Source organism: Microtus oregoni, unplaced genomic scaffold (genome assembly GCF_018167655.1).
Source record: "Microtus oregoni isolate MIOR12 unplaced genomic scaffold, Mior012 000000F_ref0000247, whole genome shotgun sequence".
Classification (NCBI taxonomy): Eukaryota; Metazoa; Chordata; class Mammalia; order Rodentia; family Cricetidae; genus Microtus; species Microtus oregoni.
The window spans coordinates 56982253-58135685 of NW_024543059.1; the positions used below are offsets into that span (position 1 = coordinate 56982253).

The 1153433-nt window shown below is 40.0% G+C and overlaps 3 protein-coding genes and 1 non-coding gene across 39 annotated transcripts; all 4 read left to right on the plus strand.

The window, feature by feature from the left end:
- The first annotated feature begins 56906 nt into the window (after positions 1–56906).
- Positions 56907–57371, plus strand: LOC121447350 (coiled-coil-helix-coiled-coil-helix domain-containing protein 2-like). Its single transcript, XM_041650574.1, has one exon. The coding sequence runs from the start codon at positions 56907–56909 to the stop codon at positions 57369–57371; it is 465 nt and encodes a 154-aa protein (XP_041506508.1).
- Positions 57372–293112: 235741 nt separating this feature from the next.
- LOC121451794 (keratin, type II cytoskeletal 8-like) lies at positions 293113–294862 on the plus strand. Its single transcript, XM_041657558.1, has one exon. It carries the CDS (start codon positions 293190–293192, stop codon positions 294657–294659), a length of 1470 nt encoding a protein of 489 aa, XP_041513492.1. The 5' UTR covers positions 293113–293189; the 3' UTR covers positions 294660–294862.
- Positions 294863–320530: 25668 nt separating this feature from the next.
- Positions 320531–935406, plus strand: Adgrl2 (adhesion G protein-coupled receptor L2). 36 transcript variants are annotated; one of them, XM_041651225.1, is made up of 27 exons: positions 320531–320738; positions 447267–447355; positions 726334–726375; positions 789545–789717; positions 855127–855340; positions 883903–884012; positions 889191–889202; positions 890113–890913; positions 896560–896853; positions 897396–897499; positions 898365–898550; positions 899335–899373; positions 902169–902352; positions 910205–910330; positions 910636–910841; positions 912018–912191; positions 913175–913381; positions 914279–914499; positions 916008–916074; positions 922624–922715; positions 923536–923580; positions 924564–924732; positions 927319–927447; positions 928155–928251; positions 929859–929987; positions 930798–930815; positions 933376–935406. In XM_041651225.1, exons 4-27 carry the CDS (start codon positions 789645–789647, stop codon positions 934128–934130), a joined length of 4452 nt encoding a protein of 1483 aa, XP_041507159.1. In that variant the 5' UTR covers positions 320531–320738; positions 447267–447355; positions 726334–726375; positions 789545–789644; the 3' UTR covers positions 934131–935406. The 36 variants fall into 36 exon arrangements, with proteins under 36 accessions (XP_041507159.1, XP_041507434.1, XP_041507444.1 ...); XM_041651500.1 differs by lacking the exons at positions 320531–320738; positions 447267–447355; positions 726334–726375 and adding an exon at positions 754935–755346 and having other exon boundaries at positions 930798–930849; positions 933376–933584; XM_041651510.1 differs by lacking the exons at positions 320531–320738; positions 447267–447355; positions 726334–726375; positions 930798–930815; positions 933376–935406 and adding exons at positions 754935–755346; positions 930241–930293; positions 932607–932645.
- Positions 423304–423410, plus strand: LOC121455150. The gene has a single exon (XR_005975441.1). It is a non-coding gene; the product is annotated as a U6 spliceosomal RNA (small nuclear RNA).
- Positions 935407–1153433: the final 218027 nt, after the last annotated feature.

Here is a 1153433-nt window from a genome sequence, read left to right on the forward strand (position 1 = left end):
AGCCTTGAACCCCATCTCCACACCTGCTCGGAACAATCAACGTGGGACAGCTTGAGTTAGAAGAGGTATGAGAAAGCAGCTGACAGATTGGAATCTGAGGCTCGCTCCTTCCCTTCCTAGTTGGCCATGGAGACTCAACATTATTGGTGAACACCTGTGTGCAAGCATTGAACATATATTAGAACTTCCATTGGCAGGAAATTGGGAGGTAGGCATTAATACCAGAAAATGCACCTGTCCTGGAATTTAGAAACAAATCTAGAACAAACACTGAAGGATTTATGACAAGCAACTCGTAATTAATGATGTCCCAGGGGCCTTTTTATTTACATGTGTTAACTGAGAGTGTAGGAGAAAGTTGAAGATCATAATCAAAATTTTTATTTTAAATGAAAAAAAAACATCATATTCCCTTTCCCCAGTTTCTCTAGATCCTCTCCATCTCCCAACCCATCCAACTTTTTACTCATTTTCTCTCACTAAAAATTACAAAAACAAAACATGGAAAAAAACAACAAAAACAAAACAAAGAAGCAAAAGACAAATAAGACAAAAATGCCCAAACAAAGAAAAATTAAACAAAAAATACACAATACTACCATGAAATTCATTTTCTGTTGGCCAAATAACCCTGGGAACCAGGCCTACCCTTAAGACTGCTTCATATACCCACTAAAAATCTAAAGAAAGAAATGGTTTTTCTTTTTGCCAGTGGTTGGGGTGAAAGCCCATCGTTAATTCCCCCTCTCGGTCTGGCTTTCACTTGTATAGGTCTAATACGTGATGAGGCCGAGGTCCAAGAGGGGTTTCCTTAATCTGGTGTGTAATTTGGAGACCTTTAGGTCCCTCACATGAGCAGCATAGGTACAGGACAAGCACACAGGTGGCAATGAAGGCTCTAACCCCTCTTGGACCTCTGCTGGCCTGCGAGCCTATCATCTTAATTGCCTACCTCTTACGGTGCTTCTGTCCTTCCAGGTGGTCCAATAGGTCTGAGGCCCTGCACAGTTGGCCCTGCAGACCTCACAGTAGTGCACAGAGGGCAGCCTGGTGCCCACCTTCGGCTTCAGCAGCCTGTCCAGGAATGGCAGTACGTTGCTGTAAAGCTGAGGTCCTAGGGCCTGAGACCTGGGACATCCCAGGGGTCCAAGCCGACCAGAGCCATCTGGGACACCTGCTGCTTCTGCAGAGCCTGCTGGGACTTTGGTGGATAGAATGAACAGTGGGAGCTTGGGCCTGTCTGGCAGAGAGAGGTTGCAGCTGGCTGCTCCCGTGTGTCCTCACAAGTTCTGGTTCCCTGCGACTCTCACCAGCTGGTGGGTGTATACATCAGTGACAATAGATTCATGCTACTGCTGCCAGTGTACACCCTTGGCTACTTGGGAGACTGATCTTCAGTTGGGGGCTGCTGGCATTTGGGCTTCCTGTCTGTTACCCACAGAGCTATGGCCTCAAGGTTGACTGCCTGTGCTATGTGCTGATGCTGTTGGCATAAAGAGCAAGTCCTGTGCCTGGGGGTATATGCCTGCACTCTGCTCACCTGGGTTCATTTTCCAGATACCGAAGGAGTAAAATGGCTAAATAAGATGCTAAAGCAACTGTGGCCCTTTCTTTGTCAATTTATAGAGAAACTCTTTCGAGAAATCTTAGATCCAACTGTGTGGGGAGCAAATGCCCACCTCAGCACCTCCAGCTTCACAAAAGTGAACATTTGTCAGGAGCCCCTTAGAGTCAATGGTCTTAAGGTTTGTCTGAAAATGTAGACAAAAAACAAATTATTCCAGATTGGTTTTGCAGAAAAAAAAATATGATATTGATTTGGAGATCAAACAATATTTTTGTAGACCTGCTATTAAAAGTATTCAGATTCACAGGACAATTGGGTGATCTTGGAGCCCTAGGTTGGAGAAATGCCTTTAGTTGGAGCATTGTCAATTTTCTTCCTTAGGAAACTACAGTTAGAGATTAACTGGGCAGTACTGCCTAATGTCTCCTGGCCATCCCTGAACTGAATAGTTTATCAGATACAATCATTTTGGATACAATATCAAACTAAGTGATAATCACTTGCCAAAAATCAAGATCTTAGCAGTGCTCTCTATACTTCCAATAAAGATACAGCCCCATGCAGTACCTTTCTTCACTCCCATCCCTTACATCAGCTTAGCCTTTTCAGATTCCAATAAAAACTCAAAGGGCTGTACCCTGGTACCTGTTGCATATTAGATCGCACTACCTAAGTATCTATACCTCATTACTTCTTAGAAAAGTTGTAGTCCTGACTCAACTAAAAAATCAAAGCTGACTTTGGAGTTGGAACGTGACTCTCCCCTTTTCTAAACTCAACTATGTTGCTAGAAGAAAAATTCAGAGTTTCTGTCTCATATCAGAAGAGCCACCTGGTGTGGGGCAGAAGTAAACCAAAAATTTAGGTGCTATTGTTATCAAAACTCTGTTATCTCCTCAAAATTTTATTTTTCCCTTTACTTATCTTTGACTCTTTAGTACCTTTTGTTGCCTAAGCAATAGATAAATAGATAGAAGATAGATAGATAGATAGATAGATAGATAGATAGATAGATAGATAGAAGATAGGCAGATAGATGATAGATGGTAATAGATGTAATATATATTCAGTAAAATATTATTATATTTTAACATATTTATCTTATTTTAAATTTAAGTGTATGTGTGTCTATGTGGCTGTATTATGACTCTGCCTAAGCTTCTTAACAATTCAATGACTTTCTGGGATCCTGGAAGATTTCCTGTACTACTGGCATCCCTATAGTACACAGGGACAAGCCATTATGGAGAGGACCAACAGAACTCTTAAGGAGCAGTTGGCCAGGACTCTTTGGCCAGAAGCTAGGAGAGATCTTCATCTGGCCTTAACAGAGGATGCTTTCCATATGAACTTTGTCAGTGTTGATGACAAAGGGCTCAGACCAGTTTTCAAGCACTGGGCATCTCTACAAAGGAACACACCCCTGCCCCTGGTAAGATAGAGAGATCCCATCTCCCTTCAATGACAGCCACTGATCCCCCTGCTAACCCATGGAAGAGTGTGTGTTTGTGTTTTACCTCAGATTTCCACAATGCCAATATGGGAGCTGGTTCCATCAAGGAGGAAATAAGTCAGCATGTGTAATGGATGTGCTCCCCTTTCTTGTCCTCTTTGCCCACTACTCAAACGCAATGATTCATTATTGGCAGAGGTTATGGCTCTTCCTTTTTTGAAAAAGCTTGCCATCAAATAAAAATACTATTGGATCCCTCCTGGATGCTCACACATACACTAACTGGTGGAGTGGTATTAATCCTTATTCTCTTTAAATGTCTCCTGCAGCAGATCTGACATCAACAACAGCAACTAAGGTGACTCTTCAAGTGATAATGGCTCTTAGGCATCCTCACAAGTCCTCCACAGGAGGTTATGCATGCCTAGTTATGCATCTGTAATTCAAAAGACTGTTGCCTTGTCCCCCTAACCTGGCAGATCTCCAGGAATGAATGCTCTTGGAGGGTTGGTAGTCAATGACAGGTAAGAGCTTATGGGACAGGCCAACCTAAGACAAGCAAAGTCCAGTGACTGAGCCCTCCTGAAGCAGGGTCAACAAGGACTGAGCAAAGAACTCTGGCTCCCACTGTGAACCCATTTAAAAAATAAAAAGTGAGGATATATAGGAAATTAAGACCTACCAGGCCCAAAGGAGCAAACCTGTAGTCTGCTTGGTGCTATCAGAGGTCCTGATCATTCCCAGTTAATGAGGGATGACCAGGTGATATCAATTGTCAACAGATCAGAATGCTTGGGTGCTGGGAGAATATATAAATCTTCCCGATTGTCAAATAAACAAGTCAGCTAAATGCGTTCTACCTTACTATCAGTGTCTGAGACATTGACAACTGTGCCTTATCATCCCCTCCTCAGAGTGAGATGTTAGAACCCAGCAACTAAGTTCTACTTAAAATTCCTATGGTGAGGGCCTGGTGTTGGAGACAGACTTGAAGAAGGCAATTAAGGTAAAATAAGATAGTGTTTGCCCCTTTTCTACTACAACTAATGCCCTTAGTAGTAAAGCATTGCTAATTCATTGACCCTTTAATACATGCAGTTCTTAACGTTCTGGTGACCCCCAGGCATACAATTGTTTCATTCCCATGTCACACCTGTAAGTTTGCTACTGTTATGAATAGCAGTGCAGATATCCAATATGCAGGATATCCAATAAGTGACTTCCAACAAGGCCACAGTTGAGGTTGTGAGCCACTGCTTTAGAATAATATATTAGGGCACAAAATTATACACATTTATGAAATTGTCAAAGTACATGCTGTCTAAAAAAGACAAATGAAAACTATCACAAGACAAAACACACACTCTTAACAGTTACTAAAACTGTAATATGGTTTTGGAATGGAGTAAGGACAGATGCTGGAAGATTTTTGTAAAAAGTTGAGAAAAACAAACTTTTGCAGAGATTGTTGGTAAAATATGAACATTAGATATGATTCCAGGCAGGACTCAGAAAAAAAAATGGATGTACTAGAGAGAAAATGACTATTATCTTAGTGATATACAGCTATTTTCATAAAGAGCATATTGTCGGGGATATGAAAGCCAAACGTGCTTCTGGTGAGGAGTCGGAAGGAATGGAAGACTATGATGGAAGCCATGATTAATGCAGATTTGTTGGCTCAGGTTGTAGGTGCAGGCTGAACAAGAATGACAGCTAACTGTAGCCTCACTCAGGGATGGACTTGAAAAAAATAATGAGAGGGAATCCTCACAGTGTGTAGATCTTTAAGCAATGATTCTGGCCTCTATTTCATGTGAAAGAGAGGAAGTCCAAAATAATACAGGGATTAAGGGTCAGCATTGGAGTTTGAATGGCTTCCCAGACACTGAAAAGAGGTATAGTCAAAGAACAAAATTGACTATTCTGGTAAATTTAACATGTATCAATATGCTTGAAGAATGAAAATAAATTACAATTTTATTCAGTAAGAAAGAAATGAATAATTGTTGAGTAACAGAAGTCAGATAGTAAAGGGACAATTGCACAGACCTACGCTAACTGGCTTGGGCTATTGAAATTGGAATGGGGGTGGCAGTTGGAAAGAACAAAGAATCTCTAGGTAGATTCTAAAAATATTGTATTTTCTTGATATGGCAACAATTCAGTGAGTTCTAATAATTCAACATACTTCTTATGCATTTTGTACCTTTCTGGATGTATACTCTATCTTAGAAGATTCGTAGATTAAGCCCTCCATATGTGGGATACAGTGGTAAAGCTTGAACTCTCTGTGAGGCACCTGGTAGTATGACTAGGATATATCCCTGGTACATTAGCTAGCTGGTTGGAGCCCATTCCCTATGGTGGAATGCTGCACTCAGATTTAATGCTGTGAGGAGGGACTTGGTCATGCCCCCAATTTAATGGACCAGACTTGGTTAAATTCCCATTAGGAGGAGTGGATGGTGGTGGGCTGGGTGGAGATGTAGGGGGTGGGAGGAGGGATAGGGAAGGACTGTGGGTGGAATGCAAACATTACAAAACTTCGTATACTATAAGTATATGTACTTCTTCAAAATACACTTTCAAGTGGGATGAATTTATGTACTCTGGGCAGTGAGAACACTGAACACCAGGAAAGACACATGCCCCCTTCAGGCAGCTCATCCATGGAAGAAAAGAAAAAGCAAAGAACTGGTCTGTATATATCTCTTCCTTTCCTAACCCTAGTCAAATGTTGCTCATTTCTATTGGGAAGAATGAAAGATAGGGAGAAGAGAGAGCAAAATCATCTTTTTAAGGGTTTAATGACTTAAAAAGAAACATTAAGAACAGGGAGTAAGTATCAACAGTTCACTCTGACATCATTGCTTGGGTTCTTATTTTACTAACTCAAAGACATTAACCACTAAATCCACAGCCTCTTGATGTCTGAGACCCTCCTATTGCACTTGCCAACCAACTTAGGAACTCTCACTGATACTGCCCCTACCTATAAGGGGACATTCTCTTAATACACTCTGAGAGGCTTACAGCCACTGGTAGACAATAAAGGTCCAAGTCTTAATTGATTTAAGGACTGAACTGATAAGTATCTTAAATTAAGTACACAATACATTAAATACATCCATTCCAAAGTTCGAGTCATATCTAATCCAGAAGATAGACCTCTCATACTTGTCAAGATATGTTTTCACAAATAGGCAATTTATAACTTTAACATAAGATTATATAAGAATGCTAAGACAATATCATGATAAGTCTAGGAAGGCTGGGGGGATATGATAACTCAAGACAACTGAACATGAAATGAAGGACGATTCTAACAGGTGGTACAGGAAGGTGAGACATGCATAAGAGAACAAATAAATCTGAGACATGGAAAATGAGTTACATCACTGTGTTACTACCCAAATTCTTCCTCCAGGATCAAGTACTCAGGCCCCTAGTTGTTAAAACCATCAAATGAGAATCATGAAGTAGTATGTCATTATAAACAATTAACGTAATAATTTCAGTGGACCCATGGTATGCAAGTTTGCATTTGGTGAACATGGTGTGAATGTAGGAGAATTTTCATCTTTGATTAGAGGCATGGATTTTCATATTTATTGGAGTCAACACCCCAAAGTAGCAAACAGAGACCACAGTTTCCTCTTTGAGTAATCCTCACAGTGTCTAGGTGGTTAAAGGATTCTAGGGTCCTTATTTCAAGGTAATTGTGAGACTTCACAAAGAATCTATGCCACACCCTTCCCAAATAGCACAGAACATTATACTATACATAAATGTCTTAAAATTAAAATTGAGTACTTCCATGATGACATGTCAGTAACATATATATGTATATATATATATATGTATATATATATATTTCCCTCAATTAGCAAAACAATAACAATAAAATTGAGTAAGATATCTTAATTTCCTATAGTACTTATAATCTCTATAGTACTGCAAGGTTTCCATTCTCACATATGATGAGTTCAGAGGTTATATAAACAATTACAAAACTTTATAAGTAGCTGCTAAGGAAGCCAGAACAGTTTTACTGGTCATCAATACCAGCATCATTTGCATTATAAAACATCTTTTCTATTTATATTGAATTTTTTCTGATTTTCTAAAGGAGATATTCTCAAGGCAGAAATTATAGCTACTATCAGCTTTAAATAATTAAAATCTGTTTTAGAAGACTAATTTACAGGAAAAAAGAATGAGAAGGAGGGAAAGAGAAAAAGAGAGACAGACAGACAGACATATCACTTAATGAGCACAACAGCAATGCCCATCTGTTGTGAAATCTTGGTTTATGGGGCTACTTCTCCTGGAATAATTCCTTTGCCGTTTTCCCTCTGTTTTCAAAATAATAGAGATTTGAGTGTTTTTGTTAGAAATTTTTTATTAATTTAAAGAATATTCTGCTTACAGTACCACTAAAATAATCAGAAGTGATAACCCAAATAGATGATATTGTCACAAATCAACCTTCCTTCATGATATGACCATTCTCCAAACACCTCTGCAAAAATACCTAACTTTTATTCAGACAGCCATATTTATTTTAAACAGAAATAGAAATATGTGCTGAACTCTTCATAAAAGTTCTGATTACCTGTGAACCCCAGAGGCAGTCATGTACACATTAGCATCGATGATAATTGCCTGGGTTTTGATGATGTGTGTGAGTCTGACATTCCCACTACCTGTTTCAGTGAACAAGTATAAAATATTTACCACTTCTGGAATCTGACCAACTAATTACCTTCAAAAATTCAACTAGAGTCTGCATAAAATATAAAATTAAAACTTTCAAAATAGTTTCCTTGCAATCTTTCACTTCGTATTCTCTTTTATTTTAAGAAATCCTTGGAGCTAAAAGTCTCAGGGTGCTGAGAAACTTACCCAGTGATCCTAGGAAAATAACTAAGGTTATGTTAGTGGCTTTTAAGCACACTTTATATATTTAATTGAAAATCACACTTCTTTGCCTTCTTTCAGCATATATTGTATTTAATGCTCTGAACATTAGCCCTTGGAATAAAGAAATGAATTATATATGAGTTGCTCTTTATTATGATTTTCAAGCCTGACTTAAAATTAATTTTCAAGACTGTTATGGAATACCAAATGTCGTCTTCACTAGTACCTGCGTACTGCTTCCCAATCTCAATGTGCTGTTCGCCACAGCCATCTGCTCCCACACTCTCTTCCAACTTGAAGGAATATTGACAGAACCTCTTTCAAAAGGAAAAGAATTAGGAATCTGAATCTCTGTGTTTTTGCAGAAAGTTCACAAAAATTTGCACTCTGTAGGCAGAAATTATACAAAAATATACAATTATAGGAACTAACATAAAATGATTGGTTCTACGGCTTACATGTGCCAGAAAAGTCTGCCGTTATAGTTAAGTAATAGATCTATTTTGCACACATGCTTATAAAGGATGCAATATGATGTCTACAGAGACTGTAGATAATAGATAATACTCACAGTGTTTTCAGACTCTTTCAGTTCACCATAATTATATGCTCCCACAAGAACTGCCCCACCATATTTAAATAAGGACTTCCCGGCTATTGTATGCATCAGTAACTGTAGAAGTGACGACCTGTACAAGAATTTGACATTTTCTTTTTTCTTTGTTTCTTTTTCATTAGTAACTCCCTTTTTAAAATTGTTTCTATTGAGCTATATATTTCTCTCCACTCATCTCCCTTTCTCTTCCCTCCCCTTCAACCCTCTCCCATGGTCCCTACTCTCCCAGTTTACTCAGGAGAACTTCTATTTTTCTACTTCCTATGTAGATTAGATCTATGTATGCTTCTCTTAGGAGCCCCTTTATTGTCTAGGTTCTCTGAGATTGTGAATTTCCAATGTGTGAAGTTACATCTATCTGGACAGAATAGGTTTTGTGCATTGAAAACTTTTGTAACCAACTTTATATGGAAGAGTATAGTAATTTGAGGGAATGGAGAAGGAAGGAAAGAGACAAGAGAAAATCACTGATAAATGAGTGTCTTAAAATTTCTTTTATATCCAGTAGGAAGAATGTAGGCTAATGTATGGCTAGGAGTAAGAGAACAGAGAAATCATAAAGTCTAGTAATGAAATAATAGAAGCATCCCTCATCTCCACCAATTTGAAAAGCAATATATTTTATGTATAAACCATCCTTCCATGAAGAAATTAATCTAAAAATAATAACCCATGAAGATGTTATCAAGGAGTTTCCATATTCCCAAAGCAGATTAAGAAGATGGCTTTGGCAAAGTTAACTATATGACAATGGCAGGCACAGGGGGATTCTCTTTCCCTTACTAATAAGTATAACAATTCCAAGTTCCTTTCACAAGTCAATGGCTCACTGCTAGGAAAAGATTCCAGAAGTGAATGGAGTCTCTGCGTTCTCAGGTCTGTAGTCCCCCAGATTTTGGTGAGCTCTCTAGACAACATCTGCTTACTACATTTGTGTCATCCCAAAGCTTCACTTCTCTTACTCCTCAAACAAAAGCAAATCATTGCTTATGTAAAGCCCTGGGTAATGAAGAAGCATCTTCTTCTTCTTGTTTTAAGCTCCAAAGAAAATCTATTATTTCAAGATCCATAACTTGAGTCACATTTTTAAGGCTTTACCTTGTGTTACTTTTGCAGCTACTAATGCTTTAGAACTCAGTAAGAGGTTCATTTCTTTGAAGGCACCAACCCTGAATTAATGCAACTGTGATTCTAAGTGTTCCAGTGGATGCTCAGATAAAGTTGGACTGGGTGAGAAGCAATTCAATTTATTTTTCTTTTTTACCTCATGATTTAAAAAACTGTGCATTAATACACATATTAGAATGACTTGAATGGCAACTCACTGCACGGCATTTCATGTTGAGACCATGAAAACTTTGAGACCATCAGTGCCTTTCCATGGAGACATGGAGCGGGAGCAAAAATAAGAAAGATTTCAGAATAACAGCAAGCAGATATGGTTGTCAAGAACAACAATACCTCATTCCTCCAGAGAGTGACCAGCATGCAATTTCATTAATTTGCTAGTCCTGGGAGTGGTTTATCAAAGGCAAAAATGCTGTGCCAAGCACGTACACATATTTGTCCATTGCTGAAAAGAAATTACTCTAAAAGGGACCCAAGAGAGCCTAAAAGGAGACACTAATGCCCTCTTTTTCCCTTCCCAGACCATCAAGTAAGCCAAAATAAAGAGCTTGATATATCAGACAGGGTTTTAGCTCGATGTGTCAGCGTGAAACATAGGCACTGTGGCAAGGCAGAATGGATTATATGTTTTCAAAACTCGTATGCATTATGTAATCTACCCTGTGGTGACCACAGGGTGAGACACATCAGGTGGGGATAATCAAACCAGATTTACCAGTAAACACTTCCATGTAGATTTTTTTTTCAGTTGAAAACACATTTCTAAGGATAGCTTTTATTCAGCTCAGCAAACTCCTGTTTTTAAAAGGCTTACTTAAACCCTTTTTTTAAAAAAATTCATTACAGGCTGCAAAGACTCTGTGAAGCATTTTGAAGTGGGCTTTGTACTAATGTGATGAGAGATATCATCTGAGAAGTAAAATAAAATAAAAGTCAGCAAGGCATATGGTGGCTACCAGTCAGACAGTTCGGTTTTTTATACACTTAATCCAGCAGAGAACACTGGGTTTTCAAAGAAACAAATAAAAACTTTTAGAAACTGTGATTATTCCATCTTTGGGAAGCAGCCTTTAAAGTTGAGTAGAGAGAAAGCTAATGACCTTACTATTGTATATGTTTATTTCAGTGGTTTTGACACAGGCTGTTATGTAGCATAGGCTAATCTTGAACTCCTTATGCAGCCAAAAATAACCTTGAATTCCTAATCTCCCTGGGACTCCAGGTATCTCACCACTCCCAATTTCTATTGTGTATCATTCTGACTATTCTGCATGTAGTTTCCCACTGAATGCTCGCCATAAGCTTTCAGAACCAGTACTGTTACCATTTTTTTTAATGAGTAAAGATACTGGACACTTTCTCAGCATCTTAAAGCTTTGAAAAAGACACAGAATTTATATAATTGGCACCCTTATTTATTACCTTAAAATAAAATACTAAGCAAATGTATGAGAGAAAACATGGCCACTAAATCCAACAGACTCTTCACTCATCGAATTGACAGACTGATCACTATGCAGCGAACTATGATGTCTTTGAATTTGCTTGACTAAGCACATAGGGAGAGCCACTAAAGCTCCAAAGCCATCCTACCATCTGAAAACTAAAATGTTGAGAAGTATAGTAGAACTTCATATCACAGAGCATAAGGAACACTCCTGTATAAACTGGTTCTTCTTGAACTGCAGGCTGCTTGTGTATAACAAGAGGAGCTATTAAAGGTAAGGAGTAGATCTGAAAAAAGTCCTCTTGTTTTACATCCCTATCCCAGTTTACCCTCCCTCCTCCTCCTCCTCTTCCCCCACCTTCTCTCCATTTCAAACCCAATCCACACCTCAGAGAGAGTAAGGCCTCCCAAGGGGAGTCAACAAAGTCTGATGCATCCCTTGAGGCAGGACCGAGATCCTACCTCCTACGTCTAGGCTGAGCAAGGTGTCCCTCCAAAAAGAATGGGTTCTAAAATACCTGGTCAACACTAGGGATAAATCCTGGTCCCTCTGCTGGGCCAAGCAGTGATTAAATGAATACAGTTTGTGTGTTGTTACTTCGGGCATAAGCTAGCCAGGCAGCCGGGGTGCTGGGGACGCAGCCCCGCCACCCTTATCACTACAAAATGGTGCCCACGTGGACAACTGAATCCACAGAAAGCCTGAAAAAGCTTGGGAAAGAGTAAAGCATGTTTTCTGGATAGCAACAATTTCTCAGGTCTACTCTGCTTGCTAGAGGCAAACAAGCGTTCTCATCTAAGAGAGGCTTCCTGACTCAGCTTCAGCTGCAAAACCCTGCAGGTCTTAAGAGGTCCTGCCACGAAACACTTAAACAGTGTTGACAAAAAGCTGAACGCATGCTTTTCGGTTTTCAGCCGTAGCAGGAAAAAAGCTGCGCCATTTAAAAATGTCAGCTTTCTGGGCTGTCCTGCCAGGGCAAACTCTGACTCTTTTACGCAGGCGGTTCGTGCGGTTTGCAAGCACAGGCTGCTGAATCTCGCTTGCTGGCAGGGACCTTGAAATGCCATACAGTTGTGGCAGTAAACATGGCTACAGCCAGTACCTCAGCCATGAGGCTGGAAAGCTAAGGAATGGGGTGGATCCAGCCGTCAAAGCCAAGGCTTTAGTCCTACTGATATTGCTTGGTAAATTAAAGACTCATGTGGTCAGAAAAACAGAGAGAGATACAGTAAAAAGAGCATCAAAGACAAAGAAAATGTTTAAATGATTTACAGCATGTTAAAAATATATGCAGGCTAAAAGTTGAAGTTCTTAAACTAAAAAACAAACAAAAAAAAAACAAAAAGAAGAGAGTTGTTGGGTGTGGTAGTACACACCTTTAATCCCAAAACTTAGGAGGCAGAGGGAGATTGACCTCTGTGACTTCAAGGTGTGGTAGCACACGCCTTTAATCCCAGTGCCTAGAAGGCAGAGGCAAACAGATCTCTGTGAGTTCAAGGTGTAGTAGCATACACCTTTAATCCCAATGCCTGGGAGGCAGAGACAGGCGTATCTCTGAGAGTTTAAGGACAGCCTGGTCTACAGAGTTATTCCAGGTCAAAGATATACAGAGAATATAAAATAGAAGTAAAAAGAAATGAAATAGAGATTAAAATAAAGCCGCACGATGATGGAAAATACACAGGGACTTTTGATACTGTATGCTATTATGCTGTCTTTGAGTTGTTTGAATACTGAGGAACGAGCAAAAGCTACTAAAAGATATTTGTTTATAAATGCTGCTGAACTAATCCAACATAGATATTTTGAAAATGCCTTGATTTTGAAATTTGGATCTAAGGACACGATGCTTTGGAAAGGAGTTTCTTATTTTGTTTTCACAGAGGATGAGACCCTGTTCATTTCTTCTATTCTGATTTGGTATGATGGACCACGTCCTCCTGAAGGGTTGGTGTGAACACCTTCAGAAAATTGCTTCGCTCAACTGCCAACTGAGATGAAACTAGCACACAGGTTATACCATGAAAGACCTAATTAACGATGCCCCCATTCAGCAGGAAGCAGTTTGGAGAGAAAAAAAACTGCTCCCATATTCCCAAATATGGTTTATAAAATTTCTTTTACATTTAAAGGGGGAGATGATATAGATATGAATAATTTGCATTGATATGGATTTTGCTTTAGTGATATAAATTTAAGGTCAGTTTTGTTATATGTATATTGTTTCTGATCTTGATTAATTTATTGTGATTGTGTAGTTCATTTAAAAATGTAATGTATATAGGTTGTTAATAGATAATCATAATAGTCAAGCTTGTAGTCATGTTAGTTAAGATTTTCTAGATGTACATAGGTATATTTTAATAGGCATTCTTCATATCTTTCAAAGATTATAGATTATGGCATTTTAAATGTTTTAATAACTTAGGGTTTTTCATGACAATGAGACACTCTGCTCCTGGCAACACCAATCTACTCCAAGAAGAAGATGGGCATCAAAGAGCATCCTTAATGGAGTTTGATAGCCATTTGGGCAAGAAACTGTTCTTGCCTGGACTATTGCATAAACTGGACACAGAGAACCCGCAGAGAGAGGACTGCTAAACTTGCCTAAAGGTGAGATGGTCTTTCGGGGTTCCTGATTCATGAAAGAGTCTGCAAGACATTCCTCAGGACAAGCAGATAGTGACTGCCTTTGAAATTTCCTGCTTTGTGGAAATGTCTGCTGGAAATTGTGGGCCTGTAGGCTGAAGATGGATGCCCCAATGGTACAGAGGAACTTTGGGTGACTGTCCAGGCAGTGAGATATCTCTGTCATTTCTAGAGTTTTGGATTTCTTGTTTACTTAGGTAATATTATATTCTTCTGGAGTCTTTGATAAACTTGAAGAATGGATAGTTATAGTTATAGTTTTCCTTAGTTATGATAAAGATTATTGTAACTTTTACTTGATAACTGTTTTGTTATATGTAATTTTGCTATGTTAAAGTTAAAGCCTTTTTTTTTTTTGTTTAAACCGAAAAAGGGGAAATGATGGAGGAAGGTCATTGGTTAAATAAAAAGAAACTGCTTGGCCCTCATTGGTTAGAAGATAGGTGGGAGGAGTAAACAGAACAGAACGCTGGGAGGAAGAGGAAATGAACTCAGACTCCACAGCTCTCCTCTCGGGAGCAGATGCCTCAGAGAGACACCATGCTCCCAGCTCACAGGCAGATGCAAGGGATGAAGCTCCGACCCAGGATGGACATAGGCTAGAATCTTCCCGGTAAGCGCACCTAGGGACGCTACACAGATGATTAGAAATGGGCTAAATTAATATGTGAGAATTAGCCTAGAAGAGGCTAGATAGAAATGGGCCAAGCAGTGATTAAATGAATCCAGTTTGTGTGTTGTTATTTCGGGCATAAGCTAGCCAGGCAGCCGGGGTGCTGGGGATGCAGCCCCACCACCCTTATTACTACACACTGCCAGTGGCCCCTCAAACTGCCCAAGCCTCACAACTGTCACTCACATTCAGAGGGCCTAGTTTGATCCTGTGCAGGACCCCTTGCTATCAGTCCAGAGTCAGTGAACTCCCACTAGCTCAGTTCAGCCCTTTCTGTGGGTATCCCAATTATGGTCCCCTTTGCTAAGATTATTATTCCTCCCTCTCTGGGCTTAACACCAAGAGTTTGGCCAAGTGCTATTACATTTTCTTCTTAATTGTTAATGTGAAGAGACCATTTGAAAGACTCTAAATGCATTTCAAAGCCCCCTCAACCCTAAGACATTTTTCTAAAACCTTACACTCACTCTATCTTGGAAAAGGGACAGTCGCCCCCACCACCACCACCACCATACACACACATACTGGACTGCTTATCCTCCTTTGTTTTTGTAAATAACCACATGCTGTACTGCTCATCCCCCTGTGTCCTTGTGAATAATCTTCAAACGTAACTCCATTTTAGGAATTGAGGCAAAGACAACACACAAATGTTGACTCAGTTCCTGATGTATTGATTTAGTCACTGGACCAAGGTCAGGATGAACCACAGATGCTCTCCCTTATCACCTGACCACGCAGCTATTCTCCTGCCCTAGAATAGACCAATCACTGCTCGTAACCCTTTGAATAAGCCAGTCCAATAAGTTGGAAAACAACCTACATGTTCCCCCCTTGTGTCTGTGGCTTTTTGCTTTAAAAGATGGACTGTAACAGCTATCGGATGTCCTTCATATCCCAAACCTGAAGGGCCCTGTCATGACAGAATAAAGACCCTCTTGCTTTTGCATCATTGTGGCTGTGAGTGGTGTCTGGAGCAAATCCTCCCTGATGTTTGGACATCTAGTCCAATACATTTTCTAGTTTGGGACAGAGCTATTAAAAATGCACCTTTAAATGAGTATCCAACATAGAACTTATGGGGCTGCTTTTATGATTTTTTTCCCACAGGCTTTCAATTTATTTAGAGCCATCAATCTTTAACCTGATTTGAGAATCTTAGAAGACTTTTCAGCAGCAAATTAGAAGTATGTTGAACGGGAAGAGAGATTACACAGGGCTCGCAATTAGGGCTCCACAAAGCTCCACTTTAGGAACCTTCAGTAGTTACCTCTCTCGTTGTGGAGGACTATATGAGAAGAAGTAACCTAAGGAATGGTGGGTGAATTTTGGCTGCTGTTTGAGCAGATAGGGCCTTTATGCTTAGGAAGCATGTTGGAAGGAGAGGGGGTGTCCAGTCACCTTCTATCTACAATCAGAGAATAAACAGGAAGCAGGGTGTTCTATGGAACCCCAAGGCTTGCCCTTGTAACTTAAGGAAGGCTTCACCTCTAAAAACTTTCACAATCTCCCAAATAGTGCCAGCATCTGGGAGTTTATTGTTAAACATGTAAGCCTATGGAGTATGTTATACCACATTCGAAGCACAACAGAGACATTTGAATTTCAAAAAATAAAAATGTTTTTATTTTACTTGGTTCATGAGATAATTGGGTATAGAAATAAAAATTTCATCCTAAACACAGCCTCCTTTTTCTTATTGACCACGGATCTACTGACTGAATAGTGATTTTGGAGTCCTTGGAATCTGGAGCTTACTAAATCCGGAGCATAGCCTCCAACTCATGCTGTTCACATTGCTACCTTGAGGACAGTATCCAGACTTCCAAACAGTTTTTAAGTGGACACTTCACAGCACCATCATGCAAAAGTGGAGGATTTTGTAGAAAATATAACCTGAAAAGTTTACTTTTTTAATCCAAATGAATTAAAGAAATGAGAGAATGTTTTCTTTTGTAGACAGCACTATCTGAGTTAACCCCCCTACACTTAATGTGGTTTGGAGTACAAACTGTCAAGGGCACAGAGGAGTAAGCTTTGTTATGAAAGTGAATCTAGTCACTGTAAGATTTCACATTAAATAAATAGAACACAGTCTACATTCCCCCTCTTCTCATTGTGAATGACTAAATTAATCTAATCTCATAATAAATTATAATATTCCTTATCTTAACTAAATTTCTCAAAACAATAACTACTTCTTTTTTAATAGCTATAGCTATTTTACTACCTATTAATATAATCACAAAATTGCACAATCACATTAGGGAAAGACTATAGAAGACAAAACCAACTTCTTTAAAGATACCTCTGCCCTCCAATATTCTAGTAAGGATATTGGTAAATATTGACCTTTATCTAAAAACAGTAAGGACAAAGAGCCATGACTGCAGCTTCTTCATCCTTGATGATGGTGAGATCAAGCTTCCCTGGGACCATAGTTCTAAAGAAACTTCCTCTTTAGAAAAGAACCTTGTTCAGTATGATAACAAAAGAATTTTTGCCAATTTATGGCTTAAATAAATATAATATTAATATATGTCTAGACTTGATCAGATATATGCACAAAATTATGGGCAACTAAAACAGACTATCTTAGACTGGATCATTTATAATAGAATTATTTTCTTCCTTGCAGTTCTAAGAACTAGAATGCCCACTATTTAGAGATCTACATTTGATGAAGACTTTGCCATCCTCTTGTGGAAGACAGAATACAGGAAATTACAGCCTCTTGTTAGAGGACATACAGTGGACAAAAGCCCTTTGATAATTAGTTCTCCCCATTTGGACCACCTCCCAATATTTCTGTGTTGAATGTTAGTTTCTGATGCCTGCTTATAGCAGACATTCAAACCATAGCAACATCCAAAGTACAGTTTCCAGTCCCAATACGATAATAGTGCTGATGTAGAAGCAGGAAGGAGGGAATGTTATATTGTTTCTTTGAGTAGACTTGAGGAGACTTAGTCTATTATAGTTGTCTTCAGTATCTATGGGTTCTATATTATTTCATCCAGCCACAGAAAGAAAATATGTGAACAAAAAGAATGCATGGGTTGAACATAACTATACCTTTTCTTAGAATTATTACCTAAGCAATACAGTATAACAATTACAATCATAGCATTTATGTTAAATTAAAAATTACATAAGTAGTCTAGAAGTGATTTATAGACAGGAGAATATGTGGAGAAAATATACAGTCACAATACCATAAGTATAAACATTTCTAGCATCCACAAACTTTGGTATTCATGATGTTTTTAAACATCAACTTGACAAAACCAGGAATCACCTAGGAAGAACACTGCAAGTACATGTTGTTTCCATTGGGCTGACTTGTAAATACTCTTTGGAATTATTTTAATAAGTTAATTGGTGTGAGAAGATCAAATCCATCGCTGATAGCACTACTCCCTAGGCTTGGGATCAGAAACTATGTAAGAATGGAGACAGGGCTGAGTACAAGCAGCTGCCCACACACCCTCACTCTTCCTGCTCTTAATTGTAGATGTGACAGTATGGGCTTTCTCAAGTCTATGACACTGTGAACCCCTGAAGGGGTAGACCAAAACCTGAAACTCTGAGTCCAAATAAACTCTTTCTCTCCTGCATTGGCTGATTTTTGTAGGTGTTTAACCACAGCAGCAGGAAGGAAACTAGGGTGCCATCTTAGAGAAGTTATAAAACCAGGCCTCAGTGAATACTGAGGGATATCCTGGTATTGGAATCTAAAGAACACTGCATACTTGAATTTATCACACTCAAGGATGGATTACCTTATGAGGTCACAATGCTACTCACTTACATACTGTGTAGAAAATCGTGTAAGGGCAGAAATGGCATAAGCAATTAGTTATAATGGATAATACTAATTTTCTGAATTTTTTTTCTTTTTCAGTAAAAAAAGAAACAAAAGATTTAGTTAATTCGGGCGGAAGGAAGGAGGTATCAAGTCTGGGAAAATGAAAGGTGTTAGTCAGTGGGTGACAATAGCTAACTGTATTAACCTTTGTGTGATTCAGGCCATGGATTTGAAATGAGACTAGTCAAAGCAGTTGTAGATTTATTCCCACTGATAAACTGCATTAGTTTCACCAATACAAGTAGGGAGGCTTGGATTTATCCAGGGTTTTAGTTTGGCAAAATGAGTTTAAATTTCCAGGCCTAGAAGACGTATTTAATGTGTTTGTCCCAAGCAGTTAATGCTAAGGGAATTATAAGTCCCTAGCATATCATACAGACATCAAAATGCCTTATTCCTAAGAGCTCATGTGCCGCAGTTGGTAAGAATCTCACATACCAGCAAGATTCAGTAGCTTGTATTAACTGTGAGGTTGCACTTCAACAGTTTGTATATTAGTTAATAACTTGGAAAGCACACCTTTTTAGCACATGGTAACAAAGCCGTGTAGAGATGGTGCATTTTAACATGACAAATAATTTAGAATTCTAAAATGTTGGTTGCAATACCAACATAATATGTAGATATACACAGTTGTCATTTTTGTTTGTTGTTACAAGTGCCAGTGTTTTTTTCTCCCCCAGCTAGACTAGCTGCTTGTTTTAGTCAGACACTCAGTTTTAGTCCCTTACTCCCTGGTGAGCATAGCATATGACAAAGCACATAGAAAAATATCTAAATGGGAGAAGAAAATATTTACTGATTATAAATCATGAACTGTTTACTCTTCTAGATTCTGTATTTATGTCTCCAGATGAAACCACCACTCAGTTCACATAATATTATTTAACAATTCCAATTTCTCTTACAGATTTTAAAGAATATTTAAAGGACATTTTTAGAGTGGAGACATTTCTAAGTATTGGTTACTCAAAAGCATTTAAATTAATTCCATTACAACCTTGTTTCAATATGTTAAATATAATTTAAATTATTGATTTCATGCCCATGAAAGTCTTAATCTAGAAATAAGATCCATTACTAGGCAATACGTATATCTGCTATGAACTTTTAAAAACCAACTGAGGGAGAACTTAGACCTGAAAGGTAAGTCCATGAAAAAATAGTGTTAATAATGAAAATGCTGACAGAAAGATTCATAACAGTAGCAACATGATCAGGCAAGGCTGTAGCAAGGAACATTATCAGCCAATTTACTTCCTCATTCATGTCTGTTGCTAAGTGTCTAGTTACTGTAAATGCTTTAGATTTTGCATAATTTATGTAAATTATTAAACACCTGTTCTCTTCCCAGAAAACAAAGATATGCAATAGTCTTCTTAGTTTAATTGATTCCTGGCTTGAGTCCTGTCATTGTTTCCCTGGCAACTATAAGGGTGTTGTTGCTCCCTAATGGTCAGATACTGTTGGAAACCTCGGATTTTAAGAATTGATCTTTCAGGCACACATATGGCTGTGGCTTCAAATAGGGTTGAGTGGGCATTGAAATGAATGAGGCAAAAAACCATTGTCTCCTGAATGCATTTAGAATGCGTTTATACTGTCAATAATATTCATTCTAAAGTATTTCTGCTGTTTGTTGTAGATTTTTACATTGACTTTCTTTACTTTCTGTATCAGGCTTTAATTTCAGAAGAAAAAAAATAACAATTTTCCTCAATAGGGCAGTTTGTATTTATTTCTAAGCCTCCAATTCTAATTATTTTGAATAAAGATTTCCAAGCTTCCAATTTAAGATAACTGAGCTTAAAGTCTAGAGTCAATTCAGCATGGTCAGATGAATCTGGTAAGAGAAGCAGGCATTTTCTTAAGGATCCATTAGTTCTTGTTATTATTTACTTTAATGTCAAAATAACGTATCATGACAACACCCTATGATAGCTTTTCTCTTTATACCACAAATATTCAGCACTCGGGAGGCAGAGACAGGCATATCTCTGTGGGTTTGAGCTGGTTTACAAGAGATAGTTCCAGGACAAATTCCAAAGCTACCGAGAAACCTTGCCTCGGGGGGAAAGAAAAGGGGAAAAAGGAAAAAATACTTTATCAAACAATGTTGAAGTGTTCTTTCTTAGACTTATTTATTAATGTTATAATACTGCTCCACATATCTTAGCTACAAGCCAAGACCAGCAGGACTCATATCATGGCCAACATGATAGGTTCCCACTCCACTGTGAATGTTTGTAAGAAGACATGCAATAGAATACAGCTGTCCCCTTTATTTTCCTGTGGTGAGGACATAAGATCTGATATACACATATGCCATTTTAATAAAGAATTTAGATAATTCCAGAAGACATTTTTTATATAATCTGGCAAATAATACAATCTCATTATTATTGCCAACTTTCTTTGGAAGACCCCTAAACTTCAGGAACGTACTCATTAAAGAAAGTCTTCTGTGCTTCCCGCCTCAGGCTCCGTTCCCCTCACAGGTGCATGAATTATTGTCAAGAACTTCCTAATCCAGACCATTGCCTCCAAATTCCCTTTGAAAGATCTGCAAGTTCTTCATGGTATAAAACCTCACTCAAGAATGATTAAGCATTTGTCTCAACTTTCTATCAGATTTTTACAGAACAGTAAAGATAGGGATAAAATAAATTAACATATCCAAATAGCTCATTTGTACAATATCTGTACACAGCAAGAGTTCAATAGATAGCATCATCACCACCATTCTCACGACCATCATCATCACAATTGTCATAACTCATTCATCATTGTACATATCAACATTAATAACAATGAATTGGGTTACAGTCACTTCAGCAAATATCTTGACTTTTTCATAAAGTAGCCATTTTATATCTAATCAACCTGTCTATTTTACACTTTTTTATTTTGGTAACGATCAGAGCAATAGTGACTGTATAAGTGGATGCTTATAAAGATTAAAGAAATTGCTCTTTTAAAATCTGTGAAACATTTTTGCTGTATAGTACGAATTGATACTAATCCACAGGCACCACTCCACAAGAAATCTTGTAAACTTAAGCATCTTTTTATATTTGCCAAATCACAATGGAAATCTGTCACTACTCACTGTCAAAGATGACAACCATGTGCCTAACACACAAAGGAAGGGGAGCTTGCAATTAGCATTCCCTGAGAAAGATTCTTACCAGTGTAACTCTGCTTTATGCCATGCTTTAACAATAGAATTATAAAAGCAAATCCATCTACTAAGGGTAGATGCTACATTTTTTTCAACTGTGATCTAAATCCATACCGAGAAAGGGAAAGCATTTTTTTTTCAATTAGCAAGGAGCCGTCTGCTCTTTGAGTCAATGAACCCTAATTAGTGTGTAGAGGTATTTGATTTCTCTCCTGCCCCACCCAATGGCCCTACCTGAGTCATTAAAAAGATATATTAGCTTTTAGTATGTACTCCTCTGGTTAGTATGGAAAAGAACTCAATCTTTATTCCCGACTGTACAGACTAATAGAAAATAGAAGGAGTACAATGTAGTAATAAGAGCGGCGGGGCTGCATCCCCAGTACCCTGGCCGCCTGGCTAGCTTATGCCCGAAATAACAACACACAAACTGTATTCATTTAAACACTGCTTGGCCTATTTCTATCTAGCCTCTTCGAGGTTCTCACATATTAATTTTGCCCATTTCTAATCATCTGTGTTGCACCCCAAGGTGTGCTTACCGGGAAGATTCTAGCCTACATCCATCCTGGGTCAGAGCTGAATCGCATCTGCCCTGGAGAGCTGCACATGGCGTCTCTGTCTGAGGCATCTTACCTCACTTCCTCTTCCTCCCAGCGTTCTGTTCTGTTTTCTCCACCCACCTGTGTTCTAACCTATGAGGGCCAGCCAAGCAGTTTCTTTATTTTTTTAACCAATGACCTTCCTCCATCAGTACAAAGAGATTGCCATCCTTCCACCAGCATATCTAGAAAACATATAAACAATGAGGAATTCCCAATATCTGAAATGTCCAAGGATGGCTTTGTGCTTCTTCCTAGAAGACATGTTGTCCTTGAATGAACCATATCTTTAAATTCCTTAAGCTAGAATTTTAGTCTTCTAAATGTTTCTTTCATAATCACTGAATAGATCTTTATATACATAAGACTAGGTGTTTTAGTTCATTTTTAAGAACACATAGGAACACCAAGCTGTGTTTGTCTATTTATTTGCTGCCAATTTTCCTCTTATATTCAGCATATACTTATAAATTAAAACACAGAGAAATGTATGGGAACTAAAATATCATTTCTGCATTGCTGAAAACAGGCAATGTGAGGACCTTATCATTTAATTCAGTGTAGCCTCTTCCAATGGATTTTATTCTATAAAACGCAGACATCTATACAAATTTGTGTTCCAAGAAATTAAGTAAAAAGAATTTGCTATGTAAATTTTAACTATGAATTGTAATCTTTTAAATTTCAGTTTTCTCTACCTCTGCTGTTATTAACATTCTGGGGTTTAATTTCATTCTACCTAGGCAAATTGCAATAGAAATTATTGAGTCAACCAAAGAATGCATTTTGAAGAATGAAATCTCACAGCTAATTGTTTAAGTAATAAAAGTGTGTCTTACAGCAATCGTCATAATCTTTATGGACCTGCCATGTGCACTAACTTTAGATTTCTCTTGACTAGCATGACATTGAAGCACACGGCCAAATGATTCTTCAATTACTGGCTCTCCATAGTCCACTGCAACCCAGTACAAGCGGTTGAATATGGAAAGAAAATGGAACATTTGCGCACAATTTCAGTACAGTAGACTGTTTTGTCAAACTGTGTTTTCAATAATACCAGCAGATACCATGCAAAGGGTGACAAAAACATAGAGATTATTTTCCCCAGTAACCTTCTAGATATAACAAATTTTGGGAGTATACGTCTAATTTTCCTGTTTTGCTCGCAGGGCATGGATCCTTTATGACCCTATGCTTGTAATGGATTTAAATATCAAAACTTTGACAGGCAAAAAACTGCATACATTTAAAAAAGGAATCATTTGTTGTTATGACCACATGGTTTCACACTGTATTTATTATCAGTGAGAGAGTGAATCTTTCATTAATAATGCCATTAGAAATTCTTTAAAAAAATGAAAAATAAAAATAATATCATCAAAGTACTGCTGGTCTCCTCCTCGCCTGATAACTTGATCTTTGCAATATATGTGCTTCAGAAAAAGATTTTAGACTTTCTGCATCTACTGTGCATGTGTAGCCTCAGCAACATCAGGTTCATTCTCTAGTCGAAGCAACTGGAGTTTTATAAGTTAAAGAGAACACAGTGCTATCAATCTTTGTGGTTTGACATAGTTTTCGTTTTTTTCTGTCTCTCCTCCAAAATTTGTGATTACAACAACTGGAAATTGTTCCAGTCTTCCCTGGCTCTTGTGTAGGCCAGCTGGTGTAATCCCACACCACTAATTGCTTGGGTACTTGCATTTTAGCACTATTATTTACAGAACATACAGGTTGATGATTTGTCAAGATTCATACAGGAAACAAGAAGCAAAGACAGAAGGAAGAGAGGTCAACTTGCATTCATATTTGTCTTTATCTTCTTTTTTAGCTTTAAAAAAATCTCTGATTTCTTTTCCAATCAGTGAATGACATGTGTCTTTAAAGGGTGTAAGGGTTCAATGAAAGATTCTGATTGTTATAAATTCCTCAAACATTTCTTCAAGAATAAATTTAACAGCCACTTCCTCTGATACTTCATGACCCAGGTACCAGTGAGGATGCTTATTTGCTCTGGGCATGCCTTTCCGAGGTATTGATGCTCCAGAACTTGCACAGTACAGATGACTGGACTAAATCTTCATTGTAAGGTCACTACTGCAAGCAGAACAAGAAATCCAATTCTGAAAACTAGTTCTTCCAAAAATGTGAGAGAAACTGATTTTCTCTTTGCTTCTGGTAAATTCCATTAGTTGAATGGATTTGAATTCTCATATGGTTTCAATAAATCCAAATGAAATGGTCTCATTAGTGACTTGGGAATAAATCTCTTGTAATTTAAAAGGAAACGAAGGTCTTGGTGGTACCCATTTTTGCTCCCTACAGCACAAAGGGCAACTTTATTATTGTCATGGTAACACACTGTTAATTTACAAACAGCCCGCTCTTGCTCCCATCTATTTCACTTCTCAGTTCCCTTCCAGTCATTCTAAGGACCTTGGCTTCACGTCTAGTTTCCCTCCTATACGCCCAGTAGATACTGGCCATGTTGCTTCCAGACAAACTAACCCTCATCTGTCCACAAAATGTTCATTTAGAACACAGCATTGTCATTTCATTTTTCAAGACCGAATTATGGTCTAAATATTTGGAGATCTAGTGACTCCTTAACCAACCAACTATATCTCTTCTTGATCTCCTCATATTTTCTCTGAAAATGGCATTAATTATTTTGAAATATGTTAACTGGTTAACTTTAGAAATGGTTTCAACTCAATCCTTGGACTAACTAGAGTTTGAACCAGAACCTCTCTGGGGCACTTGCTATTACAGAAAATGGATGAAAAAGATGGTAATTTAGCACTATGTGCCTTATAATTAACTTAATCGTTGTCAGCATGGAACTATAAACCAAACACCAATTAGTTCTATTTGTATATCCATGGGCTTTTCTGGTTGTCTTTGAGTTAAAGTTTCTTATTTGTGCAACTTAAAGCCCCCTGGTGTGCAAGGGAATGTTTTTTATACATTTTAAATGTGCAAATTAACTGCATATTTAGTTTCCCTATGCAAATGAGCTAAGCTGATAAGTTCTTATTAGCAAAAGACAGGTTCTGCAATGCTTCGAATTCAACACATGTAGGAAAGCAATCTGTGAAACGCTTCAATAGTCCAAGAATGTTGATTAGGTATTATCAGAGATTCAGAGGCTCTGTGACAATCATTTAATCCCTGTGGCTTCCTGTATTTAACAAAATCAATTTTCCAAATTGGAGAACATACAATATATTATTGTACATACTTACATCTCTCTCTCTCTCTCTCTCTCTCTCTCTCTCTCTCTCTCTCTCTCTCTGTGTGTGTGTGTGTGTGTGTGTGTGTGTACTCAAAATGCTGCACTAATACATTAGAGCAATACATATGCCCTGAGGGAAGTACATCATCCTAAGAAGGATTGACATATATGGGAATGGCAATCTCAGGAAGCAAGCCAAGTATACATGAGATCCACAGGTACTCAAGAAGTGTTGTTGTGGTCCACAAAGAAGAATACCACCAGAAGATGCAAACAGTCCAAAACCCACCAGATGTTGTCTTTAAGCTGCTTCATTCTTTTCAAAGAAGACGCATAGTATTTGCCAGCCTTCCTTGCAGGACAGCCATAAGAATGGTCTATACAAGGAGATGAAAAAAGTTTGTAATCACTTCCTGCATACCTGACTGAATGAAGACAGAACAAACTCCAAAGTGACCTTGGGATCTCTGTTAAGAGGACAGACTGTTGGATTGGATCAAACCCAAATGCCCCTAGACTCCTTCTTTTCCTACTGTCTCACCGTCCACTTTAAACTGAGATGAATAGAAATGCCTATTGCCTAAACCACCTCACATGTTCATTTGTTACTTTGATCTAGAATATTTGGTATATCTCTCCAAATTTCTCAGCAAAGTTTCTAATTTTCTTTCAAGGATTGCTAGAACTTGCTGAGTGGAAGAAAATGTTTAAATAGATATGTGGTCAATTTCCAGGAAATCTTCACATCCCAGGCCAAGTAATGAGAATTAATAATGAAGAGATAGAATAGTCTACTCTAGCCTAGGGCAAGAAATTAACAGCATTATTATGTGCATGCAACTTCCTGACAAATTACCTAGGAACTCCTTCCTCTTTTTCCACCCCTGAACTGATAAACACTTCAAACACATCGGAGGCAAGAAACCCAAGGCAGAGCCAGTCACAGGGATACACAGGACACCAAGAAATATTCAGATATTGAAAAATAGTTACTAAATCAGTAATGCACTGATTCACCATAGCTACAATTCTGTAACTGTGTATTAAAGAAAGTTCAAAATATTAAAAAAAATTCTTCTCCATAAGACAGATGGAAACTTTAGAAAAGAGAATATTATGCCAATTGCTTTGTTTTTCATTTCTCCTTTTATTTCTTTTTTTCTGAGTGCCATGAAGCTTAAGCTCTCATCCTGATTTATTCCAGACCCCATTATCAGTGACCCCATTCATTACAACTCTAAATGACAGTGTGAAATGGGAAATAGCTAAAATTACTTCCAAAATAGCAAATGCTAATGTGTCAGGACAGTCGCCTATTGGGAGTCTTGATAACAATGCCCTAACACTATAAACAACAGAGGGCTTTAGAAAATCTTGTCAGTACTAAAATAGGGTCTGAGCACTAATGAAGAGGTTCTGTAACCTCACTGAAACTCATTTCCCCTTATGATGGTCACCACTGTTTTCACAAGAATGAAATGAGACTGAAAACACAGTACTCTCTAGTTTAGTCAAATCAATAACTTGTCATCACGGGCTTCTTCACCAGTTTCCTGCCCAGTGGAGAAAGGAAGGGGTGCACAGCAGAACTGATCTGGCCAGATGCTTCTCGTTCTGAGGTACTTGGGACAATTAGAAGGAGGTTACATAACATGCATGAAAGCAGTAGAAAAGACTATCATTAAAAAATTAAAAATCTTCAGTAATGATTGATGATACTTCCACAGAGTTAGATAATTTAATCATGTACGAGAAATTAAAATAATTGATTTAATTATTACTTTATTGCTATTATTAAATATAAAGCAACACTTTACATAATAATGATGACTGATATTTCTTGAACACATTCTAAATGTGTGAGATATGTCTTTTTCCTTTGTGTAGAATTCCATCTTCACAATCCAACTTTCAATGAAGATGCTTCTACCTAACCCCATGGTTTAAGATTAAAAAAAGAAAAATAAAGAAAGAAAAGAGTAAAAGAAAGAAAAGAAGAAAGTCAGAAATACTTTATCCTCTGCTCTGTACTTTACATAGAGTGAAAACCGACACAGGGTTAATCTTAAATTACTTTTTTCTGCTCTAGAACATTGGCGTTGAACAATAAAGTCAACAAGTCCCTCAAATTGCTGGGTCTCCACTCACCGAGAACTGCTCTTACTATTCCTAGGAAGTGAGTTCATAAACGAAAATTAACCAAAGCAAATCCCAGGGTGGGAGGTGGGGGTTGCTTGGAACTTCTCCTAGGTAAAGTAGTGCTATTCATTATAAGGGGAACGTGTTGAAAGAAAATGTTTTAAATGTAATTATTTACGGGCAGGCAGAAAACAAGCAGGTCACCAGATCATATTTCTGTGTCTTCAAGTCAAAGATATCATGCTTAGCAGAACCAGACACGAAGAGAAACTGCATGGTGGTTCTTTTCTATGATGTCATTTGGGTTTTGTTCAGAAAAATCTACAAATGACATCTGTTTATCCATTTGTGAACAAGACAAAGCCAGCTTTTGCACCAGACCCCTCTCAGTCCCTGAAAGGAAGGCTTCCTAAGTGATGATGTGTCAAAAGTCACAAAAAACTGTTAAAAATTCTACTTCTGCTGAGAAAATAGTGCATTTGACAAGATGTGTGTGAAATGTATTAAATCCAGATGAACGTGGTATTTCTGTCTCCATTGGCAACAAACGCCCAAGAGAATAAAATGTTTAACTTAAAGAAAAAATTGTTTGTGATCAGAATGGCAATTTCCTCTAGAGAGACCAAGATGCAGACAACTTCACCAGCTGGGTATGCTTCTACATCTCGATTCCCACCATACCTCAAAATATCACATGCGTACCTGATGACACCCTCAGAGAAAGTTCTACTGTTTTTGTCTGGAAAGAAACTCCTTCATTTTTAGCAATACTTTTTCAACGGTTACTATTCATAAAACATGCAGGAACCACTTGCAACAGCTCTACAAATGAACTTTTCTTATTACATGCAGTTTCTGAAATGTTTATCCCCCTAATTTGTCGCAGTCACTTGCTACCTATGCACCATCTGTGGACCAGAGAACTGTGCTCTTCAGGCAGGGAAGAGCCCTTGCCAACCACTGTCTGTTACAATTAGAAGACACAGTTTCATGATTCACAGTGAAATAGGTGGTCACAGCTACCCTGGCACCAAATCATGAGGGGAGGATTGTTGGATGTGTGTATGCAGTTGCCGCTACATGTGTAGAGGTGAGAGAGCAACCTCGGGTAGCCTGCTCTGACATTCTTTACCTTGTTTTGTTTCAGACACCGTCTCTCCCTGAATCTGGAGTTCATCGGGTAGATTAGCTAGCCATCAAACACCCTGTAATCTGTCTCCAAAGCTCCAACTGGGAGAAAAAGCATACGCTTGGCCTTTAATTTTGCTGATGGGATTCCAAATTCAGGTTCTGTGAGGTTTGTAATTTATACCTTACAGAAATAAATGTATGAATAGAACAAGAGATGATATCTATGATAAATATATGTCAGTGTTTATTTTGTTTATCACTTGCTATTAAAGAAAATAATAATGAACTCCATGGCTTAGAGCAGAAGTTTTCTACAGTCCTAGCTCCACACATAAGCAGGGCAGATTGTGCTCCTTTACAAAGTTCAGTCCATCCCATCTGACATATCCCCACGGGTACCATCATCTTTCAACTCAGCTGGACTGAATGAGGGTCAACCTACTTGTCAGTCTAGGGCTTAGTGCAGTTTGTTGACGTGACTACATCTCATAGTGGAGTGTTGTTTCTTCACGGAGAACTGGCAGGGTGTATTGTAAAGCAGAGGATCTGTGTGTATATCCTGGACTCTAGGGTCACACTATTTGCTCTCCTCCTGCATGTGTAATTATTGGTCCACCCACAGAGTGACTTCAGAGCATTCTCTCCTTTTGCAACTATTCATTTCTCCTTAGTTACATTTGCTTCTGTCTTTTGTTTTTTTCTCACTCACAAAAATTGACTTCTTTTTAAATTTTCTTTATTTTACATTCCAACCACAGCTCTCCCTTCCATCTCTCCTTTCTCACCACCTCCCCTCCAGACTGCTCTTCCATCTATTCCTTCCAACATGTAAGGGCTCCCATGGGGAGTCAACACAATTTGGCACATTAATTTGGGGAAAGACTAAGTCCTTCCCCACTGAATTAAGGCTGAGAATGGCATCCCACCACAGGGAACGGGCTCCAACAAACTAGCTCATGCATCAGAGATGGACTGTGGTCCTACTGCCATGGCCCTTCAGACAGTCCAAGCTTCACCACTGTCTCCCACATAAGGAGGGCCTAGCTTAGTCCCATCATGGCTCCACAGCTGTCAACATAGTTCATGAGTTTCAATGAGCTGGGTTCAGCTGTCTCTAAAGATTTCTCTATCATGATCATGACCTCCCTTGACTTCTTAGATGAGCACTTTTCCCTTGGTCTTTGTCATTTGGCCTCACTTTCTATGCTTCTACACATTCTGGTAGTTGATTCAAGGAAATCAGAGTACCACCTAATTAGACCATGAATAAAATCTGATGTATTGGGAGAGTTGAAAACAGACCTTTATTTTGTTTTCGAGTTTTTTTCCTCTTGCATTTTCAGTCCCACCCAATGACTCCTTGGGTTCAACTTCACACTCTGGGAGTTGAACGAGCATCCATTACAGGCCTAAATCCACTCAGGAGTGAACCACATCTTCTTTTGCATCCAGATTAAATATTTTCTTCTTTTCTTCACTAATACCTGCAACTCAATTTTGTGTCAGCACTGGTGTCCTGGTTGTCCTTTGTCAACTTGACATATACCTAGATACATCTGGGAAGAGGGAATCTTAATTCTGCCTCTATAAGATTGATCTGTAGACAAGTCTCTGGGGGAATTGTCTTAATCAGTGATGGATGTGGGCGGATGTAGTTTACTCTGAGCAGTGCCAACCTCTAGACAGGTGCCCCTGCAGTGTATAGAAACCAGGCTGAGTTAGCCAGTGAACAGTGCTTCTCAACACCCTCTCCATCAGTTCCTGAGTTGGAAGAGCCTTTTGAAGAGCCCATTGCCTCAACATTTGTTTGGCAGTTTTCCGCTCTGGACACATAAGTTCAATTTCAAATATAGCAAACTTTCTGAAGTAACTATTGCTGCTGTTTCTTACTTAGCATTTTTCCGTATTCTGTGGGTTCACATGTCTCTGTGTGCACACCCATACGAAAAGAACTTTCCCCAGTCTAATCAGGAACACCTAACATTCTTGATTTTTATTTTGCTGTGTTTTGTGACTGCCATGGCCACTGCTGCTCTATGCATCACTGGATTTTCTTTGCTGCATTAGCCAAAGTTCTGGACTTGTGATGAATTCTGGCTGTGATTCTCTCTGCCTAATTCCTCCTGAGAATGTTTTTCTTCTGAAACTACGGAGTCTGTTGGGACAGGCCTCTGAGATCCCATACTCCTTTCATCATTGCTGTCTCAGCATGCGCACAGGTTGTTTGTTCATAGGTCTTATCTGCTTTGTACCTTTGTGAGTCTTGGAGTTACTGGCCCTTCAACCCCCAGGACAGCCTGGTATCCAGTGACTGCCACATTCTTCTGAGTTTCTCAGGAACTCTAGGCCAAGACATTTCCCATCGAGTCTGGCTTTCATCAACAGTCATCTAATATAGTCTGGACATCACTGACAGTCTTGCTTTCAGGAATGCTGCCTTTCTTCTTTGAGGAGAAGCACAGGAAAGCATATTTTTTATTCTATTTTTTCCTTTATAGATGTCATTTCTTTCACTAACAATTATATGGCATTTATTCAATTCACCCTGAATGTACAAATTTTTAGCTCCCAGAAAGCAATTAAGACTCACGTTTTACAAATTGAATCTAGTGTGGATTTATCCAGGTCTGCAAAGCTACTCCATATACTTAGATGTGTAACTCATTTGCAACAATAGAAGGAAGGAAGGATTTATTTAAATAGCTTTCTGGCCACAACTATCTTAGGAAATGGTATACAGGCCTATATTTGCATTTTGTAATGTAAAGGCCGTTGCAGAATTTCCAGCAAGGTGTTCATATGGCTGCACGGTTTCATTTGTAAAGGTGTAATACGATCTTCTCTTACTCACATTTGCCCTACTCCTCCAACTCCCTCAGTTGTATGCAATGCCGTGAATGAGACAAGATGCAGGTGAAGAGAAGTTACGGATCTCTGATTCAGGTTTGATAGACATTGCTACAATGTATTGGCTAGTCTTCATTTCAACTTGATTGGGAATCCCACCATGGAAATAAAATATCTGGGCACATTTAGAAGGAATTATCTTGAAATCCATTCTAAATGTGTACAGGTCCATGAGATGTGTCATGGGCCCAGTGCAATATAGAAGAAGTTTGATTTCTGAACGCAGGTGAAATGAGACCCACATCTACTATTGCTGTGGCCATACCTCCTCAGCCAGGATGGGCTGCATTTCCTGGAGTTGTAAGCCAAACCAATACTCCTGTCTTTGACTAATTTTTTTTTTCAGTTAGGAGGTAACAAGTCTTGTGTGGATGTCTTTATGATACTCTTGTCACCCAGTTCACACCCAGTAGTAATGACTGACACTTCAAAGTTCGAGATCAGACAGCACATGAGTATGCCATAATGACTGCTCTCAGCACCAAACGGCCCTAGGGATAATTGATCTAGAAAGTAAGCAATAATTAGTGGACAAAGTCCCTTGTATTTTGTACCTCATATATGAAAGAATATTAGGAGATGTATTTCCAAATTTAACAATAATCCTAAATAATACTTTTTTTTCTTTTTTGGTTTTTCAAGACAGGGTTTCTCTGTGTTGCCTTGAGCCTGTCCTGGAACTAGCTCTTGTAGACCAGGCAGGTCTTGAACTCACAGAGATCCGCCTGCCTCTGCCTCCCGAGTGCTAGATTAAAGGCATTTGTCACCACCCCCTGGCTTTAAAAACACATTTATCAGTGCTAATAATAAGATAAAAGGTTGAGAGATATTTTCTAAAACTCCCCAAAACAAAATATTTACAATAATATTTATATAAGAAAATACAGAGTTACTAGTCTATGGAAATAATATAGAATAATCATATATGACTACATGATAAGCATATGATTTGAATGTTTAAAAAACGTGTAATAAAATGTGTAACAAGAATGTTGTAGACAAGTGATACATTTAAAAAGTATTTATATTTTATGATATTGTGAGTGCTTCTTAAAATGCACAGTTTTCAAGTTTTCTTTCTCAAATTCATTTCTCAAATTATATATGCGTTTGTCATTATATGTTTGTTTTTAAAGGGCCTAGCAAATCACAGGCACATCAGGTCCCTTCCACATCTCTAGTATATTTAGGTCAATAGGCATGAAGATGATGGAAAGATAGATGACAGAGGGAAATTTCTTAGTTCAGTTATTAGAAAGTAAAATCAGTGAATGCAGACAATATCTAAACCATCAGGACTTTATGGACTTAAATCAATATTTAAGTGCAACCAGCTTGTACTTAGGAGCTAAGTAGGAGCCACTGCAAAACACACAGATGCCTCTCGTAAATAAAGCAAGCCTCTTAATGGAGAACATGCGAAAATTAAGACAACAATAACATCCCATTTAGGAAAATTGTCTGAAGCAGTCAATCCCCTTTGCAGAGATGGGGTATTCGCAGCAAAACCAAGGGAAACATTAGTGGGATGGTCTATCATCTCTGTGTCTAATGGACTTGAATCCTAGTTAAAGTGAGATGAATTTATGGGCTGTTTGGACTTGGGGAAGATTTTGATAAAGATAGTTTTATTTATGAGTCATGTAACGCTTTGAACCAAAATACTTTGCTGACAATCAATAAAAATATGGTATTCAGAAACAGAGATTCAAATTCTTTTAAGGAAAACATGCTCCTTAAGATACTTATGAGCTGTGAATTACCAGTTGTTAGGTGTTGGAATGGGGTAACTTCATTGTCCCCCAGTTTTCCAGAAATGAACAACCTTTGAGACAACATACTTTGGGTAAATTTCAACTCTCAAAGATTTACCTGACAAGCTTTTCCTTAGCATTCCTGAAGAAGAAGAATTTATTTTTCGATAAGTTCTGGGAAATATTTATATTTTTGCATAAAGCAAGAAATTTTTTTTCTTTTAATAAACAAACCTGAGACTAACCTTTCTTAAACCACACAGCAAGAGGTTTAACATGCTCTGGAAAGAGGCAAGTGTGTATTCACACAGAAGCATTTGCTCCTCAGAGGAGAGGTCCTGAGTCTCATCGGCCCCAGCCACACTGAAGGGAACGTAATAGCATGACCTCAATCTTCACCTGTGGTAAGGTTAAATGTGACCCAGATGGAAAGCTTTCACCTGCAGCCTTAATAAAGCAATTAAAGGAATTATAATCTCCTTCCAACTGTGTGCTTTCAAAGCCAACTATGTCTAACTTGCTGCTAAGTACTGCCCAGAAAGGTTAAGATAAAGTTCTCAAATGAAGTAAGACACATAAATAACAAAATTGGAAATAAAGTGTCACACTGGCTAACTCAGAAGAGTGCCTTTACACACGAAAGAACTCACAAATCAGTGGAAGAGAAGATGTCAAACTTGAGTGGTTTCCTCCCAGAGAATCTACCCTCTCCAGCCCCAGCTCTGTTCTGTGATGCCTTCTGGGCAACCTAGAATAAAAGGAGGCTTGGTTTCATCATTTCATCATCGTTTATGGACTGGCAATGCTTAAGCATATCTGGGCAGCCCGGTGGTGGTGGTTCTCCAGTTGTTCCTATCCTGGGCAGTCCTAGATGTCATACCCGAGGTTCCACAGTGTTCCTTTTTGCTGTCTACCCAGCGGTTTTGTGGCCTTCCTCTACACCTTATCCCATGCACTCCTCTAAGCAATGCTATCTTCGGGTATCTGCTGTCATTCATTCTCATAACACACCCAAAGTATCTCAAGCACCATTTCTGTATCCTGTACTTTACTTCCTTCTGTAGGTGGAGATGTTTTTAATGTCATCATTGTGCAGCCTATCTGTTTGAGTGATGTCTAGAATCCTCCTGAGACATGTCATCTCAAGCTCATTCAACCACTGTTCTGAGGAATGTTTCATTGTTTACGTTTCAGAGTTGTAAAGAAGGCAGCTCAAGACAAGTGTCTCGTATACTTGTAATTTTGTAATTGTCTCTTGCTGACCAAATCTTTCTTAGTGCCTGGAATTCAGGCCTCGCTATCCCTATCTGCCTCTTGTCCTCCTTTGAACTGAGGTTTCCTCAGAGATAGACGAAGTTGACTGTTTGCTTGAGATTCTGATTCATTATTACAATATTAAAATCCTTGTATGTCCCTTCCTTGTGTTGTATCTCGGTCATAGATGGAAATTCATGCATGTAGTCATCTTCTTACTGCAGGGTTTGGTAGCCTACAATTCTGACTTTCTAACAAGGAATCCAGGAACTGAGTACCACATTAAAGAGTTCTAACATCAAAAATATTAATCTCTCTCTCTTTCACACACACTCACATACAAACACACACTTGCCTTGCTTGTTTCTGGCTGTCACTGGGGCTTGAAACTGTGTAAGAGATGAACAAGATAAGAGCTAAGCAACAGAAGTTTGTGCTGTTTGTTTTGAGGGTTCTTAGTAACTTTAAATGTTTTCTACTGTAGAAAGTACCATGAGGTTTTAACGTACAAATGATAAATTAGTAATTTAAAATTCACTCTAGTGATTTCAAACACCGGAGACTTTTTCAAGGAAAAGAAGTAAAAATTTAAATCCTAGTTCCAAAGATCTGAATTTGTTCTAATTCTATATCACTGTCCAAAATCAGAAATAGCTGCAAAATGATTGAAGAAAGTGTTTTCCTTTGTTCACAAACACTAGATTAGTAGTATGTTATGCTTCTTAGATTTCTTTCTTTTTTATTTGGAAATAGATTATCCTCTCATGTAATATAGCCCAACCACAGTTTTCCCTCCCTACAACCCTCCTTCCTCCCTCCCTACACCCCTCCTTCCTCCCTCCCTACACCCCTCCTTCCTCCCTCCCTACACCCCTCCTTACTCCCTCCCTGACTTCCCTCTTCCCCAGATCCACTCCTTTTTTATTTCTTCCTCAGGACAAGCAGGTTTCCAATAGAAGATAGCCAGACAGGACAAAGCAAGATACAATAAGACAATACCAAAGCCCTCATAACATAAAAGGCTAAAGAGCCATTTAAGATGCAATGTTTCTACAAAAATTAAGGTGAAGTAAATATATTGCTTTAAGAGATGTTCAGGAATTAGTTGATGAAATGAAATTTGCATTTAAATTCAAGGATCCATGATATCTCATTTTCCTCAAGGTTATCCAGAGAGAGCCTTGTACCAGATCCTTGCTTGTTAATAGTGACAATAAGGATATTCACAGATCGCGATTCTGAAATCTCCATAAACCCAGAACTCTACTAAAAGCTTTATAGACATACGTTTTTAAATCAGCACGATATCTTTCCATCTCCTTGTAAACTTGGCTGCAGACAGTGAAACATTTGTCTATCAAAACTGACGTTAAATATCATTACATAAATTACCTTCTTATGAAGATAGGCTGAGAAGTAGAACAGATAATTGAAACTTGCTTCAGCCTGTCCTTAAGCAGCTCCACTTTGGGACTCTGTGCGGCAAACCCAGTGCTTGACAGCAAACACAGCCTGGTTTATCAGTCTTTCTTGAGTGAGGCATGAGGCTGCTAGAACCAGCCTAGGTGATCCAAGTAAAGCACTAGTAAGAGATCTGGAGACCTGCAAGGCAGGGTTAATGGGGACATAGGCAAGAAAGAATGTTACATAAAGAACCAGTTCAATTGAAGTGAAGTGACCAAACTTTGACAACATTGTGTCAAAAAGAAAAAGGAAAAGGAAAAGAATGTACTTAAGATGTTTTAAAGGAAAGCCAAATAAACAACCCGACAAATCTTTACACACAACTAGGACCCTGTCCGCAGGACTGTAGCATTAAATATGCCAGTGAAAAGATTGGCTTACATGTGTGAAGTTAATAAACTTTAAAAAGATAATATCCTGCTGGGCGGTGGTGGCGCACGCCTTTAATCCCAGCGCTCGGGAGGCAGAAGTAGGCGGATCTCTGTGAGTTCGAGGCCAGCCTGGTCTACAAGAGCTAGTTCCAGGACAGGAACCAAAAAGCTATGAAGAAACCCTGTCTCGAAAATAAAAAAAATAAAAAAAAAGATGATATCCTAAGACCTACTTTCTGCAGTATTTTAGGTAGTAAGACGACCATTATTATTCTGCCTCTGCTCTTCCTTTCTAGATGGAAAGTTTGGGAAAGTGTTTTCCCAAAATCTTATCTGATTTACTTTAGGCCAACTATATGCTTGATGTGTGATGTGTATGAGCCACGTGAGATAGAGGTCTTTACCCTGCAAAATAGATGAGCACCAGAAAGGTAGTCCAAAGCACTGATTATGAAGTGCAAGAAGACAACGTCAAGGCATGAGGTATCTTGATCCCTCAGAAAGGTTCGTTGGAAAATTTGAAGAAAGAAGGTGAGAAAGGAATTAACTTAGTTGCTCCAAAATAACCATGTGTATAGGTAAGCTTACTTATATTGGGTGGACAATTTAAAGAATAATAGCAAGTTTTATTTTTATAGTAACACAAAACATCCTTCTTCCCCAGTAAGAAATAGCCTTTCCTCTTTGTTCTCCTGTTTATTTTACTGGTTTCCCTCATCAAACCATTAAATGTGGAATTCCCGTTTTGACCTCCACACTGATATTTCTGCTACAATACTAAATAGAGGAATAAAATTGGTGAGACCTTGTGCACTAAAGACAGGAGGGGACATTATTAAAATAAATAAACAAATAATAAAAAAAATGGTTGCTTGAATAACTGAAGGAAGAAGTTACCATACCCTAACATGAACCACCAATATTTGGTGGTTCTAAGTCTCCAGCTGTCTACCTCAGAGTCCTATACACTCCTCAGACAGACAAGAAAGAAAGCAAAGACTGCTCTGATGGGTGAAACGTAGATGAATGAACGCAGTTACCAGATGTTCATTTTAAATTTAAAATGAATATGGGAGAAAATATACAATTTATCAATAGAATAAAATAGGTTGGAAAATACTAGTAGTGAGATTGCCTGACAAATGATGCATCCCAAACAGCTGATCAAGATGAATTCAATCTCAAAGCCTTGTGTCCTTAACCAACCACCCGTGCCTTCCCCACCAGGCTCATGGCCTCTCCAAAGACCTTCTGCACCTTGCCTCACATGGTAAAGATTCATTAACTTCTCTCCTCCTGCTTTGCTATTTCTTGACCCCTGAATTAATCTGTCTTGGTAGAATTTCCATCACTATTGTTTTTTTTTCCCCAAGTCAAATTATGGAAAAGAAAATTCAATTCGAGTGAAAAATGTACCTAAATTCTCACTAGTTCCAATATCGTTTACAGTTGATTATAGGAGAAGAAAAAACACCAAGAAATAAAGCCTCCTTTTGAATCTGTAGCTCCAAAACTTTTCCAAGGTGTATGTCAGGGTCAGTGGTCTTACTAGTACAAAAGAAGTAATCCATTTGCTATTCAGTCCTTGCAAATTTAGGTACAACCAAAGTAAAAACAATCAGGATAGGACTTAGTTGTTATGGGGAAAAATGGAACAAACTCATTATTCTGAAACAAAAGCATGGAGCCCCTCCCCCCCCCCGGAGTTGCTCACAGCAACTTTGAGGGGGAAAAAGGTATAAAAGCTCATTTTCTTAATTTAGTTTGAATAAGATTCCTTTTTTAAAGTTAAGTGTGAAGAGTCAGGCTTGTGGGTGTGTGAAGTGAATCAGCAGCACACATGGGCCAAGTGTGACTTCCAGTGCATGATTATGTTGGCAAGGCTTCCATGTGTGAGGAGATAAGGTAATGGTGGCAGTCAGCATATGAAACATTACAGATAAGGTTCTGAGAATCATTATGATTGATATGCCACACAAGCACACAGTCATGCATGTGCACCTCTCTCTCTCTCTCTGTCTCTCTCTCTCTCTTTCCCTCCCTTTCTCTCCGCATGTATGTGTGAAAGGGGGACTGTCCCATGCGTGCTCACAGGTGTAAGTGCAGATGTCTATGCACATGTGTGAGTACATGCTTAAAGACCAGATATTGGTGTCAGACATTTTCTGCATTATTGAGCCAGCTTATATATTGAGTCGCAACCTCTTGCTCAAATGCAGATCTCACTTTGGGTATCAGACTTAGCCTTGGGTAATCAACCCCTGGCTCTGGCTTATTTTTGCTAGTATTCTCGGTGGCATGTCCAGTCTTTGTATGGGTGATAGGTTATCAGGGATGAACCCCCACTCTTATGCTTAACAGCAAGTCCTTTATCCACTGAGCCACCTCTTGAAATGCCCTCAAAACAAACAAACTTGAATCAGGTCACCTATTTAAAGTTATATCTGTGTATGTGTATATTTGAAAATATATTCTGTGATAAATTATACAGCAATCTGGTTTATGAGATGTTCATTAAAATGTATGTCATTTGCACCCCACCTAACAATCTGTTTTTAAGTACATTTTTCCTTAGCATATTCTTTGTGTTTTCTGTTCAAGCCAGACAATAAAAATATTATTCTCTAAAAGCTTGCATTTTGCACTGTCAATATGATCTGTTATTTTATTAACAGATTCTTAATTTTCTTGCAATTTTAAAGTATTACCTCATTTAAAATGCCTTTAATTCTGTATTGTTCTTCTTAATGGCTCAAAATTGCTCCAGAATCCTAGATTAGAGGAGTTTCAGGACACTGTGATTCATGTTTGTGCTCTCCATCTCTACCTCTCTCAGTCTTCCTCTCTCTCTCTCTCTCTCTCTCTATCTATCTATCTATCTCTGTTTCTCAACAGGATCTCACGACGCAGCTCTGGCTGGGCTGGAACACACATCACCACTTCTGTCATTTGTTCATTTTTGACTTGGCCTGTTCTGAACTTCTAAACTTGAACTCAGAATCTGTCCTATTTAATAGTGTAGAAGAGCAACCACTACCATTATGACAGACTTCATTTCTGAGTTGAGCTAAACCAGATGATTTATTCTGCTTCCCCAGGGATATATTTCTAGGACTGAGTGTGGAGTAGGGAAGTAGTTCCAAAGATAATTTCCAAGCATAAACATTGTCATTCATGATATCACGATGCAAACAAATATTGCATTGCGTTGAAGTGTTTCAGAGTTCTCTATGAAGAGAATTAGGTCTTTCTGTTTTATTTTTAGTTGCTCCATTCATTTGATTCAGCTTTGCAGAACTGTTTGAGTCTAGTTAAGTACAGGTGGAAGACTGAGTTTGACAGCATTACCTCACCTTACCTCTTATTTACAGCCCTCAAAGTGACCTTCATGCACCTGACAGGTTGCTTTCTGGGACATTTTGGAATGACTAATACACAGAACACAGACTTACATTAACCTGCAGCTCCTGAGATCCTGATACATGCTATTCGTGTGTTCTGATATGATGTGTCTCCCAAACAAAGAATGAGCCACAGGCCTGCAGAAATACGGATGCGCAACAATTCTACTGAGTCATCAGCTAGACCAAAGAGAAGCCCCTCTTTGGAAAGGATGAGAACAAGGTACCCTATTCAATAATAATATTGGATATTATTAGATTTAGATATGGTGAATATGGATTGTAGTTTCAAGAAAATGAAATGTTTTATGGCCTAGATATAAAGACCTGTATTTATCCTCAAAATCAGTTCTACCGGGCAGGCTGCTCTGATCCCTACAATGTTCTGGTTTCTGTAATAACAGATTTTATCATCTTCCATGGGTGGTTTTCAAGGGTACCATGCAGAAGAGAAGAGGAAATGAATGGCTCCAAGGGTTAAGTTCTTACAGCAAATCTAAAACCCGTGTCTCAGTTCTGATCACACTCTACTGAAAACTGCTCAGGTTTTGGTGCCTATCCAGAGCAGGTTGCCGTTCTTCACAGCGGCCCCACTCTCAGTAAAGCCCTGCTGCACATGCGTCACTAAACAGAAACAGGTAGAGGCAGGCATGGAGTCTGGCTACTCAGGTCTCCTGCATCAGGGACAAAAAATATGTTGGACACTCTTCCCACACACACACACTGTGTATTTTGACACAGCACAGCCATAGAACCAAAATGCATTCATTCAGACTCCTTCCAGCTAGAACCCAGAGAAGGTCAGGGTGCTTGGAGATTGTCCTGATGTGGCTTTGCTTCTGTGTTCTCCAGTGACCTGGCTGAAACTTGGTGGAGCTTTAAAGGGTTCTACCCATCTTTCTACACTGCCTTGCTGCATCCCTCCTGTCATTTGGTAGGGAACAGAGAATATGGAGATCTGCAATCATTACAGTCTTCATTTATTTTACTTTACCATATGTAGCTGTTTCTCTGAGCTATAAATCTTTTGTGTATCTGTTCTCTTCTACAGGTCTTGTTCTCAAACTCAAACAAGCACGAGGTCTTTGGTGTAAACACTAAACTGGGCTCATCTGATTAGTATGCTCTTCTCTGTGAGGGATCAAGCAAGACCCTCTTCCCAAGGGTTAGTAGCCAAAGCCTGCTAGCTTACTACAAGCAACTCAAAAATCATGAGGTGATGGTGAGCCCTAGTGACCCTGTGGCACCTCATTGTGTTATGATCTAAAACCTGCATACAGGCCTAGAGATATGACCGATGATGAGACATAAATCATATAACCACACTACTATAACAGGCTTTCATGGACTGCCAGCCCCCAAATCATGACACAGAGACATCCTATCGTAAAAGTTCAGCCTTAGCTTAGGCTTGTTTCTAACTAGCTCTTATAACTTAAATTAATCCATTTCTACTAACCTACTTGCTATTACATGGCTCATGGTTTTTACTTCTCCTCCTGCATGATCTACTTCCTGGGATCTGAAACATGACCACCCCCTTTCTCTCAGAGTCCTCCCTGCTCCCAGAAGTCCTGCATAACCTCTTCCTGCCAAACTATGGGACATTGAACTCTTAATTAAACAAATCACAGTGACACATACTCACATAGTGTAAGGTAATAGTCTGCAACATCTCTCCCTTTCTGTCTAAATAAAAAGAAAGTGTTTTAACTCTAACATAATAAAACTATAAACAATAAGAGCAATTATCAGGTAAGAATTACACTCACAGTGTCCAGTCCATTTGCATTTCATATATTCAGAGAAAATACTCTATTATCTACTTACCTTGATTAAAGTTTTATACCTAATCCATTTTTATCATAATGTGTATTATCATATTAAAATTATCTTTTTAGACCTCAAAAAATTTTCTTAGATAAACAATTTAAACTTTATGTCTCTCAACCTTATACATTTGATACCTCTTTTGTGAGTTTCTTTTTAAACTATAACAGTAACTATCTCATCTTCAACTTCATCAGGGACCATAATCAATAATAAGACTCTATATCATTGTGAGCTGGTGCTTCAAAGAAAAATCTGAATTTATATGTGATAGTTACTTTGCTTTGAATAAAATTACCTTGCTATTTTCCCATCTATCTGTGTTTTACTTAATTCTTAAGAAAACTCCAAGAACCTGATAAAACTTGCCCAAACCACAAGCACTCTTCGCATTCACAGGAATCAATGCTATGACGATTTAGAGGCACAAAGAGCCAAACATCTCAAGTATTGCTGACAGTTGTGAACTACTGAGTCCCACAGATTCCAGGAGGAAGGCATGATGATTTGTCTTGCCTACCTACAACTGAGCTACTTCGTTGTCAAGTTTTGTTCATCTCTGTACTTCATGGGAGTTGCTGATTCCCAATAAAGAAGTTCAAGGACACATTTCCTCTCAAAGGCCAGCATCTGCTTCTAGAAAATCCAACTTGTAACAAATGTTACACAAGATTCTTAAAACAAACAAAAGCATCCATAGGCCACTGTACTGTCTATCCTACAATAACAATTAATTCTTTTATGAATGTAGGACTTCAGGGTACTATTATCAGCTTCTTAAGGAAAGGGTTTTATTATGGAGAAAAATTTTTTCAATATTTAACTGACCACTCTATTGCTGTTTAAATAATGAATAGTTTCAGGATATACCTAAAGACAAAGCATTCTGAGGACAAAATTAACATTATTCTCTGTAATATGGGTTCCCAGAATATAAAACTACCAATGTACACAACTTTTCACAATAAAAAAGGAACAAGAAAGAATGTCCAAGTAAAAAACTATTAATAATCTGTCTCTGTTACAGATTTTAGCAATTAATTACCAACTGGCCCAAATTCTTTGGCTTTATCTGTTTTAGCTGGACAGATAATAATCCCTTAATACAGACTCATATGTCAATGTTTGCCTCTGTCTTTGAGACTCAGTCCCAACTTGGCAATGCCCCCACCAGTCTGGGGAGACTGTGGTAAAATGATCAGCTTTCCAGAGACTCTCTTGATCATTAGAACAGTGGAAACCTCTTAATAGTAAACTAAAGTCCCCCTAGGGAAAACAAAACAAAACAAAAACCTAAAAAAACAAAAACTCCAACTGATTTCTTTTTTTTTCTTTTTAGTTTGGAAAAATATATCTTTAAACTTAAAGATTACAGTCTTCCAAATATTTTAAGACAGCTCTTGAAAGCCCCTTAGAGTGTTTTCTAAGAGACCAATGCATTGTTCCTTTCAAAGATATGTATTTTTTTTTCAAAATATTTGCCATCCTGCCTATCTGGCCTTTACTACAGAATATTTGCTCAGCATCTATCCTAGCTATGTCAGTTAAAACTCAAAACCACACGGCTCAGTTCACTGCACCTACCAGTCTCTCTGTCCTTGTCACTGTGTATTTATAACTGTTTGAACTGAAATTTTCCACCCCTTAGTAAGATTATGTAGACAATCATAGTGGCTTCTTCTGCTAGATCCTTATAATTTGGATTCTCCTTAACTTAATTGGAACTTTCTAGTCTGAAAAAGCTCCTCCAAGGCAATTACAGATCTACACTAACAAGGGTAGGATTTCATCTTTAATATCATAAGCATCCATGGATGTGAAGTATTAACATAGTAAAAATGGCATCCTACCAAGTGCAATGTACAGATCCTAAACAGTCCCTATGAAAATTCCAACCCAATCTTTACAGATCTTGAAAGAACAATTCTCAATTTCACATGGAAAAACAAAAGAGTACAAAACCTAGGATAGTTAAAAACAACCCTGAACAATAAAAGAACTTCTGGAACTATTACCATTCCTGACTTCAAGTTGTACTACAAAACTATAGTAATAAAAATGACATGATGTTGTCATAGTAACACACACATTGATAAATGGAATTGAATCTAAGACCCAGATATCTGTCCACACACCTATGGACACCTTATTTTTGATAAAGAAACTGGAAATGGACACTGGAAAAAGGACAACATCTTCAACAACAATGGTGGTCCAATTGGATATCTCCGTGTACAAGAACACAAATAATCCATATTCATCACCATACACAAAACTGAAGTACAAGTGGATCAAATAACTCAACATAAAACCAGATACACTGAACATGTTAGAAGAGAAAGCTGGGAATAACCTTGAAAGCATTGGCACAGAAAATCACTTTCTGAACAAAATAGCAATAGTTCAGGCATTAACATCAACAATTAATAAATTGTACCTTGAGAAACTGAAAAAATTCTGTAAGACAGTAGCACCAGGATTTATCCCTACTGTTTGTACTGACTGTTTGGGAACCTATTCTCTTTGAATGGATACCTTGCACAGCCTAGATATAGAAGGGAAGGTCTTGGGCCTTCCCCAAAGTAATGTGCCTTACCCTCTCTGAGGAGAGAATAGGGGTGGGGTGGGGAAAAAGTGGAGGGAATGGGAGGAGAGGAGCGAGTGGCAACTTGGATTCATATGTAAAATGAAAGAAATATTGTTTTCTCTTAAAATATAAAAGAAAAAACTGCAAGAAATTTACAGGCAAATGGACAGAACTAGGAAAAAAATGATCCTGAGTGAGAGAACCCGGAATCGAAAAGACAAATACGGTATGTATTCACCTGTAAGTAAATATTAACCATTAAGTAAATGGTAACTAAGCTACATTCAGTAAATCAAAAGAGGGTAGGTAAAGAAGATGGGGTCTAGTAGAGACCATGGATCTCCCTGAGAGGGGAAAATAGAATAGATTTTCTAGGTAGACTGGGTGTGAGTGGGAACAGGAATGGGAATGAGCAGGTGAGTGTAAGGAGAGAGAGCTGGAATTGGAGGACATTTGGGGCAGGGGGTGGGGACTGATATGGAACCCTAGTGCAGTGAAAACTTCCTGAAATCTTTGTTGATCTAAGCTGATGCTAATGATTACTCCTAGGAACTCGGGATATGAAGCCTAAAATCAGGATATATTGTATGAGAAAATAATCTATTTTCAGTAAAAGAAAGTATATATATTTAATTTGAACATCTTTCTATCTGGACTATGCATAAAAACATTGCAAGCAGTAATCTCAAACATTGAGTGGCATTATTCAGCCAACTATCATCTCTCTGTGTGTTACTTGTAGGAATTCTAGGATCACTGTGTATGAACTGCAATCTGTGAAATAGAATTTTATTTCTATATAGGTAGAATGATTCAGAAGAAAGGAGCACTTCCCCTTCTAGAACTCATAAGCAGATTGACTGGTATTGATTGTGGGGTTGTTCAGTTTAAGTTTTATATTTGTATATTTATGGCTTCATCTATGCAACTTTATAATTCCTAAGATCCAGACTCTTCAGTAATTGCCTCGGAAATGCTATCCTGTGGGACACCCAGTGTAAGAAATTGTGCAAACTTCTAGAAAAACTGTCAGTGCAATACTGCTTCCAGTTAAGCTTCAGGTAAAGCTGAGAACTAAGCTTTTAAATTATTTCACAAACTTAATTTAAACCATGATGTTTTATTGATTACATGGATTTGATTATTGTTTTCATTATTTGTGAAAAACTGGTCATGTTCAACACAAAAGTAATCACCAGGGTTCCCTCACAGATGGTAACAGAATTGCCAATAGCCCTGATCTGATAATTCATGAGATTCTATCTCACACTATGGCAATCTTTCTCTCCTTTTTTCATGCAGTTCAAGAAAGGAAGGTAGATTTTATACTGTAGTATAAAGCAAAATTTGCTTGTGGTTTGAAATTTTGTTAAATGAAAATGATGATTAAGGGCTCTAGGATTCCAAGGTCTCCCATTTAGAAGGCAGAACCCTAGGTTCCTGAAAGGAGTTTTGCCACTATGCATTGTCCCCACCTCTCTGTGACAACGAGTAAGCCTTTAAGAGGTGCCTATGGCTACGTGAATAATGAATGAATGCATAACAATCTGTGCTGATGCAAAAGAGAACATCTTGTGACAATCACGGACATTCTATACAAGACAGCGGGGAAGCATGGTGTGGAGAGCTGCTTAGGGGCTGACTTGGAGACATAGCTGGAGCACTGTTTGGGAGGCCAGAAGGCCAAGCCAGAGAAAGCACAAGGATGGAAGCCCCGAAGGAACACAGTCGATGATAGAAATGGGAGGCCATCAGCCACACAGACAGAATGAGAGCCAAAGTGCTGACTGGAAGGCTGTATGGAGAAAAGATACATCCTGTGTGAGGCAAGTCTGTGCAAAGACAGGCAGAAGATATGTAGCTTGTTAACTTGAGAGCTTAAAATTATGTTTGATATATAAAATTAATAAAGATAATGAAAAATTAAAACTAGGACCAAGGAAATGAATGAGAAGAAGTTTTTAACTACATGTGTTTAATGATCATAACCATTTACTATAAAATGCTTAGAGCTACAGTCAGGCTCATGGGAAGGATGATTTTCAAGGAACAAAAACAGCTGTGGGAAAAAAATCACAAACTGTAGCAGTATCAATAAAACCAATAAAATTAAAAGATGTACCTTGAATTATTGTTCAAATAGACAGTACTTGAGTGGTTATCATGTGTGCTATATGTGGCTCAATTAAAATATAATTATTAAAAAGATAGCCAATTTTGTAAGTATTCTGTGTTAATCAACATGCCTTGCCACAGGAAGATAGTTAACATACACATATGTCTGGATAAGTATCCACATACAGAAGGACTGAGGAAGAAGAACAAACCTGACACATAGAGAGGAGAATGACTGAGGACTTTCACTTTCAACTGTACAGTGAGTGATTGAAAAAAATCAGCATTTGCAAGGAGAGAAATCCAGTGCTCAAAGAAGTCACAAACACAGGAATGCTCACACAAAAGTTTGAAATATTTGTATATATTTATGATTATTATTATAATCAGTTATCAATATTTCTAGTTTCTTTACTTTAAAAACAATTATTAAGGGTGTGCAAGACAGATAAGTTTTTGAATACCTTAAAGAATAGGTACACATAATATCTTTTATATTCGTTTATTTACTTATGTGTATATATACGTGTGTGTGTGCATGTGTGTGAGTGCACACACACTGAAAGGCAGATTTAGGGGTCAGGAGACAGCTTTTAGAAGTCCAATGTTTTCTTCTACCACGTGGATTCCAGAAGCGGATGTCAGTTTTCTGCCAAGCATGAAGACAAATGCGTATAACCACCAAGCCATTTCATCTCAAAATAACTTTTAAAGTTATAAAAATAATTCACTAACTCTGAATACATACTCAAATTCTTTTATGTATTAAAGATAGATCAGATCCCTATGTGCGCACACATGCAGCACACACACACGTGTGCACACTTGATTGGCTTTAGTATTTTTGAGACAAAAGTCTCTTGTAGCCTTGTACCCTAAGCTGTTTTCAAACTTACTAGGTAACTGATTGGAATTGACGACCTTAAACTCCTCATCATCTTTCTCCCACTTCTAAGGATTTGTGGCACAGGTATGCTCTGCTATGTCCTGCATCTTTTAGTTTTTGTGGAATTTTGCTAATGAATTTTTTTTCAAACAGGTTCTCCCTCTATGTAGCCTGGCCAAGAAGGCAGTAGGTAACCAGACTGGCCTCAAACTCCTGGACAGTTACTCTGCTTCACTTTCCCTAATGGTAGGCTTTCTAACCTACCTAACTTTAATACATTTTAGCTGTAATTTTTACTCAGTTTGTTTGATCTTTAACAAATGTGTATGTTTAGATTTTCATGGTATATACTCCTACTCAGTTAATAGACAGCATTAATTGTTGATTTAATGAAATAAATTGCATTGGATAGAATCTTGTTCTTCTTAATGTTTCCCCTTGAGCTTTACTGCTCTCCCCGGAAAAATTCCAGCACTGGAAGGTGGAGGCAGAGGATCAGAAGTTAAAGAGCATCCTTGACAACACAGAGAGTTTGAGTCCATCCTCAGCTTTCTAAACCCTTGTTCAAATAAATAACCAACAGTCATTTCTTGAAGAAGTAATAAACATTTTTTCTTTCCTTAGAGGAAACAATTAGATAGTGAGTTTATGATACTGACTGACATCTTTGTGTCGAGACCTTTTCTAATGCCTGTATAGATTTAAGGAATGGAGGAGTTGCCCTGTCCTGGGTGAAAGACTACAGGCCATTCCCGGAACCCTGATCATTCTGCACAGTAGACACTCTTCTTTCCTGAAGGTTCCAGCTCATGCATTTTTCAACATCCCTCTTTTTCATAATAGTTTTGATTTTTTCCTTTGACTCTCCATTATGCCATTAATATAATCCCACAGAGGCCTTTTCAGTCGAAAGAGCAGCTCTTAATTACGGGAATTAGACATGACAAACATCACAGTTTTTACCTAGTTGATCTCCTCTAAGCAGCTCTGTGTAAATTTAAATAATCTTGAATCTTTGACATTTAACATTTCGCAAAGACTTCAGAAATTATATTTTTAATGTACTCTTACTTTCAATTTCTCCCAATATCATACAATGCTTTTTCCCCTTGGTTAATACAGGGCATTGAGCAATGGGAGACAATTGGTAGTCACAGTACACAGATTAGATTCACTTTCTACCCAACCACTGTCTCTTTTTCCTGCCTTGATCTTATCTGTAATGCATTACTATCAATTATAATTTCAAATAAGCAGGCATATCCATTTGGGAGGTTAGCACTGCTTGGTTCTCAGCTACAGAAACTGACCATGACTTGTGTAAGTAAGAAAACTTGTTAGAAAAAGAGGTAGTTCTGAGAATCAGTGGAAAGACAAAGCCAGTTGTGAAAAATGGGTGGGAGTGAGATAAACTCTGACGGATTACATGACAGGAAACACTCAGTCTTCTCATCAAAGATTCCCATGAGAACAAACACATGTCATTTTGGCCACGAATTTGTTCAAGATACAAAGTTCCAAAAGTAAGCATCGTTTTGTCAAGATGGAGTCACTCACCACAATAACTAATTTCAGGTAGTAAGTTGACAGAATTCAGAAAGACATAAAGAGCAAGCAAAGCTCGCTATTCCTAGAAGGGTACTCCTGAAACTCAGATGTCTGCATGGGGGAACAGCTGCACTTACTGGGTGTGGGGACCACTCAGCTGTGGGGAGGTTCATAAGACAAATGCAGGAGGAAGGTGAATTAATTGCTTAGCCTAGGAAGGACACTTACTTCTGCTATGGGACTTCATAATTCCATTGTCTTTGGGTTCAGGACCTAGATCTTTCTTCTTTGGACTGCTTTCCAGAACTGAAAGCTCTGTGACTGTCTTCTTTGGTTCTGAGGCCACTGAAATTCTAACAGCACCCCTGGATGCCATTGTGCAGATCATCCATGGAGGGTTCCTAAGACACTGTAATCAAATGAGTCATTTCTCCTACCTCTGGCTGTCAAAAGACTGGCGTTTTCTATAGCAACCAACTCCAATGATGATAATATATGTTCTTTTATAATATTTTTTCATTGCAGCTCTTATACACATGTCATTCCATAGACTTGGAAATCATGAAGACCTCTAGGCACACTTCACATGAAGAATGGGTGGCTATTGGGTTCAATTGTGGCCTTAGATTATGGAGCACAAGGTAGCATTTATCTGTACATAAGGAAAAGAAAAATGGTGATTCTAGAAAAGAAGACAAGAGGCAGAAGAGAAAGGGCATAAAGGAGTAGGAAAATCACAGTGCTGCTACAAATCCAGAACAAAGGTATCTGTTCAGGCAGGTACTTGAAGATAAAGGCATCAATACGATTGATGAGGAAATCACACTTCAGGCTACAGGCAATGACAAGGTGTTGGAAATAAAACAAGCAATGAGATTTTTGTTGCAGAAAGACTAACCTGGAGATTGCACAGATGGGATTAGAGAGGAATGGAAGGAAAGAGACTGGGTAGCACTTTTGCTGTAATGCTAGTTTGCCTTCCCCCCACAAAAGAAACCAAACAAATGCCAAGTGATTATATTAATATCCTGTGGTGGCTATAATAAATCACCACACCATTAATCACACAAAGTTATCAAAATTTTTTTCTCTTGGTTTTGGAAACTCCTTGTCTGAATTCAAGATATTATCAGGGTGAACGGAGTCTCTGGGAAAAAGTTCTCACCACCCTATTCTATAGTGGCTCCTGAGTCTACATAGCTGTAGGCACACCTTTCTGATTTCTGCCTTCATCCATCTCCAATCTGATTTTGAGTTGTATTTCCCCCATGAGACCCTCATAAGAATAGCTGGATCATTGGATTTAGGGACCAACAGGATAATCCAGGATAATCTTTGCTTCTCAACGTCCTTAACTTAATTACATCAGCAAAAATCCTTTCTAAATAAGGTAGCATGCCCAGATCCTGGGAATAAAAATGTAGACTTGGCTTTTAGGAGAACGAGAGGTCAGCACGCTGCAGCAATGCAATGGAAAGAGAAGCAGAGAAGGGCAAATTTGATGGGAATTGATGAAACATGTTGCCGGGTTAAGGTACAGAGAAGCAGTCCCAGCGATTTAAAGGAAATAGAAAACCAGAGAGCAACTCTCTCCACTTGTACAGTTAGAAACGTGAAGGAAACTGCTGCTTTGTGCCTCTGCATCTTTCTTTGGTTTCCCCTGGAACTGCAATTTGGAACAGATAATTTTGTATCCAAATGCGATGACTACTTCTGACGACTCTCACGGCTGGGGATATCATGGTTCTCAAATTCTGTAAACAAGAATCTGCTGCTTGGGACTTGCGGATACTTTTTGAGACATTCCCCCTTAACAGGCATGCTCTCTGTGTACGTTTGCCCTTCACATTCACCTTCCCCTTTCTCCCTGGCAGGACAAAGGGTCTTACAGTACAGCGGGAAGATGGAAGGGCACTGAGTCCTTTCTGGTGACACTGCACAGACTCTTCTTCTTTGTGTAATAACCTCTGTGCTTTTTGTTATGTGAGAAATAAAGAAATAAAACCAAACTTTTCTTTCTAGCATGTCACTGAAATTTATTTTCACATCTGGTTATATTCCTGTTGCTGACAATTAAAGGGAGACACAGAAAAACAGAGGGCTTCATTTTGCTAGATGATTAGTCAGCAGAACAGCTTGCAGGTGAAAAGCAGCAAGCTTTGGCTCCAACCTGTTGAGAATAAAATTTTCTGTTGTAAGGGCTTAGGATTGAGGAACTAATACAAGAAACAGAACTATATAAAGGCTTTGGCATCAAGATAGCAATTGTCTAAGCAAGATCTTATAGAAAGGATGGGGCTAAGGAGGAGGAGGAGACAGGAAGAACAAAAAGGGATCAGCAAGAGAAGCAAGGAGATACAATGAGATACAGGGTAGGCAAGGGTGATGTCATAAGGCAGAGAAGGAGCCTACTTTCTAAGCACCCCTTTCTTTCCAAGTCTGTTTTAATTGATAAGAACTTACAACTCTGATTACTGGATGCCCTCAAATATGTTTGTGCACAGCAGGCTCCATTTTCATTTACTTCGTTTTAAACATTATTCTCTCTTTAACTACATTTTGCTGATAGTTCACAGAATTATACTGTTATTCTGCTCTCTTCCCAGACCTTGGCAAAGCTTTCATTTCTAAATTCATCTCCCTGTTGATCCTGAAAAGATATCCCACCAGCCTCCACCTATTTCCTAACATTTGTGCTCAACTTTGTCTTGTTCTCAACAGTTTCTGAAATTAGACAAACTACCAGAAAGTTTCAAACGAGATATATCCTTTACTATAAAACAATAGAAAAGTCTCTTCAAGGAAAGTATATGGTGATACTTGACTTATTCTATCTCAGACAGGAAATACTCAGAAAAGAAAAATATAATCTCTCCTTATTACTGTGTTGTGACTACTTTGGAGATTTAATGCTTGCCTCAATTTAACTGTAAACCTAGAAAACAATATTAGCTACAGACGTTTCCTCCCTGAAATCATAAGCTAAATTAAATCAGGATTAAAGTAGAGGGTGGTGAGTCTTCTTTGTTTAGCACAAAGTTTGTATTTTTAACAATCTGTACGACAACTTGTCTCTCTTATACAAGGTGAAGGTGACTTCAAATAGCTGAGCTTCCTAATGGTTTTGTTGCAAAAGAGATGAAAATAATTGCTCCAGCTCTAGCAGCTAAGACAGGCATCTGTGTGGACTCCTGAGATATAATTACTCAGGAACTGGGAAGGGAACTAGGCTGGAACTTCTCACCTGAACTCTCTAGGCTGGTTATAGAGGCCATCAGCTCTTGGTCAGATATCTCAAAGTCTCCCTGTGTGACTAGTTCTTAAGGTGGCCAGAGTGCCACATGTTACCCTTTATCATGGCAGCCTCGAGGTAGGGTAACTTCTTATTTTTAATTATTTTATTGTTTTTATTGGGCTATATATTTTTGTCCGCTCTTCTCCCTTCCTCTTCCCTCCCCTTCTACCCTCTCTGTGGTCCCCATGCTCCCAATTTACTCAGGAGATCTTGTCTTTTATCCTTCCCATGTAGATTAGATCCATGTATATCTCTTAGAGTTCTCTTTGTAGTCTAAATTCTCTGGAATTGTGAACTGTAGGCTGGTTTTTCTTTGCTTTATGTCTAAAAGCCACTTAGGAGTGTGTACATATGATATTTGGCTTTCCGGGTCTGGGTTACCTCACTCAATATGATGTTTTCTAGATCCATCCATTTGCCGACAAATTTCAAGATGTCATTATGTTTTTCATTGTTGTGTAGTGCTCCATTGTATAAATGTACCACACTTTCTTTATCCATTGCTGGATCTTGAGGCAGGTTGTTTCTTGATTTTTTTCTAAAATATTGGCATATTGATATTTGAAATGGCTGTACCAGTTTGCACTCCCACCAGAAATGCAGAAGTGTTCTCTTTATCCCACATTCTCTCTAGCATAAGTTGCCATTGGTGTTTTTGGTCTTGGCAATTCTTACAGGTATAAGATGGAATCTCAGAGTTGTTTTGATTTACATTTCTCTGGAGGCTAATGACATTTCCTTAAATGTTTTTCAGCCATTTTAAAGTATTCTATTTACAGTCTCTGTTTATGTCCTACCCCATTTTTATTGGATTATTTATTCTTTTGGTGATCAATTTCTTGAGTTCTTAATATTTTGGAGATCAGCCCTCTGTCAGATGTGGGATTGTTAAAGATCTTTTCTCATTCTGTAGGCTGCTATTTTGTCTTTTTGACTGTGTCCTTTGCTTTACAGAAGCTTCTCAGTTTCAGGAGGTTTCATTCATTGTTTCTCTCAGTGTCTGTGCTGCTGTGATTATATTTAGGAAGTGGTCTCCTGTGCCCATGTGTTCAAGTGTGCTTCCCACTTTTTACAGATTCAAAGCAATGCCCATCGAAATCCCAGTAAAATTCTTCACAGACTTTGAACGAACAATACTTGACTTCACATAGAAAAGCAAAAAACCCAGGATAGCCAAAACAATCCTGTACAATAAAGGAACTTCTGGAGGCATCATAATCCCTGACTTCAAACTCTACTACAGAGCTACAGTGCTGAAAACAGCCTAGTATTGATATAAAAACAAACAAAAGGACCAATGGAACTGAATCAAAGACCCAAATATCAATCCACACACCTACACACAACTGATCTTTGACAAGGAAGCAAAAAATATAAAATGGAAAAAAGAAAGCATATTCACCTAATGGTGCTAGCATAACTGGATGTCAGCATGTAGAAGAATGAAAATAGATCCCTATGTGTCGACATGCACAAAACTCAAATTTAAATGGATCAAAGACCTCAGCATAAAAAAACTAATCTGCACTGCATAGGAGAACTTCTTATAGGACATCTGACTTTCCCCATAGGCAGTGTGTCCCAAGAAAATCAGACAGATATGACATAACCTTTCATGATCTCATTTTGAAAGTCACCAACTTTGTTTTGGCAATATTCTTTTATTTGCAGTCACTGGGGACTAGAATAGACTTAAATAGAGGGTCATGTCTATAATTTTTATGTTAATATGCTCTAGCATTTTTTATTATAAAAGTAATTTAATTTTGCTTTATTAGCGAGAAAAATCTAGAAGTTTCTACAATCAATTTATATGATAAGATGCTAGCTGCCTTTTTGTATGATGTTGTTTATGAGGGTAATCTTCATTAGCATAATATATAATAATAATGATCATTTACTTAGGACAAAGAAATAATATAGCCTGTTGGGTTTTGCCTTTCTATTCTTCACCTTTGAATGAAATTTTTAAAAATATTATGTTAAATAACCAAGATATTAAGCCAAGAGGCTACCTCTTGGGCAGAAAGGTCTTGTTCTTTCAAGCTGTGCACAGTAATTGCTCTAAATCATGTCTCTGCAGGAAGAAAAAAACAAACCTGTCTTCCTAGAGTTAAGGAGTAGAAGCAGGGAGATGTCTCATGTTTGGACCAGGTAGGGTTAAAAGAAATCTTCAGTCTGGGTTAGACTTCCTGGAATCCTCCTCTTGGTATACATGGGAAGAAAATGTAAATGTTTGAAAACGAATCAATTGAACATTTTTAGTGATTCATTTAAAATAATTGATATTGGTTCCCTGCCCTGTGGAAAGTCCAAGGTCCTCCCCCCTCCGTCCATGTCTAGGAAGGTGAACATCCAAACTGGCTAGGCTCCCACAAAGCCCGAACATGAAGTAGGATCAAAACCCCATGCCATTGTCCTTGCTCATTGGACTGGAGAGAGAGGGGGAGAGAAGTGGGGCGGAGGGGGAGAAGGGTGGGAGGAGGGGGAGGGAAATGGGAGGCTGGGAGGAGGGGGAAACTTTTTTTTCCTTTTCTCAATAAAAAAAAATAAAATAAAATAAAATAAATAAATAAATAATTGATATTGGTAGCTTTCATCTTGGAAATTAATTTTTAGAATTTTAAGGAAAGGAAAGGCATTTTTAGAAATTTTCTTGTAGAAAATTTTCTATTACTTTGTCATAAAAGCACAAGCAGGAGTCTTGAGATGGTTCATCAGTCAAGCACTTGGGAAAGGCTGAGAAATAAATAATTTCAATTCCTGAAACTCAAATAAAAACGGAAGGAGAAATAAATTCCACAAAGTCATTCTTTGAAATCCGTTATGGCACATGTGCCCTCCCCACCTCTCTCTCTCTCTCTCTCTCTCTCTCTCTCTCTCTCATACACACACACACACACACACTAAAAATAATAACAATAATAATTATAATAATACAGAGCAACAGAACTGATCATTGCTTCATGAATAATACATGCTCTAATAATTTTAGCTACTTTTAATATCATTTAAATTACTGCTTATCCTTATAATTATGGTAAACATTATTTTTATGTTTTCAAAGCAAGTGATATAAAAAATTTTATCATATACCCACCCCTTTGAGGTAACACACTAGCCGTAAATAAAAGCTCAAAACCCTGTGTCTTCTTTTTCTTCAATAAACAGAATAAAAATGTCTTACACTTACTAAATGCCACTTTTCTATCTGCCAAGTTGTATGTCTGTGCTTCCACAAACTCCCCATAAATGATGACACTGTAGTTTAGTGTATCTAGGAACACCAAATGGGTTTTTGTTTGTTCCTTTGTTTGTCTGGTTTTTATTTTGTTTTGCTTTGAGACAGTTTTTTTGATGTAGCTTTGGTTGTCCTGGAACTCACTTTGTAGGCCTTGAACTGCCTCTTTATCCTGAGGATTGGTATTAAAGGCATTTACCACCACTGCCTGGTCCAAATGGTTTTATTTCTAGTATTGATACACCAATGGTTTCAGTTTTCTGATCCTCAATAGTCATAATAATTTAGCAAACTTCTTGAGGGAATTCATTGTCCACATTATGATGAAGAAACTATGTTAGAAAATAGACAAAAGAAGACAAGCAGAGGCCAGGCTTGGTCTTTTACTTCTTCAACTAATAGATGCAATACTTATCTTTCAAATTCTTTTATATAAGACAAGGATACTTAGTTTGTGAAGTGACTTTGGGTACATATTCTGTAGTATGAAGCAAATGGTTTCAAAAAGATACCATTTTGTTCTAGTGTTCTGAGAACTCATGCCATTCTATCACATGTCTTTAATGGAAGGCATAGGATACTGAGTCTAATCACATTTTCTCTTATCAAAGCATTATTCTTCTGCAACAAACTACATTTTCTCCAGGTTTCAATAGTCAAAGAGTAATTAGAGCCAGTGAATCTGAGAAGAGACATTGAGAGTACGAGATATATTGAAGCAAAAAAAAATAAAAGTGAATGGCCAAAAAAAGATGGGTGTAATTGTTTTGAAAATTGCTTGATTTTAAAAAGGCCTTGAGGTTCAAAGGCACATGATAAAACCATGATCAAGTTCATGCCTGAGATAAAGATATGCAGAAGCCGTTACCATATTATTCATGTTCTTTGGCTGTGACTCCTTTACCTGATAACTGCCATTTCTCCTGAGTTCTGACTGCATGGATCAGCAATTACCCACAGAAAGCATAAGTGCCCTCTTGCTCCTAAAGACTTCTCTGTGGGTGAAATGAGGCTTCAGTAATTTATTCAATCTTTCATGCAGTGTGTGTGTGTGTCATGTGTGTGTATTTGTGTGTGTGTATGTTCCTGTACAGGTGTGCCTGTGTGTGTGCTTGTGCATGTGAAGGTCAAAGCGCAATCTTGAATCCCATTGCTCTGGAGTCATCCTCTTCCTCTTGGTGACAGCAGGGACTCTTCTTTGACCCAGAGCTTGTCAATTAGGCTAGGCTGGCTGGCCAGAGAGAACCAGCAATCCATCGCTTTCCATCTCCCTGTCTCTGGGAATAGAGCCCATGCTACTGTGCCTGGATTTTTATGGCAGTTTGGGGGATATAATTAGAGTCCTCGTGCTTGCATAGAAAACCTGCTAACAACTGAGCTGCTTCCCCAGCCACTTTCATTCCTTCTAAAATCATTCATTTACTGTCTTGGAATTCCACCTCTAACATGGCTTCTATTCTCACAGCAGTGGCTGGAATCCTTGTCAGGAGGTCTACACATGAAGGATAGAAGTACAAACACACAGGACAAAGACTCTTCTAGTTCCGCTCTCCTTGGTAGAGAAGTTGCTGGACGCTCGTCGGCGTTTTGCAGTTCGTAGTCTTTGGACTCCTAGTGTGTGAGGACCTAGGATGCCGCGTGGAAGCCGAAGCCTCTCTTCCCGGGTGGCCCCTCCGGCCAGCCGGGCCCCTCAGATGAGACCTGCTCCTAGACAAGCGCCTGCAGCTCATCTTCCAGCAACAGTGACTGAACCATCTGCAGTTGGCTCACCTGCTGCTGCACCCCGGCAACCAGGCCTGATGGCCCAGATGGCGACCACTGCAGCCGGTGTGGCTGTGGGCTCTGCAGTGGGCCACACCCTGGGTCATACCGTCACTGGGGCCTTCAGGGGAGGTGCCAGTGCTGAGCTTGCAAGGCCTGACATCACTTACCAGGAGCCTCAGGGAGCCCAGGTGATGAACCAGCAGTCTTTTGGACCTTGCTCTCTTGAAATCACACAGTTCCTGGAGTGTGCCCAGAACCAGAGTGACGTCAAGCTCTGCGAGGGCTTCAACAAAGTGCTGCGGCAGTGCAGAATTGCAAATGGTTTAATTTAATCAAGAAGTTTAAACTGAAGAAATTGAAGTGGGTCCTACATAATAGTGCATGTGTGGACCCTGAGCAAACTTATTCCTAACAGCTCCATTAGGAGTTCTAACTGTATAGATATTATTCCCTGAGGCTCATAGTGTTGGGGATTGGGTAAGTGTTGGCCCCCTTGAACCAACTGTATTGGTTTTTTGTGAGTTAACGAAAATAAAACTTTCATTCTGATAAAAAAAAAGACTCTTCTAAATGAGAGATGTTTGTACAACAATGGAATAAAGAATTTCTAGGAAGTGTCACTAGGCATAACATAAATAGGAGAGGATGCCCATGTTGCCATTGCAGCATGGAAGTATCTTACAGCAAAGGTCAGTAAGGAAACCAATATATATGAAATTCACATGTCATATAGTTCTGAAAGATACTTTAAATTAGAAGAAAGGCCTGGAATGGCATATTGTCAGCTACCAAGCTTCATTCATCTTGTATTTAAATTCCACTTTCATTTTGAATAGAACCCATGAAAAATTTGGAATTGTGACAATGGATAATGAGATCAATATATTAGAAAATGTGACAGTTAGTGAGATGATTCCTTGAGTAAAGATGCTTGCCACCAAGTCAAAGGATCTGATTGCAAGCCCACCTCTTGTAATAAGAGAGCTAATTTCCACATGTGAACTCTGATGTGTGCATGTTCACGCACACACACACACACACACACACACACACAAACACACACACACTCTTTAGCAAATAAACATAATTTTTGAAAGAGCATTGTATAATATAAGAGCTTGCTTATAAGGAAATCCTCCTGTAAATCTCATTCTTCTTCAGCAGAGGAAGGCATCCCTGAAGTACTTCATTTAGAGATTTCCTAAGCTACTATGCTTCCTTCATTCTAAATGTGGCTTTTGATTACTAAGCAAAAGTTCCTCCTGACTCAAGTGTTCCAGGCAGTGCCTGATGGCCCCTTCATCACCAAGAAATTCTCTTCCTGGTGTTGCCTTCTTTAATCTATGCTTTTCCTAAGTGAAGTAAGAACTTTCTGTCTTTTTCTGAGCATGTTAAGCATCTTTAACAAATTGAACCTAAAACTGCTAGTAATGACAGCTATTGAACAGATACAGCTGTAGATTTTATTTTTGTGCATTTTGATCACATTTTAAGGCCCCATTGAGCTGTGATATTCCTGTATTTACTAAATGACTGGGTTAGTGGCTCTTCACATGCAAACTTCCTTTGCCTCTGGCCTTCTTAAGACCAGAATCCATCCCCACTCTGTGACACTCAGGAAAGTCACCTCAGGCCTTCCCCATTGCATTTACTCCAGGCAATCCCTGGAAAGCCCTACTTCCATGCAGAGGAGAGCACCTCTTTCATTTTCTTCTCATTTTTCCTCACTTGGTCTTCCTTGAGTCTTGGAAAGGCCTGGGTTCCTGACAACAGGAATAGCATAAAGAGAACAAAAGATTCCACCGAGCAGGATAAAGTTCCCATAAATGGGCAAATTTATGTGAACGAAATCCTACGGGGGACTCCTTCAGCCGTGTGTCATCTCAGTCTTTATGGGAATTAGCACAATTTAGTGGATTGTGCTTGGGTTGACTGACAGCCAATGAGCCTGTGCCTGAATCTCTCTGACAGATCATCACCGTCAAGTGTAATATAATGGAAGGAGATGTTACCTGGGAGTCAGAAGGCCTTTGTTCCATACAGAGCCAACACGAACTTACTTAAAAAAATATTCAGGCATTACTTTTCTTCCTTGTGTATAGGCATACATGCCATACAGTCTACTCGGTGAGTTCGAAACCCGTCCCTTCAACCTCCAAAATTCAATTCACACTTAGTACACTTAAATTTTAATGTGAAACTGTAATCATTTCAATTCTATTTGGATTTGAAGGTTGTAATAACATTATTGAAGTTAAAATCAGTCACTAGGACAACTAAGGTATAAAGAGAATCCATTTGAAACCTGGTAAGAATAATCTATAATTAGCTATTTCATAAGTAGGCATGCTGTGGTTATCTTACTGCTATACATTTCAATACATTCTTATTCTTGGAAACTTCATTCATAGAGCAAAAGATATACCGAAAATTCCCCACTGTAAAGTAAGCAGCTTCTGTTTGTCACATTCACCTCAGATGAAGTCAGGTCCTTCTGCACAGCTTTGCATATTTGTGGATAAGTGCCAGACTCCACACCTAAGGTGACAATACACCAACCTCTGTCTCCAAGGTGTCTTTCCAGGGCTTCAACTTCCTCGCTGTAACTGAAGACAAAGAACAAACTCTGAGGACCCTGCACATTAAGTGCCTAGCAGCAGCCATGATGTCCAGGTGCAGTCTCTTTACACAGACTTTGCCTCCATTCCACAGAGTATCTTCTGCCTTCCAATACCTCTCTTGCAACTCACATTGCTATGTAGTTAGTCATTATTTTTACTCTAAATATCATCTTACAAATCTGGTTGTGGTATTATATTAGTGAATACAGGATTAAGCTTTTTCCATATTTACCAATGTATATCTAAGTACACTTTTTGGATATATATGCATATACATGTATATACACTATATAAATGAATTAATAAAAACATAAAACAATTTCTAAACATGTCTACACCTTCAGATGCCTTCCAACAACTTTTCTAAGAATCATTTCTGTCTGATGTGACCTTCAACCTTTCCCTTCATTCCTATTTACATACAAATAAGTCTGAAGATTTTTTTATGCCTTAAATATTTTCCATCTATGCAGCCTATGGCTCTGTCACAGTCTTCTACCATTCAGAAATATGAAGTATTAAAGAAAAACTTCTTTCACATTCATATGTCTTGTTTATTGCTTAAAGTAAAAGCTATTGCGCATAATATTTTAATTCAAATAAGAAAGAGAGAGAGAGGAAGGAAGGAAGGCTGTGGACAATGGCCATAGATATTGCAATGACTTGATAGAGACATTTGTCCATTACCTCCTGTGTTTGAAGTCCTGATCCCCAAACAAGACTGTGGAATTGTTAGGCAGTTGTACCTCTCCTGGGGAATGAGGTCCCCATCAGTACGCCTTGCTAGTACACAGCCTGAACACATTCTATGTGAATTCTCTTCTACCTGACTACAGCAGCAGTGTGACCAGCTTCCTGCCACCGCCTGCTGCAATGCCTTCCACTCCCCATGTGTCCTTTAAGAAGTGAGTCACAAATCCCCTTTCTCCATCAGGTGTTGATCATAGTCACAAAAAAAAATTGTAAAAGTTCCAAAATATATGGTATAGCGTACTTACACTGACTAATTTTTATTTCTTGTATTACATACTCGTTTGTTTACACCCCATGCTTCCAGCTAAGCAAATATACCACAAATCCAGGACTTGGTTTGTTTCATTATACAACAGAGGAGTCAGAAACAATATATATTCACTGAAAGAACTAGATGAATAAAAATTTCTCCTTTAGACAGCAAACTTTTGAGAGAAGGAACTGCATTTGCTTTTACTAGCATGCATCCAGAACCTAGCAAGTGGTATTAAGGAAACATAAATTTATTGAGTAAATAAACACTTTGAGAATATTTATCATATATCATAATCTGCAAAAATATTGATAGAGCTGAAAAAGTCTGTGGAAAATGAATTGACATAAATGTTTTTGTGCATGAAATTTATAGAAATGTGTCTCTTTGAAGATTGTAAAATTCCATCCTGAATTAAGACAAAAACAAAGAGACTGTATAATGAATCAAGATAATGGATTTGTTTTTCCATTCATTTGTACTTCAAAGATTTATATTTAAAAATTCTGGTCCATAAGTATAGAAGAAAAGGGTGCATTCATTCAAGCAGATTTTTTTAAAATCTTAAAAAAATATTTTACAGTCTCTCAAGTACTAGCAGAATTAAAATTTGTGGTGGCTTTTAAGAACCAATCAGCTTCTACTTTTAGTGATCGTCTATAGATCGGTTCACAGTGTAAGGTATTAAATTTTATCTTCTACGGTCAAATCTCATGTGCAATAAAGTTGCCTGTGTGTTCTCCAGGTTCCTTGTCTTTGTCTGTGCCCCGAGGTCCTGGCCACAGCTAGGATGCTGTTCTTCAGAGATCCAATCTAGAATGAAAAATGAATAGAAAGGAGACATAACAAACAGCCTAGAAATATCAAGTCCACCAGTGCAGCTGTAATAAGCAAATAACCCCAGGCTTCCTAATTGCTTTACAACTTCAGGGACACCTGCCAATTATAATTAAAGAATCAAAGACTAAATATTCCATAAATCTTATTAAGGTGCCATGGAAAACGTAAGTCAGCAGGAAACGTTAGTTACAGTCTCTCCCAAGAGCTCAATGAGCTCTCCCTGTCCAGGCCACTTAATATTACATACTAACCATAAATCCATACAAGTGTATTACCCAGTGTAAAAGGCAATAGCTCTTTGTCAACATATATTTTAATTCATGGTGTTAGAGATGCACTATATTTTAGGATGAATTATTATCTGATAAAAAGACTTTCTAATTTCACATTACTGTCCCACCCAGTATGATTCCTATAAAACTAACTCTCTGGGGGGAAAGTACATTCCTGAGAGCTGATATTTCTAAGGAAGGAAGGACAGGGGAAATTATTAATATTTTGTGCATTAATTTTTTTCATGCCTGCTGTGGTAATTTATGTTTCCTGACTATACCTTCATTTCTGTAACAAATTTGTGAGCAGAGCTCCACACCCTGAATTCCACAGCCCTACTGCCCTGAGAAGGCATGAATGCGGTTTTGCCCCACCACCTGCAGAAATCCCATTTCTTCTCTGGGCTGTTTGAATTGTACTTCTCTTGACACAGTCCTTTAAGAATGAACAGTCCTTTAAGAAATCCGGGGACAGGAGCTGGGGAGCTTTCTCAGGGAGTAGAGCAAACAAACATGAAGATAATAATTTGGATTCCCAGAACCCATGTAAATGAGATCAGCAGAAGCCACATGTACCAACATGGCTTCTTCACATAACCCAGAAAATGATCTCAGGCACCCATAAGCTACACACAAGCAAACATACCCATATATACTTATGTGTGTGTACACAAAACACACAAGCACACCCATATATACATTACGCATTTACACTACACACAAAAGTAAACACCTTCTATACATACATGCATAACTTATACACAAATAAACATACCCATATATACTCACATGCATGCACACTACACACACAAGCCAACACACCCTTATATACATACATTCATGTACACTTCACATACAAACATACCCTTATATTCGTACATACATGCACACTACATACACAAGCAAACACATCTGATATGGGATGTCCTTCTGCATATGTGTTGATTTTATTGGTTGATGAATAAAGCTATTTTGGTCAATGGCTTAGCAGAGTAAATCCAGGCAGGAAATCCAAACAGAGTATAGAGAAAGAATAGGCAGAGTCAAGAAGACACCATGTAGCTGCCCAAGGAGAAAGACATTAGAACCTTACTGATAAATCAAAGCTTCATGGCAATACATAGATTAATAGAAATGTGTTAATTTAAGATCTAAGGGCTAAACTGAGTGGTGGTGGCACACGTCTTTAATCCCAGCACTCAGGAGGCAGAGGCAGGCAGATCTCTGTGAGTTCAAGGATAGCTGGTCTATAAGAACTAGTTCCAGGACATGCTCTAAAGCTACAGAGAAACAGAGAAACCCTTTCTCGAAAAATTAAAAAAAAAAAAACATAAGAGCTATCTAGGAATAAGCCTGAACCATTGGCCAAACAATGTTATACTTAATGTAAGCTTCTGTGTGTTTCTTTGGAACTAAACGGTTGTGGGATCAGGAGGGACAGAAACTTCTGTCTACAAAATGCAGTCTGTGTTTACACACACCCTTATATACATATATCCGTGCACACCACACTCCAAGAAGACACACCCTTATATACATGCATGCATGCATGCCACATACATATTCATTTTTAAAAAGAATAAAAGGAAACCTAATGTCTGTAGCCAGCAGAAACAATTGCATTTTGGGACTGTGTGGCCATAATCAAAGGGAGAAAACTCTCTTGGCCTGATATCACCTCTGTACCATCTCCAGTAACCAACAACTTCTAATCTCATCATTGTGCGCCTCGTATATGAAATCGCATTATTTATTTGTCTACTAATTCAGTCTGTCATTTCATACTGTTATTAATAAATCACTTTTACCTGGAGACACTCAGGCGTCTAGCAAACATTTTTCCAATGTCTGTGGACAAGTTTTGATATTTATAATGTGGGAGAAATATAAACAAAATCTAGTGGATAGAAGTCAGCAATGCAGTGGATCATCCTGTAGATGGCCAGATTGTTCCCACGGCTAAAAATTATCTAGCTTAGGAATCAATAGTGCTAATAGAAGCCCCACTATAAATCCATGAAAACGAGACTATTTTGTAAGCAAGTGTTTAATCTCTAAAGGTGAGAACACAATCTACAGAAAAGTAGCTTTTTGTTCGTATCTACCAAGTGAATATTTTTTGGAGTATAGATGGGAGGAGTCAGCAGGAGAGAAGGAGAAAGCTCAGCAGAGTCAGTATGCGAGATTCCTCCTTCCTGTACACGCCACCTTTGGCTCTTAGTGGAGGCCTCCAGCATTGTTATTAAGTGAAAAACTCCTACACTCCTCACTTCTTTCTGCTTGCACGTCTAGCAGAATCTCAACAACAGGCAGCTAGATATTCCTATTGATTTTCTTATACAACAGCCTTCTCTTTGACACTATCTTATTTGGTGTCTGAAAATAGCAAGCACATTACCCTACTTTCAACAGAGAAAAAAAAAAACACAATTAATTTTCAACATTCCTGATAGTTACAATACCTGCTTCTCCACCCAAAGGTACCATCATCATCATCATCATTGCCATCTTTTAGCAGAAATAGAATTTCACTCTGTAGCCCATGGTGATCTCACAATCATGCTTGCTATCTTCCTGCCTCGGTCTGTACATTACAAACATGAATAGCACACCATTGTTGTAGCAATTTCTTACAAGAGTAATAAAAATATACACCATAGCATAGAAATTTGTCTCTGTTCTGAACAAACGTAAGGTAGAGTCTGTGTTTATCAGTCCTTTCCCAACAGCCTGTCCTCCATCAGTGAACACTCAGCTGCCAATTTATTGAATCCAATTGGATGTTTATCTTTTCAGACATTTATATTGGCCAAGTACGTTAATACTAGATGTGAATTTGGCATAATAAACCATTGAATTATTTTCAATGTAAGCTATCATCTGCTGCCACTATAAACTGCCTGAGAGAAAGGTAAAACACGAGCAAGTTACTATATGTCTAATGTGACGGTTTCCATAGTAAGGCCAACTAGCTAAAAAGTCATATATACACACACTTATTGTGTTCTAACTAAACTGTTTATTTCATAAGTACACATCTTAGGTAAATATTTAGCATGTAAACAATGTGTTTCTACACATTTTGCTGGATTTGAATCTCTGGGTTATCTAACATGTAATACACAGTTATTTTCCTTTCTAAAGCCTTCTCAGAAGAAAAATGCAAGTTTGTAATATTTTAAGTGTACTTACTTTTCATAATCATTCTAAAAATGACGAAATACAGAGTATGGCTTACTTCCTACTAGAAAACTATGTTACTGTGGTTGGTTTTTTTTTTGTTTGTTTGTTTTGTTTTGTTTTTTGATTTTTCGAGACAGGGTTTCTCCATAGCTTTTTGGTTCCTGTCCTGGAACTAGCTCTTGTAGACCAGGCTGGCCTCGAACTCACAGAGATCCGCCTGCCTCTGCCTCCAGAGTGCTGGGATTAGAGGCGTGCGCCACCACCGCCCGGCTGTTACTGTGTTTTGTGTTAAAAATATTGCCTTATAAAACAGTTCTAATTAATTTTAACAGCTATTTTTTAATCAAAATAAAAACTTCCATCTACATCTGTGGACACGTGTAGTGTCTCGCCTTCCTAAGCCTTAAACTTACTCCAATGCAGGAGCCATCTCAATATCTTTGATTGATCACCAGCTCCTCAACAACTCTATCTAGGCATCTAGGTTGGTTTTGTAGTAGATTAGATTTTAGAATTGGCCACAATTCCCAGGGAACTAATGAATGTCTGAAGAATTCAGGCACTTCCTACTTGTTTTCCTTTGAAAACCAAATCTAAGCATAGAAATGGAGTAAACAGCACAGCTAGTTTTCCCACGTGTCTTAACCACGTAGTTCTAAAGCTCAGGAGAGAAGTTTTCAAAACTCCACTGCCTTATGCTATGGTACATAGGATGTTGAAAGCGGCCTCCTGCAGGTATAAATACTGCTCAGAATAGCAAGTTTGTGTAGCTTTGCTTGAAAGGGGCTCATAATGCACACCTCATACACAGTTATTGCAGATAAAACAACAGCAATAGGTAGAGTTTAAAAAACAAAGGGAAAACCTTTAAAGTATCTCTTGGAAAATGGGACAAAATGCTCAGAGGTAATAGAAACTAGTAAAAGCAGAAGCAATTGAACTGCATACAAGATGGGTGGTTATTGACTTTATTGTTAATTTATACCAATAATAATTTCATAGCCCCAGACTTCCTTCATCTTCATTGTAAGTGATCCAGCTTCATGAAAATAACCAGTGATATCTATCTATCTATCTATCTATCTATCTATCTACATATACATATATATACATATAGATAGATAATAGAAAATAGATAAACAGATGTTAGATAGATAATATATGTAATGTTGCTGAATACAAGTAGGGTTAAAAAATGTTCCAAGTGACATAGACCATGCAGATTTATTCCTTTTCTGAGAAAATGTGGAGTACTTAATAAGCGATGACTAAATGGAGATCTTCATAACTGACACTATAAACAATCCCACTGACTCCATCAGCCACATAAGCAGTCCAAGTCTTCTCATCATTTCCTTGGAAAAGGATATTGCATTTGTCTAGTCAGTGGGGACTGGGTGGCAAGGTTCTTGGGAAGAGTACATAAAGTCCCAGCAGGCTTAGAGCGGGGACTGGTGTTCTAAACCTGTAATTCCAGCATTTGAAAAGAGACAGTGGGATGTGCAGAGGTCAAGGTCATCTTTGGGTTTTATAGCTAGCACCCTGTGAGATGGATGAGAGCCTCGAGTCCTGAAACAGAGAGAGAGAGAGAGAGAGAGAGAGAGAGAGAGAGAGAGAGAGAGAGGATTTGTCCTTGCTTCTCTTTCTAGATACAACACTGCAATAGTATTTTATACACTAAATGAGTTTTAATTAAACAAAGGCTGCTGCAGCAAACTCTAAAAGAAAATCAATAATCAATGTGGTTATAGGGACATGTAAACTGAGCAAAGATCTAGGTGTAAGTCTGATGAAAGGGCAGGAGCTCTCTGGTGACTGAAGAGGGAAGAGGGTGGATTAGAGAGAGAAAGCAGCGTGAAGATCAATAGGAGCTTGAACAAATCCAAAACACGGGAGAACTGCAGAGTGTGTGTGTGTGTGTGAGAGAGAGAGAGAGAGACAGAGACAGAGACAGAGAGACAGAGGGAAAGAGACAAAGAGAGGGAGAGAGAGAGAGATCCTTTGGTTCCTATGGCCACCATACCCGCCAGCCATGTCCTATTCTACATGAAGTAATGAGGGTACTCCTGAGATTACACAGTAACCTGAGCGATAGCTGCTTAACTCAGTAGAAACGGGAGCTTTTATTACATGATATCACTAGGGCTTTAATGGTGAGCTTTATGAGATTTCACATGGTGATTTACAATTACCCCGTGTCACCAGTGTGGCACTACTGTTGCATTGTTTTGGCTATTAAAGTAACTGCCTCCTGAGCCAATTTGTGAACAAGACAGCCCACAAAGCGGCAGTGCTTTGTGCTGTAAAAATAGATGCTGGAGATAATTGGGTAAGGTGGTGTCATGTCACTTGTGTGCACTTCATTAATTAACGGCTGGAAACCGCTATAAAATAATAGCCGTGTCATCAGGATGAAAGTACAGAGTGCAAAGGAAATAAAACTTCGTAGGAAGGCAGACAGAAGTATCTGTTAGGAAGAGAACTCAAATGTCCCCCTTCCCTTTCAGTACCCATCTCATTTCCCTGTAGCTACAAACCTGTGTTTCAACTTCCCTTAACATGACTTGTTAGTGTTTATTGGGTGGTAGATGATGCACGCATTCATGTCCCCCTGTGATCTGAGGATAGTGATGGATAGCATGCTTACTTCCAGAGCTCAGGGTTTGCTGCCACAGACTAAGCAACACTTTACAATTTCCCTCCTACCATTGAGAAACAAAGTCCATATTAAAGACATGCGTAAACAAGTCACTAATGGGAGTTCTCACTTTGGCAATGACTAGAGATCTTTAACAGGTTTAGCCCTGAGTCAGCACATAAACTTAGATTGTCGGATGGTCCTGCTGATATTCAAGGCCAATGCAAACATGATATTACCTGTGTAAAACCGTATTAGTGGGATTACTGCGTCACTTCATAACCAAACTGGCTAACTAGCAACTGCATTAAAATAAAACAAAAATATTAGCAAAAATGATTTCATTATAATCATCGAAGAATGTTAGAACAAGTGTTCTCTGATCACCAATAATAGTTTTATCTGCCTCCCAGTTATCAGTTCTACAGTGACCTTAGACTTAAAGCTGTGAGAAGTGCTTAACAATTGGGGAAGGAGACTTGGAGTAATTAGCTAAAGATGCCTCTGGCTAGAAGAATATGCAATAGCATTACATAGTAGACAGTGCCTAGAAAAATACAGACATGAGTATTTAAAATTGTTGAGCTTCTTCTCTATGAGGGCTCCCACACTGTGGCAATAAGAAGAAAACTAGGTCATCTAGCAATGGTAATTTCTCAGAATTATAGTGTGCTTGAGTCAATTTGATCTTCTTGTAGCTGAACATTGAGCAAAAGAGGGCACTACTAAAAGAAGCGACCTGTCATCCTTATCACAGAGAGTAAGGGAGAAGGGTGCCAGCAGAATGGCCTCCCAGGCCTTGTCAGTGATTGTTCAAGGCTTAGGCGGATGAAATATTTTCTGTCAAGGCTTACTCCACACCTGACATTTCTCATATTTGATCTGTTAATGGTTATTGCCCACTCTGCTGGTTTCAAAGGTCAGATTCATAAAAAAAGGTTATATCTCCACCAATTGAGCCCTTCTGTGGGAACTTGGTTCCAGGCTGTGCTGTGGGCCATGGTGACAAGTACCTGACCCTTCCTGGGAGCACACACTGAGACGCTGAATCTCCAAATGATCACTTGCTCCCTCCGATTTTGGGGAAGATGATCTTTTTTCTAGAAGTGTTATCAGTTAATTTTAATATATAAATAATTCTTTTCAAATGACTTTCCTATGATCCTTAGCAGATATAAGATATGCTCAAACTACATCATGACAGCACTGTGGGTTGGATATTGCCATAAATATTATGTTGTTTGAAACTCGATTTGCTAATAACACAAATCCATAGCAAACTACACTAGCAAGGAGAAATTATTAATCCTGAGTGTAGAGCGATGGAACAGCCACAATGTGGAAAGAAGACTGGTATCACCGAAATCAACCCACCATTTCCAGCATAACCCCTCCTTTGCTTTCCATGCATATCTGCCTCCTTCTGAGACCACCTGATCATGTTTGTTTTCATCACTGAAAAGCTAAGAACACATCCACTAGAAAGAGCCACTCTGAAGCTATGCAGCTCCACACTGGACTTTCTGCCTTCCCTTCTAATTGGGTACAAGTTTGCTCAAATGTATGGAATTTGGGTCTGGTTAATTTCACTATTGGATGTTTATTATTAACAATTTTCTTAAATTTAAGTTTTAATGCAAAAGAAAGAGAAAGAACTGACTCTTCAAGTTTTTGTTAGACATGGCATGACTCTCTTGCTCCTGACTGACAATGTAAACGATCAACCTGTATGAATGTGGGGGACCTGAGCCAAGAGGTCGACTTGAGTGGAGGTGATGGTAGCTTCTAAAGGGGATTGGATGGTCAGAAAAGGCAGAGAAAAAGCATCTGTGTTCAGTAAAGAAACTTGTTGTCTGTAGCCTTAATAATTTCACTGAAATCGTTGTCTAGGATTCAGAATACAGTTTCAAAATCTCAAGCATAATATAGACTTTCTTCTAAAATCGATTTCCTTTTTATGAAAATATTTAAGATGTGACCTACTGAAAAACAAAATGCAGACTGATAAGATGACTGAGACATATGTAATTATTTTAATATATGTAACAAAAATAAATGTGACCTTTACTTTTTAGAGTTTGTATTCTAAAGATGATATAAGCAATATGAACAATAAGCCTATAAATAGGAACTACGTGATGTGACAGGAGCCAAACCTGGAGGCAAAGGCTGACAATCACAGCTACTTGGGAAGTCAAGGAAGAAGAATCACAAGCTCAAAGCCTGCCTGAGCCACAGAGGGAGATCAAGTCCAGATTTGGTCTCTTAGAAGGACACCTTTTCAGAATCAAAAGCTATAAAGAGAGATGAGGGTGAAACTCCATAGAAGGGTACTTGTTACCATGTGTAAGTCTAGGACCGACAAAGAGGAATAGAGAAAGGAAGAGGAGAAAAAGGAATAATAATTGGAAGAAGGGGGAAAAGCTCAGAGGGAAAAGAAAAAGAAGAAAGAGGATGGTGGAGGAGGAGCAGCAGCAACAGACGCTATGGAAACTGTGAAGGGAAATACTGTAGCAAACAGGCGAGCAGGAAGGGACGACTGAGTTTGGCACCCTTAGAGAAACTACCCTCAAACAAAAATGAGGGGTGCCATGCCCTTCTTAGTATCTGCAATGGTCCTTCGCCTGTCCTATGGAAACCCGGCATTGGCCTTTTGCATGATTATTTACTACCTTAAATTTTGTGTCCTCATTCCCTTACGTTATCCATATGTAGAACCCATGACCCCACGAAGAACACTTTTCCTTCTTGCATCCAATAGCACCCCTCACCTTGCTCCCTTTCCTCTGGAGCACACCATCCTTGAATAGGTAGCTGATTGTTCTCTGTGTTTATTGTGTCCTGTCTCTTTTGCTAGAAGGTCAACTCCATGAGGGTTGGAGGACTATTAAGCCTAGACCCGGAGAGGAGATGTTCAAAAATACTTGTTGAGTTAATAAAATTAAAATTAAATATGGGACAATGCTTTCATGAAATTTAGTCTAATTCCTCTATTAAATCAAATTTGTATTTTATTTCCTTTAAGAAAAATACAGAGTGATTATGTCTAGACTATACTGATCTCCATTTAATAATTTCATTATAATACAATTATTTACAATTTTGATGTGTATTTATTTATATTTATTCTTTCTAATTGGGTATATGTCTTTGTGTGTGTACATATGTAAGTGCAGATCCCCATAGAAGACCAAAGAGAATTTCAGATCCCCTGGTACTGGAGGTGCTGACAGTGATGAGCTGTCTAATATGGGTGTTGAGTACCAAATTCTGGTTCTGAAGAAGGGCAGGAAGCACTCTCAGCTGCTGAACTATCTCTCCAGCCTAAATCATATATATTTATTAGCAATGTTTCTGTGTTACATAAGACACTGTCACACAAGTATCCATTGAACAAATTTCTCCCCAGACACTTAATTTTTCTTTCTACCATGTCCTCTTTGCTCCCCTAGACAGTTTCATTTCTACTTTCCAGTCACATGTGTGTGTATACTCATATACATATATATATATATATATATATATATATATATATATATATATATATATATATATGTGCGTGTGTGTGTGTTTTTCTATATATATATTGCTGTGTGCATGAGGTTATGTTTACACATATATGTGTATTTATGGATTTTATGTATCTATATAACATCCGAGAGAAACAAATATGTACACAATTTACTCTCATAAGCTGTATTTGTCAAACATAGTGTGGGCAGGATGACAGTAAACATGCCCTTGTATTCATTAACCTAAGAGAACCTGGGATCTTGATTTTGGCTTTCTTAATTGATCACTTCTTAGTGAATAGTGAAAGCATATTGAGGGCTGGAAGAATGACTGGCTCTTTGTGGTCATGCATGGCCCTAATCCTTTCATCAAAGGACATTATGAGCTTGGACTAGACTTTGATGAAACTTTCAGAACATTCTAAAGATTGACCACAAAGCTCAGATCCAGTAACAGGAGTAGTATTAGGTCCTATATGTTTGGATGAAATTATGCAACATGCCAAAGAAGTGAAAGACTCAGCCACTTATAAATACAAGATAGCCTTGGTATTCAACTACTCATTTATACATGGTGGGTTGAGATGAAGCCAGTATGCTGGTACGACACGTAGTAAGCAGAAAGGACCATTGATGTACAGTGGGGCGTGAGCTCTGAGTGTAAAAGCAGTGAGCAGGAAAGGTTTCCTGAATGCACACATTCTCCCGTGTTCATTCAGCCTTATTTATAGAGTAAATATCCAAAATGGCAAATAAATGAAATAAGTTTATTAATATTTTCACTTAAAAAATAACTTGCAAGAGTGAGTATTTTGATATAGAACCGATGCTACTTTTCCTTGAACTTTTGTCATGCGGGTAAAAGTTGAATAAAATATTGGCACAAAAATACTCAGGGAATGACTATATACATGAATGTACAAGTTGAATAAAACATTGGCACTAAAATACTCAGAGCATGAACGTGTGTGCATGCATTATTGTATGTATATATATGCATGTGTATATATAACTTATAATTTTGTTTTTATGTTTTTGAGATGCTTTTCAGGATTGTCACTTTGTCAGTGTTTGAATTTATCAAAAAGAAAGTTTAAATGTTCAACAGTGAATAGCTAAAGAAATATTTTTAAAATTATTGCTTATACATTTCAATAATAAAATAGTCTAAAGGAATGTAAAAAGCTATTTATAAACAAATATAAGAACATTTGACTAATAATTATTGTTTTGTTATGCATGTCAACTTTTATCATTTATACAGTACTTAAAATGAGCAACAGGAAAGTATACACCAACTTTTTAATGTGAAAACATTTGTGTAAACATCAAGCTTAAGGAGTATTTTCGACCTCACATTTTCACTTGATAAACACAGGTCTCTGACTGTGGTATGGGTTCTTGTATACACAGGAATCTTCCTTAATCCTAAAGCAGAGAAAAGACACCTAAGGATGAACATACTGAATTTGCTCTCATCTCCACTTTCCTGACTTTAAAAGAGATAGCTGGAATAATTGATAAGAAGAGTGTGTGAAAAATAACGTTTTGTTTTCAATGACATTCCACTTCAATAAAACCTCTTGGGGCTTGCTTTGTAGTTCAGTGGTGAAGTGTGTATGAAACCTTGGGTTCAGTGCTCAACACCAAAAGAGAAAGAGAGAGAGAGAGAGAGAGAGAGAGAGAGAGAGAGGAAGAAGAAGAAGAAGAAGAAGAAGAAGAAGAAGAAGAAGAAGAAGAAAAAGAGGAGGAGGAGGAGGAGGAGGAGGAGGAGGAGGAGGAGGAGGAGGAGAAAAGAATAAGGGAGAGGAAGAGAAGGAGGGAAGGAAAAGAGGAAATGGAAGAGGAGGGAGGAGGAAGAGGAAATGGAAGAGGAAGAAAGGGAGGTAGAGGAAGAGGAAAGAAGGGAATGAGAAGACCAGGTGGAGGAAGCATATCAATTAAAATAAACAAGATGAGCAAAATAAAAATAAGTACACCTATAAAGTTGCACAACTACAGTCATAGCCATGCTTAGACAAATAATTGAAAAGTTGTTTTAGTCAATAAATATAGTTTGTAGCAGTGAGTATGAACTAGTATTTCAAAATTGGCCCTCAACATCTCAATTTGTTTTTCAATGTGGCTGGACCACAAACGAATTCAAAAAACATCTTTACAAAACTCACCGATTTTTCTTTCCTCTAAGTTCTCTCAGTGTCAAAGCTCATACAGGCAGCTTTCCTGGTGCATAATATAAAATAATAATTATAATATAATAACATAATATTAGCATCATATACACACAAGCATTTATACTTACACACATGCAAATGCATATTTTTCATATGGTGTACTCAATGATTGGAATCTCTGGGTGTGAAATAATTTAACAAATAGTTTTTCAGAACATGTGAAACTATTTTAAAACTGAAGGATGTTATCAGTTTGAGGGTGAAGACAGAGCAACCTGAAGTATGACTTTTTCTGTGTTTTCAGTTTGATACACGACTGCATCATCACAGATGGTATATCCTAGGAGCCAACATCTCAGACTCTGCTTGATAATTTATGCTTTAGGAAATCACTTTTAGCCAAATAATGACTACTGAGTAAACATCACTGTTATATACACTTGTACACATGAATTAATTAACACAAAATTGAATCTTTTATTTATAAACATATTTTCATATAGGAATCAGGGGGTCTCAGTAAGTGAACACTGGGTTTATCCTAAACCTACTTTACATGAATAGCTTTTCTATAGGTAGAACTAAAATTTAAGTAAGATAAGAACATGCCAAAAATGGAAAGAGCAGCCAGCATTCTGAAATATTTGGGATACCGCAACTTGAGCCAAATGGGATCCCAAATTGATTTCTTTCTAATAGTAATGGCCTATTTTAATAGGTGTGCATTCTGTTCTCACAACCTTTGTGCCTCAGTGAATGTTTAAGTATTGTTTGCTCCAAAACAATCCTTCAGTCAATCTGGCCATATCCCTGGCGTATCCACTCTAGAATCTGATGCTGTTTACACAGTCAACGGAAGAGGAATGAAGAGCACTGATCAGTACACTCTTTTGTTTTGTGAAAGGGGAAAAGTAAAACAGGAGAAGAAAATGAGGAAGGGAGGGAGGGAGCGGAGATGAGGAGAGTGCTGTCATCTGCACCTCTTTCTGATGGACACTTTTGTCATTCCCTAAGCCAGGCTTAGAAGAAGAAATTTAATACTTTCTTGTCAGAATCATGCTTGTTCTTTTTGTGTTCTGGGACTTTCTGTAAGTTCAATTTGAAAAACCTGCAAGTGAAAAGTACCACATACCACTGCCATTATCTGGACCCAAAGTCTACATCCAAATGAACTTAGAATCAATTAGAATAGCCATATTAAAGCTATGAGGCTTTACAGTGGACCTTACACTTTCATTACTGAGTATATTTTATGCACTTATCCATCATCAAAAAGGGAAAAATCTATAGCAGTTTTAGAACTTGAAAAATGATTAGCATTATGTTTACTTCATAACTCAAGTTCTTCCTCATCTCCTAATATTATAGCACTATACAATTATAGTGCAACCCATTTGACTGACAGTCCTCCTATTCCTGACATCACACAAAACCTGACCCTAGAATTTCAGTGTAGCAGAGACACAAAGGAGAGTCTCAGTTCAGCAGATCAGGACAAGAAGTTACAAGGAAATTTCCAAGCCAAGCACTGGTAGTGTACAAGATTGGCCTCCTCAGAACCCACTAGCTGCCTTGCAATCAAAGACAACTGCAAATGCCACAACACAGAACCATTAATCTAAAACATGAGGCGTATTTGGGGGTTGAACTGGCCCTGCCATGCAATTTATCTTACCAGCCAATTCTGTGTCTACCTCCTTGTCTCCCCTGAGTGCTGCTTCTAACAACCCATCTGAAACCTGCATACCAGTTTCTAAAGGCCCGCTTTCCAGAGACACCCTGCTCTGGCATGAAAAGTAAGCCATTTTTGCGTTTTCTAAAATGTGGAAGCTGTGTTAAGTTCAATTAAAGGAAATGTTCAAAATTCAAAGAAAAATAAACACAGATATATTTATGGGTTATATTTGCAAATGTATATGCAGAACCATGTAAAATGACATCAATAAAATTCACCTACTGTGACATCCCTCAATGTCTGGAAACCAAACTGTTATATGGAAAGCTTTAATTGATAACACAAAAGTGCAAAGTTTTATATATATATATATATATATATATATATATATATATATATATATTCTAAGAACTGTAAAGGGGCTGCGGTGATAGATCATTTTGTAAATTGTTTGCCATGTAAGTGTGAAGACCTGAGTTCAAATCCAAGCACTCATTTAAAAAGTCAGGCACTCTTAAGGCAGTGCTGGAGCAAGGAGTAGAGATAACATTTCCATCCATCATGCTGGCCAAATAGTCAATTTGAATTAGGTATTTGAAAGTTTCATAGGATGTATTTTGGAAGTGCTCAGCCCACCCTTCTACTCTATCTTCCTTTCTAAGAAACTTCACCTTCTTTCTATCTTTTTAAATACATTTTAATTGAAATATAATCATACCATTTTCCTCTTTCCTTTTTCCTCCAGCAACTCTCATGCCCCCTCTAACCAATCCTCTCCCATGTCCTTTCCACTCTATTCTCAATTTGATAGCCTCTTTTTCTTTGGTTATTATCATTACATACAAACACATACACATATATATGACCTGCTGAGTCTAGTTTTGTTTCTGTGTGCATGGTTTCAAGGCTAAACCTTTGTATTAGGTAACCAATTAGCATGATCATTCTTGAAATCTACAATATAGTTTCCATATCTGTGGCTCAGGATTACTCCAAGGTAATGTTCAAATTACCAAGAGTAATAATATGAGTAAATCTGCCAGTAACGGGACAGAAGATTTCTAAGAGCCAGACGACCATGAAGTCTCCTTTGAGACTGCCTTTCTTAAAATGGTAGATAAACAAGACCCAAACGATGCCAATGTCAATAGGCATGCTAACAAAGAAGGGGGAAATCTCATAGGGTATCATCCTTAGCCAAAAATTTACAGGGAAATAGTGGCTGCTGCAAGAGGGAGAATTAGTCTAGCTGAGCTGGTGAGGTCCAGGTTCAATGATATACCTTACCTCAAAAAACAAGGTAAGAGCAACAGAGGAAGACATCCATGCACACAGCTGTACATGCATATAACTACATATACACATATGTATAAAGGAACTAAAGCACATTTACTTTGTTTTGTTAAAATATTACTATTTATTAGCCCCTATATGTTTGAAAATCCTTATGTATTTAAATTAAAAGCATTATAGCTTCAGAGTTTGCATAATCACAGGGAGCCAATGCTGCGGTGCTATTCAGATCTACATAGTATATTCGTTCTAATACTGGAGTAAAAAAAAAAAAATCTCGAGTTTTCCAGATTAGTTTCTATGGATAGAAGGACTGCCAAGTCCTAAAAAAAAATAGTTTTAAAATTTGATTTCTCTGGGGTACCTAAAAAGTTTGTAAGTTTCCCCAAAATACCCTAAAATATGCATTAAAAATTATGCTTTAATAAAAAAAAATCCCATTGAGGCAGTCACCTATTAGCTGTCTGCTTTTGCTAAGTAGGTTATCGAGTTTGGGATTGCACAGACGCACCTTTTCACAAGCTGCCCAAGATTAACCATCTTCTCCCATAAATACGGAAGCCTCTTTGACAATAATTGGGCCTCCCTAATGCCCATATGGATTCAAACACTGCAGGGAGGAAATGGATTGTAAATTCTGGCAACTGAACGGAACTGCACTTCCATATGTATGCATTCCCAACCACAGGATTTGGAATTCAAACTGTTGTTAAAAACCATTTTTGTTAATTAAAAGCTTCTTCATTTTTCACCTTTGCAAGTAAAGTTATGAGAAGACCAGCATTTGCTTTGCTTATCTCCAATTCCCACTTGGCAGACACCGTAAAAATCCATCTCCCAAAGTGCTCTCACATGCCTGGAGTCTCCAACCTGGTGCAGCTATAAGCTTTGACCTCAGGGAATATTCCTGTGCAAGCCTTCCTGTGGTTTACCTCTGAGAGCTCTCTCTAAATTGAAAGGGAGCAAGAGGGATGAGTAAAGACAGGTGCTGAACAAGCCCGGTTTATTTTAAGTGGTTCACGAAAACACATCTCTTGCAAGACTAAGCTGCCACAACCTGGTCTCAGATAATTGCTCTCTACAAAGAAATTCAGGAAGAGCAAGGCCAATTAGCTGAACGATTAAAATACCTGCTAACAGCACAATACACAGTCATCAGAATTAGCACACACAAATGTTTCCATAGATACTACTTCAATCAAAGTGTAGGAAGTATAGATCTTGGTAGCTATGCCCTTGATTCTCCTCATATACTACCTACCCACTGATACTGGAGCCCATAACTTAGGGATTCCTTCCAGCAAATATGGTTTAATGGAACAAGACCTCCCAAAATATCCCTGTAAACACTAAAAATACTTCACCCAACAAACAGCAAGAAGCAGTTTGGAGAAAACTACGTCCAAATTCCCAAAATTGTTGTTTATAAAAGTTTGTTTACATTTAAAGGTGAATATGATATACATATAAATATAAATACTTTGCATTGGTATAGATCTTGGTCTGTTGATAAAAACATAAGGTTGATTTATTATACTGTGTATGTGTATTTGTGCTTTTGTTTAAAGTATTGTTTGTGCAGCTCATTTAAAAATATAACATATAATTAATAAATAGAGATAGAACATTATCTATAATATTCAAACTGTAGTCAAGCTAGTTTGGTTTTCTAGATGTACAGAGATATATTTCAGTTAGATATACAATCTTCAACACTTAAAGACCTACAGAATATGGCATTTAAAAGGTTTTAAGAACTAAGACTTTTCTTGACAGCGAAACATGTCTGCTTTTGGTAGAGTTTTTGGGGTCGCTTATGTACACTATCATATCATCTGCAAATAACGAAAGCTTAACTTCTTCTTTTCCAGTATGAATCCCCTTGATCCCCTTATGTTGTCTTATTGCTATTGCTAGAACTTCAGGCACTATATTGAAGAGGTATGGAGAGAGTGGACATCCTTGTCGTGTTCCTGATTTTAGTGGGATGGCTTTGAGTTTCTCTCCATTTAATTTGATGTTAGCTGCCGGCTTGCTGTAAATAGCTTTTATTATATTTAGGTATATGACCCTTGTATCCCTAATCTCTTCAAGACCTTTATCATAAAGGGGTGTTGAATTTTGTCGAATTTGTCCTACAGCTGATAAACTCCTTTAGTTGTGGCAGGATACAAGATCAACTCCGAAAAATCAGTTACCTTCCTATACACTAAGGATAAGGAAGCAGAGAGGGAAATCAGAGAAGCATCACCTTTCACGATAGCCACAAACAGCATAAAATATCTTGGGGTAACTCTGACCAAGGAAGTGAAAGATCTATTTGACAAGAACTTTAAGTCTTTGAAGAAAGAAATTGAAGAGGACACCAGAAAATGGAAGGACCTCCCTTGCTCTTGGATTGGGAGGATCAACATAGTAAAAATGGCAATTCTACCAAAAGCAATCTATAGATTCAATGCAATCCCCATCAAAATCCCATCAAAATTCTTCACAGAGCTGGAGAAGACAATAATCAACTTTATGTGGAAAAACAAAAAACCCAGGATAGCCAAAACAATCTTATACAATAAGGGATTGTCTGGAGGCATTACCGTCCCTGACTTCAAACTCTATTACAGAGCTACAATATTGAAAACAGCTTGGTATTGGCATAAAAACAGAGAAGTTGACCAATGGAATCGAATAGAAGACCCTGACTTTAACCCACAAACCTATGAACACCTGATTTTCGATAAAGGAGCTAAAAGTATACAATGGAAAAAAGAGAGCATCTTCAACAAATTGTGCTGGCAAAACTGGATGTCAATCTGTAGAAGAATGAAAATAGATCCATATCCATCACCATGCACAAAACTCAAGTCCAAATGGATTAAAGACCTCAATATCAGTCCGAACACACTGAACCTGATAGAAGAGAAAGTGGAAAGTACTCTACAACACATGGGCACAGGAGACCACTTCCAATGTATAACCCCAGCAGCACAGACATTAAGGGCCTCATTGAATAAATGGGACCTCCTGAGACTGTGAAGCTTCTGTAAGGACACTGTCACTAAGACAAAAAGGCAACCCACTTACTGGGAGATCTTCACCAACCCTGCAACTGACAAAGGTCTGATCTCCAAAATATATAAAGAACTCAAGAAACTAGACCATAAAAGGCTAATCAACCCAATTATAAAGTGGGGCACTGAGCTGAACAGAGAATTCTCAACAGAAGAAGTTCAAATGGCCAAAAGACACTTAAGGTCATGCTCAACTTCCTTAGCAATCAGGGAAATGCAAATCAAGACAACTTTACGATACCATCTTACACCTGTCAGAATGGCTAAAATAAAAAACACTAATGATAGCCTTTGCTGGAGAGGTTGTGGAGAAAGGGGTACACTCATCCATTGCTGGTGGGAATGCCAACTTGTGCAACCACTCTGGAAAGCAGTGTGGTGGTTTCTCAGGAAATTCGGGATCAACTTACCCCTGGACCCAGCAATATCACTCTTGGGAATATACCCAAGAGAGGCCCTATCATGCAACAAAAGTATATGCTCAACAATGTTCATAGCAGCATTGTTTGTAATAGCCAGAACCTGGAAACAACCTAGATGCTCTTCAATGAAGAATGGATGAAGAAAGTATGGAATATATATATATTAGAGTATTATTCAGCAGTAAAAAAACAAGGACTTCTTGAATTTTGCATACAAATGGATGGAAATAAAAAACACTATCCTGAGTGAGGTAAGCCAGACCCAAAAAGAGGAACATGGGATGTAGTCACTCATATTTGGTTTCTAGCCATAAATAAAGGACATAGAGCTTATAATTCGCGATCCTAGAGAAGCTAAATAAGAAGGTGAATCCAAAGACAAACATATAGGCATCCTCCTGAATATTAACCTTCATCAGGCGATGAAAGGAGACAGAGACAGAGACCCACATTGGAGCACCAGACAGAAATCTCAAGGTCCACATCAGGAGCAGAAGGAGAGGGAGCACGAGCAAGGAACTCAGGACCACGAGGGGTACACCCACACACTGAGACAATGGGGATGTTCTATCGGGAACTCACCAAGGCCAGCTGTCCTGGGTCTGAAAAAGCCTGGGATAAAACCGGACTCGCTAAACATTGCGGACAATGAGGACTACTGAGAACTCAAGAACAATGGCAATGGGTTTTTGATCCTACTGCACGAACTGGCTTTGTGGGAGCCTAGGCAGTTTGGATGCTCACCTTACTAAACCTGGATGGAGGTGGGCAGTCCTTGGACTTCCCTCAGGTCATAGAACCCTGATTGCTCTTCGAGCTGATGAGGGAGGGAGACTTGATTGGGGGAGGGTGAGGGAAATGGGAGGTGGTGGCGGGGAGGAGGCAGAAATCCTTAATAAATAAATAAATTTAATAAAAAAATAAAAAACATGTCTGCTTTTGGCAGCACCAATTACTTCAAGATGATGATGGGCATCGAAGGGGCTCCTTATGGAGTTTGTTAGTCATTTGTGCAAGAAACTGCTCTTGTCTGGACTGCTTGATGGTATGCTGTATGAACTGGATGTGCCGGACCCACAGAAAAGTGACTGCTGAACTTTCCAAAAGATGGGATGGTTTTTCAGGATTCCTACTTCACAGAAGAAAATGGCAGACATTATGCAGGACACAGAAGGAAGAAACTCAAGAACTTTACTAGTACAAGTCACAACAGATCTTCCTGCTTCACTAAAAAGTCTACGGGATATAATGGGCCTGTAGGCTAAAAATGGATGCTCCAAAATTACAGAAATTTGGACAACTGTCTAGGAAGCAAGACGTCTGTCAATTTTATTTTTGAACATTGCTTACAATTAATTTCCTTTTTATTTGGGTAATATTATATCATTATGAAGTCTTTGATGGAGTTGAAGGATAGTTATAATTATAGTTTTCCTTAGATATGATAAAAGATAAATTACATATGAAACTTTAGACTCACAAGAAAATATTGTAACTGTAATTCTTGCTTGATAACTGTTTTGTTATATGTAATTTTACAATGATAAAGTTCAAACCTTCCTTTCTATTTATACAGAAAAGGGGAGATGATGTAGGATTCCCTCTGTATGCTGTGAATGTTTTATTATCATAGGTTCATAAAGAAGCTGCTATAGCCTATGGCAGGGCAGAATATAGCCAGACTGGAAGAGACAGAGAGGGAGAGAAGGTGGAGTCAAAGAGACACTATGTAGCTGCCAAAGGAGAAGGATGCCAGAAACTGACTGGTAAGCCACAGCCTCATTGTGATACATAGATTAGTAGAAATGGATTAATTCAAGATGAAAGAGCTAGCTAAAAAAAATTCTTAAGCTATTGACCAAATGTGTTGTAATTAATATAGCTTCTGTGTCATTATTTGGGTCTGGGTAGGCGGAAAACGAATGAGTAGATGGTGTTTACACCCAAAGCTTCTTGATCACATTTCACACCATGTGGGCACTCTCTAAATCTACCAGGTTGAATACAGGTCATACTTGAATCTGGAGGGAACCTAAAATTCTTAGTGGAACTAAACAAACTATTGCCTGCATGTTTCCAGATGCCAAGCAATCTCAATATTTGAATTGTGTCATATGTCCTTCTCATGATTTTTTTTCTGTGATGTTTCCAATTACTGCTAAATTTCCAGTATTTTCTGTTTTTGCTGCAAGTGGTAGGAAGCTGGAATCAGGCAAAGAGGCTCTCTCTTCAATATTCCATATCTTCTCACAACTTTGAAATTGAAATGAACTGTTTTTGAAAATATTCACTTCTTTATTCTAAGATTCTTGGTCTACAATGACTTTATTCTGCCTTCTTTTTAAAATTGCCTCTTTTCTTTTTTGAGATGTATAATATAATTACATCAGTTACTCTTTTCTTTTCCTCCCTACAAACTCTCCCATATATCTTTCCTTTCATTGTTTCAAATTCATGGCTATTTTTTTTACTTATTGATGTTACATGTGTTCATGCACGTGCACGCGAGCTCACATGCACACACACGAACACATGCATAACATCCCTAAATACAAAAATACAGTGTGCTCAGACTTTACAGCGTTAGCTATGTATGTTTTCATGACTGACCATTTAATATTAGATGACCAGTTGCTATGATCTTCCCTTGGGAGACATAAAGAAATATATCTTCATTTACACTTTTACATCCATAATTACACATTCATCTATATTGTTGTGGGTATATAAGTGTACATGAAGGGTTCATGAAACTCATTCCATTACAGACTCCATGTAGATATGGGGGATTTTATTCTATCCAAATCCTTACAGCTGACTGCTCTATTACTAATTCAAAACATAGCATAACTTACCTTACACGGTGTTTTTACCACAAGTATTTCCTAAAGGTCAATTTTGTTCAAAATATTACACATTTTAATATAAACAACTGTTCACTAGTTTACAGTCTCTAGATCAAAGGAGGAAGAACATATTTTACTACCAGTTGAGGTTTCAGCCTGTGGTTTAGGTACATTCAGCTTTCTCTGGCAAACAGAGTCAAAGTATCCATTATGGCAGAGAAGGGGCAGAGAGGAAGGAACACTGGCAGGATAACATATGCCCACCAAAGTCTTGCCTTTCTAACCTATTTCAAGTTTCTGTCACTTTCCAAATTGCCATTGCCCTATAGACACCAAGCCTTGAACACTGAGCCTGTGGGGGCACAAAACAAATACAAGTTCTAAAAATTCTGTATCTCACTGATTCTGCCATAAAGCGTAAAAAAATAATAAACAGTTTGTTGATTAAATGTATGTGACCCTCCTCACCAGCACAAACTATACCAACTAGGCTTTAATAGCTATAACAGTTTCCCTTTAGTGTGGAATAAAATGCAAATATACGGAATTAAAACACCATGTACTTACTCTTTCTCAAGTTTTCCATGTCATCAGTCTGGCACAAACTGGCTTTTCTTTTCTTCTGTGCCCTGGAAGCCTTATATCAAGGCTGCAGCCAGCTGCCTTCCCATGTGGAAACTCTGCAGGGGAAGAAGTGATTCCCAGCTCACTGCTTCTTGGCAGACTTTTCTTGCAGTTTTATGACTGAGTTCACTATGTTCCCTGGAGCTGTTGGCCAGGCACAGCTTTCCACTCTTCCCTTATCACCTAGACACCTACACAGGCAACTCAGAACACAGTTTCTTGAGTTGTCAAAGTCAACAAGAGTCTCCCATAACAGAAAGGTCCAGTTGATTTCCCACTCTCTTGACTATGACTGACCTACCCAGATAATGTCCCCTTTGACCAAATGAAGGAGAATTTGACAAATTCTCACATTCACTTCACTTTCAGAAGTGGGGCCTAAAGTGAATTCACCATAACTACAGTCCTTAACACATAGGAAAGGCAGGATTCTGTACTATTGGTACACTGGTCTCAGATTCTAAGGACATCTTTGAGGGAAAAATAAAAACATGGCTACTCTAGGGTATGGCTGAGGGGAAGGGTTTTATTGTAGATGTCACACAGAGTACAGCCAGAGGTATCTGGAGGTTCCAGACAGAACTGGGCCTTGACAGGAGAAAGAGGGGGAAAGTTTAATAGAGCAAAAGAGAGAAGAGAGGGCAAGTTGACCAAGAGAGGAGCCTTGGATCAAGAGGCAAGAGTAAGCCAGCCAGGAGCCAAAAACCAAGGGAGCACATGCCCAAAACAGCTGAATTATATAGGAATCAGAAGCTTACGGAGGGAAGCCCAGCCCTATGAGCCTGAGAAGTTTAAATTAGTGGCTCCAGGTGAGAGGTGCTGGAGGATCCAAAGTACTAAATTAGCCTTGCCCTTGGTTTCTTTGGGAACTGACAATCTTTCCAGAAACCTACCTATCACAATTTCTGAATGTGATTTAGCCATCAGTGGTGTTAATTCTCCTATCAAATGTGTTTTTTACATGGCTAGGAGAACTTGCTTCCTAGAACTTACATGAAGTTGGCTTTGTATGTGTGCATATATACATGTGAAGGGATGTGTGACCATGCACACCTGTGACAGGTCTGTGAATGGTGGAAGATGTTTCAGGTATCTTTCTCTGGAACTCCCACCTTAGTGGCCAAACCAGTAAGATCCAGAAATCTACCTGCCTCTGTCTTTTTCATGATGTAATCACAACTATATATATTTGTGTCTGTTTTTAGGGAGGGTTGTGATTAGAAATCAAGTATTAATACTTGCATAGCAAGCACTTTAGTAATTGTGTCAAACCTCCAGGCCAAGTTGTTGGCATTTAAGTGAAATTACAGGGGAGGTTATAGTCTTTTTTTTTTTTTTTTTTTTGGTTTTTCGAGACAGGGTTTCTCTGTGGCTTTGGAGCCTATCCTGAACTAGCTCTGTAGACCAGGCTGGTCTCGAACTCACAGAGATCCGCCTGCCTCTGCCTCCTAAGTTCTGGGATTAAAGTCTTATGACAATGTATTTCTAAAGGTCTACTCGCCAATTAAAAATAAAGACAAATGTCAGCACACATAAAATAAATATTAAGTGCATTTTGTCGCAGAGATGGATTTATTACCTAAAGTCTTACTCATATATCTATTTGCTATTAGCTTTTGTTTTGGGAGTTGTTTTGGTGTGGTTTGGTTTGGCTTGGTTTGGTTTGGTTTTGGCATGGACAAATTGAGGAACCGAATGATGAGCCAAGACCAGAAGGTGTTTCTTCCTTCTTCCTGAGATCTCACAGTACACGCACTGACATAAGTGACAAGTTTAAAAACAAAGGCATCTCCTCTCTCTGTCTTTTCCGTCAGTCTTCATTATCACCAATAAAAATACCCTAAATATAATTCCCTCTCCAGGGTTCCCTCACCACTCTACTATGCCCTGTGTTCATGACTTTAGCTCCTCTTCTATGTGACTTTGTGACTGTAGCTTGTGAGCTGAACCTCGCAACCTCTAGCAAAAGATGAAACAGAGAAGGTGCCTACAAATTTCCAAAGCAAAAAGTATGAAATGTGTATGAGGCCAGGAGGCCAGCATCACTAATTTAATTCAACATCAATATTTACTTCCCCCCAAAGCGGAGATAATTAGATAAAAAAAATGCCTATCAGGAAGCAAATAATTAAAAACAGTTTGTTGCCATTTTGTTCATTCTACTTTAATTTTAGGAGATCCAATTTTCTAGTAGCTTCCCTGTTTTTTTTAATTTTGACCCCTTTATTGATTCTTTTATGTTTTTCATATCATACATCCCAATCACACTCATCTCCATATCCCCTTTCTTCCATCCTCTACCCTATCTATCCTCCCAACAAAATCTAAAAATAAAAGCAAAACATAAATATAAATAAATAAATAAATCTCAACATGGAAACTATAGTGTGACCCAATGAGCCATACCTTAATCCTTATATCTTTACTTGTAAGTGTTCATTTGTCTGATTTGAAACCTCTAGCCTCTGCTACACTCTTGATACTCTGTGGAGGTGTTTTCACCATGCTGACAGGGACTTACTGATCCAAATTTGACATGGGGGACTGCAAGAGCTACCTCAAAATGTTTCCCAATGACAAAGGGTTACCTTGCCTTTATTGATTTGCATTTATTATTCCTATAACAGCCTTCATCACATTTTCTGCATACTCCAGAACTCTGGGGTCTTCCTCTGGGATTATCTCTAGAAAAATTCCTTTTTAGACGACCTTGTTTACCACAATTTAAAAACCTGACATTTTGATTTTCTTTAAATTTTTATAACTCATCTTTCCTATCTGAGTATCATCATGAAAATGTATAATGGCTCTGTCCTCTTTCTGGCTTCTTCAACCCTGTCCCAAGCATTCAATACTGTTGCACAGCACAGAGCCAAAGTGTGTTCATCATGTATAGACTATCCTGGCAAATCAGCATAATTGCCTTGAGTAAGGAATTGATCTAGGGAAATTTCAATACTTCTAGTCCTACTTCATTGTTTGATAACCATAGTCTTTTCATTCCACCAATATTCCATCATAACTGAGGATCAGTTTTCAATATTGTTGCAACCAAATCTTTCCAGTTTTGTGGAATAATTCCATTTCAACTTGACCATAAATTTAACATCTGCCTCACAAGAAGTGAATGCATACCATATAAAACTATTGCTTCCTTAAATCTCCTCAAATCAAACATTGCAGGTTTCCAGTAAGCTATTCCATAGCCTTGGGGATGCCTGTCAGTTGATGAGCATTACTGTATGGTGACTGAATAAATTAAAATTGATTTTCTGATAACATTCGTCAGCCCCTCTTCAATTTCATAATGTATGGTGAGGTGTAGATTCTACTCTAAATTCTTCTGTCTCTGTCTTTATTAGTGAATATTTCTAAGTCTTGTGTCTTATTAATCAAATTTTATTATTTCTATTAGTAAGTATCTCTAAGCCTTGAATATTAGTCACAGCTTTATTCTTTTCATTAGTAAATATTTCTAAAACTTGCATCTTACCAGTCACACTTTTTAGAATTTTCACTAGCAAGTATTTGTAAGGCTTGTATATTTTTTCACTAGTAAACCTTTTCTAAAGTTTGCATCTTATCAGCCAATTTCTCATATTTGGCACAGTCATCAAACTATGTTTTAAAGGATAAAATATGAATTATCAAACTGACAACAATTATGACCAACATTAAGTCAGTCCCAGCTAAGTTGTTTATCCCCTTCATATAGTGCTGTGGGATAAGGCTCTTGTAGCCCATAAAGATTTGGCACTCATATTAGTTTAACAAAATGCTGACTGACCAGTAGTCAGGCAGGAAGTATAGGTGGGACAACCAGACTAGGAGAATTCTGGGAAGAGGACAGGCAGAGAAGCAGTCATCAGCCAGGCGTAGAGGAAACAAGATGAATGCATTACTGAGAAAAGGTTCCAAGCTATGTGACTAAACGTAGACAAGATTTTTGGGTTAATTTAAGTTGCAAGGGCTAGCTAATTTTAAGCCTGAGCAAATAGTCCAAACAGTTTATAATTAATATAAGCCTCTGTGTGTTTGTTTGGGACTGAATGGCTGTGGAACCAGGTGGAACAGAAACTTCCATCTACATAGTAGTAATAACCAAGGTCCTATTTCCCTACATTGTGATATGTCCAATTTTAAACATGGAAAATATTTTCATAGTGTCCTACCCCCTCTTCTTTTTCTCTTTTTTACTCTGCGGTGGTGGCGCACGCCTTTAATCCCAGCACTAGGGAAGCAGAGGCAGGTGGATCTCTGTGAGTTCAAGGCCAGCCTGATCTACAAAAGCTAGTTCCAGGACATGCTCCAATTGTTTTGAAAAACAAAAACAAATTATATTTAATTTATGAATTATCTATTTGTTTGTTTGTTTGTTTGTTTAATTAATTAATAATCGAGCTCTCTGTGCAAAGGGATTCAGGTGTAGTGATGATATTCAACCAGCAGGTGGCGAAGATGCAGCACGAAAGCAGCTCTCGTTCAGCACCCTAGGATCTAAAGTACAACACAGCCAGATTAGCTTCTGCCGTGGTACTTGTGCTTGCTGAGCAGAATTGGCCTGGGAGGGTAGTGGTGGACACACAGATTAACTGTGAGGAATCAGGGGTTTTTCCCTCAAAGGACAACAGTGGAAAACTCCCAACTGCAATAAAGGAGGCTAGGAGAGGCTGGGGGGAAAGGGTGGGGAAATACACTGTCCACAACATTACAGTGGTGGCTACAGGGACTGGGACGGCAGAAACAGACTGTCTTTCCATGGTTTAATAATGCCCCATGTGGGTACGAGATAATGCAGCTGCTTTTGTCGTTTATTATAAAGTAAAAGTTGGGAACAAATATTAAAGAAAAAAACTTCCTGGCTTGAAAAGGTCCGTGTAACCTTCTGGTCCCACCTATTCTTCCCAGCTCTTTCTTTTTCTGAGTCCACCAGAAAATTCTACGATCCAGTCCAACCAACTGAATGTTAACCCGACTCTGGAACCAACGCCTGATTTCATTGGACAATGGGCCACAAAATAGACAAAATTACTGACAGTCCCGGCTAGCTCGCCCAAAGTAGCAGCGAGAAAAGAGCAGGGCCAGTTCTGCTACTTTCATTGTCTCAGGTCCAATTTTCCCACACTTACCCGACCAGAGCCAGTTCTTCTGTTTTTCGCAAAGGAGGTGCAGGACCTGCTCTCCTGATTGCTGCACTTGGTGACAGGCAGGACCAACTATACCATTCTCATGTCCCCCATGTCGGCCCTCCTGCCTGCCAGAGGTGACAAGGGTGGGGAGAGGGTAGATTTCCCTTATCTTTGCTTACAAGGGAAGAGGCAGGAGCTGGTCTCCAGTGACCACACCCATACACCTGGGTCACCTTCACCTTCTGCCAACAGGGTCAGCTCTTGTGTGCTGTCCAGGAGTGGTTCAGGGCCTGCTCTCCCATATGCTGCAACTGGTGAGGGGCAGGATGACCCGGGGATTAGCTCTTGCTGCCTGCAGTAGGTAGCGAATGAGGTGAGGAGTGAGGGGCCACCATGTGACAGACTGTGGAGATGGCTCTCCTACTGTCACATCTTTAGGGCTGGCTCACCCACGCCCTTGCTCTGCTAGCTCCTCCTAAAGAAAACAACAATATATTTATTTAGTTATAATTTTGAAAATATGTTCCAGTTTATTAATACTTATTGGGATACACAAAAGCAAAAACTGGAATACACATTGCTTGGCGCAATGACTGCACCTTCATGAGACAGAAACAGTAAGCATTATCAACACAAAGACTCTAACTTCTTACAAGAATAAGTCTGCTTTTCTCAGTCTGGTAAAACTCATAAAGACAAGTTTAAAAATATTTTTAAACAGTTTGTTGGTCTGAAGCATGATGAAGCTTTCTTCATGATCTTAGTTCACAACCAGAACATAGAATTTTGATCACAGTGGCAAAAATCTAACCAATAATTTATGTTTCTATAGACGTGGAACAAATGAAAAAGAACCAGGCCTATGAGGGTGAATATAGATAAGAAAAAAAAGGGTGTGACATTTCCTTTAGGAGTGGAATATTTTAGTAAATTATCTTCAAAAGAAAGATTGTAAAAAATGTGCAAGAACTGGGAAAATAAAAATTCAAGAAGGTACCTTTATGGTAAGTCATTAGTATATGCCTGATCTTGTATAGGTATTATTTCACTCTATCCTCTCAGTAATGGTACAAGAAAGAAATCTGATTTTACAAGACGTGGAGACTCAGCAAAGTTTGTGATCAGAGACTGGAGATAACTCAGCAATTTAGAGAACTTGCTACATAATGATGAGGAGCAGATTTCAGAGCTCAGCATCCACATAACAAGCTAGGCATCCTGGAAAATGCCTGTATCTCCAGCTATAACAAGGGTACAGACAGAAGAATCCCTGGACTTGCTGACTTCCAAGCCTAGCCAAGACTCAAACTTCAAGTTCCAAGGGGGTGTCTATGTCAATAGGAAGGGATGGACAGTAAGAAAGGAGAGGCTATCTATGCCTTCTCTGGCCTCATACACATGTGTGCATACTGATTCAGACACATATACACACATGAATGTTAAAATTAATTGATCACATCCAAGAAAATCTTGAGATGAAAACATGATATCTTTAAGAAAACAAATAGCAATCCTGTGTGCTTGATTCTGTTCTGATCTTGAACTTGGTTCTTGAAGCAGGGTTTTAAGTTTTACCTTCCCGTTCACAGACACATTACAACAATAGAACAGGAACAGATGTGCCTGACCCTGGAACCATAGTTTCCCCCAGAGCATGCTAGCTGGGATTCCCATTACTACAGTCTGATTCAGTACAGACCCTCCAAGGAACTAAACTCTCCTGTGCTTTAGTTACAAGAGTCTCCATAGACAGTGAAGCCTAATTAAAAAGTCTGAAACATCTGGTGTAGGTGACGTACAATGGGAAAGTTATTGTCAACCAATGGCAGAACGTATTTGTGATGCTGCGAGACAGAAATCAGCGGTCCAATGAGGTATTCTCTGCACTGCAGGTTAATGAAAATAATAAAACACTCTTGTTTGCCTAGCGTTTGAGGGACTGCAGAGTATATCTGTTTCTAGAATAGGTACAACATTCCTGGTTCTTTCGATGAGGAAACTAAGGTGAAGAGAACCTAACTAGTATGCCAAAGATCACACAGCGGTATGTAGAACCAGGAGGATTGGCTCCAAACTCCACTTCTCTCACCTCTGGTTTTGCTTGTAAATGGTGACACATGAGTGTTTTTATTCAAATACTCAAGTGTCACACCAACCCCAGTAGAATCTGTGTGACAAGTTTCACAGATTGAGGCATTTGACTCCAAAGGGAGGAGGTCTCCTGGAACCGGTTGTGGAACTCTCTGGCCGGAGAGAAAATATTGAGCCGTAGTTCTCACAACAGTCTGTCTGCTTCTATTTCCTTTCTGTACTTACGAGATGTTCCTGATTGCCTGGGCCAAGAAGAAGCTACCCCCTTAAATTGGGGTCATTGGCCATGACCTTTTCTCTAAGGGATTTAGCTCTTTGCTTTATAATCATTTACATAATTATAAAATAGTGTTTTGATAAACTATCCTCCTGACAATAAATTTGTATGGCTATGCATGTGTACATGAGGCTGGCTTTGACATTATGGTATAGAAAGCATTATTTAAGTATAGCTTTAAATTGAACTTTAAAGATTTTTAAGAAGATAAAAGTTAGATGTTAGTTAAGGATTACATATGAAAATTTATCAACTTGATCTGGACCTAGGAGTCATCCACTAACTATAAGTGATATATTGAATTGTTTTGTTTCGTAACTAAAGATGTTGTCTGTTCCATTTGTAATTGATTCTTTAAACCCACTGTCCAGGAAATGTAATACTTGGTTGATTTTTGTGTCTTTTTGTGCCAGGTGATTATGATAATTTGTTTTTTGTAACTGCTTTACTGAACACATCTTTTAAGAATTGTAATGCCTATTTTACTTGTATAAAAACCCTTATTTGAGAGCTGAAAAATACATTCAGATTCAAACTGCCTCTGTGTATATTTCTGTTTGTCACTGCCAAACCCTTACTCGCCTGGTCTTCGAGAAACCATGTCTCACGAGACCCCCCATACCCGGGTCAGGTGGTCGGTGGCACCCAAGCACAGCTCAACCAACAGGAAAGGAAGGACCAAGGGGGAAAAAGGAGGGAAAGAGGGAGGGAGGAAAGGACAGAAGGATGGAGGGAAGAGGAAAGGGAGGGGGCAAGAAATAGATATGCAAATACAGTAGAGATCTGTGGCCATTTTCAAAGGAACTCCATAAAACCATCATAATAAAATAGGTTACAATCTAGATACTCGCTAGGACATTGTCATATCTTTTATAATTCTAAATGAATCTGAAATTTTAGGGTTTTTTATATTAGAAAGCATTTCCACATGTGTAATTGAAGCCAAGTTTCAAATACTTTGAAATTCCCAAGTATTAACTGTGTGTATGCATAGTTGCAATGCAACTTCTCTGCACTGTTTTTCTCATTTTCTGTATGAAGAGAGCAATAAAAGCTTGTTGCCTCTGAATATAATAGGGGGGAAAAGATATGTTTGTTTGTTTGTTTGTTTGTTTTAAAAAAGGCTACTACTTGTCAAAGATAAAGGACAAATTCTCCATCTCCACTCACAGATGCCTTCTTCTTCCATATGTAACAGTTGTTCATGTGTTTAACTCTGGTATAAAAAAAGCTGTTATTTTAGGGTCTCTCCGTGATCCTATTGTCTGCACCACCAAGTTACCTGCAAGGATCTGTGAGAGAAGAGAGCTAAGCATTGCAAAGGAGGAGACATGTGCAAAGCAGAGTTCTCCTCAGCACTCCACATCTTCTCTAATGTTTGTAACTCCACCTGAAAAAAGTAACCGAGGGAGCTGTTGGGTAAAGGGACAGAACTTGAAGGTTAAGACAATGTAAGGAAAGCATAGGTGAAGGAACAGCCAGAATATTCATGCAACAACTCAAGAGGACACAGGTCCCTAGATAGCAGAAGAGTTAGTATGAAAATAGGAAGACTGAGCAAGGCGGGTCAATTTGGGTGAGGGGATGTAAGTGTATGTGATATACATGTGGACATGCATGTGTGTTCATATATGTGCATGCTTGTGGAAGACCTAGTGTGAAGTCAGGAGATGTCCTCAATCATTCATCATATTATATTTTGAGGCAGGGTTTCTTCCTAAACTTGGAGTCCACTAATTCCAGCTAATTTAACTAATCACCTGACCCTGTGGATCCCTATCTCTGCCTCTCCAGTTGTGAGATTACAGGCACCTGTTGTGCCTGCCTTGCTTTTAGGTAAAGGCTGAAGAACTGAATGCGGGGCCTTAAACTTGGCTAAGAGGAATTTTCTACTCTGAGCTACAAACCCATCCCATAAAACAGGGGTTTGGCTTTTAGTTGTTTTATTGTTATTGTTGTTGCTTGTTTATTTGTTGAAGTTTATGATCTTGGAACTCTGAAGGAAAACTTAAGGATTTGTATAAGAAACACCTTTCTGCTCCTATGGAAGAAGCTGACACTGCAGAGTGGTCTTCTTAAACTAAGGGAGGTAGGAGTAGAAAGACAGACAGACAGAGGGACTGAATGAATGAATGAATGAATGAATGAATGAATGAAAAAAGAGTGCACGTGGTAATGAACAATGTGAGACTTGGTGGACACCGGTCACTCCTCCAGGCTAGTGAGTTAAATCCCAGCAGTTGTCTTCAGCAGCAATCGCCCGATTCGAACCCCTCCCTAGAGTGGAGTCTGACACCTTCATATTTTAAGAAGTTGTTTCATTTCGCTAACGCATGTGTTTAATTAGTAATGTGCCTCACATGGCATGAATCATCAACATGTATCATGAATTTCCAGCCTCGGACAGAAAAAATTAGCTTTTCCCAAGTCTTTCTTCTAGTCTCATCAAATTGCATCTTGATGGATCCAGACAGTTTGGGGAAAGTAATTTTCATTATCTGATCTTTGGGACATTAATTTGTATGAAGAACAAACAAGCTCATGAGCAGACCCTATGGTTTGTATGCACTGGGTCCAGCATGTGTTCTGGGGCCCAGGCACCCTCTGAAGCTCACTAAAAGCAGATGTAGTTTCGGGGACTCTGCTCCAACCTACAAGTGAGGTTCTGCCAGAGCCAGACGGACGAACTGGCACCATGGACTATTGCTACAAAGTTTCAAATGTTAAATAATCTCTCCAACTTGCCCTAGAAACTCAAACTGGCTTATTTAAGGTTTTTTTTCCCCTCTTTCTCTCTTTCCCTCTTTTTCTCCATTTGAGAAACTTCTTTGCTGCCCTGATGCCAATTCTCCGGTGCTTTGTTACGTCGTTATTGAACAAGTTTAATGATTTGCTGAGGACTTCATCTGGAGGCATTACTGAGCAGTTCAAGATTAGAAACGTGTGCTGGAGGAGGCTCTCCTAGAATAAATGAAAATATTTTATTCAGCTACTGAGAAGGGTCTCCAGAGATCAAATTAGAAGCTAGCTGTGAAGGGAGATGTTTAGGCATGCTCTGGAATTATTTATCAGCATTTTCTGCTTGTGTGAGAATAAGCAGACATTAAGTTTAAATTAAACAAAGGGGGAAAGAAAACAGGCCTTTTCAGTAATTTGACTGCTAATGATATTTCTGAATTATTCTCAGCTTAATAGTTTAAGTAATTTGCAATGATAATAATTGTTCCTCCAAAAGCTACGATAATGTTGACTATTTTTTCCACTTTTTGCAGAGATCAACCCCCTTTAAAACCTTTGATGGACACGTAATTGCTAATTTATTGTGGGCTTTGTTAATTTTTAAATTTGTTTTCTTGTCCTTGACATTTCTTTTAATTTAATTTTATTTTATTACATTCGTCAACAACTTGAGGAACTGACTTAAAAGTCCATTAAAAAGGGATAAATGCTCTTTATGCTGCACTTGTTTGTCTTTATTTATAATGAGACTGCTCCTGTGCATAGAGTAAATGAGGCCCCAGTTCTCCTTCCAACATTAATGGGCTTTCCTCATATACTCATTCCAAACAAGTTTGCTGTAAGGGACTGTTGAAAAGATGCAAACTGTTAATATCGGCTCCAAGCGTCCCTTAAATAATTGCACAAAACAACAAACTGTGTCCTAAATGTTTCTATTTTAAATAACATCTAGATGGTGAAGTTCCATGAAACACCTTCTACCTCCCTCTTGGTGAGTGAACACAGCATATTATCACAAATAATTGAACACTGAAACTACCTTTTTTATGTAAAATGCAAAAGACCAATAAACTGCAAGCTAATACCCTAGGTGTTATGACTGTTTCCCATTCTGAGGAAATGTAAACATATAACTGGACATTTTGTCAGCCAGTAAATTGTCTTTCTCCAGTTCCAAACTAAGTCACCGTATTAATCATTCACATTGAAATGTCCCACACTGCTAAAACCTCTCCCAACACTCACTATTTCAAAGGTGACATGCTTGATGGAAATGATATTTTTCCTAGAAATTCATGTTGCCTATTTGAATATTCTTGATTCAAATTAACTATTTTTAAAGTGGATTTGATTGTCTACTCTCAAAATTTCCATTAACTTATTCCATTGTGAATTCGAACTAAATTGCACTTGAAAATTTTAAAAGGAGTAGAAAGGAAAGGAAAGAAGGGGGAGAGCTGAGGTGAAATGAGGATTCAATCACAGTGTGCTACTTTCTTGGACAAAGGCAGGGTGGGGTAGGGAAAATTGGTGGGAAATGGAGAGGATTGGTGGCTGAAGAATAGAAAAAGAAATTGGAGGAAAAAAGAGCTCGCCCATGTATACATTGAACACACACATACACATACACACACGACTCCATTTATATGATTTGAGAAGGAAGCAAATATAATAAGTCGAAAATATTGTCCTTGATCTGAAATGCCACAGATGCTAATAACTTCCAAACTCTTTTCAAGGGCATTCTCAGCCCTCCAGGTAGGTGTCAGTGCTTAAGAATCAAATAGTTTCAAGGTGAAGCATCCAAAATGACGAAATATTTTCAGTATTTTTTTGCATACACACACACACACACACACATACACACACACACACACACACACACACACACCTGCTTGTGTTTTTGTATGTATTGCTTTATTTCCTGAAATGTTAAATTCTGGGTTTCTTTTTATTTCTATTAGTGGGGGAAGTTCTTCATATTCTTTCACATAAGGTACCTTTTTTAAATTGATTTTTATTGAGCTCTACATTTTCTAGAAAGTCAAAAGTATATACTCTGGGTCTTGATGCAGAAAAGGTTGTTCGTTTTATTAGACTTTATGATACCTTTTAATAAGTTACATTTCAGCTATAGATTAATTATCCTCACAAACATTCCCCTTCTTCCCAGGTCTTCTCGGCGTTCTTGTCTCTTCAGGTTTTACCCGAAATCTTTTCTTTTCCTTAATCCACATGGTCTCAGAAAGTCCCTCTATGTATATATGGTAACTCCACATACCAGCTGGCCTCCATGCCCAATTATGTATACTCAATCCAAACATCTCTTTGGAGCTTCTGCCACCATTCTTTCTCCTAGGTACCTTCTAGACTTCTAAAATTCAACAACGCACAAATTGAGCACAGCATCTCCCTCACTCTGCAGTCTGTGCTTCCCTGCCTTCTGTTTTATTGATTAGCTCTGCTGTTGTACAAGCCAGGAACCAAGTTTTCAGGAAGACTCACTCTTGGCTTTTCATCTAACATATCAGAGTTTCCTTTTTATAATCGTCACCATACAATGTGTCTTCTTTGTCTCCAACCTGGACCACTCTAAAAGACAGTTCTTCATTCTTCTCATTTTTGGTGATGTGACTGATACGTTTCCCTTTCCCTTTTTCCTTCCCACTTCTCAAGCCTTTGACACACATTCAGATGTATAAATTATGAACCAAACTTCTGTTTCCTTCATAAAAATCTTTCCCATACCCCCAAATTCTTTTGGACTGTGATGTAGTCTCACTTTACAGTTCTGCAAACTTTTCCATGAATCCTACTAATATAGTATTTTTACAACCCAACTTCTTTGATAGATAAAAGTTGAAGCTCTCCTCATTAACATGCTTTACAAAGTTTACAATATTCAAAGAAAGCTCATAATAATCTTGACTGGCCAAATGAGTTATAAGGATTTTGAAAATTGTAAACAAATCCCTAAAGGTTTCTGAATAAAACTACTAGACTTTTAAAAGTAAAAACTTTGTTTAATTCTTGTATTTAATTCTTAAAACACATGAGTTTGTATGTCACTTGCTGTCACTGCTGAACAGGCCAGTTCTGGTTGTAAGCTATGCTTGCCTCTTACAACAGGAATGCCTGTGGACTCCTTTCTTCATGACAATTGATAATAAGACATTGGTAAATATTGTATTGTGCCTAAAACTTTGGAAGATGTTTCTTGGATATATAATGCTGTAACTTAAAACATATTGAGTAACTGAGTTTAAAAATGAATCTTCATTTTTGTGGCCAACATGGCTTTACATAGTCATCATGTTTTCCATTTTAAAACATTATAGTATTTAATCTGTATATTGTTGATAACCAACACATATCTTTACACAATTTTTTATAGATTAGTCACCTAATTTTACAGTAGATCCTAAATCTATGGAAGATATTTAATAAATCATTGTTCAATAATTAAGCAAAGTGGATGGCTATAATCAACTTCCCTATATGTAAAACTTATCTATTATTACATTAACACTCATTTGTTGAGTGTATTTCCTCAAAGATGAATCATAACTCATAAGAGCATTTATTCTTAACTAGAAACAATGACAGCCACTACAAGTTGCTGAAACATAAGCATACATATCTTTGTGTTTCTTATTTTTATAGTTTATTAATTTTCATGTCTGAATTCTAGTCTGAAAAAAATGCATGCTATAAAACTTGAGCCAGACTCTGGACAGAAAGCAAGTAAACAGCAAGGTTTTTCTGCTGAAGTTCTTGTTAATGACAGATTCTCTGTTTACTAAGGGAGAAATTGTAAAACATTTCATGGCAAATCAAATTGTCTTTTGTATTGTTTCAAATGAAATACTTAAACAAGTAGTGTAACACCCTTTGTGGAATGTCACGTGATTTGGGATAAATCAATGCTCAAATGTTGGTGACAAAGCATGTTTAGTTTTATTAATAACTCTCACTTGTTTCTTTTCCTTTCCATTGTTTTTGTAAACAGTATACACAGACTTTTCTACTGTGATAGTCTCAGGAACGTTATCAAGGGAATCAGCTGCCATTTCCAGGGCACTTTAGTTTAAAACAAAGCAACAGGTCTTCAAGCATATTTAATCTTATAATTATATATGTGCATATATGTACACATATGACATTTAAAGAAATATTTTGTGTAATAATGACAGAATAAAAGCATTTTTAATCTCACACTTCTGACAGTAGAACAGCACAAATTCATTTGGTGAGCTGAGATAACTTCAAAGCAATGATATTCCTAGTTTAAGGCAGTATGAAAATATAGTATGAAGGCCACTTGTTTGTACCTGGCTGCTTAGCCCCAAAATAATCACACAGAAACCATATTATATGCAATACTGTTTGACCAATAGCTTAAGCATATGTCTGACTAACTCTTATATCCTAAATTAACCCATCTCCAGTTATCTGTGTATTGCCACGTGGCTGTGGCTTACCAGATAAAAGCCCAGCATCTGTCTCTGGTGGGGCTACATGGCTTCTCCCGACTCTGCCTTCTTTCTCGCAGCATTCAGTTTAGTTTTCGCCACCTACATCCTTTCTGCCTTGCTATTGGTCCAAAACAGTTTCTTTATTATTCAATGGCAATCACAGCATACAGAGGGGAATCTCACATCATGAAAACAGCACTCTGATCTTCAGTGCATCAATGTTGCTATATCCATCTTCAGGATGCAGCATACCTTCACTTTTGTGTTATCAAAACCCAATATTTTTCTGCTAGATATTCAGCACTCTGAAGGGACATTCATAGATAGCTCTTTGTTTTAGCCCCTTTCTTGCTGCTATGAAAAAACCCTCTGACCAAAGTTTACAGGATAAAAGAATTTATGTGACTTATAAATCTAGGTCACAGTCCATTACTGACAGGAGTCAAGACAGGAACTCAAAGACAGAATTTGAAGGCAGACTTGCTTCCTATTCTATATCAGCCACAATGACAAAGGAACTCAATTCAGTCAAAGACGTGTGGCACGCACCATGAAAGATGCTGCTTGCTGGCAGGAAGGCAGGCTTATCCTTAGCTAGTTTTCCTATAGAGTTAAAGACCATTTTCTTAGGAAATGATGCTGCCCACAGTGGACTTCATTTTATTGCATCAATTAGCAATGGAAAGAATCCCCCCTACAGACCAATTTAATCTAGACAATGTCTCAATTAAAATTCTCTCCCCAGAAAATTCTATATTCTGTCAAAGTGGTGATCAAACCAGAACATCTTTTATTCAGTCAAGTACAGTTCTTCATTGTCACAAGGATGTATTATACAGCATCAGGAGAGGGATCCAGTGTGGGAGTGGAGTGGAGGAGAATGAGAAAAAAGAGGAGGAAGAGGAGAAAAAGCAGCAGGAGGAAGAGGATGGTAGCAAATGTATCTATTTGAATTTGGAAAGCACTCACTTAGGAAACAGGAATTCAATTTCAGCCAAGCGATTTTGTAAGACTGACTCCTTCTAAAGAAGGCACAGTAAGCAAGGTGCCAGCATGGGGAATGGTTTGTTTATCTTAACAGTAAAGACAGCAGTCACTATTCTTCCCTGCTACCCTTTAGGACTGCAGTAAACGTGAATGTGATACCTGGAGTAGAAGCAGCCATGTTTGGACCATACAACCATGAGACACAATGGAAAATGTGGTTAAGTAGGAATACAGACCCTGGACAGTGTTTATTGTCTAATGGATTGCTGTATGAGGGTAGAACTGCTTACATCACTTGAAGGCACTTGAAGAAAACAAGGAAAACTCACTGTTAACTAACATGTTTGTTCAGAGAGATTAAAGGAGTTTCTTGATGTGATGAAGGTATGTTAGGTCATTTCCAGCATGCTTTGGGACCTCTGCTTGGAGCACTAACAACACCACATTATTCAACAAAGCCATGAGCTTTTGGGAAGTCAAATACCTGGGATATAGCAATATATAGCAATGAGAAAATATTGGTTTTCTATAAGATGAGGCTAGGCAATCCATAATGTTCACAATAAGCATCAATGATGAAGGGAGACAACAAACTGTGAACAATCTTAAATTGCATTTCACTGTACTTCTAATTAAACATTCTAATGATAGGCATTAATAAAATTTGGAATGATATTTCTATGCATACGCTTAGCATGTTGTGATCAAATCTAGCTTCCCTCCTTGTATGCATCTCAATATGCCCACCCCTTAACATCCTGTAGTAATCACTAGTTAACATGGAGATTGACCTTTTTCTTCAAAGCTTCAACAAATGAGAGAAGCCATTTGGTAATTGCCTTTTTATGTATAAATATGTATAACCTATTTAACTTAAAGTGATAACCAATGTTATTTTTGTTGCTGACAATGATATCATTTATTTCCTCTTACATGACTAATATCCCATTGCAGATTTATGCATTTTCTTTATTCACTCATATATCAGTGGGCATCTATGCTGACTCCATATATCAGTGCTCATGGATAGAATGGCATCTAACATGGCGGTGTAAGTGTCATTCTGGTACATTGACTTTATTTTCTTTGGACATATATCCAGAAATGAAATGAAAAGAGCACATAATTTGAAAAATTCCTAGTAGTCAAATGACAAACAATTACTTCCTACAGTACTTACGAAATTCAAAAATACTTTTAAATAAAATTAATCCAATGTAGAGAAATTATATTAATAGAAACTTCCCAGAAGAAGAAAACCAAATAACAAACAAATACATAAAAAAGTTCATTATCATCAACTATCAGAAAAATTCTAATCAAAGCCACAGTGGGACTTTCTTTGACCCCAGTTAAGATGCTGAGGAGGATGTGGAGATACAGAAACTGCCTTGCACTGTTGAGAATATAAATTAACTCCGTAATTTTGGGGCATCATGGAGACTCCTCAAACCAGGAAACAGGAAGCAATATAGAAAATAAAATACGGCCTTCTCCACAGCATTTTACATTATATAATAACAACTGCTAGCAAACAAGGAAGTTAAAAATTTAAGGGAACATGGCAAACAATTCAGACAGATTAGAAAGAGATGTCATTTAGTTCGTCCTTGTATTGCAGAGCTAATTTGTCAGCCCTTCTTCCTTCATTTACTCAATCAAGGCATTCCCTCATTCCTCCCTTCTGTCCTTCCCTCTTCCCTTCTTTGCTTCCTTCCATCTATTCGTCCTCCTTCTCTTCTTCCTTCCGTTATTCATTCTTCCCTCCATCCATCCCTTTCTTCCTTGCTTCCTTATCACTATTCACGGTAATTTAGAAATAAAAATACTCAAAATATGAGCATTAAACTATGTCAATGAGCTATTTTGAGCCACTTAGAAAGTCAAACATTTTAACAAGAATATCACCTATAATTCTTTGCACAATAGAATTTCCCAGGAGACTCATCTCTACAACTTACAAACTGTAAAGGGTGCTATTTCTAATTATTTATTAATGATATTATTTATTCTATTAAATTTGAAAATATATATTTGACATGGAACCAAATAACACACTGATTATATTTTGAATATTTAATAATTATAACAAAGGGTGATAAATGATAAGTTGATTAATATTTATGAAAAAATCACTGAGCACTGCACTTAATCAGTACTCTGAAACCCAGGAGCGTTTTAAAAATGGCTGCATTCTTTAAGCTCCTTGCTACCACAGCTCTTGATTCTCCATTGTCCAGCCTTTACCTGTGAGTCAACAAAATGACGTGGTCACTCACATGCTTTCAAGATTCAGGAGATAAAATCTGTTAGCAGAAAAAAGGAGTTCAGAATAAGCACTATAATTTTCAGGGAAAATATTATGGGTGTTTGTATCATATTCAGCAATGAAAATGAAAATTATTTACTCTGGGGACACTCACAACATTATAGTTAAATTATTTGCATCTCGATAAATGATTTGCATGCTAATGAGCATGTATTCCCAGAACAGCCCTACATGTTTTCTCTATACTTTCATCCCTAGGAATATATGCTATCATGCAATACAAAGATATAAAGCCTTAAGAGGTCGACAGAGTAAACTACCTTCCCCTTTTTTCTTTTTGCAAATTGCTTTTTGTGAGGTTAGTGACTGTGTTGTGTTAATTTTCCAGGCATGTGGAAACGTTCACTAACTCTTTGTCACATTGAGATCTTCCAAGCACCGATTTATTTATTCTTTTTCTATCCTACTGTTTTGGTTTAGACTTCTATACACATGCAACCATAAAGGAGAACAGAATAGTAAACTTTCTTTAGATTGAAAATAAGGCTTTGCCTATTTGCGTAAATTTTGAATCCGTCTATTCTTTTGCAAAATAATATTCATCGTTCTGATCTCCCCAGAGACAGGATTTCCAGTGTCTGGTTGGATTCATCGACTACAGGAAGAGCAACACACGTTTGATCTGAGATGTCTGTGGTGTGGTGTGGTGTGTGTGTGTGCGCATGTGTGGTGTGTGTGTGTGCATGTGTGGTGTGTGTGTGTGTGTGTGCATGTGTGGTGTGTGTGTGTGTGTGGTATGTGAGTGTGTGTGTGCGTGTGTGGTATGTGTGTGTGTGCATGTGTGGTGTGTGTGTGTGCGTGTTTGGTGTGTGCTTTTGTGGTGTGTGTGTGTGTGTGGTGTTTGTGTGTGTGTGCATGTGTGGTGTGTGTGTATGTGTGTGCATGTGTGGTGTGTGTGTGTGTGTGCATATATGCTTTTGTATATTAAAATAAGTTGATTCCCTTGAGTTCTTACATGAGCTAAAATATAACTTGAAATGTTAGTGGGAACAGGTCAGTTCCCAAAGGGAAAGCCTGTTTCTCCACACTTCCTTGTTGGAGAACGAATAAGCTAATTGGAAAACTGAAAGTTATGGGGATTCGGAACAGGTGAAAATGTAACTGATGATAATTAAAGGCTAATTATCTTCAACCCACAATTGGCCACTGGAGGTTACTCTGCGCCACATGTAGAGGGAACGTGGGAGACGAGCAGGTGGAGAAGTCCTGCAGACAATCCTGCAGCTCTTTAGCTGGGAGGTTATTGGTACCACATGACAGAGGACCCAGGAAAGAGCAGAGGGGAGACATGTGGAGGAACCTAGGGTTCTTTACCTGAGAGGTTATTGGTACCACACGGCAAGTGAACCTAGGAAATAGCAGAGGGGATACACACAGAGGAGTCTACGATTCCTTAACTCAAGTTCACTGTTAAACTACTGGCTGGTTTTGAAACTGTGGCCTCTGATGCCCAATTCTTGTCTTGCACTACCATTTATCTTTTCTTCTAACTTTTTTTAATAATCAGTACATGTAACTTATCAACATGAGAATTTCTACAGTTTCAAATATCCCTGTAGGATACAAAACAAATACAAAAATGTCATCCCAAAGAAAACAATTCCCGACACATAATACTATGTTCTTAACTTTTCCAGGTAGCTCAACCATGGCAACCTGTTTTGTGGATCTCATCTTCATGGACAGTTCTTAGATCATAACAGGCAGGAACCTAAGTTAGCCCTCTCAACCCAGGAAGACACTGAGAAAAAGTTCTGGGAATTTCCACAACTGTGCTGAGTGGATACAGATATCACAGGCAATAGGAAATACAGTACCAGAAGCAAGATATACTGAGTGCTTCTCTGACAAGTGGAAACACACTGTTGCTTATGGTGAACTTTTAATGTGTTCGGAAACATGCTTACCTCCTCTACAATTTCCTCTTCATTGCAATATGTATGACTCTCTCAAGGCAAGCAAGTGTCTATGTAGCTTTATGTCAATCTGACTAAAATCAAATGATCAAGAAATGGGCTCCAACCCAAGCCAGGAATACTAGGGCACTGGATGATTTTCAAAAATGAACCTGAGTTGCATAGGTGACCTCTCTGTGATGTTAAAACAAACAAACAAGTGGTTTCTGCCATAAAATTCTGAAACTACCAACTTCTGGAACTAGGAGAAAGGCATCTACAGGACTGGAGCATCAAACTGACAAGCAAAGTCCCAAGAAATAAAGAAGAAACACTCTAATGACCTTCTGCCCCTGATATTTTTGGTTCCAAATGAGTCAGTTTTCTTGGTCATCTGATTATTCAACTCTTCCTTGTGTCATGAGTCACAAACTTCCCTTTGGGGCTAAAATAATTCACGTCAGGATTTTGACATTCAGAACTAAAGTACTTCCAAATAAAGGCTCATGTAATTCATGGAACTGGATATAATTTAGGAGTGTTAGCCAGTGGGATTCTTGCCCCAGTATTGTCAGCCTATACACCTCCCCTGTCGGTAAAGAACAAGGTTTCTTCCCTCTTTAGAGTTCTTGCATTAAAGGCAAGGACCATATACCAAATAGTTTTGAAGAGAAAAATCAATGATATAATGAAAATTGTTTTGTATAATGCAGTGACCATGGGATCTTGGAACAACAGACTCAGTTCCCTGAATGTAGGGATTAATAAGATGGGACAACTAGAAAGCCAAGGAGAATGGGAGGAAGAAGAAAGCTCCATATGCCAGCATGAGTCCTCAGGGAAAATAGAATAAAAAAGGAGAAATGTCTTCTAGTACCAAGAAACACTTGCTTAAAATTTTCATAGCATCAGAAAAAATATTTTAAATCTTTTCCAGGCTTTCTAGGAAAGCCAGAAGGGATGATGACTGGTTAAGAAAGGACAGAAGAGGAGACAAAGTCTATCATTATTGTGGGACACTGAGTGTCTATGAAAAGGCGGAGTTGATCAAGGACTATCCATGTTCAGTTGCAGACTTTGGAATTGGATGCTCTTGGAACAACACTGATAAGCATAAACCAGAACTCTGATTTCATTTCTCTAGTTGAGAAGGGCCTGAGTTTCTCAAAGATGATAAGGTTATAGTGTCCTTTCCATTCACTTCTTTAAAGGGCAACTGAACACCACCTAGACATTCTGCTTAGGTATAATCTCTTGGTAAAAGTGAGAGCATCTTCATGGGACCCTTACCATCAATGGTGAAATCGTGAGGGGTTTGCCCTAAATCACCTTTGGCAGTTAATGGCTTCTGGACAAAGGAGTCACTTTGTTCAGTGAAGTAGTCACTGGCAAGTTACTCTGCCCCCAATAAATAATTTCCCAACCATGCTGGGGAAAAATATGAATCAAGTTCGCACACACACACACACACACACACACGCGCGCGCGCGCGCGCGCGCGCGCGCTACTAGGAAGTAGACTGGGACTTTTTGAGATGGTTTCCATAGGAGGTGAAAGGTGATGACAGAGTGGAGGGTGAAAGCAAAAGTCACTACATAAATACACACACAAAGTCCTTAAGCCGGTGATTCTCAACCTGAGTCGTGACCCCTTTGGGAGCTGAATGATGCTTTTCACCGGGGTCAGCTAACACCATCAGAAACCCACAGATATTTACATTGTAACTCATAATAGTAAAACAATTGTGAAGTAGCAGCAAAAATAATTTGATGGCTGGGGGTCATCACAACATGGTGAACTGTGTGCATTAGGTAGGTTGAGAACCATTGTCTTAATAATTTAATAAAAGAAAAGGGGAAGGAGGAGAGATGTGTTGTGAGTAAAATCCATGAAAAACTGTGGTTTATTTGACAGAGTTCTCTTGATAAAAATTTATGTAAAGTGTAAATAGAAGTTGAAATTGTAAAAGTTCAATTTTGTGTATTGATGATTTTGATGAAAGTTTGTATTCTAGTATACACTCACATTTTATGTGAGTTTCTCACTGCCTATGGCTCATTTTAATTGTTCAATTCATCTACTTATTCAGGGTGAATATACAATAGAACAGAAGTTTTAGCTTTATAAACTATGTTTTTGCATGTACATATATTAGAGGCATGTTAGAAATACTGTGAATTTTGTTAACTTAATAGACATGACACTGGAATTAGAAAATAAATAAGGAACTCATTAGAAACAGACATGTCAGAGAGCTAATTATTATTCTTGGCTGGTTTCTCACACAGGCAACTTTTCTGAGTATGCTCTGCAGCTGGAGACCTGTGGCTTTGCGAGTGTGTGCGATACAGGGACGACAAAGGAGGCTCATTTTAATTAATGGCCCAGCTCTAACCCTTCCTCGCTGGAGCAGTGTGGGGGAAAGCCAGTCGTGTCATCTCTCCTTCTGGTCCACAGCATATTTACCTCTGACAGCACTGTCTCAGGAGAGTTCAGCCCTGTAGGTAGGGATACCCAGCCAAAGGCTGACACTTAAGAACTGAGCTGAAAGAAACATTCAAGGCCAAGTCAGAAACTTGGCTCTTCAAGTGTCCCAGTTGAAAGCAGATTTGAGTAGAAGAGCAAAGGTGCACCCCTTTGAAATAAACCATTTGGTGATAAGACCGTTCTCAGCCACAGAATTCCATTCGCTCATAATTCACAAGAGAACTCATTAAGAGGCATGGAATCAGAGACGATTCTGTTGCAGTTGCTGTGAGTCTTCAGACCCACCCAGAGTCAGGGAGGAACCCACAGTTTTATGGTCTTAGGACCCTATCAAGCTTACTCTGAAATGATGAACAGCAGTAGTTACAACAATGTAAAAAAATGCAAAACTAATTCTTAAACTAAGGTTCTATCTTGTTCAAATTAGATAACACGCAGAATCATATCCACTCTGCTAATATTTTTGCGATCGAAATCTCGCATCACAGAGAAGCAAATTATGACACCAATAGGTTAAAACGCTTGCAAATGGTAATAGTTTATCCCTATAGCTGTAATAATGTTCCCTGAAAAAAGCAACTTAACAGAGGAAAGATTTACCTTATAAACAATTTCAGAGGGGATACAGTCCATCATGTCCTGGAAGCCACAGCTGCATGAGCCTGCAGCCTAGCAGTCAGAAAGCAGAGAGCAAACAAGAGAACTTCAAAACCTGTCCTCAATGACATCTTTCCTCCAGTAAGACTCTTAATGGTTCCATAACCTCCCCAAACAGCGCCATCCACTGGGGACCAAGTATTAGACATTTTCACCTGGGGGGTCACTTTATGTTCAAACCACAGCACCAATATCACTAAACCAATTATTGAAAAGTTGACTTGGAATACTAGCTATCTAGGACTAGCCATGAACCATTATATGATCAATATTTAATATTCAGTTATTTCTTAACTAGTGGTAATGGCGATTATCACTAAGAAAGGAAAAGATTGCCATGGATTGAAAGTGGTAAATATGAGTGTTTTAATTTGGGGTGTATATTTTGATAAGGATCTTTGTATCAGATTTCCAGTTGGGTCAGAAGCAAGAGAAAGAGACCAGAGATAAGGAGGTGTAGATTTTAAAGCAAAGTACAGGAGAAAATCAAAGGTTACAACAATAACGTGTGGCTATTCTAGTTTCATTTCTGCTGCTGTGATTATATATCATGTCACAGAACAAGTTAGGGGAGACAAATCTTTGTTCAGCTTTCAGTTCAAGGAGTAGCCAGTCCTCCAGTCCTTCATGAAGAAGTCAGGAACTTAAGCATCTTAACACATTGCACTGAGAATAAAGAACATGAAAAAATAAATTGATGTAGCCCATTTGATGACTCTCAGCTATCATTTACCTATCTTATTCTGTTCAGAACCCCCATGCCAAGGAAATGGTCCTGCCTACAATGGGTTGGGTTTGACAGTCAAGACAGTCCTCGATAGATGTCTCTATAGGTCACACTGTTGTAAATAATTCCTCATTAAGACACTCTTCCCAGATAATTCTAGGTTGTATCAAATTGACAGTTCATATGAACACACACATATGGAATTAGTAGTTGAAGAATTAAATTGCAAGTCATTGGAGAATGACCGTACTTCCTGTTTGCAAGCACAGCAGCACTGAAGACACTTGGAAAATAAAACTTGTAAAAACAACCTGGATAGACGAGGCTATAAGACCATGCGTTCAGGAGATTTCCTCTATTCCAAACATCCCAAAATGTATGTGATACATAACCCAGACTCAAAAGTAGCTGTGCAGATAAGTTGAATAACATTAAGTGTTACAAGGAGGAAGATGACAAGATCTGCTGATTAAACCCATCCTCAAATATCCTTAAAACTCACATTTTACAAACATGCTTTCAATTCAAGATATATGCTTAAAATGTTTTTGGCTAGGCATGGTAGCAGTTACCATGCAATCCTAGCACTCAGGAGACCAAGTTGAAAAAGGTTGTCAGCTTGAGTCCAGCCTAGGTTACAAAGAAAAATCTCAACAAGTCTGGCTACACAGCAAGACTTAGAAACAAAAACAAGGCAAAAAGCAACGTTTCATAAAATTTTTATAAACAGAAAATTAAGCATTGTGATGATTAAAAATAAAATTTTCAAGCATTATTACATGTACAAATATTTCACACTTATTTTTTAGGGCCAAACATATTGCTCCTGATGACTGGAAAGCCCTGGGTATTTCAGAAATTTATTATGAAATTGTTTCCTAATAAGGAATAATGACAGAGTTATCTGATTTTTGAAGAAATGGAGGTCTCAGAGGTCTATCAGTTTTTAGCCTTTTATTTGCCAATTTTATGTCTACCCACATGTTAGAAGTTTGCTTAATTTTTCATGAACCTATGATTTATGAACAGTTGATATTAATTTAGCAATTATCTGTTTCCAGGCATGCATTGTAATTGGCATCTAAGCAACAACTGTTTCAAAAGGAGAACGAGGGGAGAAAGAAAGCCAGAGTCCTCCCTTGGTAGTGTTGGCTGAGAAACATAGAGGAGTTAGTCTGTTTGCAGTGAATATTTTATCAAATTAATTTTCAAAAATACGTACAAATTACACTTTTTATGAAAAGCTTTTTATGTGTGACAGTGAAATGTAGCGGAATGCACTCAAGGCCGGACGGAAGCACCTGCCAAGGTTGGAAAAAATAAATTGCTGTTTTTATTTTATTCTCTTCTCTTTTAAATGCAAAGAGTTCCAGAGCACTGGGAACTTGCTGACTGAATGGACGCAGGCTTGTTTGTCATTGTATGTCCCAGCGTGTTCTAATGACTGTTCTCGTTAAGTTACTCATACAGGACAGGATGGCGTAAAATACTAACAGGGCAGGATAGGAACCTACACTCTCCTCCTCATCATAATGAGGCTTTGACTAATGTGTCACTTCTTTGTATTTTTTTCTGTGTACATTCATGTGTGTGCACATTTGTATGTGGATGGACATGCATGCATATGTATGTATGTGTGGGAGCCAGAGATGGAAGCCAGATTTTTTATGATTCTGCATCTTATATTGTTGAGACAAGGGCCCCTGAACCTAGAGCTCACCAATTTGCTAGACTGACTGTCCCAGTGAGCCCTCAAGGATCCTCCTGTCTCTGCTCCCCAGAACTAGCATTCCAATGACCAGCCATGTGCTAGAGCTCTACGGTATTCATGCTTTCTTGAGAAGCACTTTTCCCATGGAGGGAGGAGTCTTCTCCCCTCCCCACTTTTGAGTTCCTACTTTAACTAAAATTTCTTATATACATATTTTAAATTTTTTATTTTATATAAATATTTTAGCATTTATTCTTTGTATGTTGCGGTAGGTTTCCTAAAGACAGGTTCATAAAAGATTTTATTTAAATATTTTGACCTTATTTCCTACATCTACTCTGCCACCCTCCCCTTTCTCCCTTCCTCTAGATCCATTATCACACACACACACACACACACACACATACACACACACACAATTTTATTACATAAGGTAAATATAGGCTCCCATATGCAATGAATTGCACCTGCCCTATCCAAGGGTATACATTTGGCTCCTAACAGGTTATGAATTTAAGACATGTTCATCTGGTTATTTGAGTAGCTGTTTATGAACATGTTGTGTCCCGTCTGATACATGGGAGATTACAACAAATCTATTAACTATTCATTATCCACACACAAAGAGTCTCCATCAGCAGATCTCATCCCCAATATTGGTGTCATTTGATCAAGTGTGGATTTTGCGCTTGTATTGTCAAGTGTCCTTATCTCAGTCGTCTTTAAAGATGCCATGTTTAATGCATTTAAAGTGTTATCATCGCCCATAATTAATGGACAAATAGTTTCCTCAGCTCCTACAGAGTAGCAGAAATCTCCTTTCTCTTCATTTGTATTCATTTACCTGCCACATATATATTTATAATAGAGCTGAGTTTTGATGGCCTTTAGGTTAAAAAAAAAAAATCCAAGGCGCACCAGGCTTCTGCCTTTGGTTGCTGTTCATAACATACGTTTCTTGCTCTTAAATTCTGCTTATGGTTCTGATGTCAACAGCAAATGTTGCAATGAAAAGAACACGTGACTGTTACTGAAATTAGGTCAACCATTGAGGAAGATTCCAAAGCAAGCTTATTATTTATCTTACATTAAAATTATTATAAAAATTGAAGTTGTGGCATGATTCAATTTAGTTGGGCGCAGGACTATTGATCTTGACTTTTTCACAAAGAAGTCCTTTTGGACTTAAGCTCTACACTGAAAAATCAATTTGTTTAAAATGCTTTCCTTTGTACCTAATAGCTCACTCGTGGAGCACTGAAATTCTGCACATGAATGGGCAGCAGTCTCCTCCAAATCACAAGATGTTCCGTGTAAACTAAAACTGGAGCATTATGACAAAAGCCTAGAGAACACAGCCATCCCTCAAGAGAAGTCAGTGCCAGTAACCATCCAGGGAGCTGTTTTAAAGCTGTCCGTCAGCAGGTGTAGGAATGGCTCAGAGAGAAAGTGTTTGTCCTCATTCTGTGCTGCACATCCCTCCGTCCACGTACCCACAGGGAGCATTGTGGTTGCCCGGTCAGAGACCTTTGTTTGTCATCTTAGAGTCCCTCCCAAGAATCAAATGCTCCTGCCCCACCAATGACTGCAAGTCTACTTTAAACATCGACACTATGGTAAGTATTTCATTTTCTGTTGCTAAGGATGGAACCCAGAGTTGTATATATGCTGAGCAAATACTTTTCTACTGAGCTAAATTTCCAACTCTGAAACTTTATTATTTAAATGCTAGAAATTAGGTTTTTTTAAGTGTTGTTATATTGGAATTTCTTAGAAAAGCAACCAAACAAAAATGAGGGCACCACATATATATCCTTACTTCAGACTATTTTGAAACTGTATCAACCAACCTAGCACAGAAAGAGCATGTACACACTGTTTTTCATCATTTCTGAAAATAATCTATTAATTAAAAAGTCAGAAAATAAAACTGGAGAAATTGAAAAATAATTTCTAAAATTTAAGGAAAAAACTTTTTTCTGTATTTGCCAATACCTTCCTTTAAAACTCTATGAATGCTATCTGCAATGGTAATATTTCCTAGTGAAAATGGAAGACAGACTTGATTGTGAAAAGTAAGAGATTACTACTATAAACATTGTGACTCGTTACAAGAAAAATATGTCTCCCGTAGCCTCTTTTGTTTGCCTGATATAGACTTGGTTTTCTCTCAGATACCACACAATTGCATTGCAGTCTAATGGTGTTAACGGATTCCCTGCATGGATATAAACACACTTGCTAATAGAACTGAGAGATGTTGCCTTTTGCCTCTGCTCTGTTCCCACTGCATTTCCTCGAAGCTAATTTCAGAATCATTTTCCCATAAAGTTTTAATTGGGAGTGTCTCTTCACTGCAGATCTAATTATTTCCTACCATACCATGAACATGACATACTTCCGGCCTCATATACCCTAAAGGATTTCAATTAATTCTCGCTATTGTGAAACACGAGGACAGTAATTCCTGGACGTTGTACGATGAGCCTAATTTGTATATACCCAAAGAAATGCGATTAACTTAATCATATTTTCCTGGGGGCCGAATAGAGGACACAGTGAGCTGCCGAATGAGAATCCTTACATGATGGAAACTTGTTTTTCTCCTGAGCAGAACATTATCAAACGCTGGAGCAAAGGAAGGCTTATTCCATTTTCTCATGCATAAGGGGAAATCACTAATCTTTTAACTCTAGGAAATAAAGGATGCATTTTAATAAGGCTTTTTAAAAATCTGAAATTAGCATAACATAAAAAAGAAATTAGACAAATTTATCAGTAACTACATGCAATGAGCAATTAATGAAAAGCTACATTTGCCCAAATAGTCACAATTTCTAAACAGATCAACAACTCAGTAAACAAAGTAGCAGTCAAATAGATTAGTGTGGTCAGCGGCAACTCCATATTACAATGTCTGTACCTGGAATAATGACTGAGAACACAGTCACCTGAGGAAGAGTGGCCTGCTTGCTGACTGTGGAGATCTGGGCAAAGCTTTAACAGTCACAGCATTAACAACTACAATTGCAAAACTGAAAACCCAAACAACAACAACAACAGAAAACTTCACTGGGTCAGTCTTCTGTTGCTCTGATAAACCATGCTGGTGAGAGGAAGATTGAAAGAAAAGGTGCATGGCCCACAGTTTCGGCCACACCCATCCTGGTGGAGAAGGCGAGGCAGCAGGAACTGAAACAGCTTGCACTTTGCATCCACAGTCAGAGTAGAGAGCAGTCGATTAAGGCACACCATGTCTGTGCTCGGCTCTCTTTCTTTGCGATTAATGCAATCTAGGATCCCCTGCCTGGGGAATGGCGATACCCACCTCAGTAAATAAAAGCAATATAATCCCCGTGGACATTCACATAGACCAATATTATCTGGACAAGCCCTCCTTGAGACTCGCTTCTTAGGTGATTCTATGGGTGTCAAGATGACTAGTAAATCTAAGCTCCTCAGGTTGTTTGTGATGAGAAGTGGCTAGAAAATCCCCTGCTTGACGGCATAGCTCTGCAGTCACTAATAGTTCCTACCCATGTTCACCTGTCCTAGAAGTATTCCTAAGGTGGATCTTTGTACAGCAGGGTTATCCCTGATCTCTGCTTCCCCTAGTATGGAGCAGAGAAATCTCAAAAGATCTTCAAATGATGTCACAACCCTGCTTCTATGATGCCCAAAGGACAGCACAGTCCCACTGTCATCTGCCTTTCCTCTTCACACTGGTGTCTCTTCACACTGGTGTCGTCTGCCTTCCAGTCAGATTCCTGGGCACATATTCCTCACAATCTCAGCAATAAGATCCTTGCATAGTCACTCTCTAGCTGTTTCCTGTCTGCTTGGCTTCTGCCCATCACTCCTTCATATCCCCAGAGGTTTCACTTAGGTTCTTCACATTCCTTTCCAGCAAGAAATTCTTCTCTACAGTTAACCCAGATCTCCTTGGGCAATTAAAGCTCCTTTACGCGTTCCTCTCAAACTGAGGTGTCCGGGCAGATCATCATGCTTGGCATAAGAAGCCTTTAGTGCTTGAGCATTAATAATACAAATGTGACAGTAAGCTCACATACAAGTTCACTGTTCTGGAATTTGGGCATTTCTAAGGAACATCGTCGGGAAGCTATCTTGTTGGTTTTGACATTTAGATCAAGACAAGAAAAAAAGAGAGGGGAGAGGGAGGGAGAGAGGAAGGAAACACCGCACCCAGCATCTCAAAACTCTTTTAGTTAGAAGTTCTGACTTATGTGCAATTTAAATTGGTTTGTCACCAACGTAAGCCATTTCTTGTTTTGTTCTCACTTGAGGAACATGGAGAACAGCTACTCGCTATTTTGCTCTAGTTTTTGTCTTTCTGTAAATTCCTGCTCCTTTTTTGAAACCCGTTGCAAAATCCCAGTCTCTAAATGAGTCATTTTTCTTCTTTAAACCCCTCTTTCTTTATAAGAAAGCTCCAAAATCTTCATTTAAGTCTGCAGGAGTTGTTCCAACGTCAAAGAAAACAAAGCAAGGATACAGTGCACCTGTTCTTTCCCAACTTCCATAGCTCACTGCTATATATTTGTGACTTCTTACTACTATAATGTCAACACACTTCGTTTTGAGTTGGTGCTAATAGCAACTCTGTCTTTATTACTATGTCATGGGCTGTTTCCTCATTTAAAGTTTAATAGCTTGTTTTATTTCATTCTTGTTTCGCAATGCACTGTGGCACATCTCTAAGTATCCCATATTTTCCATAGGGAATGAAAGAGCATCATTTTAAAAATAAAGTGAATTCCCTTTACTTCCCTTATCCCTACTGTGTCCCCAGGCTTCCTTTCCTTCCTTCACCCCTGTGACATAGCTAGCTTTGCCAGTGTCTTCCTATCCTCTTATCAGGGGTTTCCTGGAATGACCTTCCTCTTCTGGAGACTCATCCCAACTTCTTATTTCCACAAGTAAAGTCACAAAGTATCTCAACGTTTTTCCTTCCAGTTGAGTATTGCTCTCTTGCTTTGTGCCACTTAGAGCTGGAAATCACACAGGCAAAAACAGGGAAGTCAATCCTGCCAGTCAGCACTGCAGGATACAGGAATGCTCAAATTTTTCATGTCTATCTCATGCTAATTCATTCAATTAAAAGTATTTTCCTCCTTATGGAAACACAATAAAAAATTATGTTGGCTTAGTGGTTTCTTTCCTGATCCAATGATGTAAGATTTTAAATGCCAGGTTCTGTTAATTAAGGAGGGAAATTTTGGCATTTGTGGCTCAGTTTTAGACCTTCTGACATCTACTCCTGGAATTATAACCTCCATCTTTCTAACACTTATGGATGTTTTGATCTCAGTTCTATAGTGAAATATAGTCAGTTCTCATCCTTTTCACGTCCCATTGCTCCTTAGTAGGTCTAGGCTAACACACTGATACAAAACAAAGTTTCTATGCCGTCTAAGTTCTAGTATATTCACTATAATCTTTCCCACACATGTACATTTGAAGTCAGATTGACATGTTAAAAATCATTAGCCCACGGTTTCTTTCCTAGAGCATCTTGGATGTTTTCCTGTTGTTTCTACACCATCAAGCTTCCTTTCTAGAAGTCTGAGCCAACTGAACTTTTTATGCTTGGAAGTGATTTGGGGAATATTTGAAACTTCTATATCTAGCCATAGGCCAATGTCTCTGTCATATAAAGAATTCCTCTAGCTCAATAGTAAAATTAAGACTCTGTTTAAAAGTGGATGAGGAATTCAACTGTAGTGACATCTCATTTTCCCTGTCAACCTGCTGGGTTGGCTGATGAGGTGTATCTGTGAGAACAGCTGTGAAGATACTCCCTAGGTAGAGAACTGAGGAAGAAAGTTCTACCAGAAAGTGGATGGTAACATCGTATGAGCAGGGCATCACAACAGAGTCAAAGCAGTAACAGCCTACCAACAGGACTGTCTCCCTGTTTCCTGCCACCCATGCTGTAACCCGGCCTGTTCCCCATGTTCATATAGTAGTAATAAGGGGCTGAAGACTCCAAAACTGAACCAAAAGAATCCTTCCTCTCCCAAGTTGTCTCTATCAGGTTATTTTGCTGACAATACAAATAAAAAGGGAGTTATCAATCTCATACAGAAATATATAGACATAAAGATGATATGATATGCATAAATACATCCACCAGGTACAAGATATATTACATTCTGAATTTTGAGAGAAATACTCATTAAAGTCCCAATGAGGCAAATTTCAAAACATTAAGTTGGCTGCCATGAAATAAACAAAGAATCAAAAGACAGCAAGCAGCAAATGTTGGTAAGGGTTTTCAGAAGTTAGAATCGTATATTCATAGTAAAATAATGAATATTTTATGGAAAATAGTAAGGTTGTTATTCAAAAAAATTTGCTAAATTACTATATAATCCAGTAATTATTCTGAGCATATAATCAGGAGTTTTAAATGCTCAGAACTCCAACAGATGCTTATTCATCTACGTCCACACCACACCACGCAGATAATCAACTTAGATATCTATCAAGGAGCAAAAGGAACAATCTACACACACACACAGTGAAATATTTTACCTTTACAAGGAAGGAAAAATTGACTTGCACTACAACACGGATGACTCTTAAGGACATTACCCTGAGTGAAATAAGCCAGTCGAAACAAAATAAATGTTATGTCATCCCATTTATACAAGGTCGCTAGCGTAGCCAGGAGCACAGAGCAGAACATGAACTGTCAGTTGCCAAAGGCTCAGGGAACAGATCCTCTCAACTGCGGACCTGTACCTTCCATGACATTTATGTCACTTCCATCTGTGTATATCAAAGACAACCCAAAACCTCCAAATCAAAACCAAACCAGAGACAGAATTCTTGGATTTATGCTTCGATGAATGACTCCATCGTCCCCGTGTTCAACAGGCCAAAATTTCATCAAGAATCTCTTGTAGCTAATTCACCTTCTAAAACATATTACCAAGATGTTTTTATTTCGTCCGAATGCTTCTCAAGTCTATTTTCTCTTTATAACCATGGTAACTACATAGCCATGGCAACTACTCTCGTGGAAATTCATCACCTCTAGCCTGAGCTCCAATAGCCCTTTAAAGGCTGCACCGCTCTTCATGCTCCCGTCTTTGTTGCTCACAGCCCTATTTTCCATAGCACAGAGATTATTTCCCTGTATAAGTTTTTTTTTGTGTGTGTCACACACGTATTTAAACCTTTTCGATGCAGCTTCCTTGACCTTGAAGTAAATTCAGAAATCCTGAGACACAATGTGTCCATCTCCTGATCTTATCTGAGTTCAGTGAACAAGTGGAACCCTTCATTTTCTGCATTCAAGTGATGCTGTTTTGTTTGGCATGTATTATGATTCAGTCAACATTTTAGCCCAGAGACTGAAAACGTCTTCTGGGATCTTCATTGTTTCAAGCCCCTCCTGCTCATTTAGTTCACTTTATGCCCATTTTCACTACTCATCATCAGTAATTACTACATGAGAAAAAAAATGTTTCAACCTTACTAACCTGGTCAGAATCTCCTGTGTTATTTAAATGCTCCATAAAATTCTACTACAAACATTACAGTTATAATTTTATGATTTTTTTAACACTGATAATTACTTTGATACATGCTCCAAACACCAGAATTTATTCCATTTCTGAGGAGAGACCTTTATTTAATTTGGGGGCCACTTTTTCTAATCTTTACAAAGGCAGTATTTTCTGTGGGCCCTCTTGAGGAAATGTCCTTCAAAGCTGCTGAAATCGCTGCTTGTAATCAGTTCACTCCAGGAATTTCTGCTTTTCAAAGACATTTTTTTTTTCTACAATTCTCCAGTAAGGATAAATTTTTGCTGGTTTCTATTAAGAGTCAGGCAAAAAATTACTTTGGACTATGCAGCTCATAGCCCTGTTACTCTCCTATTTATTTGTATGTGGATCTCTCTGCCCCTTCAAACATTTTTTGAACAAGGAAAATATGGTTTTGTCTCTATGGCTAAAGCCAAATGAAATAAAGCTCCAAAACCCACAGGTTAGATTTATTCGGAGCCAGGAATTTGTGTAGTCTAATGTGCGAAAGAGGAAGTCAGCTTCTGAGCTTCTATTTGGATGCTTCTGGAACTTGATTATTTCCCCTGAAGCCTCTGGCATGTTGGTGCTCCATTACTCAATTGATGATTTTATAATATTTTCTATTTCTGAAGAATAAGAAGTATTTCTATACCCATATTTCTTATTCTACTTATCCATGGTATAATCGCTCTCTTTTTTCTTTTTTATCTAGTGAAGTTTTATTAGCTTGGTTCACCCAAAAGTCCTACTTTGGGTTTCACTGACTTTGAATCCCCTCCTCTCATTTTTTTTATGTTTGTCATCACTGTTTTCTTCTTTCTGCTAATATAGTAATGAGCTAACACATCTTTTGTCTTCCATATACTATGCAGAGTTAATTTCTTATTTGTGGAATTATAATGTGCTATAATGCCATAACTGCCCCCAATTACTGTCTTTACTGCATCTAATATATTTTAGTATACTATGTTTCCACTTTCATATATCATTGTTTTCTGTTTTTCTCTAGGAATTTCAAAGATTTCTTGGTGGTTTAAGCATTCAGTGCCTCCTTTCTGATTGTTGATTCGATTTTTGTTTTTTCTTTTGCTGCTCTTGATTTCTTGATACACGTCCTTGTCTTAAGAAGCTTTACTTGGTGTGATTTTAATCTTAAAAATTTAAAAGGGTTTATTGTATATAAATCTACTATACAATGTTAATAATGTTTAGCAAAATTTAATAAACCACAATTTCTGAAACCAGAAAAGAAAATAGCAAATGTATGATAACTGAATTTTGTTCCTCTTAGAGATGACCTAGAACACTGTCTCAGTAGGACGTTGAAAGAGAAGACAATGAGACTATGACAATCACACGGAGCTAGAGTTCATCAGTCATGAGTGCACAGAATTGAAACCGAAGAAGGAAACCATTGCATTTTTAAAAGAGGGTGTTTAGACCAACTATGAGGGGCAGGATGACACCCAGTGCAGGTTGCCTTCCATACATGGGTGGTTGCTGTCTTGAGGAATCTTTGGATTTTAGGACTTTGAGAAAGTGCAACAATCTTCACTTTCAGTCATTGAGGAGTAAGTAGAAAATAATGGCAATGAGCAGAAGGAAAGAGGTCAGGTTTCTGGCAAACCTTGGGTAGTGCCTAACAGTAACTCCTAAGAGAAAACATCCTACACAGAAGCCATAATGATTTTTGGAAAGGACACCCAAGTTAGAGTTAAAGCAGAGACAGGAAACTCAGTTGTGACTCAGCCCTCATTGTGAACCAAGGAAGCAGAAACAGAAAGCCAGAAGTCTCAGGGACCTAGATGTGATGCAGTATCACAGGGTAAACAACTTCACCCATAGAGAAGAAAGCTGTCTAGAGATACATTGATGGTCTTTCTTGGCTTCTCCATTGTGTGTTGGTCAGCAAGTTCTCAAAGGAAGCTACCTAGTGGCAAGACTTAATGATAAAAGAGAAGGAAAATATTCAGCGTTCACATTGGACAAGAAACAGTCCATGTTCTCTCAGCCACAATGGACAGCATTATGGTTCACTGGCTTGTAATGGCATAATGAGGAAATTATCTTGAAATTCTGCGCAAAACATTCAAATGTTGACAATCACTCTGTTCTTGCCAATGTAAGTTAAAACAAGAGCTTCAAGAAACCAAAGAGTGTTAGATGTTAGAGCGTTTCAAGTTCTGTGGTAGTGAAGATGATGTGGCATTGGCATAAAGACAGATAAGAAACTCAATAAAACCAAAAAGAGTCTAGAAATAGACACCATATTTATGCAATTGTCTTTGACAAAAGCACCAAAGAAAGTCAATGGGAAAAGATAGTCTTCACAAGAAATAGTCCAGAAAGAGTGGGCAAAACATGGAATAAAATCGACTCCAACCTCTATCATACAGTTTATGCACTTATAATTAGAATGATCATAGTTGTCACAGACAGATTGTAAAAGCTAAAACTACAAAATTTCTAGAAGAAAACAAAATTTTCGTAACCTAGTATTTGGTAGATATTTTCAAGCACACAACAAAAGCACTTGTAAAAGAAAAATCAATAAACAGAACTTCATCAAAATGAAACATTCCTGATCTTCAAAAGATATTGTATAGAAAAGAAAAAGATGTGGTGAGTGCCAAAAATGTTCCTAAAATATATGCTGTCTCTCTATAACCCTGGGTTACATCATAATCTATGTATTAAACAAGCTGTGTGTTGAAACTGTTCTTTTATTCAAAAATTCCATGCATCATAAACATATGCAGACATTTTTCTTGTCATTATTCTATAAACAATACAGAATAATAACCCCATGCATAGTATTTACATAGTATTACATTGTACAAAGTAGTATAATCTGAGCTGAAACACACAGGGTTATATATGAAGATTGTATGCAAATGCCACCCTGTGTTATTTAAAATGGATTTGAGAATTCGCAGGTTCTGGTACTCACAGGGAGTACAAAAATTCCGACTGTCACAGATGCTGAGAGACAATTATGTCCAATAAAGATTAACATCTAGAATACACAAAGAATTTTTACACTTCAACAATAAATAGTTTCCACAGAACTGAAAAACGAGTAGAAGTAGCCAGGAAGAAACTAACAATGACAAATGATAGAAAACATCACTCAGTGTCACTGTCATTAGGAAAATGGAAACAAACCCCATTGCCATGGCTGAAATTAAAACACGACCATAGAAAAGAGTGCAAATTAGCTCTCAGGAACTAATGACTGACAACGTTTTAGTGATTTCTCCAAAAAAATTACCATAGCTCAGGCAATGAATTTAGCTAGGTGTTTACCCAAGAAAATGAGAAATTTCGCTGTGAGAGTGTTTATAGTGATTTCATCTGCAATAGCCTGAAGTTGCAGACAGTGAAGTGTACATCAGCACATAGTGTTAAAATAATCAGTATGCATTCACACAATTAAATAGGACTAAGCAATCAAATGAATGAATTTGTGATTTACAGCATATACAGAGGAGTCTCAGCATCATTATATTGGGTGAAAAGAACCAGGAAAGAGGTAGGGACAAAATAAAGGCTATATGATTCATTTTGTTTACTCTATTACTCCACTTCTCCCTGAGACAAGATATCTAGAAATGGCAAGAAGAGGGAGGCTTTGTTTGTTATGACTCACAATTCAAAATAATTAAGTCTATATGCGGGAAGGCCTGACAGCAAGAACAGAAGAGAGCTGGTTACTTCCTGTCTGAGTTGGGAAGCATAGAACAAGACATTGTCTGAGTCATAAAACCCCAGACCACACCACCATCTAAGCAACATCACCATCTTAGGCATCAGATGCTCAAATGAATGGGTATATAGGGACATTTCACATTCTATTCCCATCTACAATTTAGAAAAAGCAGTTGTAGCACAAATAATAAAAACCATGAGACAGAAAATGAGATTCAACCTGAAAACCAGAAAAGCAAAACAACCAAGCCACTAGAGAAGTCTTACCTCTACCAAGACTGGGCAACCTCAAACTAAACAGACTAAAGCCTCTCTCTCTTCCCATTTTATATTCCCTCTAGTGCTGGGATTAAAGGCTTGACTCCCTAGGGCTCGAATTAAAGGTGTGTGTGAGCCACCACCAACTGAATTTGCTTCTGCATTGATCTTGTGTAGCCCACAGTAGCCTTGAACTCACAAAGATCCCTCTGACTCTGCCTCCCAAATCCTGGTAATAAAGGTATAAGTCACCATTGCATGGCCTCTAATGGCTTTAGCTTTTCCACTGGTCTTCAGGAAAGATTTATTAATCAAAATATAAATAATATAGCACTACATGCCGTCTGTGTTTGCAAAGGAGCAAGGAAACCAAGAAGAGTGATCACACATAGGATGTGAGCAAACTGAGGGTGAAGTGAGGTTTGCTATCTTGCTTGTGGTGGTGATAGATTCACAGACAAAGATGAAGGTCAAACTTGACCACACCATTTTCTTCATATGTGTACAGTGCAATGTACATCAACAAAATTAGCAAATAGGAAACTGCTCATACAGTAATTCAATGCTACAGTTACAGAAAGAATGACAAGGTCTGGATTACAAAAGAAAATTATCCTTAAGCCCACTGAAGACTATAGTCATCTAGTGAAGTAAAACTATCCCTGGGAGACTTGGATGCGAATTAAAAAATGATTTTATAATAGGAAATTATGGAAATTATAAGGGATCTGTGGAGACAACGGCAGATGTGTAAGACAGAGAACAAAAGGCACACAAATTCTGCCTGTTCATTTTTTTAGGTAGGAGCTGACAGAAATCCTCAATTTCCTTACTTTAAAATGGATTCTGATCTACAACATACCTATTGTTAGAATTAGTTAACATGAATATTAGAGATCCCTGTTACAATAGAATTGTAAAAAGCAACCACAATTTTATCTAAAGGGAATGAACCTTTGTATAAAAACAAGTGTCCTTTTATGTGCTTGCTTAATTGACTGTATTTACCATACTTGAGGTCAAATTTACTAATTGCATTACTCTTAGTGGTGGAGATTATTGTAATGACTGTGTGTTTGAAGAACCTTAATCATTTGCAAAAATGAACTTAAGGCAATCTTAGTAACTCTAACCTGATCAACTAAACTTAAAAATCTGTTTCTGTCAATGAAGTCCTGAGGGTCTGTTGTCCGGTTTATCAATTAGTCATTAGATCAAGAAACTTAGTGCTAATACAACTGTTTTTTAGAATACACTGAAAGAATATTTCTATTATCTGGGCTTTTTCCCACCATTCTTCCCATCATATATTCCTGACCAGAAAACCCATTGTTGCAAAGTAAAGTTATGATCAGTGTGGTCACTTAAATATTCAAGCCTTGCAATGTCAATCAGAACTTGCAATAAGCATAAAATACAGACCTCAAAAACAGAAAATTAGTTATTACTTTAAATGTGCTAAAATCTTGGGGACATATTTGGCACACTTAAGAGGACTTGATGTTGTTTCAGTGGATTGGGTCTGATTTCCAGCACCCACATGGTGGCACACAACCCCTGTAATTCTAGTCCCAGGATACCTGATGCCCTGCTCTGGCCTCTGCAGGCAATGAACACACACATGGTGTCCATTCATGCATGCAGGCTAAACATTTCTATACAAAAACTAATAAAATAAGTAAATCAATTATATACCTACATATACATACTCAAGTCAGAAAATGAAATTGAGCACATGCAGCATGATTAATAAAGAACCAGAGATCAAGAAATACAATTAAATGATCAAGAAAATAAAATTTATTAATTATTCAATAAATGTTTCAGATATATTACTAGACAGCTGGGGTAAAACCAAGGGAGAGAGCAGGAAAAAATCTTGCCTCGGAGATTAAATTGTAATAAAATATCTGACAGTAAGTAGCATATTGTATTTTGTATCGAAAAGTAATATATTCTATAGGAAAAATGAGTGGATTGGGCATGGGGAGGCAGGAAGAGACAAGTAAGAAGAGAAAGACTGAACCAGCAAAGAGAAAAAGAAGAACAAAACTCACTGTAATGTAACATTGAAGAAAATTCCCAGGTATGTGAGAGACTTGGCCATTGTATATTTGGACTGTGTACAAAGTCGTTTGGAACTAGCAATGGTTTTTCAGACCTAAAAGTATAGAGAGATGAGGGGAGTGAAGAATAGGCAAAGAGTTGTAGGTGGTCAGATAAGAGAAATGACGGGTCAAGGTCAGTCATACCTTTGCATGCCACGGGTGGTGCTGGACTCTTGAGAATGGAATGCAGAGACAAAGATGTAAGTGAGAAGACATGAGACGGTTGCAATAATCAGTGTGAGACTGTAAGAAGCCAAAGCTATAGGCAATTAACTATGAGATTGAATCCTCGAAGTATATTGATGCAGTTTAGAGGTAGAAATTGCCATCCACAGGTTTAGCAGAAAGGGTAGAAGGTAAAGTTAGTTTCAGATAAGAGATGGGAGACTGAGTGGAACAGGCTTTCGTGACTACACTGATGCAAAGCAGGAACATGAAGTTTCCGCTCAGTGAGTCAGCACCATTCTTACCTTACCCAGTACCAGCTCACATGTACATATGCGAGAACAAAGCATATTCATGTGGCTCAAATAATCTAACAGAGTGGAGAGTTCTCTCCTAAAGGAAACTTATGTGAGTTGTTTGTGCCTCATTTGCAGAACATGACTGGTTTCAGGATCCCCAAGAGGAAACAATCAACTGCAGAGGTTTCAAATTGTGTCATAATAATATGATTGGAAGAAAGCATATTTACAAAGATGCCATACAGTAAAAACTGAGAGTACAGAACTAGCTAATGAACAATAGACTCCAAGAACTCTGCAGCCCTAGTTCTCTATGTTTAAGTATTACTTCACACAAAACTCATCACAAAGATGTTTAAACAGATGACATTCAAGTGATATCACTAAGTGATACTAAGAATTTGATGAGTTGGAGCTGGAGACATGACCATGAGGAAAAGCCCTTGCTGCACAAGCTGATGCTTTGAGTTTGATACTCAAAACCCATGTAAAGACGGAAGGAAATGATTGATTACAAAACTTTTCCTTTCACTTCACACACACACATACACACATACACACACACACACACACACACACACACACACACACTGTGGCACATACCCTGACATATGCATTATGTACACAAATTTGAAAATCATTCCCATGTTCTTAAGTTTAACATTTTTTGCTGTTTGTTTTGAGAAAAGTTCTTATTGTGCAACCCTAGGTGTTCTAGAAATCACTGTGTAAATCAAGCAGGCGTCAAAGTCAGAGATCTACCTTTCTCTGCCTCCTGAGTGCTAGGATGAAAGACATATCACCACACCTCGCCCATGTTTGTGACATTAATGAACTATGGATTTGATATCAATTACTACTTTCTAGCAGGATGATAAAAACAAAAATAACAACTGCTAATATGCAGGTGCTTATACTAAGACATGTAAAGTATGCATTTGGAAGAAATGTAAATATGCACGCCTATGTTAATATGCACCAGTTATTTTTTAACATGATCTAAAGGAGTGATTTATGTGCTTAGACCATGCACGGATGAAAGTTGTGTTATCTAAGACAATACTACTAAACTCTTCCTCCGTTGTGTCCTGTTGTCTTTGCCAATCAATTTGTGATTTTTTTAAGATGAGTAGCTATTTTAAAATATATATGTGCTTATGAATAATCCCCTGTTCCAAATGAAATTTGCAATTAAAATTTCTCAATTCATTTAAATATTTACATTTCTTTATTTGTAAGAACCAGGAAACTTTTCTTGGATGTTTTAAATACTATTATGATTTTCCACTATTTAAGTATCCATTATTTTCTTTCTCTAGCCTGAGAAGCAGACTATTTATAAATCAGAATTTCTGGTAACAATTAGCAATTAGCAAATCTTCATTAGTTGACCTGGTCAGGCTGTTTCTTAGGGGATTACTATGTGCCAAACTCTCTACTACTTGGTATTTAAAGAAATGAAAGCATGACTCTTTTCCTGGAAGAGTTTACAGTCTAATTAAAAAGTAAATGTTCTACCCTTGAGAAACAAAACTGCTGTGTCAGCATCTGTCAGTGACCACAATCTCTCTTTCTCTCTCTCTCTCTCTCTCTCTCTCTCTCTCTCTCTCTCTTATTGTTTGCCAGCAAAAACAAAAAGAGTTTCAGTAGATTATGCATTCAAAGAACAGGCACTGTGGATGGTATTTGGTGTTTGATTTCTATTTATGTACTAAGGTGCTATGTTCTAATTTCTTTGTCATAACAAATCTATTCATATATTAAGAAAGAATAGCACTTTCATTAAAGAAATAGAGATGGGTTTTCCTAACTTTTCTTTTATTCATAAAGTATGTCATTTTGAATTACCTTGGTTGGTATTTTTTGTAGTAATAAATTGCTTTAAACTACTGACCTCTTGGTTTAGAATAATCATTTCAGCCTCCTAGATTCTTGGAGGGGCTTGTGCAGTCATGGAGAGCTATATTAAGAGGACGGGTGGAGGAGTTGTTTTTTCATTTCTGTACTGAAACACCTGAGGCTGGAAACTTATAATGGAAAGTTTATCTGGGTTTAAAGCACTAGTCCCAGGCTTGTTGGCTACATCTGTGATGGCCTTCTTGCAGAGACTGTCCAAGGTAGACCAGGGCTTTGTGTGACATAATGGAGAGTATGAGTTTTCTTTTGATCTCTCCTTCTGAAGCCACTAGCAAACACAGAGTATTAATCTAATGACTCCAGCCAAAGTCTGTAGGAAGGTCAAGTTTCCATGATCTCTATACCTTACAGCAGATATTAAGCTTCAACGCATGAATCATTGAGGAGCAAGATCAAGCCTCATTTGTCCCATAGCAGAGGGACTCAGAAGGCAGTCACTCACTCTACCCCACTGTAGGTGGAGTTTTTCTTTTCTGCCCGCCAGTTCCCAAATGATGGATACAGAGACTTACTATGAACTATAAATGCTCAGCCAATAGCTCAGGCTTATTACTAACAAGCTCTTATAACATAAATTAGCCCATTTCTATTAATTTATGAGCTGCCACAAGTCTCATTTACCTCAGGAACATACTTCCCATCCTGCTCACTCATGACATCTCTTCAAGACTATACCCTTCTTCCCAGTGTCCCCCAAGTCTGGGTCTCCCTCCCAATCTCTTTCTGCCCAGTTATACGCCAGGCAGCTCTTTATTACCAAATGAGACTAATACATATTCACTGTGTACAAAGACTGTTCCACAGTACCCTAACCATCATTTTCTCAACAGGTTGTCATTACTGTATAGTTCTTACCTATTATTCTTCATCAGTTTGCCTTCCTTACATCTTAGGAGTTCAGTGAACTAATGCACTTTTTTTCAATTGCAATGTAATCAGAAATAGATCATACTAGAAATAGATCCATTAAATATTGTGAGAATAATATGTGTTGAAACCAAAAGGCCATGCCAAGGTAGCCCTGCCCTTTACTGTCCCCAGGAGATCTGCCATTGACCTTCACTGGCTGCTGCTGAGGGAGAGCTGGCCCTGATGTCCCAAGCCATAGGAGAGCTAAGTCTAACCCTCAGTGCAGGTGCAGAAGAGCTGACCCCAATGTCATGGGCACAGGAGATCTGGTTCTGGTCCTTGGCTGAGGGTGGTGGTTCCAGAGGAAGCCCAGACTGACCAACTCAGCTACCGCACAGCTACACTAAAGGTACATACCTGTTGAAGTATGTAAGAGACTGGTCCTGAAAAACCAGAGCTGCAGAATCTTCATGACTCAGGGCAACAGCAGGATATGCAAGAGAAGTCTCAGTGAGTGTCCAGTATTCATGGTATACCAAAGGCCAGAGGTCTCAAACCAAACCAACAATTCATTACAATGAAAACTTGCAAGTAGAGCTGTTTTGGACGTAAGTGTATCCTGTGTGACACACCACAGCTCCAGTGACACTAAGAAGAAAGGAGAGGTAATAGAGAGTGGGAAAGATGGAGGAGCAAAAGCCTTTTAATTGATATTTTTATTTTTTAATTTTCTTTTGTGGGGGGGTGCTTCAAGGATGAAGGATACATATGGAAGGACTGGGAAATGAGTGAGATTGGAGTGCATGGTGTATAATTCTCAAAGAATCATAAAGTTACTTTTAAAACTTTGGGCAAAGATGCAATCTGAGTGATATGCTGTGTCCTTACAGTTTCGTAAGCTATCACGTTCCAACCTGTAAATATACTTGGTGCCTAAGTATGTTTTTAAATTCCATCAGAGGTTCATCTTAATTAAGCTTCCTTTTCCTCAGTACAAGTTTTCCCCTGTGTTGAAATGTAAAGACTAGAGAACAGAATATTTTCTGGCCAATATTCTCATAAACTGGCAAACGTGTGACACAAAGATCTGGATTGCAGTTTACTAGGATATAGACCCTTGATCTGTGTGCTGTGTTAGGCAGAGATCCAGTCTAAAATTTATGTAGGATTCTATAAATGATTTGAGAATAATAAAACACAGTTTCACATTTTTATGAGAGTCATAGGAAAACAAGGAGAACAAAAGATTTCTATAATCCTTAGCAGTCCTGTGTATATGATTATATCCAAAATCAATATTGTTCTTTGGTTATTAATGCAGAATATGTATTCTCAAAATAATGAAAAAATACTGTTTTGTTCCTCAATAGTTCAAACCTCTGACTGTGTTTTCATTGGCAATGGTTACATTATAGCTTCAATTAGCCCCAGAATAATTAGGAAATACTCCACAATTTTAGGTTAGTATACTTTAATTCACCATAAAGCATTCTAAAGCCTCCCCCTCTACATTCTGAATACAACACATCATGTAGAACAAAGTGGCGATTGAAAAAAAATTGTCTCCACATGGGATTTAGCACTATTTTGTAGATTCTGAGAGTAGAAAACAGGGAAAAATCCAAATGTGTCCTGTGTTAGTGCTAGAACTCAGCTGAGGTAACCACACTGTGAATTCAAGACCAGCCAAGCTGCACAGTGACTTTGAGGCTGACCTGATCACATCTCCAGCCAAAAACAAACAATCACTCTATCTGTACTTATTGCAAAGTTTTACATGCTTATCTTAATATTAAATATCTTTTTGCATTTCTGTTTTGACAATATAAGATGATATCAGTATCAATTCTGATCATACCAGAAGTGATTTAGCAAGAGAAAAATCATAAGTATCTTTTGATTGCAGGCAGGTAGTAATTTATCTACTGAGAGAAATAATAAGGATGCATGCCCAAAAGTGGAGAGTCACTTTGAGTGCTTGAGACAAAGCTGCACCAAACAAGGTAGTAAAGTAGGAAGAAAAACAAGAAGGACAAGTGTAAGACACCCTAGAGAAGGGGAATCAGTTCCCCAACGATGTTGCCCTTGCTATGGAGTGGAGGGAATCAGTAGCATGACCAAACAGTTTGCACTTTGTGAGGAAACACAGCTGTTATTCTTCGATTCAGATTATGGAATGAAATATTTAAATTTAATTGCAAGATCCTGGAGATCTGATGGTTCTTAAGAGGGAAAGGTTGAATTGGATTTATATTTTAGAAATCAGCCCAGAAATAGTAAGTACAGTCTTCTGAGGTGAGGAGAGTTACAGAAGTGATAACTGCTGAGATGTTTTCTGAAGACCCATGTGATGGATAATGAAGCCTTTCAGTGGCATTGTACAAAAGGAATGGAATCTATACACAAGGACCTAAATGTTGAGAGCCAATACTGAATAAAGGGATAAGAGAATATCAGCATAGGAGCATGTGTAGTTCATCAGGAAAATACTCGTGGTTCATGAGCTTAGAATATAGAAGAATGAACTAGGCATTGATAAAGATTGGCCAAGTGGATTTTCGTTGCACACTGGATGTCTAGGTGGAGTCAGAGAGAAAGGCAAGCAGAATAGAAAATGATCTGAGTAAGGACTGTCTGCCAGTCAGTCAGTGAGTGGTGAAATGGGCAGACAGTTCTCTATGGAAGAAACGCAGAAAGCCAACAGTACATACAAATGTTCACCATCTTTTTTTTTTCATTTTTAATCAATAAAATAATGTTCAACATCTTTAGCAGTTGCAGAAATGTTAATTGAAACTACTTTGAGATCTCTGCATTTGTTTCCATCAGATAGCAGATGAAGGCTCTCGGATGACAATTAAAGGTAGTCCCCAATCTGTTCACAGGAGATGACTGCCAGTTCAGACACCCTCTGCACCATTTGTAGAAGTCTTAGTTGGGCTCATGATCTCTTCATACTAATGAGTCCTAACCTTCAGCTGGATGTTGGGATTAATGAGTCCTGGCCTTCAGCTACTCTTCCCTCCTAGAACCTTCTAATTGAAGTTACTAGAAGCTGTGCCAGGCTTAGAGGATCAGAGGATGGGATTTTCACCTGTTGGCCATTGACTGCAGTGTATTTAAGCCTACATGGTGCTAATAAAGAGGGGCTTTTGGTATCAGTGCTAAAAGGTCCGCAATTCGCTCTGTCTCTGCATGTGTATTCTCAACGTCCAGTCCCTTGCCTGAAGCTCGCGAACTGGGGTCTAGCGCATAGAGCGCAGACCGGGTCGCGATGCGGGGCAATCATCTGTAGCTGGATCCTAATTTTTACCATCAGGGAGGGTCTGAGAAGACGCAGAGTCAATGCCATAAACTCCAGGAATCAGGCAAGTGGCAAAGCAGACTCATTTATTCGGCAATGGGGAGAGTCTTATATACCCTCCTCCACCATAGCCAGGCTGCATTCCGACCCATTGACATTGTGTGGTTGCCTCTTATTGACTAGGCATTATCAGGACTTCTGACGGCGACTGTTGCTAGGTCCTCAGGCAAACTCGAGGTTGGCTCATCTTTCAGCCTTGTGGCTCTTACCTTCCTACAATCCTTGTGGATTCCTGGGATTCTCCCTGAAATGCACCGCTATTCGACATATTTTTCATTACTCTCCCCCTCTCTCCAACTCCCAATCTTCCCAACTTGATTCGTCAGCCCCCGCGGGACAGAAACAGAATAGGAGTGGATGGTAGGGGCAGAAGAGAGGCAGTGAGGAGAGATGAGAGGAGAGGAGGGAAGAGAAACTGTGGGCAGGATATAAAATGAGTGAAAATTTTAATTAAAAAAAGAAAGACAAATGACATTTTAAAAATAACAACAAACAAAAAGAAATGACTTTGAGAGTCCATTTTACCCCAACCAAAATGGCTAAGACCAGGAAAGCAAATGGCAATAAGTTCTGGCAATACTGTGAGCAAAATAATGTCTTATTCACTGGTGGAGTCTAAACTAGAGTGACTCAACTCTACCCCTCCTGGGCATAGACCCAAAGGGCTTGGTTAAAGTGAAGAAATCCAGTTCTCAAGAACACAGACTTTGCACGTCTTGTTCTCTCTCATATGCTGATCCAAACTTTCCATATTTCTATGTATGTAAATAAGGGTGTAGAGAGTGGGTGTAGACAATGAAACTAGACAGGAAATCATGAGAGGGGGCCAAGAGGTGTGGAGAAATGGAGAAAGGACAAGAGGTCACATGTGAGGTAAAGTGTCATGCAGATGCCGACAGTGAAAGACCCAAAGAAGAGCAGGGAGGAAACAGAAGAAAGGAGAAAAAGAAAGAAACTATGTTAAAAACCATCATAATAAAATGTAATACTGGGGATAGAGACATGGATCACTTGTTGCTATTGCAGAGGATCCGAGATCAATTCCCAGCAATCACAAATGATGACACGACCACCTGAAACTCCAGCTCCAGGAAACCTAATGCAATCTTCTGGGCTCTGTGGGCATGGGTATACACATATAGAAAAGTAAAATAACTATTTAAAAAGATAATTCTTTGCAAGTTCATAAATTTAAAATTAGATAGATAGATAGATAGATAGATAGATAGATAGAAAGCGATGGTGCTGCTTGTATCATCACTTGTTTCCAAGCCTAAATTCTATAAAATTTCCTATCTCAACACATTTATTATAGAGCTATCAATAACATTTTAGTGTGAGTTTGGTTATAATTTAAAGTAGAAAAATTTCAATTTCTGTTAATTTGTCAGTAGCCCTCTAAAACTAATACCACCACGCTTTTAAAATGACTTTATTCTTATCAATATGTTCTGGATTTCCTGCTTTCACCTCACCACAGTAGTGAGCTCAAGTCTGAGCAGGCATTCAGACACTTGGTCAGTTAGACAATGTGAGTGAGAAACTGATCACCTCTGCCATTCCAACCTCGTGAGTGGGTATTATTTCAAAAAAAAAACACATGACCAAGCCAATATTCAAATGTGGAGGATAATTATCATGGTCTGTATGCACCTCTATTTTGTGTTCTCACATCAAACCTTAGTCCACTCAATGGAAGGGACAATAGACGTCAACTTTCAAGCCTTAGACAGGCTGAGTTTTGCAGGTTAGCAAATTGAAACAAAAGCTAGATTTGAGGCATCTTGCTGTTTGCTTGTGAGCCATGAGATCTTAGGCAAGGGAACCCTCAAGACATACTTCTGTTTACATCTCAGTCAGAGGAAGAATATGTTGGAACCTCCTTCAGTAGGTTCTTGTGACTATTGGACTTATAGCTATTGCTGTCTGTCTTTGTCAGGGTTACTACTGCTATGATGAAACACCATGACCAAAAGCAAGTTAGGAAGGAAAGGGTTTGTTTGGCTTCTAATTCTACATCATTATAGGCTATCATTGAAGGAAGTCAGAGAAGGAACTCAAATAGGGGAGGATCTAGGAGCTGATGCAGAGGCCATGGAGTGGTTCTGCTTACTGGTTTCCTCCTCACTGCTTGCTCAGCTTGTTTTCTTACATCATCCAGGACCAACAGCCCCAGAGTAGCTCCATTAAGAAAACATCCTGCAGGCTTGTCTGCATCCCAATCTTATAAAACTGTTTTCTCAGCTGAGGTTACCTCCTCTCAGATGTCTTTAGCTTGGGTGAAGTTGACATAAAAAAAAAAACAAGCATACTATCTGTATAATGGGTTCAAATTTTAAGTCATGACCTTGAGCTTGTGAAACTGCAGTGTTTTATTTCTTTGAATTGTTTGATGTTAATTTTATCTGGAATCTTTTTTATCTTGTCAAATTATCAGGCTGACCATCATTCTTGGTCATTATGCAATTTTAGTTCGAAGTTCTGACGTGGTTAAGGTCCTGATGCCTTTATTTTCCCCTTTCTTCATTTCTGGAGCTTGAAGACAGTCCTAACATCAAGTTGAAGTCTTCTGGTCCACATGCACACATCATCTTCCATCCTTAACCTTTAGGAAATCTCTAGTTTAAAAGCCCTCACAGTGTGTCTGTCTTGTACTCACCCTTTCTTGCCAATTAGCTAATCTGTTCTATGGTCACAAGTAACACCCAGACTCACAGTGGTTTGTAAGAACAGAGAATTATTTCTTTACTCTGCATGAATATTCAGTGAAGGTCAAGAACTCTTCTGCTCAAAGTCAATCTTTATTCCAGATATGCTGGAAGCTACCCAAGACCTAGGCAATCACCTATTAGAAGGGAAAATTATGATAGTGGCACATAATGAATCTCAAGGATCATAGCAGAAAGTATTTATGTCACTTTGGGGGCACATCTCTTTGATGAGAAGTCACCTGGACAAATCCAATTTTAATAGGGTGGAGTTGTAGAGGTAATTTTTCTTTTTTTTCTGGCAAGGTTTTACCCTACTGGCTCCCTGTATAGGCTCCAACCACACAAAGATGCTCCTGACTCTGCCACCCAGTGCTGGAATTAAAGGCATATACTGTCACGGCAGACACAGAAATATTTCTTTAAAACAACGTTACCTGTCATCGGCATCTCTTTGCTTTGTGGCACATGCATATCTTGTTCTTCCTATCCTCAGGATTACAAGCATGATCCATGATACTTAGATCCCTTTAATAATATTATGTTTAGAATGGCTTTTGTTATATGAGTATTTATTATTAAAAAATTTGATGTGGGATTCTCCCTCTATATGCTGTGAACACCATTGGTTAATAAAGAAACTGTCTTAGGCCTGTGATATGGTAGAGTAGAGCTAGGTGGGGAAACCTAAACTGAATGCTGGAAGAAAGGGGATAGAGTTGAGGAGAAGCCATGGAACCACCATCAGAGATAAATATGCCAGAGACTCGAGGTAAAATATAAAATACTGGAAATGAGTTAATTCTAGATGTAAGAGATAGCTAACAATATGCTTAAGTGATTGTCTAAGCAATGATTTAAATAATACAGTTTCTGTGTGGTTATTTCAAGAGTCTGGGTGGCTGAGAAACAAACAAGCAGCTTCCTACAACAAACATTTCTATATCTACTATGTAAAGCAATGTTTGTCTTTGGAAACTCAAAATGAACTCTGATTTTTTTTCTTACTACATGATAATAACTGATTTGGATGTCTGTGTCCTAGAGAAGAATCACTCTTGACTTATCTCCCTTTCTTGGCATGGTCCCTGCTATGTAAAAGAGTAAATGTCTTTCATACATATTTAGTTAACATTCAGTGGCTGTGCCCTTAGCCACGAGTGGTTTTGGTATGATTAAAATTAAATGAGACTCTCACTGTGGTCTCACCAATACTCAAATGTTGAGGACCCTACTCCCACAACATGCCATAACATGTGTTTAAATGAGTGAGTGGCATATCTGATTAGGCTGGCAATTTCTCCTTAGATAAACACAGTCTGAATTGCTTTGCAAACTTGAGAAGCAGTGAGTGGGTTAGGAGTGTGCGTTGGATAAGAACATCCAGTTTTCATTTGCTTGTCACTGGATACCAAAGCAACAGTTTTTTGTTTCTTTTATACAGAAACTGCCAGTTTTCTTTATTTCATATGTACTTAATTTCTTTATCCTCAAATGAGGAAAATATGTAACAGAAAACCTCACATGTAACCAAGCTGAAACAAAAAAGACAATTACTTTTCCCTCATGAAATGTTCTGTTTCCTTGGTTTGCTGTTTCATTAATTTTCAAACTTCATTTTATGCTGATCTAGATTTTAGTAGTTTTCCCTGAACACAACTTGAACAAAAGATGCTTGATTAGTTTGAGAATGTGTACTCCAGCTCTGCAGTGTGAGAGACACTTTCCTATGAGCTGCGTACAGGTGGAAGAGAGTTGAGGTCTCTCTGTTACAGAGGTTTGATTTTAAAGCTGGAAATAGCAAATTAAAACTGGAAAAAGAAATAAAAATTAAACATATTATGACACAGGAAGCTGGAAGATAGAAAATGGCTGGGAAGAAAATAATTTTGAGGGAGGCCCCTTTGAAACCTCTGGTCTGATAGCTTATTAAGGGGAAGATGAAATAGTAAGGGAATATTTTCAGAGACGCTCAGCCACCCAGAGCTAACATTAGGCACATATGCCCAAGAAATAAACTGCTTTGATGTTTTGCAAGATTGGAAAGGAAGTCAGTGTGGTGCAGATATCATAAACAAAGGAGAAACAGATCAGAAATGAGGAAAAATAGTTAGGGTCTTTCAGACTTTTCCTTTTCTTTCTTTCTTTCTTTCTTTCTTTCTTTCTTTCTGGTTTGTTTTATCAAGACAGGCTTTCTTGTATAGCTTTTTGGAGTCTGTACTGGATCTTGTTCTATAGAGAAGGCTGGCCCCGAACTCACAGAGATCCACCTGCTTCTGCCTCCTGCAAGGACTAGAATTAAAGATGGGCACCACCAATACCTGGCCAGTCTTTCAGACTATTATAAGGTGTAGGAGGAAGGCATGCTTGTTCGTTCTGCTGCCCAGTTCCCAGCCACCCCTCTAGCTTAGCTCCAAAATAACCACACAGAAACTGTATTCATTAAATCACAGCTTGGCCCATTAGCTCTAGCATCTTATTGGCTAACCCTTACATCTTAATTTAACTTATTTCTATTAATCTATGTATCGCCATGTGGCAGTGGCTTACCAGGTAAAATTCCCAGTGTCTGTCTCCGGAGGCTCCATGGCATCTCCCTGGCTCTGCCCTTCTTCCTCCCAGCATTCAGTCAAGTCCTTTCCACCTACATAAGTTCTGCCCTATCAGGCCAAGGCAGTTTCTTTATTCATTAACCAATACAAGCAACACATAGACATAGGAACTCCCACACCAATAAGGTGCTTTATACTTTACTATTAGTGGGGAGTGCTTCCCTTAGAAGATAATCTGCACAGGCATAATTTAGCCCAATATATACTTTAGGAAGACTAGATCAGTTGCTGAGTGTAAAACACATTATGAATTTAGAATGTGAGGCTGGCTGACAAGGAGAGTAGAAGAGAGAGTAGAAGGGGAATGCTGGAACATCTAGACAGATTTCCACCAAGGTCCATCTGAAGGTACCTCTCCTGACAGGAATGGTAACACCTATGCTTTTCAGGACTTTACTTTTTTCCTTGGCCTTTTAATAGGTTCACAGTTTGTGGTCCCCTTACTTCCTTGTCTCCCTCTGTCTGCTTCCCCAGGTCCTTTATTCATCATATGTCTACAAGAAAGAGCTCATTCCCTCATCCTTTGCAGAGGAATATTCTGGATTCTCCTTGTTCTGGTGAGCATTACATAGCTGCTGAACTTTAATGTACCAATCTTGTTGTCCAGATGGGTGACAGTATTTATGGCAGGTGTGCACTCTTTCCCAGAAGTTGCTAAATATTCAAGAGCACATCTGTGATTTCGTAATTTTAGACCACAGGCCCAAACTTTGTATGTTTGTCACCTTTTGAGGTAGTCATTTTAACAACTTAAATTACAGCTGATGAGAAAACCAACTTCATTTATATGAATTCCCCATCAATCAAGAAAGCTAAACACCGAATGTTTTCCATCAAGCTGTTGGATGTTGGAAGCTTGGAGCATCAAAATGGTCAGAAGGTTGCATTGTCTTCTATATAGCTTCCTGTCCTTGTCACACATGCCTCAACTAATTTCTGGAATATACCTTTGGATGTCAGACATTAATCTTTCTGATACATAATACTTAGTGGATTTGATTCAGTCAATAACTTAAGTATGAAAATATTATCAAAATATAGTGATGCATATGTGCCATTTAATTTAAGTTTTATCTGAGTATATTGGCCAACCATTTTGATAGAGGTCATGCAGGGTCCAACTCATAGAACTACTTATGAAAAATCAAAAGACCTCTGTGCTTATTGGATAAGGGATTTCCCATTTGTAGGAGTTATTGGGTGACATTTATGTTTCTTTTCCTTAAAAGTGTTGTCTGTCAGTGCTATTTGTAGTGTTTTATAGACACGTGTTCACGACAATGATGAGGTTGTTGTTTAAGCTAAAAAGAGTCAGAAATAAGAAGAAAGTTGACACATTCCCAGCTGATGCTGTCTCTGACTAAGCCTGATTCTCTTAAATTATCAGAAGCAAGGATTGTGACAGCATGCCTCAATAAACAACAAGGAAAACACAAAATTCAGGTTCATTATGTGGAAGATGTTATCTTTGTTACTTTTCTATCACTGAAAAAACACCATGACCAAGGCAATTCATAAAGGAAAGAATTTAATTGGACTTGCCATAGATTAGTGTTCATGATGGCAGAGCAAAGGCATGATAGCAGGAACGGTTAAAATCACACTTCTTCATCCTCAAGAAAGGAAATCCATTGGTAATGCTGTAAGTGTTTTTGAAACTTGAAAGCTCATTCTCAGTGATACACTTTTTTCAATTAGACGACACCTCCTATTCCTTTCCAAACACTTCCAACAATGTAGGGTCTAAATATGTAAAATAGAAACCTATAGGGACAATTCTCATTCAAGCCATCACAGATGTTTTGTGTCTAGAATTGATGATAACATTTGGATGATCAAATGGTTGAAATAAGTTTTTAAGATATCAACATTTTTTTTACCTGTATCATATTGTCTTCCAGGCATGAAACAGCTATATTCATCTTAGCACTGAGATCTGATATTTAGGCATTCATCTAATCTACTCTAGGAACCACTACCTTGGGTTGAAATTCTGCCTTGGCTAATTTTCCACATGCTTAACTCCCAGCATTCCATATCATAGTTGGCCTATATATTCCTCGGACAAATCTTAGGTCTAGAGAGAAAGCCAGTCTGTAGCTGAAGAAGTAAAATTTAATACAGACTGGGAAACTGGATAATTGTCAACTTTATCCTGTATTAAAGAAATACTTTCCCATTTCTTACAGCAATTAATACATTAGAACATTCTGGATACTGATAGAGTACTCTGAGTCAATAAACTTCTATCAGCCATTATTTCTAATTAAGTCTGTGTTTGGCAGAAAACAACCTTAAAAGAGCATTATTGCTAGTGACTATTAATGTGCAGGTTCTTTAGAGAAGGAAATAATGAACCAGGATAGCCTAGAATTGTGCTGTGTCCACACCAGCTCTAAAAGTGTAGAGATCGAAGCAAGAAAGCCATTCTTTCTCACATTATATGTCCATTGACAGCAGACAAGGAATGTCTTAATAATTGTATTCAATAGGGACTCAGACTGAGTGAGAAACTTCTATTTTCCACAAGGAAAATGAGAATTCCCAAGAACAACTGCAAAGTCTTTGCCCTGAAATGATGCACTGTTGTATGACAAAATTTTTCCTGGAGAGATGCAACACACAAATTTATTACTCCAGACTGGGCACTTAATGATGAACCAAGTATGGATGCCACCAAAGTCCAACCGTGGTGACCTAATGAGTTTTTTTTTTTTTTTGGAGTTACTTACAGGAATATGGGTGAGGGGTTATAGGAATAGAAATGACTCCAAGACAGCTGCATCACCAAAAAACACCCCAGCAGCATAGGTAACAGTGTACAAATGCTGGGAACCTGGAGTGCATTGTACAGCACTTTCTAGCCAGCTCAACAGGTTGGAGAGGGGTCTTTCCATGTGCCTCAGTTGGTCTAAACCTCTTCCAGGCAACTTGGCTGGTTTCTGCTTCTTCCAGGCAGTTGTTCAGGTCTCATAGTTTCCTTTGCCATTTTGTTTGTCTGAGAATGACTATCAACTGTCTTACTTGCTTATTCTAGCAGTGAGGCGCCTAGCAAATCTGGTCAGCTTCAGGACTTCCTGAAACTGTTTGGCGTTGGTTGGCATCTGCCTAAAGGAGATTTCCTGCAGGATGGAAAGTTTTAATTTCGAGGAAAACTGCTACACAGCATGCACTCACTCTTATCAGAAAGAGGTAGTCATGTAACCTTAAAGAGTGAACACAGGAGACAAGAGTATTTGTTGAAGTTCAGCCTTAGCACATGGAAGTCTACATTTTCTAAGGAACAGAGCATGAACTATGCTGACAACCCACAGCAGTTCACCTGGTGGAGGCTTTCTGTGAGTTGCTACACAGATTCTCAGAGACACCCTTGCTTTCTAGCAACTCAGCCTGAGGAAACTGCCCTCCTGTGAAGAGTAAATCAAGAGGCTTTTGACTCAGAGAAGAAAAGCAATGGACATTGTTGCACTAGACTTTTGCTCCTTAAGCAAGGCAACCTGGTGCTTGTATCCTAAACTTACTGGCAGGAGCATCATCATATCTTGGTGAGAGGACTCCTTTGACGTACATCTTAAGGTTGGTGGAAAGAGTATCCAAATTCCCTTTGTGACAATTGACTTTGTCTGGCGTCTTTAGACTTCCACACCACTGGGAAGTTTTTCACAGCAGTAAACAAAAACCCATTAATAATTAACATGGAAGGTGAAACGGATTCAAAGAAAACTTATGAATCATGCCTTTGGCTCAGGGCTGGAGGGAATTCTTTTGGATCCTTCCCAAACATCGTCTTAATGCCTTGGATATCACACACAGATGTTAACCATCCTCTCAACTACACCAGTCATCATACACTCTTCAGGAAGTAAGCGTGTGTTCTTTGCTACTTAAGATCATCAGGAACTAGGTGAAGCCATTTACATCCTGTCTTTGTTGAACTAAATTTTAAGAGTAATTTATGTATAGTAAAGTACAAGTATTAAGTTTACTATTCCAGGCGGTGAACTTATAAAACACCAACAGTGAGAGAATGAGCATACACATCACCCTCAAAAGTGTCATAGGGATGATCCATTTTTTTTTCATAAAGTTGAGGATTTTTATTGGTTCATACTCCTGAAGTATGGTAGGATAATTCAGTGTAACTGTCAATGAGCAAAGATGAACTGCGGGGTAAATCACATGCCCATCTCAACCTGCTTTCATTCCTGTACATGGGACATTTGGACTTCTTTTGTAGTTATTTGGAAATAGATAACAAATGATTGTAGGTTATGGTTCCTCCATCATTCCATACTTCAGCCAAATTCATCTCCTAGTTGCTTATTATTTTCCAACTCCATCTCGTCTCCTACCTATCCCTTAGCCTCTAACTGCTACTGTTCCATTTTCTTGTGTGAGATCAATGTTTTAGGTTCAACACAAGAGTGAAAACTTGTAGTGTTTGGTCTTCTGTGCCTGACTTATCTCAGTTAACCTGATCTTGTCCAGTTCCAAAAGTGAGAGGATTGCTCTCAATTTTTTGCCTGAATGATCTCCGTCTACTAGATACTTTCACCACTGCTAAGCGCATTGCAGTAAGCGGGAGAATAACTGTCTCTTCAGCATACCAACTTCAATGCCTTTGCACGTACCTATCCCTAGCCCCAACACCAGTTATAGAAGTTCCGTTTTCAGCTGACTGAAGAACCTCCTCCACACTGTCCCCTACAATGGCTGTCGGAAAGGTCTCAATTTGGAATCCCTGTCTCTAGCCCCTCCCTTTAACACTCTTTGTGTAGTAAATGCTCTACTTTCTGTCACTATAGAATTTTATTTTCTACAATTTTATATGAACAGATTCTCAGAGCATGGTTCCTGGTGAGCCGGATTCCTTTCACTCAGAATAACTATTCTGAGACTCATTTACATTGCAGTATGCCAGGAGTTGACTGCTTTCCACTGTTGAATAGTCTGCTGTTGGATATGTCATAATTTGCTATCCATTCACTAGGTGCAAACATACTTTTTTTCTTTACATTACAAATAAATTTCCAATATGTGTTTGTATATGTCTCTACATAAAGATAATTTTTGTTTTTCATGGGTAAAGGCTCAAAGTGAAATCACTAAGTCATGTGTATTTACATTCTTTTTAAAAATGCAGAATTATTCTCTAAAGTACCCTCCCATAGCCTTTTCTCAAAATATAAAGAGATCCATCCCTACATTTTGTCTCCCAGAAGCCAATAGCATTTGTCTTCTCAATATTAAACGTGTGTAAGGATATTCCTATGTGGTTTTGATTGGCATTTCCACCCTGACTATTTATGGTGACCCTATCAAGAGGCTTCCTTGCCATTCCTGTATCAACTGATGGCAAATATCTCTTCAAATCCCTTACTCATTTTTCACTTCAGTTGTTTTTCTAGTGGAGAATTTGCTTTCAGTTATACTACTTTACTCTTTAGACAGTTGTAATCTTCTAGGAAGATACTGAAATTATTTGAAGACAAAGTTAAACTGTCAAGGAGGTGCTGCACCGCATCAATCTATGGTTCCCACACAAAACAGATGCACATTTGTGACAAGACTACAAAACTTACCTGCCTACACACGGCCCTCAAATCCAGGAAATTAACATTGACTCATGGTACTCACTATTTTCTGGCATCCAGACATGAGAATGGGTTGCCTACTATTCAAAAGCCTTAATAAATACACATATTTGATGCAAAATCATGAAGCATTTGTTACATCTCTATGCTTCTTTTATTTTTCAATAATCTTTCAGTGCATGTGTGTGTATGTGTGTGTGTTTCCATGACCTTAAGATATCAGTTAGAATGTCCTTCAAATTAGGTTCAAGTTTGGGTTATAATTTTGATAGGAGTATCATAGGTGCAATACCTAATTTTAAATCAGTACATGTTTTTTTTTTTTACCAAAAAAAATGTTTTTATTAGGTTTGATAACCTTAGATATCACATTTAAGGTATGCATTGGGTATGAATTATTCTGTATATAAAGTGTTACCACACTTAAAACATGAAAATACCTTCAACTGTTCCAGAAGTTTCAGGAATACTTATCTCAACCTCAAAACTTTCTCTCCTATCTTCATAGGGAGAAATAATACTATTTTCTTTCAGTCTGGAGTAGCTTATATTTTCTAATACTTTGCATGTACTATTTTTTAATTGGGCTTCTTTCACTTGACATAGTTATTTTGGGATTCCTTTGTGTTATACCATTGATCAATATTTAGTCATTTTCACTCTTCGAGAGAATTCTATTCCATGATGAATCACAGCTGCTGGAACCTGATGATGGACATCAGAGTTGCTTCCAGGTTTGACTATTCAGTGAAACTCTGTGACTACTCATGCACAAATCTTTGTGTGGACATATGCTTTTTCTTCCTCTTGGGAAAATACCTTGGCATGAAATAGCTAGATCATATGGTAAGCGTGTATGCAATAACATAAAATTGCCAAATATTTGCATGAAGTAGTCAAGCCATTTTAAATCTATCAGCCCCAGGTGAGCTATCCATTATATTCCCTTTCTTACCAGTATTGGTAGGGTCTGACTTTTGAGTTTCAGCCATTCTAAGGGGTCCAGGGATATCTCATCATGGTTTGAGTTTGCTTCCTGAAGTTAATAATGGCAAAAAAAACTTCTTATGGGTTTTGTGAGTGGTCTTCAAATCACTCAAAATGTGTTTCTTTTGGTTTTGTTTATTTGGTTGGGTTTGGGTTTGGGTTTTGCTTGTTTGTTTGCAAATGTTAACACTCCTTTAGAACCACACACTGTAGCTCTGTCAAATTTCTCATCTCTAGCTCTCTCTCACTTTTCTCCTGTCCATCCTTCTTTTTATGCAGTTAGTTCAAAGCATCCTTTTATTGTTTCCCAGTGCAGGACAGACTGTAGTCTGTGAAATGAGAGAGCCTAGACTTGTATCTGCTTTCTGGAGTCCTCCTAAGTTACAGTCACTCACACACAGAAATACTGTTTCCCTGCAAAGAACTCTTTTGTAGTAATAAGGGCGGCGGGACTGCGTCCCCAGCACCCCAGCCGCCCGCACGGCTAGCTTATGCCCAAAATAACAACACACAAACTGTATTCATTTAAACACTGCTTGGCCCATTCTCTTCTAGGCTAATTCTCACATATTAATTTAGCCCATTTCTAATCATCTGTGTATGGCACCCCAAGGTGCGCTTACCAGGAAGATTCTAGCCTATGTCCATCCTGGGTCGGAGCTTCATCCTGGGAGCGGGACATGGCGTCTCTCTCAGGCGTCTGCTCCTGAGAGGAGAGCTGTTGAGACTGAGCTCACTTCCTCTTCCTCCCAGCGTTCTGTTCTGTTTACTCCTCCCACCTATCCTCTAACCAATGAAATGGGCCATGCAGTTCCTTTATTAGCCAATGACCTTCCTCCATCATTTCCCCTTTTTCGGTTTAAACAACAACAAAAAAAAAAGGCTTTAGCTTTAACATAGCAAAATTACATATAACAAAACAGTTATCAAGTAAAAGTTACAATAATCTTTATCATAACTAAGGAAAACTATAACTAACTATTCTTAACTCCATCAAAGACTCCAGAAAGATACAATACTACCTAAGCAAACAAGAAAAAAGCAACTTTTAAAACTCTAGAAATGACATAGACATCTCATTGCCTGGACAGTCACCCAAACTTCCTCTGTACTGTTGGGGCATCAACCTTCAGCCTTCAGGCCCATAGTATCCAGTAGACATTTCCATAAAGCAGGAAAATTCAAAGTCAGTTCAGTCACTATCTGTTGTGTCCTGCAGAATGTCTCGCAGACTCTTTCATGAATCAGGAACCCCGAAAGATCATCTCAAATTAGGCAAGTTCAGTAGTCCTCTCTCTGTGGGTTCTCTGTGTCCAGTTTATGCAATAGTCCAGGCAAGAGCAGTTTCTTGCCCAAATGGCTATCAAATTCCATAACGAGCCTCTTCGATGCCCATCTTCCTCTTGAAGTACATTGGTGCTGCCAGTAGCAGAGTGTCTCATTGTCATGAAAAGTCATCAGTTATTAAAACATTTAAAACGCCGTATTCTATAATCTTTGAAAAATATGAAGAATGCCTATCTAAAATATATCTATGCACATCTAGAAAATATTAACTAACATGTCTACAAACTTGGCTATTATTTATGATTATCCATCAACAACCTATATTTCCTAATTATACATTACATTTTAATAATGAACTACACAATCACAACACCTTAATCAATATCAGAAATACATATACATATAACAGAATTGACCGTAAATCTCTATCAATAAAGCAAAATCTATACTAATGCAAATTATTCATACCTATATCATATCCCCCTTTAAATGTTAAAGAACGTTTATAAACCATATTTGGGAACATGGGATCAGTTTTTTCTCTCCAAACTTCTTCCTGCTGAATGGGGGCGTTGTTAATTAGGTCTTTCATGGTATAACCTGTGTGCTAGTTTCATCTCAGTTGGCAGTTGAGCGAAGCAATTTTCTGAAGGTGTTCACACCAACCCTTCAGGAGGGTGTGGTCCATCATACCAAATCGGGATAGAAGAAATGAACAGCGTCTCATTCTCTGTGAAAACAAAATAAGAAACTCCTTTCCAAAGTATCATATCCTTAGATCCAAATTCAAAATATCTATGTTGGATTAGTTCAGCAGCATTTATAAATAAATATCTTTTAGCAGCTGTTGCTCCTTCCTCAGCATTCAAATAATTCAAAGAGAGCATAATAGCATACAGTATCAAAATTCTCTGTGTATTTTCCATCTTTGTCCAGCTTTGTTTTAACCTCTATTTTGTTTATTTTTACTTTTAACTCTTTGCTTTTTGAGACAGGTTCTCTGTATCTTTGACCTGAAGTAACTCTGTAGACCAGGCTGTCTTTGAACTCTCAGAGATCTGGTGTCTCTGCCTCCCAGGCATTCGGGATTAAAGGTGTACACTACTACACCTCGAACTCACAGAGATCTGTTTGTCTCTGCCTTCTAGGCACTGGGATTAAAGGTGTGTACTACCACACACAACAACTCTCTTCCTTTTTTTTTTTGTTACTTTAAGAACTTTAAATTTTAGTCTGCATATATTTTTAACACACTTCAAACCATTTAGAAATTTTCTTTGTCTTTGAATCTCTCTTTACTATATATCTCTCTTTTTCTGACCACATGAATCTTTAATTTACCAAGCAATCTCAGTAGGACTCAAGGCGTGGCTTTGCCAGCTAGATCCAGTCCATTCCTTAGCTTTCCAGCCTCATGGCTGAGGTACTGGCTGTAGCCAGCAAGCGAGCTTCAGCAGCCTGTGCTTGCAAACCACACAAACTGCCTGCGTAAAAGAGTCAGAGTTTGCCCTGGCAGGACAGCCCAGAAAGCCGGCATTTTTAAACAGCGCAGCTTTTTTCCTGCTATGGCTGAAAACCGAAAAGCATGTGTTCAGCTTTTCGTCAACACCATTTAAGTGTTTCGTGGCAGGACCTCTTAAGAGCTGCAGGGTTTTGCAGCTAAAGCTGAGTCAGGAAGCTTCTCTTAGAAGAAAGCGCATGCTTGCCTCTAACAAGCAGAGCAGACCCGAGAACACAGCGAGTCTAGTTGCCATCAAACAAATCATATCACTTTACGCCAAATGCTCTATTCAAAAGCTCTGTCTCCTGCAGGAGCCAGACAGAGATCGCAATGGCGGCACAGCCCCAGGAAGTTGCGCTTTAAAATGACACAGCATTTTTTCTGCTACTGTTGCAGAATCAGGAAATCTCTCTACAGCACACCACCAACAAACACCAAAAATCTGTGTTAAACTCTCTCTCCCTTATTTTTAAGCCTTCTCAGGTTTTTTAAATGGGTTTAGTCCATCACGTGGGGCGCCAACTGTAGTAATAAAGGCGGCGTGGCTGCATCCCCAGCACCCCAGCCACCCGCACGGCTAGCTTACACAAACTGTATTCATATAAGCACTGCTTGGCCCATTCTCTTCTAGGCTAATTCTCACATATTAATTTAGCCCATTTCTAATCATCTGTGTATGGCACCCCAAGGTGCGCTTACCGGGAAGATTCTAGCCTATGTCCATCCTGGGTCGGAGCTTCATCCCGGGAGTGGGGCATGGCGTCTCTCTCAGGCGTCTGCTCCCGAGAGGAGAGCTGTTGAGACTGAGCTCACTTCCTCGTCCTCCCAGCGTTCTGTTCTGTTTACTCCTCCCACCTATCCTCTAACCAATAAAATGGGCCAAGGCAGTTCCTTTATTAGCCAATGACCTTCCTCCATCACTCTTTGTGGATTGTTAGGATCTATCACTCTTTGAGTCTTACTTTACTAGAGGAGGTTGAGCCTATTGACTAGGAATTATCTCAAACAGAAAAGTAAAGCAAATGTAGTTATATGTAGGTGCATGTGCTATGTAGACTCATGTGTCTGCACATGGCACCCCAGCTAGTTATACTATTTTCAGTAGGTTAGTATGTGGAGCTCAACTGAACATGGTCACTGGCAGTGTGGGTGTGGCTCAAGGTATTATAATGCTGTCTAACTTTCTCTCCACTATCTACTTCCTGACTTGAGTTCACTGAGACCAGCTACCACATGTTCCTGTCACCATACGATTGTGGACTGTATTATTTCCTAGCATATGCTGCTGTTTTACAAAACTTCTGCAGAGAAACAAAACACACGTCTACACACCCTAAATAGTGATCCCACAACAAACCAAAGTTTTGATACTATAGAAGTCCAACTTTGTGACACAGTGGGTTTTATTGGGGTTACTTACAGGAATATGAGTGAGGAGTTGCTTCTCCTAGACCCACCCCAGCCTGAGTGACAGCTCACAAATGTTGGGAATTAGAGCACACTGCACAGCCTGTAGGAAGCTCAACAGGTTAGAGAGTGTCCTCTCCAGATGTCTCAATTGTTCTAAACCTCTTCTGGCAGCTCGACTTATTTCTGTTTCTTCCTGGCATCCGGTTTTACTCCCCTGAGAGTCTTTGCAGTTCAGTGTATATGTGTCTTCTTGGAAGATCAGCTTCAGTTCATCTGAAGGGGACTCAGGCTTTTATTACTTACTCTGATAGGGAGAAGCCTAGTGAGTCTGGTCAGTTTCAGGAACTTCCAGAGGCTATTTTTAAATTGTTTATCTTTTATGTAAGGAGCATCCTGCACAATGGGATGTTTAAATCTTGGAAGAAACTGTTACACAAGATAAGCCAAATAAAGAATTTATTGCATTAAATTTCTTCTTGTCAATTAATTGATTCAAAAGTCAGGGAAAAATAATTAATACATTTGCTTTTTGCCTTGCTGACTTTCTTTCTCAGTGGACATTTCTGAGTCAGGAAATTTTTTTTTCATTTCCTCAACCTTAGATTTCATGATAGATTCTAGAAAGTGTGGAAATTAAATATCTAGTAAGTGATTTATATAACTTGAAATGCAAATGAAGATAACATGATGCATATGAATGGACCTATTTCCTCTGTAGGCCATCACACAGCTGGACCAGGAGATGTGGCTGTCACTTATTAGTGACATGAGACATGGGACTGGACTCCAGTCAGACGAATGTAAGTAAACCCATTAGAGGACACGTTTACCTCCTCTCACTGGCATCCACCCATGCTCTGTCCTGTCGCCCACGCTCTGTCCTGTTGCCCACGCTCTGTCCTGTCGCCCACGCTCTGTCCTGTTGCCCACGCTCTGTCCTGTCGCCCATGCTCTGTCCTGTCGTCCACGCTCTGTCCTGTCGCCCACGCTCTGTCCTGTCGCCCACGCTCTGTCCTGTCGCCCACGATCTGTCCTGTCGTCCACGCTCTGTCCTGTCGCCCACGCTCTGTCCTGTCGCCCACGCTCTGTCCTGTCGCCCACGCTCTGTCCTGTCGCCCATGCTCTGTCCTGTCGCCCACGCTCTGTCCTGTCACCCACGCTCTGTCCTGTCACCTATGTGCTAGCCTCTCACCCACCTGCTGTTCTTTCCCCAAGCACTGTCCTGCCCCCACGTGCTCTCCTGTCACTAGAATGGATGATCTGGCTGCAGATGTTGAAGATGGTGGCTCCTCATCTTGGAATAATATTGGTTACCTGATTTATCTTCTGGACTAGAACCACACCTGAGTCAGGAACAGCAATTTGGTTGGTTTTGTGATTAGTTTTCACTGCCGTAAGTCACTGGGATTTGAGGCTTTCCCTTCCACAGTAGCTAGTATTAGATTAACAAATACAGGAATCCTTATACTCAGAAATATCTTGATAACAAAATTTCTTGATTTTTCTGCTGGCACTTTTTTTTTTTTTTTTTTTTTTTGGACTTCAGGCTTCAAGCCCTTGATGGAATGCTGAAGCCCTCTGAGACAGCAGTGGTTGGAGTTTAATTGAAAGGAATTGAAAGGCATAAGTACTGTGCAATAGTCCTTTTAATCAAGATGTTAAAGGGAAACTTTATTAAACTTTGATTGAATATATAAAATTAAGATGTAATACACCTTAAATATACTAGCTCAAATTATAAAATATTAAATTAAAAATTAATATATTAAATTAAGCACAGATTAAACTAGATTGAAAAAAATGCTTTTGAAAAAAATCTCAAATACACCAGAGAAATTGTTAACCATTTTATTTAAAAGTGAAAATCTAGTGAAGTATCTGGAGGAGGAAAGAACTGTGGAAGATGACCCAGCCTCACTAGGTTTAAAACAGTTGTTCCATGAGGCAAAGGAGATCATCAAAAGACAAAATGAAATTTGGTTCTGTGTTAAAGAGAATGAAAGAAAATGCAGAATTGTATTCTGCTCCCCCAGATCCCCCAGACCACTGGGGCAGTATCTCCACTAATTCGAGTTTTCATTCCTTCATGCAGAGCTGTTTTCTTTTCGTGGAGATACCAACTCCAGGAACGAGACTACACTGTTTGTGTTTGGTTTTACTTCTGAGAGGCTGCCTCTCATGGATCCTGACACTTAGATCAACCTGGAGACTTCACGGAAGTGTCAGAATTACTCAAAACAATAACAAAAAGAAGACAGAAGGACAGAATGAATTTACTGATAACAAACATCATACGATTCCATTTTTTCTATTCAATGATAAAGGTGTATAAATATAAATATATTTAACTTCTTAAATGTCCTTGTTAAACCACTTTAGTATATGTTACCACATGCAGTTTGTTCAGTGGCCTTATAGTAAAACTATTATTTTCCCATTATAAGTAGGGAAGTTGTATAACCTATGTCAGACAAACCAGGAAGTGATGCAATCAGCCTCTATCATAATCCAAAATTCCTGTCTCCCTACTAATGAAGCATTTCATGTGTGTGACTGTGTGTGTACATGTGTGTGGTGTGCACATATGCATGTGTGTGCATGTGCATGTTTGTGCACATGTGTATTTTGTGTAAATGCGCTAAACAGTGATCTATATTTATGGATGAATTATATTCATAAAAACAGACAGTTTCCTCAGAGGACAAGTCCCTATTCATATTCACTAGGAATTAAAGAACAGATTATAATAATAATAAATAATAATTATAGCAGTTACCATGTATTAAGCACTTAATGGTGTGAGACATAATGATAAATACATTGCCTGAAATAATCTGTTTTATCATCTGAACAACTTACGAAATCAGCACAAGCAGTATGTGCTTGTTCCAGGTCAGATGCTTAAAACTTAGAGGGTGCAAGGAAGACGTCTGAGGTCAAAGCTGCCAGTTGCAAGACTGGACTCCAGTTCCCTGCATCCTGTACCCTTTCCCTGAGTGAAAGACTCCTACACCTCTGTCCTCTCAAGTGAAACACAAGCCATAAACATGATAGGGATATTTAGAAGGAAACAGGTAGGAGAATGAGAAAAGTCTATTTCTACTCTAAACCTGCACGATGGCTCCTCTCTGGGTCTCTGAGCCTCTATGTATCATTAGGCTGACAGTCATGTGGGGATGTTCTGAGGCAACTCTAAGGTTTTGTCTAATACTAAGTAAGCAGAGAAGGTTTGTCTGAATGATAGTATAAATGCCAGATAAGTGAGTAAAGTCTGATGTATTTAGTTCACTGACATCGTTCGATGGTACTGGGGCAGTACCTGTAGCTTTGCACATGCTGGGCAGGGACTCTTACACTGAGCTACATGCTCGGGAACAAACTAATATCTACCACTGGGCTACATGTGGAATACATTGATATTCTTTGTTCTTCAGCCCACGCAATCAGACTTGAGTCCTTCCAGTGTGCCTAATACAGCCAATGACGATTCAATATTCAACCCCAACAATATCTGTTAGCCCTCTTTCCTTTTGTTGTGCTTTTTTACATTTTAAACAATCTTTTCTAGTTTTATATCCCAATCCTAGTTCCCTGTTTGTTTCTTTCTCAGTTCCCCCCACTTTCTACCTACCCAACCCCTTCCATCTGCTCCTCAGAAAGGGTAAGGCTTCCCATGAGGAGTCAGCGATATCTAGCACATCACTCTGAGGTAGGACCAAGGTCCTCCTCTCCTATTTCTAGGTTTAGCAACGTATCCCTCCTAAGAGAATGGGCTCCAAAAAGCCAATTCAAGCACTAGCAATAAATCCTGCTTCCACTTCCAGTGGCCCCACAGACTACCCCAGTCATAAAACTGTTCCCCACATTCAGAGAACCTATGCAAGTTCCCCTGTATCCCTTCAGAATCAGTGAGCTACCATTAGCTCAGGTCATATGTTTCTGGAGGTATCCCCATTATGGTCATGTTCCCTTTGCTCATATTTTCTCTCCTCCCTCTTTTCAACTAGACTTGGGGAGCTTAGCCCAATGATAGCTGTGGATCTTTGCATCTGCTTCCATAAGTTTTGGTTGAAGGTTCTATGATGACAGTTAAGGTAGTCATCACTCTGATTACAGGGGAAGGCCGGTTTAGGCCCCCTCTCCACTATTGCTTAGAGTCTTAGCTGGGGTCATCCTTGTGGATTCCTGGGAATTGTCAGGTTTCTTACTAGCCCAACCATAGCTTCCTCAATCAAGATATTTCTTTCCTTGTTCTCCCTCTCTGTCCTTTCCACAGCTCAGTCATCCTGTTTCCTCATGTCCTCATCACTTTTTTCTCCCTTCCACCTCTCCTTCTGCCCAACCCCAATGCTCTGAATTTTCTCAGGAGTACTTGTCTATTTCCCTTTCCCAGGGAAATCCGCATATGTCTCTTTTAAGGTTCCACTTGTTACCTAACTTCTCTGGGGTCATGGACTATAGGCTGGTTATCCTTTGCTTTACATCTAATAAACACTTATGAGTGAGTATATACCATGTTTGTCTTTCTGGGTCTGAGTTACCTCACTCAGGATGGCCTTTTTTCTAGTTCCATCCATTGTTTTTGTCATATTTGACACAGACATCACTGTCGTTCCAAAAGTCTCTTTAGGCTTCATTATGAAATGTTCATTTTCTTGGTTTTTCTTTGCTCTTTAATTGCACCCTTTTTCCCATCACTTTTTTGATGGGTAACAACAACTTCACCGCTCCTTTTCTGCATTTCTGGGCTTGATAACCTAAAACCACAGGCAGCAGCTGTGTAACTACAGTCAGTACCTGCCCTGGTGGAAGGCATCGGTTTCTGGGATTTTCACATGATGGCATCGGCATCCATGTTTCTAAATACACATGCTCCCAGGGATTCTGCATAATCTCGAAATCCACATTTCCAGCACCTTTTATTTCTAAATTTCTTTTCCCTTACTTTTAGTGTGTGTGTGTGTGTGTGTGTGTGTGTGTGTGTGTGTGTGTGGTGTAATTCTAGTTTTTAATGTCACTTCAGCTACTGTTTCACAACAGTGCAGAACATTTCACTAAGGGTGTTTTGCCCTGATTTTCAATCCAGTAATGTTTGGCATGAAGCATTGCTTAAAAAGATACCAAAGACCATTGTCGGTTATGACACAAAGGCATTTTTGCATTCCCCAAGAAATAGATGATAGGCGAAATTAGTCACCAGTTGATCATTACTTGGCAGAAAATTGCTAAGTATACAAAACTATATAAGGACGGGGGGGGGGAGGCATATTAATAAAATGTCACAAAATACCACAGTTCATTAATCCAACTTGCTGGTGCCTACTGAATTAAATACAAGGTTCCTTTCTTATACACATTCTTAAATTCACTAAATACAATGAATATCTGTTGAACGATTAATTTCAGTAAATCTAAAGATGCCTTACTTGATTCCATTGTGAAAAAGATATGAATTAAACTAAATTAATTATTCTGAGCAGCTCTGAGCTTTATTTTAATTCTTGGATTTACTGAACTCAAAAATCTATTTGGCAACCTGTTTATGTGTTATGTATGTTGTAATTAAAGCTGTAAATATATTCATGAGCACATTTATAAAAGTTACGATGGCGTGTTTAGAATCTTTGATTTTTGTTAACCTTAAAGTTAGAAGAAGGAAGAAGAAATTTTGGAAAGTGTCACTTTGTATTTCAATTGCCTTTCCCCTTTGTTTTTCTGTGGGACAAGGCTTTTCTTGATGACAGCATAGGGATTCTGTTATTTCCCAAACTTCCTATGGGTGAAAAGTTTATCATCTGTAATTCTGACATTGGAACTGCAGTTAAATGAAGCAATGCAGTCTGTGAAATATTCACATCTGATTGTATCAAAATTATTTAAACTCGTCTTTACAGAAGATCCCGGTACTTGGACTGATTTTCACCTAAGTGTAACCCCAAGGAACATGTACATGATGCGTACACTCGGGGGATTGCTTTCCTTTGTGCCTCCCTAATATTTCCCATGCTGAATCACCTAAAATAGATTTTAAAAACAGTAAGTGTTCTGTAATAGATGTCTCAAACTACAACCTTTTAAAAAAAAACACATTAATTTGGAAATGATTCTGAAATCAACCACACTGATATTACATTTATCTTAACATGTTGCAAAATTGAAAAATACCACGGATAATATTTTCCCTGCGAGGTTCTATCTACATTTCATAATTAATTTCTCATACATGCCTCAAAGGACCATCTTGCTCACAAGGATTATAATTATAAGCATCTTACTTGTAAATACAATATTTAAAAGATTTAAACCATGCCTGTGTATCTTCCTGTGCAATTTAAAAATGCATATTCTTGCATATTAAAACCACAGTTTGGTAGTTGCTCACTTAACTAAATTATTTTTTATTTAAAACAGTATAAAATCATGTATTCAGATTCTGAAGTTTCAATTTTCCATTTAAATTAAAATTTCTATTCAGAATCTAAGGTTCAATTCAGAAACAGAAATCCAACTTTTCTTTGAATTTAATAGGAAAACTGCATTTTAGAGTTGATGGTACAACAAACAAAATTAGCCTCTTTCTTGTTGAAAACCTGATCTAGTTTAAACATTGTGTATGCACTTGGACTGAATAGAAAGTTATCATTGGCATAAATCTTTAACCAGCAAAGTATGGGAAAGCAAGCTGTCTGGGGTGATGGCATTGCAGTGTGTCCTTCATTAGAACCTCAGTTGGGTTGTGTTCAAATAAAAACCATTCTAAGAACTGAGGTATTTGTCTAATTTGAGCATTTTAGAAAAGCAGCCCTCTGACCTTCAACTTTGGCTTATGGGGTGAGGAACACAACTGAACCTTAGAAAATAATGAATTACTAGTTCCAAAATTATACACACAAGATCTAAAAAAAAAAAAAAATCCAATTCACCAAGAAATCCCACAGGAGACGTGAGCCTCAGGAGTTGTTCAATCCAAAGTTTGTTGAGCAAAGAGATTAATACTCAAGGTCGCAGGAGGTCATTTTAGATGTAAGTAGAGAGTTTGTTCCAGCTCACAGCCTTCAAGTGTGTAGTCATAACTACATGCTCCCATAAAGGCATGAATATGGCAAAGAAGAAAGGAACAGGACCCATGAAGATTCCAGATCTGTGAACAAGGTTGTTGAAAATAAGAAAGTGTTTTTATGTGTGGCCTTCAGCAACAAGCCTGGTCTACAGAGCAAGGTCCAGGACATCCAGGCTTACAGTGGGAAACCTTGCCTCTATCTCGATAGATAGATAGATAGATAGATAGATAGATAGATAGATAGATAGATAGATGAGAGAGAGAGGGGAAAGAGGAAGAAGAGGAAGAATGGAGAAATGGAAGAAGAAGGGAGGAACACAAGAACTCTTAAACAGCAGATTTTTTCTATTTTGTATTATTAAGTGAAGATGAGCTAAGTATTGGGTTGAAGTGTTTTCACTCTTTCCACAAACAGAAGCATTTTTTTTTTTGAAGCTCAACATTATGGAATTTTCCTTTAGTTTACCACAAGATGATTTATTGTGAAGAAGGAAGTGGGTTGTTTATTTCACACTAAGAGCTTTGGAGTCAGATCGCTGGTGTATCTGTGGGGCTTACCTGTCAACCTCTAACTCTCATCTCCATTACAAAAAATATTGAAATAATGGAATTTAGAGTTGTTTTCAGAATGCGTTGGCTTTTGGAAGCTGCTCAGTAAATTCTGTTGTGTTAAAAAAAAAAAAAGATTTAGAAGTCGTCACTTGGATACTTGATGGGAACAAGAGGGTGTGTGTGTAGCTCTATTTCATTTGCCTGAAGGTTAGAAAAACAGAACAGCCACCCTGGTCAACCTTACAAACCAGGCAGTGGTCTGTAAGGCTTTAATCCCAGTAGCCACCCTAGTGTGTCATAGAGACAGGGTGGTGCGTGACTTTAATCCCAGTGGTGCACATCTTTAATCCCAGCACTAGAGAGGGATAAAAAATGGGAGTAGATAGCTCAAGGTCAGTCTCATTGTGAGGGTTCCTGGAGTAAGGATCGCCATTCTGGACTGAGGTAGAGGGAAGAGCTAGTGGCTGACTGTTTCGCTTTTCTGACCTTCAGGTGGAACCTCAATATCTGTCTCTGGGTTTTTATTAATTATGCTACAGGTAAGAGGAAAATTTTGGGTGTCATTCTTCGACATTACCCATCTTTGTGTTTGAGGCAGGATCCCTCATTGATCTGTAGCTCACCAAGTAGGCTAGGCTGGTTTTGCTAGCAAACCCAGGAACAAGGCTGTCTCTTTCTCCTCTCTTCAAACCATTCTCCACAAGTCAAGCTGAGATTACAAGTGCTTGTTACCCCATCCAGATTTTGGGTTTAATTTTTTCTGCTTTGTGTGTGTGTGTGTGTGTGTGTGTGTGTGTGTGTGTATTCTGAGGGACTGAACTACTCAGCTCCTCATGTACGCAAGGCAAGCACCTTACCAACTAAGCTATATCCCCAGTCCTGGGTATTAAATTTTTAATTTATCATATATCTGTTTTCCACATGTCTACTAATCTAAATAATAGTAGTAATTGAACACACAGAGTGACAGAGGTCAGTTACTCCCACATTATAAAATCAGTTCTATACCTAGGAGGGGTCTGCTGGATTCCGTATCGGAAGACAATTTGTAAAGGCCTCTTTGCACCAAGGAGTATTTGACTCATCCACCTTTCTGGCCTACAGCAGTACAGAGACCGCAGCAGCAGCAGCAGCAGCTAAACAGCATGAAAGTCAAATGAACACAGTCAATCGGCTTCTTTGGAGGTATGAGGACATGGAAAACTCTCCATTTCCAAGAAGCTGTGAGATCATGTCTGATTTAAATCCCAATCCTAAATAAACCCAGCCTCACACCGAGTTTCACGTGTAGAATTTCATGTCCAATCCCTGTAATGAGGTGATAAGGCCGTGTGACAGTCAGGCAGTAGCAGGAAATGGCAATTAACAGGAGTGCACTAACCTGGAGACATGCCAAGCTGGCAAAAAGGGATTAGAGAGTAAATGAAGTGAGCAACCATGAACCAGCAAATAGGGCTTAATGGACAGGACAAGGCGGCGAGGCAAAGAGGGGCCAATTTGCTCGCATTGATTTTCACTGCCCACTGAGCTGCGTTCCTCTTCGGCTTCCTAATGCATTTATCTTGGCCTAGGCAAGCTCCCTGGCTGTCATCCTAAGGACAATTCCATTGACCGCACCAACTCCAGGAATGGCTGGAGTTGACCAAAGTGTAACCTGGCTCATAGAAATCTCTTTCAGGCATCTTGATGTGGTGTTCTTCTGACCTGGAGAGCTGTAACTCTTCCAATGAGGTCATACTGGATATGCACAAAATTACTTTGGGTGAAGAAATTTTTATAAGAGCAATGAATTATTTATCGTAGAGGTTCCTTGGATGTGTATCCTCCTACTTATTTACAGATAACTCGCAAAATAAAGAAAGTGTTCTCACCCATCAATTTATCCATGTTCTGAATCTTCTCCAAAGCATGTAAAGAATGATTTATGCTGCCCAAGATCACTTAACCTTGATGGCATGTATTGGTCACTAATTGTAAGAAGACAGGCATTCAATTCTTCAATGTGATAAGCAAAAAACTTAAAATGCCACGTAGACCAGGGCACCAAGAATACTCTCTGGTCACTATCCCTTACTTTCTTTCCTGACTTCTTTCTATAAATTATACGCTGGCCTCTGTCTGAAGGTCTATCTGTCATTCATTTATTTTACTATCTGTCCTGTTCTTTGTTCTACCACATTATCTATTTCTTGTTCTCTACAAATTATAGTGCCCCATGCAAATCAAACAAACTTAACACTCCACCAGCATACAAATTAGAAGACTCAGTGGTCCAGTGGAATCTGTAAGGATGCTTCATTAGGACCTTTTTTCTTTATCCTACCATTTGAATCTAGTCCCAGGATGAAATGACTTCTGGTATTTTGAAGTGTCATTGGTTGCTTGTTGAAAAGAGGAGGAGGAGGAGGAGGAGGAGGAGGAGGAGGAGGAGGAAGAAGAAGAAGAAGAAGAAGAAGAAGAAGAAGAAGAAGAAGAAGAAGAAGCTATCCATTTCCAAGTGGAATTTGATCCATTACCATGAACTGAGTCAAGTTATTTGTCTTTATATTAAACTTGGATATGAAAAAATAATTGCCTATCCAAATCAAAGTTTTTTAAAAAAATTATACAAAATATGTAAAGAAAATTTCAATTCCCATTTTCCTCAGATAAACTAAATCTTACTCAATTATTTGTGTACCAAGAGATAAGCAGGGACAACTGGGAAGTCTACTGCTTGGCTATAACTAAGGAATGTCTCAGGATTTTCTTCTGTTGTAAGCTATTGGCAAGGCAGACAATGCATTGCTCTGTGAGTTGAAGCAAGGCATTTGGTTGCAGCCTTTGCTGGTGACTTCTTTTTCTACCTCTTCTATGCTTCCCAGGGGACCATCTTCACTTCTTCATAAGTTGCTCTATATTTCTTAAAGTCACACTAGGAATTATCAGTCAGATGTTCTGGTGCATTGTTTACGTTGCTACTACAGCAGCCAGATGGAGAGAGGTGAGGACATTTCAAAATCCAAAATATGTTAGCTGTGGCTGTTTCAGTAGAGGAGCAAAGATCATTTTCTAAAATATATGTTGCATAGCATGGGCACTGGTGTTTCCTTATAGGTTCCAAGACAACACTTGTAATCTGTCACACTGAGACAGTTAATATCTGAAATCTAAAGCAGCACACAGGCACAGATTCCAGAAAAGAGTCTCTATCGTGCATGTGTCCTACCTAAGGTCCCTGGAAATAACCAAATTCCCAAATATAGCATGGCTAGGATGATTTTGCCAGAAAGAAGGAGAGAGAGAGAGAGAGAGAGAGAGGGAGGGAGGGAGGGAAGGAGAGAGAGAGAGAGAGAGAGAGAGAGAGGAGAGAGAAGGGGGAAGAAGAAAAAGAAAGACATGAATGAAGGAATTGGTTTGAAATTAATTTAATGTAGCTTAATCAATTTATCCAAATACAGACCTGTGAATTTTTTCTCTCCCCTTTGGATTATTCTAGATATTCTTTGAATAACTCTCTCTCTTTTTTCTTTCTACCTCTTTTCCATTCTAACAGATTTTCTTCCTAAAATTAAGAAAAAAAGCTCATGTACGCATTTTGTTTTTCCATATCACTCCTCTTTCTACAAATTGTCAGTAGTGTCTTGATGCCAAAAGAAAGCTCAAATGCTTTAGTGACATTTAAAGTTCTCTGCCATCTGGCCTCATCTCACCGCTAGCTGTTGCCTGGCTCTTGGTATGTCTGAAGGTAAATCTTCATCAACGTGACCTAATCACTGTTGCCCCTTTGACCTAATAACACAGAACTCAGCAAGATAATACCACAAGTGCTCTGAATACTAATTATCTTCATCCTTTCTTAAATTAAGTGAGTGTGTGGTGCATGTGTGTGCGTGCACACATGCACATACACACATGCCTTGAATCTTTATTTTTATACCTCGTATTCCCACATTCTCTGGATAATTTGTCCACATCTGCACAGCTCTGGGAGGCAGTGGGGCCAGAATTAAAAACAAACAAGCAAACAAACAAACAAAAACCTTAAGTCTAGAAATGAGAAAGACTGAGTTTTCATTCCAGCCTTAATAGGAACAGGATCTCGAATGAGTATCATAACACATTTCCTCATTACTAAAATTGGGCCCATAGCTATGTCCTGTAGCTAAACTTCAAAGTAGTAGAGGCCAGCTGAAAATGTATTTTGAAGACAATGAAATACTTTTAACTACTATGTATGATCATTTTCTCCAGAAGAGCTAGCATTTGTGGTGTGTTGCTCCCCATCGTACAAATGTTGTGGCTGTTACTATAGTACTTATAATCTGTAGATAAGTAATAGAACAAAAAATCATTCTCCAAACTTAAAAAAAAAGATGTAAAGAATGGCTTTCTAAGCCAAAATAACTGTAAACCAGCTTTTATTACTCATATTCCACTGCCTCTGCTATGATAGAATCAATCATTAACAAGTCTTCCCTGATAGACTCCTTGAACCAATCAACACCTGCCCTTTTGTATATCCTACATCACCTTCTCTTTGCTGCCCCCTACCTACATGTGGCTCAGTCTCTAGTCTCTTTTATATCTGCTCACACACTACCCCATAAGGTTGCCGCGACCACCATATATGAAACTGTAAACCTTCAGACTTTCGTATTTACCCCATCTACTTTATTTTCTCCATGCCCCTGTTCCTTCACACTCTACACCATTTCGACAAGCATTTGGCTTTGGGAGGCTGGTCTACCAGAATGGAGACCTTCTGGAGGAATTCCTTTCTTTATTAATTAGCCCGTCTCCACTACCAAGAACCATGCTCATCACATAATAAATACTCACTATTTTATAATAAATCAGTGGTTCACTTGAGTTCGTGATTGATCAAATGACTCCATAATTTACTTAGGTAAAAGCTATGAACCTGTGTAAACAATTGTGTGGAAATGTAACACAGACAGTTTCTGTGGTTGGTTCCTACTGCTTTGTTTGTTGTTTTTAAGTGAATCTTTTTGCAGTCTCATTTACATAGAAAAGGGCAATGAAAACACTGAATTGGGGGATTCTGCCTACTTGATCAAGTTTCTGCCTTGCTCACTGGCTAGTGGGTCTAACTGGATCAACAAGTTGATCCAGTGTAAGACTGTCTTAATAAGATGGAGACTGACTGTGGAAAACACTCAAAGTTGGCCACTTACCCCCCCCCCTTCTGCATGCTCACATACACAAACATACCCACAGACACATAAAGTACTTTGCTTTGGGAAAATCTGTTAGAATTGTGAACCATACATTGAATCTGTATAGTTCAAGGTCTCCCTGAATGCAAGAGCATTTACAGATATTCAAATCCTTTATGTCATCTGTGTACCTGCTCTATGAAAATCCATCCTTCCTTTAAATCTTCTTTAGATTGTTTCTGGTGCCTAGCACAATGTTGTCATATTGTCTTGATCAAGGAATAGTAACCACACAAATAATTCTCTATGTCAGTTCAGATGTATTTGTTTCAACTGTTTTTAATAAACCATTGATTGAACACACAAGAGAAAATCCAGGGATAGTCAGAGTCTGTAGTGCCTAGTTTTTATATGCTAACTATGAACACATTCCTGCTTGTTTTAGTTTGCAATTTATCATATGTGAGTGTCTAAACAAAGGGAAATATTCTCATAGTATAAAGCTTCTATCTTCTGTGTAGATATTTCCCATCACAAAGCAAGTATGTCTAATGTAAGTCTCAGGATGAACTATAAAGTAGGGTTGTGAGCTATAAGGTACTTTAGAATGGAGCCTTTGTTGGCCTTGCTTTCACATATGCTGTCTGTCATTATCACTTCCCACTCAGAGGCAAATTAGCATCATTAGATCCAGCCCTGGCAAGAACCTCCCAGGGCAGCCTGACCTGAACCTCTCCTAAACCTCACATCCCTCCTCCAAGAGAGACTCCATATATTTTGTTTCTGCTTCCCAGATATGCCTTTCTAAAATTTATCTAATTGATAAATTTTTACTGACCTTCTAGGCTCGCGTAAGGGGGTTGGTCTTTCAGGAGTCCTAGGATTGCCATTCTGGCACAATTAAGCCCCCTGAAGCTCACTTTCATGATATATGTATTTCAGGTATGACAATTAACATACACCACTGGTTTTGGTGAAGTACAAGGTATGTCCAAACCCTTGGTTTGTCCAAAACCTTTGGTTTGTCCATACCTTAAAACCAGAAAACACAAGTTTTGTTTTGTATCACCAGCACCAAACATGAAGTTAGCCCTCAGTTCAAGTTAATGAACTGAGTTTTGAATTGTGTTTATTCTTAGTGAGACTGAACCCTGGAATATAGCTACTCAAAACCTAATTGGTTTCAGATTAAATAATTATCTGTTTTTTTAGATATAAAATTATAGCGGTATTTTTACAGGAATGATACCCTGTTTTGGACTTGGGAGGATGACTCAGTCAGTAATGACCAATGTGGCTGCCACACAAGCCTGGAGAGCTGAGTTTGACCCACAGTGCCAACATGGAATTCAGGTACAGTGATGCGCACCTAGTTCCAGCACCAAGGAGGTGAAGATGAGAAGATCCTTTGAGTTTGCTGGTCATCTGGATTAGCTGTGTAAACTCCAAGTTCAGTAAAAAGCCCTGTCTCAATAATAACATGTAGTGTTATTAAGGAAGACAGCTGACACTGACCTCTCGCCTCCCCTGGCTTGTGCACACAGATATAGACATATGGAGACAATCACACAAACAAAAGGAAGAAAACACGTTCCTCCACGGTAATATTTCCTTCCATATAAAGCACGTTGACCTGTTCTGGTCTGGTTTCTGCTGCTATGATCAAACAGTCTGATCAAAACAAGGAAAGGATTGTTTTGGCTTCTCCATCCCAATCACAGTCCATCACTGAGGAAAGTCAGGGCAGAAAGTCAAGCAGGAACAGAAGCAGGAACCTTTAAGGAAAGCTGCTTGTTGGCTTGCTCCCAGACTCGCATTCAGCTGCTTATACAGCCCAAGATACCTGCCCAGGCATGACACTGTGTATTGTGGACTGGGCCCTCCTACATCTCTCAAGAAAATTCTACACAGACATGGCCACAGGCTAGTCTGATGGAGGCAGTTCTTCAACTGGGATTCTGTGTTATAACACTGGGCTGTTCATAGCAGAAGATACTGGGAGATCCCCTTACACAGATTACTGGCCTCTAGGCCTCTTCACTCTTTCCTTCTCACATTTGACTTTTTTTTTTTTTATTGCGAAAAGAAGAAAAAAAAACATAAACAAAAAACAAGTTTCCACCTCCTCCCAGCCTCCCATTTCCCTTCCCCTCCTCCCACCCTTCTCCCCCTCCTCCCACCCTTCTCCCCCTCCTCCCACCCTTCTCCCCCTCCCCCCACTCCTCTCCCCCTCCCTCTCCAGTCCACAGAGCAGTCCGGGTTCCCTGCCCTGTGTTAAGTCCTAGGTCCTCCCCCCTCCGTCCATATCTAGGAAGGTGAACATCCAAACTGGCTAGGCTCCCACAAAGCCAGCACATTAAGTAGGATCAAAACCCCCTGCCATTGTCCTTGGTGTCTCATCAGCCCTCATTGTTCGCCATGTTCAGAGAGTCCGGTTTTATCCCATGCTTTTTCGGTCACAGTCCAGCTGGCCTTGGTGAGCTCCCCGTAGATCAGCTCCTCTGTCTCAGTGGGTGGATGCACGCCTCGTGGTCCCGAATTCTTTGCTCATGTTCTCCCTCCTTCTGCTCCTCCTTGGGACCTTGGGAGCTCAGTCCAGTGCTCCTGTGTGGGTCACTGTCTCGATCTCTATCCATCACCAGATGAAGATTCTATGATGATATGCAAGATATTCGTCAGTATTGCTCTAGGATAGGGTCATTTCAGGTTCCCAATCCTCAGCTGCCCAAGGAACTAACTGGGAACCTCATCTTGGGCACTAGGGAACCCCTCTAGGGTCAAGTCGCTTGCCCACCCTAAAGTGGCTCCCTTAACTAAGAATTGTGGTTCCGTGCTCCCCTATCCACCTTTCCTTTATCCCAATTCTCCCGTTTCCCAGGTCCCCCCTCCTTCCCTTCTACCTTTTCTCTCCCCATCTCCCCTTACCCCCATCCCACCCCCCCCCCCCAAGATCCCATTTTCTCCCCGGAAATTTGGTCTACTTCCCTTAGCGAAGAGGACAACTATATGTTTTTCCTTCGGTTCACCTTCTTCCTTAGCTTCTTTAGGTTCACCTATTGTAGACTCCTTGGTCCTTATTTATGGCTAGAAACCAATTATGAGTGAGTACATCCCATATTCATCTTTTTGGGTCTGGGACACCTCACTCAGGATAGTGTTTTCTATTTCCATCCATTTGCATGCAAAATTCGAGAAGTCATTGTTTTTTAATGCAGCATAGTACTCTAGCGTGTATATATTCCATACTTTCTTCATCCATTCTTCCATTGAAGGGCATCTAGGTTGTTTCCAGGTTCTGGCTATTACAAATAATACTGCTATGAACATAGTTGAACAAATGCTTTTGTCATTTGATAGAGCATCTCTTGACTTTTTAATCAGATCAAAGAGTTTGGAATCAAACTGGTTCTCAGCCAGGCTAAACTTCTCCTTCCCACCCCTGCCCCCGCAATGTGGAAGTACCCATAGAAATTGGGTTCTTTTAAAACATTTTTTTTATTAATTCAATATTTTCATTTATTTTATATCCCAACTGCACTTTCCCCTCCCTCCTCTCCTCCCACTCTCACCCCACCTCCCTTTTACCACCCAATCCACGTCTTCTCCTCCATTCAGAAAGGGACAAGCCTCCCATGGACATCAACGAACCATAGCACATGAAATTGAGGCAGGACCAAGTTTCTCCCCCTGCATCAAGACTGTACAAAGCAATTCGACATTGGAAATAGATTCCCAAAAGCCAGCACAAGCAGCAGGCCCAGGTTCTGATCCCACTTTTAGAGGTCCCCCAAACAAGCTACACAACTGTCACACATGCACACACACACACACACACACACACACACACAGAGAGAGAGAGAGAGATTGCTTGCTTATTGGTTGGTTCCGTACAGGTTTCCTAGCTGTTGATCCAGAGTCTGTGTGCTCCCGTGAACTCAGACGTGCTGTCTACGAGTTCCTCCAGCATGACCTTGACACCCCACCACAACCTGTCCCTACTATCCCTCCCTGCTCTCTTTAGCAGGACTCCCAGAGCTCAGCCCAGTGACTGGCTGTGGATATCTGCATCTGCTTCTATTAGTTACTGGATGAAGGCTCTCTGATGACAATTAGGGAGCCACCAATCTAATTACACGAGACGGCCAGTTTGCCAGAGTGTATTAATTTTTATAGAATAATAAGATTTCATTCTGACATTACACACACACACACACACACACACACAAAATATAGCTTGATTATAAATTATAGACATATGGGAGTTTGCTTATGATGGTCAAATAGTATCTTGAGGTAGAAAGCTTTGACTATTGGAAATTCTATTATAATTTTGAGTTTTAATATCAAGATACCAATTTCTCTTCAGAGGTTATTCATGCCTAAAAATGAGAACAATATTAATAGTATAGCGAGTATTTTAGACTACCATCTTCCTTTCACTTTGCTCTTATTTTGCAGATGGTTTAGGACTCGGGTGTTGAAAAAGAGGTTTTTCAAGGAATCTTTGAAACTACATGCAGCTTGTCTAATTCATTATGCTCATGCTATAGTATGGATTAAATGCATTATGTAGCAAACTTGCTGCATGTGTGGAGTTTTATCTGTGCATCTCAGGCAACATTTGGTGTGTAGATAAGGATTAACACAAGCAAATTGCTCACTATGACTTTGAAAAGTGAAGTCATCTCTTGCATGTACTTAGATAGCAAGCTAAGTAGAGCCTCTATCCCAGTTCTTCCCATTCTGAAGTGATACCTACGGGAGGAACAGCATATAGCCCATTTCTCCCTGGGACCATGGTAGAGTCTTCACTCTCTGGATATACTCTGGCTCACTAATTTTGCTTTTATGTATCTTAACATGCTCTTTATCTAGTGTGAATTTCTTATCAATCTCCCTTTTTCACTTTCCTCTGAGAGAGAACTCTAATGAATAAAATGTTTGTCTTTCCATTGTACTAAGGAAAGCATTTAACAGAAAGAAAGAATTTTTGAAGTGTCATGTCAGATAATGTCTGTTTGCTAATCATGTGTGATTATGAGTGACAGGGTGGTTTATCTTTTCATTTTATAATATTAGAGTGGTATAAAACACGAGAATGTGAAACTAAACAGATTACCATGACATTAGAATGTATTTTCAGGGAGATAGGGGAAAATCGTGTCTCATCACTATCTATAATTACAATTTTCCAATTTCACTGAGAAATCATCATGGATTATCTACTTTTATATGGCAATTTTGGTTTTCATATAAGATTTTTATATTTTAATCACAGTGCATGTTTTATTAGCAGAAAAACATGAATTAGTTATACAATGTATAACAATGTAGGGCCTATGTAATTCCCAAATACACACTGGGTTGGTGGCTGACTTGTCTCAGCAGGGCAATATCCTACATCTGCAGTCACAGGAAGTGTGGATCAAGTACTATAGTTCCAGAGTTTATCAAGACTTTCCATAGCTCCAGTTAATTCACTTGTTGGATGCTGTAGGAGCGTTGTTATACTGATCACAATCCTGCCCCAGGATTAGCAGTATGTTTCTCTCATGATATCTGTATCCTATGAATGCTTTTGCTCATGAACAGTATTTCTAAAACATCTCTCCCTTGTTCATATTCCATTTTGTTCTTTTGTGAGTATACTTGTGAGTTTGAATATATATGTGTGTATATTGGAATGTATGTGTCTGTAGGTGTATGCGTGTGCATGTTCATGTATCTGACTGCAGGTGCATATGTGTTAGATATCATATGTTTTCTATCTTGTTAATTTTTAGTTACTGTTTGGTCTCTTGTTTTTTAGGCAAGATCTCAACGAAACCCTGAATAGCCTTCACCTTGCTATATAGACAAGGCATTTTGACCACTGTGCTGGCTTTGAACTCATAGAGATCTACCTATATCTGCCTCCTAAATGCTAGAATTAAAAGTGTGTGTGCCACCACACCATGCTACTTCTTTTGAGACAGGAACCTTCATCACACTTGGAGGTCACTGATTTGGTGAGGCTGCCCTGTCTACACGTCTCAGTTCTGGGATTTCATGTGAGCTTACACAGCCATACCCTGATATTTTACTTTGATGCTTGAGAGGGAAATTGAGGTCCCCATATTTGTGAGACAAGAATTTTCCTGATGGAGCTATTGTTCTCTGCATTATCTCTATCACCAAAATTCACACAACTGAAGAAAATTAAATGAATATGTTATTTCACTTAAATTTTCAATTATTATAATATATTCTCAAACTAAGAATACAAACCAGTCATAGAGAAACGTCCATCCTTGGTTCGTGATTAGCAGTGTTTGAAAAGTGGAGGACACTGATGATGTAGACCAATCAACTTTCTTAAAAATGATTGTTTAACCTGCATGTCACCTTTATTCCCTATGATAGCTGGTGAAAAATTCAAGAGCTTAGAAAGAAATGTGATTGTACAACTAGAAGAAAATGAAATGTCTTTGAAAGAAGCAAGAGAGTCCTTATTGATTGAATAAAGTCTCAAATATTTATAAAAGGGCTTATTGTATGCCAGATACTATATCTTAGGAAGCTGACTCCAGATAGTTGCTGAATTTTTCTTCCATTTGGCAGAATGTTTGCATTAGGTTATACTATTTGAGATTCAATTACTCAGAAACACATCTACAATAACCTCCTCTATTCATCAAGAATCTTTAGATTTCAAGAGAACAAAATGCTTCTAAAAATCTTTGGGATAAATCACCACTCTGTGCTATTCTCACTTCCGTTAAGAGTATATACCTCTATATTCATGACTGCAAAGTTAAAACTAGAGACCCTTGGACCACACTTGGAGGCATACACCTCTAGTCCAAGTAATCAGGAGGCTACTGCAAGCAAATCTCTGTCAATTCCAGGCTAGCCTCATCTACACAGCAAATTTCAGGCCAGCCTCAGCTACCTAGTGAGACCCTTTCTCAAAGAAGCAAAATAAACAAAAACAAAAATAAGTGACTCCCTAGACTTCCTGGTGCCTCGGTTTCTTATTGGAAAGAAAACAGAACAGTTTCTTCCAACTCGAGGCACTGAGAGGTGGAAAGGGAGAAAACCCATGTACACTTCATGTTCATTGGTTTGTTGGCCTGAAAAGGTGTGAAGAAAGAGAATTCTCTCCATCAGTATCCTCTCGTGTCATTTCTAGCTCTGCAATATGAGGAAGGTCCCTGACACTGGTGTGCAGGCTCAAGGTTTGAGGAAACCAAAAGAGAAGTCCTATTCCAATATTTATATTATTGTATTGTGACCTTGTAATGACACTTTTCCTTACTCCACACTTAGGAGTGCAGGCTGTGGGCATAGCTTCCCTGATAGGACAACTCTGCAATGTTCTAGAAAACTAGTCTGGAGCCCTCACCTTTACGCTTTCCAATCTTGTTTGCTTGAGATCACATTTAACTCTCTCTCATAACTTTTTCTGCTTCTGCATCTTACGCTTTCTGTTTGTGTAATTAACTCTGGTCACTTGGAAGGCTTCAGCTATACTGAATTATGGAAAGAATCCATCGCTTAATATTTCTGAGACACCCCGCCCTAAGTGCACATCATCAGGATGGATTCCTCTTATAGCCTCGGTAGACAGTTCTCAGTGAGACCTGTTGACTGTGAGAAGGGCATGTGCTCATAGCTGATCTCACCACAGTGGTCATCAGAACTTAAAAAGCTCTATTGCACCAAAGCTCTACTGCTGTATTGTGTTCTAACCCTAGATTCAAAACTGTAAAAATGAACTTCAGTTCAAAATGTGTAACCAAAGAGGTAGTATTTCTCCAAGCAAATTAAGTGTCAATAGTAGTAGTGGAAGAAGCAGGCCAGAGGTGGGGAGATAGCAATGAGCAAAGGCACTTGATACCAAGCAGGATGACCGAATTTGATCTCTGAGACCCATAGGGTGAAAGGAGGAAGATGACTCCTATAAGTTTTCCTCTGATCCCCATGTGCGCACAAACATGGAAACAAATAAACAAGTGTAAACAAAATGTTTTATTAACAAGAAAGAATACCTGCAATCTCAAAACTTGAGAATCTAAGGCAAGAGAATAGACTCTCAAGATCAAGGTCACCTGGTTCTATAGTAAGAGGCAAAAGTGGACAGAAAGAAGGTAGGGAACAAGGGAGGGAGGGAAGGAGGGAGGGAAGAACTCAAAGCATAACATCAGGTGTACTCAGCACATTTTCTATGAAATGCAAACACTTTTGGGAGAATTGAGATTTTTAAATCTTTTACATATTAGTTGGAATTTGTTCAATCTGATTAATCTTTGTTTCAGTTTTAATGAAGAATTGTTAAATAGTGAGCATTAATTTTAGAATATTCATTAAAAATTTTCTAATCTGCTGTAGACTACAATCTCTCCCCTTATGAGTCTTGCAAATGATTTACAAGACAATGGCATAATTCACTGCATGCCTAAGAAACACACTTGGAAATAAAATGTAATCCATACACAGAAGAAGGGAGACCACTTTGCTGGGGATTCCAGCAAAGCTTCAGGAAGGCAGAGACAACTTTGTGCAAGCCCACATGATGGTTTAAACTGAATTTAAAGATATGGACGGGTTGTACAGGTATATTGTAATGGGTTAAACAAAAAATTTATTGAAGAGTTTGTTAAAAAGTGTATTTAAAAACTTGCCAGAATTTTTCTATAGTTACCATTATACAGTTTGCAAAATATTGCTGTGAGAGAACTGGAAGTGACTCTAGAATAGTTTGTGGTGATTTCTGGACATGATGTATTACAATTTGTTTATCCTTAATCCATGATAAGTAGGATTCAAAATGGTGAACTGGTAACTGAGTGGATATACTCAGTTCGGCATGAGAATACAGACCAAGATGATGTTCAATACACACTTTGGAAAATGAATTAATCTGAGATTTGGTGAAGGGACACTGGGAAGGTCACCACAGAGATTGAGAAGTCATAATAGAGAGTTTGAAAAGCTAGCAAGTGCATTTGGGGTCTCAGGTGTGTGTGTAGCTTTGTTTTGAAGTTTAGTCAATGATTGTGTGTTATTTTAAGAAGTGGCTTTCTTTCTTTGCTCACACATTGGCCTTCTGGAGGCAGGGTGTGAGCTGTGGATATGGAGAAGCATTTCAGGTTATGTTGTGTGCCTTTGTGATGGAGGAAGGTCATTGGCTAATAAAGGAACTGCCTTGGCCCATTTTATTGGTTAGAAGATAGGTGGGAGGAGTAAACAGAACGCTGGGAGGAAGAGGAAGTGAGCTCAGACTCCACAGCTCTCCTCTCGGGAGCAGACGCCTGAGAGAGATGCCATGTCCCGCTCCCGGGCAGACACACACCATGAAGCTCCGACCCAGGATGGACTAGGCTAGAATCTTCCCGGTAAGACCGGTTCTCACAGATTATTAGAGATGGGTTGATCGGGATATCAGAATTAGCCAGTAAAGGGCTAGAGCTAAAGGGCCAAGCAGTGTTTAAAAGAATACAGTGTCCATGTAATTATTTCGGGTAAAGCTAGCCGTGGGGGCGGCCGGGTAGCCCCGCCGCTCCTATTACTACACCTTTGTAATGTGTTTATGGGCACAGTTTCTTTCATCACTTGAAAACTGAAAAGGGACATTTTGATTAGGTTTATATACTGTACATCAATCTATGCATAAATGGTAGCTTGTTTTCTTGAGCCACTATCTAACTGTGTTTCTGTTTTTATGCATTTTATACTATTTTGGTCACAGATGGTCAGTTTTATACAGAATGGACATCACAGCACTTTGCCAAAACCACGTGTAGCATTGCCGAAACATTGTGTGTTACACCAGTTCCTGGTACTGGCTTCAGTAGTGCACTTTCACTGCCGTGAGTTATGGCGTTTTAATCTGTCAGTAAATAAAATGTCCTTTAACTTAAAAAAAAAGGGAAAAAAGAAAAGCTAGCAGGAATAAGCAAAAATAGCAAATCTGATGCTTCTTGTGTTTGTGCCTGCAAATGCTTGTACCCCAAAAGGTAATTAGTTGCTTTGTGAAAATCTTTACAAGCTGTGAAAATAGCTGACTGGATTTTCATTGTGGAACGAACTATAATATCCCAGGTTAGGAAAAAGTAAGGCATTTCTTTCCTCCAACTTTCCTAGATAGACAAATAGCTCTGACAGCCCCTGGTATAGCTAAACATCCAAGTCATTCAGTATTTTCAGCTGCAATTAGAACATTGCTTTGAACTACTTGGAGCCAGAGAGCTTACGCTACTTAATACAAATGCATCACACTAAGCATGGAGATAGATCTGGATCTATTTGCATTCTTCTACATGTCAACATGCAAGTATGCCAGCACCATTGTTGAAGATGCTTTTTTTCTCCATTGTACAGTTTGGGTTTCTTTGTCAAAAATCACGTGTTCATAGGTAAGTTAATTAGTATCACGGTCTTCAATTTGATTGCATTAATCCACATGTCTGTTTTTATGCTAATACACAAAATATAATTTGGGGTCATATATAGAAGGTAGAAATAACCTTGGTTTTGTAGAATTGAAACAATAACAAGAAAAAAAAAGGAAGAGATTTGTTCATGTCAGAAAAACCACATAATCTAACACAAAAAGGACCAGGGTACAACTAAAATCAGTTATGTCAGTTTTCCCTTCTTGGTCCATAACCGTGCTCAGTCTGTAAGCAGCAATAAAGACGGGATATTCCTCTCCTGATCTTCTACAAACAAAATACAAGAATGCTTTTGGGGTACAAGCATTTGCAGGCACAATCACAAGAAGCATCAGATCTGCTATTTTTGCTTATTCCTGCTAGCTTTTCTTTTTTTTTTTTTAAGTTAAAGGACATTTTATTTACTGACAGATTAAAACACCATAACTCATGGCAGTGAAAGTACATTACTGAATAACAACAGAATAACAAATTGTAATTTTGCCTAGTTTAATTTCACATGTACATTAAAATCTCCAGACCCCAGCTAGTAATCGCTGTGTATATAGTAGGTAGCAATATCAGCCTCAATTTTCTCATCTGCAAAACAAAAATAAAAACAATTTCTTCATATGATAACTATTGCTTACAGAGTGCATGCTGTGTTAAACATTTAGCTCACAATCTCAACCGGTATGTCTTCTGAAGCCAGTAGTTATTATTCTTGATGAGTTCCTTTTTGGATAAAAGGCATGCCTTTTTCTCCTCCTCAGAGATGTCTCCAATTTTGAATTTATTGTTTGCTTGAAAATAATTAGCATGTTTGCCATGCTCAGTGCTGTTCATTTTTAAAGGATAGGAACAAGAGACTTTAGCCCTGTGCAACCACTTCAGGAATAGTCTCTCTAATGACAAGAATGCTCTGTAGTTTGAATCTTTCATTATACCCTTGTGTATGGTGCATTGAGAAGAATCCTCATCTTGCTTAGATCTGTAGAACAAAGTGTGCTTAGCGGCACACCAATTATGATAGTCAAGTATTTTTAAGATGGCTGAGTGGGATGTGTTGAACTGTGCTTGTGTGATTAGCTTCATTGATTTCTATACAAAATGCAGTACTTAACTTCAGTAAGTACAGTTGTTCAGTGGTTCAAGGAAGTTTACCCTTCCTCTGAAATTCACAAGGAATAGACTGTACAAAGCCAGCCAATGTAAGAGTCGCCATAATAATTCACCAAGCAAGGTGCCTCAGGAAGATCTGTAATTGGTCTCCCAATTTGAACATATTAGACCCATCTCATAACACAGATGTGTATTTTCAGTCTTACTTAAGGATTATGGCATGCAATTACTTGCAAACAACTATTGATTACTTTAAAAATAAATACAGATCCATCACATGGGAGTCTCTACTGTTCCTTTTGTTCAAAAATGTTTTACTGTCCTGTAGTTGAAATAATGATGTCTTGTGCCTGGAAGATGATAAGCCATTCATTAAAAAATATGGAGGCTTTTAACACGATGAAAAAACCTAAGTAGAAAACTGATGGTTAATGGATCCACAGCAATAACAGACGTGAAATTTGGTGAACTCTTAACTCATCATTCTTTTCATCTATCCATCTAATTATTTCGATGGCGCCTATGATTAAAGTTATTTAGGCGAACTGACAGACGTATGAGGATTTCAACATAATAAATGAAAGAAGGAAGCTTTGCACATGCCTGTACTTGAATGAAGGCATATTGATGTGCATTGCCTTAAAGACACAATGTCTAGAGTAATCTCTAAGCTCCCTGGGCAGGAGTCGGTACATATCTTTAAACATGGACTTTTTTCCCTTGCCTTGTTTTGCTTTGGAGTGAGTGTTTACTTGGTACTTCAGGTAACATTTGACCAACTAGCTCTTCTCAACAATTTAATGGCCATTAGATCCAAAATCAGGCAAGTATTTCTGATTGTCGGAAGAGCAGCTCAACTGTTCAGTGTCAAGCCGGAGGTAGTCATCATGACAATACAGAAACAAAAATCAGGTAACATAACACCCTGCAATTTCTCCGCACAGTGCTCAGTGTCCTGCAGCACATGAGCAACAGGGTCGTTGAGTAACTAATAAATAATTCCAGAAGATTCTGAAAACATTGTTTCCAAGTGTTTGTGCAGACTAATATTGAAAATATTTCCTCAGGACTCTTCTGGTAATTGGATTTCGTTTTTTGTAGCATCAGAAGTACTGGAGATTCAAAGTGGAATTCCAAATCAGTTCCTATTATTCCTCCATGTTTGTCTCTCTTATCATCCCTTGATGATAAGAATAAAAAGTTTCCACGGCAGTATCCTATCTGCCAATTGTTGTCTCTTTTGCTTTCTTCCCCACAGACTCATTAAAAAGCTCTATTTTTGAGGTCTTTTATTATTCCATCTTTGAATGCAAGGATGATGGCCAAATGACAGGGTTGTTTGCATCTATGGACCACTGTCCCTTATATCATCATCATATAATTAGTAAATTATAAATATTTCTTTGATTTCATCTTCTTGTATCCTCAGACAAAGTCAAAAAAGCTCTGCCAAGGTTTTGTAGCACCCCTTCATATACAATAAGCTTGGTATGATGCAAATAGTCATTTCACAAGGACTCAGCTCTATGGTATTAGAGACAATAATGCTCTGAGCTTCCATCTGAGCATAATAACACATGTTTGTGTGGATTGTGTTGGCAATGCTCAGAAGAACATGAGCTAGTTACCTCATTCATTCAGTCACTTGTTCATGAATTCAGTCAATACACATCTGAAATCAGTAAATATATTATGTATTTCTCTAGTCTGGTGGTTCCGGAAGCCTGTTGTTCCAGTTGGAGAGTGAGTTTTCATGAAAAACTTAACTTTCTTCATTCTTCTGTTCCTTTATTTTGAAAGCTCGCAGATAACATCCATAATTTATCTGATAAATTTTGTATTTTTTTATAAGCTTGCAATTTCTGACACCTATTTACATCAGAGAAGAGCTTCTAGGTTTTAAATGATTTACTTTTCCCCACCTTTCCTGTTATTACAAATGGCATAAGTAGCTCTGAATACCTACATACAATTTGACTTTTGAGCATGCTGGGTGTTTATCTTGTCTAAAATCTACTGTAATGCTTTTCCTATTGTTGAACTTTCTCTAACCTTAGGCAAGAGACCAAAGCTTGATCAAGGATCTCTTTCCTTATGCTTTGGTTCTCATTTGAGTTGGGGTAGCCAACATTTTTCTAAACTTGAATCAAGCCACATTCAGAGATCAAATGTCATATAGCAAAATCATAAACACGTGATGCACATTGATTTTAAGACTAATACCAATTTTGGTGGCAGGTCATAGTTCAGAATCTCTTGGGATAGAAAGTTTTCACAGACATAACGTCAGGTTCTCAAGGTCTTCCCAAAGGTTCTCTCAATTTTCTCTGGGACATGTAAGAAATGATTTGATCTCACTCAGGTATCAATTGCAGAGATGCTGTCTTTGGTTATTTATTGGTCCTGTTATTTTTTCCTAATAAGATTGTTTGAATGTTTTCATGGTATAAATTTTAGGTGAGTATATTGGCTTTCTACTCCAAATAAATATAGAAATAAGGTCTGTATTAATAAAGAGAATGAAGTAAATATTGTACAGCATCGTAAGAAAGACTGTTTAGAACTTCTCTTTGCAACTTATCTGTTGAAGTTATCTCAAAGAACAGCATAAACAAAGCCTCATCCAGGCGTATAGGGCTGAGAGGAGATGGTATTCACCTGAGTGTGTTCTTACAAAGAAAATGGTGTTTGGTGCTTAGCAAGCATTCCCTTTCTCAGGAAAATCAATACAACTCATTTTATCATAGGCTGATAGAGGACTAAAATCCAGATGAAGTTAAATGTGACTTTATTTCCTTTTACAAATCCAAGATGGTGTCTGATGGGCAAAGAGGTCCTTGGTGATCATTGCTGGAGATGTGGCAGCTGTCTGTCACATTAGCCTGCTTTAAAACATCTGCAATTGGAAGCTGCTAACATATGGAAATAAAACCTTTTTGTTAAGTGATTAGATGCTCTGGGCTTCAAAGAGAGTTGCAGCATCGTAATTACTTGGACTATAGCTGCTCTGGTTAAAACAAAATACTCAAGGTGAAAACACAAGCAGAATTAAGCATTATTATTTCAACCCTGAAACTGAGGCTTTATCTTATCGCAGTGATGCTCTGCAATGGAAAACTGAACTTGTGTTAATCAGGCTTCCTGATTACAGACGGGGAAAGTGTGAGGATTTTTTTTTTTTAGAGCCTCCTTTTTATTACAAATGAAATGCCACCAAGATGGCTTAGAGAGAAATATTTTGCAAAAAATAAAAAGCTCTTCAGGTTCTGATAAATAGACTAACTTCTGAAATGTACAACTTCTTCGACTTTTTATGCATAAAACATTTAAGTTACTTCATTTGCATAAATGATTGGATTGTTCTGCTGTCACTAACTCAGATGTACCTATGTGGCCTCTCTTCTCCATGAAGTACATTTAGTGATTTCAGTACATTAGACTGCAATTTGTCTTGAATACGAAAAACCTGAAGATGAAGTAGCTGTAAATAACTAAGTAAATAAATAAAGCCGTAACAATGCAAAGGAAAAGCACAACGCTGGAGATTGAATAAATGGGGAATTGCAAGCCCGGAATATTGATTCAAGACTCTAGCTCTCAGCATATTTGTCTGTCTTATTTGTCCTGTGTTTCTTATTGTTAAGTAGGTTAAGCAAAAATATAAGCGTATAAGAATCTTCATTATTCTATGTGTAATTGCTACCAGGTTGCCCACCTTCTTGGATAAAGTTGAATATCCAGACTTTGAGTAATTGATTATAAAAGTAATAACACTTTAATATCAGGTTATGTTTAAAAATGTTCCAACATGTACAATTCTTTTCTTTGTGGCTTCACAAGGTCTCAGGACTTTCTTTAGTGCATCTACTAGTTATTTCTGAATGGTAAGAGAAGTCACCACAGGAAATACAAAGCTTGGTTACCACTTCACTTGTCATCCAAACAACATAGGGTGCATATCTCTGAATATCAGGCCAATTTTAAACTTTATACGACTCAATACAGATGGGAGTTTGCCCATATCACTCAGTGACAGAAAGCATCCATTGCTCAGTGCAAGTCCATAGGGATTTATGTGGCTCAAGTCCTTTGGATTCCACTTCACATAGCCTGTGTTTCTGAATTAACCAGAATAGAACGAAGCAGGTAAAATTTTAGAGTAACGCTTTCTAAATTACCCTCATAGCAAGAATTGAATGGAATGCACGCCTAGGAATGATCTCAGTAGACTACTCGTCTGTCATGTACAAAAGAAGTTCTTGGGTTCAGTCCTCTGCACTACGTAAACCAGTGATGGCTGTAAATGTTTGTCATCTCGGCACTGGGAATGTGGCCATAAGACCAGGAGTTCAACTTCATCGTAAGCTACCTGATGAGTTTGAAGCTAGTCCGAGGCAGACGGGACCTTGGCTAAGAAAGAAAGTGAAAGAGGGGGGAGGATGAAGGGAGAAAGGGGAAAAAGAGGAAAAGAAAAACAAGAAGAGGAGGGGGAGGAAGATAACCATGACAAGCCCCTTGGTTCAGTTCGACTCTGCAGTAGACCCACTTCCTCTAAATAAGCTCTAAGATCCACAATTTCACCAGGAGCTCAAGAAGTCAGGGTGGAGATGCTGCCCACAAGTTCATCCTAAAGGTCACTGGAATCAGGATAGGTGCTCACACCTGAGAGAGATGCATTCTTACAACCTCTATTGTTGGTGTTGCCCAGTTGAGTTCCCAGCAATTATAACTATCAACTCATGCCATCATTTTCAGTTGGATTAGTCAAACGTGCAAGGGAAATAGATACCAGTGTTTGAGAACTTCAGAAGTAATGCACAATGGTTCCAATTTCCCCATGATTACAAACAGAATAATCAGGAATCTATGAGCTCAGGAGACAAAAAAAAAAAAAACAGGTTTACATCATATCGTGATCTTCATCTCACATTCTTTCTAGTATTAAACTGTATCCAAAACAAAAAGAAGTAAAGACAATTCTCCCACAATGGAGAAGTGTTTAAAAGGCTGTGTTGCTGTATCCTCTCTGTCTATAGATGTGTGTACAATACCCAAATGCTGACACTGGTTTCCAGGGCTCGGTGTGCTCAAATTTTATGTCAAATCTCATTGTCCTTTGGCCTGAGCCTTACTAACAAAGAAAAAAATGTCTATTTTTTTTTGGTAGAAATTCTTATTTCTTCTCTGGCATTTTTGTCTTTTCCCATCTCCCTTGCCAGCAATTTTGGGTTATTTCTGCAGTTTAATTTGATCATGCTTAGCACAGTGAGAAATTGGGCTGATCTTGTGTTCTCCTTTTGGATCATTTACTGCAAAATGTTCTAGATCCTACTATATGGCAAGCTTCTCTGACAACCAAAGCCAGGAGAAGCATCCTTAGATGTCTCTATAAAATACTTGAAAGTAAAAAACTTTCATTCAAAATAATTGAAAGTTAAAAACTCGGAGAGGGACTAAATGTTCTCTGCAAGAGTTAATTAGCTCTCAGTCTGTGTGTGTGTTATTAAATGTGCTTTGGAAAACTTATAAATCATACAAATCATGAGAGGGAAGTGGGGCAGAGGGAGGAAGGGAGGAATGATGGAGGGAAGACGCATTTTCTTCTTGTTAAAACACAAACCCCTTTAATGAAAAAAAAATAACGTGTTAATATGGATCCTTCACCAAATTCTTTCTCTACAATATAGAAGACACATTAGCATAACTAACTTCTTTGTAAATGTTTGACAATTGAGCTAGTCCAACTGGGGATAGGATTAAACTTTTGAGAAATAGTTTTTGCTCGTGTGATATGGGGTGTGTGTGTGAGAGAGCATGAGTGTGTGTGTTCTCTACATCATTAATAATACAGCTTGCAATTTCTGAGTGCGGTCTCTATTTAAAATACAGCATCATTCTCCATGGATCTGTCATGTTGTTATTCTGCAGCATTGGGAATTGAACCCAGGGCCTCCCACATTCCAGACTATAAATATACCACTGAGCTATATCCCAGCCCTTTTCTTAGTTCTTACTTTAATACCAGTTCTCACTAAGTTTCCAAGAATGGCCTTGAACTCTCTCTCTGTATTTCAGCTTTACTTTGAACTTGTCATCCTCCTGCTTTGGCCTCCTCAATCGCTGAGACAGCAGGCCTGGGTCATTAACTCAGCTATTTGTCCAGTTTTATGTCCCACAGTTCTTCAGAAACCATTCCCTCAATCTATATGAAGATAAACACATGAGTTGTAGGGAAGGTTCCATGGTTAAGAGAGGGCACTGCTCTTGCAATGGATGAACTTCAGTTCACAACCTCATTCAACTTCTAAGGGCACATATGTTAAGTGCACACACCTACACACAGACGCACAGATATCTATACATAATTAAAATTAATTGAAATCTCTTTTAAAAGATAAACATGGTTTCTCTTTTTGAAGCAATTCAAAATGAATTCTGGCCATATGGAAAGTTCAGTCTAACTATATTTTTAAACATAGTTCTGACTTACAGGTTAATATCTATATCACAAAAGAAAACTAGAGAAAGAGCTTTAAAAGTTAAAATCCTGCCCCCTCCCTGCACTGCCGGCCTCTGTTGGTGTGCTTTCTTCAAGCCCCGGGAATAAGATATGACTGGCTTTATTTTGACTGTCCTGGTGCAATGAAGTGGACGAGGATTGACCTGAGCGAGGGTCAGTCCATATCCACTTCCACTTCCTCTCATTTTCTGCATCCTTCCAAGTTGCTCAATTTCCAAGCAGTAGGTCTAATAAGCTACCTTGTGGTGTGATACGTCTGAAAGAAAGCTGACGGAAAAGGCTGTGCAAGGCACATTTTAGGGAAAGACATATATCTGGGAGCCAACTTCCTGATGTGAACGGTCCCATTTTGATCGTTGTATGGTATATCTATTTGAATAATTAAAATTTCAAATAAAAAACTTACAGCAGGGCTCACTAAGGACGTCAGGGGCACATGTCAGTAAAACGATGATAATGCGCAGTTGTTTTCATACCCATAGAGTAGTGATGCTCGCAGCCTGGGTTGAAGAAACTTTTTTTTTTTTTTTTTTGCAGAGAACCAAGATTAATACAGTCTCACCACTTGTCACCATGCTGGGAATATCTGCCCACTGAGTGCTCCGTCCTAAAGTGTACATCAGTATCATCTCCTGCAAGGCCAAGAAAAGATGATGGAAGAGGAGACAGAAAGATCACAAGTGTGCAGAGGAGTGATAGGAAAGACTTCCCAGCTACAAGCAGAGCCACTGCGGCTGCCTGCACAAGATGGGCACACACAGAGCCTCTGCGGCTGCCTGCACAAGATGAGCACACACAGAGCCTCTGCGGCTGCCTGCACAAGATGGGCACACACAGAGCCTCTGCGGCTGCGTGCACAAGATGGGCACACACCAAGTAAAATACGGGAAAGCATAATAGGGACAACTGCAAAGAAGAAAGGAGTAGGCAAGAATGGGAAAGAGATGAGATCATTGGTAAAATGGTCATGATGCATCCTACACATGTATGTGATTATCAAACATAACCGTATATGTGTATGTAATTATCAAACATAACTCTATATGTGTGTGTAATTATCAAGCATAAACCTATAGTGTATGTAATTATCAAACTTAACCCTATATGTGTATGTAATTATCAAACTCTATGTGTGTGTAATTATCAAGCTTTACCCTATATGTGTCTGTTATTATCAAACTTAACTCTATATGTGTATGTGATTATCAAACATAACCCTATACGTGTATGTAATCATCAAACTTTACCCTATATGTGTATGTAATTATCAAACATAACTCTATATGTGTGTGTACTTATCCAACATAACCCTATATATGAGTGTAATTATCAAACATAGTCTAAAAGAAAGGGTAGGGGCATCGGGGTTCAGCACAGCCCATTGTGAAGTTCAACCCAAACATGCTCATATTTTGTTTGTATGTGTGTGTGTGTGTGTGTGTGCATGGAGTATGTTGTACATGTGTATGAATGTATGTGGGATTGTGAGCTAGGAGCTGAACTTGAATGACTTCCTCGGGGGCTGTCTACCTCATTTTTCCGAGACAGAGTCTCTCACTGAAGACAGAGTTCACAGACTCAGCTGGATGGGCTGGCCAGAAAGTTCCATGGGTATAGTCTTGTCTTTGCCTCCACCAATACGCCTGTATTTGTATCCAGAATGTCAACTCAAGGCCTGCAGGAAGTTCTCAGAGATTAGAGTCTAGGTTTCCCATACATGGCAAACACAGAATCCAAGGCCACACTATCACTGAAGATAATGCTCAGTAACTTGCTGACCCTACACAGACAACTCTAACTGAATGCTTACTATGTTCCTGGCACGTACCTCAGTACTTACGTTATTTGGACTCAGTTAGTGCTTAGTTTATAAAAGTCTCTCTGTTTTACAGATAAGGAAACCCAGGTCTGAAGAACTAAACTCAAAGCGGCAAAACTAAGGGAAGAAGCCAGGATTTGATTCCTGAACAATCTAATTCCAGTATGTGGATTCTTAAAGGTTTTATATTTTTAAATGTATCCCTGTGTATGTATGTGTTTGTGTGAATGTATGTCACATGTATCAGGGCTTGCAGAGACCAGAAGAGGGCAGTGAATCTTGGAATGGAAATTATAAGTGGGTGAGAACCACCTGATGTGGGTGCTGGAAACCAAACTTCCGTCCTCTGGAAGAACAGTACCACTGACTTGTCTCTCTAGACTCAGCACACAGATTCAGAAGGCTCTTTTTTCTACTTCTCTGTGAGAATCAAATACACACACAAACTGTACATCGAAGTTCCCAATCACGATGTCTAAACATTGGGTCCCCCATGAAGAGACACATTTTCAACCATGAATAATTTAATTGAAAACAGAACTTGACTTGTGGCTTAAGAGAAGAAACTAAAAATTGGTCCATTCCTTCCTCTCCCCACTTCTCTTTTCCCATCTCTCTCTCTCCCTCTCTCTCTCTCTCTCTCTCTCTCTCTCTCGCTCTCTCTCTCGCTCTCTCGCTCTCTCTCTCTCTCTGTCTCTCTCTCTCTGTCTCTCTCTCTCTCGCTCGCTCGCTCTCTCTCGCTCTCTCTCTCTCCCTCCCTTCTTTCCTCCCTCTTTCTTTCAATTTTCTCTCCATCTTTGACACAGACAATATCTACGTGAACTTTACTGCAGCTTTCTGGATCTGATATTTTTCTGGTATTCCAAAACATCTTCATGTTATCCCCCAAATTACTCTTTTGAGAATTTTGAGGTTAGAAGTAGCACGGCTCTGATAAGGTTTTCAACAGAAGCTTTAGATCACATGATTTCCTATAAAGCATACAATGCTCAGCATGGTCAACCTTTGTTCAGACTCTTCATCGGAAATGTTTTCCATCCTCTAAATATTTTTTCATTTAAAAAGCAGTAAGCAGCATAGGGTCAGTTAACATAAGTGCCCTTGCTGTATATTTCAAAACATATTGAAAAGCCTTAGGAATACAAAGACAGCTTACACATGCTGCATTGTTGTCTCAGGTACATTTGCAGGACTTAGTACTTAGTGTCATCTTTCTCATTTAGTGTCATCTTTCTCATTTAGGAATCACACAAAATTTACTTGTTGAAGTAAATGCCACCCCTTGGTTAGTCTATTCTCTTCAGAAACAGACATAATCCTCTAGATTCTATAACATGGCAATTCTCTGACTTTCATCATTTGTTCAGAGGTTCATGGGTGAAAAACTCTTACTGAATGGAACACCGAGTCCTTCCACCTCCCAGAAAACACAGCGCCACTTCCAGGACAGTTTCCCTTAGGAGAAAATCGATCTTTAGGATGTCAAAGTGAAGAGATCAGCCGAAGTTAGTTCTTGCTATGGGTTTTTTGGATCAATGTTGTTAAATTTCTGGTGTCGTTGTCAAGAGAAAACTCAGGAATTAGTTCAATACTGGAGTGTTTTGATAACTTTGTGGGATTGCCTTGGGTACCACCCTTTTGATAACAATTGGCTTATGAAGAAATTCCCGGATTGATATCTTTAAAATATCTTTAAAGACACAGCAGTGTGTCTGTTTTTTTCAAAATGTCCCACAAAATACTGATTAGCTTAGGAGTAATACAAAGAACAGAGGTATGTGTGAGTGTGTGTGTGTGTGTGTGTGTGTGTGTGTGAGAGAGAGAGAGAGAGAGAGAGAGAGAGAGAGAGAGATGCTATAATTTCTCTAATTTGTTGGTATTTCACCCTTCTATTTCTCTCATACTCTCATCATGACCTTACCTTTCTATATCTCATACAATATTCCAGGCGTGTTCCCACCTCCGAGTTTTTGTACTGGCTCTTATTTCTAACTAGGAGAAACTAAGTAGCTGATGCTTTGAGCTTGAGTTCTTTGTCCCCCCTCCATAAATATCTCTATAATGCTCTTTCTTGTTTTCTAACTAGCGTCTTTACTAAAATATTATTTTCTATTGAGTTTTCTGGGTCACTTCCTTTAAATCTAACAGCATGTGTCTACAAACCTGCAGTGCATATTCCTTCTGTGTCCATGCTCTCCGTAGCATTTGCCACCATGTAGCTCTGTATGAGCTTCACTTCTTTGCTCATGGTCTGTCTGTACTTAATGGAGTGAAACCCTGGCAGAGGGCAGGGAATGATGTCCCTACTGCCTGTAAGAGCCCTTGGACTTATTAGCTAATAAAGACATGTTTACCAAACAGAAGAGTCTACCCTTGTACCAAACTAGAATCATTTGTATTCATTAAATGTCACAGTTCAAGAAAAACCCTTTTTAAAAAATTAAGAAGACAGATACGAGCGTGTATGAAGGCAGGTAAGAGCACAGCAGTTGAGACTGTGAGTGCAATATGAAACACCATGAAGCATTCTTTAAAGTTTAGAAAAAGTAGTATGCAGCCAGGCGGAGGTTGCACGTGCCTTTAATCCCAGCACTTGGGAGGCAGAGGCGGGTGGATCTCTGTGAGTTCGAGGGCAGCCTGGCCTACAAGAGCTAGTTTCAGGGCAGGCACCAATGCTGCAGAGAAACCTTTTCTTGAAAAGAAAGGAAGAAAGAAAGAAAGAAAGAAAGAGAAAAGAAAAGAAAAAGTAGTGTGCATTATTCGAGAGAATACATCATGTCTTTAAGCAGCAGAGTACAGCATGGAGTGAGAACACATTCTGTGTGTGCAGCCTGTTTTAAGAGGAGACCTACATGTTCACATCCACTCAAATCTTTCTAGAAGTAAGGCCAGAGACCTCAAGCGAAAAAAATTGCTCACCACCCATTCCACAGACAGGTCAGAGGAGACGTGACATGTGGCTTAGCCTCCTTCTGAGAAACAGAATCACAGGACAGAATTCAAAGGGAAGTTTTGGATGCTCATCTATAGAAGGGAGTCAAGAGCCACCGGCAAAGGAATAAGCATGGAAGAACTTTCCGAGCGCCTATAACCTTCTTTGCTTTCCCACGCTTGTTATTTTTATCTCTGCCATATATTTTCCCCAGAGGAATTAGCAGCAAAGCCCTTAAAACAAAAGAGGTCTGTATGAATCTGTCAATGGTAGGTAAATAAAAGGTCAGCCTGGCAAGACTTCACAGGTTTCTGTCTCTCTTCTTGCTGGATGAGAAAAGCCCACAAGATAGGCTGGGCGGCAGAGAGGCTATCAGCAGGATGGAAACGGGAGGACTCTTGCCAGCTTGTAGCAAGAGAAAAGGGAGGCTCCAGCACAACCAGAGTTCTCCAGCTGCATCACATAAATATCCCCATGCTCCTCGACCACAGAAATCCATACGTGAATGAGTTTAGCAAAATGATAAATATATGTGTGGTATAATTAATTTATAATTACCATGTTCTTCAAAGAGGTGATGTTAGGTATTCTTTATGACGTGCGGTGTTACACAAGGCACCTCTAAAATCTTCACACACAGCTAAGTGAGCCTCAGAGGCCAAGTCATACACTGGCTGCAGGATTACCCTGCTTGGCCAGGCATGACCTATGTGATCTTCAATTATTGTGTTGAAAACTGCCGTGAAATGTATGCACCTGGAAAAATACAGGTTAGTGTTTTTTGGGGGGGGGGGGACAAAAGTTTCTAAATAGTGCAAAAGTATCAGATTTATTGAATAATGAGTCAGAAGTCTGCATCTTAATTGAAAGAAAAATTCATAAATATATGCATACTGAAATACCTAGTGTCACTGCGATGACTCAGAAAATCTGCCAAATATTTTAATGACGATAATGACATCTTTGCATGATTCTGTAAAACTGAAGATGAACTGTCACTCCTGAGTGACTTTTAACCTTCTGGAAGACACTCCATAGTATCTGGAGCCTGCAAGGTTTTCTGCTGGCATCTAGCAGTAAGCGACAGATGTCCTTTTAACATTCTGTACACACACAACACACACAAATACATATTAGTATATATAACATAATATAATTAATATAATATAATATATGTGTGCGTGTATGTATCAGTACTATTTTTGTGAGAAACCAATAGAGAAAGATATTTCTCAAATAATAGACAACAAATCATCATAAATCAATCAAAAGAAGACCAAGGTCTCTGTATTAATGATATGTGTCACTTTGAATTTTTATTGCAACTTTTTCTATTTGGAGACTTTTCCTTTAGATAACCATCAGAAAGAAAATGTAATTACTTTCCATCTGTTGCCTAACATTTAATAATTCCATACTGTATAATTAATTATATGTCCTTCCCTCAAACCAGTTCAGACTGTTTCCATTTCTTGCTCATCAATACACAAATGACTGAACTAATCAATGGCACTGCAGTCCTCTCACTGTGACATTTGCATCCGGAGGACATATTGTGATGACCAACGTTCTACAGTCATGGCCTCCTCGCTCTCACAAGTTTATCAGCTAACAAGTGTGTCTGTTGACTCCTTGGATGAAAAATTCTAAAGAAAACAGGGAGGGCCTGAAGTGAAGAGAATGACTGCCTTCCATAAGGGTGCTGTTTCATTTTGGAATAAGTCTGCCATAACGTGATGGGGTGTCCCATATGGCCAGCCCGACACATTCCTTGAATGATGAGACAGGTCCCTAACAATGGTGAAGTGTGCTATCAGCCCCTGAGTGGTGTAACAATATACATGTGCAAACATTCTATCCCTTACAGAGGATATCTGGGAAAACAATTTGGCCCACTCTCCTAAGTCAAACAACTGCAGAAACATTCCAGTGTGTCATTTTCAATAAAGACAGGTGGCCTGCTAGTTCTTCACTCCGGAACTCCGCTCTCTACTGACAGCGCTATGCCTGCTGCAGCTTAACCATGCATGTGGATAAAGTATTTATGGTGACATAAATCAGAGACTCTTCAACTCGCCTTATGTCAAACATTTTTATTCTCTGCACACTTCACAGAGTTATAAGGTGCTCCTTCTTTTTTCTAGAGCACCAAGTCTTAAAGTTTGAGTCAGCCGCTGCATGGATGCTGTGAACTTTCTCACTGGAGCCTGAATTAAGCGGGGGCATTAACACTCCGCTCAGCTCTCCTCTGGAATGGCTCACTATAAACTTCCCATGTTTGCAGTTTTGTGTGGCAACCATGGATGTACCCACTCTTATCATCTGAAGTCTTTGCCTCTAGAAAGCTTCCAGAAATTCAAGCAGGTACACTAAGTATGTAGAGAAATTTCCAAAGAAACTTGCAAATCCGGACAACCCAGAGGCTATGGTGTCCCTGTTTCTCTACTGTGTGGTCAAATCCCCACTACACTCTCCTTTGGATAAAGCGTGTAGCATCTATGACTGATGCTCTTGAGATGCTCTTGTTGAAAAAGGCCACTAGAGCAAGGAAAATGGCTTCAGGTCCTGCATATCGAGGCGAGCAGTTACTTTCAAGGCTAACATCTGTTAGATGATGGCTGCCATTAAAAGATTTGGCAGACAGGCCAGATGGTTCAACAAGTAAAGATCCATGCCCCTTTCCCTGACAACATGAGATAAATCCCTGAGATCCACAGGGCAGAAGGAAAAAACCCACTCCTGCCAGTTGTCCTTTGACCTCTGTACGTCTGCTACAGCATACCTCACCCCCACAACACCACACACACATACAATAAATAAATGTAATACTTTTTAGAAGTGATCTGAGTTTTTTTAAAAAAAGAGCTGAGAAAAGTTATAAATATTTGTCCAGTCTTCAAAGCCTTTTTTTTTTTTCAAATTCTTCCCATCCGTGCATGTCCAGAAAGAAGCATACCTCACAGCCGTGTTCGCGCCCACTGTGCTCCAGCTGTGGGGGTGTTTCCATGCTCTGAGCGCTGCTCACTCTGAACACTCACTGTAAATTTAGAGATTAGGATAAAGAAATCCAACTTGATATGTATAATTTATGTAAACAGCTTACTGAGAGTCTTAATCCAAGGAGAGATATAAATATGGTTCATCTCCTATTGACTTTGTTGTCTTGTGTTTTGAGGCCTCAACCAATGTGACCATCAAGAGCTCAGATGCAGTTGCTTTACAACTTCTCTGGTGCTGCATAGAATTCTCTGTCACTCTTCCGACAGAAGTTGGGATTCTGGGCTTGATGCAAGGGCACAGAGAGCACAGAGCACTTTGTGTGCCTTGCCTCTCTTTCCATCGCCGTTGTTGATGTCAGGTTAGGCAAAGGAGACTTCAGAGAAGGCATTGTGCAGCTGTGTTTATGCAAAGGCAGAGTACTCATGTCTCTGTGTCCATTACTTACTCACTGTGACTGCTTTGTCTTCATTCTTCCTATAACTCGTCCCCAGGCTCAGCAAGTATGAACAGCCCAGAAGAAGCACCATGTGAAGCTGGGACCCAGGCCCAAGCTCAGTCTTCAGTATCTACATAACCACTGTGGAGATTGCCCTGTTGTGTGATGAGAAACAGCAGACCATCCTCTGTATAGTTGTGTTTTCAGCTGCCCAGGGCCCCAGCTGTGCCCCCACAGTATCAGCGGCACAGAATGAAGATTCTAGGAATTTTTATAATCAGCTTTGACTTTAGCTAAAACAAATTTCAAATTCAATATCCTATAATATTTAAATTAAAAACCCACAACTAACACTATGTAATGTATCAGCACATGCCCTGGAATAACAGCTAAACCACAATTTACTGTTTATGTGTACTTGATAGAGTCAGTCATTTTACATTTTCAAGCCTGAGTTTTCTAAGCTGCAGAATGAGATCACGGGAGCCTCTTCCTCAAGTTGAGTTTATCTATATAAACAGGCCAGACTCACTCACTAAGTTAATGGAACAGTTTTCTTCTCATATTCAGAAGACTATATGTATCATAATTAAAATACAAGCATTGTGTCTTTAAAAGGAGCAGTTTTCTGTATCTCTTTAATGATTTCACATCAAGATATATTTTGCCAAGTATCTGTTCCTCTCTAACTGCTGTCTTAATTCATAATGATTATGATTGCAGTTTTTCTCTAATGCTTCTTGTTTCCTTAGCGAAATTATAGTTTTAAAGATGGTGTAAGATTGCAGGATTTGCAGGCATTCTCTAGAGCAGTGCTTTAGTTACTCTGTTGGTGTGAAGAGACACCATGACCAAGGCAATTCTCAGCACATAAAGCCTTGAATTGGAGGCTTGCATGCAGCTCGAGAGCCTCCGTCCGTGCTCATCATGGTGGGAAGCAGACAGCCATGGTACTGGAGAGCTTTTCATACTAATCCACAGGCAGTGGGCAGGGAGCACATAGGCTTGGCACAGATTTTGAAACCTCAGAGCTCACCCCCAGTCACACACATTTTCCAACAATGCCACACCTACTCCAACAAGGCTATATACCTTTTAATCCTTCTCCAACAGTTCCACTCTCTGATGACTAAGTATTCAAGTATATGAGCCCATTGGGTCATTTTCATTCAAACCACCATAGACAGGAAATCACAAATATGACCTCAGTCAAGGCTCATTTATAAACATATTGAAACGCGTTATTCTATGCCAAGCAGTAGGTATTCTAATCAAATACAACGTTGGTGGAGATGAGATATTTACACTTACCAAAGGCCTTCTTAGTCCTATGATATCTGATAGGTTATTTTCTGGTTCCCTTACAGAGAAATTTAATATATATTATATATAATTACATATTATGTATATACCGTTTGTGTGTGTATAAATTAAAGTATCATCATAACCTTTCTTCCTCCATCTCCTCCCTCAAACTGCTCCCATGTATACCTTGCCTTTCTATTTTTTAAACTTGTGGTCTCTTTCTCATTAGTTTTATGTATAACCTGCTCGACCCCTATAATGTTACTTGTATATTATTCCAGAACTGACAACTTGGTATCGATTAAACAACTGCAGTCACCTTCCCTGGAGACTATCGCTCCTGTTCTCAGTGTTCTTTACCTTCCTACAGTTTTCTGTAGGTTGAGGCCCCATGAGATCTTCCCTTCCTAGTGAACTTGTCCATGGCTGCCATCCTTATTCAGATCTTGCTTGGGCGTCCATGTTGCTAAGGTATCATGGATGTGGCTTCTCTGACATTTCTCTTCCTCTGGCAATTATTCTGCAATGACGCTTGAGCTTTAGGTGTAGGATTTGTGCTGTGGATGTATCAACTGGGACTGGCTATGCCTTGATCACTTGCTCTCTGTATTTTAATGGAGACAGATACTGTTTTGAGATGATGACTAGTATCTATGTATACCTGCATGATTCTGTGCCTTAGTTTACAAAGGATGCCTTGTGAATCGTAACTATACATATACATATATTTTATATATTTATATGTACACACAGACAGCACATGTGACCTCTAAGTCTTGACTTGTTACTGCTTCTGTAGTTGCCGAAATTAAATGACATTTTCCAATAATTATAGCATTGTACACTCGTGCGTACCAGCTCTGCCTTCCCAAATTGTTTCCTACAAGAGGTAGGGGAGGAACCTACCCTGGAACATAATGAAGCAAGGAATCAGAAACCAACTGGGGGAGTAAATGGCAAATCTCTTTTCTCATCATATAAATAAAGGATACAACGAAAGAAAACAAAACCTACCAACAAACTATTGCTTCTAATCATCTCTTTAAGAAGAAGCTTTCATCACGTTTTACATGTTTATGACATTTTTTAAATCATGGAAAAAATAGTGCATGCTGACATTTCCCTAAAAATTTTAACACTTGATTTGGTCTTGCAAGTTTCTGGTTCTGTGTCTGTCTCTTCCTCAGAGCGTTTCTGCTGTCCAACCAGAGCATAGAGCCATTTTGACGGAATTAACTGTGTTCTGGTTTGCTTTCTCATTTGTTTTGTTTTTCTCTTTGTTTGTTTTGCTGTTGCGGGATATACTCTCAGTCCCCCCAACCAGTACAGACAATCCCCTGGTTCTGTGGAGGAAGCACTTTGAAATATGGTAATAATAATTTTAAAAACACTGAAACTTTTAAATGAAATGAGGTAAGCAGCATTTTCTTTTGCATCAGAGAAAAGACACCACAAATAAGCTGGTCTTCTTATGAGGTAAATTTTCTCTCTAGGAGAGCATTTAGATGTCCTCCAGACTGCTCTCTGGTGAGTAGATCTATAAGGGAAATTTATCTCAAGATCCACTCTGCTTACATTCTGAGATCTGCAGCAACATACAATTTTGTGTCAGTATTGCTCTCATTTAAAATAATTTTGGATATAGACTGAAAAAGAGTTTCATTGTCTAGACACAATACCATACCCTACAGAATATCAATGCACTGTTATATAAAGAGACGTTCATCTCTAGGTTTCCACAGTCAACCCATACAGTTGCACCCTGAGCCTGTGGTGCTTGGACAACGCTCGGGAACCTTAAGTTCTTTCCCAATATTTAGAACTGATACTTATCTCCCCAAGAGGGCACTTGCTTTGCTAAGCTGAAAAACTTAATTCAAACTTAGCCTGCAGTCACTCTATTGAATTCTTCAAATACATGTCAGGTTAACGAAAGCTAAGCACGGTGGGCTAAGCCATTTTGGTAACCATCGGAGTCTTCTTTGATTCTGATAACCCACAAATGTTCAGCAAGAGTGACTTTTCATGGTCAGCATGCTGTGATTTGGATATCAAACATACGCTCTAGCCCAATGTGGTTTATTTTACTCATATGGACGGAATGCTCATGCATAAGTGGCAGGAAGAGAATGGAAACCACACAAGGCTCTACGACATAATATCTCGGGCATGTTCCCCACTTGGCTAAGAATCTGCATTGTTTACTTGTGACTTCAAGGGCTCTTTCTTTGTATGCGAGGAGCTTTGAAGTAAAACAAACAAGAGCGAGCGCCGCAGTGGCTTCTTCTCTATTTGAGCAGCCCCGACCGCTTTCCTTTATGAACGTGTCTCCCATCCTGACAAAGCTTCTGACCCTGACCAGAAACCAGGTGTCTTCCTATCGCCTGGCAACAGGAGGCCCGAGAAGGAGGCGATGAGGTGGGTTAAAGGTGGGAAAATGGATAATGCGCTGGAAATAGCTCCCTGAACTTTCAATGCTTAAGTAAGTATAAATAGCAACCTCAATAAATCACCCCAAACACCCCAGTTCCTTGGTTTCATTTCGCTCAGAGTAAGTTATCTCTCCAAAGAGAGGAATTCCATAGAGGCTGGGGGTTGCCTGGGAAGAGAAAGGAACTTCTGCATTTTACATAAAATATGTATGTAACTTATTTGGTACTAATTTAGTTTTTTAATTTTTATTTGTGTGTGTGTGTTTGTGGAATGTGTATGTATGACTCTGAACACATGTGTTCTAAGACACTCATGCGGAAGACAGCAAGCAGCTCTCAGGAATGAGATCTTTCCTACTGTGGTCAGTTCTAAGGCTCAAACTCGGGTTCTTAGGCTCACATGCTGGCACAGGCTTACTTGTTGATGTCACTGACTTTCCTGTGTGGATTTTATTTCTGAAAATTGTCTCAGCTGTACATTGACAAGTAAGTATGCATATGTGTGCATATGTGCACATATATATCCACCAAATTTTCAGTAAAAACAGAATGGACTCCACCACTTTCACTGTGGGCTTGTCTATGCATGGTAGAATCTTTACACAGGCCTTTCTTACCTCTACACCAAATTGTGGCAATCACGATCTCCGATCTCCAGAACTGCTTAACATCTCTTGAGGAACAAGAAAGAAAGAAAAGAAACTCTTGAGAACTGATGATGAAACTTATTGTAAAACCCTGTAAATCAGATGTTAGAAAGAAATAATTCTGTAAGATAAGATTATTGTTTTCTAACGATGAGTAATATAAACAGAGTTGGAGAAAGGCATGTGGGTCGGCGTTACCCGAGGTTCATGCTGTCTTAGAAGCCATTAAAGTTTATTATTGTTCAAAACATCATGCTCCCCACTGCTTAACGTCCAAGCATAGCATCTATAAATCAAATGCAGCCAATTCAGAAATGTTCCTGACAACTGATTGATTGATTGATTGATTGGTTGATTGATCTCTGTTTTGAGCAGAATAATTGACAAGAATAGGGAACCTATTACAGGACTGTATTATTTATAAAACCAAGAAGACTCAAAATTACCTGCAAGACTAATACACAAGAATATTCTCAGTTCTAATGACAAAACCTGACTTTACAAACGTCTGTCCAGGTAGACAAGAAAGTAATGGAAAAGAATGAAAGTTGCTGAATTTCCAGGCACAACAGATTACTAATATGAGTTTAGGTATTTCAAAGCAACTGATAAAATTAGTAGTAACTGGGTTATCATGGAAACAAGCCGAACAATAAATTCAGAGATAAAGGACTAGGGATAGAGAGTCAAACACAAGGGTGTTTAGGATGAACATTAACATTCCAGACAATCGCCTGAAACGAAGGCAGCAAGCAAAGCTATGAACACCAAGCAAACCTTGATAACTCTTTTTATTATGACAAAAGGATTTCTGCTTAAAGGGCATCCAACATGTTTTTGCTCCACTTTTGTTTTGGTTTAAATGTTTTGCAATGTGTATTTTTTTTTTTTGAGATGATGTATGGCTTGAAGAGGAAAACAATGCCATTTAAATTCAGTGTTTTCCCCAGAACTGTTTATCAGTGTTTCATTCTGGGCACTGAGAGCACAAATGATTTCTTTTTTCCTGAAGCCAGATTTGGATCACTCACTTGAGCTGGCCCTGGGGGAAAAACACAGCACGTATGATGAGCTGATTAATTACCAGAAATCAAATGCCTTACAGTCCAGAGCTCTGTGCTAGAAAGCAAGTACCAAGAGCAGAGTATGGCGAGGTCTGCATGCCTGCATGGATGGGCATGAGCACTGTGGGGATTAGGGCATACTGTGCCCAGAAGCCGAGGACTTAAGAGTGATTATTTATTCTTGACAATGTCACCTGTGTTGCATTTTTTCCTTTATTTTATTTTATTGTTTCTGAAGCAGAGGTGAAGGTTCTGTTAGTGATCTTTTAATATAGGTTAAACAAGGGGAGAGAACAGGAATATTTTTGTGCATGCATGTATGTATGTATGTATGCATGCATGTATGTATGAACTTTCATGTGTGTGCATACACTGCATATGGAAGCCAGAGGTAACATTGTGGGTGCTTTATCACCGTCCACCTTATTTTCATTTTATTATTGCATTTTATTTGTTTTGATTATTTTGATGCAGAGTCTTTTTCTGAACCTGGAATTTACCAGTTCAGAGGGACTACCTGGCTATGGAGCCTCTTGTCTCAGTTTCCCCCACATGCACCCTGGCATGGATTTTTGTCATGGGGTCCCTGAGACTTAAGACCTCATGTAAGCACATTATAGGATGAGCCATCTCCCTAGACCCCCACCTCCCCTTTTTAAATACGTGACTTTTAAAGCTGAATACTAGCAAATCAAACTTAAAATTTTCTCATTCCTAAAAATCTTACATGACAGTGTGATGGTCTCATCACCCCTTCATACTCCTTGAAAGCTGTACAGTAATTCACAATTCAAGGTTAAAGCCTGTCTTTTCTCAAGCTTTGAGAACATAAATAGAATCCTTTGAGGACGTCACTTAGGAAGAGCTTCTCATTAAACTGGAATGCATGTCTGCCGGGGAGACATAAACAGAGACAGAATAGCATGAAACGTTGAGGACAAAACATTGCCAAGCTCTGAAACCTGAAATCTCACCAATAATCAAAGATGGGCAAGAACGGCTTTGTGGCAAACTTTTTCTATCTTCAAAATTGCAGAAATATTCTGAATATTCCTCCAATTCGCAAGGTAAGTTGGTTTCTTTTCTATTTTCTGTACATAATATCCATAGAACTTCCATTAGCCTCCCAGATCCATTTGTAGGGAAAGACAAAGGTCATAGAGTCCCCCTAGAATGTCTACACAGGCAAGTTGGCCTATTTTTAGCTCTTGTGTTTTAATATTTTTCTTCAGGGGATCATTTGTTCTCCCAGATACTTTGTGAAATTTACCTTCTGCCTCCAAGAAGTTTCCAGAATTGAGACTTAGCCATGCTCAACAAGATCATTGTACAAATGATCATAAGAAACGATCATAAAGAAATCAAGATTTTTGAGTGAAAGAGCACCAGGTCAGAGTCTTCCTCTACAACCCAAGCCAGCCCAGTAGAGGAGAGTGGGGAACAGTAAACTTCAGATGTAGAACAGGCATCTGTGGAGAAGGGACAAATCAGAGGGGGAAGAAGTGCGTGTTTCAGGGTTTAGGATTGTAATTAAGGACACATGACACTAGGAGTGGGACTCATGGACAGAAGCTGTTTACAAGAGAAAATCAACATCACAGAAATAAACTGCATTCTAGAACGTGCGTGAAATTGTGTTTCTTGCTGTACAGTGAGCTTTCTATTTTTAGAATTTCACTTTCTCCTTTCCATGGAGTCCAACATCTCACAGCTCAACAGGCCTTCAAAGGGGAATTCTTCCGTCTGCCTTTTGAGAATTGAATCCCTAGAGCAGGACATTTAGTGAAGAATCTTGTTGGACTGGGAATTCTTTCTCTCCTACTATCACTTTTAAGATGTGACAACACAGTTATTGAGCCACAGAGTAGAACTGGTCTAATGAGAAAACACTCAACAGTAGTAGATACAGGTGAAACCACCCCTCAAAATCACAATAGCCTGGAAATCTAACTACAGAATTTAAAATATGAAGTTTATCTACAGAATTAAAAAAGAATCCCAAGTCTTTTATAAAGTTAAACTAAGACAAGGGCGAGTGTGAAGACCTACGTCCAAGACAGAATCCACGCTAAAGCTGGACACAGAACAGCCATCAGCCATGCCAGATCTCTCCTGCAGAGACAAAAGGCAGAGGCAGGAGCATGTCCTGAACTTTTTGGCCATGATGCTTTGGTGGAGTACATGCTGAGTTCTGTGTCAAACAAGGTGAAAGGCAACAACAATCACCCAAAATATCCTTCGACTTCCCCCAGAGTGTCAGGATATATGCATACCTACAGCCACACCCACAGATAAAGACCCCCATCACATATACACACACAGAAACACACACACCACCACACCTAAAAAGTGGCATTAGCTGTTAATATTTACTAGTGTTTGTTTCTTCCAGTCCCTATTTTTCCGTCATAACAATTGGTTTCAGATTTTGCTCCTTGTCCTTGCCACCTTGTTCTTGACTTTATGTGATTACTTTGGGCCTTTTATTGTGAGAGACATTTGAGTACGGACAAAGCCAGCTCCGTTGTTTCTCATGCACCCATACCTAGAGTCTCAACAGCCCATTTTCACGCCTCTTCATTCAATCAATCCTCTGCTAAATGTTTTTACTTTCTCCAACTTTTCTGTCCCCATATGTTATTTATTTTTTGTCTGTTCGAGTACTTAAAATGCTTCTTGCAGACATTAAATATTTAAGGAGTTCTCTATTCTTATCTATGGTATAGCAATTTGTTGGTAAGTAGGATATGAATTGTTGAATATTTTGCAAGAAAGTGCCAGTTTAGTAACTTAAAAAATTATCTTCAAATACACTCCCTTTGTTGGAAAATGTAGGAATATGAGGATGCCATTAACCCTGGGCCTCTTTGATATAATATTTTAGAAAATTATAAGACGTATTTTTTTCTACAAAAATTACATTTGAGTTTGAAGCACATTGCATGAATTTTCCACTTTTGGCAAAAAATTTACCCTCCTAATTATGTTTACCTTAGGCTAATATTAAAATTGGTTCGCATTACTTGATATGAAAATTGCCTAAGGGTAAGGGCTCAGAGAGAAGGACTTGACCCAGAAACATACAGGCAAGGGAGAAGTCAGCCCAGGGGTATAGATTTAACCTACATAGTACAGAAAGTAGATGAACCACAAACATGTAACCAAGAGGTGCTCATCTCTAAAGAGAAAATGAGGCCTTATTAAGACTTTTCCCTCTTACTGTTTTTGCCCTTTTTATAACTCTTTGCCTTTGTTGAGACAAACTCACACAAAATCTTTCAATTCTCTACCTTTGTGTTTTATAACTTTTGCTTAGTTTCTTTGCAAGAGGCTATTGTAACTGTTGGTCAATGGAAATCTAAAGAATCTGGATGGGTTTCCATTGTCAGGGATACTAGAGACACCCCCTTCCCGCTTTTATTCTCACTTTTTTTGATTCATGACTAGACCACTCACCTGTGAACTTGGATGTCCCTCTGTGGTGTTAATTGAGTCGTCCTGATTGGGTTAAGGAATACATAGAAACCTGTCATTGAAACTTTTGGTGTGTTAGGAGTTTGCAGAGGGGTTCACTAACTGAGATAAGTACACTGAGGGAGAATTTGGCCCCATCCACATGTCTGTGAGCCTAGGGAACTCAAATGTACCATGCCCCTTTTTTGCCCTTGTTGGAGATCAGAACTTTGGGCTCTAATATTGGGACTCCAGACCTCAGAGCACCATTCTGCTGAACTCTTAGGCTATTGGCCTCACACTCAGTTACACCATGGGCAACACTGATGCAAAGACCTTCAACTTGAGACTGAGCTACAAAACTATCATTCTAGGAGCTCTGAGTTTTATGTACTAAAAGTTCTCAGCCTCCAAAACTACATGAACCAATTGTCCTAATAAATCCCCTTGGTGTCTTTCCCTCCTATATGCTATAGCTCTCTGGAGAGCTGAGTGACACAGCCCTTCCTTCTTTTGCTGTCAAAAATCTCTAAAACAAGAATAACATGGGTAACTAAGAAGTGTGATTATTCCCTGTTAATTCCAGTAATTTACAGCTGTAATTTCAAGTGTGCTCATAAGATTATTTTGAAGCAGGAAACAGTATTATCTTTATTTAAAAATGGGAAATTATTGTATATGCAAACTAAACAAGGCATCCTCATTTGCTGCCTTTTCCTTGGGGAGACAGCCATGTTGCGTCTTGGTAGAGTGTTACTGTTGCTGGTGACTGTGTAATTGACACAGGGGTTTCTGTGGAATAGGTTTCCAAATCGCAGAAAGTAAGTAGTTTAATAAAACTACATGGAAAACTATAATTTTCCTAGAGTTGAAAAAGGTACACCCAATCATTCAGTACCAAGGACTTTACTGAGCTCTTATTAAAACAGCTGCTTTGTTGACACAGGTGTTAAAATTGGGATAGTCTTGCACAGTGATAGAAAACGCATTTAATCCGAGCGCTTAGGAAGCAGAGGCAGATAGATCTCTGAGTTCGAGGCCAATCCGGTCTACAGAGCAAGTACCCAGACAGGCAGGACTACACAGAGAAACTTGTCTTGAAAAAAATTATTAAAGCTATGATAGCCCAGTTTGGCTTGAACCTGGTGGTCTGAGCTCATGATGCAGCTGGTTATATGTACATCAGCTCTGTTGAAGCGGGAAGAGGTTGTTTCCTTGGCATCTTCCGCAACCTCTGGATCTTAAAATCTTGTTGCCTCTTCTTCTGCAAAGATCTCCAAACCTTGAGGAGGGGGCTTTGATAAAGACATCCCGTTTAGGACTGAGTGCTCCAAAAGCTCTCCCCACTCTCTGCACATTGTTAAGCTGTAAGTCTCTGTGTCAGTTCCCATCTACTGAAGAAAGAACCTTCTGTGATGAGGGCTGATCTATGGGTACAGCAATGTGGTGTTAGGAGTCATTTTATTGCTGTTCCTTTAGCAGAGAAAGAGTCTTAAGTGCTGTCTGCAATTGATAAATGCCAGCAAACAGAAGTTTTCTCTAGTGAATTCTCACTGTGTATATTAACTGCACTGTAGGGCAGACCCCGTGCCCTGGAGTAGGTGGCCAACAAAGAGTGAACCCGGTGGTATTTTTGTATACATTTTTGCCTCATCTCATTTTGTTTTTCTTGGTCATTTTTTTGTCTCATTGGTCTTTTAATTGTTTATTTTAATTTCTGGTTTGGCATGTGTTTCTTGATTTTGTTTGCCTTTATTTGTTTTAAAGAAGTAAAGGGGAGAGAGAGACTATAAATTTGCATGGGTAGGGTGCTGGAAGAACTGGGGGAAGGGAAAAACATGATGAAAATATATTTCAATTAAAATTTAAAATACTGAAAAGACCTTAGATTCTACCTCATGGAATTTGACATTCATGAAGTCTTTAAGAGTTACATTGGCATGTAAAGTTCTACATAAGGCAAAGTGACCAGGCACTAAATAACTTCAAGAACTTTTGTTCCATATTCCTTGATTTCCATACCAGCATCTGATTTCCCACACTGTCCACATCGAGTGTTTTTTTTCTCATTTATATTTTACTTATATATCTTTTTTAAAAAATGAGAGCCACTTCTAATTCTGTAAACTATATTAAATGAAGACTAATGACAGAAACTTTTTCAAGTAATGTAAATCATTAAAAATCATTTTGTATAGCCTGTATCAGAAATTTGGGGGCTTCTTTCATGGTAGATAAGTAAGACTTGTTATTCAGATTTTTTGACAGCCAATTTGCAAAAGTAAAGATGTTTCAGTTAACTGTGTAGGCTAGGTACTTTCTCAACTAGTACATTTGTGTTGACATTTTCAATGAGTCTATTACTCAACATGTATCAGGTGTCTTCGGTGTTCAGAACCCTGCTTCAAGTCAGTCAAGACAGTTTTTCTTTCCTTAGTCAGCCTCCAGGCATAGAGCAGTTCCCAGGATGATGTGAGTCTCTTCTTTATGCCTACTGCAGTCCACTATTTTAGAAACTGCCCATTCCCACGTACAGAAGATGAAATAATGAATGTGGAAATGACTGATGATGTTTTAAACAGTTCAGAAAATAACACAACACATAATTCTTAAAAGAAATCAAACAATTTTCCCTTAATCAAACTCACAGATTTTCCTTCCGAAATGCAGCACTTTCTAATTTCATGGCCAGGAAGTAAATATTATCAGTTCGTGCTTCTCAGTCTCTGTATCACATTAAAATGAAGATGATCTCTTCATGTATCTTCTGATTCATTTTCAAAACTTTATACATGTATAGGTGAACACAGAAACATATATTTCTGAGCATTTTTCTCTCAAAATGCAACACGCAGGCTTTTTCAACTTAGTCTAATAAAGGGATCAATCATCTGCCCTCATTTATTATTATTATTATTATTTGTTTTTGTCCTAGAAATCTCTGTAACAATTCTTCCTTTGTATCCTGGAAGTCAAAAAGTACATGAAATTTTCCACCTTATAAACACACAATATTATCCCCATCATTTGATTGTTACCTTTGTGGGAGGTTTTGTATCAAAACAGACAAAAGGATTTCAATACATTTTAGAAGAAGTCAAATATTCCAAGGAAAACAACTTGTGTCTATATTGACATTCACTCATCTGTATCCACTTGCTACTCTATTTTATCTACCCAAACCTAAACTTTGATATTTCCAAAAGTTAAGGGTCATATTTGTAGGCACTCATCAGCCTTGTTTGTGATCAATAATGCCCTAGTCTCTTGAGTATTTACTAAAGAACGTTTCAGAACACTTGAGACAATGTACCTTGAGGTACAGTTTAATAGCATGGCATTTCTCACAATTCAAATAACCAAAGGTGTCTTCCTTCCCTGTGGTCAATGTCAAAAGATTCAGTCAAAGTAGGACAGAGTATGGATATGAACCTTGAATACCATATCCAAATTACAACGACAAAACTGTTCCTTAGTTGAGCTAATAATTAATTAAAGTTAAAATCTCAGTGAGAATGAACTAGAAGTAGAAGAAAGTTCGTTTTTTCTGTTGACTATTTATACCTTTTTTCATATTTCACTTACTAAATTTGCCTCAAGATGTTGCTATCCAAGAGATAGCGAGACAAATTACCAACAATTCTAAAACCGCTTTTTAAAATAATGTCAGAAAAATAAGTGTTGCCTTTGGTCTGTACACTGTTCCTATTGTTATTGTCTATTAATAATAATTATTATTTATCTATTAGTATTATTCTACAGATGTGGAGAAATGTCATTAAGAATATCCCTTTGGTTAGAGACACAGCTTCAGCAGTCCAGGTTTATAGGGCCTGACATTTCCTGGGTTGTGGTTGTCTAATTGTTGAAAAGATAGAAGTCCTTCACAGGACAAACTCTTTCTTTTATGATTTCCTTTACTTTTTATCTATTTTTCTAGCAACTTTTAGCAAGGCAGAGAAGTAGAGACTCACAAATCTCACTCACTGGATTGGGTACATCAAATATTTATCATGCACCAGCCCTGTGTTTTCCCTATTCTGCTGCTGGGGATATAAAGGAGAATAGAACTTTTGAGATAAAGGAGTAAATATTCTTGGGAAATGATGAGGTCAAATAGAAAATAAAATGATTGCAGACAGTATCCATAGTGGTATAGAAGATGGAGGATCACACTAAGAAGAATGATTGAGTAGGATTGAGGCCCTAATTAGAAAGGTACAAAAGAATACGACTCTGAAATCATGATCTTGAAACTGACCTGTGAAACAGAAGAATGAGCCAGTCAACCAGCAAACCTGGGAAGTAATGTTCCAGACAGTAACAGTAAGTACAAAGGCTCAAGGTAACAGCAAATACAATTTGTGTAGAGAAAAGAGATGCAGTAAAGAAAATAAACCAGTATCTGGCATCAAGAAAAAGAGGCCAAAGAGTTAGGTGGAAACCACATTAGCATGGTTCAAAGACCATAGTAAAAATATTTTATTTGATTCGAACAGAAGTCTTCATAAAGCTTTAAAGAAAGCATACTGTTGTGAACATTATGTATTTTAAAACATCAGTTTGTGAGGGGGTGACTCTAGAAAAAAAGACAGAAAAGAGAATGCAGTAGTGTAGGTACAATATGGTGCCAACTTGAACTTTAGTTCAGCTACTTTAGCAGCTAGCTGAAAGGGGAAATCAAGAGGGATTGCACACTCCAGGAAATGCATTGAGGTAGAGTTAAAAGAATGACTCTACAAATTCCATGTAAGTGAGGAGAGACGGGAATGAAGAATACATTCTGAGACTTGGACCAGAGGATAGTTCCATCAGCAGATGAAGAAAATGGGGTGCAAGTACGGGTACAGGGAAAAGAAAGAAAACATTCATACTCTACCTCCTGCAAGGGAGATTATCACTTCAGCAGAATGGCAAATAAACATGAACCTCAGCTACATATTCATCATTTTCAGGAAGGTGGTTTATGGCCTTTGCAGGAATTCTGCCTACCTTCCATGCACAGTCAAAATTAATCTCTGGTGGTTTTGTATGAGGAAACTATTAATTTTATTCTCTGCGCCAGTAAGAAAACGCACATTATAAATTCACTCCCTCCCCCAAACTGGCTGACATCAGAGGAAGAGCTAAGTGTCACTTAACCCATACTAAGTGTCAAGATCTATGTCCTGGTACAGAAAAAGTCTGCCAAAGTTTCAAGGCACAAAGCAGTTCTCAATCTCTTGGGAAGGAATCTGGACCTAGCAGTCTGACACAGATCAAGATGGAATCCAGGAAGGAGATCCAACACTAAAAAGAACTTGAGCTAACTGCTGTTAACTCACTCCAGCAACCATTAGCCTAAAGAAAATAGATGTCTTTTCCCTGGAAAGATGATGATTTCAAGTACCAGAGATAATTCTTAATTTGACAGTTGGCTGCCGAGAGGTTCCTGTTACATGGCTAGGAAAGATGCTGGCTTGGAAAAATTTAGTTGGTCTGAAGAAAATGTACTCCTTCCCTCTGATCATCTGCTTGTTCAGGGCAAGAGTGAGCTGTCCAAGTGAATGGTGCTGTCAGCTGTAGTCAGGACTGACACTAGGAGGATATAGCTGAACAGAACTCTCCACAGCTCCTTCTTGTGCTGTGTGGATATGAGCAGATGTGTGTACGTGTGTGTGTGTTTGTGCACACTTGCATATGCAAGTATGTGGGGTGCCTTCCTCAGTCACTTTCCACAGTTTTTGGAATAAGGTCTCTTTCAGAATCCATTGTTTACCACTTTGGCAAGAATAGCTGGCCATGACATCCCAAAGATCGACCTGCTCCACGCCGTGGCACTGGGATTACAGGAATGCATCACTGCTCCTGGTTTTTCATGGTATGTGGGTTCTGGGGCTCTGAACTCAGATCCTCATACTTGTAAGAGCCTCAATCCGGACTTGGTCATGTTTCTAGGACATGACTTCATTCTTCAACAGTGAAGTTATTTAATATTACCGACCTCATTCTCACAAAGAGACGGATTGTTTTCTCACTACATTCTCATCAGAAGATTTTCTGTTACAGAGTTCAGATGCAGTTCTGTAATTATGATAATGCGAAGACTGCTGATCTCTGAGCATTAAGGAACACTAAGAAAATCTGTTAATAAAAATAATTTTAGGACAAAGAAGAAGGGGTGAACAAAAAAAGGAATTTCTAGTTCAAATCGACATGTGGAGTGAATTATATAAAGGAAGCCATTGTGCAGAAGAGGAGGGGGTGGCCAGACCTGAGAGAAGGAGAGATAGATTCCCACAGCACTGAGTTGAAGTTTGAAGACCATTCTCCAGGATTCCCTATCATGGGGAATAGAAAGAGCAGTAGAGATGCAAGAAGGTCCTATTTGCTTCTATTGCTGAATAGGTGGGAGCCAGTCAGCGCTGACCAAGTTACGTCTTCAATGCTGCGGGAGTCCAACTCCACCTGACAATTGCAAAGGGAACAGAGGATTCAAACTATATATGCAAAAACTCGCTTTGTAAACCAAGACTGGTGGCATATCTACCATCTGACACATCCTTCTCTGAAACTATACCTAGAGCAAGACCCTATGCATAAAGTCATAAAGAAACCCCGAAACTTTAGGATACCCACACAGAGCAGTAGCTGTGCTGCACACCCTGATCATCTGTGTAGTGCGCCCGAGACTGAGAGAATCAAATAATAAAAACAGGAAACACCTTAGCAGGGTCCTATTTTAAACCATGCTTTAAATTTAATATACATCTTCACCTCCGAGTCATTCTAAGTCAGGAATATACCTGCTTAAGGTAAAATTACTTATTTTTCATGTTGTTAGAGTCATTCTCAAGTCATTTTGGGAATGGCTGTTTATGGAGATATTCACTTATAAAACAATTTAAATATTTGTTTAATAAAATCTGTCTTTTGTAATTACCACCATATACTGATACTCCTAGGCACACAGTTATCCATACCCTTTGGCCTGAGCTATTTAAATTCTTGGAGTTGAATGAACCCACTCCTAGAGTGCAATTATCTGATTTCCATGTTTGTTGTTCAGAAAGGAAACTGACCCTATTAGATGTTATACAACCCTCTTGAGCTGGGAAAAAATAACTTTTGTGCCATGATGCCTACTGAATGTGAACTTGGAAACACTGCGGGAGACACTCACCCAACAAGCATGCAGTCACTTCGCTAAAGGAAGGCGGAGACTAGAGTCCTTTCTAGAGGCAAAAATGCATATTCATTGCTTTTCCAAATTTGGATGTACAGATGAGTTTCTCAGCATTTAATTGCTCAATGAAGCCTTTTCTAAGAACCCTGCAGAGCCTAAATGGGGGAAAAGAGAATTAAAGGACTCCTTAAGGTTGTGAGCTTCCTTCAACCAGTCCTTTAGTTTTGTGCACACTCGGCTGTGCTCTGAAGACCTTCTTACAGGAAAGTAAATTGTGGAAGAGTGTTAGGCTGTGGAACAGCTTTTTCCCTTTGCATAATTTGAGGTGTGCATAGAAGTCACTTTCATGACAGAAACACTCTCTAGGAAAGTCACCTCTCTGCAAGACTTTTCAACAGGTTTTTAGGTTAATGGAATAGGCTCTGATCAGAATTTTTTTTTATGAAGCTATCAACCTTCAGGTGCAATATTAACTTTGTGATTATTACTACATTCTTAAGGGCAAGGGTTGTTTCATAAGACAAATTTCAAATCTTCACATGCTCCTCATTGCCTTATAATCTTCCAGAGACTGGAGTTGGTGCTGTATTATAGAACCAGCTCCATTTTACACAGGTCTGATGTGGGTCTACACCCAAGAGAGGTAGAAAGCTTCAAGAAATCAAGCTTTGCCTCAGTCACCATTTGGTTCTGGGTCAAGGTTGATGACAAGAAGTGGGTGCTTAAGAAATTTTGAATCAACTATCCAATTAATAGGTGCTTATAACCATAGAAGTCTTCATTTTCTTAAAATTGCTAATACTATATCAATAAAACTTCGGAAATAGCCTTAATTTTCCTTTAGAATAGATTAAAATAATCACCTGTTCTGTGAGATGGGTGAACTTAGAGTGTCATGTCTCTACATGCTGCTACTAAATTTCAGGAAGGACTTGTAATATTTAGCTAAACATAGCTTTCAGAAATTGAGCAGAGAGAATAATTCCAAATTATTTAAAATACCTGTCAAATATGTCCAATTGATGCATTTAGCCCAGTGAGATATTGAATATGCAAACAAGATGAAATGATCAAATGAAAAGAATATGACATATTAATTGTTTAGAATTTTTTAGAAATTTAATTTATACTCTAGTCAAAGGTTATACTATAGTAATACTGTTCTATGCATCATTATGCAAGTTGCATTTTTAACAACATTCTTATATTTTTTGCTATGCTTAAGTGGAATATGGTAGCTCACATCTTTAACCCCAGCACTCAAGATGCAGAGAGGGTCATTGATTTCTGTGAACCCGCCCCTGTTACACAGGGAGCTCCCATGTAGTAGTTGTGGCATTAAAGAGAATTCACTGCTTCGCTTGTGTTCTGAATCTGTTCAAGATTACCATAGATATGTGTGAAGTGATATTTGTTAGACATAGCCCACTAATCCACAGCCCACCTCTGTCTGGAAATACATGAGGCTGAAGGACAACATGTTTTCAGGGACTGAACTGAATTTCTGTTTGAATTCCTTTAAGGATAGGAAGAGCAAAAAGAAAAAGTTAAGAAGCTCAAGATTTCCAGGGTTGTTTGCTTGCTTTGCTGTTTTAGTGTATATGTGCACAAACATGTATATGTCTGTAGGTGTGCACACATATGTGCACATGTGTGTACAGGTGTGGATGTGAGTGGATGTGTGTGCTTCTTTTGTGTATGTTTGTGTGTGTATACGGAAGCCAGAGGTCAGCTTCAGATGTATGTCTTCCTCTACTTATTTTTCTCTACCTTATCAGTTTTATTTTTATTTATTTATTTATTTTTGAAATGTCTCTCACCTTGCTTGGAGCTCACCATAAGGACAACACTGACCAGCCGGTGTGCTGGAAGGATCTTCTTGAATCTGCCTCCCAGGATTGGGGCTGCAGGCATGCACCTCTATGGCAGGCTTTCACATGGATCCTGGGAATCCCAACTTTGGTCTCTGTGAGTGTGAGGCAGGCACTCTCCTCAGTGCAAAGGTTCAGTATCTCCACTTCATCCTTTGCCTCCAAATTTCTGTTACTCCTTTTGAAATGTAGTAACCTTTCAATTTTATAAACCTTTTCCATCTCTCTTGCTTTCATTTTTTAATTAATAAGAATATCACAATCCATGAACAAGACTGCCACTCTTGTGGCTGGAATACAAATCTAACTATGTTGATTATGATCTTAAGAAACCCAAGCCCTGGACTCTTGATGCACCAACACTGGCAGAAACTCATAGAGTGTAGGCTTAGAGCAAACCTACAAAATCATAAGAAAATGACAGACAAGCTGGACAGTTGCCAGCTTCGATAAGGCAAAGTGAAGAAAACCTAGATGCATGAAACACCCTGCTGACCGAAGAAGCCATAGAACAGGAAGAGCAGAGTGGAATTTCCTAAAAGCCTACACTGGAGGATTTCCCCACCCCATCATCTCCGAGATGTTGTGGAGGAAGAAACACCTGCGGGATGTTCTCAAGCTGCACTGTGAACCTGAGTGAGTACTCTGCTGGATGTCACAGGCTCCCTGCTCCAAAACCCAACTGCCAGCTTTCACTGGTTTGCCCTGGGATAGTATACAAAAGTATTTGTATTTGTGATGAAAATAAAACACACCTCAGTCATACAGTGGTAGCTCACGCCTTTAGTCCCAGTATTCAAAAGGCAGAGGCAGGAGAATCTGTGAGTTCAAGGCCAGCCTGGTCTACAAGAGCTAGTTCCCTGACAGGCTCAAAAAAAAAAAAAAAAAAACAAACAAAAAACAAACACACACACACACACACACACACACACACACACACACCTCATGGCCTAAGTCTTGATGCAATGACCTAGTTGGAAGAAAACAGACCAAGTCACAAAAGTGTAGACAGTGTGCCTCAGAGACCTGATCTAGAGTGGGCATATTCCACATCTGACAATATGCTTCACAGGGCTTCAGAGGTGAGGACAGAGATGGGAAGCATTCTCTGGATTAAGCCTTGAGGCATCGATTGTAATTAGAACTCATGAGTTAAGGAAACATGTAAACTGCTGTCAGAAAAATAAAGTGGACAAAGTGCTGACATAAGAATGCGTTAGACATATGCAGAGTGGGCTGGAGAGAGGGCTCATCTACCAGTGCTTGCCTCAGATGCATGAAGCCCTGAGTTTAATCCCTAGTGATGCCAAAGAAAATAAATATTCACACTAACAAACAGAGCTGCCTGACTACGTGAAAGGAATTTCTAGACCAAGCATTAAAAAAAAAGAGAGACCAATGAAAGGTGGGGGATGCTTGTTTTGCATTGGTTGCTTATCCTTCTTTTTTCATTTCATTTTATGTCTGGATATTTTGCTTGCATATGTGTCTGTACATTCGGTGCATGAATAGTGCCTTCAGAGGCCAGAAAAGGGTCTCAGATCACCTAGAAACGAAGTTACAGACAGTTGTGAATTGTCATGTAGATACTAGGACTTGAACCCGGGTCCTCTAGAAGAGTAGCCAATGCTCTTAACTGCTAAATCATCTCTCCAGACCCTTGGGACCATTTTAATAGAGGATATGTTACACACTTCGAATTAGAGTAATACAAAAAACCATAACTTGCTTTCTTTGTGGTAGCTGGCATAATTCCATCATTAAGAAACTCAGTGTAACTTGAATTTCTAAATAAGAACTCATGTTTCCTGCAGCTGGCTGTTCACAGGTATGTACACTCCTTGGTGTTCTGGGTGTCTTACCTTTCGCATGCTCTTGCATGCTCTACTCTACTTAAGTACACAGATGGAGTCTGGAGTGTACTGTGGGACTTGCCATGCAATCAACTTCAGTTATTTTATGAAAATGATCATTTCTCACCAGCTGTATAATGGCATTCTATTTTAAGTAGCTATGTTTGTGGCTCATTGTAGAAACATTTTCAAAAATAAATTTACTTTCAATGTCCATGTAAAATTGTCATATGGTTTATATTTAGAACAAAAGAAGAGTGGCCCTTACAAAGCCATCTGTCACTGTTTGTAGGCAAAAATCTATGTGTGCAATGTTGGCTATTCTTGAAGAGAGGAACTATAAATTAGCCACATTTCTAGTATTACATCTTGATCTAAATGTGATAGTTCTAATTTGAAATTCTCCCATTCAGATTTGAATTCAAGAATTGTTTATAGGAAGTGTCTTAAATTTATTTCAGAGTATTGAAAATAGAGAGTTTAAGTTTCAGTGTTTCAAGGCAATGTATTAGGTAAATAGAATTGCTTCTACCTTCTGTTTCAAAACATGTCAGGTTATGAGATTAACATGTTAGCAAACTGAAAGCAATAGCTTTCAAGTCCGATTTTTAAAACTTTTATCTTTAAAATAACTTTAGCTTTTTCAGAAAATCAGCAATGAAAATTCCTGGGTGCCATTTTACTCAGCCTCCCGATGTTGACACCTTAATAATCATGCTTTTTTTAAAAAAAAAAAAAACTAAAAATTTACAGTAGTGTGATATTATCAACCAAGGTGGAGACTTATGCTTAGAACTGACCAAGACATTCTTAAGTGTCTCTTTCTATCTACTGGACAAACATAGTATGTGATTTCATGCTCAATCATTATGTCTCGTCAAGAATCTCAATTCAGTTGTTTCTTGATCTTTTTATTTTTCACTTCTTGACACTTGTGAAGTGCACCAGACATATGTTTTACAGAATGTTCTTTTGAGTTTGCCTAGTGGTTTCCCATGACAAAATGAAGTAAAATCCATACCAACGTAAAATATTTTGAGATAAATAGTTGTCTTTTGGATTAAAGTGGATTCAATAATCTACCCTTCCCCTCACATCTTCCTTTCTTCTGTTAGAAGAAAATTTCTGAATTTAACTCCTTTGTTTAGCCATTTTAAAACTATAACCAATAGCAATTTGTAACCAACCCCCTTAAATAATAATGAACATTTATAAACAATATTTTAGGAATGTGGACATAGTTCTCTAGACTACTTCCTGCTGATTGGGACCACTGGTAATCTTTGGGGGATCCTAAGAAAATGTAGCATCATGGTTAAGTCTTGGCTGGAGTAGTTTGTGAGACTGGACCATTCAGCAGCCTTGAAGCTGTTCTGATGAAGAACTCCAAGGAAACTGTGACAGAGGTGCTCAGATACATTGAATCATCTGGGCCATCTGCTCCCATCACAGAATTTTCAGGTCTTCCTCAATCAAACGTGATTTTTTTTTTAACCCAGAATGAATTCATAGCCTCTCGTTTCCTGTGGAAACAAAAGCATAATCTCTCCCCAAAAGTAACATATCTTTTGACTTAAATGTTAAAGTCAATATAATTTTTATATATACATTAGTTTAATATTGCAGTTTTCATAATCCAAGGTTTATTAGAAGCCAAAAATTTAAAGACAAACAATAATATACATAATCCAGGCACTCTGTGTATTTTCCATCATTATATGGCTTATTATATTTTATATTACTCTTTCTTTTTTAAGTACCTTCTTTACCTTTTTTTCTTTTCTCTCCCAAGACTACATATGTTTTTAAACACACTGTAACTCATTTAGAGGTGTTTTACATCTGAATCTGTCTTACTGCATATCTCTATCTTTTTCTAATCACAAGTATTTAAACTGCTAAGGGGCATGTCTAGGACCAAAGTGGTGCCTTTGGTGACTGGCTCTGCCTCTTTCCTTGGTTCTAAGAGCCTTGATTCATGGTGGAGGCACCAGCATGAGTCACATTTATCACCAACCTTGGGAAGCTTCTGGATCCATGCCACCACTGAGTAGTGTGCTGTCAGCTGCTCATAAACATTATGTAAGTGTCTAGTAATAGGACCTCTTAAAAGAACTTCTGGTTTTGTCAATAGTGCAGAACCAGGAAGCCACCTCTTAAAGAAGTCATGCCTCCATTCACTACCAGCAAGCAGAGCCCACCTGGAAAAAAGACGGTTACCAAGAAGTTGTACTTGACTCCATTTTTGTGATGGAGTCAATTTAGAATTTCATTTTAAACTTTGTCACATTTTCTGTGGAAATTTTAGTCCCACATTGGAGCACCATATGTAATTGGAGCTTTTTGTCCCAGTCTCTTGTTCCCAAATTTCCTGCAGCCTCTTCCTATATTGCCATACAGAGGCTTATATTAATTGTAAATGCTTGGACAATAGTTCAGACTTATTACAAACTAACTCTAACATTTTAAGTTAACCCATATTCCTTATTTATGTTCTGCCACTTGTTGGTACCTTTATTAGCATGATACTTTCATCTCCTGCTTCCTGTGCTTCTGACTGGTGATTCCTGACTCCATCCTTCTCCCATCCATCATCCTTAGTTTGGTGGCCTGCCTATACTTCCTGTTTGGCTACTGACCAATCAGCATTTTATTAAACAAATTTGAGCAGCAAATATTTACAGTATTTAAGAGGATTATTCCACAGCATATAATGGATAATGTCTAAGGAGGAGAAATCTATTGTCACATGATTCAACACTTTGAAACACCCAAGGTTAACATGTTAATAATCTCAATTATCTGGTAAGGTCAACGCTCTACTTCCAAGAAGGGTCCATGCTGCTACATCATGAGAGATGAGAAATTCTGAGTCTCTGTGTTAAGGAAGATAGAAATAGAACCAAATCTCAATAAAGGCATTTTGTAAGGAATTCTTTACATAATCACCTCTAAGGCCACATCTCTTCATGCTATCCCAATTATAAAACCAGAGCATTATCAAGTATAATAGCTGATAATCTATTGCCATTCTTGTTTGGGGCCTGCTAGCTTGACCCTTAGATCCTTTTGACACAGATCTGTTTATTTAGGAGAGCCAATTCTTTGTGTGTGTGTGTGTGTGTGTGTGTGTGTGTTTCTTTCTAAACTTGTCCACAGTTCTACGTTAAGTACATCCTCAGATCAACGACTTCTCTAAGGATCTTGTCTCCCAAACTAAGATCCCAGTTACTCTTACCGCCTGTGTTTCAATGTTTTAAGCACTTGATCACATGCAGTATGATACAGCTAGGAAATAGATGTGTATGTTTATTCTTCTAATTATTTTTTCTATTTCTGTCTCTAATTATTTCAATATCTATCTGCTTATGCATATTCAAAATAACCATGAAATGAAACTGGTATCTCTGAATTTGATAAACATTCCACATATAAATTTAACTCCGTACAGATTTCATGTGAACATTCATATTCAGTTTATATATGAGAGTTTGGGTTTGTGTTTCTGTTGTTCATTTTGATTTGAGTGTTTTGTAGTCACTGTCTCATCACAAATTCAAACATATTCACTGTTACCAAGTATGTTAATTTTTCTATGATGTCAAATATGTTCAGGATGCGATAAATGCTTCCTAGTAGTCAGAGGACTATACTTACTTTGAGAGTAATGTACATTGTTTGGATTGCTGAAATTACCTGTGTTTGATTGAGTTTTGCTGTGTGCGATATTACAAACACACCCTCAAAATGCTCCTTGTTCTCATATTAGTTGTCTTCTTGGTAAAACCAGAGAATTCTTTAAAGTTTTGCTTCTTTTACATGAATCCATATGCATAAAACTCAACATTTTAAGACCTAATTCACCTTAAATCCTTTTTTCTCCCTTCTTTTCTATTTAATCAGTACTTAGTAACTGATCAAAGTTTGAAATATGTATCAGAATAAGCATGCGTCTTTAGTGCCTTGAAAAATGTCACAACAGCTTGTATGATATCAAGACAAGCAGACGTTAGCAAGCTCTGTGGGAAACGAGGCCCTGGTACCTATGTTTGCTGTATACACTTGGCCTCTTGGCTGAGAAATCTTGCCCATCTGTTTAGATGGCGGGTTGCCTGCTTAGAAGCCGGCAGGTCTCTTATACTATGACATGAGTTCCAGCCAATGACAGCTAACAAAATGTTTCAGGAGGCCGTTTTTCTTACAGGAGGCCTTTCCTCATGCCAGCGTTAGAGAGGCAGGTGGCATCTTCTATCCACTTAAACCTTCTCACACCTGTTGTCATGCTCATGCCAAAAGCAGACAATGCAGCAAGCAAGTCAATGATAAAGATGACAAAGAGTCTAAAGAAGTTAGCACATAGCCCTTCCTACCTTCCTACAGACAGATGCTCCACTTTACAGAGTATCACTTGTACCATTGACATTTAACTAACAGTAGAGAAAAGCTGTCTAGTGTGTAACCAGGGAAGTACATGTGGTAAAGTAGCCTACATCTCTGGGAACTGGGCTTTTAACTACCCTATTGTATAATGCAGTGAAAATCAATAATTACACTAAACAACTCTTTTGTGTATCTTTTTTTTAAAAAGTGCAGGCACATGTCAATCATCCTTTTTAAGATAAGTTTCATTTAATGGGGAATTAAGGTAGTTATCCCAATGATTGAGCCTCCCAAAAAACACTGAATTATTTAAGAGTATCTATTTCCCAAAATAAATTAAATTTGCTGTGTTGGGGTGGGGGAGACATAGTGTGACAATGTTCTCAAATGTTTTTAATGTACATCATATGACTATGTATATATGCATTCACATATAATAAAATGCTATATTCAACTATGAGAATACAATGTTTGTCATTATATATATATATATATATATATATATATATATATATATATATTATTTCTAACTAATTGTCTAATTGTCTCTGGTTTCTACAATATGGCTGGACATTTGTTCACAAATATCTCTCAAAAATATGTTGCTAGAGATAAAATGAGTTGCATTTTCAGGAAATAATACAAAGACAACACAAGATAAGTCCCCCCTCCACCTTTATGCTTTCCTTGGACGGTCAGAAAGCCAGCACATAAATTTTTCCATCTAACATCACATAGATAATTCTGAAAAACAGGAGAGGATTTAGTTTACAATAATCTTGCAACAGCAGCTACTAAATTGGAGACATGTATCTCCAAGGTTGTCCACAGTCTAGTTCCTGACATGCTTTGAAAAGTTATAATGCTGTCTGTCCTGATGTGGGAGTCCCCTCTGTGTGTTGCTTGTATTGGTTAATGAATAAAGAAACTGACTTGACCTTATAGGGTAGAACATAAGTAGGCAGAGAAGACAGAACTGAATTCTGGGAGGAAGAAAGCAAAGTGAGAGAAAGCCATGGATCAGCTTAAGACAGATGCTGGGAATGTCACCCAGTAAGCCACTGCCATGTGCCGATACACATATTAATAGAAATGGGTTAAATTAAGATGTAATAATTAGCCAATAAGAAAATAGAGCTAATGTGCCAAGCAGTTTTTTAATTAATACAATTTCTGTGTGGTTATTTCAGGGCTAAGCTAGCCAGGTGGCCAGGACGAACAAGAGGGCCCTCCTCCTTGCAACACAGTCCTGCTTTTCTCCTGCCAGTTAACAACTACCCTTTACTGAGAATTTAATGCTTATGAGGGCTTGCAGAAAACATATTATCTTTACCCTTTTTTTTAACTATTCACAACAGCAGAAGAGATGTTGTGAATGCCACATCACAGATAAAGAACCTGAAGCAAGAAAGATGAAACAATTTGCTGGGTATAAGCATTAGTGACTGGTGCAGAGGAGGCACAGACTCTAGCACTAAGTCTTCCCTCTTCTCATTATTTACTCTCTGTGATCACACTATAAAGAATGTTGCAGACTTCTTTCATCACAGCCTTTTCATTTGAGCCCACTTCCACATAACTGAATACCTGTGCTCTCTCTATTCACTTCTAAGGGTTATTAGGTTCACATCCTTAGTCTGATGTCTCTGCCCTCCTTGATTCTTCAAATTCAGGTCACTTCATCTTGAGTACATGACTAGTTTACACTTGTAGCTGTTTTTTTCATAATGTATCAAAAGTGAGTAAACTAATATAGACTCTCTCACAATCTAGATCAAGAGGGCTCCACTCACACCCATGCTGTTCACTGTGTTCTCTTCAGCCTCCAGGAAAACACAAGGTCCTTGTAAACCACCAACAAACATCTGTTCTTTTATCTAAGAATACAGTGCTTGGTGTATGTTCAAGGACATTAGGATACAACTCATAATAGGAGAGAGAGAATACTCACTACATTTGAATGATATTCCTATTGTGAGTTTGTCTAATAAATCAATGAGATAGCTGAGTAAACTCTGTGGAAGATAGTGATGGGGACAGAGAGAGGCTGAGGTAAGGAGTTTGAATAAGATGAATAAGGAATGGTTTCCCAGGAAAAATACTAAGGAATGGGAAAAATACTGAAAGGCGGGGGGAGATAAATTTTAATGAAGTCTGAGAAAGAAAATTCAAAGCAGGGGGGGATAATAGAAAGAAAGGTAAAATCCTTGTGCAGAAATGGCTTGTGAGTTCAGTCACTGGCCTCCTTAATATAGGGATGTGAGCTGGAAAGACAGGAACATCCCAATAGGGAGGACCTGGAGCAGAGTCAGCAAAGAATTCATCTATAAAGGGCATCAGAGAAACAGTAGTTACAAGGTGATGGAGAAATCCCAGCAGAGAATAAAATCATGATGAGTCAGAGCATGTAGAAGGGGGGTTGGCTAGAGTTGGTACAGCTCTAATGCTCAAGTAAATGGAAGGGCAGCAGTGATTTAAACAGAAAACGCAAAGTAACGGTCACTTTTTAAGAGCAGAAATTTTCTCAAAGTAGATCTAACTCCTGATGTCAGAATCAAAGTTTCTTTATTTCATTGTAGTTTATACAGAAGACTCATAGCCACATTTTAGCACTGAAAAACTAAATGGAAAGATGTATGCATTTGTGTGTGTGTGTGTGTTCTCAACAAAATAAAGATCAAAAGTGTCCTAAATATGCTTGAAATGATATGCAAATGTCATTACAAGGCCACAGGTTACTTCAAAGGCTGTGGAGGCATCTCCTTAACTCCAATTTATGAAAATACTATACAATATTATTTCTCTCTGTTTTCACAGCAGAAGAGGTATAGAGATGTTGCCATGTAGGACGTGCAAACTTAATCTTCACTGCATGAAAGAAAATTAAGATCTTCGTGTTCCCTGCAAGTCTCAGTGTGGAAGAACACATGGGGAGGGGCGAGTGCCAAAGCTACATCAAGGCTACATGTGTGGTCCCATGATTGGCATTGCATATGCTGTAGCATGCAACAACGTGAAAATGTTATCAGTCAAGTCCTTTAGACTGTGAGGCAGAGCACTGGGTAGGTAGGCATGAATGAAGAGACCCAGGTTGGGATCCTAACTTTAACTAATTAATCTAAACTCCAGTTTCCTAATGTATGAAATAGGATTTTAGGATTTAAAAGAGAACCCTGAAATTTTTAGGTAATCTTGGTGTGGGAGGTCCTTCTAAGTGTTGCTTTTATTGGTGAATGAGTAAATCTGTTTCCACCAGTGGTTTAGCAGAATAGGGCAAGGCAGATGTTCCAAGCAGATAGAGGAGGAGAGAGTAGGCAGAGTCAGAGAGAAGCCATGGAGCCATCAGAGGAGAAAGATGCGAGCCCCTAGATGGAACCTTGCTGGTCAGCCACAAACCTCATGGTAAAATATAAAATAGTATGAATGGGTTAATTTTAGATATGAGTTAGCCAGAAATATGTTTAAGCTATTGGCAAAATAGTATTGCAAATAATATAGTTTCTGAGTGATTATTTCAGGTCTAAACAGCCAGGAACAAACAAGCAATCTCTGCCAACATAATCTGTCTTAAGGACATATGCATAACTTATTGAAATCTCCTCCTGAAATAAAAAATCTTGTGTTAGTCAGAACAATTAGTTTGAATTTTGTTCATTCCAGTATCTAAATATAATGGGAATATTGTGTCTACTGTGTGCTTTCCATTTCAAGTTTGCTAGGCCATGGAAGAAATTCTGGGAGATTTCTGTTAACTACTTTTCCCTGAGTATGATATAATAGGTCCAAAAGCAACTTAATGGAGAATGAGTTTATTTTGACTTTCAGTTACAAAATGTGCCAGGGACTTGCCTCAGCAGAGAAGTGGGTCTCGAATCTGGGGTGTCTGGAAGGCAAAATGAATACACGAACACAGGATTCTGATAGGTCCAAAGCAGTTTCTTTATTCATTAATGGTAATCACAGCACACAGAGGGAAATCCCACATCAAGGCTATCAGCTGCAGGGCAAGTTCTTCTTCTACTTCTTCTTCTTCTGCCCTGAACTTCAAACCTCAGTCTTTTATTGTAAATTTTACACAAGGAAAATGATTTTTTTTCTTGCCACAGGTTAATCATTACCTGGGCAAAGCAGTTCACAAAAAGTATGAAGATTCTTTGAAATCAGAACACCCTCATTCATTATGACATTGTTCCAGTTCCCAAGCCCCATGCCAACCACTATATTCTTAATTCTTAGCTGAGTTAATTATAAAGCAACTTCCAGGGCTTTCGCCTCAGAGGCTGACTACTTGCAGTTACAGAAGCACAGTTCAGTGGCCTTTACTCCATTGCTGTACGTTTCGCATTGTTGTTCCTCAGAATTCCAATTTTGATTTATAAGGCCATAAGCAGTCAGTCCTAAAAGCCTTAGGTTCTTCAGAAACTTTATTCATCATAGCCAAGTTCTTTCTGTTTCAGTATAATTCTCTTGCCAAGTTTTATAATCAGGTAAAAAACAATTTCTGCATTTTTCCCCAATTTTCCCCAATTCTTTCATCAGTCAGGTTTTTTCCCCATAACCAGCTTTACAGCTTCAATGCCTTCCCACTTTATCAGATCAGGAAGGCTCATATTATTATACAGCACAGCCATATTTTCAGAAGCCATTTGTGTGGAAAGAGAAAAAGAACACGAAGAACAAGTGCACTAGTAGAATTGACATAACCAGAATCATCTGTAACATTGCCAAATGCATATGCAGATGCCATAAAAGCGGTCCTCAGGCCACATAGGTGTTTACTCCTTGGCCCTCAAGTAGCACGCTCATTTAGCTGCCACTGGGTTGCCTGGAGGGAATTGCTTACTGCATTGCATGGAGGGGGCTATGCTTTGCTGTCTCCGGCAAAAATGATAGTGCCCATTAGTTGTGGAGAAAGCGTGGCATGGCAGCAGAAGCAGGAGTGTGGCTGATCACACTCCATCCACACAGGAAACACAGAGACCAAGAGCCTGAGGAAGGCAACATACTCTCAAAGCACAACCGGTGATAAGCTTCCTCCAGCAGGGCTCCATCCCCTAACGGTTCCATAACCTCCCCAACTAGCACCAACGGCTGGGGACCAAACATTCAAATACATGAGCCTATAGGAGATATTTGTCATTCAAACCACTACAAGATAAAAATAGTAACAGCTGACTGGAGACTCTAAACCCTTTCTTGTTGTTCTATCTTCAAAGAAATACCTTCCTAAATAAATTTTCATAATTTAACTTGTTTTCACGGGAATTGTGAATCATATGGTATGTTTTCTCTATACTTGCTTCCCTATTTTTTTTGTTTCTTTAAATGCATTTTTCTCAAAAGAGCACTATATCCTTTAAAATTTTTATATAATAAAATAAGAGTAATTATGATAAAAAGTACTATACAATATATAGTTTTATGCAAAAATAAGTTCAAGTTCTATTTTACAGAGATTTTTGACCAAGTATTTTCCTGTCTCTGGGTAATGTTTTCCATCTGGAAAGTGAAAATATTAGTACTATCTTTTATGGATGAGATGATTAAATGAAATATGAAATAATAATTTCTTAAATCAAACCTTCATATTTAACCTCTGTCTCTCTTAGATGGATGTACCCCTGTGTGGGGGGCAGGGTGTGGGCTCACGGCTGGCTCTACACTCAAGATTCCAGGTACACAGTGCTTATTCCAAGCCACTGGTGACAGGTGGCATATTTTCTAAGTGCCAGAACCCTTCTACAGTGTTTTGAGGGAGCTTCTGTTCTTCTGCAAGCTCTCTACTTCCTAAAATTTTAACTGAAAATGAGTGATCTCATGTCCTTGTTTGTTTTATGTCAAGCTGACCTGATTTCATCTTCAGGTGGTCGTTCCTGAAACAAAGATCTGGAAGGACTGTGGTGAAATATGCTGGTGTTCTCCCCCAGTGCTTAACTAACCCAGCCATTACTATTTCACAAAGTAAAGGGAGCCAGCTCGCTTTAATCTAAGGCCTAGGACATATTGAGTTCTGGGCTGTTGTTGTTGTTGTGATATATTCTCATGTAGCACGGGCTGGTCTGGAAATTCACTATGTAGCTGAGGATTTCCTTGAAATTCTGGTCTTCTTGCCTCTATCTTCCTAAGTGCTAAGCTAAATAGTATGTGCCACTGTGCCCTGTTTTCGCTAAGTAAAGATCCCAGAGCTTTGTGGATGCTTTTCAGATACTCCAGCAACTAAGCCACATCCATAGCACTGAGTATCATTTTAAATATGCACCCAGGTCCAACAAAATCTGTTTTGTGCTAGAGAACATTTACTTAAAGATGTTATAATAATTTTTAATGTGAATAAACAAATGGGTGAATGCCTTCCCCAAGTGAGCAGCCAGTGGCAGTGGCTTAGCAGGTAGCCAATGTTTTCAAGTGTTCAATTAAGGAAATATATTATATATATATTACTATATATATATATATATATATATATATATAACTATATACTATACTGCACTCAACTTTTATTCCTTTTAACTCAATCAGAACACCACATTCTGTTTTATGAAATCATATTTGGCTGGCTGAATTACAAGGTTGTTAAGCTAATGTAATGAAAAGGTTAAATTTTTTCTTATAAACACCTTATATAATTTGTAAATCCTTATCTCCACAATCTTTTGTTTTTACATCTGGAAATGAATATTAATATTTACATACAATCATAAATAAATATCTGTTACCTCCAAAAGAGAAATAGCTATAAAATAATTTTTAGAGACTTTGGCAGAGGAGAACATCATTTATTTTTATCATCAACAATTATAAATTACCAATGCTGTGTTACAGTTTCATCTTCTTGAGAAGAAGGGAAAATAAGTGCACTTGTGTATAAACCATAATTTTAGCTTAGCGTAGGACAGATACTCTATTTTCAAAGCCTGAGCGTTTCACGGATTTCACGTTCACTGTACCCGTTCCTCCCTTTCTGCACCAAGGATAGATTTATCCTTGCTCATTTACCCTGAAGGGAAGCTTTAAAGACAGACTGCCACAGAAGTTGGCTCTGAACAAGCATTCTCTACAATAACAAAGAGACGGTGTATCTGAGGGGTGGCACTTTTTCAGCGACTGCTTTACTCAGAAGGGAAAATTTACTGTCTGGGTAGAGGTTCAGAGGGGATTTTATTTTATTTTAGTCCATATTTGTTACACTTGTATTAGCCTGGAAAATAGTTACCATGGTAATAACTCCACTTATATCAAATCTTACAACTGAACTATGGAAAGCCTCCCACGGGTTGCATACAATGCTACCCGGCCATTTCCTGTAGTCTATTGTTTAAAGTAGGAATTGTTTTAAAAATTGTTTAATTGTCACATTTTATTTGTGATTTTTCTGTTGTAACTTTCAAGCTAGTGAAATCTTTCCCTGTCTAATTTGAGAGAGGCATGTTTAATTTCAGTAGGTATTCTTTGGATTTTTAAATTTGTTTGTTTAGATGTAAGTGCAGTGTGAACCTGGTGTTTACAGAGGCTGGAAGAGGTTATTAGATCCCCTAGACCGGAGTTACAGGTGGTTCTGAGCTGTCTGTCATGTGGGTGCAGGGAGATGAACCCTGGTCCTCTGCAAAAGCAGCCAGTGCCCTTAAGTACCTGGGCATCCCTCCAGCCTTCTTCCTTTATGCATGCTATGCACGCTTAAGAAGAGATGGTAGCTTGTTCTCTTTTCTATCTTCATACCCAAAGGAGCTTAGCAAAAAACAAATAACTTTTAAAGAAACCTGTAATAAATCTTAATATTAGGTACTGCTAAGAACTCTTACTTAGGCTTAAGGAAATCAGTCTCTCTAAAAGGTACTTGTAATTTACAAATAAGAGCTATAAATAAATGAAACGCCACCATGAATCTGCCAGTTTTAAGGGAACGTTGAGAGGCACACGCTCTGTCCTCCCAATCCACTCTTCAAAGAAACGCAGATGATAGGGCAGTTTTCTAGGGAACACTCTGGAAAGCTGATTCCTGTACGGCCTTCCATGACAATGTTTTTCCATATGTCACAGCTCTTGTTTATCAGAGCCCTTCCTGTGCTGATCTCAGCTGTGTCCTGCAGTTTGTAACCTGCCCCTTCTCTGCTCCATTTTGTGTTCCCTCACTGATATCACAAGACAGAGTTTTTGATGCAGAAAGAACTGAGGGCTCTCTAGTGTGCTGTAAAGTAGAATAGTAGCAACAGCAACCTGAATATGAAAAAAATATAAGCATAATATGAGATGAGAAAAAAATGAAAAAAAGCAAAAGCTGACCTCAGGGACAGTGTAAATAAAAACAAAAAGGTTGGTTAGAAAGGCAACTTTTAAATATTGAAAAGTCTTAGATACACTTTAAGACAATCATAACATAGTATGATTACAAACAGATTTTAAGCATGTAATTTGTAAAGGGTTGTACAATAGTTACATATGTAAAGGAATAACTGCCAGGAAATGACATTGAAATGGAAACTATTTTAATATCCCATTGGCTAACTTTTAGCAAAGTCTAATTACTTTGCAATTTGTAGAGGGGAAGGGCTAAGTTGCTTGAGGCAAGAATCCAGGGATTCCAGAATACCCAATGCCCTTACCCAGACATACATGTAGGCAAAACAATAATGTTCATAAAATAAAATAAATAAGTTTTTTTAAAAAAAAAAACAAAAAAAATGGGAGTAAAAATGTATTTGTCAAATGGAAATCAAAAAATTCTTTGGAGGAGAGGTTTTGCTTTTGTTTCCACAGAAAACAAGGGAATGTGAATTCCAAGTTTATACGGTTTGATGAAGAAAACCCCCTCAATAATCTCTCATGGGAATTGATAGCCCAGATGATCCAGTGTTTCAGAATGCTTTTGTTTCAGGTTCCTCTGAGTTCTACGTCCAGAACAGCTTCAATGCTGATGTCACAAAATACTCCAGTCAGGATTTGACCATAATTCTAAATTTTCTCAAAGATCACCAATACTGATCAATCAGCAGGAAGTAGTCTGAAAACTATACCAAATGACCAAAATAATTTTTATGTTTGTTTTCATTTAAGGGGGTTGGTTATAAATTGTTACTGGTCAATCTCTTTCTAGAAGAAGAAAGGGGGCTATGATATAGAAATGATGGGGGGAAGGATAGATTATTGAATCTACTTTAATCTAAAAAGTAGGTGTTAATCTCAAAATATTTTATATTAGTATCTATTTTACTTTACTTTACTGGATCAGAAATAGGCTTGAGTTCTCTGACCTGATCTTTGGTCAGGATGGAGCAGATCCACTTCTTTGGGTCATCTTAATGTCCAAAACACCAAGTAATCACACCCTAGGTCAAGATATATTATTTTTAGCCACACCTGTCGTCAACTTTGAAGGAGTAAAAGTAAATTAAAACTCTCTTACATTTGGTCAAGGTAGAACAGGACTCATATCTGTGGGTCCCACACACTTCCTGCTCATTCAGATACTATTATTTCCTTCTTGGGTCTTTGATGGAGTTGAAGAATAGAAAGTTATAGTTTCTTTTAGTTGTGAGAAAGCAGTAAATAAGATATAAAACATTAGACTCTCAAAATAAGATATATAATAGTATACTTTCTCTATTTTTGCCAAATACAAATGGACTGAATATCATGACTGTAATTCTTGCTTGATAATTGTTTTACTTTATGTAATTTTACAATGTTAAAGTTCAAACCTTCTGTTTTGATGAGATAGAAAAGGGGACATGCTGTGAGATAATCCTTCTGTATACTGTGAATATGTCTTCAGCTCATTGGTTAACAAAGAAGCTGCTTTGTCCTATAGCAAGATAGAATAAGTTCAGGAGTGAAAGCTAAATGGAGATACAGGGAGAAAAAGGGGCAGAGTGAGGGAGAAAATGCCAGGCAGTCACCCGAGAAACGAGATGCCAGCATGACAGTAAAGCCACAGCCAGCCAAGTGGCAATATATAGATAATTTAAATGTATGAGCTAGTTAGTGATAAGCCTGAGTTATATAATTATAATTAATATTAAGCCTTTGAGTGATTATTTTAAAAAGTCTGTGGGACAAGGAGGGATAGAGAAACCTCAGTTTACAAAAAAAAAAAAATTTAACTCTCTCCTTTCATTATATGGTTTCCTGTGGACTTAGCTTTTTGAGCTGGACTGCAAAACACCTTTACCTCATAAACCATCACACTCCCCAAATTATGTTTGACTACATTCTCATTTTCAGCATTTCTCATGTAAGACTAATAATCAAAACGCACTGAATGAGTATATGAACTAGAACACTTCTGTTCAACAAAATAAGGAAACTGTCTATGGAATGGGATGCCGATTTATTAACTGTATAAAAAGGGTTTAATACCCAAAGCTTATAATGAATTCTAGCAACTCATTAGGAAAGAAATGGGTAACAAGTCTAAAATTGGGCTAAGGACAAGAATAACCATTTTCTATATAATGAAAAACATTAAAATAGCAAACAGGTACAGGTAAACACATGGCTCACTAATCATGAGAAAAACAGACATTAAAACATCATCTAAATGGCCAGTTGTTGGGACCATTTGGAGTTCTGGCCTCCAGCTGCTCTTTTCTGCTAGTGATCTTTAATTTCCTTCTGATTTGAGTTACTAAAGGCTGTGTCAAACTTGTTTACCAGCTCTGCTTCACAAGCACGTTTTGCCTTGACCTTGAGGATCAGAGAATAAGGTTTTTACCTGTTGGCCCACTTGACAGTTGGGTATATAAGCCTCCATGGTGCTATTGAATAAAGGGCTTCTTACCAGTGACTAGCGGTCCATGTCTCTGTCTCTCTGCGTGTGTTTGTGTGTTTCAACCTCCAGCCCCTTGCCTGAAGCTGCGAACTGTATGGTAGCTCATAGAGTGCAGACAGGTGTTGTGTGTTGCAGCCCATCATGCACGTTAATATGGTTATAGAAAAAAAAAAGCAACTATAGACAAGGATGTGGGATGTGGGCTGGAGATAACAAGTTCTCTTGCAACATCAACATGAATGTGTGTTGGTAAAGCCATCATGGAAAACAGCTTAGAGCTTTTCCTATAAATTGAACATACAACCACCGTGTCAACCAGCAATTCCAGTACAGGGCAGACAACCAGAAGAAATGAGCCAGTGTATGCCCTTCAACATCACTGTGGTGTGTTCTACAATTCACAAGACATGGATCACTGTCCCAGCAATGGGTGAGTAAGTGAGTAATGGAGATACGATGTATGTCTGTATTCCTGCATAAAATGAGATGCTACTCAGCCCCGAAAGAAGAAGGGTGTCACATCATTTTCCACAGGGTGGTGGACCCTGGAGAAGAACACAGGGTAGAGTAAGCCAGGCAGAGATAAATACCACGTGACTTCAAATGTACATGGAATTTTCTGAAGATGGGTTGATGAAAGTGTAGGTCACTGATTGCTAGAGTCAATAGGGTTGTATGATCGGGATACAATGTTTCAGCTGGGTTGGTTGAATAGCTTCAACATGATTGTTCAAAGCATTGTCATCACTCCAAACAATAATTCATTGTATGGTGAAAAATCCTGGAGGTAGATTTTATATCTTCTCACTCCCCAACCTGATGACTATGCAAGGAAAGACATATGCTAACTAGTCTAAGTAATCTACTTCAAAATGTGCACACATTTCAAAACATCATATTGTATATGATAAGTATATACAATTTCTGTCCATCCGTTTATAGAAGCACCATCTAGTTGTTATCTGGGTAAAGCTTAAAATTCTAATATAGCCTGTTTAGCGATCTAACGTCTTTCAGCTTCCACAGATTTCCCAGCAGGATCTTCAAATACATTTAATTATTAAGCACCTTATACATGATCGAAATTCTTCTACTCCTTAGTCTTTTCATCAGTAAACTCCCTCATGTTGCCCCATCCACTGGTATTTTCCTCACACTAGCTGTAAAAACCTTCAGATATGTTAGATGTTTTCAGATTTCATCAGACTGTGGTGAATTAAGCAGATTCTCAGTGCCAGAAAATGGAACCTTTTCCTTAGAAACAGTTTACTAAGGAAACAAAGCCATGTTCCACAAAACATCGTAATTCAGAGACTGGACCCTGCCTTATAAGATTAAAATGAGCTGGAAGAATTAAGTTGCCCAGTGATGTCATAGTGGTCACAGCATGATGGTACACTTCACACTTGTTCATGGTGTATATACAAGCCTATTGGGCTGTGGGCTACATAAGCAGACAGCGCATAGAGTATAGTGTGTTACACACTTGAAAACAATACTGAACAACAACATAGCCAGCTGTTTGTATACTCATTATACTCTAGTTTTCTTTAAAATTTCGTTTTAGTACCCACATTATAATTATCAATAAAACTAATCCTTTAGGATAAAATAGCCCAGAGAGATGATTCAGTGGCTAAGATGTTTTAAAGTGCTTTCTGCTCTTCCACAGGACCAGAGTTCAGTTCCCAGCATGAAAAGGACTTCAGTACTACCAATGACTTTAGTTCCAGGGCATCTGATATCTTCTTCTGGCCTCCATACGCAGGTGAGTGTGCATGCACGTGCGCGCGCACGCACACACACACAGAGAGAGAGAGAGAGAGAGAGAGAGAGAGAGAGAGAGATAGAAATGGACAAAAATTAAATATTTTAAAATTTTTGTTTTGCTCACAGCAGCCAATATCTCATTTTACTCTTACACCAAAAGTGCATGTGGGGTGACTGACTTACAAGATCTAGTAGATCCTTGGAAGACCAGTCTGTGATAGTCAAAGGCTAAGAAAGACACTCGGTGGTGCATCTCCAGAACATCTTTCATCACCAAATGAGAGTGCTTAGCAAAGCTGGCATGATCCTGCCTGAAAGATAACTATTTAAGTGCCCTTAATTACATGCTTGTGAAGAGATAGTTGGCCGTGATCCTAAGAAACAAATTCTAACAAGTGCTATGGGGACTTTTGCTCCTCTTGATGAGGTGAGAAGTGATCCCATCCTATGCACAGAAGTTGCGAGTGTGAGGGACAAACCCAGAGATGATTTTCAGCAAGTAAAGCAGTTTTGATATTTCTTTCATCTCTAGAATTTTTTCATTATGCTAACCGCAGGCATAACCAGAGGAGCAAGATAGAGTGGAGGAAGAAACACATGACCACTCTTAAAATGTCCTCCAAGACCTCAAGTGTTGAAAGTGAGGTCTCCAGCTGTTGGGGAGGTGCTAGAAGTCCTGGAAAGTGGCCTAGACGAAGGTCAGTCCTTGGAAATGTGCACCACGTTCCTTGATAACTCTCTGCCTCTCTCTCCACTTCCTGGAAAATGGAGGCTAAGCTGGATCTGGGTACCCTACCACTGGCTACCACTGCTGAGATATTGTCTCACATCGCAGAGACATTGTTTCCTATCGCAGAGCCTGGAAACACCTGTGCTTGGGCTGCAAAGTCTGACCCACAAGCACAGATAAGTCATTCAACTTTCTGTCAGATATTTGTCACAATGAAGAAAAACTCCAGATTCTACTGTCTCATTGTAAAGTTGGAAGAATTGAAATTAGCTAAATCTGAACTCTGGTAGCAGCTGGGTTTTTTATAAATCCAAGAAGAAAAATAGAAGACAGTGATTAAAGTTTGCTTGTTTGCAAACCTTCTGGAGAGTTAATCTTAGCTTAATCTTAACTAATCTTAATCTTAACCTTAATCTTAATTTCAAAATGTCTTAATTCTTGCCAAGAGTTTGGAAAGGAAGAGTCTGTTGTCTTACCCCAAAACAATGAAAACAAAATCATCAGAAGCTTCCTATCACAGGGTCCCAGGTGTTTTGAAGAGCAGTGCAATGCCGTCTGGGGAAGCTGCCTTCTGTCCTCTCACACCGTTCTGTGATAGAGAGGCAGCTTTCCCGGTTTTTGTCTTTAGCCTTTTCTTTTGAACCAAGTCAAGCAGAATGTATTTAACAGCTAAAGGCTTAATTTTTACTGAAACCTTCTCTGTGAAATTAGACCTTTGGAATTTTCCCCCCTTACACAGTAAGTAAGCAGTATTTAATTACTTGACTTTTACATGCTACAACCTTAGAGACCCTGCTGACTTCCTGAGGCTTCAAGCTGTATTGTTGAGAATGTCCTAAGCCCCTGGCAGGCTTATTAACACTAACAATGCCAAGATGAGAAGGGGGGAACATGGGTCCACCCTTGCGCTGTGCCTCTGCACATCCCATGAAAGCACTGTCTAATTCTGATGTCACTGGATCCAGGTAGAAATGGCCATGAGTGGACCCACACTTGAGTTTCCATTCATGGTTGTAATTGTATGCTAACAACTGCTCTGGAACCTAAAGACAAATCACATTCTTTGTGACAATGAAACAGAAATGAGGTCAAAAGTTGGCCAAGTCTCTTTTATCCAATCTGAACAAATACATAATAGAATTTTTTTTTCTCAATGACTTCACTTATAATCTATGTTTATATTGTACATTCATTTTCTAAAGTTTTGCAGTTCGAGGGTAGAAGACTTGAAATCGACTGGAATTAGAGTTCTTGTGACTTTTGAGACTGGTCTACTGGTCTACATATATAGATTTGTTGAATTAATGGAAGAGCTTTAGGCCAAAAATGTAACCCACCTAAAATTAGCTTAACAAATATGTTACTACTTACTGATTAAATCATAATTTATTGTTAGAATAAGCAAATAGACCTCAGAAAACTGATAAACACTTAAATGAATATACTGAGGATTACAATTTAATAATATTCAAGAGGCCAGATTCATGATCAGGGGAGTAAGTAAGGAAGTGTGTGTGTGTGTGTGTGTGTGTGTGTGTGTGTGTGTGTCTGTCTCTGTGTCTCTGTGTGTGCGTCTGTCTGTGTCTGTGTGTTCACATACTCCTATCCTGGGTCAGAAGAGTTGGAGGTTGGAGTAAGAACTTCTCAAACAGCTTTAACCTAGGTCAAAGGAGCCTGGTAAACTCTTGAACCCTGAGGGTACACATAGCATGCAGTGATTCCCACCTAATGGCAAGCAATGTAATCAGTTCTCAGGGTCAATAATGTCTAATCCCCCAGTTTGTACTTCAAATGAGAATTTTGTTTCACTGGTATTAGGGCTTTATTTTCTCAGTTGTTTCTAAGTTGTTTAAATATTTGTTAGCTTCAGTATTGGTCTGGGTTCTAGGCTTTTGAAGTTAAAGAACCAATGGCTTAATTTTGCAATGAAAAAATACCTACTAATATACTAGGGGTATAGAGTTACCTGATATATGTCTTTTAATTATATGGCATTTTTGCCTTATTTTCTAAACGTAAATAAATGTTTAATTAGTTAATTTAGTGTTAATTGAGTAATTTTTATATTGCATAAAAATTAAACAGTTGTTTTCTGAAAGATAAAAATTACTTTCTATACTTTATTGGACAGACACACAACAAAAGCAATCTTATGAACTTGCTCTTCTAACAGGTTTTGCTCTGTCTAGTAAAATGGTGTGTTTGTAATAATTTAACTTTTTTTGAATCTTTAGTAACACTCAAATTGACAAAGTGAACCAAAAAGTAAACTACTACATTTTAAAGAGACCATGGAATAAAAAATACCTACTTTTCTCGATCTTGTTTAAAAGGTAACTTGATGACTAAGATGCAAAACTTCCTGACAATGAAAAGTTGAGCAGCACACAGTGGGTGGGACACACAGTCACCAAAGCATTTTCCTGGTGTTTTCTCCTTACACGCATTTGTTGGGGGATTATTTAATTCTTCCATTCCCTGTCTTTTCCTATTTTACAAATAAAGGGAAATAAGGCAAAAGAAGCTTTGTCTAAGACTGCATAGCTACTAATCACCAAACATTGAAGCCCTGGATGAAGTCACAGGACTCCACGTTGCCAGCTGCTCCTGCGTGCAGTTCTTTCTTCTGCATTTAAAGAGGCGACAATGGGATTTCCAGCCTAGTGTTCTCTAATATCTGTTTAAATTATTCAAAAGTCAAAAGTAACAATTAAGGAAGTTTAAACTGTGATCTAGTGAAGCATTTCTCTACAACGCAGGGCATTTGTTTGACTACAAACTGCCAGAGTTGACTACTTTTATAGAAGTTAATCACAGTGTCCTACATGACAACGTTAAAAATAGTTATTCAGAAGTGAAACAAAGATAAGGTTATTAAAAAATATGCAATGTGAACATTTGTGAATTAGAAATATTAAATTCTAATACAGGAATATCCCCCCCACTGAATCGATTTTGTGTAGTGCTTAACGATATTGAGAAATCACATTTAAAAGATCTTATGAAATGTATTCATATTCTGGCACTTCAAAGAGAAGAGAATTGGAGGACATTAAACTATATGTCTGCAAATATAGAACTACACACACACACACACACACTTATTATTTTAAACTTTATATTGCATCTTAAATTATAATCAAAATAAATTTAGAGATATTTCATGTGAACACACAAGTATACAATGTGTTTTAAAATGAGAAATAGATGCACATATTGTAAAAATCGTTGTACTTTTTTAAGGAGGTGTTGTTTTTACTTTGTCATATGTGTGCAGGACATGCGTGTATGTGTGTCACCATTTCATCAAAGTAATGATTATAACCAAACAAATTTCATCATGTGTAGTTGATTTAATTGTATTAAATCACTGGTCAGTTAAGCATCAATCTTAACAACATTTCTTATCTCCAATAACTGAAGTTTTAAAAGTATTCTATAATCCAATGAAGAGTCTGCACAGATACACAGCCTGGGGAGTTTGGAGGGAAATGAGATTCCTGTCCGTAACACTGCAAGTTCAATGCCGGTAAGATTACTGCTCATAACCCTTCTGTCACTGCGAGGTTGAAGAATTAACTTGAGTTTACTCAGCTAATACCTTGCCAGCATAAAGGTTATAGCTCCTTTTGATTTCCACTTAACTTCTTAATTTAGTGACCTTCACTGGGAAGTTCCAAAGACTAGATTACATCATCCGTCAATCTTTTCATTGTTAATTTCACTAAAGCACACAGTATGTCATTTTGCCAGATCGAGGAAATGAAATCAAGTGAAAACTGAAAGCAAACAGCTTTTTAAAATTGTAAATCATACTAATGGTATAAATATTTTCATCAGTCAGCCTTCATCCCCACATCTATGAACGCGATGCCTTCCTTGTAAAGAATGTGTTCAATAATGATTCGTGTTGACGTTAATTGGAACACACACAGGAAAACATGCAGATAGACTACCACTCTGCATCTGAAATACTTCGAACATCCTTTGAAAAACCAAAATGGAAGATTTTATAAATGAGCCAAATTAAAAAGTGTGCTAATATAGTTCACCATAACTTTTTAAAAAAATAATTAAGGAAGCAATTACAAAGAATGTTAAGTATTTCAAGAAGTTCAGCCCTTTGCTAAGCTTAATCCAAATTACTTCCTGTGAGAGGCCTCAAAGAACAATTCCCAGGATAATCACTATCTAGGAAAAGTAGAACTCAGAACTGAGTCTTGCTTTCTGTTAATGCGTGTGCACTTTCTCTGAGCTAAAAGATGCCACTCTGAATCGTTTTGCTGAGTATAATATTTGCTACAAAATGTCAAAGGTCAATTCTGCATCTCTGCACCATCTCCTGCCAGGCCAGAGTACAAATCAATAGATCGAGACTCAATATATTCCTGAGGTCAAATTTCCATGAGACATTCTTAACCTTCAGGTCTGTTCATTCGAGTCCCTTGCTAAGTAAAACAGGAGAGACAGGCATAATTATCTAGGTTTCATGTTAAGCCTTTGACTTAATGCAGGTTTTACGCACTATTGGTTAAAAAAAAAACAAAAAAAAAAACCAAAAAAACAAAAAAGAGTTGTTGTTTTAACTAGGGGAAATTTATATGTATATGTATTTTGTTTTTGGTTGCAAAAGTATGTTTACCAAATATATTAGAATAAACTATATTACTTTAAATATAACAAAACTGGATATCCCATCTCATATTTTCAATTAAGACCCAGATTCCATCTATAAATTTTAATTACAAACCCACAAATTACCATATGAAAAATGTGCTAATTAAGGAGTGACTTACACGTTCTTTCTTTAAGAGACCGCCTTACTGAGTTTCACATTCTTACTGTCTCCAGAAATATTATCTGCATTCAGGCTATATTTTATACTGCTGTTTAAATTGTAGTATTTATCACCTCGAGCGCTTTGAAAGTTTGATAAAATACCTCTTACTTAGCATTTTTTATGTGCCTACGCACTACATTTAGAAAGCAATTGTAAGAATAATTTGTTTGTAATGATTATTCAACTGTAGGCTAGCTCTTTCAAAAGAAGTTGTACAATACAATGGGAGAAATAGTTCAAGAAATTTTTTTAAAACCATGGTCATATTATAGAAACAATACATGGTCCTTCAAGTCTGATGAATGTACATTTTCAAATGAAGGAATTATCTAATCAAAATGATGAGCTTTTCTACTCAAGAAAAGAAAAAGCAAATTAAATTGGTGATAACCTCAGGGTCTCAGTTCTACAGTCACCAGGTTGTTAATACTCTAAATGTCTGTCTGTTCTGTTTCCAAAGAAATGTCACTAAGATCTGGTCAGTGATGAGGAAAGCTTACTGCCAAAAATACAAACCAGGGAAGACCACTAAACTTTCATGTCATCTTTGATTTAATCCAGATATTAGATTTATGAATGTTCTCCCTTTTTAATTCATTTAAAAATTAGTACTTTCTCAAATATGTTATCTTTTAACAATGGTTCAAGCCATTTTTTGAAATAATTTGTGGCAGTAAGGAGCAAATATGTTAGAGAAAAAGGCAACTTTACCTCTCTAAGTGTGAATATTTTTGCATAATTCTTGGGAATGAGGCCTGAAAGCTCTAACCATGAAGAAAGGCTGTATTGTCAAAGGGAATTAAGGGACTTTCATTACCATTAAATGTATTTGTGCTTTGGTTTGTGTCTAGCTTAAGCTTCCTCTGTTGAGACCTTGTGAATAGTGGACCATGGCGAGGTGATTGCTATCTCTTCAGAAGGCTGTTTCCGAACAGTGATTCCATGTAGTCTTACACAGCCTTTCCAGACACCATCCGTGTCACCTCTATACTTAGAAAACCTCCCCAAAATGCACCAGTAGCCTGTGCTATGACATTCTCCACCACAGTAAGAGTTAAACAGGGACCTTAAAAATGATGCTTTTAGGAAAATCAGTTTAAACTCTTCAACCCCTGTCTAAAGTATTCTTGGCATCTTACATGATGTTTCTGAAATCTCTAAGCATTTTATTTTAATATATTTTATTTGTGTTATTAAATGTACCAAATAGTGGGTTCCATGTACAATTTTCTTGTGTGCATATCTTACCCTGTGACATTTGTGTCCTCGTTCCCTTGTGATCCTCTCCCCTTTCCCATGATGATTTTTCTCTGACATACCCTCAGTTCTGAGACTTTGTCTCATAAAGCATTGGCTTAACTTCTTGACAGTATAGTTCTTTCATATTGATTTTCATATCATATAGTCTCTTATTAACTTGTTCTTTAATAATAAATGAAGTTTTAGAATAATGTCAAAGCTTAAAATAGTTTTAAAATGTTTAATTCTTTATGTTTTGCTTGGGACATATTCTGATTATGTCATTTGTAAGAGTCATATGCTTTCGCATGCCTTTTGCTAGCAAACGCCCTTTTCTCTGCCTGGGACAGTGACACCCTACCTCAGTGCATCCAGTCAAATGTTTTCATCTCCTCTCTCTTACTAAGAGCAGCATACTCAACCTACACTGATTAAAAATTTTTCCACAAAAATGTGACCGACCTTTAACAAAGACGAGTTTAGTTCCCTTCAGGTACATCAAAACTGAGGTGATGGTGTAACAATCATATGGGAGTCAGCAACTGGAAACAAGGATAAAAATCATGCTGCTGTTCTCAAGGTCCTGTCTTCATTGCACTATCCTGAGCTGACTGTTACACGCCCCCCAGCCTACTTCCTTGAACTCTGTGGTGTAGGGTGAAATCAGTCTAATCATGAATGCCCATCTACTGCCCAGCCAAGAAAGCCTGTTACAGCCTTTAAACGCTTTATGAATCCAAGACCTCTACATCCTCAATCAACAATAGCCTTCAACATACCTTATTGATTTAATTAGCACTGAGATGACAGATAATTGTCTCAAAAGCATATATTCTAATTTAATTTTGCCTGATTACCTACCTAGCATGTATCTAAAATAATTGAAGTCCATGAATCAGGAAAAAGAGCAGTAGGTTAAGATCAGAGTTAACACAGACACTGTGAGAAACACCAAAATTAACTCTAGGCTCCTTGGTAACCACAGCACTAAGTCGCTCTGTTGATATATAATTCTAATTATTTTAAAGAAATATTCTAGCTTATCAAGAAAGAAAACTTGGAAAAAAAAGGGTGCCATAGTATAAATGTAATTCAGTTTACAAACTTCATACAAGAGACACTTGAAAATATTATTAGCAATATTCTCCAAAATATACATACCAACTTATTATTATCTCGGGAAATCAATTATATGCTTAAAGACTATTGAATATATCTTCACATCTTTGAAGAAAGAATTATAGAAGCACTAGAGGGATAGCTCAATCAGTAAAGTACTTTCTCCAAACATAATGACATGAGTTTCACTCCTGTCGTAGAGTTGGCCTCTGCTTCCACACAGACATGCACAAACACATTTATATATGCATTCCCATATCAACATATATATGCATATGCTCACTAGAATTGGGAAAAGCATAAATTTATTCTTTGTTTATTTTCAGTAAATTACAAGTTATCTTTGTTTCAGGCATTGACTTTTAGACAGTTCCATGAACTATGTAGCACAGTTCGTGAACTCTTGGATTAACTAATCTGTAACAATCACTTTGATTTCCCAAAATGGATAACTGACATTTTAAAAAGTAGCATATCATACCAGCCACTCTGACTACTACCAACCTTCACCGAGTATTTAAAAGAAAAAAAATATCCATGTCAGACTGCTAATTGAGTGAAGCTTGTGAGTCGTAATGGTTTTGATTAGAGTGTAACATGCCCTGTAGTGGCAATGATGTCACTGGGGTCTTTGTAGACCTTCGCTTGACTGAGGTCTGAGAAGTTATGTTCTAAATGTAAAGGGGAACAAGGGGCAGAAAAAACAAACACCAAAACAACCTGAAATGGACAGCCAGACCTCCCTTGCTCCCGTCTAAAAGAAGAAAATAGTCTACTGGATTTGAAAGGGGAGGGTGAGAAGTAGTGCAGCCTCACTCTTGTTGTCTCGTTAAGGTAGCTGGGCCTGGCAGCGCCCCTTTCATTTGGGTCTGAGGAGTTAGTCTTCATTGGCAGCAGGGAGTAAGGAGTCAAATTGGAACTGCTGCTGCCTTTCTAAGCAGCTGGTGAGGAGCCTGTTTCAATGAGGTGCCTGCTGAGCGAGGCTTGCTTATGCTGAGTGGCTTACTAGCTACTTTTTGTTGTTGTTGTTGTTGTATGTTTCTAGAGCCATCACACTAATGAGATTAGTGGTGTACACACTGACCCAGCTTTCATGACGTGTGACACCTTGTATACATGTGACAAATATGAAGTGAACAGCTAGACAATGTCATTTAGTGAGAAAACACAACTTGTGTGTGTTCCGGCTAAGCACACACTATGGGCAGGATGGAGGAGCTTTTGTAGAGTAGATGAATCCTGCTGGGCTCCCGATCCTAATACTCTGGGATAAAAGGGCAAGCTTGTTCTCTGTGAAATGTGCTCCTGGCTTCGGAGCTTATCCCACGCTTGTTAGAACGGGACATCCTGTAAACGCTCTCACCAACACATGTGTTTAGACATCTCAATGAAGAAAATGAAGACTTTCCTAGCAAATATATTGGCTTGTGACAGGATTCTCATGAACAAATCTGAGCCGATGTCCAGAAGGGCAACGTGAGCTTTCAGAACACATTGTCTGCCTGGGATATTCTGAATGTGATTAGTTCCCTTGTGATGCAATAGTATACTATATTTTGTAATTGATCACACTTCGGTAATCCTTTCCACAGCTTCATATGTTTACTGTGTCACTGATAGTTGAAGTTAGTGATGATTAGGACAGTATGGAGCAGAACTCAAGAGCATATCTGAGTAATGGCACGGGTCTACCGACAGAGCTCTTGGGATAGTCACAGGTTTTCACAACAGGCGCTCCATTAACCTTGCAAGTCAATCATCTCATTCCATAAAGCAGGGTATGTTCACCCTATATCCTGACAGTAGGTTTGCAAGCTGTCTGCAATAAAACCAAAGTCAGAGTATAGGACTATTAGGGGTACAGCATATGTCTACAATGTGTAACCAGCATGAAAGGCGGAGATGCAATGCTCTTACCGTGGTGTGTGTATTCAAAAGGTTGACTAAGAAGTGCCTTTTCAACTTGATAGACAAGGACAACCAAAATCTTGAATTACAAGCTGAGGACTGGGTAATGAGAGAAACTGGCTTAGGATGTTGTAAGGGGCTGGCATATCAGCTTGATGGTAAAGATGCATACTGCTCTTGCCCCAGACCCAGATTCAATTACCAGCACCTGCATGACACCTCACAACTACTTGCTAAGTGCAGTTCAAAGGATCCCTCACCCTCTTCAGACCTTCACAGGTTTAGGAAGTACATGGTATAAATAACATGTACACCAGGCACATGTGTGTACACATAAAATGACATAGACAAATCATTTTTAAAACAATATTATGATAAAGGCAGCTATTGCTGAGGTCAACTGTAATCTGTTAACTCTCAATGTTAAGCTTATTTTTTTATGAGTCTGAATTAATATTAAATTCTATTGAATTTAAAAGCCAGCATCCAATTCAATCTGTAGGTTTATCCAGTTTCTGGAATGTTTAAAAACAATGTTAAGGAAAAGAGAAAAAGGCCATATCCTAAATCACTTTTGTCTATAGCTTGAATTTAATTTTCTGGAATTTATCTTTGCCTTTATAACTATTACTTCCAGCCCCATGGACTAAGCAGATTTTATTTAAAGTATCAGTGAATTTTACTTAGAAACTTACATGAGAACAAAGTTTCTCTTCCAAAACAGTGATTTTTTTTGTTTGTTTGTTGTATTGGGTTTTTGTTTTGATAACTATTAGCTCTTTGAATAAAACTGCAAAAATAGGAAATATTTCAAAACCATATTTTACTTTCTTAAGTTTTTACCAACAGATTTTTTATGAGTAGTCTCAAATATTATTTACACTCATTTTACTTCATATTTTTTGTTTTTCTAAAAGCATACAACACAGTTGTACCTGAAATGGGCATATTTATAAATATGTACAGACATATAAAAACATATGTGCATGTCGTGTGTGTGTGCATGTGTGTGTAATGTGATGTAATTCTGGGGCTCTGTGGAACAAAGTTGTAGGGGTCAGTAAAAACCACACTTGACCAACACAACACAACAATTCCCAGTTCACTACAGCAGAGGTTTGTCAGCATTTCCAAATAAATCACAATCAGTGTGGCCACCTTTACTCATTAGGAGATGGCCAAAGCGTAAAAGATTCTGCAATATTAACTATAATACTAACTATACTAGTCCAGACATTTCACCAGAAAATGGCTTATTAATAATCTGTGCTTTCAGCTCTTTCCAAACCATAGGTTATGAATGCAGCTTAAACTACTGGCGCACATTTACTCTTGCATCTGATATGTGAAAGTTAGCATCCCGCTAAATTCTAGCTACCACTAAATACCTGCAAAAAAAAAAAAAAAAAAACACCCACAAATATGCTTTTCAGCCTAAAAGTTAACCCAATTATTAGCTCTGTCTCAAAATTTCAGGAACACTCTTAGGCACTATTCACATTCATTGAGTTCTGAGAGGTCTTGATCCAAATGAACAAGAAATGAATCCAAGAAATGAATTGTTAGATCATAAAGGTGACCCAGTGGATAAGAGCACATGCTGCACAAACAAGAGAACCAGAGTATGAAATTCCAGCATCAATTCAAACATTGAGTGTGTCTGTGACTATTATCCAGCATTGGGAAGTGGAGAAGAGGTGAGTCTTGGAAGTTTGCTGGGCAGCCAGCCTAGATAAGAAGATGAACTTCAAGTTCAATGAAAGACCGCGTATCAATGGAATAAGCAACATAAAAACACACTGACTGTCCTCCTCCTTTGGATTCTACCTGCTCACACACAGGCTCATACACCTACGCATGCACACACATATACCTGCACGCATACACACATACACACACAGGTATGCACATATGCATACTTCCATACAGATACACAACTGCACACACATACACACACCTGCAGGCACACACACTTGTGCACACACATACATAAGCCACACACACACACAATGAGAAAGGAAGAGCTTACTGTAAATACTCTGCTTATTTTTCAGAGTTTTATACATTTTAGATAGTTTTGGCAGAGAGGACGACTGTTGTAAATATCAGAGAAAAAGATTAGGGGGATGATTTCCTGGAAAAGGGTAGGAGCCATCAAATCCAAAAGAATCTTCCTAAATAAAGCATGCTGCAGTGGAGTCGGTACAGCTTCCATAAAGCAGGAAGACAGTGTGTCTTTAATATCACTGTGGCATTCAGTGCAATAGGAGAGAGGAAAGAAGGAAGGCCATGAAATGAGAAGCACTCACTGCTCAAGTGTACACACCATCTCATACCAACTCCACTTCCCTCGATTAATTCAAATTTAAGATACATAAAGACTAATAGGCTTTATCATAAAGTTTAAGGAAAAAGCAATACCTTCTCTAATGAAGAGGTTGTTTTAAGGAAAATGATTTTTTTCTGAAAAAGTTTGATAGAAGAAGCTACTGTGAAGTCATATTCTTAAGGTTTTGATGCCGGTGTGGTTAAGGAAGAATTTAAGTCAGTAAGTCACACGTAGGCTTTAGAAGGGTACTGCTATCCTCTACATAGAAGACATTTCACATCTTCTTCACCTCAAGCATCTTTAAGTTAAGGGCTGTTTAGAAAGTTGGATATTTAGAAAACATTGTTGGAGATCAACAGAAATCATTGTGTACTCATACATGTGCAGTTAGTCATTTCACTTTGTTACCACGGTATTAACATGAGTTTTAGAGATTCTATAGACCGCATGTAAAGCATTGTGAAAAATGAGGAAATCGTAGAAATGAGTCTACAAATGTATACTGGGCGTCAGAGAGAACCCTTCCATTCCAGGGCCTGCCTGAGCACAGCGCCACCATATCTCGAGTGGCACAGAAGCACACTGTGATGTAAGGGACAGGTGAGGCAGGTATGGTGCATGATTCCCAAGTCAACGCGACCAGGCAACCAGTGTCCACATCTAGGCCCCTTCTCTCCCAGCTATCGCTCTTCATCATAACCAGATGGAATCATATGCATAAATCAAGCAACACGGTAAGGACTGTGAAAACACCTCCTCAAGGGCTAAAATCACAAACACAAGAACAGAGTACAGTGATCATAGCTTTCATGTGTATGGATGTGAAATAAATGGATTTTTCAATATTCAAAAAATATTTCATTTATTTGTGTATACCTAGAGATTGTGGCTGTCCCTTCTTGCGTCAGATGATTACCACAAACATATTCAGTCAATTACTTGTATTTTATAGTAACATAAATTTTTATAGGAAATACTTAATATCTTTATAAAAATACACTCAAATAATATTTTTCCATGTTTGTTTAACAAATTTAAAATTTATTTAAGCTTTGTTTAAAAACGTCATAAAAATATTTCTATTTTTCCATAACAATTTGCTTAGGAAGTTTTTATTGTTTCTCTTATTTTATAGTTTTAGATGGAATTTCAGGCTTCTTAATTAAGACTTCTTCATTAATGTGATTTTAAACTGTCTTGAAATGAAGGTTTTATGCTTCCTGTATTTCTACTCAATATCATCTGTGTTTTTGAACATTTCTCATTTTTTGAGAATATACAACTGTGCAGTAAATAGCAGTCTCAAGAAAAAGTATCTGCTAAGTACAAATAGTGTATACATAAAGTACAATGCATAATTATGAAAAGTAAACACCTTTTTTTTTACTTCTACCACAATATGGAATTGCTACATATGGTTCATCTAAGTTGCTAACATAAATGCATTAATTTAGTTAGCTATGCTGTTTGGGCGATTTGGTTTTGACCACAGTTGTCAGGATTGTTAGCTTATAGCCTATAAAGTCCCTTTATGTTCATCTTTTCCTACACATTTTAGGTGTTTCCTGCCTGTTTCTAGAAGTCTTATAAAGATGTCAAAGGTCTTTCTCTAGTGTCCTGGACTCATGATAACAATCTTTCCTTTACAGTTTCAGAAAGCACTTATCTCTTATATTTAATTGAAGTACCTGAAGGTAAACCGGTGCATGCCGCCACCTGTATCACCCTCAATTCAACCAGGGTTTGGGCCAAGGACTGCCAGGGTTTGTTTGTTTTCAACAGCACAACTCTGAAGCAGGTATTCCTGTTCTGCCTACCTCTTACCTAATTCCTTGAGTTATATCTTCATCTTGCCATTGAAACAAACTTGTGTTATCCTTCAGTACAAAAACGAAGTAAGGCATTGCTTCAGAAAAAGAAGGGGGGTGGGAGAAAGAAAACGAAGCTTCTTTCCGAGGCTGCCAGGAGGTTTTATCTTCATGACACTAACGATAATCCCCTGTGTAATTAACTGTGGAGTGGTTATGCGAGCGGCAACCCATGACAAGCCTCATAGAAAATACATCAGTATTAGCCACAGGTGAATTCGTTTAGAAAGATTAATGACTGCACCTGAATTTTAATGTCTTAAAAGGGATGGAACACTGCATCCTTAATTAAAAAGTTGAATGACTGGCAATGGTTTGTTTAACATCACAAATTTCAACGGGAAGGTTTGGTATTCCCGTACAGTGTGCAAAGAGGACTTCCCTTAGAAAGTGGAGAGGTGGGTGAAAGGCGATACCGCTTTTGGCGCTTACCTTATGTAAATCGGTAGCGGAGCAGTTGCTTTGATATGGATCAAATGCGGCATAATTATGGCCCTTTTCGGCTCACAGGGGCTGTGAAGCTAAGAGTTCTTACAGAATCTGAACAGGTTCTGCCCCTCAACCAAGACGAAGTCAGACTGGGGGAGGCAGGAATGATTAGTGAGCTATCCATTGCTTGATGGGAGGCGGTTTCTTCTTCGTCGCTGTTTTACAAAGTGTTTTTTAATGAACAGAAAGTAACCTTGAAAAACTATGGCAATGTCCTTCCCAGAAAAGCCTTAATTCTACTCAGGAACTCTTCCTGAGCATATCAAAGCTCATCACAGACAGATTTTTCAAGGACAATTTTAATTCCCTGATGTGAGATTCCCCTCTGTATGCTGTGATTACCATTAATGAATAAAAATAAAAGCTGACTTGAGCCTATAGCAGGGCAGAAGAGCGGTAGGTGGGGAAAACCAAACTGAATGCTAGGAGAAAGAAGGTGGACTCAAGAAAATCCATGCAGCCTGCTGGAGACAGACGCCAGAACTTTACCTGGTAAGCCACAGCCTCATGGTGGTACACAGATTAATGGAGATGGGTTAATTTAAGATATGAGTTAGCCAGCAATACGCTTAAGCTATTGGCCAAACAGTATTGTAAATAATATGGTTTCTGTGTGATTATTTCGGGGCTAAGCAGCTGGGAACAAACAAGCACTTTTTACACCCATCTCCTTCCATAGGACTTAGATGGGGAAAGAGGAAAAGGAGGCTGTGACATGTCCCCAACTAGGAGAGTTGTCTAACTAATCGTTTGTCCCTTGGGTAGAATACTAAAGGCAAATGTCTTAAGCATTAATGACTTAAAGTATTACTTTGATCAATTGTTTAAAATACTTTTTTTTTTTTACTTTACAGCTAATATCTACTTATAAGTAGTACACACCAAGTTTGTTTTTCTGAGTTTGGGTTGTAGATGGAAGTTTGTGTCCTGATTGGTCCCACAGCCATTCAGTACCAACAAAACACACAGAGGTTTATGTTAATTATAGACTGGGTAGCCTATTAGCTAAGGTTTATTATTAACTAGCTCTTACAACTAAAATTAACCAATAATTCTTATCTATGTTAGCTATGTGGCTTGGTACCTTTTATCAGTGAGGCATTCTCATCTGCTTCCTCTGCATCTGGCTGGTGACCACAGACAGAGCCTGTCCTCTTCCCAGAATTCTCCCTGTCTAGTTGCTCCACGTATACTTCCTGCCTGACTACTGGCCATTCAACATTTTATTAACCAACACAAATGAGAACTTTTTACAGTGTACAAGAGCATTATCCCACAGAACTGGGTTGCCTCAGTTGGGGTGATTTATTTTCTAGTTCCATCCATTTGCTTTCAAATTTCCTGATGCCATTGTTTTTAACAACTGAGTAATACTCTATAGTGTAAATGTACCAATTTTTCTTTAACCATTCTTCAGTTGAGGGACATCTAGGATCTTTCCAGGTTCTGGATATTGCATAGTTGAGTAAGTGACTGAACAACCTTTGGGTTTATGCTAAAGATTAGTAGAGATAGGTCTTGAAAGAGATTAAGTCCCCATTATCTAAGAAACTACAATATTGATATCCAAAGTGGCTGTACAAGTTTGTACTCCCACCAGCATTGGAGGTGTGTTCCTCTTGCTCCACATCCTTTCCAGCATGATATGTCACTTGTGTTTCTGATCTTAGCCATTCTGACAGGTGTCAGATGAAATATCAGAGTCATTTTGATTTGCATTTCCCTAATGTGTATACATGTTGAACATTTCTTTAATTATTTCTCAAGCCATTTGAGATTCTTTAGAAAATTCTGTTTAGATCTGTAACCCATTTTTTTTAAATTGGATTATTGGGGTTTTTGATGTCTAATTTTGTTTTTGTTTTTTTTTTTTGAGTTGTTTGTATATTGTGGAAATCGGCCCTCTGTCAGGGGTAGGATTGGTGGAGATTTTTTGCCATTCTGTAGGCTGCAGTTTAAGTTAAGGATAACCATGCTACAATCCACAGACCCAGCAAGGGGTGCTCAAGGTAGGATGCTTGGATCTTCTTAGGAAGATGAAATAGAAGAGATTTCATAGGTGTCCTGGGAACAGGTAGGGATGGGAACATGAGAAATCATGGCCTGGAGTGGGTGTGAGTACTGAAAAAGACAACTGGAAGTGGTGGAATGTATTTCTGGGTCAGGGAAGAACCTGATGCAAGGGAAACTCCCAGGAATCTGCTAGAATGGGCACAGCTAAGACTTCTAGCAACAGGGGATATGCAGCCTGAACTGACCATTTCCTGTGACCAGACAAGACTTTCAGTGGAGGGATTGGAACATCAACCCAGACATAAACTTGGACCTACTGTCTGTCTTGCCTATGGGATGTACAAGTGTAACAGTGGCACAGAGATTGTGGGAATGATCTCAGGTTCAGCCTGAGATCAATGACACCAGACAAACTCTACTCCTGACACTGCCTGGAGTGCCAGGACTCAGAACTGGATGGCCTGTAGACTTAGGATAGAACCAAATAGAACTGGAGAAGGGGGAAAGTCAATGTAATGATGCCTAACGATATTCTGCTATACTCATAGACTGGTGCCTAGCTCAGTTGTCATCAGATAGATTTCATTCAGCAACAGATGCAGAGAGTTAGAGCCTAACATTAGTCTGAGCTTGGAGAATCCTACTTAAGAGAGTGTGGAAGAATTGTGGGAGCCAGAAGGGTCAAGGACATCACAAGAAAACCCACAGATTCAACTAGCCTGGACTCAAAAACGCAGGGAGTCAACATGGGATTGAGCTTGACCCTCTCCATATATGTGGCAGTTGTGTAACTTTGTCTTCTTGTGGGACCCCTAACTGTGGGAACAGGGGCTGTCTCTAACTCTTTTGCTAGCTTTTGGGACCCTTTCCCTCATACTGGGTGTAATGGATTATTACAGATTGCTGCAGATCCCAGAGTAACTTGCTGTGGGATCCCTGGCAGCGGCAGGCAGTGGGTAGGGTGTTCTGAGAGCAGCCAGTCCTAGGCAGGGACTGAACATGAGACCGTGCCACTAGTCTCCAAAGGTGTCTGTTCCCCAGTGGCAAGAGACAGACGGAGGCACGCCATGCAGAGTGAGGTTGAATATTTATTAAGTGGGTTATGGAAGTATGGAAGGGAAAGGGGAGAAGAGAGAAGAGCAGAGAGAAGGGGGAAGGAGAGACAGAAACGCAGGAATGGGAGAAGTGGAAAGAGGCAGAAGCTGCCTCTTCGAGAGAAAGATGGATAGGAGAGAGAGAGAGAGGCTAAGGCTGCAAGCAGGAAGGAAGACCTGCCTCAATGAATGGGGGAGGGAGTAGGTGTGGCTTGTCTCTTAAAGAGACAGAACAAATAATTACACTGGGTCACTTTGTCCACCCTTAATAGAAGCAGAGTTGCTTAGTCTTGCTGCAGCTTGATATGCTATGTTTTGTTGATACCTATGGGAGGCCTATTTTCTTCTAAATAGAAACAGAGGAGGAGTGGATGGATGGGGGAGAAAAGATGTGAAGACAGGCTGAGAGGAGAGGAGAGAGGGATATAAAGCTATAAAATAAATTTTAAATAAAAACAGAGTACTTTTTTTATCATTTTTCCCATTAATAACAGAAACAATTTATGGTTCTGAGAATTTAACAAACCCTGCTAAGAAAAGAAAAGAAAAAAGAAGGAAAGAAGGAAGGAAGGAAGGAAGGAAGGAAGGGAAGGAAGGGGAAAGTGTGTGTGTGTCTCAGGGGGGAGTTTATAGATAGACTAGGGTAATATTGATCTATCCAGAGGTCCAGTTACATGTATGTTCATGTTACTCTTTTTTTGAAAAGAGTGTCTTTACTTTTAGAATGGAAAAGAAACCCACAACTAACTAGCAATTTTGTACTAGCCACAGTTTCTACAACTGTCTGCTTCCAATGTTTATTCTTTCCTTTGACAAGTGAATTCCACAGAAATGTTTGTTTAGAGACATCAAATCCACAAAAAAATGACTCTGCCTTTTTATTTTCTAGGTCAGAAGGCAGCTCATATCCTTGGCAAAGAGTTGCCTATGTCCCTTAACATCAAACATAGGTCGCTTTACCCCCCCCCACTTTTTTTTTTTTTGCACGGCTCTAGTTCTGTCAGATTTCCAAGGGAATCCATCTTAATGACATGCCATTTAGAATTATTGCTTCCTATAAAAGCTTCTTTCTCTGTTTTGTGTGTGTATATGTGAATAAAAATACCCAACCTCTTAAAATATATCTGTAACTGTTCCCCACACTCAGAACACTATCAAAAGGAAAAAAACCTCTGCCTGGTGTTCAGATGTATCAGGTATTTTTGTTTGTTTGTTTTTAAATTTTATTGATTTTATTGAGCTATACATGTTCTCCTCCCTTCCTCTCCCCTCACCTTCTACCCTTTCCCATGGTCCCCATGCTCCCAATTATTCAGGAGATCTTGTCTTTTTCTACTTCCCATGTAGATTAGATCCATGTATGTCTCTCTTAGGGTCCTCGTTGTTGACTAGGTTCTCTGGGATTGTGAATTGTAGGCTGGTTTTCTTTGCTTTATGTCTAGAAACCCCTTATGAGTGGTACATATGATATTTGTCTTTCTGGGTCTGGGTTACCTCACTCAATATGTTTTCTAGCTCCATCCATTTGCCTGCGAACTTCAAGATGTCATCAGGTGTTTTTAATCATAAATAGGAAAGCATGATGCCTGGGCCCTGCTAGCATCCCTGAAATACCTTATCCATCAACTTTATTGTGGCCTCTGTAGGCAGAGCTTTTCATCCAAACTGCAGGCTTCCCAATAAACACACAGAGACTTATTATAATTATAAAAGCTTGGTCAAAAGCTTAGGATTATTACTAACTAGCTCTTAACACTTAAATTAACCTGCATATCTTATCTACTCTCTACCACATAGCAGTAACTTTTTTCAAGTTGGCATGTTCATCTTGCTTCTGCCTGCATCTCCTGGAAACTCCTGTGACTCTACCCTCTTCTTCTCTGAGCTCTCTTTTTGTCCTCAAGTCCTGCCTAACCTTTTTCTGCCTAGCTTTGTGTTTGCTAATGAGAGTAATATATACTCGCAGTGGACAGAAAGATTATCTCACAACAGGAGCTCATCATTACTCATAATAACCTGCACCACGCATTGAGACAGAGTTATTAACCCAGAAACAGTGAATATTTTTTAGAGGCTATGTTCAATTTTAAATTAAACATTTTCAAATTAAGCTTAAGTCAAAACTATACTGTAAAGGAATGTCAAAGGTATCACAGTTCCAGGATTCTGAGTTCAGTTAATCCATGGAAAAATAGACCTGCAGGCTCAATCAGGCCTGGTGGGCTTGAGGGTCCATGTCGTTCATATAATTTAAAATAATTTACAAGGATGTTGGTGAATATTATTTTCAGGTGTTTGATTTTTGTTTATTTTTTTATTTATTTAGTTCTGTGTAGTTGTATTACTGTGCCTACCTAAAACACCCGGTGTTCCTAATAAAGAGATGAATGGTCAATAGCGAGACAGACGGGAGGATAGGCAGGGCTAGCAGGCAGAGAGTATAAATAGGAGAAATCTAAGAGGAAGGAGAACAAGGAGCACAAGAACAAGGAGAGGAAGACATTAAGGGTCAGCTACCCAGCCACCTAGTCAGTCACATAGTAAGAAGGAAAGAAAGGTATATAGAAAGAGAAGATAAAAGCCCAGAGGCAAAAGGCATTCGGGATAATTTATGTGAAGAAAAATTGGCAAGAAATAAGCCAAGCTAAGGTCAGGCATTCATAATTAAGAATAAGCCCCCATGTGTAATTTATCTGGGAGCTGGGTGACAGCACCCCCCCAAGAAGCCAAAAGAGTAAAACTTTACAAAACACAAGGATGACCATTTAACATGTCAGCAAGTTGTTGGCAGACACTAATAGGTTGAGTTTAGATTCACCTGGAATTATTTGTAGTAAATTTCCATTAATAATGTCTGTTATAACTTCTGTAAATGAAGCATCAATATTCTATATTGAATGCTTCTCAGATATGTCAGTCCTCATCACTAAAAGTTAAGCTTGTTCTCAGTCAATTCATAAGCATCACTGTTGAGTCCTAGGAAAATATCTAATTTTTTTAGAAATACAACAGGTTGTCAGGTTGGGGAAAAATGAGAATTGTAAGCAGGAAGCCTCTGTTATTTGCTGATTATGTGAAGGAGAAGCCCCAGCCAATCACCTTGTTTGTAGGGCGTGATCCCCTTAGGCTAATATTTACTTATAAAATCTTGTGGGTGTGCTCCCTGCTCCTCTCTTTGTTTTTCCTGTGCTTCACGGGAACTCTGGCTTTGTAAGTCCCCCTTTTTCTTACCCTTATTAAAGTTGAATATTTTATAATAAAGCTAGTCTGGTTAATTCTATAGACCACTCGCCAACAATTTTGTAACAAATATCAGTCTCCGCATCAGTGAGAAGTCTGTGATCTCATCTAGACATGAAAGTCTTACTGTCATATGTATGCTGGACTTGATTGTCGGTAAGGAAATTCCAATTTAATGGTCACGTTGGTTTCTCTGTTTCTGGCAGCATCCCAGAGGTGGAATGTGCGCATACCCTGCATCTGATTTCCCATGTACAAGGGGAAGTGCTAAAGACAGGATCCCAAAGTTGGGGGTGTGGTCTAGGGAAATGTCTCAGTAGGTAAAGGGCCTGCTGAGAAAGCTTGAGGACACGAATTTGAATTTTCAGAGTTTACTGAAGCTGGGTACTGAGGTAGCTAGCACAAATCTGTAATGCCCAAACTCTTAAAAGTGAAATCAGAGGCAAGGACAGGACAATCCCCAGAAGTACTCTAAGTTTACATGGTACAGGCAGCAAAGAATAAGAGTTAGACCATAAGCTTCACATGCATCCTGTGGCAGGTGTGCCCAACACAGACTCATAAAAACATGCATGCACACACAGCCCATATGTATATATTCAAAAAACTTACTTAAAAACATGCAGTTTTCTGCCTACCAGCTTGTATATGACCCTGGATAGCAAATTTGTAAATAATATAGCTCAGTCAGTAGGACACCTGGCTACATCTAAGAGAAAATGTATGAACAGGCACTATGGAGCCTGCCTATAATCCTAGTACTAGGGAGGTGGAAACACAGGAGGAACTGGCTTGGGGCAAACCTCGGGCACAGAAGGAACACAGGCAAGGCTGGGATACAGGAGACCTTGCTTCAAAAAAATAAGAAAGAAAAAGAATGAATAAGTAAAGACAGAGTAAACTCTGTTTTTGGTTACATGTTGATATTTGTGGAAAAGCTATCTATAATTAAAGCAACAAGCACATTTATTTATTTAAAAACACATGAACTTTCTCTGTTCTCTTGGTTTGGGTTTGGGATTGCTGAGAGCTGAATAAGCAGGCATTTCGCTCTAGGGTATGCCTTTGTTTGGTTACACTCCAGGCCTGCTCTTCCCAAATAAATAAGAAAAGGTTATAAACAATGACAATGATGCTGTCTTTGTGGATGACTTCCTCTTCAGCACATAGTTGGCGGTGGAATATCTGTGACATAAAGGCCATTCAAAGATCCAAAAGTAAGAAGGCTGCCTTTTTAGGTGGCTTTGTTTTGGGTTTTTTTTTTTTTTTTTTGTAATTAAATAGCTCAGTTTTCAGCCCCATAAAATTTAGCAGTGGCATCTCAATCCTCAACACATGGGTGCTGGCACTAACATCAGCATCCCTGTGCACTTGAGATGCCTGGACGTGAAGAAGAAAGGGGGAACTGAACCATGGTCTAGAAAGTGTCAAGCAAACTAGTAATGAATATCACCTACCGCTTTCAAGGCTAGGAATTAGTGGGAGACTTACCCTTTCTCTGAATCATCTGTGCCATACTGTAGGAAAATTTATTTCTGTTTCATATTTAAAAGATTTGGAGGAATGATATAAGAGGAAAAAAATGGAAAATGGATGATGGGTTGTTCTGAAATTAGGAGTAACTTTGAATCAGAGTGAAGAGGAAAACATGGCACTCCTGCAGGAATGAGCTCTCACCCTGACTTCTGCTGTTTAAATTGTGCTTTAAATTTCACAAGAATCCAACTAACAGAAGAGGGGAAGTAGATGGCAAGCAGCTCTATGTGATGGCATTATATGTAGCACACTGTTGAAGAGGGGACGGTATTACATGTAGCACACTGTTGAAGAGGGGAGGTAGACGGCAAGCAGCTCTATGTGATGGCATTATATGTAGCACACTGTTGAAAGTAGGAAAAGTATACAAACGACATATAATTTTTGCCTATTTTCAAATTACAGATGGTCTTGTGTGGGGAGCCAAAACTAGTGATTAAAAAATGGTAATTTAAAACCAAGCCATTATTAAAGAACGCTCAGCAAAGGGGATTTGAGTAAAGCGAACTGACAAAACATTGAAGGGGGAGTGCCGGGGACACTCGGTAAACTAAAAGATCATCAGGGACGTTGAAACCTAGACTAATCATAACTGGGCCTTTCAGGTTTCTCTCCTCCAGAGAGGGAGACAGAGAAAGCAGAGAGAACAAGAGACCAAGAAATAGACCTCACAAGTCACTTTGGATTCATTTTATAAAATCAGAATCACTGGCTGATCTTCATGCCATGAGTTTTGCTTGCTGCCTAGAACTGCATTCTGTGAACATAGCTCACTTCTTTTGTCCTCATTCTGTGAACTGCTGTGTCTGAGCAGCACTTTTTTTCTCCTAAATGGTATCGAATGTCTACACTGATGGATTGCTCCACCCAGAGATGGTCTTTCCTCTCCCAAATCTTTGTTTCTTCCTTTGCTTTTATTTTTAAGCTCCTGAAAAGCAGGTAATTGGTACTTCACATGGGAGTTCTAGCAACAGGTTCTGGGATTGAAGGGAAAGTACCAAAGGAAATCATGCTTCCAACCCGAGAAAACTGAAGAGTTCTTCATTCTTGTGTCCTTTTCCCACAGTATCCAGGCAAACATGTGCTTCGCGGATTTGTCGACTTCTACCAGTCTCACATGCTATACCGTGTAAAGTTATTTTCAGATTTTTTTTTTTTTGTGCTGAGTTACATGCATTTTCTGCAAGTTAAAATTTCACGTTTACACAAGTACTGTAAACCTGACCTTTTCAATATTTTTAACTAATCTCATTACTAAACGGCAGTTTACTGCATGCCAACTGGATGCTGAAAATGATTGCAAAAGGATCCATAGGCCAGACTGCATACACGCTGCAGATCAGAGACTCGGTGCTAAGGTTTGCTTGGACAATAAATTATTCTTATGAATACAGAGCTGGAGTCAGTGTTTTGGGGACTGTGGTACAGCTTCATTTTCTCTAGTCGTGCATGTACTGTTTCCTTGAAAGACTTAATATTTTTCCAAATGTAGTTTATGAAAAAAGCTGAAGTATGGAGCTTCTGCAGAGCCATTTGTCATCCGCCTGCATTTAAGGTGCCCGCGGTCCTCTGTGTATCGCTAAACTTCACTTTTAACAGGAGAAAATAGGCCTGAAAAGGGAAACGATATTTTACTGCTGAGCAAGAAACTGTGTATTCTTCTTTCACAGTCCTGCCTCAGGAGCTTATAGAATGCTTCTTGACCAAAGGAGATGGCATGAATATTCATGTCTTTTATGAGTCACGAAGTTGAGGCCGTATGGTTTTTCCATTTATCAATTACTGGCTGAGGATTACCCAGCCACAGAGCTGAGCTGATTAACAACGCTCTCTTTGTTTGCCCCTCATGGAGGTGAAGCCGCACAGTGACAACTGTATTATTTCGTGCCTCTTCAGCTGTCCACACTTGTGCAAAAAAGCTTAACATCCTGTCAGGTTTCATCACGCATCCTCTTTATTACCACGTTGTGAGAATTGGTATCGTTGCAAATCACACTGACTTTTCACAGTTTCCTTTCGTTTTGCCCAGTGAAGGCCGGTTTGGTGACCGTGCCTAACAAGCATGAGCAATCAGGCAGATTCTCTGATCTCAGGTATGTGTGGCATCTGCCTGCAAGCCCGGAGTTTTTAAACTTTGCGCCTCCAGCACTTGAGGAGCAGTTTCTGGGAGCACCACCACCAGCTCACCTTGCTGGCTTCACCCCTATTTATTTTGACTTGGGTTAATACCTGCTGTTTTACTCCCCATTCCCACGCATCCCTCCACACAATCATCTACCCATTATTTTCCTATTATCACTGCCAGGTTTCTTCTGGGCGTCAGTACTGTCGCTGGGATTGTACCCAAGCAGAGCAAAAACACAAGGATTAGAAATTTGAAACCTCCGCCTTGATGAGAGTCTATGCTCTCTTTGAAACAATGGTTAGCAAGAAATCTCTCTCTCTCTCTCTCTCTCTCTCTCTCTCTCTCTCTCCTTCTCCTCCCTCTCCCTCTCTCTCCCTTCCCCCTACCACTTGCTCTTGTTTCCCCTTTCCCCCCACTTCTCACTCAATTCCTAGGCTCCCCAATCTCACCTTCTTTCAAGCTGATTTTCATGAGTGTAGGTGAATTATTTTTTTTTTAAACAGGACAGCATGAAAACAGCCAAAGCAAAAGAGGCTTTCTTAAGCATATTTTCCCCTGAAATGCTGAAGTAGCAACTTCATTTTCAAGAGAAGAATGAGCCAGCTCATCTGCTATTTAGAAGTTTAGCTTCCTTTTCTTTTGCCACCGTTTCCCATGGCTTCCAGCTTTATCCGCCTTCCCGTCTCCTGTGGCTTACTCTGCTGTCTTTCACTAGGGTTATACAGTTTAGTTCACCTGCACTTAGGCACAGGCTTTGTTCTTGCTGGCCATGGAGAGCTGGTCTCAAACCCACAAAAAACTGTATTTTAAGATATTCTATATCATTCCTAATTTTTTTTCTTGTGGGTATGATGACATCAAGACATCCCCACGACCTCAGCAATACTCCAGTGCAATTACTAGCTGTCATTTAGCTCTTCCTTTACTACGTACAACTTACTGTTAAACTTTAAGGAAATGAACCAGAGGAGAGAGCTGGAGAGGAAGTTGCCTTACTTGTCATTGTGTGGAGACTGCTTTTTACTGTGGACACAAGGCAAGGGAAGGAATACTTTCTAACTCTCTGGCAGCTTGCAGGCTGATGTTGCTGATAGTCCCTGAGTGATTAAATCATTTGCTCCACAAAACAAACCTGACAAGAATGAAATAAAAAAAGGAAGAAGTAGATGAAAGATAGAGAGAAGACAACTACATATTTTAAGTGGAGTAAAAGAGATCTAGAGTTTGGGGAAACAAATTAAACTTTGGGGAGTGAAAAAAGAAATCCATTTGCCATGCAGGACTGTGGCACATCAAGGCAGCCCGCGTCAGTGTGACTGAGTCGAGGCTCCCAGATCTAAGTGCTTCTTGTCAAAGAGAGGATGGAACACTGGCTGCTTGCGATGCTGAAAATTCTGTTTGGGAAGCAATGAGCAGTGTGTCCAATTCTTTGTTCAGCATTCAGCATGCCAGGGCTCACATTGAGAATTCTGTTTCCCTGGTTTCTAAATCCTGAGTGGAAGCATGCAATATACATGTGAGGTGGAGATTAGAAATCTGTCTGGATAGATTCTTCTTAATGCCTTTACTTTTTTCAGATGGCTGTACTAAACTCTATCCATGTTCATTCTTCTCTCTTGAATATGTCAGACTGCTTGATTTACATGTTATCAAATATTCCTTATTTAATAACACGGCACTGCACATGCTCGGCTAACACTTACCACCAAAGACTTACTTCTTACTATCTTATGTAGATTGAGATAAGATGCACTCAGACCAGGACCAAGAGACTCTACCTGCAATCACCCCGCTTGATGGCTCAGAAAAAAAGGCTCAGAAGTTCAAGGTCAGCCTGTGGTTCAAAGCCTGAATTAAAAAGGACAGCACCTTAATTTTACTTTTTAAAGGAGAGAGGCAAATCTGGGGAAGAAATGTGTACTAGATAATTATATCAACAAATTAAAACATTGCATATTCATTTATCAAAATGAAGTGAAGAAAATTTAGGAGCAGGCAAATGAGCCTGTCAGGGATGGGGATAGCAAGCAATCTATAGGGCTGAAATTCTTGTTCAGCGAAGTATGGCTATTTCTTCTGCTGTCGTCTCTCTATACATTCCCACTGATTTTCTTTGTATGTGGGTCTCAGTCACCATTATTTTGCTGGGAAGAGACACCATGACCAAGAAAACTTGTAGAAGAAAACTTTTAATTGGGGCCTTGTTTACAGCTTCAGGATGGAAGTTCATTACCATCGTGGTAGGAAGCAAGGCAGTAGGCAGGCAAGCATGGTGCTGGAACAGGAGCTGAGAGCTAGTTGGAGGCAGAGAGATAGTTAACTAGGAATGTCAAGGGCATTTGAAATATCAATGCCCACCCCTGTGACACAACTCCTCCAACAACGCCATGCCTCCTACTGCTTTAACCAAAGAGTTCTACCGACTGGGGACCAAGCATTTAAGCATAGGCCCGTTCTCCTTCAAACTACCACAGTGCAAAAGCTATATATGCAAACAGCAGCAGCAACTATGCTGCATTTCTATACTGCTGTCTTCATAATTAAAAACGGCTGCTTGGGCTGAAAAATAACACATAAAGTTTTTATAATTTCCACCTGGAGACTGCAACTTCAGAGGTAGCTGTATCCAGCAAGCAGTCGTGGGGACAGCTGGGCTCAAGTTTTCAAATTCACAAATAACCTGAAACCAATACATGCGGGCAACCAAAATCAACCTGAGGCGTGAAACAAAATATTCTGAACGTTGCAAAATTGTCCTGTTTATATAAGTGAAATATTTACTCTGTATATTCTTTTTTTTTTACTTTTTTTTAATTGAGAAATGGAGAAAAAAAAAAAACAAGTTTCCACCTCCTCCCAGCCTCCCATTTCCCTCCTTCTCCTCCCCCCCTACGCCCCCTCCTCCCACCCTTCTCCCCCTCCCCCCACTCCTTTCCCCCTCCCTCTCCAGTCCAAAGAGCAGTCAGGGTTTTCTGCCCTGTGGTAAGACCTAGGACCTCCCCCCTCCGTCCATATCTAGGAAGGTGAACATCCAAACTGGCTGGGCTCCCACAAAGCCATCACATTACGTAGGATCAAACCCCCGTGCCATTGTCCTTTGCGTCTCATCAGCCCTCATAGTTCGCCATGTTCAGAGAGTCCAGTTTTATCCCATGCTTTTTCAGTCACAGTCCAGCTGGTCTTGGTGAGCTCTCAATAGATCAGCTCCACTGTCTCAGTGGGTGGGTGCATCCCTCGTGGTCCCGACTTCTTTGCTCATGTTCTCCCTCCTTCTGCTCCTCATTGGGACTTTGGGAGCTCAGTCCAGTGCTCCAGTGTGGGTCTCTGTCTCTATCTCCATCCATCACCAGATGAAGGTTCTATGATGATATGCAAGATATTCGTCAGTATTGCTCAAGGATAGGGTCATTTCAGGTTCCCTATTCTCAACTGCCCAAGGAACTAACTGGGGACCTCAGCTTGGGCACCTGGGAGCCCCTCTAGGATCAGGTCTCTTGCCAACCCTAAAGTGGTTCCCTTAACTAAGAATTGTGGTTCCGTGCTCCCCTGTCCAACCTTCCTTTATCCCAATCCTCCTGCTTTCCCAAGGCCCGACCTCCTTCCCTTCTAACTTTTCTCTCCCCATCTCCCCTTACCCCCAACCCACCCCACCCCAAGATCCCAATTTTCTCCCCGGCAATTTTGTCTACTTCCCTTAGCCAAGAGGATAACTATATGTTTTTCCTTGGGTTTCCCTTCTTATTTAGCTTCTTTAGATTCACCTATTGTAGACTCCGTGACCCTTATTTATGGCTAGGAACCAATTATGAGTGAGTACATCCCATGTTCATCTTTTTGGGTCTGGGATACCTCACTCAGGATAGTGTTTTCTATTTCCATCCATTTGCATGCAAAATTCGAGAAGTCATTGTTTTTTACCGCTGAGTAGTACTCTAATGTGTAGATATTCCATACTTTCTTCATCCATTCTTCCATTGAAGGGCATCTAGGTTGTTTCCAGGTTCTGGCTATTACAAATAATACTGCTATGAATATAGTTGAACAAATGCTTTTGTCATAAGATAGGGCATTTCTTGGGTATATTCCCAAGAGTGGTATTGCTGGGTCCAGGGGTAGGTTGATCCCGAATTTCCTAAGAAACCGAAACACTGACTTCCATAGTGGTTGCACAAGATTGCATTCCCACCAGCAATGGATGAGGGTACCCCTTCCTCCACAACCTCTCCAGCAAAGGTTATCGTTGGTGTTTTTGACTTTAGCCATTCTCACAGGTGTAAGATGATATCTCAAAGTTGTTTTGATTTGCATTTCCCTGATTGCTAAGGAAGTTGAGCATGACCTTAAGTGTCTTTTGGCCATTTGAACTTCTTCTGTTGAGAATTCTCTGTTCAGATCAGTGCCCCATTTTTTAATTGGGTTAATTAGCATTTTAAAGTCTAGTTTCTTGAGTTCTCTATATATTTTGGAGATCAGACCTTTGTCTGTTGCAGGGTTGGTGAAGATCTTCTCCCAGTCAGTAGGTTGCCTTTGTGTCTTAGTGACAGTGTCCTTTGCTTTGCAGAATCTTCTCAGTTTTAGTAGGTCCCATTTATTCAATGTTGCTCTTAATGTCTGTGCTTCTGGGGTTATACATAGGAAGCGATCTCCTGTGCCCATCTGTTGTAGGGTATTTCCCACTTTCTCTTCTATCCTTTTCAGTGTGTTCGGGCTGATATTGAGGTCTTTAATCCATTTGGACTTGAGTTTTGTGCACGGTGAAAGATGTGGGTCTATTTTCATTCTTCTACAGGTTGACATCCAGTTGTGCCAGCACCATTTGTTGAAGATGCTTTCTTTCTTCCATTGTATACTTTTAGCTCCTTTATCAAAAATGAGGTGTTCATAGGTTTGTGGGTTAAAATCCGCGTCTTCTATACGATTCCATTGGTCGACTTCTCTGTTTTTATGCCAGTACCACACTGTTTTCATTACTGTAGCTCTGTAATAGAGTTTGAAGTCAGGGATGGTAATGCCTCCAGAAGATCCTTTATTGTATAGGATTGTTTTGGCTATCCTGGGTTTTTTGTTTTTCCATATAAAGTTGATTATTGTCCTCTCCAGATCTGTGAAGAATTTTGATGGGATCTTGATGGGGATTGCATTGAATCTATAAATTGCCTTAGGTAGAATTGCCATTTTTACTATGTTGATCCTCCCAATCCAAGAGCAAGGTAGATCCATCCATTTTTTGGTATCCTCTTCAATTTCTTTCTTCAATGCCTTAAAGTTCTTGTCAAATAGATCTTTCACTTCCTTGGTTAGATTTACCCCAAGATATTTAATGCTGTTTGTGGCTATCGTGAATGGTGAAGCTTCTCTGATTTCCCTCTCTGCTTTCCTATCCTTTGTGTATAAGAGGGCGACTGATTTTTTGGAGTTGATCTTGTATCCTGCCACATTACTAAAGCTGTTTATCAGCTGTAAAAGTTCTTTGGTGGAGTTTTGGGGGTCGCTTAAGTACACTATCATATCATCTGCGAATAACGAAAGTTTAACTTCTTCCTTTCCAATTCGAATCCCCTTGATTCTTTAAAATATTTTATTGTTAGTACAGAAAACACAGCAAAACTGAGCCGAGAGTATAGAAAGGTCCTGGGAAACCTCTTCCTGTATGCACTCAGTCTTCCTTTCTCTGGATAAGTTAGAAATTTGGCTATAGTTTCCTTTTTTGCTAATGAAAACAGGGAAGTGTCAGGTATGGAATCTATCTGTTCTCTGGGTGAAGGAAAAGTGGTCCACTATGTAGCTCAGTCTGAAGACATTCGGGTGAGCATTGTTCCAACACTTCCTGAGATCTGCGGGAGTCACACTTCGGAATGAGTAATGAGGACACAGTGAAAGCCTGGGGAAGATGGAGGGGTAACAACAGCCACAGCACGCAAGAGTGACTGGAAGCCCTGGTGAGTCTCCTCCCTTCTGTCCTTGGCTGTGGCATATTCCTGGGGGTAGCCAGAATTCCTGGGGTAACATTTCAGCACATTTCCACCCTGCTTCCTCAGTCACCCTCCTGAGGAATGACCAATCCTGAGCTCTACTGAGAAATTAAACTGGAATTCAGCATTTTATCTTAGAAGAGAACAAACACATCTTTTTGCCAATTAAGCCCTGATGTATGGGGGCATCTAAGTAAAGAACAGAGGCTTGGCAGTAGGCGGAGTCATCTAAGGGCGTCATGCATATGCTAATTAGCCTGATTTGATCGTTATGCACTATGTCCAAGTGTTGGAATATCATTGTTAAACTCATGAATGTGTAAAAACTACTATGTGAATGTGGTGGTTTGCATGAGGATGGTCCCCATGAACTCATATGTTTGAGTGTTTAGTCACCAGCAAGCAGAACAATTTGAAAACATTGTAAGGATTGGAAGATGTGTCTTTGTCAGATCAGGTGTGACCCTAATGGAGGAACTGTGTCACTGGGGTGGGCTTTGAGGTTTCAAAAGCCCATTCCAGGCCAAGGTTCTTGCTCACTGCCTACAGCTCAGGATATGGCTCTCAGCTACTGCTCCAGTGCCTGCATGCATGCTGCCATGCTCCCTGCCTTGATGATAGCAGACTAAACCTCTGAAACTATGAGCCATCCCCACCTGATTAAATGTTTTCTTTTATAAGAGTTACGTTGGTCATGGTGTCTCTTCACAGCAATCGAGCAGCAACTAAGACTGATAATTATAAATAAGCAATAAAACTGTTGAAAAAATAGTATGTATGTGGATAACCTGGACTTTTGAGGCTATCAAAACATAATATATATGCTTATGGTATAAAGTCATGTGATAGCTTTTTTCAATATTAATTCCAAAATGAATATGGATTCTGGGCACTAAACAGAGGGTTCTATATCCAATAGCTTAGCACATGAGCCAATAAAATATCTGTCCTGATCTTCTACCTAGGTACTGAATAGAAAATCCTTTAAAACTTAGGTTCCCGTAAACATTCATTATATTATAGACAATTGTCATTTTTATTGACTCCTGGTGTGAGTATTGATTCTATCAAAGAGTTCTGGGAACACAAGCAGAGAAGAGACTTTCATGGCATCCTGTCCCTCAACACGAGAGTCTTGTATATTTTATAAAATTATTGATGAGCAAGGGATCCCTCTAAGCCTTGGTCATTAGGCGATGCTCTCTGTCTTCTGATCTGACACTCTGAAGTTTTCCTAGGAGACTGCTTTGCACACACATCAACACTACATAGTCTCTGCCTAGTCCTGCCTTGAGTGTCCTAACAATGGGCTGCTCTAGAGCCCTTGCTACCCTAATCCTCCACTGAAAAAGCCATTAACAAATGTTTATTATTTGAAAAACAATTAATTGCTTTGAGGGCTCCTTTATATAGAAAAACTGATGGTGAAATGAAAAATTAATGTCATCATCAAATTATAATATTTCTGAATGGGATTGTCTGTTTTGGAGACAACAGTACAAACATAAGCCATTGTTTTTCACTTCCTGACTGCCAGTGGTCAGTCATTCTTTAACAGGATTTATTTTTATCCACTGTTTATCTTAATTCCTTTTTTTAAATTTTTGATAAATAACGGCACCCATGCATCAAGCTTGGTGTGTGTGTGTGTGTGTGTGTGTGTGTGTTTGTGTATACACACACATGCACGTACACGTTTTCATCCCCAATGTTTACTGGAAAGTAACAAGTCTTTTATCTTGGCATAATACTTTCAAAAATAAAAATAAAAGACATCAGATAAGAAAGGGGAAATCTTTGTCCATAGCATCCTGTCCAGGATATGACAGGATCTGTTTGGTGGTTTCAATTCTATGCTTCTCCTCTGAAAGCAGACAGTTACTTAGGACTCATTACATGTGGTTTGAACAGCTAAGAATAGATATGTTCAAAACATAGATAGACATCAACGTCTTAAAAGCCACTCCTGGGATAGACAACAGCTCCTTCTTTAATCCACTTAATTTTTGTCTGGAAATTAATATTTCATCATTGCTCACTCAGAGCACTTGACATGGTCCTTATGGCTTGAGATATACAGCAGCCAACATGCAAGCAAATATTAAGGAGTTTCTTCAAAACCCATGGAGAGAAGATCGTGGAACTAAATGCTTTGCCATGCAACTGAAGTAATTAACTGCAGTGGACAGATTTAATGTTACAATGGCTTATTTTAACCAAGGACAAAGGTGGGGAAGGGCAGAGTGGGAGGGGAAATGGATGTACAGGAGAGGAGAAGGTGTCAGCATGGCCCCTGCTCCTTCTGAGCAACCATGTTCAAAGCCATAGATTTGGGCCTCTACTGGCAACAGTTTTATCTCCTTGGCTCATCCGTATTTCAAAGGCTAGATCATGAGAGGCACAGACTTACAATTTCTTGCCATTGATTTCAAGATTATCAATTACTTCTTTATCAAAATTTTATATCTCTTACTAGACTAGGTATTCATAGCCGGGTAGTAAGTAGATCTTTCTTGTTTTTTGAGTTCCTCCATTTAAACTTATGAAGCCTACAAGTGTTCTCCTCAAGCAGCTCACAATAATGTTCTTCAAAAATGCAGTGACTTTATCTGTGTAATCATGTCCGGGGACAAGACATAAGATTTAGGCGTTACATGCTTTAATGATTCTAGTCTCTTGGATAGTAATATGATTTCCAATGAGCGGAAAATAAGGACATTTGAATGACATGAAATATATGGGAATATTTAAAGCAAGTTAATTATGCATTCATATTTGAAAATCTAACTTTTCTCTGTGTATGATCCAAGACTTAAATCTTTTCAAATGATACCAACGGTGTACTTTCAGAACACTAACTAGGCTCAAGTACATGGACATAGCAGATAATTTCAACCAGAAATATTATACTTGCAATTGTCAAAATAAGGATAGGAAACTTTAAGAAAAATTATCTTTGTGCCAGTGATGAGAGGTCCCACCTACCTAAGTTCTGCCCTATTAACAGGGCAGGGCAGTTTTTTATTCACCAATGGTATTCACAGCATACAGAAGGGAATCCCACATCAATCATTAATATTAAGAATGCTACTTTATATAAGTACACAATACAAAATAATAAAAGTTATGTTTATCACTATTGTAGAAGTTTCTAGAATTCCTGTCCTGATTCTAAGTCAAAATTCATCAAGCAATTATTTAAAGATTTATTGCCGGGCGGTGGTGGCGCATGCCTTTAATCCCAGCACTCGGGAGGCAGAGGCGGGCGGATCTCTGTGAGTTCGAGACCAGCCTGGTCTACAAGAGCTAGTTCCAGGACAGGAACCAAAACCACAGAGAAACCCTGTCTCGAAAAACCAAAAAAAAAAAAAAAAAGATTTATTTATTTTTTTATTTACGTGTGAGAATATGTGAGTGTATGCACACATAAGTGAAGTAATTTTTACAGAATTCAGCATTTTTTAGAACCAAGTAGTCTAGAACAATACATTTCAAAATGGTTGTGATAGATAGGAAAATATCAAAAGTCTTTGTCCTTCATAATTAAATCATTATATTTCTATATGGGCACAAGAATTTTATGTACAGTAAAGACAATGCAATCCACAGAACTTGTTAGTACCGAATCTGTGCGGCGGTGTCTGGCATTTGTTTACAGCACATGATGTGACGGCATGCGTGGTAACAAGTGCAGAAGACGACAGAGAAGTCACGGCATGTGCCACGGGCAGTGCTGTCACATCTGCCTCAGGTTAGGTGTGTGTTTCATTTAGTACCATCAGCAAACATTGGCCCTCGTCAATTTTGTGACCACTCCACAGCCAGGGATGAGATTATAACCCAGAGTCTATGAAGCGAGGCCTCCCAGGCACAGAAGGCTAATCTTTACCACACCAGCCATGAGTTCGTCTGTGCTACCATCCCAGGTACACACACACCTCGTAGCTGTTGGCTGAGTTCCCCAGCACATGAAGCTCAACAGCAAAGACAGATCCAGTCGGAGAGACCTATACAGCTCACCTGCTATCCCACATGGCCCTTGAGCATACAGTCACCAAATAGAATGTTAGCTGGATAAGTAGATAAACTACATCTAAATATATCCATCAAAGCTGAAGGATTGTTCTCTAAGAATGAATATTCTAACTCAAAACGAGATATGGCCAAAACCTGCTTCCATAAATTATGTGGAATGTTTGTAGTTTATGGTTACTAAGTATAAGCATAAATACTGCTTTGTGTGAGTGATGTGGCATGTTTATAGGTCTGGTGACTTCTGCTTTTAGAAACTTTATGCTGAGCCTCATAACAGCCCAGTGAGGCAAACAGAAGAGTTATCCAAAGTCTACCACGTAGGGACAGATTGACTAAAGAGTGATTAGCGGCCAGCCTACAGTTGCACAGCTGGTTGCTTAGTCACCACTGGAAAATTTACCTTCTGGGAACGAAAGGTAATCAATAAACACTGTGGAGCTTTACACATGAAATACGAAATTGCTAAGATTTCAAGAAGATATTGTGGATTTTTTTCAGCTTTTGATTAATATTGACGGATAATAGAACCCATAAAACCATGAATAGGTCTTCCACAGGTATCTGAGCAGGACTTTTGTTTTTCTACTGGGAATTTTAAAAAAAATAGAAGAGCTCCCAATATTTTCACCCTATCTCATTTGGCTTGTGGATGTGTGTACAAGTAGGTGAAGATGTAGGCATAATTTGATATCTTCTGTTTAAAAAAGAAAACTATAGCCCACTGAAGAAGGTCACACATGGTAAGATTCACCAACATGAGCTGGAGAGATGGCACAGTGATTAAATCCACCTGTTGGGCAATTGTAAGAACTGGAGTTTGGGTCTTAGTATTCATGTAACAAGATGGAGGCATCTTGCTTGTAACCTCCACTCTGACAAGGGTAGAGACAGGAGGATAGCTAGGACTAGCCGCCTTCCAGCTAGCAGAGAAAACACAAGTTCCAGGTCAGAGAGAGATGCTGCCTCAAAGAAATAGACAGGCAGTGGTAGAGGATGCCTGACATCCCCTACTGGCCTCCATGAACATGCACAGATAAATGAAAAATAAGTACTAAATCTTTAAAAAGAACATACGGAGATGAAAGCTTCAAATGAGAATTTTTAGTAAAAATTACTTATCAAGATTATGTAGGAAAGTTTGTAAATAAGTTATAAAATAATTCCACAACCTTTGCATGGAGAACATTTATGGGAAAGCAAGCATTAAAATGCAATAAAGGCCCAGAATGCCAATGACTCCAGTTTAAGACAGTTACTTCTCTTTCCTTTGTCCAAAATTTGGGGAAAAGTTATATAAATATGTTCAGCAAGGCTGGATGGTCATGAAAGCTACAATATCAGGAAGTGTGAAATGTAAGGACTTTGTGATTCTACAGGCAGTATAATAACAGTCACTATTATTTGATGAAGGATTTCGGTCACACTGCAAACGAGCTGAAATAGTACAACTCTTGCAAGCACCCACTGATCTGCAAGATTATTGATCTCCTATTTTAAAAATAGAAATGTAACAAGGTACAAGGTCAGATTTCTCCTATGGAACCAAATTTATTCTATAAACTCCAAAGTATTTTACCATCAAAAAATGCAGAGCAAAATGAAAGATGATAACCAAGGCAAAATCTGAGAAAAATAAGAACCAGTATACATTACATAAACTATTGTTCCTTGCAAAAATCCTCCAAGGGAGTTTGTTGAACCATACCCCTCAAATATTAACAGTTAGAATTAAAGATCTGGAACTCACAAAACACCTGGGTCCTATTCTTTGATCATTGTGACACATCTTGAGATGCGTACTGGTCTCTACCTAAAGATGTCTCTCGCTCTCTTAAAGGTTGCTTTCATTCTACATTTAGGGAGGACCTAGGACTTACCACAGGGCAGGGAACCCGGACTGCTCTGTGGTCTGGAGAGGGAGGGGGAGAGGAGTGGGGGGAGGGGGAGAAGGGTGGGAGGAGGGGGAGAAGGTGGGAGGAGGGGGAGGGAAATGGGAGGCTGGGAGGAGGTGGAAACTTGTTTTTTGTTTATGTTTTTTTTTCTCCTTTTCTCAATAAAAAAAAAAATTAAAAAAAAAAAAGCAAAAACCACCTCTTAGTAAGTTCTAAGTTAACTTCCAAAACCAGAACGGTGGATGTGTCTGCCCATCCACTACCTAAAAGTGCACTGGATAGAGAAGTCATCAGTGAAGCCCATCCCCACTCATTGTATATGAAACAAAACAAAACCAATCCACTTGTATGTTCCAATGAAAAATTAAAACATTCTAGAAAGATAAATAGAATAAATTTTAATATTTGGAAATGACTTTGAAAGTCCTGAAATCTTATGTCTCAATTCTTACCCGCTGCTGGAGCTTAAGGAAGCCCGTCCATTTTTTAAGACAGTTGAAATGAAGCACAATAATTCAAAATGCACAATGCAAAAGAAGCGGGAGCAAGGGGAGTTCAATATGTCAATACACCAAGCAAACCTTTCTTTCCAGGGCTGTATTTTCAGCTTCTTCTTAATCCTTTTGCTTTAGTTCTTCCCTTTTCTTAGTAAGATTTAAAAAATACCCACCCCAAGATTATACAAGTTCCTTTTAGGGGGTTTTATTAGTCATGGTGCATCAGGCTAGGACTCTGTGTGACTGTGGAGTCTTCTGCACAGAAGTCGGTTGCAATTATTCTGATACTAATCACCCTGAATTTACCCTGAGACTAGATAGATCAAATAAATATGTATAGGGTCGGTTTTTACATTCAATTAAATATTTGCATGTTTCTCAAATAATTAAGATGAGGGTGAACATTATCTTATAAAGCATAATTATGCACATTTATAGGGCTTACATTACTGTGAGGGTTAAAATAGTCCCAGTGAGCTTGATAGCCACATGAGGGAGCATCCACTAGGAATGAAGCAGTTATAGTAAACACCCACATGTTTTAGCAAACACAATTGTGCAGTTCCCAGTGTAAGCAAATGAGTAAATTTTTAAAATGATAATGGAGAATTAAAATAGTCACTCCTTTTACCTGTTTAAAAAAGACCAGAAAAAAAATGAGATTAGCATGTTAGCATGCTTAATAAACACATAGTTTATAGGAGTTTGATCTAGGCAGCAAAGAAATGTGGTAATTTTCACATGGCAACTGACCTCATGGATCTTAAGTCTAACTCTCAATATTTAGTCGATTATAATAACGGAGAAACTTTCATGTTTACTATCCCAAAGGACTAGATGCATTTGCACGCTACTTTCTACACACTGGCTCTTGTGAATTATCTCTGTGGTTGATTCTACTGTGGTTTTTATTACACAGATGAAGAAGCAGAGCCACAGGTAACTTCATAAAGTCCTCAGTTCAGGGTGGTGGGTCCCCCTACCTGTGCTTTTATTTTTAATGCAAGCTCTTCTGTTTCATAGTTGAATCAGTGCACGCTCAAAGCCTTAACTGTCAATATTTAAACAAAAGGAGTTTCCTGGGTTTCGTTTTGTTTGTCTTTCCCCTCACAGTTTGAGTTAGGATTCTTGACTACATTGAAGAATGGCATCCCACTCCTTTAGTCAGTGAAGGGCCTCGATGTCTCAAGAACCTTGATGTTTGCAGGAATTAATGACAATACTCACTTGCTCTCAGTTGGTGGGTTGTCATCTAGACATGTCACATGGAACAGGAAGTAATGAGAGTGTTGCTTTGGGTAAAGTTGCTCCAGTCTCTAAAAACTCAATAGAAAGGTTGTTGTCATTCAGCAAGAAGTTCTTCCCCTGTGCCTATGTGTTCTTCTAGACAGTGGCATTTCTGAGGTAGGATCCTGGGGTTCTGGAAGCAGGAGGAAATTCTAGAAAACACTTCCTGTGCCCAACAGCGTGTGCACCTGGTGAGAGCTGGGCTCTGTAAACAATGGATGTACCAGCTTTCATCACTGGCTTTCATTTCACACCAGGGCAGAGACAGTTACCACAGGGGTAGGGGCAGAAAACCTTGTCTCCTGCATATGTCGGATGGAGGAAGGTTGATGGAGGAAGGTCATTGGCCAATAAAGAAACTGCTTGGCCCTGTGGGTGGAGTAAACAGAACAAAATGCTGGGAGGAAGAGGAAGTGAGGTCAGAGACTCCACCACTCTGCTCTCGGGAGCAGACGCCTCAGGGAGACGCCATACTCCCAGCTCCCAGGCAGACACACGCCATGAAGCTCGACCCAGGATGGACTAGGCTAGAATCTCCCCGGTAAGACCGGTGCTCACCGATTATTAGAGATGGGTTGATCGGGATATCAGAATTAGCCAGTAAGGGCTAGGGCAGAAGGGCCAAGCAGTGCTTAAAAGAATAGAGTGTCCCTGTAATTATTTTGGGGCATAAGCTAGCAGAGCAGGCGGCCGGGGTGCTGGGAACGCAGCCCCGCCACCCATAATACTACAGATTGGCGCCCAGACATGTGGACAACGAAACCCACTTAAAAAACCTGAGAAGGCTTAAAAATAAGGGAGAGAGAGTTTAACACAGATTTTTGCTGTTTGTTGGTGGCGTGCTGTAGAGAGATTTCCTGATTCAGCAACAGCAACAGAAAAAACGCTGTGTCATTTTAAAGCTTTTAAAAGCATGGCTTCCTGGGGCTGTGCTGCCAGCATGAGCTCTGGCTTTAAAGCATTTCAAAGGCTTTTTAGGGGACTGGATGTTTGTGTTCCCACTTGGGATCGGAAGGAGAGTGCTCTGAGACGGATGGCTCAGCACTCCCCGCCTGCACCTGGGCAGATGGCCGAATCAGGCTTAGGCAGGCAGGAGAGCATGGCAGATTCCTGCCGCCATATAGAGACGTGTTTTCAGACTGCGCAATGCTCTGCGTGTCAGATTTGGATGTAAGTTGGATGAAAAGAATTTCTGTGCTGCACGCTCAGTCTCAGAATTAAAGTGCTGCATGCCGCTACTAGCTGGCGGCCCCAGAGCTAGCACAAAATGGTACGTCTCCATTTTGAAATTTTCCTGACTCAGCAGCAGGAAAAAAACCTGTGTTGTTTTAAAATGCCGGCTTTCTGGGCCATCCTGCCAGGGCGAACTCTGACTGTTTGAGGCAGGAGGGCCAGCTACCGAGAGAGGACTTGAGTGTTGTCTGTTGTAGCTCACTTGCTGGCAGGGACCTTGAAATGCCATACAGTTGTTGCAGTAAACATGGCTACAGCCTGTATATCCGCCATGAGGCTGGAAAGCTAAGGAATGGACTGGATCTAGCTGGCAAAGCCACGCCTTTAGTCCTACTGAGATTGCTTGGTAAATTAAAGATTCATGTGGTCAGAAAAAGAGAGATATACAGTAAAGAGAGATTCAAAGACAGAGAAAATTTCTGAATGGTTTAAAGTGTGTTAAAAATATATGCAGACTAAAAGTTGAAGTTCTTAAAGTAAAAAACAAAAAAAGGAAGAGAGTTGTTGTGTGTGGTAGCACACGCCTTTAATCCCAGTGCCTAGAAGGCAGAGGCAAACAGATCTCTGTGAGTTCAAGGTGTAGTAGCTTACACCTTTAATCCCAATGCCTGGGAGGCAGAGACAGGCTGATCTCTGAGAGTTCAAAGACAGCCTGGTCTACAGAGTTACTTCAGGTCAAAGATCCAGAGAACCTGTCTTGAAAAGCAAAGAGTTAAAAGTAAAAATAAACAAAAATAGAGGTTAAAATAAAACGAACAAAGATGGAAAATACACAGAGAATCTTGATACTGTATGCTATTATGCTCTCTTTGAATTATTTGAATACTGAGGAAGGTGCAACAGCTGCTAAAAGATATTTATTTATAAATGCTGCTGAACTAATCCAACATAGATATTTTAAATTTGGATCTAAGGATATGATACTTTGGAAAAGAGTTTCTTATTTTGTTTTCACAGAGGATGAGACACTGTTCATTTCTTCTATTCCGATTTGGTATGATGGACCACGCCCTCCTGAAGGGTTGGTGTGAACGCCTTCAAAAAATTGCTTCGCTCAACTGCCAACTGAGATAAACTAGCACACAGGTTATACCATGAAAGACCTAATTAACGACGCCCCCATTCAGCAGGAAGCAGTTTGGAGAGAAAAAACTGCGCCCATGTTCCCAAATATTGTTTATAAATGTTCTTTTACATTTAAAGGGGGATATGATATAGATATGAATAATTTGCATTAGTATAGATTTTGCCTTATTGATAGAGATTTAAGGTCAATTTTGTTATATGTATAAGTGTTTCTGATTTTGATTAAGGTATTGTGATTGTGTAGTTCATTTAAATATGTACTGTATAATTAAGAAATATAGGTTGTTAATGGATAATCATCGATAATAGTAAAGCTTGTAGTCATGTTAATTAGATTTTCTAGATATATAGAGATATATTTTAGATAGACATTCTCCATGTCTTTCAAAGATTACAGAATAGGACATTTAATGTTTTAATAACTGAGGACTTTTCATGACAATGAGACACTCTGCTCCTGGCAGCACCAATGTACTTCAAGAAGAAGATGGGCATCGAAGAGGCACCTTATGGAGTTTGATAGCCATTTAGGCAATAAACTGCTCTTGCCTGGACTATTGCATAAACTGGACACAGAGAACCCGCAGAGAGAGGACTACTGAACTTGCCTAAGGTGAGATGATCTTTCGGGGTTCCTGATTCATGAAAGAGTTTGCGAGACATTCTGCAGGACACAACAGATAGTGACTGAACTGACTTTGAATTCTCCTGCTTTATGGAAATGTCTGCTGGATACCATGGGCCTGAAGGCTGAAAATGGATGCCCCAACGGTACAGAGGAACTTTGGGTGACTGTCCAGGTAGCGAGATGTCTCTGTCATTTCTAGAGTTTTAAAAGTTGCTTTTTTCTTGTTTGCTTAGGTAGTATTGTATCTTTCTGGAGTCTTTGATGGAGTTAAGAATAGTTAGTTATAGTTATAGTTTTCCTTAGTTATGATAAAGATTATTGTAACTTTTACTTGATAACTGTTTTGTTATATGTAATTTTGCTATGTTAAAGTTAAAGCCTTTTTTTTGTTTAAACCGAAAAAGGGGAAATGATGGAGGAAGGTCATTGGCCAATAAAGAAACTGCTTGGCCCTGTGGGTGGAGTAAACAGAACAAAATGCTGGGAGGAAGAGGAAGTGAGGTCAGAGACTCCACCGCTCTGCTCTCGGGAGCAGACGCCTCAGGGAGACGCCATACTCCCAGCTCCCAGGCAGACACACGCCATGAAGCTCGACCCAGGATGGACTAGGCTAGAATCTCCCCGGTAAGACCGGTGCTCACCGATTATTAGAGATGGGTTGATCGGGATATCAGAATTAGCCAGTAAGGGCTAGGGCAGAAGGGCCAAGCAGTGATTAAATGAATACAGTTTGTGTGTTGTTATTTTGGCCATAAGCTAGCAGGCAGCTGGGGTGTTGGGGACACAGCCCCGCCACCGCCCCTATTACTACAGAAGGTCATTGGTTAAATAAAAAGAAACTGCTTGGCTCTCATTGGTTAGAAGATAGGTGGGAGGAGTAAACAGAACAGAACGCTGGGAGGAAGAGGAAGTGAGGTCAGACTCCACAGCTCTCCTCTCGGGAGCAGATGCCTGAGAGAGACGCCATGCCCCGCTCGCTCCCGGGCAGACACACGCCATGAAGCTCGACCCAGGATGGACATAGGCTAGAATCTTCCCAGTAAGACCGGTGCCCACAGATTATTAGAGATGGGTTGATCAGGATATCAGAATTAGCCAGTAAGGGCTAGAGCTAAAGGGCCAAGCAGTGTTTAAATGAATACAGTTTGTGTGTTGTTATTTCGGGGCATAAGCTAGCCATGTGGGCAGCCGGGGTGCTGGGGACGCAGCCCCGCCGCCCTTATTACTACATATGTCACCAGAAATAAAGGTTCAAAGAATAGAAACAGAAGAGTAATGTCTTGGTTAGGCATTTACCACCAAGCCTGACAGCCTGACAAATTTGATCTCCCAACCTACACGGTAAAGGTGGGAGCCAACTCACGCAAACTGTTCTCTAAACTCTAAACATGCATCATAGCATGTGCTCCCCCTGACATGATCCACAAATATTCTCTCACACAGTACTCCCCCACATGACACCACACACACACACACACACACACACCTGTACTTCCCCATGACACCACACACAATACCCCCAAGTGAATACCCTATAAATAAATAAATAAATAAATAAATAGTATTTTTTTTAAAAAAAAATACACGAGCAGGGTAAGCATTCAATGAGTAACTGTGCTTGCTACCAGGACCCACGAAGTTGAAGGAGAAAACTGATTTCTCTGTTGACTTCTGACCTCCAGAAGTGCTCCATGGTATATGAGTAGGTACATGCACCCCTAAATGAAAGTAATTTAATTTTTCATAAATTAAGAAAATGGCTATGTGCATATATGCATCTACTAGGGATTGCACCTGAGGCTGTGTTTTTGTTAAGCACATGTGCTAGCACTGAGCAACACTCACCAAAAAACAGCTATTTGGGGCCAAATTCTTAATTAATAGGACCCAGTTCTTTGTCTCGGGGCCCAGTTTTACCTATAGCATCTAGTTTACAAATGTGAAATGCTACTCACCGCTGGATTCACCTCATCATGCTTCTGCTCCCAGTCCAATCCCTTCTCCTAACTACACACCTGAACTTCTGGTGAGATCCCACAATCCTGAGCATCCACTATCCCCAAAATCCTATGTATTTTAAGTAACTGCTCAGTTTTTGCCACCAAAGTCTGATGTTTCACTTTCTGTAGGCTCTCACAGAACACTGCTACAATGAACCCTCAGGCACTGTTCAGTTGTGGAACTCAATTCCACTTGCAGGAAGTTGAATGAGTATTCTCTCTCCCATTTGTAACCATGCCAATGCTAGACAATATCATATTGAGTGAGGTAGCCCAGACCCAGAAAGACAATTATCACATGTACTCACTCATAGGTGGTTTTCAAACATAAAGCAAAGAAAACCAGCCCACAAATCACAGTCCCAGAGAATGTACACAATAATGAGGACCCTAAGAGAGCTATACATAGATCTAATCTTCATGGGAAGTTGAAAAAGACAAGATCTCCTGAGTAAATTGGGAGAATGGGGACCTTGGGAAAGGGTTGAAGAAAAGGGGAGAGGCAAATAGGGAAGCAGAAAAAAATGTAGAGCTCAATAAAAATCAATTTAAAAGAAACAAATAAATAAATAAAAGAATGCCTACATTCAGGGGGACTTTGAGTGGGCAAGCCCATGGCTTAGATGTAAACGTTGAAGTTTCCCATAACGACCCATTCCTGCTCATATATGGGCTGTGGTTCTGCTAAGCCACTGGGAGGGAGTGAGGAGAGAGCATGGGTTGAATGTAACAATCAAGGGCCAAAAACAGAAAGAAATAATATCAGGGGAACATCATGGTCCAATTTCCTTTTCAAGAAGATTTAGCAGAGCTGAGGGAGTTGCAGAAAAGCTGGACCTGGCAATAATAAAAGTCAAACAATCTGGAAGTTTCTTTTCTTACTTGGACCTCTTCCCTTTCCCTTCCCTCCTAGCCCCACTTTGAAATTCGTTGTTATGCTGTAAGCCCCTGATAAAATTTGAACACATCATGAAATGTCAAATATAATGCCTTTATACACTGAATCAGGGGAACAACCAATTTCTGCATTTCTTCATTTTCCTGTCTTTCCTCTATGTATTTTACTAGACAGACCACCCTTATTCTGCCTGAGACTTTTTCACCTTGACCGGGCAATCTTTCCTTGACAATTGTTCATGGTCTTTTCTTTTTGTGGAACAGAATTTGGTTCATTAGCTTGGTCCCCTGAGTGCTTGGTGCCTGGCTTTGTTCACACGGTATTTCTGATCATCAAAATTCCTTGCTGTCAGGTATGTTTTAATAAAAATAAACTAGTAGCTGTCAGATAATGGTTAAGCCTGTCAAAAATAATCTACCTTGGGCCAGCAACATGGTTCAGTGGGTAAAGGCACTTGCCTTCAATCCTGACAACCTGAGTTCGATACCTGAGACCCAGAGTGCAAAGAAAGAACTTACTCCCACAAGTGGGGTCCCCTGTCCTCTACACATGTATTGTCGTCACACAGAAGCGCCATGACACCTGCGCACCCACACATGCATAGACTCACGTATGCATGCGTGCACACAGACACACACAGGTACACATACAAATAAATAAATACACTTTAAAAATAAATAATAGTAACTATCTCTTTTGGTTAAATAGAAAAAAAAACAATTTGAGTCAGTTTCTAATTAAGATACACTAACAGAGACAGACCCAGTGAGGCCAGATGACCTACAGTATTAGAGCTACCAAGAGACAAATGAAGGAGGACAGGATGTTACTGCAGAGTAAGTTTCAGATATCCCTGGGTAACTTTGAAAACACTGTCCCAGAGGAGAAAGTAACCAATGCCCTGAGGAAACAGTGCAGAACCAGAGATGAGAAAGACAGAAGAACAGATTCATTTATCCCCGGCCATTTATTATGAAGCTAAGTAAATGGACTATTATTCCACTTAAAAATGTTCTATTTGTGCAGTTTCATCTTTGACCATAATACCTTCACACTCACAAAGGAGGTCTCTGCAATTGGCCTCATCACCCACAACTAGAAGCAACTCTGCAGTGCTTTTCTGAGCCACATTCCTTCTTCAGCCGCTGTTCATGTCTATGGCGAGTTCTGACCTCTTTCCGTCTCTCTAAAATTACTCCATTATCGTGGGTTACAATGGCTTTAAAGTCGTTTATTATTTCAACCTGTGTGTCATAAGTTTTGATTGATATTAACAATTTCATCTTCAGATTGCTAAGCTTGCAAAGCTCTTTAAACAACGTGTGATCCAAGCAAGGCATAGTGGTGAATGTCTGTAATCCTTTCATTCAGGCAGCATAACAGGAAGACCAGGAATTGGAGGCCAAGCTGGACTACAGGAGACCCTCTTTCAGAAGGACAACAATAATGCCTGACCTGTTATAGAGTTCAAAGACTCTCATTATTTTTATTTTATTATCAGGTTCTCAAAAGACTCTAATGAAATAGAAAGTACTATGATTCAAATTTACAGATAAAAAAAAAAACTGGGGCTATGAAGTTAGATACCCTACATGACTTCACTAGCTAGTTAACTAAGTGTGGTTAAAATGTAATAGCAGGACTTGGGCTGCAGCTCCTATGATGCTGGATCTGGATTTTCAACATGATAGAGTTTAAGATCACCATGGAGATACATCTCTGAGCATTTCTGTGAGGGACTGTATAGATTAGATTAACTAAGGTGAGAAGATCCACCGAACCGAACGACAGCACCATTCCATGGCTGAGTTCTGAGAGGACAAAAAGTGAGCTAAGAAACCACAGTCTGCTCTATCAGTATCCGGACCACAGAGATGAACTGTCTTCCGCTTCCAGGTCTTCTCTTGCATGATTAATGACCTTTACATTGAAAGCAGTAGACTTTTATGCCCAATCCATTGAAGCAGGTCTGTCTTGTTTCTACCACTCTCGGTACTTCAGTCTGTCTGGACTGGAAACAACTGGGTGATTATTCTAGCTCCACTTTCCATCACACGATAGAAGTACTGAAATTACAGATGTGAGCCACTACGTCTGCATTTTTGTTGATTCGGGAAATTGGGCTCAGGTCTTCAGGCTTGTGCGGCACGGTCTTCTGACCCACTGAGCCGTCTAACTGACTCTACTTGACCAGTTCTTCCCAGAAAATAAAGTCAGTGGTAACAATACAATGCCAAGTCTTAAACAATTTGAGAGATAAAGGAAAAATATTACTGAGATAGTTGTTCTGGCAGTTGGTTAAGGATGGTTCATATTTAAACCCTTGTACACTGGGACTGAATGGTTAATGGATGTTACAGGCTAGAAATACTAGGTTATCAAATATCCATAGCTACATTCTGAAAGGTGGGAATACATCTGTAAAAAAATAAAAAATGGAAATGAGTATGCTAAACCAAAATTAATTTATAATAAAAGTCAAGATAACAGCAATTAAAAATCTACACTAACTCAAGATATGTCTAGTTCCTTGCTAACAAATTATCCTCCCTGAAAGCTGAGGGAATATTGTTAATGCTTTTAGTATGAAACTGAGTTAGTCTCTAGTCAGTTCTGGCAATTTGATAGCATTGGCATATAAATAACAAGTGTTAATTTCTCACTTGACTAGCTAAACAAGATGAAACAAAACCCTCTTGCAGAAAAAAAAGCAAGAGATGTCTGTGGGATAAGACTCAGCCTTCCCTAAAGATAAGCAAAGCAGTTGCATCAAAGATTCTTCCTATAGATACTCTGAGCTCATCACTAGGCCAGGACTCCTTTCGACTCACAGCAACAGGAAATATTTATGTTTGTCTCAAAGGAGCAAAGTTGAGTGGCCTCTCCGTTCCAGCTCCTTACTTCTCAAAGCAATAGCAATGCTTTTTTCTTTATATCTCTGAACTCATGTGAGATTTATGGTGAGCCCAAGAAGATAACACATTTTCCTAACTCTGAAACTCCTATGTTGCTCCACAATTCAGTCTCTCTCTGTCTCTGTCTCTCTGTCTCTGTATCCCTTTCTCTCTCCTTCACCTTTCTGCATCAACACTGAAATGGTGATTCCTGGACTGATGGATCCTCTCCTTTCCTCACGGCATACCATCTTCAAACACTGGCACCTCAGCCTACAAAAATACCTCAGAGCTCAAGCCCTGACCTGGCCAAGTGGCTGATTAGATCATCCGCTTTTTTCTAGGCTCCTATGCTCTTCTGACTCTGTGTCATGAGTTTTCAAGAGTGAGAATCTGTTCGGGACACTTAGGAGGTAACAGCTGCCTATGACTTCCTGCAACACAGAAACCCTGCATCCTTCCCAGGTATCCACTGTGCTCCTTCTCTTCTCATCTCCAGGCTACTCCTCACTTCTAATTGGGTTATCATGCCTGCAATGTTATGTGTCTGGACCCATCCCCACTACATTAGTGCCGTGTTCCCATCTCAGCAATCACTCAGATCTCATCTCCACACTGTCTACCAAAAATGCTACACTCACACTTCATTCCTTACCCTGATACCTACATATCCTATGTATTCTAGTTGCTTTTCTATTGCTGTCATAAACACAATGATGAAAAGTAACTTGGGAGAAAGGGCAGTTGTTTTTGCTTACAAGTTATTGTCCATTACCTGAGGAAGCCTGAGCAGTAACTCATGGCAAGAAAGTGGAAGCGGTAACTGAAGGAGAGATAGTAGGATGCTACTTATGAGCTCGCTTCCCCTAGCTTCCTCAGCTTTATTATACAGCCCAGGCCCATCTGCCTAGGGTTTGCACCACCCTCATGGGCTTAGGCTTTCCCATACCAATGATCAAATAAGGAAGGGACTTATAGACACAATCACCGTTCAATTTGAGGGAAGCAGTTTCTCTATTCAAGTTCTCTCTTGCAAAATGACTCTATGCTTGTGCCAAGGTGACAACTAAAGGTAACTCATCACTAAGTTACTTGTACCAATTGTACAGTTGTTTTTCTGGATCCCTACTTCAGTTTACGTCCCATGAAGAGACATTTGGCTTTATTTTTCTTTGTATCCTTAATTCCTGAAAGAGATACCCCATGTTTCATAAATACTCCTTATGTCACTGTATCCATATTTATGCTGCTGGGGTTAATATGAGAGATTGAGGCTAAGATGAGGTTTCCTGTACCTCGAGAATTCTTTTCACCCAAAGCCTTCCTTAGTTTCTTGAAATCCAATGGTAGAGTTCAAAATTGGGGAGAAGCATGGCAGCGATGGAGTTAGCACAGTCTTTCCTACTGGTTGGAATTTAACATTCCAAAAGCCAGAGCGATAGCCATGAATTCTTCCCTCCCAGTCACACTCCACAGCTCCAAACTTCCCACCGACCAACCAATGTATGCCTTATTCATGATCCTCAGAGACACCCATTCATTCCTTCCACACTCCTCCCCTTAATTTTCCTGCTCTGAGCAAAGAAAAGACAACATTTTAAGAGCCTAGGACGTTGATGAGTCTCTGCCTTTATTTCCTATGACACTTTGACTTATTGGCAAGAAAAATGGCAAATTGAAGCTGAATGATAATTTAAGTGAGCTAAATATGTCTCAATAGGAAAAAAACCATTTAACTGATATATCCCAGCAATATCATATAAATCTACTCACAATAAAACTTTTCTAATTTTTCCAACTAGAAATGGCTAGATTTTTAAGAACCTAAACTATAGGCCTCATGATTTACTAAAAATTGTTAAAATAGTTAACATTAGAATATGACACCATCATTATGTGATATAGAAAATAAGGATAATTTATATTAGTGATAAAAATAGCATCACTTTGGGAAAGAGGATGTTACAAAAGTTTCATAACTACTACTCAGTGCCTTCACTCTGGCCCACATAATTTTGCATTTCAGCTTGATTATTGCAAGTGTTTCTTACCTGGAGTGACTGCCTGTTTTACCTCCTACAATTAGTTTTGTAGGGAAGCAGTCTACCAACTGAACTGCATTTTTAGACCTAAGGGTAGAAGATTTTTTTAAAAAGTATAATCATTCTACTTAATATGCATGAAATTATGAAAACTCAGAACTATACAACCCTCAATAAAATGCTCACCTTTAACTATGTTCTTAAGTTAACAGTAATACATAGATACTGTTTTATCAGTTTAACAGATGGACCACTCTAATGAAAGATGTTAGCAACAGTGCAAACCATATTAGCCTGGGGCTGCATAATATGAACTTCTTACAGTCTGAGAAAATTATCCATAAGCATAAAACTGCTGGGAAAAAAATCTATTCATTTAAACAAATACATATATTGAATTACTAACTAGGTACCAGAGGAATAGGTCAATATATTTTTCTTTCAAAGTCATAAAAGCACTTTTACAAAGTCTTTCTTTATTGTAAGAAATTCACAGATTCTTGGGAAGAAAACTTATTTATTAAGGGATGAAATAGGGAACACACACACACACACACACACACACACACACACACACGGGTATATTGGAAAATGATGCCGTTGCCTCTTCGTCCACCATGGAAGGGTAGAGAAAGCTCAGGACAAGGTCGCTGAATATCCCATCAGAAGCCTTCCACATCCAAGCAAGAGAGCATGCAACCCCCGTCGTCCCCACCTTAATTCTTATCAGGTCCAGTATCAGAGCAAACCACACCCATGGCAAGTCACCTCCAAATGTTATTGGCTAAAGGGATGGAGCTCCCACCACATGTCCCCTTAAAGTTGAAGATGCTTATCCAAAACATGTGAATTGCCACAGCTCACACTGTGCCCATTGGCCACTGCAGATTTGGAAAGTGGGGTGGGTTCTCACTGACAAGAAGCAGTAGCGTGTTCATTGCATCTCACTACTCTGTCTATCTATCTATCTATCTATCTATCTATCTATCTATCTATCATCTAGTTATTACCTGTTCGAAGAAAACAACCTGGCAAATGAACTGCAAAGAAGAACAAACACAGCTGAGCATGTTTGCCCTTGACTTATTCTCAGTGGGTAGTGCCTTGTGGTCAGAGACTGAATGTCTCTCCACCTAGTGACTGGACTGAGGAAAAAAAAAATCACCTTTCAGGGATAAAGCTTGCCAGCTGAAGAGTTTTGTTTGCTGTCCTATTAGTAGTAATTGCAGTAATTGTTGTTTGGTGGTGGTTGTGATTTCCTTTTAAAAACAATGCTAATCACTGCTGACAAACATAGTCTGTGGGGGATACCACAAGTGTTTTTGACTGTGTTGCCTAGATCTCAATGTGGACAGAGTCGGAGAAACTCTTTTTCTGTTTGGCTTTTCCATTTGCTGGAGATGCGAATATATATGTACTGTGTAAGAAAGGACTGAATGTCTAATATTGTGAGGATTTAAAAATACGCCTGCAGTGGCATTTAAGTACCACCAGAGATATATCAGGACAAGTCACTGAGTAATAAACAGAAAATTCCAGGCCACCAGTGAGCCCCTGGTGTTTTTACATGGGGTGGCGGAACGTCATTGTTTTCCTCTCTCATGTGGTTTCTGAATATTCTGTCATCATTTCTGACAATGATTTCCAAAGTCTGGGTTTCTTGTGGGACTCTTTTCCTCCACTGTCTAAAATAGAAATTGCTCTCTGCCTCAGCCGAGGGCAGCACCGTCACAGCCCTGATGCTCAGGCTTTTCAGGCTGCACACTCTGTAACGGAATATCATCCCACTTCTTTCCGAAACAGAAGCTCTATCCAATTAACCCTGAGAATTTTCAAGAAAGCTCACAATAGAAAAGATAATTGCATAGTTGTCAAAAATTATGACTATCCAGGTACAATAGAGCCCTGTTAAGTAATTCCCATCAAAAGAGCTATACTTAACTACATAGCATTGATGAGACATAATGGCAATAGATTTTAAAATAAATAACTTAAAAAATCACAAACTCGTGACATACAAACTGTGCATTTAAAAATGAACGTAAAGAGTAAAAACATATACTAAATGCAATAATGCCTTTTCTGTCTTTGGCATGGGAATATGTCCCACCATATAGAAATTACTGTCTGCAAACTCGAATTGAACAGAAACAGTAGAAAACAGTGTTTTTCATTCGCTTTGTCCTGTTGCAAGGTTATTTTGTGAACAGGAATCTAGAATACTTACTCACTAAAAGTCAAAGTCTTTTAGGTACAGACCATTTTTTTTTCTTTTTGTTCTTTAAAAAAAAGGCAGGAAAAACCTTTCACACATATAGAAATAGAGAAAATTGCTAAAGAAAAAGAAAAGCGCCCCTTGACAGATAAGAAATAGGTCTGCTTACACAGTAATTTATGGTAATATCAGAAAGCTTTTGATAGCATTTCACACATATTGCAGGGTGGGACACTGGAGAAGATAAAGGGCTGAAAGAGATAGGAGAAAATTAAACTGTTTTTAAGAGGGGAAGGAAGCATTTTATAATTTTTTTTTTTGACAACTGGTTTTGATCACCCTAACAATTTCTGTAATTTCTATGTGTATAGGAGACAGACTGTCTGGAAGTTGTCAACCTATCATTTCCCCCCATGCCTACAAAAAAGCCACTCTTGAGAGCAATAAATACCAGAGAATTTAAAATATAAATGCATATGTTATATGTATGAGAATTCATGTGTATACGTATATGAATCCCTGGTAGTGTCTGTGAGGCAAACTGTGGTCAGGCGACTACTTTTAGCCCTTTTAAACTCTTATCTTCATTTTATTTGATAGCAAATCAATTTTCCAATAAAATAATTTTGCCTTGAGGGTATTATAATGAAAAGGCAATTTAAATTGTATTTCTATAAATAGTGCAAAGTCTTTCATACTCAAGGCATGGTGAATAAATGAAGAAATATATGCACAAGTCACACTCTGCTTCCTTGTTATCACAAAAATCATGAGCTTCAGTTTACAGATTTTTTTCAACCTACCCCTGAAACTTGCTAAAGTTTGAATACATTGTATCCTTTTTCCTCCAGAATTCAATGTTTATGGTATTTTTTAAAATTCTGGGTGTGTGTGTGTGTGTGTGTGTGTGTGTGCACGTGACAACAGGCAGCTGTCTTTGTCGTCCCCCATATTCCTTCAGCGCTGGCTTCTTTTTCTCATATTGATTTGTGTGTGTATATATGTGTATGTGCACACACACACAAACACCCATGCACACACCTGTACCATGGCACCTGGGCATGGCTGCATGTTTCTTTCTCCACTGAGCCAATTCAACAGTCCTAATACCTTGATTTTTAAAGGACTACTTAATGATCTGATTTCGCTTCTTATATTAAAAAAATTAAATGTTCCAAAGAAAAGATTTTTAAAATAAGGTTTCTGTATTCTCCAGTGATCATTTCTAATACAAGGGTAACACTTCGTTCTTTGAACTTCAATGTGCATTTGGCTCATGACTATCATTCTTAATCAATGAGTTTTCTACCCAGTTTCTGGAGAAAGAAAAAAGAAAAAAAAGCACAGTGAATCTTTCATTTTAGATTCTAAAAGGAAATTAATTAAAATTTCTTCTGGCAATTTTTTTTTCCTAAATTTAGAAATTGTTGAAATGAAGAAGAAAGAAAAGAAAGTGCCACAGAAGGAAGTGTCGTGTGAGAATGCGGTTATTTATTTTATAAAAAACATTAGCAAGAGAACTTCAAAAACAAGAAACACAAGATCCTCCATTCTCGCTAACAAATACTGACTGAGTTTTAAAAAGTAATTCAGGAAACTTCCAAAAGAATACGTATCCATAACCTGGATGGCTGACCCTTTGAAGCTGGCAACGCAATTCAATAAAGATAACATCAGACTCCGAAGGAACTGGCTTGTTTCTCTGGCATTCCGAGGCAATATTTTGGGCGAGCAGGAAGTGTATTTTAATACCATTCGTATGTGTCTCTGAGAAGGAAAACTGACCCACAAGGGTGTTGAAAGCATTACAGACTAATTTCATTGCACTTTGGGGGACTGGACGGGAGAACTGAGAACCAGCAGTTGGGTAGAGGTCCATGAGCACAGAGGTGAACAGAGCTCACCCACTAGAATGTGGGAAAGTGCTGGAACTTTCTACAGAAGGTTCGTGCTTTGCGCCTTTAAAGCAATTGTGCAGCTCTCCTGAAAATTTACACTGTTGGTTTATTTATAGCAGATGTCTCTTAAAGCAAACATTTTTACTTTATACTATACAAATCTTATGGAAAATTGCAAACATATCATAAAGTTTTGGCCATGCTACAGAAAGCTACACTATTTTCTGTAATGTATTATGAGCAAGGGGGAAAAGCTGATACAGATCTAAGGCTGAAGGATGGAGAGTAATGAAAACAGGCTTCTGCAGACACTGTCATGAAACAAACCTTCAAAGAAAAGGCAAAAGTTGAAACTGTGCGTTAAACCAACTAAATTAAATCATCTGGTACTCAAAATACCCACTGTCCTCAAGACCAAAATGAGCAGGACTCAGGGTGAAACATGGCACGTCTGAAGTGTAAAAAATCGAAATTAATAAAATTGTGCTTGAATTTTCTCATGCAAGCCTTGTATTTGTTTCTTATGTGCATGTAATGACAGAGTAAAGAAAGCTTTGTCTTTCCCTGGCGTTCTCATTTTGAAGCGTAGTTTCGTATAAGCCGGTACCAAGTATGACTTAGGTCTCTGCCTTGCAAGTGAACTGCCTGAGTGAAAAGGGGTGTCATCTGAAAATCAGCTTCTAATATGAAAATAGCAGGCATGATTAAAGGACAAAGTGAATTCTGCCCAGGACCTTACCCTGGAACAACACCAGTAGGAAGAGACCAAGAAGTGGTTGAAGAGAGAACGGATTTCAATTTTCCAAGAACATTTTGTTTAACTACAAGCACTTGCTCACATCTTCTAGATAGCTAATTGGCAGAAGTGAAAAGCCATGCTATATAAATTGTAGAGAAGTCCGTGCTGCGTTTCTGAGAACCCTGCTCACTGTTCTTAGTCTGAAACAACAGGCATTTCAGAAAAGAAGCTATTTAAATAATGTGACTGCTACGCTCTCCCAGGTCTCTGCCAGAATTTAACCAACACAAGGCTGTAATCCCCCTGGACTCTAAAAACACAAATCCAGTACAAGGACAGGAGATCCGCGGAATTTGTAATCACATATTCTTACTTGTGTAATAAATCTGTAATTTCAAGGACATTATTCAAAACGGCCTGACCACGCTACAGTTCGTGGAATCTGATGCTGTATGACATGACCGTCCGCAGACTTCGTTCCCCCACTCTTAATAGTTGGCAGGAGTGCTTCAGTGGCTCACTGACCATTGTAATTCCAGTCACAGATGAAGGTTAAAATATCTCTAACCTTTACAAATGTATTATGTGCCACCCTTGACATCGATTTTATTGCAGATAAAAATCTATGACAAATTTTCTGTATGACAGAAGAACATGATTTTGTATTAAATTCTGATGGTAGAAGCAGATTTCTCTGCTTGTACTTCTTGGGATGTGTGGAGTATTATAACAATGAGAGATGCTTTCCCTTCTGCTTCATGAGTAAAAATAAAAAAAAAAAATCTCAAAATTCACTTTGTTTTTATAGGCCCAGAGTTTCAGTAATTTTTGTTAAACAGAACTGAAAGCCAGCGGGAAAATATAGCATTCACAATCCAGCATGCTTTTAATCTGACTGATCAAAACAGACAAAACATTCAGTTAGTTGGACCTGTGAGGCCAAAAGAGGAAGTCATGAAAGCCTGGAGATGAAGTGCCCCATAAAGATGTATAAGTAACTGAGCTGAAGGTTCTCAAAACTAAGTGTGAATATAATTTCAACCTCTCCTCCTCCAGCAATCATTTAAAAGGAAGAAAGAAGTCTATTATTGGGATATTTTTCCTGGAGTTATAAAAGGACTTGGGATTTTCAGGAAGCATTGACATGTAAAATGTTTCTGACATTCTATCAAAGAATGGTCTTATGACATTGTCATAACACACAATTATAGTCAAGGAATGATTGGAAGGAAATCTATAACAGCATCTTCTAACGGAACTTCACAATGTATTCTGAAGCCGTGTGTTCCTCTCCGCCTCCCTTAGATCAAATAGCCAAGAGGGACCTTCATTATCCCCTTGACTTCTTCCCCAAGATGATTTGGATCATTTGATTTATCTGTTTTTTTTTTCAGATTTTGTGATTGTGAATAATGTCGAAGAAGAAGTCTATGTCTGACGACTCACACTATCTAATGCCGTAATGATACATCTTCACATTGTCCAGTTACAGGGGAGCCCACTGTTAAAGGGTCAGGATGCTGCACAGCTGTGTCTGTGTAGACTGTGCTTGAGAGTCTTGGACATCACGTGAACTTGTCCCTCCCCTAGGTTAGGCTTTTAACCACAAGATTACCCAAAATCAGACCACAGCTTAACATATAGTAAAATAGTAATATGTATATGTCCCTTTTTACTTCATTCCAGGCACTAGGGAAGGTTTGGTCAGCAAGAGACATAATGACAACAACAAAATTACAAGTCTATGAGACACTTGTCTGGAGCTGTCTTCTTTACAACTCTGAAACTTAGACAAAACGCTCCTCAGAACAGTGGCTGAATGTGTTTGAGATAGCATGTCTTAGGACTATTCTAGGTATCACATGAAAAGACAGGCTGCTTAATGATGACCTTAAAGAACATCTCCATCGTCAGAAAGAAGTAAACTACAGGATATGGCAACAGCGCTTGAGATACTTTGGCCATGTTATGAAAATGAATTACGGCAGGTACCCAAAGATAGCACTGCTTGGAGGAGTGTGCAAGATGAGATGAAGAGGAAGGACCAAAACACACTGGATAAGCAGCATAATAGAAGACTGTGGAATGTGGGTGTACAGTAACACAAGCATCTAGAACTTCCCAGGATAGGAACAACTAGAGAACCGCCATAAACGGGCTGCCCATGCATGCTTAAGCATTGCCAAGGCATAAATGATGATGATGAATGATGATATGTCCCTTTTCAAAGAAAAAAAGGACCATGTGACTTTAATTCTATTTAATTTATTTAAATGTTTTAATTTATTAAAAAAAGCTTGTCCATTGCCTAAGCCTTTGGGCACATGTGCATAAGAACCCTGCTGAGCATGAATAATGCATATTAACTATGTCTTTGTGTCTTAGGACTCTCAAATTAGTGGTCATTCAGTCTTGGGTCTCAGAATAAAATCTTTTTGATTGTTGTGGTTGGTTTATTTTTGTGTTTTTTTTTTAATTTTTATTCATTTGTTTGCTTTTGAGACAAGGTTTTGTTATGTAGCGTTGGCTGGCCTCAGCTTACTGACCTCAAATTCATTCAGATCTCCCTTCCCCTGCCTCTTAAGCACTGGGAATAAAGGCATATGCCACCATGCCTGGCTTTCTGCTGAAAATATGTTAAAAAATAATTCCATCCCACTTTATAAAATGTTTAACATTAATTAAGTGAATCTGTATTAAGCCCTATACTGTAATGACTTCAGATCGTTACTTATGAATAAAATTAAGTAGAGAATCTGTATCCTTCAAGTTTTAGTGTTTAGCAGTTTTTCTGCATTTAAACTATATCCACAAATTGACTCTTTTTTATTTTTCTATTAAACAACTAGACATTTCAAATGTTAGACTTCTTATAATTATTTTTCACTGAGTTGATCATTTAGTTGACTTTGGTTCAGCAGAGAAACACAATTAAAAGACAAACTAGAAGTCTCTTTAGAAGTGCCACTTTGCCTAGGTACTATTGACATCTGACCACGTGACCAGAACTTCATTTTCAAGAATGATGGAATCAAAACTTCCTCTGGGGAAGCTAAAGAAGCTCACTACTCTGATAAGACAGGTCAGGTTTGCTATCTATCATGCATGGATTTCCTAAGACCAAGTACTAAGCAATTCCTAAGTACTAAGCTAAGCAATTCCTGCTCACTATGAGTAAGGTATATATCTGTTCATTTCAGCCAACAGAGTAAGTTCACTCTGATTCTGCATGTCATCTGCGCATGGTCTGAGTTCCCACTAGACAATCATGTTTTCTTTTATCTCCGTTTCTTCATGGATAATTCATGTATAAGCAAAGAAGCCATTGACTTTACAGAAGACGTTACAGCAGAGTCATGCACAAGCACCAGAAAAGAATTTGGCTATTGTTGTCGATTGAACATTATTTTTACTTTTTAATATCTTTCATCTCTTACCTGAAGAAACTCCTCTGGATTGTCAGCTTAAATTTAATACTGCTCTTCAAGGGTCTTTAAACCATTAGCCTAACATGGTCCCTGCTCCCTTCAACTCAATGGTGACCTTTCCTCCCCAAATTACAGGTTAAGACACGTGATTCTCTGAATATTTCCTATATCTGAACACAGGAAAAGAAGTATAAGTTGCTTTAAACAGAGAAAAGCGTGCAGTTTTCCTTGCACTGATGCTTGGTTTTCAAGGCACATTCCATCACTGGACCAGAATTCAGGCTGTCCCAAATCCACAGTACTCTACACATTTCCTGCGAGGCAGCCACCTTGTTTCAGTGAAACACTATTTACGGACCTACTTTTGTTTGTTTGTTTGTTGTTTGTTTGTCTTGTAGTTGTTTGATTTTTCAAGACAGGGTCTCTCTTTGCCTACTTTGTTTTTTAGTTCTGACCTTGCTATTAGGTTTTGTTTGTTTCAGGGGGAGGGAAGAGGCATTGCTGTAATTCATGGAACTAAAAAAATGGATCAGCAGTTAAGAACACTTGCTGCTCTTTCAGAGGACCCAGGTTAGATCCCCAGTGCCAGTATGGAGATACACCGGTATCTATAAACTCCAGTTCTGGAAACTCTAGCATTCTTTTCTGGCATCCATAAGCATCATTCATGCCTGTGGTACATGACATGCCTGCACATAAAACATACATGCATATAAAATAAAAATGTATAAAATAAGAAATAACAAGTAAGTCATGTTCTTTTAACGGCATTCCATATAATCCTGCATTTAAAATGCATGACTGTACAATGAAAATTATTTGGCTTGCATCCAACAACATCCAGGATTATATTGCATTTCCCTCCACGGTGCCCTTTATCAAGCTGGTAATTAATCTTACAGATATAAACAAAGATCCTTGAATATGCCTATCATACTTTAATTCCTGAAAGTCAAAATGGATATATCTACTAAACTGAAACATTAAAGACTGTAATTATTAACCATAGTTTGTATATTTGTACAAATCTCAATGTTAACAATGAGAATCTTAAGTAGTTGAGATTTAGGTAAGTATTTCAGTTGAGTCCTTAAGTAAGTAGCTTGATGAAGGGAAGGTGATTCTCTAAATGATGAGATGGCTATGGAATTTTTTTAAGGTTTTTATTGTTTGCCCAACATTTGCATACTACAATGAAACCCCAAAGATTCTATTTACATCTCATCATAATCCAGTCTTCAATTCTTAGTGTCAGAAAAGATTCAGTAACTTCTGATTTGCATTTCAAATTCATTTCTTCTTCTTCTTCTTCTTCTTCTTCTTCTCATCAGATTATGTGTTAAATACATCACTAATCTCCTTCTTTTTGACGGTAGGAAGTCAAGTTCAAACAGCAGCTACCTTAGTCCCCAGAAATAGGAGGCCTCACAAGAGTCTACTTTTTCATTAATAATGATGTTTTCTTATATTATTGTTATTATTATTTATTTATTCATTATTATTGTTATCATTTTAACAAAGCTTTTTCTTTTTCTTAATTGACATGTGGTCACTTAAGCATTGCGGTTAGGTATGACATAGATCTTCCTCCTTTCTTTACAAAACAGGAATCTTGTTGCTACAAACAGCAAAATCTTCTCAGTAGTGATTATCTACAATATTTTTTTCTAATGGTCATGTTAATTTAAGAATATTACATCAGGATTGAAGGTGTAGGGCAGTAATCAAGAGCTCACCTAACATTCCTACAGCTCTGAGCTCAATGGAAAAAGTAAAATCAATTTTCAAATTGTTTAATTTCATCTCTTGGAAGTAAAATTTTACTTGAAGAAATTTCAAATTTGTGATTTTTTTTATTTTGGAATCTGGTTTATTGTATTTGTTGAAATCCTAATTGTTTTATTTAAATCGTAAATTTGAGTTCTTTGGGCTATTTTAACAAAAAAAAACATTTTTCATAAAGCTTTATTTAGAACTGAATAAGTGGATGTGTGACTTTCTCAAGGAAGATGCCAGAACCCATGTAAAAGTCAGGCAAGCTCCCAGATTACTCAGGAGACCTTGTCGTTTTCTACTTCCCATGTAGAATAGATCCATGTATGTCTCTCTTAGGGTCCTCATTGTTGTCTAGGCTCTCTGGGATTGTGAATTGCATGGGGACCATGGGAGAGGATTGAAGGGGAGGGGAAATTGAGGGAAGGGAGCAAAGAAAATGTATAGCTCAATAAAAAAATAGTAATATCAAAATTATTGATTAAACAATTGTTCTTTTAAATGAACGTTTAAAGACCAATGTCTTATCTTGACAGTGTAAGAGAGAGAATAAAAGAGATGTTGATGTGTTAAACAAAAGAAGAAAAAAGTCAGGCAAGCATGGATACAACTTCTAATCCCAACACCGTCAGGCAGAGACCAGGGGCACCATGTGCAAGCTGTTAGCTAGACTCATGGTAACTGGCAAGCTCTGAATGCAGTGAGAAATCCTGGTTCAACAAAATAGAGAACAAGTGAGAAAATCCCTGACTTCAATATATTCTACACGTGCATGCATTACATGCATACTTATCCTTCACATACAAATGTGCCCATACACATGCAAACATTCAAACATACATACAAGCACACATATTACACATACAAGTATGTGATAACAGTTTAAGAGCTGGTGTTAAACAGCATAGAGTGAGAACTGGAGTCTAGCTCAGTGGTAGGATAATTACCTAGTTCTCACAGTGCCCCGAGTCCACGACCCAACGCAACAAAGGAGAAAGTGAAGGAGAAAGAGAGGGAAAACATACAGCCAGATCACAAAATAAGTGGTATAGATTACACTTCCATATTTTGAAATCAATAAATAGATGTTTTGAGTGCACTGAATCATGTAGCCCATCTAAACAATTATTAGGAACATATAACATTTCAAATATAAAATAGGTATTTCATAACACTTATGTTAAATTAAGAGGAAAACATCAATATATTATCAACATTATTTTGACCAAGAAATCCCATTATAAGCATAGCCTGGTCAAGTAGCCAAATTAATGTTTGATTTGACTATTATCCCTTAATATGTTTCTTTCTTTGTTTTTTGTTTTTTTTTTTTTCAAGGCAGACTTTCTCTGTGTAGCTTTGGAGCCTGTTCTGAAACTCACTTTATAGACCAGGCTGGTCTTGAACTCTCAGAGATGACCTGACTCTGCCTCTGAGTGTTGGGATTAAAGGCATGTGCCACCATCACCTGGCATTTCTTAATTTCTTAATGGAGTGTTTATATGAGGGAACAAAGACAAAAAAACCAAATATTTTAGAAAAGTTCTTATCATAAAGAAGTCCAAACATAAAACAGAACACACATCATCACATAGACTTGTTTCTAGTGGGTTTATTGTAAAATTCCTGCTCACATTAAATATAGCATAATTATTTGTGGGAAGGAGGACAGAAGAGAAGAAGGGACAAATGAAGGGAACTAGACAAGAAGGGAAAAATGGTGGGACAGAGAATTTTATAAGTTGAGTCAACATATAATCATTCATTTATTTAAAATGCAAAATTTTCTTGTGGGGACCAGCTATGATAATCTAAGTCTGAGCAGCTCACCCAAAGGAAGTTCTCTACTTCCAACTATTATCACCTGGGACTCTGCCCATCGATAAATTTAAATGAGAGGCCTGAGTCTCAGTAGTTTACCCTGAAGCAATACCTGGTAGCAGGAAAACACCACAAGCTGAGATTACCCAACCCCCACCCAAGAGCAGACCATTCAAAGGAAATGCCTGTCATTCCAACCACTGTAGATAGGATCACCTGCGAGCACACCTCACCTGGAAACCCCTAGACAAATGTCAGCCAATCAGGGGTCCTGAACCTCAGAAACCCCTCACTCTCAACTTTACTACTATAAAAAACCAATTCTGATTGAGCTCAGGGCTTTCCAGTTATTCCAATATGTTGGGCATGCGGAGAGACCGAGTTTGCAAACTTGATTAAAATAAAGGCTCTTTGCTTTTACATATGGGATTTGGTCTCCTTTGTTGGCTTTTATGGGGACTCCACAGATTTGGCCATAACATTCTAAGATTCACATCAGCACAAGATTAGGTCATGTTTCTTTCATCTCTCCCCTTCAGTCTAAATCTTTTATTTTATATGTTGGCTTGTTGTTGTTTGTTTTTGCAAAAATAAAACATCACATTTTCTTGCCTAGTGGAGTGTTGCACACCTTTACATCCAGATAACGGAGGCAGGTCGATGTCTGTGAGTTCCAGGACAGCCTAGTCTACATTGTGAGTTTCAGGAAACCAGAGCTACACAGACAGTCTCTGCTGTGGGACAATGGTCTTTTATTTTGTCACTGTATTATTTTTAATAAAATGCTGATTGGCCAGTAGGCAGGCAGAAAGTATGGGCAGGGTAACCATGCAGGAAGTAGAGGCATGGCAACAAGAACTCTGGGAAGAGGGAAGTTTCAGTCTGCAGTCGTGATCCAGCCTCAGAGAAAGCAAGATATGACTGCCTTGTCAAAAAAAGTACCTAGCCACTTGGCTAACACATATAAGAATAATGGGTTAATGTAAGTAATAAGAATTAGTTAATAAGAAGAGCCTGAGATACTGGGTGAATCAGTTAATAACTGATATAGACCTCTGTGTGATTCTTTGGGACTGAATGACTGCAGGACCAGGCAGGACAGAAAACCTCAGTCAGGACGTCTCTCTCAAAGAACAATTGCACTTTCAATTATTATTTCGATAGGTTATTGTATAACAGCATGGCATAACTTTTGTTAGTTTGCAAAAACAGAGTTGTGTGACATGTTCACTAGACCCCTTTATAAGTGCACATTGATCCATTCATGAAAAGACTTACTGATTCCAGAACACATAAAATAAGAATAAACTTAGGTGGTGAAATGAAACTAATATTTTTACTTCTCAAGATTTGTTTGTAGAAAAATATATAAGCAATCCACTGACAGTGCATAAATTACTCTCTGAGTGTTAATGAGAAAATTGTATTTTCAGAAGTCGGAGTAACTAAATGGAAAAGAATTAAAATCTGCATTATCATCTCAACAATTCCATCCAACCATACACTAAGGTGTAACTGCCTAGTAGGTATTTTCCAGTTAAACACTCTAAACATTTGGTATCTGTTAATCAAATAACTGAATGACTGAAGTTTTCCAGCAGTATATTTGTGCACCATGTGTTACTGTGCTTTTAAGAGACATAGATAAGTTCCTAGTAATTATTTTATGCACCAAGACAATGTGTTCTGTCTGATTGATTATCACATGTAAAGACCTTAAACTTAGAAGAGATACTTTTCTGATTTTTCAAAGGAAAATGCAGAAATATATTTTTGTTCAGAATTCCCTTCTTTCTTTCAGTATATGTGGTCACTAAAAGAGACCAGAAAAATGACCCATGGCAGGTCATACAGCTTGAAAAATGGTAGATTGCTGTGAACACACCACAGCTGGTTCTGAGAGCTCGGGGCCACACACTGTCTGATCTTGATGCCTGGCCAGTTCCAAATTCTAGACAGAGATGTTCTTGTTCTGTTGCAGAGTGTAGAGGGTAAATCAGCGAGAGTCCACTCACCGAAGTATCAGAAAGCCCCTATCTAAATGGCTAACATTAAAAGCTTAAGAAGGTACCATTTTAGAAGCATGTGTCAGAAGGCTAAGATAAAAACAGGAAAGTTTTGGTTAAAATGCACAAAAGTCAAAAATCTACTGTGATGCAACCCCAGATATTCACATCATAATTTTTATACATGTACAAATTTAGGCAGAAAAATAAGTGACTGGAAGAAGTCATCAATGTGGCTTCAAGATAATTTTGAGAACTTCCATTTAGAAGTAGCATTATATAGACAATCTTGGTCACTCCTGTTTTTTAGAGAAGAGTACTGCTATTACTTATGTCACTGTCCACGTCATTTGTTCTACTACGTAGAAAGAGCTGAGGGAGGAACACCCACTTTTCAAGCCAGAGCTACTGTGAAAACTGACACCACAGACCAAGCAGGAAGCCTTTCCACAGCTGCACAGGCAGTGATGGTTCTTACCAAAGTCTATTGTGTGTAAGTAATAAAGACACAGTATAACATAAAATGTAGTAAGGAGGGGCTGGAGAGGTGGCTCAGTAGTTAAAAGAACTTACTGAGTTCAGTTTCCAGAACCCGTATTAAACAGATCACAAAGGCCTTTGTTGCAGCCCCAGGAGATACAATGCTCTCTTCTGGCCTCCAAATGCAACTGTATGTTTGAGGCACACACACACACACACACACACACACACACACACACACACACACTGAATCATCAGAAAGCTCCCATGTAAATAGCTATTATTAAAAACTTAAGAAGACATTATTTCAGAAGCATGTGTCAGGCAACTAGAACAGGAGAGTTTTGGTTAAGATGCACAAAATCAAAAATCTACTTTGATTCAACCCCGGCTATCCACATTGCAACTTTTATACATATGTGAATTTAGGAAGCAAAATAAGTTAAGTAGGGGAAGTCATCAATGTGCTTGGTAACTTTCTGTTAGGTTTGCTGTAATACTCAGTTCTTCAAAAGCCATCAAAATGTAAAAACTCAGGAGTTATCCCCGTCATTCCCAAAACCATACTCATGCAGTATTGTACCTAGGAAATTAATAGAATATTGGCTGCCATCTACAACCACAGCAGGGTGCAGAAAATGTGCAGGAAGAGACCCTCGAGAAGTATCAGAAGTGTCTTCTTGTCATTCTCAATATCATTAGCATAAATAACCTAGTTTTAAAAATAAGAGTAGCACTGACTATATTGAACCGATTTCAATGTAACAGTTTCAGATGATTTCAGCCAGGGACTTTTCTGGCATTCAACTGAATTCCACGAAATAGAATTTGCTTTTTGTTACCCCAAGGCCAATGCTTAAAATAATTCCAGATTCAGGTTTACATCTGTGTTCCCCAGGACAGGCCTGCCGTGTTGTCGTCTACCTGCACGCCCTCAACTCATTTCCATCCACCCAACATTTCCACCGTGCTGTCCTTGGAATGTGTTTTCGGGGACCCTGTTCTCTGTAAGCTGTCGTAATTAGATCCTTCTGCTACATGTCTAATATGCCCATCTGGTTTTCATCCGAGAGGTACCAGAGTTTTACCAAATCTGACCTGTTTGGGCTAGAATTACATGCGCATTCCATCTCTACTTTCCAGCTCTGTAAGCTGTGAGTTGTTGTCTAAAGGTCTTAAGCAGATCTATAAAAATACATTCACATATATAATGATAATTTTATTGAAAAACACATTGGGTATGAATTTTCTAGAGACCAGCCGGGGACAAGGACAAATAGATATTCAGACCCACTAATGAGAACAGAACAATAGTTTCTTTCTAGCTATGTGGGCCAGGAGCCATTAATGTGTGTGAGTGTGTGTGTGTGTGTGTGTGTGTGTGTGTGTACACATGTTCGTGTATATAATGTACATATACAAATGTGGGCATATTTGTACCATAGCACAGAGGTCAGAGGACAAGGTCAGGTGTACGTTTTCACCTTTCACCTCCTTGACACAAGCTGTCTCTGTCGTTATGTCTGTTTGTGCACCAGGCTAGCTCTTGACACGGGCTGTCTGTGTTGTATGTCGGCTGTGTGCACCAGGCTAGCTCTTGTCACAGGCTGTATCTGTTGTATGTCTGCTGTGTGTACCAGGCTAGCTCCTGTCACAGGCTGTCTCTGTTCTGTGCAGTAGGCTAGCTCTTGACGACACAGTGTCTCTGTCATGTGTCTGTTATGTGTAGTAGGCTAGCTCTTGACGACACAGTGTCTCTGTCATGTGTCTGTTTTGTGTAGTAGGCTAGCTCTTGACGACACAGTGTCTCTGTCATGTGTCTGTTGTGTGCAGTAGGCTAGCTCTTGACGACACAGTGTCTCTGTCATGTGTCTGTTGTGTGCAGTAGGCTAGCTCTTGACGACACAGTGTCTCTGTCATGTGTCTGTTGTGTGTAGTAGGCTAGCTCTTGACGACACAGTGTCTCTGTCATGTGTCTGTTGTGTGTAGTAGGCTAGCTCTTGACGACACAGTGTCTCTGTCATGTGTCTGTTGTGTGCAGTAGGCTAGCTCTTGACGACACAGTGTCTCTGTCATGTGTCTGTTGTGTGTAGTAGGCTAGCTCTTGACGACACAGTGTCTCTGTCATGTGTCTGTTGTGTGTAGTAGGCTAGCTCTTGATGACACAGTGTCTCTGTCATGTGTCTGTTGTGTGTAGTAGGCTAGCTCTTGACGACACAGTGTCTCTGTCATGTGTCTGTTGTGTGTAGTAGGCTAGCTCTTGACGACACAGTGTCTCTGTCATGTGTCTGTTGTGTGTAGTAGGCTAGCTCTTAACACAGTGCCCCTGTAGTATGTCTGCTGTGTGCACCAGGCTAGCTCTTGACACAGGATGTCACTGTCGGGTGCAGTAGGCTAGCTCTTGACATAGACTGTCTCTGTTGTGTGCCTGTTGCCTGTTGTATGCAGCAGTCTAGCTGGCCCAAAAGCTCCTGTCTCCACCTCCATCTTCCCAAAGAAGCACTTGGATTACACACAGTTTTGCTACAACAGTGGGCTTTATAGAGATCCTTGAACTTGTTTAGCAAGCTGTTTTAAGTAATGAACCTTCTGCCCAGCCCCTGACTAGTAGCCAGCAGATGCTGAAACTCACTTACCTGGGCTGTTCTTTATGACCATAGAGATATTACTGTGTGATAACAATGAAATGTCACTTCCTCTAATAAATCTGGAGAGGATTTTATGTTTAGGGACACAAATGACTCACATGTGATTCGATACATGTTTGAGAGACTGTGAGGTTCTTCATGGGTAAAGCCTTTGGTACACAAACATGAGGACCAGAATTGGGATCTACATAAATGCTAGTATGGATGGCACCCCATCTTTAATCCTCGTGCTTTAGAGGCCGACAGGGAATCAGCCTATTTTGGGTTTAATAGCAGAACATACCCAACATCAACCTCTGGTCTCCAGGCAACCACACATAACACACAAACACACACCCTACATCCACACATAGCAATACATTTCTCAATAGTTTAATTATTGTAAAATATAGTGCAAAACTGTAGTAGTAAAATTGAGCATTGTTTCCCAATATAGAACTAAATAAACAACAAAGAACTTGAAAGAACTTGCAAATAAAAAGCAAGAAGAATAACAATCAAATCAAGTCACCAACACAAGGAAGACTTCACAGCATTCTTAGCAGCCTGTTCACTGTTGCTGAGACCATCACTCCCCCTGCCAGACTCTCAGACTGCCCAGCACTGCATCAAGCCAGATCACCAGGGAAAGAGAAAAGGACATCCGGAGAATTGAAGATTATACAGATCTTGGCTTACAAACACAAAACCATGGTAACTGTGAACATATTGCTTATCTTATCAAGAACTATGATTTAATTGTACATCAAGATGAAATCCTATGCAATTACTTACCTCTTCAAAAGAACCAGAGAACTTAACATCACTACAGTTTATGAACCATCCCTAGACTAAGTAGGTCATTTTTAAAATCTACTTAATTTCTCTACACCTAAAAAAAACAAAGTCTAATATATATATATATATATATATATATATATATATATATATATATATATATATATAAGATTTTCTCACATTTGACTCCAGATCTGTTTAAAATACCACTGGGTGGAGTGGCACTCCAACAATTGCCTACTTCTAATGAGGAATGTGCTTCAAAGATTAATGAGTGCCTGCTAAGGAAAATCAACCAACATCATTTGCGATCTTATTTCTTTAGTGTGAATAGGGAAGATGTAGGGGATTGACGCCATATCAAGTGACAAGATAGCTTTGGCAATCCAAACTCAGAAGAGGCTGATTGTCATTCAGATTGTGAGCAGCAATTTAATTTCCAGGGAACAACATCATGTGTCCATTAAATTAATGGTCTTAATTTAAATTTTATTAGTTTTGTAGTTTTTATTGACTTGAACTTGTGAAATGGTTTTCCTTATATGTACTGTTATAAAGCTGGTAAACACATAGAGTTTGTACCTATTTTATGTTTAAACGTGTTTAAGTAATGCTATAATAATAACTAATTCAAGGCTTGGGGTCATTACAAAACTCTGCTGAATGGAAGTTACGTGTACAATACCCTCATTTGTGTTATGGGGAAGCAGCTATTTGGCCTAGTAGCAGTTTGTTACAATGAATCCCCAAGAGAATAGTGCCGTAAAATGATGGAACAGGCAGAACCTGGAAAGGAAGTGGGCACAGTGATAGGAAAAGATATTGGTGGATACTTCTTCAGTCAGCTGGGATGCTGGGAGTAGAAACTGCTTCCCACAAAGCCCCATAAAAACAACACTCCCAAGAAAGAAGCAACTAGACCTCCCAAGTCTTGAATAACAATCTCTATAGGCCACAGAATAATTCTATCAAATTTTCAGTTACTGCATTTTTGTCAGTTCTTATTCTTATATCAAGTCAAATACAAAGTCCTTTTTGCCACTAGTCTCTCTGACATCAGAACAATCCCTGACATTTTTGTTTTTCCCATAATCTCCATGAAGTATGCTTGCTCACTGGGAAAGCTAGATATAATTCCTGAGTGGGGCCCAGGGTAGCTTAGCTATACTGCTGCCATGATATGCTCAATAGAAGCTAGGCAAAGAGTAGGCCTAAATTTCAGTTTACCTTAAGACAATACCTGGTTCCAGAAAAGACCACAAACTGAGACAACCCGGGTGCCACCCAGGAACAGACCAATCACCATTCAAGGGGGAAATACCTAACATTCCAAAGGAGATATCTAACATTGCAATCATTGTAGACAGGGTCCACCAGATCCCCTTAGCCCAAATGCATCAATCCCCTTTTACCAAAACATTCCTAGACAAATGTCAGCCAATCAGGATCCTGAACCCTAGAAATCCCCTCACCCCCAACCTCTACTATGATAACAACCCTACTCTGCCGAGCTGGGCTCTCTCTGTACCACTGCATAGGACACACAGAGGGTCCAAACTCAAACTTGAATAAAGGCTCTTTGCTTTTGCATATGAGTTCAGACTCCATGGTGATTTGAAGCACCTACAGTGTGAATGTTTCCTCCATTACAGTGTGATTTACACACAACTCTATGTTCCTGTAGTAAAGATCACATCGCTGTGGTTGACTTCTGTATTGGTTAGCTTTTTTTTCTCCTTGATGAAACAGTGTGATCAAAAGCTGTATGTAGAGGAAACCTTAGCTGGAAGGCTTACTATTCCACAATCTATTTTTTTTTTGTTTTGCTGGGTTTTTTGTTTTGATTTTGTTCATTTGTTTGTTGCTTTGTTTTTTTTTTGTTTTTTTTTTTTCTAGATGGGGTTTCTCTGAATGGTTCTGGCTATCCTGGAACTCTTTCTGCAGACCCAGGCTGGCCTGGAACTCATTGAGATCCACAAGCCTCTGCTGGACTTAAAAGTGAAAGACCCTCGACGAGGACCTTTTTTCGGGAGGAGACATCCCCAACGCCAAGGAACAGGCCGAGACTGCACGGATGCAAATCGCAAGAGGTTTATTGAGTAGACACAGGTACCTGCGGGCGGCAAGATCTCTCGGAAGACTTGCGCGCCTGCCAACTGGAGGGCGGGCTTTTTATAGCGGAGAGCAAAAGCAAGTTTACAGAAGCAAAAGCGTGGTTATCGGAATGAGGTGGGGGCATGAATGGTTTCCTCTCTCAGCATGGATGCCTGGCAACAGTCATCCTGTTCCTATCTTATAGATATCCTGTTTTACAGTCAACCTGCTTTGTTGATGTCCTATCTTATTAACATCCTGGCCTTGCAGTCTTCCTATCTCATAGACATCCTGCTCTCTCAAGCACATGGGATGTTCTTACGAGAGCAGGCTGGCTGCTGATCCAGAGAATTTTTTTAAAGCAAACAGGACGTTCCCCCAGGAGCATGCTAGCTGCGGGTTTTGAGGAGGGGGTCTGTAGGGTCTTTCAAAAAGCATGCTCTACCACTGCCCGGCAGTCTAGAATTTATTATAGTGGAAAGTCTGTTGTCTGTTGGTGGAATCTAGAAGCTGTCAGATCACATCTTTATCTATGCACAGAAAGCAGAAAGAGTAAACCGGAAGTGGAGCCATGCTTTGAGTCCACAAGTGCAGTACTTCCCCCAGCAAGGCCCTGATCCTAAAGGATTCACAACCCACGCAACCAGCGTCACCACCCAGTTAGGAAAAACTCCTAACACCTGCGCCTCTGCTGGCGCAAAGAAATCCAATTAGGTCAGATCAAGCCAAATTAAAATGCCCATTGTCTTATTAAATATGGTGCTTTCGGGTGGCTGAGCGCATGGCGGGGATACAGGAAAGTGGGGAGCACAGGCAAACCTAGAACCATGTGTTCCTCCTCTGGGAGCCTACTTAAATACCCAATGGCCATGGTCCTGACTCTCCCCCGGGGAGGGGTCAGAACCTGGCATGTTGGGATTTGGAGTCCAGAACAACACAACTTTCAAGCCTGGGGCCTGGGATGGATTCCAGGGGCTGGAGTTATGCTCCCGACTTAACACACCCAGTGATCAAGTGTTATCAGTTGTTCAAATATATTCAAATATGTCCCCTATGGGTAACAATGTCACTCAAACCAGTACCTGCTCTAGAAGCAATGAAGCTTCCACACAATCAGGGCAATCAGTCCTACCCAAGTGGTCTGTCTCTATCTGGCTTAGTTACTCCTCCAAACAGGCTGGTGGGCTGTTGGCATTCTGTCAGAGGACTGAGAGTGGAGGGTCACTGGGCTTCCTCCCAGGCACTCATTGCTCTAAGTATAAACCTGGTCTCAGGAACTGGGGAGTGTGCTAAAGTGCTTAGGCTGGGGAAGGCTAGGGAAAGCGGGCTCTTTCTGAGTGGCCATAGGGGAGTGGCTATCATCCTGAGTGCAGTCTACTCTGAGGAGCTGCTTTAGGGTCACCCATACTCTTGCTGGTAACTCTCTCTTTTAAACTGTAGGAGCCAGCTATGCTAAGCTAAATAGAAACAGACCACTCAAAGGAAGTTCTTTACTTCCAACCATTATCACCTGCCAGTGTAGGATTCAGCCATCTATAAGTTTAATAGAAGCCTGAGTCTCAGTAGTTTACCCTGAAGCAATGTCTGGTTGCAGGAAGAACAACAAACTAAGATTACCTGAGCCCCACCCAAGAACAGACCATTCAAGGGACGTGCCTAACATTCCAACCCCTGTAGGTAGGATCACCTGCCAGCACAGTTACCAGGACACCCCTAGACAAATGTCAGCCAATCAGAGGTCCTGAACCTCAGAAACCCCTCATTCCCACCTTTACTACTATAAAAACCCAACTTTAAATGAGCTTGGGGCTCCTTGTTTATTCCATTACTCTGGACATGTGGAGAGACCAAGTTCGCAAACTTGAATAAAATAAAGGCTCTTTGCTTTTACATACGGGATTTGGTCTCCTTGTTGGCTTTTGGGGGACTTCGTGGATTTGGGCATAACAACAGCATGGTCATACAAATGTTTAACTTTGGAGTGATTAAGAAATGACATCAAAACTGGTATAATAAAACACAAGAAGTCGGCTACTTCATAAAAAAAATCTTGTATAGGGTGTGGGGGTACAAACCAACATATTAACTGTGGGCAATCAACAGTTTAAAATATAGTAGTTCTTTATGTCTAAAAGTCACTTATGAGTGAGTATATATATATTTGTTTTTCTGGGTCTGGATTACCTCACTCAGCATGATGTTTTCTAGATCCATCGTTTTGCCTAAAATTTCAAGATGTCATTAATTTTTTCTGCTGTGTAGTATTCTATTGTGTAAATATACCACATTTTCCTTATCTGTTCTATAATTGAGGGGCATTTAGGCTATGACAAACAATGCTGCTATGAACATAGTTGAGCGCATGTCCTTGTGGTATGAAAGAAAACCAGCCTACAATTCACAATCCCAGAGAACCTAGACAACAATGAGAACCCTAAGAGAGACATACATAGATCTTATCCACATGGGATGTAGAAAAAAACAAGATCTCTGAGTAAATTGGGAGTATGGGGACCATGGGAGAGGGCAGAAGGGGAGGAGAGCAGAGAAAAATGTATAGCTCAATAAAATAAATTTAATTTTTTTTTAAAAAATATAGCAGTTCTTCAGGTTAGCCCCGCACAACACAAGTATGCCCTTCAGCCATTCCTTTGTGTGAGTCTACCTTGCTTACCTCATTCTGTCCAGAAAACACTTGAAAATTCTGGGTGCTCTTCCCAAGCACTGCGAAGAAGAAGATATGACAAAAATAGTTAAAAATATAGTTCATCATTGATGCCATCTGTTTAGGGGAGAACTGCTTCTTTTTCCTGAACCTAAATAACCACATAGAAATTATATTAATTAAAACACTGCTTGACACATTAGCTCTGGCTTCTTACTGGCTAACTCTTACATTAATTTAACCCATTTTTATTACTCTATACATCTCCATGTGGCAGTGGCTTACCGGCAAAGACTTGGCATGTCTGACTCTGGCAGCGGCTCCATTGCATGTCTCTGACTCCACCCTTCTTTCTCCCAGCATTCAGTTCCATCTTCCCTGCCTACCTAAGTTCTACCCTATCATCAGGCCAAGGCAGTTTCTTTATTCATTAATGGTAATCGCAGCACACAGAGGGGACTCCCACATCAGCCATCATCTTCCATTTTCTATTATATAAATTCCTCTGAACACAATTCAATGTCTCTTATGACTTAAATGTGTTTCAGTATACAAACCAGATCCTAATCCTTGGGTAGTATGTCCCCAGGGTTACTTCTGGCTGGGGCTGTTCCACTCCTTACCAACAAATTATATATGTGGTGGGAATGTTGAATTAGCTCATTCAGTAAACAGTATGACTTATAATCACAAAATCTTGTATTTGTTTCCCCAGAATCCACATAGAAAATATAGTTGGATGCTTCTTGTCTAGACTGCCTGTTCCTAAATATCCGGCAGCCACTTCCCAAATTACCATACAAAATAGTGATATAATCCCACGGCCGAGCAGCTGCTCTCCGCTTGCTCTTGAACCTCTGTCTTCGGCTCACCGCCTTCACTCCAGACTTCACCATGTCCATCAGGGTGACCCAGAAGTCCTACAAGGTGTCCACCTCCGGCCCCCGGGCCTTCAGCAGCCGTTCGTACACGAGTAGACCCGGTGCGCGCATCAGCTCTTCCAGCTTTTCCCGGGTGGGCAGCGGCAGCAGCTTCCGGGGCGGCCTGGGCACCAGCATGGGTCTGGGTGGCTTCAGCGGGGCTGGTGTAGGAGGAGGCATCACAGCAGTCACGGTGAACCAGAGCCTGCTGAGCCCCTTGAAGCTGGAGGTGGACGCCAACATCCAGGCCGTGCGCACCCAGGAGAAGGAGCAGATTAAATCTCTTAACAACAAGTTCGCCTCCTTCATTGACAAGGTACGCTTCTTGGAGCAGCAGAACAAGATGCTGGAGACCAAGTGGAGCCTGCTGCAGCAGCAGAAGACATCGAGGAGCAACATGGACAGCATGTTTGAGAGCTATATTAACAACCTGCGGCGGCAGCTGGAAGCCCTGGGCCAGGAGAAGCTGAAGCTGGAGGCGGAGCTTGGCAACATGCAGGGCCTGGTGGAGGACTTCAAGAACAAGTATGAGGATGAGATCAACAAGCGTACAGAGATGGAGAACGAATTTGTCCTCATCAAGAAGGATGTGGATGAAGCATATATGAACAAGGTGGAACTGGAGTCCCGCCTGGAAGGGCTGACTGATGAGATCAACTTCCTTCGTCAGATCCATGAAGAGGAGATCCGTGAGCTGCAGTCTCAGATCTCAGACACGTCTGTGGTGCTGTCCATGGACAACAGCCGCTCCCTGGACATGGATGGCATCATCGCTGAAGTCCGTGCCCAGTATGAGGACATCGCCAACCACAGCCGGGCTGAGGCTGAAAGCATGTACCAAGTTAAGTATGAGGAATTGCAGACCCTGGCTGGGAAGCACGGGGATGACTTGCGCCGCACAAAGACTGAGATCTCTGAGATGAACCGCAACATCAGCCGCCTGCAGGCAGAGATTGACGGCCTCAAAGGCCATAAAGCTACCCTGGAGGCTGCTATTGCCGATGCCGAGCAGCGAGGGGAGATGGCCATTAAGGATGCCAACGCCAAGCTGGCCCAGTTGGAGGCCGCCCTGCAGCAGGCCAAGCAGGACATGGCGCGGCAGCTGCGCGAGTACCAGGAGCTCATGAATGTCAAGCTGGCCCTGGACATCGAGATCGCCACCTACAGGAAGCTGCTGGAGGGCGAGGAGAGCAGGCTAGAGTCTGGGATGCAGAACTTGAGCATCCATACAAAGACCAGCAGTGGCTATGCAGGAGGGCTGAACTCAGCCTACGGGGGACTCACCAGCCCTGGCTTCAACTATGGCCTGAGCTCCTTCCAGCCCGGCTTCAGCTCTGTCGGGGGCTCCAGCTCTTATAGTCGCACCAAGGCTGTGGTTGTGAAGAAGATTGAAACCCGCGATGGGAAGCTGGTGTCTGAGTCCTCTGATATCCTGCCCAAGTGAACGGCCCCTGGAGACGTTGCCAGCCTGGGCTCCTAAAGCTGCCCGTGGAGGAGACATCTGTATGTCAGAGTACAGGAAAGGAGAGACCCACCAGAGGATCAGAGGCGTACCTCTCTAGCCACCCCCCGACTCCCCTCAAAACCCAGTTCAATTGTATTTTCCAAAATAAAGAAGTCTCAGCTGGCTCCATCAAAAAAAAAAAATAGTGATATAATGCGGTGGGGCCATGAAAATTAAGTCTTCTAGCTGGGAGACTAGAGATTCAAGTCCCAGTCCAGGAAAACCTCTTCTGTTTGTTCATGGCCTATGGCTAGATTTTCACAGATATATGATCCAGGGTATCTTGCAGAATCCAGTTCACAATAGGTATCTCTGGCTCCATGAATAATTGATGTTTCACAATGAGTTTGTCCGTGTGTGCTGGAACTTAGTAGCACTGAAGGAGCAGTGCTTGTTGCTATGCTGCAATGAAGGACTATCTCTAAATTTCTGCAAATCTACATTAGGCATTCACTTTGGGTGTTTTTCCAGTCCCCAAAGCTATAGAGTCTTGTATAGTCCAATGTCATCTGGATTGTCTAAAAACATGCTTCTTACAGATGGCAATTCTTTGAGTCACTCAGTAAATTGTAGCAATAACCCTAAATGTGAAACAAGCTGCCTTAGAATCTAAAGTCTACAAGCACTATATTTAGCACATGGAGCAGAAGTATAGATACAGTCATTTATGAGTTACTTTGAAAGTAGCAGCAACCTGGCATACACCAGGCTTTACAAACACCATTGATGAATCACTAGTTCATCTCCAACCTTTTTGGAGGGTGCATACTTACCAAGGTCTTTGATATGTTTGCCACATTTCATCTAGGGATTAATCTTATACTATCAGTACTGTAATCTTAACCGATATATAATCTGTGTAAAGGGTTTAGACCCTTTCTGATCCATTTTGACAGTTAGAGCATAATAACACGCACAATAGTAAATGTATACTTTCCCCACCATATGAGAATTCAATTTGCCTGCCGTCTTTCCAGAAGGGTATAGAAAGATGAGCGTATGTGTCACCTCGGGGACATTACCATGTGCACATGCCATGTTAGTCTTTCTAGTAAAGACAGTTTGTGTAGCATACCAACTTCTGTTGGTGATGCCCCTTGGTTGATGCTACAGAAATCTAGTCTTCTGAAATCCTTTCGACTCCATCTGTGTTTCCATAGAAACCATGCTGGGGAACTGAATAGAAAATAGTCTGTGGACCATACCCTTGCATTCTTGAAGTTTTTTAATAGTAAGATTATTACACGCCATTTTCTCAGGATGAAGTATTGTTTTCTATTAACTGTCTTGACTAGGTTTTAAGGGAATATTCAGAGACTGAAGAAATCTGTGCTACCTCTTGTGCCCGAGGACCAGGAATTCTATTAGAGGATTTGTGGTCAACAGGTGCCCCTGGATATAAAGATTACCTTAGATTCTTATCCAATAGGCCAAGACTATCTGGACCATCCCCTGTCCTGTTCATACCTCAAGCATAAGCATGATGGGAAGAAGACGTATGGTGTTGCTGCTGCACTTACTTGCTGTGCTGCAATAGGGTTTCACTTCCTGGGACCTTCAGGCAATAATGATCACAGATTTAAAAACAGATTCAGTTACAGAAAAAAAGTATGATAGATATGATTTATTTATCACTTCAGCAGTCTTTAGTGTCCTATCTTTTTAGTTGTGTAGGTAAACATTTTTGCTTCTTATATCCATTTTCTTTGTTGACTCCCCATTTCACTAGAAGTAACATAGCATTTGAAACATCTTATGTTTTTGCAGTTCCTTTCCCTTTTTAAAGACTCAACACTCACATCCCTAGTTCAGACTTGACCAAATTTATTGATTTGCTGGTGAGGGTGATGCTGGATGTATGATCTTTTGCAAAGCAGAGATTGTTGCATCATCCTGGCAGTAGCCTTAAATGGGGAGGAGCAGAATGCTTAAAAAACTTCAGGGAGCTCAAGGCCCCAAGGTTTCCAGGATGCATAAACTCAGAGGTCCTCAGCCCATGTCTCACTGTGACATTTGTGAAAGTGGAGAGTTCACCTTCCGTAGGAGGTTTGTTACTCATATAATTAAACCCCGAGGTGGCCTCATTCCTTTCTGCCTTTGAACCTAAAGCAGAAAAGTCTCTGGTGTGTGTGTGTGTGTGTGTGTGTTCCCTTGTAAGCCCCCTTGCTTTCACATTTGTTTGTAATTAGTGGGCACTCTGAAGCGTCCATCTTCTCTGTCATTGGGATAGAGTCCTCTCACCAACAGATATTCAAAACTGTGAGATTTAATTTTCTTCAATCCTCTTAATCATACAAGACACTTTTCTTTCCACCAGGGTACTACGACAGGTTCAGTCGGCCATTGGTGAACATTTTATCATCACTCTGCTGTATGTGGCAAGAGCTATCTGTGCTTCAGTCACCACCAACCATGGCGTCAGTATAGTCAGCTAGCTGGTGGGCTAACCCCAGACTGTTCCACTACTCACTGACTCATGGTAGATTTCTCAAAGAAACAGCCTGCAAGGTCTGAGATTTATATTCAGATGCTTATTGGGCAGTGCTATCAAAAAGAACTATGACAAACAAAAGCAGCAAGAGTGTGGAGAGGAGGATATTAAATACTGTTAAAGGAAGTGAATGGGTACAGCTGGGCAACATGAACTAGGTATAGAGAAGTGAGTTGTGATGGTGTGGTGTTCTGTTGTGTGGTAGTAGGATTCAGGGTTGTAATAATCCAAAAACAAAATAAAATATCCTAAAACACAGTATTCTAACTGTTTTCACCACAAACAACTGAAAAAAGCTTGAGGAAATAGATAGGATTGCTCAATATAAGCCACATTGAAGTATTGTCTTGTGCTACAATTGATACTTAATGATTTGGTATGTTCTTTTAAAAATATAAGTGAAGATATTTCACATTTAGTGTCCTAAAAGGTAGAAAATATCGTTCATCAAATGATACAATTGATAAAGGAAAGATGGTATCTTACAATAATGAAATGTCATGCTACCAGGGAGTTCATCATTCATAATAATACCTCAGTCAGTTATGTGTAGAGTGGGCATCCCAGATACAAAATGGAAATGGAACCAGAATGGTAACTGGTTCTACTTGATCTTAAAGAAGTGTCAAAGCTGAAAGAAATAATCAAGATTTTGGGATTAGATCCAGAGAAGTCTTGCATGGTTCTGCTTCTGGAATGAGGCATAAACACGTGTGTGATATGCTCCATTCAGTTAGAAGCTGTTACTAGACTTCTCTGATCCTAATAATCACAGGATATTAAGAATTGAATATCTCAATCATACTCAAAAGGGGTATCTTGAAAGGAAGATTGAGTTGATACAACACAACAGTCTCCAGATTTTCTTAAAGCGATATCAAATTCCTCTTCAAAGCTAGAAATATTCCTATTTTCCCACTGCATGTCTGTCAGATTATTCATTACTTTCAACTACTCTAAATATAGGAAATTCTACCCTTTTATGCTTAAAAATCACTTGGATGAAAAACTACTTCTGACCTACATTGAGCTCATCACTAATTCTTTCTCTTCGTGTAATCAATACTTGTTTTATCTTGCAAACTGGGATTTATCTTCAACTCTTAGATTACAAATCACTTCCTTGAGGAACCTTCCCAAATTCCTAGACTCAACAAGGTTATAAGTTTTTATCACACACTGAACTCATCTATTTGGTTGGTTGCAACCATACTAAATTTCTCATAGAGGTTTTATTTATTATCATAAGCTTTTGCTGTGAAGAAAAATCCATGAAGATAAATTCTGTCTCCCTTATTCACCACTGTATCTGCAGAAATTATCACAATTCCTGTTGTATCATAGTTAACAATAAAAACAATAGCTGTTGAGTAAAAAGATGGATTAACCAATGAAGAAAACTCTACTTTTGATGGAAATTTCTTGGAAACATATGGACATAAACAACTATTTGCCAAGGAGCTTGAATTGGTCCATGAAGTTGCCCCCTTCAAAGAAAGATCAACAACAACCAGAGACTACTCAAAAAAGAAATGACAATATTAAAGTAATTCAGAAATTTGGTTGTGGAAAATAGGGAAGACTCCAGAAAAGGTAGTCATCTAGAAGGCAAGATGAGAATCTTAATGGGCTGCAATAGGTTTAAAATAGGATACAAAAAGGATACAAAGGGCCTTCTATACTAATAAGAGATGTGTGGAAAGTAAAATATTCAAGCTGAATCCGTAATTTCATCTTGTTTACTTTGCACTCAGTGTGTCCCCAGTGATCAGAGGAGTACATTTGAGCTTCTGGGATCCTTGCTTCTAATCACCCCTATGTGCTTTGAGAAGACCATAATAGGGGAAACAGCCCTGTAGCCCTTTCTTCTCAAGTTTCTTGGCAGCATAACCCAAAGGAAAGAAGAACTAACTTGGCAGAGATTTCTATGGACACTGACATCTTGAACATAGAGATTTGTAAAAGGGTAAATAAACATTTCAAGTGTAAATGGACAGATACTTGATTTATTTAGTATGACTTTAATTTCTTGTTATAAATGTTTAGTTTTGACATCAAATTGTATTAATTGTATTACGATTGCTGTTATAAATTATTTCTTATCTGAAGTTTGACTTATAGAATGAGTTGTCACTGAAAAAAAAGCCACTTAGTGTCCTCATTTTTAGATAAAGAATAACAGAAGGGGCACCTAAGAGCCATTGTAATGGTGAGAGCAAGAAATCCATGTACCCTATATGGTAAATTATCACCTCCATGATTAGCTGTGAGAGTAATAGACAGGCCATGCTAAAAAATGACTTTATTAGGCATTTATTAATGTAACTGTAGGCTTCTTGTTGTCAATATTTTAGTTGAGACAGGCGAAAAAGTCATTATAATCTGAACACTTACTGTAGGTAACAAATGAGCTTTGGAAGTCAGTGTCTAGTGTTAGCATTTATTTCATAGCTGCCTTCTGGCTGTTTGATGTTCCGGGAGGTCAGGCCTGAAATGTGGAAGGCTTTGCAGTTGTTACAAAGCCAGATTGTTATCAGTTGTGACTTACAATGGCTCCTTTCTACACTGCACATTGAAATTTGGGCAAATTACAGGCTATTTTTTCCCAGGTCTGCCTATATAATCAAACTATTGGGCTTCAAGAGAAGACGCTCCACAGTAGAGGTTAGGAGCAGTCTAAGAAGGGAAGTTTCTCTCTGACCTTCCTCCTTGTGCTGTATATCCCCTCCTCCTTCCCTACAGTCAACTAGAGAAGGTCAAGTTCCTCAAAGCAGGAAGCAGGATCCAGAACCCCTTTCCCCAAAGACAAGTCATAAAACCTAGAAATTCTATTTTCACTGCCTCAGTTTTTCTCTGAAAGAGTTGTTAAATTGATAAAGAAATTAAGACCTGCATTCCAGAAAAACCTTGTTCTGTTGGCTCAAGGAGGAAATACAAAACTGAGGATTCAAAAAAAGTTTAAATTCTAAACCATTCTGGGCTCTTCCTATAGGACCTAAATCAGATTCTTAACCATTATGTGTATCTCACAATTGCCTATAACTCCAGCTCCAGGGTGTCCAATGCCCTCTTCTGGAAACTTCAAGCATCTACACTCACAAAAACAGCAACACACAGGCATGCATAGGTCCATAACTAAAATATAAAAGAAATCTTTACGAAAAGAGAGAGTGCATTGCACTAAGTTCATTAATGCTTTTTCATCTGACAGAGCATTGCTGGTAGTTTTCTTGTTCCTGTGCCTCATGTGCAAAGCTTTGGTAATAATAAATAAACATAATCCCTCCTAAAAGTGTACTGAGGTCTTTGCCTTCCACATCAGTCTTAAGGTTATTACATGATAATTAGCACTATGACTTAATATCTGTTGGAGACTAACATGCATATATCTTAGAGAACAAATGGAAGGTGTTACCCTGGAGCAAAGTAATTTTTTTATGATCAATAGGCTATCATTAGCATAATGTTTATTTTATGCATCTGTAGACTTTAAATCACCTGAATTGTGCTTTATAAATATTAACCTATTGATCTTTGCTGCTCTACCATCCGCTACAAGTTTCTGATGAACATGACCACTTCCTTTGGTTGCAGGTGAAGGATATAGCAATAAAACAAGCCTCTGGCCCTCAGAATCCAAGGTTGCCTAAGCACGTACATTGCTCAGTTTTTCCTAGAAGTTTATATTCCAGTTCAAACACAAATACCAAACTCTTAATGCATTCTCCTTTAAATCAAAACACAGGTTAACATCATCTAGCACAACACTGTTATTCATCATGTGACTTGCAACTTCTGTATCATTTACAAACCGCCCAATAATATGCTGGCCTTGGATTTGGTTTGTTTCTTAACAGTTTAGCACCATTTTTTGTCTTCTGTTTTCTTTGTCACAGTTTAGCAGCAGCAACTAATCACAATTTTCTAAATTCATTCTTGTGGGGTTCATTAGAGGAATTGGCACGCTCACATACTTTATGTGGTGAAGATCAGTTGCTAGAGTGACCAAAATAACATAGTCATAAAAATCGTAGAAGAATATACTTAGAGGAGTCTAAGAAACCCATTATTTTCCTTAAACTTCTTCAAGGAAAAAAAAAGACTCAGCTTGTATGAATTTTCTGATAGATAGCTTTATTTGATCCATTATTTCCTTAATTCATTTTGCTAAAGTAAACCTGGCCCAATCCCGAGGCCCACGACCAGCATTTGAGTTGTATTTAATGAAAATCTGGGACACAAAAGCACATTAATTATTCATGTTTTCTGATATGTACTGAAAATGGGTGCACATATGTGTGTTCCTGTGATAGGGTTCAAATTAGCAGGGAGCTTTTGAAAACATGGTTCTTAATAGCTTCAACAAATGTCCTTTTACCAGCTTATCAGGAGCAAAACAGGCTTTTAAATCAAACTTCTATTTCATCTATTTCTTTCTTTATTACTGAAATGAATAAAGTCATTTTGCATGGAAACATAAATTTTTATCAACATTAGGAAGCAATAACTACAACAATAAAACCATTTGTTAGAAGCCTTGTATATTTTTATATTGCATTAGTAGGACTGGAGTGATACATTTGTCAGGCAGAGTCCCACAGGCTTCTTAAGCTGTGAGCCCAGACATAAGTCGTGTGTGTGCAAGCAAGGACCAGAAAGGATGTCCAATGGGACTTCTTACTGGAATTTGCTTATGCAAAGGTTCTTGGAGTTGGGGGCCAGCAGCCCTTGCTTAAGCACTTGCATCACAGAGAACTCAACAACAGGATGCACCAATCTGCATTCACTTCAGTGTGTGGTCATTTACTCTCCCTGTGCCTGTAAAGGAAAATACTGGGAAAGCAGTGTTTGAGGTTCTGGTGATAAATTACTTTTCTCAATGGAATCCAAGACTGTGGCCATCTGCAATGAAATAGATGAGCCACAGCTGGCTGTCCTGGTAATCAATCATGATTGCAGAAGAATTAGGGCACTTCTGGATTTATTGTGGGGACCTGCTGTGACAAACAATACTGACCGATTCAGTAATGTTGACAATACACTACTCCTCAAGTTCAGACACAGACTAGAGACTTCATGACTCGGTTCATCAAAGGGGCTGATCCCAGTGTGTTCAAAACCTTTAGTTAGTGGCAAAATGCTGGAAATTAAGTGAAGACCTAGCTGGAAGTGTAGATCCAATTTACCAGTGTGTCAGTACAAATCTTAAATCCACGTTAGATCTGCAAATCTAGTGTAGTGTACCCAAGGCTTACTACACTACTAACTTTCACCTGTACCTTCAGCATCTGTACAGTACATACATCTAAAGAAAACTGACTCTCCCAGCCCCTGCTGTGTGAACTACAGACAGACTGTTTTCTCTGTTTCCCAGAGACAATTGATTCAATGCAAACTGGACACCTGATGGAAATATAGCAAGCCTACAAGCACGATTGTAACTCAGTATTACTTAAATAAACCAACAAATACCTCTTTTAGAATTAGGAATTAAAAATCTAAGGGATTGAGTGAGTTACTGGTGCAAATCTGAGACTGTCCATTCTATTTTCACAGGTAGTTTATTGATAGAGCCCTCAAAATGAGCATCAGAACACGACGAGTCAAAATGACTCGAACATTGAGTACTCTTAGCTAGATTTTGCCCATTGTGTTGTGAATGAACAGTCCCCACTAGCTTGTGTGTTTCCATTCTTAGTCCCCAGATGATGGCACTATTTTAGGGACCTTAACATGGGAAACTACCTGGCACACACAGAGATGTACTGACAGGACTGCAGAGTTAGCACTGTGCTGGGTAGCTGTATGAACTAACTGCTTCCTAATAAATACCATGTTACAAGCAGTGGCTACAATCTCCCAGTGCCCAAAATGGAGTCTCAGCAACCATCTTTTCTCCGCCATGATGAAATGCATCATCTCACACTACAAATTCAAGTTAATACTCCTCATTTAAGTTGGATTTTGTCAAGTATTTCATCACAGCAATGAGAAAAAAAATGATTAATGCATCTCTTTTTGCTATTACCTTGCTTGTTGCTTTTATTTCATTCCTATATAACCGATGTAAACTCTAAATATGGAGAAATAAATTAAATCCCTTCTTTAGGATAGAGATGTAAAATAAAAGCAAAACTAAAGCTTAGTTCTACTTTACTACTCTTGATTAATGAATTAAGAGCAGGGAAGCTATGGCAGGAGAAGAAACCAAAAGAGTGAGACAAGAGAAGGGGAGGGTCTCCCCACAACCCTGAGGAGTTCTCTCCTACCTTCTGATCTTGGTTTGCACAGATCTGAAGGATGACCAGGCGCCTCATCACCTCCCACTATATATCTCCAGATAGGTTTGTAGGACAAAATCTACCTAGTAAGATGCTTAAAACAAAAGCGGCATCTATCAACACTTCCTTCCATGTTTGATTGTTTATTTTGACTGGGAGTTTTGTTCTTATGCCTTGCTACATCTTTCTGAGTACAGAATGGATAAATATCTAATGACCATAAATAAATGCAAAATTTGAGTTTTTCACTAATGTGTTCCTTTTCAACTTATAAGAAGGACTTGAGATTAAATCATATATGATTGATTTATTAAAATTAATTGGGTTACGGACATTGTTCAGTCTATAAATGTCTTACTTTTCAACAGGAAGATGTAAGTTCAATCCTTAGACCACTACATCAAAAGAAGGCAAGCTTGGCCTCCTGGAACTGCTGATGAGTCCCAGGCCAACAAGAAACCTTGTATTTACAAAAGAAGAAGGGGAAGTAGAGAAGGAGGAGGAAGAAGTGGTGGTGGTGGAGGAGGAGGACAAGGAGGAGAAGGAGGAGGAGGAGGAGGAAGAAAAAGAAGGAGGAGGAGAAGGAGGAGAAGGAGGAGAAGGAGGAGAGGGAGGAGAAGGAGGAGAAGGAGGAGGAAGAAAAAGAAGAAGTAGGAGGAGGAGGAGAAGGAGGAGAAGGAGGAGAGGTAAGAGAAGGAGGAGAGGGAGGAGAAGGAGGAGAAGAAGGAGAAGAAGAAGAAATGTGGACAGCACTTGAGAAATGACCCCTGAGTTCTCTCATCACATGTATACTTAAACACAATCATGTGGCACTGTACATACTGAAAGACACGAGCACACATATACACACACATGCAGTGAGGAGGGAGAAGAGGAGAAAAAGAGAAAAAATAGCAGCTATCGATTTTGCAAATATATGTACATTTCCTCTCATTTGTATTTTCCTTGTGAAATTTTCAAGTCTCCAGATAATTTGGTCACTGGTGCCTTTATCCATCATGATGGTGAACCTGTAAGTGACTTTCCTTTGTGAAGAGCAGAGCAAGCATTTTCCCTCCACTTCAGCAGGTAGTTAAACTGTTATTCTAAGGATAAGACAATAGACAAGTCTGTTCCTGACCTTCTCTTCTCATGTCCCTGAACAAAATAGGGATGGATAAAGAAGGTCTGGATGACTCAAACAAGCAGATTTCTGAAAACAATATAGATGCCTTATATAAAACCAACATTTGAAAAAATAAAACTATATTATTGTATACTTTTATAATTTTAATGTTCTGCGTCCCTAGATTTTATTGTTCTAAGCTTTTGTTTGAAGGCAAGACTTTAGCATTTTTTGCTAAGTGGATGAATTTAAATTGCGGCTCTCCAGAACTCTAAGTCTCCTATGGCTCCATCCCTGCAGGTGTGACTCACAGTGCATAGGGCTCCATGTAGCATTGACATTCATCAACGTCTGTTTGTTCCGAATTCCTCAAGTAGGCAATACAATTGCTGTTTCTTTTCCAGAGAGCTGACTACTGTTTTGTTTGGCAGTCTTTAACTATTTAAGCAGATCTAGGATACTGGAGCAACAATTTAGAATGTACAATAAAGTACAGAAATAGTTACTCTGTGTTTTCAATTATGTTCACAATGCTCCATCACCATTCTCCTTAAAATTGTTTCTTTTTGTTTTTAAAGGGAGTGGGAAGAAAAGGTTATTTATTTCAAAACATATAAAGACTCCTTTATTCTCCTTGATACTTTTCCCAAGATCTGTGTCATTACAGACAAATTGTCGAAAAGATTTTCAGATAATCTTGTCTTGATTGCCTGAAACTTGTGTGTCTATATTTTCCTCTTAGAATAATGCCCTTACTGTAATGGAATTTCAAATATATTAACAAACATTGACCATTCTTCATGTTCAATAGCTCAAATCTATATACCAAACTCTTTTCAATGAAATATAGACATTTATATTTCACATGGTTGTTGTCCTTCCTGTGGTACGTTTTTAAAGAGTGATGGGGCATTTTGCATTTCTCTGAGTTACAGAAGTTTAGTCACAAAAGAAATTAAAAAGGCTACCTTTTAAGTGTCATTTAAATATATAAAATATACATGGAATATATTTGTGATGTAATGGCAAGCATGACACTCTCTTAGAGTTTTAATCAATTTTTCAAAGGTGTGAGAAGATGCATGCAGAACATGTCAAAATGACATGAAACTGCTTAGTAACTGTGCTCTGAAAGATACATAAATGAAGCAATTTCTGGAAACAAGACTTCACAGAGATGGGTGTGGATAGACCCAAAAGAAAGAACTCTCAGTCACTTTAATAAATCTGACACACGTCTCCTATAGTTTGAGAGAAGGCTCCAGAAGTCTACAAGAAAGAAGAAGCATAGCAGAGGAGGAAGGCAGTTTGTCTCTTTGGAGTTGGATGGATACTCTCTCTTTGAACCTGCTTGAGGAGAAGGAAGACAGGGTAAGAATTAAGGGTGAGTCCACTGAGTAATTTCTACCACAGATAGCTGCTAGCTAGTCTTCATTCAGTTTAAGAAAGAGTTACAAAGGGAGTTGCTATAGGGAGAAACTGCACTTGTACCACTTTGTGTGGAAGACAGATTGTAAGACTGCATTCAGAACTCACTACTCCAGTAAGAGTTTCCCAAGATGGAGGATTTCTGCAGAATCCATAAAATTCCTCTATGAAATTATTAGTGAATACTGAGAATCAACCAAACCCAATAAATATATCACTCAGTTTACAGTAGTCCCTGTAAAGCCAGGGACAGAACAGGAGAGGGTGGAGACAGGAAGCCCAAAGAGGCAGAAATGGCAAGATGGGGAAAGAGGGAACAGTTCTCCAATCCACACCACAGTTTACTCCCTTCAGTCAGACCTAAGCTGGCAGTTCAGGAGACAAACCGAGCTATATCTTATCTGAAATGACTTTATGTTATTTGAAGTGGGTGACCTGGATTATAAGAAAATATGCCCAAGAATACATAATTTTTCAAAGAAAAGTAGTTCCGTGGAGCATGCTTAGAAGAAAATAATGTAACTGCCTGCTAATGAAGTCCATTGCCATGTCTGATCAAGATTAAACTGAGTTTTTCTGACGTAACATGCGCAAGTATATACATACCCTCATGCATACACAAGAAGATAAAATGGAATAGAGTGAGTAGAAAATTGTTAAAAAAAAAATCAAACACAAAAACAGCAGCAGCATGACACTTTGAGCAAGGGTCCTCTTGCGTAGGCATTTGGACAGGTAGAGGATACATTCATTCTGAAGGAAGCTGGTTCCAGGTAAAAGACCCAAAAAGAACCAAGGCCGGAGATGAAAACTTGCAGGTGCTGAGGATTTATCCTGGCTGGGGACAGAAGATGCTGATCAGAGTCCCGATCAGGGACGCCCCAGGTCAAGTAGAGCCATACAAGCAACGGAAAGCGCTGCACGCTGCTCTGTGGAGAAGATGGGACCTTGAGGAATTCTGAGTGAAGAGTAATGAGACCTGATGCATATTCCTTGAAGCTCACTTTCGCTGTTTGTTTACTCATTGCTGTGCATAGTTTGAGGTCAGACAGGGCACGCGGCACTGCCCAGTTGCCATGGCTGGCTAAGCCGCTCCATTGTCTAGCGCCAGGACAGCTTCTCCCATTCATTGTGCCTTCTTGGCCCCTGACAGCACTGGAGTTTACAACCCACGCTCTTACAATTGCTGCTTTTCAATGCAACGGGAAACCACTCTGCAAGCACAAGCATAAGCGTAAGATGCTCCATTTGTGTTTTTTTCCCCTCTTGATACATTCATATACCCAGATGTTGCCAGACACATATTCTGAATTGTAAAACCATTCTAAGACTTCAGAGTCTGCTGGATGTTCTGTGCCATTCCAAACATTTACACCTAAGGAACAAGAAGCCTCAGAGATCTTGAACTTGTTGCCAGTTGGAAACCACATTGGTTCTAGAAATAATCATAATTTCTCTTGAAGAGCCAGGCAGGATTGAAACAGGCTTCATGCCTAGGCAAGGTCATTCCCCAGGGAATGAGGGGCCCAGCCACATTACATCATGAATGTACTCCCTGACTCCAAAAGTTATTGTTACAGAAATAAAAATCAGTTGAAAAGCCACTTCCAAGACAGCATTGAAGAGGGAAAGCGATCTCCAAGGAGAAGCTTAAGTATGTTTAGAAGAAAAAAGAAAATAGTGCCCATTTGTTCTGGTAATGGTATGTATGAGGGCTAAATTAGGCAGGAGGAAAATGATCTTCCATTTCTGCTTCTTACTGTATCCCCTGCTTTCCACTGCCTCCTTGAGTTCAACGTGCCAGAAGAGCTTAAAATCACTACTGCCAAACACAGGATCTGCTAGACACCTCGATTTAACACTTCAAAGAGAAGACCTGATGGAGGAAGGTCATTGGCTAATAAAGGAACTGCCCTGGCCCATTTTATTGGTTAGAGGATAGGTGGGAGGAGTAAACAGAACAAAATGCTGGGAGGAAGAGGAAGTGAGGTCAGAGACTCCACAGCTCTCTCGGGAGCAGACGCCTCAGCAGAGACGCCATGTCCTGCTCCCTGGCAGACACACGTGATGAAGCTCGGACCCAGGATGGACTAGGCTAGAATCTCCCCGGTAAGCGCACCTTGGGGTGCCATACACAGATTATTAGAGATGGGTTGATCGGGATGTGAGAATTAGCCTGTAAGTGCTAGAGCTAAAGGGCCAAGCAGTGCTTAAAAGAATACAGTGTCTGTGTAATTATTTTGGGGCATAAGCTAGCCAGGCAGGCGGCCGGGGTTCTGGGAACGCAACCCCGCCACTCTTATTACTTCAAAGACCCATGTCATATTGGAATGTTTGGCTTTACTGTCTAGTGAAAAGCCCAGTTCCTGTTCAATAATGCCCTAACATTTACTTCCAGTGAGCTGTAAAGTTCCCCACACAAATGTATGTTTTGTTCTCTTAGCTTCACATGCATGTGGGTTGTGTTTACTAACCATGTGTCAAGTATTGTTGGCTCTGGGGATTAGGTTTTGGGTATCAGGGCATCGATAATAACTATTTGACATGTGATGGGTGTTTGTTTTAATAAATGGAAGAACCATAAAAAGGTAGGAGCCAATGTAGTCCATTCAGTTAATACTAATGCAAAGACAGCATGAGCATTGAGAGAATACCCTGTCCTTGAAGGGAGAGAATCGTACACAGAACACAGAACCTTGTCTTTTCTTATTGTTTTACATTTCATTTAACTCGCATCAGAATCCTGGGAAAACCATTTCACATATTACTAAGTCCACAGAGGAAAGACAATGGTAGAAGGCTTTTACTGACATCTTGGAGACCTCAAACTGCTTTCTACAGCAATAGAAATTCATGGAGGGTGTTCAACAGAAAAGGTACAATAAAATTCCCTGATCTGTGCCCTGGCCTGGACCTCTTCTCTGAGCATTCATTTTATACATCTATTAACCTGAGGTTGTTGTGTCTTCACATGGAGGTGTCCAGTTTATTACAAACACAAAATGTTTAAAAGACAGTTTTTCCTTTTAGTCTAGATCTTCTCTGACTATCTTTCATCTCTAAAAGACACAACATGATCCACTGTTAATGCCTGAAGTTTAGAAGCCATTCTGGGGTCCTCCTTTGCTTTTGCCTTCTCTTACCAGATCCTTAATATCTTTCCATTTGTAAGTTCAGGGCCTTTCAGGTTTGCTTCAGTCAGTTGAAACCACATTTTACTACATTGGTTATCATATTTTCTACATTGATCTTGAAGCAACTATGAATCTTGATGATCTTAAATTTTGGATCCTTCTGCCTCTTCCTCTCGAGGTGTTGGGATCATCAAATCCTATCCTGTGGAGTGCCAGCAATCAAATCCAAGTCTTTCTTCAAGCACCCAATCAATTGAATTACAGATATCCTAGTTGTGTATTAAATGTCTCATTCTTGATGGTTTTCAGCACTACCAGCCTAACCTAAGCATCCCTGGTATTGGTTTGTCTTCTTCCACTGTGCTTTGATCCACCCTCTGCAGCAGCCAAGGATAATCTCAGACTAAAGATGCATGAAATTTCTCCACCTTTATCCTAAAGCAATATGCAAATCCTTCTAAGGGCTTCATATAAAATACAAAAGCAAAATCGGACACCAAGCACTGTGCCTCAGAGAAGCCTGGCTTTCTTACCTCTCCGATGCTATCCATTCCCACTCTCTTCTTCACTCACTGCTCTCTGCTTCTTTTTGTTCCTAATAAAGGCAAATATTTTCCCATACCAAGGTGTCAGATGTGATGCTTCTACTTCCAACAGACACCAATTTTTTTCTCTCCTTTCTGTTCTGCTTAAATCTGAAATCTTACACAACCATCCTCTGTGAAACTCTCTGGTCCTCAAGTTATAATACCTAGTTCTTTCTTTTCTTTTTTTAAATTTTATTTATGTATTTATTTTACATCCATACTGCAGCTTCCTCTCCCTCCTCTCCTCCCATTCCCTCCTTCCATGTCCCCTCAACCCTTCTCCCCAGTCCATTCTTCCTCCAGTTCTGTTTAGAAAGGGCAGACTTCCTGTATGTATCAACAAAGCATGGCATATCAAGTTACAATATGGCTAAATACCTCCCCTTGTATTCAGGCTGAACAAGGCAATCCTGTATTAGAAATAGGTTCCCAAGAGAACCAAAGTATTAGGGACAGCCCCTGCTGCCACTGTTAGAAGTCCCACAAGTCAACCATGCTACACAACTGTCACATATATGTAATATCTAATTCTTTTTTTTTTTTTTTTTTTTTTTTTGGTTTTTCGAGACAGGGTTTCTCTGTGGTTTTGGAGGCTGTCCTGGAACTAGCTCTTGTAGACCAGGTTTGTCTCGAACTCACAGAGATCCGATAATATCTAATTCTTATCCTTCACATTACTGCCCATAATAAAATAGTGTCTTACAGAAACACAGATAAAGGATTATAACTTAGATAATATTTGCATATACCATGAGACTCTTCGCTACAAAGTCCATGAGTGCTGTTTTTCCCTACTGAAGCCTCAACAGTTCAAGTGCTCTGTGTGCATTTTGTTAAATGAATAAAATATGAAATATACTTTTCTAAGATTTTCATCTGAAATGCATATATTCGAAGTTATTTTACATACACATCTAAAATGTCCTTGTATGATATGACTACTTTTTACTAGGTGCAACAATTATTAAAAAAGCTCTCGTTCTACCCACCCTGCTTGTACTTAAAACCTAAGAGAACACAATGCCAGAGATATACAAATGGTACCAATTTTGAAAGAACATAAGAAATTAGCCACTAAATTTCTTATGTTCTTAGTATTAGCAATTTCCAGATTTACCAAAATTCCATTTAATATACATTTTCATTTATTATCTTTCATTCCAAGGTTAATCATATATTTAATTCTGGATCCTTATAGTTGTGTCTTGGAAAAATAAGTAAATAATAGTTTTACTCAATTTCTCTTGGATACATAGACTGGTAAGGTTTTACTGCAATGCAGTATACATAAACACTTTTCCTATTTCACCCCAGCTTTTAACCAAAGCATCTTTTAAGAGGCTGTCCTTGCAATCTTTGTCAATTCTCAAGCTTTAATCAAAGAAGAAAGTCCCAAGAATATTTTCAGAAACCCTGTTTGGATGTTGTTCCCAGCCTAATTTTGTAGATCAAGATGTTTGGGAAGTTCTGGTATTCTGGAGAAAAGTGAGGATTTTTTTTTTATCTGAGTCAAACCCAAACCCCAACCCTAATTAAAATGCCACAACTTTGTTAACTCCTTGACTGTGGTAGATGTCGGTGTAGTTGAGCTAAATCCATGCCTGGAAACAGCCTCTCATTTGTGTTCCTGCTGTTGGCTTGTGTTTCCATCTCAGCTTTCCTCTGCTTTGCAACAGATAGATGTTGTGTCTGTTGTGCAGATATCTCTGGAATTGAATAAAGAAAGCAAAATCACTACAGCCAAATAGCACAGATGTGGTGATGGAAGTTTCTGAGGCTTTCTGATTTGTGCATTTTCTCTTCTAATGGCTAAGGATGGTGGAAAAAAATCTGTCTCATAGTGTTTTATATTATATTGCATTGTATGAAAAGAATAACACATGCACACACATATAGGTATATGTGTACGTTTTAATTGGCAAATACATTGGATGTTGGCATTTACGTTCATAGTCTCCTATATAGGAAACATGACTGCCAAGACTCCTACAAAATCTGTGTGTGTTTGTATCACCAAGCATATACATAAATGGAAGCTTAGAACTTCCAATCTGTAAAAATATCCCCCTAAGTTCTTTGAAATGTCATCAAAGGAAATCAGCAAGTACACATGCTCTCTGTCCCTCACCCGAATATCATTACCTCTGCTTGGATAACCACTCTTTGATCCTGCCGCCTTCCAGTCTTCGAAGAAGACCAAGCTACACCCTGCATACCTGCTGCTGGTGTGTCTGCTCTTCCCTCATTGCGATTTCCCTCAGAGTTCTGGAGCCTCCTGTGAAGTCAAATCAAAAGTGACAAGTGAAAACCAAGGGGCTTCTAAGCACAAATTATATGTGATCATCTTGCCATAACAGAATAGTGTCATTGTCCTATAAAATTAGAACATCTCTGCTGTTCCATTCCAGAGAATTAGCAATATGGATTCTAGGCAGTAGCTAATGGGAATTCAGAGGGATTTGGAAACATTTCCCAGAAGTACGGGAAGCACTGAGCATCTAGATCTCCACATAAATACTCGCATTAAATCATAAACTTCTCATTTATTAAATTGAGCAATTATTTACTGGGCATCTATCGTAAATGCTGGGTATGAGGCATTAAAGAGAAGTAAAATCTCTTTTCTCATGGCGCTCACATTCTGCCTGGGAAGACATTTAAGAGACAAATTGCTAGGCAGAATCTAGATGAGGTCAAAGAGATAAGCTTTGCAGAGAGAATAAGGTGAACGCAGCTGGTCAGAGAGTGGAGAGGTTGGGTGATGGGTGGAATCCAAATATTGTGATCAAGGAAGCCTTTATTGCATGAAAGACATTTTAGGAGAAATACTGAAAAGTCTGTGCAGATTTGATTTCGTGAGAAGAGCAGGTCACACAAAGGGGGGAAAGCAATAACAAAGGCCCAAGCAAGCAGCTTCCTTTACAGCCTCTGCATGTGAAGAAAGCCAGAAAGATCCAAATGGAGAGAGGAAGGGATTTGTTAGACATGATGTAAGAGATTTAAGGGCAGAGGTAGGGAGTTTCAGTAGGACCTATAAGCCAATGCAGGGTAGAGGTATTGGCTTGTTAGCTTTTATTTGAATGAGATGGTGAGTCTTTGTGAGGCTTCTTAAAGTAGCTACTCTTTGATTTGAATCTGAAATGCCCCCAACAGGCTAGTGCTTGAATGTAAACATGTGTGTGGTGCTCTTTGGGATGTTCTGGAACATTTGAAAGGTAGGGCCTGGTTTGTGGAAGTCCACAAGGTGTGGACTCTGACGGTTTGAAAGGCAGGGCCTGGTTTGTGGAAGTCCACAAGGTGTGGACTCTGACGGTTGTACTTTCTCTGGATACCAATAGTTCTCTTGTTTGACGGTAGATACTCTGCCATGTGCCCCCACCACCGTGAGCATCCTCTGGAACTGTGAGCTAAGATAAACCTTTCCTTCCTTTAATTGTTTCCATGACATAATTCGGGTACAGAGATAATGATGCAATTAATACCCACAACAAAGCTCCACAGGGAGAATTTAAACAGCAGTTCTTTGTAACATAGAGAATAAAAAAAAAATGTACACATGCTAAAAACTAATGAAAAGGCCAAGGAAGTGAAGGGTGCCTCTAGTTGCTCCTACTTAGAAGGTTAAGACAAGAAATCCCTTGAGCTGAAGAAGATAGAGCCAACCTGGGCATCAGAGTAGTAAGATTTTATCTCAAAAGAGAAAATAAATGAAGAAATAATAAAGAAAGAAATGAGGAGAGAAAGGAAGGAAGGAAGCTAGAAGACAAACTAAAGTGTAATTCAACAGGCAAGTGTGGTGTGTTCTGGCTGTGCTCCCTTTCTTTTGAATACATCAGAGCCATGATACATTTTGAATCTATCACTTGCATTTTCAGGTAGAGTAAAATATTTTTTCCAGTGAAAAAAACGTTTTAAGATTAACAGATGCCAGAGCTAGATGAAATAACCATTACTTGTAAATATTTTAAGCATTATAATTGTTTGAGATATTATTCCAAAGCAATGTATGTTCATTTGCTTCATACTAATGTAGAGTATGGAGTTGCAGGTTAACACACATGTACTTCTAGAGGGGTAGCAAGCGCTATGTCCACACGTTTGTCTTTCCTGTTCAAAGTTTAGAAAGGTTATCTTCTTGCAAAAGTCACCAGGATCTCTTTAGGAATGGCTTGCAGGAACTAGAATGTGTCAAGAGGTTTCTTTTCTTTCACAAAGTCCCACAGTAGAATCTAAATGCAAAGGACTTCAATAATGCAGATGGGCCTGATTGTGAAACAACGCTATTGGCTTCAGAACTTAGTGTTTTGTGAACAGACTACAAGGGTGTTAGTATCCCTTTGCAGTGAAACATAGGTATGTCCTGGTGGAAGAGATAAAGATTAAATTCAAAATCCCAGCGTCTAGTCGTTTTCACTAATGACTTCATTCTTGAAGCGTCATCCACTTTTTGTTTCTCCTCATACCATAAGGAATTCACACGACCTCCCAGCCAGCTCCTTTTAGATTCTCTTACATCTTTCAAATCCTCCTTAATGTGAACCTCTTTGGGCACTGAACCTGAACGTCTTGCAGAGGCGTATTGATCTAAGTATGTCAGCGTGTTGTTTGTGTGGCTAGGCTGTCTGTAGCAGTTAGGATAATGAGTCTATTGCACTCCTCGATCCTCTGTTTGGTAGCATGCCTATGTTTCGTACTCCACACGCCAGAGATGCGGAAACAAAGGTGTGATCTGAGAAAAAAATCAGGGTGAGCCATTGCTAGGGAGCCTTACTCCCCCAAAACTATTTTTTTTTTCAGAAATAGAACATCTGGGAATTAGCAGCATGCTGAGGATCAAATCTAAGGATATGAAAGAGTGTGCACCCGGTTTTTGTCTGGTGCAAGAAGGAAGTAGAAAGAACAGTTGGTTCTTCTTTAAGTTAAACGTGCCAATTAGTTGGAAAGCAGCCAACAGTATATGCAGTGTGTAGGACTATAGGTTTACTAAGGAGCTAATTAACTGTATGAAAGTAAAATAACAGAAAGAGGCATGGCTTTGGCAGACTAAATTTCAAACTACCATGTAGATTTGAAGGAACGCCTAGCCAAAAAAAAAAAAATGCTCTATACTAAATAGAAAGAAACATTTTTTCAAAGATCCAATGAAGCTAATCTGTCATTGTCTAGATCCTTGCTGACACAGTGGCCTGAACACAAATAGGTACGTGCACCATCTGTGTGCATCTGTGATGTGGTAAGTTGAGTGTCACATCCTCTGGAACTGTAGTTTCAGATGGTTGTGAGCTGCCATGTGTGTGCTGGGAATCAAACCTGGGTTCTCTACAAAAATGTAAGCTAACTGTTGACCCATCTCTCTAGCCCCCAAATCACTCTATCTCCACTATGTCAGTGTGGTGAACTGGTAGCAGGAGGACCATTATTAAAAGATAACTTGAAAGAATCCTAATGTATTTAGTCAGTATGTTGTGACTTAAAAGAATCCTAATGCACTCAGTCAGTGTGGTAATCAGTACAGTTTTTAAGTCTTTTGTGGTTCAGGTGCCCTTTTGGGGGGTTTTACTTGTCATTGTGTTTGTGAGAAAATGACAGTTATTAATTGGTTTTAAGTTGAACCAGTCCTTATTATAATTCAAATACATTCACTACTTCTGGGTCCCATATCTCTGTAATCATTTATCTTATAGTGAATTTTACTGTAAGCGTAATATTTACAAGAAGCAATTTGTCATCCCTGGGTTAAGTGTAGAAACTTCAATAATTTCTGGATAAATATGTCAAAATAACTAAGATTCAGGCAATAAAAGAGAATAGGGAGATTTTGATGTGTCATTTTGGATTAGAATTGGGAGGTGTGCTGGCTAGTTTGACTCTGTTATCATTGCTGTTTTATAAATATGATTTTCCAATTATTAACCATCATTAGTGTTAATGGCATTTATGCTCATAATCTGTCTCACTAAGGATTTCAAAGTGCTATAGTTTTCTATGCTAAATGAGTTCCAGGGCTCCAGCAGTGATGCCCGCCCTGATTTGCTACACCCAAAGTCTCCATACACAATTAATTTTAATTCATATATGAATAGACCATAGAGCACTTTGGGTAGAGAATGGAACTGGGGACTTTGCAAACAACTCCAAAATATTTTAGCTCATAAGGACTGAAATCCAAGAGCTAATTGGCTCTTTTTTCTCACTGGAGACAGCATTGCTTGTCATTTAATCACTTACTTACATACATGCTGGCTGGGCTCGGGAGTTGGCTAACACGTGCTCGAGGCATACAGAGTCAAATGAGCAGGGATGCTTCAATTTCTGTCTCCTCTCTCGGTCCTGTTCCTTAGTTCTTCCCCAGCATTCCTGTCACATCCCTGTCCATCTGCTGAAATACGCTCCAGGATGCTTTGAGCATGTGCGACTTGTGTCTGTTCCTGATCATCTGTCCTGGTGCCCTGCCCCTGGAGCTGTGATCTCTCATTCTGAAGTACAACTGACACCTCCCCTCTCTTCTCAAGGCAGTGCCTACTGTGCCTGCAAGGACACGCAGCAGCACCATCTGTAGAGACCTTCTCATTCACCCCAGCAACACTTGGATTTCTTTTTCTTTGCCCTTTCCCTTCATGTGCCTTTCTAATGTTAGAATCAATTTCTTCATGTGATGGATACATAGGAATAAGAAACGGCAGTAAACACCATAACACTTTACATATGCAGTCTAGGTTTGTCTAACCCAACAGTTCTCATTTTTGTGGAATGGATGAAGGAAGGAAGAAGCAAATGAATGAATGAGTGAATCCTTGTTTCTCTTTGTGGATCAGGGCACAGCATTTCTCCATACTCTCTGATGACACTCTGAAGCTTCTCCTGTGTATTGACCGATAGATTAGTTGCTAAAGTGCACATGTATTTTGGAGGATAGGTGTCCACAGGTCCATCTTTATTCTAACCCAAGGTGTTCTATGGCCTATTCATATATGAATGACAATTAATTGTCTTGAAGGCTTTGTATGCAGCAAGCCAGTGGGGGAACCATGTCTGCAGTCCTGGAACCCATTTACCATTTACACAAACGCCCAAGTTCCATCCCTAGGACAAAGAAATTATCTTCCTTCTACATCTAATGGGTACCTTACTAACACTTCCCAGAAGCAAGCATTTCAACTCAGTGGAAACAGATTTTTAGTGATTATAACCACTGATTAAATGGTTGTCAGGTTGCCTTTGTTCTCTATATTAACCATATAGTAAAAAGCATTTTATTACCACCAGTTTACAAACATTAAGTAACTTGTCAGTCTCTCTCTCTTTCTCTCTCTCTCTCTCTCTCTCTCTCTCTCTCTCTCTCACACACACACACACACACACACACACACACACGTAGTGATATTTCATTTTTATTTTAATAAGTAAAGCTTGCCTGAAGATTGGAGAGTAAAACAGCTGGTAAGGCATACAAACCAGGCAGTGGTGACATACACCTTTTATCCCAGTAGCCACACCAGTTTGTCATAGAAACCAGGTGGTACTGGTGCAAACCTTTAATCCCAGCACCAGAGAGGAATATAAGATGAGAAGAGACAGCTCTCAGACACAATCTCATCCTGAGATTCCTGAAGGCATGATCACCATTTCAGACTGAGGTAGAGGTAAGAGCTAGTGACTGGTTGTTTTGCTTCTCTGACCTTCAGGTTGGACCCCAATATCTGTCTCTGGGATTTTATTAATCATGCTACACACACACACACACACACACACACACACACACACACACACTTACAGAGAGTTATGGTTACAGTTATGGTGGGGTTCATTTTAATCGCAGAACTGGGGAAGCAAGAACAGGCAAACACCAGAGGCTGGCTATTTGATACAACCTATTTGACAAGTTCCAAGCCAATGAAAGACCCTATCTCAAATAACAAGGTGGGTGTTGCCTGAGGAATGAGACTCCAGCTTGTCCTCTGATTTCCACCTGTACTCACACAAGGGTACCTGCACATCTTTGTGCACCAACACACACATGTCACACTTGTGCTTGTGCACACACAACATGCCTACTCATAAAAACACATGCATCCAAACATGGGAAATGGAGCAATCACACTATGCACATTGCAACTTGACTGCCACCCAGGACCACACACATCAAAAGAGTATCCTCTTCACCTGACTTGAAGCCTGGCTTCTTGGAATTCTGATCTTCACCTACTTGCAAGAAAAACTGTCTCTGATAGAATAAGCGAAGCTACTGTGAATTCGCGTATCACTCAAGTGTAAATGTGTTAATGTGCAAACTCTGCCAGTCGTGTGCGCAGTGGAAAGAGAATGGAAAGCCAGTAAAAAGTAGAAATGAGCCCCTAATGGTGGCATTTCAGGGAATAGGAGAGGACAGATGGGGAGATATTTCTGGACCAGGGAGCTTCTGGGTGCCCTTCACTTTGTACCACACGAGCCATTTCCGATTCCTGTGCAGAAGTTTGGCTCTGCTGCCACAACACTCTCAGGCTCTCCTGAGAACCGTGCTTCTATTTCTGTCTGTTATAAAAAGGTAGAGACGCCATTCCTTCTGGTTGTCAGGGATCAGAAATGAGCCTCCCTCATATAATAGAAAAAACCAAGAACAGACAAAGAAATCATCTTCTTCCTACATCCAGTAGACACCATACTGTCACTTCCCAGAGGCAGACATTTTAACTCAACGGAAAGAGACTCCTAGTAATTATAACAACAGATTCTACTGGTTAAATGTTGGCCAGGTACCTCATCTTTATTACCAATGCCAGCCATATAATACTTGCTTTTGTTGCTCCTGTTTTACAAACATTCACCAACAATGCTGGCAATTTGCACAGTCATTAGTGGTGACCAGAAAGTTATAATTCAAATCCTAAACATCTTCAGGAAGACATCCCTAATACGAAGAAAAAATATCTAATTATGGTTTCATGAAAACACACAGCCGAGCCCAACTACTACAGGTCTTTCCATCCTATACATGACCTGACACCTACATTATGTTTACTTAAGCCTTTTTATTTCATAAAAGTATGGAAGACATAATTCCTGACTCCAAATTTTACAGGAACAATTAGCATAGAAAATATGAAAGACTGACCAATAATTTCAATATCTTTTCTGAAAAGGAAAATGCATCAACTACCTAAACTAGATAAAGGACACTTTCAGTCTATTTAGAGATGTGTCTCTAAGAAAATTGTACAGTCCCTGACATGAAGAGCTTGAGGCTGAAGCAATGTTAAGCCCCCAATAATGCTTAAAAGTCAGGCTCATATACAAGTTATATTCAAACTGATATAAGAAAGAAAAAAAGGAATGAAGAAAGAAAGGAAGGAAGGACAGAAGAAAGGGTGGGGGAGGTCAGTGAAAGCAGCCATGTCTTCCAATAGCAATCAGACTACAGGATGTCATAGACAGAAAAGAACTATTGTCTTCAATCATCACATCTGAGCCATTGTCTCCTAAACACTGTTACAGCTACTGAGTCTGCCCCCTTCAGAAATTTCTAATCTTCTCTGCAATCTCATGGGAATGCGTTAGATTTTTTTCATGATTTCTTTTAAAGTACCACATCTGTCCACCAAGTCAGTTCCCCACAAGTGGCATGTGTTCAAATTCCTTATCTTTCCTGACAAGAAACAGAGGTACAATGGCAGGGCAGTTGCTGACAGATCTCTCCCTCGCTCTGTAGATGCCTCTTGTGGGCTTATATTGAGAGGTTAACATTAAAATAAATTCAACCTGTGTCCCTTAGCTCACACCAGGTCAACACTGGCTTCTGCAAGACTGTGATCAGTTTGGTTAAATGGCTGATTTGGCTGATTTTTTCCACAGCACCAACCTAATTGTGCAACTGTTTAGGCATCTGCAGACACCTCTCTGCAAAGACAAGGCAGGCTTCACTTAACTCACTTAAATATGTCTCCCTTTTCTCCAGATCTTCTGCAAACTTACTGAGCAGCTGCTGGTAAAAGTTAAAATCATGCCTTCTCTTCCCCTTTTTATCTTTCAAATGAGAACACAAATATATAGCCAACCAGGCAATCTCTGAAGACGCTAAATGGGGAAGCAAATAATAACTATATATTTAAAGACAAATCTGTAGCCTAGGAAAAATCAATATGAAACAGTGACTTAAAAAGATTTAAAGAAATGACTACCTCTTCAGTAGCATATTTGAGTCCTTCCAGACAATCAATTATTCATAAATATTAGATTACCATTTTCTATTTGCATGGCAATACATGCAAGCAACTCTTTAAAAGTTGCCAGGGATCTTTCAAACAAATCTCAGCAAAATATCTTTTTTCCTTGTTAGCTACTGCATCCAAACCAAAGAACCAATCTCATACAAGCCTGGTACTTTATTCAAATTTGTTTATTTGAGTACTAATAAAATATTTTTGGTATATCCTCTAAAATCCTACTAGCAAAATAATAAGATTCATAAAAATGTCCACAGAAATCAGAGCAGGTGTCGTTGGGACTAATCTGGGTCCGTTTCTCACTATGATTAACCAGCTCGTAATGACAACATTTCTTATCTTACAACTGTGGCATGAAGAGGGAGCTGTAGCTCTTCTGAGACACAATTCTGCACGCCCCAGCTTATCCACACTCTGCGATCTCGTCTCTCTCTCTCTCTCTCTCTCTCTCTCTCTCTCTCTCTCATTCATTCCCTCTTCCATCTTTTTAAGCATTGTGCCAGTTCCATTTAAATGTATCTGCCGTGGATCTGGTCAAGTGGAGATAATCCATGCAAATCAGAAACTGTGGTTGTCAGTGTGTGGTTCCCGGAGAGGATTCAGCCTGAGGAGGTCACTCGTCCACAGCCGCTCCTCCCATTCTATCTCTCCCCTTATTGCAGAACTGCTGTATGTACACAGTGGCAGAAAGGACTCAATTGACTTCAACTGCTGCCTGGTTTTGCTTACAACTTTTTCTTATAAAGGAACTTACCTCCATCTGTCTTTTCAAGGTAGGAAGCCCGATTCTTCTAAAGATGCGTGTAATGCCTCTGCTGTCTGCTCATTGTCAAATGTCACTAGGATGCTTTACATTGTTTCTGGCATTGGGCACAAATGCTGCGATTCCAGGTGCCTCGTGCTTTTGTTACTTAACCGTGTAGGCACAATTGTTTAAGTGCTGGGTATTTGAATGTTTATTTTCCACGTAGCCTGCTCCGGTTTTACAACGGCAGGAAGATTAGTGCCTACTCTCTAGCCTAGAAATACAATTTGCTATCAAGTTTTCCCTCTTAAAAAGAATAATAACCTCTCTAGGTGTTTTAACTTCTCCTGCACCATGGCCAATTACAGCCAAGTGCAAAATTCACCCGTGAGAAGGCTGATCGTGTATTGTTTGCCCGAAACTGGAGCCTTCTCACGGCATTTTCCCTGAAAAAAAAAAATTAACTGTTGAAATGTTTTTAACATCAGCAGGCAAACAGTAGCTCTTCATTCTGCTGCAGTGGCAACAAGCTGGAGGCCCTGTGGCTAACTGCCCTGTCAAATAGATTTGTTCTTCGCAATTCACAAATTACTAGGCTATGCACAACTATTGCAACTAGTTGGGATTCTGTTACCGTTGTTAGATGTGCTGTTAGGTATTGTTTTGAAATTATATTGTATTTTAGAAAAGTTTAATGTAAAGAGGTTCTTTAAACCCTGATGTGTATACAGTGCCTCTGGATATCATTATTTAACAATGATTTCAATAATCATATTGTTAAGTGGGTGTTAAAAATGTGTGGAAGGGGCTAATAGATTGTACAATATCTGTGTTGTTTCTGAAAGCAATACCTCAGCTTGTACTACGCAAATATGTTTCCTTGAAGTGACTTGCAATATTTTAATCATTCCTTAGTCATTTTAACTTTAAATCACACTAAAATGTCATGAAATTAAATATTCAAAAATCCTTTAATTAGTACAAATATAATTAGAACATTCCAGTTGCAGCCCAAATCTTAATAATGTCATCTGTCTTTGAAAGTACTCTTTGTTAATATGATTTTGCATCTTGGCATATGGCTCTGACAAGGATATTTAATCCCTTGTATGAGATAGAACTGAACATAAACAGTAAGCAAAGTTGACAGTCCTAAAAAGAAGGGGAAAAATGTTTTCTGGTATACGCAATCATTCTAATGTCATAAATCCCAGCTTCCATCGTCTAGGTAGATACTTATAGTTAGTAGAGTTTGTGGGGGGAAATTTATTATCCACATAAAATATCCCAGTGTCAAAGCACTGTGTTTCTTGTTCTTTTTGGCATTGAATGTTCTACGGAACAGAGAGATGCACTCTGATCTTTGAGCACAGTAGCACAAGACAGGAAGCCCTGTCATTGTTAGCATAAAGACGCCGTCGACACAAGCATTGCTGTGCAGAGGACTATCTCTATCTCTGGCATGTGTTAGGTTACTATATGCAGAATTTAACAGACAAATATTTTCCGTTTCATAGCATTATTAGTCTTGTCAGTAGGAAAGCTCCTCTGCAAGGATTGGGGGTGGGGGGTGATTTATAACAGTACGTAATAAAACCCTTCGTGGTGAGAAAAGAGGAATTTAACTTATTACTTACCTAGTAATTAGTTTCTTTTAAAAGTCTTTGAAAGACTGAGTTGTAAAGTAAACTGAGGCTTGCCGGGACAAGCTAATTGGGTGTATCTGTTGGAGCCCTGTGGCTGCCTGTGAATACCTTCTGGGTCGTTGTTGACACCGGAGTATTCTACTGGAGCTCCTGTATTATGGGGAGGAAGGGGATTCCTCATTCCTGGTCAAGGGGGAATCTTCTACATCCAGAGGGATTGGGATAGGAGCCCCTGAATAGGAAACACTGAACAGAAAACAGACGAGAAGTCTGTGGGATAGCCCTGCTGGGTGAACTCCAGACTAGTGTGAAACTAAAGGGAACCCTTGCAGAACAAAGGAATACCACAGATACTCTGCCAGCAGCAAAAAGAGACAGAGAAAGTGGCCAAGAGTCTCTTCTGGGGACTGAGAAAATGCTGGCAACTAGGCATTCTCCGCATCCACATTACTGGATATGATAGGTCTGCAGGCACTCCCCCAGGAATGCCAAGCCATCATTTCACAGGGTTATTTCAAAAGCAGATATCTTTATAGATGCTTGCATTTATTTGTAAACCTCAAGAAAGTCTCCAAAGACCCACCTCCTATGCCTTTAGTCAAGCCTTACTGTGCATCTTAAATAAAACGGTCCCAGCCTTCAACTCCACCTAGGTTCCCTTGCTTCATTGCTACACTTCCCATTCCTCTAGTAACTCATCCAAGCCACTGCTCAGGGTAAGTTCCATTTACTCCATTCCAGTGTGCCTTGCAGCAAAATGTAGAGCACCGATAAACCTCATGGCTGTATTTAATAGTGGGCTCTTATTCCCACCTGACTCTCATCTGCTGCTTTCACTGAATACAGTTTAAAAGATAAATTATCATCCTAAAGGGCTACTACGAGGGGTGTTAATAGTTGTCCAGAACGTCAAGAGCATTCTGTGGGCCCGAGAAGCTAGCAATCCTGCTCGAGGGACAATAATCTGTATTATCAGCAGGTATTCGATGCCTGCTTCATCTGCAGACATTCGGAGGTTCTCGGGAAGCTTTCTTATCATACTAAACATTTCCTAGACCTTGGAAGTTATTCCTGTGTGTGAATTGTGATGACATCTGGGCTACACTCATCAGATCCTTTTTGTTTTGTTTGCACAAATTCGAATCTTCATAGTAATGCCGTGAGGGCAAAGGGACCGTCATGCAAGTATTACAGATAAAGACATTGAAGTTCAGAGAAGTTAATTAACTTTGTCAAGGCCACAGCGTATGGCAGACATGGGACTTGAACCTGCTTATTCTTTGAAATCACGTATGACGATGCCTTCCTGGCTTATCTGTCAGGGTGCTTCCTTCCCTCTCTCAACAGCAAGCTTGTGTCATTTATGCTCCTCTTGTCTTGACACACCAGAGCTAGGTATCTTGTTCTGATTTTCAGCTTCTCCTTAGCTCTTCCTCTCCATCCACATTACTGTTATAGTACAGTTTTTTGAGTTATTTTACTGAAGGCATGCCTGGAATGGTTCCTCTAGAGGAGTGTAAGAACTAAATCAGATCTGTAATTGATTGGCTTGTCTATTCACAGTCTTTGAAGTGCCACCCCCCTCCTCTCTTCTCCCTGTCTAAACACAAGACTGACAGCTTTTTATATGTCTGGAATATTAGTGGTGTTAAGTGCTTGGTAATGATGGAAATGAACCTGAGGCTTTATCTAACTATCTGTCCTACTAACTCCACTGTAGTTCTGATAACAATGAAAACATTGATGCAAACGACTGTTCATGGAAGAAAAGGTACATTCTGCTGCCTTGTCAGACGATGCTTTAAAATCTCCTGTGTGCTCAGCAGCGGCTCTTTCTTTTACTTTTCTTTTTACTGGGAACATCTACATGGAAATTTCCCCAGGATAAAATATTACCAGCAGATTTACAAAATAGATGAAGAGAACAGATAACATGATAATGAATTTTTAAATGTGCTGAGTATGAACCTCTCCACACTGTTAACTATTCTTGTGTCGTTGCTGCTCTCTCTTTTATGAGGGCAAAGAAAAGAACCTCTCCTTATAGGGAAGTAAGAGAGGCCTTCCTTCTATCTGTCTGTTTGTGGTAGCTTCAACCTTCCCCTATCTTCCTTGGTCCCAGTGTGGAAAGATGAACTATTATACCTGTCACCCATGGGAATCCAATTCAAACACTCTGATCATTTGACCTGTGGATATCATCCATATGATATAAACACACACCTACACAGGATCAACATCAACTAGTAGAAAAGACATAGAGATGATGCATCAGTAGCAAATATATTAGATACTCATTTATTGAAAGACAAACAAAAAACAATTTTGATATCATTGCATGACAGCAGTATTCTCTTCAATCCTATTAAGAATATCAGGCAGATGGACTGCCCTTCTACATCCAAAATCTCTACCTGCTGGCACGCAGAAAGCCCAAGAACATATCTTTATGGCTATTTTAGTATGCCAGTTTTGTCAAGATCAGCCAAGGTAGATGTCAGCCACTGGTATGGGAAAAGCTGGGAATTAATTTAAATTTGAGCTTATCCTGCCATCATCTCTTGCTGAGTGAGTTCCTTAGCCTATGAGGCATTCCATTCAGATTTGATTTCTCTAGTCAAATTACGTGGGTAGTATTTCCATCATGAAAGGAACAGTTGGGCAAAGAGACAGAGGCTGGTGGAAGATATATTAGTTAAGAACCACAACTGATTGCAACCACTGAAAGAAGGCACCCCTTGTTGCTCAGTTCTTCAGCCCCATTACTGAATTCTTTGCCTAAAACAATGTCAGCTTCTGGAAATTGAAAATAAAAGCAAAAGACATCCCTCTCCAGGGAAGTTAGCAAAAATAATCAGACAACTTAATTCTCAAATGTGTTCACAGTCATTTGAGAGTGACAGTTGCCATTACAGAAGAGCCGCAAAAAAGCAAAACTTGAGTAATTCACAGGACTGACTGTTTTTCAAAGAAGAGTCACAATTTGCAATTGCATTCAACCAGCACCATGTCTTTCTTGGTGCTGCAGTTGCTGTGCTGCAGTTGCTAGTGCTGCAGTTGCTGGTGCTGTTATTATTGCATGGTGGCTACCAATCTCCCCCCAAAAAAATTCAAGGGCCACTTCTGCGGCAGACTCTTCATTCCTGTTTGCTCACGGTGACTAAAGTTCGTGCTGTAAACCTCAACCTCTGATTTGGGGGTGGGGGCATGGTGTTAAGAAAATATTTTCTCACTTGTAAGTTAAATGGATTCAGGATGAAGATGGGACTGTGCTGTGTTCTTCACAGACCTGGTCTTTGTGCTCAGCCCAGGGCCTGTGTTTGATTAGTGTCGAGACAATTCATAAGCTTACTTCTTAATGTGCTGATACTGATTGAAAAACTCAAATTTTGTTCCAGGGGCAATAGGAGAGCCACTTCTCTGTGCAAAACATTTCAATTTTGTAAATTACATTTGTAAAAGGTATTGCTATGCCCCAACGCTGGAGTTGTGCTCTCCCAGAATATAACAGTGTACTTGTGCTCAACTTAAAAAAAAAAAAAAGGCACGAGGAAAGAAATGATCCCACTGAATAGAAATGATGGATTCTATAATGTCTCATCTTGATATAAAACAGAGGCACCACTTCTGAAAGAATTAAGTGGAAAGGTGGGAAGAATGGGAAAATAAAAATCCGGAAACGTGGAAAAGAGCAGAAGGGTGAGGACAGTGGCATTCTGCGAGATGAGAAAAGAGTTAGTTGATTTTTAAGAGATGCAGACTTAGGTGTTTCTTATTAACCACCATTTGCAGCTTTTTGTCTTATACTATCTCTTAATAACATTCAAGTGAAGATCCAATAGTAATTAATCTTAAGCAAAAATCACTCTGTCCTGGAGAGTAATAAGTACAAATGCATTGAGAGGAGTTGGCCAAGAGAAGCCAAGAGCATAGGAGGAGGCTCTGCTGAAGGATGGAATCACCAAGCCTGCACCGAAGTCCACAGAGGGCATTTGGGACCCTAAGTCAAGTTCTAAAGGGGAATTAGCAGACAGCAGCTGGGCAGGTGAAAAGGAAGACGGTGGAAGCCAGGGGCTTAGAAGTAGAGAGACTGCGAAGTTTTCCCAACCAGGGTGCTCCTGGAAAAAAACTGAGATACCTAGCCTCAAGAAGACACACAGACAAGAGCAAACCAGGACAGACATTGGGTGCAAGCAGCAGGGACACCGAGATAGTAGAAGGACTTCCGAACCTTTTCTGTGGACGAAGGCTCATAGAACAGCAATCTCACAGTGCCTCCAAAGATTCTGGGTGGATAAAGACACTGAACAAAGGGGCTTCAGTACCAACTGGATAGCAGAGCTCAGGCTATGACATTTCGTCTCCGCTCGAAATGGTTTCATTTTTCCACCTTCAGCCAAAGTGATATTAAACACTATTGTGGAATCCTTTTGATTAGCTTGTAAAAAGAGGCCACTGCAAACCGGCCACTGGGATTTTAGCGGATTCAGATAGGGATGGCGCAAGAGGCTGCAGGTGCTTCTATCTAATTAACGAGAGGGGTGTGTGGCCATAGTTTAAAGTTTCACATCCTTGATTAAGAAGAAAGAGAAAAGGTAGGCCTTTTAAATCATAGGAGCGGACTCGTCAAGTAAGTATAAAGCACCTAGCTGGCTTCAGACACGGACCTAGGCTAGAATCAGAGTGGGGATGCAATTCTCATATCTCTACGCCTCAGCCTTCTGATTCATGACACAAATTCTAAAGCTACCCACTTCTCAGTATTGTAACAGGGAAAGAAAGCAGTTGCTATCAGCCTAATCCTGTACTAAGATTATTTTCCACCCTCTTGTATTTTCTGAACAAAAATTGAATTCATGCTTTGCTCCATGCCATCTAGACATAACAATTTCGATGTTTCCTAATTTCATTTTCTTATGTAGACTAGAAATTAGATTTAAGAGGCAAGAAAGGGTGTTTCTAAACTGTTACTAATACAGTATCTCAGGTCAGTTGGGTTTAAAACTCTCTGATTCTTTCAGCAGTGAGACAGACTGCAGCCAAGAACAAACAGTTCTTCCATTGCTGGCATTTCATATTTATAATTCTGTTTCTCTGGGCTCAACTTAGTGTCAGTTGGTCCTGAGGACACTGGGCCAGTGTATGTTCATGTCTAAGGTTCTTTAGATTTGGTTATTTTTTTGTATGTACATGAGTGTTTTGCTTGCATGTATGTGTGTGTACCCCATGTGCACATAACGCCATTTAAGGTTAGAAGAGGGCATTGGATCCCCTAGAACTGGAGTTATGGATGACCATGAGCTGCTATATGGGAGCCAGGAATCAGACCTGGTTCCTCTGGAAGGGACAGTCAATGCTCCTGACAGCTGAGCCACCTCTCTGGCCCCTCTGTGGCTCCTACCTTAGTGTGTCTATCCCTGTTCTCAGACTTGCCAGGGATGAGCACTAGTTCCAGAGCTTTTCCAGGTTCATTTGGTGAGTGGCATCTTTCCAGGCTACTGGGAGTTTCCAGAGCCCACACTCAAAAGCCAGATTGACAACTTCTGAGAATGGTGAATTAGACAAAAGCACACATCTTCCTAAGAGGACTCTTGCTCTGAATTGTGTGTGAGAGAAGTGAGGTGCACATAGAGAACACTTCAGAAGAAAGCCAGGGCTTTCCACTGCTTTGTGGGCTTTTGGAAATTTCTCTGGGTGCTATGTAAATGAGTTCCTTAAACACAGGCCGCCATTGATTTCTTTCTAATGTCCATTGATCCCCTCAACATCGCTTCATGTATGTATTCTCCCCAAACGTCTAGTATTGATATTTCTTTCCCCGGAACTGTGTCCCCAATCCATTATAAGCATATCATTAAAACCTGTTTAATTTCCTAAGAAAGATTACATTAAGAGCACTGTTGGTGCGATTACATCTATAGCAAAAGATAAACACATATTAGGCAGTGCAAAATGCTATTATCTGTCAGGGTCAAATTGTTTATTTAAATAGAGCAATCTGCCACTCACCCCCTCCCCTGTCACACACAGTATTAGTCATGAATGTACATGCTTCTATCAGGTACCCTTCAGAGGAATTCTGACAGCAAAAGGCCCTTAAGCACCTATTACTGTGACATGATCTCTATGTCCCTACAGTCACAAGTGTATGTCTGTGACCTAAGACACAGATAAATCATGTGCTTCAAGCTTTATGACATTTTTATGCTCTTGTATATAAAGAAAAATAAGTAAAATTTGAGGAGTGATGGTATCTCGTTCGTAATAATGGAATGACCTCAGAAAGGGCAGCGTGGATTATAGGATGCTGCTCTATGTTAGTTGGAGCTGAGACCTGCGCTCGCCTTAAGTGATAACCCCTCCTAACCATCTCTATTGATCTAAAGAGAAAGGAGAGTCCATGCAAGAAAGGAGGATCAAGAGTTCGGGCTCCTCTGGTTCTGGATGTAAACAGGCTTTTCTTCTTTCAGATTTTTTTCCTTGAGACAGTAGTTTCTAAATATATCTGAGAAACACTGCTGGCTGCCAGCTGCCATGGGCGTGAAGTTCCTCTTTAATGAGATAAAACAGTATCAGGAAGTCAACTTGTCCCACGTGCTACAGCTGATTTTCGCCAGGTTCCTACGCAGCCAAAATTGATACGAAATGGAAATGAATTGCATAGTCAAGCACGGTGCGCCAACTCTCCTGAAAAATAATGTCATCTGACTTCATTACATAGTGATCATTTCCTGAATGCCATAAAATGCTGGGGAGAATAATCAAAATTGATATGTATATTGATTGACATGCCGGTTTTCTAAATAGAAGCTGAAAAACTCTAAACAGAAATAGGTCTCTGCCGCTCCTCCGACGGCCTGCTCAGAGGCTAGAGGATTCACTCGCTCATCCAGTCCTCACTAGGCCTCACTATGAACGCTTCTGGAATAATTCCTCAGCGGTCCATTACGCTCAGCTTTAGTTTGATTCAGAATTTACATGTGTCGTTTGCATAATTTTGCATGAGAGTGTCTGTTTTAAATTAGGTAAAGGTCACTGTCATTCATAATCAAGAAGAAGGTGGATTAAAGGTCATAATTCAATTAGAAAGAAATCTTGATTAGATGTGTGTGCATGTGATTTGATATCTGGATAAGTACAAATCACAAGTCCATAAACCAACCTCAGTATGAGAGATCATTCACAGAGATTGCTGTCAAAAATCAGATTCCTGCGGGCTTTTTTTTTTTTCTTTTTTACCCCAATGTAGACAGTTCAGCTGTTACTTTTAGCACTGGGTGTCTTTTATAATGTCATTTGGTTTAAGGAATGACATTAATGACAATTTTATCTGCAAAATAAAGTAGCGAGTTATAATGAATTAATAATAGATGGCAGTTGATCAGCAAGTCACCCAGGGCCTGAGGTTACTTCCCCCGATGTGGTTGCTAGTTCCTCCACTCTCTTTAAAGTCCAAAGTTGGCACAGAAAAATCTCTGTTCTTTCGTAACAATTTCATAGCTCTCAGGGACACTTACAAACACCTAAACTACAGGATTTTAACATCCCCATAGTGTTTCTGTGATTAGAACTGATGGGTTGAAAATAAATGTAGCTAGTGGCAAGCAACTAGCTCTTCTGATTTGTTGAACTTTTTAAAGTATGTTTGATGCTAACTTGAATAACTGCAAATTAGTTGAACACAAACAAACACTAAGTTGTATATATTTATGTTGTCCACAATCGGTTTGAACACTGAAAGATGGCTAACAGGTGCACCTTTTGCTCATGTTGGGACATTTTCAATGAGCGTTGGCATGCTAACATCAACACCACATGTGACCGTCACTAAATTTCGGGTTACAAAATTCAGAATCCTATTTCCGTTTCCTCACCTCTGAATATGTAGGGTGTTTTGTTTTGTTTTGTTTTGTTTTTGCTTAAAGGACAGTCTCAGTTTCTCTTCTTGGTTGTTGTCTGTTCTGTCTGGAGACAATACATCTCAGGACCAACTGAAAAGAAAGACAACTTTTTTTAAAAAAAAAAAATAGATTGTTTATTTTTCCAAAGAAAATCAACGATTTTTAAAGGAGCTATATAGGTTAAATGGTTTAAGCAGATTATAATTAGTTAATTTTGTTAAACATAGACTGGATTGATTTTACATTATTTTAATTACCTTTTGGAATAAATGGTTTGGTGAACAAATTCACTTGATGTTCAGGATCAAACAAAATGACCTTTCCTCTGGGTAGGCTTAAGTTTCACGAAACGATGTGGAAATGTCTGCCTTTGCTTTCATCCTAAACATCTTTGGATTTAGAAAATAATTCGGGTTGGATATATTGTATTGTAAGCCAGTCATATTTTATACTGTTCATTACGGATATCTTTTTTTTAAATGAAGAATAATAAAAATTGACAAAGCAGATGTCCCTCTCTAAGGGTACTGTCTGGGGTCAGTGTTGTGTCTTTCCTGAGGCTGGCCCAGCTTTACGTCTGCAAGATGTCTATTGTATTCTGATAAGTTTATGATTGTGCTTTTTTTCTGAAAATATAAAAGTGAAATCTAGATGAACCTTCAGCATAATGTACAAATCAGAGGAGTCAGAGGGATTATCATCTGAATTTACAGCTCTGCAGTGTGTGTGTGTGTGTGTGTGTGTGTGTGTGTCACAACTCCTACCTGCAATTCTTGAACTGCAAACACTAGCTTCCAGGTACTTGTAGGGAAGGTAAGAAAGAAAGGTAAAACTATATGATAAAAGTAATTTTAAAAGCGGTAAAAAATGTAAGGTATATAAATAACTCTTGCCCACATCCTGATTTAGGGAATCTGAGAATTAAATACTGAGGAAGAACAAAATTAATTTCCCCTTTTAAATATTTTTAAATATTAATTTGTTTATAATGCGTGTTTGTGCCTTTTGTGTGTGCGTACATATGTGCGTGCATATGTGTGTGTGTGCGGTTGTGCATGGCTGTACCATGTGGTGGCAGAAGTCTGCAGAGGTCAGGGAAAGAACTGAATCTGCTGCAATTGAAGTTGGAGGTGGTTACAAGCAGTTATGTAGGTGTTGGTGCCAGGTGCCAAGCCTGGGTCCTCTGCAAGAACAGTAAGCACTCTTAACCACTAAGCCTCTCTATATCTGTAGCCCAATCTGCCTTTTTTTGTTTGTTTGTTTTTGTTTTCCGAGACAGGGTCTCTCTATAGCTTTAGAGCCTATCCTGGAACTAGCTCTTATAGACCAGGCTGGCCTCAAACTCACAGAGTGTTGGTATTAAAGGTGTGTGCCACCACCCACCGAATTTGCTTTTCTTAACATCTTTGTGAAGTCAGAGTGTTTTTCCAGTGCTTTTTTTCCCTCCTTTTCTCAAATAGGGATGACTTCACTTCTTAATGAACATTGGTGGTGTTTAGAGACACGTTGTAAAGTGGGCCACCCTCAACAATCCTATCCAGAATTCCCGTAGCTCTAAGGATAAAAACTACACCACACAAGACACATAAAACTACTTCCTCACGTGTGCGTCAATTCTGTAGCACTCACTCACCACCCCTAATGTACAATGCCTGTCTTGCACCTAGTCAACTTTTCCTCCTCCAACACAATGCCCAGGGTGCAGGTGTCCTGGTTCAGGAAATCTTTGTGGCTGACATCATCTTATTACGGGAATTACCACACCACTGTGACATTCAGCACTAAGAATTGATCTTCTTCTGTATCCCATAAAACACCATGAATCTCCGGGGAACTACACTTTGTATTCTTACACTCTAGCATCATTTTTCTGAATGTCACAGTCCAGTAAGATCTGTTGTTCAGTGGAGCCAGGCTTACCTCTCGAAAGAGCACTGTACTGAATGCTTGAAGTTTCCTTAAGTAGAGGTCAAGATATGGTTTCAGGCACTGCAAATTAAGTGTGTAAATTATAGATGCTGGCCTGAAAATAACATAACTATTTTTAAAATTTTTGAAATCCTACCATTCTTAAGCAGGTCTGGCTAAATAATTAAGGGTCTTCTTACCTAGTTAGTTACATGAATTTAGCTGAAAGTTTATTAAAACATTCAGTGTTTCTTAAATATAGTGTGATTGTGTGTATATGTAAATATAAAGTTACTATAAGGCATACATTTTAAAGAAGATATTCAGTGATAGCCTTATAAATTCATATGTATATCCAATTGAAGCATATTTTGACATTCACACCATTATGTTTTCCAAACTCTAGTGATTGCATATGTTGGATAAATGAAATATTATATCTGCAATAAAAGATACCTTTCTGCCTTTAATGAACAGGACTATATTTAATTGACTTCAGTCACAAAATGTGACATTTATTCAAATGTGACTATTATTTCCATATTTTTGTTTTTTATTGTCTATGTTTTAGCTAGGAGCATGCTCAATAATTTATCAGATAAAGAAAATATGTCTTGCTATTAAGTAACAATTAAGGTTAGCGTGGTGACTGTTTATCAGTACCAATCCTTGTAAGCCATTTACAGCAAGTGTTACACTTTCAACAGCAGCATTTCCAAGTAGCATTTCATGGCCTCCTTCCCCTTTGTTGTCCTATCAACAGAAAGCAAACTCTACATCTGGCATACCTATAATTAATTCTTTTAAAGCTAGGGTAAACATTTGGGTAAACACCAAAAACTTACTTCAGCAATGCTTAGGAATTTAGAGCCCAACTCCTGCACCACATAGATGGAGGCTCCATTTCAAGCTATGCCATTTAGAAGCTTCCAGACCTCAAGCAGCTTGGTTAATAGCTTGAGCTAAACTGCAGTTCATCTGTACAGTGAGGGCACTATCAGAAAGGGCTTAACTAACAGGGTGCATGAGAGCTTGAGGTACAGAAATGACCCAGATGGAAATGCCAAAATGGCAGTGCAAGACAACCCAGGCTCCTTTGAGATTTGGAGGTAGATAAAATAATATTCCTGTGACAAAATTTGGTTTTTACAGGAAATTTTCACAATAAAAAAATCTGGAATCAGGAAAATGGGCAAAGGTGCTTGTTGCCAAGTCTGATGACCTAAGTCTTGGCCCAGGGACACACATGGCGGTAGAAAAGAACCAACTTTTACGAGTTGTCCTTTAACTTCCACATATACCATTTATATTGGAGCATCTTCACACACGTAAATGAACAAATACACTAATATTTTTTTTAAATGAAGTCTTTTATTGCAGCTATAGTGTCCATAGCTTTCATCTACAATGTCTCTTAGTTTTCCTCCTATCCTTCTGGTGCTGGTAGCATTTGTTTTATTGAAATCACCATTGTGGTTTTGCACGATTCTTTGAAAGAATCTAAGACAGGATTGCGGCTATTTGCCTCTTCAGTAAACCCAGGCTTTCTCTTTTCCTCCATGTCCTCACACATGTAGACCTCAGGTCGTGATCTTGAAAAAAAAAAAAAACAAAACAAAACAAAAAAGCAAAAAAAAACTATATCTTTTTTGCAGTAGGCTATGAAACATGCAGATTTCTAATCAAAAAATCCTGTCTTTTCTACCACTGATTCTATTAGGACAAAATGGTCAAAGTATCCTTCATGGGTCATGTGTCTGCCATGTTGATCTTATAAGCAGGGCTTAATAAATGCTTTCTGAATGAAACTACAACTATGGACATTTGTAATGAATGGCTATATATAGGCTAAAACAATCATAAGTCAAATTATCAGGAGCTTTTATTGTATCCATTAATTTTATTTCTTAGATTAAGGCAATAATTGTAAAGGAGCATATGACTCATGTACTATTTTGTCTTCAATGCCTCCTGGGCCAATTTCCTAAAATTGTTCTCTTCATTTTTTTATGAACATAAAGAGTAGAAATTTATAACATACAGTTAATACAACAGTCAGACATTTTACCTTTTGCTTTTAATTAATTTTTAAAATGATTCAGAAATAGTTGATGTGTAACATAATTTGAAAATATAAGATAATAGAATTCTTGGGCCATATAGTCTGATGAGCTGTCCTTTTATACAAAACACATAAATGTTGGAACACATACTCAGGCAAACTTATTTATAAATGCATATTTGTCTGTATCTTGAGAATATTCATAGTATGAATAAAATGGTCTGTTTTTCACTTCTACCTTGTAAAGCAATTCCATCTCTATCTCCTAATGTTCCTTGTCTACATGTAACATGAACATGATAAATAACATTTTTATATACCAAACATAAATGAACACCAAAGAAAAGGTCATTAAAACACCACTTACAGTGAAAAGCCGCAGGGTAGCCTGGAACATGGAAGGGAATGAATGATTCCCTAGAGCCATCAAAAGATGCTATGCACAACTTCAAATAGCACTTTTCCAGCAGGGAAATTTCATGGTAAAAGAAAAGACTCATGGTTTCTATGTAAGAAGTTCATAAAGATCCAGATTAATATGCACCCATAGTGACCCACAATACAAAATTTAAAAAAAAGGAATGCCACCACCTTAGACTAAATTAACAGACAGTGGGAGAAATGGTCCCATTACATTCTTCAATAATTTATCACACCCCACACATTAAAGTCAGTTCTCTACATTTAAAAGAACACTGAAGATGTGTGTCAATGTGGCCCCAAGTCAGAGAAGGATTACAAAACCATCTCCTATGAGGAACAGAAATGGAACAAAAGTGTTAACCCTAAGAACAAAAGGGCAAGCATAGACCCAGTAAATGACTGGAGTGGGTCAGTCTCGATATCATTAAGCAGGCGTGAGCATTCTGTAGCAAGCAGTACTCAGCTATGGTAGAAAGAGAACATGAAAAAAAATTATCTTTTCCCCATTTTGTTAATGATCTTTATGTTCAAAATGGGGAGATGGGCTTTAAATAATCACACAAGTAAACAAATGATAGCAAATAAGCACAAAACAAGAAAAACTAAACAGAAGGCTTTGAAAAAGTGATATGTGTATAAAGTAAATAAAGTAGTTGGAGGGAGAATATCATCCCAAGCAAAGAGCAATATCAGACACACAATTCACACACCCACAACTTTAGGGTGAGATAGAGCTTTGCAAAATAAGGACTAAAAGGGGGAGATTACCAAATCACAATGAAATTCTTGTGGTAGGGGAAGAAGACAAGAGTTATGATGGGGTTTGGGTACATCTGAAGTCTCTAATGCCAGGAGAAGCTTTGAAGAATGTAAGCGCTGAGAAAGGTGGACCAGTTCTCTTCTCCTCAGATGTTCGGCCTGGTTCTGTATGGTTGGTCTGGTTTTGTACAGCTTATGTGCTGGAGAGGCTGAAGGTGCTGAGAGCTCCCTTCGGAGGTTCCTGAAGCAGAAGAGGTAAGGGGTAAAGTTATTTTACCTCATGTGGAGCAGTAGCTGGAGACTGAAAATGATCTCCAAGGTATGTTAGAGGTGAGTATCAAAGGCTATGGTGATGGATTGGATATGGCTGGGGAGAGAGAAACTTGATGCCAAGTCAGACTTCATTTCCTGATAAGAATAACTAGATACACTGCTTCAGAGAGAAACATGTTGAACAACTTTAAAGTAGAAGTAAAAATAAAAACTTAAAAAAAAAAAACTTGTTTTGGCCACAGTAAGATTGATAATCTCAATCAATTATTTATTTTAAAAGGAGGGGAAACATAGGAGAAGAAAGGACAGGAGAAAAAAATAAACAGAGGAAAAGAAGGTGTGGGGGGGGTAAGGAGGAGAAAGAAGGGTGAGAAAGTGTGAGGAGAAGGAGAGAGAGGAGGAAATGGAAGAAGGGAAATGAGGAAGGAGAAGGAGGAACAGCAGGAGACAGTAGCAGTGATGGCTGCTATAAGACATAGCCATATTATTGGAATGACTAGAATCATCCTGTGTTCAAGAAAGCTGACCCATACCACAAACTCCAGCTTTACAAGGACACCTTCAGCTCAATTAATGGAAGAACTATTCTTTAAATGGTCACTCTGAAGAGTGTTTTCTTGTTGTAAGGAGGCCACTTGATTATTCCAGCCTCTCGGCAGCTCAACCTCGAAATAATCACACAGAAACTGTACTAATTAAATCACTGCTTGGCCCATTAGCTCTAGCTTCTTATTGGCTAACTATTACATCTTAATTTAACCCACCTCCATTAATCTGTGTATCGCCATGTGGCAGTGGCTTACTGAGTAATGTTTCAGCATCTGTATCCAGCAGGGCTACATGGTTCTCTCTAGCTCTGCCTCCTTTCTCCCACCATTCAGTTTAGTTTTTCCCACCTACCTCTATTTATTGCACAGGCCCAAGACAGTTCCTTTATTAACTAACGGTATTCACAACTTAGAGAGGGGAACCACACATCACCTCCCCTTTTCTGTTTAAATAAAAAGAAAGGTTTTAACTTTAACATAGTAAAATTACATATAACAAAACAGATATCAAGCAATAATGACAGTTACAATATTTATATCTATTTTATCTTTTATCATAATTAAGGAAAACTATAAGTATCAATTCTTCAACTCCATTAAAGACTGCAGAATGGTATAATATTACCTAAATAAACAGGAAGTACATTGTAAGCAACTTCCAAAACTCTAGAATTGACAGAGACATCTCGCTGCCTGGACAGTCACCCAAAGTTCTTCTGTATCATTGGGGTATCCATTCTTCAGCCCACAGGCCCATAGTATCCAAAATACTTTTTCACGAAGCAGGAAATTTCAAAGACAGTTTCGCCTATATTGGCAGTTTTCAGTCACTTTCTTCTGTGTACTGCAGAATGTCTAGCAGAGTCTTTCACGATTCAGGAACCCCAAAAGATCATATCACCTTTAGGCAAATTCATCAGTCATTTTTTCTGTTGGTCCTACACATCCAGTTCAACAATCAGTCCAATCAAGAGCAGTTTCTTGCCCAAATGGCTAACCAATTCCATGAGAAACCTCTTGAATGCCCATCTTCCTCTTGAAGTAATTGGTGCTGCCAGGAACAGATGTGTCTCACTGTCATGACAAGTCCTAAGTTTTTAAAACATTTTAAATGCCATATTCTGAAGGTCTCTGAAAGATGTGAAGAATACCTGCCTAATTGAAATATTATCTCTATATATCTAGAAAACCTAACTAACATGACTACAAGCTTGACAATTATAGGTGATTATCTATTGTATTACATTTTATATCAACTGCACAAACACAATACCTTAATCAAGAGCAGATATATGTGTGTGTGTGTGTGTGTGTGTGTGTGTATGTATCTGCTACAGGCTGCTACAAATGTTTGGTAAACCAATTAATTGACTATCAAAACTGGACCAACTATTTGCTCTGGGTTTTCTTCTTTTTTTTAACTTTCACACATTCCTCTCTTAGCCTCCTGAACAGAGAGGTCTATACGTACAAGCAGTGGGCTGCAAAAGTTAGAAGCCCAGGGCTCTCCAACACCAGGACTCTCATACCTACTATGTAAAAGCCAATGATTTACTGTGGCTTTTTCCCTTTCCACTTACACTGAGCCTAAGCATTTTTCTCAATGCATAGCTCCCAGATAATCAGTACCCACTGATTGGCATTGAAATTTGAGATGATAATCAAAATAGTCATCATACTCAGTCAACTTCTTGACTCACTGTAGATCCCACTGGGGATGAGAAACCTGGCAAACTGTGTGAGGCCTGGAAAATCTGACTAAGATCCTAACTATCCAGGAGGGCAGGGCATCCTCCTACCCCCTTATTGAAAGTAGTTCATGTCTCCACACTAAAAATGGCTTTGGGTATTTAAGAAGATTCTTTAGCGTCATCCCTGTAGCTATACATATGTGGTAACTTTAAGTTGGACATACAACCTTAATGTGACTACATCTTATGTAGACTGGGAGAGAGGATCAGCTATGTGGTCCAGATGCAGCCTGCTAGACACTGCTTACCAGAGCCAGAGGTCTCAGGCAAAGGATGCTAGCAAGCCTTGCGAAAAGCAAAAAAATAAAAAATAAAAAGCTTGATTTTTTTTTTAGCAGACTTTAGTCTGCAATAAAGAGTATGTGTTTCATGGTTGTGGTTCAAGGATGGTACCTATCATATCAGAGCTCAATTTTAATGTATCTAGAGTTTTTTAATAAGATGGTCTGTTAAAAATGGTGTACTGGCTGATTAATAAGTTGGTTTGAATAGACGTTCACTCGGGTCCCAGGCATAAGTACTCTGTCTAGTTGATAAATCTCCACACTAAACACAAACCTTGTTATTTGTCATACGCTAACTGCTTTAATGGGCCATTCTTCATGATCTTTAACAGCCATCAATTGATCTCTGGGACACAGATGTCACACTGCAATGCTACTGTGTTCAAGGAACGCACGTTTAAATGAACTACATTTTTTAAAAAAAAAAGCATTAATTTGTACTAGGGACAGAGATTTATTAAGAGCTCTGATAAAAACATGAACAACAAATAGCAACTTTGTAGTTTTTATTTTCCATAACGGCAGAAATACGGAAACCAAGCCAGACAGTTCTAGCTTCATTTCCTAAGGTTTTAATAAAGGTAAGTCTAAAAATTCTATTTAGACTTCCAGACAATTACATCTTAAGCCATCAGAAATAATCAGATAGGTTTTAAATCAGCTGGGAGATAAACTAATCGATTTTGACCTTGTAAAACATGAACTCCAGAGGTAGTTTAATTTCCACGCTTATCACTGGTGATTATTTTTCCACTTCCCCCTTGCTTTAAAAGAAACTACATCAAATTCAGGTTTCTCTTCTCAAGACTGGCAGGCCTACACCACTTAACACAAATAAAACTGAAAATGCTTCAAAATGAAATGAGTTGTTTTTGAAAGAGGTTCTCGGGGGCAAACACTTCCTCCCTAAGAGTATAAAGGCTAGGCCTTCTCTCTTATTGGATGCACTCCCGTGGCAGCATCAACACACCCATGTTTTATGCATTCAATGCTGAATGCTTCTTGTGAGTATAAAAGCCAAGGACTGAATTAAGTTTACCAAGAATGGCACGGGATGGGAGGAAGGTACAGGTTGTGGAGGAAAACTGCGCTGTTCCTTTATCTTTTGGGAGAATCAAGGAAGCCTTTCCTTTGGGAAGTGCTCAAAGACAGATCCAATATAATAAGCAAGGTTTAGGCTCTGAACAGGTCTGCCTGCATCGGAAATTCTCGTGGAGGGAAAAGAAGGCAGCCCATACCAGAAACTGATTAAATTTCAGTCATCTATCCCAAGCAGTCCCTCGTTGCTTGTAAAATGCTCCGTATAATTACAGTAACTATGGGTTTTAAAGGAATTTACACATTACCCTTATAATGGGACTTTCTTTGTGGGTGCATTTCAACTTTAAAATCAATATCCCTAAAATAAACTTTAATAAGATTTATTAATTTTATCTATGTGGACCTTTTAAAAGTCAATATCAAATATCTTTCTCCAGATTCCTCTTGGCATTTGGAGAAGCTTAGATATAATCAAATGTCATGCCCTCTGTATGTTACACCATGAGTGTGCCAGGGCTTCGCTCTTGTGTACAGCGTTGCCCTGTGTTAAACTTTGAAAGAGTTTGGAATCGATACTAAAGACTGTCTAAAACGTGGGGGTCACTCTGGTGCTCCATCTCAGGCGGGTCGACAAGGTCCATTAGCTGTTTCTTCAGCTATTGTCTTCCTGGATGTTAGGCCTGAATAACCCTCGCAGTCACTTGACAGCTGCAGCTGACCCTACACCAGAGTGCTAAAAATCGCTTCTTTGAAAGCAACCTACAGGCTCAAGGGGGCAAAAGACAGGGACAGGCTTCTAAAAAGGAATGCCCAGAGACCAGGACCGCTTCCATTCCTCTTGAATACTTAGGAAATGGCGCAGGCTTCAAGCCATTCCCTTTGCAGAAGCGGTTGACCACCATCCGTCTTTAGAGTAGGCGTCTAAGGAGAGGGATCCCTGTCAGATACCGCTGGTGATTCCTAATGGCAGTAGGATTTTAGTTCATGAGCTGTCGCTACATCAAAATGCCTAAGAATAAATATTTCAAAAGGAACAGAAAGGTTTGTCTTAACTCATGCCTAGGAAGGCTTGCAACTCCAAGTTTAAGCCTCATGGCTGCATTCTGACTTCCATCACATGAGAGGTGGCGCTATCACTCACAGAAGGGACTCAAGCAGGTGTGGGGTGACTCTCTATTCAGTCTCCAAATACGTAACCTACACCCAGCACACAGCATGAATCCTTTAGAGGGTGAAAGGTGATCGCTTATGAACCCACTGCCACCACCCCACCCACTCACCCTCTTCCACACCTACTTCCCATCCCTGGTCCACTACCTCTTGGGCTTCCAGGTCTCTTTTCCTGAGACCAGACAGGTCCCAAATCTCAACTGCAGTAAATTCAAAGTTATCATCAAGAGTGAGTGTTTTGAGAAATGTATAATTTAAGTTCTTCATTGACACCGGAAGAATTTTTTTCACTAATACCTGAAAAAAGGGGTGGCCCAAATTTTGTTATTCGATGAAAGTATCATTAATCTTAATCTCATTTGTAAATATAAATTTCAAAACAAGTCTTTCTCGAATAAATAAATAAAATGGTAAATGCAGGATGGGAGGCAGTCAAATTGTATGTGTGATACACTGGTTTCAGCACTCAGCACTGGGCCTGACTGCAATGGTACACATCTTTAATGCCAGCATTCTCAAGAGGCAGAGGCAGGTGGATCTCTAAGATCGTGGCCAGCCTGGTCTACAGAGTGACTTCCAGGAGACCTAGAGCTACATAGAGAACCTTGTCTTCAAAAAAAAAAAGGGATAATTTTTAGGAATAAGAACAACAAACAAAACCCACTGGAACAGATGTCTTGGTATCAGATTGGAAGTTTGGTTAAAAAAAAAAAATACTAAATTCTCCTTTGTCTGTTTCGACCTCAGTCTGAAATGGTGATCCTGCCTCCTGGAATCTCAGGAGACTATGTCTCTGAAAGCTATCATTATAAAAGCATAATTTTCATAATTCTCTCTAGGCCTGGGATTAAAGGTGTTCACCACCATTTCTATGCACCACCCAGTTTCTATGGCAACTAGTGTGGCTACTAGGATTAAAGGTGTCTGTCATTATGGCTACTGAGATTAAAGGTGTGTGTTATTGTGCTTACTGGGATTAAAGGTGTGTGTTATTGTAACCTGCTCTGTATGGCTGATTAGTGGGACTCTTTTACTCTCTGATCTTCAGGCAGTCTTTTTTATTAAAACACAAATGAAATGCCAGCACACCCCACGACCTCTCATTCATGAATATACTTTCATCTGTGTTTCTCTAGCAACATATAAATTTACCTGCTCCACTTAGTCATGACTTAAAAATAGTTTAGTTAGCCTGGATAAACAGTTCCTCTCTCCATTTGGTTGAAAAGCATGTGGAGGGAAGCCTGTTTCTGGATCTTCATGGCTAAGTGCCCTCTACTAAAGGTACCTGAGCTTTGCTTAGCACAACCAGCTGTCTCCCGCTGTTTTGGTATCCTACACACAGAAAATGTATGTGAGCGCTCAATCAGCTTCAGGTCTGGCATATTTAAAAGGCCTATTCATTCCCTTTGTAATTTGCATCATCTAAAGAGATGTATCCACGAATTTTAAGTCTGCCTCCTTTCTGTTGAACAGGAAAGTGAATAGTAGCTTGAACCGGTTCCTCTGGTTTTCTTTGGATTCCAAGGAGCCTGGGCAAAGTCTGCCCTAGATGAAGGGGTTGACTTTGTAACTGGAGCCCTCAGGGCTGCCATCCCTCTGCTCCCACTGTGTGACTTCCCTTTGCAGCATTGAATGAAGTTTTAGCCATCAATCACAATCCTTGATCTGTGTGTGTTGTGTGTGTGTGTGTGTGTGTGTGTGTGTGTGTGTGTGTTGTATGTGTCTGCCTGTCTGAGAAAAAGAAGAGCAAGGAGCAGAGGACATGTAAAGCCATTCCACCCTACCCTTCTCAGAGCACACATTTTGCTTTGATTTGGTTGGGTTTTTGAAACAGGGGCTCCCATGTTCAGCCTGACTGCAAACTCACCACACAGCCAAGGATGACCTTGAACTCATGATCCTGCTATTGCTATCTCCTAAGTACTGGGATTACAAGTGAGTGACACCAAGCCCAGAACACACTGATGATTCTGACAACGTCTTAGGACGAGGAGAGAAATGCAGTGTATAGTAGGCAGGTAATTAAAGATTTTGACCACAGTGTCTTTCCATTTGTTCCTTGTTGTGTTTTCCCAGTGCCTTTCCTAAGAGTCTGTGCCTCATATTGGATGTCAAATTTTGTCACCAAAAGCCACTTGGTGGTTTTGTTAGCTAGAATCTTTTCATTGCATAACCCTGTGTGAGAAGCCTAGGGATTTCAAAGTAAAAGTTCTAACTAAGAGTGGAGTTTCAAAATAATTTTATTTAGTCTAAACTGTACAAAGCACCACATTTATGCTGTGTCTTTTTCAGGTGGAAACTTACTTTTTTCTGTAGGGATTTTTGTTTGATTGGTTTTTGACACAAGATTTCTGTGTCATTTTGACTGTCCTGGACCTCACTCTGTGGACCAGGCTGGCCTTGGACTAAGAGTTCTACCTGCCTCTATACCCCAGTGCTGGGATTAAAGGAGTATGTCACCACTGTTCAGCAACAGGAATGAAGATTGTAAGCAACTGTTATTCTAAAATTTTTAAGAGAATCGGAGAGAAGAGCATCAGTTTTATGCCATAAAATATTTCTAATTTGCCTCACCTAAAACTCTAGTAGCCAGTACAGAATAAATGTGCTGTCCAATGTTGTAATTTTCCTTTTTTATTTTTTTCTGTTATCTGACAACTCTCCTGATGCAGATTTTCTTGCTTTGCTTTGCATATTTTTGGAGATTAATTTTTAATTTGAGTCAAGGTGAAATGGAAATAAAAACTGTTACGTTGATTAAATTGCTCTTAAATAAATAACAATATTTTTGATCGTCCAAGAGGTTTTTTTTCTTTCCTATTTTAGCTTCTATCTGGCATGGGCCATATGCCAGTCAACTGGGATGTTCATGAGATTAGCAGCTATTAAGATATGAGTTGCTCCAACTGTGCTTAGCATTTCATCTCTCATCATCATGATGAGGATGACCCAAAACAGCTAAATATATTAATGCTTTACAGGAAAATAAAGTCAAAAGATAATCTCACATCCTGACCCTGTGGGATTAATTCAAACAGATAAGATGGTCCCATGTTGCCGAATAATACACCTGACATCAGATCAAAAAGAAGAGACATGCATCCTTATATCAACACGTATGCAGGCACGTTCTGCCTTGGAGACTGCTCTGTTGCTGGGAACACACAGTAGATAAAAATTTATCTCTCTGTAATCCCAAAAGAAGAAAGGTATCTTTCTTGATCTGAGTCAACCCTCACTGCAGGGTAGTTATGGAAAGTTTGGATTACCAAATTGGGAATTATTGTTTAAAACTGGAATGTCTTTGAAATACAGTGGAAATAATGTATCCTTCCCTTTTAATATTTATTCATTTTTATTTCATGTGTATGAATGTTTTGTCTGAATGTATGTAAGTGTACTACATGCATTCAATGCCCAAGGAAGTCAGAAGAGTATGTAGGATCTCCCTGGAAGTGGAGTGACAGGTGGTTGTGAACTGCTATGTGGATGCTGGAAACTGAACCTGGGTTGGCTGTAACTCTTAATCCCTGAGCAATTTCTCCGTCCTCTGTTACAGCCCGTCATGACTTTCTATGTATACGAAAGCTGGTAACGCACGGCATATCTAATCACTGCCTCTGCCAGCTGTTAACAGATGCCTCTGTCAACAGTAAATACATTCTTGCCACATTCTGGAAATGAGCTGCTTCCCAGGTTGGAGGCTGACATCTACCTGCACCTCACAGAAGTGCAAAACAAGTGTTGAAGGTCTGCGTTATTGACACCTGCTGTGTGCTTTTGAGAAAACATGCAAGCGTGACTCATAGGGTGTTTCTGCAGAACTGGGAACACATATTAATAACTGCCACTGGTAGCATTTGAAAGTTTAACAACAGACTAATTTGGCTGATAAGCTCACACATGACTAAAGCATAAATTCTGCAAAGGCTGGAACTGTTCCTTAGACATATTTGCATGCCCCACAATGCCTGGCATAGTGCCTGGCATAGTGTGTGCTCTCAATAAATATTTGATGATGAATATTTTTTTTCATATCAAACCAAAGTACCCAGCTGGTGAAAGAGGGTAGGGAAGTTCTCCTTTAATTTCCAAATATTCATAACCCATATAGCTGCTTCTTAAAAACAAAACTCAGGTAATAAAGAATTGCCATGGATAACAAGAAAAATTCATGAATAAAAACTCAAGACAATAGGTCACTCTGAGGAAGATTTCACATTTGCAAGTAAAATGAAAGACTTTGGAAATAATTCATGTTACTACTTAGACTCTGAAATAATGATTAGATAAATTTAGACTCCTTGATGACATAGCATCTTTTTTTATATTTTGGAACTATGAGAAAGAATATACACAATATTATAGCAAGTCATGGTGATAAAAATGAATAAGGGTCCATCTTTTTCATGATTACTTCCTCCGTATTTATTTTCCCTAATAATTATTAGCTTTATATAAATAATATGCTTTATTCCCTTGCTAGTTGAAAATGATGTTTGACATTAAGGAAAGGTCAGGTTCATGAATGGGAAACCACACTGAGCATTGCCTTTATGGATTATTGAATTAAGAGGTCCATATATTTGACAAAGTATAGAAATCAAATAGCTGCCATGTTAGCGGTGCCCTTTCGCATGCCACAGATTTATTGACATTTACCAAACATAAAAAAATGTTAGAGCTGTGAGTGCTTAGTATGCATTATGATATAAAACCTACAATCACATCCCTGAAGACTGCGGGGAAGCATTTAGATCACAGCAAATGCGCCCATTGATTAATTAGACTTGAGTATAATGAGTTAAGCAAGGCCATTCAGCTTTAGAAAGCACGGGAAGTTTGTCACACCTGATGACGTAATTACGAGTACCTGGTGCTAACTCTGTATTGTATCCATTTATATACACCACTCTCACTTCCCTGAACCCTCTTTGCACTTGATGTGTTGGTGCAACAAGTGAATTCTGGGATCAACAAAGACCCTTACTGCTGTATAACATTGAGGCGGAAGTCACATGACAGGGGCATATAACATGATTTTCTGCTTTGCGTTGAAGTTTCAAACCAGAATATAGGTTGTATAGTGAGAACGATGAAGGGAACCATCTAAATAAAGCTGTGGCCTCCGTATCTGAACTATGTACTCACACTAATGAGATAAAACTCATTTGTTTTACCTGGCAAACAGTACCCGTTCTTGACTCTGGAGTCTACTATTGTACTGTCAGTAAAAGAAATCATATTATAATGATTAAAAGTATTAAGTGTTATATTCTCTTTGATGGAGATTAAATAATCCATAATACATGCTCTAGAATTTAAATGATGTATTTCAGAAAACACATAGATTATTTAGATACTTAAATGGCCAAGCGGATTTGTTTACTTATATGTTCATTCATTCATTCAGGCAGTCAGGCAGGTAGGCAATCATTTATGAGACGGTCTCCTGTAGGCCTGACTTTCCTTGAACTTGCTGGATAGCCTATATTGACTGTGGACTTCTGACGCCCCTAGCTTACCTCTCAATTTTGGGATTACAGGTATGAACCACCACACAAATTTATACAGTTCTGAGGCTCAAACTCAGTGCTTGGCAAGCGCTCTGCCAACTGAGCTACATTCCCAGCCCCCTAGCTGATTTATTTACCTTCACCAAGTTTAGTGATATCCATGCTTCAGGAGTTTCAGAAACATAATCTCAAACCTTCTTGAGAATAAGGTTTAATTCCAGATAAAGGCTCTTGTTTGAAAGATTACATGGACTTTGAAACTCACAGAAGCTTGAAATGCAGCCTAAATGCTGGACTCCTCTGAGGAAATATATAGTTAAATGTATAACATTGATACTTTTGTACAAAATTGAACCAAGTGCTCATAACATACACACCTTTCATCTTATTTTCTCTAATAATACTTCAAAGTAACAGAGTTGGTTTTCAAAAGGGGATGGGAAGCAGAATTTCATTTGAAATTTAAAAAACACCTGAGTTCAGGAGTTTGTGAATTTATATTTTAATGTGTTAAAAATACACATGCTTTTCTGTTGTTGTTTTTCCTCCTCCTCAATGAGTACAGGTCCCAGTCACCTGCACAGCACAGCAGGGGTTCTGAAGAACGTGAGCCTCAATAGCAAAAGTGGGAGTCTCTTCTTACATTTTTGGAAAGATGAAGGAGGTTCCAAAGCACACACCCACGTCTAAACTCTGATTCCCAAGCAACAAATGCGGAATGGGGAGGGAGCAGGATGACTGTCTTTGATGTAAGCACTTCCCAGGCAAGAACTTGTTAACTAGGGATGCACAGACAATGCCCCAGTAGGTGACAGATGGGGGACAAGATGCAGGTGTGGTGGCCTGAGCAGCAACTGCTTCCTGACTTCACATTGCTATGCTAATGAGCAAGATTCCGACTTCTCCAAGCCAATAAGAAGACTCTCTAAGCCAATAAGTAGACTCAGCTAGGTGCTCTGTCTGATCCATATTTACTTCAAGAATCACTATGCTGTGTGAGTTGAGCAAATCAACAGCTGAGGGAAGAATGCAGTCAGACAGATGTGTTAATGGTGTGGATTCCTAGGTCTCTTCACCCAGGCAATGAGCATATGCCGTGGTTCTATAGCAGAGTACTATTTTGCTCTAATAGATATTCTATTTAAATGAGACCTGCAGCAAATAAGCAAATAAACTATTCATAAAATTGTCAGTGCTTAGAAGACAGATTTCTTTCTTTTTTTCTTTCTTTCCTTTCTTTCTTTCTTTGGAAATGTAAAATAGCTTTTCTAATATCAAAGAAAAAATATATTTTCTATATTTCAAAGGTAAAAAGAAATGTTTTCTTCTTACTTTTAATGAGAACACTTTATTCTAATTAACTCAAAAATAAAAAAAAATATCACACAGCTAGTTCAAGGAAGCTACTCAAACACATTCCCACTTCCAAATGGAGATGGATAGGAGATGTTTGGAAAGGGTAGTGTGACAGAGTGGCTACAGTAGAAGCCGTCACTGAGGGAGCAGTGACCTCAGCATGGAGAGAAGCTCTCTGGAAATAACACACCCAGAACTCAGCAAGAGAAAGTTTGGGAAGCAGAGACAGGTCAGCATGGCCAGTGCCCAGTGGCCCAGCCTGGTCCTGTCTTCGTGGAGTCACAGAGTAGTAGAAAATGAAGGACTGGCTCCACAGAGAACTGAAAGGGCAGAAGAGAAAGATAGCTTTAGCATATTTGGAGGTGCAACCTTTGGTCTTCCTGCTGAGGACTCCACACAAGCTAAGCTTCCCCTTTGGTCTGTAGAATGGAAGCGACAGAGACCATGGCTCACAAGACTGCCAGTGATGAATGAGCTGTGAATATAAGGAGTCCCATTCAGTCTCTCCTATAAAATCAGCCTCAACAATTAGAACTCGGGGGAAAAGAAGCAGTGGCCAAAGTGAGCACACCTGTCAGGACAGACAGAAGACATTGTTAAAGAGATTAAACACAACTAAAGGTGAATACTTTCTGTGCTAGAGAAATAGAAATGATACCTTGAAAGCAAGACCCACTCATGGAAGGCTCCAGAGTGTCCTGATCGAAGGGAATTGTCAAAGCAAATGTTTTCTTTCTCTGGTTTATGTGGGGATGTGTTCATAGGCTCTGCAGCTATGGTTCAAGAGGGCCAGGCTACATCTCAAACTGGGACAAAGCTTGGCATTATCCACATGATAGTAGTGGTGCAGGCACTCGGGATACAAGAGCTGGGAGGGAGGGCAAGGAGGTTTGTACCTATGTGCGAAGGGAAAGGTTGATGAGACCAGACAATATGTAGCAGTGTCAAACGCCCTGTAAAAAAAGGCAAACCCACCTTGAAACGAGGATCTAAGACCATAGAATATCTGCCTAAAAAAACTGAAGGAACTGAGAAAAGCAGACCCAAGAGGAAATCCATGTAAGTACAGGTATCAGATAATGGAGTTAGAACCCACAAAGTCCACCACAGGAGCCTATGTGATGCTGCCACAAGTCCCATATGCCAGACATGGAGCCTGTATTTGCCCTATGGGGTTTCTCTCTTGTTTTGACCTGTTCTTTCCTTGCTTTCTTCATAGGCCTCTTCTTGGGTTGAGAATATTTCCTCTGTGCCATTGCATAATAAAACCGTGTAACATGGTTTTATTTGTACATGAACTCACAGTTATGAGATGGCCTTGAGTCTCAGAGGACTTCTGAACGATTGGTAGAATAGAAAGAAAACTAGGACCTTTTGCAGTTGGACTGAACTGGCATGGCATTATGAGGTGGCCACAAACCTGTGGGGGCCAGGGATGAAATGCTGTGCATAAATGTTGGGTCAGAGACTACTTGGCCCTCAGATGATGGCACTGTTTTGGTAGCGTCTTTGAACATTTGTTGCGGGGATTAGATGAAGAAAATAGTTCTTTCTTGATGTGGATATGTGTTATAGCCTTGCTGCAGGCACAAACTCTGGCTTTAGCTTTCTGGTTCCTGAATGCTAACTTGATATAACTGTATACCTCACTCTCTTGATGAGAAGAAGGAGAGCTGCATTCCAACCATATGAACTGTGGATCCTAAACCAGTGATTCTCAATCTGTGGGTCATGACTCCTTTGATAAAACTCTATCTCCAAAAAATATTTACATTAAAATTCATAACAGTAGCAAAATTACAGTTATGTAGTAGCAACAAAATTAATTTCATGGTTGGGGAACTGTATTAAAGAGCTGCAGCATTAGGAAGATTGAGAACCACTAAAATTGTGAGCCAGAATAAGTCCCTCTTCCATAAAGGTGTCTATCAAGAATAAGCCCCTCCTCCATAAAGTATTTCATCACAGTGAGAAGAAAATTAGCTAATAAAAGTTGAATTTTCTGAAACGACGTAGAAACTTGCATGACAAATTATCCAACCTACAAAATTATTTCAGGAACTCTATTTCTATATTAAAACATGAAAAATCCTTGAACCATTAACACATTGTATAAAATATATCATTAATAACCCCAACCAACTTAGCAGGTTATAAGTTTTCTTATAAACTCAGTCTATAGAGCCAAGTTGGCTACAAGACTGAAAGCCAGGTTAGTGGCAGACATGATAGGGGAGTGCATGTTTGCTCCAACCTCAAAGGTATTCCTTGAAACTCTACACCCTCACATTAGGAAAGGGTGCCTCTGAGAAGCCACTGAGCCTAAAGGTATGTGCCTCATTATCTAGGGAGCCTGTCAGTCCATCTGTGATGTTGCTCAACTGCTGGAGAGAGCCTTCTTTGAGGCACAGATCCAGTTCTCATCACAGGCATACTCTTCTGTATCTGGATGTGAGGCTCTCCGGCCCCCTGCACTCTGCGTGCACGGTCCTGTGTTAGAGCCACCCACTCTGATGAGGTGCTCTCCCAGAGTTCACTGAACAGTGTAGTGCTAAGGAACATAAACTTGGGACCCTGGTGACTGAGTCCCTCACCACCTGTGAGCTTCTGAGGTGGCTCCCTGTCCGAGTGGTATTGCTTCATCTCTGAAAATATCTCTGTGTCTTTCTCATCATGTGAGCATCAGATAAATACAGCATGTAAGATGACTGTTATGATGTCTCACATCCATTAAGTAACTATTAATACAGCCCATCTTTCACTGGGAGGCTTCAAAACTCCGTCTACAGCATCTCTCCCTTGGCCCCTCCCGTTCTTGGGAGCTCTTTTCTTTTCCTCATTAGATTCTGTCTTAAGATAAATTAAGTGATTAAAACACATTTATAATTTTATATTAAATGTTAAAAATGGCTTCCATGCTACAATTTCCCTAAATATATCCAAATATGACCCCTGCTGTGTTTTAAAAGAAGTACCTATTGTACAGTCACATAATTCTTATTGTGTACTTTGTATTTTTTTTAACATGGCCTATTAACACTTTTACTTTCTCAGAATTGGCACTTGTGAAAAATGGCTGTTCACCTCTGTCTGAAGTCATTATCACATATCGATCACCAGTCGTGGCCTTAGAGGGATTAGGTGCCGGGCAGGAACAGCAGAAATCCTCCCGGGATCAATGTGAGGAAGATGAAGCTGGAGAGCAAGGGAAAGACCTTCCAGGAAAAGGAGGCTGTGGAGGGTGAAGATTACACAGTGGGGGATGCAAAGGGATTAGCGTGTCTCTTAGCTCAGAGTACATTTTCTATGACCACTAATGACCTCTGCTGACTGGTGAGTAGCCTCATTTCAGAAATAAAGGAAATGTAAATGAGCATTCCAAGATGATATATACAGACAAATCACATGTAGTACCAAATGGGCTTGAATTCAAAGCCCGAGAATTATCTGACAATTACAAGGTAAATGGGATATTTTTTAAAAAATAATTTTTGCTTATAGTTCTACACTTAAAATATCTTAGTGTGTGAGAATTGTTTCACCTGATTCTCTCTTTCTCTCTCTCTCTCTTACACACACACATACACACACAAAAAACTGAATAGCACCATCCCATTTTACCGAAACAATTTTAAAGACCAGAGTGTGCAAATTTTTTATAGTCATACAGCCAGAGCCTGATCTCACACCCACAGTCTTTCAGCTCGGTGGCTTTTGTGACATACACTGTTACCATTCATTCACTGATAGCACACACAACACATCACAGTGAAGTGAACCGAAGGCAAGCTATCACCCACAGACCAAAACCGATTCCTGTTCACAAAAATCACATGGTTTGGAAAATTAAAATGTGATATACAAAAAAATTCAAAATCTCTTTCGGAGTACTTTGGATTGCTCATCTTTTCCGGATGAGCAAATGCTTTGGTGTCATTTGCCTCTCTAATTCTAACCTCTGCTTGCATTCCTGTTACCTCCATTTCTTTTATCATTGACCATTGTAAGTTGTCTTTATCTCACATCTGATATTGAGATGAATTCCTTGTTTTATTCCTTCGAGATATATCAAATCATATTGCAGGCTCTGTACTCACCATTGAACAGCCGTGGTAACAAAGGCACCACCTCTCCTTGAGGAGTTTAGCCCTCTTGTAATAATTAGTAGATAAGCCATATGATCCACAGCAAAACCAGTTAGAACCTAGATCCCAGAATTTCTCAGTACTTTGCTCTTCTCTGCAAGTCCTAGCTGCAGCTTCCAGCAGTGCCTGTCCCACCTCCCTTCCTTGGTTGCACGTTCCCAACACGGTTTCTGAAGACCTCTACAAGGTGTGATAGTGCTTTTCCTCAATCTCCACGTAAAAGTATGAATGTGGCTGATTGTGATGCTAATCAGGGATGAGAAAAGGGCAGGGCTCCACACCGGCTCCTGCTATAGGCATTTTTCATGTTGATTAGGAATAGTTTTCTGGCTTCAGATATCAGTCAGGTACAGGGAAGGGGATGCTGAATGTGTTCCTCCTGGTGCCAGTTCGCTGCGCCTGTTACTCGATCTTCCCACCTGTCTTGAGACTGTATCTTAATTGACTTAGCAATTTTCTTATGCTCGTTGCCCATGTCCTTGAGGTCCGTTAATGGGATGTGCAGATGGTCTGAAATAAGCGTGATTGTCAACATACAAGGTGCTTCTCTTAAAGCCATTCTTCAGATAAGAGGAAAACGACTCCCTCACCTGGGTCTCTTGATAGTTTAGTCCTCTCTGAGATCTCTCTCAAAAAAGAAATCACTTCTCTCTTTGTACAAGAGCAGTGACTGTCTCAAGCTGTACCCGCCACTCCTTTGGGGGTCAAATGACCCTTTCACGGGAGTTGCATATCAAATATTCTGCATATCAGATATTTATGATTCATAACAGTAGCAAAATTACAGTGAAAGTAGCAATGAAATAATATCAGAGTTGGGGGTCACCGAGGGTTGCAGCATTAGGAAGGCTGAGAACCACTGTACTAGACTATGCCAAGGTTCCATGGGATTCAGCGATCGCATGTACATGGTCTATTTTCAAGTTTGTCAATTTACCTCATTGTCCATATCTGTTTTTTTTTTTTGTTGTTGTTGTTGTTGTTTTGCTTTTGAGACAGGGTATCAGTATCTAGTACTGGATGCACTGGAACTCACTGATGTGACGAGACTGACCTAGAACTCACAGAGATCCACCTGACTTAACTACTCAGGTGCTGGGATTAAAGGTGTGTGTGCACCTGGGCTTCCATGTTTGTTTTCTTAAATTCCTATTAGTTTATAGATTTTGACAGACAACAACAAAAGGCTAGAGAGACATGCAATGCATTTAGCACACTGCTTGTGATGGTTTGAATAGGAATGGCACCCTTGGACTCACGTGCTTGAAAGTTTGGCCCATAAGCAGTAGCACAATTAAGAGTTGTGGTCTTGTTGGAGAAAGTGTGTCCTTCCGAATATGATTATTTTGAAGTTGTCTAACCCAAAGATGCTGTTGATGTATACAATCAAAGCTCCTCTTAACATATACCCAACAAGTATTTATAAAGATATAGTTTGTAGTGTGAAGTAAGATATTAAGTGACAATCTAAGAATCAGTACTGCATTCTGAGCTCACAGTGTTGGAAAAACAAATAAACAAACAAACAGTGATTTGATATTGAAATGGAATAGACTACACAGGGTTTTGAGAATTCCCCCTTAAATAGCATCTGTTGAATTGAGCTGACTCCACCGCCAACTTGGATGTCTGATAACGGCATCAGCAAATGCAGAGCGCCTTCTAAATGCCAGATAAAGTTCTAGGTGCTTCTTAATCTCCTCCTGGAAGATGCTGCTGTCACTGTTTTGCAGAGAAGTCAATTCTGATGCAGAGATTATGCCAAGCTAGTGATTTAAGCCAACCTAGAAACTGAAACCAAGCATCCTGGCTTCAATTCCGACCTCCTAAGAAAGTACAGAACACAGCCATCACTGGACACTGTACCGAACTTATGGCCAGTAGACTGCCCACTGCCCTTCTGACAACACTAAATGTTTCTAATTTTGCTATGTCACTCATGATTTTAAAAGTCCAGAGTGTTCTTAGCCATCCCACAAAATGTAGATACTGGTCTATTCTCTTCTTTGAATCTTAATCTAATTTAGAAGTACCCCTCTGTGTTCCCATAATGCCATGTATGAGCACATGTGTATAACTGATGCTAACCGAGCAAGGCCATATGTAAAAAATTAAAACATGCCCCTTGGATATTTAGCTCTAACTTTGTAACAACCTTATTTGGAAGGTACTTCATGGCACAAGAACACATTGAGACATCCTGATAATTCGCAAATCTTCTTATGGCTAGAATTAATTTATTAATGACATCTGACAAAATCAAAATTAAATCTTAGACCACCTGACTCCAAAGATTGCTTTCTTAGTGGTATCTTATTCCTTTGTGTGTTGCAGATGTGTACAGACCCACACAACTGTAATTAGTATACTTGACACATCGTGTATCTTGCCTTGCCTGGCAGCACCCTGCTAGTCAGAGCCTTAGATGTTTGTTTTGTAGCCCCAGATCCCAACACAGCGTCCAAGAGATAGAATGTGAAATTTTGAGCTATAAATGTTTGCTATTGTTCCTCCTTAGAGCCTGTTTTTTCCATGAGTCCTCCATTTGATGTGTATTGTGTAGTGTTGCCTAGGGTTTCAAATCTCAGTTTTCTCACTCCCAAAAGATCCCACTCCTACAGCATTAGTTCCCGCCTGCTATCCTTGTGATTTCAAAATTCAAATGGCTCTCACTGACTCCCCTGAAGTCTCTGCATCTCCCTACTTTGCTTTTGCTTCTGAGCTGCAAGTTCCAAACTATGCTTGTGGAGTCAAGTTAAGCCACTGAATGTTCCTGTTTCATCTTCTGTACGTACTTTTTTGCCTGTTTCTTTGTTAGTACAATTTCTGCTTCTTATTTTTCTACCATTGTGTTTCTGCCTGCATCTCCCACCAAAGAAACTAAGGAAGAACCATGCAGCTCTCACTGAATTCATTCAGTGCCTAGAACTGGACTTCATAGGCGGACCACTCAATCATTTAGGGAATGAGTGGATGAGAAACCTAAAGAGCACACCTTGACTAACGCTGCATTTTTATCAGAAAGTCACTTGTTCATTTCTGTCATTCTGTACCAAGAGTGAATTGAAGACATACTGAGCAAATAGTGTCCTAACCCTTTATTTCAAAATGGAGACCGGAGAGAAGGAAAATAATATTTTGTTGCGCCATTTTTGTGCTTTTCTCAGTACTAATTAACATAGGAGGCCATACTAGCCTTTGCCTCTGACACACAAACTTCTGCTTCCCAAGACTCCCAACTTGTCGCCCACCTTAGGCCTGTGCTAGGTCGGGTATCTCCATCAGTCCTCTGGTCCAGAAGCAATTTGTTCCCTCTACCAGGGTAGCAGGGTCATCTGATTGGACTCTCCGTGGTCCTGCCTGAATAGGAAGGGAATTAGATTGCAGTGTCAAAGGAAATTACTCATTCTAAGAAGCAGCCACACATTATCTTCGGCCAAAGCTGCCTCTGACACTCATTTATGATTAAAATTACAAGTGAGACGAGGAGGCAGTTTGGCTGCACTTCTGCAACAATAAGCCCATGAGAACCAAATTAAATCGATGGTGCTGGTCTGTAGCCTTCCAGATAACAAAGTGGTTTTCTCCAGGGTGCTTTAGAAGTTAGGGCCATAGCCAGTGTGACTAGAGAGGAGATGTGCTCTCCAGTATGAGGTGTGTGTATAGAAATTCATTCTAGAACAAGCTTTACTTCTGTTGATGCCTGATAAATCCAAGTTACCTGGGCACTCTCTCCAGGAATTATCGTGGAGCAAAAGTTCTGATGTATTTGATAATGTGTGTGTGTGTGTGGTGTGCGCGCGCGCATGCGTGTGTCTATATGTTTGTTGTATATACATGTGTATATTCCCATATGTGTGTGCATATTCACATGCACATATGTGTATTGTGGGCATGATGAGGCCCAAAGCTTTCTTCCTTAATTGCTCTCCACTTTTAATTAGCAAAGCAGAGTCTGTTGCTAGACCCAGGGCACACCCGTTTGCTAATCCAGGTAGTCATCCTGCCTTGGGGATCGTCTTTCTCTGCCTTTTGAGTCCTGAGATTATAGACAGCCACTATATTTGTCCTGCTTTTACAAACGTGATTTCAGGGGGTTTTTCGGCCCTCACATTTCTATTGCAAGCTCTTAACCCATGGATCAAGCTTGGTAACTTTGGTACATGTTCTAAGATGACAATAATAAGTGGATACTATGAATGGCAGAAAAGATAATCATTTCTTGATTATGTATCACCGAAGTAACAGAGGCTACGGTAAAATGTTTAAGTGAAGTTGGTTTAGAATAATACAGAATGGCTTAAAAATGGTGCTGAGTTCTATGCCTGGAGAGGGAAAAAAAATTGAATCTTATAGTCGAAAGGAAATTCAATATTGATTGTTGCAGGAGACGTAGGGGGATGGAGAGGCTACAAAACTGTTTTAGTTTCTGGAATAAATATAGCAGCAGAGATGGTTTAAATGAGAAAGGTTCTGGATTTATTTAGAGATGTGTCATCTCTTTGGCCTCTTTGAACAGGACCAGTGGAACAAAATGATTTATGACCTGGGCTATTCTCCTGCTAGAAGGCTGTGATTTGTTTCTTACATGTGCCTATTTTTTACTTTGACTTTATTGCCTGGCACTTAAACACTTAAGAGTTTCTCACTTTGGCCACGAGTTTGTTCAATCTAGAGAGCATCACTGTTATAATATAGCAGCATCTCTTCAAGCTTGAAGTGACAGTTTATTATTTGCTCTTTCTAGTCCTTAAGAATTTTAATGTATTAATGAACATGATACTCCTGTCACCTTATGTTTCTATACTGGTAGATAGTTCTAGATTTCCATTAAAAATATGTTCGTGGAGCCCATTGGGAGTTAGATACTTTTACATCTCTGCTCTATATCTGTGCACAAAGCTATCCACACAGATGGAGAATTACTACCAATTAGTTCAGCAAAGACTAGTAACACTATCGATTTTAGTTCCAACTGAAGCTAAAACAAATATCAGTTGACATTAGGCTTGCGTATTTTCCTTTCCGAAGTCTGAATTCAATAAAAACTGATTTCCTGTGAAGCAGACGGTGGGTAGGGTTAATATTCTGCAAATGTGTTCAGCACAGAGTGTGCAACTGAGGACTTAGGGAAGAACATGACTTCCAAGCTAGGAGAGTTAGAGTGCCTGAAGGTTCAGCCTGGAAAAATGAAAGGCTTGTTTGGCATCTGCATAAACAACTGGATTACATTAGACCAAGTATTTGTATTTCAAAATAATCACTAAGACTGGGACAATGGTTCAGCTAGCCAAGTATTTGCCTTGTAAGCCTGAACACCTAAGTCCAAGTCTAAGAATCCACACACAAAAAAAAAGCCAGGCATGGCGATGTGTGTTGTAATCCCAACAACAGAGAGGCGGAGACAGGAGGATACATAGAACCTCACTGACCAGCTGGCCTAGCCTGCTTGCTGACATTCCAGGACTATAAGAGACCCTGTTTCAAATAAAAAGGGGAAGACACCTGAGGAGAAGGTGGAACTTGGTCAGTTACATAAGATGCATGTATACACACACACACACACACACACACACACACATACACACACACACAATCTATTAAAGTAAAAAAAGACTTGATACATAAATTTTCCTTTTGGTGAATCATTATGATACATGCTCAGATTAGTCTATTAAGTCTATTACTTAAGTGTCCACCTGTTCAAGCACCTGCATGTAACTGTGGACTGTGTCCCAGGCTTGTGTGTTAGGAGGACACAGAAATTGCACCTCATTACTAAGCATGATGGCAGGCCTGCCATCCCAGCCCTTGGGAGTCAAGACAGACAGATCATAAGCTAGCCTACCCTGTGCGAATAAGTCTAAAAATTAAAAAGGAAAAGAGATAGTTGCTTTATAATGAAATTAAAACAGATATGAGGAGCTTGAGTTACTACTGCAACTGGAACTGATAGAGTCAAATTTAATCTCTATACTCAATTTTTATCATAATAATGGATAATTTTTCCATTAATTTTTCATGATTTTAGAAAAGTATCTTTGCTTTATTTGAGTTTGGCATGCTACTAAATGATATCAAGCTATGCATTTCTTATGGCTCACGGACCAGTGTACTATTTGACCTCAAATGGTAATTGGAAAAAGATTTCATGTGGTAATGTATATGCAGTTGTAAGTAATTTGAATTTGTTTAGCTGAAGTGTTTCAGTGATGTTAAAAAGTCTTCTTCATCCATAGATATCTCCTTTCTATTAAGTAACTTTATTTTTCTTAGTTAAGGTTCTAATCACATTTAGCATCTTTGTTCATCTGTGTAATCACCAATAAAGTCTGTTCCATTGTTCTCTTCCTTGTAGATGAAAATATCAAAACTCTCAAATGTAGCCAAGTGCTCCAGACAGCAAGTTGTAAAAATCTGTCTTTAACTCAATTCTTTCTCTGCAGTGGTTGGCTTTTTATCATGTCTTTGTTTTCCAAATCGTTCTTTGTTTTAACTTATAAATGTCACTAGGCATCCCAAGGAAACAAAATCATGCAGGTACTTATTCTCCTCAAATAATTTTTTAGACAAAATCTCACTAGGTAGCCTTGGTTGGTCAAGAGCTCTGCATGGACCAGACTGGCCTGGAGTTTGCAGAGGTCCCTCTTCTTCATATCTGAAGGGCTGGGAATAAAGCTGCATGCCCCCTCTAATAGAACTTTTAATGCATGTAGTAGGAAATGAGTAAATATATACTTGTAGATTTTATACAATAATCTATTTGCAACAACAAACTATGTGTTATATTTACTATTGTGTGTGGTATAAGAAAATGTAAAGACTCATGAATGATTAAAAAAATTCAGAACTGTAATTTTCTCATGTTTAGCTTAGGTTGTTATAATAAAGCACTCAAGACTAGGTAGCCTAAATAAACAATATTTAGTCATAGAAGTTGGGAGTACAAGACCGAGGAGGAGAAACACTGGATTATCTGGTGGTGTTTCTTCCCAGGATTTGTGAGTGTTTCCCCATAACTTCATAGAAGAGTAACTGGTCTCATATATAAGTCAATTATGCTGATCATAGGGGCTTCACTTCTACAACCTCGTCTAAACCATAGACTCTGTCTCACGACATCACACTGAAAAGGGAATAGAACTATTTTTGAGACAAGATTTCTCTGTGCTGTCTTGGCTATCCTGGAACTTACTCTGTAGATCAGGCTGACCTCAAACTCATAGATCTGCCTGCCTCTGCCTCCTGAGCACTAGGATTAAAGGTGTGCACACAGCTGAGGTAATAGCACTTAAACGTGCATTTTAAGGAGATAGGAACTTTTAGTCCAAAATAACTTAACAACAACAACAAAAATATCATGTGATCATTCCAAAGAATAAAACGTCAAAAATTACCAGTTAATGCTAATAATCTACTGTGAAGGGTTGGTATAAACTGCACTATATTACAAAGGGAAGTGGAATAAATAATTGGAGATCATTGATGACAATGACTGATGAACTATGAGTGACTGTATTTTTATAAATACTCCTTTTTTAAATACAGCCCCTGTGGAAGCTGAGGGAGGAAAGGAAACGGCCACATTAAGAAATCAAAATTCCCAAATGACTCACAAAGTGATGGTGCTCATTCCTCATATTCAAGCTTACTGAGCATTTATTAAAAATTAACCTTCAGGTACTGGAGAAATGGCTCAGAGTTTAAGAGCACTGGCTGCTCTCCCAGAGGTCTTGAGTTCAATTCCCAGCACCCACATGGTGGCTCACAATGACGTACAATGAAATCTGGTGCCCTTTTATGGCACACAGGGATACATGCAGACAGAATACTGTTTACATAATACATAAATCTTTTTAAAAAATTAACCTCTAATTGATTTATGAGCTATGTTGTGCATTTGCTGTATAGTGTGTATCTGCAGTTGGTAGTATATACATATGTTAATTCGATAACCAATTTCCCCTGTGGATCTCAGGGTGAACATTTGTGGCTAAATAGTGGCTTAGTTCTGAACTCTGATCTTAAGGCAAGTTTTATTTGTTAGATTACAAACAAGATATCACTACTGTTGTCAAAGACAAATATATTAAAACCTGTGTGTAATTTGCCTAAACCTATCTACAAGAAGCATAAACTGAGATGAAGACTCTTTAGTCTGAGAACCAGATTTCAGAAATGGCCCCAAATAGAAGAAAACAAAGCCCATAGATAAAATAACAATGACAATAGTAACAACAAAGAAAGGCATCACAATGAAGGGCAGGTCTCAGGACTGCTCTCCCTCACATTTAAAACATAAAAACACTCTTAAGCTGAGAACAAAGCTAACCAGATGGGCTTAATGGGTAAGGGGACTCACCACCAAGCCTGAAAATCTGAGTTTGATCTCCAGAAATTGCATTGTAGGAGAACCAGCTCCTGCAAGTTATGCTCTGACCTCCATGTACACACACACACACACACACACACACACACACACACACACAAAATAAATGTTTTTTTAATAAGAAGCGTATGAAATATGAGAAGTCCCTACCAAGCATTTCCAGTGTAGTAATGGGAAATAGTAAACAATTACATTATATAAACCAACCATCTGAGCAGAAATCATAATTAAAGTTATGCATCTGCATGCTTCATTGATTTATGAATTTGTTAGGAGTAGCCAAAGCGCTTATGCATTTGCTGTTTAAGAGACAGTATATAACTGTGTGGCCTCTAGCTGCACCAATGGAACACTATGCAGGACATGAGAGATTGAAACGGTCACACTGAGTTTTGATTACACTTTAAACCATATTTTCTTTCTTCATTGAAAAAGTTTTATGACTGTATATTCATAACTATTGATTGTTTCGGAAAGAATCATCACATCCAAGCAAAATCACCTCCCAAGAGCTAGAGCTAGGCTTCAATCAATGCAAGCAAAGTCATTAACTGTGGGAGAATCATGGCTCCAGGCCCCTCTACAGGCTTCATTCCACAGCCACTGAAGAGGTGTCTGCTTGTCACCGGGTGCTATTAAGGGCTGAAGGATGGGTGGCCATCCTTATCGGAGAATGTCTTTGTTTATGTGGTATTCAGTTCCACAGCTGATCTTTGTGTTCATGTTGCCTTGTGGTATAAACTTTCTTGTTTGTTTTCATTTGTTCTTAACCTGGGAACAAGAAAACCTCAGCACACAGGGTAAAGTGAGAAGGAAAAACAGGATCTTAAGAGTAAGTGAAGACAAGAATGGAAGGGATGCTGGGAAGGTATTAGTGCTCTGAATTCCAAACTCTTTAAAAACTTCTCCCATGTCTACCCCCACCCTGTACCTTCTATCAATCTTTACACAAATCTAAGCAAGAGACATTATGGAAAGGCCCGGTTTTCCAATGTGTGTGTGTGTACACTCATGCACAGGCATTTGCTTATTGGGTTCAGTAAATTCTCTCAACATTTGGTCATAAGTATGTCCAGCTAGGCTGGTAACAGCTATAGGAAGAATATAGGGACAGCCAATTTACCACATCAGATCAGACTGCAGAGCTATCTATTTCTCTTCTTGCTCTCTGGGAGTGAACATTTCTGATGCTTGTAACCAGGTAGGGGAAACTCATCTCCATCCAGGTACTTTGTAATGTGATCTCCCTCCCCGATGTACACACAGGTCGGGGGGAGGGGGGCATCACTGTCTTCAAACACATTATAGACATTCATTCCCCAGTTGCTTCTCTACGTTATTTTTCCCTTTCTCAATTTATGTCAAACCTAAAACAATTACTGCAGATTCTGTTTGAGCGTGTTGAGAAATACTTGGTACCTTTCCAATTTATTGTACACCTTTCTTTCATTCTTATTGTTTTAAGGTTTATCTGTGTTGAAAATTTTGCGATTTAAAAAAAATAGATTTTTAAACATTCAGACAGACGACTCTGACTTGATTAGCACATAGCTGTGTCCCACTTTATCAGAGGATGTATGTACAGCTCTCAATGATTCAGTAGGTATTCCTCAAAGAATGTCTTGGAAATAACACAGGGGCTTGCTGCTTTGACACATACACTTTATTCTGAGGTCTGAGATTCATTCAAACGAGTATTTGCAAAGAGCTCTGTATTGTACAACATCAAAAGGGATATTCTTAGATTCAGTAGCAAGTATTCAAAATTATTAGGTGGCAGTTTGAAAGAATTCCTAGGACTTCCAACGAATAATAACCAGGGAAGAAATCAATGGGATGGAGTCAAATATTGATATGAAAGAAAAGACTAGAAGACGGAATATCTCTGAACCATGGGACAGTTTAATCCTCACTAGCAAGTTTGGGAGTCAGGTTGCCTAAAAGTATAAAGAAAGCAAAACGTACTATCCATCAAAGAACATAAGTAATTTAGACACAATGAACAGGTTTACATTTCATAATAGAGGCTGATCTTTTTCATGAGTGGACATTTTTCATTTCATTAAACAATTTGTCATTTGCATGTGGTGGAATCTTAGAACCATTTATTTTTTTAACTATGTTTCAATAGCATGGACTTTTTAAAACTTATATGCCTTTGATATTGAACGAAAAATATATACCCATTTTTCTTCCAGCTCAAAAGGATGGTTCTTAGTAAGTAATACTATTATATTTTTATATTTATTTTCATAACTAACTAAAAAGTTACAAAGTAAAAAATGCTAAAATCTGGAAGACATTTATTACAAGATTATGACAACTTCCAGCTTAGTCAAAATTTGACCCTAAATTATTTGACAACGCTCCTTTAAGCCCTTGTGTGACACTTAGCATTTCTATTACACACCTTGGCTTCCGAACTTTTAACACTTGGCCCTTAAATCTGTAGAGGTCTGGAACTCATAGAAGTTGCCAATCCAGATGTTTTTTATTTATTTCTGTGAGAGTCTTTAGCCTTCCCTCCCTCTTTTCTATTTTACTAAATGTTTTTTTAAGTTTCTGATGACTTCCAAAATTCACAAAAAGCCTTTAGCCCCACCCTCACCACACCACACCCTGTGCGTGAAAATTATAAATAGTCTTATTTTAAAATATGATAAGATGTACCGAATTAGAGTTACTCCCCACCAGGTGAGGAAAGAAGCCACTCAAGGCTGGAATCCTTTACATGTGTTAGAAGGATGATACTTAGCAGGGAACTGTAAAGTCCAATGAGAAACAGCAATTGGAAGTGCAAAGACCAACTAAACATAGGCTACCTCATGGACAGATTCTCCAACAAAAGAACAAAGGGGAAAACCCATCCCAAAATTGTGTAAAACTCCTTGATGCCTTTGATCAACATGGCCACCTAGGAAGCCTGTGCAAGAAAGTTAGACTTGCAGAGGGAGGGGCTTACTACTCAGAACCAAGTTCAAATTAAATAATGTCGTGTGCTTACACAGTATGGCAGACGTGTTCCTGTTCCTGACGGCACTTGCTTTGTGGGAAACTAAATGACTACATAGGTGACAAAGCCATAAACCCCTTCAAATAACTGACAAGTGTCTGAGTCACTTTAAAAAAGATTAAGAGTGGCTCTCTTGTTCTAAAATTATACAAAAGTGCCATTTCACTTTTCAAGCAATTTGAAAGCCATTCATTTCAGTGGCAGGTAGCCAAAACACAAAAGCCAAAGAACGGCAGCAGAGACGTCACACGTGTGAGCTTGTGCAGTTTCCCACCTCATGGAGACAGACTCAATAGGAGGAACCCAGAAAGGAGTCATGGCCAGAAATGATGGGGTGTTTCTGGTTCCAGCTATTTCTCATTCACCTTTGTGAGTTTCCATACCAGAACTGGACTTTTGTTTTGACTTGGTTTTGTTTGGCTTTGTTTTGTGACAGAGTCTCATGTAGTCTGGGCTGTTCTATGTCACCAAGGACAATCTTGAACTTCCTCCACCTCTCCCAGGTACTGAGATTACAGATGAGGGCCTCCTTGCCCCATGGCTTTGTGGGAGGAAGCAACACTCTATCAACAGAATGAATGAGTTAGAAAAGAAACATGTAGCTAGGAGGTGGTGGCACATGCCTTTAATCCAAGTACTGATCGGGGAGGGAAGGGGAGGCAGGCAGATCTCTATGTATAAAGTTGAGACCAGTCCAGTCTACAGAGCAAATTCTAGGACAGACATGTCTACAAAACAACAAAAATGTTATATAATAATTTAGTATGTGTTGATTGATTTGATTTGGAAAAGTTATGAAGAAAAACTACAGGATGACACTAAGGTTAACCCTCAGAGGCAACTTGAGGGACAGCATCTTCACACAGAAACATTAAGGTGGAGAAAATGTAGAGCTGATCAGTAGCATGAACTGAGAGCACATTAGGACATTAGACAACACAAGGTGAAGAACATGGGTTGGTCTCTAATTCATTGGAGAATTACTCTGAACGACTCATAGCTCATAGGCATCATTTGATTTCAGCCTTTCTAAAAACCCTGTAGAAAAATAATAGCTACCAAACTGAACTAACAAAGAAGGGTGCTGCATCCCAGAAAAGCTTAAGGAGTTTCCAAAGTGGACCTGGTGACAAGGACTCGGTTGGAAGAATCTAATCCTAGCACATCAGTGGTGGATGTGGAGAGGAGGTTCAAATCATCCTTGGCTAGATGGTGAGCTCAAGACCAGTTTGTAACATATTCGACCTGTATCAAGAAAAAAATAAAAATTAAGAAGAATTTGCCCAAAGTCACAAAAGTAGTTATTGATGAAGCAGATTGCGTATCTTCCCCTAGAATGTGAACTGCCAACTTCTGTAAGCTGTGTCTGCCAATTTAGACTTCAAATGCAAGGGCCTATGTATCTTGTCATACAATGAGTGTTTTTCATACCTATCACAACAGAGCCAGAAGCAGAGCAGAGTCTCACTAAACACTGATTGAAAGACAAAAGCATTTGCCTCTCTGGCATTAAAAATGGCTTTCCCATTTCATTTAAAACTAACACATCCTCCATCCCTCATGTATATTGTAAAGCCTCCCTCACGAACCCTTCCAAAGAGCAGTCCTCTTCTGGCGTCTTCCTCTGTTGGCCTGTGCACCTTTCCTGGAGTTCATGTCATCCTCTTTTATACAATTAAATGCCTTCCAGGCTCCCAGATCCTGCAGCAAACTTCGCGAAGATAAAGCTGTGTTTTTACACTCCTCACTCCACTTCTCACACCCCTTTAGGAATTGTCTGCTGATTGAGAAACTGGTTAAAATCAGAACACTAAATGGTACTTAACCCACTGCTACATCATAAATATCATAATGCTTTCTTCTCATTTTCCAGAAGGTTTCCAAAGGTTGCAAAAATAGATTTTATGAAAAGCAACACTAAAATATATACATGCACCTGGCATCACGTGCCTTTCTCTGAAAAGCTTTTTGCTACTTACCAGCACAAGCTTTTTCTATGCTTTAATAAATCCTAATTTTCATAGCTTTCATGTCCTAAACATTTCAAGTTCTAGTTATATTTGGTGGAAACTTGGCATGCAACTTTCAGCTTCAAATATTTACAGCTACACTGATTTACACACACAAGTATATTCCTTTAATCTATAGACTGGCGAGAATTAATGACACAAGAAGTAAATTATAAAAATACTTCAGGTGCTTAGTCGAGTGAGGTGAAAAATAAAGAGGTACAGTTGTCCTGAGAAGGGAGCCTGATGTCAACTGACTTTGGAGAAGGCAGACAGCACAGCAGGTGCAGGAATCACACTAGGGAGACCATCATGCTGAATCTTGTCTGAGAAGAGGAGAGCTGGGAAGAAGCAGGTTCACCAGGGCCTGTGGCTTTCCAGTCTTCCACACACACAGCAGCTTCTGAATTCCCACAGGTGTTCTATGGGCATCAAGGACCCCCTTTTCATCGGTGGTTACTGCATGAATGGTGACCCCCTTCCTCTCTCCTACCCTGACTTTGACACTATCTCTATAAGCCCCAATTAGACCAATGTTCCTCCTCTATTCGTTTAATAAAGACAGCTGCTTAATGTCCTCATCTTGTGCAGAATTGGGAAAAAGCTTTTTCCTCTGCCACCAGCCCATGCTTCCCTCCTGCTTGTGTTCTTCCGTCCTGGGGAGACTGGGAACAATGTTTGCATCGGGAGCCCCAAGGAAATGTCTTCCAATTAATGCAGAATTATGTTATTGAGTAATGACTGGCCAGCAGGTAGAAATAAAAGGATCTGAGATTGCAGCACAGGGGGAGACTGGAATGCTTCCCTCACGCCCATCTCTACTGTCTACAGTAGGTTTTATATATCTTAATTAGACTCAAAATCAAGTAAGGAAAATGGCATCATCTCAAGAAAGAAGGATGGGGAGAAAAACTGCTAAATTCAGGCTGAAATCTCATTGAGGTTTAGACTATGCCTTGCAAGACACTAACTAGCTCTTACATAGGGTGTATATGTATACATACGTGTGGTTTTCAAGTCATATTTAAAAAGCATGTGGATCAATGGAAACAATGGGATATTTTGCTAGTTCAGCTTCTGTCTCCTCTGATTACTCTTTGACCTTGGCCACATTGCTAAGTGTGCTATTAATTTTTTATAGGGGAGATCTCCAGAAATCAGAAAGATTAAATAAAAAGAAATGAAGGGTCAGAGAGATCAGCTCTGTAATACACTTCCCTCTGATGCATGAGTCCCCTAGAATCAACACTCCCTAGTCCCAAGTCTCCCAAGACTACCAAAGAAGAGCGAGGAGGGAAGTCATGTTGTTGTGATTGTGATGAACCCTGGTTCTTTTCCTCTGTGCTGTGGAATGACAGGGCACTAGGATCTCTCCTAAACAACCTCTGGGATGGGTGCTTCTGTCTGTCTTCGGGGGAGCATTAGGGTTTCCTTTTGAAGCCTTGAGAGTCACGGATTTCCTTTCCTCTGAGATATGAGGTACTTGGAGCTTGTCTGTCCACACATGGCAAGATAATGGCCACTCACATGCTAAGTTCTTCCGAGAAGAGGCCACCAGTCTTTCCCGGAAAGCCCCTCCCCTGCCTCAGGCAGCAGCATGCCACATGGAGTGCCTCAAGCTTTGTCTTACCCTCGGTCTCAGGAGTTTTTCTCAGAGACAAAAGAAGAATATTCTATCATCAAGCTTTCTCCTTACATTTTAGATACAAACATTACAGCTGCGATTATGGCGAGTCTCCTCCCAGTCACAACTTTTAATTCTAGCCTCCTCTCCATGGTCAGCTTTTTGTCTAGTAATATCAGGCATCTTCAATCTTCAGTTTTTTATACCTATTTTTTTCAACATTTCCAACAAAATTTTGGGATCTGGCTCCTGGTTTACTCATCTCTATTGTTATGTAGCATGCATAAAAAAAAAAACACCAAAGCAAATCTCAGCACTTATTAGATAGTTACTTAAATTTTCAGATGTATCTTGTTATTTACTCTTCCTAACAATGACCTGAGATCACTCGCACCACCACCATTTTCAAGGTAAAGACTGAGAAATGATGAGAGATTGGGATTAATAAGTAAGTTACCTAAAGTCTTATAATCAATACCTAATAATATGTATATACAAAGCCAGCTTCCAACACGTGTGCCCTTTCCACTAAGATATTGTGTCTCTGAAATTATTTATTATCCCTAAGCTTTAATTCATTCATTTACAAAATGAGGATATTAATATCCATGCAGCTCCTGCAAAATATCAGCTAAGGGGATATGCTTGATAAAGATGAAAATGTTACAGGAATGAGGCTAATAACAAAGAAAAAATGGCAAAAGAAACAATCCTGCTCCTGTAAACCATAATATATGATAGAGTAAAGGGACATTATGAGTCCATGGGGAAGACTTTTAATAGTCCTTTTAATTCCATTTTCCACATAATCTCCAAAAGAAATCAGAGAACAAATTCGTGGAAAGGGTGGATTTTTCATTTTTGATGTGCACAAGAATGTGCACTTCTGAGGGGAAGTGGGAAACGATGGGTTTTTCATAAGCAGGCAGGAGAATATTTTTCCCACATCATATGGAGGGTGCAGGAGGGAAGCGGTGACCTTGCTCCCTTGAATTGAATGTGCCTTGATGAGCTAGTCGAAGAAGCCACTGTGTGCCCTTTGTGCTGGGGCAAAGATTCCTGATTTTCCCAGAGCTCTTGCTGTCCTACATTTTCACCCTATTAAATTCAGTCTGGGTTCCTGAATCACCCCAGTTCAAAAGCAGGTGTGTGAACTGTGGAGACACTGCCCATCTGTGCTTCCAATTCTTCAAGACACAATAGTATAGAGGCACATGGCATTGATAGCTGGACTAATTTGTCTTGATGCTATTAGAAGTCGACCTGAGGAAAATAGCTTTGCTTGTTCCACATGCCTTGTTTTCCATTTTGCCTTTTAAAGATTCCATTTTTTGTCATTCTGACATTATGAAGATATTTTATTTAAGTGCTTAATGTTTCCATAAGATACAGTAAGTTAAACGGAGTGATGCAGGTGACAATGGAAAACAGAAGGTTGTAGGAGGTCTCAGAGAGACTACGAATGGACCCTGTATTGTTCTGTGAGCTAAAAACTGGAAAATCATTAGGAGTTCACTAGAAGAAGAGAAACCATGATGAGAAAAAGAATAGGGGCAAAAAGAGATGGTTCAGTATATAAAGGTACTTGCAACACAGCCTGCCTGACACAAATTTGATCTCCAGAAATCATGGCGAGGTGGAAGACAAGAATGAACTCCACAGAGTTGTCCTCTGACCTCCATACATATCATGACACATGTCACCACATTCCTGCACCACACACATCTTGTAAACTCAAAAATCTGTGTGTCTGTGTGTATGCATATATTTTTAAAAACTTGGCATATGACATATATATATATATATATATATATATATATATATATATAAACATAAACTATGGGAAAATCAGAATATCTTTAAGTTAAAGAATTGACCAAAAGATCTTCTTGAGGGAATATAGAAGCATTGAAACAGGAAATTATAAGGACATAAATAATAAGAAGAAGAGAACTTTACCCCAAAGTTGGGTTGAACCCTCTTACCAGTCAAAAATTAAGAATTCCAGCACAATTAGAAACATTTGCTTAAAGTCTTTCTCCTTTCCCAGCTATAGACCTATAATTGTTTAGCAATCTTACCAGAAATTTCTTTCATATGGAGAAGACATAGCCTATCCACCTTGTGCATCCCTGTGGCTCCTGCCTTTATCTTATCAAAATGTGATCTCCCCAAGGCACCTCCAGATCCAGCTAGACTCTTAGTTATTTAAAAGGGGAAGAACTGTGGAAGAGAGCATCTCTAAAAAACCTGATTTCAAAAACCTCCAAGATCCTATTGATAGGTACCACCAGACACTTGAAGGGTGACTCTCCTTTGAGAAGCCAACACCCAGACACTTGAAGGGTGACTCTCCTTTGAGAAGTCAACACCCAGACACTTGAAGGTGACTCTCCTTTGAGAAGCCAACACCCAGACACTTGAAGGTGACTCTCCTTTGAGAAGCCAACACCCAGGCTCCTAGTTGTGCATCTCTTTCTAATCTCATGAAATTTCAATTTTGTTACATACCAACTAGTCCTAAAATTCTTTTCTGCACTCAATCCATAAATTCCGGTTCTTACTCGAGTCCAGGTTCCTAAGAGACTGAGGAAATTCCTCAGGCTGATGTAGATGATAGTCTGGCCCTGTTCTTGTCCTTGCCACCACTGATACCATGACATACACTAACCCAAGTCAGGTCATGCCTGAAAATATGGACTTCTATGATCAGGAAGAACCATATGGAAGCTACGACATGGACTAGATTATCCTGATAACAACATGTGATTACTTTATTCTTGGGGAAATCATCTGCAACCCCATTGGGAAGTGGTCAACTAGATATAGACTGGAACAAACAAACAAGCAAACAAACAAATAGAAGTAGCTATTGTCCATAGAGAGAGCACACATCATGCAGTCTAGAATTCCAATTCCTCTTTGGGCACCTTAGTTCCTCAGAGCAAGCCATGTGGTAAATAGGAACATGGCAATATTAACCATAAGAAGTGCAAAGTCAGCACATTACAAATACTGCTCATATTTATTTCATGTTCCTAGTCAGCATTTCATTATTAGCATGATTTAGGCTATGGTTAAATCATTGTCCTTCCTTCATATTTTCCCTGGGCTCCAGCATTGTTTATCAACTGCACACTGTCACCTCTACCTGCATATCTAACAAGCATCTCAAATCTAACATGCCTAAGAGAAGGATGTTACATTTACCTGCATGAACTCACTTAACCTTGACCTGGCTTTCACCAATCTTTCACGCCCATTGAGAGAAAGAACCATTCACTTTTCAAAATCAAAACTTGAATTATTTCTGCATTCCTTCCCATCAGTCTTTTCACATCTGACCCATTGCCTAGGCCTTCTAGTTCTGCCCTCAAACTTTATCTAGAAACCATCTTCAGAGACTTCCAGCCTACAGGAACAGACAATAGTTCATTCTCCATTCAGCAGCCCGAGTGGGAAACTGTCTTAGAATAATTTTAATGGAATTGCATTGTTCTACTTAAAGCTTTCAAATTATACCTCACTTAAATAAAAGCTGGGAATGTGACAAGCCACCAAGATTCTACAGGAGCTCCTCTTTGCCTGGTTCTCCATAGGTTATGATCTAGAAAAAAAGGTTTTATTTGGTGATACAGTCTTTGCTCAACCTAGATCTTGACTGAGGTTTCTGTCCTGCCCAGTTCCTGCAGTCATTAAGTCCCAAAGAAACCACACAGAGATCTACATTAATTATAAACTGATTGGCCTAGTAGCTTAGGAATCTTATTAATTAGTTTTTATAGCTTACATTAACCCATTATTCTTGTCTGTGTTAACCACATGGCTTGGTACCTTTTTTGGCGAGGCAGTTTTATCTTGCATCCTCTGCATCCAGGTGATGACTGCCGGCTGACTCTTTCCTCCTCCCAGAATTCTCTGGTTCTCATTGCCCCACCTCTACTTCCTGCCTTGTTGCCCTGCCTATACTTCCTGCCTGGCTACAGACCTATCAGCATTTTATTAAACAAGTACAAGAAACAAATCTTCACATAGTAAAACCATTGTCCCACAGCACCTAGACATTAACTATTCTTTGCACAAGTCAAGAACAAACTTGGAACTGCAAATTTCTCTATCTGAAACTCTCTGTTCCCATCTCTTAGATTGCATGTCTTCTTGTCTGTCATCCATTCCTCACTCAGTTTTACCATCAGTCAAGGAGGTCTTTGCCAGCTGTACATGATGAAGTACCCTGCTCATTGGAACCACATTTGAAATTTTATTTAGTTTCATTTTCTGTGTTTTTTTCTAACTATATTTTTTGGAAATGTGCTATTTCAGATAACTATATATTCCAAGAGACCAACTATAATATCTGTAAGGAGAAAAAAGAAAAGAAGGAAAGGAAGGGAGGAAGATGGGAATGCATAACCAATGTCCAATAGAAGCAAGTTGAAATTCTGACCTTTCATGTTTTCTCTTCAAATTAGAAATAGTGAAAAGACAAAAAATTACATTGAGAATTCCCCAAAATTGTAATACATACAAAAGAAAATCTCCCTTTCACCTAGCAACTATGTGGTGAAATAGAGCAACAAATTTGTAGATACAGAGGACTTTGGTGTGGGGTCCTCTGCTTTCATTAAATATTTCTACACTGAAGCATCATGGAAGTCTGGCCCTGATATTTAATGTTGGGAAGAGTTTTGAGGTTAGTGTTTTTATGACTCTCCCCATGAGTGTCATATGAGGACACTTTTAAAAGCAAGAGACAGTTAAATTTATTTTGCTCAAAGAAAATTTCCATTATTTTCTGTTGTGTTTGTTTCTTGGTTTGTTTGTTTTGGTCTTAGCGTGGAACCTGATCTGGCCATGAGGTCATGTTCCCCAACCTCTGTCTCCTCAGTGTTGGGATTACAGGCCAACTCTGTCCCACATGCTCTATTGTTTTTACTATGTTAGTGTTAATGTTATAGATTTTCTGCTACTGTTTTTTTTTAGCTATGAGAAAGCTCACCATCAGAAATGCAACAAAATTTGTCATAAAAGAGTATCACAAGCCTTCCTATTTGTACAGCACTAAGTTCTCCACAAGAAATGAGGAAATATGGACTTAAAACCTCATGTGTAAAAGATCTTACACTTGTAACTATATTCAGAGTATACACTACAACCTATCTTACCCATTTTCAGAGAACACAGCGATGATCAGTGCAGACTGAAATGTGCTCATCTTCATCAGTTTTGTGTTATTTAAATCTCTTCTCACATGATGAATATTCCTTTCAGGAGTTAGAAACTAATTTCTTTAAACAATCCTCACATCTCAAAATCGCAAGCTGTTCTCTGCTTTTCATTGCTGTCATCCTGTTCCCATTTGAGATTCCCAGCCTGGGGGACCTTCCTGCCCTCTGGCTTGCCGGTGATGCATAGACACCACTGTGTTGTCTTCACCCAAACTGACTGTTATTCCACGAACCAGCACTTCTATAGGGCTGCCTACATTTGTGTACCTAAGATATGCATTATTAAGCAAACAGGTATCTTGAATCATTTAAGTATTTGAATGTAATTAACATAAAAGTACATTACAATAAGAAAACTTGAAATTTAATAGTGTGTGGTATTTCTGGTTGCTATGAAGATCAAGGCAGGAAACTTTGATTTAATCTTGAAAAAAAGAAACGCTTTCTGTGATATTTCAATAATGCCTTTGCTACAATCAAGCATGTTAAAGGGTAACTTAGTCATTATTCAAATGAGGCTATTAATGAGTCAATCCTATGGTAATCCAGCTGAATAATTCTTTCTCTAGAGATGCCTATACATAACGACTTTTCCATAAACTTTGGCAATATTCAAAAATCCTGTACTTGTACAGTGAGAGTCTCAGTCTATGGGAATGCAGGAATCCCAAATGTGTAGAATGCTCAAATAAGAGTAGCCAGTGGAGAATTTGGAGCTGTTTGTACAATAGAAAAATTTAGTCAAATAAATGGAAAAAGTCACCCAATATGTTACTAATGAGTGAATATATAGAAAAATGTTCCCTCTATTAACCAATAACTTAATAGCTGTGCTTAGTTTATTTCTCAAAACAGAGAAGAAACTTTTTTACTTAACAAGTTGAGTGATTTTTTTTTTTGAGATACCCATTGGGCAGACTCAAATTTCTACTCCTCTGTGTTTTATTTAGAAAACAGTGCTCTAACAATGGACATACACACTTGCACCGTTGCATGAGGCAGATGCCTCTGGTGATACGTGCTACATTGCCTCACTAAATGTACTAAATGCCTCACACTCTTTCTGTCTTTCATTTGAAATGAAAAGAGTTTGTTTACAGACAAAATTGCACATGTTGTTTCCAAGGGCATTTAAGACTAAGGAAATACCTCTGAATTTTTAGGGAGGAAATGGTTTCTACATTCCTTGACATCTTATGTCCAAGTCATTTCTGAGTGCTCTTAACTCTCATTCTTTCTACACACACACGCAACACAAAAAGAAAAAAAAAACTGAAGATAATATCAGACTGAAGAAAATTAACCAAGGAGAGAGAAAGAGAGACTAAATTTTGAGTAAGAAAATATTTATAATAGCTAGTCATGGTGCCGCACCTCACTCTCTGTGATTTAAGCTTGAGTCAGAGTTCACTACTTATATTTTAACATATTTCCATATCCAAAGCCCAGTTCTTTAAGGATTAACACTATGAGTAGCAACACATGGTTAAGGAGCAGGAAAATAGATAATTTTTAATGTCGCAGATCATTAGGCTTCACTGAAACATGGGGAAAACACCTCAAAGATTGTTTTAAAGGCTGAGTGTGTCCAGTAGTATATAGGTACATTTAAAAGAGGCTAAGACTCTTTATAGCCTTCCAAAATATTGTTTCTTTTCATTGTCTACTGTTCCACTGAATTTTCTTCTCTTTCTTTGAATAAAGAAAACACCAGGGACAGTCATGGATTCTCAGCAAGTCTTATTTCATCTTTCTCGCTAAAATATCCACAAACAGGCTGGAGATAGAGCTCAGCTGATAAGAGTTCTCACTTGGCATAGATGAAGCTTAGCGTTTGGTCAACAGTACCATAGAAACTTGGTGTGCTGGTGCAGCCCCACCGTCTTAGCCCTCCAGAGGTGGAGTCAGGCCAATTAGGAGTTCAACTCATCTTCTCCAGGACAGCAAGTTTAAGTCCAGTTTGGGATGCATGATCATCTATCCCCAAATGAATAATAATCACCATCAAAACCTTCATTGCAGGCCTCTGCCTGTCATCCTGAATTCCCTGCCTTTGAAGAAGAGCTGGATTGGCCACTCGATTGATGCAAGGTGGAATCCTGGAAGGAGCAGGAATCTTAACTTATTTTCAACATAAGGAGCCCTTTTCATTTTTACAACTCTTCACAAAGTTCAGAGATAGGTGTCCTAATACATGGGGAAAGGGGGAAGTTAGGGTCAGAAAAGTAGAAGATGGGCATGTATTTGTATGTTCAGTAAATACAAAATGGGATAACCAGAAATAAAATATCAGAAAAATATCTTCAGCCTTGGACATGGTGTGAGGACACATACCTTTAATTACACACTTGGGCAGAAGCAGGTGGATCTCTATGAGTTTGATAGCAGCCTGTGTATGCATAGAATCTCAAGGCATTGTTGCAGAGTGAGACCATATCAATGAGACTGGTTGGGCGGGGGGTGGGGGGGGTGAAGGAGGAAGGGAGGGAGGGAGAATACTCGCTGTTCTTTCAGAGGATCCAAGTTCAGTTTCCGCACGGCAGGTCACAACCATCTGTGACTCCAGTCCAGGGTATCCAGTGTCCACTTCTGGCCTCCATTGCCATCATACACACATGGTGCACACACATTCATGCAGGCAAAACACTCATATACCTTAAATAAAAATAAATTATATATCTAAAAAGCATATTTTAATATATAATGCATTTTTATTGAGACAAGTTTAAGAAATCCCAGAAAACCATAAGTATTTGTAAGAATAATATTAAGATTCTAATTTATTTAATCATAGGTTAGATGCAGTTCGTATTCTACCATTAATATTATCAGTAATATATTTCTTTCAGTAAATATTACAATATGCTGCTTCTTATTAATTTTGATGAATAATAGCAAGTACATGGAGAGGCTGGTATGCCTTTGTCCCCTACACAGTGCTGTTCTGCTTCCAAAATAATCTTGCTTCAACTGAAGGGATGACCTTATTCTGTAGTGATTGACTCATTTGAAATGCCATGTGTACTAGTCAGGGTTCTCTAGAGTCACAGAACTTATACAATAGTTCCGTGTGTGTGTGTGTGTGTGTGTGTGTGTGTGTGCACGCGCGTGTGTATGTATATATACACATACATATTAGAATGACTTACAGGCTGACTTCAACAATGGCTAGCTGAGAATGGAAATCCAAGAGTCCAGCCAGTAGTTGCTCTGACCCATGAGTCTGGGTGTTCTCATCTGGTGTTCTGTATGTGCTCGAATCCTGAAGAAGTAGGCTCCAACAACAGTTAAAAAAAATGCATGCACTGACAAGGCATAAGCAAGCAAAGAAGGATGACGCCCCCTTCCTTCTTTCCTTGTCCCTCCAGCATAAGGTGTGACCCAGATTAAAGGTGTATCTTCCAGCCTCAAGGTTCAGACCAAAGGAATGCCCTCTTCTTCTTGCCTCTAGATCCAGATCACATGAGAACCCTCCATTTCTGGATTATGGTTCATTCTAGATATAGTCAAGTTAACAACAAAGAATAGCCATCTCATCATGTAAGCTTCTTCCCCATACACAAGTAGATGCTAGATTAAATAAATTTGTATTTCCCATAAACATGGGGGGTGGGGCGTGGAAAGAACCCTGTGACTTAGAGAAGTTGTGGCTGAAAAACCCAAAAAATTCAGGCAACCTTCCTTTGGAGCGCTGATTTGCTTGAAGCCCTAGGAATATTATGGTAACATCAGGTTATATCTAGTTACCAGGATTAGGCATGTTTATTTATTCATATTTTTCATTATCAGTAAGTGTTTGGAGGGGGAGAAAACTGGCTGCAACTAATACCCATTCCTGAAGCCTGTGAAGCCAGCTTGCCTTACCCGATGACGTCATCAGTCAGCCAGTTTCTCCAGCAACCCCACACCCTCAGAAAAGAAAGGTTCCCCTCTGTGCGAGTGGTGCCTTCACCTGACAAGGAAGGAAAACACACAGCTTCCTTTATTCCATGGCGAAACAAAGTGGTTTGGACACAATTAGGAGGAGAGCTGCCAAAGAAAACAAAAAAAAAAAAAAAAAGAAAAAACCTTTAACTTAATACTGTTTCCATACATTTAGCAGTTCTTCTAGAATATTTAACTTTAATTGATTTTTTACCTCTTTTTCATGGATACAACTGGCACAAGGGAAACTGAACTTTGGCATTGATTCAGAACTTTAACGAAAAGATATAAAACTGCATAGACTCCAGAACTATTAGGATGTTGCTGGAGGGCTTCTTTATTTATTTGTCTTTCCTTTCAACAAATAGCACAACGCTTGCTGTGAACAGAAAGCAATCCTCATTCTATCTAGTGCCTATGGCTGCTTTGTCAGAGACCCATGTTCTAAACAAGGGGATTTGTTAGGACCTCCTTGTGCGGCATGTGGAGAAACAGAAATAAGTGCTATTGTTTCTACGTGAAAATTGAAATAATCATAGCTTTCTTCTTACCATTACATATAGACATCTGAAAGATGCTTGTGTGTTTCTCTCAAAAAAAAAATAGGTGTTAAGATCTGAAGATAGTTAAAATTCCTCTTTTCTTGGGAATGGCGAGGCAGCATGCTCTAGAATCCCCGATTGACCTGAGTCCCTTTTGAAATGAGCTATACCACTTAAGATCATCTCTTCCCTCATTAAATGTGATTTTGCCTCTTGTGCTTTCAAGAAAATTCACTTTTATATAATAAATTTTCATTTTGGAGATACCAAAAGAATTAAGTTATGCTAAGTGTAATAGAATCATAGATATTACAGATGAGAAAACCATATTAGGCCCATCCTTTGAAGTCTCCAGAAGGGCAGTTTTCAATACAGTCTGTAACATGGTGACTTCTCTAGCGTTTAATGGGAATTTTCAGTATGCTAATAAAATGCTTTTAAAAATCTATCCATTTAGGCCATGTGTACCCAAGTGAGGCAGATGTTACTAAAAAGTGGAATAAGTTCTCATTTTCTGTAGTTCATTAATATCAGGACTTGACTGGGAGAAGAGGCATCTTTTAGGTTCCCATTCACCCTCAGAAACATAAGAGGTCAAGAAGCCAGAACCAACCATCTCCCTTTTCTGTGTCTGTTAGACCCTGACAACAGATAAAACTCAGGATTCTGTACAAACTGAAGTATTGTTTTTTACAGACCAAGTTAGGTTGAAGTGATACAAGGCAGAGAAATAAACAGACCCTGGAGGAAAAGAGTCTGTAGACAGGGAATGGAGTGATACAGAGGGATATGCCAATGAAGAGGAGGCAGCTGTGGCATCTAACCTGTTTCCTAAGGCCTGTATTCCCAATAAAAAATATTACGCATTGATTAATATCATCTCTGTAAGCCCTTGCTTGCTGTGAATCTAAAAGAGGAATCACAAGGTGCTTAGCCTGGCACTGGTTTTTGGAAAGCAATGTCTTTGTTGTTTACAAATGAAACATTGTACCATTTGCAAGAAATATGCTGAAACCCAAGGTAAAGGTTCATCTTCAAAACTCTTCTGATAGTTCTTAGACTAATTGCTTACTAGGAAATACAAAGGCCATTTTAAAAAATCACCATGGATTTGAGTTAGAAAAATCAAGTACTTTATCACAACTTACTGAATTCATACAATCACCCATTCATTCTCTTATCACTAAATACCAATGGAACTAATCATCTCTCAGGTATCATGTTAGCAGCGGAGAATAGAGCGACGGTCAGGAAATCTGGTATGCTCTGATCCAAAGGAGAATGGTTGTACAATGAACAAAGGCAAAGCAGGTGCTAAAATGGAGGTGGAGGAAGAGGGTAATAGACAAACAAAGACACCCCATCCCACAGTGCAGCATAAGGATCACACCCCTGTGTGTGAACCACACAGACTCTTCATTGTTCTTGGAAGTGGGAGGTCATCTGCATTGTCAGCAGAACCTCACAGACTGAAAACTTTGTGGCTTCTCCAGCAGGCACTGCAGCCATGCTTCACCTGACAGAGAGGAAAGACAGGACGTGAACAGAAACTTCACAAACTGTTGAAAGAAGGTTGTGTAGCATACAACAACTGTGTTCCTGGGTGGCAGAGTGTACTACCTTGTCTAAGGAGGGGAGAAAGGCAGACACCAGAGAGAAATATCAAGACAGCCAAGTTTGACACTGGTTCTCATCTGTTCCCTGCCTCTACGTGACAGTTACCTAAATTACATGGAAAGTCCCTATGTTACTGGATGTAGCAATTACAATTTACTTTGAATAAATTTCAAGATCTTACTTCATAAGATGTGAGCCTTTTTGTTTATGGTTTTTGATTAATTAATTAGTTCATTAGTTCTTTGTTATTCCATCTGATTCCATTTTTTTAATTTTATTTTGTTAATATATTTATTTATTTATAGTCATGGTTTCACGTAGTGTAAGGTGGCCTCAGGCTTATTCTGTAGCTGAGGTTGCCCTTGAACTTTTGGTCCTCCTAGTTTCACTTCCTACATGCTGGGATTCCAGGTTCATGCCACCACACAAACTTTTGAGATTAATCATTTTCTACTCATTGAGCCATCCCACCAGGGAAGAACTGACTGGCTCTGGTTTCTTGAGATCTTGTCATCAGTCTGTTGTGAGAGTCTCCAAAGACATTCATTTCCCACTTAAGGCCCACACAAATGTACTACAGAAAAAAGCCGGTTAGGAAGACTTTAGGTGATGACATGTAGGTTAGGTTACCAAGACTGTAGATGACTTAAAATTGGGAGAAAAAGTAAGTGATTTGGGGGGGAGGGCAGGGTGGAGATAGGATTTTTCTGTATAGCTTTGGCTATCCTGGAACTCACTCTGTAGACCAGGCTGGCCTTGAACACACAGAGATCTACCTGCCTTTGCCTCCCAAGTGCTGGAATTAAAGGTGTGCACCACCACCACCTGGCTAAAAGTAAGTGATTTGAAAGACACACTTTGAACCTGTCACTATCCACTCAATCTGAAGTAGCAAACTAAAACAACAATCACATTTAAAATTGTTTGATATTAGGATAATGTGTTAGGTGTACAAAATACTAAATATGTAAACCTGAGAGTTAGTAACACCTTGTATAAGAAAGGTCAATAATCAGATACATTCATCTGGAATCGACAGTATGCTTTGATCATCTTTAGATACATATATAAATATTAATGCATTTATGATGGTTGCATATGTATCAATAGCATACATGACAACATATCCCTTATCACTATGTATAAGTAGATATGGATGACATGGGAGTCCAATCCTTTAGACAGTTATTGACTCCAAATACTAAGACAATAAACCAAAGCTTCAACATAACAGAGTAGACTAAAAATATTTAAGCCTCTAAAATACAAAGAAGGAATTGCTAGAAGACCAAGAGCAGGACTGAGACAAGACAGTCTAGACAATCTTGGGAGGTCGTCACAAACTAAGTCAAATGTGAGGGTCCCAGTTATAGCGGGCATTATCCAGCCTCGCCTACATACTGTTTGCTGCTCACTGTGGTCCACATAACCATCAGGACTATGTGTGATCTTGGTACTAATTAGGAATCAAACACAGCTGTTGTAGGTATCTCATATGAATTTAATGCCGTTTCATCAGTCTAGAAGGTGACTAAAGGTTTGATGAGCCATCTTTTGCCTATCTCTCTATGGCTAAATATATTCCTGTCTCTGCTCTGGCTAGGATATGAATTGAGTGTGTCCCCTGCAAAGCTTCTGACATTAGCAGTTTGGTGTCCAGTGAGGCAATGTTAAATGACTGGACCTTTAAATGGTAGAATCATGGGGCTCTATTATGTGGTCTTTAAATGACCGATACTGGCCTCATGGAGTGAGGTATTCTCAAGAAAAGGTTTTTATAGGAGTGCGAACCTAGCCTATCTTATGCCTACATTCCACATTCACAAAGCAATATGTGAGCTCTCCTTCTCGCCCATGCTCCGCCCATTGTGGTGCCACCCACCAGGAGGTTGAGTGGAGCAGTAAAACGCTGCCATTGTACCCTTGAACATCCAGAACTGTCAGCTAAATGCACATATTTTCCTGAGAAAGGTGCCAGTCTCAAGTCTTACATTACAGCAGTAGGGGTGGACTGAGCGTTTGTTTTTCCAGTCAGCTCTCATTTGAGAGCAGAGTGGGTGAAAACCAGGCTGGAACGCCATTACATCACTTCTGTTCTCAGGCTCCTCTGTGAAGCAAATTCACAGACTTGGAGAAGGATGTTTCTTTCCTGCCCACCAGTTCACAAATAGCCAACACAGGGATTCAATATTAATTACAAATGCTCAGCAGATACCTCATGCTTGTTATCAGCTAATTCTTACAACTTAAATTAACCCATTCCTATTTATCTGCTTTCTTCCACGTGGTGTTATCTCTCTTTCGTCTTGCACCTCTTGTTTCTTCTTTGTGTCTCTCTGGTGACTCCCCTGCCTCTGCTCTTCTTCTTCCCAGTGTCCCTAGTCTGGTTCTCCCACATAACCCTATCCTGTCCAGCTATTGGTCTGTCAGCTTCTTTATTAAACCAATCACACTGCATGGATATATAGCAACACAGTATAAAGGAATATTCCACCCAGACTTTCATTGTAAATAAAATGCTATTTTTCTAGACTAGATTGTAGGAACTCTCTTTATCTTCAGGAGTTTTACAGTCAATACAGGGATAGACATGCCTGTGAGTCGATTTCTTTGATGCCTATCTTCATAGACGGTTACAGAATACAATGGTAGAATCTTGAGCCACATCATTGTAGTTCCAGGAGTCAAAATATCTTCATGGAGGAGGGGGTATTACAGCCTAAAATGAAAGAATAGCAGGTCAGTGCTGGCTTGCTGCTCCTCTGGAGGACCTGAGTTCAGTACCCAGGCTCCGCATCACAGAGTCTCATCTACCTTAACTCTTGTTCCAGAGGACCTGATGTCCTCATGTGGCTTCAGAAGGCACTCCTACACACAGCTGGTATACACAACCACACATGTACATACACACATGCATGAAAAACTTTTAAAGCAAAATGAAGTAATCATTTATGCAGACAAAAAGAACACACTAGCACTGAATCCCCAGAGGTAAAAGAAGAATCATTATTTTCATTAATAAAAAGATATTATTGCCTATAAACATATTGGAAGGATCTGGAAGCGTGCCTGTTACTTAAGTGGCATATTCGAAGCAAGTCAGTGTACACAATCGTTTTACATTATTTACAGGCATAGGTGACTCCTTGTGTTTCAATGCCATTCTAGACACCCTAAGCCCCGTGAATTCTTACACTGGATTCATATTATGTTATAGTGGTGGCCTCAAGGAAAAACTCAACTCTGGTTCATCACGTAAACTTAATGATTCTGGGTTTTTGCTGTATTTTTTTTTTTTTTGATGTTATCCTTGATGCTATGTTTAGGAGCAAGATACATCATCCTTAGACATTTTTTTAAATTAGAACAAAGAGAAGTATATTGGGTCCCGTATGTACCATGTTTAATAAAAGGAAAGAATTCCCTTTTTGATACGCTGTAGTATCATTACCTACAAAATATCGCTAAATAACCACTCCTCCCTCTGGGGCTTGGCTTTCGCTGTGCCTGGCTCCTTCCTGCTTCCCTGTACAAAGATGAAGGATGATGCGGATATCCTCAGCCTTTCTCTGCAAGTCAATTAGCAAACTTTTAAAAAATCTCGCTTTGTTCAAGTCAAAACTGTGAAGTCCAAAGATATGCATGCTGGTTCTCGCTAACCTGTTCCAGGGACCCATTAGGCAGCTTTCCCAACAGCCTGGGGGTGGGAGGGGAGCAACTTTCACTTTTCAGACTTCTTGGGCATTGAAAAGGGAACAGCAGAGCCCTGCCAACCAAAGAAACATTGCTTAGTATCCCGGTATTCTGGGACTCCATCCAGCCTGTTTTATGGGGGCAGCCCAAACACCACAGTGTTCCACCAATGCCTGGGGGTTGACCCGCCCCCTCTCACTCCACACAGCGGAATGGTATAACCTTGTTTAAAAAGCCTCCAATCCCTCCCTCTTTCCCCCTCCCCGCTTTATTTTTGTCATCATTCGCTCCTTTCCAATACTCTTTTGGCATGGGGCCCACTTTGTTCTTCCGCACCAGAAAAGAAGCGCCCCCCATCCCCCGCCTGCGGCCAGACACTTCATCAAGAATCATACAAACTGAATCTGCTCCAAAGCCCTGCAAGGCCCGAGATTTGGCAGGATATACACTAACAGCGGAGCACAGGGGTCAAGACGACAAATACACCGCTTTCCTATTCATCAGAAACAACCAAACTGGGGGAAAGAGAGTGTTTTCAGGGCGAGGGGAGCATAACGGATTTTTAGCACATGAACTAAAGATAACAGTAATACTGTTGAGTCCCTTAGAGGGCTAAGCTCAGTGCCTGCCACCGAATTGAAGGTTCAAGGAAAGGCCCGCCCCTTCGTGATCCTACCGCGGTCATTGCTCCACGGTCATAACCCCCATCTCCATCCTTCCGTTATTATCAGCGTCAGAACTGGCAGGATTTTCGACTGGGACCAGCTGACTCAAAGGAAGAAAGCAGGAAAAACACTATTCCAGAGTTCAGCTGTGAAGACTTGCTCAGTTCTAAAGGGTGGCGCTACCTTGGCAAGAGATGGCAAGAGGGACCCTGCCGGGCTCACTTTTAGGATTCCACTTTATAGAACATGCAGGTTACTTGTCATTGTTTTCATTTGTTTAAGAGCTTGGTGCCAAAGAGAAGGCTTAGCAGTTATGAGTGCTTACTGCTCTCTCAGAGGACTAGAATTCAGCTCCCAGTACCCACATGGAGGCTCAAAACGGTCTGTGACTCCAGCTGTTGGATCCTAAGCCCTGTTCCCACCTCTGAAGGCATCTGCACTCATATGCTCACACCTACCCCCACATTCAAGTGCATATAATTATAATTAAAAAAAATAATAAACACAGAACATCAAAAAACAAAAGCAAAACAAACCAAAAAAAAAAAACATGCTTAAAACATGTTGTGTCCTGATTTATTAAAGTACCATAGGAGGGAGCAAATTACCATACCACCACCCACTTTATGTTATTGATGCACTTTTTAGAAACACGACAAAGGCCAGGCAGTGGTGGCGCACACCTTTAATCCCAGCACTCTGGAGGTGTGGCAGGCGGCGATGGAGGCAGCCTGGTTTACAGAGTGAGTTCTATGACAGGCAGAGCTACACAGAGTAACCCTGTGGATAAACAAAACAAAAAAGAAACAAGGAAAAGAAGGAGGGAGAGGAAGAGGAAGAAGAAGAATAGAAAGATGATAAAAACATGTCAATGGCATGGAACAATAATTCACATTATATGTATACTTTACCCATGTGTAAATCGTAAACTGTAATTCCCTTATTTACTAGTAGGGTGATATTTATAAGCCTATTAACCTCGTGAACACTAAATGTCCCCTTCTGTAAAAGTAAGACTTAGTTCATGTAGAAGACATTGTGATAAATAAATTAGAAAATCCATGTCAAGTGTGCTCCCTAATGGCAAGTGTGCAGTATTTAGTAAACACTGGGTGTTAAGTGGTTGAAAAGTGCTCTTTAATCTTTTAGCCAATTTTAATTGATAGTTATTATCCAATAATACATAGTATAAAAGATGCCCTTGGTAGCAAAACTTCAATTCACACCACCATTCCTGCTACCAGATATTCTGTTTCCTTATCTTTATTTTTTTTCTAATTTGATTCTTTTTTTATTGATTTTTATTGAGTTCTACATTTTTCTCTGCTCCCTTCCCTGCCTCCCTCCTCCCCTTCAACCCTTTCCCAAGGTCCCATGCTCCCAATTTTCTCAGGAGATCTTGTCTTCTTCTACTTCCCATGTAGATTAGATCCATATATGTCTCTCTTAGGTTCCTCATTGTTGTCTTAGTCCTCTGGGATTGTGATTTGTGGGCTGGTTTTCTTTGCTTTATGTTTAAAAACCACCTATGAGTGAGTACATGTGACAATTGTCTTTCTGGGTCTGGGTTACCTCACTCAAAATGATGTTTTCTAGCTCCATCCATTTGCCTGCAAAATTCAAGATGTCGTTATTTTTTCTGCTGTGTAGAACACAATTGTGTAAATGTACCACATTTTTCTTATCCATTCTTCGGTCAAAGGGCATTTAGGTTGTTTCCAGGTTCTGACTGTGACAAACAAAGCTGCTATGAACATAGCTGAGCACATGTCCTTGTGGCACGATTGAGCATCCTTTGGATATATACCCAAAAGTGTTATTACTGTGTCTTAAGGAAGGTTGTTTCTTAATTTTCCGAGAAATCACCACACTGACAACCAAAGGGGCTGTACCAGCTTGCATTCCCACCAGCAATACAGGAGTGTACCCTTTACCCCACAACCTCTCCAGCATAAGTTGTCATCAGTGTTTTTGATCTTGGCCATGCTTACAGGTGCAAGATGGAATCTCAGAGTTGTTTTGATTTGCATTTCTCTGATGACTAAGGATGTTGGACATTTCCTTAAGTGTCTTTCAGCCATTTAGATTCCTCTGTTGAGAGTTCTCTGTTTATGTCTGTACTCCGTTTTTTTATTGGATTATTTGTTGTTTTGATGATCAATTTTTTGAATTCTTTGTATATTTTGGAGGTCAGCCCTCTGTCTGATGTGGGGTTAGTGAAGATCTTTTTCCATTCTGTAGGCTGTTGTTTTGTCTTGTTGACTGTGTCTTTTGCTTTACAGAAGCTTTTCAGTTTCAGGAGGTCCCATTTTTTTAATTGTTTTTCTCAGTGTCTGTGCTACTGGTGTTATATTTTGGAAGTGGTCTCTTTATTTTTTATTTTTCCTAGGGTGTGATCATTAAGAATGGATACTATATTGTGTGTTTGTTAATATTATTCTTTGCTGCTTATTGGCACCTTTCTTCAATTTGATTCATTTCTTTTTTTTTTTTTATTTTCAAGACAGGGTGTGTCTGTGTAGCTTTGGAGCCTGTTCTGGAACTGGCTCTGTAGACCAGGCTGGCCTTGAACTCACAGAGATCCACTTGCCTCACCCTCTTGCATGCTAGGATTAAAGGTGTGAGCCACCATTAACTACCTCAATTAGATAGATAGATGATAGATAGATAGATAGATAGATAGATATAGAGATATAGATATTGATATTTTATTTGCCAGTTTCCTCTCCCTCTAAGTTTTCCCTTCTTTTTAGACTGGAAGAGTAAGCATCTCATGCTAAATGAACAAAAGTTCCTGCCCTCCACCAGGACCAGAGAAACAAGTTCTCCTTCCTCTCCTCTGGAAGCAGGTTGTTTCCCAGGGCCCCTGCGCAGGTGAGCATGCTGAGGACAGGGATGGCTCCTTTACCCACGCCTCACATTCTCTTGAACACACCAATAGGATGTTGTTTTAAGAAGCCTGGACTATAAACTATTTCTTTTTTCAGTTTAAGTTTAATTTTAGTTTCATTGACTGCTCTCATGTTTGTTTACTGGTCAAGATCCTGTTCTGCAGACTGGCTTCTTCCTGTGCCTACTGCTCACAAATGGGATTGTCTTTATATTGAAATGCAGTTATTAACTTCTTATCTAATATAGAATAAGGCATTCTGCTTTAAATAACAATCTTATCTCTGTGAATGCAATTCTCTGCACCCTGTGTGTGTGTTTGTGTGTGTGTGTGTATGTGTGTGGCAGGGCACACTTGCCTGTGTGTGCTAAGGACAGAGGTCAAAAAGAATGTCTCCCTCTGTCACTCACGATCTTGAGACAGGCTTTCACTAGACCCAGAGCTCACCAGTCAGCATACTCCAGACTCCTCCTGCTGTTCCCTTTCCAGCACTGTGGTCACAGGTGCTATCCTCATTCCTGGCGTTGAGGAAGGTGCCAGAATCCTAACTCCATTCCCCAGGCCTACGTAGTTTTGTATTTGCTTTCTAGTCACGTGTACTCATCTGGTAAGAGAGTCTAAGCATTTAATTGTACTTTCTCTAGTCTAACACTGGTCTGGGCTTTTGTCACCTTAGCATGTGAGCCCACCTGAAACTGATTTTGGAATATGTGTGAGGTGGGGCTCACAGACGCTTTCTAAGCTGCCAACCATTTATCCAGCACGGTTGCTGACAGCCTCCTCCTCGCCGTTCCATTGATTTACAATGGCTTTAACACGCATGACATTTTTATAAATAATAACATCTATCCTTAGACTATTTATTCCTTTCCATTCAGCTGCCTGCTCCTATACCCAAACTATAGATTTACATAGTGTAAGTTTACAATGTGATTCTTGGTAGCGGTGACAGTGTTTGTTTCAATTTACCTTGAAAACCTTGCTTGCTTATTCTTCCTAAGTAAACGTTAGGGGGAAAAGGAGTTTTAAATTTCCCCCCAAGCTCCTATTTTATTTTAACAACCTGAAACATACAAATACACATGGGAAATACTTGAAACATAAATTAAACCCACTCATCTCTCACAGTCAAGTTGTATTGTGAGTTATAGACCTCAGGAAGGTTTCTAAGTCCTTATGTATTCCATAAAGACGGCATCAGTATTCATGATGTTCTTTATGCCTGATTTAGAAACTTGTTTCTAACATTATTCCCGAGTTACTAATATTTTCTTGAAGTCATGAGGGGGACTTATTCAGTTAATCCTATTTCTAGCTTTAAATTAAATGTAATTATATTTTAGGTCAATTAATAATCTTTCAATTCATATAACTTCTGAAAATTAACAAAATTGCTTAATATGTATTTCTCATGTTTGCTTTCATATCACTGGTCCATCAGAAGAAATCTTCAAACGAGTTCAAATTAACATACATAATGGGGACCTATATTTTATTGCTGATTTTCACCCATAAGAGAAAGCTAACTATTGGGGGACTAGAGAGAAAGTCCTGTGAGAAAAGTGCTCACTCTAGTAGTGGGAGGCCCTAAGTTTGAATCTCCACATATCTCCAGCCCCAGTCCTCCCAGGAGAAGTTGTGAGGCAGAATCAAGCAAGTCTCCAGAACTCTGAATTCACACACGTCAGTTAGCTGGACACATACAGCAACTAAAAAGGAAACCCAGTCTCAAACAAACTAGAAGGTGATGAGTGAAACCCAACATTGCCCTCACCTTCCACACGGGCACTGTGGCAACTTCATACACCCACACCCACACACACGTGTGCACATGTGCACGCACAACCTGGCTGTTGGTTTAAACTATAAAGATAGTTAAGGACTGGACATCAATCCACTTTAGGTTATAAACAATTACTGTAGTTAGTTTTAATATTCCTTCCAGCCCCCTTGGATAGGAATGTATCATTTCCTCCCAATATTCTGGCTTGTTCTTTTCTATGAAGAGAGCTGATGACACCATGCTCTCTTTGCAAGGAATGAGCTCCTCCTGATTGGGGGGAATTCTTTCTTACCACACTCCAGTGTTGAACTTACTCCCGAAACTGTGAACAAACTGTTGCATCAAGTCTTCCTCATATGCCCACTCTGTCAAACTCAAAGTTCATATTTAAAAATTACTCCTCGTAGGCTGACTGTGTTGAGTCAGATCTTGACATTTATTAGTCATGACTGCAAGCTCCGTAGTGATTTATATGTTCTCCTGTAATTTGTGTTTCAATATCTCACTAATTGTTGGCATGAACCAGTCTTGTTGATTTTCTTCCAGTCGGAAGCCTAACTGAACCCTCCTATGCTTCAGTGTTCTAAACAAGCTTCAACATAGCACTGCATGTCTGTAGTCATTGTTATCTGCTGCTTCCTAGTGGAATGGGGCCGCTGTCCTCCAACAGCCAGCAATCCCTCAGCTCTCAAGCTCATCCCACCAGACTACATAGCTACAATGCGTATTTTCTTCTTTCCTAAGAACATTTGTAAGAAAGAAAGAAAGGAAGGAAGGAAGGAGGGAGGGAGGGAAGGAAGGAAGGAAGGAAGGAAGGAAGGAAGGAAGGAAATTGAGATTGAACATGCAGGACTTTTCAATATCTTATGATTGAGATTACTCCTGTTATTTGAGTTTAAAAACAGCAGTGTGACTGCCCATTAATTATGAAATCATACCCCATGGGCGAGGTCTTATAAGCTAAGCAATTACTTTGTATTTTGCAGTCCAGTAACCCATTCTTACCAGGGTTGAAAATCAGCTATGTTCAGCTCCATGACAAAGTCTATGTTATTGTCCTTTCTTCTTGCGGTCCTGAGACAGAGCCTTTCTATGCAGACCTCGCCAGCCTAGACCTCTCTATTACAGACCAGGTTGGTTTCACACGTGTATTGTTACTCTCAACTCTACCTCCTTATGCTGGGACCACAGGTAGAAACCACCATGTCTGTTAAGGTATTTGCTTTTTAAAAGTGCGACTTTTACATTGATTTTAATATTGAATGAAAGTTCCAGAATACTGGTACTGTGGAGTAGGCAAAGAACATGGCCTAATAAACCATTTGATTAAAAAAAAAAAAAAAAAAAAACCTCATTATGTCCAAAGATCCTGTTCCGTTGTCTGAAGAAAACATCTTACAAAAGTAAACAGTGAGAAAGGAAGAGAAAACTAGCTGATTGATCTCAAGATCTCAGCCTTCGTGGTAGAAAAAGTATATAGAAAATATCTTTGCCAGTGAGATGAATACCTCGTTAATTTGATAGTTTTAAAATGTCCATGCTTTCAGTGGGATCCTAACTAGCATCTATCATGTTTTATCTTTGTCAACAAGAATCTCGAGTGTAGTGCCAATAAGGAAAGTAGCATACTGATGGTTTTATCCATATGCTCAGGGTTCAAGGGCATCCATGGGTCAATTCAGTCCATTAGTGTTGGGCACAGACAGCAGACTGGGCACTGCTATAAACACTGGGGATGTTCAGTTGCTCTTCCTGTACTATCATTCTCTTTCACCCATTGTTTCTTTCCACCCACTGCTGGAGCTGCTCCTATTGAACAACACTGGGAACATGCCTGACCATGTAGAAGGAGTTAGAAATAACTTAGCAGTCTGATGTTTCTATGTCCCTTTAAAAATTTTAGCTATGTTTCAAAGGAATTGACCTGAACTAGCCCTGCTAAAATAACTAACTCAAAACATGTAGTATTCATAGTATTCATACCTTATATCAGTGTTTATATACACAGATTCAATAGCTGAAAAGCAACATTAAATGGTTTTCATGCCATGTGGTCTACAAAGGATGGAGGAAGGAGAAGGGAAGGGAAACAAAGGAAAGAGGAAGGAAAGGAGAGAAAAAAATATTTGTGTGCATAGATATTTGAGCCTTCATAGATCATCATATGTTCCTGTTTATTTAATACAACAGAGTCTTCTGGAGTGGAATTTGGCACAGATGCTCAACTGCTCTAATAATTAAAGAAATGCAAATTAAAACAAGCATAATATTTGATACCAAGCCAAAAACTGTAAAGATTTTACATAGCCCAATCTTGACCAAGGTCAGGAAAGCAGGTTGCTTCCTCTCCCATTGGCAGAAAAGCATCTAGTACATTTGGGGATGGGAGTGTAACAATGCCTATCCAAGGCAAAACTGCACTCAGTGTTTTCATTTAAAAAATCTCTTTTCTGGAAATTCTCACACAAATGTGCAAAGATAGTTGCTAAAATGCACATTGCGGGTTTGTCACCCAAGAAAGTGCTCAAAGACTATCCAAGTGCCTATCAGTTGGAAACTGAAATAAGGCCTGGTATTGCAACAACACGTCACGTGGTTCATTACAATAAGAAAGATCTGGGTGATTGCTGTGTAGGGAAATAATGTACGTGAGTCAGCTGAAGGACAGCACAAAGCCTCCACAGATGATAGAACGCTCCTTTGAGCCACCAGAGTTTGACGCCTGAATCCCACAGAGAAAGGAAACTCCCGGGAAGTTTCCTCTGACCTCCACACATGCACCATGGACCTGCATGCAAGTATAATGTATGCATGTGGTAATAATAAATTTAAAATAAACAGTGATACTCAAGAAAAACTGCTGCATAGTTTCAATTACATAGAAAAAAATTGGAGAGATATAGTAAAGTATCAAAAAGACAAGAAAAAAGTTCTTAAAACGTGTGACCTGGCTGAATAAGACAACAAGAAGGAGATGGCAGGTGTTTATTTTACACTGTGCTTCTGCTTATTGCTGGGTGCTTTTACTTGAAATTAATCATTTGAAAAGCCCCACTCGTTACTTCTTCTTCAAATCGAGGAGAAGAGCTTCCATCTGACGTGATGTCTGCGCATCGGTTCCAGCTGTGGTCATTGTTGTAGGTGCTCTACGCTTTAAGGAAGGTTCCCTGGGGTGTCACCCGAAGCGGATGAATGCTTTTAGGTTGTTGCCAGCAGATGACCTTAGCAACATGATATCTGCAAAATGGCGGCTTCCAAAGGTGACTTCTTAAGGCGTGGAGCCAATAATGAGGTAAGGGGTGCCGAGTGATCAAGTTTGTCTGCTCGCTTTAGTTGCAGGAGGTTTCAGGACATTATTTTCAGAGCTATTTCTTTCTTTCCAGATTATTAGGATTAGGAGAGGCAGGCATATCTTCCTCCTATGAACTTTGAAAATTATTAACCACTTAACATCACAGCCTCCCCCGTCTACAGTGCTCTGTGGTGTGGTCAGTTCCACTGTACGCTGCCTGTATCCTGGCAGTCTTTGATAAATATATAAAAAGTGGCAGCGTTCCATTCCTTTGTTCTTTCATAAACCTGAAGAGAATGCTTAAATTTCATCAATACTATTTCCACATAGTCTTTTATTATGTGGCCGTGTAAAAGTGATGATCCTATAAATTTATTTAAAACCCGCTCTTTTCCCTTAGTGAGGTACAGCTTTGGGGGTTTGGGTGATATTGGAAAATCATAAAGCAGTGTGAATGTAAGTCAAGCACAGAAATATACTTTAAAAACTGACTGTATTTTTCAAATTCGAAATACGATCCAAAGGCTGCGGGGATGGAGTCTGGGCAGACACTCGTGTTACTAAGGTCACACAACACGAAATATAGAGAACACTTGATGTGCTCACAATTTATGGGTGAGGTCAACGAGATGAAATCAAAAGACAAAGGCAGATGACGTCACTTAAACTAAACAATAAGTACAACCAGTGACTTGGCTAAAATATGTAAAAATACATCCTGGCACGTGAGGTTGTGTGCAGTTGTTCGGAGAAGAGTAGCAAGTAACAGCTTTTGAGATATTACTTCCGGAAGCTGGAATAGCTGCCCTGGGCACAGATAAAGTTTTGGTGACAATTAAGGAAACAAATCTGAAAACAAGTTACCATGTTGGTGACGAAGCTTGTGCCTTATTTCACTGCACACTAAAATTAAAACTACAGGAGTCCCACAGTATCTCTACAAGATGACTTCCTGGAGGGAAACTGATACAAGTCTGCTGTTGAGATCTTGTGTGGCTCCTCAATAAACACAATTACTTACACGTGAGCAAAAGAAGTGTGGTCCAGGAAATGACGGCAACAGAAAATGAACTGTCTTCAGAAACCAAGAAAATGAGTGTTACTTGAAGTCTGGGACCACATAGCTCCGTATATTTCTATAATTGTCTAATGTCCTCTAGGAACTCGTGGCTAATTACAAAAAGATTAAAGAAAAATGGCAGCTGAACAATGTTAATTTGTTTTCTGTTTAAATAGCCCTATCTATTAGGTTTCAATGTCACTAACTTGAAAGAAGTTTCTTTTCTCCTGAAAAAAAAAAATCAACCTATTCTTTACCATAAAAAAAAAATGACGAGGACAAGGTCAGAGTCAAAAGTAATCTAATAACATGCCTGACTGTCCCTCTGTCTAAATAAAAAGAAACAGACCCAGTTTCCTTTATAAAGAACCTAAGCGAATCAAGAGGAATCTGCTCACTTAGCTCAGCTGAGCCGGCCTTGGTTCCAGAGACGATGGGTAGCTCCAGCATGTGGCAATTGCAGACTAAGCTGTTGTTATTTGCTAGCCTCCACCATTTCAAACATGTGTGCACATGCATGTGCATGTGTGTGTATTTGCTCAAGGCCTCTTCTCTCACCTCTATTTGTTAGTCATGTAATACATAACCAAAGACCAGACCCATACACTCATATACTGTCACCTTCTTTCCCTCTCTAGCATCTAAAAGTAGGTGTCCTCATTTTGGGGCCCCATGTTTTCTGTGATTGTGCCTTATATAATTGAGGACCTCATGTGGCATGTACGTGCTATGTTTAAAAGAGTTTAAACCAATTTGATGTATGTCATCAGTGTCAAATATTATGACCATGTCAATACTCATAATTAAAAACGGGTACTGCTCTCACTAAAACTGAGCTGAGGTATACCTTTATAATTTCCCCAATGTTTCTCTCTCTCTCTCTCTCTCTCTCTCTCTCTCTCTCTCTCTCTCACACACACACACACACACACACACACACACACACACACACACTACTTGTCAATAGGAACAGCTGAGAACAATGCTTTCATATTACCTTAAGGGGCATGTCAGGCACCTGGGAGATAGCTCAGCAGGTTGAGCGTTCACTGCCCATGTGTGCTGGCCTGGGTTCAAATCCCTAGAATTCATGAGAAGCTGCATGCGGCTATGACCATCTGCAGGACAACTCTCTGGAGGCAGGAGGATTATTGTCTTAAGGAAATAAATCAGAAAATGACAAAGCTGGACAACAAACATTGTGTTTTGGCCTTTGCATTCCTAACTATATTTATCCTCTGGCCTTTGCATTTCTACCTGTATTTATAGATGTCTGTAGGTCACACATAGTCCCATAGCCACATGCACATATACACACCTTTTCTAAAAAGGAAAGAATGGAATGAGAAAGAGGAAGGAAGAACAGTAGAGCACGTAGACAATGTGGCACCTATTACCTGACTGTGGTTGATTTTGACTGATTTAGTATATTCTTAACTCTGTAGAAGTTGATCTTTCTGTCCAGAATTAATGTCACCTAGGATGATGTGAGATATGAGAGACCCTGTCCAAAGTTTTATATTCTTCACAAGCTGGTAGTATTGGTAAAGTCAGTCCTGGGGTAGTGTTCTTTAATTCACTCAAACTTACAAAGTCAATATTAACTGCTATTAATGGCTGTTGTTAATGCAGTCTCGAGTCAGTGCCAAGTATTCAGATTATTTTATTTACTGGCATTTCTCTAAAACAATGAAGCATCAAGGGCAAGGGTTTAAATCAGTGGTTCAGCATATGGCGAGCAAGTGTGAGACCCTAGGTCTGATCCCTAACACTATAAATAATATAAAGTAATTTAAATCCATAAAGAAGCAGACGGTATCACCAAAGTGTTTCTACTACAGAGGTAAACTTAGGAAAACAAAGAAAATTGAAGAGTAAGTTTACAGTTATTCAAATGTGGCGTTGTTTTCTCCATTAATAATCAAGGTAAATCATTTTCATTATGCATTTTCCATTTAAAGCCATGTGCACATGTACTAAATCCCCAATGCTCAGAGGTATCTCCATCCTGTTGCGAAGGAGGCTGAAGGTTAGACAGGGACATAATCTCCGTCTACGTCATGTGATGGCTCAAGGCAGGCTGACCTCGGCACCGACAATGGTAATTAGCAGTAAGTTCACTTTTTAAATTTATTTATTAACCAGATGCTGTGCACTGTGCACCGAGGTTTTTGACATTTTAGTTTCACAGAGATGTGGGTGGAGTAAATAGCTTTTCTTCAACATATTCTGCTTGGAAATAGAAGTGGCCACTTGAGTCTATGAATTGGTGTCTTGTGTCAACTGAGAGAAAAAAAACTCAGTACTTTCAAACCCCACAGTATCTAATCCTCTCTGCACCGCGCTCCCCGGGGCTCTAAACTGTACTCCAGTGCTCCATGCTATTCTCAAGTCTTCACTTTTCCTTCAGGTCACTTCCTTAACACAATTTCTACTGTAATTTCTGTAGGAGAACGTGAATAAAGTAGCCCAACACCAGCTTAGAATTGAGTATAATGAAGGGTTTTTTGTTTAGGTGGGACTCGCAGGTCATAGTCCTCTGCACAAACAGGGAACAGGAACTGAATCCAACAGGAACCCAGTCCAGAAGCCAGACAAGAGAGGAGGGGGAAAGAGGGCGTGAGAGAATGCACATTTTTGGTACCCAAGGCCATGCCCAACCTAGTCCAGCATCTCAAAGCCATTGGCTGAAGGAGGTTCCCCAGCAACTCCATCTTTAGTCTAAATAAGAGAGTTCCAAACCCAATACAAAACAATATACAATAAGAACAGATATCAAGTATAAAAATTGGAATTGCAACCTGCATAAACAATATTAAGCAAGAAACATATGCTAAATGTTTTAATAATTATTGTATTCTAAAGAGTTTTGAGTCTTGTATTAGAAATGTCATGGCTAAGTCATAAGAGGATAACTACGACTATCTACTCTTTAACCCCATCAAAGACCTGAGAAGGGAGATAATATTACTTGAGTGGGTAGGAGGTACAATTAAGCAGCTCCCAAAATGTGCAGTAAATGACAGGGACAACTGGTTACCTGGGCAATCACCCAAAGTCCCATTTGCAAGAGTAACTTACAGACCATTTTTGAGAGGCAGGAAAATTTTTAAAACCGTCTTATCTTGTCTTGGCAAGGTTTGGCAGTCTTTTTTCTTGTATCCATATGTATGACATATTCAACAGTACTTCTGAGTACTCTCACTGACCCATCATCCTTAGTGTTAATACCATGTTAAATTGATCCATTGGGTTTTAATTTGGATTCCTGAGGTTATGTTTTTTTTTTAAAAATTTTGCAAGGCAGTGCTTTTGCAAATATCTGAAATTATTCTTCACACCTTCTGTTGCCCATGGCTATTGGCAAATTTGTGTTTTAACTCATTGATTGTAGCAAGAATAATTTCAGTCCCTTTGACTGGTAATTCTAACATCTAAAATCAGTTGATGTGTTTCTTCTGAGTGATGTTCTCCTGACCCTCACATGTAGTGCCTGGTTTCTGTGTATTTGTCTGTGAGAAGTCTTTGAGTCTAAGGGACCATCCACAAAAGAGCATACATTCTGATTCTGTCATATAACTCCTGCCACTCACTGCCACACATCACTTCAAACCAGGCTCACAGACTGGAGAACCCTGGGTTACCAAGCCAGCACGTAGTATGGGCTGCAAACCACAGCAATGTTGACTGGTTTCTTGGTCTTTCTTTTTCCTTCTGTCTATTTGGTATACCAGATTACGAAGATCTGAAGGTTTATGTCTATGCCTATCCATGTTAAAATTATGACACCAAGTTAAGACATTAGACAATCCTGAAGGTGATTAGATTCATAAGGGAGAGTCCTCAGAGAAGGATTAATATTTTTGTAAACAAGGTCTTTTGCCAATGCTTTGTGAACTTCCTCGGTTCAAAACTGGGAAGAAGAGGTTTCTGTTTGTTTAGGGTTGTTGCTGTTGTTTTCTTTTCCTTCTTCTTTTTTTTTTTTAAATCTGTGGCTTTTTCTCCTAGCAGTCCAAACAGACTAGAGCATGAATTATTATTCTCCAATGGAAGCACAATGTAGAGAGCCCCACATGATTCCTACTGGCTCCATGTAGTATGCTTTTTCTGCTGCAGGCCTGACATGTGATGCTTTCAAAAACCTCATGCAACTGCAATCCCAAACTGTCAAGATGCAAAAATATGTGTAGGGCAGAGGCTTCAGTTCTCTGGATCTCCGTTTTTCTGCAGCGTTGTCGTGATTGCCTTACACTCTTGTCATCTCAGACCCCTTTAAGACAGTATAAAACTCTTAGCTGTTTTTAGCAAGAGGGATCATCTGAGTAAATAACCTTATTGAACCACAAAACATTCAATAGTGTGACCCTACTGAAATGAAAGACTTTGCAAACAATAAAATTCTTTCTTCTAATACAGAAAAGATTTTATTCAAAGAAACATACCCAAAAGGGGAAACATTCAAAGTGATATTAAGTGTTTTTTTAATGAATAAAATAGATGAGCATGAACTCATAGAGATAAACAGAATAATAAAGAATGAGATGTTGAAACATAGCTTGCTATATTTGTTAAATTTAAAGGAAATTAAAACTACAAATAACTTAGAAAGAAAATGAAGTCAAATTAAATGCATGCACCAAGATTTAGGCAAGGAATAATTTAAGATAGAAGTGAAAGAGGCTTGGATCAGGAGTGGGGCATCAGTATTTTGTTCGCTGTCTCTTATCCGCTGAGGAGTGGGGTCAAGGAAAGTCATCTCAACTATCAGCTGTAAGGTAAACACTAATTCACTGGTCCTCAGTTGGTGACTCCCACCTAAAAGTCCCTCTGGTACGCACTGGCTGGGTGTCATCGGACTGTAAGCAGGACACAATCTCGTACTGCTCTTTCTGTGGAGCCACGATCCCTAGAAAGAAGTGGCACACGCACAATTTCACAGAGGCTAATCTGGACTCTAACTTCAAGTGTGTAGCCTGGTGGAATGCCAGTAAGTTTCCTAGCAAGATGACCTGGTGATCTGGGTTAAGTGGTGGTTTCACACTGGGCTTCCCAAGAAAGGCTCAGTGGATTTTTCCCTAACACCCTGCTGTCTACTGTATTCAGATTCCCCCAAAACAGGAAGAAGTGGAGACTCGAGCCTCTGTTGTGAAATGACCAATTCAGTTCTGGGCTTTTCATCCTACTTTCCACCTTCTTACAGTATTTGTGAGCAGAAAGGTGGGATGGTCCAGGAAACATCTGAAAACTCACTAGTTCATCATTTAGCTAGGAAGACTATCAATTTGAGTTCCAATTCAGTACCCAATGAAATTTGGGAAATTGGCAGAATTCTCCACGAAGGTCACGTAGCAAACTTTTTCCACTGACAGAAAATGTTGGTCTTAATTGGGGAAGAATGTGGGCATGTGCATACAGGCATGAGAGATGTTATGGATATATGAATGTGCAATTTTAATCCTTGAAATATAAATATTCCTTTGTTGTAAGAGGATAGTTCAAATATTTTAATAGTTAGCAAGGTGTAGCAAAAAGGCTGTGCACCTAGCAGAGTAATTCCAACATACTATATTCTTCCAAAGCTTGTCTATGCCAATCCAAGTAGGTTAGTGTGGTTTTCATATATAGTTAGAAAACTATTATATAAGCCGGGCGGTTGTGGCATACTTGGGAAGCAGAGGCAGGCAGATCTCTATGAGCTCAAGACCAGCCTGGTCTACAAGAGCTAGTTCCAGGACAAGCTCCAAAACCACAGAGAAACCCTGTCTCAAAAAACAAAAACAACAACAACAAAAAAAAAAAAGAAAAAGAAAACTACTATATATTCCATGCTTTAATTTGACATGTTCTCTAACATAGTGAATATGTTTTCTCTATGTTTACCTACCATGTTTTTTAGTCCTGTAAAAAATATATATGTAGCATAATTTCTTTAAAAAATTCACTGTAGATTGTCACTTGTTTTTATAGCCAGTCTTTTGGCTATTATATGGATTCAACCCCAAGCACCATTTACAAGACTAGTTTAGAATACATGTGGGAACTGCCTTACTGCTTGCTGTGTTCTATACTTTTGCAGTCACAAGGTAATTCAAGTACAAACACTCATGGAGGGTTTGGACATTTGAAGGAGACCCTCGTGCTAAAAAATCACTGGTTAGTTCCCAAGTTAGAAATTTATTTTGAACTTCAGCTTAGCATATGCCATTTTGGGGAACAAAAGGCAATCAGGATTGTTAACAAAGAACATAAATGGAATGCCCTTGTCTGGAGCTCGCCGACCTTGATTCATTGATGCTGTAAGCTCACATTCTGAGAACTTATTCAGTGCTCAGAGCTGCTGATATAGGTGTCAGATGTGGCCACTGGCAGATAGCTCTTGCAGTTGGAGAGCGATGTGTTAAAGCCAACAGGATAAGGAGGGTTGGGTTTGAAGCTCAAGCATAGGTAGAGTCCTTGCCTAGCATGTGCAAAGTCTCAGCTTTAAACTTCACTGTCCCAGATATTTATCAATGTAATGATATCTACCTGAGATCCCAGCACTCAGGATGTGGAAGATCAAGAGATCAAGATCTTCCTCTATTATATAGTGAATTCAAGTCTAGCCTGGAATACTTGAGACCTTGTACCAATTAATGAATAAATATCAAAACTAATAATTAACTACATAGAAGGAAAGAGTGAGGTGAGTGTTAGCCTGGAAGATCTATTGCGTGGTAGTCTGATGGTTACTGACCATGAGGGGCCAGAGCTGCTGCTGCTGTCTTCCATGTGTGTAATCGCTCCCCAAAATCTTCTCACAAAAAAAAAACCAGGAGATTTAGCAAATGGGTGTCATTTTTATTGTGCCTTGTCATCACGTCTATCTGTGCCTCATGTGCTTTCCCGCCATAACAACGGAATAGTGTATCTCTACCCTCGAACCTCTCACACATCCTCTGTTTCTGTATGCATCATCACGCATTCTTGCAGGAGGCCTTCTGTGGTCCCTGCACACACATCTGATGTTTTTTCTTACTTAAAATTTTCATGCTCCAAATCTATGCAACCTTAAGCATTGTTTTTCTGTTAAGAAGGTATATAGCGACCTTTCCTTTCAAGAAGACAAGCATTCAGTCTATCCTAGTTCAGATATATCCTGCTATAATAAAACATTCACCAAGAAAAATATGGGGAGCAAAGAGTTTATCTCACCTTGAAACTCTGAGGCCACAACCCATCTCTGAGGAAAGTCAGGGCAGGAACCTGGAGGCAGGAACTGAAACAGAGCCCGTGGAAGAACACTGCTTATTAGCTTGTTTCCCCTGGGTGGTTCCTCTGCTTTACTTGTACAGTTCAGCCCCACCTGCCAGGGGATGGGACCACTCAGAGTGGGCTGAGTCCACCCATGTCAATCATTGATTGAGAGAATGCTCATAGGCATATCCACAGTCCAGTCTGACAGGAGTGGCTCCTTGGTTGAGGGTCCCTCTTTCCAGATAACTGCAGTTTGTCTCAAGTTCACAAAATATAACTAGCACAGAGAATATCCAAGAACAAGTATTTTGTTACATTCCTGGAAGCCTTGAAGTGCACAGAAAACATTAAAGCTAGTCACTGCTGTCATTAAATCCTCACACTGTAATAAATACTTGGCTTACAAGATTGCACATTTTATATCGATCATCTTACTTTGTTTCTATAGTGATCATTGCCCTGAGTTTATGAATGAGGAGCACAAAGCCTGAGAAAAAGCAACTCACAAAATCCCCAAAGTTCCATCTACAGAGTCAAAATGGAACGTGCAAGGATGATTAGGTGATTAAGAACACATTCTGTTTTTCCAGAGAATCCGAATTCCCAACACCCATGTCAGGTGGCTCACAGCCCTCTGTAGCTCAAGGAGGTACAGTATCTTCTTCGCCCCCCCCCCTAAAACACCTACACCCACAAAGACATGTATACACACAAACATATAAAATAAAAGCAAAAACAATCAAGATGTGACTCCAGGCATACCTAACTCCGTGTTTTATATTTAACAGATTGCACTATACTGTTAACAGAGGTAAGGTCCCAATGAGAGCACGATTGGTAACCATGAGCCATGCCTAAGAACACTGATTGCATGTCTCTTTCCCTCCCCACCTCTGAAACTCCATAAAAAAGCAAGGTTTTCCGGCCTCAAGTAGACTCATCCTGTCTCGATAAAGGCAATGAAAACAAGTCTATTTTCAGAGGAAGGCTTTGAACATACTTCTGATATTTCACTTGTGCACCTGCCTTTCTAAGTTACTTTTGCTGCCTTGGGGTCTTTATGGACATGAAGCGTCATCTATTTTTAACCAGTTTCTACTGAATTATACTGCAGGAACAAGCTAATACTAACAAAGATGCTAAGTAGGCAGAGAAAGCCCCCAAAGAACAACAACAACAAAAAAAAAACAGAAAAAGATATCTAAATATCTATATTAGAGTCATGTTGGTCTAATCCAACATTCCCAAACACTAAGCGTGGATTAAATAGTCTCCACCAGATAAGATGGCTATGAATTAGCAATGGAAGACATGGATCAGCTTCTCCACTGGGAGCATAGAATTAGAGATCATGACTGGGAGCATTAGGAGATATGAGTTTCTCTATGAACTTGGAACCCTTGGGAAAGTTGTGCTAACTGGCACCGTGTCTCGTGATTAGTCCTGCCTCTATTTTTGAATATAATATGAAAGGGATTAAAAAAGAAAGAAAGAGAGAAAAGATGGGAAGGAGGGAAGGAGGGAGGGAAGGAGGCAGGAAATAAATGCATGTTTCTTGAAGTCAATCACCTGGTATAGACTGTGCCTGTGTCACCAAGCTAGAAAAGATTTGGTCAAACTGCTGTTTTCCTCTGCATTGAGTAAAATTGCCTTCCCCTCTCCTTGTTTTTACACAGTTTGTTTGGGGTTTTGTTTGTTTATTTGTTGTTTTCCTGACAATGTCTGCACACAACAGTGTAAATTCCAACATCGTGGATGTTTCCAGACACTTACAGATTCCAGCTGTCATTCCCTCTGCAGTGCAACCTAACACTACAGAGGAAAAAGAGGAAGAAAGAAAATGTGAGTGGTTCCCTACTCTCTAGTTACACAGAGGTAACTAGAGGTAAATGTTATTATGAAAATCCTATTGTCTATCGGCGTTAGCAAACTAGACATTCTCAGAAAGCAGTGTTTAAACAGTCCTAGTGTATTGTTGTAGGGAACGTTGGATTATTCATCTTGGTTGTGCAGAAACATTTAACTCTGTGCTCCAGAACATAAGTGTAAGGATGTTGAATAGCACAAGAATGTAGGAGGACACCGGAAAGTGGGGGGGGGGGGGGGGGGGGGGGAGATGGCATCACAGGTCGTCTCAATAGCCTAGCACTTTATGCTATCACTTTCCGAAGGAGACCTCTGACTGCCTTAATTCTGAAATGTTCTTGCATGTGTGTGTGTGTCTGTGTGTCTGTGTGTGTGTGTGTGTGTGCGAGAGAGAGAGAGAGAGAGAGAGAGAGAGAAGGAAACAGAGACAAGGATGTATATGGCAATGAGAAACATTTTCAGGAGTCAGTTCTTTCCTATCTTCACAGCTTCAGAGAGTTAAGCTCAGGTTTTCTAGCTTGAGCTCTTACCCACAAAACAATCTCACAGGTCCCTGACATCTTAACGCTAATTTAAAAAAAAATACACAAGCTTTCTTTCCTGGTTCATTGTTGGTGCTGTTAAAAACAAACAAACAAACAAAAAAAAGAAAACGGTCTCACTCTGTAGCCCAAGGATGACCTGACTCACAGTGCTCCACCTCAGCTGTGATGACAAGTGAGACCCACTCCACTGCCTTTCCCCCTTCCTCCTCCCTCCCTCTCTGTCTCTCTTCTCTTTTCCTCTCTCTCTCCTCATTTTTTTCATTCTCTCTGTCTCATCTTCAAAAGTGGTAAAATCTTTCTGTATTGCCCTAATGACCCTAATCCCCCACCTCTGCCCCCTTTGTAGCAATACTTTCCATTTTTAATTATTTTGGTGTTGTTGACTTTTATTTTGATGGTGAGGAAGGATGGAAAGCTCATGGAAACAAGAAATGAGAAGATCCTACTGACCTCCTCCATCATGAAAGGCCCTGCTACAACCCTGTAGCTAGACGGAGAAAAGCTGTACTTTTATCTTCATGAAGACAACACACAGGGTGCTCATACCGTAAAATAAATATGCTATCAATTAACCAATTAACACACACTGTGAATATCTCCTGTATGAGTAGCATTGTCCTGAATCTTCTAAACGTAGTTGCCCTTCATTGAAATTTTTATCAACTTCAGAAAAGACCTGGTCACCCATGAAAAAAAAAATGATGCAATCCCATCTTTAACTACTTCTTTGAACTCACTAGGTAATAGGAATTGTCTATTTGGGGAACTACAATTGAAGTAATTGGACTCTCTTTTGTACTTTTATATTTAAAATGGAAGCACAAACATATATCATGTTTAGAACCATAGAAACACCCACAATTTATAGTCACTTCTTCAGCATAGAGAAGAGCAAGTGCAATAGGAACTTCACTAAAGGGTTAAGTGATTTAAGACGAGTTGGAGTTGGCAAGGGCAGATTCAGAAAGTGACACATTCTTTCCAACGAGCCAGCTTAGGCTTCCTTTCTTCTTTCTCAAATGCTAGTGAAAGCGGTTTCTTTCCTTGCCTAAAGCACAAGACAAAGATCCTTCTATACCAGGGGAGATATCTGTTGAGCACCTCACAGGCTCTCAGCCCTGCACTTTTCCCAGTGCGTATTTCACATACACAAACAGACAACACAGTGTCTCTGGGAAATTGAGGTCAGGAGGGAACGCGGCCCTCTGCCTCTGAGGTTCCCTCGTGTTGTTATTTCACCTGCTGGGTACAGAAACTTTTCTGCCGAGTTCAATGAAGAAAGTGCTTCTTTCTTGAGGACTCACCATGGGTTCCTACTCCCAAGGGTCAGCTTGGTGACCCTTCCATGACACAGACTTAGAACCTCCACCAGGGAAAGCTGCCACCCACCGTTCTGGCAGCCATTGTTCTGACTTAGAGGTTCAACCACAGCCAGCTTCTTCTAATGAAATTATAGGGAGGCGTTCTACTCAAACTGTGAAAACACACTGAAGGGGAAAGAATTAGTAAAAAGAAAAGGAAAATTCCTCCTGAACGTGTACCCTGTTCTGAAGAAACGTGACACAGCATTGGCCACACGGCAGTTTTGTTTTGGCAACTTTGGAGAATCCACATATGTGCACTGTCTCTATTAAAAATCACCACCAGCCCTGCCAGTTGTCCTATAGGCCGAACACTCATTTAGTCTTTCCAAAAGCCCTACCTGTTCAGTTCTTGATGGCAATACTACTTTACCTCTTTAAACATTTTTACTCACGGAAGAGGGGCTTTGCTTCTATTTAGAACCGAGGACAGTTTGAGGGAGTTACCTCTCTCTCTCTCTTTGCACCATGTGAGCTCCAACACTCAAACTGAGGTCACTGGAATATCTGGCAAGCTCCTTTACTCTCAAGATGTCTTTCTAGCCTTCCTTTGATATGCCACATAATGTCTGGCATACATTAATGGAGCAGGTAACCCATGCCATGCTAGGACCACCTGAGCTGCCAGATCTAAAGGGAGGAATAAGTGTGTGCACCTTCTACTCATGGTGCTTCCAGATACAGATACAAGACATTCATTTTTTGAATCATGTTTTAAAACATGTAATCGGAATTCCAACAGGAAGAATGAGTGAGCTGAGAGGAGATCTAAATAACAGTTGTGATCCACACGGAGGAATCTAGGAGGTATCCTTGATAAGCTGACCTTGTAGCAAGTGATGAAGCTCAGAATAGAAACAATTAAAATTTTTATTGGAATTTGCATAACTTTTTTTCATTTAATGATGATACCTCTGAGTTCCCATATCAAACCTGGTGTTATTATTGGGAAGTGACTAAGTAGTTAGTCATGGAAAAGATAAATTAGTTTAAAACTCAGAACTGCTGCTGCGGGGGTGTCTGCACTTATATTTCTGTGATTTACATGTTTTTGCATTTTGCCTTCTTCTCCCTCCTTTTCCATCAATGACAGTGAGAGTGAAAGCCAGCATCTTCGATGTTTATCAGGTCACATTAGTTTCCTACTGTGTATGTGAGTGTGTGTGTGTTTGAGTGTATGTGTGCACGCGCGCATGCACGCACACTCAAATATGCATGTGGAGGTCAGAGGATAACTGTGGGTGTTTATTCTCCTCCCACCACGTGGGGCGCTGCAGACAGAGCTCAGCTTGGCAGGCATGGAAGCGAGTGTATTTAGCCAGTGAAACTTTTCACCAGCCCTCTTCTTAAATAATCATGGATCTAGACATTATGCCCTGTGAGAATGTTCTAGAGCACACTGAAGCTGTGGTCCTGGAATCAGATGTACAAAGTCTCAACCTGATGCCACCACTGACAAGCTCCTGGATCCTAGACGGCCTGCATCAACTTTGTGCCTTCAATAACCTTTGCTTTAAAATGAGATTGTTTCCCAGCTTAGAAAATCCTTATGAGAATACTTTGTAACAAAGATTTATGGAATATTGTATGTCGCAGACAATCTTCCAAGAGCTTTTGTAGAAATAATTTTTAAGAGTTTTTTGCTGTTATTGTTGTTTTATTTATTTGTGAGATGGGATCCCAGGCTGGCCTTGAGCTCATTAGCTGGCTAATGATGACATAGAACTCTTGATCTTCCTGTCTCCACGTCCTACATCTTGGGATTACAGATGAGTACCATCATGCCCAACTCCCTTATAACAGTCTTCAGCTACATTTTGTACATGAGAGGATGAAGTACAGAGAAGCTTAGCTTTCAGGCCAGGATGGCACAGCTAGAAGGGGTAGCATCAAGTCAGACCCTGAGCTTGCTCTTTCTGGTGCTTCTCTAAGGACCTTTAGACATACAGAAGGCACAAAGGAGGACATGAAGCTCATTACTACCATGGTCCAGTGTCTGCCCATGCTATTGTGTAGAGCCCCTGGAAGATTCCTCCCACCACTCAGAGAGCAGTTCCTCTCTCCCTTTCTGTTCATCTCTCACTTTCCCATCAAAACTAGCTCTGCTCTCACCCATTGTACTATATTGTCTCCCCTCCCCCACCTCTCTTACCCATAGTCTCACATATTCCTTTTAATGCAGAAGTAAGTGGTGGTTATACTCCTTTGCTTGCTTATTTTGTTTTTGGTTTTAGTTTAAATTTGAATAATAGACAAACAGGAATAACTTTATAAAGTTTGCAGCTTTTGGTAGTGTCTGGATTGCATGTAAATGTGGCTTGCACAAAGATTCTCAAAGCCTTTGTTGGCATTCCAAGACCACCCTGGGACCACTGGGTTTTCCTCACTGGAAGCAATCTCCAACTGTCTTCTCCACTAGACCTTAAAGCGTGAGTTTACACTATGAGGTGAACAAACCGCACTGAATTTTAAGATGGCTCCAAAACAAGCCTGGGGCATATGCAAGTGTTTTCTGAGGAGTGCCCACTCTGCAAGGGGGAACATGATGTACTACAGTTTCTCATTGAAAGTGAATTTCACTAAGATATTATCACTTACTCAACACCACCAGGAAATTGGAATAATGAAGCTTCCAGCATTTGCCAAAGATTCTGTGTTGATTTAGAATTGGTTGTTTTTCCACATATTCAAGGAGTTTCTTGGAGTGCTTTTTCATGAAGCAAAGTTGGAGTTTAAGAAAGTTTAAATATAGACTTCAGTACAGGCATTAAGAGAAAGACTTGAGAAAAGGACATTTGAACATATCCTGGAGTGGACAGGGGCTTCTCAAAAGAGAGGCTCACCATATGAGTACTGGAATATACTGTTTCATATGTTAGAACAAAATATCACATTTCCAAAATAGTAGAACCTGTTTTCACATCAAATTTTGCCATCTTTCCAACAAGTGTTTTAAAAAATCAATTGGATAATCTCTTCTCCTTCCCCAGAAAGGCACTGTAGAATCTTGATTCTTGTATGTGTGCAAATTCTTCTTATATATAATGGCTTTATTTCATTTCCTCTCGAAATCCAATAAAACATTATCTTCTCACGAAAAGCTATAATACTGTAGTCCTCCTGAAAAAAGATATTTATAATTAATCTGTGATTTCTCACATATTTAATCTATTAGAAAAATTTCCCATCTGGACTCTAATTATCTTACAAAAGTTTGGGAAGAGCCTTTTCAAGTCTTTAGCCACACGTTAATCTATTCTGTTGATGGCTCTTCCTTGAGAACAAAGAGGAAGAATGTGCCTCACGAAAGTGTTCGAGTGGAAAAAGAGCTGGACTCCTGTAGTCTTCAGAGCACAGGACTGTTTTATCAGTGTAAGCCACACACCCTTTCTCTTAGGGCTTCACAAAGGAATTCCCAACTTTCCAAATAAGATTGGAGTTTAACGTTGTTTTAAGACTTATGAGAAATGAGTAACATCTCAGCATCTTCTGGCCCAGCCTGAACTACAAGGGAATATAATGCCAAGTCTTGAGAGAACAGTGGGATGATTTTCTTAAAAGATCTGAGGTTTACTCTTTCTAAAGAGTAGTAGCTAGTCTTCTAGAAAGTCACTATTCCCAGAGAAATCCCCAATCCCTAGTTCTAAAACCCACAAGGCTTAGGCATTACAGCTAAGATCAAAGAAGGCAGCTATGGATCCAGAATATGGTGTGTGTGTGTGTGTGTGTGTGTGTGTGTGTGTGTGTGTGTGTGCAGTGTGTGCATGTACGCACACATGTGTGTGTACACACAGGAATGAATGCTGCTGTATGTTCAGGTGTGTAGACATGAGCACTTGGCTACCTGTGAGAGTTTAAAGGCAGCCTTTGACTTACCACTTTCTAGGGTCTCTCACTCATCTGAAACTTAACTCCCCTAGTCTGGCAGGTCAGTTATCACCAGGAATCCTCTTGGCTCCCTCTCCTTCCCCAGCCTAAGGATTGCAAATATTTGGAATTCTTGTACTCTTACCCAGGTTTTTTTTTTTTTCTCATGTGTTCTGGGAATCAAACTTGGGTCCTCCAGCAGTTCATCTATTGAATTATTCTTCCAGCCCTTTTTTCTTTCTTTTCTGATTCCCAGTTCATTGCACTCAGTGCGCGCGCGCACACACACACCTACACACACACACACACACACACACACACGCACACACAAATATAACAAAAAATATTTTAAATTCTCTGGTTTCAAAATTTTCCCCTTTTTTGTTTTGTCTCCATGTGTTACGGTAGTGTGTGGCTGTCAGAAGATAATGCTCTGGAGTCGGTTCCCTCCTTCGACTATGTGGGCTCCAGGGATGAACCCTCAGCTTGTCAGGCTTGGCACCTTCACCTGATGAGCCATCTCAGCATCCCCAATATTTCAACTATTGCTACTATTCCTTTAATTAGCAGCATTTTTGTCAGGGATGAGGCGGTGCTTTCATTTCATGAGTAATCCCACAGAAACTTACATTAATTACAAACTGCTTGGTCTACTAGCTCAGACCATTCTTAACTAGCTCGTCCAACTTAAATTAACCCATTTTTATTTATCTGTGTATCACCACCTGACTGTGGCTTACCAGTAATTTTTTGGCATCTTTCTCCTTTGGCAGCTACATGGTGTTTCCCTGACTCAGCCTTCTTTCTCTCTCTATCTCTGCTTAGATTTCCCACCTGGCCTGTCTATTGGTCAGTTCAGCTTCTTTATTAACCAATGGTAATAGAGCATATTTACAGCATACAGAGGGGCATTCCATATCAGTGGGTTCTACTCTCAATAGTAGATGCTACCAACATTTCAAAGTCACTGACTTTGGCAAAGCAAGACTCTGCTCCCCAATCAGTATCACCTGTTGTATGAGAGGAGGACTTGGGGTAGTCCAACTGACTTAAGATTGCGGGTAGATCGCCAGCAGATGCCACTGAATTGCCAGAAACTGTTGGGAGTGGTGGAGTATTGGCTGGCAGCAAGCATTATCAGCCCTCTGGTTTGGATCCTGACAACAATGGGATTTAAATTCTATTGTTTTCCTATTTCATTTAGGTTTAATTTGGTTTGAGATCTTCCTGGCGCGCTGTGTCTGGGAGGAGATTGACAGACAGTTCCCCCTGTTTCTAGAAATCTTTCTGAAAGAGAAGTCCATTGTTCCTTCCCATCTGCACTTGGTTTAGCCAGGCTTTGATTAATAAGGACCACCCTATTGTTCATGTGTTTGACAAGGGTGTATGCACAGTATGTTCCTGGTGAGTGAGATTTCAACAAAGACCAGGCTTTGCTTTTAAACCCACCCTGCCAATGAAATCCAGCCTCCTGAATCTGAAGGTCAGCGGGGAGCAAGCATAGGTGTTTTATGCTCCCATGTCTCCCACCCCCAAACACCAGCACCTGTTAGAAGTGAGGTTGAAATGATCGTGTTGGAACTCTGGGACAGAGCCCCAGTTCCGCCCTGAAAGAGGCTGTGATGTATGGCGGATAATGAGCAGGGGAGACTGCCCTCTGCTACACATCATTACCATGCAGATCATGAAAGCAAATGAAATGGTTCGAGCAGATAACAGCTGTTTTTATTCTGCTTTTCAAAGATTCCCTTAAACAACTGGGTCTCCTGGCTTTTATTTAAGGGTGAACACCCGATTGTAAACATAGGAGCGATGCGTTCTCATGATGTCAGTAATAAAAACATGTATAAAGCTGCATGTGTATTCTGGAAAGCTAACTAACCATTAAAGCCAAGAAACATAGTCTGGCACAAATCTTATTATGTGTCCAAGAGGACTTGATGGTATGCACATAAGAAAATGTAATGAAACAGCGGGAGAGAGGGGAAGAGGGAGGGGGAGGAGCTGGCTTTGCTATCCGTGAGAGGTTGGAAGGAGAGTGAGGTAGAGGTAAAACTGCCAAGATCATCTGAGAAAAGGGTTAGCAGAGCAAGTGGAAGTTAGAGCAATTTTGCTTTTTTTCCCCCCTGTGGCATTAGAGCATCCCCTCCTTGCATTTTTGCCTATTAGCTATCAGCGATGAGGCTGTGACATGAGACCCACTCAGGAAGGAAGAGACCCAGTCCTCCTTTCTTAGGGGATTGGAAACTCATCAGCGGCAATGGGCATCTATTGTGTTTGTAATTGCTGTGATCTTTATCATACACATTTAAGCATTAGGTCGAGCTCGCTTGGAGAATCCCGCAGCACCACCGCAGCTCATCAGGATTCTGTAAAAATAAAACTGTGTGCACGGGGGTTTTGCAGAGCAAAGCTTGTGTAGGGTCAGTCTATGGAATGAGTCTCATAATTTTGTAAAAAAAAAAAAAGCAAGAATAGAAGCAATCTTTTCAAGATTTTCTATAAGAAGACCATGCTCATTTAAAAAAAAAAATGTCTTCTCATTTTAGTATAATTGGAATCCTTTATGAATGGGTGGTTGTATTAATAAGATAGAAATAAATTATTCCCTTACTGTACTTAGTAATAAAAATGTTGGTGTCTCAGGAAAATAAATGTATGTATATACATATTAAGTTTGTACCTAATATTTGTTTATGAACCACATAAATTTTAACATAAACCAAAAGATGAATTCAGCAAACAGCTTAATATTGGGAATCGGCTGTTCTTGTACCTTAGATCTGTGCTTAAAATAAAAAAAAAAATGAGAGGCAATAAAATGTCAACTTCATAGATTTGCTGCTAAAAAGATCCTGGCTCACCTGTGCATAAAATACAATGGCCCCCAAGGGTGTGTGTGTTTACAAACACAAATTAATCTTTTACCTGCCCAACTAGGAGCTATAATGGGTCTCAAAACTAAGCAGTGGAAACTAGCAAATGTGGGGTTCTTTCAGTTATCTCTACCAAAGGAAAACTCTAAGACATAGTCTGGGCTCTAAATTGAAGGTGTATGTTCTGGTTTTAGGTACTCTCTGGTCTATGTGGGAGGGGCCAATGTCATAAAGTGTCACGAACCGACTCTCATAAATGCCCTCCTGGTTCTTCGTATCGAACGGGAGATGACATAGAGAACGTGCTGTTTTAAAATGGACTTTACAGTTCTTCCAGAAACATTGTTCAGATCAAAATGCCAAAATTTTCCATCCATGTGAAAAATGTTGATTCTGTGGATTCAGGCTAACATAGAATAGCAATGCACAGCCCTGCATATGTCTACTATGTATGCCAGGTTTCTATCTATAACTAATAATACATGTTAGTTTTATACATTGTGTTATCTGCTTTTAAGATTCTCCGCCCCTTTTCTCTTCCCCTCTGGGCCCCTCCCTGTTTCCTTCCATCCTGTCTCTAGGAAATGTTTCCTTTGCCATGTGCCCATCCGCTGATGCATCCACTATTAACACAGAAGCAGACATGAAAGGAATATATAAACAATACAAAACCTACCATTTCTGGCAAAACACAAAAAGCAACATTTGTACCAAGTAGCTTTCTAAACAGCCCATAAATAAACTGATCTAATCAATAGCCTATTATTATTATTATTATTATTATTAAGGTTATTGGACTCTGCAGCAAATATATGCTGAAACAGGAAGCTGCATGGACCAGACACCCACTGAGGGCAGGCCAGAATGGAGCTCCAAAATTCAGTGGGTCCTGTCTACATCTGGTCCATGTGGCTAGGAAGAGTGAACTTGGATGCCAAATGACTACCAAGTTGGGAAGCTGAGCACTGTATGACTATGAATATGTGTTGAGTAAAATGCTCCCCAAAGCAAGCCAGGCCACTGTGCTGGGAACAATTGCTGCCATTGATCACTTCCTTGCCTGAGACAGTACACCTCTTCTAATGACAGTAAAGGTGGCTTTGTAAGTCTTTATTCGTCAGATCACAAATGGACACCACCACCACCCTTTATCTGTACATCCATGCCAAATTATCACATCTTCACATTAAAAAGAAGAAGAAGAAGAAGAAGAAGAAGAAGAAGAAGAAGAAGAAGAAGAAGAAGAAGAAATGAGCCATTTGTAAGCAAGGAAGAGTAAATGTCCCTTTCCCACTCTCAGGACTCAATTCAAAAGCAAGATGAGAAAAAAAAAAAAAAAAAAAAAAAAAACGCTAGGAAGATCTGCCCCTTTGGCCCTGCCTTTGGTGCTTTAATAACTACAAGATGTCTGAGGCATATTTACACTGTAAGAAGAATCTGCTTCCCAAAGGGAAAGGGAACCTGGGAACAGACCCAGAGGTACAATAAATAAACGGACAGGTCTAGTAAAGTCTGAATCACAGCACGTTCCAAAGCTTAGGAACAAAGCTGAGGGCATCACGTGAACTCTGTAAAAGTCGGTGCAAACCTTTTTCATGATGACGACTTCCACAGCACTGAGGGCTTCTTTCTCAAAAGACGCTTTTCTTATTCAGAGTATCTTGTTAATAATTAGTAGTTTGCTGTCACCTGCCCCCATCCGGTGTCCCCCTTTGCCCGAGCTGTAAGTGTTGACTAGCCTTACTAAAGGAAGTAAAGAATCAAGATAGAGAACCTGTGTTCAAAACAGAGCATCGCGTTGTTTCCAAACTCGGGTAGAACGTGGGCAGTTTGCTTTGCTAGTGCTCTTTCCGGCTTTGAAGAGCACAGCTCGCAGGTGTTCTGTTGGTTGTCTCGCCTTTCCTCTAGATTAGCCCTGGCCTCCGAGCTCCAGGCATCAAAGCAATTAGGTCAGACCCAGAAGAAATCAGGTTGCAGGTAAGGGAAAAAAATTAATAAAATAGAAGCTATGCCAGCTTGGAACCTCTGTGCTCTTTCAGGCAGACTAACGAACCCTGGCTTTAGATGTAACAGTATTAAGTAATTGGTATGTCAGAAAGAAACAGCAAAGATTTTGGAAAGACCAAAGATTTTAACGGCATTAGAAACATGGTGCTCTACGCAATTTATTTAAAGCCAGTCTGGTTATACTGCTTGAACTGACTACCTTCAGAGGCTTCAACAATATTTGCAATTAAAAAATAATTCCAGGAAGAGATATGGTACAATATATGTTTTGTATATAATTTAGTTTTTTAAAATTCATTTTGAATTTCTATTTTATACAAGATTAGTGATCTTTTTAAGCACATGTAATCTATATCCAGCAAAGAGGTTAGTATGTTCAATGCTTTTTTATTCAATTTGTTTTATGCTATCTTCTCTTGGGTCACTCTAAGGATTGTATATGATATATAAATATATACACATATATACATACATGTGTGTATATATAGAGAAAGAGTATATTGTGATATATATCATATATATGAGAGGAAGACTTTGTTAATTTTCCAGATGACTGTTTTAGTCACTATTATTACTGTCTCCAGCAGAACTAAAGGAGCCAGCCACATTTAACCTATAGCATTATCCAAGGGTGTGCTATGAATAGCCGCAACGGAGAGGAAGTCCTGGCAGAGACGCCAAGGCAGGCTATCAAAGTCAGCATTAACATTCGAGAGTGTTTTACAGAGCTGGCACACGGAGGTGTGACTATTTATATGTGATCCCTCAAACTTCAGAGTGTATTTTGGGAAAGATATCTTTCTCAGAATGCTTAGATTAGCCATTATGTATTTTCTTCACCTCTGAAAGGGTTTCTTGTATGAGGAATATAACCTCCGGTGACACTAGTCATATGCACAAAATCATACTTAATGTTCAGAACAGCCCATGAGATACAAACTGGTGTTGTCTGCGCTCCCATCCAAGACAAGTATACACTTTAAATATCTTTCTAAAGACCCCAATTGGAAGGCAGCAAAGAAAGTTTTACTGCAAGTTTCCTTAATTATTTCCAGTATCTTTTTCCCATCTGTATAAGTTTTAAGTTTTAGGGTGCCTCTGGTTGCTGAGGTGACTTCACTTTGTGGTAGCTTTGGGGTACCCCCTCAAAAGATGATTATGTTCTTATCAGTGGTCCTTCACCAATAATAAAATTGTAATCTATGAGAAAAATCACTTGCTACATGTTTGTGTGATTCTTTCCTTGGCTGTAAAAACTACCTGAAGAAGACAAGAGAGGGAAGAAGAAACTAACTAGACTGTCTCAGAGGAGTCAGGCAGAGCAAAGGAGCTCAGGTTGTGGTGGGCTGTGTTGCAGAGGGAAGGCCTATGCTAATGGCTCTCCTCATCTTGGTTAGCCCTCCTGGTCTCCAGCCTATGAAACAGTGCAGTACTCACCCTTTCTGACACATCACGGATGTTCGTCTGCAGCTTCCTATGCGCCTCTCACTCTAACTGAAATTGAACATCACGTGTGTTTCAAGATAATTCCTTGAAGCCACAAACGTATGAGTTTTCCATGTTTAAATTCATTTGGCCTTCACCATGAGATAGACAACTATTCACAAATTTCCAAGAAGGGAAAACAAAGCAGAAGAAAGCAAATGACTTCCCCTGAGTTATCTGCAAGAATGAGCGAGAGCCAAAATTGAGATGCTGAGAGCCTGGCTCCAGAGGCAGGGGCATATAACTATTACCTAATCACCTCCTCAAGTCACTGCTAACTGAATCATTACTTCAAGTCACATGACAAAGTGGTGGTTTCTTTATTTCTTTCGACCAGAAATAAACCCCAGTGACATTACTTTACATATGGTAGACAAGGTGTCTTGAATGACCGTTCTTGCCACTACCCCTAATTCTTATCATTTGCCCCGTACAGTTGAACTTTTGTGACAGCCTTCCCAGAACCAGTGGTGTGATTTACAAGCTTTTCGATCTCCAACAAAAGGTGTCATCCTCTACTGTCCCCCTCTACTGTACTGATGTATTTTACGTTCCGTGGGACCCTAAACAAGTGGAGAGAGGAGACTCCCACTTCCATGTCTTCCTGCCATTAGCTAATAGTGTATACGAATCATGAAGCACAGACCTCACATAGGTTAGGTTTATGAAGAGATGAAGGAATAGAATGACATAAGTACTTGGCTGAGATTGATAGATGATCAAATGATAGATTGATAGACAGAGGTATAAACAAAACAAATGGCATAAAATACAGGAAATGGATGACACAAACATGTTTTACAAAGACAAAGATTTATAACCCATCATAACACATAATTTCATTTTCTGTTGTTCCTTCGGCATAGCCATTGGTGCTAATTCAGAAAGATGGTGGCTATGTTTGCTCCTAGAAAGCGAGCCCTTGTGCAGGCAGGCATCGGAGCCTGTGAGGTCACTTATGTCCCTTACAGAAAGGGGACATTTGGCTCTCTAGTAACCATTGCAAAGAACAATATGCCTTTCATCCGGGCCCTGGGGATGGAGTCCTCCCCTTCTCTGAGCCACTTATCTGACAGATGTGACCCTTACGCAATTCCGCGCTAAAAGCAGAAAGACATCCTAAACCTGTTGGGTGTAGATTCACTGTAGGATGGATGCCTCCTCTGGGTGCTAAGGAGCAGAGTACACGCAATTTCCAGTAATTTATGTCTACTCCAAATGACAGAACCTGGCTGATAGAATAAAAGTGAATTAAATAAAATAATTTTCTCATTAATAATCGCATCCTCATAAAAATAATTCACCTCGCAGAAACATATTTGAAAACTACAGGCTGCCTTTAGAGATAGCTGTATTCTATAGTTTATGAATGCCGTACTCTGCTAAAGGCTAGGAATGTAACTCAGCAGTAGGGCACTTTCTTGCTTAGCATGCCCAAGGCCATAGGTTTATTCCACAATGCTTCAACAATTAATTGGTGGGTTACTTACTTAATAAAATAAATAGAAAGAAAAAAAAAGCTATTATTGGAGAGACATTGCTCCATGAAAGATTCCGAGCTGTTTACAATGTGAAAAAAACCACCTCCCACATAGAGGGCTGCTTTTAACAGTAATCTTCAAAGCAGAAAGATAGAGTGGTAAATAAAGATTGCCCGTTCTCCTTGATTGGTGGCTCCAGTTTTGTCAAGAAGAGAGTTTATCAAACTCCTTTGCACTAGCAGACAGCTTCCCATCTTTTCTATGAAGGAACTACTATTTTCATGATTGTGTAACTTAGTATTATTTAATATTTTCTCAGATATTTAAACAGAACTCACGGTGTGCCAAGCACTGGGCTAGTTACACAGTGCAACATACACTTTGATTAAACGTGTATATATGTGTCCTGGTTAAATACCCTGTTTATCTCTGTGATTTTCTTCCTGGGACCAGATACTTATGACTACAGGTAACATGAAGAGGAAAGTCAGTCAAACCTCCCACTCAAAATAGCATAAGGGGAGGAAAAGACATGTGTGTGAACGTGTTTCCATTGACAGCAATGAGGGTGTCTTTGAGACGACACGAAAGCAGTCACAGAGATCTGAGTCAGCCGAGAGCACAGAAATTAAAATGCTTGTTTGTTACTAGTGAACGGCAAGAAGGCTGACTGAATCCCCTCTATCTTCTGGTTACAAATTAGGAGATATGCAAAAATCTTTTTGACTCTTGCTCAGTTTTGTTCAGTTCACCGAATATATGTTTATACAACTTTGGTACCTTCACAGTATGTGTGTATGTGTAAAAATGTATCCAAATATATGTATGTATATATAATACACATGTATATATACAAATATACTGATATATATACACATATATAGTATTTACCTTTTAACTTTTTGGCATTTGAAGGTTGTGTACATGAATATGTATGTATATGTGTGGATATATATATGCAGGTGTGTCTACAGATAAGCTCACAAATACCTCAGGTTGACCTAAAACTCACTAGGCAGCAGAGGCTAGCTTTGAACTCCTAATCCTCCTGCCTTCACTTCTCGGTGCAATGATCACGGTGTCTATGCAACACTCGCTATGCCTGCTTCTATTTACAGGGTTTTTATCTACAACCCTATATTTGCTATGGAAGTGTACAAAAACCTGCTTGGGCTGAGTGAGAGGGGAGGGAGGGGCCAACCAGCCACACTCACCACTGTAAGCTGCCTGGGACTTGGCAGAAGACTCATCCATCCAAATACACAAAGGGCCACAACCCTGAAAAACGTTCACTATAATCTTCTGCACTCAAAAAAGAGTTACGTGTTGAAAAAGCATGCATTCTCAGGGCATCTTTACCTCCCATTCTCTGCTCTGGGTTCTTCCCTAGTCTTGTGAGTCTCATTGGGATGCTTGGTAAACACACTTCACCTTTCCTTCTTCCGTCTCAGGGTAGAAAGGGTCCCTTTAACTCCTGGAGACAGTAAATCACAGTCTGTGTGGTGGCTCTCAGTAGACACTTAAAGGCCTGAATTGGACGCTCGCTCTACATAGCACCCTTGCCAAAAGAGTTCGGAAATGACTTCCAGCTTCCCACAGTAATAAAATGGCACTGTTTGGCATCTTTAAGGTAATAAAACTGATTTTTCCCCCATCCTTGTAAATGAGAAGACAGGCTTGGTTGTTTGAAAAACTGATTTAAATTCATGTGTTTGCCTCAAATTATAAGGCGTGATATGAAAACACTTAGGTGAACTTCAGACCACCTCAGGAGGTTATTATCCTCAGCTCTCTGGGGAAAACAGGGTGGGGGTGGGAGTAAGCTGGAAGGGTGACCAGGTGCCATCACTCTGCGGCCACGGTCAATAGGTGGCACTCTTCCCACTGAGTCAGGGTGACCAAATGCCGAGGCTGCTCCTCGGAGAGTATTATCTTACTTGAAGGAAATGTTTTTGAAGTTCCTTCGTGTCTCTGGCACTAGTAAACAACTCTTGAGTCTAATCGCAGACTCCAGCTTTATTGTGTGATGGGAAGGGCTCTAGGAAGTAGGTTTTGTCGTTAAGGAGGGATCCCGGGAATGCTGTCATTTGTATACGAGACTTGAAAATTACATGACACGTGCTCCCCATTGTTTTAAAGGAAAAAAAATGGTGCCCCTCCTACTTGACTCCTAGGGTCTAGGAGGAAGTTTGATCATCTTCACTTCCTGTCTAGCTAATCACAGGGCACCTGCACACCTGTGGTTTCTCCTAGACGACACATTTCCAACTGAAAGCAAACAGTTCAGCTCGTAAGAGGGGAATGCAAAGCTGATCAGCCCAGCACTGGAGACCAGACCTTTCTTGTCCAACTGTAACAGAAGAGGCGTTTAAACAGTTTAACCAGAAAAAAGAAGATGAATACACTTTACATAGGGTCTGACTCCCATTTGTCTCGGTTTGTATGCTTCTATTGGGTGGGCACCACAAAGAAATTATTAGTATCACAGACAAATTTTCAATGACTGGCTGATTTCAACTATTGCTAAATACCTCCAACTCATCACGTTCTTAGTTGGGAGTCACCGGTGCCTTTGTTTGTATAATCTCTTTGTTTGAAAATCCTGAAAGAGCAGCCTCGGTAGTTAGAGGGTAGTCAGCTTGGTAGACAAAACTATCACAGGTCCTACAGAGATAATTACATCAAGAAACAGGATGTCACCACACCCTGCTTAACAATGGTGTGGAAGGGACAGCTGCCTGACAAAAGATACTATAAGAAGAAGCGGAAAGGACAGAGCAGATCATAACGGCGGTCTGTAAACACTGCTTGTTTATTAAGCCTGTGACAGCTTGATTCAACAAAGAGAGAATTAGATGGAAATGCTAATGACTTTGCTCACAAATACTCCCAGAGTGTGTGACCCAAATCAGAACCCCAGGAACTGAGTGGGAAACCATCTGTAATAAAAAGGGGGGGGGGGTGTTTCCTTCTGGGTTTCTCCTGAAATGTCTGTGGAGACTGACTTCCTGCAGCTAACCCTTGAACACTGCTTTAAAGGACCCCGTTCAGCTGTTTAATTATGTTGTCTTCACTGAGACTCAAGCCAAGGGTCTAAAAAGGAAAGTCTGTCCTGTCCATTTTCTAGCCCTTTGTCATGTTATTTATCCACTCCTCTCCAGACTTTAAGCACTGAGCTTTTCCAAGGCCAGAGACCTTATCTTGTTTAGCTATGCACAGAGTAAGACATCTATAACTATTTGCTGCATGATAAAATAAATGAATAAATGTGAACATTAGCAGCTTGTTTTTTTTTTCTCTTTGCTAAAATAAAATTTCACTTTCAGTAAATATCTGTAGATGAGAACATTCATGTTCTGGACTTTCAAGGATAATAAGTTTATCCCTGAAGATAAACACTGCACAGCATTCTGTTTAAAAATGAAAGGAAAGGGGGAAAAATTAATGGTTGGCAAATCCAACATCTCTACCCCTTGCTAAAGGGTTAAGGTTTCGCTGAGGTTTGTCCCTCACTATCCGTCCCCTGTAGCTAGCTTTAAAGTATCTATTTATCTTCACGTGATATAAATATTATTCAATATATGACATACACAAAATAGTCAATTTCCTTTGTATATTCCTAGTTGTGGTTGGCTAATGATGGCCCTCTGATGAGGAAAGAAAGATAAGCTGCACATTTTGCATCCAAATAATATTCCTCATAGTCTTGTAATTAAGAAAATTGCACTCCTCCAATGCTGTAGTAATATCTTTGTTGAGTGCCTAGCCTGTACAAAATAATTGACAAAGTGAAGTGACATGAGAGGAGATGACCCAGCCTTTCTTTATTCCATTCTTTCAGGCAACTGACCCTGCTAGTTTATTGTTTGTGAATGCTGCTTCAAAATTAATACATAGGTTAAAGTGTTCCTGAAAGGGGGCCCTCAAAATTGTCCATGCTTACACAGCATCTGTAAGGGTGTGTGTAGTAAAACTGGTTCTGGGTGTAATTCCTCTGGAACATGCTCAGTAGGTCTGGCCTGGATCCCAGGAATGTGCACATTCCTGACAAGTTTCCCAGGTAGTTCTCAGGCAAGTTGTCTTTGGAAGCTACTGAAGGAGTCACAGCCTTAAGAGTTAAAGGGTTTTTCTTTCTATGCCAAGCTGTATTCTAGGAACAGCAAGCACCTCTCTTACCGCGTTATTCTTTTCTTGTAAAGTACAATTTAAATGTTTCTAAATTGCACTTTATCATTGCAACAAAACTGGTTGTGATCTGTGAGCAATAGGATGACTTTTAAAATTTTTTTCTTAAAGGAGTAGAAATAACTGAAGATTACTAAATACAATTAAAAATAGTTATATTTTAAAAATATATTTTAGAGCAAGTATGGTGGTATATAATCACAGCACTGGGGAGGATGAGTCAGGATAACTAGAAGTTCAAGACCACCCTCTTTTAAATTAGCAAATCGTTATGATGATAGTTCATAGACTCATGAACTTGACTATTAATTTATAAAATAATGTTCAAAAATTCGCATGGATACTTGTTTGCTGTCGGTATGCCAGTATACCATTGGATTTCCATATGAGTTTCTCTGTAACCTCTCAAGTGAAACCATTTTTCCTTCCTCATCAATGGTGGCTGCTTCTTGGTAACTGGATTATTCCTCTGTATATGCAAGGAATACTATACAAGACTTTTGGCCTTGACAGAATCATGCTTCTGGGGCTAGAGAAAAAAATACCTAAGAAGGGTTGTGACTTGGCATATGAAGACCCATCAGCTGAGCCTTTGGAAGCCTCACAGGAGAAGCAGTCTCTCTCTCTGACTTCATCAATGTTCCTGTTCCCCAAGGGGTGTCATAGCAACTGGAAGCCAAAAACACCTTAGAGGTATTCCTCTAACACCTCCCCACCCCAACCCTTTTATGAAGAATCACATTAGGCTTTGATTTCAGAACACAGTGCCCAAGAATCCAGAAAAACAGGCCCTGCAAGACTTCCCTTTCAGTCTATTGCATTAGATAACAGAGCATTTGAGTAATCAGAGTCTTGTACAAGGCACCTTTCTTCCTTAAACTCAAGCATAAAATACAGCCGTCTCTGTGTCATTGATTCCTCAATTCTGAAGGTTTCTGTGCCCCATGAAACCTATGAAATACATTTTTGTGTCTGGACCTGGTGAAGGGTTCTGAGAGTGCAAGATCAGACTGGATATGCAGCACGTATAAAGTCCACCAAAACAACAGCAAGACCGTCACCAAAAAAGGTGGGGAGTGGGTGGGAAGGGAAGACAGAGAGGGGCAGTGAGGAAGAAAGGAAAAGAGAAAAGGAGAAAAGAAGTAAGGGAGAGGAGGAGAAAAGGGAAGGGAAGGAAGGAAAAAGTAAGCCTTTCTCTTGTTAACCTATCTTTTATTGTACATCTGTTAGCAACAAACAGACAAGGAGAGACAGGAGAGACGTCACAGCTTTCTGCCTTAGACTGTCTGCACACTCACAGCTGGGCCTTGGCTTGGGTTTTATTAGGCTCACTATTCCCCCATAAGAGTGTTCCTTGGTAATTCACCCACAATTTTTTTGTCCCCAATGTACCAGATTATTTCTTTAAAGAGACTTGATACGATTTTGTTAATCTTTTCTACTTTGAATACTGCTATCCTGTGACTGGTTATTTAAACAGCCAGAAGTTCTCCAATCACAATGGACAATTACAGTTGCCATCAACCCCCAAGTACCACTTCCCGTCAGACTCAGATCTATCCATATACCTCCTTTGTAAGACATGCCATTTCTAATTGAATTTTCATTTTCTACCATATGACAGATATATTCAGTAAGAGGCTCCTATAGGCATAGCTCACAGTAACAGTGAATTGTGAAATGTTCACTTTCTTTGAGTGTTCTCTCGTGTCCAGCCAATGGCGTAGCTAAGGAGAGACTGAATTTGTTCTTGGCTGTTTGTGTAAACACAGCCTCTAACAACTACCAAATACATGTACTAAAGCTGCTCAGAAGAAAACAAACCAGGACATCTGCTTTCTTGGAAAAAAAAAAAAAACAAAAAAAAAAAACAACAAGGCAACAGAATTTACTTTCAAAGTTTTAAAAGGAAAAAGAATGCAAGCATTATTTTTAAATATATATATTTCCCCATAATAATTTGCCCTTGGGCCTGGAAACAATTATAATAAAATTTTGTTGGGGAAACCCCTGCTGTCTGCACAGTGACATTTCTGCCATGCTTCAAATTAGAGCTCCTATAAATCTTGGAACTGAGCAAACAGGGGAACAAAAAAATCATATAAAATACCTGTCAGTATTCAGACTTAAAGAAGGAGCTTGGGGAAGATTTCCAAATCAAATTTTCTAAGTTGTTGAGCTTGATGCATGAACACTTGATCTTCAATTTGCAGCAGCTCGCACAGCAGATGCGTGTTTAAATGGAATACATGCTTTGATCATGTGTTCTTTAATGGAATCATGATCATCTGGGCTCAGATCTCCATCCCAACACATACTTCTGTCCACATGAAAATGTCCTAGTGGCTATAAATAAGCAAACACTTCGAAGCCTTCTTCCCAAGTAGAGACAAAGCTGAGAGTCCAGGCACATAAGCCCTAGCCCTGCGGCCAGCCAGGCAGGAAAACTAATTGCCGTAAATGGCCTGAACAGCCCACCTATCAATTGCCTAGACACATTACAGTGCTAAGCTGGAGCACATTACACTCTCTGTTTTCACCTGGTTTTGTTTTCCTGAAACAGGGTCTCATGTAGCCCCAACTGGCCTAGTGCTCACTACATGTGCAAGGATGACCTTGAACTTCCTGTCCTCTGGTCTCCATCCCTATGTACTGAGAATACAGGTGTATGAGCAAAGTTCCCTAAGCACACACTTTTGTTACCCAGCCATCTCATGGAGAAGGCTTTTCATACATCATAATGGAATCATGATCAACATTGTAGACATTATCTACATTTTTGCCAAATGGTGATTCCAAACTACTAAACATCATCAAACTTTAGAAATATATCAGTTTCTTTACAGATGATTGGAGGCCAAAGGGTCACAAATTCAAGGCCTCCTACAGTGAGTTGGAGGCCAGATTAGACAGCTTCCTGAGACTTCAAAATAAACGTGCAGAGAGCACTGGAGTTGTCCTTCCAAGAGACAGCCGCATGGGGCTCTGTGTTCAAATCCCAGTTCCAAAAATAAATAAATAAAATAGTACTGTCAATTTGATTTTCCAATATGCACAGGAGTAAATGCAACCCTTTTGGTTAAGAAGTAAATCTTCAAAATATAATAATAAATTTTTAAAAACCATTGGAGGAAAAGTCTGATCGTAGTTTTAAGAATGAACGATGCTGCACAGATAGAAGTCTAATCCCATTAGACTCGACACCTTCAAGTACGTTGTCCACAGTAAAAACATTTGGTCCCACTGTCTCCTCTGTTTTTTAGGATTCTATTGTTAGAAAAGAAAACTGTGTTTGGTCCACTGTATGCAGCCAAGAGATTAGATACCATCATAACTAGATAACAGTTGTTGTCTGACAAGAGTGTAATTACAGTGAGAATTTATAATCATTTTCATATTCTTGTAAATCCTAATTTATTGATGCTACAATGTTAACAAACAAATTTATGGGGAAAGAGGCATAGCCTGTACTCAGTTCTTTAAGAACTTTATAATAATTCTAAAAGCCTTAAATTCAGATGTAGATCATGCATTTTATTTGTTAACATAAATGCTATGTTTCTCCTTCCAAAAGTATCCAATCTCTTTACCTATCTTATATGTTAGGTTTGGTGTGTGTGGGGGCGGGGGAAGTGGGAGGGTGAGGGTGATGATGTTTTTTAAGCCAGAGTCTCGTGTGGCACAGGTTGACTTTGTAGCCAAGTGGCTTTGTAGCCAAGGATGACCTTAAGCATCTGATTCTCCTGTCTCTGCTTCTTGATGCTGGGATTAGAGTCATGCGCCACAAACCTTGATTTATACACTTCTGGGGGACTGAATTCAGGGCTTTCTTCATGCTATGAAGGCATCCTACCAACTAAGCCACATCCCAGTCCTGCTTTAGGCTTTTGAAAATCTGTTTTTATAGATGATTTCCGCATCTCTCTAGTTCTGCGTCTGTCCAGATATCTTCCAAAACTATGAGAAAGGAGGCTCCTCAAATACCAATACTAAAGGGAGCAGGTAGAAGTTATAAGAAAATAAGTTTCTCTGGCAGATTCGCAGCCAGGGACACCTCTACCCTTTGGATTGATTTCAGCCCAGCAGGAGTTTTCCATGTTTTCTGAGCTTTCTCCCCGTTCTTTTGATAATGAGCTACCGTGTATTGTTTTGTTCTCCTGAGTGGCAGATCGCTGCTTACATGAGGAATTTTGATTTGAAGATGTTTTGCTAGCATAATTATACCTTCTGTCCCAGACTGCACTGATGGGAAGTGGGCAGCTCCCCTCCCTCTGTTGTCAGGCATAGGGGAAAGGCCAGATGGGTTCGGTAGCTAAAGCTGAGAAAGATACTCTCAAAGGTCGTTGGTGGGAAGTTCAATATTATTGCATGCTTAATAGCAGCTGCTTCTGCTTGAACTTGGGGCTACGGAAGATGAAGTACATTAAGTGGTAAATCATTAAATATCAGCTGGGTAAAAGCAAAGAGGTAGATGTTCCAGATGAAATCACCACCGCTGTCTTCCTACATGCAGATATCAGAACATGACAACCACGCACTGAAACCTCAAAGAGCAACTTTTGGGTTTGCAGTTGGTGTGTAAATGACTGCGAACAAATACTTCACTGGGGTGGAGCTCGAAAGCACAGCATTGCATTTAACGTAGGCATAAAATATTTCAGGATGCACAGTCCTTTCTGGGCTTCGTGTTCCTCCCATTATGTGTTTATTCTTCAGGAAAAGAACACACACACCCAACTATTTAAATGATGTCTCCCTTATGTCCCCCTAATGATCTGTTGAAAGACTCATGCATGATGTCCTAGATTTGATTCCCAGCACACACATGGGAAGGTAGGGAGTTTAACTAGTCTCCTCTCTCCAATCCCCGAATTTCATAGATCCTGATCTATTAATTACCTTTGAAAACAAGGTAATTTTATATCATTTGCATACAATCTCGGCCTGGAAACTATCACCATCTGTAGGCTGTTGAAGAAGGATCTGAAATTCTCCTCAATAGTGTTATTTATAGAGTATTTCATTCAGTAAATGAGAAGATTAATTTTCATTTAATTTCCGTGCAAAGAAATCATAAAATTATTTATATTACAATGAAATTTTCAAAAAGAAATTTTCAAACAATAATCCACTTATTTCAAATATTTCTGACTCCTTCAAAAGAACATGTATGTGCCCACTTCAGCAGCACATATGCTAAAACTGAAACAATACAAGGAAGATTGTTATGGCCCCTGTGCAAGGCTGAAATGTAAATTTAAAAAACATGTATCTATTGTCTATTAGGTTTTTATAGAAATTGTAGTATTTTAACATATAAAGTTCTTTCATTATATAAGCAAAAACATATTTTCATTGTTTTTTAATTAGCTCATACACCTATTCATAATATGATGGTACTCTGCAAACATATACATTTAAAGAGAAATAGTGGTGGTGGTATATGCCTTTTATCCCAACATTTGGAAGTCAGAGGCAGGTTGATCTCTGAGTTTGAGGCCAACCTGGTCTATAGAGCAAGTTCCAGGACAGCTAGAACTACACAAAGAAACCCTGACTTGGAAGAAATAGTATATTTTTAGACAAGAAATACTTCTATTTCTCTGAGAAAATGGAGAAGTCTAGAAGATGGCCTAGGCTCGGGTGTATGATCAGTTTTGACACCATTTTCCATGTGCTGCCCTGGTGGATGTTCACTCATCTCACACGTGTGAAAATAAAATCTAATGATGCGCGTAGAGGACTTAGTACAACACCTGACAGTCACTGAACTCTTAGAATAAGTAAAATCCTTCTGTCTCGAACACATACAATAGATTTAAAATGAATACTATGTCATTTATGCCAGGCTGTGTTCCTGCTGATTCCTGATTCCTTGTTTGTTGAGAGAGAGAGAGAGAGAGAGAGAGAGAGAGAGATCATCTTACAGCTTATCCAGAGGGGAACTAGTAAGACCGAAGTGTGATTACATTAACAGAAAGCACATACAGCGGGTGGTCGCTTCTTGTCGGACACGACTAGACAATATAAATGTCAGAGTTTTAGAATAAATGTAAATCTTAGGACACAATGTTGATGACATCAGAAAGGAAAGACAATTTTGACAAAATTAAACTTAATGCTGAAGGACATAGTGATCCCTACATAACCGACTTTGAAGATTTGACAGCGTACGCTTATATTTGGGCCCAAGTAAAGAAAACCAACACCCACCATTTGGAGACATCAGAAAGGGGGTTGAGGTAGCAGGCAGGAGCACCTAGGACATTTTTTGCAGGACAAAAAGGAAGGCCCATACCTATTATTCAAGACTGTCCTGTCACGGAATTACATCCCCAGACAGACCGGAATGTTCTCTAGACAGACTTGAGGCTCCAGCACCTGAGTCTTTTGTGTGACTGACAGGAAGGAACATGAGTCAGAAATCATCTGCAACTCCCATTCTGAATACTGAGTAATGGGGCTCAGTCCCAGCATGGTCCGGCACATTGTTGGGACTCCTCAGCCATAGATGTCTTCTTCCAGTAATGTTACACACACACACACACACACACACACACACACACACACACACAGAGAGAGAGAGAGAGAGAGAGAGAGAGAGAGAGAGATGCATAGGAGGAATGATAATAAAGAGGGAGGCTTAAGTGTTTTGTGTTAAAATGCCAGCTACAACGTAAAATGAAACCACTTAATTAATTCTCAAACCACTTAGGCTAATTTCATTATAGACCACGTCATTCAACAAGTCATGTCATTACTAAGGCCAAGGTTAAATCGCTCTTTTAAAAAAAAAGAAAGAAAAGAAAAGAAAAGAAAAGAAAGAAATATAAAACCAATCTGTACAGAGCTTCACACAATGAGAAAGGGGACCAATATCGCTTTGCTATCATCCTAAAGAAAAAGGGTCCATTTAGTGATGTGTCAACTTCCTCCCTGTCATTCTTATCTATAAGAATTTAAAAGTTTTCAAAGGGACGCTATATTTAAGTATTATAGTATGCACTTTATTTCATAAGGGCAATTCAATTTCCTTTATTTCTGGAGGGAGATTAATTTTGTCACTGAACATTCCAGACCACTGTGACTTGAAAGGAGTCATTTGCACACCAACGCTGATGGAGGTCCACAGCTCAGATGTCAGAGAGGCTCCCAGGAAGGGTGATACATCCGCTGCCACTGCCATCTGTTGAGTGTTTTCTCGACAGCTGAGTCTCTTGACCATCACAAGGGCACGTAGTCACAAGAGGCTCAAGGAAGTGCCCAGCCATGAGACACAGAGTAGAAGCCCATGTTCGTTCGTGAAACAACATTGCTTTTAATTGCGCTATAATGATTTTCCAAGAGACATAATGATATGTAGTGTCTTCTTAGAGCTGGTGTAAAGAGTACAATAAACCACAGTGTAGCTGAAAAGCCAATTGAGACCTCGACTGCTGATGCCTGGAGGTTTTTGTCCTGTGTGCACACTTGAGAAACATTCCCACCCGTTCCTCTGCCCACAAATAATAGCACCTATCATTGAATCCAGTCAGTTTTCAATGCAAAAGCACATTTTTATTCCAAATATCAAAAGCATCAAGTCTTACCTCTACTTTTAATCTTCTTGACTAGAGATACTAAAATATCTCTAATTAGAGTGTAATAATAGTTTAAAAAATCTAACTCTCCTGGTTTTTCTTAAGTGGCTTAGCATTTTATTCTTTATCCGTGACTCTAAAAGTCAGTCCAATGACTTTATCTTCAACTGGTACTGAATGTTTGGTGTCACAGTACCAGCAATGATGCTGAGACATGAGTTAGTTGTTTGGATATTAGGTCCTTGTTTATTTGTTATAATGATGGCGATGAAACCCAGAAACTCACATCCTAGGCAAGTTCTCTATCACTAACTAGACCCAGCCACAAACACTTGGTTTCTTTGTTATTTATATATTTTGTGTGTGTGTGTGTGTGTGTGTGTGTGTGTGAACTCATGTGTGTCTGAAGGTCAGAAGAAAAACATTGGGAGTCTGATTGATCACTCCTCCTACCATAGATTCCCAGAATCAAACTTGGGTCATCAGGCTTGCAGGGCAAGCGCCTTCACCCTCTGCCCTATATTGCCAGCTCATGCTTGGTGTCTGAAGGGGAACAATTAACATCAACACCAGTGACTAATATTGCCGGAGGACCCTCAATGGGCCAGCTTCAAGTGAGCACTTTATAAGATTCAACTGAAAACGAGTCCACTCCAAAAGTCTAATTCTCTGTTTCTGGGAATCCAGCTGTCAGAATATGATGGATCAATCCACAGAGGCTCTGCAAATCCCCATCTCTTTTCTATTCTGAGGCACAAAAGAATGGAAGGAAGAGGGAGGGGAGGGGAGAGAGCCCTATCATACATACAGACAAGACAAATACAGGCTCACATGTACACACAGTCCTGGATGTTTGGGTTCTTGAGTCCCACTTTCATCATTCTTCTGTCCTAATGGATTTTTTTCTCCTACCTCACCTTGTTTAAGCCTTTGCTAAATATCCTAAATAGTCAGCAAAGGAGATATTGGACCTGGTTTATAAGAGGAACTAGGTGCTAAGCTTGATGTGCATACTCGGGCATCTATGAAGGGGAAAGAAATAATTTTCCCTCACTAAGTATAAGTTTTTCACCTGACATCCCATAACGAAGGACAGAGGAACAGGAGAAAATCATTCCAATGCTTCACTACTGCTCTTCTGAATTTGAGAAGCAAGAACAAGAGAAAGGGGATCTTCTTCTCCACAGGCAAAACACTGAGCCTTGTGGACATTGATTTAAAAAACTATTACTCTTTAGATGACTTTCATCCATTTATGCCCAATGTTTCTGCAGTCTCCTGAGTAGGTGTAATACCTCAGACACCTTCCTTGGGGCCCAGAGTCTGTAAATGACATGGTTATATATTTTTCCCACCTAGTCCACAGTTCATGACTGACCACCCTTTAGTCAAAGATAAACAAGAGAAAAGCATGACAATGTTATTTTTCCAACACTCTCTGTGGCATGGATCCTTCAAAAATGAAATCTGAAAAGCAAAAGAACAGTCGTGTTTTTATGAACAGTGTTCCAAAAGAGTAGAGCAGCATGTGGAAATAGGATTACAGAAACAGAGTCACCACCGGCTAGGCGAGCTTAGCAAGCAAAGCCAGTACACTCAGATTTCTATTGCCCTGCAGGTACAAGGCAGAATACTTGAGACAAGGGGGTCTTTGAAATTTCATTTAGGGGAGATAGGTCAGAGAATTTCTATAGGACCATGTTTCAGGGGAGAAACATGAGAGAACATTTCACTTCTCCGGAGCTCTCTGTTTTCTTGAGCTTACAGTAACTAGTGTGGCAACAGTGGGTGGGGCTCACTGGCAGAGGGATTATCCAATATGCAGGGCACACTGGCAGGTCGACATCCTAGATATGGGAATACTAGCTCCTGAACCCTGATACCTAGAAGTCCTACACTTCCAAAAATATTTATAAGTCAGTCCATATGCCCCACAAATGAAAAATACACACTTTCAAGTTTCTTACTAAGGGCTTGGGTTTGCAGGTCAGCTCATGCGCTGCTTTCCTTCCAAGCGGGAAGTCCTGGATTAGAGTTCTGAGATCTCATAAATGGGCTCCTGGTGCACACATATGATCCCAGCACTCAGGAGGCAGAGACAGGAAGATTAAGAATCCAAAGTAATTATTGGGTGCATAGCATATTCCAGGTATGAGATTCTATCTCAAAAGAGCCAAAAGTGTGTGTGTGGGGTGGGGGGGTGGCAAGAGAAATGGTTTTGCCAGTAAAAGCATTTCTGCCACATCTGAGGACTTGAGTTCAATCCCTAGATACCACAAGGTAGAAAGAGAGAACTGGTCCCCACAAGTTACTCTTGGGCTTCCACATGCATACAGCAATACATGCCTAGCAAAGGTACACATACCCCCCACGCACACAGACACAGAGAGAGAGAGAGAGAGAGAGAGAGAGAGAGAGAGAGAGAGAGAGAGGGGAGAGGAGGGAGGGAGAGTAGAAAAGTAAAAGTTTTTCCAAGCAAAAATTTTTAAAAGAAAAAAAAATGAATCTGCATCATCCCATAGAACTCCAAAATTAAAAACACTTTCAAAGTACCTGTTTGTGAATTGTCCACAATGCCTACCCAAAGCGGCTTTTGCCATGGTGACCCATTCCTGTTGGCAGACAGTCTGGACAATAAGCTTGTCTTTTGTGTGGTGTCACTTCTCAGTGAATCATCATGAGAAACAGTGGGTCACTGTGCTTCTTCTGGCATCTGCTGTCACCTTTTCTATCAAGGACAAACTTGTGCTCTGTGTGTCAGTAAACATTTTCTGTCTTACGATAAACTGCAAAGAGAATTTCGGAGGTGTCAATAAACCACAAGGTTAGGATATTATGGTATTGGGGCTTGGAAGAGGCTGTCCAGGCAGACAGACTTTTTACACACTGAGAACTTTAAAGAGAAAGATGTTCAAAGGACCTTCGAGTTCCTCCATGGCCCTTCTCTGCCCTTCTATCTGAGGACCACCATTCTGCTCTCCTTCCCCCAAGCAATTCAGAGAAATCAGAATGCCTCTTCCCCTGCAGGCAGGTCAGAACACTAGAAACATGCTCTCCTCTGACCTTCCCCTGCCTTCCTATGTGCGGCCAAAGAGAAACTCCGTGACCCCCTTCTCTGATTGTACAGGGAGGTTCTGCCCCATACCTGGGAGGAAGGAATGTGTCACAGAGAGATGAAGAAAAGTCTGAAGAGACCAAGCTTGCTGGATTTCCCCTTCTCTGCCCAAGCCTCTGATCATTTCCCTTTGTCTGTTCTCACTTCTTTATGCACTGCTGGTTCCTGTGGACTTGTGTACAGTTTTGGTAGCAGCTGTCCCTACTCCTCAGAAGGATAACACACCACTTCCCTTCTGACAGTCCTCAGCAAAGCTGAGTGTAGGAAGAGGTTCCCCTGGATCTTCAAGTCTTGTGTGTGGAATCTATGTTTTTTTCTCTGGTCATTGTAACTTCTGTCACAGGAAGGTGATCTGTGAGCCTCCCTGTAGAACCACCTGCCATGGTCTATGTACTCTGGCATTGGGAGGAAGGAAAGAGTCATGTCCTTGGTCTGCTCCCTAAACCATTAGTCAGCCCATGATTCTGAGCACTGTCAGTTGGTTGCAAGCTGTAAGAACCATGACTCTCCTGCTGCTTGAAAAACATCATAGTGAGGAAAGTCAAGTGTCCATTCCCCTTTGCGGTACCCTGAGCTGAGCTACTGAGGTCCTCTAAGGCTGTTCTTCAGAAATTGTGGTTTAATAATTCAAAATACATACAACAACAACAGCAACAACCAAAAGGAAACAGTGATGTCCAGGAATGGAAAGATTGCTCAGCAGTCACACAAGCACTGGCTGCTCCGCAGAAAGCCTGGATTCAGTTCCCAGCACAGGGATGGAGGCTTGCAACCATCTATAACTTCAGTTCCAAGGAACTAGATGCTCTATTCTGTACTCCACAGGTGTTGGGCCCACATGTGATACTCAGACACATATTCTGACTGAGTACCCATTCACATAAATTAAATCAGTTTAGGAGAAAATGAATAATGACTTTTATATGCCAAATAATGCAGGCTCTGCAGAAACATTTACTTGGCAACAATAAAATGAAATGAAAAAGGATTATGCAATTATACACATGTATAAATGTAGCAGAAGGAAAGGAAGAAGGTGAAAAGACAAAAACACAAGGCTGAAACGCAGAGACAGGTCAATGAATGACCATATACCTCTAGGCAGTAACATGTCCTTGAAGAAAACTAAGGCAAGAGGCTGGGGAGGTGTCTTAGTTTGGACAAGTGCTTGTTTAGCATGTTTGAAGTCCTGGGTTCATTCCCTAGTGCTGGGTGTGGAAAGTGTACACTTGTAATTATAGTACTTGCGATATAAAGACAGGAGGATTAGAAGTTCAAAGTCTTTCTCCAATAGAGAGCCAGGCTACCCAGTCAGCCCGGAGCAAAAGGAAGGGAGAAAAAGAGGGAGAGAAGAAAAAAAGGAGGAACAAAAGAAAGAGGAAGAAATGAATGGGAGAGGGGGAGAGAAGCCGAACTGGGGAGGGAGGGGGAGCACAAGGAGGGGTCTGAGCACCGCGGTTAGAGTGCAGTAGAGGAGAGAGCTCCATCAGGGTCCCAGGACACACATTTCCAGTCAGAGGCTGGGGTGCGAATGCTTTAAGGTGGGAAGGGGCTTGGTGAGTTTCAGGAAGCCACTGCGGCAGAAGACCCCCGGAGGACCGTGGCGCGGGAGTCACAGCTCCTCCTTCCCGACAAAGCTCTCTTGCATTCTGAGATGTTGGCTTTCCGCCACCCGCCCCCACCCGCTCCAGGGTGCACATGTCCTCACTTTCTGAAATGACTGAAAATTTCCTTCTGTCTTGCTCGTGGGCTGCAGTTCTTGTTGTCTTTAAAATAGCCTGACTGGGCAGTATAAAATGTTCGCAACCTTCTATTGTTCTCTTTCGTTTCCCAAAGTGATCCAAGAAATGCTAACCTCTGTTATGTGCTGACTTAAGACATGTACCAAGTGGCCCTTCGCATACATCTGCATAGGTTCCTGTTTGCTTTATCTTAACAATTTTGCTATTTAATATTTCCCTGTTCATTCTCGAACTGATAACATTACACTCTAAATCCTCCCATTTTAAGTTTGGCTTGGGTTTTTTTTTTTCAACATGAAAAGGCAGCAGTATTATTTATCCCTGATTCTTTAATGAAATAGTATGCCAGCAGTTTAGTTACAGGACATCAGCCTCTTCTAAGATCCTTAGTAGAAAAGCAAATGAATTAAACTGGGAAGCAGAGAACCTCAGCCAGCCCTCTGCTGTCTTTCCCCAACTTACCTAAAGAACGCCCGCCATTATTTTGTGTTTGTGTCTTAAGGGTAAAGAGGGATACTGGAGTTGATTCCATGCCTTTCAGGGGAAAGAAAAAAATAAAAAGAAAGAAAGAAAACCATATATTTTCAGGGGGATTGACTCCTAGTGGCTGGGATAAGAAAGAAATGCTACTAAGCCTAACCACAGCCTGATGGGATGAAAAGTGAGTCCCGAGTTGCCACTCACCACAGATCCCCCGGATACATGCCAGGAACCAGCTGAAAGCCAGGGGAAACTTTCTTCTGATGGGGCCACAAGCATGGGCCCTAGAGAATCTCTCAGTCCCAGGCCAGCCACTCTGACTCAAAGTGTAATGGAGGGGGAGGGGCTGGGGGGACGGTTATGGAGGGAATTAGCAGCCCCTGATCACTCTCATGATTGTGATGGTACTAATTTAAAATGCAAGCCCCCATTCTATTGTCAAAACACAGAGAGAAGCAGGGAGGAAATAAGATTTCATTTGGTGACTTTGTGTTTTAGGACTGAAGCAAAGACCAGGAAGAGCAACATGGCTGATTTATTATTTGTTTACTTACTTGCTTTTCTAAACCCGGTGTGCCCACTCTGCTTTTCCTCATAGGGTAAGTGAGTGTGGTCTGCTGTATTACGTCTTTGGGCTTCAATACTAATAAGGCACACTTCCCACAGAATCGGACAGAATGAATAAATACCTTGCCCTGCTGATGGTTAATTGGTAGTGGCGTGTGTCTTTCTTACACTCTCATGGAGGGAATGTTCTGATCATCAACACACAATTGGGCTTTCCCCTCCCTCATTCCTCACAACAGAACAAAGTGCTGAGAGAGGGCAAGAGGTCTGAGGCATTGGATTACCCCTCCGCTGGGGCATTCAGTTCTCAGGAGTTATCCCTAATTTCTCTCTACCTCAAGAACAAAATTGTCTCACAGCAAATCATTTAGCCTTGACCACACTTTTCAAAGGGCTATTGCTGATGGGTTTGCCATAGATCGCATCAAGCCATGGAGATGCTAATCTATCGCCTGTGTTTGAAACCCCTCTGGGAACCAGAGGTGGGGACCTGCTGCTGGGGGAACATGGCTGGTAGGATTATGGGGACCATTGCTTTTCTGACTGCAAAGTAAACAATAGGGCGATTGTGGGCTTCCAGGTCCAGAGGATCAACGGGCCTGAAGCTGAGGAGCTGTGTGTAAAAGCTCCCAGCAAACAATCTTGAGACAATCTTGAGGCTTGCTTCTGGAGGTGGATGCTGTCAAGCATTCTGAGGAGCACCCCAATGCGTATGCAGGAAACAAAACAGGATACCACTGTTTAAAGACTGTTTTCTGTAATTACGCTGACTTTTTTTTTTTTTTTGAAACTCTTGAACATTTAGAATCTTGCGGGCGGCTGAGACATACCCCAAGGAGAATAAATAATTGGGATTTTTGTCTTAAGAGAAACATTAAACTGTGTTCCTATCAAAATTAACTCACTTGTATCTGTGAATTTGATTGACTTAACACAGGCCTGATTACAATTCCCCTTCTCATCACCCCCACCTCCACCCACCTACTCACCCAGGCCTATTTTCAATCAGGAGGTCAAGTTGTCTTTGGAATATCATACTTCCTGCTTGGAAAAGGCCCTGGATTGTATAATAGTCTGACAGGAAAGTTTCAAGACCATCGGGAGTTTCCCGGGGAGGGGGGCACACCTCATCCACCGCTGCCTTTCCTCTGTGCTGAGAGCTGTCCTGCTGCTGTGCACAAAAGGTCTTCAGGATGGAAATGCTAAACTAAATGGTAAATATCCCTTGGACCTCTGCCTGCTGAGCTTGCAGGAGGCAGCTTGATCTCCTTCCTCGCTAAGGGGGCCCGACTGGCTGATGATGTGCTGGGTGAGGGTATTCAGGGCCATGCATCCACTCATTCTTTTCCCACCCAAATACGCCTGTTAGACAAAGGATGTGACCTATTTGTATGCCAAGAAATTTGATTTTTGTGACAGTTATTTGCCCTCAATTTAAGAAAATTACTTTGTACTCCTTCCCTTTTATTTAATCAAATGGCAGTCAATTTCCTATTTCACTTGAATAATTCTCATAATTTTACGACACAATGAAAGGATTATAGATTAGTGCGGGTCAATCTCCTTTGTGGTCTCCTTATTTCACTAAGATTCCAATCCACAGGAAAGCCATAGACAGCATAATACCTTTGGGACAAGGACAGCACAAGGTCCCGTGGTGGAAACGCACCCTGGCAGGACACTGGTGGGTCACTTTTAACCATTGTGAGTCCATACAGAAAATGGGCCGTGAACTAGCCAGCACCTTCGTGGTACATTCAAGGATGCCTAGGGTCATTGGCAAGGTGTGAAACCAGACTCTGCCATGTGGCTCATTTATCTGTTCACCCTCCCTTCCCTTGGCTTTGCCCATCTATGAAGAGAATGCGCCACTTGTTCCAGCTGGCCACTGCACAGTTCAAGTGCCGGGAAGCACAGTGGGTTAGAGAACTCAACTCCTCCCACCTCTCAGTTTGCTAAGTATGGGCTGAGCTCTGCTGCACAGATCACACTGGGGCATAGCTGCAGTACTGATCCTTCCTTCCCAGGCCTGACTTAGTCAGGGCTCAGTTTAAACCTGGTCTTTGTGTATTGCATGAACTGAAGTTTCCAGGAAGAAACCACATCCACATTACGGAGTCTACAGGGCTAACTGATTAAAACTACGCTGCCACGCTGCCATGCTGCACACCCAGAGTGAGAATATCACTTAAGGCTCAGTCACCATCTACCTCTGTGTCTGGCCTCACGCTCCTGAGACTGTCACATGAAATCTGTTGCACGCATTGACTTAACAAACTACCAGTTTCCACCAATTCAGAAACTAAGAATACCATCAGACAACACCTGAAATCTGTAGAACACTGTTTCCTGCTTTGCTGTCACTCACCGAAGCTAACGTTCCTGTCAAAGCATTTGCAAAATGGCTTGACTTATGACTTCTGGTTTGGGGTTTTTGAATTTTGGATGGTGTTTGAGACAGGGTTTCTCTGTTAGCTCCGACTGTCCTGGGACTCACTTTGTACAGCAGTCTGACCTCTAACTCATTGTGATCCATCTGCCTCTGGATGGTGAAGGCATGCACCACCACCCGGCTTTAGGACTTCCCTTTGTTTTTTAGCTACAAAGCTTCATAAAACTGTTTCCATGTTGAGATGTTATTCACTGCAACCCAAATCCATGTTTCCAAGTCATGTCATCTCGAGAGAAAAGTCTTACCCCTTTTGCAGTGAGAGCTGTGCTTTGTACCAACTGTGACTGGAATGTTCTCACAGCATGGGGTTCTGACGTCTGACCAAGCACTTAGGACTTCAATACCAGGTAAAAGGAGTCAGACAATGTAAAGAGAACTAGATGCCCAACTGCCTCAGCCCCACTCTACCCATCAACCTGATCAATATCTGGTTTGTAGTTCACTGCAGTTACCTACTATAAATGTAGCACCAACTACAGAGAGAGGGGTGGAACTAAACAAATCCACTGTTACAATGAATCAGAATAGTGTGTCACACATATAACATGTACTCAATAGAAATCAGCTAGTATCTTCTAGAACTTTATCCTACAATGAGTTTCTATCTTGCCCAAACTATATTCTCTCTCTCTCTCTCTCTCTCTCTCTCTCTCTCTCTCTCTCTCTGTGTGTGTGTGTGTGTGTGTGTGTGTGTGTGTACTGTGTCTGTGTCCATATGTACATGTTTGTTAGTTTTCCTACTCAGAGAAAACCTTCCCATGCAGAAAAAAAGTATTTCTTCCTTCCTATGCAGAGAAAAAGTATTTCTCCACTCCCCAAAGATGCGAAGACTCCAAGACAAAGACTGTGAACTCATGTGGGAAGTCCTTCTGTATATGTGTTGCTTTTATTGGTTGAAGTCAGTGGGGGAATAATAGCTTAGTCTAATACTCAGAACCACGAAAAAATGAAAATAAAGTATTTTTTACATTGCTGTAAAATCTGAGGGATGGGATGATAAACAGAACTTGTTTAAAATGCATCAATCTTCCAAAATATTACTCATGAAATATTTTTACATGAATTGTATTTCCCTTATACTTCTGGTAAGATCTCTCTCTCCCTCTCTCTCTCTCTCTCTCTCTCTCTCTCTCTCTTCTCTCCTATTCTGTTTTTCATAAACTCCTCTGACATTTCAAGACATTACAAAATACGAAAACAGTATTGTTCACATTTACTAACTCCACTTTCAGTGTGTGAGTGCATTGACCCACAAGCTGACCTTTCTTCTCCATCTGTCCTTGACACAGGGATTGAAAGAAAATACTAAATAAGATCTAAAACCATGTTAAAAATAAATGTTTATACTTATCAAGAGAAATTGTGACATCAAGGGAAGTAAATGTCATATTGAGAGAGAGACTTCCTGTAATTCAAGGGAAATTCCTTAGCCTTGGGGAGGGTACACATAACAAAAATCACTTAGCAACAGCTGCCATGCAAGACTTCAGGAAATTCAAAACACTCAGAAATTTGGGGGAATTTTTTTTTCAGTCCTGGACCTTGAACCCAGGGCTACAGAAATTCTTGGTAAGTGTTCTATTACTGAGTTGCATTCCCAGATTCTCAGTGGGGAAATTGTAAAGAAAATACACTGCTTTTTGTTGTTTTTGTTTGAGTTCTTGATATTTTAAAATATGGTTATTGGCCAAAAGAATCAGTCCCTCAAAATAATAAGGAAATAGATACTTAATTCAAGGTGAATGACAGATATACAAGAATGTGTTTCTATAAATTCATGGTGGGCACTTTCTTTTCTGCATTACAACTCAGTGGGGGTACTAGTACTGGCTTAGTCCAATACTCAGAACCTCCAAAAACTGAAAATGAAGTATTTCTTAGCTAGCAATGGAATCTGGGGAGGATGAAAGTGAGGGGAAAAAAACAGGATGATTCACTGGAGAACTATTCACAGAAGACGATCCAGTATGGATGTCACATCTCACCGGCTGGTGGATTGTACAACATGCACTCAATACTCCAATAAGCAAACCAGCAGGCACAGCTCAGGCCTCCGATCTGAAGGAGAATGTAACTTCAGTAGTCATGCTGAGCATAGTAAAATTGTATTGATCTGTTTTGGGGGGTGACTTACAAAGACAGGCCCAGAGACAATTTGACATGAGAAGATAGAACACTGAAATTGCAGATATTTAATGTAACTGACAGATAAAGGGCAATTGAGTTTTCTTTCCTTTTTACTTTTGAACAATTTCATTTCACTTTTGGTCCATTACCATAATGTCCAGATCTGTAACTTAGTACAGCCACACCTGCCGACTTCACCCCTGGTCCTTTGCCCTCAAGTAAACCAGTCCCATCTAGTCAAGCACTGTCCAGAAACACCTGCTGGGTTTATTTGTAAACACAAATTTAAAGAGCAGAGACCCCGATAAAATGACTGAAATTCACTGGCATTTCCCCATGCCCAGACCATTACTCAATCACCCATACATTAAAAACATCAATAGGCCAGAGCCTAGGCTACTTAGTGAACACTACTTTTGAAAAGAAGGGGAATTCTAGTTACTCACTGCTTGAACTGGATTGAATCAAATTATGTGAGAAAGAGCCTCTGTAGCTGACACTGGAATCCATGAAATAACTACTCTTCCCGTACCGAAGAGCTAATGAAAGTAGTTTTCAGTGTTTTGATCCCCAGCCCCCAGCGTCATTTTCTTAGATCACCTAAGAGCAGAGTCCATAAACACTTGCCTGTTCTTTTCAGTCTCCTCCTCATGAGAACTGATGCCTGGAACTCAGATTATAACTCATTTGACTTATTTCAGACAAAGGCCTTTCACGGTAATGCTGATGTCCAGTATGGTTATTTATTTAATTATTATCTTTACTAAAAATGATTTATTATTTTTATTTCATATACATTGGTGTTTTGCCTGCGTGTCTGTCTGTGTGAGGGTGTCAGATCCTCTGGAACTCTAACTACTGACAGTTGGGAGTTGCCATGTGCATGCTGAAAACTGAACCCAGGTCCTCTGGAAGAACAACCATTGCTCTTAAGCACTGAGCCATCTCTCCAGCCCCCAGTCTGTTATTTATCCTCATGAACAAAACATGGATGCCTCACTGAAGCTCATTCATTGCAAGATTGGGTAGAGAGAGAAGGGTGTCCCCTGGAGTCACATCAGTATCCACAAGAGGAGTCGGCTGCTTTTACCCCTCTTCAGAGGGGAAACTCCGCTCACTCCTGGGGAAATTGTTGAGCTGGTAAAGCACTTGTCCCACGGGCATGAAGACTTGAATTCAAATTCCCAGACACCATGTAAAAGCCACACACCTCGTGTCTGCAATCCCAGGGCTCCTGCCATGAGTCTGGCAGCTAAGACAGAAGAATCCCCAGCAGCTCTCTGGCCAGACAGCTTGTCTCACGAAGGGTCAAAAGAAGAGACCTTGTTTAAAACAAGGTAGATGGCCAAGGCTGACACTTGAAGTTACTATCTGACCTCTGCACCCATACTATAGCCTTCTCACACTGAGGTCACACACATACACACACACACACACAGAGAGAGAGAGAGAGAGAGAGAGATCAGGAAAAATATTTTACACTCAGTAGACAATTGCTTTAGTCTCTTCTATTCATGTATCCTCAGTAGTGTGCCTATTTAGGCAGATTAGATGAACAGCTCTTGTGTTTTCATCCAAGGGAAAGGAAAGGGGGGGATATATCCAAAGTCATCTGGCTAATTAGAGGAGGTGGGAGACAAAGTTGCCTCCATTAAGTTCTTCTGGAACAGTTGCAAGATCCACAAAATCTGTTTTTAGCTCCGACATTCATCGTGTTGGATGTGTGATGTGTTTTCAATTTAATGATAATTGCCCTTTCCATTTCTTTGATAATTGCCCTCTCTATTATCATTTATGGAGATTCAAATTATAAATCAAGATAAGACAGCCAGAAAAATATTATGATTGTCCCTTCTGAGGCCATCTCAAACTTAAGCAACACTGCCAAAGCCTGAGAATTCAGCTACCTTCATTTGCATGCTTGTGATCATTTTATTTTAGGGTCCACTGGTTTTTCCTAAAGAGGAGGCTACATGACAATAATAGAGCTGAATGATAATGGGAACAGAGGCTATAAACTTAGCTGTGATCCAAGCTATAAGCTTGTATTTGATATGAGAATCCTGCTCTCTTGATGGAACACAAGAAAAGGGAGGAGTGAGACATGTTTTCTGTAAGGCACTCGTACCCACATGGAAGGTATTTCATAGCCCTCCTCCCTCACCAGCTTCTACGCTTGGCCTGTTTGGGGGGAAAATATCCTGGCATTCTACTTATTCAATATAAACCTTGATAAACATGGTGAGATGTGTGGACAGACATGAGAAATGTTTGATCTAAAATTTCAGGAACTTTCTTCCCCCTACGAAAAAACAAGGGTACTAAAATGTATGCCCAAGAATGACTTGATAGAGGAACCTTGGCACCAGTCAAAATCACTTGATTTCAGGATATTGGAAAGTGCTTTGTTTTCTAGAGATCCATTATTAAAAACTAAATTGCACAAATTTATAACAGAGGTTTACACTAGAAACAAACAAAATGCAGAACTAGTCATTTCTAATTGTTGTGGTACAATTTTATTATCTATTGGTGTGATTGTTTTTGAGACCAGGATGGAACTCATACTTGAGCTTTCTTAAAGTGTTGTTGTCTCTGAGTTATGAATGGCATTGAGACTGATATACATCATGTCTTTCCACATCTACTGTGATACCATATTTGTAGCTAACATGGTAAATATTCATAGATAATTACTAATGTGATGTGGAAAATTCAATGAGCATGCCCCCCATAAGCTTATACATTTTCATGTTTGTTCTCCAGTTGGTGGAACTGTTTGGGAGAAATTAGTAGGTACAGCCTTGTTGGAGAAGTTGGGTCACTGGGGTCAGGGTCTGAGGTGTCAAAATCCAATGTCATTTTCAGTTAGTTCTCTCTGCCTCATGCTTGTGGATCAAGATGTGAGTTTGTAGTAGGAAGCTTTTCATTCATTCAGAATTTTTGGTGAGATGGGCATAGATGTAACCTGAGCTCACTTTTGGCTCCATTAGCAGCTATGGAATTTAAGTGGTTATCTTTTACCCTCTGACGTATAATTATTACCCCTTCAGTTTCTTCCTGTTGAGAAGAGAGCACAAAATCCTTAGGGTCCTTTATCCCATATATTTGTCCTAGTTTCTTTAAACTGGATCCCTAAGTATTTCTGCTTAAAGGCTCTCAAATGGGTGACATTTGACTCTATCGCCTGCTCATTCCTGCTCACTACACATGTCTTCATGGCATCTCAAACTCTGAGTCATGTGTATGAAATTGTGCAACTGAAGGTTACTGAATACACAACGGACAAAAATCAATTCAGAATCAAACAGACTATGAGGACAAGGTGTATCTGGCAGTGCTGGCCCATGCTGCATCATGAGGCTTCATGACAGCCTTGGTCCTGAGCACAGCATACACTGCACTATGCAGGGTTTTACACACACACACACACACACACACACACACACACACACACACACACACTAATAGCAAAGCTGCCTGAAGCTCTTCCACTCCTGTGCTGGCTTGTTTTACACCAGTTTAACACAAGCTATAGTCTTCTGTTGAGAAAATGCCTCTGTAAATCTAGCTGTAGCAAGCCTGTAGGGAATTTTCTTAATAAGAGATTGATGGGGGAAGGCCCAGTGGATGGAGCCACCCCTGAGCTGATGGTCCTGCATTCTGTCAGGAAGCAAGCTGAGCAAGCTACAAGAAGCAAGCATGTAAGCAGTACCCTTCCATGGCCTCTGCATCAGCTCTTGCCCTGTCTGAGTTCCTGCCCTGAATTCCTTCAATGAAGGACTCTTACAATGTGCAAGTATAAGCCAAATAAACCTTTTCCTTACTGGAATAGTCAGGGTTCTCTAGAGGAACAGAACTTAAAGAATTAATTTCTCTATGTAGAAAGGAAATTTATTAGAAGGGCTTACAGGCTATGGTCCAATTAATCCAACAAGGGCTACTTATGAACAGGAGGGCCAAGAATCCAGTAATCCAAGAATCAGTCCTTGAGGCTGAATGTCTCAACTGGCCGTCAGTATATGCCAGAATCCTGATGAAATGAACTGTGATGCCAGTGAAGGAATGGGCTTGCTAACATGCAAAAGCAAGCAGGCAGAGAGTGGGCATTCTTCTCACTCTCTTTATATAGGCTGCCAGCAGAAGGGGTGGTCCAGATTAAAGTTGGAGTTTTCCACCTCAAAAAAAAAAATCTGGATTAAAGTTTTATCCTCCCACCTGATCCAGATCAGAAGTGGATCTTTCCACTTCTACTGTTTTAAGTAAGAAAACAATCCCTTACAGGTGTGCCCAGTCATTTGGGTTTTAGTTAATACCAGATGTCATCAAGTTGACAACCAAGAATAGCATTCATCTCTCCCAAGCTTGCTTTTGATCATGATGCTTCATGACAGCAATAGTAGCCCTGACAAGGAGAGTCCTTAGGAGACAACAGGATGCTACGCATTTCAGTGTTTGTCTGGGTCATGCAAAGTTTTCTGCTCCTGTAGAAGCATACTAGTTTAACAATGAAAAACCAAAGTTTTTCATGTTTTTCTACGGCTATTCCTTACCACCTAAGGCTTAGTTTATCTGAAGGGATTGTGTCACACTGTTTGATTTTTAAAATTACTGTTTGGCTTGCTGATGTGAGTTAAAAAAACACAAATCATCACATATGTTTTGGTCTGGGATTGGGATTAGACTTCCTGTAGTTTCTGAAACAGTCCTAAATATATTGCTTCTTCTTTATGATATGTGTTTATCTGAAGACTTGGTCCTAGCATTGTATAAAACTACAACACTAATCAGCCCTGGGAAACACCGAAGCTGCTGTGAGCCCTACAGTGCCAGATAGCCAGCCATGGCTTGGTTTGCACGCAAATACAAATGAGCTCACCCATCTCGTTAGTATCCAAGCTTCCTTTGGTCTTTACTAAATGCTGTAATTATCTGTATATGAAAGCATTGTTTTATAACATTTTTGGAATCTATTATCAGTAAGTACTCAATTTGTTTATGATACATGTTTTAACTCTATTTTTTATTGTTAACAAACTGGAGATTGAACTCGGGGTCTAGCACATGCTAGGCAAGCTCTCTACTGTTGAGCCATATTTCTGGTTTGTGTTTCTGTTTTATATACATACACACCCAGGATGGTATATGATTTTTTCCAGTGAAACAAGAGCACAAGTGGAAAAAGGTTTTGAAACTCTGTGAAGATGATTTTACTTCAACTTGATGTGAGCTAAAGTCATCTGAGAGACTGGAACCTCAGAAAATGCCTCATAAATCAGGCTGTAGGCAAGCAAGCCTGTAAGACATTTACTTAATTGGTGATTGGTGGAGGAGGGCCCAGTCCACTGTAGATGGTGCTGTTCCTGGGCTGGTGGTCCTGGGTTCTATAAGAAGCAGGATACACAGGTCATGAAAATCAAGCCAATAAGCAGCACCCCTCCATGCTGTCTGCATCAGCTCCTGTCTCCTTGCTCCTGTCCTGTTTGAGTTCCTATGTTGACTTCCTTTGATGATGAATGGGAATATGGAAGCATAAGTCAAATAATCCCTTTTTTCCCCAAGTTGCTTTTTGTTTCATGACAGCAATAGTAACCCCAACTAAGATAGTCTCTGTATGAATATCACTTTCCCAAGGCAGGGCAGTCTTCCCTGATAGCCTCTCCCTTTCCCTCTTACAAGAGGCCAGGGCCCCTCCAATAAACGCAATAGACGCACGAGTACTTGCTGAAAGTGGAGCACACTTCTTTTTCATGCTGCTATTTGAATACTATTAAAACTTCCACTTTCACCTGTGCTTCTTAGGCCTCTTCCAGTCAACTGTAGCCCCAGGAGTGGACTCATTTCACTAATGAACTGTGAGCAGATAATCTGTAGGACATTTGGTTTTGTTATAAGCAATTCTTTTTGGAAAACTAGCTTGTCCTGGGCTGAGTGGGTAGCTTAGTGGTAGAGTGCTTGTTCAGAATGCTTGAGGCCCTGGGTTCAATGGTCAGAGCTGTAAAGTCAACAACCAGTTCCCTGCTTGCTCCATGTGCACAGTTGTCAAGGACAGGGACTCTCAAGTAGAATAAAACTTGAAGTTTGCTTCTGCCAGGCATAAGATGTGGCCTTTGCAAACTTTCTGCCCTTCCAGATTCTAATTCATGAAGTAGAGTTTACAACAAAATTGATTTCCTAAGGGCCATCATGAAAATTAAGTAAATTTAATTAAATTTAAGTAAATCCTGCTAAGGGCTTACAGTAGTGAAAAGAGTCTGCCACCAGCCCCGCTCACCTCACCTCAAACCGGGCTGCCTTCTTTCCCAGAACCCCCACTTCTGTGAAGGCTTACTCTCTTCTTTAGCTTTGGTGGTTTTAGACCTTCTCAACTTTAACCACCTCGTCCATTAGAAAGACGCTGAAATCTTTCATCCTTCTTCAATTCTTAATTTATAACCTTGTGGTTGTGGCTGTTGCTGCTGTCCCATGAGACTTTCTGACACAGTAAACAGAAAGGATCACACCTACGTTCATTATCACCTCTCTCCACTGGTTCTTTCCTTCGAACATCTGCAGTTTGGCTGGTAGCCCCCCAGCTTCTACTATAGGGCCCATGTTTCTAATTTATCTATGTCTACTCCTTCTCCTTTTACTGCTCTTCTCAGCAGTGGCCAACTCCTACTGACTGTCTCCGAAATACTTCTTGGGTATTTTGAGTCCTTTTATTTCCCACTACTACTATCTCATGTAGGTTCTCATTAATCACCTTCTTCTCCAGACCACTGTAGCCCACGGCCAATCTTCCTAACCTTAGACACAGTTTAAAAATACCAGGAAAAGTTCCCCCAGACTGAATCTCTCCTCATGCACATTCTCTGTTTTTTTTTTATGTTACTATTGTCTCCTTGCCATGAGAACACTGACCTTCACAAACTTAACTTCTGCATCTTAAATACCTAATTAATAGTTGTTCTAAATAGTCTAATTACTATTCATTGCCTCATTTTTATCATATAGTTATGGTATACTATTGATATGACATACTGTTCTTCAGAATAACATTATATTTTAAGTATTGCTGACATTATTGGTTGAATTAATTGTTGATTAAATTTATTTTCTATCCTCACTCTAATTAAAACTACAAACATTTCATGGGCCAAAATTGGATTTCTGGCCCATTCACTCCCTGCTCAAACATCGTCATCCCTGTTCCCAACTGATTGCCTACTGGTTAATGTTCCCATCCTAGAGCCAAGCCCTCAATTAAGAGGGCAAACTTCCTTCTCTGAATACACCAATCAGCTCAGAATACTCTAAGATCTGTTTTAATTGGAGAAATGACAACGTTAGTGGTGATAGCAAAAGCCTCCTCAGGCTGTGTCATGCAAGATGGTAGAGTGGATTTGGCCCTGCTCCTCAAGGGAAGGTCCAGACATGTCACCACCACAGTCTAGGCAGGAGAGCAAGAGAATAAGATGTGCACATTTAAGACAATGGAGTTTGCTTAAAACTTTGGAAGGTAAAAATGTCTTTATTTGGAAATAAGGCAGCCTAAAGGATTCCCCATTTAGTTAAAAAGCTTTTCCTGCCAGGTGGTCATGGCACACACCTTTAAACCCAGCGCTCAGAAGACAGAGGCAGGTAGGTCCCTGAATTCGAGGTCAGCCTGGTCTACATAGTGAGTTCCAGGACAGCCGGGGCTACACAGAGAAACCCTGTTTCAAAAAACTACAACAAAACCCACCATCTTTTCCCGTGCCTCTCCTCCAGAAGAAAGAACACCAGAGACTTTCCCTTCTAAACTGATACTGCTGTAATTCTTGAATATCTTTTATGATTTGTGTGCTCTTCTCTATGTTCACCCATCATTTTGCTCATTTGCATTTCCATTTGGCAGATGAAAAATGTTGCTTTCATAGTGTTGGGAACTTACTGTTTCTTCATTCTTCCTGAAAACCTCCCTACATTATAGTTTAAAGAACACTATTTCTTACTAGGCTTTTAGAGTCTTCATTCTGTATTGGTAAACACAAATATTACCACTACATGAATCAAGTAGTTATCTTCATTAGCCTTAATGTATTAAAATGTTATCTATTGTTTGGAACTTGGAAATTTTTTTAAGAGGAACTAATTTCAAAATATGAAGAAAGTAGTACCTGTAATATTATCTATTTGGGAGGCTGAGGCAGGGCAATTGCTGAATTGGGGAGATTGTGGCCAACTTCATTGAAAAAGTAAGAATTTGGGGGAAAATCCTAAAGAACCATTTTCTTAAAAATAGTTCATTTCATTTCATTTTATTAATTATTGTTATATGGAGCTACCATTGAACTCACTCTGTAACTCAGTTTATGACCTTGAACTTGCCATACAATTGATTCCACCTTCCAAGTGTCAAGATTATAGACAGGCAGCAATAAGCTCCACTTTCTTTTTTTTAATTTTTTTTAAATTTATTTATTTATTAAGGATTTCTGCTTCCTCCCCGCCACTGCCTCCCATTTCCCTCCCCCGATCAAGTCCCTCTCCCTCATCAGCTCGAAGAGCAATCAGGGTTCCCTGACCTGTGGGAAGTCCAAGGACCGCCCACCTCCATCCAGGTCTAGTAAGGTGAGCATCCAAACTGCGTAGGCTCCCACAAAGCCAGTACGTGCAGTAGGATCAGAAACCCATTGCCATTGTTCTTGAGTTCTCAGTTTCTGCAGAGCAGAAGATAAGGATTAAACTTTGCCTTGTGCATGCTACTCAAAGCACTCTACAAACTGACCTACATCCCCAACCCCCGTTTACTCACCATTTGAAGGTCAAACCCTTTAACCTCATTCACCTACCCTTTCTTTATTTTTGTTTTAAAGATGTTTTTTTTTTTTATTATGTTCTGCCTGCATGTGTCCCTACAGGCCAGAAAATGACACTAGATCTCATTACAGTTGGATTATAAGCCGCCCATGTGTTTGCTGAGAATTGAACTCAGGATCTCTGGGAGAACAGTCAGTGCTCTTAACCACTGAGTCTTTTCTCTCCAGTCCTCACTTTCTCTGTCTGTCTTGTGTTTGAACTCAGAATGTGCTTATTTATATCTTCCAATTCATGTCAGACTTATCATGTGTATATTGACGTCTGAAATTATTCTGGTCTCAAAAACTTTACTTTTTTGTTTCTTCTCAATTCATTATACATGAAACAAAGAATAAGAGATATATAAGTTTACTATCATCTTTAAATTCAATAAACAACTTCAAATTATATAAATGAGGAGATGGAACTATAACTGACTGGTAGAAAATCTGCTTAGCAAGTGTGAGGTCCTGGATTAATTCCTCAGCCCCACAGATATTAAAATAAAATATGCAAAAGGTTAGCCCATCTTGGAATCTTGCACTTTAGAAAACTGCTAGGGAAGTCTTTTTATTAGAAAGTAGATTCTCAGGCAGCATCTTGATTAACCTCAGTTCTGTCTCGGGCCAGAAATGCTGCTTCATTTTCTGCTACAGGTTTGAGACTCGCTTGATAGAAAATCCATCCATCTACACATTGCTTAATTAGGAATGAATTTTAAGTATTCAGAAGCTACACATGATACTTTGGCTCCCAGAGACAGAAAGGAGCAGGAGAGCCGTAATTAACTAGCCGGCTGCCATCCCAGAGCTTTAAGCAAGGTAAACAACTTACTTTGCCTTTTCCTTCCGGAGTTAGCAAGTTACCACTGACAAGGTAATTCAGACTAGAATAAGAGTGTGCAAAGCCGACAGAAAGACGTTCCTTGAGACCAATTAACTGATGACCCCTCAACTGGCCGTAGTTCCTAATGGTGCATGGCGTTAAGATGTCATGCATTCCCTTTATAGGAAGAAGAGGAAGGAAGGAGAGGATGAAAGTGAGTCGGGTATGATGGTGCACATCTTTTATCTCAACATTTTAGCATCAGAGGCAGTGAGAATCAAGTATTTATGGCCAGCTTGACACATAAGGAGACTTTGTCTTAAGATACAAAAAGGGAGAGCCTGCCATGAGTATTTCTTTGCTGCATAGGTGAGGTACTTTGATGATCTCCCCTTAGTAGGCAAGGCACTTTGATGACCTCCCCTTAGGAGTTAAGAAAAAGCTGGAAAAAAAAAAAAAAACCGTAGTAGCACTGCAGGAAAAGTTCAACTACCAATATGCCAGTACCTCCTCACCTCTTCTTCTACTGGTGAGGAGGTCCTGGCTTTCCTTTGGGAATTCCATGTAGTTATTTGAATCTTGGTCATTTGCAGCTGACAACTTGCCCAGACAAGTGAGCCTTCCCCAGTTCTTTGGGAAAGAGTAGTCAACATCTAAAAGAGTCAGAGGTTCTCAAAATGAGTAAACAAGTGAAATCTGTATCTTATCTACATGTCTTTAGAGAATCACCACTTTGGATCTGAGGGATAGAATTAGTTCAGAGGAGAGAAACGTCACTAAATGCATTAAATATTTCTGAAGTTCCGGTTGACTTTCACTTTACATAGCTCCTGTCTTCCGGCATGTCTGTCTTCCACTCCCTGCCCATGGAGGCTGGATTTCTGATTCATCCTCACACCTGTGTGTGCCAGAGGAGCAGATGCCCAGATTCTCAGGGTCAGAGTTGGGCCCTGGTCCTCCTGTCACTCTGCAGAAAGGAGGGATTTGGCAGAATGGTATCTGCTTGCTGATGGCTGGCTTGGATTTGTATGTTTCAAGTGAGCAGGTGGTATCAATGGCTACCTAATGACTAAGATAAGCGTGAAATTGATCTTCTGATTAACCTGTCTCCCCAGGTGGGTGGCAGCACGCTCCTCCCTCCTGGGTTGAGTTACATTGTTCATTTCCAGGAATCATTTGTAGCCTTTGCTCTCTTCATTTTAGCTGATTCCTCCAAAATCGCATACAAACATGGCGGTTCTGCTGCCTGGCATACAAACATGGCGGTTCTGCTGCCTGGCATTCCTCCGTATTAGTAGCCATCTTCATTCCTAGACTCTCAAGCTAGACATTTAGCTAACATTTATGGTGCACACTAGAGAACTTTCAATTCTCTTGATCTTTTCATGCTGAATTTGAACTGCTGGGTGTTGTTTTTGTTCTAGGTTGACAAGCCACTTCCTCTAAACTCCACAACTCATTCTGATGACTATGGAGCCTACATAGTTTCCAGTGATAAACGATGAATTTCAAAGTAAGTCACATTATGATTTTCGCTACCTGTGAATTCAAGCATTGTGTACAAGTGTGGTGCTTTGCCTGTGGGTGGTTTTCTGAGTCATGACGTTCAACACGCCTTTAGTTCAGGGTAAAATTATGGACCCAGGTAGAGATGAAAACCTGAGTCACTGAATGTGTGGTTTCATGTTAGTTGCTGTCTGTTGGCTGCCTACATATCTGGGTTTTGTGAAAAATGATTCTTTTGGTGGTAGGACACTCTGGCCTTGGAATGTGAGCAGGCATCACAAGTCACAGTTAAGGAGAGATGCATTAGAATTGTGTGGAGCAGCAAGCCAGGAAAATGCATTCCTTTGTAAAGGGATAAAATGCCCCAGTTGGGCTTCTCCCAAGGATGCCGGTTGATGGAATAGGATGGGCTAAAGGCTTTAATAGAAGATGCTGGTTGATAAAGTGGAATGAAGTCCTTTATAAGAGAAGGTTTCATGCATCTAACTCACTGTTCATCACTGCCTGTTGTTTTCCTGGTGAGAGTAATTCTTAGAAGCGACCCCTCTCCAAGACAGTGATTGGCTATATCTGTAACAACTAAAAAGTCTAGGCTTTGACACCAACCTGAATTTAATTTGTGTTATTTTAATACCAAATGGTGGCCCTGCCATTATCTAGTTACATAACTATGGGCTTCAGGTTTCTTGTCTACAAACTCAGAGAAGAACAGTAGACTTTCTGGCAGCCTGTGGAAGAACACAATCAAGCCAGTATATTGAGAACACTTGAACTATTGCTGATGCATAGCAAGCATGAAATTTACTGGTTAGCTGTAGTGCTCTCATTGAATCATCTGTTTGTCTCTCAACTCCTATAGGCTGAAAACTTGATCATTATCAGTATTACTATTATTGATGTTTGTGGATATCATGATTAATAGAACAGATTTTAGTAGTGGTGTGGGTGATATTACTGGGATGTAACCAGTGCCCCCCACAGGCTAAACTCTCTCTAAACCTGTGGGAATTATTAAAGAAATCAAACTCCCAAATCTCTCTCTCCTTAAAGGAGTTGCAACATGTTTTCATGGAATGCCAGGAAGGAGAGTAATTGGCATTCCATTGCCTCTGAATGCGTGCTGGCGAGCCCCAAGGTGACAGGAGGTATCAAGTGATCTGAAAGTGGGGTGCGTTCCTGCCAGCACACAGTGTAGTGGGAGAAGCAATTAGAAGGCTTGTTGCCATCTTGGAAACATGCAAACATCAATTGGCATAGCATTTCAGGAAGCTGAATGGAAAGGAGACTGCAAAACAAAAAGCCTTTCATGGGGGCGAAGGCAGTGCTTCCAAATCACAGTGATGATTATGGCCACCATTAGAGTTTAATGAGCCTATGGACAGCTAATGACTTCATCTCTCTGGTAAACTTGCCAATTGCCCATGTTTCTATCCACATCCCTCCTTCTCTTCTGAGGAGCAAAATTGTGGTGCTATTAGCCAGACAAGAACAGTCATGGCTTAATTCCTCCATATTGCTTTCCTTTAGGGACTGGCAGTAGCAAACCAGAGAAAAGAACACGGGGCACCATTTTTTAGAACCCTAGACCATCATCAGGGTTCAGTGCAAAGTTGACCATCCACTGCTTTAGGACCTACATTCCTCACCTCTAAAATGTTCTTCTTGGTCACTGTCTTGCTTATGAGCACACAGAGATGAATCACATGCTATTTCCAAAAATGATATTAAAGATAGCCTATGCCAGTTGGGTGGTGGTGGCACATGCTTTTAATCCCAGCACTCAGGAAGCTGAGGCAGGTGGATCTCTGTGAGTTTGAGACCAACCTGGTCTACAAAAGCTAGTTCCCAGGACAGCTATGACTGTTACACAGAGGAACACTCTCTCAAAAAGTAAACAAACAAAAAACATAGCATATGTCATTGAAATGTTCGTATTATGTAGAAGTACCATTTATTTTGCTTAAAATGTATTGCAAAAGCTATCTTTATTTTAGACATATTTTCATTAGTAATCAAATATAGAATTTGATATTTTAAGTTTAAATAAGTGGTCTACTAAGGTATCAAAAATAGTAAGTATAATAAGATCTAAATGGATATCAGAATCGTCTTGATTAACCATACAATTATAATTTGTGTATGTGTGTATGGCCCTAGGGTTTTAATTTAGGTTACATATATGCAAAATATATCCTCTGAAACTGAGCTATACCCAACCTGATACTCTAATCATATTCATAATGGATAGTATTAGCCAATATTAATGTTCATTGTCAAAGGCAAGAGGCAAAGTTGGCAAAATAGAAATAGCAGGTACAAGTCTTACTAATAAGTTGTTGGGTAAAATATTTTTTGATAAAAATAAAAGATACTCCTCTCCTTTGTGATTCTGAGATACTTCTTTTATTGTTTTATTTTGCAAATATAAGCCAGTATGTATAACGTCCTAAAAGAATACATTGAAGGCAATGTAATTATGTAGAGTTGTGTTAATATTAAGACAATTCTTTTCATGTAATACTTTAAAAATTCTAAGTAACTTCTACAGAAAAGTAGTCAAATATCATTTTTCAATCTAATTCTTCCAGTAAACTGATCACCATGGCAACACAAAGAGCAGGGACGAATGTCTGTTGAGTTGAGGGAGCAGGTTGGGCTTTAGTCCCAAATTGTCAGTGGTACTTTCTGAATGATTTAGGGTAATTAGCAGTTATCTGGCTAAGATCTTTGATATCATTTTAAGAAATGGTAAAAAGAACACCAAAATTGGAGAGTAATATTTAGAGAGAAACTCCTGAGCAACAAAAATATTTAGCATGCCATCAATCCTAAATCTGCTGTCTTCTGCTCCTTAGACATCAAGAGGAGAAGGTTAGTTTAAGAGTGTATCCTTCATGTCCTGATTTCCTTTTCTATTACTATGACAAAACACCCTAAGAAAGCAGCTTAGGGGAAAAGGGATTTCTTTGGGCACCCAATTCCAGGTCGTAGCCCATCATGACCGGACGCAGCAGGAACTTGAGTGAGGTGTCTACCTTGCATCGGCAGTCAAGAGGTAGAGTGTGATAAATGCCTGTGCTTTTGTGGAATCCAAAGTTTGGTGCTACCGACAGTGAGCAGGCCCTCTCCCATCAATTAACCCAGTGAGAATTTTCCCCCACCGATGTGCCCAGCACTCCATCTCCCAGGTGACTCTAGACCTCTGACAGTTGAGATGAACCACCACTCTCCAACAAAAACATGTAAACTAAATCTAATTTATTTTTGGTTTCATACAGAGATCTCTGCGGTTTCTTTGTGCAAATAAAGTCAGCATATAAAATATTCAAATGCTAGACATAAAGAATGTGCATGTTCAGCCATAGTGATACATTCTTTTATGAAACCTGTGGTTCTTAAGGAACAGAGTTTAGATGTACTATATTTTGCTGGGATAAACTTTAAGAGACAGCATGTTTGTGTATGTATGCCATGAACTGTCTCATCACTGAAAGCAAGATGGAGTAGTTGACTGAGCTGGGCAGCTCACCAGAGAGCTAGAAAAATCCTAGCTAGGAGTGTTTGACCCTGCAGGCAAGAAAAAGGCCTAAAATCCATCTGTGAAAATCCCTAGCTTAGTGGGAATCAGGGACTCCTTTCATGGTCAACAGGATGAAGAGGGGAAATCCTTTCCCAGACAGGCACCTCCACTGCTGAGTTTCCACAGTGGTCCTGTGAACAAAACTGTTTACTATAGTTTGAATGTGAAATGGTCCTTACAGACTCACATGTTTGAATGTTTAGGCGCTAGCTGGTGTTCTGTTTGGGGAAGCTGCCAAAAATTAGGAGGTGAGGCCTCATTGGCAGACACAGACTATAAGGGGCTGGGAGTCAGTAAGCTCACCTCCACGTCTAGCTCCCTCCTTCTTAATCAGGCAATATGTGACATGTTGCCTATTAAGCCAGTATGGCCACCTGGATTTCCTCATCATAATTGGCCATGTCCCTTCAACCGTAAGCCCAAATCCATCCCCCTCTCATAAGATGTATCTGGCCAGGTGCTCCCTTTCCTTGACCACAGGGATGAGTTCAAGGAAGACTTAGCGAGTACCCATCAGCCACCAGCATCCTTCCTGAGGTCTCTTTCCTTCACCATTTTTTGGCCCTCAGGATGCTTTCTACTACCTTCTGGCCTGCCCCAGTTCCCCTTTTAGTAAAGCAGGTACCACTGACCTTAACACTCTTGAGTCTCTTTCATTCCTTGCTCTGTGAATTAACTCTTTACCATCTAAGGGGAGGGGATTGTGTGTGTGTGTGTGTGTGTGTGTGTGTGTAGGGGTGAGATTATTCTCATGTCAATAATAAAAAACTTGACCCATATAAAGAAAACTAAAAATTGTCTGTTCATGATAGAATCTTAAGTCGCATGTGTTGTAAAATTACAGTGTAAGAATGACAGTGGCCCTTTCTCTAACTCCTGGGTTGTGATTTAAAAGTAGAGCACAGTCGGGCAGAGCTCATGAGGCTCATGCCTTGGTTGTCTAAGAACCTGGGAAGCTGAGATAGGTGTGCATGTATTTAGACCAGCTTAGGTTATGCAGTAAGTTCCAGGACAACCTGGGCTATAGAAGGAGACCTTTTTCAAAACAATACAAACAACAGCAGAAGCCAAAAAATACCGGCCAAAGTAACCCCTCCCCAAACAAAACACAAACAAGCAAAAAGTCTATCTCATGGTGGAAGAGAAGGTGAACAATTGTTGCTGGAGACTAGGAATGGCAAAGAGGGAGGTGGAATGGTTATACGAACAGAAAGACTTGGAGAAATTAGAATTCATTTTTGTATCTTATTGCACAGTGGAATGAGTTGTTGGTTATGGCAATCTTGGGTGAATTTTAAAATAATTAAAACAGTATGAAAGTTCCAAACAGAACTTATTACCACTTGAGCAGGGGGAGGTGTCTGCCTACTGCCACGCTTTGATAACTAGAGTGCTGAACACCAGTATGGAGTGACCATGTTGCCACGTAAGATGTATAGAAGATGGCTTCCTTCGTGATTTGTGATTTGTATTTCTGTGTGTCCATGTGTGAGTATGTCTATGTTTTTATGTATGTTCATCTGAGTGAAACTAGAAGAGGGTACTGGATACCTTAGAGCTGGAATCGTAAGCCATGTTCAGTGGCCTGATGTGGGTGCTGGGTGCCAAACTGAAAGAGTTCTCTGAAAGAGCAGCAAACTTTCTCTTAATCCCAGAGCCATCTCTCCAGGTCTAAAACATTATCTTGCTTACACTCATAAGGCTCTGGTTTTTAGCTCCAGTGCTGAAAAAAATGAATAAATGAATGCATGAATGAATGGACAAATAAAAAGAAAGCCAGTGAGACATTCAGTGGAGAAACGAGCTTGCTGCCAAGCTTGCCAACTTGAGTTCAATGCCAAGGAGACACATAGTGAAAGGAAAGAATGAACTCCCAAATCAAAGTTCTCCCCTGACCTTCACACATGTTCATACACACAGACAGAGGATAACAAACACATTAAATAAGTAAATGTGTCTAAAGAACAATTTTAAAAAGTCAGGCTGATGTTCTGATGACAATCATATTCCTTACTTACCATGTTGAGTTTGTTTTGGACTCACCCCTATTACATGTTCTAATTACATACACTTTTTTCAATTCTCACAAAATATATGTTAGATATAACGTACTGTTCTTAACTTAAAGACAAATGAAGTTCAACAGTATAATTTAATCAAACATCAGAACTAATAGAGTAGCAAAACAAGGATTTGAACCCACATCTCTCTGTGGCCCAAGGCCAGGCTTTCTCCATCATATGCAGTTTTTTCAGTCTCTCCTACATTCCTTATTGTCTAACCGTGCCTTCTCTTTATACTCAGATATCAGAAGATGACTATGTTGGCAGTTTTATTGTGTGCATGTACATTACCATCAACTAATACTGGTCTGTCCCATGAAGTCAATGAACATTTTGCAAGCAGATGGGCTACAGATTGAGAAAAAAAAAATCAATGACTATTTGAGTGAGCAAGTGAATTAGGGAGAGTAAAAGCAGTCTATGTGCTTTCTCTTGGAGGGAAAGTCAAAGATCCAGTTGTAAGGAGACAAACCCAGTGTTGATGGCTTAAGGCAGGAGCTCAGGCGTCTCTCTGGCTAGGAATCCAATTGCTGTTTTCATTCCATAAAATGATTTCCCGATGGATTTGAATAATTTCGACATTGAGAAGACAAAATCCTGTTTGTGGTTCTTTGTTGTACAGTTCAAGGCCAGTTTCCCTCCTAATCATTTTTCATTTGCCTCCCCCCTCCACTCATTTTGCCAGTTTGCATTTTTTGTGTGTTTGTGCTGCTACCCACAAACCCCTCTTCTTGCTGAGGAGTACCCATTGGTCTTGCAGTTTCCCCCTGTGTCTATCAAATCTTCCTTGAGCTCAGCCTTCCTGATCTGGAGCCCTAGTTTTTTCAAAGCCTTATCAATTAATTGGGCATAAAACACCTTGGCTCTTCTATGTAAATCACCTTCCCCTCTAGCTTAAGGCATCGCCGGGGGTAAAATGGATTCATTTTGTATTTGCAAACATTTCAGGGGTGGGATTCATACTTTTCACTGATACCTTTTTTTTAAAAAAAATAAAATTCTGACAATGATGGAAATACTATTGCAGAGAGTTTGCAAATTTCCAAATATACAAGAAATAAATGTGAAGACAATCATATTTGTCGGCATGCAACAGAAGTATTTTTTGCCTTCTGTGGTATTTGTTTCGAGTCCTTTTCTCAATTCACTCTGTCTTACTGTCTTAATTTACTTAATCAGTAGGATGTGACTTAGGTTGTATGTCATCTTGTGAGTAGTAGAGCCCATGCCTAGTATGTGCCAGGCCTTGGGTTCAAACTAGAACTGCAAATATTACATACGCATGTATATGTATATGTAATATTTGCAGTTCTATATATATACATATATATGTAATATATACATATACACACACATATGATATATGTGTAAATGTAACTTTGAATCCTGCTTTCTCTCTCCCAAAATTAGAGAGCCTAAGATTTGCTTTTACCCAGCTTGTTGGTGCCAAGTAGACAGCAGGAGCTGTGGCTGTAAACGGCCTGGAACAGCCTTGACTTTTAGACGCCTTCAAGTATTCAGTTTTAAGTCTGTTTAGAAAAATATGACTTTAGCCAGGTGGTGGTGGCGCATGCCTTTAATCCCAGCACTCGGGAGGCAGAGGCAGGCGGAGCTTTGTGAGTTCGAGGCCAGCCATGTCTACAAGAGCTAGTTCCAAGACAGGAACCAAAAAAGCTTTGGCGAAACCCTGTTTCGAAAAATCCCCAAAAAAAAAAAAAAAAAAAGAAAGAAAGAAAGAAAAAGAAAAATATAACTTCATGGAGCCAACTGTATAATTCCTGGGTAATTCTCTTTGCCTCTGTCATGTGCTAATTCTGTAATCATTTGAAACAGTTTCTTACTATGTATAAACAAAGAATATATTAATACTGAGTTATATAATACATGATAAAATAATACATCTCTATTTTTTTAATTTCCAAATTAGGCTATATGTGTTTTTTTAAGTACATTTTGTGCTTTATGGACTGTGGTAAATGCCCTCTGTGAGTTCCGCCATCTCTCTTACACACCTTAGCTATATGAAAGATAAGATTTTCTGGTTCACCTCCCACTTGCCAGCTAGCTTGCTTTCCTTCGTAGCCCAGTTTTCTCTGTTCAGACTTCATCAGTTTTTAATCTGGTGAACATACACTGCCTGAAAGCTTAACTTCTCTGTATGGCTGACCTGCCCAGTTTTAAAAATTCACGTTTTAATCAGTCTGCTATGAAGGTCTTTACTCTCAATTGCTGTTTTACTCCTTCACCTATTAAAATATTTGATTATTCTACCCAGGTCTAGATATTTGTCCTTTGTATTTATCTAATAACCAAAATTGAAGCTTTTCTCTGAAAGCAATTAGAATGTGACCCTCAGAGAGGTTGTTTTACACAATTTTCAATGAGAAACCTTTCCCTGGGCTGGGTCCTCTGAGACCAAGCATTCCCAGTCTTAGGCACAGCGTGTTACTGTCAACTGCTGGTAAATCATTTTCTCTTTTAAACAGGGTCTCACTCCATAACCTAGTCTGGCCTGGAACTCACAGCAATCCTCTAGCCCTGGCCTTTCACAGGCTATGATTTTAGGCATGAGCGATCACACCCAGCTTTTAAATGCAGTCACTCTTTTTTTCTTTTTTATGTACTGTGATTAGAACTGAACCTCAGGCTTCACTCATGAGAGGTAAAAGCTTCACTACTGAGTTATGCCCCAAACTTACTGTTTGTAAATTAATAAATATGTCGATTATAATAATAATATAAAAACCCTGCTATGCAAGAAGAGCTAAAAAGCTTCCTAGCCACAAGACGCAAACGCGTTTCATAGGATCTAAAGGCTATACCAGGGAGGCTCTTTGTGAGTATCAGATCTCAGAGCTGTTGGGTACCTCTGACTGGATTTCAGTAATCGTGGAAGAGATTCCTACAGAGGGTTAGGACACTCCCTTCCAAACATCATCAAAGCTGAACATGAAAACTGAGCAGCTGAAGAGAGAGGCAGTGTTCCCCAGGCAATTGGGGTTCCAGAGGCCAATCAGAGATGTTTGCACAATCAGAAGAGCACAGTGTCTTAAACCACAGACATCTCTCATCACAGCAGATCTTGCCAGCAAAAGGTCCGCCTTTTATTTGTGTCAAACTGAATTCCTCTTGTTGTATGCTACTTGGTGGTTCCGTTGCTTTGGGAACCTATGCAGAAGGGGTGGGGGGGGGACAAATTAAATCAAAAACTGGAAAGACTTGTTAAAGGGAGGTGTGTCTCACTTCTCTAGGATACAAACAAGCAACTAATTCCACAATAGTCACAGCTGATTAAATCAACCTCTAAAACATGCGATGAAAATGCAAAGAAGCCCAACTTACTATGCCATCATATAAACTAATCCTCGTTTCATTTTCTGGAAATTGTATTGGCATCAGAACGAGGGGTATATGAAAAGACTCCAAGAACAGCAATGACAGGTCTCTGTGAATCAGTGCCTGCCTCTCTAAGCCAGTGCATTTTCAGATGAACACAGAACCACACTTCTCAGTCAAGGACTTAATACTGAGTGGTCTGGAGCCCCCTCTCCTGAAGAGAAGCCCCCTTGAGAGCTGCAGAAAGGGGTGCCTGCACGCATTTTCAGGAAGAGGAAAGAGAAACATTTATGGCTTTCGTACCTCCCAATATACACAAAAACACATCCTCTCCTAATCCTTGTCTATAAAATTTTATTTACATAGTTATAAATTGGAAAATCTCTGACATAAATTTGGTGTCTATTAAATATACAATGTTTTAGTGAGTGGGAACTGTGGCAGGCCTGTTCCTTTTCTTCTTGGCCTAGCAGCCAAAATGAAGAAATAATGGGGGTAGAGGCTAGAGAGATGGTTCAGAATTTAAGAGCACTGAAAGCTCATTTAGAGGACACAGATTGGATTCTCAGTACCCACAGCAGCTCACAACCACCCGTAAATCTAGTACTAGAGGATCTGATACCCTCTTCTGTCCTTCCTGGGCACTTGACATGAACACAGTGCACAGACGCACATGTAGACAAAATATCCATTAAACATAAAATAAAAATATATAAATCTAAAAGAAAAAAGTAGTTAGGTGATCCATATTTCCCAAGACACAGAGTAGTTCTTAACCACTTGTGACATCATTAGCAATGTTGTGACATCCCTCAGGAACCAAGCCCATAAATGTTCTCATGTCACTTACAATCGGATCAAGGGGAAAACAAAAATGAACTTGCAATGTCAGACCCTAGCTCAATTTTGGAGGAGAAAAAAAATCTTCCCTTGAAGGAAACTGAATCAATCCCCAGTTCAAATTAAATTTGAGCCATTCTGTGAGGCCCTGAGACCCACCTCCAACAGCAATCAGTACTTACAGATGCAAGGTGCAGGCAAATCATGCTTCATTTAAAAGGAATTGAATGAGGACTACCGACAGAGAAAGTTTGATGCTATTTTGTCATGAATTAAAGCTAAATCATGGTGTTATTGGCTCAGTCTTACATCTCAATTCTGATTCCTTTGCTGTGCCCCATTCCTTCTCTTTAAAAGACACCCACCCCCATTTAATTCTGTTGGAGCCTCTTTCCTAGTTGAACTTGTGTCTTAAACTTACTAAAACCTTGTCATACTACGGTGCCTTAATCACGGTCTGTGGATGTCTGTCTCGTACAAAATTTAGCTGCAATTCTCCTGGCATGAAATGCCTTGTTCTGCACAGGCCTTCTGTTTGGTTTGCTGACATTCTTCTTAGTGGGCTCTCATGGTGATTCATTATCTTGTGATATAGATTTCCAAGTATCATCTTTGTATTGATTTTTATATCTTTAATAACCACTGCACAGAAGATGGCTCCACTGGTGTCATTGATCGCATCAAAAATTCAAGGCTTACAGAAAGACTCGAGGGCTAATTGGTGGCAGTACATTTTAGACTTAATCTTAATGCAGTCTTAATCTTCAGCATTAAACCCACCTGAAGGCTTCCTCCTTGAGTCAATGAGGGGATGTTTAGTGCCTCATTGAAAAACACCTGGAGATTCTGTGCAAGAAGGCGGGACTAGATGGATAACAAACAGGAAGTTCTTCAGCTACCAGGCACAGTCTGTCCCCAGGCCCTCCACACAGAAGTCACGTATTGCTTTCCTTTTCTGTGACCTCTGGCTCCACCATGGTTTTCTTGCCCATTTGGAACATGCTCTCCTCATTCTACAGCACATGGCTTTTGAGCATGTCACCATTTCCCAGTTCTATCATAGGTGTAATTCTTCTTGTCATTGTTCTTGTTGTTGCAACAGGGTCTCCTGTAGTCTATTTTCAAACTGGTTATGCTGTCAATGATGACCTTGGAACTTCTGAGCCTCCTGCCTCAACCTGCCAACTGCTGGGCTTATGGGCTTGTACCATGTGAGCTGTGTTGTCTAGTGCTGGGGATGGAATCAAGGGTTTGTGCTGTTAAGTAAGCAGGAACTCTGCTAACTGAGCTACCATCCAAAGCCAATAGGCATGATTCTCTCTCTTTTTGCTTTGTATTGAAAATAAAGTCTTTTCTCACATAATATATCCTAATTACATGTCCCCCTCCATCTCTTATTCCTAGCTCTCCCCTACCTCCCCTCCCATCTGAATCCACTCCCTTTCTTTTCCGTCTCTTATTAGAAAAGAACAGGCTTTTAGGAGATAATAATAAAGTATAATATAGAACAAAAACTCCCACATCGAAGTTGAACCAGACAAACCAACAGAAAGAAAAGAGCCCAAGAGAAGACACAAGAATCAGAGACCCACATATTTACACACTCAGGAATTCTATTTACAAAAAAACAACCACTAAACTGGAAGCCATAATATACACAGCAGACCTTTTTGAGGCCCATGCAGGCCCTGTGCATGCTGCTTCCGTCTCTGTGAGTTCATATGAGCTTTGCTCGTGTTGGTTTAAAGGACTTTGTCCACCATGCCCACTGGCTCTAACACTCTTTCCAGTAGATGTGATTTTTTTTCTTTTCTCATACAATACATTCTGACTACAGCCTCTCCTTCCTCTCCTCCTCCTACTTACCACACCCACCAATCTCCCCTCTTTCCATTCTTCTCAGTTCTCACCCACCTCCCTTTTCACTACTCCTCCAATCCTTTCAAAAAAAAAAAAAATGAGTAGGGCTCCCGGTGATATCAACCAAACACAGCATTACAAGAGGCAGAAAGTCTTTGCAAAAACCTTCATATCAAGGTTGGACAAGGCAACACAGCAGGGAAGAAAGGGTCCCGAGAGCAGGCACAAAGAATCAGAGAAAACAAATATAAACCAATAGAAAGAAATGGGTACAGTATTTGTCATAACAACATGATGACTGAATTTTTCACCAGCGCCCCCATTAAATTTAAAAAAGAGTATAAAGAGCCTGGTTGATTGGGGAGATGGAAAGACTGCTTAGCTATTAAGAGTACTTGTGACTCTTGCAGAGGACTGGGGTTAAATTCTTAACACCCACATGGTGATCCATCTGTAACTCCAGTTCCAGGGCATGTGACACCCTTTTTCTGACCTCCACAGGACCCAGCTGTGCACACAGTTTACTCTGTGCTGGGATTGAACCAATGACTGGCACATGCGCTATCCCAAGTACCAATACTCTTAATACCCCAGGAAGAAAGCTATTGAATACCAGCTAGCTTACTGTTTCCTAAATTTCTCTTTCTTTTTTAAAAAGGATTAGTTATTCTCCATCATCATCAAGGATTCAAGATTTTTATCCATTAACTAGCATTAATGCTATCAACAATAATTTGTTTCTGACCAAGAATCAAACTATTGACATAGAATAGAATATGTCCTGGGGTGAGCACATATATTTACATTTTATTTTAACTTTAGATAAATTTTTTCCTTCTTGGAAAATAAATGTATTTCTGGAACAATTAGTTGATTTTTAAATTTAGACAGGAAGTTTTATAATGTAGCACAGATTATAAAGTCCTGAACTACCAAGTATGTGCTCATGCTGAGTTTTTTGAATACTCTGATTGTACATAAAACAGATCAGAAGGGACATGTGGATATTTTGGTGGCTTTAACTCCTCCCTTTCAGCCTACAACAGGTACTCATACCACTGCATGGAAGCCCCACATCACACCACAGAGGCTACATCTTGGAAATTTATTGATCCCATTACTGAGAAAAAATTGCATGTGCTTTTCAACTTGGTGCTATGGATCTGACATCAAATTAAAATTCAATGCCCAATGAGCAAAACTGGTCTTAAGCAATCAGATCATAACAACTACCAAATATACAGCCATTTTGGTGAGCGTAGAGTATTGGCCTGAATGCTTACAATAACTCAGTCAGAGAAGAATTATCACTTCTTTTTATCTCTGAAAAAGTACAATTAGGCAAAGCTGCAAAAATTCATAAAATCAACCTTTATACCATCCAAACACTCTGTTCCATTTGGCGAATGGCAACATGCCAATGGTGACTGAATGTTTTTGTGTGGCAAGATTCCTTACAATGAGATCTACCCTCTTAAGATACTTGAAGGGGCCTGCGATATGGATCAGACAGTGCAGTGCTTACCTCATAGGCGAGAGGTGCTGGGTTTGATCCCATAAAATCAAGCAAGGGGGCAAATGCCTGCGACCCAACATTTGAGAGATGGCTACCTAGTGGGCCTGAGCCAACTTCAGCTACATGAGACACTGTCTTTAAATAAATAAATAAACAAACATTCTATGGGACAGTAGCCTTACTATCTATATGCACAATGTCACACCCAACATAGATCTACAATTTATTCATCTTACAGAACTAAAACATCACACTTTGATATGGTAATGCCCCATTGTTTCCTCCTCTAAACCTTGGCAGCCACCATTCTACTTTCTACCCCTTGAGTTTTGCTTTCAATAACTCATCCAAATGGAATCACTCAAGGTTTCTCCCTTTGCAATTGACTTGATTCCTTTAATATAATATTCTCAAGGATCATCCAAGTCATATGTTGTAAGATTCCAATTTTAGAGGTAAAATGGCTTACACTGTGTGCACTCGCTTTGTTTGCTTTATCTGTTGCCTCTGAACACTCAGGTTGTTCACATGGTTTGCATTTTGTGTCTTGTGCTGCAATGAGCAGAGACAATTTTCTCTATAGCGTCGTAACTTTAATTCATTTAGCCAGATCTATTTGACCCAACAGTGCTGAGCCATATGGTGACTGTAATTTTAATTTTTGAGGGAAGCCTCATACTGCTTTCCATAGTACATACCATTCGGCCTCCCTAGCAACAGCCTGTAATATTTCCAATCTCTCCACATCCATCCCAACACTTGTCTTTGTTGTTTTGATAATAGCCAGGCTAGGAGGTGTGAGATGGTGTCACATTGTTGTTTTGATTTGCATTTTCCTGATGAGTATCAATATCTCTGCTACCTGCTGGCTGTCTATCCATGAGTCCTGCCATTCTGCTGGTTGTTTCCACTGCCTGCAGAAGGAAATTTTGAAGTTTGGTGTCATCCCACATATCCATCGTTGTTTTGTTTCATGAATGTTTGTGTGTATGTGTGTGTGTGTGTGTGTGTGTGTGTGTGTGTGAATGGGGGCAGCAAAAGTAGCATCAACTGTCTCCCATGATTGCTCTAGGAACCTAGAGCCCCCAGCACTGGGATGACATGGGCGACACCGCTTTCGATGTGAGTTCTGGGAATACAAAGCAAGGCGCTCGACTTACACGGCAAGCACCTTGGCCACTGCACCAACTCTCCAGACCTTGTCTTAGCAATTTTAAAAGATCTTTTGTTTGAAATAGTTTATCAGTGACAGAGATAATAGGTTTCAGAATTTTATTTGGTGTGTGTGACTCATACCAAATAACTAAAATAAGGATTTCCTTTTTAAATTTTTAAAAATATTTTTCAATCAGGCAGTTAGTGGTGACCCATGCCTTTAATCCCAGCACTCAGGAGGCAGAGATGGGCAGATTTCTGTGAGTCCGAGGCCAACGTTCTCTACAATGGAAGTTTTGAAGTCTAACCCAAGGTTGTCCTCCAACCTTCCTATGTGCTCTGTGCATGGATGTCCTGGCACCCTGTATACACACAAACACTGCACACATACACACAAATGAAAACTAGTCACCCAACACCAGTCCTTCTAAGCAGAAAAGCTGACCTGAGAGTTTGACAAGAAAGAGAAAGAAGGGGAGGAGGAAGGGAGAAAGTTTCTTTGTGTATGGGCAAAATACGCACATAGAGGTCTGCTCAAATAAACAGGGAGTGATAGCTGCTGCTGGCCTCATCAACAGAAGGACCCTTTGGGATAAAGTCATCAGGCAAAGTAGCCTGTCTAATTTTTACTAATTTTTCCTATGACCCTTGTTCACATCAGCGTCTTGTTCCCAAAGTGTTCTAAGAACATCACTAATTATTTAAGTATATGACTTTCTACGTCAGTTAATTAAGTAAGCAGCTTGGGTGTGTGGCGCACGCCTTTAATCCCAGCACTTGGGAAGCAGAGGCAGGCAGATCTCTGTGAGCTCGAGGTTAACCTGGTCTACAAGAGTTAGTTCTAAGACAGCTAAGCCTGTTAAAATATATGTATCAACACATATTCTGAAGGAAGAGAAGGAGGAGAAAGAAAGGGAGAATTAAGAAGAGGAGGAGGAGAAAAAGAAAGCTTTTACATTTATTTGGTCCAAAATTGTATCTAAGTTGAGAAGTTGATAGAAAAAAAAAACAAAACAAGTACATGAACTCCGTAGAAGTAAAGTAAGCAGTCCTTGTCTTCAGACATAAACAGAGCTGTGGAGACCTCATGTCAGGCAGAGTATGTCTTTCACCAACCACAGTTTGGTCTCTCTTGAGCTCAGTTTCCATCATAATAAAATGAGTATGATATTGTTGTGCAGTATAAGTCAAATGGGAGAATGCAGAAGATGCATGAGGTCTCAGCCAGTTCCTGATAAACTAGTTTTTTCTTTGCTGTTTTCCTTTTTATTCTCAATGTTTCTAGCCCTTGTTTGTGAGGTCATTTCAGACAAACAACTCTTTTCTCAAGCACTTGCAAAAGATAGTCTTGGAAACCGGGTGCTGCAGCATCCTGTGACTCCAAATAGAAAAGCATCCCTGCCCCTCTACTCCTCTTTATCACCCATGAAATCGAGGAGAGTGGTTGGGTCTTGTTTTATCAGGAATTCTCGTTTCGTGAATGAGTCCCTTGAAATAGTAAAATATGTGAACACCAAAAGAGCCTGAGATGCAGTAAGGCCCCAGCAACCTGCCTCATAACTGTTTCCTTCACAAAGTGGTACCCAGGCAGGGTGCAAAGAATGGAGGTGTGCACATGTAGTGTAAATTCTTTAGGCTAAAGATCCTTGCAGTCATTGTTGAGTACCAGTAAGAACAGCAATATCGCCATTTTTGCGGCTAGAAGGGAATGAAAGCCTATTTTTGCCCTATTTCTCGAATTTTTTCTAGATATTTGAAAGCAGGGCTTGTCATATTTTTCTTTCTTCTTCCTTTTGATTCTTTCAAATGCACACAAAGCAAAAGTAAACCCTATTCCTGATCCTTTATTCAAAGATGAAGAACCACACACCCAGTCTTGTTCGCAGATGTGTACCATATTGGGCAACCTCAGAATGGCTGATATTGCAGACACCATCCTCTCAGATAAAGGCTTCTTGGAGCACATCTACATAACAATTGCAGTGTTTCCTTCTCTTTCAGCGTATGTGGAACACAGAGTCAAAGAAGCTGTGCCGGCCTGTGTCCTGGCTCTCTATTCAGCACTGCCTTCTTCTCCTCCCGCCTGTTCATTACTGGGCCCCAATTTGTACACACAAGCCACCTCCCTGCCCCCAGCCAGATCCAGCAGTGTGAAAAGAGAAAGCCTCCAAGTTTCTGGGCAGCCCATCCGTTTGCTAAGGTTCATTTTAGCTAATCCAGACATCCCGCACAGCAGGGGGGAAACTGCTGTATCTAGTGGAACAAGAGCATGAATAATTAAAACTCCGTTATTAATGAACTTCTAGTCGTTATGTAAATGAAACTGATTTCAAGTCTAATTTGTCAGCCTGAATTCTTTTTCTGTTCTCCTTTTGTCTAGGACATGAACTCATCATAATGGACTTGATAATAAAATACCAGTAGACATGCTGTGTGCAGTGCCGATCCGAGTTAGGGCTTTTAGCGTGGTTAATTGATACAGTTACTCCAGGACAAGTCTATAAGGCACTTTGTATGGCTGTACATCTTAAAAGCCGCTCTTTCTGCCTTTGACAGGCTGCCTATTCTCTGTACAGCCCTCATTATCATTTACCTTTCCATGAGGGGTGGCATACAATTACTGCCCAGCAAATAGTTTCTTTGGCAATATCCATGATGTCCAAAGACAGCAGAGTTCAGAGAGGTCCAGGGGAAGGGAAGTCTGTCGTCATCTTAGAATGACAAATAGCCACCAGGAGAGAAAGAAGAAAAGAAATGGTTGACAAAGCGCAAGCCTACTATGTCCCAGTCCCCTAATGTTCCACCATCAAATGTCACTCATGCTATTGGGGCCATTGTCCGAGTGACAGCCTGATGTCAGTGTTCCTATCTTGGCTTCATTGTCTGCAGACCCTGTATTGTTGGGAAAATCTTCTAGTGCTAACGTTGCAGCCTCAATCCTGCAAGCTGATCCTTCCCTAGTGACAGAGTTTACATGGTACTGATGCGTTCATGACACAGAAATATTTTCAGTCATATCAGCTCCTTGATGGTTGCAAAATCTAAAATTTTTGATTTAGATTCTGAGAATGCATCTATGTTGTGAGGGGAATGGACAAATAAGATAAAAGACATTAGGGCTTGGACGGTTACACATGATTTTTTATCTCTGTAAGGAAATATATAATAGTCTATATAATTTTATAAATTACAAATTAACATAATTTTACTTGTTTGAATAGATCTGCTTACTTTTGTTTTGTGTTTAAAAAGAAAATGGTTTTTGAGTCACAAAAATTCTGTCTTATAAGCTGCTGGTGCTAGTGACATGATTTTTGCTAATTTAAAGAATTTCTTGCTTGGAAACACAGGATACAATGACAAACCAAACTCAAAATTTCCCTAGAGATTGTGTGTGCCAAGTACCAGCAAGCCCTAGAACGTCCAATGTGTATCTCCAGGTCCTTGGTATCCCAGAAATCAGAGAGGTAGTGTTTCACAGACACGCTCTCTCCCTTTTGTTATTTTTTTGGCCTTGCTTTGTTTATGGTACTGAAGAGTAAACCCTCCCCTAATCACTTTTGTCTAAACACTGAAAAACGGAGATCTCAGTGTCTGCTTGAATGATGTCATCAACCCAGTAGGGAACCCCTCATTAGCAGCTCATTTCACACACATTCTCCATCACCTAAAATGTTCCAGACCCCGAATAAAAATGGGACATGTAAAAAATTTAAAAGGAAAATTATATCACAAAAAGGCAGGGTGAGGAGAGAAAGCAGAATTAAGCAGTAATTGTAACACAGTGTGGTAGGCATCAAAATCAAAGAATCTGTAGTGTATTCATTGTGTAAAGTGGCCCAGAACTAAAATCAAGCAGAAGCCAGGGAACGTGATGCTTTCTGGAAAACTGTCTTTCTCTTTGTGTCTCTTTCTCTCTTTTGCATATTTTGTAATATGCAAAATATTACATAGCTCAAGTTCATGGCCCACGTTCTCAGGTGCCAGATTCTCCATCTCCCGGGTGCACTGAGTCACCCTCGACGCCTCAGTAATGTGTAAGAACGTTTCCTTTTCATGATCAAAGTACAAGTTGAAGGTGTGGGTTAGATCAATTCAGTTCCTCACAGTTTCACAGGAACTTGACTGGACCGTGACATCACAGCAGGGATGGCCCATGCTGGTGCCTGATGAGTCAGTGTGACCCTGCCACTGCCTGCTCTGCCCATTTGTCATGCATGGAGGAGACTTGTCTCTATTGAACCTGTGCCAATATGGCCTTTCTCAGCTTTTCATTGTGACAAATTCTTAGAGCCTCTAAAACAAGGGAAATGAACCTAACAGCTACCCACATTACTCTAACAACAACAATAATAATAATGATAATCCAGAAATAAGTGGGAGACGTGTGACAGTTAAAATGCATATTTCTCTCACACACACATGAATTAGAATGCATATTTCTTTCTCACACACACATGAATGCACCCAAGCGCACAGTCTTTCTGCCTTCTCTGGAGACTATAGCTCGTGAGACAAGCAACTCCATTCGTTCTAATTCCAGCCAACTCCAGGAGTCATAAAAATACGTAATTTGAAATTAAAGTCAATTAAACTACGTTGCTTCTTCAGAAAGCTAAAAGGAAAACACACATAAGTAATAGAAATCAATTATTGTGTATTCCCAGTCCTGTTCTTACCAACCAGAAAGGTGATCGATCGCTCTGGAGACTTCTACAAGGTAATTACTGTTCATTCTTCAGCAACAGCAATGTCCTCCTTCCTCTCCGTTCTCACAGCCTTTCAGAGCTACTGCCCTGAAGAAAGCAAATAAGCTGCGTGGATTCTACATAGGGTTGGGTTTTGTTTGTTTGCTTAAATTTTCTGGAAAAAAAATACAAGGAAAAGACAGGGAGAAATTTGGCATTCTGCATAATGAATACAATAAGATTGCTGAACTTAATTCCTTCTGTGACTCAAGGCTACAATACTTTGGGATTCATACTTTATGCCCATCATAAGTTCCTCTCAAAAACAAATTTAGTCAGGGCTAGGAGAAGGGGTATTGCTGCCTTGGAGTATAAAAGGAAAATAATTTTTCTTGTGGATGTTCGCTCACTTAGAAGAATAGAGTTTGAAAATAATGGGCAGGCAAACAGTGTGGGTCAATTAAAAACGTTAAATGACCAGTTTCCAACTAAATCCCTTCCCTATCTTTGAAAAGAAGAGGAGAAAAATAAAGAGTAAAAATAAAGGTTGCTATCATTAAAAGCTGAAGTAACTTAGCAAGCACTTCTGCTGCAGTGCAGAGGGAGGCTAGCTCATGAGTGTAAGTTACCTAGCTGAATTCCACTGACTTGGAAATTAAGATCCCAGACCCTTGCATGTAGGGAGAACTGGACTTGATCAAAACAGACTTAATAAACCCCATTGTGCCCATAGGCCCCTGATGTGATTTCCTGCCCATCCATGACCAATCGGTATTATCTTTTTCAGTGACTGGTACTTTTGTGAGCAGCATTGGGGTTTCTGGGAGTGATTAGCACTTTTCACTATTGATTGACAGGTTCAAACAGAAATGAGACAATAGGAGGAGCCATTAGGAATTCAGATGTGAGCTTGGTGTTTGAAGGCTTTGGGGTTGATTTTAATAGAGAAGAGCCATATGAACAGAGATAGGAATCTCTATTAAAAACGTGAACACACGAAGTGCAAATTAACCTTTTCAAACTAAAAAAAACATTTTTTAATTTGAATTATTTTTAGAAAATCATACCAATATGAAATAGTAAGCTTGTAAGAGTTCATTCTAGAAACTTCTCATGCCAACCATGGATAGTCATCTCCTTTCTTTAGATACTTAAGACCTAAAGATTTAAAATTTCAGAAAAAATCCTCAGTGGTAACGATTTAGATTTTATTTTCTCACAGAGAAAAAAAAAACTCAGAGAAAAAAAACAAACTAAACAAAACAACACAAATCATCATTAACAACAACAACAGAAACAACAAAAGCCACTAAGTATTGTTTTTCTAAGAAAAGCAAAGGGATGAACACTTCATTATATCCACGAATGATACCATAGGGAAATAATTATGGTGAATGATTCTAGCATTGACCAGTAATTGATAATTGGCCACGAATAATTAGAGGAGAGTATCTCCACTGGTATAAATTATGCTAATAGCTCAATCTCGTCCCTGGATGCTGATGTTGGTTCCTTATAAGTAATTTTGTTTTAAATTTACATTATAAATTTAGCATACTGTATTTGAAAATTTAATCTTGTTTGACATCAAAGCAAAGTGGGATTATGCAGAATTGAACGTGCCTAATCAGAGGAGAAAAATAAGAGGCATCCTCTTCATGTGCTGAGACACTTTCTTAATAAGACCTGACTACTTCTGGGAAAGGAACTTTTCTGTGAACACACTGAACACTGCCTCCAAAAAAGCCAAGCCAGATGAGTTACTTGAAGTCACCTCAGACATTTGAATGAAGGCTTTTCTGATACTTCATGAGCTGTTAATATTTAAAAGATGTTAGCACAAATCCAATACCCTGGGCACGAAATAATCACAGCCTCTTATTTCTATGCATATCCGGTATGAGACTCAGAGGCAGGCTGCATTTCTGAATATGTTGTGACTAATTTATGCCCAGTTTTCATCAACCTAGCATTTTTCGTTTTTCAATTGACATACAATGTTCTGTAATTTGTGTGCTCAGTATGTTAATATACTGAGAGAGAATGGGAAATCCAGTGTATCACAAAAATAAACTACAAGGAAGTCTCAGGAGAAATAAGAAGCCAAGAAGGCAAGAACAGCGGTGTGTGGTGGCCCCAGACCTATGATCATAACAACTCAGGAGGTTGAGGCAAGAGAATCTCAATGGTTTTGAGGCCAACCGAACTACATCCTGAGTTCCAGATCAGCCTGTTTTACATAATACATAGTCATCTCAAAGAGGAGAAACCTGATACAATACTGCCCAGTGTCAGGATTGTGTAGGTTGTTAATATATTAATGAATTACACCACCCACCAGTAGAAAAAAAAAAACCTATCCACACAGCACCTACTTTTTGATTTCCTCTACAGATGAAAGTGGATGATACCGTTTAGCAAAAGCACTGGGCGGATCATCAATGCCTGCAGTCTGTGGTTCTCACACTTGACTGCAGCTGGAATTGTCGGAATTCTATAATTGCTAAGGCTTGGGCTAGAGGTATGGTAGGTAGATTATGTGTTTATGATGAGTCGTGGTCTGAGAACCACCCTATACAAAAATGGGAAAGAGATGGGGAAGGAGAGAGAAAGAAAAGGGAAGGGAGGGGAGCAGAGGGGAGAGAAGGCAAGGGAAGGGGAGGGGAGGGAAAGGGAAGAGGAGGGGAGGGGAGGGGAGGGCAGGGCAGGGCAGGGCAGGAAGCCAAGGGAAGGGAAGGGAAGGGAAGGGAAAGGAAGGGAAGGGAAGGGAAGGGAAGGGAAGGGAAGGGAAGGGAAGGGAAGGGAAGGGAAGGGAAGAAAGTTGCTAAGACTTCAGTCCCAGGCCACACATTCTGATTTCCAGGATTTCTCCATGTGGAATAAAACCCTGGTATCTATGAACTCTAACTCTCTCTCTCTCTCTCTCTCTCTCTCTCTCTCTCTCTCTCTCCTTCTCTCTTTAAGGGAGATTCTTATGTGCAGAAAAAGCAAAATTTGGAGACCAGTTCTGTAAATTTGGCCTAATTTGATATAAAGAAAACCCAGTCTGCTGTCTCCTGTGGTTAAAAGTAATGGCAGCCACTTTGTCGTTGATATCAGGGCCCATGACTCCTCTTTACACTATCTGGATCTAGTCAGCACACCCTGAGCTTCTGTTGCTGTGGCTTACAGCCTGTTTTCCCTTTTATACTCCTCCATGCCACACATTACTGAAGACCCAACCGTTACCTCCTGAGTTTTCAGCTCTCGTTCGATTTCCTGTATTTATCCTTACCATCTTATGACCAAGAAAAGTGTCAAAAGTTGCCTTTTCAATGTTAGCTATTTCCTTCCCTTTATCTGAAACCCACAGGCAGCAGTATTACTTTCTTAAATCTTCAACCAAGGGCTAAGGTGAGATCCTCAGTGATTTTATCTCATTAGAGTGGACTGTTCTCAGGTTCTCGATTGCTGCCTTCTCGCGGGCTAATGGCTTCCCTGTCTGAAAACGTTAGCTTTCTCACGCCTTCTCCTGCTCATTATAAAGACCTCATTGCTGTGTTTCCTAAGTAGACAGATCGTGCCCATTTCTTCTCTAGCCCTCTATTTCTGAAGCATCCTTCAGTACCCGGCTTTCCCCAGCCTTCGAGCCAAATGGAAGTCACCTGTGGATTGACTGCGAGGCTTAATGAAGGCTTCCCATCAGTGAGTGGCCTGCAGAAGGAGCTCTCACAGCAGAGTGTGCTGGGGGATGGTCCAGGACAGGAACCTCTACAGTTACTGGGAACACTGCAGCCTGTAGAAAAACATGTGCTGAAGCGTGGTTCAATATGCAAGCATGTAAAGCCAAGTTCTGGCCCCTAGTACCCATCTGAAAAGTGAAGCACAGGACTTTAATACTAGCACTGGAGACACAGAAATAGGTGTATCCCTGGATTTTGGTAGCTGGTTTGTCTTACCAAATCAGTGAGTGACTAGTGAGAAATTTGTCTCAAATAAAAATGTCAACAGTAGATGAAGATACAGGAAGACATCAACCTCTGGCCTTCACATACATGTTCACCCCCCATACATGCACACAAATACATATATATTCATCACATAATATTTACACATACACACATATAAAAGTATTCCATCTTCTTTGCAGATATGTCCTATTTTTGAAAAACAAAATACATGTGCAAGCCGGGCAGTGGTGGTGCACGCCTTTATTCCCACAATCAGGAGGCAGAGGCAGGCGGATCTCTGTGAGTTCGAGGCCACCCTGGTCTACAAGAGCTAGTTCCAGGACAGGAACCAAAAGCTACGGAGAAACCCTGTCTCGAAAAATCCAAAAAAAAAAAAAAATGTGCATGTTATACAATTTTATTTGTGGCCTGACCTCGGTGTACGTAAGTGAGCCATTATACATGTATATACTATGCATATATTCAAAAGATGAAGGAACAGAAGAAAAGCATATATGCTGTATTCCTTAAGTTTTATTCTCATTTTACCCAGATGCAAACAGCTTACCCTGAATGAGAATCATCTGAAAACCCAAGAAGAGAAGTGGGACTACCTGTATTTGTATGCTTGTTCTCTTCATCTGCTTGTATTAACTCAGATCCTACTATCAGAGCAATTATAAAACTGGTTACCCTTCTGCCTGCCACTCTTGCTTCCTGTATAAACAGACTCTGCAGAGCCTATCACTCTGCCTCTTGCCCCTCACTCTTTCCCTTCGATCACACACTACCTTTTACCAGCAGCTCTTTCCTGCACTCAGCTGTTTCTGTTGGCATTCTTAAGGTTCTTGTCTGCAGCCTTCTTTTACATCCTTCCATCCCTTCGGCCAGGCCACTAGCTTATGTTTTTATCAATTTCCTTTATAAACCTAATGGTTTTTATAAATGGTACTGGGAATAGAACCCAGGCCCAAAATTTGCTTTTTGCCATGATGTTTTCCTTTGACAGCTCCTCACACATTTGTCAGGAAAAGAAATATACACAAAGATTGTTAAAGCTGGAAAACACACATCCCAGAGGAGCATCCTTCTCTCGGTAGGCTTGCCGCATATCCAAACTATAAGACACGTGAAAGTCTTAAGATTGTGTGTCACTAACACAGAAGGGATTTGTTCCTCCAGGGCAAAAGCTAGATTGTTTTGCTGCAGTTTTTAAAGGTACACTAGTAAAAATGATTAATCTAACCATTTTTATTTGTTAATTTTGAATGGAGGCAATACCATTCAAAGTTGCTTCTGTGTTTATAGAGAATATCAGATTGATTGAGGTCAGACTGGGAATTTGGACAAGTTTAGGTTCAAGTTCTGAGAGTGTTCCTGTGTGGTTACCTCCAACAAGTCACCTGGTCTCTCACCTTCAGTTCCCTCATTGGAAACAAGACAGTTGAAAGTTTTATTTGCGTGATATTTTAGTTGTAAGTAAACTAAATTCTGTTAAGCAAATTTCAGATTAGTGACACAGGACCTCTGTGAATGCAGGCTGATAATACTGTGATGTATGAATCTTACAAAATTTCATTAAGTACCTGGGATATTTGCTTGTATTGTTAATCCCACAGATGCAAGAAGATTCATGGCTAAATTAATTAAAGCAAGATTTTTTTATTCACGTACACAGGTTATAACCCCTAAAGGTGGGGTTTAAGAGATCAGCATTGGGCATGTGGTTAGATATGGGCTTTTCTAGTGCAGGAGTAGGGGATTTGGAAGGCAAACGAGTGGGTTACAGAAGCAGACCATAAGCAAAACATTTTGGTCATAACAATCTACTGAAACAAAGACATGTTTGCAAAGTGCTCACAACAAGATACTTATAAAAAGATGGTCATAGTAACCTTTTAAAACAAAGGCATGGTTGCTGTTTCCTGGAACAAACAGCACAAAACCATCTTTAGTTCAGGTTACAGGTAAAGCATAGCCCAATCCTTGAGAAACAGGTTTAATCATAAACAAAATTGTATCTAGTTTGTTTTTACTATAGGATGGCTTTCAAGCCTAAAATGGAGGCAGACTGGTTCATCATTATTTTTGGGGCAACCATGAAGGGTTTTTTTTTTTTGAGGGGGGGAGGTTGAGACAGGGTTTCTCTGTAGCTTTTGTAGCCTGTCCTGGAACTAGCTCTTATAGACCAGGCTGGCCTCGAACTCAGAGATCTGCCTGCCTCTGCCTTTTGAGTGCTGGGATTAAAGGTGTGCGCCACCACCGCCCAGCCCAATCTTTGTTCTTTAGCATACTAATACAAAAAGGATTTGCAATTTGATATATTCTTTTCCTAGTTTTCCTCCAAGACGAGATGGAAAACATCGGAAAGCATATGTTCAAAGTTCAGATCAGTAATCAGCCTCTGTAGCCACTAGATGTCAATACAATGTTTATCTGAAAGGCTTAATAATGGCTCTGTAGTATCCTCCTCAACAGTTAAATAATTCATCTTCCTTTTAAAACTGTCCAATATTGAGAAGTCTCTGAGAAATGTACTCAATATCATATGAATGAATATAAAATTCACCCCACTGTGTAATGTGTCAGGTCATAGATGGTAGATATAAGTCTGAATCATGAACAGAGAATAATTGTTTAAGAATAAGACAACAAGATTCATTTATTCCAGTCTTTAGAAGTGAATTAAAACAATCAGCAAGGTTGTTTTGTATTTGCTCGTTTTGGAGGAGGTGTTACCACACTAGCTGCTGTTTATATAGAGAGGGGCAGACTTCTCACACAGGCTTCACCTCTTGCAGATTTAAACCATTGTTGAATAAGAATGATTTTGAGCCTGAAACAAATTGAAAGTGGCGAGAAGAATGTGTTCATGCACAGAATGTAATTGCCCTAATTGTGCTTCTGCTGTTACTTTAGCTACAGAAACTGCAAATGAGATCTTTATGACTTAATGTTGGGTAGGACCTGCATCTTTTCTTTCCCTTTAGAGCTGACAACGTACCTTATCACAGCCACAGTAGCGGTTTAGAAGGAGACACCATCTAAAGTATTTCTAAGCTAATTTCCTCCAGGATATTGGCCGGTTTATTAGTGATCTGGGTAGAGATAACTAAATCCTGACCCCACTCCAGTTCATGAGCCTTTGGTATTTACTCTCCGATCTGAAACTCTCCAACTTCAGGTTACAACTTTTTTTCTAAACATTAAATAGCTCTTACATTTGAAAACACTGTGCTGGTACTGAGAAATGAAATTTAGCTCTTTCCTTTCAAATTAGGGGTCATAATTCATAGGAAAAATAGGGAGGAAAGAAACCCAAAAACTGTCAAACAAAAATAAAACATATATATTTTATATGGGAGTGTGAATAGGTTCATGCTTTTCTTCCAAATTCCAGCAATTATTTTATTTGATTTTTTTGTTTTCTGCTCCTTTCATCTATCATTAAATCTTCTGGTTATTAGTGCCAAATGGGTTAATTAGAGAACCTGAAAATCTCAAGCATCAGGATGTAAGTCTTAATCTCCAGTATATCTCTCTCCCAGTACTTAGCATAGTAGAGTCCCATGTTACCACCACCTCCTGTAACGGTAGAAGCACTTCTACATTGCAGGAGAGGACATTTCCTCCCGCAAGGACAGCTTTAGGAAGCCCCTTTGGATTTTGTTTGTTTTGTTTTGTTTTACTTGCTTTTACATCTACATTGCATGTTGGCAATATTTTAATTAAAAGTTTAACTTCACATGTTAAATATTTTAGGAATGAAATTGAGGATGAATTGGCAATGAACAGAGGACAGAAGGAAAACGGGAACTGAGGACGAAGAGATCTAGCAAGCACCAACTCATTTGTTCCCCAGTCACTGCTAGAAATGCTGTTCACTATTAGGACACCATAGCCTGTCGTGTGAGCTAAAGGGGTCAGTGTAAGTGGAGATGAAGGAGCAGGAAAAGGAGAACAAATGATAGCATGAGGAGAAGGAGAGAAGGAGGAGAAGCTGGTGTGAGATGACGAATGAGGAGAAATAGACGAGGAGGAAGAGGTGGAGGAGAGCAGAGGAGGTGGAAGTCCTCAGTAGGTAGAAGTGATGGAGAAAGATGTCATATCAAGAAAGATATGAGTAAGTTCAAGACATGTAAATGATTTTTAGAGCTCATTCAGTTTAATGGAGATGCCTAGGATGACAGAGTAGCAGTGGTCCAGTCCTTACATTCTCAAGAAAGAATGGTCTCTGTGCTGTGCAAAATGGTAAGCATAATGCAGAGGTCTCCAGACATTTGAAGTCTGGCCAGTTAAACTGAAACATGCTGGACCTCTTCAAGAGGGTCTGTTTCCCAAAGCTGGAACATGGAAAAAGAAGAATCATATCTCATTGATTCTCTTTATGATGATTCTACATTGACATAATAATGATGAATTTAGTTACAAAGAATATACTTAATGGATTTTTCCACTTAATACAATATTTATTATAGATTTCTCAACAGACAGGCTTAGTTATGTTGAGGTTTGTTTCTTCTACTCTGTTTCTTCAGGGCATATATCCTGAAGGGCTTCTGTTTTTTTTTTCAAAATCCTTTCTGCATCTCTCAAGGTGACCATGTGATTTCTGACCTTGAGTCCATTTGTGTGATGAACCACATTTATTTATTTGGATATGTTGAACCATCACTGCATCCCTAAATAAGCCAACTTGGTCATTGATGAATGATCCCTCAATGTTTTCAAGAATTTGGTTTGCAAGTATTTTGTTGTGAATTTTTGCATCTATGTTCAGCAAAGATATTGGTCTGTAGTTTAATCTGGTTTTAGTATCATGACAATATTGACTTCTTCCAAAAAGTTTGGTGATGTTTGTTCCTTTCCTGTTTTATGGGGAGTGTTGAGAAGTGTCGACACCCATTTTTATTTGAAGGTCTCATAAAACCACCCTCATCTGTGAGTTTTGACTTTTTCCATTTATTTAAAGTGATTTTTTTTATTATTCAAGTCCTCCAGAAAAATTTATGCCACTAGGTCAGAGACTATAGATGACCCCTATTTTCATTTGGCAAGGAGAAGCCTCTTGGGTCCATGGGTGAGTTCAGCTCTCTCTCAGCATCAGACAGGATTTGGCATTTACATCCTTTCTGTCCCTCTAAAAATGCTTTGGAAACACATCTGCTTTCTTAGTGAGGTGGTAGAAATGCTTAGAAAGACTACATTAGAACTGAGTCCTTCTGATTTCATGATCTTTAGGGCTTTATTGCCCAACACAAGGCACACTTATATATTACTATGAGTTCCTCAGGATCATAGCAATTTGTGAAGAGCCAATCCTTCCCTGGGAAGTCTGTAAATATGCTTATTTGATAATAAAGTTGTTAGATGTTAACTCTGACCTGATTGGGGATGCTACTGTGATAGGTTAAAGTCCACTGATACAGACCCTTCCCAGGAGCATGCCTGCAAACCAAGGCTACAGCAGCCTGTTTTGTTTGTACTTTTGAAACACGTTTATCAGCAAAGTGCAAACTGTGTAAATCTTGAATGACATTCCTAAGAAACACTGATGTCTACACCAGCCTCAAGAGATGGCTCGGAGATAGCTAAAATGATTCCTTAACTCTTACACCACATACAACTCTTGTTTAACATTGTGAATCTAGAGAATGAAAACATGCTTTTCAAAGAAAATACAGTTTCAAGGGTAGAATCTTGGAACCTTCCTCCCATTGGGCAAAGGATGATTATGTTTTTTTTCACATTACACACTGAGCAAAAGCTCAAAAGTGAACCATTGGATACATAGCTGAGGAGAGGTGGACACACACACCACACAGACGTCCACGGGGCTGTTAAGCTCCTTAGGGATTTCCCCTACTGATAGAAGTTATTCCGACAAGAGAACCCCGAGAATAACTTGACCTGGTCATCTTGGCATTTGGAAAAAAAAAAAAATCATGAGGGAGCTTGAACAAGAGGCTGCGCGAATAGAGCAGAGAAATAGGAGGAAGAGAGTGTGTGCCGTCTCTAATGTGGGGCTCCTGCTATGGCAGACTTGATCAGGACAGAGAAAGAAATATTTTAATTTGGGCTCCATAGAATGTTCTAATAGAAGGACAAAACGACAACTTTACTAGACAAACCATGAAATACGCCTGAGTCTAGGGACAGGGAAAAAGAAAGCAATTATTATGTTTGCCTGTCTCACTACTAAAAAGGTTCATCTCTTTAGTTTTATTTTAACCCAAGCCCTAAAGGGCCTAAAATATTACTGAGCCCACAATAGCTGGGCAATAAATACTTGTTTAGTGAATGAATCTGACACAATTGAGCTGAAAACAAGACTTGGAGGAGGGGGGAGATCCCTCGTCTCCACGAAGACTAACGTGTTCAGTAAACTAGACACAGGTGGTGTGGGAAACGGTGCCTGTGCTCTGCCTTGAGCACAGTGCTTGGTAGGTAAGGGGAGCGTGGCTGATCATTTTCACAAATGCTGTCCATTTCAGAAATTACAGAGTCTAGTCAAAGCCCTGCATGAGACTAGGCAATCAAGGACTCTTATATTCTCCTTGCCGAGGACTCAAACGAGGGCTTGTGGTGCCTAAAATATTTCCTGTGCTTTGGAGTTATTGAATCTTTTCCAGTCAGTAAGCTCCTTAGAGTGAAATTTCTTCTATCATCCGTGGCCAATTACCTTTGTTGTTTCAATTACTGGTCATTTTGTTTGAGATTGAGTTTGGAGCATGATGAGCGCTTTGCATCGTTACTTTATGTAAATTCAAGTAACAGCAAGAAAGATTGTCATTCTCACAAAGCTACAAGCTACCATCTGTGTGCCTTCTAACCTTTGCTGAGAAAATGCCTTGGTGGGTAGTAAATGCCCCTGCACTGAAGCCAAGGCCTAAAAGCAATCAGGGGTAGTCCAGTTCTTCATGCAGACTGCTACAGCATTCCCTTTCTGCTCCTCTCATTTGCTAGAGCTTGCTGACATCAGTTGCTGTTCTGTAAAACTGGGGATAAGACAAAATGTTAAGCATCTAGATTTAAAAAAAAAAAATCCTGCCTGAATATTTTGATAGCAAGTCACTGTTACCGTTACCGTTCAAAATATAAGGTGGCATTGGTCATTACCAGATGTGAATTTGGCCAAAATGATGTGTGCCTAGTCAGCTTCTTCCCCTTCATGGCTGACCATCTCAGTTTAAGATGAGTCCTCTCAGCTCGTCCTCATTCTTCACTGCCTCATACCTGTTGCTCAGAGATAACAACCAGTCTCGGAGTAACATAGATGATTTTATGAGCATGCATGTGTATTTTAGAATGTTTTATGAAATGGAATTTGGCATCTTTAGCTTTTTATTTGTTCATTTGCTTCAAGGTTAGGCAAGTTTTTGTTGACAATCTTCTACCATTAGATGGAGGCTGGAGAAAGAATGGTACAACCAACTATAAGAAATTTGTGGATTCTCCCATCTTTTGAAAGTACAATCAAGGTCTTCTCAGAAATAAAATTGTTGTTCTGAGGGAGCAGATGGGCTCCAATGTACAGAAGACTTCAAAGTCATAAGGAGTAAAGGTCTAAGCAAATGTGAGAGAAATAGTAGAGAAAAAACAAGATGTAAGGATGAAAAATAGCTCTCAAATGTCACCTTGACCCAGTAGTGGCTTTCCAAGGGCATGTGCTCAGAAAAAGATTGAAGCTGTCACAACCTGGGAGGAAGAAGCATGACACTGCCCCTGGTGAAGGCAGAGGAGCCAGACACACGAGCCCATGAGTTTTTGTTTCTGTTTGGGACTAAGTTTCTCTGTTATGTGAAGAAAATCTGAATGCACTCAGAGGAGGCAGAAATTCCTAAATGGGAGAGAATCCCACCAATAGCAATGTTCAGGAGCTGGGTCTCCTCTGAGTCTTTCTCCAGAGGAGGAAACCCTTCATACTAGACATCTAAAGCAAAGGTTGAAACCTCATACACTGGAAGAAAAACACAGGAAAAAATATGGAGCTTTGCAAAACAGACCACATATTTGATGTCTCCATTTAGACTTCTAAGATCAAGACTAAACTGTCAGCACAGTAGCTGGGTCATTTTAAGAAGTAAGAAAAATGAGGCATAGGATATTGACCAGAAATATGTATTGACATATATGAATATGTATATGAAGTAAATATTCTCCCATGATCCAAAAGGAAAAGGATGAGTGATGGAGGAAGGTCATTGGCTAATAAAGGCACTGCCCTGGCCCATTTTATTGGTTAGAGGATAGGTGGGAGGAGTAAACAGAACAGAACGCTGGGAGGAAGAGGAAGTGAGGTCAGAGTCTCGGCAGCTCTCCTCTCGGAAGCAGACACCTGAGAGAGACGCCATGCCCCGCTCCCGGGATGAAGCTCCGACCCAGGATGGACATAGGCTAGAATCTTCCTGGTAAGCGCACCTTGGGGTGCCATACACAGATGATTAGAAATGGGCTAAATTAATATGTGAGAATTAGCCTAGAAGAGAATGGGCCAAGCAGTGTTTAAATGAATACAGTTTGTGTGTTGTTATTTGGGGCATAAGCTAAGCTAGCCGAGCGGGCGGCTGGGGTGCTGGGAACGCAGCCCCGCCGCTCTTATTACTACAGATGAGCCATGACCACTGAGGATATGATGTTCTTCCCTTCCCCTACGGTGAACCGATCCACCTGACCTCTTCATAAGACCTCTTCTCCTCTTCATCCTCCTCCTCAACACTCTCTCTAGGGATAAAAGTGCATGTGCATATGTCCCTGTCATCATCCTTTCCAACTAGCCTTTCCCTACCTCCTACTGGACTGCATTCCCTTCCGCAGAACTCTCACACAGTGGTTATTTAAAAGAAACTCACCATCTGCCTTAAAATGCCTCATTAAACATTGCTCACCGTTGGCTTTCTGGACTGAATATTTACTTCATTGATGCAACAATGTACCTGACCACAGATACTTAGAGATGGACGAGCTCCTTGGGGGAGTCTGTGTTGGTAGAGAAGGCACTGTAGCAAGAGTGGGAGGCAGCTGGTCACATTGCAACAGCACTCAGGAAGCAGATATTAAAGAGTGTTCATGATCAGTGATCTTTCTCCTTTACAGGCAATCTTAGACCCCCAGGTCTTTCCTCATCTCCTCAATTAACTTAATCGAGAAATACCTTTAACATAGGCATACCCAAAGCTGTCTCCTAGATGATTCTAGATCCTGTCAAGTCCAGTCAATACAGTCTGCCTGTCTCTCCTGGTAACATTTCGTATTGTCATTCCACTGCTTCTTGTGGAGTGGGCAGTCACAATTCTCAAACTCCTTTTCAGCCCCTCCTGTTATGGCTGTGAGTTGTCTTTTTACCTTTTTTTGTTTTTATTTTTTTAATTTTTTTGATTATTTTATCCAGAAGTACTATAGTTACATTATTTTCATACCTTCCTCTCTCCCCACCAACTCCTCCCATGTCTTCCCTTTATTTTCTCTTAAATTTATGACCCCTCCTTCTTTAATTATTTCTGTTAGGTGTATATACACATGTATGTATATCTATAACATCCAAAGTCCATTTAGTGTTGCTGCTGTGCATATATATTTAGGGCTGACCACTTGGGATTGGAAAACCTATTAGGAATCTTGTCCCTAGAGAGAACCAATTCTCCTTCATCAGTAACTGTAGATTTTCTTTAAGATTAGTGTCAACCTTCTTGTTCCAGAGTTCTGATGTAAAGAATCTTGTCAGTCCCATAGATTAAACTAAGAACACCCAAATCGAGCTACCAAATTGCATGTCTTTTAATTATGATTGTCCTTTGTTCTGGCATTCCCATGGAAATATTCTAGTGAATCTCACATTTGCTTGGGTGAAACCTATCCAAATTAAAATTCACCTTGTCTGTTCAAAACCTTGCTTTTCTATTCTTTCTCCAGATTGGTTGATCATCACAGACCCACCTCTATGCCTTGGGGTGTACCTACCATGCATGTGTTATTGTTTCCATGTGCCCAATCGTATCACATTACACAATTCCCTGAGGTAAACATTCATGCACATTTTGCAGGTGAAAAAGGGGTGATGCTGAGGGACTGAATATTGTGTTGAAACCAGGATTGCTACTGACATGCCAGGAAAGACTGGACCATTCTTATGTCAGTCTGAAGAAGAATGTACAAATGTAGGGAGGCTGAGTGTGGATTCCTCAGTTTCTACAGGGGACTGAAATTACATGAACCTACATCTTTACTCAATTTGTCAAAAAAAAAAAGGTATCTTTATAAATTGCAAAGACAGAGTTCTGTGGCAACACATGACTTCTTTTGGATAGAGAAGCATTTATACAACATAGATATTTTAAAGATCACCATGGAGCAACTTCCATGGCCCAACCATTCAAATGAAAGCATGAAGGGCTATGTCTGGGCAAAGTGGAGCAAACACAGGTCTTCTTCTGAAATACACTCCCTGCTCCACCAGGGCCTTGCTCATATGTGATAAAGCCATGAAGACAGAGCTCTTGAAATATTACTCTATGTAGGAAGTGGAGAATTCATTTTTAATTAAGTAGCCTGCTTAAGTCATCCTGTACTCTTTATTTTGAAAAATCACTAGAACCTTGTTGGGATATTTTTAGATATCAGTTCAGATCATCGTGCAGTCCTGGGTTCAGCAGCATCTCATGGGGTTCAGTCAAAGTTCAATGTGAGAAACATAAATGGAACAACTTGGCATTGTTTTTCAAACCAGAGAATATCAGTTATGTTTGAGGATTTCTGTTTTGTATTGTGTATCTATTTATTTTAACAAATACTTTAGTTTGTTGTCTTAAAAAACAAAAAGCAAAACACACCCCCACACCTTTACCAAGGGCCTATGTTCAACCTTTCACATATCATGTAAGAATTATTCCTCTGCATAATTGGTGAATAAAGACAATAGGCAGGAAGAGGCACCATCTCCAACAAAAACTATAATAAGAGAAAACTAGAAGGCAAGGCAGAGATAAGAGACCTCCAGTTCTGGACAGGCTGGGCCATGCACCCAGGGCTCTAGCTCCTTCTGCAGGTGCCGTTGGCCACCACTACAATGAGATAGTCCATTCACTTTAATTAACACCTCATCATTCTCACCCTGGTTGTCACCCAGCTGGCTAGAACAAGATGACACCTCCAGCTTGTACCGGGCTCTGTTCCATTTCCTTGGAGCTTATGGAGACTTGTGCCTCTTTAAGTGCAGCTGTGTGCTGGCCCTGGCATTGCACACTGGAATCTCTGTTTGGAAAAGAGGATAAGAACAGTCTGTTTCCAGTCCCTGGTGTTTAAGCCTTAAGCAGTTCCAGTGAATATGGTCAGAGCTCCTTTTGGTTTGATTGGCTACGATTTGTAGTCATCATTAATAGCAGCAGGGCTCAAGTTCCCCTTTGTAATATCCTCAGGGAGGGAGACGCTCGGTGGCCATCACTTTCCTGTGGCACAGAACTGGTAGTGATTGCCTTGAGCTTTTTTCCCCCTTTTTTGCTTTGCGATTGGTGCAAGTCAGGAAAATACTACTGGCATCTGCATGCATTTACCTGAAGTATGTTTTCCCCCCTTATTTCAATGAAACAAAAGTTAGAAGCTACTGAATGTTTTCTGTCTTATTGAACTTCCCTCTCAATTACATAGAATGACATGATCCCGCTCTGCAGAGTGAGCTCACATCAGAATTCAAGGCTTTTCTGTTCTTCTATACAGACTGAACCATTGGCACTTACGTTATATAAAGTAACACTTAATTTTATTTTTCACACATATAAATTTTGTACTTTGTTCATATTCATCCCCTCCAAAATAATATTTTAATGTATCTTGTAGTGCACTTACTTACATGTACTAAGTGCTTGTCCTCAGTTATTGGCAGGGTTCAGACAACACTTTATAGACAAAGAATTACATTAATCAAATTAATACTACTTCCTTAAAAATTATTTTATTTAATTAATATAGTACTTGTTCTTGCGAAGTAGAACCCCAAGGTTCTCTTTATGTATGCAGTATGTTTAAATAAAATTAGCATAATCAGAATTCAAAAATGCTTCATTTTTATACTATATTCATTTCACACAACTATAAAGTCAGCATTATTAGCGCTATTCACTTCAAAACCAATAATATTATAAAATACAGTGTAGACAGATTCTATCAAACATTGGGGTGGAAGAAGCAGGTCTCGACCTGGCCTCTGCCACACAACATCAGGCCAATCCACCTTGGACCAACATTGAAAACAATACACAACCACCCACAGCAATAGAAGGCACCAGGCTCTAACCTGGAATTATTAACTCTGGTTCCTTGGGCTAAAGGAACCACACCACACAGAGAATAGGGTCATCATTTATGAAGTAGACAAGTCCTGACAAACTCCCTGGAGCATTATAAAGAAGAGACAAGACAACAGTTCAAGTAGTTAACATGGGAAATACACTTTATGGCAAAAAGATGAGTTTGCATGCATTCCCAGATCCATCACAAACACTCTGCTGGCCGGTTATGTACCATCTGTTGTTGTCTCCATGACTTTTGTGAGTTAGTAGCATCTCACATTAAAAATCTTAATTTCAGAACACACAAGCCTATTTTCCCTCTGTAGAACACAGATGGGATTTATTTTATCTATTTTATGACTTGCTCTCTCTGCATAGCCTAGGCTAGCCTCAAACTCATGACCTTCCTGCCCTGCCTTCCAAAGTACAGGGATTACAGGCAGAAAAAATAATACACACACATACAGACACATGTACGTGTGTGCACACACACAGACACACACACACACACCATAAAGCAAAGACCATCATGGAAAAGAGGGTTGCTTTTATTTAATGGCAAATACATACACATTTTATTATATGGCCTTGATATAAAGAGCATTGCAGTCCTGACAAAGTATTTTTTTAAAACTCTACTTGCTTCATTATCATTATCTCCACAGAAATGAAATAGAAATAGCTAACATTTATTTTAACATTTACTTAATAGCTAACAACTACAAAGCCTTTTTGTCAAATTCATCTCTTCTTCTTCAGAACAATATAGTCTGATACCTCGTCCAAGTTCCATTTCCTGCCGCTCTGGTAACACATTATCTGATTAAAGAAAGTTAGGGAAGAAAGAGTATATTTTAACTCAAAATTCCACATTACACTCAATCATTGTGGAGAAGTCAGCTTGGCAGGAACTTGAGGTAGATAGCCACAGACATCCGGTTAAGAGACAAAGAATGAAGGAATGCATGGTTAGGCTCAGCTTGCTAATGCTGTTCTTACATGTCAGGAGCCCCTTCCTGCCTGGGTTTGCTATCACCCATAGTAGTCAGGTCTCCCACCTCAATTATCGTAATTAATATAATGTCTCCCACAGACAAGCCTCTATGTACAACTTCATCTAGAAAATCCCTGATGAGATCCTTTTCTAAGGAGATTTTAGGCTACCCCAAGCTGACAGTCAAAATTAACCACCACTTGCTTACTTTTAAATTTAAACATCTTTTGTGGAAGGGGAAACTGAGGCAGAAAAAGGCAAGCTGCGTATTTCAACATTTATGTCATTCCTTTATCTGTTAAAAGTAGCCATTACCCATAAAACCATTTGCTGAAATTGAAAATAGATACAAATTAAAGGAACGTAATTTGAACTTTGCCTACCTCCAAACACGGTTGTTTATTAAGTGATTTTTTTTTAAAAAATTATTCCCATTTAGTGAACCTTTAAACATATTAAAGTAGCTGCAGATTCTGGAACATTATTTTGCAAATAACAGTGGAGTTAATTGAGATTTCTAAGCTCAGAAACACCATCATTGATAGGAAAATAATCTCACAAAATCCAGGCTTTCCAAAAAGAAAACTGTTCATATTCTGTCAGATATAAAATGAAGTCACACGGGAAGGTTTTCTCCATTGAGGTCCTGCACCTGTGTAGGAAGAGAGAAAAAGAAGAAGCAGGCAACGAGCATTTGGCATCATGTTTACTACAGTGGCCATCCATTCCGCCACTTTCCTGTCTCTGCTGAGACTGCGGGGTGGAGTTGTGGCCCTGAGCTCCAAAGCTCCTGTTCACTTCAGACCTGTAACTGCTTGGGGCCTCACTAGCTAGAACTGCTACGCAGAGCCTAGCCCCTCCTGATTTGGAAGGGGGAACAGCACCGAGTTTTGTCAATCTGGGTAACCTCATTTTCATCTCATTTAACTAGTGGAAGTTAATTGAACTACCTGCTGAGATCCCTGGCACATAGCTAAATAAGGTGGAATGAGGTTACAATGTTCCCTAACCCACTTCGGGCCCCATTTACCGTATGGGCTGGTTTATAAGGAGGGTCGGAAACACTCGGCAAACAGCAGATTACATCCAGCGGCTTTGGAGTTATCATCAGTGATGTTCCTGGTCCACCTGCTCCTGACTCCATCTCTTCCTAAATGCTCAGCCCTCTCTCCTCTCTTTCCAATCTCACACACCTCCCAGTTTTTTTCAAGCCAATTACCAACATATCCTTAGGACCTTCCCGCCCAGATCTACATGTTCTGTTGATGACTCCAGACATACTTTCTGTGTTCACAACTGCCGTTCTGGGCTCTTGTGCATGGCTGATCTCCAGACTACCTGAACAAGGTCAAAAGCAACAAGCCCCACCACTCTGCTTCTTTATAAGCTAGTTGTGCTATGACTACTCTGACTAATGACTTGGGTCAGTAGAAGCAGATCCTGGCTAATTCTGGTAGAAAGCAGATTAGAAGAGTTGAGGATTTATCTAAGTGGTAGAGAAATTGCCTAGCAAGCACAAGTTCCCAACACTAGAAGAAGGAGGGCGAGGAGGAAGAGGAAGAGGAAAAAGGAGAAGAAAAGAAGAAGAGGAAGAAGAGAAGCAAAACCAAGACAAACTATTAGCTGCAGCATCTCTTTTAGGGGTTTTAAATAAGTCACCATATACTTCTTGAAAATTTGCCAATAAAAGATTCATTATAGTGGCCCAGTATGTTCTTTAAAATACATCTATTTTATTTACCATCCAAGCACATTTTTCTTAAAGAATATGCGATCACTATTGTACCTTTATCCTAAACCTGCAATCCAGAGTATTACAAAGCAGGGTCAGTGACCACATAAACCTCATCTTACTTGTATAATTCTGAGTTTGAAACCAAAATGCTGAAATATAAATGTTATACAAGACCTTGAACTCACCTTCACCTTGGAGGAATTAACTAAGTGTGTTGCCTTTACTTTTAATCTGCACTTTCATTATTACCAATGCTTATAAATTATACAAGTATGATTTAAAATTAGAAAACTATTAAAATAACAGGTGAAGATGAAACTTAGTGATAGAGTACTTCCCCAGCACGGGCAGAGCCTTGGGGTTTAATCTCTAGCACTGTGATTGATAAATAAATAAATAAATAATAAAACTATATGACCCTCAATACATTATGACATGAATACATCCCTACTTCGTATTTGTGAACACAACAGACAATAGGCAGACATCTAATTAAAGACAAATTGTAAATAATTCTTTCCTATAAATTATTATTTTATACCTTATTCCTTAATGATATATGTTTCTATTTTATATGTGCATTAAACTTATACATTATACTTTCATTATATAGAAAACATTTTTTAGCAAGCACATACAAATGTAGGATATGTTACCTTAACTTCATTTAAAATGTCTTAGTCTGGAACACACAAGAACCTGTCAAGAAATTAAAAAAGAAGTGAAGGAAGGAAACAGAAGGAAGGAGGCATGAAAGGGGGGAGGGGGAGAAAGAGACAAGGCCAAGCAAAAAGATGGTGTTCATATGAGTCAATCCTCTGAGAAACTACTACAACAGGGCTATTCATAGCTACACACAAACCTCTAAGATGCACAGGAATCCTGTTTCCCATGAGTGATTGTAACACAGATTCACTGTCGTGTAAACAAAGCAATGAGCCAGGCAGTGACGTCTCACCCACATTTCCTCAGCTGACAGTCAAAGCACAAGTAGGTTCTAGAAACTAGAGAGCTGTGGAGCAGGTTATTTCTCATGTTGAAGCTTGAGCTTAAACAAGGCATTTTCAAACCTGTTTTCTCTCACGAACTCATTAAAAGGCACAGGAAAACAGACGGTGCAGCGCGTACTTACCCATGATAAGACAAGCTTGCTTGGAAGTGTCTGAGCCTTGAGCTTCGTCTCTCTAACGGCATCCGTGGCTTGAGAAGATAAACAAATCCTCACATTAAGAGCAACTGTGGTGGACTTAATCGGGACAAATCTGTGGCTGTACTTGATCATTTCGAAAGGGTATAAGTTTCCAAAAGTACCAGCTTCCACGGGCTAAGCTTTATGCCTCTCATGGAAGGAAAGCAGCTTCCTTTCCCTGATGGGTACCCGTTGAGTGCTCCTTGTGGAGACTCACAGAATGCAAAAGAGTTAAATCTGCCATCCTTCACTTTTACAAAACTAATTTTAAGAGGGAAATTGAAAGAGCCTTTGATCAACATTGCACAAGGTGTGTGTGTTTAAGTTGTTGTGAAACCTAATTCCTTAAAGAGTTCATCCTTGTATCTTGGACTCTTCTTGTGGTAGAAACAGCTGACAGGACTGGGGAAGAAAACAGACTGTCCATGGCAGTAATTCATTTCATTTGGGCTCTACGCATGAAAACTCCAACACAGGTCCTTGCAGACATCTAAACTGTTAAATTCACAGGTGTCTGAGCAGCCCTAAGTGCTGGGTCAGATGGCAGACATGTTCCACCCTTACTTTACAAGGATTCATATGTGTTTAGCAACATTTGGGAGAGTTCTCTTTACCACCGAGTAAAACCAGTGGCAGAAAGAGCCAGTGTAAGTTTTCCATACGGCGGTGTGTATTGCCTATGTGCCTCTGATGGATTGAGTTATCTTGTATGCAATGCAGATAATCATCTGGCTCTTGCTTTTTGAACACAGGTTGGCAGAAACTGCTACTTGGTTGGGGAAGATTCCCTTGTTAAGCTGCTAATGTTGGCCTAGGACTCCTGAGACAAGAGATCCCCTGCCTCAGCCTCCAGAGGCGTGTGGACCGTGGGCACACACCATCATACCCTCTTGAGAACATCCTTTTAAAATGAAAAAGCATCTGGCTTGCCAGGGAAAATGTACCGTTACAGTGCCTTTTCCATCCTTCTATGTAGGGTACTGGAAAAACAGTTACTAAATTCCAAAATGCCATTTTTGCCCCTCAATAAACCTATCTCAATAAACCTATTTACGTATCTCTGGGATCTTTCCCCTGAGCAAAATTTTATTAAGTATAAACGTACGTAATTTTTAATGTATAAACTATCTAGAAAAGGTGTTATTGGGTTTTTCTGTTTGTTTGTTTGTTTTGTTTGTGCATGGTGTGATGCTTCGTTTTGTTTCAATAATTGAGCTAGTGGGCTGAAGAGAAGGCTCAGGAGTTAAGAGCGCAAAGCTGCTTTTCATGTCACACAGCTCACTACTATCCATCCCACCAACTTTAAGGGACCCAACACTTCTGGCCACCATGCTTACATACATAGCCACATACGCAGAAAGAATGAAAATGAGAAAAACAAATCTTTAACATCTAAAAATTATAGTAATTGAACAAGAAACATGATTTAGAGACAAACTTGAGATATAAAGTAGAGGTTTTACATGCAATAACCAGCCATGGTATTTAAAGGTCCCTCAGTACATCATGACATAGGTTCAGCCTAGAGTGGGCAGTTGAATTCAAGAACTAAGAAAACAGAAAGAAAGAGCTGTGTGTTCAAGGAACTAAAACAAGGTTACACATCTGTGTGGTTTCCAGCAATTGGAAAATAGCAAAAGAAATCAGACTTAAGAAATTTTTAATATCAGAGTACAGAAAGGATTAAAGGTAGAGCCACACTCTGTAATGATGAATTACATGAAAGGACTGAAGGTCCATGATACGCCGGTCTTGGGAAATTAAGGGAACCATAGAAATATATTTATGATATGAGTTCTATCACTTATTAAAATTGTGTGCTCAGCCATACACTTGATATGGAGTAAGACTAGGAATTTCAGATCTACATGTGATCTACAGGAGAGTTCATTCAGGCTCTTGACCTTGAGACACAACATTATCAGGTACAAAGTTTATGCTCAGGAACTATGAGTTACAAAAAAGAAATTACAAAAAAAAATAGACCCTTGGGATATTTTAAGTAAAATTGCCAAATCTTGTGTCAGCCCCTGTTCATAGCTATTTTTGTCTTACACGGTGTGTTGGAGCCTTGAGTTACATTGTTTTATTTCTTACAAGAACAATGGCCCCACATCCCTGGAGGGAAGAAGCCATCCCTGGGTAGTCATGCTGTTGTCTGTGGGGCACACACAGCTTCTACAGTCTTCTCTCCATGTTTGAGCCATTATGCAAACATTTCGTACAGACACACCTACGTCTTCCATTCAATACCTTCAGCAAAAGGACTCTAACTATGTAAGAGGAGTTCAGTTCCCCGTCGTTGTTTTATTTTGTTTGTATCTTAGAGAGAAAATTTTTCCACATGGTAGCCTGGCTGGCCTCAAACCTCTGGTCTCAAGTGAGCCTTCTACTTCAGCTTGCCTGGTTCCCAGGTCAAAACTGGATACCTTTGTGCCTTTCTTCCAATCTGAGTACTTGTAACACTATTTACCCGAGCAGATGAATAATTTGGGCCAGAAAAAGTAGCATTGTCACAAACAGAATGTCGCCTCTGTCTCTGAGCTTTGCTGTGTTTCACTGATGTCCTCTATGCACAGGGCTTATATTCTCACCTGACAGCAGGCACCTCAAAAGGAGGAGACCAGCTGCTTCTGTAATTCTATTCGGGCTCCTGGCCACTGGTTAAAAAGAGCGAGTATTTTGGGGTGGTCTACAAATTGTCTCTAAAGTCGACCCAGCAGAGAATTGCACATCATTGCCATCTTTGCCTTAAGTATTAACTAATTTGCAGAAAAATATTGTACACGTGCTGAGCTTCAAAAGGCTAAATGCAATGATTTATAGGCTCATGCTGAGTATCATCTACATTTAGAAAAAGCCTGAATATCGTGTACAGTGCTATTAGGTGACTAGAATTCATTGAAATGGGTACCAGAAGATATATTACTTTTTCTCCCAGAATTCTATATATGGCTCTGAAATTATTTTTCTTCTCCAAATTTATAGAATAGGCCACCATACCTACCCTTCTTGTTCATTCTCAGCTCCTGGGAATTTATTCTTCATACATAGAACTTAGAAAGGCTCTTTCCTATTTGGCAAATTTCTAAATGCTTGAGTTATCTTGTTGCTTTTATTTTCTACGACAGGGTCTGGTTGAGCATCTCTGAGAGCCCTATGGCTCAGATTCACCTCAGATTTGTAGCCGGCCTCGGCCTCGGCTTCCCCTTGTGCTGTGATTACTTGCATGCACCACCAGGCCCAGCTTTAAATAGCTGAGTTCTTTCACCTGCTAACTCAGCAGGAGTGTGTGCCCATCTGAAGATGTTAGGACTTTACAGTGGTAGCAAAAAATGTTAAGGCTACAGCATCGAGATAATGAGCAGGCTAAGTGGTACCAGAAGTTAAAACAAAGTAATACTAAAGGACAAAGAACACGAGGTTCAAGCCTCCCAAACCACCTAAAAATGTTTGCAAATAGCAGGCATTCCTGAAAAGCAAAGATGTATGTTTAATGACACTTCCGGTACACACAACCATTTCCACCTTGAGTTTGACATGGAGGTTATCTGGGTGCTCGTTTATGTGGGAAATGGACAGAATAAAGAAGAGCACAGAGAAGACTGCACACGTGTCTCCTGGCTTAAAGGAGATTTTCCTCCCAAATCCTCAGCAACTGAGAGTCTCCTAGGCACATAGAGTAACATATTCAATCCAGCAGTCTAGATTAGTAAGGGAAACTATTGCACCCTACCCTCGGAGATTTCTACTCTAGTCACTGAAATCAAGGTGGGCAGGTAGGTACTGGTGGATGCTAAATTCCCCCTCTGACTAAACAGACTTGTAAGGGGCTTCCTAGAGATTTAAAGGGCCAGCACTCCTTGTATCGTCTTTATTTCTCTCTTTCTTTGCCCCTCTTTTGGGAGTCAGATATTACAAACTGGGACATTCAAAGGAAACTGTAAATGTAACAAAAATTAGAAAGAGACTATATATTCCCAGGGAAAGGCTCAGAAAATACCTGAAAATATGTTAAATTTATACTTCTGGCTGATCTTTGCCACAGAGACAGTCAACAATAGTAAAATAAATCAAACAAAGGCTGCAAGCAAAAACATTAACAAGCAGCAACAAACTCCAGAGAAAGAGAAGAATGTGATTTCTCAGAGTGAAATATATATATATATATATATATATATATATATATATATATATATTCACATAATAGGTCCCAAAGTCTGCCTTTCAAAACAAAAAAAAAAAGGGAAAAATGCCACATACAAAGAAACAAAGCACTCTGGTCCTTCTCAACAATGAAAACCAAAAGACCTGCTACAGAGACCTGAAAGCACATTTATTCTTATTAAACAAAAACTTTGAAATTGCTGTCTTAAGATGGAGAACTAACAGAAAATGGGAAGAATCCAGGAAGACGTTTATGAACAAAATGGAGCTATCAGGTGAGACAGAGAAAACATGAAAGAAGAAAAGAGAGAAGGGGGTAGGAGGAGGAGGATATTTGCAGGATGGGAAGAGCAGGGGAAGGTGGAGAAGAGAGTGAGAAAGAAGAGAAAATAGAGAAAGAAGATGGGAGAAGAGGAGGAGGTGGAGAAAAAAATGGAGGAAGAAATAGAAGAGGAGAGGTGGAAGAAGAGGAAGAGAATCAGAAGTTAAGAAATGCAATGGCCAACTGGAAAAAAAAAACTAGAGGGTTTCTAAAGTGGATATGTTCAGGGAAAGACAAGAATTAGTAATCTTGAAGACAAGACAATAGAAATTATTGATTGAAGAACAGAATTTAAAGTGGGTTCTGTAAAAATAAAGAGATAAGCAGAACCCAAGAGACTTGTAAGATACCATCAAGTGGGAGAAGGTACATAATACGTACCTTGTAGGAGTTCCAAAAATGAAAGTGATAAAGACTGGAAATGAATATATGAAGAGGACAAGGTACACATTGTAGGAGTTCCAAAAATGAAAATGATAAAGAAGGAATAGAAATGAATACATGAAGAGAGGAAAGTGTAAAACCTCTCCAATTTGGTATGACACATCAATATGATCACCAAACATCTCAACTGAGAAGAATTCCACAGTCCCATATGAGGTCATACTTTAATCAAGCTTTCAAAAGGCGAGGGGGAAGTCTTGAAAGAAGTGTGGCAGAGAGATCAATCACATGCCAGGGATCCTTAAAATAATTATGGGACCAAAGATCAATGATCAGTATATTCAGAAGGCTGCAAGAAAGGACCAAAGAATTGAACTTCAAGCAAAATTTTTCTTCAAGAGTGCAAAAGGCATGAAGATTTCCATAGATACACAGAAGATCCCAGTAATCCCCACTGAAACATCAAGAAATGTTCCAGCTCCATAAATGAAATGAATGCATAGTGGACAGTAACTCAGACCATCTGGAGTGTGAAATCATCCAGCAACAATCAATATGAAAGAAAAGAGCATCTGTAGAGATGAAGATGCCCACCAAGGCAAATGCAAAAAACACTGAAAAAACAGATACTGTGAGCATGACTTAGAGTCTAGTTTTCATTTCCTGCATTGTTGGAGTGACTTCATACATTTAAAAATGAGAAGAAATGCAAATAATCTCGTGCCAAAAGGAACAAATGGCCCCAATAGTACCCCAATGTTATCTAAATAGTCATAGGCATGAGGAATGGTCACAACCTCATTAGTCATCAAGAGACTACAAGTTCATATTAAAATTGGATGCTCTAAACCTATAAAATGGTTTATATTTTTTTCACGACAATTTCAAGCATTTATGAGAATATGGAGAAGTTAGAACATATACCATGGCTTTTGGACACATCAGTAACATGATTATCTTGAAAATTTAGCATGTGTTTGCATGTGTGTATGGAAACATTCATATAGAGATTAATGGTCAACCCTGGTGACTCTGTTCTCACTTTCTACTCTTCTGTGGGTTCTAGTGGCTGAACTCTGGTCACCAGGCTTGTAAACGAAGCATATTTACCTGCTAAGCCATCTCATTGGCACAGCACAATCATTTATAAGGAAAAACTGTAGTTTTGTGAAGTTGTATATGCCCCCATTTAAACCCTGTCTACCATGAAGTGAATGTACACACAGGCCAGCTAAGAGATAAATGCCAGAATGTTCTCTGCTGCCCTACTCATGAAATTCTTACATGAAGACAACAAAATCTTCCTGTCCACAAACAACATAATCGATAACTAAGTATTACAAACTTACATATTTGATATTCTTGGTTAAAATTGATATTTTGGCCGCATAACTCTGGCGTGGTGAGCTGATCCTTGTGCTCTGGATGTTTGGCACCATTCCTGGTTTCTACCTGCCACATACTGGCATCATTCCCCCTAGACAAGACATCCAAATATGCCTCTTTGTACTGCCAAATTTCTCTATGAGAGATTCAATGCCCTGTCCCCTGAGTATAACTGCTTAAATGCAAAGAAAATAAACTTCTCTTCCATGCTACATGTTAAACAAATATACCATGTGAAAACGGCTAGGAACAGAAGGGGATATGCTTTAGATTTCATTAATAAATTTCTTTCTTTCTTTTTTGTTTGAGACAGGGATTTGTAACAGCCTTGGCTGAACAACTGAAACTCCAAGCAGAGATCCACTTGCCTCTGCCTCCTGAGTGCTAGGATTAAAGGTGTGTGCCACTACACCTGGCTAGGCATGTCTTTGGCATTTTGTTGTGGGAGGCAGTGACAATGCAGTAGCAGTTATAATGCAATTTTATTTTAAACTGGGAATAAGTAAATAAAGAATATGTGTTTATGAATGTGGAGATAAGGAAAGACATCATTTTAGACTAAGGAAGAAATGTTTAAAAGATTTTTTAAAAAACAGACAGAAGATGACTCAACATCTTAAATGGAAGAGAAAGTAATTGAGCCGTGTTAGTCTACCCACTTAGTCTACCTAAGATAGTAGACAGAGACTTGTCAGGTATTGGAAGGGAGGGGGGAGTGAGGGGGAAGAGGAAGGGAGGGAGGGAGAAAGGAAGGAAAAGGAAAGAAGGAAGGAAGGAAGGAAGGAAAGAAGGAAGGAAGGAAGAAAGAAAACTTCATTTAGGATTGGAAGACAAATGGCTCACCACTTCAGATAGTTTATTTTCCAGTCCTTCCTCTTGCTCCCACATTGAAACAGCACCATAAATTTATTCTATGCTCACAAAAGAATACATTTTGCCATACTCTGTTTTGTTTAGGACTGGTCAAAGTGATGTAGATATGGAAACCGGTCCTACAGCAGGCACCCTGTGATCTGGAGTGACTTCACAGACACCGATGCTTTATGCCTGACATTTTACATGGAAGAAATGTCTGCTTTATTTAAAAACATGTGTGTGTATGTATGCATGTGTGTGTGTGTGTGTTCATCACAAATGCCTTGTTTCTTTCTCATAGACATGATAATAACAAAGCACCCAGCAGTAGTGTTCTGTTCATTTATATTTGTACAATCCAATATTTTCATTATATTTGAAGACACACATCATTTTGTGTATACAGTTTGAATTACTAAAATTTCTAGAAGAGAAAGGGAAGAGATACACATAAATAAGGATTTTATGTAAATCTCTTTGCAGAATGACCAAAGAAGTGAGGCACACATTATAGTCTACCCACTTTTTAAATTTGAATTTTCAAATAGTTCTGTATGTATTTTCTAAGTTTGAAATTCAGTTGCATGTAAAAGTTTTAGTCTGATAATGATAGTGTATTGACTGAAACCATACGGGAATGAAAAATGCAATAAGACAGAAATACTTAGGTTATTGCTATGAAAAAAGAAAGTCATTCCAAATGAGAAATATTATACTTGGGCCTAGGCTTACCAAAGTCCAAATGTGTTTCTGTTTGAAAAAGATCACTATGTGGTATTTAAACTTAAGAACGTTTCACTTCTAAACTGGGAAAAACTGATTTTGAGTGAATACAATTATCCTCAGAATTGGGAAAGAAGCTCAATGTTTTGGGTTCAGAAACAAGTTTTAGAAGCACATGTGGCATTTGATATTGTGGACCAGAGACTATTCCGAGCCCCCGACATAGAGGGCTCTGCTGACATCAGTCCTAAATTTGCTTGTATAGGGATGCACGAGCATCCTTCATCTGCTTCTCATTCTCAGTCCAGAGCCAGGACAGGAAAGGCATTTACTCTGGAATGGAAAAGTCTATAGGTAGCAAAAGTCAACTCTGCTGATATCAGACTTATACTGGGTTCTGTTTGGCCCTATAATAAAGCCATGCATGGTATGTACCCAATAAACAGTGCCTGCAAACAGGTTTGAAAGACAAGAAAAAGCAGTGTGATCTACTCACAAGAAACAATCCCATTTATAGGTTATTTAGCTTAAAAAAAAAAAGTAAGAGATATGCTCGTCAAACCTCAGTCATCAAGCCTCTAGGAGATTTGGAAGAAAAATTCAGAAGCAAAGAAACACATAACAGGTCTTCAGTGAGGCCAGGCAGTGGTGGCACATGCCTTTAACCCCAGAACTTGGGAGGCAGAGACAGGTAGAATCTTCAACTTTGAGGCTAGCCTAGTCTACAAAGTGAGTTCTAGAATATCCAGACCTAGCCAGAGAAACCCTGTCTCGAGGTCACGAGGGGAGGCCTCAGGGAAATGTCTTCCTAAGAAGGCTTGGTAGAGACATTATCAGTTACCATATCCAGCCTAGTAACCAATGTATCCCAGCAGTCCAAAGATAGACTCCCAGGGCAAAGAATGTTTACTGCTATAGATCTGAAGCTGCAATAAATATTTTTTCCATACATCTCTGGCTACATGCCTATCTTTAATTCCAGGCCTTTGAAATTTTAGCTCATGAAATATTAAGATATGTTTGTGCTTACCTATTTTTAGGGCTGCTTCTCCAAAGGGCTCTGTTTGTATAATACATCGAAAAAAAAAAAAAAAGACAAAGTGGCTGTGTGTATCTTCCCTTTGTTGGGATATGTGGAAGGAAGGGAGTGGAGGCTATTTTGGGGCGTGAGTTTGCCTCTGGTCAACTGAGACAGGTCAGTGAAGTCATTTCTATTTAAATCTTGGCTCTGTCATTCTGTGTGGAGCAAGCCAGAATTATCAAAAAGAAATCATAACACAAATCAGTAATAGCTGCCAGAGAAAGTACTACATGGGTAAGGGAGGGGTAAAGATGAGGGTCATACATAGCAATACTGGTCAGGTACTGGGTCAAACCCAGTGCTTGCCATACAAATCCAAAGACCTGGATTCTGTCCCCAGAATGCATACTAAGCAGCCTTGAATGGTGTAAAGAGCTCACAGTCATTAGAGTAGGGAGGTTGACACGCCTGGGTCTCATTGGCCAGCCAGTCTGGCCTGTGGATCAGAGTAATGAGAGACCCTGCCTCAAAAATGAAGTGGGGGGAGGTAACTGTTACATGACCACCAATGTTATCCTGCAGCCTCAGGTCATATGCACACATGTACCTTGACACATGCAAACACAGAGAAAATTCTAGTCTATATAGATTCTCTCCTGTGCCAAAAGTCTTATAATCTTCCTCATGAGAAGTCTCTGCTCCAAGCATAGATGCTATGGAGATGTTCTTAGTCTGAGTCACAGCACGGAAAAACGGAAATGTTGAAGGAGATGGATACTTCCAGAAGCCACTTGAACAGGAGTGGCTGGTTTCTCTTTAAGTCAGCCTTCCCTAGCGTGTCTCCCTCATGTTTTGACTGTGTTCGGTGAGTTAATGGCACCCAGTTTTGCAAACTCTTTTACCTAAGTGTCAATCATGCACATTAAGTTGGCCCTGTCTAGCTGGTAGTGTCAGATTGTTGCACATTTTCAGTTACTGAAGGGGCAGACTTTCTTCAATCAACCAGCAGTGGCATCCTCAGAATTTCTCTTCCACCCTAAACTGAAGAAGATACAGAGTCTCACCTCTCGAATCTGATACATTTGTGTTTGTCTTTTTTACTTTGTCAATTGTTATTTTGTTTGCCTTTTGTATTTCTAGTTTGGTTTGCAAGACAGGATATCACTATGTAGTTCAGGCTGGCCTGGAACTCAAAATCTTCCTGTCTCGTGTTTTTAGGTGCTGGGATGCCTTGAATATGCTATGGTCTGCCTATGCTTGCTTTTAATAGCCTAATTGGGAGTCTCTGAGTCCCTCCTCTGAAGATGGACAGGTTTCTCTTAAGTAGCTTTTCCCAGGACAAGATCAAATGTTCATTCAAAAGTCACACCATAAAACAATTTTACTGTCATCTCTAATGTATTTTATAGAAATAACACAGTCACAATTTTATTGGTGGAGAAGACTTAAAAGATCACCTACAGCTTTATTTCATGTCATCAGTGAGGATAAACCTCTAAGAAAATGAATCCCCCCCCCCCCCCCAAAAGCACAGGGTACCTTGGCTGTCAGTATGGGGTGGCATTGGAAAGTCTGCAGGACTAGCTAGCCACCCTTGTCGGAACACCTACTAATGGACCAGGAAGAATCAATACCTTTCACCAGCCCCCTCACTTTTCGTTCACGCTGAGATATTTTAATACATTGGTTACATTTATTTTTGTTTGCAGCGTCTAAACTCGGGGCCATTAATTAAAAAGTGCTCAGAGCTGACACATCCTAAATAAACGAAGCTGCTCACCTCCATTACCGGCTCGCGCTTAATAAAATTAATCTGCCCCAGTAAGCAGAAGTCAGCAAGTCCGCAATGGGAATCACGCCGGTGACACAGGAAGACAATTAGAAATTCCTGACGAGCATTCAAACTCCTTCTGATACGGGAGGAAAAATATGAGCGCCGAGGATCTCGCTAAGAAGGGGAGTGGGGCCGCTGCCGAGGCAGGCACAGCGGAGAGGAGCTTCTTCTTCTCCGTTCCTGGCTGCTTCACCCTCAGAGGACTAAAGATTTTCAGGAAATCAGTCATCACGGTAGATGTCATTAACACATTCCCAGGAAGGGTGCCTGCGTGGAAATTCCTGGAGACGATGAATAAATGAAAGATCAATGTGCAAAACACACAGTTTTCGCTGCGTTCTTCTCCTCCCTCTGAGCCATTGATGACTTTTAAAAACTTCAGTTTGTAGGAGATAGAAGCAAACACTAGCAATTATAAAATTAATAAGTGATTATTACAAGCAATATAACCCAGGCATATTTATGGCAATAATGAGAATACTTCTGAACCTAATGCTTCATATGTCTAAATTCTATCTTATCTGACACAAAACCCAAAGACTCACTAAAATATTGACCATTCCTCTTCCCACCCCTCTGTGAGGAGGACTAGGCTAGTTGCTGGGCAGTTTTCCCATTGCTTTATTGAGAATCCATGTAGTAAACCGTTGTTTACCCATTTGTTTTAAAGTGGTTTTTTTTTCTCCTGATTAGTTGATGGACAGAAATCATTAACATAGCAGATCCACCCTAAAGAAAAACTTTCATGAAGCAATTTAAAAAGAGGGTAAATCAAGTCAATAGATTTAACTTCTAGATGCTGAGAAAGTACTTGGGAACCTATCTTTTTAATTAATGTTAAGTCAGTAAATATCAGGCACTTACCTAAAGTCACATACATAACCCACCTGACAAGAATTTGTCACTGGTGTGCATTGCACCTGCGTATGCTCTCTACATTTCTAGTTCTTTTTTTTTATTTATTTTTATTTTTTTTTTATTTTTTTTCCATTTTTTTTATTGAGAAAAGGAGAAAAAAAAAACAAGTTTCCACCTCCTCCCAGCCGCCCATTTCCCTCCCCCTCCTCCCACCCTTCTCCCCCTCCTCCCACCCTTCTTCCCCTCCCCCCACTCCTCTCCCCCTCCCTCTCCAGTCCAAAGAGCAGTCAGGGTTCCCTGCCCTGTGGTAAGTCCTAGGTCCTCCCCTCTCCATCCATTCCTAGGAAGGTGAACATCCAAACTGGCTAGGCTCCCACAAAGCCAGCACATTACGTAGGTTCAAAACTCCGTGCCATTGTCCTTGGCTTTAGAGTTGGCCACAGACTTGAACCTAGAGTGACTCCCAGATGCCCAAGCCGAGGTCCCCAGTTAGTTCCTTGGGCAGCTGAGGATAGGGAACCTGAAATGACCCTATCCTATAGCAATACTGACGAATATCTTGTATATCATCATAGAACCTTCATCTGGTGATGGATGGAGATAGAGACAGAGACCCACACTGGAGCACTGGACTGAGCTCCCAAGGTCCTAATGAGGAGCGGAAGGAGGGAGAAGATGAGCAAAGAAGTCGGGACCACGAGGGGTACACCCACCTACTGAGACAATGGAGCTGATCTATTGGGAGCTCACCAAGGCCAGCTGGACTGTGACTGAAAAAGCTTGGGATAAAACTGGACTCTCTGAGCATGGCGTACATTTCTAGTTCTTGAGGAGCTCCAAGCAGCCATTGCTATTTGTCAAGGCAAAAAAAAAAAAAAAAAAAAAAGTTAAACCAAAGATGAAAGAATCCACTTTTATCAGAGGAGCAATGGCCAATATGCCTTTATCAGTAATACATCTTTATAAATTATCCATGAGACACAAAATTGGTAGGTCTTCTTAAATGAAGACTACCTAGCTAAGGCCATCATTGCGTTGACCAGCAGGAAGCAGATGGTTAAATACCACAAAAGGAAATGTCACACTCATTTTAATTTTATTATTGAAACCCCAACTTTGAGTGGCGGTAGACAGATTGCATTCATTTTTCATCCATAAAACAACCATCTTGAACATTTCAAGGAAAGAATGTCTTCATACACTGGTGTTGTAACCAATAAACCCTTTATGCATGGCAAGTTGGCAGAAACTATTAATAACATGTCTGTCAAATGCACTGCCTTCTTCTTTTCTGTAGCATAAAAGGGGGGATCATTAATTATCATTCTGCCACATACAAAAGACGCTATGATTGTCCTGGGTTTTTTAGAGGCCGAATTCACCTAGTGGCCACTCTTCTGTTGGATTTGAAAGTGAAGGGTCCTTATCCATCAAGACAAAAAGCTGTGGAGTGTTCTAGCACATTGCTGTCTCTGCCTGGGCAACAAGTGTGGTATTTTAGGTTGACTTCTGAAAGAGGATTATGAATATGGATAGAATGCAAATACTTCATCTATCTTAATCAGAATACAGGAATTCAAGCTGTTGAGGGGGGAAAAAAAGACCTTAGAATTCCCATACAAGGAAAGAAATTTTATAGAGCTTATCGCATTTAGAAGGCAGAGATTAGAAGTGAGCGAAGTGACTCTGCTCCCGAGAAAGCAAGCAACAGACTTAGCAACAAGTGCAGAATAATTATTCTGATGACAAATAAATACAATGAACTTTCAGAGTGGGAGATCAGCGCTTAGCACAACGGAGTGTTTTTCTCGCTTTGCGGAGCTCACTTTGTCCTCGGCTTGTTCCCTTTAAGGCTGGTTTTTACTACTGACTGCTTTCCATACCACCCCCCTAAGAGGGTTGTTCCCCCAACAAGTGTCCTACAATGGAGGAGACTGTGCCCTAGTACACATTTTACTAACCAAACATGAAGAAGACAAAGGCGTTGGAATGAATCCTGTAGGTTCCTTCCAAATTTTCGAGGAGGTTTCAGCCGTAACTGAGTACAAAAGGCTGTCTGTGTTCGTATTTCAGTTTAGCTGCAAGCCAGCGAGGCTCGGGTAGAGAGGGCTCACCTCTTCTGACTCCCTGTCTCCTTCTACTTTCAGTGAATGCACTTGCATTTGCTTCCGTTGCTAGAGGACTGAGTTACAAGAGGTTTCTTTGATAGTTAAAGAAATCATCCAATTTAGTATAGTCCTTAATATAATTCCTAATTATAAGTTTGTGTTTCTGTGACTGTTTGTTTGGTTGCTTGTTTTCAGATTTACGAGACAAGGTCTTACAATGTAGCCTTGGCTAGCCAGGTACTCACTATGCACCCTAAGCTATCTTGGACCCGTGGAAATATGTAAATGGAGACTGTATTTTCATTTCTGGCACCCAGACCTGAATAATCACACAGAAACTATATTAACTACAACACTGTTTGGCCTATTAGCTCAGACTTCTTAGTAAATAACTTTTACATCTTAAATTAACCCATTTCTAGTATTTTGTATTTTACCACGAGGCTCATGGTTTGTTACCTCTTGCTTTTTTGAGTGGCTACATGACTCCACCTTCTTTCCTCCTCTGTCTCTGCTTGGATTTCCCGCTTTGTTGTATCCTGCCCTGCCATAGGTCAAATGAGCTTCTTCATTAACCAATATGGTAGTCAAACATTCACAGCATACAGAGGGGAATCCCACATCAGAAATTCTCTTGCTTCCGCCTCTGAAGTGCTGGAACTATATGTGTACCTAATGCTGGAGACTTTTAAAGTATCCATTTTTGATTATTTTATATTCAAGTATTTATCTGTGTTAAGTGGAAATTTGAGAAGATCCAGTAGAACATAAAAGGCTAACAATCTCTTGATAAAGATGGTACCAACAGGTACAATTTTAAACCACTAGGTTCATATTGTTACATGTCTATATTCAAGTCTCTTTTATTTTAAATTTTAAATATTTTATTAAAGTATTAACATATGAAGTGATGAGTTTTACAATGATTGCTTCACCCAAGTATGTCATGTACTCTGACCATACTTTATATTCAAGCCTTAATTCACTTGTTATTACCTGCTTGACTTTAGCAAGTTATTTCCCCCTTTTTGTACCTCACTTTCTTCATCTGCAAAGGCGGGCAAATACAAGGAGCTGTATGGTATGCAAAATTAAAGGATGGGGAGGATATGAGATAACCAGAGCAATCCTTGGACATAGGAAGTGCTATCAAAAGTATAGTCTACGTGTTAACCATTATTTATTACTTTGTCTATTTTTATGTGACCTCATATCAAAAATAGAACAGGTATAAAGTGAGTTGAAAAATGATAAGGCTGAAGGAGACGAGTGTACTCACTCTCCACTGTTGCTAGATGAGGCATGGGGACATTTTTCTTGACAGTTGTACCCAATGAGAACAGAGACCCTTGTTATGAATGGGCTAGTATGAGCAGTGTCTCGCTATGGATTAGGATAACAGGAAGCAGTCACCCTGGGAACATGTGAGCTGTCATTTTTTCTCCAACAAATTACTGTAGACATCCAGAGAGCACCAAGCATATTATGATATGGCGATAAAGCTTGATTCCGGGGTGAAAAGAGGCTGCTCTTTCTCACCGAGTCTGTCATGTGTGTACGTGCACAGTACTCATGTGGACGTATGTATATGATCTCCCCGCAATCTTTTTTAAAAACCTCTATTGAACGGGACTTCTTATTACCGCTGGTTAAGAAATGTCACACCGTAAGAATCTGGCAAACATTCAGAACCATTTAATCTTTCACCAAGGTTTAATCAGTCGAGGTTTATGTCTCTTTTGTGCATTGTCAAGTGCCCGCCACAATTTGTCTGCCCCACACCGGACTGACAGATTGAGCGAATAAGCAGGGAGCCAGAGCATTTGCAGTCTAATTGCTGTGTCAGCACTGCTAACTGTATTTATGAGAAGAGGGTTCACACTATGACATTAATAATTTCATCAGATTACACATGTTTGCTTGACAAACAAGTAAGCTATTCTCTTTAAATTATCTGTGACTGGGTTGTTTGCAGCGGGAGAGCAGCCATGAATCCCAGTTTAGAGAGGAAAGTGAACTCACCGAAACGCTAAGCAACTTAGGCTGTTGCATTGAGGGGGAAATTAAGCCTTGAAATATTTGCATCAAGCCTGACTTTATAAATCCTGGTTTCCTGTCAGTAAGAAAGAAAAATTGGTTAGGAGCTCACAATAAAAAGGAAGGGTCAGGAAGTGCAGTAATTGTGCCTTGCTGCAACCGTAGTTCAGAAATAGCTTCAGGCGGAGACATGAAGTCTTTTAGTTTGCCTTGACTTTCTAAGTCACTAGATGCTCACCTGCCGTGGCTTCTGTGATTTGTGGCAGCTTACCAAAGGCACAGGATAATAAAGACAGTTTGTTACCCTCTAATTTTGGAGGGGCATAACACATGAAGCTTGTACAGCAATCTCTTTCCTGCATATTTCACCCCATAAGGGAAACAATAAGAGAGAACATGACATGTATTAGAGAAGTAAATTACAATGTTATACTCTTTGGTCCAATAAACTATCGTGAGCTGTCATGTGCCTGACTACTGAAGTGTTGTTTTATGCTACAGCTTAATCAGCCGGGTCCAGGCTGTGCTTTCTTATGCCGGTGCCTTAGGCAGCACAAATGCTATGATTCACACCCATGATCACAGAGGCCGAGACAGTGAGGGCCATACAACCTGCCAGGTAAGTTATTGGCCTGGGTGATAGATCTCTTTGCAGTTAATTTAGAAGAGGGAACGGAACCTGAACCCAATTGTTAAAATGATCACAAAACATCCAGCCACCTGTTTGTCTTATTTAATAGGAGCATCTCGCTGTGTTGGTTCCAACAAAGGCAATGTTTCATCATTTGAGCCTAGAGTCAGTGCCCTTGCGAGAACCCCACAGGCAGGAAGCGCCTGTATTTATGAAGCGACGTGAGGCCGCATGATATGAGCGTGAATGCAGAAAGTTACAGAGAGATATATGGATTCCATCACGAGCAAGCCCCTGAACAGAGGCCCACCTGCTGTAAATATGAACAAAATTGGTGTCAGAAGAAACTATTTGGCATTCCTTTTTATACAATTCAGATAGTAGTTTTCTATTTGCTTTCAGTATTCCGTGGCAGTAGGTATTGTTAATATAATGAAACAAAGAGAACCATAGTGACAGATTTTATGCTCACAGAGTCTCCAGTTATGAATATGTCGACTACCACCCTACTTTATCGACAAAACTAACAGATTTGATTAGAAAGATGAAATAATTTATGCTTGGAATGGAAGAGGATTCAAAAGCTTACTACTAGAATTTTACACAGAATAAAGGGAAGAGATGTTCATGAACCTAAAAGGCTAAAGGATTCCTCCCTAGAAGGGCTGCTATAAAGAAGAGAAGAGGGTGTAGGCAAGGATATGGGGATGGCAAAACATCGTGCTGCACCCATGGGAACCTACTACTGTGCAGCCACTGTGGAGAAGAGTGTGGTAGCACTCACAATATGGAATGTAGCATTGCCCAAAAGAATTGAAAAGAAACATAAAGGGAACTTTTCATGGTCTGAATAACCAGAAAGTGGAAGCTGCCCCTCAAAAATCCATCTGTGTCCTCCTGGATCTAGACAATGCTCTACATAAACACAACACAATATGTTTCAGCCTTCAAAATGAACCGAAATCCTGGCACATGCTGCAACAAAGATGAACTTTGAATATATTAGTGTAAAGGAAATAAGCCAGATGAACACGATATGATTCTGCTTACCCGGAATTTTATGAACTGAAATAATTCGATTCATAGACAGGGAAAATAGCAGAGTGATCTGCAGGCTTGGGCACCAAGAGGGAGTAGAAATGAGCTGTTCAAGGAGTTCAGAGTCTGGCATGATGAGTCTGGCCTAGAAACGGATCCTGGTGACATCACACAACAGGACAAACATACTTGTCATTGAGCTACGTAGTTAAAAATGACCAAGGTGATCGATATCAAAATACCAAGTTTTATACCAATAAAAAAAAAGATGAAGCAAGTATACTGAGGAAAATGGGGATTTCCCCCACCACAAAGAAGGCATTTGAGACATAAAACTAATTACTTATCTCTCTGAAAAGAGAAATAGCGTGAAGAGGCACATCTTAGGGACAAAGCAGATGGCTCAGTTGGTAAAATGCTTGCTGTGCTAGCATGAGAACCCAGGTTTGCATCCCTGTCAGCCACATAAGAAGGCAAATGGTGAATCTTGCATCTGTAATGGCAGCACTGGGTAGATGGAGACAGAAGGATACCTGGGGCTTTCTGGCCAGTCAGTTTAATTGGATGGTTGAGCTCCAGGTTTAGTGAAAGGCCTAATCTGAAGTATTAAGAGGACTATTAAGGAAGACAACTGGTACCTATGGCTTCCATGTGCACACATATGCATGCATACTAACCTACATACATATACATACAGATAGATAGATAAATATATAGATAGATTGATAGATACGATAGATACTCAAATCTCAAATTTGTGGTTCTCCAATTAGATAATATTGTGTTCCTCCACCCTGGCTCCAAAACCTTCCCTGGTACCAAAGACAACGGACAGTTACCACTACTGACACACAGTATAACTTCAGGGTCAAATGTCACCACTGGTACAATATTCAGCCTTTAAGGACACACTTAATGTCATTACTATAGAAATGCAAGAATAAAAGTACTTAGTTTTACAAAACCTCCCCTGTTCACTGTGACGCACAGTAGCATTTAGCACTTAAAGAAGAGTAGATCTCTTATGCAACAGGTTTCTGAAAGTTTGTTTTAGAGCTACCCAGCAGCCGCTAGGTATTAATTTCTGTGATATTTCTATGCTGCCAATGTCCCCAGCCTCCAGGTCTATGCCTATGTGTGCCCAAAGTTCAAAGGAAGGTTTCCTGCAGGACCCATTTGTGACATGAAGTCCCCTTTTAGCAATTGTTCATAAACTTCTTTAAAAATGATTACATTTAGTGTGTGCATATACGTGTATACGTGTGTGTGTTTGCCTGCATGTACATGCCATAGAGTGCATATAGAGGTGAGAGTAAAACCCGCAGGAGTTAATTCTCTCCTTCGACATGTGGATTCCAGGGCTCAGTTCAGGTGGCCATGCTTGGGAGCAAGCCCCTTCACCTACTAAACCATCTCTCCAAGTCCACATTCTGTGTGATAGGTAGGACGTACTCCTGTTAGGGCACCATTTTCCTTAGATTTCTTTAGAAGACTGGCGATGTAGCTGTCAGTAGAGTGTCTGAGCGCCTGAGTTTGCTTCCTAGCAATCACTTCAAACTCTGGCATGCACCTGTAACCCCGCAGTTGAGTCCACAACCACAGAAAGATATCTGGGGCTTGCTTACCACTAATCTAGACAATCAATGAGTTCCAGGTTCAGTGAGAGACACTGTATCAAAATGAAAGTACAGAGGGATTAAAGACTGACTACTGCGTCTGTCTTGTAGGCACATGTGTGCATGTATGTGTGCACACAGGTGATCATGTAAACACGCATACATACAAACTCAATTTAAAAGTATCATACTGTGAATACTCAGAGAAATGGGAGCTGATTACCTACTATTCTGTATCTTTTAAGTCCTTTCTTTCTGCCATCAATTGTCTTACCCTATTAAGAGAGAGGCAGATGGGTGAGCACAAAGAATTATAGGTGATACATTAGCCAGAGCAGAGTTACCAAAACTGTGACCTTTGTTACAAAGACAGTCAGGAGTAAAGATAGTTCTCTGTGAATGTCAAGGATTGAGGAGCCTGGAAAGAGTAGGCTGGGGTAAGAACCATTCTAACCAGCACAGACAAGGCTACCTCTTAAAAGCATCAAGCCCTTGAGGGAGGTGGTGGGTGCACTTTCCTAAGAGGCACACTCAGACCCCTGTGAGGGCGAGGATTTGCAATTAGCATGGCATTTCCCAAAATGTGTCCCAAAGAATGCTTGTTCTAAATGGATGGGGAAAGCTTCACAGACTTGGCAGTTTGTGTTATAGGGCTTTTGTGTGTTGTGTGCTACAAAAGGCCCTGTTAAGACATGCAATCATGAAGATGGTCAAGTTCCATTTAATACATGATCTTGTTCAAAATAATTATACCACATTCACATCATAGTATGCACTGTAAGTAACAGAGAGGCAGTCTGAAAATGTAGGAGAAACTAGCCTAAGTATTTGACTGGAATATTGGAGCTTACTGGAAAGAGTAGGACCAGATAAGAACCATTCGAACCAGCCCAGACAAGGCTGGTGTGCTTATTGGTGTGCTCAGGGGTTCTGGACCAAAGCCCCCAAGGATGCCTGAAGCAAACTGTAAATTATAACTGGAGTGTAACGGAGACATTCATGAGCAAGTGTTACATCTTCAGTCACCCATTCAGAAGGCTGGAGCACCAGGGTCATTTGAGCCCAGCAGTTTGAAGCCAGTCTGGGCAATATGGAAAATGTGATGGTAGTCCTGGGATTTTCCAAGCCTAGGTGAGATGTGTTGATACAATTAGCTTCTGGAAACTCACCATGAGCCTCTAGGAAGATGAGAACCATAACCTGGAGACTGTGGCCCTCGGCTTTCCTCCCTGCTAGCCAGATGTACCAGGGACAGGAAGAAATTCAACCCAAAGGCACTAGCACTGAGCAGTCCTAACAAGGGATTGATTTCGCCCGTGCAGATGGGTAAATTGCTCTTCCTCTAAAAGCGAATGAACTCACTGGGTCCCCTAGGGTATTGTTCATTTACTAATTCATTTACAAATTGTTTGCTTCTTGGCCTCTAATTAGTGGCATTCTCCTTGGTGACCATGTGTGTGGGAACAGTGTTTATCTCGAGTCTTTTTCTCATTACTTGGTGGCCATTTGTCTCACTCCTCAGGAGGGAGGCAGCACATGGGAACAGCGGCTATACATCATGTCAGGACCAGAAAGGCATCCATCAAACTGACTAGGAAAGTTGAATGGGACAATGACAGGAGACTGACAGGTTTGCTTTCCAATTCAATTCTTGATACCCTAAGAATAGGTTCTGTTCACTATTGTCATTGAGATAGTAGCGATGAAGTAATTTAGAAAAGGTGAGGAGCTGATACTACCATTGCATATAGGAGCACACCCCACTCTCCGTTCTCCTAAGAGAGGGTTTCCTGCTCTCAGAGCCAGCTGTACTGTGTGTTGGGCTCAGAGTAGCTTAAACAGAGCATCTCTTATTCTAAGGTCACTGAGAAAATAGTATAATGGTCTTTGAGTAGAAAGCTTTCCTTTACCCTTCTCTCTCTGCCTCTTTCATGGCATGTCATGGTTTCTATGGCTACATAACGTCCTAGGAAAGGCTATAGATTATTACCAGAATTCTACTTCTCAATTTTATTTTGCCAATTTTGAATGCAAATGGGAGCTTGGGTTGTGTGGACATCAAGGACTTAGAGAACTCGTGTTTTGTAGGGTGACCACGCACTTCGTTCACCACACAGAACAAATACAACTGCTCTGACTTCAAGTCTTGTTTCACGTGTATGCTCGTCATTGTTGCCTACGGAATAAGGAGACCTGAAGGAAACAGAATCTGCGTTGTCTTACAACCAAATTTTCCTCTATGTTTTCTCCACGAACCCTCCCTTGGACGCAGGTGTAGCGTACTTACCTCAACACACTGATCTCCCACACATCCATAACACCAAGCAGACCTGGCGTATCACAAATGGCATATCCGAATGAGGAGATGAGGATTAGCACACACACGTCATTCAACTTCACTGCGAAATACAATCTCTAAGAGAAAACCACCACAGATTTCAGGTAGGTGAGTGAACCCAGAGAGTGAAACCAAGTATGAAGTCCTGCTGAATACCAGCACAGAGGCTGAAAAACTGTGAAGCTGGCCGAGCCAACATGCTGTAGAATACCTAATGGGCACCCAAGTGAGTGTTTGTCCATCTCACAAGGAATGCCACCAACTCTAGCCTTTCATTTCTCTTCCACAGATACTTAAAATACAACGGTTAGAAGCTGAACTACCTTTGGACTATAGATACAGTCCAGCAGTTAGAAGTACTGACTGTTCTCTTAAGAGACCTACACTTAGCTCTCAGCATCTCCATGGTAACTCCCAATCATTCGTAACTCCAGTTCCAAGGGATCTAATACCTTCTTTTGGCCTCCACAGGCACCAGTTACTCATGTGATACAACAGTTACATGTAGGCACTCTCTCACATACACTTAAAATAAAATTAAAAAAAAAATAATGAAGCTCATCTAGCTACCAAGGGTATACAGCACTCAGCTGAAGGTAGCTTCAAGATTCAATTTGAACACTAACCTTAAAAAATCCCAGATTATGTACCCTTTTAAACACAATTCACAAAACTGTTGATCCGTTAATACCCTCTTTTAATGCCTATGCTGTTGTTACCCCCATCACCAGCCATGATGGAATGAGTTAGAGATTAGTTTGTGAATACACATAATGCCAGCAAACATGCTCATCATTCTGAGTCCTCTACTGACCGCCTCTCAGAGCCTTGGTGCCTTTTCTTCTTTTCCTGGTGTCTGCATCCCTCTTATTCTGCTCAGGGTAGATGATTGTACTTCCAAACAAAATCACTTAAGATCACTTAGGGGAAAGTGTCTAAGTGACTTATCAGAAAAACTGCTTCCAGAACATTCCTTCTACCTCCGTATCTCCTGTGGGAGGTTGCATAGACCTCCCGCCCTCTTCAGACACATGTTTTACAACTACTCTGGAATATGCAGTGTTTGTTATGGTCAACCACGTGCCTGTCTCTGGTCACTGCAGAAATCATATTATCAGATTCCCAACTAGACACATTGTGATGTTAGAAACGATAAAAGAATGTAAGGCGGAAAAGAACCCTAGGCGCAGGGCCCATGGACTGGTTCAAGGAGCTAAGCCCTCTTTTCCATCACCTGTGTCAAGCAGATGGATTAGTAACAACTAGTACAGGGCTGAACTGACACCCTGTCTCTCAGTGCCGGGCAGCTCTCTATTGAGTGGCTCGCACCAGTCTCTTCTTGTGTGCAAACAGGAGGAAGTCGTTCAGGCGGCAGCCACTATGAATGGCATGCGCGGATTGAGTGAAATGCACGCTCAGGACGGCTTTCTTAATCCTTTCGAGTTGGAACAGCAGAGGGAATTCCAGGGTGACAGATGAAAAGGGGGCATCCACACCTCTCAATCAATGCAGTGACGTCCAGGGGGGTTCACAGAAAACTTCGTCACAGATTTAGTTGACGCTCACGCAACACACATGGCTGGTGGGGGACACTGAGTGGATGATAAGAGATAAAAGATAAGAGATAAACACTCTAGCCTTGCCCGCTGATTAAAGTGCTATGTATGATGCCTCCTTAGAAACCAAAGGAGCTATCTTACTAATGACCTAATTAGACTGAATCAACGTTCGTGTTAATAATTATTACTTGCAGAGCTAGATGTGTTCAAGGTGTTAATAATAGTGTGAATGCTGAATGTGTAATATTTCCCAGGTGCATAGGCTCCAGTTTAAAGCAGACCTGACAGAAATACGCAAGCCCCCTCCCTGGTCCACTTTTGGAGGCTAGAGGGTTTCTCTGCGGTAACGATGGTCGATTAGGTCCTAGTTGAATAATAAAACTCCTTGAAAAGCAAGTTTCTAGACTGGAGAGATGGCTCTGTGGGTAAAGCCCTTGCAGTGCAGGCATGAAGCTTAGGGTTTGGACACCCAACACCCCCATAAAATCTCAAAACAGTCATGTGTGTCTGTCACCCCAGGGAGAGGGACAAAGAGAGACAAGTGGTCTCAACTGTGCTAACTCAAACAGTGAGTTCCAGGTTTACAATGAGATATCACGTCTCCAAAAATAAGACAGAGAACAATAGTGGAAAACAGATCACACTCACTTAGAGCCTCCACACATGGGCACGTGAACCTACAAACACACACACACACACACACGCACACACACATGCATATAACACACACACAGAAAGAGGGGGGGGAAGGAGGGAGGGAGGGAGGGAGAGAGAGAGAGAAAGACATACACACAAACACACATTCAAGCACACAGAAAATTCTGTATTAGAACCAGAAGTATTAACTTGCAAAACTCATATAAACTCTCTAATACATGAAATACACATGGTACTCATTTTTCCCTTAAAATGAGCCATGATAAAAAAGAAGCAATTTTTTTATTCTAGAGCCTAGAAATGAAAAGATATGCCTTGGTGGTAATATTGATTTAAAAAAAAACTACTAAAAGGCTGTTAGTAGGCATAGTTATAGTTGAGTTACAGCAAGAGCTACTTTCATTCCCCTGGGGAGGGGCAGTTCTGCAGGATCATTTTGTCAGTGTTATGGTGTAGAAGAAATGAGAAGGATTAGGTATTAGTACCCATGAAAAGTTTAAAGTCTCCATTATTGAGTTGTCTTTTTGTTTAGAGTAGGTGTCATTATCGGACTCCTTAAAACAGCAGCAACAACAACCAAAGCTACTTGACAAAGGGAAAACAGCCTTCTGGGTCTAATATGTGAGTACATCCCAGTTCGCACAGGTTGGCACAAGAAAATGGATGAGGAGCATGCCCCTAGACTTGGTCTGCATGATCTCAGAATACAATCAAAGCTTCATATATTAACAGCGTAGAAAGTGAATGCTAAGCAAAGCCTATGTAGTAAGATGTTTCTTGATCTCGGAGGAGAAAAAAAAGACACTTTTAAAAATTAAAATCTCAGCTGGACATGGTTGGCTCAAACCTTTAATCCCAGCAGTTGAGAAGCAGAGGCAGGTAGATCTCTAAATTTGAGGGCAGCCTGGTCTACAAGAGAGAGTTCTAGGACAGTCAAGGTTACATAAAAAAATGCTGTCTTTAAAAACAAACATTAAAACCAATAAATAAAAAAATAGAAATAAACCAAGAAAATCTACTACTTTCCCTGGCAGTACAATTTATCTGAAACAGTATAAAATCAGTTAGTGTCTGTTGCTATTGCTACCTGATCATTTTGAAAGACCAGGATCCTCCCAAACTCATGATGGACCAAATGCCGCTGGTACCTGAATAGTGTCTCTCTTTTCAGTCAAGACCACGGTAAAGAAGGCTGAAGACTTTTCAACACGCGAATGATTACAGAGGTTTGTAATTGCTTCTGAACACCCTAGCTGTCTGAAAGCATGCTTCTCGTAGTCCCTGGAAACTCCCTCCTCTGTTTCTTTGTGTGTGAAAAGAGGGAGGCAAGGACTTTGCTCCAAGTTAGCAATCTTCCACAGGCTTCCCTTGTCTGATATGATTACACGTTGCACTTGTTTCTCTTGCGACTGCTTTTCCTTTCGCTCCAAAATGCATCAAAGAGAAAAGAAAATGAGTTTTTCACATGAGCATTTGACTTCAACACTGTTTGGTACAAATTATGGAGAAAAGGTTGTTCTGGAATTGTTTTTGGGTTTTTTGTAAACATTTATGAGGTGTCAGGATTAGCCACTCTAGATCAAGATAGCATATTTTTCAAATTATTTCTGCAAATGGTAGGGAGTTAGAAAAAAAAGATACTTTTTTAAGTCTCAATATTTTATGATAGTTTGCACTGCTCCCATTCCCCAAGGGCATGCTATCTGCTTAATACCTGAGTGTTGTTCATGATATATGTCTGATCAAATTCAGGGTGTGAACAAGGGTGCATCGTGCCACTTGTACCCACAGCCTGCTCACCATCCAAGTTTAAGTGGGATGATGTTTCACATCAATTAAACAGAGAGGAGAGAATGGGTTCATTGAAGAATCCGTTCTCTGGTAATCAGCTGTAAAGAGAGCAAGGTCGTGTTGCAGATTTTGCCTTTCCCCCCCACTTTTACTTAGGCAGAAGACTGTGCGAATGCAAATTGCTTTATTGGTGAAGGGAATTAAAATTATAAAAAGCCAGGCTTTAAAGAAGTGCGAAATCAGGGCTGTGTGGAAACAGGGACAATATAATTGTGGTATGGATCCCCATATGGGACTAAATTATCTAGATTTTAGTAATGTCAGCAGTTCTGTGCAGTCGCTGGAACGCAGCCAATGTACCATGTTTGCCTCGTTTTTAAGACGGCTCTCATTCGATGCAATCTTAAGTATGCAGAAAGCTAAAATTGTTTTGGGTAGCTGGGTGGCACTTCCCAGATACATGTCTTTGCATGTCAGGAATTTTACATGACTCTTCAACAAGATGTAACATGGAGGGGGCATGATGTTCCTAAGCAGAAGACTGATTAGTAGCATCTCTGCCTTGCCTATAAAATCTTTCCAGGAAGAGAAGGAAAAACGAAATGGTCTCTTCTCGAGTCCATAGCAAGGTTGTCTTCTTTTACAGCACACCATTCAGTAATACTGTTTTGTAACAACTCAGTAAAGCTGATAGTTGTTCTGGGTAATTACCCACAGCCCCCTGCAGGACAAATTAGCATTCGTGACCTGAATAATGCTTACTAGAAAGAGTTCAATGGAATTTACTTAATCAGAGTCAATGCTTTCTGTTAGCTAATTTTTTTAACCTAGTCCCCAGTGCCTGCTAATAGCAAATATCTATCAAGCTAGTATTTGATATTTGATAAAGGGGGAGGAGCAGTCATCTTTAAGTTTTTCATGTATTTTTTCAGGGGTCTTAGAAAATACGTGGTTTTTATTTAATATCTAAAATGGGAAAAATGTCGTGTTCCAAATTTCTAGTTTGAATTTTTTTCTCTTGCTCATGCTTAATGTTTTAGAAAGACCAAAGAAAAATTATTTCATTTTCTTTTTAACCCTCAATATTTTCTCCATTCACTGTGAATGCCAGAATAACGGTCATAATTTTAAAATAGATGTTTGTAATCATTCTGTAATCTTGGGCATGAACAATTAGAGCATTTCCACTAGAGAGGAGGTGATGTCTTTGATGGTTTGATTTTTGTTTTATTTATTTTTGATAATTTTCTGATGTGAATTAAAACACCATAGAATGAATTATTAGGATTTCAGGAAACATGATGAGGCAGAGGTTATATCTACTGAGCGTCGATCACGTGTAAAACATTCTTCCAGGTAATAGTCGATTTCACCATTTATTGAAATGGCTCAGTGAAGGAGGAACCACTATCCCCATATTTATGGAGGAAGAAGGAGGGTTCAAAATGTAAAATATCTTGCATATGTAAGATATGTTCAAATGTAGATGTACTCAGGTATTCAGTAAGGAGCAGAACAGAGGCACAATGCCCGAGGCACCTCAGCCCGAAGGTTATGCAGTATATGTGCATGTGTGTGCACATGCGCGCGTGCGTGTGTGTGTGTGTGTGTGTGTGTGTGTGTGTGTGTGAGAGAGAGAGAGAGAGAGAGAGAGAGAGAGGGTGTGCATGTGTGTGTGCGTGTATATGTGATAGTCGCACATTTTTAGGAGAACAAACCTGGGCAAGATTTCTCCAAACTCTACTCCTTGTCTTTGAAGGATGACATGTATATACCAACCATGGAGGAGATGGTGATAATAAAGTGTATTTGAGTCCAACTCTATCCTTCTATCATCTTTTATACACTTCCACAGTTCAGCAGAGCAAAGGCAGGTGTGACAGGATTCCATAGTAAAATGTAGTCTAGTAAGACTCAACTCAAGGACCAAGGTGTAAGCTCTAACCCCAAACAACCAACCAGAATCCAAGGAATCCTCCTGTGTTCTTGTGTAATTCCACAGCAGAGATGCAGCAGCTTCAGAGGATGTGGGCAGACTGATTCCAAATCTTGGGTTTTACAGCATTGTTGCAGTTTCCCTTTAGGTTCTGTGGTTGTTTGGGCCTCCATTTTCTGTTTATTTAGAGGGTGTGTTTCTTGGAAGTCAGGGATATTATATGGGGGGTTAGAACCCTGGAGAGAAATGCCCTAACTCCTCCGCTGATGAGATTCTATATGTTAAATACATATGGTGGTTCAGAACCAAAAGAGAGGCCTTGTTCATGCCAGCTCCTGTGCCGTGCAGAGCTTAAGGGAATTCAGCGCTTTTAATTAAATTTCTCGGGGTGCAAAATGGTTATCCTATTTCTAAATCTAAATAAATAAAAAATGTTTTTCCAACTTTAGGGGTTTCAGAAAAACTACAACACATCTTTGCACAGATTTCCCTTTCAAACGTTAGAATACTGCAAGGAAAATCCAATCCATGTGTTTCAGATTTACTTACGGTTGTATCAAAATCTTCTGTTACAATTGACATTTGATGTTCATGAAGTTTGCTGAATGCTTTTGATTTGCCTTTAACTCAAGAACAGAAAGTTGATTTGTCAAGCTTTACGTTCCCAAACCCCAAAGCATTAAATTCGGGTGGAAGACAACAAACTTAAAATTCTGCATCAGGCATTAAATTTAATAAAACATTTGTCTTGTTATCTCTATAATGCTGCTTACATGCACATGCCTATGCCTGGTAATAGGGATACATAAACACATTTGGTGTAGTGACGTGGTGGAGAGAAAGCAGGAGAGTAGAAAGACGCTAGGCATGTTCCTAGACTTAAATATTAGTGTGTGATGTTTATAATCTAATGCAAAAATATGTATATTGGCAGCCATCATCTGCTATCCCCATCCTTCCAAAATCTTTGTTCATCCTCTAGTTGCTATCTGCCAGGTCTTCATTACCTTAAATATTATGGTCATATAAAAAAAGACCTTGCACTAATGGCCTTTTCTGTTTCAGAGTTGGTTTTTTTATAAAAAAAAAAATTAATGACAACTTCCTCTGATTCAGCACTGAAAACTGGGCAATGGTGGCAAATGCCTTTAATACCAGTACTTGGGAAGCAGAGACAAGCAAAGCTATGTGAGTGTGAGGCCAGCCTGGTCTACATAGATAGGTCCAGGACAACCAAAGCTACACAAAGAAGCCCTGTCTCAAACAACAACAACAACAAAAATTGTGGTTCTGCTTCTGCTTGAGATATGGTAATGTCACCCAAACAGAACCTGTTCTTCATGGGGTTTTCATAGTCCTGAGAAGTCAGGAACTCTTTCATTATGTTTCTCCGTGATAGTGTACGAGGGAACTGTTCTCTTTGGGCTGTGACTTTGGGATATTGGCTGGTGGCTTTCCTTCTTCCTTCATTCTTTCTGTCCCCTGATAGACACATACAAATGGTTGCACCACAGCAGTTGGACAGACTCAGTGTCATGGGTGTGTTCCTGGCTTGGTGGACAGAAAGACAGATAAGCTTGGGTTTCAGGAGGGCTGCATGGGATGTACCGCACTGCAGGTCTTTTGTTCTTCCTTTGCTTGTTTGTTGCCTTGTTTTGTTCTTGTTTTTGAAGCAGAGTTTGTCTGTATCACAGCCCTACCTGTCCTGGAACTTGCTCCTATGGACCAGGCTGGCCTCGAACTCCCACAGATCTGCCTGCCTCTGCCTCCTGAGTGCTGGGATTAAAGGTGTGCGCCACCACTGCTAGGTTTATTGCAAGTCTTTTCTGAGAGAAACTGAAAAGTGTAAATCTCAGGCTGAAAGGAGGTTAAGTCTCTCGTGGCTATTTAATTCCTAAGCAATACGATCGATTTCAGTACCAAATAATGCATGATTACATTTAGATAAAGCCTGGAAGTTTCCATCCCTCTGGAATCACATCCTATCCAACTACTGACTGCAAGGAAACAGGAGAAATGTAAGCACTGTTCTAAGAGGCCCAGGACACAGCGAGGAATCGGTAATTCAATCAATAGGGAGAAAACTGGAAGAAAACGTGAAGAGGAGTGTGCTGAATGCCTTCCTATCTGGAAGCCCAAAGCTGCTCACTCCTCCTTGATCACATGATCACTTCTCGCTGCCCTCCACCCTAGCTAGCTTCCTACTACCCTCCCAGGTCACACACTGCCTGACCTTGCATTAGGATGTGAAAAATTCATGCCACCTTTTTCAGTCCTGGATTTTAAGACTATTCACAATTAAAATAGAGTGAACTGTGTATACACATTATACAGAATGAACTCGTATGTAGCGTATATAGATTAATTTATGATTTCAGCATTCAAGAGCAAGGTTATGTTTGAACTTAAGAACACAAACAAATCGCAGGTCTTCTCCCTTTCTTTGTTCAGAGTTTTAAATAAACAATAAGCTTAAAAATAAAATACCTTGTCAGTGCATCTGTCTTAAAATAATGTAAAACACCCAATAATAGAACATGTTTATCCATGACACTTGAGCAGAATCTATTTTATGAAGGAGAAAGACGACAAATAACATGCCATTTGATGATTCATAATTTTTGGTTTTTAACTTTCTGGGTCACTGATTTTTCAAAGAGTTTTTATTCTTTCCGCACATTAGTTATGTGATTGAAGAGGGTGTCAGGCCACGGAGACATGGGAAAAGATGATGTGCCAGAATTAAATCCTTCTTTTCTTATGGCTGAGTGTACAAAACACACAGCATGATTTAGCAGTCCTTCCCCTGTGTATAGTAACTGATGTCTTCTGTGGGCAGTGCTGAGAAGATATGGTCAATGATACCCAAAAGACAGTCACACTATTTTGAATTCACTGATATAATAGAATCAGCTTACGCAAGGGTGGAATGGTGTGCTCTAAGAAACAAGGGAAGAAAGGCGAGGCAGTGGCTGGCTGATTTTAATGAACAAGTTTGTTCAGACAGGCATAGAAGACATAGAAGACCTGCTACATGTCAGTTCAAGAGCACTTCATTCCCAAGTAATCCATGCACAGACAGGGGACACTAATGGTGTATACAGAGTGAATGAATGACCAACCACACACAGCCAGGAGAAATGAAAACCCAGGATTGGCCAGGAAAGGCCTATAGGATGAGGTGTGTGTGTGTTTGTGTGTGTGTGTGTGTGTTGTGTGTGTGTGTGTGTGTGTGTGCCCTTTTCCATCTGAAGATAAAACCCAGAGCTTCACACAGATCAGCCAAGTGTTCTATCACTGAACTACTCTCCCAGTCCTGTGTATCATAACATTCTATGTGGTTTAACCTATATTTCTGCTTATTTTCTTGATATTTAATTAATCAAATAATTTCTTAATTTGCAGTGATGGGGGTCGTACCCAGAGCCTTACACCTGATGGGAAGTCCTCTACCACTTAACTATATCTCAGACTCCATACATGTTCCTGTCTTTAAAAATTATTGCTAGCTGACATTTTTAGGAGAAAGGTAGAAAAAAAAATTTTACATGGAAAAATTATTTAAACCAGTCAACTAACATGTAATTCTGATAATAAAAGTTCATCTAACCTCTTAAAATATTGGTATAATAAAGCTAAGTCTTGTTTGATTTTTATTTATTATTCATTCCAACATATTGAATACTCTAGCTTGTTCTTCCTTTACAAGGAGCTTAAAGCTCAATTCTTGTTTGTACTATTTTGCTATTATTATTATTTATTTTGAAAAAAAGGTTTCATGATCTGAGAGGTGACCTTAATCTCACTAGACAGCTAAGGATAACCTTGAATTCCTGATTCTTCTGCCTCCATCTCATATGTGCTGGAAGTACAGGCATAAGCCACCAATCTTGATATATGTGGTGCTGTGGATAAATCCCAAGGCTTCAAAAATGGTAGGCAAGCTCTCTACCCACTGAACCACATCCCCATTCATGGCTCACTTTTAATCACAAATTTACATGCTGAGGTATCTCCATATCTAAGGGATCTGAAACTCTTCTGACTCCTTAGACACCAGGCGTATACATGGAGCACATATATGTATACAGTCAAAACACTCACACATAGAAATATATCTTAAAGATTTTTTAAAATTATATCCTCTTCTTGATGAACCGTAAGTGACCCCTAATAAAAAAGAGGAAGCAACCCTCCTACTCACCATGTCTCCTAAGTCGAGCAGAGTTTTTTTATTTCATTTCTTGACAATTACATTAAAGCTATAGCAACACAATCCAGGGTGGTTAAGATGTCTCTGAGGATAGAGGGATTTTCTGCCCTGATGACTCCTTGAGTTAGATCTACGGACTAACCAATATGTTGGAAGGAAAGACCTTCCCAGTGTTGTTCTCTGAAATCTGCGTATGCACAGTACCACATATGCGTGCTTGCACACACACATCCACACATACATACACACACATGAGCACACGCATGCACACACAGAGACACACATACACCAGTAAATAAAATTTAACATTAACATTTTTAAAAAAAGGAGATCATGTACATTTACAAGTTTATTTTCTCCCCCTTGCATCATACATACAATGTTTCCCCTTTAATATTTGCTTGTTTTATAAATAATTCAAAGCGACTTTGTAACACAGAGGTGTGAGGAATACCTGTGGAACCTGTGGGAGATGCTATCCAGCAAGGATGGTCCAGAAATGCTGTAGATAATGATAGCAAAGCTCTGGTTGGCTATTCTGTTCCTTTGCTGTGCTCCATGAACATTTTCTTCACTCTGTGCCCCCCCACCTCATCGGGTGATTTGCATATCAGATTTGTTTCAATGTTACATACAACTTGAGAGCTGATAAATTACTGGTAAGTAGATAGCCAGAAATTAATCATTCTAAATCAATAAGAACTATTGAATGTCCTTATATATCTTCAAAAAATTACCTTAATTGCAGAGGGAAAAAAAGATAATGTTTAGCATCCCTTTGCGTTTAAACTTTTATAAGCCCCAATTAGGATTTCCTTCTACTGAGGTTTTTCTCATTTCAGAGGGGAAATACTCTTTTGGAAACAATGCTTACATCTTTTTCTGCTTTAAACATAGTTTCTACTTATGTAAATATCTCTACCTTGCCATTACCTATGTCAGTGATACCCAAAGGAAAGTTTATTTTAGATGTATAAACTTTCCATATTTGGGAATGGGAAAATTAAATCAGATTTTTGTTGTTGTTGTCTGTTTGTTGTTACAATTCTAGCATAAGTTTGCCCAAGGGCTAAGCTAATACAAACATACTTATCCTGCTACAATATATTTACTCTGTTTATTCTCTGTGTGTGTGAGCGTGTGTATGTGTCTGTGTGTATGCATGAGAGCAAATGTATACATGCATGTGTACTATATACTTGTTTGTGTATGTGGGTGGGTGTGCATGTCAAGCCAGGGTTTAATATCAAGCATCTTCCTAAATCACTTTTCCACCTTAGTTTCTCAAACTGGGTCTCTCATTGAACGTGACGCTCACAGATTGGTTCAAAAAACTGGCCAAATCCCCAGACACCCACCATTTCTTTCTCCTCAATGCTGGGATTTCTGGAATTTGCTATCTCACCAGGTTCTTTATGTGAGTACGGAGATTGAAACTCGGGTCCTTATGCTTACATAGCCATCTCTTTCCCAAATGATTCATCTCTGCACATCCTCAGCTTTACTTATTCATTTTTGGAAGAATTGTTCATGACCATATGAGACACCCTGGTTTCAGCATCTCTAACAAGTTGATGGATAGATTTTAATGCAATTGAAACCAGAAGTCAAAAGTTTTCAATTATACTCCATTGTAATGTCTCAAAACCAAGCATACAACCAATATAAACATAGAATATTTTCATTTAGCAAATCCAAATCGAGGATTTAGTCTGTTGGAAGTAATTTAAAATGCCAATAAAATAGGAGTCTGGCATTCCCCTTCAGGAGCCCAAAGACAGTGCAGATAGTATATGTCGTTTTGAAATCCATGTGTTGAACCCTCCTCCCACATGGCAATATTAAGAGGTAAGGCTTTCTGAGAATGACGAGGTCCCTTCCTATTGGGTATTCATTAAAGGGGTTAGTGCCATGGAAAGAGAGATGGGAGGTATGTATTGTGTGAGAATAAAGCAGGAAGATGCATACCTGGAAGGAGAAGGGGAACTCTTTTCAAACACTGAATCCACAGGCACCTTGGCCGTGGACTTCTCTGCCTCCTGCACTATGAGAAATAGACATCTATTATGTATAAATCACTCACTGTAAGGTATTTTAAGAGTTGCCTGGAAAGACTAAGAAGATTGGGAAAAATCAGAAATATGTAACTGGTGCGCAATTGAGTCATCTCGTAAATACTGGTGGAGTTAGAAAGTAGATAACTGAGATTCGTTAGAATAGAGTTGACCCCTGTTCTTACTGGTAATCTAACACCTAGCATATTGTCTGGTCTATAGTAAGCTCTCAATAAACAGGATTTAAGTAAACAAACGGGTCATTGTCAGCTGATACAGAAGGGAAAGCCTGTGAATAAAATGGGCTTCCAGCTCTATCTGGAAGGGTGGCCAGGGTTTGTGTTGATGAGAGGAAATAGAACAGTATATTACAAATGGCGACCTCAGCAGAAGCCAAACTCTGGAGAGGAAACGGAAGCGTGCTTCATGAGGACAACAAGTGAGTTTTGCAGACTAAAACTGGGGATGTATGAAGCCAAACATGAAATTTAAATGTTGCTAGGAAAGGTGGAAATAAATTTATGAAGAGTCTTAAAAACTAGGCTGAGGGCTGTGGACTTCATTAGGTAAGTAAATGAGCAGCAGCTGAAAGGCTTGACGGAAACACTGTTTTAGGGAGTTAGCCTGGAGGTGGCAGGAGGAAAGCATCCTAGGACAGATGTGTGAGCCACTTGCAGGGGAGGAGGAGGCAGCAGCTCCTGCGGCAGAGTCAGCTTTGGGGGGAGGGCAAGAAAGGCAGGGAGGAGCAGCTCTGGGAGAATGACCCAGAGCTCTAAACCTTTGAGTATGAATGATGTGGGAGGGTCTATGAAAGATGGGGTGAGGGGTCCGGAGAAGACAATAGAACTAGTGCCAACAATGGGCCATTGCTGGAAGAAAGAACATAGCCAACTTCACAGGAGTCTTGCAGTGTTCTTTTGAGAAACACTGTGTCATGTGTTATCAGAAACTGTCCAATAGATATTGAGTTCAATTAGGTATTTCTCAAACGCTTCTTTTCAGTCCAGTATATACTAGATCTATAGGAAAGACAGAACATCACAGCTTAGCCCAGACAGTCTAAACACAAAGATTACTTTGCAATAAAGAGTAGACTGCCTCATTCAATCCTATGAATATTGAAGGCAAGAAGCAGAAAAGTTCCATGGTATGCTTTCAAACCAGTGAGAAGCTAAGAAAAAATCAAACCACAGTAATTGTTGAACTGTTTGTTAGGAGGAACTGAGTCAGTGGCTTCAATACCCACAGCATGTTGGTGAAGATGAGCGCTAGGGGAAATCAAGATTGTTTTCCACCAAGCCTGACAACCTAAGCTCCCTCCTCAGGATCCAATTGGTATAAGGTCCAAGTACTGCAAATTGTCCTGTGTGATCACCTCTCCCTCTCAGGGTGATTTTTTAAAATATACATCTAGAGCACGTAGCAGTGCTGGACACATTAAACAGAGTATCTTAGTTAAGTCATTGTCTTAGTTAGGGTTTTATTGCTGTGAAGAGACATCATGAGCATGGAAAACATTTCATTGGGGTTGGATTACAGTTCAGAGGTTTAGTCCTTTATTTTCATGGCAGGAAGCATGGCAGTATGAAGGCAGACATAATGCAGGAGAAGAAGCTGAGAGTTCTACATATGGATCGGCAGGAAGTGAATGTCACCCTAGACCTGGCTTGAGCATTTGAAACCCCAAAGCCTGACCCCTAGTGATGTACTTCCTCCAACTAGGCCACACCCACTCCAATAAGGTCACACTTTCTAATAGTTCACTCTCTGTGAGCCTGTGGGGGCCATTTTCTTTCAAATCACCACACTCTTTTACACCTTTATGAGACAAACACATAAACTCTGTGTCTTGTACAGGAAATTAAGTTTCCTGGATGACAGAGCCAGTAATGAGTAGACTTATAGAGAATTCATACAGCCTGACTTTAAAGGATACAGACGCATGTCTGCTGGCTATGAATTGCTCACTGTTAGGTGTGTTTACAGTCCTCCAAATAGATTCAGAAGGTTGGGGGAAAGCAACGATATGACATCAGGACTGAAATGAATCTTGTGGATGCCATGGGACTTAGAAAGGTTTTTTACACTAAAGTCTGTCTTTGTTTGTATTGGTAATCTGACACCTACCACCTTGCCTGGTATGTAATAAGCAGTCAACAGGCATCTCATAAACATCTGTGAAGTTACATGTGCAGGCATAGCCTTTGAAGATCACAGGACTAAATACTAATCTGCAACAAACATGTGGTTCCACGAATTCTGCTTTAGAGCTGGAGAGTGACCTAGAGCTTGTGAGAGAAACGTCTAAGTAATTCAAACAGTAACGAGTACAAAATACCCAAGAACACTGAGGGAATCAGCCTGACTGGCAGGAAGCAAGTGATGGTGGGAAGAAGAGTCAGAGGTAATCATACTCAGGTAATGGCTACAGTGCTGGACACAAAGGTCTTTCCTTAATTCACACTGTACCCCAACAACCAGCCAATCTTCCACAGTGACAGCAAGCCTAGGGTGACACTTTCCCTCCGCTCCCACTCAGTTGAGCATCTTCTCTAAGAACAGTTCAAGCTGCTCCTTTGCCTTGGAGCACTCCTGGATCTTCCCTGTCATTCTCAATGAGCTCCGTCACCTTCAGGGCTGGGACACTACTCGGGGGTGAAAAAAGTGAATAAGGGGGGCTAAGGAACAGGTAGACTGTGGAAAGTAAAATTTCTGCTGGCAGGATGGAGTGAGAAGGAACGAACCCGGTTAAGCAAGATGAGTCGCTAGCTCTCTCTCTATCCACAGAGCTAGGGCATGGTACATGTTGGATGAAGAAAGACCTAGAAGTTGTGTGATAACCCAGGCTTAAGGGGAGAAGCTCTATGGCTGTTGAAAAGGAATATTTAGGAATAAATCAGAAGATATTTCAGAGAAAAGAAACACGCAATACTGCATGTGTGCCAATGGAAAGGCAGGAGTCACAATCACAGCCAGTCTAAGAAGCAGCATCCCTGAAGATGGAAATCTGCAGAAGTTTCAGGGGGTCAGGACCGTCTCCCTGATTCTTTGCTGTAATTCAGAAACTCAATATAAGCGTAAGACATGGCAGACAGACAATAAATAGTGTTGACTAAATAATTCATTCGTTTTAATACTGTATTTATTTTATGTATATGTGTGTGTGCCTGATTATCTCTATATGCAAATGGACAGACAGTACCATAAGAAGCAGAAAGACGCCATCAGATTCCCTGGAACTGAAGTTACAGGTGGTTGTGAACTCCTAATATAGATGCTGGGAACCAAACTCCAATCTTCTGCAGAGGCAGTGAATGCCCTCAACCACTGCACCATTTTTTCAGACCTCGTAATGTACTTATTTTAAGTAGCTAAGCTCACCTTCCCTCAGGCTAAGACTCAAGTTATGACTTCAGGGAACCCGTGCGTTAATGAACCACCAACACACTGGGAACTGTACCCTTTTAGAACATGAAAAGCAAAATAGGATGAAAATGGGAGAGGGGGAAAGTCTGGGCACCATTGCCCTCATATCTAGCATAAATGCCTTGACACTGTGTAAGATTAGGGCTAGAAACTCTGACCCAGGTTGGGGGAGCTGTGTTGGTTGCTTATTTCACTTCTTCCTCCTCTCATGTTCTCTCCTGTCCCTTCCCCTCTCCTCTTCCCTCCTCTCCCCTCCCTCTCCTCTCCTCCCTTTCCCTCCTCTCCTTTCCTGTCATGTGCTCTTTTCTCCCCTCCCCTGCTCTCTCCTTCTCTTCCCACCTTTCAGACAGCGGTTCAGTCTGTCATTGACATCTCTGTGTAGGTGAGGAGGAAGATCTTGAACTTCTGATCTTCTTGCTTCTGTCTCCTAAAGCTGCAATTTCAAGTGTGAGCTGCCATACAAAACATACATTTAAATTTTTATTAAATATACTTTTACACCTTTTTAAAAAATCTATGATTCTCAGAATCACATCCCATCTTAGTGACACTTTGCCTGGTTTATGCCTGAGAAATTAAGGAATTGGCAAGAGCTAAGTGAAGCCACCATTATTTAAAGTGCACCATTTCAAAGATTACCCAATCAAGTGCAAATTCTTCTTAAAGACTCTTTATTAATTCAAATCCTGGGTGAGTATTGTAAATTTTTATTTCAATGACGAGAGTATGCCCTTAAGTACCTCTCCCTCTTTTTTCATCCCACAATTGAGGAATGCTGGTTCAAACATTCTGCTTCTCTGGGTGGGTGTCTGTAAGGCTTGTAATAGCTGCTGCTGAGCTGTTGTTTTGCCTCTGAGCTACCCAAGTGTGCACACTGAAGAAAAACACAATTCTAAGGACAGAGACTCAGCTTCAAGAACAGTTGAAGGGTTTTGTTTTCCTAGAGCTGTCAGGCTTCTTTGATAGGACTGAAAAGAAGCCACAAAGGATGATGTGGGGAGTCATTTTTTTTTTTAAATTAAACATCTTTTTGGTTTTTCAGTCTTTTTAAAATGAAAATTCAGTTAGTAACCACTAATTGAATGCCTCCATCTTTGGGTTGTTGTTCTGTAGAGATAGCATATTCTCCTTCTGGCTTCTCTCTTCTCTCTCTCTCTTCTCTCTCTCTCTCTCTCTTGTCACACAAAAAAACCTACAGAATAAGGCATTTAAAATGTTTTAAGAATTTAGACTTTTCTCAGTGGTGAAACAAGTCTGCTTCTGGCAGTTACTTCAGAGAGGTTGATGGGCATTGAAGAAACTCGTTATGGAATTTGCCTTCAATGTGACAAGGCTAGCCAATCTGGCAAGAAACTGTTCTTGCCTGGACTGCATGGTGAGATGCTGTATAAACTGGGCATGCAGTAACCACATAAAAATGACTGCTGAACTTGCCTAAAGAGGATGAAACAGTCCTTCAGGGTTCCTACTTCATGAAAAGAGTCTGTCACACATTCTGCAGGACACAGAAGAAAGTGACTGACAAACTGCCAATAAAAACAGAACAGTCTTTCAAATTTCCTACTTCATGGAAAAATCTGTAAGATAATATAGGCTGAAGATGGATGTCCCATGTTACAGAAGAACTTTGGATGACTGTCTAGGTAGCATGATATCTCTGTCAATTCTAGAGTTTTGGAAGTTGTTTACAATGTACATCCTGTTTTCTTAGGTAATATTATATTCTTCTGGAGTCTTTGATGGAGTTGAAGACTAGATAGTTATAGTTACAGCTTTCCTTAGTTATGACTAAAAGATAAATTAGATGTGAAAATTTTAGACTTACAACGATATGATAAATAAAATACTTTAACTATAATTCTTGTTTAATAACTGTTTTGTTATATGTAATTTTTACTATGTTAAAGTTAAAACCTTTTTATTTAGATGGAAAGGCGGAAATGATGTGGGATTCCCCTCTGTATGCTGTGAATATGTTTTATTACCATTGGTTAATTAAAAAAAGCTGCTTCAGTCTATTGCAGGGCATAATAAAGGCAGGCAGGAAATCTGAATAGAGAAATAGTAGGTGGAGTCAAAGCGATGTCACCTAGCTGCTGAAGGAGAAAGATGCCAGAATGCCAGAACCTTACTTGTAGATCACAGCCTTGTGGTGATGCACAGATTAATAGAAATGAAGATGTAAGAGCTAGCTAGAAACATGCATGAACCATTGGCCAGTGTTAGTTTGTGTGATTATTCGGGTCTAGGTGACCGGGAAACAAAAGAGCTGTCTCCATTTCTCTCTCTCTCTCTCTCTCTCTCTCTCTCTCTCTCTCTCTCTCTTTCTCTCTCTCCTTTCCTCCCCATCCCTATATGTGTTCTTTCTTTTTCCTTCCAATGTTTTATCTAAATGCTAAAGATTTATCACAGATTAAATTTCTTTCTTCCATAGAATAGGTTTGTAGTAATAAAGTGGTTGGATATTGAAGGAGAAGAAGAGGCAGAGGAAGTAACACTGAAGAATCAAGTGGGAATTGAGCATTCTGGACAGGAGGAAGGAGACAGCATGCCATTCTGTGTGGTTTCCTAGGGCTGTGTTTCCAAAAGCATGCAAATGCACACCAGGATGCCGTAGATGACATCATGCTGTGTTTGCTTGAAAGTTCTCCAGGATGAGAAATAACTACAAGCCCAAGTAGAATGCCCAATACTGCAAAGAACAAAGAATTCAACACCGTCCTAAAAAGCACTTTCATAATCTAAATACAAACTAGGAAGACAGAATATGAAATTCCCAGAAGAGGCTTAACATTTCAGCATGGAAAAATGTTAGCATGGGTGTGGTACACGTACCTTCAGTCATGATAGTACACTTCCTGGGTACACATGCAACCTAAAACCTTTGGCATTTCTTGAAGCCAAACTGAATCTCAATGTTAATTACTTTCCATTCATTTTTAGATTACAAAATACATAATCATGTAAATATTGTCTAAAAAGAATATATATCTTAAAATATATGAATTATAACATATATCTTTGCAGGTGGTCTTCTTGATATGCACACATATATATTTGTGTGTATGTGATGTGGGGTGTGTGTGTGTGTGTGTGTGTGTAGTTCCCTCAATGATATTTCAATGTAGCCCTTGGTGTCAGTAGTTACCATTGGCTCATTTTATAAAAATGTTTCACTTTCTTTTTATGCTGGCAAAAGGGAAAATTGAATGGAAAATGCATGCAATTGTTCCACACTGATGTCTCAAAACAAGAGTGATTTCTGCTATTTATTTGCCAGAGATTGGTACAGATAATTTCATTGTATATTGATTTGGAGAGGGAGGGAGGAGATTGGTCAGTTACAGTGCAGCCCTGCACTGGGGTCGAGGGTGGAGGATCAACAGCCTCTTCTCCTCCTGCGCCTGAGATTTCCTTCCCTTGCAAATCCTTGCCACACTGTGAGCTCTGGGAACAGCTGCTGTTTTGTATTTCCTTTCTTTAGTGGTTGCTTTCACTGTCGTTTATTTTATTTTATTTTTTGAAACAAGTTATCAAGTAGCCTGAGCTGGCCTGAAACTTCGTATGCAGCTGAGCATGACCTGGAATGTCTGATCCTCCTGCCTCCTCCTCATGCATGCTGGGATAGAGGTGTGCACCACCAGACATTCATGCTGTGCTAGGGACCAAACCCAGGGCTCCTCGAGTACTAGGCTTGCCCTCCACTAGCTGAGCCATATCCCCAGCCTTGCTTTGTCTTTTACGATAAACAGGATCCAGCATGCAAACAAGATTCATGGCATTCTTTGGCTCAGTTATTTTCTTCTTCTCTTCTGTAAACACAATACCATGATCAAATGGGAGGCAGTACCTTTGACCATGTGGAGGAACATTGTAAAATTTAAGAGCAATATCCCCCAAAAAACATCACTACGCATTTTATCCATAAAAAACCTCTATTTTTGGAAATACTTGTCAAACACATAAACCATTTCAAATTCCATATGTGTTTTTTTAAAAAATTCTATTTTCAAATTACTGTTTTTAAATTTATGGAATATGTCCATTGTATATATTTGGAAAGTTGGATGAGCATGTATATTTATATATGTATATTTACATATGAATATAATTAGAAGACAAGCATGGCGTGCCTGCCAGAAGCACATGCATACTGTGCCTTTTAGAATTGTGAATTAGAGCTCACAGCGTCACTGCTTCTAATCAAGTGTGGTTTTTTTTCCTCCCTGGATGTGCATCTGCTATTTTCTCTTCCTTGGTCTTTATGCCAGTTCTGTTTTCTTTATTACTGTAGGAGAAAACAAAATAAAAGGTCCATTTCAACTTGTTGATTTTAACTTTACACTTACCACTAAAACCAGTTTTAGGTTTAGATTTCATAGAAGAAACTCTAAGATTTCCAGTAGGTCTTATTTATAGTTTGGCTATCTCATTTATATTACTAGGACCTTCGTTCAACTGCTGTAACAAACACCCAAACAGTGGCTCAAACAAGATAAAAATGTGTTCTCCCACATATAACGGTCTGGATCCCGCATGTTGGGCTGTGGCTGCTCTCCAGCCTCATAGACACAGGCTTCCTCAGCCTAACTGCTCTGCCAACTTCAACTGTAGCTTCTATCTCCTGATCCAACAGGGCTTCTCCAGCTTCAGCCGGCCTGTTTGTACTCAGTTGGAAGGAATTGGGAAGCACACGCTTCTTCCTTCTGAGGGCATAACCTGAAATTTGTACACATAACTTCCATAATGATTTCTGGTAGATATTCAGACATAACCACCCTCTGGGACACACCAAGAGAGAGGTTTACACCTCATCAAGTATTTTCTACAAATAAAGTGTTATAGGCTTCAACACATCCAAGTGTTGATGACCTATCACAGGTAATGGATTAAAAGGTATAATTTACAATAGTATTTTTATTAATTATCTAAGAATTGTATCGAATATATTTTGGTCACATTCATTGCCCGACTTCCTCAAATACGTCCTCACCTTTAAATTCACCCAAGTTTGAATTTTTTTCTTTAGAACTTTTCCCCACTGTCTAGTTCAATCTTTAAATGGTCTGCAACACTGAGCCAAGTTCAGAATAAAACAGCACAAAAGTGCCCCATCCATGTGTGAACTTGGAATTTTTGCTAAGTTTGTTAAAACAACATGAGACATTTTTTTGTTGGTCAAAAAGAATTAGGCTTGGATAATTATCAGTTATGCAGAGTTTTACTTGCATAAATATTGAACAAGAGTATTTGAAAATCATGGAAGCCATAGATCCATTCTTTGGGTAAAACTGTCTTATAGTTATCTGAACAATTACAGTGCCTGGTCTTACTCTCTAAATTCCCTTATAATGTTGCAATGACCAGAAACAGCATCCACGTATCTAATAATCAGCCTGCACTCCAGGGAGCCAGGTCATGCTGACAGTGTTAGAGTTACAGGATTCGTTGACACATGGTCTAACGTTCAGTATTTCAAGATAACACATTACCCATATCATGCGATGGTTTCCTGCACAGTGACCACAGTCTTGCCTCAGCATCTACATTGTCCCCATCTATCACCCCATGCTGCACTTTCTAGACACTTCTGAGGATAGCCTGTGTGTTGGTCCCAAGAGATGGGGAGCGTATGTCCTTTACACATAAAATTTCTCCCTGGCTCTCCAGGATTGAAGAGACAGACGGAGCATGGAGGGAGCCTGGCTATTCCTCTTTTTCCTCTATATTCTGAACATAGGTGCTTTCTACTTTACGGATTCACTAGGGTGGCTATAGCTCTAGCTATTACACCTCTATAACATCAATAAGATGGGAAAAGTTAATTTTTGTTTGTTTTTTAAACGATGGTCTTTCTCTTTGGAGGCAAATCTCAAAGTGGGACAGCTTTTTCCACACCCTTTCTGGAAGGAAAGAAGTGTTGCATTCTTTCCATCTTAGAGCAGTTCTTGTGAGCTACTCTAAGCATGTAGTGGGCATGCGCTGTGAAATAAACCCTAACTAAAATCTATCTCCAAATGCTCTGGGATTTGCCTGTGTGGCCCCATGAAGACTGGGTAGGTTCTGGAATTCTCTTTTTCCCATCAATACAAGCGAGAGGAGGTTGAATAGCTAAATTCAAGTTCCCCAGTTCCAGAACTCACTAGAATTGTAGCTTTTGCTCAGGATTTCTCAAGAGGACACTCAGTCTTAAATTTTTAAATTGGGAGCATGGGGATCTCAGAAGAAAGTTGAAGGGGAGGGGAGAGGCAGGGAAGGGGAGAGGCAGGGAGGGGAGAGGCAGGGAAGGGGAGAGGCAGGGAGGGGAGAGGCAGGGAGGGGAGAGGCAGGGAAGGGGAGAGGCAGGGAGGGGAGAGGCAGGGAAGGGGAGAGGCAGGGAAGGGGAGAGGCAGGGAAGGGGAGAGGCAGGGAGGGGAGAGGCAGGGAGGGGAGAGGCAGGGAGGGGAGAGGCAGGGAAGGGGAGAGGCAGGGAAGGGGCAGAGTAAATGTAGAGCTCAATAAAAATCAATTAAAAATTTTTTGAGTAGTTTCTTGTGTTTGTTTTGTTTGTATTTGTTTTGTTTTGTTTTTCATCTGAATGAATGATTTTTCTCTTAAGAATTAATTTCAGTTTTACAATGTCAGGAACATAGAATTTTGTCATCATTATTTTAAGTAAGTATATGTCAAATACTCACCACTTGTTGGACACTGATTAGATACTCAGACAAGATGATATGGAAGATTGGCAGATCATCTTCCTTCATGGAAAATAAAAACAGACAAATGACTATTATAACTTAATATAATGCAGTGGGAAAAACAGCAACTGTCTCAACAGGAGGAGAAGGGAGGTGACCACCATTAAGCAAGGTAACCTTCAAAGGTTGGACATCTTTGCAAGACACTGTCCTGGTTTTGCAAATTGTGAAAATAGGGAAAACATTCTAGCATATTCCAAACATAGAAGACAGCCTGTGAAAGACCCTAAGAGGTTCAGGGAGACAGTGTCAAAAGAGCAGGACCCATGTACTTTAGAGTTTAGTCTCAGTATCTGAAGAGTGCATTGAGGAATTTAGAAGAGAAGGAATTAGGCCTGCTGGTCATCAGCCTGGCATCACTTTTGCCTGTGTCGGAAGGAGTCCAAGAGCAACTGTCCCTAAACCCTGTAATATTTAAAATACAATTACATCTGAATACGACCTACAATACGCCAGTGGGTATTTGTGCTTTTAGGTCTGACTGTACGCCCAGCATGGGAGAAAATTAGCGAACTGGATTGACGATCTCCCACAATCTTCTCTGTACCCTAAAAGCAGCCCTTGTTTCTTGAGCAGACTGGCATACCCACAGAAATAGGCTGAACAGTTCTCAGATTGGGTTGTTACTGTTTCTTGTTACATTTACAACTTGACTTTCCGGTGCCAGTAGCTACAATGAGACCAATGTTGACAGAGCTGTTTCTGTCTCTTCCAAATACCCTGAATCCCTTATTTAAGCCAGGTCACAGAGGCGGGCTTGGTACCAGATTGTAGATAGTTGTAGGAAGATTAAAAGAACATTCAATTTGGACTTTGCTAGTATATTCTGAGATCTTGCTCTCACCCGCCCACAGAAATCTTGAACTCTGGCCTCTTCACACACCCACCATTAGAAACATTTCAGTCTAAATAAGGGACCAACTCACAGATGGCTGAGAGAAACTCTGCGCTTTCTAGAGATGGTTAAAATTATTTCAGTTCAGTAAGAAAAGAAGATCAACCCTAAAGAGATAGCTCAGCTGTTTGTGAAGTATTGCAAGCATAAACACCTGGATTCAGATCTCGGGCACCCACATTAAAGCTGGGTACAGCTGTACATGACTAGCTCCAGAGGGATAGAGACCGAAGGATCAGTGACCACTAGGTACAGAGATAGACCCTGACGCAAAAGATAAGGTGGAGAGCCACAGTAGAATATTCGCAATACCAACCTCTAGCCTCAGCACACACACATGGCATATTCATGCACAAACATATTGCTCTCAACACACACACACACAAACACACAAACACACACACACACACACACACACCAAGCCAGGCATGGTGTCATGAATTCTCATCCCAGCTCTGGGATGTAGAGACACTCATACTTCTGATGCCTACTCTGGGTACTGGATGTATTCACAATCCATCCAGTGAAAAACCTTGCCTGGCTTTCATACACATACATCCCACACACTCCACACTCACATATGAACCCATACACACATGAACATATATGCGCATGCACCATATACCCAAAAGAAAAGTGAATGCTGTGGCAACTAATGTATTTACAATCAACTCGTGTGCCATGCTAAGAAAGTCTTTTCGCTGTTGTTTGTAATTCTTTCTGGTGCCTGGTTGGGACTCAGGCTTTGTGAGGGCTGGGCAAACTTTCTTCCTGTCAGCTCCATCTGTGCCCCAGACAGTCTTCACAGCAGTAAAGGCTTAAGATAAACAAAGTAAAGTCCCCAGACATAAGGCTCCAAGTTAAACTGACTCTGTCTCTGCTGCAGAGCAGACTCTGGAAACTTTGGACGACCACTGAAGAATCTTCTGCCCACAGCCTAGCATTCACATCCCACTCCTCAGGCTTGGTACCCTATGGTTTTCTCCTTGGTGATGGTAACTGCTGCTCTGGCCCATGTCACAGGCACAGTCCTAGCACCTATGAGAAGGCGAGTAATCACCATAGAATGAAGCAAGGGCCCCATTCCAACCGTCTCCTGCAGGAGACATTAATTCTAATGTCCCAGACAGACACAGTCTAGCTCAATTGATATAGTGCTTGCCTAGCAGAAAGCCCTGGGCTTAATACCCAGTCATGCAGAAGCCAGACAGTGTGGCACACACCTGAAACCTCAACTCAGGAGGGAGAGGGTCAAGGATCAGAAGTTTAAGGTCATCCTTAGCTGTGTAAGGAGATGAAGAATACAAGATCAGGAGTTCAGTGTCGTGGTTATCTTTAGAATAATCTCAAGGCCAGCTTAAACTATATAACACGCATGTACACACACACATGCGTGCACACACGCACGTGCACAATTGAATGAAGAAAAAGAAATAAAGGAGCATTTATATCTGCTTTTAGAATCTAAATTTGCTTCCACAATCAGCAGGGTTTCGAATTTTTTCCAAGAGCTCATTAAATAGGAAACATGGATGCTTATCTACAGGGATAAATAAGATTATTTTCATTGGCAAAAATATGTTCGCTGACCATCATGGCTCCTATTTTGGCTAATAAAGATATGTTTGAATCTAACAAAAACAAAGAAGAAAAGCAGGTAAAGCTGTCAGTTACGTGTTAGGATTGACGAGAAATTGATCAGGAGGCACTTGCGTTTTTCTAAGCCCACCCACCAGCACTAATGTACATTTGGTAAAAGAGCTTTCTGTCTAAGGTTTCTCTCTCTTGATTTCATCCTTCTTTCTTCTCTACCTGAAATTAATTTTTGGCCACATTGTCGAGCCCTGCCAATTCTGTTTCACTAATAAACGTCCCTATTATTTCTTCCATGTCTCCCCACTAGGGAGGGCATCTACAGAGAGCCAACAACCAATGCACCAGGAGCTGAGTCAAGCTCTGTAGTAGATGGATAGCCTTTGATACAATTAGACCTCCTGAAACCCTGGAGCAACCTCAAGCAACCCTAACTCAAAGGCAGGGTTTCCAGAAAGAAGTTCTGATGGTTATATCTTGCTTATAATTTAGTACCAACTCTTTAGCCCCTTCCCGCAATCTTCTTCCTGTCACCTGGTCTTCAAGGCTAAAAGTCCTTGCCTAGCACTCATAGAACAACTAGGGCAAAACTTAGAAATGCTTATAATAAGGCATAATAACGAGGAATTAGAACCATCACGAATGCAGTCACACCATGTCAAGCTGATGAATGACATGGGCTTGGGTCCTTTTAGCAGACCAGGCCTTCTTCACCACCCCTCTCTCCCCAGGTAGAGAGGAAAAGTTATTTTAGCCAAATTAGTGATTCAGTCACGTGTGGTAATCTAAGCCCTGTCTTTATGTAATTTAGTTTCTGTCTCGGTGAGTCAGAAATGTTTGTCAGATGTGTGTCTTCTTCACCTGGATTCGTGTGAAGTGAGGCCTACGCAATCTCAGAGAGGGTGGAACCATATGGTTCCCAGGAGGTATCCTCCAAAGGTGTCCCTTCCTCGAAGTGACTGTCCTGAATAGTCTAGAAGCTGCCTTGGGTGACTTGGCTTGTGTTTCTTCACTGGACCATGAGTTTTGCGGGCATCGCCCCTTGCACAGGCTCCTCCCTCCCTGCTTTTGCTGACTTTTATGTCTTCCTTAGCAGATGACTAAGATTCCCACGTATGCCTCTGTCTGCAGTGGCCGGTTTCATTCCCTCTGGACAACTTTCTGTGCTGAAGTTGCTAGACTACCTTACTTCACAGCATGCTGCCTACTTCTGAGGAGTGACCACACCACTCCAGAGCAGGGGTCTAGAGGGCCATAAATGCAGATGTTTCTTTTCTTTTCTTTCTTTCTTTCTTTCTTTCTTTTCTTTCTTTCTTTTTTTCTTTCTCTCTCTCTCTCTCTCTTTCTCTCTCTCTCTTTCTTTCAGTAGGCAGAATTAGTCTAATTAAAAGATAATTTCCAAGGTCTTTCTTGGAAGGGCAGAAGTCGGGGTTGCTTCAATCCTACCCCTAACCCGTCTTCTAGGATTTCTCTCTGCTTACTTCACACTCAGCCCCCATCATCAGGGACTGCTCAGGAGAAGGAGAACAGAAATTCTTCTGGCCCCGTGTACATTCCACTCAGCTACCGATGAGAGCCGGGGATCAGGAATTTCCCACCTCCCTAATTCGCCCAGCTTTCACTCTCTGGTTCTGTTTGTCTGGCCTGGTTCTCAATGGTCACAGAAATGAAAGAATTTAGAAAATCCGACTTCCTGACAGTTGTCTTGGAAAAGGAGTCAAAAAGTGGCAGCCTTTAAAATTCAAAGCAAACCCTTTGCATGCGTCTTTGTTCTAAACTCGGGACCAGTAGCTTCTTCTTCCCAGGATCCACCTCCTCGTGAGCGGATGTTTGCAAAGCAGGAACCTGATGGCAGGGTAAACGTCGGGAGTTTGCTCTGCTATTTCAAATGACTGCAAATAATTCCCACAATAATCACTAAACTGCAAGCTCATTGGGTTCCAACTATATGGCAGATCTCAGGTCATTGGTACCGTTGTTATTTTACTTGCCTTTTTGTTGTTGTTTTAATACGATCTTATAAAGAAAGAAATCACACATGGAGAAAAGAACCTAAGAATGCTTTGAAGAGGTGCTAAGGGATTTTTCAAGTCCCTCGGTCTAGAATAGTTTTTCTCTGAATGACTACAGTCCTGAGAGGTATGCTCCCAAGGAAAGGGATTCACATAAAAAACAAAGCTCAATTCCTCCTATTCTGTGCGTTTCCTTTTCTTTCTTTTCCATTTTAATGCTCGCCATAATCAACCGCATTGGCTTTAGGATTCAGGCAATGCTCGTGATTGGCATTTTAAAAATGCTGCTTTACCGCCCCCACCTTCCCTATCACAGAATTCAAATTGAAATTGCTCCAAATTCTTTTGCCAGTTGGAAATCCGGCTAAGGTAGGTGATGTGTGTGTGTGTGTGTGTGTGTGTGTGTGTGTGTGTGCGCGCGCAAGTTGTAATTGGGAGAGCTTGTGTATGAAAGACTTGAAGTAAGCTAAGTAGTGAATAAGACGTCAATTAAATGCTGCTAAGAAGTTTTAAAGCTACTTAGGATGAGGAAATCCTGGAGCTGAAGAAGCATAGTGGCTGGAAGATTTGCCCCTTGTAAGAGGTTTTAAAGTCTTCTTAACTTTAGCTTTACAGAAATTTTGTTTGGACCCTTAATTTTGAGCTGTAGGGCTTTTGTAGCTCCAGATCTTTGTTTTGCTAATGGTTTAGATAGAAACGTAGAACTGGCTTTTTGGAACTTTTACTCCAAAATTACAAAATAGTTTCAGAAGAGATTTCATGACTTGTGGCTTCTTGGAGGACAAAGGACTCGAGTGAGCGGAAGTTCACTCCGCGATGTAGAATAAAAAAAAATAAGCTTGGGGTTTGATAATACCAATCAATAATTTTGAGATAAATGAATGACATTTCAGGGACTAGAAGTTTCAAAAAGTGTTGATGATTATAATGCCTAGTAAAGACAAAAATAAACAAATAAAAAAAACCCAAAAATGTCTTTGCCTCTTTCTGCTCTTGTAGGCTGGTCTACAACCCTTTAGCCAGGATTCAAGTCAGCCAAGAACCAAGTCCTTGGCCATGTTTACTGTTTTTGCTGGTCCTCACTAAACCATGCCCCTGGTATCTGAGACATCAGCAAAGGTACCAGGATGTGGTAACAAAGTGGATTAGAATTAGCACTCAGACCCTTTGACATTCTGAAAGACCTGATGTGTCAGTTACTGACACGGTGGGTGGGTGGAGCTTTTAGGGAGTGATTTGTAGCATAAGTAATTATTAGACAAGGCAGACACTTTAGAAAACAGGATGAAGAAGGTAAAGGTAAAAATGCTAAGTTAGGTTTTGTGAGATTAGAATTCTGGTCCATAGAATCTTTGTGGGAAAATAGCATACTTCCTTGGCATTTGCAGGCTTCCAATTGGTCACCTACGAATGTCTCCTGCAGCTCATCATCTGTGATATGGCTCAAAAGGTCCATGCTATGTCAAAGAGCTGGGATCATTTCTTGTCCCCACTGTGCACTAGGGATTGAAATAACTGTTTCATTTTCTTCAACAACTTCATTAAAGCAGTGCTCTTCAGAGCACGCTGTCAATGAGCTGTTTCCCACGTGGAAGAGTTTAGCCACCAATAGGTTCAAGCTAAGGAAAAGCAAAAATAAAATAAAAAAATCAATATGTAAACAAGATTGTGGGAGGAGAGATACACACAATCTGCAGAGGGCGCTAGCGTACCTTTTAAAGACTACGGCCTGTACCTATTTCCTGAAGAATGAATGAGAAGAAAGGAAGGCAGAGATCTCCTCATTTATCATCCCTCATTTGCTTGTTCCTCCCTCCCTCAGCCTCAAATAGATGGCTTAGACTGCAATCAGTGATTATGAAAGATAAACTACAGCCATGTAGAAGAAGGGATTCCAGAAAAAGAAGATGCATTGTAAGACATGACAAACGAAGCCTGGCTTCCCAATAATTTCAGGATTCAACATGGAGTGAAGGCAAGGAAACGAAGGTGGTACTGTGGAGAGCTCCTGGCTTGTCGATTACTGGCAGAGTAAAGGAAGCTAGAGGCAGAAGCCAAGAAGTATTAGTTTTCGCCTTTCAGAATGGGGTCAAAAGGCGATATCACAGATGGAAGGTGATAGTCACTAGTGTAGCCTACAGGATTGCTTCTCAAAAAGGAAGGAATCCGATTAAAACTGATGCCCATAAATACCCTAACATTTGGATAATTCTCAACAATTTGTAAAGCCCTTTTGTAAAGATTATATCTGGCTTCATCCTTATGACGGTCATTTTATGTTTGAAGGTTTTTGGAGAGGTTAAGTGGCTTTTCCAAAGTCACACAGTAAATTTCAGATCTGAGTCTTAATAGAAATTGATTTCTAGAGATTTTTTGAACACATTGTTGGTTGACTTACAGAGAAAGTGTTTTCTGGGATTTATTCACTATGAGAAAGAAAAATTGCTGTTGCAAGCCCAGAAGATGTCAGCTCATGTTGCAAAGGAGAAAAAAAAATCAAATGGCAGATATTCACAAAGCAAAATAAAGACAATTTCTCATCACACGCTTTGTGTCTGTAAGAAGCTAACAGGCGTTTTCCCAAAACAAATGGCTAATCTTAACGGCACGCCAAATTGGCAGTCGTGTCGTCTGCCTGATCAACCACATGCCACCCTGCTTGAGATTCCTCCTGTCACGGCTCCACGGAGTGGAAGCATTATTTCAGAAAAATAAGTCAAACTCTAGGGCTAAAGGTAAAGGAAGAGTTGGGGTCCCGGAAGCTATCCATGTCCGACCATTGCTACACATACCTGCACACAAGCAAAGGACTTATTTACAGCTGTCTACATTCAGAATGGTGTCCCAAGCCAAAGATCCAGGTGGGGAGTCTGGAAAGAGCCAAAACAGGAAGAACCAGTTTAGGTGTGCACTCTGCGGGGAAGGCTCCAGCTTCTTGACGAGGCAGCATGAAGTCATCGGCTTCTGGAGGGCTTTGAAGTGTGACCCAAGGTCAGACCAGGAGTTATCCCTTAGAGTCCTTGACTCCCTTGTTCCAATGACTTGGGGATAACAAACAGATCCCGCAAGAGAACAGAAGGAGCAGGAGGGGCTCATGTAAGGAGTGGCGTACAATAAATTCTCAATAAATAATTACTGAATTTGGTGATCCTTGACACTCAGTGGGACGAAGGGCAAAGAGATATGCTAAATCCTCTGAACAAATTATTTCTCCTGTCTAACCAGCTAAGCTAGCCCTGACACCACAACCATGGCAGGTCTGCCCACAACCACTGGAAAGAGTCTCTATCAAAAATGATTTGGGTCTGAGTGTCACTTTGAGCATTAGAATTTATTGTACTTTGATTTGTTCAAGTCCTCCAAGACCAAAGATGGATTCTGAATGTTGGTTGTCAAATGAACAGAATGAATGGAAAGCAGAAAACAAAGCTACTTTGGTTGCCTTAGGGATCATTCGTTTGCAAAGTCTAATGTGCTATTATCATGACATACCTCCTCACGTCATCTGCTAAATCTTCCATTTCAGTAAAACTAGTTACAATTATATGCGCTTATGTACATGTCCAGTGTATATAATCTGCCTATAGTGTCTAACAAAAGCTTGACTAATTTAAAGAACACAAAACAGGACATTAAGATATATAAGGATGTTGGAGTGTGACTATATTTTAAAATTGCTTATGATACCCATGGCTTTAACTTCTAATACATCAATCCACGAAACCAAAAGTTGTTCTCCAGAACCAGTTCTGTGTGAATAGCCTCCCATTGATTCAGTGAACAGGGAGCCCTTCAGGTTAGCTACCTTATGCTAATGGGAATCTCTTGCACAATGTTTATATTGGAGAGGAGGACTTGCTTTCCTGTCCCTTGAATTTGTGTTGAAATCTCCCACCCCAACCAGCCTATTTTGTTTGAATTTGCCTGCATTTGTCCTGAGAAAATGCTTTGTAAAACCTGGCTCGCTCTGGGCCTCCCAGCACCGTGTCTGTGGGTTGTCCCAGGATTCTACTTCAAACTGCTCTGTTTGCTGTTGACCAAGACCTTGAAGAGTTCTTCAGGCTCTACCGAGCTTGAAAAAAAAATCTATTTAGATTGTCAGCCTTTTTCTTCCTGCCAAGTTACTTTTATATTAGGCAGATAACTCCTGAATTGTTGAAAAGTTGATTCTGGCCCGGTTTCAGGTGTGTGTGTGTGTGTGTGTGTGTGTGTGTGTGTGTGTGTGTGTGTCAGAGGGTTACCCAGGATCCTTGGGTTCCTGGCACAACCAAACAGGGTGGTCTCTCCAGCACAGAAAGGATTTCTGGGATGGAGTGGGAACACCACTAAGTTTCAGAGAAAGTTACAGTCACTCAGTTTTTCCTTGTCTGTCTCCCATCGCTCTGTAGTATCTTTTCTTAAACATTAGTCTTCAAAATTAGGATGTCAGGTAACTTAACATTTCTTAGGTAGATGATAGATTACTGCACAAGGTAAATGTGACTTCATTTAAAGAATGAAAAATGTATGCGTATAAAGCAGCCAACTAGCTACTGTGTGTTTTGAGCTAGGCTAAAGCCAGTCAGATCCACAAAAGGATTTAAACTGTTAATTCTCCCATATTGCTCAAGTAAGCAAAACCTAAGACATTTAATTTTTCTAATAATCCCAGACTTGGTTTCCTTATAATGTACTACACAATCTGTATTGATTACTCTGTCGGTGAGACACACATTTAATAAACATGTATTCCACAGTGAAGCATAAAAATCAAAGTTTAAATGACCATTTTTGAAAGCTACTCTTTTCCCCCCAAGCATGTCAAAACAAAATGTCAGGGGTAGGGGGAGCCTTCCATTTCAGTTGTTTATAAAAGGTGTTAAGATGAGCAGCTCAGAACCAGCACAGTGTCTTTCTCCCTTTCCCAACACAGAGTCAGTGTGGAGGCGGTGCCACAAACCCACTTTGGAAAGAAATGAGCTTAACTTAAGGTTGTAAAGGAAGAATACAATTTAGTTCCTGAAAAACACAAATCTCTTTTTTATTTTAAAATAGTTAAATTGGTGAAAAGGAAAACATTCATTCTTTAAATCCTGATCCAATATTTGTGCCATTTATAGGCATGTATTTATTATAGTAAAACATTTCATGTAACTTTGTTTTCAAGGACATTATTGGCACATGAGAGGAAACTGCTGTGCTGAATTTAAGCAACCAGTTCCTTGACTCTCACTACCACCACAAAATAGTATTTGCTAGCATGCAAAAAAAAAAAAAAAAAAAAAAAAAATCTTACCATCTCTAATGTTCTTCAGAAGAGGTCTATTGAAAGCGAATTAAGTAGGAGCTGGAAGGGGGTAATTAGAAGGAACAGGGAATTTACGTTTGTAGTAACAGGGGGCTGTTGTGTTTGATTTGTTGTCTGCCTTAATCTGGCATGCTATTTCACCCTCCAAGACGCACATCAATACCTTCTTTATGTCTGGCTATTACCACTCATTTAAAAATCTATTTTACATGATTCTTTCAGCCAAAAATGGACCATAATGACACAGAATACAGCGTGTGCTTCATAAATTCTGTAAGAATCAATACTTTGGCTGGGAATTTGTCAGTCTCTCAAAGTTATGCGCCATTAAACTTTACTGTTATTGCAGTGGACTCTTCGTCAAAGTTCAGTACCTAGCACACTAGAGAAGCGCTTCCAGAGCCAGGCACGGTGCAAGGGAGCTGAAAGACGCCTGCAGTAGACTCCAGGCCTTCAGAGAGATGCTTAGTTTGCAAAATGCAAATAGGCCGAAAGCTATCTTGATTATATATGGCCAGGTAGTTGTTAAGATTTGGGTTCTGTTAATCTAAAGATCACTATGGTATACCCAGACACACGGGAGAATGTGGAAAACATCCTTCCACTAACCACAAGCTTCATCTCCTGCCTAGTTCTCTGAGAAGGACAGCAGGCGTGCTCAGAACAGAGACAGCCAGGTTCTTTGGCCATTTTACTTCTTGGATTAATTTATAATGAGAACATCCTCTCTGGTTTTATACATTGTGAGAGGCACTTGGTGATTGTCATAATGACTTCCTTTTCAGCCACACTTCTATGGATTCCACATCGAAATGGATTTATCAGCACCAAAACCAAATACAGATCATGTGCTGCTGGTGGTTTGGCTGTTACTGCCTCTCAAGTCTGTGTACACCCCACTGTTGATCCAGCTGTAAACATCAAGTCCCTAGCACTCGGGACTTTGCCTGCTGGCGTGGAGGCCAGAGCACTTTGCCGTTTCTCCTGCCTGCTTTGCCTTTCCTCCTCTAATTCTTGTCTGCGTTTCTGAGGGGTCTGCTCAGAATCTGCAAAGTGAGAGCAGAGGTGCTTTCTTTGACTTGAGTGTCTGCTGCACTGGGTATCTTACTCACACTGCCTTGAAATAGCATGCTTCCTGCCTGCTTGCTGTATGTTTTAATAATGACAGTGTTAATGGAGACTGAGTCTTATACACACATGTACTATCTGGCACATAGTAGGCATTCAAAAAAATCATCACAGGATACTTGAATGAAAGATGGTAGTCATAAGATAAGTCTGTCCTCACAGCAGTTAGAAGATAGAGGCAGGAGGTTGGGAAATTCAGGGTCAGCCTTGGTTATGGTGGAGTTGGAGGCTAGCCTGTGCTACATGAAACTTGGTCACAAGCAAAAAAAAAATACTATAAATAGCATTTTCTATGAGCAAAGGAGAAGGTAAACTCTAGAACTCTTAAAAAGGAATAAAACTATCACCTTATGATTGGGCTTCTAACAGTGTAGAACAGTGTGGACATAAATTTTGAAACAGAAGGAAGGGGTTGCAGTGTAGATCAGAGAGGCCAAGGTAGAAGAATCCTTATGAGTTCCAGCACAGCTGCAGCATAAGACCTTAGCTCAATCAATTAATGAAACAAAAGTAAATAAATTTAAGATAAAAAAAAGTAGCAAGCCAGCACTCCAGAGGTAAAGACAGGTAGATCTCTGTGAGTTCCAGGCCAACCTGATCTATAAAGAAAGTTCCGGGACACCCAGGGATGTTACAAAGAGAAACCTCATCTCAAAACAAACAAACAAAAAACAAACAAAGAAAGAAAAGTAGCAAGCCAGTTGACAGAGCAGTTTTTGAACAAGCAAGAAACTCTTTGGCTTTACTCCCAGCATTGCGGAGAGCATGATGGTCCCTATGTGTATTCATAGCCCTTAGAAGGTGGGAGCAGCAGGATCAGAAGTTCAGGGTCATCCTCAGCTATGTGGTGAGTACAAAGCCACTAGGGATAAGACTATGTACAAAACCAAAAGGAACTAAAAATAAGCATCATTATTTTCATCAGCTAAAAGAAAGTAAGTTTCTTTGTAGTAACACACTCCCAAACAATTTTCAAATTAGTCATAGACAAGATAAATAAATAAGTAAATAAGTAAATAAATAAATAAATAAGTGGTCATTGTACATTGTAATGTAGGGATTCTGTGAAAACCTGAGAGCTTTAAACAAAATGGTTTTGACCAGATAATCTGCTGAGAACACTTCCAAGGTCATGTTGCTATCTGGAAGAGAGTCAGACGCAGATTCCTTTCACCTGATTTCTTTCTTGAAGTCTTTCAGCCACAGGTATTTGCAGACTTTTGCCCACGCACTTTCAGTTTGTTCCGATAAGGAAGAAGTAGAAAAAAAAAAAGAAACCCAGTGCTCACTTTCCAAGTGACTTTATTAATATAATGGAATCCTACCCAGCCCCTGGTTAGGCTTTGAAAACATGTTTGTTATTCCTAATTCACATCTCCTGTTATCTTCAAATTACCCTTTCAAAAGCACTGTATCTAAGTTGAAAAGCAAGTACAGATAGGAAAGAGAAAAGATACAATGAACCCTAAAACACATCCTTGGACAGGGGTCATGTGTTGGAATTAGAGCAGATTGCAGGTATTCAAACTTGCCTCCAAATGGATCTGGGGTTGGATTGAGTGCCGGCAGGGATGGGGACCCTGTCACACAGAAAACCCTCTGCTTTGATGTTGACTTTTTCTTTCATATCTGTCTCTCCATCTGGAGGGGACGGGGAGAGTAAGTCACCTCTCCCCTGTCTGGTCTCCTTTACCTACAGGCACCCTCCTCTGCTGGTGGGCTCTGGAGTCACACGTTCCTGAGTTTGAACTCAGCCTCACCATTCTCCTCTCCGAACTTCATTTTCATTATTCGTAAGGATGAAATTAATAACCAGTCATACTTAAAAATCTCTTGAGGGTAAGTGCTAATTAATATAAAATTAATGGCAAAGGTATGCTCTAATCTTGGTGAGAGGGGAAAAAAGACTCCTCTAAGTAGGTAACTGATTAATGTCAGCCATGATGGATATAATTACTGCGAAGAACTGATACCTGGTATTTCAATAGCACTTAGTATATGGCCTGTGCTTGGTAGGTTATGGTCTGTGTTACTTTAATATGCCCTTGTTAGGAATTCAATGTATACAAAGAGAGTACTTACCTAGCATGTCCTGGACTCTAACCCCAGCACCACATAAATGGGAGAGGCAGTAGGATCAGAAATTCAAGGTCATCCTCAGTAAATTAGTGATTAGTCAGTCCACAAGAGACCCTGTCCCAGCAAAGTACATAAATAAATAAATAAATTAGAGTAAAAATGAAAACTACATGACACAGAATAGAAAAGAAGTTAAAGATAGCACTAAAGGATAGACAAAATACACTGCTAAAATTTATCTTATTAGTGGTATTCAGAAACTTTACAGATTTATGTCAGTTCATTGGGTTTCAATTTGAGCCTAGCATAATACTTCAAAATGTCTTACAGAAAAAAAATGTCTTTTTTTTAACCTCTGAGGGAGTTTTGCTTTTCAGTTTTAGGGAATAATGTGTGTTTCTATCCCTTAGTGCACACAGACGTTTTAAGTACAGTTTCTTCAGTCACTTGCTGTTCAAGGACAAAAGGTCTAGAGACATGACTTCTCTCATTAGTACCATTAAAATTCTTTCACATTTATTCTGTATTTGGGCTTATAGACAAATGTGTGTGTTACCCCGCCTGGTTGAACTGACCGGCAATGGCAGTTGAATATCTTGATTTTCTCCTACTTTGGCTGTATTGCATCCTTGTTGCTTTCAAAGATAAAACTTTATCACCAAGCGACAGCCCAAGCTGGGTCTTGCTCTTTAAAGGTGGGAATATCACTACTACTTCCTGGCATCATCATAAAGGCCTTGAGGAAGAGACATCCTTCTAGACCTCAGACAAAGACACTATTAAGGCTAGAGGCTGCCGGGTCTTCACAGTGCCTGAGAGTGCTGAGCAGACAGTAGGATGCTAATAAATGAGCCGACGAAACCTTTCAGAGAGTGTGAGCATTACAACAACAGAAGTCAGTGTTGTGAACTGTCAGCGTAGATAGACACTGGAGCCAAAATGTACCCAAGCTCAAGAGTCAGGTGGATGGCTTACTGTCTGTGTGTCTGGAAGAGGAATTTGTGTTACCTCATCTTGCTACCCTCATTCATCTTGGTCACAAAAGGGCAAACAGCAGCCTTCACCCCCAGGGGACCACTGAGAGGACAAGGCGAGTTAGCACATGTGAAATGTTTGGTATTTCGCCCTACTCAGCAGCAGCCTAAAGTAACACATTCCGTGGTTGAAAACACAAAGGTTGTAGTCTCTCCTTTAAAAATGTAGATTCAATCTACACTTTTGGCCGTAATAGGAATTTAACACACAGTTATGAATTAAAAGAGATTAAGTCAATTACAGAAATATGCCCCTAAAACCATAGAATAGTACAATTCTTCCATTCTAGGTAGGTGTGCAATGAATACCTTGACAATGAAAATGATAAGGATATGAAAAGGGAGAAAACGAGAGGAGAAGGAGAAAATGAGGACAAATCATTAGTCACTCAGTAGTCAGGATGAAGGTGAAGTATCCCAAAGCCCTCCAAGCCCCTGAGTGATCTTCAGTCATTCCATCCTAGATACCAGCTCCTCTGACCTTCCTACTCCCCAAAGCTGTCTCCTTCAGTCTCTGGGCCTTCTGACTATTGCTCGAAGGAACCCCACACCAGCCTAAGGTTGTCATCTTAGTCACGTCTTGGAGACCTACTTTGTCTCCTCTTACACCATCTGTGCCATGCCCACCCTCGTTCGAGCAGCTCGCTCACTCTTACCCTGCCAGCTTACCCACCCTCACCGAGTCCTCTCAGCCTCTTTCAGTTTACCTCACTCTTCTGATACATTATAACATAATTTTATTTGTTTTCCCTTTCTCTTCCTCAAAGTAGCCTTACCCCAAAATAGAAGCCCCAGGAGAAGTGTTTTGTTGACTTTGTTTGCTACTGTAACAGCCATTCCTAAGAGGATACTTGACCCATAAGAAATAAATTTGTCCCATAAATATTATTCATTTATAAGGTTTATTTTAAAATTCAATAAAAAAATTGTCTTTGTACACTGACATCACTTTGGTTGTAGATTTTCATGAGATGATAACCTTGCCCTGGCCTAGTGTTTTTGCAAGAAAAAAAGATACAGTTCTCAGAAGAGCAAGCTTTTGTCCCCTTGCTCAGTCACAAATTTCTCTCTTTCTGTTCCATGCACAAGATTCATCCATGCACTCACTTACAGAAAAGCCCCTCTGATTGAAATCTTTCTTAAAGGAATTAAATACACATACACATGTGTGTGTGTTGTATTCGTTTTCATTGTTAAGATACAAGAACAAGGGTTTCTGCCTGAATAAATCAACATTCATAAAGATCAATATACATTTTTGGTTGCAAATAAAAGGACAATGTCATAAATAATAAATAGAAGAGAGGGGCTAGATAGTAGAGGGAGAAGCTAATTGTGCACCAAAAGGCCCTGTGTGGAGAAGCACACAGTTAAAATGTACATTGATTTGAATGTTTTGAAGACTTTGCATGTGTAGGAAAGGTTATTCAGCTGAACACAGCAGTGGTTCCTCTTTCTGAGTGCCCACTGGCAAGTGCCCGTTTATTTACCATCACCCGATTGCATCCTAAGGAAGAATCTGAAACCATCCCACCTAGATCCTGTATGGCAATATTTTAACGAGCAAGATGGAGAGGCTAGCCTCTTGCAGATAAAAACTGTTTGCGACAAGCCTTTGTGAGCTTCTCTTCTAGTGAAAATAAATTCTTTTTATTTCTTTCCCTCAGCCCAGAGTGCTCAATTATATGATCTCAGCTGGAAAATATCATTTGTGGAGTTTTTGTTTCCAGCTATTTCCCAGGACTGTGACTTAACATTCCACTAAGTTAATTTTCATTGTTTACAAAAATGAACTTCATAAAAATTTCAGTTTAAAGAAAAATTTTATTTCAGTATTTTTTTGACTCTTCCCAAAAGATTTTCTTATTTACTCTTTAGTAAAGTACACACGGATTTGCTTTTTCTATTTTGGATGCCTTGTTTAGTTTCTGAGACCCAGGATTTAATGGACAGTACAGTAAATGTTATTAAAGAAAAATCATTGTAGCTATTAGCATTATTTCTCTGATATTCTGCACATATATTCTTTTACTTCCAAAGCCAAGCTTGCCTTTTTTATTTTGATGTGTAGGTGCTCTTAGGCAGGGGCACTCCATGTTGGGTCTGGTACTGTGATGTGCTGTGTGGATCTGACAATGTCTCTAAGGATGTCTCAGTGTGACCCATGAATGTGAAATGGTTGCAGTATTTCCTGCAATTATCTTTTCAGAAATGTGACAGAGGAAATAGGCTGACGGCCCCCACAGGATTCCAGAAACACCTAGTGAAGACCATTGTAATGTGGCTTCCATTTTAAGCATCACAAATCAGTTACTGTCATGGAATTACATTATTTTTGTGCTTCTAAAATATTTTAGAATGGTTTTTATTGCTATCCTGTGACATTGTTCCAGTGCTTGACTTGAATCATTATTATTTCTGGAGTTGATTTTTTTTCTTTCTTTTCTATTCTTTCTCTCTTTTCTTTCTTTCCAGCAGAAAAGCTGTCACTAAGAAGCCCTGTTCTGGAATTTCTTATATAAGTCAGACTAGACTTGAACTTACAGAGACCAGCCTACCTCTGCCTCCTGAATGTTGTGCTTGCCTTGTGTACTTAAGATTGATTAACTGACTGATTGATTACTGATTGATTTGTGTCAGGGGAAGCGTGTGGGCATTTATAGCATATAGGTTAGAATGTGGTTGGGGGCTGGAGAGATAGCTAGGCGGTTAAGAGCACTGACTGCTCTACCAGAGAACGCTGACTCAATTCACTCAATTCCCAGAACCCACATGGCAGCTCACAGATGTCTGTAACTCCAGTTTCAGAGGACCCAACACCCTCACCCAGGTAAACATGGAGGCAAAACCAATGTATATAAAATTAAAAAAAATAAATTTAAGAATGTGCTTCGATCACAACACATAAATTATAAAAGCAAACATTTCCTGTGTATTTGTACTTCCTAAAGATTTCATTTTTATTTCATCAATTGCATTAGACATAAAGGAACAGGCAAACACGTGGGGGTGGGTATCAGTGTAGAGGAACAGAGATTACATCACTCCCTGGATCCTCAAAGCCCATACATGGTTAAATCTAGGGAGAGCGCCGATGTTTCTAGCTCCAAAGCAATGATCTTAGTGATTCTTCAGTTTTCACTAATTAACATCAAATCCACTTCTAGAATTGAGCACAGATAGTAGACAGTATTATGTCCATGAAAAGCAAGGAAAAACAGTTAAGGTCAGTATGTGCGTTCTGTATTGTTGTGAAGTGAATTACTGCAGAATGACGTATGTGACCTCAGTTTCTTCAGGTCACGAATTTTGGTGCAGCCAAACAGAGGATATAGAGCCAGACTTTCACCCACTTGCCATCTCTGTGACAACCGGACCTGCAGCCACCTTAAAATCTCCCTGGTGGATTCTCACCCAAACTCACACGAATGGAAGTGGGCAACACCTCAGCACCATAAGCTTGCTGCAATCTGGCAGGAGTTCTCAACCTTCCTAACACTGTGGCCCTTCAATACAGTTCCTTGTGTTGTGGTGACCACCCTCCAACCATAAGATTACTTTCATTGCTACCTCATAACTATAATTTTGCTACTGTTATAAACTGATACAAATATCTGTTTTCTGATGGTCTTAGGTGACCCTGTGAAAGGGTTGTTTGATCTCCCCCCCAAAAAGTAGTCATGACCCACAGGTTGAGAACCACCACACTAGAGGCTTCATGCCTTCCTAGGGTTGAGTTTCCCTGTTCATGCCATTTAAGCTGATGCTCCACAGACCAGCCCTGAGGATGGCAGCAAGCTTCCATTGTGAGCAATAAAGAGCACTGTGTGTTTTCTGTAGCCTAATCTATATGGCATCCCTTCTTTTGCTATTTTCCCCTTATTAGAAGCAAGTCACTAGATAGATAGTCAACCCATACCCAAGGTAAGGTAGTTAATCTCCAAAGGGGACTCATAGGAGCCATTGTCCAGGCCACCCCACACAGGAAAGAGCATGTTCTCTGACCTGAGATGTACCTCGGGGTTAGACTGTTTACTTAGCATGTTCAAAGGCCAAGATCCAAACCCCAGATCTGCAAAAGATGTATTTAAAAAGCAGTCATGTGCCCTCAAAAATTATTGCTCTCAAAAGACTCGACTGATTCTTATCTGCAGGCTTAGCTCTAACAAAACTTCTAAAGTGTAGTATCCTTGCTCTTTCAAGCAGAGAGTAACCCTTAACAGAATCACACCTTCTGCAACCCAGAAATGCCCGTGACTATCCAGGCACCACCTAGATCAAAATTCATTTCTTTTCAAAACTGAGCGTTCGTTTCAAATATCAGGAAAGCGAATTGATAGATATAAATGTCTTTTATTTTTGCTTGATATGATAAGAAGAAGGTGGGCTCCGGAATCTTCTGACTATGTTTAAAAATGTAACTCAAGATTGCCACTGTCTAAACACAGACGGTTACGGCTGAGTCAGTTTCCTGAAGGCAATCCAGGGACATCCTGGTTCTTCCCCAGTGCCATTGTGATGATCAAATACAGTGACACAGTGGACAATATTGAGTTAGCAACAACGTGCAAAACATAAACACAATTTTTGCCAGAGTTCCCCTCGGCTGCAGAACAGGACAGAATGTGAGGAACGGCTGGCTGTCTAGCAGACATTAACTCTCTCCTTACAGCACAACCATCTCTGGGGTGTGGATGATAAATGTGATGGGCCGTTATTGAAGGAACCATTAGCAGCCACATTTGCTGTGTTTCAGCATGGGGCTGCCTTGACTGCGGTGCAGAGCCTTTGAGGCACCACACCCCTTCTGTAGCATTGACACACCCTGGTAGCCTGCACTTCCTTCAGCCATTTGCCTGGATTCAAGGCCACTGCCAGTCCAAATGGCCCTGTTGTGTGTGCCTCTGACTTGAAAGGAAACATTCTCCCATATCATGTAATAACTACCTGGAGATGAGGTCTACTATTGCCCCAGACACATGCATTTGCCTTTCTTCTTCAATGGCCCCGATAGAAATCTCATCTGATGTTTTTGCCTTAGCAACAAGATGACAAGATATTTTCTGGGAAGTGTTTTAGGTAGACTACAACAATCTATAAGGGTCTATTGATTAGAAGGAGATGTGCCTCAAACTTGATTGTGTGCAGTGAAGTACCTTGGAAGGTGATGTGATTGACAGCGTAGAACAGATTGCAGATGAAGGAGTTAGGCTACTGGGCCTCTTCTGCATGCAGGTTCACAAAACAGTAGTCGAAAAAAGACTAGATGGAGAACTATAGAAATGAAAGGGATTTTAAGAAGGCATGTTCTAGCAAGCATGCACCCTTGCCTACCATCCATGTACCCCAGGACACCCATGAATACTGCCGAAAACATTTGAGAGTTCTCTCTCCCCTCTCTCTCCTTTCTCCCCTCTCTCTCAATTGCATGGTTCTCCAGCATGAAGTCACAGGTGATGACATCATATCATCATGTAAGACTTTGTTTACCATATAAACTCACGCAAACAAAAGGGCTATTATATGAAGGTGGTTACTAGAAGAAAAGATACTAGAGTGTTGTATGAACTTTGAAGATATGCTATCCCATCAAGTATAGCCTGGTGGTCTTCATGTTTGAGATCACTTTGGGTAGTCCCCACAGCTGACAGCAATAGTAATTGCATCACTCATGTGGATCAAATACAAAGAAGATGAACCCAAATGGCCATGTCTATAGCCTTATACTAATGTAAAATCATAACAGATACTAGGGAAAGATAAAAAGGCAATTTAGCAATTCCGAAGTTGGAATAATAAGGATAAAATGTACACCGCCATAGTAAGTCATGCACTGGCACTGTGGAAGCACAGGTCTATGGATTTTAAAAATACAGGTCTGTTGAAGATTTTGCACCCTCTCTTCCCCCACACCCTCCTGTTCTCTTTTCAGTTTCCAGGGTAGGTTTGCTTGGACCAGGAAGCATCATGGCAGCAACATTTAAATAATATGACACCAGGGGAAAAGATGAAATGAGTGGGACAGAACCGAACCCTCATTTCAATTGCCAGCATAGCTAAATGAATTCATTTTAAATAAAAATATATTATTAAATATTGCCAAGGAGACTTTGCTGTGCTTCCCTGTGCTCTAAGCAAACATGAATCTTCCTGCAAGGCAAGAACAGAAAATTTTGTCTTTCTTTTTAAACCTAATGAGTCATTCTATTAGGCTGAGCATTATCCAGAAAATAGTTTGCTTTTTCATATGAATAGAAAATTATGCCCTAGTAACATGTTATGTATTCCAAAAATAATTCCTGATTTTTCCATGTGAGCCAATTTCTAGCGACTCTGAAAGAATTTCAGTGACATTCATAAATCATAAATTTGACACAAGTAAATTTAAATTAAATATCTCCTGAGCAGCTGAGTTTTTGTAAACCAGTCAAATACGTGTCAGTGTATTTAAACGCAGCATGCACTAGTATTCTTAAGTCTATAGTATGTAAAAACAAGCCAAATGCTAATCATTTTAAACATTACTAACGAGGAGATGGACATGCATACCAGGGGAGCAACCAACCTGGGCTCTAGACCAACCAAGGCTACATAGTTTTGTCTCCAACACAAGCAAACAACACACACATACATACAAGGAGAGGGAGAAAGGGAGCGAGAAAGAGAGAGAGAGGGAGCGAGGGAGAGACAGAGAGAGACGAGAGAGAGAGAGAGAGAGAGAGAGAGAGAGAGAGCTGATGCAGAGAACCTGAGTTCCTAGCATGCAGGTCAAGAATCCAGACATGACTCACAACCATCTATAACTTCAGTCCCAGGAGATCCCATAGCCTCTTCTGGCTTCCACGGACCACTGCACTCATGTGCACATAAACATATGCATATAATCAAAAATTTAAAACCGTCTTTTAAAATTAGCAGACACAAAATGCAACATGCCCAAGGTATTAAACCACCAGTGCTATAACAAACTGAGAGTTGGAAATACTTAGAAATAACTGTTGAGTTCAGCGAAGCGGTGAAATATGCTCAGCAAGATACCGCTTGTAGCTCTTAGAGGAAGCTGATGGAACGAATGGGTTTATTCCTTAAACAGGGAAAGAAGTTGTTGATACATGCAAAGGTCTGTATGTCCTTGAAACAAAATATTAACGAAGTAGAATTGAGAGATTTTTCCCACACACCCCCATTCCAATACTTTACTTCAATGAGACATAAACTAGATGTGTTTAAAAGCTTAAGGTCTGGGATCTCACTCTCTGACGATGCTGTAGCAATCCAGAAAAGTGTTTTGAAAGTCAGCTCACCTGATACTCTTTTTCATGCTTTTGTGTAGCTAGTCATGCTGTTGGGTAAGATATAGTGACTTCAGAAAGAAAATCAAAAGTTCGGAAACATCAGATTTAACCATTAGTACAATGATTGACAAAGAGCACAGATTTCCTCCAAGAAAACCAGGATGGTGTATTCTGCACTTTAAACAGGAAAACCTGCCAGCAGCAACGGCTTCTCCTCCGTGCACTGTGTGTCTAGAGTCACAGTCCTCATCTCTGAACTTTCTCAACCTCAGCCGGTTCTCTTTTGCAGAAGTCATTACCATGATTAGACCCCGAAAGGAGGGTTATGATGTTAAGGTCATTTTTTTTTTCCTTAGGAAGGAATGCACCGACTTTGAACCTGGCACACATCCTATTAATCCCGCCAGTTCTTCTGTCTGTCCGGGTGACTTTCTCAACAGAATCCTCAAATATGAGCTAAAAATGCATAAATCACTGGATTAAACTTGTAGGGATCGATGAAAGCTAAAATTGTGTATGTACATGTGGTGGGACAAATGGAGCCTTTTATTATTTAACCTGAATGAAAGCAATAAATTTGAAACAGGTTTTGCTGACAGTATTGGTAATCCCGAGCAGATTTCGGAAGTGTTTTCTGAATGAACACTGGGTTTGTCCAGTAATCCCGCGAATTAAAGGGCTGCTGGCTAACTCAAACAATCTGCAGAGAATCATGGCATTTTCCAGTTTGTCTTTCATTTTTGCTAAGAAAAGAGAGATATCTAAGATTTAGGTTCTAATAAATACGATCAGAAATTACGCCTGCCATTTTATTTACTGCGGAAGTTGTACCTGAGGTCAGCGCCTGCAGTTCTCGGTTGAGCCACGGCCTGTTCCTGCTCTTGGTTGTTAATGTGTAGTGCTGTAGTGATAACAAGCCCACAACAGCCTCCCCTTATCTTGCCTTTGGTCATCTTGGAACTTGGCTCTACCATTCTTTGCTTCCTAATAGACTTATCCCATTTCCTCCCTGTTAATGACTTTCTTTTTATTTTTAAATTTTTTTATTCATATATATATTAATTGTGTAAAATAATTATTATCATGATGAAATTTTCAAGCCTGTATACAATGGCTTTTGGTCCTGTTCACTTCTCTGTTTATCTCCCCTTCTCTTCAAGTCGTCCCTCCCCGGGGTTACTTCCCGCTTCCTAAACAATCTTCCTTCACTTTCACACCTTTAGCTTTGAAAACCTAGATGCTACGTGTGAGAGACAACGTGTTATTTGCCATTCTGGATTTGATTTTCATCATTTAACACAATGGCAAGCTGTCATTGTCAAGTTAGCTTTTCTGTGCGGTGTGTACTTTTTGGATATAGCGTGAAAGTCCTTTTAAAATCTATTCTAGATTTGGTTAGGTTGAAAAAAAAGTCTGAAACATGCTTAGGCCAGTGCTTGAAGTCAATTCTAGTGATACTTAACACCAAACAATTCTTTTTTAAAATTTTGACATTTACTTATTATTTATTTAGTGTGTGTGTGTGTGTGTGTGTGTGTGTGTGAGAGAGAGAGAGAGAGAGAGAGAGAGAGAGAGAGAGAGAGAGACTTGGTTTTCTTCCTCCATCATGTACTTTAAACAAATAAAATATCGTACTGGTCCTGAGGTCCACGTCATGTCCTCAGGTTTTACAGTCACTTTACCCACCGAGCCATCTCTGGCAATTCGGTGAGTTTTTTATTATTAGGAATTTTTGTTGTTGTTAGCAATTATTATATACTAGGGTTTTTGTTGTTATATTCATCTCAATGGAGTCATAATTCTGAGACACAGAAGTAATATCAACACTGTTAAAGATGATGAGATTCAACCTCATAATTAAGGACTCTTCCTGTGGTCACACGGAGCCAACAGCAGAAGCAATCAGTCAGGGCAGCTTCATCTGGGAGCCAGCACTAGTACCTACAGGCTAAGAAAGACTTCGGGTTCATTCTCATTCTCTTCTCTTCCTATCCACTGCTGCACAGCAAATTATCCTAAAAGTGAAGGTTTCCAATTGCTGACCATATTAGTTCATAGATTCTGTGGGTCAGGAATTGAGGAGTGGTTTCAATGGACAATCCCTACACAAGCTCTTGTAGTGTGTCAGATGTTGGAGTCAGCCAAAAGAATGGGTCCCTCCTGGAGAGCACATTACAGGAAGACTCGGGTATGCATCAGCTGTGCGCAGAAACCTTTGTCTTTCTGTGTAGACCTTTCCAAACAGCTGTCCATGTGCTCTCTCAACAGAGCAGATGACTCCTTCAAGGCAGAATAAAAGCCATACAATCTTTGATGACCTTCTGCTATCAAAATCCACCCTCCACAAATCCTGTAATGACCTACTGACTATGCAGTCAGCCATTTTCTGTGTAGGATGACCATACAAGGTTTTGGACGTCACGAAATAAGAAGCATTTAAGCCAGTGTGAAACGCAGATAGGATAACCACTGAAATATGTTACATTCTAAGGAAACTCCATGTTCCCAGCATAAAATACATGACCAGAAAAGTTAGACATGCGAGTTTTTCGTGTCTATACTTTCAGATATGAAACAAAAGCACACTGCTGCAAAGTTACACAGACCTTCACTCTACTGATTCCGATCTTTAATATCCTTCAGAGCAGAGAATATTACTTTTATTAGATAAAAATTCCCAGAATAATATTCACATCATATTCAAATATAGGGCAAAAATCATATCCAGAAGGAGATATTAAAATTTTCCCCTGGTTATCAATCATTTTGTTCTTATCCAAATTATCATTTTACTTAGCACGAATTACCAAAGGTTGTCTAGACAAGAAGTCAGCATGAGTTTTGTACATGGCCAGATAAACATTTGCATGTTTGTAGAGAAGTGAATTCTGCTCAAATCTGCTCTTGGGCCACAAAACCTCTATTAGGCTGTGGGAAAGAAAAGACTCAGAACTGGCTAAAATAAAACTTTATTTGTTTATAAAAACATAATAGGGATAAGGTGGTAACTCAGGGGTGGAGAGTGTGTTAGTGTGCAGAAGCCCTGCGACTAATGGCGAACATCAAAATAGTCATGTCAGTAACAAAGACAAGAGCAATGAAATAAAGAAATTAGTGTGGTTCTAGGGGGCATTGTTTATCAAGCCAGGATCAAAAACATTCCTGAGTCATGCACAATTGTTACCTTGATTTCAGGTAACTAACTTTTACTCTTAGGTGACAGAATCGTGTTCAATTATGCGTCCTGACTGAAGAATTCTAGGAAACTTTGCAAATCTGTCAAGATAAAAAAAAATGAAACATACATAAATATATATACTACATAATAAATAGAATAAAACTTTACACATCCAATTATAACTCTAGAAGTATCGTGACATTCTAGAGTTTAAACTGAATCGGGGTGGAGTTTTGATAGTTCTTATTTCTCTCTGTTCTGTAAATATTTTATAATTTTACTAGACTTTATATACAGAACCCAGCCCAGAGGAAGCATTCAATAAATTGATTAAGCGAATCAAAAATCCTATCTATTTTAACTTTTACACCACAACGTTCCCCCACCCCCAGTCCTTTACTGCTTTTCCCTATGTTTTCGACAAGCTTTTCAAGGCATCTGATGATAGATGACGTTCACTGCTAGCTTGCTTTTAAGAAGCCATCTAACAAAGGATAAATGGCAGGTAAGAAACAGCTATTGGAAGGCAATGGAAGGCATAAAGACTTAAAAACAAATTGAAAAATTATAGAACAAAATGAACATTGACTTCAAATAGACCGGCTAACAGGAGCAACGAGGCATCAGATAATAGAGTAATTGGTGAGAAATTTATTGGCTTTGACAACGCTATTAAAGACCAGTTCAATTTAGCCCTTCTCATTTTTATTTCTGTTATTTTTACTTTGAGGGTAAGGAGATTTTTTTAAACCCACATTCTAATGTGGTTAGACCCAAAGTTCAAATGAATCTACCACAGTGTTTATCACTCATTTCAACAAATATGCGTCTATTTACTGGATCTTTATAATGTTTAAGAGCCAGGCACACACTGGCAACCAAGATCTGGACCTCTCCTCAGGGTGCCAGAGACTGACAAAGACGCAGGGAAGTACACAGGCCTGGTAAAGATGAGTAGCAGCATCAGGATCTATGAAATCACAGCCAACTTCATTCCATGTTAAACATTTGTATTAAACTGCAGTGTGACATGCCTGTGAGCCTTCACTATTTTCACTTTTCAAAACAAAAGTAACAACCCCTATTTCCTAGACACTTTTCCTGGAATACATTGCTTCATAATTATCCGCTTGAAAATGCTTGCTGTTAATGCCAGAGATTGAGTCTCCAGCCTCCAGGCAAGCATTTCATCACTCGGCTATATCCCCAGCATATGAAAATGAAATTATTAATAGTGTTTTAAGGGGGGGGGGTGTCTCATAGGCAACCTATTTGGTAAAATGCTTGATTCAACAAATTAAACCTTTTTTTTTTTCCTTCCCTAAAGAACTTCTCGGTGCTCATAACATGAAAACAACAAGGTAATAAGTATCAGGGCACACTCAGAGGGCAAATATTGTTTTCCAGAAAACAAAACAATTGTCTACCACCTAGCCAGTCATAGGGCTTGGTGACATGGGTCTTTCATCCCAGCTCTTGGGAGGGAGGAGGCAAGACTATGAATGGGATGGCGAAATCAGCTTCAGCTCCTTGGGAAGTTTAAAGCCAGCAGGGACTACATGAGACCTTGTGTCAAAACAACCAAAATCTGTGTGCCTATAGGAATTCTTTCCAGACAAGATTTAACTCACACAACATTTTTCTGTGCATTCATCACCTTCAGATTTGGATTTGCCTTACTGTAAGATGGGTTCTTTACTGCACATCTCTAAGGAAACTTAACACTAGTTTTTGCCCTATTAAGGATGTCTGTAATAGTCTGGCCATCCACATGCCTGTTCCGAGGGTCTTTGGAGCCTGAATTTAATGTGGTTGGATCAGAAGGGAGGCTGTTATGCTGGGATAAAGCTCACGAGATTTTTGATGAAACTGAGTCATGAAACTGTAACCACTGAGTGGAAGACTGGAACACAAGTAAAAGGAATAAATACAGGTATAGGCGTCAGCCCAAACACACACCTTAAAGCTGTGTAATGGCCCTGAAGAGCAGAGAACCTGAACAGTTAGAAACGTTTGAGTATTTGAGGAAGTAACATTCAACGTTTTATTCTACCAGATAGCTCACTTCTAGATACTCTACTTGTGGACGTCGAACCTAAGGTGAAATCTAAGAAAAGGGAAGCTGTTCCACAAAGGGGATGAGGCCACTGCGGAGGAAGAGAGGGTCCTAGGTGATAATGTCTCTCAAGATTACTGCTTCACAGTGACAAGGAATTTGGGAATATTTCTTGTACAGGTTTTGTTTGTCATTTTTTAATAAACCTTTGTCCTGGGGGGGGGGGGGGGAGATATGTCTATAGGTGAATTAGTAAGAAGTCATTATTTTGGGGGAATTCACTTCATACTTCTAGGCATCAGATAAGACTGTCAACATTGCATATTCGTTTACATTTTTCACAATGAAATTATCATACAATGGTGATCAAGCAGACACCTACAAAGTAATGGTTTTTGTTGTTGGTTTTTTTTTTTTTAAGTTTGAATACTTTTTTTTTTTTTTTTTTTTTTTTTTTTTTTGGTTTTTCGAGACAGGGTTTCTCTGTGGCTTTGGAGCCTGTCCTGGAACTAGCTCTGTAGACCAGGCTGGTCTCGAACTCACAGAGATCCGCCTGCCTCTGCCTCCCGAGTGCTGGGATTAAAGGCGTGCGCCACCACCGCCCGGCAAGTTTGAATACTTTTAAAAGACGTTTGTGAGAAGCTCTACAGGGTCAGGCCGGAAACCATCTAGCACAAATTGAATGCTTATAGGAAAGGGTGTCGTTGGGGTATGAAAATGAAAATTGCTTCTTCAACCACAGAAGGGAGGAAAACCACAGATTGGTGACTGACCGGCAACAGCACCTGCTTACTGGAAATTAAAACCATGTATTAGTCAGTTCTGATTTAATTGCCATATGGGGTGAAGCCCAGTCTCTGATGTAAAAGGGTCCCAAATTATAATTGGACATCATGGATTAAAATTCAGTACCTGAAAATTTCCCCAGAAATGAATAGGCAAGTGGGACGGACTGCCGAGCCCAGGACAATGCGCTTCCCGCAGCTGACACTGGAGGCCACTTTATTTGGCACCCAATAAAGTTCCCAAGTGCTCTTTAAGGGCATTCAGCTGCCGAGGGCTTTATTTTTTCATTCATCCCGTATTATGCTGCCAGTAGCAGACCCAAAGAAGTCCCTGAATCAGCTCTGTGGATGAAATTTTCTCAGGCTGAGTGGTGGGGAGGGAACTAGCATTGCTTTTGGAGTAATCGTGGGACCTCTCTGGTAGCAGCGGCACCCTGAACAGCTACAGCTTCCAAAAATGTCTTCGACAGGAAATCTGGGGGATGGCATGGTAAAAATGAACATTACGGCACTCGCAAAGCCGTTTAGCCAGGGGTAAAAAGTTTTCATGCGAATTAGATCTTTTTCCTCGTCAGCCTGCAGCTTTCAATGCCTCTCGTGCAAATAAGGCTTGTGATCCCTTTGCACACACCCTACTGCTTGCAAAGTTCAGGCTGACCCTCACATTTCCCCTCTCTGGCATAGTCGCAGCGCACTTTGGGTTATATTTAGCCCTCTTTGGTTGCTTCTTTTTTATGCAGCTAGAGGAATAAAAGCCAGCCCATTCACTATCTCTAGTTTTATAGGCATTGATACCCAGGGCATTTTCAGCACCAGTGTGTTGTCTTCCTTCTGTCAGTTCTCTTAATGTTTTCTAATTATAAAATCGTTTCGCATCCTCCCGCACGCAGGTATAGAAGCTGCAGGAGCCATAGTTCTTCAAGCAGGGTCACGACCCTGTCTGAGGTTGCAAACGCGAATGTAAAGTATTCTCCCAAGCCGAACAGGCTTTATTAATGTGACTTCCCCCACATAATTTTATTTAAATTTCTGGAGAGGTTAAAAGGTGGTGGGTTTTTTTATTATTATCGTTTTGCCTTTGTTTTAGGACAAATTTTGCGTGTTTCTTTGCCAGAAACAGATCTACTAATTATTTCATTAAAAACTGCTGTTCATGGCGGGTCTGAACAGGGCTACGGTCAGGAAGGAGTTAAGTTACATTGCCATTAAAATCAGGAGCAAGGGCTAATTATTTCAGTTCCAGCTAGATTTTCTAAAGGGGAAGAGAGTTTGGTGCTTACTCTAGGAACCTAAGGCTCTTATTAAAAAAATAAAATAAAATAACCTTGTGAAGGCAAAGACTCAGAAAAGCATACAGAATTTTTTTCAGTACCTGTTTTTGGGAGAAATTGTAGGTTCTGTAGGATCTCTAAAAGAAACATCGTACTAAAAAAAAAAAAAAGAAACATCGTACTATGAAGTAAGTAACAGGAGAAGTTCTGGTTTAGTGTTGATGACCACATTTTACAACACAAGATGAATCATTTTCCCAGATAAATCTACATATCTGTTTCAATGCATCTCTAAACTGGTTTTCCTTTTTTATTATGAAAATACGACAACTTATCAAACAGAAAGGTATGAACACCCTTGCTCCCAAGGCCAACATGTATCCGCCTCACTTCTGTTCCTAGCCACACTGGGTGTGTGTCTCAGTAGCACCCTCTCACTCTCCTGCCTTGCCTTCCTCAGTCTAAACGTGGAACCTGAGCACTGGAGCATTTTGGCACTCAATGAACTTGACTATCAGTGGACTTTTGCTATGATGTCTCCTACCTCTAATCCACATGTGAAGATAGAGACAGGAGGATTGCTGTGAGTTTAGAGCCACACTGGGCTACATGGTGACTTCCATCTCAGCCTGGGCCACACAGTGCCATCCTGTGTCAGAAGTAAAGGTAGGAGAGGGGTGGGTACAGTGGCACGGATTTATAATGACAGTGCCTGGGAAGTAAAGGCTGGGAGATCAGGAGTTCAAGGTCATATTTAGCAAGATTTAGGGCAGCACAGAAAGACTTCATGAGACACTTTATCACACACAAACACACGCAGCATTCAATGTCAAGCATTTATTAGGAGATCATATCACTCAAGAAGAGAGTGTCTCTCCCACAACATGAAATGATGGGCAAGAGGAAACTGAGTAAAGTCGCCAGTAAACACCAGAAGTGTGAGGATCAGATGTCCCTACCCAGAGCTCTCTAGATAGCTGATGGAGTGCTGGGTCATCAGTGGACACCCCAGGCCTTCACTCACACAGCTTCTAACACCAGCCTTCCAGGTCAAATTCCTGCGTTCTTCTTCATCCTTTCTTTCTCTCCTTATTTATTTTCGCCTCTCTATAAATCATACATAATAATAGTTCCCACATCATAGCTTGTTAGAATTTAATGACAGCCTCCAAGGACAGGTGCCAGTTAAATGAAACATATAATTAGAATTTGCGCTATTCTAAAATTGGGTTACTTGGCAATAAGCAAATCACCCACAACCTCCATTGAGATGATGGGCATGCAGTCCTTTTCCGGGTTAGCGAGTGTGCAGTCGATTCAATCTGGTCCTGTCTTTGCTTGGTGCCAAAAATGTTGACGGAATGTTTAATTGTGCTCACCCACATTTTAGGTGCTTCCACTGGACACCTGAGCGTGTACTCTGCAGCTTGGCACCTTGGCAAACAGCGTCAGTGTTGCTGATTAACCCAATAATATGGGTGAAGGGTATGCATTTGCCACGCAATTTATTTAGGCCACTTTTTCTCTGTGTGTGTCACTTTCTGTGTGTGTGTGTGTGTGTGTGTGTGTGTGTGTGTGTGTGTGTGTGTATAGTTATCATCCCTATATCACTAAGCATCTCTTCAGCTTCCAGTTCTTCGCCTCTAAGAAACAGAAGGGCAGGATATTAGTCCCAGTCCCCATCTTGACTGCGGCTTGACCCTGTTGCAATCCAGGTGTCTCCTTCCTGACGAGGCTATCATTTTCCTATGCCCTTCACATGTCGCCACTTGTCTAGCCTTCTGCATCTCATCAAGTACTAGCTCTCTGATTCTTTGACTAACCCCTGTTCAGTCTCATCTTCAAACTCACATTGAATTCTCTCTTTTTGTCACTTGATCCTGGCCCTGCCTGCCCCACACCGCTGCCAGAGGCATGGGTCTCTGATGGTTTGGAAAAATCATGATCTATTTATCTGGACCTCTGTGTGAATTTGTGCTTGGTCCCACTAGCCTCAGAGATGAATGCTCTTTTTATTTGTTTTATTTTGTTTTGTCTTTCAAGACAAAGTTTCTCTGTGTAGCCTTGCTCCATAGACTGTGCTGGCCTCCAGCTTAGAGATCCACCTGCCTCTGCCTCCTAAGAGCTGGAATTAAAGTTGTGTGCCAACACCACTTAGTAAATGCTCTTAAAATCTTCACTGCTGAGATCTTAAATCTGTGAGTTACCCACGTTCATCAAACACGTATCTTTACCTGTACCATACTCTTGTGTACCATGCTCTCAGACAGCATGGATTCCTGGTCTGTTTATTTCTAGTGTTTGCTTCGACTCCTTGATTACATTGACTAGCAGACACACAAGACAGATGGGCTCTGTTCTGTAACTAAGCCTGTAGGACCTCAGTGGTGCCTTTGGATAGATTCTACTTTTAGATTTAAACCTCTGCACACCAGCACTTATGAAAGAGATTGTCACTTCTCAAACCCGGTGTCCCACACAGGATTATCCAGTTAGGAAATTGGTCCTTTCTCTGTGTTCATGTATCCTACTTCCATTTCCAAGCCTTCCTTTTCCCACTTCTTTAAGGCACTGAATGAGGGTGGAGACTCTCAGTGGCTTCTGTTCAATCTGTTGCAGTTTTATTTTTAAATTATTTAAATGCCCAATTATTCCTGCTGCACTGTATGGGTGTTTCACTCTAAGAAATGTGCTATACAAATATTTCCTTGTATGTTTTATTTAATTTTCTTTTGAATAAACCTGAATCAAAAAATGCTTAATAAGAGGAACAAACCATTAAGATAGCACCCAGGGTGGATGGATTGCTTATCAAGTTTTCATTCTCTTTTCAAGCCATGTTGAATCTCCTGCTTCATATGAACCCAAAGCCTAGCACTAGCTTCAGGAAATATATGATACAGGCTATTATACTTTTAGAACCATTAGGACCTGGAAGTTGTACAACGACTTAGAAAATCAGTTAGTTAGCCTGGATAAAAACTTTGTGTTAGCAATGGAATGGGGAAGTTCATTGATAAATGACCACACCCCACACACACATACACATATTCTTACTTTACACATAGTGCTTGTCAAGGAGACAAAGAAAAAACAAGACAGCTTCAGGGTCCTGAAGTCTGGTGTAAAAGGCAAGGAAGGACCCTGGCAGGGAAGCAAAGAGAAAGTACCAACTGTCTGTGAAGAAGCTTGTTCTCATTGGCACAGCAGCTGATGAGAGCTGACTTTTCTCTGATGGCAGAACTGGCTCACCGGAATTGTCACACCCCCCAATCTCCCTCCCTAGTTACTAAAGTTACTCTTGTCTATGCTTTAATATATTTGTGGTACATAGCAGAAGGTAGTTGTAATATTGCTAATAAAACAATTTTAACATAAAAGATGTAGGAATTACATTAAGTGCCATCCGAATCCTATGCCGCTGTAGACTAATTTATCTCCTTCCTAACCTTTCCTTTTATATTTTCATTAGCACATCATGGAGGCAATGAAATCCTTCTACCAGATTAAAGGCAAAGGTGACACATTCCAAAATGACAAGAATGATATTATGAATTGTTTTCAACAGAACTGCAAACCTCCAGCAGTAAAAAACAGTCAACAAATCTCACCCATTTTTATAATGAAAATCAAACAGAATTGTCGTCTATAAAGAGGGAATAATTACTTAACTAATCAAAATGATACAGTTCATTATTTTCTTATTGCACATTAATTCTGCTTTCACTCTTATAACATATCCATAATTTTTTTAAAAAATATGATTTACACATGATACTTGAAGAGATATATAGAAAATCCTGTCCAGCTCTTCTTGTGGAAGCAATGCCTTTTCTTCTGAATGTCAAAGGCATTTCCTTTAAAACTTTGCTTAAGACAGCATGTAGGCTGACGAGGGACACAGATGAATATCTATCCTAATCTAAGTGTCTGCCTTTGAGGGTTCATTCTAAAACATGAAGAATTCCTTCCTATCAAAGAGTTTAGCATTTTCTTCAGGGGTATAACCACTGCTAAGGTACCCAGTGTCCTATAAACAAACCCTCACCCTCACTCTTGTAAGGGACCCTAATGAAAATTATTGACACAGACACACATACACACTTACTCACTCACTCACACACACACATGCACACACCATGAGAATAGAAAGGGAACTAACTGGGAGAATTAAAGGAATCAGCCAGAGTAGGAAAGAAGCAGAAGTGGGTAATGAGAGGTAGATATGATTATCATATACGTGTATGGAAAGTCATAATGGAAGCTTTATTATGTATAATTATTATATTCTGATTTTTTTTTAAAAAAAAAAGAACGTAAGAAAGAAATAGGAGAAAAGGATCTGGAATGCTTGGATTCTGCCAGGAAAAGGCTTGCAGAGCTTTGTGTACCCGTGGTTTACAGATCTAAAGCAATACGAAAAAAACATTCCCATCTCAAAGGACACCAACCACACTGCATCCTTGTCTCTGTTTATAAAATGCATTCCTTCTTGTTTGCTTGGGCTCCCTTGTCAAGGTCACTGGTTGGCAAAACCAGAAAGGATTCTTCACAGACAACCCTGGTCCTGGCCCTTGCCATTTATTCCACACAGATGGTGGGAGGCAGTTTCCCCAACAGTCCTGGGGACTGGTGCTCAGTCTGCAGAAATCCCTCATTCCCCGTAATAATGAGCATCTGCAGTAGACTACTGGAACAGCATCAATTCAGAATTACATTCATAGAAAACTTTGGATCATAAAATAAATAACAGTCCCAATCGTCTTTTGCCTGCTAGTTTCATGTGTAAAGTATGAGTAGTACTTGAACTCTCCTGTGTGGCCTCAGCATCAGCTTTCCCCCCTCTGAAGGGTGTTCAAAATATGCTATTTTAAACATTAACCCATAAATAAAATACAATGCTTACCAAAATTATTTTTTTTCACCCATATTCAGAGCCTGTAGCTACCATTCTGGATTCTGCTGCTCTCCTGAGATGTGATTTAAGGGCTTAGGAAAATCTTTAAGAGACTCTCCATGAAATACATGGAGTTCTTTGCAACCTGTGTTTCTAGGTCGCCAAATCACTCTGTTGTTACAAATACAGTGTGTAAAATTACCAGACAATCTAGTGGTCCTTTTTTTTTTTTTTTTTTTTTTTTTTACAGAGGATACTGCATGGTTAAGCGTTGGAAGAATGAATGTTAAGTGTTCAAACTGCTTAAAATATTTTGTAACCATAAATTATTATCCAAAAATATTTTTCAAGTAGATAAAAAGAGTTGTCAATTCTGCCTAGTGAATGCCTCATAAGGGGCTCGTTTGTGGTTGAAAACTGAATAAAAGCAGTAAATTAGGACCAGACTTAACCAGAGAGAAACTGTAATCCACTGCAGATTCCCATGCTGAATGAAGTATTGTTACGTGGATTTATCCTCTTTGCTTGTACAGTTAACTGGTCACATCTGTGGCCGAAATGCCGTCTCTGCTCACGGGGAGAGTAGGCTCTTGAAGCCGGAGGATGCAAGCCCATGCTGATTTGAGATCATGGTGATAACTATAGGATAAAGAAAACTGTCCCACAGTGCTGCCTCGAAAAGGGCAGAGAGTGTAATGGATCTGAACTATTGTTTGGAGGCGCGAGGGCCATTGGACAGCGAGTGGGCCCTTGAAGAACTGTCAGTAACACTGGGGTGTCTGGTTGTCTCATGGTCAAGACAGGCCGTAAGACTAAGAGAGCCAAGCATATGAGATTCCTCCTTGGTCTCTGGCTTTGTGTCTATGTGGGATTTGAGAGCCGGCTGAGATACGGTGAATGTCAAAGGCTCATCGCTTACTATAAATATTCCAAGTCAGGAATTTAAATGGTTTACAGACATGGAAGCCCTTGATGATTATTTTATCGAGCACTGTGGATTTCCTTCTGTTTGTCAGTGGCCACCAAAATTAATGAGTTCAACCCCGGAAGTCTTGACAGCAAGTCTGTTCAGTCTTAAGCCTGGGTATTTTTCTTTGTTATTACATTTCTATAAAGTAACTGGTTTACCTATTTTTTTAAAATTAAGCTGTAGGAAGGCCAACAAAACATATCTCAATTGTTCTCTTTTAGAAGCCATTTGACCCAAAAGATTATTAATTTTGGCTTTTCCTAGGAGCCTTGTGGCTTCCCTGCCCCTGTGTTTTAGAAACATTATCACCTCAGATTCAGAAAGTAAACTCTTCAGAGGATATTATTTTAAAAAATAGATATTTTTCATCATTTAAGAGAATCCTTAAATATCTCTGTAATTCATTCTAATACATTTTATAAGTGAAAGGGGGAGAGATTGTTGCATAGAGCATTAGGACTTGACATTCTGGAACCCAACACCTTTAAACCCAGCATATTCACCTATCTTAAGGTTTGCAACATAAGTGTGAAGTGTGGCCTCTCAGCCCCTTAACAGTTTTGCAACCTTAGGTGTGAAGTGTGGGCTCTTAGCCTGTTACTATGTTTGCAGGCAAAACTTTTTTACTTGGGCTTTTTCAAGAATGAATTTTCCTGTTTTCTAAGAGTGAAAATATTTAGGCTAATGAACTTTCTGTCGAATTCTACGGCTCCACGAAAGTATAAACTAGGTTATCTGCCAAGAAATAGAGCGAGCAGTGGGGCTTCAGGCAGCACAGGCCTTACAAATGTAAAGTGTCTAAATACATGCTAGATTGATTGGGTTCCTGAATAGAGCTTACAATTACCATCTCCATTTAATTAAGAACAATTAAGACGTGATTGGTCTTATCATATCTTTACAAAGATGTCTATTTATGAAGCACAACTAAAAAAAATCACTTAGAGATAGACATGTTCCGATGTCACCAAAACTCTTCCTTTTTACCTAGATAAGGAGTCACCAGGTTAAGTGGGTAGGGGTGTAGCGCAGACTGTCTACAAATGCTGTGTAGTTTCCAAAATTTGACAACATGATGACAACACTCTTTGAATCAAATGCAGCTTTACGATCACCCTGTGCCCACTCTTTCGCGCATGCACCCACACCTATAGGAACCCACATCTCTGCATCTTAAAGCTACATGGCGCAACCTTAGTAGCTAAATGACTACCCCAGTGCTTTGAAATTGTATTGTCTAAAACTGTCGCAGTTCAATGAAAGTAGCAATTTATTTCTACCCTTTTGCATAGCTTCTGCGCGTCACAGCAAGTTAGCGAAGTAATAAGGCTTTCCCCTTAAAAGAAAAAGCGCTCGTTAGCATTTTGTAATTCCATGTTGTGTTTCAGGGTCCTTCCATGTTATGTAAAAGGTTGTGGGTACGCTCACTGTAGCGCGTCAAACAGGCAGAGGTGACAAGTGAGAGTCTCTTTGTTGTGGGTGCTGAGGAATAACCGTTTAAAGGTCAGTTTCACTAGAAAAAGAACATTTGTTTAATAAGTAACTCGTTTTGGGATATGCTGCACTTTCAAAGGTTACAGAATAGACCGAATTGCCAGCGATGTCAGTGAGAAGTATATTAAAGCCCTTGGCCCTACAAAAACAATTGTTTGTGGGATTCAAATTTCCATACGGTTCTCAGATAGCCTATCATACATTCCAAAGGGCTGAAGCTAGGGTTAGGGAGAGAGTTCAGTGGGTAAGAGTGTTTGCTGTGCAAATAGGAGGTTCTGAGTTCAAATTCCCATAATTGGTGTTTAAAGAGAACATAAAAAGGGTTAAACATGGTTGGTCGGGGAGATTGACCCCAACATTGGAGAGGAGAGAAGCAGGTGGATCCTGGGAGATTACTAGTCAGGCAACTTGGTCAAAATAGTAAGCTTCCAATTTGTGAGACAATTTGCCTCAGAGGCACAAGGTGTAGAGCCACAGAGGAAGACTTCTCTGGCATCTCTGCTCACTCACAGTCTCACCCTGGCGCACACCCCTGTACACTCACAGTTTACACACCACACAGCCAACACAATCTAAACTATCCATAGTGTGGGTTCAAAGACCATTGACTTAGTACATTACCTCGGTTCTCAGCTGTTAAAAATAACAGTGGGCACTGGGTAGGAACACAACAGCAAACACGGGCACAGCAGAGTGGGAAGAATCAACTATGCACACACACAGATCAACTCAAACACACACTGAGTGCCTCCTATGTGTGAAAAAACAACTGTGCACACACGTATACACTCACACACCCATTGGGTACCTCCTACGTGTGGAAAACCAATTGTCACACATATATCCCCTCACAGACGTATTACGTATCTCCTATTTGCTTCACTCCTTCGGGTTTATTATTTTATAAGGAAGTCTGTGAATCACGTGTTATCCATTTCTCCTTGAGTTTCCTAATGCTGTGTAACAAAAATTGTCTTGCTACCAAGTCCTATATGAAAAGAAATTATTGATTCAGCTATATAAACAAAAGCTATTGATTTATCTTTTCCTATTCCAAGACCAACTTCCCCCACCGCCCTCCCTTGAAAAAAAAAAGACAAAGAGAATTTGATTTGGCAATGGAGTGGAAAGTTAATCTGATATTTAGACAAAAGAGAAATAACAAAAAATTGAAAAAGGGGCAAAATCTTTTCATTATAGAAGGGTTTTTTTTTACAGATCTGAATAAAACTAATAGTTTATTTAATACAACGTATGTACTATTAAAATTTTTTGCCTTTAGGGATATGATGTAAAACAAATAAAAGCTGTTTAGCTGTTTTTATATTTAGCTTTTTATTTTGCCTTTGCGAGACAATGTTTTAAAGCTGTAATAATTCTCTCTAGAGCATTAGCTCATTGCTTGAGATAAGCATCTGAGAGAAATAACTCTATGAAAAACCTTCTGATCACTTGATTGCTTATGAGTTGCAATTTTTTTCCCTCCACACATCCGTTGCTAAGCTCCCCAGCTAAAATATTGTCTAGGTGGCAAATTATAAGTCCTCAGATTTTTATACCGAGTTGTCTATTTAATTACAACGTGAAAACAATACATTTTCAAGGAAGCGTTGGAGATTCACTATTTAGATAAGAGGAACTGCAAACACTTAGCCTATTGTAATGTAGAAAGGAAGGAAGGAAGGAAGGAAGGAAGGAAGGAAGGAAGAACGAACTACTGATGTCTCTGAGTCTTGCAATTAGAAAAGAATGTGGCTCTCTTACTTCAAGCAACTTAGCATCGCATGGAGCTACTCCCTTAATTTGACTTGCTTTTCATTTGAGAGAGGGCAAAATCTATTTCCTGGGCAATTTTGCAAAGCAAAGATATTAATACTTTGGGGCTTAATTGTATCCTGTGTTTAAACACACTATGGGTGAAACTCAGACCTCGGCTTAATTGCTGTGAGAAATAGCCCGATTTCGTCGAGATTAGGCACACGCTCCAGTGTTCTTTGACCTCGGAGAACCTCCTCCAGAATTAATCTTCTAAGGTAGAAGGATTGCTTTTCTGTGTGCAGTGGGGCCATTCCGAACAAACGAGGACTTAATAAACTAACTTCACCCTTTCAAGTCTTTTCTGTCAATGTTTCTCATCTATTCATTTCACACGTCTCTTGTCCAGTGGCTTATTAGTAAATAACCCTAAACTTAGCAGGGGAATTGTTTTAATGGCATCTTTTTAAATTAGAGGACTTTGAAATTTAAATTGCCTGCTTCAGAAATAAATCTATTAAAAAATCTTTCATTTTTACTAATGAAACATGAAGCACTCAAAATAACTCCATTCAAGTAAAGTCCACAGCCCTCTGAAAAGACAAACAATTCATATTTACTTAAAATTTTGCTCTGCAGCTGTATTTTGTTGAGTTCATCTCATGTATGAAAGTGCTTCTGCTTTCCCATCAGCCCATCCGGCTTGTTTTTATAAGTTGTAACAGAATGTTCTGGTTCTAAAATATTTATATTAATCAAAGTCCGGACTGTTTATATTTTTTGGCAATAGAGCTTTGCTTTTAAAGTGACACTCTTGCCTTTAACTAAACAAAAGTGCCGAAACTGCCTGTCATATAAATTTCAACACGGTGCAGTTGGCTATAGAACTGTGAAGGCAGGACCAAAAGGGAGCTGGTGTCCGAGCTGCAGGTTAAACGTGGATTAGCAGGAAGTGTGATGCTGGCTACATCCAGGATTTACCTGATGAAATGTCTTCACCCTCACTGCCTCTTAGAAACCCTCGAGCCTCAGGAGGCAGAGGCAGGCTGATCTCTGAGGTCGAGGCCAGTGTGGTCTCCAGACAGAGTTCCAGGACTGCCAGGGCTACACAGAGAAACCCCCGTCTTCAAAAACAAAACAAAAAAGAAAAGAACCCCTTCGTGTTACACGGCAGCCAAGTTTGTCTTCCTGTTCCATTTTCTGCATGTTTTGGGGTGTTGGGAATTGAACCGCAAGAACTGGTGAAAAATGAAAGCAAGTGAATCCTGGGGCTCACTAGACAAGTCGATTCATTTCAGAAGTGCTTTGCTTCTGATTCCAACTCGTGTAGGAATGGTGGAAATGAATGTGCGCTACTAACCCGCTTGCTGTATGTGGGAGCAGAAGTAGCTCAAACTAAAATGCTAGCTTTTTCGGATCGTGTTCCTCCTCCTGGAAATCGGTAGTGGAAGTGTAAATCCTCTAGACAAGTTCAGCTCTTGTCAGGGAAAATGCCTTTAAGTGTATTTCGTTTTTACTTGCTTGATTTTATACCATGTTGTTTATTTGTTCTGTGTGTTTGTGTAGACATGCAGAGGTCAGAGGGCAATCAGCATGCCCCCTGGAGTCAGTTCACTCCTCCCATCATGAGGATCCCAAGATAGAAGTCAGGTCAGCGGTCTTGGTGGCAAGAGCCTTTACCTGAGGTGTCGCTCTCCAGCCTTACCATAGACATTTTAAATAGCAAGCTAACCTCCGTTAAAGCATGTCTATTATGTTTAATTGTCTTGACACCAAGTATTTGAAGAGTTTACTTATTTATTTAAATCTTTGTTGGAGATGCAATGCCACTATGTAGCCATGACTGGCCTGGGACTCACTATGAATAAATCCACCAGGCTGGTCTCGAACTCACAGAGATGTCCGATTGCCCACTTCTCTCTTAAGAAGTTTAATCAGAAAGCTTCCCATAGGCAGGTCTGTTCCCCAACAGATACTGTGTCCTTGTTGCTGTTGCTGTCGCTCAATATTGTTGAGCGACAAAAGTGTTGAGGCACTTCCACAAAAGGAAAAGGCCTGGATTCTCAGCCTGTAAAATGGACGTTTATATGCACGTTTCCTCCAGGAGATAATACCATATGTGCACATCTCACAATCAGGAGCTATTCAGTAGCACAGCAGAAGGGGCTGAAGGTCTCCTGTTCACTTCCAGCCTTTCTAAATCTTGGATCCTTCCTGCCTTTGTTTAATTTTCTGTAAGTCTTGACCGGTAGCTGACTGAGAGATCATGTCCTGCTACCATTTTCAGAGGTGACCTGAGATTGTAGCGCTTGTCTTTTCATTCTGGCTTGAGACTGAAGTATCCAATAGCGCTCCCAGGCGAGTCCTTCACAGAGCGTCTTTCAGTGATCTGCTCAGGCTAATTTATTGCTTTGGTCTTTACTGTAACAATGCCTGATTTCAAACTTGGGTTAAAACGATCAGTTTGCACACATATGCACATACACATTCACAAACACACTTAGAGGAAAAAGCTGCTTTGGCAATTGAGAGAAAACTTTGCTCTTTCTAATGACCACATTGCTAATATAAACTGGTGCAAGAACAGAAGAAGTCAGGCTATCATCAACACAAAATGTATATCTCTAAATTGACTTATCTTTTTTATTCTATCAGCCAAAGCCAGTAATAATAAATTATTGTTAATAAATATTAGTGTTAAACCATTACAGATTATTGTTACTATTTTGCTCCCAATTTCATACGGTGTTCGTATAATCTATAACCATGCATTAGCCTGGGCAAGGGGTTTTGGCTGAAGATAACTGAGGCATAAAGTCTAATGCAGAAAAAGAAGGAAGCATATCTATAACCTTTGCCCATTTCAACCAGAGAGGTGAATCAGATCAGTCTTCTTGTACACCTTTTGTCTCTAGGCAGTGCTTCTTTTGAAGTAAGAGAGAGACAAGAGAGCTAAGGCTGGCAATTTGATCTCAGCGCATAAAAACGAACATTATCAGGTCAGATTCTCATACCTAGGTTTTATGCCGCATTAACCATTGGCTCTCCTTTAAAGTGGAAATACTCATTATCCTCTTTTACCTCCTGGTTGAGTCCTGGATCACACATGCAATTTCTAATAATACACTAGGGATTTTTCTCATGTGTATTTATTTAGACTTTATGAAGTTAGATCCACAAGCCAGCATTAAAAATATATTTTTAAAGAGTTTGTTTTTCTTTGAAGGAAGCTGAAAATTTTCAAAGACTTGTGTTGTTCTGCTTATGGGTAAGTCTAGATCAGTGTTCTCAACTTTCCTTATGCTATGGTTCGTGAATATAGTTTTTTGTCTTGTGATGACCCCCAAGCACAAAATTATTTCTGTTGCTGCTTTATAATTATAATTTTGCTACTATTATGAATTGTAATGTAATTATCTGATATGCAGGATATTTGATATGGGACCCCAGAGTGGTTGTGACCCACAGGTTGAGAACCCCTGGTCCAGATGACTCAGACAAGGATCAATCAAACTGTCCTCCAAACAGCAGTGTGACTAAGTTATAAAGCAGATGGGTTTTTTGTACATTTTACACTAGCTCTTTTTCTCTGTCCTGTTACTTCCCACCACCCCAAGGAGAGATGGAATGAATGACTTCATGAGTGTCCCCTAGCCAAGCATCTCCTGGTAATGCCACTTGAAAACCTGTTTCTTTCCCTCTGTTGGCTGTCCATCACAGAGAGCATGAGTATGAATGTACAGGAAGCAGTTACTAAGCCTGCTCGATCATAGGCCTTGGGTGTGGCCAGTCCTATGACCAACACCAGTGGCCAGTTGTGTAAAGAGTCATCAGCTTCAAAACCTCCCACCAAAGCGGGGAAATGACAGGAGCAGGGATGAGAGTGCAGGTGACCAATTTGTTGGCCGGTGAAGTTGCTCTCTCAACACCTTCATATCCACACTTTGCGGTATTGCGAAAAGCCATCTGATCGGGATTAGAGGCACCAGGATGTGTCACTTGGCTTTTGTGACATTCTGAGTCATGTAGGCAAGAGAGGCATGTTGATAAACAGTAATGAAACATGGCAGCTGTCATAACACAGGTGTGTTCCTTGTGCTATGAAACCCAGGGGGGATGATTTTGTTTGAAAAGAAGTGTTTGGTTGGTAAACAACAGTTTCGGAGAAAAGAATTTGGTAAATAAGCTATGTTATATACTATTAGTAAGAGCACTAGCAAACCCCACAGGCCAGGCAGAAGGAATGGTGCAGACTCACACCCGTGCGTTTATTACTCAGGGGGTAAGCAACTTGTCCATAGGCTGTGTGATAAGAGGACAACCATACATACCATCATTTCACCTTAAATTGCAATCCAATAGGCAGTGACTTGTACATTACGTGGAGGAGTGGAGACTTCATCCAAGAAATGTGATAAGAACCGTGTTGTGTTTGTTTAAGAAAAATGGCTGCCATGAGGACATAGGATGTCTTAGAGAGTGACCAGTATAGAAGAATTTCCATCAGTTTGTGTGATCTTGAGAAGTGAAAATGAGCAAAAGCCATCGTGGTGGCAATAAATGAAAGAGAGGGGTAGGAGGTAAAATGGCAAACACAACAAAACAACAAACAAACCCTCAGCAACCCGCACACAGGATACACGCCGCCTTCAAATGCAAACTCTCAGGCATGGGTCAGAGATGGTGGCAGACAAAACAGGACCCGCTATCACTAATAGCAGGAAACGGAGCCTTGATGGAGCCCTTAGAAGTGCCCCAGACACTGTGGTTCTTCTAAGCATGATGCATCAAGAGAGTGCTTTCTGAAAAGAAGAGAGGGAGGATGCGGTCCAGGCTGAAATTTGGCCATGCCTTGTTCTGCTGAGGATGTGATAGCACAGAAAGCATCCCCCTGGGCTGGCTCTTCTTCTGTTGTAATAAGAGCGGCGGGGCTGCATCCCCAGCACCCCGGCTGCCTGCTAGCTTATGCCTGAAATAACAACAAACTGTATTCATTTAAACACTGCTTGGCCCATTTCTATCTAGCCTCTTCTAGGCTATCTCTCGCACTTGGACTAGCCCATTTCTAATAATCTGCTGTAGCCCAGGAGGTGGCTTACCAGGGAGATTCTAGCCTACATCCATCCTGGGTCGGAGCTTCATCGCATGTGTCTGCCTGGGAGCGGGGAGCATGGCGTCTCTGAGAGGAGAGCTGTCGAGTCTTAGCTCACTTCCTCTTTCTCCCAGCATTCTGTTCTGTTTACTCCTCCCACCTATGTTTTAACCTATGAGGGCCAAGTAGTTTCTTTATTGCTTAACCAATGAAATCAACAGATTGATATATGACACTCCCACATCATTCTTCTCCTGAAGAATAATTCTCAGGTGGCATGGCAAATCTTTGAGAAGGGAATACTGGACCTTACTGCTACACTGGCGGTCAGGAACCAGAGACCTGAATATCTTTTAGTCAGTCCAAAGAACTGTACCCATATTTAGGATTATTCTTTACTCCTCAGTCAAAGACTTCTTAATATATTTTCATGGACACATTGTAGTCAGATTTTTCTTTGGACCACCAGCTCACAAAATAATGATATGAAGACTTATTAATTATGGAAACTCAGCCTTAGTTTAAGCTTGTCCTACTAGCTCTTACAGCTTAAATTAACCTGCTTTTATTAATCTAGATTCTTCTAAATGGCTCCATTTCTTCAACTCTGTGCTGTATTTCTGACATTTTCAGTGTCTCCCAGGCATCTCCTGTGGACCTCGATTCCTTTTCCCCTTTCTTTCTTTACCTGTAAATCCCTCCTACCCTCTTCTGCCTAGCTATTGGCCATTCAGCTTTTTATTACACCAATCACAGCAATGCATCTTCACAGAGTTTCCTATTACAATACAGCCCAGTGGTGTTCCTCCTATGTTATTCCAAATCCAGTTAAGCTGCCATGAAGAAGGACCATTACAAGACCGAAGCGTCTGCGGAGCCTGGTCAATGACCAGAGTTTTGTTTCCTAGGAGAATGAGCGCCTGAGTCCATGAGATGGCAGATTACCCCTTCCAGTTAAACAAGGCATCAGCACACCCAGATAGAGCCAACACACCCCGACTCCAAGTGACATGCTCTCTGCTCCTAGACTTGTCATGTAGCTTCATTTCTGTCTTTCCTTGGTAATCAGGTCAGTTGCTCTGCCAAAATAATCACATTGTACCAGTCCATCTGCTGGCAGGAGCCACAAGAGCTATGCTGGCAACAACTACAGCTAAAAGTTTTCAGAGAGGCTTGTTTGGAAACTAGGACTTCTAGACGCATAAAACCTAGAGCTGGAGAGATGGGCTACCGGGTATAGTGTTAATAGGAATTTTTCCTATTTCCACCCTTTGATTCCTGGGATGGAGTCAATTATGTGTAACTACTTAACCATTACTACAATCAAAAGTAAAACATCACCATCTTCTCAAGTGGTAAAACTGGAGCATTAGATGGCACCCTGACCAACCTCATGAGCCGAGGGTCTCCCTAAGGCTTCACTGGATCCTGACTCATAGGAACATGGAGCTAATGAATGTGTGTGGTTTTAAGCTGTATGATAACCCCATACATAGAACATAGGTAAATAGCAGAGCTTCTCATCTTATTTCTTTAACACTTCAAAATTTAGCAAGGATCAGTCAATCTACAGTTTTCTGGGTTCCAATCTCTCTATAACGCTTGCACCACCACAGCCCGGCTTCTCTATAACTCTCAAAGCCAGGAAAATCACAGCTTCCGCGGTATCTCTTCCTATTTGGATTAGAATCCAGCAACTACAGGGAGGGTAGTTAGCCAGCAGTCATTTTACATTCTCCATAAAGCAGTAACTGGTAAAATCTGAGGCTGTGTAGATGACCTGATCTCTGTCTCCAGTACTGAATTCTGTTTGAAAATACATAAACAAATGTGTTCTAATGGAACTTTGTTTGCAGTAAGGTGTCTAATAGAGCCTGTGTGGTATAGTGTGCTGACCTCTGTCTATGACGTCCCACTGCTATCAAATGCCAGTCATTGTCAATACCATAAATATGGAGATGTCCACTAGTGGCTGGGCCTTACTGCTAACACCTCCAGAATCCCCATCTTTGTCTCTGATTCCTAGAACAATGCTGGCGCCATCCACCTGGGTTTCAGTTTTCTCGAAGCAAAGCCTAAGGGAAGGAGTTTCAGAAAAGTGACTGATTTGGGCAGCACTCAGCAGAAGAGAAAAGGGAAGACGAGGGCTGGGGAAGGAAGTGAAGCAAGGGTGCATGGGCTTTAGAGAAAATCTGGGAGCGAGGTCACTAGAGAGAAATGTTCCTTTGCAACAGGGCAGTGGGGTGTGGGGAAGAAGAAATGCCATGCCCTTCTTCCAACAAATCATTGCCAGCCTGCCGCCTGGTTTGGAAAGTGTCCCACACAATCCAGCTTCCCTCCTCAAAAGAGAGGACAGCTGTGGGCTGTTAGTCCCTTAATAGCTTTGGGATGGGTCCTTACTTGTTTCTTGCCTGTGGTAATGCTTTTACCCAAATTAAACTTGTGTTCATTGCCTGAAAACATTTGCAATCACTTCTGAGAGATGGAAGTGAAATAAATGCTCAAACACACATGCACATGCACACACACACACGCAGAGCCATGCCCAGGTAACACGCACACTTGTGCACATACAAACAAGTTAATGATGCCAACAGGAAGGCAGAATGATTCCTGTTCATCTTGGTTATATCCATGGTGGTTGTTGCTACCACTTTTCTTGGCCAATTTGTCAAACTAGAACCAACATTCCTCCAGTGGATCGTATTTGATGGCGGAGCTCTTGTGGAAAACACAGACATGTATCAAAATGGAAACCAGAGAGCTCAAGGTTTTCATTGTATCTGCTGCTCACCATTCAATAGAATTGTAGCATTTGCCCAAATGTCCAACTCATTCAGGATCCATCCCATTCTACTCCTTACTGTTAATGTGAGCTCTGAAAGGTAGAAAGATATCCATGCCCCTTCAATATCTCATCTATAAAATGTAGTGTATACAAATGCCTCATGAGGCCACAGCGAGAAGCAAAAGGAAAATGAAAACCATTATTTTGTGCTATACATACGCATGCACTATAATAATGATAAAAGATTTAAAAATTTAACCATTACTGGAGGACTTACAAATGTCCTTGGTGAATAGTAAACATTTAGTGAGTGCCAGCTTAGTTATTGTTCTTTGTATTTTACTTATTGTGGATCGCTAACTTATCTATTGCTGTACCTAAATGAAGCTTTTTCAGTGCATCCATGATTTGTTATGAACTCTCAATCCTGTTGTTGCTTAGCATGTTAGAAAATATGGGGAAATAATAGGTCTTATCTTGAGCAAAAGTTCAGGTCTCTTTCCTGGACATCAAGGAAAATTATGCATAAACTTTATGATTGGCTCCCTTTTTAGAGAGACACAGAATATGTATGTCTATCTGAGATAATTAGATATTGGTAATTGACCACAAATTTTAATTTTTCATAAGGAAAAATTATACCTCAATGTTGTGAAGTTTGTCATCTAGTGATAATCCAGAACTTTCGAATAGGTGGACAGGACATGATGGAAGAAATTTACACAGGCATCGGAGCAATTATTTCTGTACAGACTCATGATGAGTGGTGCTCACTATATCCTTGCACATACTACTTAAGGTGATTTCAGTTTCCAGTTATTATAATTATAAATATACCTTAAAATTCATGTGTGTGGTGCATGTTTATTATCATGTGTGTTCATGTGTACAGGGGCATTTTGTGTAGATATGTGGGCGTATGTGCATGCATGTGGAGGCAAGAACTAAAAAACAGGTGTTCTCATTATGACTCTCCACCTTGTATTTTGAGGCAGGGTCTCTCACTTAAGCTGGAACTCCCACATTGATTCAGCAAGCTCCCGAGTTCTACCTGCATCAACCTCTCCACTGTTGGTATTATAGACACCTGTCTGCATGCCTGGCTTTTCAAATGTGTGCCAAGGATCTGAACTCAGGTCTCTGTACTGCAAGGGATTTACCAATGTGTTGACTGAGGAGTTTCTGTCCTGCCCGGTTTCAATAGTGGTTGAGTCTTAAAGAAATCACACAGAGGTCTACCTTAGTTATAAACTGATTGGCCCATTAGCTCAGGCTTCTTATTAACTCTTATAACTTCTATTAGCCCATTATTCTTGTCTATGTTAGCCACATGGCTCAGTACCTTATTCAACAAGGCAGTTACATCTTGCTTCTTCTGTGGCAGGGTCAGGACTCCAGAGGAATGGGCTTCCTTCTTCCCAGAATTCTCCTGTTCTCATTGACCTGCCTCTACACCCTGTCTGGTTGTCCTGTCTATACTTCCTGCTTGGCTACTGGCAAATCAGCATTTATTTAAAATATAATTGACAGAATACAGACCATTGTCCCATACCACCAATGAAGCTACCTCCTCGGTTCCTACAATCTAAGCTTTTTCTAAATGGACCTTCATGACACATGGCTGGTCCCTATCAAGTGCCTGGCTCCCCTTCCTCTTTGTCTTTATAAATCAGTGCTCAATAAGCGATGGAATAGGAATTGAGCAGCTAGGGAGATTTCGAGGGAACACCATAATTATATGACGAGGAAAACATCTGGGAAAGGGTCATGACCTTATTCTCTCTTTTCATTCCCTGGAGAATCATGAGTGAATGCACTCCATCAAACATTAACTAAAACAGCGGACGCCAAAGCTTTCCATAAATCAGGTTGTCGCTCTGCTCCATATCTATCCTGCGGATGGTATTTTAAACCCACTTGTCCCTCTTTTTATAAATGAAAGTTAAGCTGGTATATTTATTTTGGATTATATTACGGAACTTTTCGGCAGTTAGGGTTTTTTAAAAACATTTATTCTACTCCCTTTCGCTATTTAAAACCAGTGGATTGGCTTGATCACACCATAAGTTAGTAGGAAGTGGCATACTTCAGGTGAAAGTGGCTCTCACCTATTACTTGTGTTTCCCTTGGCAATTTAAATATCGGCCTGGATAATCAGAAATATTAAGAAAGGCTGATTTGGGGGAAGAAATTTTGAAAACCAATAAGGCACACAGTAACAGATAGTCTCTGGAAGACAATGATTCTGAAGGATTCAGTTAGTTTCAACGCAAATGTGATAAAAGCCCCTCTGCATTATAAATCCTTGGATCTATAATGAGAGATGGTTCAGTTGGTAGCATAATGTGCCTGCCTTACATAATGAGGACCTGAGCTCAATCCCCACCACTCACATACAGGCACTGGAGTGACAGAAACAGGAGGGTCCATATGGTTAGCTCCAAGTTCAGTGAGAGACCCTGTCTCAAAATACCAGGTAGAGAGAATCAATCGCTGGCCTCCAAAATACATATTTACAAACATGCACACACAAACCATACACACGTGTACACATGCATAAATGCATATAAACAAAAGAATTCTTTTAAAAATAAGTACTAAAAATAAATAGCAATTTGTTATATGAATTAGCAGAACTATTTAATATAAAGACAATGTATTTGACTATTTGCTTCAATAACCAAAACTTTATTGAACAAGTAGCAAATGTCTGGCCCTGTGAGGATAAAAAATTCAAACGGTGGCCATTGCCTTCAGGGAGATCACAGTCTAGGATAGGTGGCACCTCCACAGTTACCTGAAATGCGAAGTCACGAGTGCTATACTGGCAGTCTCCTAAGTGTCTTGGGAGCAGGGAAACATGACTACCTGGCAAGCTTACCACTGAGAAACACAACTGAGTAAATATCACAAGGCAAGTCAATGGATATCTAAGTGAAGATCAGCAAAAACTTTCATGGGGATCAATTAGGTGGGCGTTTCTTAATTGTGAACTCCCAGTAAGAATCCAAGTGATACCATTGAGAGAGCCGCAAGATGGTGGTCCATGTGCCTAATAAAGCATCTTTCTCTTCTCTTTTCATGGGACCTAAGCCGTGACTGCCAGGGTAAACCTTGTTTTACACAAGAGTATCTGAGTCATTAGGAAATCTCACTGAAATCATGAATAGTTCCAGGAGAGCATTGTTTCCACACGGCAGCGGGTCACATGCTCTGAGGTAGTAAATCCAGCACCGGCGTAACTGTGACCATCACCCACTAATATTGACAACAATCGTAGGGCAACAAAGTGAAGAGAAGGGCTTGTCTCTTCAATTTATAAACTGTTTGGTCGGTGAGAAGACATGGTATGAGCTTGCAGTGAGAAGGTACTGCTTTGGCATCTGCCTTCATGTCTCGGGGCCCTTTATTACCACACTCAGCCCTTTATCTGACTGTCTTTGTCCTCTGGAGCTGCTCTCACAGAATGCTGTAGACAGTTCTCAAGGAGGGAAGTCCACGATGCAGGTGCCAGGAATCTTCCTATTGCATCATCGGGCAAAAAGTGGAAGGACATGAAAGGGTAACAGAATGGGCAACACTGAGCCATACTGTCCTTCATAAGGACCTGATTCCTGATTAGTGAACTTACTCCCCACTACACAAGGTCCCTTGTGCTATTGTGTTACAAGAATACAAAGCAGACAAGAGCACGGCCTCTTTTTCTCCCCTACTTCACAACTAGAATTTTTAGATCTCTCTCTCTCTCTCTCTCTCTCTCTCTCTCTCTCTCTCTCTCTTTCTCTCTCTCTCTTTCTGTGTGTGTGTGTGTGTTTCTGGTGGGACGACTTTTATGTTGATGAAAATATTCTGACATGTTTTTGTTTAAATCTGAGAGGTAACACACAGTCTTAGCTTCCTGCCCCAAGTTTGCCTCGGGTGATAGCAAGTATTTCAGTGTGTCATTGCAGCTCTCTCTGTGGGAGGATGTGTGGGTATGGGCGTGGACATACGGAGGTCAGGGGTCAGCTATTGGTGTGGTCTCTCTGGCACTGTCAACCTAAAAGAAGGTGAAAGAAAACAGTGGTGCAGAGTCCCTGATTGCCTTGGAACCTACCCAGGGGTCAGTGAGGCCCAGTGCTGCTACTCATGTGCCCACATCTCTAGTGTTGTGATTACAAGTGTGCTTCACCACCAGGATTTTAAAACCTGAGTTCTGGGGAATCAAACTCAGCTCCTAGTACCAGCAAGCTCTTTAGTTATTAAACCATCTCCCCAGTCCTCAACTGCTGCTTCTTAAAAGCCTTCACTCTCTCTGCACTGGGTTTGACTTACATTTCTGAATGTTTAAATAACAGGATTCACTTTAAAAGGAACTCTAAAAAAAAAAAAAAAAAAAAAAACCTTAAGCACAGTTCCTCCCTGGGAATTTTAAGCTGAATGAAAAGGTGCTTTCCATACAAAGAAAGCTAGAAATCTATTCTTCCAAGGCAAGCATGAGACAATGAGAAAAGCCAGGCTTCCCCCTTCTGATCCTTTGTCTTTGACACCTGTCATGTGGCAAGAGGGCTGTGTGGGTGTTGAGTGGTGTTAGCAGTCACTTCCCTCCATCCTGCGGTTCTAATTCTCCACCCTTTGTCAATAACTTACCTTATTGTGCTCCGATGTATTTTCTCTTTTGCTCGCTGCTAAAGAACTTTATTTACAAACATTCTAGATGAATGGATTAAAGTTTGAACCACACAATCGCAACAGTGATCATCTTGATGAAAATACATGAATCCATTCTTTCCCAATTTTCAAAGCTCCATCACACATGTGACTTGATTTGATTCTCACAAGGACCTGCTGATTGGCATAACGATTTGACTAGGTCTCCCAAAAGTTTGTTCTAAGACAAGGATTCAAGTACTTTTAAGCTATTTCCTGGACACAGTGAACGAAATACAGAATAATATATAAAGAGAAAATTCTCAAGTTTTCAAGATCTCTCCTCCACTTCCTCCTCTCCTGTTCTTTGTCCTCTTCCTCCTTATCCTCATGCTCTTCCTCCTTCTTCCTTTCTGCTATGGATTGAAGCAGCCAGATTAGTTACAAACTAATCCAGAACAAAAAGAACCTGAGATCTTTGTCTCCAATCCACTTATGCATCTTTCTCTGAAGTCTGCTTATGGAAGTAACTTTTCAGCAACTCTCAGTCTCTTTATTTGCACACTAAGCATAATTCTAGAGACAGAAATCAGTCCTCATCCTTACTCTAGGTGTTACAACAGGCACCTTTGATGCTCAAAAGGAAGAACAGCATGATGGAGCAGAACAGAGTTAACTGAACTCAGCACGTTTAGGTGATTTACCCATCCCAAATCACCCAGCTAGGCTCAGGAAGGAGACCGGAGCCTTTGAGTATTTGGGTTTGAGAGAATACAACTTGAGGCAGTCTCTTTTTTCATGGTGTGGGGTGTGATTGTGTGGTGGCAGAGACATACTCACTATGAGCAAAAGACTTTGTAAATATAGACAATACTTGAGATTTGTACACCCTGCGAGTAATAAATTTATTCAAAGCCTGTGGCTTTTTCAGAACGCAAAGAAATCTCCAAATGCAAACCTTTCCATAGCAAGCATTGTAATACTCCACCAGCTTTCACTGCTAAGGTCTGCAGTTCAGTTAGAAGCATTTTGTTCAAGATGCTGGAGCAAATTTTAGTATTTACAAGTATCGTAATACCTTTAAAGACATATATTACAGAAAATTATGACACATAAGTGGTCAGGCAAACTCTAGGTGGAAATTCACAGCGCAAGTGTATGTCACCATTTAATAGCCTCTGCCCATCCCTAGAACTCGCTCATCAGCCTCACAGTTGTGCAGTATTTGCATACAGATGTGAATATATTTTTGTGGCTCACTCTATAAACCCAAGTGGGGTTTTATGCACCCCTGAGTTTTCAATTAATGTTGTTGACAGAATGAATGGCTATTTATGTGCCCAGGCTTTCATGTTCATTCATGAAACACAATACCTAAGCCTTAAAGATCTCATCTAAACACCTCCCCTCTTAGGAGGGTGCTTATGTCTCCCATTGTCTATCTAGGGCAGCATAAGGTTCAACGATTCAATCTAATCAGCCAAGTGGACCTGCCGTGCTATCACGCCTTTGTTCTTCCCTGGGGCATGATCCCACAATGTCTACAATAAGTCCAATGGCTGATTATACAAAGGTCTCAGGGAACCAATGCCTGAACTTAACTTTCCCAAGTGTGCCCTGTCCCTTCTCACCAAACCTAATACTCTTTTTAGGGGAAGCGTATTCACACAGGAAGAGTATTTGCCTACATGTAGCGAGTCCTTGGCAAATTTACCCATCCCGCAGCATACACAAGCTCCTGGCCTAGAGTTGAAATCCAATAGTGAATTTAAGCCATCAAGAAAGCCCTGGCCTCTGTGTCCTGCAGATGGAACATGAAAGACCATGCCTTCGTCACCTTACCCACTTCACGGTCTCCTCTCTTCTATCAGCAAAAGGAAGCCACGGATGTGGAAACATTATCTGGGGAAGTTTTTTATAGTCGATGAATGAAATTCCACCTTTCTTGTTGAAAGAGAAACTGAGAATTCAGTCATTCGTGTAATCAAAATCCACATTAGAATTTGTTTTTTGATGTACCTTCACTGTTTTACACACGTTAGCTATACATTAGCCTTATGTATTAAGCAGGTAAATATTACTATCTAAATTTTTCAGATGAGAAAACTGAGGCTCATTAATTAAGCATAAATTATGTGCTTTAAAAGTAGATCAATACCTATGTGAAAAATAAAACAAAATTCCACTCAAGTGATATTCAAAGATTAGGATGCTAATGTATTTATTAAGCACAACCTAACAGTTCAGTGGGTAAAGGCGCTTATTGATGACCCATTCTGCTCACTTCTATTCTCTGAGCCCACAAGGTGGAAGGAGAGAACAGACTCCAACATCTTGTCTTATGGCTTCCGCACTTGTGCATAGCATAGTGTGTGTATGCACACACACACACATGCACTCACATAAACTAAATGTAAAATAAATTAAATAAATGCATCTATACATCCATGTAGTTAATAATATACTATACGAATGAAGTAATTTTTAAAGGTCAAGCTACATTCTTCAAGTTCTGAGGATCCAAAGGAAAAGTACACTTTGTTTGTTTACTTCTGTGAAGCAAATTAAATGTGTAGTCCATGCATTATTGATGTCTATTATTTTAAATGTGTAGTCCATGCATTATTGATGTCTATTATTTTAGTTCCCAAGAAGTATGTGTGTCAAATTGCCTTTACAAGAGGAACTGTATTAAAACAACTTGTATTTACATGCCTTCTTAGTTTGTGCTTGAGTGTTTATTTTTCTGCTAACTTTAGGACAGTGATCTAACGTGACACTATTTTCAAAATCAGATGTGCAAGTGGCTGTTGTACAGCTCAGATGAGTGTTTATTCTCAAGGGACGTTCAGGCTGAGATAGGAACATACTGAGATGAAAAGCTCCTTGCAAAGGGTACATGCGCAGACACTTACAGACCCTCAGACTAAATGGCCACCAGAGACCTTGAGTTGTAAACCAACCCAACAGAAGTCTCCAGAGTCTTCATGTTTGTGTACGGCTTCTAGGGCAAAGTCTATGGTTTGAATCCATCTTTATTATCCTTTCTCAAGCATGGCTCGTTTCCCTTTGAAACCTTTCTCCTGCTGTCCTGACTTGCACAGATATGAAGGGACGGATTGGTCTACAGAGGACCCCAGGTCTTTTGAACTAGACTATTGCATAGATAGAGCTGTCTTGGCAAATCTCTGCTCTCTCCCCACCAGGAGCACAAATTGCTACCTAATGTGCAGTTATAGCCTGTCCTCTCAGAATCTTAGGTCTAAAGGGGAATTCAGACATTATCTAATACATCATGCTCCAAGAATATATTAGGGATTGTATTTCTGAGAGCTAACTGTCTTGACCAAGTCAGTGGTGGCACCAGAGATAAAAATGAGTTCTTCAGAGTAAAGGAAAATTATATATATATTTGTTTAAAAGCATGAAATGTAATCAGGATAGCTCTTGGTTAAGCTGGCAGACTATACTTTAAAACATGGGATTCCTAAGCAAATTTTTATTTACTTAGAAGACTGTGACAGCATACAAGAAGTCTGTCTGCCACCCTGCCTGAATAATGAGGTTAATATTTATTTCTGAAAAGGCTTAGATCTATCATCTAATGACTTAAATCATGGTCATTCCAGCCATGCTGAAGCATTATAGTAATGAGAAGGAGCAGCCAGCCCCAAACAGAGAGGGAGGCTGCTGATAGATGCTAAAATAATGAGGCTCAACCAGGCCCTGCATAGGTGACCGTTGATGGGAGAAAGGGTTGACTGGCGAATGCTTTTCTCTGGTGCAGTGCAAAGCAGAGCAGGGTGATTTATAAAGCTCAACACATCGAAGAACAAAAAAATAAATCATTAAGTAGCACAGCCCATGATTCAACTTGCTTTTTTTTTTTCATCCCCTAACATGGGTAATAAATTGTGTGGGCTTTAATAATTTATAGGAGATGTTGTTATAATGTGAGAATATTAACTTTGCTGAGTCTTTTAATTTGCTTATGCTGTCAATAGTGCATTCAAGGGTTTCTTTTCTTCTACAGAACAGTCGTGTCACTGGAGCACAATTGGGTTTTGACACTCGAGAGACTCGTGGGGCCTGGATGAGACAGTTCACGTTAGCACTGAGTTTATCAATTTGGTGCTCACCCCTCAGGAATTGGCATGCCACAAAGAGAATTCAGCAGAAGTGTTTGAGAGCACTTCGAATCCTATTAGCACATCCACACACAGCCCTTTCCCCCAAGTCCTTGTGGGAGGAAAAGCCTGACTGAGGCCAGTTTTTTTCCTGCTAGGAGCTACTCATACTTGCTAGGAGAAAACAAGAGAGAAACAAGGAAAGTGTAAAACTGATTCCTGTTTGATGGCATATGCCTGTAATCTCCGTTCTCAGGAAAACTAGGGGATCATGGTTATCATCAGCTATTTAAAAAGTTCAGTGTCAAATGGGACATTGTCTTAAAAAAAAAATGCAAAGAAAGAAGGAAAGGAGAAGACATTAAATTACCAGAAATCAGTGTCAGGAAGACGCTCAAAAGAAAAAACAAAGACAATTTAGAAAGAGGACAAGAAAGACAGACAACTCTGGAGAGAGGCTATGGAGAGAGAGTGCTAGGGAGGTAACTTGGGAGACCCAGCTGCAGTCACCAAGCACTGCCCTGCCTGGAAGACTCGTTGGCTGCGGGCAAAGGTTTGCCTCTCCCTGGACTTAAGTCCCTGTGTACAGTGTCTTTGTTTTATTTCCAAACAAAGGAATAGTTCATCTGAAAGACTTAAAGATTTCACCCACACAGCAGAAAACAACAGAATAAACTATGTAGCCATTACTAGGGGTAAACTGAGGAAGGCTGAGGACTGTCTGTTGCCACTTGAGGGTTGAAGGGTCTGAGGATGCATGGAAGAAGGAAGAAAAGTCAATATTTAAAGACCTGTCTCTGTTGTGATTTCTTTGTTTTGAGGGAGTGGGACCCCAAACCCAGGCTTCCTGGGTGCTAAGGTAATGTCTTACTGCTTAGGATAAGCCCCTCCAATGCTCAAGTTATAATATGCTTTCCCACCTATTTGAATGTTGTAAAAACAATTTCTCCTTTTGTCCTAAAATGTTTGGTTCCTTTCTCTAGATCTAACATGTCTTAGCCCTGTCCTGTCCTGGAACTCACTATATAGTCCAGGCTGGCCTCAAACTCACAGAGATCCTCCTGCCTCTACCTCTGTGCTGAGACTAAAGGTGTGAGCTAGCATGACAGGCTCAGGTTTCCTCTTACAACCTAAACTCAACAAACTCTACTATTCCATAGGGGTCACTTTTCCTTCAGCCTCATAGCTCCACTTCCCTCAAGTATTCAGGTTCAAGATCTAAATCTTTTTTTAAAAAATATTTATTTATTTATTATGTATACAATATTCTGTCTACATGTATGCCTGCAGGCCAGAAGAGGGCACCAGACCTCATTACAGATGGTTGTGAGCCACCATGTGGTTGCTGGGAATTGAACTCAGGACCTTTGGAAGAGCAGGCAATGCACTTAACCACTGAGCCATCTCTCCAGCACAAGATCTAAATCTTTTAAAAAGAGGTATATATGTTGGGGGCAGGGATGATTCTAGTAACTAAGATGCATTGCAATGCGGTAAGTCTCTCTCAGAACTAAAGCCATGTCATCCTGTGGGCTGAGCCACAAGAAGGAAACATTATGACATAGAGAGACAGAATTAGCAACTACCAGAGCTTTCAAAGCTGTTTTTAGCAGGGCACTAGTGGTACACGCCTTTAATCCCAGCACTCAGGAGGCACAGGCAGGCAGATATCTGTAAATTCGAGAGCAGCCTGATCTATGACATCAGTTACAGAACAGACAGGGCTATACAAAGAAACCCTGACATGAAAAACAAAACAAACAACATTTTTTTAAAAAAGGTTGTTTTCTTCCAATATACCCATAATGTGTTCAATTCCCAATATTAATGAACCCCAAACATCCTGAGTATTCTCACTTGTAGAATATTCCGTAATAAAGTGTGTTGTCAGAGAGATAAGAGAAACAGCTCTAGTATGAACAAGAATATTCTAAAATAGTCCTTCCTTGTGTCTCATCACCTCCAAGAGAAGACAAACAACAAGATTGTTCTAGCGAAGCCTTTCTCCCTTTCCACACATCCCGCAGGTCTCAGTGTCATTTATTAAGTCTAAATACTAGCATTAAATTAGTTTGCCCTTATGGTTCTTCAACTGTAGTAATAGGGGTGGCGGGGCTGCGTTCTCAGCACCCCCGGCCACCTGCTCGGCTAGCTTATGCCCCGAAATAACAACATACAAACTGTATTCATTTAATCACTGCTTGGCCCATTCTCTTCTAGGCTAATTCTCACATATTAATTTAGCCCATTTCTAATCATCTGTGTGTAGCACCCCAAGGTGCACTTACCAGGGAGATTCTAGCCTAGTCCATCCTGGGTCGGAGCTTCATCCCTGGAGCGGGGCATGGCGTCTCTCTCAGGTGTCTGCTCCCGAGAGCAGAGTGGTCGAGAGTGACCTCACTTCCTCTTCCTCCCGGCATTCTGTTCTGTTTACTCCACCTACCTATGTCCTAACCAATAAAATGGGCCAAGGCAGTTCCTTTACTAGCCAATGATCTTCCTCCATCATTTCCCCTTTTTCGGTTTAAACAAAAAAAAAAAAGGCTTTAACTTTAACATAGCAAAATTACATATAACAAAACAGTTATCAAGTAAAAGTTACAATAATCTTTATCATAACTAAGGAAAACTATAACTAACTATTCTTAACTCCATCAATGACTCCAGAAAGATACAATACTACCTAAGCAAACAAGAAAAAAGCAACTTTTAAAACTCTAGAAATGACAGAGACATCTTGCTGCCTGGACAGTCACCCAAAGTTCCTCTGTACCGTTGGGGCATCCATCTTCAGCCCTCAGGCCCATGCTATCCAGCAGACATTTCCATAAAGCAGGAAAATTCAAAGTCAGTTCAGTCACTCTCTGTTGTGTCCTGCAGAATGTCTCGCAGACTCTTTCATGAATCAGGAACCCCGAAAGATCATCTCACCTTAGGCAAGTTCAGTAGTCCTCTCTCTGCGGGTTCTCTGTATCCAGTTTATGCAATAGTCCAGGCAAGAGCAGTTTCTTGCCCAAATGGCTATCAAACTCCATAACGAGCCTCTTTGATGCCCATCTTCCTCTTGAAGTAGATTGGTGCTGCCAGGAGCAGAGTGTCTCATTGTCATGAAAAGTCCTAAGTTATTAAAATATTTTAAATGCCATATTCTGCAGCCTTTGAGAGATATGAAGAATGCCTATCTGAAATATATCTCTATATGTCTAGAAAAATCTAACTAACATGACTACAAGCTTTACTATTATCGATGATTATCCATTAACAACCTATATTTCTTAATTATACAGTACATATTTAAATGAACTACACAATCACAATACCTTAATCAAAATCAGAAACACATATATATAACAAAATTGACCTTAAATCTCTATCAATAAAGCAAAATCTATACTAATGTAAATTATTCATATCTATATCATATCCCCCTTTAAATGTAAAAAAAAGTTTATAAACCATATTTGGGAACATGGGCACAGTTTTTTCTCTCCAAACTGCTTCCTGCTGAATGGGGGCATCGTTAATTAGGTCTTTCATGGTATAACCTGTGTGCTAGTTTAATCTCAGTTGGCAGCTGAGCGAAGCAATTTTTTGAAGGCGTGCACAGGAACCATTCAGGAGGACGTGGTCTATCATACCAAATCGGAATAGAAGAAATGAACAGTGTCTCATCCTCTGTGAAAACAAAGTAAGAAACTCCTTTCCAAAGCATCATGTCCTTAGATCCAAATTTCAAAGTCAAGGCATCAAAATATCTATGTTGGATTAGTTCAGCAGCATTTATAAATAAATATCTTTTAGCAGCTGTTGCTCCTTCCTCAGCATTCAAACAATTCAAAGAGAGCATAATAGCATACAGTATCAAGATTCTCTGTGTATTTTCCATCTTTGCTCATTTTATTTTAACCTCTATTCTGTTTATTTTTACTTTTAACTTTTTGCTTTTTGAGATAGGTTCTCTGTATCTTTGGCCTGAAGTAACTCTGTAGACCAGGCTGTCCTTGAACTCTCAGAGATCTGCCTGTCTCTGCCTCCCAGGCATTGGGATTAAAGGCATGTGGTACCACACCTTGAAGTCACAGAGGTCTATCTCCCTCTGCCTACCAAGTGTTGGGATTAAAGGTGTGTACCACACACAACAACTCTCTTCCTTTTTTTTGTTACTTTAAGAACTTTAAATTTTAGTCTGCATATATTTTTAACACACTTCAAACCATTTAGAAATTTTGTCTTTGAATCTCTCTTTACTGTATATCTCTCTTTTTCAGACCACACGAGCCTTTAAATTACTGAGCAATATGGGTAGGATTAAAGGCGTGGTTTTGCCAGCTAGATCCAGTCCATCTTAGCTTTCCAGCCTCATGGAGGATATACAGGCTGTAGCTATGTTTACTGCAACAACTGTATGGCATTTCAAGGTCCCTGCCAGCAAGCGAGCTTCAGCGGCCTGTGCTTGCAAACCACACAAACCGCCTGCGTAAAAGAGTCAGAGTTTGCCCTAGCAGGACAGCCCAGAAATCCAGCATTTTTAAACAGCGCAGCTTTTTTCCTGCTACGGCTGAAAACCGAAAAGCATGTGTTCAGCTTTTCGTCAACACCGTTTAAGTGTTTCGTGGCAGGACCTCTTAATGAGCTGCAGGCTTTAAAGCTAAAGCTGAGTCAGGAAGCTTCTCTTAGAAGAAAGCGCATGCTTGCCTCTAACAAGCAGAGCAGACCCGAGAACACAGTGAGTCTAGTTGCCATCAAACAAATCGTAGCACTTTACTCCAAATGCTCTATTCAAAAGCTCTGTCTCCCGCAGGAGCCAGACAGAGATCGCAATGGTGGCACAGCCCCAGGAAGTCGCGCTTTAAAATGACACAGCGTTTTTTCTGCTACTGTTGCCGAATCAGGAAATCTCTCTACAGCACGCCACCAACAAACAGCAAAAATCTGTGTTAAACTCTCTTTCCCTTATTTTTAAGCCTTCTCAGGTTTTTTAAGTGGGTTTAGTCCATCACGTGGGGCGCCATATGTAGTAATAAAGGCGTCGGAGGGGTTGCGTTCTCAGCACCCCCGGCCACCTGCTCGGCTAGCTTATGCCCCGAAATAACAACATACAAACTGTATTCATTTAATCACTGCTTGGCCCATTCTCTTCTAGGCTAATTCTCACATATTAATTTAGCCCATTTCTAATCATCTGTGTGTAGCACCCCAAGGTGCACTTACCAGGGAGATTCTAGCCTAGTCCATCCTGGGTCGGAGCTTCATCCCTGGAGCGGGGCATGGCGTCTCTCTCAGGTGTCTGCTCCCGAGAGCAGAGTGGTCGAGAGTGACCTCACTTCCTCTTCCTCCCGGCATTCTGTTCTGTTTACTCCACCTACCTATGTCCTAACCAATAAAATGGGCCAAGGCAGTTCCTTTATTAGCCAATGACCTTCCTCCATCACTTCAACTTTAATTGAGAAGCATATTTGTCCAGGTCAATTTTTTCATACAGCAAAATCTGCAGCCCTGTGAAGTCCTGGGGTACCCTTCTTGAAATTCCCCAGCTAGAGCATGGCCTACAGATCAGCCCTATGGTGTCTGTCTTCATGGGACTTTCCCCAAAGGAATGAGGAAGACCACCAGAAGGGCCAGAGAAAAGAGACCACAGTGCCTATCATCAACTTCCTTCCACAGCTGAGCTTTGGAATGGCTCCTAAGAAGTGAGATTCTGTCATGTGTTTGCTGGGACATATGACTTAGAGTGCTAAAATCAGAACTACCTATGCTTACGGTCAGGGTAACAAGTCCAATGTCTTTTAATACACATGGAGAACACAGAACATCAGGGTTCAGCAGTGCTAAGCATGGCTGGCATTAAATAGGGGCCTGGAAACTCTTGGCCTTAGGAAGGAATGGAGAAATGCTAAAGGAGAAGCCCATTTACAAGTCACAGCACAGCTGGCAGGATAGAGAAACATCACGTGATACCCATGCTCCTTGAGAAAGTCGGGGTGTTTTTGTCCACTTTTATCTCTCTTATCTTCTTTCAGTTATATGGTATTTGTATATAATCTTATTTCAAATTCCAAGATTGGGTTTTACGGATGAAACTGAAGCATGGGTCTTTGCTCTTCACACTTAATGTTCAATAACCCCTAGCTACTTTGCCCAAGGACGTGATATAAAGTCACAGGCAAGGACAACATAGAAGCAGCTAAGATCAACCTAACAGCCCCTCCTCGAGGCTACAAACCCCTCCACATCCACCCTGCTCATGAAGACTGGGAAATGTTTGATGACAAGTCAAACTCTAAATGTGCTTGTTTACTTGGTGTTTGCAAAGTCAAGAAAAGAGAAATATCTCCTTTCTGTGATTTATGTGTAACCAGTAAGAAACACCATTACTCAGGGGAGAAGAGCAGATGGTCCCAATATAAGTTGATTAAAGGGCACAATTATGATGAAAGTGCCCAGTGGATATCAGACACTAGGAGAGCAAGGGAGCAGCAAGCATCCCAGTGGAGATCAGACACTGGGAGAGCAAGGGAGCAGCAAGCATCCCAGTGGAAATCAGACACTAGGAGAGCAAGGGAGCAGCAAGCATCCCAGTGGAAATCAGACACTAGGAGAGCAAGGGAGCAGCAAGCATCCCAGTGGAGATCAGAGATGCTAGGAGAGCAAGGGAGCAGCAAGCATCCCAGTGGAAATCAGAGATGCTAGGAGAGCAAGGGAGCAGCAAGCCACCCAAAGCCACTAAGAGCAAAGGAGGTTCAATGAAGCTCTGCAAGTAATTAAATAATCTATGTGACTTCTTTATCAGGCCTACTCCCTCTTTGTAGAGGACAGATGATTGAGAAAGTACTGTGCACACCCTGTGTGGCTCAAGAGAAGCTGTGTAATTTCTCTGGAAGTGGGCCATCATCACTCCTTTGATTTATTTTTAGATTGTTCTATTTTTGTGTGTACATGTACATGAGTGTGCATGAGCGTGGGCACAATGGGTCAATACCAGGTATCTTCTTCTCAGCTCTCCACATTATTTTTTGAGATGAGGTCTTTTATTGAACTTGAAGCTGACGGATTTACATCACACACTCCATCTTTGGGAATAGGACACCACACTGATTTGAGCTGCCTTGGCAGAAACCTGACATCTCAACAACTGACTTACACCAATCATTTTTGTCCCCTATTTCCAAGATGACAGTCTGTTTCTATTGTCTATGAGGATTAGATTTTCAGGCTTGAAAAAAGCCATGCAAATTACCAAAATGTTTTCCATTTGAGACCTTATACATATTTGAATAAAATCAACTCTGAGCTGTTAAGTGGAATAAAATGAAACAAGAGAAATCTGAAGACGGAAGTTCTGTAAGGGCTGCAGGAGCTCCATGTAACCCAATCTTTTTATTAATGGCTAAGTGCAAAGGCTTTCACAAATGAAAACACCATTTGCCACTTTTTGAATCAAGCTACACAGCACTGTTTCTCTCCCCACACCCCGGTTTAAGCATCAAGATTTATAGCTTGTCATGAGTGCCCCTGTCTTTCTGTTCCCTCTTTGTACCTCTCCAAATGCTCCAGTAGCTTTTTTTAGAATGAAGTGAAGTTAGTTTATGCGGAACTCAAATCGAGCATTCTGGGATTTGACTTTCAAAACTCTGCCATTTCCCCCTCATTCTCTGCATGGTTGGAGGGCTTTGTCTGCCATAGAGCAAGGAACTCATGACACTAAGAGTTCTGAACGCTTTCATTTCATTTGATCTTTCTGCAAAGGACAACCAAACATTGGTCATCAGCAGATTGTTTTAGCTAATTATTTAGTGTTTAGCAAAGATCATAGTAATTGATCCAGAGCATACGTGTGTGTGTGTGTGTGTGTGTGTGTGTGTGTGTGTGTATAAGCAGCAAACCTATACACAATAGAATAAGAAATAATCACTGCACTTACAACTAGGTTTAGCTTATATGAATCAACTGTGTATTTGCTTTTAAAGCTTGATTTATTTACAGCAAGTACCAAGAATTTGGCTATGCATTTGATTTCTTCTTTTTCTACTTGTGTCTTTGCTTTCTTTATTTTTCTTCCCATCATCTTCTCTTCCCTTTCATTCCTACCTCTCACAAACACACACTCATATGTATATACTATATTCTTCATGTTACATAGCTGTGCAAACTTACACACAAATAAAGGTCTCAAGAGAAGCCACATAGGATGCAAGTGCTCATGTGTTTATAACTTAGGTCTTTTCATTTATTTGTGTACTGGTCTGTGGTTTTCACATGCAGCTCGTGGCCACGGCACTCATGTGACCAGGACACCTCAGAGCAAATAGTTGTAGATATTGACAAATCAAGCCTTCTAAACAAGGGTGCCTTTTGATCACCCAATGAACTTTTTAACTCAATGCTCTACTCCACCTACAGGAGTCACTGCTAGGGACTTTCAGAGCCCAGGGTTTTCTTCATGAACTGTATGTCTTCACTCCTTCCTTTCAAAGTCCCATAATCTATAAGCTAAGGTTTTTTTGAGTTCTGGCTTAATTGTCTTGGAGCCAATCCCATTTCCTCCCAGTGACTGTCAAAAGTTATGCATTAGAGTTATGCTGATGTATGTCTCTCCAAATGCATCACAGGATATCAAGGATGGTTACACTCTAAGTAAAACCCAAACTACCAAAAATATAAATACACATAAAGTTTCTACTTCCCAACAGCTGATATGTCACTTTCTGGAGACTTATGTATATCGTTATGATAATAGGAACATGGTAGAGTTTATAATCTAGTGGCACATGGCAAATAAGTAACGATGCAAGATGTCTGTGGACGCTATACTAGGGGCACCTGTACATATTTCCTAATCTACACTAGGCCCAGGGCTCAGGGAAGGCTTACCAAAGTAAATGTCATCTCAACTGTAAATGGCAGGGTGAATAGTAATTAACAACACCACAGCGAGAAGTCCAAAGCACCCCACGTTGAAAGAATTGTTCACCTGCAATTCTGAACACGCGAGAAAGCTCTCTCTGTTTGCCATCCATCCCTCACGTTTGCATACACTCAATAGCCCTTCTGTCGCCTGAACATTCAGCTATGTAATCGCATGCATTCATGAGCATAATATTTCAGGAATCTTTCCCTTGAATCTATTTACCAAACTTTATGACATAGTTTAATGTCTAGTTAACTAAGTCAGTAAGAGAAAGAAAATACCCCATCTTCCTTAGACCCTTCACGGTTTGGAAATGCAAGTAAATCTAATGTCTCCTTTGGAGTGTCACAGAAAGAAGAGAGAAACAAAAGCCTGCTAATAGTCCCTTTTCTTTTCCCTACTCTGAGTCCCCGGAGTTTATTCTCAAGGGCTTTCTGAAGGCAATAGTCTTGAACCTTACTAAAGTGAAACACCTTCCTAATAATTCTCAAAGGAAGAGGAATGGAAGCGTGTTCATCTGTGAGCACCAGCTGACTCCTGAAGGGATGTAGAAGGTAGGTTTCACAGGAAGAGGAATGGAAGCGTGTTCATTCTGTGAGCACCAGCTGACCCCTGAAGGGATGTAGAAGGTAGGTTTCACTTTAGTGCAGCTCTCATGGGTTCCTTTCTTCTGCTACACCAAGTAGCACATTCGTATATGATTTGCAGTGCTTGAGCACAGATTGGCTCGCTCAGTACTCTTGCTTCCAGAAGACTATCTTCCTTCCTCTGGGTAGAGGGTGGGTCAGAAAGCAAGAATAGCCTAAGAGATGCTTCCTTGCTTCTTCAGAGCCATTCTGTAGAGGTTCTGTATGCAGGAGGCACCCTGAAGAGGAGGGTGGCTTCTACAACAGACCAGCTTCTCAGGATAACAAAAGTAGGGGTGTTTGGATTGTCCTATACACATCTGTCGTACACTCGCAAGTGTCCTTCTAGGCTTAGTAGCAAATGTCACAGAAATAAACAGTCCAGTGTTCAAATAACCTTAAAAAATACTTGATAAAACACAGTTAGATTTCCCTACCACCATCATCTAGTGTATGTGTTCTTTACATTGCTTCTCAGCATCTTTAAGATGCTCATGAATATTATAGATATTTACCAAGACATATCTGTGTCTCATTTAACCCTTAGTCCACCTTATTTCCTCACTACATTTTTCTCCATAGTATATCTTCCTAGTATATCTCACAGCCAGTGTTCCACAATGGGTGACTCTGAAAAACATAACTCTGTTACATTTTCCATTGCCTTTCAAATCTCAGGTTCTGGTCTAAGCTCCAGGAAGAGACCACCTCACACTCTATTCAAGAGATTTACATTAGAAGGCAGGTAGTAAGCAGTACTAAATGAGTAAGTAAGAATTTCATTGATTCTTATAGACCAAAGATGGCATGCACATGCCCCCTTAGAAGGTAATGCATGGGCTGGAGAGATGGCTCAGCTGTTAAAGGCTAGACTCACAACCAAAAAATACAACACAAACTCTGAGATGGGTTTTCTTCCCTACACCTTTGCTGTAAGGTTATACATAAAATAAAGACTCACGGGGCTGGAGAGATGGCTCAGAGGTTAACAGCACTGGCTGCTCTTCCAGAGGTCCTGAGTTCAATTCCCAGCAACCACATGGTGGCTCACAACCATCTGTAATGAGATCTGGCGCCCTCCTCTGGCGTGTGGGCATATATCGAGGCAGAATGTTGTATACATAATAAATAAATAAATCTTTAAAAAAAAAAAAAGACTCACGATAGACTCTTACACACAGACTTTATGAAATGAAGTTTGTTAGCTATTAAACATAAGACTTCTGGTAAAACCTGTTCTGTGACAGAGGTGTGGCCCTCTGTGTCCTTTACCATCTGTCCCACCACCATCTTTATTCAAGACTGAAGAGACAGGAATTGAGTAGCAGACTCTGCAATCCTTGTGATCAGCATCAGACAAGGCAAAGAGTTCAAGGACTGGGGAGCTGATCAGGGCAAAAGCACTTGTCTCATGAGTATGAATGTTCAAATCCCTAAAAGCCATGCAAATATCAGGTGGGTATGGTAGTCAACTTGTAATTCTAGGCATAGAAGAGGGCTCCCCAGAGCTAGTTGGTAGAGAGACTAGCCATATTGGTGAGCTTAGGGTTCGATGAGAGACCAGCATGCTTCAAAAAAAAAAAAATTAATGTGAAAGGGTGATGAAGAAGTATGCCTGGTATCAACTTCAGGCTTCCACACTCGTACACACATGTGCATGCATACTCACATGCATAGGCACTCACATACTCACACCCACCTACATACAAAACTCTGTATTCTTTTACACACACATGCACACACACACACACACACACACACACACACTGCATATACACATGAAAAGAAGGGGAAAATGTCTTATAAGCCAGTGGTTCAGGTAAGTAAATTTAAGGATTGCTCTTACTGGTCAGGTATGGTGGCTCAAACTTTTAATCCCAGCACTTGGGAGACAGAGGCAGGCCAATCTCTGTGAGTCTGAGTTCCAGGCCATCCTAGTCTGCCTAGTAATAAGTGCCAGGACAACCAGGGCTACACATAGAAACCCTGTGTCAAACAAACAAACAAACAAACAAACAAGACCACTCTTTCTGTTTAACTTCTGATTAGAAGGTTTTTGAGTTGTCTTTCTCTTCTTCCTGCTAGGTTGAAGGAGCTATAACTCTCAGATATCTTTCTTTACATCTGAAAAGACAGCCCATCTCTAGCGTCCATAATGCTAATGAACAAGGTATTAATTTCGCCAGTAAACATCCACTTCTGGCCTTCACTATGCTAATAAGTGAGGCACCTTTATTGGATACAAAGTGGGCTTGTGATAGCTTACACTGATCTTGGACCTTCCGTGCCAGCCATTAGAAGGCTGACCACATTTGGGGTGCAGCACCATCTCACCCAGCCTTACCTCACAAGAGCTGTGCTGAAAACAAATAGGCTAGTGACAGGGCTTATTTCAAAGTTCTCAGAGGGGCACTGGTGACACCTCAAAACAGATAAGGTAATATCTGAGTGAAGACAGCACATCTTCCTCAGCGTAGGGAGAAGTGACTTCCAGGCAGTGGGAAAATTAAAAACCAAGTGATTCATGGGAAAGGAGCTTACTGCATGCAGAGGACCAACGTGAATGCAATGTTACTAACACAGGCATACTCAATGGAGAGAGGAGATGGGCTCAGATGAATTGGGAAATCCTGGAGAGCCAAAGGCAATACTGAGGACGGGATTTGATTCCAAATCCAAGCTGAATTCATTGCAAAGTTATAATCTAGAGTATAAAGACTTTCCATCTTAACAGACCTCTGCTGAGAGGGGAGAATGAATTTCAGAGTCAAGAAAAGAATTAGGAAGACCAGATTGGAGGCTATGATAGTTTACACAAAAAACTGATTTTCTAATTCAAGGTGGTATTTGGTCAGGTGGGGAGACATGGGGAAACTAGGGATATATCTGGACAGTCAATAGGACTCAGTAAGAGAAAGCAATTAAAAGTCAGATTTATATAATGGATCAAGACTTTGGGGATTTTGCCACTAGACTTTTTGTGATATTATCCACTAAAGCAGATTGCGAGAAATCCACCCTTTCACTCTTTGGGGACAAGGCTAAGAAGATGATTAGGATTCTAGACTGAGATCCTCAGTGTCTTAGAGACAATATTCTAGATAGAGATCCTCAATGACTCAGATCTACTCCAAATTTAAACCGATTTCTCCTAACAAGCATAATAAAATGCTCAGGGTTTGTAGAAATTGCTAGAGGCTCAGCAGAACCTTATATCATCTGAGTCTTTCAGGGATTTGGCACTCAAGGCTCCTACATTGCTAGCTTTAAGATTCTTGAGGTTTATAAAAATGAAATGTTGTTCTTCTCTAAACACCGGAAGTTTCGTTGTAGCAGTTACTGTTTTGGACGGCTGTGACAAGAGCGACTGGAGTCCGACTCAATAGTCTGAGGATAGAACCTATCGTGGCAGGCACGTCATGGTGGCAGGAGTGGGAGGTGGCTGGTCACATTGCATCTGCAGCCAGGAAGCAGAGAGGACTAATGACTGCACTTTCGATGACCTGACTCGGCTCAGGACCCAAACCCACAGCATGAATCCACTCATGTTCTCAGTTAGATCTCTCCAGAATCACATCAAAGATGTACCCAGAGAAGTGTTTCCTAGGTAATTCTCAGTTGGACCAAGGTGACAATGACTTTTAGCCATCACATCCCACTGTAAAAGTCACAGGCTACATGGCCATCATTGATAAATAGAATTCCCTGTTGGGTTAGATTAGGAAAGTGCTGGCTCAAACTATGCCTATGTTCCTTGTTTACACTAAGGTGTGTGTGTGTGTGTGTGTGTGTGTGTGTAAGTCTTCATTCTCTTATTTTTAAAAAGAAGTTGCTGTAGTGAAAACGGAATAGGATAATGTCTGGGGAGAGTTTTTGAACTTTTAAAGCTGTTAAATAATGTAGCTATTGCCTTTTGCTATAAAACATTCCTAATAACACAGATCTCGCTTGTGAGAGGTCTAAATACAAATCCCACAAAGCCCACTCACCCAGGCCATTACACACAAGCTCTCTCTGCACAGGCCTTATGTGTGAATGCTCAGCGTTAACAAAGCACATTCTCCTATGGTTCTGCAATGTGTGCCAGGGTGATAGGTCACCTCATGTCCTGGTTAAAAACCACCCATTCCAGTGGCACAAGCACAACACTTTAAAGAAACCCTTTCTTGACCTTATCTCAAATATGCAGACTTAGTATCCTTCTGAGTGGGACACAGAAATCAAGATTTGTGAAGCCATCTCCTGGTGATGCTGATGGTGTTGGTCCATGGTCTACAATCAACCAGCTGGTTTATTAGTGAGAAAATGAGAACATGAGGAAGTGAGTTACTATGAAGCACAGCTGTGTGGAAAGGCTTCTTTCCTTCTGTTATATGCATCTGCCACAAAATACCCGAGGCTGGGCACCTTACTAAGGAAAAAGAATTTGTTGGATTCATAGTTTAAAAGGCTGAAAATCTAATCAGAGGCAGCCCTATTGACCCAGCCTCTTGTGATAATAATTTATGTAAGAGACAATCTCATAGCAAGACAGAGAGTGAGGGAAAAAAAAAAAACAGTAGTAACCTACTAGTAGGCATGCCATCTACTGCCAACACCACAGGAAGAGCCAGTTTCCCAATGCATGGCCCCTAGGAGGACTCAGTCAAACGGAAACCAAATGGAGCAAACTGTATCTCACAGGCACTGCCCTGGTTCTGGTGACCATTCTGCCTCAATAGAGAATATCAGTAAAAGTCAAGATAAGAGATGCCAACACTTAAGAGAAACTAAAGATGACCTGTGCCATAAACATGAGACCTTGTGGATCAAATGCCTAGAAGGATTCAGAATGACTCGTGCGAAGCAGATGAACCTAACAACAACCAGGGAGTCAGTACTGTCCATTCAGCTGGTCTCGCCCAAGTTCTGTGCTGGCATCCCTATCAGTGTAAACTGATTTTCTGTCAGATGACTGAAAAATGACCTACGCAAACACATGAGGACAGTCAATCATCACACGCAAGCCTGTACAGACTAACAGTTCAATTTTAGAATGGGCTCAGCAATTGAATAGGTAACTCTCCAAAAAAGAAAAAAGAAAGAAAAAGGCACACAAATGGTTAATAGTTATGGGTAATAACTACCCATTGGAGAAATGCTAATCAAAGCGACAGTGAGCTCTCACCTCACACCTGCTGGGGTGGCTCCCGAAGATGCATGATTAGCACACATTAAGTATTAATTATCTTTGTTGATATTATTATGAAACTGTGTATACCATGCAAGGAACTCAAGGTGCTAGTTGATCATAATATGGTCCCTGTCCTCAAGAAGTTTGCATAGTCCACAAGGGAGGCGAGGAAATGAATTATGATAATAACAGAATCTCAAAAGTCTGGATTTTGAAAGGGGTTTGTGTAACTGTAAGGTTCTCTCCCACCCACCAGTTCCCGAATAACCACTCTGAGGCTTAATATTAATTACCAATTGTTTAGTCAACCATCTCAGGTTTATTACAACTTAAAATAACCCATTTCTATATCTTACCATGAGTCTTGTGACTTTTTATCTCCTATCTTGCTTCTCTGGAGGCTGTTGGCCTCTCCCAAACTCTGCCTTCTTTTTCCCTTTATTTTTGCTTAGATTTCCCACCCGGTTCTCTTCTGCCTGGCTATTGGCCAAATCATTTTCTTTATTAATCAGTGCTAATAGAACATATTCACAGAATACAGAAAGGCATCCCACATCAAGTTTGCATCAGCTGCTCAATCACGGGCAGGTTATTGAACTTAACATGGACTTGCCATTTCCTTTGATGAAGATCATTAGTGCTACATCTGAAGGTGGTTGCCACAGTTACAAAGACGATGTGTAAGATGGTATGTAAAATGCACCACACAGGGAGAGGCTGGAACACAAATTTGCTCAATAAGTAAATGCACACAGTGTCATTGTTAAAAGGGCTAATGGGTGCAAAGGCAAACATGGCACCAAGCTGAACTCAGAAATGAGGTTGGGTTTTGTTCAGACAATCTAGAAAGGAGGCGGGGCCAGAGTTGAGTGTGGAAGTTCCCTACAAGACAAGACAGGAAAGAAAAAAGGCCTCGTAACATTAGCAGCAAGGTAGGATGGAGTCAGGGATTTGCCAGTGAGTGGGCCTGGAAGCATCCAGGAGAGAGGGGCAGTCAGACACAGCAGAGACTAAGAAGGTTAAGGGAGCAGTGGAGGAAAATTTCTTCCAGGACCAGTGAACTTAATCTGAATTTGTAAGACAATGAGACCCTTCAAGCAGAGGAGGGGCAAGATAAGATTTGTGTTTTGAAGTAGTAGGAATAAACAGTTCATGAGTGTCGTGAAGGGGGGATGGTTAGCACTTACAAACGGGGGCAAAGCCCATGAATGTCTTCTCAGCTAAATGACTCTTAAAACAATTTCCATTGCTGATTTAGGATACTTGCACAGATGTGAGAGTGTTATCTTTTTTTCTCCCTGATGGAATCTCATTTCTGTTCTAAATTCTTTATATCCTTTGTTTGCCCTCATTTGTGTTTACACCACCTGTCAATTTAGGATAATCTGTGATTTTAATGTGTTTTCCCCCTTCCAGATCATTATTAAATGTGCTAAATAAAACCAGACCCATCGCTGCCTCTGGCACTTCCTCCCAGAACTCTTCTACTGGTTCAACACACTGATCGTTATTGGCAGGATATCTCGCAACTCCTCACAACTTCCGTACTCTTCCCTAGTCCCTATTTGTGAAGGAGATAAATAGGCGAAGTAATGTTTTCTCTTCAACTGGACATGATCCAGGCCCTCTAGTTTGGTCCTATAAGCCTTACTTTCCTGATTTAATCTATCACAAACAGACACAGGCTAGGTGCGAAGGGTGTGTCACTAGTTAAATTCATGCCAATCAACAGGCTCTTGCCACGGCCTCACTGTGTGACTTAATAAGTCTCTTCTTCCTACTATAAAGTGAGTAGATAAAAGTGGGGGGAGAAAGAAAGACAGAAAGAATATACAACCAAGCACTGAGCTTACTCAGAAACAGTCACACTATGCCACCCAGTTTGGCCTCAAACTCTTGGTCCCCTGCCTCAAACTCCTTAGTAACTGAGGGATTCCAGGACAAAGCCACTCCTGTGATGGACCACTCCTGAAGTCCAGCTGCACTAGGGTGGTAGATAAGGCTTAGTGAGACTCATCAGTAGGGTAGCCAAAAGGAGAGATAATCTAAGGAGCCAGGTTGAATGGGCCGAGGCAACAGACTAGACAGGAGCACCAGTCTGTCACAGCCTCAGGGTAGGTAGAGACTGTTCTGTGCACTACACCAGAATGTCCTAGGCTCTCCCAGTGTTTCTCTGCCAAAGTTCAAGCAGCACCTACTTTCTCAGTGCTGCACCAACCCATGCTGAGCCAAGAGCACTTTCTTCTCTACCATGCTTACTTACCTACCCAATAACCACAGGAAGAACAGCTTTACGGGAGCTCACAGAGACAATGGCATGATTTGTCCTTGTTTGACTAGCATTGCAAAGCAAGGACACCTTACCAGGTAGGCAAGAGACAAAATATCTTCTGAGAGACAATAGTTGCCCCAGTTCCTAGAATGCTCCAGAGGGAATCAATGGGCCTAGAGACAGCTTTTATCCAAACATCTGCTGTTGGGCCTCTTTCACTGTGCACTTGACTTGGCAAGAATCTTGGAATGGAAGTGGGTGTTTTAGGATCAGCACCTTTTCTCAACGGACTTGAGATGCTAGCTCCCCAACAGGGACAAAACCCTGTGACTGCATGGTTTCTTGAAGACCCCTTGCCTTAACACAGTTTGTATTGAAGAGTAAGTACACCACACATAAAATGTGGGAAACACATTCAGAGATGAAAACACCATTTAAGTGTTAAATATTCAGATAACTGTAAGGCACTTGAGATTAAGAAGAAACAATGTCGTCTACAGGAAGCTAAATGTAGGTGGGCAAACTGATTAGGAAGACATAATCCAGGATGCATACTATCAGTTACTTTTCTTGCCGTACTAAGAAAATCCCTGATAAAAGCAACTTAAGAAAGAAAAGGTCTATTTGGGCTCACTCTATAAAGAGACACAATCCAGCATGGCACTGAAGGCAAGGTGGCAGGAGCTTGAGGTGGTCACAGTGCATCTGTTAGGAAGCAGAGAGAGAGACAGAGAGAGAGAGAAAGAGAGAGTCAGACAAAGAAAGAGAGAGAGAGAGAGAGAGAGAGAGAGAGAGAGGTATGCTGTACTCAGCTTGTTTTCTCCTAAATTTTCTATCTCCGAGGACTCCAGTCCTTGGAATGATGTCGCTCATGTTCAGGGTATGCTTTCCCTCTCTGGAAGTTTCTGAAAATGCCCTTATAAGACACTTCAAGAAATGTGTCTTCTAGGTGATTTCAAATCTTACAAATTAATGATAGATTAGCAGTCACATGTTTGTTTTCACTCACTTTTCTCTCCCATTCCCAAAAATGGCATCTCAGAGAGAATTCTTGTCATCACATGAATTCAGCTGATTGAAGACTTCAAAGCAGATAGCTAGAAACCACCCATGCCAATCTTTCTGCCTTGCCTGACTGTGCACCCGAATCTCCTTCTGCCCTTCTCTGACCTAGAATCAAGATCTAAAACAGAATGAGCCATATTCAGTGGTACCAAAGTCTTCTAAATGAGTCATCTGGGAATCTCCAAGTGTCTGCAGGCAGACTGTCTAATCCAGTGTAGAACCCGAGTATCCATATAGACCCTAGACCTCTCACGAGCTTGCCAATGGCCCCCTTCAACGCTGAATTTTAGTGGTCTAGAGAAGGACAGGAAGGCCCAAAGCCCACACCCCTTGTTTTCACCAGGCATAAACCATAGATTCCAGAAAAGCCTTGCAGTTAAAATCAACAAAAGGCAGGTCTAGCACTCAGAGCCTTCCTATTCTAGCCTGAATGTTGTAATGTCACACTCTTTCTGTTCATTGGGTTCAATCTCTTGAGAGTTTAAAAAAAAAATAGCATCGTTTTAGACGATACATCAAGAACGTTTCCTCAAATGCCCCACTGTCCAAAGTTGCTAATCCAGGGTTTTGCACTGGTGGCTATGCCACCTGAGGCTGGCTGCTCATTAATACCCTGGCCCAGTTTTCAGAGCTCGGGCACCGGTTTCCATAGGCAAGTCCCTGGGACAACAGACGCTGTGACCCTTGGAAAGATGGGAGTCACGGGCACTCAAGCATATCCCCCAGTTGGGTTATTCATTGCAGATTCCCAACTTGCCGGCAGAGCTAGCTTCTTTCATGGCTTTCGGTAATAGTTTCTCATTTCCTGTTTTGCTTTGCCGGGCTTGTTCTCCATCTGGGAGGTGAACAACCATGAATTTACAATGATGTCATTGATATGAGATGTTCAAGCCACAGAGAAAACCTTTTCCTTTCCAAGCACAAACTTGGCTGTATCTGTGTACCAGGAAGGTAGCAGAATTTGGGATGTGATGTCAGTGTTTCTTTAAATGGTGATTTTTTTTTATTCCCTATTGCAAGTACCATTCCTGTAGCATAATCTAAAATATTCCCCATAGAATTACTTCCACAAACCAACACACTTCAGTAAGTAGCCCTTTCTAGGGGTCATTGAAACTAAATGAACAACAGAAAATTCTGCTCGCTCTTATTACTGATAGTGGCCTAACATTACCCCTGAATGTGGAAGGCTCAACACCCAGGGCAGCCCCCTGGCTAAAGATATACCTTCCATTTGGTATTAGCATCTTTTATTTTCAATTGCTAAAACTTTAGAGCTACCTAACAAAAAGCTTTACTGTAAAAGCTTATGCTGCCTTTTTCCTTGCCAATTATAAGGAGTCTGGCTTCCCCTTCTCAGCACCGGGTGGGGAGTGGAGGGTAGGGGGTGAGGACGACACAGAGGAAGCAAGAGATCATTAGGTAGGGAGAAGTGATTTATTATTATCATAAGTAGTTTGGATGACGGTGCTTGTCAAAGCATTGAGGAACTGAGCTAAACAGTAAGGTTTTAGTAGAGGACCCAGGTCTCTGTCTGATGTAACGGCTCTGTAGGTTTGCAGCCCCCCGAGTTCCTAGCTGTCTCTCACAGTACAGTCGGCAGCCCACTCGGAGACTCCTGTCTAAATAAGATTGACTATTACAAGGGGAAGAGCACAGAGCTCCCTGTGTAATGTCACCATTTTCCTTTTCATTCTGAAAATCCTTCCCCAGGCACTGGCACTGTTTTAAAGATAGGAAGATGACCATATTTTTATGACAGCTTTTTTTTTCTTTCCTCCTCTTGGTCTGAGGTTGGAGCACAAGAACAAAATAGCTCTTTTTGCTCATTGTACCAAGAAATTCCCTCCTGGATCTATCAAGTGTGACTGTTCACCTAGCAAATAGCTTGGACATACCCAGACATAAACACCATATGAATAAAACATTCTGCAATTGTGGGATACAGTTATGTTTTTTCAAAGACAAGATGTTCTACTCTTTTCTATGCAGACATCTGTAACAATTACCCTCATCCATCACACTTCCTTATTAATGGAATGAAAATTATTTTAATTATCTCAGTGAACTCTGTTTATTTTGACAGGACACTCATCACTCATCTGTTCTACCCATCTTTACTGTAACAAGTGGCAATACCTGGGTTCATTTGAGACTTGTGGATTCTTTTTCTTCTTCAAGGTTGAACCCATGCTTTCCCTGTTTCAACAGAGACATTATTTAACTGTCTTCATTTCTGTTCATTTTAATAGGAAATGCTGTAAAATAAAGATTGTTAGTTATACCCAAATTTGCACTGATAAGCAGAAGTTGCACAGTATAAGCAATTCTGTGTTAAATCACTGGCTTTTACACCTACAAAGAAAATCAATCCTAAAATAAAACTAATGTGGGCCACACAGGAAGGTTAAAGGCTGAGATGAATGCCTTGATTTACACACACAGGCTGGAGAGGCAGAAGGAACATACTGCTGTTTATGAGTAGACCCCCAAAGCCCAGCAGGGTTGTGGCTTTTTAAAGGTGTCTGCCTCTAGCCCCCCTGCAGAAGCTTTAGTACCTCATTGCCCCAGGCACTGACCCAGCAGAGATTTCCCTGTTCGCCAGCAACCTACAGCAATTTGCACTCATTGACACCATAGCAACTAATTGGTCTTCACGACCTGCAAACTTGCATCAAGGTCACTGGGAGGTACCATGTAAAGTTCCTCACATTAGTGGGACTTCCCTTCCACAGCAGCAAGATTGTCCGGTATCATCTAGGCTTTTCGTTACCAAAGTGGGAAGCCTCACTCAGGTCTAGGCTGAGTGTGAAAGACTGTCATTGCATGACACCATTCTGTGATGGCTGCCAAAGGGTGTCCTGAGGCATGCCAACGTATCCTCAAGAAAGGTCATTAAACTGCATTGAACTGTTTCCATACATTAGACCTGGCACTAGACAGGATGTGAGCCGTGTGTATTGCAATTTATTTTTCTTTTAATCTTTATAATCCAAACTAAACCCAAGAAGCAAAGTATGGAATAATTAGGGAGCACAGTGGAGGCAGAGTGTCTGAGTTAAAATCCTGCGTTTGCTAACGAGGTCAAGATTTTAGCAGGTTGCAGACCTTCTTTCCCTGTTAAGGTATGAGATGGTTTTTAGGATCTATGTATATTCCCATCCCTCATACTCACAATGAACTTCAGTGGTCACTGCCACCATCAGGATCGTCTTTACCCCTTAGTCTGGATTCAGGGCCAATGTCTGAGAAATTTTTTGTAATGTGAGTGTTATTAGTGGAAGAGGAAATACTTATAAGTAGTATTAGCAATAATACTTTAATCCAGTACTATGTGATTTCATGCAAACTTTATAAACTGGAAACTGAAGCTGGAGATATGGCTCAGCAGGCACAGATTTTTGCTCCTAAGACTGACAAGGTGAATCCAACCCCTGGGACCTACATAATGGCAAGAGAACACTCACTCTTAGACATTTTCCTCTGACCTGTCTACACGCCCCCCTCACATATATACACATACACCATCACCATAAATAACAACTTAATAAAAATAAGAATTAAAATGTAAGCCATATAACTTGAATATGATTTGCATATTTTCATGGATTGTGTTCAGAGGTATTCCAGAAAACCCACGTTCAATTCCCAACACCCACACGGTGGCTCACAACCATCTATAACTTCGGTTTAAGGGGAATGAGTGTTATCTTCTGACTTCCAAGGGTACTGCATGCATGTGCTGCGCAGGCTTATATGCAGGCAAAACACACATACACACACAATTGAAACCTCAGAAAAAAACATATAACAATAGTGTGAGTAAACAAACCATGTACAGGGCAAAGGAATAAAAAGCATGTCTGTGGATAGCAAAGCCTATGAACATTCCACAGTAATACACTGATTTTCGAATCCAAGTTTACCGTCTTTATGGAAGGGAAGCATTAATTCTGTCCCTATCTCCAAGGTTCAAGTAATTAGTGAGACTAAATAACACACCCTCGATACACCCAGTCTGGCTTTATATTGATATGGGGGAGGGGTTCTGCTCTCAATAAGGCAGTTTTCATTGAACAGAAAGATCTAAAACTATGAAAGAGAAATCAAAAAATAAACATGACCTGATTAGTCTGGTAATATTTCTACGTAGGTGTTTAAATATATAAGTTCAGGGTAGGGTGGAACTGTGCTCTACAGGGACAAGCAAGAACACAGAGTTTGGGAGTATCTGGAAAAGAAAAGGCTTTGCTGTGAGATCAGCACCAGGACCAACCATGGAACAATGAAGCTGTTAATGGCTAGGACTGCACTCTCAAGTACTGCATTGGAATCTCTGTTAGGCGGGAATGTTACCCCATGTGTCTTTAAGTCATGGGGAACTATAAGGTTTCCTGTCCTCAAAAAGCTAAAATCTTTTCTCTCCTGTCCGTCTAAGGCAGCAGCTTAATCCTAGAAGGCCGAGTGAGGGAGTGGAAGCAAAGCCACCTTCCATACACTAGTCCTTCAAGTCTGCTCCAGGTCTGTGTGGTGAGCAGCATTTCAAGATGGAGCCTTGATGTCACACCGTTGTATGCCTTGGAGTGTAGGTAGAGTTCTAACTTGTTCTAGCTGGTAGCCTAGCTGATGGTCCCACCACTTGTGAGATCCTTTCGAGACTCTCAATTTGTAGAATTGTGTGAAAACGCAGATGTCTCTGTGCTTTAAGCTTCTGAGTCTGGGTAATGTTTTTCTGCTGCAAGTCATAGAGAGTTAATCGCCTTCAGCCTAAACTAATAAAAGGGCAAAGTCAGGCTGCAATCTGGTTCAAAACACAGCTCCCTTCACTCCCTCACCTCGCCCTTTGTTCCTAACCATAATTCATTGTGCATTTGTGTTTGTCCCTCTGCGATTTGCAAGAATGAGTGATTATATCTTAAGACAAAAGCCTTCCCACTCAATTGCCATTTCCCCTCTCAAATCCCAACTCTAGTATGGGGCATATAAATTAAAAAATGTAAAGAAAGGGGCTAGAAAGATCTCTTAGCCAGTTAAGGATCTGTCATGTGAGCATGAAGACCTGAGTTTGGATCCACAATTCCCCACATCACAGCCAAGAGTTTGTCAGTTTATACAGTGCTAGGGAGTGGGGCAGCAGAGATAGGCGGATCCCTGAAGCTCATTGTCCATCAAGTCGAAGTTAATTGATGAGCTTCACTTTCAGTTAGACACCTTGTTTTAAAAATTAGATGGAAAGCAACCAAGAAAAACACCTATAGCTAAGCTACACACACTCACACATGCACACGCATGCACTACACACAGAGAAGATAGGACTCTGGGGCGGTGGTGGCGCACGCCTTTAATCCCAGCACTCGGCAGGTGGATCTCTGGGAGTTCGAGACCAGCCTGGTCTACACGAGCCAGTTCCAGAGAAGATAGGACTTTGTATAGATAGGAGATTTAACATCCTTATTTTAGACCATAACCAAAGAGGAATTGTGAGAAATGGTGACTTAATACTCTATGGTTACCCTGATCTACTGTTTGTACTCCACAAACTCTGGCATCCTGTGCCCTTCTGAATCTGCATTTCAATGCAAATTGTGGCACACATGTTTTCCCAAGTTATTTAATAATCTTTGACAACATCCTTGCTGAGTTTTTTTTTTTTTTTGATCTTCATATTTATTTATTTATTTTTTTTTTTAATTTATTTATTTATTAAGGATTTCTGCCTCGTCCCCACAACCGCTTCCCATTTCCCTCCCCCTCCCCCGATCAAGTCCCCCCCCCCCCTCATCTGCTCGAAGAGCAATCAGGGTTCCCTGACCTGTGAGAAGCCCAAGGACTGCCCACCTCTATCCAGGTCTCGTAAGGTGAGCATTCAAACTGCCTAGGCTCCCACAAAGCCAGTACGTGCAGTAGGATCAAAAACCCACTGCAATTGTTCTTGAATTCTCAGTATTCCTCATTGTCCGCTATGTTCAGCTAGTCCAGATTTATCCCATGCTTTTTCAGACCTAGGCCAGCTGGCCTTGGTGAGATCCCAATAGAACATCCCCATTGTCTTAGTGTGTGGGTGCACCCCTCGTGGTCCTGAGTTCCTTGCTCGTGCTCCGTCTCCTTCTGCTCCTGATTTGGACCTTGAGATTTCTGTCCGGTGCTCCCGACATGCTATTTCATTTTGCATTTATGATTCAAGTCCTTTAATCAATATGGATAGGGCAGAATTTGAAGGGACTGCAAGTGCTTCTGGCCAGTGAGTGGCCAGGGTAAGTGGCAGTCATTTTATTCTAAACCTCATCAGCTTTTTTCCACTTGAAGGAGCATTACTGATGATCTTTTCAGAAGGCAGAGTCTGAGAGGGAATCGGAGCTGGGTCTGAAGTAGAACCAAAGTTCTTCCTTTCTGTAGGCATAGCACTAATCTGGTGCTTCATCCGGCCAACATCGGAGTCAGTGAGAAGAACTTGGAGCTGAGGCATCAACAAGGGTTAAGTTGGAACAAAAGGCAGCAAGAGAGTGTGGCTCCTTCAATGGGCGCATAAAGAAACTCATGTGTGACTATACAGTTAAGCATGCTGGTTTAGAAAAAATGACCCCCACCTGCTTGGTCATTTGAATGCTTGCTCCCCAGTTTATGATACCGTTTGGGGAGGATTGGATGGTGTGGCCTACCTGGAGGAAGCACATCACTGGGGGCCAGCTTTTTGGTCTCAACAGCCACATACTGTTCCCAGTTTCTTCTCTCTGTTTCCTGCTAGCTGGTTGAGATGTGGGCCCTTAGCTGTTCCTGCCACCATATGTGATGCTTGCTTGCTGCCATGCTTCCAGACCACCATGGTGACAGAGGTGGACTGGTTTCCCTCTGGAACTGCAAGCTGCAAACAAACCTTTCCTTCTGTAAGTTGCCTGGGTCACAATGTTTTAGCATAGCAGTAGAAAAGTAAGTAATACAGTAAGTGTTGCAGAATTTAAAAGCATCTATTTCTTTCACTGGGAAATTTCAAAGTTCATTGATACTAGTGACAGAAACAGAGTTTATTTGCAAACACTTTGGCAAGGCTACTTTCAGCCACATTGGTTGTGACAACAGACGATTGCTGTAGGTTGCTTTGTAGTCCTCATAAAGGTATGTCTGGGTCCTGAGGTAGCTAGTTTGCATGATTTAACCATAATTATATCTGACCATACCAGAAGGGATGATCTACTTTGCTCATGACTTTAAGACAGTTTATCCTCCATAGCAGGAAGACATGACAGAGCAGCTTCATCCTTGGCAGCAGATGGTGGCAGATCAGGAAGCAGAGGCTAGACCTCACAGCAAGACACTGGAGGTAGGCATATAACAGAACATTCAAATTCACCCCAAGTAACATATTTCCATTAGTGAGGGGCTACCTATGACTTCTACAGATTCCCTAAACACTTCCAACAGCTGGATACAAGTACTCACCACATATGCCTATGGAGGATACCTTAGATTTAAGCTACAATAAATCCTGACCCCAGGACTCAAGGATAGGACTCAGTTTGGAAACAAGTTCTCTGCAGCTCTAATGCAGTTCAAATAGGGTCTTTGATTAGAGTGGGCTCTGTATCTAATGGGTTATATCTTTTAAGGAGGGAAATTCGAACCACAAAGCTTCCCCTCCTCCAGGAATGAAGCCTGAGGAGATGACAACAGAAGCAGAGATTTGAGAGACACACCTAAGAATAACAAGGATTACACACTGTAGATAAGGAGCTAAGCAAAGCTACCAAAGAGATGTACCCAGAGATGGCAGAAAGAACCTGTTTATATCCATCCCGTCCTTGGTCTCGGACTTCCCAGCACACAGAACTTCAAGGGAATAAGTTTCCAGTTATAGTTTTTATTTTGGTAATTCTAGGAAACCAGTACAGCTACCTAACCGTAAAAGTTGTAAGCACTGATCAAAGTTTAGCCATAGCAATTTTAGCAGAGAAATTAGGAGGAAAAACAATTGTTGTTGATGTTTAATACAGAACAAGCCATGATACAAATAAATAATGAGGGACTGGGTAGCCCTCAAAGGTCATTTAAAGCCTCTAAGCCAGGAGATCTAATTCCATACATAGAAAAGACTGAATTGACAGTTGAGGCATTCCTTTGTAACACCATTGTTTTGTATCCATCAGTAAGCTTCCAGTTTAGCGAGATTCTGGGAAGCTAACAAGTTTCTCTGGAAATAATGCCAATAGCAACACTTTGGGATTTGGGGAGACGTTCAAGACATTTTTTCTCTATAATATACTAGTCATCTTTATGCTGTGACACAACACACACTTGGTCATCCTTTAAAGGATAAAAGAAACAGAGAAGGGGGAGAGTTAAATGGAAAAGATGACTCAGGGCTGGAGCGTCGCTACATTGGCAGAGCACTTGTCTGGCATGCATAGTGCCCAGCACTGTAGAACTGGAGACAGATACAGTGGTGAACACCTGATAAAATCTCAGCATTTGGAAGGTGGAGGCAGGTCAGAAGTTCAAGGCTATCTTTGGCTAGGTAGCAAGCTCAAGTTTGAGCCCAGAATGTGCCAAGTGAGGCCCTGTCTGAAACCCACATACTCAAACACCCTACACTGTGGTCGATTGCCTGAGCAAGGCAAATCGAACTAAGGAAGGGAGTAGAAACACTGGTGAGAGATGCACACACTTTCTCACCCCCCTACTTCTTCCCAATGTCTTCACTCTTGTTCCCCAGCCTCTCTCCCTCTCTTTTTCTCTTTCTTTCCTTTCCTTCCTCCTCTAAATTTCAATGCCCCTATTTATAAAAATACATTTTGGACCCAGGTGGTAGTGGTACACATTTTTAATTCTAGCACTCAGGAGGCAGAGGCTGGCAGATCTCTGTGAGTTTGAAACCAGCCTGGTCTATAGAGCAAGTTCCAGGACAGTCAGAGCAACCCAGAGAAACTCTGTCTCAAAAAAAAAAAAAAAACCAGGAGGCAGAGGCAGGCGGATTTCTGTGAGTTCGAGACCAGCCTGGTCTACAGAGCTAGTTCCAGGACAGGCTTCAAAGCCACAGAGAAACCCTGTCTCGAAAATAAAAAAAATAAAAAAAAACCAATAAAATAAGATAATAATAGTAGTAGTAATAATAATAATAAAATTTAAAAATGCATTTTAGTTATGAAAATACACACTTCCTGAGAGAGAAGAATAATTAATCTCCAGCATGATCAACTAATTTAGTAGGTGTTGTCTTTCCACAGAGGTCCCTCTTAGATCTCATCATAATAAACACACTGTCCCTTGGGTCTCGTGCCAGTGTCCTCCAGGCCTGAAGGAATGGAGTAGCCATCAGTCGAAATATTTTACCTAAGGAAACAAACTGCAGAGCTGTCAAATCTATTTCCTGAGAGCTGAGCTTCATTTCATTCTTTAGAAAAAGTCAATTCTTGGCCTGTCTTACTCTTTCAGAGGTGATACTCCCAATGTGCTTCAACAGCAGACTGACATTGTACCTTTTCTTTATATTATACTTGCATTCCTTGGAGGGCGATTTCCTAAAAAGTGAAACACAAAGCCACCAATGTGGAACGGTCTGCACTAAACCCCGGCTCCTCTAGCTGCCCAAACCTCTTGACGGTAGCCAAACACTGGGCAGCTTACCTCAGTGCTGGGCCTGAAGCAGTGGAAGGTAGGAAGGACGCACTCCGTCCCAAGGTTCAGGGGACCCAACTGTGTTAGGGAAAACGGCTGGCATGGCGGGAGTTTACAGCTGAGTCTTTTCACATCATGGCAAGTAAGGACACTGAGAACACAAATCAGAACCAGAAATGGATATACCACCTTCAAGTCTTACCCCTCGCCCCTCTCTCCTGTTGCTAAGTCTCAGTTCCAAAGGCTCCACGTCTTCCCAAAACACGATGGGGACTAACTGTTCAAATAGGTGAGCTTTGAGGGGACGTTCAACATTCAAACCATAAAGACATCTCTAAAACAAACCTTATTTAGAAAGAGTGTCCCCAATTGCACGTGTTGAACTGTGGCATCTACATATATAAAAGTTCTTTGTTTAAATATCTTTCAGCAAGGAGTTTTATTCTTTCAATTGCCTTTGAAGAGTGACTAGCCAGTGGCAATCACTGCTGTATCTCCCAGCTCTGACAGAGTTAACAATCCAAAATGACACACCCCTTAAATGTTCAGAAATCCTGTTAGGCTTCAGAACCTGAGACTCAAAACAGAGACTAAACACTCTTACAAAGCGGGGTGCTCCAAAGAACTTCCCTACAAAGCTTCACGGCATCTATATTTCACTGCCAACCTCCAAAGACAGCAAACAGTACTCATGACCAACATAGACTTACTGCGGAAAATAATTGCTTTAATGATCAACTGTACTTTGATATGAGCTGTGAAGCAGGACAAGTGGGCTGGCCAGATGGCTCAGCAGGTAAGTAAGTACACCTTCCATCAGCCTGCGAACCTGAATGTGATCCCTGGAACCCACACAGTAGAAGGAGGAAACCTACTTCTGCAAATTCTCCTTTAACAGCCACACCTGTGCCAAGACATGTGCAGTCACACAAGAGTGTGTACATGCGCGCACACACACACTCACGCACACAGTGGGGAGACAGAGACAGAGACAGAGACAGAGAAATGTAAAAAAAAAATTAAAATAAATAAACAAAAAAAAAACTGTGTAAAATCTGGCATGGGGGTGGGGACTTTGCTAAAAAACTCTGACCGTGGGAGTAGACCTGGGAACTCTCTAAGTTTCTGGACTAGATGGTCCATGCAGGAATGTTCTGCCTCAAACCTTTGACCAGTGCCTCAGAGAAAGCTTTATAAATATTTGCTGATGTGTGAATGAAAGCCTTGGTACCTATACTTTACCAGTAGGAAGAGAAAATTGGCAGTTGCAAGCTTTAATGATGACTTGCACATCTGCGAACAGAGAATGGTGAAGGGAAGGGGTGGTGGGTAGGTGGTGGGAGCTGCGTTAGAAAAAAAGGGGAGGGGACATCTCCACTCTTTCTGCTGCAATGCTTTATCCATTACCATGATACCAAGTCAGATACACACCCTACTTCAAAGGTTTTTGTAGCACCCTTAGTAATTTTCAGTAAATGTTAGCTATTACTCTTATTACTATTATTATTATTATTCTAGAAATGGGTTCAGAAGTCATGCAAACTAAAAGCGTATTTCCAAAGCACATGTAAGAATAAAAGCACATGGCCATTAAAAAAAATGCTCAATGTATGTATCTAATTTATCCAACCAGCTTGGTGCCCTTAATGACTTTCTCTCTCCCCATAATTGGCACAACCTTATTAAAGGTTCCCTACTCCGGAGTAGCTGCTTCATACCACCCCTTGAGAACATCCAAGAGAGGCAGGCCTCTATTGAGCTGGGCTTCTAGGCCATGAGGTGGGCCTGAGGTAGGCTGGGAACTCTTTATGCACGAAGGTGATAATTATACCCATCAGTAACTGAAAGTCTGCTGTGTCCTCCAGTTCCACCAAACACTCTGTGGTCATTATTTTATGGATCCCTCCAACAAACTTACCAGCATACACGATCAACACCTCCATGCTTTCTGGAAAGACTCTGAGGCTCCAAAGGTTAAATAACCTTTTCCAAGATCATGTAACAATCTTGTTTGGAATGAAGACAGGCTGAGACGTGAGTGTACACCGCCACAGACAGAGGGGCAACTCAGAACTGTAAGTTCAGCCTTCTGGGAGTGAAAAAGAGTCAGAACATGGAGCTTTGAGAGATCCCAGAACCATCTCTGCCAGACTAGATTCTCAATTTTGATGATGTCCTGTCATGTCCTGAGAGCTGTCCACGTGGCAGGGCTCAACAATGGATAGGTATCAACACCACTATCAAGACTCTAGGCAGTCACAAGTCCTTTTATTGAGCTCAACTTGAGTTTATAGCCTAGTCCTAGCTCATAGCTGTGATTTTATTAGGCACCAAGGTACAAAGAGCCATCATCGACCCATTGAGAATTACTATCAGTGATTTGTCTTCTTGTCCCATGATGACATGACCACATTGGGCTCTAAGTATACAGAATTTCTGGAGTTTTCCCTGCATCCTTTTGTTCAGATCCAGCATCAGACATATTTTTCAAATGTCTTAACATTTTAAGGACTTCTAAAATCACTCCATTTCATTGTAATCTAGCATCTGGGGAGACAAGTAGAGACTGCACTGGATAAATAATATTCACTATAGTTCACATTGGTCATGGAAAGTGACTGTAAGATAAGAAATTTACTCTGAGGGTGTCTTCCAGAGAGTTATGAGTTATGAGTAGCATAGGGACATGATCACGACCCCCACGTGTGGACTCTTAAAGAATTGAATGTATACATCTGAGAGAATGTGTAAACAATCAGTTACCAATAACTAACCAAGGGTGGCGGTACACATCTACAATCACAGAACCCTGGAGGCTAAGGTAAGACAAATCCTAAGGCCAGCCTGAGCTACAGTGCAATCTGAAATCAGCCTGGCCTACTTAGTGAGAGCCTATCTAAAAGAAAGAAATGAAAATATGAAGCTGCAGAGATGATTTAGCAGTTAAGAGCATTTGTTGCTCTTGACCCCAGTTCTGTTCTCAGCTCCCACATGGTGGCTCACGACCACCTGGAACTCCAGTTCTACGGGATCTAATACCCTCTTCTAACTTCAGCATGCTCTGAGCACACAGGCAATACATAGGTATACATGCAGGCAAAATACTCACGAACATAAATAAATAAGTGACTAAATATAATCTTTTTTTGTTAAAAGCAAAGACTGAATGTGGTAGAGATGCCTGTAACACCAGCACTTGGGGAATAGAGGCAGGAGGAAGAGAAGTTCAGAGTCATCCGTGGCTGCTTATCGTGTTCAAACACGTGAGACTGGCTTGGGCTAAATAAGATACTATCTTCAAAAACAGAATGGAAAGAAGGGGGAAGGGAGAAAAATGGAAGGAAGCAAGCATTTGATACCTTGTATGTTTTTTTCCCAATTGTTCTATGACTTCTGTTATCATGACACGTAGATGCCTCCTGCTGATTAGTATTGATTGACATAAACACTTGTTATGCCTATGGAGTAGCAGTAAGGCATCTATGCTATATTTTTTTTTAAATCCTGGTATTACCATCCAATTTTAGAGACAAGCAAGAACATGGACTCATGAGCATACTGTATGTATGTCTGCTATTTCCTCCATGGAGTCTTCCAGTCCAGGCAAGTTGAAGGGATTTCTTCCTTCCTTCACCCAGCACTTCATCTTTGTCTTTCACGCCCTCGCCAAGACAACAGACTTAGGGAAAGCAAGAGGTTACCACTTGCAACTCAGTCAAATGGAAACCAGTGTGAGAACCTCAGATATGAGAGCACATTTTTAGGTGAAAATGATAATGGTGCCTTACTTCACAAATATCAAGATATTCTATTAAATGTCTTTGTTTCTCAGAGAAATAATATGATTTTTCTTAGGTGATGCTCTATGGTTATTTAGACTCTTACATTTAGAAGTGAGGACCCAGATCACAGACTATATATCAGTCTCAAGTCTAGAGACTTTTAGGAGGAAGTCAGCCTTATATCTGCCAGGTAGAGAGGATCTACGAGTAGATTGTACCATGCAAGAGTGACCACTAGCCCACACACATCTCCTAGAGACCTTGTTGGTTTAGACATAGGGTCAAAGCTTCATTTATTGATTTTACTTAAAGAAGATATTAAGGATATTTTTTAAAATAATTGGTGATAAACATAAATGTTGAATCATGTAAGTTTCAAGTAGGAAAATGCTGCCCATGTGCAGATGCCAACTCTGTGTCTTTCCCCTTAGTATTAAATATATCATACTAAATGCCTGCAGGGATTGACAAATGCATCCCCGCAACTGATAAAATCAGATCTGACACTGTATAAGGCAATATTTTTGAGCGAACGGTTGGAACCCTGAAGCATATTGTTAAATCCATTTAGTTGGTCATCAACAGTATTTCTCTGAAAAAGGGGGGGAAGAGATTATTGAAATATAGAAAAGATTAGATTGAAATAGAATATATTAGGCTGTGTAACACTGTTAGGTAAAGTTAAGCTTTGTGTTGGGAATGTAAATTCCACAGCCACTGCTTTTTCCCCATCACATAGAAGAGAAGTGGCCTTGGAGCATAACACATAATAGATAATAAATACATACACACATATGTATATATTCTTTCCATTTATAAAGTGATGTGGGAGTGATTTCTTATTAATAAAGAAACTGCCTAGACCCATTTGATAGGCCAACCCTTAGGTAGGCGGAGTAAACAGAACGGAATGCTGGGAGAAAGAAGCTGAGTCAGGGAGTCGCCATGATTCTCCCACTCCAGACAGACGCAGGTTAAGATCATTCCTGGTAAGCCAGCTCGTGGGCTACACAGATTAATAGAAATGGGTTAGATCAATATGTAAAAGCTAGCCAATAAGAAACTGAAACTAATGGGTCAGGCAGTGTTTAAAAGAATACAGTTTCCGTGTAATTATTTTGGGTAAAGCTAGCCGGGTGGCGGGACACAGCCCGCCACTCCGTACTTCAACAATAAAGCATGCTTCTTACTACAGGACAGGAAGAACATTTTCAGAAAATTGTTACGTATGCACATTCATATATATATTCCTATATATACACATGCCCATATAATAATGAATACCTGAAAAATGCCTTCAACATAATTTACTAGAATTAAATTTGACACAAAGATTGTGTGTGTGTGTGTGTGTGTGTATTATATATAAGTATATGTGGGTGTATTCGTCTGTGCACACACTTATAGAAATCAGAGGTTGACCTTGGAAGGCTCAGAATGTTCATTTAACCTGACCTTTCATTTTTATTTTATTTTATTTTATTTATTTATTTATTTTTGGTTCTTTGAGATGGAGTTTCTCTGTGGCTTTGGAGCCTGTCCTGGAACTAGCTCTTGTAGACCAGGCTGGTCTCTAACTCACAGAGATCCGCCTGCCTCTGCCTCCCGTGTGCTGGGATTAAAGGCGTGCGCCACCATCGCCCGGCTAATCTGACCTTTCAAACAGACTTTCTCCATACACTCTAAGATCACCCACTGACTGGACCATCCAGTCAGAGGCTTAAAGATCCTTTCTCCATTGCCCAGCAGTAGGGTGACAGACATGTGTGATTGTGCCTGTCCTTTATGTCAGTGCTGGGGACCCAAAGTCAGGTCTTTGTGTTTGTGTGTTATGCACTTTATCTACTGAGTCTTCTCCCCAGTCCCTGACGTGGGGGTTTCCATGAAAATGACACAATGAATGTTTGTTGGATGATATCTGCACATCTACTAGAAGTTATGGGCAAAACAGAAGAGAGGGAAGAAAAACAGAGGTTTTGGGATTTAACTTCCCATCCTGCCCAAACTGGGCAACTCCTTCTGCCTTGGGCAGTACTAGACCAAGGAGCAGGCTTGAGGAAGACAGATTCCACTTCTATAACCATTCATGCATTTAAGCAGTATATGGAGAGAGAGAGAGAGAGAGAGAGAGAGAGAGAGAGAGAATATGAATCTACTCCAAGCCCAGAATGTAATAAGCTCAGAGTCTGACTCTACCTCATTGGCTTTAGAAATTACATGTAGCAGCTCAATTGTAATTTTCAAAATGTAGAATGCTATGGTAGAATACCTTCATAATAGTTAAACAGACCATTTCTATTGCAAATCATACACCTTGGGCTTCAAGTTTCTTTCTAGGCAGTTTTGCTAGACTCTTAACTCTTCACAGCAAACCTCACACACATATTTAAAAGGAGGTGGCATGCATGTGAAGTATGCATTAGATTTCATTGGCGACTTAAAAGAACTTTCAAATATACCAGTAGTTTACAATGCATAAAGTGCTTCGCAGCTCTAAAGTTCACAACTGTAAGCATAATTTTAGGAAGTGGCAAAAGAAGTCAATTTTGCTATTAGCGTGGATATAAAAAAATAAAATTTGTATTTCTTTTTTTTTTTTTTTTTTTTTTTTTTTTTTGGTTTTTCGAGACAGGGTTTCTCTGTGGTTTTGGAGCCTGTCCTGGAACTAGCTCTTCTAGACCAGGCTGGTCTCGAACTCACAGAGATCCGCCTGCCTCTGCCTCCCGAGTGCTGGGATTAAAGGTGTGCGCCACCACCACCCGGCTTAAAATTTGTATTTCTAAAGAAAAGAATTTAATAGAATGTCAGCCAAGCTAGCCAAGCAAGGCACTATCTACCTGGCTCGCTTCTGTGTGTTCTCTTAATTTTAGATGCTATTTTAAATATTTCAGTGATTAAAATAATGAGCCACACAACCTAATTTTAGAGACTTGTAGATCGACATACATTAATTTAGAAAAACCAAGAAAAAAAAAACCTGTTTATGCTTATTCTTGCACTATCTTCACATTGTTACCACTTTTAAAAGATATTTATTTATGTGTGTGTGTGTGAGTGGAGGGGTGTGTGTGTGTATGTGTGTGTGTGTGTCTGTGTCTGTGTGTGTGTGTCTGTGTGTGTGTGTCTGTCTGTCTGTGTGTGTGTGTATGTGTGTGTATGTGTGTGTGTGTGTGAGTGGAGGGGTGTGTGTGTGTGTGTGTGTGTGTGAGTGGAGGGGTGTGTGTGTGTGAGAGTGGAGGGGTTTGTGTGTGTGTGTGTGTGTGAGTTGAGGGGTGTGTGTGTGTGTTTATGTGTGTGTGCGAGTGGAGGGGTATGTGTGTGTGTCTGTGTGTGTATGTGTGTGTGTCTGTGTCTGTGTGTGTATGTGTGTGTGTGTCTGCGTCTGTGTGTGTGTGTGTGTGAGTGGAGGTGTGTGTGTGTGTGTGTCTGTGGCTCTGTGTGTGTGTGTGTGTGTGTGTGTGTATGTGTATGTGTGTGTGCATGCTATGACACGTGTGAGGAACAGAGGACAAGTTTTGGGAGTTTTTCCATCTTGCTGAGGTAGGGCCTCTCTTGCTGTTTCTGCCAGGCCGCATGCTCCTGGATAGATGCCCTCTGAGCTTTTGGCTGATTCTGCTGCCTCTGCCTCCCTGCTTGCCATGAAGTATTGGAATTACAGATGTGTACCACACTGTTCTCGGGCTCGTCACTTAGGTTCCTGGGGCCACTTGCAGTACAGGTGTTTTTACCTACTGAAGCATCTTCCCTAAACCCCTTTCTAGAGTGTATTGAGAATTTCTACCATGCCAGAACCCCAAATACAGATTTAAGCATGTCATCCACCTGTTCCATCACTGTTTGGGATAATTAACACTTTCGAGCTAACTTACCCTTGTGATCCTGTCTCCTACAAACTGTCATACATGATATTTAAGTGATGCCTGTTCCTCTGTTCCATCAACTGTCCTCCCGCTAGAGTCAGGGCCACGTGTTGTCTATTTGTGCAGTCTCCCTGTCCACAATCCCAGCTCTGCACCTAATCCTCATCAGAGTTAGAGATCATAGCAGATTTACTGTTCTCTGACTCAGACCTGCATGTTAAAGACAAATGCCCTTCTCTCCTGCCCAGCTCTGCCCTTGTGGTCTGTATTAGTGTGTCTCTGATTATAAAGTGCATGCAAAACCCCTGGATTTTGTTCAAGCATAGGCCTTGAGTCTGTCGGCTGGCATGGAATTGGTGATTCGATTCTGCGTATCTAAAGACTGCCTGACCATGGCAGAGCTGCCAGTCTAGGAACCACATTTTTGAACCACAAAACTGGGCATATTGACTCTCAAATTTTTCAGAATAGGGTCAGTGTGATGGTTCACTGATCAAAGACACTTGCCACCAAGGCTGACAACTTAATCTTAATATCCCTAAGATTTGTACAATGCAAGGAGAGAATCTAGTTCTGTAAACTGTTCCTTTGACCGTCACATGTATAGAATGTTATATGTGTGTGACACACATAGAGATAGATAGATAGATAGATAGATAGATAGATACATAGATACATAGATACATAGATAGATGATAGAGATAGATAATAGAATAGATGTAATAAATAATTTAAACAATTATAATTGCCAAAATCTTGGAATTACTCAATGATACTTGGGTCCTGCTCTAGGATATTCTGATTTTTTTTTATCTTAGAGACATGATTTTAAATTTACAAGAAGTTTTAAATGTTCCCTGCTTGACTCTGATGAACAAGAACATTGGTCTACACTCCAATTCTGATAACCAGATCATTGACTTTTTTGATATAGCTTAACTGAAGTCTTGATGGTCTACAGAGGATTGTTATTGCCTTTATAATGGTTGTCCTTGTCTCCCTGCAAGCATGACTACTACATCATGCATGAAAACTTTTCCCTCACACTGGGACATGTGCTATTTTGATAAATTTCCCTGATACTGGTTCTACCTCTTGCCTCCTTTGGTCTTTGATTCCAAGCAGTAATAATAGTGGTTCTGAGAATTTCTATCTTAGCATGTTTTGCCTGTTCATGAAATTATTATTGTGAAGCACATAAATTTAAAAACAATCACTCCCTGGTTAATTCAACAAGGTCCTTTCAAAGCACCTCTTAAATGTCAAGTAATATTCTAGAACCTGGTGATATAGCACTAGACAGAAAAGACCAAGTAAAGCCTCTAGCATATCAATGTCTATAAGCTAGCAAGAAAGACAAACAACATGCAAATGAATCTCAACTGCGCTCAAGTAATGATTTAAAAATTATGAAGGATGGCTGGCAAGATCACTTGGTAGGAACAGGTGCTTGCTCTCAGTCCTGAGGTCTTGAGTTCAATTCCCCAAACAAACATGATAGAAGGAAAAAACAAATTCCTGCAAGTTGTTTCCTGATATACACACACACAGTATACAAATAATAAATAAATAAATATTTTTTAAATGACCGAAACTATGCAGAGGCAGAGGGAAAAAAAAACTCTTACAGAAAGAGGCAAGAAACAATGGGAAAGGCTATGAGTCGATAGCTTGGAGAGTCCAAGACAGAGCAAAGAGGCCATTTTGGACTGAGTGCAATGAACCTTGTTCCAAGAGGCTGTTGTAGGGCAGCTAGATGGGCAGGGACTGGGTCTCCTTAGACACATTAGACATATCCTTTACTCTAGGGAGAAGGAAAGTCTTTGGGAAATTTTGAGCACTTGGTGCTAAGATTGAGGTGGTTATAGTAAAACTTCATTCATATCAAAATCCATTTGACAACATTTGTGTAACCTTTTCACTTCCTCTTCTGCTCTGAATGCTTAAGGATATACAGCCATTGAGGTTTATCAGTCCATACCAAAATCTACCTTTTTCCAAACCTTTAGTGGTTAGACAAAGAATGTCATCAACTCTGTAGTTTCAATATAAAAAGAGAAACAGGAAGTTTTGTGAAGGCTACATCTTCATAGGATTCTTGTTTGGCTTGAATAGAGATATGGTCTTGGACTCTTTCCTTTAAAACCATCAGATATGTTGTGCATCCTACTTGGATATCTGACAGACATTTTAAATCCAACATACTCAAATGAGAATCATTGGCTTCTCTGCCAAACTAACACATCTTTATTTCAGTGAATAGAATAACTCCATATCCAGTTGTTCTAAACAAAATTGAATTGCCATCTTAGACTACCCTGCATCCTCAAGACCAACATATTGTATCAACCTGTTGGCTCTACTTCCAAATGTCTTATCGGTCAACCTCTTTTGTATCCCCCACTGCTATGACCTTTGTACCTTTGTGGACCAGGGAGATGGGAAGCAGAGCTCGACCCAGTTAACCATTTTCTCTTGCTCAACCAACAAAAGTTCTTCCCAGTGGGTTGTTTACAACAGACCATCTTCTATAACGTAACCTGTAATGATCTTGGCAGATCTTGATCATTCCACACAATTTCTTCACTTAAGGCCACCAATTGCTACTCTTTGCAACTGAGATTCACGTAGGCAGTTTGGCCAGTTCTCTAGTAGAAGATGCACATTGTATACAAAAGGCTTGGGTTAAATCTTGAGCACCGAAGACTTGTGTCTTAGTTAGCTTTTCTATTGCTGTGAAGAGATACCATTATGGTGTCTCTTATAAAGGAAAATGTTTAATTAGAGCTGGCTTACAGTTCAGAGGTTTAGTACATTATCATCATGACAGGAAGCATGGCAGATCCAAAATTGTAGGGCAACAGATTTGAGGTCCTAACAAGGGCTCTTTGCCTGGTCCACACATGGAACCTTATACTACTGTCCTCAGATGGCAGAGGTTGTGATGGAAGGTCTTTGAATCATCTCTATAAGAATGCTGATCACATTGATAGGAAGCCCTGACCTTTAATGACATCCACAAGTGCCCCACTTCCTAATACCATTACTTTGGATTCAGGATTTCAATATACAAATGTTTGACATACATTAAATATTTGAGATACTGTGGCTGTGAATATGAACCAGAATGGCTCATTTCCAGTGAGCATCCCTGATGCTCCAACTCACGCATTTATTCCTGTCACGTCTTCCTCACATGTGCCTTGGTGCAGCAACTGAGGTACCATTTTATAAATTGATTGACTGTATCTCTTCTCTGCTTTTCATATTCACTGTCCATTCGGAAACACATTTATAGAATAAAACACATAAGAATTCTTTAATGGCACAGCTTCTCTTCCCTCAAAGACGAATACCTAACTTAATACCTAGGCTAATATAGGTGGTTAACGTGTTGACTGGTTGGCATAAGGCCTTAATACAAGGACTCTTTCTGTGGCTGTCTGACACTATATTATGGAATTGGCTTTATATGTTTCATAAACATCAAAAGAAACATGGGTTGATGAACGTGTTCAGTGAGCAAAAATCTTGCTCTGTGAACCTGATGGACTGGGTTCAATCCCTGGATCTAGTATTGGAGAAAGGGAGACAACTCCTGGAGTTATTATCTGACATCCATACAGCTGTTGTCCACGTACATACATGCAAACAAGCGCGCACACCACACACACACACACACACACACACACACACACACACACTCGCTGATAAAGACTTTCCCAGGTAGCACATCTTTCAGAATCATAACTTTGATCAGAAAGAAAGGTTTGTATATGCATGCGTGGCTGTGCAGATGCGCATTACACATAGCATTTACTTTTCAATAATTAAAAGATTTTATTTTTATCTTTAAGCAAACAGATGTCTTTTGGAGTAGCATGGGAAATTCTTGTGGGCTCTCGTGATAAAAATCATTGCTCACTGTCCCTTGCTTTAGGGGTATTTTGATAAGAAAGTCTGAAGCCTTCCTCTGAGGGACCCAGCCTCTAATTGGAAAAGGGAGGGAATTCTGATGGGAATGGATGGCTACAAAAGCTGTCCCTAATTTTTTTTTCTAAGTTTTCCCCCTGTTCTCTGGAGCTTTAAAGCCATTACCCATACTTCCCTATTTCCTGGCCCAGTTTTCCCAAAACTGAGTTCTTCAGAACCATTAATTTATGTTCTCTAGAGACTAAAGAAAATCTGTGCTCGAGTAAGGCCAGAAAACAGATGAAACTTCCTCCAAAGCATCTACTACGTAGCAGGCATCTTCTTAAAGGAGTGGTCATACTTTGCAGGGTTTTGAAAGCAAGCAACAAAACAACACACTGACTACACAGTGGAGAGAGGATAATTCCAAATCCTGATCGCACACACCGGGGCAGACACCATGCTGGGGACTTTTGTGAAGGTTGCTTACCTATGAAGTAAGTCAACGGTGGTTTCCTTTGCTGTCCACAAAACAGAACCCTTCAGTAAAAATTATAGTCTACAATTCCTTTTTATTTGTTGTTTTCTTTCCTTTCTAAAAACATTTTTAGACCCATTTATTTGTAATTTATCTATTTACTTTTATTTTGGAGGGGTTATATGCTTCACCGTGCATTTGGAGGTCAGAAAATCAGTGGAGAGAGCTCTTTTCTTCATCCATGTGGTCCTCGGGCTGAGGAACAAGCACTCTTACCCATGAGCCACATTAACAGTCATGTTTGGGCTTTTTTTAAGTCACTTATTCATTTATTATGTTTTCTATCTACGTGCATGCATTTGTGTGAGTGTGTGCCTCATTTGGGCCGGTGTCCACACTAGCCAGAAAGTGTGGGATCTCCTAGAACTGGGATGACAACTGTTCTGAGCTGCCTGGCATCGACTCTGGCAACAGAACTCAGGTCCTCTGGAGGAACAAGCACTCTTAATCATGAAGCCACCCCTCCAGTCCACATGTTTTAGCTTTTTGAGACAGGATTTTATGTAGCCCAGGATGGCTTCGAGTAGCTATGTAGCACGGTTAATAAAAATCCAGATGCAGATACTGGAGTTCTACCTGGAAATGAAATATCACTGCATAGCTAAGTAGTTAAGGATGGTCTTGAACCCCCAGTACTCCTACCTCTCTTCTCCAGTACAGGGATGACAGTTGCCCACCACCTTGTTATCTTTAGTTTCTGAAGAAACCATGAAGAAGGAAAATATTTAGACCCGGGCTCCACAGCTAGCAAGTCGCAGGAAATGATCTGGAGCCATGTTCATGTGAATCCTAGGGTTTTTCCCCCTCTGCAGCACATGTGAAGGAGCTACAGGGATGAAACGGAGTTCCCGCTGGCACTGAGAGCGTCCTCTGCGGGCATTCACATCCGAGTAGGGAAGGTGGTCAGGATGCTGTGGGAAATAGAATTAGAATTTGAAATTATTACTTACAAAAGTCCGACTTACCTTATTTTCTTCTTAGAAACAATAATCATTTTTAATAATTGAGTAGGATTTTGGAAAATATGGACCATTTCTGCTTGAATAAATTCTATGGTCAACATATGGACCATTATATCGAAACTGAGCCTCTTTTCTGTGGCAGAACATGAGAAAGAAATTATAGGCATTTCTGATTCTAATTATGACCTTACTAAGTTACAAGAAAACATGCAGGATACTCAGTGGATGTATAGTTTGTTGATCTGGTGCAGCATATTATATGAGGATCATATTCAACTGCATAATGCCTAGATGTTCCCTGGAAAATTAATTTGAGACAAAGTACATAAAGTTATAATTTTGTTGTTACTGTTGTTCTTGTTTCAAGACAGGGTTTCTCTGTGTAATAGCCCTGGCTGTCCTGAAACTCGCTCTGTAAACCAAGGAGGCCTGTAACTTGTCGAGACCTGTCTGCCTCTGCCTCCCAAGTGCTGAAATTAAAGGCATGTACTACCACCACCTGGTTAAATTTCCAAGTTTTAAAAAGTCGAAATCTTTTCATTTTTACATGTTCTTTTTTTTATTTCTTACTTTTTTTTTAATTTTCCCACAGAGACAAAGAAAACACAGGATTGCATAATTACAGCACTGAGCATATGGCAATTCTATTGAGAAATACTAACTGGGAAATAAAGCTTTAATAAAAATAAAGGCACAGAGCAATTTGCACTCCCCTAAGATAAATGTTGCCCCATGCGTTAGATTCTCTCCTCATCGCTGACAGAGCAACTGAAGGGAGGGAACATTTGTCTGGGCTCACAGTTTGAGTGGCTTCTTTTCTTTCATTGTGAGGAAAACAGCAGGGTAGCTCGTGTTCATGAAGGCTGAGCCTTCCCGCCGACCCCTCACATGATAGCTAATCTGAAAAGCAGAGAATATGGACAGAAAACTACGTTATTTCTTATTAAGTTAAGAACCCACCCCCAGTGACCTGCTTCCTCAGCTAGGTCCTACCCCCTAAAGATTCTAAGGCTGCCACAGCAGTGGCCCCAACTGGACCACATGTTTTAAGACATGCTCTTGCAGGGGTGGTTTCAGACTCAAACCTGGAGGCAAAACTGCACACCTCCTCTCTCACCTCCTCCTCATTAGTTCATGGGTACTTTCTAGCGTACTGAGGGAAACAGAACGGGTATCCTCTGACTCAAAAGAAACCGTCGCTAAGCTTTCTGAACGATGGAAGCTCCTGAGTACAGTCTGGAGACATCCCATCCTCCTCTGATCTGAACGATGGAAGCTCCTGAGTACAGTCTGGAGACATCAATTTTTATTGCGTGTAAAATGCGCCCGTCAATGCACTCAGAGTCTTGGATCTTATCTTTCCTCATTAAGTGTTCTCGAGCACATTACCCTCTGCGCTGATCTTTCTCTTTGCTTTTAACTTCAAAGGTTTGGAAACAAGAGTGCTGAAAAATTAGCACAAACTTGATGTAGTAAGGACTTGTTAGGCGTTTGTGCTGACTTGGCACTTTTGCAAGACAGTGACCAGTGCTCTGTCCCATGTGTGAACAACCTGGGGAAAGAAGTGGCACCCCTCTCAATGCTGTATTAAGGCGGTTCTCTCCACCAAGTCAGGTGTAATTGAGCCAAAGTACATATTTTGTTCTTGAAGTTGTCTTTTTCACAAAAAATAGCATTATTAAAGGAGGAGGGAAAGGAGGAAGAAGAAAAGGAGGAGGTTGAAGAGAAGGAGAAGGAGGGGCTAGAAGAAGAGGGGGGAATAAATGAAAGGAAGATGGAGCTATAGACCCGTTCTGGTTCTGTCATGAACATAGCTGCCAAAACCTTCAATAAAACATTAGCAAGTCGAATTGTATAATCTATTAAAAAAAAATGTTGTCTACACGACCAAGTAGGATGTATCCTAGGTCCTCAGGACCCATTCATCATTCAAGAATCAATTAGTGTAATATATCACACAAGCTGGCTAGAGAAGAAATATCCTGCAATCATATCCACTGATGTATAAAAAGCACTCAATAGAACCTAACACTGTGTTATGACTAAAAAGAATTTAACGATGAATTTATAAAAGGCCTTCCTTGCCTTAATGAAGAACAACTGTTTCTAAAGCTCTAGCTGACATTGTACAGAGGGACAAAAAACCCAGAGCTTTTCCACGGTGCTCAGCCCCATGTCTCCAGCACTGCTGCCCCAGAGTTGCCTCCAGTTCCAGCTACTGCATAAAACAGGTCAGGGAACTAAATGGAAGGAAAGTAACCAACAGGAATGGGGGGGCAGGAGCAGAGCGGACACCTAACACTACCTGGCTTTGACACATATCAAAAAACAAACCCAAATCACACAGTACTAGTGGGGAAAAAACAGGTAAATATATCAATGGGACCGAGAAGAATGCCCAGAAACAGATAGGAAATAGATCAACAGATCCCTGATAGAAGCAACATGGTGGGGTGGGAGGTACAGGCAGATAGTCTATCGAAAAATAGTGTTGGGACAATTGAATATCTTCATGTAAAACCAACCAAACACCCAAAATGACAATGAACATTTTCTAACAGCAGTCACAAAAGATGACAAAGCTACATGGACAATAGAAAACTATTAGACTAAAATAAAATGTGTGAGAGAAAACCTGATGGCATTGAGTTTAGTGATTTCTTTTCTTTTTAGATGCAAAACAAGAGAGAGGGGTATAATCTACCCAAGAAAAGGTTAACCAGCCAGATCTGATTATAATTAGATATTTCTGCTCTGCAGTAGATACTGGCCATATCCAAACTCTGTTAGCTATGAACCTGAGTGTACTCCAAAGGTTCATGTGTCCTTGGTCCCTAGAACAGCAGTGACCAGAATCTAGAGGTCACTGGGAGGAGCCCGGATCAGGACCTCTTTCTTCAATGGGTTAATCGAGCATGAAGCTATAGCTTAAAGTGCCGCTCAGACGTGGGGCCTACTTAGAAGACGTAGCTCTCCAGGAAAGTGAGTCTGAGCATATTCTGCCTCTGATCCCTTCCTCTCTGTCTGTCACTCCCACCAGCCATGAAGGAACAGATTCCTCTACCAGCCCAGTCGCCATGATGCGCTGCCTCCAAATATCCCAACATCAATAGGTCCAGTTGTTCATAGACTGAAACCTTGGAAACGAAAAACCCTAATGAACCTTTTCCCCCCTTTAAAACACTTCTTTTTGGTATACTTTATCATGGCAATGGAAAGCTGACAAACATAGAATGCTTAAAATGTACAAACAAAAAGCACTTCATCAAAGGTCAAGACTTAGATACACAGACGGTAGATGGCCATATGAAAAGACAAGTCACACTATATTATCATTATACATTTGTCCAAACTCAGACTGCACTGAATGTGACCCTGATTAGAGCGGACTGAGGGATAGCGTGTGTGTGCCAAGGTTCAGCAGCTGTAGCGAGTGTAGCCCTCACACAGGCTGTGGTAGTGGAAGCCACATATGTGGGGGATAGGGCAGACAGAATCCATCGACAGAATCCATCTATTCTGCTTTGTCTTGCCGTCCCTCTAAACTTGCTCTAAACATGGAAATCTATTCATGAGTGACAAGTAAAAACATACATTTCTGCAATTTCAAAACACATGAGGTTGAGGCAAGGGCACAGGAACTGGATTCCAGTACGGCCTCCACCACAATATTCTGTCTCTCAAATACAAAACTAAAATAAGAATAGGCATCAGAGAAGCCTAAGTCTATTTAGACCTCGCATTTGCTGACCTTTATTTCCAGAACATTTATCAAACGGGTACTTTCGGGTATTTTTGTTTTATCCTTGTGTGATGTATTTGTGTGGTAAGATGGTCTGTGTTTCAAATGTGGAGGCTGGGGGGTAGCTTTGTGGAGTCAGTTCTCTCTGCTCCTTTTAAATAGGTCCAGAGATAGACGTACGCCTGTTAGCCTTGTAAAACAAGTACCTACCTTCTCCTGCTGATCCACTGGGCAGCATTTTCTCTTTCTCTCTTTGAATACATGAATGCATTCCTATAAAACATTGAGCATTACAGTTCTGAAGTTTCCAGTTGTGCCCACCACTCCGGGGGTGGGGGAATCAGTGTTATTCACTCTGCATGTGCCTGCTAGAATTTATTGAGATATTTTTGTACTTGTATGAACATATATAAGTCCACAACAGGGCTTAATGGAGAGAGATGTATGCGGGGGGGGGGGGGGGGGACAGGATTAGGGATTGAAACCAAGGCAATCATGTGGTACATTTACAGCCCTCAAACATTTTTTTTTCATTTTAAATATTTTAAATTATTTTTGGTTTATATATTTATATGGCTCTTGACTATGGAGTCATTTCTCAAGCCTCATTACCCTCTTTAAATTTTAATTTATTTTTTATTTGGATGGATGGATGCTTGCTTGTCTGTATGTGAACCAATGCATGAAGTATCCATGGCAGCCAGAATAGCAGCTGTGAGGTCTCATATGCAAAGGACAGGAACTGAACCTGGGTCCTCTGCCGGAGCAATCAAGAGCTGATAACTGCTTAGCCACCTCTCCAACCTGAAAATGTCATTTTAAAAACCTCACAATAGGTTCCAGTTTTCTTCCCAAGTCATCCTTGATTGTCTCTATTTTTTCTAGTTGTCCTGATGTGGATTTATCCTGTGAAGTTGTTCTTCCCGAGGAACTGGTCTTTCAATGTCCCCCTTTCTCTATATTTCTCCCTTTAATGAAATCTATGCATTGAACACCTTACCATATGCCACTTTGGTCATATGTATGTTTCTTTCTTTAGATACTAATGGGAGTTAATTTTAATATACTATCAGTTCATTCTCCAAAGTTACTATGCCAAGAGACTCATCTGCAAAGTAAGAAACCCACACATCCAAACCATGTTTGATTTTTACTTTAAAAAAAGTAAAGCTGGGCGGTGGTGGTGCATGTCTTTAATCCCAGCACTTGGGAGACAGAGGCAGGTGGATCCTTTTAAGTTCCGAGTCCAGCCTGGTCTACAGAGTGAGGTGAGTTCCAGGACAGTCAGGACTGGTACACAGAGAAACCCTATCTCGATAAAACAAAACAAAAACCCAACAACAACAATAAACAAACAAACAAACAAGCAAAAAACAAGTAAAGGGGTACAAACATTTGTTCAGGTTTGTGAATTTAGGTCAGCAAGCTTAAAGTCTTGGGTTCATTTAGCTCCTAACAAGAAGCATAACTGTATAACTGGGTGTAATGTTGCATGCGTGTACTTTCAGCAATGAGAAGGTGGAGACAGGAAGATCATAAATTCAAGATCATCCTCAGCTGCATAGTGAGTTTGAAGCTAGCCAGGGCTACTTAAGGCCCTCTCTTTAAAAATAAGAAATACAAAACAAAATAAAGAAAGAAAACACTTGTTTATGTTAATTACTGCTTAGAGATTCTTGGAACCAGCAGTGTTCAGGCAGCAAAGCAGTTAAAACCTGCACCAAAAGGCAGTGTTGCAGAAGGAGGGGAGGTGAACTCCACTACAAGGAGTATTCAGATCACCTGGAACACCACAGAGGCATAGCTGCTTACTGGTAGCTCAGCCCTAAGCTGATAGAGCACTTCCTGATTTGTTCCTTAGGGAGTCAGTTCTTGAGGATGGTCTTTGAGCCTATGATTCAGTCTGAAAATGTCTGGTGCAGCCTTTGTCTTCTTCAACATCCCTGAGTCTCAGTTTTCTTGTCTCTTATATGGAGATAAATTACCATTAGCAGTTTTACAGGGTAGGGTTGAGAACAAAATGCAAATCCATTTATGAGAATAGTCCTGCTGGCTGGTGGTGTCACATGCCTTTTATTCCAGCACTTGGGAAGCAGAGGCAGGTGGATCTCTGAGTTTGAAGCCAGCCTGATCTATGTATTGAATTCCTGGACAGCCAGAGCTACACAGAGAGATTCTGTCCCGAAAAAGCAAAAAAAAAAAAAAAAAAAAAAAAACCAAACAACAAAAAACTCTTAAATGGAGGTTATAGTTGTTAAATTGATCTACGAATATAGTATTATTTCAATATAAACCAAATACAATCCATTACAGAAAAACTGTGAGATAAGTATTGCTTCTTCCAAAAGGAAGCAGCAACTCAACTGAGTGAACAGAGCTGGAATGTAGTTCAGTAGGTAGAGTGCTTTTCTACCAGACACAAAGTCCTACGTTCGACCTTCAGCTGCAGATAAGGCAAAAATGATGACACAGGCCTGTGATCTCAGCACACAGGAAATGAAGACAATAGGACCAGAAATTCAAGGTGCTGATAGTGAATTTGAGGCCAGCATGGGCTATATACAACCCTGCCAATGGTGATGATAATGACGATGATGATGATAAACAAAGAATTGAACATCATACTTAAAGGAATTCCAGCATAATCAAAAAAGGTCAAATAGATCTTTGTATATTAAGAACCCTTATTATATTTCAGCATATATTTTTTTCATTATTTTATAGTATACCAAGAATAGGAGGAACAAAATGATTGCACTTAATATTAATACAATTAGGGGCTAGAAAGATGATTCAGCCATTAGAGTATGTGCTGTTCTTGTAGAGGACCCAAGTTTGGATCTCAGAACCTAACATGGAAACTCAAAAGTACCCATAGCTCAAGCTCCAGGAGATATGATTCCCTCTTCTGGCCTCCAGAGACCCGATAAACACACACACACACACACACACACACACACACACAAGTGTACACATGCATATACATGTACACACAGAAATAAAAATAAGCTTTATAAAGCAACTTGAGTTTACATCCTATTTGAATGCAAAGTTTGAACGTCAGGAGAGTTTGCCTCATTTAAACATGAAAGCATCTAGACCATAATAATCAAATTAGTCATAATGAATACTAGTCCAAGGTTCACCCTCACAAGACAGCATGATGGGCTCCTGCCTTGGAACTCTGACTTATCACAAGATGACAGCCCAAACTTGCTATTCCATGCCGTTTCCGCAGGCTGGTGCCAGGACACATTCTGGGGAAAGCGATAACTGTGCATTTTACATCTTCATGTGTTGCAACCAATAAATCTTAGTCCTTCAAGAAGCACAGCCTTGCTTTGGGGTAAAATTGCAACCAGTGATGTGCAGTTCATCTTTGACTGAGCTTTGTGCCTTCTTCCTTTTCATGTGACTCCCACCTATCCCAGTGTGGGTCAGTGGGTGGCAGGATGCATAGGAAACCAGATGGGAGGGGTGATTGGAGCCCTTGATAAGCTCATATTTAGAGATTTCAGCTTTTAAAGACAGCCTGAAACGGAGGGATTTCATAACAAATGCTTGTTATGTCCTAGAGCCGGCAGTGAGCTCAGAACCAAGGAACTGGGGGCTTCTAAAGGAGTACTGAATTTAGAACTACCTTTACAACAGAGATGAAAAGGTCATGCAAATTTGTATTACAGAAGTATATATTCAAGAAGACAACACCTTCTATATTATAAATCTGGACACTGAAAAACAGGCAGGGGTCACAGATGAAAGTCAAACAGGACGCCAACATCAAAAACCTCCATTTAGGACATTCGACTTCTGCCGCCCCCTTCTTAGCCACAGGTCCTTGCTGCACATTGGGCTGATGTGTCAGAACCTAATGCTGTATAAACCCTGAGTGTTTACTGTAGCAAGACAGAGCCAAGACTCACTGTCTTTCTTCCGGAACACTGGGCTCAAGATCATGCCCAGATGTGCTGGGCAATTAGTTAAAATGTGAATGCGCTAGGTAGAGACAGGGAACTGAAGAGCTAATAACAGGGCTAGAGCCTTATCATTTCTGTCTTTGGAGAGAGAGAGAAATTTCTCATCCTTCTTGAAGAGTAGGCTGGTCGGAGGCTTTGTGACCCAGCTCGCATAGAGACACTACTATAAACCTAAGTTTTCAACCCATCTAATCTGCTTGGTAATGGCAAGGAACAGATATTCGTAGACACTACTGCTCACAAGTGTTTGGAGAAATAAAAAAAATCACCTAAGATCTAAAATACTAATAATTCTGATTGGGAATGTAACTCAATTGTTAGAGTGCTTGCCTAGGATAAGAGAAGTCATGGACTTGCTCCCTAGTACAACATAAGCCAGGTATGGTGGTGGCATGTGCCTGTAGCCACAACTCAGGCAGGGTAATCAGGAGTACCACGTTGGCTACATAGGGAGGTGAAGGTCAGCCTATGCTACAGGAAACCCTGTCTCAAGATAAAATGAGAATAAAGCAGTAATTCTGATGGGAACGTAAACTGGCTTCACCGAAAGAAACCATCCCTACACTTACTTGGTGATTGACTCTGCCTGCGGAACAGAATAAATGTCTGCCTGCAGAGCCTTTTGGACCATGGGGTCTGCGACACATCGCAGGGATTACCCAGACCGTACCCCAACTCTGACCTCAGCCCCACACCAGAAGCCCCAAAGACTGACTATTTTTATTGACAATGGAAAGCTAGTGATTTAAACTCTGCTGCAGAATTAAGGAAGTTTATCTTGGAACTGCCTCTTCTTTCCCAGACTCCTCCTCCCTCTTCTGGAATGTTCTCTCTTTCTTAGGGCCCCTGGGTCTCACATGGGCCAATTCAAAGGCTCAGAAGGTACATTCCACCTGCCCAGGTCCCTCTTTTAGAAACTACCCTGTCTCAAAGTGAACTGAGAAATTCCATTCCAACTCCTCCTTGCTGTGAAGATCTCAGCTTAGATATTTGATGAGCGGAATGTGCATCATAGTGACTCACCCAGAAACAGGATCACCTTGCTTCTCCTACCCTCAAGGGTTTACATTTAGAGAGATCTGTTAACTTATCCTACAGGAAATCTCTTAGTGTGTGCAAAGTTATTTCTGGGCTGGAGGCCTTCCTCTTCCCTGGGCTTTCCTGACTTCTCACACTAGTCCCAGCTAAGTGTTTCATTTCCATTTCTGTCTTCAGACTATCTTATTAATTTGACTTCACTAAACTGGAAGGGATTTTTCTTCATTTTTTCAAGAGTTCTATTTTTAAAACTCATTAACCCTTTCTGAGTCTGGACACAGTGCCAGCAGTAAGTCTTACGTATTTACTTTTTGCCATATTCCCTGAGAGAGGTTTATCAAGATCTCGGTTTTAGAGAAAACAGACTTAAAAGCATTAAATCATTTTGCCTGAGGTCATGATAAGGAACTGTGAGTCAAACTGGAGTCAGGGTCCAGATCCCGCATGCACAGCCCCTACCAGTTCCTGCTCAAAAAGCCGAGTCCTGGTCTTAGAAACGGACAGAACACAGTGTGATCGGAGGCTAAGACGAAAGAGTGAAACCTTCTGAGATTAGCGGTATGTGCCATCACACCCAGTGTTCCAAGGGGCTGCAAATGGGACCCAGGTCAGTCTTCCTGAATGCTGGGCAGCATTCTACTCCCCAGCTCCCACTGAAAAATCATATCACATTTGTGTGAAAGTCCCTCATGATAAGAATATCATGTGCATTCCTTACAAGAACAGAGAACACACTTCTTTCAACAGGCATTTAATTGCCATGTACATATGAATTCTCCAAAACAGTAGATCAGTAGATTACACCATATTCTCTCTCTGTCTCTCTCTCTCTCTCTCTTTCTCTCTCTCTCTCTCTCTCTCTCTCTCTCTCTCTCTCTCTTTCTTTCTCCCTCCCCCATCTCTCTGCTCTCTCTTCTGGTTCTTCACTCGAGATCTTAACAAATACTTATTGAAAATAAAGAATTGATCTTTTCTGGGAAAACAAGGGTGCAAGGTGAAAGATAGGCTTTGCTCACTGATAGCCTAAAGGAGCCAGGGAGGAATAAGTTGAAGGTGTATAAAATCTTCAACTTTTCAACACTCAACAAGCTCCAAGGTTATACTTCTTACCCTGTTCTGAACTGTGTTAAGCACCAGTTAGGTTCTAATGCTACCTTAATCCTCCTTTAACATCTGGGCCATTTCCCTGGGATTTGTCCAGTTCCCCCCCCCCCCCCCCCGGCATTCTATTTTCAGGCTTCCCCTCCCATCTTGTACCTGGCATGTGTCCCAAGAAGTGCTTCAGTTGCAGAGCGGAAATCACTGACGGTGCATGATTTAAATGAGAGGGGTGTGCCCGGCCACATTTTCATTAAAATTACAGAAAAATCCAAGCTGTGTGGCGTTTAAGGGAGATCAGAATAGAGTCCAAAGTGCTACCAGTACATTTTTTGTCATTTTTTTTAGCTCAATAAAGCAGCTGTCCTATAGTTGCTAAATAGCTTGGAAATTGTTGATCGTGGAAAAAGATGCGCACTGTGCCCCCCTTCTCTCCTCATTTCAGTTTAGAGTTCATTACTACCTACAAGAAAGAGGGGAAAGAAAATCAGACTGCTACAGTTCCTATCATCTCCATTAGTATCTGCGTATCAAATCAAGAATCTGTTGCAAACAGCTCCGAAGCTGAAGATGGGGTACAGAGCCTTGCAGAGTCTTACATTTCCACCCACGGACCAAGGATTCCATTGGCTGATAAGCTTAATAAAACCATAACACTTACATAGAATAGCGATTTTTGTAAGCAACATTCACTGCAAATTTACACAAAATAATGCATCAAAGATGTCATTCTGTAGAGAAAGAAAAAATATAAAAGATCCAAAACAATCATGTAACATTAAGGATGCCAGAACAACCCTGGTTTTCTGAGGGACTGTGGGGTTGCTACTCACCAACCCATTATCCTTTGGAGCACGAGATTCGTTATGTTCTAGCATTAGTTCGATGAGTTTTGGCATCCGTTCAAAAATCACAGTGTGTTCCTGTCATTAACCAGAGATTCTCATCTTAGTCTTTCCTAAGTTTCCTGAACATGGCAAATCCACATCTTGTCAGGCCATGAATCAAAGGTAGTATCAAATAATAAAAAGATCTTTGCTACTTGGGAATCCAACAGGAAACCGGCTAAACAAACTCAGGCCAAAAGCTAATTCATTGCCCAAGTTCTTCTCCAAATCAAGTCTATTTTTATAATTATGTGTGTGTCAACACATTATCAATGGAAGTCCATTCATTAACTTATGGGGGTTGGTCTCTGTGTGTGCTGTCTTATGCTTCTGTATGCATCAGTGTATAGGTGCAGCCACGGGCAATGAGCCATGTGTGTAATGTCCTCTCTGGCTTTCCCCATCTTTGAGAGAGGGACTCTTGTTATTGCTTCTGCGTACATTAAGCTAGCGTGTCTGTGAATTTCCCAGGATTCTTCTGTCTCAACCTCCCACCTCATCAGAGGCTCAGAGATCGCAAGCATCCATCTCTTCATATAGCTTTTTTGTGGGCCCTGGGAATCAAATTCAGGTCCTTACGTTTACAATCCAAGCACTTTACCCACTGAGCGATCTCCTCAGCCCCACTAAGCAGCATCTTTATCTCCAGCCTAGACCTGGAACTTCCATTATAGCAAATCTCCTTGTGTTTCTGCATTTAGTTACAGAAGTAACATATGAACATATTATTGTAAAAGGATAAAGTCATAGAGAAGAACATGGGATAAAAATGAAAACCTATCCTGATTCTATTTCATATCACACTGTCAATGGATACCTGTGGGTGCATCAAGACTTATTAGACAACTTAAAAATATATGAACCATATAATTTTAGTATTTTATTTTGTCTCATATGTAAGACTATACTAATAGCAACAAAAAAACCTTTGTTTTCCTCATGAATTTTCAGCTTTTGAATGTTAATGGGGCATGTCTACAGAAAACCACATGCTGTAAGCAAGCAGCTTGATGGTTTGTATGGGGCTGTGCTCAGGGGTCTCCAGACCCTGCTCCCAACACTACCCTCTCCTCTTCTTCCCTGTCGCTCTGTAGACATCCTAAGACAGTATAGGTCAGCTTTACGTGTTTTCTTGTCTCTTCAAATCATAGTCTCCTTCTTTCTCTAGTTTTTATCATTACAATTTGTTAATTAAAATGAATTATTTGTCCTGAGCCAATCCTCTGGTCTGAATGTATTGACTGCATTCCTTTGGTGTTGTCTAGTGTTTCCCTCTCTTCTCTGTAACTGCTAGAAATTGGTAGTGTCTGGTGACTTATCCAGATTATTCTGACAGAGGCTTATTCATTCCGATTTAATGTCAAATATTTGAATGTACTATATGCATATATGTATATATATTCAAGATTTTTAAAAATGCTTTTGTGTGTGCATGTAAGTGAGTATGTGCGAAATATGTGTACATACATGTGTGTGTGTGTTTATGTGAGTGCAGACAGTAGCATAGCACATATGTGGTAGTCGGAGGGAGTCTTGGGAGTAGACCCTTGGCTTCTAACTTATTTGAGACAGGATTCCTTTGTTGTTTTCTGCTGCACGTGACAGGGTAGCCAGCCTTTAAGCTTCTGGGGAGCCTCCTGTCCCTGCCATATGAAACAGAAACACTGATATTCTACAAGAGTGCTACTAGGTGGGCTTTATGTTAATTCTGGAGACTCAATCTCAGGTCACACTTAGACAGCATTTAGTCCTTTATCTACTTAGCCATCTACCCAGCCTAGTTCACTGGTAATAAAGTATTTTTTTCACAAACATGCCTTTCTTATAACTCTCTTTTTGACACAGTGTTTCACTGTATTGTACCAGTTGGCCTGGACCTCACTGTGTAGACCAAGCAGATTTAAAACTCACAGGGATCTGCCTGCCTCTGCTGGGATTAAGTGCTGACGCCACTTTTTTGGGGAAAAAAAAATCTCTTGTATATTGGAGATTCCTCTTCCTTATTTGGTGCATAGGGGAGATGTGCTGTCTTTCCCCTTGATGAGCCTTTCGGCTATCTTCATCTTTATAAACAATGCTGCAACCAAACCTGTCGTGGAGACCTTTGTGCCTAGAGGTGAAAGGTTTTAAATAAGGAGCCTCCCGGTCCCTTTTCTTTTATGTATGCTCTCAAAAGACCCAGCAAAGGGGTCTGTTTCATTTGCAGGTGGAGTCATAGACAATTATTATTATTTAGAATTCTCAGTCTGCTTCCTTGCACAGGAAAGGGGCAGAGGTGCCGCAGCAGTATCCAAAGTGGAAACGTGACCTTCCACAGGGGACCCTGGATACCTCCTGGAACGCTGGGGTGAAGAGGGGGATTATTTTAATCTATACTTATTGAAGCATGTTGTTTATAACGTAGGCAGGAAAGTGCGTGCAAGCGAATTTGTTAATGTGTCTGGAGACTCAAACTCCTTATTTAGTAACAATGTTCAGAAGGAAAAGTGTTCAGACGCGTCTATTTATCACACATGGTGTTTACTCTATGTAAAGCTCACCATCTGCCAAATGTTTCCACCTGAATGACATGTCATCACCTCAAACTCAGTCTGCAAAACCTGCATTCACGCTTTGTCCCACCACGGTGCAACTTTCCCCTTGGTTTTCAGAGTACCATTAATGGCATCAGCTGTGTTCCCAGTCACCCAGCCTCAAAAGCTTGACTCATCTGCTGGCTCTGCTGTCCGCAGCAGGCTGGAAGGCCTTTGCATCTGTTCCTCCCTTACTCCTCCACTCCCACTTGACTTTCTGGGGTTCATTTAACGACAGCCGCAATAAAAGTCTAATTGGTCTCCACTCATTGCTGGCCCTTTTAAGCTGGTCCTTGTTAAAAGATGAACCTTTCTAAGTTACAGCTCTGTCGATGCCACAGCTCTGTTGCAACCCCACTGCCCCAGTGAACTAAATACAAACATCAGAGCTTCTAAGTATGGAGAGCTTCCAGGATTTGGCCACCACCTCTTCCTCTTCCCATGGTCTCCTCCTTTTCCGGGCTGACATTAATTCAGCTGTGCCCCGCCCCGTGCCTGACTCTGGGTGAAGCAAATCAGCTGTTACTTGTTTTTCAACACACTCTGGGGTAGAAAGAGGGACACCATTATAAGGAGGGAGGTTCTGGAACCAGAAAGCCTGGATTCCTTCCAGTCCCTATCTTATCGATGTGTGACAAATGACTCATCAGGTGGGTCTGTCTTCCTCTCTGGAATTAGTATCTTAATATTTGAGGTTGCCCAATACATGCCGTCCTGCTCATTCCCTATTTTTCATATTACCCTTACACTTGCCATCTGCAAGCAGGGACACTGAGGCTCATAGAAGTTACATCAGTTGCCCCTGTTCCCAGACCTGATGAGTGTCCTACCAGGAATTCAACCCACAGACCTGAGTCCACAGCCCTTGCTTCTTGGAAGAGTCCTTTATTGTATCTGGTTTCCAGGCTCATCTCTCCTACTGCCTGCTCCTTTGTACTCTGAGTTAGAGTCCGGTCTGGTTACTCACGGTTGCCCAAAGTGCTTCTTCCTTTGTCCTTCCCTTTCTTCCTCCTGTCTCACCTCTACTCTTGAAACCTCTCTCCACACATTTCATTCCTCTCCTTCCTCCTAGGCAGTGATCTCAGCTTCCTGAAATTAGGCCCCATGGAGGTAAAAGGCTGCCTTCTTGTGACCCTGACTCTTGACCTTTTCTTCTCTTCTTCCATGAAAGCACAGCTGTCATTTCCCCCGGCCTGAGTGGACATGTCCTCGGTGTCTCTTCATATGTGGGCATCTTGTGTCCATGTCAGTATCTACTTCAGAAATTGGGAGATCTGTTAGGCTGAAAGCTCGCCTTTCCCCAGAGATCACCATGGCTGTCTTCAGAGTTCAAAGGAGGTGGCTTTAGGCTGCTGGTCGCAGCCGGAAAAATCTGAGTGGGTAGATCAGTGTCTCCTTCACACACACCCACACCCTTCAAACAGAGTAGCCCCTTTTCATTGCTTTTATATATTGAGAAAAATGTCTAAATGCATTCCCACAGTAAGTGACTAATGTCTCTCTTTCACTCAGTCTTTTCACTCAGTCTCTGGTAGCTGGTGGGAAGGGAAATCTGTCTGGAATGCCTAGCCCAGGGCTCAGCACCAAGGCTACGTACCTGAGGCTGGTCTGTGGAGGAAGGATGCAACACTGAGCATGTTCAATCATCCTGTCTCAAACACTTGATCGGTTCCCTCAATTCCATGAGATAGCCATTCTCCCCATTTTAAAGACATAAACGTAGACACCTACTTCTCTGAACTCAGGAAGTCCATGTTCATTACGGATCAGGAGTGGCAGACATCAAAACCAGATCATCTAGCTCAGATTTTAAATTTGCATGGGCTGAAGTTCACATCCCTGTCGGCTTCTCACTAGCTTTCTCTCTGGCAAGTTACTGGATCTTTCTGACTCCAGTAGTAAGAGGCACTACCATACCTCTAAGCAGTATGCCTAGGATAATCCGCTGTGTACCAGATACATGATTTCAACCATTGTGAGGCAGTGTTTCCACTGTATGGCAGTCTCTACTGCAACATCTTTTTGAAAGATCTTAGGAACTGTAACCCCTGAGTCCTTTTCATCCACAGGAACTGCAGCATGCTGAGATCTGGCTGGGCCACTCAGCCTGTGTAATTTTAAGCTGTTCAGAGAACGACATGATGTTTATTAGGGAAAGAATATAATTCAAAGACTCTAACATAAATTGGTGGCCCAACCTGGTTTTATTGCACAGGGCTGTGGTTTGAGGGTTTGTGGCCCTGCAGAACTTGTAGATCGAAACCTAGTTCCCTGTGTGACCATTACCTTCGAGAAGGCAATTAAGTCAGAGAGTCAGGCCCTCTAGAACGGCATCATTGCCTTGTAAAAGAGCCACAAGTGTTTGTTTGCCTATTTACCCCTATGAGGCCACACAAACCACACCATCTCTAAAGAGCAGAGTGAGTCTTCATCATACACCAAGCCTGTGGCCCTTTCATCTTGGATTTCCTAGTCTCCAATAATATGAAAAAATAAATGACTCTTGTTTTATAAACATCTCAGTGTGAGGCATTTTGTTGCAGCATTTCAAACAGACTAAGGCTTGGGACATATGATAGTCTAGTGGACCTGTCCAGCTAAAAAATCATACAAAAAGCTCCTCCTCTGCTCCCTGCATTCTGAACGCTGACTCTGTCTGACCACAGATCATACAGTTTATTCTTTTATATTCATTCATGTTTTGTTATGTATTCATAAATATATAGAATGCCTTTTTAATTTCTCCACTGATATGTAACGTATAGCATCAAATGCATCCTAGCTATATTGTGTGTCCATAAGTATGTAGTATATGTGTTCACACGTATGTGGGGTATAAGAGTACATAAACATGGAGGCAGAGGCCAGAGCTTAGTTTGACTTTGGGTGTCTTGCTTCCCTGCATTGAACTTTATTTTTTAATTTCAAGAAAGCCTCCTCTGAACCTGGAGGTCACTGATTTTGCCAGGCTGGTTGGTCAGTGAGACCCCAGAATCCAACCATCTTGCCCCCAAACCTGCACAGGAGTCACACATTTGTGCCCCTACACAACACTTCACTTCACCAATAGCTCCATCTTCTCATGTCCCTCTGGTTACATGTTTGAGAAATCAATAAAGACCATTTGTTTCATTTCCCCCGAAATAGTAAAGGCAATAGAAATGAAAAAAATGAGCTTAGAAAAGACTTCTGATTGTGCAGTAATTTGGTAAAAGATGTTCATCCCTTTTGATATTTTTTTCTTCCAAAAGCTGGCTTCTGTTCTCATCTGAGAACCTAGTCAAGATAACTGGCAGTTGTCACAGTCTTCCCAATGAACACAGGGACTTCAAGCATGGACCACAGGGTGTGCAATGGCTATGTGGAACACTCTACCACTGGAGGACACCTCATAAATATGACTCCAAGAGGAGAGTGTGGCTTGTAGGTGGCATTCACAAGTTCCTCATCTGTCAGTGTGTCTCATTGGTTCTCCACTGTCTAATTCCAGTCTACGAAAGTGGATTTTGCGTATTAGGATGTAGAAAAATATTTCTAGATAGCTCTTTTTGGGCATTAACCAGTGAGCTGTGAATCAGTATTTATCAGAAAAAGCAGAATGTCACAGATAATGAAATGTTTCTTGTGTCTAGGAAACCATGTTTTTAAAACAAAAGCCATTTTTTATTTTTTGAGGTTGTGATATAATTACATCATTTTTCTATTCCCGTTCCTCCCTCTGACCTCTCCCCTGCTTTTACCATGTTCTCTTTCAAACAGATGGTCTCTTTGTCTTTAATTATTGTTTTTTATTGTTGTTGTTGGTAATGGTGGTTGTGTGTGTGTGTGTTTCTAAACACATAGTCCAATCTGTATGTTACTTGTATGTAGGTTTTTTTGGCTGATAATTTAGTGTTGGATAATTAGTTAGTGTGTTCTTTTTTGGGGAAAGACTCTTTATTTCACTTTTAGCATTTCTTAGCTACCAACAGTTCTTTGTGTAGGGCTGAGGCTTCTTGAGCTTTCTGCGTTCTATGTTAGCAAGTCCATTCATGTTGTCCTTGTTCAGGTCATATTTGGGCAGCCATGTTGGTGAAACATCACAGATGTAGCTTCTGACATGTCTAGGAAACGTGATCTCACAGCAAACTTCCAGCTCCCATCTGACTCCTAAAATCTTCCCACCCCTATTTCCACAGTGATTCCTGAGCCGTAAGTGTAGAAGTTGTGTTGTAGATATATTAGTTGAAAGTGGGCCCCACAATTCTACATTTTGATCTGTTACGGTTTTCTGCAGTGTTCTCCATCAGTTGCCAAGAAAAGTCCCCTTGACGACAGATGATGACGACAGTTATCTGTGGGCATAAGAACAAATACTTGGTGCTTACATGGGTTCAGTAAAGTGGCAGTTATAAGTCATTTTCTAAGGTCCATGACGTCAGTAGCCCTGGGTAGGTGGCTGGATTTTCTGTACCAGGAAGATATTTCCTCTTGTTGAGCAGACCTTTAGTCCAATTAGAGAGCTGTTGGCTCCCACCAAGGTACACATGCCACTACTGCACCCTTAGGTTATTGTGCCATTGTGCCTTGATGGTCTTTTATTGGTGGTTCATAGGCGACATAGCAGTGTAAGACTATTGGTTGGCTCCATCTTTTGGAAATTTCCATGGCATCTTCTGGTACCATGGAAGCTCAACCTCATGGAGATTGTTTTTAAGTCAGATTTTTGACAGGGACTTTCTGGGCCCTGTGAAAGACATTCAAGGTGTCTTCAGAAATAGGGACTTACCTTCAAGTTCTGGGGGCAACCAAGGACAATATCAATATCCTGTAATGTTTTGGGAGTCTCTTGGACCATCCTGACCAATAACTCAAAACAGGGCTTCTCATGCCTGGTTCTGGGGGGGGGGGGTTGTTAGTTGACCTATGGTTTGGGTGGAGCATTGTCATCCCAGATGAGAACATTTCATTTAAACTATGTATGTATCTTTATACACTGATATGTATTATATATAATATATATATATATATATAAATTTGCATATGTGATTTTTTAGGTAGATAGCTAGTAGTCTAACTCCTTATGACTTTTTCAGGCATCCTTACTGCTATTCTACCTCCTTCTGTATTTATCTTCCCCCCTTTCCCTAATTAAAACTTCCACCCCAATTTTTCTCATTCCACCCTTCAGAGCTCTTACAACTAGCTATTCCCCCTCTCTGTAGCCTCCCTCCCCTGCAATGCCCCTTTCACTTTCCTGAAAAATATCTACATTATTTCATTGTTTTATTATATACCACTCTGTTAACACACAGATACAGTCTAAGTCACACTCACATGCTTGCCATAATCATAATCACTAGCAAGGATTTTCTGACTGTGTGCTCTCTCTCTCTCTCTCATGTGTTCAGGGTGGGGGATGGGAGTGTGGGAGTGTGATGCATGCATGCATATATGTGACTATGAGTACATGTTTATGTGCGTGTGAGCATACAACCATGGAGACCAGAGATTGATGTGTCTGGTTAGATCACTCCCAACTTTATTGCTTTGGACCAGATGCTTACCAATTAGCCACTCTAGCAGGCAAATGAGGTCCATGGCTCCCCTTTGCACTGCCCCACCCGCAGGGTTGCAGGCAGGCAGCCATGCCCTGTTTTGACATGAAGGTTGTTGATTCAAACCCCAGCCCACATGCTTGCACAGCCAACCCTTTACCCATTAACCCATCTCTTTAGCTACAAAGTGATCCTTTGATGAGTTGATTTCCAAGTGGAGGTTCCAGCAATGAGCTAGACATAGTCTCTAACAGTTAGCATTGATCTTTCCTTGATAACTCTACCCGTTTGGGGATGTAGAAGAAGACACAGGTCTAAAGAGACACAACCGAAATGAAGGTTTTAAGTTTATCTTCTTTGATTGGTTTGTGTCAGCATTGTAAAAGTTAAAGCTGTCCTGCCTCTTGTATATTATACCCCACACTCGTGTTTGTTTTTCTAACAGTTAATGGTCTGTTCTGAGTAATCCGTACACTTTGTGACCTAAGGACAGCTCACTGAGGGTGAAGACACCGTCTTTGACACTGCAGTAGGTTTTCTCTGTGTTAAGCTAATAAAACCTATAACCTTACCTTTATTGTGTTGTCCCCTCACTGACAGCAACACCTCTAAAAGGAAGCCTTGAGGAGCCAGATTTACCTTCAGGTTCTGAGCTAGGTTCTCACGAGCTGCTGAAGAAAGATGCCCTGTGAGGAAAACACATGGAACGTTTAGGCCATCTTATGAAAGGGTTGTCTAGATTTTATTGCCACAGGGAGGAAAGGCAGGGTCTTGAAAAATGTCAAACAAAAAATTTAAAGAAAATAAAACCTGGTAATGATCAAATAAAGAATATTAATGTTCAAACAGAGAGAACTCTTTAAACTTGTAATCAATATTAATTTGATCAAAGATCATTTTAGAGTCCACCTTGGATCAAACATTATATAATTAAAGATGGGTAAAACATGGTTGACGCTTGGGAAGAATGCAGTTCTAGTATGAAGAGGAGATAGATATTCAGTGGTGGTTTACTACTGCAGGCAGAGGTCAAGGTGAAGTCGTGGGATTATAGGGCAGCTTTCTAGCACTATTAAAACATCATGAATAAGGCTTTCCAGTCACAAAAATTCAACTTTTCCTCTACTTTATTGAAATACTTCACATAGCATTATTGTAACACACACACAGACACACATACATAATTATTCTCTCTTTCCCTCTGTGTGTGTGTGTGTGCAAGTCTACACAGCCTAGGTTTACCTGTGTAGGCTGGAGAATAACTGAGTGGTTCTCTCTATCCAGGGACCTAACTCAAGTTGTCAGTGCCTTTACCCAGAGAGCCATCACACCAAGCCCTTAACCAGTGTGTTTGATTTCACCCCACCTACAAATCTCAAGACCATCTCTTTACCTTCTTTATTGCAATAGATTCAAAAAATAAAGCACTTTTAAGTATATTAGGTGTATGCGGCATTTCCAAAACACTCTGCTGCTCCTTATCGTGTCCATAGGAGACTAATATAAAATCAGCATGTGATACAATTGCTTTTGAAGCAATGGGAATAGCAAGGCAGGGTGAAGAAAAGAACAAGGAAGTCAGGTAGTACTCCAGGCCTTTGGCCCTCACCTTCCACATCGTGATTATTTGTGTTACATATTTGTCTGCACTAGGGAAATGTACTATAGTAACATTCTCAGATATTAAAAGCTTTAAGGACAATGAAGGGTAAAGAATCCTTAGACCATTTCCAAGGGAAAGTAAACCATATTTAAATCATTTAAACCACACAGAATATAGCAAGTAGAGTCAGGTGTTTTCAGTCAATGGCACCATTTCCAAAACTAGTTAGTAGTCAAGTACTTAGTTAGAATTGTTTAAATGTTATCTCAGGACTAGGTAGATGACTCAGGCATTAATAGTACATCCCATTCTTTCTAAGGACCCAAGTTCAGTTCCCTATACCCACCTCAGGCAGTATACAACTGTCTGTAACTCTAGGTCTAGAGAATCAGATGCCCTCTAGTCTCTGTGGGCACCTGTTTCCACATGGTGCACATGAATTAGTAAGTTAAAAATAAATAACTACAAAAATAAATACTGTTTTAAGGACTGTTTTCTCATGTAGCCTGTGAGAGACCACTAATGTCACTCATCTCATTGTTCGGGTGAATTTGTACAGTTATGGCTGCCTGTTCATAGGTTAATTTTACAGGCCAGCTGGCTAGAGACAGTCAAAAGTTTATGCCAGGGGTCTGGTATGATTAATACATACACACATACTCACACATTTGAAAAACACCGAGTTCATGCAGCCATGTGTATGGCTGCCTGGATAGTTCCCTCCCTTTGTTCAAGGGTGTCAGAACAATATGATTGCCCTTTCAAATCTCCAACCCTCTTTGCTGTTCTTTTTCTTATATCCGGAATATTACTGTGAATACTTACTAGGAATGCTAATTCATTATGAAAGAGTATAGGGAAAAGAATATTGTTGACACAATCTAGTTCAGCACTTCAAGAAATAGGAGCAAAGTGACTTCCGTTCCATGTGGTAATGGTTCCTAGTCCAGTTCATCAGCTAAGTGATAAATGCAATTCTGTTGTTTTCTTAAACTATGCCTGATCTCTTGCGAATGGGCCTGACCAGGTGATGGCCTTGGGACATTTGTCTCTGTTACGAAATCTCCATTTGTAGGCTCCGGACATTTGATGCCCATACTAATCATTAAAATCAACCTTAGAAGCTTGCTGTGGGAAGAGAATACACACTTTAAAAACCAGCTCCTTTTGTCTGTCATCTTCCCTTTGTGTGATTTGTCGAATGTGTCTTTCTACGATGGAAAATAAATAGGATAAATGTTGTTCAGTGTGGTTCAGACTCTTGAGGGAGAAGGAAGGGTGCCAATCTCTCTTTACGATAACTCATGTTTACAAAGCAAGAAGGTTCATGGGAAAGCTATTTCCTGCTGCTCTCCGCTCTTCTTGCTTGTTTGAAGCATCTCCACCACAAAGGAAAGTCTGCATATTGGTGACCATCTCTCTTTGGATGAAGCACTTTTCTTTTGTAACTTCTATTTCCATGTTGCTTGTATCTGGAAAATCTTTGTATTGTACCTAATGCCCAACAAGCAGCTATATAACCAATCCCTAAAGAAATATTTATCAGGACAGGGAGATGAGATGATGTTTCAACAGGCAAGAGTCCTTCTGTCCAAGTATGAGGACCTGTGTTGAACCTCACACACACACACACACACACACACACACACACACACACACGTAAGAGCAGGAAGGGGCCTGGTGGCTGTAACCCCTGCCTTGGAGAGGGAGGAAGCTGAGACAGGGGGATCCCAGAACTTCTTAGTCAGTCAGCTTAATCAAAACACAGTCAGCTCTGGTTCAGCCAGAGACTCAGTGTCAAGGTCCTAAGCCAAAGAATGATGAAGAAGAGTGTCTGTTGTCACACACAGGCACAGACACACGCACAAGTACACAATGCACAGAGACTTGGGTATATACACAGTATCCATAATCATAAAAAAGTGAACAGACACCTATACTTTATATATTTCCATATATCTTAGATTTCTGAAATATATAATACACCAAAATCCACCCCAGATTTTAATAAATATATTCCCATGATTTCATAATTCCAGGATGCTTTCCAATTTGCATGCATGTATGAAACCATCCTAAGGAAGGATTTTTTTTTAAGTCCCCGCCTGGATCCCCCATTTCATTCTGCTGCGGCAGGGCTGGCATGCTTCCCTCTGAAATAATCAGCGCCGCTTTTTCCACAAACAGCATGTAGTAATTAGAACACGCGTTCTCTGAATGCTGCTAAACCTTTTTGTGAATCAAATTCTTTCAATTCTCAAGAGTTTTCCTAACCAGGCATGGATTCAAGAAATGTCTCATTGATTGCCTTGCTTACCAGAGAGCAGGAGAAAGAGCTGTACTGTCTCCGCAGCCTGAGTAACGACATCGGGGCAGAGACAACTGAGACGCTTTCAGGAACGGCTTTTGTGTTAGCCCCTGAACAACAGGATCATGTTATTGCCTCCCTTTACACCCTATAGTCTCAGAGTAGCTCTCAATATTATGCCTTTGATGAAGATTATCTAATTTGTTGAATATATATACATATATATATATATGAATGAATCTTCAATCTGAAATGGATTTAATCTGAGTCAAATTTAGGCCATACTCATTTATTTTATTTGTATTTCGGCTGCTATATTGCATCCATTTCTGAACTCAGTCTACAGATATATGAAATGAACCAGTATGGACAACAGAGACAGTATTCACATTGAAAGGTACACTCTGTGACTCCCACTGTGTCTCTGTATGAGAACCTCTGTTGTTAGACACCACAAATCTCCAATGAGAGATTACATCCACTAGTCTCTAGCCTTATCAGCAATCAGTTGAGCCTTGGCATAGAGATGGCCAAGGTACCTTCCTTTTCTAGCAGGTCATGTCTGTGACTAACTTCTTCAGGAGGCTGCAGAGAACTGAGCTCATGCCAGTAACTATCGGGATACTGTAGGTGGTTCCAGGTAACTGTCCTTCTGCCCCTTAAAAGCTAAGTCAGCAGCACTGAAAGAGACATTCTCCTATAGATATCCACACAGGTTTGGTCGTGTCTTCCCCTGCTAATGGAAAGTAATGTCTCCTCACTAAAGCTGGATGACTCCACTAAACAAAGCTGCCGAAAAACCTTCCCTGAACAACCACACAAACAAGCACTAGGGTCTAGCGACACCATGCCCAGCCACAGTGTAATGCATCTTTTTTAATCCATTTGGAAACAGACTCCAGGCGAGGTACGACATCCACAAAAGTGCACTTCACTCCCCAGAAACAATAGGACAGCTCGGTGTGGTACTCAGATGGCAGAAAGAGGCCAGATGCTAAAAGGATGTGACAGCAAAACAGGTGTTTGTAAAGGTCTGTTAGCTCTGAGGAAGTAGTTTCTGTGGGCTGTGTGCTAGGCAGCCCTCGACAACCCTTCACTCCAAAAAATAAATTAATAAATAAACTACAACTAAAAAGAGGGGGATGGCTAAAACCATAGACCTTCTGACACCGGCTTGAAGTTGACAGCACTCAGCATCAGTTTCCAAGCTGAGTGTTTAGAAACTCCTTTCTCCTTGATTCATCCCAGAGGCCTAGAGCATCCTTCTCAGCTCAGCTAACCCATGTGGGCTTGAGGGTCCAGCTTACCTAGATTCATCCCACAGGCTTAGAGCATCATTCTCAGCTCAGATAACCCACGTGAGCTTGAGATTCAGCTTCCCTGGGATCATCCTACAGGTCTAGAACGTCATTCTCAGCTCAAGTAACCCACATGAGCTTGAGGGTAAGCTTCCTATACTAACTCCATAAGCAGGAGCAAACACCTCAGCTGTAATTACAACAGAAAACACATTTGCATTTTTTTAGAAGATATCTAATATAGTGTGGCCTTGGAGATAAAATAAATCCTCAGAAGAGGGGATCCGAGAAGGATGTGTGGAAGCAGAAATGAAAGAGGAGAAGCAACCACTCCTCCTCAGTGGTACCAAAATACACAGGTTCCTGTTTGCTTCTTTACGATATGGCCAGGAAGTGATTGGCTGGCTCAGCCCTGGGTGCCCTGGCGAGACCAAGAAACGTTGTAAGAGTAACAAGGAGTGTGTTTTGCGGTAATCACCAGACTGGAAATCACAGAGGCAAAACCTGTCCCTGGCTGGGTGGAGGCTGTGAAGTGGATAAAATCAGAGAGGAGTTATGTAGTTTGACCTTGCTCATACAACAGGAGAACAATTGATGCTATAATTCAGGTTTGTTTTTAAAGTACAATCATTAAAAAAAAAAACAAAAACCCTGCTCAACGCACTTTTTCTGAAAACCTCTCCCTTTGTGCACGGGCTTCGGCCCCTAATCCTCTAATTATGTTCCTGTGTATATTTAATTTTGGTCTCTTGTAGAAGGAGCCATAAAAAATATTTCATGTACAGACAGTTTTACACAGCTGCGCTGCAGAGGCTGTTGAGGGAGCAGCTTCCTTGCCACTGCCTTTTGTCTGTCAACAAGTCCTTGCCACCTCTGACACACTTCAATCTTCAAGTAGTTACCAATATTCTTTACTTCAATAAAGAGCAAATGCACTTCTAGATACCAACATACTTAAAAATTTGTTGTAAAATCTGCATTCCTACTATCCTTTAAAGTAAGTGTGGTACTTTTTGTTGTTGTTTTGGGGGATTTGTTTGTTTGCTTTTTGCTTTTCATAAAGTTCAGCACTAAGGAAAGAACACTGTAGTAATACAAAAGAATAAGAAATGCAAAATTATAAGTTAGTGTCCAGGACTTATCTCCTTTTAAAATATGATGAATAATAAAATTTGCATCTACTGCATATTTATAAGGTCTGTTATATATTATTTATGAAGCTCTACTGTAGAATTTAATTTTTCTTACATTGGGTCATTTATCGTGCATGTGGAGGTGGCTGTGGCACCCATATGGAGGTCAAAGGACAACTTTCCAAAGTCTGCCTTTCCTTTCCTCCCATGAGATCTGGGGATTGAACTCAGGCCCTTGCCTCTGAAGCAACCGTCTCGCTCTATTTTTGTATTTTGATGAGCTGATTTAAACACAATGTCCAACTTCCAACAAGTCATTATTTTAAAAAAGATAGGTTAAAAAACTTTCGTGAATTTTAACAAAATGAATCTCTCTCCAAAAATAATCTTTAAAAATCAAATCTTATATTTATGATAAGATTCGGTGAAAAAGCACTTCATTAACAATTTGTCAGCTTCACCATGGAATAAAGTGGTCTTCCTCGGCAAATTTTTCAGGTTTTTATAGCATGTTTCCCTCTTGTATATTGCAAAAGTCAAGCCAGGTAAAGTATTAAAACGTGCTTCAAGCAAGAACAACAGCAGCAAAATGTTTGGTGGTGGTGGCACACGCCTTTAATCCTGACACTTGGGAGACAGAGGCAGGTAGATCTGGTTTGAGGTCAGCCTGGTCTACAAAGCAAATTCCAAGGCAGTCAAGACTATACAGAGAAACCCTGTCTCTAAAAACAACAAAATAAAAGGCATTTCATAATCAATGAGGCACATTAGGGCGGGTAACATTATTGCTACCAGAAAGCACTATTGCCACTAGATCACAGGCTCAGTTTTAGGTAACTTGTTGCTAATGTAAATTCTCCCTAATATTCCTCATAAGCAGCTCATACAGATACACCTTTGTTGGGATTTATAATGATTGGCATTAATTGTGAGGGTATCAAGTTGCTCTCTGCAATGTCTGTTTCTGGCAAGGGCTCCACCTTGCTATGGAATTTTACTCATTTCCTCCCTGTTTATCTGCCTCCATGCACCATGAAACTGCCAATTCCTTACTTTACCATCTATCCTCCCTACCTTCCCCCTCACTACTTACAGGGGTTTTGTTTTGTTTTGTTTTGGAATTTGGAAAAACAGACAAACATATCCACCTGAACTGTGTCTAGAGAGAAACCAGATCTGCATGAGGAGCTCATTGCTGCTCGTTTGGGTGGATATGCTTTTTATAGACTGTGGGGTGTATACTTACGTGATTAAATGTACACTCGCCTAGTAAACATGCTTGCTCTATCTGCCTCCTAATGGGATGTGGCCCTGTTCTCTTGATGCTTACAGCAGGATAGATAAACACAAAACATGTGATTACCCAAATCTTTAATTAGATTGACTCGGTGCTGTAAAGAAGGCATGCAGGATGCTCGGAGTGTTTCCATCAGCCCAGACACCTGTGTGAAGCTGGGAAGGCTCTCTGCCTCACTAAAGGCAGGAGGAGAGTAGCTTCAGTCTAGCAAACAGCATGCAAGAAAGTGTGACATTTAGAGACATTTTCTTTATCTCTAGCGTCTTCAGACTAGGTGAGGTGGATGGTTTAAAGGACCTGTTAGTAAGTGGACAGGTGGCTACCACTGCCTTTAAAGAATTTCCAAATGTTCCTCAGCAGCTGAAGTGAACTCGGCTCATTTTCACCTTCCTCTTTTCCAGGGCATAGGAGACCTCTTTTCTATATTCCCTGTGTGTTTTCTCTTTAATCAGAAGTGTGCTCTTTTGTGCCCAGGGCAGCTGGGGGCTGACTTATCTTGATGAAAAGTTCCAATTCTAGACTGTTCCCTGGTAACAGTCTGATTGGAGAACATGCACCATGGTGGTGTGTAGTAATAAGAGTGGCGGGGCTGCGTCCCCAGCTCCCCGGCTGACCACATGGCTAGCTTATGCTCGAAATAACAACACACAAACTGTATTCATTTAATCACTGCTTGGCCCATTTCTATCTAGCCTCTTCTAGGCTAATTCTCACATATTAATTTAGCCCATTTCTAATCATCTGTGTAGCGCCCCTAGGTGCGCTTACCGGGAAGATTCTAGCCTATGTCCATCCTGGGTCGGAGCTTCATGGCGTGCATCTGCCTGGGAGCTGGTTGTGTGGCGTCTCTCTGAGGCGTCTGCTCCCGAGAGGAGAGCTGTGGAGTCTGAGCTCCCTTCCTCTTCCTCCCAGTGTTCTGTTCTGTTTACTCCTCCCACCTATCTTCTAACCAATAAAATGGGCCAAGGCAGTTCCTTTATTAGCCAATGACCTTCCTCCATCAGTGGTGGGAACTCTGCCTGTGTATTTGGGGAAGTGTAGCTAGCGCTCTGTGTCCCTGTGAGACTCCAGCACAGAGCCCCGAAGCATGGGTGGACGTCAGTCTCGAAGTAATTGAACTCTCCTGGTGCAATGAATGGTAGCAGTTGTGTGAGTAGGGACAGAGAAAATAGGAAGGTCAGGGCATCTGGGCCAGCATCTCTATCCTACCAACTAGGGCCAGTAGGAAGAGAGATGGAAGAAATACAAAGAAACAAAATGATTTTATGAAAAAGTCAACATTATAACTACAGGTTGGTTTTAATAAGCCACACTTCCTAGCATTACAAGGTCTGGGCAAGAGTCACAACAGAGACTTCTAGATGAGGGCCAACACCTACCTCCTACAACCCTGGGTTCCTCTCTGTGTGTCACCTTTTTCTTCCAGTCACACCGTCAGCATCAGCCCTGGGAAGGAACCCCAGACAGCCTGGGAAGTGGCCTCCAGGACTTTTCTACAGGAACTTCCTGGCAATTCCTACCTTTAAATAATAACCCATTAATTAGTAATATCTTAGATATGAGGGCAACTCAGAATGGCTCTACATTAAAGATGCAAAATTTTTTTGTTTGTGTGTTTGTTTTTGTTTTTTCAAAACAGGGTTTCTCTGCAGCTTTTAGAGCCTGTCCTGGAACTAGCTCTTGTAGACCAGGTTGGCTTCGAACTCTGCCTGCCTCTGCCTCCTGAGTGCTAGGATTAAAGGCGTGCACCACCACTGCCTGGCTCAAGATGCATAATTTATAAGGAGAGGGCTATGTATCCTTTCAAATCTGTGTGTCTTAAAACTTCTTGGTGTGCCAGTTTCTACACAGATCTGCAGTGCAGATGGGTGAAGCCTGAGCTTCTGGTGTTTTTAAAATCTTTTTTTTTTTTAAAGACAGAGTCTTACTATGTAGTTCTGGGTGTCCCAGAACCCATTATGTAGACCGGGCTAGCCTTGAACTCACAGAGCTCCCCCTGCCTCTGTTGCAGGGGAAACTGCTTGTTCATTCCCAGCTGCTCAGCCCCCAAATAATCACACAGAAACCATATTGTTTGCAATTCTGTTTGGCCAATAGCTTAAGCATATGTCTAGCTTGCTCTTATATCCTAAACTAACCCATCTCCATTATTCCATGCATCACCATGTGGCTATGGCTTACTGGGTAAAGTTCCACCCCTGCTTCTGTCTCCACTGGGGCTACATGGCTTCTCCTGACTGCGCCGTCTTTCTCCCAGCATTTAGTTCAGTTTTCTCCACCTAGCTCTATTCTACCCTATCACAGGCCAAGGCAGTGTCTTTATTCGTTAACCAATAAAAGCAACACATACAAAGAAGGACCTCCCACACCATGCCTCTGCCTGCCAAGTGCCAAGGATTAAAAGTATGCACCACTACATCCTGTGAGCTAAAGTTTATCTATCTCTTAGGTGATAAGAGTCTGTAGACCACACCTTGAGTGGCAAGACCCATAAGTACACTAATAGCTATCATTGTGTTCGTGTGTGGCATATACTTGGGGATTTAAATAATGCTTGTTAAAAAAATTACAAGCCAGGTTTGGTGATATGCCGCTTTAACCCTCAGCACTTGGGAGGCAGAGGCAAGCAAATCTCTGTGAATTTGATGTCAGCCTGTATACACAGCCAGCTGTAGGCCAGATAGGGCTACATCATTAAGACCCTGTCTCAAAAAAGGAAAACAAAACAACGAAAAAAAATAAATTTCACAGCAACCTGAGCTAAAACGAGTATGGCTTTGGACATATTATTTAGAATCTTCTATCAGAATACTCCCCAGTCTTTTGTGCCCACTCTGCCTCCATTTTAATCTGCTGGCAGTGGCGGCATCGGGTCTTATCTTTAAACTGGGCTCTCAAGTGTTGCTTTCGAAGCCTCCTGCAGCCTTCTAAAACCCTACAGATTCCTAAGATACATATTAAAGCAAATGGAAGACTAACTGTCTCCTGGTGTAGAAAAGGGTTTTTGATTAGATTTAAACAGCTGTCATCTCTGAAATTTCCCTCTCAATATCACCCTCTGCTTTCAACAAGCTCTCACAGGTTGCTCTCTTGGATGGCGGCTGCAGCCTGTATCCTTCCAACACGGGCTCACTGTGTCCTCTGATAGGAACTGATACATATTTAAGGACATCTTTACTAGCTCAAAACACTTGGCGTCGAGAAATTTTACTCAGTATCTTCTTTGCCATAATGAATATGCCCAGCAAAATTCAGCCGCACAAAGAACAGTGATGCCTCAGGTGACACAGCTCCAAGTGGTTTTGAAAACTGCGGGGCAAATGTTACCATTTTTCAATGAACCTAGATGAGATGTAAGCTAAAATATATGCGTTTTTTAAAAGCAGCTCGGACTTGTGGGAAACAGCAATTAAAAACCAACGGACATTGAACCAAGATTACATCATGGAAAACTGACTAATGTTTTAAGGATAAATATATTGCCGATAGTATCATTCTATATTTTAAACATAAAATATGAAAGGCTGGGCTGAGCGTTGGAAGAAGTTTCCCCTGGAGGATTTACAGATTGTGAGTGAAATGGCCATTTACTTGTTAGTCGTGATCAAAGTGGATTGGGAATGTCTAAAATCATGTGAGGGCTGATTGCGTGTGTTCTTGTTGCATCGCACTTGCGGGCCACCCATAGGATGCAGCGATGGAGACTGAAATGGCTCCGCCCAGCTTCAGGGGGACAGAGCACACAGGGCCTAGACCCTTAGAATACATTTACGTGCTTTACTGAACAAAGTGGCTTTTGTAATTTTCCAGCTTTCGACCTCATTTATTTCACATAACGAAGAGGAAAATATCTTGTTTCTGGCATTGAAACAAAGGAGTATCATCATTTAGAATTTCCTTTTTGGCTGCATATACCTAGTTTTTAATGGAATTTGTACATTTTATATGTTGATAAAGGCAAAGACATTTTGTTGTTGTTTGACATAGGGTTTCACTGTGTAGCCCTGGCTGTCCTGGAATTCTCTTGGTAGACCAGGTTGACCTTGAACTCACAGAGATCTGCCTGCCTCTGTTTCCTGAGTGCTGAGATTAGAGGTTAGAGTGAAGGCATTCTTAACCAGGGGAAATTCGTATTGCTATGACATGCCTTTCTCTTATTCTGCTGTTTTCAGACAGACTCTCCCTCTGTCATCCAAGCTGGCTCCAACTTGCTATTCAACCCCAGTTGTCCTTGAACTAACAATCCCTGCCACCTCAGCCTCCACAGACATGTTTTGAGCAGACAGGCACCACGGCCCACTGCTTCCCATGTGATCTTATAGTGACTAGTATTTATCTTCAGGTTCATCTACATTTCAAAATCATATTCATATTTCAAGGCCCAGTGAAATTCCTTTTCTTCCAGCATGGTTATATTGCTCTCTCACTCTTCTAGTCTAGCAGTAGAGTTCATGTGTATGTAATAAAATGTTCAATGTGTGATCTTTGCGAAGGAATCAAGAAGGAATAAAAAAAATCACATACTCAGCGAGATGGCTCAACGAGTAAGGGCTGAGCCCTGCAAACCTGGTGAGTTTGATACAGAACTCACACAAGGATGGAAGGAGGAAACTGATTCCATAAGGTTATCTGTCCTCTAACCTAGACACACACGCGCACATACATAATATACAGTGTGCATGTGTGTGCGTGTGTGTATGTGCAGAGAGAGAGAGCACAGAGAGATACACCTACACACCTCTCAATTAAAAATTAAAACAATCTAATCAAGAAATCGTGCCTAATTTATTTTCTCTGAAGAGTCAAGTGTGTCTAGCAATGGAGGTGTGGTATTCTTGGTGTTTTCGTGTAATTTGCTTGTTTGTTTCTTTTCTTTTGCCTTATCTTGAGACAGGGCTTCACAGTGTAGCTCAGGCTGTCTTTGTAGACCAGACTCACAGGAACCTGACTGCCTCTGCTTCTTGAGTGCTGGGATTAAAGGATTATGATGCCGCCATGCTCCGAATGTAATCTTCTTGGCATCAAAGACTACAGCAGAATGCCTGTGTGATGGCCCACTGAATTTCTTTTAGTGAGTTGAGCAGTCTTAGAAGTTGTGTAGTTGAACAGAATTAAACTTATAACATATTTCAGATTTTAGTGTGCATGCACAGTCTTAACAAAGTAAATTCACCTAAGATATTTGCATAAGAATCTCTTTCATACAGAAACTTTTTTCATTTTTTTGTTTTCAAAATTATATGTAGGAGTTAGCTTTCTTGTATTGTAAAACAAAATAAAATTGTATATTAAAGTCTAGTCCATGGGATTCACATGTAAATACATTTCTGTTCTTGTATTTAGCATATAAATACATCTCTGTTCTTATATAAAGTTATATTCTTATTTCTTTAAATATGATACTCCCCAGAGTAATCTGTAATTAAAAATACAACTAATGGCCGGTGGGGGGTGGTGCACACCTTTTATCCCGGCACTGAGGAGACAACGGCAAGGGTATCTCTATGAGTTTGAGGCCAGCCTGGTCTACAAAACAAGTTCCAGGACAGTGAGGGCTGTTACACAGAGAAATCCTCTCTCAAAACAAAACAAACAAAAAAAAAAAACAAAAAAACTCAACTAATGATTATTTCAATATCTTTCTCTCAAATATGGGAAACTAAGGAAGATCAAGAGATAATGAGAGCCACCTTAAAAAATTTCATTTTGTTTTTCAAGTTTTAACATCTATGATAAAATGACAATGCTTCTGTGTGTCTATGTTTTCTATTCTGCCTTTCTTTTTCTTTAGTGAGCAACTCTGAAAATTTTTCTTTATTCTCTATTTTTAGAATATCATTAACAAGCCCAAAAGCACCAGAGGAAACAGACTCCTTGAAGTATTAAAACAAGAAAAATAAATGATAAGATGATCATCCAAAACTGCTCTATCCAGTCCTATCTAGGTTGCATACAGGTACACAACCATTGCTTACTTAAATCCAGGCACTGAAAAGTGTAGATCCTGAAAGCACTACTAAAACTCAGGGGTCAAAGGACCTTAAGAATGACCAAGAGAGACCCTGCTCTCTAATCTAGAGTGGTGGAAGTCATGGTGAGACCTGCAGACTCTGAGGGCTTGCGCACTCACAATAAAGCCCACCTTGAAACTGAGGTTGCGTGGGGAAAGACCACAATCCAGAGGGCCAGACTTAAAATGCACCAGCTACAGCAGAGTGAGAAAGTCCTGTATGTCTTTAGTTGTTTCTGTTTTTATTTATTCTTAGGTTTAAAAAAAATAGAGAGACAGCAGATTGTAGCAATTAGGAAAGTGAGACCCCTCAAAGTCAGGAAGAAAATCAAAGCAAAGACGTAGTCACTCAATCGTCCAGAAGGAAGGAGAAAAATGAGCTGCAGCTTGATGGATTAAATGCTGACTGAACCTAGGTTTGGGGAAGGAATTTTTGTGGTGAGGAGCAATGGAAGATACTAAGTTAACAGTGCAAACCCTGGTGAAAAATCAAAGACACTACAACCACAGGCACCTCGTAGAATAAGGAGTCCTTGAAAGACAGGGCCATGTATTTACCATTTTGCTTGATCTACATATCAAAAGCATCCTCCACAGTCTAGAGAAGATCCTCGCAGGAAGATGTTTCATAGGGAAAAGTAAAATGAAAAGGGAAGAAAGGGAATGTGCTTGAGGCTATGTCCTTTCTTTTCTTCTTCCTCTTCTTGTTCTCATCCTATATTCTGTCATGAATCTCCAGCCGGTGCCATAAGCTCATGCAAACCAATACCTTCCCAAAGCTCCATACAGACAAGGGACACTGAAGCTGATGGGCAGAAAGAGGGGGAGAACTCAACTGGCCTATGACACGCAGATAAAACACCCCACCCCCTAGTTAATGGCTGCTCGTGTAATAAGAGCCTTCTGCACCAGTCAAGGGAAAACTTTTGACGGCTAGTCTTAGAACTATTTCTATTTGATAGTAAGGCTTCCTAAGAATTATCAATCAGTCATATCGAAAAACTGAAAGTCAGATTGCCAATGAGCCGAAACAAGGATGATTAGCTATTTGAAAACTCGCATTATTCTGCACACTTATTAGGCTCGTCTCCAGTACTCTGTCACACTCTTAACAAAGAGATTTTACTCCTTGAAAAAGAAACAGAAGTTTCTGCTTTCTGTGGTTTTTGTTTTTTTCCTTTGTTCTTGATTTTTGTTTTCTGTCCAGTAATTTCACAAGCACTAATAGAGTTTAGACAGAGAAGTGATTTCATACAGAAGGAAGGCATTTAGTTCTAACAATCATATTTAGGATTTACTTTGATCTTAAACCATCAACAGGAGTTTAAGTGTGAGACTTCTTGACTCCCACCTTGACACTCTGAGAATGTGTGTTGACCACAGCTCCCCCCAGCAGAACACCCGTGTTCAAACACACAGTTTTCTGAACCTCACAATACAATACCAATGAAACTACTTGTGGCTTGTGTCTCAACATTACAGTGAGATCTGAATAAATTAATGTGAAGAATTTTCCCAATAGCACGCCTGAGATATTTGGGGTGAAACAGCAGAGTTGGTCTGTCTCCCTCCCAGAAGCCCAGCCATCACAGCTTCTCAGTCTACCCTCTCTGTCAGTCTTCCTGTGTGTCGCCTGAATGAAGTCTCTCACTACCTCAGCCCTTGACTACAACAATGGTCGCTTAATTTTCTCTTAGCCACAGAGTAAAACATTCCTATGCCGTCCTTTATGCTGAACTCTTACTTGGAAATTAAAATAGTCATATTGTTCTGCTGTTTAAATTTTTCCACGATGTCCACAAAACATCACTGTACCTCCCTAAAGGAATATACAAGGGATTTACTCATCAGAGTATGCAAAGTTAACTTCTTCCACTCCTTTTCATGCCTTCCAAGTGACTAACTCTGTTCCCCACCTTTTAACTGAAGTTCTGTCTTGGGGCTTGCTTTCCTCACCCATCGATGATGTATTTCCCACCTTCTGACAGAGAACAACCATTTGTCTTCAAGACACAGCTGAAATGTCACTCCCATACGTAGTCCTCTCAGGCACGTAGAGGAATTTGTCTTCCTGTAGGATTTGCAATTATATCCATTATGTTATACCATTTTTCTTCAATAACTTGTTTATATCTCTGCCTCCACACTGAACAGGACCCACCAATATTTAGCATAAGGCCAAGAATGGTGTAACATTTGAAAAGTATTTACTGAATTAACAATTACAAACAACAGCCAGAAAAAAATCTATAAATGCTGCAATGGGTCAGTTTCTGAATTAATATGTCCCAATTTGCAAGCAGATTTTTATTTTCAATATATATTAATATACATCATATACAATATACATATATACATGCATACATATATGTATGTATATTCTTCCTACACAGGTGGGTGAGAGAAACAGACTGAAACACCCATTGAGGGAAGTCTGAAAACAGGAGCAGCCAGTGCTAGTCTCCATCGATTCACTGAAGGTTGATTTCTATTTTTAATTATGTGTATGTGGAGGAAAGAGCACTCAGACATGAGGGCAGGTGTCCACAAAGGCTAGCGGCACCTAGGCCGGGTGCTTCTGGAGCTGAAGTTGCTGGATGTTGCATTGTGGGAATCAAACTTGGGTTGTCCACAAGAACAGTACCCACTGAGCAATCTCTTGAATCAATTATATTGATTTTACAAGCAAGTGCATTTATTTTTTTACTTAAATTTTTCAGGCTTGACAATACATTTCCTCTGCTAGTTGAGACACAGCATAAACACAGAGGTATTTTGTTATTTATAGAAAATAAAAATTTTAGGTAGCCCGATTTTCTCTTCGCAGGTTATCAAGAAGGAAAGCTGGGGACATGAGCACACAGGAGCAAACAGACTCTTGCTGTAAACCTTGTCACCAACTCTGACTTCTCATTCAGAGACTCTGTATCTTAGTTTTTCTCTATCTCTAGGATACTGGGAATTTAACGAGAAGGTCAGTGGTGGGCTCGTCTTTTTGCTTTTGTCAAGAAAATAAGAGAGAAAAGCTGATCTGCAAAGAGAGGTTCGGGGCTGTAGTCAGGAACTCCAGCGAGTGCCTAGCCTCGGGCCGACAGTGAATAAATGCGCCTCACTGGTGATGAAATACTAAATATGAGAACCTGTGTTTCTGGTTCTGTGCTGTCATAAAGCTGCTATTATTCAGCGTTTATTAGGTACCCACAGAGTGTGAGGCATAAACATGACAAGTAGGAAACACACAGTCCCTAACCTCTAAATTACCAAAGACAGATGCACAGGGAAGGAGGTAGACCTGGAAATTGCTTCCAAATGGCTGTTTGTAGGAGGAATCGGAAAGGAGGGGCCAGTGGGTGGACAGGATGGCATGTGAGGCGGACGGAGGCGTGAGAAGAGTTAGTGTTTTCATAAAAGGGAGAGGGCAAGAGGTCAGGCCAATTTCCAGAGTCGTAAGGATCGAGATGAAAGATGGACTGGCGATAATGAAGGACCCAAAGGGATGAGGAGGGTGGGGTGGCTGTCGTGTGTCTGAGTTGTCCTTGCTGATGAGAATGCCTAACTCCTCCACCTCTCCAGGCCGGGAGGGAGATAAAAAATATCATGGACGTTTGAAAATGAAAACCCAAAATCTTTTAAAATGGACGCTCCATGAAGAGCTTGGCCGTTCCCCAGCCCCAGCTTCCTCATTTGACAGCAAGCAACAGAGCCGGCTATGGTGGTACAGGACTGCCGTGGTACAGGACTGCCATGGTACAGGACTGCCATTCCAGTTATTTGGAAACCTGGATTCTGAGGACCCCAAGCTCAAAACCTGCCTAGGTCACAGCCCCAAGTTCAGCCTGAATGCTTAGGGTAGCCATGTCTCAAAACTAGAACAAAGACTGGCAACCCTCTGTTGCTGCAGTACCAGCTACTCTCTTTGTAGTGCACTAAATAAACCCATTTTTCTTTCTTTTTTTTTCTTTTTCTTTTTTAAATAAGTATTAAAAGGGGTGAGAATGTAAGTCAATGGTAGAGCATTTTTGTAGAATGTTCATGACCCCAGGATCTGAATCGAAACAACAAACTCAAAAAGCTAAAAACAACAACAAAAATAAGATTTCAAAGAATTGCCCTGAGAATTGAAAAGTAGAAAGCCCCATCAGTGGCTTGCCCATTGTTTGAAAGACTCACTCAAGACATGCTACAATCTGAGACAACCTCTGATAGCCAAGGTTTCTTGTTTTTCCTGGCTATTCTTAGTGCTCTTGAAGGAATAAGACTTTGTTTCAGAATGACAAGACCAAGTCTAAATAAACATTCCCTAGCAAGCAAGTAGACAAGGAGAAACATCATGATAACAACTGAATCTTAACCTAGATGGTAATTTGTTTGCTGCCATTAGACACGGACCAAACAATAACATTAAAAAATGAACATTGCAGTGGGAGCCTGTTATATGATTCCTGGGAACCATCGAGGACATAACTGTCTTTTCATCCTCGGAGGTCGTCTATACGATCTTATTTATAAGGAGACTGTCAGTCAATTTCACACAGCCTTTCTCTAATGCTACCCCTCCCCCAAACATGTAAACCCAAGGGATCAGTAACGACTTTAAGAAAAAAAAAAAAAAACAGTGTAAAGTTACACCAGGAGCTGCCACAGCCCTGCCTCCATGTGCTGTTCCCTTGGGCTCCGACAGTCAATGAAACTTATCTGAGTGGCCCAGTTCACTCCCACCCCTGCCAGATCTGCAGCCCTTTGTTAGAACAGGAGCGAGAATTGCCCAATCTCAGGGGGCAGCCGGTCTGTAATGACCCGCATTGTCCAAACACGCAGGAGTTCACTCTCTAGGAATGAAAACTCACTGGCTCTTTTTCTATTTCTCTGTTGACAATGCAAAGCAGAGCTGTGGGTAAGCCCCGTGTTTATTCCCGGGACGCCGGCTTCATAGGCGGTACAGTTATGGAGACGGACAGGTTACTGAAAGGGAGTAAAATGGGATATTATCTCAGCACTATAGGAAGGGCCTGAGAAAGACAGAATATTCCCCATACGTAGCCGTCACGAGCCTGGCATGCTCGCATTGATGATTTCATCAAACCAATAATTAATAAGCGTGAATTAGGCTAATGAAATCAGATAGGGTAATGAAAAGCAGCCTTCTCGTTAGCCTCGCTATTTTCTCATTGTTTAATCTCTAACAGAGACTGAATTTGCCGCTCGGGACCTAATTGAGCCTATTTGACTTCTAGCTAATTTTTAAGAAGAGTCTCAGAGAGCTTTTAGAAAGCAGTATAAAAACGACAAAGAATCTTTACGGTGACACCTGTGACATTGGGAACAGATCAAATCGGAAGCACCACCGACTTGTCCTGCTCCCTTCAAGACTAAGACAGTGCAATCAAAGAAATGATAAAGAGAGTTCTGCAAATGGTTTTCCGAGGCTGAGTTTATGTGAAGTAGAGGTTACCCTTCCCGAATTACAGCGTCTTTGAAATTTAAAGGATTTTGTGCGTGTGCTTGTGTGTATGTGTGTGGTCTTGGTGGTGGTGGTGATGGGGTTAAATGCATGTAGAAGCCAGAGGATGACTTGTGTACCCTTCCTTTTCTACTTCGTTTATCAATCCATAATCTAGCTTGAAACTTGCCAAGTAAGTCAGGTTAGCTGGCTAGGGATCCGCTTGTCTCCACCTCCCTCAACCTGGGATGGTGCACCCCCAATCCCACTCCCTGCAGTGTTCTTACGTGGGTTCATTGTGTTGGGCCCCATCTTAACTGCTTGTCTCCACAGCTCAACGGCTGGAGAATTTTGACACATATATTTCAGAAAATAATTAAACTCTAATAACCCGTTCCCTCCGAGGGCAGGTGCTGAAGCATAATCTAGAAGAGAGATGGGGTCAAGAATGGGCACTTTGGCCTACAGAGTAGAGCTGTGAAGGCGTCCACCTTAGGAGCAGTGACTTGCCGTCTCTGGCAAGAACTCACAGGCTGCGTCCCTATCTTAAATCTGGAAAAAAAGCTGGACCCAAGCCTGACGGGATTTGGTTTTTATTTGAATCTTCTGTTCTGAAGAAAGCTCCAGAATCCTCAGAAAGGATCAAGGGAAGGAAAGTGTATGATTCCCATTCCTCTCCTGCAGGGAGCCCCACTGAAGGCGGAAATATCAGGGGCCTCTCTTTCCAGGGACTCCCCCAGCCCCTGAAAGTGAATGCAGAGAGGGAGGAAAGCATCAGCGAGTAAGGAGTTAACCTAGGCAGGATGTGTGGCTTCAGCAAAAAAAAAAAAAAAATCAGAACATATTTCAAATCTGATAATATTGGATCTATTTTGAGATTACTTATCAGTTGGTTATTGTGCTAATAATTAACATTAATACTACATTTGGGGAATTAGGCAAAGAGCTAACAAGTTTGCACTGACACAGAGCGTTCCAAAGGCAATCTGAGTAACTTGTTTCCAGAATGCAGCTGTGCACGTTTCATTAACATCTTGCAGGTGGAGCCTAATTTTAGTTCAGCCTTGAGAAGGAGGAATTGTTTCCCTCCAGATACACACAGACCCGCAACAGCAGTCAGGCAGGTGGGGCTCCACGGAATGCCTGTTTACATTCCTGATTTTAAAAAAATCAGATGATTCACGCTGTTAGCCACACAGTTTCTCTCTGGTTTCCATGTGTCTTTAACAGAACAGTCAGGCTTACATCTGACCTCCAGTTCCTCCCATGTAAAACAAAAGCAATGAAATCGAAAATGATAAGAAAATGAGCAATGGTTCCTAAATATAGTGTAGAAGCCAGTGAATGAAAACAAGTAAAATTTAGAAATACATCTGTTTGGCTACAAAGGCATTTTAAAAAGCAACGGTCCAGATCCTAGTTGGCTCATATATATATATATATATATATATATATATATATATATACACACACACACACATTTCTTTCTGCCATTGCAATAAGGAAAGTATTAGAGAAAGAAAGCTGTTGCCAGGGGAAGACAGATGAAGGAGCAGAAAGGAGATGGGCTCATGAGGAAGACATCTTACCGAACTACTTTAAACAGCCAAGTTGGGGACTCCAGCACCCACATAAAAAGCCAAGCATGAGCCAAGGGTGTTGGTGCACATCTTTAATCCAGCGCTTGGGAGGCACAGACAGGTGAATCTCGGAGTTCAAGGCCAGCCAGATCTACAAGCTGAGTTCCAGATCAGCCAGGGCTACACAGAGAGACCACCTCTCAAATAAACAAACAAATAAATAAATAAAGGCCAGGCACAGCCTCAGTGCTGAGTTCAGACTCCTGGCACCCACACAAAGGTGAGACTGTGTGCCTGTGATCCAGCACACATGCTTATGGGAAGAGAGCAAAGGGGGTGTGAGGGAGGCACAGACGGGAGGATTGCTGGGGCTTGCTGGCTGCCAGGCTATCTGAAACAGAGCCCTGGGCTCAGGGTGAGAGAGCCTGTGTCCAAGGGATAGAGCAGGACCTCTGATGTCTCCCTTGACCTGAATGTGCACCCATGCACTGCGCACAGATGTGTACATACACACACACACATACACACACACAATCACATTCACAAACACACACACACCCAAACACAAACACAGACAGATATTAATTAAATAAAAGGAAGGGAAACTTCCCCTCAAGAACTGCCCCCGCCTCTTGGTCTCAGGGAATCACAGGCCCCTTACATTTGAGAAGTATGACAAAGCATTTTGCAGAAGCAGAGATCGATTACTCACAGCAATGTCTCTTTAAATGTATTTAGCAAAGTAGCTGAAGCTTCAAGGCACAAGCCCCATCCTTTTGCTGTATTTAATGTGTGCTGTGAACCTACTGTGTGCCTCTCAGGACGGAAGAGCTGAGGGTTGGACTATAATCCAGCTGTGTGATTCTTCTTCTCTGTGGGGTGTTCTTGAACATTCTGTAACCTCCGCAGAGAGGGGGTGGCTCGCTATGAGACTTCTTTCTTTCAGTTCAGCCCTGTGGAATGGATGGAATTTGTAAGTATGCTGGATAGATGCCTATTGTTCTGAATCTGAACAGAAACCTCCTTGAAAGGCCTCTTCTGCACCTGGAAGGTCCCCATTCAAAGGCTTCATCTTGATGAAGTTTCTTTACCTGGGATGTAAGTTTGCCTGAGATGTAAACCTTCCTACTCAACATAAATGTCCGTTTTTCTCAGGTAAGGGTGAAGAACATCCCTGGGATTTCCTGCCCCCTTCAAAAAGCAAGTCTATAACTATCCTGCTAAAAACTACAGTTTTACGCAGAATGTTTTCAAATGTGACTTTTAACACAGTGGTCTGTGTGAGCTCACTGCCTCAGTGACACAGTAGCCTTTGCCTCTGTTTCCTGGCAGTAGGTTTAACATTGGATAGTTTGCACTTTTGCCTGCCTAGACTCTTTTGGGCTTGTTTCACAATTCCTTCCCAGTTTCTGATCTCCAACCTTGTTGAATGATTATCTAATAATAGAATATTAGATTTTCTAAAGACTATTCTCTTATTCAGTACAGATTTATTAAGCACTAGCTATATTTTACAAACTCTCAGATTTCAGAAATATATAATACCCTGTCTCCTTTGGAAATTCCAGGGCTTTGGCTAGAGACATTTATCTAGGGAAACAAATTCCAACCAGCTATTCTGTTTGTGAAGGAAGAAAATATTCTGTAAGACTCCAGTTTTTCAGAACATCTTCATATCTCATCTTGAGATATAAATGAAAGGGTGGAAAACACAGGGCGGTGACGTGTGGGCAGTATGACAAAAGACACACTTCACCCCCCCCCACCTCGTTTCCTCTACTGTCATATGCCACTCCCAGGCAGAGGTGACTCTCAAGGGGGTCTGTGTGGATGAGGAGGGAGTGGTGGAACTTTAGAAATTGCCTTCGGGTGAAATGACAGAAGAGGTCAGAAAAGGCAGAAAGAAAAAAAGAAAAAAAAATAGGTCTGCTTGAAGCCTGGGCTAAACTACCATTTTTGAGTAATCTAATCTCACAGATGGTAATTACTCATTTACCAGATAAAGATTATGAAACTTTCTTGAGGGTAATCCTACCGGGAATTTTGAAAACATGATAAGACCCAATCTCCTGATGCCATCTCTTTCCAGGAGTTTGCAACTCTGACTTCCTCATTTCTTCCATTCCTCCTTAATGAGGGTCTGTCCCTGAACTCACTCACAAGGCTGGGAGGAAGAAGAGAAGGGGATATAATTGTCAACAGGAGCAAATGGCTTTCCTTCTTTCTAGCTGGGGTCCACGTTATCGATAACAGAAGCCATCCCTTCTACCCTTACAATATTTCCAGTTTGCTTGAAGCCTCATTTGCAATGGGAATGCTGGCATCTACCCACTCCTTACACAAGGCTCCTGCGCCTGATGATTGGGGGAATTTCTAGAATATAAAGGGAGTTGTTTTATTCATCTATCCAGAGGCTCCTGGCTGCGTTTGTTTTGGGCGGCGTTGTTTCTCTAATGTCCTTAGTTAAAAATTGCCAAGCTGGCGACCCGCTTCTGTTCTTTCTTAACTGGTCTTTTCCCTGTGCATTTACTTCTGTTCTCCTTCCCCAGCAAGCCTCCTTTTCCTACTAGGTTCTTTACAACATACAGTAAAATATTACAGGAAGCACATGATTCTTTTTACTCTGCTGCTCCATGCATTCAGAATGCTACCTAAAAGATATGTTTCCCATGCTTAATCTGAACCTCATTGAGTCACCTGCCGTGGAAGCCTCTACCACGGGAAGCTCACGGGATGAAGTCCTTTCAGAAGCACTAGATGAGAATCCTGTGTTAGAAAGCTGCTTCTGAAGGAGTTCTGACCAGCACTGGGGCAACAGTGATGAGGGTCTTGTGAAATTTTTGCTTTCTTAAAAGAGTGCAGGAGCTGTGGAGAGTTCAAGCGTTTTCTATGAAAACCCTCAGTCCTCCCACTCCCAGGGGCCCTCAGTCCTCCCTCAGTCCTCCCACTCCCACGGGCCCTCAGTCCTCCCACGGGCCCAAGTGCAGTAAACTTGTGAAACAGCCATTTGGCAGGGTCACACCAACCTCATGAGACAAAGAAGAGATAAATCCTGTTTCTTGGCTCTCTGTGAGAGCAAGATTTTGTCACGTCAATTCCAAGGCTGCCATGCTTTTTGTCTGGTGGTTACGCTTAGTTCTAGCACCCATCCTGGTGCTCACTGGGCTCAGCTCTATTTGGTTTGTTTAGCACGGAGATTGAATAAGGCTAAACAAAGCATTAGCCAAAATTCCTGTAAGTGCATGAGAATCTTTACAGTGGAGGAAAGAAACAATAATTTAAAAATAAAGACTATTTTGATTATACATACCAATATATTTGGATAATGTCTACTCTATTTTATTTTTAAGGCTTTCAGTTAGCAAGAGTTATTTAGACTGGAGCAAGGTGGCTTTCATATTTTCAAGCCACTTTCTCCTAGCCTTACATATATAAGGATATTTAAAACCAAATTAAATAATGTATTTTGAAAGTGTTTATATTCATCCTACTGCCAAGCAAAGATCCAATTACTTCAACAGATTGAATTATGTGGGATAGCAGATTTGCCAACCAGTCTGTACCCAGCAATGCTGGACCAATTCCTTGAACAACAGGTCATTGTATGCTGTGCTCCTTTTCTGATTACTGCAGGACAAAAACAAAGGCAATGTAGGGAAAGGTGGACACAGAATAGCTAGGTGAAGGAAAACTGATGGTGTTAATGATAATAGGATCCAGTTATAAACTGTCTTACCCTGTGTGATTTTCTTGATGTTTCTAATAATCTTTTCAGTAAAATTATTAGTAAAAAAATTTTCCAGTACTCAGCTAGACTAGAAAGTTAAGTGAGGTATTGAAGAATGACTACATGTAACTTTTTGCTAGTTTATTTAACAAAATGTTCAATTAGATATCGATATTTTAAAAATTATCCCAGAAAAATTTGGATACATAAACATATAGAAAGTTGAAAGCACACCAGGCGATGCTGGTGGTACAAGCCCTTAATCCCCACAGAGGCAGCGGATCTCAGGGATTTCAAGACCAATCTGGTCTAAAAAACACTTGAGTTCCAGGAGAGCCAGGACTGTTATACAGAGAAACCCTATATTGAAAAACCAAAGAAGAAGAAGAAGAAGAAGAAGAAGAAGAAGAAGAAGAAGAAGAAGAAGAAGAAGAAGCGAAAATGGTAGCAGCGATACACATGCCTATGCAACACCAAGACCCTGTTGCCCAAGACCATCCTCCTATTCATTATTCTTAACTCACTTGGCCTTGGCCTTTTCAGGCATTGGTATTTGAACCTCTGGTGTAAGAGGATTTTTAAAAGGATATTGCATGAAAATGTAAGCCTAAAATTTGTTACTTTTTTCTTTTTGCTTTCTTTTAATCAGAAAATGTTCACACAAGATGAACCTGGACTAGCACACCATTTCCCCTGCCCAAGAACCCATTGCTACACTGGATATCTCTAGGTCTAAGAGCTCATGTGCCCTCAGGTTTCCATATAGTTGGTGATGAGCCTCAGGCTGCCTCCCACTTTTCTCTCCCAAGTAAACTTAGTCCTAATTGCTGCACGCAGTGTGCCCTGTCCTCTGCAGCCTCCTTCGAACCTGGCTCCAGCTTCCCACCTGCCCCGTGTCTTTTATTTAATGAATACCTGATGATGGAAGTAAGAAAGAAATAGCAATATTCTGTTACTATATTAGCCGGCCGTTGACTGGTTGCCCCTCGGGTTTATCTTGGAGCAGCAACACTATGGCTTTCTTCCCTGTTTGAACTATATAGGTCAAATAACTTAGCAAGTGAGATTTTAGGAAGAACAGCATCCAGCCTCATCTATCCCCGGCAATGAGAAAAAGTGAGGACAATCAAGATGAAGACTGCAGGTTCAGACTTTTAAACTCGTTTGCTTTCAAAAATATTCCTTGTGGACAGGAGGCGCAGCTTAGTTTGTAGAGTGCTTGCATAGCATGGAGGAATCCCTGGGTTCGATGCCCAGCACTGCAGAAACTGGGTAAACTGGGGTTCATCCATAGTCCCAGCACTCTGGAGGTGTAGGCAGGAGAACCAGAAGTTCAAGGTCATCCTTGAATGCTTAGGGAGTTCAACTCCAGCCAACCCTACTTGAGACACACACACACAAAGAAAAAAAAAAGTTTCTTGCTTGAGCAGAGAGTCAGTGAGTCTTTGTTTCTTTACTTCTTTAGCTTGATAAACAGGGAGAACATTAATTCCATCTAGAGAAGGCAATGTTCTGCCTTACTCCAGCAGGAGACAAACTGGTACCTGGCAGGGAAAATTATATGTCAAAAAGTGATAAAGAAATGATAAGAACTGGGCCCCAGTTATTGATTCAACCACAAATGTCCTCAAGGGCTTGTAGTGTTTTAGGGCTTGGTGATAAGGAGACATGCAAACAAATAAGTGCAGTGTTTGTTATGGGCACAGATGGACATCTACGCAGGGAAGCAGAGGTGATGCCTGTTGTCTTGTCTGATGAAGTCAAGTTGACTCTCTTGAGCTGAATCCTAACAGAAGCAATAAATTTTGTACTCAATTTCGATAAGACATTAAAGAATGTTTAACTCTATAAAATAAATTAGGAGGATTAACCTCCCTTTCATGAGAGTATAGGTCATAGAAGAACACTTAAGAATATTAGGTTTGTGTTAAAAAGCATCTAGTGGCCGCAACATAAATGAAAAGAGGTGTAAGTTCTACATTCTGCCTGGGTTTCAATCCTGGCTCCACTGTTTGTTAACAGTGTGAAGTGAATAAGCTGCGTAATTTCTTTCTGCCTGTTTTCTCCTTTGTTTAGAGGAAATGATAGGATGGTCTCCTATTACAGAGTTGAAACTAATAAAAAAAAAATATGGAAAATGTTTAACATTGTAATACCGGGCACATAATGACATAAGGTTAACTATTAGCAACATTACAGTAAAATGTAGTATTTTTTTCATGAAACAGCCCACCTCAACAACAGGATCATATATTTCAAAGCACTTACTAATGAAGACTTAGATAATTGAAACAAAAAGAACTCTCCAACCTAATATGCTTGTATCGTTTTTCTTCAGCTTTGCGTTCTGCACCCACTCATCTTGGATAATGAAACCAGACCAGCTCCCATAATTGCCCTTCTGCAAGTAACTGATCAGAATTTGGTTTTTTTCAATTTTTCAGTGAGGATGGTCTTCCAGCTGCAGTAAATTAGCAGAACAGCACCGTGTCTCCACGTCGTCAGGGAGAAGGGCTCCACAATGTGCTTTTATTATCAAACGTAATTTAGACTTGTGAATTGTAATTGTTTTTGGTCTTGGCTTTCATTTTCAAGATAAGGTTTCATGTAGCCCAGGCTAACTTGGAGCTCATTTGGGTGATATTCAATTTCTAACCCTTCTGCCTCCGTCTTCTGAGTGCTGGGATTATGGAAGCTGCTAGGGATCAAACTCAGAGTGTCATGCAGACTAGACAAGTATTTGACCAATTGAATCACTTCCCCAACCCCCAAATCTGAAGATTTATCCAACCATATTTTATTTCTTTAGAAAAGATCCTTGCACAATCCCCACCTCCACCCTGCTCCTGTTAGGTAGATATTTTTCAAGGAGTATTTCTGAGATATATTTTTATATGTAAAGCTTTTTGCAGAACAAATCCAATTTTTACTTTTCTTTCAATAAATTCAATTACATTAAATGAACCCCAAGAAGCTTAAATGAATGGATACAAGAAAGTTCTGGTGTTTGCTCTAAAAAGGAATTTCCGGTGAGCAGCTCTCTGCCTGTTATGGTTTATGATACCAAAGAAAACAGGATAGAGTCAGGAAGACTCAGTCAATGCTGAACTGGATTTAGTAAGAATTCGAGGTAGGTGCTGAACTTAAACCTTATTCTCTAGGAAAGTTTACAGACTTGTAAAAGTCACTGAGAATATTTTGAAAAGACACCATTGGCTATTACACATTAGTATAGGTACACTGAAAACAAAACAGCCTCCAGGTAACCCACCATCTCTCCCGCTACAGAAGAGTATGGACCTGGATCTGGCAAGTCATTTGATCAAAATGCACATTCCTAGAAGCTAAGTTAGAGCGAGATGTTAATATGTTTGACACTTTCAATGTGTTGGAGTCACTTCCTTGGAAGTGATTAGGAGCAGACTTTGGAGTAGATGCTTAGCATTCACGTAGCAGTTCTAAAACACATGGTCCAAGACCATCTGTGAAACCTCCATCCATTTCCTGATCCTCAATTCTCAACTGTAAGCAAGAGTTAAAACTATTTAATCATCAGGATGCTGTGTTTAATAAGTGCCATCATGTTGCTCACTTGCTTCTTAACCATCCTTGAAAAAAAACACATAATAAAGTCTTTTCTTACTAGCTTAGTGCCAAACAGCTATCTCTCATTGCCCTGGGGAGAGCTGTTCAAGATACATACAACCACTTTCTTTTTCTTTTTCATACCAGTCATTTTGAAGACAGCATCTAAGGCATTGTCATCATGGGCAAGCTATCATCTTCTTGTTCTTGGTGTCATCAGTGGCCAGCACAAAGTTTGACAACCAGAAACCACTCAGAAACCTTTTAACGAATGATGCGCAATAAATATGGTAACATTGGATAGTCAAGTCAGGCTTAAAAAAAAAAAACAGCACAAGTAATTAGAATGCTGGAACAATGCCAAAAATAAACTCTAGTATGGATGGACATACAACAAATTTTTTCCACTCATAATATTAATTCCAACAAGAACAAGGCCCAAGAGATTTTATTAAGCAGAGTTCTGTCTGTGAAAGCGGACATTTTAGTTTTATGAAAGTTCAACAACCAAGAATATGATCAGGACGCCACCCCCTCCTCTGAGTGTGTTTCCTGCCTCTTTAAATGACTTGAAATAGAGTGGCGAGCAACTGCAGCACACTTGCATTCTGCATAATTAGACCACATTTCAAGTAATGCATTCAGTTCTGACTGCCACGTCTAGGGGAGACACAGACAGACTGGAATCCATCCAACATGATGATAGGCCTTAAAAGCCATATCATAGTATAATGATTAAAGGAATGTTCCATCTGGAAAATAAGAAGATGTTGGGGAAAATGATAGCCATTTTCAAACAGTGGAATAACTTTCATGTGGAATAGGGATCAAATTTGTCCTATGAAGCTTTTCAGAAAGAAAAAAGACTCACACTAAAGAAAAGATTATTCAGAAATGGAATGGTTAAAACTAATGAAGAGCTTTATTTAAAATGAGAGTGGGTGTTAGAGAGACGGCCCAGTGGGTAACTCTGTCTGCTTCTCTTCAGAGCATGGGAGTTCAGTTCCTAGCACCCACAGTGAGCAGCTTACAACTGTCTGTAACTCCAGCTCAGGTTATCTGATACCTTGTTCTGTCCTCTGTGGGTGCCTGCACACATGTAGTGCACACATGCAGACACACACACACACTCATACACACCATATAGATGATAGATAGATAATACATAAGATAGATGATAGATAATACATAGATAGATGGTAGATAGATAGATAGATAGATAGATAGATGATAGATAGATAGATAGATGATAGATAGATAGATGATAGATAGATAGTAGATCAATCTTTAAAATCAATAAAATAAGAAAGAGTAATCTGAGAGCTGTATGCTTTTTCAGAGTGATTTGAGGTCCCATTACTTAAGAAATGATTCCCACATACACTTATAGGCGTAACACATATCGTTTCAATACACAGGGGAAAACCAAAGTAGGTTAAAGGTGAGTTAACCTGTATCACTTACAGTTTCTATTTGTGTAATTATAAACATGTCTGCAAAAGTTTGTTTTTCAGATACTAAGTGAGCATCATTTTGTGTCAATTTTGTAATGTTTAGAGGCAGCTTGAAGCAAATACAGTATGCTTTTTTTTTTTTTTTTTTTTTTTTTTTGAGACAGGGTTTCGCAATTAACAGCTTAGGCTGTCCTGGAACTCACTCTGTAAAGCAGGCTGACCTCAAACTCATAGAGATCCCCCTGCCTCTGCCTCTGCCTCTGGAGTGCTGGGATTAAAGGTGTGCACCACCACCATCCAGCAGAAAGCCCTACTTTAAGAGGCATATTGTTTTAAACTTTGTTATTTAAGATTAAACAAGTTTTAAAATTGTCAGTTCACTTGATTCAAACGTCACCAAGGAGTCAAGAGGTTTGAGAACATTAAAATCTCAACTCTGAGTCCATTGACAACACAGGTTCCAATTATATGCCAATGTCAGGTCTTTCACAGTCTCTGAGCCCTTTGCTGTCTAAACATTGTTTTGTTTATGCTAGTACTTATATTAACAGATAATATATTTGACTGTGACATATCCTAAGTCTTATTTATATCATTGTCTGTAAGATAGATATGCATTTAACAAACATTTTTAATACTTTAATCAAAAATTTTAGCTCACTTATTGAGTGATTGTGCCAACTGCCTGCTCTTGAAATTGTAAGGGGAGGAGGAGGAAGGAAGGAGAGAAAGCAAATTACTAATTTTTTTCCAAGAAGTTTACAGAACACTTCTTTTCTCTGAAAAAGAAGCAATGAATAGCCTACCGATTGTTTTAATCCGAACTGACATATGTGTTTGATTTGCCATTCAATAATTTAAGAGCAAAATGACCAAGATATGCAATGACTTAATTGTAATTATTAAGACTCTCTGTCTTTTGTTTGGTAAACGTTTGCTGTAATTAAAAAAAAAAAGATATTGAAATGGAGTAATCCTTGATGATGAAAGCTTTCGTGTCAAAGAATAAATATCAAAAGAAGAATCTCTTTTTGCTAACTGGCTAATTAGAAGAGGACGGTTTGCAAAAAGGAAACAAACAGAAAGCCGTCGAACTGCCCAGTCCTGCTTCCAGAAGCCCAATCCTGATTCAGCAAATAGGTATTTGCCAGTAGCGACGGGCATTGTGTACGACAATGACTGTGCTACTTAACTCTCGATACTGTTCCCACACCTCAGCGAGCTGAGCCCTGTGCGTGGGTACCTCATGAAGTCACCGGGTGCCTGAGCGCAATATTGAAAGCAAAGGGGGTGAAGAGAGTTTAAAGACTAGTGGGACTGGCTACATAATGGCAGCCACGCCCATCTCTTAAAATGTACTTGGCAACGAAATTCGTGCCAATATGACACCTGTCTGCGTAGGAAATTCATGATGGGCCAGAAAGGCAGGCTTCAGAGGATCCCAGTAGTGGTGTTGTGACTGGTCTGGCCAGCAGCCTCTCCCAGAAGGGCTCAGGACTCCTCTCTTGGACTACTTGTCTCAGTTTGAAAGGAGCTAATAGCGGTGGCATTCTGTGTGGACCCAGGACTCCTGATAAGGTAAGGCCCATTCAGTTCTTGTTGTGAGCTTAGAGGCACATTATAAATGTCCTCCTAGAACTTGCCTTTCACATGTAGATTACTAAGACAAACCTGGAGCGTGGTTGAACATCCTGAACTGGAGCAACAGAACTGTTTGGCGCTTGCTCTATCAAAGAGACAGTCAGTCTGGGCAGGAGCAGTCTGCGCCATTTCTGTCTAATGGGATGCAGAGAAATGAGGAGGAGGGTGAGTGGTGCCTGAGTGGTGGGGGAGTGGTGGGGAGTGACATCAGGGAGATGTGTCAAAACGGCTCCTCTCCAGGGGCCTATGGCGGGGGGGGGGGGGGGGGGGGGGGGGGGGGGGGGGGTAACTACCCACATCCAGAGATTTAAATTTATGAATGCAAAACATAGCGATATCTTAATTACTTCAAGGGTGTCTTTTTAAAAGAATTGTCGCAGAAGGAGTTCCTTCAGAGGAAGCGAGAAACCAGAGGAGATGGCTTGATTGCAGAAGAGCCTAGGAAAGCCTTCTGTCCTAGGAGTGTTAATGTTCAGGGATCTCCTCGGCAAATACGAGTCTCCGTTTCAATTCTGTTCTATTTGATGAGGACTCAGAAAGTCTTAATCAAATCTAGCAGTCATCACTGCTTCTCTCTCTCCTAATCTCCCCGATCTTGAATGGTGTAAGCCAGAGCTCTGAAAGTAAAACACCATTTGTTATAGCCTTTTCAAAATTAGGACTAAGCCCATCAAGACTAATTGTTTGTTAACATCAAATAAACAAAAATTTTAAGTTTGATGAATTGTTTGTAAGCTCTAATCAAGTGGGCGGAGTCATCTGAGAGGGGAGGGAACCCGCTGGAACAATATGTGTAATTTGTCTGCGTTATTATTTGAGATAATTACAAAGCAAGCGTTCAGAAGCTGTCCTTTATCTTATACCATGAATGGGGGAGGGGGCAAAGCAGAATGCCACCCAGCTATTGTCAGCTTCTCTCCAAAAATATTGCCGGATTCACAATTGTCAAACATGAACATCCCGGAGAAGACCGGGGACAGAAGTGTCACATTGAATGCAGAGTGATTACTTCATAGGCAGGCAAAGCGGGGAGAGAGGACCAGTTTACAGTCACAGAGAAATCAGCTTTAATTAATTTGAGTGCCAGCTCTGTGTATAATTACCCAGCGTGAGAGTTTGCATGCAAATGCGGAAATGCTGATTCTTCAAATACTTGCACTTGTTTGTTAATATGCTGGGACTAAGCAGACCTGGCAAGCAGACAGGGGACAGCACACTGTGCCTGCAGGCTCGTTCCCATCATACTGTACTTAGCAAGCAGACTTCAGATGTTTCTTCTTGCTTTAAATAATACGCACAAAAATCTGTCTGATATTTTCTTCAGTGACGTACCTTGCTTTCTTTTTGATTAAAATAAAATGTTTGGGTATGTATAAAAGTGGAGGAGGGTACAGTAAATGTCACCGTGACACTGATTTATCAGTGTTTGACCAGGTTTCTCAGCGCTTGTACCCAACATTTCACATAGCTGTCTAAGCCGATCATGCTTTGTAAATGGTGAAACAGCATTTTAAAAAGTGTAAATTTACAATTAAACTCCGGGTGGAACTAGGTGCTGAGCACGACTGGACTGTCTCCTAGTCTATGAAATCCAGTCTGTTGTGGCCAGCCTCAGCCAGGGCCAGAGGCTGCAGGCCAAAAAACTGCTGGCTTCTTTCTGCAAGTATTTAATTACAGTAAGTCCAGGGGTCAGAGCCTCCACTCTGCCCTTTGAGTCTTACCAGAGATCAGGTGCAACCAAGTTCCTAAGCATTTTAAGCACATCCTACAGGGACAATCTATGTACATTACAACCCCAACGGTATATGATACTCCCTTCAGAAGATGGTACAGGTATTTCCCTACGCCATCTTAGGGCGCTTGGTCAAGTTGCACGTTTCATTTTGTCGCACGAACACTGTTTCCTTGCCAACACGTGTGCAAATGTTTATGATGCACCTTCCCTGACGTACATCCCACAGCACAGGAGAGCGAGCAAGGTAGACTCAGTCCCCACCTCACAACTCAGGTTCTCCAGGAAACAAGGTTAGCATTCCTACCCTGGAGAGCCTGCATCATACGGAAGACCTGTGGCTTTCCATAAGATAGTTTTCAGGAAAGTCCTGGGAGACTGATTCATTTTCAGCCCATCGTTTACCCTTGTTCTTATATAAGACAGAGGGTCCTACCTCCATTTTAAGATCTAAGGTAAATTATGTAGACCATGTGAAGTAGTTTCTTAGGAAAGCCAAAAAGTTTTCTAGTAAATAAACTGAGGAGAAAGTTTTTAATATCATTTCCCAAAAGTCTATGTCTTAAACAATAGTCGAACCTCCAGAAACAAAAATAGGCGCAGCCTGTATCTGGATACGGGACATTTCTCATTCGTCTTGACCTATGGCGGGCAGAATCTGAAATACTGGCTTTCCACAGTTGCGAGCTGCTAATGCCCTGGACTTTAAAAATGTGTCTTTATGAGGCTATCATGATCAGACATCCACTATCTGAAAGCAAAAATAAATATGGGCTCAAAGTAATTAGTATATGTATGTTTAAAAAAAACTACACCTCGATTTCAATATTTAACGATTTTTATTTGTTTTCTATATGGGCTGGTATCTACCACTAAGCTATGTCCCCATTGCTCTTGTTACTTATACATTTTATGAGAGTTTTGGTGTGTGTGCACATGTGATGTGCATACATGTGCATAAGCATGTGGGCACACATGTTGCGTGGATAAACATACTTTTGTGTATGCAAGTATGTACAAGCCCTAAGTTGACATTAGGTGTCTTCTTCAGTCACTCTATACTTTATTAAGGCAGGGTCTCTCATGTGCCCAGAGCTTTCCAAGTCTAGCTAGTCAAGCTGGGGAGCTTGTACCAGAAATCTCCTAGCTATGCCTCATGAATTAGGGGATTAGGGACAGCCACTGAAGCTACCTTGCATTTACAGGAATGTTTGGGATCTGAGTACCCTCTTCACCTCTGCACAGTAAGTGCCATTGTCTGCTGAACCACCTCCCCAGACCCTACTTCTGTAGTTTAAATAGATGGGGTTACGTACGGTCATTTCATGCTCATTTATAGTGCCCTCTGATCTTTCTGCTTTTATTTTGAGACAGACTCTCATTAAATTGCCAGGCCTGGGATTGCCTTGAACTTACAATCTTTCCAGTCTCCTGAGAAGCTGAGAATGCAAGCCTGTACTACTAACCCCAGGAAAACAAAGCAAAACAAAAGGCAGTGTGACTTCATTTTTAAGGAGACAAAATATCCAGCAATTCAAGAGCAATTAGCAGGGAGGTGTATTGCTAATGGGACTGAAATTGGGGAAAGACCAGTGAGTCAAAGCAGCTGCAATGTAGTTTGTCTTGTTCTTGTCGTGCCCAGAGAGGGGACTAGAAGGGGATCGTGACAGAGCAAAGTCTGAGGCTGGGGGAAGGAGAGTTGTGAGGACGCCTTTGATCTTGGTAAGGACATGGGTGAGGTCATCTCCTGGGAACTGAGGGAAGGTGGACATCACACAGCCATTAAAATGACTCTACCTTCCTGCGGAAGAGAAGAAACTGCAAGCCAATTTGCAAATTTTAAAATTAAATTGGGAAGGGGAAATGAAGGAAAAAAAGATAAATGTAAAGTTTCTCTTAGAGGTCCCCTTTAGCCACAGTAAAGTAAGAAGTGAGACCAAACTTGCAATCAGCTATTAAAGGCTTTATACGTTTTGTGTTTTCCAGTCTCAGGGCACAAAGAGTTTTTTGTTTTATCAGTGGGCAGGCTTGTCATTCACATCAAGGAATTGTGGGGAAGGTATATGTATATGGAGCAAGCGGCAAAGGGTTTGTCTTCAGAGAAACCGTCCCTTCCCGCCCAGCCTTCTGCTAACCTTTGGCCTTGCTGCAGTGACGGGAGGCACTTACGTAACCACAGGCCTGTGTGCAGCTGGCCCAGGACTTCCTTTAAGCACATACCTTCCTCCTTACCTGCCTGCGCCTGAAAACACACCCATGCGCCATCAGATAGAGAGAGCAGGCTCTGAATGCATGACTTCTGCTCTCCTTGTCTGGAATGACCATCATCATTTTAGGACAGGGACATTCAGACACGGAGCTAGCTCTTCCGGTTTGCCTGCCTAAAGACACAAGCAGAGGACAGCATTCATTGAAAGGTATGCCAGTGGGCCCAGGGCATCCTCTGGGTGTGACAGGCTTAAACATGGCATAATTGGGGCACAGAATATTATGAGGGAGGAGGGGAGGGACTGCTGGGTGGATGATTGGAGGTGGTAGGCGAAAGAACAGAGGAGAGCAGAGTACTGCAGGTCTGGTACTAGCTGTTTCCTGTAAGGTCTTATGTACGTTATGGTGGCTTGCTAAGTGTCCAATGCTTACCTTGATCCTCTTCCTTCTGCCTCTCAAGTGCCAGGATCATAAGTCATAACCAAGACAACCAAAACCGATTGGCTGCTTTTCTGTATCTCTTCTCCCCCTCCCCCATTGTCTTCACTGTATGCTTCCAAACCTTTTCCAGAAACTAAATCTCAGGGCCCTGTTGGCCTGGTAATGGAGTGTGTAGCATTTAGCCAGTGGGGGGATATTAAAGATCTTTAAACAATGGAATGACTGTAATCTAAAATCAAAGACTCTTGAACATCAATTTATGTAGAGAACTGCCCTATGTACAGGTATTTGAGGGTAAAGACATCAGGCCTTTCTTGTGTGTCCTCTATGAAAGTCAAACCTCTTAGACTCCAACACCTGAAGTTGACACCAGCGGGAGGTTAACAGAAAAGACATTTCTTCCGTTGGGAAAGCACAGAGTATTGGCAAAGCAAATGTCTGGAGCAAATGCATTTAGCTATGGGAATGCATATAAACATGAGCAAAACTGCATTTCACGAGAATCTTACAGGCAACAATGTGTGAATCTGTGCAGGGGAAGAAAGACCTTGAAGAGCATTAAAGAGACTGTTGAGAGAGAAAGCTGCAGAAGAGGCTGAAAACAGTGGAAATCCCCCAGAGGAGGAATTGGTGATTTGCACATGAGCGTGGAAAGAGACGGGGAAGTTGTCATATCTGCTTTTAAAGCTTGGAGACAGCTTCTTAAAAAAAAAAAAAAAAACCAGGATAAAGGTTGAAAAAGCACACAGGAAGTTAAGACAAGTAGATCTCTCTGAATTTGAGGCCATCCTGATCTATATATCAAATCCGAGGCTAGCCACAGCTGGACAGTAGGATTTTCAATAAAAATAAAAATAAAATAAAGGAAAGATGAGGGAATGGACACATGGGAGAGAAGACAATCAGAATGGGCTGCATTGTTTTGGGGGGTGCAGTTCAAAACTCATATCCAGAGCAGTAGCCCAAAGAATAGACAAGATTGGCAAGGGAGAAGATCAATCCAACATAGATTCCATGTACAGAGACTGGGAAAGGTTGGTGAGTGGAGTTGATCCTACAGGTCCCAAAGGAAAACTTGAAGGTCTGGTAAAGGAAGAGGACAAGGGATGGGCAGTTTCTGGAAGAAAGGCCTGATCTGCGGGCAAGCAGGAGACACAGACAGATGTCATAATGGCTTAGTCACTGGTGACTTTCGGGAGAGACTCGGTGAAAGCCAGTTTCTTTCCTGGGAAGAGAAGGCAGATGCTGGTAGTAAGACTTGCTGAACATCTCTCCTTACTCTGGAAATTGAAATGAAGCAGCAGGATGCTTTCTGGAAACTCACTCTAAGAGAGAGGACCAGAAGAGGGCAGGCAGCTGCAGAGCAAGGCCACAGCAGTCGGCTTTGTCCCGGCCCCATTTCTCTACCCTGAGCTGTTGTATTGGTTTCTCTCTGGTTCACCCTTAGTCCATCAACTAAAGGTGGGTGGCAGGCTATTAATGGGGACAAGCAGATGATATTCGGTGACTCAGGCTGTAAATGACAGGCAGGCACTTCCTACAATTCATGCTTTGGAATCAGGGGAATTTTCCCCTAAGAAAATCACCCCTACTCCACCCATTTGTTTCTGGTCAACTTTATCTCTTAGGATGTGGCCTCTCTTTGGTATAGGCCTAAGTGCAAATTCCTATGTCACGCGACTAGCCTGTTTGGATCCCTTTAGTGTCAAGGTGTGGCCCCTAGTCCTGGTGACTGTTAAAGGCTACAGAATTCTCAGTGTTGTTTGCCTATTTAAGTAGCAAAGTCGGCGCTCAGTTTCCTAGCTCTTTTATGACTAGCTTAAGAATGTGTGAATCTAGAAAATTCTAAATGTATGCCTGTCTTCCTTTGGCCTTTTATTCTGAATGTATCTGTTTTCTTTGGCATCCACATATTCAGTGCTCTGTGTATTCATAGCAGTCGGCTAGCAAATTGCACCATATTACCTGGGAGAAGGAAATTATTTTCTCCCTATTCAAATACATTTTTATTCGTCACGCACAAATTGGCTTCACCTATACACAGAGGCTTGCTTACATGAGCAGCTGAGGTGTGGTGTCTAGATGGTTGGAAGAGAATATAATTATGTGTTCATGTGCTAGATAATCTCAGTGTTATCAGAGAGTTACGGCTGAGGAATATGAATGATCCACATGCCATGTCAACAGTGTTGCATCGCGTAGCCTTGGCGTTCTTTCCAAAACATGAGGGGCCTCTTCCTGTGTCTAGCCTCAGTATCTCTCTTTAGTTTTATGCCTTTGTCATTCATACAAAGCTGCATAATTCTGTTTGTATATACAATGTATGTATAATCTCACTCTCCTCTCCATCTCTTCCTCCTCTCCTCTCGCCCTCATTCCCTATCTCCTTCTCTTTGCCCCATCTCTCTCTCCGTCCATCTGTCTGTCTGTCTGCTTTCTCTAGCCCCCTCTCCCTCCCCTCCTAAGCGCACAGGGAGGCACCTTCATAAAGTTGCCCTGCATGGTTGTTGGTTTATCTGTCAAAGAAATTCATTACCAAGAGAATGCTTTGCTTTATATGTTCACTAAATTTTTTTAAAAAATGTTTTTTCATTATATTTATGCAAACGTAACTTGGCTAGCTCATAATTTACCAAATGCAAGCATTTGTCAGGGTTATTTCCAATCACTCAGGGGGGAGAAAAGTGCCTTGTGTATTTTGATTATTTAAAGCAATTTTGTTTCCATTATGAGTGTGTGCTGCCAGAACAGCATGACTGTCTGGATGGAGGAAGCGGGAGTGCGGCTGATTTTCCTGCCTGCATCTGCAGAAGCACTGATTGTTTAACCAGTGTACAGATAGAGATGAGGGCAGGAATGCTTTAGCACGTGTTTATTCTCCTTGGCACTTTAGAAGAAAGGAAAATTGCAAATGTTCTTGTTTGCATTTAAATTATATACTAGACTTTAAGTTGGGGAACTGCTTAATATTTTGAAACACAAAAATTTGGGAATACATCCCTTAAATAGATGTCTGTCGTATGACCTAATTTTATTTCTGAATTTCGCTTATTTATTTATTTATTTATATATTTTTGCAGAGGTTGGGGGTGAGGGTTGGACCTGCACAGAAATTATATCAAACTCTGAGAGTCTCAGAGATCAAAACTGGCATTAAAAATTACCTGGCCTTGCAGAAAACTATTTTCTATCCTCAGTAGATGAGCATTTGATTCTCCATAGGGACAGGAAGGGAAACAGCTAACCCACTCCAAGGCTTTTGGGTGGCTCATGCGGATATAGTCTTACAAAGTAAGTGTCAGATCCAGGGTATTTGTAGGTTTTCTTCACTTTGTTTTTGTTGTTTCTGTCTACTTGCCATCAACAGAAAGAGGAATAAGTATTTTATAATCCTCAAAAATCGTTAAATCCTGTCCATAAAGCCGTGAGTCATCACGGATTAGAGTTCAGATGAGGAGAAGATTCACAGTCGTTTGGATAGGACGCAACCTGTGGGTCAGGTCTTGGGTGGAGTTCGTTAACTCCGTCAGCACAAATAAAAGGCGAACCTTTCTCAGTCAGACGAGACTCGTCACCCCTCTGCTCAGTTGACGGACACCTCTCCAGTGAGTGTGACACGGATTCAGACCACATCCCTTGTCCAGAGCCATCGCTCTGCCTCTCTTTTAAGACAATTCATTTGGTCTGAAGGAGGCCGAATAGCCGTGGCAAAAGACAGAAGAAAACACCACAGGGTTTAATTTAACAGTAAATTAAAACAACCCACATTTAACATACTTCTTGTGTCTGTGGGAAGTTAGAGGGTAGCTCAGGCTACCTAGAACTCTGTCTCTCTACTCCATCGCCTTAATACCTCAATACTCCTTCTGTCAGTGTGTCTCCTCCATCTCCCACTGAGGCAAAGAGGAACTCAAAATTTTGTTATAGGAAAGTGGAATGAATAGGTATTAAAATTACACAAAATACAACCACAGTGCAATATTTTAAAATGGTCATTGTGCTGGCGCTGAAGCGTATCAAGTTGGCCTACGTACATGAGACCCTGGATTTTATCTTAAGAACCGAAAAGTAGAAAGTCAAACAAAACTTTGAAAACCTCCTTTGTTTTCTCTTTTGGAGTACTTGAAGCCAGGACCTCATAGGAGCCAGCCCTCTGTATTCCCTAGGTTGACCTTGAACTTACTAGGCAGTTTAAGCAGACTTTGAACTTCTGGTCTTCTTGCCTCCAGCTTCTTAAATAGCCAGGATTACAGGCTGACTCCATTGGGCCGAGCTTAAAAACATCTTGAAAAGTTCTAAAATTACCCTTTCTCAAGCAATTTATAAGATGTATAAGTTGATATTTAAACAAGTACGCTTAACGATGTGACTGTCACAGCATGGGATTGAAGAGAAACAAACCGGTTGCCTGTTCCCTTCACACAACTGATACCTAACTCATTGTGTAACTAATAATGTTTCCTCCGTGAATGTAGATTTAGTTAGTTAATGAATCATGGTTAAATGGTCCTTGTCTGTTTAAAGTCAGGAGAGTTGGGATCTGAAACCCTGTTAGTGAAGTATTCATATTCTGTTATAGAAGCTGGAGAGATGTGTCAGTCCTGTAAAAGCTTTTGCTGCTCTTGAAGAGGACTGGAGTTCAATTCCAAGCACCCCCAGATGACGGATGCAGTTAGCCATAATGCCATTCCTAGGAGATCCAGTGTCCTCTTCTCACTTCCAAGGACATCCACATTCACGTTTTATACTCACATATGGTCACCCTCTCATCCAGACAAACTTTGTAAGTTAAAACTTGCTTATAGCCGGGCGGTGGTGGCGCACGCCTTTAATCCCAGCATTCAGGAGGCAGAGGCAGGCGGATCTCTGTGAGTTCGAGACCAGCCTGGTCTACAAGAGCTAGTTCCAGGACAGGCTCCAAAACCACAGAGAAACCCTGTCTCAAAAAAAAAAAAAAACTTGCTTATAGTAAATGCATTGGCAAATCTTACATTTGAAATGACGATTTCCGGAAAGATTATGTGACATCACAGATTGTTCATTTGAGAAATATTGTTTCACTGGCATACGGGAATTTCATAAATGCCACTGTATTTCATAAATCACATCTAGCAAAGGCATCTGTGAATATCACTCCTAAGCTTATCAGAAAAGTCCATCTCTGCAACTTGGAAAACGATCAGGCTAGCAGGACAGATTTGCATCTTTCATTAGGTTATGATTTTTATCAGGGCATTCGTATGCTATCGTTGACAGTATCTCTCACTAGCTGTCTTCCTTGAAGTGACTGGCCCATCTATTCATTCGTTACGGAATGGCTCTGCAAAGCCCAAAGTCCTACCACACTGTGTCTGTCCGCTGCTCCTGAAGTAGAGATAAAATTCATGGGAGGAGCATATAGATCAGCTCCCGACAATAACAGTTCACAAGTGTTTTCAGCAAGAGAGCGCTGCACAGAGTTGAACTACACACATGTGTGCATGTGCACGTATGTAATGTATGCACATAAGTATGTGAGCATGCCCTTGTCCACGTACACAAAGGCCAGAGGCAGATGCAGATGTGAGAGAACTTTCTCTATTGCTCTTGGCCTCATTGACCTGAGACAGGATCTCTACAGCTGTGTGTTTTAGCTATGCCAGCTGACAGTTAGCTCCGGGATCTGTGGTCTCTGCTCCTACGTGTTGGCATTTAAGGATCTGTTGGGGATTTGAATTCAGCTCTCACTCTTGCGTAGCAAGCTCTCTTGCCCACAGAGTCATCTCTCCAGATGGTGCACTTCATTTTTGATGCACTTCCCCTTTGTCATAAATAGCATTAATGATAAATATTCAGAGATTTGGATTTTATGAGTTTTCATCATTCTTGAAAGACATTTTTAATGGAAGTCAGTGGTTTTCAGATTTCTGCATGTTTTATGTTGTTTTTGTTTTTCTACAAGCAGAAGGAAGTTGGGCCATGCGACATGCTTGGTGCCATTGTCTTACTACTAGGTGTTAGCAGCTTTGTATGCCAGCCCTTTTTATTTTCAGTACAAATGTCAACACTGTGAAAAAGGCAAATAATGTCTTGGTTTTATTTTTGAAAAGAGATTTTAGTTTGCAACCTGCCCCCACCCCCAGTATGGTCTATGGACACCCTAAGGTCTGCTGACTTGACATTGAAAACCCGCTCTAGAAATACAAAGCATAAGGGAGAGAGAGGACGGAATACAGATTTTTCAGCGGTGTTCAGTGCATGTGGTCACAGAGAAAGTGTGGCCTTTTCAGAGCACTCTTTTAGAACGAGGAGACATGACTCAAAGTCTGTGACTCACGGATGTAGCCCGGGCTAGCCACTAATTTACAGTAATCCTCCTGACTCGGCTCCTGAGTGCTGGGATTATAGGTGTTTGAATGTTTTTTTGGTGGTGGTGGTACGACTGGGCTCTAGTCCCTATAATCCTGAGAACTGAAACAGTGTGACACATACTATTAAATCTTTAAATATTAAAAAATTCAAACTAGAAACAGACGGATTATCAGGCACTTCAAGGACTCTCCCTCACATGAGGGAATATCTGGGTTCTTCCCAGAGGGCCCAAGGGTAGAAATTTCTGTTCTACACTGGGGGGACTTTTGTGATGTTTTAACTCATTCTTCCTTAGAGCAAGTAAGCTCATCTGTACTGCTCTGTGGCTGGACCAAATGCTGTCCTGTTGGTACAACAAAGCACTCTAAGGTGTCACACAGTGATAACAATTCCTGCTGTGGGTGCCAGGCACATTCCCAAGTATCTCTCACAGATGCAGCGTCTCAGAGCAGTGTGAGTGTGAAGTGAGAATGGAGAAACAGGTCATGTCTAATGTTTATGACCAGCTTCCTTTGGTGGATGGTAGAGCTGGGGGGCAACAGGGATGGGCACAATTAACGGGTATTTTCTTAGCCCCTGCCACAATGCTGATCACTAGTATAAATCCACCACCTTGAGTAAATGCATAGCAATCTTACACAGTCGACATAGTATCCCTACTTGTGAGCCTACCCAGACATAATACCATTGCATTGATGTTATCTCAGTGGCTCTATCTCAATAGCTCTACTATGATCCATATGCTCCTGATTGGTCTCAGAGTAGAAAAGCCATTGCCCATGGTTTCACAGTAAGTTGAATGGTGGAAATGTGTACAAATTTTAGTGAGCTTGTCATGAACACTTTAGATATTTCCTTTCATGGTGTCTTAATATTAGGTTAATGTAACTATATAATTTAAACTTAGGGATTTTAAGAGTGAAAACAGGTACTATCAATAATTGTGTCAGAGCAAGAAACATAAACTGGATTATACCAGAAAACCTGGAATAAATATCTACCTTATGATTAGACAAACGTTACTAAGTGCCATCAAACTTCTGAAAAAATAAATGCATCTACACACATCTTTGCTTAGAAATATTGACTGAACAGTATATATGCACACACACGAAGAAATACGTATACTTCTCTCTATGTGTCTGTATATGTCTCTGCCTGCCTCTCTCTCTCTACTTCTCCCTCACACACACACACACGTGTTCATACACACAAGATAGTGGCTGGTCATTTCATATTAAATAAATAGAAGGAAGAATGTCCCTGAGTGTGATTAATATTAAAGAAATAAGTTTTCCTAGAAATTTAAAATTAAGATTAAACAATCAGCATCATTTGATATATATTTTGTACACAATGAAACAGAAGTCTCACACAAGAGTCTAGAGGGGAATAACGAGAGTTTAGAAAACGAACTCGGTATTAAAAGTTAATGCACCTGACAAAGAGCTTACTGAGTCAGAGAAGAAAATCTCAAGAAATGTCTTGCATACTTGACGATTTCAAAAATAATGCTATGCCATTAGGAACACTTTTCACATAACTGTGGCTCCACCTCCCTCCAAGTACAGGTATGGGCAAGCTTTCTTTCTTCTTTTATAGTTGCTTCTACTTCAATATATCCTAAGTCTTCACTTTGTTCCAAGAAAAGAATAGCTGTAATTTCTTTTGTTTCTTTTTCTTTGATACAAGCCTTCTCCCCTCCCAGTTTTTGACCTGCTCTGTTTGGTCTTCCTTTCTGTTCTGGTTTGTTCTCTTTCCCTCTGCAGTGAAGTTACAAAAGTTAGGCAACTGACACTGTGACGTTGGTCGCTTCTGACCAGGTTTGCTTTCTGAAATAAGCTGATTTAGAAAAATAGCATTTGATTTTTCTTCTCTAAAATAAGTACTATAAGCATTTGACCAACCAGAGCATTCAAAAAGCAAGCAAACAAAAACAGAGAAAAAAATATTACATTTGTTCACAAGCAGTTGGGTTTTTCTTTCTTTGTTGTTTTTGATTTTGATTCTTAAGAATCAAAGTATTCATATGGGGCAATGTGTACTAACTTGAACAGACATTAGATCTCAGTAAGATAGACTACATAACAGTCTCACTGGCCCAACATTTTTTTTTTCTTTTTTAACATCATCGGTCAATACTTTAAAACCATCCTTCTAGAGTCTTATTGGCTGGACATTTTAAAAGGAGACTTTTCTCCTGACTGTGTTTGAATTATTTGTCATCTTCTGAGGAAGGGTGTACTGAACACTAAGCTTGGCACAATATCTGTGGTCTTCCCCACAATTTACCTTCAGAAGAAGGAGACAGACATACACAGACATACATCTCACTATTGGATTCTTGGAAGGAGAATGCTTTACCTCTCTGTTTATTCTTTCATTAGCTTTTCATGGGACCAAAAGCACAGGACCTATTGAGGAACAGAAGTCAAAGGAAGCAGAGCTCCTTGGCCCACTGTGCACACTAGGAGGACTTGCTTTAGCTAATAGCTGAGGTTTGAGGCTGAGAGTAACAAGAAGAGCAAGGTGCTGTTCTCATGGGTACCCCTCAGCTTGCAGTGCTGACTTGGGACTAGATGGCCTTATCACTCTAAAGCACCAAGACACTGCAACTATTTAGTATTTATATGAAAATGAAACAGAGGAGCCAAGGCTGAGCTCAGTTGATAGAGTAAACACTGGTGTGCCCAGAGTTCCAAGTTCAATCCCAACACAGCCTGAACTGGTGTACTGGAACACATCTATAATTCCAGCACTCTGGAAGTGTAAAACTGAGGATCAGACATACAAGATCATCTTCAGCTCTCTAGTAAGAAGATGCAAGCATGAGAAGAGAAGAGGATGCTTAGAGAACGATATTCTACTGACGCCATTCACTTAGTCTCCAGTACGAAGAAAGGTTCATTCATAATAAGTAAAGTTGCTTGGCTGAGCCTCCCAATTCCTGCACATGACACCCAACATGGGAAGGAGAAAAGCCAAGGGGGACAGGTCTGCACCAAATCAGTCCCACAACAGACTTTGCACAACTTCACTTGGTTCTGTGGGGGTCAAACAGTGATAATAACACGGCTCGGTCTGTCATGAGTACTGTATTAGCTCCTGTTCACAAACCATCCAGCCCAGGACCTGACAGACGAGGTCTGCATTCATTGGATATTTTCATCCTTCTTGATGTCGTTAGCTCACGTCGGAGTTTTATAATCCAGCAATAAACTAGAAAACCTCTTTTTTTTTTCTCATCCCTACGTGGTTGTCACTAAGGGAGAAAAAACAAAATATTTTGGTAAAAAGTAGGCATATTATAATCAACTGTGATTCATCAGGATAGTACGAAGAACTGTCCAACGCCACCGCCAACAAAATTAGAATCTACAACCTATACTAAACTGGCCTAAAACCACCAAAAGCAGCATTAAAAGATTAAAAACACACAAGAAAATCAATATCTGTCCCCAAAAGTATATATAGAAGGTAAGGTACATTTTGTGGTGTTTATGAACAAGAGTGGAGAGAAGGACATTGTCTGAAGTCATCAAGAACTCTGAATGTAGAGTCAAGTCAAACTTCATAAATCAGCATTTAATTTTCAAAAACATAGGGCAAGGGAATTGTTGTTACCATAGGGCTATGAGGACCTGAGTTTCAACCTCAGCATCCCATCTAAAAGGCAGGCACAATGTGTGCCTGTCAACCCTAACTGGGGGTAGGCAAGGACAGGGAATTCTAAAGCTCCTGGGTCAACTGGTCAGTCAGTCTAGAAAAACAGCAAGCTTCAGTTTCAATGAGAGACCCTGTCTCCAAAGGAAAAAAGAAAGAAAGAAAGAAAGAAAGAAAGAAAGAAAGAAAGAAAGGGATCAACTAAGGAAGGCAGTTAGTATCAGTCTCTACAAACTACACACATACACACACACACACACACACACACGCATCACAATTCTTACTCTTCCTCTTTAAATAAGGAGAACAGGTTACCTCACAGGACTGTTCTGAAGCCTGTACCGGATATGACTTGAAGGTGATTGTCGAAGCCTGTGGAAGGACTTAGTGCCCCTACAATAAGTGGGCCTTGCTTCTTTTCCGCTGTTGATCCTTGTCATTCTTCTGTTTTTGTTTCTGGCTGTCATTCTGAATTATCAGGACTTCCCAAGGTGGGGGCTGAAAATGAACGCTCCAAGGACACTTGGGTGCGTTCAGCTATTCCAAGAGAAAGGCTTTTTACATGACAGGTGGGAGCCAGTTATGTATGACTTTCTGAAGTAGTTTCCGGGAACCCCTGGACCCCTGGCCGCGTTTTTCTCTCCTTTGGAGAGAGCCACACCATGGTTCCCTGCAGGCTAACTACAAATCAAATGCCGTGTGTCATGTTTTGACATTTCCCTTTCAGAATTCATCTATCTGAGGCATAGTTCATGTGACTAATCTTGTTTGATTTGGCATGAGGTGAACTGTAGGTATGCTTCCTATTTTGACTAAAACTATTGAACATAGCAAAGGGAATATCCCACGTGTGTTAGTCATCCCTGGGTACAAATGCACACAGGCCTGGAGTTCAGCTGCTCTTGCAGGATAATGGATCGCCACAATACCTCAGGTTTAAAGCACATACTTGGTTTGCATGCTGGCTTCGCCTGGAGATGTCTGTCACTGTTGTGAGAGTTTTGGGTTTCCTCTTCCCAGTGCCTGGATTCTCCATTGACACAAATGGGAATTTCACAGGACAATATATAGAACTCAGATGACAGTAGCAGGAGAAAAATGCATTTTATATGCTGCCCGACAGAGCATTTTTCTTGACTGTTTCTGTTATAGTCATTGAAGATTGTTGAGAAAGGCGGATTTGCAAACCTGAAAACATATGTTCTCTAGAGGCCAGCTTTTCAAAAACATACCTTTACCCTTACATGTCATCGCAGATTACACGAAAGAATAATTATAGATCAATCTACATAATTTTAATTTTGTGGTTAGTTGATTATAAAAGCATACCTCCCTGGCCCTGCCAAGGGTTTGGAGGATGTGAGTTGATTTTCCTTCAAGCTGAAAGAACAGCAGTTCTTCCAAAAGATGGGTAATGTTTCCTTAAGAAAACAATGCAAAGCATGCCCCTTAACAAAACTAAAGGTACCTCTTCTGTAGTTCACGTTCACACTTGAGTCATCATCTGTAGAGCAATAAGCTGTTAAAATGCAGCACTCAGAATAACCTGTAAAAAGAAAAACACGAAGCCCGTTTATATGAATGACCCAGTGTCAGAGTGTATCATAGCATCTTTTGGGTGCCCTGTTCATCATTTTGCTGACTGAGAAAAAAGAAAAAAGAAAAGTCCTTGATGTGTTTTGTATCCATGTCATTATCTGTAAAAATATGAACGGACAGAATTTACATACAAATCCTGATGGAGAGCCGGGCCTTTCTTGCACGGTCAGCTCTGTCTGCTAGCCCCACCTCCCCAGCCTGGTCAGGACGGCAGTTGCCATTTCCTAACAGCAAGTTCTCTTTCATACAGAAAAGTATAATTTTGAGCTATAAAATGAGCACAAGTATTTTTCTATTACTCTGGATGCGTCTGCTTGCTGAGTTTACATGGAAAGTCTAGCAGGCGGTATTATTAAATGGCCTCAGAAATTAGCCCCAAAACAATTATCTTGGTTTAGCTAGGGGAAAGAAACTGACACCAGTGGCTTAATGAAAAGAGCGTTTGAGGTTTTGTGATTGAATATCGGTTGGACACCTCTATAGCTATTAACCCTTATGGGCAGGATTTCAGATTTTTTTTTAATTATTTTTAATTGAATTGTTTTTGGAAAACAGCAGATTAAGAACTGTCTTCTCCCCGGTGACAGTAAGGGATCCAAGGGCAAACTGTGAAATAATGGGTTCTTTCAAAGTTTGCTTTAAACCTCACTGTACTGCAAGGTTCAACATAAATTAGTGCTTCGTATTTAATAGATTTATAGAAATACTAAGCAGGAGAGAATCTCTCCAGGAACATAATCCACCTCCCATCCCTTATAATCGTCTTTTTCCCCCAACACCCAGGGCTTACTTTGTATTTTGCAACAAATGGGATATGAATTAAAGCTTCTTACACTCTCTAGAGAATATTCCAGAGTAACTAGTTTTTTTTTTTTGTTTTGTTTTTTCATTTTGCTCTCTTCCCCTTATAGTACCAGAATGTTGGCATTTGCAGGATTGCGTTCTTGCAATAGTTTTGACCACTCCAAATAATGTCTCTTTGGTATTTGCTATTCTCAAATATTTGTTGGCTCTTATCATGTCAAATCTTAAAAGTTCCTTGGTCAGTCGCTTTAATCTTTCCTCCCAAGCCCCTTTCCCAACCTCGCCTCCCTAGTCACCTCATCATTCAAAACAGTTTTCTCTTAACTCTCTCCAACCGTCCCTGTACTTCTGGAATCAAGCTTATCCAAGCTAAATGCACTTTTCCAGGTGGGTCATATATCACTCCCCAAGTCTGAGATGTGATGGCTCTTTGTACACAGCCCAGATGCTCCTGGGGTTCATCTTTTTTTTCCCCTGATCATTGTCAGCACATTGACTTCAAGTGTGTTTGAACGTCTCCCACTGATTCCTGAGGGAGTCGTCCTGTAAACAGGCAATCTTCTACCTTCTGGCCTGTGAAAGTCTGAACAGCAGAGCAAACAAGATTTTGTGAGCTGTATCATGAAACACATCCAGGTACCCCATCCCTTCTCCTGCCATCTGCAGAAACAAATCTATTTTCTTGGCGTTCTTTTTCTGTTCACTGTGCTTTCCTGTGGAAGTATCATGACCATGCACACAGACAGCACCGCTGCTGAGACCATCAGAGTGAAAACAGAGAGAGCAGCTTGGCTTAGGGACCATGGTTCTCCTCTCTGTGCAACAGATGCTCGGAAAATGTCCCTGGAAAGGCCTTCACTGAAAAGAACGTGGGGGTTATGTAATGACAGTAAGCTGGTTCTTTACATTTGGTCTGCTCCTTCACTCTACATCACTGAAGTGTTTCCCTAACCATCAAAATAGTTCATAGTAGGTGAAAAGAAAAGGGAAATTAAGTATGATATCCATAATCTTAGTCATGTATAAATTTCTTTAGGCAATGTCATTAAAAGTACTACTCTAAGCTGAGCAAGAGAATACACATCTGTAACTCCAGCTACCTGGGAGGCCTGAAGCTGGAGGATTACAAGTTTAAGACCTGGGAAGGCTATAGAGTGAGTTCACATCAATTTCAGCAACTTAGTGAGACCCTGTGCATATCCAAAAAGAAAGAAGAATGTAGCTCAGTGAAGCACTTACTTAGCATGCTTAGATTCGCTCCCCCGGAAATATAAATAAATAAATGACTATCCCTTGACATAAAGGACTGTCTAGTGCAGTCATTAGATAAAATAGGCTTCGCCAAAATCAACCAAAAGGCACTTTAAGCATGTAACAAATATTCTCCATCACCCGCCCAGTGAAAAGGAAATCTAGTAAATCTAAGTGCCCAGTAAATGTAGGGGGAAATGTCCTCCAAGTTTTATAGACCAGTATAAATATATATCATATTACAAGATCCTAAGAAGCTGTCAATTATAATAAACCCCTCTCTGATTACAGTATTTCGGAAAGTAAATTATTTATCTTTGCTGTCAGACAATAGCATCCATTTATCTGTATAATTCCATATGACTCTCCTCTTTGAACGTCCGTCAAAATTTGACTCAAGTCCTGCTTCTTAGCCTCAGAGTCACTTTGGTGCCTTGCAGGCCATATCAATTAGATAGACCACCAAACTCCTTTTCAATTTATGCATGTTAAATTCTGTCAATATTCCCTCAGTTGTACATCAGAACCACAGACCTGACCCACATTATCTTGAGCAAGAAGGAAACATGCTAGCTTTCATAGCTTACAGATATAATTTTCATTCTGCTAAGAGTCGTTCTCTTCCATCTTGTACTCATGTGGCATCCCCCAAGGAAGAAGTAATTCTCCAATTGCCTCTGCTCTCTGTAATTTCAACAGCCATGAGAACATCTTCCCCTTGTATTCCCAAAGTCACAGACCTGATTCTTACTGACCCGAGCTGAGTTCCAAGTCCCTTAATGAAAGGTCAGTCACGTGGGATCTTCCAAGTTTTATTGAAGCTCCATAGTTTGGTCCAAGAGAACTTTCTGGGATGAGGGCAGTTAGATGTAACTTGAATCTCCCAGTACTACAGCCATGAGTCATTCGATGCTGTTGTTGCTTGAAATGTGCCCAATATAGCAAAGGAAACATTGTGAATTTTATTTGGGGAATTTTAATATAAGGAAAATAGATGTGATTGTGTATACAGTGCTAGAGTTTGAGTTTTGGAACAATCCACTTGAGTTCATAGCTTGCGGAATGGGCTTGAAAGAGGCACTCCTATTTTTCCACCCCAGGGATATCTAGATGCCAAAAAAAACTGATCAATACACACACACACACTTCAAAATACTCCAAGCTTGAGAGGTTAGAAACTATTTTTTTAAATTCCTTTTGCTTTTTTCAAGACAGGATTTCTCTGTGCAACAACCCTGGCTGTCCTGGAACTCTTTTTGTAGACCAGGTTGGCCTGGAATTCACAGAGCTACACTTATCTCTGCCTCCCAAGTGCTGAGATTAAAGGCATGTGCCAACCCACTCCTAGCATTACCAACTTATGAAATAATGGTTGAACTTCCTGTTATGTGGTTCATACAATGTACCACACAAATTTTCTGTTGCTTTGTTCTTTCTGAATTAAAATGAATACAGAAAGGATTATGGACATAAAGTTTGGTTTTTAGGATTCACCATGTCAAGTTTTTGTTCGGCATCTCCTGCCTATAACTGAATTAATGTTTTTCTATAAACATTCCTTTTAGAGGCTATGGTGGAAGGTCTTCCTACATATGCCATTTATCTGTATAATTCCATATGATTCTCCTCTTTGAACTTCCGTCAAAATTTGACTCAAGACCTGTTTCTTAGCCTCAGAGTCACTTTGGTGCCTTGCAGGCCATATCAATTAGATAGACCACTAATGATGTTTCTCACTAAGTAGTCCATGCTAATCTCAATGTCTAACCCTCCTGCCTCTGCTTCCGGAGTGCAACAGTTACAGGTGTTCTTTAATTCCTCACCAATCTCCCCACTCAGCCTGTACTTTTCAAAGGAAAAATTAAAAGGCAATAGATGGGACACAATTTAAGTTCATGAATTTTCCTTACAACAGACTCAGCCAAAGACAAAAAATAATAATTATTTTCTAGTCACCGTCAGCATCAAACATGTACAATGATAATCCTGCCAGGGTCCTCTCCCAGGGTCAACCCTGGCTTCAAGGTCACCTAGTGAGTTTGAGGACAGCAAGAGTCATATGAGTCCCTGTCTTTAAAAAACAAACAAACTAAGACAACTAAGAAAAAAGAAAAGTTATCCAAAATGTCAACCATACAGCCTTAACCATCTTTTGCTTTGGTCTGTGTTTCTGATGGTATTAATATTATTTTGAGTTCTTTTGGTAGTGGGCTTTTCTTAGTTCTTGAAAATTGAGTCCAGAGCCTCACACATGCCAAGCACCTACTAAACATTGAGCTATGCTTCCTCTATCTATGGGCTCTTCCTAGGAGGAAACCCACTGTAGAGACTCCTTGGCAACTTCTCTTCACCTGGCAATGCCAGCACAGCATGCTGAATGACTGAGTGGTCCTTCTATTACAAGGATCCAACGTATGTCTGAGAAAGGCAATGATGCTGTTAAAAGGATGTGGGTTTTCTTCAGCATTCTGGCAGGGATTTTATTTACTGCTGAATATCTGAGCCTGGAACACTATCTGACATCTGGGATACATTCAATAAGTGTTTGCTGAGTGCATATTGATGTGGTTCCCTTCAAATTTCAGGCAGGCAAGCAGGAGATGAACTCATTTCTTTAAATTCTCGTCAACTCTGAGACTTTTGATTTATCTTTAGAGTTGTAGACAGAGGATGGTGTCTCATTACAGATTTATTTTAACTTATTCCTCTTGAAAGTACAAGTTGTGTCAAATCATGCTTATTTGGGCAAAAACAATTTCTATACACTAAGAAACTTGTAGCTTTGAATTTTGGCTGAATGTCACAAAACTTTAAAGTTTTGACTAAACAAAATCCAATTATGTGCTTGAAATCAGATTCTGGTCTAGTAAAAATCATGTGACCTACAGAAGTTACTGGACATCTTTTATCTCTCATTGCTGCTTTTTGAGATATAAATAGCCCATGGGAGGCTGAGGAAGGAAAATAAGACCTACTTATAGGCTGTAGAGTTAGTTCAAAGCCTGCCTCAGCAACTAAATAAGAGCCTGTCTCAAAACGAAGAGTAAGATGAGGGCTACGAAGGTGTGCCACAGTGGTAGAGCTCTTGCCTAACATGTATGAGGCCCTGGGTTCAATCCCAAGGACACACACACACACTCACACACATATACATATGCATATGTCTTGTGAGTTTGCTTTAACAAATTCCCAAAGAGAGAAACCTAAAAGACGAAGTATCTGTCCCAGATATGGAAATCTTCCTCCTTCATCAAAATTTTACCTTTACTCCATATCCTACATTGAACTCACAATCTAGTACTTAGGCAAAACTTGAAATTTCTATGCAAACCCTAGAGAGACTAGAGGTGCAGCTTAGTGGTGGACCACTGGCCGAGCATGCACAAGACTGGAGAGTTTATCCCAGCACCTCGCCTTTGCCCCAATAGAGGAAATCTCAAAGTTCAGAGAAAAGAAGGTAGAAGCTCTTGATAAAACTTATGGGACATTATGGGGGCAACCTCTCTAGAACGTCTGCTCAATTCCCTTGACATCAGCCCTTCTCCCCTTGCACTTGCCCCTGCTCAGTTTCCCTCTGGGTACCGCTGGCTTTTCTGAACTCTTTCTTCTTTAGCACAAACCTGAACCTTATAGGCCTTAATAATCTGTGCTCCTGTTTCAAGTTCGCTGGAGAAAGTGAATCAGGCTCCTCTGCCTCAAGTCCGAAATACCCTGAGAGTTCAAATATGGACCAAGAACTAACTCATTACTCACTTGTGGGTACCTTCCAAAGATCTACAAGGATTATAGCTTCCTCTAAAGGGCCATGTCACAACACTTGCATTTGTTAGATACTGGTGATCAAAGGGAGCCAAAAAAGGCTTCCTACCATGTAGTAGTAATTCAAGACCTGAGGAATATATACTTTAAATAATCTTACAGTCATTACTGGTTTTTAATTATTTATGGTAATTAGGAAACTCTAAACACATCGGTTTTAATTCTAATGCTAAAATTTTCTGTGTTTACTTTTCAATTTAAATGTTTTGCTGTTTGCCTATGCTGGGCATTTTGGATTCTACAGAAGCAATTATAAGAACAACCCCCCCCCCCCCACCACCACCAACTTGATGTTTTTGTTCTAAATATAAGGCACCTCTTTGTGGTTAGTTTTTACTACGCATCTGTATGCAAAAAATTTAGTAGTTGTTTTCTAATAGTACTTTTCTGCCCTAAAGGAGCTGACTTTTAAAAAAATTAAAGAAACACAATTACCACTTGAAATGCCACATTTCAGGCATTTTTTTTTTTTTTAGATAACTCATTATTATCTATGCATTCTATAGGGGGCAAAATGACGAAACTGGAGCCAGGGATGTTGCTCAGATGATAGAGGGCATGCCGAGCATGCCCAAAGCCAAAGTATGCATGCCTAACATTGCCCAAACCAGGTATGGTGGTGTGGGCCTGTAACTTAGAGGCTAGGGGAACAGAAGTTCAAAGTCACCCTTAGCTACACGGTGAATTTGTGTCTAGCCTATGCTGCATGAGACACTGCCAAAAGCAAACAAAAAGAACTACACTAGCAAAATGGCTAATCTGAATTAGTGATTTGATAAGTCCATATCAAATCTTTTTCCCTTTTGCGGTCCATGATTTCTTTTTTATTCTTTAGATTCTGTTGTTGTCAAACTCTGTTATAAGGTAAACTAAGCCATTTTCTCATTTAAGTTCTGAGATTAATCTTCCCAATTGTGTTTAGAATTTGTTTTTAAGGGAATTTATTTTAAAGGTGTGGCAGCCTTTGATCCTAACACTGGGGAGCCAGAAGCAGGTGGATCTCTGTGAGTTTGAGGCCAGCCTAGTTTACAAAGCAAGTTCCAGGACAGCCAAGGCTGTTATGTAGAGAAACCCTGTCTTGAAAAACCACACACACACACACACACACACACACACACACACACAGAAATAATTTACTCAGGCCACACCTGTGAACACTTGAACACTATAGAGTTTAAATCAAGCATGGCCATTGTTAATGAGAAGCAGTCTGACCACATTCTCTAGTCCTTGTAGTATGTGATCAATGTCCAGGAATGGCCATGTTGGGTTTCATTGCTTCTATTGTTCGGATTTGTGTCCAAGTTGTGGAAACACAAGAGAAATGAAAGCCTCCTTTAATGATTGATGGGACTCACCTTTCACCTCCATGAGCATCTAGTCCAAAGCCAGGCACAGATGTCACATCTACCCATACACTCTTTAATCCCGAGATCCTAGAAAGCCAGGACTGTCAGCACAGACTCGAGCAAGAGCACAGCTCTGTGGTCTCTAAATTTTTCTAACTAGAAGATCCAAAATAGGGCTGGAGAGATGGCTCAGTGGTTAAGAGCATTGCCTGCTCTTCCAAAGGTCCTGAGTTCAATTCCCAGCAACCACATGGTAGCTCACAACCATCTGGAATGAGGTCTGGTTCCCTCTTCTGACCTGCAGACATACATACAGACAGAATATTGTATACATAATAAATAAATAAATATTTAAAAAAAAAGATCCAAAATATATCATAAACGTGGTTGAAGAATTCCACGGTAGCACATACTTTTTTTATGTATTTTATACCGCTTTAACCAACTGCTTTATTTTATCTCATTTTCAGAAATCTGCCACCATATCTGCAGAGGCTGAACTATCAGCTGCACTTTATGTGAGCAGAGAGATTAGCATGCAAATTTCTGATTTCCTAGTTATAACAGCACCTACTCAAGTCCAAAATATGTAAAGTGTCATTCATTTAGTTAACACACAGTTCTGAATGCTTCAAACAAGGCAAAAACCACCAGCCTGAAAAGTGTAGTGTTGATGTGCAAGCCACTCCTACCTTGAGGATGCAGATAACAGAAGGCTTATGCTGTTTTTCTCTTCTTAGTGAAGAACAATCTTCAATAGTGATTGGCTTGTTTCTCTATTTCTCCTAAGGTATAGAGACAGAACCTGTGATTTCAAAGGAAACCCCTTCTTTGCTATCACAGTCACCCTTTCTGTGATTCTGGTTGGGCAAAATTAGAAGTGTATTTCCCCAAGCTGCAGTGAAACCATCTACTTATTACGACTTCCTCAGCATCTCCCTCGCAGGTGGCTATGCTGTGAACAATGACTAAGAAGGCCTGTGTGGGCAAGTACAGTAATTTGACTTTAGGAAGTTATCATCTGAGTCAGCCTCACTCCTAGTGGGGCTCAAGGTTATTACCCATGTGCTATGTTTAATACACTCTTAGAACATTGGTACATACACTAAATCATGTTTGCTCCTTTATGTGTTTCTATGTTACATGCATTCAAGAGAAATACTTTCCATTGGGGCTAGAGAGAATGCGAAGCAGTAAAACCACTCGGGGGCTCTTGCAGAGGACCAGAGTTTGACTCCCAGAACTGACATGGAAGGCTCAAAACCACAGGCAACTCCAGTTTCAGGGGACCCAATATTCTCTGCTCGTCTCTGTAGGCAACCCACTTACATGCATATACATGTAACATAACAAACACACATAAATTTTAAAAACTTATTGAAAAACATTTTTCATGTGATTTTTCCTGCCTTATTCTAAAAAAATGTTTTGTTTGTTTCATTTTGTGAGGACAGGGTTTCTCTGTGTAGCCCATGTTGTACTGAAATTTGTTCTATAGATCAGGCTGAGCTTGAACTAAGGGATCTGCCTGCTTCTTTCCCCTACTCAGTGCTGGGGTTAATGATATGTGCCATTACAGCTGGTTTCCTTCTTCAAAATTTGATTTTAAATGTATGCTCTTCAACAAGAAACATTTCAAAGCAAGTACTGTGAGTTTGTGCCTCTTTTTGAAATTATCTTAATATTTCAATTACTCTTTAATTCTTACTGCAACAGATATATTGTGCTCATAACAACTTTTAATTGCTTTATGACCCACAATGTAGTGTGTGTGTGTGGCCAGTTATAACCTCATTTCACAAATGTTCCAGTCTGCACTTTTGTTTGTTTGTTTGTTTTTGTTTTTCGAGACAGGGTTTCTCTGTGGTTTTGGAGCCTGTCCTGGAACTAGCTCTTGTAGACCAGGCTTGGTCTCGAACTCACAGAGATCCACCTGCCTCTGCCTCCCGAGTGCTGGGATTAAAGGCGTGCGCCACCACCGCCCGGCTCAGTCTGCACTTTTATTTGCTTATTTATTGATTGATTTTTCACTGAACCTAGGGCCTTGTGCATGCTGAGCAAATCCTGTACCATTGAACTCCTTTGTCATCTCTTTGCATTTTTGATAGTTCTTACTTTCTGCCCACGGCAGCATGGCCTAGGTGTCCTGGGTTTTACTTTGATTCTGAGTTTTGCTCAATGACTTTTCCTACCATTCATCACTATTGACTAAGCAATATATGTATATATATATATATATATATATGTATATATGTATATATATATATATATGTGTGTGTGTGTGTGTGTGTGTATTTTTTACCAGATGGGGGAGGGGTGTTTCTACACCATTTAGCTGGATCCTTCACTAAGGATCACTTACTAGTATCTAATACTGTGCACAGACCCTTGAGACAACGGACAGGAGAGAGAGAGAGAAAGAACCCTGTGGTGCTTACGCTCTAGAAGGAGATTCCTTTATCAAAGTATTTGAGGCCTGATGCTAATATGCTCTCTAGAGGCACTAGAGTATCACTAGCTTGTCTCTCTTGATTTTCTCAGTAGCCAACTCCTTGCTGTTTACACAGTCAAGGGGCACGCAGGTTTCATTGACTGTGAGAAATCCATATTTTTAAAGTGAAGCGAGCACTGGATCACTTATTCCTTATTTTAACCTTGGAGCAGGTCAGAGTCAGCACAGAGGAAAGGAATGCTGCTGGCTGCCAAGTATTGTTAAGAGAACACAATGTGCGATCCACCCCCGCAGCCCTCTTTGATATATTCCCTAAAATCTCTAGGTATGCCAGCTGTAAGAAATCCATCAGATGAATAGCTTGACAATAAATATCAGTGAAATTATCCTCGTTGGAGAAATGCTTGAGATGAGGTAGGCTCCTTTAGCTCGGCTCGTCTTGGAGTTCTGCTGATATCATTACTAATAAATACTTCATGTTAACTGTGTATCACTTACATGCCAATATAACCTTAAAGACATAATGAAGACCAAGACAACGGTAACAGAAACAGGTATTAACATATCCTTTAAGCCCAGTTCCTTCACCGAAATCCAGGAACAATGAGACAGTGAATGAACTACAGCAACAGCTGTGATTGTTGTAACGCCCTATTGAGAAGACAACACTTGGGAGTTTTGGACCTTTTAAAGGTAGCAAATAAAAAGATGTAGCTGGGTGGTGGTGGCACACACCTTTAATCCCAGCACTAGGGAGGCAGAGGAAGGTGGGTCTCTGAGTTCGAGGCCAGCCTGGTCTACAGAGAAAGTTTCAGGGCAACCAGGACTACACAGAAAAAGCAAAATTAATAAATTAAAAGCTTTATGCTTATGAAAAGTAACTATTAGAATTTGCTAGCTGAGAATGCTAGATAAAACACAAATCAACAATAGGTCTCAAACTGAAATAAAGTGAACGTTCATGATTCATTTTAGGGTGTTTATTTCACTCTCTTACCTAAAATATTCAGTTATCAATTATATATCTTTCTCTGCTTTTAGCTCAATCTCATGAAAGCAAGGAGTTCTAGTAATGGGGAAAAGCAACCACAGTTACCTTGTACTAGTGACTTCTTTGTCTGCTTCACACGCTACGGTATAAAAGGTCATGGCTCTCTCCTCAGCCCTCTAATCATGAAAAAACTGAGGTCCGGAGAGGTGTAAGTAACATTCCCTGAGAGGCACAGCAGCAAGAGCCAACTCAGGTCATTGCCACAGTCAGGTGTGATAGTGCTCCAGAGACAGAGGTGGGTGGGGCTTTGTGAGTTCGAGGCCAGCCTGGTCTACAGAGTGTTAGGTCAGCCAAGGCTACACGTTGGACTTAGACAGTGGTTCATGTAGGTAGTTAAGAAGAGTGGTTATAAGAGGCAGGTAGAAAGGCATCTTCTGCTGATATTCAAAGGGATTCCTTCCGCAGTGACAGCCCACCACGAAAACAGAGAAATAAGGTCATACATCTCTAACCCTCCTGCCTGCTGGACTCCTGTCATTCATTTCTTTGCTTTTGATTCTGTTGAATGAATCTGTAGGTTCTGCTTGTTATCTGAGACTGGACAGCTCAGGTTGCCCTAGAACGAGGAATGTAGCCAAGACCCTCACAAGGAGGTCTGCACCCACCCATTTCAGTGCTAGGACCAGAGCATGCAACAACACACCAGACTCACATTTTGTGTCTGACCCTAGTTTTCTCTCCAACCCAGGTGTCTGTGCCTAGTGATCTTTGGTTGATTGTTACTTCCTCCTACACTGTGGTTGTCTCAGAGTGCTCACCAGGGGGTGGGGCTAGGGGAGGAAAAGCAGGAAACTCTAAATAAGCTGAACTCCATGAACATACTTGCTCCACGAATTGACATTTCAAGTTTTTTCCCCAACTTTGCATCTCACGCCCCCCCCCCTGTAAAGTTCTGTCACAGTGATGGAGCTGAGATCTCCTCATTTATAAATCTGAACTGTGAAGAGAAGGCATGTTTTTATGGGCCAATTTTCTTTAATATATTTACACATTCAAGGTCAGATAATACATTTATTTTTCCATTTGCTCAAAATACCACTACTATGGTCTGAATAAGAGAAGCTGACCAGGGAGGCAGCTACCAGCTCCAGAACTCTGGAAATGAGAACTTTTTAAGGTCTGGCCATGGTTAAAATCAAAACAATATGTGTGCATTTTTATTTATAGTTACAAAACTCAGAAGGCGTCTATATCCCACAAGACAAGCAAGATATACCTACCCTATAGAATAGTTTTTGTCCAAATCATCAAATAAGCCTTTGATATGCTAGAAAGAACTAGAGACTTGGGAACAGACTAAACCCCCATTTAGAATTCAAAATCTCAGTCTGGAAAGATAGACCACAACAGCCTTAGAAGTAAATTTAAATAAATAATGAAGTCATAAAGCAAACAAACTCATGCACCCTGCAATGCAGAAAATGTATCAACATTGCCCAACTGTGGTTTTAGGGTGCCACAGGTCTGGATTTAGGTCAGGACTGAATGCCAAGCTAACTGATAAACAATACAACAGGAGCTAACTGATAAACAATACAACAATCCAAGGGTGTTGATTCTTACAGCTGGGGGCATGGTGGGATCTTAGAGCTAGGCTCACCTTATCACACAATTACCAGATCACTCTCAGCTGCTAGAAAGACATTCGGAAGTCTCACCCTAACTCTTGATCCACAGGGACAGCATAACATAACAATGCCACCAAAAGAGCAAAATGGAAAGCCAAAATCTTTCCAGAGAACTGTAGAGGGAGCCCCATCTGGGTGGGAAGGAAGGCATGTCCCTTAGGGTGTTCACTGCCAGGAATCACAGGAAAGGAGAAGAGCTTTAGCACCTAATGGCTGCTATGGCAGTTAGGAAGCATTACAGGAGAGACCCGCCCAGTGTGGTCCTGTTCTTTCCCATCACTCACTCAGCAGCGTGGCTGTCTCCGTTCTCCAGGGTGCCTGACAGTGTGTGACATTTTTTTTAACCTTTGTTTTTTCTAGTGCAGCCTGGTGTTCCAACACTTGTGTGGCTGACCTCATTTTCTTCTTGTTGTTTGGGCCTCACCTTACACCCTGAACTCTGGGCTCTTTACCAGAAACCCTTGGCCTCGTGACCTCAGAGATCATTGCTCTGAATGCCACTATCATAACAATTAACCCAGTTATAGGGTTGTAGCCAGCAGGGATCGGGCTACTGAGGATGACGCTCATTCCACTGGGTGCTTTCTTAAGCCTGCTGCCCCAGGGACCTAATGCCCTTCTGATAACACAGGTGCCTCTGCTTTGGAATAATCAGGCCAAGAGAAAGAGCTTTCATAGAAAAGGCTTTTGTGTTAGCAACTGTAGACAAAGCATTTATTCATGGCCCAATGCAGCAGAGCAAGCCTGACAGACAGAAAACAAAACCACAACACCAGACAGCAAGAACTGAATTAATTAACTCACTTATCCTATGGCAAGCTTCATGGCTGAGCATGCGATCTTGCTCAGATGGCCCCTCGTTCTGTCACATGCTGCATAACACTGGGTGCATGATCTAACCGACTGGTGCCTCAGTTTTCACCTGTTACAAAATAAATAAATAAATAAATGATAGGTATGTCAAGTGTGGGGCTGTAGTGAAGTAAGTCTTTAATTCCTGTGATTGGGAGGCAAGGCAGATGGATGTCTGTGTTTGTGGTTGAGGCTAGCCTGGTCTACAGAGTGAGTTCCAGGACAGCCACGGCTACACTGAGAAACCCTGTCTTGAAAAACTAAGAGAAAAGGAAGAAAGAAAAGAGAGAAGAAAAAGCATATATGATGGTTGTGTGTGTATTTGTACATACATATATAGCATACACGTATGATCACACATGTCAACACATCTGCAACAACTGCTGGCACCTAATGACACTCAGTATTCTCTACTATGCTATACTATGTCCAGTTGAGGCTCAAGAACTTCATAATGCTTTGACAGAGTTTACCAATATTCTCTACTATGAGGACATGCTACATTATGTCCAGTTGCTGCTCAAAAAATTCATAACGGTTTGACAGAGTTCACCAAATCATTTCCTGTACTTTTGAAACAAAACAATCAGTCCAGTAAAGAAAAGTTTCCTGCCTAGAGCAAAGAGAAGGAGTCGTGGTAAAGTCTTTTAAGCTGCTATTCTTAGGGCTCTGCTTTTCTGCTCCAGCTTTGCCCGAGAAGAGGATACAAGCGTGGAAAAGTAGTTGGTTGTGTTAACTGAAATGTTGGAGGGTAGACACTGTACGTAAAATGACGCAGAGATCCCACTTCAGCACAGACCCTGTGAACTCAAGGTCAGAGCCACTCTACCTAGCTCTCTTGGCAAGACTCCAGGGTGCTTCAGAGGTTCTTAGTAGGGTTTCTAGGCTTTTCTGGCATGACAGCATCCTCTCCCGATCAGCACTGTCCCAGGAATGTAGGTGCAATAGCATGCTGGGGCCTTCCCCTAAATGACAATCAATTTAACAATGCCAGACGCTTTCCACTACCTGTGTCTACCCGCCAGCTCCACCCTTCTACCAAGTGACAGGATCTCATACCGAGAGCCATGGCTTTAGCTGTATAATCACATTCATGTCTCCTGCAGTTGAGTTCGCTGAGGGAAATAACTTCTACCAACCAGTGTAGGTTAGTGTTGGATAAAGACAACTGTTAGCCCACATCCAGGAAAATGCTATTAATTCCTGTAAACTGTTAATATTGAGGTGAGATCACTTTAATAAAGGGGATCTTTGTTCATATTTCTCTGACAAGATGCCAATTATTCCACATTTTCTGCTGTTAAAGAAGATCTCACTGTGTATATAGTGCTAATAAGTAAATTATATTCATCTTAAAAGGGTTATGTGAGCCAGGACAGAAAAGCTCTGATATAATTTGTAGGTTATTTAGCAGCCGTATCTGAGATGGCAAGTTATTATTACCTTCTAGATAGTGGCTGTTAACACACCACAGCTTTAAACCATCTTTTTTTTATTCCTTTGTGTTGTATCTGTGAACTTAAGTCAAACTCTCTGCCTTGGCAGCCTTTCTGTTAGAACTTCAATACCTTTGGGCTTGAGTAGCTGCACTGAATAATCGTAACAGGGTTCAGACAAGCAGATCTGTGTTATTCAGACACAGATCCGAAATCCAGACATACACAGACATGACTCAAATGTTTTGTGCTCCCGTAGTGCCCACGGACTGTCCTGCTGCACAGACGGCCGCTCAGCTCGAGCCAACATTCCCATTTACTATATGAAAGTTAAGCCGATCGGTGGGCTTTCTCCTTTACACTCCCTCCCTAGATGGGATATCAAGAGGATTGGCTGCTAGGAACAGAACCAAAGAGCTTTTGAAAGAAGAAATGCAGGCAAAGAATGCAGCAGAAGGGATGAAAGAGGCCGAGCCCTCAGCAGTAATAGAGGGGGAAGGTCAGAACCTGCACGCTGAGTGTGGAAAGGTGGGGTGATGGATTGTGGAACAAGAGGAAGAAAGACCCGGTGAAAGGATTCTGTTACCACAAAAAGGGGGAAATACGTTTCATATGCAGAAAAAAAAAAAAAAAACACATAAACCAGAGTGTTATGTTGCTAGGATATGGGCCAGTCTCCCATCTATCCTGTGCACTGTGGGGCAGAGGAGAGATGCAGGTGAAGATTAGACAAGGATAATCACAATGGGGGGAGAAAAAGAAGGGGAGGAAGGAATGAAGGCAGGAAAAGGGGGAGAAAGGGGAAGATGGCATGAAGTTGAGGGACAAGGCCAGGATAGACGGAGGAAACGGCCAAAGGCGTGGGGGTGGGGGCGGTGAGCCAGGTGGTAGGGAAAGGTTAATTAAAAGGAAATGCAGTTCTAGAAAAAGTAATTGTGTGCCTTCCTTGGGCAGTGCAGTCATTGTACTTTTAGAACACAGACGATTGGGTAATGAAGTCTAATATTTTGAGAGCCAACCACTGAAATATGGAAACTTACTTCAGTTCGGTGAGGTGATGGGTACGCATTTCACTCCCCTAGCCTACAATCAACCCCACATAATATTAATCACATTAAAACATCATGCTTAGATCTGCTTAATTAAACTTTACAGAATGCCATTTTATTTCTTAAAAAACACAGAAGCTTATATAAAATGCACGCGGACTTATCAACAGTTTCTTGAAAACCCACAGTAATATAGTCCCTGACTGGATTACCTTTGGTGACTGTAGTTTTCTGAGTAAAGGAAAAAAATTAAGTGAAAACAGCTTTTCAATGTTTTTAACCAAGAGGACAGCAATATTCAATCAAATTAGTGTTATCAGCGTCTTGATTATTTGAATATCTTTCATGGGAGAGCCAGTCCTCAAAATGAAAAAATTTTCTTGACTTTGAAATCAAAGAATAGGTGCTTTTTCCTACTGTAATATAAAATATAAATATTAAAATTTTATCAAAAATTGAGCACACAAAAGAAAACTGTAAACTTTGCCAGGATTTTGATAAAAATTTAATTTGTTTTCAAATATCTTATTATCTAAGAAATATATAAAACATAAGCTAGCCGCCAATGCGGTGTACATTTTACTGGTGTCTGCAGGATTTGCCTGAGCTGAATGCATGTATTTTCTTCGTGAAGGATCTTTAAAAGGCAGGGGCATCTATTATAATATCAGCAGGGGTTCCATGCTTCGGCCTTAGCCTGGTCTTCACCTGTTAGCTGTGTTCACTTGCTCAACTTCCTCTCTCTTTTAAACTGGGAATATATTCCCTCTAGAGTTTGTTGAGCATAAAATGTTTATTCTAAATGAAACGTTTTTTTTTTTTAAAAAAGAACTTAAACATAGTTTAGTTACTTGCATGTACTAGGAACCACAATTTCCCTTATTATTGGTTATTGTCTAATACATGGATCTCTCTCTCTCATCTTTTGTTCTTTATTTCCTTAATATCTATTGCTTCATTGTGTGTTATGTAGATAAGTGTGCAGGTACCCTTGCCTGTATCGAGATCAGAGGTTTGATATCAACTATTTTTTCCATATTTCCCATATTTTTTAAAAGGTAAGGTCTCTCTCTGAACCTGGAGCTCACTATTTTGACTAAGCTGGCTAACCAAAGAACACCCAGAATCTTTTCCTCTCCCTGCACTGGGGTTAGAGACATGTCCCGCCACATTCGGTTTTTTTGTGTGTGCTGGGATCTGATATAATGTCCTCATGCTTGCACAGCAAGCTGTTTACACACTGAGCCATCTTCCCAGCTCTCTCTTCTTCACCTAACTAAACCTTCGTCCTACTGGGGAAAGAAACAGAAAATGAAAGAAAGAAAAGAAAGCATCTGATTTTTCAAATCCAGCTCATTTCCATCCATCCTAATTGAAACCATTTTGAGGAAAAGAGAATTCAATCCAACATTTCAAGTCAAGCATTTGTTGTTTCTCTTGCGCTTTGCCTTCAAATGGCCTCACAGGAGGAGTGGCAAATGGACAAAAAAAAAAAAAAGCCTGCCACAGGTTAGGCTTGATGGTACATGCCTGCAATCCCCAGCACTGGAGAAAACCTCAAGGTCTGGGCTATGCAGAGAGCTCTAGATCAGCCCTGGCCTTTGCCAAGATTGCTTCTCAAATCAAAAAGCCCAAATAGTTTGCAATTACAGCGAACAATAACTTAGTTCTCAGATGAACTCTCCAGAGAAGTAGGTGTTTTCCTGTTGTAGCTGTTATTATCCCACCCAGCAAGGAAGTTTGTCTGAATGAATAAATGAATCAATGGGTGAAACTCGCCATATTCTCGTTCATAAAGCCATCTCTTTTGGTGCTCAGTTATTAGTTGTACAGTCACTCTTAGCCAAGATTTGTTTGTGGGCAAGAGTCTTACAGTTTTGAGGCTGGCCTGGAATTTGCTATGTAGTTAGTCCAGTTTTCCCTTGGACTTAAGATCCCCCTGCCTCTCCCTGTCCCGAGACAGCAGATTACAGATAAGAGCAACTGTACAGCCTGAAAAAAAAAAAAAACAAAACGATTTTGACTTTCAAGTTCCTGAATCATTGCGTTCCCAGGAGCTCAAAATTCTAAGTTGTTGCTCACTTATCAAATATAGCATGTAGAGTCATCCCTGGGACGTGCTGGCCAGATCACTGCTGGCGTTTAATCTCTTCTGCTGACTCTAGAGGCAATCTCCTGAATCAAGCAGGAAAGGCCTCGGAGAACTAAAATAACAGACACCATCTTTGCCAAACAGTGACGTCAGTGGTAAGGAAATCAAGGGGCAAACTGGAAGAAATGAGTTTGGAAGGAAAGCTAGCCTTGTAAGGAATAAAAGGAAACACGAAGATTCAAATACTTTCAGCCTAACGAATGGGCCTGACACCGAGGATCCTTGGAGGCGAAGGGATGAGATCAGGTTGAAGAAGGAAAGAATGAAGGGAATGAATGGAGGGGCCTGTGTGTCCAGATTTGGTGACTTGATAGAGAAAGGGCGGCCAGCAGCAGTGGGGGCAGCTGATGAACTGGGCTGCACAAGCACAGATATGAAGGCTCTGTGCTGTGACAGTCACGAAGGACCTGAGTGAGCATCCTTAGGGGTTGCTTAAAATTGTAGTCAACTTTTCCTCCTCGTCCTCTTCTTCCTCCTGTATCAGAAACACAAGAAGAAAAGGGACAAGTCGGGATGACCTGTCCTCCATTAACCTGCAGTGACCTACAGTACTCAGTTCACCTTTCTCCCAGCACAGAGTTCCTCTGTGTGTCACGTCCACATACAAATATCTGTCGTGACCATATTTGGAGAAGGCAGTGAGCAGCTCCTACGTCAGCTTATCCATCTGTCTCTCTGCCTAAGAGTGAGCCATACCTATCTGTGTATCTATCTATCTGTCTGTCTGTCTGTCTTCTTTTATTCATTTTCATCCGTTTGGCAATCATTCATTTGCTTCCTTCTTTCTTGGCTTTCCTTATTTTGACGTACTGGGGACTAAACCTAGGGCCTTATGTGTGCTAGGTGATTACTATAAGCTACATTCCTAGGCCCTTAATTTGTTTGTGTGTGTGATCCTAGCTCAAGAGTTTTAAGCTTTGGGAAGATTCATCTGTATGTTTAAAAAGTGCCCCACTTATCTCTCCTCTGTGAGGTCTATTTTGGTAGCAGAGTTGATATCACCGAGTGATAATGTCGAACAATAAGGTGCATGACCACACTGGAGGAGAGGAAAAGGCAAGGTCCGGCCTGGCTAGTGACGAATTGTATTCAGTGTGGGAAAACTAGGATGAGATATAAATCCGGGAAGTGGGAAATTAAGTATATTTCTCAGAAATTAAGTAGGTATTACATACAGGCTAAGACTGTGATGAATCACTTTGGAGAATATGGACCTAAGTTCCTGATAGGAGTTTGTGTACCTTATGAGCACATGAAATCACTCATGTTTCTCTGTGTTAAATTAAGATATATTCACAAGCCTCTGAGGAATAAGTGTTCCTTGGAACCTTGGGCATATTTGGGATGTGTAGTGCAGTCCTAATTGGTCTTAATAATAAAAACCCGGAGTCAGATAAGAGGGTAAATGCTGAAAGATCAGAGAAGTAAAGGAACCAACTACTAGAGAGACTTTTTACCTCTACCAAATTTTCAGGCCCAACTGTCTCTAGGGATCCTCAGACTGAATCCTCAGACTGAAGGCCCTGAGTTCCTGTCTCATCCTGCCTTATATTCTTCTCTCTGCACAGCCATATCTGTTCCTGTTTCCCTCGCTAGTGTTGGGATTCAAGGCGTATGACTCCCAAGTACTGGGATTAAAGGTTTGACCACCACCATAGGGCTCTGTTTCTCTTTGAGACTGGATCAATCTCTGTAGCCTAGGGTGGCCTTGAACTCACAGAGACCTCGCTGCCTCTGCCTCCCAGGATTAAAGGTTTGTACCACCACTGCCTTACCTCCTATGGCTAAGTAGTGGCTGTCTCCACACTCTGATCTTCAGACAAGCTTTATTTGTTAGATCACAAATAAAATATCAGTATAGGGAATATTTCAACACTCCTTCCTTTTTTTTCTATGTCAGGTACTACTGGACTGTGAGGGGGAGGATCTAATGTACTCATTTTATAAACACACACATGCTAAGTAGAATGAGATGACTTACTCAAAGTTGAAGCAGTTTCAAACACAGGTGGGGTCTGATTTTGAACAGACGGTAACTCCTGAGCCAAGCTGTGTAAACATTATACCTTGTGTGTCTAGGAGAAAATTAACATAAAATGCTACTGCTGTGGGTGTTATTTTTTATTTAAAAATAGTATTATTGCATGTGAAATGTGTATGCAAGAATGCAAGACATAAGCACTGGTAATAGGGTGCTTCATTGTAAATTCAGTGTATGTAGCATGTCATGTTTGGTGACTCTACTCCAGGGCTGGAGATCTTCTCTCTTCCCTTACTGCAGGGCACCAAACAGGCTCCAAGTGAACATATCTCAATGCACCTAACTCACAAGATATCTATCAAACAAAAAAAAACCTTAACACAGCAACTGGGAGGCAGCCGACGACCAGAGAGGGCCTGAGATACTGCCGAGAACAGACGAGAGCAGAACAGAACAAGCAGATGTCGCTACTTAGGTTGCTCTGTATCCAGCTGTCCTCTTCTAATCGGTCTCTGGTTCCAGTTCAAATCAAACCACATGCAATTATATCTGAATGATACATTTATAAAGTCCCTAAGAGTTATCATATATCTTAGGTCTTTCAGATTTTATCCTCAGTGGCCCTTGTACCTAGTTTGCTCCAAAGCAGGAAATAATTTGAGGAACTCCAATTATTTGAGGAACTCCAAACAACCAAGGAACTCCAGGGTCTTCATCATCTAGGCCAAAGTGAGCAGAAAAACAAAACAAAACAAATACGGGTGACTGCAAATCAACCCGCCACTTCAGAATGGAAGTCATTGCAGCTGATAACAAGTTCTAAAGCCGTCTGTCTTGGTAATTATAAACAAGAAAAGCTAACTTTGATATCACAACAAAACTAAAAAAGTACAAGTGGAAGTATTTTAGATTATTTTTTTATTTTATTTTTGAACTTGTGTGTGTGTGTGTGTGTGTGTGTGTGTGTGTGTAGGGACCAGTAGTGACCAGAAGAGGGCATCAGATCCCATAAAAGTAGAGTTACAGGTTGTGAGCCACCTGACCTAGGTGCTGAGAACTGAATTCTGTTCTGTGAAGAGTATGTGCCTCTGTGAGCCACATCTCCAGCCCCTACTTAGAGATATTATCTTTCTTAATATCTGTCTCTGAAGAAGTAAGCACTTGGAAAGATATTATTCTTTCTTTAGCACCAACATCTGTGCTCAAACATAAGATGAAAAAAGAAAGTGTTCTCCTTCAGCCAGGTTGCTAAGTTTTTTTACTTACAGAGGGGAAGAGTCAGTATTGCTGGTTAAAGCATAGCAGAACTGAGAGTTGTCGCTTAGAGAAATGGTAAATTCCTGCGCTCCAGTCTGTCTGCCACAGCCACGAGGAACACTCAGCGCAGAGCTCAGCATGGGGTACCCTGGCAGCCGGTGTCATCCTCCAGTGCACGTTCATCTCGTCCTCACTGTGATGCCCTGAAAGAGATCATGTTTCTTTCTTAAGGTATAAATGTAGAGCCCAATCCACAAACTCTCTTCATGGATTTATGTGGGGTGGGGGAGGAGGCAGCTTGGCAACCACCACCACCTCAGCCAGTGTCTTGCTCTGCTGTGAAAGCTGAGCTGCTTCTGTTTGCACACCAGAGCTCAGCCTGGGGATGGGGGGGGGGGGGGTTCACTGTACTGGTTTTCTGTACCACCACCTCCAGGAGGTCATATGGTTGGCTAGTTTACTATGTGTGGTCTGAAGAGATACTCTTGACGTGACTTTGCTTACTTCAAAAATGACTTGAGGCAAAAAGAATGGCTTCCAAGACTCATCAGTGCAGAGAGATTTCACAGCATAGTAAACATGGAAGCAGAGTTCTTTTAGTAGACCCAGGTACGGCTGTCTTTAAAAAAAGTAAATAAAAGGTAGCTTTAATTCTTTTTTTCAGGGCTAGAATCAAACATGGTGTTTTGCACTTGCTAGGTAAACATTCTACCCTGGAGCCACATCTCCAGCCCTACAATGTAACTTTTGGGTGTATAGATTTAAATAAAATGACAGCTCAATTGCATGTATGTAATCATTATTTGTGGAAATATATTTGTTTTGATTTTTATAGCTTTAAATGTTCTTGTATGTACTGTGTGTGTGAGCATGTGTTTGAGGGTACGCATGTGTGAATGCCAGCAAATGTGTATATGGAGCCCAGGGATTGATGTCAGCTGTCTTGCTCAGTAGCTTTCTACTTTAGTTTTGAGACAGTTTTGAACTAAGTCCATAGCTCACCAGTTGGCCAGATTGGCTGGCCACAAGCCCTAGGGATCTCCTGTCTCCTCTCCCTCAGCTCCTTGGTTACAGATACAACCATCCTGCTGGCTCTTGCAGAGGTCCAGAGGATTCCAGTTCAGGTCCTCATGCTGTGTGACAGGCACTTTACTGACTCAGTCATCTTCCCAACCCTTGGTCCTGATTTCTAAAATAATGTGTTTAAGTTTCTTACCCCTGGATATGTATTTTTGCAAATATATGTGGTTTGTGATTATGCTGAATTGGCATATGGTAAAAGAACAATGTATTCCTATTAAAGGTGCAGGGTACCAAATATTTCAAAGGCAATGAACTAGAGAAATAAGTCTCTCAAAACTGTTTAATATATATTCTATAAGGAGCCCTTGAAAATGAACATAGAAAGATAGTATGTAAGTTGTGAAAGGCATTTTTCTGTAAATTAGCGTACTGTTTAAAGTTAAAGTTCAAAGGTTTGTAATTAACCAAACAGCACTAGTGCATAAATTTTCCTCGTAATTTAAATGCTGCAATAGTATTCTCGCTACTCTTTTCTGTGAAAAATTAGTATTCCAGTTCAAAATCTGACTTGATCATTTATTCAAGAAGTAAAAGTGTAGTGCTAGGGGTGTAACTCAGTGATACAGTGCTTGCTTGGCATGTACAAGACTGAGCTCAGTCTCCAGCATCTCTTTCTCTCTTTCTCTCTCTTTCACACACACACACACACACACACACACACACACACACACACACACACACAAATGCACTTTTACGTACATACACACAAATACACAAGAAAAAATTAAATTTATGAAAAAATGTAGAAGTCCCATGATTTTTTTTCTATAAAATTCTATCTTTGAACAAACAAACAAACAAACAAACAAAAACCCTTTAATTTGCTAAAATGTGAGAGTGGCCAGGCAGTAGTGATGCACACCTTTAGTTCCAGCACTCTGGAGGTAGAGGCAAGTGGGCTGCAATTAGCTTGGTCTATGGAAGTGGGTTCCAGGACAGTCAAGACACACAGAGAAACTCTATATCAAAAAACCAAAGCAAACAAAACAATAAAAAAAACCAAAAGACACGACTGCTTTTTGTGCAAACTATTTAGAAAAGACAGAAGAAAGGAAAAAACATGGCACCCATTTCTTCTCTCTTTTTTTCTGAGGTTTCATCACTTTGAGGAATTACTGAAGCTGTGACAGGATCCAAAAGAGACAGTGTGGTATTATTATCTGTGAAAGAAATTGTAATAATAAGCAGCAGCCTGTTTGGCTAAAAAGTAGTTTTTCTTTCAATATTTTATGTACATGGCTGGGTGTATGTACGTGTGGGTGGGAAGTAAGAGAAGCGATTAAGAAAGTGTGTACATCTAGAAACTCAAAAGAGCTTGAATGGTGTCTTTAGACAGAGGCAGATGGTCACACTTTACCAAAAAGAAAATTAAATCTCAAAGTGTCATATCAAATTAGGAGAAGCCCAAGCCCTGTCTCAAAATTCTGTATTTGATGAATTTATTTTTATACAGGGAACAAAGAATGACTCCTAGTTCCCCAGCCATTCTGGAGTTCAGCCACGTCCACTTTCTTACTTACTGAGTAGTAATAGCAATTCCTTAAATTCATGGTGCTATCATTGGGCCTGACAGACAACTATTAGGCTCAGAGGAAATGCGGCTTTTATTTAAGAACAGCAGAAATCTTCCTGAATCAAATCGACAACTTAAATTATGAAAACAAGATAGCATGTCAATGAGTGAGACTTGGGTAAATGAGGAATAGCCTAGGAGTGGGTAGGTTTCTCTCCTCTTCATCTCATTTTGCCTTTGTTTGTCTATCTTGTTCCAAGGTAGATGAGCTCCCAACATGCCGTTCCATTTAGAATTCAACTATCCCAAAATGCTTCTTTAAAAATAATAAAGAAATTTTATGTTAAAAAAAAAATTGCAGTATAAAAACTTCCTTTTTGAAGCCGGGCGATGGTGGTGCACACCTTTAATCCCAGCACTCAGGAGGCAGAGGCAGGCGGATCTCTGTGAGTTCGAGACCAGCCTGGTCTACAAGAGCTAGTTCCAGGACAGGAACCAAAAAACTACGGAGAAACGCTGTCTCGAAAATTTAAAAAAAAAAACAAAAAACTTTCTTTTTGAATTTGTAGCTGGTCGGGTGCACACCTCTAATCCCAGCACTCGGGAGGCAGAGGCTATAAATTCAAGGCCAGCTTGGTCTACAGAACGAGTTCCAGGGCGGGCTCCAAAACTACAGAGAAGCTCTGTCTTGAAAAACCCTCCAAAAATTTGGTAAATCTATATACACTATTTGCCCAAGGCTGTTTTTTTTCCATTCTTCTTTCTTCCGTTTTCCATTTTGATTGCTCACTGCCCTGTCTTTGCATGGCATTTTTAAAAGATTTATTTTATTTATGGAATGTATGTGTGCTTGTGGGCATGTGATGTGTGTATGTATGTCTGTGTGTTGTCAGCTCCTTTGTAGCTGGAATTATAGTTGCTTGTGAGCTATCTAATATGGGTACTGTGATTCGAACTCCAGCCCTCTGATAGAAAAGTAAGTTCTCTAGTGATAAGACATCTCTCTAGCCCCTAATACGGTTCTGACAGCTGGTAGTTTGCTACAGAACCGACCCAAGTATATTAAAGGAGTGCAACAGACAAATAGAATCATTTATTCATTTTTTTTAGTAGAAAACTATTGTGGGAGTAATGATTACAAGAAAACCAAATCGAACTAACCACCTTTCTAAAGCAAATCTCCTTCACTTCTTCACGCTCTATTTCCTTGTCCTTCTTCATCTTCTCTTAGAATTATTCATTTTAGAAAGATTTGCTGATTTCTTTGTGTATGAGTACTCTATCTGCATGCATACCTGCATGCCAGAAGAGGGCATCTATAGATCCTACTATAGATGGTTGTGAACCACCATGGGATTGCTGGGACTTGAACTCAGGATGTCTAAAAGCATAGCCAGTGCTCTTAATCACTGAGCCACCTCTACAGCATTGCTTTAGTAATTTCTAAAATTTATTTTTAATGATGTGCATATGTGTGTTCACGTGGTGATATTATGTGTCAGTACAGCTGCATCAAAACCCTGGAATCTTAAGTTGCAGGCAGCTGTGAGCCACCAAACATAGGAACTGGCAGCCAAACGCATTCACGTGTTCCTAACCACCGAGCCATTTCTACAGCCTCGTTTTTTTAATCATTTTTGACTTCATAGAAATCCATGTGTTGTGTGTGTGTTGTCTTTCCCTGTTACCAGACAGTAACCTCACGATTTGTCTTAAGACAGTGTCCCAGGCAACCCAAACTGCTCTAAACTCAATTGTAGTCGAGACTGACCTTGAACTCTTGGTCCTTATGCTTCTGCCCCCAAGCGCTTGGATTATAGGTACAACCCACCATGCCCAGCTAGAATTTAGCTTTCTTGATTAACGTTTGAAATACATAAGTGTTTTGTATTCATTAAATGAATAAGCTAGAATCTCGTATTTGGAAGATAAAATGTTTTATCTTAATAGTATAAAGCCCGGTGTGTGTTGTAAAGACTCTAAGATGTCCACAGTCAGCCCATAATGCTCTAATTGTGATTGAGTTAATATTCTTTCTGAGCTTCATAATTCTATGATTTCTCACTGCGTAGAATAATATATGTCACAAGAATTACAGCAAAATCCATGCTGACTTCAGAAGTGACCTTATTTTGAATAAATCGTCAGACTCAATGTGGTTTCTTATAATTGGCCAATTTCCCTGAAAAGTCAGTAAGTAAAATATATTGATTAATTGATAACTGCAGTTAGTTGGGTTTTTACCAAAATTTATTATACTACCACGGAGTAGGCACACAATAAATATCAGTCAAATATGTGAGGTCTAGCTAAAGGAGAGTTATTTTGTTTTTAGTTTCTCATATTGAAAACAGAACATTTTCAATTATACATAATAATTTGTTATAACTTTAGAATTCACATTGCGGAGATGTGGTTTTCAGCATATGTCTTATTCTTTGTTCTTCTCTTTTCCCCTTCCTTCTGTTCGTCTTTTTCTGTCCTGAAAAAGTCAGTTTTAACTCATGAGATGGGGATGGGGAAATAAGATAGGCATCTGTAGGTAGTTGAGGTGGGAAAGTAGGAAGGTAGGCATCCATTGGTGGTATGGGATAGGATCCAGATCTGAGGGGCTCTTAACTTCTGATAGAGTGACGGGACCATTGTGGTGGGTGTGGGAGTGTTCGGTAACAAAAAGCTAAGTTGCCCCACCTCAAGGTGATTGGCCACATAAGGAACTACATTAAGCATAATGGAAGACAGACTCCCATTGTCAGAGAAAGTAGTAATGGCAATGAAATTAGAGGCCACGTAGGCCCCATAAGACTGGTTTGGAAATGGAAGTCTTGATGGTTCATAATACATAAGAAATAAATATAGATCTGAATATGTGGATCGATGGATGGATTTTTCCATCATGTGTCCCTTATTTCTGGGTCCAAAGAGAACTCCCCTTGTGCACTGGGTGCTCTTTCTTCCCCCATCTCGGTTTCTCACCACTGTTAACAGAAAACCATGGAGACTCCTTGGAAAAAGAGCTGACACTAGGGTGTAGCATGAAAAATAAAATACGCCAGAAGGAAGTGAGGCACACCTTTAATTTAATTCTAGCATTCAGGAGGAAGAGGAGGCAGATCTCTGTGAGTCTGAGGACAACCTGTTCTACAGAGTAAGTTCCAAGACAGCCAGGGCTACACAGAGAAAAACTTTCTAAAAAACCAAAAAGAAAAACCCTAGCCTGGAATATCTTGTTATGTAAAAGCACAGATATTCTTGCAGTGCCAGAAACATGTTGAAGAAAAAAAATCAGATTAAAAATAATTACTGTGACCATATCTGAGATGATTTGAAGATACCAATGTGTGATAACAATAGAGATATACAGATTCAGCTTGACCCAATTGCACCCAGCCTGAAGGAGATCCACCATGACTACCCCAGGGTAACCCTAGTCAGTTTTATTTCACGTGGTATCCTGGTGAATGGCAAGTAGATGAGGCTATTATTAGGTTTTCATGGGGACCTTTACAGCTGCTCTCTGGTGCTAGAACTCGACCTGACTCTAATGGGACGTTTAATTTTAGATAAACCGGGTATGTTATGACTTAAATGAAATCAAGTTTGTCCTAAACAGTATACATGCTCTTTCTTGTGACTCAAATGTCAAGGGCCACCTGATCTTGCTGTCCCCTACACTCTGTCAATAAGTCCCCAAATGAAGAGTTGAACTCTGGAATCCTAATCTCTCTGCCTCTCTATCATCAGTTATGTGATTACAGCTTCCTGGGGTGGCTTCTCATTCAAGGAAGATTGGAATGTTCTGCCATAGCAGATTACAACTCACTAAACGGAATAAACATCCGTGTGCTCCTGCTTTGATAAATAAATACAACTTCATGTACTGCTCGGAAGATACCTATAAAACGAGAAAGGAGTCATTCTACAGTTAATGCTTTAGTCACAGGATAAATGTTAATATCACAAGTAATGTGTCACCTGATAGGATATAGAGCAATGAATCGCTGTCACAAATTCACACCAAATCTAGATGAACTGAATTTTGATGAGAAAGCAAGAGAACCTAAAAACAAGGGTTGATGAGAGGAGTAAGCTGGTAGGGGAGCTTGCCACCGAGCCTGGTGTCCTGAGTTTGAGCCCTGATACTCCCACGGCAGAAGACAAGAATTGATTCCATCCAGCTTTCTTCTGAAGTCGACATAAACTTTATGATATGCATGCCACAGCAGATTATGCATAAATAAATGTAAAATAAAAATTAAAGACAACCCCAAACAAAAAGCATCTTACAAAAACAATTCATACTCTTTAAATTCATACCCAGTGAAATAGCTCATGCCTATAATCCCAGCAGTCAGGGAGCTTTAGAAAGAAAATTGCTTGAGCCTAGAACTGAAGGCCAGTCTGAACAGCACAGTGTGACATCAACTATCATCCCATAGAATGAAGAATAGCACAGGACCTGATAAATAAGAGGTTCCCTGGCTATGTAAACATTTTAAGTGAATTGTAGCATACACAAGCCAGGAAGGAGGATTCTATGATAAAGCTACAGTCAGTGGTAGCAATGCTTTGGCTTGGCTGTGGGACAAACACAGCCCAGATCAGAACATGTGAACTCATGGAGCAAGGTGGAACACTATACCAGTTTTCACTGTGATTTGAAGTTGTTTATTTTAAAAAGTACCAAGAAGTCTACATTTTTAAAGAGAGGTTGGATGATCATCAGTAATAGTTTAATGAGTCCTATCTCTCCTGCTATAGATACAGAAACTTAGACATATTATTTAGCCTCTTTACACCTCATTTTCCTCATATATAATAATAACACCTTAAGTAAATGAATTATTATGAGCATTAAATGAACAATACATTCAAATTGCTTACAGTGGTACCCAAGGCACAGGAAACACTAATTGCTAGTCTTAGTTATAATTGTTGGAGATAAGAAACAAAGCAAAAAAGAAAAAAAAGTCAAGCAAAAACTGCAAGAGGAACCAGCGATGTGATAGAGTATATCTGATCATTTTTTTCTGATAAATATATTTACTTAGTATATACCAGGAACAAAACTCACACACATGAGCATTCCTTCACTTTTATACTCATCTGTATAAACGAAGACAATTTTTCACAGTATTGGTACACAGATTTAATTATAAAAATTTCTTTAGCAATTTGCCTCACAGTACTAATGAGCATTCAAAACACAAGTTGCACCATCTTGCTAATTGCTATTATTGTCATCGTTAAGATATAGTAGTTTCAGAATTTGCGAGATGCATAGGAGGACGTAATTACAGCTCCATAGGACAGAAACAGAAGAGCGAAAATCTCAGGGTTTTTAGGAAAGGATGCATTTTTCCAGGTAGAGAGGAAGGGAAAAGCATTTATGGACTCCTTCTGCTTTCTCCTAAACTTCACTTGTTTTCAAAGTCACTAGGCCCACAGTCACTCAGTCATGAGCCTGCTTTGGAACTGACGGTGTATACAAGCCAGTCCATCAGCAGGAGTTGGGTCTCAAGGCTGTGGAAACTGCAGCAGAAGCAGAGACCGCCTCTCAGCTGGGTCTCCTGGACTCACCCCCCTCTCCCTCAGCCAGCTTCTCAGAGGTTAGCAGACTTATCTCCTGGGAGTGCAGTGTTCAACCTGCCTTGAGTGCTCAGCAAGGCAGGGTCATTTTCACGACCTTCAAATGTGGCCTGCCTTTAGCATTTCCATAGCACCCCTACCCCAAGTGGGGTGCTGGTGCTAGCACCACCTGGGAACTTGCTAAAAGTGGGTAATCACATTTGCAAAGCAAACCTACTAAATTAGAGTCTTCGTTTTAACTAGGTGGGGAGGGTAGCAAATTAAAATTAGTTTTAAGAAATGGTTTCCAACAATACTCTTTAATCCGAACCACACAAAACCACAAACTGTGGCCTCATCAACGAGAGACCGAGTAGGAGGCATAACTCAGTGGTAGAGACACCACAGAGCATGCCCAAGGTTTTGAGTTCAATCCTCCATCTGCAGAATTACATCTTTTCACTAATTTGGAGGTATCCTAAGCAATCTGCTGATGCTCTTAATTCTGCCTCCTTCCCACCCACTATTCAAATCTCTCCTGCCAGTGAAAAGCCCCATAACTTCATGAAATTAAGATCATTTCAAATGACACTGTTCTTGCTAAACACTCCTTGGATTTGGGCCATACCATTGCATTCATTTTAGTAACTACTCATTCATTATGCATTGAATGAACACTTTCTAAATGTTTATTATTATCAGCACTGCTGCATGGTGCACATTGAAAATCCAGGCTTCTCCTATGTTCAGTGAGCTCACTGACAGAATCTTGATGCCTTAACATTCTACAGGCAAGAGGTCCACATGGGAGGTGGGAGGGGGCCACATTTGACTATGCCACAGAATATGTGCTTATCTTTTGCTGTTGAAACTACTTCAATGAGGTAACATGGTTGAATTATATGAAAAGATTTTGTGGTACGAAACAGGGAAAAAAAAACAAAAGACAGTGTGTTTTCATTTTTATGTTAATGCTGTCTCCTGGATTGTCTTCAGTTTTACAATATGCCAGCAATACATCATTCTTCATTCAAGTAACAAACAGCACCATTGAAAAAAAAAAGGCTCCTGTCTGTCCTTTTCTGGTGCTGTAATGTTAAGACATGATAGGCATCAAATAAATATTTGTTAATTGAAGACAGTCTGGTGTATAAACAGGAGGAAAAAGCATTACACAGATGCAGTCCTTTTCTCCCGGTCTTCGTGACACAAGGAAATATTCGTGAGATTGGAGTGACATTTTGGGATCAAAAAGTTCCTCCAGGGTGCCATGGAAGCTTTTGCTTCTCTGTAGCTGATGTTTGTGTTCAGCAGAGACTACTGGATCACAGCCAACCAAATGGGTTGGCTTGTAAAAGCTTTTACGGGTGAGCCTTTTGGAGACAAGTTTCATGGCCATTTGGTAACAACATCTCAGCAGGAGAAATTTCGCCAACACACGCTAATGCAATTGTTTGATGAGAATGGATGAGGAAGGATAAAGGAGGTAAAATAATTAATAAGAATACAAGACTCTGGGTTTTTTGTTGTTGTTTGTAGTGAAAATAAAAGTTAACTTTTTGGCAGTTACAAGATAAGGTCTGTAGGTGACATGGCATACATCTGGTGGACAGCATTCTTCAGAGATCACCCACTCCAGCACAACACTGGAGTGCATTAAGGTTCCATTTTACACCTTTTGGGAGTTTCTTCCATCAATGGGATGTGAGGATGAGCCACCCTAGGAAACTTCAAAACTTAATGAGAATACTACTCACGACTAATGTAAGCTGGAACTTTACAGGTCTAATGTTACATGAAAAGTAAACGTTATTTTGAGTCAAGAATCAGCAACTTCTTTATATTTATAATCTCTAAATTAGTACAACTTCCCTTTATCTTAGTCAGCCATCACGCAGAAGATGAGCATTCCCATGAGATGCATAATTTCCTCTTCATCTTTAAATTTCTTTGGACAGAGAAGAAAAGCTCCTGCTTCTCTTAATTGAGCAATTATTGTTTCTTAAGTGAATGTAGAGTTTGAGAATAGTGCCAAAAATCTTCCTTTCATCCAGAGAGGAAGTCTAATGGAGGCATAGTCGGGAGGCCACGTGTGACAGCCCTCCAGCTGGAAAAGCCCAGACCGAAAGGGAAACTCAGTCCTCACCTCTCTGCATCCCCTTGGCGACTCCAAAGGCTCTAGAAGGGAAGCCACTTAGGACCAATTTACATGTCTCCTTGGGGGCTTTCAAGAACTCTCCTCTAAGAACTTTGTTTTTCTCATTCCCTGTTTGTCCAGACCAGGATTTTCTGGGTGCTGTACAGTGTGCTATTTGAGCAGCCTTGCTAGGCTTCTATAAAGACATAAAGAAAAATCCAGTAAGAAGTGGCTCGTCATATCTCCTGACCTTAATGCCTGGAGTGGCTCTAACATGTTTCCTACAATGTTCTCCCAGAATTCAAGCAAGAGAAAATAGACTTCACATGCGAATAGTTCTGGAAACTACCTGGACAGGGAACTTAGTGCTTTGTGGCTTAGGGTATTATTTAAGCAATGCGCCTTGTTTCAGGTTGTTCCTTCTACGGCTTTTGGCAGTTTGCAGTTTGCGGACACTCTATGTGTCCTACATAAGAAGTCCCACAAATATCTGAAGCCAGCATCTGCACTATCTCAACCTATGGGTTTCTCGTTTTAATTAAGCTTCTCCTGGGGATATTTAGCTTCTCAACTTTATCATTAATGAGAATTTAACAAAATAATGATATTTTGATAACCTGCTAATATGGAGCTCAAGTAAAGCTAAAAGTACATAAGGACAGTTTTTAAAATGGTCTTTTATGCTCAAGTTTTGCCTGCTTTAGTCATCTGTAATACATAAGATGCCATCTAGAAACTGATGTTTAGACTTCAGGTTGGGGCTACAGCAAGCATCTTTTTGGCTGCATCCACTAATGGAAGTTTTACTAACCACACCTAAGTGATAATTTAAAAAGTTTGCTAAAATATGACTGCTGGTCACTGAAATAAAACATTTTAGTGGGGTACTATCATAACTTTAAGGCAAAATGCTTTTTATCTAAATCCAAAGGGGGGGCAGCCTCTACAATTTCTGGGACGGTCTTAGATCACTTTGCTTCTTAAATACAAAGTAAAATAAATTGTGTGTTAATAACTATTATACAATATCGAATTAAACTAAAGACCTTCTGAATAGTGGTCATAATTACCCATGGGCCAAAGTTTTTCTAGTCCTCTTTAAAGTGAGGCTGACTTGCATGACAAAGTTGACGGTTACAGAGTCGCCCAAGTGAAGCACACAGTTTAGCAGATTGTGCTGTTCCTTCTTATAAAAGCCATCACACCCCCTGGAACATGCCTGCGGCTTCTTCATGCTTAGCCATCTATTGGAATCTGATAGTCTGCACTTTGCATCCTGTATTAGTTTGTACTGTCTTCCTTCTCTTGCCTGTACTCAAGAAATAAAGGAGGGTTTTGTGACAGGGCAATCCAAGTTGTGTTCCAATAGAGAGGCAAATAGTCCAACAGGCTCTTCGGTTGGCCTTTGAACATCCTCTCTGTCTCCTGAGTGGTGACTGGCTAGAGATAACAGAGTAGTAAAAGGAAAGAATAAAAAGGGTCGGTGATAGTCAAATAAAATAAAAATAAATGAACTGAGTGGGAAAGTTCAAACATCACATCGTACAGCTTTAAACCTGGGGATATTCGTATGTGTGGGTGAAGGCAAGACTCCCGTTAAACTGTAAGCCCTGTTATCAGATTCATCAGGACTTGGTTGTAAATTTGACTATACATTTTAGGCTCATAGAGAAATGGGAAGGAAGCATCTGATTAAAGTGTGCGTTGCTGCTGAGGCAAGTGAATGTTGCCATAGCAATTGAGATGAAATGTGCAAGAAGTGAGATAATTAAATCTAACCCTTCAGTAGGCTTGACAGTGAACGCTTTGCCAATAGGAGACGGTACCCACAGCATGAAGATAAAACATATTCCAAACGCAAATTCTCCTTGCTAGCTTTTTGTTGTCCCTTCTCAAAACACATTGCTGTGGGTAGCTAATTTGAATGTTCTTTTGGAATAATCAAATGCAATTTTGACCTTGGTGGGCAACTGCTTAGAATTTCTTCTGGTTCACTGTATCATGGAAGCAGATATCTATGAAACAGAACCTGTTCCTCCCTTCTAGTTCTTAAAAACAAAAACAGTGAAAGACACCGAAAGCTGTGACATCCGAGCTGAGTATTCAATGATGTCTAGAGCGTGCTGCCCTCTTCAGGAGCTAATGCCTAAAAATCCTTTAAAAATAGCAGTTTAGAAATGTAAACATGAGTAGTGATTTCAAGAATTTCTATTAATAATCCTGTGTGAATAAGAAACACATACAATGCAGTAACGCCTTTCTAAGTATAGGTTTTGGGGATGTGAAAAGTTGTCAGTTAACAACCCAATAAATATAAATTTTGAACTGGGTTATGAACACTAATGATTGGATACAAATTATAAGATTTTTTTTAAAAGTATTTTTATTGTGAAATTTTGTGAGTTATGACAGAATCCAAATGTTTATTAAAAACAGATATCTAATAGAAATAGATGTCTTGTGAACTATAGAATGTAAAATAATAATTAAGGAAGCAAGGGTTCTAAAAATCTAAAAACATTCGAATACAATGTTTACAATAAAGAAAAAGATATTTATATGTGAAAATACAAATAAGACAGACACCTATCAAATATAATTTTACTTTCTAGCCAAGTGTCCTTTAAAACTATAAACATTAGAATCTATATTTGAAACTTTAGTTTTTTATTTACAAAGAGATTATATTATAAGGAATAATCTTCTTAAATCAACATTGAGAATAGTTTTGATATAAAAACTGCTTCTCTAGATAAACATTTTAGGATCTGAAATATTGGTATCTTACATATTTTAACAAATTCCCTTTATTCTTCTGTTATTACTTCCATTCCCCTTAGCCACTGTGCAATTTCAAAAGGTAGAAACTCGATATATTTTCCTTAAAATATGCTTATAATACTTAAAAACGATAAGAAACAGAAAATTTACTAATCTCATCAGGATGTGGCACAGCATGTTTTCTCATATTCTGATATGTTTATATCTATTAATAAAAAAACAATTATTTCGTATTAAATGCAAAAGTAAAAATAAAATTAAATGTGTTTTAGAAACTTTAAAGAACATAGTGAATTTGAGACCCAACATGTGTGGCTGGAAACAGAACTCACGGGTAAAGCACTAGCCAGGCATGCAAGACCCTGAATTTGATCTCCAGTGCTTCAGGGGCTCTGTGTGTTTGGGGGAGCTTTACAGAATGCAGATTTGCTCTAATTTTTATCCTGTGATATACTGAGGACCTTATTGTTAATCAATAGGAAGCAGCAAGCAATTGAAAAAGAACATGGGACTTCAATCTTCATTTCTCAGTTTCTACATTTTAATTTGCAGGTAGAAAAATTCCAGTTAGAAATTTCATTTATGGTTAAGCAGAAACAATGGTCATTATGTTGATTTCAGAAAACTGGGATGTATCCCACGTTTTCCCTTAAAGAATTTTAAATATCCCTGTCACTTCTATATTAACTCAATTGAGTGAAATGGCAGAGTGAAAAAATATATATTGACTATTTACTCTTATCCCTATAGCATTTATTTTGAGAAAATAAAGTGCTGCATTATGCATCTGAGACTGCTTATCATCATAACCACTCAATCCCAGGCAGGCCTGTCCATGAGTCACCCCTGAATGCTCGGCCCTGTAGCTGCCTTTCCTGCTGATTGGTGGCTGACGCAGTCACTTGACAGTCAGGGCCTCCATAAGTGAAGGTATCATAAATAATAATATTTTCTTTGCTTTCCAGGCTGTTTACGATACGATGATGCATTTCATCTTTCCCAGAATGGTAAGTAAAGAACTCTTCCTACATTTGAAACTCCCAAGCAAAAGCAAGCAAGAAAAAGTGCACAGTCACGAAGAAGGTGGACCTTTGCCCACTAACTCCAGGGAACCAGGTGTTAACTCTGTCACCTTTAAATCCCTTGAGCATTTCAAAGTTCTCACCAAATACTATGAGGCCTCTTTCAAAGGAAGAGAAGGTGTTGCCACCTTTGTTGGATCATAGTTGAACACGGTGTATTCAACATTTTCTTTCCTGGGGGTGATTTATTTTAAAATATACGCCGAGGCAGAAATAGATGTGTTTTGCGTTCCGTGTGCAGAGAGTGACTATGTACCTGTGACACATACCAAGAGCTGGTGAGTGAGGCCTCAGGATTTTCACTGTTACAGAAAAATTGATTGGAATTTATGTCTGACCAGGGCTTGGAAGCATCTGTGAATTTTAAAATGTTTGTTTTCTAAACCATATATCACAACTTTCATGAGGCAGGGTAGCTACTGCGGGATTTTATTTAAACGTGCAACTTCATTATCTTCATGTTTTTATGACACAGCAAATCATTTGGTTATAGTCTTGATCATAACCTCCTTACAATGGAAATAATTAAGAGAGGAATCCTACTGAACAAGAACTGGGAAACAGTTCTCAGGTACTATATATTTCAAAGTCTTCTCTGAGCATCTTGAGCATTAGCTATGAAAACAAGGAAATATTCATTGAGGAAAAATATCACTTTCAAATAGTCAAACATTGGGATGTGTGAAAAGGTAGGCAGAGAATTTACACTAGATATGTGGTTGGGAGAATGTCTCAGAGGGTCCACAAACTGTTATGACTGTAACTCAATGAATACTTTACATTTTTTATTTTCTGAATTTCCTATAATAAATGCATGGTATTTTTCTAACAGAAGAAAAACATACTTGAATAGTCAACTATTCAGAAGAACATGTTTAGTATTAAATACATGCACACATAATTGAAAAGCATTTCTCTATGCAAAACTTTTAACTAGAATGACAAAATTAAGTATATATATTTATAAAATTATGTATGCATATATATCTCCCACCTAACTCTAGGAGGCACTAAAACATAAATGAATATTAATTAGGTAAAATATATCTTTAAAGTATCTAAAGTGATAAAAGCTATTCTTAAAAAAAAAAACATTTTCATTCTGGTAAAAATGTGTGCCCCGAGTTCAGGCATAGCCTGTGATTTCACATTGGTGCTTAGGGAGTGAGAGTGTGGTGCTTTACTTTTTCATGGTAACAGTAAATGCTCTCAAGTAGGAGAGGCTGTACCAGAAGATGAAACAGTTTAGTCCACTGGCTTAGCAGACCAGCGTTCATCAACAACCAGTTCCACCTACGACCCGCTGTGCAGAGTTTCCATGTGGAAACCATTGTCAGCTTGGAGGTTTGCTAGAATACTTGAGTGATCTTGTGTAAAGACCTTGATTCTATGACAAGTTTTTATAAGGAATAAGAGTCAAAGACCATGGACATTTTTGCAATTTTATTTTTCTTGTGTGGAGCTGAGAATCAAGCCTAGGACATCCTATACACCAAGCAAGTACATCAAGCAAGTACATCGTTAGCTCCAGGAACCCTTGTGTGAAAACTTACTTACCGCAGTAGATGAAAAGAACACGCAGTATCAAAAATAACTACTGAATTTGAGAGGCCCTTAGTGCAGCAGAAATACCATTAGCAACTCACTGTCTTGCAGTAAGTTGCACAAGTGTGAAAACATTTTTGGGGTTGGAAAGTTCTGGTTGGACATGGTGGCATCCATCCATAATTCTAGCACTTTGGTGGCTGAGGCAAGAGGATCACAAGTTAAAAAATATAAGAAAGCATCAATAACAGCCAACTGGTTGATTAGGTCTGAGAGTCTGAAAAAAAGCAACAATAAACACACTTCTTGCCATTTCTATTAAAATTGTGTTCACCGAATCTTTTCCATTATAGATCTCTGGGGATTTGGTTTCACACAAGTCATTGGTTCGTGTCACAGGAAAAAGTAGTTTTCTCAATTAGCAAAACAGTGTAACTGATGGGTTCTTTAGAACATTTATCTCTGTGTACTGATAACTGCCATTAGACTATCATATTTTGTTTTTAAACTCTTGTTTTAAATGTGGTCGGCTAGGATAGCTGTTAAGAGTCACTGGTTTTTTGCTTTTTGTTTTGGTTTTGGTTTTTGGTTAGGGTTTCTCTACATGGCCATGGCTGTCGTGGAATTCGTTCTGTAGACCAGCCTGGCCTCAAACTCAGATATCTGCCTGCCTCTGCCTCCCAAGTGCTGGGATTAAAAGTGTGTGCCCCGCTGCCCAGCTGTTAGCCATTGCTTTTAAAGTCAGGCTGGCTGAACACCTGGCTGTTGTTTGCGCATGCTCTGTCCTAAATTCCTGGAAAAGTTTATACTCACTTTTCAGTTGCTCAGATACAGGAACAACCTATTAAATCTGCACAAATGCACTGCTAGCCTGCTAGCAGCTGCAGCATATAGTTCACAGAGCTCAAAGACGTCTGTACTTGGAACATAAAAATACTAATTAGTTAAAAGGGAGGGGCGGGTTGGCAAAATGGTTCAGCAGATAAAGGAACTCTCCTTTCTAGCCTGGTGACAGATTTCTATCCACAGAATCCATCCACAGAACCAGTTGTAGAACAAGTGAACAAACCACCACAATTGTCCACTGATGTCCACAAACAATGATAAGTGTACCCCTGTAATTTGTTACCATAGAAACACACACAATTTACCAGCCAGTGTTGAGGTAAGAAACAGACAACCAAGGAATGATAATGACCTCTGACACCCTGACATCCTCTCTGTGCCGTTCAGTAATATTCCCTTAATCCTCACCTTCAATCGAAGATGGACATTATCTGGAGACCCCACCCTCTTTTCTCTTTCTTGCTTTTCCAAAGCAATATTATCATTTGCTGTTCTCCCAAAATATCTTTATTCTATGTGTTTATACCTCAACATACTTCATTGCTCATTTTGCACATTTTGAAATGTAGGTGAATACATATTTATCTGTAATTATTTTACACAACAATTAATTTTTCATCCTCTATGCCACATAGCCATGTATACTGTTATATAATACTCCATTATATTCTGCACATTTGCACATTTCCAGTGTTTCAGTTTTGCGTTTTACTATCAAATATAGTCATTTCATGAACAATCTAAAACACATGTATCTAAGTGGATATATGCAAAAATCTCTCTAGGATGACGGTTCTAATGCTGGGATGTTTTTTTTTTTTTTTCCTGCCCAGAGACTATTTGGTGATACACACAGCATTCTTTGCCTATTACACTGGGGTATGCTAATAGATATCCAGGAACATGAAATATCCCTAAGAGACAGTGCTAAAAGAAAAGCATAGTAGAGTCCCGACAACAAAGCCACCTTGACGAAAGGTCACTACTGTGACACTAAGAGACCCTGCTCTGCAATAGCTACTCAGAATAAAACCGCCAGCTCTCTGGGTACAAGGATTGTAACTTCATTCACGGCCTCATGACTGCCACATAGGTGTGAAGGTCCAGCTCCTGAGTCCTGGGATTAAAAGTGTGCACCATCACTGCCCAACAATGCAAGTTACATTTTAAATTAAAAGTCTAATTAAGAGTTTTAATGCAAGACTTCAAAGCCTAGGAAACCAAGCTCAGTGGCCCATACTGTCTGTCCAGAATGTCCATGACCTTAAGTTATAGTCCCAAGCTGGGAGGGGGAAATACATAGTTCAAATATATCCCAACATTGTGCCTTTTTGAATCAAAAGGAAGTCCACTCTGGGTGGGGTGTAGTGGCACAGAGGCCTGAGATTCCGGTGTTCAGGAGACTGAATCAGGATAGTTCTAGATGAATGGATGCCTCCATAGAAAACCCTGTGTTAACAAACACAAACATAACTAAAGCACTCTTCTTCTGTTTAGACTAGCCTTCATAGCAAAACCCTGTATCAACAAACAAAAACATAACTAATTAGATTACCAAGAGACTAATATATTACCTTAAAATAGTGGGGCTGAGGATGTGTCTACTTTGTAGGTAGAGTGCTTGTCTAACATGCACAGAGCTCCAGGTATGATCCCTAGCACCCCATGAACTGGGTATGGCATTATAGGCTTGTAACCCCAGCACGCTAGTGGTGGAGGGAGGAGGATGGTAAACCAGTCATCCCTGGATACATAGTGGATTCCAGGGTAGCAATGTCTCAAAAAAGAAGACAAACGAGGAGGAGGAGGAGGAGGAGGAGGAGGAGGAGGAGGAGGAGGAGACAACAATGTCAACCCAGGAAACTGTATCGATGACTATTGTACTGTTATATAGAAGCCTTCCTCATACATTCTTGTTTTCTACAGAGAAACCATTTATAGGAACGCTTTAAGGCAGAAATATATCAAGATGATTCAAAACTACTTGTTTGTGTAAAGTATGGTTTCATTTGGAAACTCAAGGATAAGCAAATCCTATTATACTTCTGCTTCTGGAACTTCCCAGGGAGGAGTTTCACTCCTATTTGACACCTCCCTGACTACTCTTATACATAAATAGCCGGTTAATCCTGAGCCACTTATAGCTGGTCTTTGTAAGGGTTGAATCTGGAAATATGGGGCAGACTCAGGAAATGGGAGACTGTATTAGTTGACAGATCCAAGAGCAGGCAGATTCTGAGCCTTAATCCCAGTTATTCAAGTTTTCATAGATCTACAAAGTGGTTAATCGCCTTTGCAGAAGCTGATCGGAATGGATTCTCTGCAACTTGCAGTGATCCTGATAGCTGCATTCACATGAACGAAAGCCAATCCTGAGACGGACTTCCTGAGTGCTGCAGTCTTCCATGTAGTGGCTCACAACAACCTATTCCAGGGGATCCTATACTCTCTATAGTCTCCATGGACACTGCACTCACAGGGTACACACATGTACTTGTATACATAACATTCACGCACTTAAAGATATAAAAATATTTAAAAGAAGAGTAAATGAGGGGCTGGAGAGATGGCTCAGAGGGTAAGAGCACTGGCTGCTCTTCCAGAGGTCCCGAGTTCAATTCCCAGCAACCACATGGTGGCTCACAACCATCTGTAATGAGACCTGGTGCCTTCCTTGCCAGCAGTACATTGTATGCTTAATAAATAAATAAATATTTTAAAAAAATAAAAAAAGAGTAAATGAGAGTGTGTGCCTACATTGGCTTTAGTTCAATCCCAAGAGTAATAAAAATAAATAGACAGACAGATAAATAGATAGATAGACAGGCAGACAGACAGACAGATAGATAAGAACTGAAGACAGACACACAAAAAAGAAGACAGAATACACAGGGAAAAGGCTACCTAAAAGCTAAGGAAGAGAGGAGCCTCTGGAGAACCAGCAAAACTACCATTTTTACTTAGAACTTCTAAACTTAAAAACTAGGAAAGGATAAGTGGCTACTGTTTAGACTCTGGTCTGTAGCATGTGCAAACGCTATCTGTGGAGCATTCAGTAGTCAATCTTCTGGCCATGGCAACCCCTGCTAAGTATTACCTTCCCACGGTCCTTCTACTCCCCTTTAGAGATGATTGCCTTAGTTTAGGCTTTATTTTTCATGCCCGCAGTATTCCAGTAAGCCTTAGCATTTCTTCATTCTGATAAAAATCATTCATAATTTTCTAGCAAACTTCCTGGATCATGAGCTGCCTGGCAGCAAAAATCAGTTCTGCACCCTTTACCCAGCTGCAGTCTGTTGTCTACAGTTCCCAACTAACGCTGTGCATCAAAACCTTGGAGTAATTGATTGGCTGATGTTAAGATAGGTTCTCATTTATCCCAGGCTGGCCTGGGACTTGATTTGTCATCAAAGGTGACCTTAAACTCTGACCTCCTGCCTCTGTTTTAAGTGCTGGAATTACAGGCATTCAAAAGCTGTGATTCTTGGTTTAATAAGATGAGCAATAGGTCTTAGTATTTACTTAAGATAGAAGAGCAGCATTCTAGAAAAGACAAATAATACAATCATAAGAGATAAACTCAACTTCATTCTGTCTAAAATCAAAGGCAATCCTGTTGGCCACCCTTAGATTTGAAAACAAAAGTTTGTTATACCTATCTGTCAAGTTGATTAAGTCATTCTTGTGCCTAGTATTTTAATTGTTCTATAATTTAGGAAATTTTTTAAAAAGCTGGCATCTTTCTGTGTCTATAGAGCTTTCGACTAAGATAATAGAGATACTAGTTTTGTTTTGTTTTTTAAAGTGGGGCTCTGTGGTTGAGTGTTTGCCTAGCATTTGTGAGACTCTGGGCCCAGTATTCATAACAATACATAAATTATTATGTTTATCAGGTGATCCACTTTAAAACTAAGAAAGTGGGGTGCCATGTGCAGGAGCCTGCAGAGAGGCAAAGACAGTGCATATGAATCAAGGTCACGCCCAAAAGTCAGTTTCTCGAGGGACCATTTGCACTCAGATCTCAGTAGCGAGGAGCTCCCTGGGACTTGGATGAGCAAATGAAGATGGTGGCTCTAAGTCTACCCCTGGCTGTCCCTGAACCCTGTGCTAATACTGCTGGAGAGTGAAGAATTGCCGGTACCATGCTCTCCGTCTGCTGAGTGTCTCTTGTATTCAGTGGAGAGATATTTTACTAAATCTATTTGCAGTCTGAAAGGTCTCCAAACAAAATGAAATATTCACCAATTACTCTTTGGCTTATTTTTCCCTGGCTCATATTTTGAACATCCTAAACTTTATAAATTATTATGTGGACTGAATCGACCGATGGGGCAGGGCTTCCAGACTTTTGTCGGCATCTCCTGAGAAAGGAATTCACCATTTATGTTGCCAAGATTTGCCTCTTACCTTGGATGCATGAAGCCCCAGTTCTATCCCCAGCATTTACTAAAGGGAGTGTGGCATACGCCTGTAACCCCAGCATTCTGCGTGTGAAAGAGGAGGGTAAAAATTTCTAGGCTATCTTTGTCTATATAGCAAGCATAAGGTGAGCATGGATTACATGAGGCCCTGTCTCAAAAATAAATTATTAAAAAATCAACTCTTTATAAAATTTGAACTACAAGTGGCTTTTGTGATGAAAAAGTCTTATAATGCTTTTTCATTGATATACGTAAGTATATTAATTCAATTTTGGGGGGAGTATTTAAAATAAAGTTAATTCCTCTTTGATATAGTAATTGTTTTTTAAATTAAAAAAATCTAGGTGTGATTTTTACAAATTCAAGATAAGCTTAGTAAAGATTCATGAAATTAAAAGGAATAGACAAGAAAAAAAGCTATTTTTCCAGTATCTAAGTATAACTGTTGTTAAAACTTTGATATATCTATTCCCTGTCTTTTTTGTGGCATGTTATTTTGACTATTTCTCATAATTTCATTACATATATCACAAGTACACACGTATATACTTAATGTCTGGGGCCTACGTATGACGAATTAGTAGGCGCAGTGGGGCAAATGCGATTTATAAACTGAGTAGGCAGTGGGTTCAAATTTAATTTTTTGTTTGCTTGGTTTTGTTTTTCAAGACTGGGTTACTTTGTAGCTTCGGAAACTGTCCTGGAACTCTCTCTGTAGGTCAGGCTGGCCTTGATCTCACAGAGATCTACCTGCCTCTGCTTCCGGAGTGTTGGGATTAAAGGCATGCACCACAGCTTCTGTAGCATTTATCACCTGGAATCTCTTGGTTCTTGTTTCATATTCTTGAATATAAAAATATTTCTGAACCCACTCCCCATGGCTGTTGTTAGCATTAATTAATGCAAAATGGTTAATAGAGCATCTAGAATATAGTAAATCCTCAATTGTGGTTAAAATCATTTCACTATTGACAGAAAAATGACAAAGTGTAACTGTTTTTCTGGTTAAAAATTCCCAACTCTTCCAGTTTTGTTTGTTTTCCATAGCAGGTAGTTCCATCTCTTTATCATTCTGTGTCCTGGATCCTGGAGTTTTCAGTCTTCCACTGGTAACTTTAAATGCTACTCCCAGAGCTGCACAAGGCAGTCTAATCGGCAGAAAACCGAGCTGGACTAACGACGACACCCTCCATTACTTTATGAACGCTCTAAATTTATCTCACAGTCTCAACTACTTCTGTTTTGTTGTTGCTTGCAACCATCACACCAGTGGCTCACTGCCAGGTGAGGCTCCTTTTTGTGCCCCCAGGAGGATTGTTGCTAAGTCACACAGCCTTCAAACCAAATTTAGGCAGTTGGTGTTTTAGTCCCAAGGCAGGCCCACACAATTACTCTAACCAAATTATATATTATTAAATTTTATGCATCTTTCAGTTGTTGAGAACATTTACATCCTGATTTTATAATCTAATGCACCACCTTCCTTTTTCTCATGTAACCTGTCTGTGACAGGCATGTCTCCTCATGCTTTATCTTTGTCCCTGATGACATGTTCACATGTTCACATGTTCAACATGTTCACATGTTCACATTGTGACAGGCATGTCTCCTCATGCTTTATCTCCGTCACTGAAGACATGTTCACATCAGACGAAGTGAAGGACAAAGGCCTCACTTCGCTGGAATCTTCTCCAGGTAAACACTGGTTCCTTAGCAAGGAGACTAGTTATAAAAACATACTAGCAAACTATCCCTGAACCTGGACTTTTCTCTCACGAGGTTAGAAAGACTAAAAATGCCTTGCCAAAATCTACACGTCTCCACCTATCACAAAGAAAAATTGTTTACCAACTCATCTAGGAAACGATATATAAAATAAAAAATAGATTATTCTTTTTTAGTGCAATTATTTTTTCTAGTAATATTTTCAATGATCACAAAGTCTCATATGTTTATAAATGTAATTTAGCTATTCTCCCTTAAACAACACTGCTGTCATAGATCTGAATCCTGAGGCTCTGACTTTTTTCTCTTTTAACGTAAGGAATACTCTTTCTTATGTCTCCTGACAATCCCGATTTGATAAAGGGAACAATGAAAGCTTCCACCCCATCATTTAGAAGGTATCTGCTAATGATTCGCAAAGATCAAGACCTTGTGCAGTCTAGATACAAAGAGGAGGTGGTCGTGCCTTAAAGGTGGTGTGACAGTCTTTGTTGACTCCTTGTGGGAGGCTTTATCCTCTCTGAGGAGTGGATGATGGGAAGGAGGGAAATGTGTGGAGAGCGGGAGGAGGGGAGGGGGAACTGAGATTGGGATGTAAAATACAAAAAAAAGATTGTTTAATTTTTTTTTTTTTTTTTAGAGAGAGACATGATGGCAGCTAGGCCAGGTATAGCCTAAGTTCTGCGCTGAGTCCTGTCCCTGACCCTCTTGGTTCACATGCTAGCTGTGCACTTCTGTAGCTGAATGCTTATGGGGAAGTAACTCAGTCCTAATGCAAGAGTCATGGGGTTAGTACGGTAATTAGTGCACAGAAGTACTTACTTTCAGTACTTGCTCTCATGTCAAGAATGCTCTCCATTGTCTATGTTCTCGGTGCTTTCATACATTTCTCTTTTCAGAAAGCTTGCCGAGCGATCTTGACTCTGTTCACTGCGCTCGTGTTTACTGAGTAGTACTTGGTACATGCAAGGCCCTACATGTGCACCAGGGAAAACAGCAAAGTCCCTTTGCTTGTGGAGCTTACACTCCAATGCAGAACAAAAACATTTCAGTGTGTAAAACAGCAGCACCAGCAATGATGAGACTAAAAGTCAAAGGGCAAAAGATGTCAGGGAGAACGGCTTCCCAGGCGGGGGTCTACGTCCTCTGTAAGCTGAGATAAGAATGAACCAATGGCGAAGAAGCATTGAAGAATGGAAACCCTTTCTTTCTTTCTTTCTTTTCTTTCTTTCTTTCTTTCTTTCTTCCTTTTTCTCTCATGAATGAATCTGTCCTCAACTTCAAAATCTGCGCTTGTTCCTTTGTGGCTGTTCTCCCTGATTCCATGTCATAAGATGGCATTCTTGCTTTTGTCCAGCATCTTCCAGAAGCCCCCAGCTCATGCCTTGCTGAGTGCTTATAGGTCCACACTACCCTCATCCACTCCCTCTTCCTCATATGTTCCCCCTCTTACAAATGCTGCTTGAGATTCAGAGCCTGTCAGCGAGTCCCCATGTGGCAAGCTGGCTTCTTTGGTTTCCTCCCCGTTTTCTTGCTCATTAGAACCATTTGTGTTTGCATAGGCAGAACACTGTTTAAATCAAACTCCGAGACCGCATGGCTGCTTTCCCCCAAGGTTCCAATCATTTCCATTTTACCTACTGGTTTCTGTCAGAATTGGGTCCTGAGTAAGAGTCTCCTGAATGCTTACTCTGCCTTCTGGGAAATGAAATTATCAGCAAGGCTGGTCAAGAAATTGTCAGTGCTTTGCTTTCCAAGGAACTCAAGTTTCTGCAGATACCTGGAGACTGAAATCCCCAATGCCAAGATGTGCTGCTGCTCTGTCAAGTCTTTGGTCTGTAGGAGAGAAGAATCCCAAGTCTCCTGACCAGAAACTCTACAGTGCAGTCCCAAATTCCTATGGTGTCTCGGCTTGTCATTTACAGTCACCTAGAATTTTCTCCAGTGTCTCTCCAGCCACGGGTCATTAGATTCAGAGTTTCCAACTAGCAAGGCCTATTCACCAACCTTCCAATCTGCTTGGCCTGATTATAATTAAAATAGAGGTCTAAAAATCAATTAATATTTATCCTATGTTGTAAAGTGTTTGCCAACAAGCAGGAGGTCCTGTGTCTGCTCCTTCTAACCTATGCAATGGTAGGCAGAGGCAGAAAGCAGCTTCTTTATTAACCAATGTACAGTGTACAGAGGTAACTGTAATTCCACATCATGCAACAGAGTCAGGGATGGTGCCAGGCGCTCCTTTCCAGTGCTGGGGAGACTGGGACGGGTAGATAGAGTCCTGAGGCTTGCTGGGAGTCAGGATACTATTGATAAGTCTGAGGTCAGAGAAAGATCCTGTCTCAACAAACAAGTAAAATTTGACATTGATCTCTGGTCTCCACATACAAACGTGAACATGCACACTTACAAATTAAATTGTGTATGAGACCAAATCATATGACCAGGCAATCAAGACATTTCCTTCTAGCCTTGATATTGACAGGGCAAGCTTGAAACAATAGGAAGTACTGGGATGGAGGGTTGCCTCTGAGGCTGACCAAGCCCTGTGACGAGGTGCTGAGGCGTCATCTCCCAACTGAAGAGCCTTTGAGAAGGAAAGATCTGGAACCTCTATTTTTACAGATGAGAAAATTGTAGCCAGAAAAGGTTAATTGACTTGCCAAAGGTCTCACACACAGCTCGTTGGGGACAACACCACAGTTCACTCCAACTGTAAGACAGCACCCTACCCCCTTCTTGGGCCGGTAAATTTCATCCACACCGTATGATTCTCTATGAACAGCCTAGAGGGTTGTTCCCACTTCAGCGGCGTGGAAATCGGAATGCCTACCCTCCTACCTCACAAGGCCTGAGAAAACCGACTGAGAGAATAGGCATGTGGGGGGTGTATTATGATGGTGATCGTTTTAATAGTTTAACCTCTAGGTTTCTGTGGAGCTTTTCCTGTTCATTGAAGTGATTTGCATTTTAAATTCTACTCTCTGTATTGAAACATGTTTACCCTCTTTCAGATTCACAACAAATTGCAGGCTGCATCCTCTAGGTTTTGGCAATTCCTGAAACCAGGTGTTATTTTACTTCTCTTTGCATTTCTCAGGGGAGGCATGGCAATGCGCCTTCCTTTCAGACTTTACTTTTCTCATTTGTTCAGGGGACGATCATCCCTTTCTCTCACAGGTATGAAAACCTAAGCTAAGGACTATGTCATATCAGCGGCTGCTTTCCTTGACTTTTTTTTTTCTTGTTTCCTTCCTCCCTCCAGTCTTCTTGATGGCAGACGGCATTTATTTATCTTTTATTCCTCGAGTCTATCGAGCCTAGCACTCACCAGCTGCACAGTATATTTGTTGAATGAATTATTCACCAAGGTGAAGAACACAGAGTGGGACCGAAGGTACAGCATTTTGTAGGTCAACGGGTTTCCACCTCTGACGAGCAGATAAAGCCTCAGGAAGATGCTGAAAAAGCCAGAGAGGGGACGAGGATGAAGCAAGGCTGGCGTTGTCTCACAAACATAAACTTGTTTCTAATCGATAGATTAGGCTGCTATGGGATGCTGCTTTTGGAAGAGAAGCTTTTCTGAAAACTGAAATGAAGACATGTACCAGGATGGAATATACGCTTATACAGTCTCAAAATGCAGTTTCTTATATTTTGTTTCTGGCTGGGAAAGTTAGCTTCGCTATGCCACTTTACTTTCTGCAGTTTTCATAGAGCTGATGGGCAGCAGATACCCCACCAACACCTGCCATGTCCACAGTATCCTAGCCCAGTGTACAGGACTTGGATCCAGGCAGCGAGGTACAGCAGAAGCAGGTGCAAGCAGGCCCAACATACCTGGCTTGACTTTTCTCTGCGTCTGGTTCCCTCTGAGCCATACAACTGCCAAAGACTCTACTGCCAAGGTTGAAAAGCACACTTAAAAACAAAAAACAAACAACAAAACTCTAGCTCACTATTCGGAAGAACTTACACTTACCATCTACACATTTCCATGTGATGACGGGAAACACACAGTCTCGCTGAGATCTAGAAGCAAGCTTCCAGGCCAGAACAACTTCTGTAGCAGGATTAGAAAGAGCAGGCAGAGCTGGAGCCAGGGGCCCCATGCTGGTCTCTTCTTTTTACATCCCAGCACTCCTGCCTTCCGAGGGAAAGATTAAATCAGGGTAAACAAGAACATGTTTAATAACGCATAACTGGTCCGCTTAGACTTGGGCACCAGTAGATGAAAACAGATGCATGTCCTAACCCACCAGCGAGCTACTAGGGCATGCCAGCAGAAGGCCAGTCCTGATATCAAGGGACCTTCAAATGTCTGCCCAGCAACAGATACCTAAGTGATGCTGGCTAATGTTCCTCCCTTGTCCGTCCACCCACTTTCATACCTGTTAAATCCGGTGGACGCACACAGTGGGAACACCATGAAGAGGTGTCTCCAAGTAGCCCAAGAAACCCATCCCATTACTTTATTTCTACAAAATGCCAGTGAGGACACTACTTCTTTTTCTTTCTCCGCACCCCACTCTGCACCTTTTTTTTTTTTTTGGTTTGTTTTTGTTTTTTGGAAAGAGGGTTTTTTTTGTGTGTGTGTGTCTTTCTTTTTCTTACCCTTAGTTGTCCTAGAACTAGTTCTGTAAACCAGGCTGACCACAGAACTTGCAGCTCTGCCTGCCTCAGCCTCCTGAGTGCTAGGATTCAAGGTAGAAGGCTCTGTTTATTTTATAGTGCCAGAATTCATTTTATATCTACAGATCATGACTGGACTTTCAAAAATTAACTGAAATCGAGTTTCTGCATTTGGAACCCAGCTGTTGACGAATGATATATTTTAGTCATACCCAGCTGGCCTGAGATCTTTGTCTCCTGGGTTGATGGCTTTGTCTGGAAGGGAAGGTTATCCATGAATGATGCAACTCTGTCAGCTATCCAATAATAAATGTGCCGCTTGAGCTGACGGAAGAAACCTGCAGCATTCCAAGGGGGCTGTTCGTTATCCTCCACCAAGATTGCGCAGAGACTATGATCCTCTTCCTCATAAGGATTTTATCAGTTGGGCAGTTAGAACACACAGCGTGCACAAGGCTCTTGGGGTCACACAGAGAGAGAGGCGGGGGGGGGAGAGAAATGGGGGCGAGAGAATGAATATATCTTAGAGCTGGGCATGACGGAACGAGGGTAGATACCTTTAATCCCAGCACTCCAGAGTTGGAGCAAGTTCCAGGGCAGCTTGGTCGAGATAGTAAGATGATCTTCAGCAAACACAGGAACAAACAAAAGCCTAAAATTAACATTAAGCAAATGTAACTGAACCTTCACTTTATATTATGAGACTATTTTCAGATATTTTTTAAATAGCTCCTTCTCAAGATCAATGAGCAAAACTGATTAATAGTCCAGTTCATTTTTATTATGAAAAACAGCATCTGTGGTTTCTTTGAAAGGATGAACCAAACAACTCAGTGGTCGTGTTTCTAAAACTTCTGCAAAACAAAGTGATTTCAAATGTTATTTACCAAATCCTGACTAAACTGAACTGTAGCACTCAAATAAGAAATGAATAAAAAGGATTCAGCTAGGTGTAAGCTCATCAGTTTTTTTTTTTTAAGTTAAGAATCAAGAGAAGTATTTTATTCAGTTGAGGACAATAAACAATGGAAAATGTGTTTTTCCTTTTTTCTACATGAACATAGACCATACACTAAGCAACTGATGAAATCACTCATTCAACTTTAAGAACTGACTTTTATCTTTTTATATTTTAGTTTGTTGGATTAATAGGCATACGTTTGAAAAATTTAGAAAACAAACACTATAATTAATGGAAGTTTCATCTTATTAGTGTCATTTATCAGAGCTTTGTCTGATGACAAGAAATAAATATTTCTTTTCAGGCAGGGTCTTAATGAGTTAAAAATTAAAGCCTGTGTGTTGCTCTGTGCAAGAAAGTGAGAGACAGAAAGACAGGCAGGCAGGCAGGCAGGCACGCATGCACACTTGCTCACGCACACACGCATGCACATGAGTGGATAGCTGAGAATAACTGTGGGTGTTGGTTCTCACCGTCCTCTTTATTTGATCCTTGTCTCCTGTTTCTCAGCACTCTGGAGGACACGCTAGCCCTCCAGTTTCTTTTCTCTGTAGACTAGGCTGGCCTTCTAGTTTCTTGTTTCCAATTCCCATGTCTCTGCTGAAGTTCAAGAATTATTGACGGGCTCTTCTGTACCTTGTTGTATAATGGTTTGAAGAATATGAATTCAGAATACAGTGGCTCAGTAAGAGTTTTTGTACGTTAAGCCATTTCCCAAGTTCAGATTCCTCAATCTCTCTCTTGAACTAACTGTGTAGGCCAGGACAGCCTTGAATACTCCTTTATCTTCCTGCCTAAGCTTTCTGACCCCTGGGGTTCAGATATGAGCCATCAATCTTGGTCAGTTCACTCTAAACTTGGCCAACATAGCCATAGATACCAATATCAATTTCCAAACAGGGAGATATCTATAATGATTTCCAAGTAATGGCATCTACCCAAAAATGAACAGGATAATTGTCCTAATAAAGTTGTAACAGTAAAGCTACTGGGTAATTCTTTAACAAAACATTCGGTAGGTGTTCATGCACTCTGAAACAAAATGAAAGAAAATGCCGGATAATTGAAAGTTGGTAAAACTGTTTAAGAGAACAGTCTTCCAACAGGACAACAAAATACACATTTTTAGAAATTACATATTATCCACTATTTTGAAGTGTTATGAGGTATTTTGTGGGCCAGCATTGTGATTTGGCTCAGTGGGGAAGAGTACACTTATTATATGTGAGATTTTTGGCTTAATCTTTAGGATCACTAAATTATATGTGTGTATATATATATATTTATATATATGCATATATATAAGTATATATAAACAGGTCTACATGTATATATACATATATATAAAACAATGTAACTTACAGATACTTTTTAGAAAATGAGTGCATATTTCATAAAGATGAGCATATTCCATATAGATGTTTTTAATTTTTGCAATAATTCATGATGATCATCTTTCCCGATATATACCTGGTTCAGTAACATTCCATGAGAAGTTGTGTTAATCTGTAGTCATACTAGAAATCTGTATGAGGAAATAGACACTATAAACTAAAATCAAGAGTAGCATCCGACAGGAAACCCTCTGAACTGGGATGTTGAAAAACAACTCTTCATTCATTTGGGTTTTGTAGATTGTCTGGATCCTAAGCAAACACCCTCCTTTGAAAAGCATGTGTGATGCTATCAATTACTTGTGGTTTTAAGTTCAAGCTTCGCTTGTTTGCCTTAAAACATGCTGTGTTTAGCTGTCTCCGCCATGAGCCTTACTCATTTGTTGAGCTCTGGCTACCAAACACTGCAGCTTGTAATAATCCTTCGAAGGTTGTTTGCTTCTGTTTGTTGGTGGTTGGAAGTGTCTAATTTCTTTCATGTGTCCTCCTTTGGTGGGGCATAATTATGTGGTATGACATGAAGCAAAAATAATGAAAAATAGTATTTACTTCTGATAAACACAGAGGGAAACCGAACAGATTCCAAGAACGAAAACAAAGCTTAAGAGAAGACATTAAAGGGTTGGGGGTGGGGGTAGCAGCCAGCCAGGAGAGGAGAGAGCCAGATACTGTGAACTTCAGCTAGTTGGTAAGCCGAAAGTTTCATAGTATGGACTGTGAGTGACAGATGTGTGGATGTCACATGAACCCTCTGAGCACATTTACTGCTGTTCAGTACATTTCTTATGCAGTAACATGAGATTCACATGTTTGTTCAGAATATAGAATATTAATGTCCACTGAAGCTTAAAGCTAAGGTGCTCAAAGGTCCCTGGAGGAAAAAAGGAAAAGGATAAAAAGAATGTGGGGAGTAAGTCAAGTTCTTGTGTGTTTATATGTGTACATATATATTTTCATGCATGTGTATATGTGTGCTTGTGTGTACTTACATAGATGTGTACTTGTTTGTGTGTGTGTATGTACTTGTGAATAGAGGCCAAAGGTCAATGTCAGTGCTCTCGATTTGTTCTGCTCCTTACAGTTGAAGACAGTGCCTCCATGAACGTGAAGCTTGCCAATTTGGCTAAACTGGCTGGCCTTGCTAAAGTTTTTATAGGGATACTTCCGTCTCTACCTCTCCGGCACCGGGACTATAAATACATACTGCCATGCCAGCTTTTACACGCGGTCTGTGAGATCAACTCAGGTTCTCAGGCTTGCACAGCAAACACCTTACCTCCTTCCTAGCTCCCATACAGCCCTGTTGCTCTGACTTCGACTTCCCACAGAATAGACACATGGGTCAACATGCACTTCTTTTTTCTTTAATGCCATCATGAGAGGACATGAAACAATAGCAGAAACTGGATGAGTCATGGCAGGAGATGTTTTGCTAACCGGACGAGGCAACAGGGTTTGTGGTAAATGCTATAAATCCATGCTTGAACATTTCTTTGCCAAACAAACAGAAAACATTAATAAAATTCCAGTTGGTTTGGCAGGACAAAAAAAAATGGTTAAAAATGCATTTCTGGTTCATGGAAGTAAGGTTTGTGCTTTGACAACTTTGTGAGTCATAATGAGTTCTGATGGAAGTGCCATGCTCTTTAGCAGAATGTACAATTTGTCAAGGATGTTTTGTCTTAAAAGAAAACTTGGGGTTTGGGGTTAGAAACAAAAAAATGCATTGAACCCAGTATCTGAGGTTCTCCTCTGTCACAACAGTGACTGGGACCGGAAGGGTACAACGGAGAATAACTGATCTATGCCAAGTAGCACAGCCATCCCTATTTCAACTTTGCTGAACGCAGGGTGACAAATGCCAATAAATACTCTCTTAGTTCTGTGACTTCCCATGTTCTCAACACACACACAGACACACACACACACACACACACGTGTGCATATAAACAATAAGGTCTAGAAACTAGAAAACCCCTTCAACAAATTGGTTGTGATAGTATCTACTAAAGAGAATATACACATTTAAGTACAACATTTTTAGTAAGTTAAGTTTTGGAAATTATTCCGATTTTGATTGCAATCACAAATATGTGAAAATTTACAAATAGCTCACAAAAATATTTCAGTGAACTAACTAAAACAAGCTGTTTAAATATTTTCTTCCACTTGCTAATAAGTAACCATGGTATGTATCGTTACCATGCATGGTGATAAAGATGTTCTTGCAAGATTTCTAGGTGATTTTACTTCTAATGTTTTAAATCTGGACCAAGTAACCTTGAAGCTGACCTAAAGTGTACAGAGGTAAATCCACAAAGACAGCATCTTGACTCCCATTTATTCCATGAGCTACTGCAGCTGCCGAGGACTGCGGAAGCCTCTGTTCTTCAGAAGGCTTCTGAGAACAGGTGACGTGTTTCCAAATTACCTCAGTGGTTGGTACACATCATGCTATTCTGAGTTACCGTAATCCTGCTACTTCCTATGTCATGTAAAGTTTAGAGGCAATACTTGTGGGCTGGCTGAGGATGGGGCTCAGGAAAGAGTGCTGGTCCAGGACGTGGAGGGGCTCCTGGGGATCATCCCGGGATGCCCGCAAGAAGGTGGTGCTGGCCAATGAATTCCAAAAAGGGGTTTCTTTACTACTTTCTCTTTCCTTCTTCTTAATCTAAAAATTTGGGAATTAAAACGTAAGACTTCTTTAGACTATTGTTTCCCAAAGTGTCACAGCCCTACATTGTTAGGTCCAGGCTCTTTTACAATTGTATCAATTTGCTGTCTTCTCGCTGTGAAATGACAAGTGTCACAGGTGGGCTTTACGTAAGTGAGAGACAGGCACTTGAAAGGTTTACCAAATGCCACAAAAACGCAATGCAATTCTACGTGTAAAATTAAGACCTCTCTGCAAGTGAAACCCCATAGAATGTGTTGAGAGGCGTGTGCTACAAAACGGAAATGAAAACTAAATGAACTCACCCTAAACCAGGGCAACAGGGAGAGGAGTGCCCTACAGGAAAAATAATAAACACAAACCAGCAGACGGAGTTTCCCAAAGCAGGGACCTAGCAGGCAAAAGAAAAAAAAATGAGTTTGGCAATGGAGAGACTTAAATAAAAGCTAACTTTCTTGAATGTTTAAAGTTAAAAGTGATAAGAATCTGTCATAAATTTTGTAACTTTGCCAAATTATCATGGGATTATTAACTGTTTGCTTCATTTGTGAAAGTTAAAACACACACATCTTCAGAGGAAAAAGAACAAGATTTAGTTGAGAAAAAATGTTTAAGGAGCCGTGAAGAAATAGTGAACAGTGAAAATTTCTGAATGGCATGCCTTGCTTGTTGAGTATATTCAGGGAATCTTCATGTCCCTTGGCTTTGTCGACTGGTCACATGGTGGACTGGTGTCTGTTCCTACCTCTCCTCCAGGCATAGCTGTTTGTTCTGACAACTTTTTCCTCTGGGGAGGGGGGATGTTTGCCACTCTCAGTAGCGCCTACAGCAGCACACCGAGGAAAACAGTTTTCTATGATGGCTCAATAATTGCCTTTATTATCCTTATGTGTTGAAAACTATGTCAGATTACAATTTCTGTGAAAATACAAAATTGAAAATGAATATAGAAAACAATGTGTAAGTTTCTCTGACATGAAATCACTGGGTATTGCCAAATGGAGCACAAATGGCCCTCTAACAGGGGCCCTGTGCCAGCACTGGGTGATCAAAGACCTCCTAGGTGGCAGCTACACCAAGTCACCCTGGTGATGTCAAGGACAGGGCATCTGAATCCTGCCCTGTAATTTCTTGGTGATATTATGCTAGAACACAAATCTTTCGATATGGATATACACATATACATGTTCACATATATATTTTACAGAATTTAAATAATTCATCCAAATAAATTATTTAAATGATTTAAAAATTCCTTTGTCAAACAGATTAATGGAACCTTGTTATTCAAAAGATAAATCATTTTATATGAAGTGGCAAAGATTTCAAGGGCTAATAAAGGTTTTATGAGAGATAAACTTTTAATGAATTAATATTTTGCATGCACTTATTTTCCATACACACACATATAGACATATATGCTTATATTGATATTTGTATGAGCATTTTCTGACTGATTTTTTTTTTTCTAAAAAGGGAAATAGAGTTCACATTTCTTAAAACAAAGTGTTCTTCTAGATTTGGGGCGTAGGAACTGATTGCTGCAATTCGCCAAGTGAACTGTTAAATAGAGCTATAAATGTTATTTGTATAAGAGATAACATAGGCTGGAATTCTTTTCTCTGCTTATAGTTTATATGACTCCAGCAATCATTACTCAGGAATAGTTTTATTCACGTTATTGTTTATGTTTCAGGTTTATCAGGCCTATAGGACTTTCTTCTGAACAGTCTAAATCAGAATAATATTTTTCTCTAGAAAATCATGAACTAGTATTTGTACAACATGGCCCCAAAACCCTGAGAACAATTTTAAGGATTTTTCTGAAGTTCAGTGCACATTCTTCAGCTCAATTTAGGCATAGTTTCAATCTGAGAGTCCACTGAAATTCAACTGGTTTATTTTATAATCAAAAAGAAGGAAATCATAGTTACAAAAATATATAATATATGGCAGTCTTGCTTATTATAGAAACATCCATAAAGAAAGAAACATGTTCTAACTTTTTCTCATTACCCCGACGGGAATTGCATCTTTAATCACACAAAGCACAACTGCTTTCTAATTTTGTTTAAAGGGTTCCAGTACTTACAAAAACCAGATCAGGTTATTATAAATCTAGTGCAAATTAGAGTCACCAGCCTTCCGTCAGCCTTATGTAAGGGTTCTATGTATATCATAAATTTAATGGTATATTAAGACACGCATCTGTTTCAGTTTTGTAGATGTTAATAATCTCACTATAGAGTATCTAAACATTTCTTTCATTAACTGGGAAATTTAAAGATAAACTTGCTTCTGTTGTAAGAGTAAATATTTTATAGATGATTTTTGAAAACCTATAAATTTATTCAAGTAGAGATAATTCTCTAAATATTTAATTCAGTATCTATTTTTGACATTACATAATTTCTTTCTGTACATAAGCATATGCTATCCTTGTGATCTTGAATCTGTACCTTCATAAAATAACTTGGTATTCATATGTGTATATGTGTACTTATAGGCATAAACTTTAAAATCATTTTACAATAGGGAATTAGAGAGAAAGTACGCATTCAATAATGGCATGGGAATGTCAAAATTCATTATTTCAGGTATTTTGCGAATTCTTTATTTGACTACATAAAGATTTATTTACTGTATGACTACACATAGAGAAACAAACCAAAGCATCCCAAGGAGTCTCCTTGGGATTCATATTATTTAAGAATAAGTCTCAATCACGGATTCCTTGTCCATTTACATTTTATAGTTGGTGTTTGTGTTCAGCCTCTCTCTGATTTTATTTTTAAAAAGCTTTTTTTTTCTCACTATATCTATCACCTTTATCCTCAAGGCTTGTCACCTCAACTACAACAGTAACTCAGCATCATAATGAATCATTGTGCTTCAATTACCATTAGATAACAAACAGGAAATTAGTTTTTCTTGCAGTGCATTCCATATTGTCTGAACAATTTAAAATACATGAATCCATTTGCACCATTAATTCAAGTATTAAAGACATAGTAGTAATTAAATTGTTGCCATAATTATATCTCCATAGTGAAGGTGGGGAGAATCTTGGCACACTAATAATCCGTTTTAATTCTGTTGCGATCTGGATTTCAGTAGGAAAGACAATTGAATTAAAGGGTAGATAATTCAGAGAAACACACAAAAGTGTCCCAAGAATAGTTATCCAGGCAACAGTGCCGCAGTGTCTCTTTAATGTACTGTGGCCGCACGGATTATAATAGTGATTTATTTTTAACCTAAAGCAAAAAATATTTTGTGATTTTTAAAAATCAAAATACTTAGAAATATTTACACACACAAAAATCTCATCATTATCACACCATTTCAGGAATCCTTTGAGAAACAAATGATTTTAATATGATTCCAAAATTGAATATTCGTCTTAAAGAATAATTAGATCAATTTTAGCGTATTTTTATGTATTGCAAGAGCATGTGCTGATGATGTCATTGTGTGGTCTTGGGCCAAGGCGATGAACTGCAAAGATTTACGGCAAGGTGAAAACTCAATGAATGATTTAAATCATTGTGGGAAGGGGGCATTTTAATATCTCATCAAGAAAGTATATAATATTATCAAGAATCTCTGCAGCCTTTTACTTGGCAAATCGCTATGCTTGTTCTCACATGTTCAAATTTGTTTTTACCAAAATAGATAAAACAAATAAGTATCTTTAAAAATAAAATGGTGGTGGCATTGTAGTTCAGCTAGGAGAGTGTCTGCCTAGGAGAACCTAAGAAGCCTTGGGTTCCTTTCCCCGCACTGCAGAAACTGGGCATGAAGGTACACACAGTTAATTCTGCATGTAGGAATTAGGAAGAAGGATCAGAAGTTTGAGGCTACCCTCGGCTACATATTCAGTTAGAGGCTGACCTGGGCTCTATGACATCCTGTCTCAAAAAAAATAAAAAAATAGAGTTAAAAAATAACCTAGTTGTGTTAATAAGGAAATACAACAGTGAGAAATGTCAGTAAGAGTTAAAGGATGCAGTTAGAGCAACCAGCAGAGCCAACGTGAGGAGCCATGAAGTAGTTTAAAAAATGAGGTGCATCTTATTTATTTATTTATTTAAATATTAAGACTGTATATGACAACTGCCTTATGCTGTACAGCTATGAGAACTTAGTTTTAATCCGAAAACATCAGAAAATGATAGAATGATACTTCTGACTTTCTAGAACTCACAGGGCTCGTCTGTGAGTTTGCGTTCTGACTCTTAGAGCCTTTAGCAATTTCAGTCATCCTGCAGTGGGCCGCGATGAGAATAGACAGAATCATATTCCCAGAGCCATGGAAAATCCCATTGTGAGGAGTCTGTGAGGCTGCTGTTCAGCATGGAGCTGCCGACACCGTTAACATCTCTTTGCTTTTGTTCTGCACTCAAGTGATGTATGTATCATGATTTACCAGGAGAGACACATGCAAAGACTTTCTATCTTGGTTTAATTTTAACAATTTTTAAAGAAATTTCATCTTTGTGGTTGACAGTGGTGAGGTTTCCATGCACTAAAAAAAATGGAGAAGGTTCATTTCTAAACACACACGTTAACAAGGAAAAAGTGCTTGCAGATACGTATCACGAACAAAATAATGACGGGAAGTTGGGACAGAGTCTGGAGAAGCAGCGTACTTCTCTGTCTTTGTTTGACAGAAGCATTGATAGAGGAAGATCTATAAGACCCAATTAGAGAAAATCCTCATGGTGCAGAGATTAGCAAGAGTTATGGGAACAATCTATGGAAAAGAAAGACTTTGACTTATGAGAAACTCAGTGGAACAATGATTATAAGGGATATCATTTTTAATTTGCTTGCTTTCAAGTGTCATAATTGTAATAGTATAAAATTTTTATAATCCTTTAGAGATAGTTATGCATATTTAAACATTTGAGTGTATAGAAAAAACTCATACAGCCACTTATATGGGTGGATATTTTCTAAAAGTATTAATTATAAAATGATGGCCTTAAAATGCATATGATTATATATTCTGAATAATATCATTAAGTCTAGTACACCATAATCATATTTATATTATGCTTTTCACTTTCCTAAATTTTGAGGCTGTACTGCCTCCTTTTAGGTAAGGTTTGGCCTTCTTGGAGAGAATTTACTGAGACTGAGAGTTGAGAGAATAATTAAAAACGTATTGGCTTGCCAAATGTTTTCATATGTTTCTGGTCTCATGGAAAATGAGTTTTGATTTCATTTTAGCTCCATGCATGGCAAAGCAGGAAAGAAGAAAAAGGAAACAAAACAGGAGAAAAGAAACAAAGAAAGAAAAAGGGAGGAAGGAAGGAAGAAAGAAAAGAAAAACAAAGCCAGCACAATTTCCAACCAGTTCTGGTTAGACATGTGACTCACACTGCACTGGACTGCTCTAGAACATTCTGCCAGGGGACTTTCTAGAGAAGGGAAGACATTTCCCCACCAAGCATCAAATTGTAGTGGTCAAGAAAAGAGCACCAAGTTCAAGTTAGGCTATAATCTAACTAATTCCGTTCTTAGTTTTGAACTAGAAAGTGGAGTAGTTTTACATACCTTTTGTTTGTTTGCTTTTTGTTCTGTTTTTGAGAAAAGATAGCTAAGTAAGTCAACTATGTAGCTCTGGGTGTCCTGGAACTCATTCTATAGACCAGGGTGGCCTCGAACTCACAAAGATCTACCTGTCTCTGCCTCCCAAGAGCTGGGATTAAAGATGTGCGCCACGATGCCCAGTTTATTCCATAGCTTTTGTGACGTCTCAGGTTAAAATGTATTCTTTATGAGTGTCCCCGACTTCCTTCTGAGACAGTTCTCTTCACTGTTTTGCTACAGCCATGATGTTGTTACAAACACAGTCAAGCCCTAGCATCTCCTCTCCAGTGCAACTTCGTGTGGCCTTTTTTAGACTTGGCTTATTTACACTCAAGTTTGCTCCAGCAGGGCAATGAAGAAGCTACCAGCTGGATTCACTGTTTTATACCAATCCCAGCACTCTGCCACTGTGTCCCTTCCCGTGTCTCTCCATTAACTTGTTACCTAAACTGTCACTATTCAGACTGTATTTTGACAAATACCTGATCGTTTTCCTTGTAAACAAAGGTACATGGATGGCAAACAACTCTGAAAATTAAGGTGATTTCAGTCTCAGAAATACATAAGCCTATTGAATGAAATAATTTCTACTTTCTAGAAGTTGCTAAAATTAAAAACATGCGTTTCTGCAGTCGGGAAAACATGTATGGTAAAATGTTTGAAGCCCACCAATCTCTCTAACCACATAAGCTAATGAGTTCCTTCTGTTTTCTTTGAATGAAATCACCATGAGTGGTTAGATGTTGATTTAACATAAAACAAATGGAAATGGGTGTTTCTTCTGTCCTTTGTAGAATTTATTTAAAAAAAAACAATTAGCAAGTATGATGAAGAAGTCAATGCTTTTGCCATTACTGAAATAATAATACCAATTGAGTAGCTGTGTCCAGTCCATTGGCTTTTAGGAACAAATAACATATTCCAGTTGTCCTGACGTTGTTCACATCTGTAGACACTCTTTAGCAACTCCGTTCATTTTTTTTCTCCTTCTGCTACCATCACACCTGCATTGCTGTAGGTTGTGTTTTGAATTGTCATGAAGTGTCAGGTAAGCTATGTTTTCTGGATGTGGACAGGCTCTGTGGAGCTCACCTTCTGTTCCTTCTCAGTGTCAGGTCTGTGGCTAACAGCTTAATCTTGAACATTTAAACTGAATTGATTGGGCTGCCAATTCTTTTTTGTATACCTATACAGAAAGTGGAACTATTAGGATACATAAATAATACAGAAATAAAGAGTTCTTAATATTTAAGGTATCTTGGAAAAGGGGCATTACCACAAGTGTGTGTGTGTGTGTGTGTGTGTGTGTGTGTGTGTGTGTGTGTTTTGGCATAGCAAGTACACATTCTTAGGGTGAAAATTTTCTGAACCTTTGAACTGTAGAGAATACACTTCCTCGTGTATCAAAAATGGAAGTTCTTATGGGTCATTTCATCTTCCCTAGAGTTTTAACTCACTTTTGGCAAACTTTCCTCATTTTAGAGGTGTGTGTGTGTGTGTGTGTGTGTGTGTGTGTGTGTGATGTTGTCTCCTTAGAAACATAGTGGAGAGTGACTCACTTTATGTCCTGAGCATCAAAGAGTATCAGACGTATAAAATGTAGACAGTGGTTTCTTTCAGAGATTCTTTCTGAGAGAATTAAATAAATGAGCCAACATATGGCCAGCTTAATTCAGGCAAAAATGTCTATTGATTACTTGCTAAGCTCACTAAATAAAAACTTCAGGCTAAGTTTTGCTTCCCCAAAGAAAATAGGATTAGACGGGTCTGTGCACTCACTGGGGCTTCCTGTGAGTCAGGCCAGATGAATGCAAACCTTGAAAGCTGAACAAAAGAAAGAGCTAAATTTTTTTTGGCAAATGCAAATTACTAGTAGTTTGACATACTGTGTACTACGCTCTCAAATAAGCCATTTTTTTTTAAAAGGAGAATGTGATATAAATGATCTTTGATGTCTGAGAATCATTGGCCTGCTTTCTTTGCACCTTCTTTAAGAAGGCGGACTTAACTTTTCTAGGAGGACCTGCTCCTTGTACTGCTTTTGACTAGAGGGAAAATGTAAGCACGCTCATGTTTTGCCTGAGCTCTGCATAGGTGTATATTTTGCAGACTGCTTTAACTCTGCATGGAGGATATTGGAACTGATTGACCTGAGAAATTCCAAGTGAAGTGTGTCTGTACCATAAAGCACAGGCACTCTAGATTGCCCATTTTATCAGCACCCTACCCACAGTAGAAGCAACGGTATCATCTCTTTTGAATCTGAGAATGATAATGAGATTTGGATATATGGACATTTAACTTCAGATTTTCTGCAGTCAAGAATGCAATTGACCAGTATTTGAATGACTTTACTGCTGCAAATATTTGGCTCTGAGACAAAATGCAAATGCTAATTGATATTCAGAATATTCGAGTCTTCAGAGCAATCTCCTGTTGACATTTTAATAACATTGTTTGGAATGATTTCCGAAGTGTGGTGACTGCAACACACCCGCAGTAACAAAAAGTACATATTGTTTCTGAAAGCAGACAGCTCAAGTTTCACCCTGTTTCCTAGAGGTTGCAAATCTGGGAGAATCAGCTTCTCGCAGGCAAATGGCTGAATTCATTAACTCACTCAATAGTTTATGAATACAATGGAAAACTTACTGCTTTCTGCTTAGACATCTTGTGATTAAAAAAAAAAATCCAGATTTGATTATTTACCTCCCGGGCAGAAGACGCTTACCCAGTTTTTAAACGTTTATTTTTATTTATTTTCTCCTAGCATGATATTGTTGTGGTTTTAGTCCTTTCAGCTTGTTTCTGTCGTTTGCTAACATTGTCAGCAGAGAGGGACAAGGAAGTGTTCTGAGAGGACAAGAGCTTCTGCGGTTTCAATGTAAGGAAACGGGAGATAGACCTAAGAGACTATGACTGCTCTAGCAAGCAAAGCTTTGCAGTCTCCTTTCCTTCCGTTGCATATCCTGGTGAGTTTAATCAAAAACAAACAGAACGCTCTTGTGAAATATGGTCAATAAAGTCAAAGTTTAGCTAGCTCTATGTAACTACAAAGAAAAAGTCATCGCAATTAAAATAAAATGCAACTTTCGTTAACGAGCGTGCCGGAAATCTCAGGTATCAAAGACGCATTAGCCCCGGAGCGTCCCCTGCGCGCCGCAGCCGGACGGAGGCAGCCGAGGCGAACAGACCTCCTTTCTCCAGCGAGCAGTCACACAAAAGGAGGGCTGCGGAAACTAAAAGTTTCGGGGCCTCCGGCTCGGGGCGCGCGGAGCAGAGAAAACCTGGAGAAGGGGTGGGTAAAAGACGCTTCCAGAGCGTCCGGGCGCAGTATTGGCAATGAGTGAGCTCCTGGGTCTGGAGGGAAGAGGAAAATAGGGAGGGGGATCTCGAGCTGCAGGCCCCAGTGGCCCCAGTGCCTGGCCCCCGGTAGCCTGAATGCCAAGCTCTCCCGGACCCCTTGCTCGGGGATCCCCAAATAAAAGCGATGTTTGGAAAGTGCGTGTGTGCGCGCGGGCTGCAGAGCATACTGTGGGCTGGCCGAGAGTTGGGGGTGGGGTGCAGAGGGTAAAGGCTGGTTACCGAACCCCGGGACCTGGCTGGGGGTGGGGGCAACGCCAGCCGATAGCCAGGGGGAGGAGAGGGGAGGGGCGGGAGCCTGCGCGGGCGCCTCTGGGGCGCGTTCCGTGGCCGTGCGCGCGCGTCCCCCGCCGCCACCGCCACCAGCGCCTCCCGGAAAGCCCTGCGGCCGCCCCACCGGGCCGAGCCCCGGCCGGCCAGCCTTAGGGCGGCTGCTCGCCCGTCGCCACCGCCACTCGAAAGGCTAGCTCGCCTGTGAGTGTCCCCTTCGCTCCTCCTCCTCCTCCTTCTGCCCTGCGCTCGGGCGCCCCGCTGCCGCTGCTGCTCCAATGGAGTGGAAAATGGCCATTGGGCGCTATGAGTTCTAGATTATCTGCTCCGCGTTTTGTACTCAGCTGCCTGTCTTAGGAGTTTGCACAAGCCCCTTAGCTGGCAAACGCGGGAGGGAGAGACGGATGCTGCGCCGCGGTCCGTGCTCATATGTTTATATGATTAGCAGTCCTGGGGTGGGGGTGCTGGGGGTGGGGACTGAGGAGGAGGAGAAGGAGGAGGAGGAGGCAGGAGGTGACTCCAGTTCAGCCCTGGCTGAGTCCGTGTCAGGACTTCGGGCTCCCCGCCTCTCGCTCCCTGCTCTCCTTGCTCTCCTCTAGCTCTCACTCTCTCCGCGCTCACACACACTCACACACGCACACACACATTCACAGGCACACGCACGCAGAGGTGCCCGAGCGCCATCGGGAGCTTACCGGAGGATTCTTGGCGATTGTTGAGGGGACCAGCCTCCCTCCGCGGCTGTGCATCGGCGCGGCTCTTCCCTGCTCCTCCCGTCGCTCTCCCTGAACCCGAGTTCCTCGTCTCCTGCGGCCGCAGATCTTCCCCAACCCCCAGGCCAGGGGCCCCGACGTGTGAGGAAGGGCCGGCGGCAGAGTCGTGCCCCAGGCCGCAGGGGCGGCGCGTGCTCCCGATGCAGGTCCTGCCGGCTCTCCCCGTGCGCTCCGGGCTTCTCCGGACAGACTGAGGGACTTGGCCTCGCTCCCCCGCGCCCGTCCCCCCCCACCTCCCGCCGCTGCCAGGAGACTCCCGAGTCGGCACACCTCCGCCAGCCTCGCTCTCTCATCCCCGCAGCTTTTGGTTTTGAATTTTGATTTTTTTTTTTTTTGCTCCGAAGGGAGCGTGCGGCTGTAGGCGCGCGCGTGTGCGGGCAAAGCCCCTGTGTCGCGGAGCGGCGTGTGGGAAACTGCGGGAAGATGTTGACTTAATCCCCCGGCAGCCGCCCGGGCCGCTGGGCTGCTTGGCTGGACTCGGCGGCTGACGGCGGTGGAGACTCGAGCCCGAGGACAAGCCGAGCCGAGGAGCCGCGCGGCGCCGTGTCCGGCCCGCCAGCCGCGGCCGCCTCCTCCCCGCGCGCGCTCGGCCAGCAGGATCACCCCTTGCCGGTCGCCGCGTCTCCTCTCAGGCGCCCGTGTCCCTGCACGGCTCCCCGCACCAGACTGACCCTCCTCCTGGGCGCATACCGAGGTAAGCGCCAACAATGTGCCTCTGTGCCCGACTTCGGAGACCTGTTTGCTGGGCGCCTTCTGATGGGGCTGACACCTCCGGAGGTGGCAGTGTCGCGGGGGTCAGACACGCGCTGGCCACTCGTGCGCAGCCCTTCCCGCCGACATCGATCCGCAGAACTCTGTGCGGTGCAGCCCGCTCGCCGGGCCGCGAGCGGCTATTGTCACGCTCTCGGGAATCAGGCTGGCTGCTGGGGACCTAGAAGGCGGGGGTGCGGGTTTACGAGGCAGCTCCAACCTAATCGTGCATTTTAGGGGGCATTTCTTAAAAAGCTTGGGGACCAGAAGGTGCCCTTGGTTCTTTACGCAACGGGGCTGTGGAGAGGGACTGTGAAGTGCGTTTTGGCCCGGGCTGTCCCGCCCCAGGTGTTGGGCCTCAGGCACCGCAGGGACTCGTCCGTGGGTTGGCCCTGGGAGCGAGTCCCGGGGAAGGGGACCATGGGGGAGGGTTTGGATGAGTTGTTGCGGGCTGTCGTTTCTTGTCGTTGGTCAGGTGGTGCGGAGAGGCGATAGGATGAGAGAAAAGCACAGCCAGATGTGGCCTCGCTGTTTTTGAGGCTGCCAGCGATTAGGGGCGCCTGCTGCCGGGGCCAGGGGAGCACGGCGACGGGGAGGGAGGGTGGCGGGGCCCGGGGACTCGGCGTGCCGGGGCCAGGGCAGAGAAGCTCCCGGACCGGCAGTGAGAGGGCAGCAGCGGGCCGCGCTGGGCCTGCAGGAGAAGTTAAGGGGCGTGGGCTCCCGGGCTGCCTTTGGGGTGGGGAGCCTACTGGCTCGTGTGCAAGCCCCCGGTTGGAAGCAGCAGGGAGAAGGAGTCGTGGGAGGAGCGCGAGGGGAGGGAGACCCTTGGGATCGCGGGCGTGGGCTTCTGGATTCAAGACCTTCCGCCACACCACAGGGACAAGGGCTACCCACAGCGAGGAGGCGTCTCTGAGTGTGCAGGACTCCTGCAGTTGGGACCAGCAAAGTTTTTTTTCCTCTCTTCGCTGAACTGCAGCGTTTGAATTAGAAGAAATCGCTGGAGGCTTTAGCGAGTGCGGGGCTGTCTCTGAGCAGAGGCCGAGGCACGTGCGTCTTCCTGGGTGTTTATAGCTCTTGGTCCAGCCTGTCCTTTAAAAGCAACGTCCTGCGCTGCCCATCAGAGAGAGCCCTTCCCTGGCTTGTGGGGACTCCTCCCCCTCCCTCCTTTCCTCTCTTTCCCCCTCTCCGGGCCCCTCCATTTCGTTCCTCCAGATACAAACTGTGTTGTCTCACATTCAGACGGAGGAAATGTTTCCCTCCTGCTTTATGAAAGGTGTCAGGCTGCTTAGCAGCTTCTCCAGGCAGCCTGGGCGCGCCTGAGCCTCAGCGGCAACCAAATGGTTGCCCTTACAAAGGCCAGGTTTCTGAGGAGCGCCCCCGCCTCCCCGCCGCTGCTTTTTCTTCTACATTTTCCCGGGCCTGAGTTTCCCTGTGTGTTCCCCTTTTCCTGAGGCGTCGTTTCCCCAGTAGCTGGTTCATTCATTTCTCCCTCTGCAGCCTAAGTCTTGAGCCTGCTTCCGAGTTGACGCTGCCTACTTCTAGTTCCAACCTTGAAGAAAGGCACGCCCGTTTGGTCAATGATTGCCTATTGTGAGTTTGCTTGCTAAGTCAGGTCTATGGTGGGGTAAACCTTATGAAACAGACCCTAAAGAAGCACTAATTCCTCCACAGAAACACAGAAGTTTTGGGGTGTGACCGTGACAGCATCCAGGTAGGATAGAATTGTCTGGAGCCAGAGGTAGTTGTAATTATAGTGTGCTTTGATGCTTACTAGCTATCCTTCGAGGCTCCTAAGAAAATCTGCTTAAGTTCAGGTGTGTTTTCGAACTTTGTCTCCCTTCCGCCCCCGCACCGTCCAGCAAACTGGTGCGTGATGGAATCCCAAGGAACGCATGCTCTGCTGCTGAGTTCCTTTTGTTGCGGCGCTCTAAAAGAGGTGCCATTTCACATGCTGCACAAATTGTTTGAATTAATGCAAGTGTGAATTCTTACCGTTTGAAGGGGACGATTAGCATATCAAAGGTTTCTTAGCTTCAGCTCAATTGAGAAAACTGCCGCCTGTCTTCCTTTTGCGTCCAAGCCGAGGCCCAAAGGGCACTGGGAATTGTAAAGGGTGCAGGCTGGAAGGAGCATCCAAGCCCGGCTGTCGAACTTTCCCTGTTCTGTAATTATGTGGGCTAAGAAACATTGTCTCTTGCTCTGGAGCGCTTGCAGATGGCAAGACAATTATTTTCTATTGATAAATGGTTTGTTCTTAGGAAAGCGGTGACCTTTTGTTTTAGGAGTCTTTGTTGGTGTTTCTTTTGGGGTGCCCATAGTGAAACATTCTGAGAAAGCCTTACTTACTGTCTAAGCTAAAGCTTTTCCAAGACACACTTTGCTCTGTTATTACAATTAGAAGGGCTTCCAATTAGTCTACACAACAGTAACTATTTTGTGATAAGACGCTCATTACTACACATCGGAAACTTTTTTATATATTTGCTAAATTAATAGGAATAAAAGGAAGTAGACTTTGTTGAAAATCAAAAGCCCATGTGAGCTTTATTAGCACAACTTTTGATAGAAGTATCAGCTTGGAAAAGGTTTCCAAGTGACAAAGACATTTTATGACTTTTATTTCAATAGATGTAATTTTGTTTAGATACCGTTTTTGTTTTTATCTTCAAATTTTTGTCAAACACTAGACACTCTTTTGTTTAGATTAAAGATGTTTTTCAAGAAAAATGCCCAGTTTGCTTGGTTCAGTTTTTCCCCGTCTATAGAGCACTATGTTGTCTGAATTTCTTTTAGCAACCCAGAACTTGAGTGAATAAAGAAATAAGAAACTCATCTATAGGGCATTTGTGGAGGGCAGAGAGGTCAAGAGAGAACTCTTTTTCTTCTGAGAAAAATTACTTGTATTTATTTCACTTCAGTTTTTCAAAACTGATTTTTAAAGATAAACAGAATGGTTGAAAATTGTAAGCTCCTCTCTCTCTCTCTCTTCCCTCTTTTCTTTTTGGTTTACCTGTGATGTTTGCTTTTGACCACGAACTGACATTCTTTCCTTGGACTCCTAGCTTCTATTTTAATAGTGGAAATGAATTCTAATATAACCATTTGAGGGGGGAAAACACCCACCATTAATTGCCTAAATATTTTAGCCTTTTGTTTAGTGGGATGGTAATTGTTTTCAGATCAAGATGAGCTTTAGTGCCTTCCCAATGGAGAGCATCACTCTCCAATCATTTTATGATAGCTGTTTATCCGCTTGGTTCACTAGCCAAAGAAATACTGTAGTATTGGGGTGGGGGTGTAATTGATTGTAATTGTGACTGCTGTGCTCCAGTTGTGGTTAACGCCTTTGCTTTGAGTGCTAAGTGTTCTCGAGAAGACACACCATCTTGAGCGCTATTAGTGATCATCCAGAAATTGCCTTGAAAATATCATTCTTCATTTTATATGATCCTGAGTTTAACAAATCTCTAAAGGTGTAAAAGGCAGTGAAACTAGGATTTCTTAGATTTTAGATGACAAAATTGGGCCACTTAGAGAAAAATTAATGTGCAGTTGAAGCTCTTCAGCCGCCATTTGCAATCACCAGGCTGCTATGTGTTGGCAACAGAAAGCGAATTTAGAAATGCAGATAGCCCTGGGAGCAGGTAGTTAGGGAATTCAGAATATTGAATCATGTGGGCTAGAACAAACCAATTACTTCAAGTTTTGACATGAGAATTTCCAATAAATAACTTCTCTTTTCCAGGCTTTTCGCTCTGTTTTATTAGTGGAGTAACATCAAAGCCACCAGCGTAACTTCCGAAGGTCATGAAAAGGAATATAAACGCCGAGATCTCACACACAGTCCTGCGAGTCCTAATTTCAGATGAGCACTCTGGTGTTTTTACTGCTGCGGTTTCCACAATCAGCTGAAAGCCCGGGCTTCTCGGTGTTTCTGAAAACATGCAGAGAATGCAGAGCTTTAAAGCCAAGTTTACTCAGGGTCAGGGCTTTGCTTGATCAGAACTGGGGCTCTGTGTGCTTTCTTAAAAATTTTAGGGTGTGTTTTCGTGTCCTTAAGTCATATGGGGTATGAGAAAACTGACAGGGATGTGTAGGTCAGAGTAAGAGGCGATCTGCAAACCCAAGTCATAAAACGTTACTGCTCTGTTTTCTATAAAAATATTTATTTGACCTAATGTTTGTGAAAAATTATTTAAACGATGGTTTATTAACAGTTGTAGTATGCACTAGAGACAGCATTAGAGATTTATTGCAGTGTGTGGACTTAACACACTTGTACCCACGTATACGCTCCGTTTTCGTTTTAACAAAAACCTTTACCACTTGCCTAAGTGTTGACAACTAGAGCTCAGGTTAGGCAGGTTTTGCTTGAAAATCAGATACAGTTTTGAGAAGGGAGAATTGAGCATCCTGGCTATTCTTAGAACTTTCCCTGCAAGAGGTTTGCACTTTGGCATCTTGATTCCTTGTGTCTGCTTTGAAGTCTCCAAGGGCAAGGGGCTCATTTGACACCTGCCTGCTTTTCAGCAGAGGAGATCCTTGTAAAACAAAAACACAGGTCATTTTCAGGGCGATATGTGCTAGAAATCGGGTACATGTGATGGAGGAAGGTTATGTACAAGCATGCCTATTTAAATGGAAGGTTTTGATAAACTACTAAAAATAGCAAGTTTGTAACTGGGTGTAAAATGGACTTGGATCCTTCCAGATATCTTGGTCAGTTCAGCTCTCATGCTTACAGGTTCACATTGCCTGAATCCATAACTGTTTTGGAACTGTTTTGAACAAAGATTAAAACATTTCTACTTGAAAGCCAGAGGGAAAATCATAGGTTGGTTAGCCTCTCTGTTACATAACACTGGCTCTTGAGGTCTACCCAAATACTCACTTCTGCAAATAATTCTTGATTAAAGGTTGAAGACGTACTTAATCATTAGATTACTATAATTAGAGCGATCTTATCAGAAAAAATAGATGGACTACTTTCTAAAACCTTCTGTTGTGTGAGCTGTTCTCCAAGATGGGGTAAAGAAGTGACCTTTTTTTCTTCTCTTCTTAAAAAAGGCTTTAAGAAGCAGCTTAAGAAAATGATTTGTTGAATATACAGGTGGATGGTTAATTATTGAAATTAAATACAGTGAATTATAACACTTAGTATACTGAGTGGTGTGGTCACAAACAAAGAGTCTTTAGCACCAATCAGACTTCAGGTAGGTACTTGAGTCTGTTGTATAGGTTTCCTTAGCGTGTGTTATAAACTAGAAAAATTCCTAGTAATTTTAATGTAAGTCGTTATTTTTAGGCAAGTCATGGGCCATAAGAATAGGAAGGTCCAATCAACTAAAAATACCTTTTAAAAAATCAATATTTTAGGTCTATGGTCTGATATAGACTAAAAGCAAGTAATAGTTTGGATTCTTCTAAAATAAATTTCAGTTCAGTAAGTTTTGGAAAGTTTATTATTCTTTCCAGCCATGCCCCCCACCCACAGCAAACTTCTTATGTTTGACAGGCAAATGTTGCCTGGGAAGAAGAAGTAGGAGCCAAGCTCCTACTTTCAAATAAAGTGCAGTCACGACAGACACTGTGGAAATGTCTGGAAAGCACAAAGCAAATCCAGATACAATTTGTTTAATTACAACAAAAATACAGCTCTATGAAAGTATACTGTTTGTCTTCATAGAGGATTTTATGCATTGTGTGGTGGTAAGTAAAATCCCATCACACTTGTATAAATTTGTTCAATTACCAGAACAGCTAAAAGAAAAGAAAATCAATTTAGATTGAAAAGCAACAGAAATTAGATTACCTTGTTTAGTAGAAACTTGCCAGTGTTGTCAAAATTGCTTAATAATATCAAAAGTCCCCATGCTTTGCAGTGTGAGGGCGTTGGCTCCTCTTGTAATATGTGTGTGTTTGCCTACTGGGTGATTTATTGTTATTATTATTATTATGCATCCTTTTTCTTTTCTCTTTCCATTTTTTTTTTAATGGCAGTTGTTAGGTAACGCACAGGAAAATGTACTCTTGGGTGGTGGTGTTATTTGCTATAGAGGTTGCTTTTCTAGAATCTTTGATCAATTGACAGTTCGAATCAGTGTCATGGAGTGCTGCACATGATTTGAGGAATCTGAAGAAGCGTCCTCCATCAGAAAAGGCGGCCAGTTGGCATCCACAGGACCACATTTTAGGATTTCTTTTTTATCACCAACACTAGGCTTATACAGAATCCTCGATCTTAAATTCTTAGCGCAATAAAGTGGTGCAGACTTCATTGCTGCAGATAGCCGGGCACCTGTTTTATGAGCACCTTGATTCATTCTGGCACTCAGCTTTGCCCGAGTGCATGAATAGTCACCAGCGCTGCTCAGAAGCCACCGGGCTGTTTTTAGGTCATGAAGTCAACTTCCTAGAATTTCTAGGGAAACCAGTTGAAAGGAGGAGGACAAATGCCACTTTAAATAGAGATGTTTAAATCAGATTTCTGCCTGAGGGTAAAATTTAGGTCTGTCTTTGCCCGGATGTAATGTCTCCCTCTGCAGAGGAAAGCATTAATCGGTGCCGAACAAGAAAGCGTGGGACGAGAACCGGTCCCAGTGTGTCCTGCCATTGATGTCTTCCTCTCCCAACCTGCAAGGACCATCTTATAAACATTAAAGACAGATACAATATTGCACCTCAGTCTCTGAATTCTGCTGCTGCAATTCATTTCCTACAGCTGGGTGTGTGATCGGGGAGACGAAAACTCCAAACCTCTAGACGCCTTTTTAAAGAGGTGAATGCAGTACTTTATAAAATGAGAAATGCAGGCTTGAAAAATAGGTGGGAGAAGTACCCTAAAATACGTGACCAAGTCTTTATTTTAGAATACATCTTGATTTTCTTAATTGAACGTAGAAAAAAAGAAAAGGACATAAAAGTGAACTGCTAATTATTGGCTGCGAAGGATGGCAGAAGTTGGTGAGACACAGCATGAAATCAAACCAATGTGATCTTGTCAGAACAAAAGCATTCAGAGCATCTGTCTTTTTCTGATACGCACAATGGGATTTTTAGCGAAGTAGTGGTAAAAAGATGTGCCAGGGTAGACCTAGTAAAAAAGGCAGGGTTTAGCTACCAGGGCAAACTCTTTAGCACCCATGTACACATGAAAAAGGAATGTACATCCCGAGCATCTTGATTCATTGCTATTTCTGCTATTTCTAGATAGTTTTATGCTAGGAATGAATGGAGGGTTAAAATGCAAACCAGGTATGATCATGGCATGACTCTTTAAAATGATTTGGCGAGTTGAGCTCTGGTCTACTGTCGAAGGCGTTCTCAACCTTTGGACCGTGCATTGTGCATGCTGTCCACTGTTCTCGTCCTCTCCCTGGTCCTGATACTTCAGTCTATGCCTCGAACCCATTACTACTGGGGCTTGGATGGCTAAACAATCTAACCCACTTACTGTCAAAATGGCCGTTGGCTGCTGGGCAGCTGAGGTGATGCTGGTCCAGACTGATGCTTTCTTTTGTAGACCGTGGCAACACATTTGTTTATGGAGGGTGCAAAGGACAGTTTTGTTGTCTTTTAAAAATAAGCTTTGATTTTAATTGTTTTCAAAAATGGAAGTGCTGTGATACTGTTTTCCCATCAAATGGGAGAACCATTGCAAAATGTTGATAAACTCAATACTTAGCGTTTATTTTCTGTAGAATACCATTACGTAATCAGTTCTCAGCTTCCACTCGCATAGGAAAGAGGTGTTAAAAATGATTTTTCTGTCTTCGCTTAAAAGCAACATTTATTTCTCTCCTTTTTATTTCTTCACTCCACACATACCTTCCAAGGGGAAATTTTACTCTCCTGCATTAAAAGCCTCTGTCTTTTAGTGTTTGGTGCTGTGGTTATTGATTAGAAATTACATTTCTTACACATCCTTTTCTCCACTAGTTTCCACCCCCTCCCCCCAAGTACTAGGAACGGAACCTAGGCCTTGCACTTACTGTTAAGCTAGGTTCTCCCTTTGTGTTCCATCCCCAGCTCCTTCCTTGTGTTCCTAATGTTTGGATTCACAGAGTTGTTTTAGTCGCTAGACTCCCCGGCTGTCTTGTAGCCTTTGGTAATGTTGCCTGTTTATGCTCCTGTATATTCTAGTAGGTGTTCGTGTGGTCACGTGTTGCTGAAGGCTTGCTGTGACCTGACACAGGGTACAGTGGAGACAAGATAGGCTGAACACACTCTGTGTCTCGTTGGCCATGTTTAAAAAGATGGATACAAAAACAAAACTGCTTCATTTAGTTTCAGATGCATCAACGAATAGAAATTAGAGACCAGACTCACGATGCCCTAGGCATCTCTGTCATGGGGAAGATAATGCATGGCTAGTTGTGCCTTCTCTGTTTACTTCATTAGACAAATAAAGAGAACTGTTAATACCTTTTGCTTTCCCTTTTGTGAGTGTTGTGGTACCCACAAGGTACACAAAAGGCAGTTTTCATATTGTTACTGGTTTTAAAATACGTGGATATCCTATGTTTTAAAATTCCTTTGCCTAATTTTCTTTGTTTCCTTGGGGTAAAAAAAAAATCTAGTGACATAGAATTTTTGTTTCTGTAATTAGTATGGAAATTAATCCATGTCTATATTTTTGTCAGTTTACCAGTGCTGAGGTTGAAATCCGGAGCCCTGTGCACGCTAGACAAGTGATCTGTCTCAGAACCAATCCTATATCCTATAATTTCCATTTGCTCATTAACAATTTTGGTTTTAGGCATCACCTTTGTGGGGTGTGGTGGTATGAGAATGTAATCCCAGCACAGGAGGCTGAGGCAGAAGAATTGCTGTGAGCTGAAGATCAGTCTGGTACAGTGATCCACTGTATCAGAAAATCAAACCAAGCCAAAAGAAACTAAAGTTAAAAAGGAAACAGGTTTTTAAATACCCTTTTCAACTAACGTAAGGCTAATCAAATTAGAAATGGCTTGTTTCTGTTCATTGTTTATGTCTTAGAAAGGGGTGGTGGGGTGCCGGGAAGGAGAACTTACAGAACTGGCAGCATCTGTCATATTCTTTTTAGAGATTTTTGGGTTAACACCTTGTCCCCCAGACTTTGAGGCTGCTCTTCTCCCTTTCCTGTCATGTGTACCCTAATTTATATAAACCTGGGGGACGGGCTTTGGCAAAAGTGGGTCTTGGGTAGAGATGATTTAAAAGAAATTCCGAAATAAATATTACAAAAGAAGTAATGGCATTTACAGTGTAGATAACGGTTTTATAAATCTTCATTTTTATGCTAAAGGAATAAAATTTTGTTTTAAAAAGAAAATACTCCTCAGTTTTGGAGTTCACGAGAGAAAGATTAAAAATGTGAGGTGTATTCATCTCAAACAGTTGTTGTTGATCTGAAGGTGTGTCTCCTTTGCCTGTTTGCTTTGTGTTCAGAAGGTGAATGGAATCAGTTGGTTGGGCACTTGGCTTTAAGCTGGTTAAGTATAAACAAGGTTTCTTATTTTTTTTATTTTTTTGTCCCCCCCCCCCCCCCCCATGTGTATAGCCCTCGGGTGACTGCTAAGTTTGGGCATGCTACCAGGCCAGGCAAGCTTCTTAACCAGGGTGGAGAATACGATAATTATTTGTCAATCACAGATTTTCAGGAACCACCATTTTACTCAAAGGAGAGAACAGTGTAGGTAGTAGCAGTGTTTAGCTACTGCAAATACTTTTGCTAACTCTTGTTATTACCTGCAGAGGGAGCTTGTATATGAGAAAAAAAAAATCAGGGCACATGGCATTGATAATTTACCCTTTGAAAAGTATGGTAAAGACTTCTAAATTACTTTTGTGTGTGAGTAAATGCTGGTTAGAAAGTGAGTCATTTTGAGGTTAGTCAAATTCCAGTGAAATTTAGTAAGTCAATGCTTATCGTTTCCTGTATTCATAGAATACAAGTATGCTCCCAATTAGTAAAAATATTAGAAAATCATAAAGATAAACACATCCGGTTGATTCATTTTGAGGCCTTATTTTATTTTGATTGAACCTCTAAGAGAGAACATATTTGAAAAGTCTCTAGACCCATGCCGATCAAGGAAGAGATGTCTAGGCTTTAGGAACTTCCCCAGGTTATAGACAATATTACTAAACGACCCATAAACACAGAGTAGCAAATTGTATCCCTCTCCATGCGCACTCAGTCAATAGGCTAACCAGATGAATGTGTTCTTGTTTCAAAAACAATGAATGATCACTTCAGTTTAAAGACTTGCCAGAGCGAACAAATGGGTTCAGAGACAAGACACGGGGACCATCGGGAAGGACCTTTCAGAAGGGGACGAGGAGGGAATTGTTGAGATCTTGGAAAAACGCTAGTGCAAACTGGACAGGCAATGCTTGATTGAAAACTGTGTTCTTTGCATAAACTGTGCTAATGGAATTTCCAAGCTATTCCAAACTGTTTAAATTCTGGGTGTGGGCATTTTGACAGTTAGGACAGTAAGTTCGCAGGCCGTGCTCATTTGTGTCATATTGCCTGCATGCATTTGCTTTTTGTAGTAAACTTCACAGTATCGAATTCTGTTGAAAATGCCAGCATCTCTCTCTCTTTTTTTTTTTTTTTGATGAAGTCATGTTTGAGAATTTGCTCATTGGAGGGATATGAAAAGGGTTACCCACTTATGTATTCTTGAAGAGAGATGTAATAGTCTCTCTCCCTCTGCCAAATTGGCGAGACAAACATACTTATTTTGTATTTTCAAGGGCTTTGATTCTTAATGAAATTCACTGTATTGAATATATTATTCCATTAGCTAATCTTTACCTAATGTGCGGAGTCAGATCATTACTGTTACACAGAGTAACCCTGCAGGTGAGAAAAATGGTTTAATAGAGAGATTCTTGGCACTGACACGGGCTTTTGTGTAAATGTTACCCTCTGTGTTATCTCAACAAGTCTGTGCTACAGCTTTGCGGAGCATTTTCATAACAGGGTAAGACTGTTAGCAACAGCAATTCTTCTTCAACAGGATTACGGTGCTGTGCGTCAAACAGGCATCTGCATACTCCTCTTCAGTAGCATTATTGATAGGCATTCCTTCCTGCCAAGTGTGTGTCATTGTCTTAAATAATGCTGTGCAGCGACATTTCTTATCCCAGTGGGTAGGCGCTGGGAAGTGGAGCCTGATGGTCCAGTTCTATACTGTCTCCCAGATAATGCCTCAGCCTCCTTCTCAGCGAGGTAAGGGTTACTGCAGGATTTATTCCAGGAAGACTGGGAGGAGAGACGCAGGGGCTGTCACAAAGTGCATAACTTCTGTGATGTTATTGGAAAGGCACAGCTAGGGTAAGTGCTACTTGTATTGTCTTAAATTTAAAAGTAGAACATTTATTTCAGTGATCCTTCCCCTCTCCCCAGGTTAGTGAAATCTGAGTCCATTGCAAAAATGTTTTCAAATGTTCTTGTAAAAATACTGCTGGCTCTTTACAGTATTGGGAATGGTTTTGGAAGGCATTGATAGCTGCTTTTTCTATTAGAAACAGCCTTGACGGTCTCTGTAAGTTGTCAGACAATCTTAATATATATTCTTGAAGACTATACATTTATAATATAGTATCTTGTGTTCATTGGTAAATGTATGATATTAAAGTATATATACATTGGTTTCACATTCATTTGAGCAGACTGATTTTTTTCTAAAGCAAGATATATTATGGATAGACTATATTTAGGAATAAAGCTCACAAATAAGTAATGAGTATACTGTCAAAATAACTTTCTTAATAAAAGAGTTATAAAATGGAAGATACTCATTTTAAAAACTATATTTTTGATCTTCCTTAAATCACGAGTCAAATATTATGTCAAATACTTTGAATAGAGGCAGAAAACATTAAATAGTAATCACAGGCTTGTTTGTGGGTATTTTGAAATGAGGAATGAAAAGTTATGAATCTTAATGTTTTCATAACTGGATGAGAAAAAAATATTTAAAATTTATTTAAAATGTTTTAATATTCCTAGACTTTAAACATTAATATTTTTATTTTAAAGATAAAGTAGTAAAACTGTCACATATTTTCTAATTGTTTCAAATGATTCCTTTTTTTTCTGTCTCAGAGATTTCCTCAAGTATAAGTCTAACAGAGGTTTAAAGAATACTGTTTATTATGTGTACTTTGATAGATTTTTCTGGCAATCAGATGATACTGCCCATTCAAGCCTTAACAAAAGAGCAAATGATTAAGGTCATAGGATATAAAATTTCTACATTCTTTTTTAAGAATAAAATTAAGAACTTCACTCTTTCCCCTATTCATTGAGATTTTAGTTTTGCCTTTATATCAAATACATCTAAGAAAATATCAAAAACTCAAGATACAAAAACTGATGCTGTATGTCTGTCTCTAATGTATGTGTGGTTGAAACACTTTAATGTAAATATGATTGGTGAGCCTACAGTTTTTCATTTCCATGTTTAAGAAAGAGAGTAACACTCAGTAAAATTCTTTAATCACGGAATTTTATTTTATGGTTTCAAAGAGTTAATTTGTACTTATTGCTCCTTAAGTCAGGGTTGATTTTGGAAGGCGTTTTTATTTTGACAAAATATAAATCAAAGCAGAGGGTTCTATTATTTATGCCATGTCCCTCAGTAAGAGATTAGTGTAGATTCAAAGAAAACCCTTATGCAGCCATTTTAGGACCTGCGTAGGCTTCGTGACAAAGCTGTTGTGATCTCTTAGTAGTAACAAACCAGTGGGAAGCATTAATACCTGTCCCGTTGAAGTTATTTGAATTGCAATTTGAGTTATTTGAAGACAATCTTTCCTTTACATCTGGGGTTTGGGATAACAGCTGCAACACATTAAGATATTAGCAATAGATCCTAAAGCCACTTTTCTCTGATTATAACCTCCATAAAAATTTAGCCTTGATTAATGCTTATAAAGTATTTTATAGAATTATGATGACATAGAATTCATATAAATGAGGTGACAACATTATTAACAAACATGGTGGCCAAGTATATTGTTTATGCTTTGTTGTTTTTATAGAAGAGCCCTCTCCTGTGCCCATTTGGTGGCTTAGAGATTGATAAACTCTGTATCCATCGCAGAGAAATTTTTATTATTATTCTTGTAAAGGCATGATTCATATTTTATTATATTTCAGATATTTATGACAAGTTATTTAGATTAAGTTTATATAAAAGTTTATTCTTGGAACCTGTAATAGAAACCATTAAATGAGAATAGATTTAATTTGTTTCAGTTGCCATTACATTTAAAATGTTTCCAAGAATAAAGCATACACATTCTATTACTTCTATTATTTTTTATATACTGTGTGTGTGTGTGTTGGGGGTGGGGACTTATATATGCCTTGGCACACATGTAGAGATCCATAATATTCAAGAGTGAATTCTTTTCTTACACAACCGGGATTCTGGAAATCAAATTCAGGTTACCTGCCATGGCAGCAAGTGGCCTGGCCCTCCTCCTGCTCACAGAACTCACTTTTAAATACTGCAATTTTCAAAATACTTGGGATTGATTTTTAATACTTTGATTATTCTTGAAAGGCTAGAGAATAAGAATTTGATCTGTTTGAAACAACAGTCAATTAAGTAGTTTGTATTATATCTATTGTTTAAATATTTGAAGAATTTTAAGAATGATAAGGCTGAGGCTGGAGGATTGTTATGACGTTGAGGGCAGCCTGGGCTACAGGATGAGAACCCTGGTGTAAAAGCCATAGCAAGCAAACAAAAAGCAGTGCTGAAAATGGGTCGATGCAGTATGGTCTCTTTTCCACTGTTGTGTGTTAATTCTATGACAAACAGAAAGGAAGGTTCAGGAATATTGGAGTCATATCACCATGACATTAGTGTTGAATTAAAAATAAATTGGAAACAGTGTGATTTATTAAACCAGTGTTGCCTGTTTGTGAAGAATAACTTCTAATTTCTGTGCACTTGTGAAACTGCTCCAGTACTATCTGAACACTCTACTTCTTTTTAAGCATTTTGTATATTACTGTAATACTTTGAAGATGTCCTCATATAGGGTAGTTTCTTTTTTTAATCAAAATTGCTTTTTGGTACATTGATATTATTCACATCCCACTGAATTGCTAATGTTTTTTTCTTCCTCAAAAAGTATTTTTCTGTGAGTTGGAGAAATGACTTAGAGGTGAAGAGTACTTTCTGCTCTCGCAGAGGATCTGGGTTTGGTTTCTGCCATTCTTAGCACCATCACTGGGCGATCATAAGAGCCTGTAATTCCAGTTGCAGGGGACCCCAAGCCTCTGGCCTCCGTGGCCACCTGCACACACATGGTGCACAAAAAACCACTAGCCTCACTCACATATATAAATAAAGATAATAAATAAATGTAATTCTTTAGGGAAAATATTTTTCCATTCACTCAAATAATTTCTGCTATCCCCCCTCCCGCCCCCGGGCACCAAGAGTGAAATGTGCTTTTAGGGACTGCTAGCAGGGGATAACAGTGTGAAACACACAGTGGTCTCGTGTGACTTCAGATGCATTCAAGCCCTCCCTGGCTAGGAGAGAAAAACTCCACACCTCATCCATCCCCTCTCCATGATCGGCATCATTACGAAAAGTTCCCCTGGATGCTAACTATGCTGATTATTCATTGTAAAGTATGGATGGCCTTTGTCAGTATGCAAAATAGTAGAAGCTTCCACTGGAGCTCCTTAGAGGACATCCGGTGCTGTGTGGGAACTGACGCTTTCAATTTCTTTGAGTCATAGAGTTGTTTTAAAGGGACTGGGGAACTAGATTACGTGAGAGGGCTGGCCTGGGGAAGACGCGCACCTCTGTTGATTTGTTTTGGTCGTCCCCTCCCCCAATTTATGTTAAATCAAATATTTAAATGGTTCTGGCTGGGACCTTGGCTGATCGTCTTAGGCTTAGGATACAAGCAGGCTTGACTATCTGTTATTTCTAATCTATAAATTAGTGCATTTGTAAGATCCAAGTCTGTTTTTTCTCCCACGTCTCACTTTCTGTTAGATTCTGTGACCTTGGCGAGATTATGTAGTAGCTGCATTTTGTTGTCCTTAATTTGTATTTATGAATACAAATTATTCCTATTAATAAGAAGAAAATTGCAAAGATTTAAAAAGCGTATGGGTTTCTGAGCACAGAGCTTTGAGTAGGGACCTGTAATGGATCAATAATGAAAGACCCAGAGAGTCAAGCTGCTGGAAAATGCGGGGAAGAGTCTGACAAAGCATGATACAGTTTGAGCTAATAGTCACCGTTTTCATTGTCACTGTTTAGTAAAGTGACTTTGGAGAACACCCAGACCTCTCGGAGTCTTTAGGTCCATCCATCTCTGAACGTTCATTCTTTGACTGGGAAATTGGTGCTTTTAATGCCAAGTACTTATGATAACTTTAATATTTTTCATCATTTCAACACACAGTTTTATTTTAAAAGGAAAGGGGACTAGGGGTGTAGATCAGGTGTGCTTAGCATGCTTGAAGCCCTGGGTTCAGTTCCTGGCACACAACCCGAAGTAAAATGTAGACTTAAAAACCCCAATTCAAGATTTTGTAATCACCTGTTGCAGGACAGGAGACACTGCTTTAAAGGGGGTGGGGGGGAGGATGGGTCTCCAGTCATCTTTGCACTTAGCGACAGCTACAAATTCAGTGGAGGTTAGAAGTTCACTATATCCAAACTTGAAGTTTGGACAATGACTGAGCACCGCAGATGGTAAATATAACCATCCTAGAGCTGGGCGATTTTGGTTTAACTTGTGTAGATTTAGCAGACTTGACAAAGAGAGCAAATGCCATTCACAGTTCTAATAAAACCAGAAACCTACCTCCTCTTTTCAAAATCTAGAGCAGACAGAGACCCAAACAATTTGTTTATTTTCCTGAATGGGAAATCTTTCCATGTTCGAAATTGTTTTACATATGAAACTGTTAATTTTGCTAGTAACTCAGTTGAGTTTTCATATAAACAGATATAACAGGGTCCTAGGAGGGTCATAATACTATGTAGACACAATAGAGTTCTGTGATGGTCATAATAGTGTATTCGAATGAATAAATCCTGAGTCTTGGCAGCCCTGTCAGCCACGCTCTGTCTCATGCAGTTTAGCATCCTCAGGCTGCAAGATATCACCAATCCGGAATGATTCAGCTATTGCCATGTTTTGATGGCTTTTCTCTCCCAGTTTCAAGAAACTGTATTAATGTGTCCACAACTAGGAAATTTTTATGTTGTAAGCCATATTTTGTAAGCTATGTTGTAAGGCTCTTCTCCCCTTCCCCCCGACAGGGCTTCTTCATGCTGTCCTATCCAGGAATTCGCTCTGTAGACCAGGCTGACCTCCATCTCACACTCCTGTCTCTGCCTCTCGAGTGCGCCACCATGACTCGTCAGAGGCTTCTTAAAATACAGTCTATACTTTATGTATCTTTGCAGAGATCTCGTTCCTGCATGGGTATAATTTGTAAAAGTAAGTTACACTCTTCTAGCTCTGAGCAACTGTCTTTGGAGGTGTTCCTGTGTGAGTGGCAGGCAAGGGCTGAGGTTTACTTTAATAATCCACAGTATTTGCAGTGCCTTGGATTTCACCTTCAGGATGTTATTTTTGGTTCCCTCTAATACCACAGAGGTTATTGTGGCCGCACATGTGGGTTCAAAAATTTGACAGAATTTCTGGTACCAAGTTGGCCCAAATTACCAGACCAAAAATATGCATTTGCTTGCACCAGTATTCGAGTCTGTCTTTTAAAATATTGGGTTTTAACCTTCCCAAGAACAAGCCCCTGGCAAGCACATTTTGTCTACTTTACTGTTAGTCTGCAGCTTCAGTTTTGTTTGTTTTAGACGCATGGACATTTATTAAGGCCCTTCCTGAAAAAAGGCACTATCACGTGAGCTATGCACAAGGAACTGGAGCTTTGCACACTGAGCACGTGACCAAATGCGAGGAGTGCGTGCAAAATGGAAAGGGACATAAATGTCAGGTCTGTGCAAGAGGACTGCAAGATTTGGGGCCTTCGAGGTACACAGAAAGTGGAAGGAGGAACTGTTAGTTTGGGGTTTGTGTGTGTGTGTGTGTGTGTGGAGTTTGTTCTGTTAAGATGGTGCAGAGCATAATTGCTTATATTTTCAGTTGAGAGAGTATTACATCGAATTCCTAGTTTCCGGACATTGTAGCCATGAAACAGAGTGGCGGAATATTGGAAGGGATGGAAACCTAATTAAAAGCTGTAGATGACAGCCCTGGTGAGAGGCAGTGATGACAGACAGATGTGATGGTTGAGTGTAATCCAGTAAGTAAGGGAGGAGTGAGTAGGAATCAAAGTCTTGGACCAAGGTTTTAGCCACACCCCCTTCACAAGGGAGAGGACTTTTTCTGTTTCTTACTTAGAGGAGCAGAACTGAGTGCTCACGGCCGCAGTCTGCTTCAAAGCAGCCCACATGCCCTGGTACTTACTTACTGTGATGCTTGAGGCTGGAATATAGGACTTTGTGCATGCTAGGCAAGCGCTTTCCTCTTGAGCTATATCTCTAATCACAGTATATGAATTTTTAATGTGATATTTGTGCAAAAATAGATTTTTTTCCATCCTTTATATCTATCCCTACAAGTGTTTTGGGGGTGAATTGCTTTGTGCGTAAGTAGTGTGTTTTTCAGTTGCTTGTATAAAACGAGTCATTGTATAGTTTTCAGGCTACAAGGCTTAGAGTTTCCATTAATTCATTAATTTATGAGAGTCTCTGTAGCCAGCTGTTATGCTCTATTTCAAATGAAATATGTACTTTTTCCTGGATGGATAGATACATTGAGATATTTGTAGTTGTTCTGGTCTTCCTACTGTCAGAACAGCTCTGTAAACAACCACATCGGTAAACAACCTGCTCAGTAGTCAGCATTCACAGGTTTCTGTAGTTACCAGTCTGTCCTCTTAGAGGTAGTTTAGAAATCTCTCTGCCCCTGGAGTTTTTTTTATTCATTGCGGCTTGTCTTTACTGAGTTAATCTTCTCATTTATTACCATAAATCCCTAATATTATATATTTATTGAGTCAAATGCAATTAATTAAATATAAAAATTAAAAAAATAGAAAATGTCCCTACTAACTTTTGTTCCCAATCGGGGTGAAAAAATACTTAGTAGAATTTCAAAGCTTGTGTGGTCACTTATGCCTGTATTCTCAGCACCTCAGTAGGAAGAGGCAGGAGAAGTACCATGAGTTTCAGGACAGCCTGGTTGGTATTACACAACTTGCCTCAAAAATGACAGAAATAGAGAAGTCAACCCCAGTCCTAGATATTAGGGTGTTAGGTTTGATTGGTGGTTCATTCTAGTATGTTCATTAAACAAGAGCCTGTCTGTAGCCGTCAGTGATGGGTGGACTCACAATGGCCTCAGCCACAGTGGGCTCTCACACTCTCCTTCTGGTAGGAGGTGCTTGCGATCTACAGCAGGCTTCACCCTTGCTAGGCTAAAGCTGTACCACTGAGCAATAACCGAGCCATGGAGTTTTGTTTCTAGAGGAGGGCAGGAACCTTTGCCACATCCTCTTTTCTCCGACTTCTTCAGCGTTCTTGGAGTGAGTACTTTGAGTCTCGTGATAATAATCAAGTTTACAGCTTAACCAGCTCGGGATTCTGACGGACAAAGCTGTGGTAACTAGAATATGAATGCCATCTTGGGTGTTCAGGACTCATCTCAAAGCTGTCTTGCTTCTAGATAGTGGAGCAGGGCGATTGGTGATGCAGTCTGTTAAGGCGGAGTTTCAAATTCAGATTGCCCTCAGTGAGTGCTCCCCAGAGCTGTCGCTGATGCAGATATAAGCTGGTGAATGGTGGTTCCAGTACTCAGGTGGCCCACGTCTTTTGGCAACCATTTTCATCTTCCATTTTTGTTTTGGTCAAATCCCCCTTTTCTTTCCTCATTTCTGATCAAGGCTGAGTCCTTCCCTGTTTATAGTCTTTCCATGCGAATCTCTTTGTCTCTGTCCCCTTCACTGTTTGTCTATCTCTTTCTCCCTCTCTCTTCCTTCTGCCCTCCTTTCCTTTCTTCCTTCTCCCTGCCTGCCGCCCTTTTTATTATAGGATTTTCAAGTTTTAGTAGCTTAGATGTTAAATCAGTAATTACCATGTCAAAATTAAGGTCCAATACTGAGAACAGGAGGCCTTGGTGTCTCCCGCTACCTGAAAATGCCTGAACACTTTGGTCACCCTTTCTTTTAAGTACAGAAGGCAATGCTTTCACCCTTCCCCTTTGTACTGTGTTGCCTGATGGAGTAAGACTCACCCTCTCCTTCAGCCCTGGATCCAGCGTCCCTGCTCCCAGCACACCTGGCCCCAGACGTTCCCAGCATTAGGATCCTCCCACCTATTAACGTCTCAAAAAGGGAGCCAGTGGGGATTCTTGTCAGAGGGTCTCCGAAGTGGGCTTGCTTCTCTTCAATTCTGAAAGGATCAGTCCTGCTGGGGACAAGATTCAAGGTGATCAGCATGAGGTAAAGGGAGTTAGCTGTGCATTCTTGGTGGTGGTGAAGTGCTAATGTCATTGTATTTAGTGGGTTGTGGAACCTAAAGCCAACAGCAGTTCTTAAAATGAGATTGTTTTTAAGTTTGCAAGATAAAATATTTCAAGAAATGTTTTCATAATATTTTAATAAGTCTGTGCTTGGACTGTGACCAAACCCTGTTACCACTGAGTCATCTAGCAGCCCGTGAAACAAAGGCATTTAATTTTTACACGAGATACTAACACAGGTGGTCACATTTTTGGACTCAGAACATGTTCAGGAATGCAAAGAGCCAGTTGTTCACAGAGCTTTTCTTCAATGGGTGATCGTACATCATCAGTGGATCATCTTTATCTTTTAATTGTGAAATGATAGGGTTTTTTTGGAGGGGGGCAGGAGGGTGGTTCCCTGCCTTCCAAAATGCCTTATATTAAAATCTGATTAGCGTCTCATTGTGTTCTTGCTTTCACAGCAGAAGTCTACTGTAAATTGCATTAGATGAAGCTGAATAATAAGTATGGTTTGATTTAAAGTATTAATAAAATCTAAATTTGTACATAAAGCTGTAGGATTTCAGGATTTTAATTTAGTGAAATGCCAGAATAAATTCCTTGTGTTTAGTTTGAGGAGTGTTTCATGAGAAACGCTTCTTAACCAAATTAGGACAGATGTACGTATCACACCATTTACAAAGTCTAATTATTAAAACCTGTTAAAATTCATATTTAATACCTGTGTGTCTCTTTATAAATGAGTTGCTTAGGCTTATTGTCAATGTTGAATTTATGTATTATGGATAATTAGTTTGCAAATGCTAGTACGATTTCAAAGTAGCCATGCTTTTTCAGTAGTCTCTGTAAATCACAGACTGAAAAGCAATGTGCCCACATCTGTGCATTAGAGACAGGATGCCTGATGGGTTCCTGGGGTTACAGTCTAACACTGAGTTTATCTCTCAGTCATATAGAAGTGAGGTGACCCAAGAGTTGTTATTGAACTGGGTAACTGATTGTTCTAGCATTTGTGAGAAAAATGTGAACATTTAATTTTTTTCATTCTTCAATCTGGGTTTGAATGGACTCTGGGGCCTTGTTCATGCTAGGCAAGCACCATGCCATTGACCCACATTCCAAGTTCACATTTTTATTTAGAATGGAGATAAAATTGTTTTTTTTTTTTTTTTGCTTAAACATATATATTACCTCTGTTCAACAATATTTTAGTGTTAAGGGGATATTTTATTAATAGAAGCAGTTATTTTTCCTAAATATTAAATGTGTGGAAATGGAAGCTTACTTTAAAACATTTACAATAGAAAAAAAATCACCAAGATTTTTTTAGGTGTATTTTGCAACACAGATGTCTAACCTGTTCCTTATACAATTTTCAGTTTTTATCTAAACGCAAAATTAGAAGATTCAGTATTAGCAGAATCGTATAATTCCACATAATTCAGTTCTAAATTGTTTTAAATTATGAGGGTTTTGTGTATGTGTGCATGTACGTTTTTGTATGCATGTTGTCTGTGCATGTGTGTGTCTCTGTAGATACTATTACTGTCCTAACTAATTTGCTCAGGGACTATTTTGCTGATTTGGATTGGAGCTGCAGGCTTTGTTTCAATCATAACTCTGTGCCTCTCTGCTTTGAGACCCAGTGGTTTGAAATTTTTCACTGGAGGGTTTTTTATTTTTGACTCTTGTAGATGCTGAAAATGATAAGATAATTTATATTATACTAGTAAGTTCATCTTTCTGACAGAAGACTCATTTTTGTTTTATTAATGCATATTCCTCGGTATTTAATTGAAAGATAGCCCTTCTCAGGGAAAAAAATCCCCTTTTTGAAATCTTGCTGTAAATTTATTTCTCGTTTAGAATGAACTTTGTCTTTTTGTACCCTTCAGTGTCTGAATCCCACTGACTTCCTTAATTCACCCTCTGATTAACGACATGCCATACTACAGCTTGTTCAGCCCCCTTTCTGCTCTCCTTCTTGGTGTCAGAATGTTTCCTGTGCCTTTGCTTGTTGCGTTCTCAACTGTATCTGGCACTTCATGAAGGGCTAGATGGGAACATTATCATGTCTGTTTTCAAATAGCTCATGATCTTCTGAAAATGATTCTTCAGGCGCTTCTTGATAGTGGTGAATGCATTGTACCATGGTTACAAAGAGTCTTGTTCCCTGGTGTGTGTTGGAGGTTTCACCCAGGGTCCAGTTAGAGAACATCAGTTGATAAACCTGCACGGGGTGTGGGCCAGAGAGATTCTCTAGGCAAAGAACAAGTGGCAGAGGGCCTGCAGTCGGAAATGAGAGCGTTAGCGTGTCAAATGTGGTCCAGACATACACGGCAAGCAAGCCTAATACTTCTAGATTTTACAAACTGGGAAGCATAGAGAGACTGACCATTTTCACGTATAGATGTGAGATGAGAGAGAAATGAATTCAAAACACTTTTTCCCACAATTGGTTAGTTTGTCGTACATGTGCTGTGTTAATTACACGCGTGCTCACTACTCATCACGTGAACGGAAGTCATGCTTCACCTAGAGGGCTTATCTTCATACCACACGGATGGTAGAATAACTCCTGTGTCGGCCCGTTTTCTTCTCTCTCTTGGCATCCTTGTGTTGCTATGGTACCCACCTTAGCCCCCCAGAAACTGTATGTTCAGGAGTCTTTTGGTGTGGTATGGAGGTGCTGGTGATTGAACCTTAGACCTCACCCATGGTAAGCAGATGCTCCAGCCCTGAGTTCAATTTCTCTTGACAGGTTCCTTAAATTGTGTAGGTGCTTTGGGAACTTCCTCTGTAACCCAGAGTGGTGTTGAGCTTGCTACCCTCAAGCCTCAGTCTCCCAAGATACTGGGGTCACAGACCTTCCCCATGAGGCTTACATTGCTGTCAGGGGACTTAGGCTGAAGAAAGATAAACATAGACAGTTTTCATCAAGAGCTTAGATAACTAGTTCAAAGAGTTGATGTAAGATGACCCAATAGCAGCTCTGACTCAGAATGGTCGCAGGAGACTGAAGAGGGAGGGGGTCTTGTTCCTGGTTGCCTGATTGACTGCCTTGGCATAATGGTATCAGGTGTGTACAAAATATATTTAGGTAGAAAGGAGGAGAGATCTTAGAGGAATAAAAAGTTTGGTGTAACGTCACTGTGACGGCACATTCACAATTATTGAGGGAATAAATTTGGCCAAGTAGAGTACTAGATTAAGTATTTTTGAAGTTAGATTGGTTCAGATGTTTTACTAATGTATTTTCATTCATTTTTAATTTTTCAATTTGTCCTTCTTCCCAATATATATCCTCTTCCTTCCTTGTAGACTCTAGTCAATTCCCTATTGCTAAAAGTAAACAATTAAAAAACAAACAAAATTAAATCACATTGAGACAGTGCTATGTGAATTTGGTCTAAAAAAATTCGAAAAACCAACCCCAAAACTCCATGACTACAACACACAGCTGTATCTTTCCCAAATTCAAACAATGCTTTGGAGGGATTTTGGCTTTAAAAATTAAGATTGAGCTGATATCAGTAGTATTTGTTTATCTATTTACATGTAGTAAGCTAAGTTAAACAAAGTCTGGAATTTCATTGTGAACATGGTGTTTTTCTCCTTTACTATTTCCTGTGAATTCGTTCCTTTGTTCAGTTAGCAACTGAAATGTACGGGTCCAGTTCATTCTTAATCAGTTTGTTGGTCTAGGAGGTTTTCCAGAGACTGACAGCAGCAAGGGGGCTTCTTGACTCCACAGTGTGCACAGCATTGTTAATGCTAGCAGTTGTTGCGCTTTAATCCCCTAGAATGATTGTTTGGGGCCAGCAGGAGATTTATTAGGAATGTATCCTGTGAAATTGTGTGTGTATAAGCTGCTACTTAGATTGTAAAACGCTATTGGAAACTGGTTAAAAGTTTGAGCTATAATTGGTAGGGACGTATTAACTGTGCTAAAAGAAGTGTGTGTGTGTGTGTGTGTGTGTGTGTGTGTGTGTATGGTTGGCCCATGCGCCTTAACCTTTTTATCATTTATCTTCTTGTATTAATGGCACTGAATTATTAATTCATGAGCCTGGGTGGGAAGAGTGAAGGCACCATTTAAACGTGGCGAATTTATCCTTATCGCCAGAGACATGAAAAAAAGTCATTTTGTGTTATCTGTAAAGTGGAAAAGACGTTTTAAAATTTCATTTACAGTAATCCACTTTACTTTCAGTAAAACACCTAGATTACTAGTACCATAATACAATGTTCTTATTAAAAATTTGTAACCTTCTCTCCTCTTTGTCTCATGTGTATAATATTGGTAGAAAAGTTTAGTCTTTTTCTTTAATGTGATATCTGTTGTAGTTTAAGATGTTACATTTATGAGTTGTGTGTTATAGTTTGTGTTAATGGGCATTACATATGCAGAAAGTCACACTGGCTGTGAAAAACAAGGGCTGGTTGTGAATATAGGAATAAAGAGCTTCGAGACTAATTCTTTACAACTAACAGTGTATATACTAATTATGACTTCATAGTTGTTTGGAATAAGGTAAATGATTCGGCCTTATAGAATCCTTTAGTGTTCTCAAAGAAAAGTCATCAGTCTAGGGGCTAGCAAACGAAGCTGTCACTGGGACAGATCTTGTGTCTCTCACGAGAACCAGCAGCACCTAGGCTCTATGTGACGGAAGCCACGTTTCCCCACAGCCATTTCCTTTACACTTCGGGTGGAGTACCTGGGGTCTTCTCCAAACCTCTACTCTTCAGGCTCCTGTTACTCTTTTGATGGCTTCTGCATTTTCCCATGCCAAACAAAGTAGTGGGCTAAGCTGCGGGAGTCCAGTCCTTTGTTCTCTTTTAAGCCTCCCCGACACTGTGAGGATACTTATAGATCTGCTCGCGTGGAGACAGACACTTCTGTCTGTCCTTGTCGGTGTAATGATGCTTTGTTTTGTTTTCTCATCAGCACGGTTCATTTACCTTTACCAGATTGTTCAGGTTAATCTAACAACACCAGACTGAGGGCGTTGGTAATGCAGGTGGACACCGATAGTCACGTGATCATTCCAGGACTCAGTTGCCTTTGGTCCTTCTATCCGGCTGTGCGTCTAAAGCAGAGTGGGTCAGCCATGGCCAGCCTACTTTAAGTAGGGAGATCTGCTACCTAGCTGTGCTTACTCATTTAACCGTTTTCACGCAGTGGCCTAGTCCTGTGATGGTGACAGAAACTGTTGACTTCCAAACTATTAACTCTCTGGTCCTTCATAGACGATGTTATCTGACCCCCGCTCTGATGTCCATGGAGTCTGTGCGCCCAACACGGTGGTTTTACTCTTTCCAAACATAATGAAACAATTCTTAATGTTAAACTCAGAAGATCTAAAGAATCACTGGCTATTATGGGTGCTTACCTTTCACGCCAGCATTTTGGTTTCTGGCGACTGAGTCTTGCTGCGTGGTTCAGGCTGGCTTTGTATGTGTGGTCTCTTGCTGCAATGATAAGGAGAGCATTATATTCCCCCAATCCCATGGAAGGTTCTCACTCTGTAGCCCAGGCTGGCCTTGTTCCAGCATCCCACGTGTTGGGATTGCCGGTCTCAGTCACGCACACTCTTTCTCTCCTTTCCTGTATGTATTGAAGTAACAATAAGCGATTTCCCCTCTTCTAAGTTTTTTAAATTAAAATGTTTAAGAAGTCATTTCTACATACACAGACGCACATGCAGACACACACACACAAAATATTTAATTATCAGATGAGAAAGTCTTGTAAAGTTACTTTAACATTGAGTAAGTTTCTTTATGACCTTCTTTTGCTTTTTGTGAAAACATCACTGTCTTATTGTTTCCTTGGTGTCGCTTGGAATTTTACTAGGGATTGTGAAATTACATTTTTGCTTTGAAAATCACTTTTGTGAAAATCTCAGACCTCCTCCAACTCTGAGTGGGGCAGCATTAGCCTATAGAATTTAATTTTTTGAATTTTCAACAAAAATTTTGATATTTTATTAATTAACAAATGTTAACTGTTCAAAGCGACACAGTCAGTATTTAGTTCTGAAGATGACAAATTCCTCTCTGACATTGTCGTAAACTTCTAAGATAGGTTCTCACTCCTTAGCCAAGGCTTTTTAAGGTTTGCTGTTCCTTAAACCTCACCCTGACCTTGGGAAGATGACATTGTGTTCTGTTCATTCATTTGGACTCAATGGAATATTTTTAACAAAGCTAGTAGGATTAGTTATCTAGAAATAGTTGGTGTATTTTCTTTTCTCTACAATTTCAGAAGAAACAGGTATTTCGAGTTTTCTTTGTAGAAATACATATACATAGATACACATGGCAGGGGGACTTGATGACTTAAGCGGTCTTCACCCCAGGGCCTGTTCTTTCTTAAAGTCTCTTCTGACATGGTAATTTTTGATGATCCAGTTTTCTAGAGAGGTGGAGTGTAGAATATGGGAGTGGCATAAATGTCAGTCCAGCAGGATGGTGTAGCTGCCAGCCAGTCCAGCAGGAGTTTAGCCACGCTGTGGAATCCCTTGAATTATTTCCTTGGTGTTACTTACAGGAACCTCAGCACCAAAGTCTGTAAGTGGAAAAAGAAAAACAAATTGTACATTTGTTGGTTTTTGGACTTTCCTGCATGCCTGTACAGTTGCTGAACTTGAGACCCAGATGCTTGTGAAGGGTCTCAGCTCTCAGGAGGCAGGTTAAGTGTGTGCTTGATCTCGGCCTCAAACAACTCATTAAGCTGGTATCAGCTGGTCTAAGCATACATCTTGAGGAGATAGGCATGCAGAAACTCGTTTCTTTCTTCGTATTTTGGTCTGAAATAAATTTGTTACTATTAAATTTTGATAATTGAAATAATTGTTTTGTATATTATTTTTTGACATTTTCTAGCGTGTTTTGAGTCTCCTTAGAGTTTTAACTTCTTCACCGTATCTTTGTCTTTCCAAACAATTTCTTTATAACCTTACACAAGACTAACTTGTATTAGTGTGTAAAATAAATAAGATAAAGACATTGATTTCGTAATTCAAGGCCAAAGAGGCCTATGTGTAACTCATTAGCCAGCGAGAACTAGATTGATTGCTAATACGACCCACTTCAATTTAAGGAAGTATAGACTTTACAGAATACTTCATAAAATGGCAGCATTTGAGGGAATTGTATTGTATACTCTGACTTATTGCAAACCTGTGGTTCTGTATGTCAAATTTTTTCTTCAGCTTTAAGCTGTATTTTCTCTTTGGTTCCTTTGTTCTTGGGCTTTTTGTTTGTTATTTGAGACTGTGTAGCCCAAGCTGGTTTTGAATTTGTTGTAGTTGTGTGTCAGCCTCCTGAGTGCTGGAATTAACCCGCAAGAGAGACAATTCTCCATGCTGGGCTCTTGCCGAATAGTTCTACATATATATATATATATATATATATATATATATATATATATATATACGTATATATATATACGTATATATATACACACACACACACACACACACACACACATATATATATATATATATATATATTTTGCATGCTTTTTCCAGGATGACTCATTACCTTTAAGAAATCTCTCATGGTGCTTGGATGTTGTAACCTACAGCAGCCTTGGGTCCTGACTTAGTGGTTGTATACTCAGACCAAGAGGGAATTTGAATATTGCTTTCTTCTATGATAATTAAGGTGTGCATATTGCTAACATTTGTGTTTGTTTTTCCGACATAGAAGCTCTTTCTCAGGTAGTTTGATTCATGAGACTTATCAGTCTAGAATAATTTGTTAATTTATAACATGTAATTGTTAGTGCTTTAAATAGCAGTATAAATGGATAAAATTAAGGTAGCTCAACTGGAAATACTAAAAATTAAGTTAATACATAGTTATCATTACCTGAGGGATGTTAGTTTTGCTCATGTAAACATTTTAAAATCAACTCATTATTCTTCTGGTTTTTCAACACTTTCATAATCACAAAATGACTAGGTTTACATTTTTCATTTTAAAGTAAATTGTATTAGGACCTACAGAGTAGGTTTATATGATCAACTTCATTAGCTGCAGTCGTGACTTTAGACAGTGCGTGTGTTTCCCAGCCTGCTGTTTCCTCACTGTTCTGGAGCAGCCTATATATTTCTTCTTTTAAACTATTTAGTTTGTCTATTTAACTTAATTTATTAATTATTTTAATTTGCTGGACATTTATAGCTGTGTATTCAGATGACTTGTTTTTGACCTAGAGTGATCTCTCTTTGGACAAGATGTTTTTTCTTTTACTCTTATTGCAAAGCAACTGGAAGCTGCTAGTAAGAACCTGCTTATGAGTGTGTTTGTGGGTAGTAGTCAGGGGCCCTCAACTTCCCCCTTAGCCTCAGTGGACATGTTTGCTTCTCCATTGAATCAGCTGAGTAAGTTCAGAGAACTTAATGAAGGAGCCATGTAGCTCCAAGCTTGCATTTTTGCACGGATTACTTATTGGGCCTCTTTCAAATTCTACTTCTGGTCTTGATGTCCGTACTTGGGTTTTCAGCTAAAGAAACCAAACCAAAATAAAACAAACAAGCAAAACAAACTGCCTGTGGGCCACATGTGATGTGGGTGTCTTTATTTCCAGCACCCTTGATGTGGAGACTGGAGATCCCGGAGTAGGCTGGCTATCTGGACTAGCCAGAATAGGTGAGCTAGCTAATCGACAAGCTCAAAGGTTCAGTGAAGGACTTGCTCTGGTAAATCATGTGCAGATAGATGATGAAGATACCAAGCACCAACCTACAGCTTGTGCTCATGTGCGTGGGTCTGTTGACACACATACATGGGAACATGCAGGCATGCACGCTGTCGATAAATAAATATCTCAATAAAATTAGTTTTTCTGGGTAAGTCATGGTGGCATTCTCCTGTAGTCCCAGATTTTGGAAGGTGGAGGGAGGAAGATAAAAAGAATTCAAGGAAACCTTCTGCTACATAGTGAGTCTGACCTATATGAGTCCTGTTTCAAATATCTGAAATAAGTCAGCCAGTCAGTCAGTCATTCAGTCAGACTTGGCTTTCCTTTACCCAAATGGTGTAAGCAAACAAACAGCCAAACAAGAACGCTATACCTCCTGTGTTGTCAGTACTCCAAATGTTTTCTAATAACAAGTACAAAAGAAATTGGTAGCATTTTCTTTTCAAATATAAATTCAAGGAATCTGCCAACTTTCCAATATACACAGTGTACTCATTTGCCTGCTCTGTGGCTGTGCCTCCCTGTACCCCCCTTTTGTTCGGAATTGAAGTTGGACATTTCCTGTGCTGCCACACGGTGTCCCCCATACTGGTTTAAAAATGGCAGCTCCTTGTTTTTGTCATTTCAACTGGATGGGTTTTAATGAGGAGGATGGCAGCCTGCCCTGACTGTGCCCTCCTCGTGTCCACAGCTCCAGCCTCTTTTGCAGGCTCAGCAATGCTGACTCCTAGATGATAGCATAAAGCAGATGCAAGTGAGAGAATTCCCCAACTCTTTCTGCTCCTCTGAGCCCCAGAGGAGGATTTATTCCTTCACAACGAAGAGGTTTCAGTCAAGGGTAAGACCCATCGTGACTTTTAAGGGGACCTTAGCATGAAGTGTCCAAGAAACACTGCCAGTATCTTGATACCAGTGTCTGCAAGATTAGACAGAGGGAGTGGGAGGGTGGGGACCACTGGGTGGCCATGTGCCTCTAAGTTCTCAGCCTTGCTGCCTCCACCCCCAGTGCAGTGCTGGGGAAGGGAAGAAAAGAAACGCAAAGCCCGCAAAGAGAAGTGTCTAGTGCTGAGAAGGCTGCTCTGATTAGTGATTCATTTGGAAGGTTCGCTCAGGGCATCTATTGGTGGAAAACTCCCAGAGCTGTTGGTGATGTCTCTGGTCTGAGCAGAGAGGGCTGAGTCCAATCTGCCTGGAAAGGATGGAACTGAAAACACTTCTGAAAACTGAAAACCCTGACTGGGTTTTAGCTAAGTTAATACAAATTCTGTAATTTAATGGGGTTGAGGAAGGGAGGGAGGCTGGTTTCTTCCTCTTACGCACGTATGTTAGTAAAATGTGAAACGGCTGCCCTTTTCTTCCTTTTTTAAAGCTGGGAAATCCTGTCTGATGACGATTACAATTTTATAGTGGAAATGAGATCAGAAAGACTGATTGTGTGAAGCCATCCTTGTTTTTTTTCCTTTAGAGTCGACCTATATTAATGTGTAACACTCTAGGCTTATCCAGAGCTTGGCTGCTGCATTTTCCGCAGCGTGAGTGGGTGTGTATGCAATATCTAGGGGTTTGTGACTTTGGCTTGTCTCAGGCTTAGGTGGTTCTTTCCTTCCTTGCTGTCTGAAGGCTTTGTATCTAATATCCAGTATCCACGAGTGGAAATCTGCTTAAATGATTCTCCGTAGTAACCTTGCTTCTGGTAGGAAACTCGCATTCATTCATCAGTTTTAGCAAATTTTAGTTCAGTTTTTCTCTCCCTTTAATTATTGTGGATGCTAAATTCTCTCTGCTCCATGATGCTTCTCAGTGGCTCCACCTCCTATCTTCTGTCTTCTGTACTTGCTGAATAAATGTCACAGGTAAATGTGATTTCCTGCGCGTGCAATGTAACAACATGACCGAGAACTAACTGGTCATTGATGTTTGCTTTTCAAGTCATTTCGCTCACAGTTTTAAGACGCAGGGCTGTTTCTTCAGCTAGTAAACATGAAAGCGGGTTACCGTCTGAGAGACCACAGAGTCTGAAATGACCAGGGCTATTGGGATGAGCACAGCGCTGAGGCATATTCCTGGAAGTCACTCCCCAGCTGGGGAAGGCTTCCTAGTAAGGGATTGCATTAATTGACTTTTTACATGGCTGAGTAATAGGATGTGCTGATCTAAAGACGGCGTGACTGAGGTTTGTAGACAAAGGCTTGTGGTTCACAGAAGCAAGGTTAGGGTGAAATAGTTGGGATCTTCTCATTTCGAGAATGAGACGAAAGCATACAAGGTTGTCTGTCTGTTGGATTTGCTGAAGGTTGTAATTAGAGCTAGTTTTACGGCACTGTGCCGTCTCCAGTTTTAGAGAGGGTCACTCTGCCCATACTTCCCCCTTTCTCATGTGTTTGGAGAAAGATTTTCTGAAAATCTAAATGCAAATAAATAGTTAATCTGAGGTATAAATAGTTCATCTGAAGTATTATTCAAAGCAATCTCTTGTTTGTTGGAAGGATATTCGATAGTCCATTTCTTCTTTTTCCTAAGTTTTATTTTGCTTTCTGAGAAATACCTGCCCCTCCATTTTCTCAGTTGTAGCATTTTTTTTTTCCCTTGTAGCCCACGTGAGCCTTGAACCTTGATGCTCCTGCCTCGGGCTCCAGATTGTTGAGATTATCGGCGTGTGCCAGGGTGCCAGTCTTTGTGGTGGGGTGTTCTGAGCTGGTGCTTGCAGGTGGTGGGAAGGGTTGGTCTGGTAGCCTCGTGCATGTGTGTGAGCTTCCTTAGACTCCAGCTCATTTTAGGAGCAAAGCCTCCTTAGATTCCTCTCACCGTATTTATTTATTCCTTCTATTCTTAGCTGATTGTGGTTTGTAAGTATTTCAGTTTTCATTAACATTTGTTCAATGAAGGGTTGTTTTTAATTTGGATCACAGCAGTAAAATCTTCTGACTTAGTTTTCAGAAATTGCACTCAGAGTACGAACTTCTGGAAGTAATTTTATTTGATGTGAAAGTGATTCATTGTAGGTTGTAGAATGAGAAAAATAAATTCAATATTCTTTTTGCTTCCTGCAAAGGCAGATGAACTTCATCTTTATTTGCATAAAAGAAGCCATGACTTGATACATTCCAGAATTTTCTATTTGCCAGAGGCAGACATTTGCACTGAGTCTCCTAGTCAAGTGGACTGTGCACTGGAAAGCCTGTTTCACATTCTCGAGCCTTAAGAGTACATGGGATTTCAGTGTGTAAAATCGGTTTCTGAAGTAGTAGTGCTGGCCAAAGACCACAACAGAGGTCTTGGTTGTGCGGTTTCTCTTGCCTTTCCCTCTCTCACACACAGGCTGTCCTATCTTGGCAGCTGTCTCCTACAAGGCAGACATCAGTCCTTGATTTCTTCCTTCCTTTTCTTCCCACAAACAAGGACTCTTTCAAATAGCGGGTGACCAAAGACAGACGGATATTGGATCACTCTAAGGAACTGCAACTGGGTGAGAGTGGTACGGTGGGCAAGTTGCCTGTGTGCAGAGCTGAGTGAGAGGAAAGGACCTACTGCAAGAAAAGCTTGGATAGGCAAAATTCCATACTGGAGCATGGAGCCGTCCAAAAAACTGGCGCAGTTTTTAATTGTAGCCATGAATGTGTATCATTCACGTACTGAAATTATTCTCAACTGCTTGATCAGGTGACTGATGAGGCATTGAGAAAGTACGCACTGACGAGCACTTGGGTGTGTCAGGGCACTGGGTTTTTCATCTGTCCAATGTAGAATATCTTTCAGTGTGGAGACAGGAACTTTGTCATGGGAGTGTGAACTACAGGTTTATTTCAGGTTGTCTTTTGACTAACCCTGGGAAGGATTATCAGAGAGTTGGCTAGTTCTGCATATGGAGGTGTGTCCTGTCTCCATCAGATTAAATTTGGATGCCTTCCTACTTCCTGTGTTGGTTGCATTCAGAGGAGGAGGAAACATGCTATCCCTTGTTTTTTGCTTTTATTTGTTTTGATTGAGAAGCTTCTATGGGGTGTTCTTAGAGCTGCATAATCCCCACTGCTCCCTTCTTTGTGACCGTGTCTAAAATCTCTCCAGTTTCTTCACAGAGCTAAAATACGTGCTGAAGTGTATATATGTATACAGACATATTTTTATCTCTTAACCGGTAGGCATGATAAAACCAATTTCTCATAATAGAAATGTCTTGATAGCGTTTCATCTGAGACTTTTGTGGATTTCTATATGCAAATGCTAGAGAGAAGATTCAGAGTAATTTGTTTCTTATGTCCTTTTTGCTGTATTTGTTGCTGACAGCTGTGATAATCCCTTTGTAGTTTGATGAATGTTATGTTTCAAACCATTTAGAATCTGACCGCTTTTCCATAGAAGTTATATCATGGTGACATCTAATGGAATAGAGGGACTGCTTAGTAGAATGTGGTACCTGGAGCTTCTAACACAGATGAGTAATTCAGATGATGCGGCAGAATACTAGATTCGCAGGGGCATTTTGGTTTGCTGTTCCTTTTCATGTTTTAGTGAACGGATGCAAATCACTAAGAGTTTGTCTTGAGTCGTTTACACAGCCTGAGAAAGGCAAAGGGTAGAAATGCCTTCAGTCCCCACTTTATAGAACTCTGCAGTTAAGGTCTGGGTTGGTAGCTCAGTGGTGGAGTGCTCCCTTAGTACAGTCTGGATTCGATCCCCAGTCCCGCCCCTTGCCCAACAGCAAACAAACACTACAGCAATTCCACAGGTGCAGCTTCTGAAGGACCTTTAAAGGAGTAGTGGTTTCTTTATCGTGGGAGGCTGTACCAGGAAGTTCAGGTATATTTGGAAACTGTTTTTGTCTCATCTTATAAGACTCTGTGACTTCTTATAACACCCTACAAAGAAGTAAATCAGTTGTCTGGAAGACTTCAAATAAACTGTTTTCATGTGGTCCTAGGAGCTGAGGATACTTTGAAGCCACACTCATCATTCTTTAGTAGTCTCTGCAGTTTGGGAAGATGGGCCCATACAGGGTCATCAAAATTAGGACCGTCCCCGTATCAGTGATGCGATGCAGTCTGTGACACACACCTTTAATACCAGTGCTCAGGCTGGGGCAGGAAGATCATGAATTTCAGAATAACCTAGACTTAGATGCTTCTTCAAAAAGAAAAGCAAAGAAACCCCCAAATCCCTTGAAGATACAGTGCTCAGGATCTTTGGGTGTTTCTTTGGGTCTGGTAGACTCAGTGATACTACTTTGATTTTAAGTTACACCTTACTCCAAGAACAGGCTGGAGAGGAATCCTAGAGCATTATGAGGAAGTAGTGTTGTGACAACTAGCTGCTCATTCTATGAGTAATTGGCAGGGAAATGATGGCTGAGGATGGTATTTTGAATGCCTGGGCTGTAAATGAACATAGACCCATGTGTTAGCAACCGTTTACCTTTGTTTAGAAAAATTAACTCGTCAGATCTGTATTCTATCTTGCAAGACAACTGGGGAAAATATTAAATTATATTGTTGTTACTATGATCAACAGATGCTCATGTGTTTATACATTTATTTAGAGGTATTATGTATTCTAAAGCTAGTTCTGTGATCAAAAGGTTAATGTCATGGAGAGATGGATGTATTATCTCAAGTGATTTCCTAAGCTTTCATGCTTTCCTAAGAGAATATCATTATTAGAAAAAATACATACTTACTTTTGAATATGATTATCTATACATTTGGGGGAGCTTCTCCCCCACCCCCAGAATATCTCAGATGCTATTTATCTAGGAGCAGCTGACTTCCTGGATATGCAATCAGAATATATTTTATGCTTGCGAAATGGGGGGAAGGGTTGAGGGTAGTTACTTCTGCATTTGCTGTGACGACATATCAGGGCCTTAAAGTAAGTGATGGATTTGTTCTTTTTGTTTTTTCAGATATGAGGATCAATGATGCAGACTGCTGGGTTCGATGAAGCTGGGCATTTATAACTAGATTCATTAAGGAATACAAAGAAAATATTTAAAGGGATCAATAATGGTGTCTTCTGGTTGCAGAATGCGAAGTTTGTGGTTTATCATTATAATCAGTTTCTCACCAAATACAGAAGGTAAGACACATTTCACAGTTTCTTCCTAAAACCCAGGAGAACGGAAAGGATAGAATCTTCTCTGTGTTAAAGAGGCTGCATTGTTATTTTAATTTTAAAAGTGTTGAATTCATTTTTAGTGGCTAAATTATTTTTGTTATATTTTTCTCTGGTATAGAAAATGCTGAATGTTTTGTTTTATATTTTATATCTTTACAAATTTACAAAATACAATAATTCTCAGCAGTCCTTTGGCACCTTTTTACATGTATTAGTTGCCTTTATTCCAGAAAACTTGAATTCTTTAGTCATGACTCTTTTTTTTTGGTTTTGATTTTTCAAGACAGGGTTTTTCTGTGTAACAGCTCTGACTGTCCTGGATCTTACTTTGTAGACCAGGCTGGCCTCGAACTCACAGAGATCACCTGCCTCTGCCTCTCAAGTGCTGGGATTAACAGCGTGCACCACCATTGCCTGACTGACTTGTCATGCACTTTAGGTTTTATTTTTCTTGAAACTTGTCTTAGAAGTTTCAGTTCTTGATTTGCTCCTAAGTCATATTTTCACAACACATGAAATAAAACTAATCTTATTTATGAATGTGCATCCATGTTCCTTGCAGTGTGAAAAATTATGTAAGGTATCTATCAACTTCCCTATCTTTAAGAAAAACATAGAATTTCTACCACTGAGCTATAACCTCAGTGGTTATAATTGTGAGAAAAGTTTTCAAAACAGACATAATTTCTAAAGAAGTGAGTGAACACTTACGGATTTTTGATTCTAAATAATGAGAAGTATCACTTATTAGTTTGTAAACGGATTTTCTGATACCTATTATTTATGGTCTTCAGGGTTAGTCACATTTAAGAAAAATGCTCACACAGGTGCATTTTAGATCAGGTCTGAAGTGAACAATCTTATCCCAAGTAGACCATGACACTATATTTAATAAGAAAGTATATTAACTTAAAAAAATCTTCTAGAAATGCTTGTACATACAATGCGTTCTTTTAGTCTCAATGTAATAAAACACTGGACTTAGAAAATTGGTTTTATTGGTACTTTTCAGTGGTCCAGTTTTAACAGCAATAAAATGAAAGGGAAAAGACACATTATCTACTGTGGAAAAGCCACTGTCCATTGTCTTTGTGAAGAACATCAACAAACTAAACATTTTTATTTTGTTTAAATTGCTTGTTTTAAAGTTGTGGTTTTTTTTTGTGTGTGTGCCTGCTCTCTGTTTCCTATGTTTGATATATGAACACAACTTAATGATGTCATTTAAATGGTTAACATATTCAGGAATATTTGGAAGTATTTCTGTATTCAAGAGCATATATATTCACTTGAAAGTTATACATAGGCTAATATTTAATTCAAAGACGACGTAGTTATTTGCTTTAGAGTTGAAGATAGGAAATCTAAAAGTGTAATGTGTCTGAATAACTAGTACTGTAATGACAAACAGGCAGAAACTGCGTTTAATAATATGAATCTCAGGCTTGGATTGCTGCGAAAATCATATGTATGGTCTATAATTTTGCATCTGTTTTTTTTTGGGAAAAACACTGTCTGAATTCCTGCTGTTATATTTGAGTGTTTTTATACATTGAAAAAGATTCCAGGTGTGGACCAATGGCTCATTAGTCCAATAATGAAAAATTTTCCAATCAAGATGGAGACCACTTTGCCAGCACAGTAGCTTCGCTCCATGGGGGGCAGCGTGCAGAGACTTTTTCATGAGATGCCGTAGTTTTATGTCAAGTGTCACCTCTCAGGTCAGGATTCATATCCGCTCTTAAGAGAAATTTCATTTTTGCCTCATCAGGCCAGGGACGTGTTGCTTTTGAAAGAATTCCCTCCTACTGGCAAATAGAGAGCCAGGGAGGAGCTCCCACTGCTGGCTTTAAGAGGAGCCGCAGTGAGCACACATTGCCAGAACATCTTGGTGGCGGCACATGAGGGTGTCTTAGAAGAGTTGTGCGTGACACCGTCTGCCTTTATTACCAGAAGCCAGATAATGACCTGTGGACACCTGTTGAGAAACCAATCAAAGTTAGGTGTAAAGGGCATGGGACAGGAGATCGAAATTCAAATCTCAGCTGTTAAGCTGCTGCTTACATGATTTTCTCCCTCCCTCTCCCCCGCCATCTGTCTTTTTTTTTTTCTTAGCCAAGTTTACTTTTTTCAGTTAAAGGTGTGTGTGTGTGTGTGTGTGTGTGTGTGTGTGTGTGTCTGTCTGTCTCTCTCTCTCTCTCTGTTGCTCAGGCATGTCTGTGTGTGTCTGTGCATGTGTGCACATACTTGTGTGCTGGGACGTGTGGTCTTTCCGGTGTGAGGTGCCAAAGCATGACGAAGGTGGTCCTACTTTCACAAGCTGAGGACTCAGTCCCTAGAGACCAGGTGACTCACTGAATTTGGAGTTGGCTGCTGTCATTAAGCCCCAGTAATCCTTCGGTCTCTACCCCCACAATGCCACACCTCGCTGTTTATGAGGATTCTAGGATTTGATCTCATGTCCTCAAATTACACAGCGAGCGCTCTTTACTGAGGATCTGAGCCATCTCTCCACTGCTGTCTCCATGGGGATGAGTGAAGAGAGAGGAATGGGCACACGTTTGTGCCTTTTCCAGAGGAGTCTTCCAAGTGGGGTTGTCTCTGTGTGCTCTCTGTCAGGCATCAGACCTGAGTGGGTGCTTGAGATTGGGAGATGCACTCATTGGCGCTCTCATTCAGGAGTTTGTGGTCTTTGCTCGGAATGGAGCCTCAAGAACACATTGGAGTCCAACATTGCTGCTCCTCGAGCATTGCCACAGACTAAAACCAACCTGCCAAGCCCACGCAGGGCTTGTATTTAACCTAGTTTTATCAGTTCTTCACCCTTTCAGTAGAATCCAAAAACAAGAGTTTTCATACCACTAAAGATAAAAAACAAACAAACAAATAAATAAAGCAAAACCGCCAACCAATCTATCTGGTGCACCACAGAAATTCCTGGGCCATCTCTCTAATTTCCAGTGCTTTTGTTTTTTTCCCCGTGTATACGCTTTTCCTTGAGATAAGTGTGGAAGCTTAGCGTGGTTTTGAATTTGATCTGTATCAGTTCCGATGAGAGGTGTATCTCCAAGTTTGTGAGGTATCTATTCAGTGGTTTGTCAGATCTCCTCAATGTGACATATTTCTGGTGGAAATTCTTCCAATTTTGTTATTAGTCTTTTTTTTTTAGTGCTGGGCTAGAACCCAGGGCTTTTGCTTGCCGTGGGAGAACTTTGTGACTGAGCTGTGCCCTGACCTCTTCCTCTGGGTACCAAACAGCATGTCCAGTACTCATTTGAAATGTTTTAACTTGAGGAAACTAATTATATGAAAATTAAGCTGCTTGTATTCTGTTTGTCCATCAATTTACCGTGTGATTTTGGTCAAAATAGTACAATGTTCTGTTCTTGAGTCTCCTGTCCTTTTGGAGATTATGTAGTGTCTCTTTGTAAACAGGGATAGTATGAAGATCATACCTAGAAATGTTTTGTTTCCATATACTTGATTTATATTTCTATAGTACTAACCTTGCCTTTCACAAGTCAGTTCTGTTGAGAACCTGGTGTGCTTTGATTATCTTGGCCAAGTTTTATAAGCATAGTAACCCACTGTGGAATCATGTATCAGTAAGTAGGAAAGTAAATTGAATTTTTGTGTCCTAGAGAATTAAATTATGCCATATAATGGAGCCCTGGCAAGCATAAGTCAGACACATGAAGGCTCACTCAAGTGACAGGTTACAAATAATAGCAGTTCTTCAGCAAAGCCAGTAATATGAATTGTAGGCCCAATTTTTTTATGCAATGAAGGTATCTTTGAACCTCGTAGCTCTGAATTCTAGTTAATGAACTCAGAACACATTGTTACTTACCCCAGTTTCAAAATAAAATGTTGTAATAGGTGTGAATGGCAAATAAAGATTCACGTTTTTATGGAAATCAAGGAAGTCTGAGAACGTACTGGAGGACAGTGTCAAGCCTGTTTGGAAACCGCAGGTTTTCATACAGCTTTTGCACCAATGCTCCTCTGTTGCTAGTTTTACTATGTAGCTATGAAACAAAGGCAGAGATGTGATTAAATATCAACTAGAAAAGTTACTTGGCATCCAAATATTTCTTTCAGAATGGTCTGAGTTTGGGCGGAGAAATGATGGCCCCCCACCACTGAAGGGAAGGAGAGGAAGACACTTCAGACGATTAGAATCATTTCTCCTGCATTCATATGCATCCACATAAGCCTGCACACACACACATAACAAATATGTCAGCCTCGCAGGATCAAGGAGCAGCTCTGCTTGCTGTTGTATGGTTTCCTTTAGTCAGCTAGTGTGTATCCATCACAGGAGAGTGTGATTCTTCGAAGACGCAATTGTCATAGTGGTGGAGGGAACAGGAGCTTTTGGATAATAGTGTGATAGGTCCTTACACAGTCGAAGCAATTACTGTCATTAACACATGGTCCCATCCTGAATCATAGATTTTCAAAATCACTTTTGAAAAAAAAATGTGATTTTATTCAGTATGATTCAGAAGTTGGTGAAACCATTTGCTTTCTTGGCATCTGTGTTTCCATTTTCAGATTATTTTTATTTTAATCCTGGTGATCAGGCTTGTTGAGCATAACTACAGACTCTGGGAAAGGTTTCGTTTGTTTTGTTTATTTAACCTGTTTCGGCAGTGAGTTAAGAAACACTGAATTGCATTAGTAACAGTAGCAGATGAGGTGAGCATGGTCTAGTGTCACTCCTGGGCATAGGGCCGGTGTCTTCACAGTGAGTGATACCTTGTTCTTTTTCTTCCTGGGAATGCCTATGGCCCTTTTGTGCTAGCTGACTTACAGACGCCATCTTAGATTTCAGAGCACAGCAAGATTGCCTACTTTTGTTCATTTCAGTGTGTTTGATTAGTTGATGTCTAGGACGTGAATTTTCAGCAAGGTACATGGGGATTTGGCTGTATGACTCCTATTAAACTTAATGGAAGTCATAACTCCCATTAAATTAATAGGAATTGTGCCTGTGCTCGCTGCATAGCTAATGTAACCTCATTGTTTAAACTCAGAGATTGGGTAAATTAGCATCTATTCAAAACAATGCGTTTACTTTCCTTTTTTGTATTTAGATTTTTAGTGCAAACTAATGCTATTTTACTCTTTAAGAAAGCAACACTTAACTCCGTCTCCTCTTAGGAGACCTTAAATATTCTTTATTGTGCCTTGTGAGTGTCATATAATTTGACTGTGGTAGTGTTCTCTACAGGTAACGATGTATAATAAAGTTTAAAAATGTAAATATAATGCCCCTTGTAAATTGTATAAGATAGCATCCTATTTGAGTATGATGTATAATACAGAATTACTTGGCTTCTAGCTGAAGATGAATTTGTTCTAAATGCAAACGTTGCATAAATTAAAATAATAAAGCACACACACGCTTTGAAAACATCGCTTCGTTGTATACATAGGTCACGTTTTAAAAAATTTATTTTATTTTTATTTTTTGTTTTTGAGACAGGGTCTTTCTACATAGCCCTGGTTGTCCTGGAACTGGCTATGTAGCACAAGCTGATTTCCAAGTATCTCTGCCTCCAGAGTGCAGGGGTTGAAGGTGTGCACTCCACAATGCGTGGCAGATTTATTTTATTTTTGATTTGATGTCTGTCTGTCTTGTCTGTCTATGTGTGGGCTCTGTGCATGTCACTGCAGGTGTCACTAGAAGCCAGAACTGTTGGAGTTACAGGCTGTTGTGAGCCACCCCCAGTGCATGCTGCGGGAGCAGAAGCCATCTCTCCAGTCCCGTATAGGTCATTTTACTTAACTAGTTTTTACTGCTAATGTATGCTGTTTTATAATTGAAGACTAAATTCAAGAACTGGATTCCTTTTTTGTTCTTTTACTTTAATTTTCAATCTCTGATTAATTCTGACTTTGTATTCTATTGTCTTTTAGTTCCCTAGCATGGCAAAGGGATTGTTCAGCTCTCTTGATTCCCTAATCAGTCTTTTCACGACTGCTGAAAGAGTATCATAAATGCTCTCACAGCAATAGACCCCCAAACCTCAGTATCAGTGTGCCCTTGACTATCAGGTACTTTTCAAGCTTTAAGTTTGGATGGAAAAAACTGTATCAAATATTTATGAATAGATGTTACGATTTTTCTCAAAGTAAAGTGCATTTTAGAAATATTGATTTTACATGCAAATTAGTCTTTCATCCCTTTTGTTGTTACATTGGCAACAATCAATAATATATTAAAGGTAGTTTAATTAAAAACGCAGGGAGCTTTGAAAGCTCCGTAATTTTTCAGGCCTATATTTCTCTTAATTACTTGCCCCTCGTTTGTTTCATTCTTGATGAGTCACATTTTTTAATTTTATTTTTGAAATCATGTTTTTGTTTTTTTTTTTAATTCTGAAATCTATGTATAAGTTGTGTTGCAATATCAGAGAAATAATAATACGGATGATTGGAGATAACGATTAATGAGGATCTGTTATACCTTGAAAGCCTGATTTATCTTCCATATTACTAAGGGAGTGTCTTACTGAAACATATGCTCGATACCCTGTGGCACTCTTCATTTCTTTTCTTCTCCTCTGCGTGACAGAGAATGACATATGACAGCCATGCAGGCTACATGTATTAGACATCAATGTGGATTAGTGAATATCTCCTGACATCTTTCAACCCTGTCTTGGAACTGCTTTTGTCAACTTGACAGAAGTGATTCCAAGAGAATACCTAGTCCCGGCCTTGGGATCTCGTGGCTAAAATGCAAAGCTGAGAAGGGAATTCCGTATCTGCGCCCCAGGAAGCACAAACAACATTTATAATCTCTTCTTTTCCGCCGGGAACTCTCCAGAGTTTGACTTTCATGTCTGCCATAGTTCTTTCTTTGAGAGCTAATTTTTCTTAAAAGTCCTTCACCCTTTTTACTAGGAGTGGGAATGCAACACACCTTCCCCAGAAAAGATAGAGAATTTAAAGAAATTGAGATAATAATGTAACGAGGAAAGATAGAGAATTAAAAGGAATTAAGTTAACAATGTAACAATGCTCATACTTTGAACCTTTCATATTATTTCCCTAAGATGCATCCTTTTTCAAGAAATTTTCTACAATGTACATAGCGATGTTACAGATCAATACAAAATCATGTATGAAACAGATAAATTCTTCATTTGCATCTCTTATTATGATAATGGCTTTAAATATTGGTTATAAAATGTATTATGTATAAATGTAAAAACCTTTATTCTTCACCTTCACTTGCCAGACATTTGTTCTTAATTTCTTTTTAGATATATACTAGATAAATACTTTCATAGGAAATATTTCTTTGGGGATGAGTTATTTTGCGAGCCTGGAATCATTGAATTCTGCCTACTCTGAGATTTAGGCACACAATCGCCTGCTCTAAGAGGCTTCGTGTTGGTAACCCAGCACAGGAAGGTGCTACTGTCACCGTGCATTGTTAGCAGTGATGTAGAGTACAAGGAAGGCTTTCATTGTGTCTTCTAATTTGGGGATGACTTGTAAGGATAAACATTTTTTGTGTGTGTGTACTTGGTTGTTCACCAGTTAAGTTTTGATGTGAACTTTTGATTTTTGTTAGCCACATGATCATTTTTCTGAAGACTACCATTCATTGATGGTTGTGGTCTTATGCGGTTTCTATTTTGAAAAATATTTTCTAGTTTGTCTGGTAGGTTGATATTTGTAGTGCTTGAAGTTCTGATGAGAATTTAAGAGGAGATTTTTCTAATAGAACACTAATTAAAGGTTTAATAACTATCCTGATTTTGGTTTCTTTTACCCCTCACCCTTTTTTTTAGTTTATAGCTATTTTCTTTTTGGATTTCTTCCACTTTTATATTAAAACTCCTCATATCCATGTCTTAAATATTTCCTCACTTGCATTTTCCCATAGCTTTTAAATATTTTTAATTGAAATTTGTCAGTGCCGGGGGTTGAGCCCAGGGCTTTAGTCATCCTAGGCGCTTGTCCTGCCCTTGGGCTGCATCTTCAGCCCCTAAATTCTGTAGTTAATTTAAAATGAAGTGAATAAATATTAACCCAATTTTCCATGTGGGTAAAGTTGGTGTAAAATCAAGATTGAGACCAGATTCTTATGGTTAATAGTTGAAAACAAGACAAAAGTAAAGCAGAGGAGACATCCATCACTGGCACAGATCACGCTCTTGGAGGAAAACACCACCATTTTTTATTTCAACCATATATCCCTGCTTTGAAGAGATTTCTTTTTGCATGGAATTTTAAAAATCAAGATTTGAAACCCTATCTCGAAAAACCAAAAAAAAAAAAAAATCAAGATTTGGCTTTAAGAAATAAATGGGTAGATAGATTGTTAAGAGAGGTGGTAGGGAGAAAGGTTGTGACAGTCTTGAATTAAATGTTTAAAAATAATTTAAACAGAGTTAAACACAAAGACAAAGTTCTATATCGTAGGAATCCTTCAGTGTTAAGAAGAAGGAAATTCCTGAAATAAAATAGACTTGGATGATGCAGCTTTGTGTAAGGGGTCGCTCTGTCAAGGAGAGCCAAGTAAAATATCCTGTTTTATTGCATATTTATAAGGGCTTCCGGACTATTCCCGTGTAATCATCTATTTCTGTTTAACTGTGTATTTATGGCCTACCCATCAGTTCTCACTTCTGTCTTTGGCTTTTATTCTTTTCTTTGTAGCACAGGTGGATCATTCCCTCATTTAAAAATTCGGACAAATTGCTCTGAAGTCCATGCATTTGAGGGCTCATGTGCTGTTTTTCTTGTTGTCTGCAGTTTTCCCCTTAAAGTCTTGGGAAATAATCTCAAGTTGTAAAGTCCCTGAAATCAGGAATAATTCTGGTCCCAAGTATTTAGAATAAGAGACAGTCAAACTACATGAAGATCTAAAGCAGGCGATTCATGGTCTGGTCTTAGATCCAGGTAGTGTTGTATTAACTGAAGCGAGAGCCTGCCACAGTGCATTGCTGGGGGCACACAGAGAGCCCACTGGATCCTGAGATCCACTTTATTTTTTTTTTTTATTGTTCAAATGCTGTGGGAGACAGGAACCTAGACAGGAATGGTTTGAAAAGGCAGCTTGAAGATTAGTAGTGTAGAATTCTTTATTTTACAGGTGAAGAAGTGAAGAAGTAAGACCCAGAAAGAACTCTTCTCTCTCCAAGGTCTTCTTGCTGGGGGAGAAATCAAGAAATAGAAATAGAATAGAGAAATAGAAATAGGCCTGGCTAAACCTTAAAAGTCAGATCCAGCACCCTGTGCATGGCAAGTTAGTGCATACGGTCGTGAGTCGCTCGAGCATCTGAAGACCTGGATTCTGACTCAGTGTATGGAGTAGGCGTGGATCATGTCTGACGGGTTCCCTGGTGGCACAGACGTTGATAGTCTCTGAGAGGAGATGTGTATCCTGGAGTTGTGGTTATTAAAATGTTCAGAAAATCAGAATTTGCATGATAGTGATTTCAGTCATTGCAAGTTATTTGTTTTTAACCGAGAGAATGTAGCTGAAATACAGAAGCAGCATCGTGCTCAGTTTTATGACCCTCATTAGAGAGAGAACTGAGATACCTCAGGATGCAGGGAGCCTTGTTATATTTTGTTATGTTTTAATCCCGTTTTGTATGCTTGGAAATGACCTTTTATCTGATGATTTGCTTTGGAAAAAAAAAATCCCTGAACAGCCATGCAACCTGCCCTCTCCTTAATATTTCCCTCTATTCCCTGTTGGACTGCCCTACTTTTATTTTACCCTACACAGATACATTATTTTAATATCCTCTTAATATATTGTTTTATTATTTTACGTAACAGTTAACAAGTAGTCATTTAATGTAAAACATCGTTCTTTGTTCTAACTCACCTGGGAAAAGTTTATTTTGTGTTATTTTATATTAATTGTTTTCAAGGTCAGCCTACATCAATAGCTAGCAGTCATCATATCCCTTTAGTTTTGTGTCTGTGGCATGTTATGGCCTGCATTCCTTAGTGTTAACTGGTGAGGAGAAGTGGCTTAAGCATGTTCTGTGTGCTTAGGTTAATGATGTCGCTTGATAATACATGTTACCAAAGATGTCCTATTGTTTTATTTCACAGAAGATACAATATTTCTTTGCAGCAGACCATATAATCCTTTTGCTTGTCTTTCAAGGACAAAAATAGGTTACTGATAGTATTTGATTAAGAATTAAACGTGTCTTCAGTAGTTTCCTGAGCCCTTGAAAGCCAGAATTTGAGTAAACAGCAAATTTCAAATAAAAAGACTTGCATATAGGCACCTTAGGTATTTTTGTTCTCCTTATTTGTTAGAGTTAAGGAATTTTGAGATTTGGGATGACAGTTTGGAGGTCAGTAGTGCAGAATCTTCCACTTAACAGATGCAGAAACTAAGACCCGGGAAGGGGTGTCCTTTCATCAGGGTTTTATTGCTGAGTACACCTTTTCCCCACAGAATGGTACGTTTGGCTTCAGTTGGTTGATTGATATAATTACTTGACAAGGCTGTCATTCCAGAACAAAATATGTTTCAAAATATCATACATTATTGTTTAATTTAATGGTTATTATCAAAAGAGAATCCGTTTCAGGGCTTCTTTGTTTAATACTGTGGCAGATTAAAAGCCATCTGAAGCGCTGGGCAAGGTAGTCACACACCTGTAAATCCAGTACTCGCAAAGCCTTAGGCAGGGGGATCACAAGTTCAGACTAATTCTGAGCTAATTTGAGGCTCACCTGAGCTATATAAGAAGATTCTGTATCCATCCTTGCCTCAACAAACAAAATGTAGATCCAAAGCAATACTAAAATCTACTTTGTTTTGTAACAAAATATTCCAGCTAAGTTAACTCCTCAGCTTCCAAAACATCCTGAGAAAGTTTTCAGTGAGAAGCAAGGAATTTCCTAAGCTTTCAGATGTTGATGAGATGATAGGGTGTAGGTATTCTGGAAAGGTGCAGTGATTTTAGTTAGTTTTCATTTCTCAGTGATTATCATCATCAAATATTTAGTCAGGACTCCCCAATCATCCTTTAGGTTTGGGTATTGGGTGTCATTCTTTCTCTTTATTCTGCGTGCCACGGGAAGCTGCTTAATCCTGGCCTCTGTTTTAGAGTTTCAGCAAATAGTCCGTCCTGAATAGCTCTCAGTGTCTCTTACTTCTGTCCCCTTAAAGGCGGTTGCTGTAGATCCTGCCATCCTGTCTGTTTACTAGAGAGCTCGCCTCTGAGAGCTGTCATTCTCTTCTTTCAACAGTGCTGTTAATTGATGGTGAAGACAGGCTGGAAAATCTTTAGTGATTAAAAAATCCTGGGGATAGGTGTGACCCCAGTTTGCAAGGTGGTAAAATCTTTGCCTCGTGGTCTCATCTCTGTTTGAACTAAAATGCTAAATGCACAATAGAAGAGCAAAAGACAGTAAAATTCAGAAATGTTAAGCAACGGTAAAACTAGAACCATTTAAATGACAAAATTTGACTGTTTGAATTAACTTTGTGTTTGGCTTAATTTGTGGCTCTAATTATTGCTGACATTTGTGAGTAGATTTTAGTTTAGTGTCCTGCAGGGATTTGTAGCTAAATCATATGTAAGAATCATGTGATTCCACGTACTTTTGTTCAACTGACAAGGCAAGTAAAAAGTGTAACATTGTAACCTGACAAGATGTGAACAGATATTTCTAATCATGTTTGCTCAAAAGAATTGAACTAAGTTTCAACTGAAATAATACCCTCATCTTTGGAAGGCTGATTTCAGCAAGAACTAGGGTATACATGTGTCTTCAGGTCACATATTTTAATGATGTAGCAAGACTCAAGAGAAGACAAATTTACAATTGTCACAGTGGATACTATGTATGCTTTTGCTTTGAAGTCCTCGGCTACTGTTTGAAAGGCATTAGTGGTAGAGGAAGTCCCCATGGGTAACTTGAATGGCCAGCTCCTTGCACTTGCATTTTGGAATGCATTTCAGCTGAGCACAGATCAGAGATCATTTGCAGAGCTGCCATGCTGCAGCAACTTAAGGACACACCAAATGGTTGATGCTGTGTCACAGCTAGTAGACGGGCTCGGATCCTCACATATTCTCCCCAGACTCTCTTCTCACTTCCCGAGTCCACACCTTAGAAACCTTCAGCTGGTCCAAAGTTACTCTGGGACGTGACTATTGGTAGATATAGTTAGTTGCTTGCTAATGTATGCGCTGTAGCACATAATAGCAAGTATCTGCCAGCACCCCAATGTGATTTTGAGGGTTCAGTAGGATAAGTTTGAAGGCTCTCTATGCCACTAAACAAAGTGTTGAGCTAGCATTTTTGTTCTAGTGTGTCTCAGTATTCAAGTAGCTCCACTCTACCCATCATCCCTCTCCTGTCCCCACACTTTGAGTTTCGGAATATTGGTTATGTGTTAGTATCATTGACTCTATGACCAGTTAGTATCTTCTGTGTGATATAGTGGCATCTCACTCAACAACTGTGAGGTAGAGTTAGGATGATGGAAAGTGTGAAGCTAGCCCGGGCTACTTGACATCTTGTCTCAAACAAAACACAAAAACAAAACAATCAAATGACAAGATAATGTCCCCTTAAAAAGAGTGCTCATTACTCTTTTTGTTAAATTTTGGTAGGGGGTTACTTTGGAACATTGGTTTCTTTTGAAAGCTTAAAAAAAAAAGAATACAAGCACAGATCTTCTGAATGTATGTAGTAACACAGTACAGTGTAGTAAACCACTGTCCAGGAGTGACTAATGAACTCTGGAACTGACCAGTAGGAGTGAGAGCATGCACCTGTGCTCAACAAGGCTCTGTTTTTATATGTTCCAGTGAATTCCGTGAGGCTGGGGACAATATTCTACTCAGGTTTTTCTTTGTAATCATGCTAACTTTAATGTACTAATGTGTTTTAGTTGATTGCAAAACACCTTCAAGTACTTTTAGCGCTAGAGTTTCACTAGTGAGTACATACATGCAGTGAGTTGAGGGTGTGGGTTTTGAAAGCACAAAGATGAGGCCTGAGTATTAGTGTTTTTACAACTTAATTGTAACAAGCCTTGGTTACTCATAGCTTAGTGCTTAAATTCCTCTAGTTTTTCAAATTATCTAGGTGATAATAATCTTCTCGAAACTGAGCCAGCTAGTTGACACTGACTTCTTCTCCCTAAACATGGAACTTCCATCTTGGAATGCAGTGACTGAACTCAGCCGTACACTTTCTATGACTTGGGATAATGCTTTGGAAGTAATTTTGCTAACATTAATTTAGACATGATGATCAGTGATAGCCTCCAGTTCTTTGAAAATTCTCACAGTCTTGTCCTGTGATTTGCTCCTTTTGCCAAGTAGCCATTTTTGTCATTTTAACAAGCAATGACAATTTGTTGTGATATTTTTATACAGACTTATGCAGAATATCTGAAAATATCTAGTTTTAAAATTATCTTCTTATTGACCTTGCTTTAGCAGGGATTACTTATAGTTTGCAATCATAAAATAGGTTTTGCTGGTGATAATTTTCACAACATGTATTTTAACATATTAAATTTCAGTACATGTATTGTTGACAGTCAGAATTTTTTTATTCTTTTTTAGTCAACGTTAGTAAATGGATATCTGGTTTACGTTGCTGTCTTTGACTGTTTCTGTTTGATTTAAAAAAAAATCGCTGACTCTGTTGAGCACATAGTGGTTGCATTTCTGTCCAGTGACTTTGAAGAGGGAAGTATTTGACTTAAAATGGTGGGGGTCAAAGGTGATGTTTTTCTATACCACTGCTAAGAATTCTAGCCTCCAAGATAGTTTAACTCACAGGTTTTCTTAAAAGACAGGTTTTTAAGGATACGAATTTAGGTTTCAGAAGTGAGTTTTCCTGCTTTCATGTCTGTTGGTCTGTTATTCTTAACTTTGCAACTGCGTTTCCTCTCAGATTCAAAAAAATCATTGTATCACATCTTAATCCTCAATGGCACTTACTTATTCATTTCAGAAAGTCGTCCATTCTAAAAATGAAACATTTTGGTACCATTGAAATCATCTAAAGAAGAGGTTGCTTGTTTCATGGGACAAATGTAAGAGAGTTCAAATGGCATTTTCAGGACAATGGATCATCTTCTAGGTGGTTAGCTGGAAGGAGGAGGATACAGTAACTCCGGAGAATGGCATGCATGTGGAAATACACATTAGTAGTTTGTCAGTGCAGTGGATTAGTTTCTCATTTAAGTGTAAGAAGAATGTGAAAGTTTCCTGGGATTTATAGTAGCCTGAACAAACTGTTAACTTAATTATGTGTTTCTAACATTCTTTTAAGATATGAATATATAGAGTCAGCGATGGCCGGGGACTTGTGTACCGACTATTGACCCCACCGGGCTCCAATGGATAGTTCCAATTAGTGGTTGGATAGATGCCTGATTGTACTGAGTGTGTTAGAAAACCAACCCACCAGTTGTCGATCTAAGAAAGGGACTATGAAGGAGAAGAGGAATAGGTAAGGAATGGAGAGGAGAGAGGGTGTGGGCAGAGTTAGCAGAATGTATTGCATGCATATGTAAAACTGCCAAAGAACAGACGTAATAAAAAAGCATGATGAACCTCCCACTATATCCTTCAGATTTCTCTCCTTTCCAGTGTTTGCAGGTGCACACCTCATTTACCGTGGTGTCCGTTCATGTCTTCCTCTTGTCTCTTATTTGCTTACTGTCTCTGTCAACTTAGAAAATACATTGGCACGTTCTCTTCTTCTTATAAATATAAACTTTCCTGTGTGAGAACTACTGTACTGTATACCCACAAAAAACGCTTAAGGAAAGTTATTGAATAATACTTAGCTTTGCTTAAGAAAAAATTATCAGTATTCATGTGAAAGAAAAAAAAAACCGGCTCTATGAAATCAAACATGCCAAAATCAGTTGTGTCTCCCTACCCCCTCGGCATAGGAGGAGTAAAGAGCTGTCAGTCCATTCAAGAGTTAGAAAGGCAACTGCAGCTGGTCCAGAAGAGAGGGTCTAGCTAGTGCGTAAAATTCTTGTCAGCATTTCGACACTGCATTCTTTTGGGGTATCTGTTATCACTGAATAGAAAACTGTTTCAAATTGACAGGCAGACAGAACGTTGTGCTGAATGTGTAAATTGGAATCATCACATCCACCAGTTCCCTTCACCAGGTGCCGGCTCAGAGCCTGCTTCTGCACAAGTGTTGAGAGAATGCCAGGATATGTTTTTTGCTCCCCCGCCCCAATTACCCCTCATCTCTTCCAGTGTCTAGTTCTTTTCCTAAACAGCTTGCCCAGGTGTTTTAGAAATGCCTCGCAGGATAGAGCAGGGGTGCAGGTGTTCCGAAGGCAGAGGCTGCTAAGCGGGGTGGGAGAAACAGATCCATCTGTGTGAGGATTGTGGTTTGCAAGGGTTTCACCCCCTAATGTGCAGACCAGTGTCTTGCTGGCCTTGAAATACTATTGAGAGGGAAATAGTGGAGTTGGTGACTAAAGGAAATTAGACTATTTGTTGAGGCTTTATGTCTGAGTCTTTACAAATACTTTGATTTAGAAGCTGTTTGGATAACTAGTGGCAATTTCAAGGGCTGCAAAAACATGAAAGGCGCTCAAGTGTTAATGAAGGAAGAGTGAAGACGAATCTTGCTTCTTCGTGGCTTTTTGATCTTATAGAAAGAATTATGGCACAATGTAATTGTTGTGAGTTTCTTGCTGACATTTTCTGATTTTTTTGTGATATAGTACTACAATATTTGAAGGTAGAATTTAAAATTTTTATTCTGTTTGAATTTGTATCACAGTCAGTTGCTTAGAACTATTCAAATTAGTTTGTGCTCGAAGCACTTGTAACAGTGTTACTATTCTTGAAATTAAACAACTTGGCTCACAGAAGGATCCTTTAATTAGTTTGGTTAATTGTGCTTTCTTGACTAATGTAAATATTTTTCTAGAAGAGTGTATGTTCTATCTTTTGCTTATCCTGTGGGCAGTGAGTTTTCTTAATATATTTCCCTTTAAAGATTCTATTTTTGCTTTCATTTGTCTAATCTTTGTATTATGGGAAGGTAATGAAGTGCTAAGTGTTCAGAATATGAACATTGTATGCTACTTCTCGTAACTTCTCTTGGCCTCTTGAGAATTGTTCGAGCCTCTGACATGGCCACCCAAGGGTAGATGGGAATTTCCCGGCATTTCTCCTGTCAGCTCACACTCAGGCACTATTGTCCTTCGTATTGATTTAGTCTCTGTGAGCTTTCACTGACCACTCAGGCAGGGAAATTAATTTCTCATGGGGGCAACAAATGGTTAATTTCAAAAGCAGTACGATGTGGTGCTAATAACTTGAATGGGTTATTGACAACTTAAATATACACGTGTGTGTGTGAGTGTATGTGTGTGTGTGTTGTGCGAACATGCCACAAAGGACAACTCGTAGGAGTTGATTCTTCCCTTTTCATCGTGTGGGTTCCAGAAGGGAACTCAAACCTTTAATCTTGGCAGCAAGCAACTTGATCTGTGGAGCCAGCTTGGGCACAATGATTCATCTTTTTAAATTTTTTTTTATTTTTATTTATGTGTATGTACATGTTTCTGTATAAACCATTCTATGGCACCTGTGTGGGGGTGCCTGGAGAATCCAGAAGAAGACATGGATCCCTGGAACTAAACTCATCCTCTTCAAAAACAGTCACCATTTTTAACCACTGAGCCACCTCTGTAGTCTGATGCTTCATATTTTAATTCATGTTTATATCCTTTGTGAATTTGTAAAAATCATCGAGCTTGATCGTATGTTTTGCTTCATTATGCTATTTCAAATCCCTTCTGTTCCCAGTTGTTACTGTTGGACCTGGGAGATGGCTTAGTTTGTAAAACCACTTATGGCGCAGCCTGATGACTTCAGTTGCATCCGTGGAATTCATGGTAGATGGGGGAAAACACGTCTTTTCCTGATCTACATTCATGCACATATCTGTGCATACACACACAGACATACACATGGCGACATGTGTGCTCCCATACACACATACACGTATACACGCATGTACAAACAAACAAATAATGATACAAAAAACGGAAAATGGAATAGAGGCTTAAAATCCAATATTCAAACATTTATTAAACAGTAATGATTTGATTTCTGCCAGGTGGCCAGGCTGTCCTGTGCTAGACATGGTTCTAACATCTATGGATCTTATAAAATCAGGGTGTTAGAGAGAGCAGTGTCCCTGTCACATCCAGCTAGAACTGTGGAGCAGAGTTGTCTGAATGGACAAGAATTGCTCGTCGGGGAAGAAAAAAAAAAGAATGAGAAAGGCATCCTGGAGGAGGGAGTGCAGTGTGGCAACCAGGGCCAGTAAATATGTGTGCAGATTATATGTCGGTCATTGCGTGCTCAAGGTAGGGAGCGCTAAGAGATACACGGGTGACATTGCAGCCATGTCACAAAGGACTTTATGTGGCATGTGGAAAGAAGAATTATGATTTCATCATGTAAGTTACAGTCATCAGATAGCTTCAGAGACGGTTATAGGTGTTTCTTCTGTAAGTATTTACTTTGGGGGCCGAGGTTCTCTATTGAAAATAGAAAGACTATTGAATAGTGACTTTATTTTTTTTTTAACACATTATCATCTGAACTGATCCTGTTTCCCACAACCTCAAGCCCCTGAAGGAAAGTCAGAATTTGGATTTGACTATTCTGTCTTCATATTTCAAAATATTGCAGCTAATTAAAAAAAACCTAGATACCAAGTATGTAAATAAAACATACCTGTGAACTGGGTTTGTCCTGTGTTCTGGCTCTGTATGCCCTCTGGCCCTACTTCTTGAGTAAGATCATCGCTTTAGCTTAGGGGAAAAACAGTGAGAGACAAGAGGAAAACTGCCCTGATATCAGACAAAAATGTATGAATTGCTGAGACTTCATGGCTATTGGCCATGAGGTTTGGAGCTTGACTAGGGAGGGAATAGATAAGTTATTCAAATCCCCTGTTGGTTGGGAAGAGAGACTGCGGAGCGGAGGTTACTGGTGTAAGGTCTGCCAGGTGAAGTGGAAGGTGGCCACATCTTGCTTCAATAGCAAACATCGAGCATCTGCTTAGATGCTCAGTGTTCCCTTTGCATCGGCTCCCTGTCTGCAGCCAGACTTTCTTCCCCTGCCCTGCTCCGCCATCTGACTCCGGTTTCATGTCTCTCAGGGTTTTTTTCCTTCACAACTTGCAGCATAGTGGGATCTGCTGTAACCACAGAATTGCCTGGTGTTTCTCAATTAAAATTCTTGAGGAACGGGTGGGCTTTATAGCTCTTTTAGTATAAGGAAGCGTCAGGCGCAGTTTCAGTACTGTGGCGGGCCTGCTTTTCAAAGAACCACGTTTACTGCCAGGACTATGTGTACCTAGTTTCTCATGGGTTCTCCTGGGCAGTCTGGGTTCATCCCCTTAGAAAAGTCTGCAATTAGAGTCGTTGAATTTGGGGAAATGCAATGCTCATGGCTCTGGTAATTTGTATCTGGAAAATTGAGGTATAAATGCCACCCATCAAAGTGGATGATGAACTCACCAAATTCAGGCATGGAAGAACAGAAAAGGGAGGCTGGAGGTATACCCCAGGTGGTGGACTTGACTAGTGAGCAATGTCGGGTCCAGTCTTTCAGGATTGTATCGATTGGGTGTGATGGCACACACCTGTAATTCACTAGAGAAATGGTGGCAGGAAAATCAGGAGTTCCAGACCATACCATGCTTAAGGCAACCTGGGCTGCATGAGAGACCCTGGTTCAAAAGTAAATTTGGGAAAGGAGAGAAAAAAAATTGATCTTTGTGGAGTCAATTTAATGAAGTTAGCACTATTAAAGAATAAGCTATCACAATGATTTGCAGAGACAAGCTTGTCAGCGGTATAATCAGTTCCAGAATTAAAATATTCACAAAGCTTTACCATCCCATAACTTATAGCGTATTTACTGGAAGTCTTGCTTTGATGGAATAATAGACGCGAGTATGCAGAAGTGACGTTTTAGCTTTCCTCTCTCTTTACTTTTAGCTTAAGTCTGCAGCAGCAGTGACCCCTTATTGAACTCATTAGGCGCTCAGGCACTGGGCTGCGTGTTTTATATTCGCTCTCCCAAATGATCTGTGCAGTTCAGAGTATTTTGTCAGTTTTGTAGCTGACGAGATGAACCCATAGTTAGGAGCCATAGACAGAGTAAATCAATATTGTGTAAATGACTGTAGAGATATGTTCATCCCCCAGAACTGACACAGAAGTCACATTGCTTATAAATTTGTATAATATGGACTATTTACGTTTATATTATATTGATCTGTCTATCATCTATTTATCATCTCTCTAGCGTGTGTCCGTGTCCGTGTGTGCGCGTGTGTTCACATGAGCCATGGAGGTCAGACTACAACTAGCAGTAGTGAATTCTCTTATTCTGCCTTGTGGGTCCTACAAGTTGGACAGAGATTGACAGGCTCAGCTTCAACTGCCATTACCACCTTGTCAGCTCAGACATGGGTACTTTTATTTTCATCTGGAATGTCTATACGATGGTGATTGACCACTCTGGTTTAAAAATAAGGAAGTCCTGCCCAGGCTAGGTCTGCACAGCCCCAGACAGTTGTAAAAGACCGTACATGTATGTACATGGGTCATTCTCAGGCTAGGTCTGCACAGCCCCAGATGGCATGTTGGGAAATGGAAGAGACAGCATTCAGCATATGCTTTTGTCTCTGGTGCCAGACGTCTTATTTAACTTTCTTTTTTAATTGCATCGACTAGATATTTTGGCACCACATAGATGCAATGTTAGAAATCCTTTATCAGCTCGCAGATGGTTCTCCGTGGTGGCAGCTTTCATATAATACCAGTTTCTTCTCACGCATTCACCATCCACTGAGGGCTTGTATGCGGGAAGGTTTTTGTTCCTAATGATACACATACATTTCAAAAATCATCTTGTAATTTGCAAATACCAATTTCTTACTAAATAACTAAAAAAAAAAAGTACCAGATAAGTAGAGAATAATGTAAAAACCCATTTGTCGATGGAAAGTGTAATTCTTTTGATCAGCAGTGCCACCAGAGATTAAGACAAAACCCCACTTGTGACAGCTTCATCATAGGAGATAAAGATAACAGTTATAGCCAATTATGGAATTTTTGTGTCTATTTACTCAGCGATTAATCATCACTCCTAGTGCTGTCAACTACAAGATCATTGTTCTATTTTTAGAATGGTCCTTGAAAATGCACAAGAATGCATTTTTTCCCCAAATAGAAAACTTAAATTAATGGTTAACTGGGCTAGCTAAACAAGGATATATGGCAATAAGACTGACAATAGAGTCAGTGGCCGTGACCCTGGAAGGAAAGTAGAGAGGCTGACCACCCTGCCTCTAGAATAAACATCAAGTCTTACACACTGTTACTCACTAATTTATTCCTTGATAGAATACACTGTTGCTATATAGTGGGGCTAAATGTGGGAAATCTGCACGTGGCATATGAGACGGGAACAAGGCAGGTATGGTGACACTTGAGATATATTAGTTACTCAGTCTTGGTTTGATTTACTGATAAAGTCATCTGCTATTTCATTCAGCAAGGCCTATATTCACTGAAGTTTTAGTAAGGGGACTTGTTCTCATTGATAGGAAGAACTAAAATACAGAGGGTGAACATTACTTTCTGTGTTTTTTACATAAACAGCTTCTTTGGAGAAGAATAAAAGTGTTTCAGGAATGCTGAGAACTAATACATAAGCTACTCTTGTATCCGGTCTTTGCTCTCTGCCTAGGTCGAGTTACACTTTTGTAGGCGTAGCTTGAACAGCCAGAGCAGAGCAATGTGATTTAGTGTTCTTATTTCATTTTTTTTCTCTTATTTTATTTTCCTTGTGGTTTTTTGAGACTGTCTCTCTATGTAGTCTCTGCTGTCCTGGAGCTTTCTATGTATATCATGCTGGCCTCAAGCTCACAGAGATCTGCCTCCCTCTGCCTTCCCGGTGCTGTGATTTAAGGCATGGTACACCATACCTAGCCTAGTGTTCTTATTTCTTCAGTTCTCTAAAAGAAGGGTTTGTGTCAGAGATAGTGAAAACGTGTCACCTTTAAGCAAATGTTAGCAAATAAAGGAGAGGGAAAATAAAGAGAAGCAAAGTCATTTGTAAAATGTAACATTTCAAACACACGAAGTTATGGCAAATACGTTTATTATTATTATTTTTCCAGTTCTAAAGTCTGCTGTCTAGTTCAGGAAAAGTGTGGATCCTCCATTGCTTGGCTTATTTCTTGTATGCTTTGGAATTTAAAGTAGGCCTCTGAGTTTATAATTTTAGAGCACGTACTTTTTATTTTTTGACATGCTGGAAGATATTTGTTTGAATAAATAGAATTTTGAGGTATATCTTTAAGTAATTAGTTGTGCATGTTTGAACAGCAGATTATTTGTGATAATTGTCAGAGGGATGAAGAAGTTGCCACCAATGAAAGACAAAACTAAGCGAATTCGTATAAAAAGGCTGTATGTAACTAACGTGACTTGAGAGTGCAAGGGAAAACATAGTCACCAAGTCAGTGATATTTTAATACTTTGGGCATCGTCTTGGTGAAAAACATTTGACATAATTGTAGTTAAATGTTTTCTTGTTTGTTTTGTTTTCTTTTTCCTTCAAGTTACTACTTAAGTTACCATACAAAGTCATGGATTTCATTATGACGTTTTCCTACATGTCATTATCTTTTTAAAAATTTTTTGTGCTTTACCTCTAATTTTTAGTCTTCATTTTCGAAGTGCTTAGTCTATCTATCTACACATATACAACTCTCAAAATTCCAGTACAGTTCTCCACGTGATTTAAGTAAGTCAACTTGTTTTTCTTCTTCTTCAGAATTTAATACTTGAAAAAATTAAAAACATAAAATTATTTTAAGAACTTCATGGACTTTTAAGCAAAATCCAAAGACTAAAAGAGCCTAAAAAGGGAACAGAAAAGTACTTGAATTTTTGAGTTCTAGAAATTTATATTTCTCAGAACATTCCAAATAATTTCCCCCTTCCTCCTTCTTTCTTCCCCCATGGAGAAAAACTACTTGGTCAATTTTCTGTATTTTAAAGACCAAACAGCATACTAAGATTCTGAAGCCTTTTTCACTCAATTGTACATTAACCTCTTAAATGTGCAAATCCTGTCCCAAATATTAATTCTCCTATAATGTGTGAGTTTATTGTTTGCCGTGGTAACAGGACAAAGGAGGTGTTTTGGGGAAAGACTCTCTATAGGTAATTGCTTTATTGCAAACATCCCTAGTTAGCATGGTTTAAGTTCTCTGATCTAAAGCCTTAAGAGATTAGATTGGAAAGGAGCCAGTTCATGTGCTGCCTTTAAACAGAGATAGCAAATCTGAAAGTGCCGGCTCTCTGCTTTAAAATCCCCGTTCTGTCAGGATGCTTCTTATCCACCACGGTTTTCATTCTTCTCAGACACCAAGTTCATTCTGGTTCACTAAGTATGTAGTTGTCTTCCAATTGTCTGTCTTTGTCTTGTTTTGTTAATTCTCTTTACACATCTTCATTAATATTAGGATATGTGCACATTTTACTGCCATTTTAATTGATGATTAACTACCAGAGTGTTTTATCTCAAAGCTAGTTATGCAAATGAGTTAATGATATGGGTATTAATTCAGTTTAAGGAACTCATCTACCACTTGATAAGAACTGTCAGAATGTCTTGGCAGGTTCTAGGTTAAAGGTGTAGCTTGAAGATATTATAGGCAGTAAAAAGATTATGTTCTATTGATCCTGTCAATACCACTTCCAAAATGCCCTTTAAAATTTGATGGACACAGGAAGTGCTTGGTTTAGACCACAAATACTTTCCTTCCCAAATTATGTCGTTTCAAACAGTTTCAGCTTAGTAGTTTTGCCTCAACATGAGTGTGTTGGTCCTTTTCTGGTCACTGAATAGGGCAAACAATAACTGATTTAAAATTTTGTTTATCATGTAATTATATTTCACTTGCAAAAGGTAAAATCTTCCACATTTCAAGTTAAGGGGTAATCATCAGAATATCATACAAATAAGGTATTAATAAAACAGGCTAGGCTATATAAGACAGTAAAGAAAATCAATTTTGAAAATACATGTGTCCATCCATTCCAAAATGTTGAGCATCCTACGTAAACACTGTACCACTTACCTGCATCTCCAACCCTGGAAATAGATACCAGGGTGGTTTCTAAGAATGAATTCACAGCCCTAGAGTGCAGTGCATTGTCTGGTGCGTTTATACTTCTGTCTCAGGTGACACTGTGTACAGTTTTAAGCCAAGAGGCACTTCATCTTATGAACAATCATTTGTACAGCAATGCTAGGTGACAGATTTGTGATTAGTGGCTATAGCTAGCTGGTAAGAGTGCGGATTAGAAATTAGAGTCTACAGTTTCTAAGTGATTGATCTTTGACCTTATAGACTAACTATCTGTAAGACTTATTATGTTTGAATTGAGGATGTCTTGCCTCAGTTCTTCCAAGCAGTAGAGACACCCAAGTCATGGTAACTAAACAGATGGACAGAACTAGAGGGTTGCTTGGTTACACCCTTTGCCTGTGTTTTTCCCAGCTATAGGGTAGTGTTTAAGGACTTTCAGCATACCTACCCCTTTGCCCACCTGTCCTTCAGTCCATCAACCACAGACAAACTGTCATCATGTATGTCAAGCCAGCTTCAAGCTCTTGGTCTTCCTGTCTTGACCTCCCAAGTGCCTCAGTTACAGATTTTTGACACTACCCTCTGGCTGACAGGCTTTATGGCATATATGCAGAAAGTATCTCAGGAAATCTGGAGAAAATTCTTTGAGCCACGTCTGATTTTGCTTCGCTAGCCCAGATTCTTCACTGTAGGACCAAAAGGCACTCACTGGCTTCCCACTGGGAGGGTCCTTAAGATGCTGGAAGCGGATCATACTGGCTCAGCCAGCATGGCAGCAGATGGAGGGAAAACCTCAGTCTCTCGCTGTTGTTTAAATCTGATTTGGTATAAATTGAAATTTAATTGTTTATATTGGGCCAATTAAAATCAAGAAACGAGGTATCATATAGTGAGAGCCTGCTGCAGAAGAGATGAGCGTGTTTTCCCATACAAAAAGACTGTAGTTGAGTTGTGTTAGGAACAAAAAAATAATGGAGTTGTCTGAAAAGATTAGAAGTCAATACATTTGACCCAGATGTATTGAATTATTTGTCACAAGTATTAAATCACCCCTCAGACTCTTGCAGTTCTTTAGAACCAAGATTAAATTACTCTCAAGAGAGCAGATATTTTATTCTTTCAACCATCTCAAATGTTGGTGGGAATATCATTAAAAATTACAGTTTTCGGACATAAGTGGCATCTACTTTGTAAAAAGAACTGAAAACTTCAAAAGTCAAGTTTTTATCGCTGTTACATCACCCTGAGACCTGTGCAAAGTATGTTTGATATTCAACACTTTGAGTGTTTTTCACAAACTCTTTACTCAGCATCCTTAGCAGACTATAATGTTACATAATCCATCATCAATGTCCCTCACTAGTAACTGTCATGTGCATCTCATGGTTTGATTCTGTATATCTGAACTATAAAGGAGGTGTTGGTGGGAGCTGTTTAGCTTGCAAATGTGGAGACGTAGATGGGGGTGGGTGGGATAAGGATGACATGAGGTTTCTAATTGCACAATGTCTCTGGGAAAATGCATATAGAGTTGGTGAGGTACTCTTTCCGTCTAAAAATATCCAGTGTTTACTCCTGCCGCATTCAGGTAGTTCATTACACAAGCTTCTTTTGTTTTCTCTCAGATGATGATAACTGCCTGTGTGCCAAAGAATGAACTGGCAAGTGGGTGGTGTCGATGGATCCTTTTGGATGCAGGGCGGGGGGATAATTCTGTGATTACTTGGTTCTGTTCAGTGTGATCAATCAGTGCCTTCATTTACATCTTTTTATCATGGAAATTTCAACCGAATATTTCCAATGAAGTAGAAGAATGGGATTTCCTCATTTTCTTTGATTTGATTGCCTTGGAAGAGTCTTGTCCCAGTGTCCTGGTTTGCAGACAGCAAACCTTCCCTCTCTGTTAATTCTGGGTTACCTCCTTCTCCTCTGTCACTTGAACAATCAGGCCTTGTTCTGAAAGAGACAGCAAATTAATTCAAGGGCTCTGGACTTTCAACTTGGCTTCTGTATGTCTGAAACTGTTACCGTATTTTGTTTTTCCTGAAATTACCTGTAATTTAACTGTTTACTGTTAGCTTTGACACTAGCCAACATTTTCAGTATTATAAGCTAATGAATGAGCCATGTTTGAAACTGTATTGCCAGATTTTTAATGTTCTGATGGCTAAGTAAGTTTTAGGTAGTATTGACGTGATACAAGTATTATACAATAGTAGGAGTCTTAAATATTGAAATTGGAAGGATTTAAAAATATTTGTTCTTTTGCATCTAATGTTTGACTTTTATTTGGGAATATACAATGCTCATGCATGTGCTGCTTTCAAGGCTATCTATCTATCTATCTATCTATCTATCTATCATCTATCTATTTATCATCTATATATCTATCTATCATCTATCTATTTATCATCTATCTATCTATCTATCTATCTATCTATCTATCTATCATCAATCATCTATCTATCTAGTGTTTCTGCATGGAGAGGCTGGTTCCCCTGATCAGATACCTCTGGGGCTGCTCACTCTAGACATGAAGCCAGACTCTGGGTCTTCTCTGAAATGTGAGACAGTATTTCTCATTCTCCTACAGAACACCTGGGAATGAAGTGACTTTTATTAGTCAGCTTTGTGGCGTTTTCCACAGGTACCACACAGGACAGGACCCAAGCAAGACTATCAGACACCCTTGGCTACGGCAAGAATGCCTGTTTCAGACTCTTTGAAAACTTATATCGCCTTTAAAAGTTCATCTGATATAATTTAATTAAAGTATTCAACACAGATTGTGAAATTTAAAGAGAAAAATTTTCCCTTATGTTCAGAAAGGTGAGTGACTACCTGAAAGGAGGGAATATATTTTGTGCCAATAGCCATAATACAGTGAATTTTTCTCTATTATAAATTAAGAAAAAAGAGATTAAAATGCAGGAATAAGCTGGCTAAGATCATTTAAACCAGTGGTTCTCAAGCTTCCTAATGCTTGGCCCTTTAATACAGTTCCTCATGTTCGGGTGACCATCCCCTAAACCATAAAATTATTTTTGTTGTTACTTCATAACTATTTTTGCTACTGTTATGTATTATGATATAAATATTTTTGGAGATAGGTTTGCCAAAGGGGTCTTGACCCACAGGCTGAGAATGCCCCAACCATTTGTCCAGTAGAGCTGAGATCCAAATTTCCTCCTCCAAGTAGACTGACTTAGATAGAAGCTGCTTTGTTGATACAAAAATAGGCAAGGGAGGCTCCCACCCATGAGCTCCGCCTTCTGGGGTCTGGCCCTCACGCCTTGGCAGGCCACTCCACTAGGGCATTCTCCTCCTTCACGTCCTGGCAGTAATTACCGTCAGTCCCTGTAGAGGCTTCGCGGTGCTGGACTACTCCCATGTCACATCATCAAGCTCAGTCCCTCCTTCTCCTTGTTACCACCTCAGTGCCTCAGGAGCCCTCTGTTGAGAGGGGCCTGTCGACTCCTTAATGTTTGTGATTCTGCTTCACAGAATAGTTATATTAGCATAATGCAACTATGGACTCAATAGAAAAATCCAACATTGAATGTATTGTCAGACCTCTTTAAATGTGCAGAAATAAGTACACTGATTAAAAAGCCAATAAATGACTCCAATGAAAACTAAATGATATAAAATAATAAAATAATTTAAGTTCTTTTGCAGTAGTTAAAAATTACTCGAAGCTAGGCATAGTGGTTCACTTCTGTAATCCCAGCACGAGAAATGCTGAGGCAGGAGGCTTGCTATGAATTAGTTGCAGATCATCTTGGACTACAGAGTTGGAATGCTCTCTTCAAAGCAAAATAAAACAGTTCAATGTGTTTTCTAGAACAGGAACTTCTTTATTCAAATTGTGCTGTGCATACTATGACATCGTTATTTTAGGTTTTGTGTTTTGTAAAATGCAGGTTATTCTTTCATTGGATAGTTAAGATTGACGTTGATAGCTTGTTAAAGTGATTGTGTTTGTTGCACATGGCGGACTCCTAATTTCACTATATGCGATGTGTGTGTTTACATGTTCATCAAACCCACCACCTTGTCTGTATAGGCTAGGATTCTGTTTATGATTCTCAGCAGCCATTAGCCAAGGGCAAGCTCTATGGATGCATAAGTGGCACATAAATGCTTTTTTTTTTTACTAGAATATAAATAGTTTTCTATGGTGACAATTTATACAGTTAAGAACAGCGTTGTGCTTTTGGGTTGAAAATAGTTTGAGAACTCTCTACGGTAAAATAGGGGTTACTTTTAAAAACTGTGAGTTGAAAAACTTCAGTGTTTTCATGTATCTTGTAAAATTTGGGGTAGGAATAATTATTTTTATTGTGCTTTAATAATTACTTAGTTCTCCATGTTTTATAATATATACTCTCTAAATATAGCAGAAGTAGACTGCATGCATTATGCCTACTATACTGTTGGACAAAGGGGCCTTATTAATGACCTCCATATGAAGAACGGGGTGTTGTTTAGGGTGCCTATGAAAATAAACTAAATTTTATCCATTGGGTATTTGACTTCCTTTTCTGTGTGCTCCAGGCCTGTGCCTTGTAGCTCTTTGGTAGATCTCACGTAGAAAGATTCAGGGCAAGAGGCAGTAACTGCTGCTGATCCATGAGAGAAAACACACAGAGACCCACAAGTGAGTTTTCTATTTAATTCTGTATTTGAGAGCGACTATTTAGTTAGAGGTGCAAATCAGTGTCCGATTACCCCTGGTTTATCCTTACCTACTGACTTCCAATTGATAGATTAAGACAAGGGATAAGAAGCTAATTCGCTTACTTGGGCTTGCTACAGTCACTAAATACGTCTAAATACTTAATTGCAAACTCAAGAGTAAGTAATTCAATTTAAAATCTCCATGTGATATCTATGCTTCATTTGAGAGATCATTGTAGGATTAACTTGTAAGTCTATGAAGAGCTTAGATTTTATTTAGCTATGTTAGATTATTACTTGCGCCCCCTCCCACTTCTTCTTGTCATTGGCACTAGAGTCTCACACTTGGCAGGTAAGCACTTGCCACTAAGGTTCATCATCCCTCGCCCCAAGTTGCTACTTATGTGTTATACAAATAACTTTACCTTCTACCCAGCTGTGTGGTTCTTTTCATTTCAGAGCTGACAGTGAAACTGACAATATAAGTAAAAGCTGAACAGTCCTCTTTAGATGATAAAATTGGAATTAACACAAACACAGTATTATACCATTGCAATCTACTTCATGATACAAAGGACTGATTCTGATGTGTGTGTGTGTGTGTGTGTGTGAGAGAGAGAGAGAGAGAGAGAGAGAGAGAGAGAGAGAGAGAGAGAGAGGAGAGAATGTTAAATATTGTTGACTTTATTTTTATAGATGTTTAATTGATAATGCTCATCCGTGTCACCTGTATGTGTCAAGTTTTACGGTACATACTGTTGATACTGCTGAAAAAATTCTTGCTCTATTACAAGCCATTTCAAAAATGGGGGGAGACATGCATCCATGAAATTCCACAAATGTGATCTGCACAGGGGTCACTTTCATCCCCGGCGCTGCTTTCTCTGTTCGTTTCACACAGCTAAGAAGAACTTGGTAAAGGATAAACTGGATCCCATCTTCTTACAAATCAGTAGTGTGGCTTCTGTCTTTCTGAGCCCCGGGGGTCTTACAGCTGGATTTTATCTCCCACCAGCTGTGCAGACTGTTTGGGGTCCCTTGACCTCAGGCAGCCGTCTCATTTTAGTTCCTCTATACAACTAAAGTCCTTTATATGTGAACATTATATCCTTAAGTGGTTCTTGAATCATTCTGTTCCTTTTGTGATTTTTTTTCCTTGATTGATATTTTTTTCTTTCAGTGACATACTACATGCCAAATTAAAACATTCACATGTAGACCCTATCTTTATATTCTTACTAGTGTTTTAATTCAAATCTGTGTATGTGTTTTGTGTTTTTTTTATAATGATAAGGGACTCCTTTTATTTGCATTAAAATATTGTCTTCATGGTTCCAGTAATGCTCTCTTTGTTTAAACCAGTTTTTAAAATAATGATAGTCATTTGTACTCAATGATGAACTGGGCTGTACAAATTAGATAGCTATTTGACCAAATCAGAAGTTCAAGTAATCATTTGGTGGAGAACTGACTGGCACATTGATCATCTAATTATTGACAGTAAGATGTTGCTAATTGGCTCTGGGAAATTGAGTTCAAACAAATGAGATGAGGTAACAGCTTCCAGGACCCAGAGTTTTTGCTGGCAAGACCTTTGGCCTTATGGTTGCTGTGTGGAGAACAACTCCTCCCTCCCCACCCCCAGTCTGTCTGTCTCCTCTGTGTGTGTCCCCTCCCTCCATATTGAGAAGGAAGAGAGTTGGAAGTGTAAGAACACCTCTGGGGGACAGAGAGGTCCTTGAGGAAGCATTGAAGTTAGTTGCCAGCAAGTGGATAGAGACAGAAAAGAAAGTGGGTGCTAGTGTAGTCATTCTTTGATGGTTTCGGGCACGCTGGGGATGTAGTCCATCCAAGGCTTATTTGAGGAAGCCTCCCTCCCCTGTTGTTGTGGGTGGAAGATTTGTCTTCTTGTAATTTTGCACCGAAGATCCTTCCATTTCTCAAGTAACTAATGTTGCCTGATCAGAGATTTCTGATTTTAAAAAATATACCAAAAAAAGAAAGAGAGAGAAAGTCCCTACTTTTTTTTAAGACTATAATGTTGATGGTTCTTCTTTTTCTCCTTCCTCCCTCTCCTTCTCCTCATCCAGAAATCCACCTAGCATTGGCCACTTTTTCTATTAATAGTGAATTAACTACCATCTACATTGATTTCCAGCCATGAAAGATCGCAAATAAATAAAACATTATGATAATTTAGGTAGTGACATATATACATAGATTGAATATTTTCATCTGTCAGTTTATAACTACTTATAAATCCTCACCATATTTTAGAGATAGGGTATATATGAGTCAAAATATTAAAGCTGTTGGGTTTGTTGAAAATTCATGAAATGACATAATAGATAATATACATATGCCCATATGCTGATATTGTCATTGTCTCCTTATATAGCCATCTTAGCGCTCTTTAAGAAGATTAGAGTGACTGTCTGTGGAGTCAAGTGTAATTTCTGATTACTTTCTATTTCTTTAAATGTTCAGATCTCTACAGTATGAAGCCTTGCTGGTCTTTGAATCTGTATTTGAATGTATAGTCAGTATTCCTTAAGCAGTACTCTATCATATCAAAATTAAACAGGAAGACTGTAATTCCATGGGAAACAATGAAAAATTTAACAGCACCCTTGAGATCTGTGTAGAATGAAGACTTTAGCTTGTGGCAGCCTGCTACTCAGAGCTAATTCCATCTACACTGGTGCAGGTTCTGTTCATAAGGGGAACATTTATCATAGATAGAAGGGGGCGTAACTCAATATTTGTTAAAACCCAGGATCTATAGAAAAGCTTTCACGTATCCCTAATTACCTAAATTGAAACTTGAATTTCTTAAATCTTTTTTTAAAAGGGATGCATTTTCTTATCTTTGAGAATTGGAGTTATACACACATGTATATATACACGTGGTTGCAATACATGTGCCCTATGAAGCTCAAGAGAATAGGAAGGATTTTAAAGGAAAGAAAAGGGCATACCATTTCCAGGACCCAAAATTGCCTGTGTGTGTAGGAAGGCCAGCTTCTTATGATGGAACAGAAACTCCAATCCTTACAGTTGGGCACAAGCACTCTTAACCACCGAGCCATCTCTTCAGTACCTTCCTAAAATTTTTGTCCAAACTTTGATTTATAAGATTTTTGTGTATGAGCATTTTGCTTGCATCTAAGTGCACTGAGTGCATGCAGTGCTCATGAGAACCACAGGGGCTCTAGATCTCTGGAATAGTGGTTAGAGATGGTTTCTGAGCTGCCCATGGAGTGCTAGGAACCAAACCTGGGTCCCCTGCAAAGTATCCAGTGCTTGTGACGATTGGGCCATCCGTCCTATTCCACCTGCCCCCGAGATCTGATTGAGTGTCATACCTAGGAATAACCAGTGATCGTTTCCTACACACAACTCTAAAAATGCTATAGCAGTAAAAGCAAATGTTGGAATCTATCTTTTCTGGAAACCTTTCTATATATACTGGTAGATAAAAGACTTCAGATTTTAATAGCACAAGCTATTCTAAAGTAAAGCAAACATAAAAATGTAGACAGGAAAGCAAACCACCTTTTAGCGTGTCGTATCCATTATGATGTAATTGTTGTCTTAATGAAAGTTCCTTTTTATTTGGTTTGGTTTCTGATGTTTTGTGATGCAAGGGAACGTTTTGCACATTAGACAAATGCTCTACCTCTGAACCACATTCTACTCTGATATTCTTTTTGCAGGCAAGGAATATGAAATGATCAAACTTGACTTTGTTGGCATTATATTGAAATGGATTTGTTTGTATTTTGTTTATGTGTTAGTATAGCATGAAAACATTTTTCTTGATTTTTCCATTTTATTGCTTGTGAAAATTTTCACAGAACTGGCTTTTATTATTTGAATGTAACCGTGCTGTAAATTTTGTGCCGTTTCATTTAAAGTTACTACCTAGTCAAAACATCAATAAATAATCTATTTTTGAATATATATGTAAAAATAATAGTCAGAAGTCAATTTAAATGGCTGTTGCTGATAAATGAAAATCTTGTAAATTCATAACTCTTTCAGTAGGCTTTACTTCTGATTGAATTTTATGTTTAAATTTGTCGCAAGATGATGACAATGCACAGCCATTGTTTGGAAATTAAGTTCATCACCCTTTGTTTAAGATAAAGATGTAAATTTGTTTTTTTCTCACCAGTTTTGTCTTAAATGTGCAAGCCCATAGCTGTAACGAAAAGCTTAAAACAGAGCAAAAAACACACTGAAATTTCATTCTGTAGCCATGGGACCACAGTTCCTTATAATTTCTGATTTTAGCGTGTAAACCTGGAAAAAGTAGAGTCATCTTTTTTACTTCCAAGAAAAAGTTATCAGTTTTTAAACCTGGGTGGTTTTTAACCCTCTACTTTGCTCTTAAATCCCCTGCGATGTCAATTAATGATACGATTGTAGCCTGTATCATTTTTGCGTTGATATTTATCTCATGAGGAGTAGCCACACGGAATACTGGCACTGATTAACCTGCTGTATGTTACGTGTCTTGGAGGCATGTAGTTTTTAAAACTGTTTTATTTTTCACCTTTAAGTTTGTACGACAGACAATAGGATATGGGTGTTTTCACATGCCTATAATTTTCTGCTTGCCATAAGGAAATGCCAGAATAATCCCATGTGTTCTTCCTCTTTGATGTATTTTAATGCTGTTGTGAGCAATTTGTTGTAAGAGAAGATAAAGTTTAAGGGGAATATCAGAAACTTTAAAATTTCTTGCTGTTACTGACTGTATGAGCTTAAGTGATGCTCAACTCTTTAGAGAACACAGAGGACTGAAGGGCACAGATTTCTGCAGTGAGGCTGCTGTGCAGTCCCCAGCTTAAAACAAGAGCGAGTAAGCTCTGTGTCTATTCTGCATCAGCATCTTGTGGAGAAAATGACGACACGGAAGTGCCAGTTTATTTTTAATTCAAGCTCTTCACTGGGGTGGGAAGGCATTTTGAACCACCTACCTATTTCACAGATGGTATGGGGTGGGCTGCCTGCTACTAAGACACTGTAAGGAAAGTGGAGGGATGTAAATGAGCCCTGGTGATTGGCTGCCTCTGAATAGAAAAGAAGCCAAGCTCTTTCCTGAGAGAGCTCCAGTTAGGGAGCCACTGGAGTGTTGGAATCTCTGACTGAAGACTGTCTGTCGTCCAGGATTGACAATCACATCCTCTTATTTTATTATGTAACTTGGTTGTCACTGGATAGCTCAAATCAAATTCAACCATTGTACCTACTTTTTAAATATCTCTAAATATGTGGTGCTATCAGTGCTTTAACAATATTGTAATTCTGAGTAAAGTGTAAAAAACCTGACAGAAATGAGTCATTGATAGGCCCACCCAAAGACTTTTGACGCCCAGCTACTACAGTCAAAATAGTCTTAGAATTGAAATTTATTTCACACGAGACTAGAACTGGTAAACTTTATGAAGTGGTTTGTTTTGTGGAAAGTTTGGACATCACATTCTGTGAATGTAACTGTCATATCTGAGTAGAGATTGAGGTCAAATGAGATATTTATCACTTGCCTTCCTCCTCCCATGTGAACACACAAAATTCTTAACAGTGAAGACCTCCAAATCCCATTGTTACATTAAGTAATGCTTTATTTTAGTGGTGCATGAATCAAGAATTAAAATTAAAATTGGCTATTGCTTCATAATCCTTCTGCTGGTTTTGTGTCAAGGTTAGGAGGAAAATGTGCAAATTCTTTAGTTTTGTGTAGAGTTGAAAAACCGAAATCACTCTAAATTCACTATCAATAACTCTAGATTTCCAGATGACATTAAGGGTAGACTCTGCTGTTCATGCTTCAAACTTTCAAAACCATGATTTTAAAGACATGATTCCCAGTGCCTCCTGTTCATATCTATGTATGGAAAACACTCCTCTCTCACTGTGTACCTCTGTAAGGAAAGAACTTAAATAGTTGAGATTGTCTTCATGCATGTCTTACGCCCTTTCAGAGATTGCAAGCGAACTTGAAAAATTCAAGGTGAGCCTTACTTCCTAGAGTCAGTTTTACCTATTGGATCATTGGTGGATTATGGGTAAAACGTTCTTACGAAGTTTACACCAGTTTAATTTAAAGGTAAAGTAACATATAATTGAATTACGGAATTTTTGATCTTTGAGTCCCCTGCATCTATCTTGTAATGAAATTAGTTGCAAATTAAATTCTTGAAGAAACTTAAAGGGAAGGAAAAACGGTGTATCTACCACAGCCTCAGGTTTTCCCAGAACTCCTCTGCACTTGATAGGGGCCCTCGCCTTATCAGACAGCGAAGATCCACAGTCTGTTCTTCACTAGTGTTTGCTTTTTAATGTTATCATGTGATTCAGTATTTCATACAGTTGCTTTGTGAATTCCAAGGAAAGAGGACTATGGGAAAATTATGCGTATACTTGGAATTTTAAGTTTCTGAAATCGTTAGACACAAAATGCCTATTTGTTCAATGAGCAAATAATTCTTTTTTTTTACTTACACATCCTAGGAAAATATAAATATCTGGGTCATCTGTGGCTTAAACTCACTCTGCAGGCTGCATGCTTTTTTCCCCTACAAATCCCTGCAGCAGGTGACCTTGTCAAACAAGGGTGCTATAATGGGAGTCAGCCCAGGGAAGGTGGTTCATTTTCTAGTGGCTGTTTGCTACTGTCAGAACAAAGGCAAACCAGGTTCGTATTAGGACAGGACGACAGACAGATGAACAACTGCTGTTCTTTCCCCTAATAATTCTTCTTATTTTTTTTTTTTACTGTTTCCTTGAAAATCTAACTAATTGGAGTAGTATACGTGGCAGATATTCTAGGAACGCATGAATTCTACTGTAGCCTTGGTGAGCTGGAGGTAAATTGACTTCTTAACACATGGATATCTATTTTTAGAGCCACATTTGAAACCATAAACATAAAAATTACAGGTTAGTACTTTGATTTTTTTTTTTTGTTGCTGTTGTTTATTTTCTTTAAGAACCTTACATTGTTTAAAACAAAAAGAAAAGATAGAGAACCTTGGGAGGGGAAATGGAGATGAGGGACAGCTGGTATTTTGGAGAAGTGAGCCAGAGTTTACCTATTTATTATTATTTATTTTTGCTGCAAGCATTTATAGTTAGCTATATAGGTATATTACCTTTAAAAGTTATTGAGTGTGGCTTATTAGCCTAATAGCAATTAAAATCATTAAAAATGTTTCCCAGGTATGTTAATCATGAGTTAGGCTCGATCCCAGCACTTTGATCTTAATTGAAGGGAAGAAAAATGCCTTTATATCTTTTGTCAGTGTATGTGTGTGTGTGTGTGTACACACACATAGATATATTTAAAATGAGCAGGAATCTTTCCTATAAAATCTTAATCCTCCATTTGCTTTTGATGATAAAATGCTATGTAGTTTTATTTGATAAACAGAGTTTTTAGTCTTTAGAATGAAGGATTCTATAATTAATTTGGAGCTTTATTCTCACCTGATCATGTTTTGGAGTGATTCTGAGAAGCTGTGGGTTTCCAGGTAAACAAACCTTAAGTAGAAGACTGTTTGTGCCCTGTGGTGCTTTTCTCTCCTCTCCTGGAATGGCCCAGTGTAGGCTCACAGCTTCTTTTCCTGCTGTGAGACCCATATTGCAGACACAAAGCAATCACTCTAACAAAAGTTGTGTTCCTATTTGTGAATAGATTAGAATTCTTATAATTATTCATAAACAAACAAATGTCATAACTTGTAAACTATGGCATGAGGTTTTGGAAAACATTTCCAAAATATTAAAAATAATACCTGTAAAATTTAACTTACCCTGTATATGTGTTCTAAATTTTATCATTGCAAAATATGTTGGGGAGATATTTTAATTGATGTTGAAGAAATCATGAGAATTATAAGTGCTTTTGGTTTTTGATGGATTTCTTCCTTAACTGTAGAAATTAGTTTCTAAAGATATTTTAATATGTACTGACTAGAACTTGAATCTATTTTTTTTATTATCTTTTACAACTGGAAATAACTAAGCAGAATGATGTTTTTACACGGTAGTCATCAGTTTGCCAGTTCCTGTCTGTTCCTGGGATTAACACGGAACGGTCTCCAGACAGGAAGGACACTTGTTCTTTGTTTTGCTGTGATAATAAGAACACACAGCAAGCAATCACCATTCAGTTTGTCTTCAAAAGAGAAATTAAGATTGTATAGTGCCGTAGAGAGGTGCTGTAATGTATCCTTTTAAATTACCAGGTTGTTCTTTTCAACTATTTTTGTCTGTCTGTCTGTCTGCCCATTTATCCATCCATCCAATCCATTTTTTGTTTGTTTCTTTAAGACAAAGTTTCTCTGTAGCTTTGGAGCCTGTCCTAGAACTCGCTCTGTAGACCAGACTGGCCTTGAATTCAGAGATCCTCCTGTCTTAGTCTCCTTGGATGCTGAGATTAAAGGCATGTGCCACCACTGCCTGACTCTTTTCAACTATTTTATAACAGATATCTCAATGCCAGCTAAGAACCTTAAAGCTAGAGTAAGTGGCATCATGGGTAATGTGCAATAAATACTAGGCCTATATTAAACACATTGAGTTTGTGTTTGTTTGTTTGTTTGTTGTTTTTTCTTAAATAGGGACCTACTAGTTACTACAGTAGTATTTTTGGTTCTGCTGAATTCTTGTTGAATTAGTTTAAATGAAAAGTTAGTATGCCTTTTCAACATACGTACATTTCTAGAACCCTTCCCCGGAGCCATTTAAAAGGACCTTGGATGTATCCTCAAGGAGTTCTATTAGACTCACAGAGAAAGGCTGAACAGGAGGCTTTTATGCGTGTCTTCCCTTGAGCTCACACTGCAGTCTCCGCAATGCTTGCAACTGAGATAATAGATTGGCTCAGAGTCTGCTGGGCTGGACCAGAGTGACTGTAGGAGAGACTGCATGAAACGAAACACCTAGATGAGAGGAGTTGCGATTTGTGATTTCTTTTCTTACTGTTTGGAGAAAAACAAACAAAAGAGCTCTACGCCAGCAACTCATAGGAGGAAGAAGTTACCTTGGTTCGCTGTTTATAGGTGCAATCCAACCAGGTTGGGGAGTCAGACAGCAGCAGTGTGAAGCCGGAGGGTGGGGATGGTAGTACAATATCTGATGGGAAGTCCTTCTGTGTCTCCATCAGAAGAGGGACTCTGGGATGTGCTTGTCACTTAGTGTGTCTATGGTGCAGTGTTTTCTAGTGTTTTACTGACCCTCCCGCCTCACAATTAAATGGTTGTTCTCACACAGGTATACCTCACTTGTCTTCCCAAGAGTCAAGGATCCCCAGCTGTCCTTTATGTTTTGTACAGAAAAACGGAGATGGTCAGCCTGAAGATCTTTCCTAAGACTGTCTTCTTAGAAAGCAATTTAAGATATTTTATTTCTCTCCCTATCCTGCACCCTGCACCTTCACCCAGCATGGTGTCATCTTCAATCTTCATGTAGTTGAGGTGGACCTCAGGCTACCTGGGGGCACATCCCCTGCATTTCTTGAATATCAATGTACGCATGTCACACAGTGGTATAAATGGGCTTGCGTGTTGGAAAATGAAATCATAATGTTAGTTCGCGTTATGAATATTGGCTAATGCTACACTAAAAAAGTGATCGATGAGACCTCAAAGAAAAGCATGAATTCTTGAGCTTTACATATCAATCCCTAGTTAACGTGTGGATGATTTCAAACCAGATCGCTGGTTTTTACATGGCTACATGGTTTTCACATGTAGTACCTTAAAGAGAAAGAGAAAGAAAGAAAGAAGGAAAGAAAGAAAAATAACTTCTGAGATCTTACCTGCTGCTGGTGACCCTGCTCCTCATCCAAAGTCTCTCCTTGGAGATGTTTTCTTCACAACTTCAGGCCTGTTAATCTTATTTTAATTCCTATTTCTACACCACTCAGTATCCTTGTATGGGTAGACACCAGTTGAGATGTTTTTTCTTTTTTTTCTTGTCTGGAGGTCTCAGATTTCCCAGGTCTTCCTGTCTTTAGCAAATTGGCCTCTGAAAGCCTTCCTGGAGTGCACAGTCCTTGGTTGTGAATGTTTCTGCCTGCTTTTCCCTGTTCATAATGAACTGTCTTGTATTTTCCCAGCCTTCCTTGTAAACAAATTGCTTCTTAGAAGCGAACTTAGGTAAAATTTGTATAGTTTCCTGAGTTTGTGTGTGTGTGTGTGTGTGTGTGTGCTCGCATGCATGTGTGTGTGTAAAATGTGAAGATGGAGCAATGACGATGTGACTTCTTTCTTCCTAATTCATGTGATTTTTTTTGGTTCTTTTTAACTGTAACCAAGAGAAAGCACCTTTGTAAGGTGTTTTCTTTCTTTATACTGAACATACTATATGTAATGAAAACACCACACAGAGTTCAGTTTCTTTTGTTGTTCCCAATAAACTTTAATTTCATCTTAAAATAAAATACATTTTTTTTAAAAGGAGAAAAGTGAGATGTGTTCTTCACAGTATGCCCAAATAGGACTTCTTAGATGGGTAATGTTGCAATTAGAAACAATTTTAACATTCGTGCAAACTTCTGATTAGGAGAGCCCGAGGTGAGGGCTGAGTGCTTGCTTGCCTTTTTACTCTTGACGTCTTTCCAATTGAAAACTGTGTGATGCCTGTTGATAGTTTATAAGATTCCTCATAAGACTCTCAGCCGGTTACTGCAGATAATTAAGACCTGAATACCCACTGCATGTGATGAGAGAACTCTTGGATGCTTCTAGAAATTAGTAGAGTTGAGAAACCAGGCATGCATATTGTTTTACGTGCCTCTTTATTCCCCATGTGGAATCCCAGCTCGAGAAGGCAGTGAGCAATTTGCTTTAATCTTCTCTTGTACAGTATCTTGTTTTTCCACATTCGTGTTTGAAGACCTTTCTCCTTCCAGATTGTTCTTACTGAACCCTATTATTTAGTGGTTAAGAATGTATTAACTATACTGTGTAATCCAAATGTGGTTGGCCCTGTTTGCTTCCCAGAGTTTTACATGTGGCCATGTTTTATTGACAGCGTCTTTCCTTCTTAATTATGTCTTTTGTTGACAGCTCAGACTGTCTCTGTTTACCCGTATTTAGAATGCAGCTGGCAACAGCAGTTGGTTTGTGAAACCGAAGCACACAATTAACTTCCCAAGTTGAGGTACAGTTTGTTTCTTTGAGAGAGAAAGATTTCATAGGGTGTATCACTTTGCTCCAAATGTCGTGTACCTACAGTGTGCCCATTTCTAACATTAGAGCATCAGCAGAAAAGAACGTGACACCCTGAATTATAGAGTACTGTTATACTATCAAGAAATACTGGTTTTTCAGCAGTTTTTTTTGTTAGTCTAGGAAACCAGATAGCAATATTTAGTTTGCATGTTTAGAACCAGCCAATAGGAATGTTGGGAGCAATTTCCTTTCAGTCGGATGTTCAAATAACCAAATTTTGACTGTAGCATTTTGAGGAAATATAAACTCCCTTCTAGTGTTGTTATTTTCAAGATGCTGTGTAGTTATTGGCTCTACAAAGAATGAGTGAGTCCAGTTATTTCCATTAAAACCAGGAAGGAGATCCTATGGCAGGAAATATAAAGTATGAGATTCCTGTGCTCCAGCGGCCGTTAGGACCCATGAAACCCCTGCACACCCCACAAGATCCTTTGCTTCCATGAGTTAGACTATCAAACGCAACCTTATTGTTTTTTCACTTCTAGCTATTTAATTTCTTATAATTCTTACAGCGTCTTCTTTGTGTACCCGCTGTGACAAGCAACGTGTATGTTTTCTTTGCTTTTTGAAAACTAAGATGAATAGCATATTGAAGCAAGTTCAGGATTATTACATCATTGGGCAGAGTGGCGGTAGACGTCTGCAACACAGCCCTGCATAGACAAAGACAGGAGCGTCGTGTGGCTGTGTGATAGGGTGCTTGCTAGGTTTGGGAGGCCTATTACACACGTGCATTTATGCACACACACGGACACAAGCACACATACACACATGCATACATACCCTCACTTGTGCCAAGAAAAAAATTAACAAAGACAAAACAAAAACAAATTGCCATAAATGTCTCTTTAAAAAGGACTCTTTAATTGTGCAGGGTGGTGGTGGCGCAAGCTTTTAATCCCAGCACTCGGAGGCAAAGGCAGGTGGATTTCTGTGAGTTCAAGGCCAGCATGATCTACAGAGTGAGTTTCAGAACGTAGAGAAACATTGTTTCAGGAAAAAAAAAAAAGAAAGAAAAGATAACAGACAGGTTTGAGACTCTTAAATCCTTTTTCTGTTTTCAGATAAAACTGGTTTCCTCACAGCCCAACCCATAAGCCTCCCAGGGTGACTCAAGGTTTTACACTCCTTCCCCTTACTACCGAGAGTTACGTGCAGGCAGACTTTGGTCTCCTAAAATAAACTTTCATGATATTATGCTAAATCGTTTGACCCACTGTTTCAAAATCATACAATTTATTGCTCTGTGATTTTATTTTTAAAAGGGAAATAGAAAAATTAGCCATGCATTATGTTGCACACCTGTAGTCCCAGCACTTGAGAGTCTGAGTCTGGCGGATTGCAAATTTAAAAGCAGTCTGCCCTACATAAGTTCCAGGCTAGCATGGGATACCTCGGGAGATCCCATCTGTAGATGAATGAATAAATATAGAGAGACTAATAATTATAGCACATATAAAATAAATACAAAGCAGAAAAAATGTGTGCCATAGAAAACAGAAATAGGGGGCTGGAGAGATGGCTCAGCTGTTAAGAACACTGGCTGCCTTCCAGAGGACCTGGGTTCAATTCCCAGCACTCACAATTGTTTGAAACTCCAATTCCAGGGCATCCGACACCCTCACACAGACATGCAGGCAGGCAAAACCACAAATGTACATCACACAGACAAACAAATAAATACAAAACTAAATAGAATATTTTCAGACTTTGCATGCTTTGAAAAGAGGTAAACACATACATTCCTTGTGTATTTCCACACGCCATTAGGAAGCTCTGAAGCTCCCGTGGTATTTGCTATCTGTACAGATGAGGGAGCAGACCTGTCAGGTGGGTGACCAGCTTTAGAGAAGCCTTGTATGCATGTTCAAAAGAGTGAAAGTATTGAATCAAGGGCATTGTTTTGATGAAGATAATTTTATCTTTTCAATGTCTGTTTGTGGGATACAAATTACATTGCTGATATTGGTCTTAGAAACGGTTGAAGTAAGCAGTGAGGAGTTACCAGTTGAATGAACTTAAAAATGTTACAGATTAAGAACACAAAGGGAGCTAATATAGTCTTGAAGATCAGCTGAATTCTGTCCGTACACAGGCCTCTCCTATGGCCATCCTAGTCAAGGAGGTACAAGCAGCAGGAATCAGTGCAACTTGCAGAATTTACAACACAGCACTGGATTTTCTCTCAGGATTTTATTTTATATTATTCTTTCCTGAAAAATAACCCATATAATTAGATAGAATTATAAAGGGGATGGTAGAGGAAAACCCGTGCTGAGCTGATAAAATCTATGTGGCCCTAACTTTGCTCGTTTACTTCCGTTTCACATATCAGCCTTCATGTGTCTGTTTTCAGAGAAATCTAAAACGCATTGACACTTAGTTTTTTAAACATTGGGGATTACAGGTTCACAAATGAGTCTTCTGATAATAAATTATAAAATTAGTAAAAACATCCTGTAAACACAGCTACTAAGAGCTGCCAAGACACCTTGGGTTGCGTTTCTTAGTGGCGCCTTGCTAGGAATATACTGCTTCCTAGTTAATTACTGCCTCCAGACAGAAAAGGAAAGGCCTTGAATCCAGCATTTGTATGGTCGCATGGCCCTGTTCAGTCATGCTCAATGCATGTTACATGATTGCCTGAGAGGAATAGAAAAGCTACTTTCTCAGTCTCTGACCAGAATGGCTGATGAGGCTTGGTGTCAGCGAGGGCAAATGGGCACAACAGCAATTACACCGAAAGCAAAGTAGTTTCCTTGACAACCAGTTTGAGGATTCATTGTGATTTATTATTTACTACTTCAAAAACTCTTTCTGTGATTTAATTAAGGATTGAGATTTCCACGAAATCTATCTCTTCCGAGCCCTGTGACTATGGTTGAGACAATCCCACGTTCATGGTGTCTTAAACAGGGCCAGAGGAGCCTTCACCTAGAGTTCTGGGAGAATGTTCACAGGTCACATAGGAAACAGTTAACTTAGATAAAATGAGGCTTACACTGGCTGATGTTGTTACTTGGTTCTTAACTAATAGCATAATAACAGCAGTCGCCTTGGGTGCCTCCAAAGCAGAGGTTTCCCATGAATTTTGATCTTTTTGTTGGAAGCAGTGTCATTACCTAGTTTGCATCTCCATATTGCATGCAGCATAGATAGGTTATTTCCTTGTGCTCATCTCCATCATTAGACACGTCTTAAATTTCACAAATTATAGTCTTTTAAATGTGGCTGTATCAGATGATATTTTTTGTGAGAAACAAAAGTTCAGCTCCTTCCATCTCACCATTAGATAATTTCTATTGTCTGTGATTTTGCTTCCCCAAAAACCTTCCGATGCTCACTCATTACTTTTGCCGAAAGAGCTTTAAGTGAACTACTTGTTCAGCATTAATTAATAATTGAATGTGTCATGCTTCTTAACTAACGCTCTGTATTTTTTTAAGGGACAAAACCTTCCAAGTAAAAATAATTTTAAGCATTTATTAAATTTCTATTCAAAAATGGCATATTTGTATGTATTCTTTTTAATTAAAATTAGTTCTGCTTAGCTTGTTTACATTCCTGCCGTCAGTATATCAGCCTGAAGATTTCATATATAATTAATGTAGGAAAACAAGAGGGCTGTCCCTTGGTAGAAAAACTGGTAATGGATTAAAAGACTGTAGCTCTGAAATTCCAGGAATGTGGCATAAGATGCGCTTAGACCTGAAGTCTGGAAATATTAAGTCTGAATACCCCACCCATGTAATCAGCTCAAAATAATTGAAAAAATATTTGGTTGAGCACCTAATATAGATATTTTGTTCCTACCCAATATTAAATATTGTTTAAGAAGGAACTTCACTTTAACTGAAAGAGAGGGTTGACTGTTGTTGCTGGCAGCCTTTGAACCTTGATGGAATGTGTAGTGTGTGTATTCAGTGTCCAGAACTGTTATCGAGGCAGCCTCCGGAGTGTATGACATGCAGCATTTGTGTGTGTTACCTAAGTCAGGGAGAGGGAGCATGCATTTCCCTCCTGGATCCCAATTAGGACAAGGTCAGCACTTTTTAAGTTGTGCATTGCGACTTTGAAAACATTTTTAAGTTTTAATCATCTATTAGAAACAATTACAAATATTCATGGAATGGATATCAATCGTGAACATAATAAATCCAGTGTTTTTTGCATAAGAAGTCCGTTTGCTGCAGACAGTAGCTTACAAAAATGCAAGTAGAAGCTTCAGCGTGTCCAAGTGAGAGCATACATGCCCCACTCTTTCCTAGGTAGTATTATTTTTTTTAATGGAATATGTCACATGCAGAATCTTTGGGGGCTGAAAAGGGTAAGAGAAAGATGTGGATTTGCTGTTCTGCAGCAGTGGTACTGTATAAATTGGAATTATTCCTAACTGCTAAGTGTGGCAAGTTAGACCTCAGTATAAAAACCTTCTGGTATATAGGAAGTTGTTAACTTATCCGACTGGTTTTGAGAAGTAACCTTGTGATTTTGGTGTGTATTCTTTTAAAATAGTGAAATAAATTACACTATAAGTGTACTATAAGTGTACATGGTGTGTGTGTGTGCTTATGTTTGTATGCATGTGCTTGCAAGTGCCTGCGTGTGTTCCACAGTGTGTGGAGGTTAGAGGATAAAAACTTCAAGAGTGTCAGCTCTCTCCTTCCATTGTAACAAAGTTTCTGGAGACTTAACCCAGTCTACAAGTTTACAGGGCAAGAATATACTGATCAATCTCACTGACCTCTTGGTTTTAATTTTTTAAGAGCATATTCTTTAAATACAAGTCTGGATTCATTCATTTGGGGCAGTGAATATGGGGATTTGACTCTTGCATGCTTTGAATGTGGATCAAAGATACATCTGAGTCCAACATGCTGTCTAAGAATTGGGAGTGGATCTTGCTGCTTAGACAGACAGACGTTCCAGGCCGGTGAGGCTGAAGTAATCATGTGGGAGAGTGCATCATGGTAAGGAAGGTGAGAAGCTTATAGGAATGGCGGGGTAAGTTACAAGAGAATTTGAGATGGCCAGTCAAATATAATGGTACCAAATGAGTCAGAAATGTGCCTTGATTAACAGTAAGTCAACCTTCGGTGCCTGGTGGGGCTTCTGCAGCACACTGATTGTGTTTTGGAGTATTTCTCAGCTTAATTTGCATTGTTATAAAGGTGTTGGAGTAGCTTTGTATACGTTTTCCACGCATTTAAGTTCATGTGTGTGAAATGTTAAATTATTAAAATGAAACCAACATAAATTGGGATTTACCTCGTTAGAAGAACTGTGAGAAAAAAAATGTTTTGACTGATATTTTCAACTTACACATCACAGAGATTTTTGTATTATGTTGGGTGCATTCCTGTGAGTTCAGGTGCATGTGCGTGCAGGTGCATGCCTGTGCAGGTGCATCTGTGTGCAGGTACATGTGTAAGTTCAGGCGTCAAGGGCCGGCTTCAACAAAATCACCTCTTACCAGGGTAGGGGAGTGGGAATTGTATAAATATAAGTAAAGAATATGAGGACACATAAAGATAATAAGACAAACCATAGAATAATACTGGGAGGGTATTCCAGTGATTACTGAAATCCTAAAATCATCTGCGTTTATTTTTTCCACAGCTTTTATTCCCAATATAAACGGAGGGGGGCGGGGGAGAAGGTAACAGAAGACTTTATTAACATGATACAAAGGACAAGTCAGTCAATTACTTTTACACTTTGAGACATCAAATCATTAACATTCTGTTGTCTAGGTAGCAAAGCTGCTCTAGATCACCCAGATCACCTGTGCTGAAGGTTGTCTTTCCCCAGGTGACCTCATAGTTACTAAAGAAGGAGCAGAAGTACATTTGCATATCCTGACCACCTGTCCCACCTGACCTACTGGAATGAGCTATTTTGATGTTAAAAGAACCCAGCAGGCACATCCTTAGTTGGGGTGCTTGTTGAATGTTTGAGTAATCTCCAAACTTCCTGACCTTCAGACAAGGTGGAAATGGGTCCACATTTCTTAGACTCTACATCCAGGTGCGTGTGTGAGTGCAAGTGCATGTGTGAATGTAAGTGCATGGATGTACAGGTGCATGTATGTACAGGTGCGTGTGTGAGTGTAAGTGCATGTATGTGCAGGTGCATGTATGTACAAGTGCGTGTGTGAGTGTAAGTGAATGTATGTGCAGGTGCATGTATGTGCAGGTGCATTTGTGAGTGCAGGTGCATGTATGTACAGGTGCATTTGTGAGTGCAGGTGCATATGGGTGCAGTTGCCTGTGTGTCTTCAGGTGCCTCTGTGTACAGATCCTTAGAGGACAACCTTGGGGTGGTTTCTTAGGAGCTGTCAACATTTTCTTTCGAGGCAGGGCCTCTCTCTAATGATGGGACCACCATCACGACTGGCTCTTTTTTTCCATTGATTGTGTGATCCAACTCTGGTCTTTCTGTGTGCGCTTCACTGACTAAGCCATTTCTCCAGATGCTTTACAGTATTTTTAAATGAAAATATTTAGAGCTAAATGATCATGGAAACTTGGGTGACAGCTTTGATGTGATCTTTAGTTGCTGAGACTCTATTCTGAATCTTCCCTAGTTCATTTTATTTATTCTTGACAACTGGATTTTTAAAATATTACTCTTCCTGATTCCTCTTTTGCCAATCAAGATAGTTTTTTCTGTTTCATTTGTCTTTATTTCTTTGTGTGTTGTATTCCTGTGGTGTATTTTTAACAAATAGAAATAGGCAACTCTGTTTTAGTAGATTGTTCTCTGTTTGGAACATGATTATTCCTTGATAAATGTTTGAACAGCTAATAGCAAGCTGAAATACTAGAAGATCTACAGGGCAGGATCTCATCTTAGGATCCAGGATGACAAATCAGAAGGGTCTTTAGTTTCAGGAGACCTTGTTTTATAAATAAAGCAAACACTTGTTCCCCCATATCTTAAAAGCAATCTTTTTGTTTGTTTGGTTGCGTTTTGTTTTGTTTTGAGACAAGGTTTCCCTGTGTAGCCCTGGCTGTCCTGGAACATGGCCTTGAATTTACAGCCATCCGCCTGCCTCTGCCTCCTCAGTGCTGGGATTAAAGGCATGAGCCACCACTGCCTAGCTAAAAGCAATCCTTATAATAGCAAGTAAAAGCTGTTCAGCAAGAGGAAATTGAGTTAAAAGATTATAATGGAATTATTTTGAAAAATTAAGATTTGATGCTATTGTGTTAGGACATTATTGGTTACATTGGCCTATTCATGTGTACGTATGAGGTAATTGCTTTGCTAGAGGATTCTGAACAGAATTGAAGCCATCTCTATACTCACGCATGTTTTCTTTTCCATCTCTAATCAGAAAACACACAAATTCAAGCTATAGTGTGTTAGGCACCAGGAAAATAGCTAATACAAAGAAATTCCTCATTATACCTGAGAAGAGTGTAAGGTTTTCTATTTAAGACAGTTATGCAATATTCCATTATGGACAAAGAGTTTTGATATTGTTGTTTCTCTTATTTTTTGCTGACCAGTTAATGTATACATTGATTTTTTTTTAAAAAAAGTAAAAATATTTAGAAATATTGCAAGTATTCATGTAATTACCATTATCTTTATTCTGTTTTCGATACAAGGTCTTATATAGCTCAGGGTGACCTTAAATTCACTGGGTAGGTAAGAAAGGTCTTGAACTCCTGATTCTCCTGCCTCTTTCTGCCAGGGTTCCAGTTGCACACTATCTAGCCCAGCTTAGGGTATGATTATTTTGCTTCAGCCAAACACTGAGCAAAGGAGATTGAGATGCCGGCATGTAGGTACAGCGACAACAGCTGTCGGAAAATACACATAGCTCTTTCCAACTCCAGAACAAGTGCTGTATCTTTATAGACTTTATAAAGTGCTGAAAAACTCCTAACAGCCTGCTATGTAGGAATCTTTCCATGTCAGAGACCGTACTGCAGAGTGTTCTGAACTTCCTCACACATACAGTGTTTGGGAAAACTTATATACCCCAAATAATAAGGTAGCATTTTAGAAAGATGATTAATTTATTCAGCAAAGTGACTTTGTGTCTTATACTAGCACAGTCAAGGTGACCCAAGCAATAGACAAAAGGCTTAGAACCCTTTGTTCTGCTGTTCCTTGGAAGTCTAAGTAAAGGTCTTGCAATCTGATATCTGACGTGGATAACCAAGTCGGGCTTCAACTGTAACCGATGCTGGGAACAGTGGCAACACCATCGCATGCCACGATGGCTTCATCATTAAAATGTCCAGTGAATGTTAGATCACCTTGAAATATTTTCATGTAAGATTTCTATAGAAAATACCCATTGCTTCTTATTCTAAGGTGTTCCTGTGTAGGGGAACTAGAAATAAAAAGTGTATAAGATAATCTTAGTTGCGTCACAATGATCATCTTTTTAAATGTGCATATGATACATTTAGTTTCAGTGCCTAGAATATGTTTTTAAGGATGATTGTATTTGTAATTATGTATGGGTGTGTCTGTGCATGAAACTTGAGATGTTCCTGGCAATAGTAAGCCTCCTGATGTCGTGGCTAAGAACTAAACTCCAGTCCTCTGCAAGAGCAGTATGCTCTGCTAACCACCGAGCCAATTCTCTAGCTCCATAGGAAAGATTTTGATCAATTTGTGTGATTTGCTTGGTAAATGAGATTAACAGTCTGCAGGTGAAATGGCCTAGAAAGAGAAAAGCGCTCCTGATGGGACTCAAGGAGATGGGCTGATGTGGGAGGAGCATCAGAGCCGCCCTCTCAGCTTTGGCTTCAGTAAAGGACTTCCTAGCCTCATGTTCTGAGTTGTAAAATGAGTCTTGTATTGAGTTTTTGTCATGCTAGATGATTGCCATAGCTAATAAATACCCAATCAAATGAATGAATGAATGAATAACAAATAAAAAAATCCTGAAGCCAGAGACAATTTCGCACTTCTTAGAGGGACATGGGCTAAGTCCTGGGGACCCAGGGACGTGCTCTTGACCCTGTTTGGGAAAGAGGCAGCCCTGCTTGGCCGCAACACAGAGAACACAGAGCACACCCCTTAGGGAGTTTTTTTAATTCTCGTCAAAAGAAGGAAGGAATGAAGAGACCAGCAAGTAGCTTGGATATTATTCCTGGCTTGAGTTGTTACAGGGTCCTCATGGGAATTGAGAAAATCTGCAGTGTGTCTAGACTGTGTTCAGTCCTTGTGAAAGATGCTGTCTTCCTGACTTGCCTACCAGTGTAGCTTTAAGAAGACCAAGGAAAGAAATCAGGCTAACAGGGATTAGCTTAATCATAATTGCCTGCAATTATGATTTCATCATACACAAACTATTTACATACAGTCACTTATATCTGCTGTATAACTTACCAATTAGTCTGTTTCCTTAGATAGCTGGACATGGGATCTAAACCTTTTAAAAACTGCACTAATGAAGCCAGAATTGCAAACTTCACATTGGGACTTCCTCTTCTTTTTTTTTCCCCCAGTGTGCTGGCAAAATCAAACACTTGGCACTTTGCAGCTGTTACATTTTAATCCTTAAGTATAAGTTATTTATTGTTTTTCTAAACCTGAAGAAGAGATGTAGGGGCCTTGTTACTCCCATTTGATAAGCGGGAAAACTGAAGAACAGATCCATCTTCAAGTTGGTAAGCAAGATAATTCCGCTAGCAAGCATTGGAAACTTTGCTTAGCTCCAGGTGGGCTGTGTCAGTCAGACAGTCCATCTGCAAAGTAACTTTAAAGAGCGATATGATTTAAGAGTTTCCAATAGTAAACCTAGCATAGAAGCAAGAGACCCCCAAGATGAATTTGCACCCAACAGCTAGTTGCTAAAGCCCCAAAAAGGACACCTGCAAAAATCCCAACCTGTGGTGTCACGTAGATGCTTTTCTACATATTAATTTAGCCTACAAACTTGTAGCATAGAGTTGCAGAATTGTGAGTTGCCTTCATGTCACCAGCGAGTCTCAGAGAACGTATCAGCCAAAGGTGGATGATTCTGGAATGCTGACCATCAGGGGATTAAGGGTATTTGTCTTTTCAGTAAGACTTGCTGTGTAGGCTTCTACAAAGACACCAGTGACCTGTGTCCCTAGACCTGTCCCTCTTCTTTGGTAACTTTTGCATTGTAGTGTGGTTTGGGACTCTTGTGCAGTTGGTGTATGTGCAAAACATACTTTAGTTCTGACTTCTCTTTTGATGAGTCTCCTGGCAGTTTTCTGTTGTCTGGGGAAGAAGTGGGGAGAACTCCTACACCCTAGATGAGAGGGGGTTCAAAAAAGCGGAGCATGCAGGAGGAAGTTGCACCTGGAAAGAATGCTGTGAATCTGTAAAGATAGGGATGTGAGAATCGGATTTGAAAATAAGGATTATATAGTGCACGCTTGTCATTTAAAAGAATTTAATGGGATAAGCAAATTGGGGCTTTTCTACAGTAATATTCTAGTACCGTGGAAATCTTTTTGCTTCTCTCTGATATTTGTAGCTAATTTGCAGACAAGTCGTTTTCTCAACCACCTTGCAGAATATTAACCTTAACACAGCAGATCATTGCCAACTGTGGGATATACTGGGGAAATGTATCCAGGAGCAGACAACAAGTAGGCCACTGGGAGTTGGGAGAGTTGGGAATGAAGAAAATGCCATGAAATCTGTAGGAAATATTTTGCTTAAGCAACATCCCTTTCCTGGTGGTGTAAATCTAGGCACAGGTCACCCAGGGGAAAATGCATCCCACGGTAGGGTGATCCAGTCGAGACACCCCTTTTAGGAGACGCCATCTGGCTCTCCACTTCCACTCAGGTGTCTTCTATGTAGGAAATGGTGGCTCTCAGCCACAAGAAGGCAATGGGAATGTCACTTCAGGTCTCAGCTCAGGAAGTGTAGTTATCAGGTTGTTCCCATAAAGGGGGCAGTATTCCCTTATCTTCCTGGGCTCTGTGCTTCTTTGCTTATCCACTTACTTTAATTACTCCGTAGGGGTTGGTGGCCAGGTTTCGTGCCCATCTGGATGACTAGGCACCTTTGGCATCTATGGACTAGTTTCTATTATACCAGAAAGGTGTTTCCATACCTCTTCTTCCTGTCAAGCATATGTATACTGTGATAAATATGTAGATCTTTTTAAAAATGTATTTTGATTGCTGCCCTCTGCAGTGCTGTGTGCCCAGATTCTAAGAATCTGGGGGAGGAACATACTGTGTATAGTAACGGTTTATATTTCATTACGCTACTAAATGTTCATCTTTTCTACATTAAATTTTTTCTGTAAAAAAATGTATTTTGACATTTATATTTGTATATGTGGGTGTCTTTCTGTGTGTATGACACATGCATGTGTGTGTGTGTGTGTGTGTGTGTGTGTGTGTCTATCTGTCTTTGGAGGCCAGGAGAGGGTGTCTCATCTCTTCAAGCTGGAGTTAGTGGTTGGTTGTAAACTTCCCAGAATGGATACCAAGAACTCAGGTTCACAGGAGGACCAGCAAACACTCCCAGAAGGCATCTCTAGCAAAAGTTATAATTTTTTTGTGGGTGGGGGGAGAGGGGCCTGGGAGCCCAATCCCAAATCACTCAATATAATCATAATTTTGTTTTGTTTTCTTGACAGAATCTCGTTTCTCTCAAGCAGTTTCAGACTCACAGTATAGCAGATGACCTTAGCTCTTGGTTTACCAGGTCCACTGCAAACTAATCAGTCTCCACAGTATTTTTTTTGTCCCGTATTTAATATTATGGTGTTTTCAGGGAGGAAACCATTCCCTTTTATCAATATCCTCTAAATCACTCTCCTATTGTGGGATATTACGTAGTATTAAAATTTCCACTGTCTCCTTTTGTCCAAATTACTGTCAGATTGTTAGATTGTTTTTAGAATATATTATCATAAATGGGATTTGGTAAGAATCTTTTCAGAAAGATTGTATGAGTTCATGATCTCATAAATAGCTGAAGTATAGCATAAACATAATGAAAATGTGGGTAAATGTGATCTTAATTGCATTCAATTCCTATTCATGAAATAAAAGCAGCAAAAAATGGATTGATATATCGCCAACATTAAAAATGACTCAATGTGAAGCACTTAAATTATGAACCCAATTATTGTAATAAACAACCAAATCTTTGGTAATTTGATAGGAGAAAATGCAACCAAATTTGATTTTTTTTTAAAAAAAACTTTTTGTTCTTGACCATTAAATATAGTATTTTATTTTTATTTGCTACTTAGGTTTACTTTGTTTTCTGGGCTTTGGAGAATGCTGTTGTTCACTAGTGGGGTCTCACTCAGGCCTCAGCTAACGTTTGGTCAGTAAGCCACATCCCCAGCCATGCCTTTTCTTGACCTGATTTAAAATGGATTCTATTGCCATGTGGTGGTAATGCCATTAATTCCACACTGAGGAGGCAGAGGCAAGCAGATCTCTTGAAGGCCTGCACAGCAGGCCAGTCCAGGCTATGCAGTGAGACCCAGTCTCAGAGAAACAAAACACCCAAAGGAAAACAAATTAAATAAAACAGATACTCTGACTTGTGGACACTTTGCTATAAACGATGTGACCCGGTGTTTTTGTTTCAGTGTTTAATGTTTAGACTTTCCCAGTCCATGTCTATATCGAGCATTCCGCACTGAGAGACAGTTGTTCATCTGTTGGGAGAAGATGGCAGCTTGTATTTCATAAAAAGGATTTCATTGCAGTTTCAAAGGCAGATTCACCGTATGTTAGTTTGTCAGTGGTAACTAGAATTTAATAAATAGGTAGCTTAACAAATGTGTTAAGTGTGTGGGACATGTGATGAGAATTACAATAGTAAACATTTGTAGTTGCTGATCTTAATTTATGAGGAATTTCAGCTTGGGTAAAACTTTTAAGTAAACTACATTTTAAACCATTACCTTGTGTACTGACAATGAATTAATTCATTATCACGCCTGATTTTCAAATGAAGGTACTGAAATACTGGTTTTGTGATTTTAATGTGTAAATATTCTAAACCAAACCACATACCTTCTTGTTCAGAAGATTTTACTGTTGGCCTGAAATAGGAAACACATCTTACAAGCAATCCCTTCACTTCCAACTGTACAGATAGTTAATGAGTACATCAGAAGGGAGACATTCTTAAAATGCCCTGACCCATCTGGTCGTTCTTTCAATAACCCCCTTCTTCTTTATCTCTGTGAAGAACTTCCACCTCAGGCATCATGTTTTATTATTTTTAAGCTATCTGTGTTCATTATCAAATATCAATTAATATCAGTCATCAAAACAAATTGATAGCAGGTATCTCTGAGAAATGACTTGACCATTCCTATACTTTTCCTAATGCATTTGAAGAGTGGTCCATGAATATTTTATTTTGGTTTCGTGTGTCTAAAAGTATAAGTGATGGTATTATATGTTTTTATATAACAAAAAATGAATATGTAAACATTTTATGCACAGAATAAAATTCTTTAGAATACTGAAATTCAAATTTTGTATAATTTTAACATGTCATTAAATACTATTGTGATTCTATTAAACATTAAAAAAATATTAAACACAAGTTCACATGAAAGTACTTGTTTTCTTCAATTTTAAGATAGGCTTTTTATACGTAGCCCTAGCTTGCTGGGTAGTTCAGGGTAGCCTTGAATTTGAGCCATCCTCATCTGTCAGTCTCCTGAGTGGTGGAATTGACTATTGATAAGTCATTTATATAACATTCTTGGAATTACTTACTTTAGTATTAAATACACTGTTGATGGGCGGTCATTGTATGGAAGTTTATTTGTAAAGATACATTATGTTTTGCTTGTTTAGTGGTTGACTAGACTAGAATGCAAACCATTTTTTTTTCTTTTTTCAGTGCATGTTTCTTTCATCAGTTGTTACAGTAATTCTTCTGTGCCAACATGAAATAGCAGAGAATATGCTGGAGAGTAAGAGTGTCTCCTGCCCTGATGCAGTTCTTAGCTTTAATGCTGCCTCCATCTGGGAAATGTGATTTTTCTAGAACTTCCCTGTTGTCAGATTCACCTAAACTCTTACTTTCTTTTTCTTCTTTTTTTAATTAAGATTCTTCTCTCGTACAATACATTACAACTATAGTTTCCCCTCCCTCCACTTCTCCCGGCCCCCTCCCCCATTTCTCCTCTCCCCCAGACCCAGTCCCCCTCCATTTCCCTTTAGGGAACAGTAGGTTTCCAAGAGACAACAACCAAACATGTCAAAACCAAAAACAACAAGATAAGGCAAAAAACTGAGTGTTGTTGGTGGACAAGGCAACCCCAAAGGAGGAAAAGAGTCTTAGGAGCAGGCAAAAAGAGTTACACACACACACACACACACACACACTCCCACAAAAACGCCAAGCTAAGAGCCTTAGCACACGTGTGAAGGACCTGGTTCAGACCTATACAGTTTTACTGCTTGTCTCCGTGAACTCACATGACTCCTAAAACAGTTGATTGGTTTTGTGAGTCTTAGGATTTTCTGCTTTTTACCTTTTTTTGAGTACTTGAGGACCATTTTAACTCACACTGTCCACTTTATAAGGATAAAATTAACAGTGTTCTAGGTTGTGAAGGAAAACAAACATTTGAAGTTCAGGAGGGGCTGTGCCAATTAGTTCATCAAGGCATAGAGACACTGCCTGGCACAGGATTGTCTTGTCCTGTATTTTCTGTTACTTATTAGAATCTCTCTACTTAGAAACGAGCATCAGTATCTTCTAGTATCTTCTGGTGCAAGAGCCGGTGTAAAAAGCTGAGATGGCTCTCCCTGTGTTAGGTTAGGACCTCTCCAGGAAATCCGCCACCATGCTCTTGCTTCTTGGTGGATCTGCTCAGCAGGTCAGCACCTTAAAGACTGCCTTTTGACTGCGGAGGAGTTCCATGTAGCTCTTCTAAGGTTTTATGACATCACAATTGCAGATTAAGTTCATGGTGTTGCAGATTTGCAAAATTTGAATTTATTTTTTAAAACTTTATCCGTTCATCAAAAGGCATATGATACCCAGACTCAAATGAATAAATGTCAAAGCCACTGTATTGTCATTTAAGAAATGATACCTGCACCCTATCGTGGACTGGGATTCTATCCTACATGGCAGTGCCATCACTGGCTTCTAGAGAGACTTGTCTACGAGGTTATTTAACTTATTCCAGAACAAATTTAAAGAGAAATTAGAATGTGCCAAGAACACAAACGCAGCAGGAAAAAGTGAGCGAGCAATAAGGAAATGCTTGTTTCTACTTAATATTCTTAAAAAATGGGATCATATTTTAAATATAAGCTTGTTTTGTTTGTTTTTTATTAGTGCAAACAGCAGTGAGTTTCACTGCAGCCAATCGTTGCTGTTGCATCTTGGGTGAGACTGACTGATGCATTCCTTTTCACTCGTTGGGGTTTCTTTTTTTTTTTTTTCTTTTTTAAATTTATTTATTTATTAAGGATTTCTGCCTCGTCCCCACAACCGCTTCCCATTTCCCTCCCCCTCCCCCCGATCAAGTCCCCCTCCCTCATCTGCTCGAAGAGCAATCAGGGTTCCCTGACCTGTGGGAAGCCCAAGGACTGCCCACCTCTATCCAGGTCTCGTAAGGTGAGCATTCAAACTGCCTAGGCTCCCACAAAGCCAGTACGTGCAGTAGGATCAAAAACCTTGAAGCTTTTCATGAGAAGCGTTGTTAAGAAGAGTACTAGCATAGCAGCGTAGTCTCAGGGCGTATCTTACATGCGTGTGTCTGTCATGTTGTTGACTTGCTTCGCCCCCCCCATCCCCATTCCTACCACTCTTAAGGAACTTGATCTTTGTATGTGTTGAGATACAAATGTCTCTTTCAATCCAAAGGAAACCTACACTTTGGTAGTTCATATTGTAAACTTTTATGTATGTAGCATCAACAACCAATATGTAAACACCGTTTTGAGGGCATAAAAGGAAATGTTTCAACACTTTCTGGTCCTTAGAAGTTATTTTTTTTTTTTTTTTTTAGGCAAGGGTAAGCAGACGTTTCCCTGCTCCATCTTAGAATCCTGTTGAAAGTCTTTCCCCTGGCAGAAATAGCTTCTCTGTCGTCTTCAATGGTATTAATTTATTTGGTTTTTTTTAAGGGAGAAATTCAAGTTAGATACCCCTTTGTGATTTTAGGGAAAACAATGCCTTTTTACAAAGGAACTTAGAGCTAAGTTGTTCATGGTGACCCACGCGTGGAATTCCAGGTCTCAGGGGTTGGTAAGTTCAAGGGTAGCCACTGCTTCTTCATGAGTTCAATAACAGCCTAGAATACATGAGGACTTGTCTCCAACAACAACAAAAAAGCTAAACTATTAATAATAAATATAGGTGTGTAGGATAAAAAGTTTAAACTGCTCCGCCCTTTAGTGGAAAAAGAAGTTGGTGACCAGCATGTTTTTTTTTTTTTCTCTCCCAGTAACAAGTGATTGGGATGAGTAGCTGAAAAGGCAGGGTTCCAGCTGGATTGATTTCCTGAGGAACCTGTCTGGCCCCGCGAGCCCTCCTCCTGAGGCTTGTTTGAGTCAGCAGCAGTTGACTGCAGGCTCCTTTGAATTCCCCCTTTCAGGGTGCAGAGAAAAGAGTGGGTGGTTTCACTGTAGTTTCAGAGTTGCTAACGAAGATTCTGGAACCCACACTAATGGGCTCCCTTGTAGTGCCTTCTCTGACCAAGGTGGAACTGCTTCACACCTCAGGGCTTATTGTTGCCTAGTAAAATTTTACTGATGTAAAATTCCTACATTGAAACATAGTGTTGTCCCCTTTGAGAATCATTTTAAATCCACTTAAAAAAAAAAGATTGTGATTAGTAGCTCCCTGCCTTTTTCCCCTTACATTTTAGAAAAAAAAATGTTTATTTTTAAATACATCAGGAGGATAGAGTCACTGTCCAAATCTGTATTCCCGTTGATCTTTGAAACCTGCTGGAATTATAGTTGAAATGGACTCTAATGAAGTTACAGGACAGGAATGGAGTCTTCTTTAGTCTGCTTGGCTGGGGGTACCATATTGGACGCATGAATAAATTTCACATTTCTGTATTCTTGCTTCTTATTTCATTGCTTTTAAGTTCTCCAGGTCTGGGCGGGAGAATTAATAGGATTCTGATAACAAAGAGGTAGAAAAGAGAATTGTGAAATCTGTTCTATTCATTGGTGAGAGGTGGCAGTCCCTACCTGAGATAATAAATTGTTTTTCATTACTTATTCTGTAATTATTTTCTAGTTTCTTTGTTGACAGTGCATGAATTATACCGATGCTCTTGAGAGCCTTCATTTAGCTGTACAAATTTAGCTGCCGAGGAAGATTTCCTTACTGAAGCTAACTCTTCAGTAGCTGTTAGCTAGCTGGAAACAGAAATATTGTGAGAAATCTATTTTATTTCCTTGAGAAGAAACAAGCAGGCCACTGCGCTTTGTTTTGCCTTTGTATAAGGACCACAAGGGCCGACTGACTTTGAACAACTCAGTAGGCTTAGTTTTCAGAGAATGAGCAGATGAAGACCCTCTTCCCCAAGGAGACACCTCCCTCCCTGTCAGTTACCCAGCCACGGGTCCATAATCATGCTGAGTCAGGTGTGCTCCTGTGCTCCTTAGAGCGCTAGGGCACAGTAGGTGCAGCGTGAATATCTAAGCCTGAGGTCAGACTTTCTTTTCTTGTTGTCAGGGAAGCCTTGGGCTGGTTTATGTTTGTTTGAATTCTTTTTCCTTTGTTTTTGAGACAGGGTTTCAGGTAACCTGGCCTGACCTCAAATTGAATGTGCAGCTGAGCATGGCTTTGAACTTGTGATTCTCCTGCCTCCTCCATTGCTGGGCATACACTGTAGGACCTAAATTCTGAGGTCCTGGGGTGTTGGACTCAGAGCTTCCTATGTGCTTGGAAAGGAAGCTACCAACCAAACTACAGGCTATCGGCAACTCCATAACACTGAAATCCTTAATACGGAGCCTTGATATGAAATATGAAATCCCTTGGCAACGTTTCTGAAGCAGACTGGAATTAAGGAAGTCTGTCTTTGTGAACTTTGGAGAAGTTGTGGTTTCATGCTGAGACTCTTAAAAACACCTCTTCCTGTGGCTTATGTTATTTTTGTAGACATCCTTACTGGGAGTTTTTCCTTTAAAGTTCAGGATTGAGCCTGTCATGTTCTATAAGGTAAACTGCTGTGTCTTAATGACACTTGTGAATTATTACTCGGTAGTGGATAATTGGGAAGGGATCAATTTCTTCCTAATCAGTGCTTTAATCCCAGATGTTTTGAAGGACTCATAATGAATTCTCAGACTACTGAGAGGATTTTTTCTTCTGTTTAACCTAACATCTGGTGGGTTTCTGATACTTTGACCTTGGACTAGCCGGAGGGTCGCCAGGATTAGTGATACTGCACAAATACCAGGGGCTTTGCCCTGTGTAGTTTATGTAATTAGTATTTCCAATTTTTCATTAGACATTTATTCATTTTAAGTTTTGCTTTTGTTTTCGAGACAGGGTTTCTCTGTGTAGCCCTCACTGTCCTGGAGCACACTCTATAGACCAGGCTGTCCTCAGAGATCCTCCTGCCTCTGCTCCCCAAGTGTTAGCATTAAAGGACTGTGCCACACCACCAGCTTATTTTAAGTTTTTAAAAAATATATTTCCAAATGTAATTATACAATATTTGTGGATTTAAATTTAAGTTAGTATCAAAACGTTAAAATATAAACTTATTTGAAATGCTTTATCATTTTTAAATATCCAATCTTTTTTTTTTAAATCAAAATGAGCAACTGATTCTAAACCCAAATGACTCAAAAAGTCATGGGAAGGATGACTCAGTAAGTAAAGATACTTGCTGCCAAGCCTGATGGCCAGAGTTTCACCTCTGAGGTACACATGGTAGAAGAAAAGAACTGCCTTCCACGGGTTGTCTTCTGGCATACTGACTCTCTCTTACACACACACACACACACACACACACACACACACACACACACAATTAAATAAGTGTAATAAGCTTTAAGAAACTAAAGTTGAGTATGGTAACCAGCACATACCTTTAATCCCAGAATTTAGGAGTCAGAGGCAGGAAGATCTTTGTGAGTTTGAGGCAAGCCTGGTCTATGAGTTTTAGGACATTCAGGGCTACATAGAGAAACCCTGTCTCAAAACAAAAGATTTAAGAAGCTATAGCGTGTCTCGCCTTTGTGTTGAATTGTATGGTCACATTACCTTAGGTGGAAAGAATGCTTTCTTTTGCAAGAAGGCTTCCTTTGTGTGTGAGGTTCCCCACAATCTTTCTGTACATGCAGATTCCTGCATTGTCTAGATCAGTGTCGTTCTGCTGGGCAATAGGAGCTGTATACTTTTGTTCTCCTTATTGTTAGTGTGAAGACAAGGCCATAGGTGAAAGTTTCTGTGCTCTCCACATGTCTTAGTTTAGGCTTCTCACCACAGACACCTCAAAGGAATTGTAGATCAATGATCAATGACTATAGAAACATTGATGTCTTAGTTTGATAGATAGTCCTTTTAAAAATGCATATGTGTTTATATCTGGGGAGGGCGGACATATGCCATGCATGCCTGGGAGGTATAACTTTCTGAAGTAGAGGATAATTTTTGTGAGTCAGTTTTCTTTCTGACAAGTGAGTCTCAGAGTTTGAACCCAGGTCTTCAGGCTTCTCAGCAAGTACTTTTTAATCAATGAACCATCTCATCAGCCCTGATGAAGCTATTTTAAACATTGGAGTAACCAAGAAGCTGAAACAGCTTTGAGCTCGCACAAACATGCACGAACTCACATCTCTAGCATCTTGCTTTTACACATAAAAAGTTTTATCACACACTTGAGATTTTAAAAATTGTGTTTCATTGACACCACGGACATGCAGAGGTATACGGACACTGTTGAACGATTAGTGAACTAATTTCTCTTTGAGACTTGCTCTTAGCACTCTTTCCTTGCAGAAAGAGTCCTCATGAGCATATACAAAGGGATGAAATCCAGAGATTTCCTAGGCCGGCAATGATAATAAACAGTAGCCTGCGTTAATGTCTCATTGCAGCTTGCAGTCACAGCTCCAGTTCCACGGAGGTCCCTGATAATCAAAAGCCACTGTTCTCACTAGGACCCAAAGACAGCGCGAACAGTACCATCCGTGAGAGGGGTTGGTTCAGGGTAAATAAGAATAGCAGTAGGAGAGGAGAGGTTTTTACATTCTAGTTAGTAAGAGCCCTTTCATAGACATGATTCCTATAACATTGTGTGCAGGACTGCATGGAGACTAGGTAGAATGGCAAAGTGCTTTCTGTCTATCACCTGCTTCAAGTCCAACAACGCACTCTTTATTGACAAAGCACCATATTATCGTGCAAAGATGCGTATGGAGGCTGTGACAACCAGTGGTGGCATTCCACTCCTGGCCTTGAGGGTTCCCGGCATAGCAGTGCACCTGTTACTGTTACTCCCTCCTAAATGCAGATGGTTTCAGACCCAAGTACCTGCACCTGTTGCCCAGAGGTATTTACTCCGATCACTAGCCTAAAGCAGGGAGAGTTATTGCTTGACATTTTATAGCTTGGGGGGAAGAAACCGTCTTTGCAGAATCATTTGTTCAGAGAGGAGAAACAGAGCAAGCAGTTCATTTCGCTCTAAGCGCCGCACTTTGGCAGTATCCGCATTCGCGCAGCACCAAGATGCAGTATTGATTTTTTTCCCCCCTCACAGAAGCCTCTCACTAGTTCTTTCTTCAATTGTCAGCATTGCAAGATGGATTGGATTACATTCTGCTGGTTGGAATGCTTGGGGGGGCGGCATTGAAGTAAAAAAAAAATAGATTGCAAGGTACAACCAAGAATAAATGCAGTAAACGTGGTTACAAGGCTTTAATTTAGGGATTTTGTGATGTTGATCATGTGGCCATTTAACTGACTACTTGACCATCACACACAGGTTTTTTTTTTTTTTTTCCTCCTCTTGTTCTTCCCCAAGACTGGCACCATAACTCTGCCCTACCTAGAAAGACTTACTGCTGATGGGTGTCACAGTGTGGAGAGTCAGGGAAGCAACCTGTCAGATCATCCTTCCAGCATGTGGAACTATGGGAAACTTAAATCTCACTTAGCCTCTGTTTATTCCCCTGTAAAACAGTGGCCTTAATAGTTCCCATCAAAGGGGTTTTTGAAGGATCATCAGCTGCTAAACATGTGAAATATCTTCAGCGGGGTTTCTGAGAGTGCTGAGATAAAATTCCCAGCAATGACCATTTCGGGCTGCAGAACTGAACCAACGCCAGACAGCCAATGGTGACCGTTTCTTTGTGAAAAGTTGCTGAACTTGTGCCAGACACAGTAGGAACCACAGCCCTCTAGCATGAAGTCTCCGATCACCCCATCTCCCCTTTCTGCATCATGGAAGCATTTTTTGCAACACTGCTCCTATTACGCTGTGGCCAGGTAGACTTGACTGGGTTTGGAGTTGAGGGCAGAAACTATAGCCCAGTGCTGTTGTCAGTAAAAGTACCCGTGGGAGTGACTCCGGGCTCCCTAGTTCCATCTGACCGTGGTTTCAGTTGAGAGGACAGTGCAGGCATACATTCTCAAAGGTCCAGTCGGCAAATCCTGGAAACAATAGGAGCTGAATCTTTTCCATGCATGCTTGACTAGCTAGGAAGGGCAACAAGACAGGAGAGGGAGAGGGAGAGAGGGAGGGAGGGAAAGAAAGAGAGAGAGAGAGAGAGAGAGAGAGAGAGAGAGAGAGAGAGAAGACTTGGCAGAAAAGAATCTCCAAGGCTGACTTCAGAAGTCCCCTTGGACCAGCAGAATGTGGAGATATTCCCGAAGGCTCCTAGCTTCAGTGCAGTATTTGTCTTCAACCATTGGTTGGCCATAGAGCTGTATACAGAGATGGGTGATCCCTAGGAATCCAGGCTGAGAAACTGGAGCAATGGGGATTGACAATAAAAATGCTCACTAGGGAAGAATCAGAGCTATTGATCTGTGCAAGGCCCAGAAGAAAGTACAGCGGTGGCAGCAGCTTGGGGGACTGAAAGCTAAATTCAGAGCTGCCAACAGGATATTGTCTAAAACGCACCGAAGAACAACAATTCTATGAGCTATGCAAACAATCTAGTTGACCCATACTCAAGAGAACCCAGCTAGTAGAAGCCGCCTTAGATAGAGGCCCAGATGATAGATTTAGCTGGTAAACATTTCAAAGCAGCTATTATGGATACGTTCAAAGATTAGAATGAAACCATATTAGAGAATTAAGAGGAATTATGATGACAGAGAGTTAACAAATGCATGGTCTCAGTAGAGAAAACTATTTTTAAATGACCGTAGAGACAGTCTTGGCACATCTTCGCTCTGTCACTGTTGTAAGTAAATTAGTGTTCTACTCGACAAATATACACATCTCAGTCGGCTCTGCTCAAGGATCCTGACTCTGTGGGTTTGAAGCAGAGCGGCAAGTTGTGTCCTCCCAGATCCTACCAGGTGACTCTCTGGCATGGTCACATTCCGTGCTCAACTACACATATTCTAGAATGGCCACTTGTGAATAAAAAGGACTTCATGTAAAGGAAGAAGTTGCATTAAGAAATGGAGGCCACACCCATGATTTTTTCTGTAAGTCAGGAACAAAAAGGGGTAACTATTTTTCTTTTCCCCAGGAATATGATTTTGTCATTCATTGGGTTTCCTTAGTGAAAAGCCTGGGTTTTACTGAAGATGTTCTGACTTCCTGTGACCTTACATGGCAGGTGCTAGAGGTCCACATTCAAGTTTTCATGCAAGCTATACCAGGTGACTGAAGAAAGCACACACCACATTTTTCTTAAAAATGTTTATGAGCCGGGCGGTGGTGGCGCACAACTTTAATCCCAGCACTGGGGAGGCAGAGGCAGGTGGATCTCTCTGAGTTTGAGTCCAGCCTCGTCTTGTTTACAAGAGCTAGTTCCAGGACAGGCTCCAAAACTATAGAGAAACCCTGTCTTGAAAACCAAAAATAAACAAACAAACAAAAAAGTTTATGAAAGTTTCCCATAATTGACATTTGTGCATCTTCTCCCTCCCCATAAGTCTTTGGTTAAAATATCTCATCCAGAGATGCTCTCCTGCAGCAAGGGAACCCTGTCTTGTTAATAAGACACTTTTAAGAATTTTCTTGACAGTACCTTATAATCTACATTGTCCCACCATGCTGCATCTGTGCCCAGTGTCTATACCTCAGAGAAGTAGAGCGGATGCCTTTTCAATTGTGGGTCACTGGGAAACAATGTTGAAACGTCAAGCGTGTGTTTAGATGGATACTGTTCTGACTCATAACCTGGGAAAGTCTTGCACAATTTTTAACTAATTTTATTTGTTCAGGAAAGGAGGTGAGAAAAATGCAGGGTTTTATTGGCTCAGGTTTTCGAGATCACACAGACACACACGATTCAGTGCCTGTTGTTCTTTTCATATGGATGCATTTAACCGTTATCTGCTTTGTGTTTGTCTGTGTAGTACAGTTCCAGCAGTACCACTGTCATTACCATTCTGCACCATTCACCCAAGCCGTGCACGTACAAGGTAGTGGAACTGTGGCTAAGAACCTCATCAGTGCCTAGCAGGCAGAGTGTGTTAAAGATGAACGTCACACGTGACCAGCAAGCTTGTTTGTAAAGACAAAGTTCAAAGAAAGCAGTTAGTCAGAATTTGGCAAGGAGATGACTTATGATCTGAAACAATAGACATTGTAGCTTCAGGTAAACAGTGTTTGTTGCGGCGAACTCTTACATTCGTTGCAGTGGAAACACAAGAACCCTGATCTCCTTCCTCCTGTGGGTTCCATACGAGACATCCCTACATTAGTGAAGAATGCTAATTATTCTTCCTTTATGGGATCAGTTTGGGGGACTCTGATGTAGACTGTAAAATTCCCTGTGTTAACAAAACAGCCAAGACACCGAGCTACCTCACTGCTGGAGTAGCTTTCATAGCAGAAGAAAATCCACTTAGATCCTGCACACTGACAAATACCAACATTAAAGGGCACAGCTTCAAAATCACAGAACTTTGTAATCAATTCTGGGCACTTTTTTTTGACAAAATAGTACCAAGTGCGAACTGTGCTCCAAGCCAATCTTTTAATAGCATGTTCTAATATTCCTAAGATTTTCTAATAATATAATTTATTCTGTTTTATTATGGAATTATAATTGCAAATCACCTCTGCCTTTAATGTAGGTTGCACTCTAAAATTTTATTGATGCTACTTGTTTGAATTTGCACATTGCTTTCCACAGAAATAAATAAGAGCTTGTGAAGCCATACAGATAATTTTAAATAAGATAAATGTATCAGTATGAGTTAAATTGCTTTTTAATACAGGATCAGAAAAGGAGTCATATGTAGCTGACCTTGTAGGGGAAGAAATACCTTTTATACATTTGTCCAGCTACCCATCTTGTCCTGAGGCGCCAAGCTGTGTGTGCATGCTCCGTCCTTGCCAATTGCACGCACCTCATTGTGTGTCTAATGTTCTCATGTTATTTTGGACCTTAGGAGGACCTTCCCAGGTTTGGGGATTGCCGCAGATTGCCGCACCTCCTGAAATGTTTATGTTCTAGGTTATGTAATTATTTTCTCCCCTCTGAGTCCGTAGGATTGCTTTTGTGCTGATCTATGGGTATATAGTATAAAATAAAACCCTTTTGTAGGGTGAGGCACCTCCTAGAAGGGTTTGAATTAGTAAGGCCATTATGCAACACAGAGAGAAGGGGTTACCATTGTGCTGACCCAGACACAACACTCTGGGCTGAAGTGTATATCTTGAAGGAGTTTTTCCCTCTTTTTTTTTATAAAGATTTTTTCTTGTAGTTGACTATAGGGAGCGAGCCACATGATAGAGTCATTAAAACAATGGAGATAAGATAGTAAAGAAGGCTAAGCATGGTTCACACCTTTAACCCCACCTTTCAAGTTTGGAAGCAGACGCCCGTGATCTAACCTCATCTGCACAGCAAGTTAGCTACAGAGTGAGACCCTGTCTCCAAAACAACAAACAAACACGCAACATTAAAAAGGAATGTCGTAGATGGTGACAAACAGGAAGATGGAAATGTGGCTTCAGGCATCATCAGAGAGGTTGTTGCTATGGTGACTCCTCCTCTGGTAGGAGTCATAGCCATAATAGTGTGGATAGTGCCCCTCGTCTCTCTCGATCATATGTCTTCACCCCTTTACTTTCTCTGCTTCTCACCATCTGCCTGTGCTTAGTGCTAATTCAAGGGATCTCTGCTTTGGGATTTTGGTTTGGATTAGCCTGGACAGGTGGCTCAGAACGAAGGTGTTTGCCACACAAGACCCGACCGAGGTAAACTCTAGAGCCCACATAAGCTGGCGGGAGAGAACCAGCTATGGATGCCCGTAGTGCTTCCGTCATGTATCCCAGCAGACTCATTCTTCCATAATAATTTTTTCAAAAAAACTTGAAATTTTAGACTTTCATTTCATTCAAAAATCCTTTCTGGCACACGGACCTGTTGTATCGTATGTAATTCAGGGAGCACTTAAGCATTTTTTTGTGTGTGTCTTATGGGTAGAAAAGCTAATGCAATGAGTAGTCCACTCATTTTCTGGATTGTGTAACTTGAAGAACCTTTCTCTTTGTTGGTCTTTATTGAAATGGCTCGGATAGTGCTGTCTTCTGTCAGTGATGTCACTTTTCACAACAGTGTCTACAAATTTAAAATGTTGTGTTCCCTGGTATTTATTATTGCCATACCTATCGTAGATATTTTAGGAGAATTTCTAATATGAAGTAGTTTTATGGTAATGATACTGACAATAATTAATATGTGTACATTAAAAGGGATGGTAGGGATGGTGTGTGGCAGAGTGTTAGTTCTTTACACGTGTGACATCTCTTCCTTGGTTTGATGTTTAGATATTTATAAAACTTGAAAAGTGTTCATGAAGTCAATTAAATTTGCCATTTTTAAATGAACTTGCCAGACAAATGATATTTAGATGTGTTTATACTAAATTATATACAAAAATGGTTTTTTAATGGTAGATTTAAGGTGTCTGATAAGAATGAGTGGAGATAAAGATGCATAAAGGTACTTCATAGTAACCTTTCGAATGAGAATTAAGAATAAATACATGGATCCCTGACATCTCTTGACTCTAATGAATCATGTCTCTTGAAAATGCCATATTGAAATCATCTGTTTAACACTTGAGTTAAACCTTACCTTTCTGTTTTTGTCTTCTTTACTTGTAGGTTTCAGCAGGGCCGCCTTACCCTTCGGGTTAGTTAGACGAGAACTGTCCTGCGAAGGCTACTCCATAGACCTGCGGTGTCCCGGCAGTGATGTCATCATGATTGAGAGTGCCAACTATGGCCGGACGGACGATAAGATCTGCGATGCGGACCCCTTTCAGATGGAGAACACAGACTGCTACCTCCCTGATGCCTTCAAAATCATGACTCAAAGGTAGATCCGTGTGTACACGTGTCCTGTAGCCAGCCGTGGTGGACACATGTGTACACGTGTCCTGTAGCCAGCAGTGGTGGACACATGTGTACACGTGTCCTGTAGCCAACAGTAACACATCTGTGTGTACACGTGTCCTGTAGCCAGCAGTAACACATCCGTGTGTACACGTGTCCTGTAGCCAATAGTAACACATCTGTGTGTACACGTGTCCTGTAGCCAGCAGTAACACATCTGTGTGTACACGTGTCCTGTAGCCAACAGTAACACATCTGTGTGTACACGTGTCCTGCATCCAACAGTAACACATCTGTGTGTACACGTGTCCTGTAGCCAACAGTAACACATCCGTATGTACACGTGTCCTGTAGCCAGCAGTAACACATCTGTGTGTACACGTGTCCTGTAGCCAGCAGTAACACATCCGTGTGTACACGTGTCCTGTAGCCAGCAGTAACACATCCGTGTGTACACGTGTCCTGTAGCCAGCAGTGGTAGATCCATGTACACACATGTCCTGTGGGCAATAGTTCAAGTTAGTCTTTCCAGAGTGACCAGGTGCTGCCTACAGCTAAACTTGCAAATTAAACTGTTAGGATTTTAGTCATTAATGTTAAATCTGGATTATATTATGTTTTCCATAGCATTATATCCTCTTAATATAAATGACAGGATATATAGGAATCTAGAACACTTACCTTTATTTCATATACCATAAAAAGGAGATTTCAAAAGTAAGCCTGTTTCTCAGGACTTCGACAATTAGAAGTATTTTCTGTAATCATAAAGGATGTGTACACACACACACACACACACACACACACACACACACTGTGGAGCTTTGTCAGTAATTGTTCCTTACCATTATTTTGTTTTAAACGAGTTTTCACAGAGATTTAGACTCACATCGAAATTGGATGGGAAGTGTAGTGTTTCCATGGGAACCCATTCTTCTGTGTGTATGTTTGTGTGTAGATTTTGGTATGGGATTGTGTTTTCAGCTTCTGTTGGTAAATGCCCAGGAGTGAAACTACTGGGATAGATAACAAAAATCGATGCAAAATTATTATTCCTCTATTGGGTTTACTATAACTTACATATAAATCCTGGCTCTTAGCAGGCTGAGGCAGGAGGACTGTGAGTTCTAGGCCATTCTGGACCTCATGGAGAAATCCTGTCCCTTGCCAATCTTTCCTCATCCACATTTCTAAAGGTGTGGGGGAGGGAAGGAGGTGGTGGGGAAATCTCTACCGACTGTCTTCCGAAGTGGCTGCTTTCCCATTTTCTTTTTCCCTACGATCAAGGAACGGGCGGGATTGTCGCCCCACACTGTCCCTGGCATTTAGTGTTGACTGTTTGAATGTGAGCCGTTTTATAAGCATCTCCTTGTTTCAGTTTGTAATTCTTTAATGATGCATAATGTGGAACCTGCTCCCCTACGCTCACTGCTTTCTGTGCGTGCTCCTTGAGCTAGGATCTATTAGTTCTTAGACACCACCCCTAATAACTCAGGCTTCTTGTTCAGTTTTAAGAATTTTTTGCACATTTAGTTGGAAACCACCTTCTCAGTGATGTCATTTGTAAATGTTTCCAACACGTCGCTGGCTTTTGTTCTGTGCTCTTGGTCCTTAACGTTAAAAGCAAAAGCAGAAAAAGGACACAGATGCAAATTCAGAAGCATCCAGCTAAGTAAGATCCTGTGTGTCCCCATGGGATTGGAGATGAAATCCTTCCAAATGGCTAAATGACCTCCAATGTCTGTGTGAACAACTTCCCTTTGCCTAGCCATGGCCGCAGGAAAGGTTAGTGGCTTGGAACAGTGCTGTTCATGCATCAGAAAGGCTGAAAATGAGATGCATGGTGTAATTCTGAATGAGGATATCTGTCCTCTTCAAAAAGTAAGTAGATAGGGAAACATAGTCCAATGAAGGTGTTCTCTGTAATTCAAGCAAGTCGCCCCCCCCCGCGCCTTCATAACTTCATGCATTACTCAAGATGATTCTGAGGATCCGGTGAAAGGTAACAATATATTTTCCTTGCAATCTATAACAGAATAAATAATTTTTGACGACAATTGGGAAGAAATAAGTTCAAGGCAGTATAAAATGGGACACCACTGAGTGTTCAGTGTGCCATGGTTCATGATAAGTGTGCATATCGTTGTCTTCAACTGCATAGAAAAGATTGTAATTCAGTCTGTAAAAGCTGAGTATAAAATAGGTATTTACTCAGATGTGAGAGAATACCTGGATACCTGGGTTAGAATGTAATCTGAAATTGTCTGCTTCAATGAATTTGAGCATTTTTAATTCTTCTCTCTACTAAGTCCCAGTGGATTAATGACAGAAAGCAGATAGATGCCCTTGGACATAGCATAGTCATGCGCCCCAATGGATTAATCTTAAACTTAAACCTTTCTGACTCAGACCACATGCCTTATGGAGGCTGTTTGCCATTCATGCCTTATGGAAGCTGTTTGCTAGAGAGGAGCTGGGGTCTGCTGCTGATGACTGTGAGGGAGGAGCTGCATAGCTCTAGCCCAGGAAAAGATCAAAATTTGAGTTTTTCCAACCATGTATACTTTCGCACCATGGTGAGGTTGAAGAAAATCCTAAACTGAGCATCCTAGGCCAAGGCAAACCTGCATTAGGCGCAAGGAACCAAAACTCTTGGCATTGTGTTTTTAAAATTTTGGAATCCATGGAGCTCAGTGAACACTGCCATGTGTATGTGCACACAGTCATGTGTCATCAATATGAGCAACTACAGCTATACCTCAGCTTCAGCATTGCTTTGTCCAGAGGTTTTCATGAGGTACGAGTAGTCAATATACTAAATTGACATCCAAGGGTCACATAATTTAGCATCATTATTATAAATTCTGTGGAAGAAAAACCCATGATCTTTACAGTCACTGCTTTCCCTGCTCTTTTCTGCTTCCCTTCCTCTGGGACACAATATTATAATGAGATTTCTAAGTTGGTTAACAGAGCACCCAGGAGAATACTAGACACTGTGTAGGGGTGGTCAGTGCAGACACAGTGAAAACGTGATATGAGAACATGGAAAAGACATGAGGAATGAAGGAAAGAAACATACACATTACTCCTTGACTGTCTACGCTGTATGAGTATGTATTCTTAAGAGGATGGACTGGGGTGAATTTATAGGTGCATTTCAATTGACAGCCATTATAGGTGGATTTATAACTGTGGACACCAGCTTGCTACTTCTTTTTGAGAAACTAGAAAACACCACAAAGTTTTTAAGAGTTCTATCAAAAAGGTCTAACGTCAGTTCTTAAGGAATCAGTATTAAGAATCTGAGACACTACCCTGGTTGTGTAAATAGCACTTGATAAAGATACTTCTGTTTAAAGCTCAAATCGTAGACAAGGTATGTAAGATTGGAAGTCTGGCCTTGGAACAGAACTACCATTTAGTGTTCTACTTCATTTGGTAAAATGGGTTTTCCCAATTAAGTTTTCATAAGAGGACATCTGGTTCGGAACATAGTGCTGCCACCATGGTACCACAAACAGAAGTGCTACCACGTGGGGTCCCTTTGTGACAGTGTGGGAGTCAAAGCATCCATCTACTGAGAACACTGTTACCTGCTGGCTGTGTCCAAGGTACATGTAAAATAGTGAAATTTTTTGTCTTTATTTCTGTCTGAGCTCCCCAGTAATTTGTAATGTGTAATAGGTAAGCCTTCTATACCCAAAAGAATAATCTGAAACATCTTTATCTTCAGTGGATGTTGAAATAGGGGCGGCGGGGCTGTGTCCCCGGCCGCCCCCATGGCTAGCTTTACCCGAAATAATTACACGGAAACTGTATTCTTTTAAACACTGCTTGGCCCATTTTTTATCTAGCCTCTTCTAAGCTAACTCTCGCACCTGGACTAGCCCATTTCTAATCATCTGTGTTGCACTCCAAGGTGCGCTTACCAGGGAGATTCTAGCCTACGTCCATCCTGGGTCGGAGCTTCATCGCATGTGTCTTCCTGGGAGCTGGGAGCATGGTGTCTCTTCTGAGGCGTCTGCTCCCGAGAGGAGAGCTGTTGAGTCTGAACTCACTTCCTCTTCCTCCCAGCATTCTGTTCTGTTTACTCCACCCATCTATGTTCTAACCTATGAGGACCAGCCAAGCAGTTTCTTTATTTTTTTAACCAATGAAATCAACAGATTGATATATGACACTCCCATATCACTTCCCCTTTTTCTGTTTAAACAAAAAAAAAGGCTTTAACTTTAACATAGCAAAATTACATATAACAAAACAGTTATCAAGTAAAAGTTACAATATTACATCTATTTTATCTTTTTTCATAACTAAGGAAAACTATAACTATCTATATATTCTTTAACTCCATCAAAGACTCCAGAAGGATATAATATTACCTAAGCAAACAAGAAATAAGTAACTTTCAAACTCTAGAAATGACAGAGACATTTTGCTGCCTGGACAGTCACCCAAAGTTCCTCTGTACCATTGGGGCATCCATCTTCGGCCTACAGGCCCATAGTTTCCAGCAGACATTTCCACAAAGCAGGAAATTTCAAAGGCAGTCACTATCTGCTTGTCCTGAAGAATGTCTTGCAGACTCTTTCATGAATCAGGAACCCCAAAAGATCATCTCACCTTTAGGCAAGTTCAGTAGTCCTCTCTCTGTGGGTTCTCTGTGTCCAGTTTATGCAATAGTCCAGGCAAGAGGAGTTTCTTGCCCAAATGGCTATCAAACTCCATAAGGATCCTCTTCGATGCCCATCTTCTTCTTGAAGTAGATTGGTGCTGCCAGGAGCAGAGTGTCTCATTGTCATGAAAAGTCCTAAGTTATTAAAACATTAAATAGCATATTCCATAGTCTTTGAAAGATATGAAGAATGACAATCTAAAATATATCTATGTACATCTAGAAAATCTTAACTAACATGACTACAAACTTGACTATTATGATTATCTTAACAATCTGTATTTCTAATTATACATTACATTTTTAAATGAACTACACAATCACAGTACCTTAATCAAGATCAGAAACACATATACATATAACAAAATTGACCTTAAATTTAAATCACTAAAACAAAATCCATATCAATGTAAATTATTCATATCTCTATCATATCCCCCTTTAAATGTAAAAGAACGTTTATAAACCATATTTGGGAACATGGGCGCAGTTTTTTCTCTCCAAACTGCTTCCTGCTGAATGGGGGCGTCGTTAATTAGGTCTTTCATGGTATAACCTGTATGCTAGTTTCATCTCAGTTGGCAGTTGAGCGAAGCAATTTTCTAAAGATGTTCACACCAACCCTTCAGGAGGGCGTGGTCCATCATACCAAATTGGAATAGAAGACATGAACAGGGTCTCATCCTCTGTGAAAACAAAATAAGAAACTCCTTTCCAAAGCATCATGTCCTTAGATCCAAATTTCAAAGTCAAGGCATTTTCAAAGTAGCTATGTTGGATTAGTTCAGCAGCATTTATAAACAAATATCTTTTAGCAGCTGTTGCTCTTTTCTCAGCATTCAAACAATTCAAATAGAGCATAATAGCATATAGTGTCAAGATTCTCATTGTATTTTCCATCTTTGTGCGGCTTTATTTTAACTCTATTTTGTTTATTTTTATTTTTTGCTTTTTGAGACAGGTTCTCTGTATCTTTGACCTGGAAAAACTCTATAGACCAGGATGTCCTTGAACTCTCAGGGATGCACCTGTCTCTGCCCCCCAGGCATTGGGATTAAAGGTGTGTGCTACTTGAACTCACACAGATCTGTTTGTCTGCCTTCTAGGCACTGGGATTAAAGGCGTGTGCTACCACACCTTGAAGTCATAGAGGTCAATCTCCCTCTGCCTCCCAAGTGTTGGGATTAAAGGTGTGTACTACCACACACAACAACTCTCTTCCTTTTTTGTTTTTTACTTTAAGAACTTCAACTTTTAGCTTGCATATATTTTTAACACACTGTAAACCATTTAGAAATTTTCTTTGTCTTTGAATCTCTCTTTACTGCATATCTCTCTTTTTCTAACCACAGGAGTCTTTAATTTACCAAGCAATATCAGTAGGACTAAAGCTGTGGCTTTGCTGGCTAGATGTAGCCCATTCCTTAGCTTTCTGCCTTCCAACCTTGTGGCTGAGGTACCGGCTAGAGCCGCATTCAGTGCCACAAGTCTACAGTGTTTCAAGGTCCCTGCCAGCAAGCTAGCTTCAGCAGCCTGTGCTTGCAAACCGCACGAACCGCCTGCGTAAAAGAGTCTTGAGTTTGCCCTGGCAGGACAGCCCAGAAAGCCGGCATTTTTAAAAGGCGCAGCTTTTTTCCTGCTACGGCTGAAAACCGAAAAGCATGTGTTCAGCTTTTCGTCAACACCGTTTAAGTGTTTGGTGGCAGGACCTCTTAAGAGCTGCAGGGTTTTGCAGCTGAAGCTGAGTCAGGAAGCCTCTCTTAGATGACAGTGCTTGCTTGCCTCTAGCAAGCAGAGCAGACCCAAGAAATTGCCACAAGAAACATGCTTTACTCTATTCTTTTCCAAGCTTTCTCAGGCTTTCTGTGAACTCAGTTGCCCCACTTTGGGCGCCAAGTGGAGAGACCCTAAACCCGGAGAACACTTGACGTGTTATTTCCAGTTTTGGGAACTGTCTGTGCACTACATATACCATGACACATTAGTAACTAATCATCTCTCCATTCCTTTTGTTGATCTACTTGTTCAGCAATGGTCATAAGACGGGAGACTTTTGGAAGCAGGCAGGGTAGGAACAGGAAGTGAAGAGCTTGTTACGGATGATTATCTGTTTTCACTAAACTGATAAAACAGCAAAAGGCAGTTGGAAGTTAGTGTAAAGATTGTTTGGCAGGTCTGACTTAGGGGGTTGGAAAATGCTGCTGTGCCTTGCTTGCCCAGACAGGTACACACATACACACACTTAGTGCACAGCAGATATCCAATACATGTGTCAAACTTGTTCTTGTACAGATGAATGTTATTACAGATGTAAAAAGCTTACACAATAAAATGTGAAGTTATTTCCATGGGTTCTAAGTGCAAGAGGACTCCATTTCTTGTTGCTACAATACCTATAGAGGATTCAGAAATGGAAAAGATTTAAATGTTGGGAACCGGTGATGTTGAACTGTCTACCACTATTATCAGATCTTCAAATGATTATCTGGGGTATTGACATAAATAAAGGAATAATTCCAAAAAGAGCAGCTGAAGCCCCATTTTTAAAACTGTAGTGTACTTATGGCTTATAATTATTTAATCAGCAGGATGTCAATTTGAACATAAACACTGTACTGAAAAGGGGAAGATTGAGATGATTTCATAAACATTTTCATAGTGGAAATGTGTAAGTACCCTATTTATTGTATGTCATGATGCAAATCGTAAGGAAGTCTGTCATATTTGACTGGTGTTGTTTGAGAGAACCATAGGAAAACCAGGGAGAGTGTTTTTGCAGCTGGATTCGCAGTGAATAATTATTGTGCACACACAACCAGTTTACTCTGACAGCACAGAGCCTCAAGTAGTTTAGTGAGTTTTTCTATCTATACACCCTCCACAAGTGAGCCATTGAATAGTCTACCAGAAAGAAGCACTTTTATTTCCTTAATGCAGAAAATTTCTTTTTGGAAAGCTCAAATAGATAGACTAGAAATTCTCCCCTTGCAAAGCTACCATTCTGCATAGGGAGAGGGACTCAGATATTTCAGTGAACTGTTGTGTTTGTTTTAGATGGCAAAGCTTTCATTACTGCTTCCCACCATTACTACCCCAGCAGTTAAGAAGACTGTAACTCGGTTTCTATTCCCAGTCGTGAAAGTGAAATTACTATTACTTCATGTTCTACTTTCCCGATCACGTGTAAGAGTGAACAGGACCTGTCTTAATAACTCTGAGTAATGTTCAATTGGTATGCTTATCTCGGTAATTTATCCTAAAAAGGTTGAATTTAATTATTGTCTCAAAGATTTACTTATACTTGAATCGATTTTTAGACAGTCACTCTTACAGATAATGGTGGCTTTTTTACAATCTTTGAAAAATAATTGTGCGTACACCTTTCAAGTTAGTAACAAAGAAGATTTCTGCTCTACCTTGAAACTTTTGTTAATAAACAAATTTCAATTTTGCTGGAAGTTCTGAATCTCTATGACACTTGAGTGCAGCCTAGTGGGCACCCTAAACCTCAAGGTGCAGCATTGTATGTGTGTTCCTGTGCATCTGGTGAGAAGCCTGTGCTGTGTTCTCGCTCTGCTTCACGGCAGAGCCATTGCTAGGCACCCTCTGTTGGAGTAGTGCTAGGCTATGGTGTTTCTTTAAATAGAATTGTTGAACACCAGGTTGTCAGCATAAGGCAGGAAGGAGGCCCTCCCTCCGCCTCCATTACCATTCACCACACTTGGTGAATCTGCAGCTTTTCTTGTGGACAGCACATTTGGTTCCATGGCCACGTGCATATTCTTCCTATGTGTTTTTAAAACTCATGATGTGATGTCCTTTTGAGAAAAGTGGAGCTGCTTGGCACAGAGGCCCAAACTGCTGATTATGTGTTGAATGATTAATTCCTTAATGAAATTCGTTTTTATGTCTTTTTGTTGTTGTGTTTCTGGGTCAGAGTGTGGCTGTTTATCCCCGGCTAGCATCAAGTCCTCAATCTTTCTGTTCCACTCCCCCAGCCCACCCCCATGTATTGTAATTACAAACTCTGGAGATGAAATTACATTTTTCAGTAACTCTGAATTTCCAGCCTGTTATTGAAAATTGATAAACTTATTTTCAAGTATACTGATAGATATCAGTTCTTTATGAACTATTTAAACAAAGGAGAATGCATGTGGACACACAAACACACACATCCCACACAGAGAACATTACTGTAAGAAGTAGTAAATATCAAAGCTCAGTTATTGGCCAGAAGAATCCATTAAAAGGTAACCACGGTTCTGGCAGACCTCACGATTATAGATTTCTGTTGGTGTGTTGTCTTCTTGACATACAAACCTCTCAGCCTTTGTATTGATCAATCAGTCTTCGAAAAGAGGCCGTGTTTCCACGTCAGAGCTCTAAGGAAGTTTTTTGCTTTGTTTCGTTTTAATTTAATTAGTATGCCTTAACTGTTTTCTCTTTACTGGCAACAATAAACTTTATACATACCTCCTCAGACCTTGAGGTTTCTTCTATGCTAACTGTCATTTCATATCAGTAAATTTGGCTCAATCTGTGTTTCAGCTGAGGGGATGTTTTGTGGGATTGGGGAGTTGGTGTGTTCCATCCTCAGTTTGCTCGCTGGAGTTATTCAGTACACTCAACGCTTTCCCGTAGAACCCAAGCCTACAGCTTCTGAGAAGCTGCATACGTCCCATATGCTGCTTATCCCAAGTGCTTTTATCTATTTGTGGTATCAGGTTTATCAACCATTTATCCATTAGGATGGAATGTAAATGGGGAAAAATAAATAACATAGAAGCTTGCCAGAAGATGCAAAATATATTGAGTTTATTTCCTGTGTCTTAGTGGTGGGTTTCACAAATTCTCTTGCTATTGGCTGAATTTGTCTATAGACAGTGACTTGGAATTTCCTTTTTGACTGGAGAGTTGCTAATATAGACTCTTGAATCTTAGTACAGTAGTATATAATCATGACAGCTTTAACTGGACACAGGCTTTACATGTTACCTACTGATCAGCATGCAGATTGAAGGGTTACTGAAAGGAGAGATTATTGACAAAACAAAGCAAAACAAAAAATGAACTATATTTAACACTGACAGTTATTGTGTGAGAAAGACTAATAAACTATAGAATAACTTATGATACAAGTCATCTAGGTAACCCTTATGCCCACACCTAATGGAGGAAGAAGAAACAATAGGGTCTTCACTGCTGGGATCTGGGTCCTCCCTTTGAAAAGAATGTTTGTGAAGTGGTTCTCTTACTCAATTAAGTCAGGGGAGAGTCCCCGTCTACATTCTTGTTTTTGCTGGCTCTTTCTCATACATAGGGTTTGCCCCTTTCACATTGGGTTCCTTGTGTGGATGATGAACTGTCTTTTTTCTCTGAAGACAGTGTTTCTGCTTTTTGTGTGACCTGGTGCTGGCTAGTTGAAAATCAGGCTTGCGTGAATATTTTAAAGCTTTGCGTTTGGTTTTATCTTGGACAAAGTAGATAATGACAAGCAAAACTAAGAGTGTTCTCGAATACTGGCCCATTGTTTGATTAACCATGTATAATATACTCGAAGCCTCCTCTCTCAGTCTCCTGAATGCTGGAATCACATCTGTACCACCACTGCCACGGCTCCTAAACAGAGCTTCTGTTCTGAAATGGTAATGAATAAAAAAGACTTGAAACAAATTGTGCCTTCTGGTAACCGCCATCAAGTAAGCACACAGAATAGACATTTGAGCTTAATTGTAAAGAACAATGAGATTGATGGGCAGTGGTGGCTCACACTTTTAATCCCAGCACTTGGGAGGTAGAGGCAGGCAGATCTCTGTGAGTTCCAGGACAGCCAGGGTTGTACAGAGAAACCTGTCTTGGAAAACTAAAGGAAGATAGAAAGGGAGGGGGGGGGTTTCTACCAGTTTGTCATGCAGCTTTATATAATCAGGAATTCAGTGCACTCTGGAGTTTCTGTGTACATTAAATGAGTTTTTCAATCAAATTTTGAACATAGACCGACATATGATAGAGAAAGCCCTTATTTCTTTGTTATTGTTGTTTTCGTTTGGGTTGGTTTATTTGTTGTTGTGTTTTGAGACAGGGTTTCACTGAGTAGTCCTTGCTGGTCTAGAGCTTTCTGTGTAGACCAGGCTGGCCTTGCGTTCACAGAGATCTGCCTGCCTCACCTGCCCAAGTACTGTTACTAAAGGTGTGCACCACCACATCCAATCAGCCCTTGATCTGTATCTCATTTTCTGATTAGCAGTCTAACATTCAGCATTTATTGATGAATTTTATTAAATAGCGAAAGCTGGCTCTTTAGTTATTTGGAAGCATTTTAAGCCATCAAAAATCATGATTCCCCTTATTTTCTAGATCTTATATACTAGAATTGTTAACATAAGACCATAATACAATAGTAAAAGTAAAATCACACCAATATTAATGTTCTAGCCTGCACATTGGCTGAGGAAAGTTATTGTGAAGAATGAGTTTTCCTGTGGCATTTTACTAATACATATTTAGCTGTCCTGCAGATTTTAACGGCCCATCCTTCTTACCTTACTCAGCCTTTCTTTAAATATATTATAGCAATTTAAATTGTTTAGTGCTGGTTGCTATTCTGCAATTAATTTTGGACCTAATAATATCTGTTTCACATGTTTCTAGGAGAAATCTCATTATGAAAAAAAAAGCAACAGCGAAGAGATTCTGCTGCCTCTTAATATTGGTCCATTCCAATAAACCCATCAAGGGTAGCATATAAGGAATAAACATGAGATGATGAACTGTCATTTTTCTCTGAAGACAGTGGGTCTTCACTGCTTTTTTGTATGCACCCCAAGGGCATGGTTTTATGATTTCGTTAACACACAGCCTACATTTGTTGTTCAGACTTATTACTGTGAGGGATACCTGAGAGAAAGATTTTAAGGCTCTGGGTTTTCAAGGTTTCAGTCCCAGCTCACCTGTCTCCATTATGTTGGTCCTGGTGGGAGGCAGAATATCATGGTGGGAGGAGTGTACTGCAGAGGAGACTATGCTTCTCGTGGACACTGCAGAATGTACTACAGGGAGACACTCTTTGATTCTTTTCTCTGACCTGTCGGTTTTACTCCCCCTCCTTTGTGCTGGCTGAAAAGCAGGACTCTTTCAGAGGTCTGTTTATGATAAATAAGTTCAGTCTGGATTGGTTGTAGCATTTTTATGTCATTTGAAGTTTTTCGCTGTTCTGGTGGAGAAATGGTCTGTGGGAAATTTTCATGCTACTCATTATATACTTTATAGTAACCCTGGTGCAAATGTGCCAGGCCATACCACACTTTAAATGTTTCCCATGACACCTAATCCAGGGGGAGTGGGAGTAGGAATAGCATTCATAGTGTATCAATCAAGCTTTGTGCAAAATTCGGTCAGTCATTTAGTATATGAGACATTAAGCTTCATTCAGCTTTCATACATGAGTGTTCCTGGTTGGAGTACAGATTACATAGGTCACCTGCCAAGGCCAGTAGGTAAAATTATAACTGTGCCATACAGAGTTTGGAGAAGAATCTGAAGATGTAAAAAAGTCCAATAATTCAGTTTACTTCAAGAACATTAATTCAATGGCAGCAAAATGTTTATTCATTCAATAAAAGTGTTGATAGAGAATCACCCATTTCTACAATTGATGCTTAATACTTAACTTAAAACTTCATACTATAATAAAGTTTTAAACTATACGAGAAGTAAATTTTAAGCAAATGAGGTTGATAGACATAGTTTCCCATTCTCCTTCCCTTCGTCTACCCACTCGAAGATAACGTCATCACTCGCATCTAGCATGCACACTAATAGCCTGTGTGTCAAGGAGTGTATTCTAAGTTACATGTCTTTAGTAGTGGTTTCAGTATAATCTCTAATCAAGAGATCGTTCAAAAGATGAGTTTTCCTGCCCCTCATTGCCTTTGGAACTTGCTAGAACCATAAATCTAGAGAAGGCAAGAAAATGTGTACTGACTTTTAAAAGCATATTTTGTTATTTGATGAGCTTGCTCCACACACATTAAATTATATCCTGATCTAGCCCTAAGATCATGGCATCATTAATTTATGGAGCCACATATGTGTTGTCTAGAGCTGGTCATGAAGGCGGTCGCAAGTCTTGAGATATATAAGCAGGTGTGTGAAGGGTGATGGCTTACTGTCATAACTAATAAATGACAACTCAAGACATTTGTGTGTACACTTCCATTTATTTCTACCCTTGATGAACAGACCTTTATTAAGCTGCAATGATTACTGAATGTGAAATGTAACCAAGATTATTTTTTATTCAAATATAATTTAAATATTCATCAAAGCGAAGTTAGGCTTAAGACTGACAGTGACTATTAACATCAAAAAATATAATTAACTGCATTGGGTATCATGAAGTGGAGTTAGCCAAATAGCCGAGAGGTCTAATTGCTCTGGAGTTTGAGAAGCGATGGTTTTATTTGATGCTGTATCTGAGGAATTAATAGTAGTGTGGTTTCCTATGTGGGCCAATTAAAAGCTGCCTGTTAAGGTTCATTGCTCTATAGGAAACCCATTGACTATCACTTAGTAAACAGGATTGACATGTCAGTGTGTACAAGAAGATAAAATAGAATAAAAACCCTGAAAATGAGTTGTACATAGACTTGCATCCTGTCACGGAGTTATGGAGGTGCTAGGAAGCTCTGCATCTTTCCTTCTTTGTCTGGTGCCCAGTGTCCGCCCTGTGGGAGGATTCACAGCCAATGCCCTTACAAGACTTGCCTGGGGTTTGAGACCATAAACCTTCTACCTCAGAGGCAGCTGTTAGTTAGTGCCAGACGACAGAGGAAAAGACTCACCATCCCTCACAGTAGCTCCCCAGCTCCTCACCCAGACAGATGGTTCCATCTTCCAGGAGCTCAGCATCTCAGTCTGCCCAAAGTATCTTGGCTTCCCTGATAGAGTTTAGAGTTATCCCAGTAAGCCTCTTAGAGATCTCTCCCTCACATTTCTCTTCCTGTGCTACTCAACCAAAGGACAGTTCTGATATTAAATATAAAACACATCCTGCAGGGATATTGGTTATGTATATTTTAAGTATGGCAGCTAAGTTTTAAAACTAAGCATTTCAAAGCAAAAGACAAAGAGAAAATTGAGCGGTGTAAGTCTAAAAATGGCGTTTTTCATCTTTGTCATGTCATCCCCTATCTTTCGTGAAAGTAGTATTTTGACCTTTGTGTCTCCCTTAAGCCTTTTAGCTGCATACAGAAAGAAACCATTCCTGATTGAACCTGGAAGATTTTTGCCCTGCTGAGGCTACAGAGATTCAAGAGTGGTTAGGCATCCTAATGGTATTTTGACATTATTGACATTGTTGAAATGGAAATGTTTAAGGGCCAATGATAAGAGCAAGGTCTCCCAATGTTTCTTTTTCTTAATAATGATGTATCAAATATGCTTAATAAGTTAGTCATAATTTCTAGCATAAAGTAGATAATGTATGTAGTACTGCTTTAGCTGCTATCATGGAGTTTATGTTTTTAAGATGAATATGTTTTGGAAGCTATACCTATAAAATGCATCACCTAGGATACTTATTCCATCTGGATGGATGTCATATTTAGTTAGCACTTTTGAAAGTCATGAAACTCCTAAAATAGAGCAGTAGAGTTGAGTTGGCTTTGTATAGTATGATAAGGCCCGTCCTCGGTCTCTAATATGAAGTGATAAAGATGACTCTCCAGCCAACCACTATTAAGGTAGTTCTCCAGCTCTAGATGTGTGCCACTTTTAGCTTCCAAAGGTGCTATGTTGGATGCTCCACAACATGACACTCTGCTCACATCCCTGCCTGTACTTGCAGTTAGTGGTTTTAAATGTTCTCAAGGTCACGGTGACCTGCACCTTCTACACAAGTTATTGATAGAGAGCTACTTCATGCTAGGAGTACAGTATTAAATGGAAGCCTTCAGCCTTCATTGCCTTAAAAAAAAATCTGTGTTATTTGTACATGTTATAAATCATGAAAATTGAATTTCCACTGTATTGAAGAACTTTGGAGCCAGGTTTGACTCAGGAAGATTCAGCCTTTGTCTAAGCTTCATTGGCATGAACTATGAAATGCTTACTATGTTCTGATGCACCGTACCCCTTGCATCAGCTAAAGGCATCCATTAATAGCTAGCAAAAATATTCATTTGCAAGAGTCCAGGCTGGTGTCTTTGGGGTTAAGTTGAGAAAAGGTACTGAGGAGTGTATAGCACATGGCCCCGATGTTCTTCAAACTGTAGCCAACCACTCAGCTGTAATTTGCTAACATAGAGCGGGTACTCTGAATCTCCTACCTGATACAACACTTCCCAACATGGCGGGAGAAAAGGAAAACAGCCAGAGTAACCGAGAGGGAAAAATACACCGTAGGTTGAGGGGACACTGAAGCCTGTGAGCAGCTCAACTACTCCACTCCTGAGCTCATCATCTCTGCTTTCGGCACCATAGGACCTTTATCTGCCACCTTTTTGCAGCCTTATAATTTCCCTTCTTGCCTTTTGGCCACGGAGTAGGGGTCTTTCTAACACCTCCTTCTTTGTATTCCTAAATGCATTTGGTTGTTATGCAAGGGCTTATAATGTCGCCGTTGAAATGGATACTAAGGCTCGAGAGGCTGTATTAACTCTGACTCCTCCAGAGTTCATTGTTTTGTAGCAGAGAACAGTAATACATAATTCCATATGCACCTTGTTAGCTTTTATCTACATAGATATTGTTTGAATGTGATTATTTTAGGGTATTACTACTTATGTGATTGTCTTTCTGTCTGTTGTCTGTCTGTCATCTTTTTAAGATGATGTGTCCTCTTGTGACTGAGAAGCAACAACATGAATCCTCCCTTGAACCACACTTTTTAAAAGGAGCTCTTTGGGTAATAGGCTGTAGACTGAATGCTTATGAGTTGTGTTCAGTTATCGAGAATGCCATCAGCAATGCCTTGTTGCTTTCTTATCAGCTGCTTCCTGCTGTCAGCTTGGCACTTATTTCAATAGGAAAGGATTTGCATCAAATGTGATGCCTTATTATATGCAGCTAACACGGGGTTTTTAATTGTGCAAACACACAAGACTCCTGCGGTGGTAGTCAATTTGATAAAAGGATTAGATTATGAATATTTTGTCATGATTAAAGATTACTTCTGATTTATCAGAGGCAAGCTAGTGAAATTTGTCATCTATTTATCAGTCAGATGAGACTCCATTAAATTCAAGTGTGAACCACAAAGTACTGATCTTTTTATATTGTCTCTCCAGGATTTGACGTTTATACTCAGATGAGGGTATTCAGGGTTCTTTGGGGTCATCCTCCTGGCTCAGCTGACTGCTTCTAGCACCCCAAGGGTGTGTGTTTCTAGCTTTGGCCTTTGTTGTTTTTAATCTTCAAGTCAATATCTATGCCTGTACAAAATTTCTGCAGCTTTTATAAAGGAAATGACTGACATGTATCATAAGCCGTTTTCGGTTGTTCACTCATTAGCAAACAAAAAGACGAGGCATAGAATAAGAAATCCAGTTTAGAAAGCTCTCTTTCAGCGACTACTTCTTGGTGAAGGTAGTTCTGAGCATTGCAGGAATTTATAAGAAGCCTAACATCTACAGGGAGGGGAAATCTTATGCTCTGGTAACTACTAAAGTCCTAAGAAAACAAAATAAAATGCTGAGTGTTTGAGGGGTAAATACTATAAAAGAAGCAGATAGGAAGAAGCTTACACTTTAATTCTAAAAACTGACAGATTGAATACCAGCTAAAATAAAGCATAGACCTTTCAGCACAAAGCAGAATGAGCGTAATTGACAATTAGATGCAGACCTTTCTAGACATCGGCCAAGAACACAGAAAAAGATCTCTTTGAGCTTTCAGCACCCATGCTTGACCCTTGCTCATGGGCTCCTTCTTAGCACTGGGACCTGGAGAAACTGGTATCAGAGTTTTTTTTTACCTCAGAGACTTAAAGGGAATCTTCTTCAGAAGAGGAGAACATTCCAGCATGTCCGTGCAGCAATTTCTCTGTGGTGTGCTGTTTCAGACTACAGAGATGATCAAGGATCTGTGGGTCTACATGAAGAGGCTCTTCCTATAGAGATTTTCTTTGTTCTTTTTGTTGAAAATCAGTTCTGAACTGTACTGTGGAGGGGGTGTTTTTTGTTTAGTTTTAGGGTGTAGTTTTTGGTAACTTGATCAAATTAGCTTGATTTTGGGTGTTTTGTCTGTATTCATTATATTAGGCCAGTGATCCAAGAACTGACTACTTGGCTGCCCTCAGATTGAGCAGTAAGGGAAGCATAGGGGAAGGAAGACAAAGGGGTAGCCAGACTCCAGGGGCTGGGGGGAGAACTGAGCACCCTACCTATAGGCCTAGATTTACCTCTTATTTTTAAATACGGACTTTTTTTTTTCTTAAATAAAACTGTTCTTGACAGAGCTCTTCTGTTGTTCATCTCTGACTCTAATTTGGTATCTATATTTGATAGATAGATAACTTATTCTTGGACTTGTAATTAACAGACCAGCATTGTCAATTGTGGAGCCACAGAGGCAAAAATATTTCTCATTGAATGCTCTTTCATAAGCAAATAATTACAAAGGAAAAAGATCTGGTGTGGCCAGTCTAAATCTGAAGATAATTAGACAGGGTAGAGTACGGAAATCGAATGTCACGAGGATACAGTTGCTAACATCTTTATACTATAGAAAGAGTAAGCACCCCTTGTTCATACTGAGTGCATAGGTGCTCTGGGGAGGTGGGGTATAGTAGGATCACAGGAGTAGATTCTCAGTTGATGGAAACATTGCGTCAATTTCTCCTGCTTTGAAAAAGCCAAGGTAAGGGAGCATAGGTATCATGACTCTTATAAGTTGCAAAGCTAAAGTGAGTAGAGACAGATTCCTGGCCTTTGAGTTAATCTCCTGACCTGTTGTCTTTAGAATCATGTGTTTTTCCCTTGGTGGAACCTTCACGCAATCATGTACACCACCTATGTCCTCCTGCAACACTGACTTATGAACTCAGTTCATATTAAGACGTATTAATATGAACTCATTCAGAACTTTTCGCTGCCTTTCAGAACACTAGGTATTTTTATACATTTCTTTGTAAACCATGACATACATTTTATTAGCAGCTGCAGGAAATAAAGGACTGCTTGTATCATAAAAGTATTAACAAACATGTATTTTGATAAGTAAGTTTAGTGAAGAAAAGTCACACTTGGAAATGACCTAGAACAAAGTTGGAATAATGAGCAGTGGTGCTTCCAGTGTTATAAGCATTTTAATAAGACATGAGAAGCTTCCACTCAGTAGATTAAATACTTTAACATAGTTATATTTTTTTAAGTTTTGCATGGATGGAATTTTTTAAGATAAGCCCCACTTATAAAAGTCTTAACATTATATTTCTGAGCATTCAATTGGATTTGTATGGGATGTTTATCAACATTTGTTGCAGTGTTTAATCCAAATGAGATCTGTAGAAGCAGAAACTATACTAGTTATCAATTAGACTGGGGAGTTTGTCTTATGTTTATTATAATGCTGACTAAATGACAACCTATGTTCCATAAAGAATCAGAAAATATAATATCAATGGTGTAATTTTCCTGTTTATCAAAATTATGACTTTAACACAGCATCTCGTACATTTCTGGCGCAGTCTTGCCCTCCAAAGCTCCTTCTAGTTACAGTTCCTTTGCTTTATTTCAAGCTCTAATCCTCTGAGCGGGTAATTAACAGACCAGCAGAGCCGTTTGTGGCAAAGAAGAGCCATAAGGGTGAAAATATTTCTTCACTGAATGATCTTTCCGAAGTAAATAATTACAAAGGAAAAAAAGATTTGGGATGACCAATCTAAATCTGAGGATAATTAGACAGAGTTTGGAAATCGAAGCGCTTGGCATGTACAATTCTCACATCATAACAAAACTAATTAAATATTTAGAAACCAAAATCCCCTCACAATTTGAAGAAAAATAACCCGCGACAAAGGGGTCTGTAACTTTGCAGATAATTAGCAAGAGGTACAGGAGAGAAGACATCGTAGATTGGCTCTGTGGCTCTGCAAGGTCACGTCTTGTTATGCCTGTGTCTTTTATACAGTCTGGTAACGCGTTTGCTGCTAATTTAATCTAACTAGGGCATCCCATAGTGATTTCCCATTCTCCTTGTTAACCGTGACAGCTTATACAAGTCCAAACTGTAATAGGTTAACATTTTTATAAATAATTACTCTTAATTTTTGCAGGTGGTATTTTTTTTGAATGATTAAAAGTATAGGTCCGGAGCATCTAGATGCAAAGCAATACTTTTGAAATATATAATTTTTAATATATGTTTTTTATCCCCACTTAAGTGATCTTATTCTTTTCATTAAGCAGTTAGACTTCATGACCCTATGAATGGAGCAGTCTCAGTGGCGTGCTTTGTAAATAAATACCTCTGGTTTTGCTAATAAAAGCAAGGGCATTTGTGTTGAATGTGCATTTCTGCAAACAACAGATTTTGTGTTGGATTAATAAGGCTCAGAGTGAGTCAAACCTCATTTGCATTAAACTGATCCCAAGGTCCAGTAAAAACTGCAAGGAGTTTCAGTGGTTCCTAAAACATAAAAAGTTGTTTTTAGCACAGCATCACCACTTCAAGATGCTTATTTTAATAATTAATGTGGAATTTTAAGATAATTTTAGCAGTCTGCAAGAAACAAATCATTTATATGCTTTAAGATCCATATATGTTGTGGTTGTATTTCCTGGCACAGTAGTTTGCTAGGATATAAACTGACCATGGATGGCATTACTGTTCGAGATACTCTCTTTTCCAACATCTTCAATAAATGGAATGATAGCCCCATAGCAGATTAAATTAAATAGGATTTTTTTTTTGTCAGACATTGATAGACTCACCCTAAACTACTTTGGAGGAGGCCTTCTACTTTTCTTCCACACAGCATTCTTTAGCAGTCAAACAGGAGTTATGTATTTGTAGCACAAAAATACGCACTCATATTTCTGGTTATATATGCAGTGTGAGATTTTTCTACAATTGTTCCCACAGCAGTTTCAAAGTTTTAATCACTACAACCGTGACAAATCATTATTACATTAAAACTTTTGATAACACTAATATGTAGGAGATTGAGTGAAATACAATTTGAATTGTTCAGTTTTTCGTAATTATTTGTCTATGCATGGCTAGTATTTGGTGCTTTGGGTTCTGGTGCAGTAGCAACTCTATACAGAAATGATTGTGAAATGCATTGAATAAGACAATATTCTATCATTCTTACAAGTAATAGCCTAACATGCCTAAAGAATTCCGTTCTGGCCAGGTAGAACTCTTCTAGATAACACAGATTACTAAATGAATTATGAGAAGATAGTTACATGACACATGGGAGCATCCCATAGTGCTCCGCTTATAACTTCCTAATGTCACGTTTACCTAGGAATTGTTTCAGCTCTCACTTCATAATGAATAAGAAATCAGTACCTGCTTCCATAGCACCGTGAAAGTTTAGATGATAAAAAGACATTTCATTATAAGCTTTAGTTTAGAAAAGAGATTCTTGATTGAGCACTCAGCAGCCTCCCTCCTGACCCTGGAGAATGGCTGTTTCCCAAGTCTTGGGGGTGCTCTATCGCTTTCTTGCCTGAATTGAGTATTTTGGTTTCCACATATTTCCTTGCATTGGCTCTCTCCAGCTTGTGGGGTCAAATCAAATGCTGTGTGTGGAGTACTTAATTCTCTCTCTGTACTAAGAGGGACAAGTGTGAGAATAATAGAATCAGATCATTTGAAGTGTTAGCACATGGGAGAATGATGGCCAATTGAAGTGCTTCCCCGCATAAATAAATAGCCTATACATTAAGTGTTTATTGTTTTCTTTCACGTCATAAAACTTTGTCCTAAATGACATAATTCTACAAGACCAGGAACAGCAAACTAAAGCAGACTTGGGTGTCTGTTGTGCATTTTTTACAAGCAGAAATAGCGTGTTTAGCCATTCATCATTTTTGTCATTCAGAAACATGTACTTACATGCTTGTCGTATGTTTGACTCGAATATGAATCTTGGAAGCTGACCAGTCCTCTTTCGTCTGTATTTGTGTGTGTGTGTGTGTGTGTGTTTCAGTTTGTTGTTCCTCATTCTCTCTGGTTTGCCGCAAAGCCTCTCTACATTTGTTTAGCTTGTATACTTGAACGGAATGAAGTATACGAATTGACTTCATTTATTTTTTATTGTTGCTTGAAGCTTGGGAATGAATGTCATTCCCACTCCATTAATTAGATCCGTGATAGAAGATTCAACTGTAGATGTTCTCCTCATTTAGAATATACTGTCAGCCATGGTTGTAGGTTAAAAAGTCCCAGACTCCCACCATGACTCTTCTGTCTATAGTTGACCTTTGGACATGGGTAACATTCTTAGTATCTTAACACCTTGAAAGTCGTATTTCTTCTAAAAATGAACATTTTAAGATCAAAGGTAACTGGCAGGAGAGGCGTATGGAAACAATAAACCTGTTATTGCTAGTTTGTGGCAATTGAAGTTTAAAAATAGCAGATGCCAATTAGAGAAGGAACTTGTGGAAACTTCACACACTCGGTAAAGAATTGGACTAATTCTGCAGGATCTTTCACATTTTAAGCAAGGTTGAATTTAGTTCCTGTCCTGATAATGCCAAGCTTCTCTGTTGCATGTTGGAGTATTTGTTCAAGTTGGTAGATTTTGCATTTTTAATCTTCCTTAGAACTGTGGTGAATAATGGCCCCTGGCAGGAGATAATGAAATTTTCTTAATTTATATTTTCAAGTAGAAGCTTCAATTGAAAATGGCATCCTATGGCCTGGAGACATAGCTCGAGTGCAAATTCCAGGGGAGCTGCAGTAATAATGCAGTGCCGTTGGTGATGGGGAACGATGGGACAGTGAAGAAGTAATTTAAGGAAGAAAAGGAAATGCACCAAAGCTTTATTGTAGCATATCTAATGATCTGGGGAAGATTCCCGATGGTTTTTGGAGCATGACTGGAGAAGCTAATGTTATCTTGCCAAAACAGAAGTCTCTGCTTAATCAGCAGAACAAGACTATTGATTAAAACACCTCACACAATAGATTACACGTGGAATCTCATCTCCATACTTTGCACTTGGTAAAGTGTAATAATGAGCATAAGATAATCAAAAGCAGAGTAAAAAGCAATTTTTAGGGAAATGTACGATTCAAGATTAGAGTTGGAATAGAAGCAAGTTTGCATGGATAAGTTTAGCCTGCGTTTAAAGGTATACACAAGAAAGAATCCACACAGTGCCCTGGAAGAGGAGAGCATGTTCTGTGTCTCTGGATTTGCAGATCTCTGTTTTCTAAAAGGGGCATTGTTACCAGGGATTGTCATGGTCAGGGAATTCCTGGTTATCCAGGCATGACACGAAGTTCATATTCCTTCTCCAGTTGAACCTTATCCATAAACTTCTAAGGAAGGTAATGCATTTTCTAGATGAGAAAGTTGAGCTCCAACTGGTTACTGCACTGTTTATGGAGTCACTGATTGCAGACAGAAAGTTAGTAGCTAGTTCTTCATCATGTTCAAGCATGTTAATTGGGCACTCATCTTCTGTTCTTTTCTGCTCTGTTCTTTTTCAATACAATTACAATCAGCAGCATACGAACCAGCAAGCATTTTGTCTCGCCCAAACCAAAAGACTGTGTTTCTCCAATTAATAGTTGTTACTTTGTGTATGAAGTTTTCTGAATGAGTTAGAAAATCAAGCAGCCCTTGAATAAATAATTCCTCTGCCTCAGCCTTGACAGCTGAGATTTCGGAGCTCTTCCAAGCTGCACCTGACCTGTTCTAATTTTGGTATGCTGGTGTGTAAATGAATATCCTTCCACAAAATAGTTTTTTTTTAAAATATTTATTTATTTATTATGTATACAATATTCTGTGTGTCTGCCTGCAGGCCAGAAGAGGGCATCAAATCTCATTTCAGATGGTTGTGAGCTACCATGTGGTTGCTGGGAATTGAACTCAGGACCTTTGGAAGAGCAGGCAATGCTCTTAACCACTGAGCCATCTCTCCAGCCCCACAAAATAGTTTTTTTATCAGTTACACATGGTTTTTGGATGCAGTTCATTTAATTTTGAATATATTGTGAATGTCCTAAGAATTAATATCAACATTGACTACGATAGAGGGGATCAAATGCATGGTGTGTAACCATCCTACAGATTGTGAGGGTGAAGAAATTTTTGAGTTGCTCATTGAAGTATTTGGTAATTGTTTTTATCCTATCTATTGGGCATAAACTTAAGTAGTGACACCAGGTTCAAATATTTGCTCCAATTTCTCCTGATATTGAAATATATTTATATCAATGATTTAAATAGTCTCAATATTTGGACTTATTTGTCTTAGGAAAAGTAGTTCATAAGTATACTATAAAGGGGAGAGGGCTTGACAATAGTTAGAGAAGCACCCATAGACTTTCTGGTTTTTTAAAATTCAGGTTATAAAGATGAACATTTGGCTTCATTTTTTTTTTCATTCTACTCCCTCAGGTTAGCATTAAAGGATTATAATAATGGGTTTTAAATACTGTCTAACATATGGTGTTTTGCCATATTTAAACCCATTTGTAACGTGTAAAGCGAGATTTAGTATTTTCTTTGTGTAATTGATGGTTCTAGGAATAAGATGTAAATTTTTAGTATTAATGTAGATCATTAATATAATGAATCTCTTATTTTATTTGCATATGGTGATGTTTTGAAGCATTTGTTATTGGATTTGATTTAATTTCTTGTGGAAATTGAGGTCCGGTATGATGTTTCCTATATGTTTGATAGAGAAAACCCTCTTAATATTATAGTCAGACATTTGTGCTCAAAATTAATATAAAAATAATATATAGGTTGGGTTTTTTTTGTTTAGCTTTGATGTTGCCATGCTGGGGATCAAACTGTGGCTTCACGTAGCTCAAGGAGGAACTCTACCCCTGAACCCTACTCTAGTGCAAGGTGATATATCAGAATAATTTAACTTCATGAAGAATATAACAAATATTGGGAGAGGCATTTAAGCACATCTGTATTTATTTTCCTGGCACTATGCATCATGTACCTAAGTTTAGTAGTCATTATTTCCTCATGAGTCTAAGTGGTTACATTTATACCTTCTGAGGATTAAGGCACCATATTTAGTTGGTTAATTAAATCAGACAAAATAGAGAGACAATAGCAATAGTTACAATGGATTAAGTACTTTCTTTTGTTTTAAATTACATTTGTCTGTAGAATACAGCCTATTTTTATAGATAGTGAAAAATCTTAATTTCATGTTTAATGAGTGAAAAGAGTTTTAATTACAAAGAAAATTTTTAGGAAAAGATTATGCCTTTTCTTCTGTCTATGAAGTAGATTTATATGGGTCATGTGTGAGTTCTTAGACATCATATTTACTTTGACTCACCAATAAAATGAATGTAAGGCCTGCTCAAAATAGTGGCAATAGGAACTTTTGATTCCAGGATAGGTCGGTGTAGTAATAAGGGCGGCGGGGCTGCGTTCCCAGCACCCCGGCCGCCTGCTCGGCTAGCTTATGCCCGAAATAACAACACACAAACTGTATTCATTTAATCACTGCTTGGCCCATTCTCTTCTAGGCTAATTCTCACATATTAATTTAGCCCATTTCTAATCATCTGTATGTAGCACCCCAAGGTGCGCTTACCGGGAAGATTCTAGCCTATGTCCATCCTGGGTTGGAGCTTCATCCGGGGAGCAGGGCATGGCGTCTCTCTCAGGCATCTGCTCCCGAGAGGAGAGCTGTCGAGACTCTGAGCTCACTTCCTCTTCTTCCCGGCATTCTGTTCTGTTTACTCCACCTACCAATGTCCTAACCAATAAAATGGGCCAAGGCAGTTCCTTTATTAGCCAATGACCTTCCTCCATCAGGTCGGCATTGCAAATCCCAATTATGTGTTTAGATAAATCTTGCTATTTGTTTTCTGCCTTGATTCTGTGAAATTTTGTGGAAGAAAATTTTAGCTACCATGTCTAGTCTTTTATTTTTCTGAAATATTTAAGCTTACTACGTTTTGTTTTGGTGGTTTTCAGAGCAAGGAAACACACCCTCCTGCTATTTGAAACTACTCTGGGGTCTCCCCAGCACTGAGCTCTCCTTCTGGGTGAGCCTTTTTCTTTCTAACAAGCTTTTGTGTGATCCCTATCCTGATTCTGTTCTGAGGACCGTGTTCTGATAGCCACTGCTTTAACTATCTTTAGTGATCCGTGTATCTTCATCACTGCACAACAGCCCAAGAGCTATTATTTGGAATTGAACTATTTAAAGTACGTCCAAAATCCATTTCTGTGTGATGAACAGTAATTAAAGTTCTTCCAAGCAGTAACCCAGTGTCTACTTTATAGAAAAGCCCCTTTCTCTTATACCTCTGTCTTACTTACATTCATTTTTATGATTACTGCCTGGGTTGTTAACATTGAAAATCCACAAGGTGTTACCAAAATATGTCAGTCTTTTACTTGTTAGTGCAGCAATAACTTTGCTCACAACAGCCAGCTCTTTATGTGGGAAGGGGAGAGTCAAGCTCGATCTCCGCCCTGTGTGGACACAGTCTCCAGAATAAATTTCCTTTCTTGGCTTATGCTTCCTTTTCATTTCCATGGCATTGAAAATTGAAAACTGAGCCCTTGGTAAGAATTTACTTCTCTTTTGTGACTAAGTAATTACTTTCTCATTCTTGATTTCTTCAATGATAGCAATTTCCAGTCGGACCCATAGCACACAGGTTCACAAACTGCCAGAGGTTTCCTCATAGTGAGAACTCATGCGGTGTATTTTCCTCTTGGTCCCCACTGCTACTGTATCTGAACCTCCAAAGACCTCTCATTTGTCTCTGGTTAAAAATACTGGTGTCCACAACTATGATTCTCTTATCCTTTTCAGTTAAGTTCTTCTTCTTAATTACTCTTAATTGAACTAGTCCAAATCTCCAATTTACCTAAATCCTCACCCTCTTAGTGCTAGAGACTGAACACAAGACCTTCTACAGATTCCGTACGCTTGCTCCCATTAAGCGAAACACCAATATCCTGCGTGTGTGCACCAGAAGCAGGTGTTACAAGTTAGCTAGAGTTACAAGTGGTCATGAGCCACTTGAAGTGAGTTCTGGGAACAGAGCTCAGGGCTCTGGAAGAGTGGGAAGCACTCTTAACGCTCAGACATCTCTCCAGCACCACTGTATTTTTATTTTTCAGAAAATGATATATACCACGAGTTTTTTTCAACTGTATGTGTTTTCACTTTCTTTCCAAACCCTCATGTTCTTAATGCATTTCAGGCTCATGGCAAACTCTCTCCTTTTCTTCTCTAATTTGGCGATGTGAAATAAACCCTCAATAAAAAGGGGGAAGTAATACTGTATGTAAAGTTAATTCACTAACTGAATTATTATTTTATGCGTTTTCTACAAGTATGTTTCAAGCCCTTGGAAAATAAATAGCAAACTATGTTTGAGTGATTATGAAATATACATGCTGGGGAATGTGACAGAGGTGGTTGGCTTTTCTTGCTTTCTGAGAGGCCAGAACACGATGAAGTAATAGGGGCGTCGGGGCTGCATTCCCAGCACCCCAGCCGCCTGCCCGGCTAGCTTATGCCCCGAAATAATTACACAGACACTGTATTCTTTCAAGCACTGCTTGGCCCTTTAGCTCCAGCACTTACAGGCTAATTCTCACATCCCGATCAACCCATCTCTAACAATCTGTGAGAACCGGTCTTACCAGGAAGATTCTAGCCTAGTCCATCCTGGGTTGGAGCTTCATGCCGTGTCTGCCCGGGAGCAGGGCATGGCGTCTCTCTCAGGCGTCTGCTCCTGAGAGGACAGCGGTCGAGTCTCTGAGCTCACTTCCTCTTCCTCCCAGCATTTTGTTCTGTTTACTCCTCCCACCTATCCTCTAACCAATAAAATGGGCCAGGGCAGTGCCTTTATTAGCCAATGACCTTCCTCCATCAACACGAAACATAAGGACAGTTTCTGTAGATATGAGTAAGTACAAGAAAAGGCATCCAAGACTTGAGTGTTTTCCAGGGACCAGCATAGGTCTGAGGACACCTGGAAGATCAAGTGAGGTTTAAGAAGCACTGAAATTTCTTACTGCCAAACCAGGAATGAAAAGAAATGAAATGTCAGAATTGTGTTTCTGTAGGAGTTAAAACACAAGATACTGAACCATTGAGAAATAGCAAATCCACCCTTCATTTTAAATTTTACAATACAAAATTGTTTCTGTGATTTATGTTAAAATAATTCATTTTATTAAGTGGTGAACCATAGGCAGTTTCTTCAAATGATTGGGGGCAGGTGGGAGGAAAGAGAAAGAACAGAACAAAGCACTATGTTGTATGAGATGAACCACTTACATCATCCAAATTCATGGGAAAGGATGTCTTACCAACAAAATACCGTATTGTCTCAGGGACTGTTGAGATCAAAGCTAACTGGTTGAATGTTTGCAGTGCATTATTTCAATCTTAGTTACAATTTACTCAATATTGTGGAGTCACTGAAATTCACTGTAATATATTTTAAATTAGAAACTGTAGCCATTTAATCCTGTCGATCTTTTCTGCTTTACTTCTCTTCAGGACAGCTCTCTGGGGTTTTGAGTTGCAGTGGTACCACTGTGCGTGACTTAGCATGTCTCCCTCGTTAGTATGACTCAGCTCCCACCATCCCGGGATTCCTGTGCTGGGAGCGGGTCTGCTTTTCCCAGACTGCTCTACGGCGCTATTTTATACTTCGGTTATTTTATGCACCATAGAATATTTGGTATTCAAATTGTTGAATAAATTTTGTAATAATGCCCTGGTTCTGCTTGCTTTGCCTTCTTAATGTATATACTATCAAGAAGTGTAATGAAACCCCTGCAAACATTCCATTCCACTGGGCTGTAATCAAATCAAATTATAAAAGAAATAGTTCTGGCTTTTACAAAGCTTAAGAGAAGACCATCTGGGCCCATTTATATAACTTAGGCACCATCCTGCCTGGAATACCAGCTTAATTCCAGTATCCTTGCTGACCTAATGACAGTGATGACAACAAAGTGAATACTTCCACACGGTAATATATAAGACATTTTAGGCATTGTGTTCATGGCATCACCTTTAATATTAACCTTCAGAACATCCCGGTACACAGTTACACCACGGACAGAATCATAGCTTCTGTGAAAAGCCGCAAGAGCGCTTAGACATTCACGGTGCTTCAGGCACTCTGCTGGACGTTTTAGTGCCTCTGTCATTATGCAGGCCTCCACATGTAAGGTGGGAAGTGCTAGCAAATGCCTCGTGTTCATGAGTGTAGACAGTGCCTGGGTTAGAACACATAGCAGAAACTGGACATAGAGGCTGAAATCTGGGTCTCCATGTGTTTCGGTGTGTTGTGACAAGTTCCTGCTTAGCTGTTCCGCTTACAGCCCTGGGTTTGATGGTGCCTTTTCTGGGTGTAAGGTTTAATTCTTGAATATGTTATCGCGTGACCTGGTTGTTTTGTCTCCTAGGACCTATTGGATATGACAAAATTAAAACATAATAGTATATTTGAAAACCATTAACAATTTCCTTTTTACTTTTACTTACAATTTAGTGTGACCCTTGATACAGAAATTAAAAGCCAAGAAAATAAGGGTTTGATAATGTCATCTTATTTCATCTGCATTTGTTGGTTCATGACTAAGTTCTATATTATATTTCTCAAGTAAACAATAAGCGCACTGTTTCATATGCTTGGTTGATTCTGTTTTCCAGGTGCAACAATCGAACACAGTGTGTAGTAGTTACCGGGTCAGATGTATTTCCTGACCCATGTCCCGGCACTTACAAATACCTTGAAGTTCAATATGAATGTGTCCCTTACAGTAAGTATGAAGTTTGTCTTTTTCTCCTTTCTCCAGCGTTCAGTGTTGGAGCTGAAAGACTACACATGTGAAAGAAGCGTATGTTTACGGCCTACAAAACCATTATGCATGCAAAGCGCTCCCAGACCCGGGACTCCAATTAGCTTCATGAAGTGTGGAAGGAAGCCATAGTGTGATGCTGGCCAAGTGTCTGTCTGTGTTCTTAAGTGTTTGGCTTTTAAGGCTAGTGTTTTTCCAGAAAACAAACTTGAATTAGCTATTCAATAGGGCAGATAGAAATCTGTACTTTTGCCCAATACCAGTTGCTGACAAATTGGTTTGGCTCGCAGTTTTCTGAAGAAGGAATTGACTTCCGTTCTAATAGTGAAGCATTTGAATGGCTACCTGCTGTCGTGGTAACATGAGTGCTTGGTAAAAGCTACCAGAACAGGAACTGAGGCAAGAGCTCTTCCCTTTCTTCTGTGTCCTGGAAGGAAGAATTCTTTTTACCAGATTTGGTGAGGAAGTTTTAATGCTTAAAACAAAGCCAAGAGTACGGAAAAATCATTAAAACGTCTTGTACCTGTTTCTACTTTTAACTGTAAGCACCATGATTACTATTTTGCAGGAGGACTTTTTCTAACTGGAAATTTTCTAAGTAGGTGTCAGTATGTCCTTCCAGTCTCAGAATACATACTTCTCAATTATATTTCATACATTGAATAGGGGAGAAAATGCCTTCGTAGTTTAGACAACCTAGAAGTTTGAGTATATTGCCTAATTATCACAAGGTAGTTTAAAAGTGATGTTTTTCTCCTTTCCTTTTTTTAAGTTAAATGAAACATTACTGTCACAAGAGTGCAGAGACAGTTGAAGTAACAGTGTTAGCTTAGTACTTTTGCTAGTTTCAGAAACTTTTCTATACTTTAAATCTAAACAACAACCAAAACATGCCAAAGTTAGAGCTGGATGTTTTCATATGTGTGTCTGTAGTCCCAGCTCCTTGTAGGCAGAGTCGTCAGGATGATTGAGGCCATCCTGGGCACTGTAGGAAGACCCCCATCTCAACATAGAAACCTTAAAAGGCCAAATTCTGATAATGAAGGCCGATACATGAAGGTGACGACACATTGTAGCGTATACTATGAAGAGATACTCTGTCCTCTCAGCCACAATTCCCATAAATTGATTCTGTGTGTGTGTGGTGTCAGTTAAAGGCCAAACACAGATGATCTTTCTCTTCTCGTCCCTGCTCTGTGTTCCTGTGTTACGTGAAATGGATGCGCTTTGTGTTTTCAGTATCTTCTGTACCATTTGTAGGATTGGAAGCCCCAGAGTGAGCCGGTCTCTTAAAGCATTGCTCCTGTGTAGTGCGGTGGCTTTACTTAATCACTCTCCTGTGCCACGCGAGGAACACTGTATTCTTTTGAGCTAACCAAAATTTTTGTTTCACGAAGTCCCTCTCCCTTGAATTCAGCCTGGTTTCTGTCCTCAAATTAGACAAGGAATACAGCATCCATTCCCAAACAGTGGAATCAGTCAGAGCTGTCAAGAATTGTGTCTTTCTGCAACCTGGTCCCTGTAACCTAGTCTAAGACACCAAGGACAGTGTTAAGCGAATATTACTTTCAGACAGTAATTCCTTGTGCTGTTTAAAGAAAAGAAAATGTGGATATCTTCTGGAACGTCTAACTTTCAAAATTTTACTTTTCAGTTCTCCAGAAGTAATGTGTATTGTGCACTAAACTTACAAATAGCTGTACTCAGAGAAGTATTTGCCTTTTTTTTTATTTAGTTTTTGTCCTTCAAAATAAAAAGTAAACCCAGTAATTAATTTGCTGTTGCCTTTCTAGATGTTTGCAAGAGGCAGAACTAAGTCTATGACCTTTTTCCTCTTTGGAGAGTAGAAGTGGTTCTTATTCCTATATACCGTACGGTAGTGACACACTATAAACCACGTGATGGTAGCTCATGTTAAACTGTAATGCAGAGTGTTCTTGGGCTATTCTAATCTTCCATATCCTCATTGCTCCCCATTCTCCCCTCTTCTTTTTCCTTATGCTCCTTTCTGTGATAGTCTCTCCTCACATTCATTTTTAAGGGCCCAGCTTGGACCATTCCTTATCTTAACAATGTATTTGCTCTTCCATAGCTTTTACACACCCATTTCTCACATTACTTAGACTAAAAAAAAGTCTCTATCATATAAAGTTTATTGTGTACGCCTTACCACTTGGCTTAATGCCAATCTCTATCCATAATAAATCCTTCAGGAACTTCATATACTCCAAAGTGCACCATCCTGTTCTAAATGATGCCAAAGACTTTCCATGACTTCAGAAAACATGGCAATAAATGCACTCAGCAGAGAACATTAGAAATGCCGCTGGTCAGTTTATTTTGTAAACAGGCAGGTACATTACATGTGCCCTTTTTCATTTGTCCAGGTAGCATCCGTATCAAAATCGTGCACATGCAAGGCATTTTTTATTGTGTACAGGATGCAGGTAACTGTACATTAAAGAGTCATTAGGGACCTTGGAGAAAAAAGGGATTGTTCAGACTGGCGTTCCCATCTTATAAGCAGGCATTCCTCTTCAACCTTGTGCCTACTTACTTCAAATTGCCACAGTATAGAAGGATTTTATCCTAATGCTACCTACACGTTCTCTCATTTGATGAGTAAATTGCATTCATGTTGATGAATTAAATTGCTATCAATGAATAAATGTGAGATTATTTCAAATGAAATAGTGTGTCACTTCAGATACAGAGTATGTAGGTGTAGTCAGTCTGGGTTCATTTTCTGTCTTGTACATCCATGGAGTCCTCTGCTGATGTTGATAGGTGTGTACTTGTGCGTTTGGTTCATAGAATATTAAATGTATCCTTATAATTTAATTCATAGAGTCTGCTAAGACTATTTGCATATATTTGGCATGTGATTATGAATGCAGATTATTGTTAATTTTATTGTATTTTTATATCCCTGGTAGATAGAATTTTGGCTGATATGACAGATACCTACACGTTTTGATTTTATAAAATTCCTTATGGAGATTTTATTTTTCTTTTAAAGATCAATCATCAAAGGTTTTATTTTTCTTAAAAAAATTGCCTTTGGATGTAATTTTCATTTGAATTTCAAGTTGCATAAAATTCATAACAATTCTCTTTCCCTTTACATGGTATGGTTCAAGTCATAAATAAATGAAGTAATTTCTGTTTATGTTTTGCTCAGTAACTGCACTATAATTTTACTCTGTCAAATAAAAATAACCCAGTGATCTTCAGTGAGTGGACAGCACAGAATGCATTTTCCTTAATCTTTTCACGGAACTGACTTCAAAGTTCCTTTGTAATAAGTAAGCATTGTATGAAGTATTATTCCTACCCGTTATCCCTAATTGCTTTATGTGAATAAAATTATTGTTTCCTCAAGGAGCGATATAGCTGTCTATAAATGCAGTGTGAGCATCCTCAGCACGAATGCTCTGTCTTTTTCTCCTTCTTCCACCGTGCCTGTCCATTATTGATTCTGAGCAGGTACTGTGTGCTCCTTATGGAGGAGTGATGTTACATCCACGAGCCACAGAGACAGTGTTGCTTCCAAAACAGCACACTGCACTTGTCCTGCCTTCCCCTCGTACAGCGAGAAGCACACCAATCAGAACAAGTGTGTTCTCTGAAAGTGCTTATACAGACCTTGTTGTTTAAGCAGGTTGTATCTTAATTTAGAAATTATATGCTGTTACTATGGCAATTCTTCTAAAAAAAATATTTGTGTGATGTTTCTCTCAAAGGAGTTCCAGAAGGTCACTGTTTTATCTTGACGAATAATTATACTTCTAAAAAAATATGTAATCAAGCTGAGATTGTAATAAAATGTGCAACTCCACTCTGAATCATCACTAGTCACAGACGGGTGCCTTTTGAAAGGGAAGAAGAGGAAATACAGCGTCAGTGGAGTCGGTTTTTAATACCCAGGACACAGACTGGACAGCCTCCACTGAATCTCAGGGTTGCACTGTGTGGGTCCCCATTATAGGAGACTACGTGTCAACTAGGATCTTATTGCACCTTCCTTGGTGTGTCGTCCACTTCCATAACCACATAGGGTTACTCCCTATCACTCCTATGTCTTGCCTGGGCCAGGTCTACCCTGTGCAAGCCTTTCCCTCTTATGGGGTCTGTGGATCAAGATCCTTGGTGTGAGTGCTGGGTATGGCAGTTGTTGCATGCTAACTTGCTTTTGATGTTAATAACAATGGTGGAAAACAATGTCATAATGAGCTAATCATGATTCTTTCTTCCTTTTCCTCCCTGCCACCTGTGCTTGCTTTTCCCTTGTATGTATTTTGCTTACTTTTTATTTAATAGACTTAATATTGCAAGTTTTATAATGCATATTATATATGTAATTTTATGGGATTTTGTAATGTATGCGTAACCTTAAGTAAATTTGCTAATACTTAATGGACCTTATCTACCCCTTTAAAATCCCTACTGGGTGAGGGGAAATTTATATATTTCTGGAAGGGGGGCATTTTGTTAAATGGTTAAGATGTATTTTCGTAAAAATAGGAAATAATTGAAATATACTAAATGCATGACTATGTAGTTACTTCTCACCTAAATATATTTGGGGAAGTGTAGACATCTCGATATCTATTAAATTTGACTCAAACTCCAAAGTCAAGTTGTCAGTCTCATAAATACATTTTCCTTCCGTGCTTATGTAATGAACCAGCTTGATAATTAAGCTCACACAGACCAAGTGAAGATGACACACCTGCGCATGCTTTTATGTCTGTGGTGCCCATATATAAAGGAAACCTCGCTCAGAACGCGAGGTGGCTTTGGCAAGGCAAGAGTCTGTTTAGCTTGCATTAGTGAAGAGTTTCATTATTTATTAAGGCACACTAAGTGAAGCAGCATGCCAACTTATTTGTCTTGCCTCCTTAATCTACTAAAATGATTGATCCGTGTTCTTTCATGTAACTTTAGAATCTCTCTCCTGCTAGGTTCTCCTGTGTGTTTCTCTTTATCCAAAGTAGTACAACTTCCTTATTCTTCCTGTGTTTAGCATCTATTACGAATTCAATCTTAGACTAATAATAGTCAATTTATTTTTAATCTTTTTTCTTTTTTTCCTTGCACTTTTTTTTTTCATTTTTCTTCCGATGCTTAAAATAGAAGTGGAGCAAAAAGGTAAATAATGTCCAGTCTCAACCCCAGCTCCCTGTTATGTGCCTTATGGATGTGACCCTCCTCCCTCCCCTTCCCTGCAACACTCCTGTATGAAAATGACCGGCAGGACCTCATATTGCACCTCATAAAGGCGGCAGCTGTCCACAATGACATTGTATGGCTGCTGATCTGGCGATGGGGTAAAATTCTGAAGTCGGCGAAGGGGAGATGCCCTTTCTGTTTCTTTTCTACCCTCTGTCTCTCTCTCTCTCTCTCTGACACCCTTGGATATTTTCTTGTTATTGAAGTGTCATCTTGCCTGGCTTCCAGAACCCTCTCCGTAGCATGCCATGGTTACAGGGTCTCCTGGTCATCTCATTATGCTTCCCTTGTGTTGACTTTTCTCTGCTCCCGACTGCATTTTCCTAAAATTTATATTCTCCAATTCGAAGCACCTGTAACTTCTATAAAAAAAAAAAAGCTGAAAATAAGTCTTTGCATTGAGTGTTCTGTTTTATTAGCCTTATTTCATGGGAGGTGTCAAAGGTGTGAGGGATTAGAAGTCATAATGTATGGGTTGGGATAGAATACTTATTCACTCTCAAGCACAGGCTCCAAGTTTTGATGCATGCATTAGCAAATTATCAGATAAAATCGCAATTCAAAAATCTAAATTTTATCTTAGTTATGAATGATCTTAATTGTAGGTTTCTATTTAAGAAAATAAATGCCAGCTGCTCTGTACACTGGTACCTCGATTAGAAAATCTTGGGAAAACAAGGCTAATGCGGATAAAATATAAACTTGTAAAAACTGAATGCTGTATGAAATGAATTTTCCTCTTTTGATTTGTGTTCAATAAAATGTGTGATAGCTTGTATCTTTTTTTAAAAAAATAACTTACTTCTTGTCTTTTCTCTGTGGCTGCTAGTTTTTGTGTGTCCTGGGACCTTGAAAGCCATTGTGGACTCACCATCTATATATGAAGCTGAGCAAAAGGCTGGTGCTTGGTGCAAGGACCCTCTTCAGGCTGCAGATAAAATTTATTTTATGCCCTGGACTCCCTACCGCACTGATACTTTAATAGAATATGCTTCTTTAGAAGATTTTCAAAACAGCCGCCAGACAACAACATACAAACTTCCAAACCGAGTAGACGGTACTGGCTTTGTGGTATATGACGGAGCTGTCTTCTTTAACAAAGAGAGAACGAGAAATATTGTGAAATTTGACTTGAGGACTAGAATTAAGAGTGGTGAGGCCATAATCAACTATGCCAACTACCATGATACATCGCCCTACCGATGGGGCGGGAAGACGGATATTGACCTGGCAGTGGATGAAAATGGCTTGTGGGTCATTTACGCCACCGAGCAGAACAATGGGATGATAGTAATTAGCCAGCTAAATCCATACACTCTTCGATTCGAAGCAACATGGGAGACGGTATATGACAAGCGTGCCGCGTCCAATGCTTTCATGATATGTGGAGTTCTCTATGTGGTCAGGTCAGTGTACCAAGACAATGAAAGTGAAGCAGGCAAGAACACAATTGATTACATTTACAACACTCGCTTAAGCAGGGGAGAATACGTGGATGTTCCTTTCCCCAACCAGTATCAGTATATCGCTGCAGTGGATTACAATCCAAGAGACAACCAGCTCTATGTATGGAATAATAACTTTATCTTACGATATTCTCTGGAGTTTGGTCCACCTGACCCTGCCCAAGGTAAGAATGTTTGACCTCAGCTCACTGTGGTTTGTACTACTTACTTTCAGAAGACTTCTGAGTTTTCCCCAAGTTTTTCTTCTTCACAGTTAGATCACAAGGGATGATCTATACTGCAGCCCTGTTTTGCACAATTTTCTTTTGCTCAGTTTGTTGAGTTGCATGTTGACTTCAAGAAATGAAGTCATTGCATTGCTGAGTGTTGTATTTCATTGCTAAACATAAAGTAATTCCTACAAACCCATTAACGATTTTTTTTTCCTTACCTGTATTCTGAGCTGATTACAGTGTTTTCACAGACTTTTAAACTTCTTGGCACCAGTGGTTAAGGGAAATGTGTGTTAGGATGCCCCAAGAGAATGCCTAGGTTTGACACTCAAAGCCAGGGTCACATGTTCAGGAGTTTTGACATCTGTGCTCTGGGTAGGAGAGGACGCCTTCAAATTTCTTCCTCTTGCATCATGTAACAATTGCACATTTTCATTTTCTAATAAACTATGTGTTTTAAGTGTGTCCAAATGAACTGTGATAAGTCTGCTAGCATTTTCTTGACTTATAGGGGAACCTAAAGTATATTCAAGGAGCATTATTTAGGAAAGCAGTGTTATGATTTCGAAATATAATTTGATTTATCAAGTGATTTCAGTTCTATGAGAAATGGATTCCGGGTATAATAGTGTTAATATTTTATTTACAAAGAGATTACTTTACACTCAGGATAAAAGAGTAACTTGTTAATGATTATCGTAGAGTGTGTACTAATGGTGTCTTTTCAAATGAATAATGTTTTTTGGTTTATGGTATAAATTAATGTTTCATTCCCTGAGTCAATTGGAATTTTTACATTTAGAAGGGAATCAAATTTTAAAACTGAAAAACTTGTGAAGTAATGAAATTAATCTTTACACCAAGGTGAAACACACCCATCTGCTAAGGTGCTGAAGGTAGAGATATTCACACTCACTAACACACTAACACTTCTCTTTAGATGTGTCCTTAATAGGTTCTAAATATTGTCATACGGCCCAGACCCTAAAAGTGGAAAGAAGAGCTGCCTATAATTGAATTTCAAATCCGAATCTTCATAGAGTACCAAATACGTGTTGAGTTCTACTTTAAAGAAAGACCACTGGCGGCATACTGATGAATCATGTGTGCCTGGAGAGTCTTGGTTTAAAAATGTGGTTGTAAAATCTGTTGTTAAATTTTCAGGAGCTAAGTCTCCTTTAACAGCATAAATCTTTACTGATAGCCTCTTAGAATCATTTGTTTTAAAGTATGTGATGTCTGTTTGCTCTAGAGGCTAGCTGTTTGGGATGCTTCATGCATCTTAATTTTTCTAAAAGGTACTACAATGCTTCTGTTTCATCCTTCGGCCTTGCAAAAGGCAGACTTAAGGCATTGACTAGCTTCAAGCATTGGTTAAAATTGTATTGATCCCTGGTTCACTTTTTTTGTATACTACTTCACCTTGACAACTGTTACATTTGTTTTGTGTGGCAGTAAATCTTTCTCCCTTACTAGGAGAACAAAAAGAGGGAGGGAGGGAATGCCTTAACAGCTACTAATTGCTATTGAGGCAATAGTGTAAGGGTTGAGAATGGTGTAGCATAGAGGTTGTAGTCATTGAGTATAGATTCCTTTTACCATAGCACAGTGACCCACCTTGTCTCAGAACATAGCATTAAATACGAGAATAGGTAACAGTGGCTTTCCCACATGCAATCTCTGCGTTAGTGCATTTTGTGGTGCAATTCCAGTCCAAAAGGCTTTGGTGATTTAGGTGTTTCTCAGAGAGAGTCCTTACTAGTTTTTACAATGAGATGTGCACCAAGTGAGACTCCCCATGACAGTGCTTTATGTTCCCAAATAGTCAGCCATTCTTCCATATTCCCAGAACATAAAAATTCATATTGACCCCTTATTAAACCCTAAGTAATAAAACATTTTACCTGACCTAATTTTTTTCTTGCTGCTGTTTGACCCATATTCTTATTCTCTCTCTTCATAATGTATCTTTTTTGGCTTCTAGAGACCTGTCTTTCTCTTCTGAGGTGTGTGTTCTATATAATGCCTAGAGGTGGGGTCTTGCAGAACTATCCTAGTCAATAGATTTAGGTCAAACCAATAAGCCACATTCAGCTTTCCAGAAGCAAGATTCAAGAAAAGAATAAGGCTAGGGGACAGAGCACCCGGAAGAATTGAGTCTTCACTTTCCATAAAACAGCAACTGTCTTCTGCAGCTAAAATTCATTCTTAAGTCTTAATGAACTGGGTTCTTGGAAGGAAAAGCCTCCAGGATTTCAGAAGAGCCTACACAGTATATAACAAACAAAACAATAAAAAAGCGGGGAGGGGAAGCAGTTTTATGAGCTGTGCCTTGTATGTAGCCAAAGGTATAAAGGGCGCTGAGAAATCGTCTTTTCCTTTTGTGTGCATTGTTCACCTTGCTAGCTCATCACTTCCAACACTCTTCTCAGTTTTAGATCAAGCCTTTCTATTTCTGATGGCACAAGTATATTATTTCTCTGATCCTTTTTAAAATAATATTTGAATATTTAGCTTTGTTCTCCCCTTTGAGTAATTTTCTTTGTTGTCTTAAATTAGTTCCAATTGTCCCTCTTTACCTCTATCTAGAAATGGTCTCAAAAATAAAAAAAAAACCTTTTTGGTTCTATTTTAATGCTTCAGTCTATCCATATAACTTCATATTTCTTAATCTTTCAATAGCTCTGATATCCCAGTATTAACAACAAAATAGTATATCTTTAGTCAGTGTGAGTCATTTCCTGAATATTTGTTTGTCTTGACTATGAGAAGTCTGAAAATTCTGTAACATGAAGACATGTTTCAGCAAAGGAGCCAGTTTTTTTTATGTCTACAAAACATTCAGTATGTCACATTTTCTGAGTATCTTTCCACTGATAGTAAATGGTAGAGAAAATTGTTTTCTGCTCATTAAAGTCTTCCTGGGTACCAAGTCAATGTGTTCATTAGCACTGACTCTTTGATGTCACTCAAATGATACATGGTAGGCAAAGTGCTAAGTCCGTCCAACCAAATGTTTGCCAGGATGTCCTGATAAACAGAGCCTTGTAAAATGGGTTGGTATTTACATTACAATTCTGTTTTGTGCTGTTCTTCAGAGAATGTTCTCTGCGTTTGAACCTCTTGCTATGTTCATGATGCAGTTTGATCTTTCCTTGTTCCAGACCAAGGGCAGATTGCTTTCCCTAACTCTGTCCTTTCTCTCTTTTTAAACAATCTCTTACCTAGAAAAGTAAGCTCAAACTTTTGAAGAGGATAACCAGGTGACCTTAAATCAGTCACCTGACTTTTCCATGGTCAAATTTCCACATGTGTAAAAAGATAAATTGTGCCTGTATCATGGAGCAGTGGTAAGATTTGATCTATTGATCCAGACTGTTGGTTGTCATGACATCTGGCTATGTATGCTGAGTAAATACCAGCTTTTATCACTGCCAGATGCCCCACTGACATTTGTCTCTCTTCATGGAAAGAGATAATGATTTTTAGAAACATATCTTCAATATTAAATACGAAAACTTTTGCCTTGAAGTATTACTAAATTTCTGTCTTCAAAAATCCCACAAATTCTAGTTGCTCCCGATGGTTTAATATCTTGACAGGAAGTACATGGCTGCGTGGCTGCTCCATGCTGCATGCGTCCAGTGAGAGCGTGCTGTTTGCGTTGCCTTACACTGTGCCGAAGCATAGCTAACACTCCGTAATTGGGGTATTAATGCATATCGGAGTGATTCCACGTGCTGTGATTAGTATAGTGTCAGGATCCGTACGGTGGTATAACCATGCCGTGCTGCCCCGTTCTCAGTTCCCGCTGGTTCCTCGCTCCCTCTTCACGACTCGAGTCAGCAGCAGTCATCTGACAGATTTGCTAAAGATTGTGATGCTTTGACAAATGTTAATTGAGAAGGCACCGAAAGCCTGGCTGCATTGTAATCAAAAGAAAATTACCCAGGTTTAACAAGATGTCAGGAGGGAACTTCCAGAGACAAAGACAGACAGCTTTGAATACTTTTCCGCAGCAGCTGGCTAGGCATGTGATTTGACTGATGGACATAGACGCCTCTCACACGACCAATCATTTTAGCCTAGAAATAAAACACATGCTTAAGGCTTTCTCACTGAGATAGGAGGAGGAAGGAAGGACCGAAGTCTAGTATATGTAATGATAACTAGAAGTTTGTCATGCCTAAAACTCCAGAAATATACCTTTTGTGACTAATTTGGCATGCTCTCAACTATTCATAGTTGCATAAATATTTGTAGATCAGAGCCTAAAATATTGAGCATGGTAGTGTGTTTGAATATATTTTTAATTCTCAGTACTGCAGTTTGTTTCTTGTGTATAGGTAAAATACAAAATTAATTATTTAGTGATAGATTTCACTAAGAATGTTTTACCTGAGCATAACAATGTTAATTTTTTTTTTTTTTTTGGTTTTTTTGAGACAGGGTTTCTCTGTGGTTTTGGAGCCTGTCCTAGAACTAGCTCTTGTAGACCAGGCTGGTCTCGAACTCACAGAGATCTGCCTGCCTCTGCCTCCCGAGTGCTGGGATTAAAGGCGTGAGCCACCACCGCCCGGCCAATGTTAATATTTTTATAAGATAAGAATAAAATACTTGTATATTTTAAATTTGAGGCACCCTATACATAAGGTTTTTAGAATAAATTTGTAATATCTGTGAATATGAATAAAACTCTGGGATATTTTCTGACAGATTTTAAATGGCAGTAAATTTTGGCTAAAGTTTTTCAGTACTTAGTTATTAATGGAGATAAAATCTACTTGATTAAACTCTTTGATAGCAATATTGGAAAACCACACAAAGAAAACTCTTTCCTTAAAAATATATTTTTGTTTGTTTGTTTTTTTGTTTGTTTGTTTTCTTAAATGTATAACTGTAGTTCTGTATTTTTTTTATACTCTCTACTAAGGGTCAGTGAGATAATGAAAGGTTGGTTTTTGAATTCATGATCCGTTCTGACCCCTGTCTGGATACATAACTCCATGGTGAGCTCTGCCCTTCATCCCCCACCTTCACAAAGTAACGACGCCAAACCCCAGAGCAGCATAGTGTGCCAAACTTGCCTTTGGTTTAGATAGGATAGGGCATGCTCAGAAATCCCTCAAGCAACAATGGCTGTTGGCTGTAAAGATGCCAGTGCTTGTTGTCCTGCAGGATGTGGAGTGGGTGACTTCAAATCTTTTATCATCCTAATTATCCATAATTGTCAGAGGTTTTTTCCCCCTTGGTCTTTTGCATTTGTTGAAAGTATGTTTGTATAATAGAATGTTCCTACACTGCCTTCCTTTGTTTGGGGCTTTATGAAGAGATTGCACTTACACCATGGGGTCATAGTTCGCTGAGGGGCTCAGCTATAACCTGTTTAACAGTCATTTTTTTAAATCTTATTAATAAATTGTAATAGTAGTGATTTTTTTTTTCTTCTTCTCCTTCCCTATTATAATGCTGTTTGTTGATTTGGGACATATGGATGGGTGAAGGGGTGTGTGTATGCATGCATACATTCACATATGTGTGCTGGTAGGTGAGCATGAGGGTGTGTTTGAGATTAATACACTCATCTTTTTTTCATAGTGCCTACCACAGCTGTGACAATAACTTCTTCAGCTGAGCTGTTCAAAACCACAGTGTCAACCACAAGCACTACTTCACAGAGAGGCCCCGTGAGCACCACAGTAGCTGGACCTCAGGAAGGAAGCCGAGGGACAAAGCCACCTCCGGCAGTTTCTACAACCAAAATTCCTCCTGTAACAAATATTTTTCCCCTGCCAGAGAGATTCTGCGAAGCGTTAGACACGAAGGGGATAAAGTGGCCTCAGACACAGAGGGGAATGATGGTTGAACGACCCTGTCCCAAGGGAACGAGAGGTACTTCCTGCCATATATTACAATGTATGCATTTGTAGTTTACTGAGCAGCTTCTAAAGACACCGAAGCAGTTTCATTAGGAGGAGATGTTTACAATAGCCAATTCCATTATTTTGTTACATTACAAATACAGTTTCTTCCCACAACATAAGGGTTTTAAACTGTCAAAGTCACTTAACATCGGACCCAGAATTCCCTCTCACATTACCTGTGGCAGACCTGAGACTTTTGCCCCAGGCCTCTAGTGAGGCTTCCCTACAGCTGTCTTTCTCATTATAACTCACTTTGGATGAGTCCCAAGAATATCAGAGGCTTTTTTTGGTTCTTTTTGCTCTAAGTGCCTGGTGTTTCTATGCTGACTTTATGCTCACTGTTTATAATCTTTTGCATTGCATGGTACTTTTTCTCTGTTATTGCCATCTATTTCTATTAGCCTTAATTCAGAATTGAACACACGGTCTAGGATCGTCAGAGCCCGTTTCCCGAGAGCTTGCCGAAAACACTGGCTTCAGTTTCCCTGTTGTTTTCTTCATCTCTTGCAGGAACGGCCTCGTATCTCTGCATGGCTTCCACAGGAACATGGAACCCTAAGGGCCCCGATCTTAGCAACTGCACCTCTCACTGGGTGAATCAGCTGGCTCAAAAGGTGGATTGGAATGTTTTGATGTCATGTGCTGATTGAGGGTTTGAAGTTCTAACATAAATAATTTAGTTTTCTATGTTAAACCAGACTCTGTGGTTCTTTGTTCTGCATAAAAAGTTTTTTTTTTTATTTTTTGTGTTTTTTTTTTTTTTTCCTTTTAAAGCATAGTTTTGTCTGTAAACTAGTCTTTGAATGTTGTTTGTTTGGGGGTATGCTGTGTTCTGTGTTAAGCTGTTTAACAAATGCATACTTGTTTAATTTCATTCACATTTAGTTTGTTCTGGTTCTTTTGATGTTCATAAGACAAATAGTGTATTGGCCCAATAAATCAAGGAACATTAAGTTTTCAACTGAGCCCACAGAATGCAAACAGATGTTTGTATCACATACGACTACAACACAAACAGAAATGACCCTTACAAAGGCCTAGAAATCACTCCCTTGATTTGCATTGTAATGTAGTACCCTTTTATTTTTTTCCTCCTTCTACCTGTTTTGAAATACAGACATTGGGATCACCAAGAATTATCTGTTATCTGATGTGAAATCAGCAACACTGGAATAAATTTTAAAAAATTAAATAGCAAGAAAGTGGTTACAGGGCAAAGAGAGCCAACTAGAAAACAAAATTTAAAGGATGTCTCCCCTCTTCCCTGTTGTTTCTTTTGTGTCTGGCTAAGTATTTCTTTTGTGTGTTAAGGATCTAAAAGCCTTTAATCTTCTCAGATGAAGAGAAAGTTATTGGTCTCAATTAGTTGCAGATTTTGACATATTTGCAATTTTTCCCCACCACAACAGAGCTGCTTAAAGAGAACCAAGAGTCACAGACAAGGGAGTTTTACTGAGATAATACGATTTGTCGTTTCAGATCAGAAGTGGAGAAAATGCCGCAAGTCTAGCCAATGAACTGGCTAAGCACACCAAGGGAACTGTGTTTGCAGGGGATGTGAGCTCCTCCGTTAGACTGATGGAGCAATTGGTGGACATCCTGGATGCTCAGCTGCAGGAGCTGAAACCTAGTGAGAAGGATTCTGCTGGGCGGAGTTATAACAAGGTAGGACCTCTGCCTCTAAAGGACGTGGGTCTGTGTGCGTGTCAGCTCTCAGCCCTTCAAAATGTGGCTGCTAGGTGCCCAGTCACACACTTAGAGACCAGAGTTCCCAGTTTGCTCATTTCTCAAGAAGAATGACTGAGAACGAAGCGATGTTGCCCTTTCCCTGAAAGTTCTCAATGGCACCAGTTATGACAGGTTTTAGTTAATGGTGACTTGATCCATCTGAGTGTGGTCAGTACTCTCTCTATAGAATTAATATCTGTGGCTAGAGTGATTCTATGGTCCATGATTAATGAATTGTGTGAGAACATGCAACTCTAAGTGCTTGAAACAAAGTTGTGACACACAGTGGTATTAGTGGCAGCTTTAGAAAGAAGGATATATCCATTTTCAGGAAAATGCTGATCACACCACTAAGTTTTTCTTACTAAGTTAAGTCTAAGTGCTATTTACCATCTTGTGTTTATATTACATCCATGTTCAAATGTTTATAAGTTCAAATCTAGAGTTAGTCTCAGATAAGTGACCTATCATTTTTTAAACAACAGTTATATATAAATAAATGTATTTTTCTCTTTTGACAAATGACACAACAAAATAGAGCTGAGAACTGTCTATAGACAGCTTTGGCTGTGAATGGAGTTGCCTAGAGGAGATCTGTAGCTAGTCAACTTGGAATTCAGGAACACCAGCTTTATTTTTGAGGACTTCTTCTTTCCTCGTTTTTTTTTTTTTTTCAGCAGATAAAATCTAACCTCTGACTTTCTTTTCTTTTACTTAAAAGCTCCAAAAACGAGAGAAGACATGCAGGGCTTACCTTAAGGTATCTTTCCTGTGACGTCCCCCTGCTTCTTCCCTCCTCCGGCTGCCTACCACGCTTATGCCGTCTTGCTGCATGACTCAGAATTCTCAGTCTTTGATAATTATATAATGTGCCCCATATCAGCTGTACAAATGTTGGCTTTCCTCAGAATAAGCCAATGAGAGTTTACTGATTTTTTGTTTTTTGCTGTTTTCCCATTTATCCAAAACATACAAGAATTGAATAATTATCCTCTGAATTGGAAGGAAGCACATAGTAGTCCCTTTGTTATCTCTTGTCATCTCTGGACTCAACAACCTGAAACAGCTATGATATATTCTTGGCAGTTTATCATATCAAAGACTGTATGGGCATAATCTATGTGCATGTAAAAAGTCACCGCTTTCTGATCTCTGGGGTGTACGGTTCAATAAATCAGGCTTTGTCCTGGCTTTTTGGGAATTCGCTTCTGGAAGTAGGGTGCTGAGTGTGGGTGTCCAGGCATAAAATATGAACACTGTGGTGGTGATGTCACTGTGTGATAGCTGGGAGATCGTTTCGGGCTCCTAGAGCAGAAGACACACTTCCGTGATAGGGCCAACACTTCTCCCTAGTGTTCTGAAATGCTAGGCAGTATGCAGAGGCTCTCCATGCAAGTAAGCCAAGCTAGTTCTATTGTGTCTTGGTTTGCTCTGTAGTTTAAAAGCCCCTTGCTGTTGCAGAGAAGGAGGTAGCCATTACCCACACAAGCCTAACCCTGAAGGACGGATTCACATAGTGGAGTAACAAACCAAAGAATTTTTGTCTTTTTGCAAATGAGGTTACTCAGAAACCGAAACCTCATTAACTTGGTTGGCAAGGTCAGGGATGGGCAGGCACAAAGACCAGCATCTCGCTAGTTATCAAACGATACCTTTGGACCTGAGCCCTTTACAAGAAAGGCAGAGGGAAAACAATTTTTTAGGTAGTAATGTTCTAAAGACCCTTAGGAATCTGATTGAGGATGCAACTGATAAAGATCTAAGGAATTTTTCACATTCAATGCTGAAGTTTCCCTTAAGATACTAATGGGTGGAAGGTAGTAATCAGTGTGTTGTCCAAGGTATACCTCAGTGAACCCAGAATAGGCTTTGGCAAGCAAAGAAAAGACTGCTTCAGGAATATGATTAGGTTGATGATTATCTTGGTCCCACGTAAAAAGCATAAATGGTAATAGATAAGAAGCATGTCAACTTCATGTAAATGCACCATCAGGAGGACCTTGTACACATGGCACATCTCAATACGGCCTTAATTCTGACCAGTGTCATCTTCAGTGTGTTTCAAATGAGCTTCTCCGTTCCGACAAGACTAATAAGCCTCCTTAAATTACAAATCAGAAGCTGACTTACGGTATGCAAATGAAGCAAGTTTCTGCTTGGCTACAGAGGATTCACCTGTAAGTTAGATCAGAGGCTCCAGTCTGTATTTCTTGGTGACTAATGAATCTGGCCTCAGCAGACCAGTTTCTGTTCCACTCTAGTTACTGGCTGAAGAAGTGTCCACGTGAGCATTGTGGACTATTCTGTCTCTCGTTAGAAAGAAATAAAGAAAGAAAGAAAGAAAGAAAGAAAGAAAGAAAGAAAGAAAGAAAACAAACCTTTAACGCACTTGGAAGTACCTTCTACCTGCCAGGGAAGTCGTGGTGGCTCACAAGGCAGACAGAACGAGGGCATTAAGATGGATTAACCAAATTAATCTTACTCTGACAATAACCTCAGACAACTTTTCCCCTTGTCCATTTCAGTACAGAGCCTCAAACCAGCAGTTTATTGTTGTTTTTCATATACGGGGTGACCTTTTTCCTCAGCAGTTACCAGTAGCTCAGAGCAATGTATATGTTGTCCTTGGGACATTATGCATAGGCGTGTGGAACAGTAAACACACATAGCGATTTCAGCTGCCCGGCTATCTATCCGTGGCACAGCACACCCCAGCTTAAGCACAGCACATGTGACCATCAGGGCTTGCCTCCAGTGAACCAGCCTACTGGGTTATATTGCTATTTAATGCTGTTTTGCATGGAAATAAATTAAGCCCACACTAAAGGAATATTGCAGCTTGGTTGCAACACTTGCATATTTCCATTCTTAAGTCATCAGTCTAGCCTTTCTGTATTCTGCCTTTTTTCCTCATTTCTTTAAAAGCAGACCCGCTCACTAGAAGTTAATGTATATATATAAATACACGTGTCTTTCAGCTCTCTAGGTAATGGGAAGGACACAAATGTAGGCAGTTAGCTTATTATGGGCTTCAAAGCCACCTTCTCCCCAAAGTGTTAATAAATGCACAACAGTTATTAATAAATGTAAAGCAGTTTGAATTATTTGAGTTTGGGATCAAAAGACATTATGACTGAGATTTCTGGTAGATTCTGGCCCCCTGCAGAAACACCAGTGTTTTCTAGTTTCACATGTAAATTTTGAAGCTATAAATAGGGCGACTGTCATAGTTGTGAGTGTCCACACTTGTAAGTCAGCCCTTCGCCTCAGAGCTGCTACTGAGAGTTGCATGTCCCCTTCAGCAATTGCAGTGTGCTCAGAGAAGTGAAAAATGAACCACCTCTCTCACAGGCTCCTTAACGCCCAGCAGCTGTTCACTAATGTCCAGTTAGTGCTATTTTGAAGTCCTTGTCCATACTTACAGTTGCCCAAGTCATGAAAGAAAAGTAAATCATCATGTCAGGCAAACATCCCAGTTGTCACCGGTCAGCAATTGACAGTCCCCTGGTGTCCCAGAAGCAGTCCAAACTCATGGTCATTTTTAAATGGATGCAGGCAATTGTTGACACAGTGGACAACCTTCTGAGACCCGAAGCTTTGGACTCCTGGAAACACATGAATTCCTCTGAGCAGGCACACACAGCCACGATGTTACTGGATACACTGGAAGAAGGAGCGTTTGTCCTGGCAGACAATCTCTTGGAACCAACCCGGGTCTCAATGCCCACAGAAAACATTGGTGAGTGTATCTGTGGTCACATTTGATTTGGGAGACAGATGTTAAAGAGAGTGACGTTTGCATTCCAAATCTGTCATCTCCCGGCATTAGACTTCTCTTTTGCTGAGCTATTTATTTTCAGGAAAAGACGTTATTGATCATATTTAATAAAACTAATGCTTAAGCTGAAATCTGCCTATATCTTATAAAAGTTATTTTTATGAGTATGTGTGAGTTTTTCAATTGAAAAATCATTAAAAGAAAAAAATAAGAGCACTTAAATGCTAGAATATGGATTGCTTAAGTAATGAAAGTACTTCATATGAGAATGTAGCAAAAGCCTTTCCATTTTTATAACATGCCTAATGAATTTAAATTACTTTATGTGTTCTTCCCGTCAAATATTTTAGCTCATAAAACTCGGGTGGATTCTTTACATTTAACACAGACTGCTTTAGGTAAAAGAGATGTTTAAATCCTGGGAATTAGTGGTTCATACCTGTAATATCAGCTTTGGGTAGGCTGACACGGGAGAATTGTTATGAGTTCAAGGCCACTCTGGACTATAGAGTTAGAGCAAGACTCAGAACAGTTGGGGTGGAGCTCAGCTGGCAATGTGCTCATCTAGCATGCAGGAAGCAATGGGTTTGAGTCCCTGGCACCAGGAAATAGAGGTACATTCTGTAATTCCAGGGAGGTGGAGCCGGGAGGTCCGGGTTGAAGGTCAGCCTGACCTGGAGAAACTCTCCTTCTTCCTAAAGATATTGTCAGTGAAGGACATATTTTGTAGCATGAAATAGCGTTGTTTCTAGGTAGTCAAATGAATATCAGTAGTTTGGGAGTAAACTCGGAGTTAAAATGCTGCCAATGAGGGTCAGATTTCTATTGTTGACAATATTTGGTAGGAGAGTAAAAATTGGTATTTAATTTTCTTCATCTTCGAATTGACAGTTATTTGGTGAGACTGAAGACTTCCTCTGTAAACCTTCAGATGAAGTTTACTTATATTGTACTAAAATAAAAGGTTCCCAATTATAAGTTAAAAAAAAAAAAAAAGAAAGCCAAAACAACACAGACCTCTCTCTCCTCCGTCAAAATCCAGGCTGACTCCTTAGCACAAGCAAGGCTGAAGTTTTCTGGCTGGAATGCCATGTCTTACTGCCAAATCATGACTGCCAATATCATGGTGGCATATTAACTGCCAAGGAATGAAAAAATAAAAAAAAGATGGCGTAACTCAAATATGGCACTGGAATTGAAAATATAAACTTAACTTTATTTCCTATATGTAAAATTTTCCAGTGAAGTGAAGTACTAATAATTTATTCTGAAGTGCACAAATTATAAATCACTCAGTAACTTCTGTGTATAAGTGAAGTCAAAAGGAGGCACCCACCATAATCTTAGGTATCTGGCTCTTTAAAAAAAAAAATGTAGTTTACTCATAATAAGAAAAGATTAAACCCCCAAAGCTTCTATTATCTGCAGACAGTTCTGCGCTCACTGTAGTCCTCAGGCTCATTCACACTGAACCCAATTCACCTGTATCCAGTGTCATTCCCCTAATTACAGAAGTGGTGTGGACCCAATCCTCTTAGTGAAGGCATGCTGAAAAGACTTATGGCTTGGCATTTTGTAAATTAAATTTGTTTCCCAAATTTTCTAATATTAGTTTTTTTAAAAAACCAAAAACAAAATAACTTATTTTTTCCCTTGACTTTAACGGAGCATAAAAATTTGAAAGACTATGTTAAATTCTGTGATCTTTTAAATTTTGAAACCCATAGACCATGTTTCTGTCTCCCAGATGGTTTTGGGACGTTCTGGCTCTACCTTCCTGGGATTACAGAATGCACCACTACCCCTGATTTACATGGAACCCTAACACAGTTCTATATCCCAGATGATTTTTTCCCAATACCAGACAAACTGAAAATGAAATGTCTGCAAGTCATCATTTTCATTTTTTCTTCCTCTGTAAAACAGTCCTAACTGTCCTGGAACTCACTCTATAGACCAAACTGGCCTCAAACTCACAGAGATCCTCCTGCCTCTGTGTCCAGAGGGCTGGGATTTAAGTCGTGCACCACCACTGCCCAGCTTCATTTTCTTAATATATCTTTCTGTGTTTAGAAGGATCGTACTTTCTATTAAAGCTTTAAGCTTAGATGTCATGACTACATTTAGGATACAATGTATACATCTTACTGATATTAGTAACCCATGCTTAGAATTTATTGTATCTTTTTACTTATTGTCCCAACCTTATCAGCATAAAAGTCACTTTAAACATTTTAAAATAGTTATTTTTTAAATTTCTAATTCATAGTCTTGGGGTTTTCTCTCTCTCTCTCTTTTTTTTTTTTGCAAAAAAGAGAAATATATGTTGTTTTAAGAATGAAGAAAACATTCTGTTTTTCCTAAAACTTGTCTTTAAATATACTATGAAAACAACCTACTATTTCCTTATCCTTTTGAGGCTCTTATCTAAACTTAAAGGATGGCTGTATCTTCAGTTATTAGAACAAATTGGTTTTCTTCTTAGCAGTTTGTTTTAACATCATCATGTGATTTACTCAGGATATATGATCCCATAAAAATGGTGTGATTGTACAGGGACAGCATGTGCCATAAAATTTGAAGGCTAATTTGTATTCAGGGGTATATATTTTGAATGTGAGTCCCATGAAATTTGAACAAATGTTCTCTCTGTAATCCTCAGCATAGGATACATTTTGATCTTCAGAAGGCAGTGGCCTCCCACCTCCAGCCCAGGAAGCAACTGCTTCCTATCCCTGTGCGCGGCTCCTAACTTTGACTTGCATTATTTTTAATCTTGCTTCTTTTATGTTAAGTTCACTTAGAGAGCTCCCTATCCAGACTTACTGTCTTTAGTTCAGTCATTGCTCATTGTCCCTCCATCTTAAGGATGTCCTCTCAGTTCTATGTATTCTTTCCCATTCCTGGTTCTTTGACTTGTTACCACATGGCGACTCTTATTTTCCTTTGGTCCCTTACCAGCAGTGAGAGTTCATCTGTTCTCCATCTTCCCAATGCTCGGTCTCTTTATTTTTGGCTTTCTCAGTAGTTTATATTGGTATCTTGTGTGGGTTTGTTTTGCATTTCTATGATTACTAAGTAACATGTGTTTACTTTTCGGGTTGAGTATGATGGAGACCTGGTCTCCTTGTATAGCCTGTATGATCTTGAACTCTGTCCTTTATCCTCAACTTCCTGAGCCCTGGGATTAGAGATATGTACCACTGTGCCCAGTAAGTAACATTTAGTTGATTAATTCTTTGCATGTGTTTATGGCCCGTTCACTCATCTTAAAGTATCTGTTAATTTGTTTTTCTCTAGTTCAGTTTTTATGTGTGTTTAGTGTATATGTCTTTGGCCAGAAATCTATATGCTACATGCTTCTCCCAGTAAGTGACTTTTCGTTTTTGTTTTCTATCTTGGGAATAGCAGAAATTTCTAATTTTGATTTTGAAACTTTCTGATACCTAGTTTCAGCACCATCTGCCTAATTTTCTCTTGCTTGTCCTTTCCAACATTGTGATATTTGACAGCATATAATAGTGTCCTCTCATTATTAATGTGAAATCTTCAATATCCTTTTTTAGAGAAAAGTTACAATTATACATTAAGAAAATACGTTCAGAAGATAATATTCTTACACCTTTACTTCTTGTGAATGTGTTAATGCCTCATCCGAAAGTGGATATAATAGTCTGTCTATATAGTTCATTCACTGGCATAATTATCTTTCATTAAGAGACGGAATATTTTACCAAAAAAAAAAAACTTAATGTTTTATTAGAGAAATAAGGAGGATGATTGGTCCTGTGGACTTTCCTGCACTTGAGATTCAGCTGATTTCATCTCCGGGTCATCATTCAACGCTGTTGATACGCTAATTAGACCTAGGAGCTTGACCAGGCCAAGTGTCATTCCCACCTCCCCAGCACCCCAGGGAACTTTCTGTTGAGTACACATACTGTCCATTGTCTTTCCTTCTGACATTAAGATTTATTGGATAGATTAGATAAGAGAAGCCCAATCCATCCATTATAAAATCTTTTATCATTTATTTTCAGAATGGCCTCAGTAGACAGTATAGCCTCCACCACCACCCTGCCACATTGTCACTTTAGACTTAGTTGTATTTAGCTGTAAAAAAAAAAAAAAAAAAAAAAAAAACCAAAAGATGATTCACAACAACAGAGGTTGTTCCTCCATTCTGCTGTGTGGACAGGAGGCTGGGCTTGTATCTCTTCAAATCTATTCTGTACTGTCTTCTCCCTGGAACCTGGACTGACCGAGCTTTGGCAGGTCCTCAGGGCCCCATCAACATCTTCCCCAGAGGTTCTGCATCTCGCTGTAGCCAATTGTGGGGTGGGGGGTGGGGGAGCTGTGATGAATGAGACTCTGAGTGACTCTCCAGTGAACTGGAGTGTGTACACGTGAGTTGTCTGTGACTAAGGCATGTGCCATAGTGACCAACATAAACATCCAGCAGTGCTAAGGGATGATATTTTAATATATGCACATTAGTTAAAACACACAGGCTATACAGAAGCTCTTTTAGTCATAAAGTTGATGACAGACATTCTCCATGATAGACAAGATCAAGTAGGGAATAATTATCACCTTGATTTATTTTTTATGGTTATATAAAGTTTTACCTTTATTCTGGGGTCTATTTGGAGATGGTTTGTCCAAGCTGACCTCAAACTCTTAGACTCAACTACCACTTAAGATTTATTTTTACAATTTTACTTAGCAGGTTGTTCATGGGTACAGTATTTATGGCATTGATGATTTAATATTGTAAATCCCATTGGATGTTTTTTCCCTCACAGTTCGGTTTTCATGAGTATATCTACTGTCATGTGCACACCTAGTTCATTCATCTGATTTAAGAATACAGCACAGTTTATCCTGAAATGTATTTCAGTGGCTTCCCATTTTTTGGTGAGAAAAGGTAGACCAGAAGTCGTTGTGGGTCTTCTTGCTCAGTGTGTTTCTGGGCATGCGGGCATGTATCCTACAAGAAAATTTTAAGGGATAAACCATATTAATCCATTTTACCAAATATTTTCCAGTTTTCTTCTCTACCTAATTTTTCCAGTTTCTGTTCTCATTGGTAAAAACATTGCACCACCACAGGCTGACACTTTATTCTGATATAAATTTTGTTAATTAGTTTGGATTGATCCCATTGCTGCTTTTATTTGTAGTTCACCTGATGTTTTGAAGGGTTCCTTTTGTATTACTTTACTTGGCCTGTTTTATTTTTATCTTTGAATTTGTTTCTCAACATTTCCCTACGTTTCTATTTCTTTGCATGGCGTGTGTGTTCTGACCACTGATTTGTTGAGGATGATATAGCTTAAAAATACTCTGTTCCTTTCCGTTTAAAAACTATTTTAAAGTTATCATTTTACATAATAATGATGTGCAATTAATTGGTTAGTTTTTAATTTTAGTGTTGGATTTTTGATGCCTAAGAAATTTTCCTCAACTTTTTGCTCCTTTTTTTTTTTTGAAAGGCATCGCTACTTTGATTTTATAATGATGCCATGCTTTATAACTTTGTAAATTTATGTTAGTAATCTTTGTGGTTTTACATTTGGCTGTAATCTTTCTAAAGTTTCTGTTTTATTGTGTTTTGTGGTAGGAACAACTGATCTGGCCTTTTCCATAGGAATAAGCCAGTTCTTTCTGTGCTCTCTCCCCTGCCTCTGTCATCCATCAAGGCTCTACAGGTGTCATCATGGTAGTAGGATCTAGTATTGCCTGCTTCTGTGCAGGACTGTTTCATTTTCAGTGATGCTAGCAGCTTTTGAACCTTTCAGTATTTCTCCTTGAGGAGTTTCCTTGGCTGCCTTTGTGCGCATCTCATGCATATGGATTTCAAAATCAATTTTTCACATCCCATACACTCGTAAGGTCTTTTTCGAATTGCTATTAGAATTAAACTTCATTCATGGTTTGATATTAAAAGAAGTACCAGAGTTCTCCAAACAAAAGAGAATTGCATGATGGGCTATTTCTTAATTATGCATACTGTGAATAATGAGTTGTTACACTCCCACAGTCTACATTCCCTTTGTTTTTTTTTTTTTTTAATTGTTGGATCGCATTCTAAGATAGTGATAAATAGAACACAACAGTAAGTGTCCTTTTCTTTTAAAGGGGGCTTTTACCATCCTGGATGTTTGCATAAGTACAAAAGACCACTCTGATAGGAAAACCTCCAGCTCAGGGGGCTATTCATTTATTCCTACTATTTTGTAAAGTTTTGTTTTTTATTTTCCATTAAACAAGTTAAAATGTACTGAATTTTTTCTGCTAATATTATTTAATTTGATTTTACTACTATTCTTTAATATACTAACTAGTTACACTTGTGAATTTCATTAGGTTATTAGTATCTAAAGTGTGGCATGCAGCATATTCTTCTAAGGATTGTTTTCGTAACACTTTAATCACTGAGAAGATTGTGAAGTGGTTAGCACACATCAATACCCTGTCTTCTGAATGAGAAAATATAAGTTTATTTAAAATTAAGTATGTATTAAAGTATGAATTGAGGCATCGAGATCGGAAACTATTAAGGTTTTGAAAAAGTTCCTTTCAGTCATGTTTAGCATCCCCGGGATGTTTTTGTTCTCCGTTGCAGTGTTTACGGGCTGATGCGCACTTACTTTTATAAAGTTGATGATCCCATATCCATTGCTTAGTTTTGTCTAAAACCAGTAGTCATATGTAGGAATAATCCCATTACTTTAGAAAGTTCGTGTCAGTTTTTCTTCCTATAAACATAATTTTTAAGCTAAAATGTAAATAATGTAGAGAAAGTGAACAAATTCATGTGTGTCTAGGATATTTGAATTTGCACGAAACTCTGATTTTTTTTATTTTATTTGCTTTTTAAGAGGACTAATTATTAATTATAGAGCTATTTAATGTAATAAGGAGGTAATTATATGTTAGAGGGGGAGGGGACGAGTGTTTTGCTTTGTTTTGTTTTGTTGGCAGGGTTTCATGTAGTCAGGCTAGCTTGGGATGCTCTGTGTAACCGAGGATGATTCTGACCTCATGATTCCCATTTGTCTGCCACCACTTGTCACACCATAATGCCGTTCTGAGCCTTCCTGTTGGGTGCCGTCTTTGGAGAAACACTTCAGTTAGTCGTGCTTCCCCCCCCCCCACCCGGATCCCTTGCCCCTCACACAGCCAGTCCAGTAGAGCAGGGAGACTTACCAGCTGCTTGATCTTTCCCAACATGAGTCAGTGAGAGCAATTGCCAGCCTGTGTCTGCACCCATGGGGTTCCAAGACTTGTACGGGCATCATCATCATCTTTGCGTCATTGTAAGCTTGCAGTTGAGTGGTGTCATTTGAGGCTGAATTCCTTCTAAGAACCTCCGAATGTCCGTGTTTTCATATTTAAAACAAAACAAAATTTAAAAATAGTCTATGAGCAATGAGAGTGCAGGGGTGAGGCTATTTCTGAATCAAAGAAGGGAGTGAAGTCACATCTCTCCGCTGACAGTTTCTCATTAAAATTCTTTACTGCTCGCGCTGCTTGTAGAAATTGGAAAAATGTGTAGCTACAAACTTTACAGACACAGTTCTGCCTAGAAAGAGATGTGCCTGTGTGGTGAAGGCACTCAGATATGCACTCACTTCCCACTGAGGGATGGCCACTGAAGAGTTGCTTAATACAAAGACCCCAAATGCATAAAGGTTTGCAGTAGAAAAGGGAAGCTGTAATTCCTTTGGGATTCTCTTTTGTCTATTTGTAGCTTAAAGAATGACAACCCCCCTCTTTTATTTTTTTTTTTTTTTTTTGATTCATCCAGTTCTGCAAGTTGAAGTACTCAGCACGGAAGGGCAGGTCCAAGATTTTAAATTCCCTCTAGGCATCAAGGGGGCCGGCAGCTCCATCCAGCTCTCAGCTAACACTGTCAAACAGAACAGCAGGAATGGTGAGAGGCAACAACCCCACTTTGCTTTGTCCTTCTATTCTCTTTCCTTCTCCTTTCTCTTTCTTTCTCTGACTCCCCTTGTTAAAAAAGAAAAAGAAAAAGCTGTTGAGGTGGACTTGTTCTGTCTTGAAAATTTACCCATAATGCGACTAAAACTTTTACCATTTAAAATAATGCCTTACTTTCTCAACAAACTTGATTTAAATCCATATAAAGAGTCCACTGGATGTTCTTATTTTATTCGTGTTTCGCCACATGCTTTCTCCTATTAGTTGTGAGCACTATGACTGTTTCTCCCTTCCCAGGGCTGGCAAAGCTGGTGTTCATCATTTACCGGAGTCTGGGACAATTCTTGAGTACGGAAAATGCGACCATCAAGCTGGGTGCAGACTTCGTGGGTCGAAACAGTACCATTGCAGTGAATTCCCATGTCATTTCCGTTTCCATCAATAAAGAGTCCAGCCGTGTGTACCTGACAGACCCCGTGCTTTTCACCCTGCCACACATTTATGTAAGCTAATGTATGCTAATGAAATCACAGAAGGCTTGAACCCTCAGAGAAAGGAAAGCCAGGCTGACATGCTGAGGATGCGGGAAGGATGGTGCGGTTGGGTGGGCGGGTGTGAGGGAGAAGACCTTTCCATTTGAATTTTAAATGTTAGACTAGGTCAGAGACACAAGTTTATTTAAATCTGTGAACATAAAATTAAATGAGCCTGGTTCAGTGATTATTAGAACTTAAGTGTATTCTTAATGAAAGCTAATTCAGTAATCAACAAGAAAATGTAAATGACTCTAATTTGTTTTTGGGTGAAAATTAACTCTTACCTTAGCAGCAGGATAGCTGGGTATTAACTCTTCAGAGTCTACTTTTATAGTATGGCTAATCATTATTTTTTAATTAGTTATATTGGGCTCATTTACACACATGCATCTTCACACAAAGCGTGCAGGCACATGCACACAGATACAAGCATATTTATATACAAAAATTAATCATTTGGCTCAACTTTCATCAAATATTGCATTGAGAGTTCAGAAATGAGGAGGTGTGCCTTGTCTGTGGTGCTCCAGAGTACAGGCTGGCACTTAGGTGACAGTTATGTTGGAAGATGGGGCTGCTACAGTAGAGAGAATGAACGCCGGGAGCTAACCAAGTGTTTGGGGCAGACAAGAATAGGATGTGTAGTCATAGAGCCTAGCTCATATTTACTTGATTTGATTTGATTTATTCTTAAGATCCTTACAGTGTCAACTGTGTTTCAAATGTATCTCATGCGTCACTTACAAGTAACCATAAAAAGGACCCAAACTTGAAAATATTTTTTTAAGACACTTGGTCCCTGTGGGATTTTCTCAGAACCAATTCACAACTTTAATCTTATCAGAAAAGGGAGAAAGACTCTAATGTACCCATCAGTAGGTAAAATCATAAGTTCGAAATTGTAATTGGGTGAAATGGATCTCTGGTAATTTAGAATACACGTTAGAGTGTTTCGGACTATAAAGTCCCCTTGAAGCTAGATATGTGCCTTGTATAACATAGTCCACAACTTTGCTGATGGAAAACTTTATAGTCCGAAACATGCAAAGTTTAATCTAAATTACCTTTTGCACATATTAAACAATTGCTACTGCCATCTTTGAGTGTAAAATCCTAATTTTATCTTGTCATTTTATTTCCCAGACTCACAATTATTTCAATGCAAACTGCTCCTTCTGGAACTACTCAGAGAGAACCATGATGGGATATTGGTCTACCCAGGGCTGCAAGCTCGTTGACACTAATAAAACTCGCACAACGTGTGCATGCAGCCACCTAACCAATTTTGCTATTCTCATGGCCCACAGGGAAATTTCAGTAAGTATTTGTACTTCTAATTAGTCGCAGGGAAAGACCTCAGAGATTCAAAACAGCTTGTGTAATAGTCCATCTTTGGGTGCTTATCGTAACTAAAAAGCAAACAAAGTAATGTAGGATTCTAATTGTTTTTACCCTGTCCATGTATGCTCAGAAGTCTTGACACTTTCTTGCTACGTTCCTGCCCACCTGTGTGGGAAGATGCTTTTCAGAGGCCGTATGGGTTTTGAGAATCGAGAGCAGTGGGGGTCTTCAGAGCACAACATGGGCTCCCAGTTGCCGGATGCCATTCCTATGCTGAATTGTGGAATCGCTTTTCACAATGTTGCTGTGACAGTTGGCACATTATATAGAACTGCAGAGTTTGAAAAGTCAGAAAAGCTTCTGGAATATGCCTACATAGTTGTTCCTCTTGTTAAAGAGAGTGATAGTAGACAAAAAAAAAAAATGATTCAGTATATAGCATGGGGTCAGGGATGTGTCTCAATGGTTTTATGTTTGTCTAGCCTGAGAAAGACTCCGGTATTCATCCCTTCTCATTACAAGAAAAATACAATACAAAACTTGTGTCTGTATCAGGCTTGTCTGCATTGTTTATTTCTCACTGTGTAAGTATGTAGAAACTCAAGAGCAGAGGAAAATGTAAAAATTGAATGATGTATTAGCCGCACCATCATTGAAAGACTAATTATTTTTAATCATAATTAGTCTTCATTCTGTCTACATTTCTTAAGGTAATTGTTTAAATACTTATTTTAGAAGATTGGGCCTCTCACATGATTTTCTATACAAAATCCCCCTTTTTGTTGAATCACTTTTAAGTTGTAAATGCAGTAAGATAGCCTTCAGCTCCATTACACAGTCAACAGTTTTACCCGTGAGCCCCGCTTGAACATGTGAATATTCTTCATTAGCGATGGAGGCAGAAGTTTTCCTCTTGGTAATGTGGATTGCTGACGTTCTTTGCGCTTCCCGCTTTCTAGGTTAATGATGTTCACGAACTTCTGCTCAAAGTCATCACCTGGGTGGGCATCATTGTCTCCCTCATCTGCCTGGCGATCTGCATCTTCACCTTCTGTTTCTTCCGAGGTTTACAGAGTGACCGCAACACTATCCACAAGAACCTTTGTATCAACCTTTTCATTGCCGAATTTATTTATCTCATAGGCATCGATAAGACGTCCTACCCGGTAAGCACCTGTCGAATTGACTGACCTTGGTCAGTCTGCAAGCTGTCAGTACACCCGTGACACAGGCATTAATGTTTGATGCAATGGATTGTCACGGCGAAGGACAAACTGTGTGGAATTATAAGACAGCTTACTCAGTAATGCTATTATGAAGTAATTATGAAGACCTTTATTTCATGGATTAAACTACAAGTTCATTTTTCTGGCTTCTTATACAACAGAAGACTGCAGGGGACCCTGTAATAAAAAGATGCCACTTTCCAAGTTCCTACTTTGCTTATATTCTGATCAGCAGCCTTTCTTTCATGCTTAAAGCAATGTATTCAACCTCCCAAGGCCTCAGCGTCAGACACAAAGCATAATTTATTAACGCATCACCCTGGATTCATCTGGGATATTTAAGAATGCCCCAGAAACAAAAAGGAAGTGATCCTACATAATTAGAGTGAGGATATTTGTCATTCAAGCAAACTTCTACAATTCTGCTCTAGATAGACATAATGTGTCTGCATATAACTGTACTGCAGACTTGTGAAGCAGACACCCACAGTGGGGTATGAGAGTCCTCTGAGGGGACGTGGAGACGTGATCTTAAAGGTCTGGCTTCCTCTTTGTACTTAATTTCCCTAAAACGGCAATCACTTAGTGAGGAAGTCTGTCACACTTGGGGGTATGGTTTTCAAGCATATGTGCCCTTGATATTTTACCAGGCCTTTAATTTGTGTCCATTTATGGAAAGTGTGTGTGTGTGTGTGTGTGTGTGTGTGTGTGTGTGTGAAGATACTGATGATATGAGGTATTTAAACACTAGTGATCCTGCCACTGACGGTTTCATGGTTGGAGAGGATGCTTCGTGCTCACAAATAACCTTTATGTTTCTCTTCTCTCCCTTCTCAGGTCTTATGCCCTGTATTTGCAGGGCTTTTGCATTTCTTCTTCCTAGCGGCGTTTTCTTGGATGTGCCTGGAAGGTGTCCAGCTCTACTTAATGTTGGTTGAAGTTTTCGAGAGCGAATATTCAAGGAAGAAATATTACTATGTGGCCGGATACTTGTTCCCTGCCACGGTGGTCGGTGTTTCAGCCGCTATTGACTATAAGAGCTATGGGACACAAAAGGCGTAAGTAATTGCAAGCGGCCTGCGTGCTTTTCAACTGAATAATTTTTTACAGCCTGTTAGCTGTCAGTGAGGGTTCCTGACAGATGAAAATCGTGTCTGAAAGCTTTACTGGGGGAGAGAAGAGGCATGCCGTGCACAAATTACAATCAAGTCTTCTGTAATTTTCTGGGTTCAAAGGATTTGTTCTCTGGTGAGACAGCTTCTAAATTATGGACTTTCTCTTTTAACACAAAAGATTGACCTGAAACAAATTGAAAAAGTAAATAACTTTTTGGCCTCAGAAAGATATTAAGTAAAAAATTCTCCCAAACTTAATGCGTCTGACTTAAGCCAGCGCTTCCCCAAGTCCCTGTGCGGCCGATTCTCCTTCTGCACTGTTACGGAAGCATGTTCCATCCCAGATGTTTCGCTTTGGTAATATTTTACCAGGAACTTTAAGAGGATTAAAATAATTCACCCTCTCTTGTTCTTAAAAGTACAGAAAGTCGCAGAATGAAGAGATGGCACTTCTCTAATGGTTTATGTTGCTAAAGGCATAAATTGGACTTCCAACTGTGCTTATTTTTTCCACTGATAAAATTAGTTAATAGTATTTATTTATAGTAAAGAAGCCCATGACTTTATAGATAATGAAAAAGAGAAATTCAATGCGGATTCCATATTGTATGAAATATGAACCACTAGCTAAAGTGTGTATTTTTTTATTGTTTTTATTGAGCTGTATCTTTTTCTCTGCTCCCATCCCCTTCTACCCTCTCATGATCCCCACACTCCCAATTTACTCAGAAGATCTTGTCTTTTTCTACTTCCCATGTGGATTAGATTCATGTATGTCTCTCTTAGGGTCCTCTTTGCTGTCTAGGTTCTCTGGGGTTGCGTACCGTAGGCTGGATTTTCTTTGCTTTATGTCTAGAAACCACTTATGAGTGAGGACATTTGATATCTGTCACTGAAGTGTGTCGTAATGAGTTTATGCATTATCCACGTTAATGCTGTGGATGTTGCGTGCTTATATTTTCCCCTAGTGTGTGTCCATTTCTAATGGAGGAATTTATGCTCTACTCTTTGGCCACTAACGCCCTCTGAGTGCTTTCTTTGAATTCTCTTATGCAATTTAATTCTTATCAACCCGAAAGACAAATTTCGAGGATTACACATAGAACTTATGAATGATGGTGCAATGTGGAGTGTTGCTTGGCATCGTCTAAAGAAGTTGAAGTTTCCTAGGGCTTCAGGCCTGGGGTGGGACTTCCGTTTTCCCTGTGAAAACTTCTGTACTGTACTGTGCCGGAAATGAATCCTGCTGCAGGTCGAAGTAAAGGGATCGCTCAACTTTGTTGGGTCAAAGCCAACTCAGAATGATTATAATTCTTCTTGCCCATGATTAATGAATTTTCAAAGGCATATGGAGGGATGGTTTCTTAGCTAGATTTTTGTGGTTTGGTTTCTCTGCTTAATGTGAGGATCCAGGAAAGCTACTTACTGCATTTTTTCTCCTTCCCTAATAGTTGCTGGCTTCATGTTGATAACTATTTCATATGGAGTTTCATTGGGCCTGTGACCTTCATTATTCTGGTAAGCAAACTTCCCTTTCACTGCCTTTCTGGTGGCCACTGTAGCACTGGTACTCGGGACTCTAAGCTATGCCCCTCCAACTGCTAAGAGGACAGTATCGTGAAGCATATTTAGACGGTTGCCATTATTGAAAGCTGTACACTGACTGATTCACTATGCCTGAAAAATACCCTGTGCTGTTCCTGTATCAGTGCGCTGAAACAGCATAATAATATCAAATAAATAAATAACATACAGAAGACCACTCATCAGCCATGTTAAGAATTTTTTGACTGTTTTAGTCAGGCAAATGGACATTACTTTTTTTTCTTCACAGTCTAATAGTAATTTAGTTTTTTTAAGTGAATGTTCATACCTTAAATTCTTGTAGATCATAAATCTTTATGAAACTTGAATTAATTAAAATGGCTAGTAAATAAATTTTAAATTCACTGGAAATAAGAATATCTCTTGAAGAATTAATATACTTTTTAAAAATCATTAACAGTTTATTTTTAAACATTTTATATACGTCATCATTAGTAGCATTAAGGTATTTATAAAAACCTTTTATATCATTTATATTCATATTGGAAATGGCAACATCAGAATTTTATAATTTAAAACTTTGTCCCAAGGACAGTACAACGCAGATCGAAATGAGTATTAATTGCCTTTAGAAGTTTGAAAAAATACCATAAACAAGTTTAAATATCATCCATGCAGAATTGATGTCCTTACACACACTAGTTATTGCTATTTTAAGTATTGTACTGCTACTATTTTTTTTCTTCTTCAAAAAGAAAAGGTCTTAGTTCAGTCAGTAAGACCCTTGCTGTGCAAGCATGAAGACCTGTAGTGTGGAAAGGGAACCCAAGTATAGTCAGGAGACTCTCTAGCCCCAGAACAGGGGAGGCAGAGATGGCAAGATTTTTGGTACACACAGCAAGGCTGACCAGCCGAATCTCTGCCCTTCAGCTTCAGTGTGCTACACTTTCTCCAAAGATAAGATAGCGTGATTGAAAAGGACACCGAACGTCGATCTTACACAAATAGTTAATTAAAAAAATAACTGTTGTTGAACAAAACTTAACACCTAAAAACAGCGTGTGCATTTTAGATCTTATTACAACTGTGTCGCATAGCTACTTCAACAACCAGCATGGAAACCAGAGATGAAAGCCTGTGTAAACCGCAGAAATATTATTAGTGTTCCTGAGGTTGGGATTTTTTCATCAGATTATCCTCACTAGGCAATGGCCCCAGTTCTGCCCCTTAGTGTATAGGACCACACCCTTAGTGTTTTCTAGCATAAAAACGGCTAAAGGCTTTTTTAGAGCTCCCTAAAACAAACACATTTAAATACAAAGCCTGCATTAGGGGTGTTTGGGATATAAAACTGTCACGTGTTTACTTCTGTTGACTGAGAATGTCACCTCTAAAGATTAGCACTAACTAATAATATATTAAAAACATTTTGTTTAAAGAACAAGTTAATGTGTACTCAGTAAGAAATGAGTAAAAGGTATTTTGGTGCATCACCCACTTATAATGGGAGCCCATTATTTATCACTCTGATATTCATTTATACTCTGCCTTCAGACTGACCTGTGGAGGGCTCTAGGTCACATTGTTCCCTACCTAAAAACAAACAAAAGAAACCAGCCGGTAACAATTACCATACAGATCTCCTTGAGATTCGGAGATTGCTTTGCCCTCTAACCATCCCAGCACAGAGAGAATGCAAAATGATAACTTGAAATACAATATCTAACCTAAATTGAGAAATGAGATTGTACAGCATATGTATGTTAGAAACACATTTACCTAAGTAGGTACTGTGGTATTACAAGACATTTAAAACCTAATTCTGACATGAATCTTAATAATATAAATTGTATTATATACTGTCCCTGTAAGGAATATTCTTATAACAAAACATTACTTGCTATTCCAAGAAAATACATTTTGGATTATGACTGAGTTGAAACCATTTTAACTTAATAGTATTAAATAGGTCTACCTTTGTAATATTCTGTGAAGAAAAGTAAGCGTCTGTGGGAGATAAAACTTCCTACTTAACGCCTTTCTATAGAATGTCTTGCCTACAGGCACTGGACTTATTATATCTATGAGAAAAGTGCCAGTTAGTAATGAGCAGGGGAAACCATTAGTATGCCTGAAATGGTTTAATGAAGGCTTGGATCATGACACGTCAGGAGCTGTTCTTATCATTTGGACAGCTCCATCTGCATCATTAATAATTAATTCAGTTCAGTAAGAGTTCAGCTCACATGCTCACTTAGAAATCTTCTTCAGAGAACACCTCTCTGGCTGCCCGTCCAGGGGAAATCGCTTTCTGCTTGGCTAACAGCAAAGATCTGGAGACACAAATGCAGTTTTAGACTTGCATTTGCCAGGTAGCCAAAGCTCTAGGGAGGACAAAAAGGGTCGGAACATGTGCAGTTCAGCCGGGTTATTTCCGAGCGCTGTTTCGGTTCTTCTGTCTTATCATATCCATGTCAGCCCTGCAAGCTGTGGAATGAATTTAAAGCTGCTAAGCCCAGACAGATGTGATTCAATGGAGCAAGCTGATGACCATAAAACAAACCGTGCTTTCCTATAATCCCTGGGAACTTCTCCTTTCTAAAAACTCTGTTGTATGTCATGCCTAACAACGGAGGTGACACTTAACTCTGTAGTCCCCATTAGATTAGCAAAGTATGATGTAAATAATAATGTATGCAATTATGATTTAGGTATTATTAGTAGTCATTGGAAGAGTGTCCCAGTTTGGTTATTTATTTATTTATTTGCTGAGTGAAATTTTTTTTAACCTCTTCTGATTCTGGTCCCAACTTTTACATGTGGTTCTATTAAGAAATAACAAAATATCTGTATGTTTACAGATATCTGTATGTATATACCCACATTCACAGATAAGTCCACAGTGTAGAGTTAATGTACAAATAATTTCTTAACAAATCTCCCTTCCAAATAAGTTATCACCATGTGCGTTTAGACTAGTGGGTTATATACATGCCTAACATAATTCTATTTAATGATCTAAATTTACTAATTTATGTGAGTCATTCAGTTTAGACAATGCTTTTCATGTTTATACAGCCTAGCCCTTTTCCTTACCCATTGATTAATAATTTTAACCTATCCCCTTATGTTTAAATTCACTAGTACTTAGTAATATTTTGTGTTGTGGGGTGTGTGGGGGGACAACAACAAAGAATGGAAGTTGGGATGTTCTCTTCAGACAGGACAAGTTACAGCAGAGGGACTGGGTGGTAGAGGTGTTCACTCTTTCTGTCTCTTTGTCTGCCTCCAGAGAAAAAAAAGGGGAATGTTGATTGTCGTGATTTCTTTAGTTTTTCAAAGTCTATAGAAGATACTAGAAATTAAATAGGGGAATAAAAAAGTTAAAGGAAATGAAGTCACTCGTTCTGTTATTTAAAAACAGACAAAGCAAAAATGTAGTACTATGACTAGAAAGTCATGTATGTCTTGAGAAAGGAATTCAGATTTGTAGATAGTCGTTTATTTGAAAGCAGTCTGCTGTCTTAAGGTGACTGTTCTGGACTGTAGATTATATTGAAGCTGTTCTTGTCTGCTTTTCTGTGCCTGGATTTAGGCCCTACCATTCTATTTTAAAAGAGCAAGGAAGAAGTGGAGGGGAAAACAGGAGTGGAAGTATAATAAAATATACTAATCTGCAAAAATCATAATTTCTGGAGTGTCTTGCCTCTTGAAAAAAAATCATAATAAAATTTATTGTATGAAACTGAAATTTAGTATTAAAATGTTTAAACATTAGGTAAGAGAGAACTATAAAGTAGCTTGTGCTTCCGGCAACGGTCTGTTCCATTCCAGGAAGAAGTTCACTGTATATGTTGATGGTAATCTGTTTTATTGATCAATATCTATGTCACAAACATTTTTTTTTCCATTTCTCTGGTTCACTGCAAATAATATATATTAGTGAAATTTTAATATTTAGTAAGCATGGAGAAAACTCTTTGACTGACATTTTTTTGCTATCTTGTGCCTCAAGAGTACTCCTTGTAAGCCTCCTTTTGTAATTATTTTGTTTAGAAATGACAGTGTTTTGTCCTATTAAATATACCCTTGCTCCATTATTTCTATGTTTTCAAGTAATTTTTCTTCGGAGGCTAAAGTCTTGTGTATGAGGTAACTGAAAGTTTGATGACAGTATGTCATTAGCTATCATTTTCTTTTCCATTTCATTAAAGTGGAAGATTTACAGAAACAATTTGAATATAAAAGCCCATTGAGCATTTTATTATTTTTTCCATCATAATTTTTGTAACAAAAATTTTTCATGGAGTGTATCTTTAAGGTGATTCTCTTTTGAGTCTTTTTAAAACACTCTAAATTAAGATCACTGTGATGCATCCATTTTTAATCCCAGCACATGGGAGGCAGAGGCAAACTGATCTCTCAGGGTTCAAGGCCAACCTGGTCTATATAGACTACGTAGCGAGTTCTAAGCCAGCCAGAGTGACATAATCAGAATAGGTACCAAATAAATAAATAAATAAATAAATAAACAAGTAGAGTAAGATGGATGGACGGACGGACGAACAAACAGTACATTCAGGGCATTCAAAATAGGGTTGAAAGGTTTTATCTGCTTCTGTGATGAAGGTCCTCTCACCCAATATTGCAGTCCATTCCTTTTTTAACCTTGAGTTTGGATTGAGATGTTGAGTTTATTTACATGCAGAGTGTCTTTGAGCAGATCCCTTCCCCAGCTAATACAGACTGAGCATAGCACATCCTGGCCTTGCGGGGCACTCTGCCTCCCAGCCACCCTCTAGTGTGATCAGTTAAGGTGACCAATGCATAGAATGGAAAACTGGTGGCATTGCTGATCTTTGCCTTTTTGAGAAAAGTAAAAAACACTCTTTACCATGATTCTTTAAAAAGTCGTCAGTGTTTACTCCATTACCACAAAGAATTCTAATTTTCTCCAGGGCAGAAGCCTGTCTTAAGTGTCCACAGCATGATCCACACATCCTTGTGTAACACAGGCTGGTCAATAAAATATCTGTTGGGTGAACTGTGTGATGTGGTCCATTTCTGTGAAAGAAAACATGTCTATAAACCAGCTGGAATAATTCTGTAAAAATAAAGGAAGAAATGTTCCTATGGTTTTATCTTCTCTCTGATAAACTTCTTAAGAAGTTAAATAAAACAAATATCTGTTTTGCCCTTAAGTAACTACCCTAGAAAGGTAAACCATCTGTCACCATGTGTAGGTTATGCCCATTAGCCTCATTTTATCCCTGAACAGAGGAAATTCTACATCTATGAGAAATAATAAAGTGCATCAGAGAACAATGGTACGCAGTTTAAAGTCTTTGCCTTGTTCCCGAACTCATTGGTAGGGACATGTGGAAATGTTTAATGTACTGGTTTATATCATGCATCATGGTTATAAAATCAGAAGTAATAATGAATGGGTGTGGGGTCATTTGCTTGTGTGTCATTGTGACTGGGTGGCCAGGATGGCAATGACAACACGGTGGGTTGTCTCTCACCTAAGAGAAGCACATCCCCTCATACAGGGTGTGTTTCTTGAGTCTTCCACAAAGACCCGAGAACCATGGGTTATGCTGAGTTCTCAAAAAGCCATGAATAGATGGATCTATGCATGGATGAATGAAATGTCACAGGAAGGGTGCAGGGGTACTCTCACATAGCTCTAGCCTTCGGGCTCCCCTCTGACTCTGCCCCAATTTACCAGTCTTCCCTCTCCTCAGTCATAATGTCCCCACTGTCTTCTTTATCCAACCATCTGACCTCTAGGGAATCCAACACTTCCACATCAAATTCCAGCCTCCTTAATTTGCTTTTGATTGTCCCTAAAGTCCTCACACAGCTGACTACTTAGTCGAACTTAAAATTTTGTGAGAATTGACCAATTTCAGGCAGTGTGAACAAGGGATGAAAGAGCGAATGACTTTTAACATTAGTTAGATAGGAAGTACGCAGACAGTAAAAACCTTACCTTCTTACTAGTTTCAACCATTTCATATATTTTATTTAAATGGCTGCTCTGTTACCTTAGATGTCATACAAACGTCATTCCTCTGGTTTAGTTGGTCACCATCAAGAGGTAGGCTCTTAGCCAGGTTTCCTGGAACTCAGCAATTTCTTCCACAGCAGGTTCTTGATGTAAATGCACTTCTCAGACTTCTTTTCGGGGTCTCTATTTAGGTGACTTTTAGTCCTTGGACTACATTTAGCTAAAGAAACTAATTTAGGTTTTTTAATTAATTTAATCATTACCACATGATACTGGCTTAATGAGCTTGCAATTCTATGTCAAATGATCTGTTAGATCGATCATAATAGCCAGGGTGTTTTCCACACAGGCTGAACTCATCACTGTATACACAAATGAAAATTGACTTGCTGTATACAGTGTCCATATGCTGTGGGTACTGAACTGGGTGAACTCATTAACTAAATTTGCAAAACGTATTTTATCCGTTGTTCATAGTGATCTGATTCTTTCTTTATTCATTAAAACAGCTAAATATTATTTTCCTGGTGATTACGCTGTGCAAAATGGTGAAACATTCAAACACTTTGAAACCAGATTCTAGCAGGTTGGAAAACATTAAGTAAGTATTTTATGTTTGAACTGTTATACTTGACGAGCTCAGTAAAAGATATCCTCCACAGGGAACGCAGACGTTTCTGCCTTCTGGCAGCTCTAGAAGGGATTCTGAATGAAATCTTACCGATCGAGGTTGAATTTCCATAACCACGTTGCGGGCATTGGTCAAGAAGCAGATAATTTCTGACTTGATCTAGAGTAGAGAAATTGTTTCTGTGGCTTCATGGAAATTTCAGAGCACTGTAGTGATTTCATTTGAATTTAAAATGCAATTCCAAATGATGGTCCTGTTTGCATGGCTGATATGATTATATTAAGTTTGTTTTGTTAAATGACTTTTTGATTTAAGGATTCTAAGCAGTTTCTCCTCCTAATCCTGTTTTCCTAAGAGAATTTTCCCTATTACTATTGTTATCCTGAAGATTATCTGTTGTTTTCATGCTAATTAAACAAGTGTTTACTTTATCTCGATGTTGAATAAAATCTGCAATATTCTATTAGTGGAAATGCTATCTAATTAACCCAAAATTGATAGCTGTTGATTCATTAAATCAGCTATGGAAACATTTTCAGACTTATTTTTAAAATGTGAGTCTTAATGTAGAATTCAAGGACATATTAAAGTTGGGTATGCCAGGATTGTGAAAATACTATTTTTAATGTTAAAAAATGGCAGATTATAGTCAGGGTAATATCTTTTTAATTAGATGTTTTAAATAGGTTAGTGCCAGCTTCATTGCATGTTGCATGGTAAGAGAGAGAGCTAATCGTTAGCGTCTCTCTCTTTTCTCCCCTTCCTCTTTCTGTCTTCCCACCCACACCAGTAATTACCGTGTCTGTGATGGCTACTATAATACGGACTTGCCTGGGTAAGGTAGAACCCTGCATTAACAAACTTACGGCATGATTTATAGTTTTTGCAAATCCGTCGGTATCATGAATTGCTCTTAATTTTTATTGCTATTTTGGAGTATCTAATTTGCTGTAGTATCCTTAAACTATAATATGCCTTTATTTTTTTAATTGCTTGCCTCTGCATTTTGACTTTCTTAATTTTGACTAATTTATAAAATATATAAATGATTTCTTATTACTTTCTATTTTAATTCTGCCTAATAATTTTGTTTCTCTTTTCTGCTTATAATGCTTTCTAGCTATGAAGATAATAAGCCATTTATCAAGTAAGATCATTAGTTAGACATGGAATGCAATGACTGAAACCCTCTCATTCCGCCCCGTTTTCTGCAGTTCCTTTCTCCTTAAGCTTTTCATGATGAAATCTCTGCCAGAATATTTTATTTTGAAACCGTTCTTGTGTTTTGTTTTGTTTTATTCTGTAACTCATTCCAGCTAGGCTTCTTCATGCTTTCATTGTAATCTCGTAGGCTCACCTCAGTCTAGCGTATTAGAATCCGAAGTCTAGGCTCTCCGTGATTATCTGCCATTTAACCTTTCTGTGTGTGTCGCATTATCTAGTATCAGACGCGTACACCACAGGAATAAAAATATAGGAGTAAACTAATTAAGGACTCCTTAATTTCCTTCACTGAAATTCACATGAAAGACAGTAAAGCCACGGGGGACATTTTACACCTTGCATTTTAATATCGTTTTGATGCCTGATCATTCTGGAGCGAGGAAAGGCCAATACCCGCTGTTGCTGTGCTCACAGGAAGCTGCAGTACTAAATGTTGTTCTTTCTTAATCGATGGAAGGTTAAAGCCAAAATGCTGTTGAATTTGGGTGAACATAGAGCAAGTCAACCTCTACTACTGAGTCGTTACTAAATGAGATGAATGTTGTTCCCCTCATTGAACCCGTTTAAAAAAAAAATTGCACTTTATTTTTTCAGGTCTTGGGTGCTTGGCGCGTTTGCCCTTCTGTGTCTCCTGGGTCTAACCTGGTCCTTTGGGTTTCTTTATATTAATGAGGAGACTGTTGTGATGGCATATCTCTTCACCACCTTTAATGCTTTCCAGGGATTGTTCATTTTCATCTTCCACTGTGCTCTTCAAAAGAAAGTAAGTGGAGGGACCCCTGGGGAGAGTCTCCATATTCTTGACCTTTGACTTGAGGATAGGTCTGGAGAAGGTTTCTCTTGACAGCTGGCTTGTTCATGAACAGTGTCATATTGTAATTACCTTTACCTGTATGGGGATGTAAGCACCCGTGCAGAGTCACAGAGCACCAGCCACCTTCTGAATCTCTGTTTGGGACAATAGCACACTAGATTCTCATGTCCAGAGCCCCTTCGTTGGCGAAAGGGTTTGAGAAGTACCTGTGCATAGTTATAAGCTAAAAAAAAAAAAAAAAAAAAAAAAAAGATACAAGGTTAAATTCAGTCTTAGCTCACTGATAGGAATGTGCTGGTCCAAAATGAAAATGAACCCAAGGACAAATAACATTAATTTTTAAAGCTCCAGACATGCAAAAGATTAATATTAATGTTGCCTTGTGAGTGGTTTTGAAAGATCTAAAACAACTATCATTTAGTGTTTCACCTCTGATTATTCTGTCCTGATTTCATGTATGTGATGTGGAGTCAACAAAAATAATTTCAAAAATGAAAGTTGAGGACAAAAACCTTGAATCTCTAGCCAGAACTAAGGAAACCACTTAGCTGCCATTTAAGTTTAGAATTATGTGCCTTTCACGAGGACGCGCCCTTCCCTGCCTGCATGTCTAATGTAGTCTTTGATTCTGTTATTACTAGTTGGTCACTAAATTGAACAGAGAAAGAGAATTGTGAAAGTGAAAACGATTAAGTTTTCAGCCCTGACAAGATGATAGTGTTGTTACTTCCATCGGTTTTGAATAAGCTGTAATTTTGAGATAATGACGGTGGGGACATGAAATACTGACGAATAATGTACAGTCACGGCAATACAGGCATTGGGCAAAACCAACACCAGAGGGTGTGATTTGGATAAAATACCATTTTGATTGCCATTGTCTTGGTTATTCGGCTTTCAGAGCAACTAATAACAGTTACATGTGTAGAAATTTTTCCTAAGGTATCTTCTGTTTTAATAACCATGTACTTTAACAGTTTAAACATTATACAGGGATATCTCTGGTAACCACTACCATTTCTGTGTGTGTCTTACGTAAGTGAGCATCCTACGCAAAGCATATAGTCACGTAGTGGTTATTTCTCAGAGGTCACTCCATCAGCTTTGACATAAAGCTCAGCTTTGGTATCAGAAGGCTTAAGAGCCCGTTTCTTTATATAGCTGCGTGTACATGGAATTTCCACCGTATTCTGACATTAAGAATTCCATTTTAGAAGCACCACGCACCCTCCCAGTCCTCCATGTCTCTTCATGAGAGTTGCCATGATAGATTGTTAATAATATAACATAAAATGATTAAGTTGAAAAATAAAATTTCAATGCTTGAATGAGCACAGTTGGGCCCAGGAAGTGCTTTGAAAGCTCGAGGCTGTTCTTGTTCGTTCTGCTATGCGTCACTTAATAAAACAGAGAAGATGGCGATGCAAGTGTGCTTAGGTTTAGGAGGTCTTCGTGCGGCAATAATTATCTCATTGGTGAAGGAGTGTCAGTCGGGGCCTTGCCAGGCAGTTTTAACAGAATTATGAGACGGGAATGATCTCAAATATTGTGTAATCTACTGGAAAAGACTTTTTTTTGGGGGGGTCTCCAGTTTTTTCTTGTCTATTTTAATTTCAAAATCTAGCTTTAATGTACAAAAACCATATTTATACACCCGTACAACTACAATATGCCCCCTCACAGTCCCTTCTCACACCTCCCCACTCTTCCCACTTCTACGCCACTCCCTGTCCATGAGGGGCCTATTTCAGTTGCTTGGATTGCACATTTTAAAGGCTAAGCTGAACTTTCTTTTAGGGGAGTATTTTTGCGTCTACTCATCTACCCCAGCTTCAGGGAAGAAAGGAAATTACGTGGGTCACTCATTCTTGTGAGTGGAAACTGAATAAATAATGCTGCTGTGTGCTAACGGAGCCATTAACATCTTAGACGCCACAGGTGACAAAGGCAGACATAGCAAACACCTGGGAAAACATCTCCTCCCGAGTATTGGCAAATGTGTGAAAATACTTTTCATCGGGTGTGTTCTCGTGCCAAAGGTGCACAATCCAGAGGTTTATGTATTGACTACCTAGGAAGGCTAAGCTTATAAAACGTCAATGATGGACTTCCAAATTGGTTATATACAACCAAGCATCAAAGACGCTATTTTTTTTGTCTAATTATTTTGCCAATAGTTACTAAGTACTTGAGAGAAGAAACCTTTACTATATCACTTTGTATTAATAATCAGAATTTGCATAATAACAGTAGACTCCAAAGCATCTCCACATGAGTCATAAAGCTACCACCAACCCGTCTGCGGACAGACAGACCTTTCTCTAGTGACTAATACTTGTAGTGATATTTCATTTGTATTTTAAATATCACTACAAATGCTTCAGCAACTTGCATCGAACTTGAGTCAAGTTCAACCTGTTTTCTCTATGGAAGTTTAGTTTTTCTCAGTTGCCTTCACTGTTCATTGAGCTAGAGAGGACAGGAGAAGCCAGTACGCTTCCACTAAACCTCTGGTCTTGGACTTGTTCAATGCAGGTACGAAAAGAATATGGGAAGTGCTTCAGACACTGGTACTGCTGTGGCGGCCTCCCGACCGAGAGCCCCCACAGCTCTGTGAAGGCATCAACCACGCGCACCAGTGCTCGCTACTCCTCTGGCACACAGGTAACAAAGAACTTGACAGCATCTTTAATTAACCTTATTTATAGAAAGTCTGTGGAGACGTGTTCTGTTTAGACGCACTAATTGTTTCCTCAGTGTAGTGATCTAGATAGTGAGAACTCACCTTTTATTTGGGATTCTGATTTCAGTTTCTTCTTAAATATGTACTCAATGTGTTGTGTAGATGCAAATATTCTTTTTGAGGAGTTCACTTTACTAAGCTTGTAATAATTCATATTCTCAAGTCATCTAGAACAGTACTGTTATTAGGCACCCAACACATTTATTTAATAATTCTTTGTCTCCACTTTAAACAAGTCAATAAAATAACAGATAAGAGTGGAAGACTAAAGTTAGGAGTGCTGATATCTGCCTGTAATCCGGGCCCTAGGAAGATGGAGGCAGGAGGTTCCTGACTGTCCCTGGCTACTGAGCAAGCTGAGGCCAGACTGGGCTACATGAAACCTGCCTCAAATAAATAAATAAATAGATAAAATAAGCCCGCACAAAGTGTGTACGAGTAAAGATTAAATAGCCCTGAATAGGAACAAGGCAGTCTTGGTGTCCTCATCTTGGGACCAACAACAAAACACATCCCGAGAAAGCCCAACAACAGCCCGATACTAACGATTTCCGGTAGAGCAGTGTGTTAGTGAGGTGAGCATGGGAAGTGAACATAATGTACTTTTCTTGCTGTTTCGTATTAATAGAGTCGTATAAGAAGGATGTGGAATGACACCGTGAGGAAACAGTCTGAATCTTCTTTTATCTCAGGTGACATCAATAGCACTTCTACCCTTAACCAAGGTCAGTTATTAGGGGACTTGAGCGTACGGCGTACAGTTTGTGCTTTGTGTGAGCCTAGACTAACTGTAGAGAAGACGCTGGACTTACCTGTCGTGGGCTTAAATCACCAGTTATTAAGCTTTGGGGGTCAGCTTTTAACCTCATTCATCAAAGTATGTATAGATTTATATTATTTCCATGATGCAGTGGAGGAAAACACAGTTTTAAGTGCCACAATAGCAGAACATGGGTGGAAAAGTTCATTGTTGAGAACATACCTTGCTAGAAATGAAATGTGTCTCTCATGAGTGCCCACCTGTCCTTTCTAAGACATCTATGAAAGTTATTGTCCTAAGATGTTGCTAGAATTAGAGTAGTAATTGCTCATGTAAAATAGTGCCAATTTCACATTGAAAACTTACATAATTTTCATAAAGTTCCTTTACTTTATATTTTTAAAGCAAATACTAAGCAGTAAAACATTTGTAGTAAATTCAAATGTACGGAAGCATATAAACCAACTCCCACCCCCCCGTATAGTTCCGTGTGTTGAATAGTACCAACTTAAATTTGTTATATAAATCATTTTAGTTCCTAAATGATAAAGGCCAGAAATATAGGAGCTTAGCAAGATCAAGGCATTAACATGAAGCCACGGGTACTTCCAAATAAAAGTTTAGTATGTATGCTTCAGTCAGGAATGGAAAATTTGTGTTATTGTACCAGTCCATAGAAAGAGGCTCTTTCAGGTTAGATTTAATGGTTTATAATACATAACAACTGTCATGAGATAGTTCGGCTGCGGAATGAAAAGGGTGTCTATATGACATCCATCCCAGCCCAAATTTTCACCTCCCTTTAGTCAGATTCCATCAGTGGCGTGAAACACGATTGACAAGAAGAGGTGTGCGATTGAGCGGGTAGAGAGAGGGCAGGCCCTGCTCACCGTTGCCCCAGTGCTGCCCTCATTCTCTTGACATGGTTGTCACACAGGAAAGTTATTTAAAGACTCACTTCTGAAACCTGGCAAACGAGATTACAGAACCCACATTCTTGTCCTGGTCTAATAATCCATCTCCCCCACCCCACCCCCACCCCAGCATGTCTGCCTATGCCTTTAATAAATGCAGCTCTGTGCAGTCTGTCAGCCTTCTTACATGTCTGTGGAAGCTGCTGCTCCCCTCTGCTTGTGTGGAAGTCGCTATTAACACAGATGTTTTCATGAGGGACGGTCCCACACCTGTAAGTCTGAAAGTTTGAGCGTCCCTCCGCTGGGCCTTGGTGGTTAGGGTTTTCATCTTAAGTAGTAGCATCCTGAAGCATAATGTTGATCTCCATGCATTTAATTGCCATTTTTGTTTAACAGTGATTTTGTATAAATTAGTAAATGTCATTCTCAGCAGGTGTTTACTTGGGGGGCATAGAAAGCACCTGTGAATTCCCGGGGTTGAACTTCCCTCTCCCCTTTCTCCTGCAAATCGGTAGTTCAGCTAGTGTCAGGGAAATTCCAGCAGACTTTCCATTGCCATCCTGCCCGGGGCCTGATGAGTTAACGAAAAGCTACTGCAACTATAACAATGAAATAAGCAAGCACACTGATGGACTCTTTCTCTGTTTCTTTGCTTTAGGAATGACTGGCAATTACCTACTAACAAACCCTCTTCTTCGGCCCCACGGCACTAACAACCCCTATAACACATTGCTCGCTGAAACAGTTGTATGTAATGCCCCTTCAGCTCCTGTGTTTAACTCACCAGGTGTGCTCATACTTACAAATAAAACTGTCTTTCTTTGCTGCTAAACAGAGCTCTGATCCTATTTCTGAAGTAACTTGTTGCTATATATTTATTATCCTTACACCTTTAGTAACTCAGATTAAAAAGTAAGGTGTTGCCCGTGCCAGGCTTCTAAAACTGCACTATATTATAGTAAGAGTTCAGTCGTGGTAGGTTTGCAGTAATTATCCATGTTTTTGACACAGGTGGCATAAATCTTAATATATTATTACAGGACTGACATCACATGGTCCGAGAGCCCATCTTCAAGATTTATATCATTTAGAGGTATCCTATCTATATAATATATTGTTCAGTTGACTCTAAACCTTGGTGACAAATTTTGCTTCTGGAATGGACTAGCTAGGATAATTTGGATGTCCAGGTGTACAGGACTACATCCAGCGTTACCAATAGAATCAAACTATAGTATAGTGCAGCTTTATGTTGTTTTCTTCTTTCATAAGGAACTTTGGGGACCCAGAGGCTATGAAGTCAGTCTGTGCCCATGGCTGTTAATTGAGGGGGGGGGTGTTTCACTAACTTGTCCTGTTGGCTATATTTACTAGCTAATTTAAAACGTATTCAATAGTATTTTTTTATGCTTTTGGTAAATTTTAACATGGTTAAAACTAGCATAAAATACTTGTGAATAACGATTTCAATTAAATTAAATGCAGAACTTTGTTCCGGTTTGTCTGTTGTTTTTGTTCTTGCGATTCCTTTTTAAGGTAACTGCAGCTTCTCTTTTCATTCTCTTGTTCTCTTACTTTTCCTTACGCTCTCCTCTAGCAACCTACAGAGAGACAAGTATGGGAGTCAAACTTAACTTTGCCTATCAAATGTAAATTTTTTCAGCATGATTTTTAACGGGCACAATTAAAACATACCTAGCAGTCATGAAGTAGACTCAGCGGGCAAGTGGTTCACAATTTGCAACTAAAATGTTACCAAATTCCAACAGTGCATCGCTGTATACTGGCTTTCATTAGTCTGAGAGGTCTGTAGCAAATGCTGTCCATACTGAAGTCTGTGCGATGCTGAAATAATTTGCTCTCAAAAGCCTGAAGTACTGTCAGCCCAAATGCTTAATAATTGACTTATCATTTCTGCATTCCCACAGTAATCTTGCTACAGGCTATGCAAAAAAAAAAAAAAAAAAAAAGTCTTCAAGTGAATTGCCTGAACATGGGCAGAAAAAGATGCCTCTTCAAAACCAGAGAGGTCTTAAATCTGCAGTATATCATAGAAAACACCTTTGGAATTATTCCCAGCATATATTATTGTGTACTTAGGAAGCAACAATAGAAAAGGAAAGAAAGTGAAAAGATTGACTCTCATTGCAGAGGAAACAAGCTCTAGCCCCTTCACCGTGTGACAACTTAAAAGTTGTTGCCTAACAATAATCTTCAGCAAGAGTGCGGCACATAGGCACTGATTTGGCGAACCCCAATCAAGTACACAAAAAAAAGCCTTATCGATAGCAACCGCAACTTCATTTTCTCAGCACAAGGAGTGTGATACAAATGGAATTGACAGTTTTCCTAATGCAGAAATTATTTCTTTATAAAGAATGACTAACAGGCGTAAGCCCTCCTCAGTGCTTGCACGTGGGCTAACGCTGACTTCCCCATCGACTGTCAATTCTTGGTCATGATGTTTGTACCATGCAGGGGCATTTTTATTTTTGAAGAATAATGGGTTTTCTGAGGTATCTGCAGCTTTAAGAGTGCAATGAGCACAAAAAAAGAGAGTATTCCTCCTCTTTTTTCAAAGATGAGAGTTTTCCTGGACTTCTCCAAGCCTTGCATACAATGCAGCAGCTTCACAGTGGCCAGTTTCATCTCAGTAACACTATGCCATTCTTTTGTTGATTTTTTTTTAAATTTTCTTTTCAGACCTCTCTGTAGACTGGTGACTCCCTCCCCCCCCCTTTAGGATTTTGAGGTTGAAGAACCTAATTTCCCATCGTGTAGACCATATAATTTTCTCTGACTTTTTCCCATTGCTTGACAATCACTGTGACGTCTCAGTTTACATGTTTATGTGTCTGTTGGAAATCTAACTCTGATTCAAATACGAGCATGTTCCCATTGTTTCCTTTCCTCCTGAATCTCTCTTCATGTCACAAGTAGATTTATCCAATCTCTCATTCTTTGAGAAATTAAAAAATATATATGTATTAGCTTAAGATTAACACCTTCTCCCATCCCATAGTTAATATCTATTCTTGGTTTAATTTCTGTGACCCATACTTAGGCGACCTCTAACCTTTCTGCATTTGATGTCCATACCCATGGTGTCTCTGGGCCAGTCTCGTACAGTAGTCTCTGCTGGTTCACTTGGTACCGTCACTGTGACTGATGCAGTCTGCAGGGCTGCAGGCCAACTTTGACCTTCAGAAGCCCAAAGCCATTGTGATTAGACATACAAAGTAGCAAGCACAACTCAAAATAACAAAAAGTTTTCCTCAATGAAAAGTGGAGGCTGCTTTGCTGGGAATCTAATTTGTTGAACCCTTGCTCTGACTAAGTTGCTGAGAAGCTTAGAAGTTCTTCATCATGTTACAATAAAATCATTTTACTTTCTTTTATATATCAGCTACTCTTAGGCCAGATAGCCTGAGCAGACAGACATAATGTGAGTTGTCCGAAGTGAGTCATCCCACCTGCTGTCTGTTGTGTTGTTGGATGATGCTTGTGGACCCTGGTCCTGTCAGTGTGAAAGATGCCTGACTCTGTTCCCCATAAATTCCTTGTATCTGTCCATTTTTTTCATACCTTTTTTTGTTGCTGTTGTTGTTTTGTTTAAACTCATCTCCAGAAAAAGGAAATGTTAGAACATTGTTTAAAAGTTGCTTGCCAGTTATGTGGGCTTTTGTTGTACATTGCTTTTTTTAGTTTCTGTATGTGACTTTTTTATTCCTTTTTAATTTAGTGTTGTTTAGGACAAATTCTGTTGATTTTTATTTTATGAACCATGGTCTTGTACTTTAAAATGTAAACGTCACTAATGAATTGCTTTGCATTAACTATGCAAGGGCATGGAGTGAAGTCTTGTTTGTAAACATGTCGAAATTGGACCAAAACCTGATTGATGAACTACTGTGTCCCCCAAATTGATAAAGTAATATTCTGTATGCCATTTCCCTCCCTGGAAAACAGTATCGTTTTTTTGACACTTCTTCCTGTTATCTAAGGGTTGCAACTGTTTACCTTTGGGAATGCGGGAAAGCCTGGCACTCTTCAAGTGTTAGGTTTCAAATTCAACTTTGTCCTGAACGACATTAAAACCTTTTGTATATGAAAAGTGCGGTTTCTTCAGGAAGGCACAGAGGCAGTAACGATAACCCCACACTTTTCTGTTGCAGGACATTCACTGAACAATGCCAGGGACACAAGTGCCATGGATACTCTACCGCTAAATGGTAACTTCAACAACAGCTACTCACTGCGCAAGGGGGACTACCACGACGGGGTGCAGGTCGTGGATTGTGGACTAAGTCTGAATGACACCGCGTTCGAGAAAATGATCATTTCAGAGTTAGTGCATAACAACCTCCGGGGTGGCAACAAAGCCCACAACCTGGAGCTCAAGCTCCCGGTTAAACCCGTGATCGGCGGTAGCAGCAGTGAAGATGACGCGATTGTGGCTGACGCCTCATCTTTGATGCATGGTGACAACCCAGCGCTGGAGTTCCGCCACAAAGAACTGGAGGCGCCTCTCATCCCTCAGCGGACTCACTCGCTTCTGTACCAACCCCAGAAGAAAGTGAAACCGGAGGCCACCGACAGCTATGTCTCCCAGCTGACGGCCGAGGCTGACGACCACCTCCAGTCCCCCAACAGAGACTCTCTGTACACGAGCATGCCCAACCTAAGAGACTCTCCCTACCCGGAGAGCAGCCCCGACATGGCAGAGGACCTGTCTCCCTCCCGGAGGAGTGAGAACGAGGATATTTACTATAAAAGCATGCCAAATCTTGGAGCTGGCCGCCAGCTCCAGATGTGCTACCAGATCAGCAGAGGCAATAGTGATGGTTACATCATCCCCATTAACAAAGAAGGGTGCATCCCGGAGGGGGACGTCAGGGAAGGACAGATGCAGCTGGTAACGAGTCTTTAATAGTACAGCTATTCCTAGGGCCACACACAAGTATTAATTGTTAAAGACTCTGCCAGCGGCCCCTGCAGCCCCCTCCAGCTCAGCCTGAAGAGTGGGCTCTGATGACCTGTGGTTCTCCACTGTAGGAAGACAAAATAGACTGAACCTTGTAGTTCTGTGAATTTTTATAAAACATACGAAAACTTTGTATATACACAGAGTATACTAAATTGAATTATTTGTTACAAAGAAAAAAAGAGATGCCAACCAGGTATTTTACGTTTCTGCTGCTGTGTAGAGAGACCCTTCCAGCCCTGTCACTTGCGGCAGTCGGTGAACTAAGTCTGTAAATAGGGCCGCACCGGTTTTTTGTAGGCCTGCATTGTATTATATACAAGACGTAGGCTTTAAGATCCTGTGGGACAAATTGACTGTATCTTACTTTTCCTGACAAGACTTGGAAAAGCAGGAGAGAGATTCTGCACCCGTTTGCACTTCCCTGCAAACCTTTTCCATTAAGGCAACAATTGCAAACATGTTTAACCAGTAGCAATCAAGCCACGGGCCTTATTTCATGTTTCCTCAACTGTACAATGAACTATTCTCATGAAAAAAAAATGGCTAAAGAAATTATATTTTGTTCTATTGCTAGGGTAAAATAAATACATTTGTGTCCAACTAAGATATAATTGTCATTAAAATAATTTTCAAAGAGTTTGGAGAAAATATTGTGACGAGCTCTTGGTTGCACATGACAGGAAATGTCCTTTCTTAAGCCCATCATGGTAAGTTGTACCCAGCTTGGCTTCTTTTCCACCCTAGACGGTGTTCCACTTTGACCAGTTAGTCCTTTTCTTACATTTAAATTTCTTATTGCCAAAAGAGTGTGTGTTATGGGGAGAAAACTCTCTGAAGTCAGTCCTGCCATGCCTTGCACAAATGGGGGGAAATCTGGAGGTCTTGGGTCATCCCTCTGTTTATTCTGGAACAGAGGGCAAAGGGGGCACTGGGCACTTCTCACAAACTTTCTAGTGAACAAAAGGTGCCTATTCTTTTTTAAAAAATAAAAATAATAAAAAAATAAAACAGAATATTACTCTTCCATATTCCTTCTGCCTATATTTAGTAATTAATTTATTTTATGGTAAAGTTCTAATGACATGTAAATTGTTGCAGCCAAACTCTGCTCTTCCTTCAAGCCCTTTGTGTAAACCTGTTAATAATGAGCCCATCACTAATATCCAGTGTAAAATTTAACACGGTTTGACAGTAAATAAATGTGAATTTTTTTCAAGTAGTAGCGTGCACTTTGATGTATGTTAAGCAGTAGACTCGACCAAGGCGGTCCTTTCCAGTCCCATCTCAGCTTCCCCTAAGGAGATCTCAGACTGCAACCCACAGTTACATGAACTTATGCAAGCAAGATTGCCTGCTTCTCCCTCTGCAACCAAAAGAATAGATTCATATTATAATTATCTCTCATACAGACACAAAATGTTCAAGACGAGTTGCAGTGGGAACTAAAATTCTATAAAAAATGAATTGTAATTCTACCCTTTAATTTGGGCAGCAAAATACAGGTGATTTTTCTTTTCTTTGGTGGATTTCTCAGCAGTATGGAAAGGGGCGGTTCTGAAGCACACATTCCCCATTACAGACTATGACGATAGGGTTCTCTGGGTGGCTGCACTGTTATGAAGGGACGTTCTTACTCCAAGTACAAATTCTTACAGGTGGCTCTCTACACAGATCTTTCTGGTTTCTGCCACAGTCATCTTCCAAACTCTACCCAAGCGTGGGAGTTCCTCAGATGCCTCTTAGTAAGACATCACTTTACCTGGACACAATTGGAATTTGAAAAGGGAAATGACTTTTTTTGCTTTAAAATGTTTATTCGATATGTTTTATCTTTATTTTATGGGTGCCAGTGTTTTTTCTGCATGTATACCTGTACCACGTGTGTGCCTCGTGCCCTCAGAGGCCGTAGAAGAGTATCAGATCCCCTGGACCTGTAGTTACAGAGAGATGTAGGTGTTAGGAGCTGAACTCGAATCTTCTGTAGCCATCTCTCTAGCCTCAAGAGAAATAATTTAAAGGTTATATCTCTTGGAGGGCAGAGTAAATTCTAAACAATGTTTGAAGAAGAGCCATGCATCAGTCTCCAAGAAGACATTGACTCTTTAGAAAGCTCAGTGTCCCGTATCTACAGTCTTCTGAGGATTCCATTTGATTGATAGGCTAAATGCCCAGGGTTGATCGAACTCTTGTCTGAAGAGGATGTCATATGAGCAGGAATTGTCATTTCAGCCTTGTTGCATTCTTTTTAGAGTCTTAACCTCTGCGATAATGCAAAGTCCATACTTCTTTGTATATAAGCTAGACAGCATCAGCCTAATTCAGCCATGAATTTTTAAAAACTGTAGAACACGAAAGGCTGTGTTGACTGTTAAGTCCTTTCTGTATTTCTCTCCTGTCAGTTCTCAGAACTCTGAAATGATGGGGGCAAGTATTTGGGCTCTAAATGCTTAGTGGTCTCCATAAAAATCATTTTTTCACTAATGCCGTTTCGAAACTCACTCATCTTTGCTGCCAAAATAACAATTGTTTTTAAAATAAGCTAAAAGGACTATGTATATGTCGCTTTTTAATCCCATATGGGATTCCTCCCAGCACAAAGTAATTTTTGAAGTTAAAATTATGAGTCTGTTGGCAATTATGTGTAGGGGTATGGGTGTGTGTTACAGGGGTATGGGTAAATTTGTCCATATGGGCACAAGTGTCTGTCAGAAGTTAACTTCAAGGTGTCTTTCTCAATTACTTCATCCTGTTTTTGAGAGTCTCTCCCTGAACCTGGAGCTGACCACTTTGGAGAGTCTGGCTAACAAGAGTTAACAGGATCTTTCTGTCTATCTCCAGCACTATGGTTACCAGTATATATCACTATGTCCTGCAATCCAAATTCAGGTCCTCGCGCTTGTGAAGCAATCACTTTGACCACTGAGCCATAACTTTAGCACCTGGCTTTTTAATTCTTTTTCAAAGTTCTGATGGATCTGTTATTTGTCAACTTGCTTTGGGTCTGCCCAAACTACTCAATACACAGTTCTTGCATCCCTGGCTCTTGGTCTTGAGGAGCTTAGAAAGTTGCTTTACTCTCCCTCCTCCTGGGGACAGCTCCCCTCTTGGTCTGGTCATAGGAATTTTGTTGTCCCTTATCTTAGATGTGCTTGATACAAGTTCATCTAGAGTCACCCTTTAAAAAAAAAGAAAAGCCAAGTCTCGTTCTCTTTCTAAAGTGTGGTTTATATACCTCTGTGTTCATATTCATTTTGTATGCTTTTGTAGTCAGTTATATGGAAACTGATAAAAGTTAGTTAAATGCAATGTCGTTCCAACTCATCCACGTTCATTAGAGGCAGCATGGTAGCCAGTAAAAACAGGGATTGTTTGGCTAGGAATCATCATTGCAATCTCCCCCAAGAGACAAGAAATGGATAAATTCCTTGCCTGTTCTCAAAAGAAAACTTGGTGTGCCCTTGTTCTGTAGGTATGTTCAAGATGTTCTGTGGACTCAGATGAGTAGGCCAGGTCTGTTTTCCTCAACTCAAGTTTGAAACTGAACTTTACTTGGCTCTCATGGGGTGGGAGGGGTCCAAATATTTGAACTCAAAATTTTATTTATTACAATCTTTCTAAGTTAAAAAAAAAAAAAACCTTGAAAGGAGACATCCCAGTTGGATTTCTGAAATGAAGCCAGATTTTCTTATTTCATGAACCTGAAGTTTTCTCCAAGGGTGGTCTCCCCACCACATTTCAAAGGAAAAGAGTTCCAGTTTCAGATCATCCCCTTTCCTTCAGAAGGCTGCATTAAATCTCCAATTGAGTAGGAAAAGTGACTGGCAAGTTGAAAGTAAATGAGACTCGCTTCCCAGTATAGTAAAGTTGAGATGGTTAAGGTGAGACTGTCTACCAGGTGCTTTCTGCTCAGGTGAGACTGTCTACCAGGTGCTTTCTGCTCAGGTGAGACTGTCTACCAGGTGCTTGAGCACTAACAGTCAGGTGACTGGGAGAAAGTTGAGATCAATCATGATGTTCTCAGATTGAATCTCCTAAGGATCATTGACAAGGGTAGCTCAGACCACCATCAAACAGGAAAGTATGAGTGTCTGCGAAGGCTAGAGCATCTTCAAGCAACATGTGCTTTGCACACGTTACTTGTGTCTCATTGCAATGGCATTGAGCCTTAGTTAGCTGGCAGTCACCCAAAATTCATCTGAAGGGACTGTAGTCACTGACCTGAGCTTGCAAGTCAAGAGGAGCATCTTCCTGTCAAAAACAAAAGCAAACAATAACAATAACTTTGAAGTTCACAGGTAATTAACTAGGCCAATTAAATATGCTGTATTTTCCTATAGATGTCCCCTCATCTCAAAATAAGGCTTCTCTAGCATCCTCCTTTCTCTCCTGATGACATTCATGCTGTTTCGCAGAGTCCTGAGAGGCAGGTTTGATTTTGTTTCTAGGTGAGGTTTTTGTGAATAGGTTATGAAATGTCATTATGTATACTGGCTTTAGTGTTACGGATGAGTGTCTGAAGTCAGCTAGCAAGTAGGGAGTGCAGCACAGGTAAGCTTACGATGGTGTTCATTTGCTGTAGTAAACACACACATGCACACATGCATGAACACAAATGCACACACTCACATGCACATGCAGATGCATGCATACACACGCACACACATGCATTATTGAAGCTGAAGGGCAAAGATATTGCGGAAATATTCAAAAGGCATCGCTATCCTTAAGCAAGCCGGAGCTGTGAGCCTAAGAGACCAATGATGAATGATCAATCTATGCAGTTTTCCACAAGCATTTTTAAGTCATGAGTCAGAATTCAGCTTCTTAAAAGAGCATTTTAGCATTCCCAGCCACATGGCTTTCTCGCTTGACTTTATTAGGCAAAAAAGACTGACTTTTTGCTGCTTTCTTGAAAGGGCTGACAGCAACCTCATAAAACTAACAGGAGCAATAATGACAGGTGTCAGAGGGTATTGATCAGAATAAAGAGGCATTGGTGGTTTTCTGATGAAGTATCAATCATAATAAATAGACTTGGCTATACTAAGTCATTTTAACCTGTAATAAGTGAGAGAGAGAGAAGAATGGCTGTCTAATTTTTGAAAAAGAGACTAAGTCATTTTGTCACATTCACTGTTTGCACAGTAAAACAGGAACACATTTGCCACCACGTACCTTTTAATAGTCACCGAGAGCTCTGGGGGCTCCATGCTAAGCACTGTTCTTATTTCACTTAATCCACAGTCCTCTGAGGGGAATTTTCATCTTCCACTTTTACAAAAAAGGAAAACAATTTTCCTGAGGCCTCCCAGCTGGCGAGTGGCAGGACCCGTGTCAGATGGTCTCTTTGAGTTTGAGCATTTGACCAACACAAATTTGCTTGCAGTTTTGAGAAGATCCATACCTGATGACCCCTGCCTCTCAGCTTTCAGTCAGAGTGCTGTTTCTGTTGCTTTTAATCTACCCAAAGAGACAGAAAAGAAAATGAATTGGAGACAGATTCTGAGGTACAAAGTCCTGGAAATCTATTCAGAAAAAAAAAAGAAAGAAGGAAGGAAGGAAGGAAGGAAGGAGAAAAACAAGCAAGCAAAACCAAAAACAAACAAAAAACATTCCCCAGAAGTGGAAGGCAAACGTGTGATGCTGGCCGTCCTGATTATTCGTTTATTCCTTTGGTTATAACCTAAACAAAAAGTTCACCAGGAAGAAGTTGTAATGGAGGGAAAATATCAAGATTTGATTCACAGCATCCAATTTTTGGTTCTCACCTAACTCATAAAAATAATACTGTTTAACCAGTTTGCAGTGGATCCAAAACACTCTCTCTCTCTCTCTCTCTCTCTCTCTCTCTCTCTCACACACACACACACACACACACACACACACACACACATGCGCACGCACACACACATCTGAAATATTTAAGTATGTTTTATTTCCCTGTAGAACTGAGCGAGAAAAACAAACAAACAAAACAAATGCCAAAAACTGTGCAAAAATAGAAAATCAGGGTAGCTCAGTTTCCTGTACTCTTTCAGCGTGTTACTTAAAAATTTCAAGTGTGTTTCAGCATTTAGGGATTTCAAATATGTTCACTGTCTGAACAGAGACATAAAATTTGCCCCAAACAAATAAAATTTTCACTAAAATAAGGTATTGTTCAGGGCCCTGTCCTGTGTCCCTTTGTGACACTTCTATCCCCTGCTGGGCAATAGGCCAAAGGCTGTCACAGGTTTACACCATAGACCCTTTCCCTTTGTGATCCTTGCAGTAATTCCCACAGTTGCTCTCTAGTCTTGAAGGTGGTACTCTCGTGGATAGGTACGGAACTTAGATCTGTGCTTACTTAAGCTCTGCTGACTTCTGTGTTGCCAATAGGATGACCCTACCAAACACCCATCCCAAGTCAGTCTTCAACGAGGTCTCACGCACCTTGTATAGTTGTTCTCTGCTACTTCAGAAGGAAGGATCCAGCAGCAGCAGAGGATTTACTTCCTGAACTTTAGCCCAAGGCAGGCAGGAGGTTCTGGCCAGTGCCCCTGGCTGCTGAATGGACAATTGATGCCATTAGCCTCTGTCCCCATTCCTGCTACCTCCCTCCCTTCCATTTTTCTCATCTAAACCTTTCCAAATGTTTGGTTTTTTCTTTTGTCTTCTGATTTTTTTATTACTTTACTTTTATTCAATTTTGGTTAATGGCATACTTTTTATACATCGTTATGATTTGTCCTTTCTTGCTCATGTATAAGTATTTTTCCTGCCTTTGTTATTTTCTGCCTCTGTGTTCTCCTGGCTTCATAATCTTTTTAATTTTTTTCAAAAATCTTATACATTAGCCAGGCAGCTCATTTCTGTAATCCCAGTACCAAGGAGGCTGAGACAAGGGACTGGGATTCAAGAGCAGCCTGGACTGTATTAGACACTTGTCCAAAAAAGAAAAAAAAACAGATTTTTTTAAGTCTCTATTAATATATAAGACAGCTTATATTAAATTTCTCTTAGTTCTACTCTTTAAAAAATATTCACCTTCTCCCTCCCTTCTTTCTTATCTTCTATTGCAACTGCCATTTTACCCTGAAGCAATCCAAGTGCCGGGTCAGGAGAGGGCACCTTAAAGTTTAGAAGCTATGTAGACTACAGGGGAATTCCAGGGTGAAAAGACCAATGGGAAAGGTTGCCCCAGCTGGGTTCCTCCACGGGTGCAGTGTTTCTTTGTGACAGACAAAGTGGCATCCTTATGATTCTTCCACCTTCCAGTCATCTTTCCCTCATCTGATGCAACTTTTGAGGTGTCCATCTTATCCCTATGGGTCCTTTCAGAGGGATCACCTGTGATGTGGGAAGGTCATTTGTCTATCTGTTGATTTCACTGGTTAATAAAATAACTGCCTTGGCCATTTTGATAGGCCAGCCCTTAGGTGGGTGGCGTAGACAGAACAGAATGCTGGGAAGAAGGGAAGTGAGCCAGACGCCATGCCTCTCCTCTCCAGGGCAGATGCGATGAAGCTCTGGCCCAAGATGGACACAGGTCAGACATGCTGAATATTTCCCGGTAAGACACCACCTCATGGTGCTATACAGATTATTAGAAATGGGTTAGTCAAGATGTGAGAATTAGCTAAGAAGAGGCTAGATATAATGGGCCAGGCAGTGTTTAAAAGAATACAATTTGTGTGTTGTTATTTTGGGCATAAGCTAGTGGCTTATTTCTACTATACTTCATGGAATATTTATTTTAATTATTTTAATAAGTTCATGTAGAACTTAGTAAACCACAGAAGTTCTAACAACAAGCACAACTGACTAGTGACCCTGGTGCCACGTCATGAACTGGTCTCCATTAAGATTTCTTTTCAATTCTGACTCACTCAAAAGAGAAAATGGATGTGCTACATGTTGCTTTTATTCGGGCATTTACCACCATTTTGGGGCTTTGAAATGAACCTATACCCAAAAGTTTCGGCCCTGCAGAAATGCACTATTTGCCTTTGCTGAGGGAGTTAATTTAACCATGTAAATCATACCCTCATAGTTGATTATCTATAATAATAATAATAATAATAATACAATAATAACAGCACTGAACATTTATCACATGGTTTAAAATACATGAAGACTAAACAGCAAACCGTTGAATATCTACCCATTTCTTACATATTTACCGGCTTTTGGTGTTCATTTATATGCTAAAATATTCATGTCAATCACTTAATGAAACGGAGGTACTAGGGTCTGTGCAGTTTTGTATCCTCACAGACATGGACTTAAGCCTCTTCTCTCTTACTTAACCTCTCCTAAATTGTTTCCTCCTCCGGAAAATTGGAATCAGCCTACCTTGCCCAGGGATGGCCTGAGGATTAGCGGTAATATATGTAAAGAGCCTAAGCGCCATCCGCCACCAGATAGGAGGCAGTCAGTTGATAGCAGGGTCTTTCATTAGGAAGATATTGTAAGCAGCATAAATACCTCATGACTTCAAGTTTGAGAGAAATAATCAGCCATCAGGACTTCAGTTGGATGGCATTATCTTTCTCCAGCCGTGTGGCCAGGGACTCTTCTCCGGAGCATCCTATGAGCAGCAGTCCTGGAGCCACCAGGCTGTGACCTGTGAGGAATGCCTTTCCTGATGTGGCCCAGTGGAGTCCTCAGCTCTGTGCCACAGTGTGTGTTATGGAAAGAAAAAGGAAGGACGCCTCTGGGGCTCCTGTAAGATGAAATTTAGCTAATTCAAAAAAAAAAAAGAAAAGAAAAGAAAAAACAAAAGACATGCGTGCCCGCTTTCACCTCCATCCACACCGTCTCTTCTTTTACCTTCTCATTCTTTCCTGCAAACCTGTAGACAGGGCCCAGGATGCAGTTGTTCACTTCCTTTCTCTCAGGAATTAGCATTACCGAGTGGGTACTACCGGGCTGGTAGCACAGAATAAAGGAAGCCTTACCCTGCCCAAGTTACAGGAATGAACATTTACTTGGCACCTAGTCTTGCCTAACCTCATTATGGAAAGTACTGTCTCACTTGTTTTTAAAAATTCTAATTCTCGTACCAAGTCCATAAAAGACACTATTTGCATTTTATAAGTGAAAAATATGCTTACTAAGGGGGAATGACTTGAAAAAGTTGAAAACATGAGTCAACACAAAGTCTGAGAACTTTATTACTAAACAATTGGTAAGTCCAGAAACAGGAACAAAAAGTGTTTGTGGGTTTATACAGGGTCTCCCTATGCAGCCCAGCCTGAGCTCGAACTTTTGATCTTCCTGTTTTGGTCTCTCCTGTGCTAAGGAGAAGCACCTGTTTTTAAGGATATTTACAGCCCAATAACACACAGCCTCTACCAATTGGGAGAAAATAAGGGAGAGAGTAGATGACCAATAAGAATCCCCAAAAAGGTTTCCTGAGAAGACAATGGTGGATGTGGGTTTTGGAAGATATATAGGAGGTTGCTGGATGAATCCCCTACTGCAGAGTAGTGTCCTAGGTAGATGGAAGAGTACATGAAGAGCAGCCAGAGAGGATAAGACACGGGATGATCTTCAAGGGAAAGCCACCATGGAACGGAAGTCTGGGAGAAGGGTTGGGACATCCTGAAAGGGTGCTCCAGTTCTCTCAGACTGTAGAGACGGGAACTTCTACATCATGCCCAGGTTACAACAACGATGGAGGTTAGTGTTGAGCGAGCTCCCTCATGCCAGTTTCATGGCAAACAAAGGACACAGCTGGCGAAGGGAGCCTGGCTCAGGAATGAGAGTGGCAGACAGCAGGATCAAAATGAAGAGAAGATAGAGGTGAGCTTCTTGCCTTATTAGCATGTCTTTATTTAGTACTGACTCATTCAAGGAAATGCCCTTCCTTGTTTATTGCTAATGACAGATTCCAATTAAATAGGCAGTGAGCAAGTTACTTCCCCGGCACTGTGATGAAATTCCTGAGAAAATTATTTTAGGGGAGAGAGATTTGTTTCAGCCCATAGTCCAGGAGGGTTTCAGAGCATCCTGGAAGGAAGAGTGTGGCAGGCCCTACCAGCTCCCATCACAACGGCTGTCAGGAAGACTCAGTAGATGTCTGCACAAGCTGGCCACTCCTTCCTCCCTTCATGCCGTCAAGGAGACTCAGCCCATATGGTGTAGCTACTTACAACTATACAGTGCTCTCTGGAAGCACCCCCCACAGACATACCCAGAATGCCTAGAGTCTCTTAGTTCTCAATCCAACCAAGTTAATAAAATAAAGGAAGATATTTAATACTTCCTAATTTTTCTCAAGATGAATATAAGTAGCTTCCATATCAAGAAACAAATACAGAACAACAAACATCTTGTGTCCTATCTATTACAACCCCCAATACAGCCGTCCCTGACTTGTAACACTGTAGTTCATTCTTGCCTACATTTTAACCATGTACATGTAATAGTGTGATACAATACCTTGTACATGGTTTTTCAGTGTTCTGTTTGTGAAATTCACTCATGCAGGAGTGTGCAACTGTGAGTCCTGCCTTTTCTTTCCTGTGTAAAGCGTCACTGATGATATTAATGCGTATTACTTTTCTAACCTTGGATTCTTTTCTTCTTGCCCTTTTTAAAAATGGTCAGCCCAGAACTTCACCAAGTTAGGCACTCAGTTTCCTGCCAGAGAGCTGTAGAGTGGTAGCACCGGGAGTCTGGTCCAGTGTCATCTTACTTGAAAGCCCAAAAGCAATGATGTGAGGTTTAATTAGTCTCTAGACAAGAACTGCAATACTTAATAAATTAATCAAATATTTTCTATGTTTATGGAAAAGTCGTAGCTTCCAAGAGCCCAATAAGGAACAGAGCAGATTTCCAGGAGTGCTAATGAACATTCCAGACATGCAGAAGTTCACTGAAAACCAACAAATGCTAAAAAACTAAAGCCGCTGGTACTCGTGTAGTGTATAGCCATGCCAGCAGGTCCCCTGTTCTCAGAACTTCACATGCAGGCTCATGCTAAGCTGTCTGGGTTGGGCAGACCCAGGAAATGGTGCCACCCACCATGGGCTGGGCCCTCCTACATCAATAACCAATAAAGACCATTCCCCAGACACACACCCAGGCCAATCGTGTCTAGGGAATCACTTAACCAAGTCTCCCCTCTCAGGAAACTATAGACTGTACCAACTTAACAGTTCAACTAACTTGGAAACTCTGAAAGTAACTAGTTTTTGTTTTGTTTGTTTGTTTTGATTTATTATTTTTTTATTTTTTTTGGAAAGTGCAAAATCTGAGAGAGCGAATTTTAGGTGAAGGAGCTGCCTGTTTGGATCAGTCATGGTTTTGGTTTCTATGTCCTGCTCCATTTCAAGGTGACCCAGTGGTGTCTGTTGTTCATCATCACGAGCCTGTTCTCATTATATGCCTCCCTGATTACCGTTCTGCAGGTTGATTGGAACTGTATTCAAGACATTTGTACATCATAGTTCCTGGACACATCTATATGTTAGCAAATCAAGTATGATTTATCTCCGGAATTATTGGCTAGGGTCGGCTTCTTCTTCTCAATGGCTGCTCTCTCTAGCTTATAATTTTAATTAGCACTTGCTCCTTGTTCTCCCTGAGAATGGGGATGGCTGTCATTCTGGCACTGAGTCTCAGCCTCTGCTGGAATGTGACTCTGAGTTCTGCATTCAGATTCCCTAATCAAGTTGGGATGGAGGATGAGGGGAGTAGTCAAACAAAAGTGGAGGCATCTGGGAAATAACTTTCCAGGTTAGGGGGTGAATTGCGGCTGGATCGCTGCTGGAAAAACTGGATTTGAAAATCCAGTCATATATCTCCACCATGCCCAGTTCTGGCTGGAGATCACCCTTTCCAAGTGCTGTGACTTGGTGGGAAGGTGGTGCCACAACTGAAGAGTCCTTGGGTCACCTCCGTCCATTCTGGAGGAAACGAACCACAACTGCCATTGCTTGGTGACTGCAGCACTGTTGGCTTAGACTACAGGCCTAAGGCAGCAGAGGATGATGGGTAGACCCCGGTACTTCTGCCCAGAACTCCCAAGTGCTGGATGGCAGGAAGGCTCCTCCGTGCCCCACTTATGTGGTGCTGGGGACTGAGCATAGGGCTTCTTCCTACGTGCTAGACAAGCATTCTAGCAGTAGATTCCCAGCTCCGGCTCTGACTGTAGCAGCCTTTGCCACCTATGCGGCTTTGTCTTCTCCCATCTTGCTTCCTAAAGACATCAGATTTTCCTCTCATTTTGCTTTTATGCTGAGGGAGGTAGAGAACGGCTTCCTTGGAAACCCTATCATTTGGTTATAGCAAATGCCTGCGTATGAGGAAAGTTCAATTACTTCCTGAATATGTAAAATAATTGTAAGAAAAACCTGCTTTGAATTTCTGATTACCCCCTCTTTCCCCAAGATAATATTGTATTGTTTCTCAAAAGATCTAGTATCTTGAACAAGATAATTATATCTCTGCTGAAATGCAAGTAGAATTTCTCCTCTCTGAAAACCGAGAGGTGCCGATTTCAGAAAGATTTAGGTTCAAATTTAATCACTTTGTCTCTGAACTTGAAGTGAAATTTAATTATCCTGGTCTTGACTTAGCACTGATGAACACACAAACCGTGCAACCGAGAGCCGATAGGAAAGGAGAGTTTGCTGAAGGGAGAACAAAGAGCAGACAAAGTTGGGAAGATATGACGCCATTTGTAGAGCAAGGCAAAGCTCCTTTCCTCCCTGAGAACGGCAGTGGGCACTGAATAATATCCATCAGCTGTAAATAAGAATGTTTATTAGTAGCAAGTTGGTGCAATTTCAGTATTCCTGGGCCCGTGTTGAACGGGACATTGCAAGGAAGATTCACTTTTGCAAAGCAAAAGTGTTTGAAATGAAGTACAGTATCCCCGAGGTTTTTTATCACCCACTAACACTTAGGGGCCTTTTTATTCTAGAATCTGGTTTGATCATCAGAGAAACAGTATAAGCTTTGCCCTAAATGAGCAGTGCGCACAAGGCAAGGATTTCCCTAGGAAAATTAATACTTCCTATTTGCTGCATTAGTCAGGGGCCTCCAGAGAAGCAGAACCAATAGAGTCTGTGCATGTGTGTGTGTGTGTGTGTGTCTGTGTGTGTGAGAGTGTGTTGTGACAGTGTGTCTGCCTGTCTTTGTGTGTGTGTGTGTGTGAGAGAGAGTGTGTGAGAGAGAGTGTGTGTCTTTCTGTGTCTGGGTCTGTGAGAGTGTGTGTGTGAGAGATAGTGTGTTTGCGTCTCTCTCTCTCTCTCTTTCTCTCTCTCTCTTTCTCTGTGTATCTGTAAGTTTGGGGGTTGTTTATCAGGTTAGGGAAGTTGATGAGTCTGAAGTCTCTGGGGACTCAGGAACAGTCAGTGCTCCTATCTATGCCCACAGGTTGTAAGGCCGAGAAGGTTGAAGTGTGTTCTATTCAGACCTTCAAGTGACAGGCTAAGAACTACCAAGTGATGGAGGGTAGTCATCTCTGTGTTTAAGTTCACAAATGTAAGTGTGAGTGTCTTCCAAAGACATCTTCCCAAAGACAGCCACTGTGGCACATGCAAATCAACATGCTGACCAGGGTTGTCACCGCCAAATCCTAAGAGTTTGCGTGTCTGCATTCCACTGTAAGCATGTGCAAAGACTCCCCCACTGGCCTAGTTTGGCTTTATGCTTAAAATAATACAGATTTGGGCGTTTCACACCAGAATCAGTAACGACCATGGTGGAGTGAACAGTAACGACCATGGTGGAGTGAACTGGACTGGGACATTAGGGCGGGGTGTCTAGAGAGAAGACCTCAAGTGAAACGGGCGTCCCCATGCTCTTCCTCCTCCTTGTCACCTGCATTCAACAACTCACCAATGCAAGTTGACACCCTTTAAATGGAAAAAAGTAAAAGATCACCGAGCCCCTTAAGCAGCTATCATTTGAAAGACAGCTGCTATTGGAACAGGGTATTTTCTGCTCACCCATCTTCAATCCACCCTGCCTCCACTTCCATTAAGCTGCCTTGGGCGGGCACTGCATCATCTCCACCGTTCCTGCAGAAAGTCCCTCTATTCCCCATGCCAACACAGGCATTTAAAGGAGCTCCCAAGGCTCTGCCTCCTCTTTTCCTTTGTCATCTCGTTTATGGGCAACATTTTCAAATCTACAGTCCTGACTTTCAGATCTCTCTGTAATCTGACCCTCCAGAAGACTACACCAGACTGCCTTCCTTGCCCATCCCCCATTTCCCCAGCCCGCAGTCCAGATGCTGGGCTGGACGTCTCATTCCAGGAATGCCTTTCCTAGGGCTTGTTTGTCTAAGCTGCCTGCTTCCTCTGAGGACTCTCAGACCTTTTTGCACCGGCAGTTGACAGTTTCGAGGATTTTGCCCAGGCATAAATATGCATTTCTTATTTAAGGCTTCAAATTCCACAGAACACAGCTCCTAACTTGGGGAGTTCCTTAGGTTTCTTTTCTCTTCAGTAAGCCCACATCTTTGCATGAGTTCTTGACATGTTAATATACACAGTAAATATCTGTGTAGACTGAATGAACAAAATTCTCTTCTGGCAGGTAAAACCTAGCTATCCTAACTTAAACTGTGCCACGTTCAATCAAAACTATACACACACACACACACACACACACACACATACACACACACACAGCAATATACTGGCAAGGTAGTAAAGTAAATCAAAATTAAAGAAAAATATAAAATACCCAGAGATAGATTAACCAAAATGCACACAAAATAAATCTTTCCATTTTCATCAACAACTTGCACGGAACCTTGGAAGTGTGTGTGTATGTGTGTGTGTGTCATGGGGTAGTTTCTTGGGGTCTTACATTGTAGTTGAGGCTGTTCCCTAGCTCATATAACCCAGCTGGCTCTCAAACTTGCTGCATTTTCCTGCCTCAGCATCCTAAGTGCTTAGATGACAGGTTTGTGCTACCACCCTTTATTCAGACCCTGGAAAAATTTATCTGATGTCACCGTAGCTGTCACTTTCCTCCTCCTGCTGCTTTTCTTCCTATTTTACTCTCTTGTTTAGTGAAAGGGATTCAGGCCATGTCCTCACTGACACTAGGCAAGTGTTCTATCACTGACTGAGCTAGTCCTTGTCCTCACTGATGCCTGGCAAGTATTCTATCACTGACTGAGCTAGTCCATGTCCTCATTGATGCCTGGCAAGTATTCTATCACTGACTGAGCTACAATCCCAGACTCGATATGTAAGCTGGTTTGTTTATTTTTGGGTCTTGAGGTACAAGAATCAGAAAACAATTTCTGGAACTACTCCTGGAAGATGATCTCAAAGAGAATCTCATACAGTTTTTACTTCAGATGCATACTGGGACAATCTTAAGTCTGTTAGTATTTTAAAGAGGGCCCGCTGGAACTAGAGTATACTTCAGCAGTACAATGCCTACCTAGAATGCCTAAGATCTGAGTTCCATTCCCAACAAAACAAACAAAACAGTAATAACAAAAGTCCATGGGCCAGTAAAAGGATCTACCTGTGCGCGTGTATGAGCATGAGCACACACACGCACATGTGGGCTCAAGCATGCACGTGTGCACACACACAAGAAAAAAAACAGTGAAGTTTCCACTCCCTAAATATGTATTTCCAAACCAGTTACATTATCCAGAAGGCCAGCATCTAATGTCTATGTCCTGTGTTTTATGCATTTTTGGCATTCAATATCTATGCCTTGTGTTGTATGCATTTCTGAATACTAAACTTATACTCACTGTTATTTCTTTTTCTAATTTTATTCAGTTAAAAAAAAAGAGAACAAATTGGTTGTATGATTTTTCCTGGGAAGATGTGAACAAAAGCCTATTCACCCAGAGATAGGAAGGAAATCCATAAGAGAAATGACTGCATCCACATCTACCTTGAAGGAACGATGAGTTTCCTGGGGTCGTGTAGAGAAGCATGTGTGATGATGAGCTACTTACCGGAGTTTGGGTGAATGAGGGCCAACTGTGCCACTGAAAATCATGGCTTAGGACTTGTGGCAGCTGGCCTGTCTCCACTCCACAATTATTTGCCCTTTGCAGACTTCTCCAGAGAGGCCTGTTGATGAGTTTCCTGAGATTCCATAGTAACAGGTGCCTCTCATTTCCCTCCTTGAAGAACCACTTCCATCTGGAGAAGATAGCTGCGTGACAACCCTTTATTTGAGATGACACATGTCTGTAATTTATACACTGTTCCTGGACACAACGCAGGAAAGTACAGGCTTTGGTCTATCCTGAGCACTGTCCTTTCGTGGGCCTCATCGGCCGGAAACATCAAAGGTCCTAGGAGTGCCTGGTCTTGTCTCAGTACAGAAGAGGGCTGTCTCCAAGAACATACATTGGTTACTGGGATTCGAAGAGGAAACATTTTGTAGTAACCTTCCAACTAACTCGAGAGGTTCCGTCTAGGAGGAATAATGAAAGGGGGCAGTGACCATAGCACAGCCTTTTGACTAAATGGAACGTACCACAGAGCCACAACAAAATAAGAGAAAGAAAGCAAACAGGCTTCTTTTCTCTCACACACTGTTAGTTCATGTTTAGAAGATGAGTAAAGTTCTAGAGATGGATGAGGGTGAAGGTTTTGCACAATACTGTGAATTTTCTTAAGCCACCAAACCACACAATTAAACATAGCTAAGTACTTAAATTTCACCTCGTGTTTATTTTACCACAACTTTAAAAAGAAGTATGGGCATTTTTAGTTCTTTAGCATAAGATACCAATTATTTAATTAAAGCTCATTTTAACTTACAACAAATGTAAAATAGACCCAGAGAACAACTGAAATTAGCTTTGTTTGTTAGGGACACCATTGTTTCTATGAGAAGTGATTAACATAAAAGAAAATGTCATAGCTCTGTAAACAGGTTGGTTTTTCAGTGGAGGGGACAGAGTGTCACAGAAGAAGCAGCAAACAAAACAAAACCATGAGCATTCAAAGCTTAAACATAAAAATTAGGCTTCTTTTTCATAAGTTTAAAGTGTAAATAGAGAGATCTGATATAGAAACATTATTTTCAAGTAAATAAGGCTTTCTGCAAACATAATTCAATTACAAAAAAAGAAGAAATAAAAAGAAAGGAGGAAAAATAATGAAATAAGCAATTTATAACAAAAATGGTCAAATACAGTTACTATACATACATAAAAATGTGCCTATGAAGATCTGGTTATTTAAAAATAACTCCAACAGCATAGCAGGATGGCTAACATTTCTGAGCTATTGCTTTTACAAAGCTCATCAGTAGCAACCCCTGCATTGCTCTGTTTTAGCCTTCATGAGGTTATGTGAGAAACTTATAAACAAGTTCAGTGCAAGTACAGAGAGAATTAGATTGTCAAGACTACACAGCAACCTCAAAGAGGCTGGAGATTCTATAATCTGAGGCAATAATATGTTGAAGACTGTGAAAGTAGGGTTATTATAGTATCAAAGGGAACTAACTGGTTTCAATTTTGTAGAAGAAAGAAAAACAGGAAGTAGACATTGCAGGATGATTGACGTTACTCTGGAGGTGTTTTGGTAAGATACCAATTTTGCAGTGGGTTATGAAAGGTGGTCTGAAATCTTTTAGTGTTCTATTTAAAACAGAAGAGATTTTTTTTCCTAGGGTGGTTTTGTTTTAGGGTGGAAGATCTGCTCCAAACCCTTCTCAAAGACCCCTTCAGAGCCAAGGTTCCAAGCCCAGACTTTATAAGAGCCAGCTTCACCAAAGCATGTTTTAAAAAGATTAAACTTTTTGATAAAACTGGTTTTCATGCATTCAGCTGACATACTCCTCTAATGTTCATGGGGTCCGCTTACACATGGCACTTGATTTGTTACGAGATCAAGTGAATAAGGCAAGTTATTTGCTTCACCAGAAGAAGTCTCTCTGGGGTCTGTGAAGGGCGGTTATTCTACTAGGGTTTGTGTGGAACGGATGAAATGAGGTAACATGTGAACTGTACAATACAAAACAGGCCAGAGGAGACACCACAGCAAACAAAGCCTCACACAGCAGAAGGTGCAGCTGAGAATGAGAGAAATAAGGAAATAACACAAACACATGCACACACGCATATATTAAATACTTGTGAAGATGTACAAATATTCAAAGATACCCATCTTTTCATGTAATAGATAATAAACAAAGCAACAATACTCACAGAGATAATTCTGGTTGTTTGTAAACAATTAAACCTTCAGTAATATTTTGCCACTGGGACAATAGCTCAGTCAACACAGTGCCTGCCACACAAATATGTTGTGTTACGAGCGGCAGGGCTGCGTCCCTGGCACGCGGCCGCCCGCATGGCTAGCTTTACCTGAAATAATTATACAGAAACTGTATTCTTTTAAACACTGCCTGACCCATTAGTTTCAGTTTCTTATTGGCTAGCTCTTACATATTGATCTAACCCATTTCTATTAATCTGTGTAGCCCACGAGCTGGCTTACCAGGAAAGATCTTAACCTGCGTCTGTCTGGAGTGGGAGAACCATGGCGACTCCCTGACTCAGCTTCTTTCTCCCAGCATTCCGTTCTGTTTACTCCGCCTACCTAAGGGCTGGCCTATCAAATGGGTCTAGGCAGTTTCTTTATTAATAAGAAATCACTCCCACATCATTTCCCCTTTTTCTGTTTAAACAAAAAAGAAAGGCTTTAACTTTAACATAGTAAAATTACATATAGCAAAACAGTTATCAAGCAAGAATTACAGTTACAATATTTATATCTATTTTATCTTTTATCATAACTAAGGAAAACAATAACTATCTATTCATTCTTCAACTCCATCAAAGACTCCAGAAGGATATAATACTACCTAAGTAAACAAGAAATAAGAAAACTCTAGAAATGACAGAGACATCTTGCTGCCTGGACAGTCACCCAAAGTTCTTTTGTACCTTTGGGGCATCCATCTTCAGCCTTCAGGCCCAAAGTATCCAGCAGATATTTCCATGAAGCAGGAAATTCCAAAGACAGTTCAGTCACTATCTGCTGTGTCCTGCAGAATGTCTCGCAGACTCTTTCATGAGTCATGAACCCCGAAAGACCATCTCACCTTTAGGCAAGTTTAGCAGTCCTCTCTCTGCGGGTTCTCTGTGTCCATTTTATGCAACAGTCCAGGCAAGAGCAGTTTCTTGCCCAAATGGCTATCAAACTCCATAAGGATCCTCTTCGATGCCCATCTTCCTCTCGAAGTAGATTGGTGCTGCCAGCAGCAGACGTGTCTCATTGTCATGAAAAGTCCTAAGTTATTAAAATATTTTAAATGCCATATTCTGTAGCCTTTGAGAGATATGAAGAATGCCTATCTGAAATATATCTCTATATATCTAGAAAATCTAAGTAACATGACTACAAACTTGACTATTATGATTATCCATCAACAACCTATATTTCCTAATTATACATTACATTTTAAAAATGAACTACACAATCACACCTTATTCAAGATCAAAAATACATATACATATAACAAAATTGACCTTAAAATCCATACCAATGCAAATTATTCATACCTATATCATATCCCCCTTTAAATGTAAAAGAACATTTATAAACAATATTTTGGGAACATGGGCACAGTTTTTTCTCTCCAAACTGCTTCCTGCTGAATGGGGGCGTCGTTAATTAGGTCTTTCATGGTATAACCTGTGTGCTAGTTTCATCTCAGTTGGCAGTTGAGCGAAGCAATTTTCTGAAGATGTTCACAACAACCTTTCAGGAGGGCGTGGTCTATCATACCAAATTGTAATAGAAGAAATCCACAGGGTCTGGTCCTCTGTGAAAACAAAAGAAGACCCTCTCCAAAGCATCATATTCTTAAACCCAAATTTTGAAATCATAATACCCTTATATCCATTCTGGTTTAGCTTAGCAGCCCATGTAATGAAATGTCTCTCTGTACTTAGCTCCTTTATAGTCAAAAATTTTAAAGAAAGCACAATGTACATAATCCAGACTCTCTGTGAATTTTCCATTTTTACATGGCTTATTTTTCTTTATTTCTTTTAATCTCTTAACTATCTGTACTGTCTCTTTAAAGACTTTACCTTTTTTTTTAAACCATTAACTTTATTCTCTATATTCTTTTTCTTCTCTCTCTCAAGCCTACGTACATTCATCCAACAGTGTGGTCTTTTATGTCTGAATCTGTTTTATTGTGAATCTGTAACATTTTTTTACTATCCAGGAGCATTTATTAAAATGTTAAGCAGTTCTTAAAAACTTAAGTTGCACCATGTACAGGTAATACGGTACCGCCTGTGTCCTGCCCAGTTGAAACCTTAAATGCGCTGTTTTTATGGTAATTACGGTAGTTTTTGCCTGAGACCAGCACAGTTCAGCATGGCAGAGCTGAGCCAAGCCGCTCCTGCCTCAGAGCCATTTGGTGCCTCTGAGCCACACACAGTTTCAGGCACACAGCAGTCCACATTGTCATCAAGCAAGCCGTAGAGCTTTACTCCAAATGTTCCATTTAAAAGCTCTGTCTCCCACAGGAGCCAGACAGAGATCGCAATGGCGGTATAGCCCAGAAAGCCGGCATTTTAAAACAGCCAGTTTTTTCCTGCTGGTGAGTCAGGACAATTTCTTTGTGGCACGCAACCCAGAAACAGCAAAAAGCTGTCTTAAATTCTCTTTCTCTCCTTTTTAAGCCCTCTCAGGTTTTACGTGGAGTTCATTAGCACGTTGGGTGCCACTCTGTTGTGTTACGAGCGGCAGGGCTGCGTCCCTGGCACGCGGCCGCCCGCATGGCTAGCTTTACCTGAAATAATTATACAGAAACTGTATTCTTTTAAACACTGCCTGACCCATTAGTTTCAGTTTCTTATTGGCTAGCTCTTACATATTGATCTAACCCATTTCTATTAATCTGTGTAGCCCACGAGCTGGCTTACCAGGAAAGATCTTAACCTGCGTCTGTCTGGAGTGGGAGAACCATGGCGACTCCCTGACTCAGCTTCTTTCTCCCAGCATTCCGTTCTGTTTACTCCGCCTACCTAAGGGCTGGCCTATCAAATGGGTCTAGGCAGTTTCTTTATTAATAAGAAATCACTCCCACATCACAAATATGAGGATATGAGTTAAAATTGGCAGGAAGTGTCTTATGTGGTAGCTTTCATCTAGAATTCCATCACCAGAGAAGGGAGTCGCTCAGACCCCTGTACCATTGGGTCCAGTGAAAAACATTGGCTCAAAAATAATAATAAAAAGATAAAGAATAAGAAGGAAAACCGCTTGACTTGAAGTCTCACCTCCATATGAACATACATATGTGTATGTGTACATGTATACCCACATGCACATACCCAGACAAACCTGGGTACCACACACACACACACACACACACACACACACACACAATGTTATGAAAAAGGAGCTTTTATTCTCCATTTCCAAGAACCCTCACTATGTCACAGAGTAGCTAGGAGAAGTGAGGAGATACAGAGGAACCAAAGGACCATCAAGGTGAAAGCTGATTGCTTGGGGAACATTAAGACACAGCTTTAAATGTCGGCATTTCTTCTGGACCGCAAAGTACAGATGTGTTATGGTACTGTGTACGCTTCTCACTCCAGCAGCCAGTGACTGCTGGAAGTGAAAACCCATAGTCTGGAGACCTTGAACAAGTTCAGATAATAAAAGAAGAGGGGAGGCAGAGGAGGATTCTTTGGAGAGATCATAGGAAGAGGATTTACAGGATGTAACTGGTAATTGTTTGTTCAGGAGGGTAAAAAGACACTTTCTCTTATAAATTTAGGTTGGGGGGAACAGCATGATGGTTAAGAGGGTCATAGAGTTTATCCTGAAAGTCTTTAGACCTATGTTTGATCCCCTGAACCCACACAGATTGAAGGAACTGACTTAAAATTGACCTGTGACCTCAACACATGTGCCAAAGCACACATATTATTGCGCCCACCTGCAATAATATTTTAAAAGATGATCCAAATGCGGTGTATTTGCCTGTAATGAAGCAATTTTGATATAGAGGCAAGAGGACCAAGAGTTGAATGTCATGCCAGCCTGGGTAAACGGGACTCTGTCTCACATGAATTAGTAAATGAAATATTAAAATGTGGGATTGAACATTGCAAACAGTATCCTCACAGAGTTTCATAATGTCTGAAACCCACTGGCTGTCCTGGTCATTAACCTTTATAAGAGCTTAATTTGTTGATTCAGATTTTAAACAGCCTGCCAAAAACATGTGATGACTGCAAAACAACGAGAAGCACATTTTTGAATGTGTGGTTCATTGACAGATATTCAAGTCTATGTGAACAGTTCATCAAAGAGTCTAGTTCAGGCAGGTCAGTTAAAAGTCCCTTCTAGATCATTATGAACAAGTTGAAGAATTTTCAGCAATGTTTAGAGTCTAATCAAAAGTTAAAGTGACAAAAATACTATTCACATAATATCCTTGCTTCATAACATCCAAGAAAATTGAAGAAAAGGAGAAATTTGAGTATCAGTCCTTTCAGCTCAGCAGGAGAGGAACGGCCTATAGAGATGGACAGTAGGAGCAAAGCACAAAGCTTTCTCACATTCCCTGGTCCAGTCATCCTGCTTATCCTCAGCGTTCTGGTTTCTGCCCTTCTTCCTCCTCCTCCTCCACTAATCTCCTTCAATTTTACGCCCTTCATTCGGTTCCTGTTCTCCTTCATTCTAAAGACAGCTTAATTTTCTTCTAATTACCCACCTTTATGTTTTCTCCTCCCCGTGTGCAGCGTGTTTCCCCTGCATAGGTTTGTCAAATACTTTTCCCTACCTGGTCATCAAAGACCTCCTTCATTTTCTCTTCATCTGCAAAACCCATCACAGTGTAGTGTGTGTGTGTGTGTGTGTGTGTGTGTGTGTGTGTGTGTGTGCTATTAATTCTCCTTTATTCTGACTTGCTAATTGTTTCGTCTTCAAAAACCACAGATGCTGAATTCAAAACACAACATAATATCTATGGAGACTATGCTTAATGTTGCTCTGTTCTCCTCCAGACTGCATGGTTCTATTTGATCATAGTAATATCATGTGGTCTGCAATGCAGGCCTGAAGAAGGTGGAAGCTAACTATATTCAACTCACCAGGAAAAGCAGAAACACAACACAATGGTGATCAACGCAAGATGAATTAAGTGTTGTAATGGGACCATCTTAGAGAATGGGTACCAGGAATCAGTCTGAGGCTTAAAGGCAAGATTTTGGCAGCATGTATTTGTGTTTTATGGTGTAGAGTTTGAATCTTGCGAATCATGAAGGTTCACCGTGAGGGCCAGCATCCCTTGGTAGGTTGCCCTGGGATGTAGACAGAAGCTAGCTAAGTGTGAATCTGTGAGAAACTAGCAAGCAGCGTACTCCATGGTTTATGGTTCAAATCCCAGCTTCTGTTCCTGCCCTGACTTCCCTCAATGAAGCACTGTGACCTGGAAGTCCAAGCCCAATGAACCCTTAGCTCCCCAAGCTGCAGGTGGTCATGGCATTTGTCACAACAACAGGATGAAACTAGAATAGCGTTCATATCTCATCAGGGAGGTGGTGGGTGTCCCCTTGTCCTGCTTTAGGCTGCTGTCTGTTTCCAATGCTCTCCCTTCCGAGTCATTCGCTAATCATAGAGCGGGCACTGTTCCACCAGCATGCCCCGTTTCCTCTAACTCTGCAAGTAAAGATAATACTCACTGCTTAATCACTTTTCTCTCAACAGGTAATGCTAATAAAACAGAGGGGAGAATGGCAGGATTTAGTGGGCCATTTTCAGTGTTCAGAGTCATGCAATAAGATCTTTGACATCTTATCACTTACTGTATCATAAAGAGTAACTCAAGCAGAGGTGCCCCAGGCATCTCAGTTCTCACCAGGAATTAGCAGTGCCCCCAGCACAAACCCTGAGCTTCCAGAACCTCCAGGGCTTACTACAAGATAGGAACAGAGGATCCAACAAAATGCAGTTTCCCTAGTTGAAACACCATTGTTTCTGTATGGATTTATTTGTTTTGAGACAGTGTCTCCTATAGACCATCCAAGCTTTGAAGTTTGTTGTGTAGCTAAAGATGATTTTTAACTCATGATACTCTCGATCTTTACTTCCTAAGGACTTGGGTTAGGGTGGGTACCACCACTCCTAGCTCAGATCTCCCCTTTTGATAGAGTTGAGGCAAGTGTTAGAATATGGAGATTCCACAGAAACAGGAAATGATGATTTCCTCAACAAAGTCTTGTCTGTCGACTAGGAACCCAAAGCTGGTGAGGTTGAGTTTAACAAAACACACAGCTCTTTGAAGAACAGAGTCATTCTGCCCTCTTGGTCAAATTCCTAACAATATCCACTATTAATTCTGATGACTCTCTTAGGGTTCAGTTTCTAAATTGTAGTAATAAGGGCGGCGGGGCTGCATTCCCAGCACCCCGGCCGCCTGCACGGCTGGCTTATGCCCCGAAATAACAACACACAAACTGTATTCATTTAATCACTGCTTGGCCCATTCTCTTCTAGGCTAATTCTCACATATTAATTTAGCCCATTTCTAATCATCTGTGTGTAGCACCCCAAGGTGCGCTTACCGGGGAGATTCTAGCCTAGTCCATCCTGGGTCGGAGCTTCATCCCAGGAGTGGTGCATGGCGTCTCTCTCTGAGGCGTCTGCTCCCGAGAGCTGTCGAGACTCTGAGCTCACTTCCTCTTCCTCCCAGCGTTCTGTTCTGTTTACTCCTCCCACCTATCCTCTAACCAATAAAATGGGCCAGGGCAGTTCCTTTATTAGTCAATGACCTTCCTCCATCACTAAATCTTTTGAAAACTTGGTTTGTAGTTATTATTACTAATTACTAAGTCAGCATTCAAAGTGATATTATTGTGACATTGTCATACATACATATAGATACAATTATATTTTGTTTTCTTTTTCTCTCCCCCACACTTATCTCCTTCCTGCTAGACTCCTTTGTCCCTTCAAGCAGTCCCTGCTTCTGCTCCCCTATCACCCAGACTCTGTGCTCTTTCCTGTTCCTCCACTCCTCATCCCTTTAGACCTTTTCCTCCCCTTCCACAGTTGTCTTTCTATTTCCATATCCTGAGTGTGCACGGATGTGTGTGTCTTACTTAGCGTTTCTATTGCTGTGAAGAGACACCATGGCTATGGTAACTCTTATAAAGGAAAACATTTAAGTGGGGCTGGCTCAAAGTTCAAGGTTTTAGTCCTTTATCTTCACAGCAGGAAGTATGGAGAAAGACATGGTGCTGGAGAAGGAGCCGAGAGACCTACATCTGGATCCACAGGAAGGAGAGTGAGCATTTGAAACCTCAGAGCTCACCTCACAGTGACACACTTCCTCCAACAAGATCACACCTCCTAATAGTGCCACTCCCTGGTGACCAAGCATTCAAATCTATGAGTTTATAGGGACCTTTCCTGTTCAAACCACCACAGTGCTTGTATTTATGCATGCATGTCTATCTGTACATATGTACATGCATGGATGTGTATTTTGTGTATGTATGTATGTGTGTGAATAAGCATGTGTGTTTGTATTTATGATGTATATATGCATATATGTATGCTTGTAAGATGTATGTATTTATACATCTAAGCCTATGAGAGAGAGCACGTGATAGTTGTCTTTCAGAGTCTGACTTATTCAACTTTACATGTTTCTCTTAACTTAAAGCTTTGGCTTTAAGTTAAAGCTTAGAGGCCTCGTGTTTATAGATAATACATGGGTAATGGTAGGCCACACCCACAGGTTTTTTTTTTTTTTTTTTTTTTTTTTTTTTGGTTTTTCGAGACAGGGTTTCTCTGTAGCTTTGGTGCCTGTCCTGGAACTAGCTCTTGTAGACCAGGCTGGCCTCGAACTCACAGAGATCCGCCTGCCTCTGCCTCTCGAGTGCTGGGATTAAAGGCGTGCGCCACCACCGCCCGGCTCACACCCACAGTTTTTGACAGAAAGTTCTCTTCTGGGACACTGAAGACCCTGTTTACAAGTTCTACAGGTCAGTGGGGCTACATGGAGAAAAGGTGCTTGTGTCCCTTCTGTGTTGAAAGCTCAAGGCCTTGAATGGGCTACAAACAGGGACTTTCAACCTCTCCACTCTCACAGTGGACAGTGGAGGCGATGGTTAACACATGGTTTTCCACACTGATTACCCGCTGTCCTTTTTAGCAAGGAAGACAGTTTTATCCCTGCTTTACTGACAGGAGGTGAAATACAAATGAGACCTCAGTGTGCCTTCCCATAGCCTCTCAAGCTGGACAGCAGAGCTGGAGGTCCAGGGAAGGGCCCCAACTCCCCAGTCCTGGGTGTTCAATGTTCTTTCTTTAAACTACTTTTGCTTATCAGTCACTATTAAAATTTCAAGTTACTGAACTTAACTAAAAGATAGGGACAAAACTGTTGCAAACCAGTCAAACAAAAGAAGAAACAGACAAAAGAAAGGACAAAAATGCCTCAGTCCGCAATAACTTAAACAACTATGATGACAAAATTCATTTTTTATACACTACCTCAGGCTCTGGCAGCATGCCGAGCTAGGAAGTCAGTCTTCCCCGAAAAGAAACAATTCCCCTGCTCCTCTTACTGCCTGAATAGCATTTAAGCCCCCACTTCATATCTGATGCACACAGTCAATATGTCTGGAGAGATTAATGACACAAATTAATACATTGATACCGTTAATAAAATAAATATTAAGGAAAAAAAGCATTTTTTTTGAGACAGTGTCTCACTATGTACCCCCGGCTAATCTGGAACTTGCTATTGCAGACCAGGTTATAGAGATCATTGGCCTTTGTCTCCCAAGGGTTGAGATTAAAGGCATGTACCACCACATCTGCTCCTCTCATTTATTTTTTAAACAAGTAAACGACCTGGGAATCGGGCAGAATGATGCTTCCGTGTAGAATTATTTCTGTGAGGTGTCCATTAGCACTCTATACGTAGTCAAACAGAGAGTAAACTGAGATAAGCATTAGAGAGAAGAAACTGACGCAATCCAGCAAGCCGGTGTTCACGTACTTAGTCCCTCTGGGGTAATTTCCTTTCACTGTCTCTTTCTGACATCCCTAGCCTTTCTTTCATCTCCCCGCTTCTTTCCTTTTCTTTCTTCTTTTCCTTATAAAAAAAATGTCATGGTTTTAAACAAGGTTTTACACACAACACTATCAACTTTATAAGATTTCAAATTTAGGGGATCTTTTTACTTCAGTGCTTTAGTAATTTCTTGTTGCGCTTTCCCTAAGGTATGGTGAGGCTAAGCGGGCTCACACTGTGGGAGGCCTCAGTTGCTGACTCCTCCCACTCTGTGGGGCTGATTAAGTGTCAGAGAGGCAGTAACTCCGGTCCATCCATCAGGAAACACCCCCAGGAATTTCTGCTCTTTCTTGACTAAATATTAACTTCCCCAATCACAGGACACCTGGTTCCCATTCCTAATGGTCTGACTTGCAAAGCTTTGGATACTACATCAGGTGAAATCCATATGCATCCAACAGAAACTGTATCTCAATGTTTTTATGTTAATCATTTTGGGGGATAGGATACTCTCCTGAGGAGCTGATAGCCCCAGTTTCCAGTCAACCATAACATCCCAAAAAACAAACAAATAAATAAATAAAAAGCAAAAAACTGATGCCCTACAGTACCCTGTGTTAAGTGCCTTAGACATGTCCTCAGTCATAATATCTCAGCCTGTAATTAGCTTTATCGCATTGTGGCCTGACGGTAGGTTTAGGTGTACCTATTGTAAAGTTACAGCTGTTTTATTTCCAGATCTTTTTGTTTTCCTAATAGGAATGGAACCCCTCAATGTAAAAAATAAAACAAAACAAAAAACTTGTCATTTTCAGAAATTTCAAAGATCTTGAGAATATTGCTAAAATTAATTAAATATATAAATAAAATATAATGTCCTTAGGAGACTGGTAAGAACCATCAACCACGCAAAACAGAAATCATCTAGGAGCAAAACTCTCCAAATTTAAAGATGGCTCCTAAAATAACTTCGGAATCAGAACTTAACTCCTTTGTTTCTGTGTGCAGTGTGCACACTTCTGCCCCTGGTGCATGGGGACAAGCACCAACAAGAAGACAGAACACCCTCCCTAAAGTCACCAAAGAGATGCTGTTCCGGACACCTCTGCAGACACATTGGGGACCTGGGCATCATTTCACTCTCATTTACTAGCATAAAGTAAAAGCAAAGGAGAAGTATTAGCGTGTTATGTCATTGGGAGAATAACTCAATTCCTCACTGAGTCCCATTTGCACCGTTTGCTTTTGCTCTAAAAATCCAGCCCCTATTCATACCTTCATACCTTGGAGAGATTACTCTAGGAAGTATTGGCGAGTCCAAAACTTGAGGTGAAACACCTGACCCTAGAAAGCCCCTGGTTGCCAGCAACAGGTACCTCCCACACTTTGGAGTTGCAAAGTACAAATGGGGGCTGCATTTGAAATTTGATCAATACAGCAGACCAATCAGCCATGTTGTTTAAAAGAAGACATTTTGTTGAGCAATTCTGGCAAAATGATAAAACTATTAACTGATCATGGATATGTTTTTCAAGGTTTAGGTGAAAGATACAGAATCTGAAAATGGGTGAGCAGAACAAACGGGGTCTCTCGACCACCTACAGTGCCAGGCACACAACACATAGCAAGAATATGATACACTGCTTGCCCTGAAGAACTTTCAGGCATATTTAATAGAGGTAAAAGGTGATGAAAAATCTAATGTAAAGTAAGTTCTAGTTAAGTAAGAAAACTGGGAGGATTTTAAAGCACTTGACAGAAAGTGTGGTGGAGTGGTCAGACCACTTACCGAAAATAAGGATAAGGTTGTAGCCCAATGGTAAAGTACTTCCTTAGCTTGACAAGGCCTCAGGTCAAGTCTCCAGGATGGCAAAAAGCTTATGAAAAGTGTAGTATATTCTGGGTAGATCATTGGGCTAGCCCTTAAATTATTACCACAATTCAGAGAGGAGAAATGACAATGGAGGTCAAGAAAAAGGTCAAATGAGGAAACGAACAAGCAACACATTTATTAGTTTACTCATTAAATATTAACAAGAGATGCAGGAGCGTGCCCTGTTCTGCCAGGTGCTGGAGAAACAAGGTCAGTAGGACTAGCTCTGCTTCTTTTCTGGTAGGGAGGATAGATAAGCAGGAAGAAACGACACTGGCTGCAGAGTAGAATGAACTGGACTTCAAAGAAATGAGTGAAGATCTGAAGAAACACTACTTCATCTCTTTCACCGCAGCCAAGTAAAGAATACTGGCTTGCATAGGTCACTAAAGCTAGTTGGCAGGTGTTATCTGGGCATAGGGTGGCAATCGTAGTATGTGGGCAGAAGCAAGAAGATTGTGAGTTCTAGGACAGCCTGAGCTACCCAGCCAGTTCCTGTCTCAAAAGACCTCAAACAAGCTGCGTGTGATGAGGACAGCCGTAAAACTCGCACTTGGGATGTAGAGGCTGGAGGTGAGAGTCTCAAGGTCATGGTCAACTAACTGGCCAGTTTGAGAGCCTCAAAGCACCTTCTCGCAAATACAAAAACAAAGAAAAAAATAAATAGTAAAGAGACGCCATTTTTAACACTCGCAACTGGCATCTGACCTATTTTTTCTAGGACATGGGAGCCTTAGAGTAGAGCAGATGACATGTTGACCTTGTGTCAATGGCTTTTCATGGAACTAATTTCAGGTGAACAGGGGCGACAACGGTGAAGCAGGCCTACCACATTCCAGGCCTGCTGTTGTAAGGTTCAACATAATAAAAACCTAATTAGCATAGTATAACAAAACTGGTATTGTTGTTGCTTCTCTGAGATAGACAAAGAAGCTGCACTTTAGAGAGACTGACTTCCCCAGGAACTTGTAAGCAGTTAGCTGCAGATACCATCTTCCAATGCAGACACAGCCACTTCTTCTACTCATCCATTCGTCTGCTTGCTGAGCTGCTCTATTGCTAATGTAAAAAAATAAAAAAAAAAAATGAGGGCATTAAGATCAGAAGCCATTTTAAGAAGGAAAATAATGAAGTTAGCAATAGAATTTAAAATTCTATTCTCTATTCACAGATACAAACTTTGAATGTAAGGGATCTGGGTTAATAATAATAGGTACGTAAGAGGAAATAAAAAGGAAAAAAAATTAAAGAAAGGCAACCCTAAGGGTAGTAATAATTAAATTTTAAAATGAAAGGACTGTGTAGACAGAAAGCAATTACATTTAGCAAAATACACTTGCTTCTTTTGAAAGGATTTCAAAAATGCAAACCTGGCTTTGAACAAGAATCTCCCGGAGACCACTGCTTTTGAATCTTCTTTCATTGATGAGGCTATTTGTGGTAAGCAGAGCAATGGTTCCCAACAAGCCTACATTCAACCCCCAAACATGGGACATGTTCACTGGTGTGCAAGTGCAAAGGACCTAAGAAACTTGAGGTGGAAAACTCTCTAGAGAACCTCAAGAGTCTCACAAGAAGAGATCAGGCAAGATGACTCAGAAAGCAACAGGGTTTACTCAGCAAGCCTGAGGGTCTGAGTTCAGATCTCTAGATCTTCATGGTGGAAAATAACTCATGCATGTAGTCCCCTGATCTCCATAAAGCAGAAAAGTCAGTGTCAAAGATGAGGCAGAAGGAAGACTGGGTACAGGATGAAATTCTGAGGCATCCTTACTGAAGACAAGTTAAAAAAAAAAAAAAAAAAACAAGGGAAAGGAAAAATATTTCTTCTTATAGCCTCTATGAGAAACATGATACTCAGCCAGTTTTAGAATTATAGCTTCCAAAATTGTGATAGTAAATTTGTGGCTTTTACCTGTTTAGTATGTGTTAGTTAGAGACGGAAGGATTCCAACAACAACAGCTACCTATGAGATACAGTTGAGGAAGCATCAGTTTCTGGCTGCTGTAGCCCTTGACACCAACCGTGTGGAGATGATTATGTTCCACAGGTAAAGAGCCCAGTCTTCTACAGAACATTTCCCTTTTCAGCCCCAAATTTCTGACCAGATGTTTACAAATTCAGGGGTTACCATCAATTCCCAAATTCAGTAATTCACCTAGGAAAGTTTCCAGAAATCAGGAAAGTGTAACAATTGTAATCGCATTCAAGCAAAGGAGGCAAATTAGCGTTAACTGGAGGGGGATATCCATGGTGAGGCCAGAAAGGACCCCAGAGTTAAAGCCTTTGTTGTCGATTCTCTACCCTCCCACTTGAGGATATGGACACAAGCCAACATGGAGATTAATTCTTAGATTAGCTAGTTCCCTGACCTGCCAGCTTGGTAAAGACTGGCTAAGGAAGCAGGATAAAAGTGAAAAGAGTACATCTTCCTTATCATGACAGATAAAGACTCCTCCCCTGCTTCTGTCTGAGGCATTCATTCTTAAAAATAAAGACTGCCTTCAAAAGTGCCCTGAGATGCAAGGAAAAAGCAGCCATGTCTTTTGGAGTTGAATAATACTTTTGCAAATGTTTATTTTGGACTCATAAAAACTCCAAACTTCAAAATAATAGATTTAATAAATAGTCCATCCTCTCAAGGCTTGTCCATTATTTGAAGATGAGGTGATAATGCTGAGAAAGAACCCAAATAATGGGGTCTCCTAATTTTGAACTAAACTGTAGACTTCTAAGAAACAAAAGCTCTTAAAACACTTGGCCCCTTCAGCCTAATAGGAGAAATTTGCTTTCAAGGCAGAGTGGGAAAGCGGGTGAAGGGACCTGACAGCATTCTATTTATCGTTGTTGATGAGTGCCTCATATGAGAGGTCTGTGTGCTTGGTGTGGTGGTTTAAATGAGAAGGCCTCCCATAGTACCCTAATTAGTAGACCTGTTTGGGAAGTATTAGGAGTTGTGGCCTTGTTGGAGGAAATCTGTCATTCAGGAGTCAGGTTTTGAGGTTTCCAAAGCCCATGTTGCCTGGTGGTGGTGGTGCACGTCTTTAATTTCAGCACTTGGGAGGTAGAGGCACATGGATCTCTGTGAGTTCGAGGCCAGCTTGCTCTACAAGAGCTAGTTCCAGGACAGGCTCCAAAGCTACAGAGAAACCCTCTCTTGAAAAACCAAAAAGAAAAAAGACAAAGCCCATGTGGTTCCCAGTTACTGAGTCTTGCCCTCTCCCTGCCTCTGCCTCTGCCTCAGCCTGTGAGTCAGATGTAATCTTCTTATCTACCGCTCTGGCGTCACAGCTGCCTGCCGCCATGCTGTCTACCAAAATGGTTATGGATTCTAGCCCTCTAGTATGGTGAGTCTCAAATTAAGTGTTTTCTTATAGAAGTTGCCTTACTTGTGCTATTTTCTCATCATAATAATGACATTTGGTAAAATACCTACATAGAATCTGAGTCAAAAGAAGCCAGCGTAAACGATGCCCCAGCAACTTGACATTATGTCTTCTTCAACAAGACAAAAGAATAAATTAAGGGTTATGTTTTTCCGAGATTTGTCTCCTAGTTAGAAGGTCACTGTGATTGGTACTTTACAATGAGTGACTCAGAGAGCTTTGAGGGCCTATATTGAGCTAATGACCAGTAGATGGTGATCTCTGTGTGAACGAATGGCATTGCTAGGTGAATATAAACAGAGGCTGTGTGTTCATTTCCTGGCTGCTCAGACCCGAATAATCGCACAGAAACTGTATTAATTACAACACTGCTTGACCAATGACTCAGGCATATTTCTAGCTAGCTCTTACATCTTGAATTAATCCATTTCTGTTAATCTGTGTATTGTCATGAGGTTGTGGCTTACTGGTAAAGGTTCTGGGCATTGTTCTCCTTTGGCAACTAAGTGGCGTCTCTTTGACTCCATCTACTCTCTCTATATATCTCTTTTTGGATTTCCTGCCTGGCTTTACTCTGCTATGCCACTGGCTGAAATAGCTTCTTTATTAACTAATAAAAGCAACACATGTGCAGAAGGACATCCCACATCAGGTGAATGCAGTGGGCTCAATAATATCTCTTCTGAAGGTTTGTCTACATCCTAACCCAAGAACCCGCGAGTGTGACTTAACTTGGAGAAAGAGCTTCTGCAGATGTTATTTAATAAGCTTCAATGAGATCATCCTGGAATATCCAAAAGGGCCTAAAACCAACAACAACCAGCGTGACAGTGTTAGCTGCTTTATATAGCCTCCTGACACAGATGCCAGATGGAAGGAAGATGGGGCACACTTTGGCAACTCATGGCGGTGGGGAAGGAGAGGAGGTAAAGAACAGTGCTGACTGCTGTGGTGGGAACATGAGGTGGCAGTCTCCTTGTCCAAGCGACAGCAGGCAGAAGGCTGATAAAGTAAGCCAGGACCAAAACTGGGTGCAACCTTTAAGGTCTACTGCTTGTTGTTTACCTCCATCATAGGGTGTCACCTCTCCCAGAGTAGTACAGATGAGGACCAAGTGTTCAAATGCAAGAGTGTGACGAGATGCTTCCTAATAACAGCAAAGCAAAGTATTTGGTAAGATACTTGCACAGATCAGAGACACACAAAAAGAGGAAGGCTGTACTATGACAACAGAGGACAAGCCAGGAAAGGTGGGGTGCCACAGGTTTGTCTTGGCAATTGAGCATTTGAGAGAATTTGAGGCTAGACTGGCCTGCATTCTGAAGTCAAATCTCAGACAAATAGCTTGGATCTACTAGAAGCTAGAAAAGACAGCAGGAATCTCCTATAGAAGCTCTAGGAGAAGAGTGGCCTTCATGATATGCTATGAAGAAAGACATTTCTGTTGTTTTAAGCCAACGAGTTTGTGCTAAGTTGTTGTGGCAGCCCAAAGACCTGATGCAGTCACAATATAAAAACATGGCACAGGGGATTTGAAATGTTTTCACCAAGTCATAGAATATGTTAGTTCATGTTCTTAGATTCCTAGTGGTAGTTATGTTTTCTGTCCTAACTACTCAGAACATAATCTGAACATTTATCACAAGGGTATGTGTGTAGGTGGTACCTGGTGCATGTACATGAGGAAACCAGAAGTCAACCTGGGATGTCATCCTCAGAGAGGACATCTATCTCCTTGAGACAGGGTCTCTATTGTCCTGTAATTCACCAATCAGGATATCCTGGATGGCCAGCAAAACACACTCTTTTCTCCACCACACCCCCGCATCCCTCACACACCCTTGCACCTGGTGATGGACACGCACACTAACCAACACACCTGGCAGTGTTTTACTTGGATTTTACAAATCAAACTCAGGTCCTCACATCTTCCAGGGCAAGGCTTTACTGCCTGGACCTTCCCCTATAATATTTGAATAGAACATCAAATAAAATGGTGTACTCTCTCTATCTCTGCAGCTAAAAAATCCCTCTCCTGACCTTGGCTAGCAGAACTCTTCTGCCCTTGGACACCAGGCTTTCCAGTTCACATTATTTGATAGCCCTAACTTCTTTGGATCGCGGGCCATTATACTTGAGCTGTGCTGCCACCATTCAGCGGTTTCTGTTTCCTGATGTGTTCATGGGATATTTATACCTCCGTAATCACATGTTTAATTTACTGCCTAATTTCATAATTATTGCCTATCTATCTGTCTCTCATAAATCCACTTCTATCATCTGTTTTCCATCATCTATCTACTATCATCTACATGACTACCTGTATACTATGTATCTATTAGCTATCATCTACCTATCTCTCTATCTCTCTAAGACCCAAACATCAGTGCATAGGATTTTAGATAGCATTATTAAATCTGTGCTGGAAAATCGTACCATTGTGATGACAATCCTGTGTTCCTGACTCCGAGGTACCATTACGTTTCCAAGAGATTTGACTGCACCGTTAATCATTAGAGATTTATTGTCACATTTTGACAAGTATGACTGTGAAACTGCAAGTCCGAGTCTTCATCAGTGAGTCCCCGAGCTCACCATATTGGTTCCATTCTCATGTGATGATCTTTCTCATTTCCTACATCAGCTATAGTTCATTTCAAAACGGGTCGTAAGTACTTAGCTGACTTTTCATTGAAGCTACTCCTTGACAGCAATGAATGACCAAAACTGCAAGAGGGAAAATTAGGACTTGATGAAAAACTTGGCAGGCAAAATCAATGACACTTACAGGTTCACAGAATTCTTACTATTCACATTAGAGTCGCTGGGTGCTTCGGAGAAAAGTTTGACTCCCAGGCATGTGAAGAAGGGTCTCCCCTGAGTCCTAACCACCCTTGGGTACTTGAACCTAAGTCCAACCTAAAGTACAGTTGCCTTTCATGAGCAGTTGTGGGAACTGGGCATGGACCCTGGCTCCTCCTCCCTAGAACATCACTTTTCTATCTTGTGACACTGTAATGTCAGTGCTCAGCACCCTTCTTTTCCCAGTTTGTTTGTCTGTTTATTTCTCATAGACTAAGGCACGTGAAGACACCCACACCCTTGTGTTTGGTTTCCTGTCAGGTCACTCTCTGTCTGGAATGTTGATAGCTCATCTCTTTCTAGCTTTACCTTCACTGACTAAGGGCAATGGCTGGGTTCTCCGTTCCAATTTCCCCTTCAGTGTCTCCCGAGGAACAGACAAATCAGAAATGAAAGCTGATGAATGAATGGATTCATTTGTTTTTCAGGGTAGTGAAATATTGGGTAGATATATTTTTTTTATTTTGACTTTGCTCAAATTAGTTTAATGAGTAGTTAAATGGGTTTCTGGTGTTTTTAAATTAAACTATAACTATGGAGGTAATTCTTTTTCTAAAATCAATATAGTATAATGTCCTAAAGTAATAACTTTGATTTTCTTATACTTTAGATTATGGTTTTCAAAACACCTTACACAACTCCCTGAGTTCTTCAGGTTGACAGGGGTATGTGTGTGATTTTTTATTTCTGATGACTTTAGAAATAACATACACAAGGATATGTAAACTCCCCATGAGCAAGACAAGTTTTCATCCCTCAAAGTCACAATATTATTTGAAGTTGAAAATTCCTGCTGTTCTTGGAGTCAGTGTATCCTTTTGTCCTTTCTCTCTTACTTGAACTTGTTCTACTCCCCTGTTACTTTCTTAGGGCGCTACCATCATCCTAGCGCTGGGGGCTTTCCATTCTCCCTATCGCTGTATGTCAGATCTTAGGGACCATGTTGCCATTGGTCTGTCATTCCCGTTGATCAGTCTTCTGGACCCTGAATTCAGGTTCTGGTGTTCTCAAGTCCCCAGGACACAGCGAAGGCCAGAGTCAGTATTCATGAGTAACTCTGTATGGATGCATGACACCAACCAACGTCCCAACTGTGAGGCCAGCATGCTCTCTGAAGAACACATCCTCTGCCCATATAAACGCATTGTGTTGAAAAACTTAAAATTGTTCAAATGTTGAGTGCAATGCTTTGTAATTCTATTGAACTAATTGTAAACACCTATAAGCCTACTTTAAACCAATTGGAACAAGCCACCTTCATCTCCTGATAAGTTTTTTAATCCAATTTTCACCCTAGAATGTATAAAATTTTATAGAAACAGGCAGCCTTACCAGCGTCATTTCAAGGTGACTGCATCTGTTATGTAACATATGTCTAATGCCCTGAGTATAATAACTACTACTGTATAACATGCCTTAAATTTCCACGGGTAATTAATCGATAACGGCTCTGTGGATGTTACACAAACCCTTTATTAAAATGTAATCCAATAAAGAGAGATTTAACACCCAAATTGCTATGAAGGGCAGCCTTTGGGTTTCTCTGTGTCTGTTTCTCTTTGGGTTGCTCACTTGGGGCCACCAGTTTGTTTCCACATCACCCTCTTCAAGCCTGTGGTGGTCAGTCCTAGGAAAAAGAAAGAGAGTGGACATCAATCCTGAATGAAACAATGTCAAATTAAATTGGAAGAGCACAAGTATTTGAGAAGCAGGTCCTGTGGCTAGAGTTAGCCCCTGTGGTTGGGATTCGGAACTTTCTGTAATGAAAAGACAAATGAGCACACAGCACATTCACACAAGGGGATCGATAGAACCAAAAAAAGAAGCTGCCACAGGAAAATAAAGATTAAACGGGAGATAAAGAATGATGTCTTCAAATATTGGAAATACTCTTCACCCAATGAAGGCTCCTTTCCATTGTTTTGTGAAAGCCCAGCTGTAATTTTGATGTTTCATAAAAATTTAAGTGGAGATTTTCTGTCTCTGGTAGATATAAATCTCCTGGAGGAAAGGTTTTTATATGTAATTCCAATTTTCTGGCACTAAGGAAACAAAGAACAGGTGAAAATTTTTACTGCAGGTAATTTTGTAAATTATTAAAGAAGAAACCTCCCACGACCAGACCATAAACATGCTCTCCATCAAAAGCTAAAATAGCAAATCAACAATGCCTTTTGTAGGTATCATAAGATACAATACTCAAACCCTAAACTGGAAATAAAACTGCCTATAAATATTTACTGGTGAAGTGACTTTGTGGTAATAAATAGCTTTTTCAAGCCAGGGTAGAAAATATCCAAATGCTGAAAAGTACCTGATGCTGAATATGTAAAATAAGCTCAGTCTTATAAACACGGCTCACACCCATGGGCCTGCTGAGAACTGCACTGCTGGTATGTCAAGTTACTTAGGGGCACAAAAAAGTTCATTCTAATTCTGCTTTTACGAAAATAAGGAAATAGATAAATAATGAGTTCATTCACAAAGTTTAGGAGGTAAGTTATATATATACATATAAAAATATATATATTATATAAATAATATGAAATAAATTATTACTTTTATTCATATATATATATGTATATGTATAAAATATGGTGTGTATGTGGCACAAGGAAATTTTCTCCCAGAGCCTGAAACAATATCTGTGTTTGGCAGTCACTAATTTCCACCCTTCCAAAGAAAGCAGAAGAAAAGTTGGCATAAAGAAGCATTACTTCAAAAAAAACAGGAAAAGAGGTTGGCTGTGTGATTAGTTGGGCCATGTTCTTATCTTTGACACAAAAATTCATTGCGGGAGATTGTTTATTTCCCTTCATTTTTAGAGGGCAGTTAAAGGAAATGATGTTGGAGGCTCATTTTGTTGCTAGATATAGTTTAATTCTGAGAATGGGTTCCTTTTGGTCAGGAACCCATAAGCATCTTTTGAACACATGAAGCTACGATGGGATCCTGATGATAGAAGCCCTTTCATAGCTTCCAGGATGGGGGCAGAATTCTAAGGAAAGCACGCACTGACAGAAAAAGTCTGCGTGATAGAGCCAAAGACAGTCGCTGAGGCAGAAGGAGAAAGGCAAGCAGGGAAGGAAACATAGGAAGCAGCCATGGTGCTGGACAGGAAATGCAGAGTCTTTCTATGAGCTACCAAAGGATTATGAGTCTTTTTAAGGTTAATTTAGCAGTCTTTGCTGAGTCAAAAGAAGTTTAATGTGATCGGTGGCCTGGTTCTCATTTTTGGTTATAAGATGATTATGAATACATTTTATGGGTAATTTGTTATGTCCATCTGTAACTCACCATTCTTCATCTGTCCAACATCAAGAGATGTCCAGAAAGTAGAAATGACAAAGAGCTCATTCTGTATGTCCTGCTACCTAACCCAGAACCAAGAGCATTGCCCTAGTCTGATCCACCTATAAGTGCAGTGGCTGACTGTACTTCCTGTGAAATCTGCTGAAGGCCTGGTTCATGGGAGACTCACTGCAGGCTACCAATCAGGGCAGTCGAGCATATTACGGCTGCTTCTACAAAGGCCCAGAACAGAGTGTCAGCTCTAGCCAATCTGTCAGGGGTTTCATCCAATCCCCAGTTATGTTCTGAGTATTGTAATCAAGAAACGTCACCCTCATTCTTCCTCACCATCACCTACCAGTGTGCGGACAAGTCTTGGAGAAGAAAAAGAAGTCCCGAGAACTGTTCCAGATGACACATGGATTCAGTTAGGGAACATATTACAGGAATAGCTGGGAAGAGTGGAGAATCTAGAAAGGGAAGTGCTGATCCCACACATTGCGAGTGTGCTGTGGGGTAATGATCTTGTACACTATAAAAATTTGTCATCCCCATTGGTTCAATAAAACACTGATTGGTCAGTAGCCAGGCAGGAAGTATAAGCAGGGAAACCAGACTAGGAAAATCCTGGAAAGAGGAAAGGCAGAGATGCAGTTGCAAGCCAGACACCAAGGAAGCAAGATGAGAATGGCTTACTGAAAAAAGGTACCAAGTCACATGGCTAAACATAGATAAGAATTATGGGTTAATTTAAGTTGTAAAAGCTAGTTAATAAGCCTGAGCTAATAGGCCAAGCAGTTTATAATTAATATAAGCCTCTGTTTATTTCTTTGGGACTGAACAGTTGTGGGACCTGATGGTACAAAAACTTCCATCAAAAATTCAAAGAACAGTGAGATGTATATGAGAAAAAAATGAAATCATTCCCTCAGTAACATTTGTCTTAGCATGGAATCAGAATTATTAGTGTGGCAAGAGGCATCAGCCAATCGCCATCCTTACCTTAAAAAAATATAAAGGTATCTACTTTTCCCAAGTTTCCGGAGCAGGACAGAGGGCTTGGCTCCCAAAGGCAGTGACTGTACTGCAAGAGCATATTCATGTGGGCTGGGGAGAAGACTCGGTCTGTAAAGGACTTCCTTTGCATACATGAGGACCTGAGTTTGGATCCTAGAGCTGGTATTTAGAAAGCAAGGAATAGAGTCGCATATGTGAAAGCATAAATGTGTGAATTCGTGTTAATGTGGCAGAGACAGAAGTCCAAGGTCAGTGGAAGAATCTAAAAACAGACAATTTAGCCTTTTCTGAATTCTCCTAGGTTTCCTTCTTCCTCCCACTTACTCCATGAGTGATTTCCTCTGCTTGTGGGCAGTATTTATCTAATTAGATAAATCTCAATGCTAGGGAGGCAAAAACAGGCAATTCTCTGGGGCTCAATGGCCAGCCAGCCTAGCCTAATTGGTGAGTTTCAGGCCAATGAGAAACCCTGTCTCAACAAATAAGGTGGATGGGGCCTCAGAAATGACAGACTCACGCACACACACACACACACACAGAGACAGAGAGAGAGAGAGAGAGAGAGAGAGAGAGAGAGAGAGAGAGAGAGAGAGACAGTGGGGAAAAGAACCAACATGTAATAAAGTGCATTAATGTATAAGTGAATGCAAATCCTGCAAAGAACTCCAATTTACACCCTGTGAGGTCTGTGTGTGAAACCTACCACATACTATTCATGTGATGTCAGGCATTTGTGTTATGCAGCTAATAATATCTACTGTTTTTAAGTTCTTGTAAAGTTTAACTAAAATAATTGTATCAAAAATATAGCACATAACAAATAGAAATATTCTCCTTCCTTTTCTGTGATGCACAGATGTGTGAGTGTGTGTTAATGTGACAGAGACGGAAATTCAAGGTCACTGGAAAAATGTCTAAACAGATATTTCAGCCTTTTCCAAAGTCTCCCAGGTGCCATTCCTCCCACTTACCCCAGGAGTGATTTCCTCTGATTGTGGGCAGGATCTATCTAATTAGGTAAGCTCTAGATGGTTACTTATGTTTCTGTGCTGTTTGAAGGAGTGTAGACTAGAATTCCAAAACAGACACTGATGAACCAATATATTTAGCTATTTCCATTCCCTTATATAAAAATAAGCAATGATTTTAACTTTATGAGAGAAATTTATTCCTATGGTTTTAAAAATGTTTTCTGCAACATATTCTATCATGTGTGGCTTCTGGAAATCTCCATTTCTTGACTGGCAATATTTAGGTTATAAGAAGAAATTGTATGTGTTACAGATGAAGCTAAGAAGGGAGTATTTTTAAAAGGAACAATAAGAAAGGAACTGATTTTAAAATGTTTCATTGAAGAACTAAAATATCCAAACTGTCTGAGAGATTTAATGGCTCATCTCATAACTACTGAGTAGAAGGAAATCGTCTATTCCTATGTGGCCCTGAATACAGAGGAGTAGAGGGACAAAACTTGGCAGTAATTCAAGCTTCCTGAGGTTGTGTTTTGAAAGGCAAAAATGACATTCTGTATTGTTTGCCTAAGTGAAAAAGGTTTGGAAATGAACATTCAAATTGTAATAATAATATTTAATATTAAACTCTCCCACTTACAAAGTATCTTTCAACCCAGCATCCTGAGAGTTTAATATTTTCCCTAATGTATTTGTTCAATGTTAATCTCATGTGGTTGACTTGGAACACCCTGGCATGGTGAATGAAAGGCAAGATACCACTCACCAGTGAAATGCTGATCCAGTGCCGTGAGACCAAATACATGGTTCATTCTAGTAAACTATGGGATTTTCTCACTTTTATAAAACATCATTTATAGACTCTAAAAAGATGAGTAATACCTTTTAGCCTATTCTCATGGTCATTGTGTAGTTTTGCACCAACCTTTTCTGTTGCTGTGATAGGTCAAATAATTCTTCGTTTTAATGCACAATCATGGCCCTTCCCTTTGTTGCCCTACTGGGACATATATTAATTACTTTTTAATAGCCCATGAGGCATAGTTGTATCCTGTGATAACCAGGTCTATATTAATTTAAAAGCATTTAGTTTTATGCATCATATCCAATAATACATTTCTCCATCTGCTGTGGAAAGAGGGCATTTGAAGACAATGTCCAAAACAGTGGTTTGTAAGTCAGAAGCCTTTTTGTGTTGGAGGGGGGTTTGGAGAACAATACCCTAAATTATCTAAGTTAACTACAAAGAATATAATACGATCATTATTACAAAAAATACCAGTAGATCTTTCAAAGCACAGCTGACAGTCCAATAGCTATGTAACAGATACGGTATATGAACAGGTACGCACACATCTCATGTCTGATTTGTCCTCCGAAACCTGCTTTCAATAAATGCGGTATTGCTCCATCTAGACAGCTCCCTTTCTCTGAAACTTGATGCCTGGCATGAATAATGGTTAATATTTACAAATGGGATATGGTACATATTAACTCTGGGCATGAGGGTAACAATTCGATTCTTAGAAAACTGACATTTATTAGAGATCGCCATACCTGGCACATTTTCTTAGGGAACGGTCACAATGAAAGGTAAGGATTATTTTCAAATTCTGAGATAAGAAACTCGAACTTTTTAGCAGCAAAGGATCTGACTGACTGAATTATGAGCCCAGGGTTATTCAGTTAATAGAGTTAAGACAAGCTGAAATTTTATTTTGCAGTCAAGGAATTTCCTAAAAGAAATACAACCTAAAGGAAATAAAATTAAACTGCATTAGAATGCATCCATGTTACATATATTAAAATACCTTTGATTGCAGATTTGCTTTCCAACAACTATTTTGTAATATCCAAACTGTCAAGTATAGTGTTTATCTAATTTTCATCGTGTACTCTATGCCTACACAGCGTTTGACACTATCGGGTGAATAAATACATGCAGAATAAATGGACGAAGGAAAGCCATCTTTCATGGACATGCTTGTCACCTCACAAATGACCTCACATCCAGAAATTTTCTAGGTTGAGTTATGCCTTGATGTTATTCTCTAGGGAAAAATAAAGTCATTTATTATGATAGGTATACCAGAACAAATCAATCTTCATAAATTATATGACATATCATTGCTTCCTTTGAGAAGGCTCAACAAGTAACTGATGGATTGAACACTTTTACAGCTTTGATTTTATGAATTCAGTAGATATTGCCTTGTTGCTATTCTAGGTGTTGGATAACATAAAGATGAACAAGATACTGGTCTTTCTTCAGTAATGGGATAGCATCACGGAAAACAAATGGGTGTTGAAATCAGAAATCAGCATGAAGAATCCATGGCCATCACCTGTGCCCTGTCAGTCCTCTCATTTCACTTTTATCTTCCTGATTCCCTGTTTTCATGTTTCAGGTGTAACTCTTTGTATTGACTGATATATTTCTCCTGTTTGAGAAGTTGGTCTAATTTATGATGGATTATTTGAATTGTTTTCCATGTCTGAGCTTCCCATTTCTCTTCTTTTTTGCATTGGGTCAACCTCCCAACTGCTTCTCCCATTCCCCTTTTTACCTTCTTTGGAAATTCTATATTTGTTACTCTCTTTCTTCCATGATCTCTTCAGTATTTTAATATGCACACTTAACTAAAATTAAAGTTTTTAATATTTTACTCATTGTTCATGCAGTAAAAGGGCTTTAGAAAGCTGAAACTCTTATCAGCTCCTCAACTTTGATGGTTCCTTTTACATGTTTTGAGTGGACTCCTGGGGTGCCGGAATCAACACACTGTTTCTGGGTCTATCTTTGAGGGTGTTTCTGGACAGCTCCAGTGTTTGAACATATGGACTTAATAAAGTAGGTTGCCCTCTATCCTTAGTGTGGCTGGGCATCATCCAATTCAATGAGGCTTGGATGGAAAACAAAAAGGAGAAACAAAACCCATTTCTGTTTCCCGCCTCTCTTACTTGAGCCAGGATACCTCATCTTTTCACTGCCCTCTGAACTATATTCTGTATCATTGGCTTCTCTTGTTCTTGGGTTTTGGAATCAAATTTAATCATACAACTGTCTTTCTGGGTGTCTAGGAAATGACAGAACATAGTATTTCTCAGTCTCAATAACCATGCAAGCTAGTCTTACAGGTTCCATATTATTTATAAATATATTATAGTAATATAATAAATATTCCACTTCTCAAAAGAGTCCTTACCAATCAACCAACTTATCTGCTTTTCTTTTAGAATGTTTAATACTTTGTTTGTTTTTCAATGTCCTCACCTTCAATGAATTAATTACCCATTACCATGAATGAGAAATATTGCCTTATTCTGGGCACCAGAAAGCAAAACCTGATGAAAGTTTAAAGCAAATAGTTTATTTCAGAGTATGCTATCTGAAGAAAGCTGAGGCAAAGTAGAGAGGATGGAGAAGCCAGAGCTAATACTATTGGGTTCTCCCCAGGTTCAAAGTATAATCTGTTAGGACCATGGCTTAAGCCAATCTAAAGGATTCCCAGATTTAGGCATTTTTTTTTTTTTTTTTTTTTACTGGCCTCGCGGGATCACTTGCCAAAAGCTCCTGTTGTCTCTTGGGGAGATTCACTGTTTTGTACTTGGTACGCAGCGGTTGAGTACATGTCTCATTCTTCAGATGAGAAGCATCGTGCTGTCAAGGCACAGATGTGTGACTTTGTGAAGCTCATTGATTTGACGTCTCGTATAAGGAACAGCCACAGCTGTGCCTGGACTCACAGGTCAAGAGGAATTGAAGAGACGCACAAGAAATGCCTAATAGGGAACTGGAGATAGAGGTCAGTAGCACAGTGATTACCTAGCATCCGCGTGGTGCTCAGTTCCATCCTTAATCTAACAAAAAGTAAAAATAAAAACAAAATGGTTTCTTCAGGTTGAACAGAAACTCATTTGGTAAAGCACCTGTCTCTCAGCTGTGAGAGTTGAGTTCAAATCCTCAGCCTCTATGTAAAATAAGGATAGGTTTGGAGGCACACTTGTAATCCTAGCATTAGACAAACGGGATTCGGGGGCAGATCATATGGGTAGAGCTTGCTAGCTAGTCAGCTCCAGACAGTGAAAACTGACAGCACCTGAGACATTGCACTTGCGGTTCTGAAGTACACAAATGCACACACATCGACACCTCCCGCATGTGCGCCTCCCCAAACAACACCCCCCCACACACCGACACACACATACCCCACAGGACTCAATTCAACAGTCAGTCTGCAGTGAACAGTTCTGTGTCATCGATACTTAACACGTTTAACAATAAGTGTTCTGAGCTTATTCTTGACTATTGTCTTATTTTGTTTCAAAATTTTCCACAGTTGATGAGTATTGATGTTCAGATGATGAGTCATGATAATCAGATGCAGGGAGTCCAGACACATCTTCAGGAAGAACTTAGGGAGATGACAAAAACAGTGTTTGCGGAAGATAGTGTTCCACTTCCTTTAGTGAAGAGCCACATGAGGCCAAAAATCTCAGTGTTTTTGTCTTTGGAGAAGATTAACAGTCTTCCCCAAAGCCAGTCCTTCGAAGTTTGTTTCTTTGTCTCAGGGACATAGAATTTTACACAGAATGTTCTTTTCTCTGAAGACGTGAAACATTACTTCTCTGTCTTTTGCTTCTGCTTAGTGATATAGAGACATCAACCATCATCTTAATCACCTGTACTCTTTGTACGCGAATCTTCACTTTTCTCTGACTGTCTTCAAGCTATTCAAACGCCTTAATAAAATCTCTGTACCTTCTAGTTTCACTTTTCAGTTCTTTAGGTGTGCTTTCTTTATAATTTTGTCTTTGAAGAATGTTTGAGACTTTTCCTATCTGATTATTGGTATTGTTTCATTGATTTCCAAGCATCCCATCTTTTGTGTGCTTTATTATTGACTCTTTTTTCTTATTTTAACCCATTCACAACTTCTGACGAGATGTTTAATTTTCAGTGTGACACAGACTAGCATGATCTTAGAGGAATGCTTTGTTGATGAGATGTCTATGTCAAGCTGGCTAGTAAGCATGCCTGGAGGAGATTGCTCAGATTATTAATCATTATAGGAGAATTAAGCCCATTGCGGGTGGTCACTATTTTCTAGGTAGGTGATCCTAGGCTGTATATGAAAACTAACTAAACATGAGCCTGTGAAGAAGCCACGAAGCAGTATCCCTTCATGGATGCTGCCTTCAAGTTCCTGTCCTGACTTCCTTAATGACGGCTGTGACCTGGAAATGTGAGTCAAATAAATCCTTTTCTTCTCTAAGTTGCTTTTGGCCAAGTATTTTATCAGAACTATAGAATGAAATCGGAACAATTTGTCTCCATTTTATTTCTGAGTATATTTTCTACATCATGTCCCCTTTTAGGGCATTCCATAGTTTTTAAAAATTTAACTTCTCACTCACTAATTTATTTTCTCAGCAATACTATCCATTCTATTGATTTTTTTTAACTTAAATAATTGTATTTTTCAATTTATAGGAATTGTAGTTTGGTTCTTTTTGCAATACGTTTGTTCATTTTTGTACCTGAACGATTACAATGTTTTATTTTCATGCTTTTGAAATCTACACAGATCAATGGTGTTCATTTCACATTCTGTGTACAGCTGTGAGCTTATGAGGTTCTTTTGGGTATATTTTATTTATGTTGTTTTGCCTGATTTTCATTCATAGTACCTTCTCTTTTGATGTATTTTGTGATTTTTTTCCCACAGTGAGTGGCATATTTTCCTTATACATTCCATAATATTATTCAAGGACAGACTTAATTTTAATTCCTATAAAGAAGACTTCTATTTTTTCTGGCACTTACCCTTGACACCACCAACACTGAAACACTACATTCCTTGAAATTACCTGCTTATGAAATTTATGTCATAGAAAGAACACATACTTCATCATGCATCTCTCTTTGGGGCAGTTGTATCTTCTGGAGGTCTAGATGTATTACTTCTCTCACTAATCTAGAATCAAGATCCCATCTTTACTGATCATTATTGCCATACAGAAGGTTTTGCTTCTTGTTTCCTCTTAATATTAAATTTTTTGTATTGATGCAACATAAGTATCTTCTACTAGGCACTATGCTGGGACAACCTTAGCTTGGATCTCCTGTCCGCTAGGTATACTATATCTGTCAAAGATGGAGCCTAAGATTTCCAAGTTCAGCAAAATACAGGAACTATAACCTTTAAGTTAGCTCTTGCCTCTCATTTTTTTTTCTGCAAAATTGCCTTTAACTATCTTACTAAACTTTGCTCACGATAGTACCTTCATTCATTCTTTTATTTCTAGATTTCTCCTCTTCTATGGGTTGTTCTCTTCTCTACCACCTTCTATTTCCTGGTTTTACTGTGTTTCTCTTTGAAGAAAATAGAACAAAAATGGACAGAGCAGAATATCAACAGCTTGCACTTGGCAATTGATTTATTAATTTTAATGTAGTTTTAACCTTTCAGCCACTTAGCTTTTATGTATCATTTTCTGTTACATAAAAAAATAGGACTTTTCTCCCCTTTTGTTTGCTGACATTTGAAATCTTTTTAATAGGGGACAAATTGCTTTTGGGCATAAATACAACTGAATCTCATTTTCTGCAAGTCTATGCTGATGGCAAATGTAATTTAATATTCTAGCTGTAATAATAGCTGCCTTCCATTGAACATCTGGTATTTACCAGGAAACATGTTCGCTGCTTTCCCTTCATGATTTCAAATCTTCACAGCTACCAGGTAAATATTGTTGCTCTTAGTATTATTTTTTTCAGTGAGGGAAAGTAAAGTTCCAGTGAGAGAGGAAATTTCGTTGAGTTTCCACAGTGAGTCGGCATCTCATGGACTCGTCCCCAAATCTGTTTTCTCTTTCAATGCTATCTTTTCAGTGTGTAGAACTCCAAAACAGAGCATAAATCTCTCTCCATGAACAACTTCTGATGCTTATGGGGAGGACACGACACATAGTTCCAGCTGTGCTTCTTGGAGGTGGATGTCCTGAAATGGGAACATTTGGGACATATTTTTGCCTACTGTGCATGATTCTTCAGATACCCAGAAGCTTATCTGGTCAATTCTGTTTTCAGACTTTCTACCCCAAATTTTACCTGTCTGTCCCGAAGACTCTGAGTCATCGTTTTATTTTCTAGGGCATTTGTTGTAATTTAAGTTTGGGCTGATGACATGATCCAACAGTAATTGGCTACTTCACTAACGTTCCAGAATATAGTCCCATTGACTCATCTATTTTGAGTTCTAACAACAAAATTTTGAACTATAAAGAGTGCAGCTTGGGCATAGTCTTCTTATTAATGGAGATATTGCACAATTTCCCTAAGAGAACCTGTTTTGCATGGAAGCCAAGATGCTTCGCCTTCTGTTAAAACCCACACATGCAGTTCTGAACAGGTCTGAAGCCCTGCTTTTTAAGCTTAGTCATTGCCTGATATTCCCCTTTCACCCTCTGGGGGAGTGCAGGGAGGATGCAGCTTCCCAATCCCCAGGTGAGGAGGGTGTTAAGCGGGTACGTGAGAATGTCAATTAAATGTTTTGGATTCCTGAGAATTATTATTAGTGAAGCTACTGTAATTATGAAAGTTTATGGCGTTTTATAAAGAAAAGCTTTAAAGACTAGAAATTGTGTCTACATGCAGTTTGCATGAACATAATTCTGAAAACTGAGTGACAATATCTGTCCATATAAAGCCCTGTAATACCTCAGTGTCTGCTCTGTAAAGCTGTTAAATAATATGTAAGCCACTTTTCTGGTTTAGCTATTTTCTGTGTTCCAAGCCATAGCTGTACCTAAACAAGAGTGACAGAAGAACACAAAGCAGGAAAGGGGACTTGAGCTATGGGCGTGACCCAGTGGTGGAACCCTTGGCTAGAATACACAAAACTGGATTTGATACCTAATGAGGGATTCCCCTGTGTATGCTGTGAATATGTTTTAATAACAGAATCTGCTTCAGCTATAGCAGGGCAGAATAGAGTCAGTCTGGAAGAGATATAGTGAGAGAATAGGCAGATCAGGAAGAAGCCATATAGCCGCCACAGTAGACAGACCCTGGATGAAGAACGGAGTCTTACCAATAGGCCACAACCATGTGGCGATACACAGTTTAATAAAAATGGGTTAATTTAAGACATGAGCTAGCTAGAAATATGCTTAAGCCACTGGCCAAACAGTATTGCAAATAATATAGTTTCTGAGTGATTATTTCAGATCCAAGAAGCTGGGGATGAACGAGCAGCCTCCGACTACAGACACCCCAAACTGCAAAAAGCTCAGTCCAGTTGTGTTCTTAAAAATCCCAGGCAGGAGAAACACCAGTGTTGCTTTCAAGAGAAGAAATGGTCTCTCAAAACAACAAATTTGGTGCTGCTGGTGTTTTGGTAGCGCTCAGATGTATGCTAGTCATTCATTACAGAATTATTAATGTGTACCTGTTCTAGATTGAGATCTGTAAAGATAGGTTCAGATGCTGCCTTCAGAGAAATCTGTTGATAATACAACAGAAATGTGGAGGCAAGCACGTCCCCAAACCAGGAGGCTTCCTGAGAGGGAGATACGGAAGGCTTCTAGGAGAACTGGGGAAACAGGATTCAGTGGCTGTCCTGTCAGTACCTACTCAAGAGAGGCTGAATCAATGCTCACTGTTCTTTGGCTCCTATATGAATCTGGTGCTTAGCTAACCCTAAGGCCATCTTTTTAACTTTCTTTAGCTTCAGCTTTATTTGGCCCTGTTGCCTGTTCCCTGTGGCTCAGCCTTTCAAAGCAGAGTTCCATCTGTTTAAAGAAATGTGGGGTCCAGAACACCAGGTAAACATGACTGCCAGAATCAGCTAAGCAGAGCTCATAGGGGCTCAAAAAGACTGAAGTGGTCTGTACCAGGTCCTCTGCATATATGAATGGCTGTTAGCATGGTAGGGGTTTTTTTTGGGGTGTGTGTGTGTGTGTGTGTGTGTGTGTGTGTGTGTGTGTGTGCAGCTTCAGTGGAAATGGGGGTGTCTCTGACTCTTTTGCCTATCTCGGGATCCTTTTCTTCCTACTGGGTTGTGTTGCCTTGTCCAGCCTTGATATAAGTGTTTGTGCTTAGTCCTATTGTCTCTTGTTATGCTCCATTAATACCTCTGGGAGGCCTGTTCTATTCTGAAAAGAAATTTGGAGAAGTGGATCTGAGAGAGAGGTGTGGGGATTGGGAGGAGTGAATGGAGGGGAAACAGCACTGGGGATGTATTAAAAACAATAAATAAATATGAAAAATCTTATTTGTATATGAAATAAAATTGGAAAAAAAGAAGTAAAACGTAACACTACTGCTTCAGAGGGTGGTTCAGCAATCCAGCTACTAGACTAAGGGTTCCCAGGATTTGATTTTGGTTCATTATTGGTTATGATTTGTTTTGTTTCCATGAGGTGGTTCCTCTCATTAAAGTAGCATATCCATCTCCAAGGAGCAGTCAGGCTTGAATCAAGTGGCTCTTCCTTTCCAATCCCCCTCTCACCTGTTTTCAGTTGAGGTATCTTGAAACCCTCTCAGACACCCACACTTAACTCGAGAGAATCAGTTACTTTGCTCCATTCAAGTGTCTGGCAGGACATACGTGAAGCTGGACCTTATGGAAATCGGTTAAAAATGCCTTCTGTACTGAGAGGATATTTCAAAGGGGGAACTGATCCCACTATTTTTAGCACATTCCCAAGAGGACATGTTTTTGTGGCCCAGGTGCTTGCTGTCACTGTCTCTGCAAAGAGGAAGACAGCTCTGCTCCTTGTGGCCTAAGAGCTCCACTTCCCCCCACTTGTCTCGTGGCTGCCGACACGCTTAGACTAAACAGACACAGCACCTTATATTTTTGGCTGGGGTAGATATGGAACAGGAAAGGCCATTCCAGGACTTAACTGAAAGTCCATTGATATTTATTTTCAGAGGATTCTTGAGACAGCACATGGCTTGCCTCCCATGTCCATCCGGGTGTCTCCTTTCAGCTAGCGCTTCCTGACTTTTGATGTGGTGTTGAGACACTGGCTTTGATGCTCCAAGCCTCTGACTGTAGAGGAAGCTAAGTGTTTATGGGTTATCAGGTGATGTGTAGAACATCCCAAGTCCAGAAAATATTCATGGTGGAAGTACTAGAAATTCCACAGGCTGTATGACAGCAACGGGCAGACTGATCTGCTACAGGAGAACTCGGGAGTGGCCCTTGATTCCTTGTGTCTGCACAGTATGCTGGGGGACTCAGCAGGCCAGACATTCGAGACACAGTTGTCCTCAGGTCCTGGTCCCTCTGAATGAATCACCCTTGAGAAACCATCCCTGCTTTTCCCAACTTCTGGTGACCTCTGGCATTCCCAGGCTTGTAAGTGATTTCCTAGCCCTCTATCTTCATATGGCTTTTTTCATGTGTGACTTCATGTTGTCTCTGCTCTGTGGGGATATTGGTGTCAACACTGGTCACACTGGAGGAAACCCCATTCTAATGACCTCACTTGACTCTGATTAATCCTATCAAGGCCTTATTATCAAATTAGGCCTAATTCTCCTCTACTGAGAAGTGGAGTTTGACCTCACTTTGGGATGGCTCAGTTGAACTATTGGTATGAACGCTGAAGGTTTGGTTTTTATACTGCTTCCATGCTGACAGATAAACCTTCCTGTGGTGTCTTTAAGTACTCGGTACTGACCAATTTGGTATAACTTTCTATATCTCATTCCCTGCTCTATTGTTGCCTACCACAAATGGTAAGATTCTTGGTGCAAAGACCTGTGATTTGGATTTCTAATCACAATGCCTAGAATACAGAAAGTCCTGACTGATTTCATATCAACAGGAGACAAGGTGAGAAAGAAAATTCTCTACCTGTGATTTGAAAATGCTTAGCACTTGCAGAGATATTTTATTTGAAATAAAAAAGAATAGTCCATCAGTTTAGAAAAGTGATGATTTGGTATGTACGTGGCCAAATGGTACACTTGACTTTGCTAAAGAGATTTTGCAAGGAGTGAGCATCAAATTTGAGAAGTGACAGACGTAGTTCACACCTTTGCAAGTCTCATGTATTGAATATCTGTAGACCAAGCAGAGCTGTGTGGCAAGTGTCTTTTGGATAACGGGTCACAGGGTCATCAGAACCCAGGGAATCCTGCCCAAACAGCCAGCTTTTATCCCCAAATCACTGTTTCACCTCACTATTCATCATGAGCTTCAGAAAAATTACTTTTTCTTTTGGAAACAGGGTTGATGTGGATTCTGCTCTGTATGCTGTGAATATGTTTTATTGGCATTGGTTAATAAAGATGCTGCTTTGTCCTATGGCAGGGAAGAATATAGCAAGGCAGGAAATCCAACCAGAGATAGAGGGGGAAAGAAGGTGAAGTCAAGGAAGCTCCCTGTAGTTGCTGAAGGAGAAAGATGCCAGAATATTACTGGTAAGCCACAGTCTCATGACAATATAAAGATTAACAGAAATGTGTTAACTTAAGATGTAAGAGCTAGCTAGGAATACTCCTGAACCACTGGAGCAAACAGTGCTGTAATTAATATTATTAATATTGTTTCTTTGTGATTATTTGGGTCTGGGAGGCTGGGAAACGAAAGTGCAGTCTGCATTTGTGTAGGGTTTCACCAGGTAGCTTTATCTCTCCTAGAACTTTCAATTCTTCTGTCTCAGCTTCAAGACTGCTGGAATTACAGGCTAATCAAGCAAATGCTTGCTTTCTGATGCTCTTCTTAGTTAGTATTAGGATGCAAAGGAGATTACTAATAGTAAACATATGAAATATAATTAGAGCTAGTTTTAATGATAAACACTCAAAGATATTTTCTTGAAAACATTTACTTATTTTAAAATACTGGGAACATTGTAGATAGGCCAAATGGTCATTTTTGCTAAAACAAAGGAGAAAATAATCAAATTTGAATGGCTATATTCAACTTTACTAAGAAGCCAATATCATTTTCATATACTAACTTATGGCAGATGTATAAAAATGAAAACATTTTAAAAAAGAAATTATGGAGATGAGCACAGTGACCACGATAGGAAGTGACTCACTCCTTAAGAGTCTGAGACAGAAGATAGAGTTTGAGCCAGCTTGGGCTATATGACCAGACCCTGTCTTAAAAACAAACAAGCAACAAAGGAAAAGGAAACTATGAGTCAGCCCAGCCTTTCCTTTCTCCTAGACATATTTTGTTTCTTTCTATAAAGAGTGAAAAGGAAAGATGATCCTTGGAGAGAATGGATCCTTGACTGTGGACCGAAATAGCTGATGTGGAGAGTTTGAGGGACTAGAGTTGGCTTTACCACTCTCTGAAGGAGTGACAGAGAGAATGGAAATGGCAGCAAGGGTCTATGATCCACTCTCATTTCTTAAGCAAGAAGAAGGAGAATCTCTCAGCGCCTGCCTGTGGAGCAGATGCTGGCTATCTTATTCGGATGGGTACCATGGCAAACTGTGTCTGTGTGCAATTCGTGTTCAATTATAAAACAAAAGTTTGACATGTTAGAGAACAGGGTTGGGACAGGCCTAAGATTGTAGAAATGTCCACTGAGTCTCTGTTTCCCTTCTTGACACCTTACTCTGACAGAAGGACGATCAGTAAAAGCCAATACTGGAAGCAGACATGTGTACCTACACAGACATACATGTGTATATCAGACCACCTTACGGGAAGGGTCCTTTTGGATTATTCAGTCCAGAAAAAAGAGGTTCAGTCCTCTAGTTAAAACTGTGTCTCATTAGTGGATCAATTTGTTGGCCAATACTATTTTCCTGAGCATTGGAAGTGAGTCACTAAAAGGAAGAGAGGGCAAGTGTGAAGCACTATCTACTAGCTATCAGATTGGTATCGGTCATGAGGCCATGTGTAAACAAACAGAGCAGAACCAGTTGGAGGAGGACACAGGAAAGATAAATCAAATCCCACAGCAAGTGATGAGAGCAGCAACTAACATTTTACTGGGCTACCAGAGGGATAGTAGTAGCATTAACAGGTAAGTACATTATGGAAAACATGAGACTTAAAAGGAAGAAGTCTGAGGTTGAGGTTGAATTTGGCAGAGGAAAGGATGACCCAGATAGGCCAAATAGGAGTCCTTGCAAAGTCACTTCTGCGGTGTGCATGGCAGACATTGTTACGCAGTCACCATGCCAGTACCCTCTCTTTGAGGACTGCACACATTTACTTTGTTGCTTGGCTCTTTTCTGTCAACCTACACATTTCTCCGTGTATACACTCTAAGCCCTGCGTATTTCTTTCCCACTGAATTTGGTGCACGGAAGAGGCTCCCAACAGCGTCCGAGGTCTGCTGATGGCTCTTGCTTCAGAAAGAGACTTCCCAAGCCAATTCTGTAATTCTGTCATAGAGTGCAGCTATTGCACTCCTGGGTATGGAGTCAAAGGACTCTGAGTCAAATTCCACAGTGATGCTTTCACATCCACATTCATTGGTACGCTGTTCACAACAGCTCATAGAACTAATCCAGATGACCATCAGCAGGTGAATGGATAAAGCTAACGTTGCATATACACATGGTGGAATTTTATTCATTCATAAACAAAGTCATGCCAACTGCAGGAAGGTGGACGCATGTAGAAATATTGAATTAAGTGAAATATGCCAAAAACAGACAGAAAAGTGTCTCATACCTCTCATTTGTTTTGCCTATGTTTTATATAAATGCATAAACCACACATATGCATACACACATGTGGGCAGGAGTCCTACAGTCTGGGGAGAGAAGGATCCAGAAGGATGGAGAAGAGGGAGAAAGGGAAGGGTATGGGATGGACACAGTTAAGGGAATATAACCTTGTCTTTATGGGACCCATCACGACTTACTATGAAAATATGCCAAGAAAGAAAGAAAAAGAGTAGGGATGGAAGAAAAAAATAGAAAGAAAAGCATACAAGTCTCATTCAATTGTGAATAGAACGGCATCTCAGTGTAGTCTTGCAGAGAGCTACTTCAGCCTGTGGCACCTATGCCATGATCTTCCCAGCAACCCCAATCAATAACAGTGTGGTGGGAACTCAGAGGGAGCATATCTGTGGTCTTTGTGCTGGGGTCCCAGTTTAGGTGGATGAGCATTTCTCAGCTCTATACTGCATGCGGAGTCCCCTCTCTCGTCAGTCTTTCCTCCCATTTTGCTCTTCCTCAGGAAGAATACCTTCTGATTTACCTCCTATACTCTTCCCTTTATGCCAATGTCTGCTTCCAGAAAAATCAGTCAGCTTCCCTTCAGAGGATTTCAGGATTAAATATGAGATTAAATATGAGGTAACATCCCTGGACCATTCTGTGCTGTTCATGTCCAAATTGGGGCTTCATTTTCTCATCTCGAATACTAATAAGAATTTGGGGCTTTGAGATGTTAGGAGTTCAAGGATGAATAAGGCTGAGCCTCCCTTCCTGGACACACTTGCTCGTTTAGTTAGAAGCTGAAATGTAAGCGCTGGGCCGTGTGTTCATGGTTGTTCTCCCTGGTGACTCAAATCTCTTAATCAAAGCTCTAAATCAGAAAAGGTTTTGGTTCTGAAGAATGCAATTTTTCTACATCACTTTTCTGCTCTGTAACATTTATAGTGAAGCCCATGGCATTAAATGCACCAGTGTTCTCTCTTCTCCATTCAGGCTCTTCAAGTTCCTGTAGGGAGTTCCTTAGAACACTAATCCCTAAGGGGCCTTCTTGTTAAATATATTAAAACAGGTTTCTCTGCTGGGGTTCAGGAGTGATTTTTATTTGGTAAAGTACACTGTGCATTTGCAAGCTCAGGTCTGAGGAGTTACCATTTCCAAGCTTACCTGACTTGGGAATTGCTCTATGGAATGCCTTGAAGGGATGCTAGTCTACCCAGTAAAATCATAGGATGGCGAACACTTTACTATGGTACCCAGGCAACACTTTCCGCTGGTTACTGACTTTCTGGGGAAGGAGGCATTGCATTGACTTGCTTTTCCATATGAAGAATCTTAGGCATGGGAACTTAAGTCGGTTCTTTTAGACTATTGAGCTGGGCAGTAGAGCCTCAACAAGCTTCACGACCTGCACCCCCCAGTGACTATGGAATGTAGAGACTTATGAGCTACTCCTTAAGCAGCTAGAGATAAAAGCACACATGTTTGAAAGAATGGAAACAATTTTTGTGGGGCTGCAGAGATGGCTGAATGGTTAAGAGCACTGGCTGCTCTTCCAGAGGACCCTGGTTCAAGTCTCAGTATCCACATGGCAGCTAACAATTGTCTGTCATTCCTGTTCCAGAGAATCTGACGCCCTCGCACAGACATGTAGGCAGGCTAATCACCAACACATGTAAAATAAAAATAAATAAACAATTTAAGAAATATTTAATAAGGGAAACTATTTTGCTAGCCCTCGGGTGCTATGTGGAATTCCTGGAGAATATGTACAAAGGCAGATAAAGTAGGTCTTTTTTTGTGATGTTTAGTGGAAGGCAGAGAAGATTACAATCACCAACATTTCTAATACCTTGGATAGCTCTAGGGTCTCTCTCTCTCCACGTGCTACATGTTTCTCTCTTTAGGTTGCTGGGGTTTTTTTTTTTTTTTTGTCTAGTTTGGTATTTCTATTTTCAAAAGCTTCTACACTGTCTACTAAATCCCAGCACCTCAAAAGTTAGAAGCTGGCAGAAACGCAAGCAAGGGATGGGCCAAAAAAAAAAAAAAAAAAAAAATCAAACAAACGAAAAAAACCAAAAAACCAAACCAAAACAACAACAACAACAAAAAACCCACCAACAACAAAATACTTGAGTTTATATCCTCCCCAGAGTGCGGGCTATTTGTTCACACTGCTTCTTTGCTGTAAACCCCCAATTATATTTGATTATGGAGCAAGGAAGATGCATCTATGTCCCAATGAATCCTAAGTGCTTAGAACAGAGCATTTACTCCAGAAACGATACTATAGTTTTAATTTTCCAGCTCATTCTAAAATTCATGATTTATTCACCAAGAACCTTTCTGGTTACGAGGGCACATGATTTCATGGCTCACACAAGCCAGCAAAGTAGGAAATATTTTGCAATGCAGATAGTGGCTTTCAGGTGATCTTCGCAGTTAGTATAGATAACTCACCTGCAGAAGGCACTCAGCTTTTGGTCATTTTGTGCTGAGTGCAGGTACCCTGGTCTTCCTCTGCTTAGTGGGTTTGTTGGCTAGCAGCCTGCATTTTTGTTCATAGTCTCAATACCTCGCTAGTAATTTGGGTCTTTGAAGAAGCAGACAATGAGGGGTTTGGTGGGTTCTAAGGCCTAGTCTGTTCTTTTGTTTACTTTTTTCCCCATAGATGGAGCATTTGTATTTTTATGGGCATAAGATCGATTGCTGTATTGTGAGACAGAAATGAAAGGGAACACTCTTTCTTCCCTTTCCAACTCTGCCCAGCATTGGCCACAGGCCCCTGGCACAGCCAAAAGACAGTCATACAGGGTCACATGGCCCTAGCATGTGAATGCAGTCACTGTATTTGAACCCTTATTTCTGAGACAAATACATATATATATATATATATATATATGTATATATATATATACATGCGTATGTATTTATATGTATTTATGTGTATTTGTAATGACCTTGATATCTAATTTATTCGGATGGCTCTCAGAAAAAGCACACTTCATGTCCTGATTGATTTCTAAGAATGAGAGAGATGCTCAGAAAATTCACATTTCATGTTTTGCTTGATTTGATTTCTAAGAATGGAGAGATGCGTGCAGTGGTCTGTTAGGAGACCAGCTTCAGCGCGGAAGGAAAGGAGGTGCTCTTTGCTCCGACCACAGTAACTAATAGCTTAAGATATAAGACAAAAATAACATATTTTGTAATTAATATTTTAATTTCCCAAGATGTGAGTTGAATGACGACTAGACTTCTCTCCCCCACGGTAGTAATGAGCCCAGGCAATTTCAAATGAAGAGCAGCCAGGAGTTTAATACTTTTGATTAAGATCATGTTTCCACAGTGGCTATTGCCTTCCTATTTACAAGAGCGAAACAAAATTCGGGCTTATTTTATTTTGGAGCTGCAGGGGGTCTTATGGCATCAGAAGGAGAGGAGAAACTGTTTAAGGGTAATTAAAGGCAATTTGCCTCATCAGCCCTTTCTCCTCCTCTTTCCTCATCTCCTTATTCTAGGCACAAACCATGCTAATTGCCACTTCTGTGACCGGAGGAATTTTTTTTCCCTCTCTTTCCTGAAGGAACTTGCCTGTTTGGTTGTTGCTCACACTTATAATTGACTATATAAATCAATGCATCGCCATTAGTCCATTTGAAAACAGAGCATAAGTTACTTCCTGTGCCTCTCTGCTTGTGGGTTGGGCTTTAGCTAAGCTCCAGGCAGGGTATGATGGGAGATGATGGGTCTGGGTATGCGCCATGCCCTAGGTTTTGCATATGGGAATGCATACAATCTCTGCGGCAGAACTGGGGCTGGAAGCAACTCACAGTTGCTGTGGGACTTTGCTTACAGTGAGACCAGAACCCAAGCTTTGTTTCTAAGAAGAGGGTGACCTGGAGCAGGTCAGAACCCAACTTTCTGTTTCTTCTTTTCCATGTGTGTCAGTCTATTCCTTTTTAAGCTTTCCGTTTCAGACGTTCATTCCTTCCTTTAATTTGAATGGCCCCCGGCATGCATTTGAACTCATAATCACTTAGGGTTGCGAAAACTGAACTTGGCGACTCTCCGAAAAAGCATCGTGAACAGCCGTTCACAGCAGCTTCCCCGGGGACTAAGGAAATCCAGTCACCTCCAGGCAGCTTTCAGCTGAAGGTTTAAAATAACAAGACCTAGGGCAGGAGCTGAGCTCCTTCTATGCTACACTTTCAACTCTGGTCATTGATAATAAGCTGCGCCGCTCTGACAGAAACCATGACCTCTAGGGAAGAGGAGGGACCTGAAAACGTTTGACCTGGGAGTTTGGACAGATGAATTAAATTCCCGTGAATTGAACAGTATGTACCAAAGGGTCCCATGTGGAGGAAGTGTGCCATAAATGATGCTAACTACAAACAAAGAACTGAGCTACATGTGACACAGGGGCCATCAGCTCAGGACAAAGTGACTTCACTGCTAGATTGTGCAGGGCAGTCCAAGGTATGAGGGGACAGAGAACAGTGGTTTTAAATGAATTATTTTTTAGGCAGACTACAGGTTCAGAACAATGAGAAAAACAGCTACAGCAATGTCAAATATGTGAGCCTTGAGGATGCCAGAACTTTGAAAGCCAGGCAAGCTGACACAGGCTTAAAATCACAACACTAAGGAGGCTAAGTCAGGAGGATTAGAGTTCAAAGTCAGCCTGAACTACATAGTGAGAAACACCAAGTACCCCAAGAGAAGGTTTGGGTCCTACTTCAAGATTTGCTTTCTAACTCATGCCCAAGCCTCTTGTCTCTGTCTTTTTCTGTCTATTTCTCCTTTCCCTATGTGTGTGCATGCATGCATGCGTGTGTGTGTGTGTGTGTGTGTGTGTGTGTGTGAGAGAGAGAGAGAGAGAGAGAGAGAGAGAGAGGGAGAGAGAGAGAGAGAGAGAGAGAGGAAGAGAGAGAGAGAGAGAGAGAGAGAGATGAGAGATTTGATATGGATGCTCATACTAGGCTAGGACTCTACAGCTGAGCCACATACCCAACCAGGATTTTAAGGTTTCTATTTTTGTTTTTATAGCTTTGATTTTCAACTTCATTTTGCATGCAGCAACAGTCAAATATTTTGATTGCATGTGAAGCACGTTTGTTCTAAGTTCTAATTTCAAGAAAAGTTAAAACAGAAGATTCCAAATAAAGAAAGATTTATGGAGCATTAACAAAAATGAGGGGGTTGCTGGAATCCTTAGATGTCCTGGGAGTCAATCAAACCTCAAACTGCAAGGGCTAGGACTGGAGGCATGTCTTTTTAACTTGACCAACTTCAAGAAAAGATAAAATTGAACAAATTAGAGACTATCTGTATACCTCTATCACCTCTCATTCAGTTCCCTGAGAAATGTTGTCTGCCCTGTCAAATGTTTCCTCTCCTAGGAATCTATTTAGATCCCAACTGCTGATCAAAGTCCATCCAACTTTATTTTGAGGAAATACCCAAGAAACTAGGATTAGTCGGAACTGACAGTGAATTTGTGAACTGAGAAGCTTGATGCCCCCAGAATGACATACTGCAAATAAGTTAACATTGTATGTCCAGGCTAAGTTTGATGTTTTGTCTGCCCCAAATAGGACACATTTTAGAGAAACGTATCTTTATGATGTAAAGTAATCCAATTCTGAAGATTAGATATTTTCTATCCCTTATGCCCTGCTACTAATGATTTTGCATTTTACTCAGTCGGATATGGTCACATTAGCCATCTTTCTGCTCTTCTTCTGTGCTAGACTTCAAAACACTCATGGCATACATGATCTTCTGTAAACAGACTAGTCATTTGTTTCCCAACTGCCTAGACCTGAATAATCACACAGAAACTATATTAATTACAACACTGTTTGGCCAATGAATTAGGCATCTTTTTAGTTACCTCTTATATCTTAAATTAACCGATTTCTATTATTCTTTATATCTCCATGTGGCTGTGGCTTACCAGGTAAAGTTCCGGCATCTGTCTCCTTCAGCAGCTATGTGGTGTCTCTTTGACTCTGCCTACTCTCTCTATATATCTCTTCTAACCTGGCTATGTTCTGCTCTGCCATAAGCAAAGCAGCTTTATTCATTAACCCATAAGACCAACACATACACAGAAGGACATCCCACATCAATCTCCTCAGTGTAGAGTCCTTCCCTTGGAACTCTCCAACTCATCTGGGGTTAACCTGCTCATCCGATTGGTGACTAATTAGATGTTTCTTGTGTTGTTCTCATATTATATTATATTGTTCTTTATTGGGTATTAACCATGATTGAAGCATCTTTGTAATTTACTTTAATATCAGTCCCTTTCCATAGATGTAGAGTGAAGAAAACAGAGCCTTTTTTATTATCTTGTTAACCATTATATAGTACTTCTAAGCTGTAGCTGGTCCTTGATAAATTACTGCATGAATGAATATTTGATTTGTAATGAAACTTCAAATATTGGATGAATACTTAATTGCTTGAGTCAAATAAAGTGGGAGCCACATCTCCATATTGCAAACAACTAGGTCCTAGGATACTAAGTGCCAACATTAGAGGAACGTGGATGTGAAAAACACATTGAATGGTCGGGAGTTTTAGACACAGAAAGCAGGCAACATTGACTAATACTTAATATTTGACTAGACATAAAGTCAAAAAATATACCTGGGATCATTACATGCAGATAATAAAAAAGGGTTGGTGAGCAAAATCATTTTAATCGTATAGTCCTTAGCATCAAATATACCATTGTCAACAATCCCTAGTATCAAATGTACCATTGGCAATAGTCCCTAGTATCAAATATACTATTCATGACAGCCCAGATTTGTCAGTGAAGCAAAAAGTCTGGGAGCTTGAGCTAGTGAGTCAATGTTATCTGTCCATAGAGGAAGAATGCCACATTTCTCATTTTTGGGGAGCTCTTAGATATCAAACCCCTCCCAGCTTTCTCTAGGATACTTGTATGTAATACGGTCTTCCTGTGAAATATCATAGGTCCCTCTATATCTATAATTACATATATTCATCTATTTATATTTTCTATTAGGACACAAACTTCCTACTGACAATGATTTTCTCATCAAGTTTCATGGGTAGCTCAAGGCCTAGGATCAAGCTGTCTGAGGAATGTTTAACAAACTGAATTCATTTTTGTTAAAGTTTTATCTCATTTTAGCAAGCAACTCTGATTCTTTAGAAATGGCTGATTTTTTTCTATGTGTGTGTTGTTGTTATCTGACCAATTTTAGTTGTAGATACTTTGGTGAGCTGGTTACAAATATGACTGCAGTTGTTTGTATTTCTGCTATATTTCTGTAATACAATACACATTTCTCATTAAAAACATGAGGTCTCTTTGTCCAATCTTGGATTTCTGGTTGGCTTTAGAATTTGTTTTAGTTAGCAGAATGTGATCAAAATTATGGTACATGGGCTGGGGAGAGAGGAAGATCATGGGGGCTTGCTGTGGCCGGACTAGCCAAGACATATGCACTCTAGATGCAGTGAGACACCTTGCCAGCAAAAGAGAATTGCAGACATCTTCCTCTGGTCTCTGTCAGAGATATGTGTGTACATACGGGCATATAAACCTCACACATATATGCACCTCCCCAATATAGAGGGAACTTCAGAGGACAGATGAACTATACTGGAATGAAGATTTGAGGACTTGATAAAGCATAGGGTAAGCAAGTAATGGCACACGCAGTGGACAGTAGAACCTGTGTCAGTTAATGACATTGGCAGTCTGCATATTTTTGAGCAAATGCTTATAAGCCCATGGGGTTGAGATTGTGATGGGTTTTAGGAAAAGAGGATTTCAGTGTTCCTTGCAAGAACAAAGACTATAAAAAGAGCTGCTGTTGCAGAGCAAGAAAGAGATTGGATTTGCTTTCTACCTCTGCAACGTTTTGGTTTTAAGAAAGTGAATGAGCCTCAGGGTCATCAAGGGGAAACTGGCTTGCTATAACCATTTCACATAGAACAACAAATAAGATAATGGGAGGGTAACAGTTAGTGCATTGTAGAACTCTGGGACAATGGCTCTTATTATGTAGGGTTGGTATTAAAAACTCCAACTGGGTACTCTTTGATGGTGGCCCTCAGGAAGTCATATAGATTTTTTAAAATACCCTTGGCTTCTGTTATTCACATCAGCCTCCCCCACTGTCCTCCTCACTCCTCTGCAGAATAGCCTTGCTTACTGCGCACAGTGGGAGGCCTTCTTTCTGCTGAAGTTGGGATATTCACTCACCCTGCTTATCGGGGCGATGATGCAGCTTTTCTCTTTGGGGGATGTCCCCACTTTTGTATTCCTGCTATGAGCTCTGGACCATTGGATACTAAAGGCAAGCTAAAGAACAGGTGCGTTCAGTGTCATTTTGCTCTCTGGTCTTTTGGAATTAAGAATTAAAATTTAAAAAAATCAAAGCCAAAAAAAAGGCAGGATTGTATTTCTGCTGTGTTCTCCCCTTCTGTACTCCCCTCAGTACCACAGATCGCTCCCCTAGAGTCATGGCATCCACTGTTCCAAGAGGAAGCAGAGCCCAGACAAGAACAAAGGATGAAATGTTCCTGTTTTGAAATCCAAAGTTTGTTCTCGAAGCTACTTTCAGAGACAATTGTAGTGAAAAGCCAGGTTTTCACTTTGCAGTCCCTAGGCTTCTTGAAAGAGAAACCAGAGCCTTGCCTTGAAATATTAATCAGTTCCTTAAAATATTAAGAAGTTAGGGGATTTGAGAATGAAAGATATACTACAAGCCACTGAAGAGAGAATATGTAGGTATAACATAATGGTAATTTTTCAATGCACTAGGAAGGAATGGCGGGGAAATGAGAGGGGGGCAAGGTTACAGGTCCTCACAAGGGGCGAACTCCTTGGCCTGGAAATGGAGAAGCTACAAATCCAGACTGGAAATCTTTGGAGAAGGCTGGGGCATAGACCTTTCCTAGAACTCTGCTGGAGATGGTGATCTCAAGAGGGTCATTGTCACTGGTGTAGGAACTGGGTGCTCTGTATCCGAAGTGACCAACTCCCCTTCCTATCAAAAATCTGTTGAATCCAGGGGCACTCTTCTAGTCTTTAGTAAGCGGTGTGGGGGAGGGTATTTAAGAATCAGACAACATCACATCTGTAGGAGACTGTTGAAAGAGGAACGGATGGATGGTTCAGATAGCTTAAAGCAAAGGCCAGAGGGAAGATGTGGGAGATCTCAAAACAGCAGCTGTTTGTTGGGAAGGGTTTCATAAGCAACAGAAAAGAAGGCTTAGTGTCCTGAAAGCAATGACTCCATCCCTCTGCTAAGGGATCTGAAAAACACATAAGCCCTGCCCAGAATAGAGCTTTGCCTGTGCTCAGAGATCAAATAGGGAGCGTGCGACCTTCCTCCAATGACAATACAGTTCATAGGCCTTCGGTGAGAAGAGTGATGTTGGAGAATACCCTGACGTTGACTTTCTATAAGAGGGGACATTTTAAATCAAGAGTCTAATTTGACCTGAAGTAGTAAGATCTAATTTTGGGGTTCTACTATAGGTAGAAAAATAGCAAAAATGAGTATAGATTGGGTAGCAGTTTCCCCCTAGATTGAAACGTTCCAACCTGCAGGGAAACTCCTTAAACAGGAAGGTAGACAATGCAAAATAACTTCAGGAAGTTTGCAGAACTGACCAGATTTTCCCCCTCCCTTTAGTTGTGCAAGCAACTAAAGATACTGATAGTTACTCTCAGATAAGCAGAGCTACACAGAAGATTCTGAGAGCAGACCAACTGCCTGGAAAGGTTAAGACCAGAGTCACTTGGAAAGAACACTCTCCTATTTTTTGAGCTGCCTGCAGTCTGTGCCCTAAATCCAGTTTCCCAGCTTTTGTGAGCTGCCACCCAGGCTGGGATGAGCCTTGGTTCTTTGAGTCTTTTCTACTCCTATAAGGAACCCCAATAAACTCATTGGTTCACCAAGGAACTTGGGAGGTATCCACACTATGGTCGGTCATGAGTCCCTCTCTGGGGTGAGTTGATGAGTATGTTTTATTTCACTAGGAAAAGTTTTGTCACACGTCAGTGTGTTGAGTACAGATGTGTGCGTGCAAGCACATAACCCTTGACTTCACAATACCGTTATTCAGTGCTCCTGTGGGGCATCAAGTTGATATGTAGTTTTCCCCAGTCTTTCAAGTGAACTCCTTGCTGAGTTCACTCCCCGCATTGTCATGTAATTATACAGGTCTGTGAAGGAAACGCTGTCCCCTATCTCTCCACCACCCCATGTGGGCTTCCTCCCTGGATTAGGCACAAACCACACCTGTTTTCACAGAGAGATCCTTTATTAAGTACAGAAGAAATGTAAAAATGGTTGTTTTCTAAGTTAGGCAGAAAAACAGCAGCAAATGACCTTGCAGGTGTGATTTTTAAAAATTTTGTAAACCAATTAACATTTTCCCTTTGATTTTACATACTGACCAGAATTTCCCCTCCCTCCTCTCCTCCTGCACCCTCCCCCCACTCCCATCCACTCCTTCCTTCAGAAAGGGTCAGGACTCCCAGGGGCTTGAATAAAGCCTGGCAGTCAAGTCTAGGATTAGACAAAACCTCCTCCCTCTGCCTCAAGGCTGGGCGAGGTAATCCAGTACGGGGAGCAGGTTTCCAAAGGCCAGTTAAGTAAGCTCCAGTTAAGTAAGGTCCTGATCCCCCTGCTTGGAGCCTTATAAACAGACCAAGCTACACAGCTGTCACACACATGCAGAGGACCTAGGCTGGTCCTATGCAGGCTTCCTAATGGTTGGTCCAGAGTCCATGAGCTCCCAGAAGCTCAGGTCAGCTGTCTCTGTGGTTTCCCCCATCATGACCTTGGTACCTGCCACACACCCTACTCCTATCCCTGGCTTGCACAATCCCTCTTCCAGGAGCTGAGCCCAGTGCTGTTGATTTCTGCATCTGCTTCAGTCAGCTGTTGGATAAACACTCTCTGATGACAATTAGGGTAGTCATCAATCTGATTACAAAAGATGGCCAGTTCAGGCACCCTCTCCCCTATTGCTAGGAGCCTTAGCTGGCGGTCACCCTTGTGGTTCCCAGGAGTTTCCCTGGCACCACGTTTCCCTCTAACCCCCAAATGGCCCCACAGGTGTAATTTTTGAGAAGAGAAGAAGGAGGGGAGGTTTGTCAGAATGGGCTAGGATGTGGTGGTATGCTTTGATTGGGCATGTTAATTAGGTGAACCAAAGGGGGATTTTGGTTGCTGGACATCAATACTTTGACAGCTGGATCTTAGTAGTCAGCCTCAGGAGGAGGAAGTGGTCAAATACGGAACTAGGCCTTTGTGGCTAGCTTTGGGAATGCAATCTAATGCTTTTTAGCAAGGCAGAGGGAATTGGAGAGAAGGGCAGGGCCCGCCAGAGCCACTTGCTCCAGTGGGCTAATGTTCTGTTAGTTTGTCTAGTCAAACTAATTGTAAGCTTTCTGATGGTGAACACTATATTTCTTTTTTTTTCTTTGATCTAGATGACCACACAGGATCTGACAAGTAGTTGTTTTTTAAAAATTGCCTTGTGAATGATTCTATAATAAGGAATAATTAGGTAGATCATAAATATTTTTATAAAAAGAAGCAATTAAGGTTTAAGAAACTCTGGTGGTTAGGAAACTTAGCTCTCAGAATCAAATGACCCCTTTGTCTGTATTTTGGAGACAAGCCCTACTTGTTACCCATCGTGGGATGCTCACTATACATGTTCCTCTAAGGCCTTTATGTGTCCACCCTTTCCTACTCCCAAGAACACTGCACCAGGGTGTTATCGCCATTGTACCACAGAGAAGGTCTGAGACCTGCGCACGCTGGGGAAGTGGTCCAGAATGCCAAGGCTGCTCACTGGTTGCCACTACTGCACTGAATCCAGCTCTGTATGGATGTCCATGTAGAGATGACTTAAAGCAAACAGGCTTCGAGGTATATAGACTACACGTAAACGTGATTGCCTTGCATATAGAGCCCTTGAACATTTGCTGCTTTGCATATCAGAGAGACTAGTGAGGCCAATTACCCATGGATACTGAGAGGAAACAATACCGAAAGTTGTTTTAGGGAGGCCTTAGAGGAGGAGTGTTTGAGTGAATGTCGGTATCCTCCTAACCAAGGGTAGTGCCACATGAATGTAGTCCCAGCACTTGTGAAGCCGAAGCAAAAGAATTAAAATTTGAGAGCAGCCTTTGCTACACTGCAAGACGTCTCTCCCTTAAGGACTCCTGGACTGATAACATGCGAATGATGGACTCTGTGTTTCTCTGCAACAACAACAACAGCAACAAAACTGCTGACAGGGCTTGTCATTGTTGAGCTGTTGCTTCTGTTGACACGGGGGTTGCTAGCGTCACATAGGCTAAGCCTCCTCTGCGTTTCCTTTTGAGAGCCTCTTCACATCAGTGGCCTGGAAAGTAGACTCTATCAGCCGTGATTCTGGGGCAAGCCTTGGCTTCTGTTCCAGCTAGATACACAGGGAGAAGGAGAAGAAGCAAAGACTTCATGAAGGCGAAACACCTGCTGAGGATTGCCAGTGGCTGCCCCAGTCCAGGGCAAATACCCTCCTTTATATTCACTTCTGTGCCTGTGGAGCCTGGGGCACTTAGGGAAGTCATTCTTTGGCAGAGTACAGACTGAACTGGACTGACTGTCTTCCTTTCACCAAATCTGGGTCCAGAGTGTTATTTTGGGGGACCACTCTTGTACATAGATATTGAGTCTAACTGGGAAGACATGGTTGCCAGGAGTCTGGAAACCCCTGCAACATGAAACCACAGGAAGGATGACAATGACAAAGGCAACGTTCACAGTATTATTTTTTTCAACTGATTCTGTGAAACAAACCTAGCTCTTTGCAGCTTCCTCTGTTCAAAATGGGAACAGACTGTCTATTGTTTAGAAGCTACAGCCCTTACCTGGGCTGTGCCAGTGTGCATTATGCGATTGGGGTTGCCTTTCATGTGTTTTGACTGGTCTGTGCTCAGGGCACATGGACTGTTTTGCATATTGAATGTCATCCCTGGCTTCAGCAGAAGGAAAAACAATGTCATCAAAACAGAGCTTCTTTCATAAGAACATGTTGGGGGTAGCCTGTTCCACCTTTAATTACTTTTCTTTCTTTCCGCCCCTTTCTCCTCCTCCTCCTTTTTTGGGTCATTTTTCTAATTTTGTTGTATGGAAATAATAAACATCAAAGTTGGTATTATCCATGATCTCATACCAGAGAAAAGCCCAAAGGTGCCTCTATCCATGGCCTCTTGGGGAAAGTAGACTCCCTGGAGGGGAGAATGTTAAACCACACGTCACTCATTCCACAGTAATAAAAATGGTTTCTCGGGTTGCGATAATTTAGAGATTAAATTTTGAATTGTGATTGCAGCAGGCTGTGATTTGTTCCTTCACATATACGATCTTGTTTACTTCTCATCCTGGAACCATCTCATTTAGAAAGCCGTATAGCCTGTCTGGTATGCCATTGTGTGCAGTTGTGTGGGCCTCCGTATAAATCATGTCACACAGAGATTGCCTTCATAAGCTGGTCCCTCACCTGGCCACAATCCCCGGGAAAAAGAATGCACTTTGTTACATTTGATTGGAAGCTTCAAAATCGGTCTTGGCTATTTTCTATTACTTAGGTCCCTCTAACCTTCCCTCAGCTGTAGTTGAAAAGTTGCCTTGGCTAGGCTCAATAGCACCATGTGCCCTGAACCTTTATCAAGGGGAATATTCTCTAATCATTTTCAATTGTGTGAAGGCTTGGGACCTGACACCTGGCCACCTATAATACTCAGTAGCATGACTGCCTTTTATTTTCCTGCCAACCTGTCACATCCTGGCTGCTGGAACATCATATTTGTCAGTCACTGGACCCCAGGACTAAGCATGGTGGATATATTGATCATTACGGCCGTCTCTAGTGTGTTTTGAATTTATTGAATTTGTTTGTGCTGAGGACTAAGTAGTTGACTAGATGACTCCTAAAGTTTGCTTCTTAATTAGAACCCTTTCCCTGGCCATTTGGATCCACATTCTCTTGAATCTGTTGATGTTCAGATGGACTATTATTATAAACAATAGAAAACAAAAATTTGAATGAAAAATACAACCCAGTTAAATATTTTGTCATGCCCAGGGAGGTCTGCCTGGCTCTGTTGTTGTCTTTGGGATCGCAGATGCAAAATATGGCATTAATTATTCTTTTTAGATCTTAGCAGAAAAATTAGCATGTGTTCAACTCAGAGACCCTATTGTTTTCATAAACCCACTTCGCTTTCCAATTCCCATTCTCTCAGTTAATAGGGAACTGGAATGGACAAGGAACCAGAATCTTACTTTATTTTTCTTATATTTTAATTTATAATACTGTGCTTCTCTGTTGAGTTCACTAGATGTTGAGATCATAACCCAAGTTGCACTTCTTCTTAGTTCAAGGTAACAATCCCATTTCTAAACTCATTCAGGATATAAACTAATGAATTTCAACATTTCAAAACTAAGAACAAAATCAGTAAAAGGTTATATATATCATTTTGTGAAAGTTTTGTGACTGACAGAGATAAAATTGCCTAGAACACATATTTTTCATATCTATTTCTTTGTCTTCAGTTACCTGTTAACTAGGCCCACATTAAAAAACCTATGGTTCAGTATATTTATAGTTTCTAGATTACTAAAACAACAATAATCTGAAAATAAATTATCTCTATTTGAAATCTCTTCTCAATGCTCTTTGGAGAGTAATCTTTGAAACTGTAAGTCATTGTCATACTTAAAGCTCTCTTTGAAGGGAAGCTGGGAAGTGAGTTAGAAAATGTGTCTTAGGTTTTCATTGCTGTGAAGAGACACCATGACCTCAGCAACTCTTATAAAGAAAGCATTTAATTGATGTGGTTTGCTTATAGCTTCATAGGTTCAGTCCATTGTTGCCATGGCGGGAGCATGGCAGCTTGCAGGCAAACATGGTACTGGAGCTGAGAGTCCTGCATCTTGACTCAGAGGCAATGGGAAGTCAACTGACTCTCATACTGTGTGAAGCTTGAGCAAAAGACCTTAAAGCCTACCCCCACGGTGACACACTTCCTACAACAAGGCCACACCTCCTAATAGTGCCAACTCTCTTTGGAGGCCATATTTTTCCAACCATCATATTCCACTCTCTGTCCTCCCAAGACTTATAGCCATATCATTGTGCAAAAATGCATTCCACTTCAAAAGTCCCCATAGTCTATAACAGTCTCAAACTTGTTTCAAAGTACAAAATCTCTTTTGAGTCACATGGCAATCTCTCTTTTTTTTTATATATATGATTGGGATAAATAGTATAGTAATTTTAATGCTATAAAATAATAAAAATAAATTACATATCACCACACTAAATCTGTAAGTTCAACCTCTTAATTTATCTAAATTCCACTCAGCAGATGGAGTAACTCGAGTTACGTGAAATGAACATTTTAACATAGCATTGTTTCATGAAATAAAGTTTTCTTAAATGAACAAACAAACACATAAATAAACAAAGAATTCCTCAGCTCCTTCGAGGAGAATCCCAGGTCTGATTACATGAGGGAAGTGAAGTGTCATGGACATCTGTATTCAGCCCAAATCAGTGCAGAGGATTTCAGTTCATTTGGCCTATGATGATAACGGTAAGAAAGGCAGAAGTCGTTACCCTACCTTTGCAATGATAAGTATACCTTAGTTTAAACACACAAGCAATCAGGAAACAGTTTCATAGCTATTCAATAAAGGACAGGAAGAACATAGGTCTTAAATACTATTAGACCTGGAAATTGAGCTTCAATTACTATGTAGAAACAGTCAGATAAGCCAAGCAGTTACATACAGCAGCCAAGGTGACATACACCTGAGGCAAGAGGATCACAAGTTTAAGGCCTAGACTACATAACAAAGCCCTGTGTTAATCCCTACCATAAAAAAAAAAAAAAGATATAGGCAGCGCTTATGAGAAAGTGTCATGAAAAGTGTCAACGTGGCAAACATCCCTTTGATCATCTACTCTCTCTGAGAGTAAGCATACTTTGTGCCACTCTAAAGTGGGTTCTACTTGTCTATAAACGGAAACCCAGACTTGGTGGAACACGGCAATCTCTTAAAAGTAATCCCCTATAAAAAAAAAAAAAAAGATCGCATACTTCCACCATAGAATGGCACAGGATACATTACCAATCCAAAATGCATTGAAGGAAGCATAGTGAGGAAATAAATAATAAATACCGGGCCAAAGAAAGACCTAAAACAAGCTGGGCAAACGCTGAACTCTGCATTGAAATGCTCTTTCAATTTCAGTTCTCTTACTCTAGTCAGCTTTTTTTTTTTTTTGACTGAAACGCAGCAGGAAGTTAACTGACTATCACACTGAGTGACATTTGAAAAAAAATCTCGAAACCCACCCCCACAATGGCACACTTCCTCCAACAAAGCCATACCTCCTAGAAATGCTACTCCCCTTGGGGGTCATTTTATTTCAAACCGCCACAGTATATTATAGCATATGACACACTTCTGCAATTACAGAACTCAGAAAGTAGAAGAAAAAGGGTCAGGAGTTTAAGGTCAGCCTCAGCTACACAAAAAATTTCAAGGTAAGGCTGGGCTCTATGAGACACATGTGCGTTCATGTGTTCATGCACACACACACACACACACACACACACACACACACAGAGTAACAAGGAAAGAGTGCATCCTGTTATATGCTTTGGTACTCTTAGGTTGTCACTGACCACAGCAGTCATATTTTGCCAGAGCAGTAATATAAGAATTTTGTCCCCAAAGGAAGCTCAATTGGAAAATTGTGTGGAGTCATGCAATTTGTATCAATTTAAATGCAATTTAATCATCTGTTAAGGGGTTCTTGAAAGACACACGCAGTAGAGGAGAAAGACACAGCCAGTGGAAATAGGAATAAAGTGGTTCAAGGAAGGAAAAGCAGGCTGAAATAATTTTTTTGCTTCCTAAAAACAGTCCGACTTTTCTTCAGACTTAGCAGTATTTGAATTGAGACAGGTATCCTTGCATGGTTCTGTGCCTAGGAAATAAATATTAAAGCATCCAAGTAACTGTCAAACCTTTAGCTAGAGCCAAAAGTGACTATTACATGTGTGTGTGTGTGTTGCCAACTTGCATGACTGCACACCATTTGTATAATGTTTTGCCTACTTGTAGGTCTATGTAGTGTACCATTTGTATGCCTTGCCTGCAGAAGAAGGCACTAAATCTTAAGGTACTGGGGTTAAGGATGGTTGTTAGCCACCACATGGGTGCTGGGAATCAAACTTGGATCCCCTGGAAAAGCAGCCAGTGCTCTAAGTGCTAATCAATCTCTCTAGCCCCCAAAAGTGATTATGTGAACCAAGTAGACTCCAATTTCAGTCATTTATATTTTAAAGTGTAAGTAACCAAAGAAGACATTCTACCAGTAAATATATGTTCTGCATATCTAGAAAGGAATGGAAGATCAGATTCTTAGAATATCCATGCATTCAAAAGGAGATGAACATAACTGATTCTTTTTTTTATCTCGATGGCTATAACTGCTTTGTTAAATATGCTGGCACAATATAAGGATATTTCCTTAGGAAAAAACTCAAAACTGGTGGAAAAGTGTAATGCAATAGTCCCCACTGCATGTCCTTTTACTCTGTTATATTTTATTATCTACCTTGCAACTAGATTAAATGATGCCTTCTGGCCCATGGTCTGAAAATGGATGAGATAACATCACTTATAGGCAGAGATGAGTTCATTTGTTCTTTCTATAGCTGTCTGAAGCCCACAGATGCTGTAGTTTGAGATGGAGAAATTACACAGTATTACCTGAAAAGATTATTGAGTCACCCTGGTAAGTAGATGTCTCCAGAGAACATTTTGACCCACAGGGTTCTTGGTCAGTAGGTCATTGTCTTAGGGTTTCTCCTGCTGTGAAGAGATACCATGACCGAGACAACTCTTATAAAGAAAAACTTTTATATGGAGTGGCTTGCAGTTCAGAGGTTTATTTCATTATCACCATGACAGTGTGCAGGCAGACATGGTGCTGGAGAAGGAACTGAGAATCCTACATTTTGATCAGAAGGCAACAGGAAGTGAACTGGGACACTGGGAGTGGCTTGAGCATATATGAGACCTCAAAGCCCAGCCAAGGCCATACCTATTCCACCAAAGCCTTGCCTCCAAATAGAGCCATCCACTGTGAGCTTCTGGCGGTTAATCACATTCAAACTACCACAATGGTGAACTTTACATGTAGAAAGACTGGGGTTCTTAAGGTTGTTTATAATTGTCAGACTCTCATCAGGGGATTCGAACCCTGGTCTGTCTGTTAAAGCAGAGAAGTAATTTTTTTTTTGAGTGTGTGGGTTACAGTGCATTGTTTTAAACAAAATGTCAGTCAGTGTTTGAAATGTAGGAATTTCTTCTTTGCCAAAAAAGAAAAGAAAGAAAAGAAAAGAAGAAAGAAGAAATGATTCAACTATATAAGAATGTCATAAAGGAGGGATGGACAACTGCTTTGAAATGCAGCTCTTAACATATGGACAACCATGAAGTCAATAGGTCAGAAGACGATTGTTGATGGAAATGTCGTTGTTTACTCAGTTCCCGAGAAGAGCCCATAGAACCTAACACAGGACCAGCAGGGAAGGAAGCACCAAGTTTGGGTATAAGACAGGGGGTCTGAGGAAAAGATGTCACTCAGTCGTTTTGTTGTTTCCATAAGGAAGAATGGGCAAAAGCCTTATGATTGACAAGTGTCAATAACTTCGGTGGCCTCTGAGATGCAGGAACTTTCTCTTCTTATCCTCTTTGGGCGCAGGACAGTTAGAAAAGTATCATAGTAGCTAAGAAAGAAAATAATTGAGGCTCTGGACTGGTTGGCTTGCATATGAAATGTAACCTTCTATTATCACCTCAAGGAATTATTTAACCCCAAGAGGGACAGTACCTCTAGGGTGAGCAAGGCCACTGATAATTAAACGTCTAAGAAAATTCAGGCTCACATATAAGACCAACATCTAAGTGCAATTGTGACTGACAGCAAACAGCCAGACTAATTTTGAAGCAAGTTGAGGGGTTGGGGGAGTAGCTCAGTAGAGCTCTTGCTCGGCATGCATGAAACACTGGGTCCTTGGGTCCTGTCCCCAGTGCCTTATAAACTTGGTGTGGTGATTCAGATCTGCAGAAGTAACTGGGAGCTAGAGGCAGGAGGATTAGTACTTCAACATCATGTTTCACTACAAATTGAGTTCTTAGCAAGCTTGGGCTAGAAACATTGTCCCTACTGTCCTGTTTATCTCAAGATACACTAGCAATCTTATCTTTATGTAAGACTTCATGTCTTTGGTGCCTAGTTACTTACCCTTAAAATACTTAAAACAATGTATGTAGCTTCCCTTTGAGAATTATATGAGGGCCTATAAGGACTTATGCTTAAATTCAGTATTTTTTACGTGGCGTCCGTGGTGATCTAGGCATTGTTCTAGAGGCAGCAGTATTATGAGGAACAGGAAGTTCTGCCTATCATCCACGCACATGCACTGAACATGGGTCCTATCATGGGTGCAGATTGGGATCTGGAGGTGGTCCACTGAGATTCCCAGGTTCTTGTGTTCACCATCTATGTGCAGGCTACCATGTTCAAGATGGGTGTGCGGGGACTGGGGCTGTCTTGACCAAGGATGAGTGACGGGAGTCTCTTGACCAAGAGAGAGACTGACTCTGTAACCTTGATTCTAGAAGGAAAGCTGAACCGGTCCATTTATCCATTCCACAAGTTCTGTCTAGAATGTAGAGTTCCAATAAGTACCACTGCACTATCTCTGAGTTTGGTAACTTTGTGCAAATGCCCTAGACAAATGGGCGTTTCGATATTGGGACTGGAAAGCCTCAGAAAATTCAGTGGGGGAAGAGAAGGGGTTGTCCTCTCAGTGAGATCTGTTCTTGCCAGATTCAGAGCGCTCTGAAATAATTACCAATGTGAAATTTCATTCAACTCCCATTGCACCCATCCATTCCACCCACACATCAGCTCTTAATATTTTTCTAACTTTATCCTTCTCAGTTTCTCTATTATAAAATGCGGGGTTTCAACAGATGATCTATAAAATCCCAGACAGTTTAATAAAATTCTGATTATATAATGCTTTTGCCTTCTAAATCCCTGCCTTATCAACTGACTCAGAGAGGAGAAACTTGGCCTAATCCATATATATATATATATATATATATATATATATATATATATCCACAAATGTCTGTTCCAAGATGTAAGTAAAACCTAAAAGGGAGAAAGAAAAATAAAACTTTTCAAAATAGGTATTTTAACATTACAAAACCTCTTAAAGAATTAAATAAATGGGTGTTTTAATTATATTGAAAATGTAGAAAACAGAAAAAAGTAAAAGTTTTATGCTATTTTAAAATTATTTTGTATATAAGCATCTGGTTATGCTATTCAATAGTTTATTCTTCATTCAACAGTGAATTTTTAAAATAATCCCACATGCATCAAATGTATGCACCATTCTTTGCCCTACAGGAAATAAATTTGAATTTACTTTTAATTTGAAATATATTTATTTCTATTTTTAAAATATTGCTTAACAGGTATATATAGCATTGTCTTCAAGTTTTCCACTCTGATTTGGAAGTGTGTGAAGCATAAAACAGGTATCCAGGCTAAGGACCAGCAGTAGAAATGGTCAGAGTAAAGAAGAGACCACAGCAGAGGAATTAGTTAACCATCGAGCAGCCTCTCCACATCTGTGGGACGATGGCATGGTTAGTGATGAGATCTAGCTCAGCTGTTCTCAAAGGTCTCCATTGGCAGAAAACACTAGGGACAGATTTGCAGAAAGCAAAGAAGGAAGGGAAGAGGAAGGGGTGGAGTAAAAGGGAAGGAGCCCGTGTGAATGGCCTTTACACATCCACACTGCTCACAGGCGAGACAATCTCTTTTCCTCCTCTGCTACTTGGTGCTGACCTCATCGAAGGGATCTGATCAAACAATATCACTTTAGACTCATGTTTGCAAAAATCTTTGCCTGGTACGGAGGAGATTATGAGTGTCATTCTACACCCCTTGCGGAATGTTATTATTTTACTATGTGGTTTGGAACGGGGGTGTGAAATTCTCCTTCACTGGAGACAGAGAAGAATGGAATGTTATTTCTCAATTGGGAACACAATCTTAAAAGAATGGCCAGCTTTTAAAACTAAACTTCTAGCACTACTAAAAATCAGAAAATTGGGGCAAAAGGGTAGCACCCTGCCACAGTCAATGAAGCATTCTCCTTTTCTGTCTTTCTTTTTTACTTTCTCCACTTCCCTCCCCAGGAGAACGTCTCTGTTTTCTCAGTTCCCAAGTTCCTTTCCCTGCTTTGTTTTCTGTTTGGCAGCCCTCATCAGTTTACCTTTGAAAGATGGCCTAAAAAGACTCCAAAATATTAACATGGGTTCCTTCTGTTTTGCTGGTATAATAAGGGGTTAAATCTAAGGCCACTGGGCAACGTCCAGTTGCTTTTCGATGTACCTCAACCAAGGCATATGCACAATAGCACGGTTTAGGTTTGGTATTCACGAATGATCTATTTTTACTTTCATAAATATTCTTGGTGCAGATCAATGCAAGTCAGCCCAAAGAAGTAAAATCAGTATTATCTGTAGTGGCCAGTGTGCTTCTTGTACCTCTCCAACCCTTCATTCCCTTGGAAGGCTAGTCGGCTTAGTCAGGCTAAGAAAAGCAGGAAGCCTGATTGTGAGCCCTCGCTCAGCAGCTGCAGATAACTGCCCTTGTGGAGAGCGTTTAATCTCTCCGAGTCTTACTTTACAGCCCAGTGGAAAACCCGCACAGCAATATGAACTGAACTCTGAAGCAATTTGGTAGAAAATAGCAAAAATTATAGAAGACAAATATCATGTGCTAGGCAAACATCCAAGGATAATGCTCTTTCTTTTTAATGGTTTTGAATCTTGGGTGTTTGTTAAACCAATGATCCTTTCTCTGCACCATCATTTATATACACAGTGCAGAGCCTCAGGAGGATGAGTGGGGATCCTTTGTATTGGCAATACCTGCGCATCTTTAATGCTCTTGGTTTGCAGCTTGTAGCATGCCCAGGGGTGCCAAATGATTATTACCAAACTCTCGAGGGCTAGCTACTGCAGATCCAACTACATACAGACTTTGTCACCATGTGTCTATCTATCTATTTGTTTATTTATTTTAGAAAAAGAAGTGATACCACTACTTGATAGTAGTAATGACACATGTCAAAACATCAGGAATCTAGAAAAGATCTGGGTTTTTTTTTTTTTGAGCTTTTATTATTTATTCATTTAACATTTATACACGGAGCTTCTTCTCTGTGGTCTGTGTTTTCTATTTGGGGGATTAAGGTTATAGCAAAATAAATAAAAGCCATGTCTATATTGTTAGTTGGGAGATAAATCCTGGAGCCGGTTAAGACAGTGTGCAAGGTCATCAAGAGAACCAAGGAGGGCAGCTGAAGCCTCGGCCTGTGGGGATGCACCTTGGACTGCAGGATCAAGGACTCTTTCTGAGGGCTGGCCGTTTTCCCACTGGTCCAAGCAGGTTTTCTGCTCGGCACCTCCGTCTTTAGCCAGCACCGATGATGTGGAGCTCCCTGCAGTAAGTAGTCTCTCCTGGATCCTTCCCCTTGTTTTCCTGCAAAGCCAGTTTTCATCCTCATACCTGAGTCACATTGGTAACCAATTATTTTCTGTCATTAAAGAATGCTTGACAAACTGGAGTGGTGGCTCAGAAGTTTGCAGAACCAAACTCTGGGGTCGGTAAGAAATCCTCTCTCCAGGGCATATGTTGGGGAATGATAGTGCAGGTTGAGCACATCCTCCTTGAACTGTACTGTGCACAGGAAAACACACTTATAACATGTGCATGCATAACACACAAACACACACATGCACACAGGCACACACATCCACTCCACACCTACACACTAAACCCTTCTCAGGTACAACATCTTCTGTTCCTTGTCATGGGGATTTCCTGGATATCTTGTGCTCTGTCTGGTTTCTCTTTTGGAAGCAGGCTAGCCAGGCTTTCACCCTCAGCCCTCCCTGAAGCCTTCTTACCGAGGTCCCCGATAACCACAACTTTGAAAAAGCTGCTGACTGGTTTTCCGATCTTGGACTGTCAGGAGTAATAACAGAATTACTCACCATCCTCTTTGAAATACCTGTTTCGGTTCAATGTGGGAGAGCAGTGGCCCAGGACTTTGCTCCTCCCACTCACCATGCCTCTCTCACACGTCCTCCATCTTCATTCATACTAAGGTGACTTCCAAGATTTCAACTCCATTTCTTCACCAGGGCTCCTTATCGTCTCTCTCCAGCTCAGAGACCTGGACTCCTGTCTAAGGGCCTGTCTGTGTCCAAGCATAAGCCTGGTAGTATTTGACTTATTTCAAAAGAAAAAAAAAATCCGGCCGGGAATGATGAAGGAGTACCTCTTTAGAAAAATAAAACAAAACCACAGAATAACTCCACAAACACCCTGAAACCAACCTTAGAAAGAAACAGTGACAGCAGAAATATTGCAGCCTTAGAAAGCGATTTGTTCCATTCGACGAGAAGTGTGAATGAAGAAATGGATACTTTCGGTTGGGGCCACTGTCTTCAGGGTCACTGGCCGGCATGGTACATGTGGGCAGGTTCAAACAATTGGTAGAGGATTATGTTTGATTTCCACAATAGTGCAGAGTTAGGGGGAAAATGACTTATGCTCCACTGGTAGCAATGTCGACATCCAGAAAGATTCAAACTCTTTTTGAGGTGCATGTACGCATGCATGGTAATCCCATTTTTTGAAACAGCTTCTATCATTGAGGAAGGTACTGGGTGACTCATGGTTTTGTCTATCCTATTTGTGAAATACAGGCTTATATCATTCAAGAAATATTAAATTAAATTTTGGCAGAATGTCAGCTAGCCCCCAACAAAGGGAAATTGAGCGTATCAAATAGTGTGATGTTTTATCAGATATCAAAAAGATTAAGGTGTCTAAGAAGGTGTAAAAAGCAAACAGTATATAAACAAAATAAACAGCAGTAGATATCTGAGACATTTTACCCAGTATGATTTGATATGAACATTTGAGCCCCTCATAGTGATAAAATACCAGAAAGCTGAAGTCATCTGTTGCTTGAACAATGTGAAAATTGCTATTGTAGATTAGTTTAGCTAAAACATCTCAAAATAACCCAACAGAGACAAATTGTCTGGTATACTAAATTTAGATATGCTCTGGGTTGGTTATAAAATTAAATTACTTGTTATTGGATAGGCTGATATTTGATATGATTTGATTTGATAATGCCAAGGGAAGATTCTGAAAATCAACGCTGTAAGGTATATATCTCATGTAATTCTAATGAGAGGATTGTTTTGTACTCATTTTCTACTTAATATATACATAAAATGAGAAGCATTGACAGTTTTCAGCCCAAGAAGTTTTAAAGAAAAAAAGAAATTTCTACACAGGTATGCTTATTTTTTTTTAATTATAATTGTTAAAGGAAAGAGGATATTTGGGTGTGCCATACTTAGAGAAACAAAAACAATATGTATATTGTCTTTTAAACATTTCAAGTCCTCAAATCCCACAGGGTCATGAGTCTAGAAAAAATAAAGTCATTGAGGAAGGAGTCTATAGGAGTTACTTTGAAATAAATGTATTTTTTTTTGCTTTTTTTAAATTCTGTTTTTTTATTAATTTTTACTGAGCTCTACATTTTTCTCTGCTACCCTACCTGCCTCCTCTTCAACCCTCTCCCAAGGTCCCCATGCTTCCAATTTACTCAAGAGATCTTGCCTTTTTCTACTTCCCATGTAGATTAGATCTATGTATGTCTCTCTTAGGGTCCTCATTGTTGTCTAGGTTCTCTGGGATTGATTTGTGGGCTGGTTTTCTTTGTTTTATGTTTAAAAATCACTTATGAGTACATGTGATAATTGTCTTTCTGGGTCTGGGTTATCTCACTCAAAATGATGTTTTCTAACTCCATCCATTTTCCTGCAAAATTCAAGCTGTCATTATTTTTTTCTGCTACATAGTACTCCATTGTGTAAATGTACGACATTTTCTTTATCCATTCTTTGGTCAAAGGGCATTTATGTTATTTACAGTTTCTGGTAATGACAAACAATATGCTGCTATGAACATGTCCTTGTAGTACGGTTGAGCATCCTTTGGATATATACCTAACACTGGTATTATTGGGTCTTGAGGAAGGTTATTTCCTAATCTTCTGAGAGATTGCCACACTGACATCAAAAGGAGCTGTACCAGCTTGCATTCCCACCAGCAATGCAGGAGTGTTCCCTTTACCCCACAACCTCTCCAGCATAAGTGGTCGTCGGTGCTTTTGATCTTGGCCATTCTTACAGGTATAAGATGGAATCTCAGAGTTGTTTTGATTTGCATTTCTCTGATGACTAAGGATGTTGAACATTTCCTTAAGTGTCTTTCAGCCATTTTAGATTCCTCTGTTGAGAGTTCTCTGTTTAGGTCTGTACTCCATTTTTTTTATTGGATTATTTGTTTTTTTTTTTTTTTGATGCCCAATTTCTTGAGTTCTTTGTATATAGAGTATAGCATATAGAGACACTATCTTTTGAAAATTAATAAAGAAAGGAGGAGGCAGTATGGTCAATGAGCCTCATAGCTATTACTTGGGCATCTTTCCTGCAGGGCTTCTGGACTGCACTTGCAAAGAAATGGCTGCTTGGCTAACTAGAGAGTGTTGGCTACACCACATCCATGGTTGTCCTAGTGGTTTCTGATGCTTTCCTCAGTCTCTCCTTTGTCCCTTCCCAATGGCTTCTTGGGCCTTGAGAGAAATACTGAACTCTTCTAGGAACATTTTCTGTAGCTGTTAGCCAGGCACAGAAGACTCAGAGCTTTCCCAGGTTTCTCTAGCAATATGAGTCTGCAGTGGTCCTCCCTAGAGACTCCCCATCTCTGGTGCTGGGCTGCAGCCCTCTTGACATCTGCTTCAAGCCATTGCCTCCTATCTCAGTGGGGGAAGCTTGGGGCTTTGATTTATAAAAGGGAACTTTTCCTTGAAGCCAGAGTTCTTTTGTGGCTTTTATATACAGCCTTATCTGGCTCTGGGAAAGTGATCTGCATGATAGATGGGAACAAATGAGTTGGGTGACCGGCTATTTCTTCTCTTTGGATCATTAGTTTTCCCCTCAGTTGACTGGGAAGTCTGCAGATTTCTACCTCACTGACACTTTCAGCAGCAAGGAAGAAATGAGTCCCAGGGCATGGCTGGCGGGAGGCCTGGAGCAGGTCAGATGTTACAACGATGTTGGAAATGTCTAATATACGGGAACAACCTTCTCCTGGAAGGGTTGCGCTTTATTGAATTGCCATTTGCCTCTCCTGATGTCCCTAGCCCGGTTTTTTTCTGAAACTCTGCTCCTGAAATAGTGTCCCTTCTCTCATTTGTCCTGCAGACCTTCCTTCGACATCATGAAAGCACTGGGAAATAAAAATGACTTTAATGGCCAGGGCTAACGGGAGGAACCAGGGATATCAAATCTTTGCCAGGAAGTGGCCTCAGACACTTGGAGCCTGGAGATGGCAACCTTAACCCTGGTGTTGCCCCAGGTTCCTGTCAGTAAGAAGTGAGTTCCCACAACTAAACTGAGGTCTCTGACAGAGTGCAGAATTATGTGCGCGTGACCAGACTTGGCCAGCATGCACTGCTGGTCCCATCTCCATACTGAGACAATTAACAAGTCCCGCTCCGTGCCTCTCTCTGTCATCCTGGAGACTTTCTGGATTTAATTGTAAATGGTCTTTCCTTCTCTCACTCTCTGTCTTCCTGTGTCAATGGAGTGATTCAAAGACAAGTGCTGGGCGGGAGTGAGCTCCCGCTGCAAGGAGAAGGAGCTGGCCTCATTGCCTCTGAAGGGTGGTTCACACCAGGCTCACTGCCTGCAAAGGGCGGCTCATACCAGGTACCTAGCTGGTTCCATTATGGAGCTTGTTAACTTCAGATTATCTTCATTTAACGTGTGTGTTTGTGTGTGTGTGCGTGCGTGTTGTGCATGTGTGATACATTTTACAGAAACCCACCCCGGGGAGAGAAGGGCCTGTTGCCTCTTTATTACACTGTGGAAGAACCACATTAGCGTTCCAGTCTATATATTATGAAATTAAGTGGATACCCTTGGGGTTAATTCCTTGTTGTAATTGTAATGAAAAGAAACACTTTCTAACCCTCCATTTAAGATCTATAACTATTAAAAGCCACTAGCCTTAGTGACTCCTGGGGCCAGTGGAGCGCTTTAGGGTGTATGAAAAGGGGCACTCCTACAGTGTCCAATATCAGTAATTTAAAAAAGTAACCGCCTCCAAGTGGGAAAAGGAACAAATGGGATTTCCGTCTTGCCCCTCCCCGTGGTGGAATCACTCATCAACCCTGTGAAATTATATGCATATTAAAATCGTGGCCTTGCCTGCATGGGTTTGCAGTGGTTGGGGCCCTAGAGCTGAAAGAAGTGGACCCACGCCCCAACGCCTAACCCAGAAGGAATCTCCCATGGTAACCCCTTGCAAATAGAAATTTAGTTTCATCCAAGGGAGATTCACTGGGGAAACACACTACTCTGAAGGGTAAGCTTCATGCCCAGCAAAAGACGATCAAGAGAAGATGAATTCGAAGGTCCAGTGGAGGTTCCTTGTCCTGCAGTGCATGTCAGGACTTGTTTCTACTGTTGTTGTTTTTACCTTATTTCTTTAATTTAAATTTTATTTTATTTATGTTTTTGTTCTTCACACGTTTTACCGCACAGGTCAGTTGTGCAGATATTATAGTTTTCAGGTTAGTATTTTCACAGGATTCCTGAGTGTGCAAATGAGTGGATGTCTGTTTCCTGTGCTTTATCTTGGGTGCTTTTGTTTGTTTTGTCCAAATCCTATGTCTCGGTTTTTGTTTTATTTCAACTTATTATTGTCTGTTTTCTGAGAGAAAGAAAGGAAGTGGATCTGCATGGGAGATGGGGTGCAGAGTAGCTGGGAGGAAGAGATGAATATAATTTTGTAAAGAAAAAAAACCATTTTTATTAAAAAAAAAAAAAGGTAAAATTGTGGCTGTGGGTTCTTGGTTAGGGTATAGTCAGAGGTAGCATTTGGGTAAATTGTTCCAATGGATGAAGCTTCAAGACTGAGGAAAAAGAACTGCACCAGAGAACCGCCGAGTGAGGTCAGTTCCTTGGACGCCTCCAGAGCCTCCTCTGTTTATCTGAGAGTTCTCTCAACAGCCACTTTCAGTTCTAACCACTCGCTTTATAGCATTTAGCCTGCTATATTTCAGTTTACTGTTAGCGTCAAAAAATAAAAAAATAAAAAAGAGAGTGTACGTTCTGCATATGACATCTGATTTAATTTCTTTATTACAGTTATTATAGCCATTAAATATCAAATTTATTGGTGTATTATCATCTGACACAGTGTGAATCACTGGTACATACACAGGGAACAACGATAATAATTTCAAATAAAGGAGAGATTTCACTTTACAGTAGCGTGAATGCACAAACGATGGAAGGCAGAAGAGGGGAAGAGAGCAGAGACTTTGTGATGCTCCTAAGGTTTGGGGGGAATTCCTGTTAGTAAAAGTGTTTGCTGGATTGTGGTTGACAGGATCACAGTACTTTTCCTTTTATTCTTTCACTCATGATACAAATTGCCTCTTTTCTAAAAACAAAGCAGCTGCATGCATGCTTGGCAGGAAAAGAACAAACTATAAAGCAATTGTAATATTTAAAAGTTTCCATTTTAATGCCATAGGGAAGGTGATGAAAGGGTCTACTTAGAGGACCCCTCCCCACATAGATAATGCTGCACATTGTCACAACTTACTAGGAAAAAAGTTTTGCTTTGGGTGACTAGTCCTGTTAATTCACGTAGTAGAGATCCTAGTGACTTTGTGCTTATAGTGTGTGTGTTTGTGTGTTTGTATGTGTGTGTGTCTTTTAGAATACTCCCAACAAATCCTCTCTCCTCTGTTGTCCTTACACCTCTTGCAGCTCTTGGTATTTCTAAACGTGTCCCCTCTGCACCCATTTCAGAATGCCAGCTGAGGGCTGGTAATAGCCCATCATGTTTAGGTCACTGGCTTGTATCGAAACCAGGCAGGTGGTCTGAGCAAAATTAGCAGGCCTGTCTCAGTTCAGTTCCCAGCTTCCCCTACTCCACTCAATCAAAACTATGCACCAGCTTCATGCCTGGGCTTCCTACGTGTCTCTAATTGGCCACTTTGGAGAGAAGATTTTCAGACACTCAGACAAGACTATGACAATACAAGCGAGAACTGCTCAGTAGAGGCCTGCCTGAGAGTCTTGTGCTAGGCATGATGGCTTTAAAGATATTTGTCCTCCCTTCCTCCTTCCCTTCTTTCCTTCTCTCCTTGCCCCTTTCTTCTCTCTTGGAAAGAGGGTTTCACACGATAACCCAGGCTGGACTGCCACCCACTCCAGACTGGCCTTGAACTCAGAGGAATCCTCCTGCCTCTTCCTCTCCACTTCTGTGACAGGGTTACAGCAAGTGAATTTTGATTAGTTTGCAAATGATCCTAGCTGTATAAGACCACTTGAAGAAAGTACGAGAGCAGCTCGCTTCACTGCTATTCCCCTGGAACCTAACATTACCACAGTACAATGAACAAACCTGCACACTTTTATGTGGCTGTCATAACAGGGCCCAAGAAGGGAATCCTGTGAGGAGATTTCTGAGATCTCCTGAGAAAGCTCCAAGAAAACAAGTCTTGTGAGCGCAGTTACTTTAAAAACGTGGGATTGTTCTTGGAATGTGTGTTCTGGCTCCTTCCAGGTGTAGCAGATAGGAGTGAGTTTGCCCATTACAATTAGTTACTGTTACTTGGTTAAAGGCTCTGCAGGAAAGCATGTTTTTGTCATATGCCCACCACCTCCCACTTGCCTCTCACAGGCAGCTTGCCCTGACGACTGGACACTTCACTCATGCAGCTCCTCTCAACCCCCACAGTAGAAATCATCTGATGCTCTGAATAAAGCTGGCTACTGCATGAGACTTTAGCCCACTGCATTTATGGGCTCCCTTCTCCCAGGTCCTACTAGAGTGCTGAACACATAGCTACAACATCATTGTGTTGGTGAGATTTTATCACCTTGTCACCAGGAAGAGGAACTTAACTGAGGAATAGAGACCACATAGGGGTGCTATTTACTGACCTGCTCTCCTGTCTTGTTTAGATTGATTTCTTAGCCAAACCAGGACCACCTGTCCTGTGGAGGCACCGCCCACCATGGGTTAGGCCCTCCTACAACAATCATTAGTAAAGAATTTGCCCCTCAGATCTGGCCCTACAGGCCATCTGATGGATGCAGCTCCAGATCCTGCCTCCTGAAGATCCTGCTTGAGTTCCCACCCTGACCTCCTCTGACAATGAACTATTAACCTGTAAGTTAAAATAAACCCTTTTCTCCCCCCACCTCCCATTGGTTCTGGTGAGATTTTAATACAGTAACAGAAAGCAATCTAGGACAACAGTTAAACTCAAAGTGCTGTAAGTTCAAAACTATCCAAATATCAGGGGTTTCCCTGTGTCTTTTTTGTTTCCTGTTCTAAGATGTAACCTTGAAATCCTCACTATTGCCTCTGTTCTCACTCCTTCCTTGTCCACTCCACTTAAAGGCAGGTCCTCCGCCCTTCTTAGTCTCTCATGACATGAAATAGTGGATAGTTTTTTTTGGAGAATGTCCCTAATGTATTAGAAATATTTGTATGTTTTTCCCCTCCTCGTGTTAGATTTTTGTCACTAAATTAAGGCAATTTTGGTAAGAATGCTCCTGATGTGATACACCCCACTCCCTGTGTATCACACAGAATATATTATGTAGTCGTCTGACGACCAGTGACTGATCAGAGTCTGCTGGTTCCCCACTGTGATCTTCCTATTTTTCTGATAGAGTCACTTTAACCTTCAGAAAATCCAAGCTCTGGTGAAAGCGTGTGCCGACTAGAGCATATGTTCCAGGAAGAAAAACGAGAGTGGCCCCTGTAGTAATTGGGGCGGCGGCGGGGCTGCGTCCCCAACACGCCAGCCGCCTGCCTGGCTAGCTTATGCCCCGAAATAATTACACGGACACTGTATTCTTTTAATCACTGCTTGGCCCTTCTGCCCTAGCCCTTACTGGCTAATTCTGATATCCCGATCAACCCATCTCTAATAATCGGTGAGCACCGGTCTTACCGGGAAGATTCTAGCCTAGTCCATCCTGGGTCGAGCTTCATGGCGTGTGTCTGCCCAGGAGCCAGGAGCATGGCGTCTCCCTCAGGCTTCTGCTCCCATGAGGAGAGCTGTCGAGACTCTGAGCTCACTTCCTCTTCCTCCCAGCATTTTGTTCTGTTTACTCCTCCCACCTATCCTCTAACCAATAAAATGGGCCAGGGCAGTGCCTTTATTAGCCAATGACCTTCCTCCATCATTTCCCCTTTTTCGGTTTAAACAAAAAAAAAAAAGGCTTTAACATAGCAAAATTACATATAACAAAACAGTTATCAAATAAAAGTTACAATAGTCTTTATCATAACTAAGGAAAACTATAACTATAACTAACTATTCTTAACTCCATCAAAGACTCCAGAAAGATATAATACTACCTAGGCAAACAAGAAAAAAGCAACTTTTAAAACTCTAGAAATGACAGAGACATCTCGCTACATGGACAGTCACCCAAAGTTCCTCTGTACCGTTGGGGCATCCATCTTCAGCCTTCAGGCCCATGGTATCCAGCAGACATTTCCATAAAGCAGGAAAATTCAAAGTCAGTTCAGTCACTATCTGTTGTGTCCTGCAGAATGTCTCACAGACTCTTTCATGAATCAGGAACCCCGAAAGATCATCTCACCTTAGGCAAGTTCAGTAGTCCTCTCTCTGCGGGTTCTTTGTGTCCAGTTTATGCAATAGTCCAGGCAAGAGCAGTTTCTTGCCCAAATGTCTATCAAACTCCATAAGGTGCCTCTTCGATGCCCATCTTCCTCTTGAAGTACATTGGTGCTGCCAGGAGCATGGCGTCTCCCTCAGGCTTCTGCTCCCATGAGGAGAGCTGTCGAGACTCTGAGCTCACTTCCTCTTCCTCCCAGCATTTTGTTCTGTTTACTCCTCCCACCTATCCTCTAACCAATAAAATGGGCCAGGGCAGTGCCTTTATTAGCCAGTGACCTTCCTCCATCAGGCCCCTTTCCTCTGAGTTTCACATTTCAGTCTGATTTTATTTTTTATAAACAATCTTTCGTTATTAATATTTTGGATGTATCTGTTTTGTGTGTGACTGAGGGTACACAGATCTGTACAGATGTAAGTGCACAGTCGTGTGCACGCATGTGGAGGTCAGATGTTAGCCTTGGGTGTTACTCTTCAGGGGTTGTCCACCTTGTTTTTGAGACAGGGTCTCTCACTGGCCTGGAACTCATCAAGTAGGATGTGCTGGCTGGACAGCAAGCCCCAGGGATCCACCTGTCCACCTTCATCTCGTCAAACCCACTTATAAAATCAACAGTGATGGGCATAGGCATTGGGACTTTGGGGAGACAGCTAGATTATGGAGGTACAGTCCTTATGAACACAATTCATGCTCTCATAGAGGGGCTGAAGTATGATCACCTCCTGTCTGCCATGAGAAAAACAATGAAAAAAAATGGCATTTTGTCCAAGTGAGGAAAAAACCTCCAGAACTTGATTTTGTGGGTCCCTTGATTGTGGACTCCCAGGCTCACTATCCTGAGGAACACATTTCTTTTTAAATATGTAATTACATTTAATTGATTAACTAATTGTGTGTGTGAGCAAATGTGCATGCATGTGGAAGTCAGAGGATGACGTAAGGACTTGGTTCTCTTCTTTGCCAAATGGGCCCCAGGTGTGAAACATCAGGGATTTAGGTGCTGAGACATCTTGCCAGTCCTAGAAATAAATTTATTTGTAAGCCACTGAGCTCATGGTATTCGCTATGGAAATGAAGGCAACTAATCTGAACAATTAGAAAAACTGTTCTTCATTTTCCCCCACAAGAATGTGAAGAATTGGGGACTATCTTTATTTAGTTCTCTAATAGGCAGCAAAATGCAAGCTGTGCTGGGTGATTAATATATATTCATTAAACAGCAGAATATATACTCTGAAGAGACAGTAGAAATTAGAAGTATCAGCTTACAGTCAAAGAAGCTCATGACTAGAAGACATCACAGGACTAAACAATCACAGTATTATTTATATGGTACCTCATGTGAACCTGTAGAAGGATTAAGCTATGTATAGCCTGCTTTCTTAGAATTCCTAAGAAAGCTCTGAAGAACCTGTAGGGAACATTGGCTGCTGGTTCCACTATCTTTCTATTGATGTCATAAATAGCCACAAATTCAGCTGCTTAAAACAATGCATGATTATTATCTTACAGAGATGTCAGTCTCAAGTCAAGCTTATGTCTTGCTGGGTTACTGGGTTCCTTTCGGGTCTCACTTCAGTTGCTGACAGAGCTCAGATCCTTGAGTCTCTGGGGCTCAAGTCCCTGTTCCTCATAGGCTGTTGGTGAGGGTACTCTCAGATTTTCAGGGTTCCTTCATCATGCCTTCAGTCCTGGATTCTTCCTCATCCAAAACCCAGCAAGGTTTGTTGAGTAGGAATCTTTCTTACATCTGACATTGCCAGTCACCGATCCTTCAGTTTTTATTTTTCAGACACATGTTGGCTACATCAGGTCCAGAAGATACTCTAGTATACTCTCTTTTAACATCTGTGTAGTACAATACCTCTTTTTCATCCCTTGGAACTTACAAACATGTTAAGTTACATAGCAAAGAAGGACTATGGTAGCTGATGGAATCAAGCTGTAGTCAACGTTCTCTAAGCTGCTACGAATAGCCTGGCTTATTTAGGTGATTCAAATTTAATCACTAAGGTCTGAGTATGGGTAAGGCAGTGTCATAATAATGAGATGTGAGAAGCTCACTTATTGTGGTCAGTTTTGATGGTGGAAGTGGGTAGTAGACCAGAGGCTATTAACGGCCTCTGAAGTGTGAAGAAAACAAGCAAACGAACTCTCTACAGGAAAGTAGCCAGAAGGACTCAGCCTTCTTAACACCCACTGAGAACCCATTTTGGACTTCTGACTCCCAGAACTCTATTTTAACAGTTTGTTAGTGCGTTGAGTCACTAATATGTTTTTGAAAAATTTGGAGACTCTTCTGAGGGAGCCCATGCTAATCTTCAATTAGCTGTGTACCCAGAATGGCTTCAGTGCATACCTCACCCCACCCAACCCTGCCTCAGTCTCCCTAGTGCTAGTGTTATCTGCTTGAGAAGCTATAGCCAGCCTTCATGATTACAAGCAGTCATATTAGAATCCCCCCATTCCATTGCCTTGACCTCACCTACAAGTCCCCTTTACCTTGCCCAGGGACATAGTTTTTTGGTTCTATAAAACAATATGTAGATTAATATTTTTATGAGATTTGTCATTGGCTTTCTGTAGTTGCTGGGAAACTGAATGAGATTAACGTGTGTTAATAAGAAATGACTAACACAGAAAACAGAGGGTGGTGGGAAGCCAGGGTCTCATTCTATTGCCTTCTACAGTCTCATTCTGTGTGTGGTCTTTCACATCCTGTATGCAGTACTGTTCTATTATCATGGTTTTTCTCACATTTTGATTCGAGGATTGCATATTTATGTAGTGAATGAATGGTAAAACTGGAATTTTATTCTTGGATTCTTAAACCTAGTTCTTTCTTCTGCCCTTAAATTTGTTTAATCTAGTTTTTGCATCAGGGAAAACAAGTAGGAGAATAAAATTTCCCCTAGGCCCAATCCAATCATCTTTCAGTTTTATCTTATATGTTATGGTATCTACATTTGTATCAAACACTAGCTTTATCTACCTTTATATTAAACACCAGTTCTCAAAGACCAGAAATGACAAGTCACCATGGGTGGATCAAATGATAAAATTTACCTTAGGTGGATCAAGTGGTTCATAAGTTAAGGAAGTAAAAACAAATCAAATAATGTCATTAAAATTACTAAATGGGAAAAATATGAAAGTAAAAACTGGTTTTTGCTTCTAAGGTGTGTGAAGTTTTGTCTCATTTCCCATTTCAAAAGATAAAGCTCACTTGGATTTGATTTGAATGGCACTGAAATGGTCAATAAGACTATGAGATTAAGATTTGAGAGTCCCTGAGTAAGAGTAGTGAAAAAATCTGAAAAATAAAATAAAATTCAGAAAACTCATCACACTGTAAGAACCTACTCAAGCTGTTACAAGAACTAATAAAACTTGTACAGACTCTGACTTGAGGTTCCAATGGCAGGACCAGTCATAATGAATGATACATTTGTCTGAGCAGACACAGATTATCTTCTTTTTGGATGAGACTATGAAAAACCTTGCCTTGGTTTCTCTGGTTCTACTGTGTTGTATATTATTTGTTTTGGTGACCTGTTAGCATCTTTAAGTCCAGCAACCAATGAAATCTATGGAATCACTGAACAAAATCCTTTGGTGAATTGCTTTCAGATCACGTGTTGGGCCATTCCTATCTCTGATATTCTGATAGACCCACTGTCTGGGACATTTAGATACCTAGAGGGGGCCTTGCCATTGGGATCCCTTCATTCACTGTGTGATATTTCTGACACTTGCTATAATTATTGAAAATTGTCTCTGTTCCTAAATACTGGACTGTGCAATACTGTTAGAATTTTCTTCCTTTTATGCCACCATGCTTTATAAACAAAACAAAACAAAAGCTTTCTATTTCCTCAAATGAAATTTTTGATAAATGTACCTGATAAATATTGACATCACTAGCGCATGTTTTATGTTAGTAACAGCTACAAATTTCAGTAATGCATGTGTGGTGTGTCTTACATGTTTTTTGGGGTTTTTTGTTTGTTTTACATATTAGATTGGTCTCTTATTTGGCTTAGTGTGTATGTGTGTTCAACTTGGATGTCTTATGTTTGCTGCTCTCCTCATAATTATTATCGTTTTGAGATGGGGTTTCTAATTAAACCTGAAGTTTGCTGTTTTGGATAGACTGGCTGACAATCCATCAGGATTCATCTGTCTCTACCCACCTCCTAGCACAGAGATTACAGGCAAACACTGTCATGTCTGGCTTCTTACGTGGATACTAAGAGATCTGAACTCAGGTCTTGTAATTACACTGCAAGTACTTTACCCACTGAACCATCTCTCCAGACCTATTTCTATTTTTTCAAGGTTAACTTAAATTCAAAATTTCTTGAGCTTGGCTGCAGCAGCCCAGAGAATGCATGTTTGTGGCCTCTGATCATCGTAAACAATGTTGCGAATAATGTATAGGAATCTGAACACAATTATCCTGCCCCATAATGCTTGAATAGTTTAATTCTTCTTCTGATCATGGTCATTTAGAAATGCCATTGCTTAAGTAACTCTCTGGGATTTATAATAAGCTCAGAAGTTAATAAATTCTAAATTGAGAAATACTTCATTTAAATTGAGAAATTCATGATTTTTCAGTTTGACTTTCTTTGAACATAGCTTGTTTGACCTAAGGTAGTAAGGTTAATGTCATCCAAAAGCACCTCGCAGAAACAACCTCCTAGGGCATCTGTTGGCCAGGGCAGTTTGATACATAGAATTAGTCATCAGGATAACCAAAGTGTACAGTATTTGCAGCACTTAAACCCGTCACATTCTCATGATGAACATAATCCCAACTGACTAGCCAGTGATTTTTTTTTTTAAGCGTCAGAATGTATGACAAGGTTCAGATCATCTCAAGTACCAAAGGGACAATGACCTGCAACATTTGCATTTTCTTATTCAGCAGGCCATATCCTGCTGTTTTGAACCCTTGAATATCTAGAAATCTGCATCAGCCTTTGTAGGTTGTCCTTGTATTCTTGATCTTCCCTGCCATGCAAGATTCCTGGCTCCCTTCATTTCCCATTGCCTTCCGTGTCTAACCCCCCCCCCCCCCCATAGATGCTCCTCAGTGCTATGTGTGGCTACACAGCCTCATGCGATCTCTTAAACTCACACTGTGGAGTCAATGTCATTCTGTGAGCATCTGTGTCAAGGACACCAAGGCTCTGGACCTAAGTGCTGCAGAAGTGGCGATCAAAGGGAGAAGTGTCGGGGCTTCGCTGTGGAGAATGATTTTCCTGTAAATAATGAGAAGTGCGTTGTTGAGGATTACAAACCCAGCTGTAGCATGGAGACCTGCCTATTTAAAGTACAGGAGGCAGCTTTCAAAAGAAGCGATGAACTCAGTGGGAGTCCTGGGTGTTATGTATTCAATTCTAAAATAGATTTTTCAGGAGAAGAAAAACACCATTTAGTTACTTTTAAGGAGTTTAAAGTGCTAAGGAAAAGAAATGATAGCATAAACATTTAAGGTTTTAAATATTTTGTCTACATTTTCTTTCTATTGCCCTGGTTCATCAGTTTGTATTCTCCCTTGCTGTACTTCATTAATAATTATTTTAGGTAATAAATATAAATCACATTCCTACAATCATATCACACAAACACAATTTAAATCTATACAATACATAAAAATTTTCTATTTCTATTTCGATATAGCTATAGGAATCCCTTGTCTTTAGAAGGTATTGGTTCTTATATTTAGCCCCATGGTAAAACTTTCTTTTTTAAAAATATTTATTTATTATGTATAAAATATTCTGTCTATGTCTATGCCTGCAGGCCAGAAGCGGGCATCAGACCCCATTACAGATGGTTGTGAGCCACCATGTGGTTGCTGGGAATTGAACTCAGGACCTTTGGTAGAGCAAGCAATGCTCTAACCTCTGAGTCAACTCTCCAGCCCTGTAAAACTTTCTTCTTCCTTTGGAAAAACTTTCTATTCCATTGTCAGCTTTCTCCCAACACCTGCCATGCTAATATGGTAGAATTAGTCTGAAAGTTAAGAGGGCAGTTTCTCAATTTCTTCTGCTGTGTCAGGGAAACACAATGATGAATCTGTTGTTAGAGGGGCAAAGAAGACAATGTACTAGACTCATGCAAATGAGAGGATTGCTGACATTAGTAGAGCAATATAAGTAATATAAGTATGAATATGTATAATACATATAAATAAAAAAATATGCTCCTGTAGAAAAAATTAAGTCAGAGGTAGTAGTCCCTTTCAGTTCAGCCTTTGCAGTACGCATTAGTCAGGTTTCTTAGAGAAACAGAGCTGGTGAATGGCATATACATAAAGAAAAAGAGTATATGGCTTGGGTTGTGTAGTAGAAACTTAAACGTCCAACAATGGCTGTCTTCATACTGAAGATGAGAACTCAGTAGCTGATCAGGCTAGGAAATTGGACAACTCGGCAACCCAATCAGATGCTACCGGCCTGGAAGATTTCCCGAGAGCCATTTACCTTCAGTTCATGTGGGGAAGCCTAGGAAGCTGCAGCTTGGTATTAGTGGAGGATGCTGGTGGCAGTGCACACTTACTAACAAGAAATGGGCTAATGCAAAATTGATGTGATTTAAATTGCAATTGTCAGACCATTTGGTTACCAAGCATACAGACACCTTTGGGTCTCTTTCATTGTCTCAGGAATGACTGTGCTTTAGAAACAGAACAGTATCAACCACATTCCTTTCTAAAAGACTATTGTAAAAAAAAATGAATAAATAACAAAATAAAAAATTAAAAAGCTTAGTGCTTTCTTTAAAAATTCTCTCTATAATCCATTTGTATGCAAAATTCAAGAAGTCCTTGTTTCTTACTGCTGAATAATACTCTAATATGTATATATTCCATACTTTCTTCATCCATTCTTCCATTGAAGGGCATCTAGGTTGTTTCCAGGATAAAACCGGACTCTCTGAACATAACGGACAATGAGGACTACTGAGAACTCAAGAACAATGGCACTGGGTTTCTGATCCTACTGCACGTACTGGCTTTGTGGGAGCCTAGGCAGTTTGGATGCTCAACTTACTAGACCTGGATGGAGGTGGGGGGTTCCTTGGACTTCCCACAGGACAGGGAACCCTAATTGCTTTTCGGGCTGGGGGGGGGACTTAATTAGGGGAGGGGGAGGGAAATGGGAGGCGGTGGCTGGGAAGAGACAGAAATCTTTAATAAATAAATAAATTAAAAAAAAATTCTCTCTATAATGATTAATCTTGCTTGTAAACTAGGTAGGATACATCAACTAAGAGATGTATCCCTAGACTGGTCTGTGAATGCATTCCCAACATTCCCAAAAAGGACTGCAGGAGAGGAGGCCTTCCCCAGAGTGGGCGCTGACTGGCACCTCTGGTTGGTGGCCCAGATACAAAGAGGACATGTTAAGAGCTACTGCTGGCCCTCCTGCCCATCTCACTCCCTGTCTCCATTTCTTTCTTTCTACCCTACCTCCTTCTTTCCTTCACTGTGATTAGTGAGTACTTGTGAGTATACATGCAAGCACATCTGGAAGCCAGAGGAGGACTTCAGGTGGCACCTGCCTGTCATTCTCCTACTGATCACCCTGAGATGGGACCTCTCCTGCACCTGGAGCTCCCTGACTTTTCTTCTTCAGATAAGCTGACTGATAGGTCAACAAGTCCTCAAGACTCTCTGGTCTCTTCAATGTCTTGTACTAGTTTCAGAAGCTCATGTGACCATGTCAGCCTTCACATGGTAGGTTCTGGGCATCTGACCTCAGGTCCTAATGCATGCACAGCAAGATTTCTGCCCTATTTCTTCAGTCCCACAAAGTCTGATTTAGAACTTGATGTCAGAAGACAACCCTAGAGCTGTGGCTGTGAGTGGTGGCTGGCTGAAACTTCAGTTGTAAGATTCTAGTGCCTCCTGCTTAATCTGAGCTCCAAAGGGGAACGGAGGGAATCGTACTGTCTTGATGCCCTGGGTGACTTTCTATCTAGCACACCATGGTGGCTTTATTCCTGCTCAAAAGCACTGCTGTGTATGTTCTACATTTTCCCCCTTTTTGTAAGTCAGTGTGGAAGGAATACCTAACATGTTTATAACGACTTCTAAAATTGCTTTTCCTCTTAAAGTTAGGTTATTAAAAAATGAGTCTTCCCATAACTTTATTGCTGGATGTTTTCAAAATTTTATTACTATTTTTTTATTTTAATGGAACCATATTTTTTTAAATCCTAGTTACTTTACCAGTCCTTTCTCATCATGGAAAGAAGAGCCAGTGTTGAGTATGCGCTGAGAAGAGACCACAGTCTTGAGTTGTCTCCAGACACAAGTAACTTAACACTAAATCTACCTGTAAAGTCCGAGACTCAATACAACAAGAAGGATTTCCCTATTCGAATCTGGAGGGACTCTTTATACCCACAATCGTCAAAAAGATTCAGAAGTTCTAAATTGGCAGCAAGTCCTGTGAAGAAAATCCTATTCCTATTACTTTTTCCTTTTTAAATAAAAAATACAATTTTTTTCTTACATTTTTTGGGGAAATGTCATACAACAGTTTCTTTCTCATCCTTTCTCCCTTCAAGTCAGTTCCAACTTTCATAAAATTCTATCTATTTCTGTTTTACTTAAAACACCATTTTACACCATTATCATAAATATCTTGTGATAAACATATGTTCAATATGGATGGAATTTTCTGTAGTTTTTTTAAAAAAAAATTTATTCTGATTAACTGATGGGTATCTGTAGCCATGAGATCTTCTTGGACAGTCAAGCTATCCAGTAATAACAATCTGGAGTTTTGATTGGCTCAATGTAGCTTTATTTCTCTCCTAACACAAGGCAGTGGCGAGGTCATGGTAGTTCCTCAGGGATGGGGCCATCTTCTAGTTTAATTGTGTTTCTAGCCGCTATCGTTGGGGAAAGATACTGTTGTAAATAGCCAACAATATCTGTTGAATATTGCACTGAAAACTATGCAGGACAGCACTGGTTTCATTGGTCAGAAAAAGCAACGTGATTCTGCCTGACCTAAAAGGACTTAAGAGAACAAATTAGACTGACTAGTGGTACAGAAGACTGTGGCAGTAGAGCATCTTCATATGCTAGTATAGGTAAGATAAAACCAGGATTCCAGGTGAAGGAAGCTGCAGGAAAGCTCCATGACCTGGAAAGATGAAATATTTTAATAAAGTTATAAAACAGGAAATCTCCTTATATACCACAGGTCATTTTGCATAATATTACACATTATGTCATTATTAATAAACAGATATTTAAGCATGACAAAATATCTTAGTAGATAAAAGAATATGCTGGTGAGGTGTTTATGTTTTGTTTTTGTTTCTTTGCTTTTGATCAACTAGACTGAGGCTAGAGTCTTCTGGGAAGAGGGAACCTTAATTGCAGAATTTTCCTCCACCAGAAAATCTGTAGGCAAGCTTGTGGGGGTATTTTCTTGATTAAAGATTGGTGTGGGCGTGTCCAGTCCATGGTGAATGGTGCCACCCCTGGGCAAATGGTGGTACACAGGCAGCCTATAAAAATCCCTAAACAAGCCAGGCTGATGTCAAGACAAAGAGTTGTTCTCCATAAACTGCCAGCGGGCCCCCATTGATGAGGACAACATCCACACAATTCATTGAACAATGAGAAATCAAGGCGCCTACATGGAGTCTTTACCCCTATATTCTAATCTCTTTAGTACAGAGCAAGTACTCGGCAGAATACCAAAAGGGAAATATGAACACCAACCTAGCCACAAAACCTTTGACTTACAATCTGTCCTGCCTGCAAAATATGCTAAGGCAATGGTAGCCCAGAACTTGTGGGAGTGGTCAACCAATGCTGGGTTTAATTTGAGGCCTAAGACATGAGAACAAGCCTGGATGATCAGGAATCAGAGACTGCATAACCCAGAGACCTAGGATAGTACCAAACACGATTGGTATAAAACAAAACAAAAACAAAACATGCAAATAAACAAAAAAGCCAACAATAAAATTATTCCTAATGATATTCTGCTATATGCATAGATCAGTGCCTTATCCAGTCATCGTTGGAGAGGCTTCCTCCAGCAGCAGGTGAGAACAGATGCAGAGACCCACAACCAGATATTATGTGGAAAGCCTAAATTGGAAGTCTCCATCAAATCCCTTCCCTCAGACAGAGTTCAGAAAATCTTACAGAAGTTGGGGAGGTATGTTGTAAAGATTGTCAGAGCCAGGGGAATGGAGGATGCCAGGAGAATAAGACTGTCTGAATCAGCTAAGCAAGGTGTGTATGCACTCAGAGAGACTAAGCAGTGAGCACAAGGCCTACATGAGTCTGCACCAGGTCCTCTGCGTGTATATTATAACTATTAGCTTAGTATTTTTATGGGACTTTGTTGCCATGGGTTTTCTGTCCTGCCCGGTCCCGCAGCTGTTCAGTCCCAAAGAAACACACACAGGAATATATTAATCATAAACTGGTTGGCCCATTAGCTCAGGCTTCTTATTAACTCTTTCTTACATCTTAAATTAGCCCATTATTCTAGTCTATGTTAGCTATATGGCTTGGTACCTATATCAGTGAGGCACTCTCATCTTGCTTCCTCTGTGTCTGGGTGATGACTGCAGAATGACCTTTCCTCTTCCCAGAATTCTCCTGTTCTAGCCACCCTGACTCTACTTCCTGCCCCTGCCTGGCTACTGGCCAATCAGTGTTTTATTAAATACAAGTGACAAATCTTTACAAAGTACAAGACCATTGTCCTACAGCAGGACCCCTGACTTTGAGAACAAGTGGGCCTCTGACTCTAGAGCCTGCTCTTGGTATTCTTTCCCTCCTGTTGACATGTCCAACTTTGATATAAAGGTTTTTGCTTTATCTTATTATATTTTATTTTGTCATGCTTGGTGGTTATCCTCAGAAGCCTGTCCTTTTCTAATGAGAGAGAAAGAGAGTGAATCTGGAGGGAAGGAATGTGGGAAGGAACTGGGAGGAGTGGAGAGAGGGGAAGCTATAATCAAGATATATTATATGAGAAAACAATCTATTCTCAATTTTAAAAAATTAATATGAACAAGACTCAGAAAGCAAGCCAGTAAGCAGCTTTCCTCCACTGTTCCTTTCTCTGCTACTGTTTGAGTTCCTGCCCTGACTTTCCTCAGGGATAGACTTTGATGACTGGGATGTGTAATCCGCATAGACTTTTTCCTCCCCACATTGCTTTTGGTACATAGCAATCAAAACCAGACAAGGGCCAGGCAGTTGCTGTTGGTCAAAGACCTGAATTTGAGACCCAGAACCTACATGTTGGAAGGCGAGAGCTGACTCCAGCAAATTGTATACTGCCATCTAAATTTCTGATACTCTGTTGACTCCCTTCATGCAGCCACAGTTGTGTGGGAATAGCAAAATGTCTTCATTATATAGGAAATTTCCAGGCAAAATATTTAAATGAAACAAACATCAAGTACTGAGTACATTCCCCATATCACAACATTCTTTTGATTATTGATGGTGGAAGCTGATCAGTAGTACATCTCAATATCTTATTTTAAAAGGTCAATAGCACTATTTCTATTTCTTCTGGGGTGGCAGTTAAGTTTTTTTTTTTTTAAATCACACTGAACCATTTTCATTGTATGAACTAGATATAATTCATCACTTTCTATCTTTGACTGGTACAAAGAAACTTATTGCTGAAGCTGCCCATAGACATGAAAAGCTCTCTATCAAGCATGTGGTTCGATGTGACTTGGTTTTGTTGCCATAGCTTGGACTGACTCTCCCTGTCAGCTTGGGTCATAAAGCTTTTGGATAACTGGTAGAGAGCAATCATCACCAAACTGGATTGGGTGCTTTAACATCAGTTCAGTCCTAGAGAGCTCTGACTTGCAGTCCATCTGCCAGCAGATATCCAAGCACCTGGGAATACCGTCACCATTGGGAAACATGATTTCTTGTGCAAAAAATTATTAGAAGTGTGCCAAAGGGGCAGGAGATGATGGCAACTTTCATTTTAGCTGTGATAATGGGCATTAGGTGGAAAGAGCAAGGGATGGTGAGGAACAGCGGCATTCATCCTTTGCACGAAGAAGAAGTTGGGACTGCTTCACCTTGGAGAGGACTCTTTGAACTGGGAGAGAAGAGCTGAGGGCCGGAAACAGAATCTCAGACCTGCAAGTAAATATTTCTGTAGGTATTTATCTTTCCATGTGTCTGGTGGAAGCTAAAGGAGGAAGCAGAACAGCATCATCAGTCACTCTCCTCCACAGCTGATCCTACCTCATTAACAACCTTGACAGTGAAGCAGGATTGAAAACATTTGTGAAGCTGTGCTTATGGCCGGCATGAAGAACAAAGGCTCTGGACGGGTATGCTCTTGGTAGTATATGCCGTCCTTGGGAGAGGTTTGATTTTGCCCCTTCTACACCACATAAAAATCCTCTGAACCTGATGTCATTACCAGTCCCCTCTGCTTTAGGGCTCTTTAGCTACTACAAAAGGCCTCTTTGCTAGCCATTGGGATTCAAAAGACTTGAAAGGCCTGGAGGAGGCACTGTGGAGAAGCTGTGGGTGGAATGAAACACCTTTGGTGGAGGAGAACCACTTTCCCACTGGTCTCTGAACTTGGAAATCTTAGCATTTTTCCCCTGGGAGATGAGGTGTTGAAATCAGATTGCTGAAGCTGTGTTACATGAATGAGAGCTTAAAAAAAGATTAAAGAAGTTTAAGGCAAAGTTCAGATATATCTTTACTATCTTCCCCAGCACATTGACACAAAGGATTAAATACAGTTTAACAGAAAAGTGGAAAAATGATTTTAATAGAATATGGTCAGAATTTTGCAACTCAAGGATTGTTATCTATAGTCCTGAAAGTAGAATAGTCTCACATAAAAATTGAGAAGTCATTGAAGTTGTAATGACATTCAGAAAAATCTCTATTTATTTTGACCTGAGAGAAGGAGGTAGGGAAAAATAAATCTCTCCTAGGAACCAATATTTTATTTCATTTTCTTCTTGAGTCACAATTGTGCCTGATTTATTGTTAACATCTACCCGTGGCTGAGGTTGCTGAAGACTCGAGCTGTGCTTAAAATATCTTGTATAGTGTATACAAACTTCACAGCAAATAAATATTCCTAACACATATTAGTGCAACGGAGCTAAAAAAACAAAACCTACTGGAAGATAAAATCCTTGCTATCTTATATATGTCTCATCGGGAATTTAAATGAGGTTGCTTCCCTGATAAATTATTTCAAAATTAAATTAAGACCAAGATTATATTTTAAGACATTGTTCGTTTAAGGTATGAGGTATAGGGAAAAAGGTCCCCTGAGTGCCTAGCTTGAAGAGTCTCCAAGAGACTCTGAGAAATATACTTTTTGAACACTTCAACTTACTAGTGTTTTTCCAGTAGTCAATTAACATAATTTGACAATTACAGGTATAAACATTTTGCAGGTACTTGGTGGCAAGAGTGTTAAAGAGTGTGAATCTCCATCCTCCAATATTGGCAACACTAGCCTAGTTCTGGCATGGCACTTGAAGGAGCAGTGGAACGTGCTCTATACTATTAATAAAATTCAAAGCATATTTCATCTTGACACCACATCACAAGTCTGACACTGCAGCTCCTCTCTGAGGAATTTTGAGTCATCGAGACCTCCCCTGGCTACATCCCCATCTCAACTAGATGATAATTTGATTCAGACTATTTTAATACATGCCAATGTGTGTATCTCCCCTGCAAAGTGGAGGCATGCCCACAGAGGGAAGACAGTTTAACTGACAGGGCAGCATCATCTTTGTGAAGTGGTACCTCAGTGACTTAAAACATCCCTTAGGTCTCACTCACTTGAGCAACAACTTCTTTTAAAAAGCTTTCATCAGTAAGACCATCAAGAAGACAAAATTTAATGAAGCTAAAAACTGGTAACGTTGAATGAACTTTCTTGACAATATCCGATTGCTAATGAAACATATTTTAGGCTTTAAATAATTAATAGAGTGGATTAAATAGCAACAACATATCCTCCAATACAAACAACTTGGCAATTTATTGACATAGCCAACTTCAGGAAGATGTCTCTTTTAATTTCTAGTTAGACCATTTTGTGTATGTCTAATACTAGATACTGACCTCAATAGGCAAAGAGGGAAGTGTATCATAGCCCAAGTAAAATGGCAACAAGGAACTAAATATTAGGAAAAGAGGGTGAAATTGGAGTGGTGTGCAGCTTTGCAGTTGTATTTTCCCTATGGAAGGCTTGCTTTCATGTTTCCCAAAATTGAGATAGTGTCCCTTTGGTTTGATTCCATTTTACCTGTGATTTAACAGTTTGATTCATGTTAATGTGAGAATGAAAAACAATGCCCATCACAGCCAAAAATACTAGGGATCAATGTAATTAGCCATATTTATAGTGGCAATTAATAACACAAGTTTTTAATAGTCACTTCTAATATCCATGCTCATGTTTACAGAAATACAAAGGATGTATTATTCTCACTTATCCATTATTAGGGTTTTCCTGAATCTAAGCACTACTAAAATGAGAAAATGTGCTTGTGTATGTGAATACGGATGCATGCAGATGGCTGTAAGTGGGTATCAGGGTACATTTCCCCAGAGTCTGAGCCCAGACGTGTGGACAACTGAACCCACTGAAAGCCTGAGAAAGCTTGGGAAAGAGTAAAGAGTGTTTTCTTGATAGTGACAATTTCTCGGGTCTACTCTGCTTGCTAGAGGCAAGCAAGCGCCTCATCTAAGAGAGGCTTCCTGACTCAGCTTTAGCTGCAAAGCCCTGCAGCTCATTAAGAGGTCCTGCCACAAAACACTTAAACGGTGTTGACGAAAAGCTGAACACATGCTTTTCGGTTTTCAGCTGTAGCAGGAAAAAAGCTGCGCCGTTTAAAAATGCCTGCTTTCTGGGCTGTCCTGCCAGGACAAACTCTGACTCTTTTACGCAGGCGGTTCGTACGGTTTGCAAGCACAGGTTGCTGAAGCTCGTTTGCTGGCAGGGACCTTGAAACACCATAGAGTTGTGGCACTAAACATGGCTACAGCCTATATATCCACCATGAGGCTGGAAAGCTAAGGAATGGACTGGATCTAGCTGGCGAAGCCACGGCTTTAGTCCTACTGATATTGCTTGGTAAATTAAAGACTCATGTGCTCAGAAAAGGAGAGATATACAGTAAAGAGAGATTCAAAGACAAAGAAAATTTCTAAATGGTTTACAGTGTGTTAAAAATATATGCAAGCTAAAAGTTGAAGTTCTTAAAGTAAAAAAAAAAAAAAGGAAGAGAGTTGTTATGTGTGGTAGTACACACCTTTAATCCCAACACTTGGAAGGCAGAGGGAGATTGACCTCTGTGACTTCAAGGTGTGGTAGCACACACCTTTAATCCCAGTGCCAAGAAGGCAGAGACAAACAGATCTCTGTGAGTTCAAGGTGTAGTAGCATACACCTTTAATCCCAATGCCTGGGAGGCAGAGACAGGCGGATCTCTGAGAGTTCAAGGACAGCCTGGTCTACAGAGTTATTACAGGTCAAAGATATATGCTCAAAAAGCAAAAAGTTAAAAGTAAAAATAAACTAAATAGAGGTTAAAACAAAGCTGCACAAAGATGGAAAATACACAGAGAATTTTGATACTGTATGCTATTATGCTCTCTTTGAATTATTTGAATGCTGAGAAAAGAGCAACAGCTGCCAAAAGATATTTGTTTATAAATGCTGCTGAACTAATCCAACATAGATACTTTGAAAATGCCTTGACTTTGAAATTTGGACCTAAGGACATGATGCTTTGGAAAGGAGTTTCTTATTTTGTTTTCACAGAGGATGAGACCCTGTTCATTTCTTCTATTCCGATATGGTATGATGGACCACACCCTCCTGAAGGGTTGGTGTGAACACCTTCAGAAAATTGCTTCGCTCAATTGCCAACTGAGATGAAACTAGCATACAGGTTATACCATGAAAGACCTAATTAACAATGCCCCCATTCAGCAGGAAGCAGTTTGGAGAGAAAAAACTGTGCCCATGTTCCCAAATATGGTTTATAAACGTTCTTTAACATTTAGAGGGGGATATGATATAGGTATGAATAATTTGCATTAGTATAGATTTTGCTTTATTAATAGAGATTTAAGGTCAATTTTGTTATATGTATATGTATTTCTGATCTTGATTAAGGTATTGTGATTGTGTAGTTCATTTTTAAAATGTAATATATAATTAGGAAATATAGGTTGTTGATGGATAATCATAAATAATAGTCAAGTTTGTAGTCATGTCACTTAGATTTTCTAGATATATAGAGATATATTTCAGATAGGCATTCTTCATATCTCTCAAAGGCTGCAGAATATGGCATTTAAAATATTTTAATAACTTAGGACTTTTCATGACAATGAGACACTCTGCTCCTGGCAGCACCAATCTACTTCAAGAGGAAGATGGGCATCGAAGAGGATCCTTATGGAGTTTGATAGCCATTTGGGCAAGAAACTCCTCTTGCCTGGACTATTGCATAAATTGGACAGAGAGAACCCGCAGAGAGAGGACTACTGAACTTGCCTAAAGGTGAGATGATCTTTTGGGGTTCCTGATTCATGAAAGAGTCTGCGAGACATTCTGCAGGACACAACAGATAGTGACTGAACTGACTTTGAAATGTTCTGCTTCGTGGAAATGTCTCTGGATATCATGGGCCTGTAGGCCGAAGATGGATGCCCCAACGGTACAGAGAAACTTTGGATGACTGTCCAGGCAGCGAGATGTCTCTGTCATTTCTAGAGTTTGAAAATTGCTTTTTTCTTGTTTGCTTAGGTAATATTGTATCTTTCTGGAGTCTTTGAGGGAGTTAAGAATAGTTAGTTATAGTTATAGTTTTCCTTAGTTATGATAAAGATTATTGTAATTTTTACTTGATAACTGTTTTGTTATATGTAATATTGCTATGTTAAAGTTAAAGCCTTTTTTTTGTTTAAACAGAAAAAGGGGAAGTGATGTGGTAGTGTCATATATCAATCTGTTGATTTCATTGGTTAAGTAATAAACAAACTGCTTGGGCTCATAGCTTAGAACGTAGGTGGGTGGAGTAAACAGAACAGAATGCTGGGAGGAAGAGGAAGTGAGGTAAGACGCCTCAAAGAGATATGCCATGCTCCCGGCTCTTGGGCAGACGCACGCGATGAAGCTCTGACCCAGGATGGACATAGGCTAGAATCTTCCCGGTAAGACCAGTGCTCACTAAGACCGGTGCTCACAGATTATCAGAGACGGGTTGATCGGGATATCAGAATTAGCCAGTAAGGGCTAGAGCTAAAAGGCCAAGCAGTGTTTAAATGAATACAATTTGTGTGTTGTTATTTCGGGGCATAAGCTAGCCAGGCGGCTGAGGTGCTGGGGACGAAGCCCTACCACTCATATTACTACACCATCACAGCCAAAAATACTAGGGATCAATGTAATTAGCCATATTTATAGTGGCAATTAATGACACAAGTTTTTAATAGTCACTTCTAATATCCATGCTCATGTTTACAGAAATACAAAGGATGTATTATTCTCACTTATCCATTATTAGGGTTTTCCGAATCTAAGCACTACTAAAATGAGAAAATGTGCTTGTGTATGTGAATACGGATGCATGCAGATAGCTGTAAGTGGGTATCAGGGTACATTTCCCCAGAGTCTGTTCTCTTTTGCTAGTCTGTTGGATGTGGGGATCAAAACAGGCTGTCAAGCTTACCTGGAGATACCTCAATGTGCTAACCCTTCCTGGGTGCTTAGGACATAGTCTCTGACATTTCCTCTCATAACTTTTGAGGGGAATCTGAGAATGTGTTCTTCATACCAATTACTTATCACATGGGGCTGGAGAGCCTCAGCAGTTAAGGACATTTGCTGCTCCTCTAGGGGACCCAAGTTTGATTCCCAGTACCCACATCAGATGGCTCACACCATCTACAACCCTAGCACCAGGGGTCCAACATCTCTAGCCTCGGTGGGCAGGGTGCAAGCAAGCACATAACATGTGCAGAGACACACAAACACACGATTTTAAAAAAATAACAAGTTTTTAAAAAGCAAAAAAAAAAAACCACTTTATGATATAGATTTTTTTTCCTTATGGGCATTTTTTTTCAATATAACTTTATATATGGTGTGTATGTGTGCTTGCACAGGTTTTGTGTGTATGTGTATGTGTGCACGCATGTGCATTCATGTGTGTGTGTGTGTGTGTGTTTTGTAAGAGGCTGCTTGTTTGTTCCTGGCCATCCAGACTCCTGAAATAACCACACATAAACTGTATTAATTAAATCACTGCTTGGCCCATTAACACTAGCTTCTTATTGGCTAACTCTTACATCTTAATTTAACCTATTTCTATTAATCTGTGTATAGCCACATGGCTGTGGTTTGCTGGCAAGGTTCCAGCATGTCTGTTCCTGACAGCCATGGCATCTCCTGACTCTGCCTTCTTTTTCCCAGCATTCAGTTTATTTTCCCTGCCTAACTCTATTCTGCCCTATGCAGGCCACAAACAGTTTCTTTATTAACCAATGTTATTCACAGCATACAAACGGGAACCCCACATCATGTGTGTGTGTGTACATTTGTTCACACTAGTGGTGGGAGACCCAAGGCTGGCACTGGGGTTCTGCTTTGGTGATTTTCTACCTTATTGTGGCAGGGTGCCTCAATGCTAGACTTTTGAATGGGCCAACTTGTGTACTTGTCATTTATGTGGGTGCTGGGGATTTGAGCTCTGGTCAAGCATTATTATCCACTGAACTATCTCCCTGGCCCTGAGTACATTGGATTATGGCAGCTAAAAACAATTAAGGTGAAACATAGGATGATGCTTCTTGTAACTCTAAGTTTATAGTTTTGAAGTACTTTTTAACTTATCAATATTAGTTGACAGTCATAGCAATACTTGTAAATGAGGATAGGGGTTTGTTTTGCAAATAAAGTCTAAAATATATTTTTGTAATGATGGCTCTATTGTTGAGTCATATCAAACATTGTACATACTTGCTTAAGTTAATGAAATTATTATTCCTGTTGCCCAGATAAAAATGTGACGTTGATTATCATAGAACATGAGGCGAGGCTGCAAATCCCAGACCTGAAGTGTCCTTGAATTCAGAACCCAGGATTTCAGACTTCAACCTTTCCCTTTTGAAAGAAGCTTATTCATTTGACTGTTTTATTTATACATAAACAGAGACCCAGGGAAGACTCTGGTAGGACTGGTTTGTCTAGGCAGTGAGTTGCAGGACTAAAGCTTAGTCTTGACTAACCCATTTCACTTATTAATGGGTTTCTGAGGCTGCATTATGCTCTGTCATTCAATTCTGTGCAGGTTTCACTGCCTAGGTGAAGTTGCTCAGTTAGAAGCTCTTGTATCAATATTTAATGCCAACTCAAAATGCTTTCTTACTGGTGCCCCACAGATAAGACCTTTCACAGACAACTCTGGTCCAGGTGCATTCTCCAACTCTGGCTGAGTATGTGGCCATCACTATGTTTTATGGTCAGACTATGCATCCTCCCCAATGCCATGCCTCTGTGCCTGTTCTTTCTCTCCATTCATCAACTTGTTCCTGCTTGGAGATTACATGGAAGTAGTTTCTTTGTTTTCAAAGGTGTTGCAGAGTAGTCCTTTTCATGAGGCCCTGCCTGGCCTAAGAGTGATTGTGTCAAATACTTTACGACAAGTTGCTAAGACCAATCGTGGGTTCCTTGGTGTTTGGAATGAGATTTTGAAAAAGAAATAGCCAGATGCCTTTGTAGAAAAGCAAATATTCAACGTCTGTGTTTACTACATTTTTGGAAGATCCCAGGGCAGGGGGAAAAAAACAAAGAGGCATGCTGAACAGGATGCCTTGTGAGTGACCTGTGACAGAGCCAGAGGGGAGGATTGCAAGGTGGGAGGAGATGTTCACCCTGATCCAGGGATGCAGGGGGAAGAGGGCTGTTCTGGCAATCCTTGTCTACTTACTGATTTTGTTTTCTACTTTTTATTTTTGGAAAAAATTAATTTGTCTGAGAGTATCAGTAGCCTCAGAATGAGTACATTCCTGAATTGAAATGAATATTTTTAAAATTAAAAAGTTTACAAGAAGAACTCAGAAATACACATGAGCAAAAGTTACTCAGAGTGTCACTAGTTTTTTTATAGATGACTGATTGATTGTTTGTATGAAGACTCTAAAAATTTTTTGTAAAGCAATGGAAATTTCTCCCATGCAATTGAGTAAATAATCTGACCTTTGTTTTTTAAATATATCATTTTAGACTTATAAGAATGACAAAAATGATTCCTGAATTCCTAGTTCATGAATGCTTGATTTACACAGTCATGTCAGATTTCCCAAGGAAAGTAGGGAAGGAAGGCAGAAGGTGTAAACTTAGTGAGGTAGGGAGGATAAATGTGAGGCACACAGGAAGTCCCAGGGAACTTTATTGATAAAAGGATGATTGAGCTCAGAGATGTTTTCCTGTGGTTCTTAACCTTCCTCTGTATCAATGTACTACTTAAAGATTCTGTCACCTAGGTGAAAATTGTGTGCTCACCCTCCCTCTCATCTCCCTGTCATTTCTACTTCTGTTCCCCTCCCTGGGTAAATTTGACAACAAAGTGAAAACTATTTCTTCATACACACTTTAAATACTAACACTTAGAATTCACCATGCTGGCTATATGGCAAACACATCATCTTCTTTAAACACAGCTGACTTAGGAGGAAGCTGTACCCAGCATGCTGCACAGTTGTTGCTGACCGGATGGCAGCTGTAAGACAGGTGTCAACAAGTGTGCATGTGTGAGCTCAACTGTTGTCAGTGGCTTACAGGAAGAATCCTTGGAACCATTCGAGAAAGGCTGGGTCACTACTGCTTTTGCTAACAGGGGAGGTGTCGTGTTGTATCATTTCTCTATGGCCATCTGAAAAATGGTAGCTCAAGAGGGCTGGATGCCAGAGGTCAAGAAGATTCAACTAATTCTCATTTTTTTTTTCTCATGTGTTCTCTAAACTTACAAGTGGAAAAATCCATGTGTAGGTGGCAAAATTCATATGTAAGTATATCTGAAAAGACTTCTTTTACTATGTTTGAAATAAAAGCACCCACTGATATGAATCACCCGTTTGGAAGCGAAGACAGCGCTGACACACTTTACAGTGATGGTAACTTCATGTACTGGACTATTTCAGTTCGAACCTTGCTTGTTGGGAGTACACAGTCGTCTTAAATCCTAAGGCTTAGACAACACAATGAAAAACAAATAGGAGCTATGATCCTGTAAAGGCATGTCCAAACCGTCTACGTTGCAAAAGGTCTTGGGGAATAATAGAAACTTGTGTCTTTACCATACATTAGAAAATCTATGTGGTAGATTTTATTTTTAATTCTGAGCATCTGTGTGACTGGGGATAACTTTCTAAGTCTCAGTTTCCTAACCTACAAAGGAAAGCTGGCTCTACATAATACACAATATACCTTCAAGCTTTTCTGTTATGAAAATTATGTAAAAAATATTACCTGTTTATTTATCTATTGTTTGTTTTCAAGTAATGTATCTGGTAAAATCTTAGTACACAGAATACATGAAAAGCCCCTACAAACTAACAACAAAAAAAGTGAACATAAACAAGACAAAACAAAAGCTAAAAATGGATACAGTACTGAAACTGACATTTCTCTACAGGTCAGCAGATGCCTAGCTCACACTTGAAAACACACTCAGCATCATAAATCACTTGGAAAATGCAAATCAAACCACAAGGAGAGAAGTGTGTCAGTCTCTCAGTAAAGCAGTTGTAAGATTGTCACAGGACCCAGCAGGTTAAGAGAGACTGTAGAGACCCAAACTGTGGCCAGGGAGGCATCCAGGAACCCAGAAGTGAGCCTGCTAGGCTTCATGTAGTTCCATGCTTAATTTATTGAGGAACTACCAGAACTTATTTTTTTTTCTTCTCAGCTATTTACCATATAAAGTAACCGATGCTATCTTGACTTGAAACACCCCCGAAAGACCCCCGTACCCAAGTACCCTGTTAAATTCTGCTAAACGTAGCAAAGTCACACATCAACACACTTGTACCCCGCTCAAATCTCTCCCTGATTACTATCCCTTTTTCTTCCTATTGCTGTCGGCCTATCCTAGTCCCCAACATCAGCCCATAATCTCCTACTTTATCCACTTTATCACAGTGTAATTTGACCTAATGAGAAACTGATTTACTTGCATTTTAATTTAAGCCAAGCCAGAGGTCTGCTTCTGCTCCACTGCAGAGAACAACTGGTCAACCTTAGTAATTCCACCAGCACTTGAAAAGCATAATAGATACGTTCCACCCCTCTCTTCTTTCTAGGGAAAATAGACTGAAATCCTTTAACATATCCCTAAATAACAAAATTGCAATCCTGCAGTGGCTCGTATTATACCAACTCATCCTTTGGTTTCTTGACTTCTCAGAGGTCCCCTTTTAAGAGAGCCCCCACTTTTCTGAAGGCTGACTTCTCTACTCTCTGAGGAGTCTTGGTGGGACATAAAACTAGGTTGTTGAATGCCTGTCATTAAACAACAGATGTTTTTCCTAGGGCAGGGTGGGGGATTCCTTTTCTCTTTGGAGAACTCTTATATAGAGGCAAGTGTTTTAAGAATGAAGGATTTGATGCCCCACTATCCTGTGAGGTATCTGGAAGAAATAATCCAATAAGTTCTGTCGTCACGGTGCCTAAAGTTGACTAACAATCCCTCATCTAATACCAAGCTGTCTCTAAAGTGAGAATACTGCCTCATTTTCATTTCGATTCTGCAAGATGGTTCTTGTGAATTGCCTGTAGTTGGAGGCTAATCAGAATCTCAATATTTACAACCAAAGAAACGTAACACATGCAAGGGCAGAATTTGTTTGGGAGCTCTAGGTCCTTGTACTGGCTCTAGCTCATTGACCACCAACATCTTCATGATGAATGTGAAGAGGCAGAGGAGCCCATTCAGGATTTAGCATCTCAATGCATGCCACAGGAAAAGGGTTCAAACCTTTCAACTGCTGCCAACTCCTAAAAACAGAAACCAGAATGGTTGCAATCTACTTTTATTTTTATTTTGGATTTCCTAAAGCTTCAATTTTTCTTAAAACATGATGGGCTTAGGTTTTGAAATGAATTATATCTCTAAATAGATTTTTTAAATGAAATTTTATAATTACCCTTCTGTCCATAATTAAAAGTATGTGAGTCACTTCCTTGTCTGGTACCAAGATGTAAGAATTAAAACTCTAGGAATAAAAGTAGTTAGTAGTTGGCTTTTTCCTATTTGAATGTCTCTCCATAGGAAATACAGTGAAAAAAATTTCCTTTATGTTATGAAGGCCCCATTTATTATATTTAACATTTTGCCTAATTTTTCACAAGCTAACTATCATTATTTTGGTAACTCATTCCTCATTCTTGCTGCAATGATGCCAATAGATAATACTACCTGTCGATTTTTAGTATTTTAAATGTTATTTTTTTTTTTAAATATGAGACTGCATATAGCCTAGCCTAGGCTCAAACTTCCTATATAGTTGAGTCTGGGCCCGAACTCTTGACCCTCCTGCCTCTCCCTCTCAAGGTTGGAATTATAGGCATGCATATAGTCATATATGTATGACTCGATATGACATTAACAATTTATTTATACTTTGACAATTTATATTTGGATATAATGTATTTTATCACTTTCCCACATTACTCTTTTTATTAGTTTCCCACCCCAGTTGAGCACATTCTTTCCAAGTACCCTTTCTACTTTCAGTGTGTGTGTGAGTGTGTGTGTGTGCCCCACGGAGTTTAATTAGGGTTGCTTGCATGAACAAGGGTTGGGGGTTGGTGATGGCTATTTTTGTGTTAATCATTGGAAAATGCCAATGCATAATGAAGACCGAGTTTGTAATGAATCACAGTGTGGTGTATGGATGATTGTATAGAGGATGCAGTGCATTGAGATTTCTTTGCTGTAGAACTAATGTGCTCAAAGGTTCAGAGATGATAAGTGGAAAGTAATGTTGGGAAGGGATAAAAGAAATGAAAAATTAATGGAAAGGACTGGATGATCAGATACGCATCTATCAATGAGAAAAGTCTCATTCATGAGACAGAATGGGAGAATGAGGAAGTTAGGAAAGGAGAGATGTAGAAAAAAAGAAATGGTGATTTATCAAATACAACAAAGACATCCAAACCCAAAGTCTAGTCAAGAGTTATGATGCCATTTTGAGTCTTGAGAAGGGCTGCATTGAAATCTATGATAAGGTTTTCAAATGAGTAAAGAGAAGGTGTCAATGTCTATTTTTTTTTTCTAGGAGATGGTTTTATTTGGCTTCTAGATGCTTAGAAACTTAATGATATGTTGGAGGAGGGGGCCAGTTGTTGGTTCCCAGCTGCTTAGCCCTGAAATAATCGTTCAGAAACTATGTTAATTAAATCACTGCTTGGCCCATTAGCTCTAGCTTCTTATTGGCTAACTCTTACATATTAATTTAACCAATTTCTAGTAATCTGTGTATGGCCACGTGGCTGTGGCTTACCAGCCATCTGGCTCTGGTGGGACTACATGGCTTCTCTTTGACTCCACCTTTTTCTCCCAGCAATCAGTTTAGTTTTCCGTGCCTAACTCTGTTCCCCTACAGCTCTGCTATAGGTCCAAAGCAGTTCCTTTATTTATCAATGGTAATCACAGCCTCAATGATATTATTTAGAAAGGCATGCATGAAGCTTAAAAAGCAAGAAGACTATCTCCTTTCTCATAGCAGTATACCATGGTGCAACCAGATGACACCCAGTTTGCACAAATGTAACCAAACTGATAAGTAATATATACATGCTCCAATAGCACAAAGTAGTATGAAACACACTAATGTAGAAAACAAGGTTAATTTCAAGAAATATACATTGAACTATTTCACAACCTCAAAAATAGAAGTATGGATATGAAGTGCATAGTATGAAACATTTTTGATATATATATATATATATATATATATATATATATATATATACTATTTTCAATGAAATGCCAGCATGTTGATCAAGCAGGTCAATGTGGATTGCAAGCACAGATTCTAATTATGCTCATGTAATCATCTATTATATACACAATTTATTGATTTGCATGCTCAACTAGAAAGACTCTAATATTTTCAGAGTGTCACTTAAATGTTCGTGGTTTGAGTGTAGAGTTGTTCAAACAGGTTTGCTTTCCTAGCAGGCAAACTATTTTACTCTGCTTATATTCTAATGCATCAAAGAGCTTAAAGCTTAGTTTTCCAACTTCTTTATTCTTTAATTTTAGGGAGCAAAATGAGCTTCACTGTTTCTTTTTTAACCTGCTTTTTAAAAACCTATTCTAGCTTGTGGATAATGCATATGGTGATTCATTTTAAGTTATTGTATTTGTCCTCGTTTTCCAGGTTATGAAGACTGTAGTAGCCTTTGAGTTCAAATATGTGGGCTGTAAGTAGTATCTTTGGCATGTAATATTTTATAGAATTGTATCTTTCAGGCATAAGGCATCTGAAATGGTCAAAGACTGGATTTAAAAACTGACTCTACATCAGAGTGTTCAGAATGAAATATATGTTTTGGTTTTGGAATCTGATTTTTTTTTTTGATTGTTTAGGCATTCAGGACTAGGTCATAGGTTTTGGAAGGAAATTCTGAACAATATGTCAGAAAGCACAAATGATTAACTGAATAAAACCATGCTCTTTTAATATATCCATCTGGAGCATTATTTGTGAGCTATTTGTAAGTGTCAACTCTCATAGCAATGTTGATTATTAAGATGGTGTCAAAAATTCAATTCTTAACTTTGTGTTTAAATAAAATACAATAATCATTAAAGAATATTGAACACATTTTCTAATCTTATGCAGCTTCAGACTTCTTTTTTAAAATGAAAATAGCAAATTTTTAATGGGCTTTTAATATGCATGATCATATAGGGTCCTAGGACACCGACAGCAAAGACGGTTGTTGCCCTTTTACTTTCTCAGTTACCATTCCTTCCTGCCATGATCCATTGGCTTCATTATAGAGTCGGCCAAATGATACCTTATAATATAAAAGTAAATTTATTGGGCATCCTTTCTCAATTCAAGGATAGCACAGACTCTTTCTTCCCAAGTCTTTGAACTGAGTGTTCTTTATGTTCAGCGAAGTTGTAGCTGCTTTTCAAGAACTGCATATCTTGGTAAAATCTGCAAGAAGAATTTGATTGCTTTTCCCATCTTAGTGATAAAAATGAAGATTCAGAAAGTCAAGTATTTTTTCTCAATGTCAGATAACTAAAAGTTGCATATTCTGGAATTCACTCCAGCCAGCCTTTTCAGTTGCATTTATAAGACAGTATAACACCAAATAATAATAATAATAATAATAATAATAATAATAATAAGCGATGATGATAATAATAATAACTCTAATTACTATTATAATTAAACACAAATGGCAGCTGTGGATTCCCCAGTTTCTGCCAATGATAAGATAAGCATATTTGTTGACCCATCCCATTATGAAACATTAGACAAATAAAATATACTTGATGATAATCTTATTTATTTATTTATTTATTTATTTATTTATTTATTTATGGTTTTTCGAGACAGTGTTTCTCTGTGGTTTTGGAGCCTGTCCTGGAACTAGCTCTTGTAGACCAGGCTGGTCTCGAACTCACAAAGATCTGCCTGCCTCTGCCTCCCGAGTGCTGGGATTAAAGGCGTGCACCGCCACCGCCCAGCCTTTTATTTTATTTATTTATTTATTTATTTATTTATTTATTTATTTTTACTTGATGATAATCTTTCATCAGTTGTATAATCAGCCCATTTCCCTGGAGAAAGAAGTGTAGCTCCTCTTTTAAAGTTGTGCCACAGTTTTGGTTTTCATCCTTCACTGTCTTTATTCACCAATGAAAGGTGATTAAATTGAATATCACTCAAATAAAGAAACAAGTCTATTTCTTTCCATTAACCTGTCAACATGTAAAAGGGCTAGAAGATGATTTACTTCAGGAATCAGTGTGGAGGCAATTCTTCCCAATCTCTTGCAACTTTGATTCTTCTAGTCATCAAACCAGTAATCTCTGTTTTGCTTTCCTGGCCTTGAAATTCCACCCCAATCAGCTAGGGTGACATGACCTAGATCCATTTCTATTATGTGTTTGTTTTAGCAAAATGTTATTGATGAAAAAGTAGAAGGCACAATGACAAGAAATTGCTTAACTGTCATTAGACTTTGCTCTCTGTGGCATTTAGAAAAGTGGAGAGAAAACCAGCAAAGTCAATAATAAGGTTTCCCAAGGTATGTCTGATTGTTGTAAGAGCAATGTAAATATTATACATTACAGCTATGCACTTGGAGAGATGGGGCAATCAGAAGGGCTAAGAGTGAGCAAGGGAAAGGGAGACAAAGAGGAAGAAGGGAAAGAGGAATCTAAGTGAGAAGGGAGGGGGACAGGAGAAAGAGGGAAGGAAAGAGAAAAGAAAGGCGAAAACAGCCAGAAGGGAGGAAGAGAGGGAGGGAGAAAAGGAGGGAGAGTGAACAAGAGTAAGAGGGAGAAAAAGAAAGAAAACAATATAGACACAAGTTTGGCAGCTTGACTGTGTTTGTTGCAGGTACCCTGCATTTATTGCAGATTTGTGTGTTGGGATACCACAGCCTGAAGCTGTATGTATGTCTGTGATATAAGACCACTTTGGTATTTGATTTGATGTGTGAGTTTAAAAACATTTTACCCACTGTGGCCGTACTGCAGATGTTGCAAGACTCCATCAAAAGATGGCTTCTTTTTAAATTTGAAAGCATCAAACCTACCAATTTACTCATTACTATTAACAAGATCAAATCATAGCAATATCTAACTCAGCAGGCATTTATTTATTGTTGTTATTAAAAATGTCTGGCACTGCAGGGAAAAAAAAGACTTATGAAGAGAGTAATACAAATAAGAGTAACTCACCAGGAACCTACTATGTGAGAGAATTGTACGAATACTGTCCCTCCTAAATATAACTTCAAAGGATGAATTATTTTTCAGGCAGAGAGACACCAAGCCTTAGGGAATAGAAGAACCTTTTCATTTCCTTTAAAAACATTTATCTAGCTTTATTTTATGTATGTGTTTTGCCTGCATGTAAGAATGTATACTACATGCATTTCTGGTGCCCACTAAGGTCAGAAGAGGACATTGGATCCCCCAGCACTGGACATATACATGTTTGGGGCCAACTGTGTGGGTGCAGGGAACTGAACCTGGGTCCTCTAAAAAAGCAATAGCTGCTCTTATCCACTAAGCCATCTCCTTAGCACATTCTTTTTTATACCTGTAAAGGGAGTAAGCTCTGAGTGAAGGACCTTATCAAGTCCTGCTGCCATGCTTTAATTCGCTGTTAACTCTACAGCTGTCCTAGACTGAGCTTCTGCAGTTATATGGATACATTCAATTCTATTCTATGTAGGTAAAAATAAACATATCAAATCTGATGCTTAAAAAAGCTGATGTGCATAAAATCCTATCCCCATCAACACATAAACCTACTCATACACGGACCCAATCTGGCTGTTTCCCTTTGCCTCCACGCATTTATCCCTGAATTAAAAGTATTTGAGCAAGTAGAGTATGATTTGCATGGAGTAGGGTTGAAATGGGATCAAGAAGGAAAATGCCTCATTTAATCTCAAAGGTTTTCATGAATATGTCATCACGGTAAGGCAGATTAAGAGGGCTGAAGAAAGATATATGGAATTGCAGGGATCACTGAGTCTATAGGTGCCATGCAAGTCAGGCTGGCTGAAGTGCAGAGATCAGTCTATAGGTGTTATGCAAGTCAGCTTCGCTGAGTCTATAGGTGCCATGCAAGTCAGGCTTGCTGAACAGAGCGGAGGGAAATACACAGAGGAATCTTGAGAGTAATGGAAGATGAGGTTGCTGGGCATTTTTCAGTGATTTGATCGTTGAGGAATTCTGGAGACTGGGAACCAGTGCTCTGGAAATGAGCAAGTGTTATTGAGAGGGAATAAGGGAATAACTGTTTTATAGAGAGAGAAAGGCAATGTTTGTGTCTGAGCCAGAATGTGGTTCGCTACTTCAATGAGGCAATGTGGCGGTCAATGGATTCCAGCGTGGACTCACCAATACCAGCTTGTAAGAATAGTGGATGTCCTATTTCAACATTGTTTATTCTGGGATGTGACAGACCAATGGGAGAGATTAAAGACAGTACTCCCCTGTCTTTAATCCTTGCTATCTCTTTCTGATGATATTTCCTTGAGTCACTGGGCAAATAAATGCTATCTGAAGGAGCTATATTTCTGCATTCTTTATTTGTGTAATACTTCATTCTTTGAATCACTTTTATGAGTGTGCATGATAAATATGTGTGAGTTTGGGCATACACATGCTCCGACGTATTTTGCGGGCCAGCAGACAACTTTTATCAGTCAGCTCTCTGATCTTATTTTGAGATGAACCCTATTTTTTTAATATGGTGTAGGGATAGCCCAGCCCATTGGGGGGGCTATTCTCTTAGTCTTCAAGTTAGATAGGTATTGAGAATTAATCAGGTCTTTTAGATACATAGAGATTATATTTAGTATAGATAGTATAATCTTCAGCCTCTTCGAAGAGCTGTAGAAAATGGCCTTTAATTTAACTTAAAATTCTGTGCCAACGAGACACAATCACTCCTGGTGACACCACTCTACTCCCAAGAGAACGTTGAGCACCAAAGACACTCCACTGGGAGCTTGTCTTCTTGGCAAAACTGGCCTTTGGGTTAAAAAAAAAACACATACCTCAACTACTAACAAAAATACAAAATATCCATAAGTGGATAAAACAGGATTGTCTTATCTTGCCAAGACAGGGTAGGATAGTTCTAAAAAAGTTCCTTGCCTTTAATAATGGTATGTCAGTTATGTTTGACCTTAGCCAAAATTGGTTGACTCAACATTGCAAACGAGATTTTGGGTGATTGCCCAGGTAGTCAGTTGTTTCTGTCAATTGTTGCACATTTTGGATATCTCTTGTTTGTTAAATAGTATTAATTCCCTTCTTAGATCTTTGACAGAGTTAAAGATTATATCATTGTAGTTACTCTCTACATTGTTTAGACTCCTTGAGATAGAATGTTTAGCAAAACTTTTGTTATATGTTTCTTGCTCAATATTGTTTGTTATATTTATTATTTGTTACTATTGTATATAGTTGTATTTGGTTTAGTTCTATCTTAGACAAAAGGGGGAGATGTACGGATAGCCCAGGCCATTGGGGGGGCATGTTTGCCTCATGGTAATGTTTACATATAAATCTGGTGGGCGTGAGCCCCGCCGCTCTCTTTTTTGTATCTCCTGCTCATCGCTGGATCCCTGGTGTTGTAAGCTATCCCTTCATTAAAATTTGCTGTTTCATATTAAGCTAGCCTGGTTATTTACGTCGCTTACAATATGGTGCTGAACTGTCTACTCCAGGCTAACTGTCTCCTTACCTTGTAGGCAAGTCTCATATCTCTGCCTCTCCTGTCTCTGTAGGGAAGCTGCGATGACAGGCTCATGCCACCACATTCACCTTATCATGTAGGTTTCAAAGATGGAGCTTCGATTGTCGAGCTCAGGTGACTGGCACTTCTCCGGAAGAGCTCTCTCCCAGTCCTGAATGCTTCCTTAGCCAGAATGCTCATTGTTGCTTTCTCCCTCTGTTGGGGGTTGGCTGCCACACTTCAGTCTTGTTCAGTTCCTCTCCTTGAGACATGCCACTCTCGCTCTCTTGTTTACTCGAGACTAGCCCAGGAATACATGGTTCTTATTCTTCCATGAAACCAGTTCCTTTTATGTTTACTCACACAAGCCAGCACACAAATGGGTTAGAGAACTTTCTATCTTTAAAAAGAGCTGAAACCGTGAACTAAACAAACAAAATCTCCCAGGACTGGGCATCCACTTCCAATAATTAGTATTTTATTTGTATGATTCCCTTTAAAGATAAGCTTCTGAAAAGTGTTGACTGTATTAGCTGTCTTTCATTCTTTTATTATCAGGCTTACTTGTAAACTTACTTGCATGCTTTCAACACAGAAATGCTTGAGTAAGAAGTTTTGATTTGTGAACTGAATGTTCTCTTAAAAGAAAAAAGCCACACTGTGTTGAAAACTATGCAAAAGAGTGGCTGATTAGAACATCCTGCTTGTAGAGAGTTGTTATTAAAAGAAAAATTACCCTGGCCTGTCCTCAGTGTCCTTAATATCAATTTGTCACCCACCTCTGTATTTGACATAACATCTCCTTTGACTGCTGGGTAACCCTGTGGAATAAAGCCTTAGCAGACCAACGGTATCTGCAAATCACAAAGCTGAGAGTACCGTGAGAATTTGAAACATATAAATGTATGTTTTTCTCCTTGTCTTGTTATAACCAAACTACATGACTGTCCTTGCCACCATACATGACAAATGTCTTGAATTCAAGCTGTCATTTGTTCTGTGACTATCAAAGTTTGGGTTTTTTTTGTTTGTTTTTTGTTTTTTTTTTGTTTTGTTTTGTTTTTTTACTTTTTCGAGACAGGGTTTCTCTGTGGTTTTGGAGCCTGTCCTGGAACTAGCTCTTTAAAAATTCACTGCTATGGTGGAATATGCCATTTTCAGGGCAACCTGAATCCCTCTTTATAGGTATGGTCACTCACATTTGGGTCAAAATAAACTGCTAGTTCCTTTTGACGGAATTGTGTTTTGGTTAACACAGTCATTTGGGATGGGATCTGTATACTTTTATTTTATATATAATGCTGTCCAAATGGTTATAAAGTCTTGTCACACGCAGAGCTGGCACAAATGCCCCATGTAACTGTAAATCCCCAACTTAGAGTTCTCAGTCCACCCCAGTGCTGTGTATCTGTGAGAACCCATCTGCTGACCCATGCAACTTCTGTCCTCGGCATTTCTGTGAACAGAAAACGGTGATTATTTTGAATTATCCTTTCTAAGAGCTACTGCAGAGTACTGTTAAGTAGAAAGCTTGCTGTGCATTTTAAAATAAGATTATGGCTTACAAAAAAAGAAATGATTCATTCATGAGTTTTCTGAAACATAGTCCTCACATTAGGCTAGGTACGTATTTACCGCTCTGTCTTCTGTTGATGCCTGGATGACTTTATAAACAAATAATCAGGAAGAATATGGGGTCTAAGCAAATCATTATAACAAGGTTCTCTTGCTTTGTGTGCTGCACCTCTCAGGCATTTTATATATTTATAAGATAATGCTTGACATGTTGGTGTCGGAATTGAAGCGTTTGGCTAGACTACTAAAAATTCATAGATACCCTTCACCTGAGGGTTCTTTGCCTGTGTGTATGAAAACCTTTGAGGAGTTAAGAGTTATGTATTGGAAATGTGGCCTTGGTACGTGTCCTTACAGTCTCTGGTGCTGGTATCTTCTACTTCACATATGACCCTACGACCTACTATGTGTTTTCTCAAGATATGTCTGTCCTTCATACTCTCTTTATGTTGACCTACAACTATCCCTGATGTTTGTTTGTTCTTGTTTCTCTTTCTTTCTTTCTTTCTTTCTTTCTTTCTTTCTTTCTTTCTTTGACACAGATCAAGATAATGTCTATGTTCAGTAACAGAGATGGAGGAAGATTGGACTTTTCTACCATTCACTGGAAACAGGGAAGTTAAACCATAAGTTGAATAACCTGAACTCTACAGGCAGTTGCAGACATCAGAGAAGAGCAGAAGCAAACTATGCTTAGCAACAGTCTGCAGCTCTCCATGGGACTTTCAGGGGATTCCAGCTGTCCCAGGCTTCAGTTACTTGATCTCTCAAAGAGTCTAACTTGGGTTACTTTAAAATGCTTAGCATTATGTAAAGCTTTTTATAGCCATACCTGGGAAAACAGTAATCTACCCTTTAGCAAGGATTTTATTTTTTTAATAAAAAAGGGAGTGATGCTATATTAGCTATACATAATCTCTGCTTTAGAGAGTACTAAAATAAATTAATTTAGTAATTTTACTTTATGAAAATTACTAGAGGAATTAGATCTGTCTTTGAGCACAAATACAAGAGCCAAAAGAACAGTAAATGGAATTTCAGTTTCATTCATCTGCCTTCAAAGACCGAGACAAACTTGGACCTCTTCCAAAGGACCAAAGTAAACAGAGAGGAAATGTTGGAAGGTTGAATCGGAGCCAGGATAAATGAGGATTTCCAGTGTTTAGGATGGATATTGCAAACGGATCCAAAACATAGTTCAAGGGCATACATTTAGTTCTGGAAACCAGGCCAAGTTGCTTCAATTAGTATTTTTTCAGAATTAGGAAATTAATTTGTATCAATATTAATCTGTATTTGATACTATCAAGGATATATAAAAAGGCACTTTAACTAATAATATATTTCCCCCCTATAGTGTCATTCCTTACCTTGGGTCAATCAATTAACGCCATGTAATTTTTTGGCATATTAATAAGGAGGCTGTACTTGGGACAACTCTAGGATTGCTTCTTTTGGGTTTGTCTGTGATTCTAAATGACATGCACAAGTTCTGTTTTCAAGAGAATTGAGAAAATACCATACATGTTGGAGCATAGAATATATATGTATCTATCAAATTAAAGGGAATTAATTATAAACGGGGTCAACAAATCATTAACCCATGTCTTAATGTGCGATGTTTAATTAGATCAATACAAAAACAAAGGACGAAGAAGGGTGATGTTATTGGCCATGTGACGACAGAGTTTTGAAAAGGCTGCCCTTGTTCCGATAATGAAGACTGACCCTAATTATTCAGGCTAGCATCATTACTTGTTTCTGGTCAGATTGACTTAGAGTCATTCCACATTAAGAAAAACATGTATTCTGGCTTGTAAAATCTGGCCAAATAACGAGGGACTGCAGTATTCCGTAACAAAGAGCAGAACTAATGGGCTGCTGTCCAGTTCAAAGAACGGCAGCCGAGTTGACTGGCATGCTCAGTGGTGTCTGGGCGGCTTAGTAAGAACTCTTAAAGGCAATTAAACTTTGCGTTATTCTTGATTTTTAGAAAAGTGACAGAACCGTTGAGAGAATCAGAATCTAAAATGGCAAGAGAAAACATGTTGGATATTAAAATGTTCTTATGCCTGAGAGTTCTCTTGGACGTCCCGGACTGAAGGCAGCACTGTAGGATTTGAACTGTGGACTTAACGACAGGTACCATTGTCGCTTGCAAATGGGTTCTCTATTTGGCTAAAGAGATGCTAACCAGATGCCCAACATAGAATAAGCTTATTTTAGGATGTTAAATTGTCAGTTGTAAATTTTAATTATGAGGTTTATACATTTATTTTGCCATCACATGCATATGTGCACCATGTGTGTGCCTGGTGCAAAATTCAGACGAGGTGGGCAGATCCTCTGTAATTAGAATGATGTAAGATTGTGAACTGCCATGTGGGTGCTGGGAACTGAACCATGGTCCTCTAGAAGAGCAGTCAGTGGTCTTAATGACTGAGTCTCTGCAGCCCCCCAAAGTGCCAGCTTTTAAATGCTAGTATCTGAAGATTTTAAGTAGATATTTCTTTAAACTAATTACCACATCATTCATAGCAATGTTACCATTTAATGGAAGGCAGCCTGAGGTATAAATGTCAACCTCTTTCATTTGTTTAATAAATATTCACAGTGTACCTCCTGTTGTGAGGTCCTGGGCTGGATGACAGTTTCTATTCTTTCCAGTCCTACTTTTGTTAAGTATAAATTTATATTTTACTTTTCATTACAATTCACCCATTATGGTTCTGATTTTGTGTCGGCATTAAAAGGAACATTTTTAAGGTATTTTTTTAAAGATATGTTTTAAGTTATACTTCTGTGTTGTTTTTGTTTTATATATTTATTCACTTATTTACTTACTGGCTTACTTTGACTTATTTATTTTTGTGACAAGGCTGACTTTGTACTCATTTTGTAGGACAGGTGGCCCTGAACTAAGAGATTTGCCCACCCCGGCCTCCCAAGTGCTAGGATCAAATATGATCCTACCATGCCTGGCTCAAATTATGCAGTTGGCTATCAGCTATTCCAGCAGTTTCACCTGTGTTCCTAGGATTCTGACAGGCCCTGGGATCATTAGGAACGTGTAACATGGTGTACTCAGATGCGGAAGAAGGATGGTGTACTCAGATGCAGAAGAAGGAAGTATCCCCTGCAAGTCTTTCTGTAGCATTACTTTATGCTTCCTTACCAAGGCCAGGGTTTGATGCTCTTTCCAAGGTTTCCAGTAGCAATGGAAAAGTAAATTAAAATGGCAGTAGAGTCTAGTACTCAGATCAGTGCCTTACTAGTGGCCTTGTTTTCCTCCTGTGTTAGTATCCCCTCAACTGACAGTATTGATGCAATAGACTTATAGATGTAGAACCTAAGACTAATACGGAAGTGAATTTCACAAACTGGAGAACCTGTGACCAGTCAGCACCTGTGTATGGTTTCCCAGCAATCAGAAGACTCCTTTAAAGGAGCTGAACTTAACCTTGGAGTTGCAACCACACACTTATGCTTGAATCGCTACCATATGACCTGAGAAAATCCCTGCTCTAAACACCAGCAGAAAGGAGAGCATATTTCAACTATATATGAGTGTCAGATGGACTACTGCACACACAAAATGTTTATCACAGTGTTTCATCTGGTTCTAGAAACCTATTGATTAAAAAAAAAAAAAACCCTATACCTGACAGATTGTCCCTCACCACCATTCTCCCATGTGTTGCCTGTAAGAAGTTGAGCCCTACTTGGTGGGAGACATATGAGATAAATGCATAGCTTTCATAAAAATCTATGTATCGTTGAATGATACTGAGTTTATTAATACATGTCCTCCCTTCTATTTATGAGAAAGAAAACATTTTTATAATTTTTAAAGCATCTTTTCTTGGTCGAACCATACAAGTTTTTGCTTTATATCGAGACGCACATGAATACAAGACTGCAGAGAGATTAATAGCAAAGCCCCTGTACTACCAGAGTGACTGGATTTTCAGGAAGCTGCCGTCATTTACTGGCTGTGGGACCTTGGGCTATTAACCTCTCTGTGCCTTTATCTTCATCTGAAAATAAGTAGGGAATGGTGTGACATTTTTCTCAGTGCTGTAAAGTCTAAATACTGAAATGTATGTAAAATTCTTAGAACACATAGTGAATACGCAGTAAACGCTGGCTCTTACCAACATGGTTCATTGTGAGTGATTTAAATAGAACAACTATGTGTATATTTGTATGTATGTGTGTGTGTATTGAAGCTTAGAATTACAAAGTGCTAAATCAGGAAAATAATATTAGCATTGGGTATTCCATACATTCATCTCTCCCAGTTTTAATAATATATCCAATAACTATCTATGTTCAGCAATATAGTGTTTAGTCATAGGGATAATGGTGTCAGGTATAAATGGCACAATTAAAAACACTACGGGAGCTAACTTACTCAGAAAGTTGCAGGGCGAATATTCCTTCCTAAGAGCCTCACAAATGCGCAGTGAGGAAGAATGAGGGCATCTTATTTTATTCCCTGATGGGAATCTATCCACATCAAATATACAACATAATTCTGCTGGTGGGCAACCTCTGCTGAGACTCCCTGCCTCATCATATAGGCCTTTTAGAGAAGGAAATAAATGGGCATTGATTTCAATTTTTAAGGAGTCAATACATTATAAGTGTAAGTTAAAAGGGGAAGGATACCATGTGGTTTTTAGAGATATTATGGGCTATGTCTAGTTTAAGAATACTGATATTAACACAGATTTGGAGCTAACTTTATGTATTATTGTCAAATACTATTTTTATAGCATCTAAAATGTTTCAAAATGGCATTTATGCAGTTCATTTCAGGACTATGAAATTAATTTGTTCATTGGTTCGTTGAAAAGCCACCCATTAGGTATCCATGCTATGCTAAGCACTTTATTAGGCACTGGGATAAAAAGATGACATTTTTTAGACCTCACAGCTACCTCTACTAGGACAGAAGGGGAAAATAAGGTACCTTTCAAACAATAGACATTGAGTTACATTTGTAAGGAAGGATCAAGAAGACAAGAGAGAGGTCTCTAATTAAAGCTAAGAGTGTGAATCACTAAAAGCTTTCAAGAATTGCAACACAAAGTGATGGCCCAGGGAAGTCAATAGGTGCTTGTGTTGGGCAATGGGCTATGGGCCAGTAGGGGAGAGCAGGCAAAGTAGGGTGAAGGGGATAGTGGCATGGGTATGAAATGGCTTGAACTGCTTGGGGAGAAGTAAGTATTCCCCATGAATAGAACATAAAAATCACGTCAGTTTCTAGATGATTCTTTAGTGGCATGTTTAAAGATCTGCAAGGCCCTAGATTTAAACCCTAGCACAGATCAAAGTCTATGCTCCTCCCAAGCTTTAAGAAACTTGGGTGCTGGCTTAGGACACAGGGAAGCATTGAGAGAGCCTGGGATATGAGAGGGTAGGAAGAGCCTCCACTTTGAGCTACCTGGGGTAAAGCAAGCATTCTGCTTAGAAGACATTCTTCTGTAGTGAGAAAGATGGTGAGCCAGACACATTTGCCATTTCAGAAGGGTTTGCACAGTAGACTTTTATAGGGTCCCGGCAGCCTCCTGAATGGGTGAGAAGGGAGCTGTTAGGGGCAGTGAGCTAGCTCAGGCACAAAGTCTCTAACTAAACTGATGCTTTTGGATTGTGTCCCCAAAGCTTCGAGGAGCCATCATGGGGGTTTTAAGCAGGACAATTGCACCATTAGACTTGTGTTTTAAAAGCTCTTCTTGGCTGCTGTGTCTAGATGGACTGTAACTTTGTGAGCCTGAAAGGACTGGTATGAGCTTGCAAGGTTTCTAAGACGGTTGGTCACTCAGGCTGCTGAAGGGACTGTGGTGGCCAAAGACGGGGAGAGACCATCTGAGGAGGCCTGTAAGGTGGCCAGAGGAATTTTGCTGGTTGAAGGAGAAGGAGATGAAAAGCAGAACTATGAAGAATCCGTTCAGTCTTCACAGGGAACCAGCGGTATGATGGTGTGCAGGGAGAGCCTCAGAGCAGGTGCAGGGGAAAAGAGGCTGATTTCAGGGGCCCTGGGGTTGATTTAGAGGACTCTGATATAAAGAGAAGTGGAGACACTTTGAAATCTGTTGAAGAGAGGTCTATGATGGAAAATGAGGCTCTTCAGTATTGTAGCACCAACTGTCAACTTGACACAAACTTAGGGTCACCAGGTAAGGGGAACCTACGTTGAAGAATTGCTTTCATCAGATAGGCTGACAGGGCATTTTCTTAATGTCTAATTGATGTAGGAGGGTCTTGCCCACTGTAGACAGTACTATGCCTAGACATGTGGACATGGACTGTATAACAAAGTTATTTGAGTCTTAGCTGGGCTCATCCTTGTAGATTCCTTGGAATTTCTCTTGTGCTAGGTTTCTTGCTAGCCCATAATGTCTCCCTCAGTCAAAATATCTCTTTCCTTGCTCTCATTTCTGTCCTTTCTCCATCTCAACTATTCTGTTCCCTCAAGTTCTCTCCTTTCCTTCCCTCTCCTTCTCCCCACCTTTTCCCTTTACTCTTCCTTCTCTGCCCATTTTCATGCTTCCAGTTTTGTCAGGGGATCTTGTCTATTTCCCCTTTCCAGGAGGATCTATACATGTTTTTCTTAGGATTCACCTTGTTACTTAACTTCTCTAGGATCATGAACTTTAGGCTCAATATCTTTTTTTTTTTTTTTTTTTTTTTTTTTTTTTTTTTTTTTTTTTTGGTTTTTTCGAGACAGGGTTTCTCTGTAGTTTTGGAGCCTGTCCTGGAACTCCCTATGTAGACCAGGCTGGCCTCGAACTCACAGAGATCCACCTGCCTCTGCCTCCCGAGTGCTGGGATTAAAGGCGTGCGCCACCACCGCCCGGCCTCAATATCTTTTGCTTTACAGCTAGTATCCACTTATGAGTGAGTACCTCATACCATCTTCATCTTTCTGGGTCTGGATTAACTAACTCAGGATTCTTTTTTCTATTTCCATCTATTTTCATGCAAATTTCAAGATTTTTTTTTATCACTGAGTATCACTCCAATGTGTAAATGTGCCACATTTTCTTTATCCATTCTTTGGTTGAAGGGCATCTAGGTGGTTTCCAGTTTCTGGCTATTACAAATAATGTCGCTATGAACATAATTGAACAGATGTCCTTGTAGTATGATTGAGCATCTTTTGGGTATATGCTGGGTCCCGAGGTAGGTTGATTTCCAATTTTCTAAGAAGCCACCTTGATATCAAGTCTAATGACCTGAGTTTGAGCCTTAAAAAACATAGTATAAAGTGAGCAACAATTGTAGGAAGAAGTTTCTGTCCTGCCCGGTTCTGCAGCTGTTCAGTCCCCAAACACAGAGGCTTGTAGTAATTATAAACTGTTTGGCCTGTTAACTCAAGATTATTATTGACTAGATCTTACAACCTAAATTAACTCATAATTCTTGTCTATGTTTAGCTATGTGGCTTGGTATTTTTTTTTTCTCAGTGAGGCATTCTCAGCTTGCTTTCTCTGAGTCTGGCTGGAGACTATAACTCTTTTCTTCTTTCCAGAATTCTTTTAGTCTGGTTACCCTTGCCTGACTACTGGTCAATCAGCATTTTATTAATCTAATATGAGTGACAAGTCTTTACAGTGTACAAAAGCATTATCCCACAGCAAATGATTCCCTAGTTGTCCTCTGACTTCCTTGTGTACACTGACACAAGCATTCATATATATACACACAGAAACATACACATACATTATAAGTAGATAAAACAAAAACTTTAAAGAAATGTTCATGAAGAAACCTACAGGAGCCATCTCTATGGGGGAAGCAGAAGTGTAAGATAGAAAGAATTTATTTCTCCTTAAATGGAAAGACTTGCAACTTTGTAGTGAGTTAAGAGAGAGCTAAACCTACAGCGACGGGTAAATGATTAATGGAGAACTATATAATTAGGAAGAGTTACATTGGTCCAGGCATTATATTTGGGCAGACGCTTATCAAGTTTACATACAATGCACTTCTAAATCCTCTATGGCTAGAGACACAAGATATATAAAGATATTGGTAATCAAACCAGGTGGTGAAGGCACATGTAGTAATAATGGCGGCGGGGCTGCGACCCCAGCACCCCGGCTGCCTGGCTAGCTTATGCCCGAAATAACAACACACAAACTGTATTCATTTAATCACTGCTTGGCCCATTTCTATCTAGCCTCTTCTAGGCTAATTCTCACATATTAATTTAGCCCATTTCTAATCATCTGTGTAGCGCCCCTAGGTGTGCTTACCGGGAAGATTCTAGCCTATGTCCATCTTGGGTCAGAGCTTCATCGCGTGCGTCTGCCTGGGAGCTGGGAGCATGGCTTCTCTCTGAGGCGTCTGCTCCCGAGAGGAGAGCTGTGGAGTCTGAGCTCACTTCCTCTTCCTCCCAGCGTTCTGTTCTGTTTACTCCTCCCACCTATCTTCTAACCAATGAGGGCCAAGCAGTTTCTTTTTATTTAACCAATGACCTTCCTCCATCATTTCCCCTTTTTTGGTTTAAACAAAAAAAAGGCTTTAACTTTAACATAGCAAAATTACATATAGCAAAACAGTTATCAAGCAAGAATTACAGTTATAATATTTATATCTATTTTATCTTTTATCATAACTAAGGAAAACTATAACTATCTATTCATTCTTCAACTCCATCAAAGACTCCAGAAGGATATAATATTACCTAAGTAAACAAGAAATCCAAAGCTCTAGAAATGACAGAGACATCTCACTGCCTGTACAGTCACCCAAAGTTCCTCTGTACCGTTGGGGCATCTATCTTCAGCCTTCAGGCCCATAGTATACAGCAGACATTTCCATGAAGCAGGAAATTTCAAAGACAGTTCAGTCACTATCTGCTGGGTCCTGCAGAATGTCTCACAGACTCTTTCATGAGTCATGAACCCCAAAAGACCGTCTCACCTTTAGGCAAGTTCAACAGTCCTCTCTCTGTGGGTTATCTGTGTCCATTTTATGCAACAGTCCAGGCAAGAGCAGTTTCTTGCCCAAATGGCTATCAAACTCCATAAGGATCCTCTTCGATGCCCATCTTCCTCTCGAAGTAGATTGGTGCTGCCAGGAGCAGACATGTCTCATTTTCATGAAAAGCCCTAAGTTATTAAAACATTAAATGCCATGTTCTGTAGTCTTTGAAAGATATGAAGAATGCCTATCTGAAATATATCTCTATATATCTAGAAAATCTAAGTAACATGACTACAAACTTGACTATTATTTATGATTATCCATCAACAACCTATATTTCCTAATTATACATTACATTTTAAAAATGAACTTCACAATCACAATACCTTAATCAAGATCAAGAAATACATATACATATAACAAAATTGACCTTAAAATCCATACCAATGCAAATTATTCAAACCTATATCATTTCCCCCTTTAAATGTAAAAGAACATTTATAAACAAAATTTTGGGAACATGGGTGCAGTTTTTTCTCTCCAAACTGCTTCCTGCTGAATGGGGGCGCTGTTAATCAGATCATTTAGGGTATAACCTGTGTGCCAGGTTTATCTCAGTTGGCAGTTGAGTGAAGTAATTTTTTGAGGGTGTTCACAGGAACTTTTCGGGAGGTCGTGGTCTATCATACCATATCAGGATAGATGCAATCCACAGGGTCTGGTCCTCCGTGAAAACAAAAGAAGACCCTCTCCAAAGCATCATATCCTTAGACCCAAATTTTGAAATCGTAATACCCTTATATCCATTTTGGTTTAGCTTGGCAGCCCATGTAATGAAATGTCTCTCTGTACTTAGCTCCTTCACAGTCAAAAATTTTAAAGTAAACACAATGTACATAATCCAGACTTTCTGTGAATTTTCCATTTTTACATGGCTTATTTTTCTTTATTTCTTTTAATCTCTTAACTATCTGTACTGTCTCTTTAAAGACTTTACCTTTTTTTTTTAAAACCATTAACTTTATTCTCTATATTCTTTTTCTTCTCTCTCCCAAGCCTACGTACATTCATCCAACAGTGTGACTCATTTAGTGGTCTGAATCTGTCCTATTGTGAATCTGCAATTTTTTACTATCCAGGAGCACTTTTGATTTGCGCCTTTAAATCACTAGGCGCTTAAGAATCTAAGCTGTGACATTCCTAGGTCAAAAACAGGTACTGCCTGCTGGCCCCGCCCAGTCCAATATGGCGGAGCCGCTCGTGCCTCTGATCCTTGCACACTGCACCACTAGCACGGCAGAGCCGCTTGTGCCTCTGAGGTGCAGTACGCAATGTCCCCCTTTTAGGCACACAGCAGTCTAGTTGCCATCAAACAAATCGTAGCACTTTACTCCAAATGCTCCATTCAAAAGCTCTGTCTCCTGCAGGAGCCAGACAGAGATTGCAATGGCGGCACAGCCCAGAAAGCCAGCATTTTAAAACAGCCAGTGTTTTCCTGCTGCTGAGTCAGGACAATTTCTCTCTGCGGCACGCCACACACAAACAGCAAAAGTCTGCGTTAAACTTTCTTTTCCTTATTTTTAAGCCTTCTCAGGTTTTTAACGTGGATTTAGTCCATCACGTCTGGGCGCCACTCTGCCTTTAATCCCAGCACTTGGTAGGCAGAAGCAGGTGAATCTTTGTGAGTTTGATATTTGTGGTAATCATCCTCAAAAGCTGAAAGTTGATTTCAAAGCAGTCACTTATAACACCCTATTGTATACTGTTAAGAAATCAGCCATTTGTAGACTGCCTTTGAGGGAATGGGATACAGAATATATGAATATTGATCTTCTTTGACCTCAGGCCATGGCCTTGTGCTATAACTCTACTGGCCTTGTTAGTTTTCTGAAGAGCAAGTTCAAATCCCCATTTAGTAGGTGGGATATGCATAGCTGGTCCCTTAGTTCCACAGGCTCATTTGTAATGCTGTTTCTTTTCATTTTCTCTTTTCCTTTTCCTTCCTTCTTTCCTTCCTTCCTCCCCCTCTTTCCCTCCCTCCCCTCCTTCACTATTTCTCTTTACAATTCATAATGATCCTCTTTGGATATACATTACTTCATTGTGTTTCTTTTCTAGCTATAAGCCCTATGAGAGTAAGGACTACCTGTTTTTGTCTCTAGTGTACAAACAATTCCTGGCGAAGAGGCAATAATCAATACACTTTTGAGCCAGAATGGGCCATTTAAATAGCAGTCAATAGGTTAACCATGTTTGTGCCATACTGTGCGGTAGTTACAGTGCTGTGAAGACAGGGATCAAGGAACAAGAAGAAAGGAGACCACATAATGGTACATGTGAGTCATAGAAGTGAAGGCCTCCATTGACACGATTCTGTGGACAAGGAACAGTTCTTTGAAATACCGAATTCTATGCAAAAGAAATACTGAAAAATCAGTTATGGGTGAGTTTAGCTGTCATCATTTCTGCCTAAATTTTGAGTAATCAAGAAAATCTTCTGTTTATTGAATTTTAACTTGATGAAATTATGATGACTCACTACAAACTTGTAACCAAAGTAGTTCGTAAGAAATCTGATTTCTGTGAAAAATTGAGAATTCTTGTTTGGTTTGTACCATGCATTTTTCCTGTGATCATAGTAGTAATTCCATAGCCAGGGTCATACCCAAGTGGCTTGATTACTTGGTCATTTCAAGACACATCAGCCTGCATTAAACAGTGGGGCTACATGAGATCACAGCAGCTGTGGTTGCCTGTACAATCCCACACCAGGTCAGTCCAGTAAGTACTCCAGCATGGATGTAGGAGGGAATTATGAGACTCTACTACTGGCTGTGCAGGTAATAACCATTGTAGGCTGCTGGTCAAGAGTCAGTTTCCTTCCAGTGGGTCCCAGAGTAAGTCTACCAACTTCCAGGGTATAGGTCTACACTCTTGAGTATATGGACAGCACAAATTGGATTCCATGGGTTAGTGAAAGAAAAAGAAAGAAAGAATGAAAGACAGAAAGAAAGAAAGAAAGAAAGAAAGAAAGAAAGAAAGAAAAAGACAAGATAAAATTTATGGGCTTGGGGATGGATCTTATTGTAGTAGAGGTGAATATGATTAAAATGCATGGGATGAAGTATGTAATTCTCAATGAGTTAATAAAAATATTGAATTTAAAAAAGCATTTGGGTTGGTCTTTGTAGGTAGGATAATGGAAACCCACAAACTTTAACCAAGGATCAAGCAATCTAATTAAATGTTAGCAGTAAAAATAACCTCATTTTGTTGGCAAAAAATAAAATGGTAGATGGTAGAGGACTACAGCATAAAAAGCAAGCAAGAGAGATACTCACTGAACAAATGGGACTTCGTTTCCTATTAATTACTAGATTAAGGAAATGACATTTACTGAGGAAAATAGGAGATCGTTTAAGAGAGTTGCCAAAGGTCTTTCAAGCCTCCAGAGAAAGGAAGAAATGGGCTAAATGTTCAAACCTAATGTTGAGAGCCAGGACTGTAATACTTGCTAATATTTTTGCTAATTTGACAAGGCATATGAGTCTCTAAACAAGATAATGAGAGAAAAGAACAAACTGTAGTGGAGGAAAATACTGAGTTCCTATCACTTAGGTTTTAATCACCTGAGGGTATCTCCCTAGGGTGATGAAATCATCCTAATGAGAACTCTGTTGAAATGGATATCACTAGGTACATGTGAGGAGACAATTTTAATTTGTTCCTTAAATTTAGGTATTTGAATAGAATATTATTTTATGAGAATATAATATTACAGCTTGCATAATTACTATTTGAAGGTGGTAAAAACCATCTTTTCAACATTGTAACACATTTAATAAATAGACATGCCATGATGGTGACTCTTGGTTGTCAATTCTATGGGATTTGGAACCAACCTGGAAGCAGTGTCTGTGAGGGATTATCCAGATCAGGTTAATGGACCCAGGAAGGCAGACTAAATGTGGGCAACATTATCCCATGGGCTGAGATACTGGACTTCACAGAAAGGAGGAAGTGAGCGAAGAGACAGCACTCACACTATACTTCCTGACGATGAGTAAGACAAGTAACTAGTCCTAAATCATCCTGCTTCTAAATGCACACCTAGCGTAGCTATTTGTATTTCTGTGGAACAACAACAGTTTAAAATGTATACCTGTATCCAAAGTCCACTAGGAAACCTGAGGCACTATTTGTTTAAAACTGTAAGCTGTAAACCTTTTAGCTCTTGGTGTGTCTTCTTCTTCACTGATGAAGCAAGAACCCAGTCTGCCGAGGTCTTTTTAAGTCATAATACATTTCAAAGACTCCTCTCATGGGTGTTGATCCTTGAAGAAACTGGAAGACAATACTTCTTGGGGGGAAATAAAAGAAAGGTGAATTTTCAGCTTCTGTTGGTGGGAGAACTATGCCCCTACTGCAGGGTCAGCAACTGTGGCTCACAGGCCAACTCTGGTCTGCTGTATTTTATTTAAAACAACAGTTTGGATCCCATCACATCCCCTTGTTAAGATGACTTTGTTTAGACTATGCACACTAAGTTGAATAGGGGCTAGTGACCGTGTGACCTGCCAAATCTAAAGTGTTTCCTCCTCAGCCTTTACAGAAAAAAGTTGGTAACCCTGCTGTATTGCAAAGTTCCCCTAAATAGTCCCATATGAAAGGAGTTAAAGGGATTATAAAAGATGGGATTAGTCAAAGGTCAAATAGTTAGGGAAACATTTGTGTAAACAAATGTAATTTTTTCCTTATTGCAAGATTTTTCAGAATGATTACTGTACATCTTGACCGCCTGGCAGGAAATTACTTGATCATCTATATTTTTTTTTTGTGGGCTATGCATGGTATTCATGATCTTTGAAATACACTTTAAGAAGGGTTCAAAAAATTGTCAGGTTTTCTGTTTCTAAATTCACCTCTACCACTGGTGAATACTGTCAATTTCTCCTTTAGACATTCCGAGTCATTTAGGCTAGTCTAATGGGCACTCTGTGCCCACTACTTCAATACGATCCAAATATGGATTATTTTGATGTCTGACCCAATATTTTTTAAAGGATTTTTCCCTTTTTCTTTTCATTCTTTTGAAGCAATTTAAACTTAACCCAAACACAGTATAGTCTGAGTGATTATATAACTTCATGATTTCTTCCACACTGAAGTTAGACATTATTTGAAAGTCAATTGTATAAATGAGCTGCCCTGGAAATACTGAATGTATCTAGCTGTGGATATGTTCAGTCAGTAAAGTGTTCACTGTTTCAAGTATGAGGACCTAGATTTGGAGCCCTGGCCTTCATGTGAAAATCTGCATATGGTGTTTCGTTTACACAGCCATGGTGCTTGGGAGGTGAGAGCTGGTCAGCAAAATTCTAGTCAAACCAATGGATTCCAGGTTCAATAAGAGCTTCATCCCAAAAATTAAGGTGGAGAGAGATTGAGGAAGACATGCAGTGTTGACTGATGGTCTCATCATGACATGTAGACTTGTACTTTTGCACTTCCATGAATATCTTCAACAATCTACTGTCCCACACAAATTCAATGTATACCTAGCATTTTGTCACAGAAGACAATGTTTGGCATCAAATTATCTTCCCTTTTGTGGGAAAAACTGATGTGGGATTTCCCTTTCTTTTTTTTTTTTTTTTTTTTGGTTTTTTCGAGACAAGGTTTCTCTGTGGTTTTGGAGCCTGTCCTGGAACTAGCTCTTGTAGACCAGGCTGGTCTCAAACTCACAGAGATCCGCCTGCCTCTGCCTCCCGAGTGCTGGGATTACAGGCGTGCGCCACCACCGCCCAGCTCCCTCTGTATGTTTCAATTACCACTGATGAATAAAGGAACTGCTTTGGGCCTATAACAGAGCTATAGGGGAACAGAGCTAGGTGGGGAAAACTAAGCTGAATGCTGGGAGAAAGGAGGCAGAGTCAGAGAGAAGCCATGTAGCCCCCTGCCAGAGATGGACACCAGAACTTTATCCAGTAAGCCACAGCCACATGGCGATACACAGATCACTAGAAATGGGTTAAATTAAGATGTAAGAGTTAGCCAATAAGAATCTAGAGCTAATGCACCAAGCAGTGATTTAATTAATACAGTTTCTGTGTGGTTATTTCGAGGCTGAGCAGCTGAGAACCAACAAGCAATTCCTTGCAACAAAAAAAGCTATTTACAAAAGAAAGAAATTCATATGGGCAATACATTGTACATGTGGATATGTTTTCAAGTCCCCCTTAAGTGTAAGAGATAACTGAGTCCAAGAAGTAGTGAGTTGCTCTTGTCCTCTAAGCTGGTAGGGATTTAGCAGCGTTCATAAGAGGTCTAGTGCAAGGTGAGGATTGGCAACGGCTCTCCACAAGTACAGGGATAATCAGGTAGAGGGGAACTTCAGACATATCAACATTCACAAATGAAAGAAACCAGTGGCAGAGGAAGACCAAAGAACTGTGTTACTGTAGGATATGTGTCATTCAACCAAACAGAGAGGGTGTGAAGAAAGCCTATGATGTCCAAATGCTGAAGAAGGCACCAGAAAAATGATCAGAACAGGGTGAGGACTTTGGTGGCCTAGGGCTTTTGAGCCTCAGACATTCCTAAACTCTCTGGCCCCTTCCATTCCTGGCAGTGCCTTTCTATTTCCTGTCTCTGTTTTCCTGTATTTCTGCTTATGTATTCCCATTCCCCAAAGAACTTGAAAATCTCAAAGGACATCTATCTTAGAGTTTCTATTGCTGTGAAGAGACAGCATGACCACAGCAACTCTTATAAAGGAGAACATTTAATTGAAGGGACAGTTTACAGCTTCAGAGGTTTAGTCCAATATCACCATGGCAGGAAGCTGGCGTCATACAGAGAGACTTGGTGCTGGCTACATCTTGATCAGAAGGCAACAGGGAGTAGACTGAGTTTCACAGTGAATGAAGCTTGAGCAAAAGAGACCTCAAAGCCCATCCCGACAGTGACACACTTTTTCCAGCAAGTCCACACCTACTTCAACAAGACCAAGCCTCCTAATAGTGCCACTCACTATGAAATTATAGGGGTCTCTTAGATTCAAACTACCACATCCCACTCACTAGCTCCCATAAATTGTAACAATATCACAAGGCAAAATGCATTTAGTCCAACTTAAAAAGTTCCCATTGTCTTTCACAGTCCCAAACTCATTTAAAAGTCTAAAGTTCAAAGTCTCTTATGAGATTCATGTAATCTCTTAACTGTAATCACCTGTAAAATCAAAATCAAAAAGCAGATCACATACTTAGCAGCACAGGATATACATTACCATTCCAAAACCTAGGGAAAGGATCATAGTGAGAAAATACTGGACCAAAACAAGATCAAAAACCAACAGTGCAAACTCCAAACACTGCATTCCCATGTCTGATGTCAAAGCAGATATTCAACTCCTTTCATCTTTGTTGACTGCAACCTACTTTTCTCTTGGGCTGTTTCCACTACCTGTTAGCAGCTCTCCTTGGCAGATATCCCATGGCTCTGACATCTCTAACATCTTGGTGTCTCCAAGGCAATTCAGACTTCAACTTCACAGCTTCTCACAATGGCCTCTCTAGGCTTCCATTCAGGGACACACCTGACACATGACTGGCCACAGCAGCCTTCCTTAGGAGTGGAAGCAAATTCTATAACCTGTTTATTCTATTATTAACTCTAAAGCCAGAACCATGTGGCCAAAGCTGTCAAGTTCTGCTGCTTGCTGCAGGAGGAACATGGACCCCTCAATTGCATCCTCACCAGCTTTCTGTTTTCCTTCACTGCTTAAATTTGGCTATCCTTGAACATGCTCTGTAGACCAGGCTGGCCTCCAACTCAGAGATCTGCCAGTCTCTACCTCCCAGGTACAGGGTTTAAAGGTGTGCACCACCACATCTGGCCCTAAGCTTTTGTTTAATTCCTTTTTACAAATTGGAAATTGCTGGATGGGTTCTTGCCCTGAATTTACCACTCCCTTTATTCCATTTTCTAATATGTTTATCTCCTTGAACACAACACTTAACTCCATTACTTTTCTCCTCAAATTTTACATTTTCTTACTCCTTTTCATTACAAATCTTTATTACAGTTACTGTTAATAAGCACACAACACAATCTATACCAGGCTGTTTTTGAAATTTTCTCTGCCAATGGAATTAATACAAATCTCTCCACCTTAGCCTCAGGCAGACTCTTTGGACAGAGGCAAAAAGCGCACATATTCTTTACCAAAATTTCACAAGAGCAATCTGTAGGCAACATATTAAAATTCTTCTCCTCTGAAACTTCTTCAGAGGCCCTCATGCCCCATACAACACATTAAATCACACTCAACATGAATGTCTTCCATGCTCTTACTAGTATAACACATTAAGCAGTGTTTAAAGTATTCCACTGCTTTCCTAACCCAAAGTACCAAAGTCCAAATTCCTCCAAACAAAAGCATGGTCAAGCCTATCGCAGGAATACCCCAGTCCCGTACCAACTTTTGCCTTCACTAGAGTTTCTATTGCTGTGAAGGAACACCATGACCACAGCAACTCTTAGAAAGCAAAACATTTTACTGAGGTGGCAGCTTACAGCTTCAGTGATTTAGTCCAGCTCATCATGGCACAGAGACATGCATGCAGACAGACACGATGCTTGCTATGTCTTAAGCAGAAAGCAACAGGGATAGACTGAGATTCACACTGAGTGAAGCTTGCACTAAAAGGACCTTAAAAGCCCTTCCCCACAGTGCCATGCTCTTTTCAACAGTCCACTCCTACTCTAACAAGGTCACACCTCCTAATAGTGTGACTCCCTGTGAGATTATAGGGGCCAACGACATTCAAACTACCCCAGGATCTATGACATGATACCTATAACAGCATGACTGTGAAGGGGTAAAGAGAGTGCCGTAAAGATTCTCTAGATAATGTTGTCTGATAGACCTGGTCCTTAAATTGCCAAACTCTTGCCAGACAGAATTTATATAACAGGTAGCCATTTCTATATGAGAACATGTATAGATGCTGAGAGTGTGTTTTAGAGGCACTACCTGAAGATAGGTGTTCTTATTGCACATAAATGTAGAACTATAACTTAGGATAGGAAGTAGAAAGCTACCTGTGTTTGTGGGAAGCTATATTCTCTCTGTGTAGTGACATTTCAATTGTATTTTAATAAATAAACCTTGCCTGAAGTTCAGAGAATAAAACAGTCACACTGATCAGCTTAACAGAACAGGTAGTGGTGACACACACCTTTAATCCCAGTAGCCACACTAGTTTGCGATAGAAACCAGGCAATAGTGGTGCACAACTTTAATTCCAGCACTAAAGAGTAATATTAAAAGGGTGGAGACACCTCTCACACATAGTCTCATTATGAGGTTCCTGGAGGTAGAATTGTCATTTTTGGACTGAGGTAGAGGTAACAGCCAGTGGCTGGCTGTTTTGCTTTTATGACCTCCAGGTTGAACCCCAATTTCTGTCTCTGGGTTTTTATTAAGAGTTCTGCATCTCTGTGGTGGCTTGCTGTCCTTTTCCTTTTTGTAAGATGCATTGTTTTCCTACAATTCTTACAAAAATTTGTCACAAATTTAGTGGTTTAAGATAATGTGAATGCATGGTTCTGATGTTCAGAAGTTTGCACTGTATTTCATTGAGCTAAGACCAATGCATCTTCTCTCTTGTGTTCTTTTTGAGGCTTTAAAGGGAAAAGCAGTTCTCTGGTTTTGGGGTTTTTTGTTTGTTTGTTTGGTTGGTTGGTTGGTTAGTTGGTTTTCTGATTTTTAGTTTTCCCAAGTTCTAGAAGTGTTTTACTTTCCTTGACTTATGGCTTCTTCCTCATCTTCAAGCCAGCCGTGTAGTACCGTGCAGTATCTTCAAACCTCTATATGACTCTCCTGCTGCCATCACATCTTATTCGGCCTTTGAACTACCTAGTCATGTCACCCAGAATATTCCCTCACATGCTTCTACCACACCAAGCTAAGTATATCTCCTTCAACAGGCCATGGTAACTTTTCAATGGGAAACATGAATATCTGTTACTCTAATTCTAGACAATAGGCCAAGTCCACCCAGTCCAAAACAAGAGCTGATGAGTTTATTGGGCTTCCTTATAGCAGTAGAGCAAGGGTGAGAGACTGCATGATGGAAGCATAGGTGACTCCAAAGCAATTGTGTGTCAAGAGTCCCACTCCACATGGGTGAAGACTTTCCAAAGGCTGCATCAACGGAGTAGAGCAATTACCTAATCCTCCATCCTCTACATACGCAGCAAGCTTCCGAGACTGTAAGCAGCTGGGAGGTAAGGAGACAGGGCAGGTAGAATTAAGGGTAGGAATGGTAGATCTTCCTCCACTCCTTTCCTTGTATTATGGGCTACTAGTAGCTCTGTTCTATCACCATAGAACCAAAGCATGACATTCTGTGGGTCTCCCACTGCGGTCTCTACTCCATGGGGGCTGACGGTCATGCGAGGCTTACAGGAAATAACTCACTAAAGCAGCACCTGTAATAAACTCCATGTAATAATAATAATAATCTCTGACAGTAACACAGATGCTGTACTGCTGTAGACTGTATCATATAGTGATGACCTAATTATATAATACTTTGAAATATACAGATCAACATAATACCTCATTCATAAACTTGTGCAAGAATTAAATAAGATAATATAGAATTTAATGAATACAGTGGGATTTTCTAATAGAACCTATAAATGATATTATTTCTGTATGAGTAGTGCTTAGCACAAATAAAGTGCTTAATGATTGCTAATTAGCCAGGCTCTTATATGGAAAAAACTCATTTTGTTTGAGAGCACCGAGAAGAGTTGTGTCTCTGTGTTTTAGCAATCTCTCGACTCTCAGGTCATCTAATATGAAAACCTTGTAGAAGTCAATCAAAATACAAGGTCAAGCTCTCAAAGTACGAAATAGACATATGTACCTGTTTATCAGTTAATTCTACTTCCCTCATTACCTTTGACATACCAGTCTAAACATTTATAATTTAATTAGCTTAGTGTTACTGGATCATTTACTTGAGAAATAAAAGTTTTAATTTGATAATTAAGGTAATAACACTACATTGGAAAACGTAGTTTGATTTAATATTTGAATTAAGCTAAGCATTACAATTTATGGGTATTATCGATTTATTATGTAAATTATTGCTTAGCATGTGTGGGCACATGGATATGCATGAGCATATGACCGTCGGAAGCTGGGATTATCTTGTGGTCCCTCTCAATCCTTGTTTCCTATGTCTGCTTCTCTTACTGAACATTGTGTTTGCCTATTCAGGAAAGCTCTCTAGTTAGCTTGCCCAAGGGATGACCTGTTTATGCGTCTTTCAGCTCCATGACTACAAATATGTTACCCCTCTTCAGTTTTCATGGGGGCAGTCGGGGCCTGAACTCCCAGCCTCGATGTCTCTGGGCAAATATCTTAACTGCTGAGCAATTTTTCCTGCATTAGCTTTTACTTTTCAAGTACTCAAGATAAAAGTCCATATGCCTATTTTAGTTTTCTACTTTAGTATAAAATCTGTATAGATCATTATCTATTAATTTTTGTTTTACAGCTATAAGATAAGCAGTTTTATAAAAGCAAATCTACTTATAAGAAAATAAATCAATATCGCACACACACAAAAATGGACCACGTACACAAATGTTAACAAACACACACACAGATCTGCACGCACACACAAATTCTCATGCATCGACTTCATGTCAATTTTAATAATTCTATCAAGGTCCTGTGATCCTACTTTCCCTTATTCGCATGAAATTGAAAATATCATCAATCTGTACAACTAAGGGTATATTTTTGTGGCCATAGCACTTAAAATATAAATTTTATATTTATATCTTGAATTCAGAGTTCTGGATGCCTAATTCTTTTATCAGTAGATTATTCCATTCATGTGTCAATTTTTCAAAACTATCTATTTGTTCCATTCATATATGTTTTATATGTTTCACTTCTCATTCTTTAGGTCAATAGCCAATAGAATTAAAAAGGAAAATATAATCTATGGTAATGATGATGCTAATAAGAGACATATTAACAACCTTTGCTTTTATCATAGGACATTGTATTTCAATGAAAAACTTTGGGGAACATCATGGAAACCTACCTGTTCGTCTTAATTCATTTGTTTTTGATGCTTGATTTTGCACTCAGGGTCTTGTGCATGCTAAACACATACTGCACCATTGACCTCCATCCTAGACTGGTTCTTGCACTAAAACCTTGTCTATTTCACGTATGGACTCGATCTGAGTGCAGCTATAATGATGGAGATGGAGAAACTTACAACCCTATTTTTTTCCCTTGTAATTACAGTGCTGATGTCAGTAAGTGTTGAACTGAATTGATAAGTAGAGAGGCTCTTCCTTAATTCTAGTTGTTGACATATGTAACTGGAATAAAGTTAAAACTTTTTGCAAAGGAGTTTATTGAATAAAGTGTTCTTTCCCTTTTTGGAACAGACGCTCATGTATTGTAGTTAAAGTTGTCATGACCCTGCTTGATACTTCAGCCATAGACCATTTCCCACATATGAGTATGATGAATAACTACCACACCATTTTCTCTCCCTAAGAGAAATTAAGTGGGATTGGTTGCTTCTCACAACATCCCTGAGTTTAGTGATTTAAAGCTAATTCAAGAACGTCACCTTCAATGGATAGCTGTTTTCTGTAGGATGACCTTGGATTTTTCATTGTCTGTATCATTCAGCAAGATGACAAGGAGTCTGTGAATCCTTACACAACCTCTTCTATTAAGAAAACCTCAGAGTGGCAAGTGCATCAATTGTCTTGGCCTTCCCTCTATTACTTAGAATTTAAAACATGGGACTGTCTGTGAGGGTGTCTGCCCAGCTTAATTCTAATATATTGTTAATAAATGAATGTGTGTGGTTAGGTGACTAGTAATCTTCACTGTAGAACAGTGCTGCCAATTCTAACTATAATTTTTTTTATTCTTTGAGAATTTCATATAGACATCATCTATCATTTATTATTAGGTCATCAGTTAGGGAGGGAAGTTTGGATGTCCCACTCCCTCTATGCTTGAATATTGAGTATATTGATCTTGTGTAGGAAACCAGAGTTGTTATAATTTAATGCATATAATGGCACTGTCATATTCTGAAGTCACTGTTTTATTCTGCCCTCCCCAACATGCTGCCCTTAAAACTTTCCTTCCCTTTCTCTGCAGTGATCCCCAAACATTGAGGGGATGGGCTACAATCTAAATGTTTCCTTTGTGGCTGAGTAACAGACACTTAATCTCTGCACATTGATTAGTAGTGAGCTTTTGTATCAACTGTTACACTTCTTAAAGAAATTTCTTTGATTTTTGAGAGCTATGTTAATCTAGAAGGCAGTTTGATATTATGCCTATTTAGAAAATTATAGTAGTAGATTTATCTTTGGGGCTTATTAGCTCCCCAGCAATGAGTTCTTTGGCAAATTTGTAGTATTGGGGATGTGTTTTCTTCTGTGGAAAGAATCTTTGAAGTAATCACAAAGTGGTTGGTTACTTTTATAACATTTGTGCCAGTATTGCAATCCTGGGCATAGCTTACATGGTTGTGATTGTAGCTCATAGCATCCAAAGGGAGATAATACTCTTGATGATCATCCCAGCAACTGCCCCAGCAACCTGCACAGCACTTTCAGGTACTATTAAATCTAGCCAACATGGAAGAAGTTTCTAGGTCAGTACCAACTTGCTTTCTCCATGTCCCATGACCTGGATAGATAATGCCTTCAGCAATGGGGAGTTGCCATCAAAATGTGGTCCTGGCAAGTGTAACAGCAATAGCCTGTATTGTTTGCCAGTGGGGAGGGCCCTCTGCAACATCCATGATCAACAACCGACGGGGAGGTATTTTCTATTTGGCACTAGGTTTTCATTGGCAACTTATGGCTTCTGGGAAGAACACTGTCTCTATGTACAATAATGTCAATTAAACACTTTTACACGAATATACATAGATAATGTTCACATACTTATACATATATGTATCTACACATATCTATTCATATATATATACATATATATATATATGAAGCTTAAAAAATAATAGGTTTCCATATGGCTTCTCTAAACACCCATAGCGATAACTATCTATCCCTCTCTTCATCATCCTCCCTTCCCATCCTTCTGCTTACTTAAGCTTCCTTCCCCCATTATTGTCCCCCCTTTCCTTTCTATATCATCTGTGAGTTTTTGTTTTGTTCTGATTTTGTAGTGTCTAAACCCAGGACCTCACACATCCTGAATTATCTGTTTGTTTTATCAGTTAGTATAAGTGAACATAAACTGTATATCCCCTTTAAAAAAACACAATCTTTTACAGATATAAATTTGCTCAGATTATAGTATCAATATTATATAATATTACACCTGTATAATAATACTATATACATAATCAATATTATAATTATACCCATGTAATATTTAACACACAAACACTGAATATTTCAAAATATTGTTTTATAATCTATTAAATCTATTTTGTGACCTCACACCTTTTTATTTTTTTCAATTTTATTCTTTTTTTTTGTTTTTGTTTTTGTTTTTGTTTTCAAGACAAGGTTTCTCATGTAGCCTTGGTTGTCCTGGAACTCACAAAGATCCACCTGCCTCTGCCTCCCAAGTGCTGGGATTAAAGGTGTTTGCCACCACTGCCTGGTGACCTCTCGCCTTTGGAAAAACAGAAAGTTTGTTTTATGGTTTTAACTGTGTAAACTTTTAATTAACCTATAAGTTGTAGATCCAGGTAAATAGAATTACTGGTGGTTGTACAAAAGCTTACCTTCAGTATTTCTCAGAAACCTGTGAAATAGGTTTTCTTATTTGAGTTTTATTGAGCGCTACATTTTTCTCTGCCCCCCCCCTTCCTGCCTTTCCCCTTCAACCCTCTGCCAAGGTCCCCATACTCCCAATTTACTCAGGAGATCTTGTCTTTTTCTACTAGCCATGTAGATTAGATCTATGTATGTCTCTCTTAGGGTCCTCATTGTTGTCTAGGTTCTCTGAGATTGTGATTTGTCTGCTGGTTTTCTTTGCTTTATGTTTAAAAAACACTTATGAGTGAGTATATGTGATAATTGTCTTTTTGGGTCTGGGTTACCTCATTCAAAATGATGTTTTCTAGCTCCATCCATTTTCCTGAAAAGTACAAGATGTCGTTATTTTTTTCTGCTGTGTAGTAGTCCATTGTGTAAATGAACCACATTTTCCTTATCCATTTTTTTGTTAGAGGGGCATTTAGGTTATTTACAGAAAGTTTTACATGTGTGTGTATGTGTGTGTGCATGTGTGTGTGTGTGTGTGTGTGCGTGTGTGTGTGTGTGTGTGTGTGTTGAGAGGACAAACTGCAAAATTTAGTCTTTCCTTTTACCATGCAGGTCCCAGGTGTTGAACTCAGGTCATCAGACATGGTGGCAAAACACCTTTACCTGATTAGCCAGCAACTCCTATTCCTTAGATTATATCCCTGTCTCATGAAAGCAGGCTGAATAGATAGCATCCTATAGTAAAAATGGTCTAAAATCAAGCTTTTGATGGGTGTTGGGAATCAAACCCAGGTTCTCTGGAACAGTTTACAACAGCCTGTAACTTCAGCTCAAGGGGATCCAACTTCCTCTTCTGGCTTCTGCTGGCACCTATATTTGCCCAGACATAAACATACAAATATTTAAAAATAAACCTGCAAAAAGAAATTTGCAAAGCCATAAATCTAAAAACTCCCCATAACTATTAAAATGTCTTCATTAATGTTTTAATTAATTTATTAATATATTGCTAAATGGATTGTAGCTAAATTCAACTATCTACCTTGAATTTTATTTGCATGCAGTGACGTAACCTGTTTTCAGATGTTGTTTGCAAACTGACCTGCAGGGTTTAAGAAAGCTTAGACACTGTCCACCTAGTTAACACAGGTTTCAGGTGGCATTTACCAGTTTTTAAGGATAAACCCAGTGAGCAGAATCCATGAACTGCTCACTTTTAAGCGAATGGAATTGGCCATGCGCCTTTGTGGATGAGCTGTTCCTCTTGGAAGTGCCTTAACATTATCTGCTGAATTTTTAAACTGACTTATTAAAAGCAATGGCCTGAGTGAGAAAATCACACAATGACAAAGCCGCCCTTCCTACTTAGTGTTAAGCTAATAATGTAAGCGTGATATTTAACTTTATTAACAATGCCCCCAAGTCGAAGGTTTGGGCTTAAATGAAAGCAACAAAAGGATTGCCTTATTGAAAACATTGTTTAATATTTCTAAAGAAGAATGCAAATCAAAGACCAGAATTAAAGCTCAAGAGAAAACTTTATTTTAGCATATTTGAATTTCTTTTGAGTTCCACTTAACCCCGAGGGTGTTTTTTTTTTTTTTTTTTTTTTTTCCTTTTCTGTCTCTTTCTTCCTGATAAACTTTTGTCCGGCACCCCGGTGTGAGTAGAACAGAGAGGCTGCCACCAGGGGCCCCAGGAACTTGGTAAGGGACTCTCACTGAGTCATTATCCCCCTGCTTTTAGAAGGAGCGTGAAAAGTCCCCTTTCTGCGTCTCCCACTGGGAATCCTGAGCAAAGCACGGACTCAGTGGCCTTAGAGGGGAAACCAGGAGGTTCCGCAGCCATCTGTTTGCATCGTGCACGTTGAATGGAAAACATTAGCACCCCTATAAATTAACAGGGACCTTTCAGGCAGCCAATGCTCTTTCTTACACCCTGTAAGCCAAGACTCAAAGATCTAAGACATCACGAAGTGACAGCCCTCAGCCTGGCCTCTTCCACCATTCAAGGAGGGTGGGAGTATGAAAACAGCAGGGGCTTCCTTAGGCCAGGGGTCTGCTGATGGGCAGGGAAAACCTTTGTATTTAGCTCTTCAATTTCTTTTTTTTTTTTTTTTTTGGTTTTTCGAGATAGGGTTTCTCTGTGGCTTTGGAGCCTGTCCTGGAACTAGCTCTATAGACCAGGCTGGTCTCGAACTCACAGAGATCCGCCTACCTCTGCCTCCCGAGTGCTGGGATTAAAGGCGTGCGCCACCATCGCCTGGCAGCTCTTCAATTTCTTAATCAAAAGAGTGGAGAGAGAGAGAGAGAGAGAGAGAGAGAGAGAGAGAGAAGGATTCAAAAGTCAATTAAGGATAAGATATTTGGAAATAGTATGCCACTTTCTTCTCTCTTCTCTCCTCCTTCTCCACATTCCCCTCCTTCCCTCCCTGTCCTTCCCCCTTCCTTCGCCTTTTCTCTCTCTGCCTCTAATCAGGAAGCCCGACTTTAACCTTCAGGTGTAGTTTCTGTGTTTATTTGTGGACTTCCTAGGTAATGAACCAAAGTAGGGATCAAGCCTTGAATCTGCAGAACATCAGTGATTCTGGGAGAATAAAACCCCATTTACAAATCCCATGAACTCTTACTAAGCATACTCTCTCCCTCTCAATAAAGAAATCCAATGTCTTTCCAGGGCCTGATAGTCTTAGAAGCATCCATTGTTTGTGAAAAAAATGGTGTATTGCCTTTTTTTATTTGGTAAAGTTATGGATTCAAAACAGAAACTTGAGGGGGAATATATATATATATATATATATATATATATAATATATAAACATACATAATATTTATATAGTACATACCATGTTATATAATGATATGTATGCAGATATATCATTATATAATATAACATATAATATAAAATAGATATAATATAAAGTATATATATATATCTCCCACCCACTCCCGGCATAATGTATGCAAGAGATGGTTTGCTTTATGAATCTTCAAGACAGTGGCTGGCTCTATTACCTGAGGTGACAGACTGTACTGTCAGTTCTCATGTCACCTGTGATGTTACTTCTTGATAGCTAATTATTTATGCAGGCTCGTGCTACGTATTTGTGTAGATATAATGTTTTCCTTTCTATAGTAAGATGTCATTGGTCTTTTATATTTCTCTTCTTTTTTCCTGAATTTCCTGAGACAGAAATGAAAAATAAAATAGCACTTTGAATAAATCTATTAAATGACAGGCCTTTTGGCAGGTACCGTTTTTTTTTTTTCCCCAACAAATACTGTTCTTCCTACAGAAACCAGGTTGAACTTGGATTTTCTGAAAAGCAACTGTAATTTTGTGTGACTCAGAAAGGATAGAATCCATCAAAGATTATTATTTAGGGAGAGGACTTGTGGTGCTATCAATTAATTAGGAAATGTAGTATAAGCTTTGTCTCCAGATAGAAATCCTTCTACTAGCTGAAGATGTCCAAGTACCGAGGATGGTTCCTAACTGCCTCACGTGGCACTCTGTTTTGCACTACCATAAGCAAATACAGCATCTTTGATACCTGAATGATGTTTTTCCCTATCTGTCTCTCACTGCAAAAGTTTCATCTCAACATCACCTGTAAATGATATTCTATTTCTTCTACAAAGCAAGTAACTCAGAATTTCATGGCCATATCCAAGCACAGTCAACACAATGAAAATGGAAGGAGCTTTAAATACATCAAACTTTGTAAGTACAAAAGTCCAGCAAATGTGTAGCTTGGTACTCTTGTGGTCCACAGTATTGCTATTAAAGCCAAGGTCCACAGTCGAAGATTGAACTTTTGATGATGTCCCTGCCCACCCAAAAGATGTAGGCCTGAAATAAACCTTTTGTGAAAGTCAAGCATTTGGTGTTGTTGAAAATCAAATTTATGGTAATTTATCTCATTCTTGTATGTTCACGTTTGTATCAATGTGTATATGTGTGTGTATAGACACACTTGTTCATTTATGTGAGAGTATGTATGCTGGTGAACGTATAGATGTGTGTGCATGGTGTGCTTGTGGAAGCTACAGGTCAGCCTTGGAGGTATCCTCAGGAGCTCCACTACCTCTCTCTCTCTCTAAAAGGTCTCACTATCAACGTCTGGCTGGCCTTGCACTCACTATATAGACCATGCTCACTTGTAACTCACAAATATCTAGCCTTTCAGTGCTAGGATAAAAATTTAATTGCCCCTTAACAAGCTTTTCCAAAAATTTGGAGTAATGAAAAGATTAAAAAGGTACATAATGCCAGAAATAGTTGTTTCCTTTATTAAGGGAGATTGCATGTTTGCACAGCGCATTTTCTTCTCATGGTCGTGCGAGTGCTGTGGCTGAGTTTTGGTGAGCTCTGTTGTCCCCCAATGTCAGTTACATAAATGAGGAGACATGTTTCCCACACACACATTTTTTTTACTATATATCAAGAACATTATGGCCTCTATCAAGAATACATAATCATATTCTTATTGGCACATGATTATGTCCAATATTTTGTGAAATAATTCATGGTCACTCTCTACACAGCAGTTACATTTTATTATCTCCTTTAATAACTCAACAGATCTCCTTCAGATCAGATACTTTATATTGATACAATTAATTGCTTGCCATCTTGCTGCTGTTGAGAACAAGATTTGCATTGTGTTGGATTTCTGAAGCAGTGAACATAAAAGCAAAAGTTACCTCCTGCGGTGTCACTCAAATTCAAAATCAGGTAACTAAAGTAGGGCCCTGCCTTAGCCATGACTTCCACACAGTGACAGACAAGTTACCCTCAAGTTCCCCAAAGCTGTCGCGAAAAGCATGTGTTTTGCAAACCATAGAGGAGTTACTTGAATTGCATGAGTCCAAGTGTCTCGGCTGTGAACATGTGAAAGATTTCCAGCATTTATGAGGAAAATATTATTTCTTCCATAGGGGTGTGGTGAGAAGAGTCTGTGGCTGTGTAACGGGGAACTTGGATGGTGAGTCAAGGTTTCTTCCCAAGAGGATGACAAACGTAAAAGTGGCACCAGGCAAGATAAGGAAAAATCCACAAATAAACATTTTTTAATGTTGACAGAATGCAATTTTGTTGGAAAATAGATTTGATATTTTTTTTTATACACATGCCGCTTTCTGAACAGGTACTTATCAAACTGGGCTCTATTATGAAGATCTCCTGGAGAGCTTAACTGGATGCAGGAGAGTGGGAGGGATTTCTGAGGACAGCAGCGCATCTCGTGGCATGGTTTAGGTTTAAGACCTGGGGAAAGAGGTTCTGGGATTCTTCAGTTTGCTGAGGATACGGCTAAAAGTAGAAATGTGGGAATGCATAATAGAGCAAGGATGAAAGACATCTGTTTTCTGTATCTAAGAGAAATCCAAAAGGAACTGAGCTTAAGCTATAGGATAACAAATTTAAATTAGCGACAAGAAAGAATTTCCTGGCCTGGAGGGATGTCGAGCATACAAAAGCTCACCGGACTCTCCATTTCACATCTTCCAAAAGATGTTTTCATGAAAATGGAATGGTGTAGGTGTGGACCTTCCTGTTTGTAGGACAATGGATCAAATAAGTTTTAAATAACACCTCTGCATTTCCCCACATTGTTGAATATTGTTGCTCTGATAAAATAAAGAAGAATACTGTTGAAACTAGGACATCTCTTAACTACTTGCTTGAGAGAGAAAAAATATATCTAGATCTTAGTCAGACTATACGATCTTATACTACAAGTAAATTTTCTTGAAAAGCTTTAGAATACAGAACACTATTTTTAAATCTCCTAAAAGGCTGCATAAAAAGTCTCTACTTTCTTTTTCATTCTCTATGATTAAATTCTTTTACAGTATGTCAAGTATTCCTGGCTTCTCCTCTGCTAAATCTTGCTGATTATCCTATGCCCCTTTGTGTGATGCAAGGCCATGCCCTCGAGTTCCAGCCAATGGGATATACATTGACAGTTTTGTCCTGTGGAGAGCCACTTTCGGATCAATTCTCTTGAAGAGTCAATGCCCACTTGCACGCTACCATCCTGCCTGCAGCCAGACTGTAAAGAGGCATTAGGGTATGGTTGAAGTGATTAAAATCTTTAAGTTATAATGTGGATAGTCATTGACTAACCAGGGACATCAGGAACTCAACATTGTGTGAGCTGAGAAAGACAGTACTATTCTGATTGAATCCTCCTCCTACTATCTGTGTTTTTTTTTTTATTCCAGAATGAGCTTATTGACTTTTGAGGCCACACAGAGTTGGACTAGACAGACTAGAATTTGGTTCTTCTTTCTAGAAGATTTTTATTATACAAGATTACCAAATTCACACCAGGCAAAATTTATTGAGGACACATTTTATTACATGCATGTACCAAGACATGTAGTATGTAGTAAAAGTATATAGTAAATGAATTATATCGTGCAACCCTTAAACTTTAAAGCTGGCCTCATTCTGGGGTGGCTTTGAATAAATTTACTAATAACATGGACCTCATAAACAACAGAACCAGAACGCTTGAGTGGGTCTAGTCAAAAGCTTGAAGTGTCCGAAATCTTAACTTTTTGTAAGCTCATGCTTGATCCTCCTGCAGTTTTGTGGATGCTAGGAGGAACTTGAGATTCTTGGGTCAGAAATTTAAGATTGCTGCATTCATCAAAAAAGCCATAGTCTCAGTATTTTCCTGATGATGTGAAGAAGACTACAGGTAACCCCCACACCACCACTACTTGTGAACATCCATCTATGAGCGAAAGCCCAGCTCCCGTAACACAAAGTATGATAGCAACTTTCTTGTTCTGTAATGTTGCTTTCCCGTCACTGTGACAGAACGCCTGAAACAAACAGTGTTATCAAGAAGGATTCATTTTCTTTCCTGGGTTCAGTTTCTGCTGGCTGACTCCAGGGTTAGGCAGAGCACCTTGGTGGGAAGAAATGGTGGAACATTGCTGCCCCTAAACTCATGAAAGCGAAGAAGCTCAGAGTAAGAGCAAACTGGTTCCAGCTCCCTTCTTCATTTCTTCTTGTCTTGTTCTATTTGGACCATAGATCTGTGGGATGGTACTCTCCAGTTTCAGGGAAGATTGTAAGTACTCCCCCTCCTGCTTCTGAAACACATACCAATTGTCTCTGGTGACAGCACCCTCACAGATACACCTAGGAATGTGTCTCACCTTTAAAAAGCGTCTGTCTCTCTCACTGTCTCTCCCTCCCCCATAGTGTGTGTGTGTGTGTGTGTGTGTGTGTGTGTGTGTGTGTGTATCTGTGTGTAGGTAGGTAGGTAGGCGTGTGCATATGAGTTCTTTGGAATCAAGAGACATCTGATCCCCAGAAGCTGGAGTCACAAGTGGTTGTGAGCTGAGCTGCCTGGTATTGGTGCTAGGAACTGAATTCTGGTACTTTGTAGAACATCTGAGCTTTTAACTTCAGACCTGTGTCTCCACTCCCCACCACCTCATCATTGCTTCCATTTGACTATCAAAGCGAACCATCATGCCTTCCAAGGTTGTTTGCAGCTGAAACACCTTTGAATTGATCAGAACCAAGTTTGTGTCCTAGGGAATTGTCTCTTGATGCACTTTGACTGTCCAGCTCCTATCATCAACCACCACATCACACTGGCTTGGTAGCTAGTAGGAAGATACAATGTTGAAAGGGAGCTCTTTCCATAGTATAATTTCTTGTCATTGAAATGGCATCAGCAGTCAGCCCATTGCCTCTTAGGTGAAGTGCATATGGGGGCTACAGATGTATAATTGAGGATGATTTTCTAAAACTTCTCTTGTCTTTAGGCATTTCTCTCCCTGACTTAGAAACTTGAAGGAATGTCGGAAGAGAAAAGAGACCAAGCACAGTTTGAAGGGTACAGGGTCTCTAGACGCTACAATCATGAGTGTCAGTCTTTCCAGGTGCTTGCTAATAATGTCACTTGGGTCTGCCTGTTCAAAATATGTAAAGAAAGACTAGCTAGCAAGTCAGAAGAGTAGGGCCTTTAGCGCTTGGTCTCCTGAATGTGAACAAAGTGCACTTCCTTGAGGGCGTGTTTGGATTAGTTGTGCCCCTGTGTCTGGGGGGTTTGTTTGCTTTCAGGCAAGGGTGACGCTAGTCCCTAGCAAATAAGAAGCTCTCCGTTACTGTTAACCACCGTTTCAGTTAAAAACGGAGAGGCAGCATGGAAGAAAAAAAAAGTAAAATGTGATACTAAAAGGCAATTCTAATACCAGGGAATCCCACAAGGAATACCACGTTGAAATAAGACTGAGTCTAAGACAGAGTTTAGCACGGGCAAGGTGCACATTTTATTATTTAAATATGAAGCAATACTGTTTGTGATGTTAATGGTGAGCATTGAAACTCAAAGCCTTCCCTCTGCAGCTTTCCTTTCCCTTCCCCCTCTTCTCTTCCCCCTTAAACGCTTAAGCGCCTGCTAAGTCCCCTGCTGTCCCATCCCAAGACCTTCTTAAAGGACTTTCTTGTCAAAGAACAGCTTCCCATTAAGGAGGAAAATGGCGATAAATGCCCTCACTTTTCTTCCTCTGAGTTAACTGTATGGCATTCCTACAGGGTAAACACAAACATGGCAGGATTCTGCATCTATCAAATCTTTATTATCAGCTTTGAAACTGTACCCTACTTATTCCCTCATCATTTTTCACATATGTTTGCAAATGTCAGATTTCTTAAAAGAATACTATTTTTTTTCATTGGGAAATTTTCTCGGTCCTGTCTACAGCAGTTTCCACGGCAGAGTGGCTGTCAGTAATCTGGAATGGTTTATAATGACTGTTCGCCTTCACTTGGGGCAGGCCCAAGAATTAGCTTTCCCGGTAACCGAATCCCCTCTCTCCCACAGAGAATGTGATTACAGCAGGTAAAGTTCAGGGGCTTGCCAAGGAGGGCAGTGATGTGGGGCGGAGATCTGCTGTGATTGCAGCACCATGCTTACAGCCTGGGCCTTGAAGATAAATTAAGATTTCCCCACCTCAGCTTTGAGCAGTGTCCGTCTTCCATGCTTTTTAAATACAATAGCCACACACTGAACTTTTCTCTCCACGTTGTAAAGCAGTTTTCTGAGAGTCTTGAGATGCATCCCAGCTCCCTGCTTATGCAAGGGGGTGAGTTAGAGGCAAAGAGCTCTCAAGTCCAAGGGCACCAGGCACAGCTCTGCAGTGCAGAGTCAGGGAACCAGTGAGGTACACGTTCCACGAGGCTCTGTCTTGATAAACTGATGATAATTACTTTGTTTTTTTTTCCCTGATCATGAAAAAAACCAAAGGTAATAGATCTAACTAATAAAAGCAAACTAATAAAATCATTTGATCATGTTGATTCACGGCACTTCCCGGTTGGAAGCCTCCCTGTTGGCTCACAAATTGTTGCTGTCATAGCTTCTTCCATTTGTTTCTTTTTGGATATGATTTAATGTCTCCTTCTCTCTCCCTTTGTTACTGTCGATCATCTCACGTCTACTTTCCAGAGAACAGAGTGATGATCAATGACCAGGACCTAAAACAAGTTATCCAGCAGATCGTATTGATGAGGGTTTTTTGTTTGTTTGTTTGCTTGCTTGCTTGTTTAAGGCTACGGATTATGCATTACCTGATACACTTTGATAAGGCATTTGGGAGGTGACTGCATCTTGATCCGTTATGAATTACAGACTATAGTAGAAGATGGAAGGGAAATGACTTTCTTGACTTCTGAGATAATCAGAGGGGCTTATTTCTAACTCAGAATTGGATTAGTACATTCCTGCTTTCAGGTTAGACCAGTTCTTCATTTTACAATGACCAGGTAGTGGGCAGGGGACAAGGAATACAGTCAGACTGCCTGTTTCCTAATAATAATAGTGCTAACTATTCTATCTTCATTCTAAGCACCTTGTGAGATATGTGTGTATTTTCCCCATAACATCTTCTTCTTGTCAACTTTGTTACTTCCTTCTTCTCACTCTTAATTCCCACTCTCTCTCTCTCTTTTACTTTTATCTGCATTTATTTTATGCTGAATTTATTTCCATGCCATAAGTTTTTGATTCTTCAGTTTCTTCTGGGATATTGTTTTCCCCTGTGCGCCTTTCTCCTCCTCTGGCTTTGAAACAATGTATTCCTTTTCAGTGATGACCATCTCAGAGTGGCAGGGAGCACATGCACAGATTAATCCATCTGGTCATTAGCTCTGTTAAATTTGTCTGCACACCTTGGGTGCTTTGCTCATCCGAATATATTCAATAACTAGAGCATCTACAGCTAAACCCTTCAGTTCAGCATCACTGTCTGCACCTTTAAGCATAGGTAGCAGCCATTTAGCACTCATTTCAGGCAACAGGCTCTGCATCCAGCCCCACTGTCTAGCCTGGGTGGACCTGGACTCCACCATCATTCCACCAGAAGGGAACACTCGGCTTCTTTAAAGAAGCATCTCTCAGATAATTGGTGGTCTTTCAGATACGTATATTCTTGACGGCCTGGGCAGTTTCAACACAGGTGGGTTTTTTTTTGTTGTTGTTTTGTTGTTTTTTTTTTTTTTTTTTTTTTTTGGTTTTTCGAGACAGGGTTTCTCTGTGGTTTTGGAGTCCTGGAACAAGCTCTTGTAGACCAGGCTGGTCTCGAACTCACAGAGATCTGCCTGCCTCTGCCTCCCAAGTGCTGGGATTAAAGGCGTGAGCCACCGCCGCCCGGCTAGCACAGGTGTTCTTAAAGTGAACATGAAGATTTGAACCTCTTGATTTACAGGATTTTGTAGGGTTGTCTGGATCAAGAGCATCAAGATGATCAAAGTATCTTCACAGGTCACCTCAGTCTGTTTACAGGAAAAGGTCCTTCCTTCCTTCCTTCCTTCCTTCCTTCCTTCCTTCCTTCCTCTCTTCTTTCCTTCCCCTTCCTTCCTTCCTTCCTTCCTTCCTCTCTTCTTTCCTTCCTTCCTTCCTTCCTTCCTCTCTTCTTTCCTTCCCCTTCCTTCCTTCCTTCCTTCCTTCCTTTTCCTTCTTTTCCCTTCCTTCCTTCCTTCCTTTTCCTTCTTTTCCCTTCCTTCCTTCCTTCCTTTCCCTTCTTTTCCCTTCCTTCCTTCCTTCCTTCCTTCCTTCCTTTTCCTTCTTTTCCCTTCCTTCCTTCCTTTCCCTTCCTTCCTTCCTTCCTTTTCCTTCTTTTCCCTTCCTTCCTTCCTTCCTTCCTTCCTTCCTTCCTTTTCCTTCTTTTCCCTTCCTTCCTTCCTTCCTTCCTTCTTTTCCCTTCCTTTCCCTTCCTTCCTTCCTTCCTTCCTTTCCCTTCCTTCCTTCCTTCCTTCCTTTCCCTTCCTTCCTTCCTTCCTTCCTTCCTTTTCCTTCCTTCTTCTCTTCTTTCCTTCCTTTTTGTTTTTCTTTCTTTCTGGTCTAGACTATGAGCCCCTAGTCTACCTGCCTCTACCTCCTAAGAGCTGAGATTATAGGGTTATGTTACCATACTGGGCAGTTTTTCCTCATAACTGCTCATTGACTGCTGGGCAAAACACATCATCCTGTACCAACCCAAGGTAGATAATGTTAATTTGAGTGGTTCTTATTTGCCTGGCTCTTTGCCAAATGTCATGAAAAATTATGGTTACATACCGTTTCATTAAACTTCCATAGCTTGAAAGTGGCTGCTATGTGACTCACAGTTACAGATGAGAAAGTAGAAAATCAAAGACAGGAATTCTAACGTTGCAGAGAGTTGGTCTCTTAGCATAGTGTGGAAAGCACTGAGGATTCTGGGTTTCAGAGGCCATGAACCAATAGTCAGTGTAGCCATGCTTGGACAACCTCAAGTGTATTACCCATCAGTTCAGTTTGTACTTGGGCTGTGGATTTACACATCATCCCCCTGATTTAAAAACAAATCTGTTGTAATAAGGGCGGCGGGCTGCGTCCCCAGCACCCCGGCTGCCTGCTCGGCTAGCTTATGCCCCGAAATAATTACACGGACACTGTATTCTTTTAAACACTGCTTGGCCCATTCTCTTCTAGGCTAATTCTCACATATTAATTTAGCCCATTTCCAATCATCTGTGTATGGCACCCCAAGGTGCGCTTACCAGGAAGATTCTAGCCTATGTCCATCCTGGGTCGGAGCTTCATCCTGTGTGTCTGCCAGGGAGCAGGGCATGGCGTTTCCGCTGAGGCATCTGCTCCGGAGAGCAGAGCTGTGGAGTCTGACCTCACTTCCTGTTCCTCCCAGCGTTCTGTTCTGTTTACTCCTCCCACCTATCCTCTAACCAATAAAATGGGCCAAGGCAGTTCCTTTATTAGCCAATGACCTTCCTCCATCATTTCCCCTTTTTCGGTTTAAACAAAAAAAAGGCTTTAACATAGCAAAATTACATATAACAAAACAGTTATCAAGTAAAAGTTACAATAATCTTTATCATAACTAAGGAAAACTATAACTATAACTAACTATTCTTAACTCCATCAAAGACTCCAGAAAGATACAATACTACCTAAGCAAACAAGAAGTAAGCAGCTTTTAAAACTCTAGAAATGACAGAGACATCTCGCTGCCTGGACAGTCACCCAAAGTTCCTCTGTATCATTGGGGCATCCATCTTCAGCCTTCAGGCCCATGGTATCCAGCAGACATTTCCATAAAGCAGGAAAATTCAAAGTCAGTTCAGTCACTATCTGTTGTGTCCTGCAGAATGTCTCGCAGACTCTTTCATGAATCAGGAACCCCGAAAGATCATCTCACCTTAGACAAGTTCAGTAGTCCTCTCTCTGTGGGTTCTCTGTGTCCAGTTTATGCAATAGTCCAGGCAAGAGCAGTTTCTTGCCCAAATGGCTATCAAACTCCATAACGATCCTCTTCGATGCCCATCTTCCTCTTGAAGTAGATTGGTGCTGCCAGGAGCAGAGTGTCTCATTGTCATGAAAAGTCCTCAGTTATTAAAACATTAAATGTCCTATTCTGTAATCTTTGAAAGACATGAAGAATGTCTATCTAAAATATATCTATGCACATCTAGAAAATATTAACTCACATGACTACAAACTTGACTATTATTTATGATTATCTATTAACAACTTATATTTCCTAATTATACATTACATATTTAAATGAACTACACAATCACAATACCTTAATCAAAATCAGAAATACATATACATATAACAAAATTGACCGTAAATCTCTATCAATAAAGCAAAATCTAGACTAATGTAAATTATTCATATCTATATCATATCCCCCTTTAAATGTAAAAGAACATTTATAAACATTTTTTGGGAATATGGACGCAGTTATTTCTCTCCAAACTGCTTCCTGCTGAATGGGGGCGTAGTTAATTAGGTCTTTCATGGTATAACCTGTATGCTAGTTTCTTCTCAGTTGACAGTTGAACGAAGCAATTTTCTGGAGATGTTCACAACAACCCTTCAGGGGGGCGTGGTCCATCATACCAAATCAGAATAGAAGAAATGAACAGCGTCTCATCCTCTGTGAAAACAAAATAAGAAACTCCTTTCCAAAGTATCATGTCCTTAGATCCAAATTCAAAATATCTATGTTGGATTAGTTCAGAAGCATTTATAAACAAATATCTTTTAGTAGCTTTTACTCTTTCCTAAGCATTCAAACAATTTAAATAGAGCACAATAGCATACAGTATCAAAATTCTCTGTATATTTTCCATCTTTGTACAGCTTTGTTTTAACCTCTATTTCGTTTATTTTTACTTTTAACTTTTTGCTTTTTGAGACAGGTTCTCTGTATCTTTGACCTGAAGTAACTCTGTAGACCAGGCTGTCTTTGAACTCTCAGAGATCCGCCTGTCTCTGCCTCCCAGGCATTCGGGATTAAAGGTGTACACTATTACACCTTGAACTCACAGAGATCTGTTTGTCTCTGCCTTCTAGGCACTGGGATTAAAGGAGTGTGCTACCACACACAACAACTCTCTTCCTTTTTTTGTTTTTTTACTTTAAGAACTTCAACTTTTAGTCTGCATATATTTTTAACACATTTAAAACCATTTAGAAATTTTCTTTGTCTTTGAATCTCTCTTTACTGTATATCTCTCTTTTTCTGACCACAAGAGTCTTTCATTTACCAAGCAATATCAGTAGGATTAAAGGTGTGGCTTTGCCAGCTGGATCCAGCCCATTCCTTAGCTTTCCAGCCTCATGGCTGAGGTACTGGCTGTAGCCAGCAAGTGAGCTTCAGCAGCCTGTGCTTGCAAACCGCACAAACCGCCTGCGTAAAAGAGTCCTGGCTGTCCTGGCAGGACAGCCCAGAAAGCCGGCATTTTTAAACGGCGCAGCTTTTTTCCTGCTATGGCTGAAAACCGAAAAGCATGTGTTCAGCTTTTCGTCAACACCGTTTAAGTGTTTCGTGGCAGGACCGCTTAATGAGCTGCAGGCTTTGCAGCTAAAGCTGAGTCAGGAAGCCTCTCTTTGATGAGGCGCTTGCTTGCCTCTAGCAAGCAGAGTAGAACTGAGAAATTGCTGCTATCAAGAAACCAGGCACAATGCTTTCATTTTGTTCTAGAATTACTTCCCAAGCTGTCTCAGGCTTTATGTGGAAGCAGTTGTCCACGTGGGTGCCATATGAAGTAATAAGGGTGGCGGGCTGCGTCCCCAGCACCCCGGCTGCCTGCTCGGCTAGCTTATGCCCCGAAATAATTACACGGACACTGTATTCTTTTAAACACTGCTTGGCCCATTCTCTTCTAGGCTAATTCTCACATATTAATTTAGCCCATTTCCAATCATCTGTGTATGGCACCCCAAGGTGCGCTTACCAGGAAGATTCTAGCCTATGTCCATCCTGGGTCGGAGCTTCATCCCGTGTGTCTGCCAGGGAGCAGGGCATGGCGTCTCCGCTGAGGCATCTGCTCCGGAGAGCAGAGCTGTGGAGTCTGACCTCACTTCCTGTTCCTCCCAGCGTTCTGTTCTGTTTACTCCTCCCACCTATCCTCTAACCAATAAAATGGGCCAAGGCAGTTCCTTTATTAGCCAATGACCTTCCTCCATCACAAATCCATTCATTTTGGAATCGAAAATGATATTTTTATTTCTTCCAGGAATCATCAGTTTTTATACTTGAACTTTTTTTTTAACCTCTTAAAAGATTTTACCTCTACTAATTTGGGAACCAACTTAACGTATAGAGATGGCCAAGACCCAAGCAATATTCATTGTTATATTCTCTCCCTTGAGGTTTTTGTCATTGTTCTAAAGCAGTGAAGAGACACCATGACCACGGCAACTCTTACAAAGGAAAACATTTAACTGGGGTTGGCTTATAGTTTCAGAGGTTAAGTCCATTATCAGCAAGGATGGAAGTGTGGCAGCAGATAGGCAGACATGAGAGTTCTACGTCTGGATTAGTAAGCAGCAGGAAGAGAAAGAGACTGAAACCGCAAAGTCCACCACCCAGTGGCATATTTTCTCTGATAAGGCCACAGCTACAACATATTTTCTCCAACAAGGCCACTAATTCTAACTCCTAGTTCCTGGCAGGTAGTGCCATTCTCTAATGCCTAAACTTTCAAATCTATTAGCCTAAGGGGGGGGGGGGGCATTTTTATTCAATCCACCACTTTCCACTTCCTGGCCCCTATATGTTTGTAGCTATACCATAATGCAAAAATTTATTCAGTCCAACTTCAAAAGTCCCCATAGTCTATAACAGTCTCAACACTGTATAAAAGTCCAAAGTTCAAAGTCTCTTCTGAGACTCATGACAATCTCTTAGCTGTAATCTTTATAAAACCAAAATCAAAAAGCAGATCACATACTTCCAACACACAATAGCACAGGATATGTATTACCATTCCAAAAGGGAGGAAAGGGGGCACAGTGAGGAAATACTGACACAAAGCAAGATCTAAAACTGGCAGTGAAAACTCCAAATTCTGCCTCTCCACATCTGACATCAAAGTACTCTTCAGATCTTCAACTCCTTTCAGCTTGTTGACTACAAGACACTTCTTTCTCTTAGGTTTCACTTTCTGTTAGCAGCTCTTCTTGAGGGGTATCCCGGGACTCTGACATCTCCAAAATCATGGGGTCTCCAATGAAATCCAGGCTTCATTTTCACAGCTTCACAGAATGGCTTCTCTGGACTTCCACTTGGGGACACTTCTGACATTCACCTGGCCTCCGTGGCTAAGGAAAGCCACTGAGGAAGACTCTAAAACCCTTTTCTTGTATATTTGGCTCTATTGTCAGAATTGCATAGCTGAAGCTACCAAGGTCTTTTGCTTGCTGGGGCCCCTTGTTCAAGTACATTTTCACCAGCTTTCTCTTTTCAACGATTTCTTTCACTGCCTAAGCTTATTGTCCTGGAACTCACGCTGTAGACTATTTGGTCTCAATCTCAAGAGATCATCGGCCTCTGCCTTCTGAGTGCTAGGCTTCAAGGCATGTGTCGGCATGCTTGCCCCAAAACTTTTAAAATTCCTTTTCGTAGCAAAGTGGAAGCTTAGCTGGGTGGGATCTTGCCATGAGTTCCCCATTCCCTTTATTCCATTTAGAATCATGCTTTTCTTTAATCTGTTTATCTTCTTGAGCACGATTCTTACCTCTATTACTCTTCCTGGAGCCCCCTTTCTCCTCAAACCTACATTTTGTATTTTTCCTTGCTCAGTTTGCTCCTTCTCATTCTATATCTGCATAAGACTGGCCACTAATAACCATGAGACAGTCAATACCAGATTGCTTTGAAATCTTCTTAGTCATTGCCATTAATCTCCAATTTAGCTTGAGTGAGAATTTTCAGACAGGGGCAAAAATCAGCCCCATTCTTCTCCAAAATATCCCAAGAGTAATCTCTAGTCTAATGACTAATAGTCTCCTCTGAAATCTATGGGCTGGGTTGTCATAATCAACATTGCTCTCAACACCTTTGTCTTCTCTGATCCTATTAGTATGACCCATTGAGCCCAGCTTAAACTGTTCAGCTGTTTTACTAATCCAAAGTACACATTCCACCAACAAATAGCATGGTTATGCCTGGCACAGCAGAAATCCAGACCCTGGTACTAACTTCTGTCTTAGTCAATGGTCTGTTGCTGTGAAGAGATACCACAACCATGCCAACTCTTAGAAAGGAAAACATTTAATTGGTATAGGCTTACAGTTTCACAGGTTTAGTCCATTATCAGCATGGTGCTGGGTAGGTAGCTGAGAGCTGACAGAGTTCTACATCTGGATTGGCAGGCAGCAGCAGAGAGGGAAAGAGAGAGAGAGAGAGAGAGAGAGAGAGAGAGAGAGAGAGAGAGAGAGACTGGGCTTAGCTTGAGAATTTGAAACCTCAAAGCCCATGCCCAGTGACACATTTCCTCCAACTAGGCTATAGCCCTTAAGCTCTGCAAGGCAGTGTCGCTTCCTATTAACCAAGCATTCACGTCTATGAGCCTGTGGAGGCGATTCTTATTCAAACCACCACACTTGCTTACTATAACTTCTAGTAGAGTTACTCATCCACTCTTCCCTTAGTTTAATGAAGATTATAATATAACGCCCTCCAGGGAGTTATGAAATTGACCCACAAGCACCTAGAAACAGCATCTTTTGCACAGGAAACCCCCATAACCACTAATTATTTCATCATTGGTCTAAACACCTTGTGATATATGTTGCTCAAATATTTTTTCCATATTATCACCTTGCCAACTTTGTGGAATTTGACATATGTGTAAAGCTCCCATAAATCAGTAACTGTAAGACAAACTTACTAAGGGTAAAAATATTGAAAACACCTGTTGAACAAGAAGTGGGCACTGCATAACATGGGGTGGAGCTCCGAGGTGAATTTCTTTCTTAGCATTGGGTTTGATCCCCAGGAACTAATCAACCCTCAAAATAGATAAACAGTTAACAGAAAATAGGCACAAAGTTTATAGCATTGTTAACATTTATATATAGAAAAACACCCAACTGTTCTTAAGAAATTTTAGGTTCTTCTTATCTAATATTCCAGGGTTCATATAGTAAGAGAAAACAAACATCAGTGTTACACTTCACCCTAATTGTTCAATCTCACCCTGCATTGGGGTCCATCTTTTAACAGTGAAGTAGGAAAGACATTTTTATCTTTGAGGCCATACAGAGAAGCAGAAGTCTGACTAGATGGTCCTACTGCCCAGTGTGACCATTGGTATGGGACACTCTGGCATCACTCAAACTTTTGCTGGCTATATTAGGAACCCTTGTCTTTTCCTACTTCCCATGTAGATTAGATCTACGTATGTCTCTCTTAAGGTCCTCATTGTGGTCTAGGTTCTCTGGGATTGTGAATTGTTGGCTGTTTTTTTTTTTTTGCTTATATTTAAAAGTCACTTATGAGTGAATACATATAGTTACCACATTCAATATGATATTTTCTAGCCTCATTCATTTGCCCACAAATTTCAAGATGGAGTACGAAACAGCATAAAAAAAAATAATGACATCTTGTCCTCTTTTTAGAGTTAATTTTTTCTCAACCTTCATTCCCTCTGATTTGCAAAAGGGAGGCCTTTGTTATGGACATTATAGTAATAATATGGCAAAGCTGCGCTGTCCATCTTGATGTCATGCCTAGCAAACACCCAAAGAAGGAGCCGTGGATGGTGAGATTAATTTCCTCTCATCACATTTAATCTTTGTCGTGTGTGTAAAATCTTTGTTCCCCACCAGTAGGATTCTGCGATGCCAAGGAAGTGTGGCCAATCAGAATGCCAAGGTTGTCTGGAATGTGATGTGGGTACCATTCTTCCCTGGCGGACAGAGAGAGCCATGACTGTGTCATGGAGACACAAGTGCGGAGTCAGAAAGAAGTGGAGAAAAGGGATATAGTTTCCTCAGGAGAACAGGAAAACAAAGGAAAACACAAAGGCAGTGCGGGGATTAGGACATTTAATTCCAAATAAATGAATAAACAGCAAAACTAATTTTTCAGAGGGGGCATTTTGTTCATGTATTTGTTTGATAGTGTGATTTTTATCAAGCTAGGTTTTCACTGTTCTGAAAGGAGCAAAATGCAGTCCGTGAGGAATATCAGCTCGCACCTGACTTTTCTTAAGAGAGTCCTGGATTCATCCTCAAGGTTAATTTTTAAGCTTTCTTCCTCTTTTTTTCCTTCCTTCCTTCCTCCCTCCCTCCCTCCCTCCCTCCTTCCCTCCCTCCCTTCCTTCCTTATTTCCTTTTTTCTTCTGTCTCCTAGCTATGTGACCTTTGCAGAGTTATTTTAACCCAATGGAATCTCATCATCTTTTTTTTTTTTTTGTAAAAATGGGCAGGATGGGATGCATTCAACAAGATTAGTGTAAAGATTTTTGCTAAAAAAATCATCCACTACTATCTATTATCCATTTCATAAAATTATTGTTATTATTATCATTATCATTTAGTGTGTGTGTGTGAATGTGTGTGTATTCTGTGCCAAGGGGACAAAATTTGAGAGTTGGTTCTCAGTTCCACACTGTGTATCTCAGGGACTGAACTCAGGTCCTTAAACTTGGAGGCAATTACCTTTACCCGCCAAGCCATCTTGATCGCTCTCACCTCCCACAGTTGCCAGAAAAATATTAGTTTCTCTTCTAACAAAGAAATTAGATATTTAGGAGAAACCACTCTGGGGAAAGACATCTGATGTTTACACACGTTTTTACAGTTTTGGCAATATGTGATACAGTGTGGCCAGATTGTATAACCAGGGTCTTGAACAAATTTCTATCTGCAAGGATGTTTTGGGTAGCTTTGTTCTCAGGGGAGGAAAATTCAAAATTATCTACATGCTCAGCGTGGGATTTTAAAAACAGATTCTAGGGAATTTATTCAATGGAATGCTAATCAACCATTCACATTATCTTAAGACACCCCCAATACACAGGTGACAGGCTGCTGGAACTCCCTGGCTTTCCATCCAGTGAAGCCAAGTTGTTGATCTCCAGGTTCAGCAAGAAACCCTCCTTAAAAAAAATGTGGAGAGAGATTGAGGAAGGCAACTGACATTGTTCCCTGGCTTGCAGAAGCATGGGCACACGCACAGGCATCTACATCCCTCCCATCCACACAGTGTGTAACCTGCCTCACACAAGATAAAATTAAAAAATATATCAAATACATAGGATGTGGAGTCTATAGAGGCTTAATATAGCATTTATAATGCAGTTTTCAACATTACGAAATGCTGTAGGACAACGGCATTCTCTCTGTTTTTCAGCCTCTTTTTATACTAATCAAATCACACAACTAAAAGACAAAGAACCAGCTATGCATTTGTTTAAAATTGATTCTGTTAATAGCTTATAATAGGCCTTTGTTGTAAGGAAAACAATCCATTAGCCCCACTAGAATTGTGGGTAATTTGGAGAAATGAGGGAATCAGATTCCATTATGCGTGAAAGTTGGGAAATCTGTTTGAGCCTGGAGTGAGCTGATACTTAGAACTATTTGTTGATGTCATAGGGCTCAGAGGATGGACACTTTAGCTTTCTCCTTTAAGGTGGTTGAATCACCTAAAAGTAGTATTATTTATACTATGTATATGATTGTTCTGACTGCCTACATGTGTGTGCACCATGTGTGTGCCTGATGCCTATGTAGTGCAGAAAAGAGAATAATAATCCATGGAACTGGATTTACAGACAGTTAGGAGCCACCATGTGGGTGCTGGGTATTGAACTCAGGTCCTCTATAAGAGCAATAAATGCTCCTAACTACTGCGTCAACTTTCTAATCCAAATCAAACAAATCTTTTCTTTAGGGCCTGGCAAGATCAATCATTGGATAAATGACTCACTGCGTGAGAACCTACATTTGGATCTCCAGTCTAGGAAGAGAAGTCCTGCCTACTGGTGTCACCTATAAATATATAACCTAGTTCCAGGGAAATAGACATGTGGATCTTGGGGCCTCACTGACCTGTCAAGGTGAAATGGCAAGCTTCAGGCCCGTTGAGAGATACTATTGGAAAATAAAAAGGATACCAGCAGGAGAGGAAGATACCTAATGTTTATCTCTGGTCTCCACATCCATACATATCCCAGATCCTTATATAAACATATAACCTACACAGCTACTTATTCTTTCTCTCTCTCCCTTCCTCTTTCCAAACCTCATATTTTCCCCTAAAATTCCCCACAACTTGTTTTTATAAAATTACTTGCAATGATCATCCTTCTTTAATTATGTGTATTTTTGTGTGGGGATATGTGTAATGAGCATGTTGTGCACAGAGGCCCGAGGAGGGAGTCAGAGTTGTGAATTCCTGCTTTGAGTGTTGGAAACATAGTTATGGTCCTTTGGAAAACTGTGCTCACTCTTAACCTATGAGCATGGGTTGTAGCCCCTGCAAAATAATTTCTTTTATTGATATGTCCATTCGAAAGAGGGGAAACAGATGGAACTCTTGGAATGTAGAATATTGAGGTAGTCCACAAGAGAGACTAAGATATGTAGAATATAGAATGCTTTCATTAGTTTTGATGTAGGTGCAAAAGCAGATGTCATGAGACTCATCCTTGTAGACTCTTCTCCACTCAGTTGCCATGAATACACACATTTATCAGACTTATATGATTTCAGACAATATATACTACCATATAAATCTTTAATTCCCACTGTTTATCTCTGCCTTGTGTGTGTGTGAGATGTGTGTGTCTGTTCATGTGTGTAAGTGCCAGAATACATGTTTGGAGGTCAGTGGACAACTCTGAGTGTCCACCCTCACTTTCTATCTTGTTTGAGACAAGGTTTCTTACTGTTTGTGGATGTGTTCCCTAGCTAGCTGGCCCAGGAACTACTAGAGAATCTTCTGTCTGAGCCTTCCATTTAACCACTTAAGCACTTGGGTTGCAGATGCTTGCCATCACATCTAGCTTTAGGTGCATACTGAGAATCTGAACTCAGGTCCTCACACATGCATGAAAAGCACTGTACCCACTGAACCATCTTCCCAGGCACTCTAATATTTTTTTATAGCTACAAAATATTGTATCACACAGTTTATGACATTTTCTGACACCATCTCATACTCTTGAAAACTTAAGCACATAATTTTTCTACTGAACATTTTAATTGTGCACAATGTGCCAGTTCTAAATAAATTATAAGTTACCTACCTATTTATTACAGTTTGATGTTTTGTTGAATGTTTTGCTATCATATTTAATCTTCTAATGAACATATTTTGCCCAGATGGTTGTCTATTTTGTTATTTGTTATTCGAAATTTTTATGTGCATTTGAGTTTGATTAACCATCTCTCCAGGCATACACTTTCAGTGCAGTGTGAATATCCTGGGAGATGTAAGGAACTTTTTGGAGTATACTTGGAATAGAATGTTTGGCTTCTTTATCCACAGGTGTCCATGGGGTGTCTGCTTGCGCTCTACCGTTCTATGTGATAGTGCCAGCTACTTCCTCTGTTAATTCACAGTGATGTACCAACACTGTTCTGGTCAGAGTGGCCATTCACCTCTGTTCTGTAGATGCTCACGGTGAACTTGTATGAGCTCCCGTGATGTCTTCATGAACAGTGGCATGATGCATTAACGTCACCATTCTGTTCAAGTTCTTTCCTCCTCGTGCTTCTGAGGCAGCTTTCCTGACTCTGAACTCATAGGTCCTCAAAGCCTGGATGGTCTCATTTACCTCCAGCTTTAAACTTTATCTATTTTCTAACAATTTGCCAAGTTCATGTCTCCACCCATCTTTCGCTAGTCTCCATACTTACTGGCACGCTGTCCATGCGGACTCTGCACTTGGTTATTTAGTAGACGCCTCAAACTTGGCGCTTGCAGAGTTGAACTGCTCATTTCAAGTTTCTCTCCAACAAGGCCTCTGAAAGTGTTCTCCTTACTCTTCATTCATCCTTTGAGTTCTCTGCTGGGAGTCTTGGAGACTGCATCAGAGAGAGGTTATAGTCTAGGCTCTGTGTAGGGCTGGGGTTGAATTACTGTTGTCCAGGCACATATGAGTCACAGTGCAGCTTGCGTTTTAGTGGAGTTCATCATTCCACCTGCAAATTCTGCTGACTCTGATTTCCTAATATCCGAGTGCAGGCACTGTCCATAAGTGAAATCAGTACCCTCTTTCTGTAGGACAGGTCTTCTACTCTCCTTCTTTTGTCTCAGTAAGGTTTCTTGTCAACACATCCACCTCTTACTAGATAATGTTCTTTGGTTTAAAACCCCATTTCCTATGCCAAAATCAAATGCAAAGTCTTTTCTCTAAGCTAGATGTTTCACCAAAACACAATTTCAACAAACGGTCAATGAAAATACGAGTTTCTTCTTTAGAGGTCGGTATACATAAACACCCAAATGGAGATCTCACGTCAAGATCAAGCTCATCTGTGGTGGGGAGTTAACTACTCCCTTGATATTCTTAGCATTTGATTGACACATAGTCTAGAAATAGTTATGACCTTCCTGGGAAGAGTGGAAGATGCCAGGAGAGGACATTGATTTTGTGTAAAAAGCTTCTCTTTTGGCTCTGCTAATTAGCTGTTTCTATGTGTGTAAAGTGTGAGTGTGTGGGTGGGGGGTTAACATAGTGTGCCTATGAATTTCAGAGAGCAGCTTCAAGTGTCTGTCCTCCTTTAGCCTTGTCTGTGCAGGCTCTTTTGTTCTTAAGGGTTGTGTACTACAAGCCCTCTCATCCCAGAGCTACTGAGCTTTCCTGGATCTCCAACTTCAGCCTCCCATCTCTCTGCAAGTGTGCAAAGATGTGGCAGTACATCTGGCTTTGCATGGACTCTGGTAATTTAATGTGTGTGGCCTCATGCTAATGTGACCAGTACTTTATCCACTGAGTCAAGGCCCCTGTATCACTGTCCCATCCTCTCTTATGTAGCACTGAGACACTGCGAATTCAGATTCCCATACTGAGATTCAATGCATCCATATAAGACACATGAGTCATTTGAGACATATGTATCTACTGTCTGGTAGTTTTGGGTCCTAGTATTTCTACACCCACCTCATCAATTATCTTTAACAGAAATCAGTGGCCCAAGCTTGGCAAGGTACCTAGACTTTAATCTGTAAGTGGAAACAAGGAAAAAAATCAATTTTTTTTGGTTTATATGTGTGAAATTAAAGCTTCTCTACCATTTTTTAAAAATAGAAACACTCATTACTACTTTCCTGCGTGCCAGTTGACTAGTGGCAACTTTCGATTGTAGTATTCTGTATTAGCATTAGTTGCTTGCTCAGTGGCTGGCTTTCCAAGGGCCATGTGCTGCTCACATTTTTTTTTTTTAAAAAAAAAATAGGAGTAATTATTTGAGCTTATGAGAGCAATGGGAGCTATCGCCCACTAAAAATAGAAAATATTTGAAATTAGCCACAGGCAGATTACAGCAAGGACAAGCCTATGAGCATTTCCTTTGACTGGCCTGCTACTGACCTGCTTCTGAAGGGGACAGGCTATTTACTGGAATGGATGACGTATTGAGAGACCACGTCAGTAACCTTGCTCCATGTCTCTCAGGCTCAAAATGCCAATTGAGGGCCAAGTCTGATGCTGTGTTTTGGTTCTGGAGACAAACATATTAGAACCAGAGCTGAGAGTAGAAAATGCATTATGTTGAGGCTGCTTGTTAAATCTGAGCCATAACCTTTGGACAGAGTAGAAATTTTGTGGTTTTTAATTCTACTTATGTTTCTTTGAACTTTAAGCTTTCTCTGTACAAAGTTAGTATCAACTTATATCTTTACTGCTGAAGGATTTTCTAAATTAACTAGTGCTATATGTAATTACTACTAAAAATACATATATTCATTCCTTCAAAAATATCCAAGCCCAAAATAATCTGATCCATCTTTGGAACAGAGAAAGGAAGAAATTCTCTCTCTCTCTCTCTCTCTCTCTCTCTCTCTCTCTCTCTCTCTCTCACACACACACACACACACACACACACACACATATACACACAACCACAGACATACACAAATGCCCACATACTCATACACATATTCACAGACATACACACAGGACACACAGACACATGTGCACAGACACACACTCAGAGACACACATAGAACACACACATATATACACACTCACAAACACACACACACATACACCACACAACCACAGACACACACATACTCAAATGCAGACACACACATACTCACACACATATTCACAGACATACACACAGGACATACAGACATGCACAGACACACACAATACACAGACACACAATCAGAGACACACTCAGAGACACACACATAGAACACATACATGTATACACACACTAGTGAGAGAAAAGGCTCTGAGCAAAATCACATTTAGTGATCAGGTTCGGATTCAGTTTTCTTGACTGCTGTTGCCAAGGCATCTGTGATTATTATTATTATTGGTACATGGAGGCAGAGAGAGCTTGCATACACTGAAATCTAAGACTCACATGTGAGTAGGTGAATAGACAGGATTCAGAGGGACAGATGTTCTATGAGTTATTAAAATTTCTCTAAATGAAATTCCATCCTCTGTATCTAATTACTGCATTGCTCTTTTTGCACAATCACAAGTCAAAGCAGCTAAAATTGTTGAAGAGAAATGAGAAGCAGCCTGTGGAAGCCAGGGCAACTTTGACCATGCCGGGACTTTCTTTGCAAGATGTGTCCATCCTGTTGAGAGAGCTAGTCTTGACACTACAAAGAGGCTCTTCAAGAGATGGGACAAGAATTTCCTTGCTGTGTAATTTCTATAATTCTTTCTCTGAAAACTCCTGCAGAATTAAAGGGCTTAAAATAAGTAAGTACTCTTTGATTTGTTTGTCTTTGCACCAGCTTAAAACTCAGTCTTCAAGTTTTATTTTTTTTTATTTTACTCTAGTGCCCATCATCTGAGCAAGCTTTTTTTTTTTTTTTTTGTTGTTTTCCCCACAGACAAAATGAAGCTTCCTGTACCCACAGATTGGGAACGAAATGCTTCATATTTATTATCTTTAAGGTGCTGTGTTAATGAAAGAATTTCAATCATTGACATTGCTCTGTGAATTATGTATTACAAAACCCCTGCTGGTGAGTTAGACAAAATTAACCTACTATAAGGAGAATTGAAAAAAAATCACAGCTAATTAGTAAGCCAACAGGAACAAAGAGAACAGAAGACAAAGATGTGGAGAGCAACACAGGGAGGAAACTACAGCTCCCTCTGACAGCCGCGCTCTTTCCTTGATTCAGGCTGGATGTGGAGGAATCCCGGCATCCTGGCTCTGGCCTCCAATCAGCTGTGTTCTTTTAGACCCCAGCATTCTTATGCTTTGCTATTAGTTCTTGAAGCTGCAGCCTCATCGCTCCTTCAAGCCATAGAAACCCAATAGCTCATACAATAACGTAGGAGATACTTTAAATGCTTTAAAATTATTTCCCAGGCGATCTATACTAAAGATGCAAAGTGATGTGAGCCGATTATGACAGGAAATGCTTTCCACCCTCCAGTCACTCTTTGTAACCATCACACATCTACTATGTGTCCCTGTAATGTAAAGTAGGAAAGCTTTGTCTAGGCTCCCTTTCGAATGCCGATCCACATGGAGCAGACAAAACCAGGTGTTGGTTCACTCCCAAGCTGATACTCAGGGTCGTCCTCTTCATCCCTCTGTTGATACCAAAGCTGGGATGAGACAACTGACTCTCACTAGCCAAGGGCCAAATGGACACTCACCAGTCAGGGACTCAATGTACACTCGCCAGTCAGGGTCTCAATGCACACTCACCAGTCAGGGACTCAATGGACACTCACTAGCCAGGGACTCAATGGACACTCACCAGTCAGGGACTAAATGGATACTCACCAGTCAGGGACTCAATGCACACTCACCAGTCAGGGTCTCAATGCACACTCACCAGTCAGGGACTCAATGGATACTCACCAGCCAGGGACTCAGTGGACACTCACCAGCCAGAAACGCAGTGGACACTCACTGCCAAGAGCTGATGCTGGAACTCCTTTGGTTGTAATTGCTCTTTCTGAGTTAGAAGTAGTAAAGGAGAAATCCAATTGGGACAAGGAGATGCAAGACACGTCTATCTATGTATTTCTAGTTTTCCTTGCTTAACAGAGGCCCCACGTAGTAAAAAGATAAGGCAGCCCTTGACCTTTTCCTTTTTCCTGGAATATTTCTTTTCATTTTCAGCATGGTGAATTTCCTCCCTCCCCTAACAGCATCCCAGACCACTGTCATCGGGATGAAACAGTGCTCAGACGTGTTTTTCTTTCGAGAGAGTGCCATTAATCTCTCCTCCTCCCATGCTCCTGGTGGACTATGGAACTGACTGCCAACACTTGGATGATTTAAAACCAAACGAGTTGAATATTTGTGCAAAATTCTTGCCTTTTTTGGAAAAAGGCAATTGGTCAAGGCATCCATGGCACAGGAGGTTCCTCTTTTTGAAGAGCAGAAGGGAACAGGCTGTCAGCAGCAGACTGTGATGGCTTTTTGTGACATTTTAGCTCCTGCTATTCACGGCTTTGAGTGGTCGCCATCTCTCGCATTCCCATCATTGCCTCTCGGGCATTTTGAGAACCGAGAAGACTGCATCACATTTCGGTTCTGTGAGCTCCTCCTGTTATTAAGTGCAGGGAACCTGTTTTGGAATGTGGTAACAAATTTGAATGCTCTCGAGGGGCAGAGTCTTCTCCTGCTTTCTATTTCCATCTTCACGGCAAGAAAGGCTCTAAGGGACCTGTCCCTCCCTCTCAGCCCTCTGCTTAAATTCAAGTCACTTTCTTCCTTGTTTATACCAGTTTTCTCAGGACCTTTGGGGCCCAATTCTCCTTTTTCCTACCACACTGTACTACTGGCCCAACGATTCCCTTCATGTCCTGATTCATGTTTCCCTTTCTATAGCTGAATAGCACGGAATAGGTCATTTCTAAAGAAGAAAGGTTTGCCCAGTGCACTGGCTAGTTTTACGTTAATATGACACAAGTTAGTGTCATCAGAGAGGAAGGGGCCTCAGTTGAGAAAATGTCTCTATAAAATCAGGCAGTATGCAAGTTTGTAAGGCGTTTTCTTAATTAGTGATGCAGATGGAAGGGCATAATCCATTATGGGTTGGGACACCCCTATGCTGGTAGTCCTGGGTTCTATAAGAAAGCAGACTGAGCAAACCATGGGAAGCACACCCGCAAACAACACTCCTCAATTGCCTCTGCTTCAGTTCCTGCCTCCAGGTTCTTGCCCTGTTTGAAAACCTGTCCTGATCTCCTTTGCTGATGAACAATGATTTGGAAGTATATGCCAACTAAACCCTTTCCTGCTCAAGTTGCTTTGGTCTTGATGTTTTGACACAGCAGGAAGCTAAGACACACAGTTTAGTCTTAGACTGAAAAACTGAAAAACTGAAAAACTGCATCAGCTCTAATCTCTTGCTTGGAGGGAGTCTGCATAGACCCAAGGTGACACAACCTCTTGCCTGGTGATATGGGATGTCCTAGTTCTAGCCTTTCTTTTTATTCTAAAAAACAAAAACAAACAAACACCCCAGCTCTAGAAGATTTTAACACTACTTCGTGGGTCATTTATCCCCAATAACCTCATCTAGGTTCGTGCTTCCAAAGGTCATTCATACTTAGATTATGTACTCCGAGTCTTCTCAAATGGCATTACACTCTAGCATGGATGTGAGCCCCATCAGCTTTAGCACCATAGCAAGCCCCTCCCCTAGACTCTTGGTTCTTTACACTTGTGTAACTATTACATCTTTAGAAAATATTCTAGAATCTTGACTTTATTTCCAAATACAGGCTCCCTCACATAGCCCCACAGTCCTTCCCAGCCTCCCCACAGGGATTCCTCACAGCATTTCCTAGTCTCTACTTCCTCCCAGAGTTCCCACAGCCTCTGCATAGCCTCCCACAGAGACTCCACAGCCTCTGCCTAGCCTCCCACAGAGACTCCACAGCCTCTGCCTAGCCTCCCACAGAGTCTCCACAGCCTCTGCCTAGCCTCCCACAGAGACTCCACAGCCTCTGCATAGCCTCCCACAGTCTTTACAGCCTCTGCCTGGCCTCCCACAGTCTTCACAGCCTCTGCCTGGGCTCCCACAGAGTCTCCACAGCCTCTGCCTGGCCTCCCACTGAGTCTCCACAGCCTCTGCATAGCCTCCCACAGAGTCTCCACAGCCTCTGCCTAGCCTCTCACAGAGTCTCCACAGCCTCTGCATAGCCTCTCACAGAGTCTCCACAGCCTCTGCATAGCCTCTCAGAGTCTCCATAGCCTCCCAGAGTTCCCACAGCCTCTGCATAGCCTACTAGAGTTCCCACAGCCTCCCAGAGTCCCCACAGCCTCGGCATAGCCTCCCATACAGTTACCTCCTGGACCATCTCTTTTCTTAGGCACCACATCTTCTCTCACTGGTCAGGAGGTAAAACAGACATCCTCTTGTTTGTTTAGTCCAGATCGATCTTTTCCCTTTTACTACGAAAGTCCTCAAGTTTGACCTCAGTTCACTAATGGCTCCCACACTATTGCTTATAGAACACAGCTGCTTCAGAGCTCTCTCCCTTGCTCAGAGACACTCCGGACACCTTACCGCTCACTGAAGTATCATCTCAGGCTCTAGGATTCCCCCCCCCCCATAGAATTTGCATATGCACGGAATTGATCCTTCTCAGCTTCTCAATTCCTCTGCAGCATTCTCTGCTCTAAGAATCTTCGCTCTCACTGCTGGTTTGCCTTTTCCTGACAATGTCACATCCCTGCAGGCTCCACCTGCTAATTCTTCCTCACAGCTTCTGCCCTGAATCTTCCTTCCTGACTCTCCTTGAAACAATACCTCCTCTCTTGCCAGATCCCACACTACATCTTCTAGCCTTAGTCCTCTTGTCGAACCAAGGTGACTTCTAATTTCTCAAGGTGATTACTCTGTGTCAAACCAGAGACTTCTATGACTTTCTTCCACAGCCTGAATCTTCCATCAATCAATCAGTAGCTACAATCATACTTTGCCAGGCTAGTTTGTTGAGTTTATCTGAGAAAATTCACAACTTCATTATTTCCAAGTCTGAGCCTCCCTTGTGCGTATCCTCACTCAGCTGTACATTTGAAATATACCAAAAACCTTCTGGAATTATTTCACTGCTAATCTTCAACCCAAACCACCAAGAGGCCTTGGTAATGTGAATACATGTGCCTAGATCATTCCTTGCTTACTGCCTTGGGCCAGACACACTTTCTCCTGTCTTGTTTAACCTTGCCCACAATGCACTCCACCATGGCAAACTCTTAAACTGTTCTCCCATCTTACTATTCTAAACATCTTACGTTTTTTTAAACTTCCCCAGGTTTCCAGTGCTATGTTGTTCCGTGAATGTGGGTCAATTGCACAAGAGCGCTACACTTCGGCCCTTTGTCTCTGCCGTTAGAGCTGGGTGAAGATTCTTTGAAAGAGTCTTCTTAACCTCCTGGATAAACTACCTAAGTGGAGTTTAAAAAGAGTTGATGACTCAGTTTTTTGATCCTGTGACCGATTACCAGGGTAAACGTCTTAAAGGGGAAACAGGTGTTTGAGAGCTCACAGTTTCAGAGGTTTGGGCACATAGGTGTCTAGGTCTGGTATTTGGAGAGTGAGACAGCACAAGGCATTGTAGTGTAGGCAGAGAGTTTACCTTACAATGCTGGGTAAGCAATGAGAGAGAGAGAGAGAGAGAGAGAGAGAGAGAGAGAGAGAGAGAAGGGGAGGGGAGGGGAGGGGAGGGGAGGGGAGGGGAGAGGAGAGGCGTTTCCTCTCTGATGACTTAACTTTATATTGGCATTTTCTTTTAGAAGTTCTATTGTATGTCCGCAGTGGTTAACACATAATTATTTGGGTAACACTTCCAAACCAAGGCCATTATTTTGTTACCACATTAAATTTTGTCTTGAGGTAGGACAAGATTTCCTTTTCTGTGTTTCTGTAAATGATTACCTTAAACCCATCAGTGTCCTATGTACGTTAAGGCCTCTCATGTCTTTTGCAGTAGTCATTTTAGTGCCCTTTAGTTATTTTTTTTTTCTTTGGCTTCCTCCCTTGCAAAAGTATTTTCTTGACAATATCTCACTCGGATATCTAACTTAGTCCCCGCAAAAAGGACTCCCAAGGGAGTAAAAAAGTAGTTAACATTTTTGGTAAAAGTACCCTTCTTTATGTTTCCATATATCATCTAAGATTTTTCTCAGATAAGAAGTTACTTGTGTAGAGAATTACTTGCAAGAAAAATCACAGTAAATTTGAATTTTGTATAACATCCACATAAAAATTCCATCTAATTAGTTATGATAATTGAGTCGGGCTATCAGAAGGTCATGTAGCCCATTTTCAGAGCTGAGGCCAGTCTTACCCTATTGACACCACCCTGCTCCATGTTGTAAGTGGCTGCTTACATGAGCTCTACCTGTAGTGTGTGTCGGAGACACTTCTCCCAGGATTTATTCTACTATGGATTTGACACATGGAGGCGTAAATCCATCCAGTTGTAGACTTAAGTCACATTTCCCTATAAAAGCATCTGCTCTCTTCCCTCTTTGGATTCTATGGTCTTTTTCTTGAAAAGAAAATCTTCTTAAAGTTGTTCAGGAACAAGATGGGAAGATGGCTCAGCAGGCAGAGTGCTTATAGGAAAGAACTTAGAACCCATGTGTAGGAAGCTGGCATGGTGATGTGTGTGTGGAATTACACACCTGTAATTCCATTGCTGGCGATGGTGAACCTAGGCAGATTCCTAGGGTTACTGGACAACTTGCCTACTTGGATGAGCTCCAGACCAATGAGGGACCATGTCTCAGAAACCCAAGCTAGACAGTCCTTGTGTCTGAATTCTTACCTCCACATGCATTTGCACACTTACACAACACACATACACACACACACAACACACACACACACACACACGGAATTTGAAGATATGACTAGAGATTGCCTAAGAAAGTACTACCCACCTGCTATTATGTTTGACATATTTGTCCCATGCATTTCCATCATTATGTCTTCGGGAAGATTACACCATGGAAGGCATACAAACATGTTGTGGATGCACGGTGCGGCTGAAACATAGTAAAAGAGTATGCTGTTTGCTCTTAAGTAAAAGTCATCCCCACCGCAAGTTGGGGAATAATTGTTATACAGCCTTAACTTACCCTTACTCTTTTTAGTTTTAATCACCTGGGAGGTTGGCTCATGTACGAAAGATCTATTATTTCCAGTTTGTGTTTGGACACAGCCCTTTTTAAAGAGGAGATGGGAGAACAATGAGGAAACTGTCTGCAGATGTCACCACTTCTAAAGACTCTTGCTCCAAGGTGTGAACGGTCGGGTGGAAGAAGATCTCTCTGTAGGTTCTCTGGCTTTCTAGCATACGGGCCAGTGCCAAGAGGCCAGCTGAAACCTCAGCCATGCAAAAGTATAATGGATTTTTTTTTTTAATAGTTAGCACATTCCTTATCCTTTTGAAAGAGGAAAGTCCCTGCAAGGTCCTTCCCAGCTCCTTTACACCCAGCCTGCTGGATCAAAAGCTATCTTAGGGCACTTTCTAAATCATTACACAAAGAAGTACTACACATTTGAAATGCTAGCAGGGGAATCATAGAGACCTGTGTGTTCATTTTGTCTCTTAACGATCCAGGGAAGGGGTTTGCATAGACTTGAACCTGCAAAGACCTTTTGATGTTTGTCTTTATGACTAATCGGCTAACCTGTCATTTACCAGCAAGGAGGTGAAGTACAAGCAGGTGTTCAACAGGCAGCCCTTTGTTACATGGAAACTGCTGACTTCTTCCATAAAACCAAAGTTTTTCAACAATGAATGTCAGGACGTCAAAAAGACAGTTGAAAATGGACAGCAGAAACCCAAGGCGGTGTACAGACTTCAGACCTCTCAAAACTAATGCTGCAAAGTTTACTTTTCAAAAATATCATTATTTACCAACCGGAGTCTAAGGACCAGCTCCTGTACAAACATTTAAAAGCATGACTTTGTCTCATTTAATCCTTGGGGAGGTCGTTCTTTTGTTACCGTGTCCAGAAGTGGAAACTGAAAATCACAGAGGTCAAGTCACTTACTGAGGTTGTTTGCAGAGTATAACCCTGGACGGCAGCCTATATTTGCCGCATTTTCTATATCCCTGCTTCACACATTGACAGAAGACAAGTCTGTTCTCTTTGTCTTTTTCTTCTTGAGACAGGGTTTTCTTTATGTTGCCCTGGCTGGCCTAAAACATGATATGTAGATTATGCTGGCCTCTCAGAAATCTACCTTTTCCTGCCTTCCGAGAGTGAGGATTAGAGGCGCACACCACCGTGCCCCACTACAAATCTGTTCTCAGAGCTGAGGACTGGGTGTGCTGAGTGTCCAGAGGATATAGCTGGGAGGGCAAATAACAGCCCAACTCACAGTTGTGCTGACTTTTACAGTAAACCAACGCTTGAACTTAACAAACTGTGTAGATCTCTTGCCTGAAAACGTGCAGAACTCTGCATGGGAGCTAGTACTGTCTGGCAGAGAGCAAAGAATTCAGTCACTTTCCCACCTCACCCAGGTTTTCTCTCCCCAAAGGCTACACTTCTCATTCAGGTAGGAGGAAAGAAAGACTAGTGTTGAGTTATAGTCACCATTCCCATGTGTTCTTGACAGTACACTCTTTTGTAACTACCCTGATTTAGAACATAAGTCACATGATTATCCTAAGTTTTACACATTAGTATAGAGAAATGGGAATATTAAATAAGCTAAACAGTGTTTACTTTCCTTTATTATTTCTTCCTACTTAGGAAAGAACTTAAGATAATGTGGGAAAAATGCAAGCATGTGTGGATCATGGAGACACTAGACAGTCTACACTAGACACTACAATTCATGGTCTCTGCCAGTCCCCACATCTGCCTCCCCTCCTGGCTTATTATTACCTTCTATGGTGAGTGTGAGCATTGCAGACTTTTGCATAACTGCTGGCTATCAAAACTCCATTAGGGACAGTGACTTTTAACGAAGCTAGAGTCTCTTGATAAACTGAAGTTCTAAGTCCTCTTTTCAAGAATTCACAAAGGCCTCAACACCGATACCAATTCTGTTTCTGAATGGGGTTCTGGCAGCATGTACGCACTTCGATGTAAGCAAGCAAGCATCTAGGAATCCACACTTTCCCCATAGCAGCTGATGCTACAGCTGGCCACTGAGAACCTTCACTGCGCCTCCACCTCCTGTGCTGGGCAGCGGCGCCAGGTGGAAGGAGCTGGGGAGCTTTCTGGGCCCCTCACTTCTGGGCGTCCTCTCCAATTCTCACCCCTGCTCCTCCATAAAACTCTGGCAGAGCTCAGCCCAGGCCACCAACTTAATTTCCAACTCTGCACAAACATGGGAATTTCATATATAAATACTGCTGAATGAATTAAAACTTTAATTTAGTTTATGAAATTCCAAAATAGTGCTGGTGTTGCCAAAATGCCAGCTTTATTGGAGGCTTAGGTTGAAATGTCAGGATGCTATTTGCAGTCTGGGTGAGTATTTTGAACCGGGACTAAGTCACCTCTGTGACTGTTTTTAATGTGTCTTCGTAAAGCCTGGCAGAATTATATAAATAAAATGTCTTCAGATTTTCATCTTGGCTTGCCTGTGCAGCAAAAGGTGTAATCGGACTCCATCACAAGCACTATGGAAAAATACCACCCAGCTGACAAATTAGTGGTATTTGGTGCTAATATTACTAATTCAACATTTGGAAGGGTTACTCACTGGGGAAAAATAACACATTCTATAAGTCACAGGGGAAACTAGGGAGATAGTTAATGGGTGTTGGCTTCCCGGCACGCATGGCTCACAGTAGTTCTTCAAACCACTGCTGGAGCCCTGCCAGTAGACATGGAAGTAATTGTCAGCAAGACTTATTGTTACTTTCACATTTACACAGTGAGAGAGGAAAGGTGGTGTGAGATCTGAGAGGTTCAGTCCTGGCTGCACTTGACTACAGAACGCTCCCTGATTATCTCCAATGTGTGCTACGGAAAGAATTTTTGCGTTCTTTGATGCTTGGGATGTTTCTTCTTGCCAGGAATGTATTCCCACTCACCTCCCTCCCCCAGTCATTTCTTTTTGGATCAATGAGCCGAGCACCAGTTTGATCCCCCCCACGGCAATTGGTTGTTTTGCACACAGTGAAGCAGAGTTCATCAGCGAAAGGATTAGGAGTTGGATTTAGACAGACAGCAACTAACCCCAGCCTGGGGAACTAACAAAAACTTAACTGGAGAAAGAGGAGGGAGATTTAAGTTTTGAAAGGGAAAGTTGCTTGCCAACTTAAAAGACATCCCTGCCCTCCCTGACATCTTATCTTAAGGTGATATCAACTTAGTTAATTATAGAATGTTCCGGAACTTATACAGTAGAATGTTTTTGATTGTTTGTTTTGTGTTTTCTGTTTTAACTCTATTCTTGGGACACCCAGTTTGGGAAGTCTTATAAAGTTGCTCTTCTTGCTGGCTCAAGAGGAACAAAATAGAGATGATAAAAACTCCAATTTCCTTGGACGTGGATGCATTTTTCTAAGAGCAAAGGGCAAACAAGTGGGTGTCAAGAAACCCAGCGGCAGAGTGCACGCTTCCTAGATCACACGTACAATTAAATGCATCACCACCACACACAGAAGATTATCTCGGCCTTGAATTTCAGGATGGTATTTCCAGGCATGAGAAGCACCTGTCCGGAGAATGTCTCCCTGTAATGAAGGCCATCTGGCCAGGAGACAGAAGCACAGGCCAAGGATGGTGGTAAGTGCTCAGAGGGCTCCTGGTAGGAGTGAGGCAGCAACTGCTCCGAGGACATGTGACAACTGGAGGACAGACATTTCACACAAGGAGGCATTTGTGTACACAATGTTTACAGGGACAGCAGGCATGTGAAAAGGAATGGGTTTGGATTAAAAAACTTTTCTTCCCTTATGTAAAAAAAAAATAGGCATGCTTCAGGAAACATAAAACCTGCATTCAGGCTTGTCATTTGGACATTTACCATGGCGCTTGTTTGCATACCATCAAGCGCTTATCCCTTGATTGCTTTCAGAGAGGGGGAAGAAGAGCTACAAAAGGACCTATCATTTTAAACCACTCGTCGCCCTTTAGATGAAGGTAGAATAGGATTGGTATGGACAAGTCACTCTGGGAAAGGTGGATGTTAGAGGAGAACACAGTGCTCTCTGTACGAGCTAGGGAAGTGAACCCTTAGGCTTTGTGTTTTAGTCACAGAGTGCCAAAACCGAATATTTCCTTGGAGACCAAGGTGTGTTTATGTGATAGACGCTAGGATGTGGGATGGGATGGAACGGTGTGAGAATGATTCATTATGAATTCATGGATTGTTATGTCCTGGGTATGATCTCTCTGCTTTCTGCGTGCCATAGTTTTGCTAGAATTCGTTTAACAAATGCATAGTATGTTCCAGCACTGTGCCAAGTACATTGCATTGGAAGCTATGGGTTTATCACAGTTCAGAAGAGGGATAAATCTCTATCTCTTAGCTTATATTCCAAAGGCAAAGTCATCCTATCCACAGTTATAAGGCAATTGATATTAATTTGTGTGGAGAAAGAAGCATTTAGAGTGTAAGGAGAAAGGCTGTAGGCATAACCAGCTGTTCAGAAAAGGCTTTGGTGAGAGGGTGAAAGTCTGAAGGGAGGGAAAAGGAAGGCTCGTTGCACCTGGAAGAATGTCCAAAGTCGAGGATAAAGGAGATGCAAGGATCCTGGAAAAGGAGCAGGCTGAGGACATCCAAGGAGCAACAAGGAGCTAAAAGTGGTTAAGTAGAGGTGGGAATATCTGAAACCTGACTGTGGAACATCTTGTTGGACACCTCAAGGACAATGGCTTTTGCTGTCTGTGCAAAACCGATTGTCAATGCAAGATCTTCAGAAGAGATGGTTTATTTAAATCATAGTTCTTATTGTGTTAAGAGAACTCTGTATAGAGGCAAGGTTGGATGGTGAGTGAACACAGGCTTTAGTGGAATAGTGCAGATAGACAGATAATAGCGACCTGGATTAGGACCTTAGCAATGGAGGGAATGAACAGGGTTGAGTTTAAGATTAATTTTAAAGTTAATGGACCAATAACACTACTGACTTATTCGATGAAGAATATATATGAATATGTGTGAAGGAATTAGTTTTAAATCTTTCCCCAGCTTTCACAACTTGCTTTTGATTTGTTAGAGAAGTCTAAATCTTCTAATCTCTTTGACCAAATACTTGACATAAATGGACTTGAGGGAAGATGGATTCTTTTCCTTCCCAATTTGGTACTTTCCATCATGATGGGGAAGGCATGGCAACATGCTGCTTTGTGGTGGAGAGATTATGTGTCTAGAATTCTCGCGTTCTCAGATCTCTGTAGAGTAGGAAGCAGGGCCTTAAAACTGTGAGCAGAGTGCACCTATTACCCCCAAAGCTTGCAAATCAGCACCTCACTTCCTCTATCAAAGCTGCATCACCTAAACATTACAGTCTCCCAAAGCAGTGCCGCCAGGTAGGGACCAAATGCATGAGCCTGTGGGGGACATTTACCACTCCAACAGAAACATTAAATTTACCTTAGTTATAGCTCTCTTGAGCTTATCAATGTTGACTGTATTTTGCAACAATGAATGACCTCCTAGACAGAAGGCTTTGAGTACTGTTGTTAAATAGGAATCCTTTATCCTTACAGTTTGCCCTGCTTTCTGATTCCCTCTAAGTCCATGAGAGCAATATGTAGTGCAAGTCAACATGATAATCTAGAAAAAGCTCATTTACTGCTCTAGCTTCCCTTCTGCCTCTTCCCTTCTTAGGATGGCATTTACCATGATACTGATCATTCAGTCTCCCTACTTTCTTTACCTACTGGGACACATGACCATGTTTGGTCATCAGATTCTCTTCAATAATACTAGTAATAGTAATAATATTAAATCATATTTCATGAAATATCTAACTCTTGATAGCAAGGATCTTTTGAGAATATCCCATTCTTATTTATTCATTTAATTTCACCACCATTGTTTGAAGTTGGTGCTGAAGGGAAGCCTGGAATTCAGAGTACCAGGTAGTTTTTCTGGTGATGGATTGTATAGTTGATACTTTTCTGTTCTGAATTCTGTACACTGCCATCTACACTCCTCTGTCATCTCCGTTGTGATGGCTAATTTAATGTACCAAGCAATGTTTTCTAATTGTTGCTGTCCACAATACTGCAACATTTCTCCCTTTAAATTATATAGATAAAAAATATATCAAACCCCAAGTCCTTCAAAGGAATTATCCCCTATGGCACCCCAAGAGGAATTCAGGACAAATTTCTCGGGTAATTTTTTGTATCTCATTCATGCACTTTAGATTTCCCAGGAAAATGGTCTTCAGAGGTGACTAGTGTTATGTTTGAATATTCTCCTTGGAGAGCAGTGGTGAGAATTAAAATGAGAAAAGTCCACAAAGTAGGAGAACACTGTTGGGATTCATCTTATCTTCAAAAGAGTCTGTTATAATTACCGCTTTTATTTGTACAATTACATATATTGAGAAAAGGCATTTTCCCCTCCAATTCCATGTTAGTTCATTTAAAAATGCATTGACTGAATCAGTTGAGCTGACAAGTAAATTTAGTATAACCTTCCAGATATATAATGAACAAATATAATTTACAACAACAAATAATTCAAGCAAATGTCACAGTCTTGAGGTTAATGATACACAGCACTGTAACTTCTGAAGTCAGGGTGTCAGGAGTGAGTCACCATGTAAACATTCCAGTTGAATTTTAATTTCATAATGACAAGACACAGATCAAGCACGAAACCGATGAAAAAGGGCTCTGAACCCAATCTAGCTGTTAATTATATGCTTCTGTCTTAAGGTGTCAGACTGCCATGAGTTCCCTAGCCTTCCTCTTCATTCCTGTAACAAGCTGTAGAAGGCCAGCTAGGCGTTCTGTGTTTTCAAAGTATTTTAGTCAATCCAGCTTTTCATTCTCTCAAAGTTACTGTTATTGTAACTAATTATCTCTAGCTTCAACTCAATTAAATGAAAAATATCTGGACCTTATTTTTAATTAGCGCAAGAAGCCCGGCCTTGGGTAGCAGTAGCATTAGATGCAGAAGGGAGGACCAGGTACTTATCATCGGCACCTCACTGTTTCTTTACTTTGCAGCTTCTGCACCACCCTCTATTGGCCCACTTAACTTGCCTGGGCTTGGTTTCCCCCACTTTCAAGTCTGCTGGTATAATCTAACATGATTATCTCTGTTAGATTAAAGTGACATTCAAGGGGAAATGATGCAGGACTTGTAAAGCTGTGAGCATTGCTAGCACCCAGAGGTCAGCAACTATAGCTCTGTGATCAACTTTGCTTCTCTGTTTGTAAATAAAGTTTTCTTGAAGCCTGGCCACACATTTAGTTCATGTATTGCGTGCGGCCATTCTGAACACTGGAAAGGCACAACTGAGGAGCTGTGGTGGGGACAATTGTCCTGCAAAGCCCAGAATCTGACCTCTCACAGAAAACAGCTGCTAAACAAGTAGAAAGATCACAATTAACCTAATAATTGGCATTTCTTTTTAAAATCATTTAAAGATTTCATAAGTTGGAAATAAAGATTGATACTTGAGAGAAACTGATTGCATTTCTTTAAAAACAGCAGGGGTAAAGATGAAATAATAACAACCAATAGCAAACTGTAGCCCAGTCCTTACCTGTGCAGCAGTTTGGAAGGCATGTGGCTACAGGTGAGGAAAGCGAAAGTCTGGGAAGTTTAGCACTTGCTGTTAAATTTGGCATCACTGATTGTCAAGTGTTTCAGAATGCAACAAAGTGCCTTCCTCCGTAATGATGCATGTGCGTCCCTGCTTGAACAGCATGGCGAGCAAGGAAGGTGCTATTCTGCACAGATGTTCTTCAGGGAGAAAGTGAGCCCTCACACTAGGTGTAGGTAGATGGAATTAAAGAGAGAAAGGAAGAAAAAAGTGACAGAGAGAGATGGAGGGAAAAAGAGAGGAAGAAAAAGGAAGGAAGGAAGGAAGGAAAGAAAGAAAGAAAGAAAGAAAAAGAAAAAAGGAAGAAGGAGAAAAAAGCATAAGACTCAGTGGCCTGTTTCATTATATTTAAATCTGTTCTTTTCCTTTGACCCCATATCTCTTGTTCTTTCTCACATTTAATCTACTATTGCCTCAGGACACAGACATGTGTTGTTAGAGACAGGTCTCTGCAGTTAACGTGCTTGTTTCAAATCTTTCCTCTGTGGTACTTACCTCCTGTGTGACCTTATGAAGTCACTTCACCTCTCTCATCTCCAGTTCTCTATTGGTGCAATAAGAATAACAGGGACCCATCCCTTGTCTGAGATTCCTGGAAATATTTATATGAATTAGGCTTTGGTACACAAGTAGCACCAAGACACAGTTTGCTATTGCTATTATTTCTATCATCAGTCTCTTCGAGGACATTTGCTCTAGTGCTTGTCACATTTTATGTTATGTTCTTTGCTGAAACATTGTTTATACTTTTTGACAGAGAGGGATTTGGTTTCTGTCAGTCGATATGGTTACTCCTGATTATCACACACACTCATATATATATGGCATGTTATTAAGCAAATACTGTGCAGGTGGATGATAATTATCAAAACGACACAGTTCCGACTGCCAGATAATTAGCAGATCAGCAGAAGAGAGGAATGACACACACATGCAACAATGACGTCATTCTCATTATCTCATCAAACAGCTTCTACTTTTCCATCACCAGTTGCCAGATTTTAGACTTGCTAATTTACACCCGTTACCTCAGTGAATTCTTATACAACAATTCTGGGATGAGATCTCATGGGATGCTGGATATCAATCCCAGCATCAAATCAAATCATCATGAGGGTGAATGCTGGGCTTCTCAGTAGGCAAGTCATGCCATCTACCATGAGCCTCCTAGAGAACCCCCACGCTTGAAACACTCAGAGGAATTGTATAACTTGCCCAGCATCATCCAAGAGTGTTACTTTATTATCATGTAATCACTGAAAGGATATGAATTATATTTCTTTCAATGTGTCTCAATGTTTTGGAATTAATATTAGTCTTAGCCAGGCTCGGTGAGGCACACCTGTATCATAACTTTAAAGCCAGCATGGACTACATAGTGAGTTCCTTGTCAACTTTAACTACCTAGCAAGATTCTGTATCACGGAAAAACAGATATTTTGCTTCAAAGATGACTCCTGTTCATTTGAATGCGTGAGGAGACTATTAGAAAATGTCAATGACTTAGACTCTGTCTCTTCAAAGGGGGTTATTAAACTCAGTACAGTCAGGACCAAAATACATGATAGCAAATGGTATTCTTTGCAAGTTAAATAGAAGGAATACGGAGGCTTAGGGAAGACTGGGTAAACTTTCAAGGCATCAGTGCTGATTTTGTTATCATTTTAATTCTGTAATTTGTGTTCAGTAACTCAAAGACTGTACTCTTGGAGAGCCTATACAAGTTACTCTCAACCTGGAGAGAGGGCTCAACAGTTAAGAGCACATACTGCTATTGCAGGGAACCCGAGTTGTAATTCCCGTATGGGACAGATCACAGCTGCTTGTAACTCTATCTCCAGGGATGGTATCCAAGGCCTCTGGCATCTGCCAGCACTTGTACTCACATGTACATACCCACACATACACAGACATGCATGCCCACATACCTGCACGCATGCACAGCACAGTCATTGTGTTAGCCTGTGTGGATATATTTTGACTTTTACAACAAATTCATTTTTTAAAATAAATTTACCAATCTCTTGGCATGTGGCAGGTATTTGATAAACACTGATTGGTATAAGGAGAAAGCAGATATATTTATATCTTTACATTGAATTCACACTATTTCCAGAGCTGCTATACTTCTGATGGTTTTTAACTGGTCATGTTCTTTCCACCTTTACTTTAATTATGTCTGTTCCAACAAACTACTTAGCAAGTAATGTCAAGTGAACACACAATTAATGTATGAGGACTTGCTAGCCAGATGGATCCCTTAGAAAAAGAAATCAGCTTGGTGGTAAAAAAGCAAGAAGAAACTTGATTTATCTAATACCAATCTCTAGTGTTTTGCATATTTTACTTTCTAGATATCTGTATTTTTCTAGAATTCTAAGAAGAAAGATCATGCTCTCAGAATGAAGAAAATGTAGAAAAGCATATCTGTATGTTTTTATGTGGGGCACTTTTATTTATTTGGCTGTAAAAGATGTTTGTGAATGGTTGTGAAAAGGTAAGAGAGAACCGCAATCACTTTTGTTATTTGTCGAGGATTTGGAACAGAGGGGAAGCAAACACTATCAGCTCCTGACTTAATTCCATGCTGTTCCAGATGAGCTTTGATACACACCTGTTTGGGACCCTAGAAACAGCTATTAAGCTACACCTTGCCAGGCTCCATCTCAGCTAGTGGAATCAGGAAGATCTGGGAGTAGGCCTCAAACATATATTTCATCTAATGTGCCGGGATATTTCAGTATTAAGATAAAAGAACCAATGATTCTGTTTTAAGGAAGGCAAATATTGCCCACTCTACATTTCCTGAGATTGGTACTTGAATTGCAGATTTATACATATGAAATCTATGAGATAAAAGCATATATATCTGGAACAGGAGAAATACAAGTGAAAAGGTAGATATTGGGAGTCAGGAAGATGACACTCAGCAGCTAAAAGCTTAAGAACCAGCCTTTGAATTGCCAACACCCATCTAAAAACAAGGCTGATATGGTAGCCTGCTTGTTAAACCAACTATCTGTCCATAGAGCAGGGATCCCTAAAGTGAGCTGTTGGAGAGTTCAGGGTCAGGGAGAGATTTTGTCTCAGTAAATACAGTGACGAGCAATTGGAGAAGACACCAGATATCAACCTCAACCTGTATCTCTCTAACACGCACACTCCTGCACCTGCACACATGGGAACATGCATGTACACACACTTACACATCATACACTCATATACATGTGTCGTAAGTTACATTTTTGGGTGCCTTTTGTCACCGCAAATACATGTCCAGTCACGATGGGTTTGTATGTTCCAGGGTAGGGGCGTGTGAATCAGAAATGTTAGGTAAGAGGAACAGAGATATGAAAGAAACACAGAGACGTAGGATAGAACCAGGAGGGCAACTTAGTGGGTACCAAATGCTGAATCTTCCTGCCTTTAAATCTTTGTATGCTTTTGTACCCTGATACAAAAGGGAGAGAAGAAGGCAAAAGACAAAAAAAAAAAAAAAAAAAAAAAAAAAACCCACAAAGGACAACAGGACAACCAGAACAGTTACTTACTTCAATACTTGAGACATCAAGCCACTGTTTCCTGAGTAAAGTGTTTGATGTCTTGTGCAGGATACGCAGTGAACATACCCTCGATCAAGTATTCTGCAGGCAGTCACTCCCTATGTCAGCGTGGAGAGGATCCATCTCTTTGGGCCATCTTAATGTCTAAAACATCAAGTAACCACATCCTGGGTCAGGGTGTATAGCTACGCCTGCTGTCAACAACTTTGGAAGAGCAAAAAGAAGCCCAAACTCTCTGACCTCCAGTCAAGGTGGAACAGGACTCACATCTGTGGGTCCCCACACACGTGCAAACAAGGACATTCACCAAATAGATGCTCAGTGAAGGCTGAATAATCTCACTGCAATGATGATATTAAACGTTAGCATGCACCTCAGAATTTAAAATGTTGTCAAATTTCAAAGTTATTGACCTTCACCAATGTCCCCCCCCATTCCTTGTGGTGCGTGTGCATGTGTGTATGTGTGTGTATGTGTGTGTGAGGAACGGGAAGTTTAATTTTCAAAAGTGATAGGATTCTGTGTTTTTTGAAATTTTCCACTTAAATATCTCTGGCCTATTTGGCTTCTCTACAGTCTCTTCATTGCTATTGCACAATCTTTTGAAAGACAAAAGCAATTGCAATAGGACTGCTAGTCAGAATACAGACTCTTTCCTTGAAAATTCTGCCTTTGGGGACTCAGGGTTTTTTTTTTCCCCCACTGATATTTAATTTTTGTCCGTCTCCAAATCAAAATAGAAATTGACATTGATGCTATGGTTGCTCTTGATTTCAACATTTATAAGTATAAAGTTCTCACAAATGTATCAATTGTTTGGGTTTGTATCATGTGTTATTTATCCTTCTTTTCCCCTGTTAGACCTCAAAATCAGTTTCATAAAAACATTAGCATAGGGTTTTGCAGTTGACAAAAAGGCTGTTTACAGAGACTAAATAATTCATGATGTGTCATTTGGCTAGCAGCAGGGCTGTGGCATGAACTCAGGAACACCTGAGTCCAGACTCAGCAAGTCTCCAAAGCATCTTGAGAGCAGCTGGTAACCTAATCATGATTTGGTAACATGGGTAATGGGGTAATGATAGGAGACTTTAATGAGCCAAACAAACAAACAAATAAATAAAAATTTACCCCATGTTGATTTTGTTCCTCTTGTCTGATATTTTTGCCCCCGTGTCTCAGAAGATTATTAGTTTCATAGGCCAACCTGAGAAAGCAGCAAATTGCTTGCATGTTTGGTTTCTAAACTGCTGGGGCTTCGGGATGCAAAGGCACATTCACCCCAAGGAAGACACGAGAGCAGCCTCTGACATTTATCGGACAAGCCCAGCAGGCCGCAGGTGGTTTTATGCTAGACTCTGAACTCTGTCTACAATGCACTCCCTCCTGAATGGGGTAAGGATGAGAGCTTCCCTGGGTCCAGTTCTTGTTTCTGCCTTATTCAATGTGCTAGTTCCTGTCACAATGTTGAGAGCAAAACCACTCTGAAAGGGGGTTTCAAACAAGGCTTTTAACAGTCATCCTGAGCTTGTTCCAAATGCCATGAAGCAAGGGCTTAGCACTGAGTAAATAAGATGCCAAGCAGAAGAGGAAGGGCTTGAAGAATTCACCAAGCCATGGTTTCTGCAACAGGGGGACAACTGGATGGACAGGGAACAGCTCTGTCTCCCAGTGAAAACAGAATGTGGAAGCTGGACCAGTCTGAGTAAAAGCAAAGGAAATGAGCAAAGCTGAGTAACAAAGAGAAGAATAAGAAAATCGTGTCAAATGAGTAGGTAAACGAAAACAGGGTTTCCTATCTGAAAGGTGATTTAGAACTATGAACAATAAAAATAAACAGACAATAAATAAAATTACGGCAAATTTAAAAAATGCACCTATTAGGAAATACAGGGCAGAAGCTTCTAATATCTTACGATAAAGCATGTTATTGGATTTCAACAATAATAAACATTGATTTGTAACCAGTAAATTCAATATTTTCTTTTATTTTTGAGAAGATAATAGTTACCTCATTTCTCCCTCCAATGCCCCCATAAATCCCTTCTTGATTTCTTTCAAATTCATATCCTCTTCATTTGGTCATTGCTAATACATGCATATATATATATATATATATATATATATATATATATATATATATGAATAGACATATATTTCTAAATATAACTCATTTATTTCTAAATACAACCTGGTTTGCCTGTATACTAAGATGCAATTTCTGCAAGAATTACTCCCTTCACCTGAAAACACAAAGTCCCCATGCTGAAACTCAAACAACTCAGTGCTTTGGAAGGAAGACCATGTGAGAATGTCCAGCACGGCAGATAATCGAGGGGACAGACATTGTTCACCAGTTTCTAGCTGGAGAGCATCCCTGAGGCTCAGGGACATGGTTTTCTGGTAGATGTGTCAGATGCTATGTCTCAGTAATTTTCGGCAAGTAGCTTCCAGTCACATTCTCCCACTCTGAGAGGCTTGACCTGAGAAGTGACTTAACAGAGGATTTTCTGTGAGGAAGTTGGTTGTGCTGGGTTTTCTCCATGTGACTCTTGAGCCAAGACTGCCTTCATTCAGAAGTGAATTTCCAGACAAAATTGTGCCTGGAAAGTTGGTTATTTATGGGGAAGACAATCTTTAAAAGGAAACATCTGAATCTGATACTATTAATAGGGTTTGTATTTGCTGGACAGGTTTGCTAACATATGTAACATTGATAGATCTATCTCTGTTTATTTTAACTCTACATTCATCCTAGGTGTAAGAACTGTATTTGATGGAAGGAAGGAATCATAATAAAATGGGAGAATTGGCTACTTAAAAGGAACAAAGATAATATAAAAACTCAGTTAATTTTGCAGAACGGTAATAAGCACAAGGTCATCAGATGGCTAAACACTCATTTCTAAATTTTGCATTCAAAACCTGGTGAAAGGAAGAGAAAATTTCAAAATCAAACAAGTAAATGGGAGAAAAACATTGTGGACAATGAAAATAAATAAATAAAATGAATACAAGTAGGCTGAAGGTTCTGGAACCCTCAGGAGGTAGAGATTTTCTGAGTGATGGGGATCATTGGGGCAGGCTTTAATGTTGTATAGCCCAGCCCCACTTGCTTCTCTCTCTCTCTCTCTCTCTCTCTCTCTCTCTCTCTCTTTCTCTCTCTCTCCCTCTCTCTCTCTCTCTCTGCTTCCTGTGTAAATGAAATGTGAACAGCCAGCTTCTTGCTCTTGCCATCATTCCATATCTTTCCCACCACTAGTGGACTCTAGCCCTCTAGAACTTTAAGTCAAATAGACAGACAGATCCTTTCTCCCCATAAGCTACACTTAATCTTCATCAGAATATTTTATCTCAGCAACAGAAAACAAACCAGCACAGTCAAGGGGAGACTTAGGCTAGAGAAGAGAAGCATACAAGAGATTCTCACAGAAGAAATTTCAAGGAAAATGATCCAGTTTGCTTTGTAGCTTCCTGGTGAGGCAAAGGAATGAGTACAATGGACCTGGTGCGGAAGACTTTGAATCACATTGTGATAGGTTGTATGGATGAGGCTGATTCTTTCCTCAGTTTTACCTCTCCAAATGTCTCATTTCATTTACTGCAGAGTGAGTATGGGTTAGGCCAGGTTCAGGGCAGAAGATAGAATGGTGGGTTAGATTGACACTCGCACAAGGAAAAGTGGGAGCATTCACTGTTGGGGGAGGCTGCTTGTGCATTTCCCGGCTGCTGAGACTCCCAGAATAATTACTCAGAATTACATTAATTATACGTTAACCATAAGGCTTGTGGCCTACTGGCAAGGTTCCAGTGCATCTGTCCCCAGCAGTAACTGCATGGCTTCTTTGTGACTGCACCTTCTTTCTCCAAGCATTCAGTTTAGTTTTCCCTGCCTAGCTCTACTATGCTCTATCCCAGGCCAAGGCAAAATTTCTTTATTCATGAACCAATAAAACCAACACATATACAGAAGGACCTCCCACACCAACTCACCTTCTCTACCTCCTCTCTCAGAATACAGAGAACTGGGATCATTTGTTCTATTCCTCCTAATACCAGGTAGAAGACCGGACAGCATTTGGCTAAAAGAGCAGACTGGCCTTGAAGATAAAGCAATACAACACAACACAACACAACACAACACAAAATAAACAGAACAAAATGCTTCCCTAGTTTTACATGTGTTGAGTTTCTCATAATTGCTTTCCTCTGGGTGCAACAAAAATGGTTCAGCATTTAAAGAGAACATACTGCTTTTATAAAGGACCCAAGTTGATTTTCAGAACCCATGTTGACTGATTCACAGATGTCTTCAACTCCAGCTCCAGGGGATCTGATGCCTTCTAGATTTTCTATGCACCTGCATTTACATGTGCTTGTGTGTGTGCATGCACACACACATAATTAAAAAATAATAAAAATAAATCTTGAAAATAACTTTTCTCACCCTTCAATGAATGTCAGCATTCAGCAAAAAGAACCTCTCTGATGTGGGACTCCCCTCTGTATGCTGTGAATACCATTGGTTAATAAAGAAACTGTCTTGGGCCTGTGCGGGGAATAGAAGTAGGCAGGGAAAACTAAGCTGAATGCTAGGAGAAAGGAGGTGGAGTCAGAGAGAAGCCATGAAACCACCACAGGAGACAGATGTGCTGAAACTTTGCTGGTAGGCCACGACCTCATGGTGAGTCACAGATTAATGGAGATGGGTTCAATTAAGATGTAAGAGTTAGCCAATAAGAAGCTAGAGCTAATGAGTCAAGCAGTGATTTAAATAATATAGTTTCTGTGTCATTATTTCAAGGCTAAGCAGTTGGGAACTAACCAGTGACCTCCTTACAACACCTCCCTTGATTACCTTTAAAAAAAACCTCTTTGTTGATTCTTTGTGGATTTCACACCACGCATCCTGATCCCTCTCATATTCTGTTACCTCACCTCCACGCTTGTGACCACCCTAAAACAAAACATAAGATCATTTTACATACCTTGTGTTTAAAATACATACCAAGTGAACATGGACGGTGTCAGGGTCTGAGCTTATTAATAGGACCCTGTTTTGAGGTTGTAAGTTCACTGGATTAGATAAGAAGAACAACATGGCTATTTGATATTGATGCAGACACTGGGGAAGACTGTCCTGCCTAGTTAAAATCCTTAGAAGGCAATTTCCCATTCCTGTTTCACAGACAATAATTACCAGGGAAACTTTCTTCTTGAAGGTTGATTAAAGGTTTAAGGAAAACAACATAAATCCTATCATAGGATTTAAGGAAGACAGCATTAAAAGACAGAAAGAATTTTAATTTACATGGATAAGACACAAGCTGTAAATACTGGGATATTAGCTAGAAAAATATTGGTCTGTTTGTCAAAAAAATGATACTCCCAAAATATTAAAAACCAGATGCTGTGTTAGGATTGTTGATTGAAGAATGAATTCAAACTATGGGGGCTTGGAGAGAGGTACATTTAGCAAATAATTCATAGCCTGGGCTAAGATCCTAACCACATATGTCAGGAGACAGAAAGTTGTATTGAAGAATTTTTCTAGCAGTGGAGACAAAGGCACCCAGGGTTTGTAAAAAGTCTACTTTAGTGAAGTTTTTCTTTTTCCCCTTTTCTTTTGGACTAAAGAGCTTTCAATTCCAACCCCATCGAGATTTGCTCATCATTGGTTGTTAAGCCACCAATATATTTTGACAATAGAATGTAATAATGATTATTGTATTGTAGTGCTCGATGCGGGCTCAAGTAGGGTGCAGACACTGGGGGAGAGAAGCAATCATTCTGTGTATTTTATTAACACATTCATTATATGAAGTGACATTGGTTATATCAAGAATGTATAATAGTCTGTTCGAAAGTATGGATTTTTCCCATAAAACAGCATGAGTGTCTCATGCCAAAGTAATATGAACGTGAAGAATATCCATCATAGATTAATAAAGGAAAGATGCAATCATTTTACCAAATGAGACACAGAACACATCTGCTCCAATAGCTACCAATGGCTTCCTGTAAAAGTGCTCACACATATCAGGTTACTGTCATCTGTGTTCACGGTGACAATGGCCTGGCAGCCTTGTGGGTGGTACGCCACAGGCACAGTGCTGTGCAGGATGAGGAAGCAGTTTTTGCATATATTAGTTCTGCCTGAAGCTAGTGTTCGCTTCTTTACTGGGCAGCTTTATTTATGACATCACTGTATTTGACTTTGTACTGAAATGGGACATCTGCAAAGTGAGGGGTTTGGACCAAATCTTTCCCAAAGTTCAGAAAATCATTATACTATCATTTAAACTAAAGATGAGGTAGGGTTGTACACATGACTCTGAAGCCTGACTCCTTAAACTAACTAATTTCTGGTGGTCTGTGTCTACCTACCATGAAATAGTATGAACAATTCTGACAAACTCTGTACAGAAAAAAAATAACAGTGACTATCATGGTATCTGTGGATAATGAGGAGTATGTGAATCAATTGGCTAACCTTGGCGATGTTCTACTTTGGTGAGGCTGTTTAGGAAGCTCTTCAAAGATGAAAGAAGCAGGAAGGAGGAGACCTTGCAATCAAGAAGGCTGAGCAAGGAAGAGAAACACACCAGAGTTGTGTGTGTGTGCGTGTGTGTACATCCACATGTCCACAAAAATCAGATGTAGGAACTCCTTTCCCTGGGTACCTGTATGTACGCCTATGCTGACACAGGAAGGAGAGATTCTGCTAATTTGTGGCCTCTTTGCTTTCCCAGTGTTGCCTCGCAGCTTTCAATTGACTACTCAAAGCTGAGACGTGAAGAGAGCCTTTTCTCGTGATATGCAGGCACAGATAAAAGTTTCTTGTGGAGTCAAGGCTGTTGTTCTATTTGAAGGATTTTTACAAGTTGACATTTGAAAGATGCCTAAAATTCATCAGCTAGCTGAGAGTTGTAGTTCCATTTTCTTTCTACTATATTAGGTAGGTGGGAGTATGAAATTAATAGAATCATACCTTAGAAAACTATAGCCTAGAATAATAAACCAACTAAGAAATAAATGTTACCGTCTGGACAATAAATTGATCAGAGACTTGTTGCAATAGAGGTTAGGTGAGTAACCTTGAAGAAACACGTATAGCTACTTCAGAGCTTGGAAGATTACCAATAATTTGATATTTAGCTATTTAAGCTTTAGAATCCAATGATCTGATCTGGAGAAAGAAGATTGTCTTCTCTCTCTTAGCACCGTGAAAAATAAGAGTGGTGATATACAATATATTTGTCACAAGGTCTAAACGAGCTACCAGATGAAACACCCTTCTAATCTTTCTAATGCTTGCTTACACATAGCAGCTGCTCACGATCTCATCTTTGCTCCTTCCTCTCTGTAGCCATAGGTTCAGAAAGGAAAAAGAGTTTCATTTGCTACTGATGTTGATTAATTCAAGTAGCTAAAGGATTGCCTCCTTGCAATCCACCACGACACATATAAAGGTTTTGTTTCGGCACTGTTTGTGGCTGAGGACAGTGTACCCTGTGAAGCCACTAAGCATCACAAAAACCTAGAATGCAAAGGGAGGTCTTATGTACAGTCTTTGGCAAGGGCAGACCTGCCTGAGAGAGTGAACTTAGGAGTTAGTGGAGTTTAGATCTTTGCAAACACTGTGAGTTCCACAGCCCTGGCTCAGATGCAGTTATTTCTTTGTTTCCCCTCCTTCCTCCCCTCTCCTTTTTGTCTCCATCTGCCCATCTCCTTGCTGCCTTCCCTTCTCTTTCCTCCCCTCCATTCTCACCAGAAGGTGATTTCAGCGAGGAAAAAGAAGAATAGAACAGACTGATCATGTCTTATGTTGGGTCGGTATTTGTTGGAACTCTGTGTACTTTGAACATGCTTTCTCTGAAACCTTAGGATTCTATGAGATACTTCTAGAGCTTCATATTTGATTCAGTATTTGAAACTTAGTCCATTTATTTTACAATCTATAACCCAAATGAAATAAAATTAAGCCTCCACAAAGCCAACAAAAGCAAGCATAAAATGTGCTACTTGCCAACTTCTGGCCCATCTGAGACTATGAAGCACTTTCTGTGCACCGTGATTCTTTGCTTCCATGCAGAATTCCAGTTGTGGCTCCTTCTGTTTATTTACACATACACACAACCTTCCCACAGATGTGTAATTGATTGGGAAGATGGGATTTTGCTCTGGTCTTTGTTTGATTCAAGCCCGCACGTGTCCGCTCTTATAAAATTATACAAGTGAGCTCACTAGTTCATCATATGCGTGCTAAGCTCAGTTAGTTGCCAGGCAGGGCTTGGGCACATCTGCTCAGCTCCAGCTCTTATCACGCCTTGTTAGACAATTGTGCAGTAATAAGTGAAGTCCACGCACAGCACCATGACCACATTGTGAGGAAAATAGTGTCAGATGTCATTTGCCTAAATTAAACATATGCGGGAGTGTAGTCTTTAAAATCGAGGCGAAATAATTGCCGCTTAAACTGGAGATGGATTGTTAATTAAAAACAGGAAGCTTCATGAGGAAATAAAATTTCATGGTAGATATCAGAAATCTTATGAAGGTCAGATGACATAAGTGACGTTGTTCCAGTCCCAAGCATAGAGCCATCTACACAATGTCCTCATTGTGTTTATCAAATTAAATTCTGCAAAGTTCACTTCTCTGTGAATGCTGACCAATTCTGAAGTTATGAAAGAAAATCTTCACCATAAAATTAAGACTCTCCACATCTGTGAGTGCAATCTGAGCCATTCAATATTCTTGAAATAGTGTACTAACAGATGTAAATCTGTCAAGCAAATGTATAGTGTGGTTTGAAGCTATGGTGCTGTAAGTAAAGGGGATACACAAGCTATCAGGAAATGCTCATTGGCCACAGTGCTATGCTCTGTGATGGTGCTGGTAGGTGAGCAAGCAGAGAATGCATACTGCCTGCCATTGCTGTAGACTCTATGCAAATGACCAAAGCACAATGTGAATAATTGCTTTTTTTAAAAGATGGAACTATTGAAATTTGATTGTTTCCACGTCTGAATACTGTAATTCACAAGTCTCTAGTTTTTGTAAGATATGGCAATATTGATTAACACATGGGGACACACATACACACAGGAACACATACGCACATGGACAAACACATATGGAGACATATACACAGAAACACAGAAGGGTACACACACACAGACACACATATACATACATACACAAAAACACATATGTACACACAGGAACACACATATATACACACAGACACGCACACAAACACACGCAGATAGGGACACATACACACGCGCGTGCACCCCCCCTCCCCCCTCCGCCCACAGAGTTCTTGGGTACAGGGATTATTTCTGTTGCTGTGATGAAACCCTAATCAAAAGCAATGCAAATGAGGAAAAGGTTTATTTGACTTACAACACCAGGTTACAGTTCATGATGTGGGGCAACCCAAACTAGGAGTCAGACAGAAAAGTTAGTCCCATCATATCCACAGTCAAGAGCAGAGAGAAGCTAATGCAGCTAGACAGCCTGCTTACTTTGGTCTCCTTTTACATTGGCCAGAACCCAGCATATATAATGGTGCTATCCGCAATGGACTGGATATATTTCTACTTCACTTTATACTCAAGACAACTGTCCATAGACATGCTTATTATGATCCAGATAATCAATAATAAAGTTTATTCATTATTAATACAGAGCTGTCGCAAGTAGGTCAATCTGATCTAGACAGTGCCTTACTTAGAATTTCTCCCCAGGTGACTCTCGGCTGCTTCAAGTTGACAATTAAAACTGACCATCATGCTCAGCAAAAACCATTTACAGACATGGAACAGAACAAGTGTTTAAGCTTTATATTAATTTTTAGAACGTGACACTAAATGACTTTCCAAAGATGTAGAGAGTTGAAATTAACATTGAGCAAGTAATGGCTGTAAAACTATCCAGGCACTTTGATTCCTGTAAGAGAAGTTGCCAAAATAAGTTTAGAGAACTGTGGCGTGTTGCATAGATAGCACTTGCTGTAAAGCAGATAAATAAGCCTCTTTCAGAACAGTGTTCAGTTTTTCTGCTGAGTACTGCCAGTGTTTAAGGTATATTCTTTACAATGGAGAATTTTTAGTAGTGTTTGTGGTTTCACATTGGGGTTCCAGAATTCACTTTTCAATTGAGGTTACTTGGTTCTGCCAAGACCAAGTCTTGCTACAAATCTTTCAAATGAGACAAGAAAAAAAAACCCGTTCATGGTAATGGCACCATTAACAAAATCTCACTGAAAGCGTGGCTGTGCTTGCTTTCGTCTCTTGCTGACATTTTTAATAAGCTGAAAGAACTCAGTATGCAATGCCGGCCTGTGATGTTAATCTCATTTACAACTTCATATAAAACATTATCTATAAAAACCAAACTTAAGGTTTAAATTCAATATGGAAGATAAAGTCAATTTGATTCTGATGAAACTGAATGAATGTGAGATGGAGATAGGCATTGAGAAACAAGGGATGCTTTAATAATATTATTTAATAACCCATATTTCAGTACATGTGTGTTGGACATAAAGCGCGTTCACATAATCAACAAAGACTCACCAAAAAGACTTTATCAATGTGTGTTTCTGCAATATTGCTGATTATGCAAATTACAAACAATAAAAATATACTCCTCATTCTCCTCCTGAATGTCTGGGTGTAACTGAAGATGTGTAGGTTTGAAAACCAAAAGGTTAAAAATGAATTTGTTGTCTGTGCAAACCGGGATTTCTTCTGCTCTTAACAACTGAAACAAGCAAGACATAAATGAGATCTTTACATTGAAATCCTACTGTGACTGCCAGGGCCAGCATCTGGTTTCAGAGGTCCATGTACAGTCCAATAATTTCACTTTCTTCTCAGTTATTGTTGTTTTAGTAGATATTTACATGCTAGCTTAAGTATTTTAACCTCCCCAAACATAAATTAGTATACATATTCTGCCTCCTGATGCAGGCTGTCAATCTGTAGTCCAGGATAACTTGTTCTTGTTTAGCACAGGCTGGTCTGAAATTTATGGCCTTCCTCACAACATAGCCTCCAGGATTCTGGGACTGATGACATGAACCACAATGCCTAGCCATGTATCTCATATTTGTTTGTTTATTTGTTTTGTTGTTTGTGTTTCTATAGGAGTTCCTATCTATGATGCATTTAATTTTATTTCATTTTAATTTTCTTTTCCTTTCATAGCTATTTTATCTTTCACAGACAAAAAAAAAAAAACACCAAACCAAAAATCAAAAGCAACAAACCTAAATATAAGGAGCCATTGTATCTACAGCTTCCTCAGTTACTTCCAGAACTCAAAACACATACTTGAAGAATTCAAAATATGAACTCCAAAAAATGAATCAACAAATATTTAGTAACTATTACATGCTCTTAAGAATTCTATGAGAAATAACTGAGAAATATTAGATATCACCTATTTAATTCTTGATCACTGACTTTGAAACAAAACTACTCTTTAGAACAACAAGCAGAAACAGGAATAATCTATAGAGTTGTGCATGGAATCTAAAGGAGGACCATGGTCCTCATGCTAAGGGAGGCTACAGTTAGAGATAACTACAGTATAATCTGGAATGTAATCTGACCCCAAAACAAGGACTTTTAAGTGGTGTGTCATTGACTGTCAGTATCAGTGCAGACTATCCTGATTGCAGAAAACTTCCACAGTGGTAGAACAATATTTGGGCTGATGGAATGCTGAAGCTTGGGTCCAATATCCTAAAAACCCTAACATGTTCAGTAGCTGGATCGCAGTCATGATGGATGCATGTATAACATGAAAATTGGTATACATTAAAGATCATGATATTGTTTGTTGTCCCTGCTTTTCTGGAGAGCTGACTAATAAATATTTACCGGGATAATATCCATCTTCTTGGATTGCAAAGTATAAAGCTTAGCTGTTGTTAAGCTAAGAGGTGTTGATTTTCATCTCCTGAACCTGCCTGTGCATCTTTAAGTCACTGTTGCCTGATGAAATTAGCACTTGTTGACCATGAACAAAGTGTTAACTTGATGGAGTATCAAGGAAATAGGAGTTGAGGCCAAATAAGGCTAAGACAAATTATGAAAATTATTTCACTTTCCCTGTGGAGATGTCCCTTGTCTTAGATTACTAGCGCCAGTACACCTTTCTCTGCAAAATGCCCAGGGATGCCCATTCTGCTCCAAGGTGCTCTTCTCGCACTGCAGAACACTCCCTGCTCTTACAGGTTTAGACCATGACATCTTTTCAAAGCGTTACTAACCTGCAAAGCACAGTGTGACAGGTATTCCCTTAGATCACACCACAGGCCATTCCTACTGACATTAGTCAGCAGCAAACACCTTCAGCTGAGACATTTTAGGGAACAAGGGACATATTTGTTCCTGAAAATTCCACAAAGATTCTGAAGATTGGACTCAAATGGAGAATTTTGTTTGACTGAGCTAGTTAAAAAATAATGATGAAGAAACATAAGAATAAGCAAGCAAAAATATTTTTGTAATGCAGTGTACTTGGTGTGAACTAGAAAATCAAATATCATTTTTCTACAGATCCCTATGTAATCACTACTACAGCTAGCTAAGCAAAAATATCTATTTGTATTTTTGTCCTTCCTTTTTGTTTATCATAGAACCCCTTGTACTCTTCCAGATACCAAATCCAAGCTTAAAATGAAACAGAAGGCGAGTATGGAACTTTGAAAATCGGAATCTGGGTAGATTCTTATCTGATAGTAGTAGCTAATAAATAAAATCTATTCCCATTCTACTTAATTTTTGACACTGTTATCCATGCAATTTTTTTTTTGTGGTTCTCAAAAGAGTTGATGCAAGGGAAAACAACAGAGAATAGACAGGCAAGCAGGAACCTTAGAGTCAAAAGAGTCAAATAGTTGTGGGTTCAATTGCTGACAGTTTTGAATCTGTAATGGCCTACAACTTGCTAAGGTGCCTGTTCCTTTATTTTCTCATTTGTTTTGTACAGTGAATGACACATCAAATGAGGGAATGTGGTGTGTGTGTATGTGTGCATGTGTTTGCATGTGTGTGTGGAGAAGCTAATGCTATGTTTTTGCAGACAAAATATGAAAACTTTCATGTTTCATTTAGTGTTATAAATCAACATATACCCCTATACGCACACACCATTTTGATCATTCTGCTTATCCAACAGTTCTGAATGCAAATTTATATTTAGCCTTAGTTTTTTTTTTTTTTTTTTTTTTTTTTTGTCTTGGAGTTGGGGAGATGACACAGGAAGTAAAACGCTTACTTGCTGTGCAAGCATGAGGACCTGAGTTCAGATTGCTAGCATCCGGATAGAAGCTGGGTGAAGACAAGTGATAAGCATTGGGAATTCCAACACTGGGAGAGTAGAGACAAGTGATTCCTTGAAGATTTAAGCATGGCTAGTCTGGTCAAGTTATTCCAGCCAAAGCAGTGAGCTCTAGGTTCAGTGAGAAGTGCTGTTTCAAAAACAAATGTGGGGAGAAACTGAGAAGAGGTTGGATGTCAAGCTCTGGCACATTTATGTACATACGGCTACATACACCTACTCGCACGCACACACACACACACACACACACACACACACAGATACACCACACAAACTCAGTTTTTCCTGTTACAAATATAAGATATCATTCTTTATTTTTCTCCATAGAAGTTTGGTGCTAAGATGCACGTACAGGAGAGGTTAACTGTATTTGCCTTAAAACAATTATAAAGGGTTTAGTGGGATAATTTTTAAAAGACTTTATCCGAGTTTTCATTTGAAGTTAGGCCAAAATGACAAGATATTCCTAGCATGGGTTGTACTGAGCAAGACGGTGCTGCAGTTCTTGTTTTCCCATGGACTCAGATCTCTGTACATTTTTTCTGTTTTAATGACTGAATCTAAGAATCTTCACTATTCTAATGATATCAGACCGATGCTGCCGGACTGCATAGTGTTTATTTTCTTCGCACTATCCCCGAGCAGGGGTGGGCAACACAGAATATGCAGTGTTGGTAGCTTGCCATCATGCTGGCAGACATGTTGTAGGAGGCCGCTTATTCGTTCCCAGCTGCCCATCCCTGAAATACTCATACAGAAACTGTATTAATTAAATCACTGCTTGACCCATTAGCTCTAGATTATTATTGACTAACTCTTATATTAATTTAACCCATTTCTATTAATCTGTGTATCACCACAAGGCTGTGGCTTACCAGCTAAAGTTCCAGCATCTGTCTCCAGTGGGGATACACAGCTTCTCTCTGATTCTGCCTCCATTCTCCCAGCATTCAGTTTTTTTTTCCCCACCTAGCTCTGTTCCCCTATAGTTCTGCTATATTCCCAAAGCAGTTCCTTTATTAAACAATGACATTCACATATACAGAGGGAAATCCCACATCATAGATGCAACCTTTATCTGATAGATTTTCTTTAACCCATACAAAAAGAAGGGTGTAGAAGGTAAAGTAGGTCCAGAAATAATTTTTTTTTCATTTATACCAGGGAGTAAAACTTTAGAAGCTTTTACTTTTTATATTTAATATGGCAAATAATTATTTTTTATATTCTAACTAAAAATTGTAATGCTTCACACAATTCTTTAAAAATGCAGGCCTCCATTGATTATGATTTTGTCGCTCACATTTAGGAGACAGTTCATTTTGTTTCTGCTTCCCATTCTCAACTCTTAACTAGTTACAAATCACTGATTTAATCACATGCTACTCACTCAATTACAGGTGATGTTGCAGAGTAGAGTTGTTATGAGTGCCATTTTAATCCTGGGATCCAAAGCTTTGAAAATAGATGGGGAACAAAAAGCGAGACTCCAAGCCTGGAACAAAGGAAGACTCCAAGCCTGATACTGCTAAACCTGTTGATAACTACTTCTTTCCACTTCCTTTGTAAAGTTCCCATTATTTCTTCCCTGAAGTCATAAGCAGAAAACTGTATCTTCAGAGCAAAAGAAAAAAATGCAGAGCACGTGATTATCTTATTAATTTTAAGGATATAATTTTAGGCCCCAAGGTAGATACTTTTTATTGGAATTATGCAGTTGGGCTGCACAATGAAAGAGAACACTTGTGAAGTGGATTTCTGTTCAGTTCCAAATCTGTGGCTTCTGTCCTTTCTGAAAGTGGCTTGGCCTCTGAGGATGAGTTCTCGGCTTGCCAGCTATCCCCTTAGAGTGCCAGGGTAGCTTCACACTCTTCTTCAGCAGGTAAGCGATGGTATTGTGTAAGCTGCACCAAGGAGACACGGGTGTGATTAAAAACATTGGTGGCTCATTGTTAAACAGAGAAATCATTATAATTGGATTAATTTAGGAAATGCACTGTGATGCCTGAGTTTTCCCGCAAGAACTAGATGCACATGAAAAACTAAATTTTCAAAGAGTACAGAGTTGACATTCCCTCATAAAAAGATCTGGATTCATAATTCAGACTCACTAAATCCCCATCTCCACTGAAGTTTACACTGGAGCTGGGTGACAACTTAACTTGAGTCACAGCTGTCATTTCTCAAAATTCTGAATGAATTCTGAGTGAAATACCCTGTTTTTCTCCACAGACAAATACAGTGCCTCTCTGTGAAATGTGGTCTATACTGGTGCTGTGCGCGTGCCTATTATCCCCGCATAGGAAAAGCAGCTACTAGGAGTTCAAGGCCATCCTTGAATGTATAACAAGTTTGGGAGCCGTCTGTGTGACAGGAAAACCTGTCTCAAACAAACAAACAAACAAGTCAATGTGGTCCTAAATGTGCAAGAAATCTCTGAAAATGTCACTAGAAGGTCAACCTGAGGGCTCCATTAGCCCCTACCTCAAAGCAATGGATGTTAGCTTCTTCCTCTTTCTTGGGGTTAGAGCAATTAATGACTCAGCAGTGAAGAGTGTTAGCTTTTCTTACAGAGGACCCAAATTCCGTTTCCACTACCCTCATCAGATGGCTCCCAACACCTGGAGCTTCAGTTCCAGAGGGTCTAGTGCCATTTTCTGCACTCTTCTCATACCCGCTCTCCTTACTCCCTTACTTGTGCGTTCTCTCTCTCTCTCTCTCTCTCTCTCTCTCTCTCTCTCTCTCTCTCTGTCTCTCTGTCTCTCTCTGTCTCTCTCTCTCTCTCTCACTCACTCACACACACACACACACACACACACACACTTACTTAAAAATAATACAATATATCTTTACAAAAAGAAAACGGGACTGGAAGCAGTTCCATTAACTGAGTAGGAGGAGGGAGAGTGGCCGCTTCAGACGAGGGCACACAGGTGGGGAAATACCCATAGAACCAAATCCTTTCAGCATCACCTTTGTTAGGTGATCTCTCCCAAAGCCTGTCTATCAGTAGCATTGTCAGAGTCTGTAATTGAAAAGATTACTAATTATTATCACTCTTGCTGTGGGTAGAGTGACGCCTTCCGTAAAAAATGTCATAGATGTTGTCTGCTGTGTATGAAGCTGTAGTGGTGCATTTTTTCATTCTTAAATTTCTGGCTTGACTAGAAAATGTCCCGAAGATAATTATGTCCAGCATACCTTGGTCATTTTCCCTCACTCATTCCAGACTTTCTCTGGGAGGAGAGCTACGAAGAGCATACTGTGCTGAAAAGCTCAAAGACCGGGGCCGAGAGGACTGCCAGAGACTCGGGTTTTACAAATCTTTTAGTCTGGGACATTCAGCCTCCTCCCGCCCTCCTCCCATTCTGCCTGCCCATACAGTGCAAGTGCTGGTGAATTAAGGCAGCTCCCAGCCTGCCCCTTGTTCTCACCATCTCGTCCTTTGCACACTACAATTTTGGAGAGACAGGTAATGTTTTGTTACATGAAAGGAATAGACTTGCCACAAGTTGGAAAAGGCCTCTTCATGCTGTTGTTTTATAATTGTAATCGGAGAAAAATACGCAGAAAAAAAGTGCTTGTTCCCCACTGCGTTCCTTTCCAGTGATTTGGGATAGATCCCAGAATTATGATGAACTTTCTCACATCTGCTGCCTTGGGTCAGAGTGTATTTAATGAAAGCGAGAGCCGAACCATTTCAAAGCAGCACTAACGGCATGCCTGTCTTCAGCTAGGAGCATTGTCCTAGCTGACAGGAAAGGATTCCAGCAAGGCAGCATGGAAGACAAGAACCTCTGCCAGGAGGAGCAGTTCCTGGAGCCGTGCTGTGGGCGGAGCAGTATATTTTCTTTGCCAGATCCTTTTCATTTACATACGTGTTTGGAGTATTCTGGAACTCATTTGTGTCATTATCTTGTGATTGCTTCTGACAATTTTCAATTATTGGAAACTCAGATGAGTAGATTCAGAAATGAGGGTTCATATTTATCACAAAACACCATCAGGGGAGGGGGTAAGTCCCAAGAATATGTTCCTGGCCAGGTACTTCTGCTTCTCCCAGAATTGCTTTTGTTTTGACTGTAGAAAGTATTATTTCAGTGCCTGGACCTCAGTTGATGGAGTGTCTAACACCCCGGAAGCCCTAGGTTTATCCGCAGTACCACATAAATCTGGTACAGTCCCAACATTTGGGAGTTAGAGGCAGACGAATCAGTAGTTAAAGTTCATCTTTAGTTGGAGAGAGAGTGAGACCAGTCTGGGCTATGTGATTTTTTTGTTTTAGTTGTTCAAATAATGTATTCATTCTTTAGATTTGGCAGAAATATGCACAATGGACAAAGCAAAAGCACAAGGCTTTCTTGGACTCGCATGGTTAATTTATTCATATTTTGATTGCTGAAATGACATAAAATCAAATCTGTTTGAGAGATGATGATCTTGCGTGGGCTTCTAGAGGCTTGACTCTAAAACTGAAGTGGATGGTCATATTGTAAACAAAATCACTGTTTTAGGCATTCACTCTCTAATGCTCTAGGATCTTGTGATGTTTGGAAAATGCACTGAGAGCTATGTTTATCCTGATGGCGTTTTTCTTTTCCTCGGGTCTGTATGCAGATGCCTGAGATGTGACATAATTCAGGGAGCAATCGTGCATCCCAGGGACCTGTCCACAGAGGTATTAATTTCTCTCCTGTGTTATCTGACACCTACCCCACACCAGAGCCCCACTACCCGCCACTCTAAGGCTTTTCTCACATGGGCCAGTAGCATGAAAATGTTTCTCTTCATTAACCACAGGAGGCAAAATACTTTATTATTGAATTTTATCATTTCTATAAAAGAAAGGAAAGTTTAAAATTTGTCCATGTATTCAGTAGCAGAAAATTTCAGTTTCAGAGGTATTAACGTTCCTAGTGAGGTTTGTTAGACGTCATTAAAATTTTTAATCCAGGCGGGGGACATAGCTCAGTGGTGGGGCACTTGCCTAGCATGGCAGTGCCTTGAGTTCAATCTCCAATTCTGAAAGGGAAAAAAAAGGAGGAAAAAGAAAAGAAAAGGAATTAATTCATGACAATTTCTCAATCTTTCATGTCTAGCAAAGGAATTTAAAAGTAATTTCGTTCTTCAAAGCTTTAGAACACTGGATATTGTAACTTACTTAAATCGTCACTATAAAACTCAAGGAATTGAAAAATTAAGTTGTCTAAGCCAGTTTTAAAAATCTCATTTCCCCAAATGAATACCCCTTCTTTCCCATAATACCCTTGTTCTCAGTGGACTGGTCCCTGCCTTCTGAGGAGAGTGTGACGTACCATCCCGTAAGCTTGCTGCAGTCATAAAGGTCCTGACATCACTATCTCTAACAATGTCACAGCCATTCTGGCTTTAGATCACATAATGTAATCATTATTGGCAAATATGGTTTTAAAAAGCTTGTGTGTTTAACACCCAACTTAATTATAACAACAGTTATTCAGATTACAGCATGACACTTTTCAGGGCCCACAGGGAGCACAGGACACTAGTCAGAGAAACTGATTTTGAGTTTTGACGAGCTAGCTTTGGAAATGGTGGTTTGTTCATTTTTGATAAATTAATGTCTCCATTCTTTCCTTTCATTATTCATACAAAGGAAGACAACAGTACTACCATTTTCATTGCTATGAGAACTGTCAGATATTAAAAGTGTATCATATATAAATACTCTCTATTTGTAAGGCATTATTATAATGTTAATTTGTCGCTGAGACCCTGATGTTTGTTGGACATATTACTTTACTTTTCTGGTGTCATTTATTATTTAGGAACAACCATTACCATCACTTTATAAGTGAGTTATTCTTCATTTCTTATGTAAATGTTTTTGTCTTGTAACGTGGAAATCACAATTAGTCAGAACATGTACATGAAGGTAAGTGAATTAAAAGGAAAATAAGAGCTCTGAGGCATATTAGATATGTATAGATTCTAAATTCTAACTTCTTCAATTAGCATTTCTTGTCCTGGACAGAAGATGCAGGCAATACTGAGATCCTCAGTAATCAGTACCCAGATATCTTTCTGGCAATGGGACAGAGAGTCCTGGAGCAGTAAAAATATGTTAGAATTTATGCAAACTGTCAGTAGTTACTCTGTTTGGTGGTGGCTACCGGTTTCATGCAAAGAGTTTGTTTCTTGAGCTTCACTTTCTACGTGCATAGATTGAATAGTAATACTTCAGGATGCTGTTAGAATTCAACGAGGAAAATTATACAGAATCATTTTGGGCAATAATAACTAGGTTTGACTAAGTTTGATAGTCATAGATGGGTCTCTTGATGATTTCTCTTTGAGATTTCACTGGTGGGAGGTGAACCTTTGGGTTTTGAATTTGAACACATGCTTCATTTCTGTTCCTTCTTTGTGATCACCAAGATCTTGCTTGGTCTTTTCTGGGCTCCCGGACCTGCTCTGGGTAAAGTTATCCTTGTCCAGAGCATCCTCTCTGAGACTGTGTGTGTTAGGATTCTCAGCTACTCAGACACTGTCAGCTTAAACAGACCCATCTGGAAGATGGCGAAGAATCACTTAGCCCTGCCAAACAGATTAGAGTGCACTTAGAGTACTTCAACAAATTTTATCAAATTCATGATAGCTTTGATTAAGAAAAGACAACCAGATTTCTGAAAATGAGCTTCTTAAACACCAGAAGATACAGCAACAGTAGCTAGCAGTTTTCAAAGGCTGCTTTGTTGGGGGGCAAACCTGCTTTTCTATTCATGTTCCCAGTTGCTAATCACCCATCTAATGGGGCTGATTGGCAGTTACAAGGATAAGTGGGCCTAGAGACTGAGCTCCGACAAATATTTTCTCAAGCCTTTCTCTGCCAAACCACAACAACTCACATCGGTTCCGAGGCAGCTGTTTTAATGCTACCTGAGTTTAACTTTATTTTTTTAAGGTAAGAAGCTATAATGATCACTTAACAAGCATAACCAAATGTAGTTTTTTTTTATTGCGTCAGAATATAGCTTTTTTTGTGTCAGAGATAAATGTGGCCGATCAAAACTGATGTTAAACCGTTTCATAAAAATGGACATACTGCTTATAGATAAAAATTCTGCTACCATAATAAACATTTTAGCTTACATTTATTTGGGATCTGAGCTGTAGCATCTTTATTAAATTACATTATTTATTATCATTTCAATATATCATCTAATACATTTAACATAGGTTACCTCTTATCCAAACATATATATATATGTATATATATATATATATACATATATATCGTGTGTGTGTGTGTGTGTGTGTGTGTGTGTGTGTGTATGTGAGAGAGAGAGAGAGAGAGTTTTGCTACTATGTGAAATCTGGGTCTTTTGTTTTTGCACTGCTTCTTTTTTGCAGATCCACCCTTCTTCTTGGGTAGAATTCCCTTTTCATCTACTGGAAATCTGGGCTGAGAGTGATTTGGCCTTCAAAATTCTGTAATTCTATCTCCTCTGTGTCCATGTCTGTCCATCTTAGGTAGCTAGTGACTCAACACATTGGTTTTAGTCTGGAAAACAAGAGCATATAGAACCAATCTTTTTTTTTTTTTCAGAATTGCAAACTAATGTATCAAAATGATCACATTTGAATTAATATTGAACCATATAGAATGTGTGTGTGTGTGTATATTCATGCAGCATATCTGTGGCACATACCATACTTCAATAATTTATCTATTGTTTTCAGAAAAATAGGGAATCAAAAGCACTCCCGTGAGGACACCTCCTACAAGGTTAGTGTTTAGCCATGGCATCCTTTTTACACAAGTGTTAAGGAGCTGGTTGAGGGAAAACACGTGCAAGCAGTTAATTCTCTGTTTCAGACAAAGTACTTAGATGTGCATGTTCGACCATTTTCTGAGAAGTGGTATTGTGCAGTGATTACCTGTGAAGCATGGATGCACAAACAGAAACGAAAGGACCCATAGCACGTTTCTCCAGCTGAGGTCATGGAAAAACAGTTCCTCTACATACTGAACGCAGACACTCATTGCTCTCTTCTTCCTGACTGAGGCTACGCTGTGACCAGCCTTTTCGGGCTTCTTGACTTCCCTACTGTAATGGCCTCTCCGACCAACGGTGAGCCAGAGTAAAACCTTTCTTTTTTAAGTTGATTTGCCACAGCAACAGGAAAATAACTAAGCAGCACCCCGTGTTCACCCACTTCCTCTACTGGAATATTTAACAGGCATATGAAATAGGCTAAGCTAGAATAGATTCCCCACTGCCTCAGTTAAAACCTCTTATTTACTGCTCAACATAGCTATTAACAATTGCATTACATTAATCAGTTTTTGTAAAAAACATTCTTGTTATTCCTGTGGCCTTGTTTTTGTTTGTAGTTCATATTGGTGCTATTAATCAAATGCTAAGGATTTAACTTATAAAAGGCATCCAAGATCTCTTTTTAATATACCTCCTGCTTCCATCTAGCTTAAGTCACTACTGCTCTGACTTCAACTGCTGTGTGTCTCTGCCCTGATCTCTGCTTCCATTTATGTGTCTATATTCCAATCTCAGCTTGGAAGTCATCTTAACATTCAGGAAGCACAAAGATGAGCTCAATCACTACGCTTTTCTGCTCCAACCCCGTCAAATTCTCCAATGGTCTCTTCGTGGCTTGAACACATTCTTCTTGCTTTCTTTACTCCTTGGATCAATCACTTTGCTGTTCCTCCAAAATGGCAGGAATTTCCTCACTTCATAGTTTTGGCTTTTGCCTAGAACTTTTTTCCCTCCAGCTATTTGCAATACTCCATCCCGAACCTCATTCCCTTTGCGGTTGAAGTCTACCTTATTCGAAACCAATCTTTGAATGAAATTAATCTTTCATTCCTCCACATTTCATGCTGCTGTTTAATTTTGAGTCATAATACTTACTGTGAATGAACATACATTACTTCTTATTCCATCACTTGCCTTTCTCACTAGACTGGAAGGTCTGTGAGAACAAGTTTTACATGTTTTTCTTGCTTCTGTAATTGTTGTAACAAAACAGCGATGACAAAGTATAGTTCTAGAACCACATGACGACAAAGAATATGTAGGGAAAAAGTCTGCCATCAATGCCCCACATGTGTTTATGGGTCTGCAGACCTGGAAGGAAATATACAAATAGTTTACAAGCCGAAAATCTGTTACCCAGCCAGACAAATGTGTGATGCCCCTGCACTTTCACATATCATTGGTATTGTCCACATATATCACAGAAAAACATTTGTTCTTTGGTGGTTTGCCTTTCAGAGCTCAGTAATGTTTAATTTAACCTCTAGTTCATGTGGTTTTTTTTCATGATTGTGTAAGAGCTTCATGTGAGTGATTCTCACTGGAAGCACAATGACCCCACAGTCTGGTAGCTGAAATCAAAACTCCGTTGCTTCATCTAGACCAAGAGATGTTGTAGGCATTCAGATTCTTAAGTATTTGAGTTAATTAAAATGATTTTCTGTTGCAGCAACTCTGATTAAAGCAGAAAGCACAAACAATGAGCTTTCTGCATAAAAACTTACGCAGGAAACAATTCGAATTTCCTTATTGCTCTATTACCGTTTAGATGATTTTGACTTATCAAACCTTGGTCTCCAGACCAGATCTTTACTGAATGCTTGACTCAACTCCTACTAGAGATCTATCTACAATATTTCCTTCTAGCCATAAGTTAGCATCTTCAGATACATGGTCTGGCCCAGATACTTCCAGATCTCTTTATGTTCTGTTTCACTGGGTGATGCCACCACATATTCAGTGGGTCTAAGCAGAAATTGGATGTTAGAAAGAAATCATCTCTAAGTGTATTGTACTAAAGATGTTTAGTGTGCATAGTTGATTAGAATAAAGATTTTATCCTTGAGTTAGTGATCTCTAAAAGGGGGATTGAGAGAAAATAATAATTTTCTTTTATTGTGGTTAGTGATAAGAATGATATGATTTATGGAGAAAGTCCTTTAAGATTTGCTTGGAGATTTATTGGAAAAACCTCTGTACTGAATATTGAAGGATGAATCTTGAAGTTGTAAAGCAGGAATAATATATCAAGCGGAGAAAGCAATCAAAGCAATAGCACAGATGAATTACAAAGCTTAAAGATTGAAGTGTGGTTTGAGCTATTTATATAACAATATTGTAAAACACAATCAATATCAGGCAGTAAGGATAAACTCTGAAGTGGATGGTGGATATGGAAAAGTTCATAATGAGCCTTGTGTACCATGCTAAGAAGCTGTGGGCAATAATGAACTATGGGAAAATTTTAGACTTGATTTAAGATCCATCACATTCGTTTGTGTGGCAGGATACAGCAGGAAGGAGGGAAGACTGAGAGAGCTGAATTAGAAAGGTATTGCTTTCATGCAGGTAAACAGGAGACACTCACATAAAGCCATGGGAAGAACAGGAAGCAGGTGATGGATATAGAAAATATCAAGAGAAAACTGTGGTTAAGGAAATACTAATATATAGGTCTCCTCAGTCTCCAAAAAACCACACTTCACATTTCATTTAGCATCTAAGAGGAAATGGACAGTTTTTTTCCAGATATAATGCGACCCCTGATTGGGATGCATTTATTTAACTCTGATGAGAAGAGAGCCAGCCTTGTAGATACAACAGTTAGCCAAAGAGAATAACCTGAAACTTGAAAATAAAGTGAAGGCTTCATAACAGAAATCACCATGATACAGGAATTCTTCAAAATCACAGGAGCGGTCTGCCCAAAAGGAGATCAGGAAAGACCAAGGAATAGTGGCACATGCTTTTAATCCCAGCACACAGTAGATAGAGGCAGGCAGATCTCCAAGAGCTCAAAGACAACCTGATCTACATAGCAAGTTCTAGGATAGTCAGGCCTACATAGTGGGACTCAATCTCAAGAAAGGGAGGGAGGGCTGGGCGGTGGTGGCACACGCCTTTAATCCCAGCACTTGGGAGGCAGAGGCAGGCAGATCTCTGTGAGTTCGAGGCCAGCCTGGTCTACAAGAGCTAGTTCCAGGACAGGAACCAAAAAGCTAAGGAGAAACCCTGTCTCGAAAAATCAAAAAAAAAAAAAAAAAAGAAAAAAAAAGAAAGAAAGAAAGGGAGGGAGGGAAGGAGGGATGAAGGGGAGGAGTGAGGACTAAAAGTCAAGAACAGAACCTTGAGAAAAATCTGGATTGAAAAGCACACAAGAAAAGACTTACCAAGTTGAGAAGGAGAACCAGAAAAACCAATCAAACATTTAATTACTCACTTAGAACCAGGAAAGCTGAATGAGTAGGTTCACTAATATATAAGCTGAAGTGTATTTTCTGAGCTAATGATTTGTGGGTGACTCTGTGATTTCAGCTGTGAATGTAGTAATGGGAGCTGCATGGTTACAGGCGGCTGACATGAAATAGCCTAGATAACTATGCAAATCGCTCATCTCGAGCCTAGTTAACAAGAAATTACAGAAACTGGAGCTACGGCTGGAGAGACTTGCATTTCTGAGATTCTTAGAGGAAAATGGAAAGCACTGAGCTTCTAATGTTTCATGAGGTTAAGCAATGTTTCCAAGGAGACCTGATTGTGTAACTCAAACTCACAATGTTTTACTCTGAAACTGGTTTTTGCTTTTTTCAACCAAAAAGGATCTACTGTCAGTGAGAGTAAAGGATCCACAGCTCTATCTCTCTAATTAACAGTCCATCAAGTGCTCATATGACATTTCATGGCAGCTAACAGTTGGCCCCTGTTTTGAAGGGACTGGGTTTAGTGGCAGGCAGCACGGAAAGCAAGGGAAGAAGAGCTATCAAGCACAACTTGAGGGCTTATGACTTGGTTGACTAACTTGACTATATCACAGTCCAAAAATTGTAGCTGTACAAAATATCTGTATATTCACAAGAGAAGGACAAGTGGGTGAGGCTGTGCCATGTGACTCGCTGGGATTTTGAACAAATGTCTCTTCAAACCAGGTGAAGCATTCACGACAAATCAGAGAAACCATGACTGCCAAGACCAGCTTGGTGAACCTCTGAGTTCATCTTACCAAGCTTACTACGATAGCATCGATGAGGGCTTATGGGGATATAAAGGACTCAAAGAGAACTGTATTAGTGAAAGGACTATGCCAGAATAGGTGATCATTCAGAAAATATGTACCCCTGGAACTTCTACACAACTCCTCCACCAGAAAATCTGCTGTTCCCAGCCATTGTTTGACTGTGTTTATAACCATGGGGAAGGATTTTCTGAGTCTTATACCCTTCATGAGTTTCCTGAGCCTTGTAAATTCATTATTCTCCAGAGTATTCACACAATGCGATTGTTTCAAATCAGAAGAAACATTTACATCACAGTTGGAGATTGTGGTGAAACATGAGTCCATATTTTGGCATCTTTTAATCTTTACATAGCTTGAGAATTGTACAATATTTGACCACTTTCCCATTATAGAAAAGAATTTCTATATGCACTAGTACACCAACTGTGAAGGAAAAGAAATTTTTCCAGAAACTGCTTAATTCAAGAACAATGTAGCCAGTTTTTAGCCTCACTAGGTAGTTCAGATTTTGAGCAGTAGAATGTTCTAAAAAGATGCATGCTTGCTTGCTAACAATGCTAACAGTTGATACCTTCAGGAAATTCTCTATAATGCTTTGTTATTTGGCAGTAGTGATGTGTTTGTGTTTGTGTGTGTGGTTATTCTAAAAAATAATATGGACATTTTAAACTCCATTTTTTAGAGCCCAAAGCTGATAGGCAGCGTTTGACTTGAACTTAGTTTAGACACCGATTGGAAGTTGTAGAAAATATTTAAAGAGTGGAAAATAATGAATCCATGTAGTTTGCTTTCATGAGTCTACTCCCTAATAATGCCCTTTAAACCCAGAATTTGTTCTTCTAGTATTCATCCCTAAAAATTGCCTTGAGAGCTAATACTGAGGAAAGGATAAGAATTCTATAGTAGCTTTCTTTTTGTACCATAAAGAATTAAATTTAGAGTTTATACCTATTTTTTTTTGAATCTTGAGACTTCCAAACTATATATTCATTTGAACCTTTCATTTTACAATGCTGAGCAAGCAGCTCAAGATACAACAAGAACACACACTAACATTAAATAATTAAAGGACTAGGGGCCTTGGACTATGTGCTGACAATTCATTTGAGAGGTGATTTGGAAGTCACAGAAGAAGGAATAGCCAAATGTACAAAATTAAGGTTAAAATAGCTGAGAGGTTTACTTCACAGGAATAATTTTGATCATAGAAATGGCCTTTGACTACAGGGTTTTAGTAATGAGTTTGAGTAAATCCCAGTGCTTTCCTTATGTTGGTATAGTATACACATGTCCCAATGGTAGCATCTGTGTTCATTGTTTTTATGTCTTCCATTCTGAAGGGCTAAGGTCATTTAGAAAGTAAAATTTAGGCCTTAAAACTCCACCATTACACTCGTTCTGCCAGTACTCTTCCCCAAAGGCTGTCTGCTGTAAGACTTTCAATAAAAGAAGGGTCATTGTTGACCTGGGGAGACTGAGTAACTGCTCTCAAGCTTGCCTTGGACTGCTGTGTTCTGGGATTTCGATCCATTTAGCCACCAACTCTTGGGGCAGCAAGCCCTAGGGCATAGTCTTGCGTGCCTACATGTCAGTTTATAAACCGAGAGAAAGGGTCTCTCGCAGCTCGCTGTTAGTGCTCTTTACCCACTGGGCGGAACGACTGGACGAAGGCGACTGCATCAGTGGTGGCATCCAATCTGATCAGAATCAGTGAGTGTTTGCCCCTAATTTGTACCAAAATAAATTCTTGAGAACCTTTACCAGACTCTCGTGGATTCACACAACGCCGCTGATAGTTACCACTGCATGTCAAGAGGTGAAAGAAGAAATATCCATGAAATGTGAATAGACAGAAAGGGAAAGGGCCATCCATATTGTCACAATTTTTGATTCATTAGCCTTTACAAATAAAGCGCAGATTCAATTAGGCTAAGTAGATGGTTATTTAAAAATAGTCCATAAAGTATTTCTTTATCATATAGTAAATAAGGTTTATGTTTAACCACAGCTTAGCATGTTCCAGTGTTAGCATCAGGGCAGTTTGTTTTCGTAGCTTGATCTAAACAACACTTTATGTTGACACTTCTATTACGTATTTAATGAACTCACATCAAATATGCATGGCAAATAAATACTATGTTCCTGGTAAACCTTTATTCTTTCTTGCTCTCTTGATCTGTTCAAGAGAGGTAATGCAGTTTCCACAATATATTTCTTCTCTCATAAAAATGCACATCCCAGGCATTGTTGCTAAATCTTATTTTAATATTTTTGCAAGACAGAAAAGAGAAATTTCAATCATCCTAAGTGTAGATGTGCAGCTATTTAAAACTCAGTTCTGAACTCTACCTCAGTTTGCCTCTGAAGAGCCAGTCTGTCGAGAGGTACCCCTCTGACAGAAAGGATTAAGTCTCTGGAAAATCTTTAATCTGCTGCCCATACTGAAAAGCAGTAAGGCAACACATATGATGCCACCAATAAGAATTAGAGATGAAAATGGTACACTTAGTAGTAGAAGATTGTCTTGAACCTGGAGTTGCCCTGTGACTGTGTATCTGAGCACTGTAGAGGTGAGCTATGCTAATCCCCTTCCCGAAAAGAAGTGGTTAGGATGGTCCCAAAGCATACCCTGGAATATCAGATGATCTCTTCATTGTCCATGAGGTTGATATAAAATAGTCTGGAAGCGACTTGGATTTCTAAGACAGGAAAAATATACAATGGTCTGGTCCAAGGTTTGCTTACATAACCTATGACTTAGGGGAGCAGTGCAAACGAAAGGTGATCATATTCACAATCTACACACCCCTCCTGAGTCCCTGCAAAAGTCACTTTTAGATTGCGAATGGCATTGTCCCCGAGTGGGCAGAGCAAGGCAATTTGCCCTCTAAGTTTTCATATCCAGCATAGGGTTCAGCCAAACAGAGAACAAAATTGTGATTCCTTCCTTTTGTGGCAGATAAATATGAAGACAGACACTGCTAGGCGGTGTTTGTCTTACCCAGACCCAGAATGTGAGATCAGTATGAATTTTCCTGGTAATTAAATTTTATAAAAAAAAAACATGAATCCTTTGGTTTATTCTGAGTAACTCTGAGACCAGAAATAACAAATGTTTGATTCTTGAGCTCAATAGACTTTGAAATAAGTGCCTGTTTTCGTTCGTCTCCAGCTTTGGGTCTATTTTGAAGCAGCTTTAAAGCTAGCGTTCCTTGTAACTCGCGATGGGATGTCTTTATACACCACTGACAGTAATACAACTCATTTTGGGTGATTAACTTAACCCCCAGCACCACAAGTGCCTTGCTGTATTAGCATATCTTTCAAGGAATAGCTGCAGCGTGAGAAAATTGCCTGTAGGATTATTTGCAACTAGGAACCTGTGAAATGTAAAATAAAATTGAAGACTATAAAGTAAAACATCAAAGCTACCTAAAATATTAATAGCCAGCACTCTAAAAAGTAATTTAGAAGATTGTATGAGGTAGTGAAAATTACTAATTTAAAAAGAGTTTTTTTTTATTTTTTTTTTAAGGAGGAGTTAGAATAAACAAGAGACAATAGGAATTCATTCTGCTCATATCATAAAAGGAATTCAAGGGGATATTGCAGCCCTGTCAGTGGAGACGATCTAAGGTTTGATATTTGCCAATCTTGAATTTAAAACTATATGAAAACAAAGCTGACATTCTCCCCATTTCAAAACTTACAGGGAAATAGGAGATACCCCTTGTAAGTTATGTGACAGATCCAGAGGGCATTTTCAATGACAACTGGAGCTCTTATCTCTTCAGGGTATTTGCTCTAAGTTACCCTGGAGTGATTGCCTGTGGTCTTCTGATGCTGTTTCTCTAGCCATTCTTTCATTCTGTTTTGGTTTCATTTCGCCCAAATGCATCCTATGGCAGGGATGCCTACTCCAGTGCCCACAATCAGCTTCATAGGCTGGGCATAAAATCCTCCTTCCAGACTCATGTAGGATGCATTCAAAACTTGCCCCTGCCGCTTAGCTAGCAGTTGTTTAAACATGAGCTGGCTGCTTACATCCCTATGCCTTACCCCCCTTGCCCATAAGCAAGTCCCTTCTAACTCAAGGTGCTGTCAAAGATTTCAGCGGAGAGTGCTCACAAAACCTTCATCTTTCTTCCTGGTAGAGCAGCAAACATCTAACAATGTGGAGCTTCTGAGAAACGATTCCTTTCAGGAGATGATTTCAGGGAAGGGTGGATGGAGCATAATGGGAGTGTGAAGACAAGGCAGACACAAGGGCACTTTCAGACATCTTTCCCTCGGGAAGAGGTTCTCCACATAGATTAACATGTGTCTCCTTGTAGGGGAGGTACTATAGAAGGGAAAATAGGCTATATTTCTGGTGCCTAGAGAGTAGGAACCACCTCTGTGTTTACATCTGTATTTAAATGTACTATGCTGCTTTGAGGATATGCCTATCTATATAACAAACAAAGCTGATCATTTCTGCAAAATCTAAAATGTCTAAAGTAGGAAAACTGTACTTAGGGTAGAATGTTGAGGCAAGTCGCATAAATATTAAAGGCAAAAGAAAAATCAATAAAATGCTGAAAGGAAGCAAGAAATAATAAGACAAGGAAGGAAAGATGACATAAATTATCTATATAAAACGTGCTAAAGTAATTAATACATAGTTCAGAAAAAGAATGATGAAGAAGAAAATGACATAATGTTATCAATACTGACCACATCACATGTCAGGCTTTGTACTAAACATTTTAGTTATGGTGTGTGTGTTCTTGAATTTAGAGCAAAAATTATTTCTATTTTATAAGTAAGGAGGTAAGTATTTAAAAATTATGTTACATTTACAAGATGCACTTAGTACTGAGGAAATCAAGAGTTTAGAGAAATATGCAGAAAATGTCTTGTAAACCAAAAAGCAAATCAGATCATGTTGAAGGACGTTGGCAAAGTGACTTACAATAAGGGCTGGAAGATGACTCACTTGCTAGAGACTGTATAAGCATAAGGACCTGTGTCTCTTTCTCGGCATCCACATAAAAAGGCGAGTGCAGTGGTCCTTGCTTTTACTGCCAGCATTGGGGAAGCAGACATGGAAGGATCCCAGAGCTACACGGGCAGCCTACTGGAAATAACAAAAGCCTGTGATCTGCAGGGTAGCTAGGGATCATGAAATACACTCAACAGCATCACGTAAAAGTAGTAAAGCATGTAATTATAATAAATGATGCATCCCTATCTATCCTGTGAGAAATCAGAAAGAAAGCTTCATGCCTGGGGTAATTGGGAAAGATCATTAATAAATGCAAGACATTCATTTGTGGGAAGTCATATGAATAAAACAATGAAAAGACTTAAAAGAAACATTGGGGAAAATCTTTATGGGCACGTCATCAACAAAGTCCCAACCCTGATTAAAAACCCGCTAAATTATTTCAATTTCAAAAATCTACTAAATTGAAAATGTTTTCCATCAAAAAGTAAATATTTTCTGCTGACAAAAGAATTCTTGAATCAAGGGAAAAAGTCAATGGGCAAACAGATAATCAATCCAACTTGGAACACCAAACAAACAGATGCATCCCATAACTGCGTAAAGAGGCTGAGAAACTGAGAAGGTCCCCAAAGGAAAACGGACCGAGGATATGAACTGACAGCCCACTGAAAGGAAAATACAAATGCTTCTTAAGTGTATGAAGGTTTGCCTAATCTTATCCATGATAAGACAAATGCAAACTCACACTGCACTGAGATGTTACTTTTCAATTATGTGGGCCAGGAGTGAAGTCCCAAGTAAGCTTTATGAACATTCCAGAAAAACAGATTCCTCAAAGGAATTCTGCTAGAATGCCATCAAAAAAGGAGGCAGAGAGGTTGAGTGGCAAATAATGACAAAAAAGACCAACCATTCTATGGCTAAAACTAACTCATCTCATTATTTCTTCTTGATGTGAACATTTCTAATGAAGAGCTTAATTGCCCAGGAAATGTTTGCACTTTGTTAATTCTTTGCAGATTCACATGGTGTATTTTGATAATATTCACAGTCTCCTTCCCTTTAGTCCTCTTCTACCTACACTTGTTTTATGTTGGGATCTCCTTTTATTTACTTTTTAAATACACTAACCTATTGACTCCAATTGGAGATCTTCATATATTTCTGGATGTGAGGCTATCTATTGGAGCATGGTTGATCTGCTAGGAGTCATATGTTGTAAAAGGAGGAGCGATGAGCCATTGGCATGGTCTCAGATTACTTTCTTCCTGATCCCAAGTGGGCATACAAACATCTGGGCCCAGAAATGCTCCATAGCTGGAGATTGCACTGGCAACAGGTCCCAGAAAGCCTCGCTTTAAAATGGCGTGGCTTTTTTTATAAGGCTGCCGAGTCAGGAAAGTCTCTATGTGGCACTCCACCCACAAACAGGAAAAGGCTATGTTAAACTCTCTCTCCTTTTTAAGCCCTCTCAGGTTTTACGTGGAGTTAATAGACCACGTTGGGCAGCCACTCTGTTGTAAAAGGAGGAGAGGTGAGCCATTGGCATGGTCTCAATATTGTATCTTTCTGGAGTCTTTGATGGAGTTGAAGAAGAGATAGATGGTTATAGTTTTCCATTGCTATGATTAAGATAAAATATGTATATATATTGTAACTGTAATTCTTGCTTGATAACTGTTTTGTTATATGTAATTTTACTATGTTACCATGGAAGCTTTTCTTTTTTGTTTAAACAGAAAAAGGGGAAATTATGTAGGAGGGTCTTCTGTTTTGTGTTGATTTCATTGGTTAAATAAAGAAACTGCCTTGGCCTTTTGATAGGACAGAAAATTAGGTAGGCAGAGTAGACAGAGCAGGATGCTGGGTAGAAGGCAGTGTGGCAGACGCCATGGCTCTCTGGTCTGAGATGGATGTAGGCTAGAATCTTGCCAGTAAGCCATAGTCATGTGGTGATACACAGATTTATTAGAAATGGGTTAATTAAGATGTGAGAGTTAGCCAAGAAGAGGTTAGAGATAATGGGCCAGGCAGTGTTTTAAATGAATACAGTTTCTGTGTAATTATTTCGGGTAAAGCTAGCTGAGCGGTGGGATGCGGCCCTCTCGTCTCATCACTACAGTCATACCCTTAGAGAAAACTGACTTTTACTTCCCAGAAGCTATCAACAGTCTATAGCTCCCCAGATAGGGCTGGGGCATGCATGAACCCCTTCCCATGTCATGCTAGAATGTTGACTGGTTTGATCTTGTCCTGGCAGCCAGAGTTGTTGTGAGTCCACGGGTACAATGGTTCTGTCCTGGCCAGAAGACACTGTGTTGTTCCAGTCTGCCCTGACAATCTTTCTAACCCTCTTCTGGATGGTCCTAAAACCTTAGGGAAAGGGTGTGACATAGATGTCCCACTTGTAACTGGGCACTCCACAGTCGCTTATTCTCTTAATTTTGACCAGTATTGAGTTTCTGCATTAGCCACTAAACAAAGAAATTTCTCTGATGAGGTCTCAGAGCTGCATGAATATATGGTTAGAGAGAAAAGAATTGAGAGAAGAGTTTAATGCCATGTATATTTAACAAAATAATAGTAACAGTGGTCCTCTTAGCACTCCAACCATGGGTTATTTCCCAGATTTTTAGGGCCAAGTATGTGCTCCCTCTTATGGAATAACTTATTGCCAATTAGAAAGTTCTTGGTTTTCTTTATAACATTCATATCATTATTACACCCTTGAATATATCTGGTTATACCAGTTATTATTGCAGTTCATTTAGTATAACCAAAAAATAGTTTAGGAATTAATTCCTAAAATGGAATAACAAGGCATGAAATTTGTCTTTGCATTTGCAATAATCATTTGATAAAATATATCCAACTATTTTTTAAATAACTTAAACACTGAACAATGAAGGGTGGTGATATTTAAATCGGGATACATGAGTTGAGTTATAGCATGGCTTCAATACACAGCCTAATGGTTCTAGGCTGCAGGACCCAAGGGGAGAATTCTGGCAATAACGAGAAGACTTCCTGTAACACGATTAATAAGAACCCAGAGACAAATATTGGGGTTTAACCTGAAGGTTAGAAAAGCAAAACAGTCAGCCACTGGCTCTTACCTCTGCCTCAGTATGAAATGGCGATCCTGCCTCCAGGAATCTCAGAATGAGTCTGTGTCAGAGCTGTCTTCTCCCATCTTATATTCATCTCTAGTGCTGGGATTAAAGTCATGTGCTGCTCCTAGTGTGGCTACTGGGATTAAAGGTGTGTGTCACCACTGCCTGGTGGATGATCAGTGTGACTCTTTACTCTCTGAAATTCAGGTAAGCTTTATTTATTAAAATACAGATGAAATATCACTTCTAGAGTTTGGGAGAAGTTAGGGACATCAGCTAGTTCGAGTTCAAATTACTTATTGTTAGAAAGGAAAAAAGGAATCATCAAAAACAAAGACAACACCTTTCAGAATCTGCAGGGGACCAGACGGCGGAGGTGGCCGGAGGACTCCCTCCGTGGCCGGCGGGGACCAACTGAGACTAGAGAGGCAGCAGAGGACACAGGCCTCAGGCGGCGCCCGTAGTGGCAGCAGAAGCGGGCTGCAGGGACCGCGCGCAACACCGAGAGC

Excerpts from the sequence above, each read along its gene's own strand:
- Adgrl2 (XM_041651225.1), top strand. The coding sequence starts at position 789,645 with ATGGTGTCTTCTGGTTGCAGAATGCGAAGTTTGTGGTTTATCATTATA. Across the intron at positions 890,914-896,559 it reads TCCACCTGACCCTGCCCAAG|TGCCTACCACAGCTGTGACA; the intron begins GTAAGAATGTTT and ends TTTTTTTCATAG. Across the intron at positions 914,500-916,007 it reads AGCTATGGGACACAAAAGGC|TTGCTGGCTTCATGTTGATA; the intron begins GTAAGTAATTGC and ends CTTCCCTAATAG.
- LOC121451794 (XM_041657558.1), top strand. The coding sequence starts at position 293,190 with ATGTCCATCAGGGTGACCCAGAAGTCCTACAAGGTGTCCACCTCCGGC.
- LOC121447350 (XM_041650574.1), top strand. The coding sequence starts at position 56,907 with ATGCCGCGTGGAAGCCGAAGCCTCTCTTCCCGGGTGGCCCCTCCGGCC.